The sequence below is a fragment of the Mustela erminea genome, chromosome 2, assembly GCF_009829155.1.
Source record: "Mustela erminea isolate mMusErm1 chromosome 2, mMusErm1.Pri, whole genome shotgun sequence".
NCBI classification, from domain to species: Eukaryota; Metazoa; Chordata; class Mammalia; order Carnivora; family Mustelidae; genus Mustela; species Mustela erminea.
Window position 1 is genome coordinate 146,856,352 of NC_045615.1, and position 1,153,433 is coordinate 148,009,784.

Here is a 1,153,433-nt window from a genome sequence, read left to right on the forward strand (position 1 = left end):
AAGAACCATTCTCAGAGAAAGGGGAGTAATTATGAGTAAGGTTTATATCTGCTCTTGGTGTCTCCTACAGTCTTATAGGAGAGAGATGATGAACAGGACTCAGTGGAGTGGCCATGTTTTACAAAGGAACCGAAAGTCTATTTCCTTCCTTCTCAGAACATGACAGTCATTACTATCTCTGGTTGACCATGATATTTTCATTTATAAAGCACAAGCATATTTGTCTTTATAAGAAAGTAGTCCTGGGTTTTTGAATACTCCCATATTTCTATAATCTAGAAACTAGAATCCAGACACTGTGATGTGATGTTTTTAAGGTAACTATTTTGCGTGAGTGCTGAATACTTCTCTAAGAGCCAGTGTTCTATCACTAACATTTGTAGTTAAGTGGCTGAAAGAATTTGGTGTTGAAACTAATTTTCAGTTATGAAAGATAATTTAATTGTTGGGCCTAAGGCAAGGTAGTGGGGAAAGTTACAAAATATAAATAAATAAAGAGAAGAAGAAGAAGAAGGAGAAGAAGCTGTTTCTTTCAGAGTCCTCCAGAACTGCAATGCATGTATGTAAGCATTAGAGAAATTATGACACAAAGTTATTTTTTTTTTTAAGATCTTATTTATTTATTTGACAGACAGAGATCACAAGTAGGCAGAAAGGCAGATAGAGAGAGACAGAGAAGCAGGCTCCCTGCTGAGCAGAGAGCCCGATGTGGGACTGGATCCCAGGACCCTGGGATCATGACCTGAGCCGAAGGTAGAGGCTTTAACCCACTGAGCCACCCAGGCACCCATGACACAAAGTTTTAAGGAGTCTCTTCCATTAGGAAGAAAGTAAGTCAGGATGTGGAAAAAGTCAACCACTTAATTAGGAGAAGTTGTTTTAAAAACTATCTAGAGCTAGATTTACCTTATCTTTATCTATAGATAAGCTTCCAGGTCATTTAGAATGTAGAAAATACACAGATCCTCTTTTGGATTGAAAAAGTATAAGGGTGAATTGCTTGAGGCAGGAATAGATATCATATTAGCAGGGCAATATAATCTGGGTAAGATTTTACAGCTCTTTAAAATGGGCCTTTGATGTATATTCCAGGGAACAGAGAGTATCTCCAGGCACTTCATAGATTTAAGCTATCCCATAGGGCAATCAAATATGTTGATGGTCTATATATTATAAATTTGGATCATTATTCTAGTGAAACTAAGACCCTTTAGAATTCTAATCACGCCACGGCATGCTAGGAATCTGAGTTCTATGATTTGCTACCTGCTTTCCAGATGTAATTTAACCCTGATTACCTTGATTGGTCAGTCTGTCTAGGCCCAGTAGCGTTTAAGATATTAACTGTCTGCTGATATTTGATCAGGTATTAGAGAGTATTTTTCTTGATGGCAAAAGCTCAGTAATTTTGAAATTTTTTGAAAGTGTACCTCTGGTTAAACTGAAAGGTCATTTCACGTGAGGGTGGCATTGTCTAGTGTCCGCATTAGATCCTCCTTTGGTTACTGAAAACCTAATGTATGCAAAGCTCAGTTCACGGTGGAGCACACTGTTAAATTATAGGCCAAGGAAATGTTAAATAATGAAAGAATCTGATTTTTAGCTGGAACAGGATTGCCTAGAAGAGTCCGTGTTTCCCACTAGCCTTGCAGCGAAGTGTTACCATCTCATCATTTCTGAGGGTGAAGTGTAGGGAAAATGCTGTGTGCAACTTTAGGAAAATGTCCTCGGGTGTATGTCTTTACCTTCCTCCTTTTCTTCTTTGCTTCTGCAACGTAGCAGGATTGCTAAAACTGAAATTGGGAATAAGGGTCATAGGTGGCCAAGCAAGAAGATACAGATGTCTTTTACACCATAGGTGCTTTGGGGGGCCATAACAGCCCTGGGTCACCAAATGCTAGATGTTTCACTAGAAAAAGTAAAAAACCTCTATTTTGTTTAGGTTGCTGTTATTTTGTGTTTCTGTTGCTTGCAGCAAAAAAGAATCCTCACTAAAATAAAATATATGGATCATTTTAAAAAGTATTTTTTGCTTTAACCAACATTTTTTCCCACCAACTAAATAACTACCAGGCCAATCAGATAAGGGGTCTTTTACTAAGCATGAAGAAACACGATCCCGCTGAATACATACATACCTTACATACTCACTCTCCTTACATAACAGTTATGACTGAGATGTATAACATTGTATAAAGTCCTTGTCCATACCTCTGTTTATTTCTGAAGTAGTATCTGTAAATAGAAATACTGGATTAATGACATACATATTTTATAAGTCCGTTGACACATATCTTCAACTTTCTTTCCAGAAAAATGTGTCAATGTATGTTATTAGCCCAGCAGTAAGCCTGTCTCAATTTACTTTTTTTTAAGAGTTTAGTAGTAGGGCACTGTTACTTTTCAGCTAATCTCCTGGGCAGAACATGAAACATGATAGATCTTGAAATTGGGTATATTTTTATGTGCGTGTGATTTGTGTGTGTGTGTGTGTGTGTGTTTGTGTGTAAAAGCAGAGCATCCTTGCTTACATTTATCGGTTATTTATTTGTATTTACCTATTCTGTGAACATTTTATCCATGTTCTTTTCCTAACTTTCATGTTGTTGGAGATCTTAGTGTATTTAATAATTTGAAAGGGTCATTTGGTCACAGAATTTTACTAGATTTTAAAATATTTTCATATTAATTATCCTGTTTAATTGGATATTCAGCTTATTTGGGGGTTTCTTTTCCACATGGTAAACACTGATTTTTTTTTTAAGCTTAATAGAGCTAAAGCCAACCATGCCATCATTTTCAAAAACCACTCTCGCACACAGCTCTACCCTGTATAATAGCATCATTGCTCAAACATCATCCGTGATGCTATCTTGTCCCTGAGAAGGTGTTAAATATAGTTGTATAGCAAAAAAAGGCACAAAATTTACTTGATTTTATTTTTCTAGAAGGTTCATCTTAGAAAAATATTGGCAAGGCTCATGGATTTCCTGGCAATAGAATAGGATGCTTTATATCTTAAATATAAAAGACTCTGCCTATCAGATTAAAAAGGATTTGGAAGCATGGAGTTTAAGCCCAAAATACAGTTGCTGCTGTAAAAGCTGCTACAATGACACTTGATTTAATTGTGTAAATAATTAACTATTCTCTTCCTTTCCCTGCTTTTCTTAACTACGAGTTATGTTTTACTTACTTTTTCCTTTTTTTGGTTCTTCTCATTTTTCTGTTTGTAACTTATTTGTAGTCAATTCTTTGGTGAATACTTTCAATTAATTATTTAACTTAATATGCTTACTTTTCAGTTACTATGTCTCATATTTAATTACTTGTTTAAATTAATATGCATATTTTTCAGTTAGTATATTTTATATTTTGATATATTAATTTCCATTTTGCAATTAATTTGAATTCCTCTCCCATATCCTTCCAGACCTGTCAAGATATGATAAGACTGATTCTAAAAATTGGTCTGTAGGTACTATTTATTTATGTCTGCTGTTATCCCTAATAACATTTAATATCTATACAGCATCATTCATTCCACATTTTATTATTTTATTTCTTTTCTACATATATCCATTTGGGAGATGAATTGGGTAGTCTCCATTTTACCTCCTTTTGTCAAATTAGCTAGAATCTATTTCTAAAATTCTTTAAGTAACAAATGATTTCAGATGTCAGTTTACATTTTCTTTACGTAATCAGGGGAGTTTATGGATGTCTTATATTAGGCAACTTTAAGTAGCCTAATTTAAGTGTGTGGACATCTGGTTGGTCAGAATTCAGAAATATTAGGAAATCCCCCTCCTATTTTTTTTTTAATTACAGTGTACTGTGGATACATAGTAATCTTATGTTATACAGATGATTAAAATTTGGAATCTGCATTTAAGAAAGATCCTATAATCTGAGGAGATATAAAGACAAGCAACTCCTTATTTTAAAAGAATAAGAAAAAAATGAAATAGGTGTTATTGTAGATATACCCTCAAAGTGCTATGGGACTATAATAAAAGGGGTGATTATTTTGATTGGGGTTGGTGAGAAAAGGCTTTCTGGAGCATTTGGCACTAGAACTGAGCATGAAGAACGAATGAGATATTGATAATCCCTTGTATTGGGTAGGGTCTGTTAATTCTAATGAGGTTTTAGGTTTTTCAGATGTGTTGGGATTGATTACACCTCCCAAAGAGCTCTGGAAGGGCATTAGATCATCCTGAATATATGCATCCAAATACAATTTGGATATAATGTGCTTGTTGAAGGCATATAATAAATCTTAGTTTCTCTCATAATTTTAACTCGAATTTACTGATACAGAAAATAAAACCTTAGTCTTTTCAGATCATGAAATTTTAGAGCAGGAAGAGACCTTATAAATTACATGCTTACTCCTCTCTCTCATTTACAAAGAAAGCGCAAAAGGGCTCAGTAATGGACCAAGGTCACTCAGTTAACTTGAGCAGACTTTCCCCTCCATCAGAAGGCATTGCTTTGGAACTGGCACCATTCTATATCCATTACGGTCATTTTTACTGATTATGAGATAAATTCACTAAATCCCTCTGTCTGTATAACAGGATACTTTAAAGTCTTCATGAACTTGCACGTTGAGCTAAGTTTGAAGGCACATAAAATGGACCAAAGGCAGAAAACGCACCGGGACTCGGTACCTGCATAATGAAAATAGGGACTAATCTGCACCTAGAATAAGAGACAGTGGCAGGACTTTCAGTCTGACGTTTACTTACTTACCTGGGGTGGAGTGGAGGGAAAGAAAAAGGGAGAGAGGAAGGGAGGAGGAGGAAGAGAGACAGAGAGACGGGGGGAGAGAGAGAGAGAGAGAGAGACACTGAGGGAGAAGCGTGCCTCCAAGCCGGGAGGAGAGGTACCCTTTGTTCAACAAACCCTGAAAGGGAAGCCTCCCGGAGCAGCCCTCGCCTTCCCACCTCCAAGCGTTCTCCGAGCAGCTAGGTGGAGTCCGCGCGGCGGAGCCCGCGTGCACTCCAGATCCGGGTTTTACCTGCCACCCTCCTCCCCCCTCCCCGCCCCCCGCCCCGCGCGAGCCCCCTCCCCGGCTCTCGGCGCTCCTGGCGCTCGCCGGCCCGCGGCTCATTCTGGCCTCGGCTCGGGCCCCGGCTGCGTCTCCCGCGCGCAGGCTGCACGGCCCCCGCGCGCCCGCGCTCCGACCGGCTCTCGGCGCGTCGCCGGGTCGCCTGCTCGCCCCGCACCTCTCGCCCCAGTTCCCAAGAGCGGGGATGCAGATGCTGCCGCTGGCCCGGGTGGGCGCCGCCGCCGCCGCCGCCGCTCTTCCCCGGACTGCTCGCTGCCTCCGCTTCGACAGCTGCCGCCGCCGCCGCCTGTGACTCGCCCCCTCCCCTTTCTTTCTTCTCTTTTTTGCCTCCGTCCTCTTTCTCCGGGTGTGCGCGCGCGCTGACTGCACGGTTGGCTTTGGCAGGAGCTCGCTCGTGTGTGCGCGTGTGTGAGTGTGCGTGTGTGGAGAGCGCCAGAGCCCTGCTCGCTCTCGGAGAGTCGAAGAAGAGAAAGAACCGAAGAGGCGGCGGCGGCGGCGCGGAGCTCGGGGCCGCGCGATGAAGCTCCCACATGCCCTCGGCCGCCCGGCCCGGCCGGCCAGCTAATCGGCCACCCCGCGGGCTCCGGGCTCCGCGACCCCCGGGACGCAGCCCTCAGCGGCCGGGCGCCCGCTCCACCCGCGCGCCCCCACCGTGCACCCGGGAAGGAGTTTGCGTGGCCCTCGCTCCGGCTCTCGGCGCGGGTTGCGGGCGCGAGAGGAGACCCTCCGCCGGGGGCAAACCTCGGCAGCAGGAGGCGGGTTTGGCGGAGAAGCAGCCACCCCAGGCTCTCGCGGCTCCCCCTACCTATTCCATTGCTCCCTTTCCCAAGCGGAAAGGGGAGGACGAGGAAGAAGAAGAAGAAGAAAGAGAAGGGGGTGGGGTGGGAGAACTGGATATAAAGATCGGCTGGGGGATGGTGGAAGATTTTTGGTCTCTCCAGCGGCGTCTTTCCTTAAGCGGCGGCGGCAGCGGCGGCAGCGGCGGCAGCAGCAGGAGAAGCAGCCTCGGTGATGACTGCCGCATGTTAATAGCCGCCGCTCGGGTCTCTCGGCTGCTGCTGGAGACGGAGCCTGACTCCGAAGTTGTGCAACTGTGGACTGGGAGACACATTTGAACCTTCCTCTCTCTTGGCTCCGTTTCGACCCCCTCGGTGTGTTTGGAGCGAGAGAAACGTCAAGGAAGACACGCATTTGGGTCTTTTCTTCTTGTTTTCCCCTTGCCCTTTCTCCATGGCTGTGTAGTGGAAGAAAGGGGGGGTGGGAAGGAGAGACTTTTTGTTGTTGTTTCTCCACCCTCCTGCTGCCTGCTCTGCGCTTTGGTATCCTTCTTGGCCGCGTGTGGTGGGGTGCCTTCCCCGGGGCCGGCCGGTCTCTTGCCCCCGGGCTCCATGGCTGGATTGTGGACGCTGCCCCCGGCTGCAGGTTGTTGAGCAACTGATGGGACGATCGCAGGGACCGGCGGTTGCGGAAGGTAATTGATTCTTCTCACTCTTGCTAATAGCGGTGGCCCCGGCCCCGCGCAGGCGGTGGCGTCCGCGGGGCGGGCAGCTCAGGGGGTGCGGGCTTCACGCGCACACTCACCTACCCACTCCCACTCGCCCTCACACACTCGCCTGCACACACACTCATCCGATCGTGATGCGGGGTGGGAAGGGAGCCTCCTGGCTGGTGGGCACCGGGGTTTGGCACGGGTTCGAGGTTTTTCCAGCAACTGGGCGATTTGGCGGCCGAGAGGGATGGAGGGGAGAGCAGAGCCGGCGCGTTCACAGTCCGGCACGCTGGGAATAGAAACTGGAATTTCCACGCCGGGAATTTTCCCTCCTCTCTCACCCCGGTGTCATCGCTTGGCGGGGGCTGAAAACAGACCAGGGGGCGCCTTCTCTCCGTCGGCCCGAGCTGGTGCCGCTGGAGGCGGGAGCGGGCTGAACAGCAGACAGGGACCGGGTGAGAGCTGGGCTCTGGGCTGATGGGGACCGAGGGGCGGCGAGCTCCTGCCCAGACGCCTGCCTGGAGCATCCGTAGGGGCCGCATTTGCCCAGGTCGCGCCTCGGAGTCGTATAGCCGTGCTGCCTCTCCGCACCCCGCCCGTGGTGTCCCCTTCACGGCAGTTTGGTTAAGAGCTGCTTGCCCAGGCTTTGTTAGGCGGTTCTGGTTGGAGGATGCTGCTACTTTCGTGGGTGGCCCGGGGCGGCGCGGTGTTGGGAGTGGGCACGGGGCGGGGGACGGTGTTGCACGAATCCGGGCAGCTGGGATGCCAGGGCGGGGTAGGACGAGCGGTGGTGTCCGCGGTCGACTGGGTTACAGGTAGGAGGGCAGGCGCCCGGGAGCTTCCACCGGGAGAAGGGGACGCTCGGGCTGCAGCGGAGCGTCAGTGCCACCGCGCCCCCGCCCCTGGTCCCCCGTCGGAGCTGAGGGGCTAAGCGTGCCAGCCCCGCAGCTATAAGTGGGTGGGTGTCGATGTAGGGGTGGGGGCGACCTCTGCTACCAGGGTCAGCTGGCTGTGCGGTCGGCGTGTGCGTGACAGTGTGTGCGCGTTCCTGTGCGCTCCGGGGATGGCCGGGAGATATTTGTGGAGATGGTAGAGCTGATGCTCCTTGAGCTGAGAGCTTGCTTATCGAAATCGCCTGGGATCCGCTTAACTAGAAAATCTGGTTGGAGGAGGCCGCGGGGCCCCATAAGGGCTGCGAGGAAGCCTCACAGTGTCACCTCTCCCCAGTGAGGAGCACTTCCGCGAGATGAGTGCGGCGCGTGTCTCTGGTGCAGCGCTCGACGCACCCCGGATTGGCCCTGATGAGGACCAAGGGATAGGACACTCATCTCTAGACCAGATTGCTCGAACCGAGTCAAGCCATCATAACCCCTGGTCTCTGGAATTCTCCGGTCACTTCGCTCACTCTGCTAGAGCTGCCTTATTTATGGCCCAGAGATATCCTAGCAATCGGGCGAACTCTAGGTGTGAGAGCCACCTCTGGGTGTCTCCTCCCTGTGTTCAGTGATCCTGCCTGCGGTAGTTGGAGCACATTGTAAATAACGGTGTAAGCATCCCTGCCACACTCTCCTTTAGAGCCCAACCTGGTGGTGTCTGTTGTGTTTACTTTCCTGGGTGGATTACTCACTAGGAAGTAGAAGCCTTCTTGCACCTCTGATTTTACATCCTTCCAGCCAGCTGCTGGGGAAATGAGGAGACGCATAGACTCTGGCAGGAAGGAAAAAAAAAATGCCTTCTGTGTTTTGCTCTGAAGTAAATAGGCGGTCTGCTAATTCAGTATCATCTGGGCTATCGACACTAGTTAAAGAATGTCATTGTAGAATCTACAAAGAAACACTTCTTTAGTAATTTTTCACTTAGAAAATGTTCTTCATTTCCCTATGAGATTAAACAGAATTTAGCCAGATTTCCCTGATACGTTTTTCAGTCTGTAATGGTACTGAATGACCTGGAGTTCTGGTGCCCAGTTTGTCTGTATGTGGATTATAGATAGAATTGTCAGTTCTTTTATAGCAGCACCAAGAGGTTTTCGAGTAATTTGTGTAGGAGCTAAAAGGATATTTTTGTTGAAATAGCTCACAACTTCATTTCACTCTTTTTTTGTTTGTTTGTTTTGTTTTGTAATCAAAGCATGAGTTAAATAATGTACGAAGATAAACAGATTTTAAAAAGTTAAAAAGCTAAACTGCTTTTCAGTTTCAATAATTAAAAGCTACTAAATTCCTTAGTTGTGGTTAATCTTTGACCGCTTCGGTGTTTGGTGCAAATGACTATGTTCTATTTTGTTTTTAAAAGTATAGCACTGTAATGTGAAATGGTACTTATTTTCTAGATAATATAATTTCTAGATCTTTTTTTAAGATCTTGACTTCTTGAAGAAGCTTAAGCTGATAAAAAAAGGAATACAGAATCGTTGATGCTTGACTTTGATTAAGTTATATTTTTATGCACTATTGGTAGTGGCTGTCATCTTAATAGAAAACTTAGAGAATTGTGATTTAATTTATGAGAATCTAGCTTCATGTATTTGTCTCATTTCTAGAGGGTATGTGTTACAATCTCTACATTTGTAAATATTTCTGAAGATAAAAGAACACTTGTCCTCTCATTTTAGAAGATATAATCACAATGATTCCCAGTCCTTACAATAGAAGATTTGATCAGATCTGTTCTTTGTTTCCTAGCAGCATGTGTTTCCTAGCAGTCATACATTCCACAGGTCCTGATGTCATTAGAACTGTGTCTGTCAGCGTATTGTGCTGTCTTTAGCTGAAGGTGAATGTGTCAGAGTACTTGAATGCCATTCCATAGCACTTCCGTATCTCTAAATATTCAATAACCTGCTCCATTGGTGTATATGGTTGTCTGGACTATTTCTATAAACTCAGAGGGGAGGAGTGATTAGTATAAAGGTTTATGTGAAATATGCAAATATTTCTTAGACCTGTTAGGCTGAATCGGGCATCCCTGGCCTGAAGAGTGATAAATCAGCATGTGATTTGCCTGATGGGTAAATGCTTTTGATGTCTCATTTTAAGTGGCTTGGTGTGATTATCCTTCAGATTGAGAGCTCTCCTCAAAAATATGAATGGAAGGTTTTCTTAATGATCTTCTTACAGTTTGGAGATTTAAATATTCCTTTCCACGGGGAATAATAGCAAGTATGAGATGTGCTGGCTCCAGCTACTGTGGCTGGCATTGTTTCTAGTAATTAAGAAAGACAATTTTTTTTATGGTCTTGATTTACCTTTAATTCTTTGGTGAGATACAGCCTAGCAAATCCTAAACAAGAGATTTAAAAATGTTATAAAAGCAGACGGATTGAAGATAGTCAAATAATACGATGCTAACTCAGTTCTATTTCATATTTCATTTGGACCACTTTAACCACTGGCTGAAACTCTGAAAAGGACTACCGAGTAGGAGTGAGAGTTCCTATTACAAGTGGGGCATTTTTGCCCAGAAATCAGCAAGGAAAACTGATTGATTTTTATATTTAAGAACAAAGAGCAATTTTTGAGCTGTGCAGCCTAAATTTAGCATGGTGTGGATGGCTAGAGCAGTTGGAATTAGAGGGAGGTGATCTTTCCTTGAGTTTTGCAAATGGCTATTTTCCCTTGGATTTCTTAGATTTGCATTACATTCAAATATGGATTTGCTCACCTAGGGAGAAACCCTAAAGACAGAGGCTATATTGTAGTTTAGCCTTTGCTTGCTTTCAAGGACATATTTACACTTATACTGTTACTACATTTATGTCTTGTTTTTTATGCAAATGAATTTCTTTATAGACTATTTTATAATAAAATATAAGTTAAAAAAGATTCAACCATGAGTAAAGTCCCCCTGACATTTTCCCTTTGTTATCTCCATTTGTGTGTGTTGTCTATGTGTGTATTTTTGTCGTTGATAAGTGGGGAGAAAAATCCTCATTTTTCATTCATTGTGATTTTGATATTGCTATTTATTGGCCAGTGTGAGAAAGTAATGCGAGCGTGCCTCTAGGTAGCATTGATGAGTCCTAAGATGTGCATGTACCCTCCCAAAATCTTTTGATGTCATTCCATCCGAGTATTTTTGTGGCCCAATAAAATTAATTGTACTACTGCATAAGTAACCAGGTATGACATTTTTCTTAGAATTGTGAAGTGTGCTTATGTACTAACAAATATGTGAAAGAATTAACCACTGTACTCAGAATTAATTAGAATTTTCCATTTGTTTTAGGGAATGGGTGAAGAGGGAGAGTTCTTATATTTGATCATAACAGTCTAGAGATCTTAATAATTTATGTCTTGCTTATGTCTTATTGACAGAGAAAACAAAAATTTAGTTTAATATTAATGAATTTCTTCATAAGAGTGATTACGTATACATAGTAGAAGAAGTTAACATTTGGTCCCTATTATTCAAGAATCTAAATGGAATGATGTTGGTGGTAATTCTGTTTATTGTGAAAATTATTTCTGAGATGGAAAATTAAATCCCCCAATCGAGTACTTCTTTTTGGTAAAACTTGTGGGTCAGTTATTTTGTGAAGCAGGTAGTTCTCTCTTCTCAAAATGAGTTCAGGGGAAATGTGTGCGTCCCTGAGACCCTTTCAGAAAATGTGTAAAAGGAAAAAGTTTTTGGAACAATGTCATGTTGTTATTTGTCTTTTACTTTCATACCTATAGAAGTGTACCTTGGAGTTTTCCAGAAGGCTCGGGACTGTGATGACATCATTGCCCTGATGGCATATGGCATGTGTGCTTGTATATTCTTGTATTTTAAAATTTTCCCAGTTTAACTATTAGTTCATAAATATTGATAGCTATAACCAACATATTAAAAAGTTGCTTTATGTCATCATTTTTTAAGCATGTGAAAGGGTCCTGGGACCAGAGAGTCTGAGAACCACTGGTATTGACTTTTCCAAGATCTGTCTCTTGTACCCCATCTGACCATATAAGGAGTCATCTAGGATAAGAAAATAAGACTGTCCACACTTTAAAAAGACACAAGTAGGTTGGATATTTTATTACTTGACATTTTCAGTATTCTTTTTCCAATGTAGAAAGCTTGTTTTTAGTTTTTTGTTGGTTCCCAGTTACCGAAATAGAAACTTTAAAAATGCAGGTCTCCAGCCTGATTTGCTGACAATAGCAGAGGAGCTACTGGAAATATTTAAAATCTGGGCCCCAGGTCTTGATATTCTCATATCTGGAGAGACAGAATGGTGTGGTGACGAAGGGAAGAGACTTTGTGTGTTTGCCTAGGTTTGATAAATTATTTGGCTTTGGGTAAGATACTGGATTTCTCAATGCCTCAATTTCCTGATGTATTTTAATGGACATACAGTTGTTCTTAATTCATGGATTTTGGTAAAGATTTAAAGGGAAAAGACATGTAAAGTGCTTAAAACAGTTCTAGGCACATAATAATAGAGATGAACTATTTGCTACTGTCATTATTATTATTTTTACTAAGTCTCAGGAGGGTCCCAGGAAACTTTAATCAACTTCCCATGTGATTCAATTATGTTTCACCTCATTGCCTTACAGTATGTCTTAAAATGCTGTTAAATTTGAAAATTTCATATAAAAGATAATCTTGGCTTTATTTTACCCTCCCACTTTAAAACCCATCAAGAGTTGTGGTTTTTTTTTTTTTTTTTTTAAATTGTAAGAACTAAGAAAATACCTTTCTTAGCTTGGGCTAAGTTTAAAGTTGGGTAGAGAGTGAATGCCCAATTAAAACTAGATTTCAAAGACCCTAATTGAATATTTATGTATCTTGGGAATTATTAGGGAGGAAATCACTTTTCTGAAGTGATATCAAGACGACTCATTGCACTCTTAGTCTATTAATCACTATCCAAGCACCACAACAGGCTATTTTCAGTGAAAAGGATCTTTGGGGTAATTATACAGTGTAGTTCAGTTTGTTTGTGAGCGGTAATATGCCTAATGAGTTAGGGAGGCTCCACGGAGAGATTAGTTTTACTAGATGCTCAAGTTTCACTGATGAATGGTAATACTTCTAAATGGCGCTTTGACATCTATGTGAAAACTTCAGAGGTATATTATTTATAAATTATATACATCTTGGGGGAAGATACTCCATGGCTAGTGTAATTTCTAGACCTACCACTATGAAATTAGTGTTGCAGTACTTCTCATCTCCACTGTGGTTAATACTGATCAAGTATTGTAGAAACTAAGTTATACTCCATCTATGGGCACTGTCCCTTATTATGAACTTCTCAGAAATGGCCTTTGGAACGGGAGGCACTTGAATACAGTCCCACCTCCACAACCTCCTAACTGTCTTCTCAAGCTGTAAAATAAAAGTGATAAAAGCTACATGGCTGGTTTGGGGAGGGGAATAGGAAGTAAATAGAAAAACGCCTGATAGAGTGAGCATTTAATGAATGGTCCTTATTACTATTAGTTACAGTATTATTAGAAATGTCCTTAAGTACCATTAGTAAGAAAATTTAGCTAAATCAAATATCATTTTCTTAATTGAAGAGGCCTTGATGAGCTATGAAAATCAATAGCTTTTCATAAGCAGTTGAGAAAGGTTTCATGTGTCTTTTTGACTTTCCCGTGTTCTTTCTCTCTCTTCTTTTTTAACCTTTTGTTAAGTACCTAGTTTTGAGTTTTTCATCCTAATCTTAAAATGTTATGCTCTGCTACTAATTCCCCACTAAAAATCATATAATCCTGACAGGAAAATATTTTTGACAGCCACCAAGTGCTGTGTCTGAAGATTGCCTTTAAATCACGTATAAAAGTAGCAATTTAACTTAAGACATTTTAAATTAAACTCCTGATCATCTTTTCACATGGCATCAGCAGCTCTTTAAGCTTTAACTGCATCAGAATTTCCTGCGGTGTTGTAACCAAATCAAGTCATCATAAACATTCACAATTTAAGGATTTCTATGCTTTTAAAAGATTCATAATCCTAAAGTTCAAGTCCTTGTAAGATTGCGATAAACATAGTCGAACCCTTAAAATTCAAATCCCCAAATTGCTTTAAAGACCCAGAGTATTGAAAGGGTCATAAATAAGCCCAAATTTTGGAATTAGCATCTGTATGTCAAGGATAATTGCCCATAAAAGAAGTTATTAAGATGGGTGACTTATACCTATAATTATCCAGCATTTATGTTAAAGCAGAAAGACTGTACAACAACGAAGTAGGTGGTAAAGATGAATGAAAAAATAAGCTGCACCTTGGACAGCTGAGTTGCTAAATTGTACCAGAATTAAGTGTTTTAAAGTATGACTCAAGAAAATGAAAGCCAAGTAGAAAGGACACCCCCTTCTGTTTGATCAGCTTGTGTTGGTGTTTATGCATCCCGCAGAGGCAGAGTGTGTTACTATTCAAGACAGCCCCGGTGGCTCCACAGTAGCCTGAGCCTGTGAGAATAGGGGAGAGACTCAAGCCCAGTTTTTGATGTTCTGCATGGGTGGGTAACTTGAATACTAAAATGCATTCCATTGACAGCTGACCCTGTAAGACGTTTTTCAACAGTCTCCTATTTTGTTTTGTTTTGCTTTGGTATTTTTTCCCCCTTTTCCTCTCCTCAAAACTCTTCCAGATACTTTTGGATGACAGTAAATGGTCCTGACTGATGGTCATCTTTTTGTATGAGATTTTATTTCTGGCAAGAATGGAAGGCTCCACTGGTTTATATTTATGTCTTCTGTTTTTTCCAATTTTCAGTGTTCTCGATTTGTCTGTCAATGGCTGTTGGTAGTTGTTTGAACCTTGACTCAGAATACTGATCATGACTTCAAGGAGTGGACAGAGAGTCTATTGAGACATAGTTTTCTGTTAACATGTGCATCTATAGACTTTCTTCTTCATATTGGCTTTACTTGTTCAGCTGAATTTGTCTGTTGAGTTTTAATCATATTATTAACTGTAGTTGACTTCGGAAGAAGAACTTAGGCAACCGTTTTCTTTTAAAATAATGCACAATCATTTTTTGAGTTACAGGTATTTTCAGTGAAATTTTATTTTAATTTTCAAGAATTTTTATGTGTGACAGTTAAATATTAGTTAAGTCATTCCAAAATGCTGCATATTTTATAACATTTCAATTATCTTATGGACCTAAATTCAACTTACAAGATTTAGTAAAATGAATGTATTCATTATCTCTTTTAATTGCAAAGACACCTCCAACTAGCTTTAGGCTAAAATGATTAATTTATTGGGAGGTTATTACGTTTCTTACCTAAAGAATCTTTACTTAGGCATCGAGGAAAAAAAAAAAATAGCATCCTGAATACCACTAGGATTCTCTCCAGATGAATGTCCCTACCCCAGTTACCACCTTTCCTTCTCTTTGCCTACTGAATCCTTTCCCTTTGACCACAGTCTGAATTTTTGGTACCTGGCTGTAGATCAGTCTACTCTCTCCAGCTTAGTAGAGTCAGTAGTGAAATTGTTGATCCTTTGTGGACAGATCCCTAGTTAGCTTGAAGAAGGAAAGACCCAATTAAAAAGGCAGTTAAAACCTGAAAGTTCACCGTGGTGATCCTTTGTTAGCCGAGACAGGTCAGACATTAGGAAAATTGGCTAGGAAAACCATTAAAAATGGGTTTTAGTCCCTTCCTGTATGTGACCAAGGCGATTTTGGAAAATGCTTCCCTACTTACTTGGCCCAACAAATGCATGCAAATCAAGGGATTCAAATCTTTAGGTTCAAGAACACCTGTGAAACTGCCTGAGTTGTCAAGGCAATGCATATCTGTAGAGCCACCAAACATTTGAAAGATGTTACTTTACTTAAGCAACGTATGCCGTTCCATCATATTATGGTAGAGTTGTGATTGTACAGTTCCAAATAGGGGACCGAACATAGGTTTGGTGGCAGATAGAGTGCTGAATTTTTGCTACATATGCTTAAAAATGCAGAGGAACACTGTTCTTAAATATATGTGTAGGTTTAAATGTAAATTATTTAGACATTGAACATAACCAGGTGAACAGAGCTCCCAAGATGTGCCATTGGACACAAGAGTTCATGATTAAGTTAACTTACGAATTAGCTCCACCAGTCACATTATGAGGGTTCTTACTGAAAAGGAACAAAGTTTCTAAACCACATGGAGAGGTTGCACGAGAAAAAAATTATCCCGGAAGGAACTGAAGAAACAAAAACCTGTGGCATGCGAGTAAATACATTGTAAAAGAAATGCAAATATAAGTAAAAGCAGAAAGGTGGGTTTGCAGATGTGAATCCATCCATTAGAGACACCTAATAGTTTTACACTAGTTAGTATCCTCATTATGGCATGCTACTATATTTATTTAAGTAAACCTTATGTTTAGAGGCAGAATATTCAAAAGCACATCAAATAGGACATTTCATACAATTTATTAGCTGTCTAAAGGATCCAATGAAAATATACTTCAACCTGTCCAATAATAATGTTACCCATATGACAGGCATTATTCAAAATAATGGATCCATTATTATTAAAACTAGAGTATGGGTAGTGTTTAATGCTGACACTTGACCAGCTCAAATAAAATGAGGCTTTAGAAGTATTTTTTGTAGACTTTGGGAAACCTCCTTAATGTACTTTTATTTATTTTTTTATTCAAAATGGGAACTATTGACTTCATTTTTTAGTACCAACTGAATATAAGTAGTAACATACGAAGATAATTTGGGAGATTTTTAAAGGTTAGTATAAAACTTAATTAGAAGAACTCCCATGTCCCTTCCTCATTGTTGCATATCCTTGAAGAAGAAAGAGCACTAAAAATTAGTAGTCTGTCAACATTGTATTTTTCTGAATTGACATTATTAAGCAAACTTTGTGAGTATTTCTTTCTTTGGTGCATTTGATTAAATGTGTGATCGTATCTTGGTGAAATAGCCTGCTGGTCTGCAGACAGTAGGGTTCAAAATGAAATTTGCTTAGCGCCTCTGAACAGACATTTTTCAATGAGACCTTTTTTGAATATTGGATGATAGTGAGATTGCAGTGGTGTGTATGTGTGTTTTTTTTCCTTGAATATAGGGAGTTTTGAGATAGAGCAACAATACAAAAGTAATGAGGTATGAAAGAAGGCATTAGGTTTGTAAATGAGAAATTAACTTACTTTATTACAAATGAATGAATTATTTGTATGAGGGACTACGTATCTTTATCAGAGGATGGTGTGGTGGTCTCTCTCCCTTGGTTTAGTAATCTCACTGTGCAGTGTTCATCATGTATGTAGCCTCTTTTAATCCTACTTGGGTGCCCTTAGTGTCTGCATTTTGATTTCTACTCATCCCTCCCAATGCAGCTCATTCTAAATTCTGAACACACGTATTTTAAAAAGTTGGTGTTTTTTTTTTCTTTCTGATTATAGTACTTGCTCATGTTGAATACTTGTGAAATATAGAGATGCATAAAGTCAAAAGAGAAATCACCCTATATATCATAGTGGTACATTTCAGTGTTCACAGACGTTATTTCATACATATTTTAACTTGATTATCCACATATTCTGTATATTATCTGTATTTTATGTGTATGCGTGTTTGTTTTAGTAGAATTAAGGTTAAACTATATATACAGTTTGTGTAATTCTCCCTAAGTTTCCCAATGCCATTCAATTTTTTGAAAGCTTCATTTTAAATATTGTACAGTGTTTTGTGGAGTGACACATTATGATTTACTTAAACATTTCCTTATCCATGTGGGTTGTCATATTTTTCTAGGATAAGTAATGTGAAGTTTGTCTCATTTTCTGGTGATTTCTGTAGCACAGATTCCTTGAAGTACAATTACTGTGACAGAGTAAATAAATACCATTTGACTTTTCCTGCTTGGTTACCATTTGTTGTCTGAGCGTAAGAGGTCCCCCCTAACTTGCTGGAAATTCTTTCATGAGAATTTTTAACTTTTGGCTATGAATAATTAGTCATTACTAACTCTAGTTTATTATATACTTAGTAAAGTTAGTAACTCACTGTTCGGTAGTTTTTAGGAATTACTAACTCATATATATCAATGTGTAAAAGCTGAGGTCAGTAAAATAGTAATAAAAAATGAAATTTACTGGCTATTAACATTTAAATAAGGGACTGTGCCTGATGTCTTTGAATTTAACATAATGTTAAAACAAAACCATACAATGAAACTGATTTATGAAGAATTGAAAAGTTCACCATCCAGTTTATGTCCCCATAAACTTTCTTAGTTTTGTTCTCTGCTCTGAATAGGTCTCTTCTCTCACAAGTTCATCTAAAGCGTCAGCTTGACAAAGGTCTTCTCTACCAAACCCATATGAAACAGGAGCAACGGAAGGCTTGGTTTGGGCTTCTTAAAAATTTAAGTATGAAAAGTAGAGGTAAATTTAATCAGGAAACATATTTAAAGTGAATGAAGTTTGTTTATAAGAGGAGAAAGAGGTCAGTAGAGAAAAGTAACTAACCAGCACATTGTGGCTCATAATTAGCGAACATGAACTCAAGTTTTGTTTGTTATAAGTTCAATTAAAGATCTGCCCATAAGAACAAAAGTGTGATAAATTATGAGGTGTTCAGTAGCTCTACTTAGAATGGAAGAAGAAAACAGCAGGTGTATATTGCAACTTTTTATAATTTTTAGAGTGATGGCAATACCTATTGAGTTTGATTTCAGTAGTCCTTTTTTTGGTCAAAGGAATAACAGCTCTGGGGCACCTGTGGCTCAGTCCTTAAGCATCTGCCTTTCAGCTCCCATCACGATCCCAGGGTCCTGGGGAGCCTGCCACTCCTTCTGCTTGCATTCCCTCTCTTTCTGTTTCTCTCTCTGTCAAATAAATAAATAAAATCTTTAAAAAACAGCATGTACTTTAAATATCATTTTGTGACTTCTGGTTCTGGTCATAAAGGTAGAAATGTAAGGTACATTCCTAGCAGTCAGATTGGTAACCAGTTCTTACTTTACTTTCTATATTTTCTTTAAATCTACACCAGAACATATTAATAGGACAGAGTTTAAAGCTTGATTAATAAGTGAATATATAACTGCATAAGTGTGCTTTATGGACCTAGAAGAAACAATCGAACATGAGAGCAGTGTTTGAAGTTACTGTTGCAAGGGTAAGTTCAAGAACCATTGAAAATTACTCTGTGCCTGCATATGAAATAATAAAGGCATAGAAGGAATCTTAAAAGGCACACGCTAGCACACTTTGTTTCCTCAAAATAAATATTAAATTGTTGTTGATTAACAGCTCCCTGTTTGCTAATTAGCAGGTATAAGATTTTAGTTATATGAGGAATTTCTAGCCATCTGCTGTGCGATATTGTTAACCGTAGTGACAATATTGTACTGTACAATTAAAAACCTGTTAAGAGGGTAGATCTCATGTTCAGTATTCATACCACAATAAAGCAAAAATTAAGTTCTCAAGAACTGAAGTGACATGTCCAAAGTGACATGGCTGGGTTACAGCATATAGCATAGCATATGCTGCCTTTTATTAAGGAATTTCTCAGTCTTGTACTTGAGTGTTCTCATTTTTTATTTTAGCCATGGTGGTGACACTGTGTAGCTGATCACACCTGTCTTATAACTTCTTTAGGTCTGTTTCATGTGTAAATTGTGGATAGGACTGGGGGTTCTTTCTCTAAAAACATCCATGAGGTAAAATAAAATGGTAGAGCTCATTAGTATAGAATACTTGTACTAGCAAGTTGATATTTCAAGAAAACATAATAGGTATTTTTAAAAAGAATTTTCAAGTTACATTCTTCTTAAAGTACTAAGGCACAAGATTACATGTGGTAATAGTATATTTTGAAACCATAAAATAGGTTAGACATTCTATTTGTGAATCCTTAATAAGAAGTGGACATAATGAAGGTATTTTACATTCTTTAAAAATACTAAGGACTCTAATACATTTCTCTCATATTTCTCTTTTTATATTTCTCTATATTAAGGATAGTAATTATTATCAATGAATCATATTAAGATTTGATATATGGGATTCAATACAGTTTCTTATATCAGCTTTCTTCCCCTTATGTTTATATATCAGATAAATTCCACATCCAGAGTTCTGGGCCCAAGGTACTATTATCTTCTACTAAGGCAATTTCTTTTTTCTTTTCTAATTTTTTTTTTTTTTAAGATTTTACTACTAAGGCAACTTCAACAGCTCTTCATTTATAAAGCAGAAGTGTATACATTGAATAATCAATGTTCCCCTTTCTCTCCTTTTTTTAAACTGAATTTATTTTTTAACCAAATTTATTTACATAAAATTATTACACATCATGTTAGGATTTAAGTATTAATGTAATTAAGTACTATATTAAACAAATGATCTTTACTGAAAATAATAAATACACATGTAGGAGAATACAAAATATAGTAATAAAACATATGTTAATGAGAAACAAAGAGAGAGAATAAGCTTGAGAGTCAGAAATGCATGATTTCCAAGCCCCTCTCTTTAGAACCTTGTAAAAGTTACTTAAGTTCTCCATACCTTGGTTTCCTCAGGTTTAAAATGGGGATAAACACACTTACTTTTAAGAGTTATTGTGAAGGTTAAATAAGATGATACATATATATATATATATATATAAAATGTTTAGCCCATGGATGGCTTTTATTGTTTGTGTTAATTTTTTCATTTGTCGTTGAGGTTGGGATCTTCTAAGTGGGTCTCTAAATTGTTCTGATGTTTTCTGCAGTTTTCAAAAGACCAGCTTCATTAAGGCATTAATTTTGTTTATTCACTATATATAATTGTCAACACCAAATGTCCGTAGGATCCTGGTATATATATGGAGCATAATGTGGCAGAAGGAGCCTCTGACTTCATAGCACTTGCAAAATCATGGAAATAAAGAGGCATTAAGCAGTGCATCTATTATCATGAATGATTTAGTTGAAATTGTGGTAAGTGCTACAAAGGTCAAGTCCAGGATGGTAAGAGAGAGAGCTATGGCAACACGTTCAGACCTTGTCTATGTTGGAAGGTGAGTGGGATCTGGAAAGACTTCCCAGAGCAATTGACATTTGAACTGAGGTAGGAAGGTTGACCAGGCACCCAAGAGAATATGCTGGTTCACTGCTCCCTTCACATTCTGTCATCAGAAGAGCTCATCAAAAACCCAAGCATGTTCCTGTGTAGGAGGTTAATAGAGCTGAATAAAGGGAAGAAAATTGAGCATAGTTGCTTTGACTTGGCAATAGGGACAACACACTGGAATTTTTCACTTTTCAGAGAAAATAAGTCAATATAGAGAACATTTTAGTATCAGTTGTCTGCCTGTAATATTAAATTTCAGGACAATAAACTATCTATTGACCATAAAGAACGCTCAGGCACTATAGATTTGAGATGAGGAGCATACATGAGAGCTATACAAATACTGAAGCCAAGACTCTTTAGTTTTGAAAATGTCAATCTGTGTCTTTGTGACTGCTAGGTTGTTTTACTCTAGAAGGTTGGTTTCTGTTCGTCCTCATTCAGTTTTTCTCCATCCCCACTGGCCTATGAAATGTCCAGTATCTTTTGTTCCTGAGGAACTTTGTAGAAGTGAAGGAACTAGCTTTAGGAATACCAGTACCAAAGCTTGGCAGTTCTGTGGTTATCACTATTTCTTTGTCAAAGAAGAGCAGTAAAATATCAATCTGGCAAACATTTGTTAAGGGAAATGCGGTATTATCACTTAGTAAAGACAGTAGACTTTGTGTATCATCTCTTCATTTCTAAAAGTTAGCTATTATGTAAATTTTGGAGACTTCCTACAGTGTTTGAAGAGAAAGCTGATTTTCTTGTTATTTAGAACAAATCATTTAATATTAATAAAGTGATGGTAAAGCATGTTTTAAAAAATAGATGATATTAGTTTAAGAGTCTGAGCAAAATGATAAGTGTGGTTTAAGCAAATTACGTTAGGTGAATAAAATTTTTAACAGAGGAGAAATACTATAATAAGAAGATAGGAAATTCAGAGTCATTAATCTTTTTCCTCCATTTATCAGTGTTTGTTGAGTGCTTCCTGCATGATAAAATGTAATACAGCTTTGATAGAGATGAAAAAGAAGGAAAATACTGAATATTATGAGAATATTAGGCTCAGGGATCTCAGGCACTTTAGATGAGAGGTTTTCTTTTCTGCTGAGCCCTGGAGTATATGTAAGAGCTGACCAACCTAACAGACTTCCCTAAGAAGAGAACCTGCTGTTTCAGTCCCTAGAAGAAGAAAGATAACGGTTCTTGTGAGGGATTCAGAGAAGATCTCATAGCAAGAACATAAGGATTGAGAGAGGAAGTGGCATGAAATCTGGCTAGAAGTAGGAACCCTGCATTTGTAGTGGTGGTGGTTTTTGTGTTTGAGGTTAAGTATTTTGGACTTTATCTTAGGAGCAATGGGAAGACGTTAAAGATTTTAAACAGGGCAATAATAATATCGGATTTTCCTCTTACAAAGATCATGTTGGCTCCTCTGTGTAGACATAATTGGAGGAGGGATCAAGAAACGGATGTGGAGATACCAGTTGTAGGATAATCTATGCTTCTGCTGTGCAGGTGGGAGGTGTAGGACAGAGCCTCCTCTTTCTGGTGTCAGTCATTTATAAAGAAGAGGTTTACATTAAATAATATCCCTTTTGTCTCTAATATTCTGTACTTTAATTTGATTGTAAGGACACAGGGGATCTAAGTGATGGTAATCATTGGTTAAATGACCTTATCTGAACTTCCTACTCATTTTTACTGATCTACTTGTTGATGTACTGTTATGTAGTTATTGTATTCTATCCATTTGTTAAGTCAGATGTATTTTTACTTGAACTTTAAAATTTCTTCTTTAAGACATATAATTAGAATTTTTATATGTTTGTATTTCTTTCTTTCTTTTTTTTTTTTTTAAGATTTTATTTATTTGACAGACAATGAACCCAAGGAGGTGGAGAAGCAGGCAGAGAGAGAGGAGGAAGCATGTTCCCTGCTGAGCAGAGAGCCTGATGTGGGGCTCCATCCCAGGACCCAGGGATCATGACCTGAGCTGAAGGCAGAGACTTTAACCCACTGAGCCACCCAGGCACCCCTATATGTTTGTATTTCAAATGCTAAGTAAACGTCATATGTTGGAACTACATTTAGTTTAGTTACAAGGATTTAAACCACAAAGTTTCTTGCATTTTGGTTCTAACAGTGTTTATAAATCCTCATTATTGAAGTCATTCAAAGAAGTTCCTATTACTTTCTTTGAAGGATTTTATTTATTTATTTGAGAGAGTGAGCGAGAGAGAGAGAGGAATTGTAGGGGGAGTGGGAGGGAGAAGCAGATTTCCCACTGAGCAAAGAACTTAATTCAGAACTTGATCCTGGGAGTCCTGGATCACGACCCGAGCCAAAGGCAGACACCTAAATGCCTAACCCACTGAGCCACTGAGGTGCCCCCAAAGGAATTCCCATTTTAACAGTATGTTAAGAGACGTTGTGCATGTTTCCTGCAACACTACAGTGGTATGCTAATCTTAGTAACAAAGGCAAAAACGTTAATTGTATATTATTTAAGAACTTCTCAGGCACTTTAGCTTTTATAACTTTTTCATTAATAATTTAAATATTTTATTTTTCCCGGAGTCCTGTCTTCTAATTCTCTGTAGCCCTTTTGTTATATCTCTTTTATGACATTTAGGACATACTGTGCCATGGCTTTTCATTATTCCTCTTCTTGCTTTACCTCTTGCTGAAAATATAAATTCACTGAAGGCTGGGGCTGCTCTTAGTTTTTCATAATCTGGAGTACTTGAGTATGTAAATGAGGTTTGTGTTTTATGTTGATAGGTTGATTTTTTTTTAAAAGGTGGTGGTGTAGTGTGTTAGATAAAGCATCATACGTGAAATGCACCTTGTGTAACTTAAAAAAAAAAAAAATAGCATAGACTCTAAAAACTTGGCCGTGTCTGTGGGATTTAGTGATTAGAACATGGGTGTTAGAGGCAGGTGAATGTCATCCTAAACCTTGGAATTAGTGTATGACAACAGTGTGACTTATGGTCCTTTTCTGTGCCTTGGTTTCCTCTCCCTCTCATTGGGCAAATGATATCTATTTTATAGCGGGATTGTGAGCATTAAAGTAGTTCATATAACATAGAGCCCTGTCATGAGGTTTGGTTATTGTATATGAGAGTCAGATGGAAAAAAATAGGTGCTGTCATCACCCTTGCCTTACTTAGCAAGAAGAGTGGAGGACCCGAGTCAAGCCATCTCTTAATTTCCTTTGCTCACCAATTTTTTGTGAGATTGACATTATATTTCTTATCTGTTGACTGCAGTTTTCATGGCTTTCCATTTGGAATCGTTTTGTCATGTTACTTCATGTATACCATATGCTCTTTTTCTATCTCTGAGGTATTCTGAAGGTAATGATTATCCAGCAATGTATGAGATGCAAACAGAAGCCCGAACACTTGTAGGCACTGTCAGATAAGAATGCCGGAAGTACATTCTTACTTACTTCCATACTTTCTGTGGGCATATATACTTAATATAGAGAGACTATAAAATGCAGTTCGTCTACATAGTGTTTCAGGGCAGACAAATTTTCCCCACGGTACATTTCCCCCTAAATCAACTATATTTACAATTTGAAGAAGATTACTCATTTTAAAAGCGACGATCAAAGAAAACAGTATTATTGTTGCAAAGAAAGAACTATTTCAAAGGATAGGGTATGTGCTCAGAGTCCTTTAGGTCGAACAAACTGTTATGTTGACTGGAATAGTTTTAGAAAGTATTATAAAACTTTATAAAACAATGAACATTATAAAACAATGAAGGATTATAATTAAATAGTGCTCAGCAACTTTATTGGCACCGTTAAGAAAAAAGTATACAATTGCCACGCATAATTAAAACAATATAGTTTTCAAAAATATTTTGAAAGCAGGGATTCTGAAAAGATTTACAGATGTGCATGAACTAGGAGTTGGTGCCCTTTATCCCTTGGCCTGTGAAAACCTGCTCCTCACAGGTAGGCTTGTAATATGATGTCAATATTTGTGTCGTCTGGAAGAACTGCTCTTTCAATATAGGATAGTCTCTGTTCTCTAATTATACTATCTAGAGGAGATACAATTTTAAACCTCTGTTGACAGCTGAAAGGACTTTTTGCAAGAACATAAAAACCCTTAAGTTCTTGTTCTGGGTAATCAAATACCCGATTTTAGTAATAATCCTAACTGCTCTCAAAGTGAATATGTAATTTTTCTGTGAGTTTTTTGACTTAATACTTTCTTCCATAATTAAATTGTTTTAGTTTTTTTCTGAATGCTGTATTAAAAAGGACTGTTAAACACAGTGTGACATAGCTAAACATATTTAAAAAAAACATATTTTGAATAATATAAGGTAATTGTAGCAAACCAGATGTTGCTAAGTTCTTATTTAATCAGAGATAAAAAATACTCACAATATAGTTTTGTCTGGCTGTCAGCTTAGATAAATGAATCCATTTCAATCAGCATGCTCCTAGCGAGAAAAGGAGGCGATATAATAACATTTTTCTAGCTACATTTGTTGAATATAAATATTAATCTTCTATGTGGTTAAAACCATGCTGTGCCAATTCCATCATAACTATAATTGCAGAGAAGCCTTTTAGGTTTTTTATTTTTATGAATTTTAACTTCTTTTTATCCTTCTGGAGGCATTGAGTTAGATTCTACTTTTCATTTAGATTATATGTCCACATAGGTTTGTGTTAATCTTGTGTCATTTTAAGGCTACTTGTTAAGACACTATTATGTATTTTATTCTCCAAACATAATACTGCCATATTGTCAAGGTTTTTTTCTTTTTCCCCCTTCTCCCAAACCTACGCCTCTGTCTTCACTTTTTAAAAAAGTCTGATATAATACATGAGAGAAATTTAAATATTAATATTTTATATATTTCCTCTTTTATTCTGTAGCATTAGTTAAGACAAACTGCTTTCAGAGCTGTGCTGACTTCTTAGAAAATGGAGCATAAAGTAAAACACTTAAAGGAAAACAAAACGCAGACTAACAAAACAAAATAAAATAAGGCAGAAAGCCAAAAAAAAAAAAAAAGAAAAAGTTAATTTCAAGCTCCATTAGAAATGCCAGAGAGAAGAATGGCAGGAGATCATGATAGGTACAGGGGCCAAAGTGATAGGACTGAGTTTACATATTCTGGTCTTCTTGTTGTGTAGTCAAGAAAGGTGGAAAGGAAAGCAGACCAGAAAGTGAATAATTTGTCTCTTAAGATAATCTCAACAGCATCACTTTTCTATACTAATGAAAGTTTTAAATTTAAATTTATATTCTATCTTAAGGGCCTATATAGAAGGGGCTGTAGTAAGATGTTTGATATTATGGTCCCAGTTGTTGATTTCTGTCATATGTCTGGAAAGCTTGTAGAGAAAATTGCTGGTAGGCTAGAAAACCACTATTTACTGTAATAATTACCAGAGCTAATGGATTGTTCCAGCTTATGTGGATGTTTGTCCAGGCCATTTATTGAAGAAATACAGAAAACGAAGATCGAATTTGGAATTTTATTTCCACCTCTAAGAATAATTCTGAAGGATGAGTCTCAAAATTTTTTTAATTTGTAAAGTTGTCTTCTCTCCCTCTTCTCTGTTTTATTCATGTCCTCTTCAGAGAGCAAGTTTTGAAAACCTTCTTCATCGGTAGATAGAAAGTTCGTTGGAGGCATTTCACAAAATTGTTTTTAGAGAGAGGTTAGAATGCTGAGGAAGGAGGGGACATCATAGGTATGGTTTTATCTCCTCTTGCTTTTATTATGGAAGTTTGAGAAAAGAGTAGAAAGCATATTTGATGGGCTCTCTCCACAGCTGTAGATACTATCTACAGTGTGAGCAGTGAAGACAGTGATGCAAAATTGTCCTTTTATGGACTTCTCATTGGTCTTCTTGCTTCAGTGTCTTGCATGAGGAATAAAACAATACTCTTCTCCAGGAACAGGGTGGTTTTGAATGTAGGTGTAGAACCAGATTGGTGAGTGGTGGTGTCAGTCAAATGCCTACTTGTGTTTAAGATTTATATGTCAACATTGTGGGTGTTTTGCCCACATACTATGGGGTAACAGCCCTTATTTCATTTTAATTTTCTTCCTATGGTGTTGAGGGTGTGTGTCTGAGTGTTTGTGACTTACTGATTGTCTGGGCAAAAGAGGCAAGTCATTTGGAGTTAACTTGTCATTCTTACCTTGGCCAGTTTCTGTCTGCCTCCCCTTTGACTTGTGAAGCATAATAGAAACCATATTTTAGAAAGCAAGTCATCAGCTTCCAAGGGCAAAGTACTCGTAGATTCTAGACTTTTAATGTATGATTCATGGGGGTTGCCAGCTAATTACATTCAGAAATCCAAGTTCACAGAGTACTAGGTAAGTCTCTCTATACTTGTTAACCTCTCATTTTAATTTCTTGATGTATTCCTTAATGAGTCAATACCTTTTGTACTCAAGAAAATTTCTGTATTGGTAAAATGGGAACTATTTGGGGGATAATTTTTAAAAATCATACTTTAATTTTTATTTCCAGAAACAATCTTTGTGTATACCTGAGTAGGGTCTCAAAGTCAGAGTTGATGAGAAGTTCATACTAATAACTTTCTTGATTATTACTCTTTCTTCCAGATTTTAGAAAACATTATTATTTTCCATAGCTGTAATTTTTGGGGTGGACTTTCAAATATCTAAAAGGTCTTTATATGCTTTTATTTGGGTGTTTGTGGATATTCAAATGTATGTTACATGAATGTGGGAGCCACTTTTTATTCTTTTAAAACTTCTTACAGGGACACATGGGTGGCTCAGTCAGTTACGGGTCTGCCTTTGGCTCAGGCTGTGATCTCAGACTCCTGGGTTACTTTTCAGTCCTGTGTTGGACTCCCTGCTCCGCACAAGTCTGCTTCTCTCTCTCCTCCCCACTGATGCTTTCCCTCCATATCTTCTGTCTCTCTCAAATAAATATATAAAATCTCAAAAGAAAATTATAATTTTGATACAGTAGTGGTCAGAAACTTTAAATGTGTGGGTTGACTTTGGTCCATCAATTGAAAGTTTCCAAAGCATAGGTTTATTGTTTCTTTCTTTCTTTCTTTCTTTCTTTTTTTAAAAGATTTTTATTCATTTATTTGATGGACAGATTACAAGTAGGCAGAGGGGGGGCGGAGGGAGAGAGAGAGAGGAGGAAGCAGGATCCCTGCTGAGCAGAGAGCCCGACTTGGGCATCTATCCCAGGACCCTGAGATCATGACCTGAGCCGAAGCAGAGGCTTTAACCCACTGAGCCACCCAGGCGCCCCAGGTTTATTATTTCTTATTAAAACATTGTGTGTTCATACTTTCTTTAGCTGAAGGAGAAAAAAATGGACTGGGCCTTCCAGATTTTCTCTGGAGGGAACAAAGAAAAGTTGTGTTATAAAACTTATTTTTAAAAAAGTAAGCTCTATGCCCAACATGGGCCCTGAATTCACGACCCTGAGATCAAGAGTTGCATGCTCTACTGACTGAGCCAGTGCCCCAAACTTTAGCTTTTTTTTTTTAAATATTTATTTATTTATTTGATAGACAGAGATCACAAGTAGGCAGAGAGGCAGGCAGAGAGAGAGGGGGAAGCAGGCTCCCCGCTGAGCAGAGAGCCCGATGTGGGGCTCGATCCCAGGACCCTGAGATTATGACCCAAGCTGAAGGCAGAGGCTTAAACCACTGCGCCACCCAGGCGCCCCAAGCTTTTTTTTTTTTAAGGCCAGAAAAGAAGTGTATGTCTAGGGAGTGGTGGTGTTTAAAATGCATGGGTAGAGGTTAACAATTCATAGTGGTCACTAAGACGTGCAGAAATGAACTCGTTTGTGGGAACATCCTTGAATCCTCTACAGACCTGGTCCAGGATCAGCAGTCTGGCCAACTTCTGGGCTGTCCTAGGCTCATAGTCATTTAGGGATCCTTTGGTAGGGCACCTGAGTAGGGAATGGTGGATTCTGGGGGCCTGGGAGCACCATCTCGCTGCCTTCTCTGATTAGATAGTGACACGTAATGATTTCTGATGCCTTCAAACCATCTGTATACAACAGGGGAGGGTCCTTCTTTTCATTAAACTTCACCTTCTGAATATTAACACCAGCCACGCTTTTCTGCATGATCTCCCAAACGTTTTGGAGAACAGAAGGAGGAGTGCCTCCCTTCCACGTTCTCTGGTCCTGTCACTTCTAAGCCATAATCTGCTTTGTATTTTAGCCATTGACAAAGGGAGGGGTGAAAAGAATCCATTTTATCATTTGATCCCAAGGTTTGAGCTCCTCCCTGGAATTTAACAATTTGCACTCTGTTGCTCTCAGTGCAGCTGCCTGGTGGAGTGGAAGGGTACGCCAGCCATCACGGCGGGAGGGAATAACCATGTTCCTTTGCTATGGACGTGTGACACGTGCTATTTCCTGGATGGTACTATGGACTAGTTAGCTCTCAACCAGACCCACCTTCCTAGAGTTTGTGGGCCCATAGTTAAGGGGTTATGTAAGACTGAGAATTTTATTCATTTTTAATTAAAAAAAAAGATTTAATTAATTGACAGAAAGAGAGCGAGCGAGCGAGCGCATCAAGGAGAGTGGCAGGCAGATGGAGAGGGAGAAGCAGGCACTGAGTAGAGAGCCTTACGACCTTGGGATCATGACCTGAGCCAAGGCAGATGCTTAACCAAGCGAGCCATCTCAGCCCCAAGACTGAGAATTTTAGAAACATGTCCAGTTTTATGTATCTGTTGGGTCAGTGTATGGCCTTGCCAGGTCTCCCTTTCATATCTCTATCCTAACGGGGATGGTGCCCTTTCTGCCTCATCCTCTTCAACCTCAGTGCTGTCCTGGAGGCTTAACTTAAGGTCCTTTAACTATCAAGTAATATGAGTCACTTTGCAAGATGTGTGAAAATCAGTCACAACACCCTAGTAAAGATTTGTCTGTATAGGTCATTACAAACGTCACCTTGTTATTTGCCCTAGTAGGGTATAGATTATTATTATGTTTTGACATGCATCTGTTTAGTAGGCATTTCTCTTTTTACTTCCATCTGCTTTTTTTTTTTTTTTTTAAGATTTTATTTATTGATTTGATAGACAGAGATCACAAGCAGGCAGAGAGGCAGGCAGAGAAAGAGGAAGGGAAGCAGGCTCCCCGCTGAGCAGAGAGCCTGATGCGGGGCTCGATCCCAGGACCCTGGGATCATGACCTGAGCTGAAAGCAGAGGCTTTAACCCACTGAGCCACCCAGGCGCCCCTCCATCTGCTCTTTTAGTGATCCCCAGTTTAATTCTGGAGCTAAGCTTACTTCATTCTTAGAGAAGCAAGGTGTTCTCCTCTGAGCCTTATCAACAGCCAGACTGATCTTTCAGGGACAAACCTAGCTCATCATGTTCTTTGGATTTGTTTTTGTTATCTGTTTTCTTTCCTGGCCCATGGTCACCGGGAATATTCCAGTGAATATTTCCCTAGTCTCCCTCAATATTTTTTCCATCACTGCTTTCTACCTTCTTGCTCTCTGAATTCCTTTTATACAAACTCTCATGTTCTCATTTTGCAGTAATAGCCACTCCGAGCGCTCTCCACCCGTAATCCTTGTCTCGCCAAGAATTACCATTTAGAATTTATGATGACTCATCTTGGCATTACAGGTTTGTCACCTTTGCCAAGTTTAGATTTAGTTCTCTATTGTTTCTTTTCAGCTTAAATATTACCATAAACATTAACATTTCTAAACCCAATTACAGTTATCATGCTTCCCATCAGACATTAGCACAAGCCTTTCTCCTAGCTTTGTGAGGATTGTCTGAGAATCTATAGTTATCCAATTGGCTGAGATTAATGACTACTTCTTTAAAAGAAAACACCATGAGTTCATTTTTGCTGTAACTCGACAATCTTTAGAATTTCTAATAGCAAATAAATCATTGGATTTTGAAGTGGTGGAGAGGAGAAAGACCTTTTTCTGTTTGTTGTCGTTGACATGTCTCATGGCTTTCTGCGGTGTCAGAACTCTCCTGTTTTCCTTGCGTGCATGATTATTTTAACTTTAGGGTCTTTTATAGCAGAACTGAGATTTTGATGTGGAGTGGATAGCAGAACAACGTTCATTTTATGAGACTCTTTTTAGGTCTTGGACCTTAGGAGACATACAAATTCCACTCCTGAGGTGAATAAACTCTCGAATAGAAAGTAGAGTGCGTTTGACCTTTGTGTATTGGCCTTACGTTACGGAAAGATGGAGATGTGAAAACCCTGAGAGGTTTTCTGCTTCAACTTTAGATTGTGGGGCAGACTGCTTGAGGGGGGCAGCTCAGGGCGGAATGTGGCATAAAGATGTACTTTCTCCCCATTCTGGAGATGTTTAGGTGTTAGCTTAGAAAAACAAAACCCAGGGGCACCTGGGTGGCTCAGTGGGTTAAGCCTCTGCCTTCGGCTCAGGTCATGATCTCAGGGTCCTGGGATCGAGCCCCGCATCGGGCTCTCTGCTCAGCGGGGAGCCTGCTTCCTCCTCTCTCTCTGCCTGTCTCTCTGCCTACTTGCAATCCGCTCCACCCGCTGTCAAATAAAATCTTTTTTTTTTTTTTAAGATTTTATTTATTTATTTGACAGGTAGATCACAAGCAGGCAGAGAGGCAGGCAAAGAGAGGAAGGGAAGCAGCCTCCCTGTTGAGCAGAGAGCCCGATGCGGGGCTTGATCCGAGGACCCCAGTATCATGACCTGAGCTGAAGACAGAGGCTTTAACCCACTGAGCCACCCAGGTGCCCCAAATAAATAAAATCTTAAATAAAAAAGAAAAACAAAACCTAAACTAAAACAAACAAACAAAAAGCCTGGTAGAAAATGAATACTCTACAAAATCCAACTCTTTACTCTCCCTAGAATAAAAGAAAAAAAAAAAGGTATATGAAAGTGGAACCTCATTATCTTCATAAATCAAGATACTTAACCTCTCCTTGAAGGAGAAACAGAAGAGATATCCTACTGGGAAATCATATTTGACCTTTTTTAGATATTTAGAACTAGATTATTTTTACTCACCTGTGCTTTGGGAGTAAGTTCCATATCTAAAGGATCATAAAATCTTTTTATTTTAAATTTTGTTTTCTGGAGCATAACATTAATTACAGTACCTAGCACAGAATATGTGCTTTATTAATGCAGAGTGGATGAGTGAAGGGGTTAAGTTTTGTTTTGCCTTCCCAAAGATGTCTGCAAAACATGACTTGAAGAATGTTTGCCTTTTCTTCTGGCAACACATTTTCCATAAAGTGTTTCTTATCTCTAAGAATTATATTATAATCAGACTGGAAAAGAATGATCAGTTTTTTCATTCTTTCCTTAGCTGAGCCTTGGAATTTTATAACTTATGAAATAGAGTGTTTTTCTCCTCAAGTTCAAATGTAGCACTTAGAATTTCATTTTTTATTCATGGATCCATCTTTGTAAAAACCATTCTTTTGTCAAAAATCAAAGGTTAATAAGCTGTAATTGTTAAACACAGTCCGTAGAAGCTCTGATATGCTGATATTCTAAAGCTTTGAATACTCGAAATGGTCATCATTTGATGTTCTGTGACATCTGGACTGCTCAGCAAGCTACTCTAAAATTTTATGTTAAAAGAAATGAGGGCTTCTTAAACATATTTTTTAGATCAATTTGCAACATAGAGAAAAGTTGTAAAAATCGTACAAAGAGTTCCCACATACCCCTTATTCGGATATTCTTAATGTTAAAATTTACATAACTGCTGTGGTCTGAATGTGACCCCCGAAAATTCATATGTTGAAAAACTAATGCCCAATGTGATGGTCTTAGGAGGTGGAGTCTTTGGAAGGTGGTTAGGATGTGAAGGTGTCCCTCCTGAGTGGGTTTAGTGTGCTTATCACAGAGGCCCCCACAAAGCTTCCTAGAACCTTCTGCCACGTGAGGACTGTGAACCAGGAAGGCTGACCAGACACCGAACCTGCAGTGCCATGATCTCAGACTTTCAGCCTCCAGAACTGTGAGACATACGTGTTCATTGCTTATCTCATCCCTGGTCTCTGGTATTTTGGTGCAGCAGCCCCAACAGACCCAAGAAATGAACATGAGTACAATACTGTTAGCTAAATTCTGAGATGTAGATCTTATTCAGATTTCACCAGTTTTTCCACCAAGGTACCAGGGATGTATGTAAGTGTGGAGTAGGTATGATTGGCAGTTTTTGTCTTTATTTACTTTTTTTCAGAGAGTAATGACAGGGCTTCCGCCAGCCTCATTTAATCCTTGGAGCTCTGAGAATGGCATTCCTTTTGTCTTATCCTGAAGTACATATCTGGATGCTAGCAAATGAGAAAAGGAAGGCCATGCTAATGCAGGTCTTCCCTACATTAAAAAGTGGCCTAAGTGACGTTTCTGATAACAGGGAAACCCATATCATTACTATTTTAGGAAATCGTTAAATATTAATATTGGCATTTGTTGGTATCCCCATTTAGATGGTCTTTTCCGAAGTACGATGAATTCTGTATTTCCAAGTGGTTGTGGATATAGAATCAAGTTAAATATTCTAGTTTGATGTTTAGAACTATAATGCTATAAAAGGTATATACTTTGTTAGTCTCATCAGTTGTAATAACCACCGTTCTTATAGAAGAAGACAGTAAGTGGTAAAATGTAAATGTTTCAGACTAAAACAGGACTTGAGGGAGATTGTGACTAAAAGGAAAAGCAAGGGATTTAGAAACGTTTCCTGTTCCCTTCTAGCCTCCAGGCTCTGGCCCCAGACATCATATTCCCATACGACGTGATCAGTACATGCCTCACTCTCACCGGGTCATATTATACCCCCAGCTGTCTGCCCAGAATGCTCAGCATTTCATGTGTTTGTGTCTTTGCTTTTGTGCTTATTGAAGCCTTGCTTATCTGTTTATGAATAAGGCATAGCTATAAAATGGCTTGCGCCACGTGAATTGTATTGAAGTAAATCTTTCAAATAACAAGGCAATGAAAGTAATTTCTCTGGTAGCCATGTCTAGGCTTCATAAGATTGTTTCAAGAAAACTTCAAACGTTGGCTAATCAGAGATTTGTTCAATTAGTATTTTGATATACTTCTTGGTCTTCAGATTAACACTGGAAATGCTGCCTTTTTTTAAAAAAATTTTTTATAAACATATATTTTTATCCCCAGGGTTACAGGTCTGTGAATCGCCAGGTCCACACACCCCACAGCACTCACCAAAGCACACCCCCCCCAATGTCCATAACCCCACCCCCTTCTCCCAAACCCCCTCCCCCCAGCAACCCTCAGTTTGTTTTGTGAGATTAAGAGTCACTTATGGCTTGTCTCCCTCCCAATCCCATCTTGTTTCATTTATTCTTCTCCTACCCACTTAAGCCCCCATGTTGCATCACCACTTCCTCATATCAGGGAGATCATATGATAGTTGTCTTTCTCCGCTTGACTCATTTCACTAAGCATGATACGCTCTAGTTCCATCCATGTTGTCGCAAATGGCAAGATTTCATTTCTTTTGATGGCTGCATAGTATTCCATTGTGTATATATACCACATCTTCTTGATCCATTCATCTGTTGATGGACATCTAGGTTCTTTCCATAGTTTGGCTATTGTGGACATTGCTGCTATAAACATTCGGGTGCACATGCCCCTTCGGATCACTACGTTTGTATCTTTAGGGTAAATACCCAGTAGTGCAATTGCTGGGTCATAGAGCAGTTCTATTTTCAACATTTTGAGGAACCTCCATGCTGTTTTCCAGAGTGGTTGCTCCAGCTTGCATTCCCACCAACAGTGTAGGAGGGTTCCCCTTTCTCCGCATCCTCGCGGAAATGCTGCTTTTTAAAATGACTTTTGTCAGGGCTCCTGGGAGGCTCAGTGGGTTGGCCGTCTGCCTTTGGCTCAGGTCATGATCCCAGGATCCTGGGATTGAGTGGCACATTGAGTTCCACATCGGTCACCCTGCTTGGCTGAGAGCCTGCTTCTCTCTCTCCCTCTGCCTGCTGCACCCTGCTTGTGCTCTCGCTCTCTCTCTGTCAAATAGGTGGATAAAATCTTAAAAAAAATGTAAATATAAATAAATAAATAAAATAACTTTTTTTCTTTCAACCATATATGGAATAATTTTAATTTTGTAAGTGCATGAGTAAAAGCCAGGCCTAACATCAAAGGACTTTATAAACCAGAATCTAAAATGCGCTTTCAGTGTCTGATCTTCAAATGTTTCTAGCTGTTAGGACTTAATAATGTCTGGATGTTAGAATATCCTGAATTTAGGACTTGACGTTAGTAATTACTAGCCATGTGACAATGGCATGTTCCACAATCTGGTGAAAATCAGAATGCTAAATAGTACTTCCATCAACAGTGTTAAAGAGATAATGTATCTAAAGCATGCAGTACAGTGTTTGGTCCATGATAAGGATTTAATATTCATTATTATAATTTTTTTTTAATTTTACATTTTTAATTTTTTAAAAAAGATTTTATTTATTTATTTGACAGACAGAGATCACAAGCAGGCAGAGAGGCAGGCACAGAAAGAGAGGGGGAAGCAGGCTCCTCGCTGAGCAGAGAGCCGGATGTGGGGCTCTATCCTCAGACTCCGAGACCAGGACCCGAGCCAAAGGTGGAGGCTTAACCCACCGATCCACCCAGGTGCCCCTATTATTATAATCTTTAAAGAAGGCATCATTTTAGGATTTAAATTATGGTATACTATATGATGATATTTTGAGTATTAAAGATGAATTAGTAGAAGTATCTTTGCTGGGTAATTAGAAGTTACATTATTAAAACTTGCATCATTCAATTCTGGTGTATATTTGCTGTTTTCATTTCATTTTATTTTTTAAAGATTTTATTTATTTATTTGACACAGAGAGAGATTACAAGTAGGCAGAGAGGCAGGCCGGGGGTGGGGTGGGGGGAAGAAGGCTTCTTGCTGAGCAGAGAGCCCGATGCCGGACTTGATCCCAGAACCCTGAGATCACCACCTGAGCCAAAGGCAGAGGCTTAACCCACTTAGCCACCCAGGCGCCCCTGCTGTTTTCATTTTAGATACAGAAAAGATTAGTTTGCTTTTAAATGATTTAGAGATTATCATATATGTAAATGCTTTATCAAAATACGGGCAAGTTTGGGCAGATAATGAGGCAACCATAGGAATAAGGAAAAGTAGAGAGAGATGAGAAAGCTTTAGGGGTGTTATGACAGTGAGACAAGAGGGAAGCTATACAATGTTGACTTTGATAAATTTTCCCCTTATTGCTATAGTAGTAAAAGTACTACCAAAGAAGCATTTCTATTTTACAAAGCTCCTGGAATAAAAATATTGCTAAATCCTACCAAGAAAAAAAAAAACCCAAGTGAAAAAATGCATGCGAATATGCTTACAGAGATTTACCCAAATAGAGCCTTATTTATTTATTTTTTTCATGCCACCATAAATCCGGAGGTGAGCAGTCCAAAACGAGTGTAGCAGATTCATAATGATGGTGGGACTCGAAACTTTGTTTCCTCCTGGTCCATGAGCCTCACAATGTCGCTCCTGGATCACATGTGTCCTCGTGGTCCCACCTGGGATGCTTCAGTTTCAGCCGCTCACATTCCAGGCATTCCGATCAGCAGTGGGAGAGAGGACAGAACGTGCTTGGGAGGGTCTGGAACCATATTGGGAAAGGAAGACTTTCCTGCAAAGTATTCAGTCTGCTTATCTGTCTTTCATCAGCGGAGTGGCAAGGGCCACCTCCCCTGAAGAATGTCTGGGGAAGCGAGTGATTTTTATTTTTATTTTTATTTTTATTTATTTATTTATTTATTTTTAAAGATTTTATTTATTTATTTGACAGACAGAGATCACAAGCAGGCAGAGAGGCAGGCAGAGAGAGAGGAGGAAGCAGGCTCCCTGCTGAGCAGAGAGCCCGATGCGGGGTTCCATCCCAGCACTCTGAGATCATGACCTGAGCCGAAGGCAGTGGCTTAACCCACTGAGCCACCCAGGCGCCCCAGCGAGTGATTTTTAAACAAGCACTTTCCTACCCTGAATAAAATGAAGATTCTGCTACTTAGGAAAAGGGGGATGGATCGTAAATAACCTGTCCTGTCCACAGAGCCCTTCACAGTGCCTGGCACACAGTGAGTTTTCCATATGTAGCCATTCTGCTGTTGTTAGCATTGTTATTGTATTGGATCTGAGTTCTTTTAGATCGTTAAGATTAATTCCACTTTGATTAGGTTGAAACAGTCCTTAGTAAAACTCTCAAATATCGTATGTATTACTAATTTTGCAGCCTTTCTCTCTCATTTCTAAATTTGTAATGTGGGGTTTATTGCCCAAGTTATTAAGAGTCTGTAGTGAGAGATATTTTTTTCCAATCCATTTAAACCTTTTCATCCCTAGCGTGTTTCTTTTATTTGCATGTTGTTTATCAAAAATGCATATGACTGTTTAGCCCAACCACCTGTCACGTGGGAGTTTTATGGTAGTACAGATTTACTTATCCCTTCAACAAAATATTTCCTGCATACGAATTAGAAGTTTGTATCCTGATACACCTAATCATAAATGGAGGCTTATCAAACTTGCAGATCCGTCTCAAATATTTTACTCTTAGGTAAAAGAGTACTGATAGCCTCCTGGGGAGAAGTGCTGATAAGAACCGAGTGGCTTCAGCCCAGTCAGACAGGATTTTGTCCCATGCGGTGGTCCAGGCCATACATTTGTTATTGTGCTGGACAGGGAAACTGAGGCAGAAGCCCAGCTGCGTGGAGTGGCCCGACACAGTGACGTCTGGTATAGATAACTGTGAGGAGCTGATCACAGCAGTGTATGGGGTTGGACCCAGACTCGCCGCCTAAGCAGTTTGCGGCAATAAAACAGAATCTGCGAGACTCCGGTGGGTGGACAGAAGCTGTTGTTCTGCTTGCCGGCTTGTCTGTCAGTAGGGTGGGGCAGAAACTGAAGTTGGAAGACATCCCCGGGATGCCAGGTGAGAGGGTTTGAAGACGGAAGAGGCCCCCGGCTGAGTGAATCACAACAGGGAAATAATCTGTGGAGGCTGTCGGGAGGCGGTTGGAACAAAAGCCCAGACTGACCAGTCTCAGGGTGGAAGGCCTTGATCCTTTTCTTTCCTCAGGAACTTTGCAGTCATCTCCTTTCCTTCCCTCTTCCTCTGCCTATTGTAGCCTTATCCCTTAGGGCTCCGATGAGACATTGCCTCCCCAAATCTGGATAAGGTTCTCCTTCTCCACCTTTTTTTCCCCCAACTGCACTTCCTTGGCCATAGCCACTTCTCAGGGCTTTCTGTAACTCCCTACTTGCTTTTTCCCCCGCTGATAGTATCTGTATTCTTCATTTTCTTCTCTGGCTCTATCTCATTGCCTGGCCCATGGTGACTGATAAATACAAATGAATCAAAGACATCTGTAGCGTGAAACATCCCGTTGTGATTTTTAGTACCTGTCTGGAGTGTATTCGAACACGTAACACTGAGGAGATACTCACGACTGTGCCATGCTATTACAACACCGGAGTGAGGTCACTAGCTTGGAATAAGGAAATGAAGGAAACAGTGTTTGAGAGAAGCAGTGCTAGACAGATAGGTGAGGAAGATTGCAAAGACACGACCTGGTTTAAGTGCTTACCCACCCGGACGCCCCGTTGGCTCACCGGAAAGCAGAGGATAGAATGGTGGTCTCTTCCACCCCCGACGGGTGTCAGAATTCAACGTGATGCTGCGGATGAAGCTCAGAAATCAGGCTTGTAATAGAGTAAGTGATCAATTATTTTGGATCCATTATTACACTGCATTACATATTCTTAATCTAGATTTAGAGGGAGAAAACATCGATTCTGTTTGCTTGGGTTTGAATTCCAGTCCTACCAGTTACTAGCCGTGTCACTTTGGAAAACGAAGTTTATTCATCTTTAAATTGGACTGATGATAGCGCCTGCCTCCCAGGGCTGTTACAAGGATTAAGCGACTTATGACACATGAAGTGTTGGAACTGTGTCTGGCTCTTGAAAAATCTGCTTTAAGGTACTTAGTTATTTTTTTTTTTTTTTTTTTATTTTTTTTTTTTTTATTTCCAGCATAACAGTATTCATTATTTTTGCACCACACCCCGTGCTCCATGCAATCTGTGCCCTCTATAATACCCACCACCTGGTACCCCAACCTCCCACCCCCCGTCCCTTCAAAACCCTCAGATTGTTTTTCAGAGTCCATAGTCTCTCATGGTTCACCTCCCCTTCCAATTTCCCCCAACTCCCTTCTCCACTCTAAGTCCCCATGTCCTCCATGCTATTTGTTATGCTCCACAAATAAGTGAAACCATATGATAATTGACTCTCTCTGCTTGACTTATTTCACTCAGCATAATCTCTTCCAGTCCCGTCCATGTTGCTACAAAAGTTGGGTATTCATCCTTTCTGATGGAGGCATAATACTCTATCCCCAGGGGTACAGGTCTGTGAATCACCAGGTTTACACACTTCACAGCACTCACCAAAGCACATACCCTCCCCAATGTCCATAATCCCACCTCCCTCTCCCAAACCCCCTCCCCCCAGCAACCCTATTTTTATAGGTAAAAATACAAAATATTGCGTTAAGAGACTGGCCCTAAGCTTTCATCAGGGCTTTTAGAAGAACATAGCCAAAGGAGGCTGTGCTGTGTGGGACTGTCACCAGCTCAGTGATTTACCCAAAGCTGTAGTCAAGATGATGTTGTCTCGGTGTCTGCTTGAATGTGGGTCTTGATGATGCCTCAGTACTTCTGCATGTTGCTCTATTGTAGAATTATGTGCTTGAGTATTTATTATTACAGACTTTTAAAACGGATTTACTTATTTTACAACTAGTATTAAAATTATCATGAGAAAGCCATTCTGTTTATTTCAATATATTAATGAAAATGAAGATATTCCCCAATAATATAATAATAATACCTTATATTGAAGGTACTAAGCTTAGTTTTTAAGTTATTCAACACATTTAAATGCTTCCATTTAAATGGTTATTTTTAAAAGATTTTATTTATTTGTTTGAGAGACAGAGAGAACACATGAGCAGTGTAGGGGGGGCAGGTGTAGAGGGAGAGGGAGAAGCACACTCCCCGCCGAGCAGGGAGCCTGACGAGTGGCTCTATCCCAGGACTCCGGGATCATGACCTGAGCTGAAGGGAGATGCTTAATTGACTGAGCCACCCAGACGCCGTGAGATGGTTCGGTTGTATGTAAGTGCTCCCCTCCCTTTATACTATATACTACTTTTACACGTTTCTCTTCTTTCTTTTCTTTAGTTGCACAATGTGCTAGCTGTTCTTCCCAGGCTATATTGCTACAACAATAGAGTGTTTTTGACCCAGACAAAATACTACATTTATCATTCAAATACTTCATTTTATAGACTAAGAAGTTGACGTTGTTGAAAGGTTAAAATGCTTACCAGCATACTCACAGAGGGACAGACTACAATAATGAAGTCAGCATGAAAACCGCTATCTCTGACTCGGTTGCGTAGCCTCCATGGCAGCGATCTCTCTATTGTGGCAGGCAGGAAGCTATGGAAATAGACCTCGTGATCCCTGCAGAAAGGATATTGAGAGTTCTGGGGTTAGTCCCAACAATATATGAGAAGATATATGAGGGTCGTTTCCATGGTGCTGACCATGGGAATGTTCCAAGGTTATAAGTCTCGCTTTCATCGGAGACCTCTGTAATGCTTATTAACCAGTGAAGAAGAGAAAAATAGGTGACTTTCAATTATGTATTCAACGTTCAACAATTAGGCATTCGAGTACCTATTCAGAACGAGGCATTGGTCTGGTTACTTGGGATCATCTATGGACAACAGACAAAGATCCTTATCCTCATGAAACACTTTTGTAGAGGAGAGAGTATTTCTATTTATATTTGTATAAATATATAAAATGCATAGTGAACTTAATACGTGAGTAAATTATATTGCCCTTAGAAAGTAATAGGTACTATAGAAAAAAGAAGCGGAGCAGGATGAGGGCATTGGCGTGACAGACGGGGGTGTGGATGGGGTGTGGATGGCGGATTAAATAGAAGGTCACTGTTATCTTCATGGCGAAGGTGACATTTGAACAAAGACTTGAAGGATGTCAAAATAGAAGAACGTCTAATCCAGATTTCTATATAGCTTTTAATTGTATAGAAATTAGGAAATGGAGGCGCCTGGGTGGCTTAGTTGGTTAAGCATCAGACTCTTGATTTTGGCTCAGGTTGTGATCTCTGAGTTGTGAGATCAAGCCCTGTGTCAGGCTCCGTGCTGGACCTGGAGCCTGTATAATAAGATTCTCTTTCTCCTTTTCCCTCTGCCCCACCCACTCCTGCCTTTCCTCCCTCTTTAAAAAAAAAAAAAAAGTGAATAAGGAAATGAAAACTTATCACTCATAATGTACCTTTTGGGCTTTGTGGCATATAGTCCATAGCTATAGACAGGAACCCAGCTCTGTAGGTAAATAGTTGAATTTCAAGGACCTCCGTTAGGGAAATCTTAATTTACTAATAAGGAACATTCAACTTTTACTGATAGAATGAGGATGATGGATATAAATGACCTACTTGGCTTAAGAATTTTATCATCCCCTTTACACAAGGAGAACAGTCTCTTTGAGAAGAAAAGACTTTTCCTTTTTGAAAATTAAGGTTTCCTTAGTTTTATTATATGTCATTTTAGTTTTATAGTATTATATCTTATTTTAGTTTATTATATCTTAAAATCTGTTTGTATATTAGTTACCAAAAATTTTTAAAATGCATTTGTACCAGTTTTAGTCTCTAGGTGCATACAAAAGTACAATGTTATCTGAGTGAATTCAAAGGCTTGCCTTCAAGGTTCAGCATCAGGTTTAAATTTATTCTTTAAGAAAGATACTAGAAGTTATAGAATGTCAGAACTGTTTGCTAATAATTCTGAGCTAAATAGCCACATATTCAGCATCCAGCCTAAGTTACAGTACCACTCTGTTGTTAGTGTAGTGATTTATTATTTTGGTGAGCCCAAACTACTAAGTAATTAAAAAAATCCCAGTATGGCGAAGTATGAGCCCTGTTAATAGTGGATGTAGATAGAAAACCTTCTTAATTTGTGACAGGGAAGAATAGTGTAATCCACTTTGCTCGAAATTCTTATTGTGGTGGAAATTGTGGTTTGGCCCATTCTAAACTGCCAAAGTGAGAATTATCTGTTGACATTCAACTGGGAAGATAACTCGGCAATATCAATAATTATACTCTGGCTTTAAAACATACTGGAGTCAGGACTGTCAACAAAGAAGGTACCTGGAATTGGTTTCTTAAGACTGCATGAGGTGTTGGATCCATGTAGCACGGACGCGAATATTGTGCCGTATGTTGTGGCAGGAAGAGTATGAACTTCTCAATATTTGGTGTGCGTATGTTTTGGTGTGGTTTTGTTGGGGGAGTCAGAAAGAATTCTGAGGATTAAAGCTAGAGAGGTAGTAGGTATGGGCCTAATCCTGGGCCTTGAGGCTCTGATAAGAAGTTTGGATTTTCCTGCATTTAGTGGGGGTCGAATATGGGTGGAGAGCTTTCATCCCAGAAGGGAGGCTAGTTAGATCCTTCGTGGAAAAATACTAGGGATTTAATGAAGCCGGAGCTATGGGAATGGTGAGAAAGGGTACTGTTGTAGGATGACCCAAGGAAGTAAAATATTTAGGAACTGATGATTGAATTAGAGGCGGACAGTAAAGCAGAAGACAGGGTTCATTTACATACTGACTACTTGAGGGATAAAGAGAAGGGTGGTGTCATTTTATGAAAAATTAGTGGGAAGGTATTGTACTCAGTGCAGGACATTTCTTTCCCTTACACTTCGGTATGGGCTGGATATAAAGTTCTGAAGCTAAGAGGAGAATTTTGGCTAAAGATACAGATTTTGGCATCGTTGAGTGGAGGTTGAGGTCAAGATTGTGGATTAAATTATTCAGAAGGATTTAGTATATAAAGCGTGGACATAGAATATGGCCAAGGATAAAGCCATGGGGAATTCTAGCATTGCAGGATAGAAAGTAGCAAAGGGAAACAAGAGGGAATGGTCAAAAGAGCTGGAAGGAGAAAGAGTTCAGTTTAAAAATGGAAGCAAAGGTGGCTCAGTTAAGTGTCCGCCTTTGGCTCAGGTCATGATCCCAGGGTCGTGGGATCGAGCCCCGCATCGGGCTCCTGGCTCTGCGGTAAGCCTGCTTCTCCCTCTCCCACTCCCCCTGCTCATGTTCCCTCTCTCACTGTCTCTCTGTCAAATACGTAAATAAAAATCTTTAAAAATGGAAGCAAAGGGAGGAATGTTTTAGAAGTTCTTATTCAGATGTAATTAGTGCCTTTCTCAGAGCAGTTTTCGTGAAAGGTCGTGGTGTCTGCAAAATGATTGCCGTGGGCTGGTGACTGAATGAGGGTTGAGTAAGAACAGACAGTGAGTTTAAAGTACTTCTCCCTTGGTTGGGAAAGAAAAGAGACAATTTCAGCAGTGTCCAAAGGAGAATTATAGACATTCATGAGGGTTGCTTTTTCCTTGTTTGCTGTCTTGCTCACTTGCACTGTGAAGATTTAAGAGGCTAGAATGAGTTCAGAAGTCAAAAGTGGAAAATGAGCAAAAGAAGAATTAACAACAAAACAAGGTCCCAGAAGAGGTGGCGGGGGTGGTGCTCAGCTCGCTCTTCTGCATGTGGAGGTAACAGTACTTACCTTATGGCTCTAGGGAATACATGAGACACTGTGTCCTCATTTATTTAGTCAAGTGCCTGGTGGCAATAAGCACGGAGTAGATATTAGATCAGCCTCCAAATCCCAAAATGTGTCTTTCTGACTTGAAGTTTGTACTCAGTAGATACGCATTAAATGAAAGTATTCAATTTTTGTTTATGATATTGAAAAAGTATTGAACTGGTTGACCTCTGTATCTTAATTGGCAATCCAAGCCTATGGTTTGGCTAATTTTTAAATGACCAAATCTTTTCTGGCAATGTCAGATTGTATAAAGCTTTACAAGTATAGTGCTTATAGTTCTGAATGATAGTGCAGTGTGTTAGAGCATATGGACCAAGCGTTGCTCACAGAATTGAGAAAGAAGCAAATGAAATTCCTCAGATAGTGAGATGAGCACAGAATGAATGAAGTTTAGGTGTATAAAGGCATCTCAAAGTGACTGAATTGCTCCCTGGCCTGAAGCTCTTTGCTAAGACTGGGTTGAAGTTTTACTAGATCTGATAAAATAGTGTGTCACTTGGGAGAACTGCCGGTTAATCATGAATATATAGAAAAGGAATTCTGCTCCTGCTGCTAAGACTGTCACTTTTGTGAGATAGAGAACTTGACTATCTATGGAGGTCTTTAAATACTTGAGCCAATTGATTCTTCTTGCTCTGATTTCTTGTTTGACTTGCCCTGAAGTCTCTCTTTAGGGAGGGGATGGTACTGATGGATGAGACCTCTAGGATCTTGATCCCCAAGAAGGTTTATTTCTCCTTGTAAATTAATAAGTTGACCTTCCATTTATGTATTATCTGTCTCTATGGGCTTGGAAATAATGATTCCGCTCTCGAGAGATTTTTTTTTCCTGGATGTGCAGCCTTCATCAGTGTGTCTATGCTTGTGAGAGTGAATCCTCTCTAGCGTGTGTCAGTGAGGAGACACGCTGAAGCTTTTACTTTGAGGAACCCATCAGCCATTTTTCTACTCTCTGCATCATGGAGATAAAAATGTACACATTCAAAGCTGTTCTTATTCGTTTTTTTGGTGTTATATGAAAACAGTCTTTACTACATGTTATTCTGTTTTTTATTTTTTGTAAAGATTTAGTTTGTTTATTGGAGAGAGCAGGGGGTGGGGGGAAAGAGAGAGCAGGGGGTGAGGGGTAGAGAGAGAGAGAGAGAGAGAGCACAAGCAAAGGGAACAGGCGAGAGGGAAAAGCAGACACCCCATGGAGCAGGAAGCCGACACAGGGCTAGATCCCACAATTCAGGGATCTTGACCTGAGCCAAAGGCAGACATTTAACTGACTGAACCACCAGGCATCCCATGAATATTATTCTAATAAAGATTCTTAGAGGTTATACATATGAAAAAGTTTTTATCAGGATCTATCAATATTATGATAACTATTTTTAGTGATTTTTAGTCTTTGCTAGTAGAGATCAGTGTAAGATATATAGGTTCATGTTGTCTGTCTTATTAAGTTTAAGAAAAACATGATAAATTCCAGTAATAATTCCTTTGAATTACAATTGTCACGTGGAGTTGCTATGGAAAAAGTATTATTTATTTCATAATTCAATAAAGTGAATTAGAGCTCAGTTTCCTTAGTGTGGTATATATCAAAACTCTTTGTCTGCTTGATGAAATCATTCTTGTAAATCTGTCCAAGACTGTGTTCATCCTATCTTTTTAGATAAACAAGACTATGAATTTGGCTTTCTATGTCAGATATTATGACATTAATATCTTTGGCTCTACATGTGAATTTACATATAATTCTTTACTCATTTATTTTTCAAAATGAAAAAGAAACCTCACTCATTAACAGTTGTGTTCCATCTAAGTTTTAGACTTAATTAATTAAATAATTTTACATTTATTTTATTGTGTTCATGACTTAATAAGAAATAATAAGAAATCACCTTAAAGTGTTTTCTCTTAATTCATGAACAATAAGATTCTAAAAATATTAGGAGTCTTTCCATTTTCCAAGTATATATTCATTTGGGCCGCTGGGAATTTTATGTATATTAAATTTTTCAAATTAAAAAAAAATGAAGGCATTACTTAAATGTTTTATATATATTGTCTTTTTTTAAAAAATAAAGATTTTATTTATTTATTTGACAGGCAGAGATCACAAGTAGGCAGAGAGGCAGGCAGAGAGAGAGGAGGAAGCAGGCTCCCTGCTGAGCAGAGAGCCCGATGCGGGGTTCCATCCCAGGACCCTGAGATCATGACCTGAGCCAAAGGCAGAGGCTTTAACCCACTGAGCCACCCAGGGGCCCCTAATTGCCATTTCTTATCTGTACATATATCACAAGTTTTAGTTCTGCGGGATGGGCTGTTTAAATATTCTTTGGCTTACTTAACTGAGCTAGATTAGCTGCATTTTGCTCTGCTGAAAGAAAATGTTCCCCAGCAGTATCTATCCTTTGACATGGGGAAAAACACCTAATGAGATGAAAGAGATCACCATCTACGAAATCTAGAAGTTTTTTTGTGTGTATGACAACTTTGTGAGTGAAGCTGAGAAACATGCTGGTTTTATTTATTTATTTATTTATTTGACCTGAAGTATAACCTCAGTCTGCCCTTTAGATGTTCTGAATATTGATAAAGATCATAAAAAAGACCCTGAGGTTAGCTTGAAAAAACAGCTGTAAAATAATTAAAGCAGCTGAGCTTTACTGTAGTTATTAGTATTCTGGAAATATCTTACTAAGTTGCATTAGCTTTTTGAAAACTCTGCAACATCTATTTTAAAAATCTGGTCAGTAATCATATCTCTAGTGCATTAAATGTAAAACAAGATCTCTTTAAGAGCCTGATAATACTGTGATATTGCTTATGAAAACAATTATGTAGTGGAATGGTTAGGGTGAAGTAAAGAAACACAATGAAAGACATTTCTGAATAACTTTTGTAACAATGGCAATCTATTGCCCAGGCGTGGAGATGGATACGAGCTCTTTTGCACCCTGAGTTTGTGCTGAAGGCCTACAACTTTCTCCTTTCAGCTGATTGATTTTGAATTTCTCAAACTGATTAATGTTTTCATTTGAATGGTAATGCTGACTTTGCAGAAGATGTGATCTTTTAATTAGCAGATGCTGAGATTAGCATTAGGGCTGAACAGTAATTAGCATTTGTTCTTATAGTACAGGAGCACAGACCGAGTCCTGCAGCAAACAGAGCTCCCATGTTTTCTTTACATTGCCTCTTTAGATCTTCTTTATGAGAGAGGCTACAAATTATTGATATACTCAATCACTATGTCACCAAAAACATTTCAACAAATTGAAGATTCACGTAAGAGCAAAATATTTCCAATTCCCTTATACTTTCTGTGTATACTAGGATTGTTCTCAAGGTTTATCTAATTATTTTATAGCAGAACTTAAACACGATTTTGTGAAAAGGTAAATTCTTATTTATATTGTATGTACGTACATACGCACATGTATGGTTATCAGCGAAAGTCTTGAGTCTTGGTTTCCAGATTGTACTTATTTCAGTAACACGCATTCTATTTTCAAAGCTATTTTAAGAATCAGCTTAAAATGGAATGAGCCCCAACTGTAGACAAGAGAGTCGAAGGGGTTAAGAATTAGGGTTTGGGTTCAGGCAAACCTAGATTCAAATTCTTTCTATGCCACTTCGTAGGGCATATTATTTGACAGTTCTTTTCTCAGTGTCCTTATCTATGAGAACTGTAATAGAATTATCATGAAGATTAATACAGGTATTTTATATAAAGCACGTTAATAATGAGTAACTATCACTGTTTTTAAAAACCTACTATGTATATTAAGTAATATTCATTCTTATTATGACCTACATTTAAAATATAGAACAATGATTCACTTTAGCTTAGTTAAGCTTAGCAAAGAAAATAATTAAAGACCTAGAGAGTAACTAAATCCCCTTAAAATAAATATGTCCTCTTATTCCAGACAGGCAGGCTTTTTGTATTATCTGTGACCAGCATGTCGGCCTCTACCTCCGCTCCAGAAAGCCCTGTCCTGTTACCTGTATCTGTTCTAGCTCCTCTTTATTTAGGCATTCTTGTGGATAGATTGAGGTGTTCTTTTTACAACTTCTACCAAGGAGTAGCTTTTTGGTTGTTGTTGTTCTGGTTTTTGGTATAAATGGTTTCAACAACAAATGCTAGGAGGGGAAACGTCAAAGCATGAATGATGAAACATTCATATAAATTCAAGGCAGATTGTCTGCATATACAATCTTGGGCTACATTTTTAGGTTGAAGGTAGAGAATGTAGTGATATTTTAAAGCGATGTAAACATGTGACTGACAGCTTAATATATATCAATCTTCAGCATGATGAAACTTTAGCTAGTGGCATTTGAAGAGAAAATTATTGCTGATTCTAGCGCCCAGAGAAATACGGTCCTATACAGATCCTTCCTTCCTCTCTCTCTCTCTCTCTCTCTCTCTTTCTCTCTCTTCCTGCCTTCCTTTCTCCCTCTTTTTCTTTCTTCCTTTCTTTCAACTAGTGGAGGCATTTAAAATAGCCCTACAGTAAGTGCATTTACATTTGTTACTATGGATGTTACTTTCTCCCAGGAGACATCAAACAGAACACTTAAACTCTAAGTGAGCAGAATAATTGATGGTCTGTATCTCTATCCCCACTGTTTGCTAACACAGAGGAGTAACAAACAAGTCAAAGTAGATTTACAGGGAAAAAAAAGGAAGCAAAAGAGGAAGAAGCAGCAGCAGCAAGATATAATACTTTATGAGAGTTTAAGTGGTGCTTGAAGGTAATGAAATTTTAACATGAAGAAAAAGTAGGAGTTTCAGGGTATCACTTCTATTGAAAATAGGTAAAAGAAAATATCATATTCAAGTAGGATAGGTGTTCCTTTAAAATTAGAAAATACTGAAGAGATTCATTCTTGAGAACAAATCTTTACGTGTATAAGCTGAAGTCTGTTTCCTTTCTTAGGTTTTTAGCTGAACATCAGAAGATGGCAAGGCTATCTTCAATATTTAGCAATCACTTTAGTTTTAGTTTTCAGACCTAATTAATTTGGGTGTTTCCCCAACTGATCTTCCAAGATTTCCTTTTCTTATCTCCAAGCAGGACCTTCTATTCCAAAAGTTGAATGTAAAGAAAAGTTCATCTCTCAAATAGAGTTTACTTGAACATATTTAAAATAGATATAAATGTCCTTATAAATTTTTAAAATTCATTTAGTGCTGAAAGAACATTTTGTTGAATAGGTGGCAGTTTTCTGTGTTTACTACATATCTTATTAGTAAATTTTAGGAATGTTCAATAGATCTATGGAGCTATATGCAGATATTTTGATCGAGATATAATCCTGAGCTACCAGCAGCATTTCCATAAATGCTCATTTCTTCTTAATGTATTCCAAAAGATGTATTTTTTTTTTTTTTTGGTTTGTGCTTTTCCTTGTTTAATGTTAAGTTTCATGAGAGATAAATCCAATTTATCTTGTTCATTACAGCTTTATGCATAGTACCTGCTTGACAAATATTTGTTGAATGAATTAGTGAAAGGTTTTGTTGAAACTAACGATAGGTATGATAAGTATTAATACATATGCATAATATATAATACTCATTGAGCACTTAACTATTTGGTCTTTATGTTCATAATTTTATTTAAATCATACAAGTTACGTTGTTATATTTAAATGAAAAAAAACCTGTATCTTTAGACACACACACCCGTAACAATCATATATGGTAAGATTTATAGTGAGAGTATAAATCTTTAATAATTTCTAGGAATAGTCTGATAAATTGTTAATGGAGCTCATATAGCTTGTGTTGGGCCTTAAATGATAGAAATAATTTAGGGATAAGATGAATAAAGAGGTAGACTGGTTCGATAGAGATGACCAAGACGTTTATGATAGTTTTATAAATGTTTAGAGTAAAGGTTTTGGAAGAGTCTGTGTGGTTTAAAATAGATTCCAGGAGATCCTGAATGACAGGTGTAGCATTAGTACATTGTCTGGACATTGGATATCAGGTAGATTCCTGAATTAGGCATCTATATATTAAAACTAATTTTATCAATACCTATTTTAGCCAGATTAATCTACAAGTGGCTTGGAAATACTTTTAGAAGAGATTGCTTTTCTAATTTTTAGGAAGGCTATTATAAAGAAAAATATGTTTAATTATGTTTTTCATATTTGATTTTCATAAAATTCGTCAGTTATTTATCAACAGAATCTAGAGAGTTTACCTGACTGTCCTGTCTTCCGTCCCTGTTCATTTTTAACCGGGACGTTTCTGAGATTTTAGTAAGCATCAATGTATTTATCACAGCGTTGCTGCATGATGTATAGGCTATTTAAAGTTGTGAACACAAAAAGACAAATTATATATCCCATTTAGTCTTAGTGTAGTGTGAATTTTGTATTCTATTTTGCTTAGCCGGGTGCTATGAGAGAAGCAGGTTTTATGGTTCATAATGTATCTGATCATGTAACTCCTTGCTCATCAGTCTTCTCTCACCCCCACTTTTCCTGAGCAACATTCAGTCATGATTTTATTTGCTTGATTACCTGTTTAATATCTAACGCTTCGCAGCAGTTACAACCTCAGTGAGGATGAGGATTGTGTCTCTTATGTTGCACTGCTACACCTCCAGTCCCTCAGAGGACCGGGCATGTCGTTGGTGTTCACTAAATATTTGTTAAATGGAGTAAATGACTGTTCTCCAAACGGATGAATTTTTGCTTCCGTGTTTTTTGAACAAATAGGATTGTTAATTGCCAGAAGGAAGCCTGCGCGTAGCTATGAGAGCGCCTGTGCAATTTTCCTTTATTCCGTTATCTCATATGTTGATTTGTATTTGAAACAAAGGGCATTTGCATTATTTTAAACGTTAAATCTCTTATCTATATGTAGGCATAAAATTGGGATTAATGTGAAATCCCAAGAATAACCAGGACCTGGGTTTATCAGTGAGGAGCTTTCCAATGAAACAGTCGCATGCATTTTTCATGAACATTAGAACTAGCAGTGCAGAAAATACATAGAAATTCCCAGTGCACAAGTTATCATTGCCTGAAGGCTGTTGGCTAACAGTTTCCCCTGAACTGTTTAGGAATGTATTTTTATTTGTTGGGTAAATAGAATGCATGTGATGATTTCATTTTTGCAGACTGTCATTCTCTTCATACTTCATAGACACATTGTTTAATTTTAATATTTTAACGTTAAGGAATATATGACTTCTGGAATTTAATTTAAGAGACAATTATCAAAAGCTCTGTGCAAGGCACTATTTAAAGGGCCTACCAATAAAGAATTGTGTTGGGATTTAAGGAGTTTATTCGTAAGCTAGTGAGGAAATGGGGCAAGTGCTATAATGAAATGCAAGGTGCCATGAGAACATTGAGGAGAAACATGTCATTTCAACAAGGGAATCCGTTAAATGATCCCTGAAATAGATGATATAAGAAATGAACATTTAAAGATGATTATAATTGCAGAAACTCAATTGGTAAGAATAACGTGACCCCACTGTGTGTTTGGTGTAGGAGTTGAATTTCAAACCAAGTGGGAAATGAACACAAGCATAAGGTAGAGATGCAACTATTTACCTTATTATTGGTGGATCTCAATTAGAAACTGTAGTTTGGATCTGCAACAAATGGTTTTCCAAATACTTTCCCCCTAGAATTAAGCTTGCCCACACCGAGAGAGAAAAGAGACCCAGATCATGGACAGATAGTGAGTGGCTTTTTACACCTTTCTCTTGCTAAGTTGAAGAAAGTAGATACATTGACACCTTGAGGTCCGCCCTACATGTCATTTGTGCTTCTCTGATGGGCAGCAGTGACTGAGTAATGAAGAGATTGTCTAATGTGTTTTTCTCTTGGGAGTAGAATTTTCTGCACGAGAGAGCATCGGGGTGCCTCCTAACAGTATATATCTTAATCGAAACTGGCTTAAGTTTTAAATGATACATGTTTACAATATTTTAAAAAGGCCTTTTTACTTCTAATATTGGCTTTTGTTGAAAGGCATCATTTAGTTTTGAAGGAAAAGTATTAAATTTCCATTCTAGTTCTCTTCTTTCAAGGATCTTTAAAAGGAAATCATGTTTGTATTAGTAGAAATCTTTGGCAAATAATATTAAAAGGCTATTATGTCTGATTTATGAATGAAACCCAAGGTTGATTTTAATAACATTATCATAAAATAAGTTAAAGGACATTATTTCACTGTGCAATCTAATAAAGCTAACCACACTATTAAGATTGATTTAAATTCGGTTTTACTTTACTACTAAGATATTTTAATGAAATACTAGCCGTGGACTTTTTTTTTTTTTTTTCTGTAGCGAAGGTAAATTTGAATTGGCAACTTTAAGTACAGATCATTGATAGAACTCAAAGGTTAGGATTGTTTGTTGCTATCCAGATCTACCTAAATTTCCCGATCTGTCATATTTTATAGAACAGATATTTGTGGGTTATGGACTTCAGTGTGAGACCTTTGGCTGTGGAAGTTTATTAGCTGACTCCAGTTACACTGATTTATGCAGTAGTAAATATGAGGAAAGGGGAGGGATTCTGTGTTACTGATCGGCAAACATACGGGGAATTAGACTTGCATTTCAGGTCGTCCTCTTTCTGGGGAATATTTTCCTTATAAAAATGTTTTCTTGGTATAAATACTTATTTGATAGAATAGAAATAAAAGTCCCTTAGATAGTATTATGGAAGAGTTGCAGAACCTGTTTTTCTTTCTTCATGAGGCCTAAATAACTATACAGGTGATAAATAAACATAAAACTGACATTTCTCTTTCTCTCTTTAAATAGATGTATGCATAGGTAAGAATATGAACAGGATGTTCTCTTATATTACATGAGTTTAAATCTCTGAAAGTGGGAAAATAAAACTAGCATTTCATCTTTTAGGGTTATTGTGCCATAACAAAATAAACTCATAAAATGGAGCCAAATAAAACCCATTCTTGGTTTTCTGGCTATGGAATGGATGTATCCTGAGTCGATAATTGGAAACACACAGATGGAATCAGCCTCCATAAAAACACAGTCTGGAACTTGGTAGAACGTATGGAGTCTGGTGGACATGGAGTGATACTAGGGATATTGTACAGTCAGTGGCTGGAGAAGTAGGCGGCCGGATTAATATTCACCTAAATGTTTGCACTTAACACTGTTAATGTCTTCACCGGATGACTTTTATTTCCACCACTCATCTTTGCTTATTCCATATACTCAGTATTCTTTCCTTCTTTTTTAATGAAAGATCTTCTGTGTAGAGAGACGTGAAGGGTTTAGTAAAAGAGGGAATCTCTATAATCTTTCCCTCGCCCCACCCCCATTCTCCCCAGATACTGGTGTGAATTGGGCTGCAGACCAGTAAGTGGGTTGTAGCAGAGACAGCATCCTGGACTTTCTTTCCTTCTCATCCTCTTCTGTCTGAAGCACATTCAGTTTTGCTGTCCTTACTTCTGCTTTCCTGGCCAGACTGTCAAGGGCAGCTGAAGAAAATCAAATAGACTTGTGGATCAGTGCTATTACACGTGTAAGGTTTTTAGCCTCAGCAGAAGCTGGAGGACTGCTCCGCAAATCCTTTCGCCTTCTCCCAGCCAGCTCCCCCTCCCAGCTATCATGCTCTCGTATTTGCATGTGCTGTTCTTTTTCAGAAAGACCTTTGTAAAAATTTCCTTCTCAGATAAACCCTAGTCATCCTTCAAGACCAGCTGGGATGTTAGCTCAGTCTAGGAAGCCCATCTTCCTCCTGCCCCTTTCTCCTGCCCATCTTCCCCTATCTAGCTGCCCGCAGAGCAAGTTTCTTTGTTTTTGTTCACTTTTCAGCATGTCACAAGTAGTGTTGTTGTTGGTGTTTATGTCTTTCTCTCCCACATGCCTTTAATAGATGCCGTGTCCATGCCTCATTAATTGTTGTCAACCATGTGCCACGTACCGGGGTCACATTACCAGTGTAGATTTGCTCGGTAAATAAATGTCCAAGAGCTTGTGATGGGTCTCAAAATTCAGTCTGCTGGAGAAGCTAGAGTCGGTAGCTCAAGATTTGTCACAAATATCTTCCTGTTGATAATTATCATACTTGAATTAATTTTTAGATTTTATTTATTTTCGAGAGAGCATGTGTGTGAACAGGGGGAGAGGCAGAGTGAGACCAAGAGAGAACCTCAAGCAGACTCCACACTGGGCCCTGAACCCCAGCGGGCGGATCCTATGGCCCTGGAGATCTCACGCAGCCCAGAGATCAGGACCCTACACCAAATCAAGTCGGACGCTCAACCGATGGAGCCACCCAGTTGGTTTAATATTTTTAAAGTGTAATCTTAAATTAATATTTTTAAGATATAACTTTAAATGTATATTTAAAGTAAATCACACTTTATTCTAAATGCACCCCATCACTATGGGGGCAGCTGGGTGGCTCCATCTGTTAAGCATCTGCCTTCGGCTCAGGTCATGATCTCAGGGTCCTGGGATCGAGTCCCGCATCGGCTCCTTGCTTAGTGGGGCCCTTGCTTCTCCCTCTCCCTCTCCCTCCCGCTCCCGCTCTCTCTCTCTCTGTCAAATAAGTAAATAAAAATATTTTATTTTATTTTATTTAAAGATTTTATTTATTTATTTGACAGACAGAGATCACAAGTTGGGGGAGAGGCAGGCAGAGAGAGAGGGAGGAAGCAGGCTCCCTGCTGAGCAAAGAGCCTGATGCGGGACTCGATCCCAGGACCCTGGGATCGTGACCTGAGCCGAAGACAGAGGCTTTAACCTACTGAACACCCAGGCGCCCCGTAAATAAAAATATTAAAAAAAAAAATTAGTAAATTGGGTCGCCTGGGTGGCTCAGTCGTTAAACATCTGCCTTTGGCCCAGGTCATGATCCCGGGATTCTGGGGTCAAACCCCACATGGGGCTCCCTGCTCAGCGGGAAGCCTGCTTCTCCCTCTCCTACTCCCCCTTTTTATGTTCCCTCTCTCTCTTGTGTCTCTGTTTGTCAAATAAATAAAATCTTAAAAAAAAATGCAGTAATAGCATTAAGTAAGTAATAGCATTAAGTGATAAACAGCTTGAAAGGTGAAAAAATAGTTCAAAAGATAATCTAGTTTTCCTACTTACAGCTAGGGCAATAAAATACTGTTAGGCATTTACCAGTTGGTGGTTGATTGATTGATTGATTATTTTCGAGAGAGCAGGCACGTACACGTGTGTGTGAGTTGGGGCGGGACAAAGGGAGAGGGAGGGGAAGAAGACTCTCCTCAGCTTGGAGCCCAAAGTGGGGCTTCTTTTTTCCATGTGGAGATCACCACCTGAGCCAAAACCGAGTCCACGCTTAACGGACGGAGTCCCCCACGGCCCCCCTTTTTTGGTAAGCAGTTGCTCAGGTTCTAGGCTCCCATGATATCTGTGAGTAGTTCCTGCCACAGTTGGTTAGCGGAGATATGCTACCCCATGTATTCGATTTCTCTGGTTCTTTTTTGTTAAAATTTTACTTAATTAACATTCATCTCTGTGATTCTTCTCCACCTCTTCTCTTTGCTACTCTGTTACCTCCTAACCAGGGATCCATTCTACATAAAATCTACAACTCTTTTCAGATCTCATTTTCCTCAGCCACCTGCCAGCTGTTGAAGCAACAGCTGATTTTTGTTACATGGTGAAAGGGTCGGGCCATTGGTTCCCAGCTGCCAAGCTTCTGGTTCTTTTCCCTCACCACCTTGAAAACCCAAGTCCCTGATTACATAAAGGAGTCCAGCTGCTATCTATCTTCTAACAGGTGATCAGGGAAGAGTTTTCTGTAAGATGATTAATAGTGGGACTAATCTGGGGGAAGCTAGATGGTGCCTCACAGAACTTATATCATCAGGGGTGAGTTTAGTCACTGCTATATTGCTGCACATTTGGGAGTCTTGAAGAGTATTATTTTATGAAAAATCTGCAAACCTAATCAGGACCTGATTATTTGCATATACCCAGCCAAAGTTGTTTAGTTTTGCCATACACTTAAATATGTGTGTACATTGCAGCGTAACAGTATTGGCTTTGAAGATGTCCTGATCTGCTAAAAATTTCACTTGTTTTCATATGTCTTATTTTTTCCATATAAGTATTTTAATTTTGTTTCATACAGAACAAATGAAGCTGTACCACACTCAGAAGAATAGTCATACGCCAATACCTTTTTCCTATATCACATTTTAACCAAAATGAGGTTTTAATTATTTTTTAGTTTTAAATTTGTTATTTTTACTTGTATTTGGTAATGGATCAGAATTGGGATGAGTGCGTTTGGCTAGGATAACCTATTGTGTGGTATCAAATTTTATCATGTGCTTATCAGAAAGGTACTCAATTTACAATACATAAGACAAGACAAGATGAATGCTGCTACTGATGGGTTATCTTTCATGCAAATACCATATATGATAACATAACATTGTGAGATTGAGATTTTAAAAACATTTTCTACTATGTGGTTTTGTTTCAGGCATCTCTATTATGAGCACTTTGCATTTCAAAGCATGATGAAAAGTAATCACTTCTGATTTCACCTAAATTTATTTGGCTAATAAGTTAACATGTATTTCTTGAATTCCTGACACCGAGCTACATCCTGGGGATAGAGATGAATACAACACACAAATTCACTGTATTCTTTTTTTTTTTTTTTAAGATTTTATTTATTTTATTTTTCTCAGAGAGAGAGAGGAGCAAGAGTGAGCACAAGCAGAGTGGTAGACAGAGGCAGAGGGAGAAGCAGGCTCCCTGCTGAGCAAAGAGCCCGATGTGGGACTCGATCCCAGGACGCTGGGATCATGACCTGAGCCACCCAGGCGTCCCAAATTCACTGTAATTCTATTTCAGTTCAAGGGGTACTTTCGTAAGTAGAAATCTTACCTATAAACTCTTTCCCATAGGCAAACCCAAATGTATATGGCAATTTGTGTGCTGTAAACTCCATAAAACGTTTAGTTGTATTCTGGAAAGTTCATGGGCATTCACTTTTTTATAATACAAATTGTAAAACTTGGGTAGGTTTTAAATACCTTATCTGCAGTGTGTGATGGGAGTTAGAAATACTTTAAAGGGCTTATTTTCCACCATAGTTCCCAACTACTGCCATGACTCACAGTTGTCGGTTTCCCTGCCTCAGAATGGTATTTAAGTATTGACTCTTTTCTGGCAAATTTCAGTCAGTTGCAGGTGCTTCTAGTGGAATAACAGAATAGTAATTCTGCTCTCATTTACATTCTGTGAAGTTTTATATTTTAATATATTTTTGCATTAAAAAGCTGATTGCATTCTCCCAACTCCCTTGCAGTTTCTTACATAATAAAATGATACTCAAAGATGTCAATTAATAATCATCATAATTATGAAAACTGTCATTGATAGATCAGGAACAAATGTTTGTCAGTAGCAAAATGAGGAACTATGGATTATAGTGACCCTGGAAGTTATATGTTATACATTATTAACTTATTTTTACAGTTAATGAAATTGAAGTTCAGGCATAAAAAAAATAGCCAGTATTGCCTGGCTACTCAAGCTATGAACCCAGAACTGCCTGTAAAACTTCTTGGCATGTCTTCTTGCCGTACCATTGTATCCCTCTTAAATGAATTAACTGATGCCATTCAGCCAATTATGAGCAGTGCTGGAAAATCCAGATCTTGTGGAACATAAACCAGTACATCATTCACTGACTCATGATTCATTTGAAAATTATGTATTGCATGCTGACCCTGTTCCCATGATTATGTTTCCCTGCTCACACAGTTAATAACAAAGAAACTGATTTGAATATTGTTTATTAGTAATGCTTTAAAGAAACATGAAACCACTGACAACAAAGTTAGTTTATGTTTTAGGGCTATTCTATTTACTCCAGACATGTTCCCACCGCAAGAAGAATACAGCGACTTAGTTTGAATGCCACTTAAAGTTTTTTAAAGGGGCAAAATGCTGTACCGGTGAAAGGCAGTGTTGACTCACTGAATCGAAACATTCTCATTTACTTATCTTTGCTTCTTTAGTGGTTAGAGCAAGTGCTACTGTAGAGTAAAAATTTTTTTGTCATTCTTATAGATTTTCAGATCATCTTCTAAAGCAGACCCATGGTGAGTTGTTGAAATGCTTCATTTCAGAAAGTTACATATGACTAGGCTTGCTCTAAATTGAAAAGTTAAATTAAATTACTATTCATGTAACATTTCTTTCCAAGTATTGAGTTTGATTTCCATTACTTACTAAGCAGTTCATCAGTGGTTTTATTTCTTCTGTCTTAGTCCATTTATTGTTTATTTAAAGTCCTCTAAAAAACACATTTCACTGCTATTTTATAATCCATTTACTACACAGCAGATACTGGGTTAATATTGAAATATTGATTGTTTTATCTTTCGGTATAATGTGATTCGCAGTAAAACCTAATCTGACATGGTTTGTTTGTGAGTTGATGACAGATATGCTGAAATGGTTAATAGCTAGAGCTTCTAAAATTAGCTATCTTCTATTGGTCTAAAATATTCTCTTTTCTTTGCGACACTGACGATTTTTCTTTTACCAGCACATCTAATCAATTTCAAAGTGAAGAAAAATAAAGCCTGAGCTGGTTTTGAAAATTATTCCTCCTTGAAATGTTCTGAGTGCTGGAATTTATTTTACAGTTCCAGTTAAACAGGCTTCTGGACTGAAAAGAAGAGAATGAATAGTGTCTAAATCTGCTTTAGGAGAGAGCTTGTTTATCGAGCTACACCCCATTTTCCTTTATCTGTCACTGCGTAAATAATAGGTAGAATTTCTTGGTTGGTTGTATTCTACGTGCACAGCATAAACTTAGAGTCAACTAACTTTAGCATTTCTGATTCTTCCTTAAGCTATCTTTTTCTTGCTAAACTCCTTTCCTCATCCCGCCTCCCTGCCTGCAATATGATCTAAACAGAATTATGCAGTTTAGACAATGATGGTCTTCAGTGTCTATCTTTAAATTTGTACATTGGGTCTTGAAGTAGAAGTCCTCTGCAAGATGAAATAGAAATTACGGTAAAGTAGACTATTAGGTGTACATAGATTTTTTTTTTTTTAAAGGAGTTTTCTACATTTTGTTTGGCAACATTTTTTCTGTAAAGGTAATATATTAGTAAGGATTAGCTGTGTCTCATGGCGTTTATCATAAATATCCAACACATTAGGAAGTTTATTTCTTTGTATTGGGAAAGAAGTTTATCCGTAGGCAATGCATGGCTCTGTGTTGCCTTCGTAATCTTTGGAGAACAAGGCATCTGCCTCCTTCAACATTTGGGCTCTGGCTTTTATTCTTAGGATCACCACATATTACAAGATGGCTCCTGGAGCCCTAGCCATCTCATCTGCGTGGAATGCTGCAGGACGGAAGGAAGCCAAGCAGGGAAGACAAAAGGAATGCATTTTTCCAGCTGGATCTGCAGCCTTCCAGCGAATGCCATATAACACTTAAATTTATCATTAGCCTGAACTTAATAACATGGCTGCACATAGCTGAAAGAGTAGTTGGGAAGCCCAAGTCCTTAATAGGGAGCATTGCCCCATTCAATAAAATGAAGGGAAAAGAAGAAAATGGACATTATGTGCAGCGATATGTGATGTAGCCTCATACACGTGATGGTTACCTCTCCAATTTTCAGTCTCCTCATCTGTAAATGAGAAAAACTGACTGCTCCCTGGTGTTTGTATAAGGGTTAAGGGGCAACTGTATAAACGATACTTTGTCCTGAAGCACAGTAAATAACACCGTGGTTGCTTTTCTAATTCTCATTTCCCTTATCATTATTGTAACATTAAACCAGTAGGAAGTCTCGAGGCTTTATGGACACTTACGATAGGATGTCCACATTAACTTGTGAATTATTTCACTTTTGAGACTAATATGTGCTTTGTTTGCAACTGGTGTCTCCCTGTGTTGTCTCTATTCTGTAATGCCTTATACAACATGGGCATTTCTGTCTTCATGCTCTATGTGTGTGAGAACTGGGGATTAGTCACTCTGAAGTGGAAAAGGATTAGCCAGAGCAGTGATTATTCTGAAAGTTTGGAAACTACTGAGTTCACGGAAACAATCTACCTAAGGAAGAGCAGAAACTCTGTAGTAAAGGGCTCCATGTGGGGCTCAGAAAAGGACAGCCTTGGACAAGGCACCTGCCTGTTCTTCTTTTCAAAGGAAGGATTGGATTGGCTGATCTCTGAGATCCTCCTTACTTTTTAGATAATATGATTGTGAGAATTTTATTCTCTCTAGATCTTTAAAGGAAACTATGTTCTTGTGGTGCTTGCTGCCTTTTATATGAAGAGGTATAGCAAGGGCATTAGCTGACAGGCTTTAAGGAACCCTTACAATTTTATACTGATGACTTCTCCAAGACCGAGATGCTAATTTCTTTGTTTTCCTCTCTTGAATTCTAAGAATTGCAGATTATTCAAATTTGAGCTATTCCAAGTAAATACTCAAAATGAAGTAGTTTAGTGATACTTACATTAATACCTTCTTTTCATTGTTGTAAAAGGACCGTGAGATTATACATTATTGTCCTTTACATTAATGCATTTTTGATATGAACTTTTATGAAAGGAACAGCCCTTTTATGTCTCTCAAATTAGCAGGGCTTTACTAATAACTGAGCTCTCCCAATAACTCCAGGTACAAACTTGTTCTGGTATTTGTTAGTTCTGGGTCCTTGGGGAGATTACTTACACTCTCAAAGATTCAGTTTTCTCATCTGTAGACATGGGAACGCTTATTATACTTGTTTTTTAGGTCTGTGAGGGAGAGTTTGTACTACTTTTTGTACTGTTTTGTGCCACTGTTTGTACTACTATTTGCACTACTGCTTTTACTCTTCCGGAAATAGGCTTAGATAGCCAGCCAATTTAACTAGGGTAGTAGCCCATTTATCTATCGCTACATAACGAACTACCCCAAATCTAAATGTCATAAAACAGCAACCGTTTTATTATGGTCACCAGTTTTGTGGTCAGGAGTCTGACAGGGCATGAAAGTGACAGCATTATCTCTGCTTCACAGTTGTCTAAGGCCTCAGTGGGGAAGATTCTGAGGCCTTGGGTGTCTCGGTTCTGAGGCGTCGATCATCTGGAGGCTCCTTCGCTCCCAAGTCTGCTTTCTGGGCTGTGGTGACTTGAAGGCTGTGTCCAGCTGGACTGTTGACTAGAGAACCTATACATGGCCTCTCCATGTGGCTTGGACTTCTCCCAGCATGACAGCTGTGTTTGGAGGGGGAACATCCAGAGTTGGAGTGTTCCAAGCAACCACGGGGAAGCTGCATGGCAGTTTATGACCTCCCTTCAGCAGGCACATAGTGTCACTCCTGCCGCATTCTATTAGCTGAAGCATTCACAAGCCCTCCCAGATTCAAGGGAAGGGGACAGAAACTCTATGTGTCAGTGGAGGGAGTGTCACAGAATTCGGGGCCATCTCCAGTGCCTTACAGTGCCTTGTAGAAGAATGAAAGGTGACAAGGAATAAATATGATTTTTAAAAAAAGATTTTATTTATTTATTTGACAAAGAGATCACAAGCAGGCAGAGAGAGAGAGAGACCGGGAAGCAGGCTCCTGCTGAGCAGAGCCCCATGCAGGGCTCTATCCCAGGACCCTGAGATCATGACCCGAGCCGAAGGCAGAGGTTTCAACCCACTGAGCCACCCAGGCGCCCCAATAAATCTGATTTTGTTTGAAAATAGTTTTTCTGTAAATTATTCTCAAAAGTAATGTAACTCTAATCTATCACCCTCTAATAAGCAGTTAAATGTTTCATCAAAGGCCTAAAATCACTGTAAATGTAATCTTAGCTTTTAATCTTGGACCTTTACACTCTCAACACAAGGATAAATATTCCTTTTAAAAAGTTTAAGTCATTGTAGTTCTCTGGCTGCCATATGTTACTTTTCTTATATAGAAGTTTTTCTGAGTTTTTTATGAAGATTGAATTGCCTAATACTAAAATACTTATAACAAGTACCAAGTATACCGCAAGTCCAATATAAATGTTCATTAAATTAGAAAAATAAAGCTTGTAAAGCCCTTTTAAAATGCCATGGGAATAACGGGAATTAAATAATTCCTATCAATATAATATTTACCGATAGAGTACCATTAAGATTATTACTATAATCTTTTGTCAAAAGATTTGAAAAACAAGTGACTGATGAATTTTTTTTTTTTTAAGATTATATTCATTTATTTGTCAGAGAGGAAGAGAGCGAGAGCAGGATCAGAGGGAGAAGCAGGCTTCCTGCTGAGCTGGGAGCCGGCCGTGGGACTCTGGGACCCTGGGATCATGATGGGAGATGAACGCAGACACTCAACTGCCCAAGCCACCCAGGCATCCCGTGACTGATGAATTTGTTTTAAAGGTCAAAATCCATTGTCAACAAATTAGTGACTCAGATTTTTTAATGACAGTGAATGAACATTCTTTTTCCTAAGGTCTGCACTTGTATTTACATTTCAGATGTGAATATCTCATTAATTTTCCAAATCGATCTGTTACCTGTTTGGAAGCAACAGCATAGCATGAGACTTAGTTCGAATAGCTCACTTGTTCAGATTGTTATGTTTTGAATCACTTCTCATTTGTATTTCAGTTGTCTCAAATTAAATGGGGTCCTGAAAGCTTATTTCAAAACCTGGGATTACAGCACCCAGTGATTAATGATACTACCCTAAACTTATTAAAAGCAAGAAGGAAACATTAATGACCATACTCTCTTCTGCTTATTATCAAGCCTGCTTTCATTTTTATATATGGTGACCTCATATCAGGAGCCACTTGCATTAAGTGTAGGAGTCTAAAAATTACTTGAATAGTCAGGGTAAATCCTCCTTTTCTTGATTCTTTTCTTCTCCGAGTAAAGTGAGGACACAAGAGTTTGAAGTGTGTCATGATTATTTTTTTAGTTATTTATTCCCAGTCTAAGCCAGTTATGTGAGGAGCCCTGACAGTTAACTTTGTAAATCATTCAGGAATCTGACTGTTTTCTCAAAACATACCTGGGCCTTTAGGCATAAGTCTACAGGTGATTGCTCCTGGATGTTTGCCTAAAGATGATTTAGAAAATTGGTTGGAAGCTTTGCTGTTCCCCAGCTATCAAAAATTAACCTGCCAGAAATTTGCAGACACGGCAACATTATGTTAATGATTCTGACTCATGCACAAGACTTTTTTTTTTTTTTTTTCCCTTTAAGCTGGCTACCCCAAATTCCAAAGATTCAGCATTTATTATTCGGTAATTTACTTTTGTATTTGCACTATAAATAGGACATTCATTACCAGCCTCCTTGATTGTCTCTAGGGTGCTGGCTTGTGTATTTATTGGAGGCAAGTAACCAGTGTTTTCTTACTCTAGTGGTGAACATTATTCTCTTTGCTGGGAAAAAAGAGGAAAATCTCTGAACCAAAGACTGAACTCCAAGAGGGAGTGTTGTCTGATTTCCAAATAGTCCAGGGAATATGTTGGGCTGCTGGTTCCTCTTGGGTATTCATTAAAGCATCCTGCCTGGGTCACAGGGGTGAGAGCTGAGGGAGCTGAGAGGGACCTAGTTTGTGACACGTACACAACTTTGTTTATATGTTCAGTTTCACTCATATACGTACATATGCATGACTTAGAATATAGTCACAGTCTTTTTGTAAACTTATAAAATTACTGAGTTCACAGCTAGAATCACTATGTACTTAATAATGAAGTGTTTCTAATGCTTTGAAATTTTACGTGTAAATTAGTTCATTCTTAAATTAAACCAGATGATCTCCTAAAGCTTTTGTAGCTCTCAGTCCTTACGATTCTGTGACCCCGATTGTTTTTCTGAAGGAAAGCCTCCAGTTTTATTTTTTACCTTTGCTTAATTCCAAGTGTAAACATGTTTTAAGCTGATCAAAGTGCTGCACAATCAAGTACCATTATCAGTATTAATGGTTGAGAAAGGGAAGCTTTCTGCTGTTACCTTTTCCTATTTTAGCCACTTCTCAACCTCATTGTGCCTTTTGTCTGCCCAGTTACATTTCTATTCCCATTCAGAATCTTTGCGTTTAGTCTGAGTGTGTAAGAAGGGTTCCCTCCCATCGTGTAGAAACGTGGTCCAGTTCTTTAGAAGTTTGAAATCTGGGATCTTAAATTCAGAAGCTTCCAAGGGCCAAGTAGAAATCCTTAATAAGTCAGGTATATATTGCATAAATGTGGCCAGATTTTCAGATTAGTTTTCGAGAAACCAGAAACCCAGGATTTATTGTTAAATACTTTTTTTTTTTTAAGTGTTGCTTAAAATTATTTTAAAACTTTAAGAAGAAGAAGAAAGGAGTAAAAGTGACACAACTCTGTGAGGCCAAATCTACCAGTTCCTACAACCATCACTTTACAGCCTGGCATTCTCTTCAGCGTCAAGCTGATGGATACTGTGCTCTGAATCACTCTCCAAACAGAGTCCTCCCCTCGGGGATCTCCACTCCTCACTGCTATGTTGTACCCATGTGAACTTGCCTGGCAACTATAATCATCCCTGGATTTTGACAAAAGTTCCGTAGAGGTAGTTACCATGCTTATTGTATTTCAGAACGAACAACTGTCTCCTGAACCAACATCAGGTTCACAGGCATCCATGAGAGATAGAGGCTGACCCTCTGCTTATCCACAGACTCAAATTTCTTCCTTTCTTCCTTTCTTCTTCCTTCCTTCCTTTTCTTTCTCATGCATCAGCCCAGAATGTTTTACCTGTTTTCTGATTTATTCATTATCTTTCAGAGTCATCGCTGTGCTTGACTCAGTGCACATTTCAGCACTAGTGGTTCCCTTCTTTTTAATATTTTTATACACTTTTAAAAGATTTTATTTATTTATTTGGGAGAGAAAGAGAAAGCATGAGAGGGGGAGGGTCAGAGGGAGAAGCAGGCTCCCTGCTGAGCAGAGGCCCTGATGTGGGACTCCATCCTGGGACTCCAGAATCATGAGCTGAAGGTAGACACTTAACCTGCTGAGCCCCCCAGGCACCCAGTAATTCCCTTCTTATTATTTTTTCGCTACTGTCCTGGCATACCCCTTCTTATTGCTTTTAACACTCTTGGGCGTTTTACGTTCATGTGAAGAATGGGTTGGATAATGTACACAAAGTAATTAAAAGTGTAACAGAAATACAGTGACCACATGTTAGGTTAAAGAACAGTGCTGTGGGCTGGGATTAGGGTGACATTACCTGACTGCTGAATCCATTTGTTGTTGGCAGTTGGGGCGGATAGCCTGTGGTTCTTGAACACAGACTTGCTCCCTTCTGTGAAATTTTAAAGTGGAAAGATCTCAAGAAGAGAGCTCCTGTTCTGAAGGAGCTCTTATGGCACAGAAGTTACAGTCTGCGTAGACTGGTGCTCTAGAGACCCTCAGATGATTCAGCCGGTACTTTTATGATGGTTTTCGGGCTCCTCTTTCGAATGTCAGTTTGATTTTGTCTATTTTCCAATGTGTGGACACGACTGTCATGAGTGATCTTGCCTGACGCCTTGTTGAAACCGGTTAAACTCTCTCTGCGGCATTTCCCTGCTCTACATGTCTGATAGGTTCTGAAAGGATGATGTTAGAGTGAGACATGCCATTGTTGATTATTTACTCCGAGGGAGATGCGCATTATTGTCTTATGTGGTCCTGGGGATCTATTAAATGCATTTACTTCTTCCCAACGATGTTATGAAGAGCGGCTGTTATTACTGTTTTACAGAGGAGAAGCCACGTTTTTGGGGGTGGAAATTTCTTGCCCAGATCACATGGGGGGTCAATTAGTCCTGGGAGGTTGAATACAGAGCTCTCACTTGTAACCACTGCACTGTTGTCTGTTTCTCTTTACTTCATACCAGATCGCTCATGGTTAGGAGAGCCCCAGTAGGCCCTGATACACAATAATCCTTTTCTAGCACTACACAGATCAATTCCTAATCAGTTGTTATGGAACCTTTTTAAAGAATAATGTAAAACTCTTCTATCGATATTTTGAAGAATTTACTATTCTCTCTTGCAAACCGAAAATGCATTTGTCGGTCAACCTGTAGTCTTCTGGCCCTACTCCAGTCGCTTAAGTTCCTTCAAAGATTACTGCAGTTGTTGGATATATTTTGCAAGTTCTATCAAAAAAAAAAAAAAATCTGGTCCTTGGTCAGGCGGTTCAGGAGATTGGAATACTTTTCCAGCAAGTGGGTGTTTCTCAACATTTTCTCCAGTTTCCCGTTTCCTTCTGACCAGTGTTTCATCTGCTCTTTTCAGTTAAGTGGCAATTCTCTTTGACAGAATTCGAGACACAATGAACACTAGCTGTTTGGCTATCTTCTAATCCTTTTAATTATCTGTTGCTTTTTATGCCATTCATCTCAAAATGTACGCCTTTTCCTTCCTTGCTCATGATTATTTGTGTATTGCTTTAAGTTATTGCATCTCTTGCTTGGAATTTAGCTGGGAGAGAATTTAAAGGTAAATTGGAAGTTATCTTTTCTACACAGTGGAGTAGATTTCACGAAAACTCCGAATTTTTTCTGGGCTGGCAATACCAATAATTACCAACATGTTTTTCTTTTCGGGCATGAGCCTGGTAAAAGGACTTGACATTTTTCAGGAACAGCATTTTTATCTCTCAATATAGATCTCCAAAGGTTAGCTTTGTTTGTTTGTTTATTTGTTTTGTGGCAAGAAGTACAGTGAGTTAATGAAGACCAAATCAAACACTGGAAGCACATTCTTACTTTGCCAGTGATTCACTTTATGTTGATTTTTAACTTTCCATCAAGTATAATTCTGGGAACAAACTGGGTTTATAACCCCTGAGGATGACTAAGGACATCCAGGATAGAATCACATTTTTGAAGTGCAAAGCTAGTTAAATTTATGGTGCATTTGATGATCTGTAGTCATATTCTGTCATTTGTATTTATGGAAAAAGAACCTGTGCCTTTGAAAAACTAAATTTAATATTTTTCTTATTAAAAATCTTAACATTGGGGTGCCTGGGTGGCTCAGTGGGTTAAAGCCTCTGCCTTCGGCTCGGGTCCTGATCCCAGGGTCCTGGGATCGAGCCCCACATCGGGCTCTCTGATCGGCAGGGAGCCTGCTTCCCTTTCTCTCTCTCTGCCTGCCTCTCTGCCTACTTGTGATCTCTGTCTGTCAAATAAATAAATAAAATCTTAAAAAAAAATTTAAAAAATCTTAACATTTTTGGGATTCACTTTCTTATTTTTTATGCTTGAGGTTTTTTATACATACACATACACACTCATATAAAACCAAACTTTAGCAAGAATTTAAACATGAATATTTTAAAACAGTATTTCTCAGCTGAACAAAAAGCATACTGAAAAATGCTTAATGTACTTTTCACAAACCTGTGACAAATCTTGCCCATAGCTCTTAGAGTCAGTTTCATTGTAAAATGTATTCAGTGCTTTTACTTCCCTTTCCAATATCTTGAATTTCTCAGAATTGAAATGTAGTATTTCTATTAGATCCATATTCCCAAGTCTATCCCTGACACATTTGCCCTCCTGTGAATAATATCACTGTAGTCTGTGATAGATCACAATGTCAAGAAACTGATCTTGGTCCAATTTTTAACTCTGCTGGAAGAAATAAAAGAATTCTATTTGCTTCCAAATTTTGGAAAGAAGAAAAAGACAGTTACTCAAAACATAGTTTTAGTATTTATGCATGGTTTCTAATTAGTACTGCTTATTATTGTTATTTTAAAAACCATTATAATCCTTGGGTAGCAAGTTTATATTATATTATATTATATTTATAGATGAGGTATGCATTAAAAAAAGTTACAGTTCTTTGAACTTAAATTAAACCATTAAATAAGGTAGTTCAGAAACACTTGAAATGTATATTCTGGGTTCCATTTTTGAAAGATGGAGCTAGTATTAAAAAATCAACTAAAAATCACACTATTGATAATATTTTGGTATATATGAGATACAGTTAATAGTCTTGAAGCAAAAATCGATACTTATAATGTTATGTTATCACTGTTTTCTGTAGTTAGTTCATATGAACTTATAAAAGATTACTTTACTTGATGCTGTTTTAGAGTCCATTTTGCTTAATCAAGGTAGAGGGGGTGTGTGTGTGTGTGTGTGTGTACACACGTACACATGCACTTTTGGGCAGAAGGCACTGCAGTTTGTGGGGGAGGGTGCATGTTGTTCCAGCTGCTTGTTCTTTCTCTGAGAGTAAGAAAAGGCGTGTGGGTCGGAGCAAGTTCGAGTCCCCCAAAGTGCTTACTTTAGTTACCAGCTCCCCTCATCCCCCCAGGACTACTACATTTTTATAACCTTTAGCCTGGGTATTAACATTTCTACCTTGTCAAGACTCAATACTAGTAATCCAGGGGATCTTACTTCTTAGTGTTGAAGGGACCCATGGATCAGATCCCTTGATAAATTGTAGTCTGGATCCCAGTAAAAAAAGACCTCCTCCATATTACAACATCAGAAAATCCCCAAATGAAGATACACTTAGCTCTATAAGACATCATGGTTTTGGTACTGATGATGACTTTTCCATCTGTATCACAATCCTGTCTACATTTAGCTCTCGAAATGCTTAGGATCTATCAGGACCTTCTGGGTTGTGTAAGCACATAGCATATGTAGTTCATTAAGTAGTTCATAGGGACTTGGGGTCAAGTTTTTGATCTATTTCTCTAGGATGTGTGACTTTGAGGATGTTACTTTTTTTATTTTTTTTTAAATTTTTTATTTTTTATAAACATATATTTTTATCCCCAGGGGTACAGGTCTGTGAATCACCAGGTTTACACACTTCACAGCACTCACCAAAGCACATACCCTCCCCAATGTCCATAATCCCACCCCCTTCTCCCAAACCCCCTCCCCCCAGCAACCCTCAGTTTGTTTTGTGAGATTAAGAGTCACTTATGGTTTGTCTCCCTCCCAATCCCATCTTGTTTCATTTATTCTTCTCCTACCCACTTAAGCCCCCATGTTGTATCACCACTTCCTCATATCAGGGAGATCATATGATAGTTGTCTTTCTCTGCTTGCTTATTTCACTAAGCATGATACGCTCTAGTTCCATCCATGTTGTCGCAAATGGCAAGATTTCATTTCTTTTGATGGCTGCATAGTATTCCATTGTGTATATATACCACATCTTCTTGATCCATTCATCTGTTGATGGACATCTAGGTTCTTTCCATAGTTTGGCTATTGTGGACATTGCTGCTATAAACATTCGGGTGCATGTGCCCCTTTGGATCACTACGTTTGTATCTTTAGGGTAAATACCCAATAGTGCAATTGCTGGGTCATAGGGCAGTTCTATTTTCAACATTTTGAGGAACCTCCATGCTGTTTTCCAGAGTGGCTGCACCAGCTTGCATTCCCACCAACAGTGTAGGAGGGTTCCCCTTTCTCTGCATCCTCGCCAGCATCTGTCATTTCCTGACTTGTTGATTTTAGCCATTCTGACTGGTGTGAGGTGATATCTCATTGTGGTTTTGATTTGTATTTCCCTGATGCCGAGTGATGTGGAGCACTTTTTCATGTGTCTGTTGGCCATCTGGATGTCTTCTTTGCAGAAATGTCTGTTCATGTCCTCTGCCCATTTCTTGATTGGATTATTTGTTCTTTGTGTGTTGAGTTTGCTAAGTTTGAGGATGTTATTTTATCTCCCTGCTCTCCATGCCTGTATACAAGGACCATGCAAATAGTACTGTGTTCTGATTGTGTTTTATTAAATAACCTCATACGCAGTGCTTAGGTCTGGATCAAGCATGCCTCTCCATCAATTGAGCTTATCTCAAAACTAATTTATGAGCTGTTCCAAAAAATCTTTGATGAGCATTCTTTTCCTTGTCACCATATTTAGTTATTTTTTTAAGATTCATTTATTTATCTAAGACAGAAAGAGAAAGCGAGCAAACCTGAGTGGGAGGAGGGGCAGAGGAAGAGGGAGAGAGAAAGAGGGGAAGCAGAGTCTCCACCCAGTGTGGAGCCCAAAGGAGGGTTTAATATCATTGACCAGATCGTGACCAGATCTGAAATCAAGAGCCAGGTGCCTGGGCACCTGCGTGGCTCAGTCAGGTTAAGTGTCTGCCTTCAGCTCAGGTCATGATCCCAGGCTCCTGGAATCAAGGCCGGCGTCGGGCTCCCTGAAACCTGCTTCTCTCTCTCCCTCTGCCTCTCCCCCTGCTTGTGCTCTCTCACTCTCAAATAAATAAGATCTTAAAAAACAAAACAAAACAAAACAAAACCAACCAACCAACCAACCAACCAACCAACCAAAAAAACCCACGTCAGATGCTTAACCCACTGAGCCACCCAGGCGCCCCCGTATTTAATGATTCTTTAACTAAGACAAATGGCTTGAAGATTTAATAGAAGACCATCTCTACCCAGAATTGTTCAGTCTTTTTCCTAAATGTAAACAGCCAAAGCGATTTTCCTCACCGCCTAGGGTCTGTACAGGTTTATCCTCACAATGTTCATATTGCATGAATCTCACCAGCTGCGAGGGAGTCCTCATCTCTCACTGACATGTGAGAGAAAGGAGGAACGCGGCAGCGTTGGCTTTTTGTATCTTACTCCTGTACTTTTCCCCCCTTTGAACATGTTTATATTCTAAAATACTCACTTTCATTGGAAATCTATGTGATTCTATTATAAAGTGATGCAAATCAATGCAGACGCAAATAGGTTGCCAAGATCTATGCCGGTGACATATTAGATTCTCTCTTTTCTATGGTTTCAAGAATCATTACTGTATGATTCAATTTAGGAAACATTTGAATAAGTACGTGGTATCTAACACTGTGCTAGAGGCTTCAAGGATTCCTAAAGAAGTAGAAAATGGGTCTTACAATCAAGGAACTTCAAATTTCATTGGTGTTTATGAGATGTGTATGATTAAATGTCAAAATACATGATGAACATACTAGATATGTTCCTACTAGGTATTAGATATTAATAGATATTAATGAGGTCGCAGTCCTAAGAGAGAAATGACTCAAATATTTGAAGATGGTTTCATTGAATTTTAAGCCTGTGAAGATGTGAAATATTTGATTAGTATTTGGAACCTAATAATGGTTTGGTTCTTTTATACAATATGGATGAGAGGTAGATGAAAACCCAAATGAACTGATTTTGATATCTCCCTACCAAAGCATTTAGCCAACAGCTGTTTGTAGGAAGAACCACAAGTGTACATTTCTGTCTGTTTTTCTCCCTGGGCATTGCTTGATCTCCGTGTTAATAAATAATGAAATGACTAGAGACAGTGTAGTGTAATATAATTTATGTCAGGAGTAGAGTGTAATGGTAAGAACAAAGGTTTTGGTGTAGATAATGCAGCTTTGACTCTTATTTTTGATATTTTCTGCCTTTCTGATTTTGGAAACATTATTTAGTATCACCAAGTCTCATTTTTTTTTTTTTTCATCCACAAGTGTGTTTTCAGGGTGGGTATGAGAATTAAATAAGGTAAATGAAAAGTGCTTCACAGTTTCTGTCATAGACTAGACCTCGACACCGCAAGATTGAACTATGACTTGTTTTGAGAGATGTGTTTTATGACCTTTGTCATCAGATGCAACTAAATCTAGTTTCTTCGTCTGTATTAAGAGAAAAAAGTCGATTTGCCAAGGTGTTTCCAAGAATTTAGATGATTGCTATTTTGAAGACAACCAGTGTGTGTGTGTGTGTGTGTTGGGGACTACAAATCAGTCATTTTTGTTTTTTCAAGAGGTAGTTTAGAGTATAGTGCTGAATAGAAGAGACATGTAATTGTGATTAAAGAATCACAGTACATTATGATACAAAACATAATACAGTGTTTCAGTGTAGTATTTACAAGGACTTTGGAACCAACCAGGAAGGTCAAAGAGAGTATCTCCTCTGAAAAGAAGAAACATATAAATTGAGTTCTGAAAGGCTCTATGATTTGCCATGCAAATGTGAGGAGGAAGGTCTTTGAGGCAGAAGGAAACAACATATATGAGGGTCCAAAGCTAAGAGAAGATTGTTCTTTTAAGCAACTGAATTCTGTGGGGTTAGATGTTAGACTTTGAAGGGAGACAGAGAAGGAAAGTGGAGATTGAAGAAGAAACACGGAGATCCAGGAAAGGCGAGGTAAGCCATGGTTACAAGTTTCTGCTTTCAACATTATTGCATGTTGAAGACTTCTCTATAAGGGTCATCTTTAATATGTAACACTTATCAAAATTGCTTTATTTTTTAATGGTACCATAGATTCTGGGAAATCTATGGTCATTTCATAACCACCTATGTTGTATGGTCATTTAGCCCTCTATGACTACATAATTATACATTTTTTATACCTATGTATTATGTGTCTTATTTTTTAATAAAAACCTTTATGAAATTCTACTCGCTGAGTATCTAAATTCTGCCTGATAACAGTAACTCTTTCAAAATTAGAAAGTAAATTCAGTTTGGGGTCACCTTCTCAGGAATCACCCCTTTCCTCTCTAAGTGCTAATTCTATTTTATAGCGGCTTCAGTTTTACCAGGAAGAAATGTTAACCTCACAATGGCGTTATTTCTAGACTCCCCGGTCTTGAAAGAAGTTGGGCAAATTTTGCTTTCACGTTGTCCGAACAGAGTATTAGTAATCACTGCTCTCAGATCTTTAACTAACCGGCATCCTGAACTTATTTAAAAATCTCTTCCTTGGTGTCCTCCCATGACCTTTGTTTTGGGCCCTAGTTTCCTCTTAATCATATTTGTTTTATCATAGTCAATATTAAGAGCATTTACCTTGATTGAGAGAAGAGAAGGAAATAGAAGTTGAGGACTTTTGTCTCCCCTAGTTTTGTCCGACTTTATACAATGCCCCCTATTCACCAGGAACTACAGACACCTTACCTTCTTTATTTTGAATAATGAGGAACTAGTTCATTATTTTGTCCTGTGATGCACTGACTGCCACCACTTTTTTTTTTTTAAAGATTTTATTTATTTGACAGAGAGATAGCAAGAGAGGGACCACAAGCAGGGGGAGTGGGAGAGGGAGAAGCAGGCTCCCCGCTGAGCAGAGAGCCCAATGTGGGGCTCGATGTGGGTCCACGACCCTGGAATCATGAGCTGAGCTGAAGGCAGACACCCCAGGATATGTTTTTTAAAATATTTCTTGGCAAAGTACCAGCACCTCCCATCTTGGTGACAGTGCCAGAGAAGATTTACAAAATGGAGCTCAGGTATATTAGAAACTATGCAGATTTAGATGAGTTCAGACTCCAGTACACAGGAGAAATTTTCACATTTGAGATATCTGAAAAATGTCTAATGTAATCTTGGTATATTTAGTCATTAGGAAGATAATTAATATAGCTAAATTAATAAGGCAAATGTAAAATCATTGCAGAAACAGTACATTCTCAGTTTCCTTTATGCTGTATTATTTCCTAAACATAAAATAAACTTTTGTTAAGATTATTAAATGTAATACTTGGAATGAGATTTACAATATGTGAAACACTTTATTTTTTATTTTTATTTTTTATTTGACAGAGATCTCAAGTAGGCAGAGAGGCAGGTCAGGGAGTGGGGAGAAGCAGGCTCCCTGCTGAGCAGAAAATCTGATTCGGGGCTCCATCCCAGGACCCTGGGTCATGACCTGAAGGCAGAGGCATTAACCCACTGAGCCACCCAAGCACCCTTGTAAAATGCTTTTTAATAGAGATTGAGTTTTGTAGTTAAGATACCCCTAATTTTCCCAGACAGAAGGAGTTTAAAATAATGTATTAACTCACTTTGGCATTAAAAAAAAAAAAAATCAGGGCATTCCTAAGGAATAGTGAACTAGTGTTTGGAGTTTAGTCCTTTTAATATTAGCTGTAGTTGAATATAAATGGCAAAGCAGTTGTCTTTATATCTGAGACATTTTTAAAAAACCATGAAAAAGTCTGATCTCTGTGAATTTTTAAGTTTTATTCTAGCTCTTGATTCTGCAAGAAGAGTAAATACTTGTAAGTTTCTCCCATTTGAGTGGAGTGTCCGTCTACTGTGAGGTGCCGGAAAAAACCTTAAATGATGTGTGAGGTACTGCTAGTCATCTAATGAGGCATTCAGTGCAGCGTGATTATAACTATGCTACTCGGTCATTTCAAGTTCTATCCATCAAAACTGTGGGCATCATTTTCTCAAATGAATCAAAAAAGTTCCCAGGCCCAGGGAGACGTAACTACAGAAACAGCGAGGAGAAAACATCCCCTAAAGTGGAAGTGACTGGCTAACAGCAGGCGTAATGTAGAGAGCTTCACAGTTGTAGATAAAATAGGCTGTGTTTATTTAACCATTTAATGTAGGCTTTTCTCATTAGATACAGGTTAATTTGACTTTCTTTGAAATACATGAAAATTATTTTGAGATAGACCTGTTGGTGGGCATCTTGGATTATCTGCGTGGTGGCTGCATAGAAGAATAAACAAGTAGATTTCAGAAAGTTTCCATAATAGTTACAGATGCAATCAAAGTGGCCGATATTGAGAATTACTGCTCCATAAATAATTGTGGTTGGTTTCTAACTTTGATTTTACTCAGTCTAATAACAAGTATTGCTCTGTAGATAATTGTTCATGGTTGCAGACACTGATTTCATTCAATTAAGCTGGTAACCTTTTTAAGAAACTGCCTGGGAGAAAGCCAAGAATTCCAGTCAACTGATGTCTAAGGGAACTGAATTGAAATTGTCTTAACCTAGAAAATGTTCCATGTAGGCCACAGCTGCGTTAATTAACCTTTTCCTTAAACTACCGTCTACACACAGAACTCCAAATGGGCAAATGTAGCAAATGACCATGTTATCTGGATTCAGATTTTGCTCAGAATGATTATCAACTTGGAAAGACACCATAAAATATGTTTGGGACACATAATACGAGTATGAAGGATGTTTCTAAATCACATCAAAATTTTGATCCTCTCTCCTTCCTTTTTTTCCTTTCTTAAAAAAAAAAATCACTATTGTATGTATTCAACAAAAGCAAAACCAGTGCGAATTAACACAAAGATTTGCTTCCTCTATGTCAAATTATAAATCCATAATGATAAATGTTGTGATTGGAAGACATTGGAAACTCAATTCAACATCCTTTTACCTAATGAAATGGAGAATTATCCGAGCAGTATAATTGACCTATGACCAGTGCTGCCAGTACTGAAATTTTGTTGTTTATCTTTTGTGTCCTCCAGAATGGAGAGGAAAAGAATTCATTGTACTGAAAGTGTATACTGTGTCTGGGGGAAACAAAAAGTTTCTTAAAAACAAAACAAAACACAGAGCCTTTGAGTTAAGTACCAATACAAGTTAGGAAGGCCAAGGTCATAGGTCCCAGTAAACATGTCAAAAAAGGGCATCTTATGTTTTATGACTACAGCCAAGTCATCGGTAATTTTGTATTATTGATCATGCTAGTAAGAGGCAGAGAAGTATTAGTGGGATTTCACGACCATCTCTCCCTACTGGGGAAAGGTGGGAAGAAAAATGATAATCTCTGCAAAGCATGCTCATTTGAATGGTCAATGGTTGGTATTATCTTTACATACATAACATTTGAGCATGTTTTTATTAATTACCTCACCTTGAATAATACTTTTGCATTTCTGGGAACTTAGAATCTAACAAAGAACAACTTGATAAAAACCATTTGTGGCATTGCTACAAATACTAATTTTTTCCTCTGAAGATCTATTTATTTATTTAGTGCAAGTCGGGGCAGGGGGAGAGAGAGAAATCTCCAGCAGACTCCATGCTGACTTAGGATTCCTACATGGGACAAGGTCTCACAACCCTGAGATGATGACCTGAGCCGAGCTTAACCCACTGAGCGAGCTACCCAGGCGCCTCAGATACTGTGTTTTAATAAGTGAAGCTTCATCATCTGCTCATGATCTTTTTTCATCATGTTCACTATTCAAAAGGTTATTTCCCAGGTCCTTTTGATTGATTGACTTTTCTGTGGTTCCATGGCAGGGCTGCGATGCATTTGACCTTTCTAGACTGTATCTTCTAGGTTGTGTCTACTGCATGATAGCATTAGTTGTTGCCTGTCTTCCCGCCCAAGGCTTAAACGAAAGGGGACCAGTTAATAAGGTGGCTTTGAATAGTGGCAGAAGAATGTAGCAGATATACCTTGTATTGGAAACAACTTCTAATCTCTGTGGGCAAAAGCTCTAAGTAATATAAGATAAAAAGTGTAGCATAAGGAGTTTTGTTAGGGGAGGAAGAAGTGAGATAATTGGCTAAAATGGACAGGTTTTGAAATTTACTAGCCTTGAACATGATGAAAAGTGCTGAATCAAACTGGCTTTTGGATAAAAGCAATATAACACCGTGGAGGTCAGTCAGTTCCAGTAAGTGGGAGGTCCTGGCACACACAGTAAGATAATGTGAAAAATTAGCTTCAATCTAAGATTTTTGACCTTCAGTACAATTTCATTCCAAGTTAAGAGATTAACTTAAAAAAATAATGATCTTCAAAAAAAAAACAATGATCTTCAAAGTTTGCATTTTGGAATTCATCTTTTCCTTAGTTCTTAGAAAAAAAACACACACACATCAATGCACATGAATATTTTGGAAAAATTATCTGCAGTGGTGTACTATTAAGGAGGAATTCTAATTTTTTTGATTTTTAGATTTTACATCTTTCAATCTGATATAGTTATAGAATTTATTCAGGCAGTTACAATTTGATAAACTCAACAGTAACTTGTACCATCTCAGGCTAGTTTTTATTTTGATTTTTGTAGTGATTCTAGCAGTAATTTTATTTTCAGAGAGGTCCTCTGGGCCACCTCCTCAGGCCTCTTGTAGCCATCCTGCACAACTATATCTGAAGACCCTCATGGTCTTCCAGGCTCGGGACTACTTAAGACAGAGCTCCATTTTCTAGGCTTTTACCAAGTGTCACTACTATGTTACCTTTTAAATGCATTTAGGGATACTTTAGAAAGATTAAATTGTGCTCATACATATTCATAAGGCAGAATGAAGAGCTGACTCTTTTATTTGGGGAGACTTTTAGAGAGTAGGGATTCTAGACTCTTACACATGCTGTTCAATTTTAACATTATTTCTCTTGGAAAAAGAGATTTTTCATATATTGGTTTGATTCACTAAGCATTTCATATTTTTTGATAGAATTTGTGGATGAGGAATGTTCTGTATTGGATTATTTGAGATTTATGGTATATACATATGTTTTTACAGAATATTATAAATCTATAGGGATATGAATTTTTAGGAATTACTTTTTCTAATATAGTTATTTAGAATTTAATACATATCCTTATAGAATGAAAGTAGTTTATATGTAACAAAAATCTAATCATTCCAAAAACTGTTATGCCTGACTCAAAAATCATTTGGATCCAAATTGTGATAGTCCAGTAAATAAAGTAAACCATGAATTAATATTGGCATCTTTGTACTTTGACAATAAATTCACAAGGACATTATGATAGTAAGGTAGCGGAGAGTTAGTGTTTAGCACTGTATTTTCAGTAATGGAAATGTGCAGAATTATTGCTAATAAATGAATTTTAATTTTTTTTTTAGTATTAGTAGTAGTATTTAGTAGTTAGTAGTTCAGTATTAGTAGTGGTATTTAATATTTAATAGGTTCGCAAATATTCTAATTTTGATGTTTTATATTTTCTGTAAGTATTATAATACTGAGTCTAGTAGTAATTCTGGTGCATTAAATACTGCATTTTAAAGTATGTTTAAAAGATTTAAGCAGACATAAATAAATTGCATAAATGAAAGCAACTATAGTTCTAGTTGGAAAACTAAGCTTTCAACTCTGTTGGAATGTATTTATAATAACTTTTATAAAAGCAAAGTAAATATATAATAAATTACTGGCATGTGATATTTTTGAGGCATAAATCAGCATTTTCTTATTTTCCACAAGGGTCACAGCTGCATCTTAGCAGGAATAAAAGTCTCTGTCCCCTCCCCCAAAATGATTTATATGTTTTTTTTTTTTTTAAATTTTTAAAAATTATTTTTATTAACATATAATGTATTATTTGCCCCAGGGGTACAGGTCTGTGAATCATTAGGCATACTCATTTATAAGAACTACACGGAGAGAGTACTTGTAACACCACTATAACATCATTGATTTCAGAGATCAGCCAACCTGCAGGTACCCTCATCCCATTTTCCACTGCCACATTAGCCCTGGAGAGTTGAGGAGGCCCAAGCTAGATCCATTTTCACCCAGAGTATCCATTTCCTTATCCTTTTTTTGGTTTTAGCTTGCCTAAAAGCTATCGTCCACATTTCAGCACAAACCAGAAAGATCACAGTGAGTTGTTGATAACTTGATAAGTAAAGATGCCATCCCTCCCTTAATATCATGGTTTTATAAGAAGAACCTGTGTACCTGTAACTAACATTGTGTGTCAACTATACTTCGGGGGGAAAAAAAAAAAAGAAAAAGAAAAGTACCTTCTTTTCTCTGTCTCTCTATGCACGGGCACACAAAATTCTTGAGTTCATGGATGGGCTGAGTCTCTGTATCTATTTCAGAGAAGCTGTTATCTGTCTCAGATTGAAATAGGCTATGGACTATTTTAGTTACTTTCACGTTTTTATTCCAACAATTTGATTGAGGTATTGCAATTATGAAGTATGTAGTACACATGCACCTCCAAAGGAATGTCAAGATGTTTTGAAGATATAAAATCCTAATCAAGTAAGAAGTACATGAATATAATCTTAGTCCAAAATCTTTGCAAGGAAAATTCGATAGCTGGCTTTAAAATTCCTAAATATATATAATTATCAGATTGGCCAACATGCCATTTTTAATTATCCCATGTAAATATATGATTGATTTTCTAAAACATTTGGATTCAGTTTTCAGATAGTCCATAAAATTTATTTTGCTTTTGTTATGAATCCAGCTTATTGACTGATCAAAATGAAAAAAAAAATAAGTGTAGGTAGTTCAGGGGGGAAAAGTGTATCTTGATTAATGTTGTTTCAGTTCTTTTGAAAGTTATTTGTATTTTGAGTGGGCAAGGTCAACTTCTTAATACAAAAGACACAGGCCTTATATTACAATCTAGTATAATTATAGCTTTTCTCTCATGAATTCATTTTTTCCCTTGATAAAGATGCAGAATGTAGAACTTCATCTCAAGAATAGTTATCCTGGGGCACCTGGGTGGCTCAGTGGGTTAAAGCCTCTGCCTTCAGCTCAGGTCATGATCCCAGGGTCCTGGGATCGAGCCCCACATCGGGCTCTCTGCTCAGCAGGGAGCCTGCTTCCCTCTCTCTCTCTGCCTGCCTCTCTGCCTACTTGTGATCTCAGTCTGTCAAATAAATAAGTAAAATCTTTAAAAAAAAAATAAAGAATAGTTATCCCTTTTACTTGCTGACTAATCTTACTAAATCTGCATCTTTTTTTTTTTTTAAGAAGAGAGAGAACCTTTTTTTTTTTTTTTTTAAGATTTTATTTATTTATTTGACAGACAGAGATCACAAGTAGGCAGAGAAGCAGGCAGAGAGAGAGAGAGAGAGGAGGAAGCAGGCTCCCCGCCGAGCAGAGAGCCCGATGCGGGGCTCGATCCCAGGACCCCGGGACCATGACCTGAGCCAAAGGCAGAGGCTTTAACCCACTGAGCCACCCAGGTGCCCCAAATCTGCATCTTCTTACTATCAGTTTTTTTTTTTTTTTTAAAGATTTTGTTCATTTATTTGACACATATAGAGAGATCACAAGTAGGCAGAGAGGCAGGGAGAGAGAGGGGAAGCAGGCTCCCTGCTGAGCAGAGAGTCTGATGCTGGGCTCCATCCCAGGACCTGAGCTGAAGGCAGAGGCTTAACCCACTGAGCCACCCAGGTGCCCTATCAGTTGGGTTTTATTCTAGGGTCTAATAAAGTGTCTAAGAATGTATTCAACTCAGCCATATTTTGAGGAAGGTTTGAGGAAAATACTCATGTATCTTAATTTCATACGGAAATGCCCTATGGAAAATTTAACATTGAGTTGCTAGCGTACTTTTTAGTGCCAGTAATATACTCTTAAAAGAGAAAAATGTCCTTTCTTTTTATTTTATTCCTGTTGTGTGTGACATATTTAAATATGACACATATTTGGAAAAAAGAACTTATGTAAAATTAAATATTAAACCTCTAATATATCATTTATTAATTGGCAAGATAATTTTTCGAGAAACGCTGCTACTACACTATAGGAAACACATGATTTAGTTTTTTAGATGGCAAAAATTGTATTAATTCTCTAAGACTAAGGACATTTACTTAGAGATTGGAGAATACCCTTGGGAAAAGGAATAATTTTGTCAACTCATTAATTATTTGCCCTTTATAGTTAGAGCTTTAAGAAGTGAATGGTAAGTGATAGTATATCCACTGTTTCCTGGGCATTCAGATAGTAACTTGTTCAATTAAAAATTCTTGTTAGGTCAGACATAATGGATTCCTGTTGTTACTTTAGTATTTATTCAATGAAAAGGATCAATATTTGTGGCCCTAAGGGAGCTACAGTGATAAGAGACTCTGCAGTAAGTCTCTCTGTTCATTATAAACTTTTGGCTGGTAGATGCAGTGTCTGTTGTATGACTAATATTAATTAGAACATCAAGGTGAAATGAGAATTCAGACATTCTTTTCTTTTTCTCCCTTTTTAATGGCACGTACTCTTTATTAGTGCATTTTACATTGTCCTCCTGGTTCTCTTGTGTGTGCTCTTTTAAGAAAAGATTTCTAAAAGAATTTGAGAACAATAGGTCTGATTTTGAGAAACTTAACTACATGCACTTGAACTCTGTACAGAGCCCATTTGTTTCCAGCTTGAATAGATTAAATCTTATCGTGGTAGTGTACAGACTGGTTGTACTAGATAGGTAGAGAAATAATCATTCTTCATTATGATAGTCACCTTTGCCAAGTTTTAAATGTATCTGTGTTTAAATTTAATGAAACTGATTTGTGATTTTTCTGAAGCATGGCATTAAATAAAGCCATAATAAAATCTATTTTGCTTTGCTACTTCAAGCACTTTCCAAATATGGCCTAATGCTCTATTCAAGTAATAATGTCATTTGCAGAACAAGCTGTCAGATTCGACTAGCTCTAAATTTGACTAGAGCCAAATTCTTTTAAAAATGAAACCAAAATGCAAGTCTTTGCCATTCTTTGGCAAAGCCTGACTCAGATCATCCCATTTGATATAATAGACGATTTATTAACTTGCCATTTAATTCATCTGAGTAAAAGATTTAAATGAGATCATCGATTTGAGAGCTGGCAAGAACTTTTACAAATCATTTAGCTCTACTCCCTTGTTTTACAGATGGAGAAACTGAGACCCAAAGAAATTAGAGTTGCATGCCCAAGTTACGTATCAAATTGTTGCCAGAAAAACCAGTTTCTCCAGCTTGCAGGTTTCTTTTCAAAATATCATGTCAAAGAGATTGGTTACTATTTATAAGACACAATAATTGTTTAAAGTTTGTTTACATAAAGCAATTCGTTTTCAGATCCTAATTTGCTGAGAACTGTTAAGAGTGCAAATAATTTAGACCTCTGGAGCTTGCAACAACAATCACATTTAAAGGTCAGAATATCTAAAGGTTAGATGTTAGAGGCCCAGAAACAATAGTTACAGCTCTAAGCCTAAACTTAAAATTGTAGGCTCCTGAGTGCAGGGACCCTAGTTACATCTTTTTTTGTTTTCATGAAAGGGAACCTTAAAGGTTCAAATACTCACAGAATGTTGTTGCATGACTGATTCAATTCTATAAAGGGTGGGAATTTGAGAGAATTTTACATGCTCAGCACCAATATTTCCCATACCGGAATCATATTATTTGTATTACTTTTCAGATAATGTTCTTAATAAGAAAAAAAAATCCGTTTATCTGAGATTAGATATTCTGGGAAGCATATATCTGGCTAAGCATGAAGGTCTTCAGTAAGCATCTTAGTGGAGTGGTAATTATAGTGGGTTAGATGTTGCATGTAACACTGCATCAGGGGAAAGAAGTATATAGCCCAAAGGTGGTTGGAGAGGTTGTCAGGAAATTAATGTTACCAGAAGCATGTTTTTATTACTGCTGCCAATAAGCAGATGAAATGTTAGGAATTGCCAAGAATGCAGAATATCCAAAACACCTGCTTTTCATAACAACTAATATAGTAAGAAAGTGTTTCCTTAAATATGCAGTCCATGCTTTGTCAGAAACACCTGATTTTCTTTTTATGACTTTCCTCATTAGTTCTTTCATTGACCATAGTTATGTCAGCACTTAATTTTGAAAGACCTGATGCTTGTGGTTTCCTAATTCTTTTTACACTATGAATATGGGAAATGGTAGTATTTATCTGGTACATTCATTCTTAGAAAGCTCTGTCTCATAATAAATGGAGGAAATCTGTGGCTAAAGGAAACAACAGAAAAGCAGTAATTGAATGTCTCTTACATGAGAGGAATGTAAGAGACCTTCTCTTAGAAAATGCCAAAAATATGTATTAGTGTTCCCTTTCTCTACAATTAAGGCTCAGGGAGTACAACTAAGAAGTAGTGGAATCAGAATTCAAATCCAGGTCTTCAAAGTCTAAGTTAGGACTATGACCTCACATACCCTTAGGAAGAAGGTCAAATGAAATGTGAAATTTCTATTTGTTGTAAATCTTCACGACTCTATTGCTTTGAATGTCTAAAGTCCTTGCCCTTCACAATTTGACAGAATCCAATGCTACCCAGTTTTTCAAACATCTCATCTCACGTGAGTTTACACAGTGGCTTTAGGAAGTATAATTACTCTAGAGCTTTTGGTGGCTCGGAATAAGAGTCGTGTTAAGTTTCTTTAGTATTTCAGATCTTAAAATAAATGGGAAGAATTTGCAAAATGAAATCTACGTTATGTATATAGAGCTTTTATGTACACATCAGTGTGAAGTAAGTGTTTATAAGATTGATTTTGTGGGATTTAAGGAAAAAAAAATCACTGAAGGCTGAAATGGATAAGGAAACAGAGAAGCCCACTTCTTTTCTGATCTCTGCAGAAGGCAGCTGCATCCCAGAGCTCACTAATTTACGGAAGAGTATTCACTGCTTTTGGGCTTCACATTATTCAGAAGCAGCATTCATGGCCAGCCCAGAATTAATGTGTAAGTGACCTTTCTCAGAACTGGGACAGAGGAAAACGTCACTTACCATTGGAAGAGGTAGATTTTTAGATGTCATGAACCTCTCTTCTGTTTGAGCTAAACGGTAGAAGGGTTTCCTTTTCATAGATGTTCATTCTCATTAGAGAATGAATGGATGATATATAGTTCTAATTCTAGATTCTTGTTGTTCATCTGTGTGTTGTTTAATGCAAACCGAGAGAGAAGAAAATGATGTGTCCGTTTAACAAAGAGCCCTTCAGTATGTATTAAATTTACCATTAGAGGTGAAAATACATTTCTTTTTAAGTGCTTGATCTTTGTGAGTTATTCAGATAACAGAATGAATTCATAGTCAATTCAGTGTAATTTGAATACTTGGGAATTATTTAGAACATCTGATTTCTCTAAGTGATGGTGTCTCATAGGACACGGAAACATTTTACTTTCTCATATAAATTTGTGTTTTGCTAAAGCAGAGCTTTTATAGAATTTATAACAAGCTGTGTTTTGAGAGACTGAGTTTTAAATTTTTGTGTGTCTTTGTGTTGGATTTTAGTGACAAACTTAAAATTTTGATGAAAACAATTTACATTCGGAAACACGAAGTATGTTCTGAAACTCTATGTTTTAAAAAGAAGCATAGGAACTGAATCTAAAAAAGGCGGAGAGATGGTAAACTCTTACATTTTTCAAATGAAATTAAAGGTGATTTATAAGTAAGGTTAATGTTGCAGTTCACAAAAATCAAGTATCTGTGCGAGCCCTGTATTTTTCTATAATGGAGGCTGTAGGGTTTTACTTTTTGAGCATGATTTTTAAAGGAAAAAAAAAATGCAGTCACAGTTTTCATTAAGTGGAAGTGCTCTATTCTAACATTTCCTCAGATAGAGCGGGGCATACTGCTAGTAAGAATATTGTCGTGCTACTGCTAGTAAGAATATTCTTGGCCTTTGCAAGAACTCCATGATATGAGGCCGACTAAAAGTAGCACTAGTTCTGCTGTTTCATTGATGTCTGAAATATTTGGATGAAAAGTAAGTGCTGAATGGTTTTGATGTTCAATAATATTGAATTTATTTTGATATTTATGAAAAGGAGTCTTGCCCTAAAATAAAGGTTACCAAAATTCTGTGTGCCCATTGAAGAGCATTCGGATTGGTGGGTCAAGTATTTTCCACCTAGATAGTAAGTTGAGGATAAATAAAATCCCCTTTAAACTATTATGTGCTATTCTGGAGTGATGTATATTATCCTGGAGCTTCTAATGTCAGACTGCCTGGATTTGCTTCCTTCTACTTGCTAGCTATATGACTTTGGGTAAGTTACTTATACTCTTTTAAGTCTTGATATTCTCAGTAAACAAGGAGTAATGATTACACCTACTTTGTTGTTAATGTTGTTTTATGTTGCTTTGGGTTAGAGTTAGACGGTGCATGTGAATGCTTGATACAATTTCTGGCATGATTGTTGGTTTAGTTATTATTTTCATTGTTGCTGTTGTTTTTAAGGGAGTAAAGGCAAATGTTGACTCACTCAGGACCAGATTTTAGTTTGCTGTGTTGAATTTATTTGATTTGGAAAGGAAAATAAATGTTTTTAAGATGATTATCATGAGTCTGAAGCTCTCTTTTCCTGAGTATTTGAAGGAGCATGTTCGGAATATTGCCTTTTTGCAATTGGGGGAGACACATCACTGCTAAGATGCCCTATCCTGAATATGGGGCCAGCTAGCTGACTGGTTTGGACTCCGTGTGAGTGTGGCACAGCTGCTAGTCTTACTGGGGATATGCCCGGGGACGGGTCATTTCTTCAGAGTTCTACAGAGATCCTGTGCCTCCTGAATAATATAGGCTTGTATAGAAAGGCCTTGTGACATACTTTGTGCCATTGAATTGTTTCCATCTGTATTTTAGCTAGTGTTAAAAGACAAAAGAAAAAAGAGAGAGAAATGCCCTAGAGAATGGAAGTGTAGTTTTACCAGAACTGTGGTAAAATTTTTGTTTGTGACGCAGGCTCCTCCCCTAGTGTGTGGCATATGAGAAGGGAATGGCTGCTACACTGGTTCAGATTTACTAATTCTATGTATTATAAAAACATTTAGAGGTTTTAACATTTTAACATTTTAACATTTTAACTAACGTCTGCTCCCCCCATTGGAATTTGTGTTGTAACTCTTAATGGCACTTTGTTTTTTTACCTAATAAACATTTGAATAAGCATTTAAAGAGATCCTGATCCCCACAAAGATATCTGCTCATAGGCATAACAAATGTCATTTTAAAAGAAATTGTTATAGTGAATGTGAATGGTTAGAAAAATTGCAAGAATTCTGACTTTTTCGATAAATAATCTATCATCTTCTGCCATCTTGGTTATAATACAGGAGGCCAAAATGACCTTCCTCTTGTAGGTGAATCTACATTGCAACATAATAAATGAGCAAAGAGTCAAGAAATCTTAAGTGCATATGTAGCAGTATTAGAGGAAGAAGCTGCTGCAATTTGAAAAGCTTTGGCAAGACAAAGTTAGCTGAAGTGTGGAAGTCTGAGAAATATTTGATGACGAAGTCCTGGCATGAGTGGTTTTTTTCCCCTACCTTTCAACATGAAGAATCCTTCACACTTTAATGAGCAAATATAAAAATGATAAATGTTAACATTATTATATAAACCAGGGGAGAAACTGCCATCTCCAGTATGAAATTGAGGAGTTCCAAACTCTATCCCATTAGTGGAAGACAAGAAAAGAAGACTATGTCATGAACTTGAAACTATGTTGGCCCCATGTTGCCAACGTCTAATTCCCCATGGCACTGGATTTCTGTGAAGGCAGGGCAGTTTACGCTGTGTTTAACAACTTACTCCCCATGGTATCTAGCCTAGAACTCTTCAGTAAATGTGTTGAATGAATGTTTTAAAAATAGCATGTTTAGGATATATAACATGTCTTCTGTAAGTGTTTCTTTGGCCATCAGAATTAGAGTGCTGGTCAATCAAGAAAAGGTTAGGAATCTGTTCCTGGCTTTGTGCTACCTAGTTTTGTGATTTTGGGCAAGTCGCTTTCTTTTTCTGGGTTTTACTCTCCTTCCTGGAGAGCATTGGTCTAGAATGGCTACTGAGGGCAGTTACAGCCTTCAGACTTTATAAAGAGGGTAGCGTCAACCCTCTGTACTGTTCCCAGACTGTAAATCTTGTCTGGGTAGCTGGGACAAAGTAGTTAGTCTTTGCTGTCGCTATTGCCTGCTGTACAGCACTTCAGTCCTTTGTACTGTCTGATTAACTCTCTCCTCCATTATGCTATTAAGGTTTATCTGAGGGGAGGAATCTGAACTTTTTATCAACTTTGGGCAGTGCCTGTCTTGTGCATTTTTATACCTGCCCTAATGCCTTCTTCTATAACAACAGAAAAATATCTTTTAGTAATCACTATGCCTTCAGGAGCAGCTAGTTAATATGGTAGCTGAAGGATATTTGCTTCTATTTCAACGGGATATGCATATGGGATTTCATGTTGGTAAGTGTCATAGTTCCCTGTCACTGTGTTATCCTAAGGAAAGCACTGGTCTCTGGTTCTTCTCTTTTCTCCAGGAATCTCAGAATGTCCTGCATGATTGAACCAATCTGCAAAGTTTGTCTCTTCAATGTTCTTTGGAAACCTGAAGTAGTTTGTTTTAGAAGGAGCATGCATTTTTTTTTTTTTTTTTAGTGTACCAGAGCTTTCACTACTTCACATTGTTTCTGCCCAGCCCACTTGACTCATTTACATAACCTGCCCGGCTCCTACAGGCCCTAGAGTGTTAACCACGTCTAGACAGATCAGACTGGGCCTTTGGTTACTTACATATCTAAAATAAAAGTGATGTCTGTTGGCCTCAGGGGAGACCATGCTGAGTCCATTTATTCTCTTAAAAATAGAAGCAGAACACTAAATAAAGATTAAAGAAGTAGGCATTTGTGACCCTTTATTTTTTAAAGCATTAGATCCGAGCCTGTACGGCAAGTCAAAGACAGATGTTAAGGAAAAGACAATAAGCTGGCATCAGAGTTCATGATAATAAGAGTGTGGGCCAGAAACAGAAAGAAGGGAGAATTATCCTGGCAAAATGAGGAGTAGTTACCTGGGGGCAAAGACTGTTAGACAAAAGAAGTTGATTATCCTATTCAGCAAAGCAATCCATTTAAATAAAGGTCATGCTGCTGGGCAGAAAGGATATATATATATATTTTCAGTATCTTCAAAATGTTGCTGTCCACAATAGAGAGGGCTCTTTCCCTACCATAACTCTACAGCTTAACCCTGACTTAACCCCATTAAAGGTATGTCATCCATGTTTTTAAGCCATTTATGGTTTTGGTCTATACAACCCTTGGGTTCATACGTGTAATGCTTATAGTATAGAAAATTATCTTTTTCATGTGCTATACATTTACCTCTTTCTAACTTAAAAGGACAGCACTCAATTCTGCTCTATGTGGAGTTAGTGAATGTGTATTCCCAGTAGTGATGATTGTATTACAGATTTTGATTGTGTTTATTCTTCCTTTCTAGCTTTCTGGGCTGTAAAGTATTTTGTTCTCTAGTGGGGTTTACACAGATTTGTTTAAAGAATCATTTTGTATTACAGACTTTGGTATCCCTGCTGTTCATTTCTAATTCATTCTAGTCATCCTAGTTGGTAATGTATAACTGAGCTTCATTTTATGCCGGTTTGCCTGTTCTCTATATTTAGACGTGTCCCCCCATTTTTTTTTTTTTTTTTTTTACAAGCTGGTACATTTTCAAGAACACAGCTAAAATGTAAGGAAAAAAAAAAAACATTTTGATGCTTTTTTTCTAAACGATTTTAACTGTGAAATCTTAGGCCTATTATATGGCTTCCTTAAATTATTATAAACTTCTTCTATAAAATTAAGAAAATATCCAGTATACATAATGGATATTTTGTGAGAATCAGATAATTAATGATTGTGAAAGAAAGTGGAAACTGAAGTATTAAACAAGTTTAAATTTTCATTTCTTGGGGCGCCTGGGTGGCTCAGTGGGTTAAGCCGCTGCCTTCGGCTCAGGTAATGATCTCAGGGTCCTGGGATCGAGTCCCGCATCGGGCTCTCTGCTCAGCAGGGAGCCTGCTTCCTCCTCTCTCTCTCTTTCTGCCTGCCTCTCTGCCTACTTGTGATCTTTCTCTGTCAAATAAATAAATAAAATCTTTAAAAAATTTTTTTTCATTTCTTTCTTACGTAGTTATTAGAAAAATAAATCCTTCAGGTTTTATGTATTTACTTTTAGAAATAATGACTGGACTTGCAACAAGTGTTTTTGGATGGTTTATGGCTACCTGTGGGTGGAGTTTATATTACATGTGTTATATTCCCTTAAATATTACAAGGACCAGTGACTTGATTTCAATGCCTCATACTTAGGAAAATAAGTCATTTGACCTCAAGCCTCAAATTCCACATTTGTGTATGATAATATAGGCCAGACCCAATTACACGCACTATAGTCATGTATATGAATCCTAGAATAGCACATGGTTTAAAGGACTTTAGTAAGTGGTTGCTATGACTTTATTTTGATGAATGCAGGTAGCATATATAGTACCCAGCATAGGGCACGGTCCAGGTAGCCAAACACCCATGTTAACATGTGCTGGTTTTCCCTTCTCTTAAATTGTGGTACCTTTATTTACTTTAAATGCAATTTTTTCGTCAAAGTTTCAGTTACTTAGATAAAGAGTTAACACTGGCATAGAACTGACAAGAATCCAGAATCTAAAATCACAGGGGTTTAGTGGAGAGAATGTTTGAAGAGGAGTCTCGAGATCTTAATCCTATTCCCATAGCCACACCTTGACAGCTGTGTTTTTCAGAACAATTTACTTCACCTTTATGAAATTCACCTCTCTCATTTATAAAAATGGGATAATCATATCTATCCTGTGTGCCAGCAAAGTCTGTTGTGAAGATCAAAGACATTTATACATGTCAAAATGTATTTTAAGTTCTCCTGCACTATAAAAATAAGCGATGCTATTGTTCACATTAGGCCAAGCAATGCAGATACTAGGAAGGGACACGTTAGCAGAAGAAAGATACATCTTTGTACGTATAGAAGAAGCAGTAAAGACCTAATCCCTGAGGAAGCCGGCCAAGTATTTCCACCTGCTGGGTAAATTCTCAGTTGTAAGGCTCTGTGACTGTGCGTAGTCAACAATTTCCAAAGGGCTGGTCAGGAAATTAAGAGAACAGATTAAAGCAAAATTGGGTAATGTTTCCCCTGGATCTTTATACTTGAAATTGTTCCACTGAGACACAGCTGATCCTTTCACTTTTTTTTTTCCCCCAACTTTTGTAGCTAGGTTTGGCTGCTTATTATGGCATGAATCATGATTATATTCTGAAAAGATGGTCTCTTTCATCTGCCCTTTTTCTTACCCTCCAACATGGAGCTAAAATTCAAAGTATTTTTTTTTACCCCCAAGGGAATTTTTTCTTCAGATCAAAACTCTGGAGTTCTAAGCAAGGATAATTAATGAGCTAGTAACAAATGGAATTTTGGCTTTTCTAAGATTATTAAACATAACTTACGGAATTTCTGGTAGTCTTAAAGGTTGAAAATAAAAAATGATATCAGCTGCAGAAGATCCTAGGGTACATTGCTGTGATATTTCAAAGGGAAAAAAAGAAACGTTTTATTAGTAGGAAATGGTTTTGAGCACATATATAAAAAACAGCAAATAAGAGCACATTGTTGTATCAAAGCCTGGTTTATTCCACAGGTTTTGTATGTTTTGCATATAGATATGCCAATTCTTAATTCACACTGAACAAAACTCCTTTAATAATAAAGTTCTTATGTGGCTACAATTTAGTGCCTTAAACATGTTATTGCTCCAAGTCTGTTCATGATCATAAAAGGAAAATATTTCAGACTCCAGCAGACTGTGTCTGTCTAGACTGGTTTCAAAAATGATATTGCATTATTTGATAATCAAAGTTATAATATATCAACTTAGGGGCAGCTCCTTTTAAAATAGAGATTTATTTGCACTGGGTCTTGAAGTCAAAAAGGTATCAATTTTGAAATTTAGTTTACTTGTACGTAACTGAACTGCGGTACCAAAAACCAGGTTTTTGTTGACATTTCTGAATGGTATTTTTTTTTAAAAGATTTTATTTATTCGACAGAGAAAGAGAGATCATAAGTAGGCAGAGAGAGAGGGGGAAGCAAGCTCCCTGCTGAGCAGAGAGCCTGATTCCAGGCTCAGTCCCACGACCGTGATGCCAAGCTCGATCCCAGGACCCTGAGATCATGACCTGAGCTGAAGTCAGAGGCTTTAACCCACTGAGCCACCCAGGTGCCCCCTGAATGGTATTTTGCTTTGTGTTTATTCGGTGAAAATGTTTGTTTCCCTGCACAAGATTCATTTTTCTCCTAGCGGCCAGCTGACTGTCTTCCCATTCATCCATTCATAATACATTTACTGAGCATCTTATGCAAAAAAAATGAACAGGAGAGAATGCTGAGTGGGAGCTCAAGGAAAGCATCTTTAAGTAAAAGACATTCAAGTTCATGACTGAAGCGTTAGAGATAGCCTCTCATCTGTGTAAGGCTGGATGTATTCTGCGTGTACATGAGTAATAATCTCCTCTATTTGGCTCTACCATGTTTGTTTGTGGGCTTATTTTTCAGTTTGAGGATTTTATAGGTTTTCTCTGCTGTGTATTTTTCCCCCCACTTTTTCCATCTGTTTTTTATTTTAGTACTCCCACGCCCACGCCCACTCTCCGTCCTTACTCCGTGACAAAAGCAGTTGGATTTAGGAGATTAATGTCAAACGTGGTGTACTTATATTGGTTCTTAATAAACATGTGATTATGGCCTGGGCACTTAACCTCTTTCAGCCAAGTTTCCTCATCTGGAAAAGAAGGATAGTTGTGCATTGTAATCACTAGAAGGTGATGAATGTTTCAGCATTAAATGTAGTAATACATGTAAGGGGCCTCTGAAAAGTATAAAATAGATTGGAAATATAATATGTTGTGGTATAATCATGCCAGGACAGGCTGACACTATTAGAGGAGATAGAAACCCTGTGGATATATTGCTCTCTAAAATCAGTTTAAAGTATTTTTTTTTTTTTTTAGGGAAATGAATAAATTAATGGAAGTAAAAGATGTTTTTGTATAAGGTGTTGTTTACTGTCCCTAATACACGGTGTTGCCCTGAAATATACCTTGTCATTTTGGGAACATTAACAGGGATTAAATATGGGGTAGCCTTAAATGAAAATCCCCTTCCCGGTTACAGTTTTTTATTATCTGAGATTATTTTTCCTGAGAAAATTATTTCAGAGTAGATTGGATTTCTAAATTAAAAAGCTGTCACTGCGTAATGATCAGAATGATACCTTATACCTTTTTAAAAGGAAATAGCCAACCACAGAAGTCCATATAAAGATGTATATGTTTTAATAGCAAGATAGCAGAATCAATTTATATGACTCACAAAAAGAGATTAATTAAATGTACTATGATATATCCACTTAGTGGAATGCTTTGCAACATTTGAAACATTGATATAAACTTTACATTTATTGACCTGGAAAATAGCTGTAATATTTTACTGAATAGGAAAGATGAGTCACACAACATGACCTACTTTTATAATAAAACATACTGATAGATACAAGGTAGAAAGGTCTGGAATATTGTATATAAACATATATTTAGTTCAGTCTTCTAGTAATTTTTGATATTTTTTCATTTTTAAGTATCTTTATGTCTAGAATTTTAAAAATTAACAAATACTACTTTTTTTTCATCTGACAAAGCAATAAAGCTACTTTCAGTTTTTTTACAAATCAGTTAGGGTAATTTGAGTTACGTTGCCTAAGTGGAGTTACTATTCCAAAGACCAGTAAGATAATGATATTCAAGACTACATTTTTAGCTATATCCATTTCTGCTGTTTTTAAGCTTTTCACCTATAAACTTCCATTTTTTTAATAAATCTGACAACATTTTTCTCTGACCTAACCTTTTGACACCTTAAGAATAGTGTTTCTTGCCCACAAAATTATTATTCTAATGAAGAGCTACATATTTTAAGAGGATATACATGCAGTAAAAAATGTTAATCATCAATCTTATCTATGGGGACTTGATTTCTAGTTGAAGCATTAAGTTACAAACAGGTGTGGAAAAGAAGGCAGAATTTAGACTTCCGTGTCCTTAGATTAAAGTACTCCTTCCCTTTAATTCCTTCTAACTGCCTTAAGGCCAGGGAAGCAAAGGCAAGAGAGAATGGGGCAAAGTAATTTCATTTTTAGATCTGGGCACCTTGGCTGACTTTGACTAAACCTTGGTTTTTTGTCTGGTTACAGTTCTTTTGTACAACATTCCTTTCTTTTAAATGACAAAACCATAACATTGATTTTGGGGGAAAAATTTAAAGAAAATATTAGATTAGAAAAGTGCTTTTTTCCCCAAGGCTTAGAAAATCTGTTCAGTTACTGTTAATATCATGTTTGTAGAATAACCTATGTGACCATGTCTTCCAGATTACCCATTTTGTTTGTCCATGCTGGAAAGGCATTTGGCCCTTAGATCGTATGTCTTCTAAGTTTGGGAACCACATTCATTGAAAAATATAAACTTTTCATTTTGTTATCTAAACTTTAGGGTGGGCAACTGCTGCTTTTGCTTGCCTTAAGAATATGGAATTTTATTAAAAAAAAAAAAAAGAATCACAAAATAAAGTCTCCGTTATTCATTGAGATAAGGCTTGGGAATAATTTGCATATCTTAAAGTTATAAGTAGCAGGCTTCTTGAGTATTCTGTAAAGAATGCCATTTATCTGCCTTTACGATGTCTCTGAAGTACAGGCAGCTGGTAATAGAATTTTTCAGTTAAAGAGGATTAAAAAAAGTAAGTCTCATAATTTTAAACACTGTGTTTAATGGCTACTTTCACAAGATCGAAATCTGGACTGTATAATAAGGTTTTACATCACATTTAAAATCCACATTTGGTTATTAAATTGATGGTAATCATTTTAATAGTCAGGTAAGATAGTTTTACACCAAGGTCTTTTGCACATGATAGTATAGTGTAGTGGACTGTTGGCTTTGGGAATCAGGAAGTTAGATTCATAATACTTTTGAATTCCTAACACCCTGAGTTTTTTTTAATAACTTTTTGGTAGTTTGTGGCTACATGACAGAGATTCCGACCCTTTTTTATATTTACGTAGTAAATTCTTTTTTAGTTCCTGTACTTATAATCTTTTTATCTAACTTACATTGCCTTGAACTGTTTATTATGAGTGAGTATTGGTAACAGATTTACAATAAATAACATTGATACAAATAATAATCTGAAATTCAGTAGTAATTGAGATTTGATATTAATCATTAGATACAAAATTTAAATGTAACAAATAATTGAAACCTGTTGCCCAGAGCTGAGCACTAGAAGTTATTTCATTCATTCATGATTACTTGGCAGATCAGAGTGATTGCTATTCATTGAAAGATTTCACATATGAAGAACTTCCTCTTCCTCTAAAACATAAATTTTAGACTTGAGGTCAAGTCTTTTTTAATCATGGTCCAACTACTTTTTAAAATTTACACAGTTCTTCCTTAGTAATATGTTATTGTGTCAAAGGAACAAGTATTAAGGAATCACAGTAGAAGGTTATTTAGCTAAGGAGCTGATCACAGTTGGTAAGGGTCTTCAGTGAGGCCATCAGTAATTACATCACACAACGCCTAATATAATTTTAAAAGTATTCTTTTCTGTTACCTTTGCTTTCATGTTTTCTTTGCAAGTCAAGTGACAAACGGTCACTTGAACATATTGAAACTGATTGACTTTTGCACCTATGATAACCGCAGTGACCATTGACCTGATAGCTAAAACTTAACCTTCACAGAAATTGCACAGAAGAACTGAAAAATTTTCAGGTTCTTCAATTCCATCTTTTCTTTGTTTACTTTTTTTTCTTTGCTTTTTTCCTTTTTGCATCAGCTGCCTCAGGCACCAATATTTTTTGTGAGATTTGCCCTGGCTTGTACCCTCAGCTCTGCTGATCACAAATACTGTCACTCCCTGGCCTAGGAAATAAGAGTTGCTGCCCTGTCTGTTTGCAACTAACTTCCCAAAATGGTAGCGATTCTTTCTTCAATTCTCCCAAGTGCAATAGAGATCAGACCCGAATGGTTCAGACTTTACTGGTTAGGTAAAGAAAAAACAACAACAAAAACAAAAGGAAAAAGAAACACCTGGTAATTTACCAATGTTAAAGAAATCTTCAATCTCAAAGGCTTGCATTTGTCCTCAGGGACTTCTAGAGTCTTCCCTCTTTCTAAATACCTGGGACACCTTACTCTCTACCAACTGGAGTACTTCTAGCACCTCACTGCCTCTAACTTCTGGTCGGCTTTTGAGAGGGACATGCCCAGAGTCCTGAGTATCTCCTGACGCTGAAGTGATTGATAGGGTACAGGTGTGTCCTCTAGAGCATCTCCCCCTCCCTCTAGTCTCCCCGCTCTGTAACCATACCTGTTTGCAGCCGCAGTCACGAGACTGGGGTACTGTCCCCAGTATATAATTGAACCCAATACACTGTGGGCTGTTAATCATCGATAAAATAATCTGCGTATTTCAGTGTCTCTTTCTGTGGCCTCTCAGTTAGTGTGAGATGATGCTTACAGACTTAAACTCCACATCTCCTGCAAGCACCTGCTTGAACAAGCAATATTTTTCTGTCACAGAGCGTTCTCCAGAAGGATCAACTCACCATAACATTATAACACATGTACATAGAACGAACTCATTTAAAAGGTATAACCAAAGTCCTTAATCACCGAGACTATTTACTAACCTTCTGATGTGTCTGTATCAGGTTATTCCACTGCCTGTAAGTCTTCCATAAGGAAGGATGGGCAGTTGCTTGCTCTTTATTAACCTCACCTAACCTAAAAGGGCCGAAGTCCACACCCATAAGTACAGAAAATTGTATGGCAAATTTAAATGAAAGCTTAATGCCTACTCTTTTCCAAGGCATCTCACTGCATACCATTTTTGAGCTACGTGGGAATGACGGATCCAGAGATGTATCTTTTATCTGTCTAAAAGTATGCAGAGTTTCAAGAGTTATTCATTAGTCTTTGACTACTAAAGAAATTGGAAGTTTATATTTAAAAAAAAAATTTTGGTTTAATTGCTATGGAAATTTTAGAAATCCATTACTGGTTACTCTTCATGAAAGTTTGGCTGTCTAAGTAACTGGGAGAGATGTAGCTACAGTTTCAGCATTGGTACCTTCATTTATTGTATCGTGCAGTGGAAGAATTTGCCTTAAAAGAATTGCATTTTCCTTGAAGCATAGAAACAGATGGTGAAATTGTGTTATATTGCAGTGGGGTGGGGTGGGATATCAAATGGGGAAAAGTATTAGCATATGTGAATTAGCGAAGATATTGTTCATGCTTTCTTTTCCTTCCTTTCCTAGCTTACTCCCCCTTTTCATCTCATTTAAACTATCCTTCCCCTCTTCTCTTTATTTTTTTGTGTACTTTATCCTTTATTTAATCTTTCTATAATAACTTAATGATATTACTATCCAAAATATGTATTTGTGAGATGTTTGACTACAGGGAGTTGGGTATTGTTTCTGGCAATGGGAGAAGAATTCGTTAATCTTATAGAGAAAGAAAGAAAGAAATATGACCCTGGCTTTGTTTGGTAAAATGCTTTATCCAACTGGATTGCCACACATAAAAAGAACACATTATAACAGAAGGTTTTAGCATCCACACTGATAAAATCAACCTTTTCTTTAAAAAAAAAATTGTTGATTTATCTAAGTAAAAATATAGAATGTTTGTCAACAAAAGGGAGAGAAGATCTCTATGGTTTTAGTTCCCATCTCAGGGATCCTGCTGAGTTTTTAAGTCATATATATATAGACTAAGGGGTAGATGTGTCTATATCTTATAATTTGTTTCTTGTTGGTCAGAACATTATTTTCTTAATCTTGAGGAAACGTATTTTCTAGAATATATGTTTATCTGTACTTTTTCTCAGTTTTCTGGACTTTGCACTCAGGTTGCCGATGGATCCATTGACTTACTCCTCATGTATTTATGTTTTCCCCGAGCAGCACTGTTCCACAGCCACACTTCGCAAATTCCAGTGTTAGTGTCTTATTTGGGGCCGTGCTGTGCCACTTGGTGAACTCTCTGGTCCAGGGGTGGTGAAGCAGGACAGTCCTTCATTATTGTAAAGAAAGGAAACCCGTGCGTTGTCTAACCTCACTTTTAACCTATTGCTTTAGTTAGGGCCTTAAAGGAACCCAACTGGGAACCTGGCATTATGTGAAAAATTATTAAGGATTTTGTGAAATGCTTTGTTCTTTTGGTGCTCTCTCTGCATTCCAGTTAACTCGGATTCATTTTATATAGTAGAGAAGAAGAATAGAGAGGAGGCTAGTCCCTCTTAGGAAATTTTAAAAAATTCACTTGCTTTGACTTGACAGCTTTGACTTCGGCTTTTGCTTTATTTTCCTTTGTCCCGTTTCTTTTTTTCTCCAGCTCATGCGTAGGAGAACTGCAGAAGAGCGTTCAATTCCCTCAGAACCCTTTAAAAAATGAAATGAGATCTTAAATATATTAGAATACTTTGATTTATTCTGCTGTAAAATTAATCCTCTTTGTGGTCAACCATTTCACAGTTTCTTGGCATGGGGATATATGGTGTATTTTTTAAAATACCATTATTTGAAACTTGATTTATCTTTTTGGCATAGATATTTGAACCCATAGAATATTTCATATGGATTGTAATGCCAGATTCATGTCATCCTCTGAAAACAATGAGGTTTGTTTTTTGGTTAGAGTATGGAGTCACTTGTTTAGTGTTGTTTCCCCCCTCTCAACAATTAAGATTTTCACTTTGTCATGAAAGCTAGTTAGCATCGGGAGTGAGATTTTTAAAGCATGTTTGTGACAGTCTTTTTCTTTTGGAAGTAAAATTTAAAAGTTCTTTTCTAGAATATCTTAGAACATTTGGATGGTGACAGAAGTCATTACATGAGAGAAGATAAATGCAGTCTGATACTTCAAGATGTTATCCATATAATTAAGGCAAATTGGTGAACTATATATGATCACCCAGTGAATTGGGAAACTATGCAAAGAGTTAAATATAATAATTCAGTCTGACATGAATTTCTCCCTCTTGTATATCCGGATAAACTTTGTGGATGGTCGTAAATTCTTATGTAAATTCATCATATGTTTTTTCTTTAAAATTCTGATAGGAAAGAGAAAAGTCGGCTTTCCACAGTGTTTTATAAATATCTCAGGATTAATTCCATTTGCTCAGCCTGGCTTGATTTGGATAGTATACCTACTCTAATTCATTTGTATGACAGTGACGGTGGCACATATTAATTGTTGGATGTCTAGATGGGCGTGAGACTAATTTCCCACTGGTAGGAAATTTGGGGTACTCTTTAGAAAAGATAATGCATGCTGGGAGAAAACCTTGCTCTGTGCTTTTTAGCTGCAATGTTCCTCCCCTCACCAAAGGACATTTTTTATCTTGGTCCCAAAGTTACCCTTATTTCACCAAATAAATACTTCTCTTTGACTGACACATTTAGGAGCTCTTGCTCTACACACCAGGAGACCAAGCTAGCAGTGGCCAGAAAGAAAAGAACACCTGCTTACTTATTAAGAATTCCGAAATAAGGGGTTACTATGATGGTTTGGCCTTGGAACTGATCATCAAGGGTCTATCTCTTTTCAACATCTTTGGTGTGTAGTTTTGTTAACTCTAGGTAGTAAGATGGTTTTCGGATACTTGGCATCAGGTCCTGACATAACAGCATTCAAAGACAAGAATATGGGAGTGCCTGGGTGGCTCAGTGGGTTAAGCCTCTGCCTTCGGCTCAGGTCATGATTTCAGGGTCCTGGGATCAAGCCCCTCATCGGGCTCTCTGCTCAGCAGGAAGCCTGCTTCCCCCTCTCCCCTTGCCTGCCTCTCTGCCTACTTGTGATCCCTCTATCAAATAAATAAATAAAATCTTAAAAAAAAAAAAAGACAAGAATATGGTAGATTGAACAAATATTCTTCTGAATTCACCCAACAGACTCCCTTTCTATATCATTAGCTAGAAAGAGGATATGTAATGATTCCTATCTGTAGGATAGACAAGTAAATAAATATCAAGATTCCCAATACCTATGGTAGGGACTGTGCCCTGTAGAATGTGACGGAGATCAGCTGGGTGGCCAGTCTCTCTAGCTGGTGCTGAAAGTAAGTAAGAGACAGTTCCTTTTGTTTGGTTAAAGGCATGGAAGCAAGGGTCCAGGCCTGTACTGAAGACTTAGTATTGAGATCCACATTTTTAAGTTTAGATCTTGTTCTTTTCCAATGGTTCTGAATTTTTAGGAGCGTGCCATTTTAATAAAAATATTTTATATAATAAAAGCTGATTATGTTAAAATTGTTACACTTGCATGTTTCTTCAGCCAGTTCACTGATAATGAAAGCAGGCTGGGTCAAAATTAATAAATAATGCAAAAATTAAAGTAAGATTATACTTATATATGTATACATACACTCCTAGAATATTATATATACCTAGAGATGTGTACATACTCTTACTTATTATGGAAATATAAGTTTCTGTGATTAGCCCAACTGAGGAATTCTAGTGATTTAAAATGACCTCATCATATTTTTCTTTCATTTCCTACTTTTCAAGCTTTTCTTCTTTCATGGGCTTAAATGGGCACCCCTGTCTTTATTCAAATTACATGATTGGTGTAGTCTATTAGCAAGAAATACTACAGATGTATTTTCACCCATAGAAATATTAACATCTTCTCAAAGAAATGTTTACTTATATTTCACACCACATTTCTTTTTTTCTCACTTTGTGTCTATTAAGATGCTTACCATTGTGTCAGACTTAAGTAATTATGACATAGATAATTTTGTTTTGTTGGTTGCTTCAAACATTAGAAGACTTAACATGCTGGATAGTAAATTATAGAGATATGCACTATGGCAATAATTATCTTTATGGCATAGCCAAAATTTATATTATAGTAAGGTATCCATTTAGAGAGAAGTTCTAACATAATATTTTTTTTTCTCATGCTATTAGAATCAGAACTTCTAAATCAGTGTTTTCAAATAAGGTAAATATTTAGATAATGATATATCAAAGATTCTCTCCATGACTGTTGTTTTTGTTCAAATTAGATGAATTAAAAAGAAAAAAAAGAATAAAGGCAAATTATATAATCTCAATATAATGTTAGGAGATAGTAATAGGGTACTGAAGCCAGAATGTCTGGGCTAATAACTCAGCTAACTGCTTATGAGCTCGTGACCGTGGTTCACTTACTTTAGCTCTTTGTTCCTTAGATTACTTTTCTCTAAAATGGCCGTTATGAAGATTAAATGAAATTATCCATGTAAGCACTTAGCATAGTACTTAAAGTATTGTAAGCACTTAGTAACTGTTACCTCCTGTCATTATTGCTTAATTTGTAAAACTTATAGAAGTGATACTTAAAATTATATTTTGATAAATGGAAACAAATGGAAAGTAAACAGTGGAAAGTAGTTACCATAGTATTGTGGGTCTTCACATATCCATTAAGTAGTAGATCTACTTATAAAAAGATTTGAATACTCATTAGGCTTCATAATTGTATATGATCATCAAATTATATTGATTATTACTACATTTAAAAAAAATATTTATTTACTAATGACAGAGTGAGAGAACATGCACATATTGGGGGAAGGGCAGATGAGAAATAGAGTCTCAAGCAGACTCCCCAACGAGTGTGGAGCCTAACATGGGTCTCGATCCCATGAGCCTAAGATCATGACCTGAGCTGAAATCAAGTCAGTTACTTAACTGACTGAGCCACCCAGGCACCTCTGATTATTATCACGTTTCTATGTACCCAACCTGATCAGCCACAACTTTTGTAATTTTTACAAAGTTTATCTGGTATTAAATTAGCATAAGTAACTCTTGGAGTTGTCATTCATATGTTATTAGAACACACAGTTAGTTTGGCTAATACAAATTTAAATAGTTAATTATGTAATTCAGGATTCTGGTTATAGAGCGTTGTCATAGTTGAAAGTTTAATGTATCGATATATTTTGTCTCTTTCTTTATGTCTTTATCTGTTTATGCACACACATACACATACACAAAGTTAGGGAACTGTATTTATGTTATTTTTAATCCTTGTATGTGATTTTATTTACCATGAGCTGGGCCTTGAGCAGGTTGACCATTGATTAATTTCATGTTTCACTCATTGTAACTCTGTGGGATGTGATTATGGTTTTAGCTCCAGAAGTTATGTTTCTATTTATAAATAATAAAACATATTATAAATACAACATATTATAAATGAAAAGTTTAATAAATGAATGAGCTTTAAAAAATGTGAATGCTTGATTTTTTAAGAATGGACTGCTACTTTTCCTTTACGTCACTGAAGGTCACTAGGGAAAATACTGATCTTGATGAAAGAAGTTAGAAGTGGTGAAATAAAGATCATTGCCCATACCATTTTATTTCTTTGTAAATAGGAACTGTGCTTTACTTATTTTGAATTTGAAAGACCTAGAGTTTCATCTGAATTAATAAGTGTGTGTGTGTGTGTATGTGTGTGTATTTGAGAAAATGAATGAGGGGCTTAATACTGAGGCCAAACAATAATCTTCTCATGGAAGATGCTTCTGTGTCCTAATACCATTTTCAGTATATGTAAAAAAAAAAAAAAATGACTACTATTGAGACAGGAATTGAAAATGGAAACATAATGAGAATAATATCATGACCATTTTCAAATTATTTAGGAGAAGACTTTGTTTCTTTCACATCAAATCTGCATTTTTTATGGTAGTTTTTTATGTTTCGGACTGTGATAGTTTTTGCTAGTTGAAAATAGACGAGGGCACCTGGTTGTGCAGTTGGTTAGGCAGCCAACTCAATTTTGGCTCAGGTCATGATCTTAGGGTCCTGAGATCAAGCCCACTTGGGCTCCAGGCTTAGTCTGCTTGTCCTTCCCCTCCCACTCTGCCCTTCTCCCCCACTCTCAAATAAATAAATAAATAAATAAATAAATAAATAAAATCTTAAAAAAAAAAAAGAAAGCAAGAAAATAGACTGCTTTTCCTTGTTGAAAGATCAGTTTTAAGCTCTCATGTGGGAAAAAAAGAGGCCGTTCTAATTACCATTAAGTTTTAAATCCTGCAAGTCAAAGGGGAGGAGCAAATACTGCGCCTGTCAGAGAAGAGTAGATGACATGGGTACGGTTTTCTTTAGTGTCTGTTGACTGGTATAAAGTTTGGTCGGGTGAGAAGAATAGAGGCATAGTTAGTACTGAAGATAGCATGAACTCAGTAAATAAACTGGTATAATTTACACGGAAGCCAAAATCTCTTCATAATTAAAATAACCTTAAAGCTTACTGAAATACACTCATTTTTCATTATGCCAAAGTATACAGTATCATCCTGGGAAGAAAAGTCGTTTGTTTATGTCAGTGAAAAAGTCTTCTAAATTTGATGACAAAAAATACAATAATGTGAAACAGTCTCTGAGAGTTTGGGGCTGTAGTTATAAGACTAGTGGCATTTCACTGTGGCTTATCTGGAAGGCATCGCTAACCACTAATACTTGGGAATCAGATTATTGTTTAACTAGATAGCAGGCATACACGTTTGCAATTATCTTTTGTTTATATAAAAACGTGCCTCTGTGTGTTTGTGTCAATGCGTATCCATAATTTGAACATTAAAAACTATAAACTGTGAATTTCAAGGTTGCCTGCAATGGAGTCCATTCATGACTATGCTGTATATCCAATGCGTGGTGGTGTTGGAGTGAGTAGCACAAATGACAGAGGGTCCACCTGGGGGGCTTCCCTTTGTTGGTGCCAAAGTAGGAGATCAAGTCAAAGAGAAAGTTCCGAAACCTGGAAGGTAGCTGGAAAGGCAGGAAAACATCTAGGTTACAGAGGTGGAGAGTTCTGAAGGCTTTTGCCTATTCTCTTGAATGCCTTTTCTCAAAAAGGTCCACTATCTTCAGATGGTACCGCTGGGAAGGCAAATAGAACCTTCTTCACCAACAAACCAAGAAGCATTTTAACAAAATATGTACCTAAATGGCCTGACTCTATCTTCTGATCTGTAATTTCCTAAGATCACCCGTCTAACTTGAGGCTCCTGTAGAACGGTACGCAGGACTTCACAGGCTCGTCGGGTGAGCCACTTGCTTGGCTTCCTCTGTCTCAATCCCGTCTACATAGCTCGTTATCAGAAGCTGAACACTTGCCTCAGCAGAGCAGCCGTGAACAGGAAACAGAGTTGAGGAGCTGCTGAGACACATTGTGTAGCAGCTGGAGGTCTGGGGAAGTAGAAGATACCAAAGTCAAGTCCAAGTGCTGGTTATATTGAGGGGAAAAAGCCAAGGAGCAGACTCCTCAGAAGGAAGACTCTGATGACTAGAATGGAGAGAATAGTTGGGTTCCCTTTTCTCTTTTGTCCTTTAAACCATTGGTACCACAGCACTGTGAAAGGGGTCTGCATAAAACATAATTTCTGCTAGGTGTGTATTAAATATGTTGAATAAAAGCCTTCTTGATTTCACCTGCAAAGCATATGATTTAAAGCAGTTGCTCAGACATTTGTAAAATGGATTTATTTCCATTTCTTCACAGGGATGTTAAAACCCTACCTTTTCCTGTAAATGAAGTATATAAAGAGCTGAGGTACTCAGAATCCAGACTTACTTGTTAGGATATACACGGTTGTGCTGAATATAGTATTATACATTATAGATGTTAATAATATATAATATGTTGATATTATATACCTTACCTGTGTGTTCCATATCCCAATTATTTGTTAATCAGTAATTATTAGATTCTAATAAGAATGTTCTGATTAATGTTATATTGATTGATAATCCTTGAAGAAAGTGAATAGAGAAACATTCTCTTCATCCCAAATATTACCAAATTTTAATAAGTGGATCTAATTTCAAATCTGTTAATAATTCAGATCTAGGGGCATCTGCATCTGGGTGGCTCTGTCGGTTATGCGGTTAAGCATCTGCCTTTGGCTCAGGTCAGGATCCCAGGGTCCTGGGATCCAGCCCTAAATTGGCTGTCTGCTCAGCAGGGAGCCTGCTTCTCCTTCTCCCTCTGCCTGTGTCTTCCCCTGCTTGCTCTCTCTCTCTCTCTGTCAAATGAATAAGTAAAAACTTAAAAAAAAAAAAAAAGTTCAGATTTTTTTTTTTTAAAGATTTTAGTTATTTATTTGACGGAGATCCCAAGTAGGCGGAGAGGCAGGCGGAGAGAGAGGAAGGGAAGCAGGCTCCTCACTGAGCAGAGAGCCCGATGAGGGGCTCGATCGCAGGACCCTGGGATCCTGACCTGAGCTAAAAGCAGAGTCTTTAACCCACTGAGCCACCCAGGTGCCCCAAGAAGTTAAGATCTAACAAGCAGCAGTAAGCATTGGGGAGGGGTCACCCAATGTAGGATTAATTTTAACTCCTAGCTCTGACTTTCCTAGTCAGGTTACTAGAGCAAGTAACTAAACTTCTTTCCACCAGTTTCTCTACTTTATAGGTATGAGAAGCTCTCTTGTGGTTTTTAAGAATAAAATAGGTAATGAGCTTAAGAGTTTTGCACAGTGCCTGGAACATACTCTAATGTATCGATTTCAAGACCTATATTATATTTGTATTTTAGCATATCTGAAATTGGATGCAGCATAATAAATTGGCTATCGGTTTAATTGTCAACATAGTGTTTTCCTTGATGTTCTACCTTATAATCAGGAGGATCTTATATTTGTTGAAATATGGTTCATAAAATTGCATATAAAATAGTATTTTGCCCTTTAATGAAAGGTGTCTGAAAATCTTAGGACAATGGGACGATGCATGCCATTAACTCTCTTAGTCATCTTTCCTTTTCCGTGGAGCTAGTATTTGGTGTAATCAGGCAGTGTCTAATATTATTGCTACTTAAGTCTCAATCCAGGCCCTTTCTGTGGTTTTCAAATTAAATAAATAAATAATAAACATATGTAAGAGTGCACATATATACACTCACATATATATATATATATATTTGATTAGTTTTTTATTAATAAAATACAGACTTCATAAACACATAGCTAATAAGAAAAGTCCTGAAGTTTTTGTAACCGAGCATCAAGTTAATAATTGTTATGATTCTGCTAACTCTATTTTCATACCTCAGCAAGTTTCGAAAGCAAAGCTAGTTTAATTCTGTGTGATTTGTTTTTCTGTTACTTCTGCAAGCTATGTGCTGAGGTCTACTTGGGTCAGAGTGCAGCAGTGAAAGATCAGAACCAGAACACGGCAGGTTGAGAGTCACAGGAAATGAAACAGAAGGTAAAGTGACTCAGGTTAACTGTTCAGTCTGGGGCGGGGAACAAAGACAAACTCAACTGCTCTTTCCTGGTAAATGCCTGCAAACCTAGCCTTGAGGGAGTTTTTGATGCCCTGGTGTGCCTTTCAGCAAATTTGTAAATTCAGCAGATATGTGAAATAAAAATCAGCAGTTGGAATTTAGTGCCTTGCTTTATATTTTGATAGATAAATTGCTTAAGGATTTAAAATCCACCCTCAGTAAAGACGATGCATACTGGATTAGAATTAAGGGATTTTTTTGGTCTTCTTTTACCAGAAAACCAAGATTACTTCATATCAAAATAGTGCCTTTGAAAAAGGACAAATAGCAGAAGTCTTTATTGGACACTTCATTTGGAAACAAAGACTCTCATATTTCCAAAATATATTATCATTATAAGAAATCATTTTGTGTACCTTTATTACTGAAAGTAAGTAGCTTGCTTTTCACAAAGCAAAACTTGTTGAATTATGTCTCTAAAATACTGCTTTGTGAAAGTAGCCATGCTCAAATATATAATTTATATGTCTATTACTTTAAAGTTACTTTAATTATATATATGCAATTACACACACATTACTATGGTATATTTAGCATACTCATGCTATTTGAAAACTATCACCAAGGTATTTCAAAAAGGTGATATCACTTTTATAGTAGTTGGCATTCTCCCTACATACTATAAACAATATCAAAACAGTAGATCGGTGTGTGACATTGTAATTGAGAATTGCACTATTATCCAAATCATTATTAGATTCTTCTTCATAATTATTGACCCTCTTTTTGAATCTGATGTTATCTGTTGTACTTTTTGATTGCATAGCTAATAGTTTATTTTATTTTATTTTCTTTTAAAGATTTTATTCATTTTTCAGAGACAGAGGGAGAGAGCGCGAGCAAGCACAGGCAGACAGAGAGGCAGGCAGAGGCAGAGGGAGAAGCAGGCTCCCTGCTGAGCAAGGAGCCCGATGTGGGACTCGATCCCAGGACCCTGGGATCATGACCTGAGCCGAAGGCAGCTGCTTACTAACCAACTGAGCCACCCAGGCGTCCCAACAGTTTATTTTTTAAAGCTATTTTATTTCCTGGATAAAATGGATAGTTTTGATCTCTGAGTAGCTACCTTGAAAACCATTACTGAAGATATCCCAGCGATGTTTTTTGCAAAAGGGAGTGCTTTTTTTGGTGTTCCTTTAATTGAATTGCATGCTTCCACCTAATCAATTTATCAGTTTGGCCCCGTGCCTTATATAATATATGCTAAATTGCATATTTTAAGCCTTTGTCCCTGGAATGGAAATTTTATATGTACTTTGAAAAACAGAAATACTTAAGTTAATTTCCTAATTTATTCATAATGATGATAAAAATTTGGCACATTATTCATTTTTACCTTGAATTTTTATAAAGCTTTAAGGTTAAGGTTTTCTTCTTTATTTTTTAAGATTTTATTTATTCATTTGACAGACAGAGATCATAAGTAGGCAGAGAGGCAGGCAGAGAGAGAGAGGAGGAAGCAGGCTCCCTGCTGAGCAGAGAGCCCGAAGCGGGACTTGATCCCAGGATCCTGGGATCATGACCTGAGCTGAAGGCAGAGGCTTTAACCCACTGAGCCACCCAGGTGCCCAGGTTAAGGTTTTATTCTAAACAGATTTTTTTCCCTTCTATTTTTCACTTGTGTCATATCCCTTTAATTGAAGATACAGGGTATCCTGGGGAGGGAAAAGATAGGCTTTTGAGTGTCACAAAACCTGATGATGATGATGATTATTATTTACTTTGGATTACCCCATTATCTCATTTCGGATGTGGGGTATAAGGGAGGGAAAATACTTTTTTCTCTACCCTTCTGAGTTCTTAGCTGAGACTCATGTAATAAAAGACAGAATAAGAAGAGAAAAACAGACGTTTATTAAGATGTATATTTCATTTATACGTGGGAGATATGCAGGAAAAAAAGAGACCCTTTCTGAGGGGCCAATTCAGTCTTCAGTACCATCTGAGTAGAGGTTAGAGGGATGCAGGCCTCTTCAGATGTAGGGGTCTGGGGCAGATTGCCCTAAAATGGGCCACTTCGACATAAAGATTATTTTGAGTTAAAAGTAATCAAAACCCAGCAGATTCAAGAAAAGCTCTCTGCCTCCCCCTCAGCTGCCTAAATTTACATTGGGCAGGAGAGCCTGTGCCAGGAAGAGAGCTATTAACCACTCCTCTTTACCTAGGAAACTTACCTGCGCAAGAGGGCAACCTTATTTTTTTAAACATCTCTTCTTACCTTTTTTTTTTTTTTTTTAAAGATTTTATTTATTTATTTGTCAGAGAGCGAGCGAGCACAGGCAGAGTGGAAGGCAGACTCAGAGGGAGAAGCAGGCTCCCTGCAGAGCAAGGAGCCCGATGTGGGACTCGATCCCAGGACGCTGGGATCACGACCTGAGCCGAAGGCAGCTGCTTAACCAACTCAGCCACCCAGGCGTCCCTCTTCTTACTTTTTTGCTAATTGTGTTTCTCTCCTTTGTATTCTCAGACTCTGCCCCTCTACTTAGCTCATATAAGCTTCATGTTGTCTCCTTGTCTTTGGAATCTCCCCCTTACGTATATCTATTACATTTGATTTTCTCCTGTTAATCTGGCTCATGTCAATTTAATTCTAAATCCAGCCAGAAGGACCATAGGTAGAGGAAAATCTTCCTCCCTGACAGTGGAGAGTGAATGATTTTTAAGACAGATGAATGGGCTGTTGGTAGAATAGATGGGGGAGGTGTGATAGTTTGTGTCAAAGTTTGTCTTACGATGATGGCCAGTCTTCCCCAGTTGATGCAACTCTCTTGGTGGGGGTGGGCAATGAGTTCCTTCTGGAGAATCTGTGTTGAGGTAGATAACTGCCGTTCAGAGGAAGGCTCTCTCTGCATTTGCTGTTTGTGATGTGCCTACAGCTCCAAATAATTAGTATTCCAAAGCAGTGTGTTTTGGAGTGAGATGTCCTAAACTCCTATAGTCATGTTTTACGGTGGTGTGTTGTGCTACCCTTCCAGGGTTTTTTTTTTTTTTTTCCCCCAAAGATTTAATTTATTTATTTGACACACAGAGAGAGATCACAAGTAGGCAGAGCAGCAGGCAGAGAGACAGTGGGAAGCAGGAGCAGAGAGCCCGATGTGGGGCATGATCCCAGGACCCTGAGATCATGACCTGAGGCTGAAAGCAGAGGCTTAACCCATTGAGCCACCCAGGCACCCCCCAGGGTTTGCTTTAATTATCTCAGGAGAGTCTTAGGAGGGTTAAAGAAGATATGCTCTGACATGGCGCTTTTACCATTATGACCTCCATCACCTCCCAACACCAGAAACCAATATTAATATACTTATTATTTGCCAGACCTTCTGTTTTGTGTTTTACGTGGAGAATCTTGTATAATTCTCCAAATCGTCATTTTATATGCAGGGATACTGATGTTTAAGACTAATCAGCACCTAAAGATTATGTAGCTAGGGGACACCCGGTGGCTCAGTGGGTTAAAGCCTCTGCCTTAGTCTCAGGTCATGATCCCAGGACCCTGGGATCAAGCCTGCATAGGGCTCTCTGCTCAGTGGGGAGCCTGCTTCCTCCTCTCTTTCTCTGCCTGCCTCTCTGCATACTTGTGATCTGTCAAATAAATACATAAAAATCTTAAAAAAAAAAAGATTACATATCTAGTAGGTGATTATAGGCAAGGACTTCAGTTCTTTCTAAAAAATCTTTTTAACAATTTATGACACTTTGGTTAAAAACGAATTCAAGTGTATGATTTAATTATTGAATACTCTTGAATTAATCATTTACCTGTCCACGCAAAAGTTATTTAATGGTTCCTATTTCTATGTGCTATTTTTTTTTCCTTGCAAAAGCGTGAAGATATTAAGAAAGCTGTCGTGAGACTACCATAATAATATTAAGAGGGAATAGAATCAGATTAATTTCATTTATATCGTGTTAACCAGCCTACATTTGTGATCCATCTACTTGGGCACACAAGCTGCTTGCTGAATTGTGCTGGGACAGATAACCCTTAATTCCAGTGTATCCTGTTTTTGAATCATTTCATTAAACAAAAGCCTTTGAGTCTTCTTTTGTTGCCAAGAACAAATGGTTAGATTTTAGGAACTGTAGCTACTTTTGTTATTCACAAATTCCAGAGCCTTTCAAAATTTATCATTCACATTCTCAGCTCTGCACACAATCAGTCATTATGTCAGCAGCTGCCCAGGGAGCCTCACTTCAATTCATTCATCCAAATAATAACCATCAGGACATTGCTACATTAAAAATAATAATAAAATTAAATCCTTAAATAGCAGAGTTCTTTGCTTCTGTAGTTAAAAATTAATCACTTATATTTAGTAGAAATCCCATTGTATATTTTGACAGGGAGGGAAAAGCAATATCTGCGTTGAAAATTAAATTAAACTGATTAGATTGATATGTTTTAAAAATAGAAAAGGTTATAAAGGGTTCCCTTTCAAAATAAATGACTTCAAATGATTTATTGCAGGCAACCATAACTTAATCAGACGTCGGCTTTTGTTTCTGTAGTTCACTGAGTGGGCAATCAAAAATCTGTGACAATTTGAATAATTATAAATTTTGAAATAATTTTAATGCACAGAAAGAGCACAAGGCCATTTTTTTTGCATTAGAGACAATAACTACATTACCATATTGAACATATAACCTGCTTTTGAAGGTGATTTTTGAATGTGATTTTGAATGTGATACAATGTATTTGTGATTAAATTTTAAATTACAACTTGAGTGTTCCCCTCCATCTCCTACATGACGCACTTTCCCCTTCTTTCTCCCTTTCTCTTGGTGTTCCATGGTGTACGGAAGATGGAATAACATTCTATGGATGTATCGCGGTCAAAGCATAAATATAAGTATTAACTTGTACAGTGTCATCGTGAGGCTGTGTCAGGGACACTTTCATAGAACTCATTTGTGGTCTGTCAGGTTCTCATTATTTTAAATGTCCTTGATCATGTTCTTTTCTACTGAGGCCCTAAATGAAAGACCGTGTTTTCGTCTGCATCTTCACTTAATTTCCTTCTCATTCTAAAAATGAAGGAAATGAGATGAAATGCTGACTCAGGTTGTGAGTTTGCTGGCAATTTGCTTTTAAGTCACATATGGAATTAGAGGCATCAATCTGTGCACAATGATGCCACCTTCTGCTGAACACTTTACATCTTTGAAAAGATCTTTACTTTTGGAGTGTGGACTTGAACAAATGAGGAACTTTATAGGAATTTAAATGCAGTTTTGGTTAGATGAAAAAAGATGCATGTGTGAGGTAACCTGAAGATCATTTTTCTTTTCCTTTGATGTACATGAAGGCTATTGTTAGGAATCTGGATAACTCTCCTTAAAGGTTTATGTTTGGTATTTTCTCAGTTATTGCCAAAGGCTTAATAATGAACAGGTCACTGTTCATTATTCACGAACAAATCCAAAATAATAGAGATGATTTCTTAGAAGGTTACCAATAATATTACACTTATAGTAGAAAATGTGTACAGTATCCTTTATTGTTATTATTAACGTTCAAATTTTCAGTTGTCTTATTTATCATCAGATATTGTGATCCAGGTTTCTTTTTGCAGACAAACATAGCAGAATGCTGAAAAGTGAATTTTTTATAGATTTAAGAATATGTTTACCTTGCACTTATTAATAATGGATAGACCATAGAAAGTTCTTCTGTTTATGTTAATGAAAGAAAAAAAATAGTTGAAATTTATCAATTTCCTAAGAGTCATATTCACTGAGTAATTCATTCCCACATACAATGCCAGTATTTTATCTTCATGTAATTCCATCTTACTGGTGTCCTGGCCGTCATTCAGTGTTTCAGTATGAATGTTTCTAAAGGGTTATTGTGATTTTTGCATGTACTTTAAAATCTGCCAAAATGACCGTAAATGCTCTAAATGCATAAAACTTCTAAACATATCTGATACAGGATTAATATGAAACTGGAATGGGCGAGCTTAATGAATGCCAAGCATAATGTACAATCTATTTTTTGAATAAATCACACAGGAAAATTGCAGAGTGTGTAAATTACATAGCCATCATAAATCAATATCCACAGATTGCCCTGCCTTAGATAAGGGGTAGCATTGCAGAGGCCAAGACATACTTGAAAGTGGATGAGACGAAACCAGTTAAAGTGAGAGAGGAACACCCATTAAGGAAAGGAAATGCTCAGAAAATTATTATAAAAGTTGAGCACACAGATTACACATCCCTGGGCGGTGGTTATTTTATGCAGAGTACATGCTGGTTTTTACCATGTGACTGTGGCAGAATGAAGTTAAGCTGTTTGGACTGTTCTTGCCTTAATGTTCCAGAGCGAGTTCTCTAAATCCATGGCATTGTTAGAAGAGTTTCTTAATAAAGATTTTGTATTCGTTGATGAATCTGTACATCGTGGTCTCTGTTCTAATCTCAGGTTGGTACAAGAAAATTAATTTTCGTGGAGGATACTGGTAATCTCTTAATGATTTCCATCGTGGATCATCTAATCATTTTATTATAAAAACAGGTCCCGCCATCCACTTTACGTTAGTATTGGCTGCAGGAAAAATATTAGCTACCAATGAAAAGATTTTAAGTTTAAAGTACGGCTTTTTAAAATATCGTCTATACTCGCAAAGCAAGTTTTGTGATGAGATGTGAACACTTCTTTTTTTATTTTTTTTTTAAAGCCTTTCACAGGATCATATTAACTGCCAGGAAGTTTTGCCAAACAGATTTTAAGGGGAAAATCAGGCTATCCTAACTGTCCAAATGTTTTCTCACGTTTCAAACAAGCAGCTGCTGGGAGTTCCTGCCAGTAGTAAACCTTTCAGGCAGAATGTGAGCAGCTGCCAATCTTGTGTCAATATTTTAAATTCACTTACAACCATCTTAACTGGTGTAAAATTTCTCTTTCCCCCCAAAAGGGCCAACATATAACTCTTTTTTTGCTTCATCTCATTTTACTCCCCTAGTGGTGAAATAGCTAAATAAGCAATATTAGTAGATAAAGCGAGATTTCTTTGAATATTAGGAGTAAGAACAAATCTCAATTTGTCCATTGATGAGGACAAACCTGAAATAATATAAAAAATAAAAACAATAAGGAAAATATAAAAAAAAATGTTACCTATGACTAGTTTAGCAGATAGTCCCGTAATAAATTTATTTCCTACTTATTGCTAGAGGTTGGGGGTGTGTGTGTGTTTTGTTTTGTTTAAAAGAAAAGTCCAGAATTTGACTTTCAGAAACATACAGATCGAGATTGACAAAGGCAAGAAATAAATGCCTAGAAATTAGTTTGAAGGTATTTATTAAACACTGGAGAATAATTAACTGCTTGAGTTCTAGATTACATGATAAAAATTATATCATAATCCGTAGCCTAAAGGAATTTTCTCAGAGGTACTTGAGAATCAACAGTGCATGCTATTACTGGAGACGTAAATTGAGAGGAAACAATTGGCAGAAGATTGTGCCTGAGACCAGATTGGATGAATCTTTGTTTCCTAAAATAGGAGGATTTTATTACAAGGGTGCTGATAGGGAAGAGAATGAAGGTACAGTAAGATGAGGGGAGTGTGTAAGAGCCACTCATTTGTTAGGAGAGTGAGAATTTGCCCAGTGCCAAAAATAATAACGTGAAGGCTACTCCCAAGTAGGTGTTTCAAGATCTGTCTTGTCCTTGGGTGTTTTTATCTAACAAATAGGTACTGGGTTTTTTTATTAACATTGGAACAATTTGTGGAACTGATCTTTGTTTGCTTCTTTTTGGACAACCTTTCACTTTCTCTCTTTTCCTTCTTTTTTTAAAATTTTTGTTCCATCCTGAAAAGAATTCCTTCAGTCACAGATATTTTTAAGATTTAATGTTACCTCTAAAGTTTTGTGAATTTTTTTATTATTCAGGTTGAAAACTGTTCAAATATATCATCATGCATATTTATATTTTTAAAATACCATAAAACTTAATCCTGGTTATTTATTTTAGATTATGAGATACAACAACACAGTAATATGATTTTAAAAACCAAACTTCCAGAATTAGTGCACTTAATGCAAATAAGGCAATCTTTTAAAGTAGTCATTTTGGGAAACTATACACATTCTAGTGGTGAGGATGTTGCTGAATCATTTTTGAAACTTCTCGCTGGTTCTGTCTTTATAAACAGTAATGGATAGGAATGTAAATACTACTGTTTTGCCAAAAACTATATGAACTATCTCTTTCTATCACTTTACTCACATGGCTTGGCTCAAAATATATTTTGACTTTTCAAAAAAATAAAATCCACTCCCCAAGAATAACAATATACTATGACATATGCTGTGGCTCTCATTGGTACCTCCCAAACATTAATGATTAATGAATATGGGAATGAATTCTAATAGAAGTGCTAAATTCAAGGAGGGGTTTCCAGTATATCTCTTTTTAAGGTAATGGAAATTTTGCTATGTTGCATCCATGTTTTTAAGGTGATTTGTAAAAGGAATTGCATTCCTTAGTATGTATAAATTCTTTTTTTTTTAAGATTTTATTTATTTATTTGACAGAGAGAGAGAGAGAAAGAGAGAGAGAGAGATCACCAGAGTCCCTACTGAGCAGAGAGCCCGATGTGGGGCTCCATCCCAGGAACCCAGGATCATGACCTGAGCTGAAGGCAAAGGCCCAACCCACTGAGCCCACAGGCGCCCCTAAATCCTTATAAACTTTTAAAATTAAGTTAATTTATAATATCAACTCATGTGACTATCCAAATTTGTACTTTTTTTTTAAAGATTGTATTTATTAAAAAAAAAAAAGATTGTATTTATTTATTTGACAGACAGAGAGATCACAAGTAGGCAGAGAGGCAGGCAGAGGGAGTGGGGGAAGCAGGCTCCCCCCGATGCGGGGCTCGATCCCAGAACCCTGGAATCATGACCTAAGCCAAAGGCAGAGGCTTTAACCCACTGAATCACCCAGGCGCCCCCAAATTTATACTTTTCATTATGGAGTTCACACACCAAATATTAGCTTTTTTTGGGAGAATAGCTTAGATACTAAGTGTGTAGTAGATTGTTCGAGCCTGAGAGAGGGAATGCCTTCTCTGAAAGCCCAGTTTCAGCCTTTACTCTCTATGTAGTCTTAGGAGAAAAAGTCACCTCGTCTTCCTGTTACTCAGTTTCCTCATCTGTAAATTGGGGATAGTAAGTGTCTCCCTTATAGTTTGTTTTAGAGATTAATAATTTAGAGCATGCGAAGTGCTTAGAATGGTATGCTGCTCATGAAAATGCAACCTAAATATTGACGATTAATAAGGTGATACTGATAGCTTTGAATTGATCCAGTCATTTTTGCCTCACTAGCAAATTTAATATTAAAGGTCCTGTCTCTGGTTTTCACCTGAAAGTAGTTACGGCAGATAACTGTTTCTGGGAAAGAACTATTCGAGGACTAAATCTGTCATTTTCTTTGATTGATTGCTTGGAGTTTTATGCTTTTATAATAAAGACGAATTGATTCGATGTATATTCATTTTACATTTCAGGTGGCAGCAATGTGTCTGAAAAGTGGGATTTTTTTTTTTTTAAGATTTTATTTATTCACTTGACAGAGATCACAGTAGGCAGAGAGGCAGGCAGAGAGAGAGGAAGGGAAGCAGGCTCCCTGCTGAGCAGAAAGCCCGATGCGGGGCTCGATCCCAGGACCCTGAGATCATGACCTGAGCCGAAGGCAGTGGCTTAACACACTGAGCCACCCAGGTGTCCCTGAAAAGTGGGATTTTTAAACTTAGTACAGTTTTCTTTATCAGGGGCTTAAAGTAAGTGATTCCATGTTCTTACACCGAGCGGTGAATTTTATGAATGGCTCTACAGACCACCTCGTCTAGTTTGATTTCCCCATTTCATTTAATAAATACCAAAGAATGCACACCAGCTTGGGATGGTTTCATAAAATATGCATCTGACCAAAAAAAAAAAAAAGATATATTAAACCTTGAGGAAATCACAATTTGAAGAAATGTACTTAAACACAACACGAAATCTTTGCTCTATTCACAAGTCATCATGTTCCGTACCAGCCAATGATAATAGATAGGTTGTTTCTTCATGGGTGTGATCAGGTTCCTTCTCTGCCTTGGGAAGCAGCTGTGGCTGCTGTGCACAGATGTGACAGTCTCTCCAAGTAAATGAGCGCTACAATGTTGTTTGTGTAGCCACTGCTGGTAACTGTCGAGTGTCTGGGCCGTGGCCCGCCTGCCTTGTTCTTCTGTTGCATTCAGAGTGGAAAGACTTCATTGTGGGATTGGGTTTGCCTTCAGGTAATTGACTCAATCCTTATTTCTCATTTTGTAGGGAAATGCATTTGATTTTAATCCAATAGTTGTGCAGCTCTCACGAGAATACCCACTCTACTACTGAGACGCAATTCTCTCTGTTCACCTCAGGTCATGAGGCTTCCAGCGTGTTTGTATTATTGAATAAAGTGTCTGAATCCCGCAATCCGCCTTTGGGTTGTGCCATTGAAAAACAAACCCTTGAATGGCAATAAGCAGTGAGGAGGCCCTTAAAAAAAAAAAAAGTCTTTTTTAAGCTTATTGTCTGAGGTTTTTTACTTTGTGCATTCTCATTCTATTTTATAGAATATGAATATTTTTTTAGCATCTGTATGCTTATTATTCCTTTATTATTTTGCTTATTATAATTTTCAGGTTTTTATTTTAAAAGTTAATTGTGTGTGTTGTGTGTATATGTGTGGTGTTCTTATAATAATGACAGCATGTTTCTGTGGCTCTGGTTGTGTCTATTTGTGCTAGCTCCAAAGGGCCTTGGTGTAATTTCTCCTGGGTGTCTTCTCATTGATTTAAATCTCATAAATGAATATTACTAATATAGTGAGTGCTTACTGAGATCCCAGAGCATTATGGACCTTTGACAGGGAGGTTTTCCTCGTTTTACGATAAGCATCACCTCAACTGATCTACCAGTCCTAGGAGTGAATCACTTTTGACAGTGCAACACACTGGTGTTTCCTGTTTTAGAATCCTGAGTCTCTGGATACTGTTGCTCAAGTTTAGGCAAAGAAAGAGTTCTGGGTCATATATATAACTCATTAAATCATGAAATAAGATCAGATTATTAAATTATGAAGACAAGACTGCATTGTTCAAAATAAACAAAACAAAACAAAACAGTGTTTCTTACCAATTTTAAGCCATGTACCTTGAATAAGCCATTTGCAGGAATAATTTAAAGCACTTAATTCTTTGAAACAAAAGATTTTGTACATGATTTTTTCAGCTACTTTAAGTCTGTAATAAGCAAGATATGCTTTTGTTATAATACTGCAATTGTGAGTATCTTCCTTTGAAAAGTGAGTTTTAGTCTACATCTGGGCTTTGGGCAGTAGGACATATTAGAATTAGACATATTAATAGGACATATTAGAATTTCTACATTATTGTATTGGTCTAAAAGTTACGTAAGCAACTTGTACCTCTTCTGAGGAGAGTTTTAGTTTGAAGTACCAAAAACTCTGTTATATATGGTATTGTAAAATGGATTACAATATCAGTGAGGCTTCTGTTTTTATAAGTATGGGCAGTTGCTATAGGAAACCCTAGAGTTGGTAGGGTCTGTGGCTAACTCTTTCTAAATTGTTAGGTTTTATTCACTTTTACTAACTGTTACTTGAGCAAATGAGGATTCATTCTTACCAGATCTTCTGATTTTTAAAGAGAAGTAGGGCATGTAGGTTTCCATGTGATCTTTACTAGTTTTTAAATGTTACCCTACTATTTCAAACTTTCTTTCTTACTTACTTTTTTTTAAACAAGATTTTATTTATTTATTTAACAGAAAGAGAGAGAGAGAGAGAGAGAGAGCGAGCGCACACATGTAGTGGAAGCAGCAGAGGGTGAGAGGGAAGCAGGCCCCCCGCTGAGCAGAGAGCCTGATGTGGGGCTCTATCCCAGGGCCCTGAGATCATGACCTGAGCTGAAGGCAGAGGCTTAACCCACTGAGCCACCCAGGTGCCCCTCAGTCATTTTTGAGAGTTATATAGGACTGGGTAGCCGCCCCCTAAAACAAGATTTAGAACATTCTCATCACTCCAGAAAGTTCCCTAAGTGCCCCTTTTCAGTCAGTTCCCCATACTTCCCTTGTCTAACCATTTTCTAGAGCTTTATTTGAAAGGGCCTAGGAATTCTTGCTTTTCAGCAGATGAAGCCCAAAGGCTACAGCAACCTTTGGTGTAGCTTTCTTTCTATAAGGAAGAAAAAATGAACTCATTCTTTTGGTCAAGTGAGGGAGGGAAAGTAAATCATATTTGTTTAACACTTATTCTGTGTTAAACACTACATACCCAGTATTGAATCCCTGTGTGCAAAAATTCTACCATTTCTAAAACACCATTTTCTGGATGCAGGGACTGAGGTTCATAAGGAAAAGGCAGGCTAACCAATGTCAGATAATTAGTAGGCATGGTGAGAATGAAAAACCAGAATCATGAAGTTAAAGATTAGTTTTCTCTAAGCCTGGGAATGTACTTTTTGAAGATGAATACAAGAATGAAAACTGGTTATTTATGATAAGATTACCACAGGATGATGACAGTGTCTAAACTGTCTTGATCATTTATTAATTGCCTGACGCCATTTGAGATATTTTTTCCAACCTACATTCCAATTTATGAGGTAATATTGTCATTCATATCTCACAGATCAGGAAACTAGGGATTAGAGAGATTAAGAAACTTGCACAAATTCACATATCCAAATGAATCTTGGAGCTGGAATTTAAACAGGGGTCTTCAACTTTAAAGGGTATTCTTTTTAGGGGTACCGTGGTGACTCAGTTGGTTGAGCATCCCATCTTGGTTTCAGCTCAGGTCATGATCTTTGGGGCGTGGGGTCAGCCCTGCACCTGGCTCCATGCTTGGTATGGAGTTTGGGACTCTTCCCCCCACCCCCTGAGTTTCCCTTTGCTCTTCCCTCCACTTATGCACCTGTGTGCTCTCCGTCATAAATAAATAAGCACAATCTTGAAAAGAGAAGGACTGTGCTTGTTATAAAACGATTTCACTTGTTTTCTTTTAATGTTTAAATGTTACTGATTTTTATTTTGACCGAAAACTATTCTTGGTGAGTTACTCACTCTGTGACAAGTAAGTCCATGAATTATAGATATCAGTTAATGTTACGAAATATGAAAGAATGCATACAATCTAGGTGTTTCCCAGAGTATGGAAACAATACGGATGAAAGGATATGTTTTGTGTATAAACATAATATTTTTAAATATTTAGAGTATAATGAAGGTATATAGCATATTTTATTGAAAAGTGAATTCTATAGTCCAGACACTGGATGATTAACCACGTAATTTTTTATCTCATGGGTTGGGTATTTAGTACAAATTAATCACACCCTTCTGTTTCATTCCTGAATCAACTGGAAATGAAGATCAAACTGTTATTTTTAGAATTATCAAAGCTAATTCGAAGAATGGAGCTTCAACGAGAAAGCACGTTTCCAACTCCATCCTCCTCAAGTACTCTCACCTACCTCTTTGTGGAGAGAGAAGTGGGAGAAGTTAGATCTCGCTTGAAGAAAGCAAGCATAAGACTTGTTCTAATGAATTTGTAGTGGGAAGAAAAAGATGCTACGAGCATGCAGGTCTGTGAAAAAAGGAAAGGATCCAGGAAAAGGGAGAGGACCCTGGCATATGCATGCTGCTTTGACTGATGATGATTCACTGAAAACTAGCCTTGTACCAATTTGTCCAGTCCTTTGAGGTCGAATGAACAGGATCTCCTCTCTGACGCTGTTCTTAATGTGAAGGGTTGTGGCGGAACAAGAGCACTGCCTGGGAAGGTGTTGGGAGTGGAAGGAGAGAGAACACGGGGCCCGTCTCTGTTCATTGCTGCTCATGGCTTTCATGTATCTTGAGGCTTCAGTTTGAGTGACCTTAAGGTGTTTGTGTATTGATATTTTAGGTTTTTTTTTTTTTTTTTAAAGATTTTATTCGTTTATCTGACAGACAGAGATCACAAACAGGCAGAGGCAGGCAGAGAGAGAGGAAGGGAAGCAGGCAGGCTCCCTGCTGAACAGAGAGCCTGATGTGGGGCTCGATCCCAGGACTCTGGGATCATGACCCAAGCCGAAGGCGGAGGCTTTAACCCACTGAGCCACCCAGGCGTCCCCCCCTATATTTTAGGGTTTTTAACACTTCCATAATGGATATTTACTATGCTTAACCTGTTCATTCACTTAAGACTGCTGCTACTGTTAATTCAGCCTGGCACCATAACTGCATTGGAGATTCACAATAAAATAAAAACCATTAGTGAAGGCATCAGTCAGCAATAAAAATAGGGTCTGAAAAATGTGTACTTTAATTAAAAATGGAGGCTGTTGAAAATGAGAGATTAATGGAGTCATAAAGTAGAAAAATTAAAATGCATATGTAAAAACCAAATGGAATAATAGTTCTGAAGTTTTGCCTTGTCTTAAAAGGGTCTCTGAAACCTTCCTTTCATCATTAAATTATAATTCTGAAGGTCGTGAAGCCAGGGAAGGGGGAATTTGCACAATGAACATTACTGAGTGGATGATAAGAGTATTACAGTTTACTATCGTATTTAAAAAGATAATGTAATGGAAGAGAATATTATTTTGACTTTATATTTTATGTTTCTTTTCTTTATAAAAAGGTAAAATACTCAAATTTTGCTGCATTTCCACAAAAGAACACTTCAAATTATGTGGCTCCAAAGTAAATTTTAAGAGATCAGAATTTATTTTAAGTCATGAGAATGTAAAGCTTCAAATGTTGCTCATTTCTAATTGATTTTCCGGAGGGGAGAAAAATGTGGAGGCAGAAAGGAACTCATATCTGTCAGTTACTTTTCTGGAGCCCTACTTGAATTCAGTGAATTAAGGGACAGTTTGGTCTACCATGTGGGTTCAGTATCTCAGGTCACATCTCATACTCCAGTTTGTCTCTGCCACAGTTTTATACTGGGCACATGAGTCAAATCATTTAACTCTCCTTCCTTTTTTTTTTTTTTTTTTTTTTTTTTTGCATCTACAGATTAAAATACAGAAGAATCACTACTGGGGACTGTTGCTAGCATCTTATGTACTCATTGTCTATATGTGAAAATTAGCAAGTTCTTTCCACCATAATACTTCCATATTGCTCTGTAGCAGGGATCATTTATCATACTAAAAAAATCTTGTCCTTATGTGTACAACTTTCTCAATACATCATGTATACATATCAGTGTCTTTAGATAAGAATAACAACCTCATGCTTTAAAGAGGTTTGAAGGAAGGGGAAGGTCGATTGCTGGTAATTTCATTAGTTCAGAGTATAGCTTTTTCGGCATATTTGCCAATGGGCCTACAGTAGATGGACGTTCTCCACAGAACACAATCTTCCACCCCCAAAATGAAAGATATGATTTGGTTGTCCCATAAATCATCTTTCCAAGAAAGCAAGCTGTTCTTGCAATATGATGGCAGATGGAGCAGCTTTTTACCAGTGGGGGGTTTTGTTCTTTGCTGCCAAGGATATTGAGGAAAGAAGGAATTATGCTAATTTATCTGTTTTTCTCCTTTGCGAGCAACTTTACATATATCAAGAACTCGTTTTAGGATCTGAGTTATTATTTTTTGGCATTGGCACAAATTGTCTGCTGAATGTATGTATGCTATTTAACCTTTAAACATTAGATATGAATGCCATATACTGTCAAAGGGTCTTTTTGTCGAATTTCAAAAAGTTATGGGAAGGTTAAGGTCTAGAAAACATTCTGGGTAGTCTCACTGCCCGGTTTCTAAGATCATTTGCAGATGATGAGAGCTCTTAGAAAAGTAGGGACTTTCTTTCTTCTGGATAAAACCTAATAAATAAACATATATAAATCAGACCAACTCTGATTCTGATTAACCCTTGAGAGATTATTCATTAAATGTCCAGTTTTCTGGAAGAATAGGGTGCTTAGGTTCTTAGTAAACCATACTTATAGTACTGGGTTCTGATATATGTACAAATGGTTTTCTGTCTCTCCTGACTTTATACAATGGCAGCTCAAATGAAGAATCTGTTCTCCCTCTGCGACGAATACCGATTTTCCATTCTTTGCCAAGGGCATGGGTTATTCCAGGGTGTAGTCAAGTGATCAGTCCATCAGGACATATAATTATATCCTCCACTTTGGTGCCTTCAAAGAGAGTATCTTGTGAGAATTATTAGTTTTCTCAAGCAGTCACACATGTATTGAAATTGCAAGATCAAATCCAAAATCCTTTGAGCTTTTTTGGAATAAAGATAGCATGTGAAAATGGTGAGCATCCTCATTACAATTACTACTTTCTAAGAAACGCTTTTTCCATGCCCTCTAAGATCAGCTTATTTTTTTTTAGATTTCCTTTGTTCCGTTTTCTTTCATCTGCTGCTTTTTACTTGTCCCACTTCAGGGGAAGATAATTGAATCACCTCAGGCTGAGTGCTTGTGGACCCTACAAATTTAATGCCTGTAAATAAATTATGCATGTTCTACAGGAGTTAGAAAGAGTGGAATGGGTATATTCTGGTCTAGGTTGTGACTTCAGATGAATAGTTAATAGCTTAGATGTCTTATATTATTCTGATAGAGGAGGCAGAAAGGATATCGAGATCTTAAGCAAGGACATTCTCCTTTGTGCCAGATTTCAACTTTAGGTATGTCTTCTGCTTTCTGAGCTTCTTATCCTGACTGTTGAATGATGCCAACAAAACAAAAACAAAACCAGAAAACAACCTACTATTCCTAGGGTGAAATTCAGGATAATATAGGCTGTATTGCAGTTAAAATTAAGGTTTTAACACAGTAAAGATCTGTTTTTTGCTTATATCCAGTGCATGTCAGGTGATTTTCTTGGGTTCTTTTCTAAATCATGATTTATAGACCGAAGTTACTTCCATTTTATTATTATTCCTTCCAGAATATATGGCTTTTAATGTTATGGTAGTATGAAAAGAGCTAGATGACCAGAACTTGGTTTGAGGGCAAGGTTTGCCCACATTTTGTAATGTGGAGTATGAGCTCTATTGTCTCTAGTTAGTGCTCCTATCAACTCATTTAACAAAACCTATGTTTTTGCTCTCAGGTAACTTTCAAATCATGTTATACACACCTAGATACTTCAGGTGTCTTAGGGTTCATAAGTCATTATTAAAAATTTAGAGGAGGGCAAAGTTGAAAGAATGACACCATCAGACTTCAAGATTCACTATAAAGCAATAGTAATTAAGGCAGTATGGTACTGGTGAAAGAATAGATAATTTTTTTGTTAAAAGAAAATGGAACAGAAAAAGAGTTCAGAAGTAGACCCTCACAAATATGATCAACTCAGTGTCCACTAAGGAGCAAAGGCAACTCAGTGAAGAAAAGAGTCTTTTCAACAGATGGTATTGCAATACGTGGATATCCACATGTAAAACGTATGAAGCTAGGAACACACCTTAATTTTTTCACAAAAATCAATAAATAAATGAAAGACCTAATGTAGCTCAAAACTATAAAACTCCTAGAAGACAATATAGGATAAAGTTTTGGCGAGCAGGTAACTTACTAAGAAAGACGGAGATGGCAAAGAAGAATCTGGAAAAATGCATAGCACCATTGGTCATTAGGAAATGGTAAATTAAGACAACAACGAGTTTCCGCTACACACTTATTAGAATGGCTAAAATCCAAAACACTGACACCATCCAGTGTTGGTGAGGATACGGAGCCACAGGAACTCTCATTCAGTGGTGATAAGAATACATAATGATACAACCACTTTGGAAGACAGTGTGGCATTTTTTGTTTCTGTTTTTAAGGTGTTTATTTTTCTAGAAGTTTTATTTATTTATTTTTAATAATCTCTGCACCCAACCTGGGGCTCAAACTCATGACAGCAGGATTAAGAATTATACGCTCTTCCAACTAAGCCAGCCAGGTGCTCTAGTATGGCAGGGTTTTGTTTTTGTTTTTGTTTCTTTTGTTTTGTTTTTAATAATACTCTTACATATGGGGGCACCTGGGTGGCTCGGTGGGTTGGCCCTCTGCCTTTGCTCAGGTCATGATCTCAAGGTCCTGGGATAGCCCCGCATCGGGCTCTCTGCTCAGTGGGCAGCCTGCTTCCTCCTCTCTCTGTGTCTGCCTCTCTGCCTATTTGTGATCTCTCTCTCTGTCAAATAAATAAATATAATCTTAAAAAAATAATACTCTTACATGTGATTTAGAAGTCATGCTCTTTGGTGTTTGTCCAAATGTTGAAAACATACATCTACCCAAAAATCTGCACATGAAAGTTTATAGAAGCTTCATTCATAATTGCCAAAACTTGGAAGATAGGTTCATGGATGAATAAATTGTTATATCCAGGCAATGGTTTATTATTTTAGATAAAAAGGAAGGAGCTATCAGCACATTAAAAGACATGGAAGAATCTTACATGCATATTTCTTCGTGAAAAAGATAGTCTGATTCCACATGCTATAATTTCAAATATGTAATTTTTTTGGGGGGGGATGGTTAACATCTTTTTTGTCTTGGAGGTAGGGGGCAAGTGTTCAGGAGCTCTTGGTGCAGCAGTAGTTTCCTCTTCACCATCATAGGCTTCTGACTGCTCCCGATGGTGTTGATGCTGTGAATGGCAGCCATATGCAGTTCTGCTTGGTACTTGTTCTTATGGATCATGTGCCTGATTCTGTGAAGTGTAACCTGGACATTCTTACGGATGGAAGTCCACTGGTGGGAGGTGACAGGTATCCGCTGGCCGGTTGTCTGCTTCCTGACTACCGCTACGCTTTAGCTTTCTGATTACTGTGCCACGCCCGTAGTCTTGCAGTGAATCAGCTCATTGTAGGGGAGGAACTGCGAACCTTCAGTTTCTTGGGTTTGGTGCTGTATATCTGCTTGTTCCTCTTGATCAGGAAGCTGGAGCTGTTGCACAAGACTATCCCTTGCAGGTGGGTGGAGATGGCAGCACCTCCTCTCGCTATAGTACTTGGAGACAGAAAGAGTCCAACTCTGCAATAATTTTGGAAAGGGAAAACTTGAGATATAGTAAAAAGATCAGTGGTTGCCAGGGACTCATGAGAATGGGGGAAGAATGGACAGTAGGAACACAGACAGATTTTAGGGCAGTGAAACTATCTTGTAGTACACTATAATGTTGATGTATCTCTCCATAAATTTGTTAAAACCCATAGAATACACAAGACACAGAGTGAACCCTTATGTGAACTATGGCCTTTAGTTAATATTTGTTGACTGTAACAAATACATCACACTAATACAAGATGTGCTAATAGGGAAAACTGTATGTTCAGGGAGATAGAATAAAGTAGTTTATAGGGGAACTCTATACTTTCTGCTTAATTTTTTTTTGTGGCCCTGAAACTTCTCTAAAAATAGAGTGGATTAGTTAAACATAATTTAAATACATCTGTTATTTCACCTTACTATAACAGACAAACTTGTCTTTTTCTTTATTGAGCAGGAACCTACCTAGTACATTTCTGAGTGTGCCCACCTTTTGCCGTATAGTAATCTCTTGGGCACTTTACCTTTCCCACTTGCTGGAGGTGGGCACTTTCCCATACTGTTCGCTCCTTGGAAACTATTAATTTTGCTGTAGATTCCAGTCAGTTTATTCAAGCCCGGTGGTTCTCAACTGGGGGGTAGTTTTGCTTTCCAGGAGACATTTGACAATGTCTGGAAACATTTCTTGGTTGTTACCATTGAGGTGGGGGGCAGTCAGTGTGTACTATTGGAACCCAGTGAGAAGAGCTCAGGGATGATTCTACACATTCTGTAATGGACAGGACGGCCTCCCATGGCCAAGAAATACCCATTCTCAAATGTCAGTAGTATGATGGTTAAATTCTGCTTAGCCTCCCTGTTTTTCACACTTTGTTGGAAATGGAATGCATTATCTAGTTATCTTCATCACTCATTAATTCAGTCATTGGATCCTAATGAGGTAACTACTGCAATAAGAACTTGTAATTAATGTTTTTAAGTGCGAACACGTACATGGGAGCTTGATACGACCTGAGGTATCAAGGAAGGGATCTTGAAGTTGAGCTTTGAAGAGTAAGGGATAGTGAAAGTTGTGAGAGAGGCCTGGAGAATGCTATGGACAGGGAAAAGTGTTCAAAGCAGAGATAACACCTTTCTGAGACTGATCAGAATCAAGCCTGCCTTCTCCAGAGGAGGAATTGCTCAGCTCTTACCTAAGATAACTCACTGGTGCCTTGTCCCACACCCTTACTTCTGATTTGATATCTGGCCCACGGTTGACTGTGGACAGTCTTTGATTCTTTACATCAATTCCAAGACACAGAATTCATAACTGCTTTATAGGTCATCCCAAACCACCCACAGGAATTGAGTGAAAGGTCTGACGTATAACCTAAACTAGCCACATATTCCCTTGTGGGGAGCCTCAGGATATTAGGCCACGGCTCTGTATAAGGCTTTCTTCCATGGTATTAAGGAGACTAGGCATTGTCCAAAGGCAGTGGTAAAAGTATAGTTCAATCATGATACATACCAAGTAATGTGTGTAATTGTTGAATCATTATATTGCAAACCTGAAACTAATATAATACCCTATTAACTGTACTGGAATTAAAATAGTAAAGATAAGTTAAAGAAAGTAATTCAGTATAAGCCTTGAAAAAAAAAAAAAAGTACAAGTAATCCCAAAGGAGGGACTGCAGAGACAGGGAACCAGGATGGGCATGCTTTTAAGTTTTGGCTACATAAATTTAATAGAACTCTTCCTCTTAGCAGCAACTTCTGGAAATCATGAAAGAAAACTAGGGACCAAGAGATAGAGCGAGAGCCAGACTTGATTGGCTTTTATGGGGCTTTGACTATTGTTTTCTAAAATGCCATAAAACCATTTTGAAATTGCTCTCAGTCTTACTAATGAGTTCTCAAGATGATATCACTTCTTAGAAAGTTAAATGTGAAATGAACTTCTAGAAAAAAGTTTGTCTAATTTCTCCCTATTATCTACTTATGTATCATGTATAAAAATACACTTCTGAATTCACATGCTTTATAGTCTTTCTTTTGTAGATATTTATTGAGAGTATCTATTATGCACCAGAACTGAAGTACTGAGATATAACAAAAAATGAAAATTTAGGTGCCTGGGTGGCTCAATTGTTAAGGTCTGCCTTCAGCTCAGGTCATGATCCCAGGGTCCTGGGATCGAGCTCCACATCGGGCTCCCTGCTCCTTGGGAAGCCTGCTTCTCCTTCTCCCACTCTCCCTGCTTGTGTTCCCTCTCTCACTGTGTCTCTTTGTCAAATAAATAAATAAAATCTTAAAAAAAAGAAGAAAATGAAAATTTATCCCTGCTCTCATGAAATTTAATTTTATGTGGGTAAGGGGATAGACTATGAGAAAAATTATAAATAAATTATTGAATAGAACAATTTCAGATAATGCTAAATATAATTAAAATAGTACAAGGTAAAGAAATGTAGAGCGATCTTGGAATGCTGGCATAGGCTCCGTTAGGGAGTAAGATTTGGGATGAGACCCAAATGATAACAAAGAGGAAGCCTCTTGAGCTGCTGGGGGAATAGCAAATGCAAGAGCCTTGAAACAAATGTGGCTTATTTCAAAGGCAGAAAAGGCCAGTTTGGTTGGCATTTACTATGGCAGACCAAGTGGGATAAAACATAAAGTTAGAAAGATATGCTAGGTCTGAATTATGTAGGATCCTGAAATGCCACAGTAAGAAATTTAGATTTTCTTCTACTTGTAAATCAGTTTAGATCGTTACAAGAAGAAAGAATGATAGATCTCATTTACCTTGTACAAGATCCTTCTGGTTAGTAGATGGGTATCGAGCTGGGGGTGAGTTGGGGATCAGTTACAAGGCTTTTGCAGGTTTTCAGGTGAAAGATAATGGTAAGTTTCTAGAATCGTAGTAGTGAGCTATTAAAAAATAACTGGTTTGATTTGGGAAATGATTTGGAATTATTCCATTCAGTTCTATTCATTTTGATGTTTTTAAGACTGTTTACCTTGGGATTTTAAATATTTGAGTACATTTTTTATGAATATATCAAGTGTCTAATATATAACATGGTGCCTGCCCCTCTTGCCCCCTTTCCTTCCTTCCTTTTGAACTATGGAAAGGGAAATAAACAATTTTAGGCCATTTTCCTAATGCCTCTTACTCAAGATGAATTTTGTTAAGGACAATTAGTAGTTAAATTCCTGATCCTACAAAAATTTAACAGTGTAAATTGATGTGTTGTAAGTTTTTTCTTAAGGGTTTACCTTTTAAACCTCCACTCAGACTTAGCTTTTGGGGGTATTTTATTATCTGGAAAGGTGTAAAATAAACCCTGAAACTTATAGAAATGAAAGCTCTGTTCTCAGTTGCCTTACAGCTCTGAAAACGGTGGTCACTTTTTGGTGGTGTGATTGCTTTGTTATCAACTGTGAGGCTGGCACAGCAATGTAGGTTTTGAAGCACGTCAGTTGAGTTCTTAGAACTAAATCCAGGAGAGGATCGGCCGACTACTATCTAACCTGCTGGTACTGCTAAAGAAGTAGCGATTATTTTAACTTTTTAAAATATATAGCAGATTTGTGAGGGAACTGTTTGCAAGTACCCTGGTAGATTGAAGGCACTTTTGACCCAGAGATTAATAGGAACCTCGCAAAGGCTTTTGCCATGTCATTATTCAAAGAGCGGTTAGAGTACATTCATTATGTACTGCCAGGATCCTTAAGGGGTTTATAGGAGGGCTGGAAATGGATCTCTCTACATCAAAAGCTATTAACTTGTTTTTTTCTTCTTGCATAAGGGAGACATTAGTAGGCTTTTCTTTATGCACTGGGTTTGGTACTTTTTTCGAAGGGCACAGTAAGTATGAATTGTGAAATGTGAATGCAGATTAGTGGAGAGCGAAGTAGCTTGTTTCCCAGTTATATTTTTTGATGGGAGAAAGAAAGGCAAAGTGAAGATTGCAGCTTTTCTTCTTATAGATACAGTATTCAGGGGCTGTATCAGCTTTCCAGCCTGTCACACTACCAGTTTTAATAGCAAAATATCTTCTGAAAATCTTTTTTACTCTTCTCCACCCTAATGTAAAAACTCAAAGGGAGAGCTATTATTTTTGTGCATTACAGAAAGAAAATAAATAGGATATTATTGAAAATAAATGAATTTTTTTTCAACGTCAATCTGCTTAACTTTGAAAGAAGATTATTACAAGCAACACTAGACAAAGAGACTCAAGATACAGATTTTGGCTCTGGTTTTGCTAATGGACCAAACTGACCATTTCAGAATTCCACTTACCCGGCAGCCAAAGGGCCATAGTATTTGCCTTGCTGTGAGGTCAAGATTGTGTAGAGGATCAAATGAGGTAATGCTTGGAAAAGTTTGTGACTCATGAAGTAGTGCCGCATCCTTAGAGTTTTCATGATTTGAGTCATCACTCCTTTTCAGAAGAATTCACAACACACACAGTTTCTCCTGCAGTCTTGTCACTGTTCTGGGGAGCTAGCTCATGCTAGTTCACAGAATGACAAAGACACTCTGCATCATCTTCAGATACGTGTCATCAGGGACCCTCATCAGGATAATAGCTTTGCACCACCGAATACGCTATGATTGTAGTATGCACCACGTTAGCCCAGTTACAACAGCTCTAAGATTGTGCAAATATGAAAACTCCTTCAGTTAAATTTTCTTTGTTTTTTCCTTGGCAAATTTAATACCCAGAGAATTTAAAATATTATAAATAGGATTATTATGTCGACAGTCACAAGGCTAGTGAAATCTCATATTTATTTAGCAATTATTCCCTATCAGATATTTGGCAAGTCCTATAAAATAATTCTCTAATTTGATTCTTATAACAGTCTTGCATATTATGATCACTTTAGTTAAAATGGAAACTTGAAGATGTTAAATAGCTTGTCCAGATGACATCTGGTATGTGGTATAATTAAGAATCAGGCTACCTGGCTTTAAAACAAGCCCTGAAGTACTAACTTATACTTCCTTTCAAAGTTATTTTTTTTGGTGAAAAATGTAAACAAAATTTTATATTGAATTGTGGTATTTTTGGAAACTCAAAAACACCAGTCAAGAAAAACACAATCTTTCACTTTTGTTTCATTATTGGGAAAGAAAATTTTGGTCCTTTCTACAACAACTTGGAGAAAAAATCACGGAGTAATTTGACAAAAATCTAGACATCGGTAGTACTTTCTGTCCTATATTTCCAAGATATTAAACTTTTCCTTTGTCTTTTATTCTGTTCAGAATCTTTATACTTACAGAGCTAAGAAAAGGATGGGAATGTCTGACTAATTCTTGAAAATTGACTTTATTGTATTTTGTTGGTTTTCAGAAATTCTTCCCCTTCTCACATCGTGTTGCGGCTGATGAGCAGTCCTGATTATGCAGTCTATAACATTTAGCATCAAAGAATGTAGACCCAATCCTCGTTCGCTATTAGTGAGACTCCTATATTGATAATTTGTATGTTCCACTGAGTTCAAATTTGGGCATACATAAAATGGGAGTAACTATTAAAAAGCTTTTTGTAATGTGCTTGAAAGTGCTTTGTAAACTATCGAATGCTATATAAATAATTAAATTAAAGATATTAAGCGATATCATTAAGTGATAAACTGCAGATCCTGAGCAGTTGCATAGTGTAAGGGGCTCCTGTCAGTATAACTTTCTTGAATTTTAAGTATAAAAGAACTGAAATATGTGCATGTACTTTGGCGAACTGTTTCTCCTTTACTATACACTGAATTTGGTCCCCGCTCTTCAGCTCCTATGTTGAAGCCCTAATCTCAGTGTGATTGCATTTGAAGATAGGTTCTGTGAAGCAGAAATAAAGGTTAATGAGGTCCTAAGGGTTGGGCCCTCCTCCAGTAGGACAAATGCCCTCTTAAGAAGTGAGGCTGGACACCAGGGCTCTCTTGTCCATGTGACGATACCGGGAGAAGGCAGCTGTTTGCAGGGCAGGTGCTAAATTGGCCAGGACCTCGAGCTTTGATTTCCCAGCCACTGGCATTGTGAGAAATCCATTTCTGTTGAAGCCACCCAGTGCGTGGTATTTTATTATGGCAGCCCAAGACACGTTTTCCAGTATACTAATAGAGCTAAGGATAGTAATAACAAATAGAGCTAGTAATAAGTTACTGGTAATAAGTTATACGCACATAAAAAGAGAAAGGGAGGTTGATACTAAGGAATGCGCTCAAGCTGGAGAGTCAAGTACGAGTTGATGCTCCCGTCTTGAGTCTGAAGGCTCATTACTCAGTAGAATTTCTGTGTTGCAGCCTAACAGTAAAATTCTTTATTCCTTGTGAAACCTTGGTCTTTTTGTTCTCTAGGCCTTCAGTATATTGGATGAGGCCCACCCATATTATGAAGGGTAATCCACTTAAATGAAGTCAACGATTATAAATGTTAGTCACATCTAAAACAAAGCAAAACCAAACCAAACCCCCCAAAACCAAAACACCTTTGCAGCAACATTTAGAATAGTGTTTGGCAAGCAATTGGTCATTGTAGTCTACTGAGCTAACACAAAATTAACCATTACACTGCTGCAGCGAATTACTACAAATTTAGTGGCTTAAAATAACATACTTATTACCTTAAAGTCTGGAGATCAGAAGTTTGAAATGGTTCTAACTGGCCTAAAGCCAAGATGTTGGCAGGACTGACTGACCTCCTTTTGGAGGTTCTAGGAGAAAATCTGTTTCCTGTATTTTTCAGTTTCTGGTCTGTTTGCATTCCTTGGCTCATGGTTTCATTCTTCTGTCTTCAAAGCTAAGTTCTTCTTCTAGGACTTTTTTTCCTAGTTCCCTCTCTTCTACCAGTATCTTCCTTTTATAGGGTCTCTTGTGATTACACAGGTCCACTGAGATAATCCTGCTAATCTCTTCATGTAAAGATCTGCAGATTAGCATCCGTGCACCCTTAATTTCCCTTTGCCATGTAACATGAGATATTCACAAACTCTGGGGTTTAGGACTTGGACATCTTGGGTGGGCAGTGGGGAGGGTACGTGGATTCTTCTGCCTACCTCATTAACTGATCTTTGTGGTCAAAGAAGCATATGGTAATTATTGTGAGGAGACCTTTAAGTGAAACCACCAGAGTTGGCAGCCCAGCCCTTTCCCCTATTAACCGAGCTCCTCTGGTAGGTGACTTCATTTTGTCCCAGATTCTCATCTATAAATTGAACTAATCGTTTTCAGAAGACTGAGTTGATACTTGTAAAGCACCTTGAAGAGTGATTAGCACATATCAAGAATTCTACTCATTTGTCTCTTAACTTTTTGATTACAGGTTTCAACTGATATTGTTTAAGAGAATTAAAAGTAATGTAAATTGGTCACAGGAAAGGGGATAGATCTAATAACAATCAGTTTGTTACACAACTTTCCTTTAAGGTTTTGTGCGACCCAGGATAACTTACTTTGTTTATTTTATATTACCTTGCAATTTGGAAACATTGCAACATATTCTATATATACACATGTACTTGCTAAATAAAAGATACTTCATGCCTGGAAATGGAAATAGATAAACCATTACCAGAAAGGTTAATGAGTATATTAAAATAAGAGTGTTTGAAGGAGGAGTTGATTTCCCCTGCTTTGAAGGAGGAGGCGAGTTTTAGAAAAAGACATAGAGAGTTAGGCTTATTATTTCTAAGAATATATAGCTCTTTTTTTTTAATATTTTATTTTTATTTATTTGACAGAGAGAGATCACAAGTAGGCAGAGAGGCAGGCAGAGAGAGGAAGGAAAGCAAAGAGCCCGATGTGGGGCTCGATCCCAGGACCCCGAGATCATGACCTGAGCTGAAGGCAGAGGCTTTAACCCACTGAGCCACTCAGGCGCCCCGAATATATAGCTCTTTAATTAAACATTAAATCGTCTCAGTAGAGAATCAGAATCAAACGCAGATTAGATTATAAAATCAACTTTAGACGTAGATTTGTGTTTGTAATTTTTATTGTTGGAAATGAGAGTAATCTGCCAAATAATTCACCTATTAGGAACTGGTAGTTCAATAGGCAAGTATGGAAGCAGCACAGATCATGTCTTCTTTATATTGAATTTGAAAATATTTGTAAAACACTTTGATATGCATGTTTTTAGATTTAAGATTTTTGACAGCAATGCCTGCATATTAAACATGTTTGCATTTTTCTGTCTTAACTCTCATAGTACCTGTATGTGACAAATACTGTGAATTTAGTACTTGCATTGTCATAGTTATGGTGAAGCTATATTTTAACCAAGCACCTTGGTAATGTAATCCATTAAATCATACACGAAATAGAATGTTAAATTCTGAAAGCTTCAAAAATTAACCTAATTACCATAGTTATAATAGAGTTTTTCTTGTGTGGAGCTCTGACTTTACAGATGATTTCACTGAATGCATTCCTTAAAAATAGTGTATACAAAATTTGTAACAGATTTTGTACTGTTTTTATTTATGTTGTAGAGCAATGTTTTGATATTAACATATGCTTGTATACTAAGGCAGAAGTACTATTGAAATGTGAGCAGAAAGAACTTTTTTAGTAACTCAATAGAAAATATCCCTTTGAAAGTAGTATGTGAATTCTCATTTACTTAACTGGCTTTTCCTATTTATTTATTTATTCATTTTTTAAGTAGGTATTTGATTACCATGTTCCAATACTAGTTCTAGGTTCGGAGGACAAGGTAAAATGGAAAAAATACTGCCCTTATGCATTTTATATTCTGGACTTTTTTCCTTTTTTTTTTGCTAATATATTTCGTTATTTTTCTTGGTAAATTTATGGTAGTTTTTTTTTTTGTTGTTAGTAGATATGTGAAATAAATTAGAGGAGTAAAACTGTATTTAATAAGTTACTTATATAAAAAGTTAATTTTGAACTATTGTGATATAGGAAGAGAAGGGGGCAGTGAGTGAAAAAAAAATATTGATTACTTCCATATTGCAGAGAATTTTGTTCCTTTAGGAATGCTAGAACCTATTATATTGAAAAGTATATCTTCCCTATAGGAAATTAAGAAAAAATATAACTTCCATAGAGGAATGAGAAACTGGAAGCTAGCGAGTTCAATTGTTTGCTTATGGTTGTACAGTGAAGAGAAAGCAGGAGCCTCAGCCGGGACAAGAAACCAAGCATGGTTCATTCCAACATAAATACTCTTAATCCAAATGAAGCCTGCCATCTTGGTTTGTAGGTTACTCGGTGTCTTGAGTGAGATGTTTCTGGTGTTCGTATGCTGTTAATATGTGCTGTTTTAAGAGGAATTTGAAGTCTTTTTGCCACATTGTATGCATTATCACACAGAAGGAGTTCTCTGACATCAGACCCATTATAACCTATTGGAATCCACACGGAAGTAATAAGACAGATTCCTTTGTCTGCATCTCAGTGGCGGTTCTAGGAAATCTGTGATTTATATTGAGGTTTCAAATGAACACTTAAATATTTGACGCTAGTTTAAGAAAAAAAAAACATTTGTTGCTTGTTTAATTATTATAGAAAATAGACCTCTATAAATTGTTTTTTAATCAAGAAATTTAATTTTGAGTCTCTATAAGTATGAAGTCAGTTTTTGTAGTTACAATTTACTTGTACCTCTTTCTCCTTAATTTTCATGTACATGGAAAATTTTTGTCAATTGAAAGAAGTATATTTTGTTAATCTAAAAAATGTTACTATATTATAATGAGATTTTACAATAAGCATTTTTGGAGTAGTGACCATTTGCCATGCCTTGGGTTTAAGACGATGTATTTGCCAGTCTCTTTAGTAAGGAGTTAATTATTTAGTGATACATTCACTTTGTTTAAATGTTGTCTGAGACACAGAAGGACGTATCTGTTCATTTGCTATGTTTTATTAGATATTTTCAATAAAATACTACTATTTAAGCAATTGTAAAACTTATATATATATAAGTGTATATATACACATATATACGTATATACGTGTATATATATACATATATATAGATAGATCAATCATACACATATATGTATATATATACATATATATGTATATATATATACACGTATATACGTATATACGTGTATGTATATACGTATATATAGATAGATCGATCCAGATGGATCGATCTATCTATATATATGAATTCCAAGTTTGCTATTAGGCTATATCTAGTCTGAAAATTTTATGAGTATTTGTATTTTCCCAGAACGGTATTTTTTTGCCAAACTACTTTCATATTTTATACAGTAAGATCTAAATTTAAAGAGTAATTTAAGTTTATATGAGCCCAAATTTTGGAAAATATGTAAAACAGAAAGTTGAAGAAAGAAGATGCAAAAACATTTAATACTCTTCTTGCACTAAAGGTTATCCAGAGTAATCAGCTATATAGTTAAAATAGCATATTTTGGCAAGCAGAGGACTTATCAAGCCATCTAACAACAAAATTTTTCAATGAAATCCTTTTTTAAAGAAAAATATTTTATTTATTTGTCGAAGAGAGACACAGAGAGTACAAGAAGCGGCACGCAGAGGGAGAAGGAGCCTCCCTGCTAAGCAGGGAGCCCGATGCAGGATTCTATCCCAGGACTCTGGGATCATGACCGGAGCCAAAGTCAGTTGCTTAACCGACTGAGCCACTCAAGTGTACCTTTTCAATGAAATCTTTTTCATTCATTCCCCCTTTTTTTTTTTTTTTGAGTTTTATAATTCAGATATTCAGTGGCATGCAGCTGAAAATTCAGTGCATCTGTTATTTGAGGGTAGCCTTGACAATTATATCTATATCATTCCCCAGTTTCATTCATTCCCCAATTTCAATGAAATCTTTAAAATATTTTAAGGGGTAAAAACATAAATAAAAAAATAAAATAAAAAAAATATTTTAAAGGGTTTCTCTTTCTCTCTGAGGTTAATGGGTGAGAAAGCTGTGAGCATTAAAATTTGCCACTAAACTATTTCATTTTTGCTTTGAAGATAAAGCAACTAGTGTTAAGGGAAAGAAACCAGTTTATATTACGAGTTTAAGAATGGTGAGTGAACATTATACTGAAAAAAATTAGATTTGTGTTGGAAAATTTAAAATTTCTTTTCTTTTGGGGAACTTTTGCTCTGATTCTTTGGTAAGTTTTCAGCGCCGTGTGTGTTCAGATTGGACGGTGTAGCTCTCATTGGCGTTAATGGGAATCACTGGGCTAAATCAGCTCATGCCGTGCTGAAAATGTACCCCCTAATGTTTGAGCAGTTTTGGCTATCATAGATGCTAAATAAAGTTTTTATTGTCCACAGTATAAATATATAGTTAGATAGCTGTAAGCACATTTATTTGATATAGGGTTATGTGAGTTGTTATACAGAGCTTAAATCTAATGCATTACCTCTTAATATTGAAAATAGGGGTGTTTGATGAACTAAACTATACATTTTACTCCAAACAAGACAGGGATGCTGTGCTTTATTTTGACTTCATTTTACTCCTTTCTGTGATTCTGAAAAGAAGTCACTGCAGAACAAAATGAGAGCACCCAATGGATTCATTAATGTAATGCCATATGTTAGGAATATTCTTAGAGTTTCCCTCTTTGTCTCCATTGTCCTTATTTTTAAACTAAGTATATCCAGGGCTTCAATAACATTCTATCTAGCCTAAGCTACACATTGAATTTTACTCATCCTTTCTCTTCATTTTGCTGGTTGAGGCAAAGAACATAAATATATCTTGTGAGATGACTCCTAGCTTATTTTCTTTCTCTATTTTGATACAAGTACATGTTTTCTCATTCAAGTGCTTTTTCACAGCATCTTTTTAATTTTTTATTTTATTTATTTATTTGACAGAGAGAGATCACAAGTAGGCAGAGAGGCAGGCAGAGAGGGGGGAGCAGGATCCCTGCTGAGCAGAGAGCCCAATGTGCAGCTCGATGTGGGGCTTGATCCCAGGACCCTGAGATCATGACCTGAGCTGAAGGCAGAGGCTTAACCCACTGAGCCACCCAGGTACCCTGACTGCATCTTTTTAAAAGCTGGATTTAGAGAAGTTCAAACTTACTATAAAGCTAATTTGTTAGATATTGGCTACAATTATATATTGTTTTTGGATAGTGTTTTTTAGTTATAGAATCTTGTGACTATAAAAGCCAATCAAGGGGCACCTGGGTAGCTCAGTGGGTTAATAAGCCTCTGTCTTTGGCTCAGGTCATGATCTCAGGGTCCTGGGATCAAGCCTTGCATTAGGCTGTCTGCTCAGCAGGGAGACTGCTTCTTCCTCTCTCTCTGCCTGCCTCTCTGCCTAATCTCTCTCTGTCAAATAAGTAAATGGGGCGCCTGGGTGGCTCAGTGGGTTAAGCCTCTGCCTTCGGCTCAGGTCATGGTCTCCGGGTCCTGGGATCGAGCCCCACATCAGGCTCTGCTCAGCAGGGAGCCTGCTTCCCCCCTCTCTCTCTGCTTGCCTCTCTGCCAGGTTGTGATCTCTCTCTCTCTCTCTGTGTGTCAAATAAATAAGTAAAATCTTAAAAAAGAAAAAAAAAGTAAATAAACTTAAAAAAAATAAAGCCAACTAAAACAATTTTTTGATCATTTAAGAATGATGATATTGCACTTCTTGTTTAATACTTTCTGGTTAGCAGGGTCTAAGTAAAAAACATCCTAAGTTTTGCTGTGATTGTTAAGTGTTTTCAACCTCTCCTTATATTAAGAGGGTCTCTCTTGGTTTGGTTTCTTACACTATAGAAATCTCCTGCTCCTCTTCCTGCTTTATTGTGTACTGTTCTCCACAGTCCCTCAAGCTGAAAATTGATCTCCAGCCAATAGGGTGCAGTGATTTGACGTGCTCCCTGATCAGTCCCGCTCTGATGGTATGAATGAAATTCATAGTGGGGGTTTGATTACTATCTCTGTTAGGACTGATCTGGTTGAAAGGGCTGTCAAGCTGCCTGAAATTGGGATGCTTTGGATGTTTGCCATAAAGAATTCTTTGCTCACCAAAAGAACTAAATTGAGCAGAGATGAAGGACTGGTGTGTATTGATTTCTTTTTCCCCCTTGCTTCTGAACAGCTACAGGACAGGATTCAAATTTAAAAGCTACACCCCTTAGCATTTAAGTAAAATAACTCCTCTTGCATGTCTTCCTGTTGTGGTTTCAAATAACTTTATAAAATAAAACAAGTTACATGCTTGAAAAAAACACACACACAAAAAACCTGTTGAGCTGGCTAATGGAAACTCAAATCTTTAACCATACGATCACTGCTCATACCTAGTCTTGAAAGCTGATAGTAATGTAGAGTTTCCTTCCTATAGGGATCAAACCATCCTTTGTTTGAAATGAAAAGTCGGTCCTTTGATGTTTCACTGAGCTTTTACTTGTTCTTTTCTTTCTTTTTTTCTTGCTTCTATTCCAATTTGTTTTAAAAGTAGACATTTGATTTTTTTTCCTGATTTCTATAAAAGAGGATAGATGTTCAATGAAAAGCCAACAATACAGAACATTCTAGAAAAGAATAAAGTCACTTGACATTTCTACAAAAATGAATTTTGTTACATTTAGGTCACTATTCTTCCCGATATCTCTCTGTGCACGGATACTGAATTGATGGCGTTCTGTAAACTGCTTTTCTTTTCTCAGCAGTAAGTCATGACCGTTTTCTAAGACAAATGTGTATGTGTCTGGCTCTCTTTTTATGACTGTACAAGATTCAGGTATTTAACTGATTTTCTAATGGTGGGCTAACAGAGTTGTTTACAGTTTTCTAATGTCATAAACAAAAGTAGAGGAACAATTATGACTTACTCATTGTTTTATGTCACGAGATAGTGATTTAAACTGTCTGTGTACATAAGGATATCTTATCAAGGTCTAGATGCACCGAAGAAATATGTAGGGAAGGTGGACCTCCTTTAGGGCCTGGAATCGACAAGAAATAAATTGGGGTCACTTTGGGGCACTTTTCATTGTTTTAGCTTCCCTGGCACCTGCTGGCAGTCTTTCATCAGTGTTATTTAGTGGAAAATGACCGTTCCACTAGTACATGTTCTCACAATTTGAGGTTGATTAAAGTTTTCTCTTCTATTTCCAAATTCCAAAGAGAGAAACAGTATGTGGTTGGCATGGGTCAAGTGGCTCCTGCTTTTCTAATCAGCTAGGTCTGAGGAGGGGAGAAGGACCGTAGCTTGAGCACTTAGCAGAAACAGTGCGGGGGGTATGTGTGTGGGCTTTCGGAAGAGAGCGAATGATGATGGGGAGAGTACTTCCGCGTAAATTTTGTGCTTGTGTGATTAACAATTCCGGAATAAATGCCTATATGTAAGATTTCAAGATAGAAGGTGCATATTGTACATTTTAACATGTCCTACCGATACAATTATTGGAAAAGTTGTCCAGTAGACACACTCTTTCTGATAGCACCTGTGATGTTTACACCAACAGTACTTGGTGGTCGGTTTTTCAGCTTTGAACCTATATCATACCCAGAAAAAATTATGTTTCCATAAAATTTATTTAAAAGAGAAGTTAAGAATGTTTTATATATACTTCCCACGGTGGGGTTTTTTTTTTTTTCCCCCTATTTAAGTTTCCTTTAATTCCTTTTTTTAAAAGTGAGTTCTAGGCCCAGCATGGGGCTTGAACTCATGACACCAAGATCAAAAGTTTCATCCTCTACGGGCTTAGCCAGTCAGGTTCCCCTATTTAAATTTTCATAGATAAATTTTTCTATGGTCACTTTGGCTCAATTTGTAGGAATTTTTTCTTAGTACTTGGATTATTAATACTTTGTCTGTCATTGATTATGAATTATTTTACCGTGTCTTGTTTATGATGGTACCACTGTACAGATATTAAAATTTTTTATTGAGGGACGCCTCGGTGGCTCAGTGGGTTAAGCCTCTGCCTTTGGCTCAGGTCATGATCCTAAGGTCCTGGGATTGAGTCCCGCATCAGGCTCTCTGCTCAGCAGGGAGCCTGCTTCCTCTCTCTCTCTGCCTGCCTCTCTGCCTACTTGTGATCTCTGTCTGTCAAATAAATAAATAAAATCTTTAAAAAAATAAAAAAAGAACTTAAGCTTTAAAAACATTTTTTTAATTGAAATCATTATTAAACATTATTAAATTTTAGGTTTGAGGAATATACATTCTAAATAAGGTTAAGACTAACTTTAAATAAGTATTTAACATCACTAGCTACAAACTGCAAGTAAATATACAAAAATGTATATAATTGCTCATAGAGTTTAGTCGTTTTTCTAACTTGAAAGCATTTAATTTCAGTCTTTTCTTTCCTGACTTGGAGAACAGGAACATGAACTTTAAGTGTCTTTCATGGCATTGTTATAAAAAGGTGGGCACATTCACTGTTCTATGGGATTGGGCCAAGTCTCTTAGAAAATGTGGTTTCGTTTCATCTGCTGTGAAAGAAGGCAGTTGGAACTGTAATTTCTACAATTGCGTATTGAGCATCTATTATTTATTAGGAAATTACATGTGCTCTTTATTTATTCATCATTTCAACCATATGAGGTAGGTATTGTCTCTTTTTATGTATGGAGAATCTGAAGTTCGGCGAAACGGACTGGAGTTTCTTAATCATCATGCTGCTGTTAGTATAAGCTAGAACTGAAATGTGAATTTAGTTCTGTCAAAATTTAAAATCTGTCACTTCCCTCGTTATATTTTATATTTATATTAAAGTCATACAGACCCTGTGCTCTGTAAACATGGTTTCTAATAGGGAAAAAGACATATTTAATGGGTATTTGCCATCCAGGCCAATGATTCTTAACTAGAATGGTACCACCCCTGGAGCATTTGAAAACATGCAAGAACATTTTCATTTGTCACATTGACTGAGTGTTGCCACTGGCATTTAGTGATTGGGACACAGGAATGTTAAACCATTTTGCACTGCCTACTTCAGGCTCTTAGAACTAATAATTTTCTCCCACATTTTCCACTGGTGCCCCCAATGAGAAACATTGTTTCCTTGTGATCTACATGAGGGTAGAGGGACATTTCTTCTTATTGTGTTAGACTGCTGGCTAGAAAAATATACAGTGCCTTTAAGCTTTAGTCTCTCATTTCATCTACTGAAACCTTCCTAGAATCATAGCGACAAAAGAGCAGACATTTCATCGGGACAGTAGCTTTTACCACCATTTACCATCTAACCCATAGTTTCAATACTAGGCACATGTTTGCTAAGAGACTATCCAAAGTGTTCATGGTGTTATAGATCGAATGTCATAATCTGCTCCTGTGATCTCTTTCTTTCTGTGAGAATATTTTGTTGATTACTTTCTTCCTCACACTTATATTCTGTGAACAGGGAACTACCAAAAGAACCCTGTCTTACTCTCTTTTCTGCTACTCTCTTGGGGCTCATTCCTTTCTCCCATTTTTTTTTTAAACCTCTGTAGATCTAACTTACTTTTATTATTTGGTTCAGGTACATTCTCCTCCTGGAAGCCTTCCCTGAAGCCAGAGGTGTAGGGGTAAGCATTCTTCCTCTGTGATTCCAGAATACCCTGTTCATTTTGCTTTTCAAGACATTTACTAGTGTATCCTATTTTAGTTTTCTGTTCTTGTCTCCCCTCTAGTCTGTAAGCTTCCTAAGGATAAGGGACTATGTATATTTCAGTAGATAAAAAAATGTATATATTTTCCCTGTAACTGGAGTTTAGCGAATGTTCGAACTATTGTTGATGAATATTCACCAAGGTGAAAACCTTGAGAGTGATTTTGGAGCAAGCTGTCCTTGCACCAGTTCCGAGTACCCAGACATTGGAATATGTCTTGGCATCCTTTTCATTGGAACGAAACTTGCAAAATCTTAGTATATGTATTTTTCACAGAAGAGATATTTATATAGCTTTAAATCTATCATGGATTGCTAAATCTATGGTCAGATTTGGAGTGGACACATTTTTTGGCTTAATAAGGCTAAATTTTTGTTGAAATTTACTCTCTGCAAAGGATTCATTAAAAAAAAAAAGCCATTTGCTTTGAATAAGCAATTTAATCAAAGTAGAAGATAATCACGTATACTTTGCAAGTAAAGTAGGAATAGAAATGAACACCCACGAATAGTTGTGGACACTTGGATATTTATTAGTGACTTCTATTTCTATTTTGAACTATCATCATAATTGACTTAACAAGAAACAGCACCAGGTATTATATGTAAGTGAAGAATCACTAAATTCTATACCTGAAACTAATGTTATACTGTATGTTAACTAACTGGAATTTAATTTAAAACTTGGAAAGAAAAAAAAAAAAGCAAACAAACTATGTATGGATTAAGCCTCAAACAGAAAAGCTTTAGTGGGTCTGTGCCTCTATTAAGAATGCAAATAGTTAAAATTAAAAAATATAAGAAATCACGGACAAATGGAATTTTTGGATAATTAAGTATTCTGATTTAAAGGAGCTTCAAATTTATGAAGTGTGAACTAGTTACCTCAATTCTTCATTTGTATTACAAATATTTCTAAAATGCTTTAGCACATTAATCTTTAAATAGGGCATTATAGAAATGATATATCCTCCTTGATAGGAGATCTTACAGTGCCTCAGGATCATTTTTTGAAATATGGAGTTTCTAATTATAATTGTGGGTTATGAATGAAATTATGTGACATATCTCCTGGGTCCAGGACCTACTCTGGGTAACAGTGTTTTAAGAACAATAATTTAAAATGTGTTTTCTTGTGATTTATCTCTTTCTCTTAAAAACTGTGTACAATAAAAATAGAGTTTAAATTAGTTGGCATTTGTCGATAATTAAGGTTTTAATGTGTCTGTGAAATATAGGCTCCTTTGCTGATCAATGTTAATGACCAAAATGAACTACGGAACATTAGTTCAAATAAGTAAATGGTTAGAGGTTGACAGAAGAAGTGGAAATAACACTTAAATTAGTGAAGTGCTCTTTGCTGTTATGATATGTATCTGAGCTTGCTTTTAGCTTATAAATAAACATATATATTCATAAATGGTAGTAAGGAAAATTGAATTGTTCCATAATTCTATTAAAATATTCTACTTCTATGTAATTAATTTTAATTGAAAAATGCATAAACTAAACCTCAATGAAAATAAAGCTGATTTTTTCTTGGAAAAAACTCACTGTTATATGTTAGATCAAGGGTAAGGAATTTATTGTCTTTGATGGCTTTGACAATTAGGTTGCTGGCACGGTGAGAATCCGTATTCCATTAATGGGTGAACTTCTCACCTGTGTGATAAATGGTATACTTTACAAAGAAGTAAAATGATGAGATTTATTTCCTCTGTTGTGGGGAAATGAGGCAAGTGCACCTGGCTATCTAGACTTAAAAAGCTGTCTCCTTACCAATAAACCACAGATAATAGTGGCTTGTTTGAGTCCAAGTCCTAAGCACATGAACATACTTACTGAAACTTCTTTATCTTTGGACTTTTTTTGTAAATGAAAAAGAATCCATTGGGAAATTTTAATGTTGGTGTAAACACACTAATATTGCTAAGAGAACTCTATCTTTGTGATAAATTATCTCTGTTCTGTAAGGCTTTACCACATAGCACTGTAATGACTCAGGGGACATGGTTCGAACTCGAACTTTTCAATTCTTATAATTATGAACTGATGGGATTCTACTTAATTTAGTGTTCTGTTGTTCAGGTTATACGTAGAACATAAAATGTACAATATAATATCGTGGGAATGTACTGCTTTAGAAGCTGCCTCAATTTTATTTGAGACTGTCACTTATATGTTGTTTATTCTGGATATGTTCTAATTATTTAAACTTTCAATTTTATTGAACTTACTGGTCTCAGTATTGCCGAAACAATGTAAAATTTCATTTGCAAAAAATACATAAGGTATATTTTGCATTGTTTGCAGATAACTTAAATGTATTTTTTCATCTGAGGGTTAGAACAGATTTTCTGGAACATTGGGAAGGAGGGAGGGAAGGTCTACTCTTAGAACTTTTTGTAACTTGCTCGCTGCTCTCTGGTGTAGTCAGTAAAGATACTCTGAGAAAAATATTCCGTGTTGAAGGGTGTTAATTATGTGCAGCAAAGTTTAAAAGGGTATATTTTGGCATAAAGTGAAAGTAAAAGGAAGCATTTTAAAACTAACCTGTACCCCTGGGGATAAAAATACATTATATGTTTATTAAAAAAAAATTTTTTTTTTCAACTTCTGAAAAAAAAACAAAAACTAAATACTTAACACTTTCAAAGGAAAAAAATGGTGGTCACTGTCACTAAATGTCCACTTCCTCAAACAGATCTAGAAAATGTATCTTAGAAGCAGGGTTTCTCTAGCCATATTTTGGGATTCTGGGGAATCTTATGCAGATGTCTCTATGGGTTTGACCATGTTAATCTTCTATTTTGGTTAAGAAGACTTAACATGACTATAATTTTATCCTCTACATATTTTTAAAAACCTGCTTGACAAGACCATAAAATATGTCTTTTTGAATTCAGTTGAGTTAGATCTGTGAGACAGCTTTTGTAGGATTTTTCTGTTCATCAAATTGGATTTAGAAAGAGATTTGTCATCCTAATAGGTTAAATGGGGAAAAAAATCTAGTCTTGAGTTGTATTCTATCATGATATTGAATAAAATTTCCTAAATTTATATGGAAGGCAAAATATTTGCTTTCTCATTAAACAAAAAAGAATGACTATATAATCCACATGAATTTAATAAGGCTTCCTTTTGAAAACACATTTGCAAGTTTTTTTATGAAAAATATATCATTTCTTTTTACTTAGAAAAGGTTAAAGTAGAACTAGTTTATTAAAAATCAATAAAATGTTGAGTTAATAATCTGTTACCTATTTTTTGTTTGAAGAAAAGACATTTCAACAGCTTCATGGAGAAATTGTATCTGGGTTATGAGGATGGGCTTGTCTCATGTAGCTGGGGGATATCTAAAAAGCAGTGCTTAATGCATTGATACCTTTTTATTCTATTTTATTCTTGAAATTATTCAGCTTTTAAAGAAATACCCTTACTATTTAAGATTATCCCTGTAATAAGATATAACAGCATGAATCTTGAAAAATGGTTCTACTTCATCTTTGCTCGTTCATCTCCTGGTGCAAATTATAAATGCATGAGTGCAATGTATGGGTTTTCAGGTCAAATTCTCTTTCAGGACTGATGTTTCTGTTATACAGTTTACCCATCTATTAACATCCTGAAATGTCAAAAGCTTCATTTTTTAAGAGTGGGATGTCAGTTTCTTTTTTACTTAGAGCAATTTACCCAGCAAAAAAGTAAGAGATTTGACAGTTGCAGCCATTGGGGCAAAGACTAGCTGATAGGAGTGAATGTTCAAATATGAATCAGAGTTCCTACAGTGTACATATTTCTAGGACAATGCGTGAGGCAAAATTGTGCATGGAGCACAAATCAAAAAGATCCACTCATGTGTATATAACTACATCCGATTCCCAGATTTCAGGATTGGAGAACTATTTCTTCACTCCTGTAAACTCTATTTTAAACTCTCAAATGACTTTTGTATTGCAACTGGTGTATTACTGTGATTGCGTGAAAGTAAAGAAGTTTTCGATTAACTATTACTAACATCTAAATATCTAACATAAACTTGATTAAATTAGAATTTTATTTATTGTAAGATTATTAATAAGGAAATCAAGGATATTATATATATGTGTGTGTGTGTGTGTGTATGGAAAACATGTTGGATAGAGACCAAAGATCATATAGACTAATAAAAATAGAATATATAAGAGGTAGAACTTAATTATAATATATAAAATGCATAATATAGACAACACTGAACTTACTTTTAAAATATGCAAATGAATGTGTTAATTAACTTAACTGTGAAAATCATTCCACAATGTATACATCACGTTGTATACCTTAAAAATAAAAATACTGTAAATAGTATTTAGATCAGTGTGAGACTCCACAGGCTACTTATGGGCAGTCAAATCCAAAAAACAAGCTCCCCCTCGAATCTTTCTGAAAATTTTGTGAGCAAATGCTTTGGGATGGCTGTTTTCCTTTTCCATTTCAAACATGAGTTGGATCTGAGGAATGATTCGTTTGTTATCCGTACTCCATATGGATTGAAAATACTTTCCAACATGCCCATGTTGTGGGATCCAGGGGAGTCTGCAGCCCTGCAAGGTCTGTGAAGCTGAGCTTCTGTTCCTTTCTTTTAGTTTCGGTCTCCAGATAGGACTGCGCGGCTTTAGAAGGTCTGTCTGTTTGCAGTTTTCCCCTCTAAAAGCAGTGTAAGGAGTATGGAGGGAAGCAGGTTATTTTGGTGGCTTGTTTTCCTCCGTGAGAGAAAGAGGGACGGAGGGAGGGGGAGAGAGAGAGAGAGAGAGTGTGTGTGTGTGTGTGTGTGTGTGAGTGTGTGTATTAGGGTGGAAATCAGACTCATTATGCCTTTCAGTTTATTCGTTTGTTGGTCCCCTGTCAACCTGCCAGCCCTCTCTGTGGGATAACTGCCCTTTGTATAATAATCTGCCAACATTCATGGTGGTTGCATTCACTGTACCCATTCTACTGTGGAACTCCATTACGACTGGGGTTTGAATGCAAAGCTTCATGATATCTGGGTATAAACAGTGCGCTGAGCCACAAAGACATCCTTTGTATTTCTTAGTCTTCTTATAATCCCTTTAAAAAAAAAAAAAGCAACAAAACAAAACAAAACAAAACAAAAAACCAACCAGCTTTGAAGACGGGATTTTCTGGAAATGGGGAGGCAGATCCTTGAAGTTACCACTCTCTTCCATACTTACGTAAGGTGGTGTGTTTGAGGAGGAGGGAAGTTTCTAGTTTTAAAACCTGATTCATTTCTTAGGCTAAAGTGGGCTACATTTGAGGCTAATTTTCTACCTGTGGAGGTGTGGGTGAATTGGCCTTTGTTTTCTTGCTGTTACTTTACCTGGCAGGTGGCCACATTGATTATTCTTGGCTTGTGCTTTAGAAGTGCCTCTCTGATCCTTGTAAGCTCCTGCTTTGTCCTGAGCAGTCCTGTAGAATTCCTAACCTGGAACTGTCTTCTCAAAGAAAGATGCGCCTTTGACCTTTTTATGGTTACCTCCTTTGAGTCTTTGGTTTATTCTCTCTTGTCTGTGGGTGTCTGAGGTGCTTTTGAGACCAAAAAAAAAAAAGAAAGAATCTTCAGCTGATAAGTGACAATCCCAAATCAAACAGGGGTTTGTTTTCTTTCCCTCCACGCCCTCACCCCTTAGTTTAGAGACAGAATTAAAACCCTGAGTTATGAAGAACAGCGATCAGGACAATACAGCAAACTAAGGAAATGCTGTGCCTCTACCTTTTGTCTTTTCCCAGCCCGTCCCAGGGAATTCGCAGAGGCTTTGAGAAGGTCTGGGTACTCCCTTCCTCTTTTCCTCTTTTCTGTTTAGTTTTGTCGAAATTTTGACTTAGAGAGAAATGATACATTCATTCTTTTTTGTGAAAAATCAATATAAACTGATATTTAAATTATCACATTTAGGGGCGCCTGGGTGGCTCAGTGGGTTAAAGCCTCTGCCTTCGGCTCAGGTCATGATCTCAGGGTCCTGGGATCGAGCCCCACATCGGGCTCTCTGCTCAGCAGGGAGCCTGCTTCCTCCTCTCTCTGCCTGCCTCTCTGCCTGCTTGTGATCTCTCTCTGTCAAATAAAAAAAAAAAAAAATTATCACATTTAAGTATTGAGCACTTGCTTGGTTCTTGGCTTCGCATGTGTTTTCTCATTTAACTGATGGACTGCATGTGTGACCATGAGAGTCAGTGCTTTTTTGATGATTCTTTGGCTTTTTGAGACACGTAAGTTTATATTATTGTACCTTGGTCGTTGATGCAGAGCTTTGGCCTATGTAAACTCCTATACATACTCTTATACAAACACACACACACACACGCACACGCGCGCGCGCGTGATAACAATGTCTGCTGATATTCTCATAAATGTAGTTGGATCCAAGGCAGATCCTAGGTCTTTTAGCTACTATAATTAAAAGAAAAAAAATACTTTTTCTATCACGATCTAATATTTATTTCTTTTTGTAAGCGCTATGCCCAACATGGGGATTGAACTCACAGCCCCCAGATCAAGAGTCCTATGCCCCACTGACTGAGCCAGCCAGCTGTGCCCTAATATTGGGTTTTAATACATCTTTTGAGTACTTCAAGGACTTCCATAAAAATGCAGAATGAAAGAAACCTGTCTTTCTGTTCCTTATGTTTGTAGGTGGTTCTTAAAATTTAGTGTGCCTACGATTTACTGTGTGTGTATATGTGTGCGAGACAGAAAAGAGATTGATTGGATTTATTAGGTATGCTTGTGGCACAAAGATATGTATGTGAAGTAGGCATTTTGATTTTCATAAAGAGGCTCAGAAACCATAGTGAGGATCATAGAGGAAGGTCATCAAGTGTGGCATCTAATGCTGTCAATGTATCATTTCTATATGGCTCTGCTCATCAACTGAGCTGATTTAATTATGTATTTCTGAAATTTGATCACCAGAAGAACACTTTAACACATTCAATTTTTGTATGCATTCTAAAAAATTATGTAGATAGCACTGGATATTTTCCCTACGTCAAAACACATCGAGTAACTATTCAGTCGAAGTCAGTGTGTAAATTATAAATGAACATTTTATATGAATGTGCATTATTATTGTCTTAGAAATTTTAGGTAAACCCAGAGAATGTAACAATATTATAAAAGTGTAGTTTATGTTAGATCTGATCAAGTAACACTTTCTACATGCCAGCAAACATGACTCATGATCACTCCATGTTTCACACATACACAATAATTCTAATCCATGACATTGCTCTCATTAATGAGTACTGGTGGAGACTGTAAAATTCTCTTCATAGGCACATCAATATAGTATTTAAATGCTTTCCCATGAGACAGACTCCAACAGTGACTGATCCAAAATCACTCTTTCCTAGTTTTTGCTCAGGATACTTCACTTCTCAGCACTTCTTATTGAACAATTACAAGAGTAGTCCTAACTCATAGATATTTATTTTGAGACTTGATGAAAACACATGCACACAAGCCCTTAGCACAATCTCTCATATGTACTAAACCTTCCATAAATGTTTAATTAGGTGATCTGGAGTGTCAAAGAAACGTGGACAGTCTGTGGATGTATTGATTTTGGGTATCAGCACAGTTTTATTTAGATGTTTGTTAGACTCAGCAACACATTTAGGTTAGTTTCTTTTATACGAAAGGAGATCTGAGGGATATTTAAGTAAACTCCCATGCCGCCATCTTGCAATTCAACAACCGAGGAACATGTATACAGAATAATGAGTGGGCTAGCAATGGACTTGGTTTATTTGATCCAGACATAGAATACAAGCTTCTCGCCTCCCTTTACTTTTGATAATTTGTTATGGCACCTTAACTTTCAGAGGCTGAGTTCATTATTACTAACTTGCACCCATTTGATAATCATTTATACCATGGAAGATGTTTTGTATGTATTTTAAATATTAGTAGGAATATGAAATTCTTTTTACACTACATTTTTAAAATATTTTTTTTTCTTTTGGATTTGTTTTAGTAACAACATGTAGCTACACAGATATCTAAATAGTCTTATAACTAAACGTGTCTTTCCCTTTGTATGTTAGTATACATTGGCAGAGATGGTTCTATAGTTTGGAATTGGTTCTGCATGATGATGGAGCCCAGGGGAACAATCTCAAGATTTCTTGGTCCTTGGATTTGTGAAGCTCAGGGTTTTTTGGAGCCAGTTTCTGCCAGCTGGCTTCTTCTCAGAGGAAGTACTCTGGCAGTAACTCCTAGAGGAGATAGAGGAAGACAGTGTGGTCAAAATAACTGAAAAGTGACATTATTGGAATCCCTGTTTAGGATACTTTTTTTTTTTTTTCCCCCAACTGGCCCTGGCTGCCACGGAAGGAGGAGTGTGAGCTTGGGTGGGGTATCTAACTCCACCTGTCTTGGACTTCAAAACCTGCTCCAACTGAGGACACAGTGCTTTATTTCGACACCTGTGATGTGGTGATTAGGCTTGTATTTTGAACAGGACATGCATCAGAGCCATCATCACTCAGATTCAGACTAAACTGGACATTCTGCTCTAGGGAATAATTCTGTTCTACTCACATCTGACTGCCTGCTTGCTATTCACCAGAGGGTAGCCTGACTGGCTCAATTACTCCTCATTTGGAAGTCCGGTCCGAAGCCTCACCTTCTCAGTGACTCCTTTCTCACCTTCCTCTTTCCTACCACATTTTCCATGCTTCTCTTTGTTACAGCAATTAGTGATTTCTAATTGCTTTGTCTCACTTTTAGAGGGCAGAGAGAACAGGATGGGCATTGTCATTCTTTCTCTTTCTGTACAACTTTATTCTTTTTTCAAATCCCCAGTATAATGTCAAGGTGTATTCTGTATACATTAGTATACTGAATCCATTCTCTATTATCTGCTTGATATATATAGCACTACTATGATATTTTAACTATATGTCTTTATTTTGATATTATATGTATCCATTTTTGGCAATCATAAATAATAAAGTAAGAAGCATCTTTCATATCAAGCTTTCCCCGTAGTCTCCTAGGGCATAAATATTGGGCATAAATAGAAGTTAAATAAATATTGGGTTAATCCATATTATAATGGATTGAGGCCCTTTGCCAAATGATTTCCCACATAGATTGTACCAATTGCATTCCCTTCTGTAGAATTAAATGTGCCTACTGCAACATTGCCACTGCTGCTGCTGCTGCTGCTGAAGGTTTTTTTTTTTTTTTTTTTAAGATTTTATATACTTATTTGACCAAGAGAGAGCAAGAGAGGGAACACAAGCAGCATGAGTGGGAGAGGGAGAAGCAGGCTTCCCGCTGAGCAAGGAGCCCAATGCTGGACTTAATCCCAGGACCCTGGGATTGTGAACTGAGTTGAAGGCAGACTCCGAATGACTTAGCCACCCAGGGACCCCAAGTGAAGGGTTTTTATTATGCTTGAAGGGCTACAATGCATTTCACTTCTGCAAGTCCCAGAGTATTATTTCTTATTTGCTATAGGAACTTTATAGTTATGACTTAAAGTTAAAATTTGGGCCAAACTTGTGGAGCCGGTCAGTTGATCAAATTTATTAGTTCATGACTCTTTTACTTACTGTGTAGTTTTACTTGCATTGTCAGGATAACCAAGGATAAACTATTGAATTATATAAATATTTATTGGTGATAATGAAAACTTAGGCTCTCTCTCCAGAGAAATGCCATATAGACATATAATATCCTTTCTCATTTGTTTATTTCTGGGTGAACCATGAGGAGAATATGTTGTCTTGCACATCCATTCCTCACACACCTGCCATAGCTCAGGGTGGAAAAAAGTGGTCACTGTCTTCTTTGGCTGCCATTTTCTCTTTCTTATTTATCTTCTTCTTCTTTTTGTTTTTCACAAGCAGTGCTCTTGTGAGATTCTTGTTGCTGGGCTTTCCCACCTTTTCCCTCTCTTATTGCTGACAAGACTGATCTCCTTGTTATTTTCTCATTCTGGGAACATTCAAGGGTCAGTCTAACCAACCCTTGGCCTTGCTTCCAGTGACTTCCAACAGCTGTGGTTTTAACACCTCTCAGTTTTGAGGCTTAACCATTTCTTATTACTTTACCCCTTTGCCATGAATGTCCTATATCTTATCATCACCAGATACTTCAGCTTTCAAAACCACAAACTTTAGACGTACCTCTCTGCTTACGGTCTTCTGTGCATCTGGCTTTCTCAGAAACCCTCATAGTATACTTTTAATGCACCGATTTTCTTTCTTATCCATGTTAGATCTCAGGTCAGAATTTTCATTATAATCTTACAAATAAGCTCAAAAGCTTTGTTCCTTCTCCCGCCATCACACCAGCCCAACAAGATGTCTCACCCTGTGTCAAACGTGATGTGTTGGAAGCACCCTGGCCAAGCCCAGGTTCTAGTCCTTGCTCTTGTGCTGACTAGTAATACAACCTTGTCAAGTTGCTTCATTAATCTAGGCGATATAAATTGTAATGTTTGGACTAGATCATCATTTTCTAAAATATAATAGATGCTAGACCCAGTTGTTACATAAAAAAAGAATCCCACAGTCAGATGAGTTTGGCAAACACAGCATATTATTTTCTCTTACGCTTTTACAGTGCATAATAACATCTTAAAGTCTGAGAATTCCTATAGGGAGAAAAAACAATTTACCTTTGTTTATTCTAGCATTTCTCAACCTGTTCGACTCCGGAGCATCATACAGTTAACTCATATCTGTGGAACTTTGGGTTCAGTAAAACACACTTTGGAAAATTGCAGGCCAAATTATCTTTGGCATTATTTATTTTTGATCTTTAATTTCATGATTTTGTATGTAATTCACTTTATGTGCTTGTTCATTCACCGAGAATATCTAGGATAGATACATTTCAGTATCTCCATAATTCAATGAGATGGATTTATGCTACATATCACCCACAAATAAAATAGTGCCTTGACAGTGGTCCTTCTTTAAGAAGTATTCTTTTGAGATCAGCAGTATTTTATATGCTATATCAGAGAGAGAGAAAACAATTCCTATGATTTATTAACTACAGCATGGCAAGTAATCTTTTATTCCATAGTCATCACTCAGGGAAAATGAAGGTTTCTTTAAGACCTTCCTTCAAAGTCACTTAAATGAAAAAGTAGATACATTTTTTTTTTTTTTTGGAAATGCATGTATATGTAAGAATTGCCAATAGTTGCTTTGCATAATTTAGTGATTCTGATAGGTTGCTTGAGTAAGTACAAGTTAAACAGATGCACGCAAGTACAGGATTGTAAAGTTCAAAGGAAATGCAAACTTGATTAACAAAAGTCACTGTCAGAGACTAATTGTAATTCTGCAGCATATGAATCCTTGAATAATGTCCCCTAAAAGGTCAGCCAAAAGTCCCACTTCTGTCTACTGTTCCCTTGAAGAGAGTTTTCAGATTTAGGTCTTTCCTGGCATCATAAAAGTCAGAGCTATAAAGCATTTTTTTAAAGTTTCTTTTACAAGTTAAAGCAACGTGAAATTGGTGAGAATAATAGTTGAGCCTTTTCTGGTCATTAAGGAATAAAGAGATTTAGCTTTTAATTAAGTTAACCAAGTGTACTACATTTGAATCAGAGCTCTATAAATTGTATACATCCTTTCTTTTATTTGCTTCCTTAATGGTCTTAAATGTATTTTTTGAGAAAATATTTATAAATTTGACCTTTTTTCATATATTAAGTTAGCATATTAAAGATTCATGCCAATGTTATTAGTTATGCATTTTAAAATAATTATGTTAGTTTTATTATAAATATGGGATATAATTTCCCAAGAGCATAGCAGAAATAATGAATTAGTACTTAGACATTTTTCTAGCTCTAATGATTAAATGATTGCTTCAATAGTGTAATTTTTCAACTCTACATAATTAATGACTCTGAATAAGCAATTAAATTATGTTTAATTTTGATAACTGTTATGATTAAATAATTACATATTTTGTTATTTCTAAAAATTAATTGTTTTATTGACTGTGATGTTGATTGAGTTATCATTTAATTTATTGATTTTTGTTTTATAGGAAACACTTTCTAAGTCAAACAAAAAACCCATGTTGATAGCATGGCAAAAACCTCTCTCTGTTTATTACATGAGCAGGGATAAAACTGTGGTCTAAAGACAAGGGCAATTGTGTATATTAATAGATTCAAAAACTCTACCTAGAGGATTGTCATTATTGATGCTTTCTGACAGGAAGTTTTCTGTGACATATTATACTTTTTTGTCTCTTTTGTCCTCCTATAAATAGTTCATCATGTTTTAATGATTTGAAGGACAACATCAAATGTAATTTCTCCTTATTTGCTGAGGACACTGACTTGGTAGCAAAATATTACATTTCAGAAATAAATTCCAAAATTATTCTCTTCAGGCTATAAAATTTGCATGGGTTGAAGAAGAGGTTTATGGTGTCTGATTTCTTTAAATTAAGAGATCATCTGAGGAATTACTATATTGGGATGAAGTGGGTTAGGAGCTGCTCATGTAGAGAAGACGGCGGGGGTGGGGTGGGCGGTATTCATTTGGCAAACCTGATGGAGGGTTTACTGCATGTGAGGCTCAGGTGCTCCTGTGCCAGCCAGGAACTTACAGTAGCAGTTGACATAGATATTTACAAATGAGTGAAGTTCTATAGTATAGATGCTCTGTCAGAAATGGCAGGTTTGCATAAGGAAACAACCAAAGTCATTTTAACCCTGGGCATCACTTTGCAAGTTTGAGGTTTCGGTTACCTTACCACAGTTTGACATTGTGGTGGTGTCATTAATGAAAATTAATCTTCTCCAGAATAAAGCAGTTATGCTTAGTATTGAACGGAAAGAAATTTAAGAAAAACAGCCATTCTTAGAGGTCCTAATTAGGAAAAATTATGATGGTGACGAAGTTCCAGACCATGTTATATTAAGAAATATTGAAAGACTGTTTAACCTAAGGAAGAGAAGAAATACTTGGGAGCATGGCAACTTTGTATATGTGTCCATAGATGCCACGATCTATGCTCTTACTATTTTGTGTCCTCCTGTAATTGTCCAGGATGTTTGTGAGCGTTAATGCAACATTCAGAGCACCTAAAATATGTGAGTGTACTAGAGACTCTAAGCCTTTCCAGTGATCTGTGAAACTTCTCTAGTTGATAATAAGGAAAATTGTTTATAAATTCTTCATATGCCTTTCATTATATCTAAGTGAAAACTTCCAGTTTTGTAAGGAAAAAAAAAAAAAGAGGTATAGTTTTTTGTTTTTGTTTTTGTTTTTTTTTTCCCCTGCCACCGAATAGGAAGGTATATTGTATTTGAACCCCTCTGGTGATTGTGTCATTTCCTATAGCTATAAGAAGAAGGTACATTAGCTCTTTGACGCCAGCAGGTATCACTTAAGACATTATCAAAATAGTAGAGCCCATTGTGTTATTAATACACCATTCTCTTTTTCAGTGTATAACTCAACACTCAGAATGGTGTTTTGAACTGAAAGTCCTGCAGTATGGTGCCTGACTTCACCAAAAATAAAGAAAGCCAATGCAAAGTAGGCTTGTGTTTAAACCTCTTGATTCATACTTGAAGTCCTAGTGAAAGTAATGACTTCATTCAACTAAAAGGACCTATCACAGGCGTTTGCTTTTTATTAAGTTAGATACACAAAGATCTTGCATATTCTGTGAGAAAAAAAATGTTGAAATGCTGAACTGTGCTCAAAACCAGAATCAAAAGAGAAGGAATTTTCCAGTTTGATAAATGGAAACTTTTTTTTTTTTCCTAAATGAACCTTTATTTTGTTCATCTCGTGTATGATGAAATTGCATTTATTTTGCCATGGTGAAAATTCAGATTCAGGGACTTGTTAAAAATACTGTTAGAAAATTTATATCTTTATTCTGTGACTATCACAACAGGTTAGATTTTTAATTCTCATTTCTCAAAACAGACTTCATCAGTGAATTATTCTACCCCAGTGGATTATTTCTTTGTCCATCATTTTTTAATGAAAGACAAGCTGACCTGTTAATGATTCCTCATCATCTAAAACCACCAGAGAAGGGCTGCCTGGTAGCTCAGTTGGTTCAGCTTCTGACTCTTGAGTTCGGCTCAGGTCATGATCTGAGAGACCTGATTTGGAGCCCTGCATGGGGTTGTGGGGAGTCTCCTTAAGATTCTCTCTCCCTCTGCCCACCCCCCCACTTTATCTCTCACTAAAATAAATAAATAAATCCTTAGCAAAAATACATAAAACTGCCAGAGAATACTTTTAGATAACTTTAGCACTTTTTCTAAACATGTAATACAAGCAAATACTTAAAAAAATAGAAAACATGGTTACCAAGAACAAATCAAACCTGAAAACCCAGAGATAAGACACCTTTTATTCCCATATTCACATTTTAATGTTTTTAATCAAAATGATCATAATATGGTTATTTTCCTATGTAGCTGATTCTTCATTTTGCGTATATTTATGTCACATAAATTGAAATTACCAGGAGCGTCATTTTTGAATGTGTTTGAAAATATTTGTTAAGGGGAGTCTGGGTGGCTCAGAGGGTTGGAGCCTCTGTCTTCAGCTCAGGTCATGATCCCAGAGTCCTGGGATCAATCCCCACATCGGCCTCTCTGCTCAGCAGGGAGCCTGCTTTCCCCCACCCCACCCTGCCTCTCTGCCTACTTGTGATCTCTGTCAAATAAATAAATAAAATTAAAAAAAAAAAGCTATGTCTCCTTTAAAAAAAAGAAAAAAAGAGAAAATATTGTTAGTCTTTTTCTTTTTTATTTAAAAAAGTCACAGCTTGCTCTTTTAACATTCAGTAATTATTCCTCCCTGGGTACTTCAGTGAGACCACGTAATAAATATTCTTTATTATTACAAAGCAGAGCTGTGGGGAAAAAAATTTAAAAAAAATGGCATATTCAAATGAGTATGCTGATAGTACTGCTAGAATAAATATATATTCTTAAAATACATTAACAAAACTTACATTCTTTGGAACGTGGACGCATAATTCTCAAATTAAACTTTTACAAGACAGAATTAAGGTTATTTAATGAGCGAAAATAAATTTCTATGATACAGAAAGCTTAAATGTGAGAAAAGGACTAGTCAAAGGTATAAAATATGTTAGATATAATAATGAATTTTAAAACCTTAGCAAATCATGACTGCCATTTTATTAGACATTGTTTCATAAACTGGAAGACCTGACAATCTGATAAATCTGCCTTTTAATATTCAGTGGTTAATTTTTTAAATAAATTATTCCTTTGTCTCCTACTGCACCAGCTAGCTAAATTTGTCTAAAGAAATGTGGAAATCTGCAGTTGTGGCAAAGTAATACTACATGAAAGTAAAGATTTCTGGACATAAAAAGTAAAAAAAAAAAAAGAAAAAAAGAAAAAAGAAACCCCAAGCCCCCCAATTATTTTAACCAAGTTTTTATTTAGTATAATTTCAGAAAAGATTTTGAAGGGAAGGTAAAGGGGTTGGCAGTATGTCTATTTAAGACATATACATTTAAGTATCTTGAAGTATTAATCTTAATTCTATGAAGACTACTTATGGTTGAATGATAAGTAAATACAGTTTTTATGATATTCCTAGTTACCATGTAAAATAGTGCCATCTTTAAATGTAACAGAACATTTGAATCTTATGAAGTAGTAAAACTTGATAATAAACTTTTATCTTGGTGTTTCAGTATGTGGTCCATCAATATGTGCATTCCTTTCCTGCACAGTTTTTAACACTCAAAAAGTAATTTCTGGGGCACCTGGGTGGCTTAGTCATTAAGCATCTGCCTTCAGGTCAGGTCATGATCCCAGGGTCTTGGGATTGAGTCCCACATGGGGCTCCCTGCTCAGTGCAGAGCCTGCTTTTCCCTCTCGCACTCCCCCTGTTTGTGTTCCTTTTCTAACTGTGTCTCCCTCTGTCAAATAAATAAAATCTTAAAAAAAAAAAAAGGTATTCTCTGAACAACAGAAAACAATAACAATTTTAAAATGTTCTCATTTGGCTGAGAACTATTTATGATATGTTTCTACTTTAAAGGTAGTTAATATTGGTTATTGTTTTTCTTTCAGTTATTATAGAAAATGTAACAGAGGGCCACCTGGGTGGCTCAGTGGGTTAAGCCTCTGCCTTCAGCTTAGGTCCTGATTTCACGGTCCTGGGATCAAGCCCCACATCAAGCTCTCTGCTGTGCAGGGACCCTGCTTCCCTCTCTCTCTGCCTGCCTCTCTGCCTACTTGTGATCTCACTCTCTCTCTCTCTCTCTGTTAAATAAAATAAATGAAAATTTTTAAAAAAGAAAATGTAACAGAATAATAATCTATGGTTATTTTAACCGCAAATCTCCACTTCCTAAAATGATACACAACAATTCTCTATTTTTTCTCTGTATAAGGCTCACCATACTATAAAATATAATGTCCCTTTATCAACTTTGATCAAGCCTATACTCCTAGCTGGATCACACAAAGGGTGTAACTGCTTACTTCTTTTAACATCTGTTAAATGGCATAATATTAGTACTTGATTTATAGGTTGCAGGGAAGATCAAAGGAAATGATGCTTACCATAGAATAGCTTTATATGGAGTAAGCACTCAAAAAATGTCAGATATTATTATTTTCCATTAAACTGTGGGGTCAGTAGTGCTTTGTGGTATTTCTCCACAGCTCATAAAATTGTACCTTATCTATAGTCAATATTTGTTAAATGAATCAGTAAATGAATGAACCAATATTTCATAGGTGGTATTTTCACACTACACTTTGATTCTATTTATCTGTGAGTTGGCCATTGAAAATGTTAATATTCACTACTTCTTAACATTTATTCTATAAATATTTTTTGAGTAATCACTTAGAACGAGGACAGTTTCTGGTGCTGTCAATAGGTTAGGATATATTTAGTTATTTTAAAAGTTTATTAGTTTGACAGATGCATATTGAGTACTATAGATATATGGGCCAGGTGTTGTAGAGAATGTTTCACAAGGGGTTCATGTTGGAAGCAGGGAAACAAGTTCAAGCACAATGCAGATATCAATTACGAGAAAATTATCTGAGGGGCTGACAACCATGGAGCATAAACCCATATGTGTTCTGTTTTCAGTTAAGTTAATAGATTATCATGGTTCTTTTAGGATTTTGAATTCTATACTGAAGAGTAATTATGTAGTCGAGGGTATAATTTTTATAAAAAGGTATGCTTCTTCCAAAATATTCTGATGGAGGATTTTCTTTTTGCTTAGGCAAATCTGGATCTTTATAATAACTGTCCTGTCAAAATTATAAAATTAGGAGCAATGATGCAGTGCTCTTTCTGTTATTCCTAATTACTACTTTTGTGCATTCGGGCACCTAATGATTTGAGTGATCTGTATGAATTGAAAGTTTTCAGTGCCTGTTAGTTCCCAGACTTGTAGCTCAACGTGGAAGGAAAAGAACTGAGTCTCTCCTTTATTTTGACCTCTAGTTCAAGAATCCCGAGAGGAATCTTTTAGGTTTAGCTGCTATTAGCAAAGGGAGATAAGCCCTAAGACTTGCCAGAAGGAGACGTTGCTGCTGTTCTGTGCAAAGTGGTCCAGATGGTCCAAGTTACTATTTAGTTGTGTGCTGTAATGAATAAGGAAGTAAATAAGTCTGTGTATATATATTTATACCTTATATATGTGTATATATACCTACGTGTATATGATATGTTTATAGTTATATACACATACATATATAAGTATATTATACTCTGCCATTTTACATCATTTCTATTTTTAATGCATTTTAAGTTTATGTTATGAATTGTTTCCATGGAAAACGTGGTAAAAAGCCTATTTAGTTATTTAGATATTTGTATGCATATGGATAAAATATGTAAAGTGGCCAGTACTTTGTTCTCAATTTTTATTCCTTTTATCTTAATAGGTAGCCTTATTTTTCAAACTATTTTCATTTACATGTCTATATTATTTACCTATACATTTTCTAATGAATTGTGTATAATTTTCTCGATTGTCATAATTTGAGGACAAAAAGAGGAAGCAGCCTATTTTGTTTTCCCACACATCATCTTAAGGTTTTTATTTAGGTTGTGAAATCAGATTTATAGAAAGATAATAGGCAAAGAAGGAATAGATAGGCAACATCACTGGATATAATTAGTGAGAGTTACAAAATTTAAGTTATAGGTAGAAATGTCAAACTGGGGGCGCCTGGATGGCTCAGTGGGTTAAGCCTCTGCCTTCGGCTCAGGTCATGATCCCAGGGTCCTGGGATCGAGCCCCGCGTCGGGCTCTCTGCTCAGCAGGGAGCCTGCTTCCCTCTCTTTCTTTCTGCTGCCTCTCTGCCTACTCGTGATCTCTGTCTGTCAAATAAAGAAATAAAATCTTTGGAGGAAAAAAAAGAAAGAAATATCCAACTGTTGTGGTACTGATTTGAGATGTAGTTGTACTGCAAGAAGTGAAAACTTGGGGAAAACACTGAAAAATATTTCTGATTAGATCAGCAAAGAAGTCTGAATAAAATGTGTATTCCCAACATGCTAATCAGTGGCTGTGGTATATTGATGAACTAGCCAAAGCAGAGAGAGGAGCGAGTAGAAGATCTTAGGTGGTGGTGGTTTTGCTAAGTGACTGACACGTGTTACCTCTTAATCCTCTCAAACACCATGTGGTATGACAATGATATGTTCCCTTTTCGTAGGAGAACACACTGAAGTATAGAGAAGTTAAGTGGCTTCCCTTAGGTCTCACAACCAGCGACTGCAGGATCAGGGACTTAATCCTTGATGGTCCAGCTGCATTGCTTATGCTCTTAGTCACTCAACTGTGTTGCTTCTGTCAAACAGTTCATTTCCAATACCTGGAAGTCTAAGTCTATTACATTATAATATAAAATGGACTTACAGGAACAAAATTATTTAAGGCAAAATTATATTAAGAGCAATACAAATAATTATAGGAATAGAGGAAGGGTTTATTTGAGAGGAGATTTTAATGGTTGAGGTTGTTCATTTGGGAAATGGAACACAGTGGCATGTATTATGTACTTCCATCAAGTCCTCTGTTACCCAGAGATGAGAAGACACTTTTTTTTTTTTTTAATGCTGTAGTGACCCAAATAGAATACAGACTTTGAACTCTGACTCAATAAGCTATTGTAAGATATATAAAATTTTCAAAATTATTAATCAGGAATGTGAATGATCTGCCCATTACCTCTGGGTTCAGAGAGGCCAAGACAGTGGGTTTGGAAGAAATTAGCATGATTTATTAGTACTTCCAAGTCTTATTCATTTCAATTTATCAGCATGACCTTGCTAAGACTCTTTAAAAAGCTTCTAGTGTTCACCTTGAGTCTCTGTCCTGCCCTGGTTGGAACAATGGTAGAGTTTTATGGCCTCTTTCCTGCTTCCAGCTTATACTTAACCAGAGCAGGTCAGTCTCCGGTTTCAACTTTTCCTTCAGCCACAATCTGAATTGATCGGAATGTTTAAGGTCAGTGGATCAGAATAATTTGCCCTTGGCTCTTTAACTTACAAGTAGAAATATAAAGACTAGATTTATTTTATGAAAATAAGAGTACAGAGACCTCTTTTCTAATACCAATTCTTTAATTGCCTGATGGCTGATATTCGTTGAGATGGAACTAAGTTCTGACATTCTCATCTTAAACTTCGGTAAAATGAAATCTTTTTACTGCTCAGAAACGCTGTAAGGGTCAAGTAAGGTCAAATAGTTTCATCAGCTGTAAACTGAGGCCACAACTGTGAGCATTGCATTATTATTATAATTGATTGTTGTTAGTATTCTTCTGCTAATTTTACTTTAAACCTCTTCTAAAAACTCTTCCCCTCAGAAACATGTATTTTACTCTCAAAACTCTCATAGCCTATCTTTTAAAATAATTTTTCAGTCCTTAAATTACATTAATGCATTATTCACACCACAGATATTGAGCTGGTTCCTATTATATGTACTTGGTTTAAAAGCATTTTCTAAGTTCTCATGTGAAGGTACATATCAAAATGTGAAAACCTCCATTTTACTCATTTATCTAATACTGGTGATTTGAAAATTAAATTGGGTATTTTTAATCTGTGGAGAGTCTGTGACAGCCTTTGGTGGCCCTGTCTGTTTCGACAGAATCTACCTTGGCAGTATCAGCAGACGATGACTCCACTTTTTCCTCAGGATCCATATGCATATGTCGTATGTCGTTGCTGACCATTTCACTTCCCAGCAGAGCCGTGTCAGCCTTCCTGTGGGAGTTGTGTATCTAGCAGAGAAGAAAAGTTTTTCAGTAAATGTTGGTTAGATGTTTGAAGAATGAACTGTTTCAAGTATGGTCTTTTGGCTGCAGATACAACGTTTATAACATTCAAGTTCCGAAGTGTAACCTTGAATCCAATAGTTAACTTGGTTCCTTTTATTAATTTAAGATTTAGTAGGAATAATAACAATTGTATTAGTTAATTTGGTTTCTTTGATTAAGATTTAGTAGTAATGACTATTGTGTTTAAACCTCTTGATTCAAACTTGAAGTCCTAGTGAAAGTAATAACTTCATTCAACTAAAAGGACCTATCACAGGCGTTTGCTTTTTATTAAGTTAGATACGCAAAGATCTTGCATATTCTGTGAGAAAAAAATGTTGAAATGTTGTACTGTGCTCAAAACCAGAATCAAAATAATTTATTAATTATTTAGTCCATACAAATATATATGTGGATGCTATTTCTACAGGAAAACTTAAAACACTAGTTCCTTACATATGGAATGTGATATTTATGACCAGTGGATAGAGGAAATTATATAAATTTGGCCACAATTTTGTTGCTTTCATTAATGAGAAATTCCTTTTCTGTTTTCTAAAAATTTAAGAATACAAAAGCTTTGCCCCTACTCATAATACTTACCTACTGGTACTCTCATTGGTGTCTAGTTAAGGTTATAGATTTCTGCATTTCAAAAAAGTGATATTAGAAGAACGTGCATCTAAGCCTTAAGCAATACATTACATAAAATTCTTTTCAGAACACTCAGGCTTTAGGGGTGCCTGGGTGGCTCAGTGGGTTAAAGCCTCTGCCTTTGGCTCAGGTCATGATCCCAGGGTTCTGGGATGAAGGCCCGCATAAGGCTCTCTGCTCAGTGGGAAGCCTGCTTCCTCCTCTTTCTCCGCCTGCCTCTCTGCCTACTTGTGATCTGTCTGTCAAATAAATAAATAAAAATCTTAAAAAAAAAAAAAAAAAGAACACTCAGGCTACTTCAAATGCACTGCCTTTTGGTACTTCATTAGTGAAATGGAACATTGTTTCTGTTAATGCAATAAAAATGATTCCACATATTAAGAGGAAGCATCCAAAAATTATTTTTCCTTAAAAAGGAAAAAAAATAGTTATGTAACTAATGACCATCGACAATAGCTTTTTTCATTTCCGTAATACTGATCATGGTTTTTATTTCATTTTTTGTAAGCATTTTGTAATACTCTAGTGAAGCAAACACAATTCATTCCATGGAATATTCGACAAGGTCATTATAGTAAATAGCTCCTTCAGTTTTCGCTTCTTAATTTTCTTTGCTTGGTCTCCTTTGAAATTAAAAACAAACATTAAAATTTTCCTTACAGTTTCTTTTCATAAACAAAACTTCCTGCAAATGCATCTTATTATCATAAGCAGGAAAAAGATAAGTGTAAAAAAATAACCAGTTAAAATATCATGTCTGCTAAATCCTGCTCTGAAAAGGTTGTTTTTTTTCTGTTTGACACAACCAGTTGAGAGATCTTGTATTTTTTCCTCAGTGAACACTTTCAGGTTATATCTCAACTTACTCCCTGGTATTTGACAACTTAGTGATACAATATACTGACAAAATACCGTGTTTTGGATTTTTTTTGGGGGGGGGGTGTGTGTGTGTGTCAGTAAAATGTTGGTCATTTTATGTGCAAAGATGATTGAATTAGTTAATCAAGTGACATTAATTTTAAATGTTGTCATTACAAATTCAGTTCATTATCCATTGGCATTAGCAAATTTTAAAGCTTATTTTATCACGTTGATCTGGGAAAAGTAGTGTCCCATAGTCTTCTTTTACTAAATGATTACATTTTCTGATTTTATAATACAGATGTATTAAATTAAACTGCTTATTAAAGATCACTATGTATTTTAGTTTGTATATGAGGTTCATTAAAATATGGAATAAGAAAACTTTTTTAAGGGCATAAATTGCTGTATAATTAGCATTAAATAATGCAGTAGAATTCTTTGTTATATTAAATGAGAACATAGGATGGCATGTTGGTATTTTTCCATTATAATATTAATGTTTGTTAAGGAATACAGAAGAGAATAAGAACTTTTTACTTATGAGGTCACCAAATTTAAAAAAAATTTAATATATTTTATTTTACAATTTTTATATTGTTTTAAAACAACTATAATGTTATATATACCTACCTTGGCTTCCTGCTTTCTTTAGTTTCCATTGTATTGTAAATATTTTTAAGACTATTTTACACTTTTCATATTGAGGATGTTTTCCTTTAGGCATCACAGGCCACATTTTTTGGTAGCTATTTGGCTTTAATAACTGGGGAGCCTCTTGATAAAAATATATAAATATGACAGTTTTCAGACCCATGAAAGTTATTTAAAACAAAAACAAACACCTTGATCTGTTTGGGAAGAAAAGCAAAAATCAAGAACTCAAGGAGATAATGTTCAATATATACAAATTGGAGCATTTCTATGAAAAAACTCTGCTCTAACCTAAGTCAGAAGCAATCGCTTATGTATGACAGGTGAGAAGACTACAGTGTTGCCAGTGGTTAAGGTGCAGACCTTAGAACTGGGGTGTTTAGTTAAGGGCAATTCACTCAGCTTATACAGAGGTCTGAGGATGAAAAGTTCTGACCAAAATTTCCCCCTTCCGTCTTCTTTTAACCATCAAGCTTTAATCCCGATCATCCTATCAAAACTGTTCTTTTCAGTGTTCATGCTGTGAAATCAAGAGATCAGATCTTAGTCTTCTCATCTTTACTTGATCTTTTCAGTAGCCTTTGATACAGGTCGTCTCTCCTCCTTAAAACCCTTTTTCACAGCGTTCTTTTGGGCACCCCACTTTCCTCATTTTCATTTATTTTTCTGGTATCTCCCTTCATTTTCCTCAGTAGTTTCTCTCTCTCATCTCCCATCTCAGAGTTGCCCAGAGCTCCATCTTTGCTATGTTTCTCTTTTCTACCTATATTCTTTCCCTTGGTGATACCTTCTTATTTGGCATTAAATATTATCCAAATGTTGATCATTACCAAATTTTTGTCTCTAGTCCAAACATTTACAACAACTCCAGGCTCATGTATGTAGCTACTTTCTCAAACATCTCCACTAGGTTTTGTAATAGAAACCTCCAACTTACTGTGTCCAAAGCCAATCTTCTACTGCCCCCTCACACACCTAACATGTTTTCCGAAGCTTTTATAGCCTCAAAAATGGCAACTCCTTTCAGTTGCAAATGTAAAAACATTAACTTCTTTCTCTCTCACACCTCCTGTCTAATTCGAAAGTAAATCCTGTTGGATGTGCCTGGCATACTCTGAAAACTTCACCACTTGTCACTTCTTACGCTGCTACCACCTTCCCAAAGAAATTCTTCCTCACTCACCTGGATTATTATCTTGTCTTTCTGACTGGTCCGCCTCTTCCCATAATCTGTTCCCAACATTACAACCAGAGTCACCATTTTAGAATATGTCATAAATTTTACTCTGCCCAGGGTTTTCCAGTGGCTTTCTATCCCATGTAATAAAAGACAGTATGAATGTTAGCCTACAGAGTTGTACCAAAATAAGGCTTTAGCCTCTTGTTAGCTGTCTGATGCCTTCTATCATTTCCCTCCTCTCTTTTCTATAGCCTGTTAGCCTCCTTGCTGGTACTTAAAATCCTTTTCATCTCTTGCCTGATGGTCTTTGCATTTGTTCCCCTCTGTCTGGAACATTCTTGCTAGAGGTAGCTACATAGCTTTGCTACCTCAGTTCCTTCAAGTTTTTACTGAAATGTCACCTTCTCAGTGAAGCATTCTTTCTTTACACTATCTAAAAAGTTTAAATCCTTCCACATTTCTTATGCCTACACACTGAAATATACTATATAATTTACTTAGCATGTTTTGTTGTTTCAGTCCCTCGAAATTAGGAATATTTGTTTTCTTCAATTACTTTATTCCCAGCACCTGGAAAAAGATCCTGAACACAAAGGAGAAGCTTAATACATTTGTTTAGTTAATTAAATATTTATTGAATAAATGAATTTTAAATCAGTACATATTCAGTTCTTAGTATTCACTGTTATCCTGTTATTATTTGCATTACTATACATGGTGCTATATATAGTACAGAGTAGTCCTCATCTGTAGTATTGGTTTTCTATCTTGATTGCTCTTCTGTGGGAGAAATATCTTAAAAAATGATCTCCTCGTGCCCTCCTGTCAGTGGAGAGAGGCATAAGAGGGAAGGTATTTCTTTCAGTGTTTTGACCAAATGTCTGAGAGGTATGATGCAGCGGACATGCCTGAGAGGAATGCCAGCAGGAGATAATCTACGCCCACCGTGGATTTGGGAGCAAATAGTTTCAGATTGTGATTTTAAAGATACAAATATCTCTACTGTAACTTTGAGCATCCTTTGTAATATTTAACCCAATATAAATGCTACTTATTAGAGGTAGGCATCTTAAAAGTGATCATAATTATTAGAAAAGATGATATATGTGAAATTCCTAAAGAACCTGAGATTATTTATCTTGAAGAAAGAACGAAATGGCAAACTCTAGGTATATGATAGAGGGCTTGGACCAAATAGTTTTTATATCTACCAAAAACAGAACAAAAGAAATTAAGAAATAACCCTTGACCCAAATTGTAAAAATGTCCTGCAAGTGAAGAGTTACTAAATGTGAGGATGTGATATTAACAGAATTATCTGCGGATGCCTGGGTAGCTCAGTGATTGACGTGTCTGCCTTCGGCTCGGGTCATGATCCTGGGGTCCTGAGATGAAGTCCCCAGCCATCTCCCAGCCCAGCAGGGAGTCTGCTCTTCCTTCTACCCTTCCCCCCTGCTCACGATCTCACATACTCTCTCTCTCAATCAAACAAAGTTTTAAAATTATTAAATTATCTTCACATGGGAGTTTTTAAAAAAAGAAAACTTTGTTGTGAAGGCTCTATAAACTAAACTCTAAGAGGGATTTGGGTATTAGATGTGGAAAAATAGCTACTGGATATAGCATATTCCAATGGACTTTTTTCTCTTAGAGTTCCAAATAGCGAAGGCTAAAACCCTCCAGACATTTAATGAACATTTTTTTTGATGCATAATTAAATAATAGAGATGCAATTTTGAGTATGTGGTTACTTTCAAAGCTCTTCCCCTAGAGGATGACAAGATCTTAAAGTAGTAACATAGTCGCTGCTAGAATTTATGTTTATTGAGCACCCTCCGTGTTATGTAGTTTCCCCAACAATACTGTGAGATAAACACTTTTTATACTTATGTTACCAGTTAAGAAACTGAGGCTAAGAGACAACCACAAAGCACCAAAGGCCATGCATCTAAGTATCTAAGGATCTAATAAGGAGACGCTGGATGTGACCCTCTTCTGTTATTTGGAGGAGGCAGTTGGATGCTGGGAGCTCTGCATGCTGGAGAGAGCACAGCCACTCCCGTTGAATCCTCACCAGCCCTGTGATTTCTGAAATTTCTTCATTTTTTTACATTTACAGAGTGAAAAAGATTCTATGACCTACATCATTTGTGACGTCATTCGTGCAGGAAGCAGCGCCTAGCATATAGCAACTATTCAGTACATGTAAGGGGTTGGAGAAGAATACAGATTCTGAGAGGAGAGAGCGAAGCTTTGTTCTGACTGATGGCATGAATTTAAAGAGCTTTATTGAAATATTTGCTTTTGGTTTGAGGCTTGAAATGTAAATAGCATTAAAACAGTTGAAGAAAGTTGAGAGCAAAATGAAGTGATTAAGAGTATGGGCTTTGGGGTTAAACAGGCTTGATTTCTATGGTAGGCCCTGCCAATCATGAATCCATTTCTAGGCTTTTGTGTTGCTACATCTTAAAATCGGGGCAGTGATGGCAGCTACTCTCACAATGATGCGCAGATGAGATGAGTCTCTATATGTAAAAGGGCTTACAACTGGGCCTCGCACACGGTGGAACCAGCTGTTTTCATTGTGAATGGACCTTTACTTTAGGACAGGTACTCTGGGAGCGGTGACCAGTATGGATTGGCAGAAAGAGAAGCATGGGTATATAAGAAACCATGATAGATTTCTGCAAATTGAAAATTAGCCAAAAAAAAAAAAAAAAAAGGTGTGTGTGTGTGTAATCAAGAATACCACAGAGTGGTTTCTTTTTTGTTAGAGATAGCATAAGTGATGAAACCTACATAATCAGTCATAAAATTGAAGGAAGATATCCAGAAACAGGTTAAGGAATCACGAACTTAACTGTGTATGAGCTGAAGTAGAAACCCTCTCTGAGGAATGTTGTATTTTCTTTTATGATACAAGTGGCTATTTGAAAAGATATATAGTTATGTCCGTATATGAGATAAATCTATGTACAAAAATGATTATTTCCTAGATACTTCTGTTATAAGATATCTCAGTCTACCGTTACTATTTCCCAAAGTTTTGTATAGCCATTTATCAATGAAAAAGCTCATCCTTGTATCCTTGTATATTTTAATGCAGAGCATAATATTTGACACCAATATCTTGTGACGAGCCCTTAACCACCTTTCCCCCTGAATTTAAATTCTGTATTATTGATAGAACTGTCTAGCTTGAGGAATTTGATAGATCTCATTTAGAACTTTAGTTTGAGTGCCTGTATTACTAGGATAGTAGCTTTTCTGTGTAAGAGTCTGTTGGTGTGAGTAGCATTTGTCCTACCTAACATTAGTTTTAGAGCAGATGACTGTGATCATCATCATCATATAAGTCTAGTGGTACGCTTAGAGATGTCCTGGCTTCCTACTCCCGGGAGGGGAATTTTCTGTTTTCAATTGTGGAAACAAGGACTGTGATTTTGAAATTTTATTTTTGTTTAAAGATTTTATTTTTATTTATTTGACAGAAGAGAGAGAGAGTATAAGCAGGGGGAGGAGCAGGCAGAAGGAGGGGGAGAAGCAGGCTCCCCACTGAGCAGAGAGCCAGATGCCTCCAATGCAGGGGCTAGATCCCAGGACCCTGGGATCATGACCTGAGCTGAAGGCATATGTTAACTGACTGAGCCACCCAGGTGCCCGTTGAAATTGTATTGTTAAAAACTATTGTAATTATGCTCCTTAAGGCTATAGGAGAAAGTTATTAGCATTAACATAACAAAGCTAATTAAATGATTATTATAAACTTGGTAAGAAACAAAAACAAGTATATAATTTCATCAAAAATGCCATGAATTTTTACATCTAAATTTTATATATCTAAATTTTACATCTAAGTCGTATATTTACTCCAAAAAAATGTAAAGATTAAACTTCCTTGAAACAGTTTTATGATGGGTGTAGTACAAAATACTATCAGAAGTGGTTACATACTCTTTTTGGTTCATTACTAAGAAAATGCACTGATACCTACACTTCCTTTGGTCAGGATTCCTGAGGCAAGGACCTCAGTTTTTTAAAAAATCAATTGAACCAAAAGCTAATAATATTTAGTTATTTAGGATTTTTTTAAAATTTGAAAAAATGTTGCTGTTTGCCAAGTATTTTTCTGGCGGTGATACTCAGTTATCTCTTAAAATGGCTAGAACTGTGAGCCTATCTGTTATGATGCCCAATATATGTGTCATTTATTCTGTCCTTTGTGAACATTGTAGATATATTTTTTCTTATGACTCTGCCATTTTATAGCTCTCTTGTGTTGAGAATGTTTTACATTTTTTGTGCAGCAGATTCATCACCTGTGGAATGGTACTCATGTCATATAATTTATAAATAAATATTTTTAAAGTACATGCATGTAAAATGTCAATTGTAACTTTTATGGTCTTAATAGGTTAAAAAATTGTGCCTGTGATGTGCTAAATACTGTTCTCGGCTTTCACATGGATGACTTCTTTTAATCTTAATAACACTTTCAAATAGCTCATAGTCTCGATTTTATACTTGAGCAAATTGAGACACAAACACTCTAGGTTCAAGCTCAGTGTCAGAGGTAGAGCGTGTAGTCAGCATAGCCAGGCTTTATGGGTTAGTTATTGTTATTACATATACATTTTATGTATTATGTGGATAATCGGCGATAAAGTTAATTTGGCTGCTGGTCAAACCGCTCCATAGTGGTATTTCCTGTCTCCCAAGGGATTCTCATGTGGTGGCTCATACATGAATGTGAAATAATGAACATACAAAGCAAGATTAATGTTGTTTGTTTTGCATAAAATCCTGTTGTGCATCTCTACAGCTATCAGTTCTTTTTAAAAATAGTGTATACCTCATGTTGTTTGACGATTTATTTATACAACTCTGTTTCCACAGGGTATTAAGTTTCATAGGAAGCAGGATTCTCCTGTTGTAGATTTTTATAACACACAGAATATTGCAGTGTCTAAAGCAGAGGAGATTTCAAATCAGTGTTGTGGGGTGAATGAATGAATGCATGAAGCCAGTAACACAGATGGAGAATTGGAGAAGGATGTTCTAAATGTGGGTGACCTTAGATACAAACGGGTTAGATTTACAGGCGAGGACAGGGCATTGGAGAGATCACCAAAATTCAGTAATAACCGTAAAGTTAGTGTAATGTGACTTGCACTGGTCTTCATGGTCTTCATGGGAGTAAGAATACTCCTGTTCCCATGTTTTTAAAACTGTTAGAACAATTATGAAAAATCTTACTTTTAGCTTTAGGTTGAATTTCTAGAGGGAACATTAAGCGCTAGGAAATCTCTAAATAGTCCTCCCCCAAACTCCCAATGCTTATCTGGTAAAGGGAATGAAAGATGAGATGGGTATTATTGGCTAATATCATTATGTTCAAGCCATAAAACATGGTTATGACATTATGACTGCCATGCAGATGGTACTGCCCAGGCATCTTCCAAACCAAAGTTGGCTATTCTGAACAGAAACGAAAATGAAATGAAACAAAACAAAAAACACAAAACACAGATTCTAATACTGAGTTTACTTGACTACTGGACTTTGGAGATCACCATGCCAAAAGAAATCTTTTTTTTTTTTTTTTTAAGATATTATTTATTTATTTGACAGAGATCACAAGTAGGCAGAGAGGCAGGCAGAGAGAGAGAGAGAGAGAGAGAGGAGGAAGCAGGCTCCCTGCTAAGCAGAGAGCTTGATGTGGGGCTCGATCCCAGGATCCTGGGATCATGACCTGAGCTGAAGGCAGAGGCTTTAAACCATTGAGCCTCCCAGGCACACTGAGAAATCTTTAATGCCATCTACCACTCACAAATATAACTGACTTATTTTAACTGTAAAATCTAATTTGCTTTAGCTCTGCAGAGCTGCCGAAGGGACTAATAATACTTTGGAAAATGGACAGGCATAGAGCAGGCTCCACAAACACAGGCTATTTGATGGTTCAAGATCATTTGAGCTAAAATACCTCAAAAAGAATCATATCCACATATTGGAGACAAGGAAAGTGTACCCTCCTCGGTGTCGTCTGTGCTTTACATTTTCACGTGGTCCAGGAGTACTTTGCAGGGGTGCCTTTTTCATCAGGAACTCCCAGCTTTTGGATCAACAGAAGTTTTGAGAGGACGCTTTATGGCAATTAATCTAAAGCTGCTTCTGCTTCAAAACTAAAAGTAGTTCCAAGCACTCAAGCTCTGCAGCATGGTATTTTCCTGCCTAAAGTGGGTAGAACTGTGGAACGCAGGTTGGTGTCCTTTGAAGTGGCAAACACTCACCAAAAAACTAATTTTCCTTATCTCTCGCTCTCAAGTAACGGAGAAAAAAACGAGTATTTCTATTTTGTATAGTTAGAATTCTATATAATGCAACATTTTCACTAGACAATGAAGGTAGATTGATGAGAATAATGATGAAAGGAGGAAAGATAATATTTATAGAGCTTATTAGAAAAGCAATTATCTTGAGGCACCTGGGTGGCTCAGCCGCTTAAGCGACTGCTTTCACCTCAGGTCATGATCCCAGCATCTTGGGATTGAGCCCTACGTTGTCCTTGTTGGGCTCCCTGCTTCTCTCACTCCCTGACCCCCCACCCCGGCCCCCCTCCCCAGCCCAGCTTGTGCTCATTCTCTCTCTCTCTTCCTCTCTCTCAAATAAGTACATCATCAAAAAGAAATCATCAAAAATCATCAAAAATAAAAGCAGTTAATCTTTTTGAAATTGATGATAATCTAAGTTTCTTTCTTTTTGAAAATTTCTTTTAAATTCCAGTATAGTTAGCATACAGTGTTATTTTGGTTTCCGGTATACAGTAGAGGGATCTAACGCTTCCATGCAGCACCCGGTGCTTATCCGGACAAGCGCGCGCCTTAATCCCCATCACCTGTTTCATCCATCCATTTCACACTCCCCTCTGATAATCAACAATTTGTTCTTAATAATTAAGAGACTGTATCTTGGTTACTCCTCGCTGTCTCCCTCTCTCCACGTATCTCCTCCTACCCACCCCCATGTCTTCTCTCCCCCTCTCCCTCTCTCCTTTGTTCTTAATTCTTTTGTGAAGCTCATTCATGTTCTCAACGAATTAGGCTACTTATTAGATACTGGTTTGAAATAGGGCTCACGGTTTACAATTCGATGATAGTGATTTCGGGATATGCTAGCTACCCTGGAAATAGAGTAGTAGTTTTAGGGGGAGAAATAAGACATTTTATTCTTTTCAAAGAAAGGCCAGGGTTTAGCTGTGTGGTTTTTTTGTTTGTTTGTTTTATTTTTTGTTTTTTTAAACAACACTTTCTCTTCCAATATGTATAGAGTCAAAGTTTCTAGGTTTGTATGAAGTCACAATTTTATGGAACATTTAACTGGCAATAATTAGGCTAGTTTTTACCATCAGCCACATAAACACCAGTGTGTATTGACACATTGTGAAGGCTCAAGCTTTGTGCAGCCTGACATGTTGCTGTCTGAGCTGAGGTTTAATAGTGCATCTGTATCATTTTTCCCAGTGGAAAATAACAGGATGTTGCCTTGTAATTTTTTTTTTACTACCCTATAATAAAATATAGCCATAATAAATAGCATCTAAACAAATAAAGCAGATTTGGACTCAATCCATTTTGCCTTCATCACTTAGTACGGCTCAGGCTTTTAAGTAGTTGTGTATCCTAAATTGGCTTAATTGGATCAAGTGGCATTTGACTTTCTTTGCCTGCAGTGAAGTAGAGAAAGATTTTATTTTTATTTGCTATTTAATATTTAGGTAATATTTTCAGTATATTTGCCTTTGTACTCCATTGTGCTATTAACACAGTTTGTCCAGATTGTAATCTAAATTGTGCTTTTGATTACATTAGTTGACCTCTTAAGCTTATTGCTGTTGTGTTGTTATTGTTGCTATTATTATTATTATCCCTAATGTTGATAATTAAATATTTTCAAACCAAGAGTGCTGTACATTATTAAGAATTTGTACAATTGGCTGTGAGTGTTCTGGGAGCAGGAATAATGTTTAATTCAATTTGGTGGCTGTTAGCTAGCCCAGTTCCAGGTTTACTGTGGCTTTCTTTGCTGGATTGATTGTTGAATGAAAATAGCTATAAATAGTTTTTTTTTCTCAACTTGGGATCTTAATACATATAAATGTATTTTAAATTTTCATACATTTTATCAAATAAATGTTAAAATTGAAGTACAGAATTTAAAAGCTATTGCCTGGGGTTCCTGGGTGGCTCAGTCTTTAAGGTTCTGTGTTCAGCTCAGGTCATGATCCCAGGGTCGTGGGATCAAACTCCATGTCTGGCTCCCTGCTCAGCCGGATTCAGAAGCCTGGTTCTCCTTCTCCCAGTCCCCCTGCTTGTGTTCCCTCTTTCACTGTATCTCACTCTGTTAAATAAATAAAAACTTAAAAAAAAAAAAAAAAACCTGTTGCCTATTAGTAAGGATTTTACCAAACATCAAGAAAAAAATCGATTTGGGGGCCTGAAAAATTTTTTCAGCCAAGTTTTTAAACTTCTTTGGTCTTTGAAGCCTGACTAGGGCCGGATCCCATGACCCTGAGATCATAACTTGAGCCAAAAACAAAAATTGGATGCTCAACTGACTGAGCCACTCAGGCGCCCCAGTATTTATTATTTTTAAAAGGCCAATGAAGAAATATTCTCCTCCACCCGCCCCCCACCAAAGAAACAATTAATTTAAAAGATTCTAGTGGACACTGTTTGGAAGGAGTGATTCGGATTTCCCCCTCATGAGTATGTGATCTCTAAATAAATTAAAATTTGTATTTTTATTCTCATGTTTTTATACATATTATATATACAAATAAAATAAATACTTAAAAGTAATGTCCTCAAAAGGGGTGGGTAAAATACATGCAGACAGACACATATCCTTTATACTTAATCAAGGCTGTTAACTTTTTTTTTTAAGTCTGTTAACTTTTAATTGTCTATATAATACCCGTAAATTTGACCTTACTAATTTTGAATTGTACATGAGTAAAACTTCAGTTACAGCGAGTCTTGCTTGGGTGGGGGGTTCTTTGGGTGCAGAAACATTTCTGAAAAATTGAGGGAACTATCCGCCCAGTTAAAAGTGGCAAAACTCGGGGCGCCTGGGTGGCTCAGTGGGTTAAGCCGCTGCCTTCGGCTCAGGTCATGATCTCAGGGTCCTGGGATCGAGTCCCGCATCGGGCTCTCTGCTCAGCGGGGAGCCTGCTTCCCTTCCTCTTTCTCTCTCTGCCTGCCTCTCTGCCTACTTGTGATCTCTCTGTGTCAAATAAATAAATGAAATTTTAAAAAAAAGTGGCAAAACTCCAGATGTTTGATAGTTTGAATAAAAACTTTTTGCAGAGTTCCTTCGATGTAGTTTTCAGTTTTCCTCAGAACTTTCAGTAATTGTGGTGGGTGTTTGTCTGAACGGTGCCTCTGCTTCTGATTTCTCATTGTTAGAATGCTGGAGTATGTAAAGAACAAGTCTTGAATGAAAAAGGTCTCTCTCTCTGTCAGTTAAGTTCATTGGGTTTTAATGTAGTGTGAGATTTTTTTTTTCTTTCAAATATATTTTCTGATATAGGACTGTATGTTAAATTGCTCTGATTTCCAGATGGTGGAGTCTCAGGTAAGGTACTTATTACAGTGTAATGCAAAGCATACCATTTTAAAGATTTCAGTATTGAAGATTTTCTGCTTGAAATCTTATACAAAGTGGGGAAATAAAGCTTCATGTAATGAACTACAGGCAATGTAAGAATGGGACAGAAAAAAGGAGAAAGCAGAGTAGCAATGTAGTAGAAATCTGATATTTGATATGTAAGCAGATCACTTCTAGTTCTCCACCTAGTTTTTTTTTTTTTTTTCACTTGCTCAGAAGCCTTTCTTTACTTCCTTCTTTCTGCTTTTTGATCCCACACCCTGCACCCTGCACAGTTGGAAAGTCCAGAGGACTTTCGCAGAGGCAATTTGTCAGAAGCTTTTTAAACTTTGGTTAGAATGCATTTATTGATTTTTTTTTTTTTAATTTAAATGACCGGAGGAATGAGGATTTTTGGAAGAAGCTTATCTGAGATTCAGCATCTTGCTGGGCAATCCAGACTCTTTTAAACCTTAGAGAATACTTCATTAGACACCAGGTTCTCATCCTTTAAAACTTAGGATTCCAGCATACTGGATTTTCCATGAAATTGATATCAGCTGACAATTTGGCCTCATCGACATGGGAGATAAAAATCGTTTTTCTAGAACTGACAGAAACTGCATAAACATATAAATATCCAATCATGAGTCTTTAGAAAATACTTGGTACCACTCATTGCACAATAACTTATTCTTAGGCTATTTTCACTATATATAATAGTTTGAGATTACACCATTGACTAGAATGGCCATAAAGTTAAAGTATTTTTTTGTGAACTAAAAAAATCTGATAATTAAGGAGAGGATAATGTTTAAAGAAAAAGATCTTTTCATATATCAGAACTTTTCTTTCTAGGCATTTTTAAAGTTCCTTGTTTAAATTTTGAATATGAAATGAAACAGAACAAGATATAAGTAATGGGGTGGTTTTCAGTGTTTTCTAACAATAAATGATTATTTAAAAGTTTAGAATATAGGTATATTTTATTATAAATAGCTTGGTAACCTCTACTATTGTAGAATTTGGAAACTATAATTAGGATGCAAATATATGTAATTATAGGCACTTTTGAAGGGGGTAAATGCACAGATTAAATTGAACGATTGCTTTTTATATGATAACTTAAAAGCTGTTTCTCAAGTAGAGAAAGAAAAAAGGTACATTGCTGAGGAAATAAACCTTTCTGGAAACCCAGAAGTCCTTAGGGTTTGAACAGCAGGCTGCATAGTCCAAAAATAAGGTAAGGTGTTGGTTGATTCAGTCCTAGGCTAAACTCAGAAAAAGAGATGTTTGTGGGTATGAACGTATTGTGTTAGTTTTGGATACCTGGGAGAGAATAATGTCTTTGCCTTTTAGGATGTTTATACCTCGAAGCAATATAGCAGAAACAAATCCCTGGAATAAATACCATTCCATTGCTCAACCTTAGCACATATCTGCTGGGATGAGAGTTTTAGGGTTATGCATGCCATTGACTTCTGATGAACTGATTCATTAGGACATTTCCCTTTCTGTGAGGAAGAAACAATCTCTGTGTAATTGAATTACAAATGAACGGAAATAAGTAAAAGGGCTGATCTTTTATTTTGATTTTAGTAAATACAAACTCTTCTCTATGAAGGCAAGGTCTTTGTATATATTGCTCTAATGCTTGATATTGCCCAGTGGATGATATGTAGTAGACACTAATTAAGGGTTCTTCTTTTCCCCTTCTCTTTTTTTTCCTTTCCTGTCTTACCCTACTTTATCCTGTCCTGTCCAATATATTCTATGCTATCTTCTGCTCCCCTCTGTATGCAAGCAGGCAAACTGTCACCATAATAATTTTTTCCCTATCTTCCATTAATTATGACTTCTTCCAAACAAAATGTAAGAGGTTCAGTCTTTCATAAGTGAAAATGTTGTGTCTAATATATTGATTACGTTTTCAAAATTATGTTGTGTTTTGGATTATCTACAGTCTTTACCCTCTATTAATAAACTATGAGTTGTCTATGTAGTATACATTTTTTAATATCATTTATAGATCTGTAGGCTAGTCCAAAGAATACCAATTATATTTTTCAGTGAAGGAGGGTTATGACTCATTTATTCTAATAATCAAGTTAAAGATAAAGATACTAAGGGATAGAAAAGATAAGGAATTTTTAATAACAGAATAAGTAGTGGGAATGTTTTCATTTTACAATTGATTTTCTGGTCACACATTTTTTCCCTTTCATTCTTCCTTTCTTTTTGCTTAGTTTGCTCTTCTTTTCTTACTTTTCTTCTTAAGTGTTTAAGGCTATAAGTTTACTTTTAAGCACTGCTTTAGCTGCATAAATCATGATATGCTCTGCTTTAGTTTTCCTCAGTTGAATAATTTATCTTCTGATATCTTTGATATATGAGATATTTATAAAGGGTTTTTTTTTTTTCAAATTTCCAAATATGTGGGGATTTAAAAAAATAAATTTCATTCTGTTTTGGTCATATAATCTACTTTTATGACTTTGCTTCTTTTAAATTCATTAAGGTTTGTATTATGACCTAAGAGTCTAGCTGGAGGCTGTGGGGAGAGATAGTAGAATTTCCAGGCAGAAATAATTTGTTTGGTCTAAACAGTTAATTTATTGGATGACTGGTCAGTTTCCATAGTCCCGAAACAGTTGTTATTGTCAATTTTGTCCAGTTTTACATTGATATAAAATTGCACCTGAGATACCCTTTTTTATACAATGGCTTACATTCTTGGGTGCTGAAAATGATCACATGGGGAAATGTAGCACATTGAGGACTAAAGTTTGTACTCTTCATTTAAAATGCACCAGAAGTTTATAGACCTGTTTGTACCTAAAGTGTTGAGGCTAATTTCACTGGAGAATAAGACCTTAGTATAATATTAGAATAATATTCAACGTATAAGTGTAGAGAATTGCACAGAACAGCTCTTGATGCACTAACAAGCCACTCTATCTGGAATAATCTGTCTCAGGAGCCAGTTAACAACCTAGACTGGCTGATGTGGAAATTCTGTCTGGTGGGGTAGTGTTCATAATAGGAAATAATGTATTCATCCTATAGAGGATCTTGAAAAGCCAGACCCTATAAAAATGCTGTTTTGTGGATTAATGAGCAGAAATCGTCATGGGGAGGGTGCCTGGGTGGCTCAGTGGGTTAAGCCTCTGCCTTCGGTTCAGGTCATGATCTCAGGGTTCTGAGATCGAGTCCCGCATCAGGCTCTCTGCTCGGCAGGGAGCCTGCTTCCTTCTCTCTTTCTGCCTTCCTGTCTGCCTACTTGTGATCTCTCTCTGTCAAATAAATAAATAAAATCTTAACAAAAAAAAAAAAAAAAAAAGAAAAAGAAATCATCACGGGGAAAAAGAAGTCTCCAGTTGTTCTGGCAGCTGTTTGCAAGGTAGACAGGAGTAGGGATAAAATGGTGCTACACGAATAAGAAGGTGCTATTCTTACAGCTTGCAGTATTCCAAGTGTGGGGGCCAATGGTAACAACCGGAAGTAACAGGAGGCCAGATTAAGTGTAAAATGCCTTGGGATCTTGTCTTAGTGCCATCGCCTGATAACTGATAATCTTTATCAGTTGCACCTTTCTCACCTGTACAATTATTGGAAATAGAGATGAAAACCAAATTTGAACAGTCTACTAAGAAAATAAATGTTGGTACATGATGATGGTTATTGATAGGGGGTGAAAGTAGAAGGTATTTGAAGATAACTGGTGGATTGAGAAACTGACAGTGGGTGGTTGGAAAAAGGATGTGAACATCATAACTAAAGAGACAGCATTGGAAGATCTAGTTGAAGATATGAAGATACGTCATAAATGCAGTTATTGTGTTTACTTACTGTGTTTTGACTCATATTTTCTTATTTAACTTCCAAGTAATTGGAAATGATAGACGGAAGGCTATATACTTCTTTTTACAGTAATAAAATTGTGGCACCTAGTATTTAACTGTTCAGTTCTAAAAATGATTTAAGGACTCTCATTGACCAAAAAATTATATTACCTTAGAAATAGTTCACTAATTCACTGTAGTTTTTAAAAATCTCAGTTTTCACTTATCTTTAAAAAAAAAACACAACAGTCATATTAGGCTGAGAAACATCTTTTAACTGACACTAAAATGATCTTTATTTTGTCTTATTTTTTCTAGAAGATTTTTATTTATTTATTTGACAAAGATAGACACAGTGAGAGAGGGAACACAAGCAGGGGGAGTGAGAGAGGGAGAAGCAGGCTTCTGGCTGAGCAGGGAGCCTAATGTGGGGCTTGATCCCAGGACTCTGGGATCATGGCCTGAGCTGAAGGCAGACACTTAACAACTGAGCCACCCAGACACCTCTTATTTTATTTTTATTTATTTTTTTTTAAAGATTTTTATGTATTTGTCAGAGACCACACACAAGTAGGGGGAGCAGCAGGCTCCTGGGTGAGCAAGGGGCCCTGTGGGAGACTCCTGGTATCACGACCTGAGCTGAGAGGAGACACTTAACGGACTGAGCTACCCAGGTGCCCTTAGAATGATCATTTTAAAGTATGTTTGTATACATGAATTCTTCATTGCTTCTTGAACCTTTACTGGAAAGTTCAGTAGGAGATGTAACGTAAATATAATTAATGCCTCATAGACCAAGAAAATAAAATATATTTTTATTGTAATTCCAGATTAATTTTTACTTTAATTTCCTGGAATCTCATTTAAATATTAGAATACCAAGGTACCTTTAAATAGTAATCAGAGTTATGAAATTCTGAGATGATTATTTCCAAAAGAATTCATTTATAGAAGCATAATGGTTTTCATAATAAACATCCTCTTTTCAAATATAGACAATGATCGCCAATATAATGCTGTTTCAGAAGCTGGAGGGTATAGACTGAATTTGAATTACTTGTATTCACATTCTGACTTTGCCACTCAATGTCCCAGAATATTTATTTGTAAGATAAACAAGGTAATGTTCATACTAATCTCAGAGGAATTTTATAAAGGCAAAGTGAGAATATAAAGTCCTTAAAGCCTTAAAAAAATTAAGATTAAATAGGAATATAAAATGTTCAAAAATATGAAGTATTTAAAATTTAAAAATAATACAAAAAGTGTCTGAAGAATGTAGTCAGTTTCTTTTGCTTTCATTCTGTTCTCACGCCTCAACCACAAGGTGAAAGATAAACTCCCTGTGAATGTGATTTTTGTCTGTTTAGTTCACTTCCGATTCCATAGCACCTAGAACTGTGCCTGGGCACAGAGTAAATATTTGATGAATGAATGAATGAATGAATGAATGAATGTTGCTCTACTTTTTTTTTTTTTTTAAAGATTTTATTTATTTATTTGGCAGAGAGAGAGTGATCATAAGTAAGCAGAGAGGCAGGCAGACTCGGGGGGGTGGGGGGAGCAGGCTCCCTGCTGAGCTGAGAGCCCGATGCGGGGGTGGGGGGTGGGGGGGGGCGCTTGATCTCATGACCTGAGCTGAAGGCAGAGGCTTAACCCACTGAGTCACCCAGGTGCCCCTATTGCTTTACTTTTTAAACTTGCTATCTCGTGATTAGAAAATTTGTTTTGAACATTTATCTTTATTATGTATTCCTTCTTTTTAAGTTGGCCGATGAAATCTTATAATTTTATTTTCCATTTTTGCTATCTTATATATCTGCTTGTTTACAAGGTTTTTTCTAAAGCATGGATTAATTTAGCTTTTGATTTTTCATTAAAGCAATCTAGTGTCAGGTATTTCCATGTGACTTGTAAAGTGTAGAGAGAACTGCAATAACTGCTAGTGAATTTCTTTTTGTGTCACTTTTGAATGTGCTAAAAATATGAAGATGCAAACACACTAAATCTTCTGTCCATTCTTAGTGCTTCCTTTGAAGTGGTCAAATTGTTCAAGTAACTATTCTAGTAGCTCCTTTTAAGAATCCCTTTTAGAGCAAGTTTACTAATTGGACTAGAAATTCAGGCTAACACTTTATGCTGATAGAAGAACATCACTTGATATGATAACCTTTTCTTCCCTTCTGTTTGCATGTGTTCATCCTCCCTTTCCTTTTTCTGTGATTTATCTCTGACCTGGTCTCCTTCCCCTTAGGAAGCTGTGACCCTGCGTAAACTTGTTCTGCTGAGTTGTCTACTAGCTCTGATGTGCCTGGAGGGGCTGTAATTGGGTAAATCACTGAGACACTGAATAGCCAGATTGTAAATTGGGGATTCTGTGATCTTCTGAACAAAGAGAAAACGGACCTAGAAAGATGATTATGCAAACAAACTCAAAGACATATAATGGTGTATTTTTGTTCCTCGTCTCACTTTATGTGATGCCAATACAGTTTCCAGTCATTTCTTGCAATTTTTTTTTTTAAACTAAAAAGAAAATGTTTTGTTTACCCAGTCAGCATTTTTGAGGCCATGTTAAGTGCTTGGTTCTAGGAGTGGTAATACCAATGGAACTAGTCACAGTCCCTATTCTGAAGCAATTCACATTAGAGTGTACGGGTTCAGCCAAATAGAAGAATATACACAGGGTGTGCGAGCATCAGGGAATCTAGGATTGGTTCTGTCTGGTGGAGTCCGTTTGGTGCTGTTAGGGAGAACTTTGTGGACTATATCATGCTTGGATTTCAGAATTTATTTTCTAATTGGGAGAAGCAAAATCTCCCAGGTGAGGGTAATTCTAGGAGAGCGTGTGCTGTCATTACCTGTGATTGTTCAGACATTGTAAAATATTCGTAAGATCGAATGGGCTTGTTCTTCAAAAACCAGGAAACAATACCTTATGTGTACAGCCAAGAAATTGCCTTAAAAATTGCTCTCAGTTGCCTGTTCAAGCTGTCAAGCATACCATTCGAATATAGAATGGATTGCTCTTATTGTACGAAACCTCACTAACTGGGCAAATATGGGTAGTTACTCGCTGGGAAAAATATAGTTTAAAATCCTCACACAAAATATAATGCTTTTTTTTTTAAGATTTTATTTATTTATTTGACAGACAGAGATCACAAGTAGGCAGAGAGGCAGGCAGAGAGTGGGTGGAAGCAGGCTTTCTACTGAGCAGAGAGCCCGATGTGGGGCTCGATCTCAGGACCCTGAGACCAAGACCTGAGCTGAAGGCAGAGGCTTTAACCCACTGAGCCACCCAGGTGCCCCAAAATATAATGCTTTTAATAGTGAATATTTTTATACTAATTTGTTTTCATATATATCTGATGGTAATCAATAGGGATTCTATTAAAGGCAAATTTAATTTTAATTTTATGTTAATGAAGTTCTGCATATATCTAATTCCTTATCCATTTGGGGACAAGATTATAGAATAGACACTGGATTTAGTCATTGTTTTGGCTAATATATGATTACTTAACCTTTTGCTAATAGCTTACTATTACTAATAACTTAATAGATGCTATGTAGCATAGTAATTAACTAATGAAGCCGATGCTCATAAAAAGGACTTAAATGGACACACTACAAAGTTCAAAACTTGATATGACAAGTGCAGGACCAACAGAGGACATTGAAATCCCAAAGAAAATTCTCTGAAGGACATTACTCTTTTGTTTTGTTTACCTTTTTGGTAAAATGTTTGTCATGTCGATATTAATTTAGTAAGAAAAGAAATAGAAAATATATGGTAATGTAAAGGAAATGAAGACTAACATTATCCCTATAAATACACCTTAAGTAAACTCTTTTTTGTTTATTCCTTCCTATTATTTTTTTCCTATTATCTGAATTTGTTTAAATTATTGTAATCATGGTCTCCATGCACATGAGTTCACAAAGCACGTATTTGTATATATGATCAAGTCGCAAGATATATATTAAGGTGTTCCTCAATTTTTTTTTCCCCCACAACACTTCTGATGGTAAAAGTAGATTAAAGACATCCTAGGATCTTACTAGAAGTATCTGTTGAGGGGATGCCTGGGTGGCAGAGTCCTTTGAGTGTTGGACTCTTGGCTTTGGCTCAGGGCATGATCTCAGGGTTCTGGGATTGAGCCCGGAGTCAGGAGGCCGGCCTCACCCTCAGCGAAGAGTCTGCTTGAGGATACTCTCCCTCACCCTCTGCACCCCACCCCCCTGCCATGTGCGTGCTCTCTTTCTCCTTCACTCTCTCTCCAAAATAAATAAATATTTTAAAAAACAAATAAAGGAAGATATAAGTTCTAAAAATAAGTTCTATGTGGGTGCCTGAGTGGCTCAGTTGGTCGAGCGACTGCTTTTGGCTTGGGTCATGATCCCGGAGTCCTGGATGGGGTCCCGCATCGGGCTCCCAGCGCCACCAGGAGTTGTCTTCTCCCTCTCACCTTCTCCTCTCTCATGCTCTCTCTCACTGTCTCTCTCTCAGAGAAATAAATAAAATCTTAAAAAAAAAATAAGTTCTATGAGTTCTAGGAAATTCACTGGTTTCTTGCAATAGACACTTACCTTTTCTTTCTTTTCTTTTTTTTTTAAGATTTATTTATATGAGAGAAAGCATGAGCAAGAAGAGCAGAGGAAGAGGTAGACAGTCTCAAGCAGTCTCCACTGAGATGGAGCCTGCCCTGGGGCTCGATCCCAGGACCTGAGATCATGACCTGAACTGAAATCAAGAGTCAGTTGCTTAACTTGATGAACCACCCAGGTGTCCTTTGCATCTTTTTAAAATTAATTTAAATTCCCACACCTACCAAATTCATTAATTATTTTCAGTAAATAATACAGTAAATTAGATAGTTGAAGACAATGTTTCAGAAGTAAATAGAATTTCATTTTTTATACCATGGTTCTGCTGCTATACCTCAAGCATTGTGAGAAAAAAGGCACTTGACCAATAAGAAAACATACGTTAAATATACACAAATAGTCCTAAAAGTATAACCATTTCTCATCATCTGATGTCTTTTTTTTTTTTTTTACAGAAATGTTTAAATGTTCAGTAAATCGGAGGAAAAGAACATGGACTTTTAGCAACTGAAGAGCAAATTAAGGTAACTTTTAAATAATTTTTGCCAATCATAATTGTTAGTAATTTCAAAATGTATTTAATATGTTTTCAATGAAGTTAATGTATGTTGTTACGAGGATCATATTGAAAATTGTTTAATGAGTTACTTAATGGAATTTTGTATATTTTGGGGAAGACAAATTTGACATTTCTTGGGACAAATAAATTTACATATTTAGATTTGTTTATTTGTTGCCAAGAATTACCAATTTTATTTTCCAAAAAATATACAAAATTCCACTTAAGGAGGTATACTTAGATGAACAATAAATGTGTTATGAAAAATAATTATATTACATATATTAATAACACAAATTATTTGCATCTTTTTCAGCGAATCATTTGAAGGCAAGTAGGCCTCTATATTAATCAACCAGTAGTAAAATTGGAATTTCCTTTATTCTTGAAGTTACCATGTTAATTTCTGTAAAGTGACTTTGTACTATCTAGAATACAAATTATTATACTATCTAGTACTATCTAGGATACAAATTATTATAAATATACAGCTTAAAAGCAGAAATACCAGTTTTCTTATCCATATTAAATCATATTCATTGATTTTGAGTTGTTTATATAATGGTATATATTATAAATTATTATAAGTCTATTTTCAAAGATTCTGTACCTTTTACTCGAAAAGTACTGAGTGATTTAAGAATATAAAAAGACTATAAAATATTGCACTCACCTTTGTAGGCATTAAAATTTCCTGTTGATATTCTTCTTTTAGATATAGTTACTCTGGAGGATTTAAACACTGTTAGGAAAGATCTGAAACTCTATAGAAATTTCTATATACATTTTATAAGAGTCACTGGCAAACTATTAAGGAAACAAAAGTGGGAGCAAGTCACTTTAGTTGGAGGCTCTTGAAATCTTCATAGAAGTTATGAAATTCACTGAGGGGTTGTTGAGGTAGAGAAGGTGAGATCATGCATTCCAAGCCAACAGAAGAGCTTATGAAAGAATACACAAAGGAACAAGGAATGGCCATCGAAAGACTGATATTTCTAATGTTGTTAAAGGATTACTCATGCAGTGAGACAGTGTTAGGAGATGAGTCTGGAAAAGTAGGTTTGGAGCCGCCAGTGTAAGTATCATGTTTGCCGGACTAGAGCTTAATTTTCCAGCCAAGACATCTCCAGAGTGCTTCAGGGTATTTATAGGGTTGTGAGAAGAACATTTCAGACCTTTCCTTGTTGCTCATTTTCATTGCAAACTATAAGAAAGTTGACCTTATAATTAATATAACAACTGCTACAGTATTTTTTAGGTATATCTAAACACTTACAAACACTAAGTGCTTGTAAAATGAACAGTAATTTTTTGAACCTCAAAGGAAGGATGTACTGGAGAAAATATAGTTTCCATAGTAAATGACCTCTGAATGGATTTTTATCCATTGAAATATCCATCCAATAAAAAATATTTTAACCGTCCAATAAAAAATTATTTACTTATTTATTTGACACAGAGAGAAAAAGAGAATGCAAAACAAGCTGGGGGAGGGATAGAGGGGAAATGGAGAAAATCTCAAGCAGACTCCATGCTGAGAATGGTGTCCGATGTAGGGCTTGATCTCACCACCCTGAGATCATGACCAGAGTTGTAATCAAGAGTTGGATGCTTAACTGACTGACCCACCCAGGTGTACCTCTTTGAAAGGATTTCACCATAAAATGTCAAATCAAAGTTTTCAAAATAATTAAAAATAAATAAAGTAATATGTAATAATATGACTTTTCAGAAGCATCATTTTCAGGGGCACTTGGGTGGCTCAGTGGGTTAAAGCCTCTGCCTTCGGCTCAGGTCATGATCCCAGAGTCCTGGGATCAAGCCCCGCATCGAGCTCCCTGCTCAGCGGGGAGCCTGCTTCCCCCTCTCTCTCTGCCTGCCTCTCTGCCTAGGTGTGATCTGTCTATCAAATAAATTAAAAAAATCTTAAGAAAAAAAAAAGAAGCATCACTTTCAGAAAACTTTTGCTTAATAGCTCCGTTCTTCCAATTCCTTGAACATAAATCACTGGGAGTGAATCTTGAATTTTCTTTTGTACACATTGCACATCCATCAGCACATACCATCTGACCACTTACAAACACCTTCTTGTCTGTTACCTGCGTCCAGGTCACAGTCCCCTCTTGCCTAAGGAACTACAACAGCCTTCACTTTTCCTCGCTGCATCATTTTTTTTTTTTAAGATTTTATTTATTTATTTTTAACAGAGAGAGATCACAAGTAGGCAGGGAGGCAGGCAGAGAGAGAGGAGGAAGCAGGCTTCCTGCTCAGCAGAGAGCCTGATGTGGGGCTCGGTACCAGGACCCTGGGATCATGACCTGAGCCGAAGGCAGAGGCGTTAACCCACTGAGCCACCCAGGCGCCCCAATCGCTGCATCATTTTATGCAGAGCGCTCGGAACCCTGTTCCAGTTCCAGGGTCCTCTGCACTCCGGCTATCTGACTTCATTGCCATTTGCTGAACACGCTGGGTCATTCGACTTGGGATCCTTAAGCGTATTGGTTCCTCCCCCAATCACTATTCTCCCCATGTTTAGTTCCTACGCTTTAAATATCCTCTTCTCATGGCAGCCTTCCCTCAACATCCTATTTAAAATTGAAATTGCCTGGGGGTACCCCTCTGCATTCCTCTCCTGCTTTATTTTTCTCCGGAAATATTATCATAGGACACACAATTTTGTTCATTGTCTCTTCTCATTAGTAAATAGATTCTAAATATTTTCTCTTTATAACATCCATTTAGTTTCTATTTTTAAGTGTCTTTATATTGGACAACAGACCTCGAGATTAGAAAGATGTGGGTATTAGAAAGGTGGGAACTGTGGGGGTACCCGCAGCTACAGGCATGAGGATTATCTGGGAAATATTTGCCGTAGCTTAGGTCAGGTGATGAAGACTTGGTTTAAGGCAGCAGTCCTGGGGACTGAGTTGTCGTAATTCCTTTGAGACTATTTAGAAGGTAAATTGACAGGTCTTAGTGACTGCATTTTGGTAGTGAGGGTTCAAGTCTCAGTGGGATGAGACTCAGGTTGGAAGTGACAACCCAGTGCTGGTGGCACCATTTACTAAGCTTTATAGAGCTTTCCTTTTGTGTTTTTTAAACAATAATAATAATTAATGTTTTTTTTTTCTACAGAAATAACATTCATAGCTATATATTAATTTTTATCTCTAGATAACAGTGATTGCTACTCATGTAACACCTTGAACCGAGGGTCATTAATTGTCTCATTTTTCCATTTGTTTATAGAAATTAGAAAGAAAGTTTTGGTTTGCTATGAAATTAAATTTTCTAATTAATTTCAAAACCAGTCAAAAAGTGTAGGATGTAAAAACTGGCCATGGGCAGAGTAAAAGCACATTAATTATTCAGTCAGTCATCCCTGCTTATTCCATTCTTGGAGATATAGTGGCTGTCAGAATCTGTCAGCTGTAGAGTTAGTGCCCTTCAGAATTTACATGCATAAATGGTGACCTTTGGAAATTTGCATAAAGATAAGTCTGGCATTCACATGATAGCTGCCAGTCAGATGAGCAAAGCAAAAGTTGTCAGCCACTACTTAAACTACAGAATGGGCCATGAAGCAGTAAACACAAAATAGAGTATGTACAAAAAAACAGGTAGTATTTTTTCATCAAAAATGAAAATAAAAACTTAGAAAAAAATTTTATTTATTTATTTGAGAACGACAATGAGAGAGAGAGAGAGAGCATGAGCGGGGTGAGGGGCAGATGTGGGGCTCGATCTCAGGACTCTGGGATCATGACCTGAGCCAAAGGCACACACTTAATTAACTGAACCTTTTTTAATAGAGTTTTACAAAGGCTAAACAAGTTATAACAGGTAACTTAATATCTTTGGATTTGTATTTTTGGTGAACATACCTTTATTCACTAAACATTTTTGTTAAAATTTTTATATCTTAAAAGTATTCAAATTTTAATAATTTAAAAATGTTAATCAGATTTTATATTGTAAAAGTGATGCGTACTCATTATAGAAAATTTAGAAAGTTTTGCAAAGAGAGAATATTAATATTACCCATAGTCCCATACCCAGAGGAAACCATGGTCAGCATTTTAGTGTATATTCATAGTTATCTTTTAAATAAACAAATAGATATACACATATATGAGGATAAAAACCTATTTAACTACCTTTTTGCTGTCATCTTACTACATTTTGTCTATCATAAATTCTACTGAGATACATATTTTTATACATTTTTTGTATGTAAGTGATTATTCCCTCGAATAAATTTTTAGTGGTAGAATTACTTGTACTAGTTTATGACTTTTTAAAAAAGTTTTTGATATGTTTTGTTAAAATTTACTTTCGACTTCTACTTTTATGAGCTGTCAGTTTACTTGTGTCCTGATCTTCTTCCTTTAATCATTATTAAATGTGGTATTTTATTTTTTTAAAAGATTTTATTTATTTATATGACAGAGAGAGAGAGATCACAAGTAGGCAGAGAGGCAGAGAGAGAGGTGAAAGCAGTCTCCCCGCTGAACAAAGATCCTGATGCGGGGCTCGGTCCCAGAACCCTGGGATCATGACCTGATCCGAAGGCTGAGGCTTAACCCACTGAGCCACCCAGGTGCCCCATAAATGTTGTATTTTAAATATCTGATAAAAGCTTGCCATTTACCAAGGGAAGCAAGGGCAAAAATGAACTATTGGGATTTTATCAAGATCAAAAGCTTTTGCACAGCAAAGGAAACAGTTAACAAAACCAAAAGACAACTGACAGAATGGGAGAAGATATTTGTAAATGACATTTCAAATAAAGGATTAGTGTCCAAAATCTATAAAGAACTTAGCAAACTCAACACCCAAAGAACAAATAATCTAATCAAGAAATGGGCAGAGGACATGAACAGACATTTCTGCAAAGAAGACATCCAGATGGCCAGCAGACACATGAAAAAGTGCTCCATATCACTCGGCATCAGGGAAATACAAATCAAAACCACAATGAGATATCACCTCACACCAGTCAGAATGGCTAAAATAAACAAGTCAGAAAATGACAGATGCTGGCGGATGCGGAGAAAGGGGAACCCTCCTCCACTGTTGGTGGGAATGCAAGCTGATGCAACTACTCTGGAAAACAGCATGGAGGTTCCTCAAAATGTTAAAAATAGAACTACCCTATGACCCAGAAGTTGCAGTACTGGGTATTTACCCTAAAGATAGTGATCTTTAGGGTAAATAGTGATCCAAAGGGGCACGTGCACCCGAATGTTTATAGCAGCAATGTCCACAATAGCCAAACTATGGAAAGAACCTAGATGTCCATCAACAGATGAATGGATCAAGAAGATGTGGTGTATATACACAATGGAATACTATGCAGCCATCAAAAGAAATGAAATCTTGCCATTTGCGACAACGTAGATGGAACTAGAGCATATCATGCTTAGCGAAATAAGTCAAGCAGAGAAAGACAACTATCTTATGATCTCCCTGATATGAGGAAGTGGTGATGCAACATGGGGGGTTAAGGGGGTAGGAGAAGAATAAATGAAACAAGATGGGATTGGGAGGGAGACAAACCATAAGTGACTCTTAATCTCACAAAACAAACTGAGGGTTGCTGGGGGGAGGGGGAGTGTGGAGAGGGTGGTGGGATTATGGACATTGGGAGGGTAGGTGCTTTGGTGAGTGCTGTGAAGTGTGTAAAACTGGCGATTCACAGACCTGTACCCCTGGGGATAAAAGTATATTATATGTTTATAAAAAATAAAAAATAAAAAATTAGGAAAAAAAAAAGCTTGCCATTTAGGAAATGAAAACCTATGTAAGGCAGAAAAATAATTATGAATTAGAAATTATTTTTCTTTGATTATTGTTACACATTTCAATTTCTGTATGAAGTAACATGTTATCACTTGCCTCACCCATCAACCTAAACCTAAAACATTTACATTTCAGTACAGTGCTGAATACCTTAAACTAAAGAAAAAGTAATACAAACAAAATTTTCAAACTTTGAGCATTTAAAGTAATTATACATAAATCGTGTGATACGAGAGACTAGTGATCAGAAAAAAACAAGTTCATTCTTCATCTCCTGTCCTTTTTTGGTAGTCTCTGCCTTTTTCAAATACCTTTCCTTTTCCTGCTGTGGCAAACAAGGTAGTGACCACCATCATTTTGGAAACAGAACTCTTCAGTTTTTCCATCTTGAAAATACCTGAACATGTTCTTTAATTTGGTACTTTGAAGATAAAACAAAAAGACAAGGTGAGAGTGAATGGCATGGATGAATATTCAGCTTTTTACTTCTGTAGTTAACCTTGAATATCATTGATATGTGAAAAGTACTAGTCCAGTCAGATCTCTGAGAAGGTTGTGATGTTCATGTTTATGTTCTGTTACTTCTTTTTTTTTTTTTAAGATTTTATTTATTTATTTGACACAGAGAGAGCAAGAGATCACAAGTAGGCAGAGAGAGAGGGGGAAGCAGGCTCCCTGCTGAGCAGAGAACCCGATTCGGGGCTCGATCCCAGGACCCTGAGATCATGACCCGAGCTGAAGGCAGAGGCTTAACCCTCTGAGCCACCCAGGCACCCCTGTTATTTCTTATTTTTTATGAATAAACCCTGAATTAGGAGTGGCCTGGATAGAATCTTGTGTCCTGATACTTGTACTTTATCAGATTTTCATTTAAATCTGTTCACTGCTGCCTTTAATACATGGTGGTGAAAAAAAAATATTATGGTGGTTCAAAAAAGATTTCTCATTTCTGCCCGAATCAGGGATGCTGTATTGAAAGAGAGAAATCAGCTCTACGCTATAAATATTTATAGATTGGGATTTTGTGCCATGGCTAAAAGCTAAAAAAACATCTCATTATTGGCTATTTCCTTTTTTTTCTTTCCGGAGAATGATTTGTTCGTGACTTTTTAAATTAGGCATATGCATTTAAAACTTTTTACTGAGTACATATATTTAATATTAGCCATTGCAAATATTTGAGGAATTTTAATGAATGTATATACATATGCAACCATGTCTTTTATTTATCTGCCTATATACGTTTCTAGCCATCTATGCTTATAGGTTGTTGTTTGTTTTGTATTCTGTGTGCAATTCTTTGAGAGTAAGACTTGTATAGAATTGTGTTTTCATCATGATAAATCAGGTACAAAATAGTTTTATAACCTCAAAATTTTCTTATGCTCTCCGTTTGTAGTCATTCCCTGCTTCTATCTGTAACTCCTAGCAACTGCTAATCTGTTCTTTATTCTGTAATACTTCAGTCCATATTTTTAGCTTTTTTGGAATGTTATGTAAATGAGTAGTCTTTTAAGACTGACTTCTTTCACTTTTCATAATGTTTTTGAGATTCATCCTTGTTTTTTGAGTGTATCAATAATTTATTTATTCTTTATGGCTGGGCAGTACTCTGCTGTATGGATGTCTCACAGTTCATTTATCCACATTTGGATTGTTTCTAGTTTTTGATGAAAATAATGTTACTATAAACATTCATAAGTTGTATGTGTATGTGTATACAGAAATTTTCGTTTCTCTGAGGTATATACCTAACAGTTGGATTGCTTGGTCACCTGGTTAAGTGCATACACATGATTTTAAAATTATTCCTGTGTTTTATTTCGTCGTATTGGGATTTGTTCCTCTTTCTATATTATTTCTATTTTAAGTGCTACCATTATTACTTAAATTGATGTTGTGCAGAAATCTGTCTTCTTCAAGTGCTAAGTTATTAATTTTTTTAATACTAGTCTATGTCAGGACCTGTTTTTGCTGGTCTGAATTTACGTAGGGAAATTATATCATCTACGTGGAAAATGCTTCTTTTAAGACTTTTCTTTCCATGATATTTTTCACTTTTCTTTAGGAGTGGGTCTTTTTTTTTTTCAAGATTTTGTTTATTTATTTGACAGATCACAAGTAGGCAGAGAGGCAGGCAGAGAGAGTGGGGAGGAAGCAGGCTCCCTGTTGAGCAGAGAGCCTGATGTGGGTCTTGATCCCAGGACCCTGAGATCATGACCTGAGCTGAAGGCAGAGGCTTTAACCCATGAGCCACCCAGCCATCCCTGGATCTTTTTTTCTTTAGTAAATTACCCTAAAGCAACTAACCACAAAAAAACTAAAGCTTAACTGTTTCTGCACTGGATGCAATATTCAGCTGTTTTATTCTAACTGAAGCTTATTACATAGAAGTGCTTTTTACATAGAAATGACGCTTGGAGCACCTGGGTTGCTCAGTGGGTTGAGTCTCTGCCTTCGGCCAGGTCACGATCTCGGGGTCCTGGGTTCGAGCTCCGCGTTTATCTCTCTGCTCAGTGGGGAGCCTGCTTCCGCCTTTCTCTCTGCCTGCCTCTCTACCTACTTGTGACTTCTCTTTCTCTCTGTCAAATAAATAAATAAAATCCTTAAAAAAAAAAAAGAAAAAGAAATGAGCCTCATGAGAAAATAGTTTATAGTAAGTAATGACAAATTTGGTCATCTGACATTGAAGACCCAGCAGATTAGCAGTACCAAATTATACAAGAATAGAAATACTAAAAACTAACTATAATTTTTGACATTATATATTAAGGGTAGGGACCACATAACCACTAAAAGTCATTTATAAAAATTTTAGTAAATAGAGCAGTCTGGATTAGTATATGCCAGAGCATAGTTTCTGTAGGTATCTAGAGCCTTTAAATTACATATATTTTACAAATGTGGTTTCTATTAGGAAGATCTCTGGATCAGGTTACCTTTATTCTAAGCCTGGTCTTGCCATTAACTTGCTGTGAGACCCAGGGAACGTCATATAATCTCTCTGGATTGTAGTATTCTCATTTGTCCAATTAGTGAGGGCAGCACTAGATTATCCATAAAGGACCTTCTTGCTTTAAAAAAATAGGATGCTGCAATTCTGTGATGCTCTTGGATCATTGAGAAGAAAAAGTTTGTGTGTATGTTTAATATAATTTGTCAGGAGGCAAGGATAAGTACAATACATTTTAGTATGTACAATTAAAAAAACAGTTACGGTATATGTGTGTATGTTTGTGTTTAAAGATTTTATTTATTTATTTGAGAGAGAGCACAAGCAGGGGAAGAGGCAGAGGGAGAGGGAGAATCAGATTCCAAGCTGAGTGGGGAGCTGGACACAGAGCTGGACACAGAGCTTGATCCCAGCATCCTGGGATCATAACCCGAGGCGAAAGCAGTTGTTTAACTAATTGAGACACCCAGGGGCCCCTAGATTTGATGTTTTGAAAAAAAATTCCAGTAAGTGTTCCAGAAAGCTTGAATATTATGGAACTATTAATCTTCCTGTTTTTCAAAATTTTAATAATTTGAAAAGTTCTGGATTTTGTTTTATATTAGGTAAATATGAGTAAATGTAATTCATATTCTTATGTTTTAGAATTACATGACCGTGTTGAGAATTACATTTGAAATTTTTTCTCGAATTTCTAAAAAAGTCAATAGAAATTTCATTATTGCCTTGCTTAATTATGAAACTTATGTTTCATAATAAATTCTCAGTTTTCAGTAAATATGTATTTTTTGAAATAAAGCTTAAATACTCAAAAGGGGGAGACTGATATTAAAAATACCATCCTTGGTTGCATATGCTTAGTGCAGAATAACTACTACTTCATGGCTAAGGAATGTCATAAATCTTTCAGAAGAATGAAGATTAAAACACATTAATTTTAATTTCTTTTTAAAGTCATTTAGTATTTATTATATTAGTATCTGGCGTGTATAAGACTCTGCTGTGTTCTTGAGTGATAATGCTGTCCTAACCTAAAGAAAATCAGACGTCTAGCTGGGGATACAGAAACGTGTACAACTAGCTATATCGCGATATGCTAAGTACTACAGTAAAGCATGAGAAGAGGAAGTAATTAATTCTGAATAAAAGGCCTTGGGAAAGCTTTGCAGAACTGGCTGCATATGAGAGGATTTTATTACTGAAAACAGAGGATGGGCATTCTAAGAGAATAGTCATGACATGGCCAGAGTACTCATTAGACACTGAGTAATCTTCTGTTTGGGAGGATTACCATTTTCCAGAGTAATAGAATATTAGGTAAAGATACTTAAGAGGGAATCGAAGGATATAGGAAGAGATCCTTTTTACAGTATTACGTACTTTGTAGAGACCTAATTGTAAAGTATTATTGGGATACTGTTGTTTTAAAGAACAGTAGGTTTTGAAAGTGTGGGAGATGCTTTAAAGGTGAAGTAAAACAATCAGATAAAAAAAAACATTGCATGGAGGCTACAACTGACAGCTACAGTATTCTGTAAACTGTTAGCAAATAGCGGAGGTGTCAGCACTAATGAAAGTTCAAATGATGAACTCTCTTCACCGCACTTCCATATAAACTTTTGAAATATATACATAGAGAACTTATTCAGCCCAGGGGGACCACATTTTTTTCCTTCTTTAAAACATACATTTTATAATTAAATAAAACTTTCTTTTTTATCTTTCCAATCCATGTAATATAGAGTATATACATTTTTTTCTTGAGTCCTAAAATGTGTTAGTGGGAGAGAATTTAATTGCTTAAAGAAAAAAAAAAAAGAAACAAATAAATTGGATTTCTTGGTTTGGCTTAGTGCTGTCTTCAATGTTCTGAGGACAATAATGCAATTAGCTAAAAGTGTTTATCCACAAAATTTAATTCCTGGGGAGTAACTTCTTAAATTGCCTCTTACAAGTGTAATGGAAGCAAGCAGTTGTTTGCTGGCTTTGTTGCCAAAAATTGTGAATGGCTAGATTTTTATAAAACTTGGTGGTGATGCATGTATAATCATATAAACTCTCAATTGTAAATTTGAAGAAACTGAATTTTGTAAACAAACACTTTTTGTTATATTGTGTCACAGAGTTCTCAGCCATGAGTAGAGAAATCGTTGGTGTTATTAACTCTTTCACACATAAAGGCTTTAATAGATTTCTTTTTCATTTCAATTTAATTTCATTCCTGATTAAATGCAATGAATTAGCAATATTTTTCAGTTATCTGTTTATGGATAATCTAGTGATAAATATATGAAAATGAGAGTTTGACATTTATTCTCAGCTTATATAAATATCCAGAGCAAATAATGCTTCTTATCACTATAGATTTATTAGTAAATATTGTAGCAGTAATTCTCTCTGCTACCGCCTTTGAAAAGAATTGCTAATAATAAAAGAGCAGAGGAAGTGTATTATAAAACCTTTGCTTGAGATTAACCTTCTGAAAAATTATCCTTGGTCAAAAGGCTGTACAGATCATTTCTGGTAAGTTTGCTCCACTGTACTGGACTATTTCTTGGCCACAGGTAAAACATACTTTTAGGCTGATCATATACAATAAGTAGAAAAAAATATGAAGATTACAACAGGTTGTTAAATCCATTCAGCAAAATACCACAACACATAAAGCTTTGATTTAAAAAGTATCAGTATAACCCATTTGAAATAGATAAAGAATGGTAAAAACCTGAAGCTGTTTTGACGGGTGTGGACTTTAGTTAGAATACGAAGCAAAAATTTAATACTGAATAAAATTTGGAAAATATTGATATGTAGGAGAATAATTCAACTGTTTAGGAAGAATAACACTAATAGGTTTTTTAATTCCATTTTCTGAGTGCACACACTTTACTTATGTTAATATACAAACAAGGGATAATGAACTAATGGAGTCTCCACCAAACTATTCACCATAGATTGAAGACCACATCTGAATTGAGATACATATTTCAAATTGCATTTACTATAGCCTGTTTGGCTAAAAAGGGAAAAGGTTTATTTGTCAAGTGTTATCTACATTGTGCATTTCACCCAAATACTTGACACATTTCCTGTACATATATGATATCCGGTAACAAAATTCTTTTATCTTTAGCTGTAGCAGAAAGTGAAATTTTAACAAGGTTTAAAATTAATAAAATAGCATTAGATTTTTCATATGTTTATTTATGTCATTTATGTCTCTTCATGTTTAATATATTTAGAATACAAATACAATTTTAATGTTGGCCTATTTCTGTCATTAATGATATTAAAGATTTTCATTTACTATCCTTGATAATGTCCTACATCAACCAAAATTTAGTATGTAAAAGCTTTTATGGGAATACAAATATATCAGGTTACACTGAACATATTTGTTATGTTACTCTGGAAGGAGAGATTCCTGTTTTGACTTACATTGGAAAATTATTGCCGACTTGACGGATTTGAACTGAGTTTTGAGTATTTTATCATTTGAAGCACTTTGATCTCTGACAACATGTAGTTGGGGAAATACCAAGAGTCACCAGCACACTTTGGGCTTTCCCAATCACTGCCTTTTCTGTCACATGCAAATCACTCATCCAAGAGGGAAACCTTTATTGTTGTTGTATTAATGTATAATGAACTTACCATAAATCTACTATGAACCCCCATATTTTCCCATTCATAAATTAATGTATAAGTTGACCCCAATAACTTCTATTTGGATAGTACTTTGATTGTTTTTTTGGATACTCATCACATTCAAATTCATATCATTAGATATCTATTATGTCCTATGCACTAGTGAACGAATGTTCATGTAATTTATTTAATCATTTATTAATATATAAGGAAGATATTATTACTGTTACTATTGAGAGGAATGGAAAATCGATTTAGTAGAATAAAGATTTATATTTCATTATTAATTTTCAATATAATGTTAGAATTCTAAAATATACATAATAATGCAGTTTCTAGTCTTTTAATTTTTAATTTTTATTTTTTAAAGATTTTATTTATTTATTTGACAAAGCGAGAGAGTGCATGTTCATATACATACAAGCAGGAGGAGCAGTAGTCAGAGGGAGAAGCAGGCTCCCCACTGAGCAAGTAACCCAAAGTGGGACTTAATCCCAGGACCCTGGGATCATGAACTGAGCCCAAGGCAGACGCTTAACTGACTGAGTCACCCAGGCGACCCCTTAGTTCATTTTTATAGGAAATGTCATGGAATCATTACATCATGTAGCAATTATTACAAAATTAGATAAAGTTAGGACTTTTCATTACAGGCCTTTCTTTGTTGCATATTAATATAGCCTCTGTTTTTTCCCCCCCTGTAATACATTTGCTGTCTTTTCAAAAAAGTTTTTGAATTTCAAAAAAAAATTGCAAAAGACATTAAGGAACAGGACAGATGTAACTAGTGCAGAGTTACCCTCCATTGCTGTGGTCTGGCTGGCATTAGATACCCATAGTCAAAAAGATATCCAAAAGGGCAGTGGGGCAAATGTGAGGATGTGAAAATGTGGAAGCACATGATCTCTGGAGGTCCTGATTTTTAAAACCTCTAGAGACCACCTTAATGCTCCAGAGAATTGTGTTTTTCACAACATCTTTCTCCCTCTCAATTTCTAGTTAGCTCATATCTATGTCCTCACCAACTTTTCCTCCTCCCTCTTTTGTACTACAGAGCTAGAAGGGCAGTGTTTCTGATGCTGGTTGAGATGAGTCCTGTTTTGTTTCTTGTATTTTCTTAGTGCTACGTATAAGTACCTATCTTGGGAAACTTTGAATAACCATAGGAGCTCCTAAATCTCCCATAAAAGATTTGAAAATAGTAATTGATCTTTGTAGGCTCCACAGTGGTATATTGAATCTCTTTAAAATTCCTATTTTTTCAAAGAAGAAACTTTTAAGTTTATATTAAAGATTCTGCTTCTTGTTTGTAATTTACTGTACAGACGTTTTGAGTGTGTAATCGTAGAAATGGAATATAGGATTAATGAATTAGTCAGTGAAGCACCATCACCACACCATGTTTTGAACAGGGAAGAAAATCTGGACCTTGTAAGTAGATGGTCTCTTGAAATTTCTGGGGTAATATTCTAGAAGTCTTCGTCACATCCAATAGCCTGACTGATGAAATTACAGCACGATATTAGTTTTGATGTATTTTACCTTGAGAAAAAAAAAATCACTGAACAACGTTTTACAGAAACTACAGTTCTGAAAATTTGTCAATGCCCTTTGTTGATGGGTCTAGCAATTAAAATCAAGGAATAGTTGATGTAGTTTATTAATGCAGAAGCAGCCTTTGAAACTCTAAAGATAGAAACAGTGGGATTTTAGCTTTGAATTTTGGATTTTGATTGATTGAAAATACCCATTTTAGTAGACCTTTTGTTAAATGGTCATAGAGTGAGAATTATTAGCCAATAAATATATTGACAGTAAATTGCACCATAGTTCAACCTGAATAATGTAATTTTTAAATTGAGATTACTTTATCTTTTTTCTCATCTTTTAATATTTCAAGCACAGTAAAGAATTTCGTATTTAAAGTCTTCATCCAGACTTGTTTAGCAAGTTTAATTTATGATAATCCTGTCTATCAGTGTTAATGTGATTCATGATTACATAGAAAAATAAAATCTTTACTATGCCTTTTCTGACTGATCACTCTATCTTTTTGGCTTACTATATACACTCTTATTCTCCAGCTCCATTTAGGGAGCCCCTAATACAGAATGCTTTTTTTTTTTTTTAAGTAAATTTTACATGTTTGCCTTACTTGGTATACTCCTGAAATATGAACTGACATATTCAAGGGATCTTTAAAGTACTTATTTAAATAACTGTATCAGACTTGATGTAGAGAAAATATAAATAAAAGAAACCTCTTTTTTCCTCTTCTCTTTTGCATGTTCTTTTTTTCCTTCCATAACTGTCTCCCTAATCCTGTCTCCCTCTGCACATTCTCTGCACCAGTCCTTTTCTAGTCTTAATTCTTTTTTGCGGAAAAGGAAAGAATAACTTATACTAGGGCAACGTGAATGTATTCACATATTCTAATGAGAAATAAAAGTTCTGAATGGACCATTTATAGGAGAGGACAATCCTTTACTTGTACGTAGAAAGTATACGGAAATAGAAATTGTCCATATTCAGACATTACTAAAATTATTATTTATTCAAATGTGAAAATGATATTTGAAGTAAAAATTCCTTACTTAATAGCCAGGTCTTTACTAATAAATAAATAGCATTAAATGGACTATGTAAGACTAATGAAGAGGTACGATTTTTAAGATATTTTTCATATTAGGAACTAATATTAGGGCACTGCTGACTAGTTGAACAATGACTTTGAAAGTGCATTATGTGGCTTATGATGTAATTGTAAAAGCAGCTTATTTCCAATATAAAATTAAATATTTAAGTGACATATATCAATATTAGACAATAGTGTAAAGGAAAATTATTAATATATCCCTAGTTCATTTGTTTGTGTTAATTTCATTAATTTTCAATAACTATTTTATAAATACTATATATGCTTTGTATTTTTAAGGTATTTACGTTTATAATTAAAAGTAGAAAAAGGCTGCCAACTAATAATAGAAATGTCACTTTTGTGTGGTGAATGAATAAAAATGCTAAATGAGTACTTTAACCCAACTAGTACTGGCTCTATGACTGGATATATTAAGGATATCATTTGACTTCATTGGGCCTCAATTTCTACTTTAAAAATTGAGAGCATTGGACTTAATGACTAAGATATCGTCCAGACTCTAAATGTTTAATATTTAAAACCTCCCCTCTTACTGTGTAAACTTAAATCTTCCTTTTGGGAGTTTAGGAGTGGGGAGGAATGTCATTCATGTTTGCTCTTATATATAATAAGTGAGACAAGAAGCTTGGTCATAATGACAGTATAATTTCCAAATTTAAGCTGTTGTGTTGACCAATGCAATAAATTAATGCTTAGTTATAAGCATAGGCGATGAGAACCAGAACACATGATCAGAGCAAGGGTGCCCCTGAAACAATATAATCTTCTGCAAATCAAAATAATCAACAAGAGAGCATATATTATTTTAATGGAGTACTGTGTTTATCAGCTCCTATTAGTGTACTCATAAAAAAAAGAATAAAAAGGGAAAAGATCCCATGGATTTTTAAGTGTCAGTTAAATAGAAAGGTTTTGCATATGTCGAAGCTTAATGATTAATATACCTAGAAGGGTTAATTCCATGTTGAGGAGACCATTGTAACAATTATAGAAATGAGTATAATTATTCCAAGTAGATTTGGGGAATTAAAATGTCATATCGTTTTTTTATTGTCTTAGTATATTAGACCATTATAAAAAGCTTTTGTTGCAGTTGAACAGGCACGTTAAATATAAATTTTAAAAATTCTTATAATATGTCAGGAGAAAATGATATATTTTATTTTTTAGAGGAGTGTGGAACGTCAAGTAGAAATAATTCCTCTGTTTAAAGCTAGCATTTTGTAAAAGAGAACCCATCACTATATATTGTCCATGAGATTCCCTGTGAATGACTGGCAATGTGAGGCTATAGTAGTCAGAGCTCTTTATTCCCTCCAAACCAGTTATTGTGCTGCTAATTAGAATTGGATATTGGTGGTAGTGGAAATGAGGGAGACTATCAATGTTACTTTGTGTTAAATTTTAATCACACAAGTTAGGACATTCAGAATTATGGTTTCCATGGTAACTACAACACTGAACCCTGTGTGAAGGCATTACAGTGGGGGTCTTTGATTAATAGAAAGTAAACCAGAAGTGAAACAAAATGCTCCATATGTGCAGCTAAAGTTACCAAAAAAAAAAAAAAGAAAAAAAAAAGTCCAGCTCCCTTGTCCTTAATTATATTTGCTTAATAGTATGTCACGTGCTTGTGCAGTACACTGAAAGGTCTGTTGTAACTCTCATGTGGCTGATGTATTTTCATTAGGTTTTGAATGATTATTTTTATAGCACCTTTTGCATTTTTTAATGTATTCAATTTATTTTCATTTTTAAAAGATCTGCAGAATCTGACTTCAGGAAACTCATGGTAATTCATGTGGGAGAGGTGTTTTTTTTTTTAAACTGAAAAATTTTTTAAATATGTAGAGTTGTAGCTCTGGGTTTTTGTTATAATCTTTCATTTTGAATATTTGGGTTAAGACAGTTGTTTAAAGCTCCATTTTTTTTACGTTCATTTTTATCATCATGAAAAGAATCACAGCAAGAAAGGAGACTAATTCAAGGCATGTAGTACACTGGAGCATAAAATGATTGTAATAGTAAAAGGTAGTTGAAGATTCTGATCACTAAAGGTATAAATGTATGTGGAGAACATTTTTTGAAGAATACATTTTACTCAAGAATGGGGATAATACATTCCTGTCTCACTTTTGCTAGAAATGTAATATTTAGTATGTATTGGAAAACCAATGTTGCATAGAAATACAAACACACACACACACACACTCACTCATGTTGAGTGAGGAATATTTGTGCCGTAGGAATAGAAGAGGCCTCTGAGATAAGAAACTTTTCACTTATTATATTGACGCTTTATTGAGCATCTATTAGGGGCTTAGTTATGCTAAGTTTGTCATTATATGTTTATAATATATATATGTTTATAATATGTTTACATATATTTATATGTTTCAAGGAGCATATGAGCTAGTGACATTTTTGCCGAGAGTTAGTAAAAGTAAGGACAAAGATTATTCTACATTTTCATTTCTAAGTATAGGAAATGCTGATCAGACTAATGTTTCTTATGAAGTAGTTCAATGACTTGTAACATATATCAAATAAGATAACATAGATGAAGTATTCTTCTGTTAATACTTAGTCATGGATGAATGCCAGTGGGTCAGACTTTAAAATCAAGCATAATTTAATAGACCATTTGTCTGTTGCAGAGGTTAGTGAACTATCTCTATGAAGGGCCAGGTAGTAAACATTTTTAGGCTTTGCAGGACATGCCCTTTCCATGCTAACTGCTGAACTCTGCTGTTGTAGTACAAAGGCAGCTATAGGAAGAATGCTAAAAAATGAATTTAGTTGTGTTCCAATAAAAGTTCAGTGGAGGGGCGCCTGGTTGGCTCAGTCGGTTAAACATATGTGTTCAGCACAGGTCATGATTCCTGGGTCTTGGGATCCAGCCCCATGTAGGGCTCCTTGCTCAACAGGAAACCTGCTTCTCCCTATGCTCCCCCTGCTTGTGGTCCTGTTCTTACTCTTTTGCTCTGTCAAAGAAATAAATTAAAAAAAAAAAATCTTGAAAAATAAAAGTTCAATGGCCACTCAAAATCTTGAGTAAAGTACATATAACTTGTAAATGTCATAAAATATTCTTGTTTTGATTTTTTCCAACTATTATGAAATGTAAAAAAAAAAAATTCTTAGTTTGTGGGACATATAAAAATAGAGTGGCAGATCAGTCTCTTGGGTTGTCATTTCTCAAACCCTGTTTTTTTTTTTTTAAATTTTTATCTTTCTGTGTGTTTCTGGTGATGAAGTTATTTATCAGCATTCAAAGTATGTTGTCTACCTGCATGATAAAAATTATACTTAAATACTAAACATTATGCATTCAAAATTACATTTTAAAATTCTATACAGTTTCCATTGGTCATTTGAATATTTATTTTGAAACAATTGTAACTTCATCTATGCAGATTTCAGAGGTCCAATTAACAGCTTTTTTTTTTTTTTTTTTTTTTGCATGTGAATTTTAAGCAAATTGAAAGCTAGACAGGAATTTAGAAAGAGGTCGAAATGTTAATAAAGTGGTTGGAGAATGTAGCTTACACAGATGGCTGCCATGCTCCCTAATGTTGCATCCCAGAATTAAGCAGTTTCACACTCATCAGGATACATATATTCCTCTCCATGTAGGGCGATGCCAGTGTCAGATTTATGGTCTAGTATAACACACCAGTATCTGTGTGTCTCTTGTGTGTGTCCAGCTGCCCACAGATAAGAGAGGGAAAAGGAAAGAGCTGGCTATGTCATGTTCCTTTCCTAGAACTCATCGGTTACAGAAGTCATTTTTTTCCCGTTAGCAGAATGAATAAAGGCTGGCAGATGCCAGAAAGTTATATTAAATGCTACTGTTCTTTGTTACGAAAAGTGAATTGAGGGGAAAGAGGCCCCCTCCTCTCTTTTATTCATTCATTCGCATCCTTTTGGTTGCCTACTGTATTAGCTCGGTTGGGCTGCCGTAACAAAAGAACACTCTGGGTTGCTGAAACAATGAACAATGTATTTTCTCACAGTCTTGGAGGCTAGAAGTCCCATCTCAAGGTGCCTGTTTGGTTGCTGGTGAAATCTCTCTTCCTGGCTTGCAGAGGACTCTCTTTTTACTATGTCCTCTTCTTACTATGGCCTCTCCTCCATACATGTGTATGGAGAGAGTAATAGAGGGAGTGAGCTCTCTGGTTTTTCTATAATTTTTATCGTGCAGGTAAACAACATACTTTGAATGCTGATAAATACGGACACTAATCTTGTTGGATTGGGGCTTTATCCCTATGGCCATATTTAATGTTATTTACTTCTGTAAAGGCCCCATCTCCAAATACAATCACATGGCGGGGGTTAGGGCTTCCATGTGTGAATTTTAGAAGAACACAATTCAGTCCATAACACCTACTCTCTACCAGGTTTTGTTCTGGTTACTATATATAGATATATTTATTAATCAGAAAGTTTCTGCTACTTTGCTGTTTATACTGTATTGACAGAGACATGAATTAATGTGTAACTGCAAACTGAAATAAATTCTTTGAGGAAAGGAATAATATTTTTGAGAACATTATAATAATAAAGAATATATATATATATAATGCATTTAAAAAAAAAAAAAAGAACTTAGCCTGATACATTCATAGAAGTCCTCTCCAGAGACTAGAAGTGTCCTATCAAAAAGAAGCAGTTTGTAAAAAAAAAGGTCCCCTGTCATTATAGGGGGCATGTTTCCATAGTCCTTCCAACAGCTCCGTAACTGCGAGGGGGGAATGGTACCTTGCACTTTTATAATTGCAACTTACTTTCTTTTTGGTCTGCAGAAATATAGGAAGGAGTCCACAGTCTATAAACTTTATTTAGTTGAATTTGAAACAGCTTACCTGAGAAAGTTTAGAACCATGTTTAATACTTCTTTATTCTGGGATAGATAGACAGATAGATATCCCAGAATAAAGATATAGATATCTATCTATCTATATAGATATTCCCTTTACTTTTTATTGAAGACTTCATTTTTTTTTTCAGAGCAGTTTTAGGTTTACAACAAAATTGAAAGGCAGACAGAGATTTCCCACATACCCAATCCCCGCCACATACATAGGAGCCTCCCTGTAGCAAACAGGCCACCACCGGAGTGGTATGTACATATTTTGAACCAAGTGATACCAGTGGGAGAGTCTGCCTTGTGTGAATGGAGGTCTGGGTCTTTGGATTTCCCATGAGAAGATGTATGTGGGGGACCTGCACTGAAATAAAGACAACCGGAAGGAAAGTTGCAAGCACAAAGCAGGTTATTAAAGTGAAAGTACGTTCTAAAGGTGGGAATGCTGGCAGGTTTCTTGAGAGGCAGTTGGCCCTAGGTTGTTTTGGAACAGGGTATTATTGGGTATCTTTGGCCCGGGAAGAGCAGTGCTCTATAATGGGGTGGTCTCTAATGGTTGCTATGTCCAGTCCTCTGGGAGATTCCTCCCACAGCTTGGGAAGGGGAGTTTTTGACCCTGCAAGGTTTCTACTATAACTGTCATGGCAGCCTTTCTCTAAGGAGGTGGGGGGTAGAGACCCACAATGCATACGCATTATAATGAGTCTAGAGGTTACCCTGAAGCAGATGTGGAAGAGGAGAGTGTATGTTCTGCACCTGTTGCTCTTGATCTGTCAGCCCCAAGGTCTTAGAAGCCGTAAGGTCAGGTTGTTGTGCCCCTGGGTTTTTAATAGGTAACTTATTTATCACTGTCCTTGCTTCCAGCTTGTGTTTCTTTTATTTTTAATTTTTAAAAATATTTTATTTATTTATTTGACAGAGAGAGAGATCACAAGTAGGGAGAGAGATAAGTACAGAGAGGTTGAAGCAGGCTCCTTGCTGAGAAGAGAGCCTGATGTGATCCTGAGATCATGACCTGAGCCCAAGGCAGAGGCTTAACCCACTGAGCCCCCCAGGTGCCCCGCAGCTTGTGTTTTAACTTCCCTTTCAAGGACTTGGGACTCTGCCTCTGGGTATTCATTCCACTGCTCATGTCTAGCTTTTACCTAATACAAGGATGAACCTATATTGACACATTTTAATTCCCCAAAGTCCAAGCTTATCTTAGGGTTCACCCATGGAGTTGTACATTATGTGGGTTTGAACAAAAGTACAATGATGTATATTCATTATTATAATATCATGCAGATAATTTCACTATCCCAAAACATTCTCTGAGCCCCACTACTCACCTCTCCCCCTGACCCACCTCTTGAAACCACCAATCTTTTGTTTCCATAGATTGGAAGAATATTTTTTATTTATCTTTGAAAAATTTGAGTCTAACTGACAGATGATGTTACATTACTTCCATGTATACAACACAGGGATTAAAAAATGGTATATGTTATGCTATGCTCCCGACCAGTATAGCTATCATCTCTCACCAAACAGCACCATTACAGTATCATTGACTATATTTTCTGTGCTGTACTTTTTATTCTGGTGACCTACTCATTCCATAACTGGATGCCTCTGTCTCCCACTCCTCTTCACCCATTTTGCCCATCCACCTCACCCCACTAATCATTAATTTGTTCTCTATGTTTATAGGTCTATTCTACTTATTTTTTTATTTTATTTTATTTTTTAAGATTTTATTTATTTATTTGACAGAGAGAGAGAGACAACGAGAGAGGGAACACAACCAGTGGAGTGGGAGAGGGAGAAAGAAGCAGGCTTTCCAAGGAACAGGGAGCCCGATATGGGGCTCGATCCCAGGATTTTGGGATCAGGACCTGAGCTGAAGGCAGACACTTAATGACTGAGCCCCCCAGGTGCCCTGTTTTTGTTTTTTAGATTCCACATATTAGTAAAATTATATGGTATTTATCTCTCTGTGTCTTACTTCACTTAGCATAATACCCTGTAGGTCCATTTAGGCTGCCATAAATTGTAAGATCTCATTTTTTTCTTTTTAATGGCTGAGTAATAGTCCATTTACATACTAACCTACCCCACATCTTCTTTATCTATTTATCTATTCATCTACTGGTGGAAACCTGGACTGCTTCCATACGTTGGCTATTATTAATAATGTTGCAGTAAACATAAGGGTTCACACATCTTTTCAAATTAGTGTTTTCATTTTCTTTGGGTATCTTCCATAGTAGTGGAATTACTGAATGATATAGTGAAAGACCTGAAAGTACTCTGAAAACTATAAAACACTAACAGAAGAAATTGAAGATGATACAAACAAATAGAAAGATACTCCATGCTCGTAGATTAGAAAAATTAATATTGTCAAAATGTCCATACTGCCCAAAGCAATCTACAGATTCAGAGCAATCCCTATGATAATACCAACAGCATTTTTTATAGAACTAGAACAAATAATATTGATATTTAAAAAAAAATTTTTTATTTTTTTTTTTAATTTTTTATTTTTTTATAAGCATATATTTTTATCCCCAGGGGTACAGGTCTGTGAATCACCAGGTTTACACACTTCACAGCACTCACCAAAGCACATATCCTCCCCAATGTCCATAATCCCACCCCCTTCTCCCAACCCCCCTCCCCCCAGCAACCCTCAGTTTGTTTTGTGAGATTAAGAGTCACTTATGGTTTGTCTCCCTCCCAATTCCATCTAATATTGATATTTATATGGAATCACAAAAGACCCCAAATAGTCAAAGCAATCTTAAGAACAAAGCTATGGGCGCCTGGGTGGCTCAGTGGGTTAAAGCTTCTGCCTTCAGCTCTGGCCATGATCTCAGGGTCCTGGGATGGAGCCCCGCATCTGGCTCTCTGCTCAGCAGGGAGCCTGCTTCCTCCTCTCTCTCTGCCTGCCTCTCTGCCTACTTGTGATCTCTGTCTGTCAAATAAATAAATAAAATCTTAAAAAAAAAAAAGAACAAAGCTAGAGATACCACAATTTCAGATTTCAAGGTAATTACAAAGGTTGTAGGAAACTAGACAGCTACATGCAAAAGAATGAAAGTAGACCACTGTCTTTTACCTTCCACAAAAATAAACTCAGAATGGATTAAGGACCTGAACGTGAGATCTGAAACCACAGAACTCCTGTCAGAGGAAATAGGCAATAATTTCTTAGTCACTGGCTGTAGCATCTATTCTCTAAATATGTCTCAAATCAAGAGAAACAAAAGCAAAAGTAAACTGTTGGGGCTACATCAAAATAAAAAGCTTCTACATAGTAAAAGGAACCATAACAAAGTGAATAGGCAACCTACTGAATGGGAGAAAATATTTGCAAATGATATATCCAATCAGGAGTTCATATCCAAAAATATTAATAATTTATACAATCCAACCCCTCAAAAAATATGACTAAAAACGGGATAGAGGACCTAAATAGATATTTTCCCAAAGAACACCTCCAGATGGCCAATAAACACCTGAAAGGATGCTCAGCATCCCTCCTCATCAGGGAAAGGCAAACCCAAACCACAGTGAGCTATCACCTCACACCTGTGAGAATGGGTAGACTCAAAAAGACAAGAAATAGGGGCACCTGACTGGCTGAGTTGGTAGAGAATGCAACACTTGATGTTGGGGTCATAAGTTTGAATCTCACATTGAGCATAGAGATTACTTTAAAAAGGAAAAGGAATAAAAAAGAGACAAGAAATAGCAAGAGTTGGTAAGGATGTAGAGAAAAAGGAATCCTCATGCACTATTGAAGGGAATATAAATTGGTACAATTACTGTGGAAAACAATATGGAGGTTCCTCAAAAAATCAAAAATGACTTCAGGGGTGCCTGGGTGGCTCAGTCGGTTAAGTGTCTGCCTTTGGCTTAGATTGTGATCCCAGCTTCCTGGGATCGAGCCCCACATAGGGCTCACTGCATAGGGCTCCCTGCTCAGTCCTTAGTCTCCCTTTCCCTCGGTGCCCCCCCGACTCTCTCTCTCAAATAAATAAAATCTTTTTAAGACATTAAAAGTAGCTGTAATATTTATTAATATTGAGGATGCCTCAATGGAGTGTTGTTGTTAAGAAGTGGAAACATTTTTCAATCTATCAATTTTGTATTGCCACTCTGAATGAAAAATAACAATCTTCATATTGTATGTAAGTATTTTAGTTCATATCAATGCTATGTTTACTTTGTCCTTTGTATAAGAACTGTTAATATCAAAGGGGAAAATCTCATGTTTTTAATAACTCAAAAGTATCAGAATCATGATAAAAGAATGGATTAAGTAAACTTTTTTATCATTTTAGATCTCTAGTATGTTACTAGTATCTTCATATTCAAAAGAATGTCTAAAAATATTTGCAGTATTAATGACAGTACCATAGAAAATGATGGGATGTATAGAGAAAATTGAAATGTAAGTAAAGTTGTGGTGAGTGCACTTACCATGCCCTCTACTTGACCAGAAGGTCTTTACTAAGCCCTTTCCTAGACCTGATCTTGGGGAGTTTTTATAGTAGCTACTATCTCTTTGAAAAGAAATGGAATTAACTGAAGAGGCAACCTAAATGTCAGGCGTCTTTGGAACCACTGCCTCTTGCTTATTTTGGAGAATATAAAAATATTGGCAGATTAAAAAACAATCATGATTTTAGAGAGAATAAATGATTGCTTTAGGAAAAGAAACATAGAATTTCATGGGCTTTGACAAACTTTTCCATGTGTGTTAGGAACTCAGTCTTAATTATACTCGATATAATAGTAACAATTCACATTTCTTACGTAAAGGGTACAGATCTATAGGAGGTACTATTTGTGAAGCACTGAGTCATAGTTGTATTAGTTAGAATGTAGCATAGGTAAATTTCTATAATAATATCCAAAGGGATGCTTTAATTTGAGATTTGTGATGACAATAGAAACTTTTGTTAAGAGTGACTGAAGCATTCCTCTGGCATGAGGACATTCCATTAAGTTGAATTGAATAACGGATTGCAATCCAGTACATATCATTCATTTTGGTTGATACTGATCTCCCATAATCTTGAAATAAAAACATATATATATATATATATATATATATATGTAACTTACATATATATATATGTAACTTAAAATTATGGGTAAATATTAATACTATAAGACAGAGGTTTTTTCCTTTTTATTTAGAAATGCAAAATAAAATTTAAATTTGAACCTAACTTGGCTAAATTCTTGTGTTTGGAGGCTTCTTTGTATTAAATGCAAACCATATTTTTCACATTGCTAATGCTAAGCTTTCTAAATAATTAACATTGCTCAGTGTAGTGGTCAACCGCAGGAGAGAAAAAATGCATTTTGATCTGTATAATTCAACATCTGGTTGTCACTATAATGCTAAGCCTACCAGAAATACTCTTGCCAGATGTGACTGAGGGTTACATTATATTGTAAATGTATTTGAGAAGAATTAAGAATATTACCAGGAACAGACAAACCTCAAACAGTTTATCCTTTAATTCACTGAAATGGTAAAAACATTCATAATGAAAATAGGGAACATGTATTGAGAAGGCCCTGGACACCTGTTATTTACATCTATATCACCTTGTTTAATTCTCATACTAACTCTGTGCGAACAAATCCTATTTATGCTTCATAGTATAGGTGAGAAAACTGAGTAGGAATCATTTATGGGTGGCCACACAGCTACCCTGCGGGAGAGCCAAGCTTTGAATGCAAGGCTGAGAACAGACATTGCACAATCGAGCCTTCACGTGTGCTGCTATGGTCGTGTAATTTTTGACCCTACTTGTGAGAATAACTTGAATGGCTACATTTCATATTTTGGTCCAATGACTTGATTCTTGTGGTATTTAATGAAGGACCGCATGTTGCTCCTGTCAATTACTAGTTCTTTTAAGGGAAATAAATGAGGCAACATTTTATTAAGATGACTTTCTCTGGTGAACATGCAGATTTTTTTTTTTTTAAACTTTGCTTTAAATTCTAATATGTCTGTGTTGATAGATAACATTCTTTACTAAACAAAAGTTATTTCCAGACTTGTATTACTTTTTTTCCTTTCTCATTTAAATTTTCTTATTTATTGAAATTCAACAGGATAGATAATGTGGCTATAGTAGGTCACTGGAATTATCAAACCTTTGCAATATTACACATTCATATTTGGAGAGGCAAGTGTAGTACAGATATTTTAACTACACACAATGTGTTCATAGAAGAAAATATTCTGTGCAATTTATTTGACATGCCAGGTTAATAAAAATATAAAACACTGTTAGTATTGTTCTTTAATAGGTGTGCTTATCTCCTATAATGGCTAAATGATGTCATTGGTATTTCCTTTAGCTAATAACAGTATGCTGTATGCCACAAATCATTTCATGGAACCAAATGTCATAGAGCACAAGGTTTCATATTACGAACTCAGATTTAAAATAACAAAATAGAATGTTATGGATGTGATTATGTTAGTCTGATTTGTACAGGTTTTATTTTCTTCCTATGGCAGTGCATTGCTAGGCAAGTAATTATGTAGGTAATTCAGCAGGACTCTACTTTGGTTTCAGTGATGAAGTTTATATTCAGTGCCTAAATCTGATAAAATAAAACCTTATAATACTTTCTTATAATTTTACATTGTTCATGATGTAAATAATTTGAGGTAATATTTTTTCCAACTAGAAGCCAAGATTAGAGCCACATGGAAAAACTTGCATTAAAAATTATATAATAATAATAATATCCTTAAAAAATAACTTGCTTTGATATTGGAGAAGTAGATATGTCATTAGTTTTACACATATTAATTTTTCTTTGCTCAGATCCATAATGAGAGAATAGTCCCAGCCCTTTAAGATTTGGACAGAGTCTGAAAGGATAATGCAATAAATATAGTAATTAATCCTTTTATTTCCTTTCTTTGTATCTTATGAAGCCCTGAAACTTCCTTTGAGGTTCTCACAGTTTTTCTTTATTCATAACATTTTGATGGTGTCATAGAGTTGTCCACAAGAAACAAAAGAAACTGGCAGCTGTGTAAACCAGTTTTTAGTTTACATTGTATCTCGTTTTACCTTCCAAACTCTATTACAACAGTTTCTCTGTCATCATTATAGAACACCTTGAAGGATTGGGAAAAGGGAATAGAGATTCACATCCCAAGAGACGAAGGAGGCTGGATTAGCTCAGATGTAATGTACATATTTTACCATTAATTTCATGAATGCCTGTTTTAAAGCTATAAAAATTCTTTTGGCTTTGACTTGCATTCTCAAGTATAAATGTTAAAAACTATAACTGAATGAATGTATTCATTAGAGAATGAGTGAAAAAATAAAGGGAATTTTTTGTTAATCACAGACCCAAAATTATCATTAGTTTCCCATAACGTACATTTTATAGAGTATATCTATAAGGAATGTACCTGGAGAAATAACCATGACATGCACATGATAGTGAATTGCCATCCTGTGTTGAAAAAGTTGATAGGACAAGGGACGGAGGGAGAAGGAATGGAGAATAAGATATTACCAGAGTAAAAGGAAGGGGCCAGCACTATTTGTAAAACAGATCTATGATTCTCAGAGACATTTTACAAAATAATAATGTCTAGCAAGGGTTTTTTAAAAGAGCACATTAAATTGACTATTACATTATCCTGTGTGCTTTCTTTTTGTGGAGGTTTTCCCTTCTCTTTGCCTTCAATGAATTCCAAATGTGCCAAGCTTATTAGTTTGTCCCTTACTTCTATTATAGGGTCCCTGTTGGCCAAGGAGAAGGCTGTGTTAAACTACTGACCCTGCACCTGGATATTTGCAACCCATGGGGGTATTAGCTGCTGTCCACCCCCCCTCCCCCCGCTCTGTTGCTTGTAAAGACTTGCCTGGTTGCACAGTGCAGAGATTAATTTGATCATTCCTCGCTTATGAGAGTAGGTTACCAGAAGCCCCACATCTATTTTTCAGCCTTGGCTGGTATGGAGGACTGACTTTGGCCTGAAGCCTGGTTTTTGGTTTTAAGCCTTGTGAAAATTCCTTTACTTACCAGTATTTAAATTGGAAATTGATTTTAGTGTTGATTATTTTATTTATATAATAAAGTACAAAAGGTTCAGTATTGATGCATTTTACCATTCTTAAAACTAGTATGCAATCTAAATTTTGTGATAGTGTGATTTTTTTTATCTCTATAAGAAAAGACCACTTTTCGATGATACCAAAGTGTATTGCCTCTTGCTAAATCTAACATGCTATTAAGCTTACTTATGAGACTTCTGAAGTTATTATTATAGATTAATTTAAAAGAATCAGTAATAAAATGTGTGGATCTCTCCGCTTACATATATCGACCTAAAGTCTAAATAACGCAGTTTCCTGTATTTGTCTTCTTGACTTTTTAACGTGTCATATGCATAATGATTTCAGCTGTGGAATTCTGATACTGACATTTTCTGCCATAGCCTGGCTCTGCCTGATTTATTAATTGCTTTTCCTGTTATCTTTTAATAAAAGCAAAGATATGCTTTTGAGAAAAAAGAAGGCCCTAAAAATTACCATTTTGTTGAAAACTTTTATAACTGTATCTGTCTTATCCCAGGCTTTTCCTTTTCATATTTATCATGCTGGATACATAACACTTACTTTCTTTTCGAGTATGTATAAAGCTAAGACATTGTTATAGGCTTAATTAACTCACAACTCCAAAACCCTAGTCCAAATGAACAAAAAGAAAGAAAGGCATTCTAAAAAAAATGTGTAGAGGTCTAAATGTTTCAGTTATAAACAAAATTATTTCAATTTTTATTCTTCTTAGTAATAGCGCATATATATATATATGTATGTATGTGTGTGTGTGTGTGTGTGTGTGTATATATATATATATATATATATATATATATATATATATATGCTATAAGCCCCTTTCAACCAAAATTTGAACCAGAAAATGCAAGGTTATCTTTTCTTTTTTAAATGATTTATAGGTATGGATTCATATTTTAACTGGAGCTTTAAAAACAATTGCACTGATTTTTATGTTTTTTATTATTAAAATAAAAAGTGATTTGATCTTTAAAGTTAATAATGTCTTTCTATAAAGGGTAAACTTTGTATTTTAAATGAGCTATTTAAAATCAGCCTTTTATAAAATTAAAACTTAGTTCAGAGCTTAATTTAGGATCACAGAATGAAAGATGTAGGTAGAGAAAGCATCTACTTACATTTTTGTACATAAGGACAGATATACAAAATTTTTAATGTCCTTTTTGAGAAATAAAACCGCTTAAATCAGCATTCTGGCAAATGTAAGGGAAGAAAAATTGGAAGTCTGTAGTTTTTTGTTTCCAGTTATTCATTACTTTAAAAGAATTGATGTTGAAAGTTTCAAAATAACATCTTTTCATAACTTTATATATTTTTTTAAAAGATTTTATTTCAGAGAGGGAGAGAGAGCATGAACTGGGTGAGGGGCAGAGGGAGAAGCAGGCTCTCTGCTGAGAAGGGAGCCTAATTCAGGGCTCGATCCTGGGACTTCTGGAATCATTACTTGAGCCAAAGGCAGATGCTCAATGGACGGGAGCCACCCAGGGTCCCTTCATAGCTTTGTATTTGTACTTCTGTATGCACAGGTTAAAAAACAAGCAGTATTGAGAGGTGGGCTAGATAGACTAGGATTGTTTCCTTCTTTTTATTGGACAAATTGCAAGAATTATACAAAGAATTCCTGTATATTTTTAAGTTACATTCCTCCAACTATTAACATTTTACCTGTTGCTAAAAAGTTGCTAAAAAAAGACCAAAGGTTTTTTTTTAGCACAGTGGATGTTGTTACATCATGTTTCACTTACAGAACACAAATGCAAAGATAATTAAGAATTTCAAAATGGGGGGTGGCACCTGGGTGGTACAGTGGGTTAAAGCCTCTGCCTTCGACTCAGGTCATGATCCCAGGATGCTAGGATTGAGCCCTGCATCTGGCTCTCTGCTCAGCAGGGAGCCTGCTTCTCCCCCCCACCCCCCCCCACCCCCACCCCCCCGCCTGCCTCTCTGCCTACTTGTGTCTGTAAAATAAATAAATAAAATCTTAAAAAAAAAAAAAAAGAATTTAAAGATGGGGCGCTTGGGTGGTTCAGTGGTTCAGCATCTGCCTCCAGCTCAGGTCATGATCCCAGGATGATCCCTGCATCTGGCTCTCTGCTCAGCAGGGAGCCTGCTTCTCCCCCCCCCCCCACCCCCCGCCTGCCTCTCTGCCTACTTGTGTCTGTAAAATAAATAAATAAAATCTTAAAAAAAAAAAAAAAGAGAGAATTTAAAGATGGGGCGCTTGGGTGGTTCAGTGGTTCAGCATCTGCCTCCAGCTCAGGTCATGATCCCAGGGTCCTGGGATGGTCTGGCATCTGGGCTCCTGCTCGTTGGGGAGCCTGCTTCTCCCTCTCCCTCTGCCTGCCACTCCTCCTGGTTGTGCTTTCTCTCTCTGTGTCAAATAAACAAACAAACAAATAAATAAAATAATTTCAAGGTGATTACAGAAGAGCATTTTCACCCTGAATGTGGATTCTTTTGAGCATAGCACTGATGTAGCTGCACTGGTTGCATGTCTTTTAAACTGGTTATGTTAATAATACGCCTACTCTGATGTTGTCAATTGTCCCACTAATGTCCATCATACAAAAGAAAATCCCTAATCATGCGTTACATTCAGTTAATCATGCCTTTTTGGTTTTTTAAAAAATGATTTCTCAGTCTTTCTTTGCCTCCCATCACATTGACACTTGTGAATTATACAGGACAGTTATTTTACAGAATGTCCCTCAATTTGAGTTTTCTGTTTTCTCATAATTAGATTTATGTCATGCATTATTTTGGCAGGATTACAGAAGTGATGCGGTGCTTTTCTCAGGACATCTTATCAGGAGACAAGTACCAATAATTTGCCAGCCCTCCTTTCTGTGTAGAGATTATGCTGTAACAGAATAAGCAGGATTTCCTCTTAGCCTGTCAAATTTTTGTTTCCTTTTATAGGGATAACTGGCTATTCCAAATATGATATGATCTGTGCTAATACCTTAGAGCAATATTTAACTTCTAGGTTGGAATCATTAATGATATTGTTGTACTTTAACATTGAATTTCAGCTAATATTTCCATCTTTATCTTTTGATGAAAAAATGATCAATTCTCTTTACCTTATTGTTAAATTTTGTTTTCTGCATATCTGTGACCTGTCAGAAATTTCAAGCACATCTTAAACTGAGCTGTTGGGATGACTGCTTATATTTTACTTACTAGATGTTAGGATATACTTGGGAGATTTGAGAGATTTCCTAAACACTTTCAAAATTAGTGATAATACCAAGAAGATCATTTAAAAAAAAGTCAACTAATGAAATGATAATTCTCTTCTAAGATGAAAATCAGTTTTTAAAAGGATTTAAATATAATTAAGACATTTAAACTTTTCTTATTTTTAGATTAAATGTTCAGCATGTGTGAAGCCTTATTCATTCATTTTAATAAATATGAGTTGAGTTCTGGGTAATATGTCACCTTCAAATCTCAAATCTAGATTAGGTACTGTGGTCTCTTGTCTCCAAAAGCTCAGTGTTTGGTCAAAGATCCAGACAAGTAGCCCAGTAGTTTCAGTTCAGTGGTGTGCGGCCCAGGAAAAGAGGGGAGTTTCTGGAAACACCGTTGTGGGTATCTGACTCAGCTTAGACATTTAGTGAAGTGTTATATCTCTTGAAAAGCTTGCCTACCGTTGAATAAATTTTAAAAGGTGCTTGAAGGCTAGGGATGACATTCTTTGTTATTAGTATGATTTTAAGATTTTATTTATTGACTTGTCAGAGAGAGACAGAGAGACAGAGACAGAGAGAGCACAAGCAGGGAGAGGGAGAAGCAGGCTCTCTGCTGAGCAGGGATCCCAGCACTCTGGGATCATGACCTGAGTCAAAGGCAGACTCTTAATCCACTGAGCCACCCAGGTGTCCCGTGATAACATTCTACACAGAGGGAATAATTCATTACCTTTATAAATTGGAGAGCTTGTGCTTATATCATCTATAATGATTTTTCATTTTATAATGCGTTTTAGTAAATTTGATGGATTTGTTTTGATGCCCCCAAAGAGGTTGCATGCTCCCTGAAAGTACTCTCCTTTACCCCTACCTCAAACAGGAATTGAAACAGCGTTAAACGTAGAATGTACTGGAGAGGATATTCCAATCCAGTACTTAAGACCAGAATGAATTATTGTTTAACTAAATTGAATGTGTAAATAATGTTACATTTGAACATGGGGGTACATTTAGATTTTTGAATTGACATTTTCATTTTCTTAATACCCAGAAGTAGAATTGCTGGATCATATAGTAGTTCTATTTTTAATTTTCTTGTGGAAACTCTATTCTACTTTTCATAGTGGCTGGATTAATTGGCTTTTCCACTAGCCAGGCAGGAGACTCCCTTTTCTCCACACCCTCACCAACACTTCTTATCTTTTTGTTAATAGTCTTTTGGACTATTGAAGTGAGACCTCATTGTTGTTTTGATTTGCATTTCCCTGATGATTAGTGGGTTTTTATATTCTTATTTCATTCTAAAGATATTAAGGTGAAAGTTAGATGTTCTTTAAGGTAGTCTGTTTGTTTGTTTGTTAATCTCAAATGAAGTCTTCCAAATGTCTTGAATTTTTAAGGAAAATGATTTAAAAGGACTCTGGGGAAATAAATTGAGGATTGCAAGAAGGGGGGGCTGGGGGGCTGGGGTAATTGGATGACAAGGTTTAAGGAGGGCACCTGATCTGATGAGCACTGGGTGTTATACACAACTAATGAATCATTGAACACTACATCAAAAACTAAATATATATATATATATATATATATATATATATATATACACACATATAATATTTATTTTATTGTATCATTATATATAGTTATTATATATATTGTTGCAGCTAAGCTTTGATAACCAGCTTTGTAGTATTTCAAACCAGTTTTTCTTTAGTATCTTGGGAAAAATTGTCTATACAGTTTAAGGGGTACATGAAATATTTATCAAAGAGATTCATTTGAAAAATACTCTATTAAATTATGTTACAAATTACAAACTCTGATATGAGCCCAAGGTCTGATAATCTTTTGTAAAGTAGTAAAACAATGAAATAGCGTATAGTGTACCTAAGTAAAATATTCTCATATATTATTATTTAATTTTTATTATGTATGTTAGTCACCATACAGCACATCATTAGTTTTTGATGTAGCGTTCCAAGATTCATTGCTTACATATAACACCCAGTGCTTCATGCAATATGTGCCCTCCTTAATACCCATCATTACCAGGCCAACCCACCCCCCCAACCCCCTCCCCTCTAAAAACCTCAGTTTGTTTCTCAGAGTCCATAGTCTCTCATGGTTCATCTTCCCCTCTGATTCCCACCCCCCGTTATTTTTCCCTTCCTTCTCCTAATGTCCTTCATGCCATTCCTTATGTTCTACAAGTAAGTGAAACCATATGATAATTGACTTTCTCTGCTTGATTTATTTCACTCAGCATAATCTCCTCCAGTCCCATCCATGTTGATGCAAAGTTGTATATTCATCTTTCTGATGGCTGAGTAATATTCCATTGTATATTTGGGTCACATCTTCTTTATCTATTAATCTGTTGAAGGGCATCTCAGCTCTTTCCTCAGTTTGGCTGTTGTGGACATTGCTGCTATGAACATTGAGGTGCATATGTCCCTTCTTTTCACTAAATCTGAGTATTTGGGGTAAATACCCAGTAGTGCAATTGCGAAGTCATAGTGTAGCTCTATTTTAAAGTTTTTTTTAAGATTTTATTTATTTATTTAACAGATCACAAGCAGGCAGAGAGTCAGGCAGAGAGAGAGGAGGAAGCAGGCTCTCCGCTGAGCAGAGAGCCCGATGTGGGGCTCGATCCCAGAACCCTGGGATCATGACCTGAGCCGAAGGCAGAGGCTTTAACCCACTGAGCCACCCAGGTGCCCCTCTATTTTTAATTTTTTGAGGAACCTCCACACTGTTTTCCAAAGTGGCTGCACCAGCTTGCATTCCCAACAGTGTAAAAGGGTTCCCCTTTCTCTACATCCTCTCAAACATTTGTTGTTTCTTGCCTTGTAAATTTTTGCCATTCTGATTGGTGTAAGGTGGTATCTTACTTTGGTTTTGATTTGAATTTCCCGGATGGCTAATGATGATGAACATTTTTTCATGTGTCTATTAGCTATTTGTATGTCTTCATTGGAGAAGTGTCTATTCATGTCTTCTGCCCATTTCTTGATTGAATTATCAAGTTAATGGGTACTTGTGATGTTTCTGTAATATAGCTCTTGAAGATAATGCTGCTACAAACATTGGGGTGTGTGTATCCCTTTGAATTTGTACTTTTGTACTCTTTGGGCAAATACCTAGCAGTAGAATTGCTGGATCATAGAGTAGTCCTCTTTTTACCTTTTAAAGGAACCTCTATACTGTTTTTCAGCGTTACTGCACCAGTTTGCATTCCCACCAGTACTTTTGTACTCTTTGGGCAAATACCTAGCAGTAGAATTGCTGGATCATAGAGTAGTCCTCTTTTAAGGAACCTCTATACTGTTTTTCAGAGTTACTGCACCAGCTTGCATTCCCACCAACAGTGTTAAGAGGGTTTCCCTTTCTCCACTTTCTTGCCAACACCTGTTGTTTCTTCTGTTGTTGATTTTAGCCATTCTGAGAGGTTTGAGGCGATATCTCATTGTAGTTTCTTTTTGTATTTCCCTGATGATGAATTTAGTAAAATTTCTAGAGATAAAATCAGTGTACAGAAATCTATTACATTTCCATACCTTGATAAAGAAGCAGGAAAGAGAAATCAAGGAATTGAGCCCATTTACAATTGCATTCAAAACTGGAAGGTACTTGGTGAATAAACCTAACCAAAGAGGTCAAAGATCTGTACTCTAAATACTATAGAACACTTAGGATAGAGATTAAGATGATACAAAGAAATGGAAAAATATTCCATGCTCATGGGTTGGAAGAACAGATATTGTTAAAATGTCTTTACTACCCACAACAATCTACACATTTAATGTGATCCCTTTCAAAAGGCCACCAGCATTTCTCACAAAGCTGGAGCAAAAAGCCCTAAAATTTGTACAGAACCACTAAAGACCCCGAATAACTAGGGAAACTTTGAAAAGGGGTAGTGAAATTGGAGATGTCACAGTTCTGGTCTTCAGGTGACATTACAAGACATCATGGGACTGGCACAAAAATAGATACGTAGATCATGGAATAGAAGAGAAAACCCAGTGTAAAAGGGTTCCCCTTTCACCACATCCTCTCCAACATTTGTTGTTTCTTGCCTTGTTAATTCTTGCCATTCTGAGTGGTGTTAAGGTGGTACCTTACTTTGGCTTTTATGTCTTTTAAAAGACACCTTTATGGTCAGTTAATCTTCAACAAAACAGGAAAGAATATCCAGTGGAGAAAAGGCAGTCTCTTCAACAAATGGTGTCGGGAAAACTGGACAGCAACATGCAAAAGAATGAAACTGGGCCACTTTCTTACACCATGCACAGTAATGGATTCAAAATATATGGAAGACCTAAGTATGAGACAGGTAACCACTAAGATCCTGGAGGAGAACACAGGCCGTAACCTCTTTGACATTGGCCACAGCAACTTCTTACTAGATGTGTCTCTTGAGGCGAGGGAAACGAAAGCAAACTTAGCTATTGGGAATTCATCATAATAGAGAGCTTCTGCACTGCGGCTATCCCTGTCCCAATAGCACCCAGGCTTTATTATTATAACAATACAAGACTAATGAGAGAGGGCATCCATGCCTCATTCCTGATCTTGGGAGGCAATCATTTGTTCCTTCACCACTAAGTATTTTAGCTGTCATTTTGTTTAGATGCCTCTTATCAAATTGGGACTATCTCTTAATGCCTATTTTTTTTCTGTCAGTTTTTATCAAGAACGGGTGGTGGACTGTGTAAAATCCTTATTCTGCTTTGATCAACCTGATCATATGATTTTCCTTCTTTAGTCTGCCTTAGTTGATTGATGACTTTTTTTTTTAAAGATTTTATTTATTTATTTGATAGATAGAGATCACAAGTAGGCAGAGAGGCAGGCAGAGGGAGAGGGAGAGGGAGAGAGAGGGAGAGGAGGAAGCAGGCTCCCTGCTGAGCAGAGAGCCTGAGATCATGAGATCATGACCTGAGCTGAAGGCAGAGGCTTAACCCACTGAGCCACCCAGGTGCCCCTGATTGATTACTTTTGAATATCGAACCCATGTTGCATCTATGGAATGAAACCCTCCTGGTCCACCATGTATTATTTATCTATCTGCCTCTCTAATATTCAGTAATATTTTGCTGAGGATTTTCATGTACATGTTCACGAGTGGCGTTATGTGTATTTGGTTTTCCTAACATGGTAGTATTTGCTTTATAAGATGAATTAAGAAGTGTTTCCTCCTCTTACATTTCTTGGAAGAGATTGTATAGAATTAATGTTAATTCTTCTCTAATTAACAAAACCATTCAGGATTGGAGATTCATATTTTGGTAGGTTTTAACTTACAAATTCAATTTATTTAGTAGTTACAGAGCTATTCAAAGTGTATTGGTTGAGTTGTGTTAATTTGTTTTTTTGAGTGATTGGTCTACTTCATCTAAGTGGTTAAGAGTGATTTGTAGCATATCTTTATTATCCTATGAAGGTATGTAGAGTCTTTAATGATAGGCCCTGTTTGATTCTTAATATTGGTCAATTATGCCTTTGTTTTTTCTTTTTCCGTCTTGTTAAAGGTTTCAGTTATTTTGGCCCTATCAAAGAAGAAGCTTTTTCTTTCATTGATTTTTCTGTATTTTGCTTGTTTGTCTTAATTTCATTGGTTGCTGCTCTTATTTATATTATGTCTTCCTCTGCTTATTTTGTTCTTTTTTTTTCCACCTATGTTGCTGAGGGCAGAGGTTAGATTACTCATTTGACATTCTTCCTTTTATCTAATATGCATTCAATACTCTAAATTTCCCTCTTAGTACTGTTTTAGGTGTGTCCAATAAATTTTGATATGTTCTTTTTTTAAAATTGAGACTTCCTAGTTTCCCTTTAGATTACTTAGAAGTGTGTTGTTTAGTCTCCAAAGTATTCAAATATTTTCCTGTAAGTTTTCCATTAGTGATTCCATTAAGTCAGAAAGCACACAGTGCATGATATCAGTTGTTTTAATTTGCTGGCATTTATTTTCTATTCCAGGATATTGTCTTCTGTTAGAAAGTATTTTCTGCTGTTTTGGAGTGGAGTGTTCTACAATGTCAGTATGTCGATTGATGACATTGTTGAGTTTCTCTGTATCCGTGCTTATTTCTTTTATTCATTGGAACATTTTTATGACAGTTGTTTTAAAATCAGATGATTCCAACATCTCTGTTCATCTCAGTATTGACATTATTCTTTTTTTTATTCAGTTTGTGATCTTACTGGTTATTCAAGTGACAGATGAATTTTTATGAAACTTGGACTTTTTGTGTATTATGTTGTGACCCTATGGATTTTATTTAAAACTTCTGTTTTAGCTGAGTTTTTTTTTGGGGGGGGGTGGTCACTGTCTCAGCTGGGGAAATTGTGTACTGCCTTGTCACGCTACTGTAGAAATAGAAGTCCAGATTTCGTATTTAACGACTTTAAAACCTGAAAGAGAGCTCCTTGTTACTGTTGGACGTAGCTGGGACTTCTAGTTCTCACTTGTCCTCTACCAATAACTCCCTGATTGTAGGAGGGTTTGTGATGTTTTGTTACTACCCTCCCTGTGGCCTATAGTGTTATCACAGATCAGGGGAGTCTCTTTACTTATGGGCAGTGGTAAAGGTCTGTCTGTTCTTGGTGTCTGCTCAAACTACCCTGTTAAGGGGTGTGCTTCATTACTGCTGTTTCAGGGTGTATCCAGGTTCTCCATGTAATCTTACAAATAACATGGAGTTAGTCGGAGAATTATTATTGCCTAGAGGGGATGAAAGTCCAAACTTCCCACTGAGCCTTCTCTGATACCACCATTGTTGGGTGGGGGGCATTGTGGTACGTTATCATAACCTAGTGGAAGTACAACTATAGGCTTTCTTTGGCCTTGGGTGGCACGGATGCAGGTAAGGCTACAGTGTCTTTTGTGCTGTTTGCCTGTTGGTAGCGTGGTTTCTGAATTACCGTGCCGCCCTTTTTCTAGAGCAAGCTTTAGTTGGACTATTTTTTTGATCTATACTTGTTTGTGTTTTGAGGTGGTCAGCTTCTTGTGTTCCAAGTCTGGGTGTTGTGTTCCAAGTCCAAACAAAGAAGCAAACAAACAGAACACAGGGATCTCACCACCTCTTTGCTCCTTGAATCTTGAAGTCTCTAGACTGTCTAACTTATTCTCTCCACTCTTCATAGTGTTCTTGTGTTTGTTTTATGTATAATGTCTAGGATTTTTAGTTTTACTTAGCTAGAGAAATAGAAAAAAAAATACATATATACCTTCTTTCTTAGATCAGTGTTCTCTTTACCTTGTTTTTAACAAGGGCAATTCCAGATATCATTATGACCTCAGAAAATATCAATTTGAATATGTATACTAATATATGTAGATTCAGGATTAAGGAGAGAAAATGGGTTATTACTAATTCTTACTATTAATGAAAAATTACATGCTCCATTGATAAGAAGTATTTATATATGAAAGCTAGATAAGTATGGAATTTTATACTTAATAGGTACTTCCATATTACCAACCCATAACTTTGCCATTATTTTTGCATAAACTTTTATATAAACTTTACATGGTTTTAATTTTAATCTTCATTATCTCATTCCTTGTCTGAATTGACAGTATTTTCTCTTCTTTAATGATCCAGACTAATTAATTCATTTGACAAGTTAAGTCTTTAGTTTTCATGGCAAATGAAAACATATTCTCCCTTTATTTATTCAAGTTTAATAATGATGAGTATATTGAAGAGTGAGAAATTAACTGTGGTTTTTCTTTTCTTTTCTTTTCTTTTTTTTAATATGAGACTATATGTAACCTTCCTTTCCTTCTTTTACTTTATTCTTTCCCTTGTATTAGGTTTTGGTACCTTAGAATAGCAAGCCAGACGGGAATCAAACATTGACAAGGTATATCCTGGATCTTACTGATTTGGGACCAATTTATTAAACTTACGCATTTCCAAATAATTTCTACATAATTGGTAGCTGTGTGTGACTTTCCTGCAGTTATTATGAATGGTTACGTCCAGAATTCCTGCTTTCAATATTAGGTTAAACCCTATTGTTGTGACTTGAATTCATCACCTCTGTGGGAAACAAGTCAGGAAATTGTATCCAACGTCACTCTTCAGCTGTCATGGATCATTCTGAAGGGCAGAAAGCGTTTCATAGTAACAGGTGCCCAGGAGCTAACTTACCTAGAAAAGGAGGAATAATAGTATAACAGAGGCTTCCACCTGCCTCTGGTTGGGCCTAGTTAAAATCTGTAAAGTTACCTAAACTCTTCAGTGAAAAAATGCTTCACTGCTTATACGATACATTGTCCCCTGCATGTAATTTAAACAGAAACTGCCAAGGATATTCTTTCTCCTATTTGATGCATGTTCATTATTTTGAGCATTGGAGCCGATCATCAGTTTTCTTTATTGTTTTATATTTTAAGTATATACCACTCTTATTCCCATAGAAGAACTTTATTTGCTTGAGTCTTTTCTCCTGTGGTAAAGAGATAAGAGTTATTTAAAGTTACATGATCCAAATGAATATTTCCAACTATTGTATTATTATGCTTGTTATTTTGCTTAATTCTTTGGTTATTGATTAACCAGTATTTTTGCAGTTATACGAAGGAAAAGACAGGAGAGGAAACAAAATATGGGAGTTACTTGTCTCTTGCAAGGACACATGGAATGAGAGTGTTATATTTCTTACTTTTTTGGCTGTTTTTTCTCTGGTTGTGATAGGAATTGATTGATATTTGTCATATATTATAAAAATAATTTTTCACTTAGCTTTTTGTAAACACAAAATTTGGTTAAATTATGATTAAAAATTTGATAAGATTTTCCAGTTTTTGTCATCAAATTAATGATAATAAAGTTTTTATGTTGACATTATAATGTCAGCTTAAATCCTCTAACCTTTTATGGCAATCCTAAGTAAAGACATTAATTACTTAATCTATATTACAGCTTTCTGGTTGTGCTAAAAATTGAAATTTACAGACCAATATTCTAAGCTGGCTTCCAAATTGTATCTGAATGGAAAGGTACTATATTTTTATTTACAGATATTACCTAGTTTTTTATTTGATGTTAGAAAATATTTTATGTATTTTTAATAGGAATAGTGTTGAATAAATTAAGATAAGAAACTGGGGCACCTGGATGGTGCGATTAAGCTTTCAGCTCTTGGTTTCTGCTCAAGTCTGATCTCAGGGTCTTGGGATGGAGCCCCACGTTGGGCTCTGTGCTCCACACAGAGTTGGCTTGTGTTTCTTTCTCCTTCTCCCTCTGTGCCTCCCGCCTGTTCTCTTCTCTCTCTCAAATAAATAAAGTGAATCTTTAAAAAAAATGACAAGAAACTTTAAAACTAGGTTTATTAAAACTAAACTTGTTGTACCCATTTTCCAATACATTCATATATCAAAAACATTATATTGCACATTCTAATACAAAAGTATGTGAATTATATCTCAATAAAGCTGGAGAAATTGATTTAGCACCTTTCATCGAGGACTGCCATTCCTTTTGGAGATTACTGAGGCATTACTCAAGAACTTACTCATAATTCATTAGAAAAAATAATGCTTTGTATTCTTCCGTATCCGAAATAATGGAAGTGTAATTTTTTTGAAAAGATTTGATTTATTTATTTGAGAGAGACAGAGTAAGGGAGAGCATGAGAGGGGACAGGGTTAAAGGGAGGCGCCCACTTCCTGCGGAGCCGGGAACCCCATGCAGGACTCCATCCTGGGACCTTGGGGTCAGGACCTGAGCAGAAGGCAGGAGCTCAAGAAACCGAGCCACCCAGGCGCCCCAGTGTAATTTCTTTTTAAGTTGAGAACAGGGCTGTGCTAGAGGAAGTGGACTTATGTCAGTCAGGAGGAAAGAGAGAATGGATATTGGGTAACCACCCAGCAGTCTCTGCCATAGCGGTTGTTGATACTCTGCAGCTGAACATGCTTGGAGCTCTGAACGTCGGAACTTCTTTTGTTTCCAAAAAGGCAGCAAATTTAGATCAAATTTTGTTTGGAGTCATCTGTGTCTGATCCTTATGGTCTTCCAGGGCTTTATTCTTCTGACAGTGTTCTTATTGACACTTTTTTTTTTTTTTTTTTTTTTGGGTCTTGCTAAGTGCTTTATTCTTTGATAAAATGATACAGGTTGAAAAATTCTGTGAAAGAAGCACTTTGAATTAAAACAGACCATTTGAATAGAGAAACAACATTCTGTTCAGAAAATTAGTAAGGCCCAATCTTTGTTTGGTTCCTTTTCCAGTAAAATGTTCTATTCATGCACATTAATATCTGTTAATGAAAGTAATATGGCTCAGTCCTTAATTTTATTAACTGTGGTGAATAGTCCTGCTTCTGAGGATAGTTTAGACACAGATACTCAACTGGATATATAGGTAGTATATAGTAAGATTTAAAGGCACTATAATTTATAGGAGGCAAAAGTATATTAATTTAATTCAGATATTATTACATTTTAGTGACTATGAATAGAAATCCTATGTCATACATTTCAATAGTTTCCTTGATTCAAGATGTGATATTATGGTTTTCCTTGGCTTTATAGTCTCAAAATTCATAGCTTAGATAATAATTAGTGTTAAGTGTAGGTACAATTCATTTATAATATATGCTTATAGATTTTTAGAGTCATTATGACTGTATTTACTTTTGTATTTTCAAAGAAGTGAGATATATTTAAATATTTTAAACAATATTTTCTTTGTTTTTACAACTTTAGATATGGTTTGGTGTGACTGACTACACAGTCAAAAACTTTAAGGACCACATTTCTATTCTCTTCATTTTTTTCTTTCATAATATCTTTTATATTAGGGAGCTTTACTATATGAATGTGCATTAGATTTACTAACTATTACTCTTAAAACATTTTGGCTTCCCTAAATAACATTGGTTAGTATTTCTTCATAGATATTTCTATCATGGCAAATCCTAGAATAATGAAATATTTCCACGGGACAAAAGTTTAGCGATTAGTTCAGAGTCTCATTTTTATAGAAAACAAAACAAAAGCACAGATTAATCTTATCCAAGGTCAATAAAGCCCCTTATTTGGTAAGGTGGATTAGAACTTCATTCTTTAAATCTTTCCTTTTTTTAATTGCCGTCTCAAAGAATTTTGCACACCAGATAGAAGTCCCACTCTAGTTATTTTAGAATGCTATTGGAAGACCTATATTCAAGTTTTAGCTTTATCTCTTAAGTACTGAATAACCTGGGGCAAAATACTTGTCTGTTATCAGTTTTCTGTAAAACTGGCAAATGCCGTGGAACTAACAAATTAACACAATTGCTGTGAGGATCAAATGAAATGCATGTGAAAAACACTAGAGTCTAGTAATAGTATCAACAAGAAGAATCATTATATTTCTATGGCACTTTATTAATGCTCTAGTGCCTTCCTCATTTGACCTGCTTATTTTTCCTGTATTGTATACAGAGAATGCATGAAAAATATTTCTCTACGTCATGATGCTGAATACAAGTAGGAAAATTTACCTTACGATTTCAGCATTATTTAATTTATGACTTTATTAACTTAACAAATTGATTAAAATTAATTTATACAGATATTATTATCTGCAGTATCAAATAACTAAATATTAGGACCTTTAGTAAAGTCATTTGATGCTAGATAGTTTCATAAATATGTTTGATACTCGTGAGTCAGAGTACCTTCATGGTACTGACTTTAATGTCTATTTTCCAGAAAATAAAAACATAATTTTTTGCTGAGGTCAGTATCTCTTATATATTCGTGGCTAAATACCATTCACAGTTTTATAATTAGATGTGAATTTTTTTCATATCATCATTACTTCTTTCCAGCATCTTTCTTGGTCTTCAAATATCTATTTATCCTTCAAGGTCCCAGTGAGGTACTACTACGTTTGAGAATCTTTTCCTGACTTATCTTTTAATTTGTGTAACTCTTGAAACATTTTAATTCCAGTGTATTTAACTTACAGTGTTAACTTACAATGTTATAACAGTTTCAGGTGTTTAATGTAGTGATACACCAATACCATATAGTACTCAGTGCTCGTCAAGATAAATGAACTCTTAATGCCCTTCACCTATTTCACACATCCCTTAATTTATATAGCTTTGATAACTTGTACAAGGATATACTAGAAAATCTTCAAAATGTCTTCCTTAAAACATTTTAGATATTTGGCTTTTTCTAAATAAAATTTTTTTTTAAAATTCTAGTTTATTTGATTCTTCATCATGTATTTGCAGCAAAGATTGTGACAAACATATGTCATTACTATGCTTATCAATACATACTAACATATTCCCAAACATATCATGTTTATGCATAAACACAGATAAGACAAAATGGAAGTATTATGTAGCATCTTATTTTTATATTTGGTTATAATGTATACTAAGGTTTCCAAGATATTTTCTGTAAACATGAAAAAAAAAGAAAACAGAATTAGTCCAAGTTATTTTTAGGTGGCATATGCAAATAAATACTTGATGCCAACTTAAATGCTTTAGAATATCTAATTCATTGTTATTGTTAAGGTGTGGTGGGGATATCCTGCTGTCTTATTAATTAATAGCAATCTCTCAACACACTTTTCACTTGCATAAAATTTTGGTAATGTGATATTCATGGATTGTTTTAGGAGTTTCTATATTCTTGATATATGAATTATGCATAAAAATGTGTATATATATGTATATACCTAAGAACAGATAAATAGAAATTATAAGTTGCTGTATTAGTTTGCCCATAAAAAGTAAGTTTAGCAGATAACAGAAAAACTAAGACTTTTCAGATATTTTAAGAAAAATATAGGTGAAACAGATTAATTTTAGCCTTAATATTATGAAGAGATATTTCTAAGGGGACTACATTTTATGAGTTTTGTCATTAATTTTGGTGTGAGGGGTTAAAACTTTTTCAAATTGAAAACTGGTTGGAGTTTTGAGATAACGCAACATATAGCTTGTCTGAGTTGGTTACTCCCTAAATTTTACAATTTTACTTATTTGGCTTACATAGTATTTCTGTGCATTGAGTGTTCTAAGGAGATGGATATTGGAGTTGAGAAGCAAAAAGCAGAAAGTAATGAACTTTTCAGTCAAGAAAGAATTGCTAAATTCTTTTGGGTAGAGAGAGAAGAACTCGGAATAGCAAGGGCAAAGTGGGAGGTCATGAACGTTCATGACATTTCAGGGAATGCGAATTCAGTTTGGAGAAGATTAGTGAGAAATTATCTGGAAGATAGATTGAGGTTGAATTTTGGGAGTTACTGAATGCTGTACTAATGTGAAGTTATATGAGACCTGATAAAAGTATAGGGAGAGACCATTTCATATAGGCCTGTCCGGCATTCGTGTGGAAGATAAGAGCCAAATGAATTCACAAGAACTTTCAACTTGCAGAATGATAGAAATAAAAGGAAGGGGATGGCATTAAGGGGTATTTTGGAATTGGTTTAAAAGTATTCATGTGATTAGGTGAGGGTGAAGAATGTAGTAGAAGGAGGTCTCCAACATTATAACAGAATTTATAACATGGCTGACTGGAAGACTAGTGATACAATTTTAATAGACTGAACTCACAGGGGATGTAAGAGTTGGGGTTACTAGGAAAGGGCAATTAATTGTTGTAGGATGTTTCAGTTTTCCTGAAAATCTTGGTTGTGTTTGTTGTTCCTGATGCAGTTGATAATGCATTGTTTTGGAACTTAGAGGCAACGCCAACGTTAACTTGAGGTAAGAGTTGGGCATAATATGTATACAGTAGCCATCAGCCAAAAATGGATTGTAGAGTAAGAACATGTTTAAAAATGGGACTCTGATGAACACTTCCCTTTAAAGATGTAATAGAGAATGAGGTGTCAGTGAAGGAAGCTGAGAAGAATTAATATTAAATAGGGATTTAGAAGGGGTTGCAGGGGGTGCCTGGGTGGCTCAGTGGGTTAAAGCCTCTGCCTTCGGCTCAAGTCGTGATCCCAGGGTCTTGGGATCGAGCCCCGCATTGGGCGCTCTGCTTGATGGGGAGCCTGCTTCCTCCTCTCTCCCTGCCTACTTGCGATCTCTGTCTGTCAAATAAATAAATAAAATCTTAAAAACAAACAACAAAAAAGAAGTGGACGCGGAAGGGGAGGACAATGGTGCAGGAAGATAGTACTCAAGAGAATTTTAAGAGAAACAACAAGGGCACCTGGGTGACTCAGTCAGTTAAGCAGCCAACTCTTGATTTTTACTCAGGTCAAGATTTTGGGATCCTGGGTTGGAGCCCTGGGTCAGGCTCCATCCTAACGAGGAGTCTGCTTCAGGCTTCTCTCTCTCCCACTGCCCCTCCCTCTCACCCTGCTCTCTCTCTCTCAAATAAATAAGTAAATCTTTAAGAAAAAAAAAGGGGGGGGGGACATTAATGCCATTAGTTATAGAAGTTAGATCTGAAAAGGCATGGCTCTATGAACATGTGGTTCCTATTTGCATATTGAGATGTGGTAATATACAACATATTGGGTAGGAATTTATTTGGGAGCATAGGAAATAAAGGGAATTGGACCTTGACAATTTTAAATTGAGACTTAGCAAGGAAATTGTGTTGCCCATGAGGTACTTCTAGTAAATGGCGGTGTAAAGACACATCTGTATCTAAAGAAACACAATCCTAATTTTTGTTTTCCATTGTGTCATGTTGTCTCTCCAAAAAAAAGGAAGTATGGGTAGAAAACAAACCGAAAAGTTCAAGGGGAAGATGAATGAAGCATACATTAGGTAAACTGGTGGGGAGAGAAGGCCTTGGGGACTGTAACGGTAATCATTATGTGGGTTCGTGTATCATCTGTCTTTTAGTATATTCCCAGATAATTTTATAATAAATGTAATGTAGGTGGATTTTATCCTCACCACTACTATTTGAAGTTGGGGAAAGTGATTTTGGAGTTTCGTCAGCTTATTGCTTTTATTTTTAAACATAAGAGGTAGCTCTGTAAATTCTCATGCACATGCTTATAAAAGGGCAATAAATGGTTAAAAACAGCTACTATTTTGTAGGCAGTATAATTTAAGAAATTAGGGCAAGAACCTTGCCTAAGTATTGGATAGTCAGAGACTCAAGTTATCATAATTTATAGTTCAGAAATATGAATTGGAAATATTCATTTTAATTAGGAAGATACACTTGGAAATGAAGTAATTTTTTTAAGGTAATTTCCTTGGTGAGTGTTTTACTGATCACTTGAATTTATTTACCACACAGACGTCAAAATAAAATAGGTATTTATGGGTCAGTTTTTAATTAGAAATAATGGCTTGTAGAGCTGAAGTGATGAATCATTTTATCCATATATTGGCTTAAGTGGCTTTAGTGAAAGATGATCCCATCGACAGCTTTGGAGTATCCTAACTGAACGCTTTGTCTTTTGAAACACAACAAAATCTGTCTGCCATTTCAGTTTATATTCAAAAGCTATCTCAGCAGTGAGATAGAAAGATAATCAAAATATTAACTTATCTTTGGAAACAAACAGGTAATTTTGCCTTTCATCATGACTGAAGCATTTTATAAATTAATAGAAAAATAAGTTATATGGCTACATATTTCTAAATGTAAATGGGATTGGAAGGGACTCAACCAACCTTTTCAGATTTATGAGCGTGAGTGCAATAGTCTTATTGATGAGATGGCTTCACAGGTATGAAGGATATGTCATTCAGAAGGACACATTGATTCGGGTTAGTTCTTTTCTGTTTGTTTGCATTTAATTATGTCCTAAAAGGATTGGTACAGAGAATAAAATATACATGAACTAGCACTTCTGATTTATAAAAGTATACCAATGACATTTCAATTTAGAGTACAACCTCTGTAGGGAGACCAAGACTTTGTACATGCAACTTGCATTAACAATATTGAATTCAAATGAAAATTTATTCCTATTTCTCAATCTTTTAGCCAAGTTATTTTATTCCTACTGAAATGTACATTTTAACATTGCTTGTATTTAAACCCCGCAGTCCATAAAACTGAGATATGAAAATAAATACAGCTTGAGAAATTTATATACTTAAGTTCGTTCTTTGTTCATTCCTTATAAAGGTGGTATTTCTCAGTGTCCCTTAGATAATACAGAATTAAGAAATTGTACCTAACACTAACTCACTTTGCATATTAAGATTTTTCTTGTGAATGCTCTCCATATCTGATATCTTGGGATCAGAACGTATTTCACTGAAGATTTTGATACTAAGGATAGCAGAGCTTTAGGGACAACATTAAAACCAGGAGCTCAGGAAAGCCTCTGGTGCTGTTAAAATAATAATGAGTCTTAAACAGTTTTTTCAAACTCAGTGTCTTTCGTGTTCAAATAATCATTGATTGCTTGTATCCATTCTCTTCCCATAAGTACTGGCCTTTTCCCAAAGTTGGAGATGTCTGTGTAAGATAAACTGGCCCTCTATTTTAAATTTCTTATCATTGTAATCATTATCATCATCACTAGTAACCAAAGAAAAAGAGGTGGATTGGGATGTAGCCTCTGTATAGTTTTTGTCCATTTAATTTTAAACAGTCTGTCTTGGTGAGGAATTTGAGGTAAATTGTTTGGACCGTGAAATAGGGTCTTTAAGGTGCTTTAAACAATCCCTCTATGAAACAAGACCAAGAGACCTGAGGGCCATCTGGCATCAGCATCTGTGCCCCTTCCCCACACTAGCTGCTCTCACTGGATAGTAGGTGCCCCTTCCTTTGTTAGGGGAAGTGATTGTCTCTTTAGAGACCAAACACTCAACAGAAGATGGCCTACTGAGATAGAGGACAGCTGTTTCTCATGAGTGCTTTGTCTTAGCTAACTGGACCGGTTTGCTACCAGTTCTAACAAGTTCCATCGACATCAGACTGTTCTTAAGTTTTGTGGATTACACAGAGAACAAGCCTAAATATCAACAGAATGAGCTGGAATATTAAAGATTCCTGTTGTAAAATCGTCATATCAAAAATGATTGGAATAGGGCACCTGGGTGGCTCAGGGGGGTTAAGCCTCTGCCTTCGGCTCAGGTTACGACCCCTGGATCCTGGGATCGAGCCCCGCATCGGGCTCTCTGCTCATCAGGGAGCCTGCTTGCTCCTCTCTCTGACTGCCTCTCTGCCTACTTGTGATCTCTGTCTGTCAAATAAATAAATAAAAATCTTTTAAAAAAATGATTGGAATAAAACGAAAACAAGAAAATCTGAAAAGACAGAGTAATATTAAATCTTCCTCAGGCCGGAAGGCATTTGAAGTTACAATATTGATGTCAGTAATACCTTATAATATACTTGTCTAGTAGAGTCTTATAATGTTTAAAAAAAATAACTTAAGCCCTTAATAAAATATAATAATCTCAATAATACTTTCTGTCTACGTGACTATAGATAAGTTAATTTTTTTCTGCTTTAGTTTCCTTGTAAGTAAAAAGAAGATAATAGTTACTCCTTCATAGTTTTGTTATGGTGATTGAGTAAATATAGGTTGAGTGTTCAGAAAGGTTCTAGCACAGAGTAAGTTAAATATTTGCTATTATTTTTTAATCATTAGTAATACGAAAGTGAACCTACTGGGCTTTCTTGGAGCCTTTTGTAGAATCAATTGCTTTGTTTGACGTATGTAAATCAATCATTTTTTCCCTTGAAGAATTAGTGTCAGACTAAGTTCTTGATACTGGATTATTTCAAGATATAATTGAAATTGTGCTGCCACATTTATGATTCTGTATCATACATTTTTATTCGTCATAATTCTAAAGACAAAAACTTTGACTCTTTTAAGTCATTATTTCATACTAACTTGGTTGTGACTGTTTTGCCATGAAATGTTTCTTCTGTGCTCATTCATTTTTAATGGTTTTCATATCTACTATGCAAATAAGAATATAAGGGAGGCTTTAACTCTTAAAAGGCAAGAGAAACCTGATAAGTAATAAGTAGGTTAGACTCTTCTTAATCCTAAATTAGTGTTGCAAGTGTCTCATTAATTATGATACTTTTCTTACTTAAACTTGGTGTTTTTGTTGTTTCTGGTATAAGCATACAGTTACTAATTCCTTAAAGTTCAGCATAAGGATACACTATAAACCAGTAGTCTTATAAGGTCTATTTTAACATTTAGAAGTAGAAGTCCTCAAGAAAATTGTGGAACAGAGAAGTGAAATGATTATTTTTCTGCATTCTAATGACTCCTATATTTCATCGATACTGCTAGTCAGCGTCTCATGTGTATTTGTATCATTTTGATCTGGGCTTGTTATTTACAAAGACCGTGTTAAGTGTATTATTACTCCCCTTCCAGTTGTCAGCCCACAATAGATTTCTCATCACTTAGGAGGAATTTAATAAACCTTTGTTAAATATATCAATATATACACATTGTGTAAGATGTTTCAATATTGTATTAGGTGGTGAAATGTTTACAGAGGCATGCATGGCTTTTGATAATTTGTAGTTTCATGATTGTGCGCATTTTTTAATTACTCTATCAAACCACCTCTTCTCTCTATGTTGCAAAGTATGATGGTATTTTCCAGTCTCATCTTCCTTAAGTCTCAGTAGTATTCAAAATACTGAATTCTCCTCCTTTTTTTAAATGTAATGAACCAAATTATGTCTCTTATATTTGTTTTTCAGTTGAAGGCAAAGCCATGTGATTTCCTCCTTTACCTGTTAGTAAATACTGAGCTCACTCTTTGGATTTTCTGTCCTACTTCACCTCTTAACATTCTTGTTCTGTAAATACTGACTTTATGCGACTAACGGACTTTTCTTCATCGCCCCAGACTCCTACATCCAGCTGCCTACTTGATGTCTAAACTTGGATATCTATCTCCTAGGCTTCTCAAAGTTAATATTTTAAAAAAGAATTTTTAAAATCTGTCTCTGCCCTCCATTGCTGTTCTGTTTACCAGACTGCCATATATCATTAAATAAGGCTTTCATCATGGCACCAACTTTTGAATTATTCTTGATATCTCTGTCTTCCCCCAGAAGCTACTCCTTCATCAGGTCCTATTAATCATAACCCCTCGCCCCAAATATGTCTCCCCTGTTCATTTTATTCCTAAATACCATTGACTTTGTACATGCCACCTAGTTTTCTGATTCAGTCACCTTACCAGAATGTCAGCTTCTTAAGGGCAGGGATTAGGTAAGTTTGGATTCTTGTCATTTTTCAAGTGATAGATCAGTATCTGGCTCACAGTAGGTAACAGAAGATATTTGCGAAATGAATGGGTTGATTGGAGTGTCCTGAAGGAGAGTCTTCTATAATCACTGATAAACGATACTTTGATAATGATGTCGGCTACAGCAAAATTTCGAAGATTTGCTGGCAAATCCTGTACTGATTGACCCTAAGATTATTTGTGGTAAATTCAAATGACATTTTTTATTAAAATCTTTCTGGAACTTTGACACTATGATAAGTTTTGACAGAATGAGTCATGACTTAAATCAAAGCAGTGTTGCAAGTACAATGTGTATATATTTCTTTAATTCCAAATATATGTTATCCAACTATGAAATTACATGTATTCTAATAGTAATAAAATGAAATGGCATTTTGATTTTAATCATTTGTTTCTGAAGTCAGAATAGATAATAAACACATATAGCATAGTTTTTTCGTATAAACTGTCAATGAAATCTTAATGATTATCCTGAATCCTTCTATTTAAAACTGTTTTCAAATTTGGGATGTAATAATTTCAAATCAAAAAGAGTACTTTATACTACTGCATTTAATGAATATTTAGCTTCTTAATCATTGAGTAAGTTCAAAATTAACTAAAGTTCTTCAGCTATGCCAGCTTCAGAGTTTTTGGTTAGAGCTGATTTTAAAACATTCAGCTTGGTTTAACTGATAAAAATTGTAAAAACTGAGACTTATAAAAGAGATACATATCATCACAATAATTTTTGAAACCAAATGGGCTTTGCAAATATCTTCAAATATTAATGAATTATAATTCACTTTTTAAAAAAAATATTTTATTTGTTTATTTGACAGAGAGCTAGAGAGAGAGCACAAATAAGCAGAGTGGCAGGGAGAGGGGGAGAGAGAGAAGCAGGCTCTCTGCTGAGCAGGGAGCCCGATGCGGGGATCAATCCCAGGACCCTGGAATCATGACCCAAGGCCAAGGCAGCCGCTTAACCAGATGAGCCACCCGGGCGCCCCAATTATAATTCACTTTTATAAGACTGATTCATATGATAGTGTGACCACTGAGCTTTAAAAATATCAGTTTGTTTCTATGAGATAGTTTTCAAACATTAAACTGTAGAACATAGAATTCATAACTCCATTTATTATAGGTGATGTTGAAGTAAAAAAGTGAACAACATTTTTATTTTTAGTTGTTTTAAAAATTGTTTCACTGTTTTTATTTTTATTTTTTATTTAATTTTAATTTTTAATTTTTAAGAAGATTTTATTTATTTATTTGACAGACAGAGATCGCAATTAGGCAAAGAGGCAAGCAGAGAGAGAGGAAGGGAAGCAGGCTCCCTGCTGAGCAGAGAGCCCGATGTGGGGTTCGATCCCAGGAGCCTGGGATCATGATCTGAGCCAAAGGCATTGGTTTTACCCACTGAGCCACCCCGGTGCCCTGTTTAATTGTTTTTAAAGTTGTTTTATTTACTTGAGAGAGAGAGAGAGCATACGCAAGCAGGGGGAGGTGCAGAGGGAAAGAATCTCAAGCAGACTGATTGTGGAGGCTGACAATACAGGGTTTGATCCCATGACCCTGAGATTACAACCTGAGTCAAAATCAAGAGTCTGAGGCTCAACCAACTGAGCCACCTGGGTACCGCTAACCCACATTTTTGAATGTCAGAACCATTTTGCTTTGCTATATATCTGGAAAATATTTTATCAGTAATACTATAGTTATATGTGATTATTATCATATTTTGGTTTATTTTTAGGATTTGACCATTTAAATTTGATATCCTTTGTACAAATAGAACTATTGTTTTCTTATGGAGGTTATAGTCCATAAAATTAATATTGAATCTTTGACTTTGCCATTTATTTAGTTTTCTTTCATGATTGAAGTATTTCTCATCATTTCAGAAGGAGTTCAGGCTCACTAATAAGAAGGAAAGATAATACTAAATATAGAGAGTAAAAAGTAGAGGTCCCATTGTAATCCTCTGCTTAAATTTCAACTCCAACATTTATGAATTCTTTGTAATATCTTAAATTTTCCACACTGGTATATTTCTTGATGAATGTATATGTGCCCATTTTCAATGTGAAAATAGATAGGTTGGTTCAGGTTTCTACATATAGACTCGACAAGTTATTTTGTCGTATTCTATTGATTGTATACTGTCCCATTCTAAAGTATGTACTAATTTAATTCCTTCTGACCATCTCCTCTGATCAATGTATAATCCACAATGTTTATCTCTCACCTGGACAGCTGTTTTAGTCTCTTGTCCGGTCTTCCACTGCCTCTGTTGTCCCCTGAGAGCCCATTCTCTATGAAATAGCCTGTGAAATAGTTCCAAAAGGTAAAACAAATCTAATCACTTCCGTGCTTGGAGCTTTTGAAATCGAAATAGCTAGTTGGGGGGAATAAGAAGAATAGCTAGTTATTTTGGGCCATCCAAATTAATGTTATCACTGGGAGATGAATCTTCATTGTGTCAGTTTTATTTATTAGTAGTCACTTTTATACTAGTCATCATTACAAAATCTTAAAGATCTCAAGATAGTAACTTTTTTTTTTTTAAGATTTTATTTATTTTTTTGACAGACAGAGATCACAAGTAGGCAGAGAGGCAGGCAGAGAGAGCCCTGCTGAGCAGAGAGCCCGATGCGGGGCTCGATCCTAGAACCCTGAGATCATGACCTGAGCTGAAGGCAGAGGCTTTATCCCACTGAGCCACCCAGGTACCCCAAGATAGTAACTTTTAATATTAGACTTTGTCAGATAGTTCTAGGAATATTTCAAGATTCATATTAAAATCCTTAGGAATACTGGGCCATTTACTATTCCTGTCCATGCTTACCCAGCCAAGAGCATTGCCTGTGTATTACAGATTTCCCTTTGCAGGCTATTCTTATGTCTAAACTGTTGTCTTACATGTCTGTCAGCAGTTTGTATGTTGCAAAATGTTAAGAGTCTATTCTTGGGTCATTTATTTTTTAAAGAGGTTGTAAAACATTGTTGCTTCTATAGAATATAGGAAATATTTTTGCTAGATCAACAAAATTCAACCTTAGGCAAGATCAGATGGGAGATAAGTTCAAGAAGTATTTGAAAATGTTCTCATTTGCATTTATGATATTCTCATATTTTAAAAATGCACTTTGTGTCAGTTTACACATGGTTAGGGATTATACCAGCTTCATAGTATTTGTTCTTCTTTATGAGTGCCTCAATTTTTTTTTTTAAGATTTTATTTATTTATTTCACAGAGTGAAAGAGAGCATCAGCAGGGGGAGTGGCAGGAAGAGGGAGAGGGAGAAGCAGGCTTCCAGCTGAGCAGGGAGCCTGATGCAGGGCTTGATCCCACGACCTGGGATCATGACCTGAGCCAAAGGCAGACACTTAACTGACTGAGCCACCCAGGCATCCCCAAGTGCCTCAGTTTTATTAAGGACAAGATAACTGAGTGTTGTGTACATATATGTTTTATGTGTGCGTTTGTTCATGTGCATTTGCTTTTCTGGTAATAAATATGTAAACTTATATTCCAAGGTTTTCCATATATATTGATGAATATACATACTGTTTTAATAATTGCATGTTGGTGGTAAGTCAGGAGAGAGAGCTGCGGTTATTTTTATAGAAACTTATAATATATACAGTCTATCAGTTTGAGACAAAATGAGAGAGTGTCTCATTTTATGATCATTTTCATCCTTTCTAGTCCTAGTGTTTTTTCTTGTCTCTACTAATCACCTTCCTTCTGTCTCTATTCTTGAGTGATTTTTAATCTTGCTTTTCTTAAAATACAAAAACAATTTTATATATTCTAGCATATTTAAAAATATGTAGAAAAGATGAATTAATTCCTAATATAAGATATATGTAAATTAAGAAAAGAAAATACATAAATTTGAAGCTTTCATAATATATAAATACTTTTTTATAAATTTGGTATTTTTTTTTTAATGATTTTTTTTTTTAAAGATTTTATTTATTTATTTGACAGAGAGAGATCACAAGTAGGCAGAGAGGCAGGCAGAGAGAAGGAGGAAGCAGGCTCCCTGCTGAGCAGAGAGCCTGATGTGGGACTCGATCCCAGGGCCCTGAGATCGTGACCTGAGCCGAAGGCAGCGGCTTAACCCACTGAGCCGCCCAGGCGCCCCTATAAATTTGGTATTTATTTTAAAAACTAAATTAGTCTTTAAATGTTTAGAGACCTGGGGTACTCTGAATAACTCCATTAATATGAAAAGACAAAAAGAATTAATTTCATTTTGCCGTGTGATCAAGAGTCAGAGATGATGGGTACTGCGTTCATTTTATGATTTCGAAAGTGAGTTGTTCAAGTATAGTGTAATACTCTTGTCATTATGGGTTAGTAGATGTTCTTTAGCTTCTTGGTCTTAGCAGCTTTAGAATTTGTTTGTTGGGAGAATTAAAGGTGACACTCTAAATCATTTTTTGCTTCTCTTTAAAGTATTTCCAAATTTTATTTATGGAATAAAAGTTTATAGACATGGAATGTGATCAGCAGCCCACCCTAAATGGGCCACGATGTGTCCAAGATCACGTCTCATATGGATAAACTTATTCTGATTCTTGTGCGTTCGTTTGCTTATGCAGTCCATGAACCCGTTAGTGATGTCGTTCTGTTTCCTGTATTCATACTTGCGATGCACATCTAGCTGGGCAGTGTCTTCTTTCAGTGAGCACATAGTTCAGCTGATCATGGTTGATCTGGCAAGAGTGACTTATAGATAGTTATGAGAAAATGTACTAAGTTCCTTAAAACTTCCTAAGTACATACTTATAAAATAGTGCGTACAAGGGATATTGCTGAATATATAGGAGAACAATGAACTCTCCCGGTGTTCACAAAGAATCAAGTTGTAGGGGATGATGGGACCTGGGTTTGGTGGCTGTTCATTCCTGGTAGAGAGAATATGTTCAAAGACCCAGTGGTGTGAAACAGTATCATGTTCCCCAAAGTTAGAATATAGAAATAGAGTTTCCCTGTAACTGTTGAGGTCATTTTTTTTTTTGTTTTTTTGAAAACTCTAGTGGTAAGATTTATAGATGAGAAAATTAATATCTTCTATGAAATACAGGTTGGGATCCATAGCCATTGTCCATCTATAGAGATTGTTAGTAAAAAAAGTATTTTTTTTTTTTTTTGCTTTTTTTTTTTTTTTATTTCCAGCATAACACTATTCATTATTTTTGCACCACACCCCATGCTCCATGCAATCCGTGCCCTCTATAATACCCACCACCTGGTACCCCAACCTCCCACCCCCCGTCCCTTCAAAACCCTCAGATTGTTTTTCAGAGTCCATAGTCTCTCATGGTTCACCTCAAGTATTTAAATATGTAATACTTGGCACTGAGGAGAGAGATGTAGGCTGGAGACAGGAATTGATTAGCATATATAGATAATAAGAAAAAAAATGTATGATTCTTGAAATTTCCTATTTTACCCATCCTCTTAAGCCCCTTCCTGTTCATTTCTTTTAAACCTATAAATATCTGAAGATCACAAGTAATACTGGACCAAATGATTTTGATAGGAATGTAAAAATCAGAAAACAGTGGTTTTATAAAAATACTGTTACATATAAATACAGAAACATCACGGTAGAGGTAAAGAAAGTAATGGCTAGTACATCACTGATCCCAAACTAAAATTTCGGTATGTTATAATTAATAGTTTCCCAAGGATCTGAAAAGGTGAGTATACTCTTATATAAAACATGCAACATATTGAATGTTTTAAAAAATGGGACAAGTTAAAAGTGTGAAGACATCATCAAAAGTATCCATTGTCTCTTTGTGATTGCTTAGTTTACTCAATAGTAGTCTTTAATATAGCAAAGTGTTATTGGCAATAAAGTCATAAGTATTTTCCTATTGCTGGAAATACATTTGACAACTCCTTTCTCCTGGACTCTAACCTACTCTTCCCATCAGACATGTTGTCTTATCTGTTTTATATGTGTGCTTTCCTATTGCCACTGCTATTTGAGCTTCTGTTAAAGCTATTACCTTCTAATTCTTGTAAATTTTCTCTTCCACTTAAAAAAATAATAATAATTTCATTTATTTACTTGTCTGAGAGAGAGAAGAGAGAGTGCCCAAGCAGGGGCAGCAGCGGGCTCTCCACCAAGCAAGGATCCCGATGCAGGGCTCCATCCCAGGGTCCTGGGATCATGACTTGAGCCAAAGGCAGATGCTTAAGTGACCGAGACACCCAGGCGTCCCTCTCTTTGACTTTTAAACTGGGGACCGCCTGGGACTTCCTCATCCTCCTCCCTCCCTTGCCAGCCCTTGCCCTCACTCAGGGTCCCCCTCGCATCCCCCTCTTCTCCGCTGGATGTTAAGGACACTTTTCTTGGAATCTCTGTGACACGCATGTATATACGGAATTGTTAACATGGTTAGCAGATTCCCAAGACTGACTTCTTAGGCCTTTGTAACTTGTCTTCCCTAGCTACCTGGAAAACTCCACAGGGACGGGCAAAAATATTTTGTACTTCTGAAAAGTCCTTATACCCAACATCGTGTTAGCCATTGTCTTTCTGCAGGCATTTTTTGATGGAATGATAAGGCTAATATGCTCCCAGTGAGGTGATAAATATGAATATGACAGAGTGGAAAGAAGTTATGAATATTTTAATATCCCTTTTAGAAATTTGCATGCTAAAATGCATATAAAAATATAAAACTGTCTGTAGGTATTGGAATCACTCTGTCACTTTCACATTAATCTATTTAATTTCCTTCATAGTACTAAGTATTATTAGAAAGGAGTCTATTATCTGTCTATCTATCTCTCTATTATGTTCATTTTTGTCTATTTGATACGTAGGCTAGGCTCCATAGAGTACTTCTTTGTCTTCACAACTATGTCCTCAGCATAGTACCAGGAACATATTAAATATTAGTTGAACTAATTAACTAAGCAAAAACATGGAATGTTAATACCCCAAGATGTGGTTAGATAGAGTTAGTAACTCTCAGTCACTGGATTTTAAATCAAAGGAATGATATTGAGCTAAAAATTACATAGCAAAATCAAAGTGCTTGTGAAAAATTTGTAATATTCTGTTCAATTAAAATTTTCTGACCTGGACTGCATCTGTGATAAGGAAGTTTCTCTGTAAATCTGACTGATATGTTTTAACTCTGAGGTCACTATACTTAGAAATTATTGAAAGAGTAAAATAGTCCTTAGGAGGTTGAGAGAGTGTTTGATAGGAGCAATGATGTATTCTTAGCTTCTACTTCTGTCAAGGTCTAGTTTCAAGTAACGTTTGAGAATGACCCTTATAAATCGGAGGTGACATTTTTCTTGCTAAGGATACAGATATAAATAAATTGGATGATTTTTTATTTTAAACAGCTTTCTTATTTATCTTGAGAAAAATGACCCTTAGAAGTATAAATTTCAGAAAATTATCCTGCCTTTACCATTTCTCCTACACTCATCCTTTACCCTTGACCCCTTTCTTATTTTGTCACCTCTTCGACCCTTGTATAACATACGTGGATACACACACACATGTATTTAACATTTCTGTCATATGCAGTAAAATTATTGTCCTTTCAGCTGTTCCCATCCATGATGTGTCTGTCCTTTACTTTTTTCAATATAAAGTCTATGGTTCTTGAACTTAGATTTTTTTTTTTACAATTCATTTGCATACAATACCCAGTGCTCATTACTTTCAATGCCCTCCTAATGCTTATCACCCAATTACCCCATCCCCCCACCTAACTCCCCTCCAGCAACCCTCAGTTTGTTTCCTAGAGTTGAGTCTCTTATGATTTGCCTCCCTCTCTGGTTTTGTCTTATTTTTTTTCTTTCCCTTCCCTTATGTTCCTTTGTTTTGTTTCTTAAATTCCATATGTGAGTGAAATCCTGGTATTTGACAGACTTATTTTGCTTAGTATAATACCTTCTAGTTCCATCTATGTTGTTGTAAATGTTAGGATTTCATTTTTGATGGCTGAGTAATATTCCACGTGTATCTCTTCTTTATCCATTCATGTGTTTTTGGGCATTTGGGCTTTTTCCATATTGGCTGTTGTGGACACTGCTGCTGTAAACATTGGGGTGCATGTGTCCGTTCCAATCACTATGTTTGTATCCTTTGTATAAATACCTAGTAGTGCAGTTGTTGGGTTGTAAGGTAGCTCTATTTTTAACTTTTTGAGGAACCCCCATACTGTTTTCCAGGGTGGCTACACTAGTTTACATTACCACCAGCAGTGCAAGAGGGTTCTCTTTTCTCCATATTCTCGCCAATACTTGCTGTTTTCTTTTTACAGATTATTCTTAAATTGTTATCTATGATCGCATCCTTTTCTTCTGACTTCCATTCTGTATCTCCAAATGCCGGATCAATGTCTCTGCCTGATAATACCTACAAATTTCACTGTCTTCCCACCAATATTTACCTCCTATTCTTTTTAGTTAATATTCTCATTATCCTCCTAAAATATCTGGATTTACAACATTCCTTTTATCCCTATTCTCTCTTTTAATTGTTATCTACAAACAGGAGGCACATGATGTTGATTTTTATCCTGTTTCCTGGTTTCCTTCATTTTTCTATGTCTAAAGTATCCATCAGATACATAAATTTCTTTTATATAGCATTACTATTCAGCATATTCTAAAGGCTGCAAATAGCCCTACAAATTATTCTTACATGTTACTGCTGAATAATATTTCTGAAATTATTGTGAAGATTCTTTTTATACTCTAACAGTCTTCATTGCCTACACATTTTACAAAAAGAATTAGAGGGCGCACTTGCCATCTTGGCATTCACTGTCACCATAATTGCGTACCAACAAGTATCGGTTACATCCGGAAGTCTCCTTCACAAATCATAAACTTAAATCAGCTAGACAACTTTTCATTACTTTTTAATATGTCCAAGTCCTTGCTCATGGTTCTTTTCTCTCCCTCGAACGTCCTATCCTCCCTACCAGTCTTTGTAACTGCCTTTCTGAATTCAACCTGTCCTTCATTCGGTTTAGATAGCTTTTCCCTGTAGAAAATAATCTCTTCCATGAATGAATGGACCATACTTGATTCAGCTTTTTCTTTCCCGTTATAGATGTTCAATAAATACTTACTGAATTGAACAAGCTTCATCTAAATTCGAATCTTGGCTACTAAGTTATAATCTTAAAGCTCCTAGTTCACATGAAGTACTGTATTTGCTGGAATCATAGTGACGCTGATTCTGATTCTACTGGTTGAATATGCTTTTTCTATAGTTACCACTTTTGGCTAGATAGTATGGTTCAAGCTGTTGTTCGTAATACTCTTGTTTAAAAATTGAGAAGATTTTTATGTTACCCCTTGAAAATTATGACTAACAGGTTCAAGTAAGTGTATAATTTGAATTCTAGGGATCATATAGCTGTCTTCATTAAAACTACAAATACTTTATTTTATTCCTTATCAAATATTACTAAATTCAGGAAAACATGTTAATTCAATTATTTTGAGTTGGAGACAATATTTGGAGCATTAGTATGTATATTATATTGCATGCCTGAGAGATAAATAAGTCCCCTGGTTGTACTTAAGGCCCCTGGTTGAACCCCAGGCATTAACAAGCAAAAATAATTTGATGGGAACTATAACGTTAGTTCCAATTCAACATTTGGGAAATAGGAGAGTTGGTTATTTGCATGGGCATCTTACAGCTGAGTGGAATCTTAAAGCATAAATCTGGATTTAGGGAATATATTACAAGTAAAGGGCAGAGTGTTAGATGATTTTTGGAGAAATGACTGTGTGTTGTGCTAGGGAAAGAGTGGGTGGAGGCTGGAGTATCAGATGCTTGGGAGAAAATGATGAGAGGTCAGGCTTAAAAGTAGTCTGGAATAGGTAAAAGAGCGATTTAAGCAGAGAGATGACACGATCGTATTTATGGCACTGTAAATCTTAGAATGGAGAGGCAGAACTGGCAGTGAAATCATTGAGGAACTATATTCAGTAACCTAGGAGAGAATATCATGCTTGGAGTCAGGGAGGGAATTATAATGGAAGGAGGCATGTGTCAGAAGGACAAGAAAATCATACTTAATCAAATGTGGGTTTAAACGTAAGAGTGACGTAGATGTTTGTCTCAAACACTGGTGGCTGATAATGCTAATTTAATAAAGAAAGCAGGGTATGGGGCTCCTGGGTGGCACAGACAGTTAGGGGGCTGATTCTTGGTTTTGGCTCAGGTCTTGATCCTTAGGGTCATCAGACTGAGCCCCGTGCCGGGTCCATGCTGAACTCAAGACCTGGTCTCCCCCTACCCCACCCCTTCTCTAAAACAAATAAGTAAATAAATCTTTATTTTTATTTTTATTTTTTATTTTTTTATTTTCATTTTTTGTTGTCGTTTTAAAGATTTTATTTATTTGACGCAGAGAGACAGCACAAGCAGGGGGAGCAACAGAGGGAGAGGGAGAAGTAGGCTCTCCACTGAGCAGGGACTTGATCCCAGGACCCTGGGATCATGATGTGAGCTGAAGGCAGAGGCTTAATGACCCAGCCACCCAAGTGCCCCATAAATAAATCTTTAAAAAATGAAGAAAGCAGGGACGCCTGGATGGCTCAGTGGGTTAAAGTCTCTGCCTTCGGCTCAGGTCATGATCCCAGGGTCCTGGGATCGAGCCCCGCATCGGGCTTTCTGGGAACCTGCTTCCTCCTCTCTCTCTCTGCCTGCCTCTCTGCCGACTTGTGATCTCTGTCTGTCAAATAAATAAATAAAATCTTAAATAAATAAATAATGAAGAAAGCAGGAGAATTTGGGAGAGGAAACAAGCATAATAAATTATTCTTGAATATTATTAAATTCTTAGGCTTATATCTAGGTTCCTTGAAGTCAAAACACAATTATGCATCTTGATAATTTATACTTAACGAACACAACATAACCATCTATTTCAGCTCTCCAATCCCAAGCAAGGAAATTTTTTGTTTGTTTGTGACTTTAATTTCTAGAAAAAGAGGAACTGTAGAAGATTCTTGTTCAAGACACTCACTGGTGTGGGACAGTTTTTTATTTGAATTCATTTTTGTCCTAAATTATGTTTCACATAATGTGTCTTGAAAAGATAAAATAGACTGACTGCATAGGATTTTTAAAAAGAAGTTCAAAGACTGAGATACAAAACCATTTTGTTCTAATGCTAGTGTACTGGTTCTGACCCTTTTCTTTCCAAAGTCACCCAGTGTTGTGTCCATGAAGTCCTATGGCTTCCTCAACTAAAGGCCACTTCGTCTTTGTTTTTTGCAACACACTCTGTTTACCAGAAAATGAAGTAATTTTCCAAATCCCATGGCAGCATACATAGCTACATTCTTTATAAATGCTCTATTTTTAAATGTTAAATGAGGATTTACAGGAACTCATGCTCTAAACAATATTTCAGTACTTGATTTTAATCTTATTAAAATGTAATGGATTTGTTTCTTTCAAAGCGAGTAGAGCCCTGTCACTTTATTATTAACAAAGACATTATTTATTATCATTGCTCATTTTTTAATGTTTATTATCTAAGAAACCCTTACGAATGTCCAAATAAAGTTAGTAGATAAAATAGCCAACATTTAATTTCTTTTTATGTTTCACTAAATTTGAAGATATTACTTGATCATATGTTACATACACTTGTGATCATGGTTGTCCTTTCCTCTAGACAGTGGTGTGGGAGTAATATACAAATTTATAACAAATTTGACTATCTATATTCTCTTTTTTTTTTTTAAAGATTTTATTTATTTATTTGACAGACAGAGATCACAAGTAGGCAGAGAGGCAGGCAGAGAGAGAGAGAGGAGGAAGCAGGCTCCCCGCTGAGCAGAGAGCCTGATGCGGGGCTCCATCCCAGGACCCTGGGATCATGACCTGAGCTGAAGGCAGAGGCTTTAACCCACTGAGCCACCCAGGTGTCCCTCTCTATATTCTCATTATTCCTCCTATACTCTCTCTATGTCTCACTGAAAAATCATATATCGGTTTTTCAGTGGAAGAACAGGATGGAGGGGGCGCCTGGGTGGCTCAGTGGGTTAAGCCTCTGCCTTCCGCTCAGGTCATGGTCTCAGGGTCCTGGGATCGAGCCCCGCATTGGGCTCTCTGCTCAGCGGGGAGCCTGCTTCCTCCTCTCTCTCTCTCTCTCTCTGCCTGCCTCTCTGCCTACTTGTGATCTCTGTCTGTCAAATAAATAAATAAAAATCTTTAAAAAAAAAAAGAACAGGATGGAGATAAACCATAATTAACTTCAAATATCAGAACTTTTTATTGTTATTCAATGAGAGTGATGGTGGGTTCAGGGACAAATTTCTCTGTAAGTTATGTGAGATTTATAGGAAAATCTCATTAATTTACTGACACAGGATTTTAGATGGTTTCATTTTCTGTGGTTATCACTTTAAATATACTGCAAATATATTTGATTCTGATGCCTGAATCAGCGTGTGCTATTAGATGAAAATGACAGGAATTCTTACTATGTAGTATCAGCAAAGACCAAATTTGCTGACATAAAAAAGCAGTCCTTGTTCACAATATCAAATCAGTTCTTATGCATTTAATATCAAAACATTTAGCATGCAATGTCATCCAATTTATGAGGGTATATTTGTACTGTTCCTTACTTGATATATTAGTTTAATGTGATTAATTCCTTCAGATGAGCAGCTTTTAGAAATAATGGAGCTTTGTCTGTGGTCATAGGCCTTTGATACCATCCTCCAAGCCTGTCCCTTCTTGAATTTCTAGCTTTGTCTCCTTGTTCAGACTCTTGGATTGGCCAGTGGTACCTTTTCCAACCCCAGCAGACACCAGATTCGATGAACAGTATTTATCTCGTTACGTGGACCCAGCCTCTGACCTGAGTTCTCTTCGCTTCAACCTGCATTTTGTTCACACACTCCAGTTTGCATGTGCTTGGATCTTTGATGTTTATCTCTTCCCTAATCTTCTAGTAAATTCTAGAGAGGTCGTTCTTGGCACTAGATCTTACTTCCTGGGGATTCTTGCATTCTTTTTATCATTTTCTTTTACCATTTGATCTTATAATATAGATATCCTTTTGTGTCACTATTTCTCAATTTACTCAACCTGCATCTTGTTTTTTATAATCCATTATCCACTTTCAGCCAACCCCGGTGTGACCTGTATTGTCATAGTCTATATATGGTGGTTATAAGGTAGTCATGAACCAGGTCTTATCATTTTCTTTCCTTTGTAGCCCCTGGATTCTTACAACAAACATTTTTGATTAGGTTTCTTGAATCTGAGAGAGAGGATTGAGAACTGACAAATTTTAAAACATGATACTTCCATGTGGGACTTCCTTTCATGTTTTAGGTTCTGCATCTTGGAAGGAAACCTAGGCCCTGGCCTGCCATGCTTGATGCCGGCACAGCAGCCCATAGGCAGAGGTGTATTCTGCATGTCCTGTCTAGGATAGTTGAAAGAAATATAGATGAGCACATTGAAAGTCGGGGAAGATTCATTGTCTATATAGGCAGGGGCAATCTTGTTTTTGCTAAATCCCCAGAATTTCGCTCAGGGACGCGCATGGAGCTGCTCTATGTTTCGGTTGAAATCAGTAATGGTGTGCTGATAAAATCTTCCCCTGCTTCTTTCTCAGTTGTAAACAGCTAGGTGTGGATTTAACTTCTTGTAAGCCTAGGCTAGAAGAACAACAACAAGAAAATGTATTTGCTAGCAAAGTATTTGCTATTTCAAGACTGAAATAACTATTGAGGAGAAGTAGAACAATGATGAGAGATAAAATATTTGGTGAAATAATTCTAAGTAGACAACTGGTAACTGTGAGCTTATCAGGGAAATTTAGGGGAAGTTATTTTACCCCCTGATGTGCCTCAATTCCTGTCCTTGTTTGTGGAATGAAGACATTAAGAGTACTTCATAGATTCTTGTGAGGTTTGAATGACAAATGTATCTAGAGTGCTTGGTGCACTTCTCAGCATAGGAATCATTTGGTCAGTGTTGCACATTACATCCTGTGGACTTTAAGGAATTAGGCTGAAATTTGATTCAAATATATATCATTAGCTGTCTTAAAGGACAAAGATGGCAGTGGAGGTTGTATGTAGGGAAGTTGAAATTGGGCGTACCTCTCTTTTGCTAATTGCTGAGCATAGTTGGGGTTTATGAGCTAACTGATCACATAATAAATTGAAGTATTCACTTTGTCACTTAGGTTTTTTTTTAGAATTGGAGTTAGATTTTTAGCTCATCTTGATAAATATGCAGTAAGAAATCTTAATAAATCACTTTGAGAATTTGGGGTGATATTGTTTGAGTATTTCAGTCCAGAAAATAATGTACATTTATATGTACATTAGGGAAAAAATAATCTGCTTTAAGTCTTTGAAGTTTTGACTACAGGCATGTACAATCTGTAGAGTATAGAGTTTGCTAAGAATGATGAAGTATGAATGGATATGTTGCCTCTACTTTCCCTAAAATGAAACAGAAAATAAAGATTTGAAAGTTTATGGAATAATATTATTTTTTAAAAAGATTTTATTTATTTATTTGACAGAGAGAGAGAGAGAGCACAAGCAGGGGGAGCAGCAGAGGGAGAGGGAGAAGCAGACTCTGCTCTGCTGAGCAGGAAGCCTGATGCAGGGCTTGATCCCAGGACTCTGGCATCATGACCTGTGCTAAAGGCAGATGCTTAACTGACTGAGCCACCTAAGGACCCTTAGAATAATATTACTTTTGAGCTTTTCTCTTTTTCTCTACTGGTGTTCTATTTGAATTTTCTCATAATAGTATAATTTCAAAACTTATAAACAAAGTATTTAATCACATGATATTTTTGGACATTTTCATGTGCATTGCTTCCTAATATTTGCAAGGTTGTCATATACAGATGTAAAGGTTGTTTACTGTACAAGTCAAGGAGATAATGAAACCTGAAATCTAGACTCTGCTTTCACTTCCCAAGGCATGTACTCTAATATGGGGATGAATGTTCATGGATAGGGAGTCTTTTTGAATAAATTTGCATAAAGTTAACCTATGGGCTATTAGTAGCCCTAAATATCTGGGTCTGACAATCATCTAGTGTAAAAGTGACAATAAGCATTAGATAATATAAGTGAATTCTCTATCACAGTTGTATTATGTCCTAGAGTTATTCAGTGGTAGTTACAATTATTCTACAGAAACACTTTTACAAAAGAGTACTGCCTACCCTCACACCATCTTTTAATTATTCAGAACAAACTCTTCCTATACATTTCATTATTTTCTTTTTATTAAACAAATAAAGATGGACTGTGCAATTTTAATCATGACAAGAATTCACTGTTGTGACTTTAACCTAGAGTTGAAGGCTAAGATCACATATTTCTCTGTATTGCTTTAGATTAATAAGATAGTCACACAAATAATGATAAAGCTCTGGGTAGAGTGTTAAAAGAAAAAGATTTTGAGGGGTTAATGAGTGCTACTGTATTTGTTAGAAAATAGAAATAATTCATATATGGTTGCTTTATATATAACGAAATGAAAGTAGAGGCAACAAAATATATAACAAAATGAATTTAGTTAAATATGAAAAACATGAAGGAATGGTTTTAAGTTCAAACTTTCTAGAAAGTGTAGCAATCCCATAGCTTCCTTTACCCTAGTTGTAAATATATTGATATTCCAGCCTTTTTATATACCATTGCTGAAGTTCTTATTCTGACTCACCGCTTGGTGGTCATGTATTTACTTTGTACCTTAGTTTCCTTAAATCAAAACAAGAGTGATAATTGTGGGTACCATATATATTTTTGTGAGGTTTAAATATCATAAAGCACATAAAGAAATAAGAATGATGCTGGCAATGTGTGAACTATTGTATATTTTATATACATTGTATATTGTATATATTTATTTATATTGTATATTATATATATATTATACATTTATATACATTGTATATTGTATATATTATATTGTATTTGTTCTTATAATTATTTTTAATTATTTCTTTCATAAGCTATTTAGTCTTTCATCTCTAAATTCAAATCAGTGCTTATTTTAATATTTTATTTCCATTTCCTATAGTAATATGAGAGCAATATGTACATTTTCAGTTATAATGTTATATTTAATTTGGGAGTTTTGAGAGTTTTAGGTAACAAATGGATTAATGTGTGACAAGAAACTGCCCCAGGGATTCATTCTTTCAAAGGAAATTATTGCATTATCATTATCTTCACCATCATCAATTAGTAATTTAAAATGATGTATATTTTATCAGTACAAGACTATTTTGTGGTCTTATATTTTCAGATATTTTATAAAGCTATATCAAAATGAATATTTTTAAGTATTTATAGTAATTAATTAATTTTAATCAATTAAAGATTGTCTAAAATTATATTATAGCCTATTAAAAACATAAATATTCTATTCAGTGTAACCTTTGATTAAGTATTTATCACATATTCCACAGGCGAGACTACAGACATAAGTTTAGTTTTACATTTAGACCTTTGGACTTTTCTTCCTAAGCCCAACAGATTTTATTACTGACTAAAGCTATAAAAACAAAAATCTAAATAATTGTTAATTATTTCAGGTTAGTAGGATATCACATTGCTTTTTCTTTTTTTTTTTTTTTTTTTTTTTTTTTAAATTAGTTTTATTATTTTTTTTTTATTTATCGAGTCCCGCACATTGCTTTTTCTAACAGACTTGCCTAGAAAAACACTATTGTGTCCTTTTTCTTCTAAGACTTTACATTTTCTAATACAATTATTAAGTATATTGGGGGGTTGCCATGGACTGGTATTAACTGTATTCAGTGAAGGTGTTGAATATGAACATTTTACTTTTGGTTGGTTTCTGGAGTCCTCATTTAGTCAGCTAAAAATTAGGTAAACCCTCCCCCCCAAATTAAGTAAAGAAATACATGGTCCTATTCTTTAGATGGTGATAATTTGTAATGTGAGTAAGGAACGAACTAAAGCAAAATTAGCTAATGTTACAGCCAACAGAGTGTTATGAAAAACAAACAAACAAAAAACAGAGTTCATTGTCCATACTGGGCATCTAAGAAGTTGTGTGATTTGGGGCAAAACATATTACTTTTTTGGGTCTACTTATTCGTCAAATAGTTTTGTAATTGACATACAGTTCATTTACATAATACAATTATGTATACATGTTGGTTTAAGCTATTTGGCAATGATTTCTATTTTCCCTTACTATTTTTTGTTCTCTCAGCTTGTTTTAAATGCATTTGTTTGTTATTGAAATCTAGGTTAATAAAGTGATCTGGTAAAAAAAAATGTTAACAAGCTTACATAGATTTACTTATAGTGCTGTACAATTATAATAGTGTACAAGTTTGACAGATTATTTAAAATTTTATCTGGAAATATAAATAGTTGAAAAGAAATTTAGTGCAAAACTTAGTGAGCACTTATTGTTTGTTGACTGTCACAATAATTATCTAATTTAATAGTTTCAGTCTTTTTAAAGGAGTAAGTTGAGTACAACAAAATTGTTAGAATAGAATAGATAGGTCAGAAGGGGGCCCTGGTAGATTTTTACATGATCTGAATGAATATATGATAAAATAGTTGACTCAAATATATAAAAAGGAAGGAGATTGAAGTATTTAAGAACTCCTCCTCTGTTAATTTGTTAGGTATTTCTGTAAAAGTGTATTCAACCTCTTTCAGATCATATGACTAATAAATTATAAATGACTTAAAGATTTAAGTATAAAAGTATATTTTAATAAAAAATGGGCCAAATATTACTTACCTCTGAATGGTGAAAGATTTTATAAGCTTACACATAATGAAAAAATATCACCAAGGATGTACAAACACTTTGCTGAATGTCAATAGATTCAACAATTGCCAGACTGATGGATAGACTAGTTCAAATACTACCAAGGTAAATAAAAGAGTTTACTTATCTAGTAGATTAAAACCTAAAAGAAGAACTCAGAGCCGTTTGCTTACACAGTGGAAGGATGAGCAATATTTTCTAGTATAAATGGACATTCAAACTTTGAGCTTGAGCTTTTCACCAACGGAGAGAAAGTTTCAGAAAATAACATCTGATTGATTGAGGCTTACGTTATGTCTTCTGGAAGCCCAAATATAATCTTCAGACTCTCTCTGTATGTATCCATAGTTTATGTGTTTGGGGTAACCCAACACATCACCTAATCTGGAAATATTCTGGACACCACATCAATCAGTTAGCAGCCCTCCTCAGTCTTTTCTGATCTCATTGAAACAAGAATAGGGCTCCGTTTCCCAGAAGTCACCGGGAAGTTATGGTAACAAGCACTCCGGCTAAAGACCTCCAATAGACTAAGGGTATTATATACTGAACTCCGATTTTGTATTACTTTATTTTCAAAGCCCTTGCCTTCTGCCTACACAAAAGAAGTCACTAGTAGTAATGGATGTTGTATACATTGTCCAGATGTTCCCTCTCTAGTACTGGTTTCTCCATTTGTCTGGGGTGTGGCTGCTTTAGGCTAATAGTTGAATCTCTGTAGGAATTTCTCTCAGGCAAGGACGTGCCTTGCTCAAGGATATATCTCTGTCCTAGGGAAGTTTTCCTTCAATGAGTGGTCAATACTATGGTACCCAGACCTTCTCTAATGGCTCACTTCTGTGACAGCCCTAAAGAGCCATCTTGCCTTGCAGTCTCCTGGGAAATAGGCGGAGGCCTCTGTATACTTATCATAGTTCAGCCTTTAACCTCCCACAGCTACTGTCCTTACTCCCTCTTGTGTGTTGTTCCCAGGAACCCTCATGCAACTATATCTCAGACGCAGAGTCTGCTTTCCAGGGAATCTGACGTATAACATTGGTCACAGTTAGGACAATATTCCAAATTTTGCAGATATTATTTCAGTTTTTGTTGCTTTCTAGAAGAGGGAAACAGTTTTCCTTTTTGAACCTGTGCAGGTAATGTTTGAGACTCTTTTAATTGTACCTTGCTTAGTGTTTGAACATCCTTGACATCTTATAAACCAGTGACGGGGTTTTAAGGCATGAAACATGTAAATCTAATCCTGTTTTCTCATTGTAGGTGTGGGTCTAATGACTGTGATATGTCCACAGTCCATTTTGAGATTTGGAGCATTTGTGGCATGTGAAATTTCATAATGTGCTGTCTTTAGAAATGGAATAGGCAAGCGAGACCACTCTTATTTCACAAAATAACTGAAGCAAAAATGTCAGCATGTAAAATAACATGGCAATTTATAAGGGATTTATTATTATTATTTTCCTTAGTTTTAAAATTCTGTGGTATAAATGACATAGGAGATAGTCATTGTATGTTTCCTATTAATTTTTTGATAGCTCCAACAGAGAGACATGCATACATTAGAAATTACATACTAAGCTATAATTAAGTGATAAAGACCATAGTGCTGTTGTAGTTCAAAGTATGAGAAGGATCTGTGGAAAAGAAGAGACTAGGTCAATAGTGAACGATCTGGGAACAGCAATGTCAGAACCTTCCAAGTAAGGTCAGGTAAGATGGATGTAGGATGTGAAAGGTTTTGAATAGTCTGAGGACTTCGTAGGTGGTACCTACATTGATTTTGTAGGTAGTATGAAGTTTAAAAGGATTGAAAGGCTAGATCAAATGAAAATGTATCGCAGGTTAAAAAGCGATGTGTAAGATAAATTTGTACAGAAAAAGAATCGTGGAAGGGCCATTTGGGGAGTCTCAATGTAGGACAGAGGTCAACTAGATGATTGTATTCTCAATCCCATTATTCAAGAGGTTTATACGTATGTTTATGTTTTAGAGCCCTTAGATTGATTCCTATGGGTAACTATCGAGTTGGATTATTTCATATTGTCATACAACTTTCAGACAGTTGAATATTGGCCTGCTGAGTCACAGAATTACCATTTTAGTTCGTAGTGGGTGCCATATCGACAAAAATCATATATTTGCTGAAATGCACAGATTAAATATATTCCTTTCTTCTTATCTACATTGACTCTAAGTTTATCATAAGGGGAAATTAAATTGATTTGAAGTATTTATACTTCACAAAGCCATGTTGGTTTTATCTAATACCTCATGTTTGTGCAGATAATTGAAAATTGATTTGAACTCACAGGTACACATCAATTTTTATTTTATAATTATTGTCCACTTCTTTTATATAAGGACATAGTTTTACATCTACTGTACTGATTGAGAGACTTCTGTTAGCCTCCACTAAATGCTTCATTTTATTTAAAAAACATTGTAAAAGGTAGTAACACTAGGAATAATATCTAAAATTTGCATAAGTACCTGCACATATACACTGTATATATATGTAGATATAGTATAGATACAAGTAAAAATAGATATGGATGTATAGATGTCTCTCTCTATATATATATCAAAATATCTATGTATTTATATCTATATTTACTTAAATTGTTTTCAAATTGCTGTCATTGTTTATTTGTTAGTTTTAATTAAAATAGCATGGGTAATCCAGATAGGCAGTATTTCAAAATTACATAAATTGTTTGATGTCTACATTTATACTTTACTCATTTTAGACTCAATGAACTTCACCTTTGCTAAGAACGTTCCCTATTTCCCATGTGGTTGATGGAAGTAAGTAGTATCACCTTTCAAACTAACATAAGTGTGATTCCAAACCAGACTTGTATCTTCCTCATTCCTAGCAATTTCACTTAATTGTAAATTGAAAATTTTTAAGAGCTAAGTGATTTATGTAAGTGAAGATCAGTTTATGTTGATAGAGGTTTATGCGGTAACTAAAAAGTAAAAACTTGAAGTGTGCAGTTAACAGAACTAAAAATACAGTCAAGTTGATTGTAATCATTTATTTTTTTAAAGATTTTACTTATTTATTTGAGGGTGGGGGGAGCAGAGAATTCAAGCAGAGGGAGAAACAGAGGGAGAGGCACACCAGACAGATTCCGTGGTGAGTGCAGAGCCTGATGCGGGACTGGATCCCATGACCCTGAAATCATGACCTGAGCAGAAACCAAGATTTGGATGCTAAACCAACTGAGCCACCCAGATGCCCTTGTATTATTTTATTTTTAGATTTTTTTGACTTCTGTTATATTGAATACTGGTTAGGATTTTTCCAAAGATGTAGCAAAATGTTGAAAGATTTATGTCTGTGTCATTTATATCTGTATCTATAATTGTAAATAAATTAAAACTAAAATAAATTAAAACTAAGTTAAATTAAAATTGTAAATAAATCAAAACTTTCCTATTCGTTCTATTAATACCAGTGACTTTTCCATCTTCTCTCCATATTGTGAATTGCAATACCCTTTAATTGTATTATCATAATTTTAAAATTTTTTTCTTGCCTCAGTTTTCCAAACTTTTTTCATGTTCTTATTCTTTTTTCTGGCAATATTCTTTAGGGCCATTGCTGTATTGTTAGTTTTAGATAAGAAAAAATTGCCTAGATGATTTTGGTAGAAATTACTATAAAATTAGTTATTAGTGAGTAATAAGATTCTTATGTAGAACTCTAGAGGAAAGACTAAAACAAAGTACAAGAATTTTTTCTGCTGAGAGGTAGTGACTGTTATATATACAGACATTTGTTTTTATTTATCTTGGATTTATTTTTATTTTCAAATTTATGGTAGTTTTTTATCTTTAAAAGTTATATGGATGCAGTTTCTGCAATATGAGTATTTTCTCTGTACTGAACATGTGGTAGGCTATCACTATATGTTTGGCTAACGAATTTTTTTAAAAAATGAACAATGTTAATTTTCATTATTGTAAATTTAAATCTAAAGAGTGTGTGATATACTAATAGTATAGAGTTAACCTTTATATACATGTGTAGGGTAAGGTCTCTGTATATAACATCTTCCTCCTAAATTAAATTTTTACCAATTATACCCACATATTTAAATATTTACATGAATGTTGTATTATTTTCAAATGTGAATTTGTTATGCAAACCAGATATTTTAAATGTAAGTGATAAGACCTTGCACATTTCCTAAATTTTCAAGACCAGATAAAATCAAATCATTTTATTCTATAACCTATAAATTAGATTTCTATTTAATTGCTTATTTATTAATGTTGTTTTCGGAAATAAACTTTCCCTAAAATTCTTTAAGATTTAGGATGTAATATTTATTTATACTTATCATTTAAATTACAAAATAGGTATGTACCACATATTTTACTGTGAATCCAAATAAATGATGTTTACTTGTAGATCTTTATCTTTAATCTTTTCTCCCTCTGTTCTTCACCTGCAGGGTAGAAATGTTGCTAGATATAAAGAAAATATTTGTGATTGGAGTAGTAGTATCATCAGATTTTTTTTGAGGGGAGTTTCAGACTAGATAAAGACAAAGACTCTTTTCTCTGAGTGATCATAAATTCTAATTTCTAGAATGATCATTCTGATAAAATAGCAAAAATAAAAAGTATATTTTAAAATTTGATTCTAAAACATAAATAAACTGGCCTGTGTAGGGGATCATACTTAGGTGGCTTTATTCCTCTTGGGCTCTCCATGGTCACCCAGTTGTGGTCGTGAATGGCAGCGTCTTGAGCTAGTGCTGTGGGCAGACAGGCAACTGTCAGGCGCCTCATGTCTTTATAACGGCTTGCTTTTGTCCATTGCTTCACCTGAAAACAAAGGAATACATTCGCTACTGCGTTTTTTTTTTTTTTTCTGAGCTGTCCATTTTCTTTAATTTTGTATGTATAACACCATGCTAGCTTGCATTTTGATGGGGGAATACAAAGTTGTTAATGCTCACAGTTTTTAGTAGAATGTTTTAATCAGCAATTCTGTGATTTGGCATTAATAAAGAATTCTTGAGAAAGTTACTTCTGGGATTTAAAAATGCTCTTAAGATGATAATAGCTTTCTTCTTGCAATTTATAGATCATTTTAGAATAGCAGCTCATATGTAGACCTTAAAACATTTTGAAGCTTGGATTAGTGAAAAATCCATTATTACAATATTTTTTTCAGGAGAAGAAAGTACTTGGGCATGAAAAGACCTTAAAATCCATGTCTAGACATAATAATTTAAATAGCAATTTGCTGTAAAGAACAATTAAATAAGATATTCCTGAAAAGGAGATGATTATGCAAGACAATTTGGTCTAAACTCACATTCAATTTGTAAGAAACATTTATAATAGAGAAATAAATGTAGCGCTATTAAAGAGAATGCACACGGACCAGGCAGGTTTTAGATTCTGGTTCTACCAGCTGTTTGCTGAGTGGCCTTGGGCAAGTCACTTATAGTCTCTATTCCTCAGTTTACTTACAAACAGATTACGGATACTAAGAGTTCTTACGTTGTAAGGTTGTTGTGAATATTAAATCCGTTAATATGTATGTAAAGTGCTGAACAGAGGGCCTGCCAGGAAGGAACGCTGCAGATATCATGGTTGTCTGTTCTTGGATTACAGTTGTTCCTGAAGCTCTGAAAAGAATGACATTTTAATTAAACAACTGCCGTGACTAGGGTTTACCTTAACTTAGCAGCCTTGGATGGGAAGTTAAGAAAATCTGTACTTATGCTTTCTGAATACTAGTTTCACAGAGAGAGAGAGAGAGAGAGAGAGAGAGAGAGAAGACACCTTTAGCAACAGTAAGTGCTTTTGTCCTTTCTTTCTTTCTTTCTTTTTGCTTGAGTTGTTTTTCATTCGTACCTTTTTTTTTTTTTAAGGATAATATTCAGATAACTTACAAGTGCATTTTAAATTTACTTCAAAATAAAGAATTATTTTTTGGGACGTCTGGGTGGCTCAGTCGTTAAGCGTCTGCCTTCGGCTCAGGTCATGATCCCAGGGTTCTGGGATCGAGCCCCGCATCGGGCTCCCTGCTCAGCAGGAAGCTTGCTTCTCCCTTTCCCAATCCCTCTGCTTGTGTTCCCTCTCTCGCTGTGTCTATTTCTATCAAATAAATAAATAAAATCTTAAAAAAAAATAAAGATTTATTTTTAAAACAAAACAGTGAGAATGTATGCAAATAGGATGAGTTTTTTTTGGTGAAAAATATGATATATTAATACAGTTTACTGGAGTGTGAAGAGCATGATTTATAACCCTAGATAGTTAATATGAATAAATCACACATTACAATACTGAGCTTATTCAGAGATTTAGAATACCTTATTTGTATGTAGTCAGAATGAATTTGGCCGAACAGAGTCATAGCTTTTTGTTTCTGGGCAAGTATATGTGTGATTGTGTATACATATGCATACATAATCTTTAACTTGTGTATATAACTCATATACAGATACTTTTTTAAAAAACACATACTAGACAATCCTACAAATATAGGATATAACAGGATGAAAGATATTTTTTTCTTAATCTGAAAATGAGAGGGGTATTTGTCTTTGAAATTTTTTTTGTTTGGAGTTGACTTTATCAGGATGCATGAATGCCTTTCACATTAGAAATCCTTTCTAGTAACAGTTGCATTACAGATTAAAGATGAAAAATTTCATTATGTGGCCAATCTTATATTTTACCTGTTAAAGCAAAAGCAAAGAACTAACAAAAACCCTAAAAAACAAACTCTCAAAAAACCACTTTATAATTTTGTTTTAAGAATTCATTTTTAAGTAATCTCTATATCCTACATGGGGCTCCAACTCACAACCCCAAAATCAAGAGTTTTATACTCTACCAGTTGAGCCATCCAGGTGCTCCCCACTCTATAATCTTAAACTAAATTTTTAGTGGGTTCTCCTTTTTGTGTACCTAAATATAATAAAAAATAGAGGTGGCATGGGGAAGATGATTTTTAGCTCTGAAACACTTCAAAGAGATTATTTCCTAATTAATGATGACTCATGAAGCAGAAAGAAGATCTCACGAAGGCTGGAGGAGTAGACAAAGCAGTGGGGAAAGCAACTAAGCAGCATTACTACAAGTGAAAAAAAGATTAATCATAATTTTGGAATATTTCCATAGTTGAAACTATTTTCCTATGACAATCGTTATTGATTTGGAAACTTATAACTAGAAAAAGTTAGAATAGGTGAGCGTTTCCCTGTATCTTGAGGCTGGATCCTGAGGGTAAAAGTTCTAAATCATTCATCCATTTATTCACCACATTTCCTGATCATCAGCCATGTGCCAGGTCCTGAAATTGTAGGTGTGGAAAACAAAACAAAACAAAACAAAACAAACGACATTGTTCTCTTGGAATTTGTATTTGAATGGTGAGAAGTAGATGATTAAATATTCTATAAGTTTAATAAATCACATTTTATATGTTAATAGTCTACAGCTCTTCTACTCTACTCTGCCCTACCTTTTTCCAGCCCATTGCATCCTATTTTATTGTATTCTATTCTGTCCTACTTCATTCTATTCTTCACTTGATTCTGAATTAAGAAAAAAGAATTCCAGATAATACCATAAACTACTTAAAGAAACATATTCTTTTGTATCATTGAGATAATTAAAATGAAATAAACCTGTTATTTCAAAATTAGATATAAAATACTATGGATCTCGGGCGCCTGGGTGGCTCAGTGGGTTAAGCCGCTGCCTTCAGCTCAGGTCATGATCTCAGGGTCCTGGGATCGAGTCCCGCATCGGGCTCTCTGCTCAGCAGGGAGCCTGCTTCCCTCTCTCTCTCTCTGCCTGCCTCTCCATCTACTTGTGATTTCTCTCTGTCAAATAAATAAATAAAATCTTTAAAAAAAATAATAAAATACTACGAATCTCTTACAAGGTAGAGATATATGTTTAGTTATTTGTTCCACAAAAACAACAAAAAACCATTTTCATATAGGTATAAGGAGATATATATGTTTCATTCATTTGTTCTCTACCAAATTGTCTATTAACTATTCATATTATTAATAATAAAGGAGATAGTTGAATGAAGTATTAGAAAACAATCATGAATGGTGTTTAATGACTGAGTTGTTTAAACAGGCTTTATTCCTTACCTGCTCTGTCTTGGCTGTGTAATTAAGGTAGGTCAGATGTAAAGTAAAACTCAGCCCCTGAAGTTTTGGGAACAAGTAAGGACAATCAAAATGATATGTGGTTCAGATGAAATTATGTAGGGATACCTTTGGTTTTTAGAAGAAGTAAATTAGAGTTTTGAAATGAGGTGTGTTGAGATAGGTCTAGAAGTATGCGTAAGAAGTGATCAGAAGGAGAAGATGGGAAATGACTTTCCAGATATTGGTTAAACTTTAGTCATAGAAAGTAATTATATGATTATATTCAGGGTGTCCTATAACTCAGTCTCTCTTCTAAATTTCTTTGTGATGTTTTCCTATCAATAAATATCATTTACTATTTTGATATATACTTCTTTTTAGTCTTTTGAAAAAAATATGTACCTATGGTTTCCTTTCTGATTACAGTCTTTGTGGACTAGAATACATGTGCAGTTTGTGTCTTTTACTTAAATTAATATATTATGAAGTCCTCTTCTTCCTTTTAACTATTTTTAGGATGTGATTCAGTGGCTGTTTCCGTTGTTTAAAAAAATAAGCAAAAGCAATGCTCCTTGATGAAATTACAGTTTGAAAATATAAAATTTCCCAACTTAATATTTTTCCAGATTTAGAGTAATTTTAGTAGTTTATTATTTTAAGTATTTTATTTTTATTTGAGACGGAGAGAGATTGAGAGACAGAGCACAAGCACAGGAATGGCAGGTGAAGGGAGAAGCAGGCTTCTCGCTGAGCAAGAAGCCTGGTGTGGGCTCCATCCCAGGACGCTGGGATCATGACCTGAGCCAAAGGCAGACGCTTAACCAACTGAGCCACCCAGGCATCCCAATTTAGTAGTTTAAAAAGTTACTTCACAGGGTTGTATGTAGTCATTCTCAAATATTTATGTTTGTCTCTTGGTATTTACTTTGCTTAACTTGGAAGATTATGGGAAATTGATCATTAAACATGAAATAATAAAATGGATTTTTATTAAATTACAGGTCATCTTCAAAATTAAAGAAAAATTTGACAGATTTTTTGAAATTCAGAAAATTATATCCATTAGATTCTTGCCTGTGAATACAACTTTGGTAGCAGAATTTTCAGTTGAAATCATGTAACAGTCATGTTCTGCAGTAGATTAGTTTGAAAACCTCTGTTAAAATGCAAATTACATAGTGTTGCATAATGGGAATTTAATCAAATTAATGGGGTTTTAATTTACATTTTTAATCCCTTCTGACTTGTTTCTTGTTCTTTGTGACTGATCAGATTCAGTATATTATTCTAGAATAAGTCCTGAACTGACAATTAAGATTCATGTGTGTTCCCTTTTAAAGTCTGCTACTATATGTGTGAATTATAGGAAAGTCATTTAACATTTCTTACTTTACTGACTTATAAAATGATGAAATTGGACAAGGTTGGAATTTCTTAGCCACTCCTGAAGACCTTGAGTTTCTGTATAAAATCATTTGTATATAGGAATGCTTGGGTGTCTCAGTCAGTTAAGTGTCTCTGTTTGGCTCAGGTCATTATCTCTAGGGTCCTGGGCTCCCTGCTCAGTGGGGAGATCTGTTTCTCCCTCTTCCTCTGCCCTTCCACCTCACTTGTGCTCTCTTTCTCTCTCAAATAAATAAATAAAATCTAAAAAAAAAAAAAATCCTGTATATGTGTATATATATATAGAGAGAGAGAGAGAGGGAGATAAAATGTGTGTGTGTGTGTGCAGATATTTTTCCTCTAATTTCTAATCTCCAAAAATAAATAAGCAACCGCTGATTTTTTTTTTTTTTTTTTTAAGATTTTATTTGTTTGACATGCAGAGATCACAAGTAGGCAGAGAGACAGGCAGGGAGAGGACGAAGCAGGCTCCCACTGAGTAGAGAGCCCAATGCAGGGCTCCATTCCAGGACCCTGGGATCATGACCCGAGCCAAAGGCTGAGGCTTTAACGCACTGAGCCACCCAGGTGCCCCTACAACCACTGATTTTTAAGGTCTCTTGAAATATAGAATTTAGTCTCTTCTAAAGTCTTAAGGTATAATGAAGAGCTTTTTTGTCAAAAATGTGTCAAGATGGCTGTCATTGAGTTAATATGTTTGTAGACAGTAATTCTCTAAAAACAGAGAGCATGTGAGAGTAGTCTTGTTTTTATCATAATAGTCTACTTTGCACTACAGTTTTGAACTACTTCCTTTTGATTTGCATCTTCTTCTTTGGAAGTGAAAAGAACTAACTAGATATATACATAGACATAAAAGTGTTTAATTTATAAAAATATGATGAAACAATTTAGTTTACTTATAATAATTCAGTTTTCCTTATTTTTTTCTGAGCTAAAAGAATTATTTTGCTTGATAATCAAGGAGATTTATTTATGAAGTAATGAATAAAACCTTTATTAGTAATTTTTATTCAGAAGAATTAATATAATTTTAAGACTAGAAATCCCACTTCCAGTGACAATTCTTTATATACTAAATATGTACTAGATGCATGATTTATGAATCTGTTTAAGATTAGAGCACGATCTAATAATACTCCTGTCTAACAAATCCAGATAGTGATTTGTCTTAAAAGAAATGAATTAGGGAATGTAATAGGAATAGAAACAGGAAAATTCCTGAAATTTGATCTTGGATATCAATTTATTCCAACTTTTAAATAAGACAATCCAGTGCCTTCTTGCCAAGAAAGTGAATTTACCTCATCAAATTATGCAGAACAAATTGTCTAGGTTACTGAATATTACTGACTGAAATTATTTTTAAATTATATTGGAAATATATTTTAAATTATGAGGGCTTTGTTTATTTCCTTTTTAGAACTTTGTTATCCCTAGACATTCTCTAGATATTTTGTTTTTGAAATAGTGAAATTGTGGGGTGCCTGGGTGGCTCAGTCGTTAAGCATCTGCCTTTGGCTCAGGTCATGATCTCAGGGTTCTGGGATCGAGCCCCATATTGGGCTCTCTGCTCAGCCGGAAGCCTGCTTCTCCCTCTCCCACTATCCCGGCTTGTGTTCCCTCTCTCACTGTGTCTCTGTCAAGTAAATAAAATCTTAATTAAAAAAAAGAAATAGTGAAATTGCAATGTGATTTACAAGACACCAGAATTTTGTAATTTCAAATCTATTTATTTTTCTAATTCCTGTTTATCACATTTTATTTTATGGGATTTAATACATTTAAAATATCATCAATAAAGCATTTTTTTCAAAAACATGTTTCTGTTTTATAACATAATTGATGGTGATATAGGAGTTCTTTTGAATATTAAAAATAACACCAAAATTTAAAGTGTAGATTATTTTCTTCACATTCTAGAAATTACATAAATCATAGCCAAAAATGAATTTTAGTTCACCGTAGCTCATGTTCTAGTGTCTATGAATTATCTTTATAACTTTGTCATGTTCAGTGTTAAGTATTCATTTTCTTCTTAAATTTTAAATCCATTGTTATTCATGACAGTAAAATTTTAGGCACTTATTTTAAGAGCCAGTAGTGGTTTAAAAAGTGATAAGAACCTGAAATATTTCATTTTCCTAAAACGCTAGCACAAATCTTAGTAGCTGCCTTATTGAGTGGATGTATGTAAACACTGTGCTGTAGTAAGTGAGACCTAGCTGGATCAACTATAAACCTCAAAACGACAACCAGTTCTTGCCTGTATTTTTTTTGTTACTCATCTTCTCAGTGAATCTGCCTTTTCCGGGGGCGCCTGGGTGGCTCCGTGGGTTAAAGCCTTTGCCTTTAGCTGGGGTCATGATCCCGGGGTCGTGGGATCGAGCCCTGCATCGAGCCCTGCATCGAGCCCTGCATCGAGCTCTGCATTGGGTGCTCTGCTCAGCAGGGAGCCTGCCTTCTCCACTCTCTGTCTGCTTCTCTACCTATTTGTGATCTCTGTCTGTCAAATAAATAAATAAAATCTTAAAAAAAAAAAAGAAAAGAAAGAAAATGCCTTTTCCCAATTTAAACAAATCAAAAAAGTAATAAAAAAATCAAACGAACATGGGCGCCTGGGTGGCTCAGTGGGTTAAAGCCTCTGCCTTCGGCTCAGGTCATGATGCCAGGGTCCTGGGATCGAACATGGGGTTCTCTGCTCCACGGGGAGCTGCTTCCTCCTCTCTCTCTGCCTGCCTCCCTCTCTGCCTACTTATAATCTGTCTGTCACATAAATAAATAAAAAAAAATCTTAAAAAACAAACAAAAACACCATAAATGCTTAAGTATTTTTTTTGACTGAGATACATTAAAAAAATATAGTATTCATAGATTAAATGGCATCTTCTTATAAAACTTATACTTGACCTTTTGTTTTAATAGCCCTTTTAGGAAGCAGTTTATCTCCCCTGAAAGCATACGTGGAGATAGGAAGAAATATGCTGTCATCAAGTGTTTCTAATTTGCGCGGAACTTAAAAATAAGACAGTGAGTTACTGTTTGCCTTTTGTGATCTTAAGGGCACTAGAAAGCCCTTGGATCCCCTAACCACTTACCTTGTTGATAAGTGAAGTCTCCAGTAAGATCATTTCTTGGCTTTGTTACAATGCAGATTTCATGGGAAGGGTAACAACACGAAACCTACAGAACTGATGTTTTATGTAAGGGAGCTTATCACAATGTTTCCTGAGTGAGGTGGATAAGAAGGAGTGAGGCTTTGAGAAAAGGGGGCCTCTGAAAGGAAAAGGAAATGTTAGTGTGAAAGAACTAACTCCAAACTAGAGGAGACTGAGCAACAATTCCCCTCCATCCTTTGGTCTTGTTTAGCCCTTTTTATAGGGCTAAAACATAATTAGCAAGGGATATGATGACAGTGTTACTGTCCCTTAATAAACTACTCCTTAATAGAAGGAAGTAAGAGAGCTGAGTATTTTAGAGAAAACATACAAACACACACACACACACACTCACACAAAAGAAGATAATGTTGAGAGTTTTATTTTAGACTTGGCTGAGTTTATAGGGCCAGTTAGCCTAGCCAGGGTTCGTCCAGAAGAAACAGCCATTTTTCAGAGAGTATAATAATCATTGTACAGTACTTGTTTCTTGTACCAAAGCTCAAGGGCACAATTCCTAGACCAAAGGGTTGAAAAATTAGTCACATTTGGGTCTAATCAGAGCCGTTTAAATGGTCCACTGCTCAAAAGCTTGCTTTTTCCCTCTTTTAGGGTGTTCAGTAGAAAAAACAAAAACAAACAAACAAACAAAAACCCAAAAAACTTGCTATTACAGAGCTCATATTCTTACAAAGGTGAAACAGTTTAAAAGTAAAGTGAATGCAGGAAAGATATGACAAAGGAATCGTTACAGCCCCTCTTCATTTCCCTTGTTCCTAGGTATGGTTAAAGGGGAGGAGAAAAGGAGTGTACAATGGCCTGTCGTATTCAGGACACGTTCATACTGAAAAAGTGTATATTGTTCATCTGAAATTCACATTTCACCAGCATCCTGCATGTTTTGATTTAATCTGACAGATTCTAGTTTAGGGGCACAACAGTCAAAAACTTCATTTTGAAAAGAAAAAAAGATAGGAACATGATAAATGTAATAAATATAGGACTTTACCTTGAAAAAGACTTCCAATTTATTGTGGAGGTGGGTGTGAGCTTGTGCATTACGTGAGGAAGGAGAGGGGTCTGAGGGTTATGTAAAATTGCAAGGAAAGTCCCAGCACCTGCTGTGGGTGGTCCTCATTCATACCTAGTAAACGGAAGTCACAACTAGACATTGGAAGATACGTGGGCACCTTGTGTATCCCTCTGTAGCTTGAGTCAGTTGAGTACAGCCATTTTCCTAAAAGGGCGAGGAGATGGTCTGGTTTAGTTACCTCTAATTTTGAAGCATGACGCAGTCGTGGACAATACATAAAAGAAATGGCATGGCCGTCTTCCAGTAAAGCTTTGTTTATAAAAACAGGTGACCTGCCGATTCTGCACAGATTTGCAGACCCATGGCTTAATGTTTCTTGCCTACAAAATCTCATATAAGCAAATGCAGAAGTTGCATTATGCTCTAATAGTTTCCCAAAGACATCGGTTGTATTGGAATAAATGTGTGTTTTCAAAACAAGTTTTATAGTTTATTCTTAAGTTTGGCATGTTAGGATAAGGAGTGCATGGACTTATAGCAAAAGGGTAAAATTGAGATGAGTCATTAAGGCTTGTCCTGGGAATATAAGTCAGCAAAATTGTTAGTTGGAATAAGCTCAGTCAGGTTCACTTTCTCTGCTGAGACACTTTCATATTCTCATTTTTTAAATTTAATTCTTTACATTTAACCTTTGGTTTTCACTCTTTATTTGACATTTAAAAATGTCCATTTATTTCAGGAATCTCTGTAGTGCCTTTTACATTTATTTTAGACTTTTGGAAACATGTTAACTAAAGTTGTAAAATCAGAACATTTAAAATCTATTTCTGTTACTTTAAAGTAACATAAAACTGATAATATAATTCCTAAAGAGTCCGTATTATTGAATATACATTTTAATATTAGGACCAGGAATATGTATTGCATGTAACTGATATGGAAGGTAGTCTTTTTTGACTCCCTGATTTAAAATGGCCTTACATTTTAGATAGAACTTTTATTATTTATGTATCCTCTAGAAAACTTTCATGTTTGAAGCACATACATGCTTTACTATCTTCTCTAATGCAGACACCAGTTTATTTGTATATAACTGGTGAATGTTTCAGGAAGTACCACTGGCATATTAGTCTACAGAAAAATGTAACTGTTCCTCTGATATCCTTATGTTTTAAATCTTAAGCTGAATGAAAAGACTCTGGGGTGTCCTTCAGAAATATCCTTTATAAATTGTTGTGGTCAACCGATTTGGGAAAATACATCTATATAAATTTTAAATATTTGGATTACTTTAGAAGATACAAGACGGCATTATAACAATTTAATGCTACATTTTAAAGTTTTTTACATCAATAAAATATCAATTAAAAAGTATCTGTAAATATATCTATAAGCATTGGCATAAGCCAATAAAAAACACAAGAATTTGCCAAGATTTCAGATTTATTTTATTTAATAAAATAATATTTGTCAGATTTAATTTTGAAATGTTCAAGGGGCACTTTGGTGGCTCACTTGGTTAAGCATTTGCCTTTGGCTCAGGTCAGGATCTCAGAGGCCAGGGATTGAGCCCTATGATGGGCTCCCTGCTCAGTGGGAGCCTGCTTCTCCCTCTCCCTCTGTTTTTCCTCCCTGCTTATGCCTTCTCTCTCTCTCAAATGAAATAAATAAAAGCTTAAAAAATAATTTTGAGACGTTCTTCAATAGTCTAAATACAGTGTACAAATAAATAGTCACTTTTTTTGATAGCAAACTGCTCGGATCTAACACAATACATAGAATTATGTTTAAACATAATTGGAATACAATTGCAAAGACATATGGCTGTCCAATTTATAAATAACCTAGACAAATTTTTATTGTATTTTATTAAAAGAAAAGCAAATATTATGCTTTCCGCATATATTTTTCTTTTTCTTCTCTCTTTTTTTTTTTTTTAAGTAAGCTCTAGGCCCAGTGTGGGGCTTGAATTCACAACCTTGAGATCAACAGCCACATAGTCTATCGGCTGAGCTAGCCAGGTGCCCCTCTGGTTATATTTCTTATAATTTTAAAATTAAATGTTCAAAAAAACCAATAATTGTTTCAATATGAATTATTTCTAACTTCTAAATGATTTTGCCCAAAATTTGTTTTTTCTATTAGTAAGTTTGTCCAACCTGATTGTGGAAAATAACACTGTACCGTATTTCAGTTTCTTGGGCTGGCTCTAGAATGATAAAATAATATACACGAATTTTACATGAGATACATGCTTTTGTTATATAATCAAAATATAATAAAATGTGCAAAGTCATTTTTCATGTGGAAACCTGAAGGATTTTTGAGTTGATAGTAACAGTTAAAGTAATTTCTATTAGCTGATATATTTTAGTTCTATTTCTAGGTCATTTCATACATTAACCAGCATTAGAAAACAAAGCTTTGGGGAAATTTGTCATCTCTAAAATTGATGTAAAATGTATTTCAACTCACCACATTATTTTTTATTTGAAAGATAGTTTTTAAAAATCCCTTAGCATCTTATATCATTGGTATTTCATATGGGTATCAATGACAAAAGGTCTACTATATAAATTTCCATTGTAGAAGTTAGAGTTGGTCTATATAGTTGATGTAGTTTGGTGGAGCAGGGGGATATATAAATCAGATTATGTAGGAGTGCATTTTACATTATATTATTCATGCTATTTAATTGCCAAAGATTGGGCTCAGTACTACTTAGAGAATTAAATATCCTCAAGAGATGGTGAGTTTCATAAGATGTGTTTTGTTCTCTGATCTGTCCCAGACTTAGAGTGTCTTGTACAAAGTAGACATTGAATAGGTATCTGTGGAAAGAATGATGCCTTCCTGGGTTTATTAAACCAATGAGGGTCTGATTAAACCAATAATAGTTTGGAAAAAAATTATTATTTAAGAAAACAAATTTTGGTGCTTAACGTACATATCGTTAAAGAAATCCAGTGTTTGCTACCAAATGATGAGTTACCAAATTAATGAGATATTTGATTTCAGGTGTGGACACATCGCTATGTAAAGTAAATGAGGATTGAAGCAGATGTAGCTGGAGAACAGTTTCTTTTAAAACCTGTGTCAGTGAAAGAAACTCTTATTTAAAGTGGAAACACTTTGTGGAGTGGAAGTGATCTCTAGCTTCCTCATCACATTTTGTGTTACTATAGCTAAATCGCTTCCTAATTGACACCTCATTATCCCATTTGTACACTTTGCAGATCCGGTTTTCCTTCAACAGTTTCTCTTTTCCATCAAAAAAACCCCACTTCGATTAATTCTTATTCTCTTATGTTCTCTCTCTCTCATGTATATTTTTTAATTTTCAAAGCTTTGAAAAAAATATATATGTATATCTCCACCCACATATATGCCTTCTCCATTCATGACAATGGCTGTGTCTCTGTTTTTTCTTTTCAATCACTTAGTTGATATGTACAAGAGGGAAGAGTATTTTAATCTTTGCAGAAAATTTTTCTTATTACCTAATAGTGTTTTGTCAAAGAAAGAATGGATTAGACACTGGTGAAGACAAGTATACCATGATATTTCAGATAATAGCTTAAAGGGGCCATGGAGAAGATCTGGGTGTCAGAGAAGAGACTGCTTGTTATTCTGCGTTGTGGGGATAAATTGGAGAAAGGAGAGGTGGCTACCTTAGATGTGATTTACCAAGTATTAGTCAATAAACTAGTATGAGGCAAATGATAATATTTGGAATAGAGAACTTTGGAATAATTTAAGTGGTCAAAATATCTCTTTTATGGGAAGAAACTAGAGCTTTAGAAACAAGGGAACAAAAAACCCATTACAGAGCTATTCAGTTGTGCAGATATGATTGGTGTCATTTTGTCCTCTAAATTCTAGCAGTCAGTAATTATTTACTTCAATATATTTGCTAAACATAATGTAAACAGTGAAGACACATTCTAAATTCTTTGATAGGATAAACAGCATAATTTTTGTAATAATCACAATGAGTAAAAATAGTTCTCTAAAAATGACACATTCTGTAATATTTATTGTTAATCTATATCCTCTTGTTTTACTGAACCATAGGTCTTCTGAATATATTAAAGTTTGGGAAAAATTAGACTCTACATTTATATTAGTGTGTCAGTCTCCTAAGTGAAATTATGAACTATATAAATACACTTTTTATTTATTGATTTTTTTTTATCTGACAGATGGCACTTTTATATAAAAGTTGAAATTCTGTATAGTTCTTAGGATGGGGGTGAAGAGGTAGAACTTCTTAGGGCATTGAGATTACCCAAGTTTAGGGACCTGGTGACATATTTAAAACCTTTTTATTAAAGTTTTTAACATCAACTTCTCTTGATCTGATTACCTATCTTTTTAATTTTTGAAATATCTAAAATCAATCCCATTGAACATTTGTTTCAAGATGATGTATTTAGTTATTTCAAAAATTATCACAAGAATATTTTTATGAAATAAAAAATATACTCTGGTATTCAGAATACTATGATATGATCTTGTGTAAATTTTTGTCTGAGAATCAAGACTTGTTGATATCAAGAACAAAAGTAATATTACTGAAAGTATTGACTTTTTTATCTTCCAGCTTTTTGTGGTACTAAATGTTAGTGAACACTTGATTTCTAATTCTTTTGTCTAGTTTACAAGTCTTGATATGGATACAAGTAAGTTGTTTTATTATAGTTCTGAGAACTTGCACTATGTGTCCTTTGAAAGACTCGTTTCTGAGACATTTTGATTTCCTATTTCAGGTATTTGGTACTTAAATAATTGAAATTAAAAAAAATAAAATTTAATCCCTTATTGTTGAAGAATAACATCCCTTGATTTTTTATGCTTCTATTAAATATTAGGTGTGATGGAAATATTTCTAAGTACAGTTGACTCTTTAGTAACATGGGGTTAATGTAGCCAATCCCCTGCACAAAAATCTAAGTATAACTTTTGATTCCCCAGAAACTTAATGACAAATAGCCTATTGTTGACCAAAAGCCTTACTGATAACAAAGAGTTGAATAACACATATTTTGTGTGTTCTGTGTATTATATATTATATATTCCTAGAATAAAGTAAGAAATACTTTTTGTAAGAAATACTCTTACAGTGTTATATATTCTTAAAGTAAGCTACAGAAAAGAAATATTAAGAAAATCAAAAGGAAGAGAAAATACATTTAAATAAAAAGTGTATTTATATAGTTCATAATTTCACTTAGGAGACTGACACACTGTAAATGTATTTATTGAAGAAAATTATATTTGGGTGGACCTATGCGTTTCAAACCTATATTTTGTCAGGGGTCAACTGTAATTCCTTATTAGAGAAACTGATTTAGGAGTTTTAGTGAGACTCGGATTCTTTCTTGGCAAATGATTAAAATGAGAATCACATTGATTTTTCTTCTCATTAATGATGCTTTTCATTAATAGCTGATATTTTTCCTTGTAAATATTTTGACAGTTTCATTATAATTTGGTATGCCCTTCAAAATATTTTCAGATTTTAATGATGATTGGTTAATGTCTTGAGGAAACTTCAAAGTGACAGCATTGAATGTTGACGCAAAAGCCCCTACTCTATCAAATTATGCCTTTTTTTCCTTTGAAATCCTTTGTTATCCCTATAAAATAATGCTTTGTAAAAGGCCACATGGAATAGTCCTCTGCTATGTGTGATGTACAATAATTTCATTTTAAGCAATTCGACATATATGAACTTAAGTTCTGCATTGCTTTCCTTTGCTTGTGTTCTAGGGAAGCAATAAATAGCCAGGTTCTAACAGGCTTTCCTCTGAAGTCTTTACAGTTAGAAAAATCACTTTAGGCTAAGAGCTCTCTAAATCATTGCAGTGCCTATTGCAACAGGTGCTGCAAAGGAATTAAATGTAAAAGGAAGTAAAGCAAAGTAAAAACCATTGTTGAAACAGTTACCACTGGCATAATTTCTTCCATCCCTTCTCCTGAACCCCTACCCATGTAGCTGCCACCATCCCTTAAGCAAGGGTCAGGTAACTTTTTGTGAAACCATGTCTGTGTTTTATTGCCAGCCTTATAAATACCAGGTAGCTCGGCTTCAGCAGTTGTTTTTCTGACTTTTTGGCTCTGGTGAATCATTACGAGGTGCAGCTGGAAAATCAGCGCTGGGTGGCTAGTGAGGGATCGCTTTTCAACAGGTCTGCTTTTGTCAAGTCACCCTGAAAAGAACCATTTTTCTCGAAGTCTTTTTCAGAGTGTCCTAAATATTCAGTGATTTGCAAGATGATTAGCGTTTTAGATAAAATTTCGCTTTATCAAAACCTTAACCTCCACTGAGTTTAAAATTCCTTCCCTTTGTCCAAAACAATAGTGTCTTACGAATCTACATGTTGCAAATAGTGGGAAGAACAGTGAGAAATTTGCAGTAGAGGCTGGAAATGGGACTAGGATCATTATTAGCAATTGTGAGAAGTCATTGTTCCTTAGTTAATGGACTTAGTAATAAAGGCTTTGTTACTGGCATAGAGTGAATGTTATTTAACAGAGCCTACACTGCAGACTCAACCTGTGAAAAAAAGGGCAAACTTCCCTACTTGAGTCATTGACTATCAACACAGCTACCTTTTTGTATTGATTGTTCCCATTTCTCAAGGAAGAAGTAAAATTAAAAAAAAAAAAAAAATGCCAGTTGCTAATTAAACGCTTTCTACTTTGTATCTCTTGAGCCAGACTCAGAGTTCTGGTCTATATGCTGAACTTGGTTGGGCTATGTCATATTACTCTGTACTAGCTCTAGGAAGCATTAGAGCGTTGGAATTTTTTATGTCCTTAATGGGAGGTCTGGCCGCCATTACACCTAATGGACTCCTACTCACCTTTCAGATCTTAGAAGGGCAGTATTGCTTTGTGGTTTAGAGTTCAGACCCTGGAGTCACCTTGCCTGGGTTGAATCTGTTTTTTTGCCTCTGTGTGACTTTGTGAACAGTGATGCCCTCTTGGGAAATTATTTAATTGTTCTGTACTTCACTTTCCATATCGGTAAAAGAGATGATAGTAAGAATTATTATGAGGATTAAGTAAATTAACCTTTGCACATAGTAGGTGTTTAGTATGGGGAAGATTTTGCTGACTCAGTAATGACTTCTGTTTATAAACTCTCATAGCCTCTTAGATTTCTCTTTCGAACCAAGGTCGGAGTTGCAGTTTTAACTTTGTCGTAGTGTTTTATCACTTGTAAAATACTCTTACTGACTCTTTTGAGGTTGACTGGGATAAAAAAAAGAGATAAATAAATAGATTTGACCATGTGAATCTTCTAAGTTCTGTATGTTATCCATTTTCGACCATTTATGGTTTACAGCACGGGAATATTAGAATTCAAGGGCCAAGAGAATATGTGTTATAGAAATTCATTTAAGGTATGGTTATGGATGATTTGTTTGAAAGTCAAGTATAATTCCAATGCTGCTAACTGTGTGTGCCTAGCAAGGAAAAGGAGACAGTATGTTTTTATCATCATTGTACCCCTAATAAGCTTTAATTTTATTGTCTTTTTGTAGAAGACAAAACCAAAAATATACAAAAACCATAACAATGGGTATGCTTTCTAACAGCTGAGTGCTTTATTTTTCATTATTGATTATATATACTAATCAGATATGGCTAATTTAAATTCAGCTTTCCCTTCTAGTCATGTTTGTTTTTCACTTTTTAGACAATATGTCATACTAAGATTCTACACAGTTAAGAGGAAAGTCTTTCTTTCATATAATTAGGAAAAAAGTGATTTTTAAAAAGGGACTGGGAGGAAAATCATGGTACCAGATAGTTTCTAAGGCAGATTCATTTTTAAAAAGAATATGTTGAATTTTTGGATCCTGAAACTGATTACCTTAAAGTTGTCTGGGATCCCATACTTTTAGAGGGTCTTTCTATATTCCCAGAATAGGCACACTTTAGTTTAAAGAGCACTGTATTAAAACACTTGAGAAATAATTGAAAGTGGCAGTAGAACCAATAAAACTGGGCAGTTCTTCTCTGACTGACAAAAACATTTAGATTAACAGTGACTTTTGGAATTGTGGAAGTAGTGAATATAAGCCTTAATGATAGCGTTTTAGTAATGCTGAACATTTTTGTAAGATTTTGATACCTATGTTAAGGTTTCAAATGTTAGGATCACAAACAACAAAAGGAAATCACTAGATTTATTTGAGAAGCAGGAAACCTGTGAGCACAAAGTGGAAGATTGTGGTTGACTTTGAGTACTAACTTCAGTGTTTTTTGCATATCCTTGGCTTGCTGTTATGTTTAAGACATTGCTTATGGGATGCTGATTAATAGAAACATATGGTCCCTATGATGGTTTTGGAAGGATGAAGGAGTAGCAAAATGCTTTGGGCTGAGGGAGGTCCTTAAACTCTTACAGTAATTTCAGGCTAAGATATATTCGTTGCCTTCAGGATAAAATGGAAAAAAAAAAAATATCGCAGGGAAAAATACTTTAAAACTATCTTTTTTTTTTTTAAGATTTTTTTTTTTTATTTGTTTGACAGAGAGAGTATAAGCAAGGGGAGAAGCAGGCAGAGAGAGAGAGGGAGAAGCAGACTCTCCACTGAGCTGCGACCTGACGTGGGACTCGATCTCAGGACCCTGGGATACTGCTTGGGCAGATGCCCAACTGACTAAGCCAACCAAGCACCCCTAAAACTATCATCATAAAACCAATGTTATCTCATAATTTATCTGAGTCATGAATCTAAGTGTTAAGTGTTAAAGAGAGTGCCTCTAATTCTGAATTTCTAATGAGGTTGCAGGCTGTTGGCCAGGGGTGTAATCTTAGCTGAAGTCTCAGCTGGAGGAGAATCCATTTCTAGGCTTACCTCTGTGGGCCACTGTGTGGGGCTGCGTCATGACATGGCGGCTGAGTAACTCCAAAGTGAGCCTTACCAAAAAATACAACCTCAGTTGGAAGCCACAAGCGTTTTGTCATCTAATCTCAGAAGTGACATCCTATTATTTCTGCCATATACTTTTTGTTAGAGGTGAGAGAATAAGTCCACTCCACCCTCAAGGGGAATGGATTACACAAGCTTGTGAACACCTACAAGGCAAGCATCACTGGGACTCCCTTTCAGGCTCCTTACTACAGACATTAAAGCCTCAGATGTAGATTTGGTAGAAGTAGAAAGAAAAATCTATATTTGGTAAGTATTGATAGATTTTGGGGAGACTTCTCTAAATTTTAACCATGGCTAACTCAAGATAAGACCTTGAGAGAACTTGTTTATCTTATACTTTAGGCCATAGGTTTCCCATTTGTACATAGAGGTACTGGGCTCAATTATACCTAAGTTTCTTTATTATTTGGTGTTTATGTCATTATATTCCTTGCATCTGATTGTATTTTAAGAGCCAAGGAACCTGATCGGGTATAACTGTCATCAGTTATAATTAATTGAATTAAGCTGATTGAAAACGATTTAGGGGCCATTGGATTTGACAATTATAACAAGGCCAATAGGGGATTTTTCAAGAGAATTTTCAGTGAGTGAAGGAGACAGAACCTGGACTGAAAGTAATTAGAGATTGAAGTGGCTGTGAGGTAACAGAGCCAACATTTTTGGTTGCTGAGGTGAGAATTTGGGCAGTGAAAGGAAAAAGACACCTTTTCATGTGTGTTTGAGGGTGTGTGTGTGTGTTTTAATTTTTATTTTTTTTAAGCCTGAAGAGACTTTCATATATTTCTGAGAAAGAGAGTGAGCAGGGATATTAAATAAGCCTCGGTTTCATTCATCTTTGTACCCTGGGTACTTTGTAGAGTGCCTACAGCCAGGGAAACAGGGCAAGGCTCTGGTGAGTGGAAGCAGATTTCCTCCTTTTGTCATTGGAGGCAGAGAGTATGGGTTTACAGCCCTCTTTAGACAGAGCCTGCCTGGACTGAATCCCCGCCTCCAGCACAATTTATCTGTTCCATGTCATGTACGTGCTGAAGTTTCTGAAAGTTTTTGTGGCTCAGCTTTTCCATATGTAAAGTGGCATAATTCCAGACTGCACAAAAAATAAATGAAGAAAAACAAGAACAACAAAGACAAACCAAAACTTATCTATTGATTATAACAGCTTAAGACATGCTTAGAGCTTAATACCCATGAATCCTTATTATTAACTGGTTTTATTTAGGAAAAAAAGATTTTCAGGCATTTTCTCTTGGATCTAACCATCTCTAATTTCTCTGTTATCTGGAACATTAATCATGGGCTTGTTTTGTTACAGTTTAGTGAGGCAGATATTTATTGACCTTCAATTAGATGTGAAGCCTTGTGCTTGTTTGATGGGATCATAAAAATGAATAAAACATGACCTTGTGCTTTTGGGCCTTATTGTCCAGAAGGAGATATACCCGTGTGAACAAATGAGAGTAATAAAGTATTCTTGAGTCTGTGATAGAATTTTGATTAGGCATTTTGAGGAATTCTGGGGAAAAACCTTTGTAGTGAAAAAAATTCATGGATTAGGACTTATTTTCTGATCAGAAGAACTAAACAAATGGATTAATATAGATGATCAGTGAGCTTATGGCTAAATCTACTTTTACCAAAGAGTCAGCTGACAGAATATTTTACAAAAAGGAGTTTTGGTATATAATAAGAATGTAGTGTGCAAAAGAACACAGAAATACTTGAAATGTTGTGTTGGCATTTAGTTACAAGTGTCTTATATGAATAACTTCTAAATAAGGAAAATAAAAGAAGTGAAAAAGGTCCTGTCACCTTTTGTGAATGATGGTGAATTTTTTTAGAATTTTTATTTCAGTATAGTTAACAAACTCAGTTTGGGTCTTTTGTGAGGGAGGCTTTCTTCCGCCTCCCTACCATATGGGTTTCTCAGAGGTAAGTATGTGTAAACAAACAAGTTTCACTGGGTTTTGTGATAAGTAGCCTTTTTAAGACACGGAGATAATTTCTTTATTTACATTATTTGTTGAATACAGGTGTTTATAGAGTATTATTAGTTGCTACATTCATTGAACCAAAGTGGCACACCATTGTTTCCTTAAAATCTTGATTTTTTTTTCTTTTTTGAGGGAGAACTGTTAAAATATTCATTTGTCTAACAAGAAGGAACAGTGAGAACAGTTCAAATAGCAGGATACACCCCCACAATGAGAAGTGTCCTTGTTGTGTTCCTTGTCATGATTTTTTTTTCACCCTAAACAAGAATGGATATGTTAATTTCTTCAGTACCATGATAGACTTTATTAATAGGAAAAGACCTCCGTATCTCAAAGCTTTAGCCCTAAGGAATTACCTCTTTAGTATCAAAGGCATAAATGCATTTCACTTTAGTGTTATTTTATATTTTACCTATTTATCCAAATGTAGTATATCTCTTCCGAAGATAAATCATTTTCTCCCACAAGATTTGGTTGCTGCTTAAATTAATATAAATTACTGCCCAACTCTCATTAAATCACTATTGCCCAATTACATAAAGTTATGTTTTTAATTTAAAATGATTAATCTCTCACTAAGGAACGTGTACCCCTCATAACAATCAATTAAACTATTTTAGACTAATCTAACAAACTATTTTAGAATTGTGGAGGGAAAATGTAAAATAAATATCTTCACACTGTGCTCTAAATGAACATTCTGAACAGAGTTTTCACAGGCTAGGGAATTTTCTGAAAATTCTAGCTGATCACCTACTCTTCTGTAGTAGTCTTTATTACATTCCCCATGTCATAGCATACCTTCATTCTCTGTGTAAAGAAAAAAATATATATATTTGTTTCAGTCATGAAATTTTAAGCATATTTGATTAGAACCTGAAGAAGATGAAACAGTTTGGAATACCATTGACAAAACTACTATTACTCCAGCTGACAGAGAACAAAAATGCTTCATTGTGGTTGAATTCAGAGCCCATTCCTGAAAGTGACAAAGATTTATAGTTTGTTTTCTGTCGGTCCCACTTAGTCCCCGTGGTACTACATCTTTCTTGAAGTATATAAGGAACAGTTAGTGCTAATGGTAAGATATTTTCCGTAAAGGTATATTGTAAAGGTAGATTTGGGAAGTGTTAGCAAAGCCACTCCGATTTTTTGAAATGGTGATGAATCATGACTACCAAGAATAGGTCTTGATTAATATTCATAAAATATATCTTACATTTTCTTTGTTTTGTCAAAATACCTGCCAAGATCTTGTGTTAAATGCTACAACTATAGAGATTCCTCAGGAGCTTTGATATTATTTCAATGATTTAATCTTTAATTCAAGAATATTAAGTCAGGGATAAATGAAACTTCTAAATGCTATTGAGTAGATTTATAGACTATGTGCATTTGGTGTTGAAATCTGTAGACATCATCTTATTGTGAAACAAATTTACAGATCACATAGTGATTAAAAATAATGGTGACATTTAATTTCAAGAAGTTCATGATAGTACACAAGTATTTTAGGAAAAAATGTGGGTGAATTAGAAGTGTTATAATCCATGTTGTGCCTTGAACCCTTCCTTGGGTTGTGCTTAGTTTGATTCATAAGACTCATCATATTTATCATTGTATTTATGAGTAAAATTTTCTGTTGCACGGTAGCCATTCTACTCTATCTTATGGCTAATGACTTCCTAAATTAAGTATTCTTTCTACACTTTGTTAACATAATTGATTATTCAGTAACTGTTCTTGCACATTAGTAGTTTATAAGGGTGGCTGTTATTGGTAGGGCTTTTCTATCCCACCTCCTACTTCCCACGTAAACAAAGAACTTGAACGTACTTCATGTAAAAACACTAAAGAAATACACAGAAATTAAATGAAAATATATTGACCAAATCTAACTCTTTCTGATTTGAAAAAACATTATTCAGACACAACTATGCCTGATAGGTAACGTTTAAACATCTGTATTTTGTTGTTTTTTAGTAGGTTTTTGTTCAGGATATCTTATTTCAACTATAGTTTGGGCCTCATACAAATACTATAAAACCACAAAAGTCAACTACATTGAAGAGATTAATGAGATATTCACGACCAGCATTTTTTATCTGGCAATATGGTCAAGCTTTGGTGTAGTGATCATTTCTGTTTTATTATTAAGTCTTAGTAATATTTACTTTTGAAAAATAGTGATACTTCACTTAAAAAAGAAAGGATTCACATCAAAAGTTATAAACAAAGAAGAGTTGAATTAAAAGCTTTTTTTTTTCTAGTATAGCTATTAATATTTCATGACACAATAAATTCTCTGGGTTGAAGTGCTAGGTAAAACAATGTGTGGGATCAAGAATTTTGAACTGAACCCTTTAGTTTCTTGTAAACAGAAAGTTATTTCCCACCTGTAGTTTACACTTTCTTCAGTTTAGGATGTTTGACAATGTATCCCAGTAGTAAGAAATGTGTGTAGGGAAAGGATACAGAGAGTTTAGGGAAGTAGGACATAACATTTTCTCCTCCTTACTTGTTTTAAAAATTTGAGAGGCTGTGTGTAATTGTAAATATGTCGGGGCGCCTGGGTGGCTCAGTGGGTGAAAGCCTATGCCTTCAGCTTGGGTCATGGTCTCAGGGTCCTGGGATCGAGCCCCACATCGGGCTCTCTGCTCAGCAGGGAGTCTGCCCCCCCCCCCCCCCCGTCTCTCTCTGCCTGCCTCTCTGCCTATTTGTGATCTCTGCCTGTCAAATAAATAAAATATTTAAAAAAAAAAAAGAAAATATGTCTTGGAGTGTGCTTTGGAGTCAGTGAATTCTGCCATAATATTATGATCCCTCCTTATTTTTATTATTTTAAGAAGCTTTAATTATTTTGGCATAAAATATATTTTTACTAGAGAATTCATGAAAAAAATAATTTTTGAAGTTTAATGGATTACATTTCTCCGTTAAAAAAAAAAAAACTAAACCTTGAAGTGGATGATTTGAACAGTTTTCCTAAAGTTCTAATATACTGTAATTACCCAAATATGGACTCTGTACTTTTTATATATATTAAACTATTTTAGTTAATTTCTCCATAAAATATCTCAAGAGTCACATGTTTCATTTTTATTTCCTTATAAATTTGCTTGAAGAATAGAACATAAAATAATAATCACTTCATCTGGAACAGAATCTCCCAAAGCCAATAAAAAGTTGATCTATGTCAGAGTGATTTTTATGGGTATCTAGGATGGACTCTGTGCCACAAGGATTAATGCTACATTTCTTTTTAGGCGATTGTGTATCTTCTGTTTAATTTTAAAATACATAAGCTCGCTTTGAGATATGTGTTTGTATAAAAGCATCTGCGTTGGTAACAGGGTGATTCTGGTAATAGTGTTAGTGAACCTTTGCTTTCTTGGCTGAACACTGTGAGTCAACAAAGGAAAGAGAAAGGAAAAAAGAAAAGGAAACGTAGTGGGGTCATGTCTGAGAGTAGCTAATGGATGTTTTTGGTTTAATGATGTCTGAAATGTATTTTTTAATGCTCCTTAGAATTCAAAGAAACTTTTTCATTACATTAACTGTTTTAATCGCTGGGAACAATGATGTTCTCCAGACTGCCGGACACATTTCTTTTTGGCCTCTGCTCCGTGCTTTCATATCTGAATTTAAAAATTGGGAATCCAGTATGGGACAACTTGACTCTTTCTCTTTCAGGTAAAGATTGTCATGTTAAACCTATTTCTTGGATCTAGATGAGGAAGATATTTTATAGTTTGATATTTCCTGGCAGTATTCAGCAAATTTGCCCTTAACTATTGATTTGTAATAATATATCCCTTACTATCAAAATTTGAAATGTGCATGCGTATGTGCATGTTTTATTTGTGTTTATGTGAAATAAAAGCACATTTTATTTCAGATAATATGTTTCCATGGTGAAGAAAAAAATATGTAGATAGACTCTAAAAAACTTTTCTTTATGTAGCATAGGTCGTATAAGAAATTTGGAACATATTTTTGTTGTTTGATTTATAGACATCTGAACTGACAGATTTTCTGTTATTCTCTTCCTTTTACTTTAGATTTTGGTTATTAGCTGGTCAACTCTAGATGGAATTGTCAAGGAGGGGCCTTTTTGGCATTTTATTTCCCAGCCCCCCCCCTCCGCTCCACACTAAATTCCCAACCAGATCCAAGTTTTGCTTTCTGTTAGAAGAAAATTAATATTGGGGTGCCTGGGTGACTTAGTGGGTTAAGCCTCTGCCTTTGGCTCAGGTCATGATCTCAGGGTCCTGGGATCCAGCCCCACATTGGGCTTTCTGCGCAGCAGGGAGCCTGCTTCCCCCTCTCTCTCTGCCTGCCTCTCTGCCTACTTGTGATCTCTGTCAAATAAAATATAAAAAAAAAAAAAAGAAAAGAAAACTAATATTACTAAGCAAACAATCCCTGAGTATAAATCAACTACCCATGGTAGAAAATTAAGATATTTGATGAGGATTTTATGGTAAGATATTTGGATGCATATCAACTTTATGTATATGAAATACATGCATACATACTCCAAAGTGGAAGTGCATATACTAAAAAATACTTAGATATATTACCTACCTAACTTCCTATGGAGTTCATTGGAGTCAAATAACCTAGGCCATAGGACATTTCTTGAATTTGTAACAGTATAAAATGTAGGGTATCACCCTCTCTGATAGGAGTGATTCATAAAGGGAACTGTTCTTTGAAAACATTTCTAAAAATATTTTTTATTATAAGTAAATGTAAAGAGGTTTAACACCATGACACAAGTCTACATTCAGGCGATAAAGGACAGTTAAGGGGTAAAAATATATTGTAAATTCACTGGACACATGTACACCAAAGTTGTAATGAACATACAGTATTTACATTTCATTTTAAAATGTGTAATCCATAATCATATTTTAATGATATTATTTCTCCTTTTTAAATTTATTTTTTAAAGTTCCCCTTATTTATTTATGTAATTCCTACGACCAATGTGGGGCTTGAACTTACAACCTCGAGATCAAGAGTCACATCTCTTTCAACTGAGCCAGTCAGTCACCCTTCTGTTTTTCAAATTAACATTGTTACATTGTGAGGATGCAGAATTTTTTTATTGAGATATAATTGACATATAATTGTGTCAGTTTTAGGTGTAGAACATAATGATTTGATATTGCATTATATTGCAAAATGCTCACCACAGTGCATTCTGGTTAGTAATCATTACCATATGTACTTACAGATTTTTTTTTCTTATGATGAAAGACACAATGTGATTATTATTACTAACTGTAGTGGCCATGCTGTACATTACATCCCCACGACTTATTTATTTTATAACTGGAAGTTTGTACCTTTCGATTTGCTGTGTCTGTTTTATCTACCCCTTCCCCCTGCCTTTGGAAACAACTGATTTATTTACTGTGTCTTGGAATTTTTTTAATTCCATATATAAATTAGATCATACAGTATTTGTCTTTCTCTGTCTAACTAATTTTACTTAGCAATGATGCCCTCAAAGTTTATCCATGTTGTTGGAAATAACAAGAAATTTGTTTTTTTTTTATGGCTGAATTGTAGTTCATTATATATGTCAAATTTTCTTTATCCATTCATCAATCCATGGATACTTAAGTTCTTTCCATACCTTAAATATTGTAAATATCGCAGTGATCATGGGGGTACGTATATGTTTTTGAGATAGTGTTTTAATTCTCTTTGAATAAATGCCTAGAAGTGAAATTGCTGGATCGTATGGTAGTTCTATTTTTAATTTTTTGAAGAACTTCCATCGTGTTTATACTATTTACTTTCCTACTGGTAGTGCACAGAGGTTCTGTATTCTCCACACTTATTTCTTGTCCTTTGGTAATCGCCATTCTGACAGGTGTGAGGTGATATCTCATTGTGGTTTTAATTTGCATTTCCCTGATGTTTAGTGATGTCATACATCTTTCCATGTACTTGTTGACCATCGGTAAGTTTCCTGTGGAGGGAGGAAATGTCTATTCAGATCTTCTGCCTATTTTTGATTTGAGATTTTTTGGGGTTTTTTGCTGTTATGAGTCCTTCGTATTTTGGATACTAACTCCTTATCAGATATATGATTTGTAAATATGTTTTCCCACCCAGTATGTTGCCCTTTCGTTTCTTGATAGTTTTCTTTGCTTTGCAGGTTTTTTGTATGATGTAGTCCTACTTGTTTGTTTTTGCTTTTGGTGTCAGATCTCGAGTAATCATCATGAAGATTGATGCCAAGGAGCTTACCACCTTTGGTTTCTTCTAGGATTTTTATAGTTACAGTTTTTGCATTCAAAAATGAATTAACTTCTGCATATACTATAAGATAGTGGTCCAGTTTCATTCATTTGCATGTTGACATCTGTTTTCCCAGTACCACTTATTAAAGAGACTGTCCCTTTTCCATTGTATATTTTGGGCTTCTTTGTCACAAATTAATGGGCCATATATGCATAGGCTTATCGTATATGCATGGGCTATCTATTCTGTTCCTTTAATATATGTGTTCCTTTTATGCCAATACCATACTATTTTGAGTATTATAGCTTTGAAATATAGCTTGCTATCAGGGATAGTGATGACTTCAGCCTTTGTCTTCTTTCTCAAGATTGCTTTGGCTAGGGGCACCTGGGTGGCTCACTGGGTTAAGCCTCTGCCTTCGGCTCAGGTCATGATCTTAGGGTCCTGGGATTGAGCCCCCCATCAGGTTCTCTGCTCAGCAGGGAGCCTGCTTCCCCTCTCTCTCTCTGCCTGCCTCTCTGCCTACCTGTGATCTCTCTCTGTCAAATAAATAAATAAAATATTTAAAAAAATTGTTTTGGCTATTTGAAACCTTTTACGGTTCCATACAAGTTTTAGAATTGTGTGTTCTCGCTCTGTCAAAAATGCCATAGGGATGTTTATGGAAATTGCATTGAATATGTCGATTGCTTTGGGTAATATGGACATTTTAACAAAATTAATTCTCCTAATCCATGAGCACAGATATCTTTACATTTATTTGTGTCTTCTCTAATTCTTTCATCACTATCTTGTAGATTTCAGTTTACAGGCCTTTTGCCTCCTTGGTTAAATTTATTCCTAGATGTTCTGTTTTCATGGAATTGTAAATGGGACTGCTTTCCTAATTTCTCTTTCTGATAGTTCATTACAAGTGTACAGTAATGCAAAATCTTTTTGTATATCAGTTTTGTTTTCTGCAACTTTACTGAAGACATTTGTTCTAACATTTTTTTGATATTTTTTTGATGGAATGTTTAGGGTTTTCTGTATAGTGTGTGACAGCATTTGCAAATAGTGACGGTTTTACTTATTCCTTTCTAATTTGGATGGCATCTATCTATCTGTGTATCTAACATCTATCTCTATTTTTCTTGCTTAATTGCTCTGGCTAGGGCTTCCAATACTATGCTGAATAAAAGTAGTGAGAATGGACATCTTTGTGTTGTTCCTGATCCTAGGAGAAAAGCTTTCAGCTTTTCACCATTGAGTTTGATGTTAATGGTGGGCTTGCCGTGTACAGCCTTTATTATGTTGGTATACATGCCCAGTAAACTCACTTTATTGAGATTTTTTTATCATAAATGGATGCTGATTTTTGTCAAATGCTTTTTCTGTATCTAATGAGATGAAAATATGTTCATTTTATTAGTGTGGTGTGTCATGCTGATTAATGCATATGTCGAGCCATCTTGTTTTATCCCTGTTTTACCCCTGGGATAAACTGCACTTGAGCATGGCATATGATCCATTTATTTATTTATTTATTTATTTATTTATTTATGAAAAGATTTTATTTATTTATTTGACAGAGAGAGATCACAAGTAGGCAGAGAGGCAGGCAGAGAGTGAGAGAGAGGGAAGCAGGCTCCCCGCCAAACAGAGAGCCCGATGCAGGACTCGATCCCGGGACCCTGAGATCATGACCTGAGCTGAAGGCAGCGACTTAACCCACTGAGCCACCCAGATGCCCCATATGATCCTTTTAATGTATTGTTGACTTCGGGTCCCTAATATTTCATTGAGAATTTTTGCATCTGTGTTCATCAGGGATATTGGCCTGCAATTTTCCTTTCTTGTATTGTCTAGTTTTGGTATTAGGGTAATGTTGGCCTCATAAAATGAGTTTACATGTATTTCCCTTGTGTAATTTTTAAAGAGTTTGAAAAGTGTTGGTATCAATCTTCTTTGTGTGGTATGATTCTTCAGAGAAAACTGCTTGTGGTCTTTCATTTGTAGGGAGTTTTTAAAAAATTATCAATTCTGTCTCTTTAGTAGAAATTGGCCTTTTCTAATTTTCTATTTTTTCATGATTCAGTCTTGTAAGGTTGTATATTTCTACAAATTTATTCATTTCTTCTTAAGTTGTCAAATTTGTTTGCATATAATTGTCCCTAGGGTCTTTTATGATCCTTTGTATTTCTGTGGAATGTTATAATATCTCCACTTTCATTTCTGATTTTATTTATTCAAGCCTTCTTTTCTTTGTGGTGAGTCTAGGTAAAGGATTGTCTAATTTGTTTGTCTTTTCAGAGAACCAGCTCTTGGTTAAATTGGTCTTTTCTACATTCTTTTTAGTCTCTATTAACTTCTGCTCTGATCTTTGTTATTTTCTTCCTTCTGTTAACTTTGAGCTTCATTTGGTCTTTTTTCTGGTTCCTTGAGGTATACAGAATTCTTAATTTTAAATCATAATGAATGAGTCACATTGATTTAATTACTGTACAGTTTATAATGGTGAATATTGATATTTTTATATAATTATAAAATGAAAATGTGCCTAACACACCTCTAGTATTGTCCTGGCTGTGGTAATGAACACTTATTTATTCTAGACACATAGGTCTCAAATTATAGAATTGTCGATGACCTAATTAATATGTAATGGTAAGCTCAATGATGTGATTAATCAAATTAAAGAATTCTGTGCATTTTTTCATTTTGACTAAAATGACATAGTAGTAACAAGGTTTTATTTGTGCAATGAATACAATAAAGAATATAACAAGACGGAGGCAAGAGAAAGGTATGGTGACTCTCTATAATAGTGTCATGTCTTGATGTATGATGCTAGGATATAAACCTTGGTTTTCTCAGCCTCTGTAGGTCTAATGAGGAGCTTGAGGAAGATGGAACTTGGAACCTCATTTTTATTTTTTAAAAGATTTTATTTATTTATTTGACAGAGAGAGAGAGAGAGAGAGAGCAGTAACAAAAGCAGGGGGAGTGGGAAAGGGAAAGCAGGCTTCCCACTGAGCAGAGAGCCTAATGTGGGGCTTGATCCCAGGACTCTGGGGATCATGACCTGAGCTGAAGGCAGATGCTTATCGACTGAGCCACCCAGGCACCTGGGTACTTGGAACTTTAGATGACTTTAAAAGATCCAACTTTAAAAAACCAATAATACTCACCAAAAATGTACATGTTCTTCATGTGGACAAAACTGATATAGTTTGTTAGGATTAAAAAAAAAAAAAAGGTCATGACAAGATAATGAAAGGCCATTAAATAAAATTAATTCATGGGAAACTTTATGTTAGCAATGATTGGGACTTTATACATTAATTAGGTATTCGTATTAATACCATGGGCAAGTGTGAGATACATTGTATTTATCCGTTTTTTATTTGAATGCCACATATTGAAATACACATTTTTATTACGATTAAAATCTAAATATAGAGGGAAGAGAAATAAGGACACTTATCAGAAGATCACTATTTTAATGACTAAGTATCTTATGCTTTCGCAAAGAAAAGTAATGATCTTTCCTTTTTTCAAACATTTTTAGAGTATAAGAACTATAGGAGTTACACTCTGTGTTTAAAATCTGTCATCCTCCTGCATAGCATTAAATAAATTTCTGTGCTAAGACAAGGCTGTGTTTTTTTCTTGAATGTAGCTGTTCTGGCATATTTCAGAGATCACCTTATTTCTTTTTCTTTTTTTTTTTTAAAGATTTTATTTATTTTATTTGACAGAGAGAGATCACAAGTAGGCAGAGAGGCAAGCAGAGACAGAGGGGGAAGCAGGCTCCCTGCTGAGCAGAGGGCCCGATGCGGGGCTCTATCCCAGGACACCGACTAAACTAAAGCAGGTTAAAGAAAGACTTTTGATTATTCTAACTCACATAATTTTTAATTCTTAAAAAAATTGTACAAAATACAATTATCCAATGAAGAAATGTTTTTACCTAAGGATGTTTCAACATTTTTCATGATAGATAGTTATCTACTTTGGCTCTTTATCTCCTATCACTGTGATATAAATGATGAGAATATTTAAATAAAATGTTAGTTAAAAGTGATCCAGATATCATATGTATAATATTCTTCCAGCTTTGCTGTTTTTGATGGATTTTCCAGCACAGTCAGTCTGTGTTCCCTACTTTATTTCTAGCTAAAACCAAGTGTTAAACAATGACACTATATATTTTTTTTGTACAATTTGCCAATGTTTGTTACTTTAGAACCTAGGTGCTCCTGAATTGTCCTTGTGAAATCACCATTCTGCAGAGAAAGGACTGAACAAAGAAATGATTCATGTACTGAAACTTCAGTGTGATTTTACATCGCATAACTCAAAGATATTTTTACCAAAGAGGAAAAAAGAATGCCTTTTTTGTGGGGGTCAAAACAGTGGTATCTTTAAATAAATAGAAGTCATTCAGTCATTTTTGATGTCTTAATTAAGAGAATAAAATTTTGTGACAAAAAGTGTCTCACAGGCTTTTATCTGAAACAGTCTTTATTAAAATGATTTTGGACAGTCACTTTTATGCATCTCTTTTTCAAGTTTTCATTCCTTCTGCATTTCAGTGTAAAGTCTTTATTTAGAGTGGGTTGCTATGTAGCCTAAATTTATTTATGTATAACTTGGGGATAATTATATAACATATCTTAGTACCTAATGGGAAATTTTTTAAAAAGTCATCCTATAAAATACTATCTTGCTTAAATTAGTGAGATGATTTCATTGAAGTTGTAGGTTTTGAACACTTTGGGAAGTACAGAAAGTCAGAGGATGCAGCATTAAGAAGTCTAGGTATTCTAAGTATGCCAGTTTTTGTGGTTAGTTCTTCATTTGCTTTCACATTTGTTCAGTTTCTTCTGTATTGTTCTTCAGTTTAACCAAGGCTTTTTGTTTTTTACCAAATTTTTTTACATATACCAATTTTTATTTGAGTATAGAATGAAAATGCGCCTAACACACCTCTCGTATTATACTGACTGTGGTAATGAACAGTCATTTATTTTAGACACCTACGGTCTCAAGTTATAAAATTGTCAGTGATCTAAGTAATACATAATGATAAACTCAATGATGTGATTTAATCAAATTAAAGAATTTCATGCTTTTTTCATTTTTACTAAAATGACCTAGTAATAACCAAGTTTTATTTGCATAGTAAATATAAAAAAGAATAACAATAATTGTCTTAGTTAAGTCACTATATTTGATGAGTTTTATTATTTTGTTACATCAGAAAATATTTGTGTAGATATTTTTAAGAGTTAGTGTAATTTTCTAAATGATAAGTGCTGGACATTATTTAATTTGAGGTGCCATTTATTTTCACCATTATTAAGTATAGCAGATAAACAGATGGTTCACTGAGATAGAACAGTTGACTAATGACAGCTTTTAATGTATTCATAGACATTCTCTTTTGCTAGTTTATTAAAATCACCATAATTTTGAGTTGCAATATGTATTGGATAAAAATTTGAATAAATGGTATAATAAGAAGTATATGCTATTTTGTATAATTATATATATGTTTATATAACATCTATTTCATATATACAATTGAGCAAATGCATATATTAGTAAATACATATTCTGTTATTAAATTCTTTAATTATGTGAATCTAAGTAAGACCTCTTTCTCTTTTTCTTTCTCTTTTTTTCTTTCCACAGCATCTTTTACTTACTTTCCCCACACCTAATTTGATGCTTTTTAGTTTTTCCTTATTTCATTCCATGTCAAATTCTATAGTGAGAGAACAAACAGAAGATGAATGGAAAAAAGGATAGTTTCATTCTGATTTCATTTTACACCCTGTTTGCTATTTTGCCAACCAATTAAAGCTCTGGAAGTTGAGGAGGGGTATTCTTCATGGGAAAATAGGCTATTTTTTTTTTAAATAGGCTTTTTTATCCTGAAAGCTAGAATGCCAATATCTCCATCTCTTAATTGTTTTATATTATTAGGATAAAATACTTAGAATGAAATAATACATGTAAAATGATGTCAGTGGATTAACACCTACTAAGAACCCCCAAAGAATAACTGTTATGATTATTTCTACTAAATTATATGCATTATACTATAAATATTATATTTAGTTTTTTTTTTTCCTTTCCCACAAAGAATACATTTTGGGATTCAAGGAGCAATCTTAAAATTAACTTTTATAAAAGGGCTCATTTCACAAGCTGGTAGCTACCTATAAATGCTAATTATCAAAGCATTACTATAAAAATGTATTGATGCAGTCATATCTTTAATCTGTGTCTTGGGGTCATGCTGAATCTTACTGATTTTCAAACAATAAATATATGTTTAAATAAACTTCCAGTCAGGCTAAAGTTACAGCAGAAATATTGCATCATATGCTACAACCTTAGAAACTCTCCCTTGACAATAATGGTCCCTGACTCCCTTTGAGTATTTTAGGCACTGATACTCCTTAATGGGTCATTAAGGAAAACGTTTAATTTGAGACCTATCCAGGTTTACCCTACTGAGATGAGATAATTTCAAAACATGTGTATTTTTTCTCCTGCTTGGTTGCTACTGATACACTAACTACAAGGAATGAAATACGGAAAAGCTTTTTGGAATACTTTATGATCACAAAAGACAATACATTCCTTTCATAATCTCAAGAAAATTATTTAAAACATATATATCTTTTTTATTTAAGAAAGTTCTAAAAGAATTCTTTTTAGACCTTATCTGAGACACATTTTTTTTTTGAAAGATTTTATTTATTTACCTGACAGACAGAGATCACGAGTAGGCAGGGAGGCAGGCAGAGAGGGAGAGAGGAGGAAGCAGGCTCCCCACTGAGCAGAGAGCCCAATGTGGGGCTCGATCCCAGGACCCTGAGATCATGACCTGAGCCGAAGGCAGAAGTTTAACCCACTGAGCCACCCAGGCACCCCGAGACATATAGAAATTTTTAACAGTGTGACTATCGGGTTCACAGTCAAAATGTTTGTATGAAAGAGATGAATGGAAATGACTAGTTGCGATAACTAAGCCACAGTGAAACTCTGATACAGTCATCTAGCTCATAATGAGATTTAACTCCCCCCTACATTCCTCTTGGTTTTGGAAAATCTTCAAACAAAGTGTAAGTAGATGTGTATTTTTCCTTATCTGTCTGAATGAATTGGAACAGAATGAATTTGACATTACTACCTCATTTTTTTATAGCGTCTCTATTCTAGACTTTATTTTTAAAGTCAGTTTCTTTGTAAAGGGCATTGTTTTTAGAGAAATGGTGGGAAGAAATGAGATGTTTTCTAGTTCAGGCCCTTGAATTCATTAATGTGGCTTGATATGATTCAGGTCATCAGATTTGATGTTTAAAGTTCATTGTTCTGGGCACCTAAGTGGCTCAGTCTTAAGTATCTGCCTTCGGCTTAGGTCATGATCCCAGGGTCCTGGGATTCAGCCCCGCATCCAGCTCCCTGCTTGGTTGGAAGCCTGCTTCTCTCTCTCTCTCACTCCCCTGCTTGTGTTCCCTCTTTTGCTGTGTCTCTTTCTGTCAAATGAATAAAAAATAATATTAAAAAATAATAAATAATAAAGTTCATTATTCTCAGCTATGGATATAACTTTTTAACCAATCTCAACTGTAGTGCTATTTGCACTGATGACATGTTTTAGGTTGTTACAGGAGAAAATGTGATTTTGTTAGTTTAAATCAAACCCTGGAACTTTAATTATAACACAGATTTACACTAGATAGAGTATATTAGCATGGTTTCAATCTTGCACTCAGGTGATTTCTGTTATAAAATTGCCAAAAAGAGAACAACATAAGACAATACTAATCTAGCTCAATCATAAAGCCTCTGTAGATAATAAAAATCCAACAAATATTAGAAACATTTAAGATTAACTTGATTGTTCATTCGTTGATTTGATTTTTTATTTTTAAGATTTATTATTTATTTCAGAGGTGGGGTGGGTCAAAGTGAGACAGAAAGGGAATCCCAAGCTGACTCCCCACTGAGCATGAAGCCCAATGTGGGTCTAGATCCCAGGACACTGAGATCATGACCTGAGCCAAAATCAAGAGTCAGAAGCTTAACCAACAGCCCATGTGCCCCTGTTGATTTGATTCTGGACATTAAAATAAGTATGACAAAGTCACAAACAACTTGAAGATACGTCTGGTGTTTTGTTGATGGTGGTGTTCCCCCCCACACCCCCCGTAACACTCAGTTCCCTTTTTGGGAAACATTTAATTAAATGCGTTTAATAGTCATGCTGACTGGAATGAGACTGATAGTTTTTGAAATCTTCAACATTTTATTTGGGAGATATCTTTTTATTTATTTATTTTTCCCTGATTATTTTCAGCTTTCTGTATAATTTAAGAAGCACTTGCTTGGTACCTAAGAACCTCCTGGATCATCATTTCTGGGTTAGTCACCTAATAGAGCTGTGGTCTCAACCCCTCACTCTTCCAAAAAAAAGCATGAATGAAGTGGTCATTGGTATCTATTCAAATGTACCAAAGACATACGTGGTGCTAGGTAGGAATTATTTAGCAGTGAAGATAATGAAGGGTTTCTGTTGCTTGCGTGATTCTCTCAATCTGAAGTCTGAATAGCTCTCCATCTCATGAATGAGATGAGTAAAATGAATGAGTTGAATGAAATTAAACACTAATCTTGCATAACTAAAAGCACTTTACATTTACATACAGGCTTGTGTTAGCACAGGAATCTATAGCAAAAATACCATAGTCTAACAAAGGACAGAAGTTTATTTCTCACAGTTCTGGAGAGTGGAAGCCCGAGATCAGGGTCCCAGCAAGGTGTGATAGCTCACCTTCTGGGTTATTGACAGCTGGGTTCTCTCTGTAACCTTACATCATGAAGGGGCCTGGAAACCACTCTGGGGTTTCTTTTATAAAGGTACTAATTCCATTCCTAAGGTTTCCATTCTTGTGATCTAATTATTTACCAGAGTCTCCCCCTACAAATACTGTCGCATTTGGCATTAGTATTGAACGTGTGAACTCTGGGGGACACCAACACGGGGCTCAGAGTAGATCTGCTGTGGAATCCGTGATGAGTAGACATGACGAGATGTGGCAGGATCACATGAATGAAGCACAAGCCATAGGTCTAGACTGTTTAGATGTAAATCTGGGCTTGTTCATTTTTAGCTATATGACCTCAGCCAGCTCTTTAACTTATTGGTCCCTGAGTTTCCTCATTGGTTAAGTAGGTATGATAAGGGCCCCTTCTTTAGAGTTTCTATAGGAATGACAATAATGTTTATATTTAAAATCCGTGAAATGAGTTAATATGTGGAGAGCTCTTAGGACAGTGCCTAATGTATAAGGGTTCAGTATGTGTTTATTGTTAATAGCAGGACTGTTTGCCTGCTGCATTGTAGGTTTTGGAATAGATTCCCATGCTCCTGTTAGAAATGGAATTATTTACCTTCAAGTAGATATTTTTTATATTCTGAATGTTTTAAGTATAGTTTGTGTGCCCTTCCTGGTTTCAGCTTCTCTTGGAAACATAAAAATCAATCCTTGATTCTAATCATAAATGACATATTGTAAAGGAATTGTTGATTTTTTGAATATTCTTTTAAATAATAGCCATGTACATTCAGCCTTTCTTTTTCATTCAGTCATATTTTAACAGCTAATATTGATAATAAAAAGTTGAGATTTTTATGAGTATAGATGACTTTTTAATAACATGGGCTTCAACTACCCTGGGTCCACTTAAGCATGGATTTTTTTCTCCAATAAATACAGTGTAATACCGTAAATATATTTTCTCTTCCTTATGATTTTCTTAATATTTTCTTTTTTCTAGCTTTATTCTAAGAGTATACAGTATATGATACATATAGCATGCAAAAATATGTTAACTATTTATGTTATTGGTAAGGATACTAGTAGTAAAGTTTTGAGGGATCCACAGTTATATCTGGATTTCTGATTGCGCAGAATCATTGCCCCCAACCCCTGCTTTGTGCAAGGGTCAATTGTAATTTTATTCTTGAAAAGTGAAGTAAAGGATCTATTTTACAAATGAGATACATGGAAAGAGTATAAGATCTACTTTACAATTGATCTCACTTAAAGCAGTTGTTTTCCAAACTGGTTGCTTTAATGTCATTATTTTTACTTACCTTATTTTCAGACTTATTTTATTTCCAATGGCACACATCAGTGGAAACAAATATTCTCTTATTCGGAGTCTGTTGGAAACAGACTTCAATCAAATTCTTTGTAGGATCTCAGGGAAGAGGTTAACTCAAGGACACCTCTCAAGAAAATGATTCTGTGTAAAACATCAATCTGTTTCATGGTTAAATGATATGCTGCCCTAAAGCCAAAAATAGCCATGTTCATTAAATCCAAATTTGTTCCTAAACATTAATAGACACTTATTAGATTATAACATTATCTGAAAGACAATTACATGGGACTTTTACTCTAGAGAACTTTCTTATTAAAATTACCTTCCTAGATTACTTGTTTTCTAACATAGCATCAAACTATGTTTGAAATATAATTATAAGGCGATAGGTGTTTTACTTCAGTGAGAAAAGTCATTTGCTAGTCTTTGAGTTTTGAAATTTAGCATTTCCTTGCTTGAAAAGTGTAGTAAAAGCAAGTAACATTAAAAAAAAAAAAATTGAATACAAGCAAGTCTTTCTGTGCTCTGACCTCTTTGAAACTCGTGGAGGAGATAGGGAAGAAATGAGGAAGGACTGGCTTGACTAAAAGTAGTAGGAAAATGCAGTTTTGTTTCTAAACTACAATCCCTGCTTCCAGTTGTATTAACTTTTTTCCTGTATCTTCTCTGCTTTCTCTGTTTTTTCCTTCTGTTTCCCATCCTGATTTATTTTCCCCCCTGCCTCAAAAAACACGTAACTCTGGTATTTCTACAACTTGAAAAATTCTTGTCTTAACTTTCTTCAAATAATATATATTTTAAATCACAATTCTTGACTTGTAGGTCACTGCAAACTCCCACCATACTAACTGGCAAATACTGTCATTGACACCATTAGCCTAAGGTATTTTTTCATTCCCCTCCATTTTCTTCTATATACCCCTACCCATTTAATGTAAAAGCAGTGTTTCTAGTGTACCTTTTCATCCTACCACTTTCCTGCTTAAGCACTCACAAACTTGTATCAAATGTTCTGTACTACTCCCAAATGTAATATCATTTACCATTTATAACCCTGCTTTTGCGTTTAAAACCTTTTATTAAATGAAAGATTTTTTCCCACTTATTGAATGTTGACTCTTTCCAAGAATCTTTATAGATTACATATACATATATACATATATGTAAGCATATATGTATATAAAATAAAATTTCCTTTATTTAAGCCTTGTAACCACCTGGCGGAATATGGATTAATTTCAGATGAGAATATTAGGGTATAGAAGTTTGAGGTAATCTGCCTGTGGCCATACAGCTCATAGTTTGAAGAGGGAAGACTTAGCACTTTTTCTCACTCCAAAGTTGATGTTGTACCTTCTATTCTTTTTGCGTCTTATGGCTCTGACTTAGGTAGTATTTAATACTTGAAGACAAGAGCTTAGATTTTTTTTTTTTTAATACAGTAGTAAAGGATTAAGAAAAATACAGCCACGTCCAGTTCTAAATCAAGCCATGTACATACGGAGTGTGCGTGAAGCTTCTTCCAGGTTGCATTTGACCTCAGTGGTATAAAATATACATCTATAAAGATAAATAATACAGTTATAGTTTGTTATTTGGTAGTAATGCATTGCCAAATGTATGAGAGTACCATTGTATCTAAAAGCTTAGCGATTCTCTGGAATCAGCATTTGATCTCAAATAGCATGATAGCCACTAAGCAGTCCTAGGCAAGTTTGAAAAGTGGAGACTGCATTATCTTTGTGTGGTATCATCTTAGGTACTATCTAAATAGTAGTTCATTAATTTAATGATTCATGTAATATCTCTATTTCAGTTAATACCTCTATTAACTCAACCTCTTTATTTCAATCCAGAGATCATTAACACAAATTAAATTCAGAACAAAATGTTCGAGTGTTTAGGAGCAATCTAGAGGATTATAAAAATTTTGGGAACATATTCACTATAAATATTTACTGATTCTAGGGGCGCCTGGGTGGCTCAGTGGGTTAAAGCCTCTGCCTTCAGCTCAGGTCATGTTCCCAGGGTCTTGAGATCGAGCCCCACATCGGGCTCTCTGCTCAGCCGGGAGCCTGCTTCCCCCATCTGTCTGCCTGCCTCTCTACCTACTTGTGATCTCTCTCTCTGTCAAATAAATAAATAAAATTTTAAAAATTAAAAAAAAATATTTACTGATTCTTTTTTTAAAGATTGTATTTATTTGAGAGAGAATGAACAAGCAAGAGGGAGTGGGAGAGAGAGAGAAACGGAGTCTCCACTGAGCAGGGAACCCGATGTAGGACTTGATCCCAGGACCCTGTGGTCACAACCTGAGCTGAAGGCAGACACTTAACGACTGAGCCACCCAGGTGCCCCTTTAAATTTTTTTTTTTAAGTTTTTTTGAAATTTGTTTGAGTGTGGGAGAGAGAGAAAGAGCAGGAGGAGGGTCAGAGGGAGAGGGAGATAAGCAGACTGCCTGCTAAGTGGAAAGCCCAACTCAGGGTTGGATCCTCGGACCCTGAGTTCATGACCTGAGCCTAAATTAAAAGTAAGACGCTTAACTGACTGAGCCACGAAAGTACCTCAGTTTTTTTTAAGTTTATACTTAAATTCCAGTTAGTTTACAGTGTTACATTAGTTTCAGGTGTACAGTATAGTTAACGTAACACTTCTATCTGTCACCCAGTGCTCATCACAACCAGTGTGTTCCTTAACCCCATATCCTATTTAACCCAACCCCCATCCCACTTCCTGGTTAAGTACTTTTTTATTAGTAATATTGTAGTAAAATAGCTTTTGAGTTCATAAATAAAGACAGAAAAGATCCTTAACTTTATAGCAGTGCTTTTGCTTTCTGATTCAAAATGTTAAGACAAAGTGTTTAATTTAAAAAAAAAAAAAACAAAACTAATATGGGGGTGCCTGGGTGGCTCACCGGGGAGCCTGTTTCCCCTCCTCTCTCTCTGCCTGCCTCTCTGCTCTTGTGATCTCTGTCAATTAAATAAAATCTTTAAAAGTACGTAAATAAATAAATAAATAACAATATGATCAATAGGACCAAAGCTAATAGTATACTCACATGTACCCTCTTGGTTTGAAGATAGTAGACAATCCTTTCAGTAAACACCAAGAAAACTTTAAAGGAACCACAATACGTAGAGGCTTCGGAAACTGTCAATTATACCTGACATTTTTAAAAAAATTATGTATTATACTCAGACTAGACTCCTATAAAATTCTTTCTGCATCTACCCAGTGATGATCACACCAAATATTTCAATAGATTATAGGATTGTGATGCGGGAAGCCGTCTTATAGTCTGCTGTCTCATCTTGCTGCCCTGCTTCTTCTTCTTAGGAGTTAACTGTTTCACAGAGTTTTCATCCATATCAGAAAGAGTCTTCCATGTAGAACTGCTTTTGCAAAGGCACTTTTGAGAGAAAAGGTCATCTGTCATTTCATAGAACATACACAATGAAGCATTGCTGTATATCTGCTTATGATTATGCAATACAAGTAAATCATTGAAATCTTAAAATTTCAAATTTGAATAATGAGTGTTAAAGCCTCTCATCTAAGCATCTATGCATGACTAAATATTTTAGGTGAGATATAATTTCCAGTCTTATTAAATTAATATTTATCAGAAACACCTGGCTCTTTTTGGTTACAATGGATGGCTCTTTTTTTTATTAACATATAATGTATTATTAGTTTCAGGGGTACGGGTCTGCAATTCATCGGACTCACAAAATTCACAACACTCACCGCAGCACATGCCCTCCGCAGTGTCCATTTCCCGCCACCCCGTCACTCCCATCCCGCTGCATTCCAGCAACCCTCAGTTTGTTTCCAGAGATTGAGTCTCTAATGGTTTTATCTCCCTCTCTGGTTTCATCTTGTTTCATTTATTCCTCTCTTCCCCTATGATCCTCTGCCTTATTTCTTAAATTCCACCTATCAGTGAGGTCATATGATAATTGTCTTTCTCTGATTGACTTATTTCGCTTAGCATTATACCCTCTAGTTCCATCCACGTTATTGCAAATGGCAAGATTTCATTTTTTCAAAAGATTTTATTTATTTATTTGACAGCGAGTGACATAGCAGAGAGGGAACACAAGCAGCGCGAGTGGGAGAGGGAGAAGCATGCTTCTCTCTGAACAGGAAGCCCAGTGCAGGGTTGGATCCCAGGATCCTGGCTGGCATCATGACCCAAGCCAAAGGCAGACACTTAACGACTGAGCCACTCAAGTGCCCCAAGATTACAATTTTTGATGGCTGAGTAATATTCCATTGTATATTTATAACATCTTCTTTATCCATTCATCTGTCGAGGGACATCTAGGCTCTTTTCATAATTTGGCTATTATGGACATTGCTGCTGTAAACTTTGGGGTGCATGTGCCCCTTCTGATCACTACATTTGTATCTTTAGGGAAAATACCTGGTAGTGCAATTGCTGGGTCATAGGCGGCTCTGGTTTCAACTTCTTGAGGAACATGCACACTGTTTTTCAGAGTGGCTGCATCAGCTTGCATCCCCACCAGCTGTGTAGGAGGATCCCCCGTTTTCTGCAACAGTGGATGGCTCTTATTTATAAACATAGTGAGCTATGTGCATGTAAATCAGATTACGCAGATGCTCTGTGACAGATAGTTAGTTGTTAAGGTAGTGACAGATGATAAAATAGCTAGATTAATCTTCTTTATATTACTTTTCATAAGTTTCCATATGTGATTTTATATCAATAAAAAGATAATTTCTGGAGAATGATCATGATAAATATGTGATTTGTTAATGAATATAATTTCAAATAATTCAAATGTCCAAATCCATGTACTAACTGTGGAAGAATTCAGATAACACTCCAGTGATATTTATAAACATTTTAATATAAGGTTATTTTGTTCTTTTTATTTTTTTGCCTTGATTTAATAGCTATGATTTCCCTATATGGAATGAAGGGAGAAAATGATGTTAAGTAGGAAACTCCTGTATTATAATTAGGAGTGGGGTTGTAGGAGCATAAACCAATTAATTATTAAATAGCATCTGGTATGTGCCAAACACATACAAAAATTAACCTCTCAGAGTCCTATATGACAGAAAGAATTGAATAGGCAAAATAAAACATAGATTAATTGAAATTTATAAAGTTCATATGGAGTAAAGTTTGTAGTTAACAAAATTTGCGATAAGTGAACATATATTACTTGGGAAAAAGTACAAATATTACAAAAAGGATTTTGTATCTTTTTTTTTTTTTTAAGATTTTATTTATTTGAGAGAGAGAGAAAGAAAGCGAGCATGAAAGGGGTGAGGGGCAGAGGGAGAAGCCGGCTCCTTGATGAGCAGAGGGCCCAATGTGGGACTTGATCCTGGGACTCCAGGATCATGACCTGAGCCGAAGGCAGTTGCTTAACCAACTGAGCCACCCAGGTGCCCAGGACTTAGTATCTTGTCTAGATTATTATGAGGGGAAAAGATATAATAATAAAATGCCATTTTCCTTGGAAATAGATTGAGAGTAAATTATTTTACAGAAATGTGACTAAGAGTAGCTCAACTGAAAGTAGTAATTCCAAGATGAATAGGATTCAGATTGTAATACTAATATCTATTCGGAGTATAGAAAGGAAGCAAATATACAATAAAAGTGAAATCTTTTAAATATGATTTAAAATGGGTATATCAAAAACTTAAACTGGAAATACAAATTATGACACTAAAATTTAAGGTGAGAGTTTCCCCAAAATAAAATCAGTGTTTTAAGTTTTGTTTTTTTTTTTAAGATTTTATTTATTTATTTGTGAGAGAGAGAAAAAGAGAGTGAGCACATACAAGGGGAGCAGCAGGCACAGGGAGTGGGAGAAGCAGGCTCTCCGCTGAGCCAAGAGCCCCAAATGGGGCTCAATATGGAGCTTGATGTGGGGCTTGATCCCAGGACCTGGGATCATTGACTGAGCCAAAGGCAGTTGCTTAACCAACCACAACCACCCAGGTACCCCTAAATTTAATAGAACTTTTGTTTCAGCAATAACAAAAGTTCAAATATTTTCACAGTATAATGTATTAGATGTGAGTGCAGGTTGGTCTAAATCTAACAAATAAGGGATTTTCTGTGTAATTTATGAGAAAACACTTTAGTTATGTAAAATACTTGTAGAATATCTTTCCATGTTGTGTTTTTTTTTTTAACTTCTAGTGAGTGAATCTTCAGTCAAATCACACACTTTCATAATTATAATCTTAAATATTAATAATGTAAATTAGGATACTTTAATCAACCTCACTTTTTAAATTTGAATATTTGAAGAGCAACGAAGTTTGGTAGTTTTGTTTGAGGACGTCTAAACCTGAGTACCTAATCAAGGACTACACTAGAATATATTCCTCCAAGTTTAACAGGATAACAGGCAAAACTTTCACCATATTGTGGTAATGTTTGATAAAAATTAGAAATGCCATCTTTCAAGAATGATTTTTAAAACATTAGTGTGTTGATTTATTATTGGAAATTAGTTTCATGAGTCATACATTTGAAACATGAGAAACACTGAAAATTCTTCTTTACGAAACCTCACATTATTTTAGTGTGCATTGTTTAGCTATAGCATTCTCGAGGAGAATGCACATACCTAGACCTGGGCTTGGATAAGTCTCTGTGTTAGGCTACGCTGACCATAGGTGCAGCCACCATCTGTCACCATACAATGCTACACCATACAAGCACACTATTCCAGTACCCTTGACTATATTCCCTGTACTGTACCTTTTATCCCTGTGACTTAACTCATTTCATCACTGAAGGCCTGTATCTCCCACTCCCTTTTGCCCATTGTGTCCATTACCAACCTACTTCCCTCCCTTGTGGCAATCATCAGTTTGTGTCAGGTGTAATTTTAAATCCCTTGCATTTAGCAAGGAAAATCTGACAGCTTTTAGTTTTCTGTTCCTAGAGCATCTCATGTAACACATACCACATTTTGCACAGCACTGTAATTATTGGTGAATATATCTTTTAGCATTTATATTTTACTGCAAGGGTTTTTTTTTTTTTAAAGATGTTTTTATTTAATTTGACAGACAGAGATCACAAGTAGGCAAAGAGGCAGGCAGAGAGAGAGAGAGAGAGAGAGAGAGAGAAGGAAGCAGGCTCTCTGCAGAGCAGACAGCCCGATGCGGGGCTCGATCCCAGGACCCTGAGATCATGACCTGAGCCGAAGGCAGAGGCTTTAACCCACTGAGCCACCCAAGGGTTTTAATAGAGCTGTTACATTTTAGAATTCTAGTCACTCTCCTCCTTGATCTCATAGTGTGAGCACAGTATGTAGTTCATAGAGACAGTGAAAGAAATTTTATTGGAGATGGAAATTTATTTTGAAGTTGACTTGTTAAATGCTTTATGCCATTAGGAAATCTTTTTATGAGTATTTTTCTTGTTGATGTGACTTCATCAGTCTCTAATGCTTTCTCTTGGTTTTTCTTTTCTATGTGTTTTTGAACTCTGTTTCAGAAATGTCTTCAGTGGAAATCCCTTTTATGTAAAACTGATTGTTTTGGTGGTTAGTAACATATAAATTAGAAAAAAAAATCCCAGAAAGTTTTCTTTTTTTTTTTAATGTTAGTATTCAAACATTAGTGGTTTATCTTTCCATGTATTATGAGCAATCTTGTCTTTGAAATTATCCATTAAAATTTATGTAGTTTAATTATTGCAATTTTCTTAAATGTGTTCCCAAATTAACACATTATTTTGGGACTGTGGATGAATGGTAGCCAGACATGGTGGTGCTGGAATGTAAGAACATGTTACCATCTTTAAACAATAGCTGCTATTCTTTTCATTTCCTTTCCCCAGCTCTGTTTACACAATAATCAGGAAAACAAATTCCTATGCCCAACTTCAGTGTGAAAATGGTTTTATCTCGTATTGTGGTATCTTAAATCATTATTATGAATAATATGCAGTTTCTTCTCCTTTCGTTTTTCTTACCCTTTCTATAAAGTAGCTTTCTCTCACTGTCTTATCACTGTGAAAATACATATCATATGAAATAAACTATTCTGGATTTCACTAAAACCGGACTTCATGATAGCAATACTCACATTTCATTATGGAAACAACGTTCTCTCTTCCTCCAAAGGATACAATGTTATAATGAGCCTGGTTTCCTTTTAAACATGTCTTCTCTTTTCTCTTTGTCCCTCTCCTCCTACCTAATATATCCGTGTGGCTCCATGTCCTCCGCTCCTCAAAATCTAGTAACATTTTTAAGAAACACCTAAGTATTATTTCGAAAACTTGCTACATTGTCCCCTTCTTTTGCACAATTAATACCCCTGATTATCGTCTTATATTTTCTTAATTATGTCTACTATAGAAAGAGCAAAGAACATTGGTTTAGAATCAGACATTTGGTTTGAAATTCTTGCTGCATAACATTTCTGATTTTCCTCCTCAGTAAACATGAGATGATATTATCTGCTTTAAAGATTTGTATGGAGAATTAAATCAGATGATTGTATAATATATAGAACACTGCTCGGCATATGATAGGTACTCAAGTTATGTTTATTCTTCTCTTTATCTTGTGACTTCATTTCCTATGTTCTTTTTTTTCCACTCCAGTGTGAGTTGTGAAAAAATTGTTCTACATCATCTGCATTCTCAATATCTACTATGGTTAATCTTTAGTATATATTTTTTAGGTAACAAATAAATAATTCACCTATTAGCTGCCCAGAATTATTTCCAGTGGCAAAGTAGTTCTGTATATATTTATGTATTTTTATGTACATGTTTGTGTGTGTCTATGTGCATACACACATCTAATGCTTATTTTTGACACTCATGTTCAATGGGCATAGACGTAGGAAAAGACACCATATCTGAATGTTGAGAGAGTATGGAGGCATTGTTTACTGGATGATGTATCAATCTTTTTAGTATCCTTTTTAAAATGTCCTTTTTAAATTAGCACTTTTTTTCAAAAGTTATTTCTTGGAAAGAGATACAAACTTATGGCAAAGAAGTTCTGAATAATTTCTTATAAGTCAGAGTGTGCATAAGAAAAAAGTGAGATGAAACTATTTCACATGATTCCTTTCCACATAGTTTCTCTTTTATCTCAACCACTTTTTTTCCCTCATCAATACTTTTCCTGTTTGTAAAAGTAAAATATTATGAGATTATCTATTATAAACTTCATTTTCTTACAGTGTGCCTGTGAGATTAAAACTTTTTTCAATCTGTTGTATTCAGATATAGTGTTCTTGGAGCTGGTTTATACAATAGTGACTCAAAAATATTTTTAAGCTAAATTATTGAATGATCTTGCTTCTTACACATACATGTTAAAAGAATCAATAGGGTAAAATAAAAAACTAATGAGATGTATAATACTTGTTAAGATATAATAACACTTAATGTGCTAGACACCCTTCAGGGAAGTGCACATTTTTATGGATTTTATAGAATTCAAGATTCCAAATTTTAACTCACTTAATGTCATATAGACACATCAAGTAATATTGCTCCCTCCACTAACGGAGGGAACTGAGGCACTGAGTGCTTAAATGAGTCGCCCAAGGTCACAGTACTGTAGAGCTAGTAATTGATACTGGGAGGTCTTTCTCCAGAATCTGTGTTTTTAATTAGCATGCAGTAAATAACAATGCCAGAAATTCACATAAATCTATGTAATTTTGCCTTATAACTAAGGCACATATTTCAGAAATTTTTGGCATTTTTTTTTTGTCAGAATGAGGCTTACTAATGGACTTTAAAGTAAACTATCACTATTTTGTATAACCCTTTCCAGAAATTTTTAAAATTTATACTCAAAATATGAAATTGTTTTTAATATGTGTCGATCACCAGGAGAGAGAAAGGGACAGGGACAGAGAGGGAATGGGAAAAGGAAAGGAGAATAGCCCAGTTTGAACTGATTGATCTGCTTTAACGGTGCTGACTAGAAAAGACATCCTCAAAATTTGGTCATACTCCTTCAGTAGTTTTGCTTCTTAAGATAAATTTGTGCAATCTTCAAGAGAAGGCAGCCATATATGTTGGATTCAGGAAAGTACGTTTCTTTCTTTTTTTTGTTTTTGTTTTTTTTAATTATTTCCATTAACATATAATGTATTATTTGCCCCAAGTGTACAGGTTTGTGAATCATCAGTCTTACGCACTTCACAGCACTCACCATAGCACATACCCTCCCCAAGCTCCATAACCCCACCCCCCTCTCCACACTCCCCCTCCCCCCAGCAACCCTCAGTTTGTTTTGTGGGATTAAGAGTCTCTTATGGTTTGTCTCTCTCCCGATCCCATCTTGTTTCGTTTTTTCCTTCCCTAACCCCCAAACCCTCTACTCTGCCTCTCAAATTCCTCATACCACGGAGACTGTATATTTGTCTTTCTCTGGTGGACTTAGTTTGCTCAGCATAATACCCTCTAGTTCCATCCACATTGTTGCAAATTTCAAAATTTCATTTCTTTTGATGGCTGCATAGTATTCCATTGTGTGTGTGTGTGTGTGTGTGTGTGTGTGTATCACCTCCTCTTTATCCATTCATCTGTTGATGGACATCTAGGTTCAGGAAAGTAAGTTTCTTAAGGCTATATTTTTTAATGTCTTATATGTATTTTTAAAATTTGAGCAACATTCCTCATCTTAAATTGTAACGTCTTGGAGAATAGTTTGCATGTTTTATTCAGTTCTTGTGTTCCTAGCCCTATTTCACTAGGCACTCAAGAAACCCCTTTTGAATGAATTGGCTATGTTTGAGCATAATTAATTAACATAAATCTAGGATCTTCATAGATTAACTTAAAAGGATTCTTTGAAAAGTAATATAGTTAAAACATAGAATAATTTCTGAATTGAATATTGGGGGTTGGAATGAAAGTAAGACTCGTACAATTTAAATTTTTTTTGTTTTAAACTTAGAATAATGGTAATGAATGAATTTTTTATTTTTAGTGCTCTAATGTTAGTTAAAATTGTATTTGTGAGAAGTGTGTATACAAAGGAAGGCCTAACTCTATTTATACAGATTTACAAATTATACAAATCAATTACTAATTTATTATTATTTAAATTGATATAGCATATTTATATTAATTTTTTCAGTGAGACTGAATTATTTGTTTCATTCCGTTTGTGGGTTGAGAAATAAACTCTATGTGGTACATGCATAAATATTGTCCTTTAGGTTACTTAATCATTTTTCTGTATGATGCCTGTGTAAATTAATATGAACAAGGGAGGAAGGTTATACAGATGTTCTAGTCAGCAAATAAATTGTCATTGTCAAGGAATTCAGATGAGAAAACTTGTATTTGATAACCCATTCTTTTTTCCTTGTTTGCAGGATTCAAATTTGGGATATTGGTGTTTGTTTTTGAGAAATTTTTTTGTGGGATTTTTTTTTTTTTTTTTTTTTTTTTTTAATCATCGGTCTTGGAATACAGAAGAGGAACCAGAAAGACACTTATTTCATTTCACGTTGGGAACACTCACTTTTGAGGCACTCTCACTCCCCGGTCCACAATCATGTGGCCATCACAGCTACTAGTCTTCATGGTGCTTGCTGCACCAGTCGTTCAAGGTAAGACCTTTAATTAGATTTTTGTGTGAAGCTTTATGTTGTCACTATTTGCACTAGGTCCTTTCTTCTAAATCTGCTCAGTGCTTTAGCAGCTTTTGCCTATGATATATTCATAGAAGTAAGTTAAATTTAAAAGACCATAATATGTACCATCAGCTGCAGTAAATACAACCTTGAGTTTGATTTCTGAAAGTAGATTTTGAAATGTATACATAGCCAATTCTTTGTTATTTTTAAGAGCTTTCAGTATTGGCTACTCTTTTCCATCTTTAATACACAGAATACAAAGTAAACTGCTCCTTTAAATAAGAATCTTTTTCATATATATACTTTTTAGTGCAAAAAAATAAAAGGCCAAAGTGATATGAACGTATGCTGAAAGGTAATTTTACTGAAACATGCTAATCAACTCATAAAAAAAACATATACTTTGTTCATCTAGACATTTCAGTATTGATAACACAAATATGATAGTTAAATGCTATATCTTTGCAAATTTTATAAAAAATAATTATTTATAAATAAGATAAATTATGTACAACTTAGTATAATATTCACTGAATCTTTCTAACAACTGGCAAAGTCTACATTTATATTTCTTACTGACAATTTAAAGTTTTCTACTAATCATCATTGGTTTTGCACTTAGATGAAAATGGTATAATATAGTCACTACCTCATACATTAATGGTAATGATGCCAAAGAAAGGGACACAGCTCTCTTTGGCACTGCTTTGGAGGTCTCAGAATATTAGGATGTAGCAAGTACCTGAGACCAGATTTTAGGCTCTTTAGCTTACTTTTGGTTTTTTAATTGACTACAAAAATCTACTGTAGTTTATCACTGATACAATTCCGAATTTGGCCCATACTCTTATTTCAATGTGAATTACATTTTGCTGTCATTATAAAAACTGGATAAAATAGCTTCTGTGTCTTTTGATGTTTTCTTCTAATATTTTCCTGATTTAACATATTTTTTTCTAAGTATTCACAATATAAGGTACTTCTTTTTTAAAGAAATCAAAGTAAAACAATTCAACCATCCAGTTTTAAATGATGTAAATTTGTAAACAAAAACAAAAACAAAAACAAAAACAAAACCATTCAGAGTGTTTCCTTAATTCATATAGTGATGGACCACTTTCTTCCATGTACTTGAGTATATATAACATTTTGTGGTAAGAGACAATAAAAAAAAATTATGTCCCTTTAAACAAGTGTTTTTCTAATTATCTGTATATCTAAAGTTTATTCTAATTAGGTTTTGATGTTATAAAGATGCCTCACTCATAAGGTTATTTTGAGGATTAAATAAATAGCATACGTTGAGAATCTAGCACAGTGCATGACGAAGAGTCAGTGTTTGAACAAGCTAATTTCCTTCATTGTACTTTCTGTTTCTCTAGTTTATTTTTGTTCTAATAAATTATAACAACCAGAAATTAGCTAATCATGAGAGCTGTTTCATTTGTTTTTGATAATCAGAAACCCCCCTACACACACACACACACACACACACACACACGTATCCTCTCTCTCCAAGGAATTCTGAGAAGCATTTAAAAACTCCTCATAGAACAACTAGAAATTTGGCCTGGCACAAAAAATATTTTGGGCTAAAGTAATCTTTTCTGTTGTCTTTGAGCTCCTTTACCTTATCTTGACTTTGAACCATATTATGCTACACAATATAGCAGCTTTCTATTTATAAACATTTTGTTACCTTGAATAGAAATTTTAAAACTTCGCACCAAAAAATTACAAGTCCATTTTGTCTGCCTTCTATAGAAGGCCTTCTCAACTGCCTTTGTGATACCGCTTTGGACTTAATAAATAGAGGGCTTCATATGAACAGCCTTTGGGGACTCAGCCTGCTCTTAACTAAAGGAATGTATGTACATCTGATCAGTGCTGATCTTAGAGGATAGACTTTTTTTTTTAGAGTCCCTAATAATTCTGTCATAAAGGAATACCACATAACTTAAAACTTTATAGACAACTGAGTTAAAATGATGTCTCTGTTACAGAAGGACATGCTCTTTCCAAAACACATCCCTGGTAGCATCTCCTTGCCTTCTGTTGTTGAGATGTCCCTCTTTATTTGCACCCCTAACCATAGAGAATTAACTTACCTGGGAATGACTTGAATTGCTCTTTTCTCCAGAGCAAATAATAATGATGACCACTGATTTTTGTGGCCATAAACTTCAGATGTATTGATATAATTAATCCTTACAATGTTCTCATGGCTTTAATATTATTTACTATTACTATTGTTATCACTTTTTATTATAAAAACACTGTGATAATGAGTGGTAAAGGAACTTGACTGAAATAACACAGAGACCCAGAGGAGATTTAAATGAAGGACCTGGCTTCTTGAGCTCTGGTTTTACTGCCCATAGATAAGCAATGATTTTCAAAGCCATTCTTCCTTGCAGAGAATCCCATTTCAACGTTTCTGGCTGTTTGGGAGAACGTGAAACAGAAATGCAGATCACCTGCTTTTCTCCTGTATTCTGAGCACAGACAGATGAGGTTTTGATGTCTTACAGACTTGAGATAAAATTTCGACTCTGCCACCTAATAGTTCTGTAACCATGTTACTTGGTAAACTAGTTAACAGATATCCATTATCACCCAGTGTGAGCCAGAAAACTGTGCTAACTGCTCAAGTTATGGTAGTAAACAAAAGATTCTAATTCATCTCTCAAGGAGCTAACAGTAACTTAAAATTTTGTAAGCCTACTTTTTATCTGCAAGAATGAACAATTATTCCATGTAGAGTTATTTGAAGAAGTAGATAGAATAATATCTATGTATAAATTCTAACATAGTGTTTGGCATTTTGTAAATCTTCCTTATATTTTATTTGCCCACCCCTAGTTACCTGGAAATGGGAGCTAATCCTCTGAGCATTAGATATTGAAAGTGGCTACTTCCCTGGATTCTTACTGTGAGATGTGAAATAAATTTTTTTCTACTTGAACCTCAGTATTTAAGTTTTTTCCCAGTAAATTCTTGACACTAGTTTCTGTTCAAAATTATTATCAAGCCAGTTTGTATGAAGGCTTAGTGCATAATTCTTTATATATAATAAGAATTATAACTGTCGGTGATGCAAGTATAGTTGACAGTGGTAATAGTATATAGCTGGTAATATAATTGTCAGACATGGATTTTGTTCATGATTTTCACATGGACAAAATTAGAAACTAAGCTAAAGAATTAATACTGAATCATGTTTACATTAGTTGGATAATCTCCATATTTTCCTAGAAAGTCTGGCCAGTGTTTGATCTAGGAAAACAAACTTAATCAGTACGTCACACCATATTTGTATATATATACAACTTTTAAATTTGGAAATGTCTCTGGTTTTATGTTTATCTGTCCATATTTTATGTCTCTGTGTACCTCCGTATTTCTCTTTTTCTGTTTTCCATGACTGTGCCCTCTTCCTGTATAGCCATAAAACCCTTATCTATAAAGCAATGAGAACTGGCAGAAGTAAAAAGAAACCACTAAAGCAGATGGCCAGTTTTTTGCTGTTAACCAATGTAATGTTGCATGAAGATAAAGGATTTTTTTGTTCTATTGATATGGTTGGGACCAAGGGAAAAGAAAGGAATTGGAGAACAATAATCCAATAATAACCTGGGCACTTGGGCTCATTGCGATTGTCAGTAACAGAATACCAATGTCCAGTGTGATATATGGGCTAGGAGATCTGGTACCCAAGCCACAGTGAGTTGGGAGTTGAGAAGGTGGTTGGGGTGCTTAGATATCTTCACTGTATCTCCTCTTATTTAAATTGAACTTATGAAGTGTGTCACAGTTGAAGAGATAGGAAACAGGGTAATTAGAACATACTGTGGGTAAAGGGGAACAATATATTTTATGATACTTTTGGATTAAAAAATGGGGTTTTAAAAACTTCTTCTATAACTACCATATGCATTCTTTTTTTCCCTGCAAGTTTATTTTTTCAAGTTGCATGTGTATTTATATATTTGTGGACTTTATAGGCTAACCTGCTTTTTATTATGTTTAAGAGTTGATTATAATAAACAGCCATTAGCAGGGACAAAACTGCTAATCATATCCATATATATTTAGTATTATATGTTTTTGTGTAATTTGCATTTTATTATTAATATAATTTTCACAGTTATAATACTATTAATGTATCAGTAATGTAAAATAATACACATTTTTTAAACTTCTAATAAAATGTAAAGCTTGAGAAAATAGAAAAGTGCATTTGACCACATAGCATCTTACTATATAATTCTCTTTATGAAGTCATGTTTTATTGATTGTGAAAAAGTCAGCTTGACTTCTAAGCTCTGCTTAACTTTGTTAGTTTTAGAAATTAATCATCTTTGGAATGTTCATGTTTGTCAGCCTAGATAATTTGTAATACTCCCAGTAATATCACTATGTTTATGGTCAAATATGTTATACAAAAAAATATCTTTGTCGTGGTCATGATATATGAGGCTATGGTGAACACATCCAACAGCATTACCCACTGGGTACTGAATTCAAAATACATTATTTTGTAAGTTAACCATAATCTCTAATATCACAATATAAACCACAAATATGCATGGCTGATAGCTTTTCCTTTGTAAGAATATGTTCAGAAACATTCCCTTACACACTCCGTATGCAGGTTAGCAATTGGAAAAGAACTTTCTTTTGCCTTTGCACTTGCAAAATGTGTTATAGGTGAATTTTATTGTACTGATACTTTATGAGTAACATGTATATACTTCGAGAGCAAAATAGCTTTTTCTTATTTTCTGATTTTATGTCTGACTATTTTAGGATCATATCTTATTGTTTATATTTCTTGGCCTTGGAATAGACTAGGACTGCAATAGGGTAATTGTATGCTTGATGTAGAGTGAATTAAAACACAACTGGATTACGTAACATATAAGTATCTATTTATTTTCCTCTTCTTTGCATCACTATTTACGCTCATTCTCAATGTAAGAATTAGTGTTCTCACACGTATAATTTCATATAAGCTGCCATAATATGTTTTTCATGCATTTATTTCCTCCATTCTCATTGCTAAATGGTTCTTAAATGACCACTCAAAACATTGAAATGCAACAGTTGAAAGTCTCATTGATTTGTTATGTACATAGGAGACAATATATTGTATTATGATCTATTTTGACAGTTCAGAATAAGACCCTGTTGAAAAATAGGGTTCATTCATTCTCTACTCTTTTTGAGTTTTTAATTGACAAATTGAAAACAAATACCTTACATGTTGTCAATTATTACATTTTTGCTTTATTTCTATATTTCCCTTTTATTGTCATCTTGGCAAAATTAGTTTTTTAAAATACAGAAAGTTGTCTTCCTATCAAAAAAATCTGTTTTAAATGAAGGATTTCATCAAGTAAGCTAGACTACTTAGGGATTTGCCAGAAAAATATGCTAGCTTTATTTACACAAGTAATGGATACACATCCTTGTACAAAATAGGGTCTCATAATGACATCTGGTAAACTTTCTATGTTTATTTAATCTACACATAGTTTGTGGTGATTTGGATGTCCTAAAGTTAAGGTTGTATCTTACTGGTAAAATACAAGTACATAGTCTCATATATCTCTTTGTTGGTCATTATCCGTGTCACCTACTTTATTCTCAAAGTAACTCTCCTCATACAAATTTAAATCAGAAAGGAAAAATCCAATAATCCCATGACCCAATGATATAATTAATATTAATGCTTATTAGATTTTTCTTGCAGTCATGTATATGTATATATTTTTTAGAAAATGAAATAATGTTAGAAATAAAATATCTTTCATTTTGACTTAACCTTAAAATGTAGACATTTGTGTACTCTAAATTTTTAAAAGATTATGGCATTGTATTATATGAAGAAGCTATTGTTTACCTAACCCATATATTGATAGCTCAACAGAGAAATTCATTGATATATTGCCATTACCAATAGTATTATAAAGGAACACAGTTACATATAAAATTTGACTTTATTTTTGTACCTCTAGAAGAAAATCTCTTGAGAAATAGAAGGTTAAAAAAATTTTTTTTAGATTAGTTAGTAACTATCTTAAATGAATATTAATAAATTATCAATGTACCCTTGCTTGCTTGCTATTAATACAGTTGTTTGAAATTCTGCAAGTTTAGGCTACTATAATAATGAACAATTATTCAAATATTGAGGTATTATTTGCAAGGGCATAATGATGTATTCAGAAAATTCAAGAAAGATAAACTTTCTCAGAATTAAGAATATTGTGTGTTCTGATGTACGATTCACACATACACATGATCTGAGTCAAAACAGCAATGAAATGTATGAGTTACTTAAGAAATATCATAGGAGGAAATATATAGAACTTTTATGAGGAAAAAGTCTAAAACTTTTTCCTGGAAGTTATAAAAGAAGACAACGCAATATACTGTGTTCATAGATGAAAAGACTGAGTACAACAACATGGACAAATATTTCCAAATTATTTTTTCTAGCTTTTTACACAGCTGAATTCAGAGTAACCACATGAGCTTTTCTATGTAGAAATTCAACAGAATTATTTAAAATATATGTATTGGATATGAAATAAGGGAAAAGGTAGTATAAATGAAAGAAGTAATAGGAAGTGACTTACCCAACTGATCATAAATCATAAATTATACATATAAAATAATTAAAGATAAAAATCTCAAAATTAGGCAAATTGGGCAACTGTAAAAATGAGATCCGTGAAGTAGCTCTGCAGGTTATATGTCTGTGTTGCAATGTGATACGAATGATACCTCAGAAGTAGTTAAGTAGAGATCAGATCAACAGTGTGTGTGTGTGTGTGTGTGTGTGTATTTCGAATTATATACTATAAAAATTCTGGAGGAAGACCTCTTTGTGTTATTTACTTTAATGTCCATTTTTGAGCAGTATATCAAATAAAGTGTAAAGTAAGCTGCAATCATAGTATATTCCTAAATTGATAATGGCTTCCAGACAACATTTCCTTGATCACCAAGCATGCCAAGGCAGGTGGGTGTTTCTGATCAGGATATTTGTGTCTGGTGGGAAATAGTGATGGATGCCATCCTTTTGCTATCTCGGTTATACGTAGATCTAGTCTAATGGCATGGAACTTCCAAAGTCATTTTGAGGGTCGTTGCCATTTCAGTCCGCAGGAAGGGAGAATGAGCACGGTGGAGACTCTAGTGGGAAATTTTTATGGATGTGTTTGGAAGCAATTCAAATTATTTCTGCTCCCATTTCCATTAAGTAAAACTCTGCCTCATAACTATATCTATATAAAGGGGTCTGAAAGGTATAGTCCTCCTCATGTGATAAAGAAAGATATTTATAAAAGATGCCATGTAGCTTTTAAATAAAACTGGATTTAAAGCACTAATATATATTTTTAGATATATAAATGGAGGGATTTTTTTTTTACAACTTGATTGAGATACATTTAACATACCAACAAGGCACTCATTTAAAGTATATAGTTCATGGGATTTGAGTGTTTGCATAGTTGTGTAACCATCAACATAATCAGTTTTAGTCTATTACCAGTCCTCCGTAAAGAAACCTCATACCAATTGGTGGTCACCCCTGATTTCCCCTTTCCCCAGTCCCTGAAAATCACTAATCTACTTTATGTTTCAGTGGATTTGCCTATTCTGGATCTTTTGTATCCATAGAATCATACAATTTTTTATCTTTTGTGACTCAATTATTTCACTTAACAGAATATTTTTTAAATTTACCCTCATCATAGCATGTAATAGTACTTGGTACTTTTTTATTGCCAAATAATATTCCTTTGTCTGAACATACTACATTGTGTTTATCCATTGGTAGAAATTTCGCTTATTCCTACTTTTTGGCTATTCTGCATAACACAGTTGTGAAAATTCATGTACAAGTTTTTGCACGGATGGGATTTTACTTCTCTTGGGTCTACACATAGAAATGAAATTGTTGAGTCACATAATTGTGCGTTTTGCATTTTGAAGAACTGCTAAACTGTTTTCCAGAATGGTTTCACAGTGAAACATTCCAGACAGCAATGTGAAGCTTCCCATTTCTCCACGTCCTCACCCACACTTACTATTGCCTGGCTTTTTCACTTTGTCATCCTAGTGGAGGTGAAGTAGTATCTCATTGTGGTTTGGGCTTGCATTTCCTTAATGCATAATGATATCGAGCTTCTTTTCATTTGCTCCTTGGGCATTTGTATACCTTACTGGAGAAATACTCAATCATTTCTTAATAATTAAAAGTTGCTTATTATTAAGTTCTGAGTGTTCCGTATAGGACCATCTCTTATTAGAAGAGGCCAGAGAATATTGTTAGAATATAAATAGAGTTAAGGGTTTTTCAACTGCATATTCTAAGAAAAACTTTTTGTCTGGATTTACCCACTTAAATCTCATCTGTTTTACATTTGCTTTGAAATCCCCTGCCATTTATCTAGCCTCATGCCTCCTTCCCTTTTACTTACCATATTTAATTTCAGCACGTCATTAAATCAGGTTTTTATTATGACAAAAACTAGTAATTGAAAGTGATTGAAATTTCTTCTGATATGTGAATTGTATAGTAGTGACATATACAAAACATCAGGGTAATTAATAGGATTCTTCTGGTTGTATCCAATTACTCTTCCCTAAGAACTTGATAAAGAACATAAGCTTTAATCATGATGAGCAGAAGTATTTCTATTTTTGTTCTAGTCCAAATTCTTGTTCTTGCAGATTTTGGAACTCCTCTTATTTATATATTTTTGTGGTTTTGCTCAAATTATATTATAAATATTGAGGCTTTCATTTTATTTCCATAGATTAGTTTTCTCTAATATGCTCTCCAAACTACTGGTTGCCTCTTTTACTTCATCTCAAGAAAGTTATACAATTCATTATGTCTGTCAAATTTATATAGTATATAATAATGACCTTTGTACTCACATCAAAGGTTTAGTATTTTTTTAAAGCTTTATTTTTTTAATTAATTAATTTTTTTAAATTTATTATTATTATTTTTTATAAACATGTATTTTTATCCCCAGGGGTACAGGTCTGTGAATCGCCAGGTTTACACACTTCACAGCACTCACAAAAGCACAAACCCTCCCCAATGTCCATAACCCCACCCCCCTTCTCCCAACCCCCCTCCCCCCAGCAACCCTCAGTTTGTTTTGTAAGATTAAGAGTCTCTTATGGTTTGTCTCCAGTAGTTTTACATGCAGTGTGGGCTGGAACTCACAACCCCAAGATCAAGAGTCAGATGCTCTACTGACTGAGCCAGCAAGGCACTCCCTGAATTCACTGATTGCTTTAAACAAACAAACAAGCAAGCAAACAAGCAAAGATGAGAAACACAAGAAAACCCGAGGTTTCATATGGCAAGAATCCTAGCAACTTTGAATTATTTCAGCACACTGTGCTTATCTGAAGTATTACTATTTGAGCAGAAAAGACTAGGAGAATGCTAAATAAAGATAACAAAAGATTCATAAATGCTGATATTGAACAGTTGCTACAGCTTTAAGGAACCATGAATGGAGGAAGATGTCAGTATATTTAGAAAGTAATATTTACAGGAAGACCAGAAACTGAAGTTTACAGTATCCCCCAATTTAAGCTGCTTTTAGAATCCTAATTTGCGTGCCCCTATTGAATAAAATGAGAGATGTCAGACCTCAGAGTCCAATTCCATTTCTGTTACTTCAAGGAACATGACCTTAACTAATTTGATTCACAGTTTCCTTACTTGTTAAAGGGCTAATTAGGCCTACTTTGTTATAGTATGAGGATCAAATAAAATAATGTATAGAAAGGACTTAACACAAAACCTCACACATTTAATCCTGAGAGAATGTGATCATTAAAACATACCTTTTGGAATTAGAACTAAAAAAAAAAAAAAACAAATGATCTGGATAGTAAGCAAAATTTGAAGTACAACACCATCTTGGGGTCACTTACTTTCCATAGTGTTTTTCAAAGACCGCATTGTGTGTTCTTAATCCCCAAATGTGACAGTTTCTCTAATTATGAGGCTACACATTTATACACACATTCTATCATTATATTCAGAACTCACCCACTGGACTGTAACTAAGTCTTTAACGAGTTACTAATGAACATCTTAGGCTTAGATCAGCATTTAGAAAAATGTTGAAGAGTGTTGAAAAGCTATTCAGAGGGTAGGCCTGTTGCTTTTAATTAGACTCTAAGCCCAATAAAATTTCCTGTCTTCACTATTCATCCAAGGCTTAAAGAAATTGAATAGTGAGTGACAGATAGACTCTCACTTTGGTAGTATTGGTTTAATATTAAGTTAAAAGGGGTAAATATATTGAGCTAAATCAGAAAAATCATTATTTTGATTAAATGCAAAGGTAAAAATAATAGGCAAAACCAAAATAGCATTTCACAGTGATTCATGTTTTCTCCCCTGCACTCAGATGACGTTACACATTATTTTTATGGTTGCAGTAGAGAATAACAGATGACATGAGGCAAAAGATCCAGATATGATTAGATCGTGTAGATGACCCCCCCCAAATCCCTCCAAACAAAAAACAAAAACAGACCTCCGTATTTATAAAAAGAATGAACAGTTGGCTTTCACACATTACTGCTTCTCTCCAAGCTGTTGGAGATAACACGAAAGTAGTAATCATAGACAGGACCTGAATTAGATCAAGACTATTCTTTTCTGGAGCTCTTGTTACAAATCAACAATGGTGGAGACTGTTTAGCAATGATCCTTCCTTTTCCTTTTTGATGGAGAAGTTGGTGGAACCATGCAAACCTAAGGGCACCGTATTTAATAATCAAGACAGATAGTATGTAAAATTCAAAACAATAGGCTAGTATGATGTTTCTCCAGGAAATGCTGCACATTTGCTTAAAAGGAAGTCTTTTAGATTAGTTACAGTGGCTCAGGACAGTGGGAATAGCTGTGATAGCCTACATGTCTTATAGGTTACCAGTTATTGTTAGGAGACAGGTTAGATCTCATGCCTCTGCACCCAGATAAAAACCAACATGTCGATTTTTAAAAGTAGGTGTCCAGTAATAACCATACTCTATGTACACACAAGCAACATAATAATATTATAGATCATTTTAACATGTTTGCTTGTTAATATATATGCTTTCTTCTTAATCATCATTTAGACATTCATTTTGTCCATGTTTTGAGGAGGTGGTGGTGGAGGTAAAAATCCCTTCCTTCCAGAAAAAAGTAGATAAAAACTTTTCATTCTTCTCAGCCATCTTCAGAGATGCCAGTTAGATTAACTTAAGATAGAACTAACTAACGAGATAGATTTCTGTCAAAATATATAGGGTTTTCCGCACATATCAGGTATAATTGACCCTGTGATTAAGGAAAAGAGAACCATTATTGTTGTTGTAAAGATTCTTAAAGAATTATTTACTTTATAGCACTCTAAAAGCATAGCTTCCATGCTTCCATGCCATTAACATTTTAGTATACTTTAACAAGAAAGTAGAGGGAAGGAAATTAAAAGAAAATCAGTATTTTCCAAATAATAAATTCCAGAGCTTTATTCTTATTACCATGAATTTAAATCTGTTTAACTTAGGGCACCTGGGTGGCTCAGTTGGTTAAGTGACTGACTTCAGCTCAGGTCATGATTCTGGAGTCCCAGGTTTGAGTCCCGCATCGGGTTCCCTGCTCAGCAGAGAGTCTGCTTTTCCCTCTGACCCTCCCCACCTCATGCTCTCTCCCTCTCAAGTAAATAAAATCTTTAAAAAAATCTATTTCCCTTATGTTTATTTAAAAAAAGCAGATATTTTTGATTAGAAAAGAAAAAAATATTATTCTGATAAATAAGGTATATAATATACATTTTATTGAATTTGAGTGAAAATGTCTTCTTGTCAGAAGCTAAATTTTCTTTTAAAGATTTTTATTTATTTATTTCACAGAGATTACAAGTAGGCAGAGAGGCAGGCAGAGAGAGGGGGGAAAGCAGGCTTCCCGCTGAGCAGAGAGCCTGATGTGGGGCTCGATCCCAGGACCCTGACATCATGACCTGAGCCGAAGACAGAGCCTTAACCCACTGAGCCACCCAGGCGCCCCAGAAGCTAAATTTTTAAAAAGAAATTTATAACAGCAGAAACTTCACTCATTTTAACAAATGTTTGAGATATTTACATCACAGTATTACAATCTAGGCAACTATTACAATGAATGAACCACAATTTTTCCCTCTACTTTTAGGACATGAAAGATGCCAGACCTGAAAGCCAATTAAAAAGTATTCTTTAGGGGCGACTGGGTGGCTCAGTGGGTTAAAGCCTGTGCCTTCGGCTCAGGTCATGATCCCAGGGTCCTGGGATGGAGCCTAGCACCAGACTCTCTGCTCAGCAGGGAGCCTGCTTCCCTCTCTCTCTCTCTGCCTGCCTCTCTGCCTACTTGTGATCTCTGTCTGTCAAATAAATAAAATCTTAAAAAAAAAAAAGTATTCTTTAAGTGCTCTTTCTTTTATTTTTTAAAAAATAGGGATTAAATTCCCCTTTAGCTTTATTCATAACCAATGTTTGACTCTTCCACTAGTCTCAGAATATCATACAGTTTTTATATCTTGATTGTTCAGTCTCGTGGTAACAGTTTAGCCATAATATGTTTTATTTTACTGTAACAAGCTGTGTTGTAGAGAAGAGGAGTAAGGAACCCAGTTTGAAAGGAAATTGCTTACCCACATAGGGCATACCAATGTTTCAGGAAACAATTCAGTCTGGACAAGAAGTACTTTGAGTTAAATTGAATAATATCCATGTATGTTATGAAAGTTGCTTCATCAGACACAAGTGGGCATTTATCACTACAGAACCATTTTTTTTTGAGAACCAGAATGAAACAGATTTTTCTGTGTTCGAACTTCCATGTTGTAATTTCTACCTGGTGGATGCCTTGTCAGGTGCTTGGATTGAAACTCTATGACTATTGTTAGAGCTTACTACCCAGCGGGTCAAGAAATGATACACCTGCCACCTACACCTTAGGGAGAAATCAGGAACGAAGTAATCTTCTTATATGGCCAAAATGGAGGTAGGGGGGGACAGGTAGTGCCTTTCAATATGCATAAGGAAGTGGAATTGGAATAATGCCTTTACTGACAAGAAAAGAAGCAGAAGCAAGAGTCTGCTAGTCTGTTTCTACCTCTCTCTCTCTTTCCCTCTCTTCTTCGCTGATGCCTCCTTTTCCACTTTCTCATTCCTCCTTCTCTCCTCCTCTTTCTCTCCTGGTAATAGGTATGTTACACGGAAGTGGGATTAGACATCCCTCATCAGTCATCCATAGAAGTATTTCAGGATAATATCTAGCATTTATACAGCACTTTACAGTTAGCTGAACACACTAGCTCTATGAATACTCATATCCAGTGAGTCATAGATAATAATATCAGTAATATTAAGGTGAAAAAAATAGATTTAGAGCCGTCAATCTAATGATGCAGTGACATTTGAAATAGTTCATAGAAGAGAAACTCAAAAATCTCCTAAACTTCTCGTGGTGGCTTCTTCCAAAGGCATTTTAATGACTTCGGAGCATTTGCCTTATTTCAAAGACCTATGATTTAAATGATAAATAAACCCACCTAAACAACATATAGACGAATGAGCTAGAATATTACAAGACAAAATAAGTAAAATTTTAATAGTTTCATTTAAAGGAAAAAAAAAGTATTGTGTTTATGTTAACCTAGAGATAATAGTAAAAGATAAAATTGAATAGTGGGTTAGGGTTAGTACAAAGATGAACTACATCATTGTAATTGTAGTACATTTCCAACTCAATAAAGGTTCATAATTAGCTAGTGATTTTAAAAACATGTTAAAATATTGCTCCCAAACACAGAAACAAATGACTTGTGAGAAACATCCTTAGTGTTTGAAACTTAAATCACTTGTAGTTCTGATAAATACTCTTTGGTGCTGTATTATTGTTGGCCTTTGTCTCACCTTATAAATAGCATGACAACCCATGGTTTTGTCGAGATCCCATGCTTAATATCATGATCAATAGATATTTGGAGGAAGAAGCTGAATAATTGGCTGAATTACACAGCTATTAATCGAAGGAGAACAAGAAAAGAGTAGCAGTTGAAATTGGTTAGAAAAATAATGTTTACTTAGTATTTTTATTATTTACAAATCTTGATCTCAGAAACTATATACCATTAAAAATATGATTTTTTTTGATATTTACTTCAATTTTAAGCTCCACAGACAAGATGAAAACTCTGGTACTGGTATCATATGGACTTTACATCTTACAGACTTTACATCTTATGTGCTCATTATTTTTCCTTTTCTTAATTCTTGCCTTAAGTTCACCTCAGACTATTATTCAGGAACTTTGGTGCTCTGAAGGCTTTTGATGTTTGGAGACTAACATAAACATGGGGAACTATTTTGATCATTTCAGTAGATTGTGAAATATTAATTTTCATATTTCATGCTTCCCACTAGGGAAAACAGAATCAAAGTGTTTACATAGTGAAAAACCCAAGTATGCACTGATTATGTAGACAATTTGGATACGGCAATGACTCATATTACTTATGATGAGTATTGAATATTATTTATGATGAAAGCAATTTGAGTTTGTAAACTAGTAGCGAATCTCTCTTTTTTAAAAATACAAAGTCTTAATGAGATGTGTACTTCTTAAAGGAAATAAGATACAATGTCTCTCTTTCTGAAGAAGGTTAGAAAGAAAGAAAGACAAGATATGGTGGCCTTACCATTACCTCCTGCCCCCAAACCAGAATTACCTTTGAGATACCTTCCAATCCATACAACAGAGTTTCAAAACACGACCTCAAATGGAGAAGGGAGAGGAGTAAGGTGGGAGGGAGGTTGTGTGTGTGCTTCTAAATTATCTTTCTCCTCATTAATCTGAAGAGGAAAAGAGACATTTAGGACATGAAGGCTCACTTCAAATATACTGGATGATAAGTACCTTCTGGGAACAGAATTTATTTTGTGCAGCCTATTTGTATGGATTTCATACAAGTGGGTTGGAGAATGCCTGGGTATAGATATCACCTTTCTCCTCCGGAGGAAGAACTTACTGCCTCAGATGGAATTGGCTGCCCAAGGACAGACTGAGCTTCTGATCAGTGCCTCTTACATGCAAATTTTGTTTCCAAGTTTTTTAGCGGTCATGCCCTCGGGGCTATTAGCTAGCGCGTGAGTCTCATGATTCTTTCCAGACCTCAGATTCTGAGCCTCTAATGGAATACCAGACTTAAAACCGTGATGTTTATCTTGAAAACTTATTTTCGTAATAACTTAAGGAAGACAAATGAGATTTATATTTATAACTCAAATAAATATTTCTTCCGAAGTCATACAGTGTTTAAAGTGTAACATATCCAGTATTTTAAAAACAGAAGTCCAGATTTGGGGTCTGTTCTGATAGCCCTTGTCCTTGTGGGCAGTGTAATAGCCAGTCCACCGCGGCTGCCACGGATTGCAGACACTGGGTCCTTTGGTAGAGAAGTTAAAGGAGCCTCCAATCTATAGACGTGTAAGAGTCTCCAGTTTCATGGAAAAAATCAGAGCCTAATTTCCTTCAATTTAACAAAGTCTACTAAACTTTTCTGATATATTGTATCCCTCCGTCTTGCGCTGTGAAATCATTCTATTCTCCAATCCAAACCTGTTTCTTCTAGGTCTCTGGATCTTGCTTTCTCGTGAATTTGTTCTTCTTGTGTAAGCATAGATTCTTTCTTTAAATACAGAAAGTATTATTACACTTTGCAGCTCATGGTGATTCCTCCTTGTATGCATTTAAAATCCTTTGTCATTCTCTACTTACTCTAGAAATTGACCTTTCCCAAAATAATCTCTAGTTTAGGAGAGGTCACTATTTCCAAGTCTATTTCCCTGTCCTGCCCTGTGCTTCCTTCTCAGGAACCTCATTCAATATGAGCTCATGCTCTGGCTGTAGCTTAGCTCTTTGATCTCATTCCAGAACATTCTTCTCCCAGCCTACTACTTATAGATTCATTGGCCATTGTGCTCTTTCTTTCTTTTCTTTTCTTTTTTTTTTTTAAAGATTTGTTTATTATTTATTTGACAGGGGGAGAAACTTGAGAGGGAACACAAGGGAGGGGGAGAAGCAAGCTTCCCACTGAGCAGGAAGCCCGATGCAGGGCCTGATTCCAGGATCCTGGGATCTTGACCTGAGACGAAGGCAGATTCTTAATGACAGCCACCCAGGTGCCACATTGGGCTATTTCTTGACTAGACCTAAGGTAGTTCCAATCTGAGAAATTGCAGCAGCCTGGAATGCTCTTACTCCTGACTTTTCTTTTCTTTTTTTCTTTTCTTTTCTCTTTTCTTCTCTTTTCTTTTCTTCGTTCTTTTCTTTTTTCTTTTTCTTTTTTTTTCTTTTTTCTTCTTTTTCTTTTTTCTTTTCTTCTCTCTCTCTCTCTTTTTTTTTTTATGGCTAGCAACTTCCAATTTCGTTGAGATCTCAGTTTAAATTTTTACTCCCAAACATAAGTCTTCCATAAAACCTGAAACAGGGTTTCCTTACATATTACTCTATTTAAACTTTCTGTAGATTACTTATATTTCTAAACTTTTTAAAAATTGCTTACCTGTTAGTATATTCTGTCTTCTACACCAGAATAGATGATTCATTTAAGTAGACATGTGATCTCTTTTGCTCACCAGAATCTCTACCACCAAGAAAAAGACCTAGCACACAATGTAAACTCAATAAATATTTGTCGAATGAACAAATAAGTTCATGTTCCATCACTCCAAATGTCCTTAGACATTAACTTGGCTGAGGGTGAAAACTTTCAACTCTATTATAACTGAAGCTTGTAGGATAATACAGCTTTATCATCTTTTGCTAATTTCTTTCCATAGTGTAGTTTATAAAGATGTTAGGGGAAACATACCTGTATATATCATGTAAAAAATAATTAAAAAGTAGTCATATTTTGGGCAGTGAGGAGAGGGATATTTTAGAAGTCAGAAGTTTAGAAAATACAGCATTGGAGTTAAACAAAGGAGATAATTTTTTTAGATATTTTGATTTTCACAACATTTTGGTCTTAAAACTTGTTTCCTTCTTTGACACCTTTTTCATTTACACAATCTAGCAAAATTGCAGAGATTACTTTTTGCCCGGATATTTTAATATTCACTCATTATAGTTTGTAGAAATAAAAATGATGTTTCAGAACAATGTTAAACTTAGTTATGTTGTAGACTGGCTAGTTCTATTCTAAACTTTTTTTTCTTTTTTTTCATGGAAGATGGGTTGTTGGACAAATTTCTTAATATTTTTGTTTTGTATAAGGGTTAGTTTCTTGTGATTTGGGAGAGAACATGTATTTCAGTCTTAATTTGCAAATTTTATATGTCAAGAAATTATAGCACCACTGTATAAACTTAGAGTGTTAGAAAGATGATCATAAAATTCTCTTGTTTTATTGAATTTCCTAGTTTCTCTCCTGAGTTCTGAATGGTAGTCAGATAGCATTTTTAATGTGTTTTTAACTATGCATGTTATAGTATGTTAAAAATAATTGTGTAAAGCAAAGTCTTTTTCCTTGTAAAGTCTGTTTCTTTCTGGTAGTAGGAATATTTTCATTACCATTCCTGTTTATAAAACTAGCTGCAGTGAGTGTAGAAAAATGTGTATCTCGGGTATCAATGCATCAGAAAATTAACAAAACAAAACAAAACAAAACAAACCTGTACTTAAATAGCTCTGTTTTTCATAGCATATAATGTATGACTGTTTTGTGAATTATTAAAAAAATCATATGTGTATAATTTTATTTTTTCATTATTGTCTTGGTCTTCCATATTTATTCATTTATGTAATATGTACCATTTGTCAGTAAAATCACTGTGTATTTAAATGGCAAAAATGTATGTATATCTTTTTCACCTTAATGTTCACCACAGATCTTAATACAGTATCTTTCAAAAAATGTTAAATTACCTGAAACATATAAATATAAAACAATCCATGTAAATGTAACAACATAACAAACAAAACGAGACTAATAAAATAAATAAATAAATAAACAACCCCTCTTTGAAACTTTCGGCACCCACTACCTTATCAAGCTTTTTGTGTGTAAATACTTAGTAACATTTTTATTTATACTTAGAGAATTTAATGGCTATAATTTTACAGCAGAATGCTGTGAATCTATAAAATATAAAATTTATATTTTTTTCAAGTAGCTTTCTCTGCTTTCAATAATTATGTCTAATTTTCCAATTACTGCTAAGGATTAGGTTGAGGTGGTGTTTAGCTAGGACAGAAAATACACAATCCGCACGACACTCGGGGACGGGGGATGTGTTCTTCTCAGCTCCAGGGTTATCTGAGTGGGGCCTGGGGTGGCTGGAGTCCAGGGACTAGGGCCTGCGGCAGAGAGCAGCCTCGGGAATAGCCTCTAGCTGGGCTCCTCTGCAGCGGGCCTGAGCTGAGCGGAGTCTGATGGTGCGCCCTGCGGTCCCCGCAGGTGGCAAGCACAGTGAGCGACATCCAGCCCTTCCTGCTCCACTGCGACATGCTGAGCGCAGCCCCGGAGGCGCTCTCCCACCCAGACATCTCCTTCAGCAACCTGGCGCAGAGCGGGCCACTACTCATCGTGGACAAGGGCCCCGTGGAGCTACCAGAGGAGGTCGTGGTCCAGGTGCCCAAGGAGCCCAGAGTGCAGCCCAAGGTGCGGCCAGCGGTGGGGAGAGGGGGTTGGGGGTGGCTGGGCAGGGACTGCTGGAGGGCTCCGCCCCAGGCAGTGCCACACATGTGTCTTCTCCTTTGTTCCCGTCAGCATCCGCTCAATGGGGCTGATGTCTGTCTGCATCTGGCGGTCTCCCGGCAAGTCGTTGAACCCTGCATGCTCAGTCTGCGCTAGAGCCTCCTCATTATGCCGAAATGTTTGACTTTAAATTTCTGAATGGGTTTGAAATAGCTCTGCAGTATTGCAGGAAATTTCAAATTACTTTTAGTGACCATTTCAACTGTTGTAAAATGTGATGCTTGTAAAAGACAAATTTTAACATTTCTGATCATCTGCGTGTTTGGGGAACGAAAAAAATCTCATCAGTGGAAACTACCAAGTTTTTGAGGAGAGTAGGATGAACACATCTTGGTTGGGAATTGTGTATAGTCATTCAAAGCATAAAATCTGAGAGAAAAGTGATAGTTATAAAAACAACATAATTTTCTTATGAAAATGTTGACAGCACTTTATATTATTTTCTTTGCACCTGGCAAATGCAATGAATGACATCCATCTCTCTCTCTTTCTTTTTTTTTCCATTTTTTTTTCTTTTTTTTCTTTCTTTTTTTTTTTTTTAAAGAGAAGAGAGATCACAAGTAGGCAGAGGCAGGCAGAGAGAGAGGAGAAAGCTCTCTGCTCAACAGAGAGCCCAGTGTGGGGCTTGATCCCAGGACCCTGGGATCATGACCTGAGCCGAAGACAGAGGCTTTAACCCACTGAGCCACCCAGGCGCCCCTGATATCCATCTCTTGAAGCTCTAGTGAGAAATAGAATACTTGCAAAAATTCAATACTGTTCTTTTCCCCAATAATTTATCCAATACTTAGGCAATGCATTTTTTATCACTAAACTCCATACAAGCACTCCTATCCCTCTTATTTCCTATAGAGAATATAATATAATATAATAAGTATAATGTGATATATAATATACATGATATATTTTTGTTAATGTTCTTTGATTATATTTAAACAATTTATAAGCTTATATGAATGCAATATGTATATATTTCATATATACTTTTCATATATATTATATATATGAAATACATTTATATTATATTATATTACATTATATTATATACCATATTAAAAGTTTTATTTTTAAACTACATGAAAAAGGCTGGGAAGCATTTGGCTAGGGGAACCATAATTATCGAGTCTTTTCCTAAAACAGTGTCACCTCTCCTACTCCATAATTTCTTCAAGGGGATATTCATACAAGAAATACTGGCAAAGGAACACAAAATAGCACTGAGCTTATCTTCTTGACCCCATAACCGTATTCCCTGGTAAAATAAGCTGGAAAACTTGGTTTTCAGCTTAGGGACCAACAGAAAAATACCGTAAACCCATCTGAGATGGATTTTCAATTCTGACATGTAAGAGTTAAACCTACCACTTCAAATACTGCAGCTACATAGAAAGAGTAAGTGTGAGAGTGACTTGGCCTTCATGGTGGCTCTGTGCTCAGTCACCTAGTTCAGTCAATGGCCTAGAATCTTTCCATCTAGATTCGCATTCCTTCCTTGGTGTTGATGATTAGTGATGGGGAGTCCATGTACTTCCACAGAAGTGTGTGCAGTTGTTTCTGGTGTGTTCAGCAAAAACGGGAAATGTATAGTAAACATTCTTTAAGAAATTCTTTTTTATTTTTCTTCTCCTGCTCTTTGTTTTGTATTATCATTTCAAACCTGAAGTGTCTATATTGGATGCAGTCATATTTTTCACAGAATATGCTTCAACAGTTGCAAAATATTCCTTATGATGTTGGCTTTTGATTTATATTTTAAAATAATAGTACAAAATTAATATTATTTAATTTCCTTCAATGCATGTACATTCATCACATTTTCTAGTACTCCTGAGGAAGGAATCCAAAAACAAAGTTTAATTTTTGAGTAAATGTTATAATTATTCAAGCCAGCAGCTAACATTTTCACACACACACACACACACACACACACACACACACACACGTCTGCTGGCAACTCAATTTTGAGGAGAAAAAAGATCAATATCAGTCAGAATACTTTTTTCTATAGAACTTTTGCTAAGAAGTTGGCTGAATTTAAATGGTTCCCAACATTTATAGTTTAATAAGATTTTTCTATGTTACTAGCTTTTACTTTTTGCTATGTATGTGACAACTTTCAGTACAGTAATGGGTTCTAAATCATGCTTTTCTCTCAACTTACAAATAGGAAAATTTCATTATATTTTGCTTTAGACAGAAAAGAAAGCACAGGTATTGGATCTCATAAGCGGAGACTGAGGTCAATGTCATGTGATTTTAAAAGGAGTCTGCAGAATCATGTTAATCTGTTATAAGGAGACAATATTTTTTGAAAGTTGCTTTGGTGCAAAAGTAATTTTATCAGTGAGGTAAAGAGCATCTGAAGGTCATCTTCTAGTACTCCCTAAAGAAAAAATAAAGAAGAAAAAAAAAAGTAAATATTACAGGGGCATTATCTTTCCTGATACATAAGCTGATACATACAGCTGGAATGCTTGGACACGTATTAAAAATGAAAGTGAAAGGAAAAATACCATATTACTTTGAGCTCTTCAAGTTGAAAAGACAGGAAAGAATGCAAACAAGAAGATGTCCAGTGAATTCTGGCTCCCTCCCCTTCTCTCCTCCACATTTCTTAAAATATAAACAACTGTTTGCTACAGAAGCAAAATAATTTAAGATACAGAAAACTCAGAAATCAATATAAAGACATATTAATGTTATTTTTAATTGAAAAATCAAATTGATGCTCCTTTTAAAAATATTAACCTTCGTATTTGTCCTATAGATAGCCAGACAACTGAGGAGAAACCCAACAAAAGCCATCCTAACAACATTAAAAAAAAAAAATCTTTTTATTGGCTTGAAATTAAACTTTGTCCTTTTTTAAATTTTATATTCATTTGACTCAGGATAGCTAATAACCGTTCTTAAGAGTTAATGAGTGTTTGGATTCACAGGAATTAGGACTTCACAGTAGAGCAGCAAAGCATAAAGAGTTTAAAAACATTGTTCTCAGAAGACATGTTTCTCCTTAGCACATTAAGGCAGAAGGAAGTCTGAGGGCAGATTGCCCAGTTAATGACTAGATATCAAGACTTTTCCTTGAAACCAAAGGAATGTAAATGTGTTTTTTATCAGGATTTTCCTTGGTTTAATTGTGATTCTCCTACAGATGCATAAGTTCATTGAGATGATCTACAAATAACCCTCCTGCAAGCCACACATGGAGTGTGCAGAGTTCATAGGTGTGTTCTCTCAGAATGCAGCGAAAGCATTTAAATCTTGACAAGTCATAAAAAACGCTACCCTGTGCTCATTTTAAAGCTTACCTTTGCAAGAGCCAAAATACTTTTACAAGGAACTTGTGTATTCTATCCATCCTTTGGGAGTATCAAATCAAATTTTGCCATCACTTTTTTTTTTCTCATTTTTCCCATTCTTGGGTTTTTATGTTTGTAAATGGGAATGCTTTTATGATAATTATAAGTAGAAAACTCCATTTTGATTTGTTTTGTTACTTTAAACAAAAGTACAATTGATCTAAATTATAAAATACTGGATGTTCCATAGTTCACTCTTGCCCTTTTTTATTTTTTCAATGATGCTGGATTGAGCATAAATGCCTGCTGGATACTGGGCTAAGTCCAATTTGACACAGACAGGAAACTCAAACTCCAATCTCTCAGTGAGCACCGGGACACAATAGGAGAGTATGGTGTGGCAGGTGCTTGCTAGGGGATATCTTACCCTATAACCAAAGAGGCCAAGAACCTTGTTTGTATAAGTATGATAAACACAAGATTTGGTCTGTGCATGTTCGAGAGGGAGTTCTAAATGTATGAGCAGAAATTATATGCAGAAGTGGTTAAAGGTCTGATCAGGATGGCATGATACAACGTTACGTAGAGTTGAGACTTTTGCTAATGGGAGTGAGGGAACAATTAAATTAATCTTACAGGCATTAAGCAATGACTGACCTGCTGCCTGTATTAACAATGAACTAGAGACTTCAAGACTGGAAATAAGAAGGTTATTCTATTGAGTCAAGTAAGAAGTGATGCTAGCCCTGACTCAAAGAGTGAGTGACATTAGTAATAATGAGGATCAATGGACAGGAGTTAGAGATTCATGGGATGTGTGACTAGACCAAAAGAAAACTCAGAGGACAAAGAGGCTTCTAGCTTAAAAGAAAGCATGATGAGTGACTGTACCACTTACTGAGGTAAGAAAGACAAGATGAAACAGAGAATGATGGTCTGGAATGATGGTGTTATTAGTAACTTCTTCAACACATTCCTTTGAATAGAAACGTAACTTTTGGGCCCCTAATTAAAAGCTTGTATCTTAAATATAATATACAAATCTTGGGAAAAAAAGATAAAAAAGATAATTAAAAATGCTATTTGTTGATCATAAGTGATTCTCATCAAAAAGAAAAAAAAATTACCATTCTTTGTGAGGCATTCTATTTTGTCTTAGGTATGATAAGATACTCTGAAACAAAAGAGCATCTCCTAGGAGTTTTATTCAATCCTTCCTCTACCTCCCAGTGATACCTAGCAGGGTTAGAGTGGAGCCAAGATTAGATCTGACTTTGAGCTCTCTTGTGTTCCCATGAGACAACAAGAAACAGAATTCTTATCACAGATGGGCATTTGCAGTAAGTACTTCTCAGTCCTGTGGCAGGGAAACAGGTTGAACAGTTCGGACAGTTGATCTGCAGCTTAGATATATTTGACATTCTTTCAGTTCTTAGTACAATGTTCCATGTCAAAATTTGGAAGAGTACAGGACACTAATTTGCTCATATTTGTACTTATTAACAGCATAACATGACACATCATTTAATAAAATAATAACAAAAGATAATCTCCATGTATCTTTTGAGAGTACCTCAAAAATGAATCTTGATTTATTTAAAACTGATTATGAGACTAGCCTATCCTTTGATGACATTGTAAAGGGATACTCTTTCCTAAAGAGATGTCTAATATTCTCAGTGGGTAAGAGTCTAAAAAATCAAAACTGTACTAAGAAAGTAAGCATTTTCAAAGTCATGAATCTAAGACCATAGCTGAAGAGCTCACCTCACTGTACAGGTAACAGTATTGTAACAAACTGATAGAGGCAGGGAAAGTGTGGCAAAAACTCTTTTGCTGGGTTACTTATTGAACAAAATGATTTGGGAATGGAGTCAATTCTTTTATATACCATGAACTCAACCAACATGATAGGGTAAATCAATGGCCACTGGAATAAATGAGGAACAGGGAGTGGTAAATGTGAGATGCTTTAAAACCTACAGGCCAGAGCATATACATCTAGTAAATACGATTAGTAGGCAACACATTTTCTCTTATCTCAGACGACATTGCCATGTAGGTCTTACTCTTCAGCCTCATGGAAGTTCTGTCAGCAAACTATGCCCCTTTCTCTCTGATTCTTTGCGAATGATATTATCTTTGCTGATTGGAATGTCCTATGCGCTTGAGTCCTCTTCAGCTTAGCTAAAAATTCGATGTAGGGTTGAATTGTATTGATTTTCCTTCGTATTCACCCATCCCAAGCCCTATTTTTTTTTCTTAAGATTTTGTTTATTTGACAGAGATCACAAGTAGGCAGAGAGAGAGGGGGAAGCTGGCTCCCTGCTGAGCAGAGAGCCCAATGTGGGGCTCCATCCCAGGACCTTGAGATCATGACCTGAGCTGAAGGCAGGGGCTTTAACCCACTGAGCCACCCAGGTGCCCCCCAATCCCTATTCCTGACAGAACAGTTACCTTTCTCTTGATTCTCAAACAGAATGTCCTGAAAGTTAAGCATGGGCGTATAGTGAACAATTACTCTTCACTTCTGTCTGGTTTTTATATTTGCCTTTGCTATAACTGATGATCATTGGAAAATCTGAGACTGTGTTACTCTTACTGTTTTTGTTAGTGTTACTTATATTGACTTTGATAAGTAATCCTTCTGGCGTGTTCTCATATTTTTACTCCCTCTACTCCCAAATTCTTTGGAAAAGCTTATTGTAATTTTGTTATTACATTATAGTCTGGCATATGTAGGTAAAGACTAGGTGTTCATAGGGCAATATGGAGATGAAGGAACTTGTCACAGAAGGACAGATTAATATTGCTATAGCATTGGAAAAATCTCTGTTTTATAATCTCAGTCTTCTGGATGTAATTGTTACTGCAAGAGAACAGTATAATGTGGTCTTCAAAGTGCTGTTTTAGCTTCTTATTTTATATTGCTGTAGTATCATTTCAGAAGAAAGACCCTGTTCACTTTTGTCTTACAGTGAGGTTTGCTAAGGTAGACAAAAAGTTAGGTCTACTTAATATTCAAAACACATTATTTGCTCATTACTCTTTAGAATTCTTATATACATCTAGGGCCATATTATACTTTGATATGGGAAAAGGATAATAGGTCTCTACAGAAACAGGTAAAACACTGAGGTTAAAAAAATAATAACAAACCTTGCAGCCCTGAACATGATTTCAAAGCATTTCTGTAGGAACTTGTTTCTTTCCCAAATGGTATAAATAACCAGCATGATGAATCCAGTTGAAAATAAATGTGTTAGTGAGTTTGGCCTTAAGGAATTAATAGGGAAATATGATAAATTCTTTTGTTTCTTTCGGCATAAACTGTAAATTAAATTATTTTCCCTTTTTCGTCTGAGAAGGGTATGAGTAGCTTCTCAAAAGCTTATGGAAATTATATCTTATATATATTTTATAAATTATAAATTATGTATATTATATATTTCTTATTACAAACAATATGAATAATGGGAACTAGAAGCTAAACTAACATATAGGCAAAAAAAATGCTCTTTTGATTTAATTAGGAATTTATTGCAAGTTGTTTCATTAACTCATTACTTGAGTACCTGCCATGTGTTAATAATTGTATATATGTCCCAAAGGAGCATATTTGACACTATCAATGACAGATACTTCTTAGAATAAATTAGTCAATTATTAGTAAATCCTTTCCTTTTTCTTCTGCTTCCTTTCAACTTAATGGGTGTAGCAAAAGAGATCTGCAGTGTATCCCAGATACAAAGGAAACGTCCACTATATTTAGAGAAACCTTGACCCTAAATTAAGGTGAAAGGGAGGACAGGACAGGTGCTGCGTATAAAACATTACACTCTCATAGATTGGCTTATGTCTGTGCTTTTAGATTCTGCATTTGTCATACAGTCTCCAGTCCAGAAATATAGAAACTGGGTCAGGCCCTCTATTCTTTTTCTCTTTTATATATATAGTTCATTAAATTGATGACTTTTCCCTTGCTATGATTACTTTCCCTCACTATTGACTACCTGAGAAGCAATTTCTTTTTCTTGGTTATTAGACATATCATTACATTCTCACCATTTTGCTTTGAATGAGACAGGGGAGAATAGTACCACGAATCACCATTATTATCTGAGCTTTGGGGTCAGAAATATTTAGGTCTAGTCCCAGCTTCACTTTTTCTTAGCAGTCTTAACCAGGTTCAAGGACTTATGCTTGAAAAAAAAATTATCTCTTCTGTATAGTGTGATGATAAAAGTACTTACATTGTTGTAATGATTAGGTATCATATATAAATATATTAAATATGATAAGCATATAGTCCTTGAGACCAGTAAGTGGTATCTACCACTATTTACCCCTACCCTTTTTTTATTGGCTTTTTTTTTTTTTTGGAATAATTATACCAGAGATATGAAATGAAAGATCCACGGAGAATTTTCAGTGAATTTATTTAGTACTTGTTCATATTTCTGTTTGGGTTGAGGAAAAGACAAAGTAATATTCTAAAATACTGTCTTTATACTTTGGGCACATCATGAGTTGATAGCTTGGGCAACTAAACATAAACGTTTAAAAGAGAAAATAACTCAAGTTAATTTAATTCACATACTCTGTGCCTGTAATGTACATAGAACACTCTGTAAGGCATTTCCTTTCCTCCAGGATTTGTAGTCTGTTGTCGGAGACCCAAGTATATCAGTAAGCGTTTGACTATGATTTGGTGAAATGCAGTGTCCCACAAGTGCCGTAGTATTTTAAAGAAGGAGGAGATGGCATTCCTGGTGTGGCATGGGGCATAGGACAGAAGGGAGAATGGGTAGCATAGAAGGGAGAATGGTAAAGCCTTCTTAGATCATGTGGTATTTTAACTAACTCTGGAAAATCCCTAGGATCCTTTGCAAGCAGGTGGGAGGTGCTGGAGAATGGGGGTCCTCCAAAGTCTTGAATTATGTGAGCATAATTTTAGTTGGAGAGAATTCTGTCATTTTCATCGAATAGTGAAGAGTCAATGTTAACCAGCAATATAGACATGAGGGAAGAAATAGTGAGGCAGGAAGTTTGAAGGGGAAGGGTAGGTTGTAACCATCTTGTAGGGGGTCTTAAATGTCCGGGTGAGACTTTGTACATCATTTCGTCTGCAGCTGAAATTCTTCAGAGGCTCTTGATCAGAGTTGCAGTTTAGAAACTGTCAGGATGATATGGGGAACTTGCGGGTAGAGAGGGACTTGAAAGTAGAAGATCAGTTAGGTTGTTGCCGTAGGGCAGAAGGTAATGAGTGTCTGAACTGGGGAGCTAGCAATGGGGAGGGAGAGAAGATGAACTGTGTGAGACACGCACATGAATCTGCAGAGACTGAATCTGCAGAGCCTGGTTACCGGTTAATTGGCTGTAGGAAGTGAGGATGAGGGAATCAAAGATGCCTCGGTGGCTGGGTTGGTGCCATTCACAGAATTAGGATGTCAAGAGGAAGCTTTGGTTTTCAGGGCAAAATGGTGAGTTTGGTCTCCAAAATACTGGGTTAGAAGTGTAAAGGTTAGGCAAACTCGAGGATATGAATCTAAATATCAAGGGTAAAGTTCTTGCTAGTGATCAAGTTTGGAGTTTTCAACATAAAGGTGATAATTGAGGCCGTGGGGGGGGGGGGTTATGAGATTACCCAAAGCATAGAAGATAATAGGCAATGAGAGACCCTGGGGATACACCTACACTTAGGGAAGAGAAAATTATAAGCTGTTGAAGGTGAGCAAATCATGGTCGACACGTTGGTGAGGTAGAGGAAGTCCCAAACCTTTTTTATGGTTTGCCCCTCTGGCAGCCTTTACTAATGCTAATCCACAGAAAGTTCATATATACAAAATGATGACAGAGCATGAGCTAAATGGATGAGAAAATGAAAGTGTTTTTGATTCTCAGTGATAAATTATTGATGCCATGGTCTTTCTTAAATGCCCTATGTATAAATAGAGCAAATAATAGGGGATGAGGTTTATGCGTATATATGATGGAATCAAGGAAGTATGACTAAGTTTAGTAATTTTCTCCTATTTGGGGATTGCTTTTCCCTGTTCCTTTTTGATCATTAGTTAATTATAATACATCAGGCTAAAGCAGTGCTGGAGTGAACCATTTTAAAAGTATGTAGTACAAATTTAAAAATTTTTATTTCTGGGATGTTTAATACTATTGGAGATTAAAAGAAAAACTCTAAAATATTTTTGGATCAGACTTATACATTAATAATTAAACTAAATATTATATATTGTAATGAGTTTTAACTGAATGAATTTAAATATGTTTATATGTAGTCTGTAGCCAAAAAAGAAGGTGAAGACTTGTTGAAATACTTAAATCATTTTAGAATTTAAGAATTATACTACGGGGGCGCCTGGGTGGCTCAGTGGTTTTAAGCCTCTGCCTTTGGCTCAGGTCATGATCTCAGGGTCTTGGGATCCAGCCCCACATGGGGCTCTATGCTCAGCAGGGAGCCTGCTTCCTCCCCTCTCTCTCTCTGCCTGCCTCTCTGCCTACTTGTGATCTGTCTGTCGAATAAATAAATAAAATCTTAAAAAAAAATGCTACGTTAAAATTGTTATGTTTATCAAAACTAGGCTTAAAATATAAAAAAAAATTAACATTATTTCCAATGCATTTACTTACACACAAAAATATTTATATACACCTTTATTTCTATGTTAAAAAGTAAATGCCTTAAGACTTCTACTTTTTAAAAATCTTAGGAATTCAAAAAGATGGATTTCTTAATTTTCTTCAAAACTGTTGATCTTGTATAAGTAATTTAATCCCACACTTTCACATCTGGAAAAATATATATACTATTTTGCTTATCTGATATTTATAAATTTGGTTTTGCCCATATTAAATAATGTAATTACTTATAGAAAATGAAAAATAATTTGATTATTTATAATGGGAAGAGAGTCTAGCAGAATTATTTGAACAGCTTATGAAAATATGTATTTTGCTGGTTTATTTCTTACTTATATTTTATTTCTCCTGTTATAAAAATCTGTTTACTATTTTAAAATAAACATCTACTGCAGCATAGTATTGTCATACACATATACACAAGTGCCTATCTATAGGGTTGTAGATAATAATTACATGTGTAAAATTTAAACAAAGTAGAAATGGTTAAGTAACCCATGGCTAGAACTCTATTTTAGATTATATATACACTCTGTTAAAATCTTTATTTGTGTTGTGTTGTAGTTCAGAGAATGTAAAATGTTTATAAGATGTAACTATAAATCTAAAGTAAGTTACCATTAATCAAAAACGACAAGACTTGTTTTGGTTTTTGTTTTCCATGCTACATAAGGTATTTACTTGTTTTCCTCGTACAAGATTGTGATACAAACTTTGAATTATGCGGCCACATGACATGGGACATTATAAGTATTTTGGTAAGAGCTTTAGTAATCTCATTTTCTGGGCCCTTCCCAATTTAATGGCTTCATCTCTTACAGTTACTCCTTATACCCAGGCCACGTCTAACTCTGTTGCTTTGGGTTGTCTCGTGGCCATGCCCTTCTCTCCCTTTTTTGCCTTTCTGACTCCCAGTCATATTTTAGTTCTTGGTATTTGGGGTAAGAGGCAGTGTAATTTAGTGATAAAGAGGACTGTTTCTTGGGCCAGAATGTCTGGTGTTCAATCCAGACTCCATTACTACCCAAATGTCTGACTTCTCCAAGCCTCTCTGTATCTTTTGAATAGGAGTAATAACCATAATAATTCATAGAGTTGTGGTATTAAATGAGTTAATCTGTATCATATACTTAAAAATGTCATAGCATCGGTAGGTAATGTGTCAGTGAGTGTATTTTTCTCTTCTCTCTTTTAACCTGTTCTATATTGTCTGGTGTCACTTCCTGTGGGAAGGCTTCCTTGAACCCTGGCAGCTAAGGTATGACAGTACTATTATACCTTGTCTGTTGACTTATCTGTTTTCTTCCTTGGACTCTGTTTAATAGCAGACACTGTCCCTTTCATCATTATATTCTAAGTACCCCCAAATTGAGCATGCTCTGTGAAAGGCACTCATGTTTGTTGAATGAGTAAATGAATTAATGACATTTTTGAGATACGTTCTGTTGTATGGGAACTTATATAAACTACTAGAGAAGTTATAACTAAGGTCATGGGAGTGAAAGGCTCACAGACCAAGATGACAAGATTCTGGAATCATGTGGTTTTTTTTCTGGAGTGGGAAGCCAAGGAGAAAGCTATATTGTAGATGTACATGCAGTTAGCACGGAGTTCCATGGATGGACTGGAGGAGGATCACATATTAATTCTGTTTTATATAGTGTTGTAATATCCTAATTTCCTTTCTGCCTCATCAGTGACTTTTCCTGATTGTGTGGTTACAAAGATCAGATAAGCAAGGAAACTCAGTAGTTGTAGGGACCTGAAGGTAACACTGGCTTCCTTTGTTGGAGAGACGCAGGTATGTGTATACCTGATCACGGCCATAGTTCACTGTTTAATGTATTGCGCTGCTATGGCTTATATCTGTTTTTTAAGCAGAGACTCCGTGGGTCAGAGAGGGGCATAACGGATGTCCTTAAGGGAGGAAGATTTAGGGATGAGAAACTGTTACTCTGGAGGTGACGTGGTCTGGGATTTATGAATATTTAAGGCTTACGGTCTTCACTTCCTATTCTAAGTAACACTCGTATTTGTTCTGTTCTTGTTACTGATTTTTAATAGACCTCTGTTCCATTAATTCTATGTCTGTGAGTTACTAACTTACTGTCTATTCTTAATACATTTTATGATTCTGCCTCTGCCTCCCAAATTACCTACCTATACATTATGTATATGTAACACATAAGTTTTAGCTGTCCTGTTTGTTTCTTGTCTCTGTGGCAGATTGACTAGTCTCAAATAAAATGGCAAATACACGGTGCATGCGTTACAGTTAGGCTGACCATATGTCCTGGTTTTCCCAGAGAGACCTGTTATCCTGCAGGAATCCCTAATAGTGTCCTCTTTCATTCTCAAAAGTGTCCTGATTTGGGTGATAATGTAAATAGTCACCTTAGTATTAATCTACCATCTGCTACTTGTAGAACTATGTAAATTGAAGTAATTTGTATAATATCCCATCCATAAAATTAATGGGTTGGCTACTATTTGTAAAGCCCTTGCCAAATCTAAAATTCTTTGATATTATGGAAAAGAAGTATGAAGCTTTTTCCTTCTTGAGCCTACTACAACCCTGAAGACAAGTGCATTTTTCCATTTATAAATGGATCTAAATGCAAGTTGAATATAAATGCAGGCATTAACTACTTTGAAATGTGCAAAATTACACTTTTAATTTATACTTGGGGCAAAATATTTGAGACATTGTGACCATAGACTTTAAAATTGAAAAACTAAAAGCACTTTCATTATTTCTTTAAAAAGGGAGTATATTAAATAAAAGGCTTTGAAATCATTACATGTGGTTTTAAGAATATTTTATGGCTGTGAGTTCAACCTATGCTTATATTCCTTGTCTGTACATTGAATTAAATAGTTGGCAAGGAATACTGGTTTCTGAGGAAAGCAATGATTTTAGTTTTCAATATGATAAATTTCTAGGTGTTCATGAGCCCATTCTGTAGGAATTTTGAGAATAATGGGAATTAAAGTAGATTAGATCTTTAGCAGCCGATTTGGGTATCACCTACAGAAAGAAAAAATCACATAAATGTATGAATTGTTCCAGAAGGGTTAGTGTAAATGTAGAAAGGAACTGAAGAGAATTTGGATAGCATTTCTGACTGTTTTTGCTGATTAGTTGTTCCCTGGGCCTTTCAAGATTAACTGTAAAAATCTTTCCATATAGTAACTAGTTTTGCCCCATCCTCAAAAACAAAACAAAACAAAACAAGTCTTCTCAGATTATATGGGTATATGAATTGTTTCATTTTAAAGATTTTATTTATTTATTTGCCAGACAGAGATCACAAGAAGGCAGAGAGGCAGGGAGAAGTGGGGAGCCTGTGGGGAAGCAGACCCCCTGCTGATCAGTGAGACAGATGCAAGGCCCGATCCCAGGACTCTGGGATCGTGACCTGAACAGAAGGCAGAGGCTTAACCCACTGAGCCAGCCTGGCGCCCCTCATTTTAATGAGTTACTATTTATTTCAGTATTTGTCATGGCTAGAAAATGCCATTCCTTGGCATTGAGTTTGGTGAACAGAGATGGTGGAGATATAGATTTTGCCTTTTGGAATTTTGCATGTAGGTTGTTATTCTAGTGTGAAGGGAATGGGGATCTCTCCATTCATTGTTCAAGTCTCCCTGCACCGCTGCTTAGGTGATCTGACACTACTGAAGAAAAAGGTACCATCAGACTGCTGTGATACTGGGAATATATCAAGAGATTTGATAGATGATTAAATGACTTGGGTTTTGTGGAAACTTCTTCATTTTTGTTGGTGTATAGAGAAGCAAGAATGATGGAGATGTATTGATCTGTGCCTTCTTGTATAAGTGTAGAAGGCGACATTTGACAGCATGTATTAAGGAACTTATTACACTATCATATATAGTTATGCATTTATACAACTTTCCTCCTTGATCATAAGAGTCTTGAGATATGGCACTGTTTTTTATTCACCATGTATTTGCTAGGGTTCTTAATATTATTATCTGTGGCTCATGATATTTGCTCAATAAATGTTTTTTTTTAAGATTTTATTTATTTATTTGACAGACAGAGATCACAAGGAGGCAGAGAAGCAGGCAGAGAGAGAGAGGGAAGCAGGCTCCCTGCTGAGCAGAGAGCCCAATGTGGGGCTCGATCCCAGGACCCTGAGATCATGACCCGAGCCGAAGGCAGAGGCTTAGCCCACTGAGCCACCCAGGTGCCCCGTCAATAAATGTTTCTTTAATGATATATGAATTAAAATTCAAATGCAAAATACTTGTGACCATAGACTTTAAAATTGAAAAACTAAAAGCACTTTCATTATTTCTTTAATTTTTGCCCACCTATGAAAGCAGGGGGCAGCTGACAAGATATTGTTGTGCTTATAAGGCATATCACTGATGAGCCTATTAAGCAAAAAAAGGAAAGAAAAAGAATAGACAAGGCGGATGTGTGTTTGCACACATGTTCTTTCACAGACCTGAATCTCAGTAGAATCTCAGGAGACGCTCTGCCCCGGTCTCTACCCTACAGGAGCCAAGTTTCTCCCCTAGTCCAACTTAGGTCTTACTAACAGGCTGCAGTTCCGATTTCAGTTGTTTGCTTCTGGGCTTGGTGGAAGCTGCTCAGTAATTCCCTTAGGGTTGCTGGGGGGGTTGGGGGGCGGTGAGGGAGGAAAGGTGCGTGCCTTGCATCATTCTGTGACAGCCTCAGGGGTTCATTCAAGAACCTTAGTGGCTTGCTGTGGTGAGAGCAGTGAACAGCCCTCCAGTTGGAAAGACATTATAATTAAAGCATTTCATTTCCTTCATTCAGCGAGCATTTACTGTGAACCTACTGTGTATAAATAAATGACTGTCTGGATGAATAGGAGAAATGTGAAGATTTAACCCCTGCTTGGAAAGAAATTATCAAACAATAGACCAAATGAAGCAAGAAGGGGAGCAAACCTGATTTAAATCATCCTTGAGGGATACAGGATGCTTTCTGGTATAGAATTCTCCTGGGTGATGTGTTTCCTAATTTTTTAATGGTACACCTTCTATGTCCTCATATCTGCATTACTTTGTCCTTAGTGTTTATTTTGAGAAAAGCAGACAGTTCTTTCTATCCTCCAGTATAATTTTTACTGGTCTGTGGAAGTATTATTTCCACTTCCTATAACCCAACTTAAAAACACATAATTTAGCGTATGTGTTCCAAATGAAGGTGTTGTGTTTTCTGCCACATGCATATAAAGTAAGGAAAGGATGATTTTAGCTGAGTAAATCACTTACTTGATTTCATTCAGTCTGTTTTATAATACCGAGTAGCTAACAAGCTAAAACAAAATATTTGGCAGAGTTGATGGTCTCTTCCCTTAGGAGACATCTTAGAATCAGGAGGCGTGCCTCAATTTATATGAAGGTCACCGGTATACACTTGAGTGTGTGAGGAAGGCAGGCAGTCAAATACGCACAGCTGCATCGAGACAGGAAAAGTCTTGCATTTATAGCTAGAGCAGCTCTTTGCTTTATCTTCCAAGTTAGAGGAAGAGCTTCTATGACTTGGAGTGGGGAAAAAAAAAAAAAAGTTTATCAGCGAGATCATTAATAACTTGGGACTCAGCTTTTCAAGTTACAATTAGATGCTCAACAGCTGTGACCTTCAAGAGCTGCTCATTACTTTTGGTCCTGATTGTTCACTCCCACTCTAGAGCTCTTTTCAGAAATAGTTTCTCTGACATCATTGACCCCAGGGGTCAGAGTGAGAAATGAGGCTTCAAGCATTCATTTGTAAGTCTTGTTTCTGCAGGATGCTGTGTGCGTGTGGATGTGTGCGGGTAAGGAATTCTGCCGGTTGGGTCATGCTTCACTGTAATCCAGCTGTTTGGTCACATCCCAATTAGGACGATGTCTGTTCGATGAAGGGGCGCTCCTGGGAGTAACGAGAAGATTGAGTGGCCTCCAAAACCGAGTAAAACTGATGGTAACACAGGCTCTGTTTTATTTAGATGTTTTTAAAAAAATTTTTTAAAAAGATCTCAATGCACGTGCTTGCCAAGCCCTGTCATGCACTGTGTAGCGTCTCAACGGATCAGCAGGGATTTTAAACGTTCTGTGGGCTTGCCATACACTGCAACCCAAAGAGAAAGTGGGGATTAGAGAAACTGTAGTGAAGTATGAAATGAAAGCTCGGCTGCAAAAGGAGGACTGGATTATGTTCAGCTTCTTTGCCTCGGTTCCTTTGGATATTAAGAACATGGGGCTCTTAGGAGAAAAGGGATTTGCTTTCTCAAGGTGTAGTGCATAAACTCTGTATTCTGAAAGGAGTCTTAATTAGGGAAAAGCCATCTGTCATAAAACAAAGACTAAGCAAACCTCCAGGAAGGTTGATAGAATTTGTTATCGATAAGGACTTTTCTGGCCAATTAAGACTCAGAGTTAAATTTAGTAGTCTTTGGGGAGTCTTGTCAGTAAAATGCATATATGACGAAGCTTTCTTTCAAGCATGCGGCCGTAGTAGTTTCAATCTGAGATCTCAGACAGAAGCAGTTACCGTGACATGGCAAAGAGGATCTCTAGATAAGACATGGTTCTAACCCATTTTCTTCAAAACCATATGATCCAAATAGCACCTGTGCCCTGTGTGTTTCTGAGTTCTCATCTGTGCCATGATGGGACTAGGTTAGACTTAGACGATATGTAAATTTCTTGGGAAACTACAATTACTGGGACTGTAATCTCTTTAAGAGCTTCTGTATTCTCGATCTTCATTTTATCTGTCTTCGCTAGTTTCACTGGGACCAAAAGAACTATTGAATATCTAAATAGATTTTGGAGGGCTCTTCCTTTGTCTCCAGGGTTAGCGTCTCTGCCACAATGCTATTATTTATTTGTTTGGCATGTCTAATGTTACATGGTTAGGTTATCTATTTTCTATATTTTGCAATGTCCATATGCGTGAATTTTTTAATACTATGATTTCTAAAGAATTGCTCTGCATTCAAATGTCCAATAAGTTTCCTGAAAAAATAGTTAATGATGAATTTGAAACTATTGTTGATACCTTTATCAAAGAAATAAAGATACAGATGAATAGCAACATCAGCAATAGTAGTAGCTCACTTGTTAAAAATATACTGCATGCCAGGTATTTTTCTAAACCATATACGTGTATTAACTTATTTAATCTTTGTAACCAACCTATAGTGTAGGCACAATTACGTTGAAATTGAGGCAGAAAGAAATTAAATGACTTGTCCAAAGTCATGGTGGAATTGAGATTTGAACTCAGGCAATGTGCCACAAAGTCTGAAATCTTTATTTCTCTACCACATTTTAAAACAATACTGAGTGAAATACAACAGACTTTCTTCAAGGAATCTAAGATTTCCATATGTTTCAGACATTAGAATTATCAAACACATGCTTAAAACTGGATTAAATATAGCAGACTCTCAAGGGAAAATATTGACGAATACAGCACAGTTGTTGAGTTGAATTCATTGTGCCTAAAGATTCATTACAGCTTAATGGTTTGATATTTTCAAGGAAAACTTTAAAGAAGATGAAATGTGTGCATACTGGAAATCTACCGTTGCGAATTACTGACAGTAAGGGGTATCCGTGGATGTAGAAAAGAAGTTATAATATACAATGTTAATTTCAGTAGACTTTTATCAAAGACTAAATTTGATATAGGAATTGTTTCCAAAAAGGAAACAAACAAACGAATAAAAATTGCCACATACCTTTAGTCACAATGTAATTAGGATCACATGGACTGAGCTGGGTAGATAATGACCCAAAGGCTTGATAAGCAGAAACCAGGAGGATGTTATTATTGGAGACAGAGGAAGAGGGGCATTCTACAGTTCACAGAAACTGCTGGCATCCTGGCGAGCTGTAGGAAACCAAAGGTCCAGGGCAAGATGGGCAGAAGGAGTTCATGGCCTCAGAAGCACAGAAAGGACTGATGTAGCTTGATTGCTCAGTCTTGACTGTCTGGATTTGTTTCACCCCTGGCAAGAGTTCATCCTGAGAGAACCTGGCCAGCAGGTGAGAATAACTGAAAACAGCTGGCTGTTAGTGAGGGCAGGGGTAGAGCAGATGCTGTTTTCTGATAGATGCTATTTTTTTTTTTACCCTCTGACAGCTTGGCAAGTCACATGCAGTTTACTCTTTTAGCCAGACTTTCTACTGGTTTTTTCTATAATCCCATGCCCACAAGGCTGCCATTTTTATATCCTTCAAAGCTCATGTGTCTCAGGAAATATAATTAGAGAAAGGATTGGATATGAAGTATTGATACTCTTAATTCTTAAAGTTGATTTGCTCCCATCTCATAGCTAAACTTCAAAGTCATTGTGACAGGAAAACTGTCATCGGGAAGCCAGAAGTTATGAAATATGAGTGTTCTTCAGCTGGATTATTTGGAGAGCAGTTCTGTACATTTCCAGAGAGAACTCTGCTCAGAGAATTAGGTGATTATCCAAGTTCCCTTGTGGCTACAAGTGTGGCTTTCCTTTTCTCTTATCAAAGCAGACAGTCTTTGAAGAAAGTCAACCAACTGGGCACATGGATATGTTAAGCCTTCATGTATATACACCAGTAGTTCAGCAGGAGAGGTGGTTGAGTTTCTGAAATTACATTAAATGTTTTAGTCTAGACATACCTGTGACTGTATTTGTTGACATGGTCATCCAGACTTTGACAACTCTGATAACTAGAAGCAGTCCAAGAGAGTTCACCTTTTTTCTTCTGATAATTTTTTTTTTAAGATTTTTTTTTAAATTTATTTATTTGACATAGAGAGATCACAAGTAGGCAGAGAGGCAGGTAGAGAGAGAGAGAGAGGAAGAAGCAGACTCCTTGCTGAGCAGAGAGCCCGATGCGGGACTCGATCCCAGGCCCCTGAGATCATGACCTGAGCCGAAGGCAGCGGCTTAACCCACTGAGCCACCCAGGCGTCCCCTGATAATTTTTTTTAAAACTTTTTTTTTTTTTTTTAAGATTTTATTTATTTGACAGACAGAGATCAGAAGTAGGCAGAGAGGCAGGCAGAGAGAAAGGGGGAAACAGGCTCCCTGCTGAGCACAGAGCTTGATGTGGGGCTTGATCCCAGAACTCTGGGATTATGACCTGAGCTGAAGGCAGAGGCTTTAACCCACTGAGCCACCCAGGAGCCCCATCTTCTGATAATTTTTGATACAAGTAAATTATCAAGATTTTATGTGAATGATATATAAAATATATATATAAAAGATGACTACATGAAAATACTGTCATTTGAATCTGAATATTCTCATAAATGTTTAAGCTAGTAGGAGCACTTGAGATATCTACTATCCATTTACAAATGAGGAAATTGTGGCCCATAAGTTTCAGTTAACTTCTCTATAGTTAATGGGCTGACCCTAGTTATGAATCCTAGGTGCATTTCCAATCAAGTTTTATAGTTTGGTTATTGTGAACACACACAAAGTTTGAAGTGCAATATTTACAGTTTCTTTGTAGTTCAAGCAAAAACAATTTTGAAGAATCTTAGTATGTCTAAGAATTTGCATTATTTCTGGAAAGTGAAAAAAATCATGAAATACTGGAAAAACAGGGAAAATTTTAAACAAATCATCTGTCATCCTACTAAAGACAACCATCAAGAAGACTTTATTTTCTAGGCTTTTCTCTATGCATCTATTTCTTTTGATGCATTTGTGATTATACTATAATGTTTATCTTTCTTTTTTTTCAACTAAAATTTCAGAAACATCCTCTTTGAAAGTGCTTACAGTAGTTGCCTTTCATGATACTCCGTTAAGGAACAGAATAATTTACTTTCATATGCTTTTTATTTTGTGGCATTTCATTTTTACTAGGAGGTTTTTGTGTAATAAAAGCACATATTATAGAAGTGACAATGTGTTTTCTCATCATTTCATTTCATCTTCTCCCCTCAATCCATTTTAATCCTGCATTCTTTGCTACCACTACACTAAGACTGCTTTTATTAAGTTCGCCAAATGTTTTCATTTTGCCAGATCCAGTGATAGTTTCCTCTGTCCTTATCTTAGTTGACTTCTCAGCATCATTTAGCACAGCTGACAACTCCCCCCCCCCTTTTTCCTCTTGCCTCTGTTTAGCACCCCAAGCACACAGGATTCCGTTTATTTTATTCTTCATTGAGTGTCATATTTATTATGATCACTCCTCCTAACTTGTTTAGTCTTTATTTTTACTTATTTTTACCTTTCCCTGTGGTACGCAGGATAATGGCCACCCAAAGACGTCCATATTCTACTTTTGGAAGCTGTGACTATTTTCCCTTACATGACAAAAGGAGTTTGCAGGTGTTGATTAAATTAAGATCCTAAAGGTAGAAAGAGCATTCTGAATTATAATTCGGGGGGGGGGGGGGCTTAATGGAATCTCAAGGATCCTTAAAAGTAGAAGTAGGAGGAGGCAAAAGGAGTCAGAAGTAATGGAAGAAAGGCCAACAAGATGCACATTTACGTTTTTCTAGATATGTCTCCTCCAGCAAGGGAAACAAAAGCAAAAATTAACTATTGTGACTACCTCAAAATAAAAAAAAAAAAAAACACCTTGTGTACAGTGAAGGAGATCATTAACAAAATAAAAAGCAACCTACTGAATTGGGGAAGATACTTACAATTATATGTCAAATAATAAGTTACTATTCAAAATAGGTAAAGAATGTATATAACTCAACAGCAAAGAAACTCAATAATAATACAATTAAAATGTGCATTTATTCCAAAGAAGATATATGGATGGCCACTAGATACGTGAAGCAATACTCAACATCACTCATCATTAGGGAACTGCAAATCAAAAACCACAATGAGTTATCACTTTATATCTATCAGGATAGAATCTAAAAGATAAGAAATAAGTGTTAGTAAGGATGCAGAGAAATGGGAATCTTTGTACAGTGTTGGTAGGACTGTGAACTGGTGCAGCCACTGTGGAAAAGAGTATGAAGTTCCTCAAAAAATTAAAAATAAAACTATCATATGATCTAATAATTTCACTACTGGATATTTGCCCCCCAAAACAAAAAATACAAATTTGAAAAGAGAGATGCATCCCTGTGTTTATTGCATCATTATTTGTAAGAGCCAAAATATGGAAACAACTAAGTGTCCCTCGGTCGATATATGGATAAAAGAGTGACATACGTGTGTGCGTGAACACATGCACACACAATGGATTATTACTCAGCCATTAAAAACAATGAGATCTTGCCATCTGCAACAACATGGGTACATCGGCTGGGTATAATGCTAAGTGAAATAACTCAGACAGAGAAAGACAAATACCATATGATTTCACTTATATGTGGAATCTAAAAAAAAAAATGTAACAAACAAAGATGCAAATGAATAGACTCATACATGCCAAGAACAAACTGGTAGTTGCTAGAGGGGAGGTGGGTGGGCGGAATGGGTAAAACAGAGGAAGGGAATTAAGGGTGCGACTTGCCGTTCTAAAATAAGTCACAGAGATGAAAAAGACAGCATAGGAAATATAGTTAATAAGATTGTAATTACCCTGTACGGTGACACATAGTGACTACGCTTACCGTGAGGAGCACTGATTAGTGCACAGAACGGTTGAAGCATGTTGTACACCAGAAACTGATCTTTAACAGTGTACATTCATTATATTTCAACAACAAAAAAAAGTGGAAGTAGAAAGTAGAAGAAGTCAGAGGGTTAGGGAAGGAAGCACGAAGAGGTACAACCTTTGCTGGCTTTGAAGATGAAGGAATGGAACCTCTAGAAGCTAGAATTTTACCCCTAGAGACTCCAGAAAGAAGCCCAGTGAGAAGCACACCAGACTGCTCATTCACAGAGCCATAAGATAATACAATTTGTGGTGTTGTAAGCCACTTAATAAATGGTAATTTGTCAATGCAGCAATAGAAAAATAATACGGACGTTCCAAGGATCTTTTCCTTCCCCGCTCTAGTGTATTTCATGTGTATCCATCCAGTGGATGTGTATCCATCCAGTCATCCTTTCCAAGTTTACTTAGATATGCATGTATCCTTACAAAGAAAAGAAAAGAAAATGTTTTCTAGACAGTATTGTGTTCTTCATCTTTTCTGTTTATTCTTTTACTCAGTGTTATTCTTGAACTCTATCAATATTGCAGGTGGTAGGGTTGGAAAAATTTCCCCTTTTTCCCTTCTAGGTTCTTTGGCATCTAATAATTCAATGAGTAAAAAGATTAATAAGAGAAAAGTTTAAATTTTATATCTGTGAGAGGCCAATAAAAATTAGAGACCCAAAGGCATTCAGGCAATTGAGGGTTATATGCCATCCTGAGGTTAGGGATAAGATATTGGCCTGGGAAATTCACAACAAGATAAGAAGAGCAGATATTTGGTAATCAGATGTTTGCATTGACATGTAGATAAGTCTTTCAGATTAAAAAAAAAAAAAAAATCTCTGGTAATATCTTTCCTCTGGGCCAAACCCTTCATCTAAGTTATTTTAGGCAGTTAAGGGAGAGGTAAAAGTTTACACACATAGGTAATTTCACTACATACTGAGAGATTGCTCTTCAGGGTGCATGCAACAATTTTCACTCCAAACAAAGAGGTCAGGAGAGCTTCCTTTCCTAGTCTGAAGCCTGATAGTAGAAGCCAGCTTTCTGGGTTTTGTCTCCCTGATAGATATTAAGCACTATCTCATTGTTTCAGTTTGCATTTCTCTGATTGGTAGTGAAATTGAACATACTCCTTAAATATACTGAAGGAGTATGTTTAAAAATTTGGATAGTTTCTTCCATAAAATGATGCTTTACAGTCATTACCTACTTTTCTCTCAGCTTGTTTTCTCCCCACTAGGTTGTAAGAACCGCGGATAGTCAGCCTTTGCTTTTTTTCAATCGTACAAATATTTTCTTCCTCTCTCTTGAGCCTTTAGATATGGTTGGACAGAAATCTTTCAAGCAGGTATGGTCAAAATATTCCATTTTCCCCCTTTGGTTTATGATTTGTAGGCATTTCAGAAACCATCCCTCACCTAGTATCATAAATAGTTTACCTTTCACACTTAGAATTATACTTGGAATTCAAATAAATTTGCTTGAAGTTTTTTATATAAGTTAGAAAGAACACTCTTTAGATGAAGTGAGTCATTTTTTGGAATACACATTATCAGACAATGTAAGCCCTCTCGAGTGGTTTGTGCTGTTACTCTTCTGTGACAAATTCCCATATACTAATAGACTTTTTGTTCTGCTTCACCGGTTCATTAGCCTGTATCTAATCCAGTATACGGCTATGACTCTGCAGTATTGCTTCATACCTGCAGGGACAAGTTCTTTTTATTCTCCTTTTTCACAATTGGTTTAAAATATTTTAAAATAGGGGCACCTGGGTGGCTCAGTCGGTTAAACGACCAACTCTTGATTTCTGCTCAGGTCAGGATCTCAGGGTTCCCAGGTCGAGCCCTACCTTGGACTCTGTCCTTGGCATGGAGCCTGCTTAAGATTGTATTGCTCTCCCTCTGCCTTTCTCCACCAACTCATGGGCGATCTTTTTCTCTGACAACAACAACAAAAAAATTAAAGCCGAATGTGAAATTCTTCCCAAAATTTATGATTGGATATTGACTGGAAATTTATTGAATTGAGATAGGTTTGTGTGAAGTTCATAAGGGAATCATACTAATATTCCTTTAAAAACCAAGAAGTCATTTTGAGTTTTTCTATTTCTTTTACCTTTTCTTTTCACATTACCTGGAGCATTTGTGGGTCCTAGAATAGGAGTTTAAATGGAATCCTGCATATCATGTGTCATAGTTAAAAGTTGTAAATCAGGCTTACCACTGTGATTTCTGAAGTCATTAACCTGAAATCTAGAGGCTAAAGGACTTCCCCTCCTTGTAGGGCCAACCATGACAAACCTGAAGGTAGTACTGTTCTGCTTGTTAGGAAAAGGCAGGAAGCTGGCTGGGTTCAGCTCAGGAGCCACCCTGAGGCAGGATGGAAATAATCAAACTCTAGGGAGAACTGGTGGATGTCGCCTCTCCTGCATATCTCATTTTTCCAAGTCAGGATTTCTGGGCGGTTCTAGGCTTTTCCAAGCAGTTTAGGGAGAGAGGGAAGTCTGCTTAGATGTTGACTCCAGGTGATTGGAGAACGATGACTATAATTAAACAAAACAGCCACTCTGTCCTCTGATTTTCTGCTGTAGAGTCTATGAATGTTTAATCCGTCCTCACCTTCTTCCCCTCAACCCCACCCCAATAGCTCGTTCTCAGACCCTCTTCTTGTGCTGTGTGGAACAGTTCACTGCTGCCTGTGTCTCTCTCTGTAATTATCCTTGGTTATGGAGATTTCAAAAAACCTTTTTATGACCTAAAAAGGAGTAAAAGAGTGACTATGAATGTGATATGTCGATCTTCTTAATCTGGTCTAAAGCTGGTTCTGGCTGCACCTCAATCCATCAGTTTCCTGCCCATCTACCTTCAAAACATCATGTCTATGGGTATATTCTTTTTGAAGCCCTTCTTATCTCTCATTTAGTTTTTTTACAGTGACTTGGATCTTTCTGTGTTCTCTGTCCCTATTCTCAGACTTCTGAAGTCAATTCTCCAGAGCTCTGAATACAAACATTTATTTTAAGGTATTCATTTATTTATTTATTTGAGAGAGAGAGAGAGAGAGAGAGCATGTGCTTGACCGGGGGCGGGGGGCGGTTTGTGCAGAGGAAGAGGGGAAAAGTTGGAGGGAGCGGGACAAGCAGACTCTGTGCTGAGTGTGGAGCCCCATGTGGGGCAGGATCCCAGGACCCTGAGATCATGACTTGAAGTGAAACCAAGAGTTTGTGCCTAATGGACTGAGCCACCCAGGTACCCCAAAAGTAAACATTTTAAAACACAAATTAAGTCATATATCTCCCTTGATTTTAACCTTCCAATGATTTTTAAAAATTCTTTCAGGGGCGACTGGGTGGCTCAGTGGGTTAAGCCTCTGCCTTCGGCTCAGGTCATGATCTCAGGGTCCTGGGATCAAGTCCCACATCGGGCTCTCTGCTCAGCGGGGAGCCTGCTTCCCCCTCTCTCTCTGCCTGCCTCTCTGCCTACATGTGATCTCTGTCTGTCAAATAAATAAATAAAATCTTTAAAAAAAAAATTCTTTCAGTGAAACAAAAACTCCCTATATTGGTTTATAACATCCTTACCGGCTATGTTCCTGTTTGCATATGTAGCCTCATTTATATCACTATATCCATGCTGAGCCAGTTTGCTAGAGTCAATTTGCAATTACTTGTGAAAACCAATTGTTAAATTTTTGGATATTTTACATGCCACTTGTTAAAACCTACTGCTGCAAGTATGTAATTCTACAATTATATAAATTGCATTACAAGCAAGTGCAGTAAATTCTCAAAGCACATGACTTCCTAATCTTTTCACTATATTTTTCTATTATCTGTGCTCTTGTGTTTTTTTTAATGCATATTGAATGTGTGTGATGGAAATATTATATAATGATTCGCTCTTACACATCTCCCCCCAACTTCATGTATAGTGAAGTCTTATTGACAGCTTGAAATTAACTCTGCAAGAATATTTATGACATGGACATTGATAAACATTATAAGTCAGGGTTTATTTCATGTTCTGAGGATTGTCTAGATAGAAGACAGTGTTGGAGAAAACTTTTCCAACGCAGGGTAAACTTCATAGTGTGTTGTGTCTAGCCTGTTACCTTTTGAAGAGCATAAGAGTTGAGGATAAATGCTAGTATTTGGAGACCACTGTGCAATAGAGGAAAGAAGTTATATCACTGACCTAGCAGGGAAGTTCTAACCTATGCCTTTGTTGTTTTATTTTTATCTTTCTTATTAAAATAAACAAATATCAATCAATATTACTCTGGAACTATACTCATTCATCAGTTACAACTTTAGTTTGGCTACAGATACAAGAGTGCAGCAGGAGTCAATGATAGCAATGCTGTGAGAACCATTTAGCGATACAGAATTGACAGCATAGGGTATTGCGTATTTTTTATTGTTTGCAAATTGTGTACTGGACATCATTTTATCAGTAAAATTTATAATAATCTTAATGTATGTTTTTATACAGACAGATATATATATATATATATATTTTTTTTTTTGACAGATATATATTACTAGAAAGCAACTGCTAAACATTTATCAGCACACCACTATCCTGCCCTTTTTTAAGCTCCAGCCACACTGTTTTTATTTTGTTTTTTTCTGTTTTTAGCAAAGTTTATTCTCACTTTAGGGCCTTTGCATTAGATATGCCCTCTGCCCAGATTGTTCTTCCTCATGAGATACCCATGGGTATCATTCAAAAGTGATGAGGAAGAACAGTCTGGGCAGAGGGCATATCTAATGGTATTTCCTCTGTATTCCTCAGTTTAATTATTACCTTTTTAGAGACCTTTACTGACAAAAAATAAACTAGTCACTCTTTATCATATCCTTCTATTTTAATTCACTACAGGAGACCAGATATAGTTATTAGTAGTACTGTAATTTATTGTTTTTATTTGTTATCTGGCTCCCAGATTTTACCCCATCCGTCTAAAATGTAAGAGACTATGAGATTTGGGATTATGTGTTGTCTGGCTTAATCACTGCTGTTTTTACAGGACTTTATTTATTTATTTATTAAAGATTTTTGTTTATTTATTTGACACACAGATCACAAGTAGGCAGAGAGGCAGGCAGAGAGAGAGGAGGAAGCAGGCTCCCCACTGAGCAGAGAGCCCAATATGGGGCTGGATCCCAGGCCCCTGGGATCATTACCTGAGCCAAAGGCAGAGGCTTTAACCCACTGAGACACCCAGGTGCCCTTTACAGGACTTTAAATGATATTTAGCATTTGTTAAACACTAAGAAATATTTCTAACTAATTAATATAATTGAAACTAGATAGATTCTGAATTGGATTATTAATACATATATTTATTGTTAATTATTTGTATATACGTTGTTAATTATTATCAATACATATATTTAAGAAGTTGCTAAATTATATTTTCTTCCAGCAATATAGTGGTAAAAATTTAAAATGGGCAATAAATTCTTATATTTAAATGCAGTTATCTGTGGTCTTTTTCTCTCTTTTTTAATCATAGAAGTTTGCATTTAAAGATTGCTCTTTGCTTTTCAAATTACATTTAAAATACTCAAATAGGGCAATCTGTGTCAAAACTAATATTGTTTTGACTTGAGAGTAATTATAGAGTAAAATTTCATCATATCAAAATAGCACAGGAAGAAATAAAATCGTTTACCTTCTGGCAAAATACAGAAAGACCAGGAAATAAACCATTTGAAGGTTTATCCTGACTTGGTCTGCAGAAACTAGTGTATTTGTTGTGGAAGCAATCCACTGCACTAGAAACTATTGCTGGGGGGCGCCTGGGTGGCTCAGTGGGTTAAGCCGCTGCCTTCGGCTCAGGTCATGATTTCAGGGTCCTGGGATCGAGTCCCGCATCGGGCTCTCTGCTCAGCAGGGAGCCTGCTTCCTTCTCTCTCTCTCTGCCTGCCTCTCAGTGTACTTGTAATTTCTCTCTGTCAAATAAATAAATAAAATCTTTAAAAAAAAAAAAAAGAAACTATTGCTGGACTTTAAGTATATGAATATTTTCTTTTATTTACACAGTATCTTCATTTTTGCAAACAACATTTTTTTTTTAAAGATTTTATTTATTTATTTGACAGAGAGAGATTACAAGTAGGCAGAGAGGCAGGCAGAGAGAGAGAGGAGGAAGCAGGCTCCCCACTGAGCAGAGAGCCCGATGCGGGACCCGATCCCAGGACCCTGAGATCATGACCTGAGCCGAAGGCAGCGGCTTAACCCACTGAGCCACCCAGGCGCCCGCAAACAACATTTTTTGATCAAAATAATTTCCTATGGGATTCAGTTGAGGTCCAGAAGTTAGGTAGATTCATGGAAGTAGATTTTTTTTTTTCCTTTTGTGGTTTCTAGGATGAGATCATAACAGGTGGGTGCTGATAAAGACTATTGTAATAGTGACAGAGTCAGCATAATAAATTAATTCACCTTTCTTAGGAAAGATAATTTTGAAATTTGTGTAGCTTCTTACAAGGAGCCGTGCCCTTATTGTACAGTAATTCACAGATGTATGCTTGCATGTGTGTAAGTTCTGTTTGGCTATAACAATAAAATATTATGGGAATACAGATTACTTCACTGTCCTATAATCTTTGTTGATTCATTTTATGGAGCAACAGACAACATTTTTTAGATACTTTGCTATGGTGAGTGGTAAATCAGTGATACTTTCAGTAGTCAAGGGATAACAAAGAAAGGAATATAAATGTGTTTCCAGATGTATTCCTACTTGTGAGGCTAATTGATTTCGAGAGGTTGGCTAATGCTTAGTTTTAGAGCCATGATATATTTATTAATTTATAGGCCATTAATCTAGGGAGCTGGCCAACTAAGTAGTTATCCTGTTAAATAATGAGACTATAAATCCAGGTAATTCCTAAATATTTCACTATTTACATTATAAATTGAGCTAGCCACAGGATTTTCAGTTCTCTTGTCAGCTTGTGTGTGTGTGAGTGACTAAGATAACTTATGAATTTTTATTTGGAAGATAGTAATCACTTTGTAGCTATGCTGTCCTTTTCTCATAGGAGCTTAACTGTTACTAGTTACAGCTAAAACACCTGATCCACTATGCATAATCCTTTTCCATTAAACTCGGGATTCTGAGGCTATATTTCTCTAGTGCCAGACCTTGAGACAAGTGTAACTGTAACTATACAATAATACTTCAAAATTAGTGTTTATGTGGACACTATGGATATCTTAATATTAAGTGTTTTGGTCATTTCTCTTTGCTTTATTTTACTACATCATATATCAAAATTAGGAGTTATAGTTCAAGAGGAGACTGAAGACACTGTGATGACTGAGAAAAGCCCTAGCATTGTGTTCAGGGGAGGTTAGGATTTACACAAGAGGTGAGTGCATTGTATAAAATTTGTTATATAAAGAATTGGATGTGACTCCTTTTGCTAAAATAAACAAGATCGTTTCTCACTCTTTGGAGTTGGTAATCTCTAATTGTTGGGTTATATGTACAGATTATGTATTCATCTGAAACAAATACGCTCATGTCTGAATTACTGTAAGGAATCACTGAGAGGAACAATGATATTATTAAATGAGTAAGTGAGTAAGTAACATTTCAGGTCTTTTTTGTTTGCTGGTTTTTAAAGATTTTATTTATTCATTTATTTGAGAGAGAGAGAGAGAGAGATCACAAGCAGTCAGAGAGGCAGGCAGAGAGAAAGGGGGAAAGCAGGCTCCCCGCTGAGCAGAGAGCCCGACGCGGGGCCTGATCCCAGGACCCCGAGATCATGACCTGAGCCAAAGACAGAGGCTTAACCCACTGAGCCACCCAGGCGCCTCAGGACATGTTTTTTTTTTTTTTTTTCTTTTTTTCTTTTAAAACCTGTGTTGGCCATCACAGAAAGAACACAGTTTATAATATTCTGAAAATGCTGAATTTATAGAAATATTATATAGACCTACATATTATAAATGTGTGGTCTATACCTTTTGCATATATGCTAGATACACATTGTATATACACTTATATAAGTATACATAGTTATTCACTCACATATTTTAAATTATTATATAACTTTGAAATTAATCTAATTATACATATAAATGTACAATTGAAAAAATTTTCCTTCTACCCTTCTGAGTGATTGGCTGAGACCACCCCCCAATAATAAAAGACAGATTAACAAGGGAAAGACAGCAAGAAGTTTATTAACACGTTTGTCACGTATACACATGGGAGATCACAGGGAAACATGAGCAGCTCTTTGTGGTGGCCTAAACCACCACCTAAAATACCATTCTCAGCTAAATACAAAATAAAGTGTGAAAGTTGTAGGAGTTTAAAAAGAAAAACAAGATAAACATAGGTAAAATTTGTTATGACGATTTAAATTAAGATTCTCTTGTTATTTAATCATCCATCTCATCCTGGTAAATGAAGATATTCTTTACAAATATAAATACCCCTTACAAAAGAAGAACTTTCTGCTCTAAGAGCTTCTTCTGTATCTTCTATTTCTCAAAATAATCCACTCAAAACAGCCATTATGCCAAAGGGACATATTTGGGGGTACAATATTCTGAAAGTTACCAGTCCTCTAAGGGAGAAATGAGACAACCACCTTTGTTAGATGGATTAAATTTATTTAACACCATGAATTTTGGAGGTAATTATTTTAAATGTTTAAGATACATATTGGTTATACATATGGAATAAGTGATTGTCTAAGCAATAGACACAATAAGGACAGGAGCAGCAGCTTAGTAACATTAAAAGGCTCATATACATCATTCACTTATTAGTCCATTCAGTCAAAATGGTTGAGCAGCTACTATGGCAACAAAGATTCGTTATAATCTTGTCTCTCAGAGTTATTACATATTGCCTTTTTTTTTTTTTTTAACTTTCTACTCTGTATTTTAGGTAACCAGTTATAAATATTTGATTCAGACTTTTTAATCTAAAAATATTCTTTATTAAAAAAGAAAAGAAAACAAAAACAAACAAAATTTAAAAAAAGGAAATCCTTAAAAGATTGCTATACTTTGCATCACAGGGTAGTACTACCCAAACTGAATCATATTTTCCTTTTTTATCTGTAAAAGGCTTGTGTCTCTGTTACATCAAGACCAGAAATATAATATTAAACTTTGTATTCATTCCTCCTCAGATAACTTCTCTGTCAAGCTTCTTCCACTTTTTCATTTCTTCTTTATATTGTGTCCTATCTTCAGACTCTCTCTATTTCCATATATGTTTATGAAGAGTCTATAGGAAAGGAAAACGTTTTACCCTTCTAGTTTCTTTTCTCTGGTTTATTAATTAATTTGACCTAAAACAGATTAACAAGAGAAAAGCAAATTTACTTGTCTACATATAGACATTCTACAAAGACATGAGAGACTAAGACAGTCTGACAGTTGAGGCTTCTATACCATCCTGCACTATGGAGAAGGAGTTAGTTAGGAGTGGGGTTTCAAAGGAAGGGAAGACAATTCACAGGTAGATGGGAAGAACAAATGTTTGGTTAATAAATATTTGTCATGCCATGCAGACACAATGGGACACAGAGTGGAATTTGAATAAAGAGACAGTTAAGAGGCAGGTAAAAAACTCTCTCTGAGTCTCTAGGTACTTGATTATTTTCAGCTCAAAATAATCCACATGCCAAACGGGCACATATTGGGGAAGCTCGTTCTGAACCCTTCAAGCCTACAAGTTGCCCAAAGCCATGCCAAGCTCTGGGAAACAAAGATATAGAAAGAGACATATCATTATCTCTATTTATATTGATAGATCGATCGATCAATCTATCATCTATCTATATCAATCTTTGCCTAGTAGGGGGAAGCAAGCTGTTAAGTAATTTTGTAATTTAACTAAGGTGAGTTCACTCCTTGGTGAGTTACAGGTAGAGACTATACTAGGCGGAGTAGTCACACAAAAGAAACTTAGAAGCAAATAAGGAGATCATGGGGAATAATTTCCAAAGCCGTAAGTCTCTGAGAAGAAGTAAGTGGGCTCCTTATGTTTAGAATTAGGATGAATATTCAGAAAGGGGAGTTTGGTCATAGTATATAGAGGATGGGCATAAGGTTGCCTCTGTGTACTCAGGAAACATATCTATTCAGGATAATGTGTTATGTTAATGGGATTTTTTCTTCCCACATAGGTGGAGATTTTTTGCATTATAATGAGATAGAGGTAACCATGGGACAGTCCTTGGTCCATCTATGAGGTGTGAGTTGGTAGTCAAGCTCAAATGGGTCTAGGCCAGTGGGAGATCTTCCTATTGTTAACCTTTCTTTGGAGATGGAAGAGGGTTAGTGGGGTCTTGCTGGCAACAAGGATATAATGCATGTTTAAGGTCTTTGGTTTATTGCACCTGTGCCATTTAAATGATAAGCTGCACCCATTCAGAAATTGGCATAAGTTATGGGTGCGTATTTCATATTTGTATATGTTACCAAGTTGCCTGGACAGGTTTCTCTTAATCAAAATTAACATTAATGTTTTAAAACAAAGGCAAAACAGCTGTTGCTCCTGTGTTTCCATTCTCCTTTATTTTGAAATTCTGTACCCAAAGAAATCATGTCTATGAACGTAAGAATTTCTCTACTTGAAATATATGACCCAGGTGAACAAGAATAATAAAAATAAGCATAACGTAGTTTTCAGTGCAATAGGAAGAAATGGAACAACGGATTTTTAGTCAGAGGAGAAAGAAGAGATTTTTTTTAGCTGGATAAAATAACACAACTATTAATTATGCTCCCGTAAGGATACAGTACTTACCAGAATGCTAAATAAAGTAAACTAAACAGTGTAAATTATTTAGCATTAAAATAGATTTATCCTCTCCAAATGATTGCACCAACGGATTGGTACTGTGATTTTAAACCACTATTTACCTTTTTTTCTCCCCATATGGACTTACTGGTTATTGGCTGACCTCACAATATAATAAAAAGAATGATTATTTAGGTATAAAGAACAATTGTGGACATAAAAGGAAATTGCAATAATTCTAATTTACTGGACATTTTTCTTTCAAGTGCTTAGCCTATTGTTCTAAACATCTTACCAGTGAAAGTACTTTCTTCATCAGTGGCTAGGCAACAGGATGTTTTGTAGACTTGGGAAAATTTTTCTGAACTTCTCAATTAACTTTTACAATTGACATCTTTGGGTTTTCAGATTTTCAAGCTCAAAGTAGAGTTAACAGCCCATTTTTAAATTAGCTTATGCAAATGAAGAGTATTTGAGCTGAAGCAATCAGAATTTGCATATCAATGCTATGCAGAATTTTCTTTAAATTAGTGCTAGGGCAATGCCTCTACTTGATGGAGGGCTGAGGAGAATGTTCTTGAGTGAAAGCTGTTCAAAGGAAAGAAAAAGTCGATTTTGTCAATCTTTGTTTTAGGAATTCATTGTAATCCTCATTAATTCATAAGATTATTAAGATATACTTTTAGCCTTCCCCAGTTTGGAAAGAAAGGGAGAGGTCTTTAATAAGAACCTCAAAGTCCTATTAGCTATAGATTTTAATTGTAAATTAGACTTCCTCCTTTTTTTTTTTTTTTTACATTTTAAAAGTTTGATCCTATTTGCTTCCAAGGGGCAGAAAAAATTTCCCTTCTTCCCTTGTAGGTTCTTTGGCTAGTGAAATTAAAATAAAACAGATTAATAGGAGAAAAACAAATTTGTATATACAAGAAACTTGTAGGGGCTCCTGGGTGGCTCAGTGGGTTAGAGCCTCTGCCTTCAGCTCAGGTCATGGTCTTGGGGTCCTGGGATCGAGCCCCACATCTGGCTCTCTGCTCAGCGGAGAGCCTGCTTCCCCCTCTCTCTGCCTACCCCTCTGCCTACTTGTGATCTCTCTGTCAAAATAAATAAATAAAATAAAAAAAAAACCACAAAAAACAAAAACCTTGTAAAATTATGATACCCAAAGTGCAGAGTCAAATAATTAAAACTTATATAAGATCTTGAGCTAAAAGAAGGGCTACGTAGGAGTCTAGGGATCCAAAAGTGAAAAAGGCCATTCATAGGAAGACAGGAGGAGATGTTTGGAAAACAAAGGTTGACCAGATACCTCTGGTAATAAATAGCTCTCTTCCTGGTTCAGTCCCCCTTTCCAATATAAATTTAGGCAGTTGAGGGGGTGGTAAAGAGCTTTTTCTATATCTGTAGTTCCTTAAAAGTAATGAGTCTGAAATAATTTATATGCCAAAGATACATATATTGGGATAAAAATATTCACTTCCCTTTGGCCCCACCTTTGAAACGTCAAATAAGAAGTTTCATAATCCAGAAGCTAAATTGGTAGATTGCTCCATATCCCACTGAACTAATTTTGGTCTTGAGAATAGGTCAGTACAATGAAACATTTTGTTTCTCATTTTGGGAGCTGGCCTTGCAGGTGGGCTTCCAAAATTAGGCTTATATAGTCAAGCAATTAATATAAGACATTTCAGTGGAAATGAAAGAACAACAAAGGTTTAATGGTGGGAGCCAATTATAAATCCAGCGTCTGAATCCTGAGAGTTGCCTGTCAAGAATATTTATAAATGTCAGGCTCAAAGTATCTTAAGATGGAATGACAGCAGGCAGTGGTAATGTGATAGATTTTCCTGGTTTGCAGTTTGAATTCTCCTGGGGACCTTTCTGAGTGGCCACACAGCACAAGGCCCAGAGGTTGCCCACATTTGAGCTATTGAGCTATAGGTTTTCAAATTCTGGTGGGATCGGTAAGGAGAAAAATTGTTTCTTTTCTTTTTCCTCTTTCTTTCTTCCTTCCTTCCTTTCTTTCTTTCTTTCTTCCTTCCTTCCTTCCTTCCTTCCTTCCTTCCTTCCTTCCTTCCTTCCTTTCTTTTCATTCATTTATTTTAGAGAGAGAGCATGAGTAGGAGAAGGGGCAGAGGGTGAGAACATTTAAAGCAGATTCCCTGCTGAGCTCAGAGCCTGACTTTGGGCTTGATCCCAGGCCCTTTCAGAACATGATCTGAGCTGAAATCAAGAGTTGGACAATCAACTGACTGAGTCACCAAGCACCCCAAATTGTTTCATTCTTGTTCACAAATATTTGCTCTAAAGTTATAGATAGCTTAAGAGAGAAACTTTCCTTAAATCTGGAAAATAAACATGAAAGAATCAGCAATGTTTCAAATAGAAAGTCATAAAAAATTATAATCATTAGTTTATTCAGTCCCATGTAATTAATTCTTCCTGATCTTGATCTATTGTTAGCAGATTTATGAATCCAGTTTTTACATTAGAAAAATTTTAAATTCCTACCCAGTTAAATGCTAAGATCTCATTTATCAGAAACCTGTACTCAAATTTCTTTCCATGAAAAGATAAAACAGTTTTGCAAAAGCATCGGAGTAAAACAACAACTGGAAATGAGTAAAGACTTAAGAGTGGTCATGATTAAAGATCTGATGAATGTTCATTTTAATACATTTGACAATGAACTTTGCTTATTTCTGTGACATACAACATTTTAAAGTAATAACTTGAATTACAACCAATAACATTAAACCAAGACTCATCAGATTCCCAGAACTTTCATAAATCTTTTAAAAGCCTTGTATTCGTAACAAATAGTCATACAAATATAACCTAAAAATGCTGAGCATCACTTATCCGACAATGCCTCCCCCATAATTTAATATCTCGAGTAAGCCTGATTAGAATACCATATCTTGTTATAAACAGAGAGAACAAATCTTTTGAGATGTTTCAGGGATCCCCTGGAAAATCCTAACGTTAGTTCCAGGTCCAAAAGATGTTATATAGAATTTAATTTGGGGGAAGTGCATCAAAAATATCAAAAGGTTGGGGCTCTTGACTAAAATAGAGTTCACTGATCATTAGGAAACCATGACTAATTATGTAATTAACCAAAATGATTATAAAAGATCTCAATAGCAAATATAAAAAGTTACATGTTTGTAAGCAATACTTAGCTCTCTTAATACTGAGGAGACTCAATTTTCTTAAATAATCAGAGACCTGATTAAGACAATAGGAAATTATGTTTGCAAGAAACAATCATTGCTTTCTAGAAAGATTACTTAAGAAGTAAAGGAAAACCTCTCACAATATCTTAATATGCAGAGCAGATCAACAGTACAGGAAACCTTTGTCCTTTTAGCAGTTTAAAGAAAATTGTTTTAGTTTTACATAAATATACGACTAATTTTTAAAGCTTAATTTTATATAACCCTTATAATAAACTCATTCAATTATAGCCAGCTTGACTATACAAGGTAAGATTCCTTCCCTGTTTTTCTTTTCCCAACTTTCTATCTTATTTTGTCCTTCATTCTTCCCTTTTCCATTTTGAAATAACCAGTTTTACTTTAGGACAAATTTAGTTCCTTTTCTTTTAACAAAAATACATTTCCTTATCCCATATCTTTTTTTTTTTTTTAACCCAAAGACATCCTAGTTTCCTTGCATACAGAGTTGTTTCCCTTATTATTTCCAGCAGTTTTAATTAGTTACATTAATTAGAACATTAACCCTTAGAAACCTTAATTTCTAGCAAAACTAAAAAGTAAGCAATTATAGACCATTATACCAGCTTCTTTTGATTGGCAAATTCATTAATATATTTCACAATTTCTAGAAACATGTATTTCATCATAGTATAATCTTTTAATGCAGAATAAGGTATGTTTCCTAATATGCGCAAATGTTTTTCATTTTTCTGTGAAAAGAAAGCCTGAAGTAGATATATTTATGTTCACTAATTGATATTTCACTTTTATCTTATTTACAAATAATCTACATATTTGATGTATTTCTCTCATTTCATTTAGCAAAACTCAAACATTTTAAGTTACCAAAAACTAGTTTGGAAGCTCTTTTTAAGTATGCATCCCATAAAATATAATTGTACTAGAAAGTTCACAAAACTCTTTTCCTACTTATATCTACCTAAATTACTTAAACCCAAGAACTATTTCGATGACTCACAAAACCTTCGTGAGACCTTAGACAAAGTCATCTATCATCCTAAGCTGTTTTTCTTGCTGACAAATTTTGTAGGAGATAAAACGTGAACTTATTTGACTAGTAAACCCAAACAGAATAAAAGTTGTATGTGTGCATTATGTTCAATGTTGATAACTCTAGAGGCTTATTTGTTTTAATTAAACCAATGAACTTAAACTAGCTTTAATACCAAATATTTTTCCAGACCACATGAAGCTGAAAAACATTTGGATTAATTTCTGTTATATTTTTGAGAACTCCAGAAATAATGAATTTTTAAGGGCTTGATTTTAAGTCAATTAAATAGAGCTCTTTAGAAATTAATTTTGGCAATACCGTCCAGAGGTAGAGAAATATCACAGAACTATAACATACATATATAAACACACATAAACTTACAAAGAGATACCAACAGACCTTATAGCTTCTATTGTAAAATTTTAGCCCTGAGACAGTTATAATAATGCAGAACTCACTACTGTATAAAAGAACAGTTTGATCCAAATTGTGTTTCTGGCAGATGGAATAAATTAAGGTTACCTATTTAGATAGCTAAAAATTTTAGTAATGATTCTGGGGAAGACATTAAGGTTTTTTATTAACCCAGTTTTCCATCTGATGCTAATTCCTCTCTAAATTGGTAGGATCTTCTGATTGTCGAGCCTAACTGGCTTTATAATTTAAAAAACTTTGTTGTTGTCCAGGGGACATGGGTTTTCGAGTGGAACATCTAAGTATATCTGCAAAAGACATTACATAGGAAGGAAAACTGAAGTTGGTAGAGTGTGATTATAGAGTCCTGGAGAGCTGGAGTCATAAGAAATAGCAAGGTGAACTTTACTGCCTATCCCAGGTGTGTCTGTTGAATTCACTTCCTGGCAGTCAGCATTTATTTGAGTAGCCTGTTTATCCTAGGCTTGGCTATCAGGCTGGAGTGCTCTTTGTAAATCTTGTAAGATAAAGGAAGCCAGAACAGGCAGATGAGGCTGGATTTTGAGAAAGGGGATTTTATACATTGGATGTCAACATTAATTTTTGTTTCAAGTCTAATTTCTGTTCTTTCATCTTGTTAAGGGAGTTCCAAAGGCTTGCCGTTATATTCCTGTGTTTTCTTTTTAATTGGGTCTTTATGTAGGTACCAGTAGAAATTGTTTTCTTTTAAATGCAGTCAATTCAAAGTATCCATTATCTGGACATTGATGAGAAGGGTCTTACATTAACCTCAGGAGTGACTCAAACCAATAAACCTTTTTATGGCTTGACCATGCATGTAAGAGGTAACCTTAAAGGAGAGTGCAAAAGATGCAGTTGACAACAAGATCCAGAAAGTTCACTCTCAGAATTAGCTTAAGAAAGCAAAGACCTTCATTGTCCTCGGCGTTAAGAATTGTATAATGAAAATGATGTCTCTGGTCTCCCGTGAGAATGTGATATGCTTCTAATCACAGACCTGCTGATCTGGAAGACCAGGCAGGTGCTAGTGGATTCCAACACTAACAAACAAAACAACAAAGGCTGAAATGACAGAAGGCCCTTAGGTACTGGGATCCCTGATGACAGAGTCTCCCAAGACCCGGCACCACTGGATAAAGAGAGAGGGTGCTACTTGTGACTTCGTATCTTAGAAACTCAGTCTACTTAACGGACCCCCAAGATGCAAGCCAACGGTATGCACCTTCAGGCTAGCGGAGACCAGAGAGAATATTCTTACTGGGCACAAAGCCAAGCTCTGTCTCTATAGGACAAGATAAAAAGGAAAACCTCATCCATTCTTATTTATTTATTTATTTATTTATGCACATGAAGAGCTTTAGCTAAGATTTGGGTCTCTTGGAGCCAAACTAATAGCTCCGCTGGGTGGGGGATTGTTCAGTGTCTTACAGAGTACCTCACTGCATGGACCATTTTCTTGAGGCTGGTGGATAACCTAATGTCAGTCTAATTCATTTCATGACCAAGTTATCTTAACATGAGAGTATTTGAATTTAGGTGGCTACTGCCCTGTACTTTCTAAGGGCTCAACTTGCACCTACCAGTTCTGTGCCTTTGGCTTCCAAGATGTCCCTCAGCAACAGCCTTTAGGTTGTTTGCGTAGTAACCCCCAGCCATGTTTATCTACCCAGGTGCTGGTCTGGTGAGCACGACTCCCACAACAAGCATACAGGGACACTTTTGCCTGAGGTCTACCCTGTGACTTTCCTTCTTAGGACACACAAAACAACAGAGACAAAGCAAACACTGACCATCTCAGAGATGAGAAGGATCAATAAAAACAAGAGTCTTCAAAACAAATCTTTTATCAGAGTTGCTGTACCCAAGAAACTACTTCCCAGGGCACCTGGGTGGCCCGGTCCTTAAGAGTCTGTCTGAGGCTCAGGTCATGATCCCAGAGTCCTGGGATCAAGTCCTGCATGGGACTCCCTCCTCTCCCTGTCCTACTCTCCCTGCTTGTGTTCCTTCTTTTGCTGTCTCTCTGTCAAATGAAAAACTAAAATCTTAAAAAAAAAAAAAAAAAAAAAAAAAAAGAAAGAACGAAAGAAAGAAAAGAAAAGAAAAAAAAAAAGAAAACGAAACTACTTCCCTTTTTTTTTCCCTACTAACCTCGGTTAGAAAAGAAAAAAAAAAAGGTTGGGGGGGGCGGGTGTATAGCACTCTCACTTCCACTGGACCCTGCAGGCGGAGATCCAGGAGATTGCTCTGGTAAGAATTCTTACCATCTGTCAGCTTTGTGTCCTAAGTCCAAGGCTGTCACAGCGGCAGCAGCCTCACCAGTTCCTTCATGGTCACCTACTGTAGAGGCTGAAAAATGTTCCTTTCTTCCCTTTCAGGGTCATTGGCTGGTCTAATTTATTTGATATAAGACAGGCGAACAAGGGAAAAACAAATTTTACACATGCAGAAGCCCCATACACATAAGGGACCCAAAGTGTAGCTAGGTAATTGAAGCTTAAATAATATGCCGAGCTAAGGAAAGGGTAAGGGTCTAGGGACACCAAGGGGTGGAAGGTCATTAACAGGAAAGGGGAACAAGATGTTTGAAAACAAAGGTTACCCTGTTATGCCTTTGGAGTCTTAGGTTGGAAGGTATTTCTGGTAATCACTCTCTAGTACAGGCCCCCTTTCCAATGTAAATTTAGGCAGTTGAGGGGGAGGTTAAGAGCTTTTTCTGTAGTTTCTTAAAAATAATGAGCCTAAAATAATCCTTATGCCATAGAAACGTATATTGGGGTGACAAATTATGCTCCACTTCAACTTATAAAATCTCTCCCCTAAATTTAGCTGTTTGGTTTTTCTCATTTATATTGATATTTTCTACAACCTATTTCCTAACCACCAGTTGTGTGTGTGTATGTGTGTGTGTGTGTGTGTGTGTGTGTGTGTGTGTGTAAGAGAGAGAGACAGAGAGAGGGCCAGGGGAGACCCAAAGGGAAAGAGATAAAAATTGATTTTGTATCTAAATGTTTAAAAAAGTGTTAGTGGCCACGCTGACTTAAATTTCCGTCAATATAGGGAAGACAAAACTTTGCTCTGCTCTCTTAGATTCAGAGATTGGAGCCTCTGAATTCAAGCCACGAAAGATTAGCGGGAGAAAAGTTTTATTTCATATGCACGTGGGTGTATAACAGAAATGAAGTGAAAATCTCAAGGAATGAATTAGACCGGGGGCCTATATACCATTTTAACAAAGCATGAAAAACTATGGAAAGAAACCTTAGATAGAAAAAAAGGATATTCAGGCTTCTGCAGCAGGAGTAGTTGGGAGAAGGTGACTGGGAATGTGGGTAAGGAGGGTCCTTTGTAAGGTTTATCATGCAGATTCCTGTCATCTCTGGTGATAGGAGTTGTTTCCAGAGTAGTTCTCTTATTCCTGGTAAGGGAGACTAGGACAGCTTTACAAATGGAAATTTCCTTTACAAAAGAGAAATTTATTCCCTGCTTTTATGTAGAAAGTAGGAGGGCAGAGAGCTCCTCCTGTGTTTGCTGTTTCTTAATTACTTTCAGCTCCAAATAATTCTTATGCCCAAGTGGCATATTTTGGGGTGACATCCTCTGAATGTCCTTCATTTACTTTAGAATGGCATTAAATGTCCAGTAGGAGAAATGTCTACCAATCTGTATTAATTTTAATAAATTTTACCTCTTTATTTCCCAGCTTAAAGGTAGCAGGCATCTTTTTCTTGGTGAATGCCAAAGACATATGAAGTGATTAAAATGGTAATAAAGTCAAGACTATACATTCTACCTTTTTTTTCCATAAACACTGAGTACCACTGTGCTCCAGGCAGTGTTCTAGATGCGGAGAACAGGAGTTGCTGTACCCAAGAAACTACTTGGTACAGCAATAGGAGTTGGGGTGAGGCGAGCAACAGAGAGAGTATTCAGCTCACAGGAGAAGGTGTTCTCGGGGAGGGCTCAGGAGAGAGAAGAGAGAAGAGAAAGAGGGGAAATTGAAAATATGGTTTTAAAGTAGGGTAATCCTATCTCCGTAAGTACTATGGAGAAAAATATGGAAGGAGAGAGGGATTGCTGGTATGTGGCGATGTTGCAAGTATATAGCATATATTCAGAGGCTATCTCAGTGAAAGAGTGACTTCTGAGTCATGACATCTTGGGAAAGAACATTCTAGAAAGAAACAGGAAGTGCAAAAAGACTGTGAGACGGGAGTGTACTGGGGGAACAGCAAGGAGATTGGGGTAACTAACACAGATGGAGCAATGGGCTGGGCACTAGCGAATGGGAGATTTTTGGAGGGAGGAGCGGTTGTGTGTTGGGGGGTTCGTGAGGTTGAGTAAGGGCTTTGGGTCTGAGGACAATGGGAGGGCTTTGGGCAGAGCCAGAACAGGATTCAACTTTCCTGTTTCTAAGGATCCCCCTGTCTTCTATATAGAGCATCTACTGCAGTGGGGAAGGGCCTTCCTTATTTTGAAATAAAAGATTTTGCTAAACAAAGCCGGACGTAACAGATTCTTACAGGCCCAGGAGATAATATAAAGGAGTCAAACTAAGTGTTGAAAGTGGCTGGGGGTTAGGTAGGTGAGCCTCAGTGAAAAGGGTTTCAGGCTGGGGTGAAGGCCCGCCATGCCGGTTTGAGGGCAGTCCATTGCTCACCTTCAGTTTTTACAGTGTGGTAACTTGGGCCCAAGTATTGCTAGGTCTTTATGTTTTTTAAGAGAGGCCAAAATAGGAATTTTTTTTATTGGGTCCCTTCAGTTTTAGAAGTATGTCCAATAACTGGTACTTAAAGCACTCTATGATCCATTACTGTTGGGGTGATTAAGGCATTTCTAAGGGGACCTGGGTGGCTCAGTGGGTTAAAGCCTCTGCCTTCAGCTCAGGTCGGGATCTTGGGGTTCTGGGATCAAGCCCCGCATCAGGTTCTCTGCTCAGCAGGGAGCCTGCCCACCCCCAACCCCCTGCAGCCCCTCCACCTGCCTTTCTGCCTACTTAGGATCTCTGTCTGTCAAATAAATAAATAAACTCTTAAAAAAGAAAAAAAAAAAAAAAAGAGGAGGAGAGAGAGATCAGTCCCTAAATTCAGATCTTTTCTGGTGAAAGGCTTATCAACATTTTGTTTTTAAAAACCGTTAGTCATGGGGTACCTGGATGGCTCAGTTGGTTAAGTGTCTGCCTTTGGCTCAGGTCTTGATCCCGGGATCCTGGGATCACAGGCCTGTATTGGCCTTCTTTTTTTTTTTTTTTTTTTTTCCCTAAAGATTTTATTTATTTATTTGAGAGAGAGAGACAGTGAGAGAGAGCATGAGCGAGGAGAAGGTCAGAGAGAGAAGCAGACTCCCCATGGAGCTGGGAGCCCGATGCGGGACTCGATCCCGGGACTCCGGGGTCATGACTGAGCCGAAGGCAGTCGTCCAACCAACTGAGCCACCCAGGCATCTCTGTGTTGGCCTTCTTAATCAGAGGGAGTCTGATTCTCCCTCTTCCTCTGCCCCTCCCCTTGCTGTGTTCACTCTCTCTTTCTCTCTCTTTCTCTCTGTTAAATAAATAAATAAATATATATCAATCATGAGTCATAATCCAATAGTGAGTATGACCTAAATTAAAGCATTTTGCCTTAGTGATTTTTAATTTGCTATCAGATTAAAATGATGCCTAACACAGAAACACTCTAGAATATTTCACTCTTAAATAACCCGGACACTCATACACATATATAATCTAAAACAAATTTCCATTATGTGTCCTTAGTGGATGCACGGTACAGTTGTTTTTATTACAAAAATGTCATTGAGTCACAGACGTCAGGCACCAGGAATTGCTGGGGTCCGTAGACTCACTATGTGGTTTTGTTAAAAATAAGGCAATAAAAGTCGGTAATCCATTTACTATCAATGTGTACCCTCCACAGAACTGGGTATTTTAGTGATGGCACTGACTGTTCCAATGGGTGGAGTTGCTTTACAGTGGCATTTATAAGTCATCACTAATGTAAAATTCTCCAGCAAGCTGACTGCATGACTTTCACTCTGTAATGCTAACGAGCTTTAGGTCACTAGAGTTGGATTTCGTAAGAGCACTCAAAATCTAACTTAGGAATTTCTCAAAGGGTGTCGTTTTTTTTTTAAGATTTTATTTATTTATTTGACAGAGAGAAATCACAAGTAGTCAGAGAGGCAGGCAGAGAGAGAGAGAGAGGGAAGCAGGCTTCCTGCTGAGCAGAGAGCCCGATACGGGACTCGATCCCAGGACCCTGAGATCATGACCTGAGCCGAAGGCAGCGGCTTAACCCACTGAGCCACCCAGGTGACCCCAGCGTGTCGTTTATTTAATATAAAAGTATATACTTTGGCTGTTTTACCTTAAATGATTGATCAGGTTTTCAGTTTTGTTTGTTTTTATTGTTGTTGTTGTTTTGTTTTGTGTTGTTTTGTTTTAAGTTTTAGGTTTTTACATTTTCATTATTATACAAAATTTATTAAGGAACTATGATAAATTCCAGCGTTTTTTTATGAGGGAAAATTACAGGTTGCCTTGATAAGAATATTTATAAAACAGTTGATATAATAGAGATCTTTATCTCAATACCTCACGTGGGCCTTATGGATAAAAACAGCAGTCTTTTTCTTTCTTTCTTCCTTTCTTTCTTTCCTTCTTTCTTTCTTTCTTTCTTTCTTTCTTTCCTTCTTTCTTTCTTTCTTTCTTTTAAGATTTTATTTATTTATTTGACACAGAGAGAGAGATCAGAAGTAAGCAGAGAGAGAGGGGGAAGCTGGCTCCCTGCTGATCAGAGAGCCAGGTTCAGAGCTCTATCCCAGGACCCTGAGATCATGACCTAAGCTGAAGGAAGAGGCTTAACCCTCCGAGCCACCCAGGTGCCCCTAAAAACAGCAATCTTTATATGGTGGCTTGTGAAATATGGTTTAAGAAGCATTGCAAGTTTTGGGAATGTCAGAATATATATCTTGCATTTTAGTACCCTTTTTGAATTAGTTCAGAATTCTGGGTTATTGATTTATATTCTATCCCATAACAATATCTTGACTTTTTTGGCTACAAAATCTGAGAACAGTATAGTTGAATGGAGGTTTTGGGAGAATTGAAACACTTTTTAATCATTTTTCTTATGTGTTTTTGGCCCCTTTCCTTGTGGACTTTTCTAGTGTACATTGGACGCTGATTTTATAGGTTGAGTAAGATATGATAGTACCTTGAAATTGACGTTTAGCCCTTTGGTAGATCTGTAACCTGAATATTGCTCTTGGGTCTGTCTTTTAGGGATGGTAATAGTGTGATTATGATAAATAAGGAGCTAGGAGAGAGCTCCCCGTTTTTCAAAAAATGTTATAGGATTCCTATCATGGGACCATTTTATTTTAAAGAGGGATCCATCCTATTAAGCTTCTGTCAGAAAGGGGTACCTTTTTCTAGGCCACAAAGAACGTCTTTGACATATCCAAGTCTTTTTTAAAGTTTTGTAGTGTCTGACTTGAAACTTTCTGGGTCTTCTTTTCCCATTGGTAAATGTAGATTATAATATACCCTTTAAGTTATCATAAGAATGAAAGAAGCGTACTATGTGTCAATGATGATTGCATTGAGGAGTAAACAAGAACAGTACTTAGTGCCAGTACTGGTGAAAAATAAGGGCTTAGTCGTAGTGAGCCATTCATAGTATCATCACATAATTTTGCTATTTAACGGATGAATGAGGTAGGTTGCACAGTGTGTTCCTGCTGTGTCTGGCACAGAGGAAGCTCTCTGCAGTGGATACTCCTTCATGACCATCACCATGACCACCATCACCATCTCTAACCACTGTCACTTTGTTACCCCATAAAATTCCAAATGTTATTCCTGAATAATAAGCAATCTCCTTGTAGTCCATGAATCCGTGGCTATGAAGTCTTTTTCAGTCCCCCTCAATTTTTGCCTGATGACTTGAACATCTTCTATCAGTTGCCAATATAAGCTGCTTTTGTTTATGGCCTGGCTAGATACTTAAATAAAAATCAGAAAATGAAAAAGTTTAAACCTAGAAGGTTGGATCGCACCCACCATGGCATTTAGTATGATTAGGCTGGATTTGGCTCTTACTTGTACACTAATAGTCAGTACGTCTGACACATTGGCAGTAGGTTTTTCCAGCACAAATGTTCATGCTTTATAATATTTTGTACTTAGTGTGTGGACATATTTGTTATGTGTTACTTTTTTTTCTGGCAGTACCATAAGGGGATGAAAGTGTGACTAAAAATGTAGGAAACAAGGAAAGCATGAGTAAAATATTTGTGCGTTTCTTCTCAATTTGCTTATGTCCATATCCGTGTGCACAATTTGGTGACCTAAAGAGGAAATAATAAGGTATTTATGTACAAGCACAATCGTGGGTTTTTTTTTTTTTTTTTTTTTTTTTTTTTAGTCTGGCGTTATGCGTGTTTTATAGAACAAAAATTAGTTTTGAAGGAATAGAATATGATCCTTGGTGCACTTCCTGCTCCCTGGGCATGCTATATTCATTCATGCCTACGCACTCAACATAGAATTTTCTTCTTTCTCTTTGATCCTTAACCATCCCCCTCTGATTCACATGACAAATTTTTAATTATCTTTAAAGATTCAGCTTCAAGTCTCATTACTTCCTAAAGAAGCCCTCCTGTGCTATGACTCCTTCCCTGGCTAGACAGCATTGCTGCTCCTGTGGCCTGCTGTGGTGCACAGTTCTAGGATAGCACTGAGCCTATTTGTCTGGAAGCAAAATAGGACTCCAAACTGGGGAGAAATGCTGGATGTGTCTTTGTGTTGTTATTTCAAATATCAGGTGCTTAGCCTGGTGACTAGCTTGTCATTTGCAATAAATACTTGTTTGTTTTATGAGATAATGAGTATTAAATATAATAGTTATTATCTTTTATCTCTCTAGAAATCACTTGGAATATAACATCATTCCCCAAATATCAAGGTAGAAATTGTAAAAACTACCAGTAATCGGACTGTATTTGACCTCTCAATCACCAAAGGAATCTAAATTTCCAAGAGTCAGATTATTTTGTCCTAAAACTGTTGTGATGATTGGGTTTGGGTTTGTCTTTTGGGAAATATTGGGATAGTCTGAGTACCTAAAGAAACTTTGGTGGATTCCTGCCTTTGAAGGTCATTAGAGAAACACAGTACTGATGAATTTACTCAGTACTCCAAATTCCATTGAATTTGTTTATTATTACTTTTTTGCTGTAATTTAAAGACATGAGAAATAATCTGCCCCTATATAGCAACCTACAGACGTTTTTATCTCCATCTGGCTGATTCCGTGCCATCTCCCACACTGCGTAGGGGCTACTATATTATGGATATATGGATTATATGGATTTCCTTACTGTGGTAATAAGACAATGGGAAAGAGATAAGTCATAGGTCCGTTTTCATTGTCACTAGAATCAATATTTAATTAAGGTTTATTTAAGGTTGGGACAGTTTTCTTCAAAAAATATCATGGTAACTTGGATTGCTGATAACTTGAGAAAAGTTTCTGGACTCTGGAGAAAGATACACGCTCATAGAGATAAATAAACACAGTACCTTTTATTTTAACTTTCCCTCAAGGTGCTTAAAGAGTATAAGTGTGCTTTATTATTAATACTGACAAGTATTTACTGTAAGCTCTTACATCAAATTTTTTCCCATCCAGGAAAAATTAATTCTGCCATTCAAGACTCATTCCTATTAAGATGTATGTTGAATAACTTAAATGGAAGTAAATAAAAGAGAAACTCATTCTGCTTATATTCCATTATTTAACAATGTCATTAGAACATAATTTTGGAAGAACATACTCCATTCCATTTCCAATTGTTGGTTTGGGAAAATTGCTAAGAAAGCAATGCATGTTTGGAAGATGTTAGACCTTCTAATTATCGAGTTGCAATTATTTCCTTTTTTTTTTTTTTTTTTTTTTTTTAAAGATTTTATTTATTTGTTAGAGAGAGAGATACAGAGCGCAAGCACAGGCAGATAGAGTGGCAGGCTAGAGGCAGAGGGAGAAGCAGGCTCCCTGCCGAGCAAGGAGCCCGATGTGGGACTCAATCCCAGAACTCTGGGATCATGACCTGAGCCGAAGGCAGCCGCTTAACCAACTGAGCCACCCAGGCGTCCCTCGAGTTGCAATTATTTCTACCTGTATCTCATTTGTAATCTCATTTAACTCTAGGTACATTGTGTTTCCTAACACCTCTTCTCCAGGAAGAAAAATGAGTAATTTACTGCTTTTTAAAAAACAGACACTTCACCCAGGCGTCTGGGTGGCTCAGAGAGTTAATTAAGCCTCTGCCTTCGGCTCAGGTCATGGTCTCAGGGTCCTGGGATCAAGCCCCACACCAAGCTCTTTGTTCCGCAGGGAGCCTGCTTCCCCCCTCTCTCTTTGCCTGCCTCTCTGCCTACTTGTGATCTCTCTCTATGTCAAATGAATAAAATCTTTACAAAAACCCAAACAAACAAAAACCAGATGATTCAGGAGGCTGGAGATGAAGGAAGGACAAACGTCTTTTCAGGATATTTGACTTCACTCTAGATGAATTTCTGAATACCTGAAAGTTCCGTAGCCTTTGGCTAAATAAATATTGGTCAAGCTGTTGTAGAGAATGCAAATATTCTCTACACATGTTTCTCTCTATTATGAAACACACTGTTGTTCTATTTCAGGGAGACTTACAAATTATAACTTGCAAGTTTCATTAAAATTCCATATATGTGAATTATTATTTTAATTCTGAGGTCGACTTTAGAAATTATTATTTTTTTTTAAATATTTTATTTATTTATTTGACAGAGATCACAAGTAGGGAGAGAGGCAGGCAGAGAGAGAGAGGAGGAAGCAGGCTCCCTGCTGAGCAGAGAGCCCGAGGCGGGGCTCGATCCCAAGACCCTGAGATCATGACCTGAGACAAAAACAGAGGCTTTAACCCGCTGAGCCACCCAGGTGCCCCTAGAAATTATTTTTAACTAAAAGATCTCATTTAGTGGGATATATATCTGCATATGCATATATACATATATACATGTATATGTGTGTATATATAAATATATATGCACTATACCATATATATGGCATAGTGTTAATTCTTATCATGCTGTCTACCTTATGTTTTGCCTAATTCTAAACTCAGGTTTGCCTAAGTAAATTTATTACTCATAAGGTGACTATAGCTCTGTACTAGTATTTAAGTAGACTTAAAGCTTATTTTTAATTTATATTGAATCACATATTATTTTGGTACTATTGATGATGTTACGGGATAATAAATCTTTCTGGACTGACAATAAGTTGGAACTAAAACACAAGGCCAAATCAATGGAAATTGGATATATCAGTTTATTCATGTCATTTCTTCAGTGTACTTTGATAGGAGGTCTATTAATATTAGCTTTAATACTGCTAGAGTGAAACTGTTTATCCCCTATTTGTTTATATGGAATTATAAACTGTTTTCTTGAGATTTATGATTTCCAATTCATAGTTCTGAGGGGAGAAGTCTGAAAGTGTATTGATTCTAGGAAAAGGAAGATCAGAGGATTTGCCAAACATTGTATTAGTTTGTTGGGGCTGCTGTAACAAGGCGCAGCAGACTGGTGGCTTAAACAACACCAATTTATTTTCCCACAGTTGCAGAGCCCGCAAGGCTGAGATCAAGGTGTTCACAGGGATGATTTCTTCTAATGTCTGTTACTAAAGGAGCTGTTCTAGTCCTTTCCTCTTGGCTTATAGATGGTTCTCTTCTCCCTGTTTCTTTCTTTCTTTCTTTCTTCTTTTTTTTTTTTTTAAATATTTTATTTATTTGACAGAGAGAGATAGCAAGTAGGCAGAGAGGCAGTCAGAGAGAGAGAGAGGGAAGCAGACTCCCCACTGAGCAAAAAGCCCAATGCAGGGCTCCATCCCAGGACCCTGGGATCATGACCTGAGCCAAAGGCAGAGGCTTAACCCACTGCACCACCCAGGTACCCCTTGGTGTTTCAGTTATGTACTCTTCCCTCTATGCGTGTCTCTGTGTCCTGATTTCCTCTTCTAAGGACATCAGCCATATTGGATTAAGGCCCATCCTAATAATCTCATTTCAACTTGATTATCTTTGTAAAGATTCTGTCTCCATAAAAGGTCACACTCTGAGATCCTAGGGGTTAGTATGTTAATACCGGAATTTTATCCGGACTCACAATTCAGCACATAACAGAAAAGTTAAGTTGAATTTGAGGAAAAAAATATATATGATTTTCTTTTTTTCTAGTAGCGCTATACTTGCTATTTGAATGTACTTTTTTTCTTGGTATCTGTGGTATATAAGAGGAGATTTACAAGTTATGTTTTGGCATAGGACTCAGTAGTTTTAATGTGTCTAGTGAAGATAAGATAGGTAGGATTAATAAAATTAAGTGTTAAATATAAATGCAAATTTGATAGTTTATGTAAGGAAATTTAACTTTACTTAAAGGATATTTGTTGAAAATTTAGTGTAAAATTTGTACAATTTTAGTGTCATTAGCAATGCAGGTGTGCCCATTTTATTTCCTTTGGTTGTTAAAATTTTTTTGAACAAGGTTTTTTTTTTCTTCTGATGAAAGCTGATCTACTTGCTCAACAAAAATATAACACCATAATTTATATAACATGGACCTGCCTGTATGTTATCATCAATCACCTATTCAACTTGGACTCTAAGCTTAAAGGACATTATTAATCATTTACTTTATTTCCCATGTTTAATGATAAGGAAATAGATGCCTGAAGCAGAAAAGGGGCTTGCCAGATGTTATGCAATTAGTAAAAAATGTAGGACAAGAACCCAAAAATTATAGAATAAAAATTCAACTAATTTTACAACTTTAAATGACCTTTGATTTCATCCACTCAGTAATTTTCCAGATGAGGGAACTAAGGCTTAGAGATGTTAAATAATCTGTCAAGGTCATGCAGTTAGTTCAGTGGTAGAGTAAATATTAAAATCCACATGTAACTGCTATGCTTGTTTCCAAATCAATTTAGCAAGTTTAGTGTCAAGGGATGTTTTAGGGGCCTTAGAAAACCTAAGCTTCATCATCCCAGCCCCAGATAACCCTAGATATATATAACTACCAAAAATATTTCAGCAAATATATACATAAATGGGAAAAATAGACAGTATCCACAATTTTCAGACTGTTGAAGTCATAATTTAATTTGTAGTACTACTGGAGCAAGTAGCTAGTTATTAAGAAGAAAAAATATATTAAAGTTTAAGGATGGGGCCTCTGTCTAACGTCATCTAAATATCCAGCTAGATTGCTTCTCCTTAGCCCCTTCCTGAGCTTTCTATGGAATACGTTGATGTCTTCTGTATACCATTCTTGTCAGGGCAGGAAGTCAATTAAGTCTAATTATTAATTTGTTTTATTGTGGTTTTCCCACTTATTATGGCATCTTTTTCAAATTTAGCTTATCTTTTAATCTACCCAATTATATCATTAGTGTATTATCTGACTTTATTTGAAATCTTTCTTCTCTTTCAGTGCATAATCTTATCTCCTTTCATTTTTAATCTTTTGGCATGGCCCCACACCAAATACCTATAAACATTTTAAGACTTCTCTAGCAAGACATGCTCAAACAAACAGGCCAATAAATGAAGTAAAATAATAATGGTGTTAATTTCTAAAAGTATACACCATATACTCTCTAACCTATCCTCTTCTACATTTTCTTCAAATTATGCTGTTAATTTGTAACTAAATGTATTTGTCTTTAGCAGATCCAAATTCACATTTTCCTTCACCCCTGTGGTATAGAATCAGTTCTTGATCAGTAGATGAAAAGCATTGTGAAATAAGTGCTTATATTCATATATGAGGCTATAAGGAAGTAAGAAATTATATAAGGAAGTAAGAAATTATATAATGTGCCACCTGGGTGGCACAGTGGGTTAAGCCTCTGCCTTCGGCTCAGGTCATGATCTCGGGGTCCTGGGATTGAGCCCAGCTATCTGCTTGGTGAGGAACCTGTTCCCCACCCCCCACCCCCTGCCTGCCTGCCTCTCTGTCTATTTGTGATCTATGTCAAATAAATACATAAAATCTTTTTAAAAAAAGAGAGAGAAATTATACAATGATTATATACTGAAAAAACGAAGTCAAAATTCTATAACAAAGAAATTCTCATAGTCTATATCAGTCCCATTATAATGTAAAGCAAAGGCATTGATTAAAAGTCTTAGACCCGTTGGGCTGCTATAACAGATGTACCATAGACTGGGTGATTTATAAACAACAGAAATTTATTTTTCACAATGTGTAAGCTGGCAAGTCCAAGCTCAAGGTGCTGACAGGTTTGTTGACTGATGATGAGGGCTGCTTTCTGGTTCATACATAGCCATCTTTTTACTGTATTCTTACATGGTGAAATGGGGAAGGATCTTTCTGGGCTCTTTTTTATTAGGGCACTAATCCCATTCATGAAGGTTCTGCCCTCATAACCTAATCACCTTCCACAGGGTCTTGTTCCAAATACCATCACATTAGGGATTACATTTCAACCCAAGTATTTTGCGGGGGATGCAAACATACACTCTAGAGCTCTAAAATTAGTGGTCATTTTAAGTCTTTATCACTGAAAATTTTAAACTGAGGAACACAGAGATAAGAAACTCCGCTCTAAAATTAGTGGTCATTTTAAGTCTTTATCACTGAAAATTTTAAACTGAAGAACACAGGGATAAGAAACTCCATTTGCAGACATCAAGGCAATTAGACAGCTCTGACCCAAGGAATCTGGAAGTTTTGGGCAACATGGAGGCAGAGAGTTGTATTATTAGATGCTGTTAGGAACCCCAGATCTCTCTTCATGCCTTTACACCATTCCATCTACTAGGAATGATTTTGTATGTATTTCTTATATACATTTAAAACCCTAGCAGAATTGGAGAGCCTGGGTGGCTCAGTGGGTTAAAGCCTCTGTCTTCGGCTCAGGTCATGATCTCAGGTTCCTGGGATCGAGCCCCACATTGGGTTCTCTGCTCAGCGGGGAGCCTGCTTCCTCTCTCTCTCTCTGCCTGCCTCTCTGCCTGCTTGTGATCTCTGTCTGTCCAATAAATAAATAAAATCTTTAAAAAATAAATAAATAAAACCCTAGCAGGATCAAAACACACTGGATATGCAACTTTGACCAAGCACTTATTATGCGCCTGACAATTGATTTAATTCCTCTGAAGGAGTTTCAAATTATTATCCTCATTTAATACAGAAGAAAGCTACTACTTAAAAAGTTTGAGAAAGTTGCTCATGAGTAAATAGCTTTTGGATAAGAACCATAACATTTATACTCATTATATTCATATTCATCTCCCAGAGAATAAAGCTTATTTCTTGGCATAATGAAACTCAACAGCTGTTTGTTGAATGAATGGTTGAGTAGATAGATAAATAAATTGTATTAACTTACAAATAATAAGAGGTTCACATCAGATGATTTTTCCCAAAATGAACTGTTTGAGTGTTTTTGAGGATTTTAATAATATTTGTTCGAGTTTGCGGAAATTGTATTGGCTTCTTTTAAATCCCTTTTCTTGGCAAAATTTGCTTTAGGAGATTTAATGTTATGGTAAACAAGACCATAAACCATACAAAACACTGTAATCACGCAATTCATCACTTTTTTTAAAAAGTGTAAACATAATTCCAGTGGGCTTAGAGTTTCCGTACTAAAAACTGCTCGTGGGACCGTAAGTACAGAAGGAACTTTCGTTCTTAGTAAGTCCTGTCTGTGCAGTTGTTCTTCCTTGAGTCACTTTTTGCTTCACTGAAAACCACAATTTATTCATCTTCTCATGGTCTTCTATTTTGTTCTTGCGAATCAATTTATAGCTCAGTCTGACTTTAAACTTAGAAGTTAAAATTCTTTATTCAGATGTTGTAATGAAAGAAAAGAAACATGACTTTAAATGTGAATATATTTTTTAAAAGAGCAATTTATGAGACAGTATGAACTATCTTAGAGACTACAGATGAGCATATCTTTAATATATATTTTGATAAACACAAATACATATAATCTTAGGAAATTTAAACTATTTGACTGGTGGTATTTATGACAACATGGTATCTCAAAATACTATAAATTGGGTAATATACCAGCAACTTGTGATTAATAAAAACCTTACTTATGTCACAATCCATTTTCCCCATCAATGGCACAGCATTAATTTATATCATGGGCAATTACTACAAAGATTTATAATTATTACCAATATGAAATTTCAATCTGTTTTCAAGGTCCCATTCTGTTATATGATCTCATCTTTGAGACCACCCAAATAAAGAAATGCTTTTGGTAATCCGAATCTCCAAGCTTCTTTTTTTTTTTTTTTTTTTTTTTTTAAGATTTTATTTATTCATTTGACACAGAGAGATCACAAGTAGGCAGAGAGGCAGGCAGAGAGAGAGAGAGGAGGAAGCAGGCTCCCCGCGGAGCAGAGAGCCCGATGCGGGACTCGATCCCAGGACCCTGAGATCATGACCTGAGCCGAAGGCAGCGGCTTAAACCACTGAGCCACCCAGGCGCCCCGAATCTCCAAGCTTCTTTATGTAAATGATGATCTTTTGTAAAAATTTGGAGTTTTTAGGATGCCAAATTCTTAGTGCATCTCTGAAATAAGATTTATGGGTCTTTTGACTGAAATCATAGGATCAATGTTATAGTTATTTATTAGTACTAAACATTACAGATGCAAAAATATTTGTTTATTCAATAAAAATTGAGCACCAACTGCATGCTAAGCATAGTGGTAGGTATTGGGATCCAACAGAATCTGGCCTCACATTTGAAAAAAAAATCCTACACAGTAAATAAATAAATAATGATCTTTGTTTAATGTATACTATTATTGATATATTTCCTTATTCTTTAAACAGGATTCTGTTTTTAATTAATATAATTATAATTAATATAAATCAATTAATATAATTCCTATTATAAATATAATAGAAATAAGATATATTATATATTGTATTACATATATAATACATAATGTATAGTATATATATAATATAGAAATAGTATAAAGATGTAATATAAAAATTAATAATTACATATTAAGAACAAGTATTAAGAACAGTATCCTGTTTAAAGATTAAGGAAATATATCAATAGCAGTCAACATTAAATGAGGATTTTGGTAATAGTAGAGGATATCCAAGTGATAAATGAATACAAAAATAGTTGATTAGCAGGATATAATTAAAATTCAGTTTAGTGACTCCAATATGGTTAATAGGAAGATGTGTCAACCTAAATAATTTTAGATTTATGTATTTCTAATGATGGATTTATTTCATGGGGTTAGGCAAATTTCTAGGCATTAAAATGATTCATTAAGTATAACTTACATTTTACCTTATAATCCTGAAATAATAATTTGGAGACTTATTAAAATCTACAGAATATATTTGCTCACATAAACTCTTTTAGAAATAGAAAGAGTGGCAAATTTGTATTAGACTACCTCAGTAAAATTTATTATTAATATTAGAAAACATACATTATTTATTAAAGGTTACATCTTTTATATCTACTTTCTCAAGAATATTTATTATATTCTATGCCAATTAAATCAAATATCTGTAAATCTTCTGGCTACAAATGAGCATATTCTTATCATAACATTTATTTAAGTGTTCTTACAAAGTGATGCTTTGAAGTAGGAAAATAAATGCCAATTTATCTCTTCATTCATCCTTTTTTGGTATGACTTGCAGAAAGCCATTTTTAATGTAATCATCATCTCTCCTTCAACTATGTATTGATTCAAGTCAATATCTGTTGGTGATAGTACATTTTCAGCTTCTTTTACTTAGAGTTTGAGCAAGCATAATAATATTCACATCATAGAGATCTCTGAAGGAGAGGTAAAAGGGCAGAATATTCTTTTGAAGACATAATAGCTGAACTGGGGAAGGAAATAGATATCCACATACATCCAGGAAGTACAGAGATTTCTAAAAAAATTTACCTAAGAAGGTCCACACCAAGGCAAATGGTAAACAAAATGGTGAAAAGTAGTGATAAAGAAAAAAATTAAAACAGCAAGAAATATACAAGGGAAACCACATACGGTTATCAGCAGATTTTTTAGGAGAAACTTTGCATGCCATAAGGCAGTGGCATGATATATTCAAAGTTTGCAAGGGAAAAACATCTTCCATCCAAGAATACTCTATCCAGCAAAACTTTCATTCAGGATAGAAGGAGAGAGAAAGAGTTTCTCAAACAAACAAAAAACCAAAAGGAGTTCATAACCCGTAAATAAGCCTTGCAAGAAATATTAAAGGGGACTACCTGAGTGGAAAGGAAAGACCATAAGAGAGAGAGTATGAAAAGTAAAAACAAACAAAAAAAGCACAGAAGGAGTAAAAATAAATATTTCTACAAAAATCAGCCAAGGGATTCATAAAATAAAAGGATGTAAAATATAACACCATATACCTAAAATGTTGCAGGGGAGAGGAGGAAAGAATGGGTTTAAAATTAAGGAATCATCAACTTCACATACATTGCTATATACAAAATTTAATTTAATTTAATAATTTAATTTAATAAAAACCTAATGGTAACCACAAATCAAAAACCAATGATAGATATGCAAAGAATAAAAAGAACGGAATAAAGACATTGCAGACTCAGGTAGCCACTGTGGAAAATACAATCCAGGAATCAAACTATTGGATATTTACCCAGATTATATAAATACACTAATTCAAAGGTATACATTCACCCCTATGTTTATTGAAGCATTATTTACAATAGCCAGACTATGGAAGTAGCCTAAGTGTCCGTCTATAGATGGAATAGATAAAGAAGAAGTGAAATATATATATATATATATATATATATTTTCCATCTGTAGATGGAATGGATAAAAAAGATACATGATACATGATATACATATATAGATATAGATATCTATATATGTATCTTGGTATATGATATATATCACTTCTTGATACATGATACACATAATATATATAATATATATGTGATGGAATATTATTTAGCCATTAATAATTTGTATCAATATGGATAGAGTTAGAGAGTATAATGCTGAGAAAACTAAGACAAAAACAAATACCCTATGATCTCACTCATGTGAAATTAAAAAAAACAAGCAAGGAAAGAGAGAGAGAGAGAGGGAGAAATAAACCAGCAAACAGACTCTTAACTATAGACAAGAAACTGATGGTTACCAGAGGGGAAATGGGTAGAGGGCTGGAGGAAATAGGGGATGGGAATTGAAGAGTACATTTCTCACAATGAACAAACATAAAATAAAGAAAGAAAAGGAAAGAAGAGAAGAATTTGAACAAGGCTTATTGAGATAATTCATTTTCCGTAACAAAGAACATTATGAGATTTTAAATTTATGTTTTAGTAATTTTAAAAATACTCTTGTTAATATCATTTTGGACAATCTCAACTTTCTTGGGTACACCAGAGAGAGACATGTTGCTCAAGATGGTGAAACTGCTGTTTTCTCTCAATGTATCCTTTTTGCCCCCTCCCATCATACAATAACCATTCTCATGGTTACTGGGAGATTATTTAATTATTTGTGATTTGTTTTTAATGTTTATCCCTTGCCCCCATCTTTACTGTAAATTCCATGAGGTCATGAATCAGTATTTTATTGACCATTGAATACCCACAACGTAGACCAATGTCTGGCACTTCAATTTTATTTGTAAATATGTATTTGTTGAAAGAATAAATTAAGTGATGTGGAGAATTGATATGGATCATTGAAGCATGACAAAAGATGTGTTTCTCAACCACTGCATTGAAAATTCCTGTGCATTTCACAATTTATTTGTTTAATTATTTGAGGAAGCATTGGGGTAGATGATTGATTGTAACTTTGATTTTTTTTTTTAAGATTTTATTTATTTATTTGAGAGAGAGAGACAGTGAGAGAGAGCATGAGTGAAGAGAAGGTCAGAGGGAGAAGCAGACTCCCCATGGAGCTGGGAGCCCAATGCGGGACTCAATCCCAGGACTCTGGGATTATGACCTGAGCCAAAGGCAGTCGTCCAACCAACTGAGCCACCCAGGCGTCCCTGTAACTTTGATTTTAACCGACTTCAAGAAACTTGCCTTCTGTCCCTGAAAATGAATTCGATACATACTTTCTATTAATTTTTTTTGGAAGTGGGAAAATGTGTTTTACGAACCTCACTGGTTTATTTTGTGCTTGAGATGGACAAATACACTAGAGTGCTCTATGTGCCCTGTGGCATTTCAGGACAGTTTTCTAACATACACAAAAAATCCTTGGTCTAGATTTTATCACCTATTTTCTGTGATTTTTTTTTTTTTAATGTGGTTTGGAATTCAGTTTATAAGGTTTTAGGATGTTAAGTGTGTGAGCTGCTTTTCTACCTTTCAGTATATTTGTATTTTTTTTTAAGATTTTATTTATTTATTTGAGAGAGAGAGAATGAGAGAGAGAGCATGAGAGGTGAGAGGTCAGCAGGAGAAACAGACTCGCTGGTGAGCAGAGAGCCTGATGGGGGACTCCATCCTGGGACTCCAGGATCATGACCTGAGCTGGAGGGAGTCGCTATTTGTATTGTTTCTTATCGTTGTCATAAAGAAGGTAAAAATCTGTGTATTCAGAATTCTTCTGGAGGCTTCATCTCAAAGCTAAGAGTGGTAGGTGAGAGTTCATTTTTGAACTAATCTGACAGATTTCACTTTGTGTGACTCAGTGGATCTTGTTAGTGTCCAGAATTATCCAATGGGTGCTGCTTTTTGTTTCGCCTAGCATTTATATTTTCATTTAGCTAGCCTTTTTCTCATTCTCATTATTTTTTTCTGCTTTGGATGGAAAATTGTCATCAGTGTTTTACAGGGAAAAAAAATAGCGGGGTATTCTTCCTATCCCACATTTCAAGTATTTGGCAAATATCTGGGCTTTCATAGGTTGAGGGATTTGGTTGGTTGGTACATTTTCTCATTTACGTATATGACTAAATATTTAAAGATCCCCAGTCTTCAAGCTAGGATTTACTGTTAGTATTTAGTGTTAGTCAACTTCTTAATGAAAATGTATTTGATTGAAAACATGGCTAATAAAAGTTTTCACTTGGAATAAAATAAAGTATAAGCATTTCATTTTGTAAGCAGCGTAGTCAATTTACAAATATTCCTAACAAATACATTCCAGTGGAATGAATGTTGAACAGAGAGGGAACTTTGCCTAGAAAATGTAACAATGTGGAGATGATGGATTTGGTCCGGCTCCTTATGGCTTCATGTATTGTTCTACTTGTCAGTGAAATACATCAAAAATACATCAGTCCCGCACTGATTGGGTTAGTATATATGTTAACACTGTTGTACAGCTTGCGGATAAAGGATTTATAAACACTGCTGTATGTTTCTTCAGAGTTGAAGATTACCGAAGAGGTTATTACAAGGTCTCTTCTGCAGAGGATTTGTGCTACTGAGTTAGAAAGAAATGTCTTAGTATTACTCCTCTTTAGGATAAAACAAACAAACAAAAATGATAAGCTACTGAAAGCTCTTTATCCTTTCCAGTGAATATTGTGTGTGGTGCGGTGGGGTGGGGAGGAGGAAGGGGCTGTGGGTGAGGGCTGCTCCTCTATTTCGGAGTGGTGTGTGCTGTGCAGTAGAGCGTTTATTCACTGTTTAACAATTTAGTTCCTTCAAAATTAAATTTTGTTTAGTTTTAATCTGTGGCACCACTGTTTATTCAAAACTTATGTTTATCCTTCACTAAATTTCCCATGTGTTTCTTCTATTAGAATGTGTAGGACTGTAGGGACCGCTGTGCGGCTCAAGTCAGTTAAGTCTCTACCTTTGGCTCAGGTCATAATCCCAGGGTTTTGTGACCAAGACCCACATCTGTCTCCTTGCTCAGAGGGGAGATGCTGTGTTCTCTGCCTGCCTCCCGTGTTTGTGTACTCTCTCTCTCTGACAAATAAGTAAAAATAAAATCCAAAAAAAAAAAAAAAAAAGAGAGAGAGAGAGAGAGAGAAAAGAAAAGTGTCTGTAGGACTATAGGTTTTCTTGCTTTGTAGCATAAGAATAACATAAACTTTAAATTTGTTGATTTGAAATAAAGAACATTACATATTTATACACTGCAATATAAGTAAAATTACTACCTTTGAAAGTTAATGCCACATTTTAAAATGAGTGATTTTCCCTCTTATTGCAGTAGATTTTTACACAAAGAAAATTCTCATATTAATTTTTGTGATACAGTATCAAAGTGTTAGGAAAGAACTTCTTAAAATTGTCAGAATGGTAATAATATTTTATGCTATTTAAAAACAAGACAAAATGACCTTGCCAGGCATAATAAATGGAATATTTAACTTACATTTCATATTCAGGAATTAGACTTAATGTCACAATGGAATGACAATCTCTAAGATTATGTTATTGTGAGTGTGAGAGTCTAATAATACCTTATGCATTTCCCAAGACAAGCTCCCTTTCTTTGTTTTCTCTGTGTGACACACAAGAAGGGTCATTGCATTTCTTACCTACATAACTTTCTTCTTCTTGCCTCCAATTCTTTTTTGGCTCAGCTGCAGTTTCCTGGTGTTCTAGATGGGAATGCTGATATTGCCAAGCTTTTATTGTTTGGGTTTGAAATAAAATGGTACTTTTAAAGCACCAGCACGTGGGAAGCATTCCATAAATGTTAGCAATTATCATAATCATCTCACCCTAAACAGCTTATTACAGTATCTTCCTCATTAATTCTAGGCTCTTTTATCTTTCTTTCTACTATCTAGTATCTTTCACTGTTCAAACAATCTATTGGCTAATGCTTTTTAAGATTAATTTTATTAATGTTATTATGTTATTATATTGTAATCTTATATTTTCCTGTATAATTTGGACTATATTCTGAATCTGATTATAATGATATTTCTGATTGGACTATGGCTTAGTTCTGTCTGCCATCTGCGCCTGATTCTCTTGTGAATATATCTTTTTCCCCCAGCTTTATTGATTTTTAATTGACATACAATATTGTGGAAGTTTAAGGTGTACAGTATGATGATTTGATGCATTTATGCATTATAAAATGATTACTACAATAGGGTTTAACATCTCCATCACCTCATATAATTGCCACTTATTTTTGTGGTAAGAACATTTAAGATCTACTATCTTAGCAACCTTTAAGTATATAATACAGTATTGTTAACTATAATCACTCTTTTGTACACTAGATGCCCAGATCCCCAGAAGTTACTCATCTTATGATTGAATGTTTATATCCTTTGACCACCATCCTGCCATTTTTCACCCCATCTCCTAGCAACCACTATTCTCCTGGTTTCTGAGTTTGGCTCTTTTAGATTCTCCATATAAGTGATATCATACAGTATTTGTCTTTTTTCTTTCCTGTCTCATTTCACTTAGCACAATACACTCAAGATCCACCCATGTTGTCATAAATGGCAGAATTTCCTTCTTTCGCATAACTGAATAATATTTCATTATATATATAATGAAATATATAATATATGAAATATATATAGAATATATATTATATATAATAATGAAATATATAAAATATATGAATATATATTATGTGTGTGTGTGTGTGTGTGTTTGTGTGTATGCCACATCTTCTTCATCCATTTACCCATCAATAAATGTGTAGATAGTTTCCATGTGTTGGTTATTAAGATTAATGCTGCAGTGAACGTGGAAATGCAGATATTTCTTTGGGATCCTCCCTCAGAACTCTAAATGTATCTTTGTTTGCTCAGAATTTTTGCCTGGAATATTTTACCATTTCTTTCTCCCATATTCACATTTTGTTTCATGCTTAATAACCAGCTCAAGTTTGCTACCTTCAAAAAATCTTCTTGAAACACCCAAGCACATGTTTATCATTCCATAATTTTAAAATCTGTACTATATAATTCACTGTGCTTCATAACATTTTAAGCCTTGCATAGTATGCACATTCTCTAACTACAAGCTTCTGAAGTCCCATGGAGACACTTAGGAAAATTCTCAGTACTTTTGCTCTGAATCATCAGCCCATCTGCCCTACCCTGCTCTGGACTTTCACTCTTCTGATCTTGTTGTCACTGTCCTATAACCATTTGTTTTTAGTAAGGATGGATACCATCTCTTGGTTTTGGGGGACTTAGCAAGTCACATTATTAATCAGTGTTCTCCAGATTGTTGCTGAGCTATATTGATGAGGAATATAATTTCTAAAACTATGAATTTTATGTATCAAACATCTATTTTTTGGATACACATATGGATCCATATATAAAGACATATATTTATATATATAGTTATATTTGTATATTAATATAAAGAGATTTTATTATGAGGGATTGACTCATGTAAGTATGGATGCTGAGAAATCCAATGATTTGCTGTTTGCAAGCTGGAGGCATAGAAAAGCCAATGACATAGTTCCTGTCCAAACTCGAAGGCCTGATAATCTGGGGAGGCATTGGTACTAGTCTCAGCCTGAGTTCAGAGGCTTGAGGTCTGCAGAGCCACTGTTGTCAATCTAAGTCCATGTCCAGCTTCTTGAGAACCGGAAGCACCAGTATCAGAGGGCTGCAGAAGGTAGATATACCAGTTCAAGCTCAGAGCTACTTCATACTTCTTCTGCCTCTTTGTTCTCTTTGAGCCCTCAAAAGATTGGATGATACCCACCTAAATTGGTGAAGGTGATCTTCTTTATTAGTGTACTGAATCAAATGCTCTTTTCCAGAAACACCTTCACAGATATACCCAGAAATATTTTACCAGTTACTTGGGCATCCCTCAGCCCAGTCAAGTTGACACATAAAATTGATCATCACATGCATGAATTTTTACCATCTTCTTGATTTTATGTGGTAACATTGAAGCTCCTTCTGCCAGATTTTGAAATCTCATTCTGAATAGAATGACCCCTAGGTCTGAGATAATCTCCAGTGTGGTGGGAAAATTCAAACAACACCCATGGCTTATGTTTAATAACTCCCAGTGGCCACATTGTAGGTGATCAGTATATATTGAAAATTATATTAGCACATCTTCCTTATTTCTTTGCATTTTATGATTGTATTTACTGAATTTTTGTTTATCTTGAAGTTATAAATATTACTCCTAAGAATATGTTGAACAGCCACATTTGAGTTTTTGACATATAGAAAACAAACCAGATAATTGTGAAAAGTGAAAATTGACACAGTTTTAGAAATCTTATCCCTCATGAACATTATTGAAAGATACTGTAGAATATAATTTTATTGAATGTTGAAAAGTTATAACAAGGAGATAGAAATTCATTTATTTAAATACTTGCTACATTTTCTATACATTCTCTGAGTGGACAATTTCCCTTGAAGGGAAATTGTATAGATAACTTCAAAAAGTAAGATAATGTTACCTTTATACTGAAGCTCTGTAAGTCAGAAGTATAGCTCAACATTGTTTTATGATATTCCATTCATTAGTACTTTTTGTCCTCTAATTTCAGAAATTTTAAATTTCATGTTTTTTAGGTTTTTTAAAAAATTTTTTTGGTTTGTTTTATTTTATTTTGCTTTGCTTTTGCCCTCAGAACATAATTGCCTTTGGTTATTCATTTAAGGTATCAGTTTTATCTATCACTGTGTTACACTTTATTCAATATTATAATATTTAAATTATATGTATTTTTCGCTGAAATAGAGATGTTGAAATTTAGTGTATTAGAGGTTTACTGGTAGCAGATGTACTTTTCTTTTTTTTTTTTTTTTTTTAAAGATTTTATTCATTTGACAGACAGAGATCACAAGTAGGCAGAGAGGCAGGCAGAAAGAGAGAGGGGAGGAAGCAGGCTCCCTGCTGAGCAGAGAGCCCGATGCAGGGCTCCATCCCAGGACCCCGGGATCGTGACCTGAGTTGAAGGCAGAGGCTTTAACCCACTGAGCCACCCAGGCACCCTGGCAGATGTACTTATAAATATAAGTAGATGATAGGTTGATATTTCATTAGGTTTTAAATGTTATTTTTCCTGCCAAATATTTGGACTCGATTTTCAGAGCACATTTTTTAAAACTTGGATAAATGTACTGGCATGTAAAATGACAGAAAAAACACATACTTAAGAAAATTTTGTTATAGGCTCTGTTGAAACTCAAAATTGGGAATATATGCTTTTTAGCAGCATTAAAGTAATGAAGTATTTTTTAAAGTCATTAGCAATAAGTAAGAGCTAGCCTACTTCCAGATAGTTTTGTCCCTCTCTGTAATTAAGAAATGCCTTTAAAATCATTGCCTTTGGGGCACCTGGGTAGCTCAGTCATTAGGCATCTACCTTCGGCTCTGGTCATGATCCCAGGGTCCTGGGATGGATCCTTGTGTGGCACCGTCTCTCTCTCTGTCAAATAAATAAACAAAAATTTTAACCAAAAAAAAAAAAAAAGGAAAAAAAGGCTACTGAAAATATTTTTAAAAAATAAAAAGTAAAATCGTTGGCTTTGATTCACAAATAATTTTACTTCTTTCTTATAGGAAACCTGATCTCTTTGCTTTTCATTTTAAAGTTTTCAAAAAAGCCTTTTTTTCTCAAACTCTTATGATTATTTGAATGCAGAAAAAAATGTTTTTAGCATCTATTAGTAATCATTTTCCAGTGCTGAAGACTGTATTTATACATATTTATATATAAATTAAATGATATATAATATAATAAAATTATATATGTGTACGCATATGTGTATATGTATAAAATCTGGTGGCTTAAGTGATATTTGAGCAAAGGGATGGTAATGTTAGACTTTCTGCGTGGGTTATTTATAATATTTTTCTTTTATTGATTTGTAATTCTTTAGTATCTGTGTACAAGTTTCAGGGTCTGCCCTTTCTTTGCACATTTCTCCTGTAGCTTGAAACAGTAAGTATTTATTATCTCCCATGGTTTCTTTTAGGTTAAGAATTTGGGAGTAGTTTAAGTAGTTGATTCTGGCTCAGGATCTCATAATTTTGTGGTTCCTGAGAGGTGAGCTTTCTGGTATTTGGAGCATCAGCCACTAAGGTTCCTTACTTGTCTGTCAGAAGAGGGCTCAGTTCTTTACCTAGATCTCTCCATTGGGCTGGTCCAGTGTTCTCTGGTGGTTGGCTTTGCATAGAATGAGTTTTCAAGAGGGGCACAAGCTCCAATATCTTGTTAATGAACAACACTTGGAAATCACATACACTCATTACTATCACATTAGATCCATTAGAAGTGAGGACCTAAGTAAAGCCCACATTCAAGGGGAAAGCGAAATGGAGGACTTACAAAGAATAGTGAGCATACTTGAAAACTGCTATATGAAGCTCTTTAATAAAACCTATACTCCCTCCCTAGGTTATCTTATCTACTTATCTTATCTACTATCTTATTTATTGCTCTACTTCCCAAATTTATGAAATTTTCTTTTCTGAGTCATTAACCTGTATTCTTCTTACCAGATAACTTCTTGCCAGATTTTTTTATGAAACTATAGCCAGTTGCTTGTGCTTATTTTTCCTGCCCTCCCTTTTACCTTTCATGTTCAGCCAATCACCAAGTCATGCAATATTTTTTTTGTTCCTAAATATAGATCAAAAATGTTCCCTGTCACTGTTCATTTAAAGCAATTATTATGTCCTTACTGCTAAATTTGTCTTCTATTTTACATTCTTTAAAAAAAAATCCTTTAGTAGATTTAATTTTACTTAAATAGACAGGCTTTGGGTTAAAGTTCAAAGGTTAAGGGAATGGAAAATAAACACAAATATAAGCCGTTTTGCTAATATTTTTGTATTCACAACAAATAAACATACAGAGCCGGCTGAAGATTTCAGTCTTTGCTAAATGGAGATTCGGCTACAGGCTTTATTTTTTGAGTGTATTTTTGAATATGTGGAGTAGGTGCACAGGAACACACGTGTGTGCACATCCCTGCTTGAGTCCTCTGTCCTGTAGTTAAGTTTCCTTACCCTCAAAGCAGTGGTAAGTGGTAGTCAGGTTAGTCAGTTTATTCAGTTGACCTCTTCCTTGAAGAGATACCCAGAGCCCCTCTCTGTGTGACTCCGCGGCGCGCTTCTCCAACATTTCTTCAGTGGCCACTGATATTCCGGCTTCTGTATTCATTCTCCGCTCTATAGATGCTCCCTGCACTACTTCATGCCCTCCCCATCGTTTTAGCCTGTATTCTACTCCTGAGTCCAACTGAGAGTTGAAGACTTATTTATTTATTTGAGAGAGAGGGAGAGAATGGGGCGGGGGAGCGAGGGAAAGAGAGCACAGGTACTGTGCTGGAGGGGCAGAGGCAAGGGGAGAGAGAATCTCAAGCAGACTATGCAGAGTGGGAGCCTCACTCAGGGCTCCATGTCACCGTCCTGAGATCGCAACCTGAGCCCAAACCAGGAATCCCAAGCTTAACTGGCTGGGCCCCCCAGATGCCCCAACAGTTGAACATTTTTAAATGTTAAGTGTTTATCCTGACTCCTTAAACTCAACATGTTTAAAATGCAATACATTATACTGTGTTATGCTCTCAACTCACTGAGTGTAGCTGCTCGCCTCTGTGTCTGTGTTTACTGTTATTCTTATTGATATCCTTTGTTTTAAAATCAGTATCCTAACCACCACTCCCTTCTTTGAAAACTCCCTTCCAGTGCCCTAGGGTTATCCTAGCAAGCCTCTGAGCCCTGTCCTTGGGGTCCACAAAGAATCATGTGGCTTGTGTTTGGTAACCAGCGTTTAGCCCCTGCCCCCACCTCACATCCCTAGACTGGGATCTTTGTTGTTATCATTCACAATTCACCAAGGACTTTAGGCATTTTGAGTCCAATGTCTCCCAGCAGCTTAATAGTAGAGCATAGAGTCCCAAGAAAGTCCAGAAGCCAACTGGCTGAGGCCTCAGAAAAGAAAACATGAAAGTGATTTGTGCTGACACAAGTGAGCGAGAACAGTGTTATTTAATCCCTAGTCAGGAACACTTTTCGTTAGGTGTGTGCTTGCCGTGGAACTGGGCATTTGTTGAGGTTCTGCCTGTCCGTAGTAGTGAAGCTTCTTTTCATCCAAGCCTCCTTGGTCCCATGGACAGTGGATAGTTCCCTAGTACGGCATCCTACCTGGTTATCAGATTTTACATCTGAAGGTTTTCCCAATTTATTCAGCTAATACCCATTACACATCTAATGTTAATACTCTGTTCCTTGTTACAGCAGATTAACTCATGGTATAAAAGTGAGTTCAAGAGCCCCTGGGTGGCTCAGTGTGTTAAAGCCTCTGCCTTCAGCTCAGGTTATGATCCCAGGATCCTGGGATCCAGCCCCACGTCAGGCTCTCTGCTTGGCACGGAGCCTGCTTCCTCCTCTCTCTTTGCCTGCCTCTCTGCCTGTTTGTGATCTCTGTCTGTCAAATGAATAAATAAAATCTTAAAAAAAAAAAAAGTGAGTTCAAGAATATGCCTTCTTTGCCCCCAATTATTTCCCCCAAGGCAATATTACCTGAGTGCAGCATGTAATAGACAATTCTATGGACTATCCTGCATTTGTATTGTTAACATTTCCCATGTCTTGGTTTTTTTCTCTACTAATCAAAATCTCTCCATTGTTAGCACGATAACTGAATGGTTAAAACAAAACAAAACAAAACAAAAACTTTTAACTTAAGCATATTTTTTCCATTGGACTTTGGTCGCTGATTAAAGCATTTAGCAATATAATTAAAAGTAATTTAAATAGCTAATTAGATAATGTTATAGTTTCCAGTAATACATTCCTTTAAACAAAACATCCATCATTTAGGAGTGCAATTTATCACTGGGTTACTGATACAAATGCAATTATATGTTAAATGGAAGAAAGTATCCACAAATCAACTTAGGCTCTCTGTAAAAATTGCCAAATACATAACTTTTGTGTAATTCTTACAGGGTCAAAAGAGATACATGGAAAATTTTGGCCTCCACATTTTAGTTGGCTTTGTAACTGTCTAGTGTCTGGTTCTAAATCATATTTTTGACAGTTAAGAACCAGAATAAAGCTTTCCCTATGTATAGGTTTTGACAAAACTTGACTGATGTATTTAATTAAGCAAATTGTCCACTTAGTCAAACAAATGCTGTAAGTGTATGATTTGCTTATTTGTTTTGTTTTCTTCTTAAATTAACTCATTTTTTAACTTAATTTAACTTTATAGCCAGATCAATTCAATGTTTGGAAGCACTTTCAATGTTATTTTTAAAATAGTTATACCAAAATTAAGAAACAAATTGCCTTTTAGCAAATGTTAAAAAATGTCCTGAAAAATTCTGATTTTGAAAACCGTTTATTAAAACTGAAAATAAAACCAAATCAAGAAAAACAACCTCTATAATTCCATACCTAAATCATGAAACTGGATCCCCAAATTGGAATACTTTTATTATTCAGTGATTCCATTACTTAAAATTCATGTTTAAACAACCAACTAATTTCAGAATGATAGATAAATAAGGATATTTTATTTTATTTTAAGAAAAATATAAATGTATATTCCAGAAATTCAGTGTCTCTTTATTGTGGGAATACCCTGTCAAAATGTTGACTCAAGAACAAACTAAAAATAATGTTACAATCAACCTCTAATTATGTTAACTTTCTGATGAATGATATGGATGCGTTAGATTCTTCTGTGTGTCTGTGTGTATGTGAGAGAGAGAGAGAGAGCAAACAAGATGTTGAATAACAAACCAAATACATTTATTTTTTGAAAAGTTATCTATTTTTTGAGAGAGAAAGTGAGCTAGAGTGCATGAGCAGGGGCAGAGGGAGAGGGAGAAGCAGACTCCCTACGGAGCAGGTACTCATGGTGGGGCTCGATTCCAGGACTCACATGTAGTGAGCTGAGCCCAAGGTGATGCTTAACCAACTGAGGCACCCCGATGCCCCCCAAATCAATATTTATGTTAAGTTTCAAGTGACAATATTTATAGCAACAAAATTTCTTTCTCTACCTCCTCTGTAGTTTCACTTCATTGTTTCTCCTCCCTTCTTTTATTTTCAAATTTTATGCTTTGTAAAAAGTCACAAGAAAAGTTGCATATATTTATTTAAATTCATATTTTATATATGTACACATTAGTGAGCTAAATATTAATACATATTTATAGCTTTCATGTGTGTATCTCTATAATTATTCCTATTATGTGGAAATCAACTTAGTAGATGATTGGTAAACATAATTTAGAATTTCAGTTTTATGCTTTTAAAAGAAAACTTGAGTTTTTACAATTAAACATTTGACTTTCTTCCTAGCAATTATGTTCACAGTCTTGGAGTGGGAAACAAAATTGACATGAAATGATGGGTAATTCCCTGTGTAAAAATGAGATATATATGTATGTTCAGCAAACATCTAAAATCAACAAACTAAAAGAACGTATTTGCCACAAATATAAAGTGCCAATTTCTAAAAAGATTTTCTTGTTAAACAAAGAACTTTTACAGTAGTGAACCATGTGTAAATGTAAGCAAGCAATTCATAAATAAAAGGAATGTGAAAGGTTGATGAACATGAAAATATATTCCATTGTTCAAATAGAATACTAAAAAATTTGTAAGAAGGATATTGTATCACTGTTTGCCTACTACATTAGCAAAATTTAAGGGAATTGGTAATATGTCATTTTGAAATGAAAGGTGCTATTGGTAGAACTATACCTGTTTATTAAGTTTTTTAGATATCTAGTTGTTGATTTTTGCCAAGCTTGAAATATATTTTCCCTTTTGTCCATCAGTTTCATTTATAAAAATATACTATAGGGGCGCCTGGGTGGCTCAGTTTGTTGGACGACTGCCTTTGGCTCAGGTCATGATCCTGGAGTTCCGGGATCGAGTCCCACATCAGGCTCCCAGCTCCATGGGGAGTCAGCTTCTCCCTCTGACCTTCTCCGCTCATGCTCTCTCTCACTGTCTCTCTCTCAAATAAATAAATAAAATCTTAAAAAAAAATATATATATATACTGTAAAATATATTTGGCTTTCTAAAATATTTTAGCTATGGTACACAAATATTTTTATACTTCCTTACAGTACTATGACAAAAACACATGGACATTCCCAAATGCTCATCAATGTAAGATATATTATATAAGGTTTAGAGGTATATAAAAGGCAGCCATTAAAAATGAGGACTACAAAAAAAAAATGAGGACTACAATACAGAAATGAAAAGACATGTTCATTAAAGGAATAAATAAAATAAATCAAGGTATCAAACAACATGTATAGTGTACTACTACCTGAATGAACTATAAAGAAGAGCAGGAGGAAACATATAATGTCTTCATTGTTCTTCATTTTTCTATAGAAAATTCTAATAGGAAGGTCACCACAATGTTAACTGGTTATCTCTTGACAGTGGGGGAGACTGTGTGGAGAGGGCTGAAGGAAAATTTAATTTTTCTCCATATAAATCTCTATTTTCCTAAAGAACACTTATTATCAATGTATTTACATTTTAAGGTATACTGATTATGTTAATTAATACTGAAAAATGAAACCATGTTTTAAAATGAAAATAGAATTCTTAAGATTATATAAATTCAACAAAAATGCGATTTTGTTGGATGACTCAGTGGTTAAACATCTACCTTTGGCTCTTGTCAGGATCCCAGTGTCCTGGGATGGAACCCTGCCCGGGGCTCCCTGCTCAGTTGGGGAGGCTGTGTCTCCCTATCCCTCTGGTGTTTCCCTGCTTGTGCTTTCTCTCTGTCTCCCTCTTTCTCTGTCAAATAAATAAATAAAATCTGTTTTAAAAATGCAATTTTTGGTAATAGTTTCCATAAAACAAAACGAAACAAGGCACACACAGTACCCTGGGGTTTTCCTGAGACTCTCTACGCACTTGATAATATTTCTACAGAGACTTTACCGCATATACCATCCAAAGTTTTAGAAAATCTGAGTGTTCTTTTTCTTTCATTTATAAGAAAACTGTGTTAGGTAAGGTTTTATGAAATAGCTATTACTCTGAGATTTTTAAAAATCTTGTAAATTGACTAAAGTGAAAAATATTCTATTTTAATTAAAATGGTTAATTGCAACTGGTTTGTTTTTTTGGTATTAGTTTATCCCAAACACTGGAAAAGCAAACACATGTGCTTTTCCTTCGTATGTAATAAAGATGACTTAACATTTCTTCCTTTTCCTTCTGTAGCTTTCAGCCGTGCCCCAATTCCGATGGCTGTGGTCCGCAGAGAGCTGTCCTGTGAGAGCTACCCCATAGAGCTCCGCTGTCCAGGAACAGATGTCATCATGATAGAAAGTGCCAACTATGGAAGGACTGATGACAAAATTTGTGACTCTGACCCTGCTCAGATGGAGAACATACGATGCTATCTGCCAGATGCCTATAAGATTATGTCTCAAAGGTATGATATTTATAATAGTCTTTTTTTGTGTGTGCATTTAGTATAAATTCTTAAAGATGAGTCTGTGTGACATACTGAGCATAGGTAAGAACACAAATAGCATTATATATTTTAGAATTTTTCAATTTAACTGGTTTCCCATATCACTAAAAGGCTAGCATTAGAGATTGCAAATGGCATTCGAAAGTTATTAAAATTTATTAGATTATTATTAAGTTTGATCATGTACTCTGACTTCTCTAGAACTGGGCTCAATAGCTAAAAAACTGAATTTATTTTTCACAGTTTCCAAAATAGACTTTTGTAATTCTCTCCAGAAATTATAGAAAAATTATTTTACTGCTAATAAATATTTTCTGTCAGTGTATGAAAAAATAAAAGTTAATAGATAATTTTTATAACCACTAATCAAAGTGTAATGAAAGACTATTGATTAATGATTATTTGGCCTTGAAAAACAATGTAAAAGTATTATTTTGTTATCTAGTATATAATGTAATTCATTTAAGCTATTCAAAATATTACCATATTCAAATAATATAACTTAAGTTATCATATAATATCACTGGATAAGGAAAAGAAGGTCTTCAATTCTAACAAAACTGGTCAATGGGAATCCATACTATGAAAGGTTTAAATTATACTAAGATTTCTTGATAAATTAGCTAAATATTTTTTATATATATATATCTTAAATATTTGTTCAATATTACTACGATTTCTTAGAAATTAGTGAAGTCATTCATTTACTATAAGCCTTCATATTTTCTGACTAGATATGCTCACAGAGTAACTTTAAAATAATGAATAAATCACTTATTTAGTAAATTGTTTTTTTCAGTAGGATTTCTATTTAGCCAATTATTTTCTTCTATTATTTAAGGAGTTCTTAAAATTCCAGGGAAATCATGGCATATGTAAAAATCCACAAATTCAAGTATATAAAACAAGAACAATAGTTCTCGAGGCTTATCTTTCTTGTGCTTGAGAAAGCCTGCATTATTTTTAGCTTTTTGTCTAAAATTCTGATGATTAAAATGCTGATATGTATCTTTGAGTATGATTAATATATTGATAGTATCTTTTTTTTTTATAAATAATTATATAAATTGTTACTAGAAATTATAACATGCCCAGTTTTTGATGATCAAAACATCTGTAGTGTACTTGAAGGATGATGGTCTCTCTGGGCAAATCTGAGGGCTTTTGTTTGTCTATTTCTAAAATGCTAATTTATGCTAAGGTGAATATTAATGAGAAATAAGGTTTTTAAGTTGGGGATTCCATGTGATGGAAGTTTGGTTGCATTTGGTTCTTCTTGTGTGGCTCTTTCCTTGTTATATCTCATTTTGTGTCTCTTCTTGTTACACATTTGACATGTCGCCAACTATGGTTAAATTCTCTGATGTTATGCCTAAAAGAAATCTAATTAATTCATGATGTGTAGATGTTATAATGGTGTCTGTCCTGAGTGGTTTTCCATGTGGAGTATGAATGAGCATTAAGACTAAATGGTTATTTTATTTTATTTATTTCTGCCAGACTCAACAAACAAAAAAATAGATTCTTTGAATCCATTTGAGGTGTGGGTTGAGGAGGAAATTCTGCTTTTCTGTGATTAGCTTTTCATTTTAAATGTGGCAGAAGCATTAACTTCAGTAGCTCTTTGATCTCTTTATGATTTTCATTGAAATTGTTTTAATCCTTTTATTGATATTATTAATGGCTCCCAAAATAAGCCCTTAATCTTATAATTATTGCAAAAAATAGTTACAATGGATCCTCTCAAGCTGCTGAATTATATGGGATGTGTCTGTAAAGTGACAAATCTGAAGAGTAAAATTGCTTTAAGCACCCTGAGTGAATCATTTGTGGAAGCCCCCTGGTGGTTTCTCAAGTAAGTGTTGTCAGCTCAAATAACTGTGGTTAATTCTGCATGGAGGCGAATTCTTTGGTTGTATTTGGACTGTTAAATACACTACATTTATATTTGCCCAAATTAAATGCTTTTGACTGTTAGAAGAAATCAGGTTCTATCTTGTAAGTTCCCAAGAGATGAGATAGCCATGTCTGCTTCGGCTGCTTTATAATTAATGAACTTTCACTGTTTTGCCAGTGACAACATATTAAATAATGCTAATAATTTCTAATTATGATGTGGATGTATCATAATAATAACAATACGGAGAGCTTCAATGATCCATTTGAATTTAGATTATAATGGGGAAACTTCTAAGAGATATTTAGATAGTTACTGCTTTCACTCATTTAAAGTTCTAAAAATACATTGTATCAATGTCTAAACATTTTTAAGTGTGTCTCTGGATCGGAGAATTATATTACAAAATACAAAATGTTTTCATGTATCCTTGTATAACCGTGTTAAACAGCCTTCGTAACTCACTTCAGCCTCATAAATTAGATGTGTCACAGGCAAGGGCAGACATGAAATAGTTTTCAAGTAGATGTTTGAATACACATTGAACAAATACATAAATAAAACTGTATAATAAAATTTAGTTTTGAATGAAAAACTGGGGACTTGTTTTAAAAGGGTATGGCACGTAATGTCCATATTTTTCCCCAGTAGAACTTTGCCGTCTGAAACCTTCTCTAGAGGAGCCAGACCCTTCACCGTCTGGTGGAAGACACCTTGTTTTCTCAGATCCAAGTGTGTTCTGTCGCCATTTTGCCTTCATCCCCTCTGGAAGTTCTGTGCTTTTTTTCTTCTTTCGTTATCCTACTAGAAGATTTATTAAAATGTCAGAACACATTTCCTTATCCTTCTCAGAACTTCTGTTTTCACTCACTTGTTATCGTCTGCATCTTCTTTATTGCCCCTAAACATTAAAGAACCCGCATTATCACACCCCAGAGATGTCTTGTCTAAAGTAAATTGCAGGCTTCTAGAGGGCAGACCTTCTGTTGATTTTACCTAAAACTACTTTCTGATGTTTAATGGTGTGTAAATAAATAACTAAATGTGCTCTCTGATGGTGTCATGCCACTTAAAATCTTAATTCTATTATCTGAGTGATTTTTGCTTGTTCTATTTTACATTTACACGTTTCAGAGATTTGAAAAATGGTACATACAGCTTTAGAACCTAAATGTGAAAAATGACTGTTGGCAACTGATAACTGCAAAAATTTTACATTTTGAATGCAGCTGAGGTTTCGCGTTATCTTCAGCTATTAATGGAAATATTTCCATTTTTAACTCCACCAACACTTGAAATTCCGCAACGTGCAGTGCCCCGTGACAACTTTGAAGTTTGGTGGATGAGTAAGCCAGGCATGGTTCCTGCCCACACACCTATAGCTTTTTGGCAGATAATACACAAACAGCTAGATTATTTGCTCGGTGTTTTATTTTTACATCATTTATGTTTATTGAGGAGTTGAAAAAAAGGAGGAAAGCTCTTTTGGCCAGATAATATTAAAGAATGTTCACTGGAGAGGGAAGGTTCAGCTAGTCCTTGAAGGATGGCAGCATTGGTGGAACCGGAAGAGACCAAAGTGATATTAGATTTATAATATATTAGGTATATAAGATATATGAGGTATATAAGGTACCCAAAAGAGCATGAGGGAACAGTTTCCCTTCAATGACCCCTTACCCAACCTCTTCTGCCATGGCTTCCAAAGCTTATTGGAGCCTGCTCTGCACTATCTCATCTCTCCAAAACCTCTTTGAAATGTGCCACTTCCTGAGGCAAGCACCCCACCAACCTCCCCACAGACTGAGTTCACATGCTCTTAAGAAACCTCGATAAACTGATGATAAACTAGCTTCACGCTATCCCCATTATCAGTACAAAGTCCTGTTGGAGTTCTTCTTAGTAGTTGGACAAAAACGCCATCTAAATGCGGGAAGTTTGAGTATCATATGACTTCCTCATGCCATCTTTTTGGACACATATTTTAAATATGTGGTGTAACAGTATTACTTTTTGTGGAATTGCTTCTATTATTCAAATTGAAAAGGCATTTGTGAACAGGTATATATGTGTGTGTATATAGTGTACATTTATTGAGGTTCAATACACATATGGACATCTGCACATATCATAAATACCTACAACTCAGTGGATTTTCGCAAACCAAGCTCAGGTTAAGACATAGAACGTTAACAGCATCTCAAAGGTGTTCCTTTAAACTCTGCACCAGCCATACTCCACGCTTTGTCCCAAGTTTTACTGCTGTTGAGCTTCTAATACCTTGTTTTGCCCATTTTACAATTTATATATGAATTTATATGGCATATGTTTTTTGGTGTCTGGCTTCTCTCATTCATTACATTCATTTTTTAATATAATATTGTTGAGACATTTTTATATATCATGTATTGTATATATTTTATATATCATATAACATATATATCAGATAATCCACTCACTTGAAGTATAATGTTATATTAAGTAAATTTGCCAGTTTACCAACATCACCATAAATCAGTTTTAGAATATTTCCATCACCACATTAAGATCCTGATGCCCAGGGACACCTGGGTGGCTCAGTGGGTTAAAGTCTCTGCCTTCGGCTCAGGTCATGGTCCCAGGGTTCTGGGATCGAGCCCCACATCGGGCTCTCTGCTCAGCAGGGAGCCTGCTTCCTCCTCTCTCTCTGCCTGCCTCTCTGCCTGCTTGTGATCTCTGTCTGTCAAATAAATAAATAAAATCTTTAAAAAAAAAAAAAAGACCCTGATGCCCATTACGGATAACACCCCCATCTCCTTCCCACACCACACAATGATAAATAAATACATTTTCTCTATATATGTCTATTCTTAATGCATTGTTTTAAGCTAAAAATTGAATGTTTTAAAAATATTTTATTTATTTATTTGACAGACAGAGATCACAAGTAGGCAGAGAGGTTTGGGCGGGGGGGTCAGGCTTCCTGCTGAGCAGAGAGCCTGATGTGGGGCTCAATCCCAGGACCCTGGGATCATGACCTGAGCCGAAAGTAGAGGCTTTAACCCACTGAGCCATCCAGGTGCCCAAAAGTGAATTTTTAAAATCAGATTAGATTTATTGGGCATTTCAGTGGGTAGAGTATAAAAGAAAAAGCATTTATTTCTGGAAACATGGATATAAATATGTTTCTTGCATCTTGAATTCTTTTGGAATCAAAGATCATAATCTAGACATTTAATAAATACCCTCTTTAGATTTTCCTGTCGAGTGAGATGTTAAATATGTAAAGTAAGATGATTTTTTTTCTACTTAAATGAGTGATCGGAGTTTTACTTTTAATCTTCTACCAGCATTTTATCAAGGTTACATTGTCATATGTCCTTAGTCACAGTGGGAACATGCAAAAAAAGACAGTGGGGGAGGGAGTGAGGAAGGGAAGAAAGCGGAAAGAAAGTTGTTTCTCACCCTTCTGGAAAAGTTAGATTTCAGTTTATATCGGTACCACTACAGGGGATTTTATAGCTGACAAAAAAATCTTGGTTTTTGTTGTATTCAATCCCGGTGAGGTTAAGAATTCTTACAATAGCTGTCGAAGAAGAAATGTCAGTGGCAGTTTCTGTGTGTACATAACTGAATAAATGTTCTGCAATAACTGTGCATATATATATATATATATGTATGAGTTTTTCAATTTGAGTATTCTCCTTCATTCCTTTAACAGAATTATTACATTATATCTTGCGTTTCTCTTATGAATTATAACAGATCAAAAATAATCCCTCATATCAGGGATTTTCCATTGACTGCTTGTTCTATGCAGTAAAAAGAACAGATGGGCATAGAAACTATAATATATAACTCTTTGCCTTAAGAATTACTCTTTGTGTGCATGTTTATTAGGGAGAAAAGGAAGCGAAATGAAGGAAGGAAGGAAGATAAATCTCATTATCAAATCTGAAATGTAGCGAATATGGAGAAGCTGGGAATTTCCTGTCTGGAAGACATTTACCTCTTTGTTAATATATCAGCCCATTTCAATTCTGAGAACACATTTGATAATGTCTTACTGAAATGCTTGCAGTATTGCTTGCTATTCATTTAAGTTTGAATGAAATTATATTACGTATGGGTGCTTTGAAACTTGAGAGTTTAGTAAGTGATTAAACTATTTCAGGATAGGTTAGGATAAAAGCTAAAGGGAATCTTGTTGGCTGTCTCTTCCAGAACTTGGGAAATATTAACTCTTCATGCAGCCGTTCTCAAAGTATGGTTCATGGGAATTTGAAATTCCTGAGTTCTTTCTAGGGATCCACAAGGTCAAAACTATTTTCATAATAACTCTAACTTATTGTTTGCCTATTTCATTGTATTAGATATAGCCACTGATTGTGCCAAAGCAATGGTAGGTTAATCTGATGCCATCTTAGCAGAGACCAAGACTGTAGAAATAATTTACTTTGAAAAATTTCTCAGTTTTAATTTCTGACATGGCGCATAATAACATAACTTACACAAACTGATAATCTTTGAGAATCTTATTTATATTAAGAGTTAAAGAGGTCACGAGACAAAAGGGTAGAAGAATTGATGTTTTAGCAAATATGTTTTTTTCATTTCTGCTTATGGCTGAACATTAGTTATGTTTGTCTTTATTCCTTTATGTTGCATAATACTGAGTTTTAAAATCATCTGGAGTTTTCTTCATGAGTGAATGATTATTTTTATTGAAGTATAGTTGACATACAATATTGTATTAGCTTCAGGTATACAACAAGGCGACTCAACAATTATATTATGTTATGAAATGCTCACCATGGTAAGTGTACTTACCATCTGTCACCATTCAAAGTCATTACAGTATTGTTGACTGTATCCCCTAAGCTCATTTGATTTATAAAATCTAAGAATCACTTTTTTTTTTTTCATTTGTAGTGAATGATCACATTAGCTGTTTCCCGATCTCCAGTTTTTTAGGTACTTTTACACTTTGTGGTCAGTCTGTAGAACTTGACATCTTGTGGAAAATGTTTAAAAGATATCACCAAGGAAAGAAATATAGTTTTCTGTAAAGGGGAGATAAAATTTTCTCTTTATCTATACAGGATAAAAACACTGTAGTAATCAACTTCAGTATAGCTTAAATTCATATGGAAAAGGACGAAGCAGGTTATGAACATCAATTCTGTCACTGGTTAAATTGGATACCACAGGACTCTGGAAGAGTATAAGTTCTGATGAGATTTAACAGACATTCAGAATAATACCTCAGTTGCCTTGTCATTACGGTGATTTTAAAGATTGCTAAGGCTACTGGGGTGTAGATCTCAAAATATTTTTACTGCCTTTTATGTTTCATTTTACTGATGAGGAGGCTGAGGTACATGGTATTTAAGAAATTCACTTAAAATTACTTGATATACGATGGTATAAATGTGACTGCTCCTTTTGGCCGCAAAGCCCATGATTTTTTTTTTTTAGCCTTTTTTTTTTCCTTCTCAGACACATTTTAAAAATATTCAAAAAATTTTAAAAAATATTTAAAAATATTTAAAAGTCATTTTTGTTATCAGAAAGATTATTTTCATTTCTTAGTACATTAGAAAGAGTAAGATTCAAATCCATACATAAAATATATATAGTCCAATTAATCATTTGTTGGTTAAAGAAGAGTAAAGTTTTAATAAGAAACCAACCTTACAAAATTGATCAATATAACCATTGAGTTACATTTTTAGGAAAATATCCTTTCCTTGCCTACTGATTATTTAGGCATTTTACCTCTAGCTGTAGTTTTAATATTCAGGGTATAATATGCCTTGTATAAATAGGAAATATATTGTTATTGGTAATAATAATACCTATATACATTTGTTGTATACTTCTTTTTTTTTTAAGTTTATTTATTTATTTGACAGAGAGAGATCACAAGTAGGCAGAGAGGCAGGCAGAGAGAGAGGGGAAAGCAGGCTCCCTGCTGAGCAGAGAGCCCGATGCAGGACTCGATCCCAGGACCCTGAGATCGTGACTTGAACCGAAGGCAGAGGCTTAACCCACTGAGCCACCCAGGTGCCCCTGTTGTGTGCTTCTTATTTGACCCAAACTCTGGTAAAGAATTCACGTTTCATTAGTTCTTCAATTCTTCCCCATAACCCTAAGCAACACCTGTTGTTATCACTCCCATTGTACTAATGTGGTAGTGAAAACACATAGGAATTTACTTGCTGAAGAATTTAAGTTCGTACACTGTCTTATTTGGGAGATTTAAGACTTTGTCCATTATAGCAAGGGTGATAAAATGACAAGGTATTTAAAATGCTTAAGAACTATGCTCTTGATGATGATCATGAAGGTGAGAAAAGAAACTCATTTATTCTTATGCGAACATTCAACCAAATATTGGATTGGTTTGGCTCAGGTTTTATCCATATCCAATTACAGCCAGATGCAAATTTTTTTATTGAAGTTTTTGGTAGAAATAATTTAATTATTGTGAATCCAAAGGTCTCGAGACTCTCAGCTTCTTTTTTATTTGAATCAATTGTGTTTATGAAGTGCTTTAGATAATTTAATGCTTCTTGGAAAAACAAGCATTGCCAGGACAGAGCTGATTGTATAACTAATACTAAATATTCAGCTCTAACTATTTTATGAGCAAGATTTTTTTGAGAACTTCCTGTAAGCCAGACAATGTTCTAAGCACTTTATATGAATTAACACATTTAATTCTTCCCTTACTCCTGTGTAATGGATGCTGTTGTCATTCTTCAGTAATGGTGGAATTAAGGCACACAGAGTTTAATTAACATCCAAAAGTTACATGGTATCTCCAAAGCTGAAATGTTAACCTAGGCGGTGCCGCTCTAAAATCCATGATAACTATTGCAATCCATTGCCTTGTGTGCTCAGTCTAAAATGTGCACTATTTTTTTATAAAAGAGACTAAGCTATAAAACAAGTGTGCACCAGTCCCTGTTACTGAAAAGAAAATATACATGTGTCTATGTCTGTGTGTATAGGTTCATCCCACCGACACATGCGCTATTAGTGGTTGCCTATCTTTTTCACATACAAATAACGAAAACATGGCATGGAACTTATTAAATGGAACTTATTAAATGATATGACATTTATTTAGAATCTGCCTTAGGATAACTTTTCAGGCAAAAACAGTTGAGTACTTGTGAAGAAATATTTAGTTTAAAAAAAAAAAAAACCTGGGGTGCTGGGTGGCTCAGTGGGCTAAGCCTCTGCCTTCGGCTCAGGTCATGGTCTCAGGGTCCTGGGATCGAGCCCCACATTGGGCTCTCTGCTCAGCAGGGAGCCTGCCTACCTTCCTCTCTCTCTCTGCCTGCCTCTCTGCCTACTTGTGATCTCTGTCTGTCAAATAAATAAAATCTTAAAAAAAAAAAAAACCAATGAAATAAGATTTTGTTTTTAACATTTTGGACTTTGTGGCAACACAGTTAACTATAGCAATACTTCAGTAAAAATAAAAACAAACATTGGTTATGATGGGGAATAAGTTGAAATTTACATGGCATATGAAAATAAAATAAAATGAATGTCAATATATAAACTATGGAACAGGGAAGGCTCATGAGTTAGAAACTAAATACATCATATGAGTACTTTGAAATACTTGTAAATGAGAAAATATATCATGCCAGCCTTTCTTAATTAAACTTGAATATAAGTAAAGAATGCTTTAAAATTTCTAATGTTTTATATAATGAGATTTTAGATGGCATGAATGTTCAGAAAGCTTTTGCTAATAAGTTATATAGATTAAAGTGGATCTTTATTTGTACTGAATTATAGTAACTTTGCTTTATTGTATAAGTCTATTCTTGTTTGGGTTTTTTAAAATTTTTCATATCTTATAAAAATTCAATTGTGCTAAAAGCATTGCTAATTTTTTCTCCATGAATATTCTACTAGCCATAAGCTTTAGTTGATTCATTGTTTCTTTGTTATTAAAAATATTACCAAATACAGCCAAATATGAAAAAAAATGCTACCAAGTATAGTTAGAAAATCATTCTGTGTAATACATTTTGAATCTTCCCATTATGTGCTGATATGAAAGTACTTTAACTCTGTGAGAAATGTTATTTCCCAAGTTGTTGGGGAATAACTATTATCCTAATATTTGTTAAATGAAAAAGAGCACTAATTGGTGCTGGTTTCCATAAAATTCGATATTTACTTTATCACATGTATAGCAGGAAGATATGTAAATCATATTTATTTATAATTAGGTTTACTAAGTAGCAAAAGCAAAATATGTTTTTCTGCATATGGGCTGATTTCAATAGATAAATATACGTATGTGTGTTTTGGCTTGAAAAGACTTGAAGTCTTTCCAAAATACTAGTACCCGTAACTGTTGGTTCTATCAACCTTACAGAAATAAACATTTGGAACTGTTTCTTGGACTTATTAGTATATTGAGAAAGTAAATGCTTGGTAAAGAAAAGAAGTCTGCAGGAATACCACAATATAAAAAGAACACATACTTTAGAAGCTGTTAAAAAGGTAAAAAGAGGGGCGCCTGGGTGGCTCAGTGGGTTAAGCCGCTGCCTTCGGCTCAGGTCATGATCCCAGGGTCCTGGGATCGAGTCCCGCATCGGGCTCTCTGCTCAGCGGGGAGCCTGCTTCCTCCTCTCTCTCTCTGCCTGCTTGTGATCTCTCTCTGTCAAATAAATAAATAAAATCTTAAAAAAAAGAAAAGGTAAAAAGACAGGGGTGTTACAAAAGGAGGAAACTGGAGAACGATAGGTTTGAATGTGAGATGATATTTAACTGAAAAGAATCTTTTCAGCTAGAATTATTTACATTGTCGATTTATTCAGAAACACTTTGATGCTCCCAAACTTTTACCACCGACCACCTAAACAACTCAAGGCATTTTACATTTAATTAATATACTTGTGAAGACTTGAATTCATTTCTCAAATATACTATACTCATGATATATAAAAGGTTCATGACAGTCCTCTACCAATATGAGCATCTTATTATTAAAAGTAGTATTCCAATATTATCTCCTAATTTAGCAACATTGACTTATTTGTTTCATGATAATAGATGTTCTTGCTTTATTTTCAGAATTATACCCATGAAGCCCACCAAAGCCTGGCTATAGACAACATCATTGAATGTGATATATATGAGCTTTGTGTTTCTGATATATGTTATATCTATACATTTTTAGCTTATATAAAAAAATTTTTCTGTTTTTCTCTAAACAAACCAGAAATATTATTTTTCTTCACATTATGGTATAAAAATACCTATGACCAGTTTGATCCCTGACAACCTTCTAGAATGTGGGACTTATTTCTCTGCAGGTATTTTAGAAATTAGAGTCAGAAAAAATGTACTTCTTTTTCACAAATTAGTCTCTGCAAAATTTATCATAATAAAAGGTCCTTCACCTTTCCAAGGAATTCAAGTAGATCATCCTTGCCTGAGGAGATATAATTCTGAATTACTTTCCAACTTGAGTTCTAAAGAAATTGTAGAGTCCTTCAAATGACTTTACATTTAATTATTTCCTCCAATAGCATTTCCCTGCTGTGACATAATAAAAAAAAATTCTACAACTATAACAACAAACATTATGTGTATTACAGTATTTCACTGAAAGTTATAGAAGTGGAAAGGAATAAATTAATAAAAGCATGGCAAGCCCACATGGATATTAGAGTGGGATATGAGCCTCTTGCAAACCAGCAGAAAATGTGTCTCAGTGAAAGTTGTGAAGTAGAATCACATATCTACAATGTTACACATTAGTGCACACAAACGAAAAGATCATTCTTGGAGTGTTGCAGCTGGATACATATGGGATAGCTGTAATTGCATTATAAAAGCATGTCAGTAGCAAATGATAAAAAGAAGCTGCGCTGTAAATCTTCACTCCTAGATTTTTTCGTCGGCTGTATCATAATTTCTTACAGAAATTGACTGAAGGAAATGTTGTTTTGATGGTGATAGCATGAACTCAACATATCCCAGAGGGGCAGCTCTGCAAGTAGTATGTCAACACTGCTGACATACTTGTGTACACACACACACACACACACACAGACGAATAGAAGGAACATAACTTCTGAAATATAAGTGTATAGGGTATTTATGATGTGTATTTCTAGGATGCAGATTAATTTCAAGGAAAATACTATATATATTTACCCAGGAATCTGATAGTTAAATATTATCTGATGGTTCAAGTTTTCAGTTTTACTTTTTCTCTCATTTATGAAGAAATAAAGGGATATGTTTATTATCCATTTATGTTATTCTTTTATTTAAAAATATTTTTATTTGTGGGGTACCTCGATGGCTCTGTCGGTTAAGAGTTCCACTTCTTTTTTTTAAGATTTTTTTTTTTTTTAATTTTACAGAGATCACAAAGTAGGCAGAGGGGCAGGCAGAGAGAGAGGAGGAAGCAGGCTCCCCGCTGAGCAGAGAGCCCGATGTGGGGCTCAATCCCAGGACCCTGGGATCATGACCTGAGCCAAAGGCAGAGGCTTTAACCCACTGAGCCACCCAGCCGCCCCGAGTCCCACTCTTGACTTGAGCTCAGGGTGTGATCTTAGGGTCATGGAATCGAGCCCCATGTCAGACTCCATGTTCAGCACTGACTCTGCTTGAGATTTTCTCTCCTTCTCCCTCTGCTCCTTCCCCTACATGAGAGATTTTATTTCTGGGCAAAGAGCTCTGGTTCTGGGAAAAACTTTAATACACATCAAGTTTACCTTTGAAACTTGGAATGTGTTTTTTGTTTTTTTCTTTTGTTTGGCTGGGGTTGGGGGGGGCTTTCATTTCTTTAATTTCTGGAATCTTAGGTCTCATTTCTATAGTATATACAGCCTCTTTTTTCTACCCAACTTTAGGCTTCATAGCCCTAAGTAAGAATGCCATCACTTTCTTACTTTAAAATTATCTTTGGACCTAAGAATGATTCTGATCTCAGGTAAAGAACATGCCTAAAAATGAAGAAAGAATGCTCACCAAAGGTACTGCTGTATGTTCTTGATAAAATGAGAGAAATAGTTGCTGGGAAGATAATCAAAACTCTCCATTCCCTCATCCAAAGATAATGTGGTATTTTATGTGAAAGATCAGAAAAGGGTTACCCATCAATAGAAATTACCATGCTAGGCATAGTACTGTATATTACACAATATAACCAGTGCTATTGCCATTTCTTCAAAGTGTTTGCTTTCTGCTTAGGAGTTCATCTACACCGAAGCAAAAGGCTGAATTTTGAGCTATGAAAATGTCACTTAAGAATGTGGCTTAGGAATGTTTTCACAGATTATTCCTTTAGGTTTGGTATTGAATAATCAAATTCTGTAGATTTTCTCTATTCTATAGAGAAAAGATTTTGAGTAGGAAAGGTCAAATGATAATCTTCCTAGATTTTTAGAGGAAAGGGTCTTACCCTTGTGAATTTTGTCTTCAGTGTCATTTCATTCTGCCGATGTTGAAAACATCTTGATAGACCACATAAGGAACAGTCACCCACATACTGTTTACATTAGTAATTAACAGAGAATTGTAAGAGAGATTATAGACAATGTCACCACTTCAACATTTTCCTCTTAATGAAATAACCAGCACAGTGGGAAGCCAGCTGCATTTTTAAACCCAGCAGGGGAAACTGTGGAAGAGAGACTATTAAGTGTGGGAGAGAGAAGGGTTTGAATACAGAGTTTGCCACCAGTGAAAATGATAAGAAGTACTCTTAATAGGAAACGCTTCTTGGACAATCCAATCTCGGAGTTTAGAAAATTTCAGGATTCTTTCCAAGTATACGTTGCCACACATTTTCTAGCACAGCGGGACACTGTGTAGGCTAAGAAGCCACAAAACCTCAGTAGGATCAGAATTCTTCTTGCCTTGGGAAGACCCTTCTCCATAAGACTAGAACACAAATTATTTAAATATATTCTTTTACAGGTCCTCATAGATTTTGGAATAATGTACTCATCTGTCAGCATTCAGAATATTTTCGGAAAGAAAAAAAACCAGCAGGAACAGCAGCTCTTTGGAACTCTAAGCTTACTAACCCCCTTTCCTCTCATTTATTTGTTTGTTCTTTTGTTTTCGTCTTTTTTCCCTTCTGGCATTCAGTTAGTTTAATGGCACTAATGGCTAAGAATGATTCCAATCCCAGGTAAAGCACATCCTAAAAATGCGAGAAGAATGCTTACCAAAAGTAAATCTGTATATTCCTGACAGAAAAAGAGATAAAGAGATACTGCGGAGATAGTGAAATCTCTCCACCCCCTACTCTTCATGCCGAATATCACAAAATGGTTTGCCTTTTACTACAAATAATAATGCCAATTGAAAACTCAGAGTCTGAGAATTTTTAAAAAATTTTTTTTTAATTTTTAAATAAACATAATATATTGTTAGCCCCAGGGGTACAGGTCTGTGAATCGCCAGGTTTACACACTTCACAGCACTTACCACATCCCATACCCTCCCCAGTGTCCATAACCCCACCCCCCTTCTCCCAACCCCCCTCCCCCCAGCAACCCTCAGTTTGTTTTGTGAGATTAAGAGTCTCTTATGGTTTGTCTCCCTCCCAATCCCATCTTGCTTCATTCATTCTTTTCCTACCCCCCAAGCCCCCCACGTTGCATCTCCACTTCCTCATATCAGGGAGATCATATGATAGTTCTTGTTTTCCGATTGACTTATTTCGTTAAGCATAGTATCTTCTAGTTCCATCCACGTCATCATAAATGGCAAGATTTCATTTCTTTTGATGGCTGCATAGTATTCCATTGTATATATACCACTTCTTTATCCATTCATCTATTGATGGACATCTAGGTTCTTTCCAGAATCTCAGAATTTTTGAAGTCTCTGTAGTACCAAATCCCTGACAAAAACCAAACCAAACCAGAGAGGACAAACATTTTTCCCACATGGCGGTGCTTCAATTTCAAAAGAAAGAAAGCCAGTGCCTCAGTTTCAATCTTTGGGCGAGTAGAGCTAGAACACCTGATGCCACGGGATCTGACAGAGATTCTGCATGAAAGAAGTGGTGTTTGGCTCTACTTAAATTTGAATTCAAATTTTAATTTTGTTACAAGCTTTGAGTCTCAGTCCTTTGGGGATTCTCCCTGTCTTTCCAAAACTGGGCTATGGAAACTAACCTGGAAGGGTTGGCTGGTGCTGCCCCCTGAGTGTGCTCAGGCACATCTGATCCCAGACCCAGATGCCTTCCTGACATTGCACCTGCCTTCCACTCCAGGTTGTCGCCATCAAGCTAATGAAAGAAGTTGGATCTGTGATCCTGGACCAGCCTTTATAACAATCACGGCTTTTAAAATTACTTAATTTTTTAATCAATAGTATTTTCTCTTTGAATAAAATGTTCAAAAATGTTAAAAGAGAAGTACCATCACAGTTTGCCCATGGAAGGAAATAACCACGAATTCTATGCTGATTTTTTCCAGCTCTTTTAATATTGTATATTATGTGTGAGCACACAAAAAAGTCCTAAAGCAATGTAAAATCTCAAATGATCCTTTTTTCCCCTTCCTCTAGCTCAAATTGCACTTTGAAACTCGATAAAACAATTCCATATGTTCTACTATAAAAGTAATGGCTGCAATTTTACAGAGTCCTAACATCTTTTGTTTGTTTACACATAGTAAATGAACCATTGTTAAATATCACACAGCACATAGTATGATTCATTTCTAACGAAAAAAAAAGTACATATTGCTTTTAGCAGTAACCAAACACTTTAAAACTATTTTCCATTTCAATATGAATAAAAAAATTAAAAAAGTATATTATAAACCCATGAGGTCTATTAATCTACAGAAGAATTAGAAAATATTCATTGTCAGAAGTAACTACCATGCACTAAAATGGAAATTAATTATTCCATTTTTGGGGGAAGCCTTTAAACTTGTCTTACGATGAAAAGACATGGAAGGAGAGAGTTCGATAGTCGACCCAAGTTGTTTGCCTTGTTACTTAGAAGCTAGAATGGTAGAAAGCTAATGGAGTCTTCTTCACCCTGAGGAAAGGATAGAAAAGGGTGGTGTGTATAGGGTGAGGCCAGACGAGCAACTTCATTTTGCCTGTGTGCAGCTGGCCTGGAATGAGTGTTCCCAAGAGCTCGTCTTTGGTTTGCGCAGTGTCATCCTTCACCATTTGCCATTTCCTCTACAAGAAATTTTAATTCACTTTGTTGTCAGGCTGAACTAAACAGCCTGTAGGGTGTATATGTTACCCAAAAGGTAAAGTGATCCATGCCATACCAAACACAAATTACTTGGGTCATCTGTTACTTGAGTAATCGGGTGTTCACAGAAGACTAGGACAAGAAACTACAGTTGGGGGTGGGGGGCAATTCAGTTCCTTCTACCACCTGAATAGAATTTTGTCCTGACTTTCCTCTCATTTTTGTGCCTTAACTTTGTGACTCTTGCTCTATTTTTTTTTCCAAGATTTTATTTATTTATTTGATAGAGAGAAATCACAAGTAGGCAGAGAGACAGGCAGAGAGAGGGGGGGAAGCAGGCTCCCCGCCAAGCAGAGAGCCTGATGTGGGGCTCAATCCCAGGACCCTGAGATCATGACCTGAGCTGAAGGCAGAGGCTTAACCCAGTGAGCCATGCAGGTGCCCACTGACTCTTGCTTTTGTTCTCTATGGCAACTTGCTTTGATTGTAAAACATAATTAGGAATGAAGTATCCTTTAAAGTGGAAGGGAAAAAAAAAGGAAAGACAAGAAAAAGAGGAAGTACTTTTTTGCAGAATTTGGATCTTTGAAAAATCTTTTTTAACTTTTTATGGATATACATCTGAGTGAAGAAGACCACTGATTTATTTTGTGAGAGAGAACTTGACATTTCATCAGGAATACCAATAGCAAGGGGCACCTGGGTGGCTCAGTGGGTTGAGCCTCTGCCTTCGGCTCAGGTCATGATCTCAGGGTCCTGGGATTGAGCCCCGCATCGGGCTCTCTGTTCAGCAGGGATCCTGCTTCCCCCTCTCTCTCTGCCTCCTTGTGATCTCTGTCTCTGTCAAATAAATAAATAAAATCTTTTAAAGAAAAGAAAAGAAATTCCAATAGCAAGTAAGTGTCTGCAACAATACTGACTGCGTGATGTGGCTTACTTCTTAGAAGCACTGCACGACTCCACTTGAATCGGTCATTATAAGTGCAAGGAAGTGCACTCTCATTAATAATTCCACATTCTAGGGAGACTGTATGATGTACAAGTAGTTCTACTTCTAGTCCAGAGGTACAGTTAAATTATGAGTAGTTTAAGACCCTTGATTTCAAACTAAAAGTGTAAGAAAACCCAAAAGCCTCTCTGTTTTGTTTTGTCCATAAAATCACTTTGATGAAAGAAGTTCAGTTTTCACTTGTCAAACACCCCACAAATATCCAGGGTTTCTGCATTGCAGTAAGCTTTTATTAAAAGCTTATGTATGTGAAATGAGCATTGAAAGCTGATGCCAAGCAAGTCCGGGTTTGATAGCACAAATAGACTCAAATTAGCCACAGAGATAAGCTATTACTAGAGAAGCTTCCATATATGCTGCTGGGCCAGGAATCAGGCTAAAGGCCAGGAACTTAAACATGACTAAGAGTTGCTCCCTACAAGAATGCTTAATGGGGAAGTTGTATAAACAGGTCTGCAGTGAGAGTGAGGTGGATAGCTGAAGGCCTAAAAGGCAAGGGTCCTAATGTAGCCTGTGGTGGACTGGGAAACACGGGGGATGAAATCTATGCTAAGTCTTAAAGTGCATAGGAGAAAGGCATCAGGAAAGCATCAGAGCCTAAGGGGTTAGCGTGGACATGGGGACAAGTATGGGATTGCGCACATGTGGATCAGTGACATGGGAAGTTAAAGGAGAAATCAGACGGTAGTAAAAGATGAGGAGTGTAGAGGCAAAATAATGGCCTTGACTATCTTGTTCAGAATATTGGATTTTATAATGACTGTAATCACTGGGTAGGGCTGCCGTAGCAAAGTACCATGACTGGCTGGCTTAAAGGACAAAAAATTATTTTCTCAAGGTTCTGGACGTGAGAAGTCCAAGATCAAAGCGTTGGGAGTTTTGCTTTCTCCTAAGGCCTCTGTGTGTCCTCACATGTCCTTATAACTGTGCATGAGCATCCCGGATGTTTCTTCCTCTTCTTATAAGGACACTAGTGCCATTGGATTAGAGCTGTACTCTATGACGTCATTTGATCTTAATTACTTCTTCAAAGGCTCTATATCCCAATCCAGACTCATTGGACGTTAGGCCTCAACATGAATTTGGATGACTACAAATCCATCCATAACAATAACCATGAAGAGGGCCCACTGAAGGGATTCTAAGTGAAGAAGTAAAATAAAGTCCTGCGTTAGGAAAATTTGCGTCTAAGTGTATAATGAGGATAGATTTGAAAGGGAAAGAGAATAGAGACCTGAAGACCAGTTAGAACATGTAGCATGTTGTCCAGAAGAGAGATTCATCTGAGGAAGTTGTGGAATGAATGGAGAAATGTAGACTGAGTTGAGAGAAATCCATTGTTGATTGGAAGCCCAGGGTGAGAGAAAGAATAAAGGAAAAGGTCAATCGCAAACTTCTGTCTTAGGAGAACAGATGGTGGTTCTATCACTGGAGACTAGGCCTATGTGGAAAGGGGTTAAATACCTAGATAGCCTACAGTTGGATCAGTCTGCCTCTATGGCCCACCTCCTACAATGTACACAGCTTTGCCTTTTTGATCTTGTCGCTTCATACTCTGAGTCTTGCTCCTTCTGATCCAGCCATGATGGCGTTCTTGAGCTCGACAAACACAAACCACTTAAGGACGTATTAGTTCTTTCGTTGTTCCTTTTAACACCACATTGTTCACACTTCATTGTGAAATGTTGTAGAGAGAAAATAGAAAAACTTGTAGGTACAGCCCATATTAGAAATAAGCTGAAAAAACACCAAAATCCCAAAACAATAAGAAGCTGAGGCAAATATTAGAAATGTAGAAGGGGAAAAAAATAGCATTTTGAAGCTCATGTAATTGATGTGTGTTTATTTACATATTGAGGTATAAAGGTAAATTCTGATGGTTTAGGGGGAATAATGATAAGAACTCTGTTAAACTGAAGATAAGTGCACTATCTAGAAAGTTTGCTGTGTTGCGGTGCAACCTATATGCAGTTAGATTTATTATTATTATTATTGTTATTATTAACAAGCATCCAGAAATAGGGATTTTATGAAACTCTTCCAAATTTCAAAATTTGCATCATTTATTTTTTTTTAAAGATGTATTTATTTATTTATTTTAGAGGGAGAGCGTGAGTGGGCTAGGAGGAGGGGTGGAGAGAGAGAATCTCAAGCAGACTCCACGTGGAGTGCAAAGCCCAACACGAGGCTCCATCTCAGGACCCTGAATTCATGACTTAAGCCAAAAGCAAGAGTGGGAGGCTTATCCCACTGCACCCCCGAAGGTGCTCCCCAAATTTGCATCATTTAAAAAAATACACTGTAGTTCAAACAAATTATATTTGAAGAAGAGATTGCTCTTGTATTTTATTGTTCTTTATCTGAATCTGGGGATAAAAGTATGAATTATTTTGAATGATTTTTACTTTAAGATGTCAGTGAATGCAGCTTTACTTAAATTTTTACTTAAAGTTGCAGGTCAACCATTCAGGCAGCTTTATTAGTATAAATGATCTCTCAAGTTTGACAGATAATATCAGAATTTGTTTCAGTTGACTTTGAAAATCATAGCATGCAGTTCTGATCCAAGGTCATTTGGGGTCGTGTTTGTGACAGGGGGAACTAAGGAGCATTGGGGTGTAACCGTGCAGCACATGCTGGAGTCAGGTCGAGACGAGGTTCTCATAATTCCTTTTGGTCAGTGCCAGATAGTAAAATAATAAATTATTATAGGCCTATTAGGCATTGTTTTGCTTAGACATGATGTCATTAGAAATGGTATGCCTTCATTTATTTGTAATTTGAGAAGACGCTGCTTAAGTAGATCACATGAAGAAGACAAATTATCTTTGATTTTCGTAGTTGAGAAACATAGAAATATAACTGTAAATTTCAAAATATAATGAACTTACTCAGGCACCAAACACCTCAGATTTGTTACTTAGCTACTCTTTCCCTTATCGGACTCTTTTGCTGGCTCTTTCACATACTTTACCTCATGTGAACAAGAAGACTGTACGAGTGAGAAAGGTGAACTTTTCAACCATTAGTTTCATCTTTTAAACATGTGTCTGCTTTATTTTTATGGGCGTAAGTCTTTTATGGGAAGCACTATAAGGTAATAGGTGTATGGAATTTATTGTTCCTTTTATTTGTACTATTAATTGAGAATGGTCTAAATGATTGATATATACAACAGCATAAAGGTATGACTTAAGATTAGAAATACAAGTGAGGCTATTGCTAGTGGCGTCCAGGCAGCTCAATCATGTGGCAGTGTTCTTGAAACAAGGTTATTATCTTTTTGGGAAAATTAGTATTTCACTCTCTGTGAACTTACTTGGAATTTCTTGCTTAAGAGTAAAGTAAAACAAATACTTGCGTGTGTGTGTGTGTGTGTGTCTGTGTGGGTACGCATGCGTTTGTGTGTGTGTGTTAAAATTGTTTCTTTTGGTGTTTTACAGTTTAGCATTCTCTTGGAGTGTATGATAATGCTTATTTGTTTGTGTTTATGTAGATAAGCCTTATCAACTGTGAAGCTATTAACTGCATAGAGGAAGTCACAGCAGGGATAAGACAGGGAGATCATTGCCAACATTTTCATATTGGTTAGTCCATTTGCCAATTTTATGGAAAAAGATATCTGAGTTCCAAACTGTTTAATATTGAGATTAATTAAAATTTACTCATCAGTATTCCCAGAGAAATCTAGACTCACGTTTATTTCTCACCTTCTGAAATAATAAATTCTGTCTCTGCAGACATGTGCAAATACATAATTAATAAGCAAGGTACAATATGCTGTATATACTGTTTTGGACTACACCCTAAAGACGATTTTGAAGCCTTTATTAGGTTTCATAAAGTCATTTATGAGTTAGAATGTGCCTGATTAATTTTCATGGTTATTAATATTTAATAGCTGAGCTCTTAAAATTAAAGAAGTAAACGTGGTTCATGGGGAAAAGACACAAAATATTTGGAATTCAGTTTTAAAGAATTGTTTCATTTCGTTCAATTTCTCTAGAAGTATTTGAATATTTTAGAATTCTTCTCCCGAATTTCTTTCCTCTATTTATATGTATAATCCTGATTATGCAACCTAGCTTCCCCTAATATTGTTATGTCTTAATCCTTTCTTCCCTTGGGTATGCCCCACGTTATTTTCAAATGTGTAACATTGTGATAACAAATTTATCAAATTAGGACCCTCTAGCTTCTGATCTGAATTTTAAAAATGGCCTGTGAGTAGTTGGTTTTCATATACAGAATAAAATGGGCATAAATTACCCATGATTTCTTTTGCTACTTTCAATAAACTTTCCCCCCCAAAAAGAAATTGAAATGAAGCAAATATATAATAGTTACCAAAGATGTATCCTATGTAGGATGATATGTATTTTTGTCTAAACAGAGATGCTTTTGAAAGTGAGGGTGGGCAGTGTTAGTTAGCGGTAAGGTTAAGGTCACAGTGTCCCAGGAGAGTCCTGGACTAACTAAAACATTGTATGAATTCTAGCTACCAGAATTCATTATATCTTTATGAGCATTTCATGTTAAAATAAAGGAAGTGATACATAAGCCTCTGTCATAAAGGAAAACTATTCCATTTTTAATGTAAATGAATCTATGACACAAACATTTAATATACAGATTTATTGACTAATTTAGTACTTTTCTTTGAGACAGGTGGCACATTCCTGAAAGCCCTTCTTATTTCTAATCTTATGTGAGTAATGCATTGTTTCTTCATCCCTAATGGGTTCTATTGCCAAAGATTGCCCAAGGGTAAGTCAGCAAACTACAGTTTAGAAGATCTGTAATTTCAAATTTAGACATGATAGGTCACCTTCTTACATCAGGACTGATCTCTAAAGGACATGATGGGCAGAGAGAAATTACTTCCAACTTTGGGTACATAGAGCCTAATCTTTTGGTAATACAAATGATCTAGCAGATTGAAAGAATAATCCTGGTCTAAATATTTGTTAAAGGGAAGTTCTTTCAAAATAACTTCACAGAGATTATAGTGAGATGGTCAAGTTACTAGAGCATATTATACTTTTCATTGATTTTTAGCAAAGATATAGGCAAACACGCACATGTTCCGTTTATTCTTCTAGCAATGTTATCTGCTTGTTCACCAACAAGAAAAGGGGGGAAAATGTTTTTGACATGGTAAACTAAGGATTATGTTTACGTTAATACATTGAAAGAGTAAGTCTTTTTTAAAATTCTTCTAGATTAAAAATCCATTTCCTAGAGGTGAAAAAAACAAATAATGAGTAATGTATGGAGTAATGTATAGAATTATTGGATCATTATGTTGTACACCAGAAACTAAAATAACACTGTATATTAATTATACATCAATAAAAAGTATAAATAAATACTAAAAAGATAGTGAGGTAAAGAATAATGAGGCATTAGCAATTTGACTAAAAAGTGACAACTATTTATCAAAATCTTCTAATATTTGTACGCAAAAGGAAATTATTCTTTTTTGGTTTTGTTCCCTTCAAGCTTGTTATGTTAAAATACCAATATATGCAGAACCATTCTTTATCAGGGAGAGACAAGATACTTTTATTAATAAACCCTGTAATTTTAGTGGCTTAACACACAGAAATGTACTTCTTGTCCTTAGAAGACTTTACCATTGATGCTTTGGCAGGTCATTTTCTTTCATATGGTTATCAGGGTGGCTAAGATTCTTCTAACTTGGGATTCCCATTTTCCCAAGGCCCTGGGAGTCCCCTGCCTATTGGCAGAGAGGCAGAGGACATGAACTAGAGTCAGAGGATCACTTACAGCTCTTGCAAACCCTGACCTTGGAAAGGTCACCCATGGCTTCCAATCACAATTGTCTGGCAAGAACTGGTCACGTAGCCACACCTGCTAAAGGTTCTCTACAGGTCTACATTTTCTTTGGGTGGCCACTTCCCATACTCTGGAGCAAAGAATACAAACTTTTGTTGAGCAACTGGTGTCTCTATCATAATAACTATGGTAAATTTAATTTGATAGTGAAAATCCTTTCAAAAGATGAGTATTAACAAGCCATCAGAGTAGTATTCTAGGGAGGTGAGCTGGCCTGCTGAAGGGAAAAATATCTTCAGTGAATACCTTTTTTTACATTTAGAATTAATACCACATGCACATGATTAGATATTGTATTTTTTAATTTGTATATGTAAATTTAATGGAATAGAGTTTTAGTAACCAATATCTCATCTATCTTAGTGTTTTAGTATAAACATATACATTTTCTTTTCACTTAGCACATTACAAAATGGAAATTTGGTCATTTAAAAAGAGTAAAAGTCGAGAACATGAAAAAAGGTTTACTTAATTTTTGTGTTGGAAAATGTTCATACTAATTTACAAGTGGAAAGAAAAAAGTCCCTTTATTCTCTTCAGATTGAAATGTGTCGTTTTAAGCACATAATGGTACTTAGAAACTTCAGAAACAAAAGCAAATAAAGCGTATTGCTTGGCATGATTTTGATATTGTTTTGTATTTTAGCCATGAGGTTATTGAGAATTTTATCAAATAAAGCATTTCCTGGTAAGAATCATTCTCTCTTCCCGTCTGAGAACTCTCCAAGTGATAGAGTCTGCTACAAGGGTCATTGCTAACCAGGAACAATAGGCAGAGTCACCCCAGTCTCTGGTAGTGAAAAGAATTATGGCCATTCCTGTGTTTTGTCCTGAAAATATATACCTTTATTTATATGGTTGGATCAACCAGAAATATGAAGGTTTTTTTACCAGTTTCTAAAGAGTTCACCTATGACACTGATCTTCTCCTTATTTTCAATAACCTTTGGTAGACACTGCAATACACCTTGAGAGAGAATTAAAAAATAACAGTACTTTTAAAAAGCCCTTAGCTACAAGCACCTGTTTCTTTTTTATGATTGGGAAAATGGATTAGGTTGCTCTCTACAAATAGGTTACCGATTTAGGCTTTTGCAACCTAGTATGCAAAGTAACAGGCCGTTTATAGACTTCAATACTCTGAGCTCTGCTAAATTATTTATTGGATTTATGGATGTCTGAAATGTGAGGTTGTGTGGGGGTCACTTTAGGCAGTCTGAATGTAAGATTGGCCTCACCTTAGGTTTTTGTAGGTGTAAACCCCAGGGCCCGACTGGGAGCTGTTGTCCTACTTCTAGGGAGAAAGAGAAGAGGAAAGTTGAAAGCTTCTTTAAATCTTAGTATGTATTTATGTGTTTCTTTTCTTTCTTTTTTCCCCTCAATCATTCTAAATCACTGTATAGGATATGAATATGAAATGATATGCTATGATGATCTCTATCATAATAGAGCTGAAGTAACTTAACAAAAAAATGTTAAAGGAGATTACCTCTTAAAATTAAATAATCAGGGGCGCCTGGGTGGTTCAGTGGGTTAAAGCCTCTGCCTTCTGCTGGGGTCATGATCCCGGGGTCCTAGGATCGAGCCCCCGCATCGGGCTCTCTGCTTGGCGGGGAACCTGCTTCTCCCTCTCTCTCTCTCTGCCTGCCTCTCTGCCTACTTGTGATCTCTGTAAAATAAATAAACAAAATCTTAAAAAAAATTAAATTATCATATTTTGTGCCTTAGCATGGCCTTTAAGACTCAATATGATGTGAACCTCCAGCCCCTGTCTGACCTCATCTCTTACTGTGTTCCCCATTTTCACCAAATAACAGCCACGTGTTGTTTATGGCGCTAGTTATGTTCCTTCATTATTTGTTATGTTGCTTGGAGGAAAGTTTGAAGAAAATGTAAATGAGAAGATAATTTTTATTTTTCTGTTTCGTGTTTTGATTATTTGCTACAAGGAATGATATATTTAAGGCTGTTCTGTGTTCATCTGAAAATTGTCCCTGATGTTTTCCAAGAACTGTTGATTATTTTTAAAAATTGGTCAAGAGAAGTTCCTATTTACAAGTTGCAGTCGTAGATCTAATGGCAGTAACAACACTACCGTGTTAAATGAAATAGATAAACTGAGATGCAAGTGTATATATCATGTATAAAATGAACAAGGTGACAGGTCTGTTGAGACAGGTACTGTACAAGATTCCAGCTGTGAAGCAGGAGGCATGTGTTAAATTCCTTAATGGTATGTATCAAAAGCATCAGTGTGGATTCGTCCGAAATTAGTAAGGCTGTTATATGGAAAACGATTATTCTATAATAGAGTTGAAAAAAAAAAGTAGTATTTTTTCAAAGGAAATAAAATCCCTAGAGCTCAAGACAATATTTCAAAGTGAAAAGGTACTACTGCTGGCTCTGTTTGCAATATTCAGTCACCAACCAGCACAGAAGTTGAAAGTTGTCGCTAGAGAAATCTGTGGCTGCCAGGGCGCTACCTAATCCACTACTCTCACTAATAGCATTATGCATGCTTACACTGAGAATGATCTCGAAAAAATTGAATTTATCCCAAGTGGCAAACCTCAGGAGGATCTCTTTCCAAACTTTGTAGCATGCCGTTCAGAAAGTGATTGATCTTATTAAGCAACCGCTGTTGTCTGCTATGAGCCAGCTGATGCTTAAGGTCACTACTTCTCTGTGTGCCCTTCGTCTCCCTACTGAGAAACTTTCTCCGCAGGATGTGAGTAGTCAATTGGGATCCCCATGACTAGACTATAAAGGCGAGTTTCTAATAGTTTCAACAAGCCACACTGGATTCGAAGCACCTTTTGGCATAGTAATTGCCCTATCGCTAAGAGAATTAAGGTAAATTTGTCAAGTCTAGTAGAGAGAGCAAATCCAGGGTGCCAAGAACGGATATACGATACACGGCATAATGCTCACTTAATTTAGCCTCTGCTTAAACTCAATTCATAAAAGAATTCTTCTTTAACTTCTCCGTCTGAAATAGCAATCCCTCCACCCAAATACATCACCAGACACACTTTTCCTTCTGTCTCCATCTCCTGGTCTAATTTAGACATGACTACCAGGCAGTATAATCTATTTAAATAGTTTTTGTTGTTGTTGTTGTTGTTAATTTTGTCTCACTCATCTAGAACATCAGCTCTGTGAGGGTAGGGACCTTGTCTTTCTGTCCATTAAAAAAAAAAAAGTTTGAATGATGTGGATAAGAAGGAATGTACAATGTTGCTCTTCTTTCCTCACTAGAACCAAAGTAGACAACTTTCTATAAGCCATGTCAGAATATAGAAAAAGTTTTATAAAAGTTTTATTACGAAAAAGAAGCTATTCATTTATAGGAGAATGATAAAAAAAAGATGCAGTTTGAAAGGGAACAAAAATTAATATGATGTATGCCTGTGCATGAAGTTTTAAGAGATCTATTGTTATCTTGAATTATGACTGCTATAATCTTGTAATAATTATTAAATTATCTTTAATGTGTTGGACATGTGCTAGATATCAGGCATAAAAAGATTAATTAGAGCATATGTCCTGCCTTTCAGGGGTATGCAAGCTAGAGGGAGTTGAAAGCAACTAAAAAACCTTAAATCAGTAATGTGTGTATGAATGTGGAAGGTAGTACATGGCTCTGTGGGAACAAAGAGGGAATAGCCTTGCGATGTTCAGGGAAAGCTTTGAGCAAGAGGTACTATTTAAACCGAATTTTGAAATATGAATAGGGATGTGCTGGTTGGTTAGACAGAGAGGAAAAAGGAGCAAAGATGTGAGAAAGAATTTATATATTCTGGCTAGAGTCATGTATGTGTTATGTGACAGAATAGCAGAAGACTGTGATGGGAAAAGAAAAAGGGAACAAATTAGGGTTTTGAATTCCAGATTAGAGAATACATTTTTATTTTATTCTCTAGATGATAAGAAGCTGCCGAAGACTTTTAAGCAAGGGAATATAACTTGAATAGGCTTGGGTTTTTAAAAATGACTTCTTTGGCCAGAAGATAGAGAGAGACAGTGTGGCAAGGTAGAATATTGATATTATAGCCCTCCAGTAGCTTCCAAAGTCTGTTCAATCAAACATTGGTTTTAGGGGATGTCCATGAAGAGTGTGTGAAAAAGGACGCATGATCGGCCATGTTTTCGAAATACTACGTTAAGTAAAGATAAACAGGTTTATCTTTTGTACTGTTGTTACTCTTATACTCTTATAGTAATTACTATCATAGAACTTACTAGCAAATTCAGTATGTTAATATGCATTGAGCATCTAGAAAATGGGGGGCATATTATATGGTATTTTACAAATATCATGACCATGGGCCATCTATATTCCCTCTCCTGCCCACTTGTCACCTGCCAAATTTTATATGGCATTCTTTTGAATTTTTAGTAGGACTTAGGTTTAGGCCGAATTTCTGGGTTTCTCTGGGAAAATTAAGCCCTGTAGAAAATTATTTGAGTATGCCTAGGCAATTCTCCTGAGTGTGACCCATGGGAATACCATTCTAGATGCACAGGAAAGAAGCTAATTACTTACATACAGTGAATGCCCCTAACATGAGAGAAGTGATGGGAGATAATAAATTATGAGGGCTGGAGCTAAGAGCAATGGTAGTATTAATAAAGAGTGTCATATAATTCAGTGACTCACTTTGTTGCTGTTGTGAATGTAGGACTCCTGTTTTCATAGGTTTTCTTTATTGAAAATACATAAACACATTAAAAAGAACCTCAAATGCATATATATTTCAATTTATCAGTCTACTGTTTTTTTTTTTCGTAATTATATGAAATCAAGGCAGAGTTTATTCAAAACTTTTTAAAGACACCTTCATATATGGAACTGACTTTTTTTTATAGGAAGTAATGGGTGGGAGAAATTTGTAGCTCAGAGAGTCTGAGGATATATGTTTCAATAAAACTGGCTATTTTATTGACTCATAGGAAGGACATTGAAAATAGAGTAAAGATCACGTTGAAAATTACGAGGGAATTAGACACTGAGAGAAAAATGCTCCAAAAGATAATTATTTCAAGAGGTTGACGATGTAAGTGGTAGGAAAAGCAGACGTGGACTTGATTAAGTTATTTGATCAGAATGATTGGTAGTTACATAATAATTGTGACTTAGGGATGCATTGAATACTAAAACATTATTAGAAACAAAAGTTTTTAAAAGCAGTATGTTACTGAAAATACGAAATGTGCCTTGAGATGCCTAAAACCCACACAATTAACATTTTAAAGTGTAATTTGAGGCCATTTATATTTTTATTTTGAGAGTGAAAGCTATTGAATAGTGCAGTGAGCAAAACAATTTCTTCACTACTGGAGATTGATTTTCAGTTCAGTAATCAAGAGAAAGGAATTTAAATTTTGCTGTCCTTAAAAGATGTCGTGTAGAATTATAAGCAATACAGAAACCACAAGAGAAGTCTTGTTTTTCAGAAACAGCTTGATTGGTAGAAGATTTCTTTCTCTTTTAAAAACAGTGCTATTTTACCAGTTGGATAAATTGTCTTTTCCAACTATTGACTACAATGTCCCACACTGACAAGATTTCCTTTATAATTTTAATTGATTTCTGGAATTAGGGAAGGCTGGACTTCTCATACTAATTTGTGATTTTCTATTCTGTTCGCCATACTATACAATGTCACTGATGAAAAGAATAAACTTTTGTATTGTAAATAAATAGTGCTCATTTATATTGGTATCTAAAATTAGAAAAAATATTAATTTGGATGGATTTTTAGTATTTAAACATGATCCTATAGTTTCTGATTCCTTCCTAAAATAAAATCTCTAAGACACATGAAATATTTCTTATGTACATTTCCAAAAATCTAGACTTGTAGAGCCACTTTTATGTACATGGAATCAATTGATTTTGATTCTTAAGGGATTTGACAACAAAATGTAGATGGTCCCTATTGTTCATTAAGATGGGTTTTTAAAAAATACTTGGAATATGTGAAAATATAACCTTATATTTAAACAGTAGAGCATTTTTGCGACACCTGTGTTGCTTAGTTGGTCAAGCAAGCACCTCTGGATTTTGGTGCAAGTTATGATCTCTGGATCATGAGACCAAGCCCTGGATAGGGCTCCCACACCCTCTCTCTCTCAAATAAATAAATAAATCTAAAAAAATTGTTAGTATCACATTTTTATTTAATTTGATGCTTATTAGTTTCGATGTAGATGTAATTTGTGATAAATTCTGGCATATTAAATTCATTCATATTTTCATTTTTTTTCCTTTTCTCTTCATTTTAACCTTTCTCTCTGTTTCACCATTTTCATGTTCTTAAGCCTCAAAACCCAAAGCACTTAACTTTCCCTAAGCCATTTCATGAGCACTTTCTTTCAAGATCTTTAATTTCTCCCATTATTCTTCTTGCTGATCACTGACCAGTCCTTCCAACTCTTGTGTTTTGGGTTTTGTTTGTGTGTTTTGCAAAATAACTGTGAAGGCTTCCTGTGAGGCCAGCACCTCTGCTGCTCAAACAGAAAGAAACTTGTGTAAAGCTGCTGGTTTCTGTGTAGAGCAGGTAAGAGGCAGCAAATACTTCAAACAACATGTGCCTCAACTCATCTCACTTCTATGTGTCTTACTCACCAGTTCTACTTTTTTTTTACTTCTTGAGCTGTGAATCTTTTTGACTGAAGTTGAATTCTGAAGACAGCATCATCTTCCCACAGCAAAAACCTCAACCTGCTCTGTGTTAACTTTTTTAAAATAAATTCTGAGTATCGACTTAACTTCTATGACCTACCTAGGCTCTCTCTGACTGCTCTCTATCAGCCAAATCAGAGAACCTGTGCTAAGTAAATTCAACTCAATAACATAGATTGAATATCTACTATTTAAAAATATTTAATGCCAGACTATCAGATGCAAGCATATCAGCGCTTCAATGACAATAACACATCTTCGTGACTTTCAAGCACCTAAAATCTAGTGAGGGAGCAAGTCCCATTAATAGATAATGTCAATATTGTAAGCTCTGGAAATGAGACGTGTTCAGGGTTCTACTGGAATCCATTAAGAAATTATTGGACCAATCTTGAAAATGAAGCATATCTTTCTGAGAAAATTCTGTCTTGGAAAGGTAAGCAAAATAGGAAGATATTTCTAATAGTAGAGTCCCAGAGGTATGAAGAATGGATATAAGAAAAACTGTTAAGTTTTATACGTTTGTTTAATAAAAACTGTTGTATTATTATTATTATTTTTAAACATTTTATTTATTTACTTGGCAGACAGAGATCACAAGTAGGCAGAGAGACAGGCAGAGAGAGATGGGGAAGCAGGCTCCCTGCTAAGCAGAGAGCCTGATGCAGGGCTCCATCCTAGGGCCCTGGGATCATGACCAGAGCGGAAGGCAGAGGCTTTAACCCACTGAGCCACCCAGGTGCCCCAAGTTGTATTATTTTTAATACTTGTTTCAAAATTCTTTTTTATCCTTCTGAATTTTAATCAAACTAAGATAGTGGATACAATTACCATGTCCGTTGTTCCTACTTAACAAATCACCCCAAAACGTGGGGTCTTAAAACAATGAACATTTATCAGACTCACAGTTCTGTTGACCAGCTGTGTGGCTCTTCTGGTCTGAGCTTGGCCTGGTAGGCCCGGGCTTGATTGCCTAGAGCGGCCTCACCCGTATATCTAGTGGTTGGCAGAGTGATTAGTTTGGTTACTGGAGGGATCACATAGGGTTTCTTGTCTGAGCTTTCCTTAATCTCTGATTTCCAGGCTTCTTCATACAGCGGTTTTAAAGCTCCAAAGAGCTGCAGGCCGGAGCAAAGCCCAGTGTACAAGCACTTTTCACATCTCTGCCTGAGTCACCTGTCCTTGTTGTTTTTTAAATGAATCATTAGCCAAAGCAACTTGTATTGCCAATTCTAGAGACAATTTATGGAGAAAGAAGCTCCACCTTCTTAAGGTAATAGTTACAATCCAACTGGCAGGAAGCTCACTTATATATGGATAGGAAAATTCTCTGGCCATCTTTATAATCTATCAGGAGCCCAGTAGGTTTTATGAAGTTTTATGATGTTTGTTCATTTTTCTTTCTTTATTGTATTGCTTTCATCTGGAAAGGCACATGCCAGTTTGCCTTGGAGCCAATTATTAGTTATAAATTACAACAAGAAGGGACAGTCTATCTACTTGTTTGTTTTTGTTACTACTAATTGAACACATTAACTTCCTCTCAGATCCCTTCATTCTTTCTACTTAGCCTTCTTATTACAATCGTCCATAAACAAATGACCCCAAGTACTCTTTTTCCGTTAAAAAAAAAAAAAAAGAAAGAAAAAAATTATAGGTAAGAAAATAATTTTCTTTGAAAGGAAATCTGGAAATCTTTTTTTTTTTTTTTTTTTTTTTTAAGATTCCATTCATTTATTTGACAGACAGAGATCACAGGTAGGCAGAGAGAGAGGAAGGGAAGCAGGCTCCCCGCTGAGCAGAGAGCCCGATGCAGGGCTTGATCCCAGGACCTTGAAATTATGACCTGAGTCAAAGGAAGAGGCTTTAACCCAGTGAGCCACGCAGGCACCCCAGAAATCTTTTTTTTTTTTAATTTTTATTTATTTATTTGACAGAGAGAGACACAGCGAGGGAGAGGGAACACAAGCAAGGGGATTTAGAGAGGGAGAAGCAGGCTCCCTGTGGATGCCGGGCTCCTTCCCAGGACCCAAGGATGGTGCCCTGAGCCAAAGACAGAAGCTTAACCACGGAGCCACCCAGGATCTGGAAATTATTTTTTAAAACACGTTTTTGTGCTACTCCATACACATGTTTTGAAATATTCTGGTTTTGTTTGATAGCTTTATAACTAGGCTTTTGTAGAATGGGTGGTCAATTTATTTTTTGTCATGCTTTTAGATTGAGAGCAGCTTTTACAATATTTTTGATCCAGTTTTTCTGGATCTAGTGTCTGAGGTACTCCTAGCTAGTGATTGAAACTCACAAGTTTGCTCACCGTGGCTTATGGCCTCCAGGGTGACCTTGGGAGCAGAGCCACCTGTAGCCACTACGGTTCACACCTGGAAATTCTAGGGACAGAAGTTTAGCTCACAGTTTTCTTTCTTTACTCAGACTATACTAGCTGTTTCAGTAGAAACATATCCTACCAGAGGACCTTACATTTGGGAGAAGGCAAATCTAATTTTTGGAGGTTACTGCTTATGAAGCAAATATGTTCCTACCCATCCTAGTAAGAACAAATAGTTAAAATTTTGTCTGTCTCAAGTTGCTGGTGGAGTTTTACCAATAGGAAGAGTAGAACGGAGTAAAAGAATAAACGAAAAATACTTAGAAGCTTTTCTTATATAATCTAAGATTTTCTATATGCAAATATATGTATAAATACTTGTATTCATATATAAACTTTATTTAGTAAATAACAACTTTACATATATACGTGTGTGTGTGTGTGTGTGTGCATAAAATAAGGTTGGCTTTAGGCTTTTTTCTTAAAATAATTGGGGATTTTTAAACAATATAAAGAAATCATGAACAAGAACATTTCCCAATAAATTTAACATATTTAACTCATACAACTAGTTTCTCTGCCTTCTGAAACCCATACTAAAATGAGTAAAGAGGTTTTTTTAAAGACATAAGTTCTACAACAATGGTAAAGGAAATAGTAGTCCATTTGGGAAGCTGGTAAATATATGGGTGAGCAGTAATGGAGCATTCCTGAGAAATTTCAGTTCTAAAGTGGCATTGTAGAAAACCTAAAGCCAACTATATTCAAAGGTCTAAGGGATTGATAGTACTAGGTCCTTCTGAAGGAGGACAATGATATTAACATAAAATTATTTAATATGCCAGACTCTCAGAGAAGCCTAGGTACTTGATTCTACACAAATGTCTCTTGTATGCCTTCTCTTCTCTTTCTCTCATCCTTTTTGCAGTAGGAGACAAAGAAAGAGCTTAGCCGAATTATTTCCTACTGTTATGTATAGCGTAATATAGTATAATGAATACTCTTATGGCTTGATTTAATTTTGATTAATGCTTTTTTATCTTTTCCCACGTTTTCTTACCTTTTTCTAGCTGCTTCTTTATCTATATCCCCTCTCTATTATATAATTTATTTTAATAACGGGATCAGTCGAAACCTGAAGGTTATAATGAAATTATCACAGATTAAATTCTTGTCTGGGATTAAACAATAGCAATGATGATAAACACAGAATAATAACTGACAATTTCTTAAGAAAGATGTTACACTCCTGCCCCTTTTCCCCTGTGGACCTCAAGATGCAGGAGGATCTCTAGAAATGTTAGTGTTTATAATTTTGAAAGTACTTTCATGCTAAATTAGTAAAATCTTAGTGAAACAAATTACTAATTTTGATTTATTTTTCATTGAATTTTTTTAATATTTGGATTTTATCATTTGTATTAATACTTTGTTCCTCTTCCTTCAAGTTTAAAAAAATTACACTCTTAACATTAATAAAAATTTGTGTAAGTGTATTAACCATTCCCAGTATAACCATTATTACCCTTTTTGCTCAGTGGTGCTTAGTTAATTCTTTGAAACAGCTAATTTTCCTTTTACTCACTGTCACCAGGATAGCAGAACTAATTAATCTGAGTACAGAAAGGCAGTTTTTAGGGGTTTGTTTGTGGTTTTAATTTTTGCTGTGAAATTTAAAATTAAAAAAAAAAATTAGACCTTCCTTTCTCATCTTAAAAGGGGAAAAGGCCAATTAATCTCTACCTCCAGAATTCATTAAGTGACGACTAAGGGTAGAAGAAATTGCTGTTTTCATCTATGTGTATAATTGTAAGCAAAATTTAGTCAGACAATTAGATCACAGTATTTATTCATCAAGAGGCTCCCTACATGTCTGTGGCCTCTGTTGGTATAATTTAAATCAAAATGATGCTGCTTTCTGGGAGTTTACAGAATCAAGTTTGAGGCATGTTTGCAAAATAAAGATGACTTTGGGACTGTGTCTCTCTTTTAGACTTTGCAAAATAAAAAGATAGTTTCTAAAGGAAAATTATATACAATTGTTGACCTGCCATCAGTGAGCCACATCTTCATTTTATTTGAAAACATTCTACCCATCCTCCTATATTCAGATTGGAGATACACTGTTAAAATAAGTTAATATTAATCCAAACCAAAATTGATACTGGTATTATGGCTGTTAGATTAATAAAGAAAGAAAGTCGTCCATATAACGTTTTCACGTTACAGAGAACTCCTATCTTAACATTCTCACCATTGCCATCCATTTCCCCAAAGCTCTTCTCACAAATTCAGGCTGATCTGTTAAGATATCATTTTATACATGTTGTGGGGTAATGATAATGAAAATAACATCATCATCATCTGGTGTTAGATGATGGTGATGATCTGATGGTCGTGGTAGCCATGGTGGAGAAGAAAAGGAATAGTTAACATTCGTTATGTCTCTTGTGTACCAGGCATTCTGGTGTACACTTTACATGGATTATCTCATTTAATCCTCAGAACAAGTAGGTAGATAAAATTTCTGCTTGCATTAAAAAAACAAAAAAACTGGACCAAAGAGAATTTGAAACACTTCCCAGAGTCATATAGCTTGGAAACAGTGCACTGAAATCTACCTGGTCATTTGCAGGAACCAACTCTAATTGTAGAAGTTTTTTTCCTCTTCCACAATGGCAAATTTAGTCATATAAAGTAGCTATGATGATGCCGTTCTTCTCAAGAAGACTTAAGCAAAAGTTGGGAAAACCCATTGTTTAGTCTCTAGTTCTTTTATCTTGGAACAACAACAACAACAAAAGATTGAAAGAAAAAGTTTAGATCTTCCCATGGTTATATTTATAGGCTGGTAAACAGGTAAGGGATTTTAAAAACTAACTTGAAATTCTTTGCCTGTTTAACAAAACTATGCTCTTTTCCACACAGTGGCCTAGAGTAGCATTTGCAGTTTGAAACAATGACTTAGTCTCACCCTCTTCAAACCTAGGACCCTAGTCTGCAGTTCCATTTTGTCTTTGCCACACGTCTTCCTCTCCAACCTAAGGTCCTAAGTTGTTCTTCCCTGACTCAGTGCATCCATCCATTCATCTTCTTACCAGTGATGTTCTGATTTTCCAAAAGACCTTTCCAGTCAGTGTGCTTTGGCTCTTTCAAAAGTGGACCAAACAGAAGACAAAAGATAACTTTAAAAAAGAAAAAAGAAAAGGGATTGTGTTCAAGCAGATCTGTGTGGTCACAAGCCCGCATTTTAAGAAATTTTTAGTCTAAATGAATCAGCAACACAAAATACTGTATTATCTTCTTTTATGAGATTTGAATTTTAGGATGTAATCCTTTTAGAGATACTTCAGGGCGTTCTTCAAAGATAATACACATTCATCTTTCAGGAACTGATAGTCTCATCTTACCTGTGTTTGCCCTTAATGGCTATTCGTCTTGTCCCTCATCTTAATCCTTTTAGCAGATACTTCCTGTGCTGCTGATAATGTGTTAGGCGCTACACTTGCTGATAGAGAGAACATAGTCTCTACTGAAGAAGACAAACAGCCAAATAATAACCCCGACAGGTATATTATTTGTCTAATATAAGTGCTTAAAGGGCATGAGCACTGTTCTGTGTTTAACAAAGGAATCGTAGCTAGTCTGTTGGGTGGGGTCATGTATGGGAAACCACCCTTAAAGAGTCATGAGCTGAAATTACAGGAGAAGGATCAGGAGATGTGTGGAGGTCACAGAGGAATAGTGTTTGAATAAGAGGAAACAGTATGACCAAAGGCTCTTCGGAGGAACTTAAAGACTCCTTGTACAATATGTGATTGGAGCTCAGAATGCACGGTGGTGAATGACTGCACAGTGAGATTAGAGATACAGCAATCTATCAGATCATGCAAGGTCTTACTGGCCATATTATAGCACTTTAGTATAAACCCAAAGTCTTCAAGATCTGTTGACCAGATCCAAGCAATGGTGCAAAATAATCTGTTGGGTAGTTGCATTTTAGAAAGGTCTAGCTTCAGAGCAGAGTTTGATGGGAGGCTATCCAGAGTGGATATCCAGGCTAAAGTTAGAAAACAGCACTATTGATTATTAGAGTCTGAGGGAAGAGTGATAAGCAGTTGGGAAGTAGGAATGCACAGGATATAGGATATGAGGCTGTGAGATATGTTCTGGGTAACTCCTGTTTTGTTGTTGTTGATTTGTTGTTATTTTGGCTTATATTGCTCAATATATAATAGTAAAGAAGAAAAAAAACAGATTAGGTTTGGACAGATGTATTCAGGAAATTTTTTTTTTTTTTTAAGATTTTATTTATTCATTTGACAGACAGAGATCACAAGTAGGCAGAGAGGCAGGCAGAGAGAGAGGGGGAAGCAGGCTCCCCACGGAGCAGAAAGCCCCAGGAGCCCGATGCGGGGCTAGATCCCAGCACCCTGGGATCATGACCAGAGCTGAAGGCAGAGGCCCCAACCCACTGAGCCACCCAGGCGCCCCTGTATTCAGCAAATATTTATTGAGTGCCTACTCAAGTTCTTCCCATCCTGGGTTCCTTGGAAAAATTAAATCCTGAATGCCTCTTAAGACATTTGTTGTGTACAATGAATTACTATTTTCCTGTGTATCTATTCTGAAAATTATTTTGTAAATTCCTTGAGAAAATTTGAGAAGATAGCCAGTCAAGTCATTTTACAGAAGGTTTAATTATCTTGCAAAACTCTAGTTGTGGGGCGCCTGAGTGGCTCAGTGGGTTAAAGCCTCTGCCTTCAGCTCAGGTCATGATCCCAGGTCCTGGGATGGAGCCCCGCATCGGGCTCTCTGCTTGGCAGGAGCCTGCTTCCCCCTCTCTCTCTCTGCCTGCCTCTCTGCCTACTTGTGACCTCTGTCTGTCAAATAAATGAATAAAATCTTAAAAAAAAAAAAAAAAACAAAACCTCTAGTTGAGGAGGACTGACTTAATCCATGCCAGATGACATTCTACCTATGCTCTGAATATAATGGATATGAGATGTCTTTAAACCTTTGACATGAAGAAAAATCATTATCATGACAAGATTAACTAGAACAACTTAATTTTATCTAATAGTTAAGGTACCTCAAAAGCAGCTTACATATTTTATTATATGTAGTTAAGAAATACATTTTAAAAACTTATAAGACATCTTTTTAAAATTACACTATAGTATTAGATAATATGTATCATTAATGTACCCCTTTTCAGATACTTTAGAGATAAATTTTTGTCTTCTTAAAAATGCAAATGGGACATACTTGCAATTCTTTTTGAAGTAGGCACAGCTTATTATTTTTGAATTAGAAAGGCAGAAATTATCGTCCAAAATTTCTTAGATGCTGATAAAGATCCCAAGAGAGACTTAAATGTTGAAAATGATATGTAGAAAATGAAATAGTGCCACCAGAATTTTGAACCTGGATGTAATTACATGAAGATATAAAGCATTGTTTCTCATCCATTCATTCAACAAGTATTTATTTAGTGCATGATATGTGCCAAGTAGTGTTCATGTGCTGAGATAAATCAATAAACAAACTGTATAAAATACGTTTTGGGTGGGTTAGGCCAGGTTGCTATACATATAAGATGTTTGGAAAAGTCCTTGTTAAAAAATCATAAGCAGGATTGATAGTATTTGTTACAAAAAGTACATTGACTTAGTTTACAAAGTTCATGTACTTTTATGCTAATTTTTTGCTCTTTTTGGATAGTAATCTTAGGGGCTAAATGGAATAAACTCTCTCTCTATGTATATAAATTAATATATAGGTTTCTATATGCTAAGTTACAATATTAACTGAAATTTTTTATTTAAAAATGTTATATCTATGTATATATCAACCCTAACCTAGATGTTTTCTACTCTTAAATTTGAATAGATTTTCTCACAGACCTTGCAGTCTCAGCGGGAAGTCAGGCAGGTATATAAAGCAGCATAATACAAAGCTAAGAACTTGGGCGGAATTAACACAGGTTGTAGGAGAGCACACTGCTAAATCATGCGGTTTAATGTGGGTGTGGTGAGGGAGACTTCACAGAGAAGATATAAGCTACTAGAAAGCGGAATAAAGCTATATAAGAGTATGGCTATGGGCACTCCAAGGTATATCATTAAAACTATTTCTTTTTAACACTGAACAAATAAAGGAAAGATACTGCTTTGGCTGACAGTATTGTCTTTGGCTCCATGCTCTGTTATTTTTGCTATATACCATCAAACAAGGATCAATTGGTTCTGAAAGTGTGTTCATTATTTATTAAGTAGAAATCCAAGTATTTGTATTTAAATTCCATTAAATTATATTTTCCCAGCATTTTACAGTTTAGAGTATATGTTTACATGGTCTTTTATTTGATCTTTATATCTAATAAGAAAACTATGGATAGAGATAGTTATTTCTCACCCTAAAGTCTGTTATAATAAACTGATTTATTTGTATATGATTTAATGATTTATTTTATTCAAAAATATTACTGAGTGATTAAATGAATGCTTTATGCAGAGTAAATTCTTTATGTGTCTTGAGCTCCCTTTTCTTTTCTCTAAATATCTACATACTTGGATTAAACCCCTTATCAATCAGTTTGGTTTATATTTATATATAATTCATAATTCACCATATTTCTTCAAGCATAAAAGCTTGGTTAGAAACAGATTGGAGTCATTGACTATATGCTACTTACATTCTCTTCAAACTTTTAAGAAGGCTTTTTTTCCCTCTTTTGATCTCTGTTGTATTATCCTGTTAGTATTTTCTACCCTCTGGCAAGGCTGAAGTGGTAAAATTTCTTCTTCCTCAAGAGGGATCAAGAGTAACAACAATATAATTAATCATTAATGAAAAATTATATTTTGTGGCTAAAGACATGTTTTCTTATGTATGCTTATGAATCACCTACTTTTAAAATTCCACTTTCTATTACACTTCTATGAAAGAAAATGCTCGAAGTAGTTTGGTCTGATGAAAGAACCCAGGATTTAAAGTGATACACACCTAAGTTATATAAGAATTTTTATCAGCGAATTACCTTATTCTAATCTTTCTGATTTTTACTATCTTAATCTCTAAAATGGAAATAATAATATCAAATATGTAATTGGAATACAAATTAAGTGAAATATCATATCCACCTTGCCATGTATCTGGCAGCGATAGTGCACAACTGTATTTCCTTTTGACATCTTGTCCTTTCTTAAAGTAAATGTGTACATTATAGTTGACCACCTAAAATTATAAAATGCTGTATCAGTTCATGATTTTAATCCAGATGTTGCTCTTTCTCAAATAAATTAGAGAAAACTTCTACTCTTGGTTTCTTCTGATTAATTTTTATAATTTTTTTTATCCTTTCCTTCACGTATCAAGAGGTATTAGCAATTCTGCTATTCCATAGAATTTTCCATCTTTGCTGATCTTATTGCCTTATTTTCTACTTATAGCTTGTGAAAAATAAAAACCCTCTTTTCTGAAATGTTCACATATTTTCCTCCAGAGCTGATAAATTGGTAACTATTCATAACAAATACTACCTTTCAGTAGTTTGGATTACAATAACAGACTGCCTTTGAAAAAGTCAAGTAAGTCATGCTGCAAAGGGGACAATTTCTTTCTTAGCCCACCCTGCCTGTTTATAGTTTAATTAATTAATTTTAATTAATTTTAATTTTCCAATCATTTACACCTTTTTAATTTATTTTTTTATTTTTATTAACATATAGTATTATTAGCCCCAGGGGTACAGGTCTGTGAATCATCAGGCTTACATACTTCACAGCACTCACCATAGCACATACCCTCCCCACTGTCCATAACCCAACCACCCTCTCCCAACCCCCCGACCCACCAGCAACCTTCAGTTTGTTTTGTGAGATTAAGAGTCTCTTATGGTTTTTCTTCCTCCTGATCCCATCTTGTTTTATTTTTTCCTTCCCTCCTGTCAAACCCTCCACATTGTCTCTCAATTCTTCATATCACGGAGATCATATGATAATTGTCTTTCTCTGATTGACTTATTTTGCTCAACGTAATACCCTCTAGTTCCATCCATGTCTTTGGAAATGGCAAGATTTCATTTCTTTGGATGGCTGCATAGTATTCCATTATATATAGATATATAGATATACAGATATATAGATCTAGATATAGATATATATTTATCTAGATCTATATATCTGTATATCTATCTATATCATGGACAGCCACATTCATTTACACCTTTTTTGCATTAAAGTGTGTTTTAAAACATGAACACATTATTTTGATGATTATCTTTGAGTCACTGTCATATGTTTTGTGATTGGGTGGGATAAGGATTAAAGAGAAGAAAGGAAACGTGGAAACAAGGATATGATGTTGGGAGCGAACCTGAGTAACTGACTTTGGACCAAACTGCTGCATATTACATAGTAGTTCTTCTTGGAGTTAACTTAATAGTATGGTAGGAAGAGGTATACATTATAATAGCAATATAATAATGGCAATAATTGTAGCTAATACTCACATAACATGGCTGGTGTGAGGCTTGCTATCAATTTACTTAATTCTATAGCAGTTCTTAAATTTGAGTACTATTATTGTCTCCTATCACATTATGAGAACACTAGCACAGAGGGGTTAAAAAACTCAGTAATCACACAACCATCAAGTGTTGAAAACCGAATACCAATCTTTTTTAAATTTTTTTTTCTTTTTCTTTTTAGATTTTATGTATTTATTTGAGAGAGAGAGCACAATCAGGTAGAGAGGCAGGCCGAGACAGAGAGGGAAGCAGGCTCCCTGCAGAGCGGAGAGCCCGATGCAGGGCTCGATCCCAGGACCCTGAGATCATGACCTGAGCCAAAGGCAGAGGTTTAACCCACTGAGCCACCTGGGTGCCCTCTGAATACCAGTCGAAGCAGAGGTGATCCCACACTCTGTCCGCTCTTAGCTAGGACCCTGCACTGCTGATCGGATGAGGCTTCCTGTCCCAAACTACTACTGCTAAGGCAATGACTTCATGATTAGTAGGATGGAGATAACGCATATTTCAGATTCTTTGAAAAAGTAGAGGAGTTCTTGGGGGACTATTGAGTATTTATAATGTGTTTTACTCACAACTGAGTTCATTAAGCAATTTCATTTAACATTGTACATCTCACTGATGATAACGTTAATTATAAATGAAGGGTAAGAGTTTAAATCACAGTTTGACATCTTATCCTGCCTAATTGGAAAGTTTGGATGTGGCTCCAAGCTTTAGAGACTGTTGTTTTTTTTTCTCTCCCAGAGCATCCTTTCCGTTTTGTTGTTCTTGTTGTTGAAGTTTTGGGGGCAGTATTTATTTCTCAAAGAGATGCCTATAAAAAACTTGGGAAGTGTTTTGCCTCAACTTAACGTTTCCTACTTCAAAATGTAGTTTAGGGACGGTTCTGTTTAAGAAACTTGGTATTAAAGAAAAGAAAATTAGTTGTTGCTCTTTTGGATGGTATATAAAACCCCTGGAGAATAAGTGCTGCCATGACATGGTAGTGATACTTTTTGTTTACATAGCACCTCTTCCACAAAGCAAATACAGCCTTGCCTGCTTGAGAGCCTCTGAGTCTCTGGAATGTGAGATCTTGAGACCTCACTCAACTAACAAATCAATGCTGAGAAAAGGAGTGAGACTATGGTGAGAATGATATGATTTGCAGATCAACAAGGTGAGAATGAGTGCAACTTACCATATACAGTGGAGACTCTCTTTAGGAACCTTTTTGCCTTAAAACTATTGTGGAAGAAAAAAACCAAAAATTCATTTTTCATTTTCTGGAGGGACAACTTGTAACATTCATAAACAATGGATGCTGATATGATTAGAAACTGGTAGGGATAAATGTATGTCTCTGTGCCAATGTAATGAGATTAGTTATTTCTGTCCCCCCTTCTTACTTTATGGACTTGTATTTGAATTTAACACACACATGTTTCATCTTTATTCAGAGCCTTCCATTTTTAGTATCTGAAGTTGTACTACATGTTTTTCTTCCATTTTTTAAAAAAGTCCAAATAATTTGTATTTATAAAAAAAATTACAATGCAGACTTCTAGAATCAGAGTCTTGCACTGATGCAGGACACTTGCACTGAACATGTGTCCTAATTGTATCCATGTGTTACCATAATATTCTGTAGAGACTAATTCTAATCAATCCTGTCTAAATAGTCTGGATTTCCCATCAGTTACTATACTAAGTTGTTGACAGAATTCCTGCCAGTCTTTGGGTGTTTGCCTCCAGTAAGTACTGCCATTTGAACCCCAGAGTGAGAGCAACATGGCAGATCTCTTCATCTATGTATTTTGCATACCTACCTTGTTTAAATGTGAAATGCTACTCCTGTGAAATCAATACTTCAAGGGTATTGTACTTTTCATGGTTTTCACTGTACTATACAGATGGAAACAGTTTTCTGAACTGAATTGACTATTAAATTATTATATGTTATAATTATAATATGTTTATAAACATGTAATATTTCAGGGATACTTTGAACTTCCTAATATAATGTTGCCTAAATATAAAGTAATGTATCTTATGCATGACTTTGTTTTAATCATAGGTCTTTTTACTGCAGAAAATAGGATCTCAGTAAAGAATGTATTGACAAAAAAGAATTAAAAAATTGAAGTATACTGTCTTGTCAACCAACTTTTTTCCAACTCCCAACTTCACATGTTCTATAACAAAGAATTATAAAAGACATGAGGGACCCAAGAGCTCCATGTCTTTCCTATTGTCTCCACTCTCTGTTTCTCTTTTCTCTTTGTACATTCTCTCTCTCTCTCTTTCTCCACTCTCCTTTTTCACTGTTTACATGTTTTTTACAGCCACTGCGTGTACATAGCTACGAAGTCACATAGAAATCATGTCTACATGTTTGTAGTTTAAGAAACCATTCAAGAATAACTAGCCAAATACCCAGGAAAGAACATTTGGGTTAGATTGCAAATCTTAGCCACAAATAGATACATGAATACATGGGAAGTGCATATTTAATTATGGAGCCTTTTTATGAACAGGATGTAGACAGTAGTTCTCAAAGATGATGTAGGCAGACACCCTGAAAGACGTCTACATATTGTTTAGAGGACATTGTAGTTTGATCATTAAGCTGTAGGTTACTGAGAAAGGATGACAGACAGTCTTTTCCTTCACAAGGCCCCTTCCTAGTCTAGATAATTCTGATTACTAAATAAATATTTATTGCACGATTAAATAGTTGAAGTAATGGATATCAGGCATAGCTATGAGAATCACAGTTTAAATGAATAATTTCATTTTTTTTCCAACTCCCAGCTACATTGTGTGACAGTTTTCTTTGACTAGTCATTTTCTCTCATGTATTTTTTTTTTTTCTTTTTTACAACACTCTCGGAGGCTTTTCTTGTTGTTGCTTTACCATGCTTAATGAATTTGCATTCTTCTCACTATTTCCATTGGTATCTCCCTAATTCTGATTGCATCTGCCTCAGCACTTTCTAAATTCGGCTTTGTGGAATTGTCATATCCACTGAGATATTAATGAGTGTTCTGGAAAAAAAAAAAAGTTTTCTAAGGTCAAATAAATTTGATAATGCTACATACTATATTACCCCTTGGAGATTCAGGGTGTACGTTAGTGCTTAGAGAAGTTTAATAATAAAGAAACCTGCTTAATGTTGATTATCCTAGCATTTTTTTAAAGCATTTGACCAATGAATCCTTTTATCATGGAATATCTCTTAGTATCTCATGAGACTCTTATTCTGTCGATCAATGTTTGGAAAATGCTTAGGTAGACCATTAGAAGAGATTCTTTACTGCTTTCTCTTTGTTTATTGTCTGTCTGAGTTTCTACATTCTGCATGTTGCATTGAAATAATAATTACGAAGTAGCAGTATGAGGTAGGCATAAAGAAAGGGTTACTTAACTTCTGTGGACTAGACTAACTACCTGGAGGAAGAAAAACTGAGTTTAATTAAAATCAAATTATTTGCTAAAATAGAACATTTGCTACTTACTTTTAAAATAAGCTTAAGTTAATTGTGAAAAGAATAAACTAAAACCTATTATGTATACATGTGCTGCAGAGGTATCTAGGAGCGAACTATGAGGCAAAATATCTAGACAGCTTCTTAAAACACATATAAAGTCACAGATAATAATTGCTAATAGTTAAGATAAATCAAACCATATTAATTTTGAGCATGGATTCCTTAATTTTTATTTGCCTATATTTATATATTATTATATTTAAACTGATAATACTAGGAAATGTTTCCCACTTTTAAATTCCTGCCCAGAAAAAAACATTTATTTTTGTGTGCTAGAAATTTTAAGGCTATAATAATTTTTATACATTAAATAAAATGTCTACATAAATATTATGAAAGTCACATGAAGAGTGAGAATATGTTATTGAGTCTTTAAATCTCCATGAGTATTAGCTTGTTCTTTTAAGTTAATGAAAGGAAGCAGTAGTCATCATCAAAGCATATATTGTTTAAAAATCAATGAGAGAACTGCCCTCTGTGTTGCTCTTTCCACTTTAATTTTTTTTTTTTTTTCTCTTTGCCCAGAAGCTTAGAAAGAGTCTTTGTTCAGCCTTTAGATGTACAGTCTGGTGTCATGCCTGTTAAGTCCATGATAAAAATGATCTAGATACTGGTCCTTGATGTTTTATATCAGGAAGCTAATTATTGTCTCCCTTTTCAGAGCCTCATTACCCCCAAACAACTTCTCTGTTCTCATGCTTGTTTTATTTCTCTTGCTGAGGATAATTGCACATAGTTCTTATTACTTTCCTTTAAGGTGTAAATATAAATTATCAATACATTGTTATTATTGGCTGAGGTAAATGACCTTTGTGGTTTTCCAGAATGTTTTTCACCTCAGTTGACCTACCATTTATTGGGTGTCCTTGGTGTACCATATCCGAGTCCATGTTATTGACAATTTAAAAGGCTCATTACTTTTTTTAAGGAAATTACATTGATAACTTTTAAAGTTTGGAGCTTCTCAGTAATAACAGTGATGTTCACATCTTACATTTGAAAAGTGACTTGCAGGTTTTCAGATGTACCTTCACACGTATTATTTTATTTAGTCCTTGCAGGAACTGGGTAAGATTATAGACATTATTATTCCATATAAGGAAGGAACAAATTGCATATTGAAGAGTCAATTATATTGTGTTCTCATACACATAGTAACTTTTGGAGCTAGGACTCCAAAGTTCTTATTCCTATATTCCTGAAGTAGTAACTTAATAAAACTGGATTGATACTGTGGTTTTGAGTTTTATAGGATGGGTATCGTTTGAAATACACACTCAGGCTTAACATCTGTTTCATGCACAGTTCTAAGTTTATCTTTTGTGTGTCTCTTTATAATGAATAAAGTGGAAAAAATAAATAAAATGAACAGAATCTCAATATTAATGCTAATTGCAAAGAACATCTGAGTTGCAGTATTCTATTAGCATAGGATTTCACATCTCCTAACGACACAGAAAAAAAACCAGATCCTAGTGTTCTGAGAAGTAAAAACAGTGTACCAGTCAAGAGTTCCTTGTAATGTCTGACCACCTGGGTTTAAATGCACCCCTGTTAAGCTCCGTAACCTTGCCCAAGTTACTGAAAACCCATTTTTCTTACCTATAAAGGGGACAGCAGTAACTATTTTCCCTGTAGAGCTGTTTTGAAAATTAAATGGCATAATATGTGTAATGCCCTCAATACAGTATGTTTACTTACTGAACACTTGGTCATTTGAGCTGTGAAAAAAAAAAAAAATAATGGGATGTAAATTCCAAACACTATGAGACCACTGGAACATCAAAACACACAGAGAAAAATGAAAAGGGAGAGAAATAGGGAAGTGAGAAAGGGTAATTAAAAATAAATGTGGTGAGGCTGCTGTTTCTATTTAGGATGGAGAATGTTGCAAGAGAATGCCCTTCCCAACCTAGCCATAAAAACAAGCTGAGTAAACAACAAGATCATTTATTTTAGCCCATCAGAGAGTCAGGCCCAAAGCAGTGGAATAAATTAAAATCTAAGATTTGACGAACCTCTCCTAGGATATACAGTACCCATGGCTGCTTTCATTTTTGAGATGTGGGAGGGGAAAGTCACTATTGATGCAGTGAAAAAAGAAAACGCACACACACACACACACACACACACACACACACACACACACAGCTGAGCTTTGAACATTTTAAATGCTGGATGTGGGCTGGTTTAGGCGTTTGGAATTCCTAGGAGTCGAAGATGCAAGGAGAATCTTGACTTGCTTTTCCCCATCCGTCGTCATCACGGAGAGTTCACGAAAGAGATCGGAGAGAGCAAGAAAACCCAGAAGTGCATCTGGGGAGCAGCACAGTACATGGCCCGAGTGCGGAGAATGAGCGCTCTGTAGCCCAGGTCTTGCGTTGAACAAGTGGCGGAGAGCTGGCCCCCATCTGAGGCTCCCAGACACACAAGGTTGGAGCTTGAGCTGGGGGCACATGTGGTGAGGGAGGGCTCGAAGAGCTGAGACTTCCCGCGCAGACTGGTAGTGGCTGAGGACAATGGGAAAGCTGGAAGAGGGTGGGCAGGGGTCTCCACTGTGTGTGTCTTCCCTTAGGGGAGGGAGTAGACGTGGTGAGAGAAGAAGTTGCAGATGCAGAGAGTCTGTTGAAATCTGAAGATGGAGCAGAAGTGCCTGCCCGTGCACGGAAGGCAGAGATGAGAACCACGAGAAACCCCTCGGGCCCTCTGGGCCCTTGTTCAAGTACCAGAAGTGACCCTGGATCCCCAGGGGTGGGCCAGAGATACATCTCTGTATCAGAGATACAGAGTTGAGATACATCTCCGAGGCATCTGAAGACAAAGTACAACAACTAAGAAAATAGGCACTTAGACTCCCAAGTCCTGCCAAAGAAAATGTTCTAATTTTGCTCTCATCATTTAAGCCAGTGGTGAACTGAATTTAATTAAGACGGTAACAGAGCCCAAACCCATTGTATTAGTTTGAGCTATGCCATAACAAACAACGAGAAACTGAGTGGCTTAAATAACAGAAATTTAGTTCTCATGATTTTAGGATGTCAGCAGAGTTGAATTGTTGTCGTCTCCTCCTCCTCCGCTACCTCCTCCTCCTTATTTTAAGATTTTATTTATTTAATTAGAGAGAGAGAGAGCATAAGCAGGGGTGAGGGGGAGAGGGAGAAGCAGGCTCCCCCTGAGCAGGGAGCCCAGGCTGAGCTCCATCCCAGGACCCTGGGATCATGACCTGAGCCAGAGGCAGACGCGTCACTAACTGAGCCACCCAGGCATCCTGAGAGTTGATTCCTTCTGACACCTTTTGCCTTGGCTTGTAGATGGCCGTGTTCACTCTCTGTCTTCACATGGTCTTCCTTTTGTGTGTTTCTGTTTTAGATTTCCTTTTCCATAAGGACAGTAGTCATACTGGATTAAGGTCCACACCCTAATTTATCATATAACCTTGATTACCTCTTTAAAGGTAAAGACCCTATTTTCAATACTAGGGGTTAAGAACTTTGAGGTGACACAGTTGAGCTCATAACTTCTATCTAAGCTATACACTAGGTTGACTCAACCAGCTCTACTAACAACCAGTCCAAACAAGAGATGTGCCCTTTTCTGTCTAAATGTTGTTTACTTCAGTCCATATTGTTCTTTAGCATACAATGATATAAGAAGAAAATTGCAACACACACACACACACACACACGCACAAGAAAATGTGATGCATTGCCAACAGAGAAAAGAGTCTTTAGAGCCAGGTCCAGACATGGTCAGGATGTTGCAGTTACTAGATAGGATTTTTAAAATACCTATAATAAATGTATTAAGGACTTATTTTAGGAAGATGGACAGCATATATGAAAAAATGGAGAACTTCAGCAGAGATATAGAAACTGTGAGAAAGAATCAAATGTAAATACCAAAAATGAAAAATACTGCATTGGGCATGAATAATTATTTTCACGGGCTTACCAGTAATCTAACACTTGAAAGGAAATGTCAGTTAACCTGGACAAACACAAGGCAGTAGAAATTTTCTGACTTGAAACACAGGGAGAAAAATAACAGAATAACTGATTTCTGTGGGACTATTTTTAATTGGACTCCCAAGAGGAGTAGATAAAGAGAATGGAAGAAAAATACTTGAATAACTAATAATTTTCCAAAATTCATGAAAAATTTAACCCACAGATCAAAAAGCCAGAGAACTTAAAACAGTATAAATACAAAGAAAAACATACATTGGCCTGTCTTAATGAAACTCTAAAATCAAAAATAAAGAAAACTTGGGAGTGCAACCAGAGGAAAAGGACATATTAAATATAAAAAGTGATATGAATGATCATTGGTTTCTCATGAGATTCAATAGAAGCCACGAGAATATAGAATAGATATGTCTGTCAACCTTACAATTAATATTCCGCAAAAAATATTTCTCAAAAAAGAAAGTGAAATGAAGACATTTTCCTAAATTAAAAAAAAAAAAAGCCAAATTTGTCTCTAACAATTCTCCATTACAAGATTTGCTTTAAAAAATACATATATATATATATTCTTCAGTATTCAGCGTATAATACCGTATATGTATCTGGTAATGTTTTAGGTGAAGAACACCTCAAAAACTCATATGTCAATAAATATAAAGAAGAACTTATTCTTATAGATGGATATCTATGAAATTATAGAGAAGCATATGTAGGAATATTTCTATATAATGTGTACTCATATATGTTAACATAAAAAATATACATACATACTATTAATCTTTTTAAAGGCATCCTCTGACTAAGAAAAAATAATAGCAACATGATATATTTATGGCACATATATAAGTAAAACATGTTAATATGGGCACCTGGGTGGCTCAGTGGGTTAAGCCTCTGCCTTCGGTTCAGGTCATGATCCCAGGGTCCTGGAATCGAGTCCCGCATCGGGCTATCTGCTCAGCGGGGAGACTGCTTCTCCATCTCTCTCTGCCTACTTGTGATCTCTGTCTCTGTCAAATAAATAAATAAAATCTTTAAAAAAAATGTTAATAAGAACACAAAGAATGGGTGAGAGATAATTGGGAATATACTATTATAAGATCTTTATGTTTCTTATGACATTAATTATTTCTTGAAAGTAGGATGCAGTAAGTTAAAAATGCATATAGTAATGTTTTAAGCAATAATTATAGTCAACACAAAGAGGCATTATTCTAAGTTGAATTCTGTACCTTCCCCCCGAATTCATATGTTTACGTCCTAACTCCAACACTTCAGAAGGTGACTTTGTTTGGAAATAGCATCATTGCAGATGTGATTAATTAAGGCGAGGTCATGCTAAGGTATGGTGGGACCCTAATTCAGTGTGACTGGTATCCTTATGTGAAGGAGAAATTGGAGCACAAACACAGGGAAAATGCCATGTGTAGAGAAGGCAGAGATCAGGAGGGTGTTTCACCAAGCCAAGGAACACCAGTGATTGTTAGCAAATCACCAGAAGCCAGGCGAAAGGCACAGAACAGATAACTCCTTCACAACAGTCAGAAGGAACCAATTTTATGGACACCTTCCTCTCGGACTTCTAGTCTGTAGATCTGTAAGACCGTTCATTTCTGTTTAAGCCACCCAGTTTGTAGTATTTTGTTACAGCAGTCCTAGCAAACTAACCCAGGTGCAAATAAAAAGTCAGTAGAAGATAACAGAGAATACTGAAAATACTACATTTACCCATGCCCACAACAAGGCAGAAAAGAGGAACAGGGAAGCAAAATATGGATTGGATGAAATGAACTCAAACACCTAGAGAGTATTAAATCCAAATATTATGATGAATGCTTGGAATATATATTAATAATAGAGGGACCAAATAGAGGGATCAAATATATATTAATAATAGAGGGACCAAATTAAAAGACAGAAATTGTCAGACTGGATAACCCTTTTGCCATTTTCTTGTAAAAATTAGTGTACATTGACTTAGTGACCCAGTAATTCCAATCTTAAATATTTATGAAAAATGAAAACAGATATCCACAAAAGTACTTCACAAGATGTTTACAGTAGCTTTACTGATAATAGCCCCAAACAGGAAATAGCCTATAGATGTCATCTGTTGGAGAAGGGATAAACTGTGGCTTGTTCCTACAATATGAGAGTACTCACAAATAAAGAACAAACTTTTGATACATGCCACAAAATGAATACTCTTAAAATCATAGTCGAGTGAAATAAACCCGACACCACAAAATATGTATTTTATGATTTCTTGGTAATGGAAATCAGATGATTTTTTTGTTTGTTTGTTTTTCTTTTTTGTTTTGTTTTGTTTTGTTTTTGGTGCCAGCCAAGTGGAGATTCAGTGGGACGGCATGTGAGGGAACTAGTAGAATGATGTAGTGGTTTGGGTTAGATGAATCTAGGCATCTGTCAAAACTGATTGAAATATTTTAAGATCTTTTCATTTTATTTATGCAACTTGGAAAATAAATTGGAATTAAAAAATACACTCACATTCCTTATTCTGGAATACAGTCTTTTTGGTTTTGTTTGTTTGTTTATCATTAGTGACTGAGATATACTATGTTTTAATCAAGTAGTATCCTATTCCTATAAATAGTATTAATGTTTATACTCTGAGTTTTAGTTTACAAAGTTTTCTACACATTAAGTATTTTATTCAGACTTCAAAATTACTCTGAGTTAAACAGGAAAGGCCCAGCATGATTATCTCTAATTTATAAAGGGAATGACACTACTCATATGTTCCTTTATCCAGAATCAGTGAGGTGATCAGTGGCCAAGACAAATCTTAAGTAACCGTATTTTGACTCTGACTCGCTTCAGTAAATTTCTTCCACGAAATGCTCAGTAGTATGTAAATCTCTTTCCTGCCCCCCTCATCTTCACTCAATTTGCTTGCTCTTCTATCTCGTTTATTTAAAGTAGTTCTCTTCAGGCATCCAGGGGCATAAGGCTCAGTGACCTGTTGAATTGACCGTGTGGCCAGTCCCACTGCACTTACATGCCCTTCAATGAAAGCAGCCAAGAGACCAGACAAGACTGAGCCTTCTTCCTGTGTATATGCACTAGGTTCAGAAGTAGACAGAAACCCAACTCTAAGTATCTTTATACTCTACAGTAGAAAACCCATGTTTAGACTTTATTTTTGCCATCCCCTTGCCCTACCTTGACAAGGCTATCAGATAGATGTGTTGTGATGATTATTAAGAGATTGTAGGTCTTTGCAACATTCTTAAGAGAAGGATAAGACTTTGGAATGAAGTTTAATGTATTATGTGAATAATTTAATATCCTAATAATAAAATGATCATGCACTTTTTTTTTAATTAGAAAAACTATCTCCCAAAATAGAATTAAACATTACTGCTATGTTCCGTAATTGGTTATCAAAACTTACATCCTGGTAAGATTTCAAAAAGGACATCCAAGAGTTACATTTGCAACTCAACATAGGAAAGGGTGAATATAAATTAAAATCTCTCTCTGGAAAGTAGGTTTATCATCTAAAATAGGACTGATTCATTAGGGGAATTTATTTTACTCAATTAATAAAATATATTATAATCTCCTGCTGAAGACTCTACCGAAGCAAGTATAAACCAAAGTAGCAGAGAGGTCATAAAATCTCATTAAAAAGGATTTTAAAATTGTAGTCTCAGTAGTGGGTAAAATTAAAGAGAATGAGTCCACACATATTTCTCATTCAGAATTATACGTTCATAACCCTAATTTTTAAACTTCAGGGCTATAGCCCGTATTAAACTCTAATTAATATTGACCATCTTTTTAAATAATTTTCGTGTCTATCTAGATTTCTCCTTAGTCCTTCATGTTGCAGATTACATGGAAAAACAATGGAGACCATCTGTATCTCAAAGTCTAACCAATACTCAGACTCCTTAAAGGAGAATGGAATTCGTCTGAAGAAAGGACTTCTGACTTTCCTGCTGACAGATGGAATCTAGGGAGTGGTTCAGAGTATAATATCCTTACCTCCCTGAGCAACAGGGGTTAGAATAGTTAACATCTCTTTTTGCTTTTAGCAGACTAACTACTCAGAATCATTTAAAGCTCTGTGACCAAATAATCAGATTAGATCATGCTTCTGGGAGCCAGAGCTTCTCAGCCCCAGAATATGGCAAGAGGAAATGATTGAATATACCTTTATTTCTAATAGAACAAAGCAAGGAAAAAAGTAGTTAAGTAGTTAACTAGTTAGTTAATTAGTTAAATAATTAAATAGTTAATTAGTTAAATACTAATATGATGTTTTTAGCAGATGTCATCTTTTGAGAGTAGGTTTTTCAACAGATGATTCTGCCACTGACAGCTTCCAGTGGAGGTGACTTTTGCCTCCGGTAGACTGAAGTGAGAAGGTTAATATGCCCTGCCCCTACTCAAGAAGGTTCCTGAATACATAGTTAGCTACAATAGCCGTTTTAGGGCATTGTGTGGGAATTTGTGAGCAAACTACTGTTTATTCTCCGTGTGACCTTCTATTTGTGACATGTTTCCATCATCCTTTTTGATTTACTGTCTGTATCCATCCTTTCTCCGTGGAATAATTCTATGAGTGTGAAAACCTCTATCTATTGATGTATCTATCTATCTGTCTGTCTGTCTATCAGTAATAGTGGTTCCAGCTCAGGACTTGCTACATATTTAGCACTCAGGCATTTCTGGGGAAAACTTTATTTAGAAAGCTTTATTGAGTTCTACCACTTCATACTTAGGAAAAAAAGACCATTTTTAAACATTCTTTACACATACTAATCAATAGAATAAATTGTTATTCTTGAGTTTTTCTTGGATGGGCTCTTTATTTTCTTTTAAACAAAAAAAATATGCTTTGTTTTTCTATGATAAATTTATTTTCCTTTGTGAATTAAGTAGAATTTGAGAGAATGGGATTCTGTTTAATTTTCTTCAAATATTCAATGTTTTGAATTAAATGATACATCTTTAAAAATTTTTGAGATTATGTTTTAAAAGTTTTAGGTTTATAATGAAATTGAAAAGAAGATATATATTTGCCTATACTCCCTGACCCTACACATGTATAGGTTTTCCAGTTATTCACCAGAATCATATATTTTTTTTTACCACAAAACTTTGACACATCACAGTCTCCCCAAATCCACAGTACACTTAAGTGTTCACTTTTGGTGTTTCATGGATTTGTACAAAAAGTATAAGGAAATATACCCATCATTATAATATTATACAGAATGGTACTTGCACTGATAGCACACATACTAAAATCAGAATGACATATCATACAAATATTTTCAACTCCCTGAAAATCCACTGTGTGCTGCCTCTTCAGCCCTGCAACTGCCCCCAACATTCACAATTCACATGCCCCCAACTTCACAATTACTGATCTTTTTAAAAAAATTATATCCATAGTTTTTACCTTTCCCACAATGCTAGCTAGTTGGAATCATACAGTGTATAATCTTTTTAGATTGTCTTCTTTCAAATGTTGTTTTTCCATGTCTTCTCCTTGCTTGATAGCTTATTTATTTATTTATTTATTTGTTTATTTTAAGAGCTGAATAACATCTGTTACGTGGATGTACATGGTTTATTTAACCATTCACCTATTGAAGGCCACGTTGGTTACTTCTGTGTCTTAGCGGTTATGAATAAAGCTGCTATACAGATCTGTTTACAGACTTTCCTGTTGATATGAGTTTTTAGCTCCTTTGGGTAAATACAAAGAGATATGATCGCTAGATTTTATGTTAAGAGGATATTTAGTTTTTTAAGAATCCATCAAACTGTCTTCCAAAGTAGTTGTACCATTTTACATTCCCACCAGCAATGTATGAGAGTTCCTGTTGCTCCAGATCCCTGTTAGCATTTAGTGTTGTCAGCATCCCCACTTTGGGCATTCCAATGGCTATGAGTAGTATCTTCTTTTATTATGCATCTCCTCCATAATATATGATGGAGAACATCTTCTCTTATGCTTATTTGCCATCTGTAGATCTTCTCTGCTGAGGTGTCACACCAGAGGTCTTTGTGGATCTTTTCTTTAATTGTGTTGTTTTTCTTGTCATTTCATTTTGATAGTTCTTTGTATATTTTGGATAATAGTTCTTATCAGATGTGCCATTTGCAAATTTTCTTCAAGTCTGTAGACTGTCTTCTCATTCTCTTGACATCGTCTTTTGCAGAGCAGAAGTTTTAAATCTATTATATTTAATCTAGGATTAATGGCTTTTAATACTTGAGGAATGAAATCTGAATATATTTTTCAGTTGAAAACAACCCTTAGTGAGTGCTTTTCTGTTCAGCTATGTTGAAATCACACATATTCCTTTCCTAAGTCACTAAATTAATCAAGGATTTGTCTCCATTGTCATTCTTATCAGTCACAGATAGTTGTTTTGTAGTAGAAAATTTTTTGTTTTTTGTTTTAGGATTTAAAAAAATATGTTTCTGTACTGAATAATCTTTCAAGTCTGTGAATCTAAATGTCTAATATGCTATGTTCTATTCTGTAATAATGAAACATTATTGCCTTCCACTAATGAACAAGGGAGGAAAATGAGCAAACTGGCATTCATTTCGTAGTTGCGATGTGCCAGATACTGTTAAGCACCTTATATATATCATTTCAATTACTTCTCATCTGATCCAGTCATTTAGATATTGTTCCATTTTTACTGATGAGAAAACTGAGGCTTAATGGATCTGGTAATTTTTTAAATAGTTTTACACCTTAAAATACTAGGGACATAATAACAGTTACCTATGACTTCAGTCTTCCCTTTCCAGTATGCTACATGCTGTCTTTGCCTCTTTTAAGCGCCTCTTTAAATGATAGAAATAATGTTCCCCAACACCAAATCCTACTCCTTGAAAGTAACCACTTTAACATTCATATTTTAATGCTACATATATTTACCATGTATAAGGAAAGGGGCTCTTACTGTATATATTGCTCTGCAATTAAATATTTGATGTTAAAATACATTTTGGAAGTGCATGCTAATAAATATAGTGCTATTTTATTCTTTTTAATAGTTATATTTGGATGTACCATCATTTATTAATGAAAAAAACGAGTTCATGAATTTTTATAATATAGTAACAAGATATGTATCCCTCTAGTATTCAGTATTTTATTAATAAGATGCAAGTCTATAATTAATTCATCCTTAGTAGCAGCAACATCTAAATTTGCGAAATAAAAAATTTAGGGCTGTTGTTTTCTCTTTATTTTCAGAATATGTTTATCTTTAACTTTTATGCCTTCAGTCCCCAGTAAATTTATAGGTTGAACCTTGCTTTGCCTTTTTATATTATCCTTTATTTTCTAGAGGTCTTTTATTTCTTTTGCTGGATTTATAGTTCATTTATGTACTTTGTGGAAGGGTTTAGCCTTTTGTCACATCTCTTTATTTTAAAGATCTATGCTTTTTTAATTTATATTTTTTAGCACTTAGAAAAACACAGAACATTGTCTGGGGTAATCCTAAAGATTGATTATCTTAACATTTCTCATCCTTGGTTGTTTCATATGAGAGTTTTAGAAAGAACTCAATCCCGTTTTTGTAGAAGAGAAATTTTTTATGTATCAATCACGCTATTTAACCTGTGAGGAGCTATGTCGGGACCGGAACCAAGCACCTATGGTGTAGCTCCTATGCAAATTATTAGTGTGGCAAAATATTGATCTAGTGTGTGTGTATTTATGGATATGAGTTTATAACTCAGTTTGCTTTCCTGTTATAGTGGCCCTTCATATTTTAGGGAATTGTGATTCTCATACCACTGGAAGTGACAAAGATTTACTGATCTAGTCTTGTCCAGCCTTCACTGTGACCATTTCCCCGGGTGGGGACTTGGAGTTAGAACTGTAATCTGCTGTCTGATTACAAAAGTATTATTACTCAGTTAACACTTGTATATATTGTCATCAGCTAACAGTGAGAAAGCAGAGAAGCAATTTAGGACAACTAAATCTACCAAGAGAAATATCGGCTTTTAATGTTATCTTATGTCTTATGTTGTTAGGATGTACAGTGATTTATCAAGCAGGGTAATCAATAAAATAAAATACTATTATATGAAGTATAGTCAAAATTAAACTTTGATTAATTCTCTCTCGAATACTTACTACTTCTTAAGTAGTAGTAATCTACTTTAAGAAGTAGATTGTAATTATTGTCAATACATTCTTTGTGACATTAGGGGAAAAAAATGGATTGAATAGAAGCATATGTAATGGGACATCTGGGTGGCTCAGTCAGTTAAGTGTCTGCCTTGAGCTTAGGTCATGATCCCAGATTCCTGGGATCAGGCCTTGCATTGGGCTCCCTGCTTAGCAGGGAGTCTGCCTCTCGCTTTCCATCAGTTCATTCTCTCTCTCTCTCCCTCCCCACCTTCAAATAAACAAATAAAATCTTTTTAAAAAATAATTTAAAAAAAAGAAGCATATATAAGGTTTCCAAGGTTTTTATCTGGTTCAGTATGCAATCCTATTATTAGCACTCATATTGGCTGAAGTTTTCCCATTGTATATTTTTTGTAATGATATATTGCTAAAACTTAAATTTCAATTTTATGTTTTGCCACAGTTTTTGTTTAAAAAGCTATGAATACTAATCTTGTATTTTCTTTTTAATATGTTTTCAGATTTTTCTGTGTTCTTTTTTTTTTTACATGTTTTTTAATACTGTAACCTAGGTCATTATGAATTGAAAAAGAAAGCTTGACTGTTTGACTACAAGGTCATGACAGAGATCATCTTTTACCTTAATCATACTGCATAAAATGATTAAAATAAAGTATTAAAATAATGAAAGTTAATATGGTTCCTACATTTACATATGAGGTAAGAGTGAGCTGGCAAAATCCATGCTTATTTTGGACAATGAATAATAAATAATTTTAGAAAAGTTATCTTTTGAATATCTTCTTGATTGCCTGCTTAAGAAAAGCAAAAGGGAGTAATAGAAAAATACAGCCAGGGATCAATGGAAGGACAAAGAGATTTAAATAATATGATCAACACATCACTGTGACTCTTGGACAAAGTGAATTTTTTTTTCCTACTAATTTGATAGTTTTAAAATGTTGGGAGGAAAGGGTTTAGCTTATGGAGGCACTTTCCATATGAGAATGAGGTTAGAAATCTTAGCAAATCATTAATGGTCCATTAGAAAGCAGATCTTTTTTGGATCATATTGCAAGGGTAATTGCGATCCTCAAACAATGCAAATGGAGTGATGAAAACTGATAAATGTGCATAGTGAATACAAAGCCTTTATACTGTTTCCTAAATCACTAAAATATCACTAAATATATTTATAGTGTTTTTCTAAATCAGTAAAAAAAAAATCACTAAATTACTTACATTTCTGTGTTTTTAGTTGCTTTATGGGAGCACTTCTTCTATACAAAAGCCTTATCCAACAATGGCACTTCTGAAAATACATTTCAAGTGGTAATGCTTTTAAGATTTAGAACGAAAACTCTTCATAAAGAGACTAGAATTTCTTGTGGGAAGTGCTAAAGCATTCACTGAGTAATATTTTTTTATTTATTTTTTATTTTTTATTTTATTTTTTATTTTTTATTTTTTATAAACATATGTTTTTATCCCCAGGGGTACAGGTCTGTGAATCACCAGGTTTACACACTGAGTAATATTTTTTAAAGTAAATTACTTTTTAAGATGATTTTTGAGTATTAAAAATAAAATTTTATTTAAAAACTTTTTGAAATGTTTATTAAGCCAAAGAAGAAGTAACTGGATTAAGTATATATATTTATTTATTTTAACCAATCTTTCTAACAAAGTTGGTATGTTCATATTAATTAATAATTTCTTTTATATCTTCTAACAAAACTGGAAAATTTATAAGGGAAAACAATTTATTTTCTATGTTTTGCCAAGCATCTATGGGATGGCCCATCAGAATATCGCAAAATTTTGGAGCTGTTCTGTTTGTTTGTTTGTTTGTTTGTTTTGTCTTATTGTTCTTTTGTGTGTTTGTTTGTTTTTTTCTTTTAGACACCAACATATGCATGGAATGCACAACTATATAATTAAATTGGGGATTTTTTGTGTGTTTTTTAACAATTGAATTCACAAGATTTTAATAATTATCAAATTTCACCTTATTTATTTTTTTTAACCCAGTCTGAAAGTTAAAGATAGCTATTGTTGTTGAAATCAAAATAGAGGGTTCTTTGGATTGACTGATTAAATAAAGCAGGGGACAGCAAGAAAAGGCCCTCATTCCAAATTAGGCCTGCTGCAATGCAACATTTATTTGTTTGTCTGTGAAGGCTTTCTTTGTGCAGTCATAAGATGTAATCAGGCCTGAAGGAAACTCAGCTGTAGAAGACTCGATTGCAAGAAGCTCAAGCCTGACTTAAAATGGCTCACCAAGATGATACTCCTTTTTTTTTTTTTTTAAAGATTTTATTTATTTATTTGACAGAGAGAGATCACAAGTAGGCAGAGAGGCAAGCAGAGAGAGAGAGAGGGAAGCAGACTCCCTGCTGAGCAGAGAGCCCGATGCAGGACTCGATCCCAGGACCCCGAGATCATGACCTGAGCCGAAGGCAGCGGCTCAACACACTGAGCCACCCAGGCGCCCAAGATGATACTCCTTTAACTGAGAAGCCCCTGGTTTAATTGTCCGCTGGTCTGTCTCCATCCAGGTGCTCTGGTGAGGCACCAGAAGTCTCTTTCTCCACTTCTCTTGTCCTTTGTGCTGGGCATCGTCTTAAGGCATTAATCTGAGTTAATCTGAGTTTTAGGTTACCAGCAATCTTCTTTTCCAGTTTTTCAGCAAAAATTCCAAGTTTGGACATATTTAACCAATTACTGTGACCAGGGAGTTGAATTAGGTGTGGTTGCATGCCCAGATGGGTTGAGAATAAGAGCAAGTGATTCTACAGAGCAAAACCTAGAAGCTCTCGCAGGGGTAGGTGCTGGGTGAACAAATAGATGTCAGCTACATTCAGTTACAATGGAAACTTCAGTAATGTGCTAATTGCATACACTTAGGATTTCCTGAAGCAATGGTAAAATTTTAAATTTTTCCAATTACAAGTTGGTAATTAGTTAATTTAGAAATTTGAAACATTCAACAGAACTTTTTAAAAGAAATCCTCGAAAATGAAAAATTTTGTAACCAATGTGACTTTTTTATCAGAAAATAATTTATCTTTGAACTGCTTCTTAGCAACAAAAATTTCTCAAAATCACTATAACATTTGTTTAAACACTAATATTCCATGATTTGTGTATTCAGTTTGATTCTCTCATTCATTATGATCTATGAGCTGAGTTTTATGTATTTTCAGATGAATATATAAAATCGTTAATATGCTATAGGATAAATTAGTGACTTGCCAATTAAAAATTAAAATGATTTTAACACTTTTGTACTTCTTAGAATTCTGTTCCATGTCATGTTCTATTATTTCCTGAAATAGGAAGGATTATAAAATTTGCAGGATATGGAATAAGACCTGAGTTTACTTTGAAGAAAACTTTATTCTTTAATTGTTGTATATATAAGTATAGAGAGAGTAATGGAAAGGTAACAGTGTTTTGAGGATGTAGTTTTTCAAGGAACATGATCTTTCTAAATGAGCGGGCTTTCACTGTTATTTGTTCTGTGGCTCTTGTCATCAACACCATTGATACCTAAAAGAAAGTGTCTTTTTAAAAGTGAGCAGTATTGTACTTATACATACAAAGTGACTTGCCTCTTTTTTTTTTAAGATTTTTTTTTTTTTTAATTTATTTGACCGACAGAGATCACAAGGAGGCAGAGAGGCAAATGCCTTGCCTCTTTTAATTCACACAGGAACCCTCTAAAGTGTGGGTACAATCTCCATAACATGGATGAGGAGTTTGAGGCTTCGAGACATTAAGTAACTTGTATAAACCATAAAAGCTGATGTTGGTTGACCCGGTGTTCTTTTTCAGGTTTGCCTAACTTTTAAGCAAATGTTTTTAACTTATGCAAGGATACCTTCTTACCTCTGTCATGTAATTTTAAAAAAGCAATTGTATATACATAAAATCTTCATTAGCAAATCCTTTATAATTGCATGTAATAGTAGTATGTTTCCTTGTGCTTACTCTTGAATCAAGTCAGTATTAACTAAGATAAATAAAATTTTAAAAATAGGTAAACATCTTTAAAAAATGCCTTTACATTAGGAAGAAATTAACCTAAAGTTTGTGTTGCTTTTATGCAAATGCCTGTCTTTCCTAATTAGCATTTTTGACTCAAGATTGTGATTGCGGTTAGTAGCAACTGAGGCCTTCATTTTTCTCTAGATTGACAGATTCATTCAAAAACTATCTTAATCAGTGATTTCTATATGCTGACTATTAAGGTAAATTGTGGTATAAAATGTAAAATTAGAGCTCCAAATGAGTCAAGTTCCTAAATAACATTTATTGTACTTCTTATGGAAATCTAAATATGTAGTTGATTTGAATTAAAAAGAAAACAAATAACATTATCATAGTTTTAGACTTTTAGCAAAAACAGGTATTTCCTGTGGTTTACTAGATATTCTAGATATATTTGGAATATATTTTGAACACCGATATTAAAGAAAAAAAAAAACTACCTGCTTTCTTGTTGAAGTTGAAATTCAAGATCAGTATTTCACTTAGACCCCATCTGTTTGGTTTTCTCCAGTGTCTTTGGTGCACTTTTTTTTTTTTAAGATTTTATTTATTTATTTGACAGACAGAGATCACCAGTAGGCAGAGAGGCAGGCTGTGGGGAGGAGAAGCAGGCTCCCCGAGGAGCAGAGACTTGATTCCAGGACCCTGAGATCATGACCTGAGCCAAAGGCAGAGGCTTTAACCCACTGAGCCACCCAGGCGCCCCTGATGCATTTTTTAAAAATATTTATTTATTTTAGGAAGAAACAGATAGATAAATAGAGTGTGTGTGTGCAAGTGGGAGGGACAGAGGGAAAGAGAATCTGAAGCAGACTCTGTGCTGAACACACAGCCTGATGCCATACTTGATCTAGCTACCCTGAGATCAGGACCTGAGCTGAAACCTAACGTTGACTTGTTTCATGGACTGTACCACCCGTGCACCCCAATGCATTTTTAAAATCACGTTTTTGATGTTGAAATAAAGGATTTAATGTTCCCTTTATTGTCATAGGGGCATTCATTATTTTAGTGAAGCACACTTTTCATCTTTTGGCCGACAATGATAAAATTTTATGAATATTCCGTAATGCTTTCTTTGGTGCCATCACTCATGCATATACTGTAAGACAGCATCTTAAAATGTTCTTAAAAGGTTAGTATGGGGACACCTGGGTGGCTCAGTAGTTTAAGCCTCTGCCTTCAGCTCAGGTCATGAACTCAGGGTCTTGGAATCTAGCTCCCCATTGGGCGCTCTGCTCAGTGGGGAGCCTGCTTCCCCCTCTCTGCTTGCTTCTCTGCCTACTTGCGATCCTCTTTCTGTGTCAAATAAATACAATCTTAAAGGAAAAGGTTACCATGCATCATTAGTTTATTTTTCTATATGAAATTAAACTTAGATTGTGACCATTTGCAAGCTGGAAAAAAAAACTTTCAATAGTATGAATTGGATGAAACATACAAAAAATGTACTCTGGTACACTTTTTTTCATTTGGTGCATGAAAACAACTCAGGCTTGAAGCTAGGATAAACATTCACTGAAACTTATATCCCTTAATTTTGGAATCTAAGTTTATAATCTGCATGTTAGAAATGACTTATAAGTGAGTTCTTTAGTTGCCAGGTAAAATGCAAGTCAAGAAAAGGGTTTTCATAGTTTTGCCTTACCATTTTATAGATTTAGTCAAGTTGAGATGTAGAAGTTGTATGCGACTTTTCCAGAGTAGTTCTACACTGATGTCAAGAAAAGTCACTGTACTACGTAGAGAGTTGAAACAATAAATTTCCTAGTTTTATCCACCTTCTCACCCAGTGTGAACTGTCACACTTGCTGATTGACCACTAGTTCGTGAACATTCAGACATTTCAGATCCAGTTAGCCGTTGCTGCTACTAAATTTTTATCCCCATCTATTTTCTATCTTTGCCCAACTTCCACTGGGTTTCTAAGTTGGCGTACTATTAATGGCAGTCTTCCCGTATTCTTTTCCCTTTGTAAAAACAGAAAATAAATCCTGTAGTTTGCATACACTTGCCAAATGTCTGTCCTTTTGATACTTTTTATTTGTAAAATTTGTTTATGTATCAAGTGGTTTAAAATGCTTGATATGAGGGCATCTGGGTGGCTCAGTCGGTTAAGCATCTGCCTTCAGCTCAGGTCAGGATCCCAGGGCTCTGGGATCAAGCCCCACACTGGGCTCCCTGGTCAGTGGGGATTCTGCTTCTCCTTCTCCTGCTTCCTCTGCTTGTGTTCTCTCTCGCTCTCTCTGTCAAATAAATAAATAAATTTTTTTTAAAAAATTATAAAATAAAATGCTTGAAATGTGGTAACCAATAAAAAGCATATGTGTATTTTTGTTTTGTTTTGTTTTTTTGTTTTTTCTCCTTTGCTCCTGTCCATTCTTGTACTTTCCTTTTAGGCTTCTCCATTTTTTTCCCATCATTTTTATGTAACTTGCTTCCAGCTAAGAAACCAAGAGAGCGGCTTTCCCTCAAGCTGACGCAGGTATCGTGTGGCTCTATAATTAGACTGTAGGGAGTGCTGCAGAAAGCAGCAGCCACCTTCTTCCCTGCCTTTAGGGACTGTCTATCCTCTCTGCAAAACACTCAAACTTCACAACCCTCAAGAGCTAAATCTACAGACATTTATATATGCCTTAGGTAAATAAATGTTTGTTCATAATTGCATTTGTTCAAAAATATATTGCTAACTGACGGTAACTCCAATCAATAACTGACAGTATGGGAATTTTATTCACATAGGTATTGTTCTCCCTAGAGATTCAGTTCTTTAACATGTAGTATAAAAATTCCCATTTAGCACCAAGACTCAAGAAACAAGGTTATCTCTCTCACTCTCTCTCTCTCTCTCCCTTTTTTTTTTTTTCCCTTATTCTGTAGGTGACTACTTAAACCATTTCTCCTAATTGCTTTTCTCAGAAATTTGGGTCTTTCTGGCTAATTTGGAAATGTTTCTTTCTCTGGAAAAACACCACCACCAACAAAATCCTATTCTATAAATGTGTGTGGTGCATTGGAAAGTGTTAAGTATTTCAGTAGATTAAGTAAGTATTTCAGTTTACTAGAAATACTTCAGTTTACTAGAATACTTCAGTTTACTCTAAGTATTTCAGTTTACTAGAAAACCAAAAGACCTGTTATTTGTTTTGACATCTGAGACTTAGGTTTCTATCTTAATCTCTGTGGGGACAACAGTAAACATCGAAGAGGAAGGGACAGGAGTCTGCTGAATGGAATGCTGTCTTCTGCCACTTGGTCACGTTATAGCACAGTCTAGCCAAGGAGAAATTCCTGCTGAGGGACCCTGGAAGTTTTTCCACAGCCATTGAGAGCTTCTGTTGTGTACGAATCCACATGGAACCAGTATTTCCTTTGTTATTTTCCTCACGCACATCTACTGTGCCTTCTGCCCCCTTGTGTATTCTCTGTCTTTATGGGTCACCCCACCAGCCATTCAATTTCCAGAGCTTTCCTTGGCTCCTGCCTCCTTCCAGTTCCTGACATGCCCACCAATTATCAAGACCTTCCGATTTCCTTACCTTAAATATTTCTTTAATTTGCCCGTTTCCTCTCTTTCTGTTATGAGATCCCTATAGATCCTACAGTCCACAGATTCGTTTTTTACGGAAATGACAGATTAACCTATATCAAAAGCAATGAGAGCTTATTACTTTCTTGTGTATAACACATTCCATGATTCTGCTTAACTGAGTAGATCAAGTCTAGGCTCACTTAATAACCAGCTGGACAGCCTTTGAATCAATCACATAATGTTTCAAAGCCTCGGTTTTCTCACTTACACATGTAGAGGCATCGCAAAGATTACACGCAGTAGTGTATATAACACACTTTGCACAGTGCTGAGCACAGGGAAGCCACCAATGCGTGTCAGCCACTCTCGTTTGCGAACATCTTATACAAGATCTCTGTATTTGAGCCTCTGGTCCTTTCTCTAACCTTTCTTTTTTCAGCCTGTGCCTTCTAATCCAAGAGCACCAAATATCTTCTAGATCTTTACGCTGCCCTGCTGTTTCAATTCCCTTTTTCTTTTTATTTATCTGAAGTGCCTTTTCTAGTCTCTTATTAATTGCCCCAAGGCGACTGTTATTCATCTTTTAACACTCAATTCTGGTGTTTCCTCCTCCAGGAAACCTGCCGTAATACCCTATCTTCTGTCCAGGTTAGGACTCTGTGTTCATTTTCTAGGGCTGCTGAAACAAAGAACCGCAAACCAGGCTGCTTGAAACGACAATATATTCTCTCACAGTTCTGAAAGCCAACAAAACTGAGAGAGCAGTAGGATATTCTGCCTTTGAGACTCTGGATAGAATCATTGCTTGTCTCTTCCTGGCTTCTTCTGGTGGTGGTCATCAGTCTTTGGTTCTCCCTGGCTTGCAGCTCCGTTATCGAATCTCTGCCTCTGTTGTAATGTTGTGTTCTCCCTGCGTGTCTCTACCTGTCTCCACATTTCCCTCTTCCTAGAGAGACACTATCCTATTGGATTCAAGACCTGACTACGTCATCCTGACCTCATCTTCCCAAATTACATCTGCGACAAGGCTGATTCTAAGTAAGGTCAGGTTGTGAGATACTGGGGGGTGAGCGCTTCAATATATCTCTTCTTTTTTCAGAGAGAGGTAGAGTGTGTGAGTGCTGGAAGGTGGTGGACACAGAGGAAAAGGGAGAGAGAGAATCCCATGCAGGCTCCACTCCCATTGTGGAGCCCAAAAGGGGGTTCAGTCTCATGCCTCCGAGGTCATGATCTGAGCAGAAATCAAGAGTTGGGCTCTTAACTTGCTGAGCCACCCAGGCACTTCCAAAACATGTCCTTTTGGGGGACACAAATCAACCCATAACAGTGACTTTATGTCACCCTATGTCACTGTGATATACCTGTGCATACATATATCTGTCATGGCACTTAATGCATCATAGGTTAATAATCTGTTGGGGTGTGTATCTTTTCTAATAGATTTCTAGCTCTTTAGAGCATGTATCGTGTCTCCTCTAGGCCCCGGCACATAGTAGGCTTTTCCTACATGTCAGTTAAATGAACAAATCATTGTTCACTATTTAATAAAGCAAGTCTTGTAATACAAAAGATTACAAAGATTGATAATGTCACATGACGCTTAACAATCTGATTTTTATATTCCCATAGCTACAAGGAGAAAGGAAGCAGGAATACCTTAACAGAGGAACAAAGAGAATTTAGTTCTTTTCCCAGGTCCTCACTGTTCATGCAGCCTTGGGGAAATTACTTAATTTCTTCTTGCTTATCTATAAAATACAAGTGAAAGAAGTTATAGCTTACGGATTCACTTTCAGGTATTTCTATTTTGCATTTTCCATTCTAGAATCACCAGAGGCTTAATTTAATCAGAAACTAGAGGCTACTTATGGAAAGCCTGAGAGGTCATGTTTGGTTTTTAACCTGGAGGAGATGAATGAAGGGTCATGAAAATCAAGTGAAAATTATGAGAAAAGGCTGACTACAGAAGCAATATTGAAGCTGCTTAGGAGGGGAGCCTGGAGATGAGGTGCGGAGGCCCTCACAGAGCTCAGGGTTGATTGGATGTTGCACGGGAGGAGAAAGAACAGTTCAGGAAGCATTGTTGAATGAATCTGTCAAACACTTTATCAAATGCCAGATATTATGCTGTAGATGCTGGCATCTAAAATTTCAGACCAGTAGAATGATATTCTTGATAAATGCAGGAGGCTTTACATGTCTTTCTCTGTGTAAGTGTGCATCAATGAAACCTCTGTTGAAGGTACTATACTTTGTAATTTTAAAATATTTACATTTCCCTCACTGATGACCACCTTATTGTACCTTTGATGTAGGGAGATGAGGTCCTGTTACAGCTGTTTTACACATGATTAGACTAAAACTCAGAAGGGTAAGTGCTTTGCGTGCATACTTATTAGATTAGAAGTGGACTTCTGATTCAGAATCTTAAAAGTAAAGCATATTTATGTGTAATTTTAATCTTACTTTCTCTGACTATACCTGCATATATTCAATTCCCTTAACTACTAAAAATCAACAGCTACTTCTTTCTCCTTATCTGTCTTCAGGGATAGATCTGCAGTCCTGGAAAGTAAAAAATACTGTGTATTTTTAAAAATGAACATGGTTTTAAAGTGGAGCACAGTTCTCCCAAACTAAGTGGTTTTCTATTTTTGTCTCTGTTAATCAAGAGTATTTTAATGAAGCCATTCATGAATAAAATCTAATAGCATAGTGATGTAAAGATCACCCTATATTAATAATTCTAGTTAATGGCAATCTCGTGTGAAGGAAGAAAACTGAGGTGCCAAGTGCAAAATGGCTTCTTTCTCCTGAACTAACATTTCTAAATTGAATCCAGTTGGTCAAAAGTGAAACCATGATGTCTGGAGGTAGAATGCTTTACTTACTCCTGTGAGGTTTTATTTTACTTGGAATTCCAAATGAATGACCTAAGAGAGGCTTTCTTTTCTTGTCTTTTCTTTTTTCTTTCTTTCTTTCTTTTTTTTTTTTTTTGTAGAAAACTTGTTTTACTTTTTACTTTTTTAAATTATTTAATTCTTAACTATTTTAAATTATTAATTGTCATATATCCTCAATTCAGTAACCCGACATTGATTGAGTACCTACACCATCTCAGATTCTACGCTGTGTTTTCCTATGTTATTGCTTGTAAGCTTCAAAATTATCACAGGTCATACTTACAGATAAACAGAAATTGAGATCCTGAGAAACCATGGTTCTTGTGTTGTTTTTCATAATAGTATTGCTCAAATGTAGGTTCTGAGTTTAATTCTAAGGTACTCCCTTTATCACTAGTGCTATCTTACCTTTTTAAGTATCTCAAAATTATTTCACATTTCAAGCATCGTCAATAACCTAGATACTTTGTATATTTTGTGTCTTTTCCAAAATGTGTATAATCCATTGTGAATAATACAATATAAATCCATTTAACAATGGTAAGAATAAAATGATGGCTTTCTGAGCATGGAACCTGACCCGGCCGGGTCTCACAACCCTCACCTCCACCCCATCCCCACCCCCCACATCATGACCTGGTCAGAGACCAAGAGTTGTTTGCTCAACTAATTGAGCCACCCAGGCATCCCTAATTATAGACTTTTTCAATTAGAAATAAATAAGAGAAACTGCAACTACTATTCTGTAGTAGAATTGTCTTTTTCTTTGAAAAGGAGGGACTCTATTTTCTTTAAAAAAAAAAAAACAAAAAACAAAGAAGTACTGAGTTTTTGAAAAGATAGCTTTCTATCCAAGCATTCTCCTTGTTTAGGTGCTAGAATACATATGAATAAGGAAGGATCTAGTACATGTAGGCACATAGTAGGTATTCATTAAAAAAACTTCATTTTTTCCTTTTTTTAAAGATTTACTCGTTTTAGAGAGAGAACGTGAGTGGTGGGGGGAGGAACAGAGCAAGAGGGAGAGAGAGAGAGAGTTAAGAGTGCCCAGCAGACTCCCCACCGAGCACAGAGCAAGACCCAGTGCTGGTTCCAAGGCTTGATCCCAGGACCCTGAGCTCAAATCAAGAGTCATATGTTAACTGACTGAGCCACCCAGGCACCCCTTTAGTTTTTATTGTGTGTTTGTTCATTATCAGAAATATTTATGAAACTTTGTTTCTCTAAAGGAAACAATCCTTAACGAACAATTTAATGACTATTGAATAATATTGATATTGATTTTAGCTCTCAAGTTTAAGGCAGAAAGTAATCATTATGTGTATTTCATTATAAACTTCTCTAGACTGGGGCATTAAGCATTCCATTACATATTTTATTTATATTTCATATTTGTGGCTCCATAATCATAAAGGAAACTAACAAAACATAAAATTGTTTCATCCTGTTTTGGTTCAGTAATGCAAAGTTCTTTCACTTAAAGTTCAAACTGTATGAAATATTCATTAAATATCTATTCCATTTTTTTCCATTTTTTCAAACTACCTTGAAAATATCAATGATATTACAAAATATAAAAAATGTAATAAACAGATGGGTACATGTTACCCAACTTAAAAATAAAATCTATCAGGGATGCCTGGGTGGCTCAGTTGTTCAGTGTCTGCCGTCGGCTCAGGTCATGATCTGAGGGTCCTGGGATGGAGTCCCATATCGAGCTCCTTGCTCAGTGGGGAGCCTGCTTCTCCCTCTGCCTGCCTCTCTCTCTGACAAATAAATAAATAAAATCTTAAAAAATAAAATAAAATAAAACATATCTATGGAGTCGAAGGCTTCTAGGTACTCTTGAGCCTGGGTACCTATGGTGTGCTCCTTCTCCTTACTATGTCTGCTTGGGCCCCGGGGTCCCAATCCTATTTGTGTCCATATCTCTAAGCAATATGCAGATCTGCATTTTTGCATTTAATATAGACAGCCTATAAGAAATCTGCTTCTATATTTTATTATTTCTGCTATTGATAATTCCCAAAACAAGTTTATAGTATCATCTGAATCTGTTTCAGCGGCCAATTGTCAATCATTGGAAATGGCAACCAAGAAAATAAGTACAATTATATTTACCTAACTTTTGCTTATTCGCTTTAAAAGTAGTTATGATAACAGATTTTCCCCCTTTTTCTCTTTCACCACAAACCTTAAATTGTTGGTGGCTTTCTCAACCATGCATAAATTATGAGTCATATGTCCCAGATAATTCACTGTGTTGAGTATGATAACCTCTCTGAATATATTTCTCTAAGTTATGGAATAGGTCCACAACTCTGACAAAGACAAATGTAAAACACTCCTGCAGACATTATCTATCTTCATGATAAAATGTCATAAGTTGTCATCAGTTATTCTAAGAGGGATCAACTAACACTGTCATCATTTTCAGGCCGTTAGCAAACTGTAGCAAAGTTTAACCAGCTGTGGGTGATGCGTACTAGCTCTCCGGATATTTGGCAGGTTGGTTTCCATTGTGCCAGAATTGTGTGGTGCACTTACACCTGCTCATTTTCTCTAGAAAAAGGCTGTATCTCACCTCAATACCAAAAATAATTATAGTGTTTTAAAGACAGAGAGATGTGCAGCAAATATAGGAGAAACTTTGGGGGGAATTTACAAAAAACAAAACAAAACAAAACAAAACAAAACTTGTATGAAAGCTGCATAGTGTAGATGTTACTATGTAAAATCTTTTAGAAGAGTTAAAAGGCTATCAAAATGTAAAGTAGTCAATATGGATAATCCGGAAGGAGTTTTCATTCTCTTTAAATTTTAAATAGTCTTTGGAATGACCATGAAATAACAAATTTTCACTCTATTTTAAAAAGGGAATGGAACACCTGGGTAGCCCAATTGGTTGTGTCTGACTCTTGATCTCAGCTCGGGTCTTGATCTCAGGGTAATGAGTTTGAGCCCCTGTTGGGCTCCATGCTAGGTGTGGAGCCTACTTAAAAAATAAATAAATAAAAATAAAAGGGAGAAAAAATATTAAGGACTGAAAAGTCACAATTATCCTATATTTCAGTGATTATCACTGTTGCTACAAATCCTTCAGAGCTATTCTCTACATTAATACGTGCATAGAGTTATAAAAGTGTTTTTTAAATATTTTTCATTTAAAATACTACTATGGACGTTTTTCTCAGGCTAATAAAGGAAGAGTTACTTCATATTTTTTTTTAAGTATTTATTTAAAGTCCGGTTAGTTAAGATACAATGTTATATTAGTTTCACATGTACAATACAGTGATTCGTCACTTCCATCCATCACCTTGTGCTCGTCACAAGGGCACTCTTTAGTCCCCAACACCTATTTAATCTATCCTACCCCGCCTCCCCTCTGGTAACCATCAGTTTGTTCTCTGTAATTAAGAGTCTGTTTCTTGGTTTGCCTTCCTCTCTTTTTTATCTCTGCCCATTTATTTTGTTTCTTAAATAAATGAGTTTCTTAAATGAGGAAAATCATATGGTATTTGGCTAAGTAATATCCTGTTATGTGTGTGTGTGTGTGTGTGTGTGTGTGTGTGTGTGTGTATGGATGTATAAATATATAAATATGCACATCTTCTTTATCCACTCATGGGTTGATGGACACTTGGGCTGTTTCCATATCTTGGCTTTTGTAGATAATGCTGCTGTAAACATCAGGGTACATGTACCCTTTGGATTAGTATTTTTGTATTCTTTGGGTAAATACTTAATAGTGCAATTCCTGGAATGTAGGGTATTTCTGTTTTTAGCTTTTTCAGGAAACTGTTTTCCAGAGTGGCTGCACCAGTTTACATTCCCACCAACAGTGCAAGAGTGTTCTTTCTTCTCCACATCCTCACCAACACCTGTTGTTTCTTGTGTTATTGGTTTTAGCTATTCTGATAGGTATGAACTGATATCTTATTGTGGTTTTGATTTGCATTTCCCTGAGGATGAGTGATGTTAAGCATATTTTTATAGGTCTGCTAGCCATCTTTGTATCTTTGGGAAAATGGCTATTCATGTCTTTTGCCCATTTCTTAGTTGGATTTTTTTTGGTGTTGAGTTTTATAGGTTCTTTTTATATTTTGCATACTAATCCTTTAACAGATATGTCATTTGCAATTGTCTTCTCCCATTCCATAGGTTGCCTTTTAGTTTTGTTGAGTATTTCCTTTTCTCTGAGGAGCTTTTTATTTTAATGTAGTCCCAATAGTTTATTATGCTTTTCCCCTTGCCTCAGAAGACCTATCTGGAAAGAAGTCACTATGGCCGATGTCGAAGAAGTTCTGCTTGTACTCTCTTCTGGGGTTTTTATCGTTTCAGTTCTCACAGTTAGTTCTGAAATCCACTTTGAATTTATTTTTGTCAGTTGTGTAAAAAGTCATCCAGTTCCATTTTTTTTGCGTGTTGTTGTCCAGTTTTCCCAACACCATTTGATGAAGAGACATTCTTTTTCCCCAAAAATATTGGATATTTTCCCCTCCATTGTCAAAGGTTAATTGACCATGTAATGGTGGATTTATTTCTGGGTTCTCTATTCTGGTCCATTTACCTATGTCTATGTCTATTTTTTTGATCTATGTCTATTTTTTTTTTTTTTGCCAGTACCATACTGTTTTGATTACTACAGCTTTGTAATATAACTTGAAGTCCAAAATTGTGATATGTCAAGCTTTGCTTTTCTTTTTCAAGATTGTTTTGGCTATTTGGCATCTTTTTTGGTTCCATGCACATTTCAAGATTGTTTGTTCTAGGTCTGTGAAAAATGCTATTGATATTTTGATACTGGTTACATTATATGTATAGATAGCTTTGGGTAATACAGATATTTTAACAGTATTTTTCTTCCAATCCATTAGCATGGAATGTCTTTCCATTTCTTTGTGTTATCTTTAATTTCTGTCATCAGTATTTTATAGTTTTCAGAATACAAGTTTTTTCACTTCTTTTGTTTTGTTGATTCCTAGGTACCTTGTTTGTGATGCAATTGTAAATTGGATGGATTCCTTAAATTCTCTTTCTACTGCTTCATTATTGGTGTATAGAAATACAACACAATTCTGTACACTGATTTTATATCCTGTGACTTTACTGAATTTATTTATCAGTTCTAACAGCTTTTTGGTGGAATATTTCAGGTTTTCTACGTATAGTATTGTGTTATCGGTGAATAGTGAAAGTTTGTCGTCTTCCTTTCCAATTTGGATGTCTTTTATTTCTTTTTGTTTTCTGATTGCTGTGGCTAAGACTTCTAGTATTATGTCAATTAAATGTGGTGACAGTGGGCATTCTTATCTTTTTCTTGATTAAAGAGGAAAAACTCTCAGTTTTTCCGTCATTGAGGATGTATTAGCTGTGGGTTTTTCATATAAGGACTTTATTATCTGTATGTTCCCTCAAAACCGTCTTTTTGGAGGGTTTTTATCATGCATGGATATTGTACTTTGTCAGATGCTTTTTCTGCATCTGTTAAAAGGATCATATGGTTCTTATCCTTTCTTTTATTAATATGGTACCACATTGATTTGAGAATATTGAACTGCTTTGCAACCCAGTAATAAATCCCACTTGAATAATTTTTAAAAATATTTTGTGGGATTTGGTTTGATAATACATTGTTGAAGATTTTTGCATCTATGTTCATCAGATCTATTAACCTATACTTCTTTTTTTTTTTTTTTTGTGGTGTCTTTATCTGGTTTTGATATCAGGGTAATTCTGGCCTCATCATTTTTAATTACTGTCTAGCATCCCATAATAAGGATGCATTTTAATGTATTTAACCAGACTCTACATTAAAATACTTATATGATATACTTTCAAAGTAAAATCCTGTGTTTAAATTTGAAAGAGAAAGTACTTTTTTATATCTCTTTTTTTAGTAACTGTGCTACAAACTTTATAATGTCTTAAATATGAGGTGTTTTGCACTAGAGAAGGAAACTTAAGAGAATGATATGATGGATACTATTGTTTGCCTATGAGAGCCATTCTCTAACCACTGTTCCCTTCTTTCTCACCAAAAAAATTCTGATTTTGTTCATTTTCCTGTAAGGAGTGAGGTCCTTCAGAGAAGACTGGGTATCTCTCTGGACCTATGGTGGTGAACTTTCACTGGGCAAAATCAGTCATGTGGGTACCATTCCCCTTGCATAATTGTTTTAAGCATAGGAATGTTGACATAGACATAGACATTGGCTTCTTTTGGCTAATGTTCTCTAAGGATTTTCTGCTGAATGGCTTATATGTAGAACATCCTTACTATTGAAATGATACACAAGATAGGACTTTGCTTTTTCTGGTTTGTGTCATCTCTGTGTAATACTTACAGATACAGTGGCCGTCTTAGGACCATATGACAAAATCCAAGAGAATTCCATAGTATTCAAGCCACGATCATGACTTTTTAAAATCTCTGAATTAATCAACTTGTAACAAACCAAACTTCCCATTTTTAATCTGTGAGACATTGCAATCCTTATTTTTAAACCATTTTTATTTATGTTTGCTGTGTTGTTGTTTTTTTTCCCCCAGATAAAGCATTCTGATAGAAAGAAATGTCATAGCTTTTCTCTTACATTTATTGCTTTCTGGTGACTCTATAAATCAAAGCAAGTAGGCTATATGCTTGACATGTGTCTTCATCTGAGGTCATACTGGGAATTAGTATAACAGAGTCAGTCTAATAAACCCTGGTACCAGGAATGAGAGATGAAACATCAAAGAAGAAGAGAGGAACACGTGAAAATTATTGGTCTTTAGTCACTGGCATATGTGGGCTTCCTTTCCTAGTTATTGTGTACCATGTCTGTTATACTGTACTTACAAAGTATGAAGACAACTAAAATTATTTTTATGTAATATATAAAAAAACCTCACAGCTGCACTATTAAAAAAAATAAGTATAAGGGCACAGTTAGACAGAAAACATCATTTACCTCTGCTATGCATTCCTGCTTTGGAAATCTTATTTTTAATATATAAATGTTGGATATACTGTATGCATGCATGTATGTGTGCATACTTACACACACAGGTTTTCATTTGCTTTCATTTAGGACTTTATTAAAAGCACATGTGAGGAAGCCAAAGGCATTTTCCCCTGCTCATCTTGTTGTTCCTTTTACAGGCTTTCATGTTAACTGACTTCAGTATCCAATGTTAGAAAAATTCCTTTTTCTTTGAATTCTTTTTGAAGCTTTTATTTTATTTTGATTTTTCATGTATAAATAGGATGATTTGAAAAATGCCACATATTGAAAAGGGGGAAAAAAAAAGATTTAACTAAATGGCTCAGTGTAACATTCCTCATCTTAGCCCAGTCATGCAGACAAGACATTTTTGCAGCTCATGGAAGAAAAGAATGCCTTGCAACAATTTGAGGGAGGATAATGAAGTAAGTCTGTCTCTGACTTAAAAAGAAAAAAAAAAAAGAGTAAAATAACACAAGTCATCCTGGAAAATGGATATATCAATATCCTCACTAGCTCTCAGTAAGTGGACATCGTTTTTGTTTAAGTAAAGCATGCATATAATATATATGCATATAAAATATTGTTCCTTCTTATTTAGGAGAAAAAGGAACAATACCTCTATTTGCTGTACTTTCAGGTAACTAATGCAGACACATACTGATTTATTTTGTTAACCATACGTTGCAGGTAAAGAATGTTCAGCTCTGAAATGCTGCCATACGTAGGAGGTAATAAACCAGTATAGCTGCAATGCTAGTTATTTTTAAATGAGAAGTTTCTTTATAATTTTACATTGTTATAGCATTCCCATTGTTACAGCATTCAACTACTAGAAGATTGCAGCTTAGAAATCATTGGTACAGAACTCAGGACTGAAATGTTTTTCCAAGCAGTGTTTATGAATATGTTAATTTTAAAACCACATTTCCATTTATTTTGGACGTATGCTTCTATGAATTGTACTCATGTGTCTGACATAGCTAATCATTTTATTTTTGGAATGGGCTCCATAAATATTCTATGGATGTTGACTGCTGATTATGATAATTTGTTCTATCAAATATTACCCAGAGATATTTGGACTATTGGGAAATTGGACTTCCTTGCAAGATTACCACATTTTGGAATATATTTCTATATTTTAGAGTATTATTAAATCAATTTTAAAAATTCAAAGTTTCATAAATTTGTAAATTTATATTGCAGTAAGGGAATCTGAAAAGGTTTCTAATTTTTTCAAGTTGCTACTGGAAATGTTTAAATCAAAAGGAAGTAATATCTTTTTAGTGCATTAGAGAATTACTCTTTTAAATTGGGTTTTGTCAAAATAAAATTATTTCAGTCCATAAACATGAAATAGTCATTTTTAATTTATTTATAGTGATATAAATAACACAGAAACATAAATTTCAATTTAATATGTATCACTGGGTTTCATTAATAATTTCTTAATGTTTGATATTTCAAATTTTATAAGGTTTTTGTAGGTCCAAAGTGAAACTATATTCTAGTTTCTGTAAAACGCTTTAAAAGTTTACCTTTATTTGTTGGGTAAATATAGCTCAGTTTCTCACATCTAATCCTTATAATTTAAGAATGTTACTTTATATGGTTAAAGGAACTTTACGTAAGTGCTGAAATTAAGGCTCTTGAGATGGGCAGATTATCCTGGATTATGGAGGAGACCTTAAATATAATCACAAGGGTCTTTATAGGGAAGCAAACAGATCGAAGAAGAAAGTGATGTCATGTCAAAGTGAGAAAAGGTTACTGTGATGTGGGACCCAAGCCAAAGAATGAGGGGATAACCTCCAGAAATTGGAAAAATGCAAGGAAACAGATTCTCTGAAGACTCTCCACAGGGCACCAATGTTGCCAACACCTTGGTTTTAGCCATGTAAGACTCATTTTGGATTTCTGATGTCCATACCTGTAAGAGAATAGATTTGCATAATTTTAAGTTGCTAAATTTGTCCCAGAAGCAACAAGAAAAGTAGAACAGCATCTTAGTTTCTGTACTCCTCACTAATCACTTTGGTCATGTTTTTACTTGCTTCTGTCAAATTACATTTTTCTAATATAAAGAAATGTTTGTGAAATTACATGTAAAAGAATGTAGAAAAGGGATGCCTGGGTGTCTCAGTCACTTAAGCATCTACCTTCAGCTCAGGGCATCATCCCTGGGTCCTGGTTTCGAGTCCCACATCGGGCTCCCCATTGAGCAGGGAGCTTCTCGCTCTGCCTGCCATTCCCCCTGGTTGTGTGCTCTCTCTCTGACTGACAAATAAATACATAAAATCTTTTAAAAAAAGAATGTAGAAAAAGAGAGACTTGTGGTTAATTACCTTGTGAAACATAGAATGTAGTTTTCATACGTGTCACAATGTGTTCTGTAAAGTCTCACATTAATTTTAGGTTGATATAGAATAATTTTTTTCAAAAACGAAAACACTTTATCACTTTTGTTACTCTTACTAAATTGCCACTTATTAAAAGTAGGCAACATTGGCAAAATCCTTTGTGAATACTTAGATGTATAGCTACAATATAAAAATGATGTTTTTTCTTTTTCATAGAGGGAAAGAGAGTGGAGAAGAGGGGCAGAGGGAGACAGAATCTTAAGAAGGCTCCGTATCCGGCGGGGAGCCTGCTGCAGGGCCCATCTCACAACCCTAAGATTAGAACCTGAGCTGAAAGTAAGAGTCAGGAACTGAAGAGTAAGCCACCCAGGCACCCCGAATTTTTTTTTTTAATGATAATGATTGATTTTTTTTCTCTGATTACTTAATTCTCTTATCATTTGAATATGATCTAGATGACTTATGACATATATGTCATATATATGTATGTATGACTATATATTGTATATGTATGTGTATATATTTATACACACATATATACACATATTATATATCTATGTGTGTACACACACACACACACACACATATATACATGCACCATGAAATGTGCCATGAAATATATGGTACATATATATGTGCCATGAAATAGTTGTCTTCTCCTTCCCAGGCTTCTAAGTCTGAAATGAACTCCAAGCAGCAGGTCTTTGAATGACAGGCAGTGAAAAATAAGGAAAGTATAAAAAAGTTTTTCTGTTGATTGACCCTGAACAAATAACAAATAACTGTCTTTTTTTTTTTTTTTTTAATAGAGAGAGGGAGGGGAGGAGAGAATCTTAAGCAGGCTCCCGGACGCCGAGATCGTGATCTGAGCCAAAATCAAGAGTTGGGTGCTTAACTGACTGAGACAGCCAGGAGTCCTAAAATGCTGCCTTTTTTTTTTTTTTTAAGATTTTATTTATTTATTTGACAGAGATCACAAGTAGGCAGAGAGGCAGGCAGGGTGGGAGGGAAGCAGGCTCCCCGCTGAGCAGAGAGCTAGAAGCGAGGCTCGATCCCAGGACCCTGAGATCATGACCTGAGCCAAAGGCAGAGGCTTTAACCTACTGAGCCACCCAGGCGCCCCTGCTTTTTTTTTTTTTTTAATATGGCTATATTTTATCATGAAAATCAGTTACTCTGATTACCTAAACTGCTTTCAGATTTAAATAGCAAAGTATTATAATGGTCATTTTTGCTTTTTTGTTTGTTTTTGCATAAACAGATACCTGTGAAACATTTTCCTTTCAGAGAATAGTGTTTTATATGATTCAAACTCTAATTTGTCATACATTAGATGCTGTGAAATACTTGGCTATACTAAGTCTGTGTGTGTTTCTTCACGTACATGCCATGTGAAACGCGATAATGCAATGACTAATTTGCTAACAAAAAGACACTCATAGAGCCTTTTGTTTTGTTTTGTTTTCACACTCTTCTATCTTGTCATTGCAATGATTTTCAGTGGAGTTTTACACATTTAACACTTACGTGGCTGCAGCATCATGTGAAAATTTCTTAACATCCCTGGGAATGCTTGTTTGAACACACTGATTTTTAGAGTGTAATAAGAATATGTGGTGGAAGCCTTTATTGATGGAGAACCCCTGTGGATTAGACTCCCAGCACATAAATCAAACAATAATAAACTTAAATTAATTTAATGGTACCATATTAAATTACTAGACCATGGAAGCAAACTAATACCATCCTTATATATCTATCATATGAGAAGTTTTAAAAATGTAGTTGAGGGTCATGTTTATATGCTTAACCTATAAATATTTGTAACCAAATGTGAGATAATAGCTGATGATTTTTATCTAGATAATAGAAGTTAAAACAAAGATCACTTTATTGTATTGAGCAGAAAAGTGGCTGATTATTTTATATATAAGAAGAACTTAAATGAATAGCAGATACGCACATAAACATAGCAATATCATTTTCACTATATGTTGCTGTGTTGCGGCAAATAGTGGTGCTTTTTTGTCCAAAGGTGGTTTTTTCATTATCACACTTAATTTTGTTCCTATGCTTCTCTGAACTATATTGGAATGAATTAGTAAGCAGAAAATGATTCCGTATCATATTACTAATCCTGTGATTATGTGTATCTTCCCTGGCAGTCATCATAATACATTAAAAAAATAAATAATTTTGCTTTAAAATTAGTGCTCATAATCAATAGCATTCAACATACTAAGTAACATTTATTAAAAAAACCTGATCAGTGGAGGGCAACTAGATGTGAGTTGAAGGCTTATATATGGGTTGAGTTCAAAGGACATGTTTTTGGTTTGTTTCTTTTGGAAACGTCTGCATAAATATTCATTGTTCCTTTCCTCCTTTATGCTCAGACACTGATCTTTCCAGTTGTTACATACCCATTTGGATTGAGGGGGCCTTGTCGTGTAATATTCATTTAAATTCAGAATCTCCTTGGAATGGATGATCCACATCATGACTGAAGGAATCTTGGGCCACTTGGATATTTTACACCTGATCTCTGCCCCATCAGATCATCATAGTACCCCTAAGAACCTGTCAGAGTGAATTAAATCAGTTCTCCAGAGTGACTGTGAAATGTACGAAGACATTCATACATTTAGACATTCGTACATTTCAGAAGATAGCAGTAAAATGGTTTTTAGGTCACTGTTCTGGAATCCAGTGGACTACCATTTGATTTGTGAGAGTCTGAAAAGTCATGTAACATCTTCACACCTATTCCCTCTTCTGTGAAATTGGAGGTAGTAATATTCATCTCATAAAAGAAGTGACAAGTAGGATATATATGAATATGTTTTCCAAGTGTGAAGGGTTACACAGATCTAGGACTTTGTAACTATAAATTTTGGACTTAGGGTGCCCCAGTTAAAGTAGTTTGCATATAGCTGATGACTTGGCTTACAGTTTTTTGTTTGTTTGTTTGTTTGTTTAAGATTTTATTTATTTATTTGAGAGAGACAGCAATCACAACTAGGCAGAGAAGCAGGCAGAGAGAGAGGAGGAAGCAGGCTCCCTGCTGAGTAGAGAGCCCGATGCGGGGCTTGATCCCAGGACCCTGGGACCATGACCTGAGCCTAAGGCAGAGGCTTTAACCCACGGAGCCACCCAGGCGCCCACAGTTTGTTTGTTTGTTTGTTTGTTTGTTTTTAATGTGAATCTTCTTTCTTTTAATGTTTATTATTTATTTTATTTATTATTTTATTTATCTTTAATTTATTGTTATTTATTTTATTATCTAGCCTAAACCCCAAGAGTGCCTTCCTGGCTGCTACTTCTTTTGTATTGAAAGTTCCTCTCAAAAGGAACAGTCTTTTGAAATGAAGTATTTTTAACCTGTCCTGAAACAAATGTTCATACTGGTAACCATGCTAACTATGACAACCAAAAGTGTACTTTGTGCATATATATGATATTTTACATTTTTTCTAATGCATTTTTATAAGCACATTAACCTTGTGAAGGGGTAAAGTAACTGGCTTAAAGGAATACAATAACTGGTTCCCATGTTATGTGAGTGAAAATTCAAATTCCAAGAGATTTCACTGAGAATAGTGTTTGGTATTTGTGAGTGCCTCCTGTCTACATACATTACTGTCTACCCTTAGCAACTTTCAAGTGTGCAATATAGTATTATTGACCATAACCACCAAGCTGTACATTGCATCCCATGACTTTATTATTTTATAACTGGAAGTGGTAACTTTTGACCCCCATCAGCCATTTCTCCTCAAAACTGTCTGCTGTTGGAGTGGATTTCTTTTTTATTGCATCAAGTTTCTGTTGAAAAAATATTGAAACTTCTATCACTGTAAATAAGCCTTAATACTTTCATAAGATTATGAGGTTTTCTCTGTGAATATTAGTGGATTAGGATGCATTTGACCATATTATTGAGGTCTTTTCTCATCCTTTATTATGTGTTCTAAAAGTATCTTTAATATCAAGGATACTGAAAATCATTTTTCAATTTATATTTATATTAAAAGTAAACAATGAAAAATTCTAAGTTTAGGGGACCTGAGAACATTTGATTATTTTATTTCACATTTATCATCTATAGTATTTTAGAATGAATTTACTTTAACGATTTTGACATCACTACAAAAGTATATAAAAGTACTCTTACTTGTGTATATTGTTCATTGTTCAATAAGCTTTCATCAGAAGTATAGTTCATTTTATTTTTATTTACAGTGATTGAAATTAGAACAGAACCATAAAACTTCTGTTTTTGGAATGTAGTCTTTAAACAATATTAGAATGTATCATATACAAGAATAATATTCTAGATTATCTACCTTTCTCCCTGATTTTTAAGAATCTTAACTTATAAAGAACATTTAATATAATCATTTGTAAAATATGGAATTACTTTGAAAAGTTAATGTTTTAAAGTCTTGCTGTTCAGTGCAGAACAATGATGATAATGACTGCAAATATATTATTGGTATAGCATGTTTTGGTTTATATATCTTCTCACATATATATCCCACTAATTGAAAGGCTTTTTTGAGTTATTTTTGGTTAACGTTGAGTAAGATATTTGGGACTCACAAAGGTGTCTAATGTTTACAGCAAATGATCAGCCAATTTTCTTATATATGCAAAAATAATATTTTTGTAAAAAATAATATGTAATATGTAAACTGGTTGGTGCACATATCTAGATAGATAAGCGGATAGGTGAATTAGTATACTGGTCATACATCTTTTAATCTAGTCTATATGGACATAACCATTTGAAATCTCTGATTTAAGACCACTTTCTGTGTACTTTGATAATTGTAAATTTTTTTTTAAGATTTTATTTATTTATTTGACAGACACAGATCACAAGTAGGCAGAGACGCAGGCAGAGAGAGAGAGGAAGGGAAGCAGACTCCCTGCTGAGCAGAGAGTCCAATCCAGGGTTCAATCCCAGGACCCCGGGATCATGATCTGAGCCGAAGGCAAAGGCTGAGCCACCCAGGCGTCCTGATAATTGTAAATTTTAACCTTTACACTCAACCCATACATTGCTAGTGATCTGTCTGTTGATATAAAACATTGATTGTTTAAATAATAAAAGATGTGTTAGTTGCTTTTCCATATTAGAATATTATAAGAGTTCACATAACTTCTAAATGAATTTTATTATCTGAGCTGTAGCGATTAGAATAAAATGTTGATAATAGGGTATAAAACGAGTTGATGAAGAAAGAAAGCAACACACACACACATATATATAATATATATATTTTCAAATTTGCCCTGACTTAATGACTGCAGATCAGAAATACTACTTTTACAGAATATGTGCATTTTACTAAATTTCATGATGTATACTTCTTTTATTGTTAATTATTTCTACTTCAAAAGTATTCCTGATATTTTTCTTTGATGAAGAAAAGATGAAGAAGAAATAACTGTAGGTTTTTATATCTTCTCATTTTATAAATACCTGAGATTGACTTATGATGGTTTTTTTTCCCAAGGCATGATGTGAAAATCGTATGCCTTAACTGCAAAGAAACATGTATCTAATCTTGATACATCATTTTCAAAAAGTTTTCTTTGTAGAAGGGAAGTCCTGCTATTTTTTGAAAGTCTGAATACACTAACACGGCAAGGTGCCTCCTTGCAGCATATGTGTGAGAACAGCCACATAGACGCTGATGTTATTACACGGCTGTCTGATAATCGCCCTCAGACATTAAATCCACACAAAAGAACTTTGGGGAACATGCTGATCCTCAACATTAACTATTAGGCTAAATTGCCTGATAAGTATGGAATATTGACTTTTATTAATCTTCCACTGATTGCATAGAATATATTTTTCAGCTTACAGCATTCACTAATGAATCAATTTTAATTTAGGGACTAAATAAAATCTTCATTAAGGCCAACAAATGGTAGCCTCCAGTAAACACAAAGCATTTTCACAGTAAATCAAGCTAAAGACTGCCCTCGATGCTCCTTATTCTGCCAGTATCAAAGAAGGATACAGAAGTATATGGTCATATCAGAGAGTGAAGCATTTCTTCAAGAAGGTATAATGACAAATACTAGCCATGAGGGACTGTATTTCTGAGATGAATAAACAAGCACATTAAACAGGACAACTAGAATGTCTCATCCCATACAATTAGTGGCAATATTATAGTTGGAAAGAAAAAACCATGATTTTTTCTATAGAAATATCTACCTATCAATAAATTATCAAATCTAGACAATTTCTGAGCAAAATTGACCGTAGCAAACCCATTCTGAACTTGGGCGTCTTTTTCAAAATAAGGATCAGTTTCATTATATGTATCTTTACCCATGATTAAGTCTGCACAGCCCAGATTTGTTTAACCCAATTGCCACAAAATGAATAGTTTATATTTCTACTTCAGCAGTGGTTTTTGATTATTCTCTTTGGAGATTTAAAATTATTTTAAATGATAGGAGATTGGCATTGGTGAAAATCAATCTGTGAGGTTAATGTAATTATTTATCTGAACAAGGGAACATGAGCGTCAATTCTTAAAAAATAGTTTTACTTACAGTGTTAGTTATATATTCGTATACATTAAATTTTACATATATTTTATATTCAAATATTAAATTTTTATTGATTTTTTAAAAAGTTTGGCTAAAAGTTTTTCCACATCGTATTTTCACTGCCTTTAAAGTGGATATCATGATAATTGGCGAATTTATTTTACAATTTCTTTTTTTTTTTTAAGATTTTATTTATCTGTTTGACAGATATCACAAGTAGGCAGAGAGGCAGGGAGAGAGAGAGGAGGAGGAGGAAGCAGGCTCCCCGCTGAGCAGAGAGCCCAATGTGGGGCTTGATCCCAGGACCCTGGGATCATGACCTGAGCTGAAGGCAGAGCCTTTATCCCACTAAGCCACCCAGGCGCCCCTATTTTACAATTTCTAATAAAACTCTGTAGTCATATTTTCTCAATTTTTAAAAAATAATGGAAGTTTGTAATTCTACTAAATTGTCCTTACCTGTGTTCACATTGGCAGTATTCTATGGACCAGTTAGTGTTGCTTAAGCAGTATTTAATTTCTAACTCAAAATCATACCATTTTCCCTGAAATATTAAATTTGTTAGTAGGAGTAAACTGGATGAACTGATTTTTATTTCTAGTTTTTTAAGTGTACCACAGATTTTTCCTTCAAAGGTCTAAAATTCTAAACTGACCAAAACCTTATGTAAACTCTTTGTAACAAGAACCAAAATAAAATTAGTACTGGTGTTAGTAATGATTTAACTTCCATAAATTTATTATCTCTTTTCTCTTGACTTCAGGTGCAATAACAGAACGCAGTGTGCAGTGGTGGCAGGTCCTGATGTTTTTCCAGACCCGTGTCCAGGAACCTATAAATACCTGGAAGTGCAGTACGAATGTGTCCCTTACAGTATGTATATTCCTGTTCTGTTCTTGTGAAAAGATACTAAGCTTTGTTTTGCATGCATTGACAAAGTATTCTCTATGAAAGCATAAGAATTATCACATTTTTACATGTTTTTTTTTTTTAAAGACTGGCTACTTTGAATTTTTCAAGATCATATATCCGCCCACCATTGGAATAATTAGATGTTGTGTGCAGGATTCTGCAGCATCCATTTTGACTACACATTTCTGTATATCAATACTCATTCTAAAAGGTTTCTTAATGTAAGAATTTAAAATTTTTAGAAGAAAGTTGAAATGAATGACATGCCAATACTGCATCCTTCTATGTCCAAGCAAATGGAAAGTGAAAATGAGTAATATACTTACATAGTATTATATTATGTAAATATTATATATAATATTATGAATTGCTATATATAACATTATATAATGTTAATTTTATATAATGATAGTGGCATAGAAATTGATAAACTTTAAGTTTAATAGAAGCAGTTATGTCTAATCTATAAATGCTGTCAACATTTTGAGGATGAGAAATATATTCACCCAGAAGGAACAAACTGAAAAGAAAACACAAAAATTACATGAACTAAAGCATTCTTCAGAATTTACCTTTTACAGCCTCAAGAAGTTTTCTTTGCAACTTTTCAGTCAGATAGGGCATATGCCAACCACATATTTTTTCTTCAGGAATAATGAAGAATCAAACCATCAAAACTGGAGCATTTTTCTGACTTTTCTACCCAAAGGAAGAATCACCATTTCATAGAAATATTTTTGATCTGACTATTTATTATTCATGGGATTTCTTAGTGAAGATCACTCAGGAAGTCCTGCATTCTCACATTACATATTCAGTTCATCCCAAGAGTAGAAGACACTGGAGATCGCCCATAAATCCCAGGTTCCAACTTCCTTTGACATCTCTGAAGAGAAGTATCTGGGGGTCAGCCAGTGTAGCTGTGCCAAGAGATAGGTCGAAGCTCGCCTCATTTCTGCTTATTTAAGAAGCAGCACATTACTCATAAACTGTAAGTTGTGCATAATCTAATAATAGAGAGCAATTTGGCCAGCAAGAAATGAATTGAAATTTTAAAGTAATAATGAAAGCAGTCGAGAGAAAATTTCATTTTTGTTCTATTTATTTGTAATTCATTAGAGAAAGTTTATCTGGTGCAGTCTTAGAAGCTAATTTTCCTTGTTATAACAGAAATCGTAAGCGTATGGGTTCTATTGAAATCTCCACTGAAGTTATGCTTCGTGTACACTGTTATCTCTAGGGATCCTTCTGTGGAAAGATAAAGCTCTTACTGACCAGTTATTGTTCATTAGTGATATTTTAAGGTAAAAATATTTGCCTTTTGCAACTTTGTCAATTATCTTTAGATTATATAATAAGATCTTTGTGAATTATGTAGAATAGCTGTTTCCAAAGGCATTTTATAAAAATCCACCATAAGGAATACCTCATTTTTAAAGACAGTTTGAGGAAACTTTCAGTCATATTTTTGAAACATGAAGGCTGAAGTAGGAAATGTCAAGCTAGATTTTTTCACAATTTTTAAATATTAAAGAATTTCACAGCTGTCTCTTCCATTTTCTGTATTTCTTCAGAATTTCTTTGAGGACAACTACTCCAAAATCCTCTGGCCAACTTATTTTGAAAAATCATCTACTTAAATCATTTCAATATAAACAAGAATTTGTGCATACCCTTTGGCATAAAAGGAGTATGGTTTACCACATTATCTCCTTTCTCTTTTACAAATTTTCAGAGATGAATTATTTGATTTCTGCATATCCTGTATATACAGGTTTCTGGTATCCTTAAAATCTATGGATCACCTTAGATGTATATCCATTATGTTAAAATATTCATCTGATTATTTTATTAAATATTAAATTAAAGTGCAGCCACTTGCCTGTTAACATACTGGTTTAAGTTACATGGGTTAGTATGATTGCCCTTGTTTGAATATCTTCAGTATGATTCAGTTGAAAGTGTAATGTGTAATTGGGATTCATTTAGTAAATTTAACATGATTTTAAAAGGAAAAAAAATACACAAGGAAGTATAAACCATGAAGTAAAGTATAGTGACTTACTTGAAAGGTAGATTGGTTTAATGGGAAAATACCACCAGAGATCAGGAAGCCTGGGTTCAGAATATGGTCTGGTTACTTAACAGAAAAGCATAGGTCCTTAAGCAAAGGTAAACTATTAAATTTTTCTTGATCTCACTTTATAGACATTCCCTGATCTGTAGTAAGTTGATTTAGATCAACACTAAGTTCTTTTTCTTATCTCTAGCTTAAAATACAGACTTTTCCAATGCTGTAAAAGAAAAAAAAAAAAATCAATTACTTAAAATTGGCCACCATTTATTGGCACTTACTACATCTTATTTACCACATGGGTTAAATATTTACATATATTATTTTATTTAATTTTCATTATATCCTTCCTGTTAGGTATGAATATCACTATTCTGACTGAAGCTCAGTAGGATAAGTTAATGTTTCATGTAAAATACAGAGTAGCTGGAAAATGATATAGCCAAGATTTGAGCCTGTCTCTAATACCTGTTAAGGACACAGCGATAATTCTACCCAGAGATTTTCTCCTCTATATTTTCATGAGTTATCCAATCTTGTTTAACTCTTAAAATTTTCATCACTGTAGTTATGGCACATGGTGGAAGCAAATGCTTCAAGGGCCTGAATCTTTTTTTTTTTTTCTTTTTTAAGGTTTTGTTTATTTATTTGCCAGGAGGAGAGGGAGAGAGAGAGAAACAGGCTCCCTGCTGAGCAAGGAGCCTGATGCAGGACTCAATCCCAGGACCCCGGGATCATAACCTGAGCCCAAGGCAGTCGTGTAACCATCTGAGCCAGCCAGGCGTCCAGCTGGACTCTTTTTGTTAGTTCTTTTGCTACTTAACTTTGAAGAGGTTTTTATGCCTTTCTTAAAATAGCTGGTTCGCTGCAAACTTTTATCTTCCCAATCACCTGAGAAAGCATAATGACAAAAAGGAGTTCAGCTATAAAACTTGTGTCCACAGTTTGGAATGAGGCTCTTAGCTAAGTAGTAACTTAAGAAGTTATTTAAATCACCCATATTATAAGAGAAATCCTTGTATGTAATATATTTATTGAAATATCCCTAATGTGTTATTAGGAGGTAAACTTCAGACTTAGGATTCGTTGTTAGTTTTAAATTTTTCTAACTGAACACCTCAATAAACAAATTATGTTAGGTTCTATTTGTTATACAGTTCCGTAATACCCATTTTCATTTTTAAGACAACAAACTTCATTATATATAAGTGATATATTTGATCTTTATGAATGTTTTCTTCTTAATATGGAGATGTGGGAAAAATACTATTATTAAATTTTCTTTCTTTATATAGACTCTGTGTGTGAGTTCTCTTGGTAATATTTTTAAAGTGATACTTTCCCATGGAAAAATATAGAAAAAAGTGAGAATATCAAAATATAGATAAAATATGTGGGAAACATTAATATTAATAATACGTTAACATAATAAAGGTGATAGACATAAAAATTCAGCAAAATTCTTTGCTTCACATCAGAAATGTGGAGTTAAAATATCTGAGATAAGCTTGCGATATATTTTTTAAGCTTGCAATAATTTTTTGCAGAGGTTTTGGCGTCAATAAATAGGTACATGGTTAAACAATGACAGTTTTAGAAGAACCTTAACCTGAATCAGATGGTATGACTTTTTTCTTTCTTTCTTTCTTTCTTTTTTAAGATATTCATAGGAAAGAAAGTTTTAAAAAATAGTGATCAAAAACTATTTTGTGAGGCCACTTTCTTTGAGTGAATCCTAAGTCTGAAGTTTACCTTCTAATAACACACTTCTCTGAATTGCTATAGTTCTTTTTTTTTTTTTTTTAAAGATTTTATTTATTTATTTGACAGAGAGAGATCACAGTAGACACAGAGGCAGGCAGAGAGAGAGAGGAGGAAGCAGTCTTCCTGCTGAGCAGAGAGCCCGATGCGGGACTCGATCCCAGGACCCTGAGATCATGACCTGAGCTGAAGGCAGCGGCTTAACCCACTGAGCCACCCAGGCACCCGAATTGCTATAGTTCTATTTAATTTTTCCTAATTCTCAGCCTTCTCCCTCCTGCCTGTATTTTCTTGTTTGGGTTCACAGATCTCCTGTTTGTGACCAAATTTGGGACAGGTGAATCAATGCGTTTCTCGGTTCCTGTCACACCTTAGTCGCAGTGTGACTTTTATAGCCTTCGCATTTACTTTTGAGTTTGATTTTCCTCCTGAGTGTTTTGTTGTTGTTGTTGTTTTCCTCCTGGGAGATGACCCAGATATTCAGAGGTTAAACCACAGCGTTTATCATGCCACACTCTGGCTGTCTACCTTGCTTCTTCGTGTCGCATTTCCATTCCTTCTGGCCTGATCGGGGATTGAAATCGTGGCATCTTCAGGTAGAGTTTCCCTCATTTAGCTGGTTCACAGGGAAGATTTGTGTCAGGAGGAAAACAATAAAACAACTAACCACCAATGTAGAGTATTTCTGAGCAAAGAATCTTTACTTTGTATCCTGCTGACAATTTGTCTTTCTTCCAAGGCGTACAATTTCACGCACATTACACTCAGAAAGTGCTTGTCTTTTCTCACAGTCCTGCTTTTCTCTTCAGTGCTTTGTTTGTTCCTTTTAGAAATACAAACCACATATTACTTCTTCTAGCAACCTTTTCTTGCGGTGGATTTTCTTAAGAAATGGAGAGAGGGAGCACGCTATTTGGAGAGCTACTAGAAATGAGTGGTTTAACCGATCTTATGTTACACCACTTACAGATTTTCTCACCATTCACATCAGCCATCTGAAGTTACGTGTGATTGTCTATGGAAAAACATGCAAAATGAGTATTACCGGAAAATTAATATTTATAAACAATGACATAATCTATTAGTTTTTGTCTTTTTTTTTTACTCTAAGAATAAGCATTATACTTCAACATTTAAAACAGACAAGTGTTTATTTAGTTATAAATAACTAAATATATTTTTGCTAGTAATATTCAAATGGGTGCATATTTTAATATATGCATTCTTTAGTTCTTACTATGTAAAAAATACTTATATATTTTATAACACAAGTGCCAAAATTAGCCCATAGGTTTAATTTTTAAGATGGCACAGAAATGTCAAGATATAGGTTGATTGCTTCTGCCCCAGTACATTTTTCAGTTTCTGACACAGAGGAGACATTCGAGAAACATGTATTAGATGGTTAGAGAAAAAAAGAAAATTAGTCAAAATGTCTCCTCCCAAAGTATTCTGTTCACAACTAGAATGATTAAACTCAAGAAACTCTAGTCTACAAACAAGACCTTATTAATTCAAATGGAAGATCTATGGTAAAAATATAGAGTATATGAATTTCAGTTCCTTCAAGTTGTTTGGTGATTTTATTCCTCAAGTATGCTACCAGCAACCAGTTTTTCCTATTATTCTTCCCTGAGCCTCCAAGTAACGTAGCAAGTATTATCCCTTAAATATTGGTCCCTTTCTAAGAGTAGGGTCAATTATTTAAATTCTCTTTTAGAAAAAAAAATATTTTTTAGAATAATATTTATTAAAATAACTATCAGATTCTTCCTCTTTCTTTCTTTGAAGAGAAAGAGAGCAGGGGAGAGAGAGAATCTTTAGCAGGTTCCACACTCAGCGTCGAGTCTGACACGAGGGTCAGTCTCAGCATCTCAGGGTCTTGAGCCATGACCGAGAGTCCAATGCTTAACCGACTGAGCCACCCACGTGCCCCTTACTTTTCTCCTTTTGCTCTTCCACTGCACTTTCTTTCCTTCTCTCTCAAACATTTTTTCTCTATTTCACAGTACCTTATACGTGACAGATAATCCATAAATATTTTAGAAATGAATCAGTGATTACCTAATAAAGTTTGCTAATATGCCCAAAATATCATATATTCATAAAAATTATTAGGAAACGAGAAGAATAGACGGACCATGCTTTCTTGGAGGTCAGAATCCTAAACTCTCTCGTACCTTTTTCTAGCTGCTCATAGGTTTATGGAAATTATTTTCAACTAAATGATGCCATTTGCTTTCAAGACATCCCACTTATCTGTCATCGCTCAACATCTGTTATATACCAGGGACTGCTACACGTGTTGGCACGTAAAACTATGCAAAAAGATTCTGCCCTCCATGAAATTAATCAAATGGGGCTCAGTCCCCGAAGTTATAGTGTTTTTAGTTCAGCAAAGCAATGGAGCATTTCACATTAGCAATGCACACCCACCCCATAGTGGCTAGTGTGGGGTTGAGGATGGGTATCTTCAGGGACTGTTTTCTAAAGGAAATGACTCTTGAGCGGAGTCCTAAAGAATGAGAAGGACAAGCATTTGTAACAGATGGGACAGTGTAAGATAAGAAACTGTACAGTGAATGTGAAACCAAACAGACTGATGTTTCCATAAAATACAGAACATAAGAGTGACAGGGGAGATGGACATGCCCATTGGCAGGTAGAAATTGTGACCTCCCTGTAGGCTGTGATTCCTCTATCCCAGTGTAGAGCACAGAAAAGACAATAAAAAACTGGAAAGACAAATTCACCATAAAATGCAGAGCCTACATTTCCTTCATCAGTGATAGACTAGAACTGGGGGGGGTGGGGAGGGGGTGCTGCTTCCTTTAAATAGGGTCTGTTCTTCTCAAATAGCTATATTATCCAGGACTTATCATATTGTACCTGGTTCACTATAATCATTTAAAATGGCTTCTGAAGATACTTAACTTTGCAACTCTTTTTCTAGAGTTTTGATGTAATCAGTGCTAATAGATGTAAAAAACACTTCTAAATTGTTACTATATTTCTTAATTTTCAAAAGATAGAGAGTTGGTATACTAACAAAAATTCTACCTAAAGAAGTTTTTTGGTGCCTAATATGGGTCAGTCCCTATGTTAGGTGCTGGGGAAAAATAGATATGGGCCCTATAAAGCTGGCAGGCTTGGGAGATAAGGCAACATCACATGAACCAAAACATATAATCATTAAAATCATTATATGATATAATAACCATTTTATCATATAATAAAATCATTATATCATATATAATATAAACCATATAATCATTAAAGATTGAAATAAAATGCAAGAAGAAAATAAGTACAGTTGTATGATAGAGAGTAGTGAAAGGGCCAGCTCACCTAAGGTGTTGTGAAAGATGTGAAGAATGCAGTAGGCAAAGAGTCTGGGGGAAAAAACTTCCAAGGCAAATAGAAGAGTAGTAATGAAGACCCCCAGGTGGGGAAGAGGTCAGCCTATTCTCAGACCTGATTGAAAGTTAATGTGACTACGGTCAAGATGAGGGGAGTGACTTGGAGAGAAACAGGCCAGCGACTAGTACTGCTAATACCCTTGTTAATGAAGCAGTGATTTCTTTGAAGGTTCTAAGATTTATTAAGAATCAAAACACAGGGGCATCTGGGTGGCTTAGTTGGTTAAGCATCTGCCTTCAGCACAGGTCATAATGCCGGGGTGCTGGGATCAAACCCCACACTGGGCTCACTGCTTGGAGAGCCTGCTTCTTCGTCTCTCTCTGCCTGCTGCTCCACCTGCTTGTGCTCTCTCTCTCTCTCAAAAAAAAAAAAAAAATCAGAATATGTTTGCAAAATGAAATTGAATAAACTGGCATTCTCTTTAAAATATGTAGTGTAAAAAATACTGCATGATTCTACAATAATATAAAGATAAACTTGCATCAAATAAGTCAAACATCAGGTGGCATCAATATTTAGATAAGCTCTGGGGACGCCTGGGTGGCTCAGTGGGTTAAAGCCTCTGCCTTCAGCTCAGGTCATGATCCCAGGGTCCTGGGATTGAGCCGCGCATCGGGCTCTCTGCTCAAAGGGGAGCCTGCTTCCCCCTCTCTCTCTGCCTGCCTCTCTTTCTACTTGTGATCTCTGTCAAACAAATAAATAAAATCTTAAAAAAAAACATTTAGATAAGCTCTGTATATACTTCCGGTAGATGAATAATATGTAAATGTATGCGTAGATGCTAATTGTAAGGGAACAAGATGAATTGAGAGTATTAAACAAATTAACTGGATTACCAGTATTAGGAAAAGATTTGGTTTAGGAAGTACAGTGTTGTTATAGACATAAATAAAGTTTGAGAGGTTAACTTAACTATGTCCATTTGCTTTATTTGAAATAATAAAATTATAGAGCTTGGACACTTAAACTTAATTCAAAGAAATTTTTACAACGTGCTCTAACTGAGAAGCATAAACATGCAAGATTAAAAAAGACATAGAATGTAACGTTTTGTTTTTAAAATACACTGATGTAAGTGGGCCCCTGGTGGCTCAGTTGCTTAAGCTTCTGACTGTTTGATTCCTGCTCAGGTCATGATCTCAGAGCTGTGGAATTGAGCCCCACATTGGGCTCCACACTTAGCACGCAGTCTGCTTAAATTAATCCCTCTCCTTATTGAGGAATTTCTGAAATGGAAGGATATCCCAGTTCATGTGAATGCTAGAAAATTTTTTAATTGCTTAAAATTTTTTCAGAACCCTTCTATATATCCCAAAGACATTTAAACAATTAAGTTCTTATCTGGCCGACTCCATAATGATGCTCCCCAAAATATCCATATCTGGAACCTGGGAATTTTTACCTTAAGTGACAACAGGGACTTTGTAGATGTGATTAAATTTAAGATCTGGAGTTGAGGAGATCATACTGTATTATCCAAGTAGATGGAAGGTAATTGCAAATGTCCTTCTAAGAGCAGGCCAATGTTGGAAACAGGATATATGACAACAGAGACAGAGGCTAGGGTGAGACAGACGAAGATAGGGAAAGGGCCACCAGTCAAGGAATGCAGGCAGCCTCTATGAAGCTGGGGGAACAAGGAATTCCCCACCCCGCCTAGAGCCTCCAGAATGGATACAACTCTTCACTTCAGCCCTTAGCACCCATTTTGGACTTCTGACCTAAGTGTTGTTTGAAACCTCTACATTTCTAAATTTAGGTTATCATATTTTTCTTATCATATTTTTTTAAAGATTTTATTTCTTTGGCAGAGAGAGATCATAAGTAGGCAGAGAGGCAAGCAGAGAGAGAGAGAGAGAGAGAGAGAGAGGAGGAAGCAGGCTCCCTGCCTAGCAGAGAGCCCGATGCGGGACTCAATCCCAGGACCCTGAGATCATGACCTGAGCTGAAGGCAGAGGCTTAACCCACTGAGCCACCCAGGCAGCCCTTCTTATCATATTTTTAAAACATAAGCATATAAACCTTCTGTAATGGACAGGCGAGATGTAGGGAGTGCAGCATGTTATTATAGACAGAAGTCATGTCAATTCTCTTTATAATGTACCCTATGGTAGATAATCCCAAGGCAAGTGAGGATTTATTAAAATTAATTTTACTGTATTACACTTACCTACTATTTATGTGAGGCAGCAAAAGAAAAATAAATGATGGGTAAATAAGGAGTTGATTGTGAATATATGAGCTACGTAAATAGCATGAATAAATGTACTGAGTTTCCCTGTAAATTTAGTTGTATCTTTATGTAGGAATTTCTCACAATAACTGACTTGTAATACCTGAATGTAATTCATATGTATAGACTTCCCAATCTGCTCTGTACGTATTAATTGAATTTTTTTTTACCAACATTTAGTGAAAATCTAATCTTTAAAATATTGCATCATTCAGATACCCCCAATAATATAAATATGACTAGCTCTTACCGTCTAAGAACCCATAATCTCATCATTTATCATCCTTCAAGTAATCACATCAAGTTAGAATCAAAGCCTAGAAGGAAACTAAGTACCATTTAGTTTTTATTAATATTATTTTATAAATGTATTATCTTCTCTCTATGCTAATTGCTTTTCAACTTCAATTAGAACAGAAATCAATGCGGAATAGAACAGTACGTGATACGGAGAAAGAAGTGGCTGTTCCTACGTACATCTTCTATGGCAAAGACATATTACCTACGCTCTTTGTCAGTTCCGACCACATTTTCCCTGTGCTCATGTCTCCTAGTTCTCTCAAGCATTGGACCATGTAAGAGTGGTTAAGAGTGAGAGCCTGGAAATTGACATTCTGACTTTGCCAATTACTAGCTAAGTTCTCATGAAGTTGTATACTACTCTGTGAATGAGTCTCTTCATATAGAAAATAAGGATGATACTCAAATCTCAGACTTTCTGTGAAAATTAAAAAGAAATGTATGCTAAAAGCCTAGTGCCGTGATGACAACATTGGAAATGCTCTTTATATAATTGCTGTCTGACTGAATCTACATATTGCCTCTCACCTGTTTTCTGTGCCATCATCCTCTGGGGCTTGGAATTATGTAATGCTGGTAACTTAACCCAGGATTTGGGGAGACCCCTGACATCCTAGACTTCTAACTTTCTCTAGTTCTTTTGACTACTGGTGCAGTTTTACAAGACTTCTATCTCAGTTCTCCATCTTTCATTTCAGATTACATCTGAAATGTGAGTCCTTCGCAGATACAAGGTCATCTGCTATGTGATTTAGCTCAATTCTTTCTTATGGGTTACTCTTTTTAATCCCAGTGTGATGACTAAGCCACGTCAGACAACTTTTTTCTGAGTCCACACTCAGTCCACTGGGTTTCTGTGAGTTCTTTTGTCACCTGAATTTCAGGCTCTGCACCCCTTTGGATTTGACTGCTGGTACTGGAAATTGCATGAATCACACCAAGCTTGCCATGGAGGTTGGGCATTGTATCTTTTATTTTCATGCTTTTCTCACTGGTGTTAGCTCTTTTACTACCAATTAATTTATTTCCAGTCCTATTTCTTCTCATAGGCAGCAAGAGGTAAAGAGGTATCAATTACTCAAATGTCTCCAGGTGGACCCTGACAACGTTCTATTTCATTCAACAAATATAGGTTAAGTCTCTATTATATGAGTCTTCACAGACTATTTCTAGGAAATAACGGTGGAATTTAAATTTAAAGCAACCTAAATCCATCTTTAATTTTCTAATAGGTGAAGAAATTGAGAGTCAGAATAAGTAAAATAGTCAATGATTATGTAGTTAGAACTTACTGACTCGTAATTGGCAATCAAATTCTCTTTCCATCATGCTACTTTCTCTCTCTCTCTCTTTTTTTTTTTTAATTTCAGAGTAGTTTTTCTATAGCTTAGAGATGTAAGGAGTGATTAAAACGTACACTCAAAAATATAAAAGATCTAAATATATCCTCTTTAACTGAAATTTGGCATTCTAGCCCAGTGCCTCATTTTAATTCAAATTCTTTCAGAAAAATTTTAGAATTCAAAATGGTCCTAAGGTGAAAGCTTGATTATTTGGTCTTTGTTTGCCTTCAGTATGGCCCATAATTAACACAATTAATGATGGCATATTGAGATATCAAAAAACCCAGCTTTCTCCATATGTGAGAGATCAGTCTTTTTGTGCATAGTGCTAGATTTCAAGCTATTAGTCCTTTCTCATAAATTTATTTCAAAATTGCCTCAAGAAATTCCATAAGTGAACATTTTTAGAGAAAGTGGGCTATGCAATTTGCTTTTATGTTCACTATATAGTAAATCACTGCACGCTAACAATTTTGCTTTTTGGAATCCTTCAAATAGACATTCAAGTTTCTGTGACAAATCTTTTCTTGTCTCGGTTTTGAGAACAGCTTGAAATAAGTTCAGTGCTCAATAACATTGAAATTTCATAGATGCCAAAAACTGTAGTTAAAAGACACACCCATACGCACAACTAATGGAATTATTGAGAGAAAAATTAATCTCTTCCAAAAAGCCTAACATAAAATTTCCTTTACTGTGATTTTCCTTGACTTGTTTCCCTTCCTATTCTCCTGACCTCTTAGAGAACTCATTGATGTTAAGTTCATCAAGATAAGAGGAAAGGCTCAGAAGGAAGTTCGTATTCAAATTTGTTGGAAACAAAAATGCATTCATTCCTACAACAAAGCTTCTTTTTTTTTCTTTTGGATTCATTCTGATTGTTCAAGTGCCAAGAGAACTGATAACTGGTTGCTTATATGTATCAGAGTCTAATAGAAACTTTTTATGGCAGTATTTTGGTCCTATCCTGATCTATTACTTGCCAAGAGATAACCAATCAAGTGTAATTCAAAAAAAAACCAAAAAAAAAAAAATGATACAAAACAACAACAAAAAAAACCACACCCCAAACAGAAATAAAAACAAAAACAAAAGTCTACTGAGTAAAGGAATATTATTGGGGATATTAACAGGCAAACTTCTAAGAATTCCTCATTCCTACTTTATCATGCACTTTCTAATGCTCTTATTAAATGGGTTCAAATACCAAGGTTGGGTATCATCAATTATGACTGTCTTCCCTGCAACAAATGGTGTGTGTTACTCTTTTTAGGAATGAGTGATAAGAGTAAAGCAAGAAACATATGCTATTAACTTTCTTTAGGGCTCAGCAATCCTTAGTCATTTTTTAATACTTGGCCCTCAGTTTTTGGTTAGCACTGATTCTAACACAAAATTCAAGAGTTTATGATGAGTTATATTACCTGATTGAATCTTACCAGCTGCTGCTACTTGTGAAAATCAGATGATATTTTCTAAAATGTTGAAATACCTTGTTTTTATCCCCAGGCAGTATCTTGAACACCAGTAGGAGCTGTTCACTAAAAACTCCATTTATCATAGGTTCCAAAAATGTTGAAGATCCAGAGTTGATAAGAACCAAGGTAGAGGGACACATGGGTGGCTCAGTGGGTTATGTGTCTGCCTTTGGCTCAGGTCATAATTCCGGGGTCCTAGGGGGGGAGCTCTGCCAGGGCTCCCCGCTCCGGCTGTCTCTGGCTACCTCTGCCCCTATCTCTGTCTCTCTGTCTCTCAAAAAATAAGTGAAAAAACAAAACAAAACAAAACAAAAAAACAAAAAACAAAAAACAACAACATAGGGAGACCATGGTTGCCATCTTATTTTACCTACATAGTGTAAGGTCAGGACCTATTTTTAATTCCATGTTGGCTATTAGGGATGAAGAGTCTTATTATTTAATAGAAATTTCCAAATTAACCTAATGCTTTTGAAATATGATTTATTTCTTCAATGTAAGAAGATTATTTTGATTGGAATGATAGACACAACAGAATTAAAATAATTTCTAGCACATAATTAGTTCTTAATAAGTTTGCTATTATTTTAATGTCTTCTTTTAATATCTTCTATTTTAATGGATAGAGTGTTTAGCTTATTGTTGAAAACACTATAACATAAAACTGTGAATACCAAGATATAAAACATACTGTATATCCCCCATTTAAGCTTTTGAGATATTCTATCTGGATGTGTTTTTAAGAGTTGAAATTCTGGCACAGACTCAAATTCATCTGTCTTTGAATTCTTTTAGTAGATTATAGACTTTTACAAAGACTCTGATCTAATTTTATATTAGTGGCAGTTGCTAGGTAACTGTTTGATGCAAATTAATCATTAAACATTTAGCAGCTCATTCTCTGATTGGAGTGGAAACAGGAGTGACTTCGAAGCCGACAGCCCAGGAAACAACTGATTGAAAAAGAAAATCTTGAGGTGTTTAATACAAATAGACAGTAACTCCTCAACTTGATTTTCTGCATCTTTGTCATAATCAAAAATGAAAGAAAAATTGCTGGAAAAAAAGAAGAACTTTTTCCTGAGAGTAGATATTGTCCACTGAGCAAGTACCAAGTGCCAATACTTCACTAAATATTTTGTGTAAAGTATTATTTTATTCGCATAGCAATTTATTTACATGATACAATTCCCATTTTAAATATAGGGAACCTAGGAATATAAATTAAGTAGCTTAGTTTGTCCAAGGTGGACCGAAAGGGGTAGAGTGGGAATTTGAAAACAAGGGTTTCCCTTTGATTCCTATGTTCTTGTTCTTCTCATTATACTAATGAAGGCATTAAAAATAACTTCCTGGGACGCCTGGGTGGCTCAGTTGGTTGGACGACTGCCTTCGGCTCAGGTCATGATCCTGGAGTCCCGGGATCGAGTCCCGCATCGGGCTCCCAGCTCCATGGCGAGTCTGCTTCTCCCTCTGACCTTCTCCTCTCTCATGCTCTCTCTCACTGTCTCTCTCTCAAATAAATAAATAAAATCTTAAAAAAAAAAAAAAACTACCTGTCTGAGAACTGACAAAACTGACTAGCTCTCTTTTAAAGTATTTTACTTCCCCTTTATCCTGATGCCTCAAAAGTAGAATCAGGTGTGAAGTTCACCTGACTTTAAAGGATTTTCCATTAAGAGGTAGGAATCATTGTGAGGAACCTAGTGTTAGAAGAAGGAGGGAGAGAAAACTGCAGTGGGTGAATGGAATGTTCCGTATCGCTTATTCTGTAATTGTTCAGAATTGAGTATTATTTATAATATTCTGTCGCTGTTAATAGTTGAGCTTTTCTATTAGTTTTCTACTGCTACTGTACTGCATTCCCACAAACATGGTGGCTTGAAACCGTACAAGTGTGTTCTCTTACAGGTACGGAGGCCAGTCGTCTGAAATCAGGGTACTGACAGGGCTTCTTCCCTTCTGAAGATGTTAGGGGAGAATCTGTTGCTTTGTTTTTTCCATCTTCAAAAGCCACTGGCATTCAGTGGCATGTGGCCTCTTCCGACCTCAAAGCACAGCATTCCACCTCTGCTTCTGCCTCACATCTCTGCTGTCCACCCGCTTTCCTCCCTTTCATAAGGACCCTTGGGATTAGATTGGTTCCACCCGGATGACTCAGGATCATCTCAAAATCTTTAAATGAATCACAGTTGGGTAGGAAAAAAAAGTGTGGTTTTGTGTTTTGTGTGTGTGTTTGTTTTTTTGTTTGTTTTTGTTTTTGTTATTGGGTTTTTTGTTTTTTTGTTTTTTGTTTTGTTTTGTTTTTTGCCATGAAAGGTAAAATATTAACAGATTCTGAGGATTAGGGCTTGGACATCTCGGGGGAGGACATTTTTCAGATTTTTCTTAATTAAGTACAGATGTTTTTTTTTTTTAAAGTTCGATTCATACAGAACACACATGAAACTACTTATGTTTTACGTACAGTGTTTTATTAGGTTCAGGTGTACAATATAGTGATTCAGCGATTCCTGGTGCTCATCACAACAGGTGCCCTCCTTAATCCCCATTTTCTATTTCACCCATCCCTATCGCCCTTCCCATAACATCTGTTTTTTCTCTATAGTTAAGAGTCTGTTTCTTGATTTCTCTCTCTTTTCACTTTGTTCCTTTGTTTTGTTTCTTAAATTCCACATACGAGAGAAATCCGATGGTATTTGTCTTTCTCTGACCGGCTTGTTTCACTTAGCATAGTACTTTCTAGCTCCATCAATTTCATTGTAAATGGCAAAATTTCGATTTTTTTTTGATATATCACTTTTTCTTTATTCATTCATCCATCAGTGAACACTTGAGCTGCTTCCATATCTTGGCTCTTGCAAATAAAGCTGCTATCACCATAGGGATGCACGTATCCCTTTGAATGAGTGTTTTTTTATTCTTTGGATAAATACCCAGTAGTGTGATCATTGGCTTGTAGGGTAGCTTGATTTTTAATTTTTTGAGGAACCTCCCTATGGTTTTCTCAGGTGGCTGCACCAGTTTTCATTCTCATTGATAGTGTATGAGTGTTCTTTTTCCCCACATCCTTGCCAACACTTGTTTCTTGATTTTAGTCACTGTAATAGATGTGAGGTAATATTTCATTGTGGTTTTGGTTTGTATTTTCCTGATGGTAAATGATGTTGGACATCTTTTCCTGTGTCTGTTGGCCATCTGTATGTTGTGTTTGGAGAAATGTCTGTTTTCTGTTTCCTAATGATCAAGTATACCTGATTATCAAGTATCGGTGATCATAGAATGCTCATATATCTAGGAGTATATGGGCCATCCATGGCTGATTTCAGACTATAAATTAAATTGAAGCCACGCCATTTGCCTTTTTCCTGTACAATAAAATGTCTTTTTTTTCCTGGTTACATAGATAATAAGTAAGCTAATAATAAAATGAAGATGAAAGTAAACACTTGAGTTTCTACCACTGGAGATAAATTCAACTAACATTGCCATGACCATTCTTTTAGGTATTGCTTCAAGTGTGTATACATACACACATAAGATTTTATGTGGATAAAATAAATAAATGAAAAATATATATGTATATACATACCCCCCACACACATACTTGTGTGTATTATGTATATATACATGTGTATGGGGGGTGTGTATGTGTAGAGTGCATTCTTCCTAGTCCTCTATGTACTCAGAGGTCCTTTGGAGACTTTTACATGAATATTGATTTAAATATGTCTGTATTTGTGTATTTACAAAAACAAGATCGTATTATACACATCTTGCTTTTCTTGCTATATGTCTACACTATACAATGTCTTACGAAGTTTTCCGTAAGTCAGCTGGCATAATTTTATTTAATTCTTTTTAAGGGCTTTAAATGATGTAGAGACAATGTATTCAGTCATTCCCCTACTGGTGGATTTTTTTTTTTTCTTCATTATGTCAGAAGGTGAATGATGTTGAAATCTTTATCTTTACTGGTAAGATTATCTTGCTTGATCTGCTAGAACATCTGCTTTATCTTCAACAGCAGTGAGGCACTTGCAACTTGACACAAGAGAACTTTTCTGCTGACCAGAGTTAATGGCTCAAGCTCTGGAGAAAATCTGAGAGGGATAGAGACTGTGACCTTTCATCCTCCAGCGAAGTGACTGACCCAATACCACTATTTTTAGCCTTTGCTGTTGTTTGAGGGATGTGTTTTATGTATCTGTACAATCAGTTGATTGGGAAAATTTTCATTAAGTAAACTGTGGGAATGTCTTGAATGACATCTGTCACAGGCAGTGCAGCTAACTTAATGAAAATACCTATTAGAGGAGAAAACAAAGTAACATCGAACTACTCCAAAAAGGAGGGACTGTTACACTAACTTCTGTGCTGGCAGCAAAGCTGGAAGTTTTGTTTCTATTTTTTACCTTAATGATCTACTTTAATGATCACCTCTTCACAATCTTTTTCCTCCATGATTTTACAGATAATATTTTTTTCAAAAAATCATCTGAAACTTCTTTTTGAGTCAAGCTTGATTTTCAGTCATCTTAATATCTCTGCAGTAATTATGACCATATATCGCTCCTCCTTTACTAAACACTTCCTCTGACTTGTGTGAAATTATCTTCTACATAATAATCAAATTGAATTCTCTTATTTTTCTTTCTTATTTCTTTTTGGCACTAATTTCATTCCCTCTTTTCTGTACTTTCTTTCATTCCTCTCTATTTTTCAAACTCCATATGAACAGCTGTACAATCACACTACTGGTTGTTGGAGTTTTATATACCTTCCACCTGACCATGAGTCATTCAGTCTTTCTTTCTGACTCTCTCATTGATCGTGTCAATATGTCTTTAAATTTTGAAGAGCCTTTCTCCAGTCCAGTCTCATATTACAATTATTATACTTTGTTGAATTTTTATACTTTGAAGAATCCAATGATTCTACTCCTTCAGTAAATATGCAGTAGGTAGTTCTGGTGTGTTCTTGACTAGTCATGGAAAAAAATGTGAATTTTTATCTTAAAAGTTATTATTGCTTCATAGCAATCCCTTCATGTCCATAAACTATCGTATAATTTCATTGTTCATAAAGCTTCCCTGTGTGGAGTTTAGAACTCAGGGGAAAATGCCGAAATCCATGATCTGACGTACTTAAAGTTAAGGACAGTTTTTATTGTTGTTTTCTTCCTGGCTTTGTAGGATCTCCACTTTTGTGAAAAGAAAAGCAATAATTGTTAATAACCAAAAGTGTATCCTTTGGTTTTATGCCATTCTATTATCGCACTTTCACTCTCTATTAAACACCATTTATTTAAGTTTCCTACGTAAAGTAACCAGACGAAACTTTAAGCTGTCTTGTTCACTCTTCTAAAGCTTCAAAGCAAGTGGATAACTTTTGTCCAACCGAAATTTATTCTATTTTTTTTATTGTGTGTTTTAGACAAACCAAAAATTTAGCACCCTTAAATTCTATCTGGCATACCTAAAGCTTATGATGTTTGAGCCTTAAATTCAGTATTATTAAATCACCAAGAGATTTCAAAGTGGTAGAATAAAGATTATGTTAAGTCTGAGATTAAGCTGTCACACCAGAGTAATTTGATTTTAAGTCCGGCTCCACCACCTCCATTAGTAATCACATCCCTGACAGAGACAAAGTTCATCCAATATGAGTTCTCATTGCAGATGAGGTATTGATGTTTTCATGTTACTCTGGCCAGTCAATAAGGTTAAAAGGATAAAGTTTATTTAGTTTTCAACATTGTCTTCTTGAAGTCAAATGTCTATTTAATTAAATTTTCCAATATTTGGCAAGAAAAGACTGGTCGTGTCAGCTTTCTTCAGCTTGATATTAAATAGCATCTTGTGAAATTTGGTAAAGACTATGTACAGTAAAATGGAACAGATATACTGTGAGTCTATTTAGGAGAGCATCAGGGAGTCCAAGTTCTTTGTCAAGGTAGTTAATAATTTCTAGTCATCTTCTAATGCTAAAAGTTTGAAATATATGTGCAGGCTTTATGTATGATATTCATTTTCTAACTGGCTTATGGAAGTCTGTAGTACTTGTGTACTAAAAATATAATGTAATTCTCAAGATTATTTCTGAAGCAAGCAAATGAAAATGACTTCAAAACAGCATTTTATTTGTAATCCAGGCACCTATCATATAATCATCTCATTTTTCTGCCTTTCCTTACTGAAAAATTTGCAATTGCTTTCTTAAGGTGTGACTACATGTACAAAGAGGAAACAAATAGAAATTTAATTTATGAAAAACTTGGCCACCTTTGAGGTGTGAATATTTTATTTACTCAACAAGAAGATTATTTGTTTACTCCAAAAATTACAAAGATTTCACAACAGTTGAATCTTGTATAAAATTAATATAAGTAGCATGCAAAGAAGTCTTCATGGAAAAATGAATAAGATGGAAGAGATTCTTGTCTTGTCCTTAAGATGTTTTCTTTCTAGTGTAGCAAATAGTCACTGAATACAGTCATTAACTATATTTATAACAAATAACTATGATAGAGAAAACCCCTAGCAAAATGTTTAGTGATAAATTTTTGAGGGTTGAATCTCTTTTTTTTTTTTTTTAAGATTTTATTTATTTATTTGACAGAGAAAGACACAGCAAGAGAAGGAACACACGCAGAGGGAGTGGGAGAGGGAGAAGCAGGTTTCCCACCAAGCAGGAAGCCTGATGCAGGGCTCGATCCCAGGACCCTGGGATCATGACCTGAGCCAAAGTCAGACCCTTAACAACTGAGCCACCCAGGTGCCCCGAGGGTTGAATTTCTTCATTAAACTTATTTCTAATCAAATCTGACTTGAATCCACAGAGTCAGAGGGACTATACTATTCCAGAAAGCAGTTTGCTTCCTACCACAAGGTTTTGACTACCTGAATTTTACGAAACACCTACAGGTGATACTTTACCTTCATAGTAATTTTCCTTCCATAAGAAAATAGTAGGTTGGGGCGCCTGGGTGGCTCAGTGGGTTAAGCCGCTGCCTTCGGTTCAGGTCATGATCTCAGGGTCCTGGGATCGAGTCCCACATCAGGCTCTCTGCTCGGCGGGGAGCCTGCTTCCCTCTCTCTCTCTCTCTGCCAGTCTCTCTACCTACCTGTGATCTCTCTCTGTCAAATAAATAAATAAAATAAAATAAAAGAAAAAAAAGAAAAAGAAAATAGTAGGTTAACTGTGGTTTTAATTATCTATTTTATTTCTTTTTAACCATTATTACCATGCATTCAAGTGATGACTTATTAAGTTAATTATGTAAGATATGTGTCCAGTTAGGTTATATTTTACTTATAATTGTAACAGATCCTATATTTTAAAATTCCACCTACGACAGAAGAAAAGTTTTCTTCTATACCATCTATAAATATTTATTAAATGCCTTCTATATGAGTGACAAGTGATATATCCCCCAAGTCCCATGTTTCCAGGAACTACATATTTCTTGTCCATGTTCACATCCCATTATGTATCACATTGCTCAATCCATAGTAGATACTTAGTACTATTGATTAAATGACCAAATGAAGATTAAGTACAAACATAACTTCAATATCCTTAAAAACTTATCATCAAATAGGTGAGGTAATGTAAATTCACAAGTAACTATGACAGTGTTTGATATATAAAATCTATATCTATATAAAATATGTATATAGATACATCTGTCTACATCTATAGATATAGATAGATCTATATCTATATAAAATATATATATTTCCAGATTCTATATGAGGAGAAAGAAATCTTCAAAACTGAAAATCAGTGAAGATTTGAGATAGAAATAATACAATGAAGTAGATTTTAAAAATCTGCCTCAAGTGCTTGCTTCGGCAGCACATATACTAAAATTGGAACGATACAGAGAAGATTAGCATGGCCCCTGCGCAAGGATGACACGCAAATTCGTGAAGCGTTCCATATTTTTGTGATTCACAGACCTGTACCCCGGGGGATAAAAATATATGTTTATAACAAATAAAAAATTTAAAAAAAAAAAGTTAAGCACAAAGAGATTTAGAAACCTATACCAAGCAAGTAGTGGCCAAAAAATCAATATAAAATAAAATACAATTTATAGTGGAAATTATTAATAGATAGGGATAATTTTATATAATGATAATAAAAGAAATTCCAGGGACACCTGGGAGGCTCAAAAAAAAAAATCTGCCTCAATAAGGTTACAAATTAGACATATTTGACATTATTTGAAAATGGATAAGAATAAAGGGTGACATCCAAAAGTTCAATGAACCCTGTAGAAGAGGCAAAGGTGTTTTCAAGAAACTGCATCACCTGGATTTCTGTCCATTTCTCGGTTCTCCAGGAGCTGGCTTAATAATTGTAGCATAGTTTGGTTATCCTTAGAGGACTTTGTTGTGTCTTTGAACTTGAGCCAGTGCCCTCTTTGGAAACCCACGAGGTAGGTACAAAGGTTGTGTACCACTTCTTCTTCAGAGGGCCTATGCCATTAGCATGGAATCCCACTTACTCATCTGAAATTAGCTTGTTACATTTACTGCTTAACCACAGAGACATTTCTGTCACGTGCTGCCCAGGAGAGGTCACTGGACTGTAGCAGATCATTCTCAACTGTATCATGATCTCTCAGGTATGGAAGAATGCTTAAAATACGTAAATGCTATTCAAGATGCTTCCCACAATTAAAAGTTGGGATTCATGGGGCGCCTGGGTAGCTCAGTGCGTTAAGCCTCTGCCTTCGGCTCAGGTCATGATCTCAGGGTCCTGGGATCGAGCCCCTCATCGGGCTCTCTGCTCAGTGGGGAGCCTGCTTCTTCCTCTCTCTCTCTCTCTCTCTACCTGCCTCTCTGCCTACTTGTGATCTCTCTTTGTCAAGTAAATAAATAAATAAAATCTTAAAAAAAAAATTGGGATTCATAAAAAAGATTATTACTCACCTTAGTTTCCTCTGTTGGGTTTCTGACTCTTCCTTTGACGCATTAGTACCTAAACTGACTTGCTCTGTATTGCTATATAGTATTAATGATTGTGAACTATATGATTTATTAAACAAAAAATACTTATTGAGCTCCAGTGCTATATCCTAGGCATTGGGTGAAAAGCTGAGGCCCAAAGGGGAAAAAACAGTAGGTCGCTGACCTTACGGAGTGGAAAAGAGAACTTGTGACATTCTCAAATACTTACTTTTAAATTTTTACCAATTATACATTAAATACATCATTTAGATAAGTTTTTGTAGTGTGTGAGTTTATTTGGAAAAATTGTATGATCAAGTATGATAGAATCACTCTTGTGAGTGATTCCTCATTTGCTTACAGTATATTTTGATCTTTGATTCCAGCCCCCGCTTATAAACTGAGGTAATTGCATATTGCATAGACTTCCAGAAAATCCACTTTAAAATTATGTTTTTATGTAAATGGCAGAGTGTTCTTGCGTGATGGGTGGCATTATTTAATCCAGTTAAAATTACTTTCCTTTTAACTCTGGAGCTTTGACTTAAATTAGTTTATCTAGAGGCTTCAGCATCTCCCTTAAACCATTAGTGTGCTTCTTCCTCCAGGGACTCCCATTTATACTTTCCCAATCAGAAGGTAATCCTATCAGAAACTGTAATAATACTTTATACTTGGTAACATCTTTTATCTGAGGAAGTCTTGAGCACTCCGAATGCGAGCTTGTTAATGTTTACAGCCTCCTTACGAGGTAGCCACGAGCTGAGAAGGATTCCTTCACTTTTACAGATGGAAAAAATGGGCCAGAAGAGAAAAACTGAGTTTTCCAAAAGTGTTTTTAAAAGGGCACTCTGATATGCTGTAATGAGAACTTAAATATGAGGGAAAAAAACTGGAAGGAGTAAGTTGAGTATCAGACGCAGTGCAAATGAATATGTGATTTTTTAGAATTTTTTTGCTAATCAACTCTAATAAGTAATTTGCTTTATAATTTTTTAGGAATCATTTAGTAACTGGTTACTCCATGTCCTGTGGTATGTTATGCACTGAGTGAACCAGGAAACAAAATAGAACCATATGAGGTTGAAGAGGAAGACACAGGATTGATTCAGATCCTACAGGGCCCGTGGGCCAGAGAATGGGTTTTAGACTTGGTATCAGTTTATGGAAGGGCTTAAAAGATGGTTTAGGGTTTAAAAAAATTATTCTCAGTAGAATTGTGAAATAGAGGATTTAAGAATGTGAACAGAGAAAACCCATGAAGACTTTTATTTTTAACATTGTAAATTGGTTTGTTTTTGCTTTCATGCTAAGTGGGTCCTAAACAGATAATAATCCCTTCTAGAAAGCAACTCAATTATATAGGAATAAGTAATGTTGAATGTATTGACTTTTCTAACAAAATATGCTGTTTCTTTCAGGAGCTACTTGAAAATTGCTTAATTTGAAAGTATTATGAATAAATCATGTTTACAAGAAGTTACAATCTGATAGGAAAGTGCTCAGATACATGACATGATGGCTAGATATGGAATTGTAGGAGTTCTGAAAAGAAAACCAATATTTGAGGAGGAAGCGGCCATTGAGAAATAAAGAGGTTATATATGAGTCAATTCATGAAATGTATATAAATACATTCACAAATATTGTGTCAGGTATTTCCCAAACACTGTGGAAAGTGACTTCGGAGGAAATAGGTGGGTGCCGGAGTTGCTCCACTGGTCAGGCACTGACTCTTGATTTTGGCTCAGGTCATGCGATCAAGTCCGGAAGTCGGCTCCACACTCAGTGGAGAGCTGGCTTGAGGATTCTCTCTCTGCCCCTCCATTGGCCCCTGCCCTGGCTCGTTCTCGCTCTCTCACTTAAATAAATAAAAAAAAAAAAATTTTTTTTTAAATAAAAGGGGAAGTGGGTGATGAGCCATAGAAGTACACTTGTCTTGGGACGCCTGGGTGGGTCAGTCAGTTAAGCCTCTGCCTTCAGCTCAGGTCATGATCCCAGAGTCCTAGAATCGAATCCTGCATCATCAGGGTACTTGCTTAGCAGGGAGCCTTCTTCTTCCTCTGCCTGCCGCTTCCCTTGCTTGTGCTCTGTCTGTCTGTCTCTCTCAATAGACAAATAAATAAATAAAATCTTTTTAAAAGTACAATTATCTTGATGAGCACTAACCAATATATGGAGTTGTTGAATCACTGTATTGTACACTAGAAACTAATATATCACTCTGTGTTTACTACACTGAAATTCAAGGGGAATAAAAGAGGATATGGATATGAATAAGACATTGTTTCTATATTCAGAGTGCTCCTGGTCTATGGGAAGAATAAATAATTGCATAAAACACTGGAATATTCCATGTAATGCCACAAGTGCCTCCAAATGAGAATATGAAAGAGGAAACCTAATATGACTAGAGAACCCAAGTAGATTTTACATTACGGAATAGTCTAAAATAAAATACCAAGTTTTGATTGAAGAGAGGACAAATCTTCTCTTAAATATCCATTTAAAGGACACAAAAGCATTGCCAGAGTAATGTCAGAGAAGACAACGACAGTTGCATTCAGATGCCTTAGATTGAGGAAAGAATCATAAGTAAATGAGTTAGGTGAGTGCCACAGTCCAGTTGCTGCATAATTCCGCCTGACACAAGGGGCCAATGAGAGTCACAAAAAGGAATGGGATTGGGCTGAGGTAGTAAAGAAAGAAAATTTTGCAGAAACTAACCATCTTGAGTGCGGTAAAAGTCAAGAACTGAGTTTTGAGCTGTAGTGATTGCGTGGTGAAGTAGGCATACCATTATTACAATAGAAAAATCAAGAAATGTTGATTTGTAGAGTTCAGTGATTTGGAGTTGAAAGTAAGTCTTAAATACTTTAAGTTTGAGGTGACGGTGGAGTCTGCAGGGCTCAACAAGGATGACAGACTAAAGGGTCAGAATAGAAAGAAAAATAATGGCTAATAATAAGGATTTGATCCATTTTTACCTGAAACCTGATTTAATTTTCAAAACTGGTTGAACAAGACTACGAAAACCCAAGGTCATACAGCTACTCAGTAGACTTGAGATTTGCGCTTCTTCAGAGTCCGTATGCTGAACCACGTCACTAGGCTGCCCCTCAGGAAGAAGTGGACATTCAGGAATCATTGGTATGAAGGTACAAGTGAAATTCTGAGAGTGGTAGAAGTGTCTGAAACTAACCAAAGAAGGAAAAAAGGTAGACAATGAACTAAAGGGCTGGTGAAGGAAAACATGCTGGAGATGTATGTGGAGAAGGTATGTCAAAGTTGAAAGCATTTAACCCAGAATCTAGGGAAGAACCTAGATTCTAGGGGAAAGAAGCTTAAAGAGAAAGAAGCAAATTACCTTACAGAATTCTGTAGAGCAGCATTTCTCAAAGTACTTCCTACAGAACATCTGTTGTGCAATGTATTTGAGGGGCCCTGGGAGAAGACTGTATCCATCATTAAATACGTTTGCAAGACACAAAATAATAAGCTATCCCTACCCTCTTTTCTCTCATCTTCTAGAACCACAATAAAAATTAGTACATTTAGCACAAATTAGCATGGGGAAATAATTAAAGGAAGTTATTAACTTCATGGTAGCTTAGAGTGATCTTAAAAAAAAATTAACCTAGAGAATATGGATTTGAACACATTTTTAACAAAAGAATTGTGTTTAGTGATAAGATAAGGATTGTAAAAGAGAGAAGCCCTTGAGTTATTAAGATGTGAGGAATGTTAGAAGGGGGGTGATAGGAGAGAAAAGAACAGTTTAAATCTGGGCATGAGGATTGGGGACAAACAAATGAAGAAAACTCATGACACAGGAATTGTAGCCTTAGAACCAAATGGTAAGGCCAGTAGTTTATTGACTGTGTTCCATCACTCGGAGCCAGGTCAGTTACAGAGCCCACTGAGTAGAGGAGACACGGCATGTATAAAGAGTGGTAGGACAACCAGGCCCTGACTGGTTTTTCCTGCTCATTGCTCTGGTTTATTTGTTCATGGTTTCTGGACCCCACCTGTCCAGTCTCAATCTTTGGACTAGTCCACCTTGATGAATAGCACTCTCAAAATACGTTGCTCAGAAAACAGTACTTTAGTTGCCTTTTCTAGGGCACTGTGTGTTTTCTGTCTTTGGACAACATGTTCAGAGGGTATGTTCCCTTTGAATTTCAGTCAATTGTATTCAATTTATATGAATTTTTAAAATTATCCCAGTAATTATTCAACTTTTAAACGTGAATGAACCATTTTTTAAGTAAAATTTGCATTTACATTTTATTACTATCAGCCCTTTATTCTTGCCTGTTATTTAAAGGACTTTTTCAAATATTCATTCTGAATTCCTTTTTATTAGAGCTCCTAGCTTTGTGTGAACAGATTTTACTTTTATGCCTTTGATTTCATCAACTGAATATTAATATTAAAGTGATCAGTATGAAAGACAGAGGTTTGCTGAATGCCACAAGAACTAATTGTGCAACCTTAACTTACCCAGGGATCTGTTTGACTACAGTGATTGTGTCCAGATCTTCGGGGATAGCTTTGAGTCCTCTTAAATGAATCCCCCTGTTCATCTGTTGTTTGTTTGCTTTTATTCCTACATTCTTTCCACTTTTATATCAGGATGAACTTTGCCAAAGATGTCTGGAATCCAGTAAACTATTTATTCCTGAGTTTTCTGATTTTCTATCTATAAAGAGAGTGGTACTAATGAGAGGCAGTTTGTAAATGATTCCATTTTCATTTTTAGGTACTTAGAAGCCATCTCTGCACTCTGCATTCATGCTAGGATCTTGCTTGTGCCGTAACTCAACATCACTAATATATTTCTCTAGACATATATTTCCTCCCTTTGTACAAAAGTCATTTGTCTTGTTACCCACAATTTTCCTTTGTGTTTTATTATATCATGAAGTAGTTTTACCTAGTGGCTGAGATATCTTGAATAATTTACTAAAATCCACTGTGCCTCAGTTTCCTGATTTGTAGCTTGGGGATAATGATAGTATCTACCTTATATAATTGTTGAAGAACTAGATAAATTGAAATGCTCAGGGGCACCTGGATTCCTCCGTGGATTAAGCCTCTGCCTTCAGCTCAGGTCATGATCTCAGGGTCCTGTGATCAAGCCCCGCATCGGCCTCTCTGTTGGGTGGGGAGCCTGTTTCCCCCTCTCTCTCTGCCGGCCACTCTTCCTACTTGTGCTCTCTCTTTCTCTGTCAAGTAAATAAATAAAAATCTTAAAAAAGAAAGAAAGAGAGAAAGAAAGAAATGCTTAGAATGTACCTTATACGAAGTAAATACTCAACAAACATTGGTTTTCTTTTTTCAATACACTGATTTTGACTAAGAAACATGATCCATTTACAACCCTAGTATGAAAATGCTCAGGGCAACTGTACATTGTTGAATAAATACAAAAACAATACAACGTTCCTTTCAGTTACTAGCTTAAGAAGTGAAATGGTTACGCTGGGAACGTGGTATTTAATTATTTCTGTATACCCAGTGTGTGGGAGACACCAACCCAGGCGAAATAGGTCCATCCAACATCTGAAAACAAAAACAATATGAATTTGAAGTTAAAGTGCCCAGTATAAAAAGATAGCATCTAGTATTAGGAAAAATGGATCAATTTATAAAAGAGGTAGGCATCAAGACTGCTATTTCTATTGTTAGGGAGAGCAAATTAGGATGGTCTTGCTGGGCAGTGACTCAAAGAGGCAGACGAAAGAGAAAATGGGCGCCAATAAAGACCAAATCCTGCCACCAGAGAATCTGTCCCCTTCCTCCACCAAGCCATATGATGCTCCTTTATGATACATTTCTTCTGTTGTTTGCTTTGATGTTTATTTTAACCATTTTCCCTTTTACAAAAAAACGTGTGTTTGGAAACCAGGACGGAGAAAAGATGAGGACTAGTATCTGTGCCCTCGGAGATGGTCTGTCATCACGGTCCCATCATGCCTTGCTTCGAAAGTGCAGAGCAAGATACCCTTTCTTTGGGGTAGCTCCTATGCCCTGTAGAAGACCTAGTGTGTAACACTCTTTAAAATCTAATTAACAATGCTTCACGGGACAACACTATCACTGGCTGAAGGATTTTAATGGGAACATAAAAATTGTAATTGCTAAAGAAGGTCAAGTTAGCCCAGGCTTTGTTATTTGATATCACAGCGAATCAAAGATTGATTGAAAAAAAAAAAAGTATCAGTCTCTCCCCTTGCCACTCAGTAAACATTTCCGTAGGACGTACCCTTCTGTGTGTTCTCATACTTGCCAAGAAAGGTAAAATGCCAATGGAGACTTTTGATTAAAAAAAATAATAATAATAAGTGGCAGTTTGTTCATTTCTTTTAAGATATTGATTTTACTATCTTTTCAACTTATTGTAAAGGTATTTGCTTGACCTTGATTTTCTTCATGCTATATTCGTCTCACTTTGCTCAAGCACACGGACATTTTTAGTTGTCTGATCAGATCTTCGAAAGTCTTTGCAGCGTGTGGGAATCTTTTTAAACAAATGGAAAATAATTACGGAAAGGTAACGAAAACCCCAGAGTTTCACGTGTTTCTCTCTCTTTGTATGCATCCTGGCATGTACCGTGGTATGTAGTATCGGCCACTGTTCTGAGACCCCCTGAGGAGAGGCCCATATGTGCCCACATACCTGCTTTAAGCCTCCCAGGACCCTGTTAGAGGCACTGTGGAGGGCTTAACTCACAGTGTCACTGTGTGTATTACTCTGGTTCAGACTCAAAGTGGGTCAGTCACCCTGTCTTTTCTTCTTTCCCTTCTTTTGTGGCCAACACGTGTAATTTTTCTTCAGAATGCGGCTTTCCATTCACCCAAATTTCAGACACTCCCTTCTGAAATTCAGGTTTCATGGGTCATTTGGCACAGTTACTGGCTTCTTTCCAAATTTGCCGTTTCCCTTTTGTTTAGTATTGCTGACATTTTCTTGTTTATTCATAAAAAATATGTGAATTTACACTGGCACTGGGAGAGGGTGGCCTCTTTGCCAACAATAAGTGTCATTTGGGATGTAGAGGGATTTAGAGTTATATAATAAATTGTCTCATTCTAGGTAAAGTAATGTATCAAAGTCATAAATCTTACCTTTCAAATGCTTTTCTTTAATGGCAGTTGCTGGACATTTGTTGTTTTTGTGTCTTTTTTTTTTTCTATATCACAAGCAAGAAAGCTTTGATTATTCTTCTTTTTAAGGGAGGCTTAAAGGATACTGTTTTAAGGATACTGTTTTTGTTTTGCTTGTTTTTAAGTTACTGCTTATTTAAACCCTTAAGCTCTCCGATTTTTTAAATGCAAAATTTCCAAGTTGAAAATTCAGAATTTCTTGGATGTATTTTTAAGTAGAAAGAGGAAAATTCAGTAAGGTGTCAAAGAAATACATGATGATTTTTTTTTTACTTACGTTTTTTCAGTTACAAATGAAAATTGATCGAAGTTAAAGAATTACTATTCCATTCTTAACAACTCTTAAATATTCAGTTTAAGCCCTACTTTATCCATAGACCATTTCAAAGAGTTATAATTGATCTTGATATACATCCTTCTTACCATTTGTAGCACAAACTTCCATTTGTAGAACTTCTTAAATTTAGTCTATTATTTTTAGCTCATTTTAGCCCAATTCATCTTTAACATGGTACTTGATTTCATATTTAAATGTTATCTAATTGGCCCATGTATTTAATTTTCTGCTTATGCAATGCAGAAATCATATATTTATTTAAAAAAAACCAATAATAATAAGAGTAATACTTGCAGTTACAAAGTGTTTACTCTGTGTTAGGCCCTGTTTATTATGAAAATAAGCTGGACAGGTAAAGAAATTTATTTTACTTTATCTTTTTTTAACAACAAGGAAACAAAGCACAGAAACCTTATGTACCGGGGTGCCTGGGTGGCTCAGTGGGTTAGGCCGCTGCCTTCGGCTCAGGTCATGATCTCGGGGTCCTGGGATCGAACCCCACATCGGGCTCTTTGCTCAGCAGGGAGCCTGCTTCTCTCTCTCTGCCTGCCTCTCTGCCTACCTGTGATCTTTCTCTGTCAAATAAATAAATAAAATCTTTAAAAAAAAAAAAAAAGAAACCTTATGTACCTCACACAATGATATATAGCTGTGCCATGGTAGCACCAGGATTTGAACTCATTTGAAATGATGTGACTCAAACTTGTTCTCTCAACTGCTACACTATTCAGCCAAGTAAAATATACCGTCCAATGAACTATTTGTTGAATAAATTATTTTTCATAGATCAATCTTAATTCTCCCGGTAATGATTAATATAGGCATTGTTAATGATTGCAATCAAATTACTGCTTTATTCAAGCTACTAATACTTGGGCAGAGAGGGTTACACATGATAGTATAGAATTTAAGTAGGTGAATGCATCAAACTTCCTAGAGTGACTTTTGGGTCCCAGTGACTTTTATCAGAATGTGGGCGTGCTATCTCCTCGGCAACAATTACTCAAAGAAGCATAAGATTTTACGATAGCCAAGTGGGTTTTGCTGTGGTTGAAGCTTTGAAATAATTAACCTAGAAAACTTGCTTTTTACTTCCTAAGCTGAACTTGGTTAGTAGAAGCTACTCTTCTAGATATTTACAAATGAGATGGGTTCTTCATCTTATCCAAGTGTCTAAGCAATGACATTGAAAGAAGTTCTGGGGTGCCTGGGCGGCTCAGTTGGTTGAACATCAGCCTCTTGATACCAGCTCAGGTTGTGATCTCAGGGTCCTGGGTTTGAGCCCCTGTTGGGAACCACACTGAGCGTGGAACCTTTTTGAGATTCTGTCTCTCCCTCTGCCCCTCCTCCATCATATTCTGTCTCTTTTTCTCTCCCTCCTCAATGAACGAACAAATGATTGAATGAATGAATGAATGAATGCAGTTCTGAAGTGGCTGGGTGGTAGGTTTCCCTAGGTAGGTTTTGGAGTTAAAGTCTTTGTGAAATTCTGTATTTACAAAAGAAATATTTTTAATGACTTTGTTCAGAAGCAATAGGTGATATTTACAGAAAGAAAAGCCAATGGGTCAGTGGTGGGAAGTGGCCATTGACCAGTCTTGAACTTCAAAACAACCTTATTGATGGGTCAATATAATTGAAGGGTCAATATAATTGATGGGTCAAAATAATTTATTGATGGGTCTTCCCTACTTTTCTTTGGTCTCTTCACAATGTCCCTTTACTTTTCTGGAGACTGTAACCTGCAGTATTCCAGGTACCTGCCCACAAGAGCTCTTGCCTTTGTCCTGGATGGTTGACACATCGATTTGTCTGCCCAGGTGGAAAGCCAAGAGGTCTAATTCCAAAAGGGTGTTACTGAGTAAGGGTATTGTAGATTATGCTTACACATCAATGGTTGTGAACTTGTATGTATCCATGTGCATTTAAAACACATCCAAATACCAGAATCTTGGTGGTTCTCTTGAATACGTTAAAGATCATTCACAAATATAGCACTGTCTGTATAACTCACTTAGTGTGTTGCCCTCTCAACATAACTATTCGCTGACCTACTACATTTACATGATTGTCAAGGTTCATATATTTCAGGTAAGTGTTACTGATGTGGGTTTTTGTTTATTTTATCTTGTTTTGTTTGGACAGTGGCTGTCCTTTGAGTAAGGTGTGCCCCACATGTTACCATGTGGTTCCACTTAATTTAACACATTGTGCAGGAGATATTATGCTTTGTAGTTGTATTAATGATAAATTCTGCATATTGATCAAAATCTGACAGCACAATATAGGAAGGAGTTGTGGTATACAATGAATTAAACAGACTTTTATAAACTTTCTAGAAATGTTACTGAAAGGTGGACATTATTTCTAGGTAAAGCCCAATCCCAATACTTTAATGACCTAATTAGGCATATACTTTTCTTTTCTTTTTTTTTTTTTTAAGACTTTATTTATTTGACAGACAGAGATCACAAGCAGGCAGAGAGAGTGGAGGAAGCAGGCTCCCTGCTGAGCAGAGAGCCTGATGCGGGGCTTGATCCCAGAGCCCTGGGATCATGACCTGAGCCGAAGGCAGAGGATTAACCCACTTAGCCACCCAGACACCCTGAGGCATATACTTTTCTTAACACAGCCTCATCTATCACAGATTGCTTTTTCCTAAAACATATATTGTAGCATGATTGTCAGTATTTACAGTGCAACCAGATATTGCCTGTCTGTTGTCATTTTATTGGGAGACGGTATTTCACTGTACCAGTTACGGATATTTTGTTTGCAATGTCCAGTTCCTTCTGCTTGAAGGAAGGAAGTTCCTTCTGCCACGTTTGTTGGTGCTTCTTTCAGTTCTTTTTTGTGCGCTGCTAAAGTCAGGATCCATTGGGCAACAGGGCATCTTGTGAACGTAACAGTGCCACGTCAAACCATATGCTTCAGATATTTTGCTATAATGATACAGTTGTAAAACCAATAGATACCACTGTTTAAATGAGTCAATTAGACTACCACTGGCTTCGAATGGTATCAGGGAAAAACATTTTTGACAGTTTGAGGAATCCTTACAGATAAAGTTGTATCAAACATTTTCATTTGATTCCTTACTGTGTTATATTCATAAATAACAGTATATCATTTTAGTTAGAGGTTTTGAAACCTTACAAATCTGGGTTGAAATTCCAAGCCTGTCAATTATGAGCTATGTGTCTTTAGACCATTCTGTTCACGAGCCTCAGATCCCTCATCTGCTAACATGAAGATAACTGCAAAATAAATAATTGAGAAGCTATGTGTAAAATGTTTAACACTTGTCAAGTATATAGTAATCAATCACTTAACTAAATGGAATTTAAAAAATTAAGGTGTGTAATTCACTACAGTATACCTGAATTCTCACAAGTTTTTACTTGCAGTTATCTAGGGAGAGGAAGAAATTACTTTTTCCTACTATCCTCATAGTTTTCCTATCTGAAGCCCTCCATGCTGCATTAGCAGAAGTTAGATTAAAAAGAGAAAAAGCGTGTGAACTTAATATTTAAGTTCTGTATGGCATAGGAATCTTTATAAGGAAATGAAGACCCTATGAACTATTAAACCTGAGAGCTTTTATTCTAGTTTTGACAAAGAGCAGAAAGTTGTGGGAAAAAAGGATAGGATAAAACAGCATGAGTGAAGGGTGATAAACTGGGGGAAATTTAGGTCTATTGTTTTGGATTCTTCTCAGCATCCCTCTTTCTTCAGAAATAAGGATGTTCCTTTCTTCTGGGTATAAGGAGGCTACCTCTTGGCAAAAGGATTTTATGACTGGCTTTAGGTGAGAAGAGGAAGGTTAGAGAGTCTTTCTAAGGTTAGAGAGAAACTTACTGTTTCTCGCAGTCCTTCAGCTTAAAATATTTACTGTGCCAAGGTGCCATAGGTAAGGAGATATTCTCATCTCGTTCATGGTCAATACTGTTACATAGCTGATCACATTATGTGAGCGTACTTGTCTCCTATTTAAATTCAAGAGACAGCTGCCATCTGCATGAAAGCGAATGATGTCTCGTTCTTTTCTGTGTTTTTAGTTCTTTTTGTCTCTTGATATAGCACTCTGTGTACACGTATGTTCACATTTCTGCGTTGAAATGTGTTGTTTTAAAATTAAAATCGTCCTTTGTGACAAAAATGACTGTCATATGCTTTGAAGATTGTCTATCAGTTAAACCTGGGTATCTGAGTTGTCTAACACCCAGATTACATGGAAAATTATGAGGACTGATATTGCAACTATTTCTAAGTACCCTCCACGTTAAAAAGTAATTATGTATACATGTAATGTTAAGATTTTATTATTATTTAAGTATGTAAATATGAATGAATATTATCATATCACTAACTTGATTCAGAAGACTGCTTTTACATTCATATACCTAGTGTCATTTTATATTGATTATATCAGTACTTAATTGTTATTTTTGGTTATTCTCTCCAATGAGGAAATATTATGGAGCTAATTATGCTTCTAGGATGAGGACTGAGTGTACTTTTTTTTTTTTTTGGTATCTTCTTCATCCGTCTAAAAATTAGTTTGTATTAACTCATCATTACGTTCATTAAGTCAATAAATCAGCAAGTATTTTTTGTGTACCCAGTGTTCAGCAAAGCATGCATTCTCTTGCCTTTAAATTGCTTATAAATATTTTAGGTTGCTTGCTAATTTACTGTGTAGATTAATTGACCTTGATCTACTTCTAGGTTTAAATTATGTTCTCTTGGAATCTTAAAAGTTACAAGAGCTCTCTTTTCCATACATAAGTTAGTAAACGAAAATATATGAGCTAAAATTGCAAACATTCCTATCTCTTTCGTACTCTTTATTATTTTTTTTAAAGATTTTATTTATTTATTTGAGAAAGAGAGAGAGAGAGAGAATGAAAAGGGAGAGGTCAGTGGGAGAAGCAGTCTGATGTGGGACTTGATCCCAGGACTCCAGGATCATGACCTGAGCCAAAGGCAGTTGCTTAATCAACTGAGCCACCCAGGCACCCTCATACTCTTTATTCAAGAATTCTGCTAGTGCTGCACTGTATGTTAACTAGCTGGTCTGTTCTGTATTTTTAAAGGCCAAGAAGCAAGACCCTAGAAAAAGAGCAATGGTTTTTATGTAGGAAGTATTTTAATAATTTCTTGTGATAGAGGTCTATTTAAACACATCTTCTCTTACCAATGTAAGAAGGGCTATCCCAGGGCTAAATTTAGCTGACTTCCATCATTGCATAAAGTAGCAGGAAAGAATTATTACTTCTGCTGAAGCCCACTCGTCAGTGGAGCCTTAGTTGCTTGTGAACTCAGGACTCATGACCCAAGTGATTTATCTTCCTCTTTCTCCATTCCCAAGTTTGACATAAGAATAGACAGAATCAGCCACAAGTTCTGTTTTTCCTCTCTCTCTGCCTGCAAGAGTAGTTCTGTGGGATGTGTACATTTTAGACCTTTAGCAACAATCCTTTTCTGAACTTTACCTTCTGAACTGCAGGTAACTGGAAAGGATGTTAAAAAAATAAGCTAGAAGTATTGCAATAGTATTTTTCTTTTAAATGGGAGGAAAAGTGAAGAAAAACTGCTCTGTTAAAAAACGGGATTAATAACATTTTTGTGGTATCCCAAATGGAAGTGATATTAAATAAATATAAAACTAGACACCATGAAAAAAATAGAAGTTCAAGATTAAGGTAGATGCTGTTTTGTTTGCATATCTGTGCATACATGTGCACATGTATGTGCACACACACACACACACACACTATTAGTAGACGCCTCTAACATACATAGTATACCTTTGGTTCAACTATGATTTCACCCAGACCCAAACTGAGCTATTTTGCTGGCACTTAGTGCACTAGGCACTACCTAATTCTCATCTCAAATGCCTCCTATTTGTCTTTTAGCATTCTCCCAGAAGACTTCCCCAAGGCCAGTAGTCTGCTTGGCTAGCCACCAGCCATCTGCTTGTGTACTGGGGAATTCACTGGGGAAGAAAGGTCTGTGCATCATTACCCCAGCTTTATATTTCGCGGAGTTCTTAACAGAATTTGGTCCTCCTTGCCATCAGTGACAACTTCAATAGTAACACATATTGTAGCTTTTCTTCCTTTTCTATCTCTCTCTCCCTGTTCCATTATTAACACTTGTTTTCTAGGATCACTTCCCAAATAAAATACCTGCATCAAAGTCCCTATCTTGGCCTCTGGTTTCTGGGGAGCCCAAATTAGAATGCTATACCATATAGGAACATTTGAATTTATTATGTTTGAATAACTCAAGACATGTAGACAAATCAATGAGTATTTACCAACCATTTAATTATTTAGTGTTATTACGAAAATAATATCACACAACCAAAAAAAGAAAAGAAAAGAAAATGTCACATAGCCTTTTGTAAATCTGATTTGACAAAATAGTAATCATCTTATCACCTCCTTTAACATTTAACATATCATCTACCTTCTTGGAAAGCAACTGTCATCTTGTTGGTGAAATAACATTTACATGTTTGAAACAGTTGGCCGATATTATGAGAATCTGCTCCTTTCTGGCATTTTACTGATTACTGCGTTTCTTGTTAGCTTACTAATTAGAGTGATGTCTTACTCCAGATCTCACAAGGTGATCAATTTCAGCAAACCTTTCTTCCGAAATCTTATCTTTCAAAAGCAGACTTTCCAAAAAAAAACCAAACAAACAAACAAAAAAAAAAACAGACTTTCCTGAAAGCTGTGGTTCACATAGGAAGTTATGAAAAAAACTTCGTAGAGGAGGAGGGATTTTACCTGATTTTAGATGAACGTATTGGAGACTGTGAGAGTCAAAAATTTTTGTAAGATTTCATTTATTTATTTGAGAAAGAAAGAGAGAGAGAGAGAGCTCATGATCCATGATCGGGGTAGAGAGGAGCCGAGGAAGGGGACAAAGCAGAGTCCCTGCTGAGCAGGCAGCCCCATACAGTGCTCCATCCCAGGACCCTGGCATCATGACCTGAGCTAAAAGCAGACACTTAATAACTGAGCCACCCAGGTACCCTATGAAGGTTAGTGGTATGTATAAATTAGTGGTATGTACAAGGGCACAGAGAGAAGAGAATCATCATGTTTCATCCAAAAGAGATGGTTAGGGAGAGAGTGGTCCTATAACCACCTTGCTTTCTCTTGTGTAACAATGGAAGTTTATGTGCAAAAAATATATATAAAAATGAAAGCAAGTCATTCATTTATACACAGCTTTTCAGAGGGAATATAAAATGTGTCATAAATAAAAATTCTGGCATATATTTACTGAGATATTTTGGATTTGACATAAGTGTGTAAAAGAGGTATTATAGCTATTTTACATTTGTGTACATGATCTGTCTTACTAAATATCAGTATGTTCCTTTGATTGTATTTTCGTAACCAAGGATAAAATGATTGGCACATAGAAATGGGAGAGGACAGGTTGCAGCATCCCGTGTACCTAGTCTAGCTGTTGCATGCTTGACTAATTGGTCAAAAGGGCTGTAGAGGACTGGTTACAGAAGCCTTATGTATAACCATCTTCCATGGGAGGTAAGAGACTGAAAAAGCAAGAGTTTGTTTGTTCTCAAAGTAAAAAAGAAAAGAAAAAAGAAAAAAAGAAAAAAAAATCTTTCTCTCTGCAATACTGCTGGGAGAAGTACTGACTATTCCAAATACTTTGTTTATTCCTCCATTATCAGCTTAAAAATGATGACTAAATTTCCTTTAATTTTTATTTGTCCAAATGCAAATAAACTAAGTTTGTTAATGACTTATTTTTCTGGGGGTAACTTTAAGAAAGGCATGAAACTAACATCATAAAATTAAAACAATTAACTTAAGCTATCTTGCTTCTTTCTATAGTGAAGCAGTCATATGGCTGTCAAAACGATAGACGATAGCTTTTGAAGTCTTAATATACCCTTGATTGGGCCTTTTCTAAATATTCCCAAATACATATTAGAAATAGAGATCTGGTCCTATTAAACTGCCATTTATTAACCTTACCCGAGTAACACTACTGCCAGAAGCGAAAACAGAAAAACAATTTCTCCCTCTGCCTTCTTGAAGTTTGCAAGATAAATACGTACCAATTTTAAATGAACGTGAACATCACTAAACTAGACAGATTTATTGAGTTAGCTTGTAGCAAAATGAGCTTGCTCCATTTTCACATACTTTTTCTGGTAGTAAATGTTTTAATCTATTGATGCCATGGAGAAATGCTACATTAGCTATAAAACAGAAAGAGGGCACTGTTTAGTGACAGGACCAATAATATGTATAATGCAGCAAACACTTCACAAGAATTTAATGGGCCTGGACTCAAGTAGACAGTACATAGTTTACAAAGCTGAGGGGGAAGATTCATTAGACTGCTGGATCCTTCAATGCATAAACTTAACTGAGACATGATATGAAGACAACAGTTCTTCAGTGGCAGAAGAAATTACATTTGATTTCAAGAAAAAGGAAAACACATTCCCACGGGATGCTACACAGCAGAATTTTGTACTCTGTTCTTCCTTTGGCAGTATAAGCATTCGATACTTACTTTCGTTGTGTGGAGTTTAAAATGTTCCATTACAAATCTCTCCTCTTTAAAGCTGGTAGGCACAGTAGAGCCTAGAGCCTCACCCTGATCTGATCAATCCTTGATACACATGTAACAAGTGAGAAGACTTGGAGGTTACCATCCCGTTGTTTGGAATTTAAAAATAGCAACCTGAGGAATCTAAGATATCTAAAACTTACTCTAAACTCACTCTGTCCAACTGTGTGTGTCACTTATTTAAAAGTAGAGATACCAGATTCTGAGCTCGTATAGTTTGTAGATAAGTGGCAAATCAGCCAAAACTCACAAGTTGAGATTTCATTCAAAATATCATCATATTATCATCATCATATCATCAATACATCAAATGTATTTTTTACACTTTATTGACATTTGCAATCAGGCATCAGACTGTTGAGTTACTTCATTTTCTGGATGAGAAAAATTGTCCGTAATTTCTTGGGAGATGATGCGACCGTCCAATGAGCATAAACCTTGCAGCCAGATTGTCTTTTTTCAAATCCTTATTCTGTTTCTTATTGGATTTGTGACCTTAAGATTTCTGAACTGGATTTTTCTGCCCCACACTCTCTTCATCTGTAAAACGGTGATAATATACTTACCTTAAAGAGAGGTTTTGGTAGTTCAATGAGTTAATAGTTTTTCCACACAGTAAACATTCAAAAACTGTGGGCTGTTGTTGCCGTAACTGCTTGTTGGTTCAAATTATGCATTTATTCAGTCATATCTGAAAATGCCCCGGACTACAAGCTATTTTATTTTCAGTGTTCATTATTGTACAATATAACAGGATGGAACAGAGTGGAGTAGTTTTGTTTTGTTTTAGTAATTAGATATTAAGCCAAAAACTCAAATGGACTTATTAATTAAACCACGTATTTAGAAAATATTTCCTGCAGCACAATTATGCAACCCATATCTACATTTTATTTTAATTGTGTTTCCTTTTATTTTGCCTTTGGTAATATGAGTAAACTTATACCAGTTATTCAAGAGCATCAAAGGGAAGAGGCCCATTGTCCTGATGTTATAAATTTAAACTACATATTGAGTAGTTTCTCTGTTCCAGGTACTATCCAAATGGTGGGACACAGCAGTGAATAAAATGGAGAGAGCGCTTGAATATAGATGCCTAACTTTCTAATAGATTAACAGAGTGTGTCACGGGATGAGGTTTCCTGAGGAGATAGAGTTTCCATTTGAAATTTATCTGGTGTTTAATGTTGTATTTTTAAAAATAATCACCTAATGTGGTAGATGTAATAATAATACTTATTTAATAATTAGTGTTGGGGCACCTGGGTGGCTCAGTGGGTTAAGGCTCTGCCTTCAGCTCGGGTCATGATCTCAGGGTCCTGGAATCGAGCCCCGCATCAGGCTCTGTGCTCAGCAGGAGCCTGCTTCCTCCTCTCTCTGCCTGCTTTTCTGCCTGCTGGTGATCTTTCTCTGTCAAATAAATAAAATCTTAAAAAAATAGCATTGCTACTATACATAACAAATTAAAAGTTTAATAAATACCAACCATACTTGAGTAGATATCAACTTTTTGTTTTATTTTGTTTTGTCTAGAAGGAGGTTTATTTCATTAAAAAGTAAAAAAAAAAAAAAATACACCTAATAATATTATGCCATGATATTTCATTCCTCGGTGCTCTAACCCCCGCAAATTCATTTTTATGATTCCTCTACAGAAAGCTTTCAAGGGAAAACAAACCATTGGGGGCTAGTTAGTTTAAATAGACAGTAAGGTATGTTGCCACTAGTGCAATCGAGAAAAGAATAATGTAATCACTTGTTTCATTCCCTCAAACTTGCTTTTCCTCTAATTTCACACATTTCACTAAAATAAACAAAAAGTGCATTCAGTGAATTACTGAACAGATGTTGGCTGAGTGTTATAAAGAACAGGCGGGAAAGCATACTTTGTTGTTTGTTTTAATTTAATTTTAGATTTAATGTGTGAGCTTTGGGTGTTACACCACATTACATACATTTGAAGGGCTCTCTGCTCATTTCTTTTCTCAACTTTGACCTAGCTAATGCACAACGGTCACTTGAGTATTTATTCCTTCTGTCACTGTCTCTCCAAGGAAGAGCATAAATCCATCAGGAAAACAGATGACCGTGAAGCATAAGCTCCCTTTCTTGGGAGCACGCAATTCCTGTGTCAAAGATTATAACGCTGCAGAACTAGACCCCGTTATAAGTGCTTTCAACTGGGAGTGGGAAGTAAGTAGAAACTCTATTGGGCTGGGCCAGGTGGATCTTGATACAGGATTGTCACAGACCCACTGCAGTGGACCCTGGAGAGTTAAAGAAGAAACAGGAAACTCTCAGGAAAAAAACTGCTACTTCTGCAGTTTACTCTAAACTCCATAATTCATAAAACATGTTTTCTTCCTTCATTAGGAAAAAAAAAAAAAAAAAGTAGCAAATAGTTTTATGTATGCCACCTTCTTTGGGGGGCACATTTAACCCTTCTACCCCTGCATTTCTTACCTTTCTGCAGACGTTACAGATTTCAGTCAGATGCTGGCTCCTGGCCTTCCAGGAGACCACAGTGTGCCTAGTGGGTCTGGAATCTGACCCTGCCCTGAGGGGTGTCCCAAGAAAGTCTCCTGTCAGAAAACAGATCTTAAATAGATGGTTCTGAAAAGAGGTTCTTTAGCAAAAAAAAAATCAACGTAGTCAGTTTTTTCAATATATGTTATTATTGGTATTAACACTAACTTTAAAAGACTTTTTGTTTCTTTGTTGAAATCAAAATCAGATATTGTCACTAACAGCAGGCCGTCAAATCATTTTCTATACCCGTTAAATGTAACTTAGAGGATGAAGTAGGTTTGGCATTTAGAAGGAGGTAGCCAAGAACTGCCTCCTCCCTTAGTCAATGAAAGTACTCAGCGATAATAGTACAAGTAACTTGCACTTGAAAGATAGTGGTTTAGCACTTGGGTTCTTTTGTTGTTGTTTATTTTTATTTAAATTAAATAACATATAATGTATTATTGGTTTCAGAGGTAGAGGTCAGTGATTCGTCAGTCTTATATAACACCCAGTGCTCATTCCATCATCCAGTTACCCCAACCCTACCCTACCAACCCAACCTACCCCAACCCTACCACCCCCTCCCCCTCCAGCAACCCTCAGTTTATTTCCTATGATAAAGAGTCTCTTATGGGGGCGCCTGGGTTGCTCAGTGGGTTAAGCCTCTGCCTTCGGCTCAGGTCGTGATCCCAAGGTCCTGGGATCAAGATCCGCATCGAGCTCTCAGCTCAGCGGGGAGCCTGTTTCCTCCTCTCTCTCTGCCTGCCTCTCTGCCTACTTGTGATCTCTGTCTGTCAAATAAATAAATAAAATCTTAAAAAAAAAATAGAGTCTTTTATGGTTTATCTCCCTCTCTGGTTTCGTTTTCTTTTATTTTTCCCCCCTTTCCCCTATGATCCTCTGTTTTATTTCATAAATTCCACATATCAGAGAGATCATATGATAATTGTCTTTCCCTGAGTGACTTATTTTGCTTAGCATAATACCCTCTAGTTCCATCCGTGTTGTAGCCAATGGTGAGATTTCATTTTTTGTTGGCTGAGTAGTATTCCATTGTGTATCCATTGTATGTTCAGTTTCCGTAGTGTAGTGGTTCTCACATTGTATGATCTACTGTATGTCCATACCACAGCTCCTTTATCCATTCATATGCTGATGGACATCCGGACTCTTTCCGTAGTTTGACTATTGTGGACATGGCTGCTATAAACATTGGGGTAGCACTTGGTGCTGACTTTGGATCCTGGTTTGTCACTTACTATTTATTGAACCTATCTGTATCATAGTTTCTTTCTTTCTAATATTGAACTAATAATGCTACCTACTTTACAGCAGTAATATAATTGTTAAGTAGATAATACCTATAAATTATTTAAAACCATAAACTAGGTGCAAAAATAATGAATACTGTTATGCTGAAAATAAATAAAAAATAAATTAAAAAAAACTAAAACCATAAACTGGTCATTAGTAACTACTCAATTATTATTAGTTATCCTCATTATTTTTGTCATAATCACTTTTCTTGTTTGCCAGAGAGCAAAGCAGAGAAGCTAAAACTGTAGGCTCAGAAGTTCAAATATCAGCTCTACTTACTGCTAATGACCTCTATATTCAATCTTCCTTCTGTTATGATGGTGACAATAATCTCAACAGGGTTGTTCTGAGGATTAAATAAGATGAAATAGATTAAGTATTTGGCCAAAAAAAAAAAAAGGCAAAAAACCCTGACCTACTATAAAAGTTAAGTAAACTAGACTAAAAATAGCCTGTTTCAGTGTTCAGGAGAAATTTCACAGAGATGACAGAATCTTCATTAGCAATTGATTGTAAAATAAATATTTTGCAATGTGCCATTCTAGGAGTAGATAGTGAGAAAGATAATAAACTCCACTATCGAGAGATAAGATGTGCTATCTCAGGAAGATTTTGTGTTCCTGCTTAGCAGAAATGAGCTACATTCTTTACCGTCTGTAAGATTTGTTCTCTTCTCCTCTGTTCATATCATTGAACAAACCACACCAAGTTTATATTTGGAGCCATTTGCCTGTGATTTTGAAAATGTGTCAGTGCCAACATTTACTGACCAGCAGTTAAAACAAGAAAATGAGATAGAACCCAGTAATGCCTGGGTGAATGATCTTGGGTTCTCTGCCTTCAAAAACCTTCATATATTTCCAGAAGAAAGATAAAGAGAAGGTAAAAATATCAAATACCAAACAGAATAGTGAGGCAGTATAAGTGGAGTAAACTAGAATAGGTAATTGACAAACAATGGTCATGGGATAAACATCCAGTGGGTTGTTTTTCTACTAGCCCATGAGTTAAGAGTATCTTTTACATGTTTTAAGGGATGTTAAAAAAAAAAGAAGATGACGACTGTGAGGACAACAGCTATGCAGTGCAGCTGTATGTGGCTCACAAATCTTAACTTACTTACTTTTTGGCCCTTTGTAGAAAAGTTTTCCAGTCCCCACCCTAGAACATTACTGAAAATCCCCCCACACACACACAAATCAAGTTGAAATTATATGTTTATTCAATATGGGACTGGTAAGTAAAGCAGGATTTATGGTGGAAGAATTTAGAACAGAGAGATGGTTTGGCTTAACTAAAAATAGTAGGAGATATGAGACATTCTTTAGAGGGGCTACAGAGTGAGAAAAGTTGAGAACTAAATATAAGTGTGGACTATATGAAGTAAAAATAAATAAACCATTATGAAGAATATGATTAGCCCATAGGATTAATAAGACATAAAATTGGAAAAATATTATAAGAAACACACTTATGGAAATTTATAGTAATGAATCTGGAAACTTGGAATTTATTCAGAAGAATCAATATTAGCATCTTAATTTTATCAAACAACAAAAAAACAAGTGGGTAAGAATCTTTACTTTTCAAGAGGTTCATTTAACATGTATAGGACATACGTGGTGTGTACGTTTTTGCTGATGAATTCCGAGATTAAGATTTTTTGTTTTGTTTATAGTTCTAGGAATCCTATTTGCATTATTTATCTTGTTTTTTATTAACCATGATATTATGTAATACAAAATCTTTTCTACTTTTTGGCTAGTGAATCCAGTCTCAAATTGGGTGGGGTATCTGGATTACCTCTACAAAATACTGAAGTATGTGGTAGCTCCAGATTCTTAAATTACCCCTCACTTCACACGTCTTTTCATTTCTATTTACTCAGGATGTTTTTTGTGTGCATTGGGGTTTTTTTTCCCCCCTTACTGAATGACTATGCGTTTTGTCATCTCATTCTCTTGCACCATATGATGATAGAAACTGCCAATTCCATGTTTAATCAATCACAAGATCATAAGTGCTCTTATAAGACTGAAGGAACAATGGTAAAAAAAAAAAAAAGTAACTTGATTTCTTGTAGCTTTTGATGTTTCTCATCAGAAAATTAGAACATTCATTTCTGTACTCACAATATATAAAATTGTTAAATGAATCAAAGATAGCATATTTTTCATAATTTCTTTTTAGTACTATTAAGAATTAAAAAGCAAATTGTGATTTGGGGCTAATATCTAATTCTTTGCCTTCATATTTTTTTATTTGTAAAATATTGGCTGAAACTAAATGACATCTAAAATAAAATTCAATCCCCAAACTGCAGTAATTATAGCATATTTACTGAATGTAGGATTAGATTAGATTAATTTTGAGTATCTTGTTTATTGCATAAGCAGTGGATGTATAGAATCTGGTAATTGGGATCAGTCAAAAATTAATATCTCAGGAATAAATGGGTGACATTTCCCATAAAAATTTGATTTTAGTCAAAGTGCTGTAGCTGGTGTTTTTAACTTTGACTTCTCTTAATGATTCCCTCTCTCTGCCAATCACTTCTTGTCTATCTTTAATCTCTTTACACAGGTCCTCTGAAAGCATTTAAAAATAGCTTGTTATTGGTAAATAATTATACTGAAAATCACCAATTATTAGATTGTAAGTTTCCTGAAGGCAGAGCTCAGTTCCTCCTCTATACCGTGCTCATAATAGTACCACCAAATTCATAGTTTCTTTGAGGATTACACAAAATTATCCACATTACCATGCACAGAGTACATGTTCAGGAATTGTTCGTTATTATGATTACTATCACTTCTCTGTATTCACAGCTCTAAGGCCTTGTAAACAACAAATACGTTCCATGGGCCTAATATACTGTATGTGTATTTTTATGTATATAGCATAGTCTTATACACCCTGAAGGAATTCTCTTTTTGTTTTTTTTTGTTGTTGTTGTTCAGAACCTGTTTTTTAAAGTTTTTATTTGTCAGAGAGAAAGATTGAGAGCACAAACAGGGAGAACAGCAGGCAGAGGGAGAAGCAGGCTCCCCACTGAGCAAGGAGCCTAACTTTGGGCTTCATCCCAGGACCCTGGGATCATGACCTCATATATCCCCAGAGTCTACTAATAACACCATTTTCTTTTAAATGTTAAACTCACCGAAAGATTTTACAGATCCACCAGAAGGATGGAAAGGTAGCCTCAGTTTCTGCATCACCTATAGACACTGTATTTAAATGTTTAAATGAGAATGTGCCTAGTGAAAGCATCTTCTGAATTACTGACATTTTCAATCTACACACTCCGGAATGAAATTCATTAGAAGGTAGTAATTTTGGAAGCACAATATATAAAGCCATTGTAACACAAGGTGCTTGAGCAGCACTTTTATTCACTGATGCACAGGTATTATTTGAAAAACATAATTTAGAAGCTGAGCTGCAGAGATTACCCCTGTCTTTCATTAAATAAAGGATTAGCACCTTATTTACAGAAAGAGACAGATGTCTGTCAGAATTTTTGATATGCAGTATACCAAAAAAATTAATGAACTTCACAGATCTTTTCATTTCTTTTTACTCAAGTGCTTCTGTATTTTCTTGGTGTATGTGAAGTAGAAAAAGAGAATGTTCTCTGTATCAGAATAATGAGAATTAACAGGATATGAGGTATGCAGCACAGGTTTGTTTCTGGTGATAAGAAATATCTTGTTTCCTTGGCCAAGAAACGAGGAACCATTGTTTTTTTAGTATTATTTTTTTAATCTTCTCTGGAGAGATGGTCTGTGTCACTAATCTCAGGGTTAATAGCACTGAAGAATATGGCATCCAGGCTCATTCTCTGAAAATACTATAGTGCAGTTCATCCTTGCATGGAGGCATAGAAATATTAATTGAGCTTTTTCTATGTGCTGAACACTGGAGATGCAATAATGAATAAGATCAAAACTTGTATTTGAATTCCAACTCTCCCACTCACTAACCCAAAGAGCAGTGCTTCTTTGTACCTATTTCCTCACTTGAAAAGACAAGGAGAATATCTACTTCATAAGGTTGCGGTGAGATGATTAAGTTAGATTGTATGCAAAAGTTCAGTGCACTTTGTAGCACACCGTATGCCCTTAGTGCATGCTTAGTGAATGTTCATTCTTGTAACAGAGTGGCTGCCCTCAGGAAGATTCCATTTGTGTTCTTTGTCTCTCTAAAGTGCACTGGATTTGTTGACAGAAGGGAAACGGACAGCAAGAATGCAACAGTTTCACTGAGTTTGCATGTTGTAAGAGCCGGTGTATGTTAGATAAATGACTGACTCTGCCATCTACCAGTATTGTGCTTGGTCAGCTCCCTTAACCTTTTGGGTTTTGGTTGACTCATCTCTGATATGGGAATAATAAATACCACATCACAGTGTTTGTAGAATTAAATCGAGTGATTCATGTGAAAACATTTTGTTAAGTTACAAAGTGCTATACAAGTGACAGTATGATTGTAAACTTTTGATTATCCACTTATAGATGGCTATTTTTATGGATGATACACCAGCAAATTTTCATCCAAGACTGATTTTTTATTGCTTAATTAGTTTGCCTTTTTATTTTCTCCTTCACTGCCCAGCTGGCTAGTGACAAGTGTGGTCCAAATGTATTTTAATAGTCCAAGCCAGATGTAACCAAGAAAATAATACTCTTCAAAATACTACCAAATTTCAATGATAAAAATAGCTGCTTATACATTATTTAATGTTCTATAACCATCTTGTGTTCCCTGTGTTTTTTATTTATATTTCAGAAATACAGAGGCATCATTGGATTATATAACATGGAAAATGTATGGTATGACTTACAGTTTAAAAGAAAAGAAAATTTCAGCTACACTAGAATTCGACACAATTTTATAGTTCTTAGTTATGACAATTTAGTTCTAACAGTTTTTAGCACACAACAATTTTATTTCTCTGTAATTTGCAACATAATTTGGAAGAGCTTGGCAATGCATGCATACGCTCTCTCATCCATACCTTTTCTAATTAAAAAATGCAATTCAAAAGAGCTGCATATGGTACAGATATGGATAGAACTAATAACATCTTATTTTTCTAAACAATAATATGGCTATTGGCTATATATTATATCTCTTTATGAACTGTTGGGAAATTTTACCAGTCTTTTTTTTTTTTTTTTTCTGTTTCTGCCTTTTATACAGAATAAAATTACCCTTAGTTTGAATTTGTCATTTACTCTAACCACAGGATATAGCTTATGACATTAAGTTTGACAAAGGACAACAATGAAATCACTTTAAGGAAATATATAAACGTATTTGCAGAGGCTGAATGGACAATAAAAATAGTTCGGGGATTAAAAGTGAAGAGCGAAAAAGAGAGTAACTAGTTCCAGAGAGAATTGGAAATGAACAATGACAGCTATAATGCCAGAATTCAGGATATTGGACCAGATCAAAAGACAGGAGGTACTGAAGAAGGCTGAGCACAGATGTCATCGTACAATTCATTTATTTATGATCTCATTACAGAGAGGAGAAAAGGGAGTATTTTTGGTCTGTGTTTTTAGATCATTGCAGACTGTTTTATAGCAACACTTTTTTTCTTGCCAATATAATCCTCAAGACTATCCATACAGTTTTTCTTATTTTCCTTTTTTTCCCTCCAGTTTTACACTTAATAGGGTGGAGATACATACTGCTCATAAATTGTACTTTCCACCACATCCATTAAAATATACAAAGACATTGTACAGATAATGTCATGTATGTATGACTGTATAGAGAAAATCCAGATTCCCTTCACCATCTTTTCTTTTTGCTACATGCTTAAAATAGTAATGACCTCGATTTGGATTATGTATTAATTCAGTAGCTGTTCACTGAGTATTTATTATGTGCCGGGCACTATGAGGTTATGAAGCATTTAGTGGCAATGGTGTTAACTTGTATCCATACAATTTGTTTGTGTGAGTATTTTTTTTTCCCCAGGGGAAAGAAGCTTCTAGAATCAGAATTAGATGATGACAGTGACTGGCTAATCCTAAATATTTCTAAGCTTTTCAGTGACAAATTATGTTTGCCTTGCCAGTTTTTGTTACGGGAATATGATTTGTGTGTGCTTGTTTCCACTTAAATTATAGGATTGTTTTACTTGAGTCTTGAAAATAGCAAATAAGTGATAAATGAGCTACAGCCAGTCATGACATAGGCAAGAACATAATAATTTTCTCCATAGTGAAACTGCCTAATAAATCTTAATTTTGAATAACCCATAAGTAAGAGAAGCAAGCTTTACTTATGCTATGACTGATGCCAGTTTATCTCAAATTAGACCAAGAACAGAGATTAAAAGTAAAATCTTACCTAATGACGATTGAGAAAATGGATGGAAAAGTTCTTTGAAAAAACAATATCAATTAAATAGTAAGATGGTATTTACAGAATAATAAATATCATTATCAATGTTTGTGTCACATATCCCGTCTTCCTCATTAAGTGTTTGTTGAAGAAATACGAGTCCCCAAGAAGTTAGGATAACTGTGCTTTAGAATAAGACAATGAGGGGCGCCTGGGTGGCTCAGTGGGTTAAGCCTCTGCCTTCGGCTCAGGTCATGATCTCAGGGTCCTGGGATCGAGCCCAGCATCGGGCTCCTCTGCTCAGCGGGGAGCCTACTTCTCTCTCTCTCTCTGCCTGCCTATCTACCTATGATCTATCTCTGTCAAATAAATAAATAAAATCTCAAAAAAAAAAATAAGACAATGCGTATTATGTGAAATAAAACTTAAGTGGTGTGTGTATACACTTTATGCTCCAGAATATAAGGGGCACCTGGGTAGTTCAGTTAAGCATCTGCCTTCGGCTCAGGTCATGATCCCAGGGCCCTGGCATTGAGGCCTGGTTCAGGGTCCCCAGTCAGCAGAAAGTCTGCTTCTCCCTCTCCCTCTCCCTCTTCCTGCCACTTCTCCTGCTTGTGCTTTCTCTCTCTCTCTCTGTCAAACAAATAAATAAATAATCTTAATAATAAAAAAAAAAAAGAGTACAAATCCTCTGCATACAATTCTCAAAAGGATATATATTTAGAAGTATTTCAAGGAACAAAATTAGTTCTATCTATATTTTTATAGTCTAGTTGCTGAAAAATGTCAGCTTCCCTGTGACTTCCCACTCTCAATCTCCACTTTCACTGTAAGGTGAAAGTGATTAAATATATATATTGATTAAGTATATATATTTTAAAGATTTTATTTATTTATTTGACAGACAGATCTCAAGTAGGCAGAGAGGCAGGCAGGGTTGGGGGTTGGGGAGAGGAGGCAGGCTCCTTGCTGAGCAGAGAGCCAGATTCGGGGCTCAATCCCAGGACCCTGGGATCATGACCTGAGCTAAAGGCAGAGGCTTTAACCCACTGAGCCACCCAGATGCCCCAATTAAATAATTTCTTATGGTGGTTTCTTCTGCTTCCTTTAGTTGTCAGTCTGAACTCAGACTGTGAGTATTCAGACCTGAGTATTCTAGTCACAAAAGGAAGTGCACCTCCTAAGGAAAGCATTTAACTGACCTGTAATGAGGCGTATAATCCAGTGAATACGGCAGTCGCTCGATAAAGACCGAAAAAGATGATCAATTACAATAGTATAAACAGTTGTTAAGAATCCTAGAAATACTATTAAAATAAGATTTGTATATTAATGAGATGAGACGTCTTTAAAAAAATACCCCATTTGCAACTTCTTGAGCATAACTACTTTTTTTTTTTTCAGATTTATTTATTTTAGAGAGAGAGAGATAGCGAGAGGGAGGGGCAGTGAGAGAGGGAGAGAATCTCAAGCAGACTTCCCACTGAGCATGGAGCCTGAGGACAGGGGCCTCAGGATGCTGGGATCATGACCCAAGCTGAAATCAAGAGTCGGAGGCTCATCTGACTGAGCTCCCCCGGCGCCCCAAGCGTAGCATCTGATGTAGGCTAGTTTGATCGATCTTCGAACACATGTAATACTGGGCTTTCAAAAAGTCAGTGGAGAGAAATGAGTGTGATTTTGACGACAGAGGACACAAGAGCTTAGATCAAAGCACAAAAAAACTCACCCAAATATAATTACCAAAACAGTATTTCTCCCTTATTTTGAAACTTCCCTAGAATTTTATTTATTGTGCAGTAATATTTCAGTTCATCTATTCCATTGATTATTTTTTTTAGATTTATATCAACTGCAATCTGTAATTTTTAAGTTTGTATTTTGAACGCATTTTCCCCCAGCTCTTCTCCTTGTTTTTTGTTGGTCCCTGTTCTTTATTATTATTTAGGCAAATTGTCTCTGCTGAGACAAATGCTTGTAAAAGAAACAAGATAATGCTTGGTGAGATACATGGATATGTTACAATTTCCCAGAATTTTTCCTGACTTATATTGATCAGTACCTTAAGATAAAAATGGAATCTAATTTGAGACATGCATGGCCATAACATGGCTGAGGGTTTCAGTTTATTCTTAAAAGGTATGTTGACTCTGTTAAGAATTTCAGAAAAGGCCAGAATAGACTCATTATTTGAGTCTATATAATAGACTCATTATTTATATCAACCTTCTGATAACAGATTTTTCTGAAAGATATTTTTCCACAATATCAAATATTGGAAAGTGGGAGGGAGAGAAGTTTCTTCTATAAAGATTCTGAATCCATCTACTTAGGATGAGAGCATTTCCTCTTAATTTGTAGCCTCATGAGGTTTATTTCTCGTTAAGACTGACATGGAGAATCTTAGGCTTAGGAAATGAGTTCCGAGTAATTTCTTCTGAATCCTTGAGATGGGTAAAAATCAAGACTATTATGTTAAATAGTGTTATAAACTATAATATTTTATAAATGAGACTAGTCAAGCTATTTGAAAGCTTTATGTGTATAATTACCTTCCTAACTTTCGAAGGGAAATATTGGTGTTCTTATTATGAATATTGTATGTCCTATGCCTCTAGTTTGAAATTGTATGTTTTTTTCAATCTTAGCTTGAATAACTTTTGCCTTATGTTTTCTAAGTCTGTACTGTGTTTTTAAGTTTATAACATGATTGCTTTTTAAAAAAAAATAATTTTACTAGGGGAATGTTTAAGAAAAAAACTTATGTTCCAAAACCAAGTATGAGTGAAATAAATGATTTACTTTCAGTTTGGAAGAGGTGAATAAAAAGTGCTTGGCCAATACCGTACCATTAATCTATTCTCTTTTCTCCTTTCTCTCTGTACTTCTCTCTCTCCAATAGAAGTGGAACAAAAAGGTAATTAAATACCTTTCATAAATTATATACTATTTATAGGCTAAGTTATTTAACAGTTTAACATTTAGTTAAAATAATTTTGTATTAATTCTTATCTATTTTATGAAAATTTATTTACTACTTCTGCTGCTCAACTTCACTTTAATCTGTTGTGATGACCAGTGCTGGTTTGATCCTTTTATCCTAAAACAGTTTAATCATGTAAAATTTTCAACCATGCATTTTCTTCCTCTTTACTTTTAAATAAGTAGTTAGAAAATCCAGTAAATGGTGGTGGATATGACTGCTTTAAAATTGTTTTTATTTCTATACTAGTTAATTTTCCATAGCTCTGGTGTGGTGTCCCCATTTTATTAATTTTTAACTGTTGGGGGAAAAGGGGAGACAGTTTTCTGAAATACCTTCTAATAAATTACTTTAGTAATGATGGGCTCATTATTAACCAACTTAAAGTTTATATTCAATTTTGACAACAATGCCTCTCCATTCTTTATAATTATATGCATCATATTAGAAATTCTTCTAATCATCAATTTTATTATTGAGTACAAATTGATGAAAGCCCTCTATCCTTGCTATGGAAGATTTTGGTGGTCAGCTTGGCCCTTGAACTTTTCATTTCTACAAAAGTAAAAACTTCGGACATTTTAATAATGCACTCTCCTTTTTAATAACCTGCACATCCTAGCTGAGTTTTTATCTTAACTCATTTTCCACTGGATCTAGGCTTATAGTTGCTGTTAAAGAGCTAATGACTAATATTAAGAGAATAATACTTTAATCATTAAAATATGGTTCAACATCCGAATTCCTTATGATTTCTTAATTTCTCCACCTGGTACCCTTGTAATCATTTCAAATATAACATTGGACTGCATGATTGTTTTTCAGCATATTTGCTTGGCAAAAATACTAGAGCAGTGTTTCCCATAGCAGGTTCAACAGAACACTACACTTTAAACAGGCTCTGTAGAAAATGTCCCATGATTAAATTAGATTGTGAAATTTGCTCATCTTCCTCACTCCTGTCTGGGAGATTCACTGATATACCAAAGCTATTAGAATCTCTGCCACAATTCTATTTAATATACTATTTCTTAAACACAGCTGAGGATCCCTGTTTTCTTTCTGTGTAACATCTAGTTATACCACTTGAAACAGGTGCTTCAAGGACTGCTCTCTGGGAAACATTGCTTTATAGCCCCTGCATTATAAGCCGGCCAGGGTTGCTTACCCCTATTCACACAGTGTGCTAACTGAATCATACTAAAAATGAAGTGAATCAGATAATTCCTGCCCATTTTCAATCTGAAGTATGAGCAGCAAAATATTGTAGCAAGTAATCTTGTTTTTTAATGTTCTTCTCATGTAACAGTAAAAGGTACATGTTTTTAAGTTCCAATACTACTGTATTTAACAGGACATTTTTAACTGATTAAAATCTAGATCTTGGGTTCTTTTCTCTGTAACCTTTTACCTTTCTTCTTTCCTTATTCCTTCTTTCCTTCCTTTTTCTTCCTTTCTCTTTTTCCTCCCAGTATCCATCCATCACCCATTTTTAATTGTGTGGGTTGCATGCTCTGTGTGTGCTATAGTAGCTTTAAGAGGTTTTTTGGCTTTGTTTTGTTTGTTTATTTTTTTGCTAGAAGATTCAGTGGCCTGTAGTATAGGGCTTTTCTTTTCCTTTATTATTATATTAATTAGTATTGGATTTCTATTTATGTCTTAATGATAAGTTATTGAGGGGTTAAAATCAGAGTGAAAACAATATACATATATATATTTAATTTCAAATAAGATACATGAAATATTACGTAAAAACATTTGTATTTATTTTGTGTCTATAGAATACATAGACATACATCACACCTGTATATATATATATATCCAAAAATAAAGTATCACATGTTTATAAAGGTAAAAATCAAAGGAAAACACAAGTACTCCTAGAAAGGCCACATTTTTCAGCAAATGAAATCAAAATGATTTTGAGCAAATGTCAGAATTAATATGTGTACTCAGAAAAACGCAACAAAAGAATTAAGTGTTGGTGGGTATATCTTGTTAGAGTTACATTCCATTTGATGAAAAAGAAGAATCTCTAACAAAATATTAGAATTAATATGTTTATTATTTTAACTCTTTCCCTTCCAACAGTTTTTCTTTGTCCTGGACTACTGAAAGGGGTATACCAGAGTGAACACTTGTTTGAATCCGACCACCAATCTGGGGCATGGTGCAAAGACCCTCTGCAGGCTTCGGACAAGATTTATTATATGCCCTGGACGCCCTACAGAACCGACACCCTCACTGAGTACTCCTCCAAGGACGACTTCATCGCCGGAAGACCTACCACAACCTACAAGCTCCCTCACAGGGTGGATGGCACAGGGTTTGTCGTGTATGACGGAGCTCTGTTTTTCAACAAAGAGCGCACCAGGAACATAGTCAAGTTTGATTTGCGGACTAGGATAAAGAGCGGAGAGGCGATCATAGCAAATGCTAATTACCATGATACCTCCCCTTACCGATGGGGAGGCAAATCTGACATAGACCTGGCCGTGGATGAAAATGGGCTCTGGGTGATCTATGCAACAGAACAAAATAATGGTAAAATTGTCATTAGTCAATTGAACCCTTATACCCTACGGATTGAAGGGACGTGGGATACTGCGTATGATAAAAGATCCGCTTCCAACGCATTTATGATTTGCGGGATTCTGTATGTGGTCAAATCTGTCTACGAGGATGATGACAATGAGGCCACAGGGAATAAGATTGACTACATTTACAACACCGACCAAAGCAAGGATAGTTTGGTGGATGTCCCCTTTCCTAATTCATACCAGTACATAGCAGCTGTGGATTACAACCCCAGGGACAACCTTCTTTACGTATGGAATAACTATCACGTCGTGAAATATTCCTTGGATTTTGGACCTCTGGATGGTAGATCAGGTAAGTTTGGCTTTTTGATGATACTGGAGGGGGAGATGTTTGCGGTTTGTTTTTGATAAGTTTTTTAATTATATGATTAGACTTTCTTTGTTGTCTTCCTTCTGGCCTGTGTAGCTGAAAACTGATCATTATCTTTTCATCAACAAAATCTTGTTGTTAAGCACTTTAAGCTATTAAGAACAAAAAACGTGTAAGAAACTTTTTCTCCCTTGTGTAGCTAGTCTCCAATCTTAAGCCCTTCTCTGAAGGGCATTTTTATTATCAGCTGGTTAGTTCTTTGTGTAGTGAAGTACACAAAACCTTTACTAAAATAGAATGCCATCCTGTCTAATTAATTGTGACATACCCTCAGAAGTGCTCTCCACTTGGAAAAATGTCAAGGGCTGCCTTGAGATAATACTTCAGGACCCCTAGGACAATATGTTCACTTTGCAGAGAGTGTCACATATGATCACCCCTACTGGGAACCTTGTCGGTTTGAGTGAATATATGAGTATACCTAATTGATACATACAGAAAAATGTTTATAACCAATAAACAACAACAACAAAAGACCTCAATTTTATAAGAAAAAAAACAATGCAAAACAGTGCTTTAAGTAAACCAGAGATCATCTTTAATTCTAATTCTTTTTTTTAAAAAATATTTTATTTATTTATTTGAGAGAGAGAGAGAGAGAGCACAAGTTGGGGAGAAGGAGCAGAGGGAGAAGCAGACTTCCCACCTGATGTGGGGCTTGATTCCTAGCAACCTGGAATCATGGCCTGAGCTGAAGGCAGACTCTTAACCCACTGAGCCACCCAGGTGCCCCCCCCCCAATTCTTTAAAATTGTCTTTTTCCTCTCTAGGACATACCATTTCCTTTTAATGTTATTTAGAGATAGTCATAAATTGTTTTATTATTTTAAATATTTGTTTACATAACCGAATAGAATTCTCTAAATTTAGAGGTTCGATTCTTTTAACTAGCAATAATGCTGTTCTTCATGATTAAGTGTAATGGAAAACTAAGATATAGGTGTTTGAATTTTAATAGTAATATAGCAATTCAGAGATTACACTGTGTGTCTCTCAGTACTCATATGTTAATATAACTTGTTTTCTGCCATGCTCTTACCCTACATGTACTACCATGCTGTTCTGATTCCTAACTTAGTTCATTACACATGTCTTCTTACACAACTAGATTCTAAGTTCCATATGGACACCGGTATAATATATGGCATATATAAAACAAAGGCTAAGTAACTTTTTGTTGAATGAATGAGGGAATAGCTTTCCACTTCTTTCTCTGATAGAATGAGAAATTAGTTGGCATTTTCTCTAATCTCCAAGAGACCTTAGTCAGAGTGTCAGCAATTCTTTCCATGGCCAGCAGAGCTAATATTAGGCCCAAGTATGCAACAGCAGCAAGAGCTACTTCTCCCTTACTAAATCCTCAAAAACTCTCCTAGCTCAAGTACAGTACCTGACTCACCACTGTACAGGTAAGCTCTTTCAATTTGATACACCCTTCAGTTGAAAACCTAAGCAAGAATTAACCATCTGGAGTATTCTGGGAAGACCTTTTTTTTTTCATAACTGTGATATTCCTAAACTAAAATTTGTATTTTTTCCATGAAAACTCTGTTTATGTGTATTCTTAGCCTCTTCTGACTTATTTTTTTTAATTTAGTTTTATTTTTCAGTGTTCCAAGATTCATTGTTTATGCACCACACCCAGTGCTCCATGCAATACGTGCCCTCCTTAATACCCACCACCAGGCCCTCCCAACCCCCCACACGTCTTTTGACTTTTAAATTGCAATAGGACATAATTTCTAATAGCCTGCAGGTAACAATTCATCTTTTGTTGTTAATCGGTGAAGAAGAAAGTGTAACATGTTTCAAGTTTTATTTATTGAAAATATTATTCATTATTTTTATCTCTAATGATAAATAGGCTAAGGTTAATTAGCATTCCAGGGCTTGACTTGATAAATTGATGCAAATTCTGAGTTTAGTTTTTTGAATTATCCTGAAAGAACAAGACGATACCATGGTCCCAAGTATTTAGAGACTTGATACAAAGATATTTCCAGTAGATATTAGTAAACTTATGTATGTGAATATATTTATATGACCGGTCATTGTGGACATAAGGAAAAGTACACCACTCATTTAATTTTATGTGTTTGTTTATTTATGGGAGTTAAAATATTAAACCATCTTGCCCAAATGTACTAGCATTCTTGTTTGTTGAAAGGATGTTATTAAAGCAGCAAACACTGAGAAATGGGAAAGTTCAGCTTTTGAAACAAATTCCTAACTTTGCCAGGAGATTCAGGTTTTCCTCCTTTAAATAACAATGAAGATCTTGTCTGTTTTGTAAAGAGTAAGATTCCATCTGTAATTTGTAAATTTGTAAATAGAATCATAAGAAAAATTATCAATTTTCATGCATTAAGGCTCAGATTTAAAAGCCAGCATTTTGGTGTGGACTTACTGCAGTTTCGAGGCAGGAAGAGTAAGTGTAGAAGTAAATTTTCTGCCTTGTACGTGTGGATATGAGAATTCCAATTAGCATTAATAGAGGCTGTTCATCTTATTCCTCGCAAACAGCTTCAGCTGTATGTTTTCCTTTAGTAAATTACGTTGACATTTTTCAAAGAAATTGCCTTTAGTGAATTCTTATTATGGATCTTCTCATGTGTTTATGTACAGAAACAACTTACTATAAATATGTTAGGGTCAAAAAGGCTAATTCTGAGTCTGTAGATCTAAAGTGTATTTGCTCTTGCCATCTGTTAGAAGCAAGATTTTTTGCTCTGATTTTAACTGAGTTCTAACCAATAAAAACTCACACTTCTGAAGTTCTTATGCAAAGGGGTATCTGTGTCATACTTGTACTGAATATCACTTTTTGACCCATTAAAGGATCTGGGAGCTGGAAGTTAGGGGGCAAATATGTTTCTCTTGAGCACGTAAAAATCCTTTGGGGAAGCGTACACACAGGTAACATGCTACTCTGAATGGGAGTTTGGGAGTCCGTAGGGCTTGGGTTTGAATCCTGCCTCCATTGCTTGGTCTTGGTTTTCTCAACTACAAAGTGGAAAAAAATAACCCTGATCTCCAAAAATTTTGTTAAATTTTAATAAGATGATATTTGTGGAAGGGATAGCAAATTTAACCAAATAGCCACACACCAACCCTGCAAAAGTTGTTCTCATCCACAGTTTCTAAATGAGGAACCTAAGACACCATAGTGTGTATGACTCAAATACCCCACAGCTGTTGAAGGGCATCCCAACTTCAGATTCATGTTCCCGCCTATGGCATTGGTCACGGCAAGTGTTAACGGAGGCTGTGCCTCTAGATTCGTTCATTTGCTGGAAGTGATCTCAGTTTCCCCAGATGCCAGGCCCTCTCCAGATGCAAATCTAATCTGTAGTTCTCACGATAAGACGACCATAGATTTGTGCTCTAAAAAGTTGTGTCTGTTCTTCAACCGTGAAATCAGACGTATTTTCTCTTCTTAACAAGAGTCCAGTTTAACTTTTGAAATGGTGAACTTTAAGAAGAATAACGAGGAAAACAGTGTCTCCTAAAAGTAGTTTCAGAAATCATTTACCTTCAGTTCCTTACTTTTCCCAACACCCATCTTCAAACCGCTAATTGCCCTGCCTTTGTTGGGCTGGCTCAGCGACAGGACTTGGTTTATGTTCTTTTTCAAAGGAAATCATCCTGGGAATGGTACAGTCTATGAAACAGGTTGTTTTCAACAATGGCTGTATAAATCAATTAATATTAATATGATTTTTTAAACTTGTTTTCCAAATGTTCTTTGATAATTTTAAGTGAAGTTTCTCCTTGAAAAGTGCTTTAATGGGCCTGCGCTTCTGGGCCAAGTTTTAAAAAGCTTAAAATTTGTTCTCATTTTTGTCTAAAAACATTTTCGGAACTGTCATCATATATTTTGCATTACATTAAATGGAACTTTGCCAGAGTTTTCTGTAGTTTTCCAGCATGAAAGTAATGGAAAATGAATCTGTATTTATGCAGTATTGCTAGTCACATAATAATTTATGTTTGCAAATGGTGCAAAAACAGTTTTTAATAATATAGTTCTATCTCACATGGTAAAGAACATACCAAATGCAAAGAATTTCCAATTTATGAAAAGCTTTTGCTCCAGAGCTAAACGAGATTTTGATTCACATAGAAATAATCTTGTTGATATTGTTTCAGTCAGTTTTGCTTACAGGTCCCTGTGGAGTGCCCAGTATATAGTGGGTGTTCTGCAAGATTTGTTGGACGATTTAATACATCAAAGAATGAATTATCATATATATTAATATTCAGAATGTTATGAGAATAAGAGTATTAGTCCTAAAATCTGTTTTATGAAGATGACACGTATGCCTCTCAGGTCGTCCCCATCACGGTGGACCTCACACTCCCTACTCTGGAAGCTTTAGGATTCATGCCAGCTGTTCCCCACCCCCAACCCCTACATCCAGCTTCTTCTCCTCTTCACTCAGATTGTAAAGAGCTTTGGTCACTTTAAGCAAGTTTAGCAGGTGTTAGAGAGAAGTGCCCAAGCACATTAACACCTAATGAGCTTGCTTTCAGAAGTAATTAGAAGACATTGGAGTCGGTAGTCTTATAATAGGGAAGAAAGTGAGCAACTGCTCAATTAATTTTTTTATAAGATTGCTTATTTATTTGACAGAGAGAGATCACAAGTAGGCAGAGAGGCAGGCAGAGAGAGAGAGAGAGAGAGAGAGAGAGAGAGAATGGGAGGAGGAAGCAGGCTTCCTGCTGAGCAGAGAGCCCGATGCGGGACTCGATCCCAGGACCCTGAGATCATGACCTGAGCTGAAGGCAGAGGCTCAACCCACTGAGCCACCCAGGCAGCCCTGTTCAATGAATTTTACATTCAGAACATATTCTTAAATTTTTCAGTTGATGAATTTTAGGATTTTCTTCAAGTCTGAAAAAACGGAACGTATTTCATATCCAGAAATGAATAATAATCGTATTCTGTTGAAAACACATTTTGTCTGCAGAACAGCGGATTCAGTTTGCTCCACCTGTATCCAAAATGCTTGCAAGCGTTAGCATCTTAGTATAAAGTAAATGGAAAAGCGCTTCTTCTCTTTTTTTCTGACCAGAAAACCATACCTAGAACTACCAGATCTAGAACTTTTTTCAAATGTACTTTTAACTGAGCCTTTATCCTATCTTATAAAATATTATATGAACTGTATTTTTTTTAAAGATTTTGTTCATTTATTTGACAGAGAGAGAGAGAGTGGGAGAGAGGGTGAGCACCAGCAGGGGGAGCAGCAGAGGGAGGAGAAGAAGCAGGTTCTCCACTGAGCAGGGAGCCCAATGCGGAGCTGGAGCCCAGGACTCTGGAACAATAACCTGAGCAACTGAGCCACCTCTGTGCCCCATGAACTATATTTTCATCATTGCCATTAGCCGGCTTTTGTAATAAGATAGATGTTAAACCCCCCCAAATAATACTTGGCTGTGTCCCATGTTATTTGAGTGATTCTCAGGTTGGCATTGTAATTCTAGAACTACCTTATACCCGCTACATCTGCTGTTAGCCAATCAGTTGCCTCACCTCCCCTTAGCTATGACTAGTCATGGACTGACTTTCACCCTTTAGTTCTTTGTCTCAAACTGCCTTATGCTGAGTCCGTTATTCATTAATAAATGGCACTGACATGTGAGGTATTTTCTTGGACTCTTCTAGTTTGCTTCTCAACTTCTGTAGAACAATCTAAACTTTCTTTGTCAAATATACAAAGTTTTCCAGTATTTGCTACTGAAGGAGGAGGGAGTAGATTTAGGTTGGTGATAAGAATAGTCAGAGAAGCCCACTTCCAAAAATTTCTTACAGTTAACATGTCTAACAGATCTAAACATCTATGGGTTGCAATTTAATGAAACACATCAAGCAATCAGGATGAAAAACAAAACAATGAAGACAGGCAGTTACTGTCTCTTACCACGGTTCTTCTGCTTCCTGAACACAATCCATATTTCTTGAAAGCTGTTTGAGATTATGTAAATGTATCCTTCCTTATATGCTGAAGATAACAGAACCTAAAAACTACAACAAAAAGCCTACACATAACAGTTTAACAATGCAGATAAGGTGAACCTTCTGTCCTTATAATATGCTAATTAAGTGCATTTGTGTCTCCAGTACAGGCTGTGACTATGTAGTGATGAATAAGAACTTTAAACACACATGACACCTCGTTAAAATGTAATTTTCACATCATATATCTGAGCCCTTTACTTTGACAGCTGAGTAATGTGAGTGCTGGGCAGAGAATCCTGAACATTTTGAAACTGTCACGTGTTTAATAGGTAGCTGAATCTGCTTCCCGAACGGTTGAGTTAAAGATGGTGCACCCTATTCGCAGGACAGAGCCTGCAAGGAACAGGATCTTAAATCAGGGTTGTCCCTGAGCCTCTGGGTTAGGATTGCTTCTCAGTTCCATGTGAGAGGCCACACTGTCTCTAGGGTTAAATTTACATCCGTCTTAGTAACTGAGTGAACTTTACAAAGAGAAAAAAATAGTCAGCTACTTGTTGCTAATTTCATCCCGGTCTGCATTTTTGTGCATCAGCTGTTTCCCTGTGTGCAGAGGAGCCCCTGTCTTCCTCCCGGTGCGGCTTCACTGCCTGGAGTGCCAGCTGCTGCCGGAGGGGAGTTGCTGCTGGTGATTTTTCAGGGAGCCCAGCCCAAACTTGCAAAATGTGCCCTCGCTAGTACTCCACGGCCGTTCAACATCAGCTGAAGTCTCCTCTTGTTTGTTTTTACCTTCCTTGTATTTCCCCTTCATCATAATTGAAGGCTACACCTCTTCAGAATGACACCTTCTGCTCTTCAGGCTCTGAATATCAAATCACGGTCCTGGACAGAGCAAAGCTCGACCCGCCCTTTTAGGGCCAGGCCCAGTGTTAGCCATTCATCTAACATGTAGGAGACAAGATGCAAAGGATAAAGAGGTTCACAGATGATTTAACTTGCTATGCCCCCCCCCCCCCCACGGAGTGATGTCCCTGATAAATGTGCAATTATTGGAAATGTAATCAAAATCGTTTCTACATGCAACACAGAGTCACAAAAAGATGACTTACTTGTGAATAAGCTTCCCACTCACAGCAGCTGTTCTTTCGATGGCCATTTCCCTGCTCGTTCGCACGTCCACCAGAGGGCAGGCAGGTGGAACCGCTGCTCCTTACTAGCACCTCTCTTCAGGGTTGGCAACAGTGGCTAGAATGACTAAAATGAGATTTCTGATTATCTAAAAGGTTCCACTTCGGAATACTCTGGGTCTGTCCACATTAGCACGGATAAATGAGAATTGATTTTATTATATAGCAAAACCTGACATTTGCTCGCTTTCTTTTTGTTTTTCTGTTTTGTTTTGTTGTTTGTTTGTTTTTCCCTTTCAAGTTTTAGGTAGTGGTCAAGTAGCTTAGAATAGGGTTGCCAATCCAAAGTATGGCTTTAAGGACAAAGGTATTTCCCTCTTAAGTACTTTTCCATCAGGAAGCTAAACTCTCAAATTGCAATGATTCATGACCAAATAATTTCAGATACATAAATGATAGGTAAAATCTGTGTTAGACAGTTTTGGGGAGAGACCTATCAGATTTCCTTAAAAACAAGTGGAGGACATTTCCTTTTTATTTGTTTAAATAAGAACTCTGCCTGTTTCTCTTTAAGCTCTTCAATAGTACAATTCATGTTCAAACTTTTTGTATCCGCTTACCCCAGTTAAGATACAAATTAAAATTGTCCAGTCCTTTGTTTCTGAAACATCTAATGACTGAAATATTTTAGCTTTAAAATTTAGATTTTAAAAAATAATGTTAGAAAAAATGATTCTACCAAAAACTCACTCCAACAGGAGTGAATTGATAGGTATCTGTTGATTTCATGATTTAGAATGATCTCTTATGATAGTTTTTTAAATATAAGAAATATCTTTGAAGAAACTTTTTTGTCTTTGGGGAAAAAAAAGAAAATGGCATTTTACTTAGAAATATCCTATTCCATAAAAAATATAAAATGGACCGTGGTTTTTAAAAAACAGTAAACTTTCCCAAAATCTATGCTAATATTGCTGTATAGCTACAAATTCACATATTAAGCTAAAAACTTCGACCGTTCTAGGTTATAGAGGCGTCCACCGAGAGATGTAAGTGGTAATGGTTTAGTGAGAGGAAGCTTGAAAGTGGAATTGGAAATACTAAGAAAAAGCCAAAGATTAAAAGTGACTTTCAGGCACATAATCAAAATTGCTGTAGAAAGCAGAAGCAGAAAGTCAAATTGGCTTTAAGTCAGAAGCCCAGTAATTGATGCCCCCCACCCCGCCCCAGTTCTTCCTCCTGCCTCCTCTTCTCTTCTCTGCCCCTCCTTTCCTCCCTTCCTCCCCTCAGTAACCTTGTCTTTTATTTATTTATATTTTAAGATTTTAATTTATTTGACACAGGGGTGGGGCGAGAGCAAGCACAAGCAGGGCGAGCAGGAGGAAGAGGGAGAAACAGACTCCCCGCTGAGCAGGGAGCCCAATGCGGGGCTCAGTCCCAGGACCCTGGGATCGTGAACTGAGCCAGAGGCAGAGGCTTAACCTACTGAGCCACCCAGGTGCCTTGTAACCCTGTCTTTTAAGGACAGCTAAGGCCAGGCGCTCTGGGATGCTCTATGGTTATAATTATGAGCAGGGCAGGTATTGACCCTGTCCTCACCGAGCTTACAGAATAGTGAAAAAACCAGGGCACCATGGATGGCCTAGTTGGTTTAGCCCTGACTCTAGGTTTTCACCCAGGTCGTGATCTCAGGGTCATGAGATTGAGCCCCAAGCTGGTCTCCATGCTCAGTATACAGTCTGCTTGAGAGTCTCTCTTCTTCTTCCTCTGCCCTTCCCACTGGTGCACGTGCTCTCGCTCTGTCTCTCTCTCTCAAATAAATAAATCTTAAAAAAAAAAAAAAAAGAATAGTGAGAATAAATAAAAAAGAAACAGAAAGGGGGTTGTCAAAAATAGTAGTATCACCTACTACTTACTGAATTTTCTCTTTTCTTGCCATTTACAAAGATTATCAAATTTACCCCTTACAAATATCATGCGAAGAAAACATTATCCTCTGGATGAAGAAATCGAGAGTCAGAGAAGGTCAAGAGTGCAAACAGTGCAGAGTTGCACTTAGAATCCTGGTCTGTTGGGCTTTCTGATGCGTCAGTGATTAAAACGAATTCGTCGGTTGGCATTTGTCGGTGAATGAAAGGAATACAGTTACCACAGGCAAGGAGCAGGGAAGGCAGGAAGACAATGGAGATGTACGAGAACATAAGTAAGGCCGCTAAACTGAAGTAGAAACGAAAGGCAGCAAGGACGCATCGACCTTGAGTTAGAGTAAGGACAAGCAAACAGCACCTGGTGCTGTAGAGCACCCCCTTCTCCTCCCAATGGCACCAGGTTTCACACACACATACTTTCACCCTTAAAAAAGTTCTGTGAGGACAGATGAGGAAACTAAGACCGAGAAACATAGTCGCTTGCCCACCGAAACCTGTGATGTCGATGTGAGTTTCAAAGAAACTCAGGTGTATTTGACTGAATCATGAAGTCACAATATTTTCTGTTTACAATAGGAAAAATTATAATGCACACAAGCAAATACAGTAGAATTTGATGTTACGGTGCATGGATATGGTGTGGGGCTCTTTATTAAAATTTAATTCTAGTTAACCTATATTATTCTTTCTTTTTTTTTTTTTTGGTAATTCAGAGGTTTTTTGTTAGCACAACTTCTATGTTCAAGTTTATGGGCAAGATTGGCAACATGTTGGAAAAGCAAAATGAAGGAAGAAAGGAGTTAGGGACGAGAGAAATAAAAGGGAAATAAATGTGTTTTGTTTCGTAAACATAAATGGACAAAAAATGAATGAGTTCTCATTTTTCAAGGGAAGTTGATGAAAGAACCTGCATTTAAAAATGTTAAAAAGTCATTTTCCAAGATTGATTTAATAGCCTTAAGTGGGTAAAGATAAAATTAAGGGCACAGTGTGGAACGCTTATACCTTGATGGTGTGAATGCGAATTATCATAAACAGCTTGGCAATAGCTGAGAATAGCCTTCTCTACGTGATAGACCTATTTTGTGAACTAGCGTATCTACTGCTAGGTTTCCTCCCTAGAGAAACTCACATTTGTATGAAGAGAGGCTTGTACAAGGGCGTTATTATGTCATGTGTGAGATAACGTACCAGTGGAGTGCCCCGGACTGTCCCTCAGTTGGTGGAAGATTGCAGGGTGTAGGAAAGGAAGACGGAGCAACTTGTGTGCGGTTGCACAGGTGAATAAGAAGCAGCTGGAAGAGAAGATATGACCGAGACAACCCTCTGGCTGGCACCAGAGATTTTAAAAGCCCCGGTCAGTGTGGATGGTAGAGAGAAACAGTGTGTGATCGTTATCCCTTAGAAAGTAATGTACCAGGGGTGCCTGGATGGCTCAGGCGGTTAAGCGTCTGACTTCAGCCCAGGTCATGACCTCAGTGTCCTGGGATCGAGCCCCACGTCAGGCTCCCAGCTCAGTGGGGAGTCTGCGTTTCCCTCTCCCTCTGTCCCTCCTTCTGCTTGTGCTCTCTTTGTCTCTCTCAAATGTATAAATAAAATCTTGAAAGAAAGAAAGAAAGAAAGATATCAAATCAACTATTGGTACCTGTAAAAAGGTAAATCAGAAAAAATCCTGAAGTGGCATTCCCCCTTTCTAAGAATATAGCCCCACATGTCTTTAAAACTCAGAGAAGCCAGGACTACAGCTTCCCAGAGCACCAACAACCTTCACCTCTTTCCAGGAAATCATTGTGTTTTTAGTAAAAGAAGCCCTCTCTTGTCGAAAATTAAAATGTTACTCTGGAATTTTAATTGAGTGTGACCCATAGTAACTACCGTGTGTTTCAGTTATTGAACATATTAAACAATTCTTGAGAATTTAATTGCTCAAAAATTATTTTTATACCACCTTAACTGAATTTTCTCCTGAATGTGAATCTATTAACTTGCCTTGTGTTCTGGATTCTTATGATAGTTTTTAGTATACTAATACTTTTTAAGCTTTCGGGAACATGGCAGAGTACGTCCGTCCATGAACGGGACTACTGACTTGGGCTGATCATGTTCCAGACGTAGAAATTTAACATACCACAACAAAGTTCAAGTACCCAGTTTTGTAAGCAGGGGAAGCTATAATTGTCTAAACCTAATGGTGAACAAGAAGATTTATATATAAATGAAAGTGGGGGTTTTAGTTCTCGGATTTAATGAGAAAGATAAGCCAATCAGAAGAGATATATGCCTTAAAATTTGAATTTCAGGGGGCGCCTGGGTGGCTCAGTGGGTTAAAGCCTCTGCCTTTGGCTCAGGTCATGATCCCAGGGTGCTGGGATCGAGCCCCACGTTGGGCTCTCTGCTCAGCAGGGAACCTGCTTTCCTTCCTCTCTGCTCCGCGGGGAGCCTGCTTCCTCCTCTCTCTTTCTCTCTGTCTGCCTGCCTCTCTGCCTACTTGTGATTTCTCTCTCTCTCTGTCAAAAAAAAAAAAAAAAAAATCTTAAAAAACTTGAATTTCAGGACAAACTTCACATAAGGAATATAAAAAATTTTCATCTAGTGGATGTGTATTGTATATTGAAGTCAGAATCTCAAGTATCAAAGTAAAAAAAAGTAATCAAATGATTTTTGAAACTCCTTTAATAGTTTATAAAATGTAGTGAGTTTTTAAAATACATATCCCTATAGAGTGCTGTGGTAGTAGGAATATTATGTGCAATGTATATTCTATATCCCAAAAAGTACATTTACAAAGTATAATTTTATAGTGTTTTAATTACACAACTATTTGAATTCATGTCAAGTAAATGTATCTGTGATATACAACTTTTCTGTATTAACAAAGAGAGTTGCATAGTTATTTCTGTGTGGATAAATCTTTCTGTGAGAACTTCTCCCCCCAAACAATGAATATATTCTTTTAGATCATTTATTAAATGTTTCAGTAGTACAACTAAAAAAGTCATAGGGTATAAGAATATTTAATGATATGAGAAATATTCATTATGTATTGCTAAAGTTTTGTGTTTTTTTTAAAAGCAGGTTTAAATTTAGACCATTATACATTTTATCTACTTTTATTTATATTTGAGGATTTCTATAATAAGCTTTTAAAAATTTATGAAGATAAGTATTTTAGTAGTGATAGTAGTAGTGCATATTTTAACAGGCAGGTAATTCAAAATTTTAATAGAAGTTAAGCTCTTAATTGTTCAGATTTGAGCTTTGGGGGATTTTACCAAATTTCTTTAGTGAATATGTATAATCTTTGAAGTACTGAAATACATTTCTAAAAATTGAGCTAATACTCATATGGATAGAATACCAATAATCTAGATCGAATTCTATGATGGAATATGAGAAGGCCTTCTAATTGTGTCAGGACAGTAACTAACTAGTTAAGTAGCACTAGGACCCACAAAGAAGAAAATGCCAAAGTCTTACTGAGAATAAAACTATGAGAGGAGGCTTACTCTATTTTTAGTTTTTTGGCTTTTTTGTGTTTTTCGTTGTTAGGAAAGAAAAATGCGTAGTTCTTAAAAGTATTGGGCGTTCCTAGAGACTTTGCTTCTACTCCTTGGTTACAGAGCCCTACAAAAGTGTGTAACACAGATTGAATCTACTCTCATACAGAAATGTGGAATAACTAAATAGATTGATCTCTCACTCCAGAGAACGTAGAAATAGTGCCAGTGTTTCATTACATTATTTGGTCTAGTGGTATACTCTATCGTCTTTGACTTAAACAGTTCAAATCATGAGTTTTCACCAGTTGCTTATAAAGGTGAACATCGAAAAGGTAAAAACATAAAAAGAAAACCATAAGTTTTGTTGAATAACAAAAATTCAATCAAGTAAAATTTTAGAATCTATTTGGTTTTATTGAACAATTCATGAATCAGGCAGCAAGCCATCTAACAAGTAGAAAGGAGCTCTAAGGGGCTGTACAAAGTGTAAAGCTGTAGAGGTACCTGGGTGGCCTAGAGGACTGAGCTTCCAACTCTTGACTTCAGTTTAGGTCATGATCTCAGGGTCCTGGAATCGAGCCCCACATTGAACTCCGCAGTCAGTGAGAGTCTGCTTGCCCCTCTTCCTCCCATTCTTCCCCTCCGCCCATTAAATAAGCCAATAAATTTTTTTAAGAAAGAATGGAAGACTTAATAGGCAGGAAGGGGGTGGTGGTTAAGGAAAGAACAGATTACCTCATCCTCTTTTGGGAGTTAGAGAGGGTTTATGTGGTAGATTACCTCATTGGTGCTGGCTAGAAAATTCCAGACTAACTAATTAAGACAACATATTCCTTAAAAAAATTGGAACTGGAAGTAGGTTAAGTATTAAACCTTGGTTTGCGGATGTGGATTTAGCACAAGTAACTCTAATTTGAGTCTGTTGTTTCTTTTTAATGGCTTAAATATGACAACATTGAACATGAATGAAAAGAGAGTCAACTATTCTAATCAGAAATGAAACTTAGAACTTTTAGCTTTGACAATAAAACAGTTAATATTATTTTTTATTTACACACATAGCCTTTTTATGTTCATGTTTATATTGCTTAGGAAAGAGTAGTTAAGTATGGCCATTGACCATTGATGATTAGCCTTTAAAACAAGATATTTGATGAATATTTTTGATGAGAGAGAAGCACTGATGTTCCTATTCATGGTAAATATTAAAAATCATTCAGGCAGGACGTATTAGAATGCTTTATCACAATTTTGTGTAATTATTTTAGGAGGCAAATAACTTTGTTTTAGTGATCAGTGGGTTTAAATATTTTGGAACCCTCTTTTTATATTTCTTCACGTAATAAAACTTCAGTGTATGCAAAATGTGATTGCAAATAACTTAAGCCTAAGTTATACTGGATAATGGAGCTCGAAGTATAGTCTAAGGAACTTGGTTCAGATGCAAGTTACCAGTTTCCATCCCAGATTAAATCATAAATTCTGGGGATGGATACTACTAATCATTTTTAATAACCTGCTAAATTTGAGAATTGCTGTATGATCCATAATCCCTACAACACTACTATATGTACTATAGAATATAATAAAAACATTATATGTACTATAGAATATAATAAAAACATTAAACTGTTTTCTTTGTTTTGTTTTTAGAATTTCTGTCACTATTTTATTGACCACCTTTAAATAAATGTTTCCCCTCTCCTATTTAACAACTACTGCAAAGAAGCTCTATAACTCACTACTGAGGAAATATGTTAAAATACAGATTTCCTATCTGTTTCCCATCTGGTCATCCCTAAGATGCTTTCAGTATATGAAGTGAGGCCCAGGGATAGTATTTTTTAGAGTTGATATTGGGTTTGGAAAAGAATCACCATTCTAGATTCTCTAATGTTTAAATAAGATTTATATCTTAGCTCAAATATTGTCTTAATGCATTAAGAATCTGGGAAGCAGTATATACTAACTGTCCCCTCTCCGGGCTAAGACTGCTCTGGAAGCAAAATGTATCACTTTGTTATATTAAATGACCCTGTCTTGTGTCCTCATAGAATTACTACCTGTGTGGTTGACAGAAAAGAACAGCAGTCTGGCGCAGGACAGACATGTCCCCTCACAAGCTTGTCCTGGCAAAGCAAGGTGCCATTCATCTTCACCTTGAATAGCTGGAATAAATTAGTACAGTGAGAAGAGAAGTAAGACTAGGCAATCTTGCCATGCTTTGCCACCGCTCATGGTCTGTTCCTGTGTTGGGAAAACAAAAAAGGTGGAAAATGAGTAGGAAAACAAATTAGACCTGTCACTACACTTGAAGGAATGTCATAACCAGGAGAATCCCACCCTCGCTATGAACAGAAGCTCAGTTTTTTATTTAGGGCAGTCTTCTTTCATACTCAAAAGTAGGGGTAGGTAGAATTCGGAAACTTTCATTTATGTTTGTAAGTTGCCGCATGTACTAATACTTAGTCTGTGGCACATGATGGTTTCTTCTGTCCATTCCCACTGGCTTTCCTAAACACGGACCGCACTCAGCTTTGCCAGCTGAGATCTGGGCGAGTGCAGAGACCCTTCCCATCCTAAATCAGGCTGATGTTTAAACTTTGTTTGGTTGGTCCAGCCCCCTGCTGCTCTTTGTGTTGTCCTTTAAGGCAGAAACATCTAGTAGCCTTGACCCAATAGGACTGTAAAATTCAAAAGCACGTTTTCAGATGTGAATCCATTGAATTAAATGTTCTGACATGCTTAAAGGAGACTCAAAATTTTATATCTTTTTTTTTTCATTTTTAAATTGAAATTGTGCATGGATGTGCTATCTTACTTAATGAAGTAACCATTTTTTTTTAAAGATTTTATTTGTTTATTTCACAGACAGAGATCACAAGTAGGCAGAGAGGCAGGCAGAGAGAGAGAAAGGGAAGCAGGCTCCCTGCTGAGCAGAGAGCCCGATGCGGGGCTCGATCCCAGGACCCCTGGACCATGACCTGAGCCAAAAGCAGAGGCTTTAATCCACTGAGCCACCCAGGTGCCCCTGAAGTAAACATTTTTAAGAGAAACTTTCTTTATGTTAAATTTCCCTTCACCTATTTTTTTGTATGTATCACTAGAGTTAACCTAGAAATATTTGGCTTAGCAACTGTGGTGAGTAGTTGTTTTTTTAAAGATCTTTTTTTTTTTTTCATTTTCTTTAATTCTATTAATTTTACACCAACTCTTGCCCCCCATTTAGACCTGAAAATGCAGTCATTCGTTCTCATTGAATGGAGCTTGATTTATTTGCTTAGACTGTATTCTTATTACAATGTAAGGTATTTCTGCTGAAAAAAGAGTATGAAATAGTAAAAGTAATAAAACAATGTAAAGCCTCACACAAACCTTTCAAGTTTTTTTGGCATTTCTAAGCTATCAGAAAAAGGAAAATCTAAAAGACCGATAGGTTTCTTGTTTTACTAATAACGATCATGATTACTTATTTGAGATTCTAAATATATTCTCTTTGAGATAATTTAGAGGCCTTTTAGATTTCCTTAATTTACATAATAAGCCTACAAAAATTTTACATAATTCACTGTTAACAAATACCGAATTCTTAATTTTGTATCTATCGAGCTCTGTACTCAAGATCTTAAACGAATTAGAGTGCATATGAGATGGAATTGATTCTTTTAAATTCTGAAGCAATTCTTTTTAGCCTTCAAGTGGACTGATTATATACTGCTCCAAATGGGACGAGGAGGGCAGAGTTACCCTTTGGCAGAGTACCGATGAAAATGAGTAGGCAGAGATGCAATGCTGACGCCTCCTAAATTTGTAAGAGCGCTATTATTTGACATGCACAGCTTATACTAAATTCCTGTCTTCTTCCATTAATGAGAAGGAATAATATTCACTGATTCAATCTGTAGCACTTGGCTATTATTTGCTGAGCTGTATAAACAATGAGCAGCTGTATCATTGTTTATATTACATGATTTTGTTTATTCCTTTAAAACATTTTATGACAGTAGTGTGGCTTAGCAGCATGCTTATGGTAATGAAGAAGTTAATTAGCAATATTGAGCAAGACTTCAAGAGATGAGTTTTAATAAGTAGTGCTAAAAATATTACAGTAGTCATCCACAGATAAACATAATAAGCCTCAGACAGATGAGAAAAATGGTCAGATTACAAGAAAAATCACATTAGACTCCTTTGCTTTCAGTTTCAAAAGAATAGTGCAGATAAACATAGACTCATTCACCTACTGAGGACAGTGACTGTAATTCCCCTGTTGTTTTACTTTTCCCATAACACAAAGCTACTACATGAGCGGAAAATGGAAGATTACTTTAACAAAAAAATAAGCAATTATCTTTTAATAACAAATTCACTCTGATAGAACACTCTGCCAGTAAAGAAGTCAGACAGCTTACCAAGAATCCTAGAATTATATGAGCTCTCCAGTCCAGAAATATTGATAGACATAGTCTGAGTGCGTTAGTCTGCTTCATTTTAGAGCCAAAAAAATCTTAATTCAAGCACCAGGAGATCCATAATTGGAAAGAATCCCATAGTTACTGCTGATATTTTCCTCTAATTATAAGTGACTTTGATGCATCATAAGCCCACTTAAGAACTCTGGATTTTGATAAGAGAAGTATTCCCAGGTTCCATTGACTAGACCTGGTATTATCAGAAACTCACTAATGTTGGTTAGGCATTAGGGTGTCATGTAGTATTTGATATAATGATATGAAAATGCTAATATTGGAGTATGTTAATACAGCATCAATTTTGCCTGAGGGCCAAGTAGAGGTTAAACTTATATTGCTTGTCATTAGTCACTGAGCCAACGCTATGGACTTGTTTTGTGAATTCATTATGATCGAGGCAGATGATGTTGCTTTACTTTATTCATTCATTCATTCAGTCAGTCAGTCATTTATTTCATCTGCCACCATCAGCCATGTCTCCTCTCCAGGCCAAGCTAATGGGTGATTAAGTACTCCCATAGACTGAAGAGGTTCCTTTTAATCAGAGAAAGGCATTTTTACTTATTTATAAAGGTCTTATATATATGAGTCTCCTATGAATGAGAAGTACCAAAAGTTATTAAAGCAAAGAGAAATTCGATTGGCCATAGGTGATATTTCAAAAATCGATGGTTCCAGGAAATTGTATATGAAGCCTGTCAATGAGGATTCCTTGTTAGATGAGTCATGACCATGCTCAAAATATTTTATTTCATTTGTTCATCATTCAGTGTGTGTCTAAATTTACAAAATGCTTCCCTGAGAGCTGTGGGAGATAAAGCAAGAGTCCCAGCCCCATAGGTGAGAAACTTATAATTAAGTTAGGGAGCCAATACGCTGGAACAAAGTCAGTCACGGCATGTAACCAAGTCGTGTAATATTATTTTTTAATAAAATGTACGAAATTAATATAACTAAATCTTAATAAAAAATAATAAATCTTACAAGATGGACCAATCTGCCTAGAAGGTGGTCTTCTGGGCATGTTGACAAGTTTTGTCACTGACCCTCTCCTGCTGAGTGTTTTAAACCAATAACGTTGATGAAGATATAGAAGATGTGACCATTTGTGTTGCTGGATGGCAGGTTATAGGAGAACAATATACTAATAGACCAGATTATAAAATCAGGAATCAAATGGGTATGGACAGATGTTACCAAGGACCTAAAGTGAAAAAGACGAAATCTAACACAGATAAATATGAAGTCCTCTGTTTAGGTTTGTTTACTATATAATTCCAAAATAAGAAGATTCTGCTAGAGAGTTGTTCATGGGGCAGGGGAGGAGTCATTTTCAGCCAGTAAATCCATATTAGTTGACTCAGTCTTTGCCAGTCACTGCATAATTACTGGGGATGCATTGACTCATATAGTCAGGCCCCACAGTCAGTCAGTCAATAAGCTTATGGGATTTGGGGAATCACAGATTGAATTTGTATCAGTAGTTCGTTTATGAGGTGGGGAAGATAAATGCAGTCTTCAACTGTGTTGATGATACGATGACGATGATGATAATAATCATGCATCTAGAATAAAAGATAAAATTTCATGCTTTCCCATTTGGTCAGACCATTTTCTAAGAATTTGTTTTAAAATCTGGGCACAGATTTTAAGAGCATTGCCAACACGTGAGAGTTTGTCTGACAGAGGATGCTTCCATTATTGTGTATTCTGGGGACTATGATTCATTTGATGAAAGGTAGAAGGAATAGGATATTTAGCTAAAGTCTATGAAATCTGATTGGCTGGGCTTGAAAATGGCTCCTTCACTTACTAATTGTGGGACTTTGGGCAAGTTACCTGGCCTGTCTTGCCTTAGCACCCTCATGTATAAAATGGGAATTGTAATAATACCTTCATCTCAGGCTTGTTAAGGAGAGTTAGTGGTTCTAAAATACTTAAAACAATGAATGGAACATGGTAACATACAAGTGTTAACTGCAACTGGCTAGAGAGATGAGTAGATGGAGAGTAAAATTATTGATGAATAAGAGGGTTTAGGAGGAAAAGAAAGAGGTATCTTCAAGTATCTGAAGAGAAGTCTGTGGTTGAGAAAAAAATCATACTTCATTCTTCCTACAGGGAGCATTAGCAAGTGGTTAGAAACCATAGGGTGAGGACAAATCAAATTCTTGCATAAAATATAATTTAATTTTTTAAAATAATTCATCCAGTTCTAGTTCTGCGATGCTCTGCTCCTTCCTACATGTTGGTCAATTCCAAAATGATCCAGAATGTTCACAGCCTCAAAACCTCCGCAGCTTGACCTATTTCACATGAAGTAGGTGACAGTGTTTTTAAGATCTAAATACATTTCAAGAAGTATTAACAACTCCTAACATGGAAACAAATTATATTCTTAATAACGCTTTGAAATCTGAGTCCATGCCATGTTGAGTCATGACTTCCCGTTGACTGATAATATAGCTGACTTACAGTGGGAACCAGAAGTCATGGCATCTGTTCCAGGAACTCTTCTGCCAGAGACTTTCAGAATAAATTCAAGTAATTTTCCTGGTCTCTCTTTTTCTCTCTTTCTCTCACCAAATAAAATCTCAGTAGTAGCAGTGCTACTACTAACACGATCAGAGGTTTCTTACGGTAACCGTCACACTGCTGTGACTTCATCCTTCTCATAGTGCTTGATTATTTTTAATGATTTTAGTGAAACTTCTCTTGCTAACATTAATTTAATGTAGCATTTTCAGAATAAAACCTGGTGCTGAAGAAACACTGGAGATTTTGAAATGGTATTTAAAAAAAATACTTCCCCCCAGGATGCTATAGCTATAATATTCTTAGGCCATCCATAAATAATCCAGAAAAATAAGAGTGTTGTCATATCTGCTGACACTGTGGCGCAGTGATATTAGCTGTGTAGTGTTATGTAATTGGGCAATGGAAGTTTTCCATCATAAACTTGAAGGCTATATACCTAGGATAGTTACATAGTTAGATATACTAGCTGGATACTATTTATAGCTTCCTCTGTAGAATTGTTGGTTTGGTGTCTCTGTTGATACATATCTGCATTAATGCTAATAGAAAATCATTCATTTTTGTTTTACTTGGCTGTTTTCAAAAACACCTCTTCCTCCTTATTAGAAATGTGTAAGGTTTGGAATGTGATCAGTCAACAGTTTTTAGCATTCAGTAAATAGTTCTCTTATTCTTTTTCCTAAAGTTCAAACATTCATTCATAGGTTAGTTCATTCTGTTTTGAGTGAGGTTATTTGGTGGTTATTTGGTTATGTGAGTGAGGTTATTTGAGTGAGCATATACAGAAGTGTGATTCTTAACCAAAAATGGACGTAGTCTACTTCAGGACACAGACTTTTTTTTTTTTTTTTTTTGAGCTTTTTGTTATATTTTTTGGAAGAGAGAGCACAATCAGGGGGCAGAGGGAGAGTGAGAAGCAGGCTTGTAGGCTACTGCTGAGCAGGCAGCCCAGACGCACCTAGAGCTCAATCTCAGACCCTGGGATCAGGACCTGAGGCAGATGCTTAACCTCGGAGTAACTGACTGAGCCACCCAGGTGCCCCAGGGCACAGACTTTAAATGAATAAACGAAATGGAGAAAGAATAAGAAAAGCATTCATAAAATGATGAAATAATACTCAAAATGGTAAAAAAGGTGTGAGAGACCAAGAGAAATAAAAAAAAAAAAAAGATGTAAGGTATGTGGCAAGGCACCCTTATTTTAGTTATTATTGCCATCAGCCAACAACATACTACATTCCCCATAGCTTTTGTTTGTTTTTACTTTTTAACCAATCACCTACCTGAAAAGGGCATCATCATATTGGGTAGTATAAAGAATGGATTTTAAAAACTCTAGTTTTTTTGTTTGTTCATTTTCCCACAGATGACCTTATAAACCAAAAGGATTTTTTTTTTTTTTACCCTAAATGAGGTGTTTTTTTTTTTTTTTTTTTTTAAGATTTTATTTATTAATTTGACAGGCAGAGAGGCAGGCAGAGAGAGGGGAGGAAGCAGGCTCCCTGCTGTGGTTGATCTGGGGACCAATGCAGTGGTTGATCTGGGGACCCTGAGATTACCTGAGCGAAGGGAGAGGCTTAACCCACTGAGCCATCCAGGTGCTCCTAAATGAGTTTTTGATCAGAAAAAAAAAAAATATTCTGATGTTTGCCCATTATGCTTTCACATATTTATTATAAGATAATTTCTTAGTTGATAGTTAGATTTTGAGAGCCATTCCCCTTTTTGAAAAAATACAATGGTATTCATCATGTGGTACCCCAAAATAATTCTTATATCATGATTCTAATAAGATATACATCCAAAATAAGCTGATTAATTTATTAATAAAAGCAAATATTCTACATTCAAAAACTCTTATTTTACAGTAACAGTAATAAAAATTATATTTTCATAAAATCTTATCCTGATTACTTAAGAGATTCTTTATTATTAAAAAAAGAAAATGCTACAGAAAATGCTAATACTGGTGGCATTCACCAATATACAAAAGATAAAGAGCAATCTGGAACAGTCATTAATTAAAATAAATTTATTAACAGTTCTTAATTTCCTGTACTAGGTGTGCCCTAGGAGGTTGTGAGAGGCAAGGGAAAAAGACACAGGAAGAGTTGCTCTTATATGCCATGCATGACAAAATTTGTGAATGACTCATTAACATCACAATGGAAAGTATCATTTCTCTTTAATTAATATGTCATATAAGATAAATTATTGTTTTCCACTAATTATATATTCTATCCAGACATTATTGGACATCCTAGAATTTTGTAAAAATTTCCAGTTACTCTTACATTATTTTACAAATATTCCAGCATTTAATAAATGTAGAAGTATACTCATGGGTTAAAAAAAAAAAAAGACTGAATTTGAATTAAATCATTCTGCTCCAGATCATATCTAACACTGTGTTTTTTGAAAATCTCATCGTATATTCTTTATAATATTGTGAAGTAACACCATAAATAGTGTTCGGGGGTAATCTCAGTATTAGTTTATGCCTGTGAAGGGAAGTAACAATCCAGTGGAATTTAACATCCAAAACAAACCCATTAAAAATAATTCTATTTTTCTTACAGTTTATAAGAATTCTAAAATTATAAATTGCCAAAATTTCTAATGAGATATATTATTTTCTTTACTTTTATTAGGACTGTACCTTATTTCAAAAATATTTTCTTCTTTTTAATTGAAGAATATATATAGTAAAAAAAACCATAAGTTTCTGCCAATTTTGGAAAATGCAGTCATAAATTCACCACCACGATCAAGACAGAATAGTTTCAAAAAAATCCAGAAAAAATTAAGATGGTACATGAAACAGAATGAGAGCACTTAAGTTAAAACTGAAAAAGACTAAGAAAAATAAGAAAATAAAGGGAAGTAAGCAATGACACTGAAAATATATACTATATAACCTGATATCTGGTCATAATCGTGACAGTAAGGATCTGTTTCTATAAATGAGAACAGGATTTTTAAAAATTATGTGTGTGTATGTATTATAAATAAACATAAATAAAATTTATATGTAATTATATATATAATTGGATATATATATATATATATATAGCAGTTAACAAATGCTTGAGTTGAAAAAATAATGAGATGTTATTGTATCTATCTTTTCTCTCTATACTGAAATACCTGTGTAATTTCTGTGGTTATCCTCTTTCTTCTTTGTATGACATGGGTTCTGTTTTTGAGATTGGATTCTGCTGTTGAGAATTGATTTTACTGTTCCAGCATAGTAAATTCTTCTCACCCCACCTCCCTTTAGACTGGGATGCAGTAAATCAACAGTTTAAAAAATATATAATAGGCTATCACAAATTTAATAATTGTCCCTTTTTCGTCTTTTTCTTTCCAGTCTGAACATCCTTCCTATTCAACCATGTATCTTTATGACACGGTTCCAGAGACTTCTTATCTCCTTTTTCTTTTCTTTCCATTCTCATACTAGGCAGAACATAGAGATATAATGTAATCATAATAAAGGTGGTTTGACTATTATCAACAGTAACCAGTAAAATTTATTGAGCCTTTCAATTAACTGTGAGTTTTTATTTTTCTCCTTTTACAATTAAACTGTTTATTTTTCTCATTTTATAAATAAAATGGGAGTTGCAAAGGTTTAACTATATCTCCATGATCATGTGATAATAAGTCTAGGAGCCAAGATTTTAATCTACATCTGACTTTGAATAGACTATGAAACTATTTTAATATAGAAAAAGAATAAAGTTTAAGCATCTGCATCCTTCTATTGATTCATGATGAGTTTAAGGTTAAGAAAACCAACTAGAGGGATGTCTGGGTGGCTCAGTCACTTGAGCATCTTATTCTTGATTTTGGCTCAGATCATCATCTGAGGGTCATGGGATTGAGTCCCGCATTTGGTTCCATGCTCATCATGGAGTCTGCTTGAGTTTCTCTCCCTCGCTCCCAACTTCTCAAAATAAATAAATCTTAAAAAGAAAGAAAAGAAAAGAAAAAGAAAACCAACTAGAATTTTCCAAACTGTGACTTCTTTATATGAAATATCAAACTATGTTTTCTCCATACATAAGTGTGTGTGCATATATACACACACACACAAATAATACTTGTTCCATATTTTAAAACTTAAATTCATTCTAAATATGGGATCTTATATGAAGTCAGTTCTTTACTTTGAAAATTTAAGAATAGGAAACATTTGAATAAATTAATATAGGAGCCATGATATTAGAAATGTATGCATTTATGGCATAAACACATGAATTGAAGCTATGGTATTTATACTGTTCACTTTTTCACTTATTTTCAGGATATTCTTTTTAAAATAATTATACCTTAAACTTCAGAACAGGTCTGTTATTGGAATGAAAAGTATATATTTTCTGGGCACAATTTGTGCTAAATAATACAGGTGAAACATAGATATAAGTTGGTCTTTATTAACAAAAGAAGAAATTCAGGGATTAGAAATGTCCTATGAGGGCTTTATATGACATACTTAAAAACAGATCAATTAATTATCAAATTTGCTGAGGAAAGCAATTGTTTTGTGGTTTGCTAAAGGAAGATCTCAGATTCTTTTCTAAGGTTTATCAAATATGTGGGCAATTATATATAAGAATTTTACTCATTTAAAACTTTATTTACTTCTTTATAATTTAAAATATATTATTGTTTGTTTAACTTTTCTAATTATGCATGAGATATCGTTGCTAAATAATAGCATACTAAGCTTCTTTTTAATTGACAAGTTTGAACTTTAAGTATTTAATTGGCACTTCATAATAAAAATGACTGATAGTCCACTTTCAAAGAATTCTCTAAGGAATGAAATAAGTCTTCATTACCAGCAAGATGTAATTAATTTTTAATTAGTTTCATTTTTCCAAAGTATGTTCATACACTAGAACATACATTATGTAACTCAATTGCTGAAGGTTTCAAAAAGATACTGAAAAAGTGTTGCATAATTAACACCGGAATGTACAATGTAAATTGCAAATGCATGAATGAACCATGCCCTTTTCTCAGCACCTATTATTAAAAATAGAATGAAAGTTTTCCTATTTGAATCCCTCAGAAAATGAGTCATCCTGAATAGCTGAATTTTCCATCTAAATGAGAATGTTTAAGCACTAACACATTTAAGACACATTTTAATCATTTTGTAACGATCCTCTCTAAAATCTTTACGTGACACTTTTTTCCTTTGGCAAAGCTGACTTAATTTAACTTTTAACTTTTTCTTAGTCACTCCAGGTCATTATGATTGTAGGTTTGGACCTGTCCTACATTTTTCATATTTAAATACTCCATTTCAAAACAAAGAGATTTTTTGTTTTGTTTTGTTTTGTTTGCTATAACTTTGTGGAAAATTAAGTGCCCATGACTTAGAACGTATATTCATTATAAACATTTAGAATTCAAATTAAACTTTGGGACTATCGCACAGCTCCTGTGACAATAGTTGGCTGTACGTCTATTTATGTAATCATATGTACTCTGATTACTCTGAAATAATACATTTATCACATCATTTAAAATAATCAAAAACAAGAAGTAGAACAGTGTTGACACAGTCATAACACCTCACTTGGATCCATTCACTTCAAATAAACAAGATTTATTTATTTTTAGTGACTTAATCTTGGAATCTCCTTTTCTACTCCCATTAGTTCCACCAGCTGATTCTCTGTTCAGGTGGGATGGGGGAAGGATTAAGTTATCGCAATTTCCTGAATACATATCCAGAGTTTCGCTTGTTGAGAATGACTGTTATGTGTCACTGTTTCCAATGGAAGTGTGTTTCCTTAAAGTATTTGGAGGCTGAAAAGCCGGAGAGCTGTTTGAGGCTCCCAGCATCACTCTCTATTCTCTTGCAACAATTTATTTAACTCCTTCTAATCTCAGAGAGTCCTCTCCGCGTTCCTTTCTACTCTCAGTTTGTCCTGCCTACAAGCTACCAGAGAGTTCCTCAACTCAGAACAATAATTTAAATCCTTGACTCCCTATTGTTTTATGACAAACTCTAAGAATCTATCATGAGAAGTATGACCTTAATACACAGTCTACACCATAAACATGGGCAGTCACAATTTCACCTAGCTTTATACTATACATGAGAAAGCATTCTATTTAATATCTAAAAAGAACAACATTAAGTTTAAATTTAAAAATAGATTTTAAATACCTTCAAGAGCTTGAGAAGTTAGAAAAAATTCCTAATATATATAATGATCTGCATGCTGAATCATAGGAAATCTGCTTTGCAAAAACGAATGTTCGGTGTCATTTCATGATGTCATAACTTACAGATACAGTCATACTTGATAAGGTTATATTGCCTTAAGAGAACCAGCAAGATCATATTGATTTTTGCAGTTAAAAGAGTCTTGAACATGTGACCTAGTTTAGTTGATGATACTCACACAAAATGTCATTTCACCATTTCCTTTACTTATAAATTTTGGGGGAGAGGGAGGTCACTGATACCTGAACATTAGTCAGGGGGTGATTTTCTCTTCACAAGGTAAGGACATAAGTGGATGAATTATTGCACTATTATGTCCTTAGTATTTTTTCTACTGTAGGAGTTCATACCTTTGCGATGTCCTTTACTAACGTATTCAAAACAGGAAGGAAATTTCTGCTTGTAATACTTTCTGAAAAGACCAAATTGGTTGGTTTTTAAACCAATTATTCTAAAAAGAGAACACCTGTCTCTTCTTAAGTAATGACTTTGATGTTTTCCCATGGATTCAGTTTAAGAGATAATGCTAATCTGAGTAGCCATGATTCATTTCTGGTTGTCTATTTCTCCCAATTTGCAACAAATAAAAGCTTCCTGTTATTGAGGTTCCTGGAAAGGAAAGACAAGTGATTGTTCACTTTGCCTGTGGAGATATTCTTCGTGAAGAGGAACTCAAATATACTTCGCAATGATTGACTGACTTAAAGAATAAGGTAGCAGAGTTGTAAGAGGCACTTGCTCATTTGTAAATCGCAGAGCCCAAATGAGGTAAACATTAGGTGATGACTCCTTCAGTTTTCTGTCATGTTTTCTTGTGAACTAATGACCATTTTGAGCATAGATCTTAACTGTAAATTATTCTAAGAAAGTCACTTATTGCTGTTGCTTTCACAACTACTTCCACATAAACAACTTCTTATCCCTTAACCTCTTTACATGCCTAAGCAGCTCAAAAAATTCCTGTGCAATAAATGCATTTTACATGAATAGTTTTATCTCAGGATACTGAGGAGAAATCAAAGAGCTATTCATTGGTTTTTCTCTGTATGAAATAGAAACAGTAATAACTATTCTCTAAAAAAAAAAAATCAGAATTCACCCTAGATTTAAAAAAGAACAGATCAAGAACGATTAGGGAGTGGCTACTGACTAGAATTCTTGAGTTTCATCCCTCTGGTTCATATGTGACCTTGAGGAACTCATTTGAACTCATCTCTGTTTAACGATGGCTGGAGGGAACATATATTCTACAAATTTTGAAAGCAAAATATGTAAAGAACAGGACAAGTCACCTGTCCAATTTATCAATTACCCTCTTCAAAGGAGCACTTTTCAACTATTCATGGGAGCTTCCATTGTCTCTTGGAAGATTCAGAGAGCAACCCAAAGGAACTACTCGTTTTTGACAAATGGTTATTTATTTATTTTTTTATTTCACACCCCCAAACAATTACGCTGCAACTATGTTGGAAAATACAAAGATAACCTTATCCTGCTTGCATCTCTTATCTCCTATCCCACTCCTTACTCCTAGCAGTTCACACCCCAACACATTCAACTCTTGGGGTCCCTCTGGGTTTTCATGCAAATGAACCTCCCCACAGGACACTACCTTGTTGCTGCCTCTCCTCACTCAGGAAACAAACTCCTCTGGACCTTTTAAGATTGGAGTGATCTGGACCTTTTAAGATTGGGCACCTGAGTGGCTCAGTGGGGAAAGAGCCTGACTCTGGATTTCAGCTCAAGTCATGATCTCAGGGTTCTGGGATCGAACCCCATATTCAACTCTGTGCTGGGCATGGAGCTTGCTTAGGATACTCTCCCTGTCTCTCTGCCCCCTCCCCACCCACACACCCTGTGAGCCTGCATGGTCTCTCTCAAAAAAAAAAAAAAAGATTGCAGTGAATATTTAGCATCCAAGTTGGGCCACTTGAGAAGGAAAAGGGGAGCTATCAAGCAGGAAGTCTGAATGTAGGTGTCTGGAGAATCATATGGTCACATTTCTTCACAGCCATCTGGAGCCTTATCTCTTCCGTGATGATTTCTCCCAAAACAGAGATGCTTGTTGCCTATTTTTGTTGCTGTTTTACCTCTTCTGGCACTTTACACATTGTAAATGTACTGTCTGGATACCTGCCTGTTTCTCCCATCAGAAGGGATGTTTTAAGGCAGGTTCTTGTGCCATAATCATGCTGAATCCTCATCATACTTTCTTCACAGTTTTTTTCCACCCCGACATATTTGAGGGACTTCCTCCTCTCATCAGTGTCTGTGCCTCATTACCAGAATAATTCTTGGTGGAGATGGAAAGGTTGTCTCTCCCTGGATTAAAGATAAAGGGATCGAATCAGAAACTGAAGTCAGAGGCCATAAAATTTGAAAATGCCCTGAAGGTGATTCTGAGGGAGATGAGGCTATATAGTCATTAGCTTGCTTAGCATATTATATGCCTTTAATAAATATTTGCTGATGAATTAATAAGAGTTACCAATTCTAATAATAAAATTAATTATGGCACAGTACTGATTTCCTTTACCTCAGTTTTTCCATGCTAGATCTAAATGTCTCTCCCTTTTTTGTATTTGTGGTTGTATTTAGTATTGTTGTTTAGGTTAGCTGTGTTAGTTTAGTTTTATTGTTCGTTATTTGCCACATATGATTTTAAAATTTTCCTTAGACTAGTTTAAAATTAATGGGTCTCATTCTAACAAATAGGAACAGATGTCTAACACAAAACAGAAAAAAAAAAGAGTAGTTTTTGCCTCTTTTATGTTTTAGGTTTTGTAATTAAACAATATGATTTCGTGGTAGAGCTGTTTTTCCCTTTTCTTTAGACTTTTTCAAGTTCATCATTTACAGCCTTCATTTTTGTTTTTTCTCCTCTTAAGCTGGTTCTACCTTCACTTCTCAAGCATAACACCTCTTTGTTTCTCCAAAGAATTAAAGAGATCTCGGAAGCTTTTGCCTTTTTCTTTTTTTTTTGAAGTTTTTGTTTATTTATTTGGGGGAGAAAGAGAGAGAGAGAGAGAGCATGAGCAGGGTGAGGGGCAGAGGGAGAAGCAGGCTCCTTGCTGAGCACTGGGCTGACAGGAGGTGCCATCCAGGGACTCAAAGACCATGACCTGAGCCAAAGGCAGAGTCTCAACCAACTGAGCCACCGAGCTGCCCTTATGTTTGTTTGTTTTTTAATTTACATGATCAGTTCAAACAAAATTTGGTGATACTTTCCTTCTTTCAGTTCTCTGATAACTTTACATCCACAGAAAAGTTAAGCAATATAAATTTATAACATAAGAAAATCAGAATTTAGGTTAAAACTCTGGCATCTAAGAAGGATATTCAGACTTTATGACACATGACTGATGTTTCAAAATAATTATTTAATTTTAGATGAATATGGAAATTAAGTAGCCTTCAAAGGCTATTTCTAAATCAAAGTGCTTAGTATTAATTTGAGGGATCTTATCTTCTCTGAAATTGCCACAGATTTGAGGTACAGTGTGTGGGGCAAACAAACAAACATAGTTTAAACTGAGACTTTGTTTCCTCGTTGGCTAAACAGGGATAATAATAGCAACTACCTTTGATTTATTGTGAGGATCAAGATGAGATTATAAAATACTTAACAGAATTTAGCAGAGTTAAATATTCAACAAATATCCTCAAACATTATCATTCTCTTCATTTTCATATAATCTTAAAATAGTCTTATCCTTACATAAACCAATTGATAAATGAAGAAAAAGTCTCCATGTTGAACCAAATGTTCATGCTGTTAAAAAAACATAAACACATATTCCTTTTTAGATGACTTTTGACCACCATGTACTTGAATTCTCAATTCTTTAACAGGTGGATTAATCTTCTTTTTTATGTTCAACTTCCCTAATCAGGAGCCATGTCATCATTAATTAAGTAATTAATGTGTTGTCATTCTTGTTAGCTATTTTATTTTTATGCCTATCTCTTGTGGACATCTTTGTGACTTTAGAGAAGTCAGTGGATCACCCCTCTATATTAATACAAGAAGGCATATTCTTCTATTACTTTTGGTAAATGGGAGGATTAAGAAGATCAAACAATGAATAGAAAATATATCTCAATCTCTATTCTGCACACTCTGTTTCATTTCTACCCTTGTGTCTTATGGACAAAATCCGGAGCATGCATTTTCTGAAGCAACTAACCCCCACTGGTCAGTTATGTTATACTGATCAATAATAAAATAAGAACAGAGACAGTCAACTATTAGTAGGTTTAAAAATTGCTTAGAGCTAAAATCATACCAAATCACATTGGAAATTTTTCTCATTTCTGAGTCCTGTAGTATGTGGCCTTCCCTTATGATAGCACTGAGTGAACAATAGGTACACACAAAACAGCACCCATAATACTTTGTGTGTGTGTGTGTGTGTGTGTGTGTGTGTGTCTCAGAATGGAGATCTTTGACGTAGGACTCACTTCCATTAAGTGCAGCTGCGTGAAACAAAATGTTCTAAACTATCTTTGCCAAATAATTCCTGCCAAAGATAATATGGTGCCTCTGCCTCTGCCTTATTTAGCGTACTTCGTTAACCAGAGAAGGGATCCTGTTGAGAGGTTCCTTCTAACGAGTTTAGAATATCAGATGTTTCCGCAGTAGCAGTTAAAGGAGGCACAAGAAGGATGACTGCTTCATTTACTGCTCAGGTGAAGCTTTAGAATGTTACCAGCAAGAGAATACAATGACACCGAGTCCTCCACTGGGTATATTTCATATATTGGCTCCTTTAGCATTCACAGTAATTGAAAGACTGGGATTAGCAAACATTTTCTCTAAAGACCTGGATAGTAAATATTTTGGATTTTGCAGGTTACACCTGGGCTCTGGTGCTGCTGCTACGGCTGGTGACCTTCCTCCTCCCTTTCCTCTGCTTCCTCCGTTTCTCCTCCTGCTGCTCATGTTTCTTCTTCTAATCTTTTTTAAAAATTGAGAAACAGTTTTAGAACGCAGCTCCTCCAAAATCCGGCGGGAGCTGAATTTGGCCTATGGACCGCAGTTTGACTGTGCCCTTGCTCCGTGAGATCCCTTTTACGGTTCCTAGGTTGGGGATGGAGAAATGGAACCTCCAAGAGGTTAACCAACCGGCTCCAGTTAAAAACAGTGCTTTGATCCTCCGCTAAGAATATCGTGTCCAAATACCATCTCCTCACCACCAACCACCAACCCAAGGAAGCCTGTGTTGGGAGGGATCTGATGAGTTGTGCTGGCGGCGTCTTGTTGGTGTCAGAAGCAGCAAGTGTGAGATAGTGATGATACAAGCGAGGGCAGTAACGGTAGTGCAACGCTCAGGTGCTTATGTGGCGGGCACTCCGCTTCATACGTGTGGCTTTTATATATTTATTTATTTATTTATTTATTTATTTATTGGAAAACCCTTAACCAGAATGCTGTGAAATAGGAATGTTATTGTTTGCTTTTTAGAGATGAAGGAACTGAGAATGTTAGATGAACCTGACGAAGGGCGTCACTGTAAGCGATTAACTACCGCCGTGAGGACACACAGGTCTTGTGTCTCTAAAACCTGTAGTCTTTTTTTTTTTTTTAAGATTTTATTTATTTATTTGACAGACAGAGATCACAAGTAGGCAGAGAGGCAGGCAGAGAGAGAAAATGGAGGAAGCAGGCTCCCCACTGAGCAGAGAGCCCGATGCAGGGCTCGATCCCAGGACCCTGGGATCATGACCTGAGCCAAAGGCAGAGGCTTTAACCCACTGAGCCACCCAGGTGCCCCTAAAACGTGTATTCTGAACTATGATGTGACACGGCTCCACCACTGACACCCATGTGTCCTGGAATATATGACTTGGATTACAGTTAGCGAAGCGTGTCTATCTCAGCTAAACCTTGTCCGGTCCAACAAAGACCAACCTTCTTATCCACTTACTAACAGGGAGCCAAGGAATGAACAAACAGCCTGTGTGTCTGTGTATAAATATACATATACAGCATCTTAAAATCAATCAAGCTCAGTACTTTGCTTAATAAATATTTTCACAAATTCTTGGCTTTTATAGATAACTCTAATATAAATACTTAGTACCTCTAAATTATGCTAATAGAGCTTCCAGTTCTTTGAGTGTAAAGCTAAATTCTAATTTTTCAAATTCCTATGATTAAGACTGCAAACATAAAAGTTGGATAAATCTGTCAAAAATGAATAATTTTCGCAAAGAGTTCAGATTTTTCAGCTGACAGCGTTTTAGCACACAGAGGGGAGTTGTCAAAATTTCACTACAGGCAGTTTCGTTCTATACAATGATGTATTTTTGAGTTTATTGAAAAGGATTAGGTGGCAAATTTTACTGTCATCATCCTAAGAGAATATCCATATCCTTTTATTTCTCTGTGTGCCAATCTGGTCTTATTATGCTTGGGTCATTCTTACCTCATGTTTGTGAACATACGCATGCAATACTTTGTGTAGAGTTTTCTGAACTCAGGTGTATGGTGCCATATTGATCTCAATCAGCTAAATGACCATGCTAGCACGTCTTGCTGCGCTGTCTTTTGAGAGATTTTCTCCCAGATCTCATGGATTGATAAAAAGGAAGGACAGATTCTGACCTCATTCTGGGGAAAATTATGTGTCTCACTGTCTCTTTTCTTTAGAACAGTTAATTTCACAAACCTTACATATATTCTTGTAAACACCTTCTCAAGTCTTTTATTATCTTGCCTCATGGTATCATTATACATATAAAGAAATTTGAACACTGAACCTATAAAGAATATATTTCAGTTTTTCTAGTCTTCTCCGAAGTAAGTTGAGGCACATTCAATTTACTATGACTGGTATTCACAGGTATCTTTTTTTTTCCCCCCCTTTGGTGTTCCAAAATTCATTGTTTCTGCACCACACCCAGTGCTCCATGCAATACGTGCCCTCCTTAATACCCACCACCAGGCTCACCCAACCCCTACCCCCCCTTCCCTCCAAAACCCTCAGTTTGTTTCTCAGAGTCCACAGTCTCTCGTGGTTTGCCTCCCCCTCCCATTTCCCCCAACTCATTCTAATCCTCCTATAAATTTGCCTTCTCAAAGTTTTACTGACTTAGGAACTAAGAGAAAAAATGTCTGATGGGCATCATTTGAGAGTAGCCTTTGGTGAGTAGCTTTAATCTGAGATCTATATCATCATATGTCTCCATTTATAACAGTTATTCTGTCAAATCCAGGCTGCTGCTACTCTTTCTATCTTGGACCCTTCCTTGGACAGGGGTCGGGGCGGCCGGGGGTTGGGGGGGTGGGGGGGGGGACGTCTGCAGAGGAAGTGTTACCATTTTGTTGCTATCCACCTATGAGCCTTGTTTCACGCACCTTTAGCATGTGTTACCATTCCTCTTTTTGAGTTAGTGTTACTTGATGTTTTCTGATCTATCAGCAGGGAGGACAGGAAAATTTAACATTTTATGTTTTTCTTAGCATGCTGGGATAGTCTTTGAAGCAGAACTTTAAAAACATAAACACAGCAGGCCAGCTTCCCAGCTCTGTACTCTAGGGAACAAATTTCTTTGTTGTAAATACCCTGGTCTATATTTTTTCTCTTGCTGCTTGCTTCAGTGGTTCTAGAAGCAAATTTTCACCTGCTAGTTTTCCTTTGAAGTAATTTTAATATCACTTTTCAGGCACCATAACCCTTCCTCCTGAATACAGAAATTCAGTCTTTCCTTTAATAGCATCAACTATTTTCAGTTCTCTTAAATACAGATAAATAATTCAAATAATGGTGTCTGTTTATCCAGGTTTTTCCCAGTTTATCATGATGACATCATTGCCATCTACATGATAATTTTATTGGGGAAAATAAAACCAATGAAAGTACATTAGTAGGGGGCGCCTGGGTGGCTCAGTGGGTTAAGCCGCTGCCTTCGGCTCAGGTCATGATCTCAGGGTCCTGGGATCGAGTCCCACATCAGGCTCTCGGCTCAGCAGGGAGCCTGCTTCCCTCTCTCTCTCTCTGCCTGCCTCTCTGCCTGCCTCTCTGTCTACTGTGATCTCTCTCTGTCAAATAAATAAATAAAATCTTTAAAAAAAAAAAAAAAGAAAGTACATTAGTGGATGCTTTGTAGAATAGATATCAACTCTTCTTTAAAAGCTTGATAAAGGAGTATTTCCTAAAAGATCTACTTTATGTAAATACCCTGAACCAAAATCTATATTTGGGGAATTGGTATGCGTCTCCTTTGGCAAAGACCTTTTCAAAAACTGCCATGAATGTTTTCTGTTAGAAACAAACTGGCTGAGGCGCCTGGGTGGCTCAGTGGGTTGAATCTCTGCCTTCAGCTTGGGTTATGGTCTCAGGGTCCTGGGATCAAGTGCCATGTCGGGCTCTGTGCTCAGTGGGGAGCCTGCTTCCCCCCTCTCTGCCTGTCTCTCTACCTGCTTATGATCTCTCTCTCTTTCTCTCAACTAAATAAATAAATAATATTTTTAAAGATAAAATAAATAAATGAACTGGCCGAAAGAGTTAATGTATTTATCAAACTTGTAACATTTCTCAATTAAACAAAATTGGTTGCACTGTGAATTTGTCTCCAGTTTTGAAAGAAAATTTCCCAGAGATTTACTCTTTGCTTTGTGTGTGGTTTGAAGTATAGCAACTTTAATAGTCATCTTAATTTCTTTCATATCATTAATGTGACATTTCACCAGGAATACACTGGATTCTTACAATGTCCCAAACATTTGAGGGGGTCCCAGGGTGACAGAGAAGACATAGAAACTGTACCTCATATGCCTCCAATCCTCATAGAGGTTTTTGTTGTTGTTGTTTTGTTTGTTTGTTTTTAAGATTGTACTTATTTATTTTTAGAGAGAAAGAGAGCATGAACAGGGGGAGGGGCGGAGGGAGAGGGAAGGAGAGAATCTCAAGCAGTCTCCGCTGAGAGCAGATCCGAACTCAGGGCTCAATCTCAGGACCCAGACATCGTGACCAGAGCGGAAATCAAGAGCCAGTGACTTAACTGGCTGAACCTCCCAGGTGGCCGCCTCATAGAATTTTATACCTGAATTGTCCTCTACAAAGTCTTTACTAAATGTGTACATTTAGACGACTCTTTTAATTAAAGCAGAAAACTGAAAAGATGTTTCAGTTTCACTACTTATAAAATTATAGCAGATGTTAAAACAAGTTTAAGAAATCCTAGAATAGTTTGATCGTGGCCAAGGCATCTGTGCATATGTATGTGAATATAAATACAATTATATGTTTACACACACGTTTGCCATTTACCTTTTTCCATGTAGGATACAATTTCTGGAGAATACACATTTTAACCATCATATACATGTTCATCACAAAGAAAATGAATCTGAAACCTATTTCACTTTTTTTGTTTTCCCGGAATTTGATGTCTAGGCTGCATATTGAAAAAGAGAAAATAATTGGTATCTTCTTTTGAAATGGTTTGATAGGTAAATGGAATATAAGTAAAAATATAGGTTCGAGAAATTCGTAGACTGTGCCCTTTCGTGTGAATTTTACCATATGCAAAATACCACAGAAACACCTCATCTTTTTTTCTCTCTTCAGTAACACTTTGTAATACGATGAATCATATTTCTAAATATTACAAGAGAATTAGGAGAGTAAACATAGCAAACGACTTCAGTCCTACCAAGTGCCAACATCTTCCTTCTGCTTATCCCTCATCCCTTCAGCAGCCTTTCCTGAGTGACCCAACAAGATTTTATTTCTTGGTTATCAAGGTTACTTTTGTCTTCCTAGGAGACAAAAAAGAAATAATAAGTATTTATCGAATAGTCTCAGTCACACAGATATTTATAAGATTCTCACAGTAAATCTATGACCTAGATCATTTCAAAATAGTGGATGGACTTATTTTATATAAAACTTTATTTTCCTATTTGCAGCATTCTTAGCCCCATTTTGTTAGCCCAGCAAGTTTCTACACTTTAGCTCTTTACTATTGTAAAAGCAAAAAGATGAAGGAAGGAGGAGGGGGAGGGATGAATGGGTGTAGCACGGAGCATTTTTAGGGCAGTGAAAATACTCGGAAAGAGACCATATTAAATGGACATATGACATATGATGGACATATGTCATTACTCATTCGTGCAAACCCATAGGATGTACAACACTAAAAATGAACTCTAATGTAAGCTATGGACTTTGGGCAATGATGACCTGTCAATGTGGGTTCATCGGTGTAAAAAATACATCAGTCTGAAGGGGGTTGCTGGTGATGGCTATGTGTACAGGGAGACTGGAGATATATGCCAGATCACTGTATCTTCCTCTTAATTTTGCTGTGAATTTTAAACTGTAGTGTTAAAAAAAAAGTCTTAATTAAAAAAGAAAAAAAGGGATTAAAAAGTATAATATAGAGGACAGAGCCCATAGCTGAGTTGTGTGACTATAGAGAGTGACTTTAGTTGTATCTTATGGCAGCCTGTTTCCTCCTCTGTAAATTACAGCAGTTGGGTTAGGTAATTTCTAAAGAAGCCATTCCATCACTTTGATTTTTTGTTTTGTCTGATTAACCATCTCATCATTATCAGTTGTGTTTTACACTTATCATTTAGTTGAAGTCATCAAGTTTCTATATTGCCTTATGAAATGTTCTATTTCTTATTTAAAAAATGTCATGTACTCTATGCCATTGGTGCATTCTTAGTGCAGTGTAGGGCTCTATATGCACTAGCAAATTGTCGTTAAACAATTGAACCTTTAAAATACCTTTTAGATCAAGCTTGACAAAAATGCGGAACATCAGTGTGCTTTAACAGAGGCAATGATTCAAATAAATAAGTATATATATGATCATTGTGTGTGTGTGTGTGTGTGTGTGTGAGAGAGAGAGAGAGAGAGAGAGATAAAGGTAGAGAAAAACTCCAGAAACATATACAAAGTGCTGTAAAGAGATTTTGCCTATGGGGAGTCGTTAGGTAGGTTAGATGCTACCATTTTCTTGAATATGCATCATGTACATATAATATCTATTCAAATAATTAGTACATTGAATAATAGGATTCTTTAGAGTTGAATACCAGTTCATAAGTTGTACATTGGAACAAATTACTACAAACTTTGAATCTTTAAGAAATTTATTATCTTAACATTTTTCTAGAACAAATTTAAACACGGGTCTCACCAGGCTAAAATCAGTTCTTTCTGTAGACTCTGGGAAACATCCTTGTCCGCTTGAGCTTCTAGACAGAACCATCATTCCTTTGTTCTGGTCCACATCCGCTTCTAAGTCTTCCATGCCTTGACCTGTCTTTCTTGCATTGTATCACTCTTAATCTTCTGCCTCCCTTTTCCACTCTCAAGAACTAACACAGTTAGCTAGGATAATCTCCCATCTCAACCTTAATCATATCTGCAAAATCACTTCTGCCACATAATATAACGGTCGCAGATTCTGAGATTTAGGAAGTGGGCATCTTTGGGGGACCATTCCTCTACCCAATACAGGTTGTAAGCATATATCGGAGGTGACTTTAATTCAGATACTCAATTAAATCAGAATTGTGCTGGCAGTGAAGCAGGCTTAGGAACAGACAGCCTTTTGTATGTCCTTCATTAATGAACCAGCTGGAATTACTGATGCCTGAGTTCATGCTAACATCACAGTTCTGCTGATGAGGTTTGCCTATATTACTCAAAATCCGACTTTTCTAATCTAGCTTGTCACAGCTCCCCACCCTGAACACTCATACCCTTAATTTTGTAGACCTGAATATTAAGTGCTTGGAAAATAAAAGATTTTCTTCTTACTCTACTATATGTGAATGTGAGTTCAGTACAATGGTGATAAAAATTAGGAAAGATTAGGAGAGTTCTGAGTATTTTGGAGGGAAGGGGATTGAAGTCTGCTTCAAATCTTTTTTCCAGGTTTTGGAAATCACAGTGATTCAAAGAGATCTGTTTTACTGAACCTTTTTAAAGGCATCCATTAACAAAAAAAAAAAAAGCCAGGAGAGGGCTATTTGTTATGTAGAATGTTAAGTCCCTCCTGTTAAGTAGAATGTAATATTTTACTCATTGTCTGAGAAAAGTAATTTTATAATCCTGACTATTCTGTGATTTAGCCCTTTAGTAATATAAACACTTAATTTTAGGTAGTCTGAAAATAGGGGACTAAAAATTTCTAATGTTTCAGAAATTATAGTATATTTGCCTTCTCTCTCCTCCCCCGTTGGTATATTTCTAGGATGTGAAGGTTGCGAGCTATAGAGTAAGAACATGGTCTCCGGCTTTGAAACCTGATTCCCACACACACTATTGTGTAACCTTTGAAAATACATTTAACCTTACTGAGCTTTAGATTTCACACTTTAAAAATAGGAAACAATATTTACCTCACGTAGTGCTTCTTAGTATTAGGCTCTTAGAAAATAACTATTTTTATTAACATGATCTTTTTTTTTAGTGTGTTCATTCCTGTTTATTTTTAGAGGATTATAAAAAAGTAGAAATTAAGAGAGGAAAGATGCCCTGATTTCTTTTTCTTTTTCTTTTTTTAGTTTGTTGTTGTAATGCTTGTTGCAATAGGTTTTTGAGACTTCACGGAATAATTTTTGAAGTAGTGCCTCTAGAATTCAGTGTTTGTCATTTAACTACCAAATCGTTTTTTCATGCTTGGGCAAGAGAGAAGTGTATTTGTCTGGCTTTATAAAATACATTCCCCTTTATATCTGTGAGTACCTGAAATTCATCATAAGTATAAAGCATTCCTCAGTCCCACACAATTTCCATACCAGAAGGAATGGGATGTTTTGCAGGCTAACAGAATTCATTTCTTTAAGACTTGTTGATTTCTTGCAGACAATTGCTTTTCTGAATTTGACATTAAATTGTTTTTTGTTTTTTTTTTTTTTATGATATAGCTTCTTAATATTTAGGTATCATAATGATATTACAGGTTTTTTTAAAAGCCCTTATATTTTATTGATACACACTCCAATAATGTACAAGTGAAATTATATTGTCTAGAATTTGCTTCAAAACATTCTGGGTTTAGATTTAGAGGACACTGAAGGAAAGAGATGAAAAAGTGTAGGCCCTGACTTGACCGTTGCTAAAGCTGGGTAATAGGCATGAATTATTTATTCTTTTGGGGGAGTACATTTCTTTTCTTTTCATTTACTTATTTATTGGAGAGCGGGAGAGAATGAGTGGGAAGAGAATAGGGAGAGGGAAAGAGAATCTTAAGCAGGCTCCACACTGAGCTCAGAGCCCGACCCGGGACTCAGTCTCATGAGGCTGAGATCATGAACTGAACCAAAACCAGGAGTCCACTACTGGGCTACTGAGGTGTCCCTCGGGGGGTACATTTCTGAAAGTTTTTATTATTTTTTTAATCATCTTTTTCTTTGTCTGCCTTCTACCTGTGGTTCCCTGTCTCCTATCCCTTTAGGTCATATGACCTATAAACATCCACTCGTAATGCTCCTTCTGTTTCCCCATCACCGCCATTGGCTTTTCCTAGACTACCACTTGTTTTCTCTAGGTACTTTTCTCCCCTCAGTTCAGTTAGATGCTATTGTCATGCTTTTCTTTCTCATCGCTGTCAAAATACAGTGGTTGTTTAATCTTGCATCTAAACTGGATCTCTTTGTGGAGGAAGCATCTTATCTTGCTTATTTGGTATTGTGAAGATTGGCTACTAAAGGGAGTGAATACTGAAAAATTATTTGCTGAATGAAATGCACACATATACACACAAACTGGAAAGTGACTTCTGCTTCAAATTACTCCGTTTTCTGTGTGCTAGTAATATCCACTGGAGAAAAGGCCATCAGTGACCTTTGTGCCTCCATCAATGACTTTTATCTTCAATAAGTCAAGCATGTAGTTGTTTCTTTGCTACCTCATATTTGACTAAATTCACTGAAAATTAGTATGAGTAGTAATATGAAAGGGGAAAAGGAAGCCAGAGTGAAAAGATAAGTATCAAATTGGCAACTTTACAGCTCTTTTCTTTGATGATTACTTTCAATTGGTGTTTACATCTTTTACCTGAAAGCTGACTTGATAAATGCCAGATGGTTATAGCCAGACTGGGATTTGAAGACAAAAAAGAAAGATGTTATAATGCTAGGCACACCCAGTTTTCCAACAGCACAAACAACATATTGACCTCTGATATTTTTTTTTATCAGTAGCTGAGATTATTTTCAACAAGAAATTAAACTTTAATTTTTTTTCCCTCTGAGAAAGGAGGCTTAGCTGCTTTCAGAGTATTTGAAAAACTTAGAAAAATTCCATATGCCATTCTTAAATGTAGTTTAGTATAGGTTCCCACATGCTACATGAAATCATTATTGAAGTAGGAAAATGAGGTTCAGAGATGTAACTTACTATCATCCTAAACATTGTAAAAGGAAGATGATAAAATTATTTAAAACCCCAGGAGCAAAAATGTGAAATCTATTTTATTGTTTTTTAAGGAAGAGAAATGTCATACCTCCAGAGGAAATAATCAAGATCAGCAGTTGAAAGTTTAAAGCAAACAAACAAAAGAAAGGCATGAAATCTGCCTAGAGGGCCATAAACTATTAAACTTGTTTACAGCACTATATAGAAAATGAGAGAAATTTGAACTGAAAGATGGTGTAACTGGAGAAACCAATGGGGACTTTACAGTAGTAAATGTGTTTTTGCTTTAGGAGGAAAGTTGTGTTCATTTCCCGATTATCTCATTTTATTTCTGTCTTCTTTTACTCATTGGTAATGGCATTAATATGTCTATGAATATGTGTAAAATGTGAAATAAATGCATGAGGAAAAAGCATCTGATACAGCACATTCAGTTCTTTCATTCTTAATTATTAAAAGTAGATTTGTGCTCTTACCTGTACTTTATCTTTTTAGTTTCCTACCAAAGTCAGATATTATCTCTTGTCTTCTCTTGAATCTTCAAATGCTATTCATGGAAATGATATGAGGCTTTCTGTGATCATCCTGTTTAAAATTGCAACCTGCCCTTCCACTCCTGATCCCCTTTAGCCTGTTTTAATTTATTTCCGTTGCCCTTTTCATCTTGTACATGCAATATTATTGACCTATTGATTTTGTTAATTTCTTACAGTCTGTCTCCCCCTACATAAGATTGCACATTATTATTTATTTTGTCATGTGATATATGCCAAGTAGCTTGAAAGGTACTTGTTGAGTATTAGGTACTCAACTAATACTGGTTGATGAATCAGTGAATTAAATAATGAACTTGCAATAATAAAAATAATAATAACTAAAAATTCTAAGTACTTTACTGTGTAACAAGTACAGTTCTAATAACTATATATGCATAAGTTCATTTAACCTTCAATACACCCCTATGAGATAAGTGTTACTATAATCTCCATTATACAAATGAGGAAACTGAAGCACATAGAAGTTAAACAACTTGATGGCTGCTGGCTAATTAGCTATATGACTAATGGTTGTATGGTTAGAAAGTGGCGGGGTCCAGATATCAACCCATATAGTTCTGTTCCCAGGGCATGATATTATCTGTTATGACAAACTGCCTTTAGTTTTTAGGCATAGCCTTATGGGGGGGAAATGTATGTATTTCATAAATAAATAGTTCTCAAGCTTTTTAACCTCTTGACACACCTGAAAGATTAGGTCCCACACACCTTGAAAATTATGACCTACAAAAGAAGTCTTCAGAGTTCAGAGAGAATGAGGATGTGTTAGTTTTCTGCAGGCTGGTTGTAAAACATCCCCTTTCTTATTGTCCCTCATATCCACCTTGACAGCTACCACCTTGTTTTGACTTTTGAAAGTCACACATTTCTCAAGATGTGTTTCCTCATTCTAAAATGTAGATTGGGGACTATATGCTATCAAATGCCTTTCTCCCTCCAAATTCTGTGTTTCCAAAGTATTTCTGTGCTCTGTTGTGCAGGTAAAGTATTGACAGTGGAAAGAAAAAAAAAAATTTCTTGTATCTAATGCTAGTCAAGTCTTCCCTGTATTTTACCTTTAATAGGAACTGTGCAGGGTTCTTCAATAAAATAGAAATTAGATGAAAGTTGAAGAAGAGATGGAAGTAATGTATTTTCATTTCATAATACATTTATAATACATATAGCACATAATTATTATATAATACATAATACATTTCATAATGTATTTTCCAGAATACCTAATAGTCTTTGGGTTTTTGCTGTAGTGAAGAATTCTATTGACTGCCACCCTTAAAATCTCTTTATCTTTTTCTTACCTGACACTGGCTAGTCCACACATTTTCATTTTACAATGTTTCAGTGTTTCAGTGAAACAGTGTTTCACTGTTATATCTGAACAATGTTCAGATGTAAGCTGCTCCCTTTTTTTCTTTTTTCTTTTCTTTTTTTTTTTTTTTTTTTTGAGGCTGGGTCATTTTTTCCCTTACTTTCACAATGTGTGTGAACTCTACAACTTCTGATTCAAATACTGTTTTATCTTTCTATATCCACTTGGGGAGATTAGTGTCTTCCCAGGTTTTACAATTATCTTAATATTAAGTGCAGTCAGCTCCGACTTAACTACACTGCCACCTATAAACAAATAAACAAACAAATACATAAAAAAATAAATAGAAAAAAAACCCCTAAAAATCATTTCCATAATATTGGAACCCTCATGTATTACTAATGAGAAGTAGAAGGGTACAGCCTCTTCAGAAATCACACTTAAAAAATTTACATACAGATTTACTATATGTTCCACCAATTTCACTCCTCGGTATATATATATTCAAGAAAAATGCAAACATATCCACACAAAAATTTGTGCACGTAGGTTCATAACAGTATTATTTATAATAATGGAAAAGTGGAAATGATCCCAAATGTCCATGACCTGCTGAATGATTAAATAAAACGTAGAATGTCTATACAAGGGATTATTATTTGACGACAAAAAGGAATGAAGGGCTGATTTATTCTACCACATGGGTGAACCTTGAAAACCCATATTGAATGAAGAATGCTGATCACAAAAGACCACATATTTGTGTGATTCATTTATATGAAATGTTCAGAATAGGCAGATATATAGAGATGGAGAGTAAATGAGTGGTTGCCTAAGACAGGGATGAGTTGGGAGCAAATGAAGAGAGACTGATAACGGGCTTGGGCTTTCATTTTGTAGCAATGAAAATGGTCTCAAACTGATGATGATGCTAGTTGCACAACTCTGTGAATATACTGAAAACACTCTGTTTTAAATGGGTGAATTTTTTGGTATGCAAGTTATATATCAATATAGATTTGTTGCATAAATTTATCAGTTAAATACATCTTCACACAAATGTTATCATTTTCCCTAGACTAAAATGAATGAAATCTTGTAAGCTACCCAACTACCATTGTTTTTCTTGACTCCTTAACAATAAACCTTTAACAATAAACCATGAAGCATTTTTTCTTTCTCTCCTTTAATTATTTTATGAAACTCGTCATTCAGTGTTGTTTATTCCTCTGGTAAGTACTTTGTAGGAACTCAAGGTAAATTGACAGGTGAATAACATCAGCAGGAAATTCTGTCCTCTAAATTTTATTTCCTATAAAATCAATTTTTAAAATTTAAATTCTACAGCACAAAATAATTAAATAAAAGAGCATATAGATGACTCTTAACTTGGGGATATATTTCATATAAGAAATAAACATCACAGGGGCGCTTGGGTCTCTCAGTTATTAAGCGTCTGTCTGCCCTTGGCCCAGGTCATGATCCCAGGGTCCTAGGATCAAGTCCCACATCAGGCTCCCTGCTCTGTGGGGAAGCCCACTTATCCCTCTCCCACTCCTCCTGCTTGTGTTCCCGCTCTTGCTGTGTCTCTCTCTGTCTAATAAATAAATAAAATCTTAAAAAAAAAAAAGAAAGATCACAGAAAATAACTAAACTTTAGTATCAGCCATTGTATTTAGCTCTAAGGACGTAAGAGAGATAAAGTCGGTAACTAATAATTCCAACAATAACCATCAAAAAAGTTCAATGAAAGTTATCAAGAGAGTTTTAAAATTTCATTTAAATAGGGAAAATAGAATACATAAATAATGAAATGTTCTTATAACCAAAATATAAACAATTTAAAAAAAATAATTTATTCCAACTTATTTTACAACAAACAATAGAGATCCATTTAAACAAAAATCAAGACAAAATATTTTAAATGTTTATCTTCCAAATTAATTTAAAGAATTAATGTGATTCTAATCAAAATGTCAGTATGACATTTGGCACCTGGATGGCTCAGTCAGTTAAGTGCCTGCCTTTAGCTTGGTCATGACCCCAGAGTCCTGCGATCGAGCCCCACATCAGGCTCCCTGCTCAGCAGAAAGTCTGCTTCTCCCTCTGTTCTTCCTCCCACCTCATACCTTCTCTCTCTCACTCTGTTCTCTTTCTTGCTCTCTCTCTCTCAAATAAATAAATAAAATCTTAAAAAAAGAAAAAAAAGAAAATCCAGTCGAAAAGAAAATAAAATTCAGGAGAAATAAATAAACAAATCTGCATCTTTTTAACTTGGAAAAGTAAGGGAAAAAATGGAGAAGCACATTTCACACTTGGGTATATAAAACTTCTGTTATAAGGACCAGGAAAGGCTAGTGTAAGACAGGAGAGCGAGGTAAAGAAAGTGATAAATGAAGGAGCAGGGATGTTCCCTATCTAAAAGTATTCTAGTCAAATCTTTGAAAACAGTGTGTGTTTGGTGGCTCAGTCCATTGAGCTTTAGTCTCTTGTATTTTGGCTCCCCCGGTAACAATCTCAGGATCATGAGATAAGATAAGTGCCCTGCGTAAGGCTTCGCGCTCAGCGAGGAGTCTGCTGGAGTCTTTCTCTCCTCCTCTCTCTGCCCCTCCCCCCACCAACTCTCTTTCTCATGAAGCTTTAAAAATATATAAAAATTTAAAAATAAAATAAAAATAAAATAAAAACATATGCATTTGCCACACTTTGTATCTTCCTAAGCTCTTTTTGAACTGATCGCATTTTTGGATGCGTATTAGACATCGTAATGTCTAGAGGAATTATACATGGAAGTTATTTATGGTTTTAGCCACAGCTTGTTATTATTACTTGCAGTAATTCTTAACGAGCGGGGTGGATATTTGATAGTCACTGGGGTTTTCTTCAAACTATAACTCTCCATGTTCTCTAATGCTCTCCCTGATGAAGAACAGTTATCTCCCTGAGATTCATTGCCTTCGTTAACCACAGATCAGAATAGGTTTTATTATATCTTCTGTGTTTTTGTGGAGACAAATGTGTGAGTACCACTGATGTCAAGTGAAGCTGACTTTTTTTTTCTAATGTATTTGATTAATGTAGTTAATCAACAGCAGCCTCCATGATTTCTAGTTTTTATTCTGTGGCTCTGGAAATCTCAGCAAATTGAAATCTGACACTGCATTTCTGACATTCTCTAAGGCTGAGAGTCTGTCAGCTCCTGTTACAGGAGCTCTCCTGGCCACCCCTCATCGCGCAGTTTGCCGGAGTTCTCAGCGGAAGGAGAATGGACATTTTGACGAACCAAGTTCAAGACTTGACTGTCAATATGCCCATCCCACTCTGCTGCCTCTTTGATGATCTCCAGGCCCCCTTAGGGACATACTTACTGTGATCTCATGCTCCCTAAAGTATCCCTACTGAGTACTCTTGAGGTTACGGGGTTAATTCCAAGAACAGAGGCAAATGTGACATTTAAAGGATCTTTTTACTTTAAGCCAAATGTAGAGGTGACAATTCCACAAGCAATTACTTGTCAGAGTTTAATCACTAAAATCCATATACTTCCCCGCCCGCCACAATAAGTATATGGAGATCTTCTTTAAGAAAACTATTCTGATATACTTAAAAACACTTCACATTTGGAGTCAAAATGCCCCTGGCCTTGCTATTTACTAGCTGCATGTGCTTGAGCAAGTTAGTCTCCTCTGCTTGTTTCTTTGATTTAAAAATATGAGTATATTGGCATAGTACCTACTTTTCAATCCCTGGAGATCATGTATGCACAAATGCATGTTAATTATTATATGTGGTAAAAGTTATGATCCTTGATTAAACATGAACTCGATATTACTTTATATGCCGAGATTATTCTGAACCAATATAAAGTCGAAGATTTTTATTTTCATTTAACGTAGTTGGTAGTGTTTCAAACGAGTTCATTGGTAATAACACAGGACCTGGAAAACAAAAATTGATTTTGCAATCAAGTATGTAACATAGATAAACATTAGACATTTTCATAATTAAGATAATCTAAAGTTTTTAATAAGCTGCATTACACATGGACTGCTACAAGTGCACACTCACTGTCTTACTTCTTTTATAATAGTGCTTTTAGTGTTCCATTGAAACATGGCCAGTGAATGCACAATATTCTTAGTTACCATTATGAGGGGCTCTGTATATTACAACGTCTCTACTGTGTCTGCTGTTAGCTGGAAAAATGCTGGGAGCAACAGCAGCTACTATCAACAGGGAGCCATATTAATTATTTGAAATGTGCCTCATAAGAGGAATCAGCAGAGTTTATTACAAGTCGAATATTACTTGAAACGGGAAGGTTACTCTAGCTGTTATCATAATCTATGTATCATTAACTTTCCTTGTTTAGGAAAAGAGATTAACAACCCTGTAAATTGCTATAGTGAATGTGTAAAATATAACTGCATATTCCCATTGTAGAAAGAAATTGGTGAGTCCTCTGCTTCTACCCAAACCTTTTTTTAAGAAATAGTTTTTAAAAGTAGCTTTAGAAATTGAACTGACTCTGTGACTATGCTTTCTTGTCTTGAAATTCTAATTGCTTACTGAATCATCAGTATATAAAGCACAGTTACTTTGAACATACGAAATTTTTTTTGTTTGTTCTTAACCTAGCAGTTTTTCCAAGCAGTGTCTTGGCCTCCAAATCAACACCTTAACTCATAAAACAGAAATTCTGTTACAAATAGTGTGTGAACTGGTAGCATGGTTTGCAAGGAATAGAAAATGAATTCATCTACCTACTTTTTATATCCTGGCTACTTACTGTTCTTCCATAAAATACACTAAGTAGGTAGGAGTAGCTTTCTATTCAAATAATAGAAATAAATTCTAAAAACTAAAAAAAATTAACCAGAGTTATAAAGTTATCTAAGTAACTGCTACTTGTGTGTTATTTGACATTGATGACAGTCTGCAGACTGCATATTACTGGTCTGGGACAATGAAATAAATGTATCAATTGAGAATAAGTGTTTAGAAACCTGCAAATTGAGAGACTACTTTTCGGTTTAATCTGACAATAAAAAATGTGGACTTGGGTTGTTATGTTTTTTTTCTTTCCATTTTATCTTTCTTGTAAATCATTTTCACTGTATTTTTTAAAGTGTCATTTCACAATAAATGTGTAATTTAATAATAAAAAATAGTTTAAGAAGGACTGATTTAATTGCTTGATGCTTGGATGATGCATAATGTTCCTGTGTTTGAATAGATTTGTCGACGTGAGATAATGAAAATTAATTCAGTGTGAAGAAAGATAATATTGCATCATTAAAAACAAACAAAAAAGTGTAAAGAGACATAACTGTAATGTCTGCTTAACATTTATTTTTGGGTCCATAGGGCAGGCGCATCATGGACAGGTGTCCTACATCTCTCCACCCATTCACCTGGACTCTGAGCTAGAAAGACCTCCTGTTAGAGGTGAGTTGATTATTATTACAATGATCATCATTATTATTTAAAGGAAAAGAAACCCTATTCATTATTTTTGATGAAGACAATTCCATTACAGATAGTTATAAATATGTATTTTATAAGGCAGTTCCTATTTAAAAAGTGGGGGGGGGGCATAGTGTACAAGGAATCTGATAATAGAAAGAGGAAATCTTATTTATAACCTAAAATATGAAATACGGTTTTGAGAAATATTTGTAAACAAAATAAGAAATAGGGATAGATAATGATTCAACTAGTGGAGGACTAATTGAAAACCAACTTAGATTCAGAGATTAGCACATAACCATTACTTTTTAATTATAATTTTCTTATTCTCCTATCTTTTTAAAAATAAATTAATTTATCTTAACCTAAGGCATACTGACAGATTTATTTCCTTTGGAAGTGATATTTTATATTTCATTTTTAAAGTCTTTTTAGTATTAATATGATCATTTGGTTTTAAAAATATATAAATTAAAATTACCTTAAATTGATGCCATCTGTTTAAAGATTCTTTAAAAATAACTAGTCATACAAAACAAAAATTAAAACTAACATTTATTTTTCTGTAATCTACAAAATTTGTCTTTCCACTTTTAAAGAAATACTTATTATTTTCAAAATGTATTTTAATGTTCAAAGCTGATGTGACATAGACATATTTTCTTTTTATTTTTATAAATACCAAATATTTTAAGGTTATTTTTTTGAAGAGTTAAGTGATGCAGGATATTTTCTAATACCTCCAATAGTATTAATCACTTGATACAATAGAAGTCATTAGTCTGTCTTCTATAAGCATGTTTTCTATAGATGCTATTTCCTCCTCCGGTGGGTTTCTACCAATGTTTGAAGGCTCAGCTTTATCTTCAGTTCCCCGTCTATGCACTGTGGAGGAGGAGGGAGCGTGTGACTGTTCTCCAAATGGCCCCTGTGCTGGCCTCGGGTACTACCTGTGAGACACTGTCTGCACATTTCCCTTTCTCCTCCAGCCACTGGTCTATGCTTGGCACATAGTAGGACAACCTAAGTTCTGAAGGCTGCAGCCTCCTTTTTCAAGACGAAAAGGAAGCAGGGATGACAAGGAAATCCATTAAATGGAAGCACAGTGAACCAAAACGGATCTGTTTAAGTTGTGACATTTTTTTTTTTAAAGATTTTATTTATTTATTTGACAGAGAGAGATCACAAGTAGGCAGAGAGGCAGGCAGAGAGAGAGAGAGAGAGAGGAGGAAGCAGGCTCCCTGCTGAGCAGAGAGCCCGATGCGGGACTCGATCCCAGGACCCTGAGATCATGACCTGAGCCGAAGGCAGCGGCTTAACCCACTGAGCCACCCAGGCGCCCTAAGTTGTGACATTTTTAAGGAAATGTGTTGGGTGCGCAGGAAAGTGAGAGCAGTTCTAGAGGACGAGACTGACAAGACGTTATGACGCAGATTGGGAAGGATTCTCTATCACATGGAAAGACGTTTGTATTTTACCCTAGGGGGGAAAAAAAAGGTCATGAAATATTTTAATTTTTTAAAAATTGTTTTTCTAGGGTCACGTGGGTGGTGCAGTTGGTTAAGTGACCAGCTTTTGGTTTTGGCTCAGGTTGTGATCTCAGGGTCCTCATGTGGAGTCTGAATAAGTTTCTCTCTTCCTCTTGTGCTGCCCCCACCCCCACTCTCAAATAAATAAATAAATCTTTAAAAAAATGTTTTTCTAAGTTAGTGAGGTTTTTCATATCATTATGTTCTTGATATAAGAAAAAAATATCTCTGATGTCAGTATAGATGAGGAGAGATTAACAGAAGGAGGCTGTTTCAATAATCTAGGTAAACGATGACTGGGAAATTAGCATAAAGTATGTCCACTAAAATGGCAAGGTCTGAGAATTTTTTTTTTTTTTAGATTTTATTTGTTTAATTAGTTAAGTTTGAAGTATGTCCACTACAATGGCAGGATCTGAGGAATATTTTTTTAAAGACTTTATTTATTTATTTAGAGATTGTGTATGAGCATGGGGGCAGGCAGAGGGAGAGGGAGAGAGACTCTCCAGCAGACTATGCACTGAGCTCATTGAGCTTGACCTGGGGCTCAGTCCCTCAAGCCCAAGATCATGACCTGGGCCAAAATCAAGGTTGGATCCCAACCCTCTGAGCCATCCAGGCCTCTAGGCCTAAGAAATATTTAAAGAGACATGGCATTTGACTGAACCAATAATAGGGAAAAGGAATAGAAAAGTCTCTAAGATTTCAGTATCTATCAGTTGCTTAGATGCTTATGACATAATCCTTCATCATGAGGAATAGATGAATTTTAAATTGGGTCTTTTTTTTTTTTTAAGACATTTAATCCTTGGTACAACATTGTTCTTATCCAAGATGGATGTCTGTTTAAGCACATAGGTGACTTTAATATAATTCATTTTTTCTGACATCATGGACTGATTTGAGAAGAGTCCTGTCAGGTCACGGGTAGTAGGGTAGTGTAACAATATACTTCGAAAGTTAGTGTCTTATAACAAAAAACATGAATTATAACTTTTAGAGTTGGATGAGTTGTATGTGTGCTGACTTGGCTGAAGTTAGATGTTTAGTAGCTAGCAAGCCGGTTGATTTTGCAGGGGAGGAAACTCAGTGCACATGCTGAGTAGCCACCTTAATGTCATCTGGAATGATGGTTACATGAGGCACATCCAGCAGTCTAGCACAGGCTCATTCCTATTGTGACAGGATTCCCGACAATAGGTAGAGAAGTCCCAGAGCTCAAATATTTTTCAAGACTCTGCTTATATCCTGTGTGCTATGTCTCATTGATCAAAGCAAGTCACATAGCCAATCCCAGACTTAAAAAGGGAGAAAAGGATTCTTAATGCTAGACTGAGGAACCACAATCCAAAGGACCATGGAAACAGAAAAAAGAGGAATTGGGTCATTTCAAACTACCATAGCAAGTCAGAAAAAGGATAAAATGAAGTGAGACAAAAATTGGCTGATAATAAAGGAATTTAGAGCCAATTAACTTAAACTTGGGAGTTCCAGACCTATTTTATCATCAGTTTCCCCAACCAGTACACAGAAGATCAGAAATAAGAACTTCACAGTGTCTTTGTGAGGATTAAGAGTAATACAGAGTAGAACCCCGCATCTGGTAGGCCCTAATACAATGTGGCTATCCTCCCTACTTTCGGGCTCACGGTTGTGCCATAGGAAAGGGAATTGGACTTTGAAGCCAGACGGACCTGTATGACCTTGGGCAGCTTCTCTCTGTCCTCTGTAAATCAAGGATAATAATGTCACCCCAACAACTTTATTAGGATAATTAAAACAATAAGTGCCAAGTTCCTGGCAAATATGTACCATAGCAAGACCCTGAAGAGTTAGAAGGTAAGTAGGCATTATTAAGAGCTCCACTGTAAAATGAAATTATCTTCGTCAAAATAGTGATGGTATTGACCTGGTAAAGAATGAAGTGTGTAAACCTAGCGATTCACAGACCTGTACCCCTGGGGATAAAAATATATTAATGTTTATAAAAAATTTAAAAAAGTTATTAAAAAAAAAAAACAGAAGGTGACCACAACTCTGCCTCAAAAAAAAAAAAAAAAAAAAAAAAAAAGAATGAATTGCTAGAATCCAGCAGTCATCTCTGCTTGATATCGGCTTCAGATAGTACTCTCAACTTTAGAGTGATTGTCTTGGTAACTTCTAGTTCTCACAGAGTTCCTCTGCATACATTGACCCAGAACTCTTCTTTAACTGCTCTGTGATTAAAGCAATTACAGTTATAGTTACTAGCTCATGTGCCACAATTCTGAAATATTCAGAGAACAGTTAAATAAAGGTGAAGAGGTTTATATAAATCACCATAACATTGAAAAAAATTTTTTGCTTTTTTTTCTTAAAACTATTTAATATTTCATTAAAAACAAATATTGGAAATGGGATAGAGTTGGCATAATAATAGCATTATTTTGCAACCACTGAGTATTACCTTTCAACTTTCAACCGTCACCCTCGATCTTCATTTGTTATTTCTAATTATACTGAATACTGCTGCTTATACTTGCACGCACTCAAATTGTATAAACAAACTCCACATATGTCTGTATCTATAAGCAGAGAGAGAATTTCTCATGTATGTTACGTTTTTATATGAATTTATAAAATAATACATCAAGTTCTTTAAATAAAATGGAATTCTAGCTCCACTTATTGCTTTTTTGTGAGATATAGAACGATATACTTTGAACTCCCTAAAAATTAACATTAGCTAACCATTTCAGCTTTCCTTTTTCTTTTTCTCTTGTAATTATATACATATTGAGAATATGAAACATCTGTCTAGATATTACTATGTCTCTCTCTATATATATTTTCTTACTTTCTCTTTCTGTACCAATTTCTACTAGTCTCCATGCGTGTTAATGTTTTAGGAATTATCACTTTACACATTAACTCCTTATGCATTTTATAGACCTGTACTTTAATAGGAAAATCATATTTAATTTTCTGACATTCATCCAAGTAGTAATACAAAACAATGACATTTAAAATGTTATCAATATAGTTACCAATATTAGCACAGGAAACTTATCAATAGAAAATATTAACTATTTAACATATAGTAACACATCAGATTGCTTCAGATATTTTACCATTTTATTCTGTTCTAATCTGAAATATTTTGGATTAAAAGTTGGTACTTTTATATATATTTAAACATACACACACACACACACATATATATATATATACATATATATACAGTGATTATTCTTTGAATATTTGAGATAGTGAACTAATTATTGGTAACTTTGGAATTGTGTTGTAAAACTCAATTCTGAAAAACGATTAAGCAAGCATATTTCCAAAACATCATATTTTTGTCACATTTTCTCTTTTTTTTTTTTGCTCCCTCAAATTCTTTATCATTGAAGAATCATTTTGATTTTAATCCACATGTCACTATTCTCCCTCCTTTCAATTGTCTTGACTTCGTTATTTTCTATCCTTTCTTTAGGGAAAACATATGACATTGATGCATTTGTTTGTCATAACATGTTTCTTCTTTAGTACTGTGCATTTTAATTCTAGACCAACATGCTCTTTCTTAGTAACCATATAGAAAATGTAGTAGCAGTTTACCAAATAGCCTTGAATAAAATTTGTAATCTGCATTTCAAAGTAGCAGCAGTTTTTAAATTCTGTAGAACTTACCCACTGATGAGTAAATTTGAGAGATTCTGTTCTTTAAATCTAATGTGATCATATGTGGCATTTGGTTACATAATTTATGCCTGTGATAGCTTTATATGCATTCTTCAATTTACAGATTTTATTACTGAATAGGGGTATAAATTCCAATAGTTTACTGGTGCATTAATGTCACAATACATTACAAGGTAATTAACCAGAGCTGCCACTATAAATAGAAAAATAGTCACAGCCCTCACTATAAACTACTTAATAAAAATAAGATCCTGAATCAGCATTCACCATTATAGTAATTTTTCTTGCCATATGTCTCATTAATCAGAACTTTAAAAAAAACCTCTCATCTAGAACCACCATTATTTTTGAACCTTTCATTATTAAAGCAAGTTTTTATATCATTTTCTAGTTAGTTTAATGGGATTGATTATATATTTCTGTATGCAAATATGTTATATGCTTTTGAGACATAGTTCCCATTTTTTATATTATAATTGGGAAATGAAAAACTAGTTCTTGGTAGTTTTGTAGCAGATTTGTAAGTAAGCACATTGGAGTTCTTAGCAGGACTCATTAAGAGTTGCAGTTCTGAAGGTCGTGTGTTCTCACCAACTATATTTTCTCCCTGACCTTTATTTTGCCTCCTAACTACTCAAATGCAAAACCCCTCCCCGCCAGTGTTATGTCTGTATTACAGGCAGACTGACACAATGAAGGTGGTTGGGCGGGAATTTGCGTTGGGAGCTGAATCAGAATCCTACGCAGAAGTATATATTATTTGAGACTCCAGTGTATCAGTTGAGGCATACCCTTGAGTTGAGACTTTATAGTTTTGTTTTTGATGTTGTTTTGCTTCATTCTTTTTCTGTATAATTTTGTGACAGCCTTGGCTATTATAGAACCCAACCTAGGAATCCTTCATAACATCACTAGTAATTCAAGTTAAATAAATTCCTGTCAATAACCCACACAAAAAAATTCTCTTCTGAAGACTGTCCTCCATTTATATTACTAAGAATGATATTTATGATGTTCTGCTGTATAAAAAGTTTTAACAGTCACCGATAACTGTCCACCTTCCAATGTAGTAAACCACTAGTAATAATGCTGGTGAAAACAGTTTGTATTTACTTTGTATAATCTTTCTTTAGGTAAGATCTTACATTTAATTAGAAGTCTAATGCTAAATACAAATTTATGCATTTGCTAATTTGTTAACAGTTACAATTTATACTCAGGGGGAAAAAAGCTAAAATATTTGGGCACATTTGAAAAACTACATCTATTTTTTTAGGTCTTTTTTTATTTGCTATAATAAACTGAGTAATATAAATATGGTTCCATTGGCACATAATCAATGAACTAGAATAATGCCAGGCATTAAGTTTCATGTGCAAATTGAATTACATTCAGCAAATCCACATTGAAAATATTTTTTAAAGTTCAAAATAAACAGATGGTCCTGCCTGGTGTGTCTATATTAAAAATAGGCTGTAGCCAAAGATTTAGCATCACAAATTAGAGACATTAGCACATGACACTATCGAGTGGAATGTAAAAACATTTGAAATTGATTAAAATAAAATAAGAACAAGACATCTGGCATTCTTATTGAGGAGTCTCTGGGCCTATTTTTTAGTAATCTATGGCTGTATTTTTCTAACTTATCTTATTAGCAGACATTATATGGTAGAACATAATTTCCTAATTTTATCCACCCTTAACCCAAGGGAATAAAAATGAAACTTGCATATAACAAATTGCTTTGACCATGCTAAATAAACATGCTTTTTCTATACTTTTAAATGCCAAACATTTTTTTTACTATTTAAAGTATACTGAGAACACCTGCAAGATAGAACTTGTTAATATTAATGGGAAATACCATTCCCATTCATTAAGTACATATCTTGTGTTGGACACAGGAAAAACTATTTTATATGCATTGTCTCATTTCATTTTACAAGGATCCTGCCACCTTTTCATTCAGACTTACTGGTCATCGTCATTGTATTTCTAGCATCAGGCCTACTATAGTAATACATGAAATTGGGTTGATTTAATTGGAATTAAATGCTAAACTTAATGGTAAAATATATTTTTTATTCAGTATTGTTAGGGATAATTACAATATAATTTACAAATAAAAGTCAGTATTTAAAAGCCAACGTTTATCATTTGAAACAATGTAGCACAATCCTGCTGGTTCCTTGTGGTATATAATTCATATGTTGAGAAGAATTGTTCCAGAAAGTAGCTTGACCCACTATTTTTTTACAGTAGGTTCTTGGTCATCTTGTCCTGGTAGCCTCCCAGTGAACCTGAATGAGAAGGAAGATAGAGTTTGTTTGAATTCTACTTCCACATTGGCTCACGGAAGTTATATTCTTAGTACTTAGAGGACATTAAATAGAGAACTGATACTGTTGTGATCTGAACAACCTCTTTCAGGTTCAGGGTGGCTGATGGTAGATCCAGTGATAATGATCCTTGACTTGAGTATGACATTTCCTCTGTGGAGTCTGTTGCTCAAGGCAAAGGAAAATCTCTAGAAGTAGGATGGGTCTAAGCAGCTCTGACCAGGGTTCAGTTCTTTGAACTTCACACCTCCCCACGCACCCCCCATTCCCAGTACCCTCTGCCCTCCAGAGATTGCTCACTGGCCCAGCTTTCCTAAGATTGCTTCTTTAAGTTCCGGGACTGATTACTCTTTGTTTTTCGTGGCTTTTATTTGTATTTGGAAAGATAGGAGTGTATCTGCTTTATCTTGTTCAGAGAGAAAATATTTAGCTTTTTTTGAATGCCACAACTTCTTATAGCAAGCTATTGGTAGTTGATAATAATAGTAATAAAAATTATAATAGTTAACGTTTATCTTTAAATCTGACATTCAAACTGAAATTTACCCACATGATCCTCTTTCTCCCAATTATGGTAGAAAACCAATCATAATATTCTTCTGAATATTCCAATAAACACATTACTTTTGAGTGGACATGGTATGAACGTTCAGTGTTTATAATTAACATTTGTGCCTGGTTCTATTTGAAGTACATGATATGGATTATTAATTTTAGTAATTTCTGAATCCTATGAAGCAGGTAGTATTATTATAATTTTGTGAATGAAAAAAATTGAGCCATAGAAAGTTTCTTTAACTTCATAAAGGTCAGATTAAGTATTACACATTGGACCCAGGATTCAAACCCAGAAACCTGTAAAAATTCTACTTTGTCATTTTTTCATTTATACAGTAAGAATCATGATTTAATTTCTAAAACAATATACTCTAGCATGTAATTATTAATATTATCAACAAGGGATTGGGAGATCTAACTATCCATAGTATAGTATCTTATTTTTTTTATAGTATAGTATTTTAAAGAAAATTCCTCACCATCTCTATTAGTCATCTTAAGAAAACAATAAGGCACAAGTGTGAACACTTTACTATTTACTACACAGTTACCAATAAGTTTTTTGTGTGTCCATTGTCTTCTTCCATAAAATAAAATACCTTTGTTGAAGTGTTACACTATTACTTTTTACTCTTTTCATAAAATATCTCATTGTTTCTCTCAAAAGAAGTATGGAAAATCATAGCATAAAAAAAGAAGTCAGGCATTGTGATAAAATATTCCCATTTCTATAGTTTTCAGTATTCTCTCCCACAAATGGTTATTATTTGTGTAATCACCAGAAAATAATTTTATACCAGTATACTAAAAATCAATTAACTTATTGCCTGGAGGAGACAGCTAGCTGATAAATGTGTTGACTGCTACTACCAAAGCCTGGGGTGGGGTGACGGAGGAGGTTTTGACTTCCAAATGGAATAATCACCCTTATCCCTACCTACGGAATAGTCACAGCTGCAAAGTTCTAATTCTTCCATGTACTCACACACATATGCACTCACACACACACACCCATGCCTCTCAGGAGTATCTTTAATGTAGTTATTCTTACTTCACAATCGATTTAAAAGACAACATGATAAAATTTATATAGGATAAATCCTTAAATTTTAGAGTATCTTTTACTCTTAAAGTCAATTGCCTAAGATTAGATAAAGATCTTCTTTTTTTTTTTAAGATTTTATTTATTTATTTGGCAGACAGAGATCACTAGTAGGCAGAGAGGCAGGCAGAGAGAGAGGAGGAAGCAGGCTCCCTGCTGAGCAGAGAGCCCGATGTGGGGTTCATTCGCAGGACCCTACTGAGCCACCCAGGTGCCCAAGATCTCTTTTCTCTAAAGATACATTTATATGCCGGACAGTAAGGACAGTAAGGGTTGGGACTGTTACCAACATAACATTCCCTTACACATCACTATTGGTGAATGAGGGTCTTGTTTCCTCAGCTCCTAAAAAGCATATTCTTCTCTATGGGAAGTGTTGACTTTGGCAATTATTCATCCTATAACACCCCAAATGGTATTACCTTCACACTAAGAGGTACTCAGCTCCCTCAATGTGTACTGAGAAGTACTTTTTTCTTTGTTAGCTGTATCTCTGGGTCTAGCAATTACTTCCAGTACTTTTTTTTTTTTTTTTTTTAAGATTTTACCCATTTATTTGACAGAGAGAACACAACCAGGGTTAGCGGGAGAAGGGGATGCAGGCTCCCCACTGAACGAGGAGCTGGATGCGGGACTCGATCCCAGGATCCCGAGACCACGACCTGAGCTGAAAACAGCCACTCTAACTGACAGCCACCCAGGCACCCCAGTTACTTCCAGTTCTTAAGAATCCAGGAAAAAACAGGTTCCCTCCTTGAACAGGTGCTCCTGTTAAATTTGGCATCACATTCTCCTAGATGGAATCACACGAAAGTATACGGTTTAAACACTAATGCTTGCATTTAATCTGCTAAATCCACCCCAGGTGGCTAACTATATGATCACGGAAAAATCTCATCGCCACCACAACAACCACCTATTTCCCAAATTTGTTTAAGTATCAAATACTAAATATGATATTATATGTGAAAGTCCTTTCTTATCATATAAAATGCTTATGTAAATATTGCTCAGTATAATATAGCAGCAGTCTTTATTGTTCTAGTCTAAGACTCAGTGTAGCTCATACATGCTAAGATCAGTAAGACCTCAAGAGAGTTTACAATGTTCTTATCCTCCTTAAATCTTACCAACTTAATTATAATACAGTATTGTATTAAAAATAACCAGTTTTGGGGGCATCTGGGTGGCTCAGTGGGTTAAGCCACTGCCTTCAGCTCAGGTCATGATCTCAGGGTCCTGTATCGGGCTCTCTGCTCAGCGGGGAGCCTGCTTCCTCCTCTCTCTCTCTGCCTGCCTCTCTGCCCACTTGTGATCTCTCTCTGTCAAATAAATAAATAAAATCTTTTAAGAAAAAATAACCATTTTTTTTCTGTGAGTGTCTATAATTTCAAACATGTATCAAACAAAAATCTATAGATCAGTTTTTTTTTTCAGTGCTCTTCCAAAAGACTAACTTTCAGTCAGTGTTCAACAAGTATTTTTTTTTTTAAAGATTTTATTTATTTATTTGACAGAGATCACAAGTAGGCAGAGAGGCAGGCGGAGAGAGAGGAAGGGAAGCAGGCTCCCTGCTGAGCAGAGAGTCCAATGCGGGACTCGATCCCAGGACCCCGAGATCATGACCCGGGCCGAAGGCAGCGGCTCAACCCACCGAGCCACCCAGGCGCCCTTCAACAAGTATTTTCTACGTGATTGCATCTTACGCATGGGTTAGATTCTGAAATTAGTGAGCAAGGTCCCAAAACAAAGCCCACCTTCAGAAATCCTCTAAACAATCCACAAAATACAGTATACCTAGCAGTGAGTTTAATACCTAAACCCCTTTTTGTCTGTGGTGATACTTATTTGATGAACAGCGTGGGGAACCGTACAACTGAAGAAACTCTCCCTATCATCCCTCCACTCATGGCCAAGGGCTCATTGATTAAAATGCCAAATGAAAAATTGTCCCAAATGGCTTTCAAAATGTATATAGTTGAATTTAAGTAAAATTAATTCTGCTGTGGCAGTACTATACTGAATGCCAACTCTTTGCCATGTACTTTACAGGGGACTGGCAATGCAGTGAGACACAAGAAAGGAAAGATGCTTGTCCTCATGGGCTTTACCTTGTTTTGGAGAAAGTCAACAATAGGTCAATTATATATTACAGAAATAAGATTAGGAATGGGTTATGGTTAGAGGTAAAAGAGAGATATAAGGTGGATGGTCAAAAAGAACCTTGATGGCTCAGCCAGGTAAGTATGTGCCTTTGGCTCAGGTGATGATCTCAGGGTCCTGGTATCCAGCCCCATGCTGGCATTCCTGCTTTCAGCAAAGCTACTTCTCCCGCTCTTCCCTGCTTGTGCTCTTTCTTGCTATCTCTCTCTCAAATAAATAGATAAAAATCTTTTTTTTTAAAGATTTTATTCTATTTATTTGACAGACAGAAATCACAAATAGGCAGAGAAGCAAGCAGAGAGAGAGGAGGAAGTAGGCTCCCTGCTGAGCAGGGAGCCTGACGTGGGGCTTGATCCCAAGACCCTGGGATCATGACATGAATCGAAGGCAGAGGCTTTAACTCACTGAGCCACCCAGGCACCCCAATAGATAAAAATCTTTAGAAAAAAAAAAAAAAGAGAAGAGAAAAGAGAAAGAAAAACCACTCTAGGGATATGATTATTGAGCTGAACTCTGAAGAATGAAGGTGAGTTGCATACTGAGTTGTATCTGTTCTTTATATATTCTGGATACTAACCCTTTATCAGATATGTCATTTGAAAAATCTCTCATTCAGTAGGTTGCCTTTATTTTTATTGATTGTTTCTTTCACTGTGCAGAAACTTTTGATTTTGATATAGTTCCAGTAGTTTATTTTTGCTTTTGTTGCCCTTGCCTCAGCAGACCTATCTAGAAAAATGTTGCTACAGCCTATGTCAAAAAGATTACTGCCTGTGCTCTCTTCAAGGATTTTTACGGTTTCAGGTGTCACATTTAGGTCTTTAATCCCTTTTGAGTTTATTTTTCTGTATGGTGAAAGAAGTTGATCCAATTTCATTATTTACATGTGGCTGTCCAGTTTTCCCAACATCATTTGTTGAAGAGACTTTTTCCCATCGTATATTCATTCCTCCTTTGTCAAAGATTAATCGACCATATAATCATAGGTTTATTTCTGGGTTTTCTATTCTACTTCATTGATCTATATGTCTGTTTTCATGTAATTATCATATTGTTTTAATTTTACTACCACCTTGTAATATAACTGAATATCTGGAATTGTGATGCCTCCAGTTTTGTTTTTCTTTTTCAAGATTGCTTTGGCTATTTAAGATCTTCTTTGGTTCCATACAAATTTTAGGATTATTTGTTCTAGTTCTGTGAAAAATGCTTTTCGTATTGTGATAAGGATTATAACAAATCTGTAGATTGCTTTGAGTAATATATACATTTTAACAATATTCATTCTTCTATCCCATGAGCATGGAATGTCTTTCCATTTCTTTGTACGGTCTTGAAATTTTTCATCAGTGTTTTATAGTTTTCAGAATATAGGTCCTTTACATTGTTTGTTAAGTTCATTCCTAGTTATTTTATTGATTTGGTACAATTGTAAATGGGATTATTTTCTTTTTCTTTTTTTTTTCCCCTTAAGATTTATTTATGTATTTTGAGGTAGAGGAGGGGCAAAAGAAGAGGGAGAGAGAATCCCAAACAGATATGGTGCAGAGTATGGAGCCTGATGTGGGGCTCGATCTCACAACCCTGAGATCGTGACCTGAGCTGAAACCAAGAGTTGGATGCTTAACCTGCTGAGCCACCCAGGCACCCCTGGGATTCTTTCCTTAATTTCAGTTTATGCTGCTTCATTATTAGCATATAGGAAATCCAACAGATTCCTGTACAAAATTTTACATCCCATGACTTTACTGATTTCATTTATAAGTTCTAGTACTTTTCTGGTGGCATCTCAGGATTTTCCATGTATAGTATTATGTCATCTGAAAATAGTGAGAGTTTTACTTCTTCCTTATTAATTTGGATGCTCCTTTTTTTTTTAATATTATCTAATTGCTGTGTCTAGGCCTTCTAGTACTATGTTGACTAAATGTGGTAAGAGTGGACCAGTTTTGCTCCTGATAGTAGGGGAAAATCTCTCAGTTTTTTTTTTTACCATTGGCTATGATGTTAGCTGTGGGTTTTTCATATAAGGCCATTATTATGTTGAGGTATGTTCCCTCTAGACCTACTTTGCAAAGAGTTTTTATTATGAATAGATGTTGTACTTTGTCAAATGTTTTTTGACAATGATCATATGGTTTTTTTCCTTTTTCTTACTGGTGTTATATAATCATGTTGACTGTTTTGTGAATATTAAACCACCTTTGCATCCTTGGAATAAATCCCCATTGATCATGGTGTATCTTTTTTTTTTTTTTTTTAATGTATTGTTGGATTCAGTTTGCTAATATTTTGTTAAGGAATTTTGCATCTATGTTCATGAGAAATATCGGCCTATAGCTCTCTTTTTTTGTATTGTCTTTATCTGGCTTTGTATCAAGGTGATGTGACTTCATAAAATGAATGAATTTGGAAGTTTTCTTTCCTCTTGTCTTTTTTTTTTTTTTGAATAGTTTGAGGAAATAAGTATTAACTCTTCTTTAAATACAAAAAAAAAATTTTTTTTAATCTTAAAAAAAAAAAAAGAGTGGCTCGGTTAAGCATCTGTCTTAAGTTCGGAGGGAGAAGCAGGCTCAGGTCCCTGATGTGGGAATGAGCTCCACATCAGGCTCCCTGCTCAACAAGGAGCCTGCTTCTCCCTCTCCCTTTGCTCCTTCCTGCCCTGCTAATGCTCTCTCAAATAAATAAACAAACAAACAAACAAATAAATAAATAAAATATTTAACTCTTCTTCAGATGTTTGGTAGCATTTGCCTGTAAATCTATCCATTCCTAGACTGTTGTTTTTTGGGAATTTTTGGATTACTGATTCAATTTCATTGTTAGTAATCAGTCTGTGCATATTTTCTATTCTTCCTGCATTCATTTTGGTAGTTTATGTTTCTAGGAATTTAACCATTTCATCTCTGTTGTACAATTTGTTGGCACGTAGGTTTTCATAGCATTCTGTTACAATTGTTTCTATTTCTGTGATCTTGGTTGTTATTTTTCCTCTTTCATTAGTGATTTTGTTTCTTTTGTTCCTCTCTCTTTTCAAATAATTCAATTAAAAAATGGGCAGAAGACACGAATAGGCATTTCTCCAAAGGAGACATGCAGATATCCAACAGGTACATGAAAAGATGTTCAAATCACTTAACATCAGGGAAATGCAAATCAAAACTACAATGATGTATCATCTCACACCTGTCAGACTGACTAAAAGAAAAACACAAGAAACAAGTATTGGCAAGGATGTGGAGAAAAAGGAACTCTCTTGCACTTTTGGTGGGAATATATATATATATATATGTATATATATATATACATATATATATGTATATATATATATACATATATATATATATATATTCCCCTTTTATTTTTATTATTCCCATTATATTTTTATATATATTATGGGAATATTATTCAGTCTTAAAAAAGAATAAAAATTTTCCATTTGCAGTAAAATGGATAGAACTAGGGTATAGTCCTAAGGGAATAAGTCAGTCAGAAAAAGACAAGTACCATATGATCTCAGTCTTCATGGAACTTAAGAAACAAATCAAGTGAGCAAAGGAGAAAAAGGAAAAAGAGCCAAGCCAAGAAAATATATTGTTTTTTCCTTAGATTTTGTTTTTTTGAGAGAGAGAGAGAGAGAATGAGTGATGGGGAAGGGCAGAGGAAGAGAGAGAGAGAGAGAGAGAAGCGGACGCCTTGCTGAGAAGCCCAATATTGGCTTCCATTCTGGGATCTGGAGATCATGACCTAAGCTGAAAGCAGCCATTTAACTGACTGAGCCACCCAGGCATCCCAAGAAATAGACTCTTAAGTATAGAAAACAAAATGTTAGTCATCAGATGGGAGGTCGGTGAGGGGGTGCGTGAAATAAGGGATAAGGAAGAAAGATAGACTTCTCATGATGAATAAAATAAAACACAAAAAATGATAAAATGATTTCAAAATCACATAAATGGACATGATACTTTCTGGAACAAACTGAGATAGGAACTAAGGATATAGGCAGAGTACTTCTATAAGATTCAGATCATGCACCCTTTTTTTTTTTTTCAAATTAAAAACAGAGATGGGCAAGTGTTAAAATAGTAAAAACAGATTTTTTTTTTCTTTTTTGCCCAAGAGCCTTTGCAATAGGGGAAAAGAGACCTCAGTACAGAATGGGCATCAACTCCAAGCATAGCATGGATAAGTGAGACTGTGTAGCCAAGGAGCAGGGGGGAAGGTCACCTGATGGAAAGTTACTAAGAGGAAATGTCAGGAGGATTCTGGAATTAACTTGATGGGATTCTCACTAAGGACAAGCCAGAGTGATCAGACATCACTGAGGGGGTGGTAGAAGATAAGAAACCTGGTCAGCTACAGAGGGCAATCAGATATGGAGTGTGGGGGTTTCTGGCTAAAATAACTTAGTAGGGGCACCTGGGTGGCTCAGTGGGTTAAAGCCTCTGCCTTCAGCTCAGGTCATGATCTCAGGGTCCTGGGATCGAGCTCCACATCGGGCTCTCTGCTCAGTGGGGAGCCTGCTTCCCTTCCTCTCTCTCTGCCTGCCTCTCTGCCTACTTGTGATCTCTGTTTGTCAAATAAATAAAAAAAAATAAAAATAAAATAAAATAACTTAGTAGGTAGGGCTCCTTGCTATAACTGGCTTTTACACAGGTGTACAGATGGTCCTAAGGGAAGTTTCAGGAACCTAATCAAAGTTTGGTCAAGCAAAGAGTCTTTGTTATCCTAGAAGGCCATGAAAGGAGTTGGGATTTAAGAGATATGAAGGTTTAAAAGCCCCTGAAGGGTTTTTACAACAGAATATTACTTAATCTGATTTTGATTTTTAAAAGATGACTCAAGGTGGAGAATGGCTTAGCGAGAGGTAAATCCAATCATCTAGGTACGGCCTTTCCTTAAAATTTCATTTACAGAATTCTCTCTTGCTACTTAAATTCTCTGTAAATTCTCTTCCCTCTGTCTCTTCCATTTTCCACATTACTAGCTCCTGGGTAATGTGTGACTTCTCATCTCTGATTCAGAAGTAGCTGACGGATTTGGAAACAGGCAAATTCAGACTGCTGTGGGAACGAGTGCTGAGCCTTTTGGAAGCAGGAGCTGAGGGAACACATGCCTAGACTCCACTCAGTGCCGGGGTTGTGGGGGGGGAGTTCGGGGAAGGGGGGTTACAGTGCCTGCAGGCAGGAAGAGGATTTCCTAACATGTAACCAGTGAAAAGACTGCATTTGCTCACCCCTTAAGGATCAAATTCTCAAGCTACACGCAGAATATTGATTCTGTTAAAATAGGCATCGTTTGAGATTCTTGGCTGGTGACTGTGAGGCTGTTCATCTTTTGGTGAGGTTAGTCTGTACTGCCTTTGGAACTGGACGAGGCTTCAGTGTCTGACCACCATTGATATGGCAGGAACTGAGAAAAAAGAAACTGGGAAAAGGGCTTGTAGCTCAGATTGTAATAGACCTCTGTGGACTAAGCCTAGCCGTTCTAAGTGTCCTACCTACAGACATCATCGGGGAACTACAAAGGACTTCAGGCATAGAAGGCATTAATCCAACTATTTTGCATCAGAATGTGGATTGAAAGGCTTAGGATGGATTGGGAGCAGAGAGAATTAGTAGGTTATTTCAAGAAAGGTTTCTTGAAAGTATAAACTAAAAGACAATAGCAAGGGGAGTAAAAGAAATATGATGGAACCCTAGATATTGTAGGTAAAACGTGAGATTGGTGTCTGGATATAAGAGAGCAGTAAGACGTAATTATTGGGTTACTAATTTGGATAACTGGGTGGATGTTGATAGTGTTCTGTAAGCAAGGGTAGTTCATGTCTGAACTAAAGATCACCTATTACTAACTTTTGGAAAATATGTGTAACATGAAATATGATTGGAAATCGGGGAGATGTAAAAAAATAATAATTTCAAAGGTATCTGAGACCTTTAGCCTTTTACAAGCAATTGAATTGGCCCTTTGGTCACCAGGTGGTTAGTTATCACAAGATGTAATTTATTTAGAAAAGTATGACTAGTGGATTTATGTGATACTGAGTCTGATAAAGTTCTTTCCTGGAACCTGAAAGGCATGCCTGTCAGACTTTATTTAGGTTTTAATGAATGAATAAATGAAACCAAGGCTATAGAGTGAAAACCACCTGTGGTTACCAAATGGTCCATGCCTTTCCTGTGTTTCACTATTTTGAACAATTGTACTTCTTCATTTCAAATGTGTGTGTTCATTTGAGAGGGGCGCCTCAGGGCATACGTCGTTGTTGGTTAGATAAAACCATTCTTGAAGATAGAACACAGAACATACAGGCTGCTCGTCAAGCGTATAACACCAAGAATACCAGATGGAGAACATCGTAGCCTTGTACTTGTGATTTCTTAAAGTTAAAAAAGGAGAACGGGAGGTAAACATTGAAATTTTGCTTCCGTTGTCTTTTTTTTTTTTTTTCCTGTTATATAAAAATGTGACAGGGTATCTTCGAGAAAATGGGTTTAGAAGCGAATCCTCAGAGTTGTAAAATCACTGCCCCCAAGAAAAATTTATGGTATTATTTTTCTTTATAAAATCTACCCAAGCTAAAATATTTTCTGATGAGTTTAAATGCCTATGAACTACTGCTCTGGAGAATTTCTTAATTGAGTACTTCATTTTGCACTTTATTGAAATGTGTACTTTGAAAACATTGGTGAAATTTACCATTTCCCACCTGGCACCAGCAGCAGCTGGAGCCTGGACCGTTTTCAATGGCCTACTCTCCTGCAGCACTAATCTAAAGCGAATGCCACTTGAAAAGCGACCTCCCTACCCCTTCTTCTGTGAAACGTACCTCAGGTAAAAGGAAGAACACAGTATGTTATTAAAGGTCCGGCTGTTCTCCTTTCTCTTCCCTTCCCTTTCCATCCCTACTACTCTGAACCTATTATGAGTGGTCATGCTCTTAACTTTGAAATATTTATAGGAAAAAGATTTGTTTTAAATGAGCAGATGGGCCAGTTCTAAGACAAGCTGCTATATTAATAAACATGTGTGGTGCTTTATCAGCAAAGGAGCCTATTTTGACATTTCTTCTGGATGATTTGTATGACCTATCAGTATCACACCTGGTGCAGGGACAATAAATGGGCCCTTAATAGTCAAGCAGTGTGCGAACACCTTCCATTATAACTTCATTATGTCAGATATAATCATCTATTACTGAATGTCAGGCACTTAATTTATGATCAGTTGCCCTATGGAATTAGTGGCCATACAAATGAATGGTCCATTCATGTCACTTTTACTGTAAATTTCCTTCTCCTAATACTGGACTCTTTTTCCAACACATTTAAATAATTTGATATCCTTTTGGGATTTTAAAATATAAAACATTTTGTTTATATTTATCAAATTTGGAAAAAGGATAAATGTGAACCACGTGTGGCATAAAACTTCACATGTTAATGCACACATCTGTCCAAAATAAGAGTCCAATTTTTTTTTGTTTCCTTTACCAAGGAACTCTAGTTCGATATTGGTAAAGTAACAATGCTTTTGGGAGGGGGGTGGGGAAACAAAACAAGACTTCTCCCTAGAGATCTGTTGTACAACAATGTGCATATAGTGAACAATTTGTACTGTATACTTAAAATTTGGTTTAGGGCAAATTTCATATTTACCCTAAATATGTGTTCATATTTACCCTAAATGTGTGTTCTTTACCACCATCTAAAAATACTTCTTCATTGGACAGCATAAACAAGTGTATATTCAACCGTGGCCCAGTCAACAGGATGATATGTACAGGAGAGAAAGGGAATAAAAAAGAAAAGCTGAGATTTATGAGAGGGAAGCTGAGGGAAATAAAAAGAGAACCAAGGAACTACTACTTTATAGGATTTTAAAGCCAGTGTTCTCTATTGTCATCTTCAGAATCTTCTGGTCCTTTTTTTTTTTGAACTTGAGAACATCCAGTCCGGACTCCACTATGTCTGTTTTCTAGATCACTCTTAGAGCTTCAAAGCTGTTTTTGTGAAGATTTCTGACTGAAATTATTATCTATAAAAAAGTTCCATTTAGTTCCATGTTTCATGTGCTATGTAATGATATTAGCACGAGAGTGGTGGTGAGACCAACTATTGTTTGGGGGAGGGAACTCTCAAAGACTCTTAAATAATCAATAAAAGTATTGGACCTGCCAGATGAGAAAGAAACTGTATGTTATAGGCAGGGGAATATTAATGGACTAATAATAGATTTAGGTGGCATGAAAGTGAATCTACATTACTACCAACACCATAATAGGATTGTTTTTTTACCACCTGAAAGGCTAGAGCTGCCAAAAAGAAGGTTGTGCCTATATCATGATATTACTGACCTGGTTGTCTACCACTCAGTTCTGGTGTTCAGTGTGATAAATGGTGCCACTTGCACTGGAAACAACATGGCGGAAGACTGGTTTCTTTCTTGGAGTTAGATGCTTAAGGAAGTCATGCATTTTGGAATGTTTGTCTTACACAACTGAAAAAAAATGTCATCAAGGAGAAATAAGGGAAAGATGCTAGGTGGGAGATAACAGTGAGTGTATTCCTAATATCCTAAAGAGTTTAAAAGCTCTAGTACTGTGGAAGAATTCAATTGCAAAGTCTCACTGCACTAATAAATTTGTAATTGGCATGGACTTGACGGCCTCAGATTTCTTCTCTGCAGAAACCAGTGGTCAAGAGATACATTGGTTTATAGACTTTCCCATTGACTTGAATGACTGGAGGTCTCACTAAGATACTCAGGTTGGAGGAGATGATCTTTTAATGACAACCCCAAAAATATTGTTCAGATTTATTTGGTGAAAAGTCAGACTAAGGTGACTTCAAGTGACTCTGACTGAGACTCTTTAGGGATTCAAGCTCCCGAGATGAACTGATCAAGACTGCCTCTTTCAGAGATCTGAAACCTTGGGCAAGGGTAACTAGAATCAGAGGGGAGCTGGCAGCAAGTCTCATTTGGCTAGCAAAATATTCCAAAACCTGCAGAGCCAGCCTCATGTAGGAGAGCCCTGAGCCAATTCAAGCCCTAGACACTGACTAGACCTCAGTGCCTTTACTAAACTACCAGTCTGATACTTGGCAAGGAAGGATTTCTGGTAATTTACTCTCCTTTCTCCCATTATTTATATCTCATGGCTTCATTGGATCTGCCGTGTCGAATATCTAGCTTGATCATCGGGAACCTTATTGGAGAGCCTGTTTTTAAGTCACTTGGCTGGTCCAGAATCATTGTTTTTCTGACCTTTCTGATCATCAGCTTGATGCAGAGCCACATGTAGCTTCTGCAGTGTCTATAGGCAAGATCTTGAGCTTTCTGGTGTGCAAAGTAAAAACTACTAAGGAATATTACCATCTGGAAATTAAAAGAAAAACTATGCATTTATTTGTACCCTTATCCTCAAATTTATTTTATTTTTACTGGTTATGCCAAGGCTGGATTGAGAATAGAAGCATATATCATGTTGAAAAAGTTGTAGGGCAATTATGGGCTACACTAATACTTTATGTTTAAAAACTAGCATAATTCTCGCAAGGGCACTTGATTCATCGTAAAAATGTGCAATGGTGAACACTGTCTTTTTTTCTACCTATATTTATTGTCTTAAAAAACCATGTAGTAGTATCAGTTATCAAAGAGACTGAAACTGGGGTTCACCCCTGCTAAGGGACAAAGCACAGATATTTTTTAATATTTTAACTGTTTAGTAAGAAAAGAGAAAATGTCAATAAGAGAAAAAAATCTTTAAAAAAATGTTTTTTATGAAACAGCACAGAGTGGAAAATGCCATAGCAATCATTTGCAATAGCAATATGGAGGAAGCCTATGGTCTAATTATACAGTTGACTCTTGAATAACATGGGGGCTAGGGCCACCAGACCTCCATACAGTTGAGAATATAACTTTTGATTCCCCCAATACTTCACTACTGATCACCTACTGTTGACTAGAAACCTTACCAATAATATAAACAATCAGTTCAGTCACATTTTCTGTTATATGTATTTTATATCATTTACAATAAAGTAAGCTAGAGTAAAGAAAATGTGACTAAGAAAATCATAAGGAAAATACATTTACAGTACTGTACTGAATCAAAAAAAAAAAAAGCTGTGTAGAAGTAGACCTATGCATTTCAGAATTGCGCTGTTCAAGGGTCAACTGTAATTGATTTAGGGTGTGTATTGTCACAATGAAAAAACTATAAATAATGATATTTACATATCTTACCTTGAACACTAATCACCCAATAGGATGTTTGATGAATTTAATAGAGAACTTTGAGATATACCATCTATTTTAAGCTATAGGGCAACTAAATGTAAATTGCTTTCACTTCAGCAAGAAATGGAATAATTCCAAAATGTAAGAAGCTTTCCTCTTGGGTGTAATTAGAACCATTATTAAATCAGATCCATTTAACTGCTGGGAATTTGGGAATAATACATTTATATGCAGAAATTGAAGAACATCTAATCTCAAGAAAAATGTCATAATTTTTTTGAGAATTTTCACTATTTCTATTTGTTCCCTTTTTTAAGTTTCATATAGATTAAATGACTTAATCTCTGTTCATCTTCTACAGTAGAAAAACTATTCATTACATTAAAGTTTCAAAATCCTATGATCTCTGAGAAAAATGTTCTGTAGTAGGATTCCTATCAAGCTATGTAAACTCATTAGTGTATATACTGTTCAAATCATATCTGCTACACAAATAATTTTGACTTTAGCATCATCAAAGTCATAGAGCCAAGTAGAAGTGGAAACAATCTAAGCGCATTCTTTCCTTTATAAAATCCACTGGAGTTTTTCTTTTTTCTTGTGTGATTTAGAGTAGACAGTGTTACATGATTAAATGAAACTTAGTCTCTTGTTCCTTTTACCAAACAGATCTGAATGTGTGATATTCAAAACATTGATCATTTCTAAGACTATATGAATCTGAAGTACCAATAATTCAAGTCAAGAGAAATGTAAAACCCAAATGTCTTCCTTATGCTAATATTTTCCCTTGAATAACAATGTTATTCATGAATGCTTATTATAGCACTTATTAACATTTCATTTTTAAATGACTGTATTTATCATGAAATAAATTTACTTCTGTGGAACTTTTTAATATGTTCTCGATTAAGATAAAAAATTGGTAGTGATTTCCATTTATTCTGTCATGTGAAATCTTTGCCTTTATAAACATGCAATTTAAAATATGACTTTTACTCAGCTCCTATCCAACTGTAACTATAGGAGTAATGCTGAATAATAAAAGAAAAATTGAAATCCAAGACTTAGGAAATATCATTAGAAATGTCATTAGCGAATAAAATAAGAACAAGAAAGGTCACCACTGACTGAATGTCAATTTTAAGTCTAGTACACTGTTTGGTGCTTCATTTGGTTATTTCTAATTCTCATGAACACTTGGGAAGGGAGGTATCATTATCCTCATTATAGAAATAAGAAGCAGAGACTTAGAGAAGATGAGGTAGCTCATCCAAGTTTATGCAATTATTAAGTGCTAGATCTAGGATTCTGAAAAAAATTCTAAACAGTAATACTGTTTTTATAGTGAGTCAAAAGCAGCAAAATACTAGTATCTCTTAGGAAACAACTTACAAAATAAAAATCATGATAGGCTTCTAGACAGCCAAGATCACCACAATAGGCCTTAATTCTCAGAGGTGGGGTTTGGGGGGATGGCATTGCATTGTTATTCAAGGTGAAATGACATGAATTGAATTCCATTTGTCGTGATGCTCTTATATGCACTTAGGAGTAAGCTTTAGGGCTGTGTTGTTTATTGTTGTTGATAAAGATTGTTTCCCATCAAACTCTCATAACTGTGGGTCGCGTTACCCAGATCCCAAGCTGGAGCTAAATGTGAACCACATTGCAATGATATTTAGTAATAATTACACTTTCTGGATTTCATCACAGGGGGAAAGAAGTGTTCGTAAACCACTTTGACCATCTGATTACATATAAAGATAAATATCAAATTTAAAATCAAGGAACCTTGTGAACAGTTTCTGAAAAATGCAGAGCTATTTTAAGTGTCTGTTTACAGTGGTTTAAAATTAATTACCAGGAGCAATACAAACCTAGCTCTATAAAAAAGGAAACTTAGAAATAAACAGGAAATTTTTATAGGCTTTTTCATGGTAGTTAAGCATAGGTCTTACTGAGGATTCTGTTTAATGTAAGATTGTCAAGCAGGTAAACTCAAGACCATTCTTCTATTTGTTGAAACTTTGAATTTTGTTTCTATGAAGTAAACTAGAACTGCATTTGGACATGTAGAACTTACTTAATTTGGTTAACTCTAGGTAAAGATCTCTAATTCGTAAATACATATCTAACACCTCGCAGTATAAAAGTTGAAGAATCATCAGCTCTATTATATTAAGGAATGAAATTTTGTCACAAGAAAAACTATGACTTCTCTGGTTGAAAGTGAAAAAAAGGTTTCCGTCCTTCATCTTTAAGAAGAAGTCTGAAGATGCTGATTCATTTAACTTTTCCCTTTGTTATATTTTATTATAGAAGAGATAAGAGGGTTGGTTCAATCTAATGAAAAATAAATGGCTCTATCTATAAATTAACTAGCATTCATTTCTATGTCTAAGTGCCTACAGCACACGGTAACAGTCTTCTAAAATATCTGAGTTGAATCCCAATGAGACTAACACAAAAGTAACCTTCACTATCACTTAACATAAGGAGTTGTATTGAGAGAGCGATCTTCTGTTAAAGAAACGTGGTGGGTAGGATGTAGTAGGGGAATGGAGCAGGAAGAGTGTGTGCTAGAGTATTTAAAATTATACTTTTGGGCGCCTGAGTGGCTCAGTGGGTTAAGCCGCTGCCTTCGGCTCAGGTCATGATCTCAGGGTCCTGGGATCGAGCCCCACATCGGGCTCTCTGCTCAGCGGGGAGCCTGCTTCCTCCTCTCTCTCTGCCTGCCTCTCTGCCTACTTGTGATCTCTCTCTGTCAAATAAATAAATAAAATCTTTTAAAAATAAATAAATAAATAAAATTATCATACTTTTGGTGGTAGCTTTAAAATGTGTCTTGGTATCCATAGTATTCTTTGTTTTTATATAACTACAAAGTTTGTAGTTAAATGGTGATTATTGAATTAAATAATGAGAAAAATTATTCTCGTGGTAATATTTTTTCTTTTTAATTGCCATAGTTTGTCAGTTTTGTTTTTTTTTTTTTTTTTTTAGATTGGGTGGTTGCTTTTGATTTAGTATAGGTTCTGAAGATAAAACATATGAAAAATTACAATCTGCAAGAGAATAGCAAATCTAGGTTTTCATGTAATGCCATATGTTGTTATCTTTTTTATTGGAAGGAATTAACCTTTAACTAGTTTATGTTATTGAATTTTCACAAATACACATGAAGTGATGTAAAATTCTGTTTACATATGTTAAAAGATAGACTGAGGCATTATTTTAAAAAAAAAAGAGTTTATTCGAGTTTATCCAGTTTAAATCAGACAGCATCTAATCTAGCAGATAGAAAGGAGCCTCAAGGGGCTATACAAAAGACAGACTTCTACAAACAGAAGGGAGAAGGAACAGGAAATGAAACCGTAGTTCTCCCAAAAGAAACCTAAAATGGTGGATGGTGCTAAACACTGCATACACTATTTTTTTCCTATCTGTACCTACCTGTGATAAACTTTAGACACAGTAAGAGATTAATAGCAACTAATAATAAAATAGAACAATCACAACATACTGTAATAAGTTGTTTATATATGGTCTCTCTTTCAAAATATCTTACTGTACTTTACGCACCCTGCTTGTGATGGTGTGAGATGATAAAATACCTAAGTGAGAAGGTAAAGTGAGGTGAATGCCACGGTCATAGCATAGGCTGTTGCCGACTTTCAGATAATTGTGTCAGAAGGAGGATCATCTGCTTCCCACAGCTGACCGGTGTGGGAGGGGCGGGTAAGCAACCTCACACAAACAGAAACCACAGATAAGGGTATAACTCTATTTGGCAAAAAAGTGGGTTGATTATCGCAAAGTGACTTTCCTTGAAGGGTATGACAAGGGTCTATCAGACTGATTACCTACCTAGTATTGACCAGGCAATTCCTGCTTCACTGCGTTAAGATTTCACTTCTGAGAGAGCCAAAACTGTAATAAAGTCTCCGTTTCGTGATGGAGGGCTTAGCAAAAACAAATCTATTTGGGGCCTGTTTTCTTGCTTTTTAACAAATTAGGGAAAGGGAAGCTCTAACAGTTGTGACTGGTAGTAACACATTTTGAGCATACGTTTTAGGGAATCTAAGTGTGAGCTCACTCTTCGAGGTCAATCAACATCTCTGTGTATGGCCTTCCTTTATCCAACCAAATATGACTGACCTTCTGTATTTTCACTTTTCTCTTTTCTAGTGTTATCTTACTAGCTACTGTGCTAGGGCCTTTGGGAGGTTGTCATAAAGGTGTTTGCTGTTGTTTGCTTAAATTTACCTGCTGTCGCCTCCTGAAATGAGAATGTTTCCCTAAAAGAATGAGTCATTTAATTTGGGGAACAGTCCATGTTCATGTACGTGCATCTGAATTTGGAAGGAAAGCGTTGAAAGAATTGCTGCTGCTTCTGGATAGATCTTGTCTTTTAGAATTGCTTGCCTCCCTTTCTTTTCTCCTTACCTTCTTCTATTCAAGTCTGATATAGATTTCCTCCTTGAACTTCCTCTAATCTCACGGGAGAGTAATAACTAAATGCCAGATGTACTTCATCAGTATAAACTAAAAATTTACAGTGGATGGGTTTTGAATACCTAACACTCTCCTGAAAGGCAAGCCGTTAGCCAGCCTCCTGCCTCACCCCACATCTCTCTTCACCTCTTACCTTGCCTCCTCTAAGACTTTTCTTTTTTTCCTCTCTCATTTTGCCTAGACAAAAACAACCATGACAACAATAAAAATACCAGTTCAAACCTTAAAATTCAAGTATGAGGGACGCCTGGGTGGCTCAGTTGGTTAAGCAGCTGCCTTCTGCTCAGGTCATGATCCCAGCGTCCTGGGATCGAGTCCCACATTGGGCTCCTTGCTCAGCAGGGAGCCTGCTTCTTCCTCTGCCTCTGCCTGCCATTCTGTCTGCCTGTGCTCGCTCTCTCTCCCTCTCTCTCTCTGATAAATAAATAAAATCTTTAAAAAAAAAAAAAAGAAAAGAAAATTCAAGTATGAAAATCCTTAGGCGTAACTAAAAATTGTTGGTCTCTACCAGGACTTTCCAGTAAGCTGGAGGCTCACTTATGTATTTGCATATAAATTATGTAGTTTCTTCAATTTCCATATACATCCTTAGGCCTTGCAAATATACTCAGGTGATTTTCCAAGTCAAGATCCCAGGAGCCTGTGCCATTAAAGAAATTTCTTTTTGAAGTGTCTATTTTCCATACCTTTTCAGCTAACTGCTTATTATAATTGACCCAAAACATGATGTCAGCACCACATACTCGATTGAGATTTTGAGAATGGAAATGAGAAAAAGAAATTAAAGAAGGTATAGGGGCAGAAACAGTTTCCTTTCTTCCCTTCCCGTCTGTATTTATTGGATGGTTTAATCATTAATTTGATGTAAAGCAGATTGACAAAAGAAAAAACAGATTTAATTTTATATATACAAAGACCCCCAAAGATAGGTAACTCAATGGCGAGTCAGTCAGTTGAGGCTTAGATGCCATCCTGAGCTATGGAAAAGATAGGGACCTGGGGCTTCAAAGGGCAGGGGGTAATTCAAAGAAGAGCTGATGTTTGGTAATCAGATGTTTGTCTTGCGGAACAGAAAGGTCTTTCAGATAAGACGTTATCTCTGGTATTAGCCTACCTTCTGGGCAGACCTCCTATCTAAATTCTTTTAGGGGTGCCTGGGTGGTTCAGTGGTTAAGCATCTACATTGGGCTCAGGTCATGATCATAGGATCCTGCTCTGCAGGGAGTCTGCTTCTCCCTCTGCCTCTCCCCCTCCCCCTACTTGTGCTCACGGATTTATGCTCTCTCTCTCTCTCAAACAAATAAATAAACTTTAAAAAAATTAAAAATTCTTTTAGGTAGTTAAAGGGAGGCATATTTTTTCTTGAGTCTGCTAGGTCTTGATTGACTTAAGCTCAAAATAATGCAAATACCAAAGTGGCATATTTTGGGGTGGCACATTTTGCCTCCCTTTAAAGGCAAAACAGATCTGTTTCAAAGAATATGCCATACAAGAAGGACACCCTGTCTTCGAGAAGAAGGAACACATCCATGCAATAATTGAACCCATGAGATAATTTCAAAATTGTAGAATGGGAGAAAAATGTTTGTTGCACAGAGTAAAATAAATTATCATGAAAAGAAAATTATTTCCATTGCTGAATGCCTATATGAATGCTGAAATCATGTGTACCTGTCTGATGTTTTCTTAAAATTTTTGAATTCCTTGCTGCCTAAACCTCACTGTTAGCACATGTTGTTACCATAGTAAGTACTTAGAGTGGGGGTGGGGGGTGGCGGGCAGAGGCCAGCATGCGTAGAGATAGATGACTGAAATTTGGCTTTAGCCCGTCGTAAGAGCCAGCAAAGTTGACACTGTGGGTATTTTGCAATCATTTGTTTAATTAGCTGAAACTCCTAAGGGAAAATTTTATGAAATGGCAAACTCCCAAAGCCAAATTTAAATCTGTTTTTCTATGTATGACAGAATTTCATAATACAGAGATGTAAAAAAGGTACTAGTGAATAAAACACTGTACGGTTGAGACCTTTAAATACCAAAAGCAATATCTTACAGAGAAATGTAAAAATAAATTATATACATTAAAATATTATTCATGGGAGAGAGCTGAGGTAAATGTTTGCAGATGGCTAAGAAAATCATATTTTAGCTGAGGGGATTTTTTTTTTTTTTCATTTCCTCCATCCCTCCTCCGTCCCCTTTTTTTGTTTCCTGTGGATTTTTCTACCTAGTTAAGTGTGTAATCAGGTTTATATTCTGTTCTTGTCCAATGGATTTTTTTGATCTACAGATATCTACTGTTTAGAAAAATAAAGGCCTGTGATTAAAAGCTATAAAGCCTTCATTCTGCCCTGGTGGGTTCAGAGGTTAGGCTTAGGTGACTAGGTTATTGAAATGGCGAGTGATGGGGCGTCTGGGTGGCTCAGCGGGTTAAAGCCTCTGCCTTCAGCTCAGGTCATGATCTCAGGGTCCTGGGATCGAGCCCTGCATCGGGCTCTCTGCTCAGTGGGGAGCCTGCTTCCTCCTCTCTCTCTGCCTGCCTCTCTGCCTACTTGTGATCTCTCTCTCTGTGTCAAATAAATAAATAAAATCTTTACCAAAAAGAAAAGAAAAGAAAAAAAAAGAAATGGCCAGTGAGCTGGGTGTTCTTTTGCGCTTGGTTACATAGACACAAAGACAGTTGTGATTGTGAGTCATCCTCCCGTGGGAGAAAAAAGCATCCGGCCAAAGACACATCTTCTCAGGTGTTCGTGGTTTTAAAAAAATCTACCATATCATTTAGAAAACCAAAACCTTATTAATGTATTGATTTCAGATGAATAAAATCCATCAATTTTATCATAATCCTGGGGCTAGAGGATGAATCCATATAAACTCCACTTGAAAGCAGCTTGTGTTTTGTATGAGGATGCATCATTTGTTGTTTTCAGTAGCTGATGACTTCAGTATAATTTTCTTGAAAAGATCAGTTAAGTGGAGCTTCTCATCAGGCATGCATGTAGTCTGCCCTGCACATTTAGTTACATTGGAAATTGGAAACAGGTGTTCCGGCACTGGTTTTGTAAGGACTATTATACACAGCTTTCAGTAGTAGGCTATGAAAAAATATGTGCAAGAAAAGAAAAGGAGCAGCTTATAATTCTTATAATTATTACCTCCTCTCTGCAAGTATTGAGTGGTTTAAATGGAAAAGGGGAATAAAGAGAACCAGGGGAGTAAATCTTTCAAAGTGTGGGTCTAGGTGGGAGGGTGTGCTAGGGTAGAGACAGAGAGACACATTCACTTTTCATGCCATAAAATTGTTTCATTTCCTTCAGTTTGAGAAAGTGGGTCAAGTCGATGTCATTTCTTAATTTATAGATGATATAAAGTTAGAGATAGGCAAAATCTGTGTAGCTGAGACACCTAGATGCCCACAATATCCGTTTGCCCTTTCTTCTGTGATAACGGAGCCTTCCTTTGTAGCTGGACTACTGACTACTGGGAATAAAGAGATTTTCTCTTGCAGCTAAAGTGTGTCTGAACCAATAATGCATAAACGGAGATGATGTGTGCAACTTCCTGGAAGTGTTCTTGACTAAGAGCATCATTCTCCTCCGTTCTTTATTCCTCCTGTGCGCTGGTTGCCGTGTACTGGCAGAGCCGTTATAGATCACAAAGTAGACCCTTATGTATCAAAGAACAGGATAGAAGATGCCTGCTTCCATAGGAGCCCAGAAACCTGTTTCCAGTTAAGAGAGAAATAAAATGACCCCTTGAATTAGCCATTTGTTATGCTGGATTTTCTGTTACTAACAGCTAAACTTCATCGTTTCTGTTCTAGCATAAGATACAATAATAGTTTCACTAATAGTCGGGACCCGTGTCACATTTACGAGGCTCTCTGCCCCTCAAAATGCATACAAAATGTGAGAATTAGATTTTGTGTTTTCTGTTTCATCTTTGTTTCCTTGATTTTCCTGTGCTCGTTTTACTGATTGCTATCGCTGTCGATAAAACAAAAGTTAGCAGTCAACAGATGTTTGAGCAAAAGAAAAAATTAAGTCGGTGCATTTATTTTTTTTCCTCTATAAATTAGAAAAGGCTGGCTCTAAGTGAATGCTGGCAATAAACTCACTGTTTCATAGTTTGAACTGCTGTTGTCAATATTGCCATCGGGGTGCCCTTCCTTCCTATTCCAACGGTCTTTGCCTTTTTGCAAGCCCCCTTCTCTTGTTTGTGTTTTTCCGACAGACTCAAACTGCATTCACCGCTTGGGGACGGTTTTCTTTCCTTCTCTGACCACCTTCCTCTTTCCCTTCCGCTACACTACCGTGTATTTATCTCTCTTTAACACTTAACCACACACTGAGCAGTGATCGTTTACAAGTCAACCAAAAACAACTGAACTGTTTGTTCCTGCAGGGCACTTGGGTGTCTAGACGAATGGTCATAGAGTAGCAACCCACTAAATATTAGGAGAGAAAACAGGAGTGACGGAGAGTAGCAATGAAGGAAGGCATTTTTCTTTAAGCAAGCCAGGTTTCCTGTTTATTTTCATTTTTAAAGTTTTGTGTGGGTAATTGCAGTTATCAAATACATTCTCATATGTGCAATAAATGTTTTATTTTAATTTTGCATTTTGATCATTTATTTCTTTGCATTTTAATTTTCTTTGAGGCATAAAATTAAATCTCTTGGAATGTCCCCTTGTAAGCTCTTCTTTTTTGGGCAGTCTCTTGAATCGGGAAATAGAGACTCTCCATGACCACTGGTCAGATCTCATTATTTTTTTCTCCTCTCTTTTATTAACAATGATCCCTCCACTGTGCTCTATTTAGTAACCCAGAATTTGCTCAGTAGTATTATTAACCCTTAGTGACAGAAATCAATGGCTTCTGTGGGAAGTATGACAATTTAGGGGACAATCAGAAGAGATTAGGGGGATCTAGTAATATATTTAAGCTGGGACAATGTAGACATCTACATCATGGCCTTTTGACCAATTCTTGCCAGCACTTACTTCCACCAGAACGATTCTGTTTACATATACTGCTCAGTAGGTTTTCATAGATTGAACGACCTAACATTTTTTTAATCCTTTTTTCTTTTGTTAATGAAATTTTAGATTTACCTAGAGTTTTAATTTTTCATTAAAAAAATGTACACACGCTCATGTAGAGCATATTTAAAAACAATAAAAGAATAAAATTAAAAATTACTAATCTACCCACTACCCAGAGGTTACTGATATTATCATCTTATTTCAGAGCCACCTAACCTCCTGTTCTATGTATACAAGGAAAACTGGTGTACATTTTGTTTTGCAACCTATTTTATTCATTTCAAAATAGGTCATGAAGAAACTGTCCATATCAATAAATATTTTTCTACAGTATTATTAATACTGGTGTAATATTTCATTTGTATGGGTGTAAGATATGTATTCCACCAATCTAATATTAGGAGACACTTGGGATAACAGCAATTAGTTCATATTCTAATCAGCACTGCCATGAATATTCTTGCAAACTGCATGATTATATTTTTTGTGAATATCTGTGATTGTGTCCTTAAACTAAAATCTTAAGTAATGAAATATCTAACGGGTAATAAAATGCTATAGTATCTTTTTAAATCTTCACGGAGAGTTGTCTTGCAGAAATCTTATACCAGCGTAAGCAGCAGTATATTGGAGAGCAGGGCTTTCCCCAAAATGTTACCAACTCTGCAGTGCCACTAAAAAAAAAAATCTTTGAGGGGCACCTGGGTGGCTCAGTTGTTAAGTGTCTGGCTCCAACTCGGGTCATGGTCCTGGAGTCCTGGGATCGAGCCCCGCATCAGGCTCCCTGCTCCGCGGGAAGCCTGCTTCTGCCTCTCCCACTCTCTCTGCTTGCCCCCCCCCCCATCTAATAAATAAAAAAATTTTTTAAAGAAAATAAATAAATAAATAAAATCTTTGAAAATGTTTGCCACTTTAAGGGGAACTTGTGTGTGTGTGACATGAAAGTAGATACTACACTGTTTTTGTGAAGAATCATTAAATTTTTACCATCGAACTCTATTGCTTAAAGTCCCAAGTCAAGAGGTGCTTGGCTGGTGCAGTCTGTGAAGCATGTAACTCTTGCTTTCAGAGTTGTGGGATCAAGTCCCACATTAGATATAGAGATTACTTAAAAATAAAATCTTTTTTAAAAAAAGTCCCCAAGTGGGAATTTTCATTAAATTAAAAAGATATATAGAGAGATATATATGTATATATATATTTTATATGTAGATATATATAGATAGATGCATATATGTTTATGTATCTATCTATATATATGAGTGAAAGATATAATGTTTTCATTAAATCATGTATCTAAAATTTTATCATGTAAAACAGTCTTACTTTTGGTATTGAGTTATACTGACTCTTCTAATTCTGAAACCATGTGTATTATTTCCCTAGGGCTGCTATCGCAAATCAGCACATATTTTAATGGCTTTAAATAATAGAAATTTATTCTCTCCATAGCTCTGGAGGCTAGAATTTCAAAATCAAGATGTCAGCTAGACCATGATCTCTCCGGAGTCTTTAGGGAAAGATCCTTCTTCCTAGCTTCGTCAAGCTTCTGGTAGCCTCAGGAGTTCCATGACTTGTGTCAGCATGCAACCTCTGCCTCTTTCATTCACATGGCTGTCTTCCCTCTGTGTGTCACTATCTCTGGGCCCTACTCATACTGGATTTTGAGTCCACCTTACCCCAGTATGACCTGACTTCATCTTAACTTGATCGTATCTGACAGGATGCTATTTTCAATGAAGGCCACACTCACAGGTACCAGCTTTATGACTTTAATCAAACTCTTTTTGGAAGACATATTTCAACCCCTAGCACCATCTATCTTAAATTCAAACCTGTAAATTATAATCTAGTTTTGGTAATAATAGTAGTTCTTACTTCTAAGTTGATAATTTTAATAGTATTACCTCATGCAAGGAGAAATTAATTAAATGACCAAACTTGCTGAAAGGCTTAATTTAGCATCCTTTGGCTACGATCTGTTCTAGCAATCCTCCTATAAACAAATACTAGTAAAGTTAAAATACACTGAGGATTTTCCGAGATATGCTACTGATGTCACAGGCGTCTGAATCATGGCAGTGGGCAGTGAAGAGACCCCTAGCCTATTCACATCTCTGTCCATACCACTATTTAAAGACATGCTTTATGGAACTAAAACTTTGGAATGAAACAAACTTACGGAACTAAGGAGTTCATAATTACTGAATCAGCTTGCATAAAGAGGAAGTACAGTACAGGCATTTTAATAAGTTATGCTTTTGGCAATACACAGTGAAGTTAATGATAGTAATAACTGGTTTTCTTCTAGTGAAATGGCTTAGCCACTGTTTTTAAAAGAATTATTCAATTTAAACCAGTCTGGATATTTTTTTTTTTGGTCTGCTATACATTCTATTGATTATTTCTCTTTTTAATATTTTTTCATCTCTCATAATAACCTATCGTGGGATGTCAGTTTCTTTATTAGGACCCTTGTTGCAATTTGTAAAAGCCCCAGTCTGTTCATAGAGATGCTCGAATTTCACTTTAAATCTAATGATTTTTTTTATTTTTTTTTTAATTTTTTTAGGATTTCATTACCAATGAATTGCTTCCTTAGGGCACAAACTTCTAAATGCTGTCTGTTCCCTTTATTACCCGGCTTCACTGAGTGCTGAAACTCTCGGTGTCATTAAGATAGATTCCGATGTGCTTTATACTTTTCTGTGATGACAGTGATGTTTTAGATAATTTTTGTGGGACGTGGTTCAAACTGAATCCCTCTTCATTCACTGGGCGCAAGCTGGCTTATCAACTCTTCTGTAACCCTATGAAACGGTCTTCCTGCCTCACTCTTGGAGGATCTTTTTATCCATTTTATATGGAACTTGTATGTAGCTTGTAGAGATAGTTCTATATTTTCTGTTTCTTGTCTCTGATTTTAATTCTCTTTAGGTTAAATTTCCAATTCTGTCTTATAGATATTACATTCATTTAATATCTAAATGCCAGCTGTGACTTCATTTCTTACAAACAAAGAGAAAATGCAATCAACATAACCAAACACATTTAGTTTATTCCTAATTTGAGGACTGCTTAAAATATTTTCATATCCAGTAAACATTGCCTTGGGTATTTTAAGTATAAACACATCACATGTAAACAATGCTTTTGCAGAAGAGACTGACTTAAAAATATTCCTTCGAGTCGTATGGCATAATATAGCATATCCGGGCAGATTTTCAGCATTATTTTGTTTTCCTGCTTTCTCCTGTTGTGGACATGAGAATCTGTAACTCCTAGTAGATATATGTACTGTCATCTGATACAGGCCTTGATGAAAACGATGAGTAGAGGAATTCTTCAACTCAGAACATTGTGGCGGTCAATTCACATTTGCTAATATTTATTAAGGACATGCACTCTGCCAGGCACTGATGTTCATTATCTCCTTTTATACTCACAATAGTCCGGAGCTATCTTTTTTCTTCCATTTTACATGTATAGACCCTGAATCTTAGAAAATTTTAATAATCAAGTTTCTTGTTCTAGTTTTAAATACTATTATTGCCCTTCATACATCCCATCAGTGAAATAAAAAGACTAGAATGGGTTGTTATCAGGCTTCATAAACTTAAGTAACTTCAGTAACTAGGTAAAGAGTCCTGATCCATGTTAGATCCATTTTTCTTAATTTTGTTCAAGGCCAAAGATTTTCAGACCAGGAAGGAAGATCATAGTGTTAGTGACAGAGGAGATGTCAGTGGAACAACACTATTTCTCTGGAATCTCTCTGGACATCTTTTTTTTCTTTGTCAGCATTTTATACTTAAAATGGATAAACTGTTTGGGCAGAACTCTTACTTCTTTATAGCAGCATTAAAATTCTTCCGTGTTACAAAGGATTGTAGTTAAGTAGAAATTTAAATATAGTACAACAAAGCAGAAAAGACAAAAAATAACTTCAGATAAAACAAAATTATAAATCACTTACTATCAAGATATGGTACTATTGAAAATTCCATCCTCAAATGGAATCATCATCCCCAATGGCATTACCTGACTGAAAAGGCACATTTCTTAATAATGAAAGTGAATTAAAAAGTGAGTCAATGACACTTTTAATCATTCAACATAAAAAAGGAAATTTGAATTAAATGTTTCATATCTATTATTCCAAAAGATGTAACTCTCTCTTCTTTATCTACTATTTTTATCACATATATTACTTTAATATCCAAGTCTTTTATCTGTTTCTTTTTAAATACGGTGATTTATCCATAAGTCATATTATGCAGAGAAATTATGGAGATCTTTAGTAGTAACTTAAGTGAGATGTATAACTCAGAAAGGGATATATATTCATTTCAAGAGCATTTATTAAGTACTTACAATGTGAATAACAAACTCAGGTTCTTGATTCAATGCATCTGAGTGTCATTTCTAGGGGACAGTTATACAGAGTAACTCTGGTAGAAATTGTCATAAGAATATCACTCTAGGGGGACCCGGATGGCTCAGTTGATTAAGCATCTGACTCTTGATACTGGCTCTCGGGTCATGATCTCAGGTTTCTGAGATCAAGTCCCACATAGGGCTTCCTTCTCCATGGGGGTCTTCACTCTCTCTACCCCATCCCTGCTCATGCTAGGTCTCTCTCTCTCTCTCTCGCTCTCTCTCTCTCCCCCCCCCGTCTCAAATAAAAAAATACATCTTAAAAAAAAAAAAAAGAAAAAGAATATCATTCTAGACTGGTGTTCCCTGAAATTATATTTCAAATATTTTTTGCTGTTGTTTTTGAGATACAGAATAAATCTATTCAATGACATGTGAAACAATTTATGTGTTTTTGACAGAAAATAAGGGATGTGATAGATTTACCTTTTACATCTCCAGGAACATTGTCAACATACAATATAGTAAAGACTTGTTTTGCCATATACCTGGAAAAAAAGATGAGCATAGCTTTTAGTTCGCCCAGAACCGATTATGGAGTTATGTATGTGTTTATGTAGAAAAGAAGGTCATAGCTAAAATATATGTTGTTAGCGTTTAAGTTTTTCCAAAGCAATTTGAAGTTTAGATCTTAAAGTTTACATACTGGCAGGCGTCCAGGATGGAAAATAACAAATTTGAGGGTGGCCATATTATTGTTTTCATTTACATGTTAGAACATTTTTTTTTCTTTTTTTGAGATGAAAAAGAAATGGAAGTTTGTCTTTCTAAACTCTGCTTCTCTAAACTGTGCTTAGTTAGCATAGACACTGCATTGATGCATCTTTTAGTATCATTAAAAAAAAACACCCTCTTTTTGGCATACAGATGTCATAGTTTATTTAGTCTGTTTAGTGCATTGAGTTAGAATATGTAAAATTAAATATGGAAAATCTTTGAGCCAAGTCTCAAAATGTTTGAAATTACCAGGTAGGTTTTTTGTTCTTTGTTTTTCCACAAAAGAATCTAGTTTTATAACTCAACTCCTTACTTTTTTAAAAAACGTGTCTCACTCCCCTCTCATAATCATCACCAGCTATTGGCTGTAGGAGAAACTTAACTTTGCGCCTGAGAAGTATGTCCTTGTCAGCACCTTATCCTTCCCTGCACTCCTGTTCTTAACGAGAGCAGTGTCTATAGTCTGGATTCTCAGGGGCAAAATGTGATAATCTAGTTCTCACGGACTGCCTCAAGCAATTAACATTTTTTTAAAGAAATATAAACCTGTAGAATAAATGTAAACCAGTATCTACTTAAGGACCTGGTGGTTTTCATGTTTTAATGTGCAGAAGAATTACCGTGTATACAGATTCCAGTGCCCATCTCAGAGATTCTGACTCTTTAGGTTTTTGATAGTGGAACAGAATTTTCGGGGTGCCTGGGTGGCCCAGTGGGTTAAAACCTTTGCCTTTGGCTTAGGTCATGATCCCAGGGTCCTGGGATCGAGCCCCACATCGGGCTCTCTGCTCAGTGGGGAATCTGTTTCCCTTCCTCTCTCTCTGCCTGCCTCTCTGCCTACTTGTGATCTCTGTCTGTCAAATAAATAAATAAAATCTTAAAAAAAAAAAAAAAAGAAACAGAATTTGCTTTGTTAACAAACAGTTTAGGAAATTTTTATAATCATAACCCATTTATTCCTCTGCTCCTGAGCCTAACACTGCTACTACGATTGCCGACCTGTGTTACTAATTTGTATTAAACATGCATCATATGCCAGGTACCACTGTATGCACTTTTTTTTGAAGTACTGTTTTCATATCCTTAAAGCAGCTTTATCTGGTAGGCACTATTTGTCCCCGTTTTACAGGCAAAGCATAACTGAAGCCCAGAGAGTATAATGACTTGTCCCAAATTGCAAAGCTAATAAGTGAATTTATGGAAATCCCTTGCCTTAAAGTTTTTAATATTTATTTAACAAGTATTAATGCCCTCAAGAGGTTTTCACAAGATGAGTGAAGCAAACAAAAGCAATAAGCCAGGTTGGACTAACACAGATGTCGGATGTGTACAGTCTAATATCTACTAAAGAATGAGTTAATTTCTTTCATTAAAATGGCAATGATTTTTATTTTTTTAAGATTTTATTTATTTATTTGACAGACAGAAATCACAAGTAGTCAGAGAGGCAGGCAGAGAGAGGGGAAGGGAGGTGAGCTCCCCGCTGAGCAGAGAGCCCGATGCGGGGCTTGATCCCAGGACCCTGAGATCATGACCTGATTTTTAATGCAAAAATTGAACAAGAATCCTCTTTTTTTTTTAATTTTTAATTTTTTTATTTTTTATAAACATATATTTTTATCCCCAGGGGTACAGATCTGTGAATCACCAGGTTTACACACTTCACAGCACTCACCATAGCACATATGCTCCCCAATGTCCATAATCCCACCGACCTTCACCCAACCCCTCTCCCCCCAGCAACCCTCAGTTTGTTTTGTGAGATTAAGAGTCACTTATGGTTTGTCTCCCTCCCAATCCCATCTTGTTTCATTGATTCTCCTCTTAACCACCTTCACAGCTTTCCTGTTAGGTCCCCACCAGCCCTAAAGTCACAGTTGCACCTTCTTGTGGCAGTGAGCAGATCCTCACGGTCCAACAAGAGCACAGCCATCAACAGTCCTCGCTGAGATTTGCCTGTTTTTAACTGACTTCAAGAAATGGGATAAATGCTTTGCTTTTCAGTGATAAATATTGCCAGATTTTTTTTTTAATGCAGCTCTATGCTCCAGCCTTGTTTCTTAATCTGTTATTATCCTTGGCACAACTCACCTGAACTATCCTAACCATTGCTTGCCCTCGCGTCCCTAAAGGAGACTTCTTGTACTAGTAAAACTTAACCAAATAAAAACACGAGTACGGAGGGACACCTGGGTGGCTCAGTTGGTGAAGCGTCCTTACTCTTGATCTCAGGGTCATAAATTAGTTCAAGCCCCACATTGGGCTCCATGCCCTTACTTAAAAAAAAGAAAAAAGAATACCTAAAAAATGGATGAGAAACACAAGACTGAGACTTTCTACTTTTGCCAAATAAGGACATGAAATATATACATCATTATAACATATTAATTATATTATATTATATTATATCATACATTATATTATAGTATTTTGTATCATTATATATGTATTTATATAAAACCATTACTGGCATCATTTCATAAGAAGAAAGAATCTATTAAGCCCTATATTAGACCCTTTGGGGAGAATAAAGTTCATAATCTCAGAATAAGAATATTACTTTAATTATGTTAGGAAACATTTCTCTCCTAGAAACACTAAAAGCCATGTTTGTGTCCCTTGCCTCTGACTTGCCTACTGGGTCAGTTTCTCTCCACATGATTTGCATTCCTTAAATTAATGTTTATATACACTTCCTAATATTTGAGATTTATTCTTATTTTCCAGGATCCTCAGCCATAGTCATAAGGGGCAAGTTTATTTGTAAAGCTCAACAAAGTAGAGCCAGATGTGGAAAGTATGACCTATAATGAACATAATTGGCTTTATTTATAGCCTCTTCTGTAGCCTGTACTTAAGAGATCAATTGCTTGACATCAAAAGTGTATCTAACTTTTTGAGTAGTTATGGATGTTGATGCCATATAGTTATCATTTTTAGATATGACTTAGTTTATTTTCTGAGAAATCTTCTACATTTGCATATGTATAAGCCAGCATATCTGGCACTTTATGCCTTTTTATTTGTAGAGATACATATGTGTGGGAATATTGTATTCCTATTCATTAGAAGTGATGGCATTGTAACGGAGGGCATCCTGAAATTTGACTGACCAATACCCTCTTCACAAAGTTGAAGCCAAAATCAAAAATAAAAGAAACCATCCAGCACCCAAGTCTTGGTTTCTAATAGAATTCTCCAGAAAAGGGAACTAGGCTCCTTGGGAAAATGTCTGAGTCTGGGGCTGCGGCAGGGAATATGAAAATGAGCCTGGAGAATCTTGTAACCCCGGAAAGCAAGGAAGTGCTCAAAAAAGAAAATAATGGGAATATGTCAAAGAGAGGAGAGCAACCAACCCAAAACAGCTTCCTTGGCCAAACAGAAACAATTTGTGCATCAGATTAAGTAATGTAGCATTAGATCACATCATAGAGTATAAAATAAATATCTATCCATATTGATACAGATAAACCACTGAAGAAATAAATTAATGATGGATACTACCCCTTCAATGAGATGGGGCTTGTCACACCTCTAGTGTAGTTACACCTAATAACTTGCTACCAAAGAACACAAAAAGTAAAAAGTGGGGGAAAACAACCAAGAAGTAAGTTTACAGAGGAAAAACTTGGGAAACTCTACCTCAGTCAGATGATCAGTCTTAACATCATCATCGATAGGACACATTAATAGTATAGGCACTTACTATAAAATGATTATCAGTGATGTTAACATTGATCATTGTTAACATCTTTAAGAACAAAGAAAGGGTAAAAAAGTGCCACAATCCAGAGGAAGCTAAGGAGATACCACAAGTAATGTAATGTGATTTCCTGGATAGGATCTTCGAATAGAAAAAAGACATTAGAGAAAAACTAATGAAATTTGAATGAACAGTGGAGTTTATTTAATAATAATTTATTAATATTGGTAGGAGTTTTTAAAGTATAATTGATGTATTTCATTATATCAGTTTCAGGTGCACCACATAAGGATAAGTACCACGGATACCACAGTCTAGTTAACATCTCCAGCATACATGGTTTATTGGTTGGGACAAGTGTACAATAGTAGTGTAAGATGTTAAAAAATAGAGAAACTGCTATGCATTAAGGAATCCAGTTGCAAAGTTATCTTTACTACTTTTATGCAATAAACTAGATCCCAGGTTTTTTTTTTTATTGTAAAGTAAAAAGGTAATTAAAAAGAAAATAAGTAAAATTACAAAACCAAAGTCTCAGATTTATAGAACTGACTCAATTTTTGTATGGAAGAATATTTTCTGGAACCATTCAAATCCAGAAAAAAAACTGAAAAGCATATGGTACTTGCTTGCTTCCAATAAATAAGTGTCCTGATTTAAAAGACACTGTTCAGTGAGTGAACGTTCCATGAATAAAGAATATAGAACTATCAGTAGAGAATATTGATAAAGATTTCCCGGGATTACTGAAAATATCGTGACAGATTTAGATATCAGCAACCTGTTACCAATAAAATGCATGACTGGTCCACATTTAATAACCCTTTTTAAATAATTTGAGGAAGTTCTGTGAGGGTTATGAGCCATCAATGAAGAAATTGTCATCTGAAAGATGGTAAAGGTAATTCCTTTATTTTCTCAGCCAACATCTCTCAAATGCCTACCAATTTCTAGGTTCTGGGGATACAAAGTTAGTCCCTGATGTTAAGAAGGTTAGAATCTAGTATAATGAGCATATAATCCAAGGGCATCTAGGACAATGAGCATATAATCAATAAGGGCAATTAAGTAAAATACTTTCTAGGTCCATTGAGAGCATTGAAGGGAGTCATCAGTTCCAGAGGAGAGGGAAACTGGAAATGGCTTTGCAAACAGGTTTTTCCAGTGGGTAGGTATATTTGCCAATAGAGTTGGGTAGACAGAGTTTTAAAGCTGTATGTCAAATTTAGGCAACTGCTAGTGTTTGAGATTTCTCAATCATGCTGAAAGTAGAGATTCTCTAAGAGAAAAGGTTCTATAAGAGAAAATCCTGGAGGGATGCCTGGGTGGCTCAGTGGGTTAAGCCTCTGCCTTCAGTTCAGGTCATGATTCCAGGGTCCTGGGATTGAGCCCTGCATCTGGCTTTCTGCTCAGCAGGGAGTCTGCTTCCCCCACTCTCCGCCCGCCCCGCCTGCCTCTCTGTGTACTTGTGATTTCTCTCTGTGTCAAATAAATAAATGAAATCTTTAAAAAGGAGAGAGAGAGAGAGAACGAGTCCTGGAAATACATGCCCAACATATAATGGAGATTATATACCTGGCTAGAGTTTAAATAAAGTAATAATGTGATCAAGTCGTCCTAGAAGCTGTTTATCAAGGACAATGAGGTTCACTTGTCTATCAGAATGTCTTGGGGCTATATTTTATTTCCCTACCACCCAAACACTACTCATTTCCTCCACTATGATGGAATAATATATCTAGTAGTATCATTACAACAGCCCTTAAGTGTGATGGGACAGGAAGATTGGAAAAAACCTTAGACGGGGATGAGATTGTAGACAGCTGAGAAAGTGTTAAATGGCTGTTTTAATAGTCCTCTTGAGAGGTCTGAATTAAGGTGTTAGAAATAACGATAGAGAGGAAGCACATGTGAGACAGTTCGATGAGACAGAATCACTTGGAACTTGGTCCATGGTAAGTGGTAAGAGGATAGATGTCATAAATGACTTCATTATTGAAAGGGACAGACTTTGGTTTGTGAGGGAAGATAATTAAGTTTCGGCACGACATCAAAAACTAATGATGTACTGTATGGTGACTAACATAACATAGTAAAAAAGAAAAGAAAAAAAAAGCTTCAGCATATTGAATTTGAGCTTCCTATGGGATGCAGGGGTAACATGCCCAAAGGGCAGTAAATAAAATGATCTAGAGCAGCAGTTGGCAAACTTTTACTGTAAAGAACCAGATGGTAAATATTTTAGTCATTGAAGGCTATATATAAGGTCTCTATCACAGTTACTCAGTTCTGTTTTTGTAGCTGGGAAGCAGCCCTGGAAATATGTAAACAAATGAGTTGGGCCACATTCCACTATAACTTTATGAACACTGAAATTTGAATTTTACATCATTTTCACATGTCTTGAAGTATTCTTTTTTTCCCAGTTATTAAAATATGAAAACAAAACAAAACGTATTCTGTACTCATGGACTGTACAAACACAGGCAGCGTGGCAGATTTGACCCAGGGTCCTTCATTGGCTGACCCTTGAGCAACAAAGAAGTATGGCCTAGGGAGACCTGGGGGGCTCAGTCCGTTAAACATCTACCTTCGGCTCAGGTCATGATCTCAGGGTCCTGGGATCGAGCCCCGCATCGGGCTCCCTGATCATCCGGGAGCCTGCTTCTCCCTCTCTTCCCCACTCATGATTTCTCACTTTCTCTCTTGAATAAATAAATAAAATCTTAAAAAAACAACAAGGAAGTATGGCTTAGAAAAAGGAACAGTTTTGTTATCAGCATTTACAGACACATCTCAGTGATGGTTGTGAATACCATCTCACCATGGCTTGATGAGGAAATGAGTCTCTCTGGGATATGGCTAAGGAATCCCCAGACTTTAAGGGGTAAGAATCAATAAAAGAGATTTGGGAAGTAAAAGAAAATCTATTTTGTAATGGATAATCCCACAATCATTACTGTATAAATATAATAACTATATATATAACTATATATAATATTATATATAAATATTAATATGTATATATTAACTATATAAAAATGTACTATCAGCACTTCTGGGTTCATTCTTTCATGCATTTGTCAGTGCCTTGTGTACCATCTACAACAGAGACATTTGAAATATGTCTAAGGGATGGATTGTGAGTGGTTAGAATTATTGGATTTAACACCTGAAGTTGTGAGCTATTTTGTTTTGGTTTTGTTCTTCTACCTACTAGATAAGCAGGAAAAAGGAAACGAAATACAGTTCTTATAATCTTTGCAATAACGTGCAGGTCAAATCTGTGATCGTGTTAAATGTTTTTGTTTTTCATAGTTTTTTGATGTTTCAAAGTTATTAAGCCTCTAATCATAAAGTTTTAGTAAACCAAACTCTATATTTTCTCAATACTATTTTTCTCTTTTCAAAGTTTAAGTTGTTGAAAAGCACGACAGAAACACCAGTAACCTAATGCAGTTTCGTAAGACAGAGAAGAAATTCAAGGTCAAAAAACTTAAAAACACTATTAGAAAATATTATAATTTAGTTCTGATTGAATGCTGGGACATAACTGGTCTAGTTATCTGTGATAATCATTTTTTCTACAGTATGTAGTATGAAAGTGGCATTATTTTCAGTAAAGAGGCATCCCCTAAAGACAGCCAGTTATCTTATCACTGAAACCAATTTTACAGGAGGCAAGTTAGTGCCTGATTATTTATGTTAAAGAAATAAATGACATTATCTTTTTCTGATGCTTGTCTGAGTTAGAGAAATATGGTCTTATTTGCTTTTATGTTAATAACACTATCCTAAAAGCTAATGGATATTTTTCAAAGTGGAAATCTTATAATTACCTTAAAAAATAGAAATAAAGATGCCTATCTCTGTTCCCGGCTTTTGAAACAAAGCTTCTAGCTACTGGGTATACTTCAGAATTACTTGCAGAGAGTTTTGAATCAGTAGGATGTGGGTGGAAAGGCATTTAATTTGTAAAACCAGGTACCTTCTCAAAGTTAAGAACATGGTAGTGGGGTAGATGGGCTGGTGTAGTGGATGTGGTGTGTGTGTGTTGTGGTATGTGTGTGATGTGGTCTGGTATGTGTGCATAGTGTGTGTGTGTGTGTGTGTGTGTGTGTGTGCGCGCACGCGCATGCCCTTCCTCCTCTGCATCTAGTTTGGGACAGCTAACCGGAAGAACAGTCCCATTCTATCTTCCTTTCTTTTCTCCTTCTCCTGAACAATATGAAGATACACTTAGACCCCTTTCCTTACTGGCATTGTCCAGAATCAAATTATCGGTGTTGGCATGCAATGTGGAATTATTTGCTTTACTGATCGGAAAATGAACAAATTTGCCCACAAGCAGAGACAGGGTAACAGCAGCTGCCAACTAATCCTTTTATCTCTCTGAATCTGGGTGGAGCAGAGACTTTTAGGACGCTGGCGTCCGTACAGTGCTCTGATGCCAATATCTGGGCCCCTTTGTTGATGCCGGCATCATACAAATCTCCTAATCCACTCTGCTCCATCTCCATCTGCGGTGCTTCCCCAGGGTGTAGGGCTGAGAGTTGCCACCGCAGGGCTCCATCCCAGTGCACTCGTCTCTCAGAGCTCCTTCTTGTAATATAGTAACTGCCAGGATTGCCCATGACGTGGCAACATGACTCTTTGGGACACTGTGTGTCTTCTCATTTGAGGATCATCACAAAATGACAAGGTATTTCTTATGTCTATCATCATCATCAGCAGCAGCAGCAGCAGCAGCAGCAGCATCATCCTTCTGTCACATAGAAGAAAACTGCGTCTCACCAGGTGTAAAGTAACTTATCCCACAATAGGAAGTGACAGAGCCAAGGTGAGAACTTCGTTTGGTCTTGCCTTTGCTTTCTTCCCTGAGCCAAGCTGCCCGATAGTAACTGTGTTAAATCACTCATCACACTGTATCCAATTGGAAAGCATTTCTACATCTGAAATATTAAAATCTATTTCCTACTGTAGTGAGCTTGTGGGGTGCCGCTTTGTACCAGAAGACACAGTTTTGGAAATAGGAAGTGTAGAAGGGCAATTATGTCTGCTTGTTTCAAAAAATCAGAGGTCCAATTAAGATAATCAGTTTCAGGGTATCTAGGAAAGGACTGGGGAAAGGTGATTGTTAAGATGATCGTTAAAAGCAAACTTTGGAATGAGGCACATATTTAAATTCAGAATCCAGTGCCTATAAGATCTTTGCTTGGGTGTCTGTGAAATGGGGCTAGTGGCATCAACGGGTGTTGGGGGAATGACAAAAAATAATATACTTTATTGATTTAGGGTATTGTCTAGTGAATAGTTAGTGCTTTTAATGTTTAGAACAGACTTCTGAAAGACTAGAGCACTGAATTAATTAAATCAAGGAATCAAAAGGACAGAAGATTAAGTGCAACAGAGAAGCTACAGGCTTGGGCAACAGTCTTCACAGAATCAAGTCTAAATAGAAACGAGGATCATACCTTTTGGACTGGATGGGATTGTGGTTACCTATTGGTACATAATAAACTACCCCAAATAAAGTAGCACAGACTATTGTTTTATCTGCTCATGAATTCTGGGGTCAGCACCTCACCCAGGGCATGGTAGAATAGGTTTGCATGTGCCTCTACAGCATTTGTGGTCTTGTCTGAGAAGACTTGATGCATAGAGATGGCTTGAATGACTGGGGTGGGGCATCTGGAAGCTTCTTCAGTCACTTGTCTACTGCTGGAGCTTGGTTACTTGCAGGCCAAACCCACTGAAAGCTGACAGCTGGAGCATCTCTCCACATGTAGTGTTTCCTTGTGGAACTGACTTCTCTCAGCATGGTTTTGCTTTGTGAAAGAGAGTGCCCCGCATAAAGCCTCTAGACGACAGGTGTGCCAAGAGAAAATAGAAGCCAGATACCTTTCCTGACCTTGGCTTGCAAGTGGTATAACATGACTTCAGGAACATGTTGTTGGTGCAAGGCAGTCACTAAGGACAGACAGCTAAGATTCAAGGGAACTGAATTAGACTTTTGATGGGGAAATGGCGTAATAGAGTGGCCAACCCTCTTGGTTTCCCCAGGACCTGGGGAGTTACCGTGTTAAAACCCTGTCAGTTTTAAAACTGGGAAACCCCAGTTTTATCTTCTCTATGGCAAGATCATATTCAAAAGAGTCCTGGGAAGAAAATACTGTTGCTGAAAATACAGTCTGCCCCAAAGATGGAAACCATGGAGCAGAGCTGTAACTGTGTCAGGCCAGAGAGTCTGGATCCGACAACCCACAGGCGTTTGCATGTTTCAGCTGGCCTGACCCACTTTTTACTAAAGTTGTTGGCATTGTCAGATGTGGGTTAAAAAAGGAGGAGACTGGCCTATGATAGGATGTCGAGGAATCTGGCTGTGGGTAAAAACAAAGCCTACTGATGTCCCCTCACCCATGGCCCTCGGTCTCATACGTATCACCACTGCCAGCACTACCTTGGAGAAAGCATTGCTCCAAGTCTTTGCTTCTACTAACAGCCTTGCTCTTCACAACAGTGTGATTCCAGAGTGTGACCTCCGGACCAGTAGCAGTAGGCTCCCCTGGGAGCTTGTTAGAACTACAAACTCACATGCTGTATGCCAGACTGACTACATCAGAAGCATTGGTTGGTGACCCAGGAAACTGTTTAAACAAGCTCTCCAGGCAGTTCTTATGTTTGCTGAAGTTTAAGAGACACTGCTGCAACACAACTACTGAGTTAGCAGTCCTCATCCCAGGAGTGTATCCAAACCATTTGGTGGGGGTGGGGGTGGGTTTTTATCAGGCGAATTCAGCTTCCTAGATTTCATCACCAAAATGATCCCGTTTCAGTAGATTGGGGAAAACGGTGGCATTGGCAAATCGAAACAAAACAAAAAACACAGGACTTGGATTTCCGAAACTGGTATATTTCAGTCCAGCTTTGACCCTTAAGTATTGTGAACTCCTCTCTGAGAAGGGCCAATTGAACTAGATGAACACTATGACCCTTTCCCATTCTGGCATCCTGCAGTATACATCATATCCTGAACTCACTAACACGGACCAGTACGTTATTGACAAGGAACCATTCTACTGCCCAGTGTCTGGATATATCCATTCTCAGTAATTCTACTCCGCCCCCCCCAACCTTTTTAGGGAAGTGAGGTAAGGTAGATATTTTATGTCTGTAGCAACATACACACAAGCACACACATAAGTAGTGCACAGAAAATTACTTTGTTTTCAAACATTACTTAATGCCAGTCTTGCAAATATATCACATTAGTTGTAGGAGGAAAGAAGAGACTTTGTAACTTCAGGGCAGTAATTTATTATTTGCAACGAAGACACAAAACTTCACTGGCAGCATGAGGACACAGTTTGAAACCACTGAAATCATACATGCAGCATTTCAAAAACATCGATTTTTTATGTGGCATCGTTTAGAAAAGACTAGTTTTTACCTCTAAATTATTTTAATTATGCTCTAACAGGTGTTAGGAATGAAACACTATATTGTAATTATCCATTGAAGGTTTGGTCACCGTACATTTTTCTGAACTTCTAGCTCTTCAAGGGAGTAAAAGGAGTGTTGGCATATAGACGTACTTTATTACCAAGTCTATGTCATATAAATGATGGGTTGTCATCAAAACCTTGAAAATAGCATCAACGTATTTAACTGAAAGATAGTCAACACTAAGCTGTTATAGGAAGGAGCTTTATCTATGTATTTTATTCTTGAAAATTCACTTACTGAGTTAGAGTCCTTAATTTTAAAAACTTAACAGTATGCTTAGATCTTGTTTTCAAATCAATTTACTCATGAGTAATTGTCATGTATTCTAATTCATCAGTAAATTGGCACAAGGTATTAGAAATTGATCTATACAGATAACTTCTCTAAGCCAATAATGATTTCCCCACTAAATTCAAGCTATCAGGGCAAGAAGGCAAACTAACTAGTTTTCTCATCAGTGCAAAAGGGCTTTCATGAGTCTCAGTAAATATTGGCATGTCCAACATAAAATCTTGGTTCTTCTTTACCTGCTTGATTTGAACATTTTCAAATCAGAGCATCAGATACTTAATGTTAAACCAAACTTACCAGAAAGCCAAGCTTTTAGATGTTATTGTGACTGTCAGTCTCTACCTAAAACAGGTATTATTATTATTATTAGAAACTCTAATAATCCTGGCTTTAGAAGGTTGGAATTCTGGTCTACGATTCCCTTTCTTTGTGGTTAGAATAACGTTACACTGATGAGGCATCAAATAAAGCTAAGGTCACCAGCAGAACCTGGAACAAAAAATAAAATCTTTAAGCAAGATTCTTTTGAATCTGATGACTGGAAAAAAAGTGTATTTCATTTACTGAACTGAGAGGGTTTTGTGAATAGTGTCACAAAGACATATAAAAAGAACAGATTGGAAAAACATAAAATTGTGAAAATGTTGAACTAAAATGCAGTAATCAGAAGCATATAATATAATATGTCATTTAATTGTTTTTTGTGGTTTTGTTTAGCAGACATCCACTATCACATGTTTGTTACTTTGATCCAGAATGGCCCAAATATCTAAAAAACGATGCAGAAATTAGTGATTTTTAGATTGTTAGGATAGAATATATAAGGTATTTAAAAAGAAAAAAAAGAATATAGAAGATATTATTTATGTATAAATGCTTGTAATTTGCTAAGCATTTTACCTTTTTTCACTGAATGGGGTTGATTTAAACAAGGCAGAAACTATGAAAACAATTTTTGGTCTTAAGAATTAAGTGAGGGGTGCCTGGGTGGCTCAGTGGGTTAAAGCCTCTGCCTTTGGCTTAGGACATGATCCCAGGGTCCTGGGATCAAGCCCCATTCAGCAGAGAGCCTGCTTCCCCCTCTCTCTCTGCCTGCCTCTTTTCCTACTTGTGATCTCTGTCTGTCAAATAAATAAAATCTTTAAAAAAAAAAAAGAATTAAGTGAATATTTTAGATGAGAAACTTGAAACCATCCAAGGGAAAACAAAACAAAATATAATTGAATTTTTTTTTTTCTTTTCTTCAAGGCCTTAGTGTATCTTGTACCCTGATATTGCTTCTCCCAAGATTTAGATTTCCAGAACATCTAGTTGGGTCTAGCTTGACTCGCAGACCCACCTCTGGACCAGGAAAGGAGAGAGCGTCTTCCATGGCATCCTGTACGTTTGTAGACCCCTCAGACTGGATAGTTTCTCAAAGCAAAATTGCGGTAACTTCCCCAAGAAGAGGAAAGCAAAGATGACACATATTCCATACAGAGAAGCAAGTGGGAATTAGTTTTTATTAGTTGTACTAATGTAGGATAATATTTTTACTGATATGACATTTTTCCATTTCAGCTTGTCAAATATCCTTGAAAGAATACACACACATGTGTACGCATACAAACCTTTTATCTGATGGCAAAACTTAGTCCAAAAGGCATATGCCTATTTTTTCCTCCCTCTTGCCTACTTCAGGATTTCTCAATCTCAGCGCTCTAGATAGGCACCCAACGGGCATTTTAACATATGAGGCAGGATAATTCTTTGTTCTAAGGGGCAATCTTGAATATTGTGGGATAGCGTTGCCCTCTATCCGCTGGATATCATCCCTCCCTCCCTCCCAGTTCTTAGAACCAAAAATATCTCTCAACATTGCCAAATATCCCTTACGAGACACCATTGTTCCTACTGAGACCCGCTGAACTAGACCATATATTAAGAAGAACCTCTCTCTCTCTCTTTTTTTTCTTAATGAAAATAAATAATAAATTCGCTAACACATTTTAGCTATTTTAAAAAAATTTCACATAGAGGAAGATGGGTCAAGGCACTAATATTAACATTTCTTTTTATAGTGATTATCTATTGGTGTGATTTTTGTTCTCTTTTGCTTTTTGACATATAATTGATACTATGGATCTTTACTTTTATAGTTCGTTGTCTCTGGACCAGAGTATCTGAGATATGTTGGTTGACTAATAAGTATAGGAAATTAACAATTGCTTCCCATCTCCATCCTACAACCAAAGCTACATGAAGGAAGGAAGGAAGGAAGGGAAAGGAAAGGAAGAAAGAAAGAAACAACAAAATATCAGGTCTCAGTAGCTTCAAAAAATTATTAGGGATTCATCTCCTATCAACTCATAGCCAGTAGTACCTAGGACAGGATTTTTAAAGCACCATGGATGTCTGAAAGGCTGTGGCTCAGCATTTCATTCTGCCAGAATAATCAAATGGCCTGTAATCCCCACATTAAATCAGGATCCCAAGTTCAGTCATCCAACACCTTATTTTAATCCTGCCATATGCTTTCCCTGTCCTTATAGCTACCTTTGCTCCCTGATCGTAACTTTTAGTTCCAAGAATAATACAGTTTTTTAAAAAATTTTAATGTATAGTTTCATACATAGCAACATTTCTGAACTTCATTTGCAGTAAGAATTTCTTCACAATGTGCCCCTCTCCTCAGTGCCTCAGGTGGGCAGCTTGCCATGTAAAATGGCGCTTAGAGGCCATTTTGTTCTCTCCATTTCTCTCCATTTTGTTCACTTAATGCTTCCACTTATCTCCCCCGCCTCCACGTGGGTTCCTAGATGCTTAAGTGTGGGAAGGGAGGAGGAGAAGAGAGCTGAGGCCTAGGAAAGGTCTTACCAAAATAGGTCTCTCTAGGAAGACACATAAAGTGAATCTCTGGTTTGGGCAGATTTTTGAAAGCCAAATGGTCCCAGTGGAAAATATCTGACTGTACTTCCTGTGAAAATGAATGATGAAGCCTGTTCCAGCTGGACGACCACTTACACTTCCTCTTTACGCGCCTGGGAATCTAGATAGCACTTTTTGCCTCCGAGCAGTCACCCTGGACTTCCAGGACAGCCCCCTTCCCCTTTTGGTCCCTGAGAAACTCATAGAGCCTGTTTTTCATCTTTAGAGTAGAATTATAGCTGATTCTTGGTGCGTCTTAGCCTTTCTTTCTCTGTTTTGTCCCCAAACTCTGGAGCACATATGCAGAACTCCCATGAACCCTCTCTCCTTAGGTTTAAACCAAGGGGAACCAATGTCAGAACCCTCTGATTCCTTTGTCTTGATAGCGGCGTGTTTCACGCTATTGCTGCACTACGTTCTTCAGGTTCACGCCATGGGTACGAGCTACCAGCAGAATGCTGAACTTCTCAGGATCGCCCGCGGTCTTTAATGCCATCCCAATTGTCTGCCCTGGGGCTGGGCAGCCTGTGCTGACAAAGCATGCCTGTGCTCCCAGTCCGGACAAAGTCAGAAGCCTTTGGTATCAGCTCAAAGCTACACCATTCTCTTCTTCTTGTCAACAGTGAGTCAGGAAAGCACTCAGATTTCAGCCTTCTGAAGCTTCCTAATTAGGGAACTCCCTATACTCAATCCTTTTCCCTGAAGATTCCTTTTACATTGTCTTGAACTAAACTGCTCTCTCCCCTGAGCGTGCCCTCAAGCCCTCTTTGAGGGAAGATTATTTTCTCAATTCTCTTGTAATTCTATTTTAGGGATTAAAGGTAGTGTCACATTGGTCAAGCCTCCTGAGTAGTTGTTAAATAACAAAATTAAACAAAAGAAGAACTCCTGCTCTTTTGTAGCTGAAGGCATTTAGCTGTCTGTGCTCTGAGAGTCAACTATAGGCACGGCAGAGATTAGGGACAGACTCTATGAGATCACACTGACTTGGTTGCAAGCTTCTTTTGATCACAACATTAACATTCTTATGCAGGTGGCCTTCAAAACCTGTTTTTGTTTTGTTTTGTTATGTTTATTGTCAAGATTAAAAAAATTAGGGGTGCCTGGGTGGCTCAGTGGGTTAAGCCTCTGCCTTCAGACTCCGGTCATGATCTCAGGGTCCTGGGATTAAACTCCGCCTGGCATCACACTGGGCTCTCTGCTCAGCAGGGGGCCTGCTTCCCCCTCCCTCTCTGCCTGCCTCTCTGCCTACTTGTGCTCTCTCTCTTTCTCTCCCTGTCAAATAAATAAATAAATTCTTAAAAAAAAAAAAAAACTAGAAAAGGGAATATATTAGCCCATATCTATTTTCTTTAATAGATATGCTAAGGAATATTTGCATTATTATTACTGGTTAGATTAAACCAAACAGAAACCTACATCTAAATGGAAATAATTTCTTGAGCGACTCATATTAACACTCAATAGTAAGTTAAAGAATTAAGCTTAAAAGGGAAAGAGGAGGAAGACTTACGGGCAGCACAGAGACAGGAGGTAGAGAAGGTAAGCCTGCGAGAAGATATTCAGGCAGATAAAATTGGAGCAGGAATTTAGGAAAGTAGTAAGGGATAAAATAAGAGTAAATTTCACCCAGTTGAGTGGAGAAGAGCTACCTTAGGAATTATTATTATTATTATTTTTTAAAGATTTTATTTATTTATTTGACAGAGAGAAATCACAAGTAGACGGAGAGGCAGGCAGAGAGAGAGAGAGGGAAGCAGGCTCCCTGCTGAGCAAAGAGCCCGATGCGGGGCTCGATCCCAGGACCCTGAGATCATGACCCGAGCCGAAGGCAGCGGCTTAACCCACTGAGCCACCCAGGCGCCCTACCTTAGGAATTAGACAGACTTTGTTTCGATTCCCTGCAATATTCCTAGGTAGTTGTTTTTGCGTTACTAGCATTGCCTTTCAACAGGATGCAGTAATTATTCCTCCCCCCCAAACATTATCAAAAATGAATTTAAGTGAAGTTGATTTTAAGGAGGAGATAGTGGAGTCTAAGATCAAATAATGTATATATTCTTTCTTCATTTATTTTTATTTTATGTGTTTATTTGACAGAGAGCTCACAAGTAGGCAGAGAGGCTGGCAGAGAAAGAGGGGGAAGCAGGCTTGCTGCCGAGCAGAGAGCCCGATGCGGGACTCGATCCCAGAATCCTGGTATCATGACCTGAGCCTAAGACAAAGGCCCAACCCACTGAGCCACCCAGGCGCCCCAGTGTATATATTCTTTAAAGCAGGTGCTATAAAATGCAATTTGATTCATGCATTAATGATGTAGAGTCTTTTTTTTTTTTTTTTTTAAGAGATTTTATTTAGAGAGAGAGAGAGTGCACACCCATGCGTGGGGGTGGTGCAGAAGGAGAGGGAGAGAGAGAATCTCCGGCAGATTCTGGGCTGAATCAAGAGTCAGAGGCTTAACCAACTACACCACCCAGGCACCCTAGTATAGACTTTTTCAAGCAGCACATTGAACTACTACATATTTATAATAACAAATGAGAAGAGAAATTGGGTTTGTAACTCGAAGTTGTTCTAGTGTGAAAGAGCAGTGTTTTTTTGTTTTTTGTTTTTCTTTTCTTAAGTTCTTTAACTCTTATGTTAGAGTTTTACTAAATACATTTGGAGTACTTGATGACAGGTAATGATTTTTGCTTTTGTGATAAAGGTGAATTTATACCTTTTCTTGTTTATGGGAAATATCACTTAATTGAAAGCTGCCATTGTGCATTTTTAATGACAATTATTTAATTCATATGAGTATGTACCATATTACCAAAAAAGAATGTAATTGAACTTATTTTATAAGTGGATGCAGCAGAGAACCTTATAAAATTATTTTTACATCTTAAGTGACTTTGGTAAAATGTAGGTTTACATGAAATGACAGTCCTTCATTTAGGTCAGTATAATATGTAGGAGTAAGATTGACATTTTTGTTGCTGTATGGTTTTCTGATTCACTATATAGGATATTAAATGATAATTGACATGCTAGACGTAAGTTACAGAATTGTGTGACAAATGCAATATGCCTGATAACATTGCTATATAAAGTTATCTCCATAAATATATCCACATATTTTGTTTCCAATAGAAGAGTTTGAGATAAAATCAAAGACTATGAGATAGCCTATGCAGAGTTTTTTGGTCTTGTCTATTTAGCACATCTATATAATTCAATCCAGAAATGCAAATTATACCTTTTAACATGTATTTACATGTTTATAATACTATGGCATATACTGCTGGGTCTTGTACTTTTTTGTCTTTTTCCTCTTAGATTTTAAATGAACTCTCAGATGTATCTTTATAGCTTCTATATTTATCACCGCATATTTTGCGTTTTTGAAAGAAGCAATAATCAATAGGCCACTTCAGCCACTTTCAAACTACATATTTGTATTCTTTTCATCTGCTCCCCATAGTATGCAGCAAAATGTACAGCACTTTATGTAAATATATGGATATCTTTCATAAAATTCTCTTATAACATATTCCTGTAAGTGGAACTATAAGAGAAAGGGGTATAATTTTTTTCCATTCTGTGTATGTTGTCGTTTATTATATAGCCCTGATTCCTCTTTGCTTCAAACATTTTAATATCCTATTTTAATCCTGTTTACTTAGAGAAAATCCATCTCAGCTAATGTATGAAATAGGCACAAGTAACAAAAACTATGAATTGAAACATATATGTTGGAGCCCCTGGGTGGCTCAGTTGGTGGAATATCTGAATCTTGGTTTCAGCTCAGGCCATAATCTCAGGATGGGGGGTTCGGGACCCAAGTCAGGCTCCACACTCATGCTGAGTCTGCTTGTCCCTCTCCCTCTCTCTCGTCACCCATCCCCCCTCCACTTGTGTTCATCCTCTCTCTCTCTCTAAAATAAATAAATAAAATCTTATAAAAGGAAAAAAGAAAGAAACAAACATATATGTTCCCAGGGAAACGTGTATGTGTTTTCTTTTATTTACAAACAAATCCAATATGTCTTTGATGTTTAAATGTCCTAGAAATATGAAAGCAATTCCGTGATTAAGACTTTCAATAAGGTTCTCTAGCTCTTCTCACGTTTTTCTGGCTTTTTCTTTCCCTTCAGGTTTCAGGAAATCTAAAATTCCAGTTCTCTTTTAAACACGGAGAGATTTCTTTGTCACTCCCTCCTTCTCTTCTTGTCTCCTCATTAGCTTCATCTGTCCTCACGTGTTTCGCTAGCATGTTTGAATAGAGAATTACCATAGTTGCACATCTAACACAAACTTATTCTGAGCTCTAGTTGTGAATTTCCAATTCCCTGTTTAATATCTTTGTTTCAATAATGAACTAATAATAGGAATGCATTTTAAAATGTGGATTACCTTTTTCATTACCAGTGCCATTGTGACCTGTCTACATTTTAACTCTAATGTTTATTATAATCACCTCCTTATTCTTGTTTCTACCTCTTCTTTCTCTTTTTTCTCCTCATAGCCTACATTCTGTAGCCAAGTTAATTTTCTTAAAACAGAACTTCATTCTCTGCTCATAAGCCTCAACAGAATCTTTCTAATTTAGCAGGCAATTAAAATCCTTCAAGATACTGGAAAGTATCACTTCAACCCACTTTTGTAACTTTGCACCTAAATTTAAATGCCTTTCATTGGTACCATTAGTCATCAGAATACTACCAACATTTAGGATCCATCTGAAATGTCCTTCTTTAACTTACCCAGCATTACTAAGAGCCAGTTATGTAGCAGGCACCGAGACTTTCAAAAAGGAAAGAAAAACAAACCAAAAACCCCATAGTTCCTGTTTTTGGGAAACTAATTGCACTGATTTGAGATTTAAAATTGCACAATTCTATAATTGTTGACAGCATGAATGGAATTTGAGTTGCTTTGAATGATGAGTTGGTGTGCACCAGACACAAGAATTTAAGGATAAGGCAATTCAGCTGGAAAAAGATAATAGTCTTCTCAACAAACCATAGAAGGACAATCAGATATCCATATGCCAGTGAATGAAGCTGGACTCGTACCTTACTCGTCACAAAAATGAACTCAAAATGGATCTTAAAACATGTTAAATGATGATAACAGCTATAGGGAAATGCCAGAAAGGAAGAGAGACGGGTTGTGTGACAGTTATAGATAATGTGCTCAGAAAAGCCCTCGCTGAGAAGATAACACGTGACCTGAAGAAGGAATGGGCACAGGGCAAATCAGAAGCGTCAGCCCAGCTAGTGTTGGGAGCAAGCTATTGTCTTGCTTTGCAAGTTACGGAGATACTGTGTCTGCTGTGTTGGTGGCAGTTGGGCTTTGGTCCAAGCCAGTTCAGTCACCACAGTCTCTTGACATGTCATGCTATTTTGATGACTGGAGCAACTCTGTGTAGCTCTGCAGTCTGAAAAGAAAGGAAAAAAGAAGAAGAAGAAGAAGAAAGGATGGAGTGAGGAAAGGAAGGAAGGGAGGGAGGAAGAAAAGACCCACATTTTAATTATAATAACACCAAGAGATAGGTGTTGTGATTCTTATTTTTTAAAATAAAATAATAGTAGTATCTCTCATTTACTCGATGTCTACTGTATGCAAGGTAGTCATGTCAGTTGATATGCTAGGTATAGTTTCTCATATATACCATGACATTTAGTCCCGTAACAATTCCTTTTGTTGAAAGTATGTGGGAACAACAGTGAAATTCCCTGAGGAACATGTAGGTAAATAAAATAAACTGACCAATTTGAGTTAGCTAGTAAAATTCATATTTTTTTAAATAATTACCTTTCTATTTATAGAAACTAGGAGGTGGGATCACTCTTAATTCCAACTAAAATAATTTAGGAATAATTTCCAGGACCTATGGAAGTGACAGTTTTAATCCAGTAAACATAAACCAAATTAATTTCATTACAGTCTGTGTAGATAAAACATGTATGACAACCACAAACTCATTAACCTGGAGCAAACTATGCAATGAAGAACCAAAATGTAAAGAACAGAATTTGGCAGAATATTTTTTTTAAGAGCTAACACTGAAACTGTTAGAAGAAAACATAAGAATAAGTCTTCATAAACTTGAATTAGGCAATGATTTCTTAGCTATGACAAGAAAGGCACAAACAACCCAGAAAAATAGATCAATTGGGCTTCACCAAAATGAAAAGCCATTGTTGTTCAAAGGGTACTGTCAAGAAAGTGAAAAGACAACCCACAGAATTGGAGAAATTATTTGCAAATTATATGACTGATAAGAGATTTGTATTCAGAATATATAAAGAATCCATATCACTCTGTAATAAAAGAAAATTAGCCCAATTAAAAATTAGGTATAGAATCTAAAGAGACATTCTGCAAAAACGAAATACAAATGTCCAAGAATACACAAAGATGGTCAACATCATTAGCCATCAAGGAAAATACAAATCAAAATATAATGAAATACCAATTCAAACCATTTGATAGACTATATTCAAAAAGATAACTCTAAGTGTTGGCAAGGATATGGAGAAGTTAGAGCCCTCATGTGCTTCTGTTGGGATTATAAAATGGCATATCCATTTTGGAAAACAGTCTTGTCAGTTCTTCAAATGATTAAACAGAGCTACCGTATGCTCCAGCAATTCCACTTTTAGGTATATAACCAAGAACAATTATAACATATATCCACGTGAGAAAGTGTACAGAAGTGTTCATGGCAGCAGCATTTATTTATAATTGAAAAAAGTAGAAACAGCCCAAATGTCCACCAACAGATGAGTGGATAAATAAACTGTGGTATATAATCATAAACAGAATATTATTCTCTAACCAATGAAAACAATGAAGCACCGATTTATGCTACAACATGGATGGGCCTTGAAAACATACTAAATGAAGTAAGCCAATCACAAAAGGACATATGTCATGTGATTCCATTTCTGTGAAATGTCTGGAACAGGCACATCTATATAGACTGAAGGCAGATGAGTTGTTTCTAAAGCTGGGGCTTGGGGTGAAAATGGGGAGTGAATTCTAATGGATATGGGGTTTCTTTTTCGAGCAATGAAATTGTTCTCAAGTAGATTGTGGTATTAGGTACACACTTCAACGAATAAACTGAAAACCATTCAGTTGTTGAACAGTTTAAGTGGCTGAGTTATGTGGTACATGGGTGATATCTCAATAAAGCTATTCTTATTTTTTTAATTTAAAGAAAGAAGGATGCAGAGAGGCAAATCCTTTTACTTGCTATTCCCTCTGTATCAAGTAGTCTTGCCTTATTCTCTCTGTGACTCACTGCTTCATTGCCTTCCAACGTCACCTTTCAGTTAGGCCTGCTTTGATCACCAACCTAAATTTCAGAATTTTCTCCTTTGCATGTATTGCTGTCTAACCTACACATATTTTACTTACATATCTTGTTTATTATTTGCCTCCTCATGAATGGAAGAACTTTTGCTTGTTGATTTTGTTGCTTTATCTCTAGACCCTAGAAAATGCCTGACGCGTAGTAGATATTCAGTATATATATTTGTTCACATCAAGGAAATGACGGATGTACCCAGATCTCAGACAACCTGTGTGTTTGGATACAACAAATAGTTCTTAAATAGATGGATTGGATGATAGCTAATGAGGTGTGGTGATAAATAAGGCTGTAGAGGAAGGAGAAGCCATTGCTACAAAAGATCTATTACAGACACATTAAGGAATTTAATCTTACATGCTATAAACAGGAGAGAACCATGGAAGGGAGGTGAGAAGGAGAATGTGATTATCATTGTTAGTTGTATCGCGTTCTTAGAGACAGGCTGTTGTGGGCATTTTTTGTTTTGTATTGTTTTGTTTTGTTTCATTCTGGTTTTTTTGTTTTTGTTTTTTTAAAGATTATTTATTTATTTATTCGACAGACAGAGATCACAAGTAGGCAGAGAGGCAGGCAGAGAGAGAGGAGGAAGCAGGCTCCCTGCTGAGCAGAGAGCCTGATGCGGGGCTCGATCCCAGGACTCTGGGATCATAAATTCCCCCCTACCCTATCCATAATAGTTTATATTATCATGTACTTAGAAGTACAGGTAACACTAAAGATATATAACGTGTAGCATGATTTACACTTGTTTATTTATTATTTTAATTTGGACTTCTTTCCCTATGGCTAAAATCAGACATTCATTTAATCCATTTGCAAGTCAATTTCTAGTCTTTTAACTTTATTTTTAAAAAGTTAACTTTATTTAAAAAAGAATAGAAATTCAGATAAGATAAAACATTTCGTCTCCCGAAAAAAAATAAAAAACGACAACAAAAACCGTATTTTTCCTATTTAACTTGGTTACCACAATCTTTAGATTTTCACACTAAAATTGGGGTAACTTAAACAGTGACCCTAAGCAAGGTGAGAAAAATAGTATTCTCTTGGCTTAGTTTTGAAATTATTATTCAACCCCAAAAAACATAAGCAAAATGATCACAGTTTATTATACGCTTTTAAAGCAAAATCTATTTATCAACCCATAAGGAAATTACAAGCCCTGCTTTCAGTTCTTTGTTTAAAATGCACTGTAGTGCAGTATGATTTGCATGTTAATGATGTGAATCCAACTGTATAATAAATGGAAAGGGGAAGATAGAAACTCATTTCAGAGAGCAGGTTTGTTTGTTTTTCTTGATTTCTTCCTTAAATGTTTAACTTGAGAACACATCTATGAGGTATGCTTATGTGAGAGCTAATCATTTGTGATCACTGACTGGAGTGGCAATGAAGCAAGAAGTTCCATTCTCAGGTTTCTCGCTCAGAAAGCCACTGGACTCTGGAGGCATTTGAACATCTTTGCAGGGCAGATGTAATGTAACAAACAAGAGGCTGGCAGAATTCAGTCTGTGCCATGTCCTCTCTGAAATCAGAAAACGTGAAGCTGCCATGATTTCTCTTTCTCTCTTTAACTACCCCCATTGTGGACCACATCCAAGCACACCGTGGGGATGCTTCGTGTTTTGCGTTTCGCGTTGGATTCCTCTTATGTGGCTGTGTGCATGTTCTCATTAAGTAAAAGCACAGAATAAAAGCAATTTTAAAATATTAATGTGTGATTTGTAGAAGTGTGTCTTAGAAGCCTGGAATTACCAGAAGTTGAAAAAGCAGAATCTGTGTTTTTGAAAGTCATCCAATGTTCTTTTATTTACAGCCTTTGAGCCATTTTACAAGTTGAAAAGCAACCATGGAGCCATTTCATGTTCAGATTAATATATATTTAAAATATCCTAAAGCCACGATCAGCATGCAGTAGCTCTCTTAGTGAATAAACGCAGCTTAGAGGTAGCTGAAGAAACTCCTCCACACCAGGAGTTCTCAAAGGTAACTTCGTCCCAAAGGGACATTGGGCAACTTCTAGAGATATTTTTGGTTGTCGCAACTGTGGGTAGTGAATACTACCAACATCTAGTGCATCTAATGGCCAGAGGTGTTGCTAAACATTCTACAGTGCACAGGACGACATCCCATAAAGCCACACAACAAAGAATTGTGTGTCCTCAAATATCAATAGCACCAAGACTGGGAATTCCTGCTATAAATAAAGATACAAAGCCAAATCATATCCTAAAGTTTGCATTCTAACTCACAAATCCTGAGAAAAGAGTTAGGACTTGTATTATCTACTATAACAATGCCCCTATAAACTTAGTAACCTAAAACACGCACATGTATTATCTGAAATATTCTGTGGTCAGGAGTCCACGCCTACCCTGGGTGGTTCTTCTATAAGACTGCAGTTGTAGTTCCGCCAGGGATGAGTTCTCATTTGAATGCTGGACTGGTGGAATCCATTCCCAAACTCACATGGTCGTGGGCAACATTATATTCTTTGGGCCTCCGTTTCTTGCTAACTTGTGTTCTCAGCTCCTTGGCCTGTGACCTCTCTGTAGTCAGCTCACAACATGGCGGCTTACTTCATCAGAGCCAGAATGCTAAATCGTTCCATAAGACAGACGAAATATGTAGTGTAGATCATGCACGTGATGACATACGTTCCACCACCTTTGCCATGTTCTACATGGTAGAACCAAGTACAGATCTCACCTTCACTCAAGAGTAAGGAATTGCACAAATGTGTGAACACCAGTAGTTAGGGGTCATGGGGGCCACCTAGGAGTCTGTCTGCCAAAGGGAAGTTATCGTCTATTTATTTTTGCATCTTAAAAATGTTGCTATTCATTAAAAGTTAACTAGCTAAATATAAAATACTTGCTGGTAAAATATACCTATTAGAGAAATAGAAGGGAGACTGCAGATGACTGTCACATAGTGACTATCATCTAGTGACTACTTTTTCATATGTGTAGAATATTTGCAATAACATCAGAGTGCTCTGTCTATAGTCAGCCCACAGAATCATGTAGCTTTATTTGGTCCTCTCTTTCTGAAGACCTATATTTTGACACTGTTAGTTTGCTCACCTCTCTGTTTCATTTTCTTTCTCACACTTAATGTATTAAGAATTTTCACATTATTTGGTGGTTGGTGGTAGGAGGCTTATGGAGCAGAAAGGCTATCTTGTGTCCATCACTGCTAGTGATAGGTGAAGATTCTTCTACATTTAAAATATATAATTGTGGGGTGCCTGGGTGACATAGTGGGTTAAAGCCCCTGCCTTCGGCTCAGGTCATGATCTCAGGATCCTGGGATCAAGCCCCACATCGGGCTCTCTGCTCAGCGGGGAGCCTGCTTCTTCCTCTCTCTCTGCCTGCCTCTCTGCCTCCTTGTGATCTCTGTCTGTCAAATAAATAAATTAATTAAATCTTTTATATATATATATGTTTATATATAATTGTAAGTAGGATAAATTGAATGACTAATAACTGAAAGTACTGTGAGTTATATAACACAAAAATAGGCATTGAATCTCTGTTACCATAAATTAAATTTGCTTATTATAATAAATTCGTCTTGGTATATAATAAATTTTATTTACTAGATACTTGCTGGGGAACTTTTTCTGTTTACTTTAAGTGTGTGCTGAATCCATATTCTTTGATATGCAACTATGTTTCCCTTTGCCTTTAATATAAGCCAGATTAATTTCCACATTGTTGGAAATTAATTTTAGCAGTGAGAGTGTAATACCACAAAGGCTATAATATTAAAGAGATTCATTATTAAGCAGTAAAGCAAAATATTAATGAATTAGGGTTTTATGATCACATTGCATCTTTTTTTCATTTGTGTCCTCTTAAAAAGTACAAATAACTATAATTCTTTTCAGATACCATTTGATCTATTAGATATACTGTAAGACATAGTCTGTGATGTCTAATACATATGTGATGACTGTTAAAGTTACATTATGGCAGATATCAAGTGAATTTTTCATTTTCGTAGAATTCAGAATTTCTATTTTATGTCATTTGTATTTGTAATGCGTGACTTTAGAGGACATGGAAAATACACAGTCAAACAGATTTTTTGTTTTCTTCTTATAATTTCCTTGTATGTTTTCACCATTTGCATATCTTATATGGATAGTCACAAATAACACAAAATATTTATTAAGCACGTATTATGTGCCAAGAACTTTATTGGATGTGAAATACTGCATTATCATTCATAAGTCTACTTTACCCAATTTTTTTTAAAGAGACCTAATGTTCATCTGGTTTAGAGATTTGTCCAAAGTTTCACAACTAGAATGTGCAGGAGCTAGTACTTGCAGGCAGATGTCTCTTCATGTGGCTCTGTCTAACTAGGGGTGTAATACATGGCCAGTCCCAGAAAGAATGGAATGTTAAATTCTTTTTCTGAACTTATATCCTAAAAATAATAAACATATATTGAGCACAAGTATGAGTAATCCAAAATAAGAATTTCATTAATTGGTCCCCATCTCTGCTTACAATCTCTATAAATCCCAGGTATCAAAGGGATTAGTGATTTAGCCAAGTACAGGGAATGGGACACAAGGAGGAAGAATAGTTGAGATTGAGAAGAACGTTCCAGAAAGACACACTCGCATCCTCGAAGATGAGAAGGGGCCTTTCTGAGCACGCAGGAAAGAATCCAGGATGGTGAGAAGATACAAAGCAAAGGCAGGGAGGCTTAAGTGGTGACTGGAAGGGTAAGCAGGATGAGGGTTAGTGGGCTTCTTTGTGCCATGTTTAAGGATTCTGACTTTATAGTAAATCAGTTGGGAGCTTCTAAAGAGCAACGACATCAGATTTGCAGTTCTCAAAGATCCCCAAAGGTACAAAGTGAAAGATGGATTATAGGTACTCATTTGATGATGCAGGGAGATGATTAACTACTGATGGCTACAGCTACCTGGGTGGTCCTCAAGAGCGTTATGCTTAGTGAAAAAAGTCCATCTCAGAAGGTGCCATGCCTGTGATTCTATTTATATAATATTCTTGAAAGGATGAAACTCTTGAGATGGAGAATAGGTAAGTGGTTGCCAGAAGATAGCTATGGGTGGGGGGGTGCGGGGGCATGAACACAAGAGGTGGCACAAGGCAGTTCTGTTGTGTGATGGAACAGTTCTGCATCTTGAATGTGGCAGTGGTTATACAAATCTGTACCTGAGATAAAATCTCATAGAACATAAGCACGCACCCGTAAATGAATGCGAGTGGAAAGGAAATAAAGTCTGTCGTCAAACTGATGCAGTCATGTACCAATGCCCATTTCCTGGCTCGCTCTTCTACTGGAGTTATATAAGATCTCTCCATTGAGGGAAGCTGAGGGAGGGGCTCTTTCTACTATTTTTGCAACTTCCTGTGAGTCTATACTTATTTTAACATGAAAAGTTTATTTTTTAAGGCTATGATAATAGAACAGGCTTTTTAAGGAATGGGAACAGTGGTGAAGAATAAGGAAAGCAATATTCTCAGTGCATCAGTGATCAAATTTGCAAGTCCTATTATGAATATTTTTGCAGTGAATCGAGGCAGTTGATGTGAGTTCATTTATTGAATAACTATTAATTGAGCCCCTCCTCTGTGTCACATGCTGTTCAAGACACTGAGGATTATTGCCGAGCAAAACAGCAATAATTTGTCTTCCTGGGGCCTTTGGGCTACCAAAATGAGTCTAAAGCTTGGCCTACAAGTGTTATACAAAGTTTTGACACTTTTCTACGTGAAGATCAGGTTGTGCTTCCAAGAGATCAGGCTATAGGCAGAATCACTTATGGACTCCTAAATTATGTGGACCATCTACAATTTTGAATCCATAATACCTTGATTTTCTTCATATTATATATTTCAATACTGATTTAAAATGGCCCTTGTCTTTCCTATCTGCCCCCCCCTTTTAATTTCAAAGCTAAATATGGAATACTTTTTTGAAAGAAGTTTTGAAATATCCTGTATGCTCTCAATCCTATCATCTCAAAATTTGAAATACCACAGAGCAGGCAAATAATTTTGAAGAAATATTTTTTCCTTATTCACATTATTTTTCCTTAAAAATATTATTTCCCATGAGATTGCAACTAACAATATCACTTTTCTTTTCCAAAGCTGGTTTGGATAAAGTGGGTGGTAAAGTACTACTGGAGTTTTAAATGTCCTTCAGAGATTGAGGTGAAAAAAATACACTTTATAATTTTTTTTCAGGTTGGCCTATGTTCTGTTCTTGTTATAGAAATGCAAAAACTTCTTCACCTTTGTAAGTTAGATGGCTGTTTATAATTCTCCTGAAAGAAAGTTGAGGGCATCTTGGAATAACCTGAATTTGATTATAATAATGTTATATTATTACTGAATGTCTATTGTATGTCAGTATTACTGAAGTAAATAATAGGAATCCACATTATTAAAGATAAGAAAATTTTGAATTTCTGGAAGATTAATTTGCCCAAAGCCAAATAGCTGGTAGATGACAATCTAATATTTGAAACTAAAATCAATACTTTCCCCAGGATACCTCACTGCCTTTTATTTTATTAATAATACAGTAAATGTACTTCTATGAAGCTTTTGAGGTTTCTTTATAAGTCTCTGAAAATGAACATAATTCTTTTGAAGTAGAGGAGCCCAACAGATATCAGTATCCATTTTATTTACTTTTTTTCCCCAGTTTAGAATATATGTGTGATGTGCATGTATTTGTACATATATATATGTTTATATGTGTGTGTTTTCTTTTTGTTTTTAGTAGAGAAACCTGGAAATCATTATCCTCTGGGCAGATTGTCCCCCAAAAATTTGCTTCTCTGATGTACTTATCACTACCTATGAAATACATGACTTCATCCTCTTAAAAAATAATAATAAGGGAAGCCTGGGTGGCTCAGTCGGTTAAACAGCTGCCTTCAGCTCAAGTCATGATCCCAGGGTTGGAGATCATGGAATGGAGCCCCACATGGGGCTCCTTGTTCAGCGAGGAGCCTGCTTCTCCCTCTGCCTGCTGTTCCCCTGGCTTGTGCTCTCTCTTTCTCTCTCTCTCTGACAAACGAATAAATAAAATCTTTAAAAAAAAATAGAAATGTTTTTAAAAAATATTCATAATAATAGCCAGGAGAAAACAAAATGGGGAAGGTTTTTATATATTACTCCATTAATTTGGAATGTGATAGGTAGGCATGGTTGGCATGATAGGTCAGAGAAAGCAAGTTGTTTTGTGCATAAATGACTGAGAAGAAGCTACCAAATTCTCAACGTAAGGACTAGTTGAAAACATTTGCCTTAGATGCCCTGAATTCTATTCCTGAGTCTGTAACGGAAAATACCTTGGCCTAATCACTCAATCAACGAATCCTCAGTTCAACATAGACTATTTCTACCCTTTCCTTTGTAAAAAAACAAAATTCTACTGAGTTAATATGAAGACCTAACTGGCTTTATTCAATGATTCATGAGTTCGGGCAACATCCTATTAGCAAGTTGAAAGGGACTGCTACGAGGTATAGAAAATGGAAAATTTTTTTAGCTAGAAGGGGGCAGGAAAAAGAAATTTCTGGCAAAGAGTGGATTGTTTTCAGCAAGGTCACCTTCCTATGGGGAAAAGAAGGGATCATCAGGCAGATTACTCGCTAGTGTTGACCAGGTAACTGGTTAAAGGTTACATTCCTGGAAGAGGCTGAAGCTACAATTGAGTTAAGTATTATGTGTCGGTTTGCTGATGGGGGGGTGCTTAACCCCAAGTGACTTTATTGTGGGTCTATTTCCTTTTTTAAAAATTATTTTAAAGGGAAGTAATCATAAATTAAGACCATCCATTTAAATATTTAAGTGTCTTGAGAGTCTAGGTCTATAATTTCTGATACTTGTATTTTGACTTTTGAATATTGTGTAGTAAAAATTTGAAACTATTGTATGTCAAATCTTACAAAATGTAATCTGGAGTAGGTGATCAAATTATTTCATCCAAAATGTCAGTATTAATTGAGATACAGTAGTATACATAGATCTTCTGAAAATACTTTTCAAAATAAAACATACTTATTTTCACTCACCCAACATGCATGGTTAAGTACTTAATGTAGCCCAGGAAGTATATTTATAGGGAAACAAAGTAGAATGTCAAATTTCCCTGTACTTGGAAACAGTTGTAGAGTTTAAGTGTGATTTTGGCAGACAGACTTAATTTATGTTTCAAGTCTATAATCTTTATCATTAAGTCCTTTAGAAGACCATACAATATCGTTGTGGTTGGGTTTGAAATTAAGAATCACTTATATGCCAATTTTATAGCAGTTTTCCTTTTTATTATTTAAATTACCTGAATAAATGAAATGTTTAGTGACTCACCAGTGAGAGAGTTGACCAGTAAAAAGCCACTTTTTTTTTTTTTTTTAAGATTTATTTATTTATTTATTTATTTATTTGACAGAGAGACAGAGATCACAAGCAGGCAGAGAGGTGGGCAGAGAGAGGGGAAGCAGGCTCCCTGCAGAGCAGAGAGCCCCATGCAGGGCTTGATCCCAGGATCCTGGGATCATGACCTGAGCTGAAGGCAGAGGCTTAACCCACTGAGCCACCCAGGCACCCTGAAGAGCCACTCTTTAACTTTCTACAACCTATGGTAAAATTAGACTGCCCATCCTATAAACTCCTTGAGGAGAAAGGGACCATGTTTTCTACAACCCAGTAGTCCCATTCTAACAGCTAATTAAAACTCCAGTTCATGTCATTCTTAGATTTATTAGATGAAAAAAATCAATGCCAAAGATTTTTTGGGGGGGTGGGAGGCTGGTTTGAAAGAAATATTTTGAAGTACTTAAAAAGTCATATAATACCCTTTTTTTTCCAGACTCTGAACATAAACAACAAAGCAAATAACCAAGACCAGTAGCTGTCCTAAAATAAAGCCTTACATTTTATCAGATTCTTAGAAACTTGCGCAGATGTAACAAGGACAAGCACATATATATTGTTCAAGCACCTGCAATAGATCAAAGTTACTAAAATTGCATTTCTTTAAAAAAGAACTTGAAGCTTCAATGATGAGCTCTTCTTCACTCTTCACCTTTGCTTGAGTGTTTCATTTCCAAACAGAGGATAATTTTATTTTTCTTGAATTTATTTTAACTTTCTACTTATAAATAAATCATGTATAACCCTTATATTTCAGTATCACTTTATCTTCATAGGTAAACTACAATTCACAAGTTAATAATAAAACATATGTCACAGCAAATTTCAGGCAATAACTCCAGTAACTGGATAACACTGATGTCAGATCTAAGGGAATAAAACACAACATTGAGACCAGAAGTAAGAAATTATTCTGATTCCTAACACCAATTCAACTCCTTCCCCTCCTTGAATGTATTCCTGGTTCTTGAGAAATCAGGAAACTCAAATCCACTTGAACGTACCTCCCTACTTTGTTTGTTTGCATGGTTTCCTCATGACCAGAGTTTACTGAATGTTCTCATAAATCAAAACTTCTAGAAATTTTAGCAGTAATGAGAAGACCAGCATGCTTCTGTTGATTATAACTCAGGAGTCCTCAGGAATATTTTCATACAGTTTTAAATCAATATATTTCTGTGGTTGTTTCAAATTTAAATAAATAATAATAGGAGTTGGACGAGAATTTATGTGAGAAGGACCAAGTCTCCCTTTGTTTAAGTGACAGGACAAACAGTTCAATTCAGTCGACGATTATCGAAGACCTACTCTGTGTCCATGAGAAAAGTCATCACCTCTCTCAAAACCCATGCTCTTGTGGTTATATGTATATCCCACAGCATTCTAGTCATTCTCATCACCGCCAGCCCCTCTGATGTCTGGCCCATTAGGCATTTGTTCTTCCTACTTCTGCTCTTCGCCCGTTCAGCCACTCTTTTTGTTTTTTGTTTTTTGGTTTTTTTTTTTTCAAGTTTTTATTTATTTATTTGAGAGAGAGAGAGCACGAGAGGGGAAAAGGGTCAGAGGGAGAAGCAGACGCCCCACTAAGCAGGGAGCCTGACGCAGGACTGGATCTTGGGAGTCCGGGACCATGATCTGACCCAAAGGCAGACGCTCAACTGACTGAGCCACCCAGGCGCCCCCATTCAGCTGCTGTTAATCACAACAGCCCAAGGAAACCTGAATTAGATCATGTCATTGCTCTGTTCGGAACCTTCCAGTGACTTCCCACACCAGATAAATACCGAAGTCTCACCGTAGTTGTAAAGTCCTGTGTGCTCCAGTCTCTGCCGTCTCTCTAATCTCATTTCACAGTGGTTTTCCCTCACACACATTGCTCCAGCTACCCTGGCCACCTCACTGTGCCCAGGCCTTTGTGGACACTGGCTCCTCGACCGGAGAGGCTCCCAGTTGTCCCCATCATTCTAACAGCAAGGCCGTGCCTGACACTCTTCCGATGGCCCCCACCCAGCACTTTCTATTACTTTCTCCTGCTTTCCTTGTTGTTTTTATCCTTAGCACTTTTCAGTATATATATATATATTCTGTATATTTTAATTTTTGTCCTATTTATTATTTATCTCTCTTGCTAAAATGTAAGCTTTATGAGGGCAGAGATTTTTAATTTTTGTCATTTTTATTGTTCACTTCTGCATCCCCAGCATTTAGAATCAGTAATTTTTGGTTGAAGCAAGAAATAAATAACAATATTGTCAATGATAATAAACACTTAATGTATTATTCTCTGTCATTTGCTTTGCTAAGTACTTTAAATCCATACGGCCTTTTTATTTTTTTTCTCAAATAAGTGTGTATGTTATTATCTCCATGTAGTTAAAAAAAAGAAAACAAAAAAAACCTAAGGCACAGAGAGGTATCATAATTTGTTCAAAGTCACATCTCTTTCATCTTATCTAATTCATTAGTTAGTTTGTTTGTTTGTTTATAAATGGGGGAGGGGCAAAGGGAGAGGGTGAGAGAGAATCGTAAGCAGGCTCTACACAGCAGGGAGCCAGACATGGGGATGGATCTCATGACCCTGAGATCATGGCCTAAGCCAAAAATCGAGAGTCCGGTGTTTACCCCACTGAGCCGAGCCACCAAAGTGCCCCAAAGTCAGATCCCTTTTAAGTGATTATTTATCTCATTGTGTTATAAGAAGTCATTTCTGCTGTTACAGTGTTTTACCAACTCTAAGATTCTTATTGTCTCACCTTTTAACATTTCAGAAGTTAGAATGCACCTAACAACGAAAGACATGGCAGAGTTTAGTTAGCAGGTATTTCATTTTTCTTTGTTAGCGGCACAAAGGATAATCAATGATATTATACATTCAACAAAACAGTGTATTAAAACATTGTTGAGATCAGTACTCTCTGCTTCACCTCTGAATCCTTGATACCCAATACAATGTGTAAGACAAACACCAAACACCAATAAACATATACTGAATGAAAAATATAGTTAGTGTATTTTCTTCTTTCTATTTCCTGTCTTCTTCAGTAGATTTTTCTATAAAGCTTGTTAGAGAGTTCTTCATGACAGCAAGGAACATGATAACTGTACCCAACATTTTATTCCCAATACAACTCCTGTTACATGATAGTTGGTTAATAAATATGGATAGAATAAATCAATCTTGTAATTCCTAGAACCGAACTCTCTTATAGGCACAAAATATATGCCATACTTTATAGTTTAAAAAAAAAAAAAAAAAGATTTCAGACCTCTGTGGGATAATATGGATACACATGGGTTTTAGAGTCAAACTCTCTGTATTTATTTTTATTTTTTTTAAAGATTTTATTTACTTATTTGACAGAGAGAGCACACAAGTAGGGGGAGCAGCCGGCAGAGGGAGAGGTAGAAGCAAGCTCCCCGCTGAGCAGGGACCCTGATATGGGGCAAGATCTTAGGACCCTGGGATCATGACCTGAGCCAAAGGCAGATGCTTAACTGATTAAACCACCCAGGCGCCCCAGACTATCTATATATAAATGCTGACTTTACCACTTACGGACTGTGTGAAGCTAGGAAATTTATGTAACTTCTCTGTACCTCAATTATGCATGTAAAGCATTACCACACTGCCTGGTATGTGATATATGCTCAAAGAAAGCCAACTAATATCTCACATTCTTGTTTGCTGCTTGTTTATTGTCCACTTAGATGCTGAACAATGTATTAAGTTTTGTGGATTCTACAGTTTTTACTTTAGGAGAATTAGAAATGTCATAAGCAAAATTAGCTCAAAGACAATGACTTCTTCCGTTCTTAACAGCAGTGGGCAGGCTGCTTTCTTGTGGATCAAGATGAGGTTCTCAGAGTCCTCTTCCAGTTTAGTATGCTTAAGAGTGAGGTCTCTGTAACCGTGCCTCGGTTATTTTTCTGTTCTTCTACCTGTAAACATTTAACCTTTGTAAAATTACTGAATCTCTTGGTACTTCAGCTTCACCATCCATAAGATGAAAGTAATTAATAGTACCTCCTAACAGATTGGTTGTCAGAATTAAATAGGCAGATTCCTGTAAAGTGCTCAGAATCGTTCCGGATGCATAAAAGCAATACCAAATAAGGTACATGTGAGCAGTGTTTGGGACAAATTAATTTCCAAATGCATGAAGACTTTTTATGTATGTGTTTCCATCCTTGAGTTTTGTCTGAAGTTTTACCACCACCCATAGTCCTAATGGAACGGGAGGGATTTTGATGAACTCAGTTGGAAATCCTGCTTCTATCACTCAGCAGTTAATGTGAGCTTTGGAGAATTATTTGATTTGACTTCTTTCATCTCTGAACTGAAGGTAAATATATCTGCTTAAATATTGTTAGGAGCACTAAATGAGAGCAGATATGAAACATGCAGCACAGTTCCTGGAATGGTAGGACTAAATATGTAGCAGGTAATTTTAATAAGATGTCCCCAAATTCCCTATTTTAGCTCATTATTTTATATAATAAGGTCATTACAAATTCATGTTTAATTAGAACAGATGTTTTCCTCTACTTGCAATAAGCATGATATGCTATGAGAAGATCAGAAAGTATAAATGGATTAAGTTACAAAAATAAATATGCCTTCACATGGCTTCTTAAGATAGTCAGATTGTGGAATTTGACTATCTTAAGAAGCCATAAAGCCAAATATTATGAATGAATTCTGAAAGAACTGGATAATTTCCTGACAGGTAAAATTAATGTTTCTTTTTAAAAAGTAGGCAAAATCAAATCTGCTGCGACCAGCTGATATCCATGGGGATCAGGCAGAATTTCTCTCTTCTACTCAGAGCACTGCACAAATACCAAAAGCCACTTGCAAAGTTGATACAGCTTTAGGTTTCTTATTTCCTCTATCAAGCCCTTGGGAAGATTTCTTCAGTAACTGACCTTGGATTTAGATAAATACTTAGCAAGTGGGGAGGAGGAAATGTTTCTGTAGTCAGCCCAAATACCATATGTTGGAATGAAGTTAACACAGAAGTTTGGTAAAGGGAAAACCATGAGGGGAGATACATACGTTAGAGAAGAAAGGGAAAAAAAATGAAGGAGAATCAAGAAGAAAGTTCATGCAGTTTATGAGTAGAAGGTAAACAGTTCTTCTATTGTGAAGTTTTATATTCTGTTTTAAATTTCACAGTTTTTTAGAAGATGCCTGTATTAGTCTGCTAGGGCTGCCACAATAAAATACCACAGACGAGGTGACTTAAACAACAGAAAATTATTTCCTCCGTTTGGGCAACTAAAAATCCAAGACCAAGTTGCTGCTGAGGTTGGTTTCTCCTGAGGTCTCACTCCTTGGCGTAGAGATGGCCGCCTTCTCGCTATGTCCTCACATGGCCTTTACTGTCTTAGCATGCGTCCCTGCCAACTCTCCCTCTACATTTAAGGGTATCAGTGCTATTGGATCAGGACCCGACCTTAGGATCTCACTGAACCCTAATTATATTTATAAAGGCTCCAACTCCGAAGAGAGTTGTAGCTGGGTTAGGGCTTCAACCTATGACCTTGGGGGGAAAAAAATTAACAATGTCCTGCCCCCAAAATACATATGTTTTGTGATCAAACCTCGTAATGTTCTCTTAGAATTATATTCTTCAGTCCCTTCTTAAAGCATGTGGAAGACTCAGTTGTAGAATGCATGAGGTGATTCAGAATGTCATTTTTGATGGCTTATTATAGAAACATGGAATATAGAATTGGGGGACACTGATTTACTTTCTGTATGTATGATTAGGATTCACTTACTATTTGAGCCTATGTTTTCTCATTTGTGAAATTAGAAATTCGTAGTTACAATTACTCGACAGTGAATTCAGTTCAATAATAAAGATAAAGACATTGAAAAAAGGAAAGCATTATACAAATACTGGTTATTTTCACTGTTTCCCATTAGTATAGTCCACAAACTATAACTTGTAGTAATATTCAAAATAACATTTATTCTTTTCCATTAGTTTTCCATTAATATAAAAATATTTATTCTTTTCCATTAGTTTTCCATTAGTATAGTCCACAAACTATAACTTGTAGTAATAGTCAAAATAATATTTATTCTTTTCAAGGCAGATTGAAGGAAAAATAAAATCAACAAAATAAACCAAAATACAAGAATGAATTAAGCCAGGGGACAGGAGAATTGAAATTTTCCTCTAGAAATAAGTTAATTATGAGGGAAAATATTAATATGGAGTTTTGTTTAGTTGCTTTTATGAAAATACTAAGCACAGCGAGCTAGTAACAATGACAGAATAGTGAGGAAAATTATACAATTTTGATAAAGTGTTATGTAAATAGTCACTCAAATGTATTTTCTTTAACATTCCTTTAACCTTTCCCTGACACAGAACCACAACCACATGAGACACTTAATAACATAAGTTTTATTAAACTAGGTGTATCATGGTCAGACTCAATAAGAGAATACACTGAAAAAAGTGTCCTATCATTTCTCCCTTCCTGAAAGAGAGAGAAAGCCAAATCCTAGGGTGTGCGATATGGGCTGGAACTTGGCCAAAGTGTGTTGCTATGACTCTTCAGTGAATCTACATCTTCTTTACCAGTATCTATCAATAAGGCAAGTTCTTTCCTGGGCACTGGCAACAACATGTATATATCACTAGTACTTATTCTGCCAAAAGCTGGCATTGAGCAGAACTCTTGGGAGTCTTACGTAGCGGTATATGGCATAGAAGGGATGGAGGATAAATTTGACTTTTATTTTGCTGAAAGTCAAATGGAATGAAATTGCCCTGCTTGTAGACACCTCTCCATAGCACAATTCCAAAGAAATAAGTTCTGATCCTTAACATTAGTATGTCTGTATTAAACTAAGTCCTTGCAATGTAATACGTAACAATGCAGACTTTAAAAAAAAAAAAATCTCTTTTATCAGTGTCATTGCTCACAAGAACATATTCAGTTTAAACATGCATGTTCTGCCATAGGATTATTTTGGGGAAGAGGAGACTTTGTGTTCTCCCTGCTGCTTTTTGTGTTGAGTTATCTGGTAGTTTTCTTTTCTTTTCTTTTTTTTTTTGTTTGTTTGTTTGTTTAAAGATTTTATTTATTTATTTGTCAGACAGAGATCACAAGTAGGCAGAGAGGCAGGCAGAGACAGAGAGAGGAGGAAGAAGGCTCCCTGCCGAGCAGAGAGCCCGATGTGGGGCTCGATCCCAGGACCCTGGGATCATGACCTGAGCTGAAGGCAGAGGCTTTAACCCACTGAGCCACCCAGGCGCCCCTATCTGGTAGTTTTCTTAACAGTAGTGTAAAATAGGAATGGCTGGGTGGCTCAGTTAGTTAAACATCTGCCTTCGGCTCAGGTCATGATCCCAGGGTCCTGGGATCGAGAGTCCTGCATCGGGCTCCCTGTTCTGCGGGAGGCCTGCTTCTCCCTCTCCCACTCCCCCGCTTGTGTTCCCTCTCTCACTGTGTCTCTCTCTGTCAGATGGATAAATAAAATCTTAAAAAAAAAATAGTGTAAAATGAATTTATAAAATAACTTTGTTAGCCTATCAACTGTAAGGAGCCTTAACTATGTCATTTGCTATTTCCCTCTATTTCTCTTTTCCCTTTTTTTGTGATATTTCACAACTGGACCTTCCCTTGCTCCCTTGACCTACCCCTGGTGTTCATCTATTTTGACTGTAGGTCAGATACAAGGCTAAAAGCTGAGGAAATAATCATGAACAAAACACATTAGTATGTAACCTCATCTTGGTAAATTTGAAAAGGTTCCTTGGTGGAGATGGCATCCAAGCAATCCCCAAAAGCTAAACAGAAATTAGCCAGGTGGAAATGGGATCAGGAACACTGAAGCATGTGCAAAAGCCCTGGGGCAGAAAGAACAGGGTGCTGTTGGGAAATTACTGGTAATTTTATATGGTTTAATAGTAGAGCTGAGAGATGAAGAAGCATTACAAATGAGCTAGAGAAATAAACTTGTGAAGGGCTTTAGGCACAAAGAAAAGGAGTCCAGTCTTGGTTTGGAAGGCAGACAGAAGTGATTTAAGGGATTTTAATCTGTAGAGTAACACATTCCAATTTATACCCTACAAGATGCTTCTGGCAAAAGGTAGAGAATTGTTTCAATAGGGTAATTTTAGAGAAAAATAATGAAAATTGATTTCCATTATGTGGTAGTATTGTTAAATACATTTTGGTGTGATACTGTAGTCTTTAAAAATCTGAAATCTGGATCATTATAGAGCACAACGATAAATACATTAAATCTATGCTTAAAGACAAATTTATTCAAAGTTGGCAAGACCAGAGTCACAGCAAACAAGCCTCTTGTGACAGTGTGTCTTTGCTCCTTGTGTAGGATTTGTGTGATTGAGACAATAGGCCAGTCAGTCTTCTCACTGCATGTGGGATTACACAGTTTATCAGAGCAAAAATGTTTGCAAAACAAGTCTCTTCCCTCCCAGAGCATTGTATGCTAATTAAAATATCTAAATGAAGAAAAGTGCATTCATTTAGAAAGGATTCTTCAGTATCTATATAATTCTGAAGAAACTACAAATGAGAGATGGCATTATTTAAATTGAAGGAGCCAGAGAAAATGCTTGGAGTCAGCTTCTAATCATTGCCTTACTAGTCTATCAAGTGGTATAAAGTGGAGAAGAATTTTTCCATCAGCCAGAAAACTTTGCATAAAAAATGTGCTTGAATCCCAGCAATGACACCACTGACACGTTTTTAAGGCTGATACTTAATATTAATAACAAGAGTGTTTAATTTTGATATTACCTTATTTTTAATTAATTTAATATTAAATAATATTTAAATTCGAGTTATTAGTATTTCTTTTGTGTTTTTTCTTTTTGAGAGATTTCAGCAAATTCAAATGCAAAAATGACGATATTAGAAGAATTTCTACTGTTTATAATTTTAGAAATTCAACTTTACTTTTGTTGCTAACTTTTATATCTGAGTTGTGTTAAACATTAGTGTCAATTTTTAATGAATTCTGAATTTTTACTTTTGCAAACATCAATATTGAAATCCCAGTACCATTTTTTCCTTTTTTAATTTTTTTTATTTTTTATAAACATATAATATATTTTTAACCCCCCGGGGTAGAGGTATGTGAATCGCCAGGTTTACACCCTTCACAGCACTCACCATAGCACATACCCTCCCCAATGTCCATAACCCCAACCCCCCTTCTCCCAACCCCCCTTCCCCCAGCAACCCTCAGTTTGTTTTGTGAGATTAAGGGTCTCATATGGTTTGTCTCCCTCCCAATCCCATCTTGTTTCATTTATTCTTCTCCTACCCCCTTAACTCCCCACGTTGTATCTCTACTTCCCAGTACTATTATGTTCTGGTATTGTTTTTCTTGGCAAAAATGTTAAAAGGCTGCTGTACTCATCCATTGATGCTGGGGGACGGGGGGTGTTGGGTGGGAGTGGAGTGCATCTAGTAAAGATTGGGAAGAGAGAAAAATAGGGAAATGAGGCAGAATCAATGAGATTTGGGGAGAAGTGGTATCAATGGAAGAAGGGAAAAAAAAATACTGTTTCTTCCTTCATGAACTTGGCGTCAATGAGGTTATGAACATCACGTTCACATAGAGAACGCAAGAGGAAGGAGGAAAGCTTAGAAGAAAGGAAGAGGAGAGACAACAAGTAAAGAAACAGCTAGAAAAATAGCATTACTTCAGAAAATGCTACGAGTTCAGTGATTGAATGTTCAGAGAATACATACCCCTTCCTACTGCCATGGGTCTTGTTTCTGAAAGCTTTATACATGCCCACCGCAGAAGACGGATGTGGCACCCCTTCTGGGGCAGCAGTCAAGCTGATGACGTGTTAAAGAAAGTCGACGATGGATGACAGACAGCTGGCGGCTCAGCACAGGACTCCCTGAGCTCCATAAACCCAAGCTACTTTGAATCTGGCTAGAGCCGGTGTCCCTGGGGTTATTGGCCAATAAATGAGGTTAAGAGGAGTTTCTAAACTCACGGTTAGGAATGAACGTATGTATGTGGAGAACTGGCATGCTCTTGCCTTCCTATGATGGGAATATAAATATATTTTCCCCAGAAAGATGCTTCCCTGCGGTGGTCCTTTACATGGTATTGATAGAACATTCCCTTTGATACGTTCTAGGCTTAGTAACCTATTGATATCTGGTCAAGTCACCTTATCAGCTTTATATGGAATTTGGAATACATTTCCCCATTTTAAGAAATCTAGTTAGAAAATAATTTATGAGACAACTAAATTGACAACCACTTATACTTTATACTACTAAATGTCACGTTTGAAAGTTGTTAAAATGAGTCAATTCTAAGAGCGTCAGGTAGATCATCAATCTACTTTAATTTATGTTAAAGAGTCCATACTCAGAATTGTTCTTTACTTTTTAGCTTGAGGGCACTTTAAATCTTGATGCCTTTTTTTTTTTCCTCTGATCCCTCTTCCCTAATTGCTTCATCTTTAGAAATCCGTGTGATACTTAATGTGAAAATACTGTACATTAGCACTCTCCCAGTCTACAGAAGTTTGAATATTCAAAGTGAGGGCTCCAGGTATCAGTCCTCTTACTGTTAAGAAGGCCTGACGCATGAGGAAGCTTACTGAAGAGTTGGGCTGTGCTATAATTTTGTTTTCTGTGATTAGAGTTGAAGAGAACCATGAACAAGCCAATATTTGGCCTTGGTCAGTTGGCTGCCATGACACAGAGGTGGCATTCGGATATCTTGGGATCTGCTTATTTTTTTCCATGTTGAAGGCTCTTTGAACTGTCAAATAAAAATGGTTTCTAAAGTATTAGGACACCTTGAGGTGATGACAAGCAACGTAGGTGTTTTCTTTTGAATTTTATTTCAGAAATGTCTACCACAGGACCTCTTGGCATGGGAAGCACCACCACCAGCACCACCCTGCGGACCACAACTTGGAGTCCAGGCAGGAGTACCACCCCATCCGTGTCTGGAAGACGTAACCGGAGTACCAGCACCCCATCTCCAGCTGTGGAGGTGCTTGATGACATGACCACACATCTGCCATCAGCCTCGTCCCAAATCCCAGCTCTGGAAGAGAGCTGTGAGGCTGTGGAAGCTCGAGAAATCATGTGGTTTAAGACCCGTCAAGGACAGATGGCCAAGCAGCCTTGCCCTGCAGGAACGATTGGTAAGTCTGTTTTGCAGAGCTAAGCTGAAGTTCTTCTGTTAGGTTAGCTTGCTTTTCTTGCAGTTTTTTTCCTTTAGTTTTTTGTTTGTTTGTTACTGCATATTTTTGCAACTTCACTTGATTGAAACCAGAAATAACCTAGTTTTCTTATTGTTACTATACTTATCTTCATAAAACTTGTATTTGGTACACTAAATAAAATTTGCCTTATCCCATAAAATATGTAAATCAAATGTATGATAGATGTCACTATACAGGCAATCGGCATTATGTCTTTGGGTGTTATTGATTTGGTTACTTTAAATAGGTTTGTCTTAGAACAGTTCCAATGTAGACCTATTCTGAATCCGGTAGTATGTGAAGTGGTAGAAAGACCAAAAAGAATATTGGCTTTTATGAAAGTGCACATTTAATTTCTTTTTTCAGCAACATGTTTAAAAATATTCTGAAATCTTTCTTCCCTTTATGAAAGGGTGCAATGCTTAGTTCTAAAGTTTTCTGTGGTGCTGAAATTGGTTTGATTCCAACAGTTTGAAGCCTTATCTCTTAGCACTGTCCCCTTCATTCTGGGCCTCAGTTCCTTCATTTCTAAGAGAGAAATGATAACACTCCCACCCCCACTTCAGATGTTTGTTGTGTAGGTGAGTGAAATACTTTATTTGAAAGCTACAGAGCAGCACTACAGAAATATGTCATTATTGTTGGGAGAGAGCTTTAAAGGAAACCAAACCTTCTGGAGCCCTCCCAGGTGAACGTCCCTATGCTACAACCTTCTTTTTCACCTTTTCTCTGTCCCCTCGAGGCAGTCCTGTTCAGACACTCACAGGCTGTCACTTGAATTATTTTAATAGCTTCCCCCAAAGCTTCACATCTCCCCTCAGATTCACCCTCCATGCTGCTGCCACAGTTATCTTTCTAAAACCTTAATCAGCTCATTTCTCTCCTCTGCTTAATGTTCATTGATTTTTTTCCAGAACCCACAGGTGGCAGACAAGGGAGTTTATGATCTGACTTTGCCTGCCTTTCCAAGTCCATTAAACACAACTCCCCTATACAGTAGACCTCAATTTAAAACATTTGAAGTTTCCCAAGGACAACATTTTTTTTTTTTCTGCACCTAGAATGCCCTTTCCTACCTTGTTTTCCCGGAAAACCTGAAAACTTGATTCCTTTAAGACTCAGCTGCTGCCTTGCCTCTGAAAACTCACACAGCCGGCCCCATAGAGCCAGATACCTCATCTCTGGAATTTATGCAATTGTTTTCTGTACCTGGTGTAGTTGCCAGCAAGTGCTTTAAAAATACTGAATGATTTTGTTTGTTCTGTTGCATTTCTCCAATGTCTGTTGTTTGCCAGACGCTGTGTGTGGTATTTTAATAAACATCATCGTAGTTTAATGATTTCAATTTTGTCTTTGTTCATATTTAAACATAACAAGGATATAAAGTCTTTGTAAGAAAGATGGTTTGAATTTTTAAAGCAGACCTATTTTTCTCATTATTTTAGGAGTATCCACTTATCTCTGCCTGGCTCCTGATGGAATCTGGGATCCCCAAGGACCAGATCTTAGCAACTGCTCTTCTCCTTGGGTCAACCATATAACACAAAAGGTAAATTAAGTGACTGATCAGGAAGGCTTTCCCAAACCCAGATCTTCTGTTATGGATTATAGCTGTTGGCAAATAAAACAGTTAAATTTTTTTTTTAATTAATGTAGAAAGACTCTCCCTTTTTAATTCTCTTTAAGATTTAGTGACAACCTTTGATATGCTATACGCTAATTTAGAATTTTGTTGTTCTTAAAGGGCAAATCTGTGAACTTCCTCAAGCTAAGCAGTATTGCTTATAATAATTTTATTATTAATAAAATTTTTATGATATTGTGAACTCCAGATATGAAAGTCCAAGAGCCATTATAAATCAAGCTAGCAAGAGCTTCTAGCATACATGCACATGGATTTTCCTTTAGAAATAATAATTAGCAGAAAAAGTCTACCTTTGGAATCTTAGACTATTTGATATATGTTCTGTAACCTAATCATTTATCAGTGTTAAAAGTATACATATGTGTGACAGAATCTTGCAGACTCAAATTTTCAGGGCTTATTTGGTTGCAATATGTTGAGCATTTTTATTATTAATGCACTGTGGGGCTTGAATTGATTTCATTACAAACAGAGACCAGATGTGCATTTACGCCAAAAGGGCTATGGGATGAATCCTTATTATAGCAATTTGTGTGGATTTATGCACTCCTAAAATGAAGAGTCCTTCTATGGCACATTAGCTAGGCTGAGGAATTTCGGAAAGAGATTTTTCCTGAGAAATATTACAAATGATGGCCTTACTAAAAGCCTGTCTGTGCCATTTGCTCTTTTCTCTATTTGTTTTTAACCGGGCTGATCCTCAATAATATACTGTATAATAATCCATAAATATCTACCCAGTAGATCATTTAGCAGATGAGCCATAACTATCTATTTACCCTAAATCATGGAAGAACAGTGGTTATATTGACTCTAGTTACCCTCTTACATATGCATCTCCATACTTGTTGCTATTCATAATGATGCTTCTCCAATTTCAGCACTGTTCCTGCCACAGTTTTTATGTCCTTTGATTTTATTACAATGTAGCTCAAACCCCAGGGCAAATAACTCTTACTGGATGTGATCAGATTAAGAGATCAGTAGCGTATCTTCTTACATTAGCAACTTTTAAAAAATACTCCCTGCATACTTAGCCCAGGGGGTAATATTAATTCAGTAATAATTCACCTAGAAAGCTGAATGTTTTCATGATAATTCCTGAATATAGTTAGGCTATTTTATTGCAGGAATTACTGGGTGACTTTAACTGATAATGATACTTAATTCTTTTTCTTTCCTCTGCAGACCTCCTAATCTTATGACAAAAGAGATAATTCTTTGCAAAGACCAGACAGCTGTTGCCCATTTGATTGATGGATGGGTGTTGTTTTTTTTTTTAAAATATAACAAATACATTCCATTATTCCAGAGCATTTTTGTTTAATCCTATAGTGTCTGTGAAATTATGTAATATTATAATTATTTTAAGATTATAGCATTTAGGCAATTGGAATGTATAATAATGCCTTAGTTTCATTTCTTATAAGTTTATAAAATCTTCAAAATTATAATAGGAGGCTTTAGAGCACCCTGAATGAGATTATTTAACTAGCCCAAGGTCAGTGTTGGAGCTGGGGTTTTGGCTGGGTCTACCTTTAGGTCTACCTTTATCAAGACATCGTGCGTGGCCACAAGACTGGTTAAACTGTGCCCAGATTTTGACGGACTGATTTTTTACTTCCTTCCCTACTCTCTCTTTACGTTTGTTCACGCTGTCACCTGGTGCGTCCTTCACACCACCAATACTGATGCTATTCATTGACTAGGAATGGTAGTTGAATAGGTTTCTTTACCGCAAAACTCCCAAACCTTGAAATAGTAACACTGTAAATCTCCAAGAGAGCATTTGTATGCGGTATTCACAGAACGATTTTTCCAGACTCTCTCCCTTCTCTCCAAAGCATCTTCCGTAGAATCCATACCTTTGCCCATTTCCTCTGTCAATACCAGAGTGCCAACGATAAACGGATGGAACATTCGAAGAAAAGGGTTTGTTTACAGTGTTCTTGGTGGAGCAAAGCTGAGCTGGGAGGGATCGAGCAGGAAGCCAGGGCCGGTAACCGAGGTGAAACTGTTCCCAAGCCCAGGCCTGTGGTTGCTGGATCAAAGGAGTGACTTAGAATTGGAAGGGGGTGTCTTTGAGAAGAAAGTTGACCTACAGAGGAGAGACTCAGCCTAGCCCCAGGCAACTTCTCACAGAGCTGTAAAGGATTACATACCCTGACCTCACTCTCCCTTGCCCACCCTCTCCATTGAACAAACCCCGTGGAAGCCAGAGAAGGGGGGGGGCGCGGGGGGCTCAGAATAACATCCCAAGTTCACCATGTAGAGCAGAGAGCAGGATGGAGGAGGGTGGAAAGTGGCCTTGAACCAAGAACCGGCAAGTAGCATTCTCAGCTTTGCACCCCCTTCTCTCATGCCTCCTCCCTTGCCCATCCTGGTTTCCTTTCTCCTGGCGCTGCCACGACCCCTTCTTCCTTCTCCATGCGCCAGCCCCTCTGCGCTGCTCTGAACGCCCCCTCTTTTTCCGAGAGACGGTTTATGGTCACGTTGAAAAATTAAAGTAAAATGGCTCTTTTTCATGATTCATTCCTTCCGCCTTTCCCCTTCCATCGTCCTGTGAACTTAAAATTTTAAAATGAAAGGACACTTTTTACGCCCTCTGAAAGCATAGGGGAGAAAAGAGAGGAGGGAGTGATGTTCTGTCAACGGTGTATTCCGTTTCCCCTCCTCAAGAGTTCGACGAGTGACCGCATCCTGGAATGCGACGTGCCTTCTTTATGACTTCACAGTTTTTCTGGGGAATTGCTGAGGGCTTTTGAGGAAAGAATATCCCTGGTCACAGTCTCTGCATCGATATACCTTGGGGAGGGTCATTCCTTTCATTATCAATAATACTGTCCACCCACTGTGTGTTTGGCCCTGGTAGACAGCAAGTATACACAAATAAATGGATCAGGATGACATTTGAAGAAGCAAATCACATTTTCATGTTTGTTAATAAGAAACGGGTACTGCTTCCCTACTCCCACCCCTGCCGTCGGGCCAGGAGGAAGGAAGAAAACCGTCACAGCATCTTGATGGCTTCTGATTCCCAAATGAATGCAGGCCACTTACATACTGGTGAAATTATAGATTAAGTTTTGGGTGGTGATGAAGAGCGGGTTACATTTTATTAGAGACAATGTAAGCCTCTACAGTCAGAATTTCACGAAGAAATTTATTACAAACTAGCCAGAATAGTTTGATAAGGATGAGATTTAATAAAAAGCATAATTTGTGCAGAAAGAAAAAGGCAAAAGTTATACACAAAGGGGCCTTTGCCCCAGTAATAGAGAGGGAAGAGGTAGAGAGAAAAATTGGTAGGGATTTGCATGGAAGGATGGGTGTGTGGATGTTTGGGTGGATGGATAGATGGATGGTTAGAAGGAAAGGCAGGTTCAAAGATAAATGGATGCATAGAAAGACAGATTGGTCTTCTTGAAAAAGCCAGCGAATTTAGTGTAGAGCTTGGGCCCCTCAATCATATGCAGCAAAATATCCTCTTTTCTCACCTTAATTACTGCTTACTAAAATATAGTCTCCAGCTTCAGCTTGATCTCAGATTACACCAGATTTTCAAAAGGGAGTTTATATTTTCTATGTTGCATACCTTTAAAGAGCTTATTGCACTTTAAAATCCCTCCAGTCTTCTGCAATTTAAAAATCTTTGAAATTACAGTTTTGAATAGCTTCCGTATTTCTTTGCATATGAAGTGAGTTATGCTTCCTACTTCATTACCTGGTTCAACTGTTATATGGAAAAGAAATGCGTGAACTGTCACTGGAAAACAGTCTTTCTATTTCTAGCAAACTGAAGAGTCTTGTCTTTTGTTTGTTCACAAGCTACTGACCGATTTTGAGATAAGGAGAGTTTTTCCTGCATTTTCTAAAGACGTTAAGATCCAGAATTGTTGGGATTTTACAGTATAAAATAAACCCATTTTCTTCTAGGGAAGACTAGGTTGAATCTTATCACCCAGGTTTTAATTTCTCCCTTCTTTTAATCTCTGCAGAGCTAATATGGAATGAAAGCAAATTGCTTCTTAATTTTTCAGAGATTGGTAGGCTTTCTAGGACTTTGGGCTTATTTAACTGACTTTCAGTTGCGAGATAGAACCATTTAATTGTTTATATTCCTTCTTGACTCTGATTTATAGCAAAATAACATAAGTAGATCTTTCAAAGAAATGATAGCTATATACTTAAACACTATGAAAAACTCCTTCATGAATTGTTTTGGCACCCAATTAATGTTTGATGCAATAATCTCATACAATGTCAAAACATTTCAGAGAAAATTGTTTTCACATGTGTCAAAATTTGAAATGTAAATAGTATCCATCTCTGTCATAATTATTATCTTTAAAGCTGCAGGGTTCCCCTCCCCCACCTTCAAGTCCTGGAAATAATCCTGCCATTTCAATACAGGCATTAATTTACTAATCCTCATAGAACTCGTAAGATTTCTCAGTGTGCATGTGCTTATTTCTAAGAAAGAAGGTTAGTACAATTTAGTGCAAGAAATGTTAAAGAACAGACATGTTCATTAGGTCTGTAAGCGAGGATATGCAGAGTAACATTATTTCAACACAGATTCAAGTGTATCTGTTGTGTAGAAGTAAGATAATTGTGGTCTGACTGTCGTGGTGAGAGAAAAGAGCAATTAGAAAGGCAATAGAGTAGCCTCTGGATGCCACTGGAAAAAATACGGTCAGAGAAAGCCTGGCCTGGAAAGGCAAACTTTGAGCTAGGAATATTGAGGTTGCAATGGCTGTTGGAGAAACAGTTAATGGTCCTACCATCTTGGAGTCCCTCTCTTTCATTCCCCTCCCATAGCCAATCAGACAGTAGGCCTGTCGCTGTACTTAAAAACCTCTCCCAAATCAGGCCACTTTTCACCGCTGCTACCCTAATCCAACACAGCTTCTGCTGCTGGAGTCTCTTGGCAAGGTCCCTTTCATCCTCTGGAACTTTCCAGTCCGTTCTCCTGAGTTGATTTCAAATACAACTCTGATTAGACCACTCCTGTTTGAGCTCTTAGCACCTTCCCTTGCTCTTAGCGCGTTCCCCAAATCTTCATCATGACTTCTGAAGGGGACTGCTTAATCTGCCCCTTACTCACCTCTCCAGCGACCTAAATCCCACTTAAAGGCCCCTTTGTGCAGTTCCCCTAGGATCCGTGCCCCTCCCTCCTAAAGGGGTCCTCTCTGCCTAGGGGCTTCCCCTACCTCCCAACCCAATTCCCTTTCCATTCCATTTCATAGTCAACATTATTCCCTGGAAAAGCCTTTCTTTCTTTCTTTTTTTTTTTTTTTTAAAGATTTTATTTATTCATTTGACACAGAGAGATCACCAGTAGGCAGAGAGGCAGGCAGAGAGAGAGAGAAGAGGAAGCAGGCTCCCCGCGGAGCAGAGAACCCGATGCGGGACTCGATCCCAGGACCCTGAGATCATGACCTGAGCCAAAGGCAGCGGCTTAACCCACTGAGCCACCCAGGCGCCCTGGAAAAGCCTTTCTTAAATTATTCCCTAACTTCAGACACTAGGGTAAAATGCCCTTAAACTTGGGGTCTGTATTGCACTCAACAAAATTAAAATTAAATAATTCTTTAGTTAATTTATTAAAAACCCTTTCTATTGCTAGTATGTAAGCACCTTTTTTTGGGGGGGGGGGAACCTTTTTATTCAGTATTGGAGCCTCAGACTTTAGCCCAGTGCTATTAGAAATTCACTTGTTAAGGGCACCTGGGTGGTTCAGTTGGTTAAGCTTCTGCCTTTGGCTCAGGTCATAACTCCAGGATCCTGGGATTGGGCCCCACCAGGCATCTCTGCCGCTCCCCCTGCTCGTGCTCTTTTGCTTTCTCTCTGTCAAATAAATAAAATCTTTTGGGGCACCTGGGGGGGCTCAGTGGGCTAAAGCCTCTGGCCTCTGCTCAGGTCATGATCCCAGGGTCCTTGGATCGAGCCCCACATCGGGCTCTCTGCTCAGCAGGGAGCCTGCTTCCCTCTCTCTCTCTGCCTGCTTCTCTGCCTACTTGTGATCTCTGTCTGTCAAATAAATAAATAAAATCTTTTTAAAAATAAATAAATAAATAAATAAATAAAATCTTCTTAAAAAATTTTTTAAAAAGTAAAGAAAAAATACATGGTAATAAAGACATAGAAAAAAAACAATATAACAACAAAACAAAGGTTATAGAACAATTATACAGAACAATGATTAACAGAGTAAAACCATAAAATTCTATAAATATATTCATTATTATAAGAATAACATAGATGGAGGGCTCCTGGGTGGCTCAGTCATTAAGCGTCTGCCTTCGGCTCAGGTCATGATCCTGGAGTCCTGGGACGGGTCCCACATTCAAGCTCCCTGCTCCTCGGGAAGCTTGCTTCTCCCTCTCCCACTTACCCTGCTTGTGTCCCCTCTCTTGCTGTGTCTCTCTCTCTATCAAATAAATAAATAAATAAATAATCTTTTAAAAAAAAATAGCATAGATGGAAACTACAACAAATGCCAGCACACTAAAATCATGAATTGATTAAAAGACTATCCCCTTGGAAAATTGTAGGGATTCCAGCTAATGAATATTCATACACACAGGGAAGAGTTTTTCAAACTTACCAAGCACTTCTATCATGTGTTTAGACTCACTGAATGGAGTACTGAATTTGAATACTTAGTGAATACTAGCATCTCACTGATTTAATTAATGATTACCAAATTTTATAAATCATTCACTGGTTATTAGATGGCCAGTAAGCAGCCTTAAACTGTATGTAAAATTAAAATGTATGGGTTATAATCACATTTGTGTTTCTCGCTTGGGGACCACTTTAAAGTACTTTCATGAGGGCACCTAGATGGCTCAGTTGGTTAAGCAAATGCCTTCGGTTCAGGTGGTGATCCTGGAGTCCCAGGATTGAGTCCCTCAACAAGCTCCCTGCTTGGCACAGAGTCTGCTTCTCCCTCTGACCCTCCCCCTTCTCATGCTCTTTCTCTATCATTCTCTCTCTCTCTCAAATAAATAAATAAAATCTTAAAAAAGAAAAAAAAAAGGTGTGCTTTTCCATAGCACCCCTTTAAAAAAAAAAAAAAAGTACTCCTGACCTGTCAGTGGACCATGAATGCTCTTTTGATCTATATTGACTTTGTTACGTACTTATCCTTGAACCCTATAATGTATTCCATTTGGTTTTTAGGTATCTTAGGTATGTAGTCCTTAACCATATTTTACAAATTTATTAAAGTTAGTGCAAGTGTTTTCTATTCTAAGGATTTGTAAAAAGTACTGATTATATAGTAAATACTTTAATATATTCTTCTTGTAATATCTAAACATTATAGTAAAGATTTTTCCTTTGATTCCCATCTTTCAAACTTCGTTCTGTGTGCTTAAATATATATAAAATAAACACATAAAATATCATGCTTTATGTATTGTACTTCTTTTTCATATGCTCCTATTGCTTTGCATTTTCATTTCATGAATACCGTGCCAATAGATATTAGCATATATAAATAATTTTTATACTTGCATTTATTTGGACTCAACAGAGCATGTTGAAAATTGATGTTAACAATTGATCTCCTTTATACATTTAAGCTGTTGTACAATATTCCATGGTATGTATATATATGAGAAGTTTTCTTTAATTCATAATCCATTTTGTTTTCTATTATAACCAAGCTAGAATGAACATGTTTGAACATTTCTTTTTTACATCTCTGAGATTATTTTATTTCTTATGGTTGAAATTGATAACAAAAATCACTCAATTTTATAGTCTTCACATTTCAAAATTTAATGGACACTCATAATTTGTTCCAGAGGGTTATACAGGTATACGCCTGTTAGTAGTTTCTGACGGTGATAGACATTTCCACAAATCCTTGCCAACATTTTCTTACTAAAATTTTTTTTGCTCTTATTTTGGATTTTCTGTATGAGGATGAGATTATTAATGATTTAGCTTTCTGATAGCCCTAATTTATTTATTTGTTTCTTTAGCATTCAATTCCACTAAAAACATGTATTAAGTATCCGTTAGAAGATACTGATAACCTTTGTGACTAAGAGTCTTAGTCATGCTCCAACATGTTAGGAAGATAGCGAACTTTTCTCTGTTTGACCCTAAATTTTATATTGGACTGTGCTTTAAAAAAAGAAAAAAAGAAAAAGGAAGGAAAAAAAATTTCCTAAAGATAACACTGTTATATATTTATGTTATTATAGGGAAAATATCCCTATTCTCTCATTACGCAAAGCTGTCAAATTTATTCACATGAGCATGGGCTATTATTAGTCTTTGTCTTTTCTAAATCTTTGGAGTGTTGACAATTTGATATATTCTTTTTTTTTTTTTTTTTTTTTTAAGATTTTATGTATTTATTTGACAGAGAGAAACACAGCCAGAGAAGGAAACACAGCAGGGGAAGTGAGAGAGGGAGAAGCAGGCTTCCCACTTCCCACGGAGGAGGCAGCCCAAGGCAGGGCTCCATCTCAGGACTCTGGGACCATGGCCTGAGCAGAAGGCAGACGCCTAACGACTGAGGCACCCAGGCACCCCAATTTGATATGTTCTTATAGAGCATACTTGAAAAATCAGCATGTAGCTACTAAAAAGGAAGATGCTAGAAACAGCAATTATTTGCTACCTAGTTCAGTGGGATCATACTCTCTTACTTGGTTAATAAGGAAATGAAGACCCTTTCAAAACCAGGGATTGTATTTAGGGTAAAATTTTCACAGAGCTTAGCAGTCAGTTAGTGTCCTTTGAGTACTAAATACTAATTTAAGCACAATGGAAAATCTGTGCTTGTCTCTGAGAACTTAGAATATAGCTGCAGAGTCACAACACAAATTCACCAGTATTGGATTTAAAAACTCACAGAGAGGGGCGCCTGGGTGGCCCAGTGGGTTAAAGCCTCTGCCTTCTGCTCAGGACATGATTCCAGGGTCCTGGGATAGAGCCCTGCATTGGGCTCCCTGCTCAGCAGGGGGCCTGCCCACCCCTTTCTCTGCCTGCCTCTCTGCCTACTTGTGATCTCTAGCTGTCAAATAAATAAATAAATAATCTTAAGGGGGGAAAAAAAAACTCATAGAAAAATCACAGGGCAAACCTTAGATTTGACCACTCACATGGATAATTAAGGTGCGAACAATTTTCAGAAGTAAGATTCCTCAGGGAGGAGCTTCTTAAAGCTGTAAGTTTCAAGATAGGTATTGTAGGGAAAAAAAAAATGGATTAATAGGAAAACTCAGGGAACATACTCCAGGTGAAGATAGAGTTTAATACCTATTTCTTGGCTTGGTGATTGTAATTCCTATGCAAAATCAATCGTTCACAGAGACCAATGAAGTCACTTAACGAAGATCTCTTTCCTTTTTATTCCATTTTCAAAACTGCAGTTGAAATCTGGAGAGACCGCTGCCAACATTGCTAGAGAGCTGGCTGAACAAACAAGAAATCATCTGAATGCTGGAGACATCACCTCCTCTGTCCGCGCCATGGACCAGCTGGTGGGCCTCCTGGATGTACAGCTCCGGAACCTGACCCCAGGAGGAAAAGACAGTGCCGCCCGGAGCTTGAACAAGGTAGGGACTTTGCACATATATATCTTCAAAGTTGTAGTGAAATCAGGGAAACTGCACTGGTTAATTTTTCTCTTTCTCTAAAATCAGATCATTCTAAAGAGCATCACTAATTATATTCAATCTGCTTCATTCTTTTATGATAATGGTGACCGTATTTGGCCTCTAATCTAAAGACACAATAAGGGATAATCTCTGTCCTTATATTTTTTTGAATTTACAATTCTGTTTTCTTTGGTATTTACTGTTTTGAGTGCTAAATTCTGGCGAGGTCAATATGAGGAAATTAGATGTATTTTGTTTCTTTTTTTTCCTTTTGAACTTTTATATCAAAATAATTATAATAAAATAAATGCCTAATGAATAAATAGAAGTTTAGAAAATGGCAACCATGAGAAAGAATATTAGCAATTCATTAAAGATGTTTCAAAGTGAAATAATTTAATCTAATTAATATTAACCCTAAAAACTCATAGGACAAGTAATTAGGTTTTAATTTATATTTCCTTTTGATAGTTAAGTTTACTTAGATTTTACTTCACTATGTTAACATAGGTTTAATTGTATTGCAGCAAATTTGAATTGTAAATAATGAAAATAATTCATATTTTTAAATTTCAGAGAAGATACATTTTTATATTCTTATTTATACTTACAAGTATACAATACATACTTATATATGATATAAACATATATAACCATTTTATGTTTACTCTATATAACCTATCCACTATAAAAGCAATTTATTTACATAAATATGTAAAGTATATTTTCATATTTTTAAGGAATATAATTTATTCCTTATAAGATCACATGGCAAATTGACTCCACGATGAAACGATACTAGGGTTGCTACATCAATTGGCATGTGTTCCCTGAAAGGTATTTGTGTAGCAGAAGTGACCAGTTTCTGAAACTGAATTTTAAGGCCTTGAATGTCATAATAGTCCTCCTACTTTAAAAAGCAAGAATTTGGCAGTAACAGACACATCCTCTAAGGAATTCACTAAATGAATGTTCCCTTTAGAATGAGAAATGACTTTTGAGAGTGGTCTTTTAATATGTTAAGGTTTTTTTTCTTGTCTGATTAGACTAAGAGTCTCACTGAGCAAGACGGAAGAAATTTTTCAAATAATGATGGTTTGATGCAGGAAAGCCTGACATTTTATCTGCCAAATACGGTTTTGCCTGCAATTTCATCCTCAGAAAACAGATTCAGTTTTATCTAGTAGATCTAAATTATTATTAAAGTTTTTTTTTTCATGCTGAGCTTAAAGGAGTTATTTTTGTCATTTATGCCCCTGATAGAATCACAACCAAGTCCCTGATAAAATGTAATCCACAGCTGCCTATGTAATCTGGACATGCTGTGATTTTAATGTGTTATTACCCAGGCTGACTGGATGCTATTAACAAATATTGCCGCCAGCGATTGTTATCCTAATGTACTGGAAGTAATAATTTCTATTAATGTTACATATCCATAGCATAACTTGTGATAGCAATACTTTGTATCTTTATTTAAAAATGGTGTTGATGTCTGACAATATCAGGTAAAGCTGGCGATTAATGTCACATTCTAACTGGCTACAGCTAATCAGCTTGCCTACTCTGAATATCAAATAACTACATAATGGGCAAATTTTCCATTTGTGAAGCTTTTTAATGCTTTCCTTTGTTTCCCATTTGGCTCTTTTCAATTGTTTATATAATGTGGTTTGTCATATGTTAATTTGCATGATGGGGTAAGGAGATCCGAGGGCAAAGGTTAATCCTGTGCTCCCTGGCTTGCTCTCATTTCCTGCGGTTCCCACTGTTTCCTAAAGCAGTTATAACCCATCAGATTTGCAGAAGTCAACTTGGTACAAATCAATTGAACTCCACATTGAAATTCTGAAGGGTTTAGAGTCCTGCAAAACCAAGATGCGAGTCAGTGATCCAAATGACAGCGTTGGCAATTTACTTGCACTCATTCCTCACTTAATTCTTTAGAGGAGTAACTGCTCTGTGCTCATTGAAGACTGCATGAATTAAAGTTGGGAGAGTATTAGCCACACAAAAGGCATCAGAGTAACTGCTTCTTTAAACCTGGGTCATTTTCTCCTTCAACAATCAAGGCTACTGAAGGAAAAAAAAAAAATAGGGAAGAGGAAGAAAATCACAACCCATGAAATTTTGTGTCATTTATTCAAACAGGGCAATTAAACTTATTACTTATTTATTTTATCGCCAGAAAAAAAAAATGTTTGGGATTGAATATGAGTTGTTTTGCCCACAAAAACATCATGCTGTTTGCAAACAAATTAACAAAAACAGGCTTCTTATCCCAAAGAAGTTTCTAAAATATACAAGGATTTTTGTTGTTGTTGTTTTTTGTGGGGTTTTTTTTGGTCAAAACTGTGAAAAGGAATTATTCAAGACATAAAAGCAGTGATAAATCAAAAGATTAATTACATTCTTCTAATCAGAAGTTACTTATCTGTTGGTATTTTTCCCTTGGAACCAAATAATCATAATGAATGGGCACTTCTATTTTTCCGATAAACAAAATTTCTTGTGTTTGAACATATGGTTTGTGGTGCATATTAACCATCTATATAATCTTGAAACCACAAACAATGTGGGTTCCAAATTTTTGATATAGTTTACTTAACTTCTTATGTCTTCATTTGTGGCTCATGAATTAACAACTAACCTGATGTGCAATGAATCATTTTAAACGACTGAAGCATAATGGTATTTACTAATTTCTACCAAATTTATTCCACGATTTCCTCCATCATTAACAACCTTATACCATCCGTTTTCACTTGGGTTGCTCTGAAAGGGTGCTGGCAACTAGTTTTCAAGCCGTTGCTCACATTTTGCTGCTGCTTTAGCTTTCATTCTCTTCTAGAAAGTAGTGCACAACAAAATAAGGTGTTTTGTGTAGATGTGTTCTTTTATTTTTCTTGTTTTCTTCTGTCACTAACTTGTTTTTTCTATTCTGTGTTTAATCTGCTGTCTTAATGGATTCAGCTTCAGAAAAGAGAGCGCTCTTGCAGAGCCTATGTCCAGGTACTTTCTGCGTTTTTATAAATGTGTTAAGTTGTTGAATTGTCTCTGTTGGTGGTACCATGTATGGGCATTGGAGAGATCAATGATAATGTACCCTGTTGAGCTAAAGGGATTTCAGGGAGGGCATGGAGGGTGGGAAGAGAGAGACATGTTGCAAAGGTATGTGCTGAAAATAAATTTGGCAGCGCACACGCTCTGTCATGCAAAACGAACACAGACCGACAAGGAGGGGCAACTTGGTATGTGACAGTTTGGATCACAGCTAAAAGGTGAGTTGGGTGTAATATGTAAATCTCTCATTTCTTCATAGAGGTGTGTAGGAAAACATTTTGTTAATACATTGGATCAGTTAATAGTGAATAGCAAATCATTCAGAAATGACATTGAATGAAAATCCTGTAAGTCAAAGAATAGTCCAGAATACTTGGAATAACATGCTTCTGTACCAAAATGTTCAACCCATGCTGGGACTCTCTTACTTTCCCACTCACTGTAAACATTTTAGTCCTGATACAAATGTAATTTTTCTCCAGTTAACATGTTGCAATTTGTTTCTAAGCAGGATAGAAACCATTCCTGTGTTTACGGGTTCTGTGTGAAAAGAATCCCAGAAACAACCTTTGTTTACGGGTTCTGTGTGAAAAGAATCCCAGAAACAACCTTTATAGGTATTTTTATAAGGCAGAAATGCAGGAAGGCAGTGTAGAGGTGGAAAAAATTTTCCTTTTTCCCCACTAAGTTCTTTGGCTGGTCTAGTGATTAAATTGACATAAGACAGATTAACAGGAGGAAAACAAATTTAATTCCATATGTACAGGAATCCACAAAAGATACGAGACTCAAGGGCAGTCAGACAGTTGAGGCTTAAATATCACCCTGAGCTAAGAAATGAGAGAGGGGCCTGGGGTTTCAAAAATAGAAGAGGGAGAATAATTTACATCAGATATTAGATAATATACATTTTACTTTATAAATTAATGGATCTTTGAGTGTAAGAAACATTCCATTGTTTTTGTTTTGTTTTCTCCTAAGTCTTTGGGAATTATATATTTATGTGTATATATATATATGTATATATGTATATATATGTATGTGTGTATATATACATATATATGTATATATACATATACATATACATATACATATGTATACATATACATATATATGCATGTGTATATATATGTATACATATATATGTATATATATACACACGTATATATATATACATATATATATGTATACATATATATACACATGCATATATATATGTATATGAAAACCTATCCTCTTGGTATGTGCAGTAGATACAGAAGTTGAAGTATTCTTCAACAATGAAGGCTGAAGATCATTTTTGAGCAATATGTGGGTTGTTTTTGATGACAATCTATGCTATCCCCTTAATGGGGCCTTGGAGATAATTAGCCTTTCGGTATTTAAATCTATGAAATGCATGGTCATTCAAACATGAATCTCTGATGGAAAATTAATAGCACAGTTTATTCAATGGCTGATTTCCTGGTGTTATAATTGACTGTCTGTGAATAAATGTTTCAGCTATTGACTAAACATCTGATAAGACCAGATACAAACAGAATATTTGTGAAGCAGAAATGCTCTGCTCACTAAGACATGGCATTATTTCTATCGTTGTAATGTAGATTATTACTCTATGAAATTCTAGGGTGAGTAATACTTTAAACTGTAGTCTATTAGAATTTTAAAGACTTGCCTAATGTCCCTAGTGTTTTCTATGTTTGGAGCACATTCTCAGCTATTTATGAAATAGGTCTAAGATATACTGGAAGTGCTTTATGTATTAAATTCTTAAAAAAATATAATTATGTAGGAATCATGAGATTCTAAAGAAAAATGTGGCCTTTCCATTGGTACACATAATGATCCTTAGAGGTTTGATTTTGACCATCAAATTCACTTTGCTTTTAATGATTTAGAGGTACACTGTCTATTCTATGAATTGTCTAGATCCATCTTTCCTACATTTGTTTCTTTCACCAACGAAGCGTAGTAAAATCTGGACCAGCATCTACCAGCCATGATCATTGTTAACTGATCTATATAGGTGAACAAGAGGTGGTTGCTTTGATTTTTTAAATAATATGTGAATGCCCTAATACTCATTACCCATTATGCCTGCACCTCCAAAATTGTACCAAAAAACAAACAATTGGGTCCAATATTTTTTTTATTTAGTTTTAATTTAGATTACACTAAAATCTTAGTTTACTATCAAAAGATAGAAACTGATATGAGTCATAGTAAAAAAAAAGGAAATCAGTACCATGTCAAGCAAAACATTTTCATTTAAGAAGAGAGTGTTACGTTTTATGCCAGAGAAGACAAGTAAGGTTTGTGTTAAATAGGTATATTAAATAACTACCATGATGTCACGTATAAATAGAAGGTACTTGAAAGAGGAACCTGAATTAGCTGGAGAAATGAGGTGACTGGCCCAAGGTCATGCATGAGCACCCAGGGCACTAATACTGATATTCTAACGTGCCTGCAGTGCTTTCCCAACATCCACAATGATTTATTATTAAGAATAAATGCAGTTATTAGGCAGTAATAATGTGGCCATCACCATGGGAGGCAGTTTGCATAAATTATTATTTAATACCCATAACAATCCTATGAGGTAATTAATGCTATTTTTAACTTAAAATAGAGAAAATGAGGCCTGGGGGAATTAAATGACTTTCACAAGATCATACATGGAAATTGAGGGGGTCCTGAATTCAAAGCTAGGACTTCCTGACTCAGAATCTCACGCTCCACATTCCTAGGATACCGCTGTTACAGAACTGACTTCATTATTTAGAGTTAGGAGTTGGGATATATCTTCTGGTTTACGTTTATTGATTTATTTTACTATATTTCAGGGATGGTATAAACTAGTTTTTTCCTTTCCTTTTTGTTTGAGATTGAGATCAAATGCCTGTATAGTAATCATTTTTGTACTGTGGATGAAGCGCAAATACACACATAATTTGCTTCGAGGGCCTTTCAGAGAACTCTGTGATCAAAAAATTACCTTATTAACAGGGGGGGGAGGCAAAAATACTGTAACTCTCTGTTAAAGGAGCTCTATCAAAATATTTTCCAGAGTGACTGCATCATTTTGCATTTCCAACCAACAGTGCACGAAGGGTTTTAGTTCCTTCCCCTCCTCGGTAACACTTGTTATGCTCTGTCTTTTTTGATAATAGCCATTCTAGTACAGGTGAATTGTCCAGTCCTTAGCTCCAGTCATGGAGTGGGGGCAGGGGGCAGGAGCAGAGTCCAGGAACCAGTGCAAAGTCGTATGGCTCCAAAAAGAGATGCATGGTTTTCCTGAGACTCTGGGAGAGGAGCACGACCTCAAACCACTTAAGAACAACCTCTTTCCTGTTCTGTAAATGTTACCAGAGCTTAGATTTACCTTTTTTTCCCCTCCTTTTTTAAGTAGTTCTCCTCGTTATCAGGAAATATTAAGAATTACTGGCATTCATTCTTCATGGCTTTAAAAGCAGGACGTTTTCCTATTAAAGAAATATATGTTGTTAAATTTTTATCAGCCATTCCTTTTGTTCTCCAGATCTCAGAGGCAGCATATGCTCCCTGGAGAGTCTGTAGTCAGCCTTTCTTAATGAAAGCTGTAAGTACATAGAGTTACCCCTATGAATCTTTTGAGTCATTCTTTGGAATCGGCTATTATCCACACCATCAGGTTGAGAACTGAGCAGAAAAAAGTGGTAAATAGATGCAAATGAACGAACACACACACACACACACACACACACACACACACACACATCCCTGGTCTCCTTCTTCCTTCCTTTTTCCCCTTCTCCTCCTCTGCCTTCTTCTTCTCCTTCTTCTTCCGAGGCCCATGGTCTGTGTTCTTTCAAGCTTACTCAGTATCTGGAGGCACCTGGGTGGCTCAGCCGGTTCAGCGTCTGCTTTCAGCTCAGGTCGAAATCTCAGGGTCCTGGGAGGAAGCCCTGGGTCTGGCTCCGGGCTCAGCGGGGAGTCTGCTTCTCCCTCTGCCCCTCCCCTCTCTCGTTCTCCAGTAAATTTTAAAAATATTTTTTAAAAATTGTTTTAAAAAGCTTTTAAAGTAGTTGAAACAAGCCATCTGTTTATTTCAGTTTGGAACTGTGATTTCTGCACTGCTTATTTACTAATTTAGTTTGTTTGTTTTACCTTCATTATCCACTAGAGATCTCTATCCTAGGCTTCAGCCTGAAAAAACAGTCTCTCTCTTCAACTATGAAAAAACACCACGTAGTAGTTAACAACAGGAACATTGAGGAATTAATAGTTGAGCACAGGGGCCCAATAGCCTTATTGACACTGGAAATACAACAATGTATATAATAGGCAAACCCTTCCCTCCCTCCTAGGGTAAATGCTCTAGGGACAGAATATAAATAATACCGTAAGTATCCAAAAAATATGGCCTATGAGATTATGATAAATACTGAGAAAAAGAAAGCAAGAAATGCATCACTGAGGTGATATTTGAGCAAAACCCTGAAGAAAGAAGGAGTGAAGTATGCCCCTAGGCAGGAAAAAAACACTAGTAGAAAGACAGTTCCTGAGGTCGAAATAAGCCCATGGTGGTGTTCCAGAAGCCCAGTGCAGCGGGTGTGCTGTAAAAGAGAAGAGGGTCACAGGGCATGCATCTGCGGGATGGCAGGGGCCCAGATCTGATAGAGCATTGCAAGGAGTCTGGCGTTTATTCCCAGAGACACCGTAAGCCACTCTAGGTTTCTGAGCAGAGTGATGACATGAACTAATCTGTTTTAAAAAAGTGAAGCATAGGTTATTGCAGGAAAACTAAGGGCTGAAACTCAGGGTGACCAAGGACAATAATGGACAAACAGAATAGGAGTGTGAGATGCTGGCATAATTACTCAGGTTCGGGAATTTATTTATTTATTTATTTATTTTTTCTGGTAAATGTAACAAACAGGACTTGCTAGAGGTTGTATGTTCAGAGGAAGGGGAGTCAAACATGACAGAAAGTGTATCACAGGAGCAACCAGAAGGATGAAGTCACAATTGGGGTGGTCTGTCTCTGACCAAGTTGGGACACGCACACCAAGAGCTTCAACTCTGGGCCATGTCCGCTTTGAGATCCCTATCCTCGGGCAATGCAGATGTTACGTGTGCGGTCAGATGTACAAGCATGAAGTTCAGCTCAGAGGTCAGGCTAGAAAGAGTCGTTTGGCAACCGTGGACTCCCAGTAGCATTGGCAGCCTATGTGCTTGATGACAGGGGAATGCACGTAGGGAAAGGAGAGAAAAGAATCTAGGCCTGAGCCCCAGGACACGATCCCACTCGAAGGGGTCAGGGAGAAGAGAAAGCAAGAAAAAGCCAAAGAGCAGCCTACAGGAGCACGGTAGACCTGCCGAGCCTGGCCTTCGAGGGTCCGCCGAGGGTCCTGTTTCACAGACGAGGAAGTCGTGCGTTCAGAGGGCAATTGGCTCTGCTCAGAGATGCTGAAGCAGCTTTTCAATGATGAGAAGGAATGTCAACTTTTGCGTAATTTTAAAAATTTTAATTTAATTTTAAATTTAATTTAAAAAAAAAAATCCCAGAGCCCACATAGCTATATTAGGGTACGCACTGTCAAATCATTTTACCTCTTCCTTTCATTTTGGGGCCTTTCATGCAGACTTTCTTGAACCCAAGTTCCTCCTTGCACCTTTGACAAAGCGCAAATTGAATTATGCCCGTTTTACTTGTCTGCCTTTGGTGCCTACGACAAGAAGGAGTCTAACCTCCATTTATACTGCTAGGAAGAAATTAATGAGTATTTTCAAGTTCCTTGTTTGGTCACTTAATTGGCTGTGTGACAAAGAGCTCCGTGGTGCTTGTCAAACAACTTTCGGAGTCCTCTAATGATTTGTGCTTTGCCTGACTTGTGATACTATTCTGTGTGGCCTGTCAGGCTGGATATCCTTGTTAAAGTGGCTAGAATAAATTGGGTAGCGGTGTGCATACAATGTAGTATATTAACTACAGCAACAGGGAGTACTTTCAAGAGATTTCGATGTTTGCCCATAAGCATCAAAGCCAACCCAAACTTTCATTTAATATAATTAAAAGGACATCTGAAAGTAGTTTGAATCACAGCAGGTTCTTGAGGTTTGGTAACCCTTTGTTAAAACCCTGTGAACTTAATATATTTCACAGCTTGATAAATCTGCACTTGATTTGTGTCAGTAAGAGAGAAAATATAAATCTGCACCCTGCGTGTTTCGGGTGCCCCGAACCTATTGCTAAAAGATATTGAGATCAAAGAAAGTGACTTCCATCTACCAAACCAGAGTAGTTTTCTTTACATAAAGAAGTCCTAAGAATTCTGTCCGGTAAGTTGTAGTCCTGAAATGCTGTTATAAAGCCATCATTGAATCAAAAGACAATAAAACCATATATCATGTATGCAGGGTGACTTATACAGGTCATTATTTAACTTGGACAGGTCAGTTCTCTATTAGAACCCTAATAATTAAAAAACCTCTACAGGACGATGGCAGATGTTGATGATGGAGATCCTACTCTGACGTGCAAAGAACATCATTCTGGGAATCTCTCAGAATTCCTGTGGTGACTGTGTCAGGTCAAGCGGTGAGGGCTGCTTTCCAGAGTCATTTCCGACTCTTCCATTTTGCACGTTTCCTATAAATAAACAAAATGTTCCAGCCGTTCTTTGTATATACATGGTTTATGAATGCTTCAGGAAGTAATTCTTATGAGGGTTAAAAAAAAAAAAAAAACTTCTGTTTTTAAATAAAATATTTTCATCTAAAGCAAAAATATTCTTTCACTTCCCTTCACCAAGCTGCATTCTCGCTTGTTATTTTTTAATCAGAGCCTGGGTCATTACCTAACTTTAAAATTGTTAATTTAAAATTATTTCTAATGCATCCTTGCTTTCTGAAGGGTTTACCTGCAGAAAGGTTTTCGTGTACATGGAATATAAATGGATATTATATCTGTGCAAACACAGAAAGAATACACATCAATTTACTTTGTTGTTTCTTTAGTATCTTTATGATCACATAAGCAAACCAGAAGGAAAAAGATATTAAAAATAGCATTGTGGATTTAAAATCCTACTTTCTGAAGTTATCATTACCTTTTCTGGTGCAGGTCAGAAAAGAAATGAAAGTTTTAAGGTGTAATTTGCAGCAAAGCAGTTGCCTGATGACTTGGAACCAAACAAATGATTTTTTTAGTACTGCTCCCAACAGAGTTATAATTTTCATATTTTCCTTTATCTAATGTACGAATTTTATACAGCTAGTAGTAACAAAAACTTAACTAGGTAGCTTAAGAAAACCAGGGCTTTATTCACATGCATGAAAAAGAAATGCAGACAATGTAGTTAGTCCAGGATTAGCATGAAAATTCCACTTCAGAAACCAAGGCTTCCTCTTTTTTTCTATTCTATTATCTTTAACATGAGGACTTCCATCCTCAACATGAGACAGTGGCTTAGCCTCCAGTCATCTCTTCATGCTAATCTCTACACTGAAGAAGGAGAAGGACAAGTAACTAAAAGATTCATCTCTTTTAAGAATGTTCCAGAAGATACATAGGTGGGCAGTGTCCAGTGATTCTGTGTCTAAGTCAGGGAGTGTTATTGGGCAGCTAACATTTTTAGAGGCAACCAAAAATACTTCTTTTTCTCATGTGATGGTACATATTGATATCTTCATCCAGTTTTCATATAATAACCTACCATAGATTTAAAACCGTATAGGGTTACTTTTGAACCCTAACTACCAATTAAAATTCTCCTTTGATGATTCTGTTAGTTATGGCCTTGGGCAATCATTTTGTTAAAAAGGTTATTTCAAGGGGGGCTCCGTGGGTTAAAGCCTCTGCCTTCAGCTCGGGTCAAGATCCCAGGGTCCTGGGATTGATCCCTGCATCAGGCTCTCTGTTCAGCAGGGAGCCTGCTTCCTCCTCTCTCTCTGCCTGCCTCTCTGCCTACTTGTGGTCTCTCTCTCTGTCAAATAAATAAATGAAATCTTTAAAAAAAATTATATAAGCTTGCAGTCCTAAAACTGCTTCAAGCCTTCGTTTTTCCTCTATATGTTCCTATATGCACATAAAAATATTAATTAAAAGTGTAATGCTTTTTTTCTGTCTATCTTATGGTTTAATTCTCAGGTTCTGGCATTAAATCAGTATATACCCTAAGCGGGTAGAGTAGAGGGAAGGTTTTTCCTTCCTTACCAGCCTTCTGTAGACCTTTTAAATTGATTCCATTCAAGTACCTTGCACTCAAAATAGGCACCCTCTATCTTTTAATGAACAAAAATTTGCTTCTCTTTATTTCCACTTTAAATGAGTGCCACCTTGTTGCCAGCACTCAAGTTCTGTGTACTGCATTTATTGTCCTTACCAACTGACTTTAATTAATCAACAAATTTTTAAAATTGCCCGTGGAATCCCAACTTTTCTTCATCCCCAGAGTCTGTACAGATTTGAACCCTGGTTCTGCCCTAAGTTAGTTAAGTAACCTTTAGCAAGTTACTTCACTTTTCCTTAGATTTCCCCCTGCAAGATGAGGATATTCATTTCCACCTCATTTAGTTATTGTCAAAATTAAAGGAGTTGACGAATAAAGCATTCAGATGAGAGCTGAGAACATACTCAATACATATATTTTTAAATGTTTATTTATTTATTTATTTGAGAGAGAGAGCACGAGCAGGAGGGGCAGAGGGTAAGGAAGAGAGAATCTTAAGCAGACTCCATCTCAGTGCAGAGCCTGCTGTGGGGCTCGATCTCACAACCCTGAGGTCATGACCTGAGCCCGAACCAAGAGTTGGGTGCTTAACTGACTGCACCACCCAGTTATTGGGCTCCAGTATTCCATGCATATTAACCATTGCAATGTATATCACTCCTCTTCTTTAAGTGTTTCAGTGACTTCTTATGGTTTTTAAGAAGAATCGTACATATCAAACATGGTTTGCAAACTTCTTTGGAAACTAGTCTTCACTCACTATCTTGCCACTAAACCCATTGTACTCTGCTCTGCCGTAGGAATCCTTTTCAGTTCCTGGGAGGTGTTTGTTCTGTTTCCCGTCCACATCTGTATGCACATGCCTTACCTTTTGCCTCTTTGGCCAATGTTGAATTTAAGCTTGGAATTCTACTTCATGGAGCCTCTTCGATACAGTGCTTGAACCCTGTGTTTCCACTATTAGAACGCTTGCCATGTTTCTACTTGCTTCATAGTCTGGCGTCGCTATATTGTCATTACTCTTAAGGACGGGGAACATCTGTCTTTCTCGCAGCATCCCAGTTGAAAGTACTTCGTTAATATTTGTTGAATAAATATTGAGTTAGCCAGAAGTTTGAGTCAAGTTTATAGCTCTATTTAATTCCTGTAACACAATATAGATTTATTTGACAGCATTCAATCATTTAATCCTAAATGAGATTTTTAAAATAGTACAATAAATCACAGTTTGCTAAAAGCAGTACATTTTTAAGCAACAAGGGATCTCTTAAAGAGGCAGAATCTTTTCTGTGAAATTTAAGGTTCATCTTGTTCTACTGTTAAAGGCTCTTATCACTATATTAAGGTCAGTTGTGTTATATAATCTAATTTTAATTAAGATTTGAAAATGCCAACACTTCACTGTAATAGAAAAGGGAGTTCAGAGATTAGTAGTTTTTATATGTTTAGTAATATTAAATGACAGTGATTATAGAAAGAACCTTAGGTTATTGATCAGATGTGTAAATATCAGTCACTCAACTTGACTTCTAATAAAAAACCTGCAAGTTCAAAACTGTTTTGAAGATTCCTCTAACATTTGACCTTTAAAATTTTCATTTGAATCAATATATAAGCGTAGATTAGAGTACAACGTGCCCTATTCGGTAATGATTTTAAACTTTCACTCCATTTTCTTTTATTCTCAACGATAATCTTCATATCAAGAAGTCAAAAATGAAGAATTAAAGCTTTATTTTTTCAAATTATAAATTAATAGCAACTATACTATATATGTAATTATGTGTTATATAATATTACACACACACACACATGCACAAACATATATATAATCAGAAAGCAGGGAATGGGGACGCCTGGGTGGCTCAGTTGGTTAAGCCACTGCCTTCGGCTCAGGTCATGATCCCAGCGTCCTGGGATCGAGTCCCACATCGGGCTCCTTGCTCAGCAGGGAGCCTGCTTCTCCCTCTGCCTCTACCTGCCATTCTGTCTGCCTGTGCTCGCTCTCTCCCCCTCTCTCTCTCTGATAAATAAATTAAAAAAAAATTAAAAAAAAAAAAAAGAAAGCAGGGAATGGGAGCAGAGAACAGAAGACTTACTTCTCTTTGCATATCTTTACACACGAAGAAAAAATATTTAAACATAATTGCATATATAATATGTAAGAATTGAATAGCCATGTTCAGCATAATGATTACAGCATGTATTGATGAAGAAATATTGCATTCAGGAGAACACATCAAAAAAAAAATGATGTAGAAGTAAAGAGTAAAATAAAATTTTATATCACTGGAGAGTTTTCCAAAAGAATGTTAGCAATTTATTACCATGAATTCATCCACTAAGAGGAAATAATTGCTCTTAACTTTCTAATGGGCTGCCTAATGATAATTTGCTTATTTATAAATACCTGCTTTATTGTAACACAAAAGAACTTTTAAAAAATACTGAATGAGCTTAATATAGGATTCACTTTCCATTCTGTTTTGTTTGGGGGGGCATCTTCACACTCCTACTCTAAACATATCTAAATATATAACTCCTTTGTTTAAAAATATTTACTGGCTGAATATTTTCTATGCAGTAAAGCCCAAACTTTTATCATCCTGAAGATCTAACTGCTCCTTACCATTTCTCCCACTATCCCATCTTTTAATATTCTTTTTCCATGCACCACACACTCTCCTCATCCCAAACCCAGAACATTCTTTGCCTTAGTACCGGCTTTGTTTTGTTTTAGTCATTAACTTGCTTACTATGCCCTTTAGTCTCAAGTCTCCTCATCATAATCGAGCCAAGTTATTCATCTTTTAGTGTCTAACTCAAAATCACGTACCTTCTGGGATCTTTTCTTGATCTTCCTTCCTCATTACTTTTTGTCCCATATGCTGTGAGTCCTTAGCTCTATTTTGTGCTTACCTTCTGCCTTGGCCTGTAGACAAATTGAAAGCTGACTCTATGTTTTCCTCTCTTTCCTAACCTCCTCCAACAGTGACTTCCCTAGTTTTTTGCATATCATACATACTTAATAAGACCTCATTGAATTACATTGAAAGTGAGCTTTGGTACTTAAAAACATTTTGGAAAGCTTTTTGTAGAATATATTGTTGTTATGCCTTGTGGTTTGCATTTACTACAATAGCCTGTGGTTCTGCTTTTCTCCTTTTGAACTCTGTCTTCTTAATTCCCTCTCATTCAGCCTGTCTTCCCTTTAAACCCTGTGATATCTGAGCACTTCATTCTCTTAGAGGCCCTCTTGGGAGACAGGGCAAAAAGCTGTAAAACTCAAAGGTGTTTTCATTTTCTTATTACATATAAGATCATTAATGATTTGTTAGTAAAAGTAGGTTATCTTTGCTTACTGAGCATTTTTTTGAGTGTCTGAAATGTCTCAAAGGCACTAAAATTTACCCTAAAATAGCAGTGAACATGGTCTTCCCCCTCAGAACATCATAATCTCGTTAGAAAGCCAGACCATGAGTATGGATAGTTCTATTCAAGGTGACTAAGTACTAAAATGGGAACCCATTATGGCACTGAATCTCTAAATGATAAAGATTCAGATAATATTGACCAGTTACTAGGTTTTTGTTTGTTTGTTTTTTGGAGTTTTTTTGTTTTTGTTTTTTGTTTTGTTTTGTTTTCCCATTTGTACTTACATATTCTTTGCTCTCATAAAACCAAGAATTTCAGAAAAAAATTTTTTTTTCCTACTGGTATGAAAATGGAGAAGACTCACTGAAGTATGAATCTTCATTAGAAAGCAGTCGTTCATTGAACACTTAGGATGTGTTGGGCAGAGTTTGGGGCACTTATAAATGACACAGAGTTGCCGCCCTCATGAAGCATACCTTTTTTTGAGTGAGAGTTCTGAAATAGCCATGTAGATAAATACATAATTCAGATACATTAGATAATGACTCATGATACAAAGAAAACAGAACAGTTAACAGATTTAAGGGTGGGGTAATTCTCCTTAGCTTTACTGATAATTGAAGACTTCTTTGTACCTGAGCTAAAAGCTGGATGAGCTTATGATTAGTCTATTTTCAGAAAAATGCAATGGCGGTAAAGTTACATATCTTTTTTTTTTTTTTAATTAATTAATTTATTTGACAGAGAGCACAAGCAGGGGGAACAGACAGAGGGAATGGGAGAAGCAGGCTCCCTGCTGAGCAAGGAGCCCATTGTCAAACGGGACTCGATCCCAAAACCTTGATACCATGACCTGAGCCCAAGACACACTTAACCAACTGAGCCACCCCTGCACTCCTTAACATTACATATCTTTTCACAAGCATTCATTCTATTTGAGTCTTTAGTTTGGAGGTTTTCTAGTGAGGAAAGAGGGATAACTAAGTTCTCCAGATGACTTGGCTTACTTAGTTTAAGATTTACTGCTCACCTGGGTCAGAAGTGCCATTGATAGGACTCTCACTGCTGATTCTGGATATTTCACAAGCACATCCTCTTGGAGTAATGACAAAAGTTGTTCCTAGGAGATATATAGCTGGTCCCCCCATCCCCCAAATTTTCACAGTAGTCATAGCAAATAAGTAAGTCCTCCCTTTTGAAATAGTATGAGAATACACTTTGTAACACCCTTTAACAAACATACTATAATTAAATGCTACAAGTAAAACTAGTCAAATGAATTTGCCCAAGATCTGAGTTTTATGATAAGAAGATCCAGTAATGTTGTATCCTGCAAATATATGTCCAGAAGGATATGGTATGCTCATGATCATGGTAGGAATCTAAGTGAATTTTACACTTTCTAACTTATATTTGATTTTTAGAAATAGTCAAAAGTCACTTTACAGTCTAGCCATAAACTATATAATGAGAAGAGTGATATGTAATAGCAGAAAACCCCTAACTCTCTCTATTTGAAACATAATGAACTTTATTTTCTCATGTAGCTCCCACTTTGTTGATTGTATGTCCAAAGACACACTGAAATTTAGTGCCAACTAGAATGCAGATTTCCAGTGCCATCTCCTATTTAGTTTCTAGTGATTTGGAAAAGAAAATAAAATGAGTTAACATTTAGTTTCTGACAAGGACATTGTTGATAAAATTTATTTTCAAAATTTTAGATTAGTTCAGTCTGTACACATCAAAACCATTAGATGATTTTTTTTTCTTTTCTTTTCTTTTTTTTTTTGTTCTCGTGGATCAAGTCCTATCTTTATGATAAATGCTGGGTCAAGTGTATTTTCTTTCAACTTTATCATGTAAATTTTAGATCAGAAAATTATTTATAGCAGAAAAAGAGAAGTCAGTGAGAGCTGTTGGACACTAAGTGATGTCTCCATACCTCACTTTAATCAAATTCATTGTACATTCCCTGTTCTGCTTTGGTTCTAAGCATAGTTAAGCTAATGTCCTTGTAACCAAATAAAATGAAATCAACCTGTTTTTAAAGTTATGCAAATAACTAGTTTGACAAAACAAAAACAAAACCACACATATCATACATATGATGATACAGTGTCATCATTTGTGGGTAAACTTACAAATTCAAAAATGTACAAGGAAAACAAAATACAGTCTTTTGTCATTGAAGGGTGTGAGTAATTGGCCTTCATTAAACTGGTAACAGGGACATGTCAACAAACACTGGAAAGTTTAAACAAACTGCATTAATGATAAAGCAATTAGACTGACTTAACCATGCTGTTCAAACTTCTAAAATACACATTATGAATTATTTAATTCACGTGTTCCCGTCCTGTCCTTTTCCTCAAAGCTTCAGGTGATAGAGTCTTTAGTAGTTAAGTTGTGAAACAGGTTGATTCATGAAGGTTACATTAGAAGTTAATCCTTTGGGATCTCACTTCAGAGCAGATATTTTGTAAATATCAGGTATAAGCTATGCTTCCGTCAGTGAAGATCTTTCTTCCTCCTAAGCTGGACTTAGATATCCAATGGAAGTCCATGTAAGGTTACACCTTGAACATGTGTTATGAGCCAGCCCACATAAATACATCTGTATTGCCATGTAGTACAAAATGGTTGCCCTATCCTCTCTGATTTGTAGATCAACTGCAGATAAGTTAAGTAACTTGCACAACATCATACAGCTAGTTAAGTGGCACAGTCCAGGTACAAGCTCAGCAGATGGGATTTCCAATTCCATATTCTGGTTTTCACACTACAGAATTCCATGTGTTGAAATTTCATTATGTTAATACTTAAGCAATCATACCACATGGGTTTTTTTTCTTTTTTTTTAAGATTTTATTTAGTTATTTGACACAGAGAGAGCACACAAGTAGAGGGAGCAGCAGGCAGAGGGGGAGGGAGAAGTAGCCTCCCCCAGTGGGCAGGGAGCCTGTTGCGGGGCTTGATCCCAGGACCCTGGGATTATGACCTGAGCTGAAGGCAGATGCTCAACGACTGAGCCATCCAGGCACCCCACAACATGTGCTTTTTAAAGAAGAATAAATAAATATTATATTTGTGCCTAACCTATCCAAGGTTTTAGGACCAAATATTATGTCTATCATTTCTATAATAAACTTTGAAATCTTTTGGGCTTTAATAAAAAACTTCTTTAAAGATCCTGATTTATTTGGGAAGATGGAATCGTCATAAATGTACTTAAAATTTATAACTATGAAAATATTGTGCTACATACATTTTTGTAGGCAAAACTAAGATAATTGGGGTGCCTTTGATCGGTTAGTTACCAATTCAAACATGGTATTTTACCTAATGCAGTCTATTGTAAACAGGCGGCTATTTAGAACATTCTCAGAGTTGACCATATTATTTCTTTTTCTTTTTCTTTCTTTCTTTTTTTTTTAGATTTTATTTATTTGAAAGAGAGAGAGAGAAAATGAGAGAAAGAGGGAGCATGAGAAGGGGGAGGGTCAGAGGGAGAAGCAGACTCCCTGCCCAGCAGGAAGCCTGATGTGGAACTCTATCCCGGAACTCAGGATCATGACCTGAGCCCAAGACAGTTGCTTAACCAACTGATCCACCCAGGAACTCCAGTTGTTTATTTTTCTTGTGTTTTTTTTTTTTCCTTTTTTCCTCCTTTTGCATTTCTTAAATTAAAAAATAAAAATGAAAACAATAAAGGGCAGAGCAGAAATATTGCATTATTCCCAATAAAATTTTCCCTGAGATAAGACTTTCTCGGTGTAAGATTCTTCAGTAATCTTACAATGGCTGCTCCTTAAAGAACAGGCATAATTTCTGTTGTGTGTGGGATTTTCAGAGCATTTCTAATGAATTCACAGCATCATCTAATCACAGAAAGAATACTTCTTTGCACCCTGGAGGTCGATGTTCTTTGGCTTCTGAAAATACCTAAACTTGTTTTTGTTTATTTGTTTCCTATGTGGCACCTCCTTTTTGGCATATCCTCTTGGCATTATCACTATAGAGAACTTCCTGGAAAGCAAATCATTTTGTTGTGAATGGCAATGCTTTTGTCTGGCTTCTAGGTCATGCTTTAAACTCAGAACACATGGCAGAACTAAGCACACTATGTGAAAACGCCCAGTTATTAAACTCATGAGAATTTTTTTTTTGGTGTTTTTTTGTTTGTTGTTTGTTTTTAAATGATGCAAAGTACTCAAGTTGCAAGTAAGACTAGTTTACATGGAAGTCCAATGATGTTGATTTTTGGCCAGAACTTGGAGTAGCTGGGAAAAATATCAAGAAAAAACAACTCTTATCAAAAGGCAAATTGGTTTTTGAAGCTGGTGTTAATTGGCAGCCAAGGTGTTTCATTATGAAGCTGAATTTTTAACAGTTGTGAGTCGGTTACTATGAAAACACCATCCAGAAGAAAACACGGCAGTGCAATGGGTATTTCTTCAATCTCTCCTAATCCTTCTGCCAATGTGTCAATAAGACGAGGCTTGTTCTAAAACACCCATGCGCTGCCTAGAAATTGCCGTGTTGGCTGTTTATTCAAATTTTTTCTCGATTGGATGTATATTTCATAATCATTGGATTCAGGGATGATCACTTTCAAACTGCAGGTGTTATATTTTTTCTATTTTGCAATTCTGTGTTTGAATAAAACCTTAAGAAGACCTTATTGGGAGAACCTTTTGTTTTGTTTTGTTTTGTTTTGTTTTGTTTTCCTTTGTAACCTAGAGCATAAACCTAACCACAGGAAATATATAAATTGTAACTAGGGAGATGATTCTTTTGGAGGAAGCAATGAGAACTGTGGCTTTTTATCTCTATGTGTACCTACTGCTGATTTTTTTTAAAGGAAAACACCTGAGGGCCACAGGTAGGAAGTTCCAACTATTTATTCCCTTCCCTAATACTAAACAGCATGAAGAAAGTTTTTCTTCACACATAACATATCCCAAGCCCCTGGGAGTATGTATGCTTTGATATTTTTCCCATTCTGACATTTTCCCAGCTGGCTAAGAAAAAAAAGTTGGCTTGTTCAGTGAGTCCTCAACTTCTAGGCAACAAATTCTTGTATTGTCCTGTCTGTTGTCATCCCTTTAACCTCTGCTACATTCAGCATTTAGTTTTATGGTGATATGTAGGGGAAAAAAATGATTTTTTGTGGGCGATATGATAAAAGTGTTGGCTTAAATGACTTGCCAGCAGTTCCACAGCCAAATAATTTAATTATGTGATTATAGTCTTATTGAAGCCTTTGCTATTGATTCTAAGAAGCAAGCATGGATCTATTTGTTGTCCTTCAAAACAAAAGCTGGTTTTTCTCTTGCCTTGCAGTCTCAGCTAGGGCTTTAACAGAACATAATAATGAATGCTTCTGCTGCAGCAAGTCACAGGGGAGGCTAGGACAATACTGAACTCATGCACACCGCTGATCCTTGCTTGCTGAGCAACATGTACACCTGGATTTCTGACAGCTCTGTGAGTTCACTAGAGACCTCTGTCATTTTGTTCATCCTCTTGTAGGCGATGGTCGAGACAGTTAACAACCTTCTCCAGCCACAAGCCTCAAATGCATGGAGAGACCTGACTACAAGCGATCAGCTACGGGCAGCGACCATGTTGCTTGACACTGTGGAGGAAAGTGCTTTTGTCCTGGCCGATAACCTTTTGAAGACTGACATTGTCAGGGAGAACACAGACAATATTCGTAAGTGGCCTTTGTTATACAGAAGGACCAGAGACCCTCGGACAGCAGAGGAGAGAAAGAAAAAAAAATTTCTGTGGTAGTGTAGGTATTATGAGTGACTTTTATTTCAGTGGAGTTAAGTGATTTTTTTTTTCTATAATTAGAAGTATATCACCTGCCTGCCATTGGCTTAAAAGTCATTCCTCATCAGCATGTGTGTTATCCTCCTTAGGATATCCCAATATTGAATATATTAGCCTGAGATCACTCACAGTTAGGTCCTTTAGTTAGCTAATTAGTTTTTTATGTCCATGTGTATCAATGTCTGCATTGTACTATTTAAAATTTATCCTCCTAACAGTGCCTGTGGGTCACGTCAGTTATGATAAGAATATCTCTGAATTATGTATTATAAAAAATTACTCATTTCAGTGAAGGTGATAAAACAGTGTTTTTTTTTGTAATTGTGTTATTGGCTCATAAGGAGTATAAATCTATTTTTATTGTGCATAAGGATGTAGCTGACAGTTTTATTTCAGAAGATTTGATAAAGTTGTTTCAAACTTATTAGATTTAAAGATCGATCACTATTGATATAATAGTGCAGTTCTAGAGTATAAAGAGACTTTTACTTAATTCACAAAAGAAAGATAATATTTTGAAGATATAGTAACAATACTTTGAAGATATAGTGACAAAGTTGACAAAACATAAGGATTTAAGATTGATTTTAAATTTTAGGCTTTATAATTGATATATTTGTGTTCTTATTTACCTATTTAAAAGTTTTTGTTTTATTTTTAAGAATAAAGTACTAAAGAAATACTTTTGAAATGGAACATTGAACTACTATTCATTTTGACTACTATAAATTAGTAGAATATTAATTCCAGTATTTTGATTTCAGAGATATTTCAGTAATTTGGGAAATCATCTTAGCTTTGGTGTATTTCTCAATGAGCACTGATAACTCTTTGCCATTAACAGAGTTGGAAGTTGCAAGGCTGAGCACGGAAGGAAACTTAGAAGACCTAAAATTTCCGGAAAACATGGGTCACGGAAGCACTATCCAGCTCTCCGCAAATACTTTAAAACAAAATGGTCGAAACGGTAGGTTAGAGTTTATTTGTTAAGCATTGTGAGATGGAACTCGTCATCAGCGCTTTGTTTCTTGGCTTGGGGGTTTAGATCTGCTATCCAAAAGCTCTCTTACTCTCACTCAACTATTCTATCTCTTCTCTTTCTCCTCTTTCCTATCTTGCCCCCAAAACATTGCAATGTATTTGCTCTACAAAATTCTCAGATTTGGAAATTGTTCTGTGCATTTTCAGTTGCAGTACAATGTCAGAAACTTGAATCTGAGAGGAATTAATGAACAACAACATCCAGATATCTGACTTTTTTTCTTGAAAGGAGTCACTCTTACTGTGTTGACAGATTTAGTTTCTAAAATTTTTAATGGAAATTTTATTTCTCATTTTAAAGTTGTATTGTTGGGACGCCTGGGTGGCTCAGTTGGTTAAGCAGCTGCCTTCGGCTCAGGTCATGATCCCAGCGTCCTGGGATCGAGTCCCACATCAGGCTCCTTGCTCAGCAGGGAGCCTGCTTCTCCCTCTGCCTCTGCCTGCCATTCTGTCTGCCTGTGCTCGCTCTCTCCCCCTCTCTCTCTCTGATAAATAAATAAAATCTTTAAAAAAAAAATAAAATAAAGTTGTATTGTTTTCCTTATTCACTAGTTTTGAAAGTGTTTCTATAGTTTCTTTTGAAAAGCATACAGAAAATTTAAAATGTGAGAAGGTGAGTTGGGGGAAAGGTACTGGTCAATATAGGTTAGTTTGATACTAGATTAAATTCACTAAATATAATGAGAATTAAATAAAATCATAGAGAACATATGTCTCAAGTTGTTACTGTATTAATTTTCTTTAAAGATTTTATTTATTTATTTGTCAGAAAGAGAGAGAGAGAGAGAGCACAAGCAGGGGGGCAGCAGGCAGAGGGAGAACCAGGTTCTCTATTGATTTAGGAGCCCGATGTGGGACTCCATCCCAGGACCCTAGGATCACGACCTGAACTAAAGGCAAACACTTAACCGACTGAGCCACCCAGGTGTCCCTAGTATTAAATTTTTAAAAACATACTTTTTGCCAACTAAATGAGACCTTTGACCTGTTAGATGATGGGAAGATGACCTCAGGCTGTAGCAACCAACTCAGAGGAGGCATTTCATGGTGCAGGGTGCATAGTTTTAAAGAAATAAAAGCTTGTTGAATAATACCAAGACAAAACAAATTGTGGCTGTTGTCAACAGAACAGAATTCTTTTAAGGTTGGAAATCGTATAAGTGACCTCCTAAGTCATTATATTGCTAATTTGACTATATGAATTTTGAGGCTATAATAAGATTTTCTACGAAGCAAAATCAGATTTCTGCATTAGCTTTCCAGCTGGCTTCCCTCTCTCCACTCTTCCTGCCTCCGACAGAATATCCTGTTGACAAGGATCTTCTGGAAACGTAAATCTGACCAGTTTGCTTCTGGTTGCATGCAGAACAAAATCAGAGGATTTCACTAGGCTACCAAGTGCTTGTCCACTTCTTTCCCACCTCATCTGCCCGACTTCCTGTCTGTCTTTAACCTGCTCTCTGTGACTCAGACAGTCTAGTCTTGATCCTTTTTCTTTTTTATTAAGCTTGAAGTGACATGGGACTTTAAATTAGTTTCAGGAATACAATATAATGATTCGATATTTGTATATATTGTAATCATCACCACAGTAAGTCTAGTTCACACTTATCACCACATACAGTTTTATTTTTTTCTTGTGATGAGACCTTTTAAGATTGAACTCCTCAACAACTTTCAAAATACATAATATAGTATTATTAACTTATAGTCACTATGCCATATATTACATCCCCATGACATTTATTTATAACTGGAAGATTGCACTTATTGACCTTTTTCACCCATTTTGCCTATCCACCACCCCCTGCCAGTGGCAGCCACCAGTCTGTTCTCTGTATCTATGAATTTAGTTTATTTATTTATTTTTTTTAGGATTCCATATATAAGTGAGAATATACAATACTTATCTTTCCCTGTTTGACATATTTCACTTAGCATAATGCCCTCAAGGTCCATTCATGTTATCATAAATAATAAGATGTCATTCTTTGTTAATGGCTGAGAAATATTCCATTGTTTTCATCCATTCACTTATCAGTGAAACAACTAAGGTTGTTTACATACCTTAACTCTTCTGAATAATGCTACAATGAACATGGGGTACAGAGATCTTTTTGAATTAGTGTGTTTCCTTCAGATAAAAACCCAGAAGTGGAATTACTGGATCATATGGTAGTTTTATCTTTAATTTTTGGGGGTACCTCCACAGTGTTTTCCACAGTGGTGTACCAGTTTACATTCCTACCAACAGTGCACAAGGATTCTCTCTGATCTAATCTTGAATACACCAAGAGTGTTTCTGTGTCAGATTTCTGCATTTTGTTTTCTTCCTGGGATGTAATTTTTACATTTCTTTACATAGAAGCTTCTCTATCATTTACTGTTCAGCATAAATGTTACCTCTTTAAGAAGGGAAGTTTTTCTCTGTCTCCCTGAAGGTACATCATTCTTTTCTAATTGCTTTTTTCCCATTAGCCATTTTATACTAATGCTTCCTCATGGTGATTATTCACTTAACATCATATGAAATATTATTATTATTATTTTTAAGTTGCCTTCTTATTATCCAACTTTCTTTCTAAGTGGTAAGCTCATGAGAACAGGGATCTCTTCTTACTTGTGATCTGTTATATGTAACACTTGTGCCTGGCACATGGACAAACTCTCTAAGAATTTCTCAAGTAAGTGTATGAACTTGTAGATATAAAGCTATTGCAATCAAAATATGGTTATATTAGTCATATTTTGTTTTATACTCATTTATTTTATTTTCTAAAGTAGTGTGTGTGTGTGTGTGTGTTAGGTCACATTTAAACATTAATTTTGGAGTACAGAATCTGTAACAATTATACATGACCAAATGCATTGATAAAACAAGGTAGGGATATCAACATGACACTGTCCTATAGGTAGAAATTGGTAGGAATTATCAACTGGCTATCAACCAGTTAAAATAAACGTTGTTACTGTCAAAGGGGGAGGGGAGAGAAAGATGTTCTTCTGAAGTGTAACCTTCCAAAACTTAGTATTTTCATATTAAATCTAGAGAAAAGCACTAAACTTAAATGCTGTGTTGTAACAGACAAGAAATATTTAGTGAATTACTGCTCTTTCCTGAGTACATGTTAACACATGTGGATTGGAAATTTTAAAATGGCCCTTTCCTTTATGTAGCTCTTATAAACTCGTTGCTAAATTACTGAAAGGATATGGGTATCTCATAGGATCAATGAGAAGGCTGGAGAACTGGGCCCAGAAAACCAGCAAGAGCTTGGAGGCTGACAGCAGCCCGTAGCATCACATGGCATCATTGCTGGCGATGTCACGGCTGCCACGAGTGAGGCGTAAGTGAAAGCAGGTGCTGCTGCATCACCTCCCGCTTCCTCGTGTCACCAGTTCCTCATCTGAAGTCAGAGACGAGTGCAGATGATGGGAGGCTTTGAGGTCTGGTGTCCAGAGCAACCTCTTTGCAAAACGGGCTGGGAAAGCCAGTGTGCATCCATTTTGTGTCTATAAATCCCCAATAATTGGGAATTTTCCAAATAGGAGAGCACAGTTTAGATGCTGGACAGTCCCCTCCCCTCCTCTAAAGAAATCTATTAAAATTTCCTTGTTCTTATTTTCACTTACTCCTAAGATTCAGAGATAAGGATTGAGACTTCTGTGATAGTCAGGACAGTGCCTATCTGGACAGCAGCTATCAGGACAGAGCCTTTATGAACTCATACTGGAAGTAAGACATAGGGCTTGATGTATTTTATTTTTTTTATTTTACTTTTTTAAAGATTTTATTTATTTATTTGACAGACAGATGTCACAAGTAGGCAGAGAAGCAGGAGAGAGAGAGGAGGAAGCAGGCTCCCTGCTGAGCAGAGAGCCCGATGTGGGGCTTGATCCCAGGACCCTGGGATCATGACCTGAGTGGAAGGCAGAAGCTTTAACCCACTGAGCCACCCAGGCGCTCTGGGCTTGATGTATTTTAAGAAAGAAAATGATATGATCAAAAACATGTCACCTGCATGGCTCAGTCACTTAAGCATCTGCCTTCAGCTCTGGTCATGATCCCAGGACCAGGGATGGAGCCCCACATTGGACTCCCTGCTCAGCGGGGAGCCTGCTTCTCCCTCTCCTTCTGCCCTTCCTCCCCATGTTAAAAGAAGGTTAATTTTACAGAGGATTGCAGGTGGGAGATAGTCATAAGAGAAAAAAATAAGGTGGAAGGATATATGGAGAAAGTGACTTTTGAAGAACATGGTAATTGTGTTCGATAACAGATAAGGATTTTGAGTCCTTGTTATGGTTGTCTTCACTGCAATTGAAATAAAATTCACATAAAATAAAATGCATATCCCTTAAGAATGTAGCCTGATGTATCTGACAGTTGCACATTCCAATGTAATATTACCTAAAATAAGATAAAAATCTCTTCTATTACTTGGAAATTGTTACCCGTTTCCAGTCTTCTTACCACCTCTCCCCATCTGATGAAACTACTCTCATTACGATCTCTATAGACAAATTTTACCTGTTCTTAGACTTCTTAGACAAGTGGAATCACATAGTATGTGCTCTTTTCTGTCTGTGTTCTTTAACCAAACACAGTATTTTGGGGATTCTGTCATCATGCGCTAATGGTAGTTTCTTCTTTGTTCTATCGGTTGTTCTTCGTTGAGGCACAGTCTATTCCATTATATTCGTATGCCGTAATTCATTTGTCTGTTGATAGATTTTTTTACTTGTTTCCCTTTGGCAGATATTATAAGGTTGCTATTCATCTTATACAATTTTTTTTTTCTTTATAGATTTATATTTTCGCTTATCTAGGAAGGGTACATATGTTCAACTTCACAGAAAAAAAATCACCATTTCTCCAAATAGTTGAACTACTTCTCGTTTCCACCTGTAGTGTGCAGGAGCTGTAGCTGTTCCTCATCTTTATAATATTAGTGTGACCAGTCATTTTGATTTTAGAAATTCTAGTGGTTATGAGATGGTATCTTGGTATGTTTTTTCATTTTTATTTCCAGAAATACTAATGATGGTGATAATTTTTCATGTTTCTATTAGCCTTTCATGTATCTTTTTTTCTGAAGTATGTGTTTATGTCTTTTGCCATTTTCATGTCTTATTTATTCATTTTTTTGTTGATTAGGAGAAACCCTATATATAGTCAGGAGTCTAATATATATTATTGTTAATATAATATGTATATTATATTTTATATCATAATATATAATATACATAACATATTATATAAAGTGTGATATATTATTAATAATAAATAATATTGTTGATATAATATTTTGATAGACACATTTTAAATTTTGATCAAGTATAGTTTACCTTTCTTTCTTTCTTTTATGGTTAATGTCTTTTGGATCCTATTCAACTCATCCTTGCCTACTCCAAGATCACAAAGATCCTCTATTTTGTTCTATAAGTTTTATGGTTTTGGTTTTTATGTTTAGGTCTATGATCTGTCTTTAAGTCTTTAAGTTTATTTGTTTGTTTGTTTTTAAGATTTTATTTATTTGACAGACAGAGATTATAAGTAGCCAGAGAGGCTGACGGCGGGGGCGGGGAGCAGGCTCCCTGCTAAGCAGAGAGCCCAATGCGGGGCTGGATCCCAGGACCCTGGGACCATGACCTGAGCTGAAGACAGGCTCTAACCCACTGAGCCACCCAAGGCACCCCTAAGTCTTTAAGTTTTGAGTACAGAGCGATTCATTCACTTTTTAAAATACTGATAGATTGTTTTTCAGCATCATATGACATTCCTCTTCTCATGAATATCTTGGCACTTTGGTTAAAATGAATGCTTAATTTTGTTGTGAATGTATACGGTATGGATTTGATTATAATTTAATTAGAAGTATCTAAATTTGGTGGAATGTACAAAGTAATCAGAGTTTCTTCCCAACTTATAATTCACATTTCCTTTTTTTCAGGAGAGATCAGAGTGGCCTTTGTCCTGTACAACAACTTGGGTCCTTATTTGTCCACGGAGAATGCCAGCATGAAGTTGGGAACAGAGGCTATGTCCACCAATCATTCTGTTATTGTCAATTCCCCTGTTATTACAGCAGCAATAAACAAAGAGTTCAGCAATAAGGTTTATTTAGCTGATCCTGTGGTGTTCACTGTTAAACATATTAAGGTAAGAAAATGCCATGATAAGTTTAGTTGTCCACATTATCTTTATCTGTTACAGCGTGAACATGAACTAATTTTACTTTAAGTTTTCCTATTATTTGACAGATAGCAATTCATTATCTATAAAATGATAGTGGTGATTTTTCTTTTCTAAGATGAGGGAGGGGAATAACTCTTGAATATATAAATGCTTCTGATAAAAATATTTGTAGATGGATTTCTAAATGTGTCTCCATAATTAAAAAGAGTTAACAACATATTAGTGGAATTGGACATGGCTTCACATATGATGTCACAAGTAATTATGTCTTTGTGCTTGAATGTATTTTAGGTATGTACAAAGATTGGATTATAAAGTGAACAAAGATTTCTAAAGACCATCTTTTCAGAAATTGTTTAGAGTAATAAAATTCTTTATAGTGTATGTTACTTTGAAATTAGTTAAAGTCATTCTGAGACATTGATACTAGTATTCCAATAATATTAATGTTTTAAAAGGCAAACTCACCTCTAATTAGAGAAAATAAACAACAATATATGTTCAAATTTGCCTAGGCTTAATGAAGCCTACTTAATCTGAAAAACAGTGGTGTACATCTCCACAAAAGTTGGAACAGAGTATGAGGTGTGTTAGATGCCTATCTAATGTATGTGATCATAAAGTAGTTATTGGCTTTCTTGATTTTTTTTCCCCTCTGTAGCAGTCCGAGGAGAATTTCAACCCTAATTGTTCATTTTGGAGCTATTCCAAGCGCACAATGACAGGTTATTGGTCAACACAAGGCTGCCGGCTTCTGACAACAAATAAGACACATACTACCTGCTCTTGTAATCACCTAACCAATTTTGCAGTACTGATGGCACACGTGGAAGTTAAGGTAAGATGTATGCCATAAAGTAAAGATATCTAAGCATACGGTCAGGATATCACTGTAAGAAGTCCTAAACCCACAGGCCAGTCTTATTTCAAAGGCTTTCCACTTTCTTATTAATATTGTTAAAAAATTCTCTGGAGTTCAACCCGTATCTTCTTCCTGGGTGATTCAAATAAAGTTTTTTTATTTGTTTTTTGTTTTTGTTCTACTGTCAACATAGTTTATAAAATTGCAGTTCACTTATAAAATAAAAGTGTACTTATAACAATTTCCCTTAGTCTCCACTGTTTTTAGTTCATATGACCAAAGGAGACCATGTGAACAAATCAAAGTATAGGACACCAGGACAAAAGACCAATGCAGTGGGGTTAAGAACCAGGTCTGACATTAAATACTGCCAAACTGACTCTTGGAAAAGCAACTATTAATGAGCACGATTAGCAATGCCTATAATGCAAAGGGTGTAGGAAACCCTAATATAATGTAATGGGTTTTCTCCATTCAAGAAAACCCATTCTAGGGAAAAATCCAGGTGATAGGGTTTCCAAAGTCAGACACACAACTCATGTGGCTGCATCAGTGTCCTTGGGCATGACTCTGGCTGCCAAGGGTGGGGGAGGGCATGAAGGGGATTTAGATTTCAGATATATTTAGGACATAACAATACAAAAGGTATAAAAAATGCAAAGAGCTTATTAGCTTGTTTATAGAGACTGATGGATTAGTAACAAGAAATTATACACTTGCAAATTCTGTTCTCATCTCCCTGATGTCAATAAAAAGAGAGGAAGGATTACTCTCCAACATGTTTTCAAAAGTGAAAACTGTGGCACAGGTTTTATCTACTCGGTGTCATTTTCCCAAATAATTTCATCCAAAATTTTCCTTGACACATGAATTTGGAGATGGTATGAGTATCCCAGAGGAAGACCCAATCCAAACCCTGTTAGCACCTTACAAGTAAATTACCTTAGCTGTGTCAGCATAGTTTACGTTTTGGTCTTTGAAGGACTACATATCTTATTTTGTCAAAGCATTACAAGTTGATGTAGTTTAGCAAGACTAGCTATACTAACAAATGTTAGGTTTCAACCTGGAACATGTTAGTGAGGATTCTAGGATTCTATTTTTCCCTTTAGGGAATAAATTCAAAGTCAGAAAAATGGGCCATATTTGAAACAACAAAATATCCTTTTTAGCACCCTCTCCTTGATCCATTATACAAGAATTCTGGCTCTGACCATTATCACATGTCGACAAGAGACAAAATAAATGCAAATCAGTATTTCCACGTAGCGGTCAGTCACACAGCATGGATGTCCTGGTTTTCTGTACCGTAGACGTCCGCAGGTGCCAGTCAGTCGCATTTGGATCTCACAGCTTGGTTTTGGCACTTGAGAAACAGAAAACAAACGGACTGAACACCACCACCGGTCCAGAGAGAAACACACTAACCAAACTTGCATGAGACTAATTCCTCAAACAGAACACCAGTCTGTTTGTGCACAGTGAGAAATCCAGCCACCCGTTGGAATAGATAGTTATTGTTTGCTAGTTGTCGCTTTCTAACTGCGCAGGAAGATGTATGAAGGAAACGAGATTATAGGGGATAGTTGGGCTTGATGAGCCTGGGAGGAGAGGGAGAGGAGTGAGCTGAGTAACCTCACGGCTGTCGCCGTTAAGCTGTGGTACCCTGATGTGTCGGTCTTCGTTCCAGGCGCCGCCTGTGCCCTGTACGCGCCGTCCACACCGGTCATCTGCGCTTCTCTGCCGTTCATTGAGCACTTCCTTCATTCTTTCATCAGCATTTTTTGCGTGTTGACATGTGATTCTGCAATATAAGGGAGGGTCATCTAAGAAGGCAGGGTTGGTCAGAAAGGGCTTATCAAAAGAGTGTCCCATTCTGAAGGGCAGGCAGAATGTACTTAGGAAGGCAACGTGTGCAGAATTTGCACTGACCGCATTCTTGCAACACTTTCTTCACTTTGCCTTGGGTGCACCCCTCTCTCCTGTCTCTTTCCTTCCTGGGTCCCTGATCCCTCTTAGCTTCCTCTTCCTTCTCATCACGGTGACCTCTCATTGTTGCTCTGGACCCACGTGTAATTAGATCTACGATAGGCATTATCTGTTCTTTGCCCCTATGTGAGCTCCTATAGCCATGTGGCTCTTAGCATCTCATGATTCCCAGATTTTCTGTCTCCATTTTAAATTTTTTTTTTTTTTAATTTGGCAGACAGAGATCACATGATCACATGTAGGCAGAGAGGGAAGCAGAGAGAGAGGAGGAAGCAGGCTCCCCCCGGAGCAGAGAGCCCAATGCGGGGCTCGATCCCAGAACCCTGGGATCATGACCTGAGCCAAAGGCAGAGGCTTTAACCCACTGAGCGACCCAGGCGCCCAGTCTCCATTTTTAAACTCCAGAATCACAGAGTCAACTGCTGACTGGTCCTGTCCTCTTAGACTTCTAATAAGGGCCTCAATTCCAGAACTACACTTATGATATGCTCCTGCCTGAGACTTCTCACTAAAGGGCTGCTCTGCCCTTCCAGCAGGCCCCAAGCCCCGCACCATTTTTTATTTGTTTCTTTTTGCTCACACTGCACACCCAGCCCCAGGGGTACCCCCAGCATATACTGCAAGATCAAGGATCGGACAAGTGCTCACCACCTTCGCCACTACCATCTAGCTTCCGGCCCCTGGTATCTGGCCTTCACTTTCTAGCGACAGCCCCTTAGTTGGTCTCTCTGCTTCTCCCCATGTCCCTCCTAAATTTATACTCAGTGGAGTTGCCAGAGGGCTGCTCTTCACTGTGAGTCAGACCTTCTCATCAGTCTGATTCCTTCTCAAAAAGTCGCTCTGTAATCCCTTTAAAATGCCAATCAGGTACTTCAGACCTTTGATCCAGTCTGAACTGACTCCTTGCCTCAATAAGAGACAAGAAAGGGGCCAGATCTTGGCCTCTTCACATCTTGATACGTCCTTCCCTAGGACTCTTCCTCTAGCACACTTGGCTTCAGCCGTGACAGGCCACTTTGCCTTTCCACAAACACATCAGGTATTAGACCTGAGAGTGCCCCCGCTCCTACCCCCCCGCAAACAGCCACCACAGCCAACGTCTTCATCCCCTTTAAGTCTCGGCTTCACTGTCACCTTCTCAAAGAGGCTCACCCTGTCCACTTTATTTAAAATTTCAGATTACCCCACCCCCACAACATACTGTGAGGAATAAATAAGGCAAGACCATTTCCTGACCTTGGGGAATTCATAATTTATCAAGGGAGAGAAGGGTGAAGACTGATTTTTGAATGGGATGGTAAGAGAGATCTCATAATTTTAAAGAAGAAGAATTCAACTAAGTTTGAAGATCTAATTAGCTTTATTAAGGGATTCACGAATCAAGCAGTGTCCCATTTAACAAGTAGAGGGGAACCCCACTGATTTGTACAATATGGAAGGTTTTTATAGGAGAGGGTAGGGCGAGGAAGTAATGTATTAGCAAAATTAAGGAAAGGATGGTTTCAGTCAAGGTCATCTTCCCTTGTGGGAAATATAGGGGGTCTTGTTAGATGGAATTACCTCATCTTTGGGGGAATAGAGAGGACCCATGTGACAGATGACCTCATTGGTGTTTATCAGAAAATTCCTGACTGGTTAGGTAAGACTTACATTTCTAAGGGAGGTTGAAACTCCAAGTAGGTTAGGTATGAAGCCCAATATAGGGGCTTGATACCTTTGGTGACTTGGCCTGAGTAATGCCATTTTGGGCCTATGGTTTACTTTTTAACAATAACTAGATCCTTTTAGGGAGGTTAAAGAAGAAAGGGGATGCTTCTACCTAAAGTGGCAATTTTGCTGGTTAACTATTTCTGACTTTGCTGTACTTATGTTGTCTAAGGAAACATCTGATTGTCTTCTCTTTTAGACACAAAAGTAATCATTCCAAATGAATGATTTTTTAGACACAAAAATCATTCATTTTTGTAATCAGAATGATTACTTTTGTTATCATTCTGAGCCTGGGTAGCTCAGTCCATTAAGCATCGGACTCTTGATTTCCACTCAGGTCATGATCTAGAGTCCTGAGATTGAGCGCCACCTTGAACTCCACACCGAGCAGGGAGTCTGCTTGGGATTTCTCTATCTCCCCTTCTCCCTCTGCCCTTCCCCTGCTCAGGACCCTGCACTCTCTCTCTCACAAATAAACAAATAAAACATATTTTTAAAGTAATCCTTATAGAAATTTAGGTAATTTATACTAAACTGATATAATATCTATGGTATTTTAAAACCTTTCCATTATTGTGAATCAGCTACAGGTTGATTTGTCTGTTGTTCAGCAGAATATTAAATACATCAAATTCAATCGTGTATCTCTTCTCTTACTAGTGATTGTTTTTGTGAACATCCTTTGTGGAAGGAGTATTTTAGTTTACAGGAGTGTAAGTTTCAGACCAACTGATTGAGATTTCTACTGTGATTTTGTAAAGCATTATAACAAATGCTTTAGAAAAGAGTTGACAGTTTCTATCTCTTTCCTCTACTCAAATTGTAATTCTTTGAGAGATAATTAAAAAATAATAATAATAACTTTCTCCTGTTAGTTCAACTTGACATTGATTTGCTTTTTTTTTTTTTTTTTTTTAAAGATTGTTGTTTATTTTTTGGCAGACAGATCACAAGCAGGCAGAGAGGCAGGCAGAGAGAGGAAGGGAAGTAGGCTCCCTGCTGAGTAGAGAGCCTGATGCGGGGCTCCATCCCAGGACCCTGGGATCATGACCTGAGCCGAAGCCAGAGGCTTTAACCCACTGAGCCACCCAGGCGCACCCCCCCTTTTTATTTAATGATTTATTTGTTTATTTGAGAGAGCACGAGCAGGGGAAGGCTGAGGGCTTATCCTTTCTGACTGACTCACCCAGGTGCCCCTTTATTATTTTTAAAAGGCTTCATTCACTTCCTTAGTTTGATGCTTGCATCTTTCTCTTTCTGTGTTTTTTTTTTTTTAATTTAATTTATCTTATTGTCCCCACCCCAAATTCACTCCAGTCCAGGTATAAACGTTGATTTTGCTGTTTGAAATCATTTTGTTTATTTCGTTATTTAGTATTGATTCATCACAGTGACAATTTAGAAAATTTTAATGTCATACCATAGATTCGGCGTGTCAAATATTTTATAGCTAAACTTTTTCTAAGCTGGACGAAAATAAGTAGTTTCATGTTGCAAGATTCTGCAGTTGCTTATGAAGGAAAGTACTTATTTTTAAAAAATAATATTTTTTATTCTTTAAATTCCAAAAAGTCATTTTGAGTTTAAGCAATGATTTTATTAGTAAAAAATAATATGTTTAGTGTATGATGCTTAAGGCTATACGCTCCCATTGTCAAATTTTTATGCTTATTATTTTTTTTAATTTTATCATATATAGCATGTTGGGATTGAGGGAGAGCTAGAGATTAAAAACTGTAACTAGTGTATAGTACTTTAAGTACTTATTTAGGGAAAGATAGTAGAAACTGGCAAATTGAATACCCTCCAAATATGGAATATTCCACAAAAAGAAAATGGTTCCAAAAATGGTCAAACATGTAAGATTTTGTTAAAACCAGGGAGATTCTGATGTGTCTGAGGAACTTCAGTGGAAAGCATTAGAGAGAAATTGCATTAGTGGAAAAAGTCGAAGGGTCTGGAGTAGAAGGACTGTAAGCCATCAGAATGACTTTGGATGTGGGTTTTACTCAAAGTACAGTGGAAAACCACAGCAGAGCTTTGAGCATGTGTTCGTATGTAATATATTAAGTGTTTTACATCTACCAGTTTGAAATATATTAAGTGTTTTACATCTACCAGTTTGAAATATATTTGTTAAGAGGGAAATGCCTAGACCCTAAATGCTATGTATATGTCTTTAAGTGTGGATTCGTTTTTATACTGAGAAATATATATTTTGCAAGATAGCTTATCTCTGTGTCTCTTTTAGTTCCTCTGAATTTTAAATTCTTTGAAATCAGTTACTGTATTTATTCTGGAGTCCAACATACCTAGATCTAAGCCTATAACAAGTTGTGATTTTCTAGAGTTGGTTACATTTTTGTCCAGGCTACCAAAAGAAGCATACCTCTTTTGGTTGATAAAAGAATGATAACACTACCTTCCTCACTGATCCACACCCTTCCCCCTGTATGAAAAGGTTGCAAACACACAACTTTTAATTTCCTAAGTCAGAGAGAATATTTCCTATTTCATGTTACTTGTGAGCAGTAAGCTGAGGAGACATTTCAAAGTATGAGTGTGTGAAAGGAGAATTTTCTTCCCAACACCGTGGCTCTTGGAGCACCACGTGACCTCTTTTGAGGTCTTTTGAATAATTAACAAGAAATGAAGAATGCTGATTCCATATCACTTTCCCCTAATCTATACTGAATCGCCAATTGCCTACAGTGTTTTTTGTTTGACTTCTGATCAAGTTGCTGTAATACGGGGAAATTATTATAGAAGAAGAAAGAGAAAGTTCTATCTTCCCTCTATCTCTGTACAGGACAGGGAGGAAGAGAGGAAAGGTAGCTTACCTAGGGATAGCCAGAAGGACACTTTTTGCATATGCATTTGAGAGGAAGGGGCAGCTATTTCTGGTCAGAACTCTTAAGTTTGTGAAAGGGGAAGATATATCCAAAATTAGCTATTTATAGAGAGAACAGCTGAAATTATGGATCTGAAGAAAAAATAGCCATTAAAAATTCTTTTAGCACTTATTTCCTCTACTCTTTTTACAGAACTTTTATTAAAAAATTGAAAGAACAGTACAGTAAACACTCATATGTCCATGTTTCTGAATTTACATTTGAATTTTTGACACATTCAACTGTCACTTTTCTGTATATGTGCATATATATTTAGCTGTATTATTTAAAAAGTAAATTGCTAACTTTATAATATTTAATTCCTAAAACTTCCAACAAACATGTTTTAAGAACACAGACATTCTCTCCCTACTATTAGCACAGACAGGAAATTTAACATTGATTAAGTACTATCCTCTAGTACAGAATCCATACACAAATTTTTCCAATAATTCAAATAATGTCCTTTATAGTCTTTTATTTTCCATGCAATACCGAGTCAAGAGCCACACATTGCCTTTAGTTGCTACATCTCTTTAGCCTTATTTAATGTGGAAGTTTTCTTACTCATTTCTGTCTTTCATAACAATGACATTTGTTATAGTCCAGGCCATTTGTCGTGTTAGAATATTCCACAATTTCAACCTTTCTGATTGTTTTCTCATATTTAGATTCAAATTAAACACTTTTGGCAAGAAATCTATGTGGGAGATACTGTATCCTTCCCATTGGATCAAGAGGCCCTTATTGGAATATTGAGCAGGACATTGAACTTTTTGTAATTAAAAGGAATCTGTGAGAACATATTTGAAAACTTTGTTTTATTCATCTCATTTTTAAAATTGAAATTTGTTTAGTCTACCCTTTGTTTCTCAAATAGTTGACTGTTGTCTTTGTAATAGATAAAGCTCATGGTTTAATTAATAGCACAGGTAGGTAGTCAGCAAAATCAGTACTTTGTGAGAAATGTCTTACCATTGTGGTAGGGGATGCTGTGGAAACACACAGGAACTAGTCTTAACCTTGCAGGGTCAAGGAATATGCTCTAGATGAAGGCACATAACCATTTAAGCAAAATGAGAGTGACAGGGTTAAAGTAGCATGAAATAAGGCTGGGTTTTTATGGTTTTATAGTACCCCTTTTCAGTAAATTTTGTGTTTTGAAGCGTATTAATAATACCCTCTGATTGTTTTTATTTCTGGGTTGTAGTGGAATTGTCAAGCAAAAAGAAACCTGCGATCTTCTCATACACAGCTTGGATCCTTACACTTAGGATTTTTAGGTTCATTATCATCTTCAGTAAATAAGCTTGGCTAAAAATAGCAGCTGGAGATTCATCTACAATTCTAGTTTGAAATATTTTGTAAGGAATAAGTAATCAAGTTTATATGGAGATTCCAAGGAGTGGAGATTAAGTGAGAACTTCACCTCCCAGAAGGGCCTGGCTTGTCCCGTAATAGTAAGAATGAATGTCATGTCTTTAATGTGTACATACAGTATCTTGTTTAATCCACAACACCACAACACATATTATTATCATAACTTATTTGCCCATTTATAATCTGAAGAGACGTTGCAATAAGAACTAAAAATCAGGATACTTAGGGTCCTGATTCCAGTTCTTCAGAAAATTACTTCTTGTTCTCAGGCAAATCATCAGATTTCCCAGTTCTTATTATTACATCAGTAAAATAAGACTAATAATTTTTTTCTAACATCATCTCAGACTTACTTCAGGGATTGAGTAACAAAATGTATTAAAATCATTTTGAGAATTATAAAATTTTCTGAAAATATATTTTTTAAATTCACAATATGCTTACCTGTCCTTAAAGCCCTTGAGCTCTTGGTTCTGGAGGTAGTTAACTATTAAGACCCAAATATTTAATTTTGTTTCTAATAAATGTAATGATTTTTATCTACTTCTATACAGCTAAGTTTTCCCTAAAGAGGAGAAGACTTTAGGTTAGAGCTTTGTCTTACTTTTTGAAGTGACAGAGATTTTTCCCACAATGAAATTGCCCAAATAATAGATTTGCTGCAAGATATTATCATACCTACATGTAATTTTCCAGCCCTTCAAAATGTTGGTTATAAGGACATTAAATTCCTGCAATATCAGCACAACCCAATTCAATTTTAAGTACAATCATATATCAACACAAATACAATCAATACATAACTTTTTTATTGACTGCATTTCTTCTTCATTAGTGAGAGTAATTTTTAGCCTTGACTAACTGAAGGAATGATTTTTTTCCATTAATTTAAATGTAATAGCTCTACTTACCCAATTTACCCATGCTTCAGAAAGTGTTATCAACCAACTAAACAAAAGAAAACAGGCATTTTCCATCTTAATGTTCTAAAAATATCCTTAATTGCTCATACTGTTCTTAGTAAGAACTAGTTGATACGTTTACTAAGTGTACTCTACTTGCTCCGGATCACAAATTGAGTGTGTGTGGTTTTTTGGGTTTTTTGTTTTTGTTTTTGTTTTAACATCAAGGCTATGTAGTGATTCTTTTTTTCCTAGACTGTTTCATTCCATGGTGTCTAGTAAATTGATAAGCCTAAAGAGCTATTGCACTCTTGAGGAATTAGGCTAGATTTTCAGAATAGTTATTTATATAACTTTCTAAGGTAGCCCGCAAAACCTACTTGTATAAATAAGATTTTAAAAGCATTCGAACAAAAATATGGCTGAACTAAACCATTTTCCTGTCTCTGCAATTCAAAAGGATTGCCAGTTTACTGTGTGTATCCTTATAGTGTCAGCATCACTATTTAAAGGTTTTCTCAGGTTGGTTGTTTGCTGATTTAAATAACCAATTCATAGAACTTATATGATATTAATTTTATAAAATTTAATATTAGCTCAAGTTATTTTCTCTAGACATGTGAGGTAATTGTCCCCACGGTTATTATCTGGAAGACCCCTCTTCTGTTTAAAATGCAATAAATTTATTCATGAAAATGGAAAAAAGAGAGCCCACTAACTATCCCCTTTTTCTTTTTCCTGAAATTGCTTTAGTTAAGAAAATCAAAGGAAATGGAATAATGAAATAAAAATGAGATATATGTGTGCATGTGTGTGTGTGTATGTGTCTGTTTATATTTACATTCTGTTTTATTTAGTACCTGAAGCAGAATAGACATCAGTGAAAATTCTTAGAATGTATCTACCAGACATTTGCTAGATATTTTGGGCTAGATGCAATTTCTAGTTTTATGGCTTTGATGATCTAGTTATACAAAATTATTTTCTCTTTTAAATCTTCATTTGTTTCTATTTGTTTGTTTCTATTTGAAAACTTTCCTTATTGTGGAGAATTTATCTTTGCTTACATGACAAAGGAAATTAGTCTATGAGAATAATACATATGTAATATAATAATTATATTATATATATATAATTCTCATAGAGTAATTTTCCTTATATATAATATATTATACATATTAAAAATTTGGCATATATCTATATATATCATATATAAATATGATATATATATCATATATAAATATATATATCATATATATCATATTTATATATGATATATATAGAGAGAATAATATATATATTTTTCCTTGTGTGTGTGTGTGTGTATACACATTATATATGTATATGAGATATGATATCTATCGATATATATATATCAATAGATATAAACATTTCTGGGTGATTCAAGCCTGGCAATTCCAATATTTCATTTCACTAAACTTCAGCTTTGCTACGCCTTTCCAAATCACCTAACCTCTTTAAGAAGTACTTTCAAAAAGTGTGTGCATATGCGTGTGTGTGTGTGTGTGTGTGTGTGTGTGTGTGTGTGATTTAACGAAAATAATCTTAGGAGAAGTTACCCATTTTGTATAAGATTTAGGAAGTTTTCTGAATAATTGCCAGCAAACTTTGTTTTAATGAAACTGCTGGATTTAATCATTAGAGTCAAAGGATATTTTTAAGAAATTTTTACACAGGCAAGCCTGGTTCTGTCCATTTCTAAGGAGCTTAGTGTAATTGGTTCATAAAAGGAGACACAGGAAAGAATCTGTGGTTCTCTCTACTATTGGTGAGGTTGTGAAGAACATGGAATATTTGGCCACGAGTTAAAGTGATCAACTTTTTAGAGAGCTTACTGAGATATAGCACTACCAGATCAAAAATATACCTAATGTTTAATAAGTAATTATATGCATATGTATTATTACTACTTAACTGTGACAATTAGTAGTGTTTAATACTAATTAGTAGTAGGGCTATAGTGTGAAAAACTATAAAAATATTTTCTAAATGTGTCTTTCTACAAATTTTTTACTAGATATTTAATTTAGGAGCTATATCATTGCATAGTTTAAAGATATATAAATGTGAGACTTCTAAAAGAACAATAATTAAACAGATATGATTCATATTTAATAGAAATAGCTATGACATATTTCTTTCTGTCTTTTTCTAATCTTCTATAGAGAATTAAAAGTAGTCAAAAGTAAAATTCTCTTTGCCTTATAGTTCTGCTCTTACAAAGCCGACATTACATAGATTCCTAGTGTTAATCCAATGTGATGACCTCAAGCGAAATATCTTCTCAACAAAAATGTTGAGCAGAGGGGTGCCTGGCTGGCTGAATTGGTAGAGCATGCAACTCTTGATCTCATGGTTGTGAGTTCAAGCTGCACACTGGGTGTAGAGATTACATAAAAATAAAACCTTAAAAAAATGTTGAGCATAGCATCCAAAGGATTTTACTTAATGGCATCACCTAATAGGTTCTTAGACTTGTAGGAATTAGTTTCCATCTCTCCAAATATGTCCCTCCACTTGGTATCTAGAGACTTTACTGGTAGACTAACTGTTCATTAGTCAGCTCCTTTGCATCTGTGAATTCATCATATAGGCTGTTCGTGTCCAAAATATTCATCATTTTTAAACATTTCCTAGCACACTGGTTGTTAACATAAGGTAAAATACTATCAAAGATAATGGTTTTAAAGCACTGAGGTAATTTCACTTTATGATTTCAAGATTGGATTCCAAATAAGTTACCATTTTAATCAAGGAGTGAGAAAGTCCTATTTAACTTGATTGCCCTACAGTGGTGACATTTTCTCTGAAAATAGTCTTAAATCCCCCTAGAATAAGTCATGGTTCTTTTCTGTATGAGATTTTGTCCTAATCCACACAGAACTTCATGCAACTCAGATGAAATCAGTTTACCTTTTCTAGGTTCCTTATAGCTTTTTCAGAGTTCATCAGTTTTGGAGAAACATCATAAAAATTTGTTTTGCTATAACCTTTTTCTTCATTCTCATCTGTCACATATTTCAAAATTAGGGAAAGACATTCTTTTTATCCCACACTTTGAAAATAGAATTTCATAGAAGACCAGTATTCTAACATCTCTATGACCAGGAGAAATGCTATCTATCTTGTAAGACATGTCTCAGGAGAACGTCCCCTTACCTTTAGAAACTTATTTTAAAAATGCACACTTTGAGGAAACTGAAAAGTGACCAAAAAGTTTCATTATAAAACTTCATTATCACAGGTGAGCAAACTACATCTCCTTTTAGCTGCCTTATGTATAAGGTATACAGGACATTTAGTAGGTAAGAACTGTTTATTTTCTTTTCTAAAAAGTTTATAGGCTGAATGGAATTTCCCAAAATTTACATTTGCACTGTTAGTTAAATATGCATATAGGAAAGTAACTTTCCTTAGGTACATAAGGATATTAAGGGAACAAAACAACAATGAATGTTTATTCTGATGGTATATGCCAGAGCCTTCCATGACTGTTAATTTCAACTGAGGGATGGTGTCTTTTCTGAATGGGAAGGGGAGATTTTTAAAAAACCTTTTGATTTTATAAAAACTTGCCTGTCTCTTCCCAAACTTGTGAGATCCAACCTCCTTATGCACATTCATAAACGTTCTCTTTCCTGTGTCTGTGTGGTCCCAAATCCATTGCTGCATATGGGTCAGAATGTCCTGCCTTGGTTCCTCTCTAATCTGGGTTTATGTATTCTTCCAAGTGTCTTTATTGTGCTGTCTTTTTTGGTGTTGTCATAGTATTATATTACGGTCGTTCTCAGTTTCACCAATGAATTGTTAGAAACATGGTCACAATATTTACAATGTTCACAATTGAAGTAGTGCTATCTTGATACAAAGCACAAAGTTAACCTAAAGTCATAGAGGAAGACACGATCACAAGCACTAACACTGTCTCACTCGGGGCGACACAGCCATGGATGACCTAGTAGTGCGAAGTGCAAATCACAGATGCCAACGTCAAGAGTCAGGGTGAAAACAGCAAGAGTCATTAAAGAAAGTAGGTGATCAATACTGCGTCCAGTCAACACTGCAGATAGTACAGCTTCCGACCTCGGATTTTTAGGCTGTCATACAGATTTGTGCTTTTCTGAAGCCTGTCTGATGGCTGGAACCCTTTTATGTCTTGCGGAGGGCTTTCCAAAGATTCAAAAACATAGTACTAAAATTAGGGTCATCCTGAGCAAACCTAGACAGTCACCCTCCCCGCAAGCTTATCCATACTGCATACTAGTTGAATCATGTGGGGGTCGATTACTTACTTTCTGTGTTTCAGTTTCTTCATCTATAAACTAGAGATAATAATAATGTCACATCATAATGTTTTGTATGATTCGGTGTCCTAATAGAATAAATAAGCACTTCCAACAGAATACAAAACCTTTAAGTGGTATTTTAGCTTTTATCATCATCGTCACCTTACTTAACACAGAAACACTAAAGATGGAATTTTCTGTCTGCCTGGCCTCGTTCTGTACCGTCACCCCAGACACTTCTAAAATCTTCCTATTTACTGCTCAATCATTTAATTTCCTTTAAAACATTCTAACTGATCACTAATCAATTTTTGGTTTATCAGCTTTAATCTACCCTTTTTAACCTGTTTCTCTGCTTAACGCTCAGCTCCAGTAAGCTACTTAGCTCCTACATTCTCTACTATTTTCTTTTCTGTTTACTTCTTTATGATAGCTGTAAGTTTGGCTCACTAAATATGGTGAGATTTTGTTTATTATCATTATTAATTTTTATTTTTAGAAAAGGGAGCGAGAAAGGGGGAGGGACAGTGGGAGAGAGAGAATCTTAATCAGGCTCCATGCCCAACACACAGAAGGGGGTTTGATCCCATAGCCCTGAGATCATGACCTGAGCCAAAATCAAGAGTCAGGCACTTAACTGACTGAGCCACTTAGGCACCCCATATTTTGTTTTTTAACTCAAAGCAAGAAACTTTCCAATAACGTAGAGTGTGCTATACTATGTTTTTGAAACCAAGGAGATGTGCTGAATAAGATCTGTTAAATCCGAAGGACAGTTCGTTATGGATCTTTTGTGTTCTCTTACTTGCTAGTGCTTCTCTCTTAGCAATTAAGAACCTGAGAATGTTTAGATTGATTTTGTTCAGTGTCATACAAACTTGAAAATTGTTGCTGAGTTTTTTGGTTAATTTACTGTAACAATCCTATGAAACACAGTTATATTGCTCTTCTTGCTGGGTTACTCAACTTTGACCTTCATCCTATTCTATAAAGGAAATCCTGATTTCCTGAATCCATTGAGCCCTTTATTTTTTCAAGCATTTGCAGAGTGAACTTTATGTCTGATGACTTGTTTCCCAAGAGTTAGAGCTATGCTAGGAACTGATTTACAGAGTTTATACAACTTTTATCAGAAAATAATCTTTTGTAATCCTACTGACTTCTGTGATACATTAGTAGGAAGACAAGTGCTCATATGTTCGCAAAAAAGAAAGAAAGAAAACTTATTTAGCTATGTTACAAATATTTTGGAACGAGATATGTTTAAGAGGCAATTTAAAAACCATGGTATTATGCTTTAACAAATCTGAACATTTAAATGTACACATTATTATGCAGAAAGTAAAACAGGTTATTGATAATTACTGGCCCACAGTTAATAAGTACCGTAGGGTGATTTTCAAATAGTGTTTGGAAAATGCAACTTTCTAAAATTCTGAAAAAAGATAAATCATCCAGAAAGTTTCAAAATTAATTCATATAGTTTGTGTCCTATCTGGAAACACTTATGCAGTTAAAGTGAAAACCATATCAAAATCTATTTCTCCATCTTGTTTGTTGACTTCTCTTTTGGACAATAATGTTAGAAACATCAGGATTTCCACAGAAGGTCTTAGTGTATTCAGATTGAATTATTTTAAAATCATAAGACAAAAATCACATTTCCCTTTTCTGTAAATTTGGGTATTAGATGTACCTACTTGTATAATTGGTTATTTTACATTGACAGAGTAGCTTTCACAAAACATCATTGTCTACGGCATTTTTCTTTCCCAAATGTGATGCTCACCGTGTTGTGGCATTTGAGTTACTCAGCAAGCTCTCCATAGTAATAGGACAAAGTAAATTCACGAAGACAAATGTAAAAGGGAAAATCAGAAATTTTCCACAGGTTTTACAAAATATTTGGCATTTCCAGTATGAATAGAAACCTCATAGAAAGCCTGAAAAACAAGTATTGTTTTAATAAAAATGTCTTTGTAGAGAGGATAGAATGATTCCATTTCCCCAAAATATCTCATTGCTGGACTATCATTCTGGGAATCACCCTGTCTTTCTGCCTGGAAATTTTCTCTCCTGCCTCACCCTCTTCTCTTTAGAAGTTAATCTCCTTGAAGGTTTCGATTTTTTGTATTTAAAAAAAATTTTTGAGTTCATAAACATTCTTTCCAACAAATTATACTAGTCTATGAATGGTACAGACTCTGGGGGAAAATATTAGGTATGTATCTTGTGTTGCTACTTTATCTTTTCATTATAACTTGAAGAAGAATATAAAGGTGAAATTGATCCCCTTTATATAAAAGACAATAATTTGTCTTTTATTATTCAAAAGTCATAAACATATTTGTACAGTAATGAATGTAGATTTCAAATTCTAAAGTTAAAAATCTTCTCCCTTTGAATGATGTAGGAATTTTGTGACCTTAATTCATCAGTAACACACGTCTTATTAATAACATAAACTAAATTGGAAATGTTACAAAGTGAATTTAGGTAATTCATCAGTTGGTTGGAATAATGTTTTGTGTCATTAGTTAACATTAACATTTATTTCTGTTCAGTTGTTATTTTTCTGATCTATCCTTTATCATTCATACAGACTTTTGATTATTTATATGAAAGTTGCTGTCAAACAAGAAAATAATCAAGACTGTTCTCTTATTTTTCCTTAAGATTTTATTTATTTATTTGACAGAGAGAGAGAGCATAGTGGGGAGGGGCGGAAGGAGAGGTAGAAACAGACTGCCCGCTAAGCAAGGAACCCAACATGGGGCCCCATCCCAAGACCCCAAGATCATGACCTGACCAAAGGCAGATGTTTAACCAACTGAGCCACCCAGGCACCCCTGTTTTCAGATTATAAACGGAAATAAGAAACGTTGCCCTTGTGTAAGAATTATGTAAAAGATCCCACATTTCTCAAAACAAACAAACAAAAAAGAATATAGACTTTCTCACTTTCATATATGTTATCTTTCTTTTTTTTTGCTTTCATATGTATTATTTTAATTATCACAAGATCTGAAGCCTTATTTTATCTCTATGTGTATGAGGCTTTTGATATTCAAAAGGTTAAGTAGTTTATGCAAGATAACAATTGTGAAATCGGACTGATAAGGTTAACTCCATGCCTTTGGACTCTGTAATTGACTCCTACAGTCTTCTTCCGGGCATAGTTTGGTCTCCATTGTCGTAGTTGCTTAATACCTTGACATTTCAGCATATCTTAAGATATTATGGTGTTTCAACCTTCTTATTTTCCAACTCTAATTTTATCTTTTACTTAAGATTTTAGAGCAGGGGGTCGCCTGGTTGGCTCAGAGGGTTAAAGCCTCTGTCTTCGGCTCAGGTCATGATCCCAGGGTCCTGGGATCAAGCCCTGCATGGAGCTGTCTGCTCGGCAGGGAGCCTGCTTCCTCCTCTCTCTCTCTGCCTGCCTCTCTGCCTACTTGTCATCTCTGTTTGTCAAATAAATAAATAAAATCTTTAAAAAAAAAAAGATTTTAGAGCAGGTAGTTTAAGAACCCAAGAGTCCCCCAAATTGTGTAATGGACAGCATGCTATAACTTTTACTTTATAATTTAAATCTATTCGAGAATGTAGGGATAATTTGAGAGATTCCTATATTTAGTCAACACATTAATTGTGCATCCACTCTGTGGGAGACAGTTTTGTAGGACCTGCAGGTACCTTGGTGATCAGAAGAGATAAAACAACTTATTCTCTTGGAATATATTTTCTAGTTGGGGATACAGACAATCAACAAGCAATATTTTTTTTTTAAAAGATTTTATTTACTTGAGAGAGAGAGAGAGAGCTTGAGAGGGGAGAGGGTTAGAGGGAGAAGCAGACTCCCTGCTGAGCAGGGAGACAGATGCGGGACTCGATCCCAGGACTCCAGGATCATGACCTGAGCTGAAGGCTGTCGCTTAACAAACTGAGCCACCCAGGCACCCCAATCAACAAGCAATATTAACAAAATATATAGAGTAGACAAGTACTGATGAGAAAAGTAATGCAGGGAAAGTAATAGAAAAAAAAAAAAAAGAATAGGGAAAAGGTGTTTGAAATTTTAAATATGGTGACTTAGAAGGACCCTCTGTGAAAAGGTGACATTTCAGTGAGGGACTAAAGGAAGGTAGCTGGTAAGCCATGCAACTATCTTTTGGAAGAATATTCCAGGCCGAAGGAACATCAAAGACAAATCCTTTGAGACTGGAACATCTTTGGCATATTCAAAGAATGGAGCAGGCCAACTAGGTGAGATGAACTGAGTGAAGGGGTGGATAGGAAACCATGTCACAGATATGCAGAAGTTATAATGCCTTGTAGACCCTTGAAAGATTTAGGTTTTTACTCTTTTTCTTTTTTTATTAACATTTAATGTATTATTTGTTTCAGGGATACAGAACTGTGATTCATCAGTCTTATGTAATACCCAGTACTAGTTAAAACACATACCCTCCTCAATGTCCATCACCCAGCAACCCTATCCACCCTCCCCCAAGCTCAATCAACCTCAATCAACCCTCAGTTTGTTTCCCAAGATTAATAGTCTCTTAGGGTTTGTCTCCCTCTCCGGTTTCCTCTTGTTTCTTTTTTTCTCTATTCCCCTATGATCCTAAGTCAATCAGAGAAAGACAATTACCATATTATCTCACTAATATGTAGAATTTAAAAAACAAGGCAGAGGATCATAGGGAAAGAGTGTTTTTTTACTTTCATTGAAGTGGAAAACATCGGACAGCTTTCATCAATGAGTCAAAGAATCTGAATTATATTTAAAAAGAATTTCTCTATCTTGTTGAATATAGAGGGAATATACAGGGAACGAGGGTCAAAATCGGAAGATCAGTTAGGAGGCTATTTAAAAAAAGGCCGGCTCCAACCAATTTGATGTAGTTGAGGTGATGAGCAGCAGGGCCTCCAAGATTTCCTGATGGATTTTGGTGAGACAGAAGAATCAATATGACTTCTAAGTTTGGGGCAAGAATACTTCAAAGAATGAAGTTGTTATGTACCGAAATGGGAAAACAGAGGGAAGAGAAGTTTTTGGGACAGTGGAGAGAGAAACAGGATATGATAAGGGGCTCAGTTTTGGACATGTAATATCTGATAACTTTTTAAACATCCAGTGGAGATTAATGGATGCAGAGCTCTACTGACATAGAGAATTCAGCTCTAAGGCTAAGTTCTAGGCAAAGGGGATTAGTACCATCACTCAAAAGCAAATAGTTCTTAAGCATTTTTGTGTGTCAAGCCCAGTACTAGGTGCTGGGATATAACAGTAATAAGATATAAAATTAATAAGGCACATAATGGTATATAGTACGTATTATAGGTGATTGAGTAATATAGTACTTAGAAATGTAGAACTTTAGAAATAAAAATATTTATCACATTGTTACAATAATATCTAAGAGTTTTATTCAACTGACCAATCTTCTTGAAGGCATTTGTTTGTTTGGTTTGGTTTGGTTTGGTTTTTTTCATGGTGTGGCCTCCTGGAAGTTCTGTTATGGCACACTGTTATAAAGAGGGCTATTCTCAAAACTCTTATCGGGATTTAATATCCATTGTTCTTTTTCTTTCATCTTATTTATGAAATTCAAGTGGTGAGTTGTATTTGAAGGGTGCCACTATCTCAGGATAGTATACACAAGGTGGTTGGTGTTGATGTTTTGTGAGCTAGACAGTGAGACCTGAAAAGTGAATTAATCACTAGACTTTCTTGTTCTGTCTTTGAGTGTAATGTACTTTTTGTACTGATGTTTTGACATCTGGTATTCTTCTCTTAATGACTCTGCATGGGGTTTTTGAAGGACTTAAGAAGACACTGAGTAAAAGTAAATACATTTCTAATAATGTAACTACCCAGACAAAGGCAGGAGTTTTTTTGGTTTCTTCTTTCTTTTCTTTTCTCTCTCTCTCTCTCTCTCTCTTTTTGTTAGTGTTTTAGGTCTTTAGGATACATTTGAGAATGTATTATACCTGCCATTTTTCCCATTACAGAAGACTGCTGTGCTGAACATTGGTGCTTGTTACTCAATCACAGCATCTTTCCTTTGAGTCAAAGAAGAGAGCAAATAGCCCTCTGTTCAGGGAGCTAGGTAGCTCTAACCACTCTCCACTCTCAAACAGTAAAAGTAATTTACGCTATCTGAGACCCAACACTACTTGGTAGTGTCCCCTGGAGAACAAAGCAGTTACAGCAAAATTTCATGTAGTTTTCTTTCATGATTTGAGCTCCTTCCGGGAAATATATCTAGAGTTATGCAGGAATATTTCAGAACTGTTTCACTGACAGTGTTCTAGCAGAGTTCTTTATCAAATAACTGTGAAGTCTTATCTGGCGACCTGAGAAGGGCTGTGATTTAGATTATAGCATAGTGACTGGCTTGGGAGAATTTCCATATTCAAAATAATCTTTGTATGAGGTTTGTATATAACAGAAAAGTATGAAGTTTGAATAAAAACAAACAACACCAGAAAACCTGGTTATTTAGTATTTTTGAAGTGAGCTAGCAGTGTGAGGTTTGTATATAACAGAAAAGTATGAAGTTTGAATAAAAACAAACAACACCAGAAAACCTGGTTATTTAGTATTTTTGAAGTGAGCTAGCAGTGTGGAAGTCACTAAAATAAAATAAAAATAAAATAAAATAAATCTTAAAATAAAAATTGGTGTGTATGATCTACACAGTTGGAAAAGATGTCAATTAGAAACGTATCGCTTTGTTCTCAACAAAAAAATTCCCCATGCTGATACCACACTTTAACTACTTCAGTATATATCCATAAATACCAATATCATTGTTTTTTTGTTTTTTAAAAATTTTGTATATGTGGCATTATACCACATAAGATTCTTTTGTCACTTACATTTTTATTTTATTTTATTATTTTTTTTTATTTTTTAAAGATTTTATTTATTTTTTTATTTATTTGACAGAGAGAGGGAGATCACAAGTAGGCAGAGAGGCAGGCAGAGAGCCCAATGTGGGCCTTAGGTTTTGAGAAGTATCCATGTTTGTGACTATAAATTTAGAACACTGATTTTCTATTATACTTCAAAATATCGTTTCTATAAATCAACTATTACTTATTTGTTCCCCTACTTATGGAAATTAGGTCTTCAGGGCTTTTTAAGCAACTACAAAGAGAAGAAGCGTTGATGGTCATAGACAATTTCTCAACTCTGCTCCAACATCTTGGCATTCTGATGTGTTGGGCCACCCTAAAATTTTAATGCTTCACAGAAGTGGTTTTGGGTGAAGGCGAACTACCATGGAGAGGGAATAGAGTTTGGAATCTTAGAAGAAGGACAGAAATGAGATAGTACACAGAGCAAGGAACATGAAAGGAATGGATCCCACAGGACTATTTTAATAGAGCCCCCCCCCAAAAATGTAGATTTAGTACAGAAGCTTTTTATGAACTTCTTTTTCTTAGCCCTGTTTTATGCTGCTACTGGAGATAGTAATATTGAATGCTTATTTTCCATCTGTATATAACAGGCTCTTTTCATGCAAAACCCTTTAAGGATCAAACTTCTTGATCTCCTTAAGCCATTCAATATGAATATAAATCCAGGGAATATCCTCATTCTTTTAGATCTTCCACTAAATAAATGGTATGTGCATGTGGCTGTTCATCAGAATTAACTGAGAATCTTTACAAAAATGCATACTTTTATGAACTCAAACTTGGAAATCTTGATAAAGAGCTTAAATGGCAGAAGAATTGTATCTTTTTTTTTTTTTTATTAAAAAGTCCCTTGGTGATTTAGAAAGCATTTCGGTTGAAACACCACTTCCCTAAGTGTATAACTTAGTTTTTTAAATAGAGTATTCTGTAGTGGGGGTGTTTAAAAAAAAAACAAATCTATAAAAGTGATACGAGTTAAAAAAATACAGCTTTTCCCTGAAATCATAAGCCAGAGTTATGTTGACTTGCTTCAACTATTTGTTTCCTGAAAATTCATGTGACCAAGAGGAGTGCAAACACTATTGTCATCCCTGAATATCAAACTGATTGACACCTCACAGAGAATATTAAATGCTTTACCTGTGAACTAGGAAACCCGAATAATTAAGATATCTTATTCACTGTGTGTGCCTAGTACATTATGAAACCGTGCATCATGAATCCAGGTCCTCGTACGACTTCATGATTTGTTATGCATAATTGCAACTTACGGCTTTTCTGTTGTCTTTCCAGCACAGTGATGCGGTCCATGACCTTCTTCTGGATGTGATCACGTGGGTTGGAATTTTGCTGTCCCTTGTTTGTCTCCTGATTTGCATCTTCACATTTTGCTTTTTCCGCGGGCTCCAGAGTGACCGCAATACCATCCACAAGAACCTCTGCATCAGCCTTTTTGTAGCTGAACTTCTCTTCCTGATCGGGATCAACCGAACTGACCAACCTGTAAGCAACCTACACTGATATTAGGAAAGAATGTCTCCATTTTTCCAGCTTTCCAGTACTCAAAATATTCTTGTTTGAATGGAACCTCTCTTCCAGTTGTCTGCGATAGTTATAAATTTTCAGATCTGATATAAATTTTCAGTTATAGATTTTCAGAAAATCTAAATTTTCAGATTATTCAAATTATCAGCTCCACCCCCCGCCTTTTTACTCCATTGTTGTAAAAAAGCAACAAATGTTAGGGCGTATGCCTACATTTCTTGAGAAATTCTGTTCATAACCTTGCCTTTCTCAAGAATTAGGTCTCCTCATTAGTTTGTGTGTGTTTGTTTTGTTTTGCTTCTTTATTTTTTACGATTTTATTTATTTATTTGAGAGAGAGAGAGTGCGCACAGCAGAGAGAGTGGGGAAGGAGGCTCCCCACTGAGCAGGGAACCCAATGCAGGACTCTATTGCAGAAGCCTGCGATCATGACTGAGCCAAAAGCAGATGCTTAACCAACTGAGCCACCCAGGTGTCCCATGTTTTGCTTTGTTCTTATCAGAGTAGAATATGGGGGAAATTTCAGTAAAATCATTTGGGGAATAGAAGAATATCTTTCCTAATAGATATAATTGTTATTTTTCAAAGTTTATCGCAAACTTTTTTTAAAGTTTATTTTTTTTTAAGTAATGTCTATATCCAAAGTGGGGCTCAAACCCACGACCCCAAGATCAAGAGTTGCAGGCTTTTCCGGATTAGCAAGGTAGGCGGCCGTATCATATACTTTAAAACAAAACAAAACAAAACAAAAAAAGTTTATATCCTATTTAAAACTTCATGCCTAAAATGAGTTTTTCTAATGGACATATTTGGAAAATAGTTCAGACTATAGGACATTTCAGAATTTATGAACTGTTCCCAAATTTTGTTTGACACATTGTATTTGTACAAGTCCTATTGACATCTTTAATGTCAGCTTTATACTTTATTACAAACTGTATTTAGTCATGTGAGAAAATAAGGAAGAGGAGGAAAGGAAGGTAGTAGGGAAAGAAAGGGGGGAAAAGGAATAGCACTAGCCAACTTTTGGTAAAACCAAACAGAAAATACAAATAACAGTATCTAATTACTCAACAGACTATGCTTACTTATACTTTTTGTGAGGCCCATTCTATTTACTTACGATTCACAGTACGTTTGGTCTCATGATCAAAACTGTAATTGAAAAGAAAACTTAACGTTTTTTAGAAGATGTGTTGGCATAGTAAATAATTCATTCACTTAATGCTGTTCTCTGGGATGTGTCCATAAGTACGGAGTACTTTACAATAAAAATGCAGTTGGATTCATGTTGGTGATTACACATTCATGATTAATGGCTGTAAAGGGTACAATTATGATGATTATACTTTTAATTGGTTATCATATACAAATGTGACAGCTTTTTCCATAAATGCATACATATGAATAAGCAATCAAAGAGTACACTTCTTTTCCCAAAAAAGTAAAATCTTCTGATAACAAAAATTAATAGTTGAGGTTCTAACTCTAAAAAGCAAGGAATGGAAAACTGTGTTATTTTCCAAGAAGGAATCATTTCATTCTCTTGTTAACCTGCAATTCAAATGTTGTGTGATTTCTTTTCATTTAGAAACCTTATTCTTTTGTTTCCTGATGTACATATGGTATGATAAACCTCACCACATGTTGTATACTGTACAAAACTAACTTAGGACAAGTAGCATAGAAAGCAAAGATTGATATGAAAAGTTGGAGTAGAGCATGTCTTAGCTCAGTTTCTTGTTCCTGAATAGGTGTTCTCTTCCTGACTCTTAGGTGGTGATTAGGCTGTGCTTTCTCTCTAGCCTGCTGATAGGGGACGTCCTCATCTCCCGTCAATGTCATCTCTCTGACGCAATGAAACTGACCTGCCCTTTGTCTGTTTCTCAAAGATCATATACTCATCATTGAATCCCTTATAATCTGATAATGTCTATAAGTTTTTTCCCCCTTTTCTAGTAGGAGATATATATTTCAGTTAGGATTTCTTTCTTTCTTAAGACGTATTTATTTACTTGAGAGAGAGAAAGAGAAAAGAGGGGGGCAGGTAGAGGAAGAGGCAGAGAAAATCCCAAGCAGACTCCATGGTTAGCGTGGAGCCCCACCAGACTGATCCCATGACCGTCAAGACCACGACCTGAGCCGAAACCAAGAGTCAGAGGCCTAAATGACTGCTCCACCCATGCACCCTTAGGATTTCTTAAATAAAAAATAAAGACCTCCACTTCCCCAAGGAGTGAAAATTTCAGAACTGACATAAGATAATCAGTACATGTTCAGATGAAACTTGCAGTGCCTTAGAGAATATGCCAAAATAAGGACCAGCTGTCTTTTTTGACCAAGCTTGTCCAGCCCAACATTTCTTACAATAAAGGAAAATGAGAGAAAGAAAGAAAGCACTCTGGACATTTTATTTTATTTTATTTTAACCAGACCTGCTTTTACACTTTGCAGCATGAACTTCCCAATGTCACTTTAAATCCTTCCTGAAACCAGGCAGAAAAGAAATAAACCAGCAAATAATAATAGCAAAGTAATGATTCCATCACAAAATTACTGTAATTATTATACTTTTTAACTTTAAGAGCTTTTATTCTCCTTGGTTTTAATGTTCCTTTTTCATTTACAATTAGAGGACTTAGTGATAGAATACACATGATCATGGCCAAGAAAAATAATGCATGAGATGTTGTTTTTAAAATTTAGACTAATCTCAGTAATAATTATCAATAATAGGCTCTTATTAGATGTTTTTTCCTAAATTATTTAATAGTATTTCCTTATAATCATCCTATGCTGTCATCCGTAAGCCATTATTACAAAAAATGTTAAATGTGGTTATGAAGGCTCAGTTCTATTTAGGTTTTAACATCGGAATTTTAAGAATCTTGTCTAGATTATTCTTCTGCAGACCTCTTGTGTGACCGCAGTGTTGCTAAATGTTTATTTTGACGTTATGGTAGATTTTGTTCCGTCCTTACTCGAGCGCTTTGTTCCCTTCCCTAGATTGCCTGTGCCGTTTTCGCTGCCCTCTTACATTTCTTCTTCTTGGCTGCCTTCACCTGGATGTTCCTGGAGGGAGTGCAGCTCTACATCATGCTGGTGGAGGTTTTCGAGAGCGAGCACTCACGGAGGAAATACTTCTACCTGGTCGGCTACGGGATGCCCGCGCTCATCGTGGCTGTGTCAGCAGCGGTAGACTACAGGAGTTACGGCACAGATAAAGTGTGAGTTTATCATTTCTTTCCTTTTTTACCCCCCTTCTCTTTGGAAATCTAGTTGAAATACATGCTTTGGATTTTCTTGGAAGCTAACGTCTCTGTATCACCTCATAGCAATAAATGATAGAACTGGAGAAGCAAATGCGGATAATTCAATCCAAGGTTGTACTTTTGTTATGATACAGAAAGAGAAAAAAAAAAATCCCGAGATTCAGTAGGATGCTGTTTAAAACAGCTTAATTTTCCCACAGCTACATCAGAGCCTTGAGTAATTATACGAAGATGAACGCTTTAATATCTTTCAGGGCACTGGGACATTTGTCAAATGAAGAACTAGCTATGTCAGAAGATGTGTATTCAGAGGACAGCATAGTCCCTGATATTAATGGCTTCTCTTCTTCCTGACCTGTCAGTACTAGTCACTGGATAGAAATTTATGTCATTAACAGAAAGAGAAACAATAGGAGCAGGGGCAGCTTGTTATTTTCCCCCCCTTTTTTTTCCCCCAGGTAGGTATTGGGTTTTAGTGATGAATGTTATTTTCAGTAAACACTCAAATTGGTGAGACATACATGTCCTGGAAAGGAATTCAGTGAAAAATATGTTGTAATCGACATCAGTGTAACAGTTGGCATCCTGAGAATGAATGAAAGTTTCAAAAGAAAAATCAGAAAGAAGACCAAGAGAGAGCTCCAATGAATACCCTCATTTAGGACATAGTTTGATGTGGGAAAATAAAAATAGAGACAAAAGCCTTAAATGAGGGGCGCCTGAGTGGCTCAGTAGGTTAAAGCCTCTGCCTTCGGCTCAGGTCATGATCCCAGGGTCCTGGGATCGAGCCCCGCATTGGACTTTCTGCTCAGCGGGGAGCCTGCTTCCCCTCTCTCTCTCTGCCTGCCTCTCTGCCTACTTGTGATCTCTGTCTGTCAAAGAAATAAATAAAATCTTAAAAAAAAAAAAAAAGCCTTAAACGAGAATGAGAGCCTTTAAAAGAACCTTAAAAGAGAGTGAGAAGCCTTAAAAGAGAATGAGAAGATCATTTCAAGATGGTATTTCAGAACACCAGCTGGGGTGTTCTATAGCAAAGATAATTCCAGAGGATAAGCACGGAGGAAAAATTATTTGTCCTTTGCAACAATTATTTTGACAATGCTGGAAGCAGAAGCCAGACTGGAAGGTTTGAAGAGATATGTCAATAGCAAGAAAGTAGAGTCTTAAGAGTATTACCTGTAGCCTGAAAATGTTTGAGAAATAGTAAAAGATTAACCTGTGGTTACAGAAATGAAGAAGATTTTTTCAAAATGAAGTCCAAAGAATATCTCGGGGGTGGGAAAAATGCATTTCATAGAAGGAGATTAATAGAGGGAACATGTGTATGCCTTATTTGTATTTAATATATAGAGAGGCTGAATGAAAGGGAAGGTCCTAGAGGGATAGAAAAGCATAAGATTATACATAAGATTAACAAAACCTTGATTTAATACAGGAGTTGGCTTTGCAATACACCTCATCCAAGACATTAATTTTACAAATGAAAATAATCAAGGACCAGGTAAAGTAATTGCCTTGCCCATGGTTATAGAGCTAGATAGTGGCAGATGTGTGATAAAAAAGATCAGATTCACTTCCACTAGACTAGGAATGTTTTTGGAAAAGTAAAATGACCCCTCTCTTCTAAGATGAGTGTGAAGGAAAAAACAGATAAGATGAATTTCAACGTGGAACAACTTTCCCATCAAGTAGAAGAAGCAGACTTGCTCAGTGAACAGGTGAGGTCACGTTGAGAGGACAGGAAATTTGAAAAGTCTTGAAATAAGCACTATGGAAAATGGGCTAAGGAGCCAATTAGACATTAATAAAAAGATTTCCAAGCAGCACTGAAGGCTCAGATGAGGTTAGATAACATCAATTTGTACAGAAGTTAATAAGCCAAATTTCATGACTTTCCACCAGCCATCAGCAGCCTGAATATGCTGGCACTCAAGCAGTTCACTTCCTCTGAGAGAGGATTCATGAGGAGGGAAGACAAGCAGAAGCATTACTGGGAACATAAAATAGAATCTGTGTCGGGTCAAAGGCAGCGACAATACAGTTGAAAGAAGACCATCTCACTTCTGTTGAATTTTTCTCTCTTGAGCTCAAGAAAGGCTGTAAAAGGCTATTTGTCTAAACGTAACTAATAGTAATTGTTTCTTAATCCAACCTTTATGAAATGTGGTCAAATCGGAGTTCATTTTGTGGATCCCAGTGCCAACTATGGAACAAATTGGGATTAGATAAATTTAGATTAGATAAAAGCATTAAAAGAGCTTGCCTCCAAAGACCTCTTAGGTGAAGGGAAATTAGGTAGGTCAGATTTTTATTTTTTTATTTTTTTTATTTTTTTTTTATTAATTTTTTTTTGATATTGTTTATTTTTATTTTTTTTTAAATTAATTTTTTATTTTTTATAAATATATATTTTTATCCCCAGGGGTACAGGTCTGTGAATCACCAGGTTTACACACTTCACAGCACTCACCAAAGCACATACCCTCCCCAATGTCCATAATCCCACCCCCTTCTCCCAAACCCCCTCCCCCCAGCAACCCTCAGTTTGTTTTGTGAGATTAAGAGTCACTTATGGTTTGTCTCCCTCCCAATCCCATCTTGTTTCATTGATTCTTCTCCTACCCACTTAAGCCCCCATGTTGCATCACCACTTCCTCATATCAGGGAGATCATATGATAGTTGTCTTTCTCTGCTTGACTTATTTCACTAAGCATGATATGCTCTAGTTCCATCCATGTTGTCGCAAATGGCAAGATTTCATTTCTTTTGATGGCTGCATAGTATTCCATTGTGTATATATACCACATCTTCTTGATCCATTCATCTGTTGATGGACATCTAGGTTCTTTCCATAGTTTGGCTATTGTGGACATTGCTGCTATAAACATTCGGGTGCACGTGCCCCTTTGGATCACTACATTTGTATCTTTCGGGTAAATACCCAATACTGCAATTGCTGGGTCATAGGGCAGTTCTATTTTCAACATTTTGAGGAACCTCCATGCTGTTTTCCAGAGTGGCTACACCAGCTTGCATTCCCACCAACAGTGTAGGAGGGTTCCCCTTTCTCCGCATCCTTGCCAGCATCTGTCATTTCCTGACTTGTTGATTTTAGCCATTATGACTGGTGTGAGGTGATATCTCATTGTGGTTTTGATTTGTATTTCCCTGATGCCGAGTGATATGGAGCACTTTTTCATGTGTCTGTTGGCCATCTGGAAGTCTTCTTTGCAGAAATGTCTGTTCATGTCCTCTGCCCATTTCTTCATTGGATTATTTGTTCTTTGGGTGTTGAGTTTGCTAAGTTCTTTATAGATTTTGGACACTAGTCCTTTATCTGATATGTCGTTTGCAATTATCTTCTCCCATTCTGTCAGTTGTCTTTTGATTTTGTTAACTGTTTCCTTTGCTGTGCAAAAGCTTTTGATCTTGATGAAATCCCAATAGTTCATTTTTGCCCTTCCTTCCCTTGCCTTTGGCGTTGTTCCTAGGAAGATGTTGTTGCGGCTGAGGTCGAAGAGGTTGCTGCCTGTGTTCTCCTCAAGGATTTTGATGGATTCCTTTCGCACATTGAGGTCCTTCATCCATTTTGAGTCTATTTTTGTGTGTGGTGTAAGGAAATGGTCCAATTTCATTTTTCTGCATGTGGCTGTCCAATTTTCCCAGCACCATTTATTGAAGAGGCTGTCTTTTTTCCATTGGACATTCTTTCCTGCTTTGTCGAAGATTAGTTGACTGTAGAGTTGAGGGTCTATTTCTGGGCTCTCTATTCTGTTCCATTGATCTATGTGTCTGTTTTTGTGCCAGTACCATGCTGTCTTGATGATGACAGCTTTGTAATAGAGCTTGAAGTCTGGAATTGTGATGCCACCAACGTTGGCTTTCTTTTTCAATATCCCTTTGGCTATTCGAGGTCTTTTCTGGTTCCATATAAATTTTAGAATTATTCGTTCCATTTCTTTGAAAAAGATGGATGATACTTTGATAGGAATTGCATTAAATGTGTAGATTGCTTTAGGTAGCATAGACATTTTCACAATATTTATTCTTCCAATCCAGGAGCATGGAACATTTTTCCATTTCTTTGTGTCTTCCTCAATTTCTTTCATGAGTACTTTATAGTTTTCTGAGTATAGATTCTGTACCTCTTTGGTTAGGTTTATTCCTAGGTATCTTATGGTTTTGGGTGCAATTGTAAATGGGATTGACTCCTTAATTTCTCTTTCTTCTGTCTTGCTGTTGGTGTAGAGAAATGCAACTTATTTCTGTGCATTGATTTTATATCCTGACACTTTACTGAATTCCTGCATAAGTTCTAGCAGTTTTGGAGTGGAGTCTTTTGGGTTTTCCACATATAGTATCATATCATCTGCGAAGAGTGATAATTTGACTTCTTCTTTGCCGATTTGGATGCCTTTAATTTCCTTTTGTTGTCTGATTGCTGAGGCTAGGACCTCTAATACTATGTTGAATAGCAGTGGTGATAATGGACATCCCTGCCGTGTTCCTGACCTTAGCGGAAAAGCTTCCAGTTTTTCTCCATTGAGAATGATATTTGCGGTGGGTTTTTCATAGATGGCTTTGATGATATTGAGGTATGTGCCCTCTATCCCTACACTTTGAAGAGTTTTGATCAGGAAGGGATGCTGTACTTTGTCAAATGCTTTTTCAGCATCTATTGAGAGTATCATATAGTTCTTGTTCTTTCTTTTAGTGATGTGTTGTATCACGTTGACTGATTTGCGGATGTTGAACCAACCTTGCAGCCCTGGAATAAATCCCACTTGGTCGTGGTGAATAATCCTTTTAATGTACTGTTGAATCCTATTGGCTAGTATTTTGTTGAGTATTTTCGCATCTGTGTTCATCAAGAATATTGGTCTATAGCTCTCTTTTTTGATGGGATCCTCGTCTGGTTTTGGGATCAAGGTGATGCTGGCCTCATAAAATGAGTTTGGAAGTTTTCCTTCCATTTCTATTTTTTGGAACAGTTTCAGGAGAATAGGAATTAGTTCTTCTTTAAATGTTTGGTAGAATTCCCCCGGGAAGCCGTCTGGCCCTGGGCTTTTGTTTGTTTGGAGATTTTTAATGACTGTTTCAATCTCCTTACTGGTTATGGGTCTGTTCAGGCTTTCTATTTCTTCCTGGTTCAGTTGTGGTAGTGTATATGTTTCTAGGAATGCATCCAGATTTTTTAAAAAAATAACACCTGTATTGATATAATTCACGTACCATAAAATTCACTCTTTTAAAGTGTATGCTGCTGTAGTTTTTAGTACATTCACAGTGTTCACACATCACCACCATCTCATTTTAAAATATTTTTATCCCTTAAACAGAAACCCACGAGCCGTCATTCTCCTTAGGTCATAGGATTTTACATTTTAATTAGCATATCCCCTCTAAGATATTAATATTGACTGATATAGTTATTTGTGACCTGCTAATATTCAAATATTGTTCTTAGGTCATTTCATTTTGCTCTCTATCAGTCCCTGAATTGCTTCTACTTTTATGTGTTTCATTTCTTTTCAGATATTTGCAAATTTTCCTGTCACTAAACTGACTCAAACTTGTTTGCTTTGTGTTTTAATCATTTATTTTGAAACAGATGTCACTTCGTTGGTAGTATGAATCTATCTTGCCTTAAAATCAATAATATGTAAGTCTCTTGTGACTGTTCAAGCTTTGGCCATCCTTGCTTTAATTTCCTGCACCATAACTGGAAACTCTCATTTACTGACATTATTACTGTGTGGGAATAGAGGCTAATTTACTTCCCAAGCACTGATTTAAAATAAGCCTTCATAATAGTTCAGTTCCACAATTATGATTTTTCCCAACACAAAGAGCAGCAAAGCCGATATAGAGAAAAGGAAGGATCAACGAAAGAGGGAGAGAAAAGAATATGGAAAATTGCTTTAAAATTCTATCTCAGGCGGGCACAAAGTGTTTCTTGTCTCATTTGTACATTTCAAATAAATCGTCCGCAGAGAAACCTTCCAGAATACATGGAAAAATTGTTTAACTTCTACCAGTTGGGAATGCATCCAATCCAGGGTCTATTTTGCCCATTGAAGAAGCAGGTGTGGAAAAAGAAACATTACTCAGGCATTTGCATTTACTGAGAAGCTGAAATGAACAGATCATGTTTTCTATCAGGAGTTTCATCAAGATAGCTTCTCAAAGAAAAATATAAACAGTGAATTTTTCCACAACTCGAAGGATCGCTGCATATAGAATTATATATCTTGTTCCTTATTATCAAATCTTTGTTGGTCCAGTTTCTATTAGTATTGTCAACTGCTCTTATTTGACCTTCAGATGGCATTCCTGACTCCCTGTTCATCTCATGACTTTTTCTCATGTAAATCTATCTCAAATTGTTTTTTGTTTGCCAGTGTTACCTTCTTTTTTTTTTTTTAAACAGATATGTAAGTCTCTTTTTTTTTTTTTAAGATTTTATTTATTTATTTGACAGACAGAGATCGTAAGTAGGCAGAGAGGAAAGCAGAGAGAGAGGAGGAAGCAGGCACCCTGCCGAGCAGAGAGCTTGATGTGGGGCTCCATCCCAGGACCCTGGGATCATGACCTGAGCCGAAGGCAGAGGCGCCCCTACATTCATCTTTTTAAATACAAATATATAAAGTCCACAATCTTAAATAAACTGGAACTAACCAGAATGCAGACACATATTTTCAGCTCTTTTCTGTAAATTCTTATTAAGCTCAACACAATGAATTTTTATGTAAAGTCCACAATCTTAAATAAACTGGAACTAACCAGAATGCAGACACATATTTTCAGCTCTTTTCTGTAAATTCTTATTAAGCTCAATACAATGAATTTTTAGGTCTTAGAAATCTATTTCACTTATATTTGGAACTTTGTCATTATTAAATTTTTACTTCAGTTTCAACCACTTAAGAGTACATCTAGAATAAAGCCATTGAATATATATTATAGTACTCCAAATAATTATAAACATTCTTCCCTTTTCTCTCCTCTTAATATATTTAATTATATTTTATTATACCGACAATGAGGTCTTATTGCTGAAACCTTTAACAATAGTGATAATAATAGCTTACAATTCTAAAAAGTAGAGAATCATATCCGTGGTAGTATGAGATAAAATTAGAAATAAAATTAGTTTTATAGGTTAAATAACTTATTTTGATACAGATAGTGGTAACCATCATATTCCATCCGGCTGATGGATTATGATGTGTTTTTCTATGAAGTTTTAGGGTTGTGGAACTGATTATTATGTACAAAACTCATACACACAAAGCACACATAATTGGATTTTGAGAAGTTGCTTAGTTTGCCATCAATTTGCAATGCTTGTAAGAGAATTTATTATTATTTTCATATGTTGTTTAATCAGATCTTTTTATCTGTACTGACATTATCTCGAGAATGTATTTAGAATTACATTTAGTCACAATAATTGGACATTTAAAAAATTAGATTAGAAGACCAGTACAATCATTTAATAAAAGAAAAAGAAAAAGCTTTCAGCTAGTGGACCACAGTTCTAAATTGCACTGTTAACAATGGGCATTTATTCAATTTTGCCTCTGTTTTTGTATATTCCCTTAGTCTCTCTTAGACTCTTATTCACATGCACATTCAGTGAAGCCATTCAGTAAATGATACTGTCAGAAGATAAAAGCTGGCATTGACTTAACAAAATTTAAACATGGCTGATTTAGAAATTCTATGCTAGGTACTTTCATTTTATGACCTGAAACTAATTAGTTCATGTAAACTTTAATTACCTCACTATTCCCAAAAAAAGTGCAAACCATTTTAACAGTTAATTTTTATTTAAAGAGAAAATCACATTTATATTTCATACCACTTCCCTTATAATCCAAGTATACAATGGAAAAAGGAATGGTTAATGTGATGGATAAATTGAAAAGATTAGGAGCCAGTTCCAGGAGAAGGGAGGGCTCTGGAAAAGGATGAAGCCCAGGGATAGCCAAAGACTTAAAATACAGGCTTGAAATTTTGTAAGGGGTTTCCAAAAGATGTCAATTAGGTCATAAACATTTATAATGAATCAGAATATCCTTGAGTACTGGAAGCATAACCGAGGTCTTAAAAATAATTGAAATCAAATTTTATGATCTGAAAATAATTATAAATCATCTATTAAATCTTATATTTATCTCCCTAGCTCACTAGTTTAAGAACAACTCTAAAAGACGTCGTGTCTCCTGTGCTAGTTAAAAGCAACCCCCCCATTTCTTATTTTCACTTCATTATTCAACCAGTATAATTATTTGAGTAGAAAAGTGATAATTGATTTTTTAAAATGTCAGCTTATAGTATTATTCAAGAAGGAAGCTAGCCAAAGAACATTGAACTTGATGGGGGCACCTGGCTGGCTCAGTCAGTAGAGCATGGGATTCTTGATTTGGGGGCAATGAGTTTCTGCCCCACATCGGGGGTAGAGTTTACAAACAAACAAAACACATGAAACTTAGTAGTATCTGCAAGTTATATGCACAGCATGTCTACTTAATATGTTTCACAATTTCAAAGCATTTCAACCCACTCACAGGAGATTACATATTAATTTGGAGTAGTTCTCCAAGCATATTATTATATGTTGTAAAATATTCCCACTTGTAACATTTATTGACATGAAGCATACACCTTACTGAACATATTATTACCTTGATTTTGGGTTGGCCAGTGGGAAATAGGATAGCTAATGAAGAAGTATTTTTCATTCACATATATCAAGAATATTATTCACCATGTGTGTGGGGAATACTGTGTGTCTATATGTTGTTTTATTGAAGGCCAAGAGTATGATTTATGTGCATGTGTATTAGAGATTGATGGCTTGTTGTGTCTTTATTTCATCACCTGGGAACCCTATGATTGGGTGTAAAATTATCATAATACATAAGAATTGGGGGTTGAGCATAATCTTTTCTTTTGAGGAGTTGGCTCTACCAGAACTACTGAAGAGAACATCTGGATTGCTGTCCTGTTATGTACGGAATGTGATTAAATTTTGGCCCTGAAGTCGAATGTTGGTCTTAAGTTCTTAGAAATGTGATAACTTCCACATATAGAGTTGTTACCAAGTTATATCATAACTCTATCCACTAGAAGATTATAATAAAAAAAAAGACAGATACTAACATATGTTGATGAAGATGTGTATGAATTAGAATCCGCACATATTGCTACTGGCAATGTAAAATTGTGTAGCTAGCTATTTTGGGAAACAGTTTGACAGATCTTCAAGATGCTAACCATAGTTATTACATGACCCAGTAATTCCACTTCTAGGTATTTACCCAAGAAAAATGAAAATCTAGGTTCGTTCAAAAACTTGTATATGCATGTTATTATGTCCAACATTTGATGAAAAGATATAAACAAAATGCATTCTGTATGATAGATTATTTAGAAATGAAAATGAAGCATTGATGTGTGCTACAAGATGATCACATTATAATAACGTCCTGTTAAATGAAAGAATCCAGTCATAAAAGACTGTGCATTGTATGATCCCATTTATATAAAACATCCAGAACAGGCAAACCTTTAGAGAGAAAATTATAGTTGTTGTTAGGACTGGGAAAGAGTTAGGGAAGCCACTGGGAGTGAATTTGATAGACACAGTGAGGAGTGACTCTTGGTGGGTACAAGGTTTTGTTTCGGCACCATGAAAATATTCTCAAATTAGGTTACAGTGATAATTTTACAACGTTTAAATAGACTAAAAAACATTGAATTGTATATTTAAATGGATGATTTATAATATATGTTATATTGCAATAAAGCTGCTTAAAAATACTAAAATTTTTACTAACTTATGAAGAGATGACTTTATGTTTTAAAAAATCGAATATTTTTGCTTGAGACATGTTTCAACAATGTATGCTTTCTGTACGGCACATAAATTTCTCATCTACTCATTGAGAATTTATGAGTGTCAACAAAAATAGAACTTTTATTTATTCTATAACTCTAATCTTTGTTTTCTTTGAGAGACACATACTAGCGCCAGGGACTTTGGAGTCAGGTAAACGAAGATAAAATTTGGCTCAACTAATTATTAGTCATATGGCTATGGGCAAGTTACTTAGTATTCCAGAGTTTCCTTTTCCAATCTACAATGTGGCAGTTATTATGTAAATACTTTGCAAAACCATTACAAAGTTTGAGACTATGTGTTTTTGTATATATGAGTAAATACATACTCACATGTATCTCTGTGTGCATATATATGTATATATATTTAAGAAAGCATATATGTAAAGTATCTGGTATATATATATATGCATGTATTAAATTATAACTATTATTATTACTGGTTAATCTTATTGGGCTGATCCAAATGAAGGAATACAAACTTTATGATTAGCAACATTAGTTGTAAAATAAATTTTATTAAAAGCATCCATTTATAGAGTAGTGATTACAATTCTTATGCTGCTGCCCCAATTAATTTAAGGAATGTGGGATTTACTCCAACATTTAGTACTAATAAATTAAAAGAGATAGTGCTCTTCTAACCTTTGTGGTTCACCATAAAAATGTAAGATGTATTTTGCTAAAGAAATAATGAAAAACTTATTTTTTAAAAAAATAACATATTAGGGACATTAAGACAACATAACCTGCATTTTTTTAACATAACCTGCATTTCATGTATGAGATCTATTTTTGAATTCTAAGATCCAAACTGTAGCTGAACCACCAATGCTAGTCTTAACTACCACTGGTCACACTCCATTCCTGCATCGCTCTTCCAATATTTTTCCAGTTCATGTACCTGCTCGCAAAGTATTTCAAGATTAGATGCATGAGTGTGCTGTGACGAATATGGCACTAAAAGAACCTAACAGACATATTACGCAGTAAGCTTAGAACTGGAATTACTAGGCTTGAAGTATATATTAGTTCCCTTTCCTCTTCTCTCCCCCCCCCTTTTTTTTTAAGATTTTATTTATTTATTTGACATACAGAGATTATAAGTAGGCAGAGAGGCAGGCAGAGAGAGGGGAAGGAAAGCAGGTTCCCTGCTGAGCAGAGAGCCCGATGCGGGACTCGATCCCAGGACCCTGGGATCATGACCTGACCCGAAGGCAGCGGCTTTAATCCACTGAGCCACCCAGGTGCCCCCACTCCTTTTTTTTTTTTTTTTGCCCTAATTCTTTATTCCTTCTTTTCTCTCTCAATCTTCCCAGATATATGTAGTAGAAATATAAAGAGATCTGCATATGTTACAGAGAAAAAAGAATGATGTATTATACAAACTCTCATAAACAACCTGATATAATTAAGCCTTGTAAATTTTATGGTCTAATAGTAGCCAAAGATTGTTTACTGACTACATTTAATACTCACCAAGGATGGTTCAGCCTACAATGTAGGGTCCTGTAGAAAATAAGCAAACACCATTGTTAGCTTATGTTATTTCACAAAACCAGTGAGTAGTCAGATGTCTACTTTGATAAGAGTGAATTAAACAGGCGACAAAAACACAATGTCCCAAAGCATTTTAATTGCACTATATTTAACATGCTAATTGGAATAAGAAACTACACTCTGGTAATGTTACTGTCATCTAAAATCATTGTAAAACATAAGTTTTAGGTGACATTGATATATGTTGGGTAACTGGCTTTACCATTTTTCTAAATGCAGAATCATACATTGTTAAAATGACTGATGAAAATAAAGTGGTGAGTAGTTTAAGAGTAGGAGAGAATAAGCTTTGGAAGTACAGTTTTCGGTTGTCCTGTTTTGAGAAATTAAGTTGTTTCATTATTTTATTTTTTTCTTTTCTGAGTAAACATGAAAGTGGTCCTTACTGGATTGGTAACAGACATATTTGAGAAAGACTGATCCAGATATCAGCATGTTATTATTTAATTTGCAATAATGTTTCTTAGATTTTGCAAGACAATAACTCTGGAATCCTTATGAATTAGCACCATTTCTTTTGCATTTTAAATCAGTAAGCTTGTATTAATGTCGTAAGGCTTCATCAAATATATAACAATATATGTTGCCTTTTACAATTTGAAAAAGAAAATGCTACAGAAATAATTTTTGTGACATCTTTGTGTTTAGGCAAGTGAGGAAAAAAAGTTCAAGGTGTATGATCTGTGACAGGTACTCCTTTGGATTCCAAAATAGATCTGGTCTTTTAAGATTTTTCAGTATTATTTCAAGTAAGCATGTAGTAACCCTAGGATATACTTGTTTTTCAACAGCAAGTCATCTCTTTTGTTACAGTACAGCTATAAACATACTTCATAAATTACATTCATATGACTGAATTTCATTTAAAAAAAAAAGAAATTGACATATCTTAAAGATTAACACAAATGGTCTATTAAAATTAATGATTTCACGAATTAAATGTTGCTTAGTGGATAAAGGCAATTATCAGATAAATTATATTCTCAATAGCAACTCTACTTGGCCATTTGCAAGCTGGACTTCATTGGACTTAGTGTGATAAGTTGTTCCTCTAATATTTGTCTCCTCTTAACCAGCACATTTTCACTCTATCCAAGTGACATTGAACGGCCTAGACTTCTAGAATACCATGTCATGGGATATATAGGCCTGTGCATGTGATAAATACCCCGCATAACTCTCTGCTTTACTGGCACAGGGAACCCAGGGCAGGAATCACACAAACTTTTAAGGTAGTTACTGGGAAAGAGAGAAACTATAGAAAGCTCTGAGAAAGCCAGCATGTGGCCAAAAACAACAGCAGGTATGGCCATATGGCAATCGAATTAGAAAAGGGATTTTTGCCACACTGCCTTCCAGAAGGTGGTCAAGCCCAGGCAGCTCTCATGAAGGGATGATTTACTCAGTACATTTTAAGTGTTTCATATTGCCTCTTACACCATTCAGTCCCAAAGGGAACTTAAATCTATTATACCAAATAGATATTGAAGTGTTTTCTTAAAAATAAAAAAATAATAACTTCTAAAGTAATTTCAGTTTCACATTTAAATAAGATCACGGTGCCAAAAGCATGTTTATTTCCAACTAAGCATTTGCTGAAACTGTTTTCAAAAAAGTAAAGCTTTGTAAGGCTACAATTTAATAACGTTATTTTAACAACACATTTGGTGAGATTTTTTAACATTTTAAAATCCCCTACATAATCTAGGGCACTCTGTAATAATATAATTTGAATTATTTGTATAAGAACCCCTTCACCTGTAGAATAACATTTTTCAGAAATTCTTGAGGCACATTTTCCTTTTAAAAGAATTTGCTGAAAATGTGTTTTACGTCGCAGATTAGCTCTCAAAAACTTGTTTGACCTACAAGGAACAGGAGCTATATTGGTAACAGTCATTTTAAAGTTTATTATTATTATTGTATCATGTTATAATTTCAGCAACATTCTTGGAATGTGTGTGAATGTGTATGTGTGCATGCTGGTACATGTGTGCATGTGTGTTTAATCCGGTAAAATGTCCAGGCTCTGTCTTTTATTGTTCTTATCTTGAGGGAAAATATCATCTTTGTTGAGAATAAGAGAGACTTAAGAACATTTCCCCGGCTCTGGGCTTCCCCCTCCACACATGCACACACCTTTATTAGGGTGATAACAAACTAGCCTATGGTCAGCATGAACATAATGTTCATATTTCAAACTTGAATTTTCTAATTTGTTTCTACTTATTGACAGTATCACACTTCCATTTTCCATGACCACATTTTTAGAACAACTGACCAAAAAGAAGATAAGTCCTTAAACTAATAGCTAATAGTTTAAGTATGGATTTCTTCAAGTATGGATTCTTTCAAATAGGAATATTATGTGTATCTTGAATAAAGAAAAATTATCTATGTAAAAAATGTGAACTAGTAATCAGTTACTTTTTGGAGTACAAAATACTATATTTCTATTGAAATTAGTTTACATGTACTTACCTTAGTAGAAGAAAGTCAGATTTTGTTGTTTTAAAATTGTTTTCTTTGGTATATGGTTATTTTTGTTTTGCCTAGGAATTCAGGTTTTAACTTAAAAAAAAAAAAACAAAACTAAGTCATGGGAAAGTAAAAAGAAAAACATAATAAATATCACTGCTTCTATCACTCAGATGTTAGGCTGTTGTCATTTTGGCATGTTGCTTTCAGTAATTATTAAAATAAAACATATGGTTAAGCCCTTTGGTCCACTTATTGTCCTATTCTCATGTGAGAGGCAACTACTAACATGAGTTTGATTTTTTTTCCCCTTTCTATTAAAAAAATTACATATGTATATCTGTTAAAAATATGAGTATTATTTTAAATATACAGCTTGAACAGCTGTGAATCCTGACCCCCATGCCGTCCACCATCTGCGTTTAACTTTTGATGCCCCCCAAAACTTGACTACTAATAACTTACAATTGATCAGACAGAAGCCTCACCAATAATATCAGCAGTCGATTAGCATATATTTTGTATATTATATGTAATGTGTACCATGTCCTTACAATACAGTAAGCTAGAGAAGGCAAAATATTATTAAGGAAACCTGGGGCACCTAAGTGGCTCAGCCTGTTAAGCATTTGTCTTTGGTTTAGGTAGTAATCCCAGGGTCTTGAGATGGAGCCCTGCTTCTCCCTCTCCCTCTGCCCACCCCCTCGTGCTCTCTCTTTCTCTCTGCTCTCTCTCTCAAATAAGAAGATCAAATCTTTCTTTTTCTTTTAAGATTTTATTTATTTGACAGAGAGAGAGAAGCGAGAGAGGGAACAGAGCTGGAGGAGTGGGAGAGGGAGAAGCAGACTTCCCACTGGGCAGGGAGCCTGATGCGGGGCTTGATTCCAAGACCCTGGGATCATGACCTGAGTTGAAATCAAGAGTCCTATGCTTAACTGACAGAGCCACACAGGTGCCCTAAATCTTAAGGAAAAAAAAAAAAAAAGGAAAGGAAAGAAAAAGAAAGAAAGAGAGAAAGAAGAGAAAATCCTAATGAAGAGAAAATACACTACAGTACTGGACTGTATTTATTGGTAAAAAAAATCCACATACAAGTGGACCCGTACCGTTCAAACCCATGTGGTTCAAGGGTCAACTATGTGTTCAAAGGTATATGGCATAGCTTTTTCATGTTATTTTTCGCTAAAATTCGTTACCATGGTCTACTCATTGACACATAAAGATCCACCTCCTCCCTTTTAACTGTTTTACAATATTTCATCATATGAGGAGAAAACACTTTATTGACCCATTCCTCTACTGATGGACATTGATAAGTGCCTTTCTTCGTGGTTTCTCTAGTATTCCATTAATCCTGAGGTTTGAATAACATTTTCATAATAATCAAGCAGTAGCACTTAGCAAACCACTCTTGAATATTGTCCACTGGAGATGTTTTCTTTTTCTTTTTCTTTTTTTTTTTTAATTATCCCTTAAATCTAGCAAAATGGCAAATAATTCAAGATATGATTTTTAACATAAAATGTAATTTGTTCAAAATTTACATTAATCTTTCTCATAACTAGTCACTTGCATTTTGTCTTCCTGTCATCCTGAAGAATGAAAATGTAATTTCCCAGAGGCTTTAAGAATTGGGGGAGTATTAAATGTAACTGAAATTAAGTGATTAATAATTTACTTTTGGGTCATGAATCAACTTCGCGGGATGCTTAGGACCATTTGCAACCCCGGGAGCACTGGCAGTAACAATGCACTTTTTTTAAGACAAGAGCTCTCAAAGGTTGGCTGCCCAACCTAATTAAACCTCAGTCTTCTGATACCAAATTTATTTCTTCTTTGGACTGAATTTCCTCAGATCTTCTTGACAGGAAAATGTCACTTTGCCTGACAGCTGATAGACAGGTTATGTAGCACCATAATTGGAGAGAAAAGGATAGCTTAAAGCTACTCGATTTAATGGCTATGTGTATGGCTTTTTCTCTTTCTTTTCCTTTTTTTTTTTTTTCCTAATGTTTCTATGACAGACACAAAAGGCCTTAGCAAATAGGCCTAGTGCCATTTTTCCCCTGCTTCTTCCCGGGGTAATTATCTTACTCCATCAATAGTGCTGTCAGAAATTGGGCACATAATTCAGCATTTAAATGAACAAGCAATGTAATATTTCCTGTCTCCCAGTGGAATGCTTTGCAGTCCACATTCTTCTCTGTCACTCGCTCACTCTTGATGTATGTCCCACAGCCAGTCCTTGAATGCCTCCTCTCCCTTGTGTTTCATTGCAGATGTTGGCTCCGACTTGACACCTACTTCATTTGGAGCTTTATAGGACCAGCGACCTTGATAATAATGGTAAGGACTTCTCATTAACTATGTATTTCCCAGGTCAAGAACTAAAACTTCCACGATGCTTGCACTGACTTTGCTTGATTTACATAGATTATTTTGGGGGAAATCATCTACTTATCTGACCTTCTATAACTCAAGCAGTTAGACACTCAGTATAGTCTACTTTTATATTATAAAATACTTAATCAAAAATGTTGGAGAGGAAAAGAGCCTGACCTCACATAAACTACTTGGTTTTGTAGGTTTTTGAACAGCAATGACTTCAAGTTTCACAACGATATATTTTCTTTCTTTTTCATTTGGATAATTTGAGTTATGAATGGAATTGGAAATTGGAAATGCAGTCCTATACCTTACTATTCCTTCCAGTTTTGCTTTTTATAAACATCTCAAAAACTTTGAAATCCAAAAGAATTTCACTTGAAAATGGCAAAAATGGTTAAGCAAGCATTCTGGAATCATATTTTCTTCTGAATTTTTAGATGCATAATGTCTCGATTTCACATATGAATTCCTTATCCTAATTTAGATTCTATGTTTAGTATTATTATTTATGTACTCATGATTTAACAATACAAAATTGTTCTCCATTTTTTTAAAAATTAAATGGCTTCTTGATTTTGAATAAAATATAGATTTACAATTCACTATCTGAAATCCCTTGAAGCAGGTATATTTTTTAGAATTCAGAAAGTTTTCAGACTTTAGGAAAGTAACATGGTACATGTATTGCATATTATACAATATTCCCTGTAGAGAATAAGCAGTTGCCCAAAATCAAACACATCTACCAATACTCACAGTAGGGACTAGGCAGGACTCTGAAACCAAACACAGTAATAATTCAACAGAAAAAAAATTGGAAAAGTAGGAGCAAGCAGAATAAAGACAGAAGAGTCTTATGTCAGTACAAATCAGGTTTTCCCATCAAATGGGGTTAGTTAAGGTTAGGCTTTTTGGCCCCTCAATGAATTTTTTAAAACTTTCACTTTTCAGACTTTTGGAATTAGATAAAGGATTGTAGAACTTTATTATTGAGGAGGGCTTATAATGGGATTTTCCTAGTCTCCACCAATCATAAATTTTGGAACATATAAACAAACCAGGTCACAAGTGCAATTGAATATGCGGTTTTCTATACAGTTTACACATACTTGATATATGGAATTCACACTGGACCTTTTTGTTTTAAGTCCTGTGCCCTCTCTGCTTCCAGTGACAAGACAGTATCACTGAAGGTTTCCTGGATTTTAATCCTAGTTTGTTGTAGCATTAGAATTAACCATTATTTTATAATCCTTTTGATCTAGCTATTCAAAACCATATTGATTTAGTATTTATGATTTATAACATAACATTTCAATACATATCCCTGAACAACAAATTGGGGGCCATGTTCAGATGGTAGAGATAGTAACACACCTGTATATATTTTTTTAAATACACACTTGGCTTTGAGTTGCTTTACGATTTCCACAGCATCATTCCAACTGCTGCTGATTTTGTATTTGTATGTATTTTGGCATAATAGTGCTTTGTAACTCATTGGTATCCCAATTCCCTACAGTGGCTTTTTGCCTTCACTAAAATACCAGGCAATCATCTATGATCAAGTTCCTTTTTAAGTATAGTGAGAGCTAATTTCCCAGAACAACTCATCCGTATGGAGAATAGACTTCCTTTTTTTCTTATATTCCGGTTATGCTACATGATCGTACTTTTTACATTCCAGCTTAATGTCATCTTCCTTGGGATTGCGCTATATAAAATGTTCCATCATACTGCCATTCTGAAACCTGAATCGGGCTGCCTTGATAATATCAAGTAAGTGATTTTTCTTTTTGTTTCCTTTAGCCAGCCTAACTTTGGTGCTCTAAATCATCCTGACTTTTAATTACACTGAAATCTTGTGACAAAATGAAGAGGATCAATGTGTTGTCTTTGCTGAATAAGATCATTTATTGACTGTTGAGATGACTTGATCTGCCTGAAAATCAGTATAATGAAGCTGTGTCTTCAAAAAACTTTTTCCCCTAAACTCTGATGTACACTTCACATATTTTGTCCTGAAAGCAAATACATGGTTTCTGTATCTGGGCAGACTGTTGTTTCTTGGAGCAATAACCGTATCTGTTCCCAACGCTCCATCCCCCTCCACGCCAGGAGCATTGTGAAGAGAGACAGATAGTGGCACCTGCAAGTACTAAAAGGGAGATTTTCCACCACAGGAGAGGAACCCCGAGATTATTGATCTAGGCATTTGTAGAGAAGCTCGCATCCAGCTGCCCTCCTCTCCTTCTGAGAGAGGAAGAGAAAACACAACTCCCTGTCGAAAAATCCTATGGTATATATATATATATATACATGGCTCCAGGCTTTAGCCCCCTTTGAAATGTTAACGTTTCCCTCCTGGGAGGTAAATCACTCCAAAAGTCTCTCACTATCTATTCAGCCATCTTTCAATTTCCAAGGTTTGTCCTTTAACCCAAATTCTGCTTTTCTATGCTCAGAAAGCCCTGGCCATGCACAGATACGAAAATATTCACATTCCTTTCCACACTAGTGGCACTTTTGTATATACACAAAAAGAAGCTAATTTACATTTTCTGAAAAGGAAAATAGTTCCTCAGTATAACCAAAGATTTTATCGTGTTCCTTCAGAGGCTGTGACATTTGAGAAAGATAGTCCTGTGGAGATGTACATTAGTCATTAATATATTATATATTAAATTGTCATTTGTATATAATTTGCCTATGCTATGTATTAATTTGGTTAAATGTTTTTATTTAAATGAATGTACTTTCAGAAGTTTCATGAGGTCACCTGTGACTTTTGAACATTCTTCCTGAACTACGTCAGATAACAGCTATGTCACCCATTTTCCATCTTTCTACATGTAGCTCCTGACAGAGTTCCTTGCCGATAGTAGGCCCTTAATGAATGTTTATAAAATAAAGCAATACAATTAAAGACTTTAGTGACAAAAGTGTACTGAAACGAAGTAGTTAATTTTGTTGAAGGAATCATCTAACTTAATTGAAAAGGATAGCTAAGAAATTAGAAAAAATAATGTAATGGAGCAAACTAAGAATTATCTACTATGAGTAGTAGTAGACTTCTGTAGTTGTCGATGTTACTCAGTTGAGGTGATAGTCCTTATTTTGTTGAATTATGTGTAATTAGACTGCCCTTCTAGTATTAGTTACTTGGACTATCTTTTCCTGATGAAACTGAATTTGGATAAATAAATAAATAAATAAATAGGCATGTAAAATATATTTTGCCTAAAAGTTATCATACTTTTACTCCCTTTTGATGTAGATTACATCTTTATACCTATTGTTTTATAGTATAAAGCAAAATGCAAGTAATACTTTATTACCATTTATGCTGTTTTTAAAGTACTATCAGAAGTAAACACTTTGATATTTAATAACAGTTTTTATAATGTTAAAAATCAGGGGGAAAATGTTCTTGTACTAGTACAGTCACACATCTTGAAAGATCAGTTCGTTCTGTATTTATTCATATATATTTCTTTCAGTGGTATGGTTCGAATTTTTATTGTTATTGTTTAAAAAAAACAAACACATAAGAAGCAATAGTTACATGTAATGACATTGATGGCATTAAGCTTTACATTACAACGTAAAGTAAAGCCTTTGAGAATATCTTGATTTAAATTCTGTCCAAACTGCTTTATAGTTTATTTAGCTTTTGGGAGGTTTATTTAAACTTGCTGAGCCTTTCTGTCCCCTTTAAAATGGGTACAATAATGTGACACCTGGCTGGCTCAGTCAGTAGAATGTGACTCTTGACCTCAGAGTTGTGAGTTCAGGCCCCACACTGGGCGCAGAGCTTACTTAAAAATAAATAAAGGTATTAACTGTTCTTAAAAAATAACAATGAAATAAAATGGGTATAATAATGAAATACCCAACCATCAAATAAGTAAAGGAATATATATAGCCTTCGTTGATTTTTTTTTTTAAGAGAAATTAAGTAGTTGTTGGAAAGGGTGGTTTTGAAATGAAAGAAACATGAATACGGACATGCTGTTGAGGAAGAACCAGTGATAGATTAGAAGCACAGGGAAGGGAATGGTTGTTGTAACTGTGAACTGAGGAATTGTAGGGTGGAGATCGTAGAGATCCAGAACTGTGGTCAACCATTCCACTCTATTAAATTTCATGAAGGAGACTTTTCTACCAAGGTAAGAGAAGCTCGGTAGGAGGACTCTTTTCCACTGAGACAGGGTGAAATAAATAGGAAGTGTGATGTAGATTGTGTTGGAGGAACCAAGGCAGGGCAGTAAATTGAGGAATTTCTGCCTGCTGTCTTCTGTGAAGTAGGAAAGGGTGGTCATCTGCAGGATATAGGGACATGCTGAAGAGTGAAAATAAGAAAGAAATCTCAAGGAAATATTCCTTAAAACTTCCTAGAAGCTGAAGGACATTTCATTTTATGGAAAACATATTAACTATTTAGGAAGTACTTGTAAAGAAATCAGCAGGGCTTAATTGGTGAGGAAAGAAGAATTTAAGAAAGATAATAATGATTTTGAATATTAGGGAAAACACACAAAATCCGGCATCCTTTTTATCTAAAAAAATAAGGATCTTTTTATATGTATTTTTAAATGTTACGGGTGGTGTGAGAGTATTTATTTGAAGACATAAGCATCATTTATCTGGAAAATCTTTTTTTAGTACATGGGAAAGGGCATAAAAGTTAATGTTTTCCTGTTTTTGTTTTTTCCATTTTTGTAAAATGCTGAATAAAATGGGCCACCTTGTTCAGTTTATTGAGGAAAAAGCCCAGCATGCAAGGACTTTTGGAAGTCAATGTCTTTCTAAAACAATTCATTCTCTCATTTATCAAATATTTACTGCCTCTATGATACAGGTTCTTTCACACAAAGATCTCTCCTTTCTCTAAAATGTGTTTCCTTCTCCCCATATTCATTGCCACCATTTTTTTAAGCCACCATCAACTTCTGCAGAAACACTGCAGTGGTCTTGTAACGTCTTTCCTCATTATTGATTCTTGCCCCTACCTCCATCAGCTAGAGTGAGCTCTTAAACCACGTAAATCCCATCGAGCAACTCCCTTGGGTAAAATTCTTCAGTGGCTTCCTGTTACTCTCACACACAAGTTCAGACCTTCTACCCCACCCTACTAACCCTTCCAGGCCTAGTTGCTGTTTCTTTCCTTGGCCTCTTGTCAAGTCATTTGCCCCTCTGGCCATTCTAGATGGGCTCACTTGCTTCAGTTTTTTTCTTTCCTGTTTCTCTACTGACTTTGTTTTCCCAAACACTGTGCCTGGCTGGCTCCCAATTTACCCTAATCAATTTAATTATTATTTTAAAGATAATTTAATTATGTTTTAATTCAAAATTTGCTTCATGATTATTAAAATAAACACATTGTGTGTGTGTGTGTGTGTTAGTTTAGAACTTTCATTTTTCTGGCTCATTACTATATTAATGATATACTCCAGAACAAATAATAATAGAGTGAATTAGTATAGGTAACATGATTACCAAGGAAATGAGGTATGCCATTCTCAGATTCCCAAAAACGTAATTAAATTTTAAAAGCACAATTCTGTTTGCTCTTTCCTTACTTGTCTTTGTCTCTTTTTCATCAAAATACGTAATTTTATGTGGAAAAAAAAGTAATTCCACTCATTTAAATTTTCTGGTTGAGTTTCTGATGAGTTGAAATTAGAGCTTACAGTCATCATAACAAAAATCGAAACTAATTTTAAATATATACATATATGGATTAATAGGAATAAAGCAGTTATTGAATCAACTTATATTATTGCTGAGGTATTATGACATGCAAAACTTTAATTCTTGAGGTGCATTGAGAGCACTCTTGACTTACTTTCACCATGAAAGTATACTACTGCTTGCACAGTTATCAACTATTTATTCTATTACTGCTTTAATAGCATCACAGGTACTTAAAAGAGTGAAAAGTAATGATATAGGCTTTTAGGGCTAAGAAAGAAAATTGACGCCTATATGGAGAGACAGGGAGTCTGCTTAGGCTTCCCTTCCCTGTGTCTCTCCTTTAGCTTCTTTCCCATCCACAGAATTCTGCATCTGAACTTCTGATTTTGGTTTAGACATGTTTTCTGACTTTTGGTCTCTCCCTTTAACTTCGGTTTGGCACCAGGATGGGATGGCAAACGTATTGTAAGGTGGTTTAAAGAAAGATTTTTACTTTGCTTCATTCTGCCCAGTGCTCTAATTGCTAAGAGAAGGCGTAGCAGTAGAGAGGAGTGATGATTTCCGTTCCAGACACTTGGGTTTGAATTTCTGTTCCATCTAATAATTGTTACATTACCTTGTAAGTTTCATCATGGCTCTCAGTCTGTCTCCACGGAATTGGGGATAATTGTATCTACTTTATAGAGTTTTGAGATAATTAAATATATGTGCAATACATACATCACAAAATTTGTGCCCATAGAGGATGATTTGATTATTTTGAGCTACTATGTGAAAATACACTGCTGCCTTTAGTTCTTTGTGCTTCCCATGGTGAAATTTGCTCAATCTCATATCAAAATCCCATTAGAATTTGACTGGCTTTGTTTACCATGGGGTGTTGTTAAGAATATATAGATGTATATTTTTTTTTAATTTTTTTTTTAATTTTTTTTTCTTTTTTATAAATTAATTTTTTATTTTTTATAAACATATATTTTTATCCCCAGGGGTACAGGTCTGTGAATCACCAGGTTTACACACTTCACAGCACTCACCAAAGCACATACCCTCCCCAATGTCCATAATCCCACCCCCTTAAAAATATATATATATATGTATATGTAAATATATACATATTTAAGCCAAGCTTATTCTGTTATGAAAGAATTGGCTCTAGGAGGGAAATGCTCATTTAATTAATAAGTAATAAATTGTGTAGTTAGTTCTGAAGAAAAGAAAAAGAAGTCTGCTTAGTGAGTTTGGACACCTGCTATACATAAAGAAATCTAAAAAAGTTTAGGGATGAATAGAAAAATGCTGTACTTTACCAATATCCACAATAACTTACTCTGTTCTTAAAGGTAACTTTTATTTTGAGAACTATGTTTCTAGATATTGGTAGAAACAAGTCAAAATTACGATCAGTTTGATGTTACCTTATTACATTACTAGTATTACATTATTTATGGATTAAAGGTGGTAAGGTTCTGAAGATTGAAAGCAGAAGACCAAATTGAAATAAACTTGGAAAAATGCAGCAATATCACAAGAATATTTTAACCTTTAATTTTTGTCCTTTATATTAGTATATTAAGATGGATATATATCTGTATATGTAGCTCGGGAGAAAGGGCACAAGCAGGAGAGAACCTCCTTTTCAAATGGTATCATCTTTATACTCTAGTCAGAGCCGTATCCTATAAAGAGTTTGAACCTTTATGAGAATAGTTAATCTAGTTCTGAGTTGTACATAGTAAAAATATTGATCCACTTCAAAGTTTCTGGATGAGTTTTTAGGAAAATATACTTTCTCATTTTTCTCAAAATATTAGCTGGCACTATAAAAATTTTGAAATATTGATTTAAGTTTTTTAAATAGAAGGTCAATATAGGACAATAGTCCATGCAGACTTAAAAAAGAATAGCTTATATCTCCAAGCAATTGATTTCACTCATAGTTTACCTTTCACCACCAAAACTACTAAGTTCGAATTTAAATTTTACACATTTCTAATTATATTAAATATTTAGTGATGTTGTATTTAAAAACTGTCACCTCTCTTATAAAAAGAATACTGGGTCAACATATTATACTGAAGATGTGTTTTACTAAATCTTTCTTTATCTGATAAACTTCTTAATGCTCATATATACCAGAAACACTCTAGCAGTAGAAAGAGTAGAGCTAGTAACTGAAATAAAATAAAATAATGTTCGAGAAAAAAGAAATTTTTTTAAGATTTTATTTATTTGACAGAGAGATAGAGAGAGACCACAAGTAGGCAGAGCAGCAGGCAGAGAGAGAGGGGAAAGCTGGCTCCCAGCTGAGCAGAGAGCCTGATGCGGGGCTTGATCCCAGGGCCCTGAGACCATGACCTGAGCCGAAGGCAGAGGCTTAACCCACTGAGCCACCCAGGCGCCCCATGTTCGAGAAGTTTTTGAAAGGAATGTCATCTGTCTGTTATTTAATTTTTCCGTCTTCCTCTGTTTCCTTGGTCTATAGTTAAAGATCATTGGAATGTACAGTGACATTATCATAAATCATCCAGGTGTATTTGAAGACTAAACAATGCTGTTTGTAGTTCTGTGTGATGCTATAAGATCACTAGATTTGCTTCAGGCAATTTAAGGAAGCAGGTAGTAGGTAGTTCCTTACTGATTGACTTAATTTTAACAGTAAAAGCATTTAACAGTTACTTATTTGGAAAATTAATCTCAGCCACGGATTCACAACGATGTGCATTCTGCAAATGTTGTTGCCAGTCTCATTGTATCATGCATTTTAGGCTATACTCTGAAGTTTTCTGAAATGTAAAAATGTTGGCCCTTTTTTTTCAAAGGTTTTTCATTAAAATGCATTTAAATCCCCATATGATTTTCCAGGAGCCGGGAGTTTTATGCATCACTGTATTCGGCATAGTTTATACACTGGGAGCTGACATTTGAGAAAAACAGTTTGAAGCATGACTGTTATAGGCGCACTGGAACTGTTCTGCATTATACCTTGAGATTAAATAATAGTTTCACTTTTCCCTGATATAATTAGTTTTATATCAAATTTAGGAGAGTCCATTGCAGTACAGTCTTAAGGATGAGAAAGCCTTGAAAGACTATCTAATTCTTCTTGATAATAAAAACATAAAAATTAAGGGAAAAATAATTCTTCTTGATAATAAAAACATAAAAATTAACAGCTCCTTTGTTTTTTATGTATGACTCGGACTCACATTTCCTTTATATCCAATGTGTAATGTGCAGTCAGACTTTGAGAAAGCTTGGTAAGTGGAATTTATTTTTTTTATGAAACCAACATTTCTGAAGTCACTAGACTCATTCTTCCCTAAAAATGCTTAAGTGCAGGTTTTCAAGAGTGGTAGAAATCTGAGAACAATTATAAGTAAATAATATTTATGTTCCATAATATTCACATATTTAATTTTTAATATATGAACTTTGATTTGACCAATATGGTGGCCTAAATCAAGACACAAGAGACAAAAAAATCCAGAGGTATGTGGTTCCAGAGTTGGTTCAGTAGCTCCATGATATCCCTAAAGTCTTAAGTTCCATTTGTGCCTTTCACAAACAGCTGCCCCTTGGCCACTCCTTGAACCTAGGAGTGTGGCACTAGCTATAATCACAGGAAAGTCAATTAAAGGTAGATTATAGTTTAAATCCATGATGCTGGGTAAAATAAAAAGATCGAGAGTAAAAACATACAACAAGAAGACCAGTGGCTGTAACCCTGGGTTGCTTGAACTTTTAGACGTATTGGAAATGCAGAACCTACAAAATAGATTTAGAAAGAGCAGACAGTGAGATAGGAGGAAGGCTAGAGATCCTGGAAACTAGGTGAATCAAGCCTTTCAGTTTAGATGGGAACTAAACTTGACCACTGGGTTTTGTTTTATTGATTGGTTAATTTAAGGATGACAGAAATTATAACCTCTTCTTTTTAATCTGGTAAGATTGGAAAAGTAGTTGATGCTGGCAAGAGGGGAAGATTGGGTGTTTTCTTACATTTGAGTAGGCAAGGAAGGTTGGGATCTAGTATGCAAGTGAAGGTTGGTCTTATGTAAGAAGAGGTAGACAGAGGCACTTGGGTGGCTCAGCCATTAAGCGTCTGCCTTTCACTCAGGTCATGATCCCAGGGTCCTGGAATCAAGTCCTGCATTGAGCCCCACATGGGGCTCCCTGTTCAGGGGGAAGCCTGCTTCTTCCTCTCCCACTCCCCCTGCTTGTGTTCCCTCTCTCGTTGTGTCTCTCTCTATCGAATAAATAAACAAAATCTTTAAAAAAAAAAGGAATATAGAAAAAATTTTTCCTTTATATGATGAAATTATGACTGAGTCTGTCAATGTATTGACCAGCAGATGTTTTCTTTTAAAGTAATGGGATAAATTATCATGACTCATAAGTAGTGAGTATTCATTGTGGTTAGAAGCACTCATCTACCTGGAAAGAAAGTTATATAACTTTGAAAAATATAACATTATTATAAGATTATTTGAATCCTCCACTTCCCCCTTTATATATTAATATGAAGATTAATATATGATTATATATTTTATTTATTTATATTTACAAATATATACTTTATACATTGATGTATTAATATATAATTAATATAAGTATTTATATATATATACTAGTTATAAACTTAATATTCTATTTTTAAAATCTATCCATACCTACATGTATGTATAAGATTTACAGTATATATACTTTCTATAAAATGTAAATGTTCAAATACTTTATTAATAAGTTAGAATATTTCACATTTTATACATATTTGGTAAATTTTATGTGTAATTTCATGGATCTAAGAAGCAAAATAAATAAGTTATATAGTTTAGAGAAGAATTAATCATCAATAAAAATTACCTAAGCAACAAAATTCTTTTTCCTCTAAGTAATATCAAGGTGTGCATTTTGATAGCTTAGAAACAATCCTCTCTTTAGCTATTTCTTCCTGGAAATAAAATACAAAGCTATATATCATAAAATTTATTAAGCATACTTTATAAGAGAGCTGCGTGCTAATTTACCTCCTGGGATATAAGATGAACATTCTTATTTCTCAGAAATAACTGATTATGTATGCAGGAAAAAAGACTAAATTGAAATATACTAAAAAATGAATAATGGTCACCTTTTAGTGGCAAAATTATGTATAATTGAAAATGTTCTTTTTTGTGCACTCGTATGTTATTTTCAGACAGCACTTCTGACACAAGTTACATGTTTTTTTCCACACCCCCACCCATTCTCCAACACCAACTAAATGCCTAGCAATTAAATTCAATTTTGACACTAAGTCCTCTAGTTGGAATAAACTCTACAGTTTAAGGGCTCAGTTTCATAACCCTGCTTCCCACTCAGATGCCAACCGCAAGTGGGTTGCCCAGGCCACCCACAATTTCATCCGGTTGACTACAAATTCAGGGGTTCCTACAACCACCCCTCAAATTATGTGATTCACCAGAACAATTCACAGAACTCAGGGAAGTGCTTTCCTTAAAGTTGTAGCTTTCCTATAAAGGAAACAACTTGGGGAAAACCAAATGGCTGTAGTGCAGAGCTTCCATGGCTTCTCTGAGTTCTACCCTCTGCCCTTCAAAGGGTTCACCAGCCCAGAAGCTCCTTGAACGGCAGCATCCGTGAGGGTTTTAGGGGAGGTTTCATTTCAGAAGTGTGATTGATTAAATCATTGCCCAATAGCGATAGAACTTAATCTGTGGGCCCCTACCCCTTAGTGGGGGTGGACTTGTAGGTGAGAGTAGGGATAAAGGTTCCAACCCTGTAATCATGGCTTTTTCTCCAGACTTCTCCATTCTGCTCACCATCTCCCTTCCCTATTCCCTCTACCTGCTGGCATCATTCATTAGCATCCCAAAGACGCTGATATCACTCAAGAGATTTGAAGCGTTTCCAAAACTCGAAACTCGGCCACAGGAACAAAGAAAAAATATTTGCTTTTTGTTATGCCACAGCAGTCTTTTGAATTTTTGGAGTTAGTATGATGAATATTATAGTACCTTATAAAGAATTTTACTTGAAAGTGGCTTGCCCTATGTTACGTCCATAGACATATTAGTGACAGAACAGTCTAAGAATGTCATCTTTGAGAGTCATCCTATATTTCTAACCTCTGGAAAAGTTTCAAAAAATCAATTCTAATTTTCTATTATTAATATGCTACTGTGTATATAGATACAAAATGAAAATGTAATCAAATCTTATGAAAATGAGAACCTTTAATTACTGTAATTCATTTGTCTCCAAATTGTGAGGAAGAGCTCATTCTAGTGTTGTAAATTGTTTTACATATATCATTTAAAAATTAATGTGAGACTCTAGTTAAAATTTGGGGATAAAAAATTTTAAACCTATTCTGTTTTTTATTTTTTGTTCATTTAAAAATGTAATTGCTATTTATTTTCCTTGAATTTTAAACATCTGAATAAAGGTTAAAAACCAGTACATACATTCAGCAATATCTTGTTTAATTTTGTGTTGCAAAATTAACTCTTATGTATTATGGGTAAAACTAAAAACATGAGTTCATTCACTCTTAATATATTTATTTTAATGTAGTTTCAGATGATAAAAATTATACAAGGGATTGTACATTCCAAATGTAAATAAAAGCATTTGAATCACTTTTTGATCACTTCCAAGTAGATCTTTTTTTTTTTTCAATACATAAGCCAATTTTTGCCCAGTGATTATTTAAGTCATAATTCTTTGAGGTATTACATGGAAGATACAAATACTTCTAAAGGCTAAAGAAAGCACACAAGAAATCTCAATAGTATCATAATCTTAGGGCTTTTAAGAGTTTGCCTGATTACTGTTATCAGAACCAACTGGAAATACATTTTTTTCTAATAGAGATTTCTTTAAAATGACACAAATTATTTTAAATTATAATTTTATTTATATAGTGGTTATATACATGGATATAAATTTGTATGAAACTTGACCAAAACTTAACCTGATTTTGAAAATCTGTTGTGGGAAGCTGAGTAAATAGTATTAGGCTGAAAGACTTTTAGCCTTCAAATCTGAATCAACCCAAGTTTCAAAGGCTTCCTGGAAATGTTTATACGAAAATGTTGTGGGTAATATTAAGTTAAATACTGTATTGTATTTTGAGTCACATACTCTAAGTAAAAATTTAGTCATATATTCTGAAATAAAAGCCAGTACTCCCTGGTTCTGCTCCTAAATCCACTGTAATTGTTACACTTGGTTAAATAGCATTTTGAGACTTTATGTGTTGAGTCTATTTGAAATAATGTGCAAAATAATAAGAAAAATAGTTAATTTTTTGACATAATAAAATGTAAAATGGTAAACACAATTCTAAGTCCTTTTCATGGATCAATTAAATCTTTGCATTACACCTTCTAAGTTTCTAAGAAAGTAATTAATTCAGCTCAAGACCTCACAGTTAGTTAGTGCCAAAACTAGGATTTCAGCAGACCGTCTAACTTGAGGGTCCATTTCCTTAACCATACAGCCTTTGTCATACCACATTACACATCTATAAATAAATGGTGTTTAATTTTAAAAGAGATGATTTTCTTTTCAGTAAACATTTTTTGGGTTGAGTACGTACTCTTGAAACTTTAAATCTAGATATTGATTGGATTACATGATCACCAAGGGCCCCATCTTTAAAAACCTGTGATTTTCATATTATAAGCTATGAACTATAAAATCATGCTAGCAAAATGTACTTGTCAGAAGTTTTAATGGCACTGAAGTCTTGTCAGGACCAGGGATAGAGTTTTCATAGTTACTGGAATTTAAGGTGAATTTCTGAATAAAAGCACCCAAGAAGAATGTTGTTCTGGTAAAGGTGACTCAGAAAGTTTAGTCAACCAGGTAAATGTAATAACATTATGTCATAGAAATCAAGAATAGAAGGGAGTAGTCAACCACAGAATATTTCTGAGTGGTCAAGTATGATAAGAGGGAAAATAGTTAACAATGGATTTGTCAATGACAGAGGCACTGTGAAGTTATGGGGAAAGAATGCCTAAGTAGAGTAGCTTTTAAGAAAATGAGAAGTGAGGGGCACCTGGGTGGCTCAGTGGGTTAAGCCTCTGCCTTCAGCTCAGGTCATGATCTTAGGGTCCTGGGATCGAGCCCCTCGTTGGGCTCTCTGCTCAGCAGGGAGCCTGCTTCCCCCTCTCTCTCTGCCTGCCTCTCTGCCTACTTATGATCTCTCTCTCTGTGTCAAATAAGTAAATAAAATCTTATTAAAAAAAAAAGAAAGGAAAGAAAATGAGAAGTGGGCAAGTATGGATTACTAGTATAGAAAACTCTTGATGAATTTTTCAGTAAATGTTAACACAAGATTCTTGGAGAATCTCTGAGATCTAAGAAGAAGGTTTTTTTGTTTCTTAAAAGTAAAGAATACTAAAGGGTGTTTCCTGATGGAAATAAGCGAATAGAGAAGGAGACATTGATGAAGCACCAGAGAGAACAATAATGAACAGGAATACAGTTTTTGAGAAGTATCAGGATGAGCAGATACGTTGGCTTTGTGCGAACAAAGGCAATTCTTTCATTATAATAGGAGGGAAGAAATGTGTGTAGACTGTTGAAGATAGCTAATAGATTTGGTTTTGGAAAGATGAGAACATTTCTGTTGGTATTCTTGGTAGAGTTCTCCCAGGAGTGGATTCTAAGCCAAGGATTCATCCAAAGTAATTTATTAAGGAAGTGCTTTCAGAAGAGATCAGTAAGAAAGTAAGGCGAAGTGGTGTAGGTAAGAGGAAGAAGCATGCAAGGTTGTCATTTTGGGTGAAGACTGACTGACCCTGATCCCAAAAGGAGCTCTGGAGTGTAAGTTACACTTTGGAACTTTCCAACCTTGAGGCAAAGGAGCTAGGATTTTGTAACTTCACACCTGTTAGTAACTGACCACAGGCTTGCTGTGGGGTGAGAATGGAATGCAAACTCCCAGGCCCTGCTGGCTGTGTGGGTATAATATCTCTAGTGCCCAAGGACAATCATCTGTAGGTCACAGGGGGTAAGCCTTTAGCAGCTAAGCATGCAGCAGCTGAAGGATGAATTCAGGAGCTGTACAAGAGATTGCGAAGTCTGGACAGTGCCTCATGTATTTGCAACTGTCAGATTGCTTCTGTTTTTTCAAGGACACAGGTGACATTGTGCAGCTAAGAGGTTAGGATGAGAGGCGACGTTGAGGTTGAAGGACGGTGTGAACTATTCCTTTTGGTGAATGAAAAAGCATTTGTGCTAGGGAAGTATCCAGAAGTATCTGGAAGTATCGAGCTAGGGAAGAAGCTTGTCAGACATTGTTAAGTGTCATTAGAAATTTATTGTCGAGGCACCTGGGTGGCTCAGTCGGTTAAGCATCTCGCTCTTGCTTTTGGCTTAGGTCATGATCTCAGGGTCTTGAGATCAAACTCCAAGAAGGCCTTGGCTCTGGGCATTGAGCCTGCTTGAGATTCTCTCCCTCTGTCCCAAACCCCTCGATCCTACCCCACCCCCACCCCACACTTGCTCTCTTTTTCTAAAAAAGAATGAAAGAAGGCAAGAAAGATAGAAAGAAAGAAAGAAAGAAAGAAAGAAAGAAGGAAGGAAGGAAGGAAGGCTGGGGGGGGGAGAAAGAAAGGAAAAGAAAGAAATTTGTCACAAATTTAGCATGTCTTATGTAATCATGGTTATGGATTGGTTTTCGTTTGGTGTTCTGTTTTCCATTTTGTTTTTTCTAGCAATGCCCACCTATCAAGCGTTGGTTTTTGTTTGTTTATTTGTTTGTTTGTTTTGTTTTGTTAGAATCATTAAAGGTGAAAGGGGGTATAAGAAAATAGGAAGTCATAAGATCCTGGTTGGCAGCAGAGAAGAATGATCATGAATGGGGAAATGTATAGTAAAACTGTAAAGACAGAAAAATAGGAGGTCTGGAGTGATAGTAAACAGTTGATGGCAAGAACCTCAAAGAAGCTGGGGATTTTGACAGGAGAAATCATGGTCTGGCCATACCACTTCTACTGCCTGTGGGTTGTGAGAGAACCAATATTTAAGTTTGCGTGGAAAGTACTGCTAATGGGGAGAATTTCTTTTAAAGCATGAAGATGACAAGAAACACCCAGAGATGAAGTTTACTGAAGAGGAGGATTTGTGGTTATTTGACTGTGACTTTCAAGGGACAGGATATGGAATTTGGGGGGAGAAAGGGAAATGGTAGAAAGTTGGATTGAATTAAGAGATATAACCTCCCCCCCCCCCAAAGAAGTCAAAATGAACAGAAGGAATAAGCCTGTAACCATTTTTTTTGTTATACAAATTCACTACTTAATATCTTTTTGCCATCACTTACCATCTTAAGCAATATTGTCCCCTTGACGGGTGACAATACTACTTACACTTGCCCTAGATAAATTCTTATTCTCCCCAAATTCTAGAAAATACTGAGACACATTCCCAAATTCTAGAAAATACTGAGACAAATTCTAGAAAATACTGAAACACATATACTTAAATATATTCCAATTAATAAAAGGAGACTAAAATGCTCTATGATAAAATTTGCCACTGATTGGCAAATTACTCACCACGGGGGTTATACACAACACAGTTTGACTGAAAATCTTATCAATGTACTCTGAATGCATTTCAGTATCCCCTAATTCCACGGGTAAACCACTCATTCAAGTAAAGACAACAGTAAGGGAAGAAGATACCAACACTCTTTCAGACTTCAACTTTTTTCATCTTATTATTTTCCAGGAGTGCTTTCTTACAGGAGTGTTACTGTATTTTAAAACCTTTTTTCCCCCCTTTAGCTCATTTTAAAAAGTGGTGAAGGCTTATAAGTCATAGTTACTTTAAATAAAGGATTATGCAGTAAATCATTGAATTTGTAATTAAAATGTGCAGACAGTATACTAGAATGCTGTGTCTTGAGCTGCTCAGTCCACACATGAAAATTTCCTAATCTAATTTTCTCTTGGCTGAGTCCCAATTGTTGTTGGATTTTTCCACTACATACAATTATGTATTTTAAATAAGGTCTGTCATCAGAGTCCCTGAAATGTTTATAAATGTGCTCTTTATGCACTGAGTATGCATTTTAGAATACTATGCAATATTTTCTGTGGAAGTTGATATTTTCAATCAGATCCTTCAATGCACTAATAGAAAAGTCCTCTCTATTCCAGAACTGAGATGGATAGTCTAAGGTTATAATTTAAAACTGCTTAATTATGAGATTGACAAAACAAGCCATGAGCATAGAAGGTAATAATTTTTCAGCAAAATATTGACATTATTGGATCATAATATATTAGTTATACCAAAATGTAAGTTAAAAATGGCATATTTTCTTTGTAACCATCATTGTCTTTCTAGTCCTGATTTTTCTGCCTTTTTTGAATTTACCACATTCTGTTCAATTAACTATATAAAGGTATCTAAAACTGTCAGATCTTCTATCCAGTAACTTTCATTAGTGCAATATAATGAAATAGCACATAGTCAACCTCTTCAGTAATATTCAGAGGAACCCTATTAGTAAATTATTTATGCCCATTTGTTCCTACTAGATTTTCTATTTTTTACAAAATTTAATGTTTTCCTATTTTTCCAATTAGTTTTCCTGTACACTTTATCCTTTACTTACACAATTTGGATTCTTCCGCCATTGTGTATGTCTCTGCCCAATCTGTCATTTTTCTATTAATTTTACCTTTGTTACAAAGAAATACATATATTCAAACCATTAACTTTTTACTCTACAGTGTGTACGTTTGAGGTCTTTGGAGGACATTTTGAATTCTTTATCTAATGAGTCAGATTTCCAACATCAGTTGCTAAATATTCCATCTTTTTTCACCAGATTTGTGCTGCCACACTAAACTGTATCAAATGCTGTTCCTGTACTCTCTCTTCTATTCTGTGGACGTATACTTTGTTACTCTACCAGTACCATGTTATTACCAGAACTTGTGTAATATCTGGTAGAGTGAGTCTTCCCATTTTGATTGTGTCTTTCAAAATTGCCTTAGCGACTCATAGGCTTTTATTATTCTTTCACATATTTTTTTCAGAATTGTATTTTAAAATTCTTTTAATACATTCCTTACAATCCTGAAGTAAGTCTTAGTAGATCATGATGTTGATGCACAAATCAGATGTTTCTATTTAATAACTTCTTTAGGATTTGTATGTAAATTCTTGAGTAAAATGTTCTTATAATTTTTTACTCACTTAAACTCTCCTTACCTGCTAAGTTAGAGTAGTCTCAAAGTTTTCCTTCCTTTCTCTTCAGGCCTAACCTGTATGAAAAAAGAATTATTTGTTCCTTGACTATTAGATAGAACTTGTTTGTAAAATGCTTTGGGGGGCTTGAAGCTATTTTGGATGTAGCAACAGATGGATAATTGTATGTATGGGTGTTGTATTAGTTATTGATTTCTAACTTAATTTCATTATCATCAGAGAATACATTCTGATTGATGTTGATTCTTAGAACTTTACTGAGGCTGTCCTTTGGCCTAAAATGTGATCAAGTTAAGATTTCTTACTTTGAGATTTGCAGCTTTTTATAAATCTGCAAAATTGGATTATTATATTGCTTAATTTTTTTCTCATTCACATAATTTTAAGACGATTAGATTCCTAGTAACAAATTTAATTGGAAACAATAACATCTTATTAAAAGTAGAATGTGGTAGAGATCTTGGATCATTAATTAGCCTTGCTCACTGTGGAAGTAACTAGCTCTTGTGCACTTTGGGCCAACTTCTTCAAATTCTTTACCAATGGGCTTTCACTGTTCCATATGAATGAAAAATTCAAGAATTCAGAGTGCTTTTCAATAATAATTCTTTCTAACTGATAACATAAGAACTATAGACTATTCTTTACTTGGTTCCATTTAACTCTGTAAAGATCCTAGTGAGGTTATTTTACTCATTGTGGTGGTGAGTAAACCAAAGCTGATGAAGGTTACCTTACTTGTCCACAATTAAATGAAACTTGTCTGCTTTCTATTGTATTTCAGTGCCTCCCTTGGTTCCATTTATTGGAATCTTTAGTAAGTACAGACATGTTTTAAATACTCGGTTTGTGCTTTTTTTTTTATGTTTTAGTTGTTCTTACAAGCAGTTTATAATAAGGTGTTTATTCACAGAAGGGGTATGATGAATGTTTCTATTACAAGTTGTTGAAACAAGAGGTGATGATACCATATGGTATGAGAAAGAGTATTACAGCAATTCAACCTGTCAAAACACATTTGGGAAGAATACAGAAAAGTTATTAATTCCCCGAGTTATTTTACTTAAAAGTTTGTGCATCTTCTAAGTTAAAAAAAGGAAATCCTGAAAGTATGTAATATATTCTTTAAAGAATTTCATCTCCTTGCATTGCAATGACCAAATTTGGTCAGCCCGGTAGTCACATGTTCTAAAGAATCAGTAAATTCTAAGACTCTGTGTGACTCTAAAAAACACTGGCCCTTGGATAGTAAAGCAGGAAACATTGTGGTTTTCAGGATAAGTATCGATAAAGAACAGATTTTAACTTGTTGCTCATATTTTACAGATCTTGAGATATTACTGATGAGAGTCACAGTTTTCATTGATTATAAGAAAAAAATTATTGAAAAGAAATACAGTGCTCACTTCAGCAGCACATATACTAAAATTGGAAAGATACAGAGAACATTAACAGGATGTCTGCACAAGTATGACATACAAATTCATGAAACATTCCATATTAAAAAAATGAAAAAAGAAATGAGAGAAAAATCTCTTTTTATATAGATATCATTTATTTCCTCTTTCCTATTCAAGGCTTAAAATTTTTAAAAAATCATAAAAAGTATTAATGAAGTCCAATTTTAGAACATATATCTCTTAGTGACTTTTCATGAACACCTCACATATGATTTTATGTCTTTTAATACAAATGATTTCATTTAGTGAGATCGCCATTCCTTAGTGCACTTTATGACACTGAGGATACAACAACTAAATTTAACTTTCTCTAGTAATTCAGAGAACTCTGGGTTTCTACATTAATGTTCATTGGGAATCCAGATACACTCCGTTTCAATTGAAAATGTTAAAATTCATAGTATTTACTAAGCCCAAAGAAATATTTAAATAAAACACTGTATAAACTGAGGCTTTTTTAAAGGTAAAATTAAGGGTCAGTTCAAGAGAGTCAGTGACTCCCTCATCCCCTTTGGATTTCTACTCAAATATGAATTTCCAAAACACTTAGAAGGAGCCCTAACATAGCACTGTGTTTATAATTTTTTCTCTTTGGCCCATTTTTTGAGGACAGAAGGTCAGTATACAATAGTAATTATAACAGCAAGTATTTGTAATAATATTTTTGTATATTAAAAATTTGTATATTTGCATTTTTGTGTATGTTAACTTGTGCCAAGCCCTTTTATTTAATATACACAACAGCCCTAGGAAAAAAAATTCTGCGTTTATCCCCATTTCACAGATAAGGAATGTGAGGATAAGTGAGATTAAATAATTAGCTGAAGGTTGCTGAGTAAGTAAAAGACTCAGCTGGCCTTCAGACTCAGGCAAGCTGATTCACAAGTGCGGGCTTTCAGTTACTATGATACATAGATACCCCTCACTTTTCAGAGGTTTTCACTAAGCCGCTTCACTTTTACAAAAGGCCTACACTGGTAACTGTTTTTGTTAACTGAAAAAAAAGAACCTGAAGAGGATATTTGCCTTTATGGAAAAAAAGGAAAAAGGCAAAAAGTGAAAATAGCATTCAGCATTTGTTTTGCAGGGAGCTGTTATGGAAGCAGTGCACATCCTGAGCAACAGGAGTAGTGCTGTCAGGCTCCTTCCTTGGGAACTATACTCAGCATCTCAGCTTCAAGTCACCATAGGTTTGCCTTGTGTCTGTGAGCATATGGCTTTATCTTAATTTATTTTGTGCATCTGTTAGCAAGATGTGTCCTAAGATATTAGAAAAGCCTAAAAGAGGGGTACCTGGCTGACTCAGTTAGAAAAAAATGCAACTCTTGATCTCAGGATTGTGAGTTCAGATCCCACAATGGGTATAAAGATTGCTAAAAAAAAAAAAAAAAGAAAGAAAAAGTAAACCTAAAAAAAAAATAGCCCAAGAGAGATTTATTTTAGGGGTCTAGAAATACTAAAAAAAAAATTACATATTAATTAATTAATGTAAGCTTTATTGCTTAACATCTATTCATAGGAATACTCTACTCTTGGATTGTGGGGAAAACCTACACTGTCTTTCATACATTAAAATTAATAAATTATCATAGGGAGATATTATTTGCTATCAACATAGGATTCCAAAATTTGAGATCTTATTTGCATGAAACCTACCAAGTCATTTTTATAAATCTGGTAGATGGAGTTACTAAATTGTAATAAGATTGTAGCTGTCTATGTATAATATAATAGTTCATTTTTCATTCTCATAATTGATATCCTTAATTTCTTTCATATATAAATTAATTTTTGACCATATTATATTGAGTTATAAAAATTTGCATAATATTGAGTTGTGAAGATAATATAATTAAAGTTTTATCAGTCATTGATATCATATTTATTGATCCAGATGTATTATACTCAGTTCTATTTAATTTCAGACTTACCCAATTCATCAGCAGTGTGAAATCTGTGGTTAAAAATTTAATATTGGTGGATGCTCTCAAATCTGCAATATTACTATAGGGACATTGAGGCATGGGAATGAAAATGTTCATGACATATTCTGAGCCACTTATTTTATTTATTTGGTTCATTTCATTCTTCTCCTAATAAATATTATATGAACAAAATGCACCAATATAGCTTTTAGTAGTAATACTTTAATAGCAATAAAACCCACAGTTGAAATATAATCATCTTCTCTACTGTTGATAATTTCTACATTTGTGTTATATGACGTTCATATTTTTGTAAGAATTTTTATATCTTTAATACTGAGTGACTTAAACGTATGACCATAATGAAACATTATTCATATTTTACTCAGAAATGTTGCATTATATTCTAGATGAATTTTCTTAAGAGAGAGAATTGAATGTAATTCTTGGATAGTATAGTCTCACTCATATAAAAATATATTTGTAAGAAATATAAAACAGTCATGATTTTTATCCTGAGTGTTACAAATTGATTAAGCATTTTTAACACAGTGAGGTATAAATAGGAAATACTTAGATCTTCCTCTGATCACAACTCTGAGTTATGCTGTCTTAAATATTCTTTAACCATTGGGTAGCAGATCTTTTAATCTTGTCTTAGGTGTTGCTACTTGGCCAAGTTATTGTGGTTTTTAAGTGTCTGATCCATTTAAAAACGTGAATAACATATGACATTTAAAACATTCTTCCCCCGTTGCCTGCTAACATTTACTGCTGGGGAATTAGTGCAAGTAGAGGTGTTACTTTTCTTCCTCTGTCCACTATTTCATTTATTCTGTGAACATTGTCGTCTTAAAAGGCCTTGTCCTTCCAATTCTGCTTTTAAAGACTGGGCACCCTGGATTGGGAGTTTGGCAAAGTAGCATCTCAAAGATCACTTCTAGGTGAAGTCCTTTAGTTTGCGTTGCTGTCAGCTTCTTATAGAACATGAGGAACTACAACCTGTCCATCCTCAGTTGAGAACTGATTAAGCGACAATAAAGAAAGCCTCACTACAGATGCTGAAATATTTATTATTACTATTTTTTTCTTCTATGAAGAATGAAGAATACATTTTAACTTCAGAAATTCACTGACATTAACCTTATCATTCCTTGGTAGCCCAAACCAAATTCAAGGGGAAATGCTTTATTCCTTTGATAGAATTAGTTTTATACCAAATTCAAGGGGAAATGTATTTATTCCTGAGTTAGAATTAGTTTTATACCAGGGAAAGTAAATGCAGCTACATACTGAACCTGGAAATATTGGGGTACTAATCAGTATATCCATGTACACCGTGATAGCTCTTTCTCACTGTTAGACATACGGTTCAGTTATCAGCAATTAATTAGCTAACTAACCAACAATTCCAGAGGATCGCAGAATGCATTCATATTGGTAGGATGAATGGGATAAATATTGATGGGATCTACAATTCTGCCTAAGCCATTTATTTTCCTGAACATGCTGTGACATAATGACTATATCTTTTGGCTTGGATATTATATATATATATACCTTGCATTGCCCCATCTTCCTTCACACCAAACCTTACCTATCCCCCTGCTTTAAAAAAAAATCGTATGTGTAAATATAATAGAAGGGAAAGTTTTACATTATTCAACTTATCTTCTTTATATCTTGAATTTTAGATATTTCCATCAGAAATTATGTCCAAAAACAATTCTATTTTGAACTCTTGAAACAGAGAAAGAATATCCTATAGCTAACTTGATTCATCCATGTTGTTTCTATTCTTTCATCATCTGTCTATACTGATACTTATTATGAATTATGAATCTTTATATCACAGTATTATTAGTATGTATAAGTTAATGGTTTGGCTAACAAACCTATCCTCTTGAACATGTATTTTGAGCTAAGTTTCCATGGAACTGGATTTTAATAGTTCTTTTGTATGCTTTGAAATTGTTATAGAATATATAAATATTGCATAATTATTATCAATCTAAGCAGAGACCCCTAAAATTCTTATCTTGAGTCTAATGATCACTTTTTAAGATAATTTTGACATTACTATTTAAAGCTTTCACTTTTATGTTAGTTGAATAAAATAAGATAAAATGTTTGACAAAAGGAAAATATTTGCTAAAGAAATAAGGTTCCTTTTTTTAATTTGTTCCTTAAAAATTGTACTTACAGGGTATTTTACTTCATTTTCAGAAAGTCACCACTTACAAGATAACCTGAAACTTCCCAGTAACATCTGCCCAGAGCATCTTAGACCTTTGTGTCCAAATTTTTATAAAATCTTAAAATAACTGCAGTGAAATCGTTTTAGCCATACAGCCTGGGATGAGATTTTGTTTGAATAGACTTTCTTTGGTAAATCAGAATGAAAATTATTCAGCTTTGAGACTAGTTCTATAGATATATTTTTTAAGTGAATCAATAACAAATAACTTTACTACCATAACCCCTGGCAACATTACTATCAATTTAACTTGAATTTAGTGGAGAGACTTTATAAAACTAGATTCTCTAAGCCAACAGAAGATCTGACAAAATGATGGAAGACACTGCCACATTATAGGTAATCTTCAGTGATCCTTAGATTCTGAATTATTATATATTATTTATGATATTCTGGGAACGAAATTAATGAGTGGTTCTTTGTCATGGATTTCTATATTAAATATGAACTGGTGATTCTTATAGCTAAAAGAGACGTATTACATGCTTTCCTAATTATTGCATGGGCTAAGCCGCTGTAAAAGAAAATACTCTAAAATATAGTAGCTTCAATTGGTTATATAAACTTGGTTTTAATCTAATACCATGGCTCCACATCAAAAGCAGCTTCCATTTCTGGGTCTGAGGCTCTGTTGTCATTTTCTCCTAACAAAGGGGAAGGGAAAAAATGGCCAAGAGGAGCCCTGTTCCAGTCCTTTAATTGGCAAGACCCAGAAATGTCACAGTTCACTTCTGTTCACATCCCAGTGGATACTACTTCAACGCATGGCTATAGTTAACTGGAAGTGAGGCTGGAAGTACAGTCTTTGTTATTGAGTGGAACAACTGGCGTTTTCCCACAACTGCCCACAAAAACTGCTGAATTGTACCCTTTTTTTGCTATTTCACATTAATGGCAAAACATCTCACTCCAGCAATTACAGTACAAGTTTTGTATTTTCTTTTTTGAAGCATTTAGATATCTCAGTACAATTTTGTACAGCACGTTTGGACATGTTCCTATAGGCTAACCTTTGGAACTTTCTTTACTCGATATCCTACTATATACAAATTAAGGTAGAAATAGTTATTGCAGTCATGAACTTGGAGTAACAGATGGAATAGACTGATGCAATGGGAATGCAGATGATGAAATAAATATCATTCTATGATGTTCTATAACTTTTCAATATTGGTGTAACTACAAGATTTTCTTTCTAGGAACACTTCACAACTGTTATATCTGAGCAATTCTTAGAAATTCTCCTCTGTTTACCTTTCACACATCCATGGCATTATTTAAATATCACCTGAAATTCCATCTTCTGGCTTAAAACCCTCTTGGAACGTCCTAGTCCAGCGACGTCCAGTAGAACTTTCTGTGAACACAGAAATGTTCTAGAACTACACTGTCCAATATGGCAGCTACTGAAGCTTTTGAGTGCTTGTCACGTGACTGGTGTGACTAAGGAACTGAATTTTAAACTTTATTTCATTTTAAAGAATTTAAATTTAAATAAACCCACGGGCCAGTAGCCACCATATTAGACAGCACAGTTAGTCATTCCCTGCTCTATTTACAAGCCTATATCTGCCACATTTATTTTGCTGCATAATATTGCTCCTGAAATGTCCTCAAATGAATTTAACTACTCAACATCTATTATTTAGTGGTTTATTCTTCAGGTGAGAGATTCTATCTTTTCAGTGCAACTGGACTCTTGCTTTAAATAGTCTAATAATAACAATATAATCTTTACTGTACATAAAACATGTCAGGCACTGTTCTAAGCACTTTATACATAATATATAATTTCATTATGACAAGGAACCTACATATAATTATCACCACTTCATAGTTGTATGAACCAGCACATCCACGGGTTAACTAATTTGTTGCCTTTAGCTAGTTAAGTGACTGATCTAGGATGTGAATTCCAGGCCAACTGTTTTAAATCCCAGGCTCTCCCTCTATTCTTTGCTTTTTCGTCATTTTGTAGAGTGAGGTTTCTCTTCGGTAGTTCTCTTTATTCAAAAATACATCATATTTGGGGTCTAAGAGCTCTATTTGTGTATGTGTAATATTAGAAACTCTTGCCCCTAGCAAAAGAGAAGAGAAAAGAACAGTTTCCCTTCCTTTCTGTTCTACAAAATAAATTAGTTAATGTAAGTGATAATGAACAGATGCTGTATGTTTGCTTCTATTACTACGAAATATTATTCAGATTTTTTTCGTAGTACACTAACAGAAAGAATTTTAAAGTAGTCAGGATCGATTATTTTCAAAGGGCTATAGTGTTCAGATTTAACTCAGGTCAATCATCTGCAAGTTAAAATTACTTAGAAACGTACTGTCCATAATTAAGTAATCTTACCTACTAATATTACAGAGTAAGGATACCTTTAGGTGACATGAAATCTGTCATTTTAAGTATGCCCTCAAGCCTTTTCCAGATTGCCCATAAGATTTCTCATTCTCTGGAGAAATGCGATCTCTAAGAAATAAATGTCTCTGTCAAGTCACAAGTAATATGAGCTCATGATGAAAAAATGGAATTTTTTAGTCTCATAAGGGGTATTGCAGTATTGTAAAATTGATTTTATTTCTTGTTATGTGAGTTCTCATGGTCATTTTAGGATTTACCTTCTGAATAAAAAGGGAAGGTTATGATGCCTTTTAGGGAGGTGGGGTACAGAGGCCTTTGGGGACCAGGAGAATATTTTTCATATGAAATCTTTGTCATAAAATGCTAATGTTGGTGTTCTTGTCTTTATGTCTATGCATTCTTTAGCTATGAGGATAACAGACCCTTCATCAAGTAAGAATGACCTGAATGGCTGATAAATTCCATTTATCAGTGTGGTCCCATGAACCAGCTGTCAGATCAGTACTGAAAAATCATTAGAGCTTCTGTCATTCACATTGAGGCAGAAGAGCAAACTGTGCAGGAAAATAATCAGGCATACAACTCATATGCAGAATAAATATGCTGCAGGTGTATTGCCAAAACCAAATTCTGCTTCACCTCTTTTAATTGGGTATCACCTGAAATCAGTGCCACACTCCTAGCAACCCCTTGTGGTACAGACTTGCTTCGCTTTGAATAGCCGTCTCCTTTCATTGTGATGCGTTCCTCTGTGCCTCATATGTCGTCATTTCTGTTGTTTGTTTGGACATCACTCATCCAAAATTATTTTGTGACTTAGCTGTGTATCTTCCGAATGACCCTAGGAGTACGAAGCTACCCAATTGCAGTGGATATTAATGAATTTCTATTTTAAATATTCAAAAAGGGGAAAAAAAAGTCTCCTTCACAAATTCAATTCGATGTATGGAAAATTGCCTTTCAATTTTGACACGTCACTTGATTAATGACCTGTTTATGAATACATCTTTTAAATTTCTAAAACAAAGCTACAAGTCTGTACTAATCTAATAAGAATACACTCAAATGTTGATATTTGAGCTTTTTTCTTTTATACGTTTTAAAATTATGTGTCCTGCCACAATAAACTTAAGATTGGGGCAACCTCTAGGTGACCTTACTCTAGACTTTCAGTTTGTTCTTCTGGTGAAGAGTCCTTTGTTTTCATTTTCTCCGATGACATTTCACTTACTTCTTCATGCTCTTGCTTATATATTTTTTCTTTAGACATTGGGCTCATTGTAGTTCTTATATCATTAACTCTTGGGCCTGTCACGTGTTTTCCAGTGGATACTAGCTGACTTGAGTATTTTATTCTATCATTTTATTTCTAAATTCAAATAGCAATTTTGCCTTGATTTAATGGTATTCTTTCCATTTTTCCTTTTTCCAATGCCTGTAAGAAGCTGAGCGCTTTATCTTGAGAGTTCCCATATTTTTCATTAAGTTATAGAAAAAATATTAATATCTAAGATATTTTCTGATTCATATATGCAAACATGCCACATACAATGGCAAGCTTTCTTTAGGGATTCTTCCTTCAACAACCTTAATGTTTTTAAATTGAACATGTTAAATTTAGGGGATATTTGAATAGGCAATCTAATAGCTGATGGTTATAGAAGAAAAACAGTAAATAGTCATGATGAATTTTAATAAGAATTTAATACTAATTGACTACTTTGGGACCATATCTTCCTTAAGACATAGTGCTCGCTGAAAACTTTACGCAACCAAGCTTTGGATTTGGTGAATACGTGTGTGGTTTCTTTTAACCCCTTCATTTTGTGAAGTTTCAATCCCCATAAATATTTCTTCCTTAGACAATGCAAGTGGCGGAGTATGGTCTGCTGAAAAGAAATATTTACTCTTTCAAGGAAGGTGTGCTGGGAAAAGAAAGGGTGGGTTCATGAGGATATAGAGATCTAGCCTGGTTTGGTCCTATTCTCCTATATACTTAGAAAGATTCCATTTTCACTTATCAGATTCCCATTTATTGGAAAGATTCACCTTTATGTTGATAGTCAATACAGAACACACAGCCACAGATAATATGGACTTTTGTCACCCGTTGATTACTATTGCGAATGGCAGCTGGAGAAAACTGAGGGAATGGAGAGTGAGAATTGTCTTCCATTCTAGCCTACTTTGTTCATACCACTCCATCCCCATTCTCAGCTTCATTCTCTCCCCCAAGTTTACAGACCCTTCAAAGTGCTGAAGGTGCCCTGAGCTTTTAAGCTTCTTTTCAGCAAAGCTGCCAGTTACTGATTTTCAAAGTCTGGTCCAACTTAACCTAGAAGACAGCAATCCGAAGGCCGAGACAGCACAGATGGTGATCTAGAGTGGAACAATTTTTTCCATCCACAGTATCACACTTGTTTTACATAACTATAGAATCAGACAAATAGAACTTTTAAAAATTCATACATATATTCCATATACTTGTTCCCTCGAATCCAAGCTCTTTTTTTGTCAGTAAGCACTAAAATTTTTATGGAAAAAGAGGAAATTTGGAAAAATGGGGTAAAAGTGTATCAGATGAAGTACTAATGGAGAGAGTCCAATCAAACAAATGTTATCATAACAATGAAGCCAGTGGAAACTAACATAGTTTTATAGACTTTTTCCCCCTTGCCATTCACCATAATTACATCTCCATATCATTTGCATATGTGCTGCAAATACATGAATAATTTAATAGTACAAATCTGCTTTTGCTTAAATGAATTTCTGTGTTCATAACATTCTCATTCATGTATATCTCCTCAAGTTTGAAAACTTGTAGTCCCCATTAAAATCTTAAAGTTACTTATACCACCTGTCCTACATTTTCTGTCAATAAAACTTACCGTAACATTTTTTTCAGTGTCAGTATTGTTGATATGATATGATTGTGCTAATTAAAGACCAATCATTTGATAACCCTTAATTTTCTTTTCTCTCTACAGGTCATGGGTTATAGGTGCAATAGCTCTTCTCTGCCTATTAGGATTGACCTGGGCCTTCGGACTCATGTATATTAATGAAAGCACAGTCATCATGGCGTATCTCTTCACTATATTCAATTCTCTACAGGGAATGTTTATATTCATTTTCCATTGTGTCCTACAAAAGAAGGTAAGCAAAAATTCTCTATTCAAATAGGAAAGTAACCATAACATAAATCATTCCTGATGTTTTTGTCTCTAAGAAATAAATATATCACTTCATTAATTTTATCTTTACAATAGCAAGACAAAACACACAAAACAGAAGCATAATAGTTGGTGAATGTGTTTAACAACAACAACAACAAAAAAATCAGAGTATTTTCTGATTTGGATAATAAACAAAAATTATACTCTTGTAGGCTTGACCTTATAGTCCTTAATATTTTTATTGACAGACACATAGAATTTATGTATTAGAAATAGCATTTCTAAGATATTATGGAGCTGTGGGGTGGAGATATATATATATGTATATATATATGTATATATGCATATAAACGCATAGAAAATATATATTTTTCTCTTTTTCTTTAAAAAAAGTTCATATGTACTGGAAAATATGAATGTTTATCATTTAATGATAACATTTATGGTTTTTAAATGAATGATGACATACTTAGTAATGGTCTCTGTACTTATCTTTAAAAGCATCTTTTATAAAATCTATGAGTTCGATGACTAAGATGCAATATTTAATTTTTCGTGCTGGTCTGTTTTTGTGATTTTTCACATTTACAAGGACCTAAAATATTCATTTTCAAAGTTAATCTTAGCCACTAAATACTTTCATTGCATTTTTTAGAATTTAGAAATTTAGAAATGATTGATTTTCTCATCTTATAATTTTTAACTCTATTAAAAATGTGGCCATTAGGGTTCCAATCACATAGACTCCTGAGCCAAGACTGTCTGGGTCTAAATCCTAGCTTCTATGTTTAAAAGCTTATATGACTTTGGGCAAGTTAATTAACCTGCTCATGCCCCAGTTTCTTCATGTGTAACATGGAGGTAATAAAAATAATTATGAGATATTGAGAGGTGGCTCTGAAAATGAAATGTCAAAATGTGAAAATTTCTTCTAAGAGAGAAACAACACTTAAAATTTTTCTTTGGGAAACAAACAAACAAAAAGAGTAAAAATATCTATGTCTGTGATTTTTGATTGGAGAGACTCATAGGACCTAAAACAATACTTGAGACAGGTATCCACTTGTCCAGATGAGTCAGTCGTGTTCTGTTTCAGTTGTATATGGTGGTAAATATCAACAATGTGTTGACATAATCATAAATAAGGCTAGAATAGTAATGATGACTGAGGCCTATAAATGTAGGTTACAGAAAAGTAAAGAGATTGTAAGGGAATGGATGCATTCTAACCTATTGAATGAGAATTAATTTAGAAAAGAGGTTATATTTACAATGGATGAACCTTCCCAAATATCTAGTGCACACACCCCCCCCCCTTAAATTGCAGTTGCTTAACCACAAAATACTTATCATTATTATTCTTTTACTTATGGCCCAACTGATGGTGGTATCTCATGGAAGGACACAGACTGATGAAGTCTTAGCCAACCTTGGTATATGATTTCCATAGTCATCTTGAGTATTGACACCGAGCAGACAGTCTGAGAAAGAGAGGATCTGTGTACAAGAGGCTTCCATCACTTCTACTCACCTTCCATCAGATAGGACACTATCAATGGTACCACCTAAACTGCAAGGAAGACTAGAAATCATAGTCTAGCTTTTTTACCTCAGGAAGATGAGGAATTAGGTGTTATACACAGCTAGCAGTCTACCACACTTGAGGGATGTAAAGAGTAGGACATGTGAATAATGATTAGGAATAGAGATGGAAAAAGAAGTGTCCAAGGAACAAAATCAGGATCAAGATGATATCCTGAATTAAAGATAGGAGAAAATGTCCAAAAGTAGACAGCAGCCAATATCGTAAAACTTTTCAGAGAAGCGAGGGAGACTACGCATTTGGGGAAAAACATCTTCCAGATTTTGACAGAAGAAAGACATAACTGGTTGTCACAGGAAATATATATAAAAAGATGAGAGCGAAATTGAAGATTAAGGGAAAAAGTAGCATTTGTCTGTATAAATAAGGGACTATTGGGCCATTAAGCAATTTTAACATCTTCAAGTATAGTGAACCAGATTTGCCTATTATTTTTATTTTATTCATTAACTAGAAATTTGGGCTAACAAAATTTAAAATTTTAATGTTATATAGAAATTTTCTTTAAAGCAGAAAATACTTTTTGTATTTTATGCATTAATTTTTTTGATTTTGAGTATTTCTATTAACCAATACCTTTTAGGTTTTCCCAATAATTATTTTTATTTTTCTTATCTTACAAACTTGCATGGCTGGTATAACTAGGGATTGCTTTTGATATACAGGAAAAGATATTAAACCTCAGGATCTAAAACCAAGTTGAGTTTTTAGTATATTTAACATACATGAAATTTTTTTTTAAATGTCATCAAGCTCAATTTTGTGATTCATTAGAACAGACTTCAGCAAACAACAGGTCATGGGTTAAATATGTCTAGCTGCCTTTGATTTTTACAGTCAGTCAGCCAAGAATGATTTTTATATTTTTAATTGGTTACATTTAAAATTTAAAATTAAGTACATCAATAACATCCTTAGTTGCCTCTTGGTTGACAGAGCCTGAATATTGACTATCTGCCCCTTCATGAAAAAATTTACCAATCCCTGCTTTAGAAGATTACTTTTATGCTTTATAATAATGAATAATAAACATATTATTCTTTCATTCACCTTATGTTTTGAATTTTCTAATTTTGGTGGCATTTTTATTGGGTGTCAAGAACATGGGCAACATTAGGAAATATAGAAAACATGGAATTGTTTACCTTTATCCTTATAAAACAAACATAATTTTGTTTAAAATTGCAGAAATGTCTTAGGAGATTTTTCTTTTATTTCTTTATTTAAATTGAGATATAAGTGACATATAATACTGTGTAAGTTTAAGGCCTATAGTGTGTTAATTTGATACACATTTATTATAAAATGATTACCACCATAATATTAGCTAATACTTCCATCAACTCATGGTTACCATTTCTTTTTTTGTGGTGAGGACATTTAAGATCTCTCTTAGCAACTTTCAAGTATGTAATACAGGTTTGTTTACTATAATTATCCTCCTGTACATTAGTGCCTTAGAACTTACTCTTCTTATAGCTGGAAGTTTGTACCCCTTAGCCAGTATTCTCCCAATTCCTTTACTCCCAGTCTTGGGTAACCACCATTCAATTCTGGTTCTATGGGTTCAGCTCTTTGCCCAATGAGTTGTATCATACAGTATTTGTCTTTTTCTATCTGACTTATTTCACTTACCATAATGCCCTTGTTTCATCCATGTTGTCGAAAAGGGCTGGATTTCCTCCTTTCATGGCGGAACATATTCCATCGTATGTATGTACCACATCTTCTTCTATTCACCCGTTGATGGACACATGGATTGTTTCCATGTCTTGGCTATTGTGAATATGCTGCAGTCAACATGGGAGTGCAGATAGATCTTTGAGATTCTGATTTCATTTCCTGGGGTTGTATACCCAGAAGGGAGATTTCTGGATCATATGGCAGTTCTGTTTTTAATTTTATGAGGAAACTCCATACTGTTTCATGTAATAGCTCTATCAATTTCCATTCCCCTCAACAGTGCACAAGGGCTCCTTTCTCTCCACATCCTCACCAATACTTTTTATTTCTTGTTTTCTTTACTTTTTTTCTCATCTTCTTGATGATAGCCATTCTGTCAGAGGTGAAGTGGTATCTCAGCGTGGTACTGGCTTGTATTTCCCTGCTCTGTGTTGTGAGCATCTCTTTATGATGGTCATTTTTATGTTTTCTTAAGAAAAATATCTATTCATTTCCTCTGTCCATTTGTAATTAGATTGTTTAGTTTTGTTTTTTTGTAATTAGTTTTGTTTTTTTGCTATTGAATTATATGAGTTCTTTATATGTAAACCCCTTAAAGAAATATGATTTGCAAATGTTTTCTTCAATTCTGTAGATTGCCTTTTCATTTCGTTGTTTATTTTGCTATGCACGAGGTTTTTATTTTGATGTAATCTGACTTACTAATTTTTGCTTCTGTTGCTTTTGTTTTTGATGTTATGTTCAAAAATCATTGCTAAGACCAGTGTCTAGGAACTTTTCCCTTATATTTTCTTTTAGGAGTTTTATCCTTTCTGATCAAATGTTTCAGTCCTTAATTCATTTTGAGTCAAATTTTGTGAGTAGTATAAGACAGGGTTCAGTTTCATCCTTTTGCATGTAGTTATCTGGTTTTCCCAAAACTATTTATTGGAGAGATTGTCCAATCAATCTCTCAAGTATTCTTTTTCCTATCAAGTATTCTTGGCTCCCTCGTCAAACAAATATTAGTTGACAGTAAATGTAAGCATTTATTCTGGGGCTAATTCTGTTCTCTTGTTCTGTGTGTCTATTTGTATAACAACACCATACCGTTTTAATTACTGCAGCTTTATAGTATAGTTTGAAAGCAAGAAATGTAATGCCTACAGCTTTGTTTTCTCAGGATTACTTTGGCCTTTGGGGTATGTGTGTGTGTGTGTGTGTGTGTGTGTGTGTGTGTAGTTCTGTACAAATTCTAGGGTTGTTTTTTCTGTATATGTGAAAAATACCATTGAGATTTTGAGAAACTGCATCGAATCTATAGATGGTTTTGGGTAGTATGCACATTTTAACAATCTTAATTCTCTTAAGAAGTTTTTCTTAAGCCATCTGATTGAATTTCCGTAATGTGCCCATGCTGACATAGTTGCTCATATGTTTTGATTAGAGAAATATGAAATACTCCATTTTGAGATATTTTGCCTTATGGAGGTATTTGTTGATTGATTTGGCTCATTAATAAAAATCCAACTCTGTGTTATCAGTCCTATTCTGAGTGTGGATTGCATGATATGACCAATACCAGTATTTCTACTGGTGACATTAAATTTATCACTTTTTCTTTTGTTATGCACTCAATTATAAACCTCAGAGGGCATCATAATTATTTCTGATCTGAGAGTATAAAAGAAATATTCCATTGATAAGGTACAGTTTCTTTCCCATATTCTATATTGTAGAACAATATTAAAACAATAAGATACCAAATCTGGTCGTGGTGGGATGGATTATCATGTGAAATAGCGGATTAGAATACACAAAATTGAATGATCAAATAGCTTTTATTTGATCTATTCAGAGATAGAGTCCATGTTATTTACTTTTTTTCTTTTTAAAACACATGCTTAGCATTTCAAAACTAATCACAGAAAAATAAACTCAGTAAAGATTCAGAAAGTAATACACCTAAATATGGAATCTGGCATCACTAGATGTCTTGGTTTGCTGGTCGTATATATAACCAGTTCGGAACATTTAACCTTTGTTGGAAAACGAAAATAGTCCATGATGAATTCCTGTGGCTTATACAGTATAGCTGCCTTTGTGACAGGAATGAGAGTGGTTCTCTTTTCCTCTTTCTCTATCTCCCCGTCTTAAAATATTTGTTTAGGTTTAAATCACTTCATTAAAAAACACTTTCTTTTCTAAGAAGAAAATATACTCTTGAGTACATTAGGAAAAACAAAGTGGGACATGGGTTATAATCAGCATTTTGGTTCTTGGAAATACTTCATTATTTCAGGACTAATATTAAACTCTAATTGATAGTGTTCACCTTTGGGTAGAGATAATTTTTGGCTTTCTCAAATTCTAATTAAAGCATTTGTCCCTATTTTTTTCCAGATACAGAGAAAGGGATAACTTAATAGATTACTTTAATAATAATGTTAACATATTAATTTTAGAAATGCGGCCTCTTATAAAGAGCTTTCGGACCATAGAGCACCTATAAGGTGTGGATTTTTTTCACATAGGGCCTATTGCCTAATGTTTTCAATCTTTCAGTTTATTTTCATTGCTTAAGCTTTTCAGTGTTCTTATCTGTAAAATGGAGGTAACGATTATTTCCTAGAGTCATTTTGAGGGAGGGATCTAGCATAATTCCTAGGAAATAGCAATGAAAAATTAGAAGCTTTTTCACTCCATATTCCCAATCTCACATATCTATTAGACACACACACACGCGGGTATCAACTTATTTCTTTTAAAATATAAACAAAATGTGAATTGGCTTTTAAACACTGAATAAAACTAATATTTCTAATTATTCATAAATGTGCCATAGAAGAGATTGGTTGGAAAACATATCACTCTAATTTAAAATATATTAATGATTGTAATGCTGGTGTTCCAGATCAGAGCAAGTCCTCAAAAGCTGCTCACCCTGTGCGCGGTACCTGAATGCCTTTGACTCTCTCATCTAGCCTTACTTTCAACTTCATATTCTAACCTGACAGATTCCAACCTATCTTTTGAAGATTCTCTCAGAAATCCTCTTCTCTGAGAAGCCTTCCCGGGTCCCCCCCTCTTATTGGCAGCAGGCATGCCTCCTTCATGCTTTGGTAGATTGTTGTTCTATCGCAGAATAAGCATTTCATATATGTGAATTCTTCAAGCAAACCTGAATGTATTCTGTCTCCAATTCTGCCACATCTTTGGTAGAAAGAACCCTCTAATATTAAGATATGGTAGTTTAGTTCTGAATGCTAATATTTTAGTGTATCATTCACACTAACTTTTTTGCTTTTGATTCTAAATATGTCTCTCAAGAAAGCATGCATCTATAACTTTGCTTTAAATAAAATTACATTGGGATATTACATTGTCCCAAATTGTGGAAAGGATGAACTCATGTGAATTCAATACGTAAAGAGCTAAGAATAATTATAAAGTCTTTTTTAAAAAGATTTTATTTATATATTTGACAGAGAGAGAGATCACAAGTAGGCAGAGAGGCAGGGAGAGAGAGAGAGGGGACAGCAGGCTTCCTGCTGAGCAGAGAGCCCGATGCGGGGCTTGATCCCAGGACCCTGAGACTGTGACCTGAGCGGAAGGCAGGGGCTTTAACCCACTGAGCCACTCAGGTGCCCCAAGAATAATATATACAGTGTTATTTATATAATAATATATATAACATTTATATTATATGTATATTATATATTTATATTACAATATTTATATATAATATTTACATATAATAAGTATTATATATAAATGACATTTACATTTAATAATATATACAGTGTTGTTTCATAATGAACATAAATTTGGAATGCATAACCAATAAAATGTCCCAAAATGTGTTTATAGTTGAGGAAGACATAGTTGGGGATTATTGTTGTTGTACATAGTGGAAGTATGATTTAGGGCAGTTACTGTTTATTTTTGTATGTCTTGTTTGATTAAAGAGATAGTAATAAAAATTTTAAACACGATAAAAGTTTTCCCAGACCTTGCTGATATGTTACCCTGCTTGGAAACATCAACTAAAAAAAAAAAAAATGTTTATCTCCTTTTTTCCCATGATTTTATACTCCAAGCAGGATTAAGAATTTAATAAAGAAAAGCAATCTGTGATTATTGAATAGAATTATTATGATGGAATAAATTTAAAAATATTTTGGATTTTATATTCTGAAGTTATAAATTTGACCTCTTTTAGGGGAAATAAACTTCAGAGAAATAGAGATTTAAAGGAAATTTAATCCAACACATTCCTTTTTTCTGTGTTTAAACATTCTTTTCCCTTTTCTCTTCCTCTCTCTCTCCCTCTCCCCTCCCTCTCTTTATCCCCTCCTCTCTGTGGCTTTCTCACTAGACCTCAATTCGAAGAACAATTGCACCAAGGGGCTACTTCAGGCCAAATTTATAAGGCTAAAAATAAATAGTGTCTTAAAGAGTCTTAACTTTTTGTTTTTTGAACTAAGAGGTAGTAGTGTTATAGCATAATTGCATGTGTGTGTATGCATGTGTGCCTATTTTAAAAGGCTCCATTTATGTGAAATTTCAAGATTGGTGGCTTGGATATCCTTTTATATTGTAAAATATATGCTGAACAGAATTTCTTGTATCTGTAGGGCAAGGAAATAATTATATTAATGATCTAAAAATGAAATGCAGATACATTTTTATACCATAGTTCCCAGCGGAAATGAATTACGTGCTAACAGAAGTTAATATTTAATTGGCTAGGTACGAAAAGAGTATGGGAAATGCCTGCGAACGCATTGTTGTAGTGGCAAAAGTACAGAGAGTTCCATTGGCTCAGGGAAAACATCTGGTTCTCGAACTCCTGGACGCTACTCCACAGGCTCACAGGTAAATATTTGTTCGTTCAAATGAAATATCTCTTACTTGTATTCTGTCACGAGTTGCTGTCTTTCCTTGATCAGAAATAGTTTGTATCCCAAGTGTTTAACCCATCACATTTGTTGTTGTTCTTTCAGTGTCTCAAATAGGAATGATTAGGACAAATAGTCCAAAAACCACATTGCAACAAAATTATGAAATTCGGGGTCTCAGTTTGCATAAAAATTAATGATTTCAGATTATTCCTAGTTGAATGAATACAGAAAGAGACAAAAGGAATTTGGCATGAACACCCGTGAAGTGAACATCCAACTCACAAATTGAACATTTTCCGTATATTTTTCCTTCCTGAAACCCCTCCCTAATCAATTCCTGTGCCTGCAACCAGAAAACTTCTGCTCTTCATTTCTTTGACAACATTCTAATAGTTTCCCACCGCCAAAAAAGATGTTTACTATTTGTTTTTTACTATCACTTTTAAAAATGTTTTTTGAAGTGTGATATAATTGTATTTAGTCTTCTGTGACTTCCTGTTCTTACCCCCATATCACCCCAGTTCATCCCGGGAACATTTAAGGGTTGACTCTGAGCTGCATAATGTATACTTTTTCTCTGCTGCAATATTTTTTCTTTTTCTCCTTTTTCTATTCAACCATTATTTGATATAGTTTAGTGAGTTGTTAAGCTCCTAGATCAGGAGCCAGTTGAGTGGATTCAAATGTTGGTTTTGTCACTTATTAAGTCTGTGACATTGAATATGCTAATTAACTTCTGAACATCAATTTTCTAATGAATAAGAGTACTTGCCTCAAGGAGTTCTTGTGCGATTTCAGTGAGTGAATACATGAAAAATTACATAGTATAGAGCCTAGAACATAGAATTAATTGAAGTATTAAAATTTTACATGTAACATGCATGTTTTACACATAAAAATATATTTTATGTATACATATATATTTATCTTATACCAGGTATTATTTCAGTGTGTGATACATCAATAAACAAAAGAGACAAAATTTCTGTTTTTCTGGAGCCTCAAATTTAATACAGACATTAGACATTAAATACTGGATATTATATATAAATATAGGAAATAAATGCATTATAATTTTAAGTCTGATTATATAAGATAATAATGACTACGGTAGGAAAACAGCAGGGTTAGGTGGGTGGAACAGCAGAATGAGTTAGGTCTCTCTTTTTTTTTTTTAAGGTTTTATTTATTTATTTGACAGAGATCACAAGTAGGCAGAGAGGCAGGCAGAGAGAGAGAAGGAAGCTGAGCAGAGAGCTCGATGTGGGACTTTATCCCAGGACCCCGAGATCATGACCTGAGCTGAAGGCAGCGACTTAACCCACTGAGCCACCCAGGTGCCCCGAGTTAGGTCTCTTTAAGGAGAAAATATTTCAGTAAAAATTTAAAGAGATGGAGTTATTCATTCATGTATCTGTGGAGAAGAACACTTCAGGCAGAAGAAACAGTTGTACCAAGCCTGAGGCAGAAATATGATTGACTTGGAAAGGAGTGGCAAGGAAACCAGTGTGGCTAGCTCAAGTTGGGGAGACTCATAGAAGAGGAAGTAGGGGAAGCTCATGTGAATGTCACCTAACAACAATCATAATTCCATCAAATCTGTTAAGATGTCACTTCTTCAGAGTAGTCTCACAGACTTCCTAGTCAAGGATATTTCCCCTCATTATGTGCATTTAAACTTTTTTAAAATTATGTAATATAACAAACATTAACAAAAGCACACAAAATACAGGTGCATGCATATTGATTCATTACCCCTCCCTGGGTCAAATATTAGACTCTTGGGAGTACCTTAGAAACCCTTTGAACCTTGCTCCGTCATCCACCTCTAAAGTAACCGCCATCTTAAGTTTTAACAGTACATTTTGTTTGGCATGTGTTTGGTACTTATTCGCATGAAATCAGCCAGTACCTATTCTCTTCTATTTTCTTTCTTTCCTCAGACATCTGTGTTGCTGCAGGGGGCTATGTTGCTTTTTTATTATTATTGTTGTATATTGTTCTATATATCCATCCTACCATTGACATCATTTGCGTTCATAGTTCTCAGTTATAATAATTAATGGTTCTATGGAGCTTTGTAGGCATATTTTTACTTTGGCATTTGTTTTTGTGATAATTTGTTGTATCTATCACTTAACTAATCTAGTAACTCCATGAAGACAAAGATATTTTTTATCTTTTCTTTTTGTATCTCCTAGAATAGCTTCTGGCATGCAGTAGAGAGCATTTAATATTTTTAATTAATTCACTAGTTGATTGATTAATTAATGAAACAAATGTGAGAGAATTATTTCCCGTATTTCAGTTTGAAGCTTTGAAGTATTTTTTGATAGAAACATTTCTCAAGCGCTCAGAATTTATGATTTCTTATTGTTTTAATTTTTAAAAAAAATTTAATCTCTTTTATTTTATTTCTGTATTTTAAATAAGCTCCACACCCAACGTGGAGCTTGAATTCATGACCAGGAGATCAAGAATCACATGTTCTCCTCACTGAGAAGGCGCCCAGCCGGGAGCTCCTCTAATTTTTATTAGTTTTGTTCTGTATGTGTGAGGGAGTATGTCTCTGTGTGTAGTTGCTAACCTAAAACAACAATATAGACAATATTTCTGAAGAATAAGCATGTCCCAAGATTTATAAAACAAATTGTCTAGTATTTGAAGATTAAATACTCCTATTATTCAGGGAGTTCAAATATATTTGGAACATAATCCATTTTTGAGCTTGGTTTTGCCAGTACCTTTACTAGTAGTGATAGTTCTTAAAATTATCTCATCCTTGGAAAAGCTGAAGATAGGTTGTTTTCCTCCTCACAGGATTCTTAATACTTTTTTGATCCCTAACTCAATAAAATGGCAGAACTATAAGCCAGAAAAAAGAATCTCCTTCCCCCAAATGGAAAAATATTACACCGCTTTCTTCAGTTATCTGACACTTAGGAAACTGTGAGAATATAAATAATGATGTAAGAATTTTTGGTTCTTGATAAAACTACCTACTGTGAAAAAATGAATAAGGGTGAATTGTCTTCCTTTATTTCCTTCAAAAGAAAGAAAAGCCAAAATCATATGTAACCTGTAAAATTACACTGGTCTCACAGAATATATGGAAGATGTTAAGTTTAGTCGCATTTTAATAATACTGTTCTTTTCTTACCAAACTTTCTTTCTTGCAAGTTTTTGAATTCTTAAAGTAAATCTTTTGTTAATAAAACTGACAATTTAATACATATTTAAATACCCCATTCCCATAAAAGTTACAATGAAAATAATTTGTTTCACTTTGGAAACTAAAATTATTAAACTCTAACCACCTAGAGTACACATCTATATATCTTCAACATGTTTAAATTGGTAGAGTACATTACATTTATTGCTTTTTCATAGTTACAATTATTTTTGGTATAAGCATTTAGGAATACACTTAATGAGAACCAATTATTATCACTAATTTAGTTTCAGACATTCTCGTGCTACTGTACTGCAGGCATGTAGCAGTTATACAGTTGCCAGATGCCAGAAACAAAGGTTTCATATAACTATGACAGAAAGAGAAAGAATGATTTGTGTGAAAATTTACTGCCTGGTGAGTTCATTTCCCTTTTTCCCTTTTCCCCATCCAGAGCCGAATTCGTAGAATGTGGAATGACACGGTCCGAAAGCAGTCAGAGTCTTCCTTCATTACTGGAGATATAAACAGTTCAGCGTCACTCAACAGAGGTAATTAGAAACGATTTTTCATATTTATTACTTTGGTGATTACTTTAAGAAGTTCTTAAATGCATTGCTTTTTTTTGCAACTTCTGGACCTTGTTCCATGTGATAGGAATATCGTAAGGTTATAAAACTTGCTTGACTGTAGCAGTGTGTTCCATTATTCATAAGCCTTTTTTTTTTTTTCCAATTCCGAGTTTTCAGGAAATCTTTTCTGAAAAAAGTTAGAAAACGAGAACTTTTTCTAGTCATCTGCCACTGTAATAAACTGGAGAGCTGTCAGGCCTCATTGGAAGCAGTGAAAATGGGCAATTACGTGGCTCTATAGTCTGCTAAGCATCATAGAGTTGCACATTGTCCCAGGCATAGAGCAATTTCGTAGTCTTTGTGAAAGTAAAAATATACTGTCTAATACGTACTTGAGGCAGCTTGTATATTTGGGGTAAAAATCACATCTAATCTTAGTATCTACAAAACTTATCCAGCATATTTAAAGATCTAGAAGGAAAAAGGATATGTATATATACATATATATTATGATTTTTGTGTGTTTATGTGCTTCTGGTTATCATGTTCCCAGGGCATCATTTCAATTTTTAAAATGAAGTTCCTTTAATCTACTGTTTTGTTTGTGGTTGATTTTTTTTTTTTAATTCTTCTGTTTCTCTTTCTCCTTCCTACCTTCCACTTCCCTCCCTCTTTTTTAGTGTATGTGTGTGGGGTGTTGAGGGGGTAGTGGGGAAATTAGAATTAGGCTGATTACAGTAAAAATGGATAGATGCTATATTTGTATAGAGCTAGGGTACCCTACAGATGTTGCTGAGGAATACTTACGATATAGTTTTATCTGTAAAGATGATGTTTGCATGAGCTTATTCCAATCACACTGTCCTAAGAAAGATATTTTTGATGCATATATTCAGTAGTTATTTTTATGATCTACATTGGTTTTTTTCCTATCCCCAAACTAAGATTATTAGTTCCACTTAAACCTGTTTCTGTCAACTTTTTATTACATTAAATACTACTTAAAACAAATAATTTAACAATCACAGCTTATGATTCAGGAAAATTCAGGTGCTGGTGCTCTTAATTACTTTTACTCAAGTGATTTGCATCTTATTTATATAAAATAAATTAGGACAGATAGTGTCAAGCTGAATTTGATATAGGGACCCATGTTATATATAGTCTTAATTGATTTTCATATGTTATTTGGGACAGTGATATAATAACTATAACCTAGTGATAATATTAAACTTCCTATATCACTTTTGCCCAATATAGGAACAGTGAATGCAAATATTCCTCCAAATATGAAGAAAATACTTCAAAACACCCACATTTTTATATTTTGTTTCAATATCAGTCTTTTATTTTCTATATTTTTATTTACATATTACCATTGAAATACTCTTCTCTTTTTCAAGTTTAGTTTGAATGGTTAGTCTGTGAAAATTTTTAAAATATGAATACTCTAACTTTGGACACACTTTCCTAGTCATTGAGAACGAATTACTTAAAAATGCCTCCAAAGTTCAGGAACTTATTTGCTTTCATAGTGACAGATTTTGTTTATTGTCTAATCCCACAAATGGAAAGTTTACAGTATGTTCCTAGATAGAGAACTGCCCTTATGAATAGGATTTATTATTAGGAGTATATCGTATCTAATAAACACAGCAACCATAGAACAATTATTTCTTAAAGAAAAGATGAGATCATGTGATTTTAATGATGCACTGTTTATTAGCCTACTGTGAAGATGGTTAAAATATGTAAAATTATTATTCCTTAAAACATGTAAAATTATTATGTTGTCTAGCATTATGATATAAATTTATGTGAAGATTGTAAGGTATGTGATTTTACTAAAAATTGTTTTAAATGGACACATTTTTGTGACCTTGATTTTGAGGTCAATCACATGTAACATTGCAGTGCCCTTTTTAGTTCCTTCTCAAGAATTTCATCAACTTGAAATATGTGATATGTGGATGACTTGTCAATTTGAAATATATTTAAAGAAAATAATAATATTTATATTGACTGATCATCTATTTAAATCTGGTTTTCAAGCCTTTAGTTTTGAAAGCATTTCTTAGTTACTTTTGAAGAAGGGTATAAAATTTCTTGACATCCAATAAGTTACTCTAATCTCGACTTTGGGGAGGGGGTTAAATTAAATTTGTGACTTGAAGTGTGTCCAGGCAGTGATCTTTTCCTTTAGGATAGGGATTCTTCCTTTTGCTCAGTGACTTTAATGGTGGTAGACATCACAGTGATCTTCTTGATTTCCCATATTAATTCCCTGTTCCCCCAAGTCAGAAACTCCTTATTTTATTCTCATCTCATTATTTTTTTTTTATCTCAGATGCGTGGAGTACTTTAAAAATTTATTTCTTCATATTATATCTCTGAAGATAGTCTTTAACCTCCTTCTTTAATCTTGTCTTATTTCCCAGGATCCTATCTTCCCTGCATTCAGGCGTGTGTATCATATTTAGGTAGGTGAAATCCAAGATTCACCTTTCCGGATAAACACTTCAGTCACCTTGGCAACATAATTATTCACCTCTGTTTAGTCGAAAGACTATATTCCCTATTATTAAAATAAAAATTCTAGGCACTACATCTTTGCATCTTCATATATTCTAACTCCCCATTCATTCTCAGTTTCTCACAGCTAGCAATCTTTTTGTTTATTTAAACCCCATTTTCCTTTCTCTCTAAGATCTATTAAATCTCTTATTTTTGTCTTTAGTTTTGGCCTTCAAAAACTATAAGAAGTTGTCTAAAAATTAGTCTTAAGTCTACTTGAGGTTTTCTTTGCTATTCATACCACTCCTTAGTTCATCAAAAGAATAATTATTTTACAATTTTGTATGTCTTAACATCTATTCTTCCAAACAAAAATTCACCTTTCTCATCTTTGGGATCCATTAAGAAGAAAGCATCTACCATACAGTACAGAACTCCTTCTCAATGGTTTTTATTTTTTCAAACCATCTTTAATATTCTATCCTTGAACCAACTTGTTACAACCTATGTATCAGATTACCTATCTAGATTTCCCGGTGTGGTGAACTTGATTACTGTTGGGATTTTATTCCTTGGAATCACGCAAAACCTTGGAGGATTTATGGATAATTATTAATTTGTGTAATCATTCTTATATATTCTCTTTGGGATTTTGTTATTTGGTCACCTCATCTCTTTAAAACGTTCCATTACACATTCCTTTCCATTTGTCCTTTGAATATCTATATTCGTGAAGATGTTTTCCAAATGTTCACTATACATTGTAAGATAATTTTTCCCCTTCTGACTTATTTTCTATAACGCTGCTCACTCAAGTAAATTAAGAATTCTTTGAGGCCAGTACCCGAGGACTATGATCACCTTAACTTCCCTGGTGCCACTTTCATAACCAGAGGGAGATTTTCAAGAGCATTAATGTGATAGTCAATTATAGGAAGTTACAAGGAGGATTAACTCTTATCCAAGTTTTTATCTTAAGTTTATCTTTTGCAAATCCCACAGGAGGGTTTATTCATTGGCTCATTTAAATATTTACTATTTGCACATAACTTGAAGTCCGTCCTCAATTCCCCCAAGCTTCTCCCAGATTTTTAGAAAATTTACCCAAATTTCTAGTAGCTCTAACTTCCCAGGAGTGGTAGGAACAATTTGCAGCTAACATAGTCTTTTACCACTCTTACCTCCAGCTCACAACCTCTGCTGACCAAACCTCATCCTGAACAATGTAGATTAACAATGGCTCTAAAACTTGCCTTTGATCCCAAAGTGAAGCATTTGCTGAGAAATTTCTCTGGTAGTTCAGTTAATGGTTAAACATTTCTGTTCCTTTTATAGATCTATATAGAAATTGGGATGTTTTCTGAAATTGGATTTTATTAGGCTTTATCTCATCGTGACTAATGTAAATGCATTGCTCATTTTCTTTTTATTTAATTAGCTGAATTGACACCAGAAATTTCAGTTCAAAATCAAGTTTTGCTAGGTAGCTGCTGCCAATACGATGTCTGAATTATGAAAATTGTTCCACCCAAGCCCCTCCCCAACTGTAGCATTATTACAAAAATGTGACCCATCTTAGCAGCAGAATTAGCAAAAAGGCATTTCTTCTTCTAAAACAATAGCTTGGCTAGCATAATGAATTTTTATCTATCTCCCATTCTCCATCTCATCAACCTCCCATAGAAGTTAACGTGATTTAGATTTGTATACAAGGGGAACTGACCAGTAAAGCTATATATATTTAAGCCAAATCTAAGTGTTGTGTTCATGAAGACTGTCTCTTCTGTAGATATACAGTCATATTCATTAAAGTGGATGGCTTCTCCTTTCAAGGTTCACATTCGTATTAGTCTGCACATGCATTCTCCGTAAATTTATGTAATCAGTACAGTTATGATGGCTTTTGGAAATCTTTTCATAATTTTAATGGTAAATCTTGGCTCTCACTGGCACAATATGTACCGAAAGATGGCCTCCCCCATTAGGAACATTGTTGATAAAAAGGGGAAAGGCATCACCAAATGAACTTTGCAAATTGGTGATTTACTCATAGTAGTTTTGAGAATGGAATTTTAACTCCGTGACTTTTGGTAAGTTTTCTATATGCTCAGTGTCTATGCAAGGCGGATACAGAGAGCACTTCACGGGGACCTTGAGAGGACTGAGTTTATATATGTTAATTCCTTACTACAGTGCCTTATCATTATTTTGTTCAAAAGTTCACTTACATCTTCTAACAAATGAAAACTGATCCTTGCCAGTGCTCTCAGATAATTAGATATTAAAATTCAGCATTTACTACTGAAGGTTTTCTTTCCTTTTTATTTTCTAGTAATAGGTGGGAGGAATAAAGTAGTTACCTGAATGCCAAGTAAAAGAAAAAATAATTTACCTAAAATGCTGCTACCCTTGAGCTAACAAAAAGAGATAAACTAATAAAACTGAATTGTCTCTTCTAAATTAGAAATTAAATGCACATTATATCTGCCTAGTTGTACATTGCACCTTTGATTTGTAACCGTCTTTTAGCATTGAAGAAATAAAGGTAAAATATTTCTTCTCCTTACCTTAGATAATGATATAAGCAAACACTGCCTTCTCTTCCCTCCAAGCCCTATCCTGCCCTTCAGAAGCTCAGAGAACACTAGTGCAATTCAGACAGCCCGGATAAATAACCAGTTACGTAGCAGAGCAAGGATGTGACTCATGCCCATTTTAAACTCATGTCTTCTCAGAGCCCGTACTATCTTTCCCAGAACGCTGGTCACCAAGGCAGAAGAAACTTCACAATAAATCACCTGTCATCTCATTAATATTCAGGCTACTCAACATATTTTGCTTTTGTGTTTTTAAAGAAAAATGCAAATGAAAAATTGTAAGTGATGTTTTGCTGCAATTAATCACATCTATAAATTAAAGCTTAAAAGGGTGAAACCTTCATACTCACTTGGTGTACTTTATTAATCTCATTAAATATAATATGGCTTTATAGGCATAAAATATGTCATATTTCTGAGAAGTCTTACTGTTCTGAAGGGTTATAAAGTTGTTTATAAATATTAACCAAATCCTACTATAATCTGACATCTATTTGTGAAATTTGCATGTACGATGAAATAAGGATATTTTCTGTGTTAGGAAAATCAGTTTAATAACACAAAAACAAAATAGGTACAGATTTTAAAAGCAAAATGCTATGCCAAATAGATAATTAAACAATGCTATTAATATCTTGATTCCTAACTAAAGGAGACCAAATAATTTTCAGAATGAATTCTCTATTACAAAATGAAATATATTAAATATTGATTTTTAGGCAATCAGGGGCAAATGTTCTGGCTATAAATTGCTGGCAGGAATTGAAAAATAAAGATTCCAAAATGCTTGCCCAGTGAGTCCTTCTTATGCTTTGCTTTTAACTTTGTCTCTTTGATATGACTCCTTTAAATCATCCAACCTCTCACTGCCAACTACACAATAGTAAAAATGGTTTGTACTTTACTGTTATTACTATTACTATTATTATAGTTTTTATAGATACCTTCACAAAGAGAATTCTCTATGTAGATTCCTTATTATTATAGTTTATTATCTTACTGCCTTATATATAGTTAGCAGTATCTCATCTCCTTATTATAAATCAAACTAGCTGCAGTGAGTTACCTTACTAATTTCTAAATATAGTGCTATAAAAAAATTCCCACTTATTTTTGAAATATTGCTGTTGTTTCATATAAGTTGCTGAGGATGTAATTTTTTTTAAAAAAATCTATTTTTAAAAACTAAATATACATACTCAACTTCTCTTCAGAAATCCCTGGTATTCTTTTCTCTACTAGAACACAATGTGGCTCTTTATAGTTTTTGAATGCTTTGGGATTTCTCCTTTAGTGGGTATATTTTATCTATTGTACACTATTCATTATTCATCCATTATCTTATATCCATGAAGAAGCTGGGTTTTTTGGTTACTTGTCCAAGTGGAATGGCTAATAAAGGATGAAGTCTAGATTCCAAACAAGATCTTTCTGACTGCACAGCCCTACTCAGGAAAACAAAAATGTTCACTCTTTTCTTATAAGGACAGTTTTTCATGAACCTGGCTAAGATTAGAATAAAGGTATTTTTCTCCCTTCCCAGGGAAATATGATATACTTAACACCACAAGCATTAACATCTTTATTTCTTAATTTCCTTCACATACTTTTCATTTCCTTCTACTTTATTTTGTGCTTTTTTCTTTAGTGTGGATTCATCCTATTCATTTAGGGAAATAAAAGCTTTAAAACACTGTGAACATAGAGAAAGATGGATTGGTAATATTTTTCAGAACGATTTGATACGGAATATGCTGATTTGCTATACATTATTGCCTGATTTTAGGACTTAGGTTGCAAGGTATTTATAATCATTCTTCTTTTCTTTGCTGGAAGTTCTCAAGGTATTCTATTGTTCGAATCTTTTAATTTCTTATGTTTCAGTGAAAGGATGAACATTTTGGTCAGAGCAAAGATTGTGTTTAAAAATCAGGTAAATAGCTTCTGCCTATAATAATTCAGCATAGCACCAAGCAAAGGTAAAACTTTGCCCATATAGTTGTACTTTTGAATTTGATATTGTCCTGTCAGAACAACGTAAAAGTGCCTAGAACAAGTAGAAAATCTGTTTGCATTAACTTCAAATAGATACCGATAATGCTATAAATTAAATTTACTATTTTTAGGTGCTAATTCCAGTTTTGACAAAAAGTATGAAATGTCTTATAATTAAAATCTACAAACAAGCCTGACTGTACCTCTCATTTGGAGAAGTGTTCCTGCTGTACTGTAAACAGAAAGCTTGCAATGATATAAATGTAGTACACAGCATCCAAAGTTAACTAACAAAGTCATTACTTGTTCAAAGTATTTTTTTCTAAGAAATGAATTGTATTAATTTGTATCTGCTACTTTAAAAATCAATAGGAATTAATTCAATTACATGAAAAATTAAATCATAGAAGAGGGATATATGGTTAGGCAAGAGACCTCATTAGAAAAAAGATACTTGAGTTATGATTACCAATAATTGTGTAGTATCCAATTAAAATAGCTCCTAGTTTATTGAATTACATTGCATACAGAAGCACGCACTTTATATAGCTCAACCTTATATTACTGCATGCCATTTAAAAGTGTTTAATGTGATAGGTTCTCCTATGATTTTCATAATAGACTTTCTTCATCATTTATCATTATAAGGAATGCGGGTGCTTCAAAAACTAAGACAAGTAACTCATCAAGTTCATAGAACATAATTTACAACCCTAGAAAACCACTGGAGAATTAAGAAAGATTGGAGAGGATACACAGATTGAAGGAAGATAGTTAATCTTGTTGTAGAAAAGTAGAAACAATGTAAGTTTCCTGACAGAGACTCAAGCTAAACAGAACAGAACAGAACTGATCATGATTATATGATAAAACAGGCCTTCTCTGAATGTTATCAAGAATCTCTTTATTCATAGACACTTTGTTTTACTTTATTTTTCTTAGACATATCTTTCTAAATATCAGTTCCAAATTTAATATTCAAGTTTTAGCCAGGATAGGCCTGCATGTAAGCTATGTAATTTGCTCAATATAGGAAAGTATGCCGATGTAGGGCAGAGCGTTATACAAAAAGTCGTGTTTCCTTCACGGTGGTAAAGCATTTCATATTGTTAAGTAATTACATCATGCTTTCCTTCCCTTCCTTTTTTCTGAGGTGTGTTTTATTAAATGAAAATGCACACGAATGTGTGATTTACAAATACATGTAGCTGTGGAACTGACTACGTACCATTAACATTTCAAGAGATAATCCAATGTAGAGAAAATTAATTAAGTAGTTATAGTGTGAATGGCAAAGACAAATATTCTTTTGTGAAATGCCTTTAATTTACTAAAAAGAACTGTAATTTACTGCTGTTTTGCCTGTGGTTAACCAAATGGCTCGTTATCTTTAGGCCTAGTATTTTTTGTTTGTAGTACTATGAAATGTATTCAAAAATGTCCAGATGCATTCAACAAGTCCCAAGTTAATAGCACACAGAAATGCATGCCTTTGGCCACAAAGGATGAGTTTTAGAGATGAATGTCTGAATGGTATATGTTCATCATGTCAACTGCTGATTAACCACTTACAGCATTGTGCAGTGAAGATTCACCAAGAATTCTGAGTTTTAATTTTACCACTGTTGGCTTGAGCAGTCAGAAAACCAAAGATCTCTAAGCAGTTTTGTTTTCAGTTAATTATGAAAAATTCTTAGATATATACAATATAATGTAATATATGATATAAAATACATAAAATATATAATACAAAAAATAAAACTTTAGAGCTTTTATATATATATATATAAACTTTAGACTTTAGGTTAAAGGAGGAGTTCTTAAAAACAAAACACAGATTATAAATTATAAGAAAAAGGTAAATTTCTTGCCTCAAAATATAAACAGTACTCATAACAGTAAGATATTGGGGGAAGGTGTAAACAACATAGCACAGACAAAATGTTATGTCATGTTGTATAAAGAATGTCTACAAATCAATATATATCGGCAAAAGATAAGAACAGGCAATTCACAAAATAGGAAACCCTTATGGGTAATAGACATGAAAAATTACCGCATCTTTTTGATAACCAGGAAATACAAAGTTTAAAACAGTAATATGAGATATCATTGTATACTCTGATCAGATTGGCAAAAATGTAAAGCTTACAATACTAAGTCCTGGTAAGAATTTGAGAGATTTATGCTGCTCCTGGAAGTGGGAATTGGTGCAAATACATTTGACAGAATTTGGGCAATATGTTCTGAATTGAAATGTAGAATGTATGGCCTAGTAATTTGACTTCTAAGTATTTACTGAAGAAAAACTCGTGTGTCTGAGCAAGAAGACAGATATTAAGCCAATTAGTGCAAAATATAGGGGAAGCGAGATAATTTATAGGGTTCCCATATCTAAAACTCTGAGCTTATCTGTTGAAACAGAGACAATACCTCTGCATTCAAAACATTTAATTTCATTTTGAACTAACAATAACCCAATCTGTACTTTGAAGAAAACATGTTGTTGAAGTCCATATTAATAGATTCCCAGTGAATGAATTTGCTATTAAAAAAGCTGAAGAATCTCTGAACCATTTGAAAGAAATTTAATAGGGCAGGTTGATTAAAATTTAATAGCAAACTTGTTGGCTATTAAAAGTGCACAGTGTGATAAATCAAGATGTCAGCTCTTCAATTTATGACTTTAGAAAAAAAATGCTGAAAGGGTTCTTGGCTTTCCATGAAGTATTTCTTCTTTGACACTTCATAACTTCATTAATTATTTGAATAAAAATAGTACAAATTATAAAATTATATTTTCTGTGATTTTCATATTATTTTTAAGGATAGCATGTAGATTCTTTTAGTTTAGTTCATTATTATGAACAACTTAGTCTTGATTCAAATGGCTGTTGCTATTTTATAAAGTAGCCCTTTAAAATCGAACATGATCATTTTTGCACTCTTTCTGTAGATCGTGTGTGATGTGATAAGATTGTATTGTTATGCAAACAAAGAAAAAATAGGAAAAAATGCTTACAATAGATAATACCTATTGAATCAGTTCTCCAGAGTTCTGGAAGTCTCTTTGTTGATTAATTGTCATATTCATGTATTCACTAATATTACATAAACAAACAAAAATGAAAGTTAAATAATTGAGCATTACAGAAAAGCAGATGAGAGAGAAGTAACGCACTCCTATCAGGATCCTGATAAAATTTCACTGAAACATATTTTTGGGAGAGGATTTTAAAAAACGTTTGAAAATCGCTGATTGAAATGTGTTTGAATAAAACTACCAGAGTCAGGTGTGACCTTGAATAAATTATCAATGTCTCTGGCCTTATAAATGTTTATGTAGTAAATGATGGTAGTAGATTAAATAATACTAAAATCTTACTCCCTTCTAAATTCTAAGTTATAACCTTTCTCTATTACATTATACAGCAGCTCATCAGGTGATTCTTATAGTCAGAAGACGTATTTGGGGGTACTTCTGATTCACTTTTTCCAGTTTTCTTGTTTATAATATAGTTCACGTGCTAAAGAAAAAGACTTATATTTTTCTTTTTCTTTTTTTTTTCTCTATACCAGTGTTCTTAGCTCTTTGTAAAGGAAATCAGAGTCACGGGACACTTTCACAAGAAAGAAATGCAGTCATGTGTGCACGTATAACTAACCACACAAACCTACAGTTTTACATTCAATTTTAAAAGTCTCACAGCTCAATATATACCATCTTTTGGTAAAAGAGCCCTTGCTTAATACCAAAGTTAGTATTATAATTCCATGAAAAATGCCATCTTCAGTGAAACTATTCTTTACTTGTATGAAAAGTCTCCATTATGGGCCAAAGTCAAGTTCTGAAGACCGAAGCAGAGAGGTATCATCCAGTAGTAACTCTGCTTTCTTCTGAGCTCTGATTTATACACATTAGTCAATATATGTCTTGGAAACGACTTCATAAAAGCAAAAGATGTCATATCAAGGGAGAGAGAACCATGAGGGAACAGAATGGAAGACAAGGTATATTAAAGAAGAAAGACCTATCCAGATAAAACTGTTCTATTGGAATGAAATGAACATTTACCATCCTAGATATTCATAAATAACAAGAATTTAAAAATTAGTAATGTTGGTATGCAACTTTCAAGAATGGTGTATTCAGCTGGTTCATTAGAACACCAAGGTCTAGAACTAGACAACTTGGCTTTCCCCCATAAGAACAAATAAGAATGAAAGCACATTAAAAAAAAAAAAAAAAAAAAAGTGTGAGGGGCAGAACAAAGTGACAACTCAAGTTATTTTAAGAGCTTTTCAGTGTACTTTTGTTAGCCTGCTGTCAAGAAGAGACGTTGTTTGAATTAGGTTTCTGAATGATATAATATGGATTCAAGTGGGATTCAACTGTCATCTCTTTTTCAGATCTACTTTTTTACTTCACAGTTTCAGAGCCTGCCACTCTACGTTCAATTTCCAGGCCTCAATTACACGTATCACACTGAACCAACCTAGACAATCCTGTCGTTCAAGGCCTCCCCGTGTCAAAACACCTATTTTATTTTCATAAGGAAAGAAATACAACAGTTTCGTGGTAAAACTATGCATTTGAAAAGAGTGTATTCGTTATTATTCCATTCAAATTGCACTCATTCAAAAACTTTTCCATCTTCAGATAGAAACTAAGTAAAAAAGAAAAAGACTCTTCTTAAAAGATCTGTGATTTTACATTTAGTGTTTTTTAGTGGCTTTAGGATCTGACTTTCAAATAATCGTCAGAAAAACTTCCCAGAGTTTTTCAGGATGGAGTATGAAAGCCCTTTATGCTTTGTGTCCTGTTTTCGCCAGAAAAGATCTCGTGTTAGGCTCTCTGTGGACAGCTTTATTGATGATTCGCATATATTGGAATTCAATTTAATTCCTTTTCCATGGTTTTCTTAAAGAGCTAACCCTTGTTTGTGATGGTAAAGGAGCAGTTTTGACTAGAATGTAGCCAGGATTTAGTGAATCAGATAATTAAGGAGTAGTTATTCTTACATAGTCACTTGGAGATTTTTTTACTTTGAGCTCTTTTCAGCAGGCTGTGCCAATCTATTTTCCCCCTCTTATCATATTATCTGCGGTTAGCATTCAGGTAGCATTTTGAATTTCCAAATAATTATATGAGTGTCTATTTCTGCTTTAAAATTTCAATAGTATAGGACCTGGTACAGTGTTAGTAGGAGAGGAAGAAATTACATAGGGATTGGACGATTGATGCTCCTAAGAAATTTGTTCAAATTGTAAGACTGCTCATAATTGATAAAATTACTTGCTTTAGTTTGATACATGAAGATTGCTGTAGAGTTCACTTTTTTTTTTTAAGATTTTATTTATTTATTTAACAGACAAAGATCACAAGTAGGCAGAGAGGCAGGCAGAGAGAAAGAAGGAAGCAGGCTCCCTGCTGAGCAGAAAGCCCGGTACAGGGCTCGATCCCAGGACCCTGGGATCATGACCCGAGCCGAAGGCAGAGGCTTTAACCCACTGAGCCACCCAGGCACCCCAAGTTCACATTTTTTTTTTCATTAAATAACAAATATTACTGAGCCCCAGGAACTATTCTAGACACTTGGTATAAGGGTAGTAATAAAACCCCATGTGTTGCTTGCTTTTCTGGGGCTTACATTCCAGTGAAATTTGCACATAAACGTTTTTTTCCCCATATGCAGTCTTGTAACTATCTTTTCCTCAACCCCGCAACATCAGCCTATTTGTGTCTTCAGCCTGACTAACCAGTAAGCTTAACTTTCAGCTGAGAAACAGTGACAGATGGTCTGTAAACACTTATCTTCTTGGAAGTCTGCAGCAATTTCAGAGCTATTAGAAAGGAAGTTTACAAATCAGGAGTTAGTCGGAGGGAAGAGGAAGAGACAGGATGGACAGAACCTTGGAAAATAGTATCAGAATTCAAAGTGACCTGAGTAAATGGGGGAAACAGCCAGAAGCAAACAGCATAGGCTTCAGCACAGACAAGTGAAACGCAGTGCAGCTATAGGGAAGGACCAAAGTAACCTGGCGCGCTAAAGACCCAAGAAGACAGGTTCTATACAAGTTTTCACTTCAGTGTTCTAGGCATTGGCAAAAAGGCAGTGTTTCTGACACAGTAAGGGCCACCTTTCAAAGGTGGTACCATTGATGTGACTAACTGTGAGGGGGCATGGTAGGAACCATGTGATAATGCCTTGTTGCTCTTGTTTGGAATGGCAACAGGAAAAATGACCTCTTGCAAGATTTGAATGTTCATGGAAAAAGGATCGCCTTCTTACACTAAGGGAATCAAATGATAGATAACTGATTGGTTACTCAGACATATCCCTTCTTCTTTCAAACTAGCAAATCCATAAACCTGATGCATAACTGATTCACTTTCTATCAGGAAAAAGGCTCTTAATACCCATGATAAACAAATGTATTTTGTTGGAAAGTTTTAGACTGTTTTTATAAGCGTTTGTGTGGTTGTAGATTTAAAGGCAAGTGGATCTCTAATTATGACCGCATGTCCCACATTTGGCTGTAAGATCACTATCTGAAATGGATTGTGTCCTGATTTGAGGAAGCCACCTACCAAAGCCATGTGGCTGGGACTAAACGTTGTTCCATTTAATCAACATTGTGTCACAGCGTGACTGTGTACCAGTCGCATTTCTGTGATGGTTGCTGGTCTTTCCAGATTAGCGGGAATTGATTAAAAAACTCAGTCTTCCTACGTTAGTAGTTTGATTAATAAAGGTGTCTTCAAGTACAGTCGAAAATTAGAAAATACTTTAAAAAAACCAGAAGAGAACTTGATGGTAGGAAAGCTAAAGCCAGATGGATTTTCTATCACAATTTTGATAGCTTCATTAGAATTTAATTACAGAACTCCATTTTTGTATGATTAAATTGTATGTCCTTATATTTTTAATTTTTTTATAAACAATGATAAAGAGAACAGAAAATATTGATTCACCTGTTTTTTGCTTGTGATTGGTTCTTCCCAACTCCCCTATTTCCTTATCCTAAAGCACTAAAGAGTTATTCTTTTACACTGGTATAGAAAAGAATACATATATGGACAGATATGACAAAAGAATATTTTCTTTTTTTTTTTTTTTTAAAGATTTTATTTATTTATTTGACAGAGATCACAAGTAGGCAGAGTCAGGCAGAGAGAGAGGAGGAAGCAGGCTCCCCGCTGAGCTGAGAGCCCGATGTGGGACTCGATCCAAGGATCCCGGGATCATGACCTGAGCCGAAGGCAGAGGCTTTAACCCACTGAGCCACCCGGGCGCCCGAATATTTTCTTTTGTAATCTATATGAAGCAAGGAGGGGAGTAGCAGGCAATCTTTGTAGCTTATTTGTTTTTTATTTAGTTCAAATTAAGTCATATGTAGTCATGAAAGAAAATGTATAGAAATACAGATATAAGCCCCAGCCACAAAGGTCTAACCCTTATTTGATCTATAAAGGAATGTAATGATTTTGAGCAATTTTATCTCTAAGGTTTTTACCCTAGCTCATTTTAAGTTGTTTGCACCTTTCATTTTCTATTGAAATTCTTAGAATAATTTTAGAGAGTAATTATTTGTATTGGAAGACTGACTTTCCTTTTTACATGAAAGAAGCTATAATAATAAATATTAGGTAGCAGGTACAATTTACAGGTAATTTGCTTTTTAAAAATGTTGTGCAGACCCAGTCTAGTCTCTAACAATTTTAAATTTGTGTAACATCAACGATACACATGCTTAAGATTTACAGTATTCCATTTTTTACCTGAAAGGCACTGTAGCCAACTCTTTGTAGTTTTTCTGCTAGTATTCTATGTATTTATCAGTGGAAAGTAATAGCCTGAATGACCCACTGTATGATAAATTAAAGTTCTGCCATCTCAACTGTGTTAAAACTATTTGAATGTATATGTTGTAAAATTTCAGCAAATTCTCATTTAATAAGTGAAAGATTCTGTGCTAATTCTTTGCAGGTTATATAGAATACAGGCACATGGCTTATTTCCTCAAGGAATCAATCCAGCTTTAGAGATCTGAGAAGCTATATTGTCCTGTAAATCTAGAGGTTACAGTATGTGTTATTTGGGCCACGTGCCTGGCTCAGTAGAGCACGTAGCTCTCAATCTCAGGGTCATCATTTCAAGTCCCGTGTTGGGCATAGAACCTATTTTAAAAAATTAAAAATGAGATAAAGTATGCATTATTTGACCGATAATTTACTGTATCACAAAGAGCTTTGATTTTGAAAAAAAAAAAATAAAAAGCTATCATAGCCAAGTTTTTTCTCCTTTTTTTTACATTTTTTAAAAGATTTTATTTATTTATTTGACACAGAGAGAGAGAGAGAGAGAGAGATCACAAGTAGTCAGAGAGGCAGGCAGAGAGAGAGGAGGAAGCAGGCTCCCCACTGAGCAGAGAGCCCAACGTGGGGCTCGATCCCAGGACCCTGGGATCATGACCAGAGCCGAAGGCAGAAACTGAGCCACCCAGGCGCCCTTTAACATTTTTGTTTCATTCATTCAATATAGATTACTTACTATTTTGAGATAATCCTGGATCCGTTTGCTGTTATATGAAATAATGAAGCGATTGTGTACCTTGTGCCCGGTGTTCCTCAATAATATCTTTGTAAAACTATACTACAAAATCATGGCGAAGATACTGACCAATAGCTAGCAATCTTGTTCAGATGTCTTCAATATTACTTATACTTAGTTGTATTTGTGTGTGCGTGTGTGTGTGTTTAGTTCAGTGCAATTCTATCACAAGAGTAGGTGGTGTTTACAACACCGTAGTCCAGACACAGAGTAGCTCCATAACCACAAGGAAGCCTCATGTTGCCTGTATATAACCATATGACCACATCCGCTTCCCTCTCGCTTGCATCTTTAACTCTGTCAATCACTAATCTCTTCCCTGTTTCTATAATTTCGTCATTTCAAGAATGGTATCTATATCAAAAAATACTTAATATTTAATGTTTAATAAAATTTATATAAATAAATTATAAATATATTATAAATAAATAATTTCCATATATATGGAATCATTTAGTACATAACCTTTTGGATTGTCCTTTTTACTCTCTCTCATTATCCAGCAATTCATTCAGTTTGTTATGTGTATCAGTACCCGTTCCTTTTTATTGCTGAGTAGTATTCCATTGTAAGGACGTGTTTCAGATTGTTTAACCATTCACCAGCTGAAAGCTATTTGGGATGTTTCCTGTTACAGACTATTATATGTAGAGCTGCATGAACATCCACGTATAGGTTTTTATGGAGACATAAGTTTCCATTCCATCTGGGATGAGTGTCCAAGGGTACAATTGCTGGGTGGTACCGTAACTGCATGGATAGTTCTAGAAGTAACTGCCAAACTACTTTCCAGAGTAGCTATACTCTCTTACATTCCCCCAGCGAAGTGTGAATGATCCACTTTCTTTTCATCCTCGCCAGTATTTAATTTTGTCACCACTGAAATTTCCAGTGTCTGGTGATATCGTATTGTTGTTTTAAACTGTATTTTTTTATAGATAATAGCAATTCTTCTCATGGGCTTGTTTGTCACCTGTATATCCTCTGCTGTGAAATGTCTGTTTATGTCTTTGCCCGTTCGGTAATTGGATTGGGTTTTTTTGTTTGTTTTCTGTTTGCGGGATTTTATTGCTGTTGTTTTACTGTTGATTTTTGAGAGTTCTTTCAATATTCCAGATACTAATCTTCTGTTGAATTGCAAATATGTGTGCATTTGTTAGCAAATATTTTCTCCTGGTCTATAGATCATATTTTCATTCTCTAATTTATATATTATTCGTAACCTTATGTTTGTGTTCAACCTGACTATCCCCATACGATTTTCATTTTCCTGTCCTCAGTCACATTTTCTTTATCAACTAACATAAACATGCATTCTGCCTTCATTTTATACATGACCTAATTATATTTAATAAAACTGTTACTGTGATCTTTTGGATTTTTTTGGTTAAGCAGTTTTGGAAAGTGGGCTCATACCGATGATATGTTTGGAACTAAGTACTTCTATTCACAAAGAGAGGAAATAATTTTATTCTGCGACTTTGCTGTGCCAAAGTTCAAACAACCAGTTGGAAAATGGAAAATGGAATTATATATGTGCTGGATATTACAGCGTGCATATTTTTAAAAAATATTTTAAAATAATATCCATATGATTATTTTATCAGATTTGTAAATTCACCTAATTAGTATGCTTATTATGGTGTACTAATAAGAGTGATTATGTATTCTTTTATTTCAACGTAAGGAATTCCTTTCCATAGAATTTTAAGAAATGTCAAATTCTTCTGTTGTGTCAACAACTGCTCTCCAAATGAGTGTTTTATCGTAAATGTTGCCTTTTATTTATTTTTTTTTTATTTTCATTGAGAACAACCCAGTGGTTTCTGTGAATGAGGGAATGTTTTGTTTATTTCAGCTTTTCTTTCTGTGCTTTAATTTTTTTTCCAGCTTTTGTTTTGTTTTGTTTGTATGGAAGACTGTATTTTGCTTTTTTTTAAATTTTAATTTTAATTTTTCTTTTTAATTTTTAGCAAGCATGGGAATAAATTCTTGCTTACACTTTGGGAAAGAGAACACCCTAAATGTGGCTTAATCAACATTGTAAACCATTTTCTTTCCCACTGACTCTTGGATATGTGCATTATTGGAAACATGTGTGCTTTAGTGGCATATATTTTTGAGTCTAATTAGCTGCCTGCCTGTAATCAGGACTGTATCAACTGTTGTCATTCTAAATGTTTCCTTTCTTTTTTTCAAACACATTTGCCTGATTGACCTTTTTTTTTTTCTCTGTCTTTCTATGGGGCTGCTCCAGGAGCCATGGCTAATCATCTTATAAGCAATGCTCTGCTTCGTCCGCATGGTACTAACAATCCCTATAATACATTGCTTGGGGAACCGGCGGTCTGTAACAACCCTTCTGTCAGCATGTACAACGCACAAGGTGTGCTGGAGTTTATCTTAATTTTTTCAAGTGAGAGTCCCATTTTATGTAGCTTTTATGGCCACATCCTATTTTTCTTTCCTTCCACCTGCCTTTCTTTCTTTTGGAAGCAGACACACAGACTCCTTTCGTCTTCCACCCCTCTTGGTGCTTTTATTTTCCATTTTCCTTAGGTTTTCCTTAGTAACAGCTGGATCCCTTCCTTCTGATAAACAAATGCTTGATTCATCAATCTGTGTTTGTAACGTTATAAAATGTATTGTGATGTGTCAGTGCTTTTCTTGTTGTTGATTGATTTCTATATTAAATACCTATGTATTTATTTTGAGAAATGAGACATTTGCTTAAGGTAAGTAAGATAAAGGAGGACTTGATTCAAGAGTCTCAGTGTTATAAGACCAAGAAAATGAGCTTACGTTATTAAGCCATGACGCACACTCTAGGCACAAGGCATCAGTATTGGTGAAAGCACTTAGGCCAACACCATGGAAAATTACGTGGAACTAAGCCATGGAGAAAAGAGCCCTTCAGTTTGCTACTGAACTGAACAATAGCAAGTCAGGTTCCACACTAGCTTGCCATTACCAGGGTGAGCTGGCTCAGGAAGGTCATGATTTTTTTCCCCCCCTACTGTGGCTATGTGTGAAAAACAAGGCTTTGGGATATGGTTCTTCTGAATATCCTCCAGCTTTAAAGGAAAAAGAAATTTAACCGCATGTCAAATAAATAACCATAAATCTCTTTAAAACCACTTCTATTATAAGCGTTTGGACATGACTCTACCTTTTCTAAGAATTAAAAAAATGTATTGAATCGCAAGAAATTAAAATATCCATATCCTATGGAAGAGACACAGGAAAGAACTATTCAAATAAAAGTTTCCTAAAGGAAAAGCCCTAGTTAGGGATCCAATTATGTAATATTATATTGAAAGAAAATTCACTGTGACATATAGGCTTAAGTGGTTCTTTGAACTTGGATGTGATAGATTAGCCGTATTTAGCTTTCCCAAGCAATTTTGAATAAAATTCCTGTTATTCTCGGTGGGCATCTTTGTGCTTTCTTTCCCTTCTCAGTCAGAGGTGAAACAGGAGTGTCGCAAGTGAGTAAAACTCGGTGTGGATGGCCGTTCCATACAAGTGTGTGTGTTATAGCACTGCCATTGGGTGTCTAAACCCTTCTGAGCTTCCTACGTGACACCTTGTCAGATACGTAGGAAGATGTTAACTTATCTCAAAAATACTGAAGTCTGTAACACGGAAGTGACTTCAGGAATATGGTCAAACCGTTTCTCACTAAGATGAAGTAATTAAGGGAACTTTTGATTTATCAAGTTCCATAAGGCCTGCCTGTCTTAGAATCAAAAGAAGGAACAGAGCTCATGGACCCTCTTCACCATGGTGCTGGTGTTCTGTCAGCCCGTGTGCCTCTCTGATGGGACCCTTCTGACCTCAGGATTTCAGACTTGCAATGGTTGAAATGCTCCATTTGTTACATAGATTTTTTTCCTTCCAGTGAGCTGAAATTTGCCTCTGGGCAGGACGCTTTGATTTGCCCTCTAGAGCAAAGAAGAGCAAAGTATTCTTCTGCTCTCTATGTCAGTCCTTTTAAATACTTTGAAAGCAGCTCATCTGGCTTCTTCCGGTCCTCCATTTCCCTAGTGCCATCAATATGAGATAGCTTCTGGGTCCTTCTTCATGGTTCCCCTTCGGAGTCGTCTCTCCTTTGTCAAAGTCCCTGTTTCCCTGTGGCACTCAATGAACTGTACATTTCACAACACGATAAATGTGGCTGGACAGAATGATTTTGCAGACCTTTGAACGCTTGTGTTTTTTTTTTAAATTAGGCTAAGTGACAGATAATTGTGTCATTAACATTTTACAATGTACTGACATATCAGTAAGTTTTCAGTAATGTTAGGTGAAAATCTGCATTGTATCTGCAAATTAAATCTATTCTACATTCACTTTATGCAAAGAGTTGTTAAAAAGCCATAAAAATTGTTTAATTTATTTAATGTTGTTATAAAACAAATAAAAATTTAAATAACCTTTTCTTCAGCTTTTTATCAGATATAATTTCTAATGCCTTGTGTAATGAACAACTAATAATTACTGATCTATGTTTTCCCTAATTCAATATCTGCCTTTGTATTTTATTTTTACCCGTATCATAAATTAGGGGATTTTTCTAAGGATGGAACACTACTATAAACACTACGAAAGTGAAGTTTTCTCAATACAACATTTAAAATAAAACCATATAGGTATAAAGTTTTATTCCTGTGAAATTTATTACTGAATACTGCTCTTAAGATTATCAAGAAATACACAAAGGATTCTTCTGAATGGATTTATTGTGTTTATCAGTAAATTAAGTAAAGTCTACTGACTTTTCTTAAAAGTAAATAATTTTATTCATGTTTTTCAGAGTCAGAAGTGAAATTGTTTAACTGTTTTATGTGTAAAAATTTTTTAAGATGTTAAACTATAGTGTGCTTAAAATAATTCTTTTTACCACTGACCAAAAATATATCTTAGTGATTGTCATGTTGCTACTAATCTTATGCTTTCAGATGAATGCACTTAATATTCTTACTGGCAAGGGGAAATCTTACATGAAATATAGGTGGCTCGGTATGTACTGGAGTGGTTTATGTTGAATTACCACTTGGTTCTGTTCTGTGGGTTCTCTTAATTCAGTTGCACCAGCAAAGAAGCATTCAGATTTAAAGTATCTATATTTGTTTGTAATGCCTTTTCTTAAAATATGTAGAGATGTGTTTATAGAGTTACTGAAGCATATAGAGTTAGGAATAAAGATGACTAATATACTTTTATTATATTGGATTCAGAGTCTGTCTGTGGAAATATTTAAAACTTCATGCATAGTATTTCTGGACCATTATCATCTTGTCAGTGCTAGAGAATTCAATTTTTGTAAGATAAATCTCGCTTTAGATTAACCTGTCAACAAGACATAAAATAGAGAGGAAGTCATGATTTTACAAAATAATTTACATTTTAAAGTAATTTAATTCTATCCTCCAACTTAAAGAAAGACATACCCTTAGGACAGGATATAATGAAGAATATATTATAGCCGGTAAGATTACAAGATTATATTATAAAATATATAAATAAATATTCTGTTATGGCTTCAAAGCCTAAGGCGGATATGAAGAAGACATAGATGGCGGTGCACAGAGGACATCTGTGCGATTTCCATTCCGATCTCAGTTCTGCCGCTATTAGCAGGGTGGGGTTAGGTGAGGCTCAGCCTGTCTTGGCTGCAGTTTCTTCATCCCTGAAAAGCAGGAGCTGAACTTCAGTCATCTCTCATGGACTTTCCAGTTCTAAAATTCTGTCATTTAGGGAAGGAGCCATGATGAGCTTACAAACGATTTCCATCTGTTAATATACTGGTTTGGCTCTTCAATTCAAATTATTTTTCTAAAGTTATTTGGAAACTTTAAAAGAACTTTCCTCTCCATTTTGAAATATTGTTGGTCTTTTCTGAGAAATGAATCAACTTCTACGTCCAAAAACCATATCTCTAAAGCAATGGTTAATGTTTTATTATTTAATTTTTATTTATTTATTATTTAATATTTTATTATAATGTTTTAATGGTTAATCAGCTAGGATCTCCTGAAATGAGCTAGCCCAATGAGCTTCCTGGTTTTTATGTTTGTGATGACTTAACCTTTCTGTAAACAAGTTCCGCAAAAGCTGTCCTTTATAACCTGATGAAAATATGAGTGTTTTTTTTTTAAATAATTTTGCTAGGATTGTTTTTTAAAGGATTAACTCTAAAATGGTTTGATTGCAAATGATTGCACAACAATCCAGAAGAAAATCTGGTATTGACAGTGGTATTTTTCTTGCTCTCACGTTGTCTTGATACCAAGTAATGGTTGGATTTAACCTTTTTCTTTCTCCATAGTTACACAACTTTTGAATAAGAGTTCCAGAAATGACAGTTCTGATCAGTATTATTCACAAATGATAAGAAGCATTTATATAGGTACAGTGGGGGAAAGATAACCTTTTTACATGAAGAGAAAAGATACATAAAGGAAAAACACACAATTATGGAAACCTACAACTGTGTTTTTTTTTCCCTCTGTATACAAGCTAAAGATTTGATATAATTTCACTGAAAAATTTTAAAGTTAAATAACATTCCTTAGAAGCAGGTATGTTCAGGTAAACATACACATAATATACAGATGACTGAAATATAGTTGTGGGAATTATCGTGGCTTGCACTCAAATCTTTACTCTCCTCGGTTGGTGTAATAACCTTAACTTTAAAATAAACGTGTTTTTGTTTGACATTTATAAACTGTACGAACGCTTATTGAAGACTCATTTTATTAGCATGTGTTAAGAGGGGTTTCTTATTTTCTGACTAACATTTCAGTATTTTTAATTATGATAAACCATGTAACACAGACTCATGAATTTTGGGGCAGTGGAAATTATTTCCTTTGACTCTTTTTTCTGCATATCATCAATTTGCTTTTTACTCATGTTTCTTCTACTGTCGCTGTAAGCTTACTTGTTGTTTTTTCTTTCCTTTTCTTCATGCTGTCGTTTAGAGCCCTACAGAGAGACAAGTATGGGAGTAAAGCTAAACATTGCATATCAAATGTAATTTTTTTTAGTTCACTTTTATTGCATCACATATAGATGATGTAGTTATTAAAAACAGTTCATCTCACAATTTAAAAACTAAAGAGCCTATGAATCGACTTATATAAATTTATGTTAATAGAGATTAGACGCTTTTGTTGTCTGATTCTTTTACTGTGTCACATGATCAACATAGTTTTTAAGTCTCATGTAATGTTTGTGTGAGTTAAATTGTTTTTAAATTAAGCATTTATTTTTGCTAAGTAATGCATATACTTTTCATTTTTATTAGTACATTCCATCATACAAATGTATGTCCCATGCAGCATACCCACTTTATTTTACTATGGCTGTTTCCAACCTGTACCTAATGCATTGACAACAGAAATAATACACACGTTTCAATGCATCGGTCACTCAACCATAACCATCCAGCATACCATAGCGCCCTCCACAGCAGCATTCACCCATCACATATGGCCCTTTAAAGAGCATTTACTTTTATTTTTCTTAACATTGTGGATTTGTCTACAAGATATCTTATAACATGAAAATAAATCGCTTCACCCTATGTCTGTGATGGCTGCATTTTAATGAATATTTTATGCATTCCTGTTTTGGGGACCTGTTACTTGAGTACAGAGTATGCATCAGAAGTCCATATAAAATAGAGACCACAGTTTATTTAAACCAGCTATGAACAAGTTCAGTTTTGATAAACATAACTGCATCACAGATATAGAATGAATGCTATATTTTCACAAGTTAGTAGTGTATTGAGAAGTTCAATAGAATCCTTCTATTAATTGTTCTGTAAAGAAATATTCTTTCTTACTTACGAGTATTGGTTAAATGTTTGTGTTTTATTTTCTTTCGTGGTTGCATTTGAACTGACTTTGGAACTATTATAGATTCTTGGATTTCTGTTTATTCAAGAGAATGCAAAAACCTTGAAGAAGCATGTGGTTAAATTTTATTTCACTGCAACTATTTCTTCCCAGAATAAAATGTTTAATCTTCTTTAAATTCAAAGTTTAGTATATGCACACAAAGTCATCATTCATTATGGCATGGAATCTTTAATACCAACACTATGTTTTTAGGAATCATATCCCTGTGTCTTTACACATTTTCTTGTAGTCTTACCTACTGACCCTAAACAATCACTAATGGGTTTATAGGTAGAAAAAAATTTAGAAAGTAAATCCAACTAGTTTTGTTTTGAAAGTTCCTGTGTGCAAATTATTTTGATGTGCCACTTATTTGACTAAGCATTATTTCATGACTACATCATACTGACAAATTTAACATAATCCTTTTGTGGTTTCGTGTGTAGGAATTAATTTGAATCTCACAAAATTATATATCAAATTGTTAGAAAGTGCTTGATTCTTTTACTTTTGACAGTATATTCAAAGCACCACACATGAATTATGTTAATAGTATACCTATTTTAATGTTAAGACATGTAAAATTAAAGGTAATGAATTATTGAATTGACTTTGATGTGTATAAATTGAAAGCAACGAATGATTACACCAAAATTTTGTTTTATTTTGTTTTGTTTTCTAAGTTATAACCAGATATGCTTCAGATACTATCAGGCAATGTTTGTGTGGAAATCGCAAATTGATAGGTTTTTTAAAATTATTCATTTAAAGATTTATTTTAGTTAGATACCTATCCATTTCTAAGGTTTCTATCGATTGTCCAAGTGTATATATAATAGGTAAATATAGACTTAGTAGTATTTTTTGTTTATTTCCAAAAATTTTATGACTTATTTAAACATGCTAGCAATTTATACATACTTCATAGTCAAATGTTTTTCTTTTGTGTTTGTGTGTGTGTGTTCTATGGCCAGTCGGATGTAAATGTCATAGTGTTCTGTAATCTTTTTCAGAGGGGCTTCTGAACAATGCCAGGGATACAAGTGTCATGGATACTCTACCACTGAATGGTAACCATGGCAATAGTTACAGCATTGCCAGTGGTGAGTACCTGAGCAACTGTGTGCAAATCATAGACCGTGGCTATAACCACAACGAGACCGCCCTAGAGAAAAAGATTCTGAAGGAACTCACTTCCAACTATATCCCATCTTACCTGAACAACCACGAGCGCTCCAGTGAACAGAACAGGAATCTGATGAACAAGCTGGTGAATAACCTTGGCAGCGGGAGTGAAGACGACGCCATTGTCCTGGATGACGCCACCTCCTTTAACCATGAGGAGAGTTTGGGCCTGGAACTCATTCATGAGGAATCCGATGCTCCTTTGCTTCCCCCAAGAGTTTACTCTGCGGAGAACCACCAGCCACACCATTACACCAGAAGGCGGCTCCCCCAAGACCACAGTGAGAGCTTTTTCCCTTTGCTAACCAACGAGCACACAGAAGATCTCCAGTCACCCCACAGGGACTCTCTGTACACCAGCATGCCGGCCCTGGCTGGTGTGCCCGCTGCGGAGAGTGTTACCACCAGCACCCAGACCGAACCCCCACCGGCCAAATGTGGTGATGCCGAAGATGTTTACTACAAAAGCATGCCAAACCTAGGCTCCAGAAACCACGTCCATCAGCTGCACACCTACTACCAGCTAGGGCGCGGCAGCAGTGATGGATTTATAGTTCCTCCAAACAAAGATGGGACCCCTCCGGAGGGCAGTTCAAAAGGACCAGCTCATTTGGTCACTAGTCTATAGAAGATGACACAGAACTTGAAACCAACGAAACTGCTAACACCTGGTGGACTGTTCTGAGTTGATATAAGCAGTGGTAATAATGTGTGTACTCCTAAATCTTTATGCTGTTCTTGAAAGACAAACACGGACTTTCAGACGTTTTTTTTTTTTTTTTTTTTTAAACTGGGATTTATAGGTCAGCCCAGGGGAGAAAGATGACTGCTGAAATTCCCCTGTGCCCTCTCCTTTCCTGTCTTTCCCCCTCAGATGGAGACTTCATTATGTTAATGAACGAGATACGAAGAAGATGGCGCTCATTGTGGCCTTGTTGAATTCTGTTGTGTTTGTTCTAACATCTCTGATGCTCTGTTACTATAATAACAAGGACCTGATTTTTAAAAGGCCAGAATGGTTGTTTGAAATTAGTAACAATGCTGCATCTAGATTGGAGTGCTGCACAAACAAACGTAAAAACAAAGGAAAACTGTATCGCATAGTGGTTTTTAGTCACTCACAACCTGAATTCACCACAGCAGGAATAGCTGTGGAATACAAAATAAAACAACAAAATAATGAAATGGAGGGGAATTCTAGAATTATATGCTAAATGCATATTTTATGATTTGCTGTATTAACTGATGATAAAACTAATGGCAGAAAAAAAAATGAACAATTTCTATGTAATGTACAGATACTAGCATTGCACATATAGTCAGCTTTCTGTTCCTCCAGAATTTGAGTCCTGTTAATGTAGTGGAAAAAAAGAGATATTTTCTTTTTCTTTCGTGCTGGTCTTGCAAGTTTGTCTACCAGTAAGAGAACAAAGTTTCCTTCCTTTCTTCTTTCTTTTTCTTCTTTCATTTTCTTTTCCTTTTGTTTTCTTTTTTCTTTTCTTGTTTCTTTCTCTTTCTTTCTTTCTTTCTTTCTTTCTTTCTCTCTTTCTTTAGTTTTTTATTGCTTTTTGCTTTTTTTCCTTTAAAATTTCACCTGGCAAAAAAATAAATAAATAAATAAAAAACTATCACTTTATAAGAATCATTTTCTAGTAATACAAACAAATTATTTTTTACAAAAAAAAATAAAATAAATAAAATTAGACTTCCTTCCCTCACTATATATCTTTATTCAGTCAGAGTATTTCCAAGAGCATTTTTGCAAATTAGAGCAGGACGAACTTTTCTGTTTACAGTGCACATTTGTTGTAATGCAAAGCATATTTGGCAAGCAGTTCATCACCAAGACAGTAGCTATGATTCTAGAAGTCAAGAGGTGTCAATAGAACTAGTGGGGCTTCTGCATGTGAAAAAAAAAAAAAAACACTAAAACAAAACGGTATTCCATAGGCGTTTAAGTGCTGAATGCTCAGTCCGATCCCCAAGTGGGCACCTGCACTATCAATTTTTAAAGGAAATTCACTCCCTTGTAGAAAGAATCAAAAGGTCAAGTTATTTTGAAGTGATTTTTTTTAAAGCTCTTCTGTTTATTAACAGGAAGATTTATTTATTTGACAGGATTTTAAGTAATGTAGGAATACAAGAGGTAAATTAGCAGCACATATAATTTTTTTTTAAATTTATGATCCATTTTGTATGGTCTCAAAGTTGGATGACCTCATTACTAATATTTGTTGTAAAAGTGAAACTTGTTTGCCAACCAATAAACAACTGATTGAGATTTAGAAGATATTGTTTTGCTGTATGTACTATATGATTAACTACTCTTTTCATTTTTCTCGTCTTTCCTTCTGTTTTCATTATATATACTTTGCTAATCCTCTATGGCCCAAATGAGCCATGCAGAAGAAATCAAATCTGCCGAGACGGATAACCTAAGCACAAAATTAGACCATTTTTTCAGACAAAGTAAACCAGAAAAAATGGGATGGGCATGTTTATGTTGGATGAAATAAGATGTATAAGTTACTTTAAAGCAGGTTAATATATGTTACTATGTGCTTATTTTATAAACCAGCTGGAGTCACCATGCCTACTATAAAAACCAGCTTCAATCAGAGATTTAATTATTGAATTAGAGGAGAGAGTGCACCATGTATTTCTTCCTTCTAAGTCCCACTTCAATGTTTGAAATTCAAAGCCACTCAATTGGCTAAAAAGTGCCAGAATAATGGCAAAGTGATTATCCATTTTATAAAGATACGATATTTTTATGCTAATTTTTTGTTCCATATATGGAAAAAAGTCCTTTCAAAGAAACTTTCTAGATCTTCAGTAACTGAAGAACCTTTTCCAGCAGTGTCTAAGCATGGAGTCCCTTCTAGAGCAAAGCCAGAATGAAATTGCCAAATCATCATTTCCTGGAGTATGTTTTGGTGATTTCTTTTTTTTTTCTTTTTTCCCTCCAAATCTAAACAACACCCATGTATAAATTAATTTTTTAAATTAAGATAAGAAGAAGTAGTTTACAAAGTAGCCAGTAATCTATATACAATTTAAAAATAAATGACAAAAAAAAAAAAAATTCTGTGTTGGGCCAGAGTACATCATAACCTTGATATCACCTCAGAATATCTTATTCATCATACTTTTTTGGTCGCTTAACATAAGTATTTTTTAAGTCTCCAGATTTTTCCTAAGTTGCAGGAGAACCTCAAGCTTTAATGGTAATTAGGTTTTTTCAGACCACACGATTGGCAATATTAGCACCTGACAGGTGGTTAGCCTATCTGTTGCATAGAATATGTTTGGTAATGAAAGAACCGTTTTTAGACGAGTTTAAGGAAACTTCAGAAACACAGACTTCGGTCTGTGGATTATGAGCATTTATGCTTGTTTTGCCAGTTCGACAGAAATCTATGCGAAGGCAGCTCTGTCAGTAAGAAACTAGTTTCACAGAACAATGGGGAAACTACCTCAACTCAGCTTGCTGATGCTGCCAATTCTGATTTTCAGATATCGCTACCTCCCTGCCCATTATCTTTTATGTTTGATTACAGGGAAATTTGAAACAGGTAGCCTCCCCAGCTTTACATAGACCAAGCTGAAGAAAATCACTTGAATACACAAACTGGTGCAGAAGGCCATTACGTACTGTCAGTTACTACCATGCTCTTGCATCAAGATGAAAGGGTGAGATTCTCGAATTTGAATACATCATAATTGATGTGCTTTCAGAAAAACTTAAGATCCCAAAGACTTTTACAGAAAGAGATTGTTCCCCCAAGTTTTACATGACTATAATAAAACAAAATGGGAAAGGGACTAATTATGTATACATTTCAAAAGAAATGTCTGTATAATCTAACATGTATTCATTTAGTCCGTCTTACACTAGCAAGGGTTGAATTCCTGAACTTGACTTTTCCCCCCCATGTATTCCCTTGTGTAGCTATTGATAAATTAATAATTTTAAAGTTTTTCTTGTTTTTTTTAGCACCTTTGGTTGACTCTCTTTTAATACCCTGTGCCATCCATGACCTCCTTATCTGAATATTTCTGATGTTTATCTGATTTTCTGTAAAGTAAATTTTCACCAAACAGACATCCTGTACATACATATTTGGATAGCTGAAAGTAAAAGTTATGCCAATGAAATAAACCAATAATTATTCCCTAGTAAAATAATGTTTTCATAGTATTTTACTCTTGAACTTTTTTTTCTTTTCTTTTTGAGGTCTATTTCTTGTTACTTTATCAGGACACTAGCTAATAGACCTCATGTTTAGCTGATTCACAGACTGTTGGATTGTTGCACAGCCCATGTTCTTAATTGATGATATTTATGGAGAAATCTAAATTTTGTGAAGGAGAAATAGATTTGATTTCCCTTAGGTTTTTTTGAGGGTCCCTCTGGTTCCACTCTACTAAAGTTAAAAATACTAAAACTGAATAATAAATTGCTATGCTAAAATAATTACAATGGCAAAAATGAATTTGTGTGATAACCATTACATTGAAATGAAAATAATCAGGAAACTGTATTGATCAAGGGCAGATAATGGAAATACCCTTAACTTCCTGTCAAACAAGTTTATAAAAGACTCTAAATTAAAAGTGTAGTTTATGATCTATATTTTTAAAATCCCCATTAACATAAAAATGTCAACATATTGATAAAGAATTTTAAAATTAAGTGTTTTTTTTTAAAAATTTGTTTTAACTTAGTTGGTATGGCGAAACTTTTCATGGTAAGGGAGATAAACATATAAGAGAATTAGTAATATTCATATAGAACCCATAGACATAATTTTAGGCACTATCTTCAGCTTCCCCCTCCCCCCGCCATGTTCACATCAAGTGACTGGTTTGCTCACTTCAAAAAAAAAATCACATTAAAAACTTAAAAATTTACTTTCTGCATTATAGAGACCAAAAGGGAATGGAAAAATAGTTTCTGGGTTGTCTAAAGGTCAACTCCAAACTAATCAGTAATCATCTCCTATTAGTGAAAGAATAATTTGTTTTTAGAAGCTGTTCATTGGTACTGTACCAAGGTGCTACTGCTTGAGATGTTTTTGGAAAAAAATAAAACAAAACACTATAGAACTACTGTATCAATTCAGATTAGAGTGAAAGAGCTATACAAACTCAAACCCTAATTTGATTTTGAGCAATTCTAAAAATGGTGACATTAATGTCTTTTCTTCTCTAACAGAAGTACGTGAGATAAAATGACAGTATGTATCATCTTCCTAGTATACTGTAGTACCAACATATTAAGATTTAATTAGCTCATGTTTAGTAATTCATGATTATAACTTACTGCATAAATAATTACAATGCATTTCTAAAAATACTTTAAGTGTATCTTATGTTAGATTTCTGCACATTAATAAATTAGGAACATGGAAGCACAAGAATGAAGCAGCAACATTACAAATTAGCCTATGGAAGCATTTTGGTGCAAAAGAATTCTACATGGAAACCTTCCTGGAGATCATAAAATAGATTTGATGTGAATCCCTATCATAAATTCAGTTTTGAAATTAGCAAATACATCCTTTTTAAACCATCTGAAAAATAATCAATAAATATCTAAATTTTCATTTCTAATTAAAAAGTGATGGTAGCTGCTTCTTTCCTGCTTAGGCCATCAGAAGAAACTCTCCGATTTGCTAATTAACCTCATTACTTCTACTTACCCTTTGCTTCAAAAGTGAAATCAACCTTTAACTTTCACTTACACACACTTACATATTTTGATTCCTTTTATTTACAGCTTGCAGAGGAAATAACTTTGTGATTTTTGCAATGAAACAGGTAGTTATTATGGTTTTGCCTATTTCATTTTCAATAAAGTTATTGCTATACCCTCTTTCAAAAAACGTAGAAGTCAACATGTCTTTAACATCCAGGACCCTTAAGTTATTATTCTAATGTCTTCATTCCAGCTATGTTTTGATTTTTCTTCCTTTCCTTTAGTAGTATGTCACACAAATTTTTCTCACTTATGTCCCATTAGAGCATTTCAAAGGTAAATGCAAACTATGATTTTTTAAGAAGGCATGTGAAAGAAAAACTTTGACTTATATGAAGAAGTCAAGGAAGACTATGCATGGGGGAAAAACCTCTATTGGGATAACCAGGTCTTTAAAATCACAGTAGGAATAGAAAAAGGGCAGAACCAAGTTGGTAGATTTATGGTGAGGTAGCAGGACCTAAATTAGAGTTCCAGAGAAAAAAATTCCAGGAAAAAATAATGAAATCGTTCAGAGTGGTAAAAATCTTAAACAGTGTACCAAATGCAATTGATGTATTAAAGCAAAAATTGAAGTACCATATTACAATTTTATCCTGCTGATTCCACAGGAAACTCCAAACACTTTTCACACTCTTTAGGTATTTCTTGTCTAGCCACACCTGTCTCAAGGAAACATCAATATTTTATAAATGTTTCTTAAATATAAGTATTTTTGTCTCAATTCACTTTCACTCTCCAATCTGCTTACTCTATTGTATGCCAACACAGTTAATGCTACTAGTAGCTTTGTACCTTTTAGAGCTTTATTATGAATCTTTCTAATAAACATAAAATTAATATTAAATTGGAATTATGTACATTGTGCAAGATAATTCATAACCAAGCAATATTCATATTACAGGATAATTTATTATATCTATGAATATTACATTGAGACTGAACAAATAATTACACAGCTGAAAATATTACTCTCAAGTCCTCTCTCTTCAATTATTATAGTCAATCCGTAAAATTCTGCCGACAGTTGTATGACATGTTATCAAAGTACTCCATAATCCAAATGTGTCTAAAAGTATTCCCACTGCTTCTTTCATTCTAGAATGCTAAAGGAAAGAGCTTGAAAGAAGAGGAAAGGAAAGCCGACTTCTAAGGATCTAATTTAGATTAACATTGCCATTCAGAATGAATAATTTTGAAATGAAAATGTTCCACTCTATGACCTAAGGTTATTAAAGATTTACAGTTGGTCCAATATTGGAGGATTTTAAATTTTAAGAGAGTTAAGTTTTTCTCAATGGCCCAAGAATGCAGAATTTCATACTACATTGGCAAGGAAATGTGTTTAAGTTCCCTACCTAAAGTAGCTTTTTAAAGGTTAAAAATTCCCTGATTCTTCTGAAGGCAAAACTGGCAAAATGATCCTGACTTCAAAATGAAATGGCTTGGTTTACTTCGAAAAAAGTTTGGCAAAACTCATGAATGTCATCAACTCTTGAACAGTAGGCAGAGGTCTTTGGGGGTGGAACAGAGGACACAGTGACTAGAACCCAGTGTCTTCTTATGCTGATCACTGCCTAGTCTTCTAGAGCATTTTTAATGCCCTGTATTTCAAGTTGTCACAATGTCTTATGTTTGGGATAACATCATGAATCAAGAGAGATGAGGAAAAACACTTAAAGTTGGTTTCCATGCCTCATTTCAGAATAAAGATTTCCTTTACCATCCTAAGTAATAAAAGATGATATGTCTTGAAACAGCTGTAGACAATCAGAATGTGTTCATTTATAAACAAGTCTTCTTTGTATATTCTGACAATAATCTTTGCCTATGAACTACAAAATCAATAGCACTAGAGTCAGCTTGATTTCCTTTCGTTTGGCTTCTGTGAATGTACTGGAAGTAGAAGGATAATCTGGGAAGTTTTTCCATACTGTTTTCCCACTTGCCAAGCATTAAATCTAATTCAAGATAAATCTTTTTTTAAAAATGATAGTTTATTTTTAAAAATAACTAATTAAGTTATTTCTCATCGATAGGAACAATTTCTCTTTTTAGGAACAAGAATATAGCTATTGCAGGCTCTGGTCTCTTACCATTCTCATATATTTACACGTGGAATTAATCTTATCATATACACCTTCCAGATTTCTATCTATTGGATTTTTTCCCTTGTACAACCTTTCCAACCTTTTTTTTTTTTTTCTTAAATGCTCTGTACAATCACATGTAAAATCATGAGCTACAAACCTCAATAAAAAATGTCAGTAAACAATAAGTGATGTAGTCACTTTTCTTATATGGGAGTGCTAGAACTTTGGTTTGGGGACAGTGTTTCGTACTAGAGGACCAATGACACATACACTGCTAATAGATTTCCTTGCTATCCCCATACCCTAGCCCCCTTTTCTTCACACATTATAAGTAAAATGCAAGGGCTTTTTATTTTTTTAATGTCTTCAGAGAGCTGCTGCCATCCAAGGTAACCAGAAGGTGATTTGCTCTTTCCAGAGGATAAGAAGTTAAAATAAGAACTTACCGTTTTCTCTTAAAGTTTGCCAATACTGAGATATAATCAAATGTAGTCTCATCTGTCACCTAATCTAATTTCTCCCCCATCTCGAAATGGGGGACTGGTGGATAGAGGTAAGGACGGTCCAGTCACTGGTGAACTTCTGGTGCGAAGGAGATTATGGAGTTCTGGGCTGGGACATGTCTTTCTTCTTTTGAATAAAGAACACAATCAATATTAGTATACAGTGGGGATCACAAAGATAGACATTATAGAATCACCATTTTGTAATGTCAGGGACTCCAATTATTTTATTTACTAACTCTTAGCATCACAAAAATGAACACATATATCAGCTGGAAAAATCCAGTTCAGATACTTCTCCTTTGTAATATTGAAAACACATCTTCATAGGAATTATTTGCAAAGGACATCATGAAGAATTGTACATTCTGACTGCTCAGGATTTACCTGGCACTTTGAATAGCCTCATTTAGTCTTTCTAATAATATGGTGAAATGGATTTTTTTCATGCTCACTTCACTGAGGAAATTTAAATTCAGATTTTACAGTCATAGAGCTGGTGAATTTTGAACTAAAATCTCACAGTCTAGAGTCCATTTTCATTATTAACAACGTTATATTGCATCAACCAAATGACCAGTTAAAAAAAAAAATCAACCCACCCCCTTTCATTTAAATAAGAAAGGAGTTGGTTAACAGACAGCCAAGTGAATGTTCTAAAAATACGGCGCCCACTTTTAAGACACTCAAAATATTTAAAATCCATTTAACAAGGCAGTCAAGAGATTGAGGTTTCACCAATTTACATCTTTGAACAAATTATTTTTCTAAGAATAGGTTCCTCAACTCTAAAGTAAATATAATATCTATTTTGTATGTGAAATATATATATAATTATATTATATATAATGTATTTTTTATATATATATATATATGAGATATACTCAGTACACATGAAACTTTTATTTAGAAAATTCGGAAACAGATTCTGATTTAGTATTAAATAGACGGTGTGTGTGTGTGTGTGTGTGTGTGTGTGTGTGTGTGTGTGTGTGTATGTGTCTTGTTGTTTGTATTATTACTCCTCCACCCCCACCAAAACACATGATTGACAGAGAATAGTAGTATACTTCTAAATCAAATTCTAGTTAAAGTTCCTCTCTGTTCTATAGGACTATTTCATCCCATTATCAAAGCAGCATAATCGCAAGTTGCTTGGTGTTTATGTACGCAATTTCTGAATATTTAATCTTTACACAAACAGTTTCACCAACTGAACAGCTAGCAATTAAGTACAGCATTTTATAATCTGCATTGAACAGGTCTCATTTGATGGAAAAAAATGGCTCTAAGTTTAATTATATCTGAGAGATGCCAGATTAAACAAAGTCACATTGGTTTTTGTTTGTTTTTGTTTTTTTATTGTGGAATTTCAGAGAATACACTGAAAAACTCCAAGAGTGGTATATATTGCTCTGTTTCTTAAAATTATCTGGCTCTGGGGTGCTTGGGTGGTTCATTTGGTGGAGCGGCTATTTCTTGGTTTTGGATCAGATCACAATTTCCTGGTTGTGGATTCGAGCCCTGTGTTGGGCTCCTCAGTGGGGAGTCTGATTCTCAATCTCTCTCTCTCTCTCTATCTCTCCATCTCCCTCCCCATTACTCTGCTCTTGCACACATGGGCTCTTTCTCTCGCTCTAAAATAAATAGATAAATCTTTTAAAAAAATGTATCTGGTCCTGAAATTCTCAAGGAACATAAGGAGAAAACCTTGAGCACTACCAACCCATGGAACTCAGTTTGTGAAACACTACCCAAAATATTTTTCTTATAATTGAGTTTGGGCTTCTTTCCTGAGTATTTTATGTCAGTGAAATGGTGGAGGTTTGACTGCTCTAATATTAATTTATAACCTTATAGCTCATGATGAAGTAATAACGATTGTAACAGTATTTCTGCTAAATGTCTGTTTCCAATCCATAGGTGGAGGAAGGACAATTAATTAAATGAATCCTGCTTTAAGAACTCTGCCCTACCCATTGAATCCCTTCATGTTAGTATAGCTTTTTATGTTTTAATCTCAACTATTTGGCTACAGCAACCGGAGACAAAGAATCTATTCTCAACAACTGTGTTTCTCATTTATAAAGTGCCTATGAATAACACGAGAATCTTGTTAAGAGGCAAATTTTGATTTGTGTTAGCCTGGAAGTAGGTCTGGAGTCTCAATTTCGAACAAGTTCACACCTGTCTGCATGGCCGCTCCCAGTACCAAGCCTTTTACGCTGCGTCTGTTTCTTCCTCAGAAACACATTATGCCTTACTTAGGGTCTTTTGCCTCTAGCTGGTTATTTTGGGGCATAGCGGGACTATATTATAGGAAAGGATTAACAGAGTTCTCTTTGCCTCAGGACAATCCAGAAAGTCCTCGATTTTACAAAATTAAATCTATTAATATTTTGGAAAATATATACAAGAGTCTATTCTCAAGTTTGGTGATGAATAGGGTAGATCTGAAGCTGATGCGTGACTGTTTTACTCCATCATTTTGTCTAAAACAACATGGGAAAGGGAGAGACTATGTGTTTCTGTGTTGGTGTCTGTGTGTAATTGCATGTGTATGTAAAAAACATATATATGTAGTAATTGCCTATATGAAAGATTTTAAGAAAGTGGAGTTTTCCTCATTAATATTTATAAGTAACACACTAGAAATATTTATTAGAGAAATTTAAAATAATTTTTGAGTATGTAAAAAACCTGGTTATTGCAGTTAGAGACACTTGCCAATCTTCTATTTGTATGTAAAATGGGATATAATCACATAGGTAGATACGACAAAAAGTGAAAAATTAAAGAATTCCCAGAAAGTTATATTATTTTGAATTTTTTAGATAAATCCATTTCTAAATATAACTGTTATAATTATTTGTTTCATTCAATACTAAAAAGATTGTTGACAGTAAAGAGTCTTGTCTCAGTATATGATTTAATGAGACAGAAGTCAGCTTACTTTTCCCTACTTAAACCTAAAATGCTTCATCCAGGATTTATTCCTAGTCACAGCATCAGAAAATATTAAAATCTGATCCAAAAGTATCAAGAATGTTAACAGGCTCTGAAGATTTTATATAAAATAGAAATAAAAGATCTTGTCTATACTGGTGATTGTGTGTTAAGTGTGTTCAAGTAAAAATACACCATGGTATTAAACACAAATGCCTGCATACTTTTATTAAATAAATCCTTACAATGAACATGATCTTTTGGATAATCACAATTCTCTAAAAACAAGACTTATGTCTTAATCTCCGGGTTAATTCTCTTTATATATCCAAATGGGAGAATCATCTCACTAAACCTATGACTTTTGTTTTGATATTCATGCTTTGCTTATATAAGATATGAAAATAAGCATTTTATATTTCGTATATATACTGTTAATCCTACCAGTGAAGTCATATTCCAGAAATTAACAGTTATTTTTAAATATGGGGGGAAGAAAAGTAAAGTGAATTAAATAATAAGCCTCTTGTCTTGCACTTGATACGTCTTAAAGCTAATAATTTCTCACATTCTTAGAAACTTTCTAGCACTGTAGTAATTGCCACCAGTTCATTGTAACTGAGGAAAACAGAGTTCCATTGATTCTGTTAGTGCTGAAAAAGACATAAGAAGATACACTAACTGGGGGTACTTGGGTGGCTCAGTCATTAAGCATCTGCCTTCAGCTCAGGTCACGATCCCAGGGTCCTAGGATCTAGCCCCACATCAGGCTTCCCGCTCAGCGAGAAGCCAGCTTCTCCCTCTCCCACTCCCCCTGCTTGTGTTCCCTCTCTCACTGTGTCTCTCTGTCAAATAACAAATAAAATATTAAAAAAAAGAGAAAAAAACTGAATAAAGAATATGAACCTTCCTTTTAAGCTCTTTGTTTTAAATTTTTAAGTATTACTTGCTATTTTTCTATAATCTAAAATTTCTAATGTAATTGATTTACAGTTATAACCTAAACACATAGTTTATGTAGTTTATAAATTGCTTAAAAGGTTAAAAATAATCGCTAATAATGTTTGGTTTTAAAAATTCAAGTTGCAAAAAAAAAAAAAATTCAAATTGCGGCAGTAGCTAACATTGAGGAGTCAAAACGAATTCAGATCCCTGTGGTTTGAATTACACACTAATTCAATGTAACATTTTAGTCACTTTTTAATTTATTTCTAAAAGATTTTATTTTTTTATTTGACAGAGAGAGAAACCGTGCATGCGTGTGTGTCTGAATGTGTATACGTGTGTGCACACACGCTCACATGCACACAAGCGAGGAGAATGGCAGAGGGAGAGAGCGAATCAGACCCCATCGCTGACCAGGACCCTGGGATCATGACCTGAGCCGAGGCAGACGCTCAACCGGCTGAGCCACCTCGATGCCCAGCCACTTATTTCAAAGAGAGAATATTAACTTATCCTGCTGTTTATATGTGTTACTATGAGAGTCAACAAAACAGTTCAGCGTTTCCCAGGCTTGGCTTCAATTAGAAGCACCTAGAGCATATTAAAAAAAAAAAAAAAAAAAAAAAGCCCGTGCCTCACTCTAGACCAGTGAAATCAAAATCTCTTGGGGGATGGGGCCCAGGTATAAGTTAATTTTAAAAACCCACAGGAGGTTTAATGTGCAGTTTGAGCAAAAAATTGCAGAGTTAACCATTTAAAAAATATTGGAAAAGTATTTGCATTAATCATGTTTAAATATTATACAACTTTGTTTTTCAGCAGGAGATGTAGGGGAGAGACCAAAATAGAAAACCTCTTTACCTCCGTTGAGTCTAGTTAATCACCTAATTATGGCTTTCCTCCCAATTTATAAAGATGGATAGTATACTGTTCATGTAAAATTCAACTAGATTATTAACAATATTTTTCATTACTTAACTCATGGAAAAATATTATTCAAAATCATCAATTTCAGAGTCCTATCATCAATTTCAGAGTCCATAAATATTATCTTGGTATTAAAAAGTCACTTATTAATTTTACATCAGGCAAAATTCACAGACATGTATTAGGAATTGTTTACAGGAACAAATCTTCTTCAAGTTTTCTCTGGGCATTTGACTATCATCAGGCCATATATCTACATGGTTTTTGGCAATGTCACAGCTATCTGAAAGTCTACTTCTTGTTAAGGTGAACTGCCTATAATTCCAGTGAGTGCAGTTATAAGTTGATGAAAGATATTTTTTAAATTATTATTCAAAATGAATAATAAATAACAACTCGAGTTTTTTCAATATGATTCCCAGCTTAACTTTAACCTATATAGGCTACCCAATTCACATTGTTCTTTTCAAGTTTTAATAAACAATTAACCTCGATACCTAGAAGTTTCTCTAAATAGGAAGAACATGGAGGACTCCATGAAAGGTAAGAGAGAAACTTGTAACAATTCATTAGAAAGAATAACCACCTCTGTTGGACTGCCATACACTCTAGTCTTCTTCAATGGTGAGCAGTCATACACAGAATTAATATATCTTAATTACCTAGCTACTTAACACATAACTTTCATGGGTAGAGTGATGGAGTGCCATATAAGTTTTTACTCTAGTGACAACGGATCAAATGGTAATAGGTTTGGAGCACTGTCTTCAGTAGGCTTTATCCAAAATTAGTAAGAAAAAATTCCATGATGGATCACGTAAGTCTGTTACAATCACAGAAAAAGACCACAGAAAGAAATGATTGATCAATTCATGTGCAAATTATATGTCACCCCTGATTCAGAAATTGTAAATACATATATCTGATACTCATATTTTAGAAGAATCTAGAGTCCTAACTCCTTTTTAAAATATTTTTGGTGGCTCAGTGGGTTAAGGCTCTGCCTTTGGCTCAGGTCGTGATCTCAGAGTCCTGGGATGGAGCCCCACATAGGGCTCTCTGCTCAGCGAGAAGCCTGCTTCCCATCCGACCCCCACCTGCCTGCCTCTCTGCCTACTTGTGATCTCTCTCTGTCAAATAAATTAAATAAAATCTTCCAAAAAAAAGTTATTATTGAAGTATAGCTGGCATACAGTGTTATATTAGTTTCAGGTTGCAACATAGTCATTTGACAATTCAATACATTTCTCCTTGCTCACCAGGGTAAGTGTTGTCACCACACAACACTGGTACAATATTATTGACTATATTCCCTATGGTGTACTTTTCATCCATATGATATATTTATTTTATAACTCGAAGTTTGTACTTCTTTTTTTTTTTTAAGATTTTATTTATTTATTTGACAGAGAGAGATCACAGTAGGCAGAGAGGCAGGCAGAGATAGAGGGGGAAACAGGATTCCCACTGAGCAGAAAGCCCAATGCGGAGCTCGATCCCAGGACCCTGAGATCATGACCTGAGCCGAAAGCAGAGGCTTAACCCACGGAGTCACCCAGGTGCCCCTGCAAGTTTGTACTTCTTCAACCTCTTCGCCTATTTTGCCCATTTCCCACCCCACCTCCTTTTCAATGACAGCTGTTTCAGTTACGCAATGATACAAAATAGCTTATAAGGGATGCAGAGAAATTATTTATATCATTCATTCCACTCCTTTCACACGTTTGCTTTGTATAACCTACTGGGCCAAGTTTAGAATGATTTTCCTTCCCACTATTTTTCACAAAGCTATACCTAAACTCTCCTCAGCTCTGGCCAATCATCGCCTCCAGCCAACCAATCCCTGACTGGTCTCGCTCAGATTCAGGCTAAATTCCATCCAATCTCATTGAAATATGGAATCTCTTTTCTCTTTTATAATCTTTCTTACATAGCAACATCATTCTTAGTCTTTCTTGTATATTGAATCTTAACCTTACCTAACCTCTCTTGCTTCTGTGTTTTGCAAAGGTTGTTTACATATTAACTGATGTTTCTCTCCTCCATAAATCAGCATCTTCTACTCAGCCTTGAGATTTACTCATCAGTCAGTCCTCTCTTCGGTTTCCCTTCTTTCTAAGCCATTTGTTTCTTTCTTTTTTTATTTTTTTTTTCATTTGTTTCTTTCTGTGCAGTATACATACACAGAATTATGGATCTGAAACATCCTTTGAAATCATTTAGTTCAATCCCTTTACTTCACAGGTAAGTAAACTGAGGACAAAAGAGAACATGTGATTCGATTGCTCAGTATCATAGATCATTCACACTATGAGCTAATTCTAAGATCAGAATATCCCAAAGAGCTCATTTTACTACATTTTTTTTTCATATTGTACTGACTGAGTCCTTCTGTTGCAATATATCTGCCTCACATGTGATATAATTTCTCTTCTGTTAACGAGAGTATTTTTTTAAAGCTTTTATTTATTTATTTGAGAGAGCGAGAGAGAGAGAGAGACAGCTCAAGAAGGAGGAGTGACAGAGGGATAGAGAGTGAGAATCTCAAGCAGACTCCCCACTGAGTGCGGGGCCTGACTCCACTGGATCTCAGGACCCTGAGAATATGACCTGAGCTGAACCTAAGAGTTGGACACTCAAGCGATTGAGCCACTCAGATGTCCCTCTTACTAGGGTATTTTTTAAGATCCTTTGGTTTTAAGTAAAGAAATACAATTCACATTTACTTAAGCTAAATAAAAATACAAAATACCTTTAATGCTATTTATTGATTCACCTAATCAGAGAGGGAAAAGGTGAGGCAAGTGCTGATTGGACAGTGACACTAAACACAACTGGACAAGACAATGAACACAAAGACTTTCCCTGGGGCATCTGGGTGGCTCAGTCAGTTAATCAGTTGCCTTCCACTCAGGTCATGATCCCAGCATCCTGGGATGAGGGGGATCGAGCCCCACATCCAGTTCCCTGTGTAGTTGAGAGGCTACTTCTCCCTCTCCCTCTGTAGCTCTGCTTGCTTCTGTGCTCTTTCTCTCTCTCTTTCTCTGCCAAATAAAATCTTTAAACAAAACAAAGACTTTCATTTCTTATTTTTCTGTTTTTCCTTGTTTTCCTTATGTCTCAGCTTGATACCCGCCACCCCCGCACAGGGAAAGTTAGTATCTTATGGTAGTTGAGTGCCCAGACTTTGAACGTAGACTGCCTGAGTTGAAAGCTTCCTTCCGCCATTTCCTAGTCTTGTGATCTGGAGCAAGTTCCGCTCTGTATCTCAATTCCCTTCTCTATAAAATACGGATAATAATAAAGTCTACTGTATAGGGCTATTGGAATAATAGAGTTGAAATCATAAGTTACTAGAGTGCTTAGAACAGTGCCTGACATATAGAAAATGCTTAAGAATCATTCCCTGTTCTTATTGTAATAACAGCCCAGTCTCTTGTGGACAGTCATGTTTGGTAGCAGCTTCAGATTTTCAATCAAATAACTCCTTGGAAATATAAAACAACTCTGATTAGAATTATCCAAGGAAGGATTCAGAGTCACCAAGACTGATTCTTGTTTCTTACTCTGGACCTGTTTTGGCCTGGGGGATTGAGTACCTATGATTTGCACAGCCTAAATTGTCCTTTATATCTCCAACAAGGGCAGCAAAGTCCGACAAGAAGAAGATGCGAGGGGGAAGCTGGACAACCACACCTGTGTTAGTATCAGTCCTTACAAAGCTTGGTGGGTCCATCTGAGACATGAGCCTTGTAAATGTCTCTCTTTCATGCTACATATCCAAATGACCTCTATCTATCTTTACCTAATTCCATTTCTATCTCATCAGTGTCATGTTAATCAAAATCAACTATTAATCTCAGAATTCAGTCATATTTACAAAGCTGTACATTTCTATCATTTACAATTAATTTCTATCTTCTCCTTAGTAAGGTTTAATTATAAACATCTGAAGAGCAGAACTGAATGTTTAGTTTTTCTATAAACTCTTCTTTTTTACCAGCGTCCTGAATTTTACTCTGTAAGTTTGAAAATTTCAAGTAGAGAAATGCTACTTTTTCTAAATACTTATGTGTCCTTGAAAAGCTAATTAAATTGGTTTTGATGAAAAACCTTCCTGAAAAAAAGGGTAGAAATGAAAATGCTATTAGGTTTAATCCAGGATTAGCAAGAGATAGCCAGAAAAGCTGTTATTCTCACCAAGCCTGAAGGCTTAGAGCTGAGGGAAACACCCCACCACAATACATACATCTAAATAAAAGAACAGTTTCTTTAAAATAGTGCTGCCACCAGTTATCTTTCAGATAACATTGTGGGGATTTTTTCCAAAGGTACACTTTGTACCCAAGCATTTTTTTTTAATATGGATTGCTAGTCTTATTTTCCAAAATACACACACACACACACACACACACACACACACACACACCTGGGGCAAATAATACACTGTATGCTAATAAAAACATTTTTAAAATAGATTATTATATATATATGAATGTGTATATGTATGTATGTGTGTGTGTGTGTGTGTGTGTGTGTGTGTATTTCTAGCAAACAGAAACAAGTCTAAGCATTTCATTTCCCCATTTCACAAAAATTTGAGGAGGAAGATGTGTATGTATTCTGGGATCCTCCGTGTTCTTGAGTCAAGGAGAATCTCCAACCTCTCACGTAATGCCATAGAGTTTTCAGCTCTACCCAAAGAATGTCAGAAGTGAAAACTAATTACAATTCGACCTCTTTTGCTCAATAAGCCATATGTATGTAGAGTTGTGTTTTATTTATTAGTATCTTCAGTTTTATTCTAAGTGGAAATGGTTAAGATTTTTGTGAATAAACAAAGTAGAAGTGCACTAAATTTTGAATTTTCTTTTGAAGCATTTCCAGCGTTTCCGTAGACAAAAATGAAAACTAATTGAGTGGTCTCATTCAAAATGTAGCTTGAAGTGTTCCAAATCTGAGACGCAGAGACTTGGACATACATCAGAAGAAATTACTTATTATTTCCAGTAGATTTAACTTAAAACAAGCTACAGGGGAGACCATCATAAGGAAATGATACAAATCTTTAATTAGGATAATTAAAGACTAATGGTGATTTAATTACAGATACAATTAAATTTTGCCAAGCTTAAAAACAAAATTCAGTTGAATAGTAATGCTTTGTTGAAGGTTTGCTAGATTTAAAAGCCTAGATTTTGGAATTGTGAAACTCGATTGCTAAAAACGGGCTATTCTTTTGTCTGTGTGTAGAGGGTTTATGTTAGACCAGTTGCATAATTTAAGGACACTAAAGTTTTTTTTTTTTTTTTAAATTTTTAATTTTTTATAAACATATAATATATTTTTATCCCCAGGGTACAGGTCTGTGAATCGCCAGGTTTACACACTTCACAGCACTCACCATAGCACATAAGGACACTAAAGTTTTTAAGGCAATTGAATGATCAACCCTTTCTCATCATCCTACATAACTGCTAGCAACATACAAAATACAACATACATTTTCACTCTTCTTAGAGGTATATCAACTTCAAGAACAACCCAAAATACAGAGGATTCAATCACATTTGGGGCTTATGTACATAGTCTCATGCCAAAGTGTCTGAAAACGCTTTTAAAAGAAGGGAGCACTTTAAAGGATTATAACTCTCAAAAGACTATTGTAACTAAACATGTTGTGCTACAAATAAATCCTGACGTGACTGTTCCAGAAAATAGGTGCTACAAAGACCATTCTTTAGAGAGAGAATATAAGCTGTCTACCCACATAATAAAACCTTTTTGATTCAGCGAGCTGAAACTCTGATAGCTCTAGACTTTTTGTATGCTATTCAGCAATTATGCCCCTATTGAGATTTAATTATCCCATTAGATATTTATTTACTACTCCATATTAAGTTACAGTCTACCGTTAGAGTCAGTGGACTAATAAATACATAACTGCTTCTTGATGGAAACAGCTTAGCCAAATAATTATTTCCAATTATTTCACGAACATTTAACCTTACGTCCAGAACAATGTCTTGCCCATAGTAGGCATCCAGTATGAGGTTTTTTTTTTTTTTTTTTTTTTTTTTGTATTTTCAAATGACAGGATGGATGATCTGGCCTGCATTTAATTCAGCTGCTATTATCCAATCTCCTTTGTAATACACCTGTTAGTGATCCACTTAGCACTTTAACTTGAACCCCAAGCTACAATAAGCAGGTTTGGGGAAGAAAAGTAACATAGAAAAATAGAAGAATGTGGAGGGTTGCTAGCAAATAATAGGTGTGTTTTTTGTTTTGTTTTGTTTTTAACACATCCTGCTAAGGTTATTTTCTCTCCCCAAATCTACCATAGCTTGGCAAGAGTGTTTACTGTGTTGAAAACTGAGACACAAAGGACTAGAGATAAAGCGTTCGGATAACTACTTCCATTTCGTAGTTCTTCAAAAGAAAGGAAAAAAAAAATAATCTACTGTTGTCAAAGGTTAGTGGTTCCCCAGTAAATTGATGTTTATATTATACCTCTTATTTAAAGAGTTTAGAAGAAGTTTTCGAGCCTTCAAAATGATCTCTATCATGATGACATTTCCACAGCAACGAAAAATAAGGAAGTTACCAAGATTTAGGCCAATATTTCCCATGCTACTCTGATAAACTTCCCTTTTGAGACATTATATTTTTATATTTGTGTGTGTGTGTGTGTGTGTGTGTGTGTGTGTGAGGAGGGGAAAGTAGGTGTGGGTAAGGGGCTCTGTAGGCCGGTAAATTCAGGAAGACTAGATTCAACAAATTTGAACATGTTTCTTAACCACAAAACTCACAAACGCTTTAATATACTAACCTTCATTGTGATCTCCTCAAAGAAAGCATAAACTGAGTATTTATTAGGAGGATAAATGATAGGCTATAAAGAAGGAAATCAAGTTAGAATGTATATTAGACATCCACCACCAAGTCCATGAGCCATTGATTTCTAAACTTAGTTCTCCATCAGCAGGATTTCAGTCATGCTCTATTTTATACATCAGATGTTGGAGACAGAGTACACTCGCTTTTTATTGAACAAACAATTGCGTGGTACCTACTCCGTCATCGTCCTTTTTGGAGGGGCAGGATGGATATTTACCGGGGATGCACAGAGTATGGCCAGCAGCTCTTACTGGAACACAGCCACACCCACTCATTTTGTGGCATCTGTGGCTGTTTTTAAGTTACAAGGGAGCGGGGGGTGGGGGGGTGGGGGGTGGGGTTGACTAGTGGAGAAAGACCTTAGGGCTGACAAGCCTAACATATTTAGCATCTGGCCCTTAAAAAAAAGAAGGTTAGCATCCTCTGCCTCTGCCTTTGTGGTTAGGAGTACACGCTTCAGAACCAGAAAGCCAAGCTTCATATCTTAGCTCACATCTGACTGTAAGCAAGTTACTTAATCCCTCAGTGCCTCAGTTTCCACATCTGCAACATTGAGTAATAACTTTATCTACTTCGTGGGGTTGTCGTGAAAACTAAACAAGTTAATCTATGAAAAGCACTTAGGACTCATGATACAAGTTTCTGCCTGATATGCATGCAATGTTTAAATTAAAGTACTATAACTATTACTCATAAAACCTAGTCTAGTAAAGTTGCAATGTGCCCACCTAAAAGTCTCTATTACCCACCCAGTCTAATAACTAGACATCATCAGTGAGAGACAGGCAGAAATCAGTGATACTGCTTCTAGGAAGTTTCTTTAAAGGGGTTGCCTTACCTGCTCAGTGTGTATTTTACCCTTCTTATCTTACCTCTTCATTCTTGTTGGAATTTTACTATAATGGTTAGACCTCTAGCAGGCACCTTGGACCATTGGGTCACCTTGAAAAGGAAAGCAACATGCTACAAATGGCAAAGCAGAGAGGCTGCCAGAGGATAAGTCCCGCTTCTATGGGCTTCTGTACAACCATGAATTGCTTATCTTCAGACCCATGTTTTTAACCTGAGCAAAAATAAATCTCAATCTTGTTTTAGTCATTCTTACCTAAACTCCTCTGTACTTTCCAATATTTGTTGGTAAAACCACTTGGTAAAATTGGTAAAATCACATATGCTAGCCATAATTCCTAACTGATAGGGCAGGAAGTCCATTGAAATTTTGACCCAAATGGGAAGAGATAATAATGATGCCATTTTTTAAAAGGCAAAAGCAGGCAGATTAATAAAATTAGCTGAGAATTGTTGTTGTTTTCTTTTTGTTTTTTTGGTTTTTGGTTTTTGTTTTGGCATTTTGGTGCTTGTCCATTCAAGAAATATTTGAAAATAATATGGGGTACTTCTGAAGATGATGATAGAGAGGGTAGCAGACACCCCAGGTACAAGTCAGTCATCTCTATATATTTTTTAAACATAAAAGCGACAGGGCTTTACATTTCAACATTAAACTGCAGCTTTGCATCAAGGTCTCATCATAGACTACCATAGATAGGACAATTTCATTTAATTTAAAACCCCTCATGGATTATGTATTATTGTGGGGAAGTCTCAGCTATCATTTTAAGAGCACAGCATGATTTTTCATTACTATCCCACAGTTACCAGAAGAGTTTCCTCTCAAGGTTGTAATCATTAGGAAAATGGCAATGAAGTAGTCAGTCAAAAGATACTAAAGTGTGCTTCAATTAAAACCTGATAGCTGGTGAGTGCTGTGAAGTGTGTAAACCTGGCGATTCACAGACCTGTACCCCTGGGGATAAAAATATATTATAGTTTATAAAAAATAAAAAAAATTAAAAATTTAAAAAAAAAAAACCTGATAGCAACACAAATCTTCTTTTCTTTCTTGATTCGCATAGAAAATCTGTCTATACCACACACTTAACCAAACTCAGCTAGAAACCAGCTCTAGACAAGGCTTAGCAAAGGCCATAATGGTGACACACCATGAGGAGGCATTTAAAAATGCTGTGGTATCCTATGAGGGGGTGGACGGCCGCATCTGTTATTTAACTTCTCTCTTGATAAGGCCATGTCATTTGCTGTAAGATTTTAGTAAGGCGTAGCACTCTCTTCAAGTAACACAGGACACACAACATATCACTAATAGGTGATAAATATTTATTGGTAAAATCACGTGGTAAAATTGGTAAAATCACATTGCTTAGAGAAACATTTTTTTTAATTAAAATTTTTTATTTGACAGAGAGAGAGAGATCACAAGTAGGCAGAGAGGCAGGCAGAGAGAAGGGGGGAAGCAGGCTCCCCACCGAGCAGAAAGTCCGATGTGGGGCTCCATCCCAAGACACTGAGATCATGACCTGAGCCGAAGGCAGAGGCCCAACCCACTGAGCCACCCAGGTGCCCGGCTTAGAGAGACATTTTTGATGTCTCCACATTCTCCATTTTTTTGTCCACATGCACACACCTCTGTTACTTAGAATTTAAAGGAGCAAACAGGGAGAGTATAATGAGGTGTTGTGGCAGGTGAAACTCGTTTTAGCAAGTGGTTCCAAGGAAAAGATAGTGACAATTGTTAAAGGTAGACACATAATTTTTAAAAATGACTTAAGGTTTGGTTTGATCGGTTCTTAAAGAGATGACTGCCAATTGGTGGGCAGGCTAATGCTTTCCTTTTCTAGAAAATGGTTAGACTTCCAAATTATATAAAGACAACTGCAGATGTCTTTGTTATAAATATTTTCATGTGGAAACAATGCAAGCTTAAATCACCACCACATAGCTACATAAGAAAAATCCCCAGAGCTAGTGTTGCAAAAACATGAAAGACATCTGACGGCCTCTTCCCTCTCACTCAGCATCCAAAAGTAAGTCTCTGCGAAGACCCACAAGGCCGCACATACTGAACTCCACGCAGTTCCCTCTGTGTTCAGCTACTACTACTTTCCCCTCACCCTGTCTTTTCAGCCCCACTTCTCTGTGCTCCGGCCAATGGACCTTGCAACTGCTGCTGCCTCTGTTGCAATGCTCTTTCCCTGCAAAGCCCTGGAGGCTCTTCACACTCTACCTCAGTGAGGCTTGGTGCTAGCCAGTCCACAAATGCAGCAATCCATGCCCCCCACACTCTCTTTGTTTAATGTTTCTTATCACATAATATTTTCTCTTATTTATCTGGCATCTTCTTTGTCTCTCTGGGTTCTGTTTTCAAGAGGATAGTGCTTGATGTCTGTGTTCTCTTCTCTTTCTCTCTGCCTGCCTCTGTGCCTACTTGTGATCTCTGTCTGTCAAATAAACAAATAAAATCTTTAAAAAAAATTTTAAAACTAGCATTTTAGGGGTGCCTGGGTGGCTCAGTGGGTTAAGCCTCTGCCTTCTGCTCAGGTCATGATCCCAGCGTCCTGGGATGGAGCCCAACGTCCGGTTCTCTGCTCTGCAGGGAGCCTGCTTCCCCCTCTCTCTCTGCCTGCCTCTCTGCCTACTTGTGATCTCTGTCAAATAAATAAATAAAATCTTAAAAAAACCCAAAAACCTAGCATTTTATAAAATTTGCCACTGGTGTCAATTCGATACATACTATTCTAGAACTTTCTGGAGATATGCCAACCTGTGTATATTCACAGACAGGTATGCATATGTTTCCATGCATATATATATATATATATACACATATATATATATGTATATGTAAATATATATATGTAAACACATATATACACATTTTATATAATTATATATTTTCACTGACTCACATTTATATATACAGATTTAATATGTTATTTATGAGGAATAATTTTGTGCAAATAAGTTTTTTAATATAAGTAGACCATAGACAGCTTCCTATACTATATATATTTATATATATACACACATATACATATGTGTGTGTGTGTATATATATATATACATATATATATATATTTTTAATACTAGGTTCAACCTCCAATTTAAGTTAATTCTAGCTTTTTGATGTCCTTGCTACATATGTTCTTTACACTTATGTTAGCATATCTGTAGATAAACTTCTAGAAGTATAATTACCAAGTTAAAATTACATGCATTTTTAAGTTACTATGGAACATTTTTAACATATACCGAAGTAGATAAATATAACCCCGCCAGATACTTACCATCCACATAATGCTTGAAGCAAACATTATGGAAAATTGTTGGTGTTGTTTCATTTATATAATTATCCATCTCCTCCCTTCCAATTTCATTTTGGAGGAAATCATCTTTATGATTTACATTCCTTTTTATGAAACAAATCATGTCATTTTGTCCATACAAATTTCAATATGTATTTCTAGGAGATCATGACTGTTTTAACTTAAACATAACTGGGATACCATTTGCACTCCTTAGAATTAAAATACTTATGGAGCATAGGGAATAACATGGAGGACATTAGGAAAAGGAAAGGAAAAGTGAATTGGGCAAAAATGGAGGGGAAGATGAACCATGAGAGACTGTGGACTCTGAGAAACAGACTGAGGGTTTTAGAAGACTGGTGGGGGTTAGGTGAGCCTGGTGGTGAGTATTAAGGAGGGCATGTATTGCATGGAGCACTCAGTGTGGTGCATAAACAATGAATTTTGGAATACTGAAAAAAAAAGTTTATGACCAAAGTCAGAAATTCTTGAAAGACTTTGGCTAAAAGAAATCATTGACTCACATATGCTTTTTGAATGTGTAAAATATGATAAATACGTTATCCCTGTGTATTTTGGTATAAAATACAGTTATTGAAAATCTGATGACATTCTGATTTTCTTTTCCTCATAAATAACTGTATTTTTTGACTTAATTTTTTTCCCTCCTTTTCTTCAAATATCTATAGAATTATTAAAATATGCCCTCAATGTTGGCAATTCTATGTCATGTTTTCCAGTATCCATACCTTCTTGCTATTGTTTGCATTTAATGATGGTTTTCCTGAACTATAATTTTTAATGTTTTTTCTGTTTCTTGGCCTTGGTATTCTTGTTTGGGGACGTCTATTATACATATATTGGAGTTAATTTTCCCTCTATTTCATTTTAGTGGTTTTTGTCTTCAGAGATTACTGTTAAAGATATATTATACTGGAGCTCAGTTTTGCATTTTTTAAATCTATCTTCCCCTCAAAATTTCTTATTGCTTTCCTCACTTTTTCTGTTTTTACAATTGTCCTTTTCTTTGTATTTCTTTTAAGATTGTCCGAGTTTATTAAATTACCTGTTTTTTATAGTTATTTTTTTATTACGGAATTTATTTTTTTCTTTTATTTGTGATTTTTTCTGAATTCACTCATCTTGTTTGAACTTTTAAGATTCTCATCTATATTGTTATTTTGTAACTTCTTTTATTTATTATTTCCTTAATTCATTTGACACTTTTAGTTAATAATTCTCATCTCTTTTGACAATTTCTGGCCTGGTTTCCTATCTGTAGGAGAGTTTCTGCTCCACATTCTTTTGTTACTTCCAAAAACTTTGCATGGGTTTCAAACCAGTGACCTTCTGTCATCTGTTTCCTACATGAAATTTTAGTTTTCCTGTATTGTTAGAAAGGAGAGGTAGGTCAGAACATCTTTTCTTTTCTCTTTTCCTAGCATTTAAAAAAAAAAAAAAAGGATTTATTTATTTATCTTAAAGACAGAGAAAGCAGGGGGTAGGGGCAGAGGGAGAGGGAGAGAGAGAATCTTCAAGCAGACTCCCTGCTGAGTGCAGAGTCACAGGTGGGTCTTGATCTTAGAACCCTGAGATCACAACCTGAGCTGAAATCAAGAGTTGACAGCTTAATTAATTGAGTCGCCCAGGCACCTGCACATCTTTTCTAGCTTCATAGTTCTGGGGCTCCTTCTTGTTTTACTGAAGTGCTAAAGTATATGATTTTATACTTTCTTAACTCTCCTGGTCACATCCTTATCTGGACCTTCTTTTTCTGCCTAAATTATCTCTGTCTTGCTCACCTTGAATCCTCTTCCCAATAACTTTCTCTTGTGGAACTTTGTCCAAAATGGAAGCTTTTACTGATTAGTTGAGTGCTCACAGAACCAGACTGTTCATCCTATGAGACCTTGCCATGAAACTCATGTACCAGGAATTAGGTTGTACAAAAAGCTTTTCTACATTCCACTGCTGTGCCTTCTGATGAGACTATGTTGGAATTTTGGGGTTTTTCTTTTAGGTCATTCAGATGCCCATTTCCTTCATTCCTATTTCTCCTATAAATGCTATACAATGCAATTTTATGGTTGTTGGTGGTTTATCTCCATCTTCTTGTATTTTGGAGCCCATGGAGATACTTTGTCATTATTTTTACTGTAGTTGCCTATAGTAAAAGATCTTGTGAGGTCTTGGTTTTGCCATCTTACTTTTTAAGATCCAACATTATGGCACCACAACCATTTTTTCAGTATTTTCTAGAATAGTGGGTGTGTAGATTTTTAATTTCAAATTTCCCTTAATAAAGTCTACTTCATTGTTTTCTTACATACAGTTTATGAGAGTTCACTTTCTGACAACGTGGCTAACATTAGATATCATCATTAGTTTTGATCTTTGGCAGTCCAAGAATGAACAGCTGTACAACACTGTTTTATGTTGCTTTTCACGAATGAATTTGAGAAGGAAGAGGTAATTTAAACCCTTTTCATGGTTGTATTAGGCAAATCATGTATGTTTTCCTATGAAATAATGTTTTCTATCCTTTGAACATCTTTATAACAGATTGTTTGTATTCATTTATTATTTTAACCTGTTAAGAAATGAGATTACTTTTTTCTGTTAACGTTCATTTATAATGATTATCTTTACAATATATTTTAATATCTATAAGAACTATGTCTCTCTTGACACATTTTCTTAATTTTTTCCTTCTCTCAGATGAATTTAGGTGTAATTACCACTTTCTAAGGAAAAAACTGACTTGCCTGAGGTCAAATAATGGGGTGAACAGAGGCAGCATTTGAATAAAATCTGCTGGCTCCAAAATTTATGTTCTATTTACATAGTTCTTTAAAAAAAATTCAGTTGTTTTCATTCAGCAAGAAAAACAAATGTGCGCTATGTTCTGTGTGCCAGATTCTGTGCTAACTGCTATGACTACAAGGATAAATTACTTTGTTTCTGGACTTGAGAGCTTATTGCCTAATATCCTATGGTTATCCGTTTTTATTGCCAATTTTCCTCCAGAATATCATATATAAATCTTTATAAAGCCTTTTAAACCCATAGAAGTAGTCATTTTTAATATCATAAATATATCAGTTGAGCACAGAGACAGTTTCAGAAATAATTTTTGTTTGGATTCATTTTTATGGAAGAAAAATACTTAACAAGGAATAGAAACAAGTTTTATATATTTAAAAAAAATAGTGTAGGTGTAATCTCTTTTACAAAACAGTTGTTTTTGGAGTTTATATGTTAAAACTCTTAACTCATGTTCCCCAATTCTCTTTTAAAGATTATTTGAGTTATTGGAAAACATGGCTCAGTTTTTAAGTCCTTCCTCCTTATGTTATTTATAGCTACATAAAATACTACTCTGAAATTCAGTGGCTTAAAACAACAATATTTATTTTCTTACTGTTTCAGTCGGTCAGCTATGCAGGTGAGGCTAGGCTAGGTGTTCCGTTTCAAGTTGCAATCAATCAAGATGTCAGCCAAGACCATAGTCATCATAAAGTTCAATTGAGTCAAGGTTTCACTTCCAAGTTTGCTCACGAAGTTGTTGCTCAGTTTTTCACTGGCTGTTGATCAGAGGCTGTCCTCAATTCCTTGCCACTTGGACCTCTCTCTATTACAATTCACAACACGAAGGCTTGCTTCATGAGAGCAAACAAGGAAGAAGACAAGTAGAAGGTGTGCTAGCAGTGGCGGTCAGATTTTAATCTAGTCATGGTAGTACCGTCCCCTTTGCTAGACTCAATTAGAAACAGATCACTAGGTTCATCCCACACACAGGTAGAGAGGATCATAAAAGGACATGAATAACAGGAGGGAGGAATCATTATAGATCATCTGAGAAGTCTGCCCACAGCAACTCTGTACTGATTCTGCAACCTTGGCTCATCTAGATAACACAGAGTCAAAGATGAAAAGAAACATTTGTAAATCATCATCAATAAAATTAAATCTAGATATGCATGGAATACAATTCTGCCAACATTTTCTTTTTACTATTTTTAGTAATACTGTTATTATTACTGATAATAGCTAACATTTACTAAACACTAATACCGCTGATGCTAGACTAAATGTTGTCCATGTTTTAGCTCAGTATTCACATAAGGGTACTAGCAGAATCTTAAGAGTACGTGATTCTTTTTCCCTTGTGGTGTATTTGAGAATCTAAGTAACTTGCCCCAAGTCATACAAGTACTAAAAACCAGCTGGCCTATCTCCAACGCCATGACTGTCACCACTACCTTGTAAACAAAACATTCTGATTTTTTTTTTTTAAGTTTTTTTCAATCTTGTGAACAGGATGTTCTCTATTTCATTACTAATGGCTAATTTTTTGATCAAAATTATCTTCCAGGTAAGACTTTTCAGTGTCTAAAAAAAAAAAAAAAAAAAAAAAAAAGAAAGAAAGAAAGAAAGAAAAGAAAAGAAAAAAAGCCAAAGCATCATGCAGTGAGGCTTTGCTGCACAGGAATTTTATAAGCCTGCAGCAGCTATTACCCTGAACTGTGAAAAAAACCTGAACAGACACAAGCCATTTGCAAATAATTGTACCGATGTTCCTACTTCATTACTTTTAATAGAACTGAATTTGTGGTACTCATGCTAGGCTACACGAGCTCTACCTTCAGGAGGAAGACTTGTCAGGTGTCCTTATTCTCAGTGGAATGAAGTGCTTTTGGCAGGAGGTCACTTTGCAGCATGAAGGACATACTTCGCTAAGGGACCAGCCTTAATTAAAATAAAATAATTTTTAAAATGGTTTCAGATGATCTCGTGCACGCAGCCTAGTGACAGGTAAAAGAGATTACATGGTGGAAAGTAGTTCCATAATGAAGCTCTCTGTGTAACTTTGGTACTAATTCCCATTTCGGTCAGGCATCTCCTAGATAACCCAGTCTTTTAACTCCGAGGAGGAATAAAACCTGCCACAAACAGATCTGTTGTCACAGGTTACTTTTGCATTCATTGTGTAATGAGATGAAAAAACAAAACAAAACAAAAAAAACTTTAAACTGTTTTATTGGAAACAAATTTGCCTAATAAAACTAAAGAGTTCAGGGTGCCTGGGTTGCTCGGTTGGTAAAGCATCTGCCTTTGGCTCAGCTCCTGATTCCGAGTTCCAGAACCAAGCCCCACATCAGAGTCCCTGTTCTGTGGGGAAGTCTGCTTCTCCTTCTGCCCCTCACCCTGCTCTCATGTTCTCTCTCTCACTCTCTCTCTCAAATAAAGGTATCAATTAAAATCTTAAAAAAATAAATAACCTAAACAGTTTAACACAATACTTGGGCTTCTTTGCCTGTCCAAGGGAACTTCCTGATCACCAAGCCAGTCTGTTTTCTGTACCATGACTGTGACTCTTCCATTAGTCATTCAAGTTACTTGATTAAGTGAACACCTATTGAAAGGAAGTTATGTATCGCTGTGTTCCCTCTTTCGACTACGGATTGCATTTGCTCCCCTGATCGATGGCAATAGAATGACCATGGAACACTGGGGGTTTCTGGCGAAGATAAATACTTCAGGTGTAGAGAGAGATGTTTACAGGATTTATGGAGTCACTTTCCTCAATATTTAATTCTTGTTTGCCATATCGGTGTAGGGATGCCTCCCAGAAGCCCTCCGAGCATGAGGAACGTTGATTCGTCTGGCATCAGGGGACACAACTTCAGCCCCCGAACCTAAGCTGTCACATGAACTTTTCCTACGGCACCTGGCACCGCAGACGTGTGTGAGGAGGACGAGAAAGAAATTTTGAAAAGTATGAATGCAAGAACTTGTCAGTGGAAAATTCTTCTAATCAAAGGGGTTTGAAATTTTCGGCGGAGGATTTGATTCTTCCACTTTTTTGTGTTTGTTGCTGTTCTTCTTGATGCTCAGTCGGAGTAGAAGCTCTCTCTTGTCTGGTGTAGACTCTGTAACGCACATGTACAGTTATAAATATGCACTTTAAAAAATATTGTCTTACACAGTAGAATTGATTAGACCTCCCGAGTTTTGTAGGGCACAAACCTGCAGGCATGCTACAAAGAAGCCCATCATTGTGTTCAGTCTCCTGCCCTATGTTTCTCAACATAAGGGAGCACAGCTTAGAATATCTGATCTATCTTGTCCTGTAAGTTCCAAATGGCATGGTTTATTAGAAAAGAAAAAAAAAGATTTCTCTGCTAATGTCACCCACAATACTAACATTGATAAATATACCATACAGTGAGTCTATCAATAATAATTTGGCTAATGAATACATAAGTCTTTAATATATTTCTCTGCACAAGAAAATTTAAAATGCCCTGAAATTTTATAGCTCACATATGAACCAAACTTAGAAGTTTTCCTAATTTTGATAGGAATCCTCAATAAATTGACATATTACTAACAATAACTTGTAAAGCTGAAACATTTCCTACACTCCAGATATTAAAAACAAATTTCAATTACATTTAAAATATTGGAAATATCTTTCTTTTCTCTTTACTGAAAATTTCCAAAGTTATTATTATGGAGAGCCCTAAAAAAGTGTGCAGCCTCAAGATTTAGGGTAATACTATTATGTAGGTGTGTCCAAAAGGAAATTTTTTAAAAGATTTGTTTTGGTTTCTGGTGATTATGGTATTTATCAGCTTTTTAAAACTTGTAATTTGTTGTGATTTCTTTTCTCATTCTAAATAAATATTAAAATTTGCACCTATTTTGGTATTATTCTTTATTACTTTTTCTTAGAGAAATTAAATAAACATCTGGCCTTTTACCAAACCTGGATTTGTTTCTATCTCTGCCTCTTGAAAGAGTCATTCATTTCAATCTTTGTTATTAAGTGTGTATAAAATGGTATTTCACCGTGGTCTTATTTTGCATTTCCCTGGTCACTACTGATGTTCTTATTTAGCCATATGAATTTTTCTTGGAAAAGTCTCTTTATCCCCCTTTGGTCATTTCTTTTATCACTTAAAAGTTTTCCGTATTGATTTGTGGAAGGTTTTTTAGGCATCTCAATATTGTGTTGTTTATGTATGTCGTAGATATTTTTCCATCTTATATTTCTCACTTACTTTAATACATCTTTTGCTTTAATAACAGTTCTCAATTGTGATCTAGTCAAATTTTGCATCTTCTTATTTATGGTCAAGTTTTGGTTTTTTTTTTTTTTAGTGTACTTTAAAGAAACTTTCCCATATCCCTAAATCAAAAAAACATTTCAGACAGGTTTTTCTACTAGACATTTACAACATTGCATTTCTGACATTTACATCTTTATTTCTTTGCACTTTCTATATGGGGTGAAGTGGCTTCAATTTAATCTTTTTTCCATATGGATAGCCATTTTTTCCCCCAAACATTCTTCCTTTCCCAACCGATCTGAAATGTCACCTCTGTCATATATCAACACGTGTGAGTAAGTTTTTGAGTTTTCTATTTCGGTTGTCATTTTTTTTTCCTTGTGCCAGTTTACACTGTAATAATTACTGGTGACCTGGTGGGCAATTCATTTCTTCCTGTTCTCTGGCTACTATTGGCCCTTTACTCTTCCATATAAAATTTTAGAGTCGTCTTACCTTGTTACATATTGGAATTGCAATGGACATGGTCATGATCAAGAAATATACTATTTCTTTCTTTTTTTTTAAAAATTTTTTATTTTTTATAAACATATATTTTTATCCTAAATATCAGTTTTTCCAGCCAGGAGCATGGTACACCACTCCATATATTTAGATGTCTTTTAATAAAACCTTAAAAAATTTCCCCTAAGCAGTCTTGAATATTTTTAAAGATTCTTGATAGTCTTTGATAATATTGTAAATTGTGATACACTGTTTAATTACATTTTAAGGTTATTTCTTACTAGTAATTAGAAATACTACTGATATAAATTTCATATTACTATTTAATTAAATATTAATTTTACATGTCAATTTTTTGATTTTCTTTATAGTTATAATTTCTACTTTGCATCTTTATATTCAATTTTGTCTTGTCTTATACTTGCAAAGATTACTAATACGATGTTGCATAAAAGTTCTAGATTATAAGAGAATTCCTGTTTCTCCTTTCAGGTTGATATTTACTTTAGGTTTAACCTCTTCATAAGATTAAAGACTTTCTATTCTATTCCTATTTCCTAATATGGGTATCAGATTTTATTAAACATTTTTTTTAACCTTACATAGATGATTAGTTTTTCCCCCTTCTTAATCTGTTAATGGGTTAAAGTACATGTATGAATTGAAAGATATTCACCTATTCTCCTATAAACAAGATACCATTTTGACCAAGATACATTATTTTGAAAAATACATTGGATTCAATGTGCTATTTTGTTTAGGATATTGCATCTATGTTGAGTGAAGAGGTTCTGTAATTTTACTTTCTTACAGTAATTTTTTCTGATTATAATGTCAGATATAGCCAGGAGTAGTAGGATGAGTTTAGAGGATTTCCTCTTTTCAATTGTCTGTAATATTTGGCATGATTTTTTTCTTTGAAAATTTGAGAGAATACTCCTATCTTCTGGATTCAATTTTTATTGTTAAGAAGTTAACTATCAGGTCCCTGGTTGGATCAGTTGTTAAACATCTGCCTTTGGCTCAGGTCATGATCCCAGAGTCCCGGGATCAAGGCCCACATTGGGCTCCCTGCTCAGCTGGAAGCCTGCTTCTCTCTCTCCCGTTTCCCATGCTTGTGTTCCCTCTCTTGCTGTGTCTCTCTCTGTCAAATTTATAAATTAAAATCTTAAAAAAAAAGTTACCTATCTTTTATTCCTTAGAAAATAACCTGTCCTTTTCTCTATCTCATTTTAATAATCTTTTATTTGGAAGGCAGCTATGCTCACCACTATACCACCAACGCAATAATCTTTTATTTGATGTTCCATGGTTTCATTAAGTTGTTCCCGTGTATGGATTTTTAAAATTTGTTCTACAAACGTGACCTAATATTTCTTGAATCTTTTGTTTGACATTGTACACTAGTTATAGAATATTTTTAGTGTGAGAATTTTTACCAATTAACGTCCTTCTGTCTAGCTAGATGGCCAAATTGAACTATATTAGACTTTCTCAGTTAATTTCATCTCCAACTTCTTCATAGACTCTACATGTTTCTTCTCTCTGCTGCACTATGTATAGCTTCTTCTATCTTTCACTCTACTAACTCTCTTTGTTGTGTCTAATCTGATGTTATAACTGTTCACTGAGTTTTTAATTTCAATTTTCATATATTTTTGAAAATTAAAGTATGAATTTTTAAATATGTTTTCTTTCATTACTGTTTGGTTTTTATTTATTATTTCCAGTTCCTTGAAGATGGATTCAAACTAGTGTTTTGTTTCCTTAATTATAGCCAGCATAATTACTTGTTATTCTAATAATGTGAATATATGATGAATTTATGATCTATTTCTGCTACTTATTATAGAAATCCACTGTCTGATATCTGCACTATATACATATATATGTAGGTATATATATTTGTATATTGTTCTTACACATAATTTTTGGAGTACTTTTTTGATTTATTTTTATTAGTGCTGCTTATAGGTCGAAGGGAATTTATTCGTGGGGGTTATTTGAGTCCAGGAAAAAGCTTTGCTCTTCTAGAGAAGATTTTCTTTGCCTCTTCCAGATCCCTGGAAGTCCTAGCAATCTCCAAAAACTTTACTGTAAATTTATGACAACTTTTTATGTGTTAACTGTACAGTTGAATTTTGGCTGTAAATTGACCAGAGGACCAGTCTGAGTTACTGCTTCACAAGGACAATTCTATAGATTTGCTCCCGGAATTTAATGTTGGTGATTTATTCAAACAATGTAATTGGTCATGCTTAGGATTAACAACCATAGTTTAAACTTACGTAGCATTGAATATAAATATTTGGGGAAAAGCAAGTCTTATATTTCCTTTTGATCCTAGTTTCTGTGGTAGCTTTATAACACCTGTGTTACTGAAATGATCTGATTGCTACAAATGTGTGGATTCAGTGTATGATCTAAGGTTAGATGGGTTTATTGGCTATTCAGTAACAGAATTCATCATTAAAAGCTTACAGGAAGTTGATTGGCCAAAGCCCCGAACTGGAGATGTTTTTATGGCATTGTTTATTTGCAAACATTTTGCTTGATCAGGCTAAACTTTTAAACAGTTAAATATGAATAGATACTGTGAATAATATGTAAGCACTAGAGTAATTTAAAATACCTTTATCTAAAGAAAAATACCATTCTGGTGCCTTTGTTAGCAATCAACATATGTATTTAATGTACGGTTTTTCATCCTTGTAATTAACTACTGAGCTTTTGAAAGGAGAATTGCATACATTTTTAAAAGGCAGTTTGTTTAGCTTATGGAATATAATAGTCACTCATATATATCATTTAATAGATTTTTTCTATCATTGCACATCTGTAAGTTTAATGAGTGCTATATTTATTTATTTTGAACCAAATTCTAAAGTAACAGATGTAGTGAAATAAAATATTTGATGCAAAAATTCATTGCAATAATGTCCATATGTATAATATATATTATTATATACGTACTTGTGCCTGCTTAGTGCCGATGCCAACACTTCACATCAATGAGACTGTGATTATGGATCCCAAGCTCATGTGCTTTTAGATGTAGAAAGATAAAGTACATTACACTTTAGAGTGTAAATTTAGCACTCCTTAGGTTGTATGAAATAGAAACCCACTCAGGTTGAGCAAAAAGGTAATTTATTAGGGCAGCAATATACTTGGGCCTCGGGAATAGAATTTGAATGTGAACACACTAAAAAATCCATTAAATTACTCTCTTGGTGGCTCTCATGTCTTTTTCTCTCTGTATACTGTGTTTTAGTTTTCTCCTTCATTACAAAACTGTTTTTCTCTTTCCTTGTCCCCTAGGTAGAAAATGACCACAAGCGCTTGGTCTGAAATTTATGTCAAGTCACGAGGTCATTGAGAATTATTAATTGACTTTCTCCAGGTGTCAGCTTTCACCATTTGAAAGCAACTGACTGGTCAAGTTCAGGGCATACCCCCCAGGTGTGAATGACAATCGGAGTATGATCTTGATGGCTGCCAGTGTCCCCTATTGAGGGAAAGGAAGGGAAATGTTCCCAGAAAAGACATACTGGAAGACAATTTATTAAGGGTCTCTCTTATGTGTTCAATAGCTACATTCTCTAATTCCTTGCCATTCAAAATGGGGTCAATAGACCAACAACTCTGGTATTACCAGGGAAATTGTTAGAAATTAGGATCTCACACCTGTCCTATCCCTTATGAATCAGGATTTGCATTTAATATATTCTCAGGTGATTTGTCTGAACATTAAAAATTAAAAACATGGTTCTAGTCTGTTAAAAAGTCAGGACCAGGTACATGAAAATTGGTTTCATTTCAAGCTACATTTTACTCCTAACCAGAAATAATCTTTTAGTTTCTTGAGTTAACCCTTTATATCCAAGCAGAATCCCTATGAACTGTTTTTGTATATAATTTTTATATATTATTTAATTATGATATAAAGGGAATCTTGAGAATTGTAGATAACTACAAATTCATTCCTACTAGTGGAAAAATCAAACAATTTAAGGTTCAGATCTTAATAATTTGGGTCAATATCTCCAATTTTATGTATGAATGATAGCATAATATATTCATTGACAATATATTTCTAAATTTTATTAATATGACACATTTATATTAACTAACAAAAAATAATAGCTGATTGGACAACTCAAATGGAAATAAGTAATGCAGGTAATTCTGATGAAACTAGGATAATGGAAATCCTCAGCTTTTAGGGAAAATACACCTAAATTTTTATGTAAACATATTTTACAGAGTAAAGCATTAGTAGCCAAACATTGTTAGGCTTTTTACATGCCAGGAACTTTTCTAAATAATTTACACAGATTTTCTGGTTTGTATTTGGCTATGCTAAAATTATGGCCTACCATAATGGAGCTTTTGTAAATATAGTTGTTTTTAGTTAAGCTTGCTTGCCTGCCTTACTTCTTTCCTTTCCCTTTCTCTTTCTTCTTTTTTTATCACCATGGTATACATTTTAACTTGAGTTGGGATATAGAGTTGGACTGCCTTGGATTTGAATTTGGATTCAACGTTTTACTAGGTGCGTATGTTTGGACTACTTACATCAACTCCCTAAGCCACACCTCTCTGTCTGTAGAGGGGACATAATAATTACAATACCTTTATTGAGCTTTGGGGATTAAAAGAGAAAATGTACATATCCTGGCATGAGGTTAACATTAGTAAGGATTATTATCAAAATTATTTCCCCTACCATATGCTCACCCTTACTTAATTTTATTTGGTTCATGACAGCAAGTTTTCTCATGTCAGTTTTGGAAATAGTTTTACTGTGTCTATCATCTTACAAAAATAAGTTTTCTTCTTTGGTAAGTCTGTTTTTACTGAGCCAAGTATGGCTGGTTTATGTTAGATATTTATTGCCATTAGGTCTCTTTCTTGAATGGGAACATCCAAGTAGTGTATGTTGTTTCTATTTGATTATAAATTTCACTTGGAGTTTTAACTTGATCCTTTGTTTAGTTTGACTTCATGTAATCATATACTATTGTATATGTACTAGTCAGAAACAGGTAAACAGAGAAAAGAGAAAAACATGGAAGACATTGTTTGATGATGTTTATATATTTTTTGCAACACTTCCTTCCATAAATAGAACTGTAGCTTCCTGATTTCCTGGTTCAATATTAGATTTGCCACAGATAATTCATGTAACATTTTAGACCTCAGAACATCCAGGTTAGAAGTTTTGTGGTAAATTTATGCCTTCCTATAATCATAAAGACAATTCTTGATCTCATAAAAATTGATTTTAAAGAACTTTGCAAATATCCTTTAATATCTCTGTAAGACATGGGGTTAGGTGGAATATTACTCTGATTCAATATTTTGATTCTTTTTTCTAATATATTTCCTAAGAGGAAAAATTGAGGTAGAGTGTAGCTTGCATAAAACACAATGAATTCTTTATTCTTTTCTCAGGTTTTATTCTGTTCTCAAGTTTGGAACCAACTGGGGGATAGATAGATGTCAGACAAGGGGCAAAAGGTCACCCTCATTTCTTTTATGACTAATTTGGAGAAGGTGAATTTAGATATAAGCATAAGTTGTCTTGTCAATATTTAATCTCTATATTAGACTAACTCACCCATTATTGGGATAATTGCACTATCACAGAGTGGACAAAGTAGAGCTCCTACCCAGCCCTTATGAATAAGACAGCAAACAGACCAGAATATGTGCCTCCTACAGCAAAAATAAAAGCACAGAGTTGTCAAGAGACATGTTCAGTTTTTGATTCCAGAATCGCCATCAGGAAAGTCATTTCTCCTTCTAAGATCAAGGTAATTTGAGCTTCATTGTATTTTCTTTTTTCTTCCCTCAAGGTAATGCAGTGAGATGCCACAAAATTTTATGTTATTATGGAAATGAAGACAATTAAGGACTGGTAAATAATGGCATTCTAATATACTGGGTAGTTTTCAGAATCTAAGCATATATTGTTCACCTGAAATTTTAATTATCATATTATGTATTTTATGTAAGATTAAGTAGTGATTTATGACATCCTCATGGAAGTAAAGTGTAACCCAAATTTTAGAATTATGAATTCAAACTTATTTTAACTTTGACTCTGTAATTAAAATGCTGTTCATTTCCTCTTACTGTTTACAATGAAAGGATGCACTTTCTTTACTAAAACTCTTCTAACTTCATCTATTTCTCTCTGCTTAAATTCCTTTCAGTATTTCAACTTTCAGGGTAGGAGGAAGCTCATTGGGTAGGGTATTAAGGGCAAACCATTAAGTACAATGTAATTGCATTGATAAAAGTCTCAAGTATCAAATTTAGAATTTATTTTTACTTTTCTTTCTCATTGGATCAACTCAATTTATGTTGATTCCTTGAGTTCCAACCTCAATTAGTTTTATTCTATTATCATAAGACTCAAATCTCGTCCCATGACATATTGTACGTGGAATGGATTAAAAAACCATGGAGACAAGATTTATTTGTCAAATATCTAGGTTCTAACTTTCTTGTGGACAGAGAATCTTGAGTTCTGCTTCTCCTTCCCCATTTTCTCTTTTCTTGTTTGTTTCAATTCCAAACTTCTTCAAGATTCTCTTCTCTTTTCATTTTTATTTTTATTTTTTTAAAGATTTTATTTATTTGACACAGAAAGAGAGAGATCACAAGTAGGCAGAGAAGCAGGTAGAGAGAGGAGGATGCAGGCTCCCTGCGGAGCAGAGAGCCTGATGCAGGGCTCAATCCCAGGACCCTGCGATCATGACCTGAGCAGAAGGCAGAGGCTTGACCCACTGAGCCACCCAAGGAACCTCTTTCCATTTTGAGACAGGAAAAAATTATAGCTATGCATTTGTAGTATGGTACACATTTTAATGTTTTAATTTTACAGTATGGTAACAAAATTGCTAGCTGCTATACAGAAATCTTCTATCTTAAGGATTTTAAGATTTTGTTTGTTTGTTCAACAGATGAATGGATCAAGAAGATGTGGTATATATACACACAATGGAATACTATGCAGCCATCAAAAGAAATGAAATCTTGCCATTTGCGACAACATAGATGGAACTAGAGCGTATCATGCTTAGTGAAATGAGTCAAGCAGAGAAAGACAACTATCTTATGATCTCCCTGATATGAGGAAGTGGTGATGCAAAATGGGGGCTTAAGTGGGTAGAAGAAGAATCAATGAAACAAGATGGAATTGGGAGGGAGACAAACCATAAGTGACTTTTAATCTCACAAAACAAACTGAGGGTTGCTGGGGGGAGGGGGTTTGGGAGAAGGGGGTGGGATTATGGACATTGGGGAGGGTATGTGCTTTGGTGAGTGCTGTGAAGTGTGTAAACCTGGTGATTCACAGACCTGTACCCCTGGGGATAAAAATATATGTTTATAAAAAATAAAAAATTAAAAAAAAAAAAGTCCTGCAAGGTTTATCATTTAGTTTAACTGAGAATGGTCTGAAACAGATTTGGGACATCAGTTTTTTTCAATATAAATACCATTTAAAAATACACATGTTGGGTATTAGTGACATTCTTTGAGATTATTAAACTATTCTCTCTGGACAGTTTAACAGCATTCTTACTGCGTACACATTCAACCATCTGGTTTACCTAAAGAGAATTTAAAGGATGATGTCACCAGAGTACCTCATCTACATTGAAAATACTGCACTGTATACACAAGAGTGCTATTAGAAACATATGTTTGGTTTAAAAACGCCTGCCATTTCATTCATTGTGAGCCAGATTCTTTCAGTGACAAAAATTTCTCAGGAAGTTAGCTGGCACTTGAATTTATTTAATTACTACTAAAAGGCATAGCATTTTAAAACTTGTCTCAAATATCTTGCACCAATCAAAATACTTGATTTACTCTGAAAATATTCTCCTCTTAAAAAAAAAAAATAGAACTGTGTATTATACTCGTAAATACACAGAGAGGATTTAGAAAGTCTATATACCAGAATTTATATTTTTTTACATTTAAAGACAGGAAGGTCAACATTTAATCTCACACTGAAATTATTGACCTATTTCCACTGATGGTTAAACAAACAAACAAACAAACAAACAAACTGAAAAACTGTCTGATTTCAGAGAGGAAATGCAAAAGGCATATTATGAGTGAATATTTTAAAAGAAATAATCAGAACAAAGTACTATTTTTAGTTTTTCAATGACTATTTTAAAAAGAAAAACTGTTTATGATAAACTACTCTTAAAGTACAGGGAAGAGAGTAACAAGTCACAGCAATAAAAAAAGATTAAGGACTTCTTGTAATAGTTCTTTGGGTTAGAATGAAATAAACACAGGACATTATACATTTTTTTCTAGCAGTGAATTTTAAGTTTTACTTTAGAATATTACTTGAGACATTCCTCCTCCTGTCATATTACTTCTTTTAAAAAATCTTTTTCCTGAAAACAAAAGACTTTAGCAAAGTTCATTTTACTTACTTTTAAAATCAGCAAGGAGGGGGCTGTGAATGCCAAATAAAATCAGATTTCTGAGAGAAAATTGAAGATAAAATGATTTTTGGATAGGAAACCAACCACAACTGCTTCCAAGGTCTTATTTGAAATCAATTTTGATGTAGTCAAATTATTCAGTATACTTGAAGTATAACATTGCATTGCTACCTTAATGTATTAATTGCTGTATTGCTTGTGAAAGCTAAAGCTCTCAAAAAACAAAACAAAACAAAATTCTATGCTTCCCAAAGTAAAAATATACCTTAAAGTCAATGAAACTGGTAAAATGGATACAGAATATAAATGACCTAGAAATAATGTGATTTTCTAAAATCTTATTATTTGCTTCTATTTGTTTTTTGATGTACCAGATTACATATACATAACAGCCTTGAATTTATCAAATATCACAAACGTAATGTCATATTAAAATCTGGCTTATACTCTAGACTGGTGAATATGCATAAAGTTCAACAACTTCCAAATTGGGATTCTGTCAGGAGAAAATACAATATAGCAACTAGGGCATGAGTGTTGGGGGAGACACAGCTGATTTTTAATTTCACTATCTTTATATACTAACCATGTGGTTCATAGTGAGTCATATAATCTCTGGCTCTGTTTTCACTTCTGTAAAGTGGAAAGGTTTTAAGCTCTTCTGTACATGATACATACTTACTCCAGTTGCTGGGGCTTCCGAATAAATTATTCCAAAATGTAATGGGGCAAAACAGTCATGTTTGTGGGTTCTGTGGGTCTAGAAGCACATTAGGGATGGTTTGTATCTGTTCTGCAATATTCTTGGTCTCTGCTGAAGAGGGAAACTGAAATTATCGAGGAAATCATCAATTTATATATCTAGATTTGATGCTAACTGCTCCCAGGGGCCCACAATACCTCCTGACATGAGCCTCCTTGTGTGTGTGGACAAGTTTGAGCTTCCTCACAGAGTGGTGAGTGTCCTGCGAAGGTGTCCAGGGTCAGCTGCATCTCTTAGGAAACCTAGCCTCAGAAGTAACATAAAATCATCCCACCATACTTTGTTATTTAAAGATTTAAAGCATCCACAATCCACTGCCCAGATACAATGGAACCCCACATTTTGGTAGGAAGATCTTGAGTCACATTTCAAGAACATATGGGATGGGGTAGGTATATTGAATAACCATCTTGAGAAAATAAAAGCTTCCATGGTGTTTGGCATATAGAAGCTATTATTACTTTTATATCTTATAATATGGAATTGTGGAAAAGGCAAAGATTTGGGATAATAATATTTGCCACTTATTAACTTAAAGATCTTGACAAACTGTTTAAAGATTCTTCATCTATTAAATTAGGAGGATATATATTTTTGGGAGGGTTATTGCAAGCATTAAATAGATAATATGCAAAAGAACCTAATAGATGCTAAGCACCCAATAAATGCTTCACCAGTGCCTCTACCAAATTTTGGCTCTACAGGGTCACTAAAGATGTCTCTGCCTGTTACTAAATCAGAGTTCCCAGCAGACCAAAGCAGTTTTTAATAGGACAAAGGATGGATTTCTGTTTAGAGTCAAACTATAAGCAGTATGTTCAGAACAGGTCAAAATACAACTTTTTATATGGAAAAAATCCAGTGTCACCAACAAGCTTGAGGAGCAAATTGAATCACAGACTCACAGAATCTTAGAAAAGAAAGGTGGCTGATAGGGCAAACTCCACATTTTATAGATAAGAAAATCAAGAGAGGTTAAATTGCTTGTTCAAGGTTAAACTCTAAGGAGCAAATCTGCAGCTGAAATTCATGTGTGCTAACTTCTAAGTTCAAGTCTCTAGTACTCAACTATGCACATCCAGAACATTTTTATACTCTTCTTTGAAACAGAATCATTCATTAGTTATAATTGGACATGTTATTTATGAGAATCTAACAACAATGTGATTATAATCACTAATGAATTAATATGTATTAGGTCTTAGGATAGTTTAAAAAAAAATCTTTAATACAATAGAAGGAGCCCTTATTTTATTGTGAGAAATAGTCCAGAAACTGAAAGTTAAAAATAGCTGAAACCTTTTCTAAACAAATTTCCCCAAAAAGTACATTTCCATTTTTGTATTCTTATTACATTGGTTAATCAAAAATACCACATGCGATTGGATCTACCACAAATACATACTCAGATAATTTTCCCGCAATGGAAGGAGTGTAGTAGTTGAGGACAGCAGATTTAGAATCAGACTGCTTGAGTTGAATCCTGCTTCTGTCACTTTATTTAACTTCCTTGGGCTTTCAATAATAGTTTGGTTTTGAGAACAAAGGTATATTAGTTTCCTGTTGCTGTAACAATTTACCACAAACTTAGTGACGTAAACACACAAGATTTTTCTCTTATAATCCTAGACTCAGAAGTCCTAAATTAGTTTCACTGAGTTAAAATCTAGGTATGGGCGAGGTGGGTTCCTTCTGGAGTCTCTGAAGGGAGATTTGTTTCCTGCTTTTTTCAATGTCTAGTGGCCACCTGCATTCCTTGTGACTACATTTAAAACCTGCAAGGATAATCCAGGATCATTTTCCCATTTCAAGATACTCAATTTAATCACATCTTCAAAGTCCCTTTTACTAGATAATGAAATATTCACAGGTTCTGGGGACTAGGATGTAGATAAATTTAGGAGCCTACCATAATTGCAATGATGCATACGAAGTATTTTACACCTTGTCTGGCTCTAAGTAAATGCTTAATGAATGCCAGCAGTTATGTTATTATTGTAAGACATGGCCAGTTTTTAATTCTGCGGATAGATATTACTTGCTTTGCTCAAAGTCACACCACTGTATGACATGTTATTCAAAGAATGTGGATGCCAAGAGCAATAAAGGTAAAAATTATTTTGTCTCTGAACATCACCTGGTGGAATTACTGGACTTCCAAGCACACCTGAAATCTTTTCCTTTTCCTTACATGATCTTAATTAGTCCCCTTTGCACTCTACAGCACTTTTAAAACAATTTCTTTTCCACCTCTTCATTCCTCTGATAATGTGACCCCATTTTTGGTTTCTTCTCCTCTAGGTTTCTATTTTTTTCTTTGTACCAACTTTAGTATTGCACACTCCTTTATTAATTGGTGTCTGTATGTCTCTTATAGCCTTCTCACAGAAGCCACTTCAGGCAGATTTCCCTAGGGTAAATTGGAGGACGTGACCATCAGCTGCCTTCTTGGTGGAAGATATTCAAGAAGACACTCTTCCTTTTGCCAAACACAGGGTGAGGTTTCCGTTGAGTCAGAATGTGAATAATGATTAAAAACCTAGCTTATGTCAGGACTGCATTGATGAACACAAAAGTCCTGTTTTCTGCCTAAGAAGTTTATGTTAAGTATGACCCCCCCACATAAAAAAACAACAGTGAAAACAGGTAATTATAATACAGAGTGGCTCAAGAATATTAGATATTCAGGGTCATAGAGGCACACATCGGAGAGGCAACGAAGCCCAATTTGGAGCGTCTGAGGAGGATTAGTAAGAAAATGTTCTGTAGGATGAGACTTAAAGAATCACCTCTCCTTAAACTAACAAAATGCAAGATAAGACGTATGGCTGCAAGAAAAACATGACTTTCAAAGATACTAGAAAAGCCTGAAGCAAGACTTGGAGAGTAAGAGCAAGTGTACTGTCGTGAGTGAACTTCAGTATGGTGGGAGCATTGAGTACGTCAGGAGAATGAAAAGAGAGAAAACTGGAGAGGTTAGCCAGATCCTGAAGACCTTGAGGGTCATTTTAAGAAGGTTAGATTTCATAGAGGGAGCAAAGAGGAGTCCCTGAAGGGCAAAGCTATTTTAAGATTGGAGTTGGAGACGATCCCTCCTTCACTCATGTTGTGATGGGAAGGACAACGACAGGATCTAAGACAGATCAGGCGACGCAGCGTGGCTCCTTGTTCGTAATGCACCTGGGGCATGACGGTGGCTTCTTTTTAAAATGACAATTATGACAAAGTGCGCAAGTTCAAGAGCTAAGAAGTAATTCTCATGGTGTTGGAAGCTTGTTTGAATGTAGACATTGGGGTGAAATGCGGGATGGAGCTTCCTGGTGCCTTTCCTGTATAGATTGTTGGGTGGTTCTGAGGTTAACTGTCAGAATTTAGGTCCTTCACCATTTTTTTCTGAGAAGACTTCTTACTTTTGCATTAAAATAACTGATAGAGGGGCGCCTGGGTGGCTCAGTCGGTTGAGCCTCTGATTCTTGGTTTCGGATCAGGTCATGATCTTGTGGTTCTGGGATTGCCTGGTGTGGGGCTCCGAGCTCAGTGCAGAGTCTGCTTCCGAGTCTTGTCCCTCTCCCTACCGCTCTGCCCCTTCCCACTTGTGTGTGTGCATGCTCTCTCTCTCTCTCAAAATGAATACATAAAATCTTAAAAAAATAAATAAAAAAGAAAAGAACTGAGAAAACTCAATAGACTAACAGACTTGGCTCCTCAATGAAGTCCTTAATGCACATGTATTTTTATTATAATCATTTTTTTTTTTTTTAGATTTTGTTTTTATTTGACACAGAGAGAGAGAGTACAAGTAGGCAGAGAGGCAGGCAGAGGAAGAGGAAGAGGAAGAGGAAGAGGAAGAAGCAGGCTCCCTGCCAAGCAGAGAGCCTGATGTGGGGCTTGAACCCAGGACGTTGGGATCATGAACTGAGCTGAAGGCAGACGCTTTAAATGACTGAGCCACCAAAGTGCCCCTGTTAGAGTCATTCTTTAACCATAGCACTGCGTTTGTTTCTCCAGCCCTCTCATAGAATTAGATGGTACTAATTCTCAAGGCCCCACCAATCAAGAAAAAGATAGGAAACATACGGCTACAGATTAGTCAGAAAGTCATGTTATTTAGAAGACTACGGCATTTTCGTAAAACCCCTGGGAATCTTTTAGCTGAGAGGCTCTTGACAGTTTCCTTCTGCTATTCAGGAGGTATTGGAGGCAATGGTCTTGTTACAGACAATGAAGCGAGTTTTTCCTACTCTGCTCCTGTCTTCAACTATCCAGGGTTGTTTCCTGGTGTGATTCTGGAATGTTGCAAGCTGCTGAATTATGAGTATATCCAAACAAGAAAAAGGCAGAATAAAAGCTTTCATAACTAGGGTATAAAACAAAATCTTTATCCAATGGATTCCTTCCTCTCTCTTCTGATTTGACCTTAGACTGTCAAATCATAGCAAACATGACCACAATACACACTACACTATCATTAGGAATTCATTCCCTGTTATGACGGGAATTGGTAAGATCTGTGGTTGCAAGACTCTGTAGACAGCTGGTCTTTGCAAACAACGTAGAAGAAGCACAGTTCTTAGGTTTCTGGAGTGTGACAGAATTCTTTAATTTTTTATTAAAGGATCTGAGCAGTTTACACAGTTGTCTGCATTTTCAAACAGTTAGAGAAAACCAAGCAGGTCAAATTTCAGGAAGATACGAAGTATACTTTCAGCGTGTCAATGTGATTTTCTTTGAATGTTATGCCGAGGATGATAAACAAGTATGAAAATAAACAAGTATGAAATTACTATTCAAAAATATACAACACAGGGGTGCCTCGGTGGCTCAGTCAGTTAAGCGCTGCCTTTGGCTTGGGTCATGATCCCAGGGTCCTGGAATCAAGGTCCGTGTCAGGGTCCCTGCTCAGCGGGGAGTCTGCTTCTACCTCTCCTTTCGCCTCTCTCCTCGCTTGTGCTCCTCTCTCTGAAATAAATAAATAAAAGCTTTAAAAAATAAATGCAACATGAAACACAATACAAAAACAAGACAATAAATCATGTGGGAATTATTATTATTATTATTTTTTAATTTGCCTCCATGCCCATTGTGGGGTGTGAACTCACAACCCTGAGATACCCATGCTCTATGGGTGGAACCAGCCAGGTGCCCCAACAGGTGGATTTTTATCACAGGGAGGACTTAAAAGACAAAACAAAACAAAAGAAGAGCACAAAACAAATGAAAGAAGTCACAAAGGATGGACAGTTTTGGTCCCTTAGAAAAATTTCTATACATAAAAAAATTACTCAAATTGAATGTATATGAAAAACCGGGAAGTAATTATATTTAAGAAATAGAAAACAGATAAAAATTTATTACCTTAATATCTTATTTTTTAAAAAACACATTCACAAAGGAAACTAAAAATTTTTGTTGAATTCTGGCAATGGCTCATAGGGAAATACCAAGAGCTTAAAGGTATAATGTGATGAGCATTTGTTGTTGCTTGAACTTTCTAGCAATTATTGCCCCCTCTTCTGACAACAGAACTGAAATGTATTTAGAGACTCCACCCACACCCCAGTGGTGAAACATGTCATCTAAGCTCAAGCTAATCAGTACTTCATGGCTGGGCATGTGTTCTGTGAGGAAGCATTCGGATCTTAGGATACTTCTGGTGTTTACTAGTAGAGAGGCTTTCCTCCTGAACTTGAACCTGAGAATATATGAAGTTAGAGCTCCTGCAGCCGTCTTGTCACTGTGTGAAGCTTAAGAATGAAGCTTACCTACAGGAAAGCATAGCTAGTAAACAAATAGACTAGAAGATGACCTTATTTGAGCCTAGAAATCCAGCTGTGTCTAGGAAAAATTGTAACCTTTCTTCAGAAAAATATTTATTAATTCATGTGACCTAAAATATATACACGAATACACTAATATGTTAGCATAACTCACATTGCATATATCTGGATGATATGATTACTCGTGATTTTCATTTTCCTTCTTATATTCCATTTCCTAAAATTTTCTACAATTACATGTATCACTTTTTGTTTTGCACATCAGAAAAATATACATTATTAATGTGTTAATTTGGTCACTTGTATAGACCACACGGCTTAATTTATGTGAATTCCATTAGGCTTAAAAAAAACTAATTCTTACAGATGAAATGAGATACTATCAGATCTAGCCAAACTGTAAGTTTTGAGAACACAGGCCTCTAGAAGCCTATGTCTGGCCAAGACTTTTGACATCAAAGCAAGTTTTGGGAGTAACCAAACTATCAATTTCAATTATTTGCTAGAAATATTCACAGAAAGCTAATATACTCAGACTTATGAATAATTGCAGGGGAATAATACATTAAAAAAAAATCAGCCCAAGGAAGAAACCACATGGTTGGTCTTTCTAGGATGCCTACTCCCACAGTGAGACCCAGTGTGGCCAGCCCCCAACCCTAACCAAAGCCATAGATTACTTTCCAGAGGCCGAGGAGACTAGTTTTTTTTTTTTTTTTAATGGGTTTAAATTAGTATTGTTCAATAAAAGAAAAGCTTTATTCTTTATTCTTTACCTATTACTGTCTTCTAATATAGGTCTCCTTTCCCTCATCTGAGGAAAATATCTCTGGCAAATCCTATAGCTATATACAGTCACTGTCTAATTATAAAAATTGTCTCATTATGGGTATGCCTTGGTGGCTCAGTCAGTTAGGGTTAGCATCCTGAGGTCCTGAGATTGAGTCCCATGTGAGACTCCTTGCTCAGTGGGGGGCCTGCTTTTCCCTCTGCCTGCTGCTCCCTCTGCGTGTGCTCTCTCTCTCCCTGACAAATAAATGAAATGTTTTTAAAAAATGGTCTTATTTGGGGCCCCTGGGTGGCTCAGTGGGTTAAGCCTCTACCTTCGGCTCAGGTCATGATCTCAGGGTCCTGGGATCAAGCCCCATATCTCTGCTCTGTCGGGAGTCTGCTTCCCCCTCTCTCTGCCTGCTTCTCTGCCTACATATCATCTCTCTCTCTCTCTGTGTCAAATACATAAAAATAAAATCTTAAAAAAATAAAATAAAAAATGGTCTTATTTGATCTTAAATAAATTTTAAAGCCTTTTCTCTCCCTCTCTTCACTCCAGATCTGTGCCTAGTACCTATAGTACGGATGAGGTCTAGTCTCTCTCTCTCTCTCTCTCTCTCTTGCTCCAGTCCTTCTGGTACTACCAAGGTAGGATTTGAATGCAACAGAGAAATAGAGGAAATATTTTATCGGTTGAGCACCTGTAATCTGATTATCAATATAGTTTGACATGTTAGGTATCCATGAGTTTATGTGATCTTATACACAGCACAAAATACTTTTTGGCTGACCTCATTTCACTCTTTTCTTGGTTCTGTCCCCTACTCCACAGCTCCAAATCAAGTGGCCTAAGAAAACTCCTGCTTCCTGTATCCAAATTTTTCTAATGGATAGGAACTATTCCATTCAACATCCTAAAACATGACATGTATTGACATATATTATTATGTTCATTTGCTTCCCAGGCAAACTAAGGTGCAGGGCTGTTTTCTTTCTGTACTGTCCACTCCCTTAACTTTGTCATTAAGGATTTCCAAGGCTTGCATCCTATCCTCTGAATTTCTCAAGAGAAGATTATATCAGTCTTATCACATATGTTCCCAAATCCTGGGGACCTCTGTAAGTTTTTCCTAAGAATTCCCTGATGCTCTATATCATTAGGAGATTCATAGCTCAGCCAGCCCAAGAGCCAGATAGTGAGAAAGGGGTAGTCTTTCTTACAGATAACTCTTATCTCTATGAATGATTCTTTCAGTCACCTTTCTTCACATGATGGTGGTGGGGAGGTGGGATACACACTTCCTCTCCCCCACATAGAAAGTAAAGAGAGAAGCCTCAGCACTGTTTCCTCTTATGTATTTCCTTTGAGTAATTTCCTCTATGAACCTTCATTTTTAACAGAGACAGGAAGTGGATGATAGTAGTTAATAGTGAAGGACCATTTTAATCACATATTAGTAAGTTCTATGGAAGTATCTCTGTAGATCTCTTTGAATGTGGGAGTAACATATCACCTACTATATGCATTTTGGTGATTTAGCCAAATTTTTCAAGTTGATAAGAAATGTCCCATTCAATACCTATAACATGGCATATATTACGATGCTCATTTGCTGCTCAGAAAACTAATGCATACTGAACTAAGATAGACTCAGGGAAAAATATTATTTCTGATTAGTAGCTCTTCTTCTAACATAGCAGTTCTTTTCTTTTCTTTTTTTTTTTTTTTTAAGATTTTGTTTATTTATTTTGAGAGAGAGAGAGAGCATGTGTGGAGGCAGAGGTAGAGGGAGAATCTCAAGCAGAGTTGGACGTGGGTCTCAGTGTCATGACAATGAGATCATGACCTGAGACAGAATCAAGAGTTGAATGCTTAACCAATTGAACGACCTAGGGGCCCCTCTAACATAACATTTCTTTCTTTCATTCTTTCTTTCTTCCTTTTTTTTCTTTCTTTCTTTCTTCTTTTTAAGATTTTATATATTTACTTGACAAACAGAGATCACAAGTAGGCAGAGAGGCAGGCAGAGAGAGAGGAGGAAGCAGGCTCCCCACTGAGCAGAGAGCCCGATGTGGGGCCCGATCCCAGGACCCTGATCATGACCTGAGCCAAAGGCAGAGGCTTTAACCCACTGAGCCACCCAGGTGCTCCTAACATGGCATTTCTTAATGCTGGCTTAGAGAAGCACTCATCCGAAGGAGAGATCCTCAGACTCCCAGCATATTAAAGATTCTGAGAAATCACAAAAATGCTCCGTACAAAACCACCTCGAAATTCAGTAGATTAAAAGAACTTACTCTGGTCACCTGTTTGTCATCTGGAACTTGACTGATGTAGGTTGGACATGACAAGGTGGTGGTCTGTACACAGAAGGGACTGGGGTTGTGAATGTAAGTTAAGGACGGAAGGCAGAGTGGACAGCCCTGTTTTAGAGTCTGTCATTCTCTTTGTGTCAGAGAGATGGTCACAGGCGTCCCTTCCTGTCATAGCACAGGCAGGCACAGGATAATAATCACAAACATGTGTGACCCCCTAAGGTCCAGGCATAGAACTAGCATACTGTTAATTCTGCTTATATGCCCTTGGTCAAAGGAAATTATTTCATCAAGCCCAAAGTCAAGAGGTGGTAAACCATACCTACTTTGGGGCCATGGCGAATATGTGCAGGCAATGCAGAGAAAAGATTCAGGGCAATAATTCAATCTAAAACAGTACTATTCAATAAAGATTTTGCAACTTTTTTTATGAATCTCTTTTTGTTTTCATATAATACTTAATAAAACCCTAGACACATTGGAAAATGTTATTCTAAACCATTCTCAAAAAGTGGACAATATACTGCCTATTAGACCAGAGATAGGTTCTACTGACTTGTGTCAACAACCAGCAAACTTACTTCAAGCAGGAAATGAAGTCATGAGGTAGGCTTCAACCTTGGAACCAGAACCGGTTTGTGTCACCCTTTATCAAGTGATCACAGGGGAAATTTCTGGGGCGCCTGGGTGGTTCAGTGGGTTAAAGCCTCTGTCTTCGGCTAAGGTCATAATCCCAGGCTCTGGGATCGAGCATCACATCGGGCTCTCTGCTCAGCAGGGAGCTTGCTTTGCCCTCTCTCTCTGCCTCCTCTCTGCCTACTTGTGATCTCTGTCTGTCAAATAAATAATAAATAAAATCTTAAAAAAAAATACTTCATTTCTCTCAAGTTTAGCTTCCTCTTTTGCAAATCTAAGGAAAAAAATAAATTCCACTTCACTGAAAAGGATGATGAGTAAAAGAGATAATATGAATAATTAAATCTCAATTTTACATAGTGTCTTATTTATTTTTTTGCCAGTATCATGTGTCTATTAAATTTCACAGCTGCCATGTCCTTTCTTAATCTATTCAACTGCCTTTCTGTGTTTTATAACCTGTAAATTCAAGTTTCTTTTCTTCTTTACCATCTTCAGCTCCATTCTGGTTGTAATCACCTCAGACTTAGACATGTCAGCAGCTTCCTAGCTGGGCTCAACACATCTCCTGTTGCATTACTATCCAGCAACTCATTCCCCACAGTGTACTGACGTAGTACTTTAAGTAGAAGTGTAATCATATTTATACATATGTATCATATGTATGAGCTCTATGTATGAGCCAAAACCAGAGAAAAACAAACAGAAGTTTATTAACATTTATGTCAAGAATGTACACATGGGGGGGGGCGCCTGGGTGGCTCAGTGGGTTGAGCCGCTGCCTTCGGCTCAGGTCATGATCTCGGGGTCCTGGGATCGAGTCCCGCGTCAGGCTCTCTGCTCGGCGGGGAGCCTGCTTCCCTCTCTCTCTCTCTGCCTGCCTCTCTGTCTGCTGTGATCTCTCTCTGTCAAATGAATAGGTGGAATCTTTAAAAAGAAAAAAAAAAAAAAAGAATGTACACATGGGAGCATCCAATGAGGAGTACCCCAGAAGCGTGTTTCAAACGTAGGCTTAGGGGTAAGGGTAGGAGAAATGGGAACGGTCATAAAAAGGTACAAACTTCCAGTTATAAAATAAATAAGTCCTGGGATATAATGTACAGTCTGATTGCTATAGTTAAAATTACTATATTGTATATTTGAAAGTTGGCTAAGAAAGTGAATCTTAAAAGTTCCCAACATAAGAAAAAAATGTAACTATATGTGGTGATGGATGTTAACTAGACTTCTTGTGATCATTTTGCAATATATACAAATGTCAAATTATTATGCTGTGCATCTGAAACTAACCTAAGTAACATATGTCCATTATATTTCAATTAAAAAAAAAAAAAAAAGAACTTGGGCTCATTTACCATCTTAGGCTAAGACAAAAGAAAAGAGAAGAAGATGACCAGAAAAAGTATAATGAACAAAGTATAGCAAGGTTTGTATGCAGACTTTTTTTTTTTTTTAAGAGAGAGAGAGAGAGAGAGACCATGTCAGTGGGGTAAGGGACAGAGAGAATCCCAAACAGGCATCACGCCCAACTTGGGGCACAGTCTCATGACCGTGAGATCAGGACCCTGAGACCATGACCTGAGCTGAAATCAAGAGATGGAAGCTTAACTGACTGAATCACTCAGTTGCCCCCCCACCCCACCCCACAGATTAAAGTAGTCTAGACTTTTCCACTGATAAGAGGTATTCAGTGTCCTCTTCCAGGCATAGGAGAGGGAAAAGCCTTTTACAAATGGAAGTTTCCTTTATAAATGTAAATTTCCTTTATGAATTTTTAGATCTTCTCTTACATCTTCAGGTCCTCATTGACTTTTCTTTCTTTATTTCTTAAGATTTTATTTATTTATTTGACAGAGATCACAAGTAGGCAGAGAGGGAGAGAGGGAAGCAGGCTCCCTGGTGAGCAGAGAGCCTGATGTGAGGCTCGATCTCAGGACCCTGAGATCATGACCTGAGCTGAAGACAGAGGCTTTAACCCAGTGAGCCACCCAGGCGCCTTCCTCAATGACTTTTAGATCAAAATAATCCATATGTAGAAAACAAAAACAAAAACAAAACCCTCAAATAATATATATGCAAAAGGGGCATACTTTAGAGTGGTGTATTATGGTACCTTTCACATTACTTTTTACAGGGGCAACATTATATTTCTTTGTGTGATCATTTGGTTCATGTCTCTGTTACTAACTCACCTATAGACTCAGGCCAGGCCAGGATAGGAAACATGTTGTGTTTAGTCTCTATCACATCATTAGTGGATTGCAGAGTACCTCCCTAAATTCAACGAATATATTTATTGGATTATTTTGACTATTATTTCTAATAGTGTAGGATAGAAGTAGTTTATAGTATCTGGGATTATGTTATGATAGCTCAAGAAAAAAAAAAAGGAAATATCATGTGTAGATATTTATTCCTTGTCATAGAATTGTTAGTGCTCTATCACAGCCGCTAACAGCCGCTAACTTGGGAAATGAATGAGTAAGCCCTGGCATGCTGCCATGGCCAACCGCTCCCTCCCGGTGAATCCTGAGAAGACTGGACAAATCAAAAACATAGGTCCTGGCTCAGTTTGCTGAACAAAGTCCAGATAAACTCATTGCAAGAGAAGCCAGTAACTCAGGAGATGAAGGTTTGGAAAAGAGACAAGGATTGATTTATTTGGGGTGTCATCAGCCAAGAGACATGACAGCTTGGAGCCTGAATGACTGACCTCTCCTCTAGCAAGATGGACACCTAGAGTCTGAGAGAGTGGCTTAGCCTATATGCAAGAGAGCAAGCAAAAAGTATGTGATCATGGGTGGGGCTCAGTGTGTGTTCAGCACGTGATCAGAGGGAAGGAGATGTGTCATGGGTGATCTTCTAGGCATTCCATTGTCATCAGGGCTTTTCTGGCCTGGAGATTGGAATGCTCCAGTCATTGCAAAATGTCTTCAATACCTCAAGAAGGGGCAACAAAAAATAAATGCAATGGGTTTTAATTAAAGCTTGAATTGAGTGGTCTAATCTATATCTGGTTTTAACTGTTGGGGTCTATAGTTGAGCAAGAAGCTCTCGGACAGAGTATTTATAACTTTTTCCTAGAGTCTGATTTCTGTTTTTTTATATCAAACTTTCTCTTAAATTATGTCTCTCAGTAAAGAGAGTCTACCTTTGTATATAACCTCTCTTGCTTCCTTCTTTCACATCCCCCTGTGTTTTTTCACCTTCAAAATATCTCTTTTAATACTGAATCCTAAACTAATCTGATTCCATACCCAGAAAATCTGAATTTTGGTAAACTCCAAGGGCTTCAAACCAGAGCTAAGGGAAACACTGATTTACATGAATGGATGAAGTCTTTACCATCTCAAATTCCTGTTATAATTAGTTTCAGAAGAACAGATCCATGTTATGTCTATTTCTATTCCTTTCCTCATCTGTGACAGGGGAATGAATCATTAGAATTTTAATGTCAGCATTACTTGCCAGCAGTGGTCTGTTGTTATGCTTTAACTACTTAAATACTCTGAATTCTGACTGGCTAATCCATTCTACCTTTTATTGTAAGAGAAGAGGAATGGGCTGCTAATCAAACAAGAGAGCATGGAAAAGGTCGAATGAGTGCAAAATCATCTGTCTATCATTAAATGGTGACAGAATTAGAAGGCTTGCTTTTGTGACTAAGATTGAAATTGGAACATAAAATGTCACTACATGAATCCTCTAGATTGACAACCAATATGGTTGAAGTAGGAATGGTGAAGAATTAATTATTTTTAAACAATTTTGTTGCATATGAAAATTCTAAAAGGACAAGTTCCTTAGCCACAGGCTACAGTTCTAATAATAATACAATGGTTCAAGTAATGTGGGGTGATAGGGTGGTGTTTGAAACTCATCTAAATACAATTTTTTTTGACTAAACATTTAAAAAGAAGCCAAGTCCTATTCTTAAAATAACCCATAAGTTTCACTACTAAGATAGTATCTCCTTTTAATTTCATCTTGTACTTTTATTTTTTAAGTTCAAAAATCATGGTTCTGAGTTTGTAATTTGGAGGTGTTATTTTTAGCAATGAATTTGTCTCTATTTCATTTATTGTTTGGCTACATTTTAATCCTTATATTCATTTTCTTTTTCCAAGAAAGTCTGCCAAGTAACATTCCTTCAAATTTCTAATTTACTGTGTATTTAAATAGACTTTCAAATAAATCATTCTGCAAGGTGCCATTTCCTTTCTGTGTATTAGCTCAGATTTGCTTTTAATTTCTTCCTCATTATTTAAAAAAATCACAACAATAGGTATCTGCCATCATCCCAGGACTGAAGCTAAGTACCAGCCTTCAAGTTAGATTTTTAAAGAAGATACTCAACTTATTTGTGGACATTCAGAATGCTTCCTTTTCCTTCTACTGTCTCCTACAGATTTGTTTTGCCTGCTGCATCTCATTTCAGATGCCTCCTTGTAGAAGAAAATGAGGAGATAAAACTGAGACAGGAGCTAAAGGGATTCTGTGAAAAACTTCTTTTTGCTTTTCCTGCTTCTATCCTTGCTAGGACTTTGACCCCCCACCTTTACACAGGCCTTAGAACAGATCATGTATGTCCTCCTTGTAAAGGTCGAAGATTTAATGATTTCTTTGGAGTTTTCAAGCACAACAGAGAAACATCTAATGAGTGCCTGGGCAAGGTGATCATCAACATTTTCCAAGACCACTGGCTCATCAAGACCCTTGTCTCAGGGCCCAAGTGTCTTATGGAAGACACTTAAACACTAATCTTTGTTCCTGGACTACTGAGAAGACATGTGCATCAGACCACCATCCTCAATAAAAACCCAAGGCCCCAAGCAAAGATGAGACTCACTCTCTGTTCCTTTCTGAGTCTCCTGGATGCTCTGTCCATATCTGCATTCTCCATACATCTGTAATGAACTCTGCTCCACTTCCCCTCACCTTGTGCTTGATTTCTATCCCATGTGAATGCAAGGACTCTCTTGACTGGTTCTGCAGGACCCACAAGGTCCTCATACCCAGCCAACCTGCATACAACTTGCAAGAGTGTGTTCAGTCCAATGACTACACGAGGTTTGTGGTGTTACCTGTATTGTTCAGTCTCCCTTGACCCTTTATCTTCCAAAGTGTGGATCTTTAGCAATTAAATATACTTATTCCTTTGCCAAGTGTTGAGGCCTCTACAAGGTCATCTTAAGGGTTCTTTGTTTTATATGGATAACAACTCTAGAGCACTTGGCCATTTATTGTGAGTTGGATTCTTTGGCCCAGCAATTGCTTTGGTTGTAGGAGGCTCAGAAAAGTTTCTTGATCATTGGTGTTATAACCATGCATTCTGTAACAGCAATAGAAATCTTGGAAGTTCAGAAGCAGCTGTGGACAGAATACAAGATAAATTATTGTTACATGACAAAAGTAAAGAGCTAAATTAGCTGACCCAGAAAAAAACCCGAACACCATGCTAACGGATATAACTTTATATTTCATGGAAGTTGAGAGGCAGACAACAAAATCTTATGTGCAAACTAAATAGAAAAATAGAGAAGGCCCAGAAAATAGAAGTCATTATTACAGTATATGATTTATAGATCTGCCAGAGGGGACTCTAAGAATCCTGATTTCAGTGAAATTATTTGAAAAATCTATTCAGAGATGTGCAGTGTAGAGAACAAGGGAAGAGTGGAATAAAATTGATAGAATCCTTCACCTTCGTATGCTCAACACATGACTTAAAGGCTCAGTAAAAGTGCAGTTGACAGTATTTTAAGTCCATGATATATAAGGAAGCTGTGTCATTGTCATGAATCCCCATTAAATCCGACTAAAATTGGCAGTTGGATTAGGCAAGTTCAGTTTGTCCAATATTTATGCATATTGATTATAACACTGTTTTTGTTTTTGTCATTACAGAGGGGAAAAACAATCAAACTTGGAGAGTACCCTGGATCTAGGATTTTGTATTTATAAATCCAATTGTCTTTTCATTATGCTCTCTCTACATTGCTTTAGTCTTTTTAAAAAAAAAATATTTTTTTAATTTATTTGACAGAGATCACAAGTAGGCAGAGAGGCAGGCAGAGAGAGGGGGAAGCAGGCTCCCTGCTGAGCAGAGACAACCGCCCCCCCATGCAGGGCTCAATCCCAGTACCCTGGGATCATGACCTGAGTCAAAGGCAGAGGCTTTAACCCACTGAGTCACCCAGGCACCCCTACATTGTTTTAGTCTTGAACTGAAAAAGGAATGGGTCAAATAAAGGAATGTTTTGTGGGTATGAAGAATACATATAAAAGTAAAAAATGAAAATCATAATAGGACATGGTGATATATATGATATGGTGATACACTGTGGCTCAGGGCACTGGGTGACTCAGTTAAGTGGTCAACTCTTGATTTTGGCTCAGGTCATGATCTCAGCGTCCTGAAGTCTCCTCACTCAGCTGGGAGTCTGCTTAAGCATTATCTCTCTTCCTCTTGCTCTGCCCCTCCCTCCACTCATTCTTTCTCTCTCTCTCTCTCTCTCTCTCTCAAATAAATAAATAAATGCATTTTTAGGAAAAAGGAAAAGAACACAGCTCAAATGTAACAGCATATCGCAAGATCTCTGATCATTACAAAAACCTGATATAGTGTGGTTTTCAGCCTTGCTGAATCTGAAACATGAACAAGTACATCATTTGAGGTTGCCCATGGTTGGGGGAGAATCCAAGGTCAATTTTTTTTTTTTCATTTGTGGCTCTTTAGTAATATTATATTCATTTTCCCCCTCTAAGATTAATATAAGAACAAGAAGTGATCACAAAAATAAACTATTTCCGGGGTCTTTGAACTTTTAAAGGGCTCTTAGGGATAGCTGAATAAACAGTTCGTGAAAATAATTGAGGTCCTTACTTTGTTTCAAATCCTGCACTCGGTGAGGAAGTGGACTACAAATAAACCATAAGACTCAGTTCAAACTCTTCAGCAATAGACAATCTTGCTTGAGAGAGAAAATATGAAGGAATGCAGAGAAACAACTCAGGATTGAGGGAATCCACCCTAATGTGTTTAGAATATATTTGATCATCATTAAATGTTGCATAAGATTCCTTCCTTCCTTCCTTCCTTCCTTGGAGGAGTGGAGACATGACTGGAATGAGGACATTGATTCATGTTTCCTTTCTTTAGCCTCTCTTGATACTACCATACCCTCTTAATATTAGAATATGGGAAATGAGAATGGAAGGAAGGAGAGGTGACAGAGGTGTGACCTTTTGCTAATTGCTCTTTAACTCAATTGCACTTAATGTAGAAATACAAAGAATGTAGAAATACAAAGAATACATATATAGATCAGAAAAAATAATTTTCCCTTACTCTTCTGAATTCCTAGCTAAGATCTTTGTAATAAAAGATTAACAAAAGAAAGAAAAATTTATTAACAAGTATACCTCATATATACATGGGAGATATCCACAAAAAATAGAAAAAGAATAATTCTGAGGTGGCTTAGAACTCAGTCTTAAATACCATCTTTATCTAAATACACACACTCTCACACACACACACACACACACACACACACACACACAAGACGTTTGTTTGTTGGGGAGAGAGGCCAGATATGGAGAGGTTATGAGGAAAAGCACAGCAAAAGAGGATAAGGTTTGTTAGGGAGATAAAAGTGGGGCCTTCTTCAATGATAAGATTCTTATGTGATTTAAAGTCATCCTTCCCTTCAAGGCTCCTCAAAAACTTAAAAATAGAGCTACCCTATGACCCAGCATTTATACTACTAGATATACACCCAAAGGATACTAAAATACTGATTTGAAGAAGGACATGCACCCTGATGTTGTAGCAGAATTATCAACAATAATCAAATTATGGAAAGAGCTCAAATGTCCATGGACTAATGAATGGATAAAGAAGATGAATGGAGTATTACTCAGCCATCAAAAAGAATGAAATCTTGTCATTTACAATGACATGAATGGAGCTAGAGCATATTACGTTAAGAAAAATAACTTAAAGACTAATGCCATATGATTTCACTCATATGTGGAATTTAAGAAACAAAACATATGAACATAAGGAAAGGCGGAAAAAATAAAAGGGAAGTAAACCATAAGAGATTCTTAACTAAGGAGAACAAACTGAAGGTTGATGGAGGGAAGGTGGTGGCAGACGGGCTAAATGGGTGATGAATATGAAGTAGGCACTTGTGTTGAGCACGGGGTGTTATATATAAGTGATGAATCACTGAATTCTACTCCTGAAACCAGTATTACTTTATGGTAGTTAACTAGAATTTAAAGAAAAAAAAAAAAAGCCATCCTTCTCTTCTTGATATATAGCTGATATATATAGATATATAGCTGATATATATAGCTCCCTTACAAATGGAGATTTCCTTTACAACTGTAAATTCCCTTTCAAAAGGGTAACTTCTACTTGTTTCCAGAGCTTCCCTTGTGTCTGCTGTTTCTCAATGTAATCAGCTCAAAAACAAACTTATGTCAAGGAGACATATTTGGGGTTGGTATAGTCTGTTACCATTCATAGAATATAATTAATCATTAATATAATATAATATAATTAATATTAATTAATTATATTATATTATAATGTTAATATAATATAATATAATTAATGATTAAAAAAGAAAATAAGAATAATTATGTAGATGAGTAAAATCTAGAAGAAAGTTTAAATTGTTCCATGTATCTTAATTTTCTTAATTTTACATATTTTTCAGAATACTCAGAAAAATTGTAAAAAGGTGTTAGGCACTTAACTAATGCAAATACTTTTTCTCCTCCATTTTATGTTTATACTATAATCAGCTTTTTAAAGGATGTATGTTTATTTTTGTTAAGTAGAGTCCCTCAAATTATATGAATTTCAGGCCCTGTAATACTTCTATCAACCTCTGATAAATAATTGGCAATAACAATTTTAAAGATACATTTGGTTAAATAAACATGAACTCTTACAATTGTATTTTTGGCATAGTTTTCTATCAAGCTTGTGATAATGATCTTATAGGTATTAATTGGCTTATATATAACAAAAGAGGCCACTGAAGGAGCAAGAATGTTAGTTGTTAGGAACATGAGATAAATAGAAAAAAAAATAAAAATGACAGTGTTATAAATATCACATGGGGAATAAGCATGTATGTGAAACTTGTCACATATTATACAAAAAAAGTCAGTATAGGAAAAATACATTGATATCTATAAAAACATAGTTTTTATACATCTTATTTGAAAAAACTGACTTTCATATTTTTATAAAGGTTCATCAATACTCAAAGGTCAGTGCCTTTTGAAATAGCTCAGCAGATTTGTCTATAGAAATTCTCTCTCATATTCGTAATAGTTTTTCAATAGACTATTTCAGCAATAAAACATTCGGGAAGAACTGGTCAATAATTATTTTTCCCTAGATAGAACATGGTAGCAGTGTGTACATTTTAATATATTGGTAAGCATATCATACTCTAAAATGAGACCAATATAATATCAAGGTATGTATCTTAATGATTTGCATTTCCAAATACTGTGGTTTTTTATTAACATGATGTCTGGAAAAATGAATCAACATCTACAGAAATGATTCTCTTACCTGGCAATGCCTCCCTATACTAGGTCTTTTATTCTTAAAATTCCATTCCATTCTAAACCTCTTTAGCCCTCTCTTCTCTGAAATCTTATATTACTGTTTTGCATATACTATTTATAAATTATTACATGCTGGTATCTAAGTTCTTCAGCTTTTTTCATGTCTAATCTCTTCAGTTAGTTTTTAATTTCCATTAAGACAGGACCTGTGTCTTTTGACTTCTTGGTACTGCTCACAGTAATATGTAAGTAATTAAGATTTAATGTAATTGAGTTTAATTTAATTTGATGTAGATTTCAATTTTTTTTCCTGATTAGATGGTGTGAGATTTTTATACATTTAAAATATTGCAATTATTATTAATTTCAGCCCTTTTCACTTATCCAAAGGATGAGCTTAGATTTAAGTTATACTTTGTAATCTTGAGACACATCTCCTATATGCTTTATCTAATCACTTTTTTAATCAACTTCTATAAATTCCAACCATAAAATATAACATGCAATTGTTTCAGCTCAGATTTACTATAAAACCTTGTTCAATAAGACACTGTGTATTTATTTATTCGTGAAAAACAAGAAAAAAAACTAGACATAGGAGAAAGGACATATTAATAAATTTTTAAATACATCGTTCAAGGAAGAGATGATAAAGATGACAATGTATCATGTCAGATTTTGGCCCTGAATTGGGGGATAAACTCTGGATGAGGCAGGGGAATCTGATTCCTGGTCTCCTGCCCCTTCCCCCTTCCTTTCAAAATTTGACCACTCTCTTCAAACTTTATGTATATATTTAAAGTTTATGTAACTAGTCAAAATTCAATTGCCTAAAAACATGAAGCAGTTTTATTTTTCTTCTATCATTGCTTTTAACTGTGCTATAACAAATCTCTACTTCTGGTCCTTAAGCAATATCTGAGAGAGATTCCCTAATTCCAGTCAATCCCACTTATTAAAGCCAGTCCAGTTAGAAAATCAGGCCTCAGACTCCATTTAGATCTCCTCTCCTCTCGACCCCTTTCCTCAGAACAAGCTGGATTACTGGCTCTAGGACCTGATGGGAGCACTGAGAAATGTAGACGGCCTCCAGGATATACCCTCCACCATTCTCTTCCAGGTGCAAGATATTAAGCTTAGGGAACAAGACCTATCTTATTATTTCAGTGGGAAATGATGAGAACCCCTTCTGTTGAACATAGAGCTTCTCAAGTTAGGCAACAGTTGGTTGAATAGTGACCTCAAAAAGATGTATCCAAGCCCTAACCCCTGATACCTGTGAATGTGACCATATTTGGAAATAAAGTCTTTGCAGATGTAATTAATTTAAGGATCTCAAGATGAGATTCTCCTACATTTATAGTTGTCTTTAGATCCAATGATGAGTGTCCTGATGAAAGAAAGAAATGGAAAAAACACAGAAACACACAGAGAGGAAGGCCATATGAAGGTAGAGACAGAGGTTGTAGTTTTCTATCTGCAAACCAAAGAACGTTAAGACTTGCTGACAGCCACCAGGAATGAATCCTCCCCCAGATCTTTGTGAAGAAACCAACACTTCAGACACCTTGATTTTGGGCTTTTGGACTCCAGAACTGTGTGGTAATAATTTCTGTTGGTGTGAGCCACCTCATTTGTGGCAATTTGTTATGACAGCCTTAGGGAACAAATACAGACTTATTCTTGATGACTCTCTGGCAGACATCCAATATTTGCTCTATGGGGTTGCATATGTAAGTTATTAAGAGAATGCTAGGGAATCTCCCCATTCTAATCTTTCTGATTTGGAATGTGAGCCTTAATTAAACTCAACTTTCCTTCCTCCTCTTAACTCTTGTAGCAAACAGTCTATCCAAAACTTTGTGTTGCTGTCATCCTTTTGCCTTCGAGGTCAGTCGTCATATATAGTACACTGGCAAGATAGCCCAGACATTATGTTTTATTCCCCTGAACTCGGAGAAGTCTGCATCTTCTTAATGTGCCAAATAGCGAAGATAGGCCACTCTACTCCTGCTCCCTTATTCCTAATTTCCATGTCCTGCCACTACCTAAATGATAACTGACTTAGGGAATGCTATATCAGTCTCCCTTTCTTGCAGGAAAGCTATAAGAATATCACATGGTCTCAAATTCTTTGAGGAGCCACACTCTCTTCCCTGTGGGAAAAGAGGTTGATAATTTTTCTCAAAGAGCTTACAGTTTCTGCAAGAACCAGAACCTAGTATCTTTTTGTTTTGCTTCTAGATTGAAAAAGATAGTGGCATAGTAGCTGGTGGCAAAGTTAAGGCTGGTTTTTCAACACTGTCATTGGCTCAGGAGTGAAGGTGAGGGCTGTGTTTGCCCTCAGTTGGTGACCAGATCTTCAAAAATGTTGAGTAGTCAGTGCCTCTTTGTCTTCAACTTTGGACATCGATCACTGATTCTTGGGCATTGGGAGACATTTCGCCTGATGACCAGTTACATATGCTTTCTATGCAATCTCTCCATTTGCTGTGGGAACTTTAAGGTGAAAAAGCATTTAGCAAGATTTAATTTTCTATTCACCTAATGTTCAATTCCCTCTTCAATTTACTTTTTTTCATGTGTGAATACCCCATGTGATTTGGAAATCATGTGGGACAAAGGACAATTGAATCACTATAACGGCAAATAGCAGGTATTTCTTACTCATAGGATTTTAGGACCTAGAAAAGAAAGTAAATGTGTAGAGTAGTCATTGTGAATGGGGGACTGTGACCAACTTAAGAATTTCAATATCAGGGTGCCTGGGTGGCTCAGTGGGTTAAAGCCTCTGCCTTGGGCTCAGGTCATGATCCCAGGGTCTGGGAATCGAGCCCCACGTCGGGCTCTCTGCTCAGTGGGGAGCCTCCTTCCTCCTCTCTCTCTGCCTGCCTCTCTGCCTACTGGTGATCTCTGTCTGTCAAATAAATAAATAAAATCTTAAAAAATAAAATTTCAATATCTACCTGAGGTATTGACATCATTTGCCAAATTAATTTTAGCAGGTCTTCTTGAAGCCACTTATTAACCCTTGCAGGATGGCCTTTAATGTTCATTCCATATTTAACTTTCCATGCATCTGTTCTCCATACTATTTAGACAATACTTGAGGCCTTTTTTTCATAGTGATTGGAAGTGAGTGTTATTTGCTTCTTTAGTAAGAAAGGACCAGAATTTTTATATATTCGATTGTCTTTTATCCCGTATGATTTTGAAATAGGGCATTCACACATGAAAAAAAAAAGTTCAGATTTATTTGAATAAAAATTCAAGTCTGTTTTTATATAGAGATATATAAGTAGGTTTCTTTGCCTAATTTCAAGGAGACTTTTTTTCAGAAATACAAATTACTGTGTATATTGAGGGATTATTGCACTTTATTTTGTTTAGAATTTTAGCCAGCATTATCGAGTATCAGCCACTGTTCCAGAAAAATCATTTTACTAATAGCAAGTTGAATTTGAGTCCTCAGTGCTTCACACCTGAATCAGACAACATTTGTAGTTTCATATTTATGTGATTATACAGATGGAGACCAGCACCTATTTCATGAAATCTTCTTGTGGAGTTGTGCTTAGGAATATACATCCTGAATTCATATTTTTTTCCCCAGTAAGTTGCTTTCTTATTATTTATAATTAAATTGCAGATAGGCACTATATATATTTTAAAAGCTTTGTATAGGTAGATCTTCGTATCTATGATCTTCATTTCTGGGTGTTAAAGTGTGTATTATAAAATATTGCTATAAAAAGGCCAAGTTGGTTGGATAGCACTGATCTATGCTCACTCCCAGAGATCTATGAAATCCCAAAGGTCATCGAAATTCCAGAGTACATACGTATGTACATACATGGATCTTCATTTACATGTATATATCTGCTATACCCTCTACCATGCCATTTTCCCCAGACTATGGTATTTTTTTTCTGAACACCAAGGGCCTAAAATAATTTAGTCTGACTTGTAGCATGGTGGAAATTTCAACCTGACACCAATGGCCAGAGGAATCTATTAATTTGATGGCCTCCTGACCAGATATAATTTTTAATTCTAGATTTAATGTAGAAAAGTACAGGTTCCTAAATATTGTCTATGGTTATTTTTAGGTATATACAAAATTATTTTTTACTATAATTAAAATATTTATAAGACTGAGGAGATTTTAAAATTCAAACTAATAAATTGGATAAACTCAGTGTTAACATGGCATTTTCAGGATTATAAAGAAAATACATCATTTAATTTTCAAATGTTTTATTTTTCTAACAAATCTCTAATTAGTGAGCACATGCTGAAAAGGTGAAAATATTAATGAGATATTCATAGATGTTTCATAGAATGAGGTCAAATATTATCTGATATATACACACACACACACACACACACACACACACATAAGCACACTTGTGCATATGTTATAGAGAAAATTCTCATTATGCAAGATAATGAGGTGTCACTTGTCATAAAATTTTCCCAAAGAGATTACAGAAGGCATAAAATCACAGGAAGCCAATTATCTGATCTTTCCCCTTTTAATTATTTATCCCTTTTGTCTGTAGACGACTTTCCCTATTTGCTCATTTCTAAAAATCCCTTTAATAAAAACTGAAAAATAAGAAAGGGAGACAGCAATTTTTACTAATAATTTAAACTAAAAGTTTGCTTATTTTACAAATATGTTGTGGGCATCAAATATATTCAAGAGGCGGTTTAGATGTGAGGAAGAGAAAGTGTAAGATAGGATTATACTTGTCATTTCTCCCCATTATTCTGCAATTATAGAAACTGTTAATTTATATTTTCTTAAAAAATTTACATTTTTCACTTACATTTGGTGAGTTGGGCAGCAAAAATAGAGTGCTTTTTAGAGTAGGCATTTCTGTATCTACTTTCTCCCTATGTTGTTTTATTTTGTTTTCTCCTAGATTTTTTGTTTTTATTTGTTTTCTCCATAGAGTTGTATAGCTTTATAGTTTTAGATATATTGCATATCTAAATTTGTAGATTGAAATAAAACTCAGGTTGACACTATAGGTGAGCAAGAATACATTCCAGAAGGAATACCTTTATATAGTTGTTCATAAATGTTTCTATTTTGGACTATAATTATTAAGGGATCCACTTACAGAAGTTAGTTTGGCCAAGGATGTAACCACAGTGTTATATAACACAGAAATTATTCCTCAAGGTAGTAACCTGACTTAAAGGAACAACTAACTGCCTTGTCCCTGAGGGGTGCTTAGCCTAAAGTTTGTGGCTGAAATTGTATGCAATATTTTAAGCCTGTGGGAGGTGTGTGTGTGTGTGTGTGTGTGTGTGTGTGTGTGTGTGTGTTTGGAGGGGAATAGGACCTATTAGGTATCAAATTCTAAAATCGGATGGCCGATGACTCCCAAAACCTTTAGTTCCCCTAAAACCTCAGCTTTCTGTCTCTATATAATTCCACAGGAAAAAATTTAATTTCTCCTTCATTTTAAATGTTTCACTGAATAAATGACTTATCCTGCCCTTTAACTGATGGAGGCAATACATTACTTTGGTGATTAAAATCCACTAACACTATTGGCTTTGACGGGCTCTGCTCAAATACAGACTAGTCCTACTTCATTTCCAAGCCATTCAACACCATCCCAGTGACATTCCTGAAAGCTGTACATTTCATTTGTGCATTCAAATGATTTAATTTAGTAAGCTTAATAAGCTTATCTCCAATCAAAGATAACATGACATTTATATGACTCTAGGGTGTGTGATAGGACTGGATTCTTCCTGCTTCAGTTTCAGCCCAGACTATTTTGATTATATCAAATACCAAAGTGAGTGTGAGAAATATCTACCCATGGAGATTTTGGAAGAAACTGATTAAGAACCTAGTCTTTTACTTTTTGAACACCTTCACATACTTAGAAAATACACAAGAGGATTATGGCCTCAAGAGGGGATTGTGTGAAAGGGATTAGTAAAGAGACTTCTTTGGAGAGAGCTGTTAGCCTGTTGACTCTTCCATTCTCTTTTGACCGAAAGAAATCAATCCCAAGCTTAAAGAGGGTGAGCTTCTACGCTTGCCGTTGAAGACCTTTGTAATACTCAGGAAAGTTTGATTACTAGTACCTGATCACAACAAAGGAAGATAAAGCAGAATGTGTTCTGAGGTCTTTCCTGTCCAGGAAATCCAGAGGAAGACAGAAGTTCTGACTAACAGCTTTGGTGGCTGCATTGGGATTGGCCCACCCTCTCCAGGCTCCTCAAGGAAAGAGGGGTGTGTGATTTTCTGGGGAACCAAGTGTGGGCTGTGCTGTGAGGGTTTGGTTTGTTTTAATTTGGTTTTAGTCTTTGGCAAGGGGGCTTGTCTACTAGGGATCTCAGGAGGGATGAGGGCTAGAAGTGTCCTCACCATGCTCTGGGACTCGAGAAGGTTCACAAGAGTTCATACATAGTAGAGACAGATCAACCAAGGACAAGGGAATTTCAGGCAAGAGGCCCAGCCGAGAACCATCCTCACCCTCAAATCAAGATCACGAGAGTCGGATTTAATCGTTTGCGGGGGGCAACAAGGGTATTTAGGTTCATCTAGGTACTCTGCCCATGTAGCACAAAGCCTCCCACAGAAGTAAATCTGGCAAGGAGCCAAGTAGCTGCTTGCAAATAAAAGAATAGAGGAGCCAGTAGTTGATAACGGAAGCACCAACTACCACCCCAGTCCACTTTCCTTGAGCTTCTAGTTGAGGGGAAGGAAGAGATTTCAAGCTACCTCAAGATTGGAATGTTTTGAATATCTTATAGCGGATATTCTAATTACTGAACTGAAATGCTCTTTGCAATTAAAGCAATCATATTGTGGTCTATCCTTTAAGAATGTGCAAAAAACCTCAGGGTCTGTCCGAGCTTCCATCCAGGGCTACACAAAGATGCTCTATATTGAAGAAAGTCTAAAGGGGTGGTGGGAGAGCAAAAAAAGTCGGTTTACTCCTGTCTCAGTCCTGCTTGCTCATCGTACAAGTGAGGCTGCTTAAACAGAATCCAAGCAATAGGATTCACATTGAAAGCTGATTCATTTTTGCAAAGCAACATACTTTTTTTTTTTTAACAGTGCCATAGATGAATAGAATCTAATAGTACTTAGTTTTCAATGGAAACATTTTAGTTTCCATCATTTCCACTAGTAAAAAGATTAAACCATGCATGTTTATTATTTCATGTGTATGCCGTACTATTTCAAGTGTGGCACAGTTCATTTTGAAACTTAGGGATTCGCAGAAGAATTTGGGTCCCACTTGTATTCCTTAGATTTTGTCATCCAGGGTCAACACATTGCTGCGTTCCCTACATCTCCTATTGGAGATGAGAAAACTGGGTTTTAGAGACAGACTGTCTGGGAGTCACAATGTGAAATTGCCTTCTAACTGAATTCAACTAAATCACATTTAATACTAGATTTTAGTGACTTTCTCCCTACTGTTTATCAGCTCTCTCAACTCCCAAATGACTCTTTAATTAATTGTTCCCCCGTTAGTGGCTCATTTTCTGTCAGGTCCCTTTCCTTAGAGCACTGTTTTACCCGTATGGCAGAAGGACTGCCTGCAATTCTGCTGTTATTAAATGTGGCCTGGTATCATTTAAGTACGTCGCCTTCATGATGGTGACATCACTCAGGTACTTGGCCTACAAGGAACTAGCACAATTTCACTTATTTCATTTTAATGGGTCCCCTTGGCTTTGAGGCTATAAACTAAAATACCATTGCAGTCTCCTTCAGCAATCTCAAACTTAATTATTCCACTCCAGGAAGCTGTCTGATGGCCCTGTAGAGACCTGCTTTTGCACTAAAATGCAATCCCTTATTGTGTGACAAAATTACCTTTGTTTCATATTCTTTTAAAAATTTATTTATAAACAGCATGAAAAAAGCATTTGCCAGCATAACTTAATAGGTGATTACCACAAATCTGATTCAACAATTTAGACTGGACATTTTTTAGGGTTTTCTTTTATTCTTTTCTGTGTAATCATGACTTCTTAAATACTATTCCAAGCACTGGGCATTGTGGGTAATGTGATGTAAATTGCCAGAATAGCTGACTCAAGGCTTCTTCCCTACTAAGTTTTGAGGTATTTATTGAGTTTCATAGCTTAGATGACACATCTTATATGCTCATCTCTACCAATATCTTTTGCTGCTTTGAGCAAATTTAGTTTTCTAAACTAAAATTTCTAAGTGATTTTGCAGAAAGAAGAGAGAGACACATTGCGAGGCAAAGAGCCAGCAATGCATAGTTACCTATGAAAATGATCAGTTACCTATGAAAATGATCAGTAACATATTTGATAAGCAATCAGAATACTCTTTTTTTTTTTTTTTTAAAAAGGTTTTATTTGTTTATTTAACAGAGGAAGCAGGGGGAGTGGGAGAGGGAGAAGCAGTGTCTTCACTGAGCAGGGAGACCAATGAGGGACTCGATCCCAGGACCCAGGGATCATGACTGAGCCGAAGACAGACACTTCTGAGCCACCCAGGAGCCCCTGGAATTTTCATTTTTAATTTCAGAATATCTTTACAATTTGAATAATAACCAAGGAAAGTTCAACTCTGTGCATAGTCAAAAAGAAAGTTGAACTGAGAGCCAGAAACGCTGTAATATTATAAACAAGGAAAGTATTTGGGCTTTATTCATTACTTTGGTCTACAAGAACTAGTAGGAAACTTATTTCTTGCTTCTGTCTCACACTTTTTAAAGACAAAGGGACAATCCTTGCATGTGCTATGTTTCCTCTCAGTAACATTTTCTTTCTCTTTCTAGTTTCTTGGACTTTGAAAGAAATGGTGGACTAAGAGAGAAGAAAGTGAGAGAGACTGACATCATTATCCTTTATGTATGTGAGGACTTTTAAATTTTGCTCTTTTCAACCAAATGCTCTCATCTGTGCAAGAAATTAAATGCATGAGAATTAATATGCTCAAGTCAATAGGTGAAGCAATAAAATATAACTGAAGAGAAAAGGACCCCATCATGCACACACTTTATAGACATTTAATTCCCTATCGGATGGGATGTTTGCTTATCAGAACCAGAGCTTCCCGAGAAAAAAGAATTAGATTTTCTTCATTTGGAGTTTACAATCCTACTTCACTTAAGAACTGTGGAGTTGAGGGGTAAAAAAAAAAAACCCCAGATGTGGAAACAGACAATACTTGGAAAAAGAGCCAGAATGAAGCTGAATTCTGTTTGTTTATTTTGGGTTTGGGAGAATGTGAAAAAAGAGATTGAATTTACACACACAAGAACCACAAACTCTTGTTTTTCCCTAAAACTCATTTTAGTTTGTCCTCTCTGAACAAACTGAACAATATTTAGTGAAGCTCTGTCTTAGTCCCAGTGACCACTTTTAAATTATAGGATGGTCAGTGGAGGATTGGTGAGCATATCAAAGATTGACAAGTCATTGTAGATAGAGCTGCCAGATGAAGGCTTCACATCTTCTGTCTCAAAATGAAAGGATCCCCATGAAATGAGTTACCATGCTTTGCAGGAACAGTGGCAGACATATAGGTTATTCATAGATGTACTTGATTCATTTTAGAGATAAACAAAAACTAAGATTAAGATCACATAGAGAAATGCCAATTTAAATAGCCTTCCGAAGATCTAATTTCAAAAATTTTATTATCAAAAACATAAAACGCTATATATTGTTACGACATAACTGAAACATAGCATTCCTAGTCAAAAAGAACTAATAGGATAAAATGAGACAATTATCCTAAGATAATTTTGAAAGTGGTTAGAAAGTGATATAAACCTACAGCTTTGGTACTCATTTTGATCATAATAAATTGCATTCTTTTACTTTCCCTTTAAAGATATTATTTTGTATATTAAACAAAATGAAGATTTTTTTTTTAAAGTGCCTCTCTATTATGAGGACTTATTTATTCAACAAGTACTAATTAATGATACTTAGTGCTATGTAACTAGATTTGTTTTGCTCTGGGTCCATCAAGTATAAGACTTTTAGGCAGGGTGGTTATCGATTTTGTGGCATTTGAGGCTCAATTTTGGGAGCCCTACATAAGAAATAAAGTACAAAATCACAAACACACAGGTCTCCCAGGACCTTGGGAGAGGTGTGGTCTAGTGAGAACCCTGAATTTGAAGCTACATTAGCTTCACAGTTAATCTTGTGGATCTGATCTCTTGTAATCTTATGAAAAGCACAATATTTTTATCCTTTGAATTGGAAACAAATTGCATCAACCTGAACAACAACAACAACAAAAAAAACAACCAAAACCAAAAACAATGAAAACTGCACTCTTTTTTGCCCTTCAATACGATGCTGACAAGATGTTCCTCAATTTTCCAGCATCAAATAGTGATGAATATGTCTTTCCTTATCCCCTTAGTAGCAGTATTAAAAGGACGAGCGTTGGACACAGTATGAGTGAAAATGTGAAGAGCGAGAGATCAAAGAACAGAAAGGGTTAAGAAGGCTCAGGAAGAACATGAGAGAGCCCAGAGGGAGGAAGAAGCCAGAGGACAATCAGGAGCTCAGTATGGCTCTTTCCCAGGTGGATTTCCTGGGGGAATGTCTAGTAATTTTCCTGGAGGAATGCTCAGAATGGCAGGGGGATGCCTGTAATGGCGGGATTGCCTGGGCTCAATGAAATTCTTAGTGATCCAGAGGTTCTTGCAGCCATGCAGGATCCAGAAGTTATGGTGGCCTTCCAGAATGTGGCCCAGAACCTAGTGAATACGTCAAAATATCAGAGCAACCCAAAGGTTATAAATCTCATCAGTAAATTGCCAGCCACATTTGGAGGTCAAGCATAGTGCCCCTCTGACAAATAAGACCCTTGCTGAAGGAAAAGCAAAAAAACAAAAAAAGGACGAGCATTTGAGGGCTAATTGATCTAAATGATAGGTAATAGATGAATCTCACCATGTCAAGAAGTGTATTATGGAGATGGTGTTCAATGCAGGTGACTTAAGATCCCAATAATATTAAGAAATAGTCTCCACCCCAGACCTATTAAACCAGAAGTGAACCACAAAGCATCAAAACAGTGAACTGGGGGTGCCTGGGTGGCTCAGTTGGTTAAGCGACTGCCTTTGGCTCAGGTCATGATCCTGGAGTCCCAGAATCGAGCCCCACATTGGGCTTCCTGTTCGGCAGGGAGTCTGCTTCTCCCACTGACCTCTCTCCTCTCATGCTCTCTCTCTCTCTCTCTCAAATAAATAAATAAAATCTTTAAAAAATAAACAAACAAACAAACAAAAAACCAGTGAACTGGGCTAGTGAAACTGAGGTCCATCACAGCAATGAATCAAATTTTCAGTAACACATTTATGAAGCACCTACCCACAGGCCATGCTTTATGCTTGGTAACATCGACATAGCTTATTTCTGAATTACAAAAAACCTATGTAAATCATGAAGTAATTTGATTTTGATTTATTTACTCAACCAATCCAGAAACTGCTTCACTTTTATACTCTACCTACAACATATCCTGATGATTCATTTCCATTGCCGTTTAAACTAATCTCTAATGGATTTCAATTTTTCACAGATCGGGGAACTTGGTTAGCTCTGAGAAGGTGCACGGGGGCAGGTCTTGCTCTGTGTGGTAAAGTTAGTGATCCCATGTTAGGATATGAAAAGAATTAGAGTATAGAGAGACAGATAATTTTGTTCATCATGCTTCCTTTGCTATGGATGGAAAGAGATTTCTTGCTGCATAATCTTAGGGAAGAGGTGGTTTCTGGCTTCCTGCTTCATAGGAGACAACCTTTCCCTAGACGTCACCTCACAGTCTCCAGAGAGAAGATGCCTTTATAGCATTTTGTGTTCCTGGTAGCTCAGGATACCGCTAATGACCATCATGTTAGACACAGGCTTTATTCATCAACAGTACAGGGGAATAAAAAAATTTCCTTGACCTTATGAGTTCCCGGATGGGTCTTAAAATTAAATGGACAAAAGCAGGTCAAAAGGAAAAAAGCATACGAATATATTTGATACAGATTTTATGTGACATAGAAGACTTCTTAAGAAAATGAAGACCTAGAAAATAGTTAGACCTGAGCATTTTGTGCTAGATTTGATGAGGAGTGCACCATTATGGAGAAATATTAAGTTAAGAAGTATGAGGTAATTATAATAAACTGGAGGAAAACTTAGCTGGACCTGTTTGATAGGATTCTTCTTGGTGTCTCCTTGTCTTTGTAGAGAAGGATGTTCCTTTCCTTCATGTATGGGCATCTCAGTTGAGGGTTTATGTCCTGTTTCAAGGGCAAAGTGTGAGGGGTGGTAGACGTCAGAGTGACCTTCCTGCTTCTGCTCTTCTCTTCAACTCCTTCAGCTTAAAATATTCAAAATTCTCACTTGGTTATTTTCTACCTCACAAGGTTTTATTCCTCAGTCTGCTCTTGTCGGTTCCACTCTTTGCAATGTATACATGCTGGGGTACAATCTCTACAAGATTCAGTCTTGGAGCTTTTATCCTGTCAATCTATCTCTGTCTCCAGTGGTCTCATCAGATCACATAGCTTTAAATGGCCTCAATATTGTGTAGACTCCAGAATTACAACTCCATCCTAAACTGCTTCCATGAAATCCAGGCATGAATGTCAAACCATCATAGATATCTCCACCTAGGTTTCTCAAATTAATGTATCAAAAATCAAGTTCTTGATTTCCTTTCTTAAAGTTACTTTTTTCCCTACAGTCCCCCAACTTAGTAAAAATCGATTACATTACTCAAGCTGGTCAACCCAAGTCTTTAAAGTCATCATTGATATCTGTCTATAGTTCCATCCCCACATCCAAACCAACAGCAAACTCTTATCATGTCTGTATTTGAAATATGATATAGACTCTGACGAATTCTCACCACCTTCACTGCTAATTCTTACCATTTGCATTGCTACCATCCTCATCCAAAACACCATTTCTTGCCTGCCCTTTGCAATAGCCTTATAACAGCCTCTTCCTTGTCACCCTTGTCTCACTACAGTTAAGTATCTTCACACAGCCAGGGGGATTCTTTTTAACACGCCAGATCATGTCATTCCCTACAATACCCTCCAGTGGTTAACACATTTCTACAAGACTAAAATCTGAAGTCTTAGTGATCTGGCTTCCATGGCATTTTTATGATTTCATCTTCTATTTCCTCTAATGTTTACTTGAGTCCAAATAGTCTGGCCAACCTGCAGTTTCTTGAATATGCAAAACATGTCTCTAGCTTAGGACTTTGCACTTGTTAGTCTCATTGTGCACTTTACCAGGAGACTGCATAGTTATTTTTCATGTGATTCTTAACTGTTGCCAGACATAAAAGAAAATATCTACCATCTAAAATTCTCTATACATCTTACCTTGCTTTGTTTCTTCATATAAGTTATTGTCATTTAATACATTACATATTTTTCCAAACTTACTGAGCTATAATTGACATAGAACTTCGTTTACTTTTAAGTTGTGAAACATGATGATTTGATATAAATTGCAATATGATTACTGCAGTAGGATTAGTTAACACCTCTATCACTTCACATAATAACTATTTCTTTTTTTGTGGTAAGAATGTTTAATATCTCCTCTCTTAGCAACTTCTAAGTGTATAATACGGTATTGCTAACTATAGTGACCATGCTATGTGTTAGATCTCAAGAACTTATTCATCTTATAACTGCAAGTTTGTATTCTTTGACTGATTACCTCCTATATCCTCACATCCTTAACCCTGACATCTATCATTCTGTATGTTTCTATAAGTTTGACTTTTTTTAATCTAGGTTCTTTATGTAAGTGATATCATTTCTCCTTATCTGACTTATTCCATTTAACATAACACCCTCAAGTCCATGCATGTTGTTGCAATTGCAAGATTTTATTCTTTCTTGTGGTTGAATATTATTAATATTCTATTGTATATATATATGACACCTTTATCCATTCATCCACTGATGGACACTTAGGTTGCTTCAATTTCTTGGCTTTTGTGAATAATGCTACAGTAAACATGAGAATGCAGATATCTTTTTGAGAAGATTTGGACATACACTCAGAAGTAGGATTGCTGGATCATATAGTAGTTCTGTTGTTAAAGTCATGAAGAACCTCTGTACTGTTTTCCATAGTGGTGGAAATCAGTCTACATTCCCATTAACAGTATACAAACTTCCCTTTTTTTACACCTTCTTGCCAACATTTCTTATCTATTGTCTATTTCATAATAGCCATTCAAACAGGTGTGAAATAATATTTCCTTGTGGTTTTGATTTGCATTTTCCTGATTAATCTTGTTGAGCATCTTTTCATGTATTTGTTGGCCATTTGTATGCCTTCTTTGGAAAAATGTCTATTCAGATCCTCTTCCCATTTTTAAACCAGATTGTTTATTATTTTGCTATTGAGTTGTATGTATTTTTGGTGTATTTTGGATGTTAACCCTTTATCAGATATACGATTTGCAGCTGTCATCTCCATTCTGTAAGTTGCATTTTATTTTATTAATTGTTTCTTTTGCCAAGCACAAGCTTTTCGGTTTGATGTAAACTAACTTTATTTTTGCTTTGGTTGTTTGTGTTTTTGATGTCATATTAAAAAAGCATTGCCAGTGGGGCGCCTGGGTGGCTCAGTGGGTTAAGCCTCTGCCTTCAGCTCAGGTCATGGTCTCAGGGTCCTGGGACTGAGCCCTACATCGGGCTCTCTGCTCAGAGGGGAGCCTGCTCCCCCCGCTCCCTCTGCCTGCCTCTCTGCCTACTTGTGATCTCTGTCTGTCAAATAAATCAATAAAATCTTAAAAAAAAAAATCATTGCCAAGTCTGATGTCAAGTAGCTTTTCCCCTGTTTTTCTCTGAGAGTTTTATGGGTGCTGGCTTAGGTTTAAATCTCTTCTGAGTTAATTTTTTTGAGCAGTGTACAATAACGGTGCAATTTGATTCTACTGCCTGTGATTATCCAGTTTTTACAACACTATTTAAGAGACTATCCTTTTCCCATTGATTATTTTTGGCTCCCTTTTCAAGTATTTGTTGACTGTAAAGGCAATGCTTTATTTCTGGGCTCTTTCTCAGGATAGCTTTGGCTGTTTGAGGTCTCCTGTAATTCCATGTGGATTTTAGGATTAAAAAAAATATTAAAAAAAAAGCTTTTGGAACTTTGACAGGGATTTCATTACATCTATAAATGGTCTTGGGTAGTGTGGACCTTTTAACAATGTTAACAATATTTGTTAATAGTACTTAAGATTATTAGCCATATTTGTTAAAATGTCATATTGAATTATTGAAAATATTTGGAAAAATAACTCAAATATTCTTTATATAAAGTTGTTTTTTGGAATTTGAACATATTTCTGGAAAGGGTATCTAAAAAATTGCAAACAAGGGGGCAATTTTCGAGAGAGTATAGATAATATGAACAGAATATCTACTTGGCCCCGTGACTTTTCCATCTTCTACAGTGCGGATGAAGAAGAGCCATGCCAATTTTGTTGGTCTCTGTGTTACCACTGACATATTTCTTTTTAAATTTTCACGGGTCTTATTTGAATAGATGACAAGTTTTCATATTTCTGTGATGGCCTGGTGTGCTCACTTGGTTTACATTACCCAGGGATATTGGGTTTAGAAGCTGTGAAAACATTCAGCAGACACAAGGCTTTTTTGGGGGGGGGGTCTGTGTCAGCTGTGTATCTCAGTTGGGTTTGATGAGCATTATTTCTAGAACTTGAGAGTTCCGCTTCCAAGATGTGGGTAGTATTTCTTACTCTTTTCAGTGATATGCTTAATCGAGGGTTAACAAAACTCATTTCTTCCTCCTGAAGCCTTCGACACTTGTGGGACCAGGAATCATCTTTTTTTTTAGGAAGTGAGAGAAATTCCAAGTGTATCTAAACAATTTTTGGGTAATATAATCTGTGAAAACAGTTTTATTATTCAACACTTCTGGAATGTGAAAAATTAAATAAACAAAACCAAACCAAAAGCACCAAGACACTGAATAGTTTATAAAATAGAAGAATTAACTAAAGGTTGCTTGCTTTTTGTGGCTTTAGCTACTTAATATGCAGTTAATGGGAAAGAGAATGTAAGCAAAAGGCTTCATGCCTTATGCCAGGAAAATCACCCTATAAACACTGAATTATCTGTGGCTAATTAATATATAGAATTTATCAAGTTACATAAACTTATATTTATAAGAAGCATCTATAGAACAGTTGTTTGGCTTTATTAACTTAACATATACTTTTACACATTTTGATGGAATTGAACATCAATTCATTATGCTTTATAATTGCAAGATTTTTTTTTGCAGGAGAAAATGTCAAACCCTAAGGTTCAGAAGATTGTAGAAAGGTAAAAAATCTTGAAAGGTCTTTCTAAAATTAAATTGATTATCAATGAAATGATTTAAGAGTTAGATCCAAATTTGAGGTTACTCTAAGCCTTTAGTATAGATTTTAATATTCTTATTAGCTATATATTAATCTTCTAAAATATCTTAAACACCTTTAAAAAATTCTGGTTCTCTCTGCTATAATTTAGATTAAACATTAGATAATGGGTAGACATAAAAAGATAAATCCTTTAAGGGAAATACACTTACTTCATATATGTTTTATATTTTCTAAATTATCCTAAATTCATATAGCTTTTCAATATAATTTGACAGTTTTGGCATAACACTTGACATATGATGGTTACATCAGTCTGGATTCTGGGTTGCAAGCTACAAAAACAAGCTGGTTAACTTATCAGAAAATGAATTTATTGGAAGTGTATCAGACCATCACTCAGACTGGATAGGAGGACTAGTGAATCAGTCTCAGAACATGGGCAGGAAGCAAAGAAGCATTAATATCAGGGTTCCTAACTCGGGACAAATTGCAGTGTTTTCTGGTCTGGTCTCCATGACCAAGTGTTGTTGCTACTGAAAGTTTTCCTCTGAGAATATATTAAAAACCATGCCTTTGTCTTCACAGCTTAACTTGGCATTCAGTATCCTAGTTCAACTGACTGAAACTAAGTCACGTGACTGTATGCTTACTACCCCGTTTTTGAAGAGAAAATATCTGATTCTCTCAGTTCGGCAACTTAGACTCCAATCAAGGCTTAGACAGTGGGAGAATCTCCTCCATCAAATAAGAAGAAAACTTGAGAAATGGGAAACTAAAGAAAAACAGATGTCCTTTGAATTTAGCATTCCATAATATTTATACAGCTGATTCTTGTTATTTGTGGCAGTTATGTTCTATAAAGTCTCCTTGAACACTGAATGAGTGAATACTGAGCATTGCACTTAGGGAAAAATACAGAACTGGGTTCCTCTGAGGCTTTGGTCACCTTTTCATTAGCTGATCAATGTATAAACTCTCTATTTGTGTTTATGTTTAAAAACATCCAATTTAACATACACTGTTGATTCATTAAGATTGAACTTAGGGGCAACAGTACTATAACTTAGGACTGAATGAAGCTTGCCTAACACTTGTATTTTCTCCGTAGGGTACATTGCAGCCTTCTTGCCCTTAGGAATATTACCCAGCACTTTGGCAGTATGCTTAGGAGACATTTTAAAAAGCAAAACCACCAACAAAAAGCACAAAAATGCAAAAAAATATGATGTTAAATAAACTGCAAGAAGGACACATTTACAGTATGAGAGCTAAAACAAGAAGGCAGAGTGTTGTCTTGTTTAATTTCTGCTGGGAATGTGAATGTCCAGCAGCTGAAATTTTTGCTGCTCTGTGCATGAGTATGATTGCAAATGACAGCAAAAGTACCCCGAGTATTGATTTTGCATTACAAATAAATCTTAGCAAGTAAATAAATTCACAAATATGAAATCTGTGAACAAGTAAGATAGACTGTGTATATATATGTATATACATGTATATATACATATATATGTACATATATATACACATATATATATATTTAGAATTGACAAGTAGTACTGTGATTTGAAAACTGTTAAAGCATACACGTGCATATAAAACCTAAAGTAATAGTAATATTAGTCAGCTATCTAACATATACAAAAATTCTGTATTGGCATTGACACATTTCAATGTTTACTAAATAGCATGGAGGACATGAGGAGATAGAGAGGAGAAGAGAGTAGGGGGAAATTGGAAGGGGAGGTGAACCATGAGAGACTATGAACTCTGAAGAACAATCTGAGGGTTTTAAGGGGCGGGGGGTGGGAAGTCGGGGTACCAGGTGGTGGGTATTATAGAGGGCACGGATTGCATGGAGCACTGGGTGTGATGCAAAAATAATGAATACTGTTATGCTGAAAATAAATAAAAAATAAATTAAAAAAAAAACCCTTTTTAAAAAATTTATTTATTTGAGAGAGAAAGAGAGAGAGCGAGAGCCAGGGAGGAGGGGCAGAGGGAGATGGACAGCAGTAAGAATCCAAGCAGACTGCCCACTGAGCCCGGAGCCTGTTGTGGAATTCCATCTCACGGCCCTGAGATCATGACCTGAGCTGAAATCAAGAGTTGAGTACTTAAATGACTGAGTGACTCAGGTGTCCCACATTTAGAATTCTTAGTATGTTTCTTTTATCAGAAAAATGTCATAATATAGAAAATTTTATTTGCCCTAGGGGCACCTGGGTGGCTCAGTGGGTTAAGCCTCTGCCTTCAGCTCAGGTCATGATCTCAGGGATTAAGCCCTGCATCAGGTTCTCTGCTCAGCAGGGAGCCTGCTTCCCCCTCTCTCTGCTTACTTGTGATCTCTCTTTCTCTGTCAAGTAAATAAATAAAATCTTAAAAAAAATTATTTGCCCTATATTTAATTGTCCAGGTTAACTGCTAATGCTTTGGAAACCTTTTTACATCTGTGAATTTGCTTATCATTTATGGGTTTTAGTTTTGCTTTGATATGTTAAAACTCCTTAACCGTTATCAAAGTATTTACTGCAAAAAGCTAGTGCCCAAATCTTGTATAATATTTTCAGTTTCTAAACTGCATGTAAAGCTAATTATCTAATCAATTAATTGTTCTCCTTTGTTCAAAGATACTTCAGATTGAAATAATTTTTTTTCTTTTATTTACACATCTGATGATTGGATATATTTCATCAGTCAAGTGACTTCCTGAACACTTAGCAAATTAAAGGTATTAAAACACAAATAATTTAGCCTACCTCCTGCCAATGTCTTACCTTTCTGGACACTAGCAGGAAGTTAGTACGGCTAAGTTGTTTTCTGTACTTTAATGTTTAATGTTTAAACTTTTCCAGCTTTCTCTTGATTCACTGACTCTTGACTTTTAGTTTATGTCCGTGAAGATAATAATGTTAAAGGCAGCTTATGAAGAAATGGGGAGGAGGAGCCATCTGATCCCAAAATCATGTTCCAGAAGGAAAACCTTGCCAGCCTTATGGTTATTGTCAACATTATTGATACTTCTGTCAGAGGTGGGTCAGTCGGGTAGTGTTAGGACTGATTTGAGGCAAAGGCTTGGATCAAAAATTCAGAGGACTTTTATATCAACACAAGGTTGATAAGGGAGACTAAACCAAAAAATCAAAAGGAGTAGGAGCCGTCTGGCAAACATCTCAGTTCTGGACTCCTAAGATAGTCAACTAAAATATGATAGAAGGTAGAATTCAACATCTGAGTAATAGGAAAATAAAGATGACTGATTCTAGAATTTGAAGGCTTCTTGGCCTCTGTCTCGTTTTATACAACCTCCTAGAGTGGGCGGTCTCAGGTCATGAGATATCATTTGAAGCAAGAAGAAGATCAGAAGGTTGCAGTATAAAGTCAGACTTCCTAAAATAATCTTTTGGGAATAAGAGGTTTATAGTAAAATCAGGTACAAGTATATGAATTTATGAAGGAAAGTGAGTTCAGTTCTTGCAAAATAATAGACAAAAATGGCAAAAACTCTAAGACCTACTATTCATATATTCATTTATTTGAAATAAAGGCAAATTTCATATCTAAAGTGAAAACAAAATACCAGAATTCATTGATGCTAAGATGCACTTTTAAAAACATTTTTGATATCTCTGAAACCAACCTAGAGGCATCTTGTCACCAGTGACAACTTACAATTAAAATTAGATGATGTTTTTCTTCATGAAACATAAAATAATGAGGCATGTTACAATTGAAGGTAACTTTGATCTGATTAAATATGGCAATATGTTTTAAATTTAGAAAAAGATATTCAAGGGGTGCCTGGGTGGCTCAGTGGTTAAAGCCTCTGCCCTCAGCTCAGGTCATGATCTCAGGGTCCTGGGATCGAGTCCTGCATTGGGCTCTCTGCTCAGCAAGGAGCCTGCCTCCTCCTCCTCTCTCTCTCTGCCTGCCTCTCTGCCTACTTGTGATCTCTCTGTCAAATAAATTTAAAAAAAAAAAGAAAGAAAAAAGAAAAAGATATTCAATACTAAAAGTAAGATTAATAAACTATGCAAAATACATGTAAAATTATTTCAACACAGCACTAGATAATTCAAAACTAGAGATACATAGACTTCTGACCCCTGAAGTGGGTCAATTTCCTATTATTTTGGAAAAAATTCTTTTAGTATACGTGCATGTGTATTTTTCTCCATAAGGAATTTTAGGTCTTATCAAATTCTAAGTTAGTGATCAAGAAGTGAAAAATGTCTTAAATGATTACAGATGATTAATTTTTAATGGTTCAAATAATGATTGCATAATAGATACTTAAATAATTCATGTAACTAGTTTTTTGTTTGTTTGTTTTTTCTGATTCTTCATGACTATCCTAATATCCTTAACAGACATGAGTTGATTTGGTTTTTGGTACAGTACTTCATTTATATCCAGGAAGAAAAAGAAAGGACCCACTATTATTTGAATCCTAAAATGTATCACTGTATTATATTTTAGTGTCTAGAAAACTGTCAATTTTCATATTGACACTTTAAAGAATTAAGTATAAATCAAACTTTGTAACTTTAGCATAATTTCTTCTAGTTTCAGAGCAATCTGGTTTTTTTGTAAAACACATGTGATGGGAAGAAGAATGTTAACCAAAATTGAACTATATTCCCATTCTCATTTTAGAAAGAAAAATAGAATCTTTTAAAAAGATGAGTTTTTCAAAAAAGAAACACAGAATAATAGATTTTTGATTATGAAGGTCAAAACTCTGTTGTGGAGAGGGGACAAAAAAAATACTTTTTATTCAAAACAGTAAGACGACGTTTGAGTTGTCATTTGTCTGTTAAAGACTCAAGAGAGAACACGGGTTTGCCTCAAAGATTCAAGGCAAGAGGCGAAATGGGAAGAGATGACCTTAAAAGGGGAACAAGAATGTGAGAAATTGGGGAACAAAGAAAAAAGAGTAAGAGATTCTTTGTATCAGAGGTGGCTAGGAATTTAGAAACAAAATGGCTGTCATTCAATTTTTAATCTTTATTTTTTTGTGGGCAGTAATTATGCCTCGGTATACCATGGATTTGGTAGAAGATTTGCACAAAAGCGTTATATTAATTATACTTGGGGAAATGAAGTAGCGGCAATACAGACATGTTTGAGAATGTAGCCTTTGTAGCGACTTTGGTTCAACTCCTGGCTTGCAACATAACTACCAGCCTCTCTGTGCTTCATTTACCTTAACTCCAAAATGGAGTTGAAGTGTCTTTAAACCATAGAGTTGTACTCAGGATTAAATCAATCAGTTAATGTATATAAAGTTCTTATAACACTACTAAGCATTTGGTAAAAATTAAATGAAAGTTTTGGGATGAAATGACACATGAAACACATGAAGCCCAAGAAGCTTGTGACAGCATGGGTCTTGCTGAATAATTGAAAACTGAATCAGGAGCAGGCATTTAAAATAAAGTATCTGGGAAAGGCCATCGATTCCTTCTTTGTGACCCTTTTGTATGACATCTCAGAAAGCTTCAAAAATAGTGAGAGGAGGGATGAACATCCTCTCACATTTCATGGAATGGAAGTTTGAGTTGATTTTGTGAAGATACTAATGGAGGATAACTTTGGAAGACCACACAATTTTGGGATATTCTGGTTTTATGCATAACATAGAAAGTGAGATGTTCTAGTTATCTGCCTCCTCAGAAATACTCTCTGTTAACAATGTGATGTACAGAATGTATGTTTTTCTTCATAGTCTTAATAAAATTATTTTGCTTTTAAATGAAAAAAAATGTGTGTTCAATAGTCATTTTCATTTTCCTGAATTGACCAGCATGGAATGATTCATTGTTTCCATTCTCATTGTTCTCAAGGAAAGGGGCTACTCTGAAAATTGGGAGACATAGGTCTTCTAGCTTTAACTTGTGCTATCATATGCTAATTGCTTTATGTCTCAAAGATCCAATATCATCGTATTTTAATGCAAGTATTTAGCTAAAATCAGCTCCAAAGTGCTTTCTAAGTCTAAAATCATATAAATTTAAGTGTTTAATAGCAACTTGGTTGATTGAATTAGAGCAAGTCACCATGTTGAAATTGGTGATGTCCTTGGAAAAGGAAGCAGACAGATCTATATCATAATCTGGGGGAAAAAAATAAAAAAGTTTGGCCAGGGATTATCAGACAAGGCATTGATTTATGGAATTTTCTTTTCGATCTCCTACAGTTTTTGCCCTAGTTATCCTTTATCATTTAATCTATAGTTGCCACATCACTTGCTGGAATGGATGTTTTCTGAGAACGAGTAGTGCATAAAGATGGTGGCATTTAAATGTTCAGGTTTGTTTCTGACATTAAGCCTAGTAATCTGGAGCCACTTTGGGGAGTATTGTTGGGAGAGCCCATGGGGAATAGATAACTGAAAGGGAGTTATAGACACAAGTGGGGGTGGCAGGGCTGGCATGACGAGGGCAGTGCATGAAGGGAAGACGGAGATAATAGATCTGAACACCTTTGAGGTTTATAATTTCCTGACAGCTAGCCCCTAATCAGAGTTCCTAAGAAAACTGAGTGAATTCAAAATGTAGATGCCCTAGCCTGAGATGATTTGAATTTATTTATTCAGCTCAAGGCATTTGCTCTCTATATATGTTATTTTAGGATTATGATGCCAGATGTTTCTTGTGCAGGATGCTGGCAATGAAATTCTTCACATATTTACCTTTCGATTTTTATCTGGGAGGCTTTGAGTGAATGTCACATGACTAAAATTAAAATAAATAAGCAATCTAACTTTTTAAAGTTAAAATTTAATAACTTTTCTCACATAGATGTACTTATCAAACTTAATATCATTGATAGTAGGCAGTTTTCTAAATTTTTGTTGATTCTATCTTGCCTGCAATCATACCCCGTGAAATAAAATTAAAAATATATAATTACAGTCCTCTTGGTAGGCTGTTGACTATTTTGAGTTAAAAAGCATTCTGTGTTGGCAGCAGAAACACAGCAGCAGTGGTCTAATTTCCTCTAATCCACTAGGTACCTGCTTAATTACAGCCTTCCATTTACTAGCTCTTTGGCTGGATTCCATCTTTGCTTGTATATTTTTTTCATTCAGTTTATCATCCATTTCTATTTCATCGAGTAACATATTATACAGATTGTGCCTGTTTTGCTCCCTGGCTTGTACACATTCAGGGAAGCCACTTCCATATTCTGTTGTAGAATTGATTTTGACTTTTTTTTTTTTTTTGGACTTGGAGAAGAAAGACATTTATAATGAAGTTGAGTCTTTAAAAGTTTTTTATTTTAAATGTCAGAATATTATGGGAAATAACAGAAGAGTTTAAAAATCTTTTCACCCATCAAATTGATGAGGAAGGTGACAGATACAGGTAAGAAAATGAAGAGAGAAGTTGGTGGACAAGTTTTGTGGCCATAGAATGTATTTTATTAATTATTTCTAATGAAAGAAAAGACTTTTAGAACTACTTTTCAGAACACTTCTTGTGTGTACGTATACAGATCATATACTTCAAGCCAAATACTGATAAAGTCAATAAATGAAAAATTCAATAATTCAATATGCAAATTTTTATATAAGTACTTATTGATTACATAGATTTAATTATATGCCTATCAAGCATACTGAGATTTTGTACAGCTAAAACAGTTTTTTGGTGTTAAAATTGTACGTGATGTACCAGAGAATTCAATAGAATATTGGGTCTGGTTTGTAGTGAATTTATTCAGCTTACTTAGATTGTAATATCTGTGAAGGCAGGGACATTGTCTAATCTTGTCAGCACCATATTTTTGACCTTGTTACTAAATATATGTGTAGCATAAAGTAAATTCTCAATAATATATGAAGTACAAGGATATAAAGATTTAAGTGATTTTTTTCCTCCTATGGCAGGAAACAAAAGACAAACACCTACAGATTTAATGACATTGCACCACAGACATACATTATGAAGTTTGGCTAAATGCAGAATGAGTTTAACATTGTCAAGTCTGTTGTCAGCCGTTAAAGACAAATTCAGGAGGCTGGAGAGAAGCAGAGACAAAGAAAAGTCCACTGGAAGTTTATAATACAAATGTTAGATTTTTTTTAGATTAAAACTGTTTAAAATTCAGATGTTAGGGGTTTTTTTAGATTAAAAATAAACAATGGCTAAGAGGCAGGAGGAGGATTGGTGAATGGGAAGGGAAACAAAGGATTGCCTTAGGTTGATAAATGTGTTCTGTATCTTGGTGGTGGTGGTGGTTACAGGCATGCATATATTTGCCAGAACTCATAGAACTATTCTCTTAAAGGGCGGCTGGATAGCTCGGTGGGTTAAGTGTCTGCCTTCAGCTTAGTTCATGATCTCTGGGTCTTAGGATCAAGCCCCACCTGCATGGGACTCCTTGCTGAGTGGGGAGTCTGCTTCTTCCTCTCGCTCTACCCTTCCCCCTCCATCTTGTACTCATGTGTGCTCTCTGTCTCTCAAAATAATAAATAAATAAAAATCTTTAAAGAAAAAAAATCTATGCACTTAAAATGGGTGCTTTCTGTAGTTTGTCAGTTATATTCAATATAATTGATTTAAAAAATGTTCCCAAGCAAGCAAATAAAATAAAATAAAATAAAATAAAATAAAATAAAATATCATGCCTGATACAGTGCCTTTAAAAAACAAACAAACAATAACAACAACAAAAAGAAGCAAACAAACAAAAAACAACTTTAGCCAGAAAAACATTTTACAACCCGACTGGAAGTCTGACCTGGAAATAATTTATCATAGACCAGAAAGAATCAAGAAATCTCCTTAAGTTCTTTGATTACTATTAGGGAATGGATTAGAAATTAGGGTCACTCGATATAGCTCATTGCATTTCTGGACAAACATTATAAAGACATCAAAGTTCTCTTTTTTTTTGAATCAAGTTTTTTTATCTCTGATTTTGCTGTTTCTGCTCACTTTTATTCAGTAAGCAACAGACTTGCCTCATTTGCTGGGGCTAGCTTCATATTTGGCAATGCTTTGAGGGTCTGTATCATAGAGTTCTGTCTGACTTCAAATTATATGATTCTTCAAGTTTTCCCTCTGGAATGCAAGCAATGTTCTAACTTTAGAGCTTAGCAATGAAGTCATCATGTCACATGCTGTAAATAAATAGCATGGATAAATGAATTACTCTTTCCAGTGGATTTTTTTGAACTTCCTTTGAGAGAATAATCTAGATTAGACAATTTGGGTTTTTATTTTCCTTTGTTTTTCACCATCTTCTACACAAAAGTATGTAATATGCTCTTATTTGATTCCTTTGTCTACAATGTTTTCAATTAGGATGCCAATTCTATTTGTACCTAGAATCCATGGGTATGTTTCAGTGATTATTTTTCATACTTAGTAGGTATCCACCACATTTTGAAGTTTCCTTTTCATGTTTAGGGGTATTTTCTTTCTTATAAGTCCTGTCTCTTCAAGGAAAATACCAGGTATTTACTTTCCCAGCCTCCCTTGCAAATCAGACCATGGAATTAGAAGGCTCTGCCAATTAGAAGTATCCATTTGAATTTGATTTGGAAGAGGAACTTCTGTTATGTTTTGGGTGTTACATGATGTACCAAGTCATAAATTTGGGCATGTACAGTAACCCTCCTCATCAAATAAATTCATTCATTCCATTAATTTATATCTATGATCCCATTAGAAGTTCCCAATGATTAATTAACAGAGAACAATTAGGCTGAACTTGTTTTGATTCATAGACCATCTCGCAAGGTATATTAGGAATATGGACTTCTGCAATGTTAGAACAGTCCCCAGGGATGTTCCTAAAAGACAGTGTAGAAGAATTAATATGCTAAAGGGAAGAATTTTGAGCAATACCTTTCATTGCCCTTCCATTAGAAGGAAATAAGAACTGACATACCTTCCACACCCATTCACGGACACTGATTAATAATTCAGCTGGACTGGCATGGTGTTAAACTTAGAAGAAGCAAGAGTGGAGGACTGCTGACAAGGTACAGTAAGGAGGAGCTATTTAGACAGATAACAAAATGTGCCTAGAACATGAGATTATTTGTTTCCCATGTGAATGAAAAACTAAAGGCTCTTGCTACAAAGGAGATTATTAATATTCAGGTACAAAAGGTAACCTAGCTAACAAATGTCAGTAATTATGCCAATATTGAATGGGCTCATTCTTATTTTCACTGAGGAGCGTATGCACCAAATCAACACATCCTTCCCTTAACACAATCTAACCACTCAGTCATTATATTAGATTTGCAGTTAGCCAGTGGTAGAAGCCTCAGAGGGTAAGACTCTCAACCCCTGCCAGAGGTAACCATCTATACTCAGTGGTAGGTTATGACAACTTACCATGAACTGAACAGTGATTTGGCCTCAATGAAATAAATTACTGTTTTGCATTTAGATATTTAAAGTTATATTCTCTCTTTTCTGGGAGTAATATCTGTGGATTAATTGAATGTCTTGTCTGCCTTAATGATAGCCCATGTACCAGTGCTTCTGACCATGGAACTGATTTTACAGGGACAGAATTGAACTAAAAACGTATTAGACACACTAGATTTAGAGGTCTGGATATGTACTTTTCTCATCCAAGAGCTGCTGGCCTTGATAGATGTGTAAAAGATTATTGAAGACACATCATGGTAGCAATTTTATGAGGCTAGAATGGCATCTCAAAGAATATGGCAGATGTTATGTACCACCAAATAGTATATGGTGCTTTTTCTTCCAGCGATCTGGGAATAAAGAGATTAGGAGTCAGAATATCACTTCTCACTTTTACTCCTAATGACTGACCTACTGACAAAAACTATGATTCATGGCCCATGGCTTTGTTGGTTTGGATGTCTTAGCACCCAAGTGAAGAATGTTTCCCCCTAATACTTAACTATATTTTTATAGAACTAGGAGCTGAAAGTGCTTCATGGTCTTTACAAGCTTCTTGTAAATTGACCAGGAATGGGAGTTAGAATGTTGCTTTTGATTATCACAGATAATGGGGGACTACACAGTGGGTACAGGAATAAATACTTGAAATATAAGAGATATTCTGGTCTTTGTAGTGCTATTATAGCTAGTGGTATAGTGAATGGAAGACTTCCATAGATAGGAACATACAAGAAGTAACACCAAGGCTTCTACTTTTAAGAAATACAATTTGTTGATACATGACAAATCAGAACTCTGAACAACTAAAGGGCGGGTTGAAGGAGAAAGAAACCTCAAATACATAGTACAGAAAGAAAATAAAAAAGTAACATAATGAACAGTTCCAAAAATGGGATATAGTAACTACTCATATTCCTTACAGTGTCTTACATGTATTTACATACCTTTGAATATTTTTCTTTTCTTCCTTTCCCCTATGATTTGATAATTACATGGTTTTTAGTTCACAATTTAGTTCATAAGTTAAAGAAAATATGAAGACTGCATTATAACAGACTTAGAAGAGTTACGACTATCATCTAGATACTATCTTAAATTCGGAATTGGATGCAGAAAACTACGAGGCTTTAGAGTGTGGGTGTTTGTATTTTCATATTTATGAAGGACAGTTATAGTATGTTAGGCTGGGCCATTTTCTTGTTTGAAATTTAAATATGGAAGAAAAATATCTGGTGATGCTGGGAGCTCACGAAATTGATAGTAGTGGGTATTAGTCATTTATTCTACCCTCCCCAGACATACCACTCAAGGATTCTGTTGGGAAGAGAGTGACATGAAGAAGGAGGCCCTCAGAGGCAGTTGTGACAGAGCCTGCTGAAAAGATTTCAGTTGTTTGGAGCCTAGGTAGCAAAAGCCCTAATGCCTTTGGCCATGATCAGCCTCTAATATTTTTTCTGGGAAATGTCTCTAACTCTGTAGCTTCTGAGCATGATGCCAGAGAATCTGGGGGCCACCTCCTCACTAATAAATTCATTTTCTACCAGATTGCCTAGAATGGATTCTATTGTTTGGATCCTGATTGACATATACATGTGTCATGTGCATGTGTGCAGATACTTTTAGACAAATAGATAATATAAATGTTCAACATAATAGAATTCAAAGGACTAATAATGGGAAGAAGAGTTGATATATACATACATCTGTATGTATGTATCTACATATGACATAGAATTAATTCAATTGAATATTTATTTTTAGAACTTTTAGTATGTAAGTTTTCAGACTGTCTTTCATTTTTACACTTACTTGATGAGATAAATTATTCATTTTCCAACTATCTTTACTGTAGAAAAAAATAGATTAGGAGATTCTCAATGTCACCCCATTGAACCTTTTGAAATAGTGTTATAGGATTTTTCTCAATTTCTACTCTTATAAATTTAATAACTAGAGAAAATGCACAATTTCACTAAATAATATGAAAGAGTGTATAGCACATGTATGATTTTTGGAACATTATTTAATACTTCTTTAAAATGATTTGTAATAATTTGAGGTTACTATTTTTATTCTTTGTTCGGTGATCTGGAAAGTCCTGACACTTAGGAATTTTTTTTTTTTGTATTCCAGTCATGCATATGTATTTTATGAAAGTAAATTTATGTTTTTAGAAATATACTTTTATAAATGTTTTTTTTTTTTTTAAAGATTTTATTTATTTTATTTGACAGGCAGAGATTACAAGTAGGCAGAGAGGCAGGCAGAGAGAGAGGAAGGGAAGCAGGCTCCCTGCTGAGCAGAGAGCCCGATGCGGGCCTCGATCCCAGGACCCTGAGATCATGACCTGAGCCGAAGGCAGCGGCTTAACCCACTGAGACACCCAGGCGCCCAACTTTTATAAATGTTTGTTATGATTTCTTCTCATTGCTAATCAGGCCTGTTAGTAACTGAATTTGACACATTTTGAACAAATTTGGCAGCACCTCATACAATTTGCTTTTAACTATTTAAGCTTTTCCTTTGTCAGATGTCAAAGACAATCTTTTCCTTTGTTCAGATGGCCCAAGCTAACAAACTGGCCATTTTGCAGTGTGGTGCTTGTCTTAGAATGGCCAGGGTATCATTCAGGATGCTACAGGCTCTCACACCTGAGTTAAGAATCTGAGGCATAGAGCTTGTAGAGGTTTATAGGCTTAAATTGCTTTTGTATTTCGCCGTCCGGGGAGGAATCTATTCACAGCTGAAGAGGGAAAAAAAAAAATCCCAAGACAATAGAGAGGACTTCCAAAATGTCTACCCTTCAGGCCTCTCTTGCCATTCAAATATTTCTTAAGGGCTTTCTACCTTTATTTCCTCTGGTTTCTAGTGCTTTCTTTCACTCAACTATTTGAAGAGGTAGTACTTAAAATAAATAGACCAAAGGAATCATATCCTAGGGGGCTAGATCCAAGAGCTCACTTCTGCAATCTTCAGGGCACATAGAGCAAAACAACAACTGAGCCTCAAAGAATTATGGGGAGGTATAAGGTGCCTGGAAACAATCCAGCTATTCTCACTAGGCCTTTTGTACACTCATGTCATCAGTAGGGATTACATATGAAAGAAAAGAAATTCTCCGTTGAGTGGCTACGCAGCAGGCAAAGCACTAAATCTCCTAGTCCCTTATATTTCTGGATTTTAATTGATGGGGCTGGTACAGATAAAGCCATTTTGGCACAAATGACATGTGTTGGCATTTAAGCAGGAGTAGCAATTTCAATTTTATCTTCATCCCCCAAATTAGGACAGCAAATAAATAAATAAATAAAATAAAAAAGGAAAACCCTGTTGTTTTGTCAAACAAAAGTTGTTTTTTTTTTTTTTTTTTAATTTGGTTTCCAGGGATAAAGATAAAAAAATAATTAAAACAAAACTCGCCTATGTCCTTTTAAAGCAGTTGGTTAATAAGCTTTGGCTTACAATTTCAATCCGGAATTTCCCTAGACTATCCTATTTATGATAGAGGCTGGATTTTACAGTGAGGTTTTATGTGCCTGGTCTACATTTGAAAGCCCAGCCCTGTTGTTTAGGACCAGAAATGGACACAATTTAATTCTGTTTATTATAGAAATCAAGTGCTTTTGGAGAGAGACTTGTGAGCAGCTGTTTAATATTGTCTTTCTGCTAATATAGAGGTTCATTTCTCTTGCCCTCTGAGGAAAAAGCAGTTCATGAGATTTCTGGAGGCTCTTTTCTACAGAAAAGATCTGCTGCCAGGATTTAGCAGCAACAAGCATTGGCTGTTAATTGGTGGGGCTGGCTGTCTCTGACAGGTGTCAGTTTAAGGCCCACATTCCAGGAGGATTTCTAGGGATTCTGCAAAGAAGACATAAATAATCAAAATGAAAATGAAAACATCATTTTATTACAAAATTTCCCAGATACTTTTTAATCCTTTTTTTAGCTAAACTCAATAAGAAGAAAGGTTTTAGAATGAAGTGAAGATGGGCAAGGGTTATATGCCTTCCTCAGAAGCTTTTTCATAGTTAAGGAAATTAAAAAATGTTTTGGAAACAATATAGCTAAAATAATTGAGCAAGTGTTAGAGTGAGATGATGGTTTCAATAATTGTACTTATGATGATAAATAAATGAAACTTACATTCTTTTAAAGCAGGGCCTTGAATATAACATTTAATGTATGCTACAATGGAGAGCATTATGCTTCCTGGAAAATCAAAATGGCATTTAGTCCTTAGATTATTTCTTCATTTTTGGTATTCACATGAATAAATGTATCTTTAGGATGAGATATTCTCATACTCTCTTAAGGGCCCATTCTAGCTCTACCCATTATCTCAAATCTCAGTGTCCTCTTTTGTTAGTGTTAAGAATGGAACAGCCAACTGCATCTAAGAATATTTTTTTCTTTTTTCTTTTTTTAATTTATTTGTTAATTTTTTAAAAGATTTTATTTATTTATTTGACAGACAGAGATCACAAGTAGGCAGAGAGGAGGCAGAAAGAGAGGAGGAAGCAGGCTCCCTGCTGAGGAGAGAGCCCGAGGCAGGGCTCGATCCCAGGACCCTGAGATCATGACCTGAGCCGAAGGCAGAGGCTTTAACCCACTGAGCCACCCAGGTGCCCCTCTTTTTTCTTTTTTGAGAAGATGAGGATGTGGGGGAGGGGAAAGGGTGAGAAGAGAGATAATCTTAAGCAGACTCCATGCTTGGTGTAGAACCTGATGTGGGGCATGATCTTAACAACCCTGAGATCATGACCTGAGCTGAAATCAAGAAATCAGATGCTTAATGGACTGAGGCACCCAGGCACCCCTGTAACTAAGAATTCGTAAGTGAAATTTATGAATATTAAGTACATGTGAAAGACTCTGACAGGTTAAATAACACTGAGGAATTATTTGATGGAGGATGATTTGTATTACATATAAATTTGGGGCCAAATACCTATTTAAAATATGCCTTAGGATCATACCCTCTTGGATTTCTACAAGCATGTAAGTAGTCTTACAGGTAGAGTGAGTTTTCTGTGTTAAGACTGCATGAGGTTAGTGGGGTACCTGGCTGGCTTAGGCAGAAGAGCTTGTGACTCTTGATCTCTGGGTCTTGAGTTGGAGCTGGGAGTAGCAATTACTTAAAATAAGAAATAAAATAAGATGGTAAAGTGGCAAAAGTTATGTGTACTTTACCCCAATAAAAATAAAAGATAAAAGACTACACTGAGTAAGGTTATTTCTCTCTGTGTTCCCTGATTATTTTTGTTGTTTGTTGTTGTTGTTTTACATGATTTTGGAAAATCGAGTTTGGATTTCTTCATCCACTGTTTTTTGTTTGTTTGTTTGTTTTGTTGTTTTTTGTTATTTGGTCTTTTTGGTAAAATAAAAAAATATATTAATTTTAAAGTTTATTACGGAAATACCACATTTTGACTGAGTTGTGTAAAATGATTCAGAAACAATATTCTTTAAGAGACAAGAGAGTTTGCCACCTACCTGCCTAAGAACTTCAAGTATTAGGGTATGGATTTCATTTCTTTCTGTTAGTAACACCCAGTGAATTTGTATTCTTGTATTTTTTAGTTTCCAACTCAAATAAGGAGTATTATTGAATAAGGTAGTAATCAAAATATACAGGATGGCACCTTGAAAATGTGACTCATGAAGAAAGCTTTTTGAAACAAGAGATATTGTTAGATAAGTACTTATATTCTTTTATGGAAAAAAGATGTTTAATAAGAAATTTTAATCTCTGAGAATTGTTGGATCCCAAGGAGGAATGCAACCTCAAGACCTTGGATGCAGGAATTTTACAGAAAAAGGAAGAAATTTGAGGACTGTGGTGCTGCCATCTCCTTCCAGGACTATTTGTTGAAAAAAAATTACAGCTCTCTGTGTGTGTGTGTGTGTGTGTGTGTGTGTGTGTGTGTGTGTGTGTGTAACCTGGATTGTTTGTTGCATTGTTACATAAAGGGGAACCTAATACTAACTGATACATTGATCCAAGCAAGTTGGGTGCACAGAGTGCACAGAGTGCACCAGACTCCCTCCCTCCCTCCCTCCTTATCTCTCTTTCCCTCCCAGGATTGAGAAGTAGGACGTCATAAGTATACATAGACCAAAATACATGTTGAATAATAGGAAATAAAGCTTGACTTCAAGTTGTAGACTCTGCATTCATATTGTGTTCTCTACTGCACAGATAGTTTAATAGTATTTATCATTTATGTGCACAATCCCACAGCATTTTTTTTTTAGTCTAAGTCTAGACTGATGATGAATAAAATAACATGAGAAAACAAAACTTGACATGGAGTGGCAGTAAAAAAAAATGTTATTTCCTCTTTCTCTTCCCTCTAGAAAATGAAGCATTGGTAGGGTTGACAGAGTTCACTCAGGGATGGGGAGCTCTTGTTAGGCTTTTTGATGGTCATGTTACTCTTATGTGTGTTTTAAAATCGAATCATTGATAGTAACATATAGTCACTCTGTAGAAAACTACTTGGGAATAGAGAGGAATTAAATTTATAACCTACATTTTCAAGCATGTTATCCTCAGTTGAGTGGCCATATGAATCGAATTAGTTGATGTATTTTAAAAGACAGTACAATTTCTGTTTTCAAGAATTTTATAACCTTTGATCAAGCAGATTTTTATCAGCCTGTAAGAAGACTGGTATTCCTAATATAGATATCTATATCTGCATCTATATATCTGTATCTATATCTATACATATATACATATATATGCATGCACACACAAAATGCTAGAGTATGTGAGTGTCTATACATACAGACACACATATATATAATATCACCAAAGAGTGTATTTACATATATATACCTATGCATATTTGGATTTTACATGGGGAATGATTTTTTTTTTTTTTGGATGTGAAAAAATTGGTGGTTTTCTTTACTTGGCTGTTTTAATCTGCTTTCACAATTTAGTTTAGGAGAAAGCCATCACCTGAACCATTCACTTTTCACCCTTTTGAACTGCCACGTGGGAATACATTTAAAACAACTTGAATCTTATACGTGAGCATGATCCAACTTTAGTCTTGTCTTGTATTGTACAAAAAATGTGGGCAATTTTCATCAATTACTTTTACATATGTTTCTAGTCCTCTATTATGGCTATATGAAGAGGCAAAATTTGTGGAAATAGTACCAGACAGTGATCCTGTTTTAATAAGATTTCCAGTCTAATTATATGTGCTCTAAAGGTTCAAATAACATTTGGATCAGCTGCCAAATTTTTTGGGTACTTAACTCAACTGAACTTCTGAACTTCAGAACAATTTCAGTTTTTAGGGCTTGAAAGATTCTTCCAGAGAAAGCAAATCTCTTTGTCTGGTCAAGAGTTATTTATAATTTTCTTTCTTTCTTTCTTTCTTTTTTTTTACAGTCTAGCCTGCTACATCCGACCTGTAGATACCTTTCCTGCTTCACTTACTAGTAAGGAAGTGAACCATTACTTTAAAAAAGCAGAGGGTATTTTTTTGTGTCCTGTTATGTTCAAGTTGGGAAAGAAAAAGGTCCTTTTTTTTTTTTTATGTTTGTAATGTACATTAAATTAGGCTTATGGTCAGATGATGTCATTTCTGACTATAATGTTTTCCAATTAATAATAACAACTATATTTGATGTCAGTTTTATAATACCCTCCTCATTTGTTTTAGTACAGATGTGGTCCTGACTACTCCCTCTGAAATTTCTTATTAATCTCATTTTACAGGAAAAAAAAGAGTCTTGGAGGGTTAGTGATTAACTGAGAGTCTGAGTTAGTTCTCGAACTGAGATCTTCCTACTTTTGGTTCATTATTCATTCCACTATGCCACAGCTACCTCTAACCTCATGTGATAAGCTTTTTTCAAGAGACAGAGAAAAACATAATGATAATATGGAAATAGCTCAATTTTATCTGTGAGGTGCCTTAAGTAGAGGTGAAGCCTAAGGTACCTAAGCCACATGTAAACTGAAATTATGGGAGAGCAGAAGAGTCATGTTTGAAAAAAGTGCCTCCAAAGAGACAAAGAAGGTGTGTGTTTGTTTTCTGATTTTTTTTTTTTTTTTTTGAAAGAAATAAGATTAGGGGCATCTGGATGGTTCAGCCAGTTAGGCATCCAACCTGATTTCTACTTGGGTCGTGATCTCAGGGTCGTGGGATCAAGCCTCCTCTTGGCTCTGTGCTCAATGAAATCTGCTTCTCTCCCTCATCAAGGCCCACCACGTTCCTTTTTCTCCTCCATGCTTGCATGCATGCTCTCTCAAATAAATCAACAAATCTTTTAAAAAAGAAATGAAAAGAATAAAAACATTTCACAAGTAACTGGTAGATTCAAAGGCATTTTAATTTTGCCTTAATTCTTAGCAAGTGGAAAAAATAGCTATTTCTTTGTACCAATGTCTCCATAACAACAACAAAAAAATTCTAACTTATTTGAATGCTGTAAGCCAAATCCAGTTAATATACTATTACGAATTGTTGCAATTGTTTGAAAAATATCTCTGAATTCAATCATTTAAGAGTCGCCAAATACTAAATTCAGGCAAATATTTCCTTTCCCCTGAGGATTCTATTCTACTGAAATTACAGAAAAAAACTTAAAAAGTGACAAAGCTGCAATTCTGTCATTAAAAATCAAGAAACGTTTCTACTAGAACAGAATTTCTAGGGAATAGGAATCAATTGATAAAACTGAAAGAATAAAAAAAGACTGTGGCCCTAGCTACTAGACATAAGCATAGATCTTCCCTAGAAACTCCAAGGTCAAAGACAACATGTGCAAGTGCGTGGGCCAGGGATCCGTTCGCACAGTGATTCATTAAAGAACTGCCTCTTTCTTTCTCTGTGTAAATAATTAGGCCAGCAGCAGTGACTTTTAGCCTTTGGCTCAGGAACTACTCTAAGAGTTTGCAAGGGTGAGTTCACTGGGTTCTGAGAAAGAAGCACAGGAAAATTTGGGGTAAACATAGATTCGAACAGTGGGTGTAGGAAAAGACATTTCTCCCTAAAAGAATATGCTATATATACCCTTCTGCACTTGTAAAATATTGCTTGTGTGGGGAAGGGGAGGAGGAGCTTCCAGTTGCCTACTTAGGGGTTCTCTATATACCCTAATGGTTCTGCCCCATGACCTAAAACTACCAATTAGTGTTCCTTATTCCAGGAACCTATTGATGGGGAGAAGGTTCTCTCTCTTTTTTCTATCTCTCTCTACCTCTTTCTCTCTGTCTTACCATCTATACACAGAAGAAAGCCAACTACAAGGCTCCTACGTTCATTAACCTAGTACAGACTTCCTTCAAAACAGGAGCTGACTCCTTGTATGGTGGGCACATTGCACAAGGAAAATTCACAGAGTATAATCATAAGTGCAACTTTATTTTTATCTCTCACTGTTCTTTTTATCCCATTGATAAAGCGGGATAAGCTTCCCTTACTTTTTGAAGAAAGTGCATGACTTTTCTATTCCCTCCTCATTGTTAAGAGTATTTCGGTTAGTGTCAATAGCGAAACAGGTGTGGATTCATGACCTTCACGTCTCTGGTTCACTATACTGACTGACACTTCAGTATTCATTCAAAGATAAGACTTTTCCCAGATCCCTCAGCTTCTGTGGGTGAGCTGCCTGCCTTTGGGGAAGAGGTTATTCTGGGTCTTTTTTCTTTCTCTCTCACTTTTTTCCCCCACTGATAAGCTTTTCTTTCTACCCTTCGGTGGTTTGAGACAAAAGAAAATGGGAAAATATTCCTTATTTCATAGAGTTGCTGTGAAAAATGAAATAATACACCATATTTAATGGAGTCCAAGATGCTAATGACTGTAGACCATACTTTTTTGATATACCATTAAGTAGGGAAAAACAAATATTGCCAATTAAAATGGGACATAATACTGTTTTCAATTAAATTTACTGTTCATTTTTTAAATTATTGAAATAAACTTTGGATTTATTTATATATGTTTTTTTGACCATTCTAATATATAAATAACAAAAGAGGGCATAAGTGAAATAAATATATTATTGTAGTTCTAAAATGTTTTCATATTCAGTCTAACATTTTGCAATCACTCTTTCACTGTCATTATCATCATTTCACTGTCATGTTTTTCTACACAACTTCCTTCTCTATGCCAAGAACATCATTAGGGCATTTCTCAAAAGAATGTTCTATTGCTGTTGATGGAATTTTTGTCCACATGGCTGACACCCTTCTTACAAGCTTTGGTAAACATATCTTTAATTTTATCAGAAGATATAAAAAAAAGGGTTTTAGTCAACAATCAGAGCTTCTACTTCATCTTCAGAAGATCCTTAAATGGTATATTGATTAAAATATTTAGAGGGGCAGTAGTCCAGTCATGCCAAAGAGGCAACCAAATAAAGCTATGCCCAGTGACAATCGTCATAACTGGCTAATAATTAGCCAGAAAATTCTACTGATTGTCAGATGCATCTGGATTTCAAAAGTGTTATGATATGAGAATGTGGACCTATTGAAATTCATAAAATACGATATGAACACATGTATCTGTATATGTCTATGTGTGAACAGTGTCTGACATACATTAAACCCTCTATTATAATAGCTATAATTACTAGGATTATTACTGTATCTTGAATGATACCCTAAAAGAATGATTTTGTGTGCTTTGGAGCTGGAATCTATTTACAACTGATTTTTTCTATTGCAGGAAAATTTGTAGGTATTTTGAAGACTTCTTTCTTAGAAAAAAATGAACACACATCTATGATACGGTAGATGCATTTTTCTCCTGCTGCCAACTGTCCACCATTTTCGTCAATCTACTCTATAAATGTTCTTTCTTGTGGATTCATAACACCCTCTCAGGTGGTTCTCTTGGTTAAGGTTTGAAACTCTTTTCTCTTGGGGTGCGTGGTTGGCTCAGCTGGAAGAGCATGTGACTGTTGATCTTGGGGTCATGACTTTGAGTCCTACATTGGTGTAGAGATTACTTAAAAAAAAAAAAAAGTATAAAAAACGAACAAACAAAAAACCCCATTTCTTTCTTATGTATAGCATACATCTGGTCCATGAGAAACACTTAGGAGTACTATATCCAATCTAGTCTGGAATCAGAATGATCTTAAGGGAATAACAACTCTCCTTTTCCCTTTTCCAAAGAAGTTGAGAAATTTGACAGTCAGCATCTGTACTTTCAAATTATGAGTTGTAACCAATTCACTGTGCCCTAAGCCCACTTCTGTTTCCTCCCCTCCCTCCCTTAGGAACATCCTATAGACAAAGCTTCAACAACTTAGATTATGATAATGTAATAAAATTTCACAAATGCTAATAGTGGTAATGTGTGTGGATTGGAACTCAAGGTTCATGTGACAAATGTAGGAAGACTTTTATGTTTAATTTTAAACTTTTCTGTCCAATTTGGAAAAATAATGTCAAATGGAACAAGTGCCCTAAAAGAAAAAATAGAATTGTGTCTATAGAAATGCTTCTGGGATTCATCTTTCATCACTAGCTTGATGAAAGATATAATTGCCTAGTTTCATTCTCATCTTTGTTACATAGGCATAGTCTCCCATAGTGCATTCTTACCTTAGTGTTCCATGTTTTCTTCCACATTCATGGCTTCACGCATGCTATTCTTTCTGTGTAAAACACATAGTCCTTGCTTAGGATCCCTACACACATCTACTTCTTCATCACTAAATGGTTTGATCACTTCTTCTAGAAGGTTCCACTCTCTTTGCCGCTGAGCTTTTCTTTATAACAGCTTGTAATGCACTATATTCACCACACATGAGAGAATTATAATATTAATTACACCTATGAAAACATTACGTTGGTTGAAGAAAATTTTGACTTTTCAGGTAATTCTATTATCACCTCATAATAGAAGGCTAGTACTGGTTATTATTCATTTTTCCAATTCCAGTACCAATCACAAGACCTGGTGATAGTAGATAATTAATACATATTTATTGAGGGAATTTGAATGGACATAATCTTGCAAAGAATACAGAAACATTTACAACCATAATTTTCCAACGTGTAGAAAAGTAGAGATGTCTTCTCTATTACTCATTTGATCAGGCCTATCTTACAAATTAAGCCCTGAAATTATATATGTGCATATTATGTGTGGCTTCTGTTTTTTGCACAGTTTTTCTGAAAGCAATTTATGATTCTTAACTTCAACCCTGTAAAACAAACCCACATTAAGTTCATTTATGTTAGCTACAATTTCTCAAATAGAACACGGAATTAAAGTCCATGTATTTAAACAGTTCTCTATAGAATATCATACTTGGTGAGTAGAAGCTATTTTTATTTGTTTTTGTTGAGAATCAGATTTCTTAAGGAATTATTTGAAGAACGATTTTGAGATTTTGAAGAACTTTGAGAATTGTTTTAGCAGCAGAAGTCTTAACTGGGCAACTTCTATCTTTACACTCAAATTATACATTTATATGTGTAACTTTCCCTGATAGGGCAACACCTTTCTATTATTTATTTATTTATTTGACCAGGGGTAGGGTGGGGAGGGAGAGAACAAGCATAACAGGGGGAATGGCAGGCAAGGGAGAAGCAGGCTCCCTGCTCAGCAGGGAGCTCACTGTGGATCTCGGCTGGATCCCAGGACCTGGGAACATGACTTGGGCTGAAGTCAACCTCTTAACCAACTGAGCCACCCAGGCACCCCAGGGCAACAATTTGCTTGTGCAAACATTATAGCTTTTCTTCTGTTGACCTCAACCCCTTGAAGTGGTTTCCTAAAATGTGCTTCCCTCCCTTCTTCAGTTGGATGTACCCTATACTTCATTTGGTTCCTTGTTAAACATCACCTTTGCCAGGAAGACTTCCTCATCTGTGGATGCTATTAGATCCTTATTATTCCTTTCATGGACTTCTACTTATTTTTATTTCTTTTTTCTTTCTTTCCTTTTCTTTTTTTTAACCTTTCCTCATGGTTTTATCAAAGTTGGCATTCATTCCTTCATTCATTCACTCACTCACCAACTTACCAATGCAACGGTATATTTGATATCTCTCCCTTTCTCTTCTACACCACAAATTCTATTAGGGCTGGAGAATATGTAGGTCTTTTTCTTCACTGTATCCAGTGCTTAGAAGGACCCCTCATATAATACAGGATCTTGATAATATCTAGCAAATGAATGAATTAAAAGAATCAAGTATATTAGGAAGGAAATTGAACAAATTTGGAGGGAGACATGTGTGATTTGCCTGTGTGAGTAAATGTAAATTCTCTAAGCTGTAAAAGACCTCCTTCCATTTTTTTGAAAAACATGCTTTGCTAACTTTTCACTTTTATTTTCAAAAGACATGCAGAAACTTCTTTGCCCCATCGGCACATCCCAAATAAGTGAGCAATTAAAAAGTGCAATGTATTACATAAGATTGTCTATAGTGCTCATCTAATTACTTAGGACTTTTCCACCATTAAAATACATCTTGGCCCTGCCAGGTTAGTCATGCCCCAAATTTAGAAGGAAGAATTCCTTTTCCTAGGGGAATGGTAGTTGTTTGTTTCTTTTGTTCCACTGTGTGGCAAAACTTTATTTTTTCTGTTGATATTTTTAAAAATATATATATTTTTAACAGATACAGTTTGTCAAAGGGGAGAAATTTTCAGACATGAAAGTGCTATAAATAAATTATAATTTTGAAAATTTTCTCCCTTCCTCCTTTTACATTAGTATAAAGAATAAGAACCCTCATGCACTAAACTTGGAGATTCTGCAGGTCAAGCATCACAAAGAAACCAAACTCCAACAGTGTAAAATCCTTGGTTTATCCTAAAAATGAGTAATAAATCTCCCAGCTTGCCAGTTCCAAGCAGATTCTTTGAAGGCATTGTTAATCTAGACAGGGGATAGAGCACTGGACAAAATGGACATGGACCTTATATTCCTAAGGGATTTTAGCTTAAATGGTATTGTTACAGGCCTTCCTGTGTGACTTGGAAAAGTGATTTTTCCTTGTAGCTGGCCCAGGGTGCCAGTGAGACCAAGGTGTGGAAAGGTGATATAGTCTTGTTCTTCGGGCAACAGCTACTTTGCAAATAAGTTGGTTTTCAAATTGGGGTCACCTCAGGTCACTCTTGGAAGCAGGAGTGGTGAGCGAGCCCGGCACCTGGTAGCTACCACTAATACCACATTTGGGAGATTTTGCTGCGGCAGCTGAATCAACAGCTGGGATTCTAAAATCCTTAACTTGCACATAGGATTTAGCTTTCTCACCCACAAAATTATGGTCCTATATTTACCATCTGTGTGTCACTTTATATTTATGAAATTATAAAAAAAAAGAATTTATTGGGGAAGTAAAGAAATATTTTTGAAAATAATCTAAAACCATGAATCTGTGGCTTAGAAATGCAGTTCTGGATAAGACATGGCCCATCAGACAGAACAATAGTCATTAAGAATAGCTATTTGGTTAATAACTTTTGAGAGGAATCATTATTAATTTAAAAACCCCCAAACCATGAGCTATCTATCTTCTTTAACAATAATAGGAGAAAATTTTCAAAACTGCTATAGAGTTCATCCAATACTTTATTCTCTTTAACTGTATCAATTTTAATACACAGTGGAAGGAAAAACGAAAGCTAACCTTGTGGCAACTTTGATTTTTTTTTGTTTTTGCTTTTTTTCCCCTTATATTCAAGGGCATTTTTTGCTTTTCGCTAGAGGGATTGAATTGAAGGAATGGCTGACAAAATGCAGGTCACTTTGTCAGGTGTAGGACCTTTAAAGAAACAGAGAAGTCTGATTTTATCAGGCTAATATGCACAGGTGAGATGCAAATCTACCACCAATGGTTCCCACCGGTGTCATTAGCTCTCCTGTCCCATAAATAAATAGCTTCTCTGAGAAAGAGCTTCCAGGTATTGTGTTGCTACTTCTGAGTGCTAGCATGCAAACAAGGAAAGAATGATCAAAGAGAAAATGTTCCCCGAATGGGCGGTCCCTGTGGACTGAGGCATTATGCTGGTCTGGGGACCAAAGAGCATGACTTCTATGGGCTTCTAGAGAGGACTGTGTCAGTTTTCATGCACACTCTGCTCTTAATAAGTAACTAGTAACTTTTTTTCTTTTTTTTCATGCCTCTTAAGTTTACTGTTTATATTACTGCATAGGTCGAAGGGACCTCAGAGACGAACTACTTACAGAGCGGAAGCATTTGCACATTTGCCTTTTTCTAGAACTGTAGAGTCACATTCTTATTTTTCTCATTGCAAATGTCTGAGTTCAAGTGGGAGTGAAAGGTTTTTGTTTTTGTTTTTGTTTTAATTCGAGTTTGGCAAATTATCAATTCAAATATGCTGCTCAGTTTGGGGAATTGAAAAAAAAAAATGAAGTAGAATCCAGCTTGAAATGGAGAGTTACTCTTTCTCCAGATTTTGGGTATCACTTAGCGTTAACTTTTACAAAGACATTTTTTTTTCCTTTCAAAACAGCTTTAGGTTATTAATCTGATGTTAAAGTTTATAATCTGAGATGATTTGTTTGTTTTTCATAAAAGATTTCCAGTGTCAGTAATTCCATAACTGTATGGTCCTAATTTAAAATAATCATTCAGAAGTAAAAATAAGCGACTCTGTCACTGTGGGGCTTTAAAGGAAAGGGCAGTCTTCCAAAGAAATTATAGACAAATTGACCCTCATAAGATTTTAACTCTTATCTAAAAACCCATTCTTTGCCAGTAAGTCTCATGCCTATTTGTGGCTAGGGCAGCACAGTTCTTAATGGCCCATTATCCTCAGCTTTCCTGATCCAGACAAGTAAATGCAAGCCCATGCCTCGGGAAGAATGATTGATTTAGTTACATGGGCATAATTGTTCTATTAGGAAGAATCAGTTCGTCAGAGCTTAGGGGAGTGAGTTAAAGGTGAGGTTGGCTAGGCTTACCTTGACATGGAGACAATCAAGTGAAGAAAAATCAATTGGCATCTATTTGAGACTCTATGATGTGTAAAAACTATTCCAAGAAATTAAGTTGCTATTTCCATTTTTCCCCTCCAAAGGAAGAAATCAGTACTTTTAGTTAAATTAAATTATAAATTTCACTTATAAATAAAGATGAAATAATTTCAAGGTATATGAAACTTCTTTAGAATAGGATTTCATGCTTATGTGTATTTTACAAATATTGCTAGTATGGACTCAGGTTTAACAAAGGACAGAGGAACACATTACAGAAACAAGTTGATATTGTTTTTTGTTTTTTTTTTAATTTTTTATTTTTTATAAACATATATTTTTATCCCCAGGGGTACAGGTCTGTGAATCGCCAGGTTTACACACTTCACAGCACTCACCAAAGCACATACCCTCCCCAATGTCCATAACAAGTTGATATTGTAAGAGTAAGAAAAAAATATATAAATATAATTATATATATAATTTTATATTTTATATAGAACTATATAGTATATATTTTATAGTTGTTTATATGATTGTATTATTCTTTTTTTTTAAAGATTTTATTTATTTATTTGACACAGAGAGAGATCACAAGTAGGCAGAGAGGCAGGGAGATAGAGAGGAGGAAGCAGGCTCCCTGCTGAGCAGAGAGCCCGATGCGGGGCTCGATCCCAGGACCCTGAGATCCTGACCTGAGCCGAAGGCAGAGGCTTCAACCCACTGAGCCACCCAGGCACCCCTATGATTGTATTATTCTATGGACAATAGGATATATCACTGATAGACCCATAAGGCTACAAGACTGTACTAATAATAGTACATTGAATTTGTTTGACTTTTTGCAATTATTTGCAGGAATTTGATTTTTCAGAGTCTCCTAAATTAGTCACTCCCTTTTATCCCTATTACTCACATGGAAACTGAATCTCAGAGTAATCTTGATTTTGAGCACCAAACCTGGACTTGATTCTAAGCCTTTTGGATATTGAGAATATCTAGGTAATCCCACTTATTTTTATATACAATGAATTAAAAATTTGAGATTTCAGATTTGTTCAAGATCATGATTTGAACATATTGACTCATTAAAATAAACTTAATCGAGTTCTTAAATAATTCATAAGTACATTTTATTATAAAGGATTTAAACTGTATAGACACAAGAATTAAAATGAGAAATCATTTTTCTTCCCTATTCTACCTACAGCCTTTGTCAGTTTGCTGTGAATCATTTCAGACATACCTCTATGGATTTAACCACAAAGGAACATGCATACAGACTTACACATACCCTCTCTCTTACACAGTGTCTGATTTATTTATTTATAAATGCATGATAAAATTAATAGCTTTCAATATTCTTTCTGCAACTTGATTTTAAAACTCAACACAGGAAGAGAAGCTTTTATTTTTCTTTTTAAAGATTTGTTTATTTATTATTTTAGAGGGAGAGAGAGAGAGAGAGAAAGCGAGAGAGAGAGAGTGAGCACTGGAGGGGAAGAAGGAGAGGGAGATTTTAAGATAGACTCCCCAGTCGGGGCTCAATCCCACAACCTTGAAATCATGATCTGAGCTGAAATCAAGAGTCAGATGCTTGAGAGTCACCAGGCACCCTGGGAAAGAAACTCTTGAATTCAGAATAGTTATCCTATTCTTTTAAATTGGTACATAGTATTATTTAATATAGAAAACCATAACTTATAACTATTTTCATGTTTTGGTGGGCACTTACATAGGTTTAAGTTTATTTTCTTTAAACAAGTGGGTAGCTTATAAAGATACTGGAATATTTTAAAGAATAAATTTCTAGAGGTGATAGATACTGGAAATTATTTTTCATTAAGGTTTTACAAATTTTTACACAATAAATTGTTGGAAGAGGTCATCAAGAGGACGTGACCACTACTTGACCCCAGAGCTAGGTCCAGGCAATCAGAGACTCCCCCGACCCCGTCTTCCGAATATATGTTCCCTTCCAGGTTCCCTTCGCTGGAGTCATTTTCAAAGACAGCTCTGAGAGAGTAAGGTGCTGTTGGGACCTTCTGGACTGAATACATGCCTAAACCCAGTTAAGACCTCAGTATAAGCTTTTGAGATTCTGGCCAAGATCTACTCATCTTGAGGCTGCCGGAGATAAGCCTCCTAAGCAAGTTAAGTTAGTTGCCTTGACTATTAAACGCGACCTACTAACCCAAAGTAGCTTTAGCCTGTCTCTCTCTTTGCCTTCTCTGTTGGGGTACCAGTTTCAGATTTCACCCAGGACGTTCCCAAGTTTGGGAACCAACATAAATCCACCAACTTATATTGAAAGATAGACAAACTAATTTTTATTTGTGCAAAGGAAAACTGGATATTTAAAAATTATTAAGTGTGTCTGAGCAAATTTTCATTTGTTAAGTAGCTGCTCGTATTCTTTTCTGTGAAATATCTGTAAAAAAAGCTTAATCTATTCCTTTAATCTTATTTTTTAAGTGTTATTTAAATTCCAGCTAGTTAACATACAGTATAATTACTTTCAGGGGTAGAGTGTAGTGATTCAGTACTTCCATATAATACCCTACGCCCACGAGAAGTGCACTCCTTAGTCACCTATTTCACCATCTTCCCACCCACCTCCCCTCTGGTAACCATCAGTTTGTTTTCTAGAGTTAAGAGTCTGTTTCTTGGGGTGCTTCGGTGGCTCAGTTGGGCGATCGTCTGCCTTCAGCTCATGGGCTCGGGTCATGATCTCAGAGCCCTGGGATGGAGTCCTGCATCAGGCTTCTAGCTCAGCAGGGGGTCTGTTTCTCTTTCTGCCCCCCACCCCCATGCTCAGTCTCTCTTTTTCACTCTCTCCTTCAAATAAATAAAGAAAGGCATCTTTAAGAAGAGAGAGAGAGAAAAGTTTGTTTCTCGGCTTGCTTCTCTTTTCCTCTTTGCTTGTTTTGTTTCTTAAATGTTCCGCATATGGGTGAAATCATATGGTATTTGTCTTTCTCTGACTGACTATTTCATTTAGCATAATACTTTCTAGCTCCATCCAAGTCGTTGGAAATGGCAAGATTTCATTCTCTATTATGGCTGAGTATTATTCTATCCTATTTGTTGAATAAACTGTGCCTTCTTTACTGATTTCAAAAGTCAAAATAAATGTACTGACTTCTTATTTATATATAATGAATCTATTTCTGGAATGTCTTCTCTGTTCTATTGCTCCTCTTACCTATATCTCTTCTCAACCCCTCATTTTACTCTATGTTTCTAGAAGCTTTACTAGAATATGCTATCATACATAATTTCTCTTCCCTTTTTCCCCCCAAACTATTTTAGGGCTTTTCTTTTCTGGAAAGATCTTCCATTCATTAAAGTCAGCTTTTCAAATTCCATTAAAAAGTTGAAATTTTGGTTGAGATTTCATGTCATTTGTACATGAATTTGGAAAGAATCATAATGTTCATACTGTTGACTCTTTTCATCATTTATTTAAGAGAGTGAGAATGTGTGTGTATGTGTATCCTTCAGTAAATTTCTTAGTTTTTTTTTATTATTTCTCATTCAAGTCTTGCAAATTTCTTTCTTTTTTTTTTTTTGGAAGATTTTATTTTTTAAATACATTCTATACCCAGTGTGTGGCTCGAACTCACAACTTTGAGATAAAAAATGGCATGCTCTATTGACTGAGCCAGCCAGATGCCCCAATGTCTGATAAATTTCATATTAGTTTTATTCTTAGAATTTTACACTTTAAAAATTTTGCTTCTCTTATTTAAATATAATTGACATAAAACATGGCAAATTCAAGGTATACAATATATTGATTGGATACATTTCTATATTGCAATGTTTTCTTTTCTTTTTTTTTTTTTTTTTAAAGATTTTATTTATTTATTTGACAGAGAGAGATCACAAGTAGGCAGAGAGGCAGGCAGAGAGAGAGAGGAGGAAGCAGGCTCCCTGCTGAGCAGAGAGCCCGATGCGGGACTCGATCCCAGGACCCTGAGATCATGACCTGAGCCGAAGGCAGCGGCTTAACCCACTGAGCCACCCAGGCACCCCATATATTGCAATGTTTTCTGATCTATTTTTTTCACTACTTGTTTTTAAGTTTTCAAAGTTTCTATGGATATAATATCAAACTCAGAGATTCTTCCCTCAACTGTGTCCAGTCTACTAATAAGTCCATCCAAGATATCCTTCATTTCTGTTAGAATGTTTTTCATCCCTAACATTTCTTTATGGTTCTTTCCTAGGATTTCCATCTTTCTACTTGCATTGCCATGTCCAATTGCGTACTGTCTATTTTATCTGTTAAAGCTCTTAATACATTTGTTCTAGTTGTTTTAAATTCCTGGTCTGATAATTTCAACATCCCTACCATGTCTGGTTCTGATACTTGTTCAGGTTCTTTAAACTGATTTTTGCCTTTTAGTATGTTTTATTGTTTTTCTTCATAGCTGGACATGATGTACTGGTTAAAAGGAACTGCTGGAAATAGGTCTTTAGTAATGTGGTGGTAAGGTATGTTATGGGGGGAAGGTGTTCTAGGTTCCTGTCATCAGGTTTGTCCCTAATGAGCCTGTGCCTCTGGACTGTGTGCTTTATAAGAGTTTCTCATTCCCTGCCCCAAACCCCCTTAAGTGGGACAGAAGGCTAGAATGGGCTGGAGTTGAGTAATTTCCCTTCTCCACAGGGAAGGCTAGAGCTAGCATTAGGAACTTACTTTTCCTATGTCAGACTCTGGTAATACTCTAGCAGCCTTGGCTCTGGTGACCTAATTTCACCCGAGGACAGGAGTGGTTAAGAAGAAACAAATGCTGTGGTGTAATTCAAAATGACCATTTATGCCTTCCCCTTGCTATAGCCCAAGGGAATTTTCCTCTGTTATATAGTGTGGAAACCCAGACAGGCTTCTGGTGGTATGTCTCTTGGTATTGTGGGGGCCCCTGTGCTTAAGTCCCATTGGCGTTTTTAACTGTCAGAGTTGTGTGCACTGAGATACAGTAGTTGGTCATTACAGTTCACATTTTCTTACTCTAGCCCTGCTTCCTGCAGGTTGAGTCTTTGCTCCAGGAAGTTGCCATTTCCTGTATTTGCCTGTCTGTCTGTGCAGTCTTGAGGGCTGCAGAATGCCCTGTGCCCCTCTTCTCTAGGATCCTAGAAGAGTTGTTGATATTTCAGCCTGTTCAACGTTTTTACTTGCTGTTAAAATGGATGGTAACTTCTAAGCTGACATGTGTTTCTTTTATATCTGGTTGTTACTATTTATAGAAAAACTATTGAATTTCACTGCTGAATAGTTTATGACAATCTTGATAATTAGTGAATCTACTATTCCCTGAATTTATATTTTTATTGCCTAGGTATAAAATTGTCATCTATACAAATGATAATTTTCATTTTCTTTTAAATAATCATACTCATTTATTACTTATTATATTAACTAGAACTTCATTATTCTCTTCTTGAATATACTAGAAAGTCTTAAAATACTGGCCCTTCCCTATATTTTCTTAATGAAAAATAATATTTTGACTTGTGAATGTGGAATTTGATAATTTCATTTTTTTAAATTAAATTTTATTTAATTTTTTTTCAGTGTTCCACAATTCATTGTTTATGTGCCACACCCTATCTTCAAATCCCTTAATGGTAAAATTATATTTAACAGTCATTGTATATTTTAGATTTCCATTATATTTACAGTTATGTTTGTATCAATGCCTAACAATAATTTTTTTCCTTTTTTTTGAGTTTTTTATTTTTTTAATTCTTTTCAGCATACCAGAATTCATTGTTTATGCACCACACCCAGTGCTCCATGCAATACATGCCCTCCATAATACGCACCACCAGGTTCACCCACCTTCCTATCCCTGTCCCTTCAAAACCCTTAGACTGTTTTTCAGAGTCCATAGTCTCTCATGGTTCATCTCCCCCTCCAATTTTTCTCAACTCCCTTCTCCTCTCCATCTCTCCATGTCTTCTCCATGTTATTTCTTATGCTCCACAAATAAATGAAACCATATGATAATTGACTCTCTCTGCTTGACTTATTTCACTCAGCATAATCTTTTCCAGACCCATCCATGTTGATACAAAAGTTGGATCTTCATCTTTCTGATGTAGGCATAATATTCTATAGTGTATATGATGGCCTAGTAATATTCCATTGTATATATGGACCACATCTTCCTTATCCATTCGTCCGTTGAAGGGCATCTTGGTTCTTTCCACAGTTTGGCAACCATGGCCATTGCTGCTATGAACATTGGGGTACAGATGGCCTTTCTTTTCATTACATCCTAACAATACTTTTTATCTTCTTTTTCTCTTGATAAAATTAAAATTCTTGTTATTTTATATTTATAATTAATATATAATTTTATATTACTATTTGGCTTTATTAACATATTTTGTTGTTTTCTATTTAGTTTGCTTGCCTCTTCTGCTTTCTAGTTTAAGAATTTGTGTTTTAAGATTTATTATTATTATTATTATTATTTTACATTTTGAGTTCTTTTTCTTGTATATCTGAAAAGTTCCAATTTTGGGCGTTGTTTTGATTGAATTCAAAAATCAAAACAATGTTCCTTTTGTGGTATTATGTTCCAAGATTCAATGTTATGTATGGTTTAAAAAAATACTAATATAATTTCTTTTTTATAAGAACCCTGTATTGCAAGAAAAGATAGCATACCCTCAATAAAGACCAAGTTATAAAATGCAAATGAGGGAAAACTAGATGACTAATAGTTATATAAAAAGATGCTCAAACTTATTTTTAATTCTATAAATTAAAATTAAAATATGATATTATTTTGTATTCATCAGATTGAGAAACAATAATATGTAGTTTTATAACTCCAAATGTTGGAAGATATTTAGGTAAAAAGGAATCTTGTATACTGATGTTGAAAGTATAGACTGGCTTAACCTCATTGTCAAGACATCTTTTACCACTTGGTGAAAGTAAGTATACACACCCAACAACCCAGAAACCCAGCTTGTAGGTAGACATTCCAGCAAAATTCTACACAGGGTATAAGGAGACATGGATGATGATTTGTAGTAGCAAAATGTTAGCAGTAATCTAACTATCGCTGGGAAAATGGACAACTGTAATGTGGTTAAGCTCTACAACATATCCTGCAGCAGCTAGAAACTCTGATTAGATATACATTAAAAACTTGATAACTCTTAAGAACATAGTTATTTGTGAAACAGACACATAGACCAGTAGAACAGAGTAGAGAGCCCAGATATGGACCCTCAACTTTATGGTCAAATAATCTTCAACAAAGCAGGAAAAAATACACAGTGGAAAAAAAGGCAGTCTCTTCAATAAATGGTGCTGGGAAAATTGGACAGCTATGTGTAGAAGAATGAAACTTGACCATTCTCTTACACCATACATACAAAAAGATTAACTCAAAATGGATGAAAGACCTCAACATGAGACAGGTATCCATCAGAATCCTAGAGAAAAACATAGGGAGTAATCTCTTTGACACTGGCCACAGCAACTTCTTTCAAGATACGTCTCCAAAGGCAAAGGAAACAAAAGCAAAAATGAACTTTTGGGACTTCATCAAGATCGAAAGCTTCTGCACAGCAAAGGAAACAGTCAACAAAACAAGGAGGCAACCCATGGAATGGAAGAAGATATTCACAAATGACACTACAGACAAAGGGCTGATATCCAAGATCTATAAAGAACTCCTCAAACTCAACATATACAAAACAGATAATCATATCAAAAACTGGGTGGAAGACATGAACAGACACTTCTCCAAAGAAGACATACAAATGACTAACAGACACATGAAAAAATGTTCATCATCACTAGCCATCAGGGAGATTCAAATCAAAACTACATTGAGATTCCATCTTACACCAGTTAGAATGGCCAAAATTAACAAGACATTAAACAACATGTGTTGGAGAGGATGCGGAGAAAGGGGAACCCTCTTACACTGGTGGTGGGAATGCAAGTTGGTGCAGCCATTTTGGAAAACAGTGTGAAGATTCCTTAAGAAATAAAAAACAGAACTACCTTATGACCCTGCAATTGCACTACTGGATATTTACCCCAAAGGTACAGATGTAGTGAAAAGAAGGGCCATCTGTAACCCAATGTTCATAGCAGCAATGGCCACAGTCACCAAACTGTGGAAAGAACCAATGGACAAATGGATAAAGAAGATAACGGTCCATATATGCTATAGAGTATTAGGCCTCCATCAGAAAGGATGAATACCCAACTTCTGTATCAACATGGATGGGACTGGAAGAGATTATGCTGAGTGAAATAAGTCAAGCAGAGAGAGTCAGTTATCATATGGTTTCACTTATTTGTGGAGCATAAGGAATAACACAGAAAACATTGGGAGATGGAGAGGAGGAGTGAGTTGGGGGAAGGTGGAGGGGGAGAGGAACCATGAGAGTCTATGGTCTCTGAGAAACAAACTGAGGGTTTTGGGGGGAAGGTGGTAGGAGGTTGGGTGACCCTGGTGATGGGCATTATGGAAGACACATATTGCATGGAGCACTGAGTGTGGTGCATAAACAATGAATTATGGAACACTGAAAAGAAATTTAAAGAGATAATTAAAAAAGAACATAGTTATTTGTGAAAAAAAAACAAAGGAAAAATAACATAGTAAGGTTTCTAGCATGATACAGCTTATATATTTCAAATACCAAAATGCACAAAATAAAATTCTGTACATCTCTATTAACATGGAAGAGTAAAGGACCAAGTATAACAAAGATGGTTATGAAGAATGAAATTAGGAATAGGAGACTAACCCTTTTAGGGATCAAGACTTATAAAGCTGTAGTCATTAAAACATACTCCATAAGGAATAGAATAAAATAGTGCACAGGGCTTGGAAACAGAACCATGCATTTATTGAATTTTATTTATGACAGAACTGGCATGGTCAGTAAGTAAAGAATGGGAGGACATTTAATCAGTGAAATTGTAACAAATGTTTGATGTGGAAATATCAAAGTGTGGAATAGAAGTGTGTATACTATATGCCCACCAAAAAAGGGGTAATAGAATATTCATGAGTAATTTTAATTGTGGCTACCAATATTTTCTGAATAATCAGACATTTAGGTTTTTAAGTAGTTTCTAACCTGAGTGGTTGAAAATAAAGTTTTAAAACTTTTGACTGGTATTTTTGTTTCTTTCTAAGTTCAAAACTTTTCAGAATGATTACAGAGCCAGCTAATGGAATCTATAGTTTAAAACAAATTTTGCAAATTATTGAAAATTTCATATGATCAATTTTTATAAATGTTCTATCATTTGTTGAAAATTTTCTACTATCCCAGTATGTTTTATATGCATTATGTGCCAGACTGCTATTTATATCTTCTGTTTTATTTAGAGATTCTGCTATTTAGTTTTACATTTTTTGATTTTTTAAAACGTCTGTTATCTTGGGAGGTTTGTATTTTTATTTTGCTCCTCACTGAAGTTAACTTTCTAAATTTATATATGCTTAAACATCTTTTTACTGACTCATCAACTTTAGAGGTTGTCTTTTATTGACTACCTAGCATGATGGCTAAAAAGAATTAGTACATTTATCATTCCTTCTACTTCTCTTTATGACCACTCTAGTTTTGTGGTAGTTTTGTTTGTTTTCATGGATATTAAACCCTACTGAATGAAAAATTACAAACCAGAACAATTATGACTCTGTTTTCCCATTGCCGTGTGGTGTCCCCTCCTCAGTTCTTTTTTTCAGATAGACATGTGGGAAACTAATGGTTACAGATTTGATCTTTGCTCTTATTCGCTTGTAATGTTAATAGTTCTATTTCAAGTTTCAGTCCTACTGGTTAAGGGTGTAGCCCATGAACTTAAAACACCTTTATATTTATTTTCTTTTTTTCTACTCAATTCATGAGCTTAGCTTCATTGGATGCATCCCTTCTTCCAGACAGAGTATGTGGAAGATAAAAAAACTTTGGCCAAGGAGCCCCTAGGGGAGGACACCAGAAATGGAGGGTTTCTTGAAATTTTTCCCTTAACCATTAATTTCCTAAGACCTTCTACTCTATTTTCTCCTTTGATTTCTCTTCTGGTTAGACTCAGACAAATGTTTATTTAATTTAATTTGTTTACATTTCATATCTTTTTATTATGAAAAATTTAACATATTCAGAAGAAGAGAAAATGATATAGTGTAATCCCATGTACTCATTGCCCAGCTCTTAGAGTCAACCTCTTGTCCAGCTGGGTTCATTTATATTCTCATCTTGTTCCTATTCTTCTCTCCTGGTTTATTTTGAAGATACCTTGAAGATTATTTTGACGATTATCTTGAAAATATTTTGAAGATCTTATGAAGATAATCATATTATATCATTTATGTGTATTTTCAATATATCTCTAAAAGATGACTATTAAAAATATAACCTCTCTTATTATATAAAACTCTAACAAGAATCCTTTAATATGATTAAACATAAAAAGATTGTTTAAATTCCCACAATTATATCTTACTCTTTCTAAGAATTTTATTCTTCAAATTAGGATCCAAATAACTTCCATACATAGCAAATGATAGGCATGCCTCTTGAGTCTCTTTCATCCTATACCTTCTACTTGCATCTCAGTAGTATTTTTCTTGTGATTTTTGTTGTTGCTGTTGAAGAAAACTTACAGTCTGTGTTATAGGGTTTCTCACAGTTTGACTTGTGCTGATTGCATCCTGTGGTACTTCTATAGGAATCATCTGTTCTTTTTCCTATACAGTGATCAGGTTGAGTCTTGATTTTATTTTGGTTTTTGGCAGAGCTCCTTGTGAGGTGGTGGTATATGTCCATGAGAAGATGCTTGTGTTTTTTTGTTTGTTTGTTTGTTTGTTTGTTTTGGTGAATTTAGCAGGCATTGATAATCACTGCTAGAAAGGGTTGCAGGAGGGTGATATTCTAATTAAATCATTCCTTTTCAACTATTACCCAAAATACATAGATGAATAAAAAATTCTCCCCCATGAATTCTTTGAGTTCAGAGCATAATGGATAGAATTGCAAGAGAGATGCTTGAGTCATTTCCTTATTTATCGTATTTCAAAATCATGAGTTGGCTCACTAGTACCCTTGCAAGATCTCCAATTAGGTTTTAAAAGATAAATATCATTATTTATTTATTTATTTATTTATTTATTTATTTATTTGTCAGACAGAGAGAGAGGGCACAAGAAGGGAGAGCAGCAGGCAGAGGGAGAGGCAAACTCCCTGCTGAGTAGGGACCCCAATGTGGGACTCAATCTCAGGATCCTGGGATCAATAACCTAAGCAGAAGACAGACACTTAACCCACTGAACCACTGGGGCATCCCTTATTAAGAACTTACAGTTTTAAACATTTGATGTGCTTTTTAAGCACTTAAAATTATAATTCTTATTCAAGCTCAAATCTCCTCAGTTTTTAATAGGGAGAACTTCTCCCAAGGAGAGTCCTTTTGACATGATCCCAATGTTTGTTTTCTTCTGTCTGGTTTGACAACATGTTCTAGGCTCATCTTGTATATTTCCTGACCCGGCTTGAAATTTTGAGGAACTCTTGTTCCTTTGTGAGAAATGGTATTTGGAAAGTAAATTCTGTTTGAGAGGGATATTTATTGTTCCTTTGTAGGCATTTTTACTGAAAAGAAGTAAAGCACATTTTAAAAAATCATATATATATATACATACATATATATAGTGTCATGGTGTCATGTTTATGCTCCAATAAAAATTTAACAAATTCAAGAATTCAGGGTTTTTACTTAATCAAATTCCTCTTACATATGGGCCTCCTTTACTCATGGCCAAAATTTTCAGTTTTTATAGACGGCATTATTATTATTCATTTTCTTCTCTCTCTCTCTCTCTCTCTTTTTTTTTAATCTGTTTGGCACACTAAGGAAAGCAAAACTAATGCTCAAAAATACAATGACTATAAATATAGCTTGAGAGCTTTTTCTTTCACTTTTTTCCTTAGTGTATATCCCACTAAGAATAAACAGTTCATTGTGTTTTAAAAGTCAAATAAAAAAAGAAGCAACTGGGGCCTCAGTCCATTGGTTCAGTGTCCAAATTGTGTTTTTTAGCTCAGGTCATAGTGTCAGGGTCATGAGATTGAGCCCCACGTGGAGCTCATTGGGGAGTCTGCTTAAGACTCTTTCATTTTCCTCTGCTCCTCCCCTCCTTCTCGTGTGCTGGGGTGCACTCTCTCTTCCTCTCAAATTAAAAAAAAAAAAAAAAAGATTCTTTAAAAATAATTAAAAATAAATAAATAAGTAAAAATCACTTAAATAGTTCCTTTCAGTGTAGTTACTTTATCAACTCTATGTAGGCTATGCTTATTTTTTTATTAATCTTCTATTGGAATTTTGATATTAAAAATTATTTTGTATTTATAAAAATATTGATGTTATTTTATCAACTCTGTTTCCTTTTTTCTCCTACCTAAGTACTAAGGAGGCACAATTCCGAGGTCAGAAGAAATCGGGGGTTTACAGGATGGTATGACCATAAACTTTTTTTTTTTTTTCTAAAATCTTTTGTTTCTGGTTTATCTCTCCACTTTAAAAAATATAAGCAGATATACTCTTTCTTAGATTAATGGTGGCATTTAAAGCATCTTTAAAGATAAATAACGTGTGTGTGAGAGAGAGAGACAGACAAAGAGAAAGGGACCGAGAGAGAAATTGAGAAGGTAAGAGAGAGAGAAACAGCAGAGGTTTAAGAACGTATGCTAAATTTGGCTTGACAATAAGTTTTTTGGATTTATAGAAACTTGCCAGGTTGCTTTCAGTGTACGTATTTATAACTAGGAGTCTGTTTAATTTGATTGTTAATATGCTAAGGTTATAAATACATAATTTCTTTTTTTCTAATGTATCTTCTGAGGTAGTTTACTTTTCAAACAATACATGCTTCTGTGCAGCTTATTTGAGTAATTGTGAATATACATTGTTCACATCCCCATGTGTGAAGGTATCTTTAACAAATACAAGGTTATTTGGAATTTTTTTAAAATTTAAACTACTGAAATGTATCAATGAGCTGCATGTGACTTGATAATATTCACATTTAACTATGAATGAAGTGAACTTATCAATATTATGTATTAACATTGCTATATTGATTATTCAAATTTAATTTAACATTGCTCTCATCTTTGAGAAGAATTTCTCTATTTTGCCTGTTTTGATAATTGCCAATGATCCTTATCTTCTGGTATTTAGGTCCTTTTATTTTCTCCTCTCACATTAGACCCAGTTTGATTCAGGAAAACTTTCTTTAGTATTTTTAATTAATTTATTCACTTCTCACAGTATTTTTATATATTGATAATGTCAAATTATGACACGTTAAAAAGAAGACTTTATCTAATGGGATTCTGGGCAAAATGTTCCTCTCAAGAAATGCAGTTAGTGGGTGATGGATGATGGCTTCCAAGTGACTAGTCATGTTTGGAGATATGTCAAGACTTGGAGAAAATGTAGTGAAAGGTGCACAGTGTCACACTGTGCTTGTGCCGGGACAAAGTGGAAGGAGAGAGAGATCGTTAATATTTTGAAAATAAAATGTGGGAGCATGAGGGTCTAATGAGAGTTTTTAAAAAATGCTTACTAGTATGATGGCACAGCTGTGTGATATCCTTGGGTCGCATTCTCAAGAAAACCTATTATCAAAATTTTCTGATTAGTCATTGTGTAAAGAGTTAGACTCATATTTCTTCGTGATGAACCCTCGGTTTTATAGCCAGACCATGCCTGCCTAGTTTTATATGATTTTTATCTATAATTTCATCTTCTCTGAACTCATTGTTCTCATCTTATCCACAGTCCAAATCTGCTTTTCTGACTTTCCATACCGATGCATTGGAAATACCATCTAACTTATGATTCAAGATAGAAACAAGAAAGTCATCCTTAACATTTACCTGTCCTTTAATTTTATTAATCATTCATTGAACTTTATAAAGTTTCTCCCTGAAATATCTCTGAAATCTGTCCACTTTGATCACAACCTCACTGACTTTGCTTTAAATTAGAAACCCAACGTGTGTTCTAAACTATTAAAATAGCTTCCTAACTCTTAATATCTATTTCCATAATCTGCCTAACTCTAAACTATTTTCTCCACTTCCATTAATTTTTGTTATAAAATGCAGATATGATACTACTGAGTTTTAGATAGAAACCTTCAATGGTAATGAATTTCTTACTGTCAAAAGTCCAGATATCTTACAAGGGCTCATCACCTTGACTCAATATATCTTTGGGGATTTCACTGCTATCCAAAAAAATTCCCTTAACTGTAAAGAGAACCCATTACTGAAACTTTTGACAGCCATTGGTTGGTCCAGGGGTGGGCAATGGATAAAGCAGAAGCAATTCAAAACCCTTTTTGATTGGGGGGGTGGGTGGTGGCAGGAGTTTGGAGTTGGGCTGGAGAAAGGGAGGGAAAGAAAAATAAAGATTAAAATATGGTCTGAAATTTGGTCTCTCCATGCAACTAGATCTCTTTCATGTGAATTTAAGGGGATATTGATGGTCATTTTCATGTGGCTTGAGTACCAGAGAGGGTATGTATGTTGAGAAAAATTATTTAAACAGATAATCAGAAAGAAGCAGATAAATGAGATAGAAAGAACATGCTCCTTGTGTTCCTTGAAGCCTTCTAGTTGCTGTTTTCTGGAGACGTGGGTTTCTTTTTGTTTAAAGAAAACCAACAAATAAAAGCTAAGCCAATGAATGTAATTGTATTGGGGGAGGAAATGGAAGATGCAAGTAATTCTACTAATTACTAAGTAAGAAGGGTAATTTTACTAAAAGTTTGCTCAATTCTAACACTCTTAAAGAACTGACAGAGCTTTTGAAATTTGTTATATTTCTATAAAAACTATTTACATATTTTTACAATATTACATTCAAGTTAGACAAATGAAATATTAACGGGATAGTAATGCAACTATTCAGTTCTGTCTGACTTTGATTTACCTGAAATTTGAATCTCTGCCGTTAGTTCAGAAAAGAAAAAAATATTCTCTGTAAACATATTTAATGTAGGGCTCCTGGGTGGTTCAGTGGGTTAAAGCCTCTGCCTTCGGCTCAGGTCATGGTCTCAGGGTCCTGGGATCGAGCCCTACATCGGGCTCTCTGCTCGGTAGGGAGCCTGCTTCGTCTTCTCTCTCTGTCTGCCTCTCTGCCTACTTGTGATCTCTGTCTCTGTCAAACAAACAAATAAAATATTTTTTAAAAAAACAATATTTAATGTATAATTGGAATGAGATGTATTTTCTCAGCCAGGTGTGAAGTGTGAGAACTAGGCCCTTTACCGCACCTCTAGCTCACCTACTCATGATAATAGATTTCGTTTCTTAGTAAATAACAATGTCAATGTAAACTATCTGGAATGTCTCTGTTGTCCCCAAATTGAATATCAGGCTTAAAGCTAAAGATAAATGGACTCTCAGCACCCTGTCTCTAAAAAGGGCCACCTGCAATTAAGTTTAGAATGGTCCCACTCTAATCCCTGGATATTAATCTTGAGGATGTCTCCCATACTGGCTAGACTGTATTAGAGACAGATATAAATATGTAACTAGTGATTTAAGAAAGGTAACGTCTGAGATCAGTAAGTGCTCTGAAGGATATAAGTACTGTCCTGTGACAGAATGTGACTGGGGCAGAGACTTTGGATAGTGTGGTCAGCAAAGGACTGTGAAAAGGTGACAGAGGGGCTGAGAATTGAATGATAAAAAGTCGTCAGCCACCTGAACATTGACAAGAACAGCATACTATCCAAATGAAAGGCAGGTGCAAAGATTAGAAGTGGGAATGTATCTGAAATAGTTGCAGAATAGAAAAAAGGCTAATGGGTATCTGGGAGGCATAGAGCATAGTAATAGTACGACGCTTTTTAATATATTTGCTAGAATAAGTCTGACTATGATAATATAAACAATTTGGCCTTTTCAGTTTTTAATATTTAATAACAATGGAATATGTCTTTATATTCTTTTCTTTATTTGAATTATCATAATTAATCAAAAATGATTCTCGGTTATTAATTACAAGATCAAGTCATATGTTTTAAATACAGCATGAGGCTTGTTTTCATAAGAAATAACTTTCTTTATAGACATGAATACTTAGAAACTTTATGTAAAGTTCTTTCAGACCGTGGAGCAAGAAATTCCAGCCCATATCATTCAAATACTGTGTCTGAACATAAAGGGAAAAACTATCTACTTGTCAGTTTGCTTTCACGAACAGTTTGAGCTGGTTTACGTAATGTGGGTCATCATGTAATGCTTTTTGTTGTTGTTGTTAAATCAGGAGCTTCTCTCTTTAGAAGAATTAGCAAGTACATATCTTTAAACTTCTTGCAAAACTTTCAAAGTCATCACTTCGAGCCAATCTTTACTTTGTGATTTTAAGACTATCAGTAGCTAACAGAGTGCCACGGTGATTTGAATCCATTGATGACTTGCAGGAAGTTATTGTAAGTCAATATACAAGGTTCATCAGTGCAGTGTCTGAAGCAGCAGAAATTGACTTGCAGGCGTAGGGGTACCTCAGGATTGTAGTTATTAGCTCCATTTGTCAATATGGAGAAATGAAGACTAAGAAAGATTAATTAGGTTTGCCAGGGTTATAAAACACTGGAAGGACAGAACCAGAAAGAGAGCCTGTGTTGTCTAACACCCAAATCCCAGCTCAGAGTTCTACATAATATTGCCTCTAGCTAAATGCTACCAGTTTGGTGGATAACAGGCTCAATGTAATGCTTTTTATTGTGACTTTTTGATAATTAATGACTAGGGATGCCTTCTCTGTTCTTTCTGAGAGGTTAAACTGTTTCTCAGTGAGTTCTCAGTCATGAATCTTTGTTCTCTGCCTGCCTATATTTCTCGCCCCATTGGCTTCACAGCGAGATGAAATACGGAAAAGATGTAAAGTCTCTGCCCTTTTTTCCATTAGTGACAATATTTTTCCAGTTCAGTTGCAGGTTTAAGCATAGGCTCTTTGTTAGCTAATTCATCTAACACCTCACTCACACCAAAACATACAAATGCTTGAGACCAAAACATACTAATGCTTCCTAGACCTTTATGTTCTTATTCTATTAATTTCAGAGACAAAGTAATGTGATATTCCCCCCCTTTTTACTTTATATCTTTTTTTTTATCATGAAATATACTTGAGTTCTGCAATAACTTACTGATAGGATGGGTTAGCAAGAATTATTGATTAAATCCTACTCATTTGTGAGCAACGACTTTTTCACCCAATTTCTCACAGGCTAGGGTTTGTTTCCTACATCAGATTTGCCTTTGTGATATGTAGTAATATTTTGAGAAATGTAAATGATGACATTGAAGTCATTCAGTCAATAATGTGATATAATACATTTAATTAATTTTCTTACCACATCCCAAAGGCAATTTCAAAGTGGAGACTTATCTTCTTCACAACATGCGGAGCACACTTGATACAGTATATCTTGATGAAAAAGACTTTGGCAAGACGCAAAGAAAAGAAAATGCAGTAAAATGTCTTGTTGCTCTGGAAGAAAAAGGAATTGGATAATCTATTGCCAGACAATTGAGATTTTACCTGAGATAATATAACAAGACATTAGTAGCAGTAAATATGGAGGGGGTACAGACAGAACTGTATTCTTAATGTGTAATCTTTAAAATATTTGAGTGATTTACTTATCACATGCCCTTTTCATTGAAATACATGCATTACAAATTCTGATTACATTTGAAAAATTAGAACAGTTGAGTTTTATTTTCAGATTTTTACCTGTTTTGTCTTTGCATTTAACCAATATGATTTAAAAGTATAGTTAGCATGCTTGTTTCTATATAGCTTCAATTTATTACATGCAATTTAATTAACACTAGTATTTCAGCAGAATAGATAAATCTCATGAAGTCTTTCACAATATGCCCTTGCAATTATTAGAATTCCTGGGCTTTTCTTGTGTGGAGAGTAATTGCATAACCATATGCTTCTGTTAGAAGAGTTAACATCTAATCTAAAGAATTTTTCTTCCTTTGATTGATGGACAATTTTTAAAGAATGTAGTTTGTCAAGAAGCCTTTGCCTTTTCCTTCCTGAAATCCCTGTTTCAAACCAGTGCTAGCAATTTCCTGTCTGTGATGGCATTCAAGACATGAGATACCCTTGTCTTTGACAGCAAAGGACATTTGTTTTGTTTGAGCTGCACTCTTATCACTGACAACAATAAAATTGTCAAGTGTGTTATTTGAAACATCAAATTCAATAAGAACCTTTGTGTAAGTAAGGGATGTTGGAAATAATAATGTTTTCTTTCTTAACCAATGGCATACACAGCTAGAATTTGGAATATTTGTGGGTTTCATGACCGAATAGATATAACTGCAAAAGAATATAATTATGAAGAATAAAGGAGGATATTTTTGTAAATGATAGAGTAGAACATAAGCTATTTGTGAAATTATGCATCAAAAATCAAGGAGATAACAATTAATAAAATTAATGACAATGAATTTTAAAATACAAATTTTAGTTCTCCACAAAGGTTTGCAGATAAATACCCGAGTTGTCACTGAATAAAAAAATAAATGAATGGAGTAAGATAAAAATTAGACTTCTATATCTTTATTAATTCACCATCAACTGGATATACTATCCATTCACTCACTCGTTCTCCATGTTGGTTGGATGCATTTCCTTCTAACCCTAGTTGAACCCATATTTCTAATTGGGTTCAATCTTTGTAAATGAAAGAATATTTACCTAACTACTTTGTGGCTTGATGAGGTAAATTAAATGGAAAGGAGGAAAAAGATTAAATTTAAGGAACACTGCTGGGAATTTATACTACTGCTGGCAAAAATTACAGTTACACTGGATCTTAGAAAGAATTTCAGTTTAAATAAATTCATAGTTTGGTGAACATATAACTATGTTCTATTAAATTAGAATAGTAGTAAATCTGTCATAGTATAAGATCCTACACACAGTGTAAGAATTATGAAATTATTAAAATAGTCATCGGCAATTTTTATTTTTAGCATCTGGGAAGCAAGTCTAATTTATATTAATAATTGTAATTAGGTCATATTTTATTTTACAAGTACAATAATATCGGCCTTTAATTTCTTGGTTTTTTGCTTTGCAGGATTCCTGAAATATAAATTTAGAAAATGTATCTTAAGCACAAAATTGGTAAACATAAATGATAGGGACAAAGCTATATAAAATATTTTTTCATTTTAAATGTACTGCATTTTCTTGGAACCCTATATAACCAACGGGGGAAAATATATATAATATTGCAGTCTTTACCAACAAAATTTTTCGTAAGAATTCTTAGGCCATTTTTTTCTTACCTATGAAATAGCCTCTGAGGTTCTATTATTTCTGGAGGTATCTGTAAGCCACATGTGTCCCAGAAGACATAACTTCTTTTTAAGAGGCAGTGGATATAAGATGTAATGGATTTCCTATGTGCATATACATCTGAAGGGGCGTCCAGAGTAAAGTCCATTAATACTTACAATGTGTCTAGAGTTTCACTGGTGTCTAAAATGGGGGAAAGGAGTAGGGGAAGACTCTATTCTATTATCATTACCTCTCTTTCCTTTTACTGTATTTCCTCTTTTCTTCTTGTTTCCTTTCCTCATTTGCTCACATACGCACACCTCTGATTCACCTATAGCCCAGGCATGATAGATTGGTTTCTAGATTTGGTACTGAGTTGAATTCATTTCCCTGCCACTGAGTAAGTAAACTGCAGGAGACCATTTAGGCATTTGAAAAATAATGATTTTATTTTTAAAGATTTTACGGAGAAAAAAGCATTTGCTTTGAATTTTAGAGGATTTTAAAAGTTAAAATGAATAGGTGAATACATAATTAGAGTTACTTATAGGAGAGTTATGCATCCTTTAATTTTTTCAAGCCATGATATAATAAATTATTAAAATGCACCAAAATGAAAATAAACCTTAGACCATTTACTCCTTTTTAAAAAAATGTTAATGTATATTTATAATATATATAATTATGTGCCGCCATTACAAATCTAATGTTAATGCTAACCAAATATCCTAGAATTAGGCAATAATATATCACATGGCCTTTCCCTCTAATGCATAGTATGTAGCTGGAACTCCAGGGGACTCTATTATGTCTAGGCTTTTCCCAGATTATCCTACTTTGGAACATCTGGTAGTCTCCAGCAAATGCATATACATCTGTTCTGGACACTGCCACATCAAGCAGCCATCTGGCTCTAGAATCCTGCTCTGCCCGCTGCTCACGGTTTACCACAAGCCCTGGAGCATGTTTTCTCACCCTTGATCTTAAGAGTAACTTCTCTCAAGCGGCTGTTGCTGGTCTAAACTGCTGCATGTTCAGTTTGGGCAGAGAGCCGGCTTTTTAGCTCCCCACAGGAATCACTGAGAACAGGTTGTAACGTTTAACAAGATTTTACTGAAGGCTTGGGAACAATAGAAGAGAAATATAATAGAAAGAACTTTAAAAAGGATGCTGAGTAGATCCACTCTCCGTGTGAGCCAGTAGCAACACCGTTCCTCTCCCCCCCTGGCCCAGAGTCTAACACAGAAAGGGGCCAGGCATTTGTTGTTGCTGCTGAAGTAATTAACACAATGAAACATTTGTAGGATCTACACATTCAAAGGTGTTCATGAGTTTTTGAGCTAGTAGCGTCTCAACCTCCATCTGGCCAACTTCTGCTGGGACTCAGTTTACCTTCCCTCGGAAAAGTGTCTTTGAAAAGATCTCAAATCCAGGTCCATTCCCTTCAAAGTCAGCACAAACTCAGCCATGTCTCTTCATCTAAGTACACAGATTATATCGGAAGTAGTGATTGTTATAATACTTCCGTTATTCTAGCATTTGCGGTGCTCTGTTACTTTGAAGTACAAAAAATACTAGTCAGCGACTCAGTTCTCTTTCTGGATGTCTTTTTTCATCCTCTTGTTTTTCTGACTTTGTCCCAGTTGAAACTTGATACTCTTACTGCAAGGCCCTCAACCACTCATTCACACTTAGTTCCTGCAAGTTCCTTCCTGATCATTCCATTTTCCCATGACCCCTGCTGTTTGGCAACCCCCCCCCCCCCCCCACGCCATGAACTCTCCATGTTCATCTTTCATCTGAGGAATGAAGAAGTTAGGTCAAAAGGAGGGGCAATACTGTAGTCAAATGTTCTGTAACACAGTCCTTAGGAAATTTCTGAGAACTTCTCTCAGGGTGAATAAACATGTCAAGACACTCTGAAGCCTAACAAGCACAACTGTCCAAGAGTTGGGAGCTCTTATTCTGAAGCTGCCTTGGGTTCACCACAGGAAAGTCAAAGGGAGCAACTGAGCCCTGGGGCAGCTAGCAATTTAAATTAACTTGATAATAACCGATAGGCAAGTGCATATATGTATTAACATTTTACCCAATGCTTTGCTATAAAGCTAAATTGTTTGTGTTTTCATGGTTTCTAATACATTATTAGTATACAGTAAAATGTTAGTGATTCACTTTATTAAGCTATTTTGTTAAGAGACTTTGAACCTACACAAGATTTTATTTAATAAAGTTTCCATTTTCTGTGATCATATAATATGAAAAAGAGCAGATAATTACAATATTTATCAATAATATGAAAAAGAGCAGATAATTACAATATTTATCAATAATTTTTTAAAACATTTTATTTATTTATTTATTTATTTGACAAAGAGAGGGATCACAAATAGGCAGAGAGAGAGGGGGGAAGCAGGCTCCCTGCCGAGCAGAGAGCCCGATGTGGGGCTTGATCCCAGGACCTTGAGATCATGACCTGAGCCGAAGGCAGAGGCCCAACCCACTGAGACACCCAGGCGTCCCTATCAATAATATTTCTAGATTTGCTTACTACTCTTTGAAATAACATCACTTATATGCGTGGATTACCCAAGGAGTGATGTTTGGGTCCCTAGAGAGGACATTCCCCAAATGAAGTGGAACACAGTTAAGGTCAGAGGTAGCAGAGAACGTACATTAGGGACAGCAAGGTAAACTTGTCCAAAGCAGTAGTGGGTGTTGGAGAATAATGAGAGGTGTGTTTGGATTGATGAGGAGAATTTCTATTTTAAACTCAGCAAAGAAATTTTGTATTGAGGGGAACAGGATATAGAGAATGAAAAAAAGTTGAGTTTGTTAAAGAAGTCCTAGAAATTTTACAGCTTTTCGATTTAGTGTTAATGGGACAGCTAGTCATATTATCTAATAAAATGGCAAACACAGTTATATATTATTTTATAACCAAAGGAATAAAACTATACATCTTTTGTTTATTTTAGGGTCAAAATTATAATGGTACATCCTATTATGTAAAATGCAATAGCTTTTTTTTTTTTTTAAAGATTTATTTATTTGACACAGATCACACTTAGGCAGAGAGGCAGGTAGAGAGAGAAGGGAAGCAGGCTCCCTGCCGAGCACTGGGGAGGGGGGGCGCGGGGCTCGATCCCCATACCCTGAGCCAAAGGCAGAGGCTTTAACCCACTGAGACACCCAGGCTCCTTTGCAATGGTTTTTTTTTTTTTTTTTAATAACTTAAAACAATAGTTTTGGAAAAAATGTCCCAATCTCTGAAGTAAAAACCCAAGTGACAATTACTTAGGAAGGAAATCCCAAGTGCAGACTCTTCTTGTGAAGGGAAATGCCTTGAACCATTTTCAAATATTTGATAGAAGTCGTGACTTGCCTTTGTGAGTCTTTAAGAACAAAATTCTGATCAAATAGTAAAACAACTGAAACTTAGCAAACTTCACAAAACAGAGATGTTTCTTTACGATGTTTATGAATACTATACCTTGTGTTGATTTGGTTACTCATATAGGAGAGACCATAAACACAAGCATTACAGGAGAGCTAGAGAGATGCAAACTGAAAGCATGTTGTTCTATAAACTTTGTGGTAAATATTGTCACAGGTTCTAAGACAGGTGCAAAACTTTCAAATTATCACCTGGTTTGCTTGCAAGAGGAAGAAGCGTCATGCTGCTCATCAGATATGTTGTGGCACTGTTACTTTCACACCTACTCTCTGTGCAAGACAAACCTTTAAACTTTTCCACGTGGGATGGTGCTACATTTCATTGAGAAACATCTCTGCCCATTGGATAGCTGTATGATGGGAGCCCAAAATAAAGGGATTTTCAAAGAGTTCAAAGATTACAACCTATTAAAAAAATCTTAAAATCTTTAAATCTTTAAAAAATCTTAAAAAAAATCTTTTTAAAAAATCTTTTTAAAAATCTTAAAATCTTTAAAAACTAGAGATGCATCTTGGTTTCCTTAGGTCAGGTTTTTGTTGGATTTTAGAAAAAAAAACTGAATTAAGAACACAACTGAATTAAGAGTTAAGAACTCAATATTCATACCTTCAATCTTAAATTGAATGTGTGTGTGTGTGTGTGTGTGTGTGTGTGTGTGTGTGTAGGAGTAAAAAGAGAATGGCATTGCCATGTTAGCTTTTTTTTTTTTTTTTTAGATTATTTATTTATTTATTTGGCAGAGAGAGAGATTGAGAGATCACAAGTAGGCAGAGAGGCAGGCAGAGAGAGGGAAGCAGGCTCCCTGCTGAGCAGAGAGCCTGACACAGGGCTCTGTTCCAGGACCCTGAGATCATGACCTGAGCTGAATGAAGGCAGAGGCTTAACCCACTGAGCCACCAAGGCACCCTCGCGTTAGCCTTCTTTACATGAATATTTTCTGCTGACTTATCCTAAATACTCAAGCAATGGTTAATTAACTGTCCTTACTATTCCTATTTTAGAGCTGCTCACCTTGAAAGTGTTGCTTAATGCCATTTGCTTGTGTGACACCGCTCTTCTGAGTTACTAATACTCATAAAAGACAAAGCAGTTTCAGTGCATTTAGATGTTGAAAAATCTTATACGTTATATACCAATTGTATGTATCAATGAGAGTGAATATTAACAAGAGACCTAGGTTGCTCCATTAGCAAGCAAAGAAACAAAACTTCATTTTAACTTCATTTCACATCCTCAGTATAAAACTTTTGCAAATTGCTATAAGAAATACCTGCAAGTTAAAATGATATTAGAAAAGTTCTGTCCTGATTGTTGGAGGCAGGAGGAATTTGGTGTTTGAAAATCCATCTAATCTGGGTAGTGGTTGGCTGTCCGTGAGCATCCTAAATTCTATAACCTTGACTTTGATTTCCATCTCCTGATCTCTCAGTTACACTTTTTCACACATTTCTTAATAGTGGCTAGCTCAATGTCAATAGCGCTCCCTTTGCTCTCATGAAAACCCCTCAAGGTTCTCTATAGTTTAGGTCTGTGACTTGCCCTCATTTTCTGTGTTTTTTGACCTTCTATGATCTTTTATATAATTCCCACTCTTTGCTCTATTTTATGCTTTTCTTTTTTCTCCAACTGCATACATAGCACAAAGTAAACTAGACATCTGGATGTACTGGTGCCAATATTTGAGTCTGCTCTGTATCTTAGAATTTAAATTCCATCCATCCAAGTACATAAATTCCTGGTTTGTTTGACATGTTGTTTGTTTATATTATGTTTGCATACTAAATGTCTATAAATTCCGCATTTTAAAGATGTTGTCATATAACTGTTGCATTAACAGTAAAATAATTTTTGCATCTTTATCTTTCTTTTGTGACCCATTTTTATTTCCACTATTATTTTGTACACACACACACACACGCACACACACCCCCCAAAACACGCTCAGTGGATTAGATGTGGAGAAGTCTCCCTTATGATGCAGTACAGAAGAGAACAGAAATTCTGGCCACCATTGAACAGTAGTTTGGAGCCATTAATTAATTTTCTATGAGCCTCTTAAAGCACTAATTTGGAAAAGGACTAGGTTGTTTTATAACAGCAGTTTTCAACTATTTTTGCTTTAAACTTGTTGAACATGATACATTTTCAGTTACACTGGTGTTATAAATTGATCCCTGTGGAACCATCTTTTCCAAAGGTAGTGTGCCTTCTTTCAAGCCTAAATTAATGCCACTAAATTTGCCCTTTGATGTTAATAATTAAAAAAGAATAAAAACTCCTTGTGGAATTTTTCTTCAATGTAATTTAAGCTTAGTTACTTTCTCAGTAATAGCTTTTCGATAAGATTTACATCAATGATGAAGACCAGTTGGAGTGCCTGCTTCAAACTTTGACCTGGCAGGAATAATACTAAGTATGTTCCTATAGTTTCTCTGGAATCATCAGGCTCTGTCTGGAAAATCTCTTGATTTTCAGTAAGTATATATACATGAGGCTATCTGTTTGCATCATCTACAAGTATATATTGTATATGAGCCATTTTGAATGATACTATGTATGTAAAAATCTAAAGAAATGATACAAGGTCATTTTCCCAAGTTACTATATTGGAAATCTAAGACAATAGCAAAAAACTACTAAAATTCAAACACAGAAAATGTTCTAAAAATGGTAAAATGTAGGAGTACAGAGAGGAGGATTTTTTTTGTTTATTATTCTATTTCCACACAATAATATGAGTAACTAAATTTTTTTGAGTTTTTGGTATTTTATTTTATCTTATTTTTTTTGTTTTATTTTTTTTAAACCAAAGTTATATTTTGTTTTAATGTTTATTAAGATTTTTAATATATTTATTTGAGAGATATAGAGATAACGAGAAAGAACAGAAGCAGGGAGGAGAGGGAGAAGCAGGATCCCTGCTTAGCAGGGGACACAATGTGGGGTTCAAGCCCAGGACCCTGGGATTGTGACCTGAGCCCAAAGCAGACGCTTAACTGACTGAGCCACCCAGGCACCCCAAGGGCAATTTATTTTAAAGATACCCTCTTCAAATTTTATTAAATAACCACATTTTTATTTTTAAAATATTCTGGGAGAAAAGCTATTTGTAAATTTAGTGCTTCAAATTTGATACTGTTACAACTGCTGCTCTTGATTTTAGCAAATAGTACAAACATTGTAGGAAGTCCTGGATACAGTATGTAACTCTTTTATAAAAAATCTAATATGTGAGCCTTAATGTTCCTGCAAAATTATTATGAATTTATGAAGGTAGAAATCACTGGCATAAATTACTTCACCCCATTGAAAAATAATATGATTGATAAAATGCTGGGCCGTTTGTTTAATTTCAGAAACCCAATAGTATTGAGACTACAACAGCTACCAGGAAACCAAGAAAACATTAAAAGCTTGTAGGAGATTTGTCATGGTACTAGAAATTTTAGGAAGTCGAGTCTTAGAAATCTGGTTGGAAGAGGGGTTAGTGAATTTACCTCGTATATCATTTATTTAGGAAGCCCATTATCTTTTTCTTATTAGAGGGCTGATGGAGAGGACTATGTATTGTGTGTATGTGGGGGACATCTTCCTCAAGCCAAACCATGTCATAACCACTGCATGAGATCATTAATTGAATGATTTCACTGTGTTAACCTAATTTCTTATGATTAGTTTCTTGAGACAATTTCCATTGGCCTGAACAAATCCTGAAAATACTTGTGGCAGCATTAACTGAGAAGGAATGTTTGTTACAACATGCCCTTTGCTATTCTTCATTAAAAGATACATTTTTAAGCTTATATATACTATCCCTAGACTTTAACATGATCTCTGATAAATATGATGCATTTCTCATATAATTTTGGCAAATTTTCTTTTTAGATGAATTCTGTTTTGGGGCTTGTGTTAGCTTCTAGGTCTGTTATAACAAAATACTTATAACAAAATACCATAATGGGCGGCTTATACAACAGAAATTCACTTCCTCACGACTCCAGAGGCAGGAAGTCCAAGACTTAAGAGGTCAGGAGTTTTGGTTCCCCCGGGGACCTTTCTCCTTGGTTTGAAAGTGACCAACTTCTCTTCTCTCTGTGTCCTCATATACCTTGCTCTCTGGCATTTCTTTCTGTAGGTCTTAATCTCTCCTTTTATAACGACACCAGTCCTACTGGATTAGGGCCACCCGAAGAGCTCATTATTTAGCTCTAATGACCTCTTTAAGGGGCTGCCAAAATACAGTCAACTTGGGGCTACAGCTTCAAAGCAAAGATTTGATGGGGACACAATTCAGTCCCTAAGATAATTACAGGATTTTAGATATGTTGAACAATGAGAAACTCTTTTAAAAAATACCCTGAGTAACTAGGGAAATAGGATATGTTATGACAAGAAGCTCTGTCTGACCTGCACATGCTGCTTGGGTCACCTGTCAAGAACGTAGCACCCCCTAGAGTCAAGAATCTGGGAGACACTCATAACTCTTCACTCTCCTGATACTTAATGATTAACCTGGGAGCATAAAATTTGTTCTCTCTCCTAAATATCCATGTAATCCATTAACGTTTCTCCAATCCCAGTATGAATATGTTAATATTTTGGCCAGATTATTATGGAAATTTCCTAATTAGTATTTCTGCCATTCTCCCAATTTTAACTCTTTCCAGTTCATTCTTAAGTCAACGTACAGAGTGAGCTCTACACAACTCCTCTACACAAAAAGTGTTTCCCATTGACCATGGGATCGCATGAAATGCCCTGCATTCTCAGCTGCTTTCTCTACCCCTGCCTCCATGAGATAGAGAAAATGGCTTCTCTACCCTTTTCTCACTCACTTCTTATACTATGCTTCAGCCAAACTACACTTGCATTTTCTGAAGAAGATCGTGTTCTTTCTTACCTCCGATACCTTGTACAAGTTGAAATTTCAGCCTGGAGCCGTTTCTGCAGAGAATCTAATTCATATTTAAGGTCTTAGTTTAGATAACACTTTCTACAGGAAGCCTTTATTGACCTTCAAATCTGGGTGAGGTGCTCTTTGGAGGTACTACCAAAACCTCTTTTTTCTATTTAATTAATCCATACTTCTCCCATGATAACATTTCTCTCATTACATTGGAATTACATTTTTATCAGTATGTATCTACTAAAATGTAAGCTCCTTAAGAAAAGGAATCCTGTCTTGCTCACTGTTCTAATGTTAGCACTAGTGTTAAGCCTGGCACATGGTAGGCATTCAACAGGACTGAAGTTACTGAATAAATGATATTATGGAAACTCTTCTGACATGTATCCTATTTTACTATTAGGCATTAATGGCAGGGTAATTATCCCCAAATTATGTTTCCCTTAATTATATTTCCTTTACTGTCTTCAATATTTTCTTCTGTTTCTATCATTTTCTATTCTGGAGAATTCTTTATATTTTTGATCCCAAGAATCAGGTCATCACTTGTATTTTTTTCACCTTGCGTGATCCAAAGAGACACTTGAAAGATGCTGATATATTGTATAAACTGACAACCGGGATGAATTGAAAAATGGACCAAATTAACTGAAAGGAAGAGAGTAAACGGACAGTGTCAGTGACTCAGGGGATGCTTCAGGGAAGCCGAGGTTGCTGCCATCAAGCTTCTGAGTGATAACAGAGCTGGTAGATTGTTGGTAGAATCTCTTTTTGCAAGTGATGGCTTGCAAAAGACTGTAGACTGTGCAGCAGTGTGTGCGTGTGCATTTTAAGAGAAGAAACGTCCACCGAGACATCACTGTTGTAAATTGCATGTGGAGATGAATTAGAGCTTTATTCTCCAAACAATGAAATGGAAATGTGATTGAAAGTGAGTGAAACATGAGAACGGAGCTCACAGACAAAACACCCCCAGAAAAAAGAATGCTTGTGTAATGACTGTGCTAAAAACGTATAATTTCTAAATATGTGCTATCACTTTCACCCGGAATTGGGTCCAAGTTTGTAAACATTTAGTCAAATAATAAAATTCGGAATAAAATTACCCTTTACTTTAGACAGAGGCTTTGACTGTATGATTACCATGAGAAATTCTTACAGTCTTTGCTCCTGATGTCTTCCATGTCCATAGCTCTTTAGAAATCTTTATATTACTTTTTGTGTACCTTTAGTACACAATTTTATAAATAAATAAAAATTTTTAAATTTATTTTTTTATTTTTATTTTATTTTATTTATTTTTATAATTTTATAATTTTTTTACAATTTTATAAATAAATAAATATTTATTTATTTGAGGGAGAGGGATTGAGAGAGGCAGGGAAAGAGAGGTGGAGAGAGAGACTCCTCAAGCAGGCTCCCTGCTGAACTTGGAGTGGAGGCGGGAGCACTTGGAGTGCTCAATCCCATGACCCTGAGATCATGACCTGAGTTGAAGGCGAAGGCTTTAACCCACTGAGCCACCCAGATGCCCCAGCATTGTGTCCTTTTAAGTAAAGTGTATATTGAGCAAATCATAGCTTACCTTTTGGACTGTGTGGGACAGAATAATGTCCTGTTAGGAGAATTGTACTCCTAGAAAGTGAAACCTTTGTTAAATAAGTGCAGATGACTAGAGAATTTGTTTGCCTAGTTACAGATATCAGACCAACCATTTAAATCTTTCCTCAAAGAGCTAGACCTCTACTAGGAGTAGGCTTAAGGTTGCCTTCTGTGTATCACTTTCATAACTACTTTGAAATCGGTAATTAAACAGACATATATTGAGCAATTATCATGTTGTCTAGGACTGTGCTGGGCAGTGGAGATGCAAAAACAAAGATTCTAGACGTTATGCTTGGCATCAACTTGTTCCCTGCCCCTTGGAATGCTCACATTTTTTTTTTTTTTCAGTAATGTGATCTTTTTAAATTTTAAAATCTCATCATGAAAATTTCTTGCCAAAAGACTTCAGTGTTTCTTTTTGCACCCAGAATAAACTGAACCAGAAACCGTGGTCTAAATTTCTGATCTTCCACAATCTCCCCCTTCCTGATCGAGCTGCTTCCCCTGCCTGACTAGGACAACTTCGGATCCTGACATGCCTCACTCCCCAGAGCACGGCCACTTCCTCCGTGAGGCTTTCCCTGACCGGCACAGTTAACAAACACTTCCCACTCCAACCTCCAACCCCTTACTCCGCTTAATGGTCTATAATAGCCCTTATCACTGTATGAAATATTTAGTTATGTTAAGGAAAAGGGAAACTAAGAAAAGTAAAAAAACAAACAAACAAACAAACAAAAAAACCCAGTAGAATTAAATTAAATTCCATGGAGTAAAGGCTATTTCTGTTAACTGCTGTATTCATATTATATTGAAGTAAATACTCGGCCAGTGGGAGGCATTTAGGAAGTGCATGTCACATGAATGAATGAAGTTCTGGAGAGGTCGTGGTAGTGAGCGTATGGTGCCACAGTCCTCCACGTTCCAGTAACTTCTGCACAAACAGGAATGACGGAGAAGGCTCGGGAGTCAATCAAAATGTTTTTGTGAAATATTGTGTCCAGTCTCTCATTAAGCGTATGTTTACAAAATATAATTTGGCACTTAGATGCAGGAAGACATGCAGAATTTCCCCCCAACTAAGTCCCCAACATTGAAACACCCGTATTATATGCTCATTCTCCCGTAAACTGACAAGTCAGACACAGTCCTTAACATTCTTTTCCTGAAAATGAAGTATTCCTAAAATACTTGGCTATGAAATCAACTTTTATTAAAAATTTTGAAAAATATAAAGCGTTATAAATATGTCTCATATTTACCATTTAAATTACTTTAAAAAACTTGTATATAGAGAAGTGAGTTTTTGTGTAAGGATTTCTTAAAATAGGATGTGTCTATAATAGGTGTCTGAATTATAAAAGTAGCACTTCTGGTTATCTTAAAGCATGGCTAGGTTTCAAGCTTTACAAATGCTTACTACAGTGTGCCAAGAAAGATGGCCAACTTCAAAAAATGGTTTGAACCAAATGTACACACATGTCAGACCCTGCCTTCTACATTGTTGAAACTGCTTAAACTACATCCATCTTATTTTAAAGACTGCACTTGCAAATACGAAGGGTGCATTGGAATGTTTATTATCTACCAATTTCCTTTTTAGCTTGAGAGACAGTACTCAATATGATAAATTACCTTCCTGGTAGAAAATCCATTCCAGAAAAGCCTTCTGAAGTGAATACCTGTTAAACTACAAGATCTTTAAAATGAATACATTGTATAATGAGAAAAAGAAATTGAAAAGTGAAGCACTGAAATGAAATGCCTGACGCTTGAAAGAAGAAACGAAACTGATAACCTATAAAATTTACCTTTTTTAGCCATACCTCATTTAAAAAAAAAAAGGAAAAAGAAAAAGAAGAAGAAGGGGTAGCAGGAGTGGTAACAGGAAATGGCAAATGTCATGCTCAATAAATGTTTTTGCTGTATGTAATTATGTTCTTTTAATTCATATTAAACTATAGCATTGTAGGTTGCTTTAACTCAAGAAATCGAGTATTGTAAACGGAGTTTATGGGAAGGCATAATTCATAGATGAGAAGTGTTTAGTTCTACCACTGGGCCATGTTCAAATTGAATTCTTCCATTTCCCGTCTACCCTTTGGGTTCCTCAGAGCAAATACTGTTGAAGAACATGCCTCAGCAATATTTCCTTAAAAACACAGACCCTTCTGGGTGAGAAACTACATCTTCCCTATAACACATAAGTGAGTCGCTTCTGATTAAACCTCTCTCAGTCCTTTTCTTCTTCCCTCCCTTGGTGTCCCCCACCCCACACACCTAGACAGACTCTCCTCCTGACAAGTTACCCTTAAAGGGACTTGGTGACCATTTTCTCAGTCTCGAGTCATATGCAGGGGAGTTTGTCAGAAAGAAGACGCCCCTGAGCTGCTATAATAAGAGAAGCTCTCCTAAACTTGGAAGTTTGTAACATAAAAGCACTCTAGGAAGAATGAAATGGCAGCTGGGGACAGCACTTTAGGCCCTGGAAGCAATATAGCAGCTGTTAGTGGACAGCATTCCTCTTACAGACGTCTATGTGATTTTCTTAGCCAGGGACACATCTGTGGGGCATTATGAATCTGCCAGAAGATTAAAAAATTCATTTACACTTATCGAAATGTCTGAGGGAACTATTTGAAGTGTGAGAGTCCTTTGTAGCTTTTATGAGGAGGCCTTTTCGAAAGCAAGAAAAGTCATGTGTTGGAAAGGCCAGTTTTAAATTTAAGCTAAAAAAAAGAAAGTTCTTATTTTAGGACCAGAATAGTAGAGTGAATTTCAAAAAGTGGGGAAAAAAAAAAGAATAACGTTCTTCTATGAGCTAACAAAGTGGTTATTAATATAAAATTATCTGTAGACCAAATTTTTTAATGTTCCAACTCATCACTTATGTATTAATTTTTCTCTCTCCATCTACATATATGTATACATAACTACACAGACGTATTCTAAACTTGCCCAAATGTGAGACATCTGCTCAAATGAATATATGTAAATGAATGTGTACAGGGCTTTTATATCTTTCAAAATAAATCTTTAATTTTGGACTTTAAAATGGAAAGGTAATATAGGGCAAATATTTTTATTTTCATGGAGTACTATGAAAATCTACAGTCTGTAGCCTGGGAAAACTGTGGTTGAGAGACTATGCCTCTGATTCTCTGAAATTACTTAGCAATTGAATGTGACACTTCTGGCTCTGAGTTAACACAGTGCCTAGCACGGTGCCTAACACAGAGAGGATGATTATTATTATTTTACATTACAGAATGTTATTTTTGGTTTTAAAAATTTCAGATGGTATGTCAAATTAAAATTATAACATGAAAAATAGCATTTTGCAACATTAATTATGCAGCACTAGTGAAATATATAAAAATGTTGAAAATAATTTAGATGGTCTGTGAGTTTTGATAAGATTTGAAGAGATCCATCCTGTTCCTGGAGCAGGATAAATAAGCAGCTGACAGATTATTACTTAGTATATAATTAGATAATCAGAAATGGACAAGCAGAAGTGGTGGTCACCTCCCCCAGTGGAAAGTCCCGATCACTTGTTCAGTCCCTACTTCTTCCCCAGAATGACCTATCATCATTTATTTGAGTAAACACACACACACACACACACACACACACACACACACACACACACACAAGGGGGAATAATAGATGTTTAGAGGACTCTTGGATATAAGAACTGAGTTGACAATGATATTTGAGATCGGAAGTGTTTTCATCATCTCTCCACCCCCCATTGAGAGGAGGAGATCAGTTAATAAATAGAGCTCAGTTCCATCTCCTAGAGGATCCACTGGACCCACCTTGGTCCAGCCTATGCTCATTTCCTGGTACCTCATGAATATATTTAGCTATTGATACAATCCTCACACTTCTCCTGGACCTGCAGAGTAGGAGCTAGAGGAAAAGGTCAAGAGGAATCACTTGGAATTTACCCTCTCCTCAAGAAAGAAAATAAAAACTCTGGCCATACACTAACTGGCAGGGATATGAGGCCAAGTTTGTGGGTCAGCTGATATCCTGCATCTTCCCCATGGGATCAGATTGAAGCTCGTCTCTAGCAGTAGACCATATTCTTATTATGCTTTTTTCTTCTGCTCTGTCCACTTCAAGTTCTTCCCTTCCTCTGAGAATACTTTCCTGATAAGTCATTTGAACATTAATCCTTGACTTGGGTTCTTTTTTAAAAAAGATTTATTTATTCATTCATTTGTTTGAGAGAGAGAGAGAAAGAAAGGGAGAGAGATAACATGGGGAGGGGGCAGAGAGAGAGAGGGAGGGAGGCAAACTTAGACTCTGTGCTGAGTGTGAAGCCTGATGCGGGGTTTGATCTCATGACCCTCCAATCATGACCTGAGTTGAAACCCAGAGTTTGATGCTTAATGGACTGAGCCACCCAGATGCCCCTGACTTAGGCTCTGTTTATGGATACAGACCAAGACATTTGAAATAGCACCCTCCTCTCTTTCTCTACATCTTTCATTTTTCCTCTCACTCATTTTATTTATTTATTTATTTATTTATTTTTACATAGCTCAAAACTACTTTACATTATATTTCTAAATAATTACTTTTAAATTCATTTACAATGAACTCCCTAATTAGATTCTAAACCATCCTGAGTTTGGATACTTTGTATTGCTTTAGTTGATAGAACAGGACCTAAGCAATAGTATTAAAAAAAAAAAAAAGTCAAATAAATGAACATATGAATAAGTAAATAAATTTGAAATAGTTTTCATTTTTTCATATTTAACATATTTCAATTAACATATGCTTCTTACTATATGTTGGGCATGACCTCACAACCCTGAAATCAAGATCTGAGCTGACGTCAAGAGTTGGACATCTGGAGCACCTGGGTGGCTAAGGCATTAAGCATCTGCCTTTGGCTCAGGTCATGATCCCAGGGTTCTGGGATTGAGCCCCACATCGGGCTCCTTGCTCAGCGGGAAGCCTGTTTCTCCCTCTGCCACTCCCCCTGCTTGTGTTCCCTCTCTTGCTGTGTCTCTCTCTGTCAAACAAATAAATAAATAAAGCCCTGCTTTTTTCTATTCTTATTGTATATGTAGATTTTAATAGGATCAAGAAATTATTCTGAATAAAACTAAACTCATAAGTAAGAATTTAGGAGTTTATATGAATGTAAGTGAAACCTAATTTTATATTTTGAGTATTTTCTATATTTACAAAATGAGTTATTTCCTTTTTATGTTGATAACCTATGTCTTAGATATTCTAGCCTTACATGCTATGATTTATCTATAGTTAGGAACAAAGGTTGCTCCTAATTGCTCCTCACTAATTTTTTATTTTAGTATTTTATAAATGAGTACTTTATAAATGAAACAGTATAACCTTTAATTATCCCAAGATGCTATTAATCTAAAGAATGTCAACATTTTGTGCAGTTAAGCTTCTGAAATTTGGTATTAGGTGGTGGATATATTTTACTAAACCTAGTAAGTAATAAAACCTCCATAATTTTTAAAATTGAGCAGATTTTTAAAATCGTTGTGGTCTTTATAGCAATATTAACTTCTATAAAGATTTTTTTTTTACTTAAACAAATTGATTGAATTATTTCGCTACATATTTTATAGTAGTCTTTAAAATATAGTGAGATAAGTTAAAAATGTAGGGCATTAAATCAAGAAGTTGACATTAACCGAGAGACACCAAGTTTCTCTTAAACTGTTGTGCATGTTATAAAGCCTAGAGTTTTAAAACCTTGATACAATATTATTTGGTAGGAGTTCAGGGACAACAACAAGAATAAAAACAAGATAATTCAGTGGTTTTAAAGGTATCATCAAAGAATTAAGTCCAATAGAAGAGGCGACAGGAGAACTGATCGTCATCCCAACATTGCTATTATCTTACTATGTGATCAGTGTTGACTGAATGACAGTAGAAATTACTACTGCGCTTTGACTCTACCCCACACTTCCCTTTAATCCCACAGATGAGCCCATTTGAGTCACCTGGTTACAGTTGCTTACATGGTCATAGTTGCAAAATCAGAAAACAAAAACTGTGCATGTTTGACCTTTAAGTAAATAACATGGGTAAACTTAAGAGATCTGGAAGAATACTTCCCAGGTGCTACAGACAGAGTGTTTGTGTTATTCCAAATTTGTATGTTAAATCCTTGAAATGAGATGGTATTTAGAGGGTGGAGCCTTTGAGAGGCGATTATGGAGGAAAGCCTTCCTGAATGGGATTCGTGTGCTTAAAAGGGACACTAGAAAGCTCCCTCCTCTCTTATTCCAAGTAAACTCACAGCTAGAAGGGGCCATCTATTTACCAGAAAGTGGGCTCTGTCCAAATACTGAATCTGCTTTGACCTCGGACTTCCCGACATTCAGAACTGTGAGAAATGGATTTCTGTTGTTTATAAGGCAGCAATCTATGGCATTTGTTACAACAGCCTGAGCACTTAAGACACTGGACAGTTGCTCCCACACCAGAAGAGATTAAAGTTCTGGACTGAGTTTTGAACATAACAATGATGGGAAGGGTGTAGTGAAGGAAGAGACTGTGCTTTAACCCCTCAGCGCCTGGATGTTAGCATTCAAGTTTATAGAATAATAAAGCTACCTGCTGACTTTGGGTATCTGGGACTTTAAAGAAGCTGTGCTCTCCAAATTTGTCTGTCAAAACCTGAAAATCTTCCGTCTTGCAGGCATTTACTATAACGTGATAGCATAAGAACAAGAGAAGATAGATAGTTATCAGAGTTGGACATAGAATTATTATATAGTTTAGTTTGCCCAGGACGGTCCTGATTTACATCTGCTTTTCAATATCATTTGTCTCAGATAACATGTCCCAGTTTCAAATGATAAATTAGATGATCGCTGTAGCTGTAAATGGTGAATACGGTTTGAAGTCGCCCTACCAAGCTTTCTACAGCACCAGACCGGGACAAGAATAGAGCTGCATTTTACTGTGTCCCTGTCAGTTTAAGGAGACATAACAAAGTAACAGTTGAAAGAGCCATGCATATGTAGCCTGAATTTAACTTGGGGCACTAAGATGAATGGAGAGGTGCCTATGGCTATATAATAATTTACATTGCATTAGATACAAATTGTGGCCCAGTAAACAATACTAGCAAGCATTATGACCTTCTCCACCAGTGTCACTGTGGCACCTTAAAACTCCTGCTTCAAAGGAGTTACAGAAGGTTCTAAAACTTTACTGATTATAACCTGAAATGACTTTACCTGAGATTGAATAAGATTATGTTTTTGGTAATCACTTGGGATGAAAGTTTGAAACTAAGTTCAAGCTAAGTTCAGGTATGATTTTTAAAAAGACACATGTAGATTGAGAAATGTGTACCTACTACAAGTGTTTCTCAAACTGTTCTCTGAGAATTTCTACCGGTTGTCAGGGTGATATCAGGGCCAAAAGGGTATCTTGGGTGAGGGATTTGAGCTCGACACCTCTGCTTCAATCCGTTTGGCTCTGTTTCCACCGGATAAAAGTATTTTAATTGAAGGAAAGATTTTGCTATTAGAATAGTGATATCAGAATCACCTTTATTCCTCTCTGTCTCTCTCTCTCTCTTTTTTCCCCCTCACAGCCTGTATCTGACACATCTGGCTTACTGCTTCTATTTTCAAAAGTCTGATCATTGTCTACTATCCCCACTGTTATAAACCATGTTCAAACCATTATCATTTCTCACCTGTATTATTGCAATAACCTCCCAACTGGTTCCCTTTTGCTCCCCTTGTTACCCTACAGTCTATTCTCAACAGAGCAGCTCAAATAATGCTTTTTAAAAGATAAGTAAAATCAGGTCACTTCTGCGCTCATGATTCTTCAATGGCATCCCTATCACTTAGGCCCTACACGACCTGCCCCATATGGTATCTCACATCACAAAGCCTTACAGGAGCTGTCCCTCTCTACCCACTATCTTTTTGATCTTATCCCTTTCCAATCTTCTCTTTCTTTCTCTGTTTTGCCTGGCTTTGGGGCATCTTTGGTCTGTGTACAAATACACTAGTTAAAATTCCACTTCGGGATTTTTGCATTTCCTATTCACTATGACTAGCCTACTCTTTCCCTTGAACAGGCACTAAGAAATAAATTTGATGGTCCTAGACCAAATGATGGCTGAGAGCATTTTTTTTTTTTAAATTTTAGTTCTGTAATTATAAGGAATTCCTGCACTGGAACACCTGGGATTGAATCCGATGTTCTTTCAAAACACCATAAAGATGATGAACTCTGTCTCTGTTGCAGTGCAGCTGTGTCTCTATCCAAAATGTCTATTTGTCTTCTGATAGGGGCATTTGGGACCTCAATGTCAAAAAAGTTACAAATACTCTACATTCAACTTCTAATATTTGTGGGATAAGGTTACCATTGCTATGTTATACCATGTAGCAAAGAATTAAAAAATTGCATTTGTTAAAATTTGCAAACCTTCTGTTATTCAAAGAATCCTGTCTTGTGTTTATTATATAGAATCATTCCCATACTCTTCATTATTTAGATATTGTTTGTAACCATTTTTAAAGATCATGCAAAAAAAAATCACTGTTCAAAAATGTTAAACAGCCATACATTACTCCTAGAAATAGACATTAGAATGCAGACTAATCAAGAGAACCAGGTTCCATTGACCAAGTCAGCTAACTTTTTGAAGATTCAGTTAATTTCTTTTTTATATGTATTTAGCAGTCACTGCGATAATTCTCTATGGTCCTGACCACCTAGCATTCAGAGCTTTCTGTAATCCTGTGCCCTTGATTGTGAAATGGACTTGAATCAACTCATTGCTGATGAATAGAAGATAAGGAGAGAAATGGTGGATAGTCATTTCTGAGATTCGTTTTTTATAAAGTCTATGGCTTCTGTCTTGGGTGCTGTCCCTCCCTCGACTATATTAAGTGTTCTGGAGGAAGTTAGCTTTCATGTCTTGAAGCAGCCTTCTGGAGGATCTCCCATACATGAGGTTGGCAGCAGATCTTCTGCTTCTGCCAACAGCCATGTGAGTGAATTTGGACATTAATCATCTTAAGACTAAAAGCCATATGAGTAGACTCAGAGATGATCCTCCCTAGTTGACCCAGGATGGCTGTCCCATAGTTTGCAGTCTTGTGAGAGATGCCCATGGCATAAACACCCAGCTAAATTACTCTTCTATCTCTAACCCTTAACAACTGTGAGATAATAAATGTTTGTTATCATGTCTTATCCTAAGAATATAGGATCTAGAGATATGTTATCTAAGGAGAACATTATTATAACAATAAAGTCCTTTCTTTTGTCTTTTAAAGCTTTCTCTGTTTTTCTAGGTATGATCAGACTAGACTGTAAGAATTGTCATTTTCACCAGTCAGAGAATAAAAACAGTGAACTTGAGAAGAAATGTGATTTTGCATTGTGTTCAAAGTCCAATTGTGTATATAAAATGTGTTTAAGGTACATTAATTTTGTCCTAAAACTCTAGTGTTTAAAGCACATTTGCCCAACTTCAGTCTAAAGAGATAAAATTAAGGCTGCCAAGTCAGAGTGGCTGCTCTACCCTTCTTGCTTAAGAAAGGTCATGTAGAGGAGACTTCATTCCATTCAGATCTGTGCTGCCTCAAAAGGACAGCAGTAGACAGGGTGGGCAGAAGACAACAGCCTTGATCTTCATGACTCCTGTCCTTACATTCCAAGCTTATACTGATGCCCTTTGAAATCACATATTTTGATCCTTCTGGTTCATCCACACTGCTATGGTTTTAATTGGTCATAGTCCACGATATCAAGCCATCACTCATGGCCTTGCTATATTACGGCTCTTGCACCAGGAACCGCGAGCATCCCTGATCCTTTTATTTGTATGAAAGGAGAAATCTTTCAACATTATTTATATAACCAGCACCTCCACAGCTCAAAGCAGTAGCCCGCAGCCTCAGCCTCCTCCATCTTTTAGAGCCTTTATAGGGGTTTCAGTATTTTTATCTCAGCCACTTTCTCGTAGCTAAACTTCAATATACATTTATATATAAGGAAACATGCAGACAAATATATATGTTCATACAAAATAAATATATTTTTCTTTCTTTCCAACTAAAAGCAGTGTTATAATTATACGTTAATAAAATAGGTACAAAAATAATTGTATTTTTACTGTGTAATAGATGCCACCATATATTAAAATGTATATAAGTAGCACCTTAGCCATAGACTAAAATGAACCAATCTGTTTTTATGTCCCCATTACAATAAGTAACAGAAAGTTGCCTATTCACACACACACATGCACACACACACACACACATGCACACATGTATACATAATTTTCTCCTCAGAGAACATACAGCAACAACATCCTGGTATTTCTTCAGGTACTTTCATAAGCAAATCATCTTTAGAGTACTCTGATAATTGTCCCCAAGTGCACTTCTTGAATTATTTTTAGTTAGGGGTTGACATATATACTAATAATTCTCAGGTTACATATGTTTTGGAAAATGCTGGGTTAAACAAAGTAAAATATATTTTGTTGGGTCAGGAAACATTAGGCTTTAGCAGGCTTATATGCATTATAGATATGCAACAGGGGCCTGGAGGAAACAACATGCCTCAAGAGAACTGAGGAAGAATTTTTTTTTTTTTTTTTTTGTAAATAATGAAACATATTTGGGGAAAGAAAAAGGAGAAAGAAATAAAGAGAAAGCAAGGAAGGAAGGAAAGAAAGAAGGAAGAAAGGGAGAAAAGTCGGGGGACATATATAACTTTTCTAACGGGTTAGAGGACAGAAAGAGGAGGCGTACCTCGCTAGCTTGGTCAGTTAATTGTCTGCCTTCCGCTCGGTTCATGATACCAGCGTCCTGGAATCGAGCTCCGTGTCAGGCTCCCTGCTCAGCAGAGAGTCAGCTTCTCCCACTTGCCTTGGTTATGTGCTGTTTCTCTCAAATAAAAAAAAAAAAAAATCTGAATAAAGATTAGATAGTCACTGGCTGGAATCCACCTAACATGTTATTGAACTTTTACATATGTTATAACTATTACATTGTAAGTGGCCCTGGAGACAGCTATTAATGAGAGAAAAAAGAGAGATTGAGAGAGAGGAAGTGAAAGATTGGTTGGATGAATCATTTGGGAGAACTAGAAAACCATTACAGAAGATCTTTAGCTTGGTGTATGCATCTTTTAAGCATCCAGCCATGGAGGTCAGCCTGGGGGGAGACATGAATGAGCTTCTACTCATCAGCTGCCTTGGAATGGAGGCAAAGTGGTGAAAAACACAATGTTTCCTCGACTTAGTCATTTGACTTAGACTTTTTAAAATAAAGCATCATTCTTGTTTTACAAAAATGAGGCCATGACCTATTAGAGTACTTCTTATATTAAAATGTTTATCACATGAAAATTCACTGAATGATACAAGATTCCTTTATGAATAAATAGGTTGTTGTGGGTGAATACTGATAGGCACACAAATTGAGATCAGTGAAAGTTGTTTCATAATAACAACTGGAATCCTGGAAGCATCCTTGTATTTCTTTCTCTGTCCATCTTCTCTCTTAACTATTTCTCCATTCATAGCACTATTTCCACTGGCCAATCTCATATAATCCTTCTTTCCCTCCTCAACTCTTGTCCCTATCACATTTTCCTGCAGCTTTATCCTTCCACATCCCTTTTTTACTTTCTCACCCGAATTCTTTTGTGAAATAAATTCAAAAATTTTTTTGATTTTTTTTTCTTCTGAAATGAAATCTGATCATGTTGCTGTAGGGCTTATCTGCGGTGGTTCTCAGTTTCCCACAGGGGAAAGTCTTAGCTATTTTGTGTGTGTGCGTGTATGTATATCTATTCATATTTATAATTATATATGTTATATATGTAATATATATTACTTATAATATATATTATATTATTGTGACAGTTATTTCATGATTTTATGCTTTTGTACCTGCTCTTCACTCACCTAAAATGCCTTGTCCAGTTCTATACACTATAGGGACAGGGTCCCTAGAACTACTTAAAAGAACCAAAAACCAAAAAACAAAAAAACTCAAGATTTCTAAAAACATAATGTGGACAAGCTCTATAAGGTATACTTTTTAATCTTTTTTAAACAGGCTGGTTTTTCACATGAACCCTTATTTAAATTTTTTTTAAAGACATTTTCATTTTCTTTTTTGTTCTTTGAACAGATCTTTAAATCATCTCAATAAACTTAAATAGTCCTTATGAACCTAGGAAATAAAGAAAAAATAGAATTAACCAGTTCTCCCGCTCAGAGGCATGGGAGACTTAGAAGAGAGCAAGTATTACAGTGTTTAATGAAGATGTGAAATGTGAAATACCTAGTTAAGTAGCTCTTAATAATAATTTTGACTAACATAGTATGTTACCAATTGGTAGTTTACTGTGTTATAAATCTTGCCACCACTTTCCTGCTTAAATATTAAAGTGTGCGGTTTAATCTATTTGCTGAAAGGGCTTTCCAGATCTAAAGCTACACAAAGCAGTAATTCTCATCAATCAGAAAACAAACAAAAACCAAACAATGACTTTTATAGTTGGAGGAATTCCTCCTGACACCTGACTTTCCTATTCGGTTAGCGCAGCATAGATCCATCTTTTTTATCTGAGCTGATTAAAATATATGTGCACATAGTATTCTTGAATGAATGAATCAAGAAGAGAGGTAATAGCCCATAAAGAGAGATCATTTGGTATTGGAACAATGTCAGCCACCTTGAGGCACTAAAAAGACTGCATAATATTGAGTGAATGATAATCCTCAATTACGTTAGTCCAAAGATACAATCAGTCTATAGGCAGTGGCTTCCATTATGATTTTCTTATTTAGGCAAGAGCACTGGTTTTTATTTTGATATCTTTATTTGGCCTATTTTCTCTAACCTGGGACATCTCTCACAGATACATTTCCATGTACTTCCCCTCACAATTACAGAGAAACAATTGGTGCTGTTTTTATGTATGCTGAAAGTTTGAGGGACACCTGGGTGGCTCAGATGGTTAAACTCAGGTCGTGATCCCAGGGTCCTGGGATTGAGTCCTGCATCAAACTCCCAGCTCAGCAGGGAGTCTGCTTCTCCTTCTCACTTTGCCTGCTGCTCCCCCTACTTATGCTCTCTCTCTCTGGCAAATGAATAAATAAAATCTAAAAAAAAAAAAAAAAAAAAGTTGGATTGGACCTGAGTGGCTTAAAACAACAACAACAACAACAACGAAAAAACTAAAACCCTGTGCTCTTTTCCATGGGAACTGCCATTTTCCAGTGATTCACCAGAATGATTAACACAAAGGGAAAAGAAAAGAAGCACCCATCATATGCACTTTAGGTCTTTTAGGAAACATAGAATTGCTTATTTAGCCACATACACATGAATCTACAAGCAAGGTGACACTGCCACATTGAGGTAATGGGCACTGTTCTAAAAGGATTGCCCCACAAATATAACCATGATGGAAATGGAAGAGTCTACCATGTTTTGTAAGTATGCTGTTGACATTGTTGTAAACAAACAATGGCAAGAGTCTTGCCAAGACAGTTAATGCCTATACTGAGCATACACACTATAAGAGCTGTGATAGCTCCTAGAACTCAATAAGGAAAATGATCAAAAAAGAAGGAAGCCAAAGAGATAGGTTCCTGGGTTCACTTAAAGCAACAACCTGCTTCACCCCGAGAAACACACTTTGTGAGAACCAGTGGAAAGGAGCCTTAGCTGTGGGAACATTTTCCTATGAATTCTTGGCATAATTCATTGTATAAAACCAAACAAAACATGAGATTGTAAAAGTCAACTCTGTTTTTTCTCTAAATTGTATACAAATCTTGCGTCCCCTCCCCCAGATAAGCATCTAAAGCAAACTTTAATTGTGTCCTAACTCATTGGGTCATATCTTTACTATTAAAATTTTGTGTCTTTCCTGCTGAGCAAAAACAAAAAGTTTGACCATACCTCTGCTTTCCATACGAGAAAATGATTCAAGTATTCTGCTACGTGTCTGCTGGGCAGTGAAAATGGAGTGTGTTGAATGAAGTAGATATGGGTTTCTTCAAATCATTTTGCTCTTTCATATTAATAGAAAACCTCCCTTTTTGGTCAAATCTGTTTATTTCTTTTTCTCCTTTTTTTTCCATTAATTTTTATTAACATAATTTTTACCTCTGCTCTCCTGAGTTTTCTTTAGGTTAGCTTAGTTCTACTCCTTTATTTATTTATCTACTCCCAGAGGTGAGGAAAAGATAAGCAAACCTAGTTGGAGAGATTAAAAAGATAAACTGGAGGGCTAGGGACAGAGCTAGAGAGGCAAAAAATATAGTGGGGGCCAAATTGTAGTGCTACTATTAATTTTTTTTCTTTCTGAAGGAAACAAAAAATTTAACTCACAAAGTAATAACTTGTTCTTTCCTCTGCCTTGTACATTCTTCTAGATCAATGCCTGCTTAGCTCGTTCTCATAAATTAGCACTTAGCTTGTATATCACTTCCTTTGAGAGGATTTTAATACTGCTCCCTTACCAATTACATCACATCACCATGTTTTGATTTCTCTAGCATATCACCCATAACCTTCTGAACAGACTATTTTCCTTCATGTTGATTGTCTCCTTCAAATAAAAAAGTCACCTCCATGTAGACAAGGTTCTTGTTTTTCTTTAAATTCTGTATCTTTAGTATTCAAAGAAAAGACATATTAAAAAAATTCTATAAAGTTATTGTTTTCTTTTTGTAGAAGGTTATAATTAAGTTCAAGAGCAGAATAACTAGAAACAGACTGAATAGTAAAACGTGTGTTGTGAATGATGAGTTCAGGTTCAGTGATGAGAGAAATCAATATGGCTAAAAACATGTGGGGAAGACTCCATAGACGATAGAGCTTCAAAGTGGCCTCTGCGGAAGAGGCACAGAGAAGAAGGGGCCTTCCGAGGGAGAACAGCATGCATCGAGATATGGAGGTAAGAATTAGCCTTAATGCCATTAAATGCTTAATTCCACGTCACCTGTTTCTAATTTTTTTCATGTGAGGCTGTCATTTGAAATTACCTTCCTGAATTTTTTAAAACATGAAGCCAGATATTTAACACCATGGCTTCCTGAAGGAATGGGGTGTAAAGGCTTCACTTGTCTTTGTACTCAAGAGTAGCACTCAATAAGCTTCTGTTCAATGAAGTGCTGTCTTTCTGACAAGACAGATGAGGCAGTGACATCGTGATCAGCAACTGGAGACTGCGCGGGCTGTGGCTTTCACAGCACGGATTTGTCAGACTGGTCTGGATTTCATTTGGGAAACCTGAGGAACATTTTCAGGAGGATGTCTGCATAAGGTTGCCTACGAGTGTCTCGCTGTGGCCGGAGGCCAGCCTATACACATTGTCTTCTCTCATTTTTTTGGTTTAGAAGCTGACTGTCAATTCATCACTCTCCATCTGATAAAAACTCTGCCTAAAGATCATTTTCTTCCATGGGGTATTTACTTAGTTGAAGGGAAGCAGCTAAATATGAACTTTTTAATATAGGGGGAGGGGCATAGCTGAATTTTACTTGTGACCACCTTTGAGTAGGGTTAGTGGCTTGGGTGGATGTGTGTGTGTGTGTGTGTGTGTGTGTGTGTGTGTGTATCTGCTCTCTTCTTCCTTTTCTTTTATTTCTATATTGACAGGAATCTGCGTCCTTCTGGATTGTACAGTGCTAACATAGAAAACAATCCATTTTGAAATGGCTGTTTAAAAGAATAATTGACTGGCAGGAAATACAAGCAAGAAAGAAAAAGGGAATACAGATGGTAAATAATTAGAGATCTGAGTGCTATCAACATTAAAAATATGGAGATATATCAACAAGAAAGCTTTGACTTACTAAATAACAAGGAAACCCTTAATTGGAGGCATCATTTTCTTTCTTTCTTTCTTTCTTTCTTTCTTTCTTTCTTTCTTTCTTTCTTTCTTTCTTTTTTCCAAAATTTTTTTTTTAAAGATTTTATTTATTTATTTGACAGACAGAGATCACAAGTAGGCAGAGAGGCAGGCAGAGAGAGAGGAGGAAGCAGGCTCCCCGCTGAGCAGAGAGCCCGATGCGGGCCTCGATCCCAGGACCCTGAGATCATGACCTGAGCCGAAGGCAGCGGCTTAACCCACTGAGCCACCCAGGCGCCCTCCAAAATTTTATTTAAATTCCAGTTAGTTAACATATAGTGTGCTATTAGATTCAGGAGTAAAATTTAGGAATTCATCACTTACATATAACACCCAGTGCTCAATCACAAGTGCCCTCCTTAATGCCCATCACCCATGTAACCCATCCCCCACCCACCTTCCTTCCAGCAACCCTCAGTCTGTTCTCCACAGTTTAGAGTCTTTTATGATTTCCCGTCCTCTCTTTTTTGTCCTTTCCATATATTCATCTTTTTGTTTCTTAAATTCCACATATGGGTGAAATCATATGATATTTGTCTTTCTCCAACTGACTTATTTCAATTAGCATAATACACTCTAGCTCCATCCACATCAGTGCAAATGGGAAGGTTTAATTATTTTTGGTGGCTGAATTATATATATATATGTGTGTGTGTCTGTATACACACACACACACACACACACACACACACACACACACACACATATACCACCTCTTCTTTTACCCATTTGTCAGTCAATGGACATTTGGGCTCTTTCCATAGTGTGGGTATTGTTGATAATGCTGCTGTAAACATCGGGGTGCATGTGCCCCTTAAAATATGTATTTTTGTATCTTTTGGTTGAATATCTAGTAGTTCAAATGCTCGGTTGTAGAGTGGTTCTATTTTTAACTTTTTGAGGAACCTCCATACTGTCTTTCAGAGTGGCTCTACCAGTTTGCATTCCCACCAGTAGTGAGAGAGAGTTCTCCATTCTCTGCATTCTCACTGACATATTTTGTTTCCTTTACTGTTAATTTTAGCCATTCTGACAGATGTAAGGTGGTATCTCATCATGGTTTTGATTTGTTCATGGTGAGTGATATTGAACATCTTTTCATGTGTCTGTTGGCCATCTGGATATCGTCTTTGGTAAAATGTCTATTCATGTCTTCTGCCCATTTCTTAAATGGATTGTTTTTTAGGTGTTGAGTTTGATAAGTTCTTATACATTTTTTATACTAACCCTTTATCAGGTGTGTCACTTGCAAATATCTTCTCCCATTCCATAGGCTGCATTTTAGTTTAGTCAGTTGTGTCCTTTGCTGTGCAGAATTTATCTTGCTGAAGTCCTAATAGTCCATTTTTGCCTTTGTTATTCTTGCCTCCAGAGACGTGTCTAGGAAGAAGTTGCTATGGAGGCATCATATCCTTGATTTCTCGTAAGGCCATATCTACAACCATAGACTACAGATGATACAGGGAAGCTGGGGACTCCATATATATTCAGAATAGATAGTCTTACTATCAGAAGTTTCTATAATCATGAATGATACTTCTTATGATCATTAGTGACTTCCATAAAAATATTACTGAAATCAAATATAATGATATACTATATATTAGGTTAACAGTTACTTAAAAGCTTTCCTCAATGTGTATATAATCTTATACATATCTGAGTACATGTTATTGTGGCATATTTGTATAAATGTACCATGGAGATTCTAAATGTAGTTATCTCCCAGTGTGAGTGGTTACTATCTATGAGGAATACTGGAGGACATTAGAAATAAGTAGAAATAATTCTTAACAAAGTTTTAAGCTTATTAGAGATATTTTCCTTTAAAAGTAGACATAGCACAAAAAGGTAATTTAAGCAAATATACTTTGGATTTGCATTAAATGTAAATGATAAAGCAGGACAAAACAAATAACCAACATAATGCTCTCAGTTAAATAAGCTCATAATTTGGAAATGTGTTAATATTGCATTCAAAATATACCCCATTTTGGGCAAATATTTAAAGAAATTATTGGACAGTTAATTATAAAGTTTAAAAAAATAAACTGTAAGTGATTTGTATTTACTTTGAAATGCTATATAATTATTTCAAATCTACTGGACTTGATGCAATACAGAAAATAGAAATACTAAAAGGAGTTCCAAGATTCAGAAACTCATATCTTCCAAATTGTGATAAAAGATTTGTAGGTGAAAGTATAGAATTGTACTTAATTGTCTACTTGTTTATTCATTTATTCAATCCTTCATTCATTTACAATTTCATTATACTTGTTAACAGATCATTTGGTGAGCTGATTGAATTAATTAGTTTATTTAGTCTAACTTAGGGATTTCCTAACAGCACCTGGCTGAATTTTGGTCAAAATTTCTGTTCTACTTCATAAAAGAGATCATATAGAGGAATATGTATTGCCTGGGCAAAGTCATGTGGTTAGTATTAGTTTGGACTCATATAAATGCTAAATTGAAAGAAACAATCTGCATGTTTCTTTTGTGACTTCACTTTCACTTTCTGAATGTTCACTCCCCATTCATCCATATTAATTACCTTCATTTACTGGTGCATTTGTGTTCTCAAACTCATCTTTTGACTTGTTCTTTTGTCACTTTATGTAAGGCAAGAATTTAACTTATTACCAATACATGTAGTTTTGGAATAGCAATAACTTTCCCTGTTTAAAGAAAGTCAATTTTTAAGCAGCTGAAGTGTATAGAGTTTAGGGAGGTAGGGTGTGGCATTTAGGGAGTATCTATTTCACAGAGGAAAATACGAAAGGAAGAAAAAGAAATAAATATTTATTAAACTCTATTATGTGCCAGTTACTCTGCACATACATGTATACATTTTATCTTATATAATGCCCAAAATGATCTCATGAGTTGATACTTATTATCATATTATAAGTAATATATATTTTTGATAATGAGATCTGAAAATTACCCATTTGATATGGTTGCCAGGTATCTGACTACCCATTATAAGAGATTCAGGTTCCATTAGCACAGAATTCCTCTAAGGTAATGCAGGCTACCGTGTGAACAGGTATCATATGATCCTCTTTATGTTACTCTGTGTTAACTTGCAATTGGGAATTGGCACAAGAATGCTGATACTCTGGCTTTAACTGTGAAAAAATAAATAGTCCTTTCTCTCTGACCTAGCAGTATTGCATATCCTCTACCACCATTTGTGAGACTGTGGAAAACTAAGTTGTTAGGTTTGAAATAGAGTAAAATCTTAGACCCTTTATGTTCTTGATAATGATGTCAAGATTTAATTGGTAGTTTTATTTCTTAATGGTACATGAAATAATGGTATGTTTAAAAATTAATGGCTTCTTAAGATCCAATGGTATGTAGTATCCAACTATATATTCCTCCATTTATACAGCATAGAATCAATAGATTTCTAAGAATATCATCAAGCCATCAAGTGCTTATAGCACGGAGCTGACCAGAACATGGCAGCATCCCAATATTTTCACCTAAAATTAGAACCAGAGGGAAGCCCTCACTTTAGCTTTAGTCATGACCTCTACTTCATCCCTTTTGGAGCTCTGTTTTGGAAAGCATTTGATTCTGGTCCACCTAATCAATGCATACTTTTTTAAAAAAAGATCTTACTTATTTATTTGACAGACAGAGATCACAAGTAGGCAGAGAGGCAGGGAGAGGGAGAGAGGGGGAAGCAGGCTTCCGGTTGAGCAGAGAGCCCGATGTGGGGCTCGATCCCAAGACTCCGGGATCATGACCTGAGCTGAAGGCAGGGGCTTTAGCCCATTGAGCCACCCAGGCGCCCCTTAATGCATACTTTTATTCTCACTTTCTATTCCCACCTTGTAAATAGTCCTCTGGAATACTTTCTTGGAGAAGATATATTTGACAAGGCTGGCTTCAGGATGTTTTGACTATAACACCATCTTCCTTTTATCTTTTTAAAAAGAAATCAGCAAGCCAATTTGTTACTTTAGTGTGAGGCATTTGTGAAAGGGCCAAGACACTTCTGTCTTAGAGTCACATATTATCTCCCTGTAGACAGGCAGGATGGGAAGACAAATCACCATTACCAGGTTTTGTGGTAGACGCTGATTAGATAATATTAATGTTATTCTGTTGTTTACTAGCATCTGATTAGGAAAAAAAAAAAAAGAAAGAAAGAAAAAAAGAAAAGAAAAAAACTACAAAAACCACCGATATCCTTGCCTGGGACATGTTCCAGGGTGACATTTGCCAAACTGGTGGAAGGTTAACTCAATAGTTTCATTCTTCAGATCATTGTTTAGCTTTGGGCATAAGAAAACATTCTAGTTATTAAAATATGAGGGGAAGTAGACTGAGGATTTCTGTCAAAGAGACACACTTCTTATGAACATTGTTGTTTTTTTTTTCTTTTTTTAAAGCAATTTTATTTTATTTTTTTTAAGATTTTAAAATTTTATTTATTTGACAGAGAGAGATCACAAGGAGGCAGAGAGGCAGGCAGAGAGGGGAGGAAGCAGGCTCCATGCCTAGCAGAGAGCCCGATGCAGGGCTCAATCCCAGGACCCTGAGATCGTGACCTGAGCCGAAGGCAGAGGCTTAACCCACTGAGCCACCCAGGCGCCCCTGAACATGGTTTTGAGTGGACATTTGAAGATAACAAAAATGTAGCTACCAGATGCAGAGCTAGCTCGTAGGCAAAGCCAAAGTACTGAGAGACACCAAGGCAAAAGATTAAATCTCCAAAATCACCAAACTCCACTTATGTGACTCTGTACTGTACTCAGCAGGTACCTTTTCTGGGCTCACATTTTACAAGTCTCTTTTTTGCCCTCCTTCCCTAGCAGAAGTTGGGGTGGGGGGGCAGCAGGATGGAGGAGGTAGGAACAGCAGACAGCACGTGCCCCTCAGTCACTTCTGATCGCAGCCCTTCTCGTTAATTGCCAGCCTCCCTTCCTTCCTCCCTAGCGAAGAAGAGGGAAGTCAGCTTTCTTAAGTCAGGTTCAATTAATTGCTGGCCTTTCTCTCCCTTTCTCTCTAATACCAGGTATAGAATTCTTTTCATATTGGAGATGACGGTGTTCTTTTTCTCTGATGTCCTTATGTGGGACAGGGAAAAGAGTATTCAGTGGAAATGAAAATAAGCCAGGCCTTGATATAACAGTTCCTAACCACCACAAATGAATACTCCATGTGTCATATTTCTATGCATGTAATTAGCCAACATATGTTTTTATTATGTATAGCCTTTTAATCATTACTTCCCTAAATAAAATATGGTTTCATACATTATTTACTGTCTTATGCAATTTGTTAGTTCTTATACATTATATCATTTACTTTTAATAAAGTTATTTTTATACTTGTTTTATGGTAGTTGGTTGAGAGTTTCAATACATCAGATATTGAAACTCATTTTTCAGACCATCACAGTTATGATCTGATTGAGGTTTTTTTTTCCCATTTTGCAATTTAATATTTGCTTTTATTGATAATCAGAGAAGCACTTACATATAAAAAATAACTTTCCCATTTCAGCTATCCTAGGTGCATTGTTCTGTAGGACATAATTCTCTTTCATAATCACAAAAGTGCCTCAAAAGAGAGTTTTGTAGTATTTCTTTTGAAAGAGTCTTTTGAAACGTAATATTTTCATGACCACATATAATTTCCTGGAGCCTTTTCATCAAAGGCTAAATGCTAGCTTTTATCTCACTCACTTGATACAATTTTTCACATTTTATGTCACAGGTTTTAATTTTCCTTCAGCAACTTTATTTTTAAACTTCAAATGGTAGTAGAATTCAATGTAGCTTCCAAAGCACTGATCAGGCTATTACAAGCAACACCTTGTTCTTCATTGGGCCGCTGTGTTACTTTCACGCTCGCCACAGTTACAAATGGAAGAAGGGTTAAGGTGAGATCATTTCAATCACTTTGAGTATGAATGAATAGTGACCTCTGCAAGGTAAAGCCAGAGCTTAGAATTTGAGTATGGCAATGAATACAGGGACCTGTTAATTCTAAGGATGCCCACCAGAGCATAAGCCAGAACATGTTAAATATTAGCGATTAGTATATAGTCAGGCAAGCCTCAAATAGACTTGGAGATATGTTTGAACCAAGTTCAAGATCCAAGAAGCTGTCACCATTATTCTTTAACATAGTCTGTAACATCCTGCCAATGTAATAAGATTGTACACAATAAATAGTAAAAAAAAAAAATCATTATTTACAAGTGATATAGCATTATATTTGTTAGAAACTGCATCTCACCTGAGAGTCCTGAAAAACAGTGGCTTATGCAAAATGAGAATTTATTGTTATTATTTCTGTACGTAAAAGACTACTGGAGGTAGGAAGTTTAGTACTGGTAAGAATTTCCTGAAATCATTGGAGAATAAGGCTTCTTCTAATTTTTGTTCCATCTTCTTTAGAGCATGATTAGGCTTCATGTTTTTAAATAGCCACTGGACCTAGCCATCATTATCTAGCTTGGGCAAAAGGGATCAGAACAAAGGTAAAGGAGAAAAAAAAAAATCATGGCTTGGTGAGTCTTCCTGTTATTTAAAAATATTTTTTCTAGGAAGTCCAGTTAAGAATTTCCATTTACACAGACTATATCCCACGAGCATCCTATTCTCCAAGTGAAATGGAGACATAGTTTAAAAATTTACATCGATAATTCAAATAAAAGCAGAGATCTCTTTGTAATGGAGATGAGAAGGACCATTGGGTAGGACAAGGTAGTCTCTGCCACAATTAAGTACTAAAAACGAAAGTGAAGAAATGGAAAATTCCTGTAAATAATGAGAATATTTAATATGCTGATTATTATATACACACAATCTAAGTGTATTTTTCTAAAGATTTATTTACTTGTTTCAGAAAGAGAGTGAGAAAGAGAGAGAGTGTAAGCCGTGGGAGACAGAGGTAGAGAAAGAGAGACTCAAGGAGACTCCCTGCAGAGCAGAGCCAGACTCGGGGCCTGGTCTTGGGATCCTGAGATCATAATCTGAGCCAAAATCAAGAGTCAGGTACTCAACCAACCGAGCCACCCAGGTGCTCTTAAATGCATTTTTATTATGCCAGCTATACTCAGAAGTTAAATTGTGGAAACAATAGCAAACACTACCAATAAATTGTAAATATTTAGAAATTACTCTAAAAAGAAAAACATGCCACTTATTTGAAGTTCTTCACCCTCTCTGCTTAGAAAAGTAAGGAAAGTTTTAATAATGTAAGACACATGCCGTATCTTTAAATAAAAGACAAAATGATTTAAAAACAAAAACAAAAACAAAACCAAAATAAGTCCAAATGTGTTGGTTCAGTGTAAAGCCAGTGAAATGCCATTTTCCCCCTCTTCATCTTGTTCTCAAAATTTCCAAAACAAATAATAAAGGCAGACTGTTAAGATGTTTTTAAATGTTACAAGCATAGATTTGCCTTACCAGATATAAAAATGTGTTATGTTATAAAAACAAAATAATGCGATTATGAAAATAATATACAACTGAAGCCAGATCTGTAGAAAAGACCAAACTGTCACAAAACAAAATACAATATATATGTATATTGTATTTATTATATTCTTACTATATAGTAAAGACATTACATGTTATAGGAAAGAAGTAAAAGTTTCTGCAAATGTATGGAAAAGTGGTCTTAAAAATAAATAATCAAGGAGTTCCAGGGTGGCAGAGTTGATTGAGTGTCCAACTCCTGGTTTCAGCTCAGGTTGTGATCTCAGGGTCATGACATTGAGCCTTGATATGGGCTCCCTGCTCAGCATGGAGTCTGCTTAAAATTCTCACTGATTTCTCCCTCTGCCCTTTCCCCCACCACGTGCACACTCAATCTTTCTCTCTCTCTGTCTGGAATAAATAAATAAATCTTTTAAAATGTAATCATCATGTGATGTGATGAGCACTAGGTGTTTGTTATATGCAACTGATGAATTATTGAACTCTACATCTGAAAATAATGATGCTCTATATGTTGGCTAATTGAATTTAAATTAAAAAATATAATCAAGTTTGACCATTGTTATATTCAAAACACCCAAACCCCAGATGAATTAAACAATTAACAGTAAAATACACAAACAACAAATGAATTTAAAAATCTAGAAAACACTAGTAATTAGCTGATTTAAAATTAAATTAAAAAAAAAAAAGCTTTCTGAGCCTGTAGCTGAAAATTATAAGGAAAAGACTGATAAATTTTCCAGATTAAAACTTTAAAAAACTTTCTCCATGTTAAAATAGAAAATACCTGAACATTCAGAAACATATTTAAAATAAAACTGACAAAGAAAGTAGACATAGAGGTGTGACTGAAGTCTAGTCACTGGGCAATGGAATATATGTCACAAAAATGATTAACTGGGAAGTATTTTGTTGATAGTATAGTATAACTAAGCACAGCGATGCAAAAAAACTGAGGATTTTGGAAGGGAAGGGGTGGGGTGGGGTTAGGTGAGCCTGGTGGTGGGTATTAAGGAGGGCATGGAGCACTGGGTGTGGTGCATAACCAATGAATCCTGGAATACTCAAAAAATAAAATAAAATTAAAAAAAAAGCCTCAATTTCAATTTACCTAAGACTTATAATTGGGAGGTTTTTACAACATATTGATAGGTTTTCTCAAGGTAGACCTCTCTCTAACATGTGCACAATTTCATCACTGTGAGTTTTATTAAATCATGGCCAAATCATAAGTTCTGCCCAGTAGCATATGCCCTGAAGAATATATAAAATATAGGGTCTACAAACTTGTTTATCTAGTTTATAACCTTTCAAGTTTTGTTACCATGTTCTTCCCAATAGTGTATTTCAGCTTAATATAATTTACTGCTTTGCTGCCATCCAGGAGATTTCTATAGTTCTCATGCTTCTATTTATTCTTAAAGTGCCTACGTGAATATATTTTATTTCGACAGCTATAAAATGTCTGCTAGCTAGTTAGAAATCATTACATTTTGGAAAAGAAAACCACCTTTAAATCAAATTGAATATGCATGGATCTTTAAAAGGTCTGACCTTACTTAAACAAATGTTACCTTAACAAAGCAATTGATTTCAAGGAAGATCAATTATAATAAAAATCACTAACTCCAAAAGAGAAAACTTATCTTTGAAAATGAACACGACATGATTTCTTTGAATTCTAATACTATGTATGCCATTAGAAAAATGAAATGCCTTTACCACAGAGAAGATACAGAAATGTATATGAGAGAATTGATTAGGTAATAATTAGTTTCTTGGTCTTTAACTTCATCATTATTATTCATGGAATAAATAGATCTTATGTGCCAGAACTAGGTCTTTTTCTAAATTTTATAAACTGTTTTAAAGGAATAACTGCTTTTATTCTTAGGGAAAAAAATTTAATAAGACTTTTCTTGACTCAAAAAAATAACTGATTTATCTTGGTTAATTTTAATTCAAGACCTAAGTTGATTACTTTGCTGGATATATTACCTTTGAACATATGAGTGAATAAAATACTTTTTCCAGATAAGGGAGTTGCTTATTGATATAAATTATCTATGGTTTATCTTTACTATTATCAAAAGAGTGGCAAAAATTATGATTTACACTACTGTTTTATTTGTTGAAAATAAAGCTGAGCCCACAAACCAATATATTTAAATGACAATTAAAAGCTCACTCAAAATTTGAATGGCAATTAAATGGTTAAGTCTTCTTTTCCTTTTCCCACATTTCTAGCTTAAGCAAATTTTTACACAATATTTTAAATTTGATAGATATTTTAATAGGTGTTAAATTTGTTTTGTTTTCTCAAAAATCTTATTCGCAACAAAATGTCTTCCCTTTTTTTTTAAAGGAAAATACTGATATGTACAAATGCTCACCACTATGCTGTGTAGACTGTCAGAGTTATAAAATAACAAGTTTGAAATGATTAAATCAAAGCCTTTCCTGAGTTACTATAATGTGTCCCTGTTTCTGGCCAATGTGGACGTGTTTTCTGCATGGACCTTGTCTAAGTTTGCTAGGGCTGCCATATCAAAGTACCACAGATTGGATGGCTTAGCCAACAGAGATTTATTGTCTCAGAGTTTTGGAGGCTAGGAGTCCAAGATCAAGATGTCAACAAGGTTGATTTATTCTGGGGCCTCCCCATGGGCTTCTAGATACCCATTTTCTCCCTGTATGTTCACACGGTTTTTCCTCTGTGCCTGTGTCTTAATCTCCACTTAATATGACATCAGCTACAACGGATTAAGTCCCACCCAATGACCTCATTTAACTTTAATTAGCTCTCTAACAGTTATATCTCCAAATATAGTCACATTCTGAGGTTCTGGGGGGTCAATACCTCAACATATGAGGTTTTTGGGGGACATAATTCAGCTCATAACTTACCTCTGGCAAGACATGAATCTCCCTGCCAAAGGAATTTAAAATATCTCTATCATCATCACAGTAGGCAAAACCGTGATGACAATGAGAATGCTGACTAGGGAAGAAAGAATATGGCTTGTGATCAACACGAACAGACTAAGAAAGCTGAAATTAAAGAGTACAAAAATACACAGCCATTTCTTTCAACTAAGGAAGTTGGCAGCCACCATTTTGAATAATACACTGGAAGTGAGGAAACTGATCTGATTAGTCCTACCAACGTAGGTGAGTGCTGTTGTATTCAGTTATTTGTTTATGACCAGAATTCCCAGATGGGCTCAAGAAGCTGAAGAGTATCAGGTGACAAGTGCTCTGGCATTCCAAAGCCAGGCACCGCACACCTATGCCAGACACGCAGATAAAGAGGACTAAACTCAGCTTTGCAATCCTTGGTTCGATATCTACCCCAACCTCAAAGGCTGAGCTTGGGAAATAGAAGGAAGGTTTCCTAGGAGAGGCTTGTACATGTTTAACAAGGGGTAGAGATTGTGCTTTACCTCATTTGAAGTCCAGCATGAGGATCTTGATTTGGGGGGCCTGTAGTTTGGGAGCATAGTGGACCAGTATTAGATACATATTCGAATGCTTTCCCTACTCACATTCTCCCCTCCAGAAGTTAAGAGGCAAGAGCCTGGCCAAGAAATGGCCTAGAGCTACAGACTAGGGTTCTGCATTAAGAAAGTAACTGTGGTCTCACTCCCAACAAATCGGGTCAAGGCTACATGTTTCCTTTTGATTAGATCTGAGCCACATGCAAAAAGGACAGCTGCCCTTGGGTGGTCTTAGACACTGCCCCAAAGCATAAAACACCTCAAGTAATGAGAGAGAGTAAAGAGAACCATTAAAACTGGTCCATGAAAGAGTTAGCTTTAATTACCCACCTGATCCAGAAGGTGCCATGACCCTCACAACAATACCAGTCATATGAATTCTTCCCACTAACATCATGGGCAAGTTAGGGAAGGAGAGAAACTTCAGCTTGAAATGTAATTCAGAGTTCTATTTCATATAATGTACCTTTGAATTGTGTACATGAGATTAGGGTCATAACTAAAGGTAAACAGAGAGCTTTTATTTTTAAAAGCTAGGAGATAGGTTTGGAAGCCTGCCCAGTATTTCACTCAGGGACAGGAAAACTTCCATAAAATTAAGTTCTGTTCAAGTCTTTGGAATGTGGGGCCATTCTTGCAAGACTCCCTTCTTGCCTGATTGTTCATGAAACCTGACGGGCTAATATGTTTTTAAAAGGTGGTCAGTTCATTTCCATATCCTGGTGGATTTACCTTGTTTCTCTGTGTTTCTCTGAGTTCTGATACATTTTTTTCATGATTTCCACATGGTGCTACAGTGCTTCATCATCTGCAGTGCGCGGAGCGAGGTGAAGTCAGCATGTTGATTTGAAGGTGAAGCATGGCACTCGGTTTATGCTAGGTTCCCCTAAAGAACTTTTCACTTAGGGGGCGCCTGGGTGGCTCGGTTGGTTAAGTGGCTGCTCTCGGCTCAGTTTGTGATCTTGGGGTCCTGGGATTGAGCCCCACGTCAGGCTCTGGGCTCAGTGGGGAGTCAGCTTCTCCCTCTCTTCTGCCTTTCCCCTGTTTGTGCCCTTTCAGTCTCTCTCAAATAAATAAATATAATCTTAAAAAACAAAACAAAACAAAACACACAGCTTTCCAGTTAAATTGCAACCTGTGGTCTTCTGCAGTTTTTAGCAACACACAGACACGGTCTTCATCTGCCCTGCCACCCCATGACCTCAGCACCCAGTGCTATATCTGAGAATCCACCGAGAGGCTTATACTGCTGTCCCTCATTCCAGATCAGGCAGGTTTCACTGGGCTGCCTCCAAGGATGGCAGTCATACCTTGACTGCTTTCTGCAGTGGCACAGTCATGGCAGGTTTGCACTCCCCTTCCCGTCCTCACCCAGTGCTAGTATTTATGGAGAAAGGTACAGAAGGAATGACATACTCACTCAGGTTTCAAGGAATCAAATCTAGTACATCTGCTTTTTTAAGAACTGGAACTTGATTTCTGTCCTTTCGCCAAATAGGTTTGCAAATAATAACAAATTTCCTAAAATAATAAATGCACATTCTATTGCAAACATCTTGGGACAAGCTATAACCTATTTGTAACAGGAAATGATGCTGTGGAACTTTCAGAGAGAAGTCTATGCTAGATCAGGATAGAGAGAATGATGTTTTTTTTAAAGATTGTATTTATGTGGGTTTTTTTTTTTTTTTTTTTTTTTTGACAGAGAGAAAGAAATCACAAGCAGGCAGAAAGGCAGGCAGAGAGAGGGGGGAAAGCAGGCTCCCCGCTGAGCAGAGAGCCCGATGTGGGGCTTGATCCCAGGATCCTGAGATCATGACCTGAGCCGAAGGCAGAGGCTTAACCCACTGAGCCATCCAGGTGCCCCGAGAGAATGATCTTAACACCAGTTAAGGATCATCAAATTTCCTTACTGGGAATCTGAAAATGGATTTGGGAATTTTCTAAATATCTCTCTTTCTCTCTGTCTCTCTGTCTCTCTGTCTCTCTGTCTCTCTCTCTCTCTCTCTCACACACACACACACGTACACATATTATATTTAACTGTAGATTTTTCTCATTACATGGTCATAATCCCTTCAGTTTCAAGAAATCCATGTACCAGGTGCCTAGGTGACTCAGTCGGTTAAGCATCTGCCTTTGGCTCAGGTCATGATTCCAGGGTCCTGGATTTGACCCCCACATCAGGTTCCCTGCTCAGTGGGGAGTCTGCTTCTCTCTGTCTCTCTCTCTCTCAAATAAGTAAACAAAATATTTTTTAAAAAGATACTTATGTAACATTTTTATACAGTCATATGTTAAAAAAAAAAAAAAAACCCTTGAATTGGAATTCCTCTGACTACAAGAATGAAACTTTTGTACTGAAAAGTGGGTAGAACCAGGTAAACAACATGTATAATAGAACAATGTCTTCAAGGGGTTTAATTCCATCTTGGTGTTAACATAATAGACAAATACATTCCATGGTTATAATTGTTTATTTTAAGATGGAGAGCTTAATTAAGACTGGCAGGTGAGTTTTTCCCCTGAAGCAAGTATATTTGTAAAAAAAAAAATACTAAAAATGTTAGCAAAGGTAGACAGCCATCTAAATTTGCACACAATCTGATGAATATTAAATACTTTGGAAAGATGGCATGAATCTGCACTAAGGCCTAATTGATCTTGACTGAACACATGAAAGTCTTCACTATTGACAGAATTGATTTGAGGAGTTAGGACTGGAACCAGTACATAAAATACTCTGGTAAGTAATATTCTCTAAGCAATCGTTAGTCTTCACTCCCTTTGATATTTGTTGTATTACAAACTCAACATGAGGACTATGAGTAAAGAAAATAAACTAATTAAAGAAAAAATGTGAAAACAATTTATAAAGAAATGGTTGGGATTGGAGTGTCTGAACTGCATCTTGAATACTGTGTCTAAATAGGATTTTCTTTGATTTGAGTTTTCATAGCTTTTAAAAAATGGTACAAAATGTTGAAGTTTAGAAATGGAAAAACCCAGGACAAAATTGTGCAGTATTTTATTCTCGACATTACCAGATATTTTCCGGAAACCAAATGATAATCGAAACAATAAAACGCATTTCCCAAATCTCTACATCCCTCACACAGTAGACGCTGAGGCAGAGGCAGTGATAAACAGGTAAAGTAGAAACATATTAGAAGACAATATCTAAAAAGGGAAGTAGGCAAACAAAACAATATTCTTGAAATATTGTATGCCGTGTCACATTTTTTTTCTTTATTGAAAAATTTCTGTGCCCTGAGAAAGTCTTATAAAATTCATCACATTATGTTTGTGATGGCGGCTGCCGAACGGCGAAATGTGTGATCACATTTTGACAGACTTCAGTAACACGCAAATAGCATTAACACGAGACCCTTGGTCTGAGGCGGCCGACTAGGATGTACCAGACAACACTAATCAATCAGAATGTGAGTTCCCTTTGTTCTGACAGGGCTTCCTAATACAAGCCATCAAAAGTGGTTTAAAACTTGATAGTCCTGCTGCCCTGTTTTTAATAGAACAGGTACATACCTCAGCTGCTGCCTTTTCCTCTATTGAAAAACTGACAAAGGATCACGCAAGGCATCTGCCTTAAATATCTGAAGCCAACTATAAAGCATCAGAACTTGTGTCAATAAATGCACCAGTGATCATGCACTGTGAAAAGAAGTATGCATAAAGCTGTCAAAAGGGAAAAAAAAGGGCACACATGCACACACACACACACACACACACACCCCAACCAAACTTGAGGAGCAGGACTGAAGTTAGAAAATAATTTTGCTAAGAATGCCAGAAATGTAGAGAAAAGAAGTCTGGATTTTAGTGTCAGGAGACCTGACTTCTAGTCCTTCTTTGAGAGCTATGACCTAGGTAATGTAAGCACGTTGCCAAGTCTCTCCAGTTTTCGCTTTACACGTTTAGAAGACAAGAAAGTAGACTGGCTGATTTCCAAGGTTCCTTTCAAAGCCAGAATCTGATGATTTCTTGTGATTTACAATTGTTAGAAAGAAGACAAGTAAATTCAAGTTCTTCCTTAACAATCTTCAGATGAGAATAGAATTATCTTCTTTTTTAACTTACAGAAAATATCACTGAAATATAAATGGCCACAACTCTCTGCAAATGTATTTTTTGCAGCTTCTTTTTCCAACACTGGGCTTGGTATTTGTCATTATCAACTTCTATAAATGAAGTATTCAATATCATCAAAATTACCATCAGATATTTTCAAGCACTCATGTAGCTATGAAGCAAATGAATGTGGCGTTTATAACAAATTATTTTCTTAGAATTAACGGCTATGAAGGGGCTCTGTTGGGGCGCCTGGGTGGCTTAGTCAGTTAAGCGTCTGCCTTCAGCTCGGGTCATGAGCCCAGGTCCTTGGAGAGAGCCCCGAGGCAAGTTCCTCACTCAATGGGGGGGTCTTCTTGTCCCTTTTCCCCTCCATTCCTCATGCTCTCCCTCGTGTTCTCTCTTTCAAATTAATGAAAAATAAAATCTTTAAAAAAAAGAGGCTCTGTAAGTATTTATTGAGTTTCTACTATGTAAGGAACTATTCTCGATTTTAATAATAACGTGGTAAACAAGACAAGGAAGATGATTGTTCTAACTGACCTCACATTCTTCTGGAGAAAATAAGGATGGGTGAGTAAATGAGTAAACAGATGAAGGAGTCAGAGCATTTCTCGTGATGGGAAGTTTTATGACTTATCGAGCTCGATACAGGAAGATGGGAGGATAGTTATTTCTACTGATTCTGAATGTCCTTTATTTTTTAAAAAGATTTTATTTATTTACTTGACAGAGAGAGAGAGAGAGAGAGAGCGCAAAAGCAGGGGGAGCAGCAGGCAGAGGGAGAGGGAGAAGCAGGCTCCCTGAGGAGATGTGCCGGGGCGGGGCTCGATCCCAGCACTCTGGGATCATGACCTAGCTGAAGGCAGACGCCTAACTGACTGAGTCACCCAAGCACTCCCTTGAACTTCCCTTATTGTAAGGATATTTTGACTTCTTTATGATGTGACTAATAGCCACCAGTTTAAAAAAAAAAAAAAAAATTCAGCCTGGATAACAAGTTACCTATTTTCATACTCAACACAGAAACCAGTTTACCCTAATGGATATAACTCTGTGCTGCCCCCCCACTGTCCTCGACTATTTTCCACTTTTATTTAAAGCTGAAATCTTAGATATCAAAATGGAACTCCAGGATAAATCTGGAGATAGAATGTACCATTTTAATTTATGTGGTAGATGATGTGAACTATTTAACACAAATGAAGGACGATGACTAAAACGAAGTTGATATTTTTTTGTCCTTTCCCATACAGATTTGTGGTACTGAAATGGGTAAGTGTTGGTTTGGTTTTTCTTTATGAGGTACTTCTTCATTTGGAAACACATTAACCGATTAAGAAAGAGAGAGAGAGAGACTGCAGGTGAAAGCAGTGAAAATTATTCAAGAATTAGAAAATATAATATGATCACATCCAGGTTCAACGTAGTCCGCCAAAGCTCCACCAAAGAGTTTTTGTGTTCTCTGTAACAACTGGTGAAACAATAAGCTGTTTAGACTGTTTGCAGTTCCCTATTTCGTTGTATGAGTAGGGATGAGATTTTCCAGGTTATAGTCCCTGTAAAATCCACGTGTTCTATGTAGGAACTCCGGAATCTCTAGCTGCCATTGGGAAGGAGTGGGCTTCACCCTGGGCATCTGCGCAGCTTACGGCTTAATAGAGAGTTGCAGGTGCAACTCGCAGCTCTGGGCTAGGTACTCTCCTGAGGGTATTTTTAGCCTCAGGGGGAATTAACAACTTCTATAATGGCATTGGGAAGGGTAATTATTAGTGGTCAGAAATCGAACTCCAATTCCAAAGACTTAACAATGAAAAATATTAGTTGTGTCTTAGGCTTGCATGCAAAATGCTTTACATGTCATTTCAATTAATATTTCTAACAACCCATGCAGGTAGGTGTTTTTATCACTAGCACAGAGAGATTAAATAACTTCTTTAAGTGGAGAGCTTTCATTTAAATGTAGATTTTTAACAAGTTATTCTGTTCTTGGTCACTACGTGTGTCAACAAGTATGTTATTTTGTTTTTGTAGGAGTCATAGATTGTTTCCTCGTATAAAATAGGTATAATAGGGATGCTTGGGTAGCTCAGTCAATTAAGCGTCTGATTTCTGCTCAGGTCATGATTCCAGGGCCCTGGGATCAAGCCCTGCAACAGGTTCCTTACTCAGCAGGGAGTCTGTTTCTCCTTTTCCAACTCTGCCCCTCCTCCTGCTCATGTTCTCTCTCTTTCACTCTCAAATAAATACATAAAATTAAAAAAAATAGGAAAAATAATATTGTCTTCTCCTCATATATATGAATATAACCTACATATTCATGCACATATATCTCTCAATCTTGGTCTCTGTCTCTACCTATCTCATCATGTAGCACAAAGCCTGACCAATGATAGGTTCTTAATAAGCCCCAGTTCATCTTTACTTGTGCAAAGGACCTACTTTGTTCAATTGAAACTGGAGAGAAAAGCAAGAAGTTGGAATCCATTAGTGACAGATACTTTTGGTTTAGTTTAGGTCTGACAAATCCAATGAACTTACTTAAGAAAAAGTCAGGTCTAACTTTTTCTGATATCTCACACTATAGCTAGGCTATAAAAATGTTGTTACCAACCATTTATGGATTCTTACATAGTCATAATTTTTTGCTCATACTGATAATAATACAAAACAGGTGTTACTGCTTTTTTTTTTTTTAAAAAAAAAAAGGTCAGAAGATCAGAGGGTTTAAAGAGGTTAAATGTCTTATCCTAAATCACACAGATAGTGACTGGGAAGGTATGTTTGTCTAAGTGCGAGTCTCATGGTGTTTTTCTAAGCCATATCATCTCTGCAGCAGATGGATCCTAGGGTAGCCCCTGTTCTTTTTTATCCCTTGATGTTCATGTCCCTTGAGTATCGGTGGGATCTGTGACTTACTGGTGGACCACAGAATATGGTAAAGTTAAGAGATTTCACAGATGTAACTGAAGTCCTAAATCAGTTGATTTTGCATTAATCAAAAGAGACATGATCTTGGGTGTACCTGATCTAAACATACAAAAGCCCCTAAAACAGAGACTGGGCTTTCTCTGACTGAATCATTCTCATTGGGGGCATAATGAACTAAGCCGCCATGTTAAAGAAGCCTATGTGGCAAGAAACTGTGGAAGGCCTCAAGGACCCAAAATCACCCCCTAATCAACAGTCAGGAAAAAATATGAAACCCTGTGTCATATAGCTGTAAGGAAATGAATTCTGCTAACAACTTAAATTACCCTCAAGTGGAGTCTTCCTCAGGCCAGCCTCCAGATGAGAACACGGACTGGCCGACCCATTGATCATAGCTATGTGAAATGCTGAGAAGAGGACCCATCCAAGCTGTACCCAGATTCCTCATGCACAGAAATTGTTTGAGTAATGTGTGTTTTTTTAAGTGGCTAAGTTCGTAGTAATTTGTTATACAGCAATAGTAAACCAATGCAATACCAGAAGTATTAATTCAACTAATAGTTGTGGAGTATTTTCTGTGTGCCAAGTACTATGCTAAGGCCATATTAAATGCAAAAATAAATAAATAAATAGATAGATAGATAAATTTATTTTCTAGAATTCCTCCTGTAATAGAATCATGTTGGTACCCTGGTACTCTTCAGCGACTTTTAGGGTACTCGATTAGCCTTTAGAAATCCTTAATAATCAAAACAAAACAGGTAGTGGTATCTACCTTCCAAATGCTATTTTTTTTTTAAGATTTTATTTATTTATTTGACAGAGAGAGAGATCACAAGGAGGCAGAGAGGCAGGCAGAGAGTGGGGGGAAGCAGGCTCCCCAGTGAGCAGAGAGACGGATGTGGGCTTCGATCCCAGGACCCTGAGACCATGACCTGAGCTGAAGGCAGAGGCTTAACCCACTGAGCCACCCAAAAGCCCCCAAATGCTTTTTTAAAAGTATTTATTTCAATGCCAGTTAGTTAACAGATAGTGTTACTTTAGTTTCAGGTGTACAAATAGAGTGATTCAACAGTTCCATACATCATCTTGTGCTCATCACAAGTGTACTCTTTAATTCCCATCATCTATTTAACCCATTTCCCCCACCCATATCCTATCAGGTAACCATCAGTGTGTTCTCTATAGTTAAGGAGCTGTTTTCTTGGTTTGTCTCTCTTTCTTTCTTATTTTCCCTTTGTTCATTTGTTTTGTTTCTTAAAACACACATACAAGAGTAATATGGGATTTGTCTTTCCCTGACTGACTTATTTCATTTAGCATAATACCCTCTAGCTCCTTCCATGTACTATAAATGGCAAGATTTCATTCCTTTTTTATGGCTAAGTAATATTCCATGGTTTATGTAGACCATATCTTCTTTATTCATTTATCAATTGAGGGACACTTAGGCTGCTTCCATATCTTGACTATTGTAGGTAATGCTGCTATAAACATTATATATAAACATATATCCCTTTGAACTATTTTGTATTCTTTGGCTAAATACCCAGAAGTGCAATAGCTGGGTCGTAGGGTAGCTCTATTTTAACTTTTTGAGGAACGTCCATACTCTTTTCCACAGTGGCTGCACCAATTTGCAATCCCACCAACAATGCACAAGTGTTTCTTTTCCTCCACATCCTTGCCAACACCTGTTGTTTCTTGCGTTGTTCATTTTAGCCATGGTGGGGTGATAGCTCATTGCAGTTTTGATTTGTATTTCCCTGACAAGAAGTGATGATGAGCGTATTTTCTTAGGTCTATTGGCCATCTGAATGTCTTCTTTGGAGAAATGTCTGTTCATGTCTTCTGCCCACTTTTTAATTGGGTTATTTGTTTTTTGGGGTGTTTAGCTATATAAGTTCTTTATATGTTTTGGATACTAACCTTTTATTGGACATGTCACTTGCAAATGTCTTCTGTGATCCTGCAGGTTGCCTTTTTTTTTTAAATAATTTTTTTAAATAAACATATATTTTTTATCCCCAGGGGTACAGGTCTGTGAATCGCCAGGTTTACACACTTCACAGCACTCACCATAGCACATACCCTCCCCAATGTCCATAACCCCACCCCCTTCTCCCCACCCCCCTTCGCCCAGCAACCCTCAGTTTGTTTTGTGAGATTAAGAGTCACTTATGGTTTGTCTCCCTCCCAATCCCATGCCTTTTAGTTTTGTTGATTTTTTCCTTCTCCGTGCAGGAGGTTTTTATTTTGATATAGTCCTGATAATACATTTTTGCTTTTGTTTCCCTTGCCTTATGGGACATATCTAGAAAAAAAAGTTGTTACAACTCTTCCCTGAATTCTAACAAGGATTGAGTTAAGAAAAATAGCTTCCAATAAAGGAATATTAATTTGGATGTGAGTTTTTCTTCTATTTCATATGAATAGATGATATCCAAAGATATCCAAGTTAAATAGATATTTTTTTGTAACTTCAAGTTTGGTTCCATTTGAACAGTCTAGCATCTGAATTAAAGTATCTCTTGAGGTTCTTTTCCATTTTATCACTTTTTTTGACAGTCATAAAATAATTCCTATGTTCTCGGATTTTGAACAATGTAGTACCTAAGCTAAGGATTAACATGAGATTAAATAAATTCAATACTAATTTACATGGTGTTATATTACAAGGGATCTTATTTGGATTCTAATCATTGAAATCTTGGGGAAAGAAGATTGTTAAATTCAGTTCAAAGGTATGTAACATTAAATAAGTATGTTCTTATCATGGTCTGAATTTGTGTTTCTTAATTATAATGAGATTTTCAACACTAATTTTAATTTCAATTTGTTTGCATGCCATAAAAATCAGTTAAACTGTTCAGAGTATTCTTATGTTATTAGTTATATCAATTGAATTTCCAAGGAAATGTTGAATTCTTATATTGGAGTGATTTTAGATCTTGGGCTTTTGAGTAAGAACTGAAGAAAATATTTTCTTATACTTTGTTGACTTCAAAATAAATACTTCTTATAGAAGATGTCGCATGTCTTGGTGTCTTTTTCTGTAATGTAGGTAAAACCTATATAATATTAAACATAAGTATGTCCAGATTGTTTGCTAACTAACATCAAATACAGAAAAAATGAAAATTACCATAAGTAATCAATAAGAGGTAAAAGTTCTGAAGTGAAATTATGCAATAGTGGATGCATAAATATATCTAAGAATAAATGAGGTAGATTAATTATAGAAACACAATAATGGATTAAAAATTTGCCCCCCTTTAAATATTTAACTTTTCTGTTAATGCCTACCTTATATATTCCTAATAAAAACAGAATACCAACAAAAAAAACAACCTTCAGGTAATATCTCACTTTAGTGAAAAAATATGCTTCTTTAATCTTAATCTCTCAGAGAAAATTTTCTTTTCCCTTACTTCTTTACTTGATTTACACTAAAAATGTATGGCAAAAGAAAAAAAAAAACACACTTTTCTTTTTTGTTTTAGTAAACCAAGAAAACTGGTAGAAAGCTTTGAAATAGCAACATGAAGTTTTCTTTGTTCTATCTAGCCAATTTTTTATATAAATTTTTAAAAAGATTTTATTTATTTATTAGAGAGAGCACAGAGGAGAATGAGAGAGATAAGCAGATTCCCTGCTAAGCAGGGAACCTGCTGTAGGGCTCAATTCCTGGACTCTGAGATCATGACCCAAGCCAAAGGCAGCTGCTTAACTGACTGAGCCACCCAGGAGCCTCCTAACTATCCCACTTAAAGGAAAAAGAAAAAAGAAAAAGCAACCTTCAAAAACCAAAAACCAAACCAAAACAAAAACAAGGCATCAAAACAACCTCATCTTTTTTCTAGAGTCTGTCCCTCCTACTGAAAGTCACTGCTAGGCTTTATTTCCTCCATTAATGAGATCTATTCATAAAGAGTATAATTTTCCCAATTTAACACTTCTGGACAGCTTTTGCCTCAACAAACCCATCTTTCAAAATCTGAGAGTTGCTGTCCTTGTGTACACATGTCCATCGAGAAATTTCATTTCCAATCAGCTCTCCTATGAGTAGTGTCTGTAGTCTCTGGTAAGGTACTTTATGGAATGAAATAGAGGAAAATAAAGGAGGAAGTGAAGTGAACATTCTTTTGCTTTTGGTTTATCTACATTTTGAAGATCTCTTTTTCCATGTAAAATACATGAATAAAAACAAGAGTGTTTTGCTGCCTTTCATTGTCTTATGGGGTTTTTGTTTCTTGCTTGCTTTATCTTTCTTTATCATTATGGAAGTTTCTCCATGGTCTCTGAATTACTGTGTTTTGCTAGTTAAATCAATAAAACCCTTTATTTGAAAAAAGAATTGCATTACAATGTTGTCAATAATGAATGGTTATTGCAAGAAGGAGCTTGGAGAAAATAATTAAGAGGTGGAAATCTCTTAAGAAAACTTCTGCAAACCAATTGTAGATGTAATCTATTTATGCAAATGGTAGGCTTACATTGTATAACACCTTTCAGCCAAATAGATTACTAGGTGCTTAAAAATTGTGTTTACTATACTCATGAATGTGTAGAGTATTCTTTCCTTTCTCTGAAGCTGTTTTCATGATGAAATATTGGATCTTCTTAATCAAGTTTGCTATGGATTATTTAGGTAAGAAATATAAAAGAATGAATGATCTATTTGAGACAGTTAAATTACATCACAGTGGTTTAATGTGCACATCTCCAAAACTGGGATCTGTAAAGGCTATAACTAGTTCAGGGAATAAAAACGACTCTTAAAAACAAAAAACCTAAAACCTGTTTACTCTCCTGTTGTCTCCTCTGTTATTACTGTTGCTTGACTCATTTACCTACCACCACTGCCTCACCTTGTCTTTGCCTCATGCAAAATTCTCTTTATTTGAGCTTTTTCAATCAGAAGAGTAAGTCTCATCCCATATAGTTACTGTAACTTTCTCGTCATCTGAGCATCTCTTGCTTTCTTATTTTATAAAATTCAGCTTTCCTTAGATCCCACTTTCATCCTCCATCCTCCATATTGGTAGCAACCAATTCTCTTCACTCATTTTCTAGAGTGTAAAAATGAATTTCTCTACATGTGTCAAATATAGAAACTTGCATAGTTTCTATATTCCAACAAAAATGGATTTGTAATTAAAATAATTTCAAGGTCTGTTCTTGCTATGGGGACATGGATTAATTGAAAATGACATGGGGGTAAATAAACTGCAAATATTTGAAAAATGTGTGTTATTCAGAGGATGATTTGTTTAGGACAGTTGAAGAATGCATCATGAAGTCAGTACTTACTGACTCTCTAAAAAGAATATTAAGACAAGAGAAGTTATTGAAATGTGCTCTAGAATAACTGGTAAACCAAGTATGGAAGCAAGTAAGATTCTCGAAAATGGACTCCAGTATACTCTTATTTGAGTGTTGTCAGGATGAGAGTGTAGGGTTACACAGAGGCACAGTCCCTGAGGACTCACCATGTCCTCATCAGATAGAAAAAGGAAGAGGGCATAGACTTTGCTTCTGATTTATTGGTATATTTGAGTTTATATGGCTAATTATACTGGCAAAGAAAAAGGAAAGTTCTTTATGGGTTTCAGTCAGACAAAATAAAAACCTATTACTAAGGATTAAATAAGGAGAGGTAAATAGTATTATCATTTTTCTGGCTAATTTACAGTTTGTGACTTTAAATATATTTCGATAGTAAAAGAGGCATAATTTTAATTCTAAACTTGGAAACTTCTATAAGGCAGAGTAATAAACAAAATTCTCTCAGGGTAGGTACATGCTTATTTTATATCTTTCTGACTTTAAAAATTAATTGGCTCTTAAAGCATGACACTGGGCATATCTCCTTACCAGAGTGGTTGAAAGGGATGATTTAAGGATAATTTGAAGTTACAAAGGGCTTCACAAATTAAGTTAATTCTCCCCTGCAGTAGCCTTTCTTGGTCAAAAAATATTGTCCTCTTATAAGTGGCAGTTACAGTTGAGATGTAGTTAAAATAAGTTAACATAGGGAAAAAAAATCAAGATTAACATTTTATTGGGCTTGTAGATTAATGCTAAAATCTCTTCTTCCCTGTGAAAGGCGACACTCTTTAAAGTTATGGTTTCTTAGGGCGTGTACTTTAGTTTCACCATCATCTTCCCCATTAATAACAGCAGCAGCATTTTCATTGTTATTACAGTATTAGTCACATTAGCATTCCATATTGAAATATTCTTAGTAAAACTCTCCTGATACTGACAGGATATGATAGACAGGCTACTTCTAAATAGTTGGGAATTTTGCCTTTCTCAGCTCTGGTCTATGCGTGAAAATAGTAAAAAGAGGTGTGGAAAGCAAAAGGACATTCTCCTTTGATATGTCTTTCAGAACGTGACCTAAGTAACAAGTAACACAGCTCCTTGTCAAATTCCTCACTTAATTTTCTTCTCTCTTTTATTTTTCTGAACTCTAATTGTAGATTTAATTTTCTTATATTGTTTTGCATAATTGACATTAGGATTTGTCCTGAGTTCCAAACACTAGGTAATACTTAGCTTATAGGTTTTTTTAGTTAAAATCTCATATGAAAGAATACTTTTATATGAAAATCTTGTCACATAACTTTGTTGCTCTAGCTTTTTTCTTTTCTTTTACATTTTTTGAACTGTATGATTCAAGTAATTTGAAAGGGTCCCTTTTGCTTATTCTAACTCTAAGAATTTTGTATATGCTTACTAGGAAGACTTAAGACAAATGATTAAATTGGTTTAGTTGTTTACTGTAGAAACATTCCTAAAAAGGACATTTTTTTTTTTTCCCAAACACATCAGTAGTGACAGTGTTGAACTTTGAGTATTATGACCTTGGAAGATTGAAGATTAAAGAAATCCTCCAACACTTTTATGTTCCTAAAAAGGCCCCACTGCAAAGAACCATCCTTCCTGACATGACCTAGATGAGACTGGTGTACCTATGACAGGGTCAGATACAGACCCTTCAAATTCCCTTTTTTGGGTCTTCTAAATGCTTAACTGAATTGTGCATCCTGTTGACCAATCAGAGCAAAGTGCTTTTTAACCAAACTTTGGTTAAGATTCTTTCCTACCCCTAAGCCCTTAGACATTGATGTACCCTCAACCTGACTTATCATACAACCTTCTTATCTCTCTCTCAATCTATTTTTGGGGCTTGGGGGTAAAACATTTTCTGATTTAGTATCTACTATCCTTTCATCCCCCTTCCCTATGCATTTTAGCCTTATTTACTCCCTAAAACAGAAAAAAACCTGCCTGCCTGAACTTTGAGATACTCACAGGTCTATGGTCAGAGCCTTTTTTCCATTGCTATAGCCTCCTCCCCATATTACATTATCTCTTGCTTTCTCTTACAATATTTCTTTTCCTAATAATGTCTTTCCTTACCAATGTCCAGAGTTGTGTTTGACAGCTGTCTGTTTTTATTAGTTAAGGATAGCATTATATTCAACTGGTGCCTTAAGTATGATAAGTGAAAGTAAGGTAACTAATATATCTAAAGTAAGTTATTATCAAAAGAATTAATAACTAAATTACTGGGTCAGTTATCAATGTATCAATCGTTTAAGCACCCCTGTTTGCCCTGCTTTGTGATACCAGAGTTGGGCTCCATCAACCACTGGCCAAATGCTAAGCTTCATCAATAGCATTAGAGTGGTCCTGTGGGTGCTAGTAGAAAGAAGATATTTTCTTTCCAGGTTTAAGGTCTCTATTTTTATTATCGAGCCTGGGACTCTAGGAGCCTATGCAGACAAGCTTCAGTCATGCTCTCAGGCCATGTTCTTCCCACCAGCAGCCCTCCTGAAGACTCCAGTCTGCCACATTTTGAGATCTGGCTGCTTCTACAGACCATTGTCAGCTCAAGCCTTCTACAAGTTTCTTCCCCACCCACAAGTTGTGTATTTTGTGGCAGCTGTGCTCTCTTTCAGAAGTCTGAATCTGGCTGGGCAGTGGTGTCTCCTAGTTCTTAGACACTTAATTGTGTCTCCTCCCCAATCTAGAAAAAGTAGCTGCTTTTTTGTACATGTGTCTAGATCTCTCAAATTCCACTTGTGTTACTTTTAATAGTTAACCACTTTTTACTGGTAAATAATTTTTATATTAAAATTTATATTTTCTAATAGCCAGTTTAGTTTCCATCTCCCTAACTGCCTTGACATATATAAGGGGTGAGTAATAAAATATTCTGCAAGTATTCTTGTCCTCAATTTTCAATATTTCTAGTCTCAAAAATTCATTCAATCTTATCTATCTCAGTAAAACTTACCCACTTAGTGAACCATATGCCCAACTGTTTAGAAATCTGGAAGTCATCCTGGTACTTCCCTTTCTCTCTCCATCTAAATTCAGTTCACCATCAAATCTTGTGCATTCTATGTCCTCATGTATCCCACATTGTTAACTTTTCCAATTTCTCTCCTCTGTTCCACCATCCTACCTTACTAAAAGGCTCTTGAGTGGTTCCCTTTTTGGTATTATTTCTCAATCAGCTTATACAACACTGACAGACTGATTTTTTAGAATACAAATTGGATCATATTATTATCTAATTAAAACATCTCAATGGTTTACCACTACACTTACGATAAAATTAAAATCCACTGACATACGCCCATAGGCTACTATCATGATCTGACTATTGGCTACCTCTTCCCTCATACTACATTTACACTATCTTGCCCTGTTTCTCTTTCTCTCTCTCTTTTGGTACCAAAATGACATTTTTAATTTCAGTGTAAACCATAGTGTTATTTGGGGGGGGGTAATTTGAAATGTCATTGAAATTCACCAGTGTATTTCCAACAACTCACATTGTTCCCCCCAAGTGACGAGAGTGGCCAGCTCTGTGTTATGAAGACAATGACAACTGCCTGATGACTGCCACCGGGTTTCAAAGATTGTAAAACACCATGGATTTTGAGACCACAGAAAAATGAGGTACAATAAAATGTGAAAAAATTGTGTTTTAAAACTGATAAAATACCATATATAAATTATAAATAAAATACCATATATAATTGTGTTATTATTTATTTAATATCTGCCTCTTGGCTAGACTGAAAGCCACGTTAGTCTTGGTGGACCATTTAATTTCTAGCACCTACCGTACTTTCAGGCATTTAGGGTATGTTCCATAAATATCAGGTAGGTAAATAAATATGTTCAACATCTCTAAGTACTTAGTGATATGATACAAAGTCATTTTTTTCAAATGGGGAGAACATGGTGACTGTTTTTAGCTGACTTGATTAGCCATGCCACTAAGAATAATAGAGATAATGCAAGTAGGTACAACCCAGCTAGGTACTAGGGAACAACAAAAAAAAGTCTTTTAGTCTAATTGAAGCTTACCACAAAGGTGGCAGTATACAGGTTTTGGAGGCACTGGTTGTTGGGAGATCCTGTCCTCCCTGTATTTTCTCAACAAAGCCTACAGGATACAACTTTAAACTGTGAAGACAAGCTGTGTCACATGGGCCACAAAGTAATAATTAGAGCTTGATATATTTGTTTTATAATTTTAGTGTTGAGCATTAAATTGATGTATTAAATCAGTAGCCAACATGATTGTTCCACTTTATCTTCCTATTAGCTATATTTAGAACAAAAGAATAAACACTGTACAGGAGATAACTGACTATATTTATGTGGTATGCCCATTAGTTGTAGGGCCACCCCCATCTCTCTTCTGACACATGGCTTGAAATCATGTCTCATTTATTAATTATAGTATGCTTTGACTGCGGTTGTTGACTTCAGAAGTTATTCAGCAAATTCATTCATAGAAGAGTGGTGATACTTACTGATAAACAGATAAATGAAATAGGGCAGATCAGGTTCAATGGTAATGTTGCTTCTTAGTAAAATGGGTAGAATAAACTTGGAATGAGAGTGTCACACATTCCAAGGTCAAAGTTACTAAAGAAAACTTGTATATGGGTGCTTTATTATGGAAAAACTGTTACACTGAAAAAGTAGAAGAACTTGGGACACCAGAGAAATTTCAGGATGTTAGAAGAATGAAGCTTAGGAAATTATTTTAAGTCTGGAAATAATGGCAAGCACACTGGGGAAGTAACAAGAAGTATAAAAGGACCACACTTAAAAGGAAGCAAGGTCATTGGAGCCAAACCAGATCTATATGACAAGTGAAAAATACAGTCTTATTTATTCATTGGAAAAATACTTTTTTTTTTTGCACTTGTCATACCTCACAGTTTAAAAAAGAAAGAAAGAAAGAAAGAAAAAAATAGAAAAAAAGAGGACAAGAATCCCTGCTCTTTATAGAGCTCATATTCTAGCAGATATACTCAGAACTTACTCCTTTAAAAATGCTATTATAAAGACAGAAATATGTGAATTATTACTAGATTGACTTGGATCAGAGAAACCTAATAGAAAAGAAAAGGTGTGACCTCATGGAGTAAACTTAAGTGATGCTCCCAAGAAAGCCTGGATCTAAAGGAGTTTTGAGAGGTTTTCTCTGTTAAACTTTGGACATGAAGTCAACAATTAGAGCCTAGGCTAATCATTCATTGAGGAATAGCACATACTAACATGGTAAGAAAAAAAAAAAAATTGGGATAGATGTGAAAGGAACCTGAGAAGATAGTTGTGACATATCATTTTCAGATTAGTTTTGATATGATGCACATCCTTAAATAGCAGATCGGGGAAATGTATACAGTTAGGACTCTAAGGATAGGCACAGGGAATATGAAATATACTAAAGGGAAAGCAGGCAGGACATTAACAAAATCTAATCCACAGTTGTTTGAGCATTTAATATGAACAATAATTTAAAAAATATATTTCTTGACAAAAAGCAAAGAGAAAAAAAAATGAAGTATGCTTAGGAGAGAAGAAGAGGGACAACTTGAGAAGATCAAAATACTGTGCCTACCTAAAGGAAGAAACAAAGAAAAACAGAACACTGGGGAGTATCCCATTAAGGCAGGAAAAAGTTTTGGCAAAACAAAATGTTTCTGCTACTGTTGAAGTTCTAGAAATTTTTCAAGGTATGGAAAATGGAAAAGTTGTCAAAAGGGAAATTTTTGCAGTCAATTTATGGTCCTCTTCAGAATTTTGATCACAAATTTCAGAAGGATCAGTTGTACTTTGATTTAAGATTCTGCTGAGGATAATTTTCCAGCTGGGGGTGGGGAAAGTATGGTGAATGTAAGGAACTATTTAGAAACTGTCCCTGCTCCCCTTCCCCCAGGGGATTTACTTGGAGACAAGTCCCAGAAACAAGCTTCAGGTAACAAAGTCCTGACATAAGGGGGGTCAGGCCAGGTGGAGACATCCAATCAGTAGGGGGTTGCATACTGTCTCCCTAGCTACTAAGGAGTGTGGGGGGGGCTGCCCTTTGGGAGCCTTTTTGGCGCCAATCCTAATCAAGGTGTAATAGGCTGGTTCAAATGTCTTCTAGGGTAAATTGTAACTCAATTGGTCACCTAGCATCACTGTGGAGTTTACTGCGTGTGTAACAATCTCATTGGCCCCCTGTGCGTGGCCAGGTCTGACCGCATGGCCTTTGCCCTTAAAAGCTAGTCTGTGAAACAGAGAAGGGTCGCCCTCTCTTGTAAGAGGTGTGGCCCCGAACGTTAGGTTAGATTCTTGATGCTTGGCGCGAAATAAAGCTTTGCTTGACCTTTGCTTTGTATCAGTCTCGCTCCTTTAATCACGGACCCATTATTGGGGCATAACAGTGAAGAGATGCTTTTCTTTACTAAGTAGGTTTGTCGGGGTAGGCATTTTACAGAGCAAGAAGCAATGGTTAAGGGTTTAAAATGCCAGATAAGGAAGTGGAGAATTTACCACGCAAGAGCCAGCAGACTTCCACATTTTACATGAAAATGAGTCATGAGTGTCATCTTCCAGGAAAGAAGTCCCCACCTTCCTTCTCCACTTCTTGAGAAAGGGTAAAACATGGTGATAAAATTAGCAATTTGTTCTATCCATTGACCGTGACAGGTTGTGAACTCCATCAGGCCCCCACAGACTAATTTGTACTCGGCTGAATTGAAACCAAGAGGGTCTTCTCTTCATTCTCATGACATCTTTGTGGTCTGAACCTTCCTTTGGATAACAGGAATTTTTGGCGACCTTAGTATAAAGATAATACTAAAAATATAACGTTGCTTATTATGGACACTTACGAATTTCTTCTGTTCTTTAAATTTTGTGGGTATAAGGCTGGTATTGCAGTGACAAGAGATGTCTAGTAATTGTTAAAGACTCTTTTCAACAGTATATACATATAATAATAATGATAATTTTATCATTTATTCTTAGTATGTACCAGGCACTGTTATTTTAAATTCTTTATAATTTAAAACATAAATAGGGACGCCTGGGTGGCTCAGTTGGTTGGACGACTGCCTTCAGCTCAGGTCATGATCCCGGAGTCCCGAGATCGAGTCCCGCATTGGGCTCCCAGCTCCATGGGGAGTCTGCTTCTCTCTCTGACCTTCTCCTCGCTCATGCTCTCTCTCACTGTCTCTCTCTCAAATAAATAAATAAAATATTTAAAAAAAAATAAAACATAAATAGACTTGGGATTCAATGAATTCAATTTTAAATCCTAAAAAATTTTTTTTTATTCCTGGAAAAAATAGTCTAAAGAATAGTTACCTGGGATTCCATGAGAACTCTCTGGCTGAGAGTGATCAGAATAAGAAATTAAAGATGGTTATTATGTACTTTATTTCTTGAGATTTTCATAATTTTGAAGTGAAATTAAATTTTGGACTTTAACTTCTTCTTGGACTTTGATAAAGGGGAGAGGAATTAATAGCATTTAAATGTCAGACATTTAAATATTGTGGTCTTTTTAGATATTTCTGCCATCATTGAGCTGATTATCAAATTTCTCATAAGCTCTTGTCAGTATTTGTGACGAGATATAACAATTAGGATGGGAATTATTCTACGAAGTAATTTTATTTTACTTTGCCTATGAAAGCAGTGTGGCCTTGAAATTAATTTTGTGTAATATTTTCATTTAATAATCTAATATTTTCTTGAGGCAAAAGCTAAACCACGTTCAGTGGTCCCAGGATGATACTCAAAAAAGCCTCTGGTATAGGGCATTAGGAAGTGGGAGTAGACTGAGAGAATGATGGTCTTCTCTACACAGGGGTATAGCCACATCCCTCTTTTTAATTATAAAGGGTTAATTGTTAAGACCCATAGGTTAAGATAATGCAATCTCAGGAGTGATAGAGTGCAACTTATTTCCCTATAAATCTATTTCCTGGAGAAATCATTTATTCCAGCCCTTGGGAGAGAACAGTATTGTGATGTTAACTTTCGCTTCTCTTCCAATCTCCTAAAGCTTTCCCCTGCTAATTGCTTAAAGCAATTTAGGAGAAAACAAATTGGTCAACATGATAATTATTGTTGAAAACTGAGTCTCCAGTTACTAGTGTTTTGAGTATTGGTAGTTTAGGTGTATTGAGTTGTGGTTTTTGTAAATTTTTATGGATCTCTACTTATTTTAATTTTAGATTTCCCTCACTTTTGTGCTTAAATCAATTTTAAGTGAAGCATATGCATATTATTATTTGTAACATAAATTTGGACCAATTTTCATACCAACAGGATTCTTATGGGAAAACCTAGAATATCTAATTCTAGCGCACTAGATGGAATGATAACAGTATCTCATCGAGAACACTGAAGATTCCACAATTGAGAGAATGCTTGTGTAAAGTATGATAATGTGAACAAATAAAATTTAAAAACCACAACCTATTTATACATAGAATGGGATTTGGATATATTAACATCAGGGTTTTACCAGCGGTGGCAAAACTGAACTAACACAAGTTTGCTCTTTGGTGAGTCACAGGTAGGACAGATGCCCTTGCCACATAAAGTAAACTTTACTTGCAGCAAATATGATCACAGGCAATAACTTTCAAGGCCGTGACTCTCCAGGCAAGGTTGCATGGGATCCTTTTATTTAGGGTTAGGATGAGTATTTACATAGGAAAACCTTGTCGCCCTATGTAGAGGCAAGCCCAACGTCATGCATGAACTTTAAAGAAATATGCTACATACATAGTATGTTCTGTAAATAAGGCTTGTGCTCCCCTTTGAGGGAGATTTTAGTATTATAATGAGGTAAAGACAATTGTTGGTCATTTCATGACTTATCTGTGCTGACTTGAGTGGTGGGTTAAATTCAAGCTGGTCTGGGTGGTCTGGGCAGTTGTTATTGCTTGAGGGATAGTTTTTATTTCCATAAGGGTTGCTGTGCCCCTTTAGCCTGAGTTAAGAGATAAGCTGGAAAGAAGAGCTTAAGGAAAATGTGGGACAAAGGTCGGTGAGTGCAAGCAAGTAGGGAGTAAGAGGTCAGGTTTTGGGGTCTAGCTGGTGACAGTGGTATCTAGATGGATGATGGTATCTGGGTGCATGTGATTTTCTTACTTTTCCCACACATTTTTATCTTAATTATTTTCTACCAAATATTGCATTTTTTTTAAAGATTTTATTTATTTGACAGACAGAGATCACAAGTCAGAGAGGCAGTCAGAGAGAGGAGGAAGCAGACTCCCTGCCGAGCAGAGAGCCCGATGCGGGGCTCGATCCCAGGACCCTGGGATCATGACCTGAGCCGAAGGCAGAGGCTTTAACCCACTGAGCCACCCAGGCGCCCCCCAAATATTGCATTTGTAGCAAATAAAACCTAGGAATTAAGCTAAAAGTAAAAGTAATTATAAAAGGAAAATAAGTGGGTTTAGGAATCCTGGTGATTTATACTTAAAAATTATAATTCACTATAAACCAATTATTTATCTTCTCCTGGCTTGGCTGTGTTTTAATTTTATACTTAGGTGTGAAGAACATTTAGTTTGTTCCAATTAATTCCCTCTTGTTGGACATTTAATTTTACTCCCCACTTAAACACATATTATTGGACACTGAAGTTGTGCCAAATTATTTTCATTTAACTTGGTGGGCAATTGCAATGTATAACTCATTAATTGAAGCTAAAATTTGTAAATGAATTAAATATAATTAAATATAGCTTAAGAATCTATGCTTATAACTTACCTCTACCCAATGCAATTTTTCTTTTTGTTATTATGATTCAGTTCTAGGAACCTACATCTCAGGGTTACCAATAATACTGATTATAGTAATAATCATTAGAGTATTTGTCACCAAATCAATTGGCCTTTCCCCAAAACGCTTTTCTCTCTAGCATTTAACACTATCAAAATCTTCTTGTAACTCTATAATAGTGTCCTACCATGACGTGCTTATTTTTAGTATCTCTATTATATCTTACTCAACTGTTCTTCTCCTCTGTTCCTTTTTGTCCTTTCTCTTGTTCCCTTCTTTTTTTTGTCTCTTTTTTCACCTGCTGTTTTCTTTTTTTACTCTTCCATTTTTACTTTCTCTTTTTCTTCTAATTATCTTTTTTCCCTCATTAATTGTTTGTTCTTATTTTCCTCCTTCCTCTTGCCTTTGTTCTTTTCCCTTCTAAATGAAGACAATCCTTTATTAAAGATTTTATTTATTTATTTGAGAGAGAGAGTAAGAGAGAGAGAGAGTGAGAGAGGAAGTACAAGGAGGGGAGAGCAGAAGGAGAGGGAAAAGCAGACTAACCCCATTGAGCAGGGATCCCAATGCGGGACTCGATTCCAGGACCCTGGAATTATGACCTGAACTAAAGGCAGACACTTAACAGACAGAGCCTCTCAGGTGTCCCAAAGTCAATTCTTTAATTTCTAATCTTCATTTCTTTGAATTCTCTCCACACCAGTGAATTTCCAAGTGTGGTCCTAGGAGGTCTGGGGGTCTACCTTCTCCAACTCCATATTTGTGTGAGGCCAGATTTACTCCATACACTTCAACCAAAACAACATATCACAACAGATGTTATGCCCACCAGATGTCATATCCTAATGCCTGAAACCCGTGACTGTTTTACCTTAAATGGTTCAAAGTCATGCAGGTATGATTAAGTTAAGTTTCTTGAGATGGAGAGATTATCCAGGTGGCCCTAATGTCGTCATTAATGTCCTATAAGGGGAGGCATCAGGGTCAGAATTAAAGAAGAAACTCTAAGGATAGAATTGGGGTCTGGGAGATTTGGGCAACAGCTAAAGAATGTGGGCCATTTCTAGAAGCTGGAGAAAACATGGACTGTGTTCTCCCCTAAAACCTCCGGAAAGAAAACTACCTTTGATTTGCTTCTCATGACCCATTTCAGACTCCTAACCATCACCACTGTACGATCATACATTTTTGTTGTTTTAAGCCACAAAGTTCATAGTAATTTGTTGTCATTACAATAGGAAACCAACACAGGATGTGTGTCAGGATGGCTGCATCAGGCTTGTAGTTCAGGACCTTTAAAGATTGTAGGTTTCTGCCCCCAGAGAGTAAGGTTTTTCAGATATGGAAGGGGAACTAGACATCATCATAATCACCATCATCATCACCATCATCATTATCTTGCCCCAGTAATTTAAGATGTCACCTTTACCATAATCAGATTTTCATATGCACTTGAGTCTATTTCTGTGCTTTTTATTCAATTCCACTAGTCTATTTTTCATTTCACTCCAGTACCATCCAGTTTTAATTATAGAGGTCTTATAGTGTCTTTTAATTTCTGGTAAGGCTAGTCGTCTCTTCTAGTTCTTTTTTTGTGTGTGTTTTCTTGGCTATATTTGCATTTTTTTCTTCCCATGTGAACTTTGAGACAAAGTTTTTCACTCCATAGATTATTTTTAAGACTTTCTTAGTTGACTCTGGATACTAGAAAGGTTTAAGAACTTTTGGCTAAGAGCACAGATGGGGACTTAAAGGGTAAATACATTCTATTTGGAGAATAGCAGACTGGATCTGTGGCAGTTGCAAATTGAAAATAAGAGTAAGTAATTACTTGTAAACCACATGATGATAGTTGTTTCTAAAACCCACCATGGCACAGTTTTTTTTAGGAAATTTTTTAACTTTAATAATCTATACTGACATTGAATAGCCATTGCTGTAGTCATTGACCATCCTGATATGTGGGAAAATGTACAAGTTAATCTTTTCCAGTAATCTATTCAGAGATTTTCCATACCCAGGACCTTTTTTAAAAATCTCTTCAATTTTTAAAGGACATATGATTCACAAAAATAAGTTAAAAATATTAGTTTCTTTAACTTGCATGGGTGAGAAAACCCTAGCATACATAACGTGAATTCTTTTTTTTTAAAGTGTGAATTTGGGGGTTAAAAACAATGCAACTGATTTAAGTAACTCCCATGCTTAAAATTCTCCAATAACTTTTCATCACATTAAAAAAAAAATCTATATTTCTCAATATGACCTACATGATCTGGACCCCAGGGGTACTGGACTACCCCTAGTGACTGCATCTCCCACAGTCTTCCTGCCTTATCCACTTCCTACCAACCACAAAGGCCTCCTTGTCTTCCTCATGTATGGGTCATAAGATGGCATCAGTTTACTCACATCTGTTCTTCCTTCTACCTATAGCCACATGATTTACTTTTCATTTGTATCTCTATTCAAATGTTAATTCCTCCGATAAGCTGTTATTTTCCGATTGTTGTGTGGCAAATGGAGACTAGAAAGCCAAGTGTTGTGGAGGGAGACCAGTTAGGAGACTATTATAGGTAATTCAGGTAGGATATTGGGGCAGTTTCATATAGACATGTCACTGATGATGAGAGTAAGTTGGCATCACCGCTTTGGAAAACTTGGCAGTATTTACTCAAGCTAAATATATGCATGTCATATGACCAAGCCATTTCACTCCTAATTGCTTACCCAAGAGAAATGTATGTATTTGAACATGAAAAGACATGTTCAAGAATGCTAATAGCATCTTTATTCATAAGAGCTTCCAAACTGGAAACAGCCTAACAATCCCTCAACCGCCAGAATATATTGTATGTTTCCAAAATGGAATTTTAGAATATAATTGTCTGTCTTTCTTTCTTTCTTTCTTTCTTTCTTTCTTTCTTTCTTTCTTTCTTTCTCTCTCTTTCTTTTCCATCTTATACTCTGGTTACACTTTGAATTCATTTTGTAAAATGTGAAATAAAATTACACATAATATGATGAATCTCATATACATAGTGTTGAATGAAAAGAGCTAATTAAAAATAACCATTTGTATGATTCCAGTAATATTAAGAACAAACAAAATGTTATCTATAATCATAGAATACGCATTACATTTGGAGGCAGACTGCTAACTGGGTGTGGCATGAGGAAGCTGCTGAGGTTCTAGGACTGTTCCTTATCTTGATTTGAATGGTATCTATACCATACAGAATTTATATAGATTTGTATTTTATGTAGAATTTATATCTATGTAGATTTCATACAATATTTACATATGTAGAAATTAATCATGTTGTAAATTTAAGCTTTGTGTACTTTACCATCTATAAATATTAACTCATTTAAAATAAATTTTGAAAAAACAAGATTATTTTGTCTTGGGTGTGATTTTTGTTGAAAGATGGTGCAATTCAGGATATGTTTTAGAGATAGGGTTAACAATATTTGCCAAGGGAAATCTGTAAGAGAAAGAGAGCCATTAAAGAGAATTCCATTGATTTTTAGAATGAGCAAATTCATGAGCTGAGATGGAGATGATTAGAGCAGTAAAGGACTTCATCATCTTTTGATTGTAATAAATATGTGTATCTGTTAAATGCACATTCACACACATATGTGGAAGCAGAATGTATAAAATGTTACAGTAACTAGCAAAATGCTGTATACTTGTTAAAAAGTAAAAGGGGAAAGTACACTCCTCACCCAAATGGCTGTTATTCTCTGAGTTATAATCAGGCTGATCAAGTTCTTAACAATGAAATGGAGTAAATAGAACCATTCAGCTGTTAGGCTAGATTCAAGAATGAAAACAGTTAATAAGTCCTAGATTGCTTTAGGAACTCACTAACAAAGTAAGCGTAGTAAAACTTTTTCTCGAGAGTGTTGTATAATAGAACCTTCCCTACAATGTGTAGTAGAGACACATGCTATAGAGTATGTGTGTAATAGAACCTTCTCTACAGTGAGGGAAATATTTTATATCTGTATCATCCAGAATGGATGCCTCACATCTGTACCTTTATGAGTCTACTGAGCTCCTGGAATGGGGCTAGTACAACCAAAAAAATTAATTTTAAATTTTACTCAACTTTAAATTAATTTTTTATTAAATAGCCACAAAAAGACTTCTTTGTTAAAAGTGATAGTGCAATATCTAAGGTAACTGGCATTTCTATGTCTCTCTAAAGATAAATACTTACCTTTTTATGGCCCATCACTATTGTGTACTGTAGAGATATGCTTGCTTGTACCCTTTATTTTGGTTTCCTCAGCTTTTACCAAGAACTACATAATTACTTTCTTAGAAGGATCTGTTTACACATTATCCCTCTTCAGTGATCTAGCTATATTTCATGGTTCTCTATAGCAAAATAATTATTAATGTGAGTCACAAACAATCTATACCAGCCCGTTCTCTAAGAACAACATAAACATACAACTAAGTTCTATACATTTTGATTACTGACTGTGTTGGAGCTTATGAGGACTTAAAGTTAGTGGCAAGCCACAAGTCTTGCTTATTGCTATTTAATCTACTCTAGTTATTTTAATATTCTCATATGCCTTACATGAAAGAATATAAAACAAAGTCTTTTTTTTTATATTTCTTAGTTTCCTGAATATTCTCAATTTCCATTTGGTTCTTTATGGCTCCTATTCTATCACACAATTTCTGTCATCATAAATGTTTGATGATAAAGATTGAACACTCAGTGCTGTTTATTACTCATAGAATATTTTTGAATTATTTCATGGGAATGGGACTTTTGATGCTAAACTAAAAAATAATAACCAAAAATCTTACCAACTCTTTGAAATATATGCATACTCCTTAAATAGAACAATAAAAGTATATGAGAGAAACTTTTTATAGTTGTGTACATAGAGATAAGACAAAAATATTTTTATACAAAACTTTGAAACAAATGTAATATTAAAGATAATAGTAAAAAGAATGTGAAATAACCATCATCCAATTTTAATAATTAGCAGGGCACATTCAATTGTTTTATCTCTAGCCCCATCTAATGTCTCTCATATGATTATTTTATAGCAAATCCCAGACATTACAGTAGCTTATCTGTGAATAATTTATTTTGACCTTTAAAATATAAGATCTCTTTAAAAATCATGACAAATCAAATATCACACATAAACCACTGACTATATATATATACATATGTATATATATGTATATGTATTTTTTTTTAGTGTTCAGTGATTCATTAGTTGCATCTAACACTCCATGCTTATCACAACATGTGCCCTCCTTAATACCCTTCACCTGGTTACCTTGCCCCCAGCCCTCTCCCTTCTGGGACCTTCAGTTTGTTTCCCGAGTCCAGAGTCCCTCATAGTTTGTCTTCCTCTCTGTTTTCCCTCCCTTCCCTGGGGTCCTTCACACTATTCCTTATGTTCTAAGTGAAACCATATGATACTTGTCTACCTCTGCTTGACTTATTTCACTTAGCATAATCCCCTCCAGTTCCATCCACATTGATACAAATGGAGGATAGTCATCCTTTCTGATGGCTGAGTGATATACCATTGTGTATATGATCAACTATCCAGATGTATCTGCATTCACATTTCCTCACTGTTTCAGAAAACACAATTTGCTTAAATCAGGATCAAAATAAGTTTCGTACACATAGAGGAATGGTCGCTGTTTCTCGAGTCCTTCGAGTAAGATTCTATCTCCATTTGTAATTTTTTCTGTAGTGTATTTTTTTTTTTTCCTCTAGAGACCAGGATGTTTGTCCTATAAAATTACCTGCATTCTGGACTTTGCTGATTTCAGAATACGAATTATACTTTGAGAAACACTGCCATATTTTATTCAACATATCTGTTATAGGTAGACTTTTGAGTGGTCTGTGCTCTTTACTGTTTTGATAGTGCTGTAATGGATAATTTTGTGGATACTTGGTATTTTTGTCAGTCTGTATTTTAAATAGGTACCTAGACATGAGTTTGTAGGGTCAAAGGGAATTATATATGAGATTTTGCTAGACATTGGCAAATTCTCTGCCATTAATATTGTTCCATTTTGCTTTCCCACCAGCAATGTTTTAGTATGCTTATTTCCTGATAGCTTTGCCAACGGACGAGATTATCAAGCTTTTGGATTTTTGCCTAGGAGTTGAGAAATGCCATCTCAGTATAGTTTTTCTTAGCATTTCTTATTTTAAGTTTATTTGAACATACAGATGAGATAACTTTATGCTTTCTGGATGTTAAGCAATGATTTTTGATTTAAGAAAAAGTTTATAGATATAAATAAGCAGTGGTTAGCCTGAAAAATTATTTTTCTTGCTGCTGTTTCCTAGGCATCAAAATGATTTTGATAAATAAAATATTATGCAAATACCACTAACTTAACATAAACATTTTAATTTAACCTATTATAGTTTATCTGAATATATTTTATAGAATGATTTTTATCCAATAGCCATAAATGGAAAAAATTGATAACAGTGCTCTTACAGTCTGCCAAATGTTTTCATAATTTGGGAAAGGTACAATTTAGACTTTTTTTCTATTCTTATATTTTAATATGGTCTGTGTCCTCTTTAATTAAGCAAACTTGTTATTTTATCTAGTAATAGATTACTTTAAGACCTGGGATGTGAAAAAACAATTAAAGTATTTCCCCCTTTTCTCTCATCTCAAGTATCCTTGAGGCTAAGCAGGCAAAAATGAATCATTAATATACACAATGGGCCTGAGATTTAAGAGGGTAGAGGTAAAAGGGGGAAATAGAGAGGTTAAAAGTTTCTCTTCCAAGAAAAAAAAAATACCTACTTAGTATTTCCTTGTATGTCTGAAGAACTTTCTGATTTGTAATGTTACATTCTTTGAATTTAGCTTTCCCTCTTTAAGCCAAGAGGGGCTGCGGCAGGGTCTAATGAAAAATCAGGTATAGAGTTGGCAGTTTAGGAAAATTTTGTTTAAGTAGATGATAAGAAATACTGTCTTTTATTGCTATCAGAGTAATAGATCCCAGAACCTGGGTTTGGCCTAGGGTAGAGGAGGCAAGGGTATTGTTTGATTTACTTTAATTTGGACAAATCAGTGGATCAAAATGAATCTTGGAAATCACAATGCTAAGATTTTACTTGTCACTCTGGGGTCAAAGGACTGTGTGGTGCTGCTCCTTTGAGGATTGAAAATGTATCAAACTGCTGGCTTAGGCTTTGGTTTACCCAACCACTGTTTTTCAGTGGAAACAAAATTAATGTCTTCTATGTGGCTATCACATGCAATGTTAGGAACATCATAAACCATCAAGCCTCTGTTCTGGAAAAGGTTGTAACCTACTCAAAGAGGCATTAGAGCACAGTGGTTAAATGTGTGAATTCTGGAATTAGACTCAAATCAGGGCTACTTTGGGGCAAGTTATTTAGAGTCACTATAATTTGTTACTTTATCTGAAAATCGTCAATGTTAACTGACAATATTTGTGAAATACTTAAAAGAGCACCTCACACATAAGGAATACTTAATATTAGCCATGATTATAGTTATTTATTATTCATTTATTTGTTAAGGATTTTATTTATTCATTTGACAGACAGAGATCACAAGTAGGCAGAGAGAGGAAGGGAAGCAGGCTCCCTGCTGAGCAGAGCGCCCAATCCCAGGCTCAATCCCAGGACCCTGGGATCATGAAATGAGCTGAAGGCAGAGGCTTTAACCCACTGAGCCACCCAGGCGCCCCTGATTATAGTTATTTAAAACAGACCCCCACCTTCAATTTGCCCTGTAATAAATATGTCTGTTCTTCATTTTTCTACCATGGCAGTTCCATTTGCTAGAGAATCCTCTCCAATCATCCTGCTAGGGTCCAGGGACATATATATTCCTGTTTTTCTTGGCATGAAGACAGTGCTTAGCGGAATAAGCACTTTTCTAGTTCTGCAGTCTTTTATGTGCCATGAATTAGCTGTGCATACAGAATAATGGTTTACTATCTAGAGGTCTTAGTTTATTCATTTACACAATGTAGAACTTTATCCCTAAAGTCCCTCATACCTCCCAAACCTCATCATTAATGAATAGCCTTGTCATAAAAAATATGTTTTATTTTAAACAGCTATATGAGAAATTAGAAAAAAAAATTCCAATATAACCAAAGTATACTCTACCTACTGAAAATCTTGCAGCCAGTTACTGCTAATTTTTGGGCTTGGAGGAAATTTTAGATCTCAAGTTTATAGTCCACTGAGCTTAAATTTAATCACAGAGTATTTAAGATTAAATGCTATTTTTACACAACTAGCAATTCTCTTTAGAAAACATACCCAATTGGGTTTGCTGCACATGCTGATCACTTTCAGCTAATCCAATAATTTTGTCCGGAATGGGAGAGAGAGAACTGTTCTAATATAGATTTTGCTAACACATTTGAATATATAGTGAGACTAAATTATTTGGAGATCAGTATGAGAAGGAAACCACTTGTATATTGTGCATTTATCAACACATTAGAAAAGATGTCATCATTAGTGCTATTCTTTAGGTAGGTTAGTGTGTTTGTTATGTATATACATGTATATATATTTGTGTATACACATGTGCATATAGACTCACATACAATTGATATATACATACATACATGGCTTACATGAGGAATGGATACAATGAAGGCAATGGTTGATATGTGTATATGTGTACGTATACATATTATTCCATAGAACACTGGGAAGATTCAAATCATTGCACATTTCTGATTTATAGCTACTTACAGACCTCTAAGTTATCGTTCTGAACCTAAGTGGTATTTGAGCCTAATAAAATAAAAATATCAAACTCTGATACTATTATCGTTCCTTATAAAACAGCTCAAAATTAAGTAGTTTCTAGTATACTGTGTTGAGGTAAAACAAAAAGAGCATTTGGTATTGATACTAATAAACTCTGCTATAAAACATTAAAAATTCAGAATGTCTGTCGGGATTGGTTCATATCTATAAAAGGAAAAGTTTCCACTAGAGATTATGTGGTTTGAGGACTACAGTTTGAGGATATGATCTGTTGAGATTGGCTGCCTGAGTTAATCTGGATTTACCATTTAATAATGGTGTGGTCTTGGGGGTTCGTTCTGTCATCCATCAAGTATAGGTAGGGACTGTAGAACAGTGCCTAGCACAGTTAATCTGACCATGATTGTAACAAAAAAACTGGGATACTTCCAGTTTTAGAATTCTATAGTAATCATATCTGCTTAAGAGCCAATATTGAGGGTTTCCTTAGCAGTATGATGCTGAAGAATATGAGTTTTCTATGAAACCATATCTTTAATTATTTCTTTTTTGCAGTTATAATATGAAAGAGTAGTTTATAGAACTTCACTTGGAGCTTGCAGCAGTTGGGGGTGATTCGAGAAGGACAATGTATTTGTTGGGGTTATTCAGAGAAACACAACCATGTCCAAGAGGGGAGATGGGGATTATAAGGAATGGGCTCATCTGATTGTGAATGTTGTGACTTCACACAATCTGTCACCTGTAAACCAGAGACCCAGAAAAACCAGGGGAGTAATTCAGTCTGAGTCCAAAGTACTGAAGACCAGGGGAGCTGATGTTTGTAAATCTTCATCCAAGGGCAGGAGAAGGTGAGTTAAGATTTCCTTGCTCAGCAGTGATCTCGGAAAAAGGGCAAATTCTTTCTTCCTCCAAGTTTTGTTCTACTTAGGCCCCCAAAGGATTGGGTGATGCCCATTTATACTGGTGAGGGCAATCTACTTTGAGTCCACAGATTCAAATGCTAATGTCCAGAAACACTCTCATCGACCTACCCAGAAATAATGTTTAATCTGGGCACCCCATGGCCAGTCAAGTTAATACAGAAAATTAACTGTCACAGGTAAATATGGTAATAATTGGGGAAATTGCACTGAAATATATTTCTAAATTTGACATATAAGGTGAAGGACTCAAGTAATTATCACTCATGTTTTTTATACGAGTAATTAGCTTTGTACTGACTCTCAGGCTCAAAGAGAGTAAGCAGTTCTCCATTGCTGAGTTGCATAAATGTTTATTTAATCTGAGTTCTTTATAAAGAGACTAAAGTGAAGAAAACTGAAAAGGACCAGTCCTAAACCTGGGCGTCAATTAAACTATATATTCGGGTCAAACATACTTGGTGGAGAAGAGAAGGGAAGTGCTTAGACTTCTTGGATAGTATATTTTATAAATTGCTGGGGAGTGGAGCTAAAAACTTGATGATTTTAATGGTATTGGCTGTTATTTCCCTAGAATAATTCAGTTAAAATTGCCCTATATTGAACATCAATGAAAAAATTTCTCTGTCCTTTTAAGGTTCATTCTATATAGAGAATTTAATGGGAAAAAATATGAATTACATTTCTGATCATTTTTACAAGGCCAAACTTTCTGCCCAATGTCTGAACATTGCAAAGAATTATGTAAGTAGAGATTATTCATTTAGACAGTGTTCTTATTTTCAACAATAGTTCATTTCTAGTATTTAATTACATGATGTTTCAAATGATATCATATCATTCCAGTAGAATACGAAAGCTTTCCCAATCACTGTTTTGAATATTTCATCTAATTGGAGAGCAGAACTTTTGTGTTGTGAATGTAATCTAATGTTGTAGGATATAATTTCTATTTTATTATTTGGATGAAGAAGATAGGAGAGTGACCAAAAAAAGTTTGAATAAACATTTAAAATAAATTCAAGTGCTAAAATTTTGCTTCTTATTAGTGTGAAGGAGGTTATATTAGAAAATTCTTATATATTTTATAATTTTACTAGTCTTTAAAGACTGTCTGAATAAAATACAGACACTGAAAATTACACCAGAATAACACAACTAGTGTGAAAATCAATATGACCACTTCCAGTAATTTTTGTCAAAGTACTTTAGACCCAGAAGTATACCCACACAAATACAGATTTTTTAAAGTTTTGACAAAAGTGTAAAAGCCATTCAGTGGAGAAGGGTGGTCTTTTCATCAAATGGCACAGAAGTAAGCGAACATCCATAGATAAATATAACGAACCTTGATCCACACCCTAAACCTTGTCCAAAAAATAACTCAAAATGGATAACTGAATACTACAAGTCTTTTAGAAAATAAAAGGGGAAAAATTAGGGCTTGATCAAGTGTTATTAATATGACACCAAAAGCATGATATATGAAAGAAAAAGCAATAATTGAACTTCATCAAAATTAAAACCATTTACTCTGTGACTGACTCTAAGAGAACTGAAAGATAAGTTACAAACAAGAAAATGATTGCAAACCGTATCTAGAATATAGTGCTAAGGCCTATTAAAACTCAACAGTTCGCCTGGGTGGCTCAGTTGGTTGGACGACTGCCTTCGGCTCAGGTCATGATCCTGGAGTCCCGGGATCGAGTCCCGCATCGGGCTCCCAGCTCCATGGGGAGTCTGCTTTGCTCTCTGACCTTCTCCTTGCTCATGCTCTCTCTCACTGTCTCTCTCTCAAATAAATAAATAAAATCTTTAAAAAAAAAAAAAAAAAAACTCAACAGTAAACAAATCCAAAACAGTTCTAATTAGGATGGTAAAAATACATGAAGTCAAAAAACATGAAGAAATATTTCATTGATAAGGAAATAGGATGGCAAACCAGTCCATTAACAAATATTTAACATTCATAACTGTCGGAAAATAAGAAATGGAAACAAAAGGACCTAACACAACACACCTTTTGGAAGAGCTTAAGAAAAAAAACAAACCCAGGAAAATACCAAATGCGGGGAAAGATGCAGAGAAACCAGGTCTCTCATACAATGTTGGTGAGACTATAAAACCTTGAATTCATGTGATATTTTAATTCTACCCCCAAAAAACAACTTGAAGGGCGCCTGGGTGGCTCAGTTGGTTGAGGTCATGATCTAGGGTCTTGAGATTGAGACTGTGTCAGGCTCCCTGCTCATGGGGAGTCTGCTTGAGATTCTCTCTCTTCCTCTGCCCCTCCCCCGTGGTGTTCATTGTCTCTCTCTCTCTTTCTCCCAAATAAACAAATACATTTTCTTTTTCTTTTTTTAAGATTTATTTATTTATTTGACAGACAGAGATCACAAGCAGGCAGAGAGGCAGGCAGAGAGTAGGAGAAGCACGCTCCCCGCTGAGCAGAGAGCCTGATGGAGGGCTTCATCCCAGGACCCTGAGATCATGACTTGAGCTGAAGGCAGAGGCTTAACCCACTGAGCCACCTAGGCACCCCAACAAATACATTTTTTAAAATTAAAAAAATTGATATTGTCTTTCTAATATTCCCACAGTATTTTAGCACAATATTTTAGTTAGTACATGCTTTGAGTTTAATTTCTTATGAATTAAACTTTCAAAAATTTTACATCATGTAGTACATTTATTACATTGTATATATTTAAAATACGGATCGTACTTTTAGTGTTCCCACAAATTGTTTTAATATTACAAAAATACAAAAATTTACTTAACTGAAAAAATTTGTAATAACAAATAGGTACTAAAAGAGTTTAAGCCTATTAATACTTAGCATGTTCCCAACTATATAGAATTAATTCATTCATTTAATTTTAATTTCTAAATTGTAATTTAACTTTAGATCTTAAACCCTAATATTTTATTGAGTTAATAATCTAATCCTTGGGGGTGCCTGGGTGGCTCAGCGGGTTAAAAGCCTCTGCCTTCAGCTCAGGTCATGATCCCGGAGTTCTGGGATTGAGCCCCGCATCGGGCTTTCTGCTCGGCGGGGAGCCTGCTTCCTGCTCTCTCTCTCTCTCTCTCTCTGCCTGCCTCTCCGCCTACTTGTGATTTCTGTCAAATAAATAAATAAAATCTTTAAAAAAATAATCTAATCCTTGGATACTTGGACAATTTCTAAGAAGAAAAACATGTAAAACATTGATCAATATTTATATTTACTTTTTTCTTTATTTTTATACATTATAAAATGGCTGTATAATAAAAATATATGCAGTTGGGTATCTTTCAATCCATTTCAAATTTTATTAATATGATAGGTTTGTGCTTATGAAGAAAATGGACTTTCTGCCTTTTCTCTTGAGTTCAGAAAAATAAAATTGGTTACTTAGATAATACTCGATTCAAGAGTTAAAGAAAAATAAGAACAAATATTGTTGTTATTTAGCTAGGGCTGTTATAACAAAATACCACAGACTGGATGGTTTTAGTAGCATAAATTTACTTTCTTACAATTCTAGAGTATAGAAGACTACGATCAAGGTGTCAACAAGGTTGGCGTCTTCTGAGGCTTCTCTCCATGGTTTGTAAATAGTCATCTTCTTCCTGTGCCTTCACAAATCTTCCCTGTGTAGCTGTTCATATCTGAGTCTCTGTCTTAAGGACATGGTCATGTTTGTAGGACCCGCCATGACCAAATTTTAACCCAATTACCATTTTAAAGACTCTATCTCCAAATATAGCTATATTTTGTAGTATTAGGGGTTAGGACTTTGACATATGAATTTTAGGGAGACATAATTTAGCCCCAACATTCATATATATATTTATGTACACATAGTATACACATATACACACAGAATGATACACATGGTTTGGTTAATAAACCAGTATCTCATTCAGTGATATTTTTAATTCTGTAAAAGGACCTGTTCTCCTGGTTTAATTTGGGCACTCTTCTGGACGAGAAGGAAAGTTAAAAACTCTGATCATGATCTTTTCTTGGGACTTGCTATGTTGCCTTCAAATGTATGCTCTCCAGAGTCTTAAATGCTATTACCAGCCACTGTCCCCAATCATATGTCAGAAAAGGTAGGAAAGCCTAAACTTCATAGAGATTGAAATAACCACAAGCAGAAATTTGTTATGTGATCATACTCCACAAAGAATGGCCCAGACTTGGATTGATGGTATCCCCATATGATATTGATTTACTGTTCACAAGTATAAGAAAAATTACAAGGAGGATAGAGAACCTGTAGCTACTGTGATAATATGACACAAATCTTAATCGAGGAAGTTCTTTTCCAGGAAGGTAAGAGTATAAACAAATGCACAAACAAAACTGGAAAAAAAAAAAAACCCACCAAAGTTTACTATTTACTTCAGGAAATTGCTATAAACCAATTTATCTGGGCAAACAGTTTGCTCCTCTGGGCAAACAGCTTTCCTATCAGGAAAACAAAATGATCATTGGTTGCTGAGAACTCACTGTTATATAAGATTTTACTCAACAAAACCCTCACACTGCTACATCCACCAGTTCTAAACTATTATGTCACAAACTGTGCTTAATAACAATCAGTTTCTTGCCTAAACCTTGATCCTGGTCTCCTCAACTTCCCAGGGATCATACCTTCCTTGATCTCGCTCTTTTGAGAGCAACCAGGACTCTGACAAAAGTGTTGTTCTCCCTTAAGAATATAACAGATAAACTTAACTTGGTTTGAATGACAGATTTTTGATGATCTCTAGGGGGATATGAAAGCTGAAAATTTTTATACCTAAACTATACATAACATATTAAAGTTATTGAAAATTGTCCACTTAACATATTTAAATATGATTGAAAATTTTATTTCTCATTTCCTCAAAACTAAACATTGTCTTCCAAATAAATTAAAACTAAAACCTCCCAGAAAACTAAAACCTTAGAAAACTAAGCCTCTCCTTTGGCTCAGGTGGTCATCTCAGGGTCCTGGGATCCAGTTGTGCATCTGGCTTCTTTCTCAGCGGGGAGCCTGCTTCTCCCTCTCCCTTTGACTGACTGCCACTCCCCCTGCTTGTGCTCTCTCTCTGACAAATAAATAAATACAATCTTTTTTTTCTTGAGATTGTATTTATTTATTTGACAGAGAGAGACGCAATGAGAGAGGGAACACAAGCAGGGGGAGTGGGAGAAGGAGAAGCAGGCTTCCCGCAGAGCAGGGAGCCCGATGCGGGGCTTGATCCCAGCACATTGAGGTCATCACCTGAGCCAAACGCAGATGGTTAACGACGAAACCACCCAGGTGCCCCAGACCAATAAAATCTTAAAAACAAAAACAAAAACAAACAACCCAGAATCTATATTTTGATGATTTAACACTTAACCCATTAAATTCTTTGACTGATTACCTTTAAAATTTGATCCAATGCTGTAATTTGATGCAGCAATATAGTGTTAGACACTGTGCCTTGATTCACCTCCCATTATAAAGGCAGAAATGTCAACTTCTCACCTTCTGACTTGCTAGCATCCCTTACATTAAGGCTAGGCCATGCCTCTGTACAAATAAAAAAAAAAAAAAAGAAAATTAAAACTCCGTGAGTGTGCACATGCACATATATATGCAGTATCTAATACTCTCCTGGATAAAAAAGGTAGTACTGTGAGGATAGAACCTTATCTTCATTTCTTTTTTTTTTTTTTTTAAAGATTTCTATTTATTTATTTATTTATTTATTTATTTGACAGAGATCACAAGTAGGCAGAGAGGCAGGCAGAGAGAGAGAGGAGGAAGCAGCCTCCCCGCTGAGCAGAGAGCCCGATGTGGGACTCAATCCCAGGATCCTGAGATCATGACCTGAGCCGAAGGCAGTGGCTCAATCCACTGAGCCACCCAGGCGCCCCCTTATCTTCATTTCTTATTTGGATGCTGCTTAGAGATGTGACATCAATCTTGCAATCATGTTGGCCCCAACCTGAAAACAGAAGCCAGTTTGTTCAACATGGAGGGGCGGCAGGTTTCTGGATCTTTGTTGACACTGAGACATCAAGCTAGCTCTGGAAGTACTTACCTTCAGATTTGTTACTTACAATAAATACTTAAAGTATCTGAAAATAGGTTATCCCATAACTTGCAGCCAATGGTATTTCTTGAGCCATATATTGGACCATTAATGTTTTTGAGTAATAGGTTTTTTGCTAAAAATAATTTCTATTTAAAAATTTCTATTTATTTTTGGTAAAGTCTCTGTCCATAGTACAGTTTTACACAACAGTGTTTATTGTCTCATAATTGCAACATATGAAAATAAAATGCTATTTTGAGGTGTTAGACATGAATGGATAAACTATTGAGTTTTCAGTGTTAATGTAGATTATGGTTTTTTTTTTGGTTTTGTTTTGATTTTTTTTTTTTTTTTGCATTTGATTACCATACATAGGAGACTCAGAAGATAGTAGATGTTTATGTTCATTTCAGCCTTTTACAAGAAAATAGCACAGCATTTTTTATTTAAATTTTTCTTTTAATTTTGGAGTTTTCTTAACAAAAAAGTGGTAAGTATTCACGTAAGTTGGAAGCATTGAAATGTTTGTTTCAGTTCTCTGTGAGCATTTTTCTTTTTCTTTTCCATTTTTCCTCTTTTACCTGGTTGAGCAGATACAGAGCAGTCATGTTTGTGAAAGGCAGATAAAATGGGTTTTTGTTTACAATTGTATCCTTCAAATAGAGGAAAGTGTTCTGACACATCTTTGAAAATGGTAACAGCGATAGCATTCAATCATATTTGTGTGACTCCATTAAGGGCAAGTTTAATGGGCCTTATCTCTTTTTGTTACTAGTGACATTATATACTGAGCATATTGAATACTTTTCATTAATTTATATGGAAAAATATCTGGACAAAAATTCACTAAGAACTTTGTGAGCTTTGAAACTTATTTGGCAGTCATGTGAAATTTAAATGTGTACATGGATATATACATGGAAATAACTCAAACTTTGGTACATAGTCACAATCTATATATTTTAAATCTTTTTCTTTAAAAAGAAGAAGAAATTTAACTGCATAAATTACTAAGGGTACTTTAACCTTAGTAAAGGGACATTGTCTAAGAGTGGCCAAGAAGAGTCTATCTTTGGGTTTTCCTTAACAATTATCTAACATATTCTTTAACATAAATTATCTCTTTATTTGAACCATAAATGCATAAAAAGTATAGGACTGCTGCTCTTTTTTTTTTCTTTACAATTTATTTGGTTCAGAGACCTTGATTTCCCTGCATATGTAATTCTAGCAGGCAAAACTTAACAGACCTGTAAGATCTTAAGGAAAAAAAAAGTATTCCTAGTTGTTCTTATGGGTGAATCTAGTATAGTACAGAAACATTCTAAGATAAATATGATCATGAATAGTCAAATATAGCTTTCTAATAGCTATCTTAAAAGCAATCAGGGAGATGAACTCCTGTCAATTAAAACCAAGCCAAAATAATTTCCTCCGGGAAGCTACTTTATGAATTTTTGCATTTATTTTCATATTTCAAAATATTGCATAACCAAACTTTCTTTCTTTCTTTTTTTAAAGATTTTTTTAAAAAAAATTATTTATTTGACAGACAGAGATCACAAGCAGGCAGAGAGAGAGGAGGAAGCAGGCTCCCTGTGGAGCAGAGAGCCTGTTGTGGGGCTTGATCCCAGGACCCTAGGATCATGACTTGAGCCAAAGGCAGAGGCTTTAACCCACTGAGCCACCCAGGCACTTCTTCTTTCTTTCTTTTTAAAATTTGTGCATTTAATCTTTTTACCATGTTTCAAAAATATTTCCCCAAGTTTGAGTTGCATATGGCCCTGCCTTGTCTTACAGAAATAAAGACATAGATTTTAAATCGTTTGCCTAAACTCATTTAAAAAAAAAATCTTTTTAAAATAAAGCTAGAAAATTTTAAAACACAAAGCAAGTGAAAGATTGTATGATAAGAATTAGGAGACCTATATTATCATATTTTTCCCTTGAAGGATAATGGTGCCATTTGCATTTCATGATGAATCTTTTGTAAATTTGCATGTATAGTATGTTGCATTAAATGATGAATTTCTAGGATGAAGGAAAATATGTCTAAAATGCTAAATATGTCTAAAAAGCTAAAGAAGTTTTGCATTGGAATTTATTTGAAATTAATTTGCTTTTGTGGATTTACATAATGTTGAGTCTTTGGGATTAGATTTTGCAGTGGATTTCAGGAGGGTTTGAAGAATTGAAGAGCGCGCTTATGTGATTTCTTAATATTTGTTACAACTTTATTTAAGATTTTTAAAGATTTTATTTATTTTTCAGAGGGAGTGAAAGAGCACACAAGAAGGGGGAACAGCAGGCAGAGGGAGAAGCAGGCTTCCCACTGAGCAAGGAGCCCCATGTGGAACTCAATCCTAGGACCCTGGGATCATGACCTGAGCCAAAGGCAGATGCTTAACTGACTGAGCCACCCAGGCATCCCACAATTTTATTTAAGATTTAAAAAATGTTTTAGACATTAACATTCTATAATGAGAGATTTCTCTCTTTCACTCCCCTCCCTCATATATACAAATGTATTTCCTTCTACTATTCCAATATACTTACACTACAATTTTTTGTTAAATAATTCTTTTAAAAAACTGGATTTTTATTTTTATTTTTTTTTTTACAGCTGAGACATATGATTACTATGATTATTTTCTCTTATTTTACCTTTTATATTTAAAATATAGTCAATAGTGCTTTTTCATTTACTCAGCTTTTTGTATGCCCTAGTAATGTATCCCAAAGTTGTCTGATGGAGTTGAAAATATGGATCTATAGTATATGTAAGTATGAACATACCCTAGATAAGGTCAAACACATCAGACATTTCTGTATTTAATTTTCTCCAGCAGACTGTACTCTCACTACACTTTGTCCTGGTCTCGTTCTGCTCTTTTGTTTGTTTCCCACACTGTCATTTTGAAAATCCCTTTCTTTGGCCAGTATTGAATTTATTGTTTTTAACTCTAGTTTCTTCTTTACTGATTTATGATCTCATTTTGGTAAAGTACAATCACTATTAGCTTTCTGAAGAACATTTCTGAGTTATAAATTGGTTAGCTTGTTTCACTTTACTTCTTAAGGGTGTGGGTTTTAGTTTTCCGTAAGTTACTTGAGTTTTAGTTTTAGCTTTTTCTGGGCTACTAAATCATATTCTATTAGTTCATTTACTTTCTTGATTTCTTGTTTGCTGCTGTTTCTTTTTCTAATCACTTTGTCCTGGTGGTTTAATTCTTGTTTGATCCTTTTACTGTCAGCTTAAAGGGTTTGGAAGGCAGTCTCTGAAATGACCTCCAATTATCCCTCCCTGCTGGCATTGATGTTTTCTGAATTTGGGCCGGACCTAGTGGCTCACTTCTAATTAATAGTACAGGACAAATGTAATGAGAGCTCATCTCTGAGATTAGGTTACAAAGCATGTTGACTTTGCTTTGCTTTTCTCACTCTCTTGTTCTCAGTTTCATTCTTGTTTTTTCACTGGTTCTGAGGGAATCGAGTTTCCATATTGTTAGCTGCCTTTTAAGAGCCCATAAGGCAAAAGAACAAAGGGAAGCCTCTGGTCCGTAGTCATCAAGGCATATGGGCCCTCAGTCCAATAGGTTGGGAAGAATTGAATTCTGCCACAATGTTGAGCTTATGGGCAGCCGGGTGGCTCAGTCATTAAATGTCTGCCTTCGGCTCAGGTCATGATCTCAGGGTCCTGGGATCTATCCCAGCATTGGGCTCCCTCCTTACAGAGAACCTGCTTTTCCCTTGGCCTCTGCTCCTCCCCCTGCTTGCGTTTTTTCTCTCTCAAATAAATAAATAAAATCTTAAAAAAGCAAAGCAACACAAAAATGACCCAGTGGTGAATTTAGAGGCCAGTCTTCTCCCTGCAGATAAGACCGCAGCCCTTGCTCAGATGTGGCCATGTTTGTAACTTCCATAGACTGAATGTTTCTGTCCCCGCAAAATTCATACATTGACTTCGAATCCCCAAAGTGATCTTATTATATGATGGTGGGACCTTTTGTGAGATGATTAGATCATGAGGATGGAGCCCTCATAAGTACAATTAGTGTCCTTATGAGAGAGACCCCAGAGAGATCACTTAACCCCCTTCTACCATGTGAGAGCACTGCAAAATGGTGTCTATGAACTAGGAAGCAGGCTCTTACCAGCCTCTGAACTTGCTGGTGTCTTGATTTTGGATTTAGTCTCCAGAACTGTGAGAAATACACTTTTGTAGTTTATAAGCTATCCAGTTTATGCTATTTTGTTATAACAGCCTAAGTGCATTAAGGTGCTGACTCCCAGAAACTGGGACATACTAAATATTGTTTTAAGCTGCAGTTATTAATTTCATAGCCATAGGTAATGAATATAGAGAGATTTTAGGAAGGAATGGAGATTACCATGTATGTTTGATTTGTCATGTTGGAACAGAAACCTGAAGGCTCTGCATAGAAGTCACAGTATAATGTTTTAAAAGAAAGTAACATGATAGTTATTTTAAAGATGAGTTTTTGGAAACTTTGTGGGGAACATCCTGGAGGAAACAAGACTGGGAGAAAGGAGCTATTGCAATATTCAGATGAGAAGTGAGGGCCAGAATTCAGTCAGTTTCAGGGGACATGGAGAAGAGAAGGCAAATTTGAGCGCTGTCATTCATACGAGATGATTGCTGAATAGATATTGCAATGGAATGATGTGATTGATCCTGGATTTCTGTTTGAGGGAATGAGGGGACCATGGTTGTGGTAATTAGGATAAAGAATAGAGAGGAAAGAGCAGATATGGAGGTGCTGAGGATGAGTTGAGTTTTGGACATTGGGTTTGAGATGACCTGGGACATCAGGTAATGACAGTAAGAAGTAGCATGTAGTGTTTATCAACAGGCCCGTTTGATGCATGGATAATCTTGCTTTATCCCTGTAACAATATGATCTCATAGTTGCTATCATTATTTCCATTTTAGATTAAAATGAATAATCTGACTCTAAGGTCAAAGAACTTGCCCAAAGGCACACAGTGACTCAGGGATAAAAATGTAAACTGTTTCCAAAGGTCAAATTTTGTTTCTTCATCCCATATCATTCTTATAGGACCAGCTTTCAAAATAAAATAATTTGTCATTATCTTCAGAAATTCTGAATTTTTTTTCTTTGCCATAAACATTTTCATAATCAGGCAATTCTGGTTCTAATTATGTGACTGGGCCTACAGCCTAGAGGATAATTACAGACAGTTAAAATTTTCTGGTGAATTATTACATTATGTGAATCAATTACATGTAAGATATGTTGTTGATAGATATGGGAAAAGACAGGCCTTGTTTTTAGTGTTAAATTCAATCATTATGGTACAAACCTCCTGGGTGATATATCTCACAATCATTTAAGTAGAATTATTATATTGTCTGTTTAAAACCAGGATCTTCAGTAGTAAGTTGCACACATAAGGGTTACTTTAACTTAATAATGCTGAAGAAAAATTGTGACCCAAGTAGTGTTATTAAAATGTCATTGAATTTGGTTTATTTTGATTTTGCTTTACTTTTTAAAAATAATATTCAGCTGTTTGGATTGAGCAGAAAAGTTCATTATATTTTCTGAAATCATCTTCAATTTGGCATAACATGTAAATGGCAAAGTTATACCTAAAAGAAAGAAAAATAGTTAGACTGGGGGAATTCATTAGGGCCACTAGGAGAATATTTTTATTATTAAAATGAATAATGAACTTTCATTATGATTGCAGATGCCCCAAGGAGAGCTTAGGGAGATAGTAATTAATTAGTTAATTAATTAATTAATTACATAATTGACATACAACATTATATTAGTTTCAGGGGTACACATATTTTGATTTAGTATTTGTATATGTTGTGAAACAATCACAAGTCATATCAACATCTGTTAGCATACATTGTTATAAGATGTTTTTCTTGTGATGAAAGCTTTTAGGATCTGCTCTTTTAGCATGTTTCAAATATGCAGTACAGTATTATAATTGTTGTCAGCATGCTATACTTAAATCACCCATAGTTTATTTATTTTATAACTGTAAGTTTGTACCTTTAGATACCCTTCACTTGTTTTGCCCACCCCCTGGCTCTGGCAAACCCCCGTCTGTTCTCTGCATCTATGAGTTTGGTTATGTGTGTGTGTGTGCGTGTGTGTGTACGTGTTCAAATTCATCCTTGAATATCTTAGCATGTGTCACTAGGAATAAGGGATCCTGTAAGAGTTCTTTATCAATGTCAATAAGATGAGAAAGTTTGGTGTAACCAGTAAAACATGATCATTAGAGAGCTAAGTTTAAACCCTAGACCTGTTGCTTTCTAGCTATGTGAAATTGCTTTACCTTTATAATTTCAGTGTCATCATATACAAAGATGGGGATGAAATGCTTTTTTACCTGACAGCATTGCTGAAAGAACAAATGAGAATATATGCAAAATGTTTTAGCCTCATGCCTTGTATGGAGTAGTCAGTAGAAGAGTGGCATTGTTATTAAGTACTTATCCTTTGTTCCCATCCTTGACTTACTGCCCCCATTACTATTGTTCAAGTATTAACATTCTCACAGCCAATATGAAATCAAATTAAGATGGAATGTGGAAATCCAGAAACCTCAAGAAAAGTTTGGAGAAGGTACAATTCTGTTGGTTAGCATATCTTAACTTAATTTAATTAAAACTACTTTCAAAAGAAAAAGAAATAACAGAAAGACTTGTTTGCCTGCATTATTTTTTGCTAAGAAATTAGCCGATCAGAGTTTCCTTTTGTGCAAGCTAATTTTGCTTTATTTAAGAAGGCTTTCAAAGATAGACTGAGCTTGGAAACTTTTCAAAGACCCCCTTTCAAGTGGTCTATTATCCAGTCATCACTGTTTGTCATTAGGAAGAAACATTTAATCATTTGGCTATTTTCACAGAGAGCTTAAGAGTAATTGGGAGGCAGCTGGAGTCCTGTGACCATTCTTAGAAAAACAAACAAGATTTCCTTGGAGAAGGATTACTAATACTATATTTAAGAGAAAGAGTGCCTACCTTGGGACTGAGTCAGTGATACTGGCTTTGCAATAGCCCAGGATGGAAAGAGAACTGTTTCTTTGGGAGGAGACCAACGGAGCTGGCATCAAAATGAGTGCTTCTTGATCTGGAGGAAAAAGGGAAAAAAGACAGTGGACATTTTAAAAATATTTATTTAAGATGGATAGTGGGTTAAGGTCATGTACATTAACCCACTCATTTTCATTGAATCCCCACAATGACCCAAAGTAATGGTGATTGCCATCTTTCATATATGTAGGCAAGGACACTGAGAATTTGAGACACAGCTAGCAAATAATGCGATTCAAACTCAAGACTCTGTTTCTAAAGTTGGTATTCCTTTCTCTGTAACAGTAGTTCCCAAAGTGTGGTCTTTGGCCCAGCAGCATGGATATCACTTGTAACAAATGGAAATTTTCAAACCCCAGCCCAGTTCTACCATATTGGAATCTCTGGGAATGAGGCCTGCTATCTGTGTCTTAAGAAGTTCTCCAGGTAATATTGATGCACACTAAAAAGTGAGACCCCTTGCACTATATTATCTCTTTATCCCCATTAGATTATTTTAGTATAAGAAATTCTGAGAAGGAAATCAATATTAAGGGTACATAGTTCCAGTTTGACATTTACTGTACTGATGACACTTTTTTTTTTAAATTTATTTATTTGACACAGAGAGAGAGAGAGAGAGAGAGATCACAAGTAGGCAGAGAGGCAGGCAGAGAGAGAGAGGGGGAAGCAGACTCCCTGCTGAGCAGAGAGCCCGATGTGGGGCTCAATCCCAGGACCCTGAGATCATCACCTGAGCCCAAGGCAGAGGCTTAACCCACTGAGCCACCCAGGTGCCCCCTGATGACACTTCTTTGAAAGTGTAGGAGAAAAGAAAAGTAGGAGGCTTCTCTTGCTGATATCTACAAGATTAGAACAGAGATTGAGAAAATCCATCGAGTTAGGAATACCCGGCAGAGGAACACATTTGGAGGAGGGGAGAGGAGGGCCATGTCTGAGGGAGGATCATGAGATGGTTCAGTGAGAAGACCAGTCAACTGAAGGGTATTTTAGCTGACCATCTGGAAATTGTTGATTTTAATGCCCTTTAGAAATGACTTGGGAGAGATGACTTGGGAAAATATTTGGTATTTGGGGCATTAGGGTAGCTGTGATTTGCCTGTATAGTGTTTATATAGTATTTGCTTCTTTTATTTTATTAACTTTTAATAGAATTTTCTTCTAATCCATTGTGGCCAGCATCTTGCAAGTTGGGCTATAGATGCCAACCCACTACACTATTAATTTTACTTGACAAACACATACTGAAGTTCTTCACTGAGCCAGGCAGTAGACAAACAGTATACATTTCCTAGTTGGGTATCTAAGCCAAAAGAATAAGGATGCATACATGAAAAAGATCTAAGTTATTTTTTGTGTGTATCTTTTATCTTAGATAAAAGCAGGAGAATAAAATTATTTCTGATTATGCATCCTCACTCCAAACTGTAAGCTAAAGGATTAGGCATGAAATTGCCATTTATCACAAATCAATTAAAAATAAATATGGTAAGCAGATGTGACATTATAACTAGAGGAAACACAAGCAAAAATTAGACAATTTTATTTAAACAAATGAACAGATGCATGGAAGAAAACAAAGCCAGCAAAACAAACAAACATTTGGAATAAGAATTTTTTAATTAAAAAACAAAGTAAAAAGGAACTATGGTCCTAAATTGAGATATCTGGTGTAGTAAAGTGTTGTCCACTCATTTCTTTGGCAAATATTTTTTAGGCATCTGTGACCAGTATAAAGAGTACTGGGTTTCCAGCTCCAAGTTTCTCCTAGATTTAGATCTTATTCATGCCTGGCTGGGGAGGAATATCGCCACCCATCCAAGGTTTCTGGACATTTAATATTCAAGATGTCAAGTAAATGTAGCAAAGCCTGGAATGTGGCCACTGTGGCCATGTTTGTGGTTCCCATACTGGCAGAATCTTTGGACTGCCAAAATAAATTTGGCAGTAGCAAGATGGGTTCTTGCCAGTACTAGATTTGAATCTTTTTTGGATCAATTTTCTGAGTATCTGTTTGATTCAGAATTTCCTTTTTATCAGTAGTATACTGTGTAAGGAACATGCAGAAATAAATTCAAAACAATTAAAAAAAGATTAAAAAGAAAAGATGTAAAGAAGCTGTCTTATAGATTTCCCATAAGTGGAGTTGTAGATTCAGAGAGTTGAATAACCTCCTCTTTAGCCCCTTTTAACATCTTTGGGCAATCCTGTATTAACAAGTCTTCCAGGGTAATTTTGATACACAGTAAAGTGAGAACCACATGGACAGAACTACTCTATTCAGATATTTGCTTGTCTTACTATAACATTTCTTCAATGTTGAATTTTCATATCTAGATTATAACCCTCCAGCAAAATGACGTTTCTGTAGAGAAATGCTTTGGTATACTATATGTGAATCCTATGAGGCAGTTCAATATAGTGGAGAAAGTACTGGGTTTGTAGTCAAAAGACACAGTTTTGAATCCTGACTGGGTCATTGATGTATAAGTACTGCTAGGGTAAAAGGTGAGGACATAAACATTCTATGTATATAGTGGTGGGCAAAGATCGGAGATGACTTTCCAGAGAGAGATTCTGTTGAGAGAAAGATGCAGTGAAAGTAGGGAGAAAAATTCTGTTATGGAAGTGGGTAGTGGGTAGGGCATTTTAGGTAGAGGGAATAACATGCAAAAGCTTGGAGTCAAGAGAAGAGCATTGAGCATTAACGGTATTTCATGTAGTTAATGCACTAGTTGAGGCAAAATTGGAATCCTGAAAGATGAATATGGATATGTGAACAGCAACCAAATCAGTAAGGGCTTTATACACCATAACCTGGGGGAATGAGAACCAACAGAGAGGGGTCTTAAAAAGACATGGGCACGATTCGTTTTTCACTTTGTAAGGTCAGTTGGCTGCTTCCTCTAAAATGGGCAGGATTCTATTTGAGGGGTTGTTGTGATAATCTGGTGAGACATAAACTGAGACAGTGGCAATGGATAATATAAGGAAGTAGAGATTTGAGGTGATAAGGATATAGCCTAAATGGCATTTGGAAACTAACAGGGTATGACTGAAAATCGTATTCACACCAGTTTCCCAGCCCTAGCTAGACTATAGTTACAAAGTTATTTTTTTAAAAATTTTTTTAAATTAATTTATTTATTTTCAGAAAAACAGTATTCATTATTTTTTCACCACACCCAATGCTCCATGCAATCCGTGCCCTCTATAATACCCACCACCTGGTACCCCAACCTCCCACACCCCCCGCCACTTCAAACCCCTCAGATTGTTTTTCAGAGTTCATAGTCTCTCATGACTTTCCTACAAAGTTATTTTTAATGCCCAGATTGCCATAGGTTGAGCTCTCAGTGATGTAATTGTTCATAATCCATCTCCTCAAAATGTCTTTCAGCCCAGAGGAAGTTTCCAGGATACTTGCTTTTGTGTGCTCAAGATCAAGTCCTGGAAGTCCTGTACTGTCCCTGTGTCATGACACCCTACAGCCGCCTGTTTCACGGGTCCTTTTGTACCCTAGTGTTTGGTCAGATAGGTCTTCTGTTGGATTACTTGTTGCTCTCCTTCTCCTGGCTCTCAGGACGGCCCTCTGCTCTAACACATACACGGGACAGTATCCGATTTGAGATGGGAATTTTACAAAACACAGCGAAGAACAGAGTTTAAGAATTTTTTTTTTTTAAGAAGGTGCAGGGAACCAGGTTCCAGGAAAATACAACACGGAAGCTGATTTACAACAATGTATAGATTCCATCTCATTCTGGGGTTCTTTCTCTTCCCTCCTTGACCAACTGTTATTCCTGTGTCCAGGAGTATCGAACTCTTACGTGGAAATTCTCCAGGGTCTACACACCTCAGATTCAGACTACATCTCCCTTTAATTCCAGAGAGAAAAGGATGCTTTTCCTTCACCTCCAATTAAGGCTTGCCCTGTGAGTCCTGATTTCTTTCTGGAGCCTGTATGATAAAGCACAGGACCATTTACCTTTAGAAAAACCTTATCTCCATTCCAAGTTTTATGATCTGTTCCCATGGTACCAACAAAACAATATAACATACTAGGAAGACATCAGTATATTTCTCAGAGTCTAGATTATTTAGTTTTAAACAATGGCATCTATAACACATGAACATTTTTCTCCCGTGAGCTGATAAGACATAGTTTATTTTTTTGCCTCATTTCACCAATGATTTAATAGTCTTGAGGTTAAAACTCACTCATAGTAACCTTGACACTTATATATAAGGATTTTGTTAACTGTAATACTCTATACAAATATAAATTCTGCTATTTTTCATGCAAAAAACAGTCTAAATTATTTAGTATGATTCAGTGAGTTCTAAAGAAACAGGTTTCTCCTTACCCAGAGTGTGATGATATAAAACACTATTTTATTGAGTTTCATTTTATAAGACACCAAAAATTATAATTTCTGAAACACAGTCTGTTTATGACAGCTTGCCTCAATGAGTCACTAAAATCCCAGACGTGATTTTCACTGGAATTTATCTGATGATAAATTTTCAGTAAGGTAAAATTAAAAGGAAATTTTATTTTATAAGATCTTTATGAGACTTACTCATGTTATTCCTTCTTTTTGAGAATGAGCATCACTCTTTTCCTGAAAATAAAAGGACTTTTTAGCTTGTACACTAATTTTCATCAAAATCAGCACTGAGAACACCTATTTGTATATATCACAATCCTAGAATCTGTATAATATAAGCCATATAGCAAATGTTTCTAGTTTCCAGAAATTAATAACTTAAGCTAAATAGTACCAATATAGGCATATAAGATTATTTATTAAAAACACCCAAAGAAAGAATAATAATGCATTATTTATTAAGTATGGATAGTCTACAATTGGAAATGACTCTTAGAGAGGCTCTGGGATGGGAAAGAAGAAAGCTATTCCTTTATTGTAAGTTCAAATGAGAAAATATTATCCATAGATCCATCGAGTCCCCAGAGTGTAAGAGATGTGGAAGTGTGTGTGTGTGTGTGTGTGTGTGTGTGTGTGTGTGTTTTGTTTGTTTGTTTGTTTTAGACCATAAAACACTACATACCCCAACCCCCACCCCTGGCCTATTTCCTCCAAAGAACTTAGGATATGAACACTACCTTCCTTGTAGGCAAAACGTCTTCTTTCTAGATCAGTTACTTTTTTCCTCTTAACTCTCAGCCTACTTAAATTGTGTTCTGTTCTGTTGAGTCTTACTTCTGGTACTCTATATTCTGCTTTTATATTGGCTGTTTGGGTCTCTCTACTTCCATTGCTATCTGGGAAATGGCAGATAGAGGTGAGATTGGAAATGGTTCTCTGACCATGGGCTAGACTTAGAGTGAAGTGGACAAAAGATGATCCAAGACTTTTTATTGCTCAGAAATCCCTGCTCTCGTGTTGACTCTATGTTGTGAAAAGGATGCCATTCCCTTTCCGTTGTCCCATGCCCAAGGAGAAGGCAGAGAGGTGGACCAAAAGCTTTTCTACCACCTCCTGCTCTGGAAGAACACTTTCAGTCTTTTCAACACCTTCTCTCTGTGGTACAAAAAAAAAAAAGAACTCACTGGAACCACTATTTGCCACAAAGCAAAGATTTTGTAGTTCTTCTGAACACTTAGCTAGCTAGATTTGGGTTAGCTGTGTGTGGGAAGCTGTCACTTATTACTTTGATTTATAAATCACCTAGTTTATAAATTTTCCTTTAAATGTACTCATCCTTTTGTGGTGGTCCTAGATTTTCTTTTCTTTTTTTCTTCTCTGAGATACATTGATTTCATTCAAAGCCTCCCACTTCCTTAAATATTTCCTACCAAAGAGGGCTTTTCCCTGGCACATTTTGAGATAGAAAATGTTCCATCTCAATCCAAGTATGAGAACACCTAACTTCTGCTCTGGGTTTCTAGGACCCTCACCCTCTTCTTTCTCAATATCTGCCCTTCCCTGTCTGTTGCATATGTCACAGCCATTGTCAAATTGTGAGGGGGCATACATTCCCCTCTGGGCCCGTTTGTGAATACATAGCAAGATATCTGAACACAGCCTGAGCATTCCTGGGTACGACTTCAGACTTTACATTATATACTAACAAGAACTCTGATTGGTCTAATATTAAATGTGGCTCTTCTTGCAGTTGTCTGCTGAAATTCCGTTGTGAGACTCAATGTTCTTTTTGCAGTTTCTGATCTTGCATCTGCACGTCATAGACATTTTTTTCTGTTACATATATAACCCAAAGCAGATGTATTTGCTGGCACATCTCCAATACATTTTTAGGTTAAAAGAGTATCTTTCTCTGTATTAGCCAAGACTCTTAATGTTGTAAATGACAGAATCTCAATCAAAATTGGCTTAAGTAAAATTAAATTTATTGAGATCCATAACTGGAAAAGTCCAATGGCAGGTCTGGCTTCAGGATTCAAACAATGTCAGTAAAACTCATTTTATCTTTTCGTCATTTCTTGGCTTGCTTTCACATTTTTGGTTCCAAGTGGTAACAGGATGATTGCAGGACCTCCAGTTCTTACATAATATCAGGCCTCACAGAAAGGGGCAGGGATATACTTTCTAGAAATTAGGGTGACATCTCTTTCCATCTCACAAGCTCAATTTGGGTTGTATGTCTATTCCTTAACCATTACTGTTGCCAGGCAAATGGAATACTCCAAATTTCCAGGTGGCAGCCACAAAGTATTGGGAGATAGATTCAACTCTAGAAGAAGCAAATCAACTGAGAAGAAAATTGGGATGTGGTTATCAGAAAGTCCTGGGCAGCAAAATCAACAGATGTTCACTCTAGTCTCCCTAACCTTAGTATGTGGCAGGATCCAGAAAAGAAATGGGTTGAAAATGACTCAATATGAAAAGACAGCATCATAGGGAATAATTAGTTTAGCAAGTATCTGGGGAAAGGATAATAACTCAGTATAGTATGATTTTGTAGACATTAGGATTTTGAGAAAGACAAAAATGTAGTAGGAGGTTATTGGCCATACAGTACATGATATAATATACATTTTTTAAAAGCTTGGCTATTGTCCTAAGCAAAAAAGATTTCCAACATCAAAAAAGAAAGGTTTGAATGTGATGTAGCAATTATAACTGTTCTAGTTGTTATCTACCTTTAAATGGTCCAAACATTCTCCTTTGTATTGACATAAGTAACATTTTAAAATGCCATTGCCTATTAAATAACAGTCTATGTAGTCATTAAAAAAATATCTTTGACATATGCTCTATAGGACTGTTACAAATGTTAGGTGAAAAGAACATCTCGTCTACATTTTATTTTATTTAAAACAATACTAAAACAGTTTCAGAGAGAGCAAGAAAATATCAATAATAAAAGGTATATTTTATCCAGTAATAAAACCCAAATTATATGAAACAGTTTTGACAAATAAAAATCTTCCAAAGCTCAGTGATTCAGACAAAGAAGATAGCATTTTTCCCTCTGCATACATTTTTCTAGTACTTTATTTTCTAGCACGTAATTTTTCAGTCAATGTCTATGTTTCTGTGAAAATATAAGCTGAGAAGAAAATTATGTCACATATAAATCAGTGAAATACTAGATTAGGGTTACTTTTCTTCATGGGAAGAAACTAAATCTTCAAAAGCAAGAATGTGAAAGTTTGAATTCTAAAGTGTTAAGGCCTAGTCTGTTATGGGTTGAATTGTGTCCCCTGAAATCGATATTTTGAAGTCCTAATCCCCAGCACCTTAAAATGTAACTGTATATGAAGATAAAATCTTTAAAGAAGTGATTAAGTTAAAATGAGTGCCTTAGTGTAGGCTTTAATCCAGTATCACTGGTGGCTTTATATAAGGAAGAAATTTGAACACAGACACCAGAAGACCATGCGAAGACATGAGAAGCAAGAGGCCTCAGAAGGACCTCAGAAGATGACCTACTGTCATCTTGATCCTAGACCTCTATCTTTTGGAATAGTGAGAAAATAAATTTCTGTTTTTTAAGTTATTTTGTCATGACAGCTCTAACAAACTAATACAAAGTTTAAAAACATAGGAATTCTGACAGAATAGTAAAGTAATTAATCACTAAAAATTTCCCTGGTCTAGATAGTTCACCACCATTCCCTGAGCAAGCATTGTGACTGAACCATGAAGGAACAAAAGGAAAATTGTGAGGGGAAACAGTAAAGTAACATCTAGGTTATGTAGCATTTTGTTGGCTCTTGAACTTGATCCAAAAGGTATTGAAAACTTACTGAAGCCAGTGACAAAGTCAGACATACCTTTTAGGAAGTTAAGTCTGATGGTAGTAAGGATGGATTAGACTAGATCTACATGGATTCATGGAAACCAGAAAGGAATATAACTTAGGTAAGAAATAAGGCCTCTCTCCACAAGAAGTATTTTCATGGGGATAGAAAGAAATGGAGGAACTTAGCATTATGTAAGAGTTGCATTAGCAAGATTTTAGTTAGAGGATATGAGTTGTAAGTAATATTAGGGAGGTTACAGATAATGCTCAGGTTCTGCCTTGAAGAACTTGGTAGACAGCACAAACACGTAGTGATATAGGGATGGCTGAAATTGGGACAAATTTCAGGGAGATGATGAGACATTCAGTTGAAGAATATTAATTGTCATATAAAATAGCACTGGAGTGAGTTGGGCAGAGTCAAATAAAGTAAGGCCTGAAAGGCCACACTAGACACATTGACATGGAGGTCTCAAGAGTCACAAAGAAAAATTTCTGTTGGGGCGAAAATCTAGATTTTTCTTTCCAGGTTGGCAAAAACTAAGGAGTAGTAAAGGAAGAAGTGTAGACAAGAAAGCAGTAAGCTTGGTCAATTGAACCTTTCCCCTTGTTCTGCTTACCCACCTCTTTACTATTTTCCCCGATCTCTAACGTCAAGAAAAGAGGGGTCATTATTATGATTGGTTAGAACCTAAGGCATTAATTGAGTGACATTTTATTAGGCAGATGATATTTACTATATTTTAAAATATTTGCTATAAATATATTATTATATTATTTTATTTTATATTTATAGTATATTAAATATATTAAAATAAAATATTTACTATATTTTAAAGTTTAGCCTCTTGGTACAGTGCCTGCTTTTCTATTCTCAGTTTTGGGTAGGATCTGTATCGTAGGGCAAATAGTACTCAATCTCTATTTGTTTTCTATATTCTGAAGACCTGAAAATGGGTATGAGGTGACAACAGTTCCTGTTCTCCAGTCCTGTCTTTTCTAATTCAGAAAAGAATGTGACTTCCTACAGGACTGTAGAAACAAAGCTAATTCCCCTAAACAATTTGGAGAGTGTTAAGTTAACCAGATGATCTGATTCTTGACCATTCTTAATAAAGTAAGATGCTGATTTTTTTGTTCCTTATATTCAGCTTTCTCTGATGAGTACTTATTGTAGAGGTTTCATAGACAGATTAGGATTTAAGGAATCCTGTGTTCTCAGTCTGAATACCATGTAATTCCAACAAAACCTTGTGCCTTGAGTTTTAGCAAAGTGTAGGGCATAGACAAAGACAGTAGCTGGATGAGGAAAAGTGATCAAAGAATAAAAAGAATCAAGGAAATTTAAATTAAAATATAAAGGAGACAGACAGGGAGAGGTTAAGAACAGGAAAGAAAAGGTAACTGAATGTATTCTTTTCCCTAGAAGAATGACAATTGGGCACAGCTGGAGGGATTGTGTATTTCATTTTAAAAAGGCAAAGGTAACAAAGAATAGCGGCAGATAGAGTTAAGAGGTTAAGAATTGTTCCAATCTGGTAACTTCTCGCTTCTCTGTGAAAAGGTAGGAGGGGTCATCTACCTAGAGTGAAGAGTGAAGAAGGCTTGTCAGAGGGTTGAGAAGAGTAGAGCAGCTTTGAAATCATCTTTGCAGCAACTGGAGAATGAAAAGACTTGAAAAAGAGGATTGCTTTGTCAGGGTTACTGAGGATCCAGCTGAATTTGGGGGAAAAGTGCCAATTTTTCCAGGTATGCTTTTTCCTCCAGTGATAGCCCAAGGCCTGAGGAGGTAGGTAATTAGATGAAATAAGGTTGGTATTTTGAAGGTAGGGTGGGAAAAATGACAAAGCTAAGAAAGTGAAGGCAAGAAGAAGGATAATGTATAGAAGGCACAGGCTAATGAAGTCAGTCCAAAATTAGTGTGGTACGAGGGAAAAATCAATAGGTTAAAACGATGAGTATGTAGTCTGAAACTGGGATATATGCATTAATGATGGAGCCTTTTGAGTGTCTGAATAGGAGGCAAGAGTTTTGGGTATTTTCACTGATAAGTTATCCAAATAACCTCAGCCAGAGCCTCTTGTTATCGTTCTTATATTTCTAATTGCATTTTCCCTTAATAGTAAAATAAGAGTCAAGTAATTCCTTTTATAAACTGTGATTCATTATATGCTAGTCTGCCCATCTCAGAATTTTTTTTAAAAATCCAATATTTGGAATGGTCTTTTTAATTCTTAGATGGTCTTAAATCTTATATAACCTCTTTCTTTAATATTTTTAAAATATTTTTTAATATTTAATACTCTCTTTTCCCAAATGATGTCAAGACTTCTAATAGCATATTGCCAATGTTTTCCAATGTCTGGATTTAATCAAAAACCATAACTGAACATCCAAATGGGCCAGTAATGAATTAGAAGTTTCTTCTATATTTTCTTTTTTAATTTAAAAGTGTCTCTCTACTAAATTAGTTTTATGGTATGCTTTGGTGTTGTAACATATAGACATGGGAAAATATATATTCAGAGACTTAAGCTTTAGTGTGCCATAAGTTATAGAAAATTCAATGTAAGAGGGTCTTAAACATGTATTATATTATTACTATTATTATTATTATTTTCTTTTCCTTTAGAAGAAACACATGATCTATTCTTAGGGATTGGGAGACTGTCTATTGTGTTCTTTTGTAACAACTATGGTATCTACATATATGTGTGTATATATGTATGCGTATGTGTATATCTGTGTGTACATAAATGTTAAATTATTCCTGATATATACGTATACATGCATGTACATATTGGTACACATACCAACATATAATTTAAATTATAATTTTGAGCTCCCCTGCTAACAAGTTGGTAAAAAACTTACTCAGTTCTTCACAAAGTTTGCTTAGCTCTCTCTGGGATGGTGTCACAGTTTCAGGATTGTTAAGTAGAAGCTAAATGGTCTATAGTCAGAGTCATATATCGTGAAATTCCAATATTCTCTGTTCCTTTCTTCATGGTTCCTTCCACTTTTTCTGAGTTAGGATTGAGGTGCCTTTTTTTGGCAGGACTGCTTCTCTTCCCTAGTGACTTGATGGAGCATGTGGCTATTTCTGTTTGATGTCTTATTGTACCACTCTTAAAGAGCTGAAGAGTAAATAAAAGAAAAAATGGCTACACCATTTTTGAGTCTGGAGAAGAGAATAGCCATACTCAATTTTATAATCACTCATGAAGGAAAAGAAATTGCTCAGAACGAGGAAGGCTGTGGAGTGCTAAGTAGGGTGGTGCGCTAACCACTATGGCTCTAGAAATTGGTCAAAATTGGTTTTGACCAATTTGGGAGGCACTGGCTGGAAGGGAGTATTTTCTCTTCGTTGGACTAGTTTCTTCTAAATTTACCATGTGGACATAAATAGCATCAACAGCAACAAGGAGGGATTAATGAAAAGAAGCCACAACTGACATTTATTTTCTGGACTATGAAAATCACACAGTTCTGGATCACTGGGAAGGGAAAAAAACTTAATAATGACTTTAGTAAGTGGAGGGCTGGTACATAGATCTTCTTTGTTTTGGCAAAAGGAAATGTCGTGGGACCAGCACATTGAGTGCTATGAAGCAATTCACGTTTGTTAACACATATTTAATAAGTTACCACATTCTAGGCAATGTTCTAGGTATTGTGGATTGAATGTTGAAGAAGACAAAATTTCTCCTCTCATAAAATTTACATTCTGGTGAGACAGCCAGACTGTTACTAAATAAACAAATGGGTGTATAACATTATGTTAAGAACAATATGTTATTAATAAAGAAAACAAGGGGCACCTGGGTGGCTCAGTGGGTTAAAGCCTCTGCCTTCGGCTCAGGTCATGATCTCAGGGTCCTGGGATCGAGCCCCGTATCGGGCTCTCTGCTCAGCAGGAAGGCTGCTTCCCTTCCTCTCTCTCTGCCTGCTTCTCTGCCTGCTTGTGATCTCTGTCTGTCAAATAAATAAATAAAACCTTTAAAAAAAAAGAAAGAAAACAAAGTCACAGTGTATAGTGTGTTGAAGGTAGTGACTATTTTACATTGGTAAACTAAGTTGTAAGATGTGTAAAAAAACCACATTTTTACTTATTTTGCAACCTATTTAAAATATATTTTATATGTGTATACATACATACATAGTATTTTTTAAATTGAAGTTAAATTACATAGAGTAAAATTTATATTTTGAGTTTTACAAATGTTTATCCTGCATACCTAACATCCCCAAAAAGATATTAAGTATTATAATCACCACAAAACATTCCTACCTGTGTCTTTGTAATCTTTTCCCACCAAAGCAAAGATGATCCGATTTTCATCTCCATAGGTTTAGTTTTGCCTCTGCTTGGATTTCATATAAATGAAGTCGTACTCTTATGTCTACTTCTCCCAATCCATATAATGTTATTGAGATTTATGCAAATTGAAGATATTAATATTTCATTCATTTTTATTGTTGAATAGTCATCCATTGATGAATATTTAAAAGCTTGTTTATCCATTCTTGTTTTGATGGGAATTTGGGTTGTTTCCAGTTTGGGACTCTAATGAGTTAAACTGCTCTAGCATTCTTATATAATCCTTTTTGCAGAGATATATTTTCCATTCTTTTGGGTAAATACTTAGAATTTGAATTGCTTGTCATCTATTAAGTGTATGTTTAAGTTTATAAGAAACTATCAGACTTTTTTCCCAAGTAGTCATCATTTTACACTCCCAGTAGCATTAATAGTATATGAGAGTTCTGCTTTCTCCAAATCCTCCCCAATATTCCTTGTTACTATTCTTTTTAATTTTAACCAGTCCACAGGGTATAAATTAATACCTAATCATGGCTTCAATTTGCATTTTCCTGAAGACTAATGATTTTGGACATTTTCATATGCTTATTAATAAAAACACATTTTTATCTCATCAAGAACCTGTTCAAGTACTTTGTCAATGTTTTTAGCCTTTTAGGGTTGCTTTATTGTTATTAGTTACTTCTAGATGTCTTTTACCTTCTTGCCATAAATCTTTTGTCAGATATATGTATTTTCAGCTATATACATTGAGTAGGTGTATGTTAAATGTATGTGCTATCAATGATTTACCCCCTTTCAGAGGATTTCCTTTTCATTCTTTTTTAAAAAAATTTTCTCTTTCTTTTCGGTGTCGTTGATTTCTGCTCTTACCTTTATTATTCCATGATTCTACTTAGTTTCTCTTTAATTTTCTCCTATTATTCTAGATTTTTTTAAGCTGGAAGCTTAGGATATTGATTTTACGCCTTATTTTCCCAATAGATGCATTTTATTTATTTATTTATTTATTTTTTTATTAAAATTTTTTTTTTTTTAAGATTTTATTTATTTATTTGACAGAGAGAGATCACAAGTAGGCAGAGAGGCAGGCAGAGAGAGAGAGAGGAGGAAGCAGGCTCCCTGCTGAGCAGAGAGCCCGATGCGGGACTCGATCCCAGGACCCTGAGATCATGACCTGAGCCGAAGGCAGCGGCTTAACCCACTGAGCCACCCAGGTGCCCAATAGATGCATTTTAAAACAAAGTTCAAGGTAAATCTCCATTTGGTATTTCTTTATTTGCATCTTTGAAATGCTGTGTTTTCATTATCATTCACTTTGAAAAATTTTTCTCATGAATTCTTTGACTCATGGGTCATTTAGTAGTGGGTTGCTTATTTTCAAAATATGGAGATTTAAAAATGATACCTGATTGCTATTGATTTTCATGTATCTTAATTATTGTCACAAAACATACTGTGTACAATTTTAGTCTTTTTAAGTTATTGAGACCTATTTTATGGCTCAATATATTGTTTGTCTTTGTGAAGGTAAAAAATGTGTAAATGTGTATTTCATAATTATAGGGTATGGTATAAATATCAATTGGTATCAATTGATATGGTATAAATATCAAAATGGTATAAATATCAATTAATTCATTTTGATTGATAATTCAAATCTCTATTCTTACTGAATTTTTAAATATTAAAAAAAATTTTTATAAACATATAAGGTATTATTAGCCCCAGGGGTACAGGTCTGTGAATTGCCAGGTTTACAGACTTCACAGCACTCACCATAGCACATACCCTCCCCAATGTCCATTACCCCACCATCTTCTCCCTCCTCCCCTCCCCCTGGCCACCCTCAGTTTGTTTGTGACATTAAGAGTCTCTTATGGTTTGTCTCCCTCCTAATCCCATCTTGTTTCATTTATTCTTTTCCTACCCTCCAAACTCCCCACATTGCATCACCACTTCCTCATATCAGGAAGATCATATGATAGTTGTCTTTCTCCGATTGACTTATTTCGCTAAGCATAATACTTCTAGTTCCATCCACGTCATTGCAAATGGCAATATTTCGTTTCTTTTGATAGCTGCATAATATATATACCACTTCTTCTTTATCCATTCATCTGTTGATGGACATCTAGGTTCTTTCCATAGTTTGGCTATTGTAGACATTGCTGCTATAAACATTTGGGTACACGTGCCCCTTTGGATCACAACGTTTGTATCTTTAGATTAAATACCCAGTAGTGCAATTGCTACTAATCGAAGGGTAGCTAATCGAAGGGTAGCTCTATTTTCAACTTTTTGAGAAACCTCCATGCTGTGTTCCAGAGTGGCTGCACCAGCTTGCATTCCCACCAACAGTGTAGGAGGGTTCCCCTTTCCCTGCATCCTCGCCAGCATCTGTCATTTCCTGACTTGTTAATTTTAGCCATTCTGACTGGTGTGAGGTGGTATCTCATTGTGGTTTGGATTTGTATTTCCCTGATGCCGAGTGATGTGGAGCACTTTTTCATGTGTCTGTTGGCCATCTGGATGTCTTCTTTGCAGAAATGTCTGTTCATGTCCTTTGCCCATTTCTTGATGGATTATTTGTTCTTTGGGTGTTGAGTTTGCTAAGCTCTTTATAGATTTTGGATACTAGCCTTTTATCTTATATGTCATTTGCAAATATCTTCTCTCATTCTCTCAGTCTTCTTTTGGTATTCTTACTGAATTTTATTTGGTCTGTGACCCTACCAATTATTAGGAAATCATGTTAATGCTTCTGATTAGGATTTTGTAATTCTTTATTTCCTTCTGGTTCTGTCAGCTTTTCCTTCAAGTATTTTTGAAGTTCTACTATGTAGGTCCATATGCTAAGAAGATAGTTAGGTTTTTATGATAAGTTTCCTTTTCTAGCTTGAATATATGTACTTATCTCTAAAAATACTCCTTTGTCTTAAAGTATATTTGGTATTAACTTAGTTAAACAAACTTTAGATTGTATTTTTCCCATACTTTCTCTTTCTATATTTCTTTTTTTTTTTTTTAAGATTTTATTTGTTTATTTGACAGACAGAGATTACAAGTAGACAGAGAGGCAGGCAGAGAGAGAGGAGGAAGCAGGCTCCCTGCTGAGCAGAGAGCCCGATGCGGGACTCGATCCCAGGACCCTGGGATCATGACCTGAGCCGAAGGCAGCGGCTTAACCCACTGAGCCACCCAGGCGCCCTCTATATTTCTTTATCTCATATTTTGAATGCATTTATTGATAACAGAATGCAGTTGAGTCTTGTATTTTTTTTCCTAAATGCAGTTCTTGATATGATTGTATTTAGATAAATCATTTTGGTATTTATTTTCTATTTGTTCCATCTTTCAAAATTTTTATTATATTTCTTCCCTTCGTTTTGGTGTTTATTATTTTATGTTAACACAGAAATTATTTTGGTTTCTATTTGAACTCTTCTGAAGGCTTTATAACTGCTATTCTTCAATTTCTTTTTGCTAGTAGTTACTCTAGATATTAACAACATGAATTGCTACTATACTACAGTCTACTTAGAGTTAACATTGTACTACTTCATGTGGGATGTTGGACCCTTATAAAAGTATAATTCCACTTATAGCTTTTAACCTTTTGGTTGTTTTTATCAAAATTTTACTCCTACGTGCATTATAACCATACATGATAATATCATTTTTGTATTCGTTTTTTAAATGAGTTATAAAATAAAAATATACCCATTTACATACTTATATTCCCTGTGTTTTTTGTTTCATCTGATAAAACTTCGTTTAGCATTTGTAGTCATTGTTTAGGTCTTTTGGCAACATATTTTTTCCGTTTTTGTTTATCTCAAAATGTATTAATTTTAACATCATTTTTTCATTTATAAAATCCTATGTTAACACACTTAAAAAGTGTGTTTCCATTATTTCTGATGAGGAGTCAGTCAAATGTTTACATAATTGTCTTTTTCCCCTGACTGTTTTATTTTCTGACAGCTTTGTCATAAGTTTTCAGCAACTTGCCTATGATTCACAGAGGTTCGGTTTTCTTTTTATTTATTTGCCTAGATTTTAGGAGCTGTAGTTTAAAATTTTTAAACGAATTTTGAAAAACTTGACAACTACTTCTTCCAGTTGTTTTTCTGCCCAATTTTTTCACTCTTCTCTTTCAGAAGTGCAAATTATATGCATGTTAGGTCACTTCCAATTGTCTTATAAGCAACCAAGAACCTGTTTATTTTTTCTTATCTTTTCTCCCCTCTCTTTTAGGTAGAATCATTTCTATGATTCTATCCTCATGTTAACCGACCGTTCATTTTATTATTTTCAGTATGCTGTTAAACCAATCTGATGTAGTTTTTCATTTCAGAAAATGTACTTTTTGTCTTTGAGATTTCCACTAGGTTCTTCTTTTTTTATATTTTCCATGTTTTTGCTGAGATCCCCTATTACCTGTATGTTATTTTCCTTTAATTTCTTACACATAATCACAATTTCTATACAAAGTTCTTGTCTACCAGTTTTAATATCTCAGTCTTCTGCTATGTCTCTTTTTGGCTACTTTGTCCCAACGCCCTCCTGATCATATACCATATTTTCATGCTTCTCTGTTCTTTAGTGAATTTTTATTATATGTCTAGTATTGCCAGTGTCATGTTGTAGGAAATTTTGCTTATTTTCTCTTAAGGGCAATGAACTTTGTTCTGGTATCAGCTAAATTAAGGAGGGCCTTTTGGTATTATCAGGCTTGAATTTTATTCTTTGTGAATCATAGTTTCATTTGTGTACTTAGTCCTAAAGTGTGCCCTTTAGTGTAGAAATATTTCTTAGTCCTGATGTGTGACCATCCTGGAGTTTCAGCCCAGAGTAGATTCCCAGGAATTCTCTCTACTCTGACTGGGCCACAGCTTCAGTACCTCACAGGACTACCAACCTTCAGTATCTGAAATCAGCTCTCAATGCATCCAGTTGCTCTGACTCAGTCCTCACAGAATTTTACCCTGCTGATAAGCAGCTAAGCTCTTGTCCAAAGAATTGCAGGAAACTTTTACACAGATTTTTGATGTCTTCCCCTGTGTTACATTTTTATTGCTGTGCAACTAATTACCACATAGTTAGCAGCAGCTTTAAACAACACTCATTCATTACTTCACAGTTCTGCAGGTCAGAAGACCAGGCACAGAGTGGCAGGGTTCTCTCCTCAGGGTCTTATAAGGCCGACATCAAGGTTTTGGCAGGGTTATGTTCCTTTCTAGAAGTTCTGGGAAAGAAACCACTTCCCAGGTGGCTCAAGTTATTGGAAGAACTGTCTCTTGAGACTGAAGTCCCTGTTTCCTTGCTCACTGTTAGTCAGGGGCCACTTAGCTCCTAGAAGTTCCTTACCATATGGCCACAATCCACAATTTACAATGTGGCTCTTGCTTTTCTTTTTACCTGGAAGGATTGTCCCTGACTGTTTCCTCAGTGACCAGCTAGAGAAAACTAAAAGACTCACCTAGTCAGGTCAGACTTATGCCAGATATCCTCTGGGATTATACAAATCAATTGGGAGCAAGGTCAAATGTACCATACAATATAATCTAATCATGGGAGTAAAATCCCTCGTATTCACAGTCCTGGTATTTTGTGAAGGCATGTATATCTCGGGACGGGGTCTTGGGGCCATTTTAGAGTTCTATCCACCACACCCTTCATGTCACGTATCTAGTTTCCTTCTAATACCCTTCCCTGCAAATTCCAGCTTGTTCTGCTGTCATAACTTCTTAACTCAGTGAGAATCCTTTTCTCTGTTTGGACTCCAGCTCTCTACACTGTGGTGTGGGAAGTGCCCTCAGACAGATTTCTGAATGTAGGGCTTACCTCATATGTTTTTCTTCACTTAAAGGTCACAGTACTATATTGTCTTTTACCCAATGCTTAAAAACCGTTGACTCATGAACTTTGCTCAGCTTTTTGTTCTTTACCTCAAGAGGGCAGGTCTAATTTCAGTCATTTCATTTTAACTGGAAGAACAGTGGGAAATATTTTTTTAATGAAGTGAGCCATGCAAATGTTTTAGAAAAATCACACCAGGGGTAGGTAACACAAGAGCATCCTTGTTGCAAGTTCTCTGATACATTATCCAAACTGGATTAAGCACACACGCTTGCACACACACAAACACAAATATGCTTATAGAAGAGAGGGTATTCCTGTGGTAATGTAATTTTAGCAAAGAGGTTGAATCACTTAAAAAGGTTTATTTTTCATATATAATTTAGTGGGTTTCAACAAGAGGTATTTTCGTACCTACAGATTGTCAGATAGAACATAAACACCCCTCTCTTTGTTATTTGTATGCACTGCTAATGTAATCCATAAACTCCTATGGCTCAGCTTTGTTCAAATATATATCTGGTTCAAACAGATTTCTTCAGCCTTGATTTTTCCCCCAACTTTTGAGCCAATATATCTGATCCTTTACTTAACATATTATTGCTCTTGAGTAAGTGGTAAATCAAAATTAAAATGTACAAAATCAACTCTTGATAATCTTCCACTTCCGTCCCCCCCCCAAAAAGGAATTTATTTTCCCCAAGTTAATCTTTAGTAAATGACAATCTGTTCTGTTGCTCAGGCTAAAATCATGGAGAAATCCTTGTCTTCCTTCTTGCACAGCCACATCACACTGATAAACAAATCTTATTACTTTTGCTCTCAATCTTGAATCCCATCAAGCCATGAGATTTGATGGCTCCACTTCAAAAATATTTTCCAAATTTTATCCCTTCTGACTACCTCCAGTGTCACCTCTCTGGAGAGAAATCAACAAGATCTCTTACCTTGATCATAGCAATAAACTCCCAACAAGTCTACTGTTTATAATCTAGTCCCCAGCCCCAGTAGTCTCATCTCAGAACACGAAGGTGATGGCTTAAATTTATAATCATAATTCTCCCACTCAAAATTTCCTCCTGTATTTCCCCATGCGTAGAAAAAAAACCCCAAAAATCCTTAGCAGGATTTACAATAGCCCATGTGATTCTCTTGTATCTACTTGTCTAGCTTTCATCCGCCCCCTCCCTCTTTTCTCCATTACAGCACATCAGTGTCCGTACTGCTCAGTTAACAAATTAAACCTGTTCCCATCATAAGGTTCTCTTTCTCATATCACTAAGGTTTCTGCTCCACAAATAAGCTTCCCATTACTATCCAATCTGAAGTAGCAGTTTTAGGACTTGGCTAGTTAAATGTCTGCCTTTGGCTCAGGTCATGATCCCAGGGTCCTAGGATTAAGTCCTGCACTGGGATCCCTGCTTCTTCCTTTCCCTCTCCCTCTGTGTGCGCACACATGCTATCTTTCTCGCTCTAATAAATAAATAAATAAATAAATAAATCTATCTTAAAAAAAAAAAAAGTAGCAGTCATTTCACTCTGCTTCATTTTTCTCCTACCATTTGTAACCTTTGGCTTCATATACCTCCACTGGTTACTGCTTTATTGTAATCCTTCCTCACTACTATGTAAGGTCATTGAAGCAAGGCACCTTGTCTGTCTTGCTTGGTGTTACATCCCCAGAAAATTTAACACTGTCTTGTTGATAGTAGACAGTCAATAAATAAATGCATGACTAACTAAATGTTTTGTTACTATGGAAACCTTATTTTTTCAATTCTGTGACCACTGAGACTCAGATAATTTACTCTCTGATAAATCGAGATTACTTTTTAGATCAAAGAACAAGTAATCGATACCATATTTTCTTTAAATCAAGCCTAATTCTTAAATAAAAGAACTTTAAATGAAGAATTTGTAGATGTTGCGTTTTTTCGCATCTTCATTGCAGTTATGCAAGGTATCTCTTGGAAAGAGCACATATAAGTTATTATATTTTGTTTAACAAAATAGACACTGACTATTAATGCCATATGTTTCGTGAGAATGGTAGTGCCAGGATTTTTAAGGCCTGTATAAATAATTTTCTAGAGGGTTTTCCAACAACTATTTTCTACCAGGAAATGGCTGTGATCCAATATGTTCTGTCATTTTTTTCTTTATTAATAAACTTACAAATTTATTATTACCATCAGACACAGATATGTACATCTGGTATGTTCTTTGAATAACAAAATGTTGACTCCCATGATAGTTCATGAGATGCAACACAGATTTGGAGTCAGTATATTTTAAATTATCTCTTAGAAGGAGTTTCCTTTTTATAAGCTCAAATTTTAGATGGTAAGGTGAATACAATTTAAATTCTTTATTATTCTTTCCTTTTTTGGCATTATTGCATTTTTCTCTTTTCCCAGATGAAACACTTCACTAAGTTTATTGCATTTGCTAATTAGATTAGCAATTACCAATTAGATTAAATTTCAAGGTACCAATCAAATTTTATATATCTTAATTTGTTACATTATCACTAACTAAAATAGCAGTTTTTACTTAATGGATTACATGTGAATTAAGATGATTCAGGCCATTTTAAAGCCTATATATATTTTACTAATTTGCATAATAATCACTAGTTTATAGTTAAATTTAATAGGTCAAGTTAGTAAAGAGTCGCATGACAATTCTGTGTGAAATGTAAGAAAATATATTAAACAAGGGTTAATTTAATTCAAAATTATCTCATTTCATCCAAGTTGGAGATGAATAATGCTTTTGAAGACATATAAGCATGTTTTTGAAGACAGATGATCTAAGTCTTCTAATAAGAATAAGCAGAACTGAAAATATACTAAAAATACTTAAAGAACACCTTTGAGGAGTGTGGTTCTTTCACCTGGCAAGTACTGAGTGACATACTTTCAGTATGATAGTAGCTGAGGATGCATTGGCTGAACCAGAGACTTCTAAATGCAAGTACAGCTTTTAAAATCTCACTGGGTTTTTGACATCAGGACATTGAAAAATTGTTCAAAGAAATTGATTTATTTTTGACTTTTGCAATACTTACAAATATTTTGTAAACAGTTCTACTGCCAGATATTTTCTTACTATCTTATTAGAGATATATCAAAAAACCATAAAATCTTAGCATGATAAAACATACATTTATAAAAAGACCAGAGCCTATAAAATCACGATCAAATGCTTAGTTACATTAACACTTTACTAACCTTACCACATTAATGATAACAACTAATATTTATATACTTTGGTCTGACTATACCATTTTTAATTATTATTTTAGTCAGGCATGGGAGTCTGTTGTTTAGCAGAATTTTTTAATCCTAGGCCAAACAGGAACATGAGTCCAAAGAAGTACATCCTTAATCAATGGCAATTTGGATAACAAATGTATAACACTTTGTTCTCTATATCCCACATGAGTAATTTGTGTATACCTATTCCTGAGTAGATGATATTTGCATATCTGTCTTTCTGCAAAGGAATCTTTTATGTGATCCATCTAAGGATCTGGCATATAAATAGTTAAGCAGTAGGTCTCTCTTTCTCTCTGTCTCTCTCTCAATCTGTTCTTTCCTTTAGGGGGAAATTCCCTTGGAAAAAGAAGTAGACCCAGTGTTTTTTGTTTGTTTGTTTGTTTGTTTTTAAACTGACCAGTCTAATCTTTTGAACCCTAAGAATGGCAAATGAATGATACTTGTTAGTGGAAAAGTCTATATTTATGGGCTGCTCTCAGCAGGCTGGACCAGGTTGTCTATAGTAGATCACACTAAAAAAATATAAACCTATATATTCATGGGTCCCCTAAGCTATGTAACTAACTGAATGGAAGGTGCAGATGTTTTATGATCCAGACAACTCTCCACTCTGTAAAGTATGTGGTTGCATACATTATCCTGGATCTGTGTTACTGCCCTGTACATTGAGATTATTTATATCATCAAAACTATTATTAAAGCTATATTATTGGGCCAGAACCCTGAGTCGTGTGAGTGAGACTTGACTTAACAATCTGATCCTTTGAGGTTATCATAAAACACACATAGTATTTTCAATTAACTAAATGACAGACCAAAGATTAAAACCAATTACGTTGTTGGATGAAAAATACAAAGCCACAGGGGCACCTGAGTGGCTCGATAGGTTAAGCATCTGCCTTCAGCTCAGGTCAAGCCTGGCATTGGGCTCCCTGCTCAGTGGGAAGTCCCTCTGCCTGCTGCTCTTCCTACTTGTACTCTCTCTCGCTCTCACTCTATCTCATATAAATAAATAAAAATCTTTAAAAAAAAAAGAAAAAATACAAAGCCATAACCACTGAAAGTAGCTTTATTTATTTGAGTATATGGGAAATGGTAAGATCCTGGTCTTGGCCTCAAATATTCCTAAAAATTCACCCTATATTTAAGAATCTAATAGTTAATGTGATCTAAAGAGACTTTGTCTGTTAAATCTAAATATGAATCAATTATTACTATGGACTATAATAAGATAGTCATTTCATTTTTTCCCCTTCATTTTGTCAAGGATAAAGGGTAAAAGAATAGAAAAAGAAAAACTCAACATACTAATTTTCATTTATATATTCAGTACTATTATAACATATATTCCATTAACTTGAAGTTTTATTTTTAATTTTACTTTTATTATTATATTTTCTCCTAGATGTTTCTCCCATTTTAACCATAGACCATTTTCTCTTAACCATATTGACCTCCTGCATGGTTCTCTCTCTACAAACAACCTCAGTGACATTTTTGCATTGTACCTTTCTGAATATGTTTATGCATAAATAAACCCCATGTGCATAAAGTTTTACATTTTGTTTACTATTTTTAATGGCACAAAAATGTGCCATTCTATTAAGTAAATTTTTAAAATGTTTTTACAAATTATATTTACTATTATTAAATACAAGGTTTAATACAAAAGGGAAAAGCTTAATATTCTGGGTGTTACCAGTTCCGCAATTTTGATTTTGTGGAGAGATTTTCCCCCAAATCATCTGACTCCTTTCTAGTCTTTCTCCTTCTGCCTTCCTCCCACACCTGCTCAGTTCTTCCCAAGGGAAGAGAACAGAAGAAAAATCCTCTCCAGTTTCCCAGGCACCCTGAGTTAGCTTCTACTTTTTATGCTCTAAGTCTTCCTAGGTCATCTGTTAAGTCCTCATGGGGAAGTTTGCCTAAGACCTGTTATCCAATGGTTGATTAATTGTGTCTGTATAATGCTAGCATTCACTGTTGGATTGAAATATTTCACTCTCAAATTAAGCTATGTGCCCTAACTTACCCTGTATTGATATTATTGATAACATTATTGTACTCAAATATCAATCTGTTCAGGAATATGATGAGGAAGAGAGTGGGAAACCTAATTGTTAGGTTCCTTTAAAAACCTCAATAAATCATTTTTTAGCCTGACACAGGATAATTAGGCTATTTCTAAATTTAGTTATTTACAATAATTTTATAATAGACATTAGTTGTAACTATATTTTTGCATATCTGTTTTTTATTTGTAAGCTAAATTTCTAAAATTGAAATTGCTCAGCCAAATATATTCACACATTTAAAATTTTAATGGGGGTTACTGGGCAGCTCAGTTGGTTAAGCCTGTCTTTGGCTCAGGTCATGATCTCAGGGTCCTGGGATCAAGCCCACTTTGGGCTCCCTGCTCAGTGGGGAGCCTGCTTCTCCTTCTCCCTCTGCCCCTCCTCTCTGCTGATGCTCTCCTCTCTCTCACTCAAACAAAAAATTAAAATCTTAAAAAACAATTTATATATGTTTCCAAGGAGCAGTCTAAAATTTTCACTAATCTGTACTCACAACAATAGCATAGAAAAAGACTTTTTTAAAGTGATGTCTGAATAGTTGATTATTTTTTTATTTTATTTTCATGGGACTGAACAAAGTGTTATACATTTACTGTCCTTGATCCATAAATTTCATATTTATGTCCTATAATGTGTTTTTAAAAATTTTTTTTGAAGTTTATTTGTAAAGACTTCTTTTATATTAAATAAGTTTGTTCATTCTCATATGTAGTGTGAATCGTATGAATTGTCTTTTTATTTTTTTTAAGATTTTATTTATTTATTTGACAGAGAGAGACTGTGAGAAAGGGAACAGAACAAGGGTGTGCGGGAGAGGGAGAAGAGGGCTTCCTGCTGAGCAGGGAGGCTGATGTGGGGCTCGATCCCGGGACTCTAGGATCGCGACCCGAGCCGAAGGGAGACGCTTAATGACTGGGCCACCCAGGGGCCCCTAAATTGTCATTCATTTTTGACTTATACTCTATATATCTGTCTTTAACATATGTTCTTAATTTTTATGTATTTGAATTTCTTACTGTTTTTTATTTGTGGTTTCAGAATATTAGGTTTAGGAAGATTTTTTCACTTCAAAATTACACAACAGCTATCATTTTCTTAACTTCCACAATTTTCTCTTCATTAAAAATGTGGTGGTCATGTAATGAGCCTAGTTGTTTTCAAAATTTTTCTCCCATAGAAGTTGAATAATGTCTGAGGTTAGATCAGAGACAGCAGAGAGTGAAGTATGTTGAGACATCTTAAAGTCCTAAAAGAAACAAAAACAAGTGCAGAAAAAAGAAAGCATACATAAGAAATGGTGGACAAACATAGGGTTAAGAAATATCTGTGACAGGGAGGAGTTAATAAGCCTCTCTTAAAAAAGGATAATTCAAAAGTAGGAGTGTTTCCCTGTTATGTAATTCAGCTATTGAAAGAAAAGGCCGATAATGGGTGGTATTTTCCTTAACACTGAGTGATGGGAAGATTTTATCTATTTTCATTTCAATTTGCTCTGATTTCCAAAACAGCTTTAAACATATTCTCTATTTGTAGCTTACTTACCAATAATTCAGACTTATGCAAGCATAAGGAGTAACTTAACATTCCAAATGTACTTACTCTTTGCCAGTAAATTATGCAACATATGTTATTTTTCAAATACGGAGTATTAAATTCTAATTCGTAATCTACCATTATAACTTTAAGTTGGATTTAGCTTCAGAGTCAAAATAGATGATTTTTAAAAAAAAAAATCAGTTTAATACTTTTTCTGTTTAATGTTGATAGTAATATAATAGTATTAAAATTTTATAATTTTAAAATCAAGTATTTTGCATTCATTGGATAAAGATTTAAAGATTATCATGTTGAGCTATATTTTTTTCCTATTTGGATGAGTTTAAGTGAATCTTACAATTTTTTAGAATAAAAATAATTCTGTCTGGACATTACTGATTTTTTAATAAAAGAGAATTAAAAAAAATTTTAGAACAAATGGAATCTTTCCTTCCCATGGATATCATTAGTATAGTCCTGCTTAGGCGGGTCTGAGCTTGGTTCAGTTCAGAATACCACCTAGAGATGGTGCAGCTTCTCCCACTACTGCCACCTGCTCCTCTACCCTCACTAGGTGCCAAGATGCTAAACGGGCAGGGGAAATATAGAAAACAGATTCATATGACAAAAGTTTATCCCAGTCACATCCAGTCTGAATGACAGACAAAAGCGGATATGATCTGTTGTTCTCCTGAGCACCTTTCCCCAAAATGCCACATATCAACACTTTTAGAAGAAAACATGTTGACAGGAAAGTTATTAAAACTATAAAGGTAGAGAAACTGTGTAAAGTAAAACCTGGAGGCTGTCATAGTATCATACTATTTGTTCCTGCTTTCTCCAAACCAATTCATTGCACAGGCACTTCTGAGACCTGTCTCTGACTTAGTTCCTCTATCGGTGAGACCTGACTGTCCTAAATCCACTCTCACTTCTCCCCAAATATCACAAAGGAATCTGGGGCTCCATGGAGCTCAGGTAAGACAAAGCAGAAAAATCAGTTTAATTTTTAGGTCCAGCATATAATAACTTTCTTTAATTTTGGAGTTGGGGAAATCTGAAATTGCAAATGTTTTACATCAAGTATCTGCCTTTATTAACTGTTCTTCAATTTACATTCTCCATCTTATTAGATCAATGACTGACTTACTGACTTATTCATTCATTATTTTGAAATTTACTGAATGTGCTAGAGTTCTCCAGAGAAACAGAACCAATAGGATACACACACACACACACACACACACACACACACGATGGAAGTAGAGGAAGAGACTTTAAGGAATTATCTCTGGTAGTTGTGGGGGCTAGCAAATCTGAAAATCTTTACAGCATCCTGCCAGGCTGGGGACCTAGAGGAGAACTGATATTTCAGCTCAAGTCTGATGATAATGTGGAGGCCAACTTCATGTTGGAAGAATCTCATTTTTTCCCTTAAGGCCTTCAACTGATTGGATGAGGCTCACCCACATTATGATAGGTAATCTCCTTTACTCAGAGTCTAGTGATTTAAGGATTAATCGCATCAAAACAAATTACCTTCACAACAATAGCAGGACTGGCTGTTGACCAAACATCTGGGTACCATAGCCAAGCCAAGTTGGCATACATAAATTCCACCATCACACTGAGTTGCAAGTACAAAAAAACCTAAAAATCTGTTGAGCATATAACCTTATTGGTAGAGATTCAAAAGTTAGGGACAGGGAGATGAGGGACAGACACAAGGTCAACTAACTAGATTCTAAGAGGAGAAGGAAAGTAACAGATACTTAATAAAATACCAAGGGAGCTGAGAGTAGGAAGTGAATGATTTTGCCTGAATTAAAAAAAAGGTGCATTGATGCTCAAGATGCTTACCTCTTGTCCAGAAATTTGGCCCAGAAGAGCAATTCCTCTAGTCAGAGAGAAATTTAAAGAGACGTGTGAAGCTCCACCTGGGGGCTCATGTGGAACTTGCTCCGGGCTCAGTTCCAAAATATTTGCAAACTTAAGCTGGGATTCAATTTTATAGTGAAACCTAATATGCATTGGGATCTTTCATAGTTTGAGGCATTGTCTTTAAAAATCTCCTTCCCCCAGATAGATGTTATTTTACAAGCATTGTATGACTATTTGTTTGATTAAATGTGCAGAGTTTTTGGAAGGCTGTTTTTAACTGCTTTCGACTGTGAGCTATGCAGTTCTTCTATCTGAAATTTTCACAGTAGAATATTTGCTTCAGCAAATCACAAAGTTTTTCTTTGCAGATATTTGGCAGCTAAATTCAGTCTGAGCACAGTGGGCTGTCTTTCTTCAGCATACTGCATTAGGGAAACAGTTCTATACCCTGAGGGTTTTGGAGTTTCTTTGTTCAGCAAAGAATTGAATCATATCCCTGAAAGTGGCTGTATTTCTTTCAAGGCTTAGTTTAAATGATCATTGACAAATCATGCTAGACACTAATTAGCTCTCCTATTGAAATTAACGTATTTTATATGTATTAATGTGAATATCGGAGGAGACACACCGTCAATCTAGATTTCATAAAGGAATGTTACGTACTTTTCAAACAATTTGTACTGGCAGAAGTTTCTAGAATCCAATCTCATCCTGAGCTAGTTCCCTCCTTGCTGTTTGTGGTTTGGTCACACTGGCCTCCTAGTTCCTCGATCCTTTAAATACTTTTCCATTCTTCAGGCCTTTGTACTTCTTATTCCATTAGGCCTAGGAAACTATTTTCCTTCTTCTCTCAGGATTTCTATCTTCTCCTTCTTAAAGTCTCCTATTTTACCTGCTTAGCAGGCTTCCCATCACCAGCGGCCACCCCATCACAAGCAGGCCTCCCCACTTTCTCATCTGTGGTCCTTTCTATCACAAGTACACTCTTTACCATCATCTGAAGTTTTGCTTGTTTATTTCTTTATGCAAAGTCTGTTTTCCCCACTAGGAAGCACACTTGTTTAGAACAAATAACTTACCTTTTATTTATTTATTTGTTTGTTTGTTTATTTACTTTTCAAAGCTGTATCCTTAACACAAAATATAAACAACTTCATGTTTCTTGATGAACTAGCGGAAACAAAACAATGTGTTCATGACAATCAAATGCTATTAAAAGTGAAGTTCCTAGAAAAAGTCAGGTGTGTAATAATATAATTGTGGTGTCTGCTTTACCTTAAATGAGATATCAATAATAATAAACATCAAACTCCAAGGTAATATGGGATAAAGGGCCATAAACAGAATTTACAAAAGGGAATAGTCCACATATTTGGACCTTTGGCCATATCAAGGATATAATAAATGGTCCAGATTGTAAGGAATGCAAGAAGGCTTGGTGAATTTATTTCTTTGGGGAAAGAGTTTGTTTTCCTCGTCCCCTGATCTCCCATCTCAATCATCTTTCTGAGATGTACAGACGGGACACAAATAAGACCAGTCTGACATGTGGGAGAAACCTGAAACTGGAGAAGACTCCTCCAAGTGATCCAGTCTCTTGTACAGAGAGATAAAGTTGGTGGTTTTGAGAATGACTTACATCCTCCGAAATACTTGGTGCTGGAGGTGGGCTTAGAAAGGCATCACCACTATCCAGAATTTTAAATCTAATCTAGAATAGAGATAACTGCATCCAGGTCAAAGAATTGACGAGAGTCACTAAATTCTCTGAAGGGCTTAAGAAACCCTTCAAGAGAAGGTATTAGCTTTGAACACCCACCAAGCCCACAGAGCATAAAGCTACTCTTCCAAAAAAAATGATGAGGATAATGAATTACCTTGTCCTTTCTCTACCTTTTCTTAATATCTCCTGCCCCCACCCAACCTCCTTACCACTTAGCTTTCCATACTTTCTTTAGCCTTAGCCGAAGTTCATAGTATTGTCTCAGAAGAGGTAGAGTGGTAGAGCAAGAAGAGAGCATGTAGATGCTGATCTCACCCTTTTCTCCAAAGGCAGATAGTATCTATTATAAATCTGAGCTTGGAAGGTGTTGAAAAGTTCTGATTTTAAGTAGATTAAAATATTTGAGTAATAGCTGACTTGTAGTGCTCTGGAGAAATGTCTGCTGACCAAGATAAAACAGAGAGGTCATGGGATTTGACTACATTTGCAACCACGGGAGGAAAAAATTATCTCCATAATGGGGTAACTTTTATTTTTTTAAAGTTTTTTTTTTTTTAAAGATTTTATTTATTTATTTGACAGAAAGGGACAGAGAGAGAGGGAACACAAGCAAGGGCAGCGGGAGAGGGAGAAGCAGGCTTCCCGCCAAGCAGAGAGCCGGATGTGGGCCTCGATCCCAGGACTCTGAGATCATGACCTGAGCTGAAGGCGGCTGCTTAAAGACTGAGCCACCCAGGTGCTCACCACTGGGTAACTTTGAAAGGGTCAGAATGAGAAATAAATCTTTGTTGATCATATCATGAATCAGGTATTCTAACATTCCAGTTACAGGAAATTTTGTTATCCTAATTATTCTTTTAAATTTTATGGCTGAAATTTGTCTCATTTTCAATCTATTCTCCACAGAATGGCCATATTTAAAAATCTCAAATTAGATTATGATACTCTCCTTCTTACAAACTTCCAATTGCCCTTTAAGGCCTTTAGAATAAAATTTAATCTACTGACCATAGCACATAGGGTCTCTGTGTTTTGGCTGTTGCCCAATTCACTGACACTCTTTCTTCTATTCACCTCTCCAATCCCTGTTCTTCAAACACATTGCCTTACTTTTCATCCTTAGAACACTCCAGGCTCATTCTTGCCTGAGAGGACTGTCTCCAACCTCACATGTTCTAGTACCGGATGTCACAGCTATTTTCTGAGCACTCAGATCTTAAGATTTATTTATTTATTTTAGAGAGAAAGACAGACAGAGAGAGAGAGAGAGAGAGACAGCACAAGAGTGGTGGGGAGGGGCAGAGGCAAAGGGAGAGAAAATCTCAAGTAGACTCCTTGCTGAGCACAGAGCCAGGTGATGGGCCTCGATCCCATGACCCTGAGATTAGGACCTGAGCTGAAATCACCAGCTACCCAACACCCTGGCACTCAGGTCTTTAGCTCAAATCCTTCCCTCTGCAGTTAGAATTTCTCTGACCTCATCTTTTAAATTAGACTTTATCTCTCCCACTGTGGGCCCACTATGATTCTCTACTTCATCAACTAGTTTTATTTTCTTCATATGATTTATTGCTATTTAAAATTGTTTGTTTATTGTGGTCTGCGGCTTGTATCAGATTATAAACTGCTCAAGAGTAGTAAATAGTTTAATTTACCACTAAATTCCCTGGGACATGTTATGTGTTCAATACATTTGATTGGATGAAGAATTGAAACCAAAACATTTCTTTAATTAAAAGTGAAATTATTGTATAGTTGAATTTATTTTTTAAAAATAATAAGTGATCTTAAAATTAAGACATATTTTTACATGTAACTTACTAATTTTGGATGTTATAGTAACTTTAAATTGTGTCTTCATTTTTGTGATAGTTTAATTAGTCATGTATAGTCTATGTCAAACATATTAATAAGATCGAAAATCAGACATCACTATTTTTTACACAGTGTCCAACATTTAAGAATTTTTAGGCAGAGTAGACTTACGGTTTTCTGAATCAGCTGGCCAGTAGGATAATCCAGCCTATAGAATACTTTGATTAACTATGTGTTTTCATATAGAATAGGCACTGATGAGTAATCTCTGGAATCAGATAAAATAAATCAATTTAAAACTGAAGGGAGGTCTTTCTGTTGTTTTAATAACTCCAAATCAACTCTGTAATTTTGGTGAACATTGTTGGGAATACTGTGGGATCTGAGGTACTGGTGCTGGATAGGCTTTTGGGATCCTCTGCATTTCTAAAGAAACACTTCTTTCTGCTTCTCAACTTCTAATAAGTAAAATGGGTTTTGGGGGTGTTTGGAGGTAGGGGTAACATTGAATTCCATGTTTCTTATCTTCCTATTGAAAGTGCCACATAATCTTAACATTCTAGGAATGGAAATTTCCTTCATAGACAAATCTTATCTCCTTCTCTTGGTATCTTGATAGAAATTACTTAATTTTAACCCTGCCTGCTGCTGGTACCACACACCTCCACTTCCCCCACCCCCTCCATTTCTGTAAACTGCCAGAGCTGGATTAGTCTACTGTGTTACTGGAAGGATGAAATACGAGTGTGCCTAACAGGCATCTAAGTGGAAATGCTACTAGAGTTCTAACTTGCTCTTGTCATTAGTTAAATGTTAAGCTCGTAAATTGCCACATGTTTATAAATGTCTTCTTAATATCGCTCAAATTATGTGCCAGAAAACATCATAAAATGGTACAGTGGCTTTTCATCTACCACTTTATGGTTTTTATTATTTAAGTAAAACTTGATCTTATTTCATCATCTGTAAAAACAGAGAAAAGGAAGCACTGATGTCCAGAGTGATTTTTCTGAGGATCAAATGAGATAAGGTATGGAACAGGATTTGTTCTTATGAGATGTTGCATTTTCATTGAACATGACTTGTATTACATTGCATTTCAATTAATGTTCTTATTTCAGCTTTGCACAGTGGTGAATGCTAGGTTATTAGATGAGGCGAAAGGTTTTATTAATTAATAAAATGCTTTATTATTAATAAAATGTGTTTTTTTGTGTGCATTTACCTCAATATTTAAAAATGGTTTTGGCCTGATATTTGGGAGAAAAAGCAAGAGAGCTGAAAAGGGAATAACAACAGATTCCCAAGCAGTCTTTAGAGAAAAAAAAATCTAATTTATGGGTGATAAAATGAATAATTCAATATTTTGAGAATATTATTTAGAAGTGTGTTTCATTTACTTTTCTTAGAGAATTGGACAGTGGAAAACAGTCCTACTTATATCCGGCTATAATGCTCCCCAGCAGAAGTGTAGGTATGTGCCACCACCAGAAGAAAGAATAAGGACTTGGAAGAAATTTTGCCTGGAGGGGAGAAATGGAGCATATAACGAGCACCATTTGACCTTCCTGTAATTGTGGGAAGAATTGGGTGCAGCAAGAGGAAGCCGTCAGTGAGACGTTTTTTTCATGATCCTTCTGCTCTGGGCCAGATTTTACTTGCCATATGGGGCTCTGTGAAGAAACCAGCTCTCAGATTTCCCTGACACAGCCTGGGGCACCTGTGTATTGGTCTGTGAGCAGCACACAGCTAAGTGCTCCCAAGTCTCCCTAGGATCCCACCCAGTGTGAAGGGGCTCAGAAATTACTCCACTCCCCAAGAAGGGATGAGGCAATTGCTGAGTCAGAGTAGGTAGATAGCCAAAGGGAGCCACTGAGAGGGAGGAGAAATTCTGCTGTTGAGGTCTTTAGTGTAGAGCAGTTTTGCTTTGGAAAAAAGTGAAAGTCACAGCCAGTTTTGTTTTTTTTTTTTTTTTTTTTTTTTGGTATTTAAAATTTTATTTTTTAAAAGTTTTTGATATTTGTTATTGGCCCACACATGTCTTCATTAAAATCACAAAAGTATCAGAGGTCTCCCTTTCATTAGTCTTAAAAACTATTTTGAGTGTCATTGAATGTCTCTATTTTTTTTTAAAGCTTCGAGTTTTTTTTTTTTTAATTTTTTATTTTTTATAAACATGTATTTTTATCCCCAGGGGTACAGGTCTGTGAATCAGCACTCACCACAGCACATACCCTCCCCAATGTCCATAACCCCACCCCCTCTTCTCCCAACCCCCCTCCCCCCAGCAACCCTCAGTTTGTTTTGTAAGATTAAGAGTCCCTTATGGTTTGTCTCCCTTCCAAGAGCTTTATTTAAATTCCAGTTAGTTAACCTATCATGTAATATTAATTTCAAAAGTAGAATTTAGTGATTCATCACTTACATACAACATTTTGTGCTCAATTACAAGTACCCTCCTTAATACCCATCACCTACTTAACCTATCCCCCGCCCACCTCTCTCCCTCAACCCCCAGTGTGTTCTCTATAGTTAATGGTCTCTTGTTGTTTGCCTCCGTCTTTTTTCCTTCCCATATATTCATCTGTTTTGTTTCTTAAGTTCCACATATGAGTGAAATCATATGGTATCTTCCTTTCTCTGACGGACTTATTTCACTTAGCATTATACACTCTAGTTCTATCTACCACAGTGCAAAATGGAAGATTTAATTATTTTTTATGGCTGAATAATATTCTATTGTGTGTGTGTATGTATATATACATATGCAAATATATACATACACACACACAGACATACCACTTCTTTTTTAATCCATTCATTAGTCAGTGGACGCTTGGGCTATTACTATAATTTGGCTATTATAGATAATGCTGCTGTAAACATAGGGGTGCGTTTATTCCTTGGAATGAGTATTTGTGTATCCTTTGGGTAAATACCTAGTAGTGCTATTGCTGGATCATAAGGTAGTTCTATTTTTAACTTTTTCAGGAACTTCCATACTGTTTTCCAGAATGGCCGTCTCAGTTTGTATTCCCAACAAGAGTGCAAGAGGGTTCCCCTTTCCCCTTATCCTCACCAACATCTGCTATTTCCTGTTTGTTAATTTTAGCCATTCTACCAGATGCAAGGTGATATCTTACTGTAGTTTTGATTTGTATTTCGTTATAAGTGTTGTTGATCATCTTTTCATGTGTCTTTTAATCATCTGTATGTCTTTGGGAAAATGTCTATTCATGTGTTCTGCCTATTTAATTGGATTATTTTTCTTTTTGGGTGTTGAGTTTGGTAAGTTCTTTATAGATTTTGGATACTAACCCTTTATCAAATAAATCATTTGCAAACTTCTTGGAGCCTGATGTGGGGCTCGATCTCAGGACTGAGCCCCACATCATGGCCTGAGCTGAAGACAGGTGCCTAAAAACTGAGCCACCCAGGTGCCCCTGTAGGTTGCCTTTCAGTTTCATTGATTGTTTCTTTCACTGTGAAGAATCTTTTTTTTTTTTTTTCCTTGATGAAGTCCCAATAGTTCATTCTTGTTTTATTTCCCATTTACAGCCATTATTTAAGTTTTCTGTGCCAGCAAGTACTGAATCAAGGGGCTGTGTGTGTGTGTGTGTGTGTGTGGCAATGACCGCTTGTCCTGAGATACACCTGAGATTCATCCCACTTGTTAACTAGCCTCAGACTTCAGCACTGGATGCCAGCATCACAGTCAGTGTGCAGGTGCCAAGCGGCATCATTATGGAAATGAGAGGAGCCAATGAGGTACAGAGTCTCATTCTTGCAGATCTGATGCATGTGCTCCCAAAATAGGAAGTTACTTATGGTCCTACTTTCTGTATCTACTGTAGATGTCATCTGGTAAGAATGAAGAGAACCACAAGTATCAAATATTTATCTAGGAAAAAAAAAAGACTGAGTTATCCATAGTGACTATATTATTAAATGAGACAACAGTTACTGATTGGAATATCAATTTTCTTTCCATACTACCCTTTTCCAGTGTCCAGTATGGTAGATTACTATTAATGAGAAAAACATATGAAGAAAGATTATCTTTGATTATCTAAATGCTTCCCTGATAAATGCATTTTGGTAAATAGATTTATATTAATGCAGTCTTCCCAAACACGGAAAGAAATTGTTCTGTTCTATTTTTAACAATTTCATTAAACAAACTTTAAAGTTAAAATTATAGATAGTTTGAAGAAAAAAGCATCATAAGAAGAAATGACTTTTAAAGAGAACACTTAAAATTGCACATAATCTGACCACTTACAAAATTCTTCATCCTTTCTTCTACTTACTTGTTTAATATCAGTTTACTTTAAAAAACTGTTGCAGAATATAGGAAATTATCTTGCTATATACTTTTATCATTGTCTAATTATGATTACAAGTAGAAATTATTTAATCTTCTTACTCATCAGTTCACTTGCCTTTATTATAATCAAGAAATGTAGAGTTAATTGTTTATTAAAAGATGCCTCTAAGAAATGCCCTCTTGTGGGTGTTTGAGGGTAGCTGAGTAAGGTGGGTTTATTGGTAAATTCAGCAATCTAATAACAACATTTTGATTTTTCTGAATGCTCTGCAGTTCCTTCCTACACAACATGCTGCTGTGTTTGTTGAGTCTTTTCTGAGCACCTGAGCAAATCCTGCTGTCCTATTAATTTGAATAGCCCCTCATTTCACACATCAGATCATTTATCTGACATTCTCAATTCAACCTGCTCTGGAAACTGGGATGGTGGTATGCATATTTGAAATCCACAGGTCAATGAATTAATATATTGATTCAATAATTCTGTTTTTGCTAGACATGCTAATAGAGTAACTTTGAATTTTGCCATAAGCACCTGGTGCAGGTACTAATATGTAAATAAGCAAAAGAGCAGATCCCAAAAGAAAGCAGCAGTGACAGCTCACAGAAAGTTGTACCCCAGCACGATGAAGAGCTGGTTGCATCTCATTTTAGGACAGAAAGCACATTATAGGTCTGTGAGAATGAGGCAAAGGAAAGGTTAATTCTTATAAGCTCATCTTTCTCTACACCAACTGATTAATGATGGAATGCTCTAGAATTATTTAACTTATGAATATATAGAGTTTTAAATTTGCATTTCTCCCATAATTTGAGAATAATCCTATAGATGACACACAGGAAGACCTCTTCTACAATAAAGTTACTTAATTTAAATGAAGGTATTCAATTTAAGTTACATTAGTTCTATTTAATGACTTTTCAACTGTAGCTTAGTATTTTAAATGCTTGAGGGTAGAGAACAATGGAGAATAAGAAGTTCCAGGAGAAAGGATAAGGGGCTACAGAAATATGATATTGTATGTATGCTGCAGTGAATTCTTAATAATTGTTATAAGCCTGAGCATCAATATAAATTGAACACAAATCCAGAGATGAATTTGATAGGACTTTCAATTTTGTGGTGATATTAGATTTATCACTGAAGCAAACATTTATCTAGCACCTCCTATGTGCCAAACACTATAAGAACGTGTCGGAAACAAAAGATGAGTGAGACAAAGACATTGCATTCAAGGAACTACAGTAGACTGGGCGAGAGAGACCCCTAAAACTGCTTACCAGGCATCAGGTTTTATTCTTAGAGTTTTATGTGAATCAACCTATTTGATTCTCACCCTTATTCTGTGCAAGAGATATTTTACTCCAGTCTTACAGAAGAGGGAATTGTGACACTGAGCACTGAGGTTCGCTTGTTCAGTTTGCATGATGATTTTTTTTTTTTTCTTGACACACAGAGAGAGATCACAAGTAGGCAGAGCAGCAGGCAGAGACAGAGGGGAAGCAGTCTCCCTGCTGAGCAGAAAGCCTGACTCGGGGCTCGATCCCAAGACCCTGAGATAGGACCTGAGCCAAAGGCAGAGGCTTTAACCCACTGAGCCACTCAGGCACCCCTAGCAAGGAGAGGTGAGGCTGTGCTGCTTTATCTAAGAAATAACAGGACCATAAGGGTTTAAAGAATAATGATCGCTCAGATCTATTTCCCCTTTTTTTTCTTTTTTTAAGAGTTTTTTTATTTATTTGACATAGAGAGACACAGCGAGAGCGAACACAAGCAGGGGGAGTGAGAGGGAGAAGCGGGCTGCTGCGGGGCTCAATCACAGGCCCCTGCACTGAAGGCAGACGCTTGCAGAATGAGCCATCCAGGTGCCCTATTGGGTCTATTCCTTGCCCCTGCGTCCTACCTTCCCATGGTTCGGGGAGTCCTCTTCCAAGTGGTGGCTCGGAGACCTGGGTTGCTTCCAAACTGCGGCTACCGTACTGCAGCTGTAGCATCCAGGATGCCTAGTTCTCAATGCCATCACGGACGGTGGAGGCAGACTAAGCGGATTGCTTAAGGGAATGATGCCCAGCCCTGGAATTGCTGAACATCATTTCCCTCATACCATTACACATCTCAGTCACATCGTTTCAGTTTAGTGTAAAGGAATCTGGAAAATGTAGTTGCCTTGTGCCTTCCCGGGAGGAAATGGATCGGTGAACGTCAGACAAGTCTCTGCCATAGTGAATGAGTAGCTCAGTCAAGTCATCAACTTAGACTGACTTACAGGGCCATTCTCTTCACCACTGACTTTTCCTTGTGAGGGAACATTTGTAATGACATGTGTTAAATAAAGCTAAGCAGGGAAATATGTGAGAATGCAAAAGGAGGGCATTTTGTAGTTAGCAAGCCTTTATCAAACTCCTACCACAATCTCATGTAACACAACAAAGTTTGGCCTTTGTCCTGAGTGTGCAGATGACGTGTTAACACTGCACTTTGTTGGTGTACCTGGGTGACTCAGCGGGTTGGGCATCTGCCTTCAACTTAGGTCATGATCCCAGAGTCCTGGGATCAAGCCGCCAGATGGGGTTCCTTGCTCAGAGGGAGTCTGCTTCTCCCTCTCCCTCTGCTGCTCCCCCTACTTGTGTTCCCTTGTTCTCTCTCTCTCTCTCTCTCTGTCAAATAAATAAATAAATAAATAATCTTAAAAAACAAACAACCTCCCCCAAACCACTGTACTTTGTTATAATGAAGTTGAAGTATTTCTTTGTAAAGGGAAAATAATTTTCATAACTTTGTTATATTGTTCTTTCTATATCTCACCCCCCAAAAGGGAATAAACTCTTCATCCTTTTTAATCTTATTCAACTTTAAAACTAAAATAAAATTTACACATGAAAAATAAGCATTTCTGAAAATCCAATAAAATTTAAATGCACATTAATTTAATATGACAAGTAAGATTGCTTTGCTGAAATTAAATTGCAGTTCCCATTGTGACTACGATTTTGATTGCTTTGTTGCTGGTTCCTTTGATTTTTGGCATGATCCAACTGCTGTTTGCCCTCTGTGGCTTCAAATTTCCTACCATTTTTTTCCTGTTATAGTAAGTGGGAAGCATTCCCTCATGTAGCCCTTTCTAGTAGCATTTGGCGTTCATTCGGCTTTGGCGCAAAATACAGTATTTACAAGTAAAGTTGGGCTCTGTCTTGTATTTATTTGCCCGTGGCACCTAAAGTAGAACTGCCTGCAGGCAACTTCATTATAAATATAAATGCAAACACGGGCACTAACATTGTCTGACAGAACTCACAAATGTAATGGATATCCTTTCCATTGGGAACTTGGCAGATTTCTAAGCATACTTGGTAACACACAGAGACCTGCGAACAAATTGATAAGGAAGACCTTAGGTGTGGCTCTTTTAAACCAGAAAAATAGCTTCTCTTGTTTTTATTAAAGAATAATGGAGAAGAGTCTCTGTAGAAGACTTGGAGCAGCTCTAGCTTTTGATCGTTGGACGAGGCTACCCGTAGTCTCAGCCAGCCTGGAATTCGATTCTTCATTTCCAATCCTGGCACTTTATTGTACCTGATTTGTAAACTTTGTGCTCATTTGACATAAAATATTTCCTGAAATACATATGAAAAAGTGAAACATGGTTTTTTTGCGTTGACATTGTTAAATTGATAAATTATAAACAAGGCTAAAACCTGAAATTTTGATGGACACCTGAAGTAACAGAAATTTCTAGTCTAATATAAGTTCAGGGTCTTTTATTTTTAGAGATCCGAATTTCCTGAGATCAAAATAATGTATTACTGAATGAAATAGGAGTCCAAGCCCAAATGTGAATTTAAAGCAAGTACCTCCATTTTATTCTTTTTTTCCTCAGTTTCTGTTATACTTTTTTTTTTTTAATACCTCCCCCTCTCTAACTTTCCCTTTCTCTTACTCCTTCCTTTCTCTTTCTTTATTTACTTTCATCTGTAAGCAGGGATTATGAAATACATAATATTTGTGAGGCTTTATGCTAAGTACAGGTGAGTCACAGATGCAAAGGAAGCAGTCTTGAATTTCAAAGAAATTGTGGTCTGTTAGGGAAAGTAGATGGAAAAACAATCCCTAAGGCACTGAAGGGATGAGCTGAGTGCTATATTGCCTAGGCGAGGAAACAGCTAAATTTAAGTAGAGACAATTAAATGAAGGTCAGGAGGGTAGATCAGAAGGGCTGCTAAGACCCGTCTTTTTCTTCAAGAATGGGTAGGCTACCAGGTGGCTGTGTAGATATTGGGGAGAATGACATTGTAACACATGATATAGACTGAAGAGTTATATGAACACATGGGGATTGACTTTGACAGAGAGAGCCTGTAGTTCTGTCCAACCCATTATTGATGGTATTGTACCTTCGTGTCCATTAAAAACACCTGAAATAGTTCATAAACAAAGAGTGATCTAAATCCTCTCCCCAAAGAGTCTAATTAGACCTGTATCCCAAGACTGAGAAATCAGCATTTTAAACAACCCTGGCTGTTTCTGGAGCAGGTGACCAGGGACTGTAGATTTATAAACTCTGCCACTATTTTTTTTTTTTTTTAACTCTACCATATTTTGGGTTGCAATACATTGAAAGGCCTGCCTTTGTGTTGGGGGCGTGAGGCCTAATATAGTTAAATCACTCTGCACGAGAGAGGAAGAAGCTTCCAGTGGGAAGAGGCTGCGAGAAACACATTTACGGAGATATAACAGGGAAAAGCGCAATATATCCAAGATTTTGAGATAGGGGAGTGTTTCCTGAAGTGAAATGAAGTGGGAAAAATTGTGAAAGTCAGTGTAGGGTCAAGGATGAAGAATTTCTAAGAACAGGAATTTATAACAGTTGATTTGAAGGGTGTGTGTGTGTGTGTGTGTGTGTGTGTGTGGTTTTAAAGCAAAACCTCCTTCAGTCTACCAAAGCAGAGACCACTGCACATACATAATTTGCTTTGTGTGAGCTTTTTTTTTTTTTTTTCAAGAAATTGAGAAAGATGCTCAGTGAGTGACGTGTTAGACCTAACCTACACCTGCATGGATGACCCAATTTTTAAAATTTCAAGGATTTTGTGAGATGATTGTTAAATACAAGCATTGCTAAAATTTAACATATCGAAGCTAATGAGCAAGTAAATTACACCAAAAGCAAAGTTAATAAATTATGAGCATATATCACTTTTTAGCCATTCTACTATGTTGTTCTGGTATCATTACTTTAAAGATTATTGATGTCAGTTGTATCTATCAATTGTATGTCTTTTCCCAACTCTGCATTCAGTGACCTGATATCTTCAAATCATCACGGTGGGAAAATCTGCAGCATGGAAATTGTCAAACACTACAGAGAAGGCCGGTTTTTTGCTTTGTTTTGCTGTTTGAGACTGGTTTTAAACATTGACCAGCACACCACTGTCTCAGTGGACTATTCTTTCCTTCTTTCCTTTTTTCCTTCCTCCTTATTTCTTCCTCTTTTGTCCATCCAGTATTCATTCTCCCTTCTTATGGCTGTAATATGCCTATTTTGCTTCTGGGAATTACCTATACCGACTTGAACTAATGGCCTGTCTACTTTGGATGACATGATGCAATGGAGAATAGGATTTAGGGTAAACCAATCCACACATTCTATCATCAGCCCCAAATAATTCAAGGAAAATGTATTTGACTCAAGTCAGGCTAGTCACAGTCGAAACTTCTGCTTGAGATTCCAGGATTTCTGTTAATCTTGTCTTCTGAATATAAATCTCCAGGGTAACAGCTTAGTGGTTGCTGGAATTAATTTAGGGGCTAGGAGGGAAGATGGCTTGAGAATGAAGCCAAGACTGAAAAAGAAACTACGAGCACAGAAAGTAAAGTGGACCCTGATTATATCATTTGAGCCCTAGATTAAGTTACATCTGGACTATTCACCTCCTTGAGCCAATAAATTGCTTTTTTTTTTCCATTAAGTACACTTGGGAATGCTTTTTTGCATTAGTTATATAAAACTTTTAACTGAAACAGACTGAGCCTTGTGTTTTGGTCAAAATAGTCCAGAACAGAGAGTTTGAATGGGCTGGTGAAATAATCCACAAACTGGAGGAGGAAGAGTTCAAAGTCTATGGAGATGGCCAGGATACATGTGTGGAAAAAATGGAGTTTTCAGGATTGACAACTGGTAATGATCACATTACTCACTATGCCTAACTTTACTCTCCATTAGCTTTTGGCCTTTTAATAGTAGTTACTTTTCATTTTATTCTTATGCAGTTATAGAACCTGTATTTTCTTGGTTTGTTTTAAGTATTGTGTCTGAAGAGTTAGTTAAAATAGAAATTTTTTGAAGTCAAATCTGTATTGTTTTGTTTGGGTTTTAACTTGACATCACTGAGTGTTCAATAAATGCTGTTGACTGACACACTCTGGCTTATTGCATCTTAGAGGTATTTTAATTTCAAAATTTTCCTGTATTTCCATTATTTTAGGATTCTTGGAAAATTGTATATTACCCTAAAGTGCTTTGGTGAAAAAATGTATAATAACTTGGGCAAATTAGATCAATAAACTCTATCTGTGATAACTTATAAAGAAGGAGCTTAGGGGAAATGATAGAAAATAAATTTTCCTATTAAGAAATTCATGCATTAAGTGGGACTAAAATAGTTTGTTCCTAGGGTGACCTAGGAATTTGTCTCTTATGCTAGAGAAATTATTAATAGTACTCCCTTCTCAATAACATCCAGTTTGAATGATAAATTACATTGCCTTGTCATTATTCCAATAGTTCCTAAATGTGGATGAGGATCTGAATTCTGTGGGGACAGTATTTTTTTAATATAGCATACTTTAAATATATAAAAATAATGTAAAACACAATAAGAGTAACCCATATGCCCACAACCAAAATTTAATAAATGTTAACATTTTACTATATTTTCCTTAAAATTTTTAAAGAAAAAACAATACTACAGTTAGAATTAAAGAATATCTTACCCAAGTCCCACTATCTTAACACCCTTTCTTCAGAAATAACCTTAAATTGTTGGCATAGGCCCTGACTATACATGCATTTATAATTTGGTTATGTATATATTAAAGAGTTAGATTATAGTAATTTGCATATAGTTTAGTACTATATATGGAAAAGTTACTAAAACAAACAAAAGCCACAATATATGCTATTATGGGGACATTTTAAAACATGTGACTATCTGAGCATGTCTCTGGTATATTAACTAAATGCTTTGAGGTTAGGACCGGAAATATATGTTGATCCCAAAATGATTCTATTATTCCAACAGCCTTGGAAAATGTGATTATTGTCATATCCCACACTAATTTACAATGCTTATTTAAATTTAAAGCATCTAGGGGTGCCCAGGTGGCTCAGTCAGTTGAGTATCCAGCTCTTGGTTTCAGCTCAGATCATAATTTCATGGGTTCTGAGACAGAGCCTGGGCCAGGGGTTGGGGGGTGATGGGGTGGGGAAGAGGGCTTTGTGCTCAGTGGGAATTCTCTCCTTGTACACCTCCCCATATTTGTGTGCACATGTGTGCTCTCTCTCTCTCTCTCTCAAATAAGTTTTTAAAAAATAACTTGGTTTGATGGGCTAGACATTCAGTATTGAATATGCACACTAAACCCCAGGTATTTCACCCCAAGGTGACATCTCACATCCTAAACAGGTCAATTTTTCAGTTGACTTTTTCAATTCTTTTAAAATATAACCTAGTATAATTTCCCATTATAATTTCAGTATATTAATTTCACATTCGTTTTCAGGGGTGAGATGACCATGGAATTTATACCTATTATTTCAATTCCCAAATGACAGTGAGCCAATTAAATTGTTCAGTAGTTAGCACAAGATGCACAATTAACAGAATTTCTTAATACACTAAAAATTAAATTTAAGGACTACTTAGATGATTAAGAGCTGATACATATTTATATTTTAAAAAAGGCCCAAAACATTTTGGAAACCATTAACTGGTTCAGAGACTAAATGTAGAGAGCACGCTCTTAACATAGTGAATAAAGAAAGGACGCTAGGGAAAGCATCAACAATGGGCTTTTAGAAATGAAATAATTAAAATAGAATATAAAACTATAAACTAAGTAAATTGCAGATGTCTGATATGCACTGAAAGGCATCTTATTTCAAAGAGTTTACTAAACTTATTGAAATCATTATGGTATCATATATTTGACTTCCTTAATCATTGACTGTTTGGTCTTTCTTTAACCAAAAATCAACTCATCTGGTGTGCTATGAGTATGTTGAGTGTTTATACAATTGTCCTTGAGCCCTAAAGGGAATTTTGGATTCATTTCTTATAATGGTACTAATGGTAGAAAACAGTTTAAAAAATAAACTTTGAGACTCTGCCAGAAAATTCCAAGTGATATATTTTAAATATTTACATGTGTATTTACATGAGAATTCATTGAGAAGAGTCTCACCACCATTCTTCATCAATCAGGCATCAATCAGAGTTAATTGAAAAGGCAGGGACACATTCTCAAAATTTCATCAAAAGATTTAATAATGTCATTTTCTGTTTCTAAAAGTTACAGTGAATTTGGCACCTCATCTTTTTACTTAGTCTTTTGGAGTCTCAAGATAATAGAAAGGGAATAATGGAAAGGATAGGATAATTTGGGAAGAAATTGTGTTTGCAACCACGCTATCAAATAAATCACTCTCTAAGGGAGACAACAATAGAAAAGATTTTGGCTCTAGCAATTGGATAAAGATAAGCATTCAAAATGAGACAACCAGGGCTAGGGTAGATAATAGCTTGTCCATCAGGGGCAATGTTGCCAATTAATGCTAATAGCATATAGAATTTCACAATATTGCTGCTGGCCATGCTTAGAATATTGTTAACGTCAGTATGCCTATCCTTTATTAAACATCTAGAATGAATAGGTGGGGAAAAATTGAATCAAAGCTTCTTTATTGAAGGTAAAGGAGATTTTAATGAGAATCAGTCTAAAAGAAAGTGTTTTAGAAGAAAACAGAGATGTTTCACATTTTTCTTGATTATATAAAGAGTTCTCAGTTGTGGACTGACAAAAGTTTTGACCCCATTAATCTGCTAATTAAATATTACAAGTGCCTGGGTCTATTGGAGCCCTGGAGATAATAGAAGTGTTAAGAGAGTTGAGGCCACTGCCAGTTAAAGTACCCCCTTGTAAGCATACAGGATGCTATGTGAGCATGAAAGAAAGTTGTTTAACTCAGACTTGAGGGTCAGGAAATGCTTTCCAGAGAGAGACACCTAACTGAACTAAAAGGTTTTGAGTTAAGCTAAAAGAATGGTGATGTTAGCATTAAGGTTCCTGGTAAATTTAACACATGCACAAAGACCTGTAACAAGGATAATATGCTTAGATAACTAAAAGAAGTTTACTTTGATGGAATCCTATGAGAAGCAGCAACTCAAAGTTGTTAGGAATATAGCTGATAAATCATGCAGTGGTAGATATTTGAATTTTATTACATAAACTGTGAATAGATATTGAGGACCAGGCATGATCAGGCTTGGGTTTTAGAGAAATTTCTTTTGGGAAGATGATTAAGTGAAGACACAACGGGAGGCAGGTGGGGATTTCAGTGGTCCAGGTGAGTCTGGACAAGGATAGTGACAGGCAGGAGTACTAAGAAGATTTGACAGATTTCAGGGATAGTACTGATAGACCTGGGTGATTAATTGGAGGAGGTCGATGATGAGGGAGCAAAAGGAATGAAGAGTAGCATCTGCTACACATTGAATGTTTGTGTAGGTGGGTGGGACTATAATAGAGAGGAGCCCTTGAATGCAGTAGAAATTGTTGAAGCGGATTTTTTGAACATAAAATTAAGTATAAGTCAAATCTATGACAGGAGTTAGTGCACTTAGAATCTGATGTTCATAGGAGTTTCTTGAGCTGCAGTTAGTTTGGTGAGAATCACTAAGATCTAGATATTAACTAGAATTGTTAAGAGGGAGGGAGATATCTCAGGATACAAAAAGAAAAGAGATGAAAGCTCAGCAAAGAGTTCTCCCGAGATAAACTAACAGAAAAGCATTTCTGAAAAAGGAAAAGCGCAGGGATTTGTCATGAAGAGTTGAAGTTACAAAATGTCAGAAGGATCAGGACATGGAGAGAGATTTGTTTGTTACCGGGTGGGGCTGCCACACAATGGGATGAGAGGGGAGGAGTTGGTTAGATATGGGGAGACACTGAGTTGTAACAACTAAATCAGTTTATGTTTAGGATACTAACCTCAGAGCAGGAAGCATGTTGAGATTACTGGACCCCATGTGTTGAAAGGAGTACTTCCAGTGGTTCCCTGGCAGGTGAGTTTGATGTCCTGGTTTCCCATAGATGCTTTATTTTCAGAAACTATGTTGACTTTTGATAAACTCTAGAGCTAGAATTCTGATAAAGAGAATCAATTTCATATTTTCCATTGGTGTGGTTTCAATATTTCAATAGTCACAGTCTAAAAGAGTGTGTCTTTTTTAGGGAAGAACAGGATAGCAAAGCCATCAGGCATCAGATTTCAGAGATTTAGTCAGTCCTATGAATTTTTAAATTTAAGGTTTTGAATGATTTTATTAGAAATTATGACTCCCAAGATTTCATAGGTTCCCTCTTTCTGTTTATCACATTACAAAATAAGGATTGGTATTTTTGTTCTTAATTTCGTATTTAGTACTAGTACTAGGACTAGTACTTAGTACTCTCAGTATTTTTTTTTTAAAGATTTATTTATTTATTTTAGAGAGAGAGAGAATGGGAATGAGAGGGACAGAAGGAGAAGGAGAGAGAGAATATCAAGCAGACTCTACATGAGTGTGAAGCCCGACTTGGGGCTCTGTCTCACAACCATGAGATCATGACCTGAGCCGAAACCAAGAGTCAGATGCTTAACTGATTGCACTACCCAGCTGCCTTACTCTTAGCATTTTTTCCAAAATTTTATGAAGTATATGAATTTTCAAATCGCCATTCTTCAGTAACATGTATTTTTTAAAAAGTAATAATAATTGTCACCCAAGAATCCTTTTTGTTGTGCTGCTCTTTGAGAATCTGAGTAATAATGATACTGGAAAATATATGGGGACAGAAGTTTAATAATGAAAGTTTTAGTTCCTAAAATACATTATGTTCGAAGATGAGATCTGCTTCCACATTAAAAAAAAAAGTCTTCTAAATCGTTTTTAGATTATAATTCACACTTTGATCTTACATTCCAGTTTATCTTTTGAAATGTGCATTGTCCTTGACAACAAACTGTACTGCCTATCATAGCTTAAATCAAAGGACTTATTATTTCTATTATCTGAGAATTAGGCATGAATTTATGGGAGATAAAGATACTTGTGTTTTCAGATCAGTCGTCACAGCAACAAATACTAGAACTGATCTGTGAAACTAATGAGATTCTGACAAATATTTTCACTGAAAATTAATATTTTGTTTTGCTCTTTAGAATAGGCTATATATTTGTTTCCCTCAGTATATTTAAATGAACTCTTCTGTTCCTTGAAAGAAACATTGATAGATTATGTAAGAGATTACATACTAATATTTAGACCCAACAAATTTCTTATTTTTTTTTCTTGGTATATAAATTAGGACAGAAACTCACTGTGGCTGAACAAAGTAAAAATTGAACAGCAAAAAACTAGTGGCTTATTTTTTTTCTTATGTAAAGTTAGATGCAAGTCAAGCAGCCTTTTTTATCTTCAGGCTGCACCATGAGCATTGCGCTCAGGCACACAGTGCTAAGGAAGAGGAACACCAGTGGTGAACAACTTTGGCCAGGAAGGATCTTTGCTTACTTTTGTTTATAGTCCATTGACCAGAACAGGTTAAATAACTGCAACTTATCTATAAAAAGGCTGGAGAGAGCAGAAGATAAACCTAGAAGTACTGAGCACTGACTGCTTTGGTCACACTATAGGAATCCTAGAACTGGAGAATAGTTGAAGAATCCAGACTCCGGAAAGCCTGAAACAAAGGATTCTGGGAAACTAGAGATCTCAGAGGAAGGAAGGAAGTCCCTGGAGAACACACACCTTTCTGCTCTCTTCTGACTCTTTCTTGCTTGGATCATTCATTCACTCACGTAATTGTAATCGTTTATTACTTATGTTATTAAACTGATTTATAGGACCTTTGTATATACACCAGATATGCGTTCTTTTAAAATTATGTGCTGCCTATAAACCTTTGTATTCTTTGACTTGGTATTTCACTACCTTAATTTATTAATAAATTAACTAATTTGATGAACTTATATTCTTAATTTTATCATTTTCCCTGATAGTATTATCTGTAACTTATTTAAAAGCTATTTTTATATGAGAATATGAAGATATTCTTTTATATTATTTTCCCAGGTTTTATTTACCTTTTATATTTATGTCCATAATCTCCATGAAACAATTTTTTTATAGACTGTGAATGTAAATCTAATTTTTCTTTCAACTTTTAAGAATATCTAATTTCCCAGCATCATACACTGAGAAGAGTATCCTCTCTTCATTGCTCTACAGTGAAGAGTATCTTCACTTCATTATTTATTTTATTTATTTATTTTTAAAGATTTTATTTATTTATTTATTTGAGAGAGAAAGTGAGAGATAGCGTGAGCAGAGGCAGGAGAGAGGGAGAAGCAGGTTCTGTGCTGAGCAGGATCATGGCACTGGATCCAGGACCCTGAGATTATGACCTGAACCAAAGGCAGACTCTTAACCAACTGAGCCACCAAGGTGTCCCTACAGGGTAGGTTTTTTAAAAAAAATCAAGTCTTCTTTTAAATATGCACAGGTCTTTTTTTTTTTTTTTTCAATTCTGTTCTATTATTCTGTTTTTCTATCATCATGCCAATGTCACACATAGTAATACAGCTTTGAAGTCTTAAAATCTGGAGAGGCAAGTTTTACTAATTGTCTTCTTCAAGGGTTCTTTTGGCTGTTATTGGCCTGTAAATTTTCTATTTAAATGTCAGACTTAGTTTGTCCTATCATACACACACACACACACACGCACACACACACATTCTATTGAGATTATTGGAAATGTGTTGAATCTGTGGAAACTAGTTGATAATGGGCACCTTTAAAAAATTAAATCTATAAATATATGAACAAGGTATATCCTATTATCTTATGGTCTTTTATTTCTGTCAATGAAAGTCCACAATTTTCTCAATAGAGGCCTTGCACATCTAATGTTACATTTATTCCTGGGTACTTGACTATTAATTTTTTTTTTATTGTATTATGTTAGTCATCATACAATACATCATATTATAGTTTTGGGTGTAGTATTCCAAGATTCATTGTTTACGTATAACACCCAGTGCTCCACTCAATACGTGCCTTCCTCAATACTCATCACAGACTCATGCATCACCCTACCCACCTCCCCTCTAAGTCCCCCAGTTTGTTTCTCAGAGTCCACAGCCTCTCAGGGTTTATCTTTCCCTCTGCTTTCCCTCCCTTCACCTTTCCTTTCCTTCTTCTAATGTCCTCCATGTTATTCCTTAACATGGCTCCATAAGTGAGTGAAACCATATGGTAATTGACTTTCTCTGCTTGACTTATTTCACTCAGCATAATCTCCTCCAGTCCCATCCATGTTGATGCAAAAGTTGGGTATTCATTCTTTCTTATAATTGAATACTAATTTTTAAATGATTTTCTATGATATTCTCTGTAGTGGTATATTTTATAGACATTCTATCAGATTAAGAAATTTTCCTTCTATTCCAGTTTGCTATAACTTGGATTTTATTAAATATTTTTGTATGTATTAAGATATATGATTTTCTCCTTATTAATGAAGAAAAATACATTTTTGAGCCTACCTCACAGTCTTGGAATTAAATGAACTTGGTTTTAATGTTTTACCACTTTTTACAGTACTGTTTTCAGTTTGCTAATACTTTGTTTTGGATTTTTGCTTGGGGTTGTGATTGGCCTTTAACTTACTCCTTTTACTAATCTTCTCACCTTTTTTTTTTTCTTTTTTTAACTTACAGTTGGCCAGTCTCATTAAGTGAATTTTATTCTAGTCTTTGAAAAAGAATGTGTACTGGTATTACATTTTTCTTTAGTGTTTGGTAACATTTATCGGAGAATCTCTCAGCACAGATTTTCTCATTCAGTTTTAAGTTATCGATCCAGTGTCTTTCATAGTTAAATAATAATTCAGATTTTCTGTATCTTTTGTGTCATTTTTTATAAATTATGAAATTACTATGAACTTAATATATATACATTTGAAATCAATTTAGTTATAAAATTGTTTATAAGTTCCTCATTATTTTCCTAGTAACATAGGATCTGTTGTGAGGACTTTTCTAAGCCCCAAACTGAGTATTTGTAGCTTCTCTCCTTTTCTTGTCCCTCAACGTCACTAGTGGTTTGTAGATTTTATGTTTAGTGGTTGATTTTTGTTTTGTTTGGTTTGGTTTTTCCAGATAAGCTACTTTTGACTTTGTGGGTCCTATGATATGTAATATTATATATAATAAGTTATTATATAATATATATTCTACTTTAGCTATGTTTTATTATTTATTTATTTATTTACTTTATTTCAGTCTGTTTTGTTCTTTGTTTTCCAATTTTTAGATGAATGCTTGACTCACTTTTTCCACTTTCTTAACATATATGCATGCCTGTTACGTGTTTTCAGAAGAAACACATGCTCAAGTGGTGTCTGGGTGGCTCAGCTGATTAAGCAACTGCCTTCGGCTCAGGTCATGATCCTGGAGTCCCAGGTTTGAGTCCGGCATGGGGCTCCCAGCTCAACAGGGAGTCTGCTTTGCCCTCTGCCTCTCCCCACTCTCCTGTAGTCTCTCTCATTCTCTCTCTCTCTCAAATAAATAAATCTTTAAAAAAAAAAAAAAGAAACACATGCTCAAAAGAACACATTTTAGTTAATTTCCTTTTTAAAATATATTTCAGATTTTTTTTTCTTCAAATTTATCAGGAGTGACTGAAATAAAAAAATATAATTGAGTCCCATTTCAATGGAAATAGCTTTAAGGGACAACTGGTCAGATGAGTATTATTGCTTCCCATTTTCAAGCAGTAAATAGTTACCATTGATAAATAGACAGCAAGCTGTCTGTCAGGAATGCTTAAGATATGTTATATAATACAACATGACTGTTGGGGGGGCATTAGGAAATAACTTATGTGAAATTCTTAATTTCGTTATACAAGATGAGCACAAAGGCACCACTTGTGCCTCTGAGGACATTGGACCTTGCACCTTTGAAAAAAGCTTTGGCTCCTTCATCATGAGCGGTCTTCCTCCAGCAGTCAAGCACGTCAGTTCCTTTGTCTCCTCGCTGCATCATCATTTGACAGTGAACAGTGTCAAAAGGATAGGAAGTCAACCATACAACCACTGTGACAAATTTTACAATCATCCAGCTGATAAAGATATGTGTATTCTTGGGATCTGGAAGCACTCCCTTGGCAGTGTCATGGATACCCAAGGAGGCAGCTCGGTAGATAATGCCTTTAAAGCCTTGGTGCAGGCCCTTAATCCCATCAAATTTACAGATTTCAGTCAGGTAGTCATCTGAGAATCCCTTTCAGCCCCAGCTTTGCCCACATCAGCTGGTAGACTGGTACGGGCAAAATTAAGAGGATACACAAAACATAAGTGTTTGGCCCCAGCAGCACCACCTGATGTCAGATTTCCTGTGAATTATCGCCAAACTTTGGTTCTCTTGTCCACACCATCCAGGAAGATCTGCTTGATTTATCTTTGAAGGCAAAGTTGAGAGCTTGGGTGGAGAAGTATCTAATGACATTGACCAGGTTACCATGCTAGAAGGACAGGGCTTCCTGCTCCTTGGGGTTGTGCACCATGCCATCCATAATGCTCTTGTATTGCTTATCTGCAGTGACTGTGGGAATGCTACACCTGTAGCAGCAGCTTGACCCACTGGAAGGATGCTACCATGGACTTGGAGACGGGCAGGGCCACTCTACCTGCTAGGAAGTCCTTGGTGAAGTTCAAGGTCCCTGGCATCTGTCATGCTGAAAGGAAAAAGGAAGTGGGCAACTCAGGTACTGTGATAGACACTAGCTGGGACTCCAGGAATCAGCTTCTAATTTTGATATCTAGTATTTTCATTTTCAATAATATCAACATATGTTTTATTTTTTTCCATTATGATTTCAAAACATTTGTATTTTTTTAGTTACTTTTGTTATTGATTTCTAGTAAAAGTTGATTATGGGCAGAAAATAAACTTTTCAATTCTTTGAAATATTTTGAGACTTGATTTATAGACCAGTACACAGTCAATTTTGTTTTGTTTTTGAAGTTTTTATTTATTTATTTTAAAGAGAAGGCATGAGTGGGAGGAGGGGCAGAGGGGGAGGGAGAGGGAGAGAGAATCTCAAGCAAACTCAGCACAGAGTCCTGGCACCCAACACCCTTCCATCATACAACACTGACCTCATGACCCCAGCAGAAACCACACTTAACTGACTGAGCCACCCACGCACCTCCACAGTCGATTAAAAAAAAAAAAAGATTTCATATGTGCTTACCCAGTAGATTCATTCTGCAGTTAGTTATTTCATTATCATGGTTGTACAAATATTCTGCTTTCCCCCAGTTCTTCCATTTATATCTAGAGTGAAATATTAAAAGCTTCCACTGTCATCATAGATTTTTCATTTATCCTTATACTTATGTCAATATTTGCTTTTTAATATTCAAGGCTAGTTATCAGATTTAAGAAATTAAAATGTTTATGTGGTCCTGGCAAATTGAACTCTTATTAATATGAAGTGATCCTCTTGATTTCTAATAATGCCTTTGCCTTAATTCTGATGTCTACTGATACTAATATATCCAAGCCAGCAATCTGTTGCTCTTTGTATAATTATTTTTTTCTAGCGTTTAACTTACAAATCTATACCCTTTATGTCTAAATTATTATTTAGATATTTTCCATAAACAATAAGGATTTACAAAATGCAACTGATAATTTTTAAAAAAAATAGAATATTGACTTTTTATATTTAAAGTAATTTTTGATATTAGACTTTATAGTTTTTTTATCACAACATGTTTTCATTTGTTCTGTTTCTTATTTTTTTCTTCCCCCTTTTTAAAAAACCATTGCATTTTTTACCCCTGCTGGATTAGTTTAAATTTATACAATCAATTTCTCTTTAGTTGTTATTACAGATATTACCATATGCTCCCACGACTTATCAGAGCCTTAGGCTGATAAATTGTTTTACTCTTCCCAAATAATATAAGGACAATAGAGCAGTTTAACTTCCATTAAACCCCACGAGCCATGGGTGTATTGCATTTACTATACTCTTTCTCTCTCACAGATTGTTTTCCTGCCTGAAAAACTTTCTTTGATATGTTGTTAAGGTTAGAGCTGCTGGGGGTAAATTCACCCAGTTGTTTTGTTTGTTTGTTTGTTTTTGCTTTTGTTTTCCAATCTCAAATTGTCTTTGTTTATCCTCAGCCTTGGAAAATATTTTCCCCAGGTATTGAATTTTAGGTTGGTGAGCTATTTTCTCTCAGTCCCTTCAGAGAAAATTTTATTACATTTGGTTTCTATTTTTGCTCTTGAGAAGTCAGCTAAACATCTAATTGCTCCTTTTTTGGAGGTAATCTTTTTTTTTTTTTCCCCCCAGTAATTGTTTCTACCATTTTGTTTTGTCTTTTATTTCCCCCCCTGGTAGTTATTATGTGGTATGGTATGTGTAGATTTCTTTTCATTTACCTGCTGGAGATACAATAGACTTCTCTTCCATAATTTCACCAAAAATTTCATACCACATCGTATTCTCCAAGATCGTAATTAAATCCTTGTTACAACTTTTATCTTTATCCTGTGTTTTCTCTTTGTTATTTCTTACTCTTTTGATGCTTTGTAGCTTCATTTATTTAATTTCTAATTTTTTCCCTTAAATTAACTGTCTTTTCAGTTGTCTCAGTCTATTGACTGTAGCATTTATCATACTATTCTAGAAATTCTATTTGATTTTTTTCAAATCCATTCAATCATTTTATATAATTTTTAGCTTCTTGCTTAAATATTCAAGTCCGACACTCCTATTTATTTATTTATTATTATTTTTAAAGCGATTTTATTTATTTATTTGTCAGAGAGAGAGAGAGAGAGAGAGAGCGCACAAGCAGGGGAGGCTGTAGACAGCAAGAAGCAGGCTCCCTGCTGAGCAAGGAGCCTGATGCTAGACTTGATCCCAGGACCCCGGGTTTATGACCCAAGTCAAAGGCAGATGCTTAACTGACTGAGCCATTCAGGCATCCCTTTGCTTATTTTTTTTTAGAAATATATGTTTATATTGTTTATATTGTTTGACAGAGAGATAGAGAGACAGCAAGCATGAGTGGAGGGATGGAGAGAGGGAAAAGGAGAGAATCCTCCAACTGACTCCCTGCTGAGCACAAAGCCCTATATGGGGCTTGATCTCAGGACCCTGAGATCCTGACCTGAGTTGAAATCAACAGTTGAACCCTTAACTGACTGAGCCACCCAGGTGCCCCCCTCTTTATTTTTAAACATCGCAGGCATGGCTGTTTTACAATTTAGTTACAAGTTACTCCAGTGTTCAGTTTTTCTGTCTCTGTGTCCGTCCCCCAATCTCTCTGCTTATTTGGGGAAAACATATATATATATATATATATATATATATATATATATATATATATATATATATAAATAAAATACACATATATTAATTTTTTTGATTATAATATATTGTTTTCTTCCTTCAAGAATTATTCTAGACACATGAGGACGCTAGTAAGTCAGTTTTTCCTTCATTTGAATTCAGATTCAAGGTTTTGTGGTCTACCCAAATGATTTGAATATTAGGTATAGTAGGGATAGTTTAATTCCAGTTAATCTTACTTCTGGGCTATAACCATTTCAGTAGTTGATAGCCGTGGTGGGAATGATTTAGTAGTTCCCCAACTAGAGACCAAGTAGATCAAGGTTTTTGATCTCCTAATCTTGTGAGGCTGTAAAATTTTTAGCCCAGCTTCCTGATTTCATCTTCTGGAAAGGAAAATGACCTTGGAACAAAGGCAGCCTGAATGTAGGTCTAACTCTTTTCTCTGAATTCCAAAGCATCTGGTTTTACTCAACCTGCTAATTCTTACCAACTTATTCTTATCTAGTAAAACTAAGAATTTTGTTTTTAATTTGTCTCACTTGTAAAGTTGCTTTCAGCAGGAAGGTTGGTCACAATTACCTAGATGCTCATTATTGAAAGTGGAATTATTTTGGACACTTTAGTTTTTCCTTTTGTGAAGTGATCAGGCATTACAGTGACTCATTGATTTATAGGGATCTTAGACACCGTTTGTATCCTTGCAAGGACCCAGGCCCTTAACTTCTGCTTCCATAGGCCAGTGAAATCTATCACAGGAAAACCACTGAACCATTGAATCAAGATCAGAGTCAATAGCCCCTAAGACAATAATGGTATCTCTTAGTAAATTTGTCTGTTGTTTCATATTCCTTTTCTACTTATTCACAAAGGGAATCCTTCCTGCTCTTCCTTTCTTCCTCTACCTACCATCCTTCCCTCCATCCTTTCTCTCTCCTTCCTTTTTTCCTTTCAGATAATTCATACTCCAGGGAAGTATTCTTCACAGACCAAAATATCTAGACACTTGAGTAATACAACACTTACAGGAGAAAGGTAGCAAATTGTTAGATTCTTATATCATGGAAGAGGAATTTTTGGAATAGGGTATGGGTGACGCCATTTAGTTAGAAGGGTGATCTTTCTTTTAAGTCTTTTATTTTAATTTGTTTTATTTTTTTGCAGTTTAGTTTCACTGCTTAGTATTTGTGCTCTGTGATGGAACGCTAGAGAGCAGCATGTATAGGAATGAAGTCATAATCAGTTTGATTAAGGTGAATGGTCACTAAGTTATGGCTAAATATCATGATTGCCATTGTTTTCATGAAATATATGTGGAGGTGATACAAATAGTTACTCTATGAAATGTTCATATACTAGAAACTCTGGTAGAGAGATGGTACACCCTATTTTAATCCTTAGATGTAAATGTCATCTGTTAAAATAGGGATCCTGAAGTTCAGAAGTTTAAGTGACTTGTTTAGGTCCAAATTAAGAATGGAGTGTTTCACTTCTCAACCTGGCCAAAGCAATCCTTAAGGAAAGCTTACTATTATCTCAGGCTAAAAATTCAGTGTTTGAGTGGTGAAAGTACTATTCCACTGTTATCTGGTAGTGATGGGAGATAGAGGAAAATAGAGAGGCTCAGTCAAAAGTGCTAATAAAACAAATGACTAGAAGTGCATACAGTTAGACCAGTCAAAATGGCTAAAATTAACAAGTCAGGAATGATGCTGGCGAGGATGCGGAGAAAGGGGAACCCTCCTACCTGTTGGTGGGAATGCAAGCTGGTGCAACCACTCTGGAAAACAGCATGGAGGTTCCTCAAAAAGTTGAAAATAGATCTACCCTATGACCCAGCAATTGCATTACTGGGTATTTACCCTAAAGATACAAAGGTAGTGATCCAAAGGGGTACATGCACCCGAATGTTTATAGCAGCAATGTCCACAACAGCCAAACTATGGAAAGAACCTAGATGTCCATCAACAGATGAATGGATAAAGAAGATGTGGTATATATACACAATGGAATACTATGCAGCCATCAAAAGAAATGAAATCTTGCCATTTGCGATGACGTGGATGGAACTAGAGGGTATTATGCTGAGCGAAATAAGTCAACTGGAGAAAGACAACTGTCATATGACCTCCCTGACATGAGGAAGTGGAGATGCAACATGGGGAGTTTGGGGGATAGGAAAAGAATAAATGAAACAAGATGGGATCAAGAAGGAGACAAACCAAACAAAACAAACTGAGGGTTGCTGGATGGGGGGAAGCAGAGGTGGTGGGGTTACAGACATTGGGGAGGGTATGTGCTATGGTGAGTGCTGTGAAGTATGTAAACCTGGCAAAACAAACTGAGGGTTGCTGGATGGGGGGAAGCAGAGATGGTGGGGTTACAGACATTGGGGAGGGTATGTGCTATGGTGAGTGCTGTGAAGTATGTAAACCTGGCAATTCACAGTCCTGTACCCCTGGGGCTAATAATACATTATATGTTTATAAAAAATAAAAATAAATAAATAAATTTTAAAGAAGAAGTGCATACAGTTAAAATTGGTCTATAAATGTATTCCTTATTTATTGCTCAAACTTCTGTCTCATCTGTGACCATATGTTCCATTTTTGTGCATTTTGTCACTCTTCTAAACTTACCTTCAATACTGTTTCACCTGCATCTATACCAGATTGAAGTTTTCTTGGCCCTGCATCCAACTATAGACAAGCAGACATTTCTAGTTTGTTTATGCAATTGAGAACTGTCCTTACTTGGGGCTCAACAATGGCAGTAGGTGTGAGGGGACAGTACCAACAAACAATAGAAGAAATCAGAGTAGTCTTGGGTAATAACTTTCCCTCTTTTCCCCCTCTGGCTACTATAAGTTATGGTTGACCTTAGGAGCTAAGATGTGTTCTCATCTATCTTAATTCTCCTTGACAGTATAATATGTGTCTCTCTAGGCTCCATAGTACTTACATTACTGAAAGTTGATTTCATGCCAGAAGGTAAATATAGTGAACAAAACTAAAGTGTTATTAGTTTCATATATTTTATTTAAAGAAATGTAATTATAATTCTTGGTGCCTCCAAAATAAGTTTGCAAAGTTTAAGCTTGCCTGTGTAAACTTAGACTTTTTTTTTTTTTTTTTTTTAAGATTTCTAGATGCAATTGCAATGGTTGTCTCAAGGAGGGAGGGTGTTATAATAATATACTGGAGTCCACTCTCGGCTGTCTGTAATTATTGTATAACTTATTATTACAAATTAGTGTTAGTAGGCGTGGTTTTCATGATTTAGCCCTATGAAATTAAGCATTTATTTTGAAGCTTACGTCTCAATCACACTGTCATCTCTAACAACATTTATGTGAAAAGAAAACAATATAAGGTAAGGACAGGGCAATATTTATCTTATACATTCATAAGTTTTACAAAGAAATCTCTGAAGATTCCATCCTTGTAACTGTATCCCAGAAACAATCTTACTCTGTCATTCTGCAGGTTTATTTGTTCTGCAACTTCATAATTCAAGGAAAGACAACTTCTTTGTAAACATCCTGTAGCAGTTGATGTTTTAGGGAACAATAAACCTAAATCTAACATATTGATTTATTTTAGCTCCAGGAAGATATTAAATATTTTTATATCAATCTGCCTTTCTTTGGAATTTAGTCTTTGGTTATATGATACCCCAACAGTTACATTAATAGCTGCTAAAATGTGATTATATTAAGCTCTTTGTATCAAATTTTGGGGTGCCCTACAGTTTTACTATTATTTCTATTTTTATGCATACAAGGAAGTATACTCTCAAGCAAACTAAATTCCTAATTTCATCACTGGTGTTGTTTTTAAACTTTCCAGGGAAAATGCTCCTACCATCTAAGTAGGAGGTGTTCATCTTAGCCCAAGCTGTGAAATCAATTGATAACTTTTATTAATTATAATATAGTTTGTTCTAATAAATCTCACATGGCAGGAGCCTTAAAATCTATGACTAAGAATTTGTATTTATATTCCCAATAGGAATGGAAATTCTTCCCAACTCCTATTCCAAGAGTCATTCAGAACCAGCATTTGAAAGAGCTGAGTAAAGTCATCTTCATCTTTACTGACATAATGGACTAAATCTACCGAGTATATAAAATGTATTCAGATCCCTGAGGAATTATTTTGCTTTGCTTTGGATTTAAGACTTCTAATTTAAATAGATGGTAACTACAGAAAAAAAAAAGTGGAAATCCCATCCTCATAATCTGGTTTTAACATCCAGTAACTTCTGGACACAACTCTAACTTTACCACCAAGAAAAAGGAAGAAAGAGAGAGAAAATATGAGTATATTCTGTATATTACTGTGATTTGTGCTGATTATATGCATATGAATGTAATCAAAATATAGGTATGAGTGTGTGTGTGTTTTAAATGAACTAAAGGTTGCATTACTTTGTTTCAGTAAAGAGACTGAATTTGGAACAGCAATTGCAAGAGGCTTCTGTTCCTCCCCTTGGCCCAAGAGGCAAATGAAATGCAGGACATAATAGGTATTTCCACCTATACACCTATCAATTCTGATGTGGCCCCTAATCTTTCCAATTCTCCCAGAAAGGGAGTATTGCTTTTTCTTTATGACTTTGACTAGAAATGTGGTTTTAGAAGCTTTCACCTGGCTTTTTCTTTTAAAATAACCTTTGCTTCATGGGTTATGAAACCAATGTCATGATATTGCCTGTCTTCTAAGATCACTATAAGAACATCCCAAGTCTAACTCTACTTATTATTTGGCCCTCTTAAGTTCCCAATTTCATTGCTAAATCACCATATTATCCTATGTGGTTAGAAATTAGTTGTTACTTTAGAGCCTGGTGGTAGATAGAATAATGATCCCCCAAAGGTATGTATATCTTACTCTCTGGAACCTGTGGGTGTGTTACAGAATGAGGGTTGTAGATGGAATAAAGATTATAATTAACTAACTTTGGGATGGGAGGATTCTACTGGGATATTCAGGTAGGTCCGATATACTCACAAAGCTCTTTATAATGGACGAGATGCACACGATTGTGTCAAAGTGTGATATGAAAAAATCTTGACCAGTAATTATTGGCTTTGAAGACAGAAGTGGGCCAGGAACAAGAAACATGGACAGCTTTTAGAAGCTGGAAAAGGAAAAAAAAAAAATTAGATTCTCCCCAAGAGCCTTCAGAAAGGAAGGAAGTTTTGCTGACATTTTCATTTTAGCCCAGAAAGACCCATTTTGAACTTAGGACTTTTGGAACCATAATTTTGTGTGTGTGAGTGTATACTGTACATTCATGTATTTGTTATAGCAGCATTAGAGAACTAATTCTGAGACAATGTCAAATAAATCTTGAAAAAATCTGGACATTTCTCTTTCCTTAATGTATAATCACCTTGGTTGATAGCAGCAAGTTCCTAAAGCCATAACGTTTCAACATATGAATTTGGGGGAATACAAACATTCAACCCATATCACAGCCTTTCTAGAGCCAAGATTAAGAGCTGTTTGGGTTTGTTGCTCATAATAAATCTATCCCATCAACCCTATATCATTAAATCTTTGGAACTTTCAGTGAATTTTGGGTACCTCAATTTCATTTAAAACAGATCTCTATGGGGCGCCTGGATGGCTCAGTAGGTTAAAGCCTCTGCCTTCGGCTTGGCTCATGTCATGATCTGAGGGTCCTGGAATCAACCCCCGCATCAGGCTCTCTGCTCGGTAGGGAGCCTGCTTCCCCATCTCTCTCTCTCTGCCTGCCTCTCTGTCTACCTGTGATCTCCCTGTCAAATAAATAAATGAAATCCTTTAAAAAACTTATTAAAAAAATAAAACAAATCTTAAAAATATCAACCAACCATTAAAATGAAAGGTAAAATCCTACTTTTTTGAGCTTGTATATCGAAATTAGTCTAGTTAAAAGAAGCTGCCTCTCCAAAGTTTTTGAATTTTTCATGTTTCTCCCAGTCATCTGTCACAACAGACCCTTGGTCTGTCAAAATATCCTTCACATCATGTATTTCTATTTGCACACAGGCTTAATAAGTTAAATAACTCTTTCTTACATACCATTGGTTAATAGCCCTATCTTCTAAGGTCAACTGGACCCTAATTACCTTCAAACTCAGAACAGTTAGAAAAATAATCCAAATTTCTTCAACTACTTGATTTCTAATTGTTGTCTTGGTCAGTGTGTTTTCCTGAAGACCACTGAATCCCTTGCAGCTAGTATCACAGGTAAGGATTTATTTAAAAGCATGAGCTACCTGACAAAATTTCTAGGAGGATCAGAGAACCAAATCTTCATGGTGCTGAAGCAATGAAGATGTAAGACAACATCCAAGTGTCACATGATTATTCAGAAAAAACTTTTATTTATCACTTGCTTTGAGGGATTCATAAAGGAGAGAGAAAATGTAAAATTTGGAATGGCTTTTCTTGTTTGGCTTTGCTGAGCTTGAATCTATAATATGATATCTTTCAACAAAGTTGGGGAAAGTTCATCCATTTTATCTTCAACTCACACATATGTTTACACTTTTTGATGTTCTGCAGCTTGCTGAGGCTATGTCCATTTTTAAGTCTTTTTCTCTTCTTAAGATTAGATATTTGGTATTGATCTATATTTAAGTTTGCTCTTTGTTTATCATTTCCATCCAGATTGACATCCATCTAATGAACATAATTACATATTTATCATATTTTCACTTTCAGAATTTCCCTTTCCTTTGCTCCTATATCTCTGCTAAAATTTGTGACCTTTTCAATTCATTTTCAGCATGTTTTTCTTTATCTTATTGATAACATTCATAACAACTTTCTTCAAAAAGTTGAAGTTATCTACTGATTCAGATATCTGACTTATCGCATGGTTGGTTCCTTTTGTCTTTTTTCTTTGGGTTGTATTTTCCTGATGCTTCATATGATGAATAATTTTGTATTTTTATAATCTGGGCTCTGAAATTTTGTTGTGGAGACGCTGAATTTGGATATAGTGCTGTTATTCTTTATTTTAGCAGGAAATTGATTGGACGCCAACTATAAACTCTGTCTACTTGAAAGTGTCTCAAAGCTCAGTTTCTTCCTTTTATCTTCTCTTGTCTGCTTTGAGTTCATCCAGAGTACACATGGTTCCAGGTTTATGCAGAGTTTTAGACTGAAGATGTAGAATGTGTACCTCAACACTAGCTTTTGCCTTTTGGGGTTCTCCTTTCTCTTGTTCTAATTGTGTGGTTATCCAAATGTCTTGTACTAAACAAATGTTTTTTAGTCAAGAGAAAGTTCAGGTTTTTTTTTTTTTAAGTTAAATTCAAGTTATTAACATATAATGTAGTATTGGTTTCCAGAGTAGAATTTAGTGATTCACACTTACATATAACACTCAGGGCTTGTCAAAACAGGTGCCCTCTTTGATGCCCATCACCCATTTGTTGCATCCCTCCACCCTGTCTCATCCCCTCCAGAAACCCTCAGTTTGTTCTCTATAGTTGAGAGTCTCTTACAGTTTGCTTCCAGGTTTTCTATTAGAAATATTACTATCCTGCTTGATATTGATCAAAGCTTTCTATTACTATAATGCCTTAAAAATGAAAATTTATCTTGTGCCACCTTTTCTTTATAGTGTTGATTCACATTCAAAAAATCGACTTTATTCACTCAATTCCCTCACTGGTATCTTTAGGTGATTGTTACTGTTTGTTTTTTTCTTTTTCTTTCTTTCTTTCTTTTTTTTTTTTTTTTTTGTCCTAGATATTTCTTTAAAGAGTTTTTTTATCTATTATGGAGAGAGAGATAGAGGAAGTGTGAGGAGGAGGTACAGAGGAAAGGGAGAGAGAGTCCCAAGCAGATTTCACCCTGAGTGTACAATCCAACAGTAGGGCTCAATTCCAGGACCCTGAAATCAGGATCTGAGCCAAGACCAAGAATTGAAGCCTCAACTGACTGTGCAACCCAGGCACCCCATTCTACATTTTGACTGGAATCTGTAATTGTCATCTTTAGGAATTTCTGTCCAACTCTTGGTTGTAAAAAATTCTAAATGTGCCTTTTTTTTTTAAATATAAATGCAGGCTCTTTGCCTAATTTTTGAGACATAGTGATACCTATTTGTTTACGTATTTATTGGCTGTTTACATTTAAAAGGACAGAATACAGTAATTTGGACAAAGACCATAGGGAATGGTGACTATTATAAAGTACTTACTATCTGTCTCTTTACAGAAATAATTTTCTGACTCTTGTCTTAAATTATGATTCAGAACATGTACCTCTTTTAGTAGGGTGGATTAGGGTGGGGATTTTAGCATATTTATTAAATGGTTTCCACACATATGACATGAATATGTCAGTGTCAGTTAAATAAAAATTATGGGTTTCAGGGGACAGGAGACCAAAAGAATCATTATTATGTACCAAACACTGTAATGATATTGATTGAGTTCTGAGCACACACATATATTTTTATAATACATATATTTAGATAATATATAAAATATTTAATATATAATTATATAATATATTTAAAAAACACAGAATTTGTGTAGCATAGCATTGAGCTCTTCATTGAAAATTTCTAAAAAAGTAAGGAAAGAGAGGTTGGGAAGAAAATTCTAACTATGTTCCAGTAGTTTAAATATTCCAAATGTAAGTAAATATTAATTTAATATTTGGAAAATATTCCAAATGTAATTATGATTAGAATCTCAAGAGGGAGTGAATTTCTTTTTGTTTGAGTTTAATTCTTTGCTAATTGATAAGTCAATTCAGTTTTTCTTTGTTATTAACATTTAATGTACTATTTGTTTCAGGGATACAAGTTTGTGAACCATCAGTCTTACAGAGTTCATAGCACTCACCATAGCATATACCTTCCCCAATGTCCATCACCCAACCAAGCTATCCCTCACCCCCACCCCTCCAGAAACCCTCAGTTTACTTCCTGAGATTAAGAGTCTCTTATGGTTTGTCTCCCTCCATTTCTTGATTGGATTATCTGTCATTTGGATGTTGAGTTTGATAAATTATTTATAGATTTTGGATAGCCCTTTAGCAGATATGTCATTTGTGAATATCTTCTCCCATTCTGTCAGTTGTCTTTTGGTTTTATTGACTGTTTCCTTCACTGCGCAAAAGATTTGGATCTTGATGAAGTCCTAACAGTTCATTTTTCCCCTGCTTCCCTTGACTTTGGTGATGTTTCTAGGAATAAGTTGCTGCAGCTGAGGTTGAAGAGGTTGCTGCCTGTGTTCTCCTCAAGGATTTTGATGGACTCATGTCACACATTGAGGTCTTTCATCCATTTTGAATCTATTTTGTGTGTGGTATAAGGAAATGGTCCAGTTTCTTTCTTCTGCATGTGGATGCTCAATTTTCCCAACATCATTTGTTTAACAGACTGTCTTTTTTCCATTGGACATTCTTTCCTGCTTTGTTGAAGATTAGTTGACCATAGAAGGGTCCATTTCTGGGCTCTATATTCTGTTCCATTGATCTATGTGTCTGTTTTTGTGCCAGTACCATACTGTCTTAATTATGACAGCTTTGTATGAGAGTTTAAAGACTGGAATTGTGGGGCGCCTGGGTGGCTCAGTGGGTTAAGCCGCTGCCTTCGGCTCAGGTCATGATCTCAGGGTCCTGGGATCGAGTCCCGCATCGGGCTCTCTGCTCAGCAGGGAGCCTGCTTTCCTCTCTCTCTCTGCCTGCCTCTCTGACTACTTGTGATTTCTCTCTGTCAAATAAATAAATAAAATCTTTAAAAAAAAAATAAAGACTGGAATTGTGATGATGGAAACTCTGGTTTTCTTTTTCAACATTCCTTTTGCTATTGGGGGTCTTTTCTGGTTCCATATAAATTTTAAGATTATTTGTTCCATTTATTTGAAAAAAAAATGATGGTATTTTGATAGGGATTGCATTAAATGTGCAGATGTCTTTAGGTAGCAGAGACATTTTCACAATATTTGTTCCAGTCCATGAGCATGGAATGTTTTTCCATTTCTTTTTGTCTTCCTCAATATCTTTCATGAGTACTTTATAGTTTTCTGAGTACAGGTTCTTTCCTCTTTGGTTAGGTTTATTCCTAGGTAACTCATGGTTTTGGACGCAATTGTTAATAGGATCAACTCCTTAATTTCTCTTTCCTCTATCTTGCTGTTGGTGTATAGAAATGCAACCGATTTCCGTACATCGATTTTATATCCTGACACTTTACTGAATTCCTGTATGAGTTCTCACAGCTTTGGAGTGGAGCTTTTTGGGTTTTCCACATAAAGTATCATATCATCTTAAAGACTGAGAGGTTGACTTCTTTGCTAATTCAGATGTCTTTTATTTCTTTTTGTTGTCTGATTGCTGAGGCTAGGACTTCTAGTATATGTTGAATAGCAGAGGTGATAGTGGACATCCCTGCCAACTTCGTGACCTTTGGGGAAAAGCTTTCAGTTTTACCCATTGAGAATGATATTTGTTGTGGGTTTTTCATAGATGGCTTTAATGATATTGAGGTAAGTGCCCTCTATCCTTACACTTTAAAGAGTTTTGATCAAGAAAGGGTGTTGTACTTTGTCAAATGCTTTTTCAGCATCTATTGAGAGTATCATATGTTTCTTATTCTTTTTCTTTTTTTTTTTTGTTTTTTTATTAATGTATCACATCACATTGATTGATTTATGGATGTTGAACTATCCTTGCAACCCAGGAATAAATCCCACTTGGTTGGTGTGAATAATCCTTTTAATGTACTGCTGGATCCTATTGGCTAGTATTTTGTGAGAATTTTTGCATCTTTATTCATCAAGAATATTGGTCTGTAATTCTCCTATTTGATGGAGTCTTTTTTTGTTTTGGGGGTCAAGGTGATGGTGGCCTCATAAAACGAGCTTACAGTTTTCCTTCCATTTCTAATTTTTGGAACAATTTCAGGAGAATAAGAATCAATTCTTCTTTAAATGTTTGGTAAAATTCCCCTGGGAAGCTGTCTGGCCCTGGACTCTTGTTTTTTGGGAGACTTTTGATGACTGCTTCTATCTCCTTACTGGTTATGGGTCTGTTCAGGTTTTCTATTTCCTTTTGGTTCAGTTGAGGTAGCTTACATGTCTCTAGAAATGCATCCATTTCTTCCAAATTGTCAAATTTGCTGGCCTATATCTGCTCATAATATGTTCTTATAATTGTTTGTATTTCTTTGATGTTGGTTGTGATCTCTCCTCTTTCATTCATGATTTTATTAATTTGGGTTCTTTCTCTTTTCTTTTTGATAAGTCTGGCCAGGGGTTTATCAATCTATTAATTCTTTCAAAGAACCAGCTTCCAGTTTCATTGATTTGTTCTTTTTTTTTTTTTTAAGATTTTATTTATTTATTTGAGAGAGAGAATGAGAGTTAGAGCATGAGAAGGGGGAAGGTCAGAGAGAGAAGCAGATTCCCCATGGAGTTGGGAGCCTGATATGGGACTCGATCCCGGGACTCTGGGATCATGACCTGAGCTGAAGGCAGTTGCTCAACCAACTGAGCCACCCAGGTGCCCTCGTTGATTTGTTCTGCTGTTCTTTTGGTTTCTATTTCATTGATTTCTGCTCTGATCTTTATGATTTCTCTTCTCCTGATGGGTTTAGGGATTCTTTGCTGTTCTTTCTCCAGTTCCTTTGGGTGTAGGATTAGGTTGTATTTGAGACCTTTCTTGTTTCTTGAGGAAAGGCTTGTATCACTATATACTTTCCTCTCAGGACTTTTGATTTTGAACCATTGCATTTCCCAAAGATTTTGAACCATTGCATTTTAATTTTTATTTGTTTCCATGAATTTTTTCAATTCTTTTTTGATTTCCTGGTTGATCCATTCATTCTTTAGTAGGATGCTCTTTAGCCTCCATGTATTTGAGTTCTTTCCAACTTTCCTCTTGTGATTGAGTTCTAGCTTCAGATAATTGTGGTCTGAAAATATGTAGGGAATGATCCCATTTTTTTGGTACCAGTTGAGACCTGATTTATGATCCAGGATGTGATCTATTCTGGAGAATGTTTCATGTGCATAGAGAAGAACGTGTATTCTGTTGCTTTTGGATGGAGTGCTCTGACTATATCTGTGATGTCCATCTGGTCCAGTGGGTCATTTAAAGCCTTTATTTCTTTGTTGATTTTTGGCTTAGATGATCTGTCCATTTTGGTGTGGGGATACTAAAGCCCCTTACTATTATTGTATTATCGTTGATGTGTTTCTTTGATTTTGTTATTAACTGGTTTATATAATTGGTTTCTCCCATGTTAGGGGCATAGATATTTAAAATTGTTAGATCTCCTTTTTGGACAAAACTTTAAGTATGATATTGTGTCCTTCCTCATCTCTTATTATAGTCTTTGGTTTAAAAATCTAATTTATTTGATATAAGGATTGCCACCCCGGCTTTCTTTTGATGTCCATTAGCATGGTAAATGGTTTTCCACCCCCTCACTTTAAATCTGGTAGTGACTCTGGGTCTAAAATGAGTTTCTTGTAGACAGCACATTGATGGACCTTGTGTTTTTGTTCTTGTTGTTTGTTTGTTTGTTTTCTTTGTTTGTTTGTTTTGTTCATTCTGATACCCTATGTCTTTTGATTGGCCATTTAGCCCATTTACATTCAGAGTAACTATTGAGAGATATGAATTTAGTGCCATTGTATTGCCTGTATAGTCACTGCTACTGTATATTGTCTCTGTTCCTTCGTGGTCTGTTAATTTTAGTCTCTCTCTTTGCTTAGAGGACCACTTTCAATATTTTCTATAGAGTTGGCTTGGTGTTTGCGAATTCTATTTTTTTTTTTTTTTTTTTTTTTTTTGGTTCTGGAAGCTTTTTATCACTTATTCTATTTTCAATAACAGCCTAGCTGGGTATCGTATTCTTGGCTGCATATTTTTCTCATTTAGTGCTCTGAATGTATCATGCCAGTCCATCCTGGCCTGCCAGGTCTTTGTGGATAGGTCTGCTGTCAATCTAATATTTCTACCATTGTATGTTACAGACCTCTTGTCCCAAGCTGCTTTCATGATTTTTCCTTTGTCACTCATTTATCCTAGCAGTAAGAGCCTCCATTTTTTATTGCACTTCATTAATAGCATTTTTTATTTCAACTTAGTTAGTTTTTAGTTCTTTTATTTCCCCAGAAAGCGATTTATTTTTCCAGAAAAGAATTCTCTAGTATCTTCTATGCTTGTTTCAAGCCCAGCTAGCATCTTGATAAATGTCATTCTGAACTCTGAGATCATACTAATGTCTGTATTGATTATGTCCCTAGCCATCTGCACTGCCTCTTTTTCTTTGAGGCGAGATTTTTCACCTAGTCATTTTATGCAGAAAGCAATAGGTGAATGAGAGAAGAAAATACTAAAAGGGTAACAATGACCCCAGAAAAAAATATACTAACCAAATCAGAAGAGATCCAAAAACTGGGGGGAGAAGGAAGGAGAAAAAACCAAAGTGAATATATATATATATATATAAAAAAATATGTGTTTGTGTGTGTGTATATATATATATATATATATATATATATATACACATAGTTACACTTGTGAATAGAATAAAGCCACACCCCTGACTTTGAATGTATTTTGGTCTGTTCAAAGAAACTGCCTCCCCCAATTTTTTTTTTTTTAAAGATTTTGTTTATTATTTATTTGACAGACAGAGATCACAAGTAGGCCGAGAGGCAGGCAGGGAGAGAGGGGGAAGCAGGCTCCCTGCTGAGCAGAGAGCCCGATGTGGGGCTCGATCCCAGGACCCTGAGATCATGACCCGAGCCGAAAGCAGAGGCTTTAACCCACTGAGCCACCCAGGTGCCCCCCCCAAATTTTAAAGAAAGAAAAACTTGTATGTATACACACACACAAAAGTAGTTTAAATACAATGAAGGGATAGAATATGACTATAACAGTGAAAATTTAAAAAAAAAATTAAGAAGTATTGATAAGATAAAATAGAAGAAGTTAAAATAGGAAAGAAGAAAAATTTATAAAAATAGAAAAAGAAAAAAATAAAATAAAAAAATTAATTTCGAAAGACTAAAGAATCATGGGAAAAAAAGCTATGAATTATGTGTGCTGCATTCCCCTGACTCTGAAGTTCTGCTGTTCTCATTGATCAGAAAATTTTATCTTGGCTGGATGTTTTTGCTGATTTTGAGGGGGAAATGCCTGCTGTAGTGATTCCCAAATGTCTTTGTCTTAGACGAGATTGCACTCCTCTTGCCAGGGGCCAGGCTAAGTAATCTGCTCGGTTTTATCCTCAGTAGCTTTTGTTCCCTGAATGCTTTCCATATAGCTTTGTAGGAGGAGAGTGATGATCATGGCCTCCCAGTCTCCATCCCAGAGGAGCCAAGAACTCAGGGTCCACTCCTCAGTGCACCCTCAGAGAAAAAGTAGTCAATCACTCCTGTCTCCTTGGGCTCTGCCTGCACTCAGTGCTCACCCAGCCTGTGACAGAGCATTTCTATCTCTGGAACACGGCCCCATTTTGAGTCGCCAAGCCCAGCAGATTCCTGCAGTGCATTCCTGCACCACTCCTCTCAGTGGAGAAGATGGTGGGGAGAATCTCCCCAGATCTGCCAACTTGTGGAGTCCCTGCTTGAAGAAAAGGCCTGGCTGTGCTGTGGATTATGGTTTATGGCAACTGCAAGCTGCCTTGGCTCTGTCTTTCCAGCTGGCTTCTCTGTTCTGATACTTGGGGGCTCTGCCACACTCAGACACCCCTGGTCTTTCTGTGACCCTGAGGGACCTGATACCACACTGTCCTAGTGAGGGCTCCACCCCTTGCTTAGCCTCTGAAGCAATGTCCCTCAGTGGAGGAGACTTCTAAATGTTCTGATTTTATGCTCCACTGCTCTACCACTTGCCAGGAGTTAGCCCCTTCCCTGAGGTCTCTCTTCCCATATATCACTTCGGATTCACTTCTCTGCACATCCTACCTTCCAGAAAGTGATTGCTTTTCTGTTCCTAGGATTGTCGCTATTCTTTTCTTTGATCTCCTATTGAGTTTATAGGTGTTCAGAAAGTTTCTGATAATTATCTAGCTGAATTCTTGGGACCTGACAAAATTTAGATCTCATACTCTTCTGCCATCTTGCTCCTCCCTTAGGCAATTGAGATTTAAGTAACAAAGCCAAAGCAAAATTGGGTTTTAAAATATACTATGTAAGTAACTAGCTTTCAGAACATGGAAGGTCCAATGTAGACAAACTTTCATATTGATAACATTTGCACAGTTTTTGTAAGCTTTGAGATGACAGCATACTCGCGGAGTATCTGTGCTTGGTACATGAAAGACACTTAATAATTTTAGTAGTATTTTTTAGAAGATATTATTTATTTACTTAGAGGAGGGGAAGGAAGGTGGAGAGAGAGAGGGAGAGAGAGAATCCCAAGTAGGCTCCAGTCTCAGCACTGAGCCTAATGCTGGGCTCAATCTCATGAACTTGAGATCATGACCTGAGCCAAAATCAAGAGTCAGACACATAACCACTGAGACACCCAGGTGTGCCTATCATAATGTAATTATTCTTATTTATGTCCAACACCATGATGAAATTGCTACCATTCCCATTACTGCCCTGAGATGGTGTCACTTGTAAGATACTGTTAGACAGAGTCTAGGACAGTCTGTGATATGTATTAGGGTATGCTTTCTACCTCTGTTTTTTGTCTCTCTTGTTTCACCTCCGGGGAAATAAATGTTTGTGAAGCCCTAATTAATTTATCAGTTGGCTTGATATTGACCCAAAAATGAATACTTATAAAGCCAATTACACAGGGGCACATGTGTGTGCAACAGACTCCTGGTTCTACAATTATAAGTGCCTTTTAAGGGAATGATACTAAACACTAACTCTTTGTGAAAGTCACACATCTTTTAGAAGACAGACAGATTTTTTTTAAACCACCAAAGGAGCTAGTGTATATGTCAGTGACATTTTGCCAAAAAATGAACAATGCAGCAAGGGATGCTAAATTTGAAATCAGAGAAGAGATGATAGGTAGCACACATCAGGTAATTAACTTATGCTTACTGGCTACTGAGTAATAAAATATAGTTTAAGTATTCAATCAATTTTGCAGCATATTGATTGCTATTATTTCATTAAATAACATCATTGCACTATTTTAAAGTTGATATCATTAGCCACAAGCACATTTGAAAATATAAGAACTAAATGTTAAAAGGTGACCTTCCATCTTAGAATACAGATAAATAGTAAGTGAGCTCCATAACTTCCAACATGAGGTTTTGGGGTAATTTAAGAACCAGACCCTTAACTAAAATATTTAAGTGTGATACTATACATGGCACTTTGAGGCATTCATAAGCTTATAAAGGTAATTAGTTAATGTGACTTTTCCAATCCCACCATATTAAATTCAATTAACCTATCATAGGTTGAAAAATACTTGATTTTATTAGACGTTTTCTAGGCATCTGAAGTCATTAACAACACTTGTATATTCAAAGTTGTAGCCCAGAGAGGCAAGTCTTTATTCATTTTTAAGATAATAGTTGAGACTTTTTATTTGTTTATTTATTTACTTATTTTTTAATTTTTTTATGAAGGTTGTCTGTTGATCAAGTTCAAGAGTGTGTGCAGAGGAGAGGGAATTTTGCTAAGACCCTTTTGAGTTTGAAAATAGAGACCTCCCCTGCCCCACCCTGCCAGTTTTTCAGGTGTCCTGTTATCTCTGAGAAGGCAGAAACTAGATTTTGGTGTTTACAATATATGTGATACTTTGCACAGCCTTATGTTCTCATAGATATTAATTCTGATTCCAAAGGGACAGCCACAGATTATTAGAACTGTTACACAGTAAAGAAGGGAAACACATGGAACAAGAATTTATCTCAGTTACCCTAAATGGCAGTCCTCAAGTGACATCGAGGTCGTGTATCTTCATCATTAAAAACTCTGGCTTTGGAGCCAATATACAAGAGCTTGAGTCACAAATTTTCTCAGCTTCTTTGCTGAGATGGCTGCAATTTGCTGATACTGGGCAAGGTAATTATGTTCTCTAAGTCTTACTTTTGTTATCGATTAGTGGGAAAAATAAAAATACCTATTGCATTGGTTTATGTGAATTATTATTCTTGTATGTATTTGGGTCATGATGTCTAACAAGTAATTACAGTATTGAAAATGTGTTGTCACTAAGATGCTTGAAGGATATACAAATCTTTGCCCACTGTGTGGCACAGAGAGAGTCCTAAGGACATAATCCCTGATGCTGCTGGTTCCCTACCAAGTATTCATCCCTACATTCAGTTTTGCAAACAGAATTCTGATTTTATTCATTTGGGGGAAGAAATGTACTCTGCATGGATCATGACTAATGGTTGATGTAGTTAATTATACTAATACTGTACTTTCTTACCTGATTTAGGATTCATCATGTGACCCTGTTTGGACTTTAAAAAAACAAAATTAGTAACTCTGCTGAGAGACTTTGGGAAAAAGTTTTCTCTGTGGTTGAAGGGGAGAGGTGCATAGGGTGCACCCTACCCTCCCTTCCCACCTCTGCCTTTGAACAGGTTGTATGAGACTGTGAGGCTTACAGCAGCTTCACATGATCATGATGGAGGCGTTGGGAGACTCATAAGTGATGGAGAAGCCTGATAGGGTGAGCTGCTGCATTGGGCTCTGAATTTCTTGTCATTCAAGATTTATTAATATAACCTTATGTTTAAGATCCTGATAGCAGGTATGCTGTTACTTAAACCAAAATCATTTTAAGTTTGCTGCTATGGTTCAAATGTATTTTTCTATCAAATTCTTTCTTTGGGAGATTCCAAGTGAAGATAGAAAGGAATAATATCCCCAAATGCTTACATTTAATAATTGATACATTTCACTTATACATTTGTTCAGTACATGTTTCTTAAGCTCCAAAAGTGAAACAAAATGTCTAAATACTGGGTGGGGGTTATTAAATGAAATAGGATAGCTAACAAACAGCAGCACTTTGTACTGAAATCGCAAGGGCTTGGAAATACACTAGAATGGTATTCTAATCTGGTATTACAAATACTAAGCTTTATGGTCTTTGGAACAATATTTACATTCTCAGAGTCTCTGAAAAGTGAGGATATAGTGATCTGTACCTCTAGTATCACTTAAAAGATTGGTGGCTTTGATGGCTAACTGAACATAATAAAAAAAAACCAGTGATTGATATTATTTATTACTAAGTACTACCCCTAACCACAATAAATAATAGTTAAATGAATGAGCAAATAGTATATTTGCTCACTGGTACTAATAAGGATATATTTCACCTGAAGTTTAGTTCTTTTTTTAAAGATATATATACACACGTTTTATTTGTCAGTTATACCTCCATAAAGCTATTAAAATTATAGGGCTGTAAATTTTCTCTTTTTTGGATTAATTTTAATGAATTATGGTTTCTAAGAAATATGTCCAATTTCTCTTTTTCTTTGTCCACAAAAGTCACTCCTATTTTGATTTCTGTGACCATAGATTAATGTTCCCTATTTTTAAAACTTTCCTTTTTTAAAAGATTTTATTTTTTTATTTGAAAGAGAGAGAGCATTCAAGAGAGCACAAGCATGGGGAGTGGCAGAGGGAGAGGGAGAAGCAGGCTCCCTGCTCAGCAGGACTACATCCCAGGATCTTGAGATCACGACCTGAGCAGAAAATAGGTGGTTAAATGAGCCACCCAGACATCCCAGTTTGCTGTTATTTATTGCTGGGTAGTATCTGATTGTATAAAAACCCTACAACTTATTTATTCATTTTACTGTTCATGATCATTTGGATCTCTTAAAAGAGCAGAACAAAATTCACTGTAGAAGTACCAGTTATGAGAAATTTAAACAAAGTATGAACATAGGAGCCTTCAGAAGATGCATCGGTTTATTGTCTTGTAGATTTTCTCCTCAGCATGTTTTTGCAACATTAGTTACATATTTTTTTTGCTTTAACAATTTAGGCAGAAATGAAATTTATCTATATTCACTTCTTTTGTTTGAAAAGAGCTATCTAGAATAATCAAACAAAATCTTTTCATTTTTTTTTAAAGATTTTATTTATTTGACAGAGAGAGATCACAAGTAGGCAGAGAGGCGAGCAGAGAGAGAGGGGGAGCCCGATGTGGGACTCGATCCCAGAACCCCGAGATCATGATCTGAGCTGAAGGTAGAGGCTTAACCCACTGAGTCACCCAGGCGCCCCCCCCCAAATTTCTTCATTTTTAAAGGAAGAATGGCTTCTGATACAAACTACAGTTAATGCACACAGGAAATACACACTGGAAATGCGTGTGTTTGTTTGTACTTGCATGAGGCAGTCTGAGGCACACATACAGTCTGCAAAGTTGTGGGGCTTATCGGGAAGGGGGAGACTGTGTTTTATCATAGGGGAAGGTCGCTGCCCACCAGCTGTCACCACATGAGAATGTGGAACCCTCTGCCTTCCTTTACCAAGGTAACCATGGTCCTGTATCCACAAATCATCACTCTCCTGTTTTCCTTTATGATAGTTGTAGCTCATCTGTAGTTTTTTAAAGGAGTCTGCCAGTTTCATTGCCATAAAATTAAATGTGTATAATACTGACTATTAATGAACATCAATGTCTTCCTTCCTATGCAAATATCTTTCAGAAACAGAAAGCTTCTTTCTTAATTTTCACCTGTATTTTACCAACTTATATGTAAATCAAATAGCTGAGAATTATAAACTAAAGAATTTATAATCTTATTGAATATAGCCTAAAAATAAGATATAGTCTCAAGTCACTTAGTTATTAATAATAGTAATCAAAGTTCACATTTATTGAGTACATACTATGTGTTTGGCAATGTTCTCAGCACTTTATATGTATTAACTCACTTAAGCTCATATTACTATTATTCCTATTTTATACAAAAGGAAACTGAGACACAGATAAGTTTATTAACTTGCGTAAGGGGACTCAGCTACTGAATGGCAGATCTGAGACATGATCTGGGATATGATTGAGGCACTCAGCTATAGATCCCATGCTCTTAACTCTTATATATTACTTGTAGGAGGTGAGATTTACTTAAGTAATCATTAGTAAGGGTTAAAGGTCAATTCTGAAATGCTTAGGGATTCTGAGAAATTTTAAAAATCAATAAAGCTTTGAATAAATATTGTTTGTTTTCTTACAAAAGAAAACATTAAGAAAGATCTTCCTAGTAGAAGTCCAAGTCCAAGTTATGTACTGTACAAATTATGTACCTGAGTACAAGTTATGCTTTGGACAGGCAGCGTATAAATGAGGGTGTGCATTTGGGCAGGGCAAAAATCATGAGTATAGACACTAGTGCAGGAGTGAGCTTATAATATATGAGATATTAGAACATGGATGAAAATAGTCTCAGAAGAAAGTTACTTTTGGATCCCTCTGTTGTCTTTTCCTTCTTTGCTGTCTCCATACTTTCGTATTCCCTTCAACCTTCTCATAATTGCATGATGGACAGGCTTAATAGTAATTCCCTAAAGTTGTCTACACCCTAATCCCTGGAACTTTTCAATAAGATATATGCTACATGGTAAAAAGGGCGTTGCAGATGGAATTTAGAATATACATTTCAAAATTAATTGTCTGGGTGGATTATCTGAGTGGCCCCAGTCTTCTCCTATGAGCCCTTAAAAGGCAGAAAACTTTCTCTGGCTGAGATCCCAAAGACACAGCAACAGCAGAAGCCCTTTGAAATGCCACAGAAAGGAAATCAGAGTGATCCCAAGCCTGAGGGGTCTCGTTCTGGTGTATGTTGGCCTGAGATGTAAGAGTCCCATGTGAGTCCCCTGGAGAGGGTCTCCGAGAAGTGAAGGTGTCCCTGGATGACAACAAGGAAAGAGGGGAACCAATCCCATGACTTTATGAAACTGGATCTGCCAACAGTGTCTAAGAGCTGAGGCTGGATTATTCCCAGAGCCTCCAGGAAGGCACCGAACCCTGCTGACCCCTTGCTTTTCATCCACTGGGACCTTCCTCAGGTTTCTGACTTGCGGAAACTGCGAGATAATTGTGTATTGTTATAATGCACCAAGCTTTGTTGTAATCTGTTGTAGCAGTAATGGAGTACCAATACAGATGATGTACAGAAGCCTAGATTTGGACTACACGGAGGCAGGGGAAAGTAATGAAAATAATGTAAAATTCCTATCATTTTTTTGTTCCTTACTTCAAATCTTGGTAATAATGGGGATATGTACATGTGTGCATGTATGTTTGTAGGTACATATACACACACAAATATATGCTCTCTCCAATCCTTTTCCTCAAATCACTCAGCAGGCCTGGTATTAAAAACTGTCCATTTCTACTTTTTTCTGTCCAGACTTTTAACTAAAAGAATCATCATTACATAAAGTGTTTATTTATTTTTTAAAAAAGATTTTATTTATTTATTCATGAGAGACAGTGATTGGTGCAGAAGGAGAAGAGGCTTTCTGCTGAATGCAGAGCCCGATGTGGGACTCAATCCCAGGACCCTGGGATCATGACCTGTGCTAAAGCCAGATGCTTAACCTTCTGAGCCACGCAGGTGCCCTCCTTAAAGTACTTTCAAAATAGTAAACCGAATAGATACTCTTCTCAATTTTTCCTCTCTGCACAGCAGAAGTTTTTATTTAATTGGGATGTTTTTATCTGAGTCAATACTTCAGGGAAAGCTTTAGAATAAGGGTTTTGTTTATTGAACGTTCTATGAGATTAGATTCTTTATGGATTTTTATATGGAGGGAAGGGAGAGAGGAAACAGTTTTCCCTGCTGGTATCTGGAATATAAAAAGAAAAGATTAGTCATGAGCAAGATACCACCGGTAACTCGGGTTAGTTGTAATTTCCAAAATGTTTTTGCCTTTTGACAAAGGAAAGGATTCCAGAACTGAATATGATTTTCCTCTTGGTGTATCTTTGCATTACTTTTCATATTCCAGGTTTTACCATGGTCTACTGCCCTCATGTGGATCTGTTTGAGAGGATTAAAAACAACTGCTAATTAACGATAATACCAAAGTTAATAACTTCACCTTTTTTTCCTTTCAACCATTAATTTTAGTATTTATGAGGATACTAACAATTTTTGAATAGTGATTTTTCAACATCAAAGACACAAAGTATATCTGAAAGAATTATACTATCCCAGCCAAGTTTTCATCAAAATTTTAGGAAAATGGCCACTAAACCTCCTGAGTTTAGGACAGAGGCTTTATTTTCTTTCCTTGATTGAACTTAAACTAGATACTTTTTGTTGATTAGCTATTTGGGTGTTGTCATTGAAATCACTAAATCTATATTGAATAGAAATGTCTTTTTTGTGTGCAACCAAATTTCTAAAATGACTTGACACTAAGGGGAATGTAGGATCTAAATTGGTACATGCTTAACTTGCAGTCAAAATAGAATTATAGATATTGATAGAGCTGATTTCTAATGATTTGGGTTATGTTTCTTTAATCTCTTTTAAGACTACCACTCATGTTTTAACAAGTGTGATTTATTTCATGTTGATTCCAGAATCTAGACCATTGATTACATCAGTCTTTAGAAAAAAAAATAGTTTAAATATATTTATTATTCTGTTCAATTTTTCTATTCTCAAGAAAAATTATTTAATATCTTTCCATGAAAACTGGGGATAACACTTGATGTGACTCCGTGGTTCAGGCTAATAGAAACCAAGCACTTGCTTATTTAATATCTTTCCATGATAACTGGAGATAACACTTGATGTGACTCCGTGGTTCAGGCTAATAGAAACCAAGCACTTGCTCCACACAGATATAATAAATAGTTATGATTTAGATTTTTAATTTTTATAAAGCATTTCTTAATATTTTATGATTTAAATATAATATATCATCATTCTAAGAAGATTGGGAAAATTTTATAAAGAAAGCAATAAAAATTAACTATAACTACAATTAATTTTAATATCAATTTTAAGACTTGTTTTATGTATATGTAATAGGATATTTTGAAAGAAAATTAATATGATTTTTTTATGCTTTTCTTATCACAATATCTCCCATTTACTTGAGCGAAGGCATTCTTTTACCTAGAGCACATTATTCCATAAGATATATAAAAGGAAAGAATTTGAATAAACTTTTGACATTCAAAATAAGATTGTCCAGAAAGTTTTCAAACCCAGTCTTCATAAAATAGAATAATTTTTCTAAATTTATTTTAGCTTACATTTAACCTATCAACGGGCAGGTCAGAGGGTTTTTTGTGTTTAGTTTTGTTTTTTTAAAGATTTATTTATTTATTTGAGAGACAGAGGCAAAGAGAAAGAGAGAAACTGAGCAGGCTTAGTGTTAGATGCATAAGGAGAAGTAGACTTCCCCTTAAGCAGAGAGTCCAATGCAGGCCTATCCCAAGAACCCAGGATCATGACCTGAGGCAAAGGCAGATGCTCAAATGAATGAGTCACCCAGGCACACCCAGAGTTTTTAATAATTTAAAGAAGATATCCTGTCTTCCATTGAGACTTAAGATGCTAGAATTGGGAAGATGTTGAAATGTGACCAAGGAAATGTGAAAACATAAGAAAAAAAAAAGTTCTAGAGCTATTTGTGTCCCCTTACTTCCCTGTATTTAATCCAAACCAAGGATCTAATCCAAATTAAACTCAAAATAGGTGAGAGTAGGGAGGAGGGTGAGGGGAATGTTTTAAAAATCAGGTTCAAGAAAGCACTGAAGGCAGAAAGAAATTGAGCTAAAATGAAATGGTCACTTCAGGAGACAGAGCTGTGAGCTTCAGCAGAGAGGAGGAAAGAGTGTGTATGAAGTATATATGCAAGATTCATTTGGTTGCTATCTGAGGCTGTGTTGAAAGGAGGGCCAGTATCCCAACAGGGCCATGCCGTTGTAGACACGGGACTCATAGCAAAGGCTACAAATATGTCAGTAGGTAGATGGAAAATACAGTAAAGCTTCAAGAATGATTTTAACCAGTGAGGGTTATGTGGAAGTCATGTCAACAGGAAGGGCTACTGAGAAAGGCTGCAGGGGTAAACAGGGCATGAGTTTTGTTGTCTGTTGACACCAGCTTCACATAGTAACACAAGAGTCAGGCAGACAAGGGGAATTGCTGTTGAGCCCACCATAGCCACTGAGGACCTTGCCAATGCAGTGATCTGCTTTTTCTGTTCAACAAGGTGACATGAGCTTTTCTGCCCACATTCATCTGGACATCATCTTGAAGAGGAGCAGTAATTTAATGAGGAACAAAAATAAGAGGAAGCTAAATCATTATCCAAAAAGATTGATTCATTATATTTTTAAAAATTTTTTGACTAAGGTTGAAATCAGTAAATGTAGTTTTCCTGCTACCCAAAGGGGAGGTACTTGGGAGGAAGGCCACCTTAGTTATTAAAGATTATCCACATTTTAGCGTAAGTGACTTTGAAGACCCTTACATTGCAAAGATTAAAATATACACATGAATATTTATGCATCTATTGAAATATTATATACGTATATAGTTGACCCTTGAACAACACAGGTTTGCAAAGCGTGGGTCCACTTATAATTGGATTTTTTTTGTCAATAAATATAGAATTGTTAATGTGTTTTAACTTTCTTATAATTTTCCTAATAACATTTTCTTTTCTCTAGCTTACTTTATTGTTAGACTATAGTATATAATGCTTATACATACAAAATATGTTTACTTGACTGTTTATGTTATCACAAAGGCTTCTGGTCAACAGTAGACAATTAGTGGTTAAGTTTTTAGGAAGTCAACTCATAGGTGAATTTTCAGCTGTGGGGGCAGAAGAGGGTATTGCTGCCCCAACCTCTCATCGGTCAGGGGTCAACTATGTATGTGAATCCACACATGGATACACATCCACACACATGCTAAGGAAATCCTACTATTCTAATACTGTATAACATAGTTATTTTCTCCTTTCAAAAATTAAGTTTGAAGTCATATGTTTAAAAGCATTCTTTCTATTGTGGAATATAATTTATAAATAATTATAAAACATATCTTTATGGAATAAATTCACACCTCAGAAGCCTACTATAGTTCCTTCTCAGTCATAATCATTTCTCTACTCCAAGAAGTATTCAGTAGCATACCTTTATAAAAATATTCTCTTATTTTTATGTATACTTTATCACTTATATGCATTTTCCTAAACAATATGGTATATTTTGGGTTTTGTTCTTTATTTAATGATATTATAATAAGTGTAATTATGAATGAAATTTCAGGTACATAGTATAATATCATTTGACTATGTGACAAGTTTTTATTCATCCTATTATGGATAACAAGAATTTTCAGTCCTTTGCTATCATAAACTGAACTGCTCTGATCATTCTTATATGTCTATATCCTGTATAAAACAGGGTGGGTTTTTCTAGGGTGTATAATATGGGCCAAATTGCTATAACACAGGGCATGCCTATTTTCCACTTTACTAGGAATGGCAAAATATTTTTCAAATAAATTAGACCAACCACATCATGCTTAGTAGTCTTTGAAACCTTTTTAGTTTAATAGATACTTTGTCCTTTGTGTTTCTATTTCTTTAGCTGGGAATATTGTTTTTTTCCCCCTTTATTTATGATTACATATTATGCTACAGTGAATTTCTTTGCAATTTATACACTATGACAAAATTTCTATTTTTTCCCTGTAATCAATTCTTAGACTTTATATTATTTTGATCAAGAGTTTGATCGGTTTTGTGGTTCTTAATATATATCCATATTCCTTATCCATCTAATGAAGTGTAGTGCTGTTGTTGTCAATGGTACAATAACTTCAGAGAAGAAATTGATTTGGCAGAATCAAATCAAAGATACCATGTTTATAACATGTATATACCATGTATATATATTTTTTCTTTTGTATATCAGCCATTTCTCATAAACTGGGGCATTTCCCAGTTTCCCAGAATAGTAAAAATGCTTTTTCTACTCAAATTCTTTTCTATAGGACATTGAAATTATGTTAGTCTGAAAACACTTTTTTAAATGTGCATGATTTCTGGGACTATCTTTTATTCAAGAAAAAAGGATCATATTAAAAATTCCAAGAATCCTGGTCTAATGTAAAGAAGAGTCAAGTGTTTCTGCTTTTATGCCTACAGCTAAGCAAAGCAATAAAGGTAAAACTTGTTTATATAAATAATCACAACATTTATAAGTGAATTTTTAGGGCTGTGAAAACAAGTATACCTGGAAAAAATGCAAGTTTAAATAATTCTTAAAAAAAAAAAGAGTCCTTTAATATATATATCAAATCTGCAATGGTTACTCTTAAACATATTTTAAAAGTTTTTTATAGCCACATATATTTTCTATGAAATTCTCTCAGATTTTATTTAAAAATATATTTCCTTTTGGATGCACAGTTATTTTTCAAGGGTTAACCATGCAGAAAAGTAAGTTGTGAATCAAGAATAACCATGCTGGGAATTAACCTCTAAGGGAAAGTTAAATCTCCTGAGACTGTACAAGACGGAACGGAACTAATGCCAGTCATTTTATTTGGATTGAATTGCCTACAACTAGAACTGAGTTAACCAGAGCTCTCAATTTCTTTATTCCCCTTTCCCCCCTTTAGTAGTGGTTTGACTGATTTGATTTCAAGTTGCCTGGGGTTTTAAGAAACAAAATCCTCCCCTATTAAAACTGCATGGTGTTTATGACCACCACAGGGATGGTTTAAAAAACAATGAAAAAAGTTGACTTATGAAAAATAAAGCTGGCTAATTACAGCAACTGGGCTTAATTTGAAAACCACAGGTGCCTCTTTTATAAGCTTTTGTTGAGCTCTTGCCCATAGCATGTTTATATGACATGGATCAAGCTGAAATCTTTGCTGTGGCCAGCTTCAAATGGGAAACATTTGGTTCCACCTCTGTTTACAGTTCAGACCACATATGATGTCATAAAAATGATAAAACCTATAAAAGCTTGTTTCTGCCTTGAAGAATACTGCATATGCTTCCTTATTTATGGAATTTAAGGAAAATGATATCAATTAATGCCCTAACGAAGAACCTCTTTGTTATATATTTTAATTAAAAATAAAAAGGTTTATAGTTCATATTATTTTACTTGAAGAAATCTACAATATGAGAAGTATTAAGATATATTTAGTGAAAACATTTTTGTTAAAAAAAAAAAGAAATTTTGAAAAAAAAAATTTTGGTCACGGTGCAGATCCATATGCTTATACATAAGATGTATATAATTTTATATTCTAGAACCTGAAATGTTCCCTCAGGTATGTATATACATTTTTCATACTTAACATTTCACTTGCAAATGTTTTCCCTTTAACTTGGTTATTTAGTGATATTCATCTCTTTAGTGATATAGCATTTTTTGCTAGAAGGACCCTGTAATCACAGAAGGAATGAGAATATCTGTTTTTTTTCTTTGCCTAATTCCTGACACATATATTTTCTTGATATATTTTTTTGTGGATGTGATAAGTTTTCAAATCTCCTTAGTCTAGGTACTTAGAGTTTAGGTTAGTTCCTTGGGGTCCTTGTATTTCTAAATCAAGCAGGCATCTAATCTTCTTCTTGTCCTTGAGTATTTAGAACTTCTGGGCTATAATCAGAGATTTGGAACATAATCACTTAAAGACAATCAAGGAAGAAGTCAATGAGTCCCATAGATTACTCTCTTAAAATTAACCCCCAAAATTACAGAACACAGCCCAACATACATATTAAGTTGTTGCCAATTACTTTTCAATACACTCTATCATAAACAAATCACCTAAAATTCACTAAATAGCACAATTTCAGGTACCCTATTGAAACGGTTCATAAATTGGAATGAGTTATGAAATCCTACATATAATTAGAGGTATGCATCTATTTTTTTTTTATATTTATCAGGGAAAAATCCATGTAAGCTATTTTGGTTTGATGATCTTTTTATACTAGTTTTACAGTTATGTTTGGACAGCATATGTTATATTGCAGAATGAAACCCCCAGGTTCTTCATCTGTTAAATCATGCTGACACAACCTCTCTGTATTACAGAGTTCTTGGTGGAATTGTAAGGACTCAATAAATTATGTTGTTGTTATTGCATTAATCTATAAATTTATAGCATTTCTTGTCAGAAAAAATTCACTCTATTTTGCAAAAATATTTTTTTATCAATGATTACTAATTACATGAGCTTTGGCCTTCATGTGCAAGTCTAATATGTGCAGATATTGGTAGCAACTGTATGACACAGATTTTACTATCTTTCCAGGAAAACTCCACAGAACTTTATTTCCATCAAAAGATATTTCCATCCTCATTATTTTATACTTCTAACATGGACAATCCTGATTATTAAAGAAAGATAAATAGGAGATTTTCCTATTATCATGATTAATCACTATCTGAATGATAGTAAATAGAGTTTATTTAGTGCCTCCTACATTGCAAATGCTGTGCTCTTGTATCATAACCACATTATTTTTAACCCTTACAACACAAATATTATCCTAATTTTTGGTATGATAAAGATGGGAAGTGAGGAGATTAGGTAATTTGTCCAAAGTGACCAAAACATGAACTGAATACAAGTGTGTCTGACTTCTGCTTTCCTGATTTTTCCAGAAACATTTTCATCATCTTTCTTTGAGGTTGGCTCAACTAGCCAATTGATATGGATAGACATCTAAGCCTAGAGCTAGTTTACCTGCTTTTGGAAAGTTTAACTAGGACTAACTATTATTTAACCTGTTCTGTCCTGCTGCTGCTGCTGCGTCCTGACAGAGCACGGGAGAAGAGTGAGGCACAAACAAGTCTGCAGCAAGAGAAAGGGCACAGGGGGTCACAGTAGAAAAGACTGTTGCCCCAAACAACTCCTCAGTCTCATATTTGTTAGAAAGTGGGTAACAATCAACAAAGTCAGAGGAGATTACACATTGATCATGAATCCTGTACATACATAAGAAGAAAGCCCACACATGTCTGATCATACAGTCCATGACCTATAGTGAGCAAACCCAAATGAAAGGATTGTCTGACCCACTGAAGGGGCTCTCCTGGGAAGGGAGATGACAGAAAAATGAAGCAGGCGGTGTTCTGCCCTGAGCTGGCCGGGCATCCCCAACTGCTCGGCTTCAAGGACATATATTGTCCTCTCCCCCCAGAGGCCTGTTGCCTGCACATGTTTTTCTTAAGGCTACATCTAAGCATGCTTGGTAACCAGTATAATTCCTCATAAGTTATATTTTAAGCAGTACGTTGTTCTGAGGGATGGTTACAACTGCCTTTGCTATAGAATATTCATTTGACTCATTTTATTCTTTTCTTAGGAGATGGCTCACAGCAGTAGAGCTTAAAAGCTTTGCTCAGCAACAACAATTTTTTTTTAGCCATGACTATAAGATACACTGCTATTACTTAGTTCTCCTTTAAAGTTAAGTGTTGAAAATTGAACTGCACAAACATTACAGCATAGCTAAGACTTTAAATATATCTAATAGGAATGACATTTGATAGTTCATTTACCACTGAATTATAGAAATTGAGAAGTCGAAGGGTCATCATAAACTAGTTTAAACTCAAAATTGAGGCCCAGAGGATTTTCAAAGAACCAGAACTACACTATAGGTCTTACATGTGTAAATGGGATCTACCTAGACGATTGAGATAAATGTCCTAATGCACTAAAATTTGGGCTGAATGCAAGGTTCATTTGTTCTTTCAGTAATCACTAAATGCCCCCTCCATGTCTCAGATGTTCTTTCCGGCTCTAGAATCAAATGGTGAATAAAATAGAAAAGGTTCCTGCTCTTCTAGAGCTTGTTCTTTAGTGAAAGAGAAAACAGTTCATAAACCAGAGAACAAATAAATGAAAATACACTTCAGACTTTGACAAATGCAGTGATGAGCAAAGTGCCTGGAGACTGAAGTGTGTGTGTGTGTGAGTGTGTATGTGTGTGTGTGTGTGTGTGTGTGTATTTATGAAGGTGTATGTGGAATACTTTAGGGAAAACCACCTGGAGGATATGACATGAAAACTGAGACCTCTTTGCAAAGGTAATATTTGAGATTCATTTATAATAACAACCAGACTGTATGAAAATCTGGCATCAGAGTATTTCAGAAAGTACAAAGGCCCCAAGGTCTATAAAGGTTTGGAAAGTTTGAGTAAATAGAATTAAGGTCAATATGGTTAAAAGATAGCACAAAAGAAGCTTAAAATTTTCTACATAGAAGGGGCCTGAGGAATAAATCTGTAAGTAGAGGTGGGAGATTATTTTAAGACTTGTAAACATGGGATGCCTGGGTAGCTCAGTGGATTAAGCAGCTGCCTTTGGCTCAGGTCATGATCTCGGGGTCCTGGGATCGAGCCCCACATCGGGCTCTCTGCTCAGCGGGGATCCTGCTTCCCCCTCTCTCTCTGCCTGCCTCTCTGCCTACTTGTGATCTCCCTCTCTGTCAAATAAATAAATAAAGTCTTTAAAAAAAAAAGACTTATACTATTTTTAGTTTGACTGCAAATTTATTTGGGATAACTTTGGGAAGACAGACAAAAATTGCAGGGATCTTAAGTCACCCACTTTGGCATTCAGAAACAGACATCATGGGGGATCTATCAGTGGAGGTCAGATCATGTTTGCCTGGTTAAATCATGCTAGATAGTTTACATTAAGTGATATGATATGTTTTACAATTTTCAAGGATCAGTATGACTGCCATGTAAAGAATGGGAGAGGAAATCTTTCTATTAAAAGATTAATGCTTATGTTTTGCTCAATCATTTATTTAATACCAAGTTCCTATCATGAGCCAAACACTCTTCGAGGCACTGAGGAAATAGTAGTGAGTACAACAAAATGAGGGCAGAAAGACAAAAATAAATAACACAAATATCAGATGGTGGTAAGTGCTTCATTCCAAACATAAGGAAGGATAGTAGGAAAGAAAGTGAAGTGCTGAAGACTTCACAGATTCTGTTATTTGAACACAAACTAGTATTCAATAAAGTAGCAAGGAAGGTAGATATTTATCAGAGGGACATTCAACTGTAAGTACAAAGGCGGTGGGGTAAATTTTTTATGTTTTTTTTCCTTTATTTTGTCAAAAAAAAGACAAAAGAGAATTTTAGCCTTCTATATCTGGCATATCTGTTTATATATAAGTGTAATTATAATATAAATTCAATGTATTTTGCAAAATCTTTAGTCATTATGTATTACAGCATCTGGTAGACTTCAAAAAAGACACTACCATTTAGAAAGTGGAAGAATAAGAGATCTGCAGTAGTAATTCCCAAATCCTGCTGGATTAATATTTTCTTGTACCTCTGCCCTAGAAATGAGAAATGGTTCTTGTTTAGGACACAATCCTGCATCTCCTTTAGCGCTTCAGTCCATTGTTTTTCATGGTTCTTGGCTTCTCTTTCTGGGAATTCCTTCTTTTCCCACTACCCACCCTCCCTGACCTCATCTAAGGAATTTACTGAAGAATATGCTCTCTTTAAAGGCTAAATAATATCCTGCCCATAAATGTTTGCGGTTTCAACATTCATCTTTGAAGATTGAATATTTGTCAATAATCTACTTTTACCAGATTGTATTAAAAACCTGGTTTTATTACTCATGCATCAAGTCTGTGATTAATTTGATATTTCTGTTTTTATTATAAAGGAAGGTATTTTTTCTTCGTAAATATTTAAGATTAAATTAATAAGCACAGTGAACACAAAGAATCAGACACATTTCATGTCCCCTCCCCCACCCCCAATTCTACCGAAGACACCAGTAATATCAAAAGTTACAGCATTGCTTAAGTGCTGGTTGTATGATAATGGTTGTGTTTGTTGCGCTCTGGCAGCAGGGAAGACTATCAATCTCGTGCTGCAGATAAGAGATAGACTTTTACAGATAGTATTTTTTCTCCTAAGCTCAAATAATAGAGAGTCATTAGCCAGAGGAGGAAAGGTGCTCTAAAAGAGAATGTGTAAGAGCAGAGAGTCCCTACAGATTGACACTCATCTGGGGAAAGGCAAGGGACCTTTCATGGCTGGAATATAGCCTAACTACTTGTAAGTGAGAGGAAGAGTTTCGTTGACATAGGTATGTTAAGCAATTTGGATTTTATCTTGAGGATAAGTGGTAAGACAACGATGTGTTAAACATAGGGATCAAGTTTAGGAATAAGTAAAGGATTTGCAGGTACTAAAAAAAGTAAGGAGTGGTGATATTGGAGGCTAAAAGAAAAGGCAAAAATCTAGAAATGTGGATGGGCTGAATTTAAATGGTGACTATAGGGCAGCGTGGAGAAAGTTTGAGAAGGGATGAGGGGGAAGGGGGGGGAAGCAAACCACAAGAGAGTCTTAACTATAGAGAGCAAACCAAGAGTTGATGGAGTGAGGTGGGTGGGGGCATGGGCTAAAGGGGTGATGGACATTAAGGAGGGCACTTGTGATGAGGACTGGGTGTCGTATGTAAGTGATGAATCACTAACTTCTGTACCTGAAACCAATTTTACCATATTAACTAACTAACTAGAATTTAAATAAAAACTTGAAATAAAGCAGTGAAACAAAGAGAATTTAGAGCCGAGAGAGATTCTTGACAGGATGAGGGAAGCAGAACTGGAGAACAGTTCTCAGTTCTTATTTTATACAGGATATTTGAAGAGGAGGAACGGATTCTGTATATGTGATGAGATTATCTGTGCTGGGACAGAGGTCTCTGTTTTACCCAATTGGATAGTTAAGTATATATATGGATATGTATGTCTGAGGCTCAAAAGAAAGAGAACAACATGTAGGTAGGGGATATGAATGCAGGGGGATAATTCGAGGAAAGGGAACTGGTAGAGAAGCAGGAAATAGAGATGGCAAAAGTAAAAAAAGCTTTTTCATGGAGGTGAAGGGAGGAAGTATTGTTGATGGAGAAGGTTCTGAACAGTGCTGAGTTTCAAACAGAAGTCAGCCAAGGAAAAGGTTCAATAAGCTTGGCCACTAGGAAATAATGGATTTTCTTAGAGGGAATAATTCCAACACAGTGTATTTACACAGATTTCTGAGGACTGAGATGGAAATGTAAAGCAAGCAAGTGGAGGTCATAGAACATGAGGCTAATATTTATTACACTTGATAATGAAAGAAAGGTATTGGGGCAAAATTGAGATTGTTCATTAATATCTGGAGAGACTCTAGAATTCTATTTGGCAAGTGCTGAGAGATGGCTGGGTGGTAGAAAGTAGGATGTTAAATTGAGAAGGGATACTTGTCTGAACAAGTCCCTAAGGGAATGCCATGGATTGAAAAAGGGAGAAATTGGAATCAAGTGAAGAAACAAAAAGTGATTCTACTTCTTTTGAAAAGGAAGTAGAAAGAGTATTTATGAAAATATACTTAGTGATTATTTCTGACTTTAAGTGGTAAAATTAAAGTTTTGTAGTTTTCAATTTTTCTAAATATTTGCTTTTTGTTTGATATGCAAAGATTTAGACTGCAGAGCTAAACAACAATATGAATTCTCCAGAAAACTCATGATTAGAAAGAGCAGAAACAAATAAGTGTTGGTTGGTTATATTAAATCAATTATCCTGTCTCAGAATAGGACTGAAAATAATTACTTTGAGGAATTCCACTCTGACCTCAGAGAGCACAATGTGATTGCCACATTTAGCTTGTATTTTATGTATTGACGGGCTGATCTTCTTGAGGTTATAAGTTCTCAGTTGTGATTTATATAGAATAATAATTTGATCTGTTTTAATAACTTATCTCTAAGTAACAAGTACAAAGTGATACTTCAGTACAAAAAGCAGAAATGTTAGTTTTTGCTCTATATTAAAATATGCATCCAGCAAATAAGTTGTAATTTGATTTTTTGAAATGATTCTTCTTGGAAGCAGCATTGCTTAGTAGATTACACAGCAACAATGACACTACTAATAAACAGTGTAAATAAGCGTACCTGTTTGTTACCTCCAAATTGATACACTCTAACCCTCATAAGCAAATAGAAATAAATAGAAAAAAACAGATATCAATCATATCAATCATATATTATAAATGGCAACAGTTTAAAAATACTATCATATGGGGGTTTCTGGGTAGCTCAGTCAATTGGGCTTCTGCCTTCAGCTTAGGTCATGATCCCAGGGTCCAGCATAGGCCTTCCTGCTTGGCGGGGAGCCTGTTTCTCCCTCTCCCTCTCTACTTCCCCTGTTTGTGTTCTCTGTGTGTGTGTGTGTGAAATAAATAAATAAAATCTTAAAAATACTATCATATGAACCAAAGGGTTCAATCAACAAATGTGGGCTTCTTGATACCTACGGGTGTATGGGTGCATGTGGGTTAAGGGGGAGAGAGAAAAGAGGCTGGAGCGAAGGCACAGGAACCAGGGATGGACAGTTTAGTCTCTGAGGCTGGAAACTTCGGCCACTCTTGATTGCTTCTGAGATTAGCACTCCAGATAATGTACTTGCTTCATTCCTCAGGGCTGGTCTTCTGTATGCTAGGAACACTAGTCTTATTCTAAAATGACTAACTGTTCAAGTTATGTGACTCTTTTCCTCTCTGAAGTATGTCTTCTTTCCCTATGATGCAAAATTCCTTTAGCAGAAGAAAAGTTAAAAACTCTTTTTTTATAAACAAGAGTTAACTGACTTAAAATGCAAGTATGCCTAGGAACGACAGCACTTTGAATATGACATAGTTTTATTATAGACGATAACCACAAGTGGCTGATTGGTATTAGCTTTCTTTTCTTTTAAAGCTTAGTCTATGGGGTGAGAGGCAGACTTTATGTATATTGGGGGTGAGAGGCAGACATATGTATATTGGGTTCATGAACTGAGAGATAACTGAATAAAGGAAAGGTTTAGAATTACAATAGACATTATTCACACTCAGTTGCACCTGTCTTCCTGTAAAAATCCAGGAGAAAGCCAAATTTGAAAATATTCTTCCCTTCTAGGAGCAAAAACAAATAAAAAGAAATCTTTATTAGATGTAAAAGTTTTTTGCTTGTTTTTAACTAGTCTCACTTCATATGAAGACATTTTGATCCCAGTGATTTGTTAGTGTACAAAAGAATTTGTTGTAAAAATTTCATCCTAAAACCATATTTCATTTTGCATACCTAATGAAATCAAAGTAAGTAGTAAATACATTGGAACTTTTGTTCCTCTGTCAGCATAATAGGCCTTTTCATATTTTCTAATGCTTCACACATTGACTATTAATAATAGTTATTTGCGAGTGAAGAACATACTATTTCAAATGACCACAATTTGAAATGCAAATATAATTCCCTAAAGTATAATAGCAGACACTTTAATGTTAGGGCTGTCTCTGACTTCTATTTCCTTGTCTTGCTAGTTGTGAGACTTTGGGCAACTTAGGGCTTCCAAACTTCCTTTTCCAAACATATTTACCAGCCACTTTATGCACTGAATATCAAATGATAAGCAGCATAGGTGGTACATAGTAAATGCTCAGTAAATAGTAGTGAAGAAAAAGCCTGTCAATGATATAGCAGGGAGTTGCATAGGTTTTAATAAATAGAATAGTATTTATTACCTATCAGTGTCATTTGGAAAAGGGTTTTTTCCCTTGGATTCAAAACAGGCTTGAAAGAATAAATGCAAAGACAACTATTTTTTATTTTATATATGCATAATATGTATATACCATGGCATACATTTACTAGCAATAGAAAATTCTATTTTAGTAGTTTCAAGTAGTTTTTTTAGTTTTAACTAAGATAACATCTTTGTCATAAAACTATTTTATGGTGGAAAACCCCCTCATTTTTGCATGTTATTTATTCTAATAAATAGTGGTAGATGGTTGGAAAGAATTCACAGTCCTAGGCTTCTGGAAATGAGTAAAGTTGGTAACAAGGACCATCGTGAGTATTAGGTAGACAGGATTTGGATCAGTCTAGTGGGTATTCGGGGAGCCAAGAATAAATGTGCGTGACATCCTCTGTGTCTGTCGTTGGTCAGCTCTACGTCCTGATTTGTATCCAGTAAGCAGTAATTCAACTTTCTAGGTATAGGAAGTAGAAAGATTTCAAAAATCTGTTTTCATAGACTCTACCTACTCTGATATGAAAACCAGATATATATTATCTTAGCAAAATGAAAACCTATTGTTTTGAAATACCTTTAGAAAATAAGCTAATTAATGGGCGCCTGGGTGGCTCAGTGGGTTAAGCCGCTGCCTTCGGCTCAGGTCATGATCTCAGGGTCCTGGGATCGAGTCCCGCATCAGGCTCTCTGCTCGGCAGGGAGCCTGCTTCCCTCTCTCTCTCTCTCTGCCTGCCTCTCCATCTACTTGTGATTTCTCTCTGTCAAATAAATAAATAAAATCTTTAAAAAAAAAAAAAAGAAAATAAGCTAATTAAAACACACACACACACACACACACACACACACACACCACTGTTGCGACAAAAAGGCTTCCCATATAATCAGTGAGGGAGAGAACACGAGCAGGGAAGGAGGGTTGGGGAGAGGGAGAAGCAGGCTTCTTGCTGAGTGGGAAGTCAGAGGGGCTTAATCCCAGGACCCTGGAATCATGGCTTGAGCCAAAGTCAAATGCTTAACTGACCGAGCCATCCAGGTGCCCCGATTTTATGCTCTTATTCTATTTTCAGTGACAGTAGGTAACTAGTTCTATAAAACCATCCAATAGGTCTTCTTGTATTTTGCTTCCTTATAAAGGGAAATGCTTGCAGTGCAAATAAATATGTGTGCATATATATATATATATATATATATATATATTTTTTTTTTTTTAAATAAAGAAGTTTATAGAAACTTCTAGGAGTCTTTAGAGATTCATTCTCAGTGGAACATTCAGTTTGAGATTTATTTCCTAGTATCAGTAACATGTACTGGGAGCACTCAGGACTAAAAGTACAACAGTTTATCATGGTGTGGTTCTTGAAATTGAAAAAAACTTGAAATCAACTACTAGTCATGTCACTTCCTAGGTAAATTACTAGGTAAATTTTGTTAAGTTTCCTAGTCAGTATAAATGATTTTTTTGTCACATGTAAAAGAAGTGTAGTAATACCTTGGTTATTATTAAAGGATACATTTATGTAAAGCAAAAGGTAGGCACTTAACAAATGCTACTATTATTTTTTTTTAATTTTTAAAAGTGTGGATTTAGTCAAAGTCCAAGACACATTTTTTTCTTTTATATATCTCATTTTATTACAACAAAGTAAAGTATATTGCATTTTTCTATGCTCATCATCTCTTTCTTCTCTAAAGAAATGCTCAAATCTCTCAGCCAGTGAATTATAGTATTTGTCTAATTCCAAGGTAAGCAAACGTTTTCTGTAAGGTCCAGAAGGAACTATTTTAAGCTTCTTTGACCCTGTGCTGAGTTGCAACTACTCAGCTCTGCCACTGGAGCACAAAAGTTGCTGTAGATGATGCATAAACAGTGTGGCTGTGTTCCAATAGAACTTTACTGTCAAAACCAGACTGTGACTATGGATGCATTTGGCTTGTGGGTCATAGTTGGCTACCCTTGATATAAATTATTGATAATCACTAAGTACTGTTATTCATAAATATATATGTATATACATATAGATTATGCATATAACTTGTATATATGTATATATGTATAAATATAAGCACAATTAAATATTTAAAATGATACACAGATATTATTTAAAGAGAATTACTTATTTTATCAATGGCATTGTGGCATATATTAGTGTCTCTCCCTATTTTAATGTAATTAAATTAAGAAAAATTAGGAAAAATGTGATTATTAAAGTTAGGTAGATAACAAAATTTTTCACTGGACCTGCAGTAAGAAATGTCTTTTATAGCATGACCTTGTATTCATTTACACACGCACACACACACATACACACACTCACACACACACGTGCCTGTGGGTTTCAGCCAGATCTATTTGACACTATGCTATGTTATGCTATGCCAATCTATGCTGTACCATTTTATTATATTCTACTTCAAGCAAAAATCATGTAAAGATGGGCTTACTAAAATAATCTACTAATATACTGATCATTCATGATCTACTAATGAATTATAAATTATAGCTTAGGGGATGCTGACATTGGGATCCAAAAACTCAGGGACAGACTTCTAATAGATTCCTACCCCACAAACATCTTCTTTCATAAAGTCTAAATAATACTACCTATCATAAAATTAGAAGTGAACCCAGATTAAAACCACTCACTAAAAATCAAAGCAATATATTCACCTGAAAGAAATATAAAAATATAAAATTTTATTATGGAAATTATTCCTCCTATATACCTCTCATTCTCACTTCCATGTTTCACTTTACAGAGGCAATCACTTTGAACTCTTTTTGCTTTTGGTTATTGCTCCCATATCTCTAAGTTTATACTGTTATTTCTTTTCATTTTATTACGTATAATTGACATATTATACTAGTTTCTGATATACAACGTAATGATTGAATATTTGCATATATTGTAAAACGATCAACACAATAAGTCTAGTTGACATCTGTCATCATATCCATCATCACACATAGTTAACAAACTTTCTTTCTTGTGATGAGAACCTTTAAGGTTTATTCTGTTAACAACTTTCAAAAATACAATATAGTATTATTAATTATGGTTACGATGCTGTATATTATTCTCAGAACTTATTTATTAACTAGAAATTTGTACCTTTTTGCCTCTTCACCAGTTTTTCCCCACAACCCACCCCCTGACTCTGTCTTTGTCAATGAACAATCAGTCCTTTGTACCTATAAGCTTAGAGTTTTTGTTTCTTTTAGATTCTACATATAAGCGAATCATATGGTATTTCTCTCTGTCTGTCTGACTTATTTCATTTATTATGATGCCCTCAAGGGGTTCATTCATGTTGTCACAAATGGCAAGATATCCTTCTCTTTTTTAAAAAAAAGATTTTATTACTTATCTGACAGAGAGAAATAGAGCAGCAGAGGGAGAGGGAGAAGCAGGCTCCCTGCTTGGCAGGGAGCCCAATGTGGGACTGAACCCTAGGAGCCTGGGATCATGACCTGAGCCGAAGGCAGATGCTAAACAAACTGAACCATTCAGGCACTCCAAACTCTCTTTCTTTTTATGGAAGAATAATATTCCGTTGAATGTATATACCATGTTTTCTTTATTTATTCATCCATCCGTGAACACTTAGGTTGTTTCCATGTCCTGATTCTTGCAAATAATGCTGCAATGAATCTGGAGGCACATATATCTTTTGGAGTCAGTGTTTTCATTTTCTTTGGATAAATATTCAGAAATGAAACGGCTGGAACATATGTTAGTTCTATTTTTTAATTTTTTGAGGAACCTCCATAGTGTTTTCCATAGCACTTGCACCAATTTACATTCCCACCATTATTGTACATAGAAGTTCCTTTTTCTCCATAACCTCATTAACACTTCTATTTCTTGTCTTTTTAACTGGGGTCATTATAACATTCTATGGAGAAGTGATCTCTCCATATTATTATTTCTTATGTTGATTTTAGATATTATGAAAATATTTCTTATATGGAAATCACCCATTATTATCTTCCCTGACTCCTTCTTTTCTACAGCGTTAATATGGATGAAGGTAAGAATGGATATTGGGAGACAGATTGGGTTTCTTCCACAGTTTTTGTTTTCTCCTTTGATTTGTGATTGTCTTTTTTCTAATAATCTTTACTTCCAGGTGTGTTTGGGAGTGTGTGAATGTGTGTATGAGTGTGTGTGTGTGTGTGTGTAAGCAAGCATTTGTTAGTCTTAAACATATTATATCAAATATTTGAATTTTGTTTCCCCAAAAGTCCTCCTAGTCCTAGCATGTGCATCTTCTGAGTCATCTGCATGTACTTTAGGCAGTGCCTTTGGTTGATTTTGAGTTCCTATACATTCTCTCCTGAGAAGCAAATACCGTTTTCTAATCATATGTCCTTCTTTTCTTACATATTTTCCTATTTGTTGCAGCACAGGGTAGGTGGGAGGGAGATAGCTGCATATCTGAAAATGTTTCACTCCAAACTTGCCACTTGTTTAAAACTTTTGAAACGTTTAAAAAAATTATAAGTTTATTTAAAAAGTATGGTACAAACGGGCAGAGTACAAATAAACTTATACTTCTAATAAGAAGAAATTATAAATAATGCTTTTCTTCCTTCTCTTCCTCCTTCTTTTATCCTTCCTTCCTTCTTTCTTCCCCTTCCTCCTTCCTTCCTTTGAATGAGTGGAAAACCATTTATCATGCTAATTGACATCAAAAGAAAGCTGGGTGGCAATCCTTATTTTAGACTAACTAGATTTTAAACCAAAGACTGTAATAAAAGATGAGGAAAGACAATATATCATAATTGAAATATATCATAATTGAAATGTTTATCCAACAAGAAGACAATATATCATAATTGAAATGTTTATCCAACAAGAAGATCTAACAATTATAAATATCTATGCCCCTAACATGGAAGCAACCAATTATATAAACCCATTAGTTACAAAATTAAAGAAACACATAGAATATAATACAATAATACTAGAGGACTTTAACTTCCCCTTACTGTAATGGACAGATCATCTAAGTAGAAGATCAATAAGGAAACAAAGGCTTTGAATGACATAATGGGTGAGATGGATTTCAGATATATTCAGAATAGTCCATCTGAAAACAATAGAATACATATTCTTCTCAAGTACACATGGAACATTCTCCAGAATAGATCACATCCTGGGTCACACATCAAGTCTCAACCAGTACTAAAAGATTAGGATTATTCCCTGAATATTTTTAGTTTACAATGCTTTGAAACTAGAACTCAATCACAAGAGGAAAGTTGGAAAGAACTCAGATACATGGAAGTTAAAGAGCATCCTACTAAAGAATGAATGGATCAACCAGGAAATTAAAGACGAATTTAAAAAATTCATGGAAACAAATGAAAATGAAAACACAACCTTTCAGAGCCTTTAAAATACAGCAAAGGTGGTCCTAAGAGGAAATATATAGAAATATAAACCTTTCTCAAGAAATAAGAAAAGTGCAAAATACACAACCTAACTTTACACCTAAAGGAGCTAGAGAAAGAACAGTAAATCAAGCCTAAACCCAACAGGAGAAGAGAAATAATAAAAATTAGAGCAGAAATCAATGAAATAGAAGCTACAAAAATAGTAGAACAGATCAGTAAAACTAGGAGCTCTTTCTTTAAAACTAGGAACCAGTTCTTTGAAAGAATTAATAAGATTGATAAACCGCTGGCCATCTTATCAAAAAGAAAAGACAAAGAACTCAAATAAATAAAATCATGAATGAAAGAGGAGCAATCACAGCCACCACTAGAGAAATACAAACCATTATAAGAAGATATTATGAGCAACTGTATGCCAACAAATTAGGCAATCTGGAAGAATTGGATGCATTCCTAGAAATGCATAAACTACCAAATCTGAAACAGGAAGAAATAGAAAACCAGAACAGACCCATAAGCAGCAAAGAAATTGAAGAAGTAATCAAAAATCTCCCAACAAAAAAGAGCCCAAGGCCAGATTCCCAGGTGAATTCTACAAAGCATTTAAAAAAAGTTAATGCCTATTCTTCTGAAGCTGTTTCAAAAAATAGAAATGGGAGGAAAACTTCTAAACTTCCTATGAGGCCAGCATTACCTTCCTCAAAAAACCAGGCAAAGACCCCACTAAAAAGGAAAATTACAGACCAATATCCTTGTTGAATATAGATACAAAAATTCTGACCAAAATACTAGCCAATAGGACCCGACAGTACATTAAAAGCATTATTCACCACAACCAAGTGGGATTTATTCCTGAGTTACCAGGGTGGTTCAACATCTGCAAATCAATCAATGTGATACATTACATAAATAAAAGAAAGGACAAAAGCCATATGATCCTCTCAGTAGATGCAGGAAAAGCATTTGACAAAGTACAGCATCTTTTCTAGATTAAAACTCTTCACAGTGTAGGGATTGAGGAAACATACTTCAAAATAATAAATCCCATTTACAAAAAGCTGACAATAAATATTATTCTCAGTGAGGAAAAAACTGAGAGCTTTTCCCCTAAGATGAGGGACATGGCAGGGACATTCAATCTCACCACTGTTGTTCAACATAATATGGAAGTCCTAGCCTCAGCAATTAGACAATAAAAAGAAATAAAAGGCATTCAAATAGGTAAAGAAATATCCAAACTCCCTCTCTTTGTAGGTGACATGATACTTTATGTGGAAAAACCCAAAAGACTCCACCAAAAAATTGCTAGAACTGACACAGGAATTCAGCAGTGTGGCAGAATACAAAGTCAATGCACAGAAATCAGTTGCATTTCTATATATTAACAATGAGACAAAAGAAAGAGAAATTAAGGAGTCAATCCCATTTGCAATTGCCCCCCAAACTGTAAGATACCTAGGAATAAACCTAACCAAAGAGGTAAAAGAACTGTACTCAAAAAGCTATAGAACACTAATAAAACAATTGAGGAAGACACAAAAATAGACAATATAAGTTCATGGATTGGAAGAACAAATATTGTTAAAATATCTATGCTACTTTGAGCAATCTATACACTCAATGAAATCCATATCAAAATACCATCAACTTTTTCAGACAGTTGGAAAAAATAATCCTAAATATTTTAAATTAATGCTTTTGTATTCTTTTTTTAACCAACTGAGCCACCCAGACGTCCCTTTTGTATTCTTTTTTTATTGTGCTATTCACCATACAGTACATCATTTGTTTTTGATGTAGTGTTCCATGGTTAATTGTTTGCATATAATACCCAATGCTCCATTCAATATGTGCTCTCCTTAATATCCATCACCCAGAACCCATCCCCCCACCTCCTCCCTTCTGAAACCCTGGTGTTTCCCAGAGTCCATAGTCTATCATGGTTCGTCTCCCTCTCTGATTTCCCCTCCTTCATTTTTCCTTTCCTTCTCCTAATGTCCTCTATGCTATTGCTTATGTTCCACATATAAGTGAAACCATATAACTGTCTTTCTCTGCTTGACTTATTTCACTTACCATAATCTCATCCAGTTCCATCCATATCGATGCAAATATTCAGTATTCATTCTTTCTGATGGCTGAGTAATATTCCATTGTGTATATGGACCACAACTTCTTTATCCATTCATCAGTTGAAGGGCATCTCACCTCCTTCCACAGTTTGGCTATTGTGGACATTGCTGCTATGAACATCAGGGTGCATGTGCCTCTTTTTCTCACTATGTCTGTATCTTTGGGATAAATACTTAGTATTTACCTAGCAATTCCTGGGTCATAAGGTAGCTCTATTCTTAACATCTTGAGGAAACTCCATATTATTTTCTGGAGTGACTGTACCAGCTTGCATTCCCACCAACAGGTAAGAGGCTTCCCCTTTCTCCACATCTTTGCCAACACTTGTTGTTCCCTGTTTTGTTAATTTTTGCCATTTAACTGGTGTAAGGTGGTATCTCATTATGGCTTTAATTTGTATTTCCCTGATGGCTAGTGATGCTGAACATTTTTTCATGTGTCTGTTAGCCATTCATGTCTTTTGGGAGAAGTGCCTGTTCATGTCTTCTGCCTTTTTGACTGGGTTATTAGTTTTTTGAGTGTTGAGTTTGAGAAGTTCTTTATAGATCTTGGATATCAGGCCTTTATCTGTAATGTCACTTGCAAATATCTTTTCTCTTTCTGTGGGTTACCTCTTAGTTTTATTGACTGTTCCCTTTGCTGTGCAGAAGCTTTTGATCTTGATGAAGTTCCAAAAGTTCATTTTTGCTTTTGTTTCACTTGCCCTTGTAGACATCTTGAAAGAAGTTACTGTGGCCAATGTCAAAGAGGTTACTGTCTATGTTCTCCTCTAGGATTTTGATGCACTCCTACCTCACATTCAGGTCTTTCACCCATTTTGAGTTTATCTTTGTTTATCTTATATTTGTTTATCTTTGTTTATCTTATCTGAGTTTATCTTATGCTATATCTTTGTATAGCATAAGGGAATGGTACAGTTTCATTCTTCCATATGTATCTGTAAAATTTTCCTAGAACCACTTATTGAAGAAAATATCTTTTTTCCATTAGATATTTTTTCCTGATTTGTCAAAGATTAGTTTACCATAGAGTTGAGGGTCTATTTCTGGAACCTCTGTTGTGTTACATTGATCTGTGTGTCTGTATCTGTGCCAATACCATGCTGTCTTGGTGATCACAGCTTTGTAATATAGCCTGAAGTCAGGTAACATGATGTTCCCAGCTTTGTTTTTCTTTTTCATCATTCTCTTGGCAATTCAGGGTCTTTTCCCTTTCCATAGAAATTTTAGAATTTTTTTGATCTTGCTTTTTGTAAAATGCCAATGGTATTTTAATAGGGATGGCATTGAAAATGTAAATTGCTGTGGGCAGAGTAGACATTTTAACAATGTTTATTCTTCCAATTCATGAGCATGGATTGTTTTTCCAGCATTTTGTGTCTTCCCCAATTTCTTTCAAAAGTGTTCTGTAGTTTCTAGAGTATAGATCTTTACCTCTTTAGTTAGGTTTATTCCTGGGTATCTTACAGTTTTTGTTTCTATTGTGAATGGAACTGATTCCTTAATTTATCTTTCTACAGTTACATTGTTAGTGTATAGAAAAGCAACTGATTTATGTGCATTGATTTTGTATCCTGCCACATTGCTGAATTACAAAGGAGTCCTAGTAATTTGCAGGTATAGTCCTTTTGGGTTGGCCACATAAAGTATCCTGCCATCTGCCAAGAGGGAGCATTTGACTTCTTCTTTACCAGTTTGAATGCCTTTTATTTCTTTTGTTGCCTGACTGGTAAGGCTAGGACTTCTAGTACTATGTTGAACAATAGTGGTGAGGGTGAGCATCACTCTTCTGTTCCTCATGTTAAGGGAAAAGCTCTCAGCATTTCCCCATTCATAATAATATTTCCTGTGGGTTTTTCATAGACTATTTTTATAATACTGAGGAATGTTTCTTCTATCCTTATACTCTGAAGAATTTTAATCAGGAATAGATGTTGTATTTTGTCAATTGCTTTTTCTGCATCAATTGAGAGGATCATATAGTTTTTGTCTTTTCTTTTATTGATGTGCTTTACCAAGTTGATTGATTTGTGACTGTTGAACCACCCTTGTATCCCAGGCATAAAACCCACTTGGTCATGGTGAATAATCCCTTTAATGTACTGATAGATCCTATTAGCCAGGATCTTGTTGAGTATTTTGGCATCGATGGTCATCAACGATATTTGTCTGTAATTCTTTTTAATGGGGTCTTTACCTGGTGAATCAGGGTAATGCTGACCTCATAAAAGGAGTTTGGAAAATTTCCCTCTGTTTCTATTTTTTTGGAACAGTTTCAGTAGAATAGGCATTATTTCTTCTTTAAATGTTTAGTAGAATTCCCTTGGGAAGCCATCTGGCCCTGGACTTTTCTTTTTCGGGAGCTTTTGATTACTGGTTCAATTGCATTATTGGTTATTGATCTATTCGGATTGTGTAGTTCTTCCTGTTTCAGTCTTGGTAGTTTGTAAGTTTCCACGAAGGCATCCATTTCTCCCTGGTTGTTTAATTTGTTAACATATAGTTGCTGGTAATAATTTCTAATAATTGTTTCCATTTCCTTGGTGTTAGTTGTGATATCTCCCCCTTTATTTATGATTTTATTAATTTAGGTCCTTTCTCTTTTCTTTTCAATAAGTTTGGCCAGTGGTTTATTGATCTTATTAATTCTTTCAAAAAACCAGTTTCTAGTTTTGTTGATCTGTTCTACTGTTTTTTATGGTTTCTATTTCATTGATCTCTGTTCTAATCTTTATTATTTCTCTTCTCCTGCTTGGTTTAAGTTTTATTTGCTGTTCTTTTTCCGGCTCCTTTAGGTGTAGGGTTAGCTTGTGCATTTGGGATTTTTCTAATTTTTTGAGAAACTTGTAGATGGCAATGTATTTCCCCCTTTGGACCAACTTTTCAGTATCCCATAGGTTTTGGACAAATGTTTTTTCATTCTCATTGTTTTCTATGAATTGTTTAAGTTCTTCTTTAATTCCCTAGTTGACCCATTCATTCTTTAGCAGGATGCTCTATAACTTTCTTTTTTTTAAATTAATTTCTTTTCAGTGTAACAGAATTCATTGTTTATGCACCACACCCAGTGCTCTATGCCATATGTGGCCTCCATAATACTCATCACCTGGCTCCCCCAACCTTCCACCTCCCACCCCTTCAAAACCCTCAGATTGCTTTTCAGAGTCTATAGTCTCTCATGGTTCATCTCCCCTTCCAATTTCCCTCAACTCCCTTCTCCTCTTCATCTCCTTATGTCCTCCATGTTATTTGTTATGCTACACAAATAAGCAAAACCATATAATTGACTCTCTCTGCTTGATTTATTTCGCTCAGCATAATCTCTTCCAGTCTCGTCCATGTTGACACAAAAGTTGGGTATTCATCTTTTCTGATGGAGGCATAATACTCCATAGTCTATATGGACCATATCTTCCTTACCCATTCATCTGTTGAAGGGCATCTTGGTTCTTTCCACAGTTTGGCAACTGTGGCCATTGCTGCTATAAACGTTGGGATACAGATGGCCCTTCTTTTCACTACATCTGTATCTTCACTACATCTGTATCCACACTGTTTTCCAAAGTGGCTGCACCAACTTGCATTCCTACCAACAGTGTAAGAGGGTCCCCCTTTCTCCACATCCTCTCCAACACGTTTCCTGTCTTGCTAATTTTGGCCATTCTAACTGTGTAAAGTGGTATCTCAATGTGGTTTTAATTTGAATCTCCCTGATAGCTAGTGTTGAACATTTTTTGTGTCTGATAGCCATTCGTATGTCTTCATTGGAGAAGTGTCTGTTCATGTCTTCTGCTCATTTTTTGACATGATTATCTGTTTTGTGTGTTTTGAGTTTGAGAAGTTTTTTTATAGATCCTGGATATCAACCTTTTGTCTCTACTGTCATTTGCAAATATCTTCTCCCATTCTGTGGGTTGCCTCTTTCTTTTGTTGACTGTTTCCTTTGCTGTGCAGAAGCTTTTGATCTTGATGAAGTCTCAAAAGTTCATTTTCGCTTTTGTTTCCTTTGCCTGTGGAGACATATCTTGAAAGAAGTTGCTGTGGCCAATGTCAAAGAGGTTACTCCCTATGTTCTCCTCTAGAATTCTGATGGATTCCTGTCTCACGTTGAGGCCTTTTATCCATTTCGAGTTTATCTTTGTGTAAAGTGTAAGAGAATGGTCAAGTTTCATTCTTCTACGTATAGTTGTCCAATTTTCCCAGCACCATTATTGAAGAGACTGTCTTTTTTCCACTGGAAAAAGCAGGCTTTGTCGAAGATTGTTTGACCATAGAGTTGAGAGTACATATGTGGGCTCTCTACTCTGTTCCACTGGTCTATGTGTCTGTTTTTATGCCAGTACCTTGCTGTCTTGGTGATCACAGCTTTGTAGTAACGTTTGAAATCAGGTAACATGATGCTCCCAGCTTTGTTTTTCTTTTTCAACATTTCCTTAGCAATTTGGGGTCTCTTCTGATTCCATACAAATTTTAGGATTATTTGCTCCAGCTCTTTGAAAAATACCAGTGGAATTTTGATCGGAATGGCATTAAAAGTATAGATTGCTCTAGGCAGTATAGACATTTTAACAATGTTTATTCTTCCGATCCAAGAGCATGGAATGGTCTTCCATCTTTTTGTGTCTTCTTTAATTTCATTCATGAGTGTTCTGTAGTTCCTTGAGTACAGATCCTTTACCTCTTGGTTAAGTTGATTCCCAGGTATCTTATGGTTCTTGGTGCTATAGTAAATGGAGTCGATTCTCTTATTTCCCTTTCTATATTTTCATTGTCAATGTATAAGAAAGTAACTGATTTCTGTACATTGACTTTGTATCCTGCCACATTACTGAATTGCTGTATGAGTTCTAGTAGTTTGGGGGTGGAGTCTTTTGGGTTTTCCATACAAAGTATCATTTCATCTGTGAAGAGAGAGAGTTTGACTTTTTCACTGCCACTTTGGATATCTTTTATTTCTTTTTGTTGTCTGATTGCTATTGCTAGGACTTCTAATACTATGTTGAATAAGAGTGGTGAGAGTGGGCATCCTTGTTGTGTTCCTGATCTCAACTGGAAGGTTGTGAGCTTTTTCCCATTGAGGATGATATTTGCTGTGGGTTTTTCATAGATTTTATAAATTTGAGGAATATGCCCTCTATCCCTATACTTTGAAGCATTTTAATCAGGAAAGGGTGCTGGATTTTGTCCAATGCTTTTTCTGCATCAATTGAGGGGACCATGTGGTTCTTCTCTCTTCTCTTATCAATTTGTCTATCACATTGATTGATTTGCAAATGTTGAAATATCCTTGTAACCCAGGGATGAATCCCACCTGGTCATGGTGGATAATTTTTTTTAATGTGCTGCTGTATCCTATTTGCTAGCATCTTTTTGAGAATCTTAGCATCCATATTAATCAGTGATATTGGTCTGAAATTCTCCTTTTTGGTGGGGTCTTTGCCTGGTTTGGGGATCAGGGTAATGCTGGCTTTATAAAAAGAGTCTGAAAGTTTTCCTTCTGTTTCAATTTTTTGAAACAAATTCAGGAGAATAGGTGTTATTTCTTCTTTGAAAGTTTGGTAGAATTCCCCAGGGAATCCACCAGGTTTTGGGTTCTTGTGTTATTGGGAGGTTTTTGATTATGGCTTCAATCTCATTGCTAGATATTAGTCTATTTGGGTTGTCAAATTTTTCCTGGTTCAATTTTAGGAATTTATAGTTTTCCAGGAATACATCCATTTCATCTAGGTTGCTTAACTTATTGGCATATAACTGTTGATAATAACTTCTGTTGATTGTCTCTATTTCCTTGGTGTTAGTTGTGATCTCTCCCTTTTTGTTCATAATTTTATTAATTTGAGCTTTCTCTCTTTTCTTTTGGATTAGTGTGGCCAATGGTTTATCGATCTTATTGATTCTTCCAAAAAACCAGCTTCTGGTTTCATTGATATGTTCTACTGTATCTCTAGTTTCTATCTCATTGATCTTGGCCCTAATCTTGATTATTTCCCTTCTTGTGTGTGGAGTTGGCTTAATTTGTTGTTGATTCTCCAGTTCTTTTTTTTTTTTTTTTAAAGATTTTTTTATTTATTTGTTTGACAGATAGAGATCACAGGTAGGCAGAGGGAGAGAGAGAGAGGAGGAAGCAGGTTCCCTCCTGAGCAGAGAGCCTGATGTGGGGCTCGATCCCAGGACCCTGGGACCATGACCTGAGCCGAAGGCAGAGGCTTTAACCCACTGAGCCACTCAGGTGCCCCGATTCTCCAGTTCTTTAAGGTATAGAGACAGCTGGTGTATTCTGGATTTTTAAATTTTTTTTGAGGGAGACTTAGATGGCTATGTATTTCCCCCTTATGACCACCTTTGCTGTATCCCATAGGTTTTGGGCCGAAGTGTCTTCATTCTCATTGGTTTCCATGAATTGTTTCAGTTCTTCTTTGACCTCCTGGTTGATCCAAGCATTCTTAAGCAAGGTGGTCTTTAGCTTCCAGGTGTTTGAGTTCCTTCTAAACTTTTCCTTGTGATTGAGCTCCAGTTTCAAAGCATTGTGACCTGAGAATATGCAGGCAATAATATCAATCTTTCGGTATTGGTTGAGCCCTGATTTGTGACCCAGTATGTTGTCTATTCTGGAGAAGGTTCCATGTGCACTTGAGAAGAATAAGTATTCTGTTGTTTTAGGGTGGAATGTTCTGTATATATCTATGAGGTCCATCTGGTCCAATGTGTCATTCAATGTTCTTGTTTCTTTATCGATTTTCTGCTTGGATGATCTATTACTGAGAGAGGCATATTGAGATCTACTATAAATGTATTCATATTGATATGTCTTTTTATCCTGATTAATAGTTTTCTTATGTAATTGGCTGCTCCCATATTGGTGGCATAAATATTTACAATTGTTAGATCTTGGTGGATAGTCTCTTTAAGAATTATGTAATGTCCTTCTGTATCTCTTTAGTTTAAAATCTAATTTATCTGATATGAGAATCACTACCCCAGCCTTTTTCTGAGGCCCACTGGCATGAAAGATGCTTCTCCATCCCTTCACTTTCAGTCTGGGTGTATCCTTAGGTTTGAAATGGGTCTCTTGCAGACAGCATATGGATGGGTCCTGTCATTTTATCCAATCTGCAACCCTGTGTCATTTTATGGGCTCATTTAGGCCATTCACATTGAGAGTGATTACTGAGAGATAAGTTTTTGTTGACATTGTGTTACCCCTGAAGTCTTTCTTTCTGTAGATTGTCTCCATATATTTCTGTTCAATGATATTCTTAGGATTTTTCCTCTTTTATATAACCCCCCTTAATACCTTAATATATTTAAAAGGTCGCATACCCTTTTAAACCTTGCCGGTCTTGGAAACTCTCTATCTCTCCATCCATTTTGAATGTGAGTCTTGCTGGATAAAGTATTCTTTCCTGCATGTTCTTCTCATTTAGTGCCCTGAATATGTCTTGCCAGTTCTTTCTGGCTTGCCAGGTTTCTGTGGACAGGTCTGATGTTATTCTGATGGGCTTTCCTCTGTATGTAAGGAGTTTCTTTTTCCTAACTGCCTTCAAGAGAGTCTCTCTACAATTATGATTCCTCATTCTCACTATTGGGTGCCTCGAGGACTTTCAAGATTCTATAATCTTGTGGGGAGACAGTTCTGCCTCTAGTACATGAACGCTGGTTCCATTTGTGAGACTGGGAAAATTTTCATGGAGAATTTGTTCCACTATATCTTCTAGACTTCTTTCTTTCTCCTCCCCCTCAGGGATTCCAATAATTCTGATTTTGGAACGTTTCATGGCGTCATTTATTTCCTTAATTCTGTTTTCATCACTTCTAAGCTGTTTGTTCCAGGCTTCCTCCTGATCCTTTCTCTCTATCTGTTTGTCCTCTAGATCACTAATTCTATCTTTTGTCTCAGTTACCCTAGCTTTTAAAGAATTTAGATTAGATTGGAACTCATTGAGAACATTGTGAACATCATCCCTGGTGGCTTTCAGTTCTGCCCTAATCAATTCCATTTTGTCATCCTTGGCTTTCTCCAGCCTAGCTATTGCCTGGATAATTGTTAGCCTGAATTCCCTTTCTGGCATATTGTCTATGTTGATAGCCATTAGCTCTGTTGCAGAAGGCCCAGCCTCTGAATTTTTCTTCTGTTGGGCATTCCTCCTCCTAGTTATTTTGGTGAGAGATGGCTGAATGGAAGTAGCTGAATGTGTTGACCATGGTGCAGGCAAGGTGCACCGTGGATGTTTCTGAGCAATTCAGAGTCCCCACCCAAATGAAAGAAAAAAGAAAGAGAGAAAAAAGAAAAAAGGAAAAGAGAGAGATAGAGACAGGGAAAAAAAAAAAAAGATAAAATAAAAGAAAGCCCAGCCCAAACGGGCCTCAAGGTAAGATTTATGAAATATACAAACAAAAACAGACAAACAAAAAGACTGATAAAAGTAAATGACAAGAGAAAAAAAATGTATATATATATAAAGAAAAAACAAAAAAAGAACCTTGTCAAAAAGAACTCCTAGTATAAGACTTATATACTACTAGGACTAACACAAACACACAGAAACACTAAGATAGAGGGGGACTAAAAATTGGTTTACCTAAAGAGGTAGCATTGATTGGGGAAAGGGGATTACCTTGAAGTTTAACTTTATATGAATATATGAATATTAAAGTTTAACTTTATATGAATATTAAAAAATAAAAATAAAAATAAAAAAAGTAAGCTAAACTAAACTAAAATAAAATTAAAATTAAAAAATAGAAAAGCAAAAGAAAAACATCGGTATATGTATCAAAAAGTTAAGGTTAAAAGTTATTGTGGAATTTGATGTACTGGACATCTCACTGTGATGGTAATTAGGTTAAAAAATTATCTATAAATAGAAAAATGAGCCGGAATAGTGGGAACAAATTAAAAATAAAGGTTGTATCTATGAAGTAGTGGTGGTTGTTCTCTTGTCTTTTTTTTTTTTTCTTTTCTTTTTGGTTGGCTTTCTGGGGGAGGGGCCTGCCCAGTTGGTTTTCAGTCAATGATGTTCCCTGAGTTAAGTCCTCCCACCCCCATCAAGGGGGTGGGCTCTGAGAAAACTGGTTTTTCAGGCTTTTGTTCTCTGGAGGTATTGTTTGTTTTAATTTGTTTTTGTTCATTTGTTTTCTCTCACCTTGTTGGCTTTGGATGGTTTTTGGAGGCTTAGAGGAAAGCAAACTGCACCCCAACCTCTCTCTCAGAGAGAAGTCTCAGTCTGTTCTCCTCTGGGTTCTCCAGAGCCCATAAATTCCCCACTGGCAGAGCACGTTCCCAGTCACGGTCCCTGGGGTCACAGGAACTCCTGCTTGTACCCGAAACCACGACAGTGGTGGCTGTCTGGGCAGCTCCGGACTGCCAGAGAGGTCCCAAGCAGTGATCACACACTGAGATTTTCCTGCTGGCCCAGGCTGGGAGTACTCAGACTCTCTGGGTCCAAGAGCGCCAGGCTGGTGCCTACATGTGCCTCTCTCAGGGGAGGGTGTGGGGCGTGACTCAGACTCTGGTCACGAGGCCTGCACACGTGGATAGTGCCAAGGGCTGTAGTTCTGTTATTTGGTGAGGCTCCTGACCCCTCATGGGAGGCGCCTCCCAGGTGCACCCAAGTGCTCCCAGGTGCTCTTAGGCAGCTCGCTCTCGCCCCAGGGACCAAGACCTGATTTCTTTGCCGCACTCTCTCTGGCTCAGCACCAGGGATGGCTGTCTTGGGTCTGGGGACTTAAGCCCCTGTCCCCAACCTCCCCAATTCCCACAATTTTCCTCGACAATTCTTTGCTCTTTTTGAGTGCTTTCAACCTGACTCCATGTTAATGCTGGTCCCCAGTCACAGGGCACTCTCATATTGGTGTATTACTTTCTAATGGGTTGCTTCTGGTGGTTCCCTCCCCTTTTTGTTTATCTTCCCATACCAGTCCGCTGTTCCCACTCTGCTTTACCTGCCCACTGGTGTCTTCTGCCCCTGTAGAGATCCAGATGTGTATAATTCTAATCTCAGGCTGATTTCATGGGTGATCAGAGTTCCTTGGTAGGTAATCAGCTCATTTTAGAGTACAGGTTGAAACAGCACCTCCTCCTAGTTCCCTGCCATTTTGTCCCCCCCTGCTCTATAACTTTCAAGTTTTTTCATTGCTTCCAAATTTTTTCTTGTGATTGAATTCCAGTTTTAAGGCATTGTGGTCTGATATCATGCAGGGAATAATCTCAGCTTTTGATATTGGCTGAGACCTGATTTGCGACCCAGTATGTAGTCTATTTTGGAGAAAGTTCTGTGTGCATTCGAGAAGAATGACTATTCTATATTTTCAGGGTGGAATGTTTTGTATATATCTATGAGGTTCATCTGGTCCAATGTAACATTCAAAGCCCTTGTTTCTTTGTTGATCTTTCTGTTTAGATGATCAGTTTAGTGCTGAGAGTGGAGTGCTAAAATCTCCTACTATTAATGTATTATTATCAATCTGATTATTTTGTTTAACATCTTATGTAGTTGACTACTCCCATGTTGGGGGCATAGGTATTTATGTTGTTAGAGTTTCTTGTTGGATAGACCCTTTAAGAATGATATAGCATCCCTCTGGATCTGTTATTAGTCTTTAGTTTAAATTCTAATTTGCTGATAAAAGAATTGCTAACCCAGCTTTCTTTGCGGTCCATTGGAAAGAAAAATGTTTCTCCATCCTCTCACTTTCAGTCTCAAAGTGCTTTATGTTCAAAATGAGTCTCTTGTAGACAGAATATAGATGGGTCCTGTCTTTGTATCCAATCTGCAACACCGTGCCATTTCATGGGAACACTGAAGGTTACTCCTGAAAGATATGTGTTATTGTCATCTTGTTGTCTGTACAGTCCTTTTTTCTAGGGTTTGTCTCTGTAAATTTCTAAACCATATTATTATAGGGGTCTTCCTTACTTTATAGAGTCTCCCTTAGTATTTCTTGCAGGACTGGCTTGGTGGTTATCTAGTCTTTCAATTTCTGCTGGTCCTGGAACCTCTTTATCTATCTGTTCTGAATGACAGTCTTACTGGATAAAGAATTCTTGTATGAATTGTATGTATTACATAGAATTACATAGAATACATAGAATGCATACAAGAATTGTATGCATACAATTCTTATATGCATTTTCTTCTCATTTAGTACTCTGAATATGTCTTTCCAGCCCTTCCTGGCTTGCCATATTTCTGTCTCTGTGGACATTCTGACATTATTCTGATGTTCCTCCCTTTGTACATTATGAATCTCTTCCCCCAGTGCCCTTAGGATGGCTTCCTTGGTTCTAAGAATTGTGAGCTTTACTATTGCATGCAGGGGTGTTAGTCTGTTCTCCTTGATCTTGGGAGGGGTCCTCTCTGGCTTTAGGAAATGGATGATTGTTTCATTCCCTAGATTAAGGAAGTTCTCAACAATGATTTGTTCAGATATATCTTCTACTCCTCTCTCTCTTTCCATTCCCTGAAAGATCCCAATAATTCTGTCATTGGAACATTTCATGGCATTGTTGATTTCTCTAAGTCTGTTCTCATGGATTTTAAGCTGTTTGTTCCAGGCCTCCTCCTCTTCCTTCCTTTCTATCAGTTTATATTCTAGATTGCTAATTCATTTTTCTGACTCATTTACCCTAGCTGTTAGAGTATCAAGTTTAGACTGCATCTCATTTGTAGCATTTTAAAGTTTGGACTGATTAGCTCTCATTTCTGCCCTTAAAAATTCTATGTTACCATAATGGTTTTCTCAAGCCTAGCTATTGTCTTCATAATTGTTACCCTGAATTCTATTTCTGACACTTGCTTATATCCATATCCATTAGGTCTGCAGGAGAGGCCATTGTTTCTAATTATTGTCTTTCTTGGGCTTTCCCCCTCCCTTCTGTTGAGGGGTTATTGAGGAAAAGTACAGAGTTGAAAATATCAAAAAATGCTTTGCCACAATCCAGGCAAGGTGAATCCTGGGAATGTTTAGAGTGATTGGAAACCACCACCAAAAAAAACCCAACGAAAATGAATCTAAAGAGTAAGATTTATAAAGTTAAAAAAGGGGTGTGGGGGGCTATAATCTCTCAATGTGGGCAAAGTAGGGTGTTTCAGTTCTACATTGGAGCTTATATCTATATCTATCTATCCATCTATCTATCTATATATATATATAAAGAAAAAGAAAAAAGTATAGGGGTGAAAATGTATAAGTTAAAAAGTTACTATGGAATATGTTGTATTAAACATCTAGTTGAAATGAAAAGTAGGTTAAAAAAAGAGAAGAAACATGAGAAAGAGTAAAACAAAATGTATCTTAGAAACACGCAGGGTTTAGGGCAACACCAGGAGCTCAGTATACTATTATCCTCTGATATTGGGTTTTACAGTGTTATGAGGACCTTGAGTTGTTGTTCTCTTGTTCTTCCAACTTGTCTTCTGGTGGAGGGACCTATTTCATTGTTTTTCAGTCAGTCCTGCTTGGGTGGAGTTGCCCTGCCTCCATCAAGGGGCTGAGCTTTGTGTGGAAACTGGTTTTTTGGGCTTTTGTTCTCTGGTATCTTTTGTTCTCTGGTGGCTTTTCATGCTTTTTTGGAGTGTCAGAGCAAAGGAAAATGCTGGCATCCCGGCCTTTGCCACACAGGAGACAAGCCATAGTCTGCTTCTTTCTGAATCCTCCAGAACATAGTTCCCCCCTCTGTAAGTGTCACTGAAAACTGCAAGCTCCCACAGGTGGTGTGCACCTCCAGCCTTTGTCACAGCAGTCAACCCAAGTCCCCACTTATTTCTGCCCTCTATGCCTCCAAAACCACATATGATCCCAGTCTGGTTGGGCACAGGTGGTGGCAGAGGCAGTGGTGGCAGTGGCACCAGCCAGCCCCCAGGTCCATGGGCACAGGTCTGCACAAGTGGCCACTCTAATCCTGGAATTTGCCCCTTAAGCTCTTGATTCTGTTTAAGCACTGTTATCAGGCCCTTCCTGTCCTACCACCACAACTCTGCAAGCTATTGCTTTTGAAATGTGGCATTATATTAATTTCCAGTGGTTAGCTTCTGGTGGTTCTTCTGTTGTATCCTCCAATATCTGTCCACACAATCACAACTTTGTCCTTCACACCTCTCAGCTAGCTGGTGGTCCTCTACCCCCATAGAGATCGAGATAAATTATCTTACATCTCAGGCTGATTTCATGGGTGTTTAGAGTGGCATTTAGCTTGATAGATACCAGCTAAACTCAGGGTACTGGTTGAAATGGACTCCCCCCTTCTCTACCATTTTGTCCTTCCCTCCTAATACTAAAATTTGCATGGAACCAGAAAAGACCCCAAATAGCCAGAGGAATGTAGAAAAAGAAAGCCAAAGCTGGGAACATCCTAATGCTGGATTTAAAGTTGTACTACAAAGCTGTAATCATCAAGGTAGTATGGTACCAGCACAAAAACAGACACATAGATCAATGGAACAGAACAGAGATTCCAGAAATGGACCCTTAACTCTATGGTCAACTAATCTTTTACAAAACAGGAAAGAAGATCCAATGGAAAATAGGCAGTCCCTTCAACAAATGGTGTTAGGAAAATTGGAAAGCCATATGCAGAAGAATGAAACTGGACTATTTCCTTATACCATACACAAAATGGATGAAAGACCTAAATATAAGTGAGGAATCCATCAAAATCCTAAAGGAAAACATAGGCAGCAACCTCTTTGAACTCAGCTGCAGCAACTTCTGGCTAGACATGTCTCCAAAGTCAAAGAAAACAAAGGCAAAAATGAACTATTGGAACTTCATCAAGATAAAAATCTTTTGCACAACAAAGGAAATAGTCAATAAACCAAAAGACAACTGACAGAATGGGAGAAGACATTTGCAAATGACATATCAGATAAAGGTCTAGTACCCACAGTCTACAAAGAACTAATCAAACTCAAAATCCAAAGAACAGATAATCCAATCAAGAAATGGCCAGAAGACCTGAATAGACCTCTCTCCAAAGAAGACAAATAAATGGCCAACAGGCACATGAAAAAATGTTCAATACCACTAGCCATCAGGGAAATACAGATCAAAGCCACAATGAGATACCACCTCACACCAGTCAGAATGGTTAATATTAACAAGTCAGGAAATTAAGGTGTTGGAGAGGATGTAGAGAAAGGGGAACCCTCTTACACTGTTGGTGAGAATTGAAGCTGGTACAGCCACTCTGGAAAATACTAAGGAGGTTCTTCAAGAAGTTCCTCAAGAAGTTGAATAAAGCTACCTCACAATCCAGTTCCACACTAATGGATTGGAAGAAAAAATATTATTAAAATGTCTCTGCTACTTAGAGCAATCTACACATTCAATGCAATCCCTATCAAAATACCATCAACTTTCTTCACAAATAATCTAAAATTTGTATGCAGCCAGAAAAGACCCCGAATAGCCAGATGTTGAAAAAGTTGAAAACTACTGGGTATTTATCCCAAAGATGCAAATGTAGTGATCCGAAGGGGTACCTGCACCCCAATTTTATAGCAGCAATGTCCCTGATAGCCAAATTATGGAAAGAGCACACAGATGTCCATTAATAGATGAATGGATAAAGAAGAGGATAGATTTTATATATACATACATATATATATGCACACATATATATATATATATTAATCAGCCATCAAAAAAAGAAATCTTGTCATTTGAAATGATATATACATTATATAAAAATAATATAAGTGTGCATTCATTTATTTAATGTGTACTAGTATATTCATTTAATATTCTTATGATGCTTTTGCTTTTTTAAGGACAAATCATGTTTCTCTTCTGCAAATAAAAAATCTGCTATTGGATGCTAACTGACTTACACCTAGGAAGCAATGTAATTGGTAAATTATCTAGATCAAATAAATTCTTTTTAATAAAGGTGTAATTTTCTGTAATATTGGGCTGTGTACTGGGGCATGGGATTCCTGATTTCAGCTCAAGTCATAATATCAGGGTAGTGAGATCAGGCTCCATGCTCAGCCTGGAGCTTCCTTGAGTTTTCTCCCTCTGCCCCCCACCACCCAGCTTGTACTCATGCACACACTATCTCTTAAAAAAATATATTGATTTGTATATTTTATTTTATTAAGCTTTTATGATTGGGTATTCAAAATTTATTTGGATTTTTTTTTTTTTTTGCTTGTTTGGATTGTTTTTGCTTCTTTATATTCTAACAACTATAAATGCCTAATCAAAGTTTGGGAGCATTTAATTTTTAATAGATTTTGCTAATGTATTTATACAACAGTTATTTTAAATATTTTCTCATAATCTAAGTTATGAACATGCAGAAAATGATGACACCTCCAAGTGCTTCAAAACTAAGTTGTCACTGCATATTTTGCACTTGTAAAGTGTTTTGGAGTAAAAAAATAATAATAATAAAATTCAAGAACTCAGTTCTCTAGAAAATTGCATGTGAAATAAAGATTTAATATTTGAAAACATACATTTAATTTCATTCATATTACTACTTTATAAATAATGAGTAAAAGTGCAGGAAAAAATGAATTTCAAGAGGGTTACTCATCCAAGACTTTTTGAAGGAAATGAGTTTTCAGTTACTTTCAGTGGAAAAGGAGGAAAGTACTATTGGACATCAGAGATATGAAGATACTTTCTTGTTGTCTACCAACTAAGCAGAGTACCAAATTCACCAAGTATTAAGCATACCTTCCTTATATACATTTTTCCACATTTATGATACATTTAATTTTCAAAAGTTACTATTTGTTACTATGGATCAGTTCCTGAATGATTTTTAGGCAAAGTTTTTATGGATAAATCTAATCATAGTTATAGTACTTCCTTGTCCTAGGCTATATTTGGAGCTTCCACTCATTTAAAGCATATAATTTTTTATAAAAGATTGCAGCTATGAAATAGCCTCCTGTTATAAGCAAATCACAATGATGAAAAATATCACCTCTATTTTGGTACCTGTATAAATTACCAGCAGTATTTCATGTAGATGAAAAAGTATACATTGACATTTAAATCTATTATATATTATGCTTCTTTCTATATTTTTGAGTTAGTGATGTAAATCTTCATATAACTTTGTTTTTTACCCTACTTATTATAATTATAGGGAATAAATTTCATAGAATAAATTGAGCTTTTAGGGAAATTTTATTACTGGAAACATCTTCTCCTGGGGGAGAATAAAGACTATATATTCTCATAAACACATAGAAAGATGCAAATTTTCAATTGGTCTTAGTTTTTTAATAGACAAACCTCTCCAAAAAAATAAATAATACTCTTCACCTTTTGGATCAAGCTACTGTTTTACTCTCAGAAGTTGTCATTACTCAGATTCTGAATATCATCTATACTTATAATCCTAGCAAGTCCTAAACTGTCATTCTGTAAATGTCCAGATGAAAGAACTTTCTGGTTGTCCAGGGTTCTCACAATAAAGAGGTCAACTTCATCTTTAGATCTTTCTGTTTGGTAATATGTAGTACATAGGTTTTGGGAATAAACCTGTTCTCTATAGAAAACTGAAATCTGCCATTGAATAAAAGAACAAAATCTGATCTTCAATAGAAGCTGTGCTTGTGTGTAGAATAAGAGGAATTGGCCTTCTTTGTGGTTTATCTCTTCAAGGCCTTTTTAAAAACCTGATTCGTGTTCTGCTTTCTGAGGTAGCCCTCAAAGTTTGATAAGTTGTTTGTGGAGTCCTTAAGGAATGCAAGACTTTTTGTGTTCTGCTGTTAAATTATGGAACTGATTCTCACTTGATGTCAGAAGTGCTACCTCTATTAATAAGTTGACAACTGTTCCAAATACATCTTTGAAGAACATTTTTGAATTGGAGAAATAGACCAGAATAGAAATATAAACAAAGCAAAAAGTGGAACGTTAGCCATTTTTATTTTAATTTTCTACTTTCTGCCAAGTGGCAATATGATACTAGGCAGCAAGTTTGCTTTAAACAACCTTCTCCAAATTCTTCTTTATTTTCATAAAGTTTATTTCTCAGGGCAGTTTTGGGTTTACTGAAAAATTAAACAGTAAGTACAGAGAGTTCTCATATATCCTCTCCTGCCTCCTGCCTGTTGTTGCCTCCCCTCAGCAGTGTTTTCTGTTATTAATATCTTGCATCAATGTGATACATTTGTTACAATTGATGAACTGATATCATACATTATATTTAACTGTAGTTGTAGTTTCCCTTAGGGTTCACTCTTTGTGTTATAAATTTTAATAGGTTTTTGAAAAATTCATAATGTCATATATCCACTAGTGAAACATCATACATAATAAGTTTACTGTCCTAAACGTGGTATGTGTTCCGTCTATATATCCCCTTTTCTCTTTACTTCCTAACTGCTGGCAACTACTAATTTTTTTACTATCTCTGTAGCTTTGCCTTTTCCAATATGTCATATAATTAGAATCATATAGTGTGTAATTTTTTCAGATTTGCTTCTTTCACTGAGCAATACACATTTGAGTTTTCTCCATGCCTTTTTGTGGCTTAATAAGTCATTTGCTTTTATCACAGAATAATATTCCATTGTATGGATATACCACAATTTATGTATTCACCTGTTGAAAGACACTTTGCATAAAATGTGCATACAGTTATTGTATATAACCAGTTATGTACAGGATTTTATGTAGATGTAAGTTTTCAACTTCTTTGGACAAATACCTATGATTCTGATTGCTGTAATGTATGGTAAAACTATGTTTACCTTTGTAAAAATGAACAAACAAAACCCCACCAAACTGCCTTTGAAGGCAGTTGTACCATTTTGCTTTACCACCAGCAATGAATGAGAGTTCCTGTTAGTCCATATCCATGCCATCATTGGTGGTGTCAGTGTTTTGGATTTTAGCTATTAAAACAGGTGTGTAATGCTGCCTTCCTCTTCCTCCTCCTCCTTCTCCTCCTCTTCTTCTTCTTCTTCCTTCAGAATTTGGTTCTTTTACATTTTTTTAAATTTAATTAAATTAAATTAATTATTTCAGTGTTCCAACATTCATTCTTTATGCACCACACCCAGTTCCCCATGCAATATATGCCCTCCCTAATACTCAACACCAGAATCACCCTTGGCCTACCCTCCTCTCTAAAACCCCCAGTTTTTTTCTCAGAGTCCACAGTCTCTCATGGTTTGTCTCTCCCTCCAGTTTCCCCCAACTCACTTCTCTGCTCCATCTCCCAATGTCTTCCATATTATTCCTTATCCTACACAAGTAAGTGAAACCATATGATACTTGACTCTCTCTGCTTGACTTATATCACTCAGCATAATCTCTTCCAGTCCCATCCATGTTGATACAAAGTTGGGTAGTCATCCTTTCTGATGGAGGTATAATACTCCACTGTATATATGGACCGTGTCTTCTTTATCCATTTATCCGTTGAAGGGCATCTGAGTTCTTTCTACAGTTTGACAACTGTGGCCATTGCTGCTATGAATTTTGGGGTACAGGTGGCCCTTCTCACTACATCTGTATCTTTGGGCTAAATACCCAGTAGTGAAATTGTAGGATCATAGGGTGGCTCTATTTTTTTTTTTTTTAAGTATTTTTTTAAGACTTTATTTATTTATTTGACAGAAAGAAATCAGAAGTAGGCAGAGAGGCAGGCAGAGAGAAAGGGGGAAGCAGGCTTCTGTTGAGTGGAGAGCCCAATGTGGGGCTCGATCCCAAGACCCTGAGGTCATGACCTGAGTCGAAGACAGAGGCTTCAACCACTGGAGTGGCTCTATTTTTAATTTCTTAAGGAATCTCCGCACTATTTTCCAAAGTGGTTGCACCAACTTGCATTTCCACCAACAGTGTAACAGGGTTCCCCTTTCTCAACATCCTCTCCAACACAAGTTATTTACTGTTTTGTTAATTTTGGCCATTCTAACTGGTGTAAGGTGGTATCTCAATGTGGTTTTGATTTGAATCTCCCTGATGGCTAATGATGATGAACATTTTCTCATGTGTCTATTAGCCATTTTTATTTCTTCTTTGGAGAGTGTCTGTTCAGCCTTCCCTTTGAGATCAAGAACACAACAAGGATGCCCACTCCTGCCACTCTTGTTCAACATAGTACTAGAAATCCTAGCAACATCAATCAGACAACAAAAAGAAATATAAGGTATTCAAATTGGAAATGAAGAAATAAAACTCTCTTTCTTCGCAGATGACATAATACTTTTTATAGAAAACCCAAAAGACTCCACCCCCAAACTACTAGAACTCATACAGCAATTCAGTAATGTTGCAGGATACAAAACCACTGTACAGAATTCAGTTGCTTTCTTACACACTAACAATGAAAATATAGAGAAGGAAATTAGAGAATTGATTCCATTTACTATAGCACCAAGAACCATAAGTTACCTGGGAATAAACCTAACTAATGCCATATTCTGTAAATTTACAATTCCCTAATGATAAATGAGGTCACACATATTTTCACATGCTCATTTGTTATCTGTACCTTCTTTAGTGAAGTATCTGTTCAGATCTTCTGCCTACATTTTTTTTTATATTGGGGTCTTTGAAAACTCTCATTATTGACTTTTAGGGGCGCTTACATGTTGGGGAGATACCAATTATTTACAGAAACATATTTTGCATATATTTTTTCCTAATCTGTGACTTGCTTTATCATGTTCTTATTGGTATTCTTTGTAAAGAAGTTTTAAATTTCAATGAAATACAACTTATCTTTTATTTTTTTGTGTCTATGGATCATGCTTTTGGTATTGTTATCTAAAAACTCATTGTTAAAATATAAATTAAAAACTCATTGCTAAATTCAATGCCACCTTGATTTTCTCTTATCTTCTAAAAGTTTTTTTTTCTATTTTCTACATAGATAATTATATCATTTGCAAAGAAAGGCAGTCTTCTTTCTTTCTTCCCCCAGTATGTATGTTTTTAAATTTCCTTTTCTTGTCTTTTTTTTTTTTTTTTTAAAGATTTCAAAATTTATTTACTTGAGAGAAAGAGTATGGGCCGGAGGAAGGGCAGAGGGAGAGGGAGAAATAGATTCCCCACTGAGCAGGGAGCCCAATATGAGGCTCCATCCCAGGACCCCAGAAGCATAACCAGAGCTGAAGGCAGACATTTAACTGAACGGACCACCCAAGTGCCCCTCCTTTTCTTGTCTTATTGAATTAACTAGGGCATCCTGTATGATAGTAAACAGAAGATGTAAAAAGAAATATCTCTGCCTTGTTCCTAATCTTAGGGGAAAACATCTAAATTCTCACCTTTAAATATGACGTTAGCTGTGGGGTATTTGTTTAAGGTGTTTTTTTGGATGGGGGGGCAGTGGTGGGTAGATTCTCTTTATCAAGTTGAGGAAGTTCTCTCCTATTCCTTCTGGAGGCTTCAGGGAGTGGGGTTATGTTGCCTTGCTTTATCCAGATTCGGAAGCCTTTTCTATTTCTTGGATTTCCTCCATCTCTAAAGCCCATCACTCCAAACCTCTGTTTTCTTTGTTGCATCTCCTTTTTCTGAATTTGACCCTCTTAACTATCTCTTCACAAGGTCCTAGTGATTACATCAGGCCCACAAGGATAAACTGGGTTCATTTATACATCTCAAGAATGTAATGCTAACTTAATCCTACCTATGAAGTAGTTCCTTTAGCCATGTAAGGTAACATATTTACCACTTTGGGGATTAGAAATATCTTTGGAGGCCTTTATTCTGTCTACTATAATAACATCACCTGCTTTTTTCTTTGCTATCTAAATTTTTCACATTTCTTTACATTCAACTGAAGTATCACTTTCATAATGAAAATTTTCTTGAACTATTTAATGGGATTTATTTCCTTTTCACTTTTCTTTATATATAGTGCATATTTGTTCACTCTGGACTTATTTATATTTGGTTGGACTCACTAAAAAGTCTCTTAACTTTTTTTGTTGTCTGTAGTATCACTAATATTCAATAAATTTCTTATCATTATAATAAGACTGTGGAAATATCTATTCATTCAATAGGTATTTAATGTGCCCTTATTAAATATCAGGTCCTATGATAGACAAGAGGAATAATAATATAAGTAAAAGGAAAACCTTTCTTAGTAAGTACAGATCACAACAATATTTATTTATAATAGGGGATAGATTTAATGGAAATAAGATTATGTGAAATTATATTATGGAACTGAGCTGGTTTGGTGGGGGCAGGAGTAATGGTAGTGATGATGATGGTGGAGGTTAAGGAGAACTTAAGTTTTGCAAGGATATTAAAGTGATACTTGAAGTTTGGGAGATGTTCCAGGTGAACAGAACAGCATATGTAGAGCTATTGGGGCAGGACAAATACTTAGGGAACTGAAAGAAAGTTGGAATGACCAGCATTGGAGAAAGAAAAAAAATGGTATGGAATGGGCTTTAAATGTAGGCAAGGGCTAAATCTCAAAGAGCCTTTAAAGCCATGTTACCAGTTCTTAGTAGCAACTGTGGGTTTTAAGCAGTGAATCACCATGATTTTATCTAAGTTTTAAAGGGATCACTGTGATTTAAATTGAATTTATTTTATTAAAATATTTTCTTATAGCTTGTTATATCTTAAAATAATTCTTCATACTACCTTCTATGCATCCCTACTGGTTAAGAAGATTTTGTCAAAATTTTCTTACAGTTTTTAATTTAGAGAAAATAGCATATGTATTTAAATATGATTTTCATAATTTGAAAAGCTCCTAAATCAAGAATATGACCTCTCCTTCTATTGTTCCTTACCTCTGTCTTCTCCTCAGAGTACACAGAGCCTAAACTTCTCCCTCACACTCACACTCACAATCCACATACAAATGAGAGTCACCAAACTATACACTGAAGTCTAAACACATTCAGATTTCATTTCTGTAGACTTTTCTTTACTACTACTCACCTTGCTGCAGTACTTGCCATTTTCTTAATACATCATAAACTTCAGAATAAGTATTCAAGAGTTTTCAATTACATTATGCCATCAGCCTTCATTAAAGGTTAAATAATGTTACTAAATTCACTATTGAACAAATGCATCATCCCATGCATTGTTTTTATATTCAGACTGTATAAGAAACATCATGATCTTCTACTAAATAAGTAGCTATCTTTATGTCAGAGACATTGTATATATCATTAACAAATTGTACTTTCTTTTTGATTTCCTTTTTTGATTTCCTTAGGTAACTTAGACCCATATTTAAAGTCTAATTCAACACTGATCTCCTAGGAAATATTGTGCAAGCTACTCTTATCACTGGAATCATTTTCTTACCCATTTTAAGAAATTTTTCTAGGATTATATGAGCTATTATTTTAATCATCTTATACCTCATATACGTATTTATGCTACCATTTTATTATAAAATATATCATAAAAAGAGGTACATAAAGCAGCTGTATTAATAAATTATTGTTAAATGAACACCAATTTAATCACCTATGAGAAAAAAATTACATTATCAGCCCACCAGAAACTCTTTGCATGACTCTTCTTATTGACAACAGCTTCCTTCCACCTAAAGATAAACAATATTGTTACATTTAAGCAGTATTTTGATTTATATGGTAATCATTTAATTAGTTTTACTTATATTTTTACCTGTATAATTAGAATCTTATAACATGTTGTGTCTGGCTTTTTTTGGATCAAAAATATATTTTGTGTTTTATCCACATTATTGCATTTAATATTTCTATAATTTCTACATTTCTGTAATAGTTTCCATTGCTAATGAGTTTTCTATTATTTTTGACAAACTGAATTTCAATTTTATTGCAAAAGTTTCTTTTATGTTCTTATCGTTTAAGTTTCTGTAAGATATATAGCCATATTTACTTTGGTTTATTCTTAATGCTAATTTTATTTTTTACTTTTCTCTTTCTTTCAATAACCAATGTGCTAGAAATTTATCAATTTCATTTCTCAAAGAAGCAATTTGTCTTTCTATTTTACATTTATATTCCATAACAACAATTTTCATTCTTCTTTATTTCTTCAATTTTTCTGCTTTGTAGTTCTTTTTCTAGTATTTTTAGATTAATCTTTAGCTTATTTTTCTTCCATTTTACTTTTCTCCTATGTTGTATTTAGGCTATAAATTTTCATGTAAGCACTGTTTAATTATTGGTGTAATTTCTTCATCAACACATGGATTATTTAGGAGTATTTTTGTTAACCAAATAAATTAAGTTTGTTATTTTCTAGCTTCATTGTCCAATAAAAAACATCAGCTGTATCATTTCAATTTTATAAAACTTTTTTTGACATTTGCACCAGTATATTGTCAAATTGGCAAGTAATATTTGTATGATAGAAAACAATGTAAATTCTATAACACTGGCAATATCTATATGTGTATTTAGTCAAATTTGTTCACTATTTTACTAATGCTCTTAAATCATTACTTTTTCTGTGAATATTGTGTTAAAGATATCTCACTATAACTATGTATTTTTCTATTTCTCTTCATAGCTCTGCCAATTCTTGCTTTTTGTATTTTGAAGACATGATTAAGTGAAAATGTATTTATTAAATGTTTCTAGTATTTTAAATATTTTAACTCTGTCATAAGGATCCTTGAAATGTTTTGACAGTCTTCTGGTCTTGAAGTGTATTTTTTCTAATTACTTTAATATATTTATATACATTGCCTTTAGTAGTTGCAGGGTGTACTTTCCTCCATCTTTTATTTTCAACTTTTCTACATCATTAGTTTTTCAAAGTATATTTTATAAATAGCACACTTTCATTTTATTCAACAAAAAAATCTTGTCTCTTAACTGAGCATTTATTCCATTTAATGTAATTAGTGGTATGCTGAGTTTAAATCTACCATCTTAATACCATCTTTCTATCTTTCTCTGTTCCATTATCTTTCCATTCTTGTCCTATATACAGATAATTATTTGTTATTATTTTAATTGTCAATTTGGAAATATTCAGAAATAGAATTGCTGGATCATATTCTACTTCTATTTTATTTCTGAGTACCTTTGTACTATTTCTCCACTGAAGTTGTATGAGTTTACATTCCCATATACCAGTGGTATACAAGGCTTCCATTTCCTGCACATCCTCACAAGCATTGTTATCTTTTGTCATTTTTTTTTTTTTTTTTTTAAGAAGGCTCCATAATAGGGCCTGAATCCACCATCCTGAGATCAAGACCTGGGCTGAAATCAAGAGTTGGATACTTAACTGCCTGAGCTACCCAGGCACCCATCTTTTGTCTTTTTAATAGTAGCTATGCTAATATGTGTGAAGCGATATCTCATTGGGGTTTTGATTTGTTTTTCTCTGATTGGTGAGGTTGAAAAGCTTTTCATGTACCTGTTGGCTCTTTGCATGTCTTCTTTGGAGAAATATCTATTTCATTCTTTTGCCCATTATCTATCAATCCGTCTATCATCTATCCTACTTTTGCTATTGAGTTGTATGAGTTATATAATTATATGTTAATAATTTTGGCTATTAACCCCTTTTATCAGATATGTAGTTTTCAAAGATTTTTCCCATTCTGTAGTTTTTCCCATTTCATTTTGCTAATAGTTTCCTTTCTGTGTAGTAGCTTTTCAGTTGGATATGTTCCCATTTGTTTACATTGTTTTTGATGCATTTGCTTTAATGTAAAAAAAAAAAAAAAAAAAAAGATTACCAAGACCAATGTCCAGGAGCTTACTCCCTATGTTTTCTTCTGGGATTTTTATGGTTTCAAGTACTATGTTCAAACCTCTAGTCCATTTTGAGTTGATTTTTTTTTTTTTTTATGGTATAAGACAGAAGTCATTTCCCTTTTGTTATGGATATACAGTTTTCTCAACACCATTTACTGAAGAAACTGTCCTTTCCCTATATTTGTCTTTTGTCAAAATTAATTGACCATATGTATACATGGTTTTGTTCTGGGCTCTCTATTTTGTTTTGTTGATCTGTGTCTATTTTTATGCTGATACCGTACTTTTTTGATTATTATTGTCTTATAGTATAATTTGAAATTAGGAAGTGTGATACATCCAGCTTCATGCTTCTTTCCCAAGATTGTTTTGACTACTTAGGGCCTTTTACAGTTCCATATAAATTTTAGGACAGTTTGTTCTATTTTTATAAGAAATGCTACTGGAATTTTAACAGGGACAGCATTGAATCTATAGGTAGGTTTGAGTAATATAGACATTTCAATATTAACTGTTCCAATCTATGAACACACAATTTCTTTCTAATTTTTCACCTGTATCTTATAAGGCTATAGAACAAAGAAAAGCTTGTGCTCAAATTCTGTTTTTATCATTCACAGGTGGTGTGACATTGAGCAAATTACTTAAACTTGGGGTGTTTCATGTCTTAATCTACAAAATTGGGATGGCAATAAATAAATCGACTTCATAGGCCATTATGAATTAACATTTATAGGGAACTTAGTGCTTAGCTTAATAGATTAACTATTTATAATATGTCAAAGAAAAGGTCTGTTAAAAATTTATAGTTATTGTGATTAATTTATTTGTGTCAACTTAGTTGGGCATGTTTCTCAAATATTTGGTCAAGCATTATTCATACATCATTCTGGGTGTTTCTGTGAGGGTGTTTCTGGATATGATTAAAAACAAACAAAACAAAAACCAACAACAAATCCCACTGTAAATAAGATTACCAAAAAAAATCAATGGACTTTGAGTTAAGCAGATTGCTCTCCATAATATGGGTGGAACTTACCCAATCAGTTGAATATCTGAATAGAACAAAAGCTGACCTCTCCCAAGCAAGAAAAAATTGTGATGGGATGCTGTCTTCAAACTTTGACTGCAACCTCAGCTTTTCCCTTGATCTGTAGTCTGTAGGACCAGTCTATAGATTTTGAACTTGCAGACCCCAATAATCACATGATCCAATTTTTTAAAAGTAGTTTCTCTTTCTCTCTATGTGCGTATATGTGTGTGTGTGTGACAGATACATACACAGACACATCCTATTATAGTTGACCCTTGAATTTCAACAGAGGTTTGAAATGTGCGGGTCCACTTATACATAAATGTTTTTTGATAAACATAACACAAATGTAATTCTTTTTTCTTCATAATTTTATAACTTTATTTTTTTGTAGCTTAGTTTATTGTAAGAATATAATATATAGTTTTTGTTTTATTTTATTATTTATTTTATATTATTTATTCATTTTATCATTTTATTTTATTTATCTATTACAAAATATATGTTAATCAACTGTTTATGTTATCGATAAGACTTCTGGTCAAAGTAGGCTATTGTAGTTAAGTTTTGGGGGAGCCAAAAGTTATACATAGAATTTTGACTGTGTGGAGATCAGTACCTCTAGCTACCACATTACTCAAGGTTCACTGTAGTTTTATCTCTGGAGAACCCTAATATAGATGTGTAATATTTCCACATATTTCTTCTTTTTTCTAATAAAAATGATGTAGTTGATGGTATGAAATTCAGCTCAATGAAATATAGTACAACATCTTAATTTTTCTTAGTTTTGACAGTGGCCTCAAACTGTTTTGATAGGGCTTATCTCATGTTTTTTCTATTGATGTTAGCTGTGGCATAATAAATTCCTAAGGTGACCCTATCATTCCTACCTTCTACTCTTCATCTCTTGTGCAATATACTTTTTTCGAATATGGATGGAGCCAATGACTTAACTTCTAACCAATAGAATAGAGAAAAGGTGATAGGATTTATGTGTTTATGTGCATGTAGTTATGTTACCTAGATGGTATTGCCAGCCTCCTGTACTCCTTTCTCTTCCTTGCTGGCTGTGAAGAAGGAAATGGCCATGTTGGGGATTCCCACAGGATGCAAAGAACTGCAGGTGATTTCCAGGAGGTGAGAGCTGCCCTCGTCAACAGATGGCAAAAGAACTGAAGCTCTCAGTCTTACAGTTGCAAGCAACTGAATGCTGCTAAGAGCCACATGAAGGGGAAAACACAGACTTCTACCTAGTTAACACTCCAGATAAACATCAGTTCTGGCTGACAATTTATAGCATGGTAGAGCACCCTGCGAAAGCAGTCCTGGACTCCAAACCCACAGAAGATGTGAAATAATAAATGTATTGTTTTAAGCTGCTAAGTCAGTGCTAATACTATTACACAGCAATAAGAAACTAATAAAATAACATTTTATTACAACATCTATAAGGAAGATTATGCAAGTTTGGAATTATGACATATTTACTTTGTTTTACATAATTATAGTTATCTCTGTTTCTCTCTGTAAAGAAGCAAGAGAAGGAGAAGAAGTAGGAAAAGGAGAAAAAGGGGAAGGGGAAAGGAGGAGGAGGGAAGGATGAGGTTAGAAACTTAGCTTCTTGTGCAAACCTCTGGTACACAGCTTTGTGTTGACATAATTAGTTTCCCAATTTTCCCAAAGAGGCTGCAAGGAGATCAGAAAAGGTGTTTTAGTTATGTTTGTATATCAAATTGCCAGGAACATGATAGGTATTCAATATAGGTAAATTAACTGGGAATATTTAAATTAAAAATCTGACATAAAGAATATTTGCTTACACTTAATGCAAAGAACAAAATTTTACCTAGAGAAATGGAATTTTACCAAAAAGATATTTGGACATTTGTTCTCTTTTTTATTGCCATAGTAACAACATACTTTTTAGCGTGTCCTTATAATATTCAGCAGTTCTCCTCTTTGCTGTTTTTAAAAATAGGAAGAAAACACACTGTCCATCTGGAAAGAAAAGAAAATAATAAATACAGCATTAAATATCATTTAAAATAATATGTGCAATTATTTTTACTGGGTGTCACCATATCTAAAAATAGGAAGTGATGTATTTTATGGTATAATATCCTTAGTCTGAAAACTCTTGGGAACATCATGACCTCTCATATGTATTAACTACTCAACGTGGTGATTTTGAGGTTTTATGACTCTATTTTTTTTAAGAAACATGGTGACGTAGGCATTGAAATTTTTTTTTCTTTTTTGACAATCTCATGAACCTCACATTATCTGTAGATATTAAGTATTCTTTCTGTAATGTCCCATCTCATAAATTTATCAGACCAATACAGCTCTTCTCTTCAGGTCACATGCATCAAAACTTACACCAACTAAAATTAATATATGTTGGTTACATCTAATTTGCTATGTGTCTGACTTGCAGAACTACTTCTCATTTTAGTAACATATATAAAATAAAAACAATTGGATTTAATTTATGTAAAAAGACTGATTTGACCATATATTTCACAAAGAAAAAAAGGCAAGTTTCCATGGGGTAATAAAGGAAGGGAATGAAAATTTGTTAAGTGTGTGTGTGTATATATATATATATGCATATATATATATATATGTGTGTGTGTGTGTGTGTGTGTATGTGTGTGTGTGCATACATGTGTATATGTACAGATATGTGTATTGTGCTATAAATGAGCATATGTACTAATAAGCACAGATATTAATAGTATTAGACTAAGGGGTGATAATCCACATAAATAATTATCCATCTTGTCAATAGAGCAAATGTTGTCCTATTTCAGTGAAGGCAAGAAAAAGAAAAGGGGTTACTGTGTGTTCATTTATATTCTAATGAAGAGTATCTCCTTTTAATAACTTTAACCAGAGTCATTGACTAACCAAGTTCAAGGAGAAAAGTAGCAGTGTCTGTTAGAAAGCCCCAAGGTTATGGAGCTAGGAATAGTAACACTTGACCTTGTGCAGGTTTCAAAATTGGTTCATTTATCAAGTGTGAATGATAATGTTTTCAAACCTGTAGCATTATTTGTTATGCAAATTAACTGGAAAAGTGTTTATATAGTGATCAGAAGATGCTATGAGATTAAGGAACAAAGAGATTGAATTATTTGAGAATAAATCATAGTCTCCAATACTGCTGTGGCTTTACTTTAATGCCACTTTCAATATAGACAGAAAAGGAAGCTGCCTACACAATGTGATTCAAAAGGTGCTAAAAATGTTTATCCTTTCTTTACAAAAGGTTATCCCACAACAGCAGTGATAATATGGGAAATTTTCATACAGGTCATTTAATTTCTTGGTTTCAAGCCCTTGTAGGTCCTAATAAATTGATAGCTCCTTACATTTGTGTTATCTCTTGAAATTTTCAAGACATTTTTATATGTTATCTATTTTAATCTTCCCTCTGACCTGTAATTTAGGCATTTAAAAGATAATTATATTCATGGGGTGTCTGGCTGGCTCAGTTGGTAGAGCATGGGGCTATCTCAGGATTGTGAGTACAAGCTTCATGTTGGGTGTGGAGCCCACTTAAAACAAAAACAAAAACAAACAAAAACAAAAACAAAAACAAGTTATTTCAGTTGCAAGCCTAGTCCTGGTGAGACCCGAGAGATGAGCTCAGTGCTAGATTGCACTGAGGGCTGGCACTGGTCTCCTTCACAAAGCCACAGCTGACTGAAAATTTTATCTGGGACAGTTTTCTTCCATGAAGAATTTAAGGCAAATTTAATTAGCTCTTATCAGCAAAGATAAATTCCCAGGTAAATGGGCATAGGGAGATTATGATGGGAAATTGTATCAAGAAAATTCTGCATTATAAAGAACAAGGTCTGAGCGCATGTGCAAATAGGAGGGTCGGTTACTGAGAACGAGTGGCTGTGTTATCACCAGATACTCTGGAGCCAGGAAGGGCCTGAATGAGAATTAGTACAAACAGGGTCACTAAGAAACATTTAAGCATACTTTGTGATCTGGTTCTACTTGGAACTCATGTTTTTCTATTCCTTGACTTGCATTGTAAGGTTTAATCCTTTATTCAACAAATAGTTACCTGTATGAAGAATTGTTCTAGATCTTGGGAATGGGACTGTGAACAAAAAAAGAGGAAAAGTCCTGCTCCCCTGAAGATAAAATTATAGTTGGAAATATTAAAACATTTAATAATCTGCTATCATCCTTTTTTTCCACCTACAGCCCCTCTATCTGCAATATTCTTCCCTTCCCTTCAGAAATCTTTAATATTCTGCTTAGTTTTCACATCTTTCAGGAAGCTTTTCTGATTTTTACAACCCGGACAATATTCTCATTTCATGTTTAACATTTACATTTAATATTACACTTAACACACTCACATATATTTATATATATTAATATACAGTTTATTGTTATCAGTTTCTTTGTTGTTGTTGTGTTTTTAGCTTTAAGGCAGGGTCTGGTCTTCTTTGCATGTATTTCACCCTTGTGAAACTCAACGTCTTACACACCCGCATGATACAGGTTTGTTCAATGAAATAGTAAACTTCCTTTGCAAATGTGACCAAAACTATCCTTGTTTTTTGCTGTTTTGATGAGTGCATTTTGGTAAATGTTTAGTTAAATTTTCCGGGTTGATGTTCTTCATTGATCAAATGACTAGATATCTGCAAAAATTCTACATAAACTTGAAACTGTGTAGACATGTTTTTTTCCCTGCCCTTAAAGATCCTTGAAGTAAATAATAAAATATATAAATTAATTATATTAATAGAAACCTAAGAAAGCATCACATTCACAGTTAATGTAACTGTTCTGCCTATACCTTTAAATTCCCTCTATAGTAATAGCAAGGTGATGGTTTGTAAATTAAATACACCTTCCACCTTCCTTTCCCCCAAACGAGAGCTAATGACTGACATTCTTGCTATCATTCTCAAAGATTTTGAGCAGAACATTAGTCCAAAGATAATTTAAAAAGGACAAATTCCAAACCTATTAGGGAGAAAAATTACCTATGGAGCTGGAGTTGATCTGATATATCCAGCAAAATTGGGGATAGCAACTTGAATAATGATCCGGAAGACTGACAGAGTGATGGATAGACTTCTGTAAACCCATGGGGCTCGTAGGGGATTTCTTCGCCGTCTATCTATAGTAGCAGCAACTGGCATGGTTTCTTTGCTCTGCAGCTGAAGTGTATTAGAATACAAATGAATTAACATGGACTTTTCTTCCTTTTCTGTCAATTTTATTTCAAAAAAATGCACTGTTAGACATATACATTAAAGTCATGTTGTACTTAATAATTATCCCTTCCCTCTGATTTGCTTATATATAAACCCTCATGAGGTTAGCAAGTTTTATTTTGTTCTGCTAAATGAGCAGACACTTCAAGCTACTCATAGAATCTGTTTGCCTACTCTTCACCTTTCCCTTCAGAGTTCTTGCTTAAAGATCAATGGTCCCTTTCCTCTTATTAATAACCTTAGTGCTTCAGAAGTCATGTGCAGGGAGGGTAGGTGAGCGTACCTGCACTGACTTTGATGTTCTGTGACTTAACAGTTGAGTGGTCTTAGCCAAGTTGCTTACCCTTTCTGTGTTCTCTCACTTGTGAATTAAATAACTCACAGTAATGTCATGAAGTTTGAATGCTAGTGCAAACATCATCTAGAACTCTGTAAGCACCCAGAAGTGTTAATTCCTTCCCCATCCATGAGCATAGCCTTTTTTGGGACTGTGTTTTCACACTACTTATTTTATTCTTACAAACAGAGAGGAAACAAAGGAAACATATAATCTAACCACAGTGTTATTCAAAAGAAACAGCTATTAGCCCAAGTTCACCTAGCTAGGAAGACCTTGAGACGATAATCTTTAAATTATAACCTGGGTAATCTGGCTCTTACAATTCATAGAATTTTAGGGTAAGTAAAGGAATAGATGGGGGAAAAACAAAACAACAAACAACAAACCCCACAATACATTTTGGTACCTAATACCTGTTGGGTTCTGTGCCAATTCCTTACTTTTGCGTTATTTTCTATAATCCCCATAGCAATCCTGAAGATACTTTTTCTAAGAGTAAATTTAGACTCACAAAGGTGAATTCATTTGCCATTGCTCACCCAACCAGTTTGTGGTGAATGTTAGATTAAAACCCAGGCAATCTTTGTGATCTTAAAATCTGTACTCTTTCTATCTTATCATGCTGCCTTCCATATTCAGAGTGATCTTAGGGATATTTATGCTTTCTCTTTTTAGATGGAGTTTGCTCTAAGGAAATCAACTTAAGGCAAGCCAAAGCTTATGTCTTATATGTTCATTACATTTTTTAGAAAACCTTTTGTGACCTATTGCTTTCTTATCACCTTATTCTCATATTTCAACAGTTTTTCTTTTTCCCTGAAATTTTTCATTATTGAGACTTAATGTCCTCAGATTTCATATGAAGAAGAAAGCATTGGGTTTTAGCCCTCATTTGACTTCTAGTGTGATATATAGTAATAACTAAATCAGTTTCTACCTCTTTCTTCTACTTGTTTATGTAATAAAGAATGGTAGTGGATGATTTTAAAGCACTCTGCTAATTATTAAGTGCCAAAAGTGGTCAAAACTGCATATATTTAATAAGACCCTTGACAGAACCACTTACAACTGCTTAAAGAATATATGCAAAGAAATATGATCATTTAAAAAAATACATGTAATTTCTACTTTTTATCAGAGAACCCATATTTCCCAGAGACTATAATCTTTTACTTGTCCCTAAAAGCACACCCCCCCCATTCCTCCTCCTCCTCCTCCTTCTTTTTTTTTTTTTTTTTTAATTTCCCAAAGTATTCACCTTTTCAGATCATCTACTCTTTGAGCTGACTGGTTTAGGAATCCTCTAGTTCTTCAAAATAATAGCCAGGAAGTTTGAATATACCCCTCTTCTCAGATTTGTGAAATATAACTGTCATAATGGCTGACTTTTAACACAGATTACATCATTTTAACCTCATAAAAGAATTTAGAATTCTGTCAATTTGATAGAGATGCTAGAAGGTTTATTATTTATAAGAGGTTCCAAATGGATAAAACCAAACACAGTAAAAAGCTTATAAAAGATCTTATGATGTCTTGAAACAACATTTTTGGTAACTTATTCATGATACCTCACAGAAATATACCTAGCCATGAGTAGAAGGCAAATTTATTTAGGAATGATCTGCCATTGAGGTTGGAAGCTATCAGCATTAATTCTTTATATGTAGCAACCCAAGACTAACTGTGCTATCTCTGCTTTAAAGGCACCTCTTGCTTCATTCTTCCTCCTTTCTCCTAAACATTTTTGAGCTTTCCCAAACAAATGACACTAAAGTAAGCTTTCCCAAACAAATGACACTCAATATAATTTTTAAAAAAGATTTTATTTGTTTATTTGACAGAGAGACACAGAGAGAGAGGGAACACAAGTGGGGGAATGGGAGAAGGAGAAGCTGGCTTCCTGTGGAGCAGGGAGTCCATTGTGGGGTTCAATTCCAGGACCCCAGGATCATGACCTGAGCCAAAGGCAGATGCTTAATGACTGAGACACCCCTCAATATAACTTTTGAAATTAATAATATAACATAAATTGAATGCTAAGAATTCAGTAAATGCTGTTCTTTTCTCTGCTTTCTATAAATTTTAGTGCAATGAAATTTTCAGTAATATCTATCAGTGTCCTTGTGAAGAGTGAGGGCAGGGAGTCATGACTGTGATTATTTTTCTAGCTTGGCTATCACTCGGTATATGAGTTGATTCACTCATATCCATGTATAGTTATACCACTTTATACAAACGTGGTTATATGAAGATTTAGATGTGATTATATGTTAATGCTACTGAAAGTGCTTGTATATACTCCCTTCAACACATATGTCAGCTTATTCTAAGAAATCATAAATTATGGATTAGTTAGGATAATCACTTTTATCTTCAACTGTGATATATTATTCATTTAGTTGAACAGAGGTCTTTGTCAAAAATTTACATTTATGTAACTGCTTTCAGGTTTCAAATTTCACAAACATTTTTCTGTTTGATCCTTATATCTGCAGAAAGAAAAGTCAATATTAGTATTCTTTTTATTCTTTTATTTTTACTTCTTTTTAAATATTTATTTCTTTTAAAATATTTATTTATTTGAGAGAGAGAGAGAGAGTGCACCCACACACAGGGAGAGGGGCAGAGAGAGAGAATTTCAAGCAGACTTTCCTCTGGCAGGGAGCTCTACTCAGGGTGATCCCATGGCCTTAAGATCATGACTTGAGCCCAAACTGGGAGTTGGTTGCTCAACTGACTGAGCCACCTAGGCACCCCTAGATATGAGTATTCTTATTTTGGAAAAGGAGAAGAAGCTAGAAGTTAATTTGAACCAATCAGTTTATTGGTGCTAAAGTAGTGAATACTTATTTTTATAAAAAAGTTAATTTGCCAAATATTTATACTTAGAAAGTTCATCAAAATATTTTTATATGTAAACACATATGCTTATTTGCCATCATGCTGGGTATGTGTCAGAGGTGAATTTTGGATTTTTCTAGAAGATTCTTCACTAAATGGATGTGTAATATTATTATTGTTATAATCAGCAATAATTTTATTTTCCTGTAGTATCCATATCTTCCTTCAGATTCTTTGTGCTGGTGAGATAACACACCATCCCTCTTGAGTAAAGCTGCAGTCATTGCATATTCTATGGAGAAGATGTAAGCTGTGAACAGATGAAAACTGCTGCTATGTTTTATCTGGCTTCTTAGAGATAAGCACTCTAAGGTCAAGATAAGGTTTTATGCTCCTGTGCTCTTTATTAATTGCTTTAAATTATGATAAGAGGTCAAAACATAAGGGTCCTTCTAATTTATTTCCTAATTATTATGTATGTATGTCTGTGTGTATTTGTTATGTCTATAAACATATAATGTCTCAGAGGGAAAAGGGGAAAAAAGTAATATACAATAAAATTTAAAGACAAGAAATGTGAAAAAGGAGACATGTTACTTTGACAGCCAAAAAAACATTTATTAAAGTATAATTTGTGGCCATGTTGGAGATAGTTGTCAGTTTGAAGAAGAAAAATCCAAAATCCATGAAACTATTTTGTTCACAGCCTTAAACAAACTTGAAATGTAAGATTAATTTTTATTTGCATAGAAATCCCATTACTCATATAATTAATGATAATTATGTCCTCTAAAGTTATGTCCTTTTAAGGATCACATTGGTTTGTTTGTCCACAAATATCTAGCTAATAGGATACAGTTTGTCTCGCCTAATATATTTTCATGCTACTGTTAACATTATTAAATTTGTAATTTTGTTTTTTACGCTTGTGTTGCATTATATCTTCAGTTCTCAAAAATGGACCCATGGCTAAAATGTGGTTTACTGAAGCATAAAAAGTGATGAAAAGAGTAACATAAATAGTGCAACCCAAAATAACATCGTAAACAAAGAGTGAAGTGGTCTCTAGTGGTGAATATGGAATGCAAATCTCTATATGCTAGGACACATAAATCTTCAAGTGTCACGACTTCACATATGTGACAAGAAAAGAAGAGTGCAAATAGGAAGTACATTTATGAATATCTCAAAAAATTGAATTATATTTGACTGGAGATTAATTTGCCACAATTCCCCAGTTCATTTTCCATTATAAAGCCTTGTCAAACAGGGGCATAAATGTCTGGCAAGACTATTTCTTGAAGGATTAATTGATGTGTTCCCTCTGCTTCCCTGTGAAGTTTCCAGCTTGTACTCTGAGCAATATTCCACTCTTCTGAACTGCATGAGTTAGGGAAATTGCCCATTTAAGAAAAAAAAAAAAGTCTAAGATCATATAAGAAGGGAAGAAAATAGAAAGAAAGATGGGAAGAAATCAAGAGGGGAGTTAGAAGAGGAAGAAAAGAGAGGGCAGAAAAAAGAGGAAGGGCTTAAAAGTCCCCAATCTTCCCTGAAGAATAGGCAGACATTCATTTTTAGACATGCAAATTGCATGGATTCTGGCTGTGTTGTTATTATTTTTGTTCCCAATGGGGAGGCCCACCAAATGATAAACTGCAGCCCTCTGATTTGAACATCCAGTTGCAAAGAAGCTGTCCTACAACCTAAAGACTTTACCTTCATTTTGCCCACTCAGAAATATCTCGTTATGTGCGACTGACCCACCATTCTGCAGTCTGGGGCACATTCTACATGCCCCCAAGGAGGGGAACTTACACCAGCTCTCTGATAGGGTAGTAGTGGTGATGGTGATACTCCCTTTGCAGGGGTAAGGGTTGAGGGAGGTGGTAATAATAAGCTGGAAATTGTCATTTGATCTGGGGGTTCTATTTTCATGCAGTAACATTGATCAACTTTGTTGCTAGACATACCGAAGATATCAAAAGTTGGAGCAGTATTTATGGTTCCACTCTTTAAAGCAAAAGCAACTTAGAAAACTATAGTCAACTGCAGTATTAATGAAAAATTTTGCACTCATAGAGAAAGCAGAAGCAGCTAGGGTCAAAAATCTTTATCAAGCGATATTTGAGGATGATGCATAATATTAATTATGCATTAAAGGAAGAAGAAGAAGAATTATGTGATAGGTGACTGTATATATTTTTCTAAATAATAGAATGAAACCAACTGTGCAGGCTATAAATAAATTCTTGGCTTATGCACTATACAGATATGAAGGAATTATACTTGATGGCTTTTTATTATGTTTATCAGTGAGGAATTCATGTTAAAGGATGAAAGATTTTTTTAATTGGTTACATTTATTTAGTGACCTTGGCATTTTGGCTGTGGCCTTGCAAGAGGGTTGAGAGAAAGAAGAGGGGTTATTTTGTGAACAAGTTTGGGTGTATTTTAATACTAATATACATACTATTTCAGTCAAAGTGAATATTTTGTTAACACTGATATGCTTTCTGACTTTGACTTCACATAAGAAAAAGTACTAAAATTAGCAACTATGGTCAGAATGAAACAAGATAAAAATGTCAGAAAAAAAATAATAAAATGAAGAAAAGTAATTTACCTGACAGAAATTTAAACTAATGGTCAAAAGGATACTCACCAAACTGGAAAGGAAAATGTATAAACAGAGTGAGAATTTCAACAAAGAGATAGGAAATATAAGTAAATAACAAATAAAAGTCACAGAATTAAAGTGCAATAATTGAACTAAAAATACACTAAAGAAATTGAGCAGCTGACTAAATGAAACAGAAGAAAAGTTCAGTCAACTTGAGGACAAGGCATTAGAACTCAACCAATCAGAAGAGGAGAAAGAAAAAAAAATTTAAAAAGTGAAGACGGTTTTAAAAACAGTAGAGAAAAAAAAAGTGAAGATGGTTTAAGAGACTTTTGAGACAATATGAAAAGGACTGACATTGGCATTATAGGGCTCACAAAATGGAAAGAAAGTGGTAGATTACTTAATTGAAGAAAAAAAAATCAATGAAAACTTCCCTAACTTAGGGAAAGGAAGAGCTATGTAGACCCAGTCACTCCAGAGAGTTCCAAATAAAATGAACCTAAACACATTATAATTAAAAGACACCCAAAGTCATTAATATTAAAAAATCAAAAGTTAAGAAAGGAAAGAATCTTAAAAGCAACAAGGGAATAACAACTTGTTAGGAACAAAGCAACAAGATTATCAGTGGTTTTTTAGCAGAAATTTTGGGGCCAGAAGGGTCCTCATGATATATTCAAGGGCTGAAAGAAAAAACTTCCAACCAAGAATACTGTAAATGTTGAAGTTATCACTCAGATCTAAAGGAAAGGTGAAGAGTTTTCAAGACAAAAGCTAAAGGAGTTCATCACCATTCAAATTGAAAACAAAGAACTTAAACTCTTACTATTTACAGGTGGCACGGTAATACACATAGAAAATCCTAAAGACTCTATTGAAAAACTGTTAGAACTAAAAAACAAATTTCATAAAATTGCTGGATATGTATTTTTTTAATTTTTTAAATACACAACAAAAGTTATTTTTCATAGTTCTGGAGCTGAAAGTTCAAAATCAGGGTGCAGGCATGTTTGGGTGAAGCCCCTCTTGTGGATTGTAGGCTTCTCATTTTATCCTCATGGCAGCAAGGGCAAGGATCCTTTCTCAGGCCTCTTTTGTAGAGACATTAATCTTTTACTTCTTTCTTTCTTTCTATTTTTTTCTTTTGAGTTAATTTTTTTTTAAGATTTTATTCATTTATTTGACAAAGAAAGATCACAAGTAGACAGAGAGGCAGGCAGAGAGAGGAGGAAGCAGGCTCCCTGCTGAGCAGAGAGCCTGATGCAGGACTTGATCCCAGGACTCTGAGATCATGACCTGAGCCAAAGGCAGAGGCTTAAGCCACTGAGCCAATCAGGTGCCTGAGACATTAATCTTATCTCCCAAAAGTCCATGTCCTAAAACCATCACACTGGGCATTGTGATTTCAATATATGAATTTGGGGGGGGGCACATATATTCAGCCTATAGCACATTCTATAAATTGTTGTCACTGTTTCTATTCACTATTGAACTACAGGTCCTGGATAGTACATTGAAGTGTTAAGTAAACAATAATTTGAGATTCCATTTATGACAGCATCCAATATATAAGGTCCCCAGAAACAGCAATATACAAAAATATGTTGCCTTCCTATGCACTAATAATGAATGATCAGAAAAAGAAATTAAGAAAACTGTCCACTTACAATTGCATTAAAAAGAGTAAATACCTAAAAAAAAAATAAAATAAAATAACCAAAGAGATGAAAGGCATAGACACTGAAAAACATAAGACATTAATGAAGGAAAATGAAGAAGACAGAAATAAATAGAAGGATATTCCGTGTTCATAACTGAAAGGCCTGCAGATTGGCCTGCAATATATTTGTTACTTCTATGTGAACAGAGAAATGCTAAAATTGAGAAGAAGAGTTTAGAATTATTTGCAATAATTTCATGGTTATTCAACAACATTCTTCATGGAAGCGTGAAATCAGTGAAATTAGTTCACTGAGCAGGTTTAGACTGGTTTTGGTAAAGTTCATTTTCTGATGTAAATTGATGGAGAGTGAGATGCTTATGTGTCCTAGGATTACAGTTCAACATGTGGTATTTCAAATTTTGTAAAGTGGAACTCAAAATGATACATAAATCAGAGAAAACTTATCATTTGTTTTTTTGATGATATTATTTCTAGATCATTTTTGTTTGTGTTTTAATTGAAACCGGCTTTAAACTTATAGTTTAACAGTATTAGGTTAAATAAAGAAGTGACATTTGCATTATTTATTTTCATTCCTAATGATGTAATGATGAAACATTCTTTAATGGACTACTTTGTGAAGACAGTATAAAACTTTTTTAAATGTTGTAAAATGGTAGGGTAAAGACAAATCTGAGCTTTGGTAAAGAAAGGGTATATTCAGGGTGCCTAGTTGGTTCAGTCAGTTGAGCATCTGCCTTCAGCTCAGGCTGTGATCTTGGGGTCCTGGAATGAGTACTGCCTCTGGCTCCCTGCTCAGCAGGAATTCTGCTTCTCCCTCATCCTCTGTCTCTCTCCCCATGCTCCTGCTCTCTATCTTTCTCAAACAAACAAATAAATAAAATCTTTTTAAAAAAGGGTTTATTCAAAAGAGCAATTACAATAGAAAACAGGGGACTTTGACCATAGGATCTGTAGTTTCCAACATCAGGCAAAAGGGAATTTTCCCTTATAGAAATGAGAAGGCTAGAAAGAGAAGTTCTTTCTAGCCTAGAAAGAACAAAGGCTAAAAAAGAACTAAGGCTAGAAAGGCTAGAAAGAACTTAGTCAGGAAGAGGGGAATGAATAGGCGGTGTGATCAATTGATCAGAAAAAGTCTTCTTCCCTTGAGGTCAACTGAATCTTGCTCCTCCAGAAAGTCTGTATGGAAGCATTGGTCCACATTCTGATGGTGGCTCAGACTAGGCATGACTCAAAGCTGGGTTCAGTGTGTTCTGAAGGGAGGAGAGAAACAAGTTTATACAAGTAAAGTTAGCATGTATGTTGTCCAGATTAGTCAAAAAATACAAATAGTTAAGCTAATTATGGATGAGACAAAGAATGGGAATTTGATCAGTGTGTAGTCTTGTCATAGGTAAACAAATTGGGAGGCATCCTTGATTTTTATCTAAGTCATATGAAGAAGAATGGTTCTTTGCGGTAAGTTTTTTATAGAACACAAAGAATCAAGGGTAATTTCTTAACCATCACTGTTTTTCAGGAGCACAGGGCTCAAGAAGAGTTAATATTGTTAGTTTCCCCATTTGCTTAAGCCAAATGAGTATCATTCATCTCTGAACAACTCAGAGGTAATAAAATACTTGGTAAAAGTGGGGTCAAAGCAGTTTCTAAGAGTTAGGCTCCTGAGGCCCCTTGTTGGCATTGTTTCTATAAAATCACTTAAAACATTTGTTGACAGATGGTGGCAAAAGTCAGTTGTGTTATGTTTACATGTCTTAAAAGAGGGATCTCTGAAAAAAAAAGAGAGAGAGAGAGAGAGAGAAAGAGATATGTATGTTGACTAAAAGAAAGAGCCAAAGTTGAACAATGGAATGTATCCAGTACAGTGAATTCCAAGAATTTGATGGATAAAAATCTTTCAGTGATGTAGCTCTGCTCCTTCAAATTCTTGAAGCTTGTAAGATATTGATAGTCTTGGTGATGTTGGGTGGTTATCACTCCTCTAAGAGCATGCATGGCCTGCACATTATATCAGACTTCTTTGATGACCCTGACAGCAGATTGGACAGGGAGAAATCCCATGCATGGTCTACTACAATGATGAGTCTTCAAGGTTACCAAGTCTTCAGAATTTAGTTCGCAGTGCTTCCTCAGATTTTGAGAGCAAAGGACTGATAGAAGGCTGCCTAGAGTCCAGATAAGAATCTGGTTAAACAAGTTTTAGTTCTTGATGATACCAATAGTAAGGAAGGAGAAAAATTGAAAACATGAGTTGAGGATATAGCCAGATAATGAAGGAAACTAGAAAAATTAAAAATATTGTAAGGTTTGGGGTGCCTGGCTGGCTCAGTGGGTTAAAACCTCTGCCTTCAGCTCAGGTCATGATCCCAGGGTCTTGGGATAGAGCCCCACATTGGGCTCTCTGCTCAGCAGGGAGCTTGCTTCCTCCTCACTCTTTGCCTGCCTCTCTGCCTACTTCAGATCTCTGTCTGCCAAATAAATAAATAAAATCTTAAAAAAATATATTGTAAGGTTTGACAATGCATGCCAGACAAAGGGATTCAGTCCAAATTACATGTAAGTAACAAAATTGATTTTTTGTATCCACCATTTACTTGGAATTTGTAAAGTGGTACAAAATATCTAAAAAACTATTAACAGGGTCAGATTATGATAACCTGCTTGTATGTGCTATAGTTTTTCATTGAAACACAGAATTTTTCTCTATAGTCCTCTTTATTTTGATCAATGATAATATCAAATAAAGATTATTCTAGACCATAAGTTAAAGCTCCGCTCATTAGATTTAGTTTTAATATTTACATACTTATAATAAGAATGGTGATTTACCTTTACTGGCAAGAATTTTGAAATTTGCTTTGCTGAAAACTTTTGTAAAGAATACTAGATCGTTTTTCTAAAATTCTGCTAAGGCCAGGAAGCCAAATTAATGACTGCATGTTTCTCCTGCAGTACCTATAGTTTTGTGAATTTCCTCTCTTCTGGAAGTCTCCCAGATATTCTAAATGTTTTCCTTGTGCACAAGGAAAGTCTCTTACTCACCTGTAGGGCTGGGAACTCTGTGCTGGTTACCTCACTAATTTTCCTAATAGACTTTGTGACAATTAGCTTCATAAAGGTAACTTTAACTCCTTAAATCAAAATGTCTAGTCATATATGATTGAAAAGAATCATTCTACAATATGACATTTCAATCAAGGCCTTAGGCTATTAGCAATGTTTCCAATTATGTCCTGTTAACAATGGAAAACAGATTCTTACCAAGCCTAAGCAAATAAAATAAGAGTATTTAATTAATGAGTTTCCAAAATAAGAATATTTAATTAATATTAGAATAATAATACTTAATTAATAAGACTTTTCAAAATGTGGAAAGATGAGGTAGAGAGAAAAAGATATATCTTTCATAACTATTTACAAAAGTACAGTCTAACAAATTTTTAGGAGATATAGGAAGCATAAGAGAAAACAGAAAAAGTTTCTTTGTATCTAGAAAATAGGGTTTTCAACTATCAGCAATATTCCAAGCAAAACCCATAATCATCCTTTATCAGTTCATTCAGTCCTGTGTAATTAATTTCATTCTGATAGATTTGGGGTTAACAGTCTCATGAACCCATCTACTTTTACACTAGAGTTTTGGAAATCCTGACTCAGTCTAGAAATATAATCTCAAAGTTATTTAGGCAATGCCATGTGAAACCTATGCTCAAGACTACTCAGTGTAGTCGTTTTCTAAAGGTCTCTGAGATAGTCTTTTTTTTTTTTTTTTTTTTTGAAGGAAAATCATTCTGGTCTGTAGTTGATTTGCAAGTGCTTTCTAGGAAGCTTGAGAGTAAGAAAAAAAAAACTGTGTGTAGAGTATGCAAGACTTCAAAATAGTTGTGATTAAATTATTTTTGGTAATTTTCAAAAACGAACAACCTAATGAAAGCTCATTTAAAAATAATGCAACTGACAAGGAAATTTGTGGCATACAAAACAAAGTTGATTGAAAATCAAAGTAAGAAGAGATTTTAATAGCATACATAAAATGTAACATGATTGAATCTTAGCACTAAAGTGAGAAAACTTTTTCTTTTTTTTAAAGGTTTTATTTATTTATTTGAGAGAGGACCAGAATGTGAGCAAGAGAGAGAGCAGGAGCAAGTGGTAGGGGCAAAGGAGAGGGAGAAGCAGACTCCTTGCTGAGCAGGCAGCCAGATGTGGGGCTTGATCCCAGGACCCTGAGATCATGACTCGAGTGGAGGGCAGACACCCAACCAACTAAGCCACGCACGCACCCCAAAAACCTTTTGTCTTAGGTAATTAAGACCATGGTAAAGTTAAAAGAAAACACAAGAAACAATTCTGATATAACAGAACTTTTGGCTTCTGGGCAGATTATTCAGAAAGTAAAGATTCAGCTCTTACAACAAGCAGACGAACAATTCAAGAAATGTTCTTATTTTAACAGAGAAAACCAGATTCTAGTTTTGCATCAATATATACAGTTGACCCTGAAAACTGTGGGGGTTAGGCGGTGCTGACCCTCAATGCAGTTGAAAATCCCCTTTTGACTCCCTGAAAACCTAACTACTGATAGTCAATAGTCTAGTAGACTGTTGACCAGAAGTCTTACTGATAACACATTTTTTATGTTATATGTATTATGTACTATATTATTACCATACAAGCAAGCTAGAGAAAAGAAAATGTTATTATAAGAAAATCATATGAAAGAGAAAATACATTTTTGGTACTCTGCTGTATTTATTGAAAAAAATTTGCATATAAGTGGATCCCTGCAGTTCAAACGCATGTTATTCAAGGGTCAACTACAACATTTTGTACAAAAGCCCCCTACAAAAATTTCTTATAAATAAACCCATCAGAGCTTTGACAGCTTTGAGCAGAAGCAGAACAAATAAATTTATTTTTCCTGGAATATTACAATTTTCTATACCCATTCAAGTTTTGTCCTCCACTTTCCCCTTTCCCATGTGGAACAGCTAATAATTTTACATTGGAACAGAACTACTCTCTCTTCCTTTAGCAAAAACACTTTCTACATACCTTGTATGGAAAACTATTTTTCTCTGCCACTATTTCTCCTAGCAGAACCTCATTAACATACAGTGATTATAAATTTTAAATACATTAACTTCTATTTCACAGAGAAAAGTGTAAAGTATATAATTGTGAATGTAGGCCGGGGTCTTGTTGTGGGGCTGAGGAATATACATCTTTTCACTTTTACCATATATGTCCCTGTAATATAATTTGTCAATGTGACCAAAAATGAATACATTCATTAACAGACCCAAATACATAGAGCTTTAAGATTAGGCTTAGTAATTTATGTTTCAGTATTTTATTTTAGAAATAATTTAGGTAATTAAACAATAATCATTAACTAACCAAATTTAATAGAAGTCTAAGATTTTAAGTTACCAAAAATCTTGGAGATTATGCTTTCACACTGACATACCAAGAAACATAATTATTGTTGAAATAAAGTTTGTTAGAATGATTTAACTTGATTAATCATAAATTTGCATTTTTCATAATCTAAAGCATCCACTAGATATAATTCAAGTTTATTTAGTAAGTAATGTGTAAGTGTAGGAAGAACATATCCAAATACAAAAAAGAAAAAAAATACTGAATTAACCTCAATTTTCTGGTTTTTAAGAATATTTTAAGAATATTCCATTTAGGTAAACACTTATTTATCTCTAAAACAATTAGAATAGAGCTCCTTTGAGGCATTTTATAATTTAACTTGGTAATCATCAGAGGTAGGGAAATACTACATATACATAGCTAAACACATACATACTATGTCAGTCTGGGGAGGCAGAACCAAATACTCTTTGTGGCTCTTTGTAGTGGCCCTGACCACCTGGGTCTCCATAGCGGCCGTGCTGCTGTGGCTCTTTACAGAGACAGCCTGACCTGCCGAAACCAAGGTAGTGATTCATTCAGAGATCAAGGAGGAATCAGCCTTGCCCTCTGGGTTTGTGTTGGGTGTAGCCGTCTTGATGATTTCTGGATTGCCTTCGAAGCCATTTTCCCTTTTTTCTTGAAGAATGATACACCTATATTCATAACAATAAATTTATGGTCCTGTCCTGTAGAATCCCAGAAATCTGATGGATTTCATTCATTCTGCTCTGTTTTCTTTGTTCCCATAGTTGCAGGTGGTATTTTTTTTACTTATGTAATCCCATCTCTACCCCTGGTCTGTTGAGATGGCAGAAGCCAATTAAATCCATGAATCACATCCATGATTTTTTTTATTAAGTGATTGCATAGCCACACTCAGTGTTCTCCTCAGAAAAATTTTCCATGTTTTTTGTAATATGGATAGGCTGAACATTCTCTGAATCTTCAAGCTCTGGTTCCTTTTTCCTTACCAGCTACTTCAAGTTATCTCTCCTCTTGCAATTTATGTAAGTGGTAAGGAAAAGCAAGCTTCTCCTTCAGCACCTTGGTTAGAAATTTCCATTGCCAAATATCCGAATTCTATCTTCCCCAAAACACTAGAATACAGCCAAGTTCTTTGCCACTTTATAACAAGGATAACCTTCTGTTTCCATTAACCTATTCTTCATTTCCATCTGAAAACTCACAAAAATTACCTTTAGTTTTCACGATTTTATCAACAGTCTCTTCAAGATGATCTGGGCTATTTCTAGGAAGCAGCTCAAAATTCCCATGGCCTCTATACACTCAGTTCTGAAACTACTTCCACATATTTAGGTGTTCATTACAGCAGAGCCTCACCTGACAGTACCGAAATTTGTGTATTAGTTTGTTGGGGCTGGCATAACAAAAATACCACAGACGGATGGCTTAAATAACAGAAATTAATTTTCTCACTGTTCTGGATCGTTTAAAACCAAGGTGGCAGCATGAACAGGTGCTGGTAAGAGCTCTCTTTCTGGCTTGCAAATTGCTGCCTCTCACATGGCCTTTCTTCTGTGTTTGTGAGGGGTAGTGGTGGAGAGAGAGTAAGAGAGAGAGAGAGCAAGAGCGTGAGTGAGAGAGACAGAAAGGGAGAGAGAGAGAGATCACTTCAATGTCAATTCTTTTCCTTTTAAGGATACCAGCTCTATGAGAACTCTTCCTTTATGATTTCACTTACCCTAACTACCTCTCTGAAGGCCCTATCTCCAAATATAATCACATTGAGAGTCAGACATTTACTATATGAATTGGGGGATTCAGTTTGCAGCACATACATGCATATACATGCATACATATACAAATAGACCTACATGCTGGGATTACAGGTTCAATTCTAAAATTTCGCTTAGGAGTCAGATATAAGCACAGAAATATAAAACTCACGAGTTTGTAGGAAATGTCTGGCTCTCATCTTCGTCCCACTTGTATATCACTATCAGAATCATGCTTCAAGCTGATAGAAAAAATGGAGGTCACCTACTCAATGGAAGACTTGAAGAATACCCACAAATGTTTGTGGAGAAGACTTTTAAAATTTTGAAGTAATCTCTACAACCCACATGGGGCTCTAACTCACAATCCCAAGATCCAGAGTTGTATGTTCTACTGACTGAACCAGCCAGGCAACCCCTTCTCTCTCTCTCTCTCTTTTTTTTTAATCTGGTGAGTAATCTTATTTGGTCTGTAAGTTAATTTTTGGACAAGGGACTAAATAGAGAGTTTGTGGCCATCTGGGTGTTTCCAAAGCTGTACGAGTGACCTTAAATTAGCCTGTTTTTTATTAGTCAGCTTTTTCATTCTCAAGCTGTTGCTTTGGCCCCTCCACAGGCCCCAGTAAAGCAGAGGGGCATTGAACCTAGAGTTTGGATTGGCTGTAGGGAGTTGAAGAGCTACAGTGGGAGGGAAAGTTCTGGCAGAGATGGATAATGAGGTAGAAATTGGAGATACTGAGGTAGGAAGCAGGTGGGCAGATAAGGATTCACTAGAACTGAAGGGAAAATCAGAGGCAGTAAAAAGGAAAAAAGAGAAGGGATGAGTGATGGGTGTGAGAAGTTATACACTGTCCAGTTTTGGACAGTCCCAAATTTCCAAAAAGTCTAGAATATTGATGTTTTAAATGATTCTATAGTGATATTTTACCACTTCTCAAGATACTGAACTGAATAATGTCTGTTATGGTTTAAATATTTGTGTATCTCCCAAATTCATATGTTGAAGTCCTAACCTCCATTGCAATGATATCTGAAAATAGGGCTTTAGGAGAGAATGCAGATTAGATGAAGTTATGAGGCAGAGCCCTCCTGATGGGATTATTGCATTTCAAAGAAGAGATACCAGAAAGCTTTTATCTCTGAGAAAAGCCATGTGAATATATAGTAAGAAAGTAGCCATCTGCAAAACAAGGTCCCTAGAACACAACCATGCAGATACCATGACTTCAGACCTCCAGCTTTCAGAACTGTAAGAAGGTAAATTTCTGTTGTTTAAGCTTGCCAGTCTATGGTATTTTATTATGACAGCCAGAGCAAACTGAGACAGTGACATGTGGGAAAACATGTAGTCAATGGGAGAAGAGGAGGCAGGAGCCTAATAGAGTGAGAGTTACTCATAAAAATAGATAATTAAATCAGAGATCCAACCTTAACTGAGCTGAGAAAGAGGTCCACTTGATTAATTCCTTCACACAATCCCCAAAGAACCAAGGAAATTCTTCTATGCATTACTGAATTGAGGAGCTAAGGAAATTCCCTCACACAGTCCCTCACTTGATGAGACAAGGAAAGACCTAAAGAGCCTCAGAGAAGGCAGACAGAATCCTCTGTGCATGAAGGAATCAAAGTAACTCTTTACTATGTTACAACAGACAAATATCCAGAACAATGCAGGGGGAGTTGAGACTCACCACTGTGGTGAGTTCCCCTGCTGAGAAAGGACACAAAAGACCAGAGACCTTGGAATGAATTCAGGTGAAGACTGGAGGTTTTCAGGTGAGAAGCTTTCCATCTCAGTCCCAACACCCAAAATCTTTCAAATAGAACCAAACTGAGACCTACATAAGGAGAGATTTTATTTGAAAAGATGATTGCAATAGGGAGAGGTAGCCTATTGCATTAGGAAGAGCTCTCCAACCATAATATCTACAAATGCCTCAAAGATCAGGCAAAAAAGAATTTTTTAAAGGAGATGTGTGTTGAGCAGGTGATGTGATCAGATGTTTGATCAGAGAACTAATTTTCCTATGGTCAGTTGATTCTTGGGAGAATCTTCTGCTGAGGCGGTAAAATTCAGTGGTAAAATTCAGAGTCTTGGAAGTAGGAGAGAAACCTAACTAAAGTTTGGTTGTATTCCTGGTATTTTGTCCAGTATGTTCAATGGGTACAAATAGTTCAGAGAGCCAAGTGTAAGACAGAGGATGAAAATTTAGAGGATCTTTGTCTGCCCTTGAGATAGGTAAACAAGGGGCATTCTTGAGTCTTATCTAAGTCCTATGTGAGTAAAGGTGGTTCTTTTCAGTAAACCATTTCTCAGAACACAATTGGATGAATGTGTGTGTGTGTATGTGTGTGTGTGTTGAGGGTCAGGTCTTAGCTGTTGGTGTTTAAAGGAGGACACTGCCTATTGTTAGGATCCACTTTGTCATTTATAAACCAAATGATAGCAATGGAAGTCACTCTGAAAAAAATCCCAAAGAATTACTAATTTTACTTAGAAGCATAATATCTTATGTACCAAGTTTGATTTTATAGCTATAATTGAAGAGGAATGTTAAAACTAGTGTCTTATTTATAGGATCATGAAGTGACTAACGAAGCAATAAAACCATCAGAATCTTAGCAGAAGTTATGAATAAATAAAAAAAATTTCAAACCCTCTAAAATTACTTGAAAGGAAGTGTATTGAATTAAAGGCTGAGAGATGTTTTATAGTTGACTTATGAACATTACTGCTTTGCATTGTAATGAAGTAACAGTTAGCCAAGATTAAAATATACTATTGCCTTATTGTTATGTTTGCTTAGAAATACTGGGTGATTTTGTAGTAGAGAAAGTAGTGAAAATGCTACTTTCCACTGATACCTTAATGGTATATTCCAGAACAGACTAATGATAAGGAGGACCATTTTAGAGAATAAACTGTCAAATTATCTTTTGTTACCACTTGGCAAACACCCAGATATGGCTAACATGACAATTTAAAATAATGAACATAGTAGTGATGGGAAGGAAGAACAAGTTTTTTCAACTAAATTGATGGAAACATGACTAACTTTTAAAATATTTTATAAAAATATAGAATATTACTTTGTGTAAAAATTAAGTCTCTATAGGTGTGTTCTACAAAAACAGTTGTGATGTCAGAAGAAGCTTCTGAAGTCCTTATGTAAATTAAAGAGTGAGCTTATGCCAAAATGTAAATTGATACCTTGCTTCCTTCATGGTGAAAGATTTGCTGTGGAGAAAAAAAAAAAAAAAAGCATCTAGTGACTAAGTAATATTTATTAATTACAAAAGACTAAAATATTAAAGTTGAAATTATTAAGTGGTAATACTGAGGCTGATCATAAATAATTAACATATTCTAGAAATCAAACATTCTTTTCAAAATGTTTGAATTACTGAATGAACATTTAGTATATCCACAAAATAAAAATAAGTTTGGTCTTAATTTTTTAAAGTTATAATTTGGCATCTAGTTTAAAAATTGCATATATTCAGCATTTGTAATCTTTTAAACTTTTGCACACAATGGATGCATGCAACATAACTTTCACAGACAGAGAAGACCAAAGAACAATAACAAAAGTTAGAATTCTGGAAGAACTATTTCAACAGATTCTTTAACATGTTTCTTAATTTAAGAATATGCTAAGAGGATATTAGTATTAATATTACATATCTGTAAAAATTTATCAATGAAAAATAAGAATTTTACAGAAAATTTTGATTTGAGCATTCCAACAGAATAAAATTAAAATAGAATATCTATGAATCTACAGTTCTTTAATCATAAAATAATTTAAATTTAATCATAATTTTACAGAATAGGTTCTTGGAATTTATACTGATCAGTAATTGAAGATGAACCTTGAAAAGCAGCATAACTTCTTTCATTTGGATAAAGGTTAAAAATGAACATTCAGAGGGGGCACTTGGGTGGCTCAGAGGGTTAAGCCTCTGCCTTCAACTTGGGTCATGGTCTCAGGGTCCTGGGATCGAGTTCCACATCGGTCCCTCTGCTCAGCAGGGAGCCTGCTTCCCCTCGCTCTCTCTGCCTATCTCTCTGCCTACTTGTGACCTCTCTCTGTCAAATAAATAAAATTAAAAAATAAATTAATGAAAAAAACCATTCAGAGATTGAAAGGATTTTAATTTTCATCTTGAATTTAATTCAACAAACCTCTTGGAGAGTGGCCTCTCTACCCATGTTATTAAAACAGAATATAAACACCATGTTAATATACATTATTCCATGCAAGCACCACTGCCATCAATATTGCCTAGATTAAATAAACTAACAAGAGAAGAAAACTCATTCTTCCTTTTATATGTATTAATATACCTGTAATTTATCAAAGTTTTCAGAAAGAAGTTTAACATAGAAAACAGCTATTTTGCTTATAACTTTTCACTAAAGTACAGATGAAATGACAAACAGGTAGCAATTTGTCTTCTTATACATTACCACTTTTGAATGGTCAATGGACCATGTGCGTGTTTTTAAATTCTTCTTTCTTAAGTATGGAGAATTTGGCCTTTCATACTTATATTTTAATGTTATTTTTTTCTAGCAATTCATTGTTATATTTTACAACTCTCTCTGACCATGACAGATTATTAATTAAAAAATGATAAGGCCTTCATTAAATATAG

At 35.7% G+C, this 1,153,433-nt stretch overlaps 1 protein-coding gene, 2 long non-coding RNA genes, 2 other non-coding genes and 1 pseudogene across 25 annotated transcripts; 3 read left to right on the plus strand and 3 right to left on the minus strand.

Annotated features, from left to right (window-relative positions):
• Positions 1-5,727: 5,727 nt before the first annotated feature.
• Positions 5,728-833,060, plus strand: ADGRL3 (adhesion G protein-coupled receptor L3). Of its 21 annotated transcripts, XM_032334415.1 has the most exons (29): positions 5,728-6,548; positions 182,006-182,074; positions 245,333-245,410; positions 302,874-303,110; positions 321,680-321,883; positions 392,240-392,453; positions 475,845-475,954; positions 526,794-526,808; positions 528,966-529,766; positions 577,239-577,319; positions 654,777-655,079; positions 656,585-656,688; positions 666,183-666,368; positions 669,384-669,422; positions 686,603-686,786; positions 687,753-687,875; positions 693,901-694,109; positions 694,807-694,983; positions 716,410-716,619; positions 719,668-719,888; positions 736,158-736,224; positions 737,954-738,045; positions 762,619-762,645; positions 765,204-765,372; positions 773,410-773,535; positions 777,188-777,284; positions 795,284-795,412; positions 800,016-800,033; positions 801,953-803,626. In XM_032334415.1, exons 4-29 carry the CDS (start codon positions 303,056-303,058, stop codon positions 802,750-802,752), a joined length of 4,761 nt encoding a protein of 1,586 aa, XP_032190306.1. In that variant the 5' UTR covers positions 5,728-6,548; positions 182,006-182,074; positions 245,333-245,410; positions 302,874-303,055; the 3' UTR covers positions 802,753-803,626. The 21 variants fall into 21 exon arrangements, with proteins under 21 accessions (XP_032190306.1, XP_032190305.1, XP_032190309.1 ...); XM_032334414.1 differs by lacking the exon at positions 245,333-245,410; XM_032334418.1 differs by lacking the exon at positions 245,333-245,410 and having other exon boundaries at positions 654,792-655,079.
• Positions 496,447-496,553, plus strand: LOC116585377. Its single transcript, XR_004283578.1, has one exon. It is a non-coding gene; the product is annotated as a U6 spliceosomal RNA (small nuclear RNA).
• Positions 676,033-706,956, minus strand: LOC116585127. The gene is made up of 4 exons (XR_004283477.1): positions 706,814-706,956; positions 703,889-703,925; positions 678,561-678,836; positions 676,033-676,110 (listed from the first exon to the last, which is right to left on the minus strand). It is a non-coding gene; the product is annotated as an uncharacterized LOC116585127 (long non-coding RNA).
• Positions 755,605-755,711, plus strand: LOC116585410. Its single transcript, XR_004283608.1, has one exon. It is a non-coding gene; the product is annotated as a U6 spliceosomal RNA (small nuclear RNA).
• A 223,526-nt stretch (positions 833,061-1,056,586) lies between the features above and the next one.
• LOC116582683 lies at positions 1,056,587-1,057,437 on the minus strand (annotated as a pseudogene).
• A 73,310-nt stretch (positions 1,057,438-1,130,747) lies between these two features.
• Positions 1,130,748-1,135,818, minus strand: LOC116584048. The gene is made up of 3 exons (XR_004283037.1): positions 1,135,719-1,135,818; positions 1,133,887-1,134,063; positions 1,130,748-1,130,863 (listed from the first exon to the last, which is right to left on the minus strand). It is a non-coding gene; the product is annotated as an uncharacterized LOC116584048 (long non-coding RNA).
• Positions 1,135,819-1,153,433: the final 17,615 nt, after the last annotated feature.

What these genes read in the sequence shown, in the direction of transcription:
- ADGRL3 (XM_032334415.1), top strand. Translation starts at nt 303,056, where the DNA reads ATGTGGCCATCACAGCTACTAGTCTTCATGGTGCTTGCTGCACCAGTC. An exon ending in TATAAGATTATGTCTCAAAG is followed by an intron (nt 392,454 to 475,844) that starts GTATGATATTTA and finishes TCTTGACTTCAG; the next exon opens with GTGCAATAACAGAACGCAGT. An exon ending in TGGCACACGTGGAAGTTAAG is followed by an intron (nt 694,984 to 716,409) that starts GTAAGATGTATG and finishes TTGTCTTTCCAG; the next exon opens with CACAGTGATGCGGTCCATGA.